The sequence below is a fragment of the Trichosurus vulpecula genome, chromosome 9 (assembly GCF_011100635.1).
Source record: "Trichosurus vulpecula isolate mTriVul1 chromosome 9, mTriVul1.pri, whole genome shotgun sequence".
NCBI lineage: Eukaryota > Metazoa > Chordata > Mammalia > Diprotodontia > Phalangeridae > Trichosurus > Trichosurus vulpecula.
The window spans coordinates 129,094,476-130,247,908 of NC_050581.1; the positions used below are offsets into that span (position 1 = coordinate 129,094,476).

Sequence of the window (1,153,433 nt, forward strand, 5' to 3'; positions counted from 1 at the left end):
AAGTCTGGTCTGAGAATTTTCAAGTTAGAACAATATAACCTTAACAAAATGTGTTTTATTATATGCATACATTATATGTATATTTGTTTCCCTTACCCAGCACATTTCAGCAATTCACTGCACCTGTATATATCAAGAAAGAGTAAAGGAAAAAATACAAATTTAGTCAACACAACCTTTTCAGAATCCATAATTTGAGTAAAAATGCTCTAAAAGAAGAAAGAAACCAGTTGGGATAATTTCAAATATCTTTCACTTCTAAGTGTACCAGATACCTATAAGAAAGCTTACAAAGGTTACATACCAGCTTAAGTCTGGGATTTGATCTGCAGGCAGTAAATCACTGCTACTTGTTCCACTTTTGTCTTCTTCAGGGCAAAGCCCCCAAAGCTTTACACCCTGCTCAGGGTTGGCCTTACCCTTAGGGTTACCCACTGAATAATCAATCACTGGTAAAATGAAATATATCTGATATATTTCGTATAAAACCTGAAGTTATATATAACGTAAAGTATTCTGAGAAACAAACAACTCTTTTCTCCTCCAAGAAGAAAATGGGAGTGATCCAGACTGGGCCAGACTTTAAATACCTTTGCTGCTACTGCATCATTATGATATGTCACAATGGCTGAATAGTGAGCCTAATTGAAGTAAGCACTTACCCTCATCATGGCTCTTTGCTTTCCATATTTTTTCCCTTATTACCACTGTGACTATTAAAGAAACACCAAGGTCTTTTAAGATGAACCCAGGTTGGAATCATTTTTATTGTTAGAATTGGACAAGTTGGAAATTCCTAATGTCGTAGATCTGTAATCATCAGGACAAGGTAATTGTCAGCAGTTGACAAATATTGGTCTGATTCATTCAGGTAAATAAAATATTCTGAGTGTAACCACACTGGCTGAAATGTGATTTAGGACAAACTTTCCCTCTTTCAGACCACTGGGACACTATTTCACTAAAACAGCTTGAAATTTGCGTGTGGTATTCCAATGCGCTGAAAGAGCTTATGTTCCTTCTAAAGTGACTAACACCCAAAAATAATCTGTTCATCTGACAGGATATGATAAATTATCTTTTTATACCCTTTTGATAAAAATTTCAAGTGACCAAGATAGTACATTTTATAGCTGCCTTGAAAATACATGATCCCTGAATAAAAACTTAGACTTTAACTACCAAAATTTATTTTAAAATGCTATCATCATCTCATAATTTATAATAATTGATTTATGGAGGCCATTGATACTGTAACTGAAAGGTTGATAAGTATAGTTAAAAATTTCTAAACAGCTTTATTATTTATTACATTTTGTTACGTAATAGACCTCTTAAGTCCAGACTCAGGGAAGGCAGACACCTCTATTTGACAGGTCTATTTGGAACCAAACTTTTATATCAAAAGAACCACAAAAATACCAGCAACATTGAACAAGGAACAGTAAAAAAAAATGAGGATTCTGTATTACAAATGATTTTCTCTGTCTTTAGTATGCCCACTATTTGAACCCTTCATTAGACAGAAATTGGTTTGCCTACAATGTGCATAACATAATTTTCTCAGGAGAATTATAGAATAAGGATTTCATTCCTAAAGAGTTTTAAAGATATATAAGAAGTCTGCTAATAAATCTATTTGATATTGTTGGATCTTGATTATAGGGGCTGATAACAAATCAGTTTTGCCACTGTTTCTGTCAGATCAAAGTCTGGGAGCTCAGTTGGCCAGCTGGGGATGACTGATCATGATGAATGTATGGCTGGAGTTGAATCCTAAGTGTGGGTAGATAAGCAAACTTTGTTAAGAGATTCTTGTAGCCTCATAGGGGTCTCAGAGGACCAAACTATTGTAAGCAATAAGACTTTTGTTAAATAATAATAATGATAACAATAGCTGACATACATATCCATAAATATGTTCATATGTAAATTTAAAGTTTGTGAACCAACTTTTCATATATTATCTCATTTGATCCTCACAACAACCCTGTGAGATAGATAAAATTGTTATCCCTATTTGTAAATAGTGGAGACTGAGTCTAAGTAAGGTTAAGTGATTTTTCCAGGATTATAAGACTACTCAAATGTCTCAGGAGGGATTTGAACTCAGCTAATCATAACTCCTAAGTCTACTGACCCATCTACCATGCCATACTTCCTCAACCAGCCCATAAAACAATATTTTAAAGTTCTCTTAAGTGACTATTTTAATGATGCAACTATTGAGTTGCAGGAAGGCCTTCTGACTCAAAATATCCTTCCTATCAGTCTCTTTTGATGTTTCAAATTAGAGGTAATTCTTAGGAGATAAAGCATTGTTCTCTCTCAGGATGAAAATAGCCTTGCTATAGTATGAACCTTTCCAGTATGACTGCTGAGAGAGAAGAGAAAGGGCATAATGAGATTTAAAGTACAGGGAATATAGTTGGGGAGGTATTAAGAAGAGTTTGAAGCCCTGAACAGCCAAGGGACCTATGAAGGCACTAGGGGAGGGAAGGAGAGAGAGAGGTAAAAGGGTACCAATTATTGGGGAAGCAACGATACATGAATAAAGTCTACATAAGTGGTGCCACACTGGAGTGTTGGTAGCAATAAGAGCCAGGGCATTCCAAGAAGGTCCAAGATAGGGAATCATATTAAATGGAGGGATCTATCTATACTACAAGTCTGAAAAATCAAAGAGTCAAGTATCATAAGGTAGGCTAAGTTTAAGAAGGGTCTTATAAAGGAAAGTGATCCCTGTACAAGGCATAGAGTATCTACCCTGTTTTATATTATGAGTCAGGAGGTGGGCAGCCCAGAGCTCACAGATGTTAATATTAGTTGGAATGAAGTTAAATGATCACAGGTAAACCCGTCTAGTTTAATTTGCGGAAAACATATTAGAATTACCACACAGTACTTTCCCTCCTACCAGAATTACTCCACTCACCTCTGAGATTCCAGTTTGTTAGGATAGATTCAGTGGAAGACCTAGACTTCAGTGATATGCAGACCTTGCTTAGAATGGAGCAAGTTTGTTTAGGATTAATCAGAAGATTCATTAGTTGAGACTTCTCAGCAATGGTTGATGGTCATCAAGTGTTATGACTAGATATGCAAGGAGGCTGCCAATTAGGACTGATATATAGATTGTTCAAGTATAGGGACAGGACAACTTAGCAAGCATGTGGCCTGGTTAGTTGAAAATCTATAAGAAAACTGGGGCAAGGATCAGGGCAAGACAAGATAGGATACAAACAGAAAAGAAGGTAGGGACTCTTCAGCAAAGCAAGCAAGTCAAGTGGAGTCAAGGAAGATTGGGCAGGTAGGTGGCACAGTGGATAGAGTACCAGGCCTGGAGTCAGGAAGACTCTTCTTCCTAAGTTTAAATCTGGCCTCAGACACTTACTATGTGACCCTGTGTAAGTCACTTAATGCTATGTGCCTCTGTTCCTCATCTTAAAATGAGCTAGAGAAGGGAATGGCAAACCATTCTAGTATCTTTGCCAAGAAAACCCCAAATGGAGTCATGAAGAGTCAGATATGTCTGAAAACAACTGAACAGCAATATGTTTTGTGTAAATAGGCTGGGTTAGGGTTGGAGAAAATGAGGGGAGGAGTAAAAAATGGATCTTACTAAGGTCAAGATAGTATCTCAGATCTCTACTAAGAGGATAATCATTGACTTGCTAGTTTGGCTGCCAAGTACCTCTTTTTAATGAGGTGGACTTTCTCAATAGCCCCATCCCAGGAAAATGGAGTGATTTCAACTCCCCCCCCAATGGACCTAGCCACTGGAGAGGGGTAGAAATCCTAATTTCTTTAGGGCAATAGTTTTATTTTCCTTAGCCCTGGAATTTTTAGTATTGTAAGTATACCCTTGAGACAGATAGGAAATGCCTCCACAGCTCCTTTATTGTATTCTTAGAGGATGAGGTGGGCTTCCTTGCCAAACTGTCTGCCAGTACCTTCATTCTATCCACTATTCTTTCTATGAAAGGCAGAAAAGACATGAACCATCAGTCTGATATTATGGTAAGGTTAAATGAAGATTTTTCTTTCTTTTTTATGGGGAAGATCTGAGCATGCTTGTAGTTGACAAAGAAGACAATGGTCAAAAAAAATTAAGTAGAAAAAAGGAATGGGGTAAGTTTTCAAAGGAAAGGATAGTGGAGGTTTCAGTAAAGACAAGTAGGTTTAGGAGGAATGAGGCACGGGGAATGATGGAAAGACAAAACTTTATGTTTACATAGAGGAATTTCAGACTTAAGCATTGTGTAAGTGCGGTATACCTGTGGTGATGGATGATGTAATCAAAAGGTATGACCATCCCCTTGTGTAGCTAAAGTGGAGTGAAGGTAAAAGTTATGGAAATTGAAGAGAGATTTGAACTCTGGTAAACAAGGTTGTTTTAAATCCTCTAATATAAGGTTTGGGGATGGGGTAGAAAGGAAGTCAGTAAGGTAGATACTGAACTCCATGAGAAAGGAGGAAGGACCTGGGGGCCAGGGCATAACAACCACCAGGTTCTGGATAGAATTATTTCAAGTGAATCTCAAAAAGAGGTCAGTGATTGTGATCGGGGAAAAGTGGCAATAAGGAGCAAGAAGTATGCCTTCTTTCTCTCCTGGCCCAGGGGAAGGCAGAAAGGGAGTTTGAGAATGAGTGTATATTCAGTACAAAGGAAAAGGTGGCACCAGATAGTGTCTTTTTGGGGGAGCTAGGTTTTCATGATTACAAAAAGAGGAAGACATTTAAGAGGAAAAGGTTTAATATGAAGGGTAGTTTGTTAACAAAACAATGAAAATTCTGTTGTGTTTATTTAAATATTCTTGGGTAATGGGGGTGCTAAAGTTAATTTTTTTAAAAATCTAATAGGAGTTCCATGGGGCAAAATGGAAGGGTATAGGAACTCAGGAGATCTAGAGTTGATGTGGATAGGTATAAAGTGAGGGGAGCTTCTGTCTAGGCAGAATATGCCTGAATTACTATGTTGAGCCATAAGATAGTAGATTGTCATTCCTTTCTCAGTAGAAATGTCAGTGAAGATTAATCATTCCCCAAAGCAGATGGCAAAAAGCAGGTGTGGCATGCATGGGTAACAGGCAGTGCTCTTGTTTAGGCCCTAGGTGCCAAGGGTGCAGTGATGGATGAGAGGCCTTTGAAACCGGGGCTTGACCGACTATAGAGACTGAGATATGGTTGATTTACTCACCCAGTCACCAGCCAGAGAAGCTCTGCCCCACATCTAGCTCCAAGGTTGAATTAAGTAGGGTCATGGAAGGTCTCTTCTGATAATGAGGGGCAGCTATAGTTATAGAAGAAAATGCAAGGTGTCTGCAATGTCTAGGTGCTAGTCCTAGTGGCCAAAGGCACAATGGCTGGATGATGTGCAGGGATACTGAGGCCCCTGGCAATAGGGAAATTGAAAGTAAACTAGACTTCTACTCCAGAGAATATGAACTATGAGTAAAGATAAGGGTAGAACTATTCATGTACTTGAAGTATGTGATAAGTAGTAGGGGGATGTCTCATGAAAGTCCTAAGTTATATTTAAAAATCACAGCTATCAGTTAGAAGGTATCTTTAAGTTGACCTAGTCTAATCTGTTTATATATAGATGAAGAACTGAAGCCCATGGGGGTTGTAACATGGCCAAAGCAACATAGCTTATTAGTGGCAAAGTCATAATTAACACCTAAATTTTTTAACTCCCAGTCTGTGCTTTTTCAATATAAACCGCCTTATACCACATGAACACTGAAATGCCGGCAAAATTGCACCCTGGTGGAACCATTTATTGGGATTGCACTTCATATAATGTGATGAAAGTGCTTCCAAAAGAATAAGAAATAGTTGGAGCAGCATAGGGCTTCAAGTTGGCTCTACTGCAGATCAAAGGGCAATTATGAGAAACAACTTCATCTGTAATGTCAAACTAGATGAAAACTAACATTAAGGAGTTACTAAAATCTTTTTTTTCACATTAATCATGTTGTAAAGAAAAATTAGAAAAAATGGGAATAACCATGAGAAAAAAGAAACAAAACAAAACAAACAAAAAAGAAAACAAATAGTATGCTTCCATCTGTGTTCAAACTCCATAGTTCTTTCTCTGGATGTGGATAGCATTTTCCATCATGAATCTTTTGGAGTTGTCTTAGATCCTTGCATTTCTGGGAAGAGCTATGTCTTTCAAAGTCATTGCAGAATGTGGCTGTTACTATGTACAGTGTTCTCCTGGTTCTGCTCACTTCACTCAGCATTAGTTCATGTAAGTCCTTCCAGGTTTTTCTTAAGTCTGTCTGCTTATCATTTCTTATAGCACAATAGTATTCCATTACATTCATATACCACAACTTCTTCAACCATTCCCCAATTGATAGGCATCCCCTCAATCTCTAATTCTTTGCCACCACAAAAAGAGCTGCTATGAATACTTTTGTACATGTGGGTCCTTTTCCCATTGTTATGATCTCTTTGGGATACAGATCTAGAAGTGGTATTGCTGGATCAAAGAATATGCACAGTTTTATAGCTCTTTGGGCATAGTTCTTGTTTGCTCTGCAGAACAGCTGGATCAGTTCACAACTCCACCAACAATGCGTTAGTGTTCCAATTTTCCCACATCTTCTCCAACATATATCCAACCTTAGGTTTTTATTGAAACAATAGACAATGTATTTTAATTTGTCATTTTAGTGAGAACTCTGCAGTAGCTAGGCTTTGTTTACTAAAGCATTTATGTAAATTTCTACGTTTGTAGGCCACATAAATTGTACTGCAGGCTGCATTTTGGACAGCCCTGATATATTTATATATTCCTGTTTTGTCATGTTGGCCAATCTGATAGGTATTCTGTGCTACCTCAGAGTTGTTTTGATATGCATTTCTCCAATCAATAGTAATTTAGAGCATTTTTATATGACTACAGATAACTTTAATTTCTTCCTCTGAAAACTGCCTGTTCATATCCTTTCACCATTTATCAATTGGGGAATAATTTGTATTCTTATAAAGTTGACTCAGTTCTCTATATATTTTAAAAATGAGGCCTTTATCAGAGACACTGGTTGTAAAAATTCTTTCCCAGCTTTCTGCTTCCTTTCTAATCTTGGTTGCATTGACTTTGTTTGTATAAAACCTTTTCAATTTAACGTAATCAAAATTATCCATTTTGCACTTCATAATGTTCTCTATCTCTTGTTTGGTCATAAATTCTTCCATTCTCCATAAATCTGACAGGTAAACTATTCCTTGCTCTCCCAAATTGCTTATAGTATCAGCCTTTATTCCTAAATGATGAACCCATTTAAAAGACTTTATCTTGGTATATGGTATAAGATGTTGGTCTATGCCTAGTTTCTGCCATTTCTAGTTTTCCCAGCAGTTTTTGTTAAATAGTGAGTTCTTATCCCAGAAGCTGGAGTCTTTGGGTTTATCAAACGGTAGATTGTTATAGTCATTGACTACTGTGTCTTGTATACCTAACCTGTTCCACTGATCCACCACTCTATTTCTTAACCAGTACCAAGTAATTTTGATGATTGCTGCTCTCTAATACAATTTAAGATCTGGTATAGCTAGGCTACCTTCCATAGAATTTCATTAATTCCCTTGATATTCTGTACCTTTTGTTATTATTTTTTCTAGCTCTATAAAATAATTTTTAGTAGCTTGATTGGTGTAGCACTGAATAAGTAAATTAATTTAGGTAGAATTGTCATTTTTGCCTACCCATGAATAACTGATGTTTCTCCAGTTATTTAGATCTGACTTTATTTGAAGTGTTTCATAACTATGTTCATATAGTTCCTGGGTTTGTTTTGGCAGGTAGACTCTCAAATATTTTATGTCTACAGTAACTTTAAGTGGAATTTCTTTATCTCTTGCTGTTGGGCTTTGTTAGTAATATAGAAATGCTAATGATTGTGTGGGTTTATTTTATATCCTGAAACTTTGCTAAATTTGTTTTTTATTTCAGGTAGTTTTTTACTTGATTCTCTAAGTATACCACCATATTATTTGCAAAGAGTGTGTAATAGTAATTAAGGTGGGACTTTTTGCTGTTGACCTTTAATGATTCTGGCCTTTGTTTGAATGGGGCAGATAAAGTAGGATGTTTTTGTATTTCTCAGCACTGAGACAATTGGGAGCCATTGATTTGCATCTGACGTGATATTGGGGGTGGGGAACTTCTCCACACCCAGCCTGGGTAAGCTCAGGGCCCTCCGGCCCTGAACAGCATATATAAGCGCAAAAGTTAGTGTTCTAGCTCAGGCTCTCAGCCATAGCAGGAGTGGCGTGTGACTGGGCCAGCTGTTCTAATGAGCTCCCCGGCTGTACACCCAGATGTTGATAACTATGAATTGTATTTGGTCTGTAATTCAGGGTGCTGGCTTTTTGTTCTGAACTAGGTAGATGTTATTTGTATGCTGGATTAAAGTAAGATTGTTAACCCCTTAATATTGCTTTCCTTAAGTAAAGCAGATCAAAAGGACCTGTGTTGGCAGCTTTCTGGGTGCTGATTGTTGGTAGATCTTACACCCCCACAGAAGCTGCTAGCTGGATTGTTGATACAGAGGGAAACTTGGTTTCTTCTTTGCCTATTCTAACTCCTTCGGTTTCTTTTTCTTCTCTTATTGCTAAAGCTAACATTTCTAGTAGAATATTGAATAACCGTGGTGATAATGGACATCCTTGTTTCACCCACAATCTTATGGGAAATGCCTCTAGCTTATCCCCATTACATATGTTGCTTGCTGATGGCTTTAGATAAATACTACTTATCATTTTAAGGAAGATGCCATTTATTCCTATACTCTCTAGTGTTTTTAATAGGAATGGGTATTGTATTTTGTCGAAAGCTTTTTCTGAATCTATTGAGATAATCATATGATTTCTGTTAGGTTTTGTTGATATGGTCAATTACGCTGATAGTTTTCCTACTATTGACCCAATCCTGCATTCCTGGGATAAATCCTACCTAGTCAAAGTGCATTATCCTTTAGAGAAGTTACTATAATCTCTTTGCTAATATTTTATTTAAAATTTTTGCATCTATATTCATTAGGGAAATTGGTCTTAGTTTTCTTTCCTCTGTTTTGGCTCTTCTCAGTTTAGGTATCGGCCCCATATTGTATCATAAAAAGAATTTGGTAGGACTCTTCTTCACCTATTTTCCAAATAGTTTATATAGTATTGGAACCAATTGCGCTTTAAATGTTTGATAGAATTCACTTGTAAATCCATCTGGCCCTGGAGATTTTTTCTTAAGGAGTTCATTGATAGCTTATTCAACTTCTTTTTCCAAAATGGGGTTAATTATTTTATTTCCTCTTCTGTTAATCTGGGCAGTTTATATTTTCACAAATATTCATCCATTTCACTAAAATTGTCAAATTTATTGTCATACAGTTGGGCAAAATAATTCCTAATTATTGTTTTAATTTCCTCTTCATTGCTGGTAAATTCATCCATTTCATTTTTGATACTGGTAATTTGGCTTTCTTCTTCTTTTTTAAAATTAAGTTAACCAAAAGTTAATCTATTTTATTGGTTTCAATAGTTTTTTTTTATTTCAATTTTATTAATCTCCCCTTTGGCTTTCAGAATTTCTAATTTGGCATTTAATTGGTATAACAACAATGTGGCTAGCAGCAGCTGTAGGGGTGTAAGACCCAACAAGATTATCAACAAAAGCTGCCAGCATAGTTACATTCTAAGGAATGTAACTTTAAGGGGTTAAAATCTCACTTTAATCAAACATACATAGATCATTCACTTAGTTTGGGGGAAAAGCCAGCACCCTGAACTCCACAGCAAATACAAACAAATAACAGAGACAATATAAACAGACCAAATCACAGTACATAGTTACCAGAGAAGAACAAATGGGTCTGGGCTAGCAAAGGTGGGGGGCAGTTACAACGGCTTGCCCAGAGTCTCAACACTCCTTCCATGAGAGAGCTCCAAAAGTCAAACACCAATCTCAAATCTTATATACCTATCTCAGGGCTCTGGGGCACTGTGATTACCTCAGTGCTGAGAAGCACTCAAACAAAGAACAGTGAAAAGTCCCATTTTGCTGGCTATTACATTTGAAAGGCAAGACTCTTCAAAGGTACTAATTACCTCAGCATTCCAAAGGAGAAGAAAACAAAAAGCCCTGCCCTGATTACCTTTACATTGTCTTAGTTCTGAGAAACACTCCAAGACAAAAAGATCCCATTTTACCTGCCCCATTCAAACAAAGGCCAGAATCATTAAAGGCACTTAAGAGAAGAACAGCAAAAAGCCCCACCCTGATTACCACTACAATTGGGGATTTTTAATTTGTTCTTTTTCTAGCTCTTTTAGTTGTATGCCCAGTTCATTGATCTGTTCTTTCTCTATTTTATTCATGAAAGCATTTAGAGATATAAAATGTCCCCTAAGAACCACTTTCTCTTCATCCCATAAGTTTTGGTATGTTGTCTAATTATTGTCATTTTCTCAATGAAGTTATTGATTGTTTCCATGATTTGCTGCTTGACCCACTCATTCTTTGGGATTAGAGTTACTAAAATCTTAAGAGGAAAAATTGAAGTACTTGAGGTTATTGAAAATCTTCACTTATCCAACCATTCTAGAGTACAACTTGGAATTATGTCCAAAGGCCTATGGTATACCCTTTGATTCAGCAATACCATTTCTAGGTCTGTATCCCAAAGAGATCATAAAAATGGGAAAAGGACCCACACATACAAAAATATTTATAGCAGCTCTTTTATTGGTGGCAAAGAATTGAAAATTGAGGGGATGCCCATCAGTTGGGGAATGGCTGAACAAGTTGTGGTATATGAATATAATGGAATACTATTGTTCCATAAGAAATGGTGAGCAGGTGGATTTCAGAAAAACCTGGAAAGATTGCATGAACTGATGCTGAGTGAAGTGAGCAGAACCAGGACAACATTGTACACAGTAATAGCAACACTGTGTGACTGACTTTGTTAGACTTAGTTCTTCTTTTTTTTTTAATTTTTAAAATTTATTTTACCAGAACACAAATACACAATTGAGAGAAGAAACAAAAATATATCATAAACTTAAATATTGAAACTTAAACACAAAGAAAGAAAAAAAAGCATGTCATGTGCATAGCAGAACATAAGAGAGGATTCAAAATATGTAACAATAATTTTCATTTCAAGAAAGCCTGTATGATAAATAATACCTTGTGTTGAGAATTGTCCATCTTTTCTTTGCTTCCTTGTGTTTTCTTTTGTTCTATGCTGTGCACTTTTAAACTGTGCTCTTTTTCCCCTCCCCCCAACCCCCTAGAAGGCTACAATATAGTTTAGATATGTTTCTCAATATATACATACACAGACATATATATACATTTATACATGGATACATGCGTATATAGACATATACTTTCCCAAACATACTCTACTCCTGATCTTTGTTTTTATGTTTGTACATATCTCTCATTTCCTATCCCTCCTGCTTCCTCCACTTTACTTCTACCTGCTACACTGCCCTCCAATTACTTTCCTGCCCCCTTCCTCTACCAACTACCTTGCCCTCCTATTACTTGCCTTCCTCCCTCCGAGGATCCCTCCCCTATTCTCCCATTCCCATCAATCTAAACACCCTTCTATTACCCCACTTTAACTATTCCCTTGTTCTCCCCTCTAAAGATCCCTCCCTTGCCCTCTCCCCCCTCTATGCTCCTACCATTTTATTTCTTCTAAATTTAGAAGACTTTTATTCTCTTCTAAATATATGTATTGTTCCCTCTTAAACCCATTCCCTATGAAAGTAGGTTGCCAGAACTACCAGCCCTCCTCCCCCATCTAATTCTTCTGTATCCTTTCTTCCTCTTGCACCTCATTTGTATAAAAGTTACTTTTTTTAGCTGTTCCTAAATGGTTTTACTTTTTAACATTCATATCAGTCAGGTTTACCCCTATCTTTCTTATGAGCTAGCTAGTTATTAGTAAGAATCTTAGACATACATTTTACATTATATAAAAGGTAAACAGTCTGTCCTCATGAATCTCTTATACTTAGTCTTTGGTATATACCTTATGTTTCTCTTGGTCTTGTATGTCAAATCTTATATTAAATTGAGGATTTGTTTTACAGAGTCTTGAAAGTTTGAAAGTTTATCAAGTCCATTTTTATTTTCATTCAAATAATACTTAGGTTTGCAGGGTATGATATCTTCGGCCAGCCCCAGGTCTTTTGCTCTTCAATGTATTGTGTTCTAAGACCTGTGGTCCTTTAATGTCTCTACTACTAGATTTTGTGTAATTCTGATTGTGGCACCCTCCTATTTAAATTGTTTTCATCTTGATGCTTTTAATATTTTATCCTTGAGCTGGGGGTTTTGAAATTTGACTGTATGATATTCCTATGAGTTTTCCTCATAGGATCTCTTTTAAGTGGTGATCAATGGATTTTTTCTATTTCTACTTCCCTGCCTTGTTCTAATACTTCAGGACAATTTTCTTTATTTCTTGCATTATTGTATCAAGATTCTTTTTTTTTCCGTAACTTTCAGTTCAATAATTTTTACATTTTCTCTTCTTGATCTATTCACCAAATCTGTTGTTTTTCTTACAAGATGTTTTACTTTCTCTTCTATTTTTTTTTCATTATTCATGTTTTGTTTAATTATTTCTTGATCTCTTATAATTTCACTGGCTTCACTTTGCCCAGTTCTAATTTTCAAGGTGTCATTTTCCTCCTTAAGATTCCGGATCTCTTTTTCTGATTGGTTTTTTCCTTTCATAACCTTTTTGTCTTCTTGTATTATTTTTATTTTTTTTTTTAGTTTTTCCTCCATCTCTGTCATTTGATTTTTAAAGTCTTTTTTAAGATCTTCTATGAATTCTTTTGGGGCAGGTGACTATTTGACGTTATTCTTTGGGGGTGTCTTTACTTCAATATCCTCCTCTGAAGCCGAACCCCACTCATCTCTATTCCCATAATAGGTTTCTATGGTTAGATTCTTTCTCCTTTGCCTGTGCATTTTTCATGGTAATAGCTTGATTTTTGTAATTACCTCTAGCCCTGGGGTATGGGAAATGATGCCTCTTGCCTCAGATCTTCAGTTCTGCCCTCTAGCCTGGAACCAAATCCAAACTTCCAACCTCCTGTAAGTGCCCACAGCCAGGGACTTTCTGCCTCACTGCTTTTGCACTCACCAGGCTTGTGGTGGTTCCTTCTCAAGGAAGGAACACTCTTCACCTCACAGCTGGGCCTGGCGTTCCTCATCAGCAGAGGTTCCCTCAATCTTCCTGGGCTCAAACGCCCAACTCCCCTTACTATCCCGGGGTGAAAAGTTCCTGTGGCTGGGGCCGAGGCAGCCTCTCAAACCAATTAACCCCGGGACTTGCTGCTTGTTGTTTAAGGGGCTTGCTGCTTGTTGTTAAAACAGAGCCTAGCCTGGAGGTGTTTACTCTTCCAGGGACCAAACCTCTTCCTGGGATTTTTCTTAGGATCTTCTCAAATTGTCCCAGGAAGACCCTGGTTGTTGCCCCTATTCTTCTTTGTCTCCACCCATACTTTGTTTGATCCAAGGTAATTCCAAGAAAACTCATGATGGAAAATGTCATCCACATCCAGAAAAAGAACTATAGGGTCTGAATGCAGATCAAAGCATATTATTTTCTCTTTTTTTTCTTTCTTGTGATTTTCCCTTTTGTTCTGATTCTTATTTCACAACATGACTAATGTGTAAATATGTTTACTGTGATCCTAGTATAGACTATATCAGATTGCATGCTGTCTTGAGGAGGGGGGAGAGAAGGGAGGGAGAGGAAAATATGGCACTTAAAATCTTATAAAAGTGAATGCTGAAAACTACAAAATTAATTTTTTTTTTAAAAAAGAAAATCTCCACTTAATACAAACTCTAATCCCACAGTATTTGAACATGTAATATCAGAACATGTAAAAACACGATAGGACTAGCACATTATAGGATATGTTGTATCTGTTGCCACAGTGAGAAGCAAAGGACAAAAGGTGGAACTTTTAAGGAATACTCCTAAGGACAGAGATCAAATACCACCATGGCAGAAGTGCTTTGAGAGAGCTAATGAACAGTTGTAGAAAGGCTTTGGAAAATTGTCAATATGTCATTGGTAGAACGCACCCTCTCTTCCCCAATTAAAGGCAACCAAAAAGAATATAGAACAGACTCCAGAAAACAAAAATTAACAAATTCTAGATTCTTTTATTCCATAACTAAAATTAAAAGTCAAAAGGTTAAGACCATACGAAATAAACAATGTCAAGCAAAAAACTTGGGAGAATGAAGAATCTTAGAGAAGCTTTCAAATGTTTCTGGACATGTATATAGTTGCAAGAAGTGCAACACAACCAAAATAAAGTCAGACAAAGCTTATGGGGGTAGTCTGAGGGGGGAAATTAATCAAAGCATAACCATGGATGGCTCTGTGGACCAGTAGAGGTAGATACACCAATCAAGATGGGACATAGGGTCCAGAGCTGAAATTCCAGATATAAATTGAGACCTCCAGGACATAGTGTCTGGTGAGGGCAGGAAGGTGGTTGGCAATGATGGGGTACAGGCCCAGAGACCTTTTCTTCCTAACCCCAAAAAAGCCCATTTGTCTTTAGAAATTCTCCTTGACTCTTCCCTACTTGATTCGGTTTTAGCCTGAAGCTATAGCCTCGCATTCTTATTAGGCCCAAATCTCTCCCTCTATTGTTACTTTAGACTTGCATGCCTTCAGTTACTTCCCAACCTTGATATTCCTTCAGGAACTTCCTCCCCTTGATCCCATTCTTTTGGATCCTGGACTCTGACTCCACCTTATCTTCCTTAGACTTCCCCTCAGGACCATCCCAAAAGCCCCCCACCAGTCACCCCAGACAACCCCTGAATCTTTCCCACAATCTTTTATGTATTTAAATCCCATCCGGATTCAACAAGGCGCTCAGATTCTTTAGGAGCCTATGGCGGGGCTGCTGGAGGATCTGGCCAGTGTAGCTGGTCCCTAATAAACTTTGTCTTTTTCTTTGGCTAAGAAGGCTTGAGTCGAATTCTTCTGGCAGAACCCGGTGCGTCAATATTTTGGGGTGTCGAGCACCTCTCAACCTTTCACCTCTTCAGCAAGGCTATGAAGAAATTAATCACAAAATATTTTTAAGTGTCTACTATGTGCTAGGCACTGCTTTTAGGCACTGGCAATAAGAATACAATAGTTACAATACTTACTCCTACTGGCAAGGAGTTTATATTTGAAGAGCAGAGACAACAAGGACATATACAAGCATATGTAGAATAAAAGGGAATTAGTACAAACAAATACAGCACAGGTAAATATTGGTTGAGAGATTGGACATGATCAGGTATTAGGAAAGGCTTCACATAGAAAGTGGTACTTAAGCTGAACCTTTTTTTGTTGTGTTTTTTTGTTTTTTTTTTTGGGCAGGGCAATTGGGGTTAAGTGACTTGCCCAAGGTCACACAGCTACTAGTCCATGTGTCAAGTGCCTGAGGCCGGATTTGAACTCAGGTCCTCCTGACTCCAGGGCCAGTGCTCCACTCACTGCACCACCTAGTTGCCCCTATTAAGCTGCATCTTGAAGGAAGAAAAGGATTCTACGAAGTAGAGGAAGGGAAGAAAGGAATTGCAAGCACAGGGGAGTCGGTCCTCCTGACTCCAGGGCCAGTGCTCCACTCACTGCGCCACCTAGTTGCCCTACTTAAGCTGCATCTTGAAGGAAGAAAAGTTCTACGAAGTAGAGGAAGGGAAGAAAGGAATTGCAAGCACAGGGGAGAGTCGGTGCAAAGACAAAGGAGAGGGATGGTGGAGTGTCTTTAGTGAGGAATTGAGAGAAGGCCAGTTTCATGGTCAGAATGTTTGAAGGGTAATAACGTATAATGAAATTGTAAAAGATTGTTGAGGCAGAGCTGTGAAGGGATTTAATAACTAAACAGGAATTTATAGTTGATTCTAGAGGCAACAAAAAGTCACTGAGATTTTTGAATAGGGGTATAATGTGGGCATTCTCTACTTAAGGAAAATCATTTTGGAGCAATGTATATAATGGCCTGGAGACTTGTGGCAGGGAGATCAATTAGTGACAAAGGCCTGCACTATTTGATAATGGTGTGAGTAGAGAGGAGTCAAGTGAGATTGTGGAGACAGAAAGGGCTTGCCCTTGCCCTTGAAGAGGAAGAAGCAGAGGATTTATTTCAGAAGGCATCTCATGAAGATTTCTTCACATACTAATGCTCCCTCCAAGTATAGATCAATTATGTATTCAGAGAATTTGAAGCTTACATCACTAAAACAAAACTAGGAAAACTGGAATGGGCTGCATTCCAGTTTAGAGGGGGAGCATTCCACTTTCTTGGAAGTCTTCAAGTAGAGGCCAGATGACCTCCTATCATGTATGTTATAGTGAGGATTCCTTTGGTGTATTGGCTAGACTAGAAAGCTGCCAAGGTCACTTCCAACTTTCAGGTTTGATTCTGTGAAATGTAAAAAACAATATATTAGTTAAAGAGCAAAAATATATGCCAAAATATAAATACTTTATATAGCAGCTCATAATCAATCTGTCAATTACTGAATAAGTTGCCCCTAAATACAATAAGGTAAAGAATAATTGACATAAAATGTAATCTCTTACATTGCTGGTGGATCTGTGAATAAGTACAAGCAATTTGGAATTATGTAAATAAAATGATTAAAATGTCCATATCCCTCAATGCGAAGTTATACATGGTAGTTATATGAGATTACGTGCCGTCTTGGGAAGGGAGAGGGGAGGGAGGAGAGAAAATCTGGAACTCAAAATTATGTAGAACCATGTGTGGTAAACTAAAAAATAAATAAATTTTTAAAAAAATGTCCATATCCCTTGACCTATAGATTCTATTGCTAGGTTTATACCCCAAGGAGGCTATTGCTAAGAAGAAAGTTTCCATATACAATAAAATAATTGTAGCAAAACTTTTTATAATAGCAAAGAATTAAACTGGGGAATGGCTAGACAAATTGGGGTTCATAAATACAAAAGAATACTCCAATGCTGTAAGAAATAACAAATATGCTCTGAATTGTGTAAAGTGAAATAAGCAGAGCTAAGAAAACAACATACATAATAACGACAATGTGAACATAAAGAAAAATCATACATGTGAAAAAAATCAAAAGTGAATGTTGCAAAATTGTAAAGAACAAGCATGGCTCAAAAGATGAGATATGAGAAGACATTCCTACCCCATCTCTGTGCAGAGGTGGAAAGTCAACAAGTATTGCATATTTATCTTTTTTATCTTAAAAACTACTTGTCGTATGGGGGCAGCTTTCTGGGAGGAGCAAATGGAAGGGATGTGGGGGAAACCATGGTGATGTACAAAAAGACATTGATAAAAAACTTATAAAAAATTGAAAAAGCAGACCCTTTAATCTGAAGTTCTCAATGTCAGTTTTTGTCTTTCCCTTTCTCATCATCCTTCAAAGTATATTTTAAGGTTATATCAAACAACCAAAAATTCACAATAATTAAACACTAATAGCACCTGAAATTTTAGGTCCAATTCCAGACTCAAGGATTATTCTTGCCCTCGACTAATTTAACATTTTCTATCAAGCACCCTTGGATGTGAAGGGTAAGAGGAGTGTACGTGTGAGCAAATAAAGAAGTTCTGTCTAATGGGAGTATTATAGAGTTTCACATTTTCCATAGAGTTGCCCTTTTTCTTCCATGGTTTGCTGGGAAGCGCTGAGTCAATTGTTTTGTAGAATGAATGAAGAAGGCTGTTTTTCTCCTTCCTAGTTCTGTTAATGTCATTACTTGTATGAAATTTGCCATGACATTGAAACTTGTATCAGATGGCACAATAGTTAGAATTATACATATTGTTTGCAGTTTGAATCTTAACCCAATTTGTAATGAACTTTATGTTCTTCCTCCAACTCCAAACATGCCAAGAAAGTAATAGTCTTTGGACAGTACTATTTGTAAGAGGATGTGTGGGGCAGGGCAGGGCACTAGACCAGATGATGAAATCATGAAAGTTATGTTTTTTGGGCTTTAAAGTATAGATGCAGAAGGTGTTCTTTTAGTTAGAAATTGAAAAAACCCTACGAGTTTATGCGTTTACAAATCTTACTGAGAAGACATGTAAAAATCTGTGTTCATATAGATACCTCATTTTTAGTGCATTCTGGTTTCAGATTGTTTCACTCTTTGGAGAATCTGATGGAAAATGACAATATTTTGATGGGAAGAGAGAGATTAGTTTTCTTTTCACCTTCCTTCCCAATCTTTTATGCCTTGTCACAGTCTAACCTTAGAAACAATGTGAAGAAACAGAAATGCACGTAAGTTCATATTGTTCAAAATTTACAAAACTGTACAACTTAAGGCATCTATTTAACGTTCAATCTTCTCAGATGATGGGGAAAATTACAGAGCAGGTAACATTTAAGGAAGCCTTAAAGATTATGTGTGGGACAAGATTGTGAAAGCTTCCCATGAATAAATCAGGTAAGGTAATACTCAAATAGTACAAATTTAGTTAGGATGTAGACCTCACTAGGCCTAAGTTTCGTTTTCCTGTAAATCATTTGATTTCTGGGAATCAGGTGGTCTCCCCCTCTCCCCCTCCCCTAGCCTACGCCCATGCAGTCATCTTAACATTGAAATTTCCCTATAAGGTGATTCTGTAGTTTCTATGCTAGTATTGGGTAAACTATTCTGGGATAGATTGTGAGGCCACTGTCCCGGCAAATAGGGACAGAGGTCCAGCCTCTAGGGGTGGAATTTCTTATAATGTTTGTACAAGGTTATATATGCCCTTGCTTGCCTTCTCCCCCTTGCCTCTCTGCACTACCATCCCACCCTGGTAGTGGGAGATGCCCAATTCTCGCGAGACTTGATCAAATAAAGCTTCTGTTTTGTTTCTACCTTTGAAAACCCGAGACACCTCTGTTTTTTATTTTGAGCCTGTGGTTTGTCCCACACAATTATAACTGGGGGGAAGGTTATTTTGGGGCGAGGAATTGTATGTGTGTGTGTGAGTGTGGTGTGTGTGTGTGTGTGTGTGTGTGTGCACATGTGCTTAGGCATTATTGAAACACATTACTATTGTGGGATTTGTTTCTTTGCTTCTGAAAAGATGCTTTCTTAATGTGCTAAAACATTCATTTGCTTCATATTAGTTCTTGGATTTTTAACCTTCAAAATAAAAATCAGAATCTTTGGAGGACAAAAAAAAAGAAGTGCTGTCTAGCTTCACACAAAGGCAGGGAGGACAGAGCATGATTGCTCTAGAACAGCAGGCCCCACCAGACTCCAGACTCTACAAATCCTACTTTTGGTGCTTCCTAACACAGATTTCTCAACTACCAAACAACTTTCCTGTACTTGCCTTCAAAGAATTCGGATTCATGGAGCAGTAAGGTAAATTAATGATGACCAATACATGAGTACAGGCATTTATTTTGACCAAAAAAAAAAAAGATCTAAAAGTTACATGTAACTAATTGGCTCTAGAGCACTGATTGCCAGCGTAGCTACTCCACGCCAATTTATAAACTCAGCCTTTCCCCGTAATCTGGGATTAATTCTGTTATGAGGTATGTAGGATCTAAGGAGCCTTTCCTTCAATAATTGTGTGACTGAGAATCTGACTGCCTTGTCTCATTATAACCTGGTTGTATAAAATTCACAGTGGGATATGCTCATGTACTATAGTAATTACGTATTTCTATAATTTATTTGGAGATTATACTTTTAGCTACCCAAAAGCAAGGCCTGGTAACACCATGAGTATTAAAGCTTCTCCACTTTAATTTTATATGCCAAAGGTTTTCATAGCTTTATTCAGATTAATTCAGTTAACGCTCATTACTTATACTTGATGGATTCTAACAGACTCAGTTACTTAATTTTCAGGTCATGAAAGATTATAAATAGCAACTTAAATGAGGCAAAAACTGACAGAGCAAATATCTACTAACTTTAGAAAAAAGAGCTAAAACCCTGTTAACAATGAAGACAGAAAACTACTATATTACTGTCCAATATAATAAATGATCTCCATAATAATGATGCTGAGTCATCAAGAGAAGGTTAAAATGTTCAGTATTATCTGTCTTAAGATAGTAGCAAAATTTGTATTATAATTTTGACTAATTTTAATCAAAACTAGTTCAATGTTAAAGGGTTAATTTTTAGTAATCTGGAAAATTCACGAAATGTTTTTGAAGCCAGAAGACACAGGTCTAAATCTCAGTAAAGAAGCTAGGCAAGTCACTTAATCCCCTGGGTTTAGTTTCCTCATCTGTAGAGTAAGGGGCTGATTTATATTGTCTCTAAGATCTCTCTTAACTTTCTATCCATAGGTTCTATGATACTTCTCTTTCTCAGAGTATACTGGATCAAGACAAAACTAGCATTTATATAACACTTTACCATACTGAAATTGTTTTACAGATATTATCTCATTTAATCCTAACAATCTTGGGAAGTAAGTACTGTTATTATCCTTATTTTATGGATGAAGAAACTGAGGCTGAGAGTGATTAAGTGATTTGCCCAGGATCATACTGCTATTAAGTGTGTGAGGCAACATTTGAACTCTGGTCTTTCTGATTTCAAGCCCAACTTTCTATCCACTATTCCTGCTCTTACCAATATATCAGATTGACCAAACCCATCAGCTTTTTTTTTTTTCAGTCTTCATCATCTCTGAAAGCTTTGAAATTGCTGACTACCCACTTCCTATTGGGTATTATGCCTCCATTAGCTTCAGAAGCATCACACTCCCCTGCTTCTCCTTTTATTTCTCCTAAACCTCTCTACCGGGCTGGTCCACTGGAACCTCAAATGTAATATGTTTTCTCTGAAACATCAGCTTCTCCTTCTGATGGTACTATATCTTTCTGAACATCACCATTCATTCTGTCTCCTGGGTTTATTACCCTAAGATTGCTTTAACTAAATTCTCCCTCTCCCACACCTTTTACATTTAAATTCTATTAATTTCATCTCCACAAAATTCCTTGCATATATCCCTCCCTTATTCCAACTCTCATCATATTTGTATAGTGTTTATTTTCACTTTCCTGGACTATTTACAGTATAAAATAAATGCTGTCTCAGTAATTTACTCAATAGATTTGTGTTCTACTAAATGTTGGTATATTCTCCAACAATACAGATCACAAGCTTACCATTCTCATGAAACTGTTGTGCATTTCCTCCTATAATCTTCCACTAGTCCACCCAAGATGCTGGGGGTCTTCTTCTAGATTTCTTGGCGTTGCATATTTATATCAAAGGAGCAGCAGGGGTATCAACTTGTTATTCCTTGTTCTTGCTATGTGACCAGCCTATCTTTTTTTTCAGGCAAACATCTGATGACATCAGAAACTTAAGTTTTAGTAAATCTTATGAAATATGTTTTAGCTGAAGAACTGTGAAAGCCTTGATTTACATTTCTATAGTATACCTATGTTAATAGAACATACATGGAATCACATATAAGATCAGAGGATTTAAGGGTCGGGAGGAACTTTTATAGATTACCTAGGTCAACCACTTCATTTTAATTTGATTACCATATACAGCTTCTTATAAAGATATATCATTAACTGAATCTAGTAGTCTCTTTGCTAGAAATATATTTGGTTAGAACACATTTACTAGTGCTCTAAGTAGGTAGAGTATTTATTTGTTTACTATGTACCAAGTATTGTATGTCCTAGGGATAAAAATATAAGTGATGGTCCCTAGTCTCAAGATGATTACATTCTAACAGAGGAAGACAAAACATAAAGGAAAGCTGGGGATGAGAGGGGAGTTGGTGCTAATTCCTGTAGGAGAAGGAAGCTGGTGGAAAGTTAGAAGAGTCTGCAGAACTAGTTAACTTGGGAGTGAAGAATATGCTTTTAGATTATGACCTGGAAACAGGTTCACAATTTATATAACCCTTTTGCCAGAGGCTTGTGATGTCAAAGACCCTGGAAAACTTCTGAAGATTTCACTTCTCTAACTCATAGTCCCTACCCAAGAAAATGTGGGAAAATCACTACTTACCACTATTCCATACACTGATACCAATTCACCTCACAAGGGGACAGTTCACACAAAAAGGAAAGTTTTAAAGATAAAACCAATGAAAATAAAATAGAACTCTTGGAAAATAAATGGAAAATACATAGAAAAGCTTCCAAACAGCACTCCTTTCCCAAGGATACACATTATTTCCTATAATTTACAGTACCAATGCTGATTTACAGTACTGATGCTCTTGTGATGCCTACTTGCTCCCATTGGGAATTATCAGGTTCTGCTCTCAGTTGTGGCACCTATATAGTTCTCAGCAGGCATTGCCAAGCATTGCTCTCCATTACTGGCCCTTCCTCTAGATAAGCCCAAAAGCAGACAAATCTTACTATCTTTCAGCACAGCCTTAAATAAGAGGAAGATCACTAGAATTTTCTCCACTTAGGAAACACAATTCTTCCTACACTTTTGTCTGTGATGCCAGACTAGGGACTTCCTCATCCTAAGGCCATTTTCCTTTTGCCATCATTCTGGGCAACCTCTGGCCTAATGTCTCCTGGTTGTCCTGGTTTGTTACATGGTTTTCCCCTTATTCCTTCCCTATAAATTGTTTCTTCGCAGTTTCCTTTGCTGAATCTTCATACTTGTCCCATTCCCTAACTGTGGACTTCTCTCAAGTCTCTGTCCTGAACCCTCTTCTCTAGTTTTCACAATCTCTCTATGATCTCAGAGGCTCTTATAAGTTCAATTACCTTTGCAAAGATGATTCTCAAATCTATTATCCAGCCCTAAGTCTTCCTTGAACTCCAGTCACATATCATTGACTGTCTGCTACTGGTTATCTCCATCTCAGTGTCCCAAAGCCATCTCAAACTCAACCTGTCTAGAAAAGAATTGTTCATTATAATTTTTCATTATACCCTCCTTCCCATAAGTCTGCCTCTTCTTCAAACATCCCTTTTTCCTTTGGGGGCATCACCATCCTTCTAGTTATCTAGGTTCACAACCTTAGAATCACCTTTTCTCTTTCTTCAACCCCTAGTATAGCCAATCAATTGCCAAGTTTTCTTGAATCATTGTAGACCAAGTGCAAGATTTTAAATTTGGTAAGCACTCCCAGATCATGAAATCCAATTTAAAAACATTTTACTGTTTAAAAGTCAAAAGACTACACTTAAAATAATATAAAATAAGAATAAAACTTTACTCAGCTCTTTCTACAGTCATCAATGCAATCAGGAAGCCAAAAACATTAAGGTGAAGTTTGATATAATTTGTCTTTATATTTCAAGAGGCAGAATCTTACTGTTTTCTCAAAGGGCCTACCTAGTTTCCCCTGTGGCTAGTATATGAAGAGCCAGGTGGAGTAGCCAGGGAGAAAGGAAGAGACAAGTAATAGAGTATTGATAAAAAAACTTGGTGGGGGGGAGGGTGCCCCGGAGGGTGGTTACACTCAGAAATGTGATGGCAGCAGAGTCATTTCTCCCAACAACTACCATCCAGTGCCCCACTTGCTGTCTGCATACCTCCTACCTCATGAATGTATCTCCACAACCCTCATGTCTGTGTCTTTATTTCATTCACACGAAGTTCAGGCCATCATTTCTTGATTGGACTGTTGCAAAACTCTTCCAGTTGGTCTCCTTGTTACCTATCACATCATTTTAATCCATTCCCCCACATAGTTGTCAAAACCTTCTTGTAGCACAGTCTAAACATATCACTCCCATGCTCAAAAATCTTCAATGGTTCCCTATTGCCTCTGGAATAAAATACAAATTCAGCCTGGCATTTTAATGCCTCCCACAATTCGGATTGCCCTTATTCTTCTATACTTATTCCACTCTACTCCCCTTCACTCTATACTTGCTAGCCTTGCTACCTACTGTTCCCCAAATTCAGAATTCCATCCTCTGCTTGGTGCCTTTTGGACAGATGACATTCCATTCCTAGAACACACTTGCTCTTTATCTTTACCTCTTAGAATCTTTAATTTTCATCAAGTTTCTGTTCAGATATCACCATTCATGAGAAACCTTTCACAAGTCTCCTAGTAATTAGTGTCCCATTATCTTCTATTTATCTCAAATTATCTTCTATTTACTTACATATTTTATTTCTCAGTAGAATATAAACTTCCTGAGTAAAGTAAATAGATTTGCCCTTTTTGTCTGGGAATCCAAAAGCCTGGAATATAACTCACAGTAGGCACTTTAATACATGCTTGTTTAATTGTATTAGCCTTACAAAAGCTTACCTAGAGAGCATATTTCCTATGCTCCCTAGGTAAGAGAGTCTCTGGCACCAACTTCAGATCAAATAAAGTGACTACAAATTATGATGTGCTTTCTCCTTTTGTTATATATTCAATTTGAAGAAAACTTGATTCTTAAACTATCCTATAAACCACCTCAATTTATCCCTAATACAGGTGGTATGTATTACATAATCTCTTAACAATCAAACAATTATGTACCAGGTACTCAGGATAGAAAGACAAAAACCCTTGCCTTCAAGAACCTTCAACTTTTAAAGGGGATACCATGTCAAATTATGTACAAAATAAATATGTTGATAATGAGGGCAGCATTTAGTGTCTAGGGGACAAGGGGAGGGAATCAGAAAGGCTAAAGTATGTAAACTAAGCCTTGAATGAAACTACAGATTGTAAGAGATGGGTATGTGGAGGAGAGTGCCCTTTAGGTATAAAAAACAGCTAAGCTAAAAAAGGGCTGTAGGCCAAGGAGATAGTGTTGAGTGTGAGGCACACCAAGTCAGTCAGAAAGACTGTGGAATACATGATGGAGAGTAATGTATAAAAAGGCTGCAAAATTAGGTTAGGGGCAGGTTGTGAAAGGCATTAGTTATTAAAGAGTTTGTATTGTGTTCTAGAGATAATAGGGAATCATCAGAATATAATGAAGACGATTTAGCAGACTATCATAATTATAATAGCCCAGGTCCAATGTGATAAGAATTTGGATCACAGCTGTAGCCTTGTGAGTAAAGGGGAGAGATAGGAAAGATGTCATAGACACCTTGGTAGGCTTGGCAAATGACTGGTATATGGGGTGAGGAGTTAAACACACCTCTGAGGCTGAGAATCTGGGCAACTAGAAAGACTAAGTGTATAGATATGATTACTCCAATAAGGCAAGACTTTGAACAACTTCTACTAGTTAATGGTATCATCTAGGAGTAAAGATGGGAAGGAAATTGTGCTCCTTCAAGTCTTTCAGTATATAAATCCCCTCTGGGAATATCTTTTATTTAGAGGGAGTGGGAAGGGGTAAAAGACTTAGGACAAGCTAGCTACATTTTATGAGTAAATGTGAAAATTAAAATTACTGTACAAGGTTCTGTGGGTGAGGTAAAAGTTTAGAAATGTACTCTTATCCCTAAACAACTCGATGGATAATTTGGATCACTGAAGAAAGTAAGAAGAAAAGCAGAAGACTGAGTTCCCATATCTTCATTTGCCTACTGGCTTTAACATAGGGGGTTAGATTTGATACTCTGGCCAAATGCAATCTTGCTTGGATCTTTCTTCAATTCATAGCTTTCATGCAAGCTAAGGAGGACCTTCTTTCCTGACCTTTTTACCAGAGGACTGTTTGTGCAGTTAGCCATTGTCAACAAGCACTCATAAGCACTGCCAGGTACTGCAAAGCACTTGGGATACAAAAACAGGGACGCATCCATCCAGTAGTTTGCATTATCATGGCGGAAACTACTACATGCGATTAACTATTGTTAAACCTGAAAATTTTGTTGAAGGAAACAACAGAGGTAGGTGATAGAAAAATCCATGTTGTTTATTATTTTCCCTTAAAGCATAGCAAAGCTAGCTTACTTGTATGTACAAGGAGTCAGAGTATAACTCTGGCTGCCTGAACAAAGCAATGAGAAAACTTATATACGTATTTTAGCAGAGCTAGCAAGCCTGTATTACCTCATTTTTTATGACCCTCATGTATGTTTAACCATGATACAAGAAGAGGATTTTCCCTAATGGAATAGAGTTGTAAAGGATGTTGACAAAAGTCAGTTGAAACTACAGCCCAGCGTCTCTGTGTCTCATTACATTCCATAAGATAGTATATACCTGTAGAATATTAAGCAAGGTAATCTCTCTTGGGGTTAGGGTAATGTCCTTAATGATCTGGCCTTGTTGACAGAGTTAAGGGTATTGCCTGAGCAAACTTTTAGAGAGAACAAAGAAGCCCAGGTCCTGGATCTTCATCCAGTTACTCATTAATGGAGGCTCTGGGTCTGGTTGAAATTAGAAATGATATAAAATAGTATAATATTTTCCACCCTATGCACAGACAAGATATATACAGTGTAAACGGAAGGAAGTTGGGGGATGATGGTGTCCCAGGAGAAAACTCTTGCAAATTGTGAGATTTGGAGATGAGTCAGGATGTCAAGGATGCTAAGATTTGGAGGAGAGATGGGAAAGATTCCAGGCATAGAGATTTCACAGCCATAGTCAGGAGATTGAGTGCCATGTGTAACAATGAACGGAAAGTAAGCCACTGTGGCAGGATCTTTGAATGTGAAGAGGTGGGGAATTGAGTTTAAGAAGAGTGGAAAGCTAGAAAGAGGCCAGATTGTAAAGGGCTGTAAATGCCAGAGGATTTTATATTTACTGCTGGAGGTAATAGGGAGCCACTGGAGTTTGAATAGGAGGGTTGATATGGTGAGACCTGAGTTTGACTTTGACAACCAAGTAGAAGATGGATTGGAATGGTGCATGACTTGAGACAAGGAGATGGATTAGAAGGGTATTGCCTAATTCCAGGCAAATAGTGATAAGGGCTTGTACTAAAGTGGTGGCTAAGTGTTATTGTAGGCATGGCCTTAAAAGCCAACATCCTTCAAGTTTGATTTTGAGATGAAATGAGGCACTCTCAATTCATGAACATTTGACAAAGGAAAAAGTTTATTTTGTTCTAACAGCAAGAATATACAAAGATACGATGATGCTTCTCTTGACACAGCCCACCTTGTCTCCATCTGGAAATGGTGTCTGGTCAGAAACCAGCAACTTGCATGGTCTCAAGTACCCAGCAAACCTGAAATTCTGGGACCTTTCATGTCCCCAGACTAGGAAGCTAATTCAGGAAAGCTGGAGTCAATCAGCTGTACAAAAAGGCTGGGTTGACCAGAGGGGCTCCGAGATCTCGACTTGGTCAAAATTTATGATACCAAGACCTACCTGGATAGTCACTAAACTCACTCCAGGGACACAAAGGCAGCCACAGCCCGCGCCCACAAAAGGAGGCTGCTGCCACCGCTGTACTCGACCCCGCCCCCCGGCGGCCCCCTTCCCCCCCCCCCCCCCCCCCGCGCAGCCTCCCCCACCCCCACTCCGCGCGCGGCCTCCCCCGCCCCTCCCTGGGCCGCCTCCCCCGCGGGCTCGCGCTCCAGTGATTGGCGCTGGTGCCGCTCCGGGCCCGCGTGCAGCCTCGGCTGGGGTTTTTAAGAGTTTCCGTTGCCCGGCGACAGCCGCTTGTTGTTGAGCCCGGGGCTGCTACACCGGTTTTTCCTGAGTTCGCGCCCTTCTCGACTTCGCACGCTTCTCGCCGCCTTCAGTCTCCCAGCTAACCCGGACTACCGTCCGCCGCTCCCCACCCCCAGCTTCGCCGCCTCTCACGGACGCACGCCCCAGCCCAGTGCCCGAGTGTGGCCGGCGAAAAAGGTGTGAGGGAGAAGTGGCCTGACGGGGGGAGGGGGAGGGGACAGGGGACAGGGAGGGACGTGGCCTCAGGGACCAGCTGGAGCCAGGGGTGGGGATGGGGGCGCGGGCTGGAGAGCGATTGAGGGAACTGAGTTTGGGGTGCCGCCCCTCCCCTCCCCCCCGGAGCCGGAGCTCTAGTCCGGTTCAGTCCGCCATTCACTTGCTCAGCAAAGTGCTTGTGGAGCGTCGGCTTGCACGGGCGCCCGGAGCTGCAGAATGCGAGCGACAGGCAGAAATGCAGCCCCTTTTCTAATCCTTAATGCATCGGTCAGAAGAACTGTGCCGGTTTTCTTACCTTAGTGAGCTAATTGTCCGAATTAATTGTTGATTCTCTTAGTAAAGTAGGACTCTCCTCTAGTAAGATAATTACAAGAACGAAGTGTTAATTCTGTTCTTTTAAAACCAGTGTCTACAGATCTCAGCAATGAGAAACACAAGCAAGGACCTTACTCTACCCACCAGTCGCTATGCCCCTTGTGGTAAGTATGGCCGTTTGATCTTTGTAGTATTTTCCAAGGAGAAAGTTATGCATTGGACCCCAAATTCCGGAGACCTAATCCACCTGTAGTTCAGGATTATTTCCTTCTGAATTTGTAGCTATCGCGCACATTTTCAGACAGAAATAAAAAACACCCTCAAAGAGTTTGGGGAAGTTTTCCTTATCTCAGTACTTATACAGATGAGAAATGAAAAAGGAATTTCAACAAATTTTAAAGTTGTCTTATTCTCCCAAAAGAAGAGCGAGGTCATCTGAAGGTAAAATAGTATGCCAAAGGTTGTTTGCTAGATCGTTGAAATTTCTTTGATTTTTTTTCTCCAAACTGAGGCATACCTCTAGAGCTGGAAAAGACCTTAGAGAGAATATAGCACAACTCCCCCATTTTTCAGCTGAGGAAACCGAGAGCCAGAGAAATTAATGCACTCTGCAGTAATAAAGTACTAGCAGACTCACCTTTTGTGACTCCAGTCTTGGTCGTACCATGCAGCCTTCCTTCCTATCATTTAATATATTTCTGTTCTATTTCTACTTTATGTCCTACTCTACGTTTATATGAGAATAGCTCACATTTACATATAATTTTACAATTTACAAGTGCTTTTCTCACAACTACCCTATAAAGTTGAGAGTACAAGTGGTAGTATCCCTATTTTACAGAAGAAATTGAGCCCCCAAAATGCTAATAGTCTCACAAAATAGCTGGAGGTATCTGAATAGCGGACAATTATATAAAACTTTAAAGTTTTCAAAATGCTTTGCATACTTCATATGAACCTCATAACAACCCTGTGAATTGTTACATACCACAAGCATTTATTAAGCACCTTTTATGTAGCAGACACTGTTCTAAGTGGTGGAGATACAAAGACAGGTAAAAGACAGTCCCTGCTCTCAGGAAGCTTAGGTATTATCTCCATTTTATAGATAGAAAAATAAGTTCATGGAAGTAAATGACTTTGCCTGTACTCAACATAGAACAGTTGAAGTCAGGGACTTACTTAATAATTGCCCATTCTTCTAACAATTATTGGACTTAATGTGGATATCTGTTATTTCTAATAGAGAGAGGAAAGAGAAAAAATAAGGGAAGGACTGATTGGAAGTAGTTATTGTATTTGTTCTTCGTTCTGGAAGAGGTCCCTGACATTATAGAAATGATGACATGACTCGAAGTTCACTTTAATTTGAGTGAGGGGCAGGGCTGTGCAAGATCACCAGCCTCACTTTCTCCTCCAGAGCCATCTGATTGGAAGTAGAGGAAAGGAAAGAGGACAAGGTGGAAGAAATGATAGAGGAATTATAAAATGTATTCTGGAACAGTTTCCTTTGGCTGTCTGGCATCCATCCCTTATTTTCCTGTCTCCTAGCACTATGCTAGTTTCAGGCCCCTGGTACTTCAAACCTGAAAGAAACCTTAGAGGTCAAACTCACTTTATGAAAGAGAAAATGGAGACCAGACAAAGTAGGTGATGTATGCAGTTAGTCAGAGAGAGGCTGGCCCTGGAACTCATGTCATCTGACTCACAGACTGGTGCTAGACTATGTTGCCACCACTAGCCTGGATTACTATAAGATCTTCTAGTTTCTCCTTAATGCAATGCATCCTTTGTTTCTGGGAGGGTAAGCAACTTCAGAAAAATAGTATATTCTTTTTTAAAAATAACAAAATGTATCAGAGTTGTTTTTTTTTTAACCAGACATGAGATTTCGTTAGTGTAGGGATGAAATTCTCACTACTAATTCAGATTGGCCCCTGCTCTTTGGTTTATTCTAGAGACATAAAGTAATTTTCCCAAGGACACATAGCCATTATATATCAAAAGTAGAACTCAGTTCAAGTCTTTCTGACTCTGAAAGAAGTTCTATCCACTGTGCTATTCTAGCTCCTGTGTACCTTGTGGCAAATTAATGGTTCTGAATAAAAGCTCTGATACTGGTAATTTCAGAATTCTTTTAATTTCTCGTCTCTACTAAATAAAGTCAAAATTTCCTAGCCGGGAATTCTTAACCGTAGCCTCTATGCCTGGACCCAAAACTTCCTTTGAGGCTGTCTCAATTTTACCCTAATCTTAACCTATGTTAAAGCCAAGCTATACTACTCACTATTCCACTCTCCTTCCTCATCCCCCAGCACCCAGTATCTTCTGATTTTCATGACTTTGCTCATACCTTGACTGCCACCTGGAGTATCCTCCTCTGGCATTCTTGCCTGCCAGAATCTTAGTAGTCTTTGAACGCTTACTTTCAGTACCACCACCTTACCTGTGTGTATCCATCCCACACTCCAGCTTAAAAAAAAAAGAAAAGGCGAGAATGTAATTTTTCCCTTTCTCCCTCTTCCCCATAGCTCTTTGTACCTCTCTTTTGGTGGTTGTAATTTTCTGCCTTGTATTATAGTTTTTTTGTGTATTAGTTTGTCTTATCCCACTGCTAGATCCCAACCGGAAAGTTGTATGATCTTCTTTGTCTTTGTTTCCTAAAAAGACCTAGCAGATTAACTTGTACATAGTAGTTTTTCAACACATATTTATTAAATTATCAAGCTAAAAAGAAAGAAAATGAAATATTTTTCCATTCTTCATCAAGTTCTTACTATAACTGTTATAAATGCTACTATAATAATGGTAGAGGACAGAAAATCTATGAGTGGTAATGGTTGAGTGCAAAGAACAATGAACTTCAATTCAGGACACTTGAATTCTAGTGCCACCTAGACCTTGCCTGACCTTTCCAAGGTCTTTTAATCTTTCTGGGCTTCAGTTGCCTTCTCCATAAAACAGGAAAAATATTATTTTCCCTGTGTGAATCAGGAGGCAATGCCACTTTGATTCAGTGCTCTGAGACCTAGTGTGACCTTGGACAATGCCCATAACTTCTCCGGCCTTAAATTCTTCAGTTGTAAAATTGAGGGGGTTATGTCTAAGGATCCCTCCAGCTCCAGAGCTCTGATTTCTCTGAAAAAAAATCTAAGAAATCTTTGACCTAACAGGCAACTTTTAGTAGCCTACTGTAAATTTAGATGACTTAACTTTAAAAAATATTATACAAAATTAGTTAATTTCCCTTTTAAGGCTCCAGATGCTATGATTATGTAAAATTTGATTAAGTAGCTTAAGAACTTGTGCTTAATAAATGTTTTTTAAATTAATAAAGAACATTTAGCAAATGGGTAAGGGACAGATATTTTTCTTATTGTGTTCAATAATTGTAGTGAATGATTTAGAGAGGTTGTCCCAAAAGCTTTAACCAAAAGCATTTTTAAGCTTTAATAGTTACTAAACATATAATATATGTGACTAAATACATATAATTAGTAAATACATCACATTATTATGTGTATTATTTCAACCATACTCTTCTAGTGCCCCTTGTGGTCAGTGGGGCCTATAACAGTTTTAAAGGTACAGGTTTGGTGAAACAAACCACTAATGAAATCCTTGCTCCAGATCTGATTAGTATGGTGTTCATGAGCTAGCTATTTTCTACATTTGAATTTGATTTCTCCTTTTGTTTTTGAGAATCACATAAATTGGGAGGAAGGAGGAGAAGGCTTGAACTTTCTAGAAGTGGTTTTATTGATCTCTTCTAGAGTCGTCTCTTTAGAAATAAGTTTCTCACCTCACCAGAAAAATCCTTCTTGACTAGTTGGGTTCTGCCCTCTAAACTACATTATTCTTGTCTTAAATGTTTGTAATACACATATTGTCAGGTTGGAGAGTGAACATTAACCACTGCAGTAAAATAATTTTCTGTAATGAGAAGATAAATGGTAATTTTCTGTCCTGTTGTGATCAGTTATCAATCAACATGGAATAAGTTCTTACTGATTGATTAAGCACTCATGTGGCAGGTGTTGTGCTAGGTTCTGGGGGTATAGATATGAAAAAAATGAAACATTTTCTGCTCTCTAGCTTATAACAATATACTCAACTTCCAGCTTTTGCTTAAAGACCTCCAATGAGGAGGAACCCACTCCCGAGGCAGCCTAATCCAGTTTTGAAGACTTTTAATTGTTAGAATCTTTCTCCTTATGCAAGAAAATTAAATTGCTTCTTTACAATTTCCACCTATTATTTCTAGTGCTAGCCTCTGGGATCAAACAAAACAAGTATATTCTCTCTTTGAAATGACAGTTCTTCAAATACAACAAATAGTTCCAGAAAACTATCACTTTCGCCTTAAGTCTCCTCATGGAAAACCAACAGTCTGTTGTTTCTCCCAGCACTTACTGCAAGTCAGAAACTACTTTCATTTTAATTCTTAACTTTATTCCCTCTGCCCCTCCATCCCCGGTAATCCCTCCAATTACCACACTCCAACCCAAAGAAAAAGAGAGAGCATCCCTCAACCACATTTACCATTTCTTTGCAGATCTCTGAGTTTTAACCTGTTCTATTAAAGTATTCAGTTAATAATTTTCAGTTAATATTATTAATTAATAATTAGATTGTTGATTTATATAAAAATATTTAATAATCAAATATTAAAATTAATTCAGTTAATAATACTTATTGTGTACCTACTACTTGCCAAACACTCTGCTAGGCACTGAGGATAGATGTACAAAGAAAAACAATCACTGTTTACAGGGAGCTTACATTCTAAAGAGATAGAAAATGAATACATATAAATACATTTGAAAATAATTATCATTAATAACAATAGCCAACATTTATATAGTGCCTCTTATGTGCCAGGCTCTGTGCTAAAAGTTTTTACAATTATTGTCTCATTTGGTCCTCACAAAAACCATGGGAGATAGGTGCTTTTATTATCTCCATTTTACAGTTGAGGAAACTAAGGCAGACAGAGGTAAGTGACTTACCCAGGCTCACACAGCTAGGATGTGTCTAAGGCTGGATTTGACCACTGTGCCACCCAACAGCTTCCAGGAACAGACCTTAGATATTGTTTTGCTTTACCTCATTTTACAGATTAGAAAACTAAGGCCTGGAGAGTAAGAGGTGGTTTGCCCATTTGAGCTTGGTTTTGATCGGTTGGTCGGATTTCAGAAGGTAAAAATGGTGAGGGAAGGATTCTTAGTCAGCAAACGGGATGAGAATAGGCAGAAAGTTTAGAGACATCTTGAATGAACAGCAGATAGTTCCATTTTGGCCAAAACATAGGTGCTTTTAGAGGAATAAGAAGAGATACTAAGGCTGTTAATTCTGTTTTAATATTTTCTACTTAAATGTCCTTAAAATAGGAGTTTTTCAAATCTCAGTCAGATGGCCTACAGACCCAAATCTTCTGTGGGTTTAAGAACATATTAAGTAATTGAAGGAAGCCTTAAAGATCATCTTAATGCTTCCAGTTACATGTCATTATAAGACAAGACAATGTATTTCAGGGATGTATCCCATATATAACTTGTGGTACGGTTATATTCTACTTCTACTGAAAAGAATAATGAGGCATAGAAAAATTTGACAATGTATCTGCCTGGGGGAATCAAAATAATCATTTTTAAAGAACCTTAAAATTCACATTAGAAAATGAGTTGCAGAGAAGAGAGGTACTTGAAGATTTTTATTGGATTTAATTTATTTAAGTATGACAGTCAATATTATAGTAGGTTTTAGAAATATTAGAACTAGTAATTCTACAGATTTACTTTGTAGCTTTTCATTTCTTCTGTGTTTTAACTCAGGTAAACAAACATTAAATATCTACTATTTCCAAGGGATTATACTAGGCACTAGGAATATAAAATGAAAGGTGGTATTTCTTTATGTAGTGTGGTGGATAAAATAGGTATTCACAAGCTATTGTATAAATTAGAACAGGAATAAGTGTGTAAGAGAGGTAAAGCAATTTCATGTGAGGTTAGCACCTACCAGATATAGTCATCTCAGAGACAGTCCAATACAGTGTAAACAAATATGAAACTAATTAGTAGACACCAATGATAACAGTTAAGTCTAATTTCAGTATTTTATTTCTAGATTGGTATTACCATCTTCCATTGAAAAGATCTGAGAAGGCCTCAGAAATTGCACTTCCTCCAACGTCCCAGATTCCAGGCTTGAGTGAACTTGCAGAACCACATAATGAGATTACATTTGGCTCTCGAAGAAATTGGATAAAAGACACCGACTCAGAATATGTCAAACTTGCAAAACAAGGCGGCAGACCTGGTGAATAAGTTCATATGCTTTATTTTTTTTTCTTTTAGAGATTTTATTTTTATGAATTGTGATAAGGAGGCTTAATAAAAGGGAAAATTTTGCTTTTAGTTAATTTCCTTAATATAAATGTTTGTATCTGTTAAAAAGTTTTATTTTGTATTTTTGGGAGGTGGTACAGAGTATCAAGGATGCTCTCAGAACAGTGTTGATTGGTTGAGAACCAATTTACATTTAATATCTCTTTTATGAGATAGTATGGCATGGATATGGAATCTAAAAGACTTGGGTTCAGATTTCATTTCTGACACTAAATGTGTGACCTTGGGCAAGATATATGTCTCCCAGGCAATTCCCTAGGACTAATCTCTTTTTAAAATTTTTTAACATTTTTATTTAAAGTTTTGAGTTCCCTATTCTATCTCTCCCCTCCCACCTCCTTGAAATGGTAAGCAATCAAATATAGGTTATACATGTGCAATTATGTAAAGCATTTCCATATTAGTCATTTTGTACAAGAAGACTCCAATAAAAGGAAAAAAAATGAAAGAAAGAAAGTGAAAAACAGCATGCTGCAGTCTGTATTCAAACAATATCATTTTTTTCTTTGGAGGCAGATAGTATACCTCATCATTAGTCTCTTAGGATTGTCTTGGATCATTGTATTGCTGGGAATAGCTAAGTGATTCACAGTTCTTCATTGGACAATATTGCTGTTACTGTATACAACGTTATCCTGGTTCTGTTCACTTTGCATCATTTCACGTAAATCTTTCCAGGTTTTTCTGAAATCGTCCTGCTTGTCATTTCTTATAGCACAATAATATTTCATTACAATCATATACCACAGTTTGTTTAGCCATTCCCCAGTTGATGGGTATCCCTTTGATTTCCAATTCTTAGCCATCACAAAAAGAGTCACTATAAATATTTTTGTACAAATAGGTCCTTTTCCCTTTTTTTGGATGGCTTTGGGATATAGACCCCTAGGACTAATCTAAGTCAAAGAGGGGTTGGTGACCTACCTCAGTGGTGGAGGTCTGACACCTGGGGTTCAGTAGGCTGACAAATCCTGGTTCCTACCAGTGTTTTTGAGTCTCTAATGAATGGTATCGATAGTTGTTTGGGATTCATCTTGATATTTAAGTTAACCTGTCTTCATATGTATATGCACAAATGTATATATATACACATACACATGCACATATATGGTCATACATGTATGTATATGTCTTGTTCTCTGAATAGGAGTATTATTGAGTGCTTATAATTTAATCTTGTCAATTTTACAGAGAAAGTTCCTTTTAAGAAATAATTTTTATTGTTTTTATATCACATTCCTTTCCCCTCCCACAGAGCCATGCCTTATAACAACATAAGATAAAAAAGAGGCAAAAAAAAGTGTAGCAACAAAACTTAATCATCATATCAGTCAAGTCCAACCATTTATAGGTCCTCCAGCCCCCTTCAAAGAGAGAATATACCATACCTCTTCCTCAAAATCGAAACAGTACTGTGTAATTATAATACAGTCCAGACCATAATTGAAAGGATTCCTTACCATACTATACCTGACAAATAGTCATCCAACCTCTGCTTTAAGACCTTCAAGAAAGGGGAACATACTACCTTTCAAAGCAACTTATTACACTTTTGGATAGCTTTAATTGTTGGCAATTTTTTCCTGACATCATATCTTTAATTTGCTTCTTCTGAAATTTCCACCCATTTATTACTCCTGGCATTGCCTTCTGGGATCAAATAGCACAAGACTATTCTTCCTTGCTCCCACCAAGTTTTATTTTAACCAGATGACATGGACTTCAGACCCTTTACCATCATGGTTGCCTCCTCTGAGTAGTTTCCAGATTTCCTGTGTGTTTCTTAAATTGAGGTGCTTAGTACCAAACACGATACTCTTGTTGAAGGCAAAGTATGGTGGGACTCTGAATTAATATTTATTAAATGCCTGTTGTGTGCCAGGCACTGTGCTATGTTGGAGATACATGGAATAGCAAAAGATAGTTCTTGGGGGGGCAGAGCCAAGATGGCGGCTGGTAAGCAGGGGCTGGAGTGAGCTCCGTACCGAGCCCCTCCAAAAACCTATAAAAAATGGCTCTGAACCAATTCTAGAACAGCAGAACCCACAGAACAGCAGAGGGAAGCAGGGCTCCAGCCCAGGACAGCCTGGATGGTCTATGGGTGAGGTCTATCCCACACGGAGCTGGGAGCTGGGAACGGAGTGGAGCAGAGCCCAGCCTGAGCAGCGTGGAACATCCAGACCAGAAGCCGGGCGGAGGGGGCCCTAGCGCCCTGGATCAGTGAGCTGCGGCAGTTACCAGACTCCTCAACCCACAAACACCAAAGACTGCGGAGAAGGTTAGTGGGAAAAGCTGCGGGAGTAGAAGGAGTTCGTGGTTCGGCTTCCAGCCCCCGGGGCAGCGGAGGTGGGGCAGCTACAGCTGTTGTTACTTCCAGCTCCAGGCCCACCTGGTGGGAGGAATTAAGTGGCGGATCAGAGCAGGGGTGCACAGCCTGCCGAAGATCTAAGCCCAGTTCGGGTTGGGGGTTGGGGAAGGAGCAGTGCTGGTGTGGCAGAGCGGGCACCTCCCCTCCAAACGTGGAACATAGAACTCTGTAGTCTACAAGCAGTCATACCCCACTGAAAAACTCAAAGGTCAAGTTAGTTGGCTGGGAATATGGCCAGGCAGCGAAAACGCACTGAGATTCAGTCTCAGACTTCGCATTCTTTCTTTGCTGGCAAAGAAGACCAAAACATACAGCCTGAAGAAGTCAATAAAGTGCAAGAGCCTACACCAAAAGCCTCCAAGAAAAACATGAACTGGTCCCAGGCCATGGAAGAGCTCAAAAAAGGATTTGGAAAAGCAAGTTAGAGAAGTAGAGGAAAAATTGGGAAGAGAAATGAGAAGGATGCGAGAAAACCATGAAAAGCAAGTCAATGACTTGCTAAAGGAGACCCAAAAAAATACTGAAAAATACACTGAAGAAAACAACACCTTAAAAAACAGACTAACTCAAATGGCAAAAGATCTCCAAAAAGCCAATGAGGAGAAGAATGCCTTGAAAGGCAGAATTAGCCAAATGGAAAAGGAGGTCCAAAAGACCACTGAAGAAAATACTACTTTAAAAATTAGATTGGAGCAAGTGGAAGCTAGTGACTTTATGAGAAATCAGGATGTTATAAAACAGAAACAAAGGAATGAAAAAATGGAAGACAATGTGAAATATCTCCTTGGAAAAACCACTGACCTGGAAAACAGATCCAGGAGAGATAATTTAAAAATTATTGGACTACCTGAAAGCCATGATCAAAAAAAGAGCCTAGATACCATCTTTCAAGAAATTATCAAGGAGAATTGCCCTGATATTCTAGAGCCACAGGGCAAAATAGAAATTGAAAGAATCCATCGATCGCCTCCTCAAATAGATCCCAAAAAGAAATCTCCTAGGAGTATTGTCGCCAAATTCCAGAGCTCCCAGATCAAGGAGAAAATACTGCAAGCAGCCAGAAAGAAACAATTTGAGTACTGTGGAAACCCAATCAGAATAACCCAAGGTCTGGCAGCTTCTACATTAAGAGATCGAAGGGCTTGGAATGCGATATTCCGGAGGTCAGTGGAGCTAGGATTAAAACCTAGAATCACCTACCCAGCAAAACTGAGTATCATGTTCCAAGGCAAAATATGGATTTTCAATAAAATAGAGGACTTTCAAGCTTTCTCAGTGAAACGACCAGAACTGAATAGAAAATTTGACTTTCAAACACAAGAATCAAGAGAAGCATGAAAAGGTAATCAAGAAACAGAAATTGCAAGGGACTTACTAAAGTTGAACTGTTTTGTTTACATTCCTACATGGAAAGATGATGTGTATGATTCATGAGACCTCAGTATTAGGGTAGTTGAAGGCAATATGCATATATATGTGTGTGTGTATATATATATATATATATATATATATATATATATATATATATATATATGTTTATGTATATATATAAGTGAATGTGTATGTATGTATATGTCTATGTGTATATGTATGTGTATGTATGTATATATATATGTGTGTATATATATATGTAAAAGAGAGAGAGTAGACACAGGGTGAGTTGAAGATGAAGGGAAGATATCTAAAAGAAATAAAATGAAATTAAGGGATGAGAGAGCAACATACTGAGAGAGGGAGATAGGGAAAGATAGAATGGGGTGGATTATCTCGCATAAAGGTGGCAAGAGGAAGCAGTTCTATGGGAGGAGGGGAGAGGGCAGGTGAGGGGGGAATGAGTGAACCTTGCTCTCATCAGATTTGGCCTGAAGAGGGAATACCATACATACTCAGTTGGGTATCTTACCGCACAGGAAAGAAGAGGGAGGAAGATAAAAAAAAAATAAAAGGGGGGGATGATGGAGGGGAGGGCAGATGGGGGTGGAGGTAATCAAAACAAACACTTGGGAAAGGGGACAGGGTCAAGGGAGAAAATTCAATAAAGCGGGATGGGTTGGGAAGGAGCAAAATGTAGTTAGCCTTTCACAACATGAGTATTGTGGAAGGGTTATACATAATAATACATGTGTGGCCTAGGTTGAATTGCTCAACTTCTTAGGGAGGGTGGGTGGAAAGGGAAGAGGGAAGAGAATTTGGAACTCAAAGTTTTAAAAACAGGTGTTCAAAAAAAAAGAAAGTTTTTGCATGCAACTAAAAAATAAGATACACAGGCAATGGGGCGTAGAAATTTATCTTGCCCTACAAGAAAGGAAGGGAAAAGGGGATGAGAGGGGAGGGGGGTGATAGAGGGGAGGGCTGACTGGGGAACAGGGCAACCAGAATATATGCCATCTTGGAGTGGGGGGAGGGTAGAAATGGGGAGAAAATTTGTAATCCAAATTGTTGTGAAAATCAGTGTTGAAAACCAAATATGTTAAATAAATAAATTTAAATTAAAAAAAAAAAGAGTTCTTGCCCTCAAAGAGTTCACTGTCTAACAGGGGAATCAATATGCAAACAACTATGTACAAACAAGGTATTTCCAGAATAAATTGCAAACAGTCTATAGAAGGAAGACCTTAGAATTAAGGGGGATCAGAAAAGGGATTTTAGTTGGGACCTGAAGGAATCCAGGATGTGGAAATAAAGAGGCAGAAAATTTCAGTCAGTGACAGTTCCCGGATTCAAGAGGTGTAGTGTCTTGTTTCAGTATCTTGTACAGCAAAGAGGTCAGTGTCACTGGATCATAGAGTACGGGGGGGGGGGGGGACTGGGGGGGGGAAGAAAGGGTAATGTAAGTTATAAGACTGGGAAGATGGAGGGGTTGGTCATAAAGGGCCTTGGATGTTAGAGAATTTTATATTTGATCATGGTGGCTATAGGGAGCCAGTGGGGTTTACTGAAAAGGGGGCGTGGTGATGACATAGTCAGGAAGATTACTTTGAGGTCTGAATGGAGGTTGGACTGGAAGGGGAGAGACTTGTGGCAGGGAGACCAGCTAGCAGGCTATTGTAATAGTCCAGGTGTGAAGTGAAGAGGACCTGTATTAGGGTACAGAGTCTTAGAGGAAGGAAGATGTGTGTATAGTTGTAATGATAGAACTTGACAACTGGCTGGGGGGAGGGGTGAGAAAGTGAGGGGTCAAGGATTACACCTAGGTTTCAAGAATGAGGGAGGATAGTGGTCCCCCAAACAGTCACAGCAGAGTTAAGAAGAGATAGTTTAGAAGCAAAGAGTTTTTGACATTTCAATTTTTGACATTTTGAACTTTAAGATGTCTGTAGTACGTCTAATTAAAGATGTCCGATAGGTCATTCAAGATGTGAGAGTAGAGATCACCAGAGAAGTTAGCCCTAGATAAGTAGATTTGGAAATCATCAGCAGATAGATAATTAAATCCATGGGAGCTGATGAGTTCAGCAGATAAAAATAATATATTAGAAGAGAAGTTGGCCATTGTTGTTGCTGTTGGGTTTGTTCTTCATTCTTGAAGAGAACCGATGACATCAGGAAAGCGATGTCATGACTTGCAAGTGAATTGGATTTAAGTGAGGCAGGGCTGTGCAAAGTAACCAGCCTTACACTCTCTCTTCCAGAGTCATCTGGGTCCAGTGGCAAGTTGTAGATCAGGATGACTGGAGATGGCCCTGAATGCAGTGGGAGACCTTGGCCTTTTTAAGCTAAGGTCTTTCCCAGGCCTCAGTGTGTCTGAGGCATTGCTGCTTCAATGATTAAAGCTAGGTAAGAAGTGAGGCCAAAAAATGGCGTCCTTTACCTAGTCCAAAAGAAAAATCAATCTGGGAGGATAAGACCCTCAGGGTTTCTGGCCAAAACAGTAACAATTGCTGTTTATACTCACTCTGAGCCATCAAAACCCAAACAATGACGAGTGAGGCTTGGGACCTGTTGTTGGCCACAATCAGTGAGAGCCAGAGTGATTTGGGTTTTAGGGTCGGCCCTTAAAAAAGAAATCTAGCACCCAAACCCCCAGATGTCTTGTGAGATTTCAGCAGAGCACCCAGAGGTAAGGGCATTATTCCCTCTGTGGAAGGAGGGAAGGAAGGAAGAAAGCAGCATTGCCCAACTGGCACTGGCCAATTGGGTACCCAGAGGGACAGCTACTAACTACTCACAGATTGTTCGTCCTTTGTTCTTGAAGAGGACCGATGGCATCATGAAGGTGATGTCATGACTTGCAAGTGAATTAGATTTAAGTGAGAGAGGGCCATGTAGAGTCACCAACCTCACTCTCTCCTCCAGAGCCATCTGGGTCCAGTGGCCAGATACAGATCAGGAGGACTGGAGATGACCCTGGATGCAGTGGGAGAAGTAAGCCCTGTGGGGCGTGACTTAGATGAAGATCCAGCAAAGGACACTGAAAGAGAGTGACAAGCTAGATAAGAGGAGAACCAGTAGAGAGGAGTGTCATGAAAACCTAGAGAGAAGAGATTATCGAGGAGACGAGAATGATCAGTAACGTCCAAGGCTGCAGGGAGTCAAGGACAAGCGATGAGAAAAGACCGCTAGACAAGAATTCATTGCAACTTTGGAGAGAGCAGTTTGGGTTGAATGATGATTTCAGAAGCCAGACTATAGAGAGCTAAGAGAGAGTAAAAGGAAAAGAAATGGGGCCATCTTTTGTAATCAGCCTTCTCAAAGGAGTATGGCCACAAAAGGCAGGAGTGATATGGGATGATAACTAGTGGGAATGGATGGATCAAGTGAAGGATTTTTGAGCATGGAGAAGACATAGGCATCGGTGTAGGCAGTGAGAAATGAGCCAGTAGAGGGAAGGATTGGAGATACATGAGAGAATGAGTTGATAGTGGGAGCAATCTGCTGGAGAAAGCTGCAGAGAAAATGAGACCGTTTGTGCGTAAAGAGGTGTTTGCTTTGATGAGGAGAAGGACCTTCTTTTCGTGAGACAAAGGGAGGAGGAGAAAGTGTCAGTAGGTGTCTGGGTGATGTGAGATGAGGAGGGAAGAAGAAGGAGCTCGTGAATGTCCTTAATTTTTTCAGTGGAATACGAGGAACAGTTCTCACCCAAAAGGATGAGGGGAGGGAGAACCATGGGAGATTTTAGGAGGGATGAAAAGTCTTGGAAAAATCATTGTGGTGAGTGGGATAGTGAGTTAATTAGGGAAATATAAAAGGATTGATTACCTTATAGCAATCAGGGCCCAGGTGAGAAGATGTAGTGGACCAATCAGCACGGTTTTGTGATTTTCCCAGGCTTCATTCAGCAGCCACATTTTTTAGAAGTAAGGCAGCAGATGGTGGGGGTGATCCAAGGGTGAAGGCTTGGCAGGGCAAGACTAGCCATATGATAAGAGAGCAAGGGACTCCAGAGAAGAGTTCTTTGTAGAGTGGAGCTGGGTCATCAAGGGGTCAGAGTAAAATGCAGCTAGTACAGGGGTGATGGCCTGGAAAAAACTGAAAGGTCAAGAGATTGGAGTTTCCTGTATGCATGAATGATAGGGTTTGGGATTTCAGGGCAAAGGGAGAGGTGGAATGACAATAGATTGTGTGACCAGATGAACTTCAGAGTTCATAAATATGGAAGTAGAACATTTATGGGTGAGGGCAAAGTTAAGGGTATTGCTCATCAATTGTGTGGCTTGGGTGGGGTGAAGGCGGAATATGTCATGTAAAATGAGTAAATTTTATCTTTATCTAGATACCTATAAAGATACCTTTATCTAGAAGCTTTTTTGGCTGCATATCACATGGCTGACTTACTAGCTTGCAGTCCACTAAGACCCACAGATCTTTTTTGAACAACTAATGTCCAACCCAGCCTGCTCCATCTTACAGTTATGAAGTTGATGTTTTTGTACCCAAGTGTAAAACTTTACATTTAACTTCATTGAATTTTAATTAGATTCAGCCCACAGTTTTAATCAGTCAAAATTCCTTTAAATCCTGTCATCTAGTGTGTTAGCCATCCCTGACAGTTTTGCATTATCTGCACATTTGATGAGCATCCCATCCATGCCTTTGGTAACCCTCCAGAAATTCCTGCTATGTTGACAATGAACCATCAACAGTTGACCCTGTGCGTCCATCCATTCAGTGAGTTCTGAATCCATCTGATTGTATTATTGTCTAAACCAGGGGTGGGGAACCTACAGCCTCAAGGCTACAAATGTGGCCCTTTGACTCAATCCAAACTTCACTGAACATATCCCCTTAATAAAAGGATTTGTTCTGTAAATCTTGGACTCAGTCCAAAGGCTGCACCCAGGGACCTAGAAGGCCACATGTGGCCTTGAGGGCCCAGGTTCCCCACCCCTGGAGACTCTCTTTCCTTCTTCTCCACGACAATAATGTGAGATACTTTATCAAGAACTTAGTTAAAATCGAGGCAGACTAAATTTACAATATTCTTCTCAACTGCTAGCTTAGTAATTCTGTCAAAAAAGGCAATGCAGTAAGCCTGGCATGATCTTAATGAAGGGACACTGGCTGTTTCAATTCACCCTCTCTAGTTGTTGACCAACCACCTTTTGAGTGATCTGTTTCAGAATTTTTTCCAGGAATCGATGTCATGCTCACCAGCCTATAGTTTGCTGGCTCTCTTATTTTCCCTTTTAAAAAAATTGAGTCGTTTGCTGTTCAATAATCTGGTAGTACTTCTCCCATTTTCCGTGATCTTTCAGGGCACAAAGTGGCTCAGCAATCACGTCTTCCATTACTTTGAGATCTAAGGATATAAATTCATCTAGGTCAGGTGACTTGACCTTGTGAAAGGCAGCTAGATGCTCTCTTATCTCCTCATTTGTTTTGGGTGTTAACTCCCTGTTAGTCATTTTTGCCTTGTCATCTCCAGTGGAAAGATCATTCTCCTTTGTGGAGAAAACAAAAACAAAATAAGGACTAACAGCTCTGCTTTCTCTCTGCGGTCAGTTATTGTACAACCTCCCTCATGCAAAGGTCTTTTCTTTCTTGGATCCTCCCTTTTCTCTTGGAATAATTAATAAATTCTTTTGTGGCATCCTTAGCTTCCCTTGCTGGCCTCAGCTTATTCTGAGGATTAGCATTTTTAACAGTTATTTCAGGCGTAACACTCTTATCCTCAGTTCCCTGGTCTAACTCCTAACTTCTGTACGCTTCTCTCTTTTTTTAACATTCATTGATGAGTTCCCCTTGCATCCATGTTTATCTCATCAAACAAATTCCATTTTTCCTGCTGATGTTCATTGTTTTCCTAATATTGAACTATCTTTGTATTCATGGTTTAAATCCAACTTGATCATACTGAATATTTTTTTGGATATATTGCTGATTTTGCTAGGATTTTATTTAAAAATGATACTGGTATGTGGTTCTTTTTCATTCCTTTTGTTTTTTTCTTAGTTTAAGTATTGATACTACTTTTGGCTCACAAAAAGGAGTTTGATAAAGAATTTTCCTTCTTGATTTCTTGAAATAATTTGTTTAGTAAACGTATTAATTATTCCTTAAAAGTTTATTAAAATTCAAATGTAAATCCATCAAGACCAAGGTTTATTGGTTTTAGTTTATTCCTTTTCTAGTTCTTTATAGCTAGCTGGATTTTTTTCTGAACTTTAAGTAAGATCTCTATTTTATTTACTCTTAATTTGAGAATTTTGTGTTTTTGTAGCCATTTCTCCATTTCTTTTAGATTTTCAGTTTGGTTGGTATATAATTGTATATAGTTGGTTCAGAAATGAACTATTTGAATAAATAGTCTTAAATTTCTCTTTAAAATTTATAGGTTTGCTTCTTTTTTTTTCATCCAATTTCCTAACCATTATAGTAAAGTTTACAGTAATTTCTACTTCTAATTATTATTTGGTGAACTTCACAAGAATAATCTGCTTGAGCTGCCAAGATGTTTCTGGACTTTTATAAACTTCACCAATACTATAATTGCTAGCCTGTCCAATTTGGAAAGAGTTTTAATAGGATCATATATTTACAGCTGCAGGGAACCAAATAAGTTTTACAGATGGGTAAACCGAGCCCCAGAGAGTTGAAGCAACTTTGCTAAAGTCACACAGGCAATAACCGTTAGAGCTGAAATTTGAATATGATTTCATATTTTTGTGTGTGTATTTTTGGACTGTACATGCTGGTAATTAGGCAAGATACCAGCTATTGGGTGCTATTTTGGGGCTGAATACTATATAACAAATATGAAACCTAAATGTGCTTGGTTTAGCCAAGGACTAAAGATTATCATGCTGTTTTATAATTAATCATGTCTGACTCAAAGGGCTAGAGGAAAGTTTCCAAAATCTGTTTTGGGTAGCATTATTTATTTTTTTAAATTTCTTTGCATTTTTCTTCAACGATTATTTTGTGAGAAGTTTTCAAGGATAGTTAATTACATGTAAAGTAGTTTAAACTTCTGCTTTCTCATCAACTTTAAATGGTCTAATATTTACTCAGTTCTTTGAAATGAAAACACTTTTTATTAACTTATTTTCAGTTTCTCATATAAAGGTTTTCTTTTAAATCTTCCCAGCTTTTGGTTTTACTTTTTCAAATTGGGAGTAATCTGATTGCTCTGAACCATCACATGGTTAAAAGATGTAAGCATTTTTGAGGTTTCTTGGAACAGGCCCTTAGGTGGCATAGTGGATGCAGTGTTGGCCCTCTTGTCGGGAAGGAAACCCGAAGTCCAAATTCTACTTCAGACACTTTATCAGCTATGTGACCTGGGCAAGTCACTCAATATTTATCTGCCTCAGTTTCCTCATCTATAAAATGGGAATAATGATAGCACATGGCTGTTAGAAGGATCAAATTGGGATAACCCTAAAGCACTAGAAATGCTAAAGGTTGTCTTGAAGTTGCTTCATCATTAATTCCGTGTGGTACTTGGTGTTTACTCTTCACTGAAAATTACAGATAGCCTCTAATCGCTTTTCTTTTCTTTTTCTTTTTTTTTTGGAAGGGGGAAGGCAGGGCAGTTGGGGTTAAGTGACTTGCCAAGGTCGCACAGCTAGTACATGTGTCAAGTGTCTGAGGCCTGATTTGAACTCAGGTCCTCCTGACTCCAGGGCCAGCATTCTACTCACTGTGCCTCCTGGCTGCCCCGACCTCTAATCACTTTTAATTCATTCTTCGCCTTACAGAGGTTAGAACACAACTTTTAAGTTTTCTGTTGGCCTTCCTAAAAATACATCTTTAGTTACTTGTATTCAGTTCAGAATAGTATATCACTTATTTCTGCTGTTAGGAAATTTGCTTTGATTCAGGGTAACTATGAATACTGCTCCCAAGTGCTGTATTTAGTTATGAAGCAAGTACTTTCAGGCCTTGTCAGTCAATCAGCAAGCACTTATTACCCACCTGCTGTGTACCAGCTACTACTGGTAAACTGCTTGCTGATGATGTAAAGGCAAAAATGAAACCCTTCCTGCCCTCAAGGAACTTATACTCCATTGAGGGAGCCAACATGCACCCACAAGTATACAAAAGAAATATATGGTAATTTGATTGTAAAGAATAGCAGCTGAGAGGCTCAGGAAAGGCTTTATATAGGGAGTAGTGATTGAGCTAAGTTTTGAAAGAAACTAGGAATTCTCAGAGGCCAAGGTGAAGAGCAAGTGTGTTCCAAGCTTGAGGGGCAGTCTGTGCAAAGGGTACTCAGAAATAGACATTATGCAGGGCAACGGCAAGGAGGCCCATTTGGTTGGTTTGGTTAAGTACTTTGCTGAGCAGTGGGGCAGAACGTATGTGATAATGCTGAAAAGATAGGTTGGAGCCAGGCTTTTTAATACCAAACAGAGTGGTTTCAGACTCTGCCCCAGACACTTACTTGGTTGTGCAACCTTGGGCAAATCACAGCTCTCTTCACCTGTTTCCTCATCTTCAAAATGAGGGGGCTGAACTCTAAAGTCATTTCCAGCTCTGAATCTGTGATCTTCTTTGATCCAAGAAGTGATAAAGAACAACTAGAGTTTATTTAGGAGGGGAGTGGGCCTTTGTTTAGGTAAAATAGGTGAAGTTTTAAAAGCTGACCAGTTTTAATCAACTCAGATCTAGTCTCTTTTAATTAAAATGTAATTATCCCATTAAGATTTTGGAACAGTCAGTTCTGAGTGTAAATATCAAGAGAAGAAATAGAAATACCAAGAGAAGAAAATTATAATAACTCAATCTACTTTTTGTATAAATATTTTGGAAGCTACCTATGTGTTTATGTTGGAAAAATAAGTAATAGTCTATTTAGTAACAATTGTTAAAAAGCTTCAGGTGTATTTTAGAAAAACAAATGAATTTTATCTCTAAAATTTGACCTTTGCCTTTCCAAGGTCTTATATCTCCAGTAAAATAATAGGTGTCACTGGTATCTACAGAACATTTTAATGATAAAGCAGCAGTAAAAAAAAAAAACCAACCACCATTAATTTCAATTTAGTTTTCAATTATTACAGCCGTGCCTGGTAGCCAGATACGTTTATAATAGCTTCCCCTTGGTAATGAGGAAATTTAAATCTCATCTTAATCTTTAACTTCAGATTTATTGAAACATTATGCTGCTGGTTCAAGAAAAGGATCTCCTGTTGCATATTCTATGCCTGAATGGTATACTCATCACAGTAAACCACCAACAGCTGAACAGAAAGAGTAAGTGTGCTTGAATTCATCTTAAATTTTTGCTTACCCATATTGGGGCGGGGAGGGGGGGGGAGTTCAACCACATTTTAATTGAACGGCAAAATAAAAAGCCAGCGTATTTACCATGACTATTAAATTAAATATGACTCTGGAACATTTTGTAAGGGAGAAGGTATTGCGAGATGCAGCAAAACTGATCAGCTACAGCCCTGAAGTTCAGGAGCTTCCATGTGTTCTAGTATTCTGCCATGGAAGAGTTATGTAACCTGGGGCAATTAATTCAATGCTTCACATTCTCTGTTTGTAGAATGACACCTTTATATACCTAGCTGAGATTTCTTGGAATAAGTGATAGCCTATATTAAAGTTATCTGGGTGCCTTAGTGGAAAAAGTATTATGTGAATCCAAGACATTCCCAAACCTGATATAGGTCATTTATTTATACGGCATGTTATTTTCCAAATCTTTTCAGTATTCGTGGACATTCTGCCCATGTGCCAAGTCCCTCCTACCCACAGTAGTTCTATATACCAGTTTTATACACACACACACATACACACACACGAGTATACAAGTATACCAGTGTTCCTTAAAGTGGCACACTTTGTTTTATCTTTTGGAGGGTCATCCCAGCTCCAGAACCTAAGTGCTGGAAAGAAGATAGACCACACATTGCATGAGACAAGGAAGGAAAGAGTGGACTTCAAGTGCTTGAGGCAGGAAAGAGAAAAGGACAAGATGGGAGGCATTCGTAGAAAGAAAATATCATTTTTTAACTTTTATTTGAAATTATTAAATCCTTTTTTCCCCTGCAGAATACATGTATCTTCCATGCCAGACTATATGGTTTATGAAGAGTTTAACCCTGATCAGGCCAATGGTAACTATGAATCCAAAAGGGGGCCTTTTGATTTTGATATGAAAACAGTTTGGCAGAGGGAAGCTGAGGAAGAAAAAGACAAAAAAAAGGTGACTCCCATCTTGAGCTGGGATTTTGTTGTTCCTGTGTGCTTCAGAAACTATGTTAGGAGCTTCAAATGTTATTTAATTTTTTAATATTCTGTATTGATTCAATAAGCATGTAGAAGTGTTTGCATGTGCTGCCAACTATACTCTATGCTGGAGATGCAGAGCCCAAAAAGAAGACAGCCCCTCTGTGCCCACAGGAATTTCTCTTTCTATTGGAATACAGATTGTATATTTTACTAAAGTTTAAGTATTTTGGTGAATTTCAAACTCATAATCATCTGCCTCTTTAAAATTTCTTCTAAAGCTTGCTTTCTTGAGGTAGGCAACTTCCTTTGCCCCACCCAGAATGTATTATTATAATACTTTCAGCTAACCAAAGCTCGATCTAGGGAGGACAAAGTGATATAATGTTTGTATTTATCTATTTAGCACAAAGGAATTATGAAAAGGAAAAAAAAATTTCTCTTCCAACTCCTAATGTAATAGATCTTCACCACTCACAAAGGTTAGTTCCTGAAAATGTAAGTCCTGTTGATAACTGGAGTATAAGGCAGCCCTTAGCTCCAAAATTTTGCCTTTCATTTGCCCATTAATTAAAAGCCCCATTAAATTAAGCTAGTATAACTGAGGCTTAACTCTTGAATATTTTCCAGGGAAAAGTTATTGATCCAAGTCCATTTTTAACTGGTAGAATTTATGAGATGCATTCTATCACTGGGACTGTATACCCCAAATCTTTCCAGTGGGTAGTATCTTGCAGAGTTTAGACCTGCTGGCATGGCTTTCAAGAAACAAGATTCCCTTTCTTGCCATGATAACACATTAAAGGAGATCTTTAGTGGCGAGTGGTCCATATAGCAAATCCATCTTTTCCATTCAGCACATAAGATATGATGGAAAATAGAATGAATAAGGTACTCTTCCCAGTTGACAATAATGAAATTGGATTCAGGTGGGAGTGACTGACATTCCATAAGAAATAATTATTCAAAAAGTCAGTAGATGGAATTAGAATCTAAATTTCCTAACTCCTATATCATGTTGTCACAGTATGCTGAATTGACAAAGAACTGGACAGTTGTATTGGACTGAGCTTGGATATATGCTGATGATGATATCATCATTAGAGAAATTGCAAAGACAATTATAATTATTAACAACAGCATCAAATGCATTTATGATGTGCCTATCTTATATTTTGGTTCTAGGCACAATAAAACGGTTAAGTGAAAAAAGACATTGGCCCTGGGTCATAGAGAGGATGTTAAAATTATAAATAGGAAATAGAACCAAAGACATTGAAAATGCAACAACTAATGAACATTTAATAAATGTGTAGAGTGTATTACATTATGTGTGAAATGAGTGTCCTCAGTAGTGAATGGTAAGGAAATTAGGGGCTTAAAACTGTGGGAAATCTCCATTTCTTTTCTAATTGGTGAAAGCTTTATGAAGGACAGTTATTTGAAGAATTCCTCAAGTGGTTGAAGGGTAAGAATTGGATTATCTGGTAGTCGATGAATATTTAAGGCAGGAAGGAAATCATGGAAGAAGTCTTTGTGATGAGGGTAGGATGATTAGTAAAGTACTGAGATATGCCCAAAGGGAACAAAATGATTAAACAAGGGAAAGGGAGGAAGTTCTGCAATAGGGTGAATCTGATAGAAGATTTTTAATAGCAGTAGGGATTTTATTTCTTTTACTTAGGAAATTGAAAAACCTTCAAGAGGAAGTAGGTGGTTGGCATGTAAAAATGATGAAATATAAAAAAAAAAACAACTTGCAATGGTTTTGAGAATTGACTAAATGCAGATTGTACTAGGAGTCAAGAGGCCAGAAAATAGGTGACTGTAGTAATCTAATTGATATGTCTAGTGTCTGGATCAGGGGTGGGAAACCTGCAGCCTTGAGGTCACATGTGGCCCTCTAGGTCCTCAAGTGCAGCCCTTTGACTGAATCCAAACTTTGAAGAACAAATCCCTTTGATAAAAGGATTTGTTCTGTAAAACTTGGACTCAGTCAGAAGGCCACACCCAAGGACCAAAAGGCCACATGGCCTCAAGGCCAGAGGTTCTACACCCCTGGTCTGGATTATGGCAGGAGTTAAAAGTGTAAAGAGGGAAATTTGGAAAAAATATTTTCAAAAATTTTTGTTGATATTTTGTTTTTGTATCACATTTTCCATAGAACCCCTCCTCTACACTCACCCAGAAGGCCATTTCGTATAATTTTAGGGGAAAAAATGTAAAAAGGAAAGAAATAATTCAGTAAAAACTAATTCATCAAAAAAAAATGTAATGTTCTGTGTTTCCCACCTGTGGTCCTTTGTCTTCTCACATCTCTTCCTCAGGACACTGAGTGTCCAAATATAACTTCAGAGAATTCACTTTCAGTTGTTTTGTTGTTCTTTCCACTCACATTCATGTAGTCATTGTGTAATTTTTTTCTCTTTTTGCTTATTTGGAAACAATTTTGGCTTCTATCTAGTCATCATTTCTTAAAACACATGCTCCATTGCATTCATGTACCATAATTTGGTTAGCCAGGCTCCAAATGATGAGCATCATCTTTGTTTCTAGTTTTTTGCTACCACAAAAAGTGTGGCTATAAATATTTTTGTGTATATGAGGTATTTCTTTTAGTCATTGACCTCCTTGTCCATGACCTATATGCTTAGCACTGGAATACCTGGATCAGAGAATATGGATATTTTATTCTCTTTTCATATTTCTAAATTGCTTTTCAGAATGGTTGGACCAATTCTTCTCTATAACAATAATACAGAGGGGCAGCTAGGTGGCACAGTGAATAGAGCACTGGCCCTGGAGTCAGGCTGACCTGAGTTCAAATTCTGCCTCAGATACTCTCTAGCTGTGTGACCCTGGGCAAGTCACTTAACTCTGATTGCCTGCACCAAAAACAATACATTAGTGTGCCTATTTTTAAAAAAATGTATTTATTTTTAGTTTGACTTTTATAAGATTTTGAGGTCTAAATTTCCTCGCACTCTGTCCCCTTCCTCCTCCCCAAGATGCCATGTAATCTGATATAGGCTATACATGTATGATCATATTAAACATATTTCCACGTTAGTCATGTTGTGAAAGAAGAATCAGAATAAAAGGGAAAAACCACAAGAAGGAAAAAAAGAGAAAATACTATGTTTATATCTGCGTTCAGACTCCATAATTCTTTGGATGTGGATAGCATTTTCCATCATGAGTCTTTTGGAATTGTCTTGGATCATTGCATTGCTCAGAAGAGCTAAATCTAACAAAGTCAGTCATTGCATAATGTTGCTGTTACTGTGTACAGTGTTCTGCTCTTATTCTCGCTTCACTTAGCATCAATTCACGCAAGTCTTTCCAGGTTTTTCTGAAATCCGCCTGCTTACCATTTCTTCACATTGTCTTCCATTTTTTCATTCCTTTGGTTCTGTTTTGTAATATCCTGATTTCTCATAAAGTCACTAGCTTCCACTTGCTCCAATCTAATTTTTAAAGTAGTATTTTCTTCAGTGGTCTTTTGGACCTCCTTTTCCATTTGGCTAATTCTGCCTTTCAAGGCATTCTTCTCATTGGCTTTTTGGAGCTCTTTTCCCATTTGAGTTAGTCTATTTTTTAAGATGTTGTTTTCTTCAGTGTATTTTTCAGTATTTTTTTGGGTCTCCTTTAGCAAGTCATTGACTTGTTTTTCATGGTTTTCTCACATCCTTCTCATTTCTCTTCCCAATTTTTCCTCTACTTCTCTAACTTGCTTTTCCAAATCCTTTTTGAGCTCTTCCATGGCCTGGGACCAGTTCATGTTTTTCTTGGAGGCTTTTGATGTAGGCTCTATGACTTTGTTGTCTTCTTTAGTCTGTATGTTTTGGTCTTCTTTGTCAGCAAAGAAAGAATGCGAAGTCTGAGACTGAATCTGGGTGTGCTTTCGCTGCCTGGCCATATTCCCAACCAACTAACTTGACCTTTGAGTTTTTCAGTGGGATATGACTGCTTGTAGACTAAAGGGTTCTATGTTCCACGTTTGGGGGGGAGGTGCCAGCTCTGTCACCCCAGCACTCCTCCTTCCCCAAGAACCCGCAGCCCGGGCTGGGCTTAGATCTTCGGCAGGCTGTGCACTCCTGCTCTGATCCGCCACTTAACTCCTCCCACTAGGTGGGCCTGGGGCCAGAAGCAGCAGCAACTGTAGCTGCCCCACCTCCGCTGCCCCCGGGGCTGGAAGCCGAACCGGGAACTCCTTCCACTCCCACAGCTTTTCCCACTAACCTTCTCCGCAGTCTTTGGTGTTTGTGGGTTGAGGAGTCTGGTAACTGCCGCAGCTCACATATTCAGGGCGCTAGGGGCCCCATCCACCCGACTCCAAGTTTGGTTGTTCCACGACGCTCAGGCTGGGCTCTGCTCCACTCCGTTCCCAGCTCCCAGCTCCGTGTGGGATAGACGTCACCCATAGACCATCCAGGCTGTCCTGGGCTGGAGCCCTGCTTCCCTCTGCTGTTCTGTGGGTTCTGCCGTTCTAGATTTGGTTCAGAGCCATTTTTTATAGGTTTTTACAGGGACTCGGTACGGAGCTCACACTAGTCCCTGCTTACCAGCTGCCATCTTGGCTCCGCCCCTCTGCTTACCATTTCTTATGGAATGATAGTATGCCATTACCTTCATACACCACAACTCGTTCAACCGTTCCCCAATTGATGGGTGTCCCCTCAATTTCCAGTTCTTTGCCACCACAAAAAAGAGCTGCTATAAATATTTTTGTATATTTGGGTCCATTTCCCTTTTTTATGATCTCTTTGGGATACCACCCTAGAAGTGGTATTGCTGGATCAAAGGGTATGTACAGTTTTATAGTCCTTTGGGCATAGTTTCAGACTGCTCTCCAGAATGGTTGAATCAGTTCACAATTCTACCAGCAATGCATTAGCATTCCAATTTTCCCACATCTTCTCCAGTATTTATCATTTTCCTGTTTTATCATGTTAGCCAATCTGATAAGTGTGATATAGGTGTTTTAATTTGTATTTCTCTAATCAGTAGTGATTTAGAGCATTTTTATATGGCTATAGATAGCTTTAATTTCTTCCTCAGAAAACTGCCTGTTCATATCCTTTGACCATTTATCAATTGGGGGATGACTGGTGTTCTTATAAATTTGACTCAGTTTTCTATGTATTTTAGAAATGAGGCATTTATCAGAGACACTGGCTATAAAAATTATTTCTGAGCTTTTTGCTTCCCTTCTAATCTTAGTAGCATTGGCTTTGTGCAAAAACTTTTTAATTTGATGTAATCAAAATTATCCATTTTGCATTTCATAATGTTCTCTCACTTTTGTTTGGTCATTAATTCTTCCCTTCTCCATAGATCTGACAGGTAAACTTTTCCTTGCTCTCCTAGTTTGCTTATAGTGTCACCCTTTGTGTCTAAACCATGTACCCATTTTGACCTTACCTTGGTATATGGTGTAATATGTTGGTCTATGCCTAGTCTCTGTCTAGTGTGCCTGTTTTTTTCACAGCTGTTCCAACATTGACTATTAATTTGGGGAAATATTAATGAGAATAATGTGATTTGACAATTTGACTAAATATGAGGATCAGTTCCTAATGATACAATGGCATTGCCCATTATAATGGCGAGGCTAGATACAGGCTAAGGACATACAAGGAAAATGAACAGTATATAGAAGAAAGAAAATATAGGTAGTTCCTGACTACTACCTACTTACCTTTAAGAACAACTACTCTGGGCCTATGGCATACACATAAATTCCCCTTCTTTCCAACTTGGAATTCCCCTTTCTTTTTTCCTTTTCCCTGACTAGAGCTACATCATCCCCAACAAAATCATCCTGCTATGGGTAATTTGCAGTTGAAGGACTGGTAGTAGCACATTTCACTTCTCTGGATATTGAGTCACAGCAACTGAAGGGATGAGGACTCTTAAGGCAAAAAAGCAGGACCAGGATTCTGGGTGATGAGATGTTTACCAGGCCTTTAGAGATCAGTGACAGAAGCTGGAATAGCCAGTAAAATCAATAGACTCCAAAGGGAGTTGTTAATGAAGCCTTTCTTGTTCTCTTCCATTCATTTTCACCTTTCACAAAAAATTTCAAATTTCAAAATTGTATAAATATTCAGTGTATAATAACATTGCACAAATGTAGTTATTATAATAAAAATACTCTAAATACAACACATTAGATGGACTGATGAAGGTATTCGTTTATTTTGTACAACAAAATCATATCTACGCCATTAAAAAAGTTTTAGCATGCAACATCTGGGATGAATGAAAAAGCATTTATTGGGCACTTACTATGAACAAAGCATTATGCTAAGGTCTAGAGATATAGATCAAATATGATAACCTTACTTATTTAAAACTGGTTGCTCGCATTTTATGTTTAGCATCCAAAATGCTTGTTGTTCATTAATAAGGGTGACTCACTCCAAAAGTACCCTGATTTATTCTAATTAAATATAGATTGAGTTGTTTGACATTGGTGTTGATATTAATGTTACTAATCATTATTTGAATGAATAACAAGTCTTATCCACTGCCAACAAACTGAGCTAGCTGGGTAACTACTTACTGATGTGTCCTACGACTCAATACTATATCTTCTTTTTTTTTTCCTCTCATGGAAAAGTTCTAATTATTTTTTTAATCTCTTTCTTTTCGTTCTGACTCTTTATACTTTTGACTCTCCTATTCTATCCATAGACTTTATTTGGCCCAAAAATAGCAGTTAGGGCTACATAACTTTCTTATTCTTAATATAGATAGACAAAACAGTCTTTGGCAAACCAGTCTTTTTGTTCCACTTTATTAATCAGAGCACTAGAGAGACAAATTGTACATCATTGCCTTTCATGACCATTCATAAATGTTTCATTTGAAATAGGCTGAGGTGTGTTGTGTCCTTCTACAGGTTAAAATGAGCTAAAAGTATAATATCTTGATATTTTCTAATTCAGAATTTTCCCTTTTGGAGGTGTACCTTGGGATTTTCTCTAAAGAGATTTTATTGTCAAAGAATATTCTTCCTGAAATAGTATGTTACTGTGACCACTAGTAGTGTTACAGGTATTGTATTGCAAACAAGATTTCAATCTTTTTATTGTTAATATATGATTTTTTTTCTCAATTAGTATGTGGTTTCTGAATGTCTTTACTAAATTAGCATTATATGTGTTTTTCTTAACACAGGTGAAACTGCCAGCAATTAACTCAAGGTATGCAAGCAGAGCAGGGTCTACTGCTGGTTCTAAAGATAACAATGCGAGGAATAGGCTTTCATTTCCTCCCATGTAAGTCAATAGAGCAATGTTAAATTTCTTTGAGTAAACTTTTGAGTCTTGATTCTATCTTTAGCCATTTGTATATAATGAAACAGAGTTATTACCATTAATTGCTTCTCAACAACACCATTCTTATCATGTCTTGTGATATTGGGCATTTTTGCTTTCTTGTTTTTTATGCGCCTTCGTTTCCAAGGAAATACTTGCCACTCTCCTCACACAGTGCCTGGCATAGAGTTATTAGCACTTAAATGCTTCCTGATTGATTCCCATTCATTTCTATACTACTTTCAAAACCTAACCGAAAATGCATTTTCAGGAATTTTTTTGTCATTAGTTCAACCACACTGCCTGCTCGTATGATGAATCTCTTCCTTACCCATGTACTTTGTTTGCAGTGTTTAAACATGAAGTCTGTTGCTTGTTGAAATCTGTTTTGTAGATAGGTGCTCTAGAATGTGACTATAGTATAAGCTATTTAAAAACTATTGTATCTTCCATTTATCTTGTACAGTTTTGGTTACCTAATTGTTATCCAATGAGAGACCAGATTCAGATTGCCCCTCGTTGCTATTTGGAATCTGTACACTATCTCTTTTCCTCATATTCAGTTTCTTTTATGGCAACATTTTGTATAATTTTATTTTTAAACAATTATGAGACTGTTAAGCACATTAATAAAAATGACTTATTAGGGAAAGAAAACAGGATTTCTATAAAGAGAAGTAATGTATTGCCCATCTATTTGAGTTCTTCAAGGGATATATAATAAGATGACATTTAATAGGGATAAATGTGAAGTCTTATACTTGTGTCCTAAAAATCAACTACAGGGAATGGGAGACATAGATGTAAAGAAAAGATTGTAGGAGAAGTATTAATATACTGCCACGTTGGTATGAATTAAGTTAAGACATAGTCAAAAAATGAATAGTGATCTCAGATTGTAGTAATAGAAGGAGAGTGTCCAGAACAAGGGAGGTGCTAATTCTGGTCTACCACGTCTCAATATTTTGTGGAGTCATGGGCTCTACATTTTAGCAAGGACACAGACAAACTGAAATGTGTTCCAAAGAAAGCAACCAGGATGGTGAAGGGACCACTGTGCCATATAAAGATTTCTAGAAGGAACTAGTTATTGTTAGTTTGGAGAAGAAATAATTGAAGGGATTAAGTGATAGCTGTCTTCAAGTTTTTAAAGGCCTTGCCATGTGAAATTGGGATTAGACTAGTTTTGGTAAACTCCAGAGGGTAGGACTAGAGTAAAATTTTTTGTCTTTGTATCCTTAGCATCAAGAAAGTGCCAGGTACTTAACAAATGTTTAATTGCTTTGAATTGACATTGCAGACAGGCAAATTTCAATTTGTGAAAATAAAATTTTCCTACCAATTAGAACTGACCCAGAGTATAAGGGTTGCTTTATAAGATAGTTGAGTTCCCTGTCATTGAAAGTCTTCAAAGGACCATTTGTTGGTAATGTTGAGGACTAAAAGACTTCTGAGATCCATTCCAATTCTGAGTCTGTGACCTAATTTGTTTAGACTTTCAAAAGACCATTGACAAATTACAATACCAAAAGGTTATTTAAAAAAAATAAACCTAAGATATCCATACTTTTATTACCATGGGTTGCTGAAATGTTTTCATATAGATGAGAATTGACTTCAAGACTAGAAACAAAGGGAAACCAAGTTAAACAAGTATTTCCGGAAAGAGAATTATTTAATGATACCTAAAAATCAGTGCTTATTTAACCATTTTTATAAATTATGTGAAAGAGGGAATAGGTGGCATATGGGTGGTGATAAACTGCAGAGAACTATCTCCAGCTTACCTACTTTGGTGGCTTTGTGATCTCTGGGCCCTCATGGCAGTAGCACATCTCAAACTGGCCATACCTTCTGAGTCTGTTCAGCTCAGCTTGTCCATGTTCCTTTATGCCTACTTCAGATGAGGTCTGCACAGCATCCTGGGAATCTTCCTCTCAGGCTCTTGATGTTGTATAGAATCTAGTGGGTGCGTAGCTGTTCATCAGTTACGTCTCACTCTTACAACCAACACACCTACTTTTCTCTTTGATTTCTCCAGTGATCTTGTGTGCTTAGCTTCTTCTGGGCAGCTCTTGCTGTGACCTGTTCATGCCCACTTTTTACCTCTCCATTGCTCTTTGGTTATTCACAACTTTAATTTCTCAGAGACTAATAGTTTATGACTCTGAGTCACACGACAAAACCAGAGGAATGTTGATGTTAAGAAGATCGAGTTTACTTTTATGGAGAAGTTTGGTGTCACTAAAAGCACTATGAAGCTTCCCTAAACAAATCCAGCCTAATCTCATTCTCTTCTTCAGATCTGGACCCATTTTAATTGTCCATTTAGTGTCTGCTTAACATGTATGTATTAGTGGACTACCTCCATTCTATTCTATTGCATGTCATAATCTGGCTAATTGGCATTCTTCATCCACTTGTTTTCCCCTATGTGGATAGAGTAGTCAAACTCCTTTGAGTGAGTAAGGAAGCTCTGCAGTGTTCCCAGGCTTGATACAATCAGTACAATTCTTACAAATAGAGACATATGAGGAATCTCACTAATTATAAGGAATTCCTCTTCCATATGAACCCTACATTGGGCATGTGCAGTAGTGTAAAATAATTTTGGCAAGCATTTTTCACCATGTTTAATTTTTCACTTAATAATCAGAAGGTCATAAAAGTTATAGCATTAGATTTTTTCAAGGATTCTCCTGATTTTACATCATGTACAAGATATACCTTGTTGGAAGAAAGCCTTAAAGTTGGAATCAAATTCTCAACCGATAAGCTCAGTGGAATCTTGTGTTCTATATACCTTGTATTTAGTTATATAACTATAAAGGCGTAGTCTTCTCTAGATTGTATCTTGGAATGGCCTACCTTTTCTTTCCTCACACCTTCATCAAGGATGATGCCCTCAATGCATGTGCATACTGTTCTGATAAAGGCTTTGTAGTGATAGAAAGTCAATAATGTGCTTTCCATGATTATTATTTTTAATATGATGTGTCTTGTTGACTTTGGATACATGATAAAATCACCTCTGCCAAATCCTTTATTTGCCTTTCCAAATAGAAGCCTGGGAACCATCCTTTTATTTATCTGTAGCTCTAGGAATGATTTGTGATCTGACCACTGCAGGGGAACATGCACTTGAATGAAATCATAGATGCATTTGAGTTACCAAATGGGCTATGTTAGGAAGTTTTGACTACACAGATATGAATAATGTATTTATGTATTTACATAGTAAACATGTATTTACATATTTATGTAGTATATGTGTATAGCCACATACACAGAGTAATATACATACATGCAGCATTGCTATATGTACATACATGTGTACATGTATACATAACATTCACGTGTGTGTATATACATAAACATTAAGTGTGGGTACATGGATACACAGAAAAACACACAGAGGTTATCATTGAGGACAATCTTGATTTTCCTTCAGTAGCTTTGTCATTAGAGGAAGGGCATAGGACTAGAAGTTTAATGTGACCAACGGTGGCATTTTATTTATTGTTATGTTATTCTCTTCAGCTTACTTTTTAAAACTAATGTGTTTTGTATTTGCCAGAAAGCAGTGGGACATAATGAATAGAGGGCCAGACTTGGAATCTAGAGGATTTTTGTTCAAGTCTTACCTGTGAAAAGTCTGGCCCTGTGATCATAGGCAAGGCACTTCACCTCAGGGCCTCAATCAGTTCGCTAAGACTTTATAAATTATGGAAAGGTTACTGATCTTTATAAGTGAAGGGAATTTCTACCCACTGATGAAATAAAAAATTATGAATGGAAATAATCCAAAATATTTACTTGGAAATATCAGTCTACTTGACTGCGAAGGAATACGTTTTCTTGGTGGATATATATCATAGGGCTATCATTTACCTAAGCCAAATTGAAATTATTTGTGGTAATGGAGGAATAGGATCTCAAGAAACAAGATTGAAAATGTTTTAACCGATAGCTACATCTTCCTTCTTCATAAAACTTTTTCCAGAGGAGCTAGTAAGTAACCAGATTTACCACATTTTATTCTGAGGACATAGAGGTCACAAATTGGCTAGCTGTTCCACTGGGAACCTGAGCAGGCACCATGGTTTCTTTTTGATGAGACAAAATCTCTTCCATTCCTTAGCCTTTAGGGCCTTTACTCAAATAGTATTGAGGTCCAGTTATGTGTATAGATTTGTAGAGGATAGAGATTCTTTACCCTCTAGGAATGCTAAATTGAGTTGAAGAGACTAATATATAAAATATGCCAATTCAGGATAGGAAGAGAGGATTGGCTTACCTAGGGAAAATTGCAAAGCTCCTTTTAATGACCCCAAACTTCTTCCTGAAACAAAGACCAGTCTTTATAATGCCAGCATTTTTTGGTGTCATAGTAAAAACAAAACAACCTGCCTGCAACAGAATATATGTGGTGTGGACATCTATTTCTTTCCGATGTATTTTCACGTGGCCAAGAGAAGCACAGAGGCCCCCCAAACAGTGTTTTGTGCTTGTTTAACACTTTTCTAATTTATTACATTTGATTTTGTGGCAACTAATAGTTTATGGCAGATCATCTAGAGGTTTTAGCCCTGAGTAAGCCAGTATGTTTATGGAAGGGTGCTTCCTTAGGTAAGCCTTTGTCCATCCCACTGCTGTATACTTTGAGGAAGAGATTCTCTGACCAAGTCAATTGCTAGACTTCCTGTTATAGCAGTTTTCACCAGAACCAGGCCCAGCCATACTGGGAAGAACCAGTACATTGGCAAATGGTGCAAGAGAAGGTTAGCTAGGTAGAGTGTGAAACGCCTGTATATAGACCACGTGTAGTCATATCACATCTAATATTGTTGCTGGAGTATTAATAGAATCAGTAGATGTACAAGCTAGTGTAGTTTTTCATTGTCTTCATAATTTTATTATAACATAATCCAAACTGGTACCATTTTATGTTCAAAGAAAAAAGATTTATGTTAATATTTACTTTTTAATTTGATATTTATACTTAGATTTGCCTTTTTCTTCCTTTTTTTGAGGCCGAGTCACAAATCCAATGAACCAACAAACTTCACCAAACTAATTAGCAATGGCTATAAGGATGAGTGGTTACATCGTGGAGACACAGGAAAAAAATCTCCACCAATATCTAAAATTTCAGAGGCATCTGAGTCATCTCTGACTACTCCATTGCATCAAGATTCAGAGGCTCCAGAAAGTGCTGAGAAGCCTGAAGGTAGAATGTTTTATGCTATGTGATATCTGAAGTCTTTGGTTAATATTGCAGGTGGCTTTCTGGAACTTTCATATTTTGTTATGGAAGGCAATTTGAACATTAGTTTTTGAAAATGCCACTAAGTTTCTGAGGTTATAGGTCAAATTCAGTACCAAACATGCACATTCTTTTTAAATTGGAAAACATGATATGGATTGCCAAAGGCATAAGTAAGTGGCTGTATATTTTCTTTTGTTTGATTTGGAAAATGTACCAGATTAGCTATCCAAAACTATCAAGATTGTCCTTTGCTGGGAATTCACAGCAAAAGTAAATATAGTGTAGACTACGCAAAATACTATCTCATTTGGTGAAATTAAATTGACTGGTAATGCACAACTATAGGGCTTTATTTGCTTTATTTAAGCGATGAGGCTATTTTGCTTGATTGGAGATGCCCAAGGGATACAACCCGAATCTGGAGGGGGTAAGCCAAACAGGATACAATGACAATCACCAGGGGACAAAGGTTCAGCTAAAATTTGGAGGTTTTCTTGAGAGCCAGGGCAGGAAAGGGGACAATCGTCCTACAAGAAGCTGCCCCTTAGGACTTCTCACATTGTTATACTGATCTGTCATCACTCCTCCCATCCCATCATTGCTTCATGCATCAGGACAGCTCTGGGATGTTGAGGTGTTTTATAGGAAGGGGTAGACATGTCTGCTTGGTCCTCCCACCTTTGGGGTAGATGTGCCTGCTTGGTCCTCCCACCTTTGGAGGCAGCTGCTGCTAGCACAGTGGGTGGGGCGCTGGACCTGGAGTCAAGAAGACCTGACTTTAAATCTGGCCATAGACACTTACCAGCTGTATGACCCTAGGTAAGTCATTTCACCTCTGCTTGCCTTGGTTTCCTCACCTGTCAGATGGAGACAATAATAGCACCTCTCACAGGGTTTGTGTAAGGATCGAATGAGACCACATTTGTAAAGAACACTTAGTGCAGCATCTGGTACATAGTAGGCCCTGTAAAACTGCTTTTTCCCATGTCATCCCCACCTTTGATGGAATGGGGAGGGAGACATCACTAGCATAGGAAATGGAAAATTAGTCTATGAAGGGGTCCTAATAGAAAAAGAGTGGGTGTTTAGAGCAGAAAGAACCTATCACAAGCAGGATCAGCCTTGAAAGCCAGGTTTTCTGGTGGATACAAGCTACATATCTGTTTTCAGGAGGAAGAAAAAGGACAGCAGATTTTAGCTTCTCACCCATCCCAACCAAAGTGCACAAACCAAGATTTTGGTTAACTCTTGGAAGACTTAGTGACTTAGGTCCTTTGGAGAGAACTCACTATCCTGTAACCTTTGAAATTACTGGTACTCTACGTCTTAACCATATTGATAAAGCTTTATCAAGCAATCCCTCTACAACTAAAAGATGGGTTTATTCTTTTGAAAGCAATAATTGCTTTAGTTAGAATTCTGCTTGTAATTTTGAAGTATGTATATTTTTGTAAGTAGATACTAAGTAGAGCATGAGCCTATTCCTCTCTAGCATTAGCATTAACTCACTCTGTGACCTCATTTATACTTTCTAGGGCTTATAGAGAAACATGAGGTATCTTGGTAGAGCTATTTGAGATGTTTTGATGCTAAACATAGTCTCTAATTGTGGGGCCAATTATCCAGCTACTTACTACAGTGAAAGCTGCAAGACCGAAAATGTTAGCAAAGAGTATTAGGAATTCTGTTTTTAGTGGATCCATTCTCTTTTAGAAGACAGATCACAAAATCAGTGACCAGCAGTCATTAGCAGTAGTCACAAGGATGAGTGGCTGTAGTCAGCATTGTGTCTCAGCATCGTCAGCCTTGCTTCTGGTTCTGGTTTTATTTTGTACTTCAATTCCAGTAACTAGGTTCTTGCATTGTTTCTTATGACCTGACCCTTACCTGGTCCACTGTTTCTTCCTCTCCAGTACTGTATTCCATTGTTTCTCCCCCTCCCTCAGTTTCCATGAGGACTCTGCCCATAGATTCTCTGTCCCCTGACCAAGTTCCTGCTATGGCTGCTGTATTTCCCATCACTTAGATTTACCTCCACCTGGTATCTGTTGCCAGAATCTGATGTACCTTTTTGCTGGACAATCTGGCTGTTAACCTATCTCACCACCTTCCTGAGGCTGACTGTCTTTTTATTTGAACTTCATTTTGCTGTTGGATGCTAGAATTCTTCCTTATTGATCACACAAAGTCTCTAGTTTCCATTTCCCAGTGAGCCACCAAATTACAGCCTATTGATTTTATCCTTTATCTTTTTTATCCTTATCATTACTAATCGCTTTGGAAAGGTTCTTTCTCTGCTACCAGAAACTCTTTCTTGTCCTTATTTCTGGATTTGGAATCCTTCTAGTTGGTTGGGGCTGTCATAGGGCTGGTCTCAGAAAACTAAGGTATTATTATGCTTTGATCAGGGGCTCTAGTAATAGAAGCATCAAATTGCATGAGTGAACTAAGCAAGAAAAATCCCCCAAACAATGGACTCAGTAATATTTGTGAAGTGTGCAAGTTTTAAGAACTCTGACTAGGAGCACCTGAGGCAGGAAAACGAGGTCCTGTCTGATCAGGTTCAGTTGGTTCCGTTTAACTCAAATTGGAGAGAAACTGAAACTTGCATTGTTTATTCTATGCCTCTTTTCAAAGTGTGTTGTTACTGCTTTTGATTTTGGACAGTGCTAAATAGTTCTTTGAACTTTGGCTGGGCACATATTTCACTCATCATCATGAAGATTATTTGAGCTTTGGAACTGTAACAACAGTGTGGCTAGGAGCTGCTGTTGAGGTGTAAGACCCAACCAGACCAGCAACAAGAGCTGCCAGCACAAGTTCTTTGATCTGCTTTTCTAAGGAAAACCACTTTAAGGTTTAACAATATCACTTTAATCATACATACATATATCATTCACTTAGTTCAGGGAGAAAAGCCAGCACCCTGAACTTCAGAGCAAATACAAACAAATTATAAACAGAGACAATATAAACAGACCAAATCACAATTCATAGTTACCAGAGAACCAGTGGGTTTGGGTTAGCAAAGCTGGGGGAGGGGCAGTTACAAGGGCTTGCCTAGAGTCTCAACACTCCTTCCATGAATGAGCCCCAAAGGCAAAACGCCAACCTATGAGTTTATATACTCTGTTTGGTTGTCAAAGGGCACCACAACATGCAACTAAAACCCATGTGACCTAAAAGCTTCTTCAGGGCCAAAGGGCATCACAAATATGCAACCCAAACCCATGTAAATTAGGATTTCCTTTGAGGTAAGCAAGGCATCAAAGACTCCTGAGAAGAAACAAAGAAACAGAGGCCAGACTCATCAAGGGCACTTGATTAAATAAGTGCTCCAAAAGAGAAAACAGTAAAAAAAAAAGTCCCACCTTAATTACCCATACAAGAACTCACACCTTCATTAGTACCCTCAGTTGCTTCTGTGCCTTTGATTGGAAGGATGGAACAAAAAACTCTTCCCATAGCTTCCCACTGTAGAGGATTCAAAATCCCAACCATCTCTTCATTTGTTATTAATTCTTCTGCTTGGTTTTGACTTCAACATCGTCATGGCCACCTTTACCCTCCGCTGGCTCCTACAGATCCCCTCCTTTTCTTCTTCTTGTGTATTGTCTTTCTCTCATTTGATCGTAAGCTTCTTGAGGTCAGTGATTATCTTTCTTTATCTTATTTGTTTTCCCAATGCTTAGCAGAGTGCCTGTTTCATATCTAGTGATAGACAGGATTCCAAACGTGTACCATAGCACATGTAATTAAGGTTAGATTGGATGAATTTTGCCTTTTTGGCTAAGAATACTCTAATTTTGTGTAGATTTTAGGCAGTATTTATCAATATGTAGTTAATCATAATAGTAATAGAATTGTTATTTTATCTCATTATTTTACTTAAAGAAAATGGACAATATGTTGTAATTGTACTTTTAATTGATCAATATATACTTACATCTTTTCATTTTTTTCATTGCAGGTACACCATTATCTGAATCTGGAGAAACACCAACAGAACTCAAATGAAATCTGTAGCTAATATTATAAATATTTTTTAAAATGCAAAATGCAATAACACTGTGAGCAACTATATTTATAAAACCTTTATTATTACTTTATATTAAACTAGATTTCTAAGAGATTATCCATCTTGCAGTGAAATTTTGCATTCCTGCAGTATAGATCATGTATTTTTCTTACTTTATTTCATTTCTCTGGGTGGTAACATATGGTCAACAAATTAAACTAAGACCTTTTTGTTACCTTTTCTTCTGCTGAGCTAGTGATTTCCCCACATCATTGATACCAATTATGTTTTTCCCCTGCATAATATGATACTACTATTTGGTGGCATTTATGCTGAAATAGACTGTTGAGATTCTAATAGCCTGTAGTATTGAAAGTAAAAGGATCTTAATAAAACAAGGGTATAAGATGATATGCAAGTTCTACTTTGTACTTTAATTCCTTTTAGAAACAATTTTGTATGTCTTTTGAAAGTTATATATTCAGACTGTTTAATATATTTAATACTAGAATATTATGCTATTGGTTCATGTTAAGTAAAAAAGGTTTTGTTAATTGTATCTGCCTTGAAAGTTATTAAACATTTAATATAAGAATATTATAATGTTCACTTAAGTTAAAAAGGCTTGTTAATATATTTTCTATATAATTGAAAATGTAGAATATAAAATATTTAGTACCAGAATGTTAGTTACTTTAAGCAAGATTGTTTAATTTTAATATTGGTGAAGTAATTGGTAAGTCTTGATAGAAAAAACAATAATCACGTTGTTATCCCTCATTTTATGAATTTTGTATTATGAATTTCATTTTAAGTAAATTTATATTAGGATGTGCTGATAATAATTTGAATTTGATTCAGAAATGAATTTCTAGTTTTTCATATTAAGAATTTTACAAACTCTAATAGATTTTCAAATGTTACAGTTTTTCTCCAGAATTAACTTGGTCATTTGAAATTAAATCTTCAGAATTAATTGCTTACATGAAGCATTTATTTGAGCCATGACATCTGACAATTTGAATTGTAATATAGTGGGAGACACAAAAATTCAAATATTCTTCAGGAGAATGATAGTGAATTTAGTTTTAGACGTGTTGAGTTTAAAGATGGCTCCCAGACATCCAGTTTGAAAAGTCCAATAGGCAAGTGGTCTGGGAATCCCAGATCTGGGAATGAAGATGTGTGTGTGTGTGTGTGTGTGTGTGTGTGTGTGTGTGTGAGAGAGAGAGAGAGAGAGAGAGAGATGAGGCTTTAAAGGAGACTAAGGAGTGGTCAGAGAGGAAGAAAGTAAATCAGGAAAGAGTAATGTCATGAAATCCCAGAGAGGAAAAATTATCCCTAAACAGAGGGTGGTTAAGAGCATCAAATGCAATAGACAGGTTGAGGGATTTGCCCCCCCCCCCCAAAAAAAAGGCTGTTTCTATTGCTGTAGCATATGTTGTTTTCCTGGTCCTTTTTATTTCATTCTGCATAAGTTCATATGAGTTCCCATGCTTCTCTTTGTTCTTTATATTGTTGTATTATTTCTTGTGGTACTATCACAATATTATTACTCCATGATATTCATATGCTACAATTTGTTAGGTCATCCCCCAACTGATAGGTGTCTGCTTTGTTACCAGTTCTTTGCTACTACAAAAATGCTATTATGAATATGTTCATATATTATACACATAGCTATGTGTGTATATATGTATATACATATGTACACACATAGGTATGTGTGATGTGTGTATATATGTATATACATATACATATATATGTATACATATATACACACATAGGTATGTGTGCATGCGAGTCCTTTCTTTTCATTGTTTTCTTCTTTGTGGGGATATACCTAGGTCAAAGGGTGTGGACATTTTTGTAATTTTATTAGACTAATTCCAAATTGCTTTTATGAATTTTTTAAAAAGTTACGTGTTTTGGTCAGTTACAAGATAGGAACATTATGATGTGATAGTTATTAAATCCACTTCTTGTGAATGACAGAGAAGAGTAAGGAGACCAGGGAGGAAAAAAGCAAAGAGAGAAAAGAGAAAAATACAAGTGGTAACAAAGCAAATTCAATAGAAGTGGCAACTAAGAGCTTGCAAAAGGGAGAAGAGAAGGTAGTACTTATTCTTCCATGACCTAAGGGACTTATAGTGGGCATACTATCACTATTACTCCAAGGAGAAAAGAACTAGGTATGTTGTCCTATGAATTATAGTCCGACTCATATGTATTATCTTAACATATTACTTACACAATTACTATAAAAACTTATGGCTTGAAAATACTGAGAAGAGAAAAGATTTAATCAGGTAATGTTATTTTTGGCTTATTCATGTTAAGACATCAAGACTGAAATTATTTTGCTCCTTCTGGTCAAAACAGAGATGTTAACAATGACTGTGATGTGCATATAACTAAATTTAAATACTTAGACCAGGGCTGTCCAACCTTAGGTTTTTATTGAAACAATAGACAATATATTTTGATTTGCCACTTTAGTGAGAGCTCTACAGTAGCTCGGCTTCATTTACTAAAGCTTTTATGTAAAATTCTTTTCTTGTAGGCAGGCAGCAAAATCATACTACGGGCTGCATTTTGGACAGCCCTGACTTGTGTAGTTCTCAGTGAAGCAATTGAAAGTAGACCAATGCCTAAAAAAATGTTATGAGGAAATATACTTTACCAAGTCATACTACTTTGTGAATGAAGAATGAGGAGTTTTAGAGTAACATGTCAATTGCATTATAGACTTTCTTCCAACCTTATTTATAGAATACTAGGGCTTATTCATAATCATATCTTATATTTCAATGTGCATTGATCCTTTGTGAAATAAATTCAAAGTTAGTTATAAAGTATATTTATAATAGCTTTTTAAAAAAATAACAGTTTTAAAAGTGGTTTATATACCTTATCGCATTTGATCCTTCACAATAATGCTTTAATGATAATTTCATCCTTGAAAAACCTGAGGAACCAACATAGGTAAATTATTTTCTGGATATAATCCACACCAACGGGGAGGATGAGGATTTGGAAGTGATAGGGGAATCACTGAGGAAAATGACCACTGAATCTTAAGTTTGTGGCAGAAGAAGTGTAAAGCCAGGCATAATCTGACATGCAAGTTTTGGGAGAACTGATTTCCAAGAGTTCAGAAGAAAGATGGATATTTCTACGGAATAGATTTTTGAAAAATATGTACATTAGGGAATCCCTGTACCAATGAAACCCTAACATAAAACACCTGCTCACAACAGTCACACATAAGATTTATTGGGGGGTTGGAGGACAGACTATCCTGCCAGCTATGGCAGATGCAAGGAGGCTGATCCGTCCGGCTCTGTTAACATCAACTGTAGGGATATAGATCCTCCAAGAGAATGTTGAGATACCAAAGAAAGGGATCCATACCAGCTTGGTAGTAAATAGGTTTTTATTACGGTTAATGGGGCAGTTTACTCATGAGGCCCAGCCCTTGGTGTTAGGTCAGGCCAGGTCTTATATAGGAACAGAACAAGGGAGTATTGCCAAGGATAGCCCAGGGTCAAGTGCAAGACTCCCATGAGATAGTTGGAGCTTCTTTTTTTTAATTTATTTTTTTAGTTTGCAACATTCCGATCCACAAGTTTTTGAGTTCCAAATTTCCCCCCCCCTCATCCCTCCTGCCCCCAGAGTTGGTATATAATCTGATATAGGTTCTACATATACCTTCACATTAAACTTATTTATGCAATAGTCAAGTTGTAAAGAAGAATTATAACTGAATGAACCATGAGAATGAAGAAAACAAAACCAAAAAAAAAGAAAAGAAAAAAAAATAGTTTGCTTCAATCTACATTCAGACTCCATACTTCTTTCTCTGGATGTGGACAGCTCTCTCCCTCATGAGTCTTTTGGAGCTTAGAATCTTGTATTGCTGAGAAGAGCCAAGTCTGTCAAATTTAGTCATCATGAATACCATGTGTCTGTAATCGTGTATAATGTTCTCCTGGTTCTGCTCCCTTCACTCAGCATCAGATCACAGAAATCTTTCCAGATTATTATTAAGTCCATCTGCTCCTTATTTCTTATAGCACAATAGTATTCCATTACATTCATATACCACAACTTGTTTAGCCGTTCCCCATATGGGCAACCCTTTGATTTCCAATTCTTTGCCACCACAAAATGAGCTGCTATAAATATTTTTGTACATACAGGTCCATTTCCCTCTTGTGTGATCTCTTTGTGATACAGTCCTAGAAGTGGTATTGCTGGGTCAAAGGGTATGTACATTTTTATAGCCCTTTGGGCATAGTTCCAAATTGCTCTTCAGAATGGCTGCATCAGTTCACAGCTGCACCAACAATGTAACAGTGTTCCTATTTTTCCACATCATCTCCAGTATTTATCATTTTCCTGTTTTGTCATTTTAGCCAATCTGATAGGAGAGATGTGGTACCTAAGAGTTGTTTTGATTTGCGTTTCTCTAATCAATAGTGATTTAGAGCATTTTTTCATATGACTATAGATATGTTTAATTTCTTCCTGTGAAAACTGTCTGTTCATATCCTTTGACCATTTATCAATTGGGGAATGACTTGTATTCCTATAAATTTGACTCAGTTGCCTGTGTATTTTAGAGGTGAGGCCTTTATCAGAGAGACTGGTTGTAAAAAGTCTTTCCCAGTTTTCTGCTTCCCTCCTGATCTTGGTTGCATTGGCTTTGTACAAAAACTTTTCAATTTTACATAATCAAAATTAACAATTTTACATTTTGCAGTACTCTCTATCTCATTTGGTCATAAATTCTTCCCTTCTCCATAAATCTGAGAGGTAAACTTTTCCTTGCTCTCCGAAATTGCTTATAGCATCAGCCTTTATATCTAAATCATGAATTCATTTTGACTTTATTTTGGTGTACAGTGTAAGATATTGGTCTATGCTCAGTTTCTGCCATACCATTTTCCAGTTTTTCTAGAATTTTTTGTGATATAGTGAGTTTTTAACCCAGAAGCTGAACTCCTTGGGTTTGTCAAAGAGTAGATTGCTATAGTCATTGACCACTGCATCTTGTGTACCTAACCTATTCTGCTGATCCATGACTCTGTGTCTTAGCCAGTACCAAGTAGTTTTGATGATTGCTGCTTTATAATATAGTTTAATATCTGGTATGGCTAGGCAACCTTCCCTAATATTCTGGACCTTTTGTTCTTCCAGATGAATTTTGTTATTATTTTATCTAGCTCTATAAAATAATTTTTTGGTAGTTTGGTATGGCACTAAATAAATAAATTTAGGTAAAATTGTCATTTTTATTATATTAGCTCAGCCTGACCATGAGCAACTGATGTTTTTCCATTTATTTAGATCTGACTTTATTTGTGCGAAAAGTGTTTTGTAATTGTGTTCATACAGGCCCCAGCTTTGTCTTAGCAGGTATACTGCCAAATATTTTATACTGTCTACAGTACCTTTAAATGGAATTTCTCTTTCTATCTCTTGCTGTTGGGCTTTGTTAGTAATATATAGGAATGCTAAGGATTTATGTGGGTTTATTTTATATCCTGCAGCTTTGCTAAGTTATTTATTATTTCAAGTAGTTTTTTTACTTTATTCTCCAAGTAAATCATCTGCAGTGATAACTTAGTTTCTTCTTTGCCTATTCTAATCCCTTCAATTTCTTTTTCTTCTCTTATTGCCAAAGCTAACATTTCTAGTACCAAATTGAATAATAGGAGTGATAATGGACATTCTTGTTTCACCCCTGATCTTATTGGAAATGCATCTATCTAGCTTATCCCCATTACGTATAATGCTTGCTGATGGTTTTAGGTAGATGCTACTTATCATTTTAAGGAAGATTCCATTTATTCCTATGCTTTCTAGTGTTTTTAATAGGAATGGGTGTTGTATTTTGTCAAAAGCTTTTTCTGCATCTATTGAGATAATCATATGGTTTCTGCTAGTTTTGTTGTTGATATGATCAATTATGCTGGTAGTTTTCCCTAATATTGAACCAGCCTTGCATTCCTGGAATAAATCCTACCTGGTTGTAGTGTGTTATTCTCTTAGTAAGTTGCTGTAATCTTTTTGCTAATAATTTATTTAAAGTTTTTACAGCTGTATTCATTAGGGAAATTGGTCTATAATTTTCTTTCTGTTTTTACTCCTCCTGGTTTAGGTATTAGTACCATATGTGTCATAAAAAGAATTTGGTAGGACTCCTTCACTTATTTTCCCAAATAGTCTATAAAGTATGGGAATTAATTGTTCTTTAAATGTTTGATAGAATTTGCTTGTAAATCCATCTGGCCCTGGAGATTTTTATCTAGGGAGTTCATTGGTGGCTTTTTCAATGTCTTTTTCTGAGATGTGGTTATTTAGGCATTTTACTTTCTCTCCTGTTAATCTGGACGATTTATATTTTTGTAAATATTTATCCATTTCCCTAAGATTATCAAATTTATGGACATACCTTTTTGGCTCCCAGCTCGTGGTGGTAAAGGTTCAACTTCTTTTGGTCATCCTGAGTCCAGGTTCATCCGACACCAGCAGCCACCCTGCAGTGTCCAGGCCAAGCCTCCACCTTCATCGCCACCATGCCACCCAAGTTTGACCCTAATGAAATTAAAGTTGTGTTTTTAGGGTGCACTGGTTGTGAAGTTGGTGCCACATCAAGTCTGGCCCCCAAAATTGGTCCCTTGGGTTTGTCTCCCAAAAAGGTTGGTGATGACATTGCCAAGGCAACTGGTACCTGGAAAGGGCTAAGGATCACAGTGAAACTTACCATTCAGAACAGACAGGCCCAGATTGAGGTTGTGCCTTCTGCCTCAGCCTTGATCATCAAAGCCCTAAAGGAACCTCCTTGGGAAAGAAAGAAGCAGAAAAATATTAAACACAATGGAAACATCAGTCTTGATGAGATTGTCAACATTGCCTGACAGATGAGGCACCGATCTTTGGCAAGAAATTTCTCTGGAACCATTAAAGAGATACTTGGAGCAGCCCACTCTGTGGGCTACAACATTGAAGGCAGACACCCTCATGATGTCATTTATGACATCAATAGTGGTGCTTTTGAATGCCCATCAAGTTAAAAGCTACAAAGGAGACTATTGCAATAAATTTAACATTTGACAACAACAGAGGCTCTTTGTTTTTTGATCCAGAAAATTTTTGTCAGAAGCTACCATGCATTCTGGGAAATAACTGTTAACTTACATTTCTTTAGCCGTCTTGTGCCGCAATAACTTTCAGCTACTTTGCAGTTCGTTTGGAAGAGGGAGGGTAGTGTTGGAAGAGCAGGGAAGTTGGTGAAGCATGTTAGCAGTGGGGCTGTAAATTGGGGGAAGACTAGTTGGACAAGCCAAATTTGCTCCAGGGGTGAGCAGAGTTTGTTATTTTTGCAGACTAATAGGAAAGATCCTGCCTGTTTGCCTTAAAAACCTTGAATGTGGGTATTTAGGGGGTGAGGATCCCCTTAATACAAACTCAAGACAGTTCAGTTAATGGCAGTAATAGCTGGGATTCAGGAATCAAGAAATTGAAAAAGAGGTTCTAAAGGAATAACCTTTGGCTCAAGATTGTTTTTCATAAATAGTATCGGTTTATTCTAGGGTAATTGTTCATGGTCAAAAAATGCATAAAAATTTTGTGTTCTAAAAAAATTATGGGCATGCAATTGGGCAAAATAATGCGTAATTATTGTTTTAATTTCCTCTTCATTGGAAGTGAATTCACCGTTTTCATTTTTGATACTGGGAATTTCATTTTCTTCTTTCTTTTTTTAAATCAAATTGACCAAAGGTTTATTAATTTCATTGTTTTTTTTTTTCATAAAACCAGCTCTTAGTTTTATTTATTAGTTCAATAGTTTTCAGGATTTCAGTTTTATTAATTTCTCCTTTGGTTTTCAGGATTTCTAATTTGGTATTTATTTGGAAATTTTCAATTTGTTCTTTTCCTAGCTTTTTAAGTTGCATGCTCAATTCATTGATCTCCTTTTTCTCTATTTTATTTATGTAAGCATTCAGAGATATAAAGCTTCCCCTAAGAACCACTTTCAGTGCATCCCATAAGTTTTGGTATGTTGTCTCATTATTGTCATGAAGTTATTGTTTGTTTCTTTGATTTGTTTTTTGACCCAATTTTTTTAGGATTAGATTATTTAGTTTCCAATTAATTTTTGGTCTATCTTTCCATGGTCCTTTATTACAAATAATTTTTATTGTGTCATGATCTGAAAAGGATGAATTGATTATTTCTGCCTTTCTGTACTGGATTGTGAGGTTTTTATGCCCTAGCAGATGGTCAATTCTTTGTGTATGTGCCATGTACTGCTGAGAAAAAAGTATGTTCCTTTTTTTCCCCATTCAGTTTTCTCCAGTGGTCTATCATATCTAACTTTTCTAAAATTCTATTCACCTCCTTAACTTCTTTCTTGTTTATTTTGAGGTCAGGTTTATCAAGTTCAGAGAGGGGGAGGTTGAGGTCCCCCACTAGTATAGTTTTGCTGTCTATTTCTTCCTGTAACTCCCCTAACTTCTCTAAGAATTTGTATGCTATACCACTTAGTGCATATATGTTAAGTAATGATATTATTTCATTGTCTATGGTGCCTTTTAGCAGGATATAATTGCCTTCCTTATCTCTTTTAATTAGATCTATCTTTGCTTTTGCTTTGTCAGAGATTAGGATTGTTACTCTGCTTTTTTTACTTAAGCTAAAGCATAATATATTCTTCTCCAGCCTTTTACCTTTACCCTGTGTGTACCTCCCTATTTTAAATGTGTTTCTTATAAACTACATATGGTAGGATTTTGGTTTTTAATCCATTATGCTATCTGCCTCTGTTTTGTGGGAGAGATCATCCCATTCACATTCACAGTTATGATTACTATCTGTGTCTTTTTTTCCATCCTATCCCTGCCCATTTTACTTTTATTTCTCCCTTCTCTCTTCCCTTCCTCAAAAGTTTTGCTTTTGACCACCACCTCTCTCAATATTCCCTCCCTGTCAGCCCTGCCCCCATCTTACCTTTTTCCCTCACTACTTCTTCCCTCTCTTCCAAACCCCCTTTTCTTTTCCCTTTCTCCTCCTACTGCCTGTAGGACAAGTTTGATTTCTATACTTAACAGAGTATGTTATTCCCTCTTTGAACCAAATCTGATGAGATTAAAGCTCAAAACACTGCTCTTCTCCCTCCCTTCTTTCCCTCTACTATAATATGTTTTTGTGCCTTTTCATGTGATGTAATTTACCCTTTTCTGCCTCCTCCTTACCTCTTCTCCCATTATAATCCCTTTACATTCCTTAATTTTTTTAATCACATCAGTTAATTTATACCCACACAATCTATGTTTTTACCCCTTTAGATGTCATACTAACTATTCCATTCTCAAAATTAACAAATATCATCCTCCCATATAGGGATGTAAACAATTTGCCTTCGTTTTCCCCTTGTTTACCTTTTTATACCTCTCTTGGGTCTTGCATTTAAATATCAAATTTTCCATTGAGCTCTGGCTTTTTCATCAAGAAGGTCTGGAATTCCCTTATTTCATTGAATGTCCATCCCCTTGCCTGAAAGATTATGCTCAATTTTGCTGGATAGTTGATCCTTGGTTGTAGTCCAGGCTCCTTTGCCTTTCAGAATATCATATTCTAATCCATGCGATCTTTTAATGTAGAAGCTGCAAGGTCCTGTGTGATCCTAACTGTAGTTTTACAATATTTGAATTGTTTCTTTCTGGCCACTGTATTTCTCCTTGACCTGATAATTCCGAAATTTGGCCACAATATTCCTTGGAGCTTTCAATTTGGGATCTCTTTCAGGGGCTTGATTGGTGGGTTCTTTCGATGACTATTTTACCCACTGGTTCTAGGTCCTCGGAGAAGTTTTCCTTGATGATTTCTTTTTTTCATAATGGCTTTCAGGTATACCAATAATTCTTAGATTATCTCTCTTGGATATGTTTTTCAGGTCAGTTATTTTTCCAATGAGGTATTTTACTTTTTCTTCCATTTTTTCATTCTTTAGATTTTGCTTAACTGATTCTTGATGCCTCATAGAGTCATTAGCTTCTACTTGCCCAATTCTATTTTTAAACAAATTGTTTTCCTCAGATAGCTTCTGAATCTCTCTTCCCATTTGGACAATTTTACTTTTCAAGGAGACGTTTTCTTCTGTTAGGTTCTGTAACTTCTCTCTAATTTGGCTTTTAAAATCCTTCTTGAGCTTTGAGGTTTCAGATGTGGGTATAGTGTCAATGCTGTCCTCTTCTGAATTCGTATTTTGATCTTCTCTATCTCCATCATACTATTCAATTGTCTTTTTTAACTTTTCTAGTTTGCTTCTTCATGATGGCTGCCTTTTTTCCTGGCTTTCAAAGTGGATCTCTGCTTCTGGGGCCCAGGGGACTCCGTCCCAAGTTTCTTGTGTTGGGAGCTAGGGGCTGGTTACTGGGTTTGTGTGCTGTGCCTTCCAGTTTTGTGAACTAGAAGCTATATACTGATGCAGCTCACCTGTGCTGAGCATGAGCTGGCTGGTGTGTGCCAAGGATGGAGGCCCAGTGAAGTCTTTCTGAGTTTCCCCAGGGTTACACTAAAGCTCACAGCATGAGGTGTGGGGAGGGGTGGCCTGGCTGCTAGAAGTCTCCTCTTCCCCTAGTGCTGTACTATATAGCATGAGTGGCCTCAGCTGTCAGTCTGCACTGGTGTCTGCCAATTCCCTTGGCTGTGCAAAGGCAAGCCTGGGGTCCTGTGTTGGTGCTTACTGGCTCCACCTCCTGGGGCTCAGGAACTCCCACTGGTCTGCTAAGGTGGGGCTTGCTGGAGTGCCTCCCTTCCTGCAGTGGTCTCCTTCTGTCATTGCAAAAGGGACCCATGTCCGTAGCTTCCTGAGGAACCCCTATTTCTGGCTCCTCTATTCCAGGGTTTTTCCTAGGGCAGTATTCTCTGGGTTATTCAAGGGAGGGATGAGAGTTCTTAAAGTTTACTTGGTCATTATGGCTCCTGGAAGTTCAAAAAGGTGAGTTTCAAACCTCTAGACTGTTGGCTTGAATGCCTCAGGAGTAGCTGCTGCTGTTGCTGTGGGCTCTGCACTTCTGTCTCACCCAGCTCCAACAGACTCCCAATCTGTGAGGAGAGGCCTGGGGATTGTCACCCGTCCAGTATGGTCAGGTGTAGTTACACACGCCCAGAGCTCGCCCAGTCTGGTGCAACAGATCCCTCTCGTTGGGACTTTCTGGATTCTCCTGGGATGGAAATCTGCCACACTCTTGTCTCCTAGTGGATTCTACCTCTCTCAAATTTGTCCAATGGAGTATCTTTTGCTGTTAACATTTACTCAAGGTAGTTTACATTAACTGTGAGACTCAAGATCATGTTCCCAGGCTGTCTACCACTGTAGGGAGAGGAAATCTCTTACCATCAGGGTCAGCCAAAATGCATAATCCCAATCCTCCAAATCAATTTAAGCATATCAATTTAGAGTGTCCAAGAACATAGGGTATGGATTCTACTGCAAATGAAGAGGAGCTACCGTGAGAGAGAGATTATTCAAAATCTATCAGAAGGAAGCCTAGGAATTGTCACACCTGGCATCATAGGATTTTGATTATTTATGAGGCAATATGGCTCTCAGAGTGGTAGTATATTCACCTGTAAAATAGAGATATCCACCTAATTCACATGGTGGTTGTTAAAAGATAAGTACTATGTAAATAAGAGTCACCATTATTACTCATGCCCAGATGGTCACTGGGAAAATAACTCAGGATCTTGCAGTATTTGAAGTATGTCTCATAGGAGGCTGTGAGTGCAAGTTAGAAGGCCCTATGGTTACGGTCCACCAATACTTAGTAAAAAAAAAAAAAAGCCTTTCGCAATGTATTTTCTTATAATGCCTATTGCTGAAGATGTTGAGGCCATGCCACGTTCTTCAAGATTACAGTGATCAGCCACTTAATATTGCTGGGAGCTGGGCTATAAATGTGCAATCTGACTTCTTGATGGATAAATTTCCACCTATCAATTGCAAAATGGAAAGCTAGAGGAAAAAAATAGCCTCTTAGGAAGGAACTGGTTATTATTACAAGCAACCAGTGTCATAATTTTAGAGCTAGCTTGACTACAGGAAGTTGGTATTGCTTTTCTGAGACTACTTCCTGTGAAGACAAGAGAAGGAAGCAGGAGGACAATAATCCATTTGGTGCATTCAGTGAATGTACCAATTAACTTGAAAAATAGATATATACATTTTCCTTTAAAGAAAAATATTAGAGAATTTTTATCAAGGTGACATAGTCCATTCTTGAAGAGGACCAATGACATCAGGAAGGTGATGTCTTGACTTGCAAGTGAATTGGACTTAAGTGAGGCAGGGCTGTGCAAAGTTACCAGTCACTCTCTCCTCCAGAGCCATCTGTGTCCAGTGGCAAGATGTAGATCAGGATAATTGGGGATGGCCCCAGATGCAGTGGGAGACTTTAGCTTTTTTAAGCTGAGGTCCTTCCCAAGTCTCAGTTTGTCTGAGGCAACACCCAATGAGTGATTAAGGCTAGGTAAGAAATGAGACAAAATTTAAATTTTTTTTTCAAAAATTAAAAAAAACAAGAAATGAGGCCAAAAAAAATGACCTCTTTTACCTAGTTAAAAAAAAAATCCATCAGGGAGGGGAAGACCCTCAGGGTTTTTGACCAGAACAGAAACAATTGCTATTTACCCTCATTCTGAGCCCTCAAAACCCAAACAATGACAAGTGAGGCTTGGATTGAGACCTATAGTTGGCCACAATTAGTGAGAGTCAGAGTGATTTGGGTTCAAGATGTGGTCAAGTAGCCCCATTTGAGTCCCAATCGGCTTTATCAAAGCCTGGTTTTCCAATGTTATATTTCCAGAAATCATAAATGAAACTACTTGGGGCTAAAGAGTTAATTGGCTTAAGTTTTGTTTCTTTTTTTTTTAATGGCAGAATACGTAGGGAAAAGAAAAAAATCTAGCCAGTTAACTCCCCAATATTTTGTAACGTTTCAGTGATCAAAATTTATATTCCTTGGGCAGAGTACTCATAATAAGGGTATGATTTTCTATGTAGATGGAGAGGAGGAAGGGAAGGAAGGAAGGAATAAATGAACAAACAAACATACCCAGCAGGGCAGCTGCTACTCACAGATTATTGTTTGTCATTCTAGCCAATGACATCAGGAAGGCCTCAGACAAACTGAGACCTGGGAAAGACCCGAGCTTAAAAAAGTCAGGGTCTCCCACTGAATCTGGGGCCATCTTGAGTTGTCCTGATCTATGTCTTGCCATTTGACTCAAATGGCGCTGGAGGAGAGAGTGAGGCTGGTACTGCCAATTCACTTGCAAGTTAAGACATTACCTTCCAATGTTGCCATTGGTCAAGTATGAAGTATCCTCAAGTCAGTTGGATGTATCTGATGGGCTACATGAACTGTTTTGGTAAGATAAAACCTTGTGGAAATTTCTGGTGCATCATTAATAAAGTACTTAAGTTGCTCACCTGTCGAGTGTCTATCATCGACCAGCTATCAATGCAGAATGATTATAAAGGAGACAGGATCACACAATGGAAAAGAATGCTGACTGGAGTCAAAGGGCCTTGTTTCAAATCCTGACTGTTACTGTCTTTGTGGCCTTGGTTTCCTTATCTGTAAAATGAGGGTGTGTAGCAACAATCTGCCAGCAGCTACTGTAGGGGTGTAAGACCCAACAAGACCAGCAACAGAGAAGGCTGCTAACACAGGTTCTTTTGATCTGCTTGACTAAGAAAAGTAACTTTAAGCGATTAACAATCAGTTTAATCACACATACAAATATAATTCACTTAGTTCAGGGGGAAAGGATCAGCCTCCTGAACTTCAAGGCAAATACAAACAGAAATTACAAACATCAACAGACAGACCTTGTCTGATTCAAATCACAATTCATAGTTACCAGAGAAGCACCAATATCTGTCTGGGTTATCAAAGCTGGGGAGCGGGTTCAACAGCTTGCCCACAGTCTCAATACTCCTTGCACAAGTGAGCCCCCAAAGTCAAACACCAAGCTCCCCTCAATTGTATCATGTTCAGAGCCCTGAGGGCTCTGACCTCACCCAGGCTGGGTGTGTGAAAGTTCCCCATCCCCAGTATCACATCATATACAAATACTCCAAGACAAAGACAGGAAAAGGTTCCCACCGATTCAAACAAAGGGGAGACTTGATAGTCTTAGCATCCCAAAAGGGAAGAACAGGGAAGAGTCTGATTGCTATAACAGGGGATTGGACTAGATGATGTCTGAGGCCCTCACAGATCTATGATCCTAGGATTAAAAAGATTTGAAGACCACTTGTCTGGGATGTTATGGAAGGAATTCATTATTTAGGAATTAAATAGGATGGCACCCTTTGTTGTTATTCAGTCATTACAGTTGTATTGACTCTTTGTGACTCCATTTGGGGTTTTCTTGACAGAGATAGTGCAGTGGTTTGCCATTTTCTTCTTCAGCTCATTTTACAGATGAAGAAACTGAGGCAAACCGGGTTAAGTGACTGGGCCAGGTCACACAGCGACTAAGTGTCCGAGGCCAGATTTAAACTCAAGTCTTCCTGACTCCAGTCCCAGTGCTCTATCCACTGTACCACCCAGCTGCCTAAGTCTATTCTTACTCTGTTTGGAAAACAAACAGAAAAAGTCCCTAGGTGGTTCTGGGCCTCAGTTTTCTCATCTGTAAACTAAAGTAATAGGTTAAAGTATATTAACTTCAGTTCTTAAATTCTATGACAATGATTTATTTTTATTTCTTATTGTATATGATTTATTTTACAGAATTCATTAATGATAGGAATCCAGGTTTCCTGATTTAGAGATGAAACCATGTGCTGGATCTTGATTTTTCAACTTATATGTTGCATGCTAGGAATTTCCTACATACAAGAAATTTCACTAGGTTGTATGTAAGTAACATGCATCAAACAAGCATTTTGAATTAGGACAAATGAGTATGAGTATGATGCTTCTTGAACATAACTTACTGAAATTTTCTGTGTGGCCTTTTTTTGTGGCTCACATTTTGTAATATGTGAGTGCTTTATCCTCAAAATACCTGTGTAGTGTATGCAAATGTAGCACCCCTCAGAGAAACATCCAGATTCAGAATACTATTTGTATTATAGCTTGAGACCTACAATTTAAGCCCCCATCAATATATTACTATGCCAGATCATGCTGGGTGACTCCTGAATTCCGAGTCAAATGCATTTAATGAAACTAAATAGCAATTATTAGAAACGGTTCTAATGCCAGCACCCTCTTAGTTCAGGTTTGATGTTGGAAGGAAATGAGGCAATGGCAATCCTTGAACAGTTAAAAAAAGATTTACTTTGCCCTAACATAGCAAGGATTATGGAATGAGGATACAACAGCACTAGTTTCTCTGCAAAAGCCTCTTCTCCCCATCCCTCCCCCACTCACCTCTGTATAGAAATATATCTGGTCATCAGGGCAGGGTATGGTAAAGGACATGGTGACTCCATCAAGTTAGAGGGGCCCTAACTGTGTACAGGCAGGACCTTTTCGTGCCCTTTGGGTGACCAGAAAGCTGCATCAGATAAATAGGTGCCAATTAGGTCCTCAGGGCAATTTTGTCTCTTTTTAGAGAAAGCTAATTCCAGGCACTGGAGGAAAAGAGAAGAGATCTAGGCCTACTCCATGTTGTGTGTGGAGGCAAAGAAGCTGTGTTGGGGAAACACTTGTAAATATTGGTTGTGTCACATCCCACTAGTTGGTGTCAAGGTCTTAAAGATCTAGATCAGTGGTGCCAAACTCAGATAGAAGTGGGGGCCACTAAACTATATGTTAGGAACTACATGGACCACAATATTAACATAGAAAACCATACTGTTTGGATATTTTTTAATAAATCAATGGATTAAAATCAGATAGAAACTACATTTTAATCTGCTTTGGGCCACACTTGGGAGTGTTATGGGCTGCTAAACCCACAGGTATTATTTCTGACACCTCTGTTCTAGAGGGCCTTCCAATATTTAAATGATTTTAAGATCTTTTATTTGGCAGCTAGGTGTTGCAGTGCTAGACCTGAAGTCAGGGAGACTCTTCTTCCTGAGTTCAAATCCGGCCTCAGACACTTAATAGCTGTGTGACCCCAGGCAAGTCACTTAACCCTGTTTGCCTTGGTTTCCCCATCTATAAAATGAGCTGGAGAAGGAAATGACAAACCACTACAGTATCTTTGCCAAGAAACCCTGAAAGAGGTCATGAAGAGTCAGACATGATTAAAAAACAATTAAACAACAACAAAATTGGATAGTCCTAATGCTACGGGCAACACCAAAGGGAAAAAAAAATATATATTATACTCCCTTCCCATCAAAGGAATCACATAACGGTAGAGAAAAAGAAAAAAAAATGTCAAAGAGAACAAAATCCAGACGTTCTAGTTTTCCCTCCCCCTCTTCAGAAGGATTAAGTCTCAGCAGTGTGGTCCAGGGGTAGGTGATATCTTTGCAGTTCACAAATCTCCTAATGCAATGTGGTGAAAATGAACCAGAGAACCACCAGGAACACCACATCCACAGCATATATGTACACATTCAGTATAGTCACAGATTTATTCTAGGGATCTGAGGGGCTGAGAATGGGCAGGAGCAACTCTAAGAATATCAGGGAGACCAAAGGAGACTTCTGGCACAGTCAACAATTCTCCATCACAAATCAGGGTCATCTGAGATAAGATGGTTAAGAGGTCATGAGCCTCTTGCATGAAATCTGTCTTGACATCTAGGTCAATGTTTGGCCTACCACCCTCATTTAAAAAAAAATATTACTCAGCGCCCCCCTGGAAATCAACTTTCTTTAAACCTTTAACTTTTAAAAAAAAATTGCATCATTTCAAAAAAATATAAATTTTTTAAATGATGCATCTTAAATTTAATAATTTACTGTAAATCTGTGGGCTTACCCTATTGTACAATGAAATGTACACTGAAGGTTTCTCTCTATTGACACAACCCACTAGCTCTTTTTCTTTTATTTCTAAGCTCACCTTTTTTTTTTCTGGGGAGATGATGTCTCCCCAAAACTCACAGTCTGTTTCCTTCACAATACAAAATCTTTGCTCCTGAAATTGAAAACTTACAGAGGTGAGTTAATTACATTTTCAAAACCTTTCTTGCCAAGTCCTGAGCAATGTCGTGAATAAAGCACCTTACTTGGGGCCAGGAAGACCTGGGTGTCAGTCTTGCTTCAGACATTTATTAGTTGTATGACCCTGGATAAGTCACTCCACTTCTCTGGGCTTCATTTTCTTCATCTGCAAAATTAGGGAGTCAGACTTCATTGCCTCTAAGGTGCTTTTCAAGTCTATCTATGACACTTTGACATTTTCCTGGGATCCTAGGGGAATTCTGGACTCTACCAAGTAGCTCTGACCACCATACCTCTTTCCCTAAACTTTCAGTTAATCCTTCAATCAGACAAGCATTTATTAAGAACCTAAAAAAGAGATATACAAAAATTTACTGAGGAAAGTAACTCCCTAAAAATAGAATTGACCAAATGGAAAAGGAAGTACAAAAGTTCACTGAAGAAAATAATTCCTTAAAAATTCGAATTGAACAAGTAGAAACTAATGACTCTATGAGATATCAAGATATGATAAAACAAAATTTAAAAAGTAAAAAAAAATAGAAGAAAATGTGTAATTTCTCACTAGAAAAACAACTGACCTAGAAAATAGATCTATGAGAGATAATATAAGAATTATTGGACTACTTGAAAGCCATGATTAAAATAAAAAGCTTGGACAACATCTTTCAAAAAATTATCAAAGAAAACTGGCCTGATATATTAGAACTAGAAGGTAAAATAGAAATTGAAAGAATCCACTGATCACCTAGTTGGTGGAAAAAAATAAAATATATCAAATTTAAAAGAGTGGTTGGCTTCTCCTCTTTGATCCCAGCTCTTAAATGCGTTGAGTGTTTCATGCATGATCCAGCTCATATATCACCTCTACTAAAAAGCCTTCCCTGATAGCCTCTGGCTAAAAGTAATTCTTCTCTCCCTAAATCTTTCTCTGTTTGGTCATTCCTATGCACTTATCACAATTTAACTTGTATTTATGGTAATTTGTATGCATGTTTTAGTTCACCATGTGAATGCAAGTTTCTTTTTCCTCATTGTAACCCCAGGTCCTATCTTGAAGCATTGTGCACAGCATTTGTATCAAAAAGTGCCAACAACTCAAAGCTGCTTATGGAATTAAAGAAGCAATAGGGGCCACAAACCTATGCTACTCTATAATTAAAAACTGCCAGCTATATATGTGAGAGGTGAGTCAGCAATTCAATCAACTTTTATTGTGCTCTCAGAACTTCCTGGCTACTGAACTGAATGCTACTAGGGAGATTATTTATATAAGATAGAGAATAAATGACAGCATTTATAACCTGTAACAAACAAGACAGCCCTACTAAAAAGATAATGAACTCTATCCTATATAAAAGGAGGGATTCCCTACCTTGACCTTCCAAAATTGAAATCCTTCCAAACATCAAATCAAATTTAACATATTCATTCACTCATTAGTGAAAGAGAAATGTCCGAAATTGCCCTTGCCTAATCTAGGAAAATGTCCTGGAAAAGGGGGTCCTTGAGCTGGGCTCAGAAACAATAATAAGAATGTGATATAACAGTGAACTCCTGGTATGGCTAACTGCAGTTGTCAATGAAGACGTCTAGTCAGGCCAGTAGGATGCATATGCAAGAATCCACAAGCAATTTAGCTACTGACCTAACACACAGAGGCCACCAACAGAAACACAGGGATGGAAGAAGACTTTGGAAATCCATTTCAGAACTTCATCATTTATCATATGCTAAGCACAGAGCATGGTGCAGTGAAACGAGTGGCCAGAGCCTAGAGTAGGAAGACCCATCTTCCTGAGCTCATATCTGGCCTCAGATATTTCCCAGCTGTGTGACCCTGGGCAAGTCACTGTTTGCCTCAGTTTCCTCTTCTGTAAAATGAGCTGGAGAAGGAAATGGAAAGCCACTCAGGGATCTTTGCCAAGAAAACCCCAAATGGGGTCACAAAGAGTCAGACATGACTGAACAACAAAGGACAATGGAAAGAAAGACCAAAATTGTAGCAAAGCACTTTGGGAAGATTTTGAGAAGAGGCGGATGTGACTAAAATCCTAGGCTCTAAAGTAAAAAAGGCTGCTCATTTAGTGGCCTGGATTGTGGTAGATATTTCCTTTAGGGCCTTCCTAGCTTCCCTCTGAACTATGTTTCCTCTTTGTATTTTCCCTAACTCTTTCACTTTCTGATCTAGTACATCTGTACTAATGAACCTTTAATGATTCTGGATATCCCTTCCTTCTGCTTTCTTCCTTCTTCTTTGTCCTCTTCATTCCCTTCCCCCTCATTGATTCCTAAAGTGGGTGGGTGCTGGAGTGATTGGGGTGGGTGTGGGAGGCAGGTAGTAGCCTCGGGTGCAATTGGGTAGTGTTGAATAAAAATAAAGAGCCTAGCTGTCATGGAAGCATAAGGAAAGGAGAGAAGATGAGAAAATTTTGGAAAACCGTTCATACATGTTTCATCTGTTGTATAAGAGTTAAAGTAGTAGTGATTACATTATTTTCCAAATAAACACACAAGATGCAAGTTATAACCAATCAGTGGTCAAGTCCACAACAGGTGCACAAACAAGTGTTGGAAGGGGAGCACTTTGTCGGGAAGTCCAGCATGCATTGGCAGGGATATGTGCAAGTATGTAGTGACTTGTTTACAATACTATATGGTTACATAATGCAATATTGTGTCATCAAAATTTCAATGCAGGAAAAATCTCACAAATTTACAACAAATTATTAAATTTAAGATGTGTCATTTAAAAATATTTTCTTTTTTTTGAAATGATGCTAAATAAAAAAAAACCATTAAAAGGTTAAAGTAAGTAGATTGGGAGGGGGTGCACTGAGTGATTTTTTTCCCCTTGAAGAGGGGTTTGGGGGTGGTAGACCAAATAAGTTTGGGAACCTCTGCCCTAGGTAGACTAACCATTTTTAAAAAAAAAAACAACACAGCCTTGATATTGAAATAGCAGTAGTGACTCCATTTTGCCTTTATCCACCTTTTTGTGAAGTCTCAAAGTCACCTAAGTTTGAAGAAGTCATAATATTACTCCCCCCACCCTCCCACCCCACCTCAGTCACCTGACTTAAAGAATGTCACTTAACTATCCCTTTTACTCCTCTCCCTCAGTGTCGTTTTATTGTCTTCCAATCCCCTCCCAGCAACCCTCACCCTCACTTCATTTTCTCTAGATCTCCCCCTGCAATGAAAAACTAAGTGTCTCAACCCTTTCATCCTGTGTTTCATTCCCTCCAAAGTGTACATTAACTGGGTAAAAACTGAAGTTCTGGGTTTTAGCCATGGAAAGCCCTGAATCTGGTTTGTTTTGCAACCACATGCACTGCTGAATAAATAACTCCCTTGTGTGGATGATAGCTTTATTATTAAACTGTAACACTATAAAATAGGGCTAGAAATATTTGAATTACCTTGCATAGTAGGAAAGAAAAGTGTTTTGTAGACTGTAAAACATTATAGAAATGCTAAGAATTTATCCAGGGGATATTAATATTTCTCTTTCCATTTCTGGTGCATTGAAGTAGCAAAATAGCATAGTAAATGGGAGAAAAGGGCGGAATTGGGAGTCAAAGGATCTGGGTTCAAATCTTTGCTCTGCCATTTTGCTAAGGTCTAATTCCTCAACAGTAAGAGTCATTGGAATAAATGACCTCTAAGGTCTCTTTCAGGTCTAAACCTATAAACTCTAATTACTTCTGACTTTCACTTATAATTTAGGCTCTTGCTTCTTCCTGAATGCTAATCATCTAATATTTTAAAAACCTGTCCTTTATTTCTTTAAATCAGTCATTATCAGAGTTTAGCCAATTCTTGTGGCATATGGGTTGGGGTCAAGGATTATTAATGTTTGGTCCTTGTCTGAATATGGATGTTTTAAAGGAAAAGATAAGGGCATAAACTGAAAAATAATAGCACTTAAAGGTTGTGCACATTCAGGGGAGACAGAGAAAATAGCAAATAGATGATAAATATTTAGAACAACATAGTATGTGATGACTATCTAATTTTGTTATAGATCTTTATTACTTGATACAGTTATCCCTTCCACATCTTGGGGGGTTACGGACTCTATCCCCTTGATGTGGAAGATTTGAGTAAAATTTTTTCAGCCCTCCCTTTGTGCTAGAGAAGAAGTCTGAATTTTTTCTTTTTCTTTTATCAGGTGTTTACAGTACTTTATTGTAAAATTTGGGTTAAGTAGTTGGTCATAGGCTCTTTGTTGTCTGCTGGCCTTCACAAGTTATCTGCAACTTCTGCAAAACTCCCCCCAGATTTTGGCTAAGGTCTCAACAGTTCCTCCCTTCAGGTCCTTGCAGCCCTATTGCCTCAGATGTTTCCTTCATTAAGTTAAGCAGATAGAAGTCAATACAAAACAGAAATGGGAAGACCAATCTGGGGGGCAAGCGTATTCTCTCCCTAGAACTGGGTTAAAAAAAAAAGATAAAGCCTTTAAAACTGAGATATAATTTCACCTTCTCTATGAAGCTTTCAAAGATCCTTCTGTCACTTGGTAATGATCTTTCTCCTCCCTTAACCTTACCTGACTTAGGATTTTGGCCTCTCTAATAAAGGGGCTATTTTGTTTTATACTTATTTGTGTATTTGTCATATTCAATTAACTTCTGTGGGATTGAGTTTAATCATTTGTAAAATGAAGGGGTTTGTCTAGGTGACCTTTAAAATCCTTGACAATTCTAAATCTTTGATTCAGTCCTGCACAGTTGACTCCAGGAGAACAAAGACCATACCTAATCAATATTGTATCTTCTCAGTTTAACTGTTATTTAGTAAATAATTAATGTTTAATGAAATAATAGGCTTATCAAAAGCAATGTGCATGATGCCTTGCTATTTTCAAAGTATCTTTGTTTAGATCACCTTCATTTACATATGCTTCTCTGATCTCTACGGGCTACAATGCGTGTCTTGGACATAGGAATGCCTAATTTAAGTTCTAAGTCCTTCCTGGTCTGGTCCTCAGTCTGGTCGCAAGACCAAGGGGTAATCACCTCACAGGTATCTAATTGCATTCCTAGAGGGAGTTTCTACACTTAAGACTTCCTACTAGGGATCCACATCCTTATACTGGTCCAGAATTTTATTTTTTTCTCTTATACTGGCTAATTCTAGCCACTAGTGGCTTTAAGTGGTGGGATTTTGTTATGAAAATGTATTTAAATATCTACATATAATTTAGTAGGATAATATCAGCGGTTGTTTTATTATTGAGTACTAGAGCCTGGGAAGTCTGAATAACAGTGACCTGAACCCATTTGTTTCCATGATGTCATAATCCTCCTGCTTTCAGTTTAGGTACTTAATTTCACGCATGTGTAAAGCACTTTAAAACTTAAGGCGCTATATAAATGCTATTATTGTGAATATTATGTGGAGAGGGAGCACTTTTCCTTATTAGAAATTATTTTTATTTATTTCCTCAGGAGTAATTCTGGTTAAGGTCTCGACATTTCCTCCCTTCAGGTCCTTGCGGTGATGTTTACTTCCTTACGTTAAGCACATAGAAGTAAATACAAAATAGGAATGGGAAAACCAATCTGGGGGGGCAAGCTTATTCTCTCCCTAGAGCCTAGTGGGCCAGCCAGGTAGCAGAGACCTGTAATTCTCACACCCCAGCCCCCCACTAGCCCTTCTGAGCATCTGCTCTGACCATGCAGGGAAGAAAGGACAAGGTTGTCGGGGGAGTAGGTGGGACCAAGGGACAGAGCCTTCTTTCCAGATTCGTACACAAGGAGACAAGCGGACAAGTGAGCGCCTACTCCGGCTTCTCGGGGAGCGCCAGAGCCAGCTGAGTCACTTCCCCAAAGTGCGGGGAAACGCCGGAGAGAGAAATTGGTTTGGGCAGGGAGGTTGGAGTGGCGGAAGCGGCCATCAGGAGGCGGGGAAGGGCGGAGCCAAGGGCACCGGGAGCACACTGCCGGCCCACTCGGCTCTGCGGTCGCTCTCTCCACTCCCCGCGTTCCTCCCTCTGCGCCGGTGAGAAAATGAATTTCTCCTCCCTCCGGGAAATGAGCAAAGGCGGAGTATCCTGCTGGGCTTCCCTTTAGCGGCTTACTAAGATCCGGGCGCCTCCCGGGTGTGATTCAGTCTTCCCAGGGGGTGTGAGGAGTGAGTAGCTGCGCAGACCAGGCTGTCCGCGCTGAGAGAAGTCCCCGGCGCTCAGCCCTGTCTAGCCGGGCTCTCCATTCGGGAGCCCACCACTCGCACACATCACAGCGCACGCAGTTCAGGTGCGCGCCGCGTCAGCCCTTACCCGCACCAGGTGAGTTGGGCTGCACAGAGGAATGGAAGCTCCATGGGACGGCCAGGGGCACGGAGAGCCGGGGAAATCGGAGCTTGCTTTTCCTCGCCTTTTACACTCCATATCCCAAACTTATGTTTTTGCGCTGGCAGACCCCTATGCCTAGAATGTTCTCCCTGCTCAACACAACCTCCTGGCCTCCTTAAGATTCAGGTCACATCCCAGCCATCCTCTGCAAGAAAATCTTACCCTCCCCGTCCCCGCACTCCCAATTTTTACCCTCGCTCCCACCACCTTCTCTTTGAGATCACCTTGTCTTTTTTTTTTTTTATTTTTGCATGTTAGCTACCTCAGTATAATGTAAGTTGCTGGGGTCTGGGACTCTTTTACATCTTTAATATTTAGCACAATACCTATCACATAGTAATCGCATAATACATTCTTGTTGACTGACCTATTCCTCCGAGAGAGAAAGGAAACCATCCAACCGTGGGAGGAAGTTGAAGGGAACTTCCCCGTCAAAAAAATTAAATTTATGTACTTAATACTTAATAGCACTTTTCTTGTTTTAACCTCATTAGAAAGGCTATTATCCTCATTTTAAGTATTGCAGCACAGAGAAGTCATGGGATCATAGATCTAGATTTGGATGGGACCTCAGAGGCTAGCTGGTGCAATTCTCACTGTACAGATGAGGAAACTGAGGCATCTGGAGGTTGTGTTTTTCCCAAGGGTATATATATAGGTGGTAAACTACTACTAAACAGGGATTTATACCCAGCTCTTGACTCCAGTCAGTGGACTTTCCCTTCTCGTTGCTTCTAAGTCCTATATGCCTGAAGTCACCAGGAAACTGACTCAACTCATTTCTGAAAAGACGAGTAAAATGGGCTTAAGACTTCTGAGTAACACATTGGCCCTACCTGTTGACAAAATGAGGTTTTCTTATAGTTAGTCATGGAAAGTAGAGGATGGAATTTTTGCTTTCCATTGAAAGTATTTTCTTTAAGGGAGCATCGAACGAGGATGCTTTTAGCCCCATTCCATGCTCCCTTATGTTTAGGATGTTGTCTTGTCCAAGAGATAACATATGCAAATTTCATGATCCCAAAAGCAAAATACTTGTAGCAATAAATAATTTTCTCAATTAGTAAGCATTTGTTAAATACATATTATATACAAAGCACTTTGCTAGCAGATGGGTGTAGGTAGCAAAAGTAAAACGGTTCCTGCCTTCCAGAAGCTTACAGTTTATGGGGAGAAAAAAACTTGTGTAGATATAGATAGATGCAAAAGAGATACACATCTCTATGGGTTTAGGTATATGCAAAAGAGATGTGCATCTGTTTTGCATATACCTATTGTGATGGAGCTGGGGAGGGCTTCTAGGGAGGCTTTATTAATCTAAGGTGGAGCTCCTGCGGAGTCTTGGAGATTAGGAATTCCAAAGAGGCGGAGAGAGGTAAGAGGGAACTGCTTGGGGATGGTAGCAATAGTAATAATAACTGTTGTTGGTTAGAACAGAATTATGCTACATAATGATCATATGATGCCAGTATGTTAAAATTAATAAAGTAATGCCACAAAGTACTGAGATTTTAGGGAGGAGGGAAGGTACTCATTGTTCTTTAAGCATACTTGAATGGCTCCTTGTGGTGCATACCATGTGTAAGTGCTCTCTAACCACATACTCTCATATTGTATAATTCTTGGTCATGACTTTCTGTAAATTCTTTATAGGGGAGCATCCAGTTTGGTTGAGAGACTTCTCATTCTTTTGCTGTCTTGGAATGCCAAATATACTCCTGGGGTTTATGTTCTTCCCTTTGTCTTAATACGCAAGGTCCTCTGAATGTTAATGTGTCAATATAACCAATTAGACTTCCTTCACAACTATTTATATTTAAGTACATGCATAAAACCAACTAAGTGTTACAACTTTTTAGTCACTCTAAATCTCCGTTAGGATACGTAGGATATTTTGTTCTTTTTTTTGCTTTGCATTATTTCATAAATGGGGAGGCTACATATTTTCACAGGAGGAAATACATTTTTAACTTCTCATCTGTGGATGTTACTTTTCCCATCACCCCACTCACTGTATCTTTCTCCTAGAGCTGAAACCATCTCAAGGTCAACATATCTAGATTGCAATTAAACATTTTCTTCTCTTAAGTCACTCTTCCTCCAAATTTACCCTACTTCTATTGAGGCTACCACCATTCATCCAGTTAACCAGATTAATAATTTCAGTCATCCTTACTTTCTTCTCCCTCCTTCCCTATATCAGATTAGTTAAGTCTTGTAAATTCTACTTCTGCAATATATATTCATAATTTTATAAAGTGGCTATTCCTGCCACCAGTGACTAATCAAAACTACCCCAGGTGGTGAACTTCCTGGTAATGTGTCTGGCTTTCTCTATTTAGCTAGGGTTAGGTTGGCCACAACCACATTCTATCAACTTGTTTGCATCCAAATCCTTTGCAGCTTGATGAGACCTACCAGGCTCAGCTGACCTGGTTTTCAGAAACCCTCTGAGACTTTATTTGCTTTGTATGATTCTTATATTCCTCCCCTCTCCTTCCCCCATATAGACTCTTTGCTTAGAGGCAGCTAAGGGGTTAGAATGTTGGATTTGGAGTCAGGAAGAGCCAAGTTTGAATCTTGCTTCAGAAGTCTGAGCAAATCATGTAATTACTGCCTGACTCAGTAGTTTGCTCATCTGTAAAACAGGGGCAAATAATAGCACCTACCTCCCAGGGTTATTGCAAGGATCAAATAAGATAACATATGTAAAGTGCTTTGCAAACCCTAATGCACTTTATAAATGCTAGCTATTATTGCTTCTCATCTGCTGCTTCATCTCATGCCTGATTTGAATATGGTTTAATGTGTTTGGACTTTATTATGCTAGCATAGACTTTTTTATCCACTTAAATTTCTGGATAGTCTGTGCTCCTGATGGTTAATAATCCTGTAGTATCATTATATTTGAGGATATAACTGTGGGGTGGAAGTCAGAGGCCTGAATTCGAATGCGCTGTTACCCTCTGGTGTTGTGGACAGAGTCAACCTGTTCTAGACAGTTAAGGCAGAGCCATAGTTCTTGTTCTGTAGTGACAAATGACCTACTTTTGTCAGAGTGAATCATGGTAATTACTATCATCTGATAGTAATTATTGGGAAAGAAGGAAATGGAGAAGTTTTTTTCAATAAGGATTGAGTAGTATTTTTATTAATATTTGAAATACTTATGAAATGGGTTGTGTTGCTCTTTTCATAAGAGGGAAGTTTGCAGTTTCAACCAAAGGACGTAGGAGAAATAAATGGTAATGGAAACTTATATGAAGAAAGTAGGCCAAATTATATTATCAAAGAATTGTATGACTAGAAGAGGAGATAGGTCAGTCATGTGGTTAAGATATTTGAGGGAATAGGTGATAGGCATCTTGTATATTTAATTGATATCCACATAATATAGTGGAAGGCCTCCTTGCTTCTGTGGAGGATTTATTGGAGTACATGGACAAATGTTGCAAGGGATGGGAAGGCACAGGTGGGTTGTGATCTTTGCTATTGAAGGTCACAGAATATCCATCCTGGGAAAGGCTTTAGAGATAATCTAGTCCATTTCTTACCCCACATCATTATATAGTTAATGCTTATCCTATTAGCAATATTTAGAGAGTGTATATGCATATTCAATTAATAGTATAATTGACATTTTTTCTTTGTAGTATTTTTTAATCTGTCTTAGAATTTGGAGAACACCCTGGTTATTCACATAGTGTATTAATTTTGCATTTTTCCTCCCCTCCCTTTTTTTTTTTACTTTTTTGATAATAAGTTTAAGAATACCTTTTTGGTTTTACAGGGCAGCTATTTATTGATATAACTCCTTTACAGCCCTCATCTCTTCATGAGCACTTACATTGATGAGATCACAAACTCAGCAAAATATGTTTATGAAAAATTTCTTGTTGCTGAGTTCTATTTTAAAGGCATCTCAGTAAATATGTACATTTTGAGGAGTTCTCATTTTTATGTGTAGTGGTCACTTATGCAGCCTCTGCATAAAATTCCCACAAATTTCTTTTTACATGTTTGCCAGTTAGATAGATTTTACTTGTGTACTGTTGGAAGTGATTTTATGGGAGAGCGTGACTGACCCCATTTTGTCCTATATCCCTCCTTGACCCTTACTGAATGGCTCCTTCTTTACCTTTTTTCTCCCAATCACTTTAAAATGACAAAAAGAAAACTCTTAGCACTTGTCATTCAAAGAAGTCACCCCTTTTCTTTTTATCTTATAATTAAGCTGGTTTTAGGGGCTTAACAAATGTTAATTAGCCTATGAGAAGATAGTGTTTTCTTTAGTCCTGAGTAAATGACCGTGCTGAATTAGGATACTTTCTTTCTTTTGTAAATGTAAACTCCCTTTCTCTTTTTAAAAAGTACCTTTTCCTGTTTACCTGCTCTAACTGGTCTTATCCAAAACTGCTTTGTGGGAGAAATTCTTAACCTCCTGCCCACATATCCCATCACCATCACCATCATCATCATCATCATCATCTATGGCACTGTGAGACTCCTGTCCATCATGATGTTTGTCACACTTTTGAATGGATAAATAAACTGCAGTTTGCCTGTCTCACTTGTTCTTGAAGTGGCTAACTGGGACCCTGAAAACTCTTGAAAGACTACCTTGTTATTTACATGTGCCTTTCCCCTCCCTCCAACTCCTTGAGGGCAGGGATTGATTTGCTTTGTTTCCTCTTCACTTACTATGGGGACTGGCAGATGGTCAGCTCTTAATTAATGTAAGCTCTTTATTTGAAGTCTGTGGCTCCATAGAATGCTTAAGTGAATTCACTTTACCTTATGATTTTTTCCCTCAGGGTCCAGCTTGAAGCTAAAGAATGGCAACTGAGAAAAAGAAACCTGAAAATCTTCAGTGTTCAGAGTAAGATTCCAAACTGGATGCCTCTTTGCAGTTTATGTGTTCTGTTATCTTCCTCGTTTATCATGCAAATCACCAGATTCAGTGTGGCAAAGGGTACCACGGCTTCTGATCCAGGAAAAACTGGACTGAAGTCTCATCCCTGCGACATTTCAGCAGTTTCCCTCCAGACCCCTAAGTTTAAGTAGGGCTTGAGAGAGGATTACTTCCTGTCTATAAAAAGGCCAGATTCCACACATATATGTCACAATGTAATTTTATAGGTTATTCCTTCCTGCTCTTTCATCACTTGGCAGGATAACAGTTCATCAAATGCCAACACTGATAGTCATGTTCCAACAAGTAGCTTATTGCTATTTCTTGTGTTTGGGTTTTAGCTATTAATAGTGTGCAGTGCATCATCAGGGTCACTGGCCCCTCTGCGTCCTTTCGTACTTCTCACCAAATAAATCAATTAAAAATTTCTGATTTCTTCCCAGCTAGTTTGCCTGTCTGCTTCTGAACCTTGAATTCTTCCTTTGTTTCAACATTATAGCTCTTTCAGCCCATGACTTTTGTTTCTCCTTCCTTTGTCGGGTTGTTGCAACCCAGGGGAAGAAATGAAAGCTGGAGAAATGAATTCCTTTTCTTCTGATTCTGCTGCTGAGACATTTTCACTTATCAATTGTTTACTTCCTTTTCTACAGAGTAAGAATAAGGTTAATGACTTCTTTCATTTCTGTTTTCATTATTCATAGTAATGGGAATTAAATTAATGTGTCTTAATAATTTTATTTCCAAACCATATGTTAGGGACAGCCTATGGTGGAAAGACAGCTGGATTTAGAGACTTGGCTTCAGGCCTGCCTTTGCCACTAATTATTAGCCTTGTGACTTTGGGGCAGGTCTTTAACCTTTCTGGGCTTCACAGTTTTTTCATCTATAAGATGAGGGGGCTAGACTAGGTGATGCTTTTGGTCATTCACAATTCTGAATGTATGGTCCTTTGAGCTGTCCTTGATACATCTATATTATGGATTTCTAATACACAGATGCAAGATTGTGGTATGAAAATTACGGCAATATTTTGAATTAGTTGTTAAAAGAGGGGTGGGGAACCTGTGGCCTTCCAAGTCCTTAAGTGTGGCCTTTTGACTGAATCTAATACTTCCACATTTAAGGACCTAGAAGGCCACACGTGGTCTTAAGGCCAAAGGTTCCCCAACCCTGTGTTAAACTAATGTTGGAATGTATTGTGTTTGTGGTTAATGGAAGAGTCTCATATTTAAGTTAGGTCATGGAATGTCAAAACTGGGAAAATTTTAGAGGCCAGTTAACATTTAATCTACCCTCCTCCCTTGATTTTACAAATCATTTTTGTCCACCTAACTATATGTAAATAAATATTCATATTTGTTCAGTTAGCATTTGAAACTTTTTCTTTATAGTCTCCTTTTTAGTCAGTCTTACATTTTGATGAATACCCCACTTCATCATGTTGTATATTAATTTTTCATTGCTTTTTTCTTATTTTTAAATTTGTTTTTGTTTATATCCATTTCTGGATAGAGATGACTTATATACCCTACCCTGCCATCCCCCTGCGACCTTGGGGGCAAAAGCAGGCTTGAGTGTACTTACACACACACACACATGTGTACACACACACACACACACAGAGTTAAAATTCTCCATTGTGACAGAGAAAAACAGTTAAACCAAACCAAGTGACAAAGTGATGATACCTGACAGTGTATGGACCGCTCCATACTTGTGTCCCCTGTCTTTTTACCATATAGCCCATCCCTTTTTTAACCAAAAGGAAAAAGGTGCATGTCCTCATTTCCTCTGGAGTCATGATTAGTCATTGCAATTACAGTACTCAGTGAATTTAGCTTCTTTATCTTTACTTTTTTATTTCCACTTTTTCTTCAGAAAAGGAGGAAAAAAAGGCACTTTTGAAATTTCATGAATTAGTCAATTCACGTTCAATCTGTTGCTGTCTCTTTAATTATACCTTCACAACCTATCATGCCTTGGAACACTTCTCTCCACTTACATGTATAATACTGTAGTTCCAGCCTTCCTTGTAACAGTCTTTGAATTAGACTCTATTAGGAGTCTCTCTGGTCCAGTCCACTCTCCATGTAGCTGCCAAAATAATTTTTCTACAGCACAAGTCTAACTGTGTCATACCTCTACTTGAGAACCAACAATGGTTCCTTATCACCTCTAAGATAAAACAGAATAATTCCTTGACTTTGCTTTTAAAACCTTTAAGACTCCAGACTACCATTTTAGGCTTATTGCAGATTCCTTCTTTTCACACATTTTGTTCCAGCCCAACTGGTTTGTGTCCTATTCTGAACCTCTGAACCTATTCTTTTTCTCTGGAATGACTCCTCTCCTTATCTCTGCCTATCAGATTTCCTTTCTGGCCTTCTTCAAGGCTCAGCTTATGCTACCTCCTAATGGCATCCCTCTGTGATCCCTTAATTAGTTGTAGGTATTCTTTCTGTCCCTTGTCAAATGATCACCACTTAACTGTTTACTTATGCTGTCTCCCTAGTAGAGTGAAACTCCTTGAGAACAAAGGCTGGTTTTGGTTTTTTGTCTTTGCCTTGCCACAGAGCTTGAAACAAACTCTTTTTAAAAAAATTTTTTAAAATAATATTTTAGTTTTTCCCCCAATTACATGTAAAAACAATCTTTTAACATTTTAAAAAATGTTTTTGAGTTCCAAATTCTATCCCCCCCCCCTTCCCTTTCCCTGACACAGTAAGCCATCCAATATAGGTTATATATGTATAATCACGTAATAAAACATTTCCATATTAGTAATTTTGTGGAAGAAAACTTGAACTGAAAAAGAACGTAAAAAATTGTATCCTTTGATCAGACTCCGTCAGTTCTTTCTCTGGAGGTGGATAACATTTTTCAACATGAGTCCTTTGGGATTGTCTTGGATCATTGTATTGCTGAGAATAGCTAAGGCACAGTTGATCATCATACAATATTGTTCTTGCTGTGTACAGTCTTCTCCCTTCACTCTGAAACATATAAGCTCTTCATAAATACTTTTTGGCTTGGCCTGGATTAATCCGGGGCATCTTCCTGAAAATGTGTTTGGCAAGAATATTGAACTCCACGTTTTTCATTTATGCATGCCACTGTAAGTGACTTAAATTTCATTGTGTTGAATTTGACACACTTAGTCACTAAAGTATATATATATATATATATATATATATATATATCAGCAATTGCGATAGAACTGCTTGCGCTTTTTGAAGCTTCTCTCACATCTCAGAGAGATGTGACTATATCGTTACAAAACTTTATGTGTATTAAAGCGTTCTCAGAATTTATTAGTATGAAGATAGATAGGAAGAAGAATAAATGTTCAGAAAGTAAACATTCATGTGGATGGGGTGAGGGACTGAATCTTTGGGAACATGTGTTTGGAGAATGAAGAGCCCAAGTGCCTTTTATGTTTTCATTCATAGGGAGTGGCCTTGTGCACCAGTGGCTACCTTTGGAAGAATGCCTTGGGTGTCCTCTTTATTTTGATAATAAGATAGGAGAAGATTGGGAGTAAGGAGAGGATATTTGAAGTTAAGGGAAAAAGGTTTTTCCAATTTTATATTAGTGGCACCCTACCCCCTTCTTTTTCCATGCCTGTGCCTCTGACACTCACTGGAATAATCAAGCTGGCTCAGACCCAGTTTCTTGGAACTTTCCAGAACCTCGCTGGCCTCTGACTTTGCAGGGCCTGTAGTGTGGCACTGGATAAACACTAAACAATGCACTCTGTAATACATTGTCAGCATTTGAATCATGAACAAAAAAAAATGAGTCAGCCTTACAGTGAGAGAGATTCATAACCTGGGCGGTTCCCCGAGAAGGTGTTTATTTATTATTCTTTGTATTTTATTGGGATAATATAATCTCAGAGACATGAGACTAATTATATTGCTACAGTAATAAAGACCTTATGGGAAGGGAGGAGTTCCCAGCAGCATCGACCATAATTATTTATCATTGCCTACTACGAGGTTAGAGACCTGGCCCTGAACCCAGGAACATTTGAATTAAAGTCACTTAGCCTCCCAGGGTCCTAGGCAACTCTCTGACTATAATTTTTAGAGAAGGAACTATCCTTTTTTTGATAGAGGGAGTTCTCTCATCTGAAAGTTCACTCTGTTAATGAAATCCCAAGTCCAGTCCCATTTCTATCCTGTCTGATATATAGGAAGGACATCATCCAGGCTCTGGAGAGACAAAGAGATACAAGGTAAAACCTCTGCTCTTAAAGGACCCGTAGCCTTGTTGGGGAGACGGGATATGTATTTTAAAAACAGGCAAGTGTTGCAGGAATAGAATGGGGTTATTTTTTTAGGGCTGGGGTTGGCAGGGAAGCTTGATGGAGGAGGCAGTGTTTGACTTGAGCACCAAAGGAAGGACAGAGAGAAGAGCATCCTTCTGGGAGTTTGGAGATTGTGTGAACAAAGGCACAGGCTTGGGGAGAAGGCCTGGAGCAGCCTGAGGGCAGCTATTGCAGTTAACTTTGGGGGCATATTATTAATAAAGTAGTAATTGTAGTGTTAGATGTTTTGAAAACCAGAATCAGAAGAATACCAGGGTAGAAATTTGCAAATAGGTTAACTAGAGGAAATAAAGAAGTGCTGCTAAGGAGACATTAGGAAGAGAGATGTAGATTTTGAAGTAATTTAAGTGGAAATAATAGTTAGAGACCAGATATTTCTGATTAAAAGAATAAAAGGAGAATTACAGACTCTTGGGGCATACTCATATTTAGGTAGTAGTCCCTTACAAAGTGCTTTCTTCAACTTTGAATTAATAAGCATAGTTTATTAATATTAATATATCCATTTTGCAGACAAAGAAACCGAGAATGAGGCCCAGTGTCTTGTCCATGATAACTCAGTAAGTGTAGGAACCAGGATTTTGTAACCAGATCCCTTCTTATTATGAGTCCAATACTACTGTCTACTGTACAGGCCATAAAAACAAGTATAGTTAAGGGAGGGCAGTATTTTGGGAAGGAGGAGAGATGGCCCCACTCCCAATCTCCTATCTTATGATTATAACAAAGAGGACACTCAAGGCCTCCTTGGATATCATTGGTGCATAAGGCCTACTCCCGTGAATGAAAAGGTGAGGCACATCTTCTCTTCTTTGAGCACATGTTCCCAGGGATTCAGTCTCTTGCTCCATCAACATGAATCTTCACTTTCTGAACAGTTATTCTTCTTACCTGAAGGTGAGGGAGGTGATTGGCAACCTTGGAGGGGCATATTTTTGTAGCCTGGCAGTGATGGAATTTGGAGTACATGAAGCTGAGTTAAGGAATGAGTAGGTAGTAAATGAACAGGGACAGGAAAAATAGACCAATCTTTTATAAAAATAGCTCTCAGAAATTTACTTCACTATTTAGCACGTTTTATTGTCTGAGAATTTTTGCAAATCAAGTTATAAATATTCTGCCTTATGTAGTGTTAACAGTTGAACACTTTTAAAGTCATTAAAAATTATTCCTTATTCCAAAATATTCATTAGAGATAATTTGTCCAGAGTTTAATAATAAACTGAAATCACCAAGTATGTTCCATCAATACATACTATTTGATCACTGAGGGTGGCACCTCGGTGGTCAGAAAGAGTTGAAACTCCTTAAAATGCTGGATTTAACACTAGCATCATTACCATTTACTTCTTGACGGGCCATGGCAAACTCCCATCTCAGTAGGCTAGTCTGCATATGTAGTGTGTATATAGACTGATTTTGCATAGAAGCACATAGCATCACCTTCTTATAGTTCTTGGCTCTGTATTGTTAAACAAATAAATTTAAATTAAAAAAAAAACCAAGGTGAATTGCTTATGTAAAGAAACGTTGTTCAATCTATTTTTTCAGGCGTGTCCAACTCTTTGTGACCTCATTTGGGGTTTTCCTGGCAAAGATACTGGAGGGTTTGCCATTTCTTCCTCTAGCTCATTTTACAGATGAGGAAACTGAGGCAAACTGGGTTAAGTGGCTTGCCCATAGTCATGCAGCTGGTAAGTGTTTGAGGCCAGATCTGAACCTGGGAAGAAGAGTCTGCCTGACTCCAGGCCCTGTGCTCTATCCACTGCATTGCTTAGCTGCCCCATGTATATATTTAAGTTATGTGCTAAATATGTGGAACAAATGCTGCTTGTTTAGCCTCAACAACTCATTTTTGGGAACAATCCTTTCGGCCTTTCTGATCTGGGCTTCATAAGGAGTCATTCAGTCTCTAGATTCCAGGTAAGAAATTGGCCTTGCTATTAATGAGGTCTTTGATGTTGGCTAGCTGATTAACCTTACTGATTTGGTTTCTTCCACTGTACAGTGGTTGGACTAGAAAAATATTTGAATCAGCAAGTCAACAAACGTTTATTAATTGCCAGCCATGGGCTAAACACTGCGTTAAGTGCTGGGGCTAGTAAAAGATTCCCTGCTCTCAAGGTGTTCACAATCTAATGGGAGGCACAATAGGCAAATAACTGTCCAAGGATAAATTGGAGATAATCACAAAAAAACACTAGCATTAAGGGGCATTGGAAAAAACTTTTTGGAGAAGGTATAATCTTAGCTAGCACTTGAAGGAAGCTGGGAAGCCAGGAGGTAGAGATGAGGGAGAGAATTCCAGGCATGGGAGACAGCCAATGAAAATGCATGGAGATGAGAGATGAGTATTGTGTCTACGGAACAGGAAGGGGTACTGGATCCTAGAATCCATGGAGGGGGGTAAGAAGTAAACTTACCAGAAAAGTAGGAAAGGGCCAGGTTATGGAAACCAATGAAAGCCCAACAGGATTTTATTTTTCATCCTGGCGGTAATAGAGAGCCACTGGAATTTATTTAATATATGGGTGACATTGTCAAGCCATTTCTAAAATTACGTCATCCTATGATTACATGCCATAGGGCAGTCAGATGGTATACTGGATAGAGTGCCAGGCCTGGAGTCATGAAGATCTGAGTTCAAATTTGGTTTCAGATGCTTAGTAGCTGTATGACCCTGGGCAAGACACTTAACCCTGTTTGCCTCAGTTTCCTCATCTGTAAAATGAGCTGGAGAAGGAAATGGCAAAACCACTCCCAGTATCTTCACTAAGAAAATCCCAAATGGGATCACAGAGTCAGACGCCACTGAAATGACTAACAGCAACATGGCTACATTCTCTCTAAAAAGGGGATAATCATATCTACAGTAGGAAGACCTAGATGAAATCTTGGACATAATCTAGACCAACTCCCTCATTCTGTAGATGAGTATAGTAAAGCCCAGAGAAGTAAAATGATGCCTGTACTAATAAGGACTAAGTTATTAAAGTTTGTTCAAGGTGTGACTTATTTGATCTGAAGAAACAATATTATTAGAAGGTCTAGACGAAAGACAAAAATCAATGTAGTCTGATAAACTGCCAGATTAGTTTTTTCAAGCTTGTGAATTTAATCTCGGCTTTTCCATACATTTGTTTTTCATCTGGGGATTACTTGACTCCATCTGTGTCTTTCTCATGTCATTTAAATAGTAAGTTCACAGAGATCCCAGTTTATCTTAATCTGATTGGTGCTTCTTATTATTTAGCTACCAGCTTATACTTTGTGCTTCTTTAATTTAGTTATCTACACTTTATATCTCTCCTTTGTCCTAGTATGGTGCTCTGGACATTGCAGACTTTTAGAAAATGTTTGTTGAATTGAATTCAGTTGAAAATCTAAAGAGCAAGAGGATGTACCAGGCCAGGTGTTCAGCATTTTCTATGGAAAATGGGTATATGATGGGGAGTAGATTCTGAATAGATAAAGATTTGAGAAGTTCTAGGCAAATCCCTTTACCCCCTCTCTGTTTTTCTGTAAAATGAGAGGGCTGAATTGATCTCTTGGAAATCTGAAATTTTCTGATTTTAGGACCAGAAGAAAGATCACTTCCCATCCCTTTTAATTTACATTTCCTTCCTGCCCACCCTTATTCTAGGACCAGAGTTGTTTATAACAAACATCAAGCTTCTCTTAGACATTTTCAGGATTTTAATTCAGATGAGAATTAGTGTGGAATGCCAGAGTTGGAGGCCTCCGTCCTCAGACATCCCTTGTTCTCTGATGATGGGCTCAAAGTGAACCTCAAATTTCCTTTATTATGAGTGGGGATAATAATACATCCACTAGTCACCTTAAGGAGTTGCTATAAGGAAAATGTTTTGCAAGCTTACATAAATGTGAGTAGTATTTGAAGTGTAAAACTAATCCTATTTCCACGCTTCTCATTGTTTTGTCCCCTTTTGAAATTTTATGCTTCTCATTCCCATCTTCTTCTATTTTTTTTTGCCTCCTTTTCTGCCCGCTCATGACTATTTTGCTACCTAATTGCTCCCTACAATGTCCCCTGCTCTTCTCTCCCAGTACTTGATTCTATCCATATTCACAGAGCTCGAAGGAACTACGGAGAACTTCTTGTTCAAATCTGCCATTTGCAGTGGAGGGCCAGGAAGGCCATGGCTGCGAAGCAGCAGAGCTGGCCCTTAGAGCAATTAATAAATGTGCTCTCAATCTCTCTCTCTCTCTCTCTCTCTCTCTCTCTCTCTCTCTCTCTCTCTCTCTTCTTCTCCCCCTTCCTTCCTTCCCTTCCTCTCCCCCTCTACCTTTTTATTCCAAGTTCATCCGTCTTTTCACTATGCCACATGGAGGTGGCAAAGAGAACTGTCAAGAAGGAAAATGCGGAGGGCAATAAGTGGGCTGGCATCAGTGTCTTTTCCATGTTGAGTTGGTACCTATGAACTGATTAGTTCAAATATCTAATTCTAATTCTTCATTTCTCCCCCCCTCTCCTTACCATTTCCATTTAAGGGTATTGATGCTTCTTGTCTGACCAATACTTGGTTAATTTGAGTAGTCCATTGGACCTAGAAAAACTGCCCAAATCTAATGCTAATGCTCAACACTGTAACCCAGGCTCTGCAACCTAAGCCAGCTATCTTAGATTTGCAACCTAAAATGATCATAAATCCCAAGGGAACCCCTCCTCTTCACCAGACCTTATAACTAGGTGTTGCTATATTTACTGAGGACCTATCAATTATAACCCCCACTTTCTAGGCCTTCTTTCCATAGCCTAGTAACTTCACATAGCCTCTTCTCTGAAAGATGTATGGGCATTTAAAAAAATAAACCTTTTACTCTCTATTCTTATTTTATAACAGTGAACACTCAATTCAGCTTTCAAACCCACATATTTCAGAAATGAAGGAAGATATTCTTTACCATTTCAATCTTGGAACTAAAACTCATGATTTACAGGCTATGTTTGGAGATGTAAAGGTAAGTATGTGCATTTAATTTTTTTCTTAATTTTCTTTATTTATTTGTTAAATTTAAGTTCTCAACTGTCCCTCTCTCCCACCTTCTCAAGTGGGTCTCTATTTTATAGCTGAGGAACTGAGTCCAATAGGGGTTAAGTGACTTGCCCCAGGGTCACACAGCTAGTAAGTGTCTGAGGGCCAGATTTCAACTCAGAGCTTCTTGACTTCAGGCCTGGTGTCCTATCCACTTCACTACCTAGCTGCCCCCCTCCTCATGTTTAAAGATTCACGATTTCCTTTTTGTTGGGCTTCTTTCAGCCCAGATTTACTGTTTTTTTTAAAAGGTTATTTTCTCCCAGTAATTTATCAGTGTTTTAAAGGGTAGAAGTTTTACTACTAAGGAATAAGACTTACTCACAAATTGCTTTGAACAGATGGTTTAGGAAAAGAAAGCAATCACACCAACATATTTTTTACTTAAAGAGAAGTACTCAAGATACTTTACAACATGTCAAGTATCACAAAAATTAAATATCTGAAAATTTTATATTTCTTGAACTGAATATAGACTTCATTCCCTCTCCCCCCACCATCTCTCTTGCGTAAAACTTTTCTGTGGACTTTAATTGTTATTTTTCAACATCTATGCATCTATGTGTACACTTTCTCTCTTCAAAATAGCTTATTTTAGGGGTACAACCTATATTTGGGTAGTCAGTAAAGGATGGTATTCTGTGGATTATTTGATATTTATGTGATATTATTTGATCTCCTCGTTAGTTTGTATGCGTTGGAGGAAGTCCTGCCCGGATGAAATCTTTCATTAGCTATATTGGTGAAGAATTGGGGCTTGCACCACCTGGCATGGACCATCCTAACATTTGTCAAGGAACTGACCGCTATGCCATGTATAAGATTGGACCTGTGTTATCAGTTAGCGTAAGTACAGTATCATTTGTTAATTAGGTTGATTAATCCTTTTCCTGTAAGCCACACTCATGCCTCTTCCTCATATACAGATGTGGGGGAAAAACCCTGACTTCAAGTTATTTGTGAAATCTGATAAGAGGTGGTAGGGGTGCTACTGGAGTTGGGAATTTAAAAGCATTCCCTTTAGGTTATTCATTCAATTGGAAATGAGATGGTAAGGGTTCTACTGGGGTTGGGAATTTCAAATCGTTCCCTTTTTGTCATTCATGAAATTGGAAATGGTAGGGGTACTATTGGGGTTGGGAATTTCAAAGTTTCCTCCTTTGGAAATCTCTACTCCCTGGATTTCCTTAATTAGAAAGGCCCCTACTGTTTTGGGTGGGTGGAGCGCTTTGGTGGATATGGGAGAGGATTAGAAATTGGAGAATGGGCTGCCTTTGGTGAGGAGTAATCTGTGTCTCCTGAGGCTGGACTCACATTTGTGAAATCTAAGATCTGGGGTGTTTAAACTGTAAATCACTCTACAAATAACAAGTATTTAAATTACATCTAAATTGCACTCCCCTTTATCTCTGGTTCTTTATCTCCCTTGAGTCTCTTGACCCTGTGATGGCTAGATAGAGGTTTAGAGACAGTGATTTGCTCAATTTCGCATGAGTATTGTATCATGGATGCCACAATTCTTCATCCAGTTTCTTTGAGTTATTTTATTTGGAATTTTAACATTATCAAAGATAAAAATCTTGCCCCAGACACTACTTGAATGGTCTTGGAGAAGCCACTGAACTCTGGTCCGCAGATTTTTCATCTATAAAATGAGAGGGTTGTGGAAATGAAAACTGATACTCCATTATAAGGCAAAGAATTTTGAATTACAAAGTAATAATTTGGTTAATATCTGTACAGTTTGAAATCCTATTCAAGATAATATGCTATATTTCTAATAATTTAAGTTTACATGTCATTTTTTTTCCAGCATGGTATGGGAGTTCCTTCCATTGGAATCATGTTACATGAACTCATCAAGTTACTGTACCATGCCAAGTGTTCTGATGTTGTTGTCATTCGCATTGGCACATGCGGTGGAATAGGTATCTTCTCTAAATATATTGGATTTTTAAAAATCAGTTTGGTTCAAATATAGTGATATATGGCCATAGTAATGTATTATTTATTTGCACTATTAAATCTCCTAGAATAGTATAGAATTTAGTATTTGGAAAATCTTGTCTTGGACCATGTCCAAACATTTTTATTACTGGAAGCACCTCTTTTTAAAGTTTTAATAGCATGGTGATGGGGCCTCCCTTGTAACAGCATCATGTTGTAGGAGGACATCTGTCCATATTGAAAAGTCAGATATGGCTGGCTCTGTTTTTGAGAACTTTTTAGGGCCAATTAAAATGATCCAGACCCCGCTTCTTCATTAGCTAAGCAGTCGACAAGCTCTATCCAAGTGGGAACTAGTGTACCTAATTTCCCTACCCTTTTAAAAAGATGTGACAAAGTTCTCCAAAGCAGACTTGTTTTTAGATATCTCCAAATGGTTATATTGTTTAGCTAATTACCTTAAGTTAGAATTAATGTGATATTTGCATTTCTATAAACTGTCTTTCAAAGTGCTTTGCATAGCATTTCCTTTGGTTTTGAATGACTTGTGATTTTCAAAATATCCCCAAATTGAGCAAAATCTGTGAAATCGTGCTTACCAATAAGTAAGATTTCTGCATGTGGATTAAGCTGAATACATTTGATTTTCATCAATATACTATCCACAAAATCTAAGTTCAAGGAGGTACATATTTACTGTGCAAATCTAATATTCAACTTCATTGCAAAAATGTTTATAGCTAATTTTTATCTTAAATTTAATAATGAACTATCGCCTTCATCAGTTACTAAAAATCCAGTTCCGTTCATACTAAATATTTTCTTGAACGTGGCAGGTTGTGGGTTTGGATAAAAAAAATGTTTTATTGTAAAGGCAAGCAAAGATGCGCATACATAAACAGCTGGTTTAGAGAATGGAATTGAATTGGGTTCTTTCTGCTTGAGGCTCTTTACAAAATTCACAGCAGAACTGATACCATTTGAAGGGGAGAGTAAAGCCAAGCCCCAGAGTTGAACTTTGTAATTCTTGACATTTGGACAGTAGCATTTAGCTTTCATTTTTTGTGAGCTGAGGAAAGACTTTGGAGGAAGGAAAATACTTTGGGTTAACTAGAATTTTCCAGTAATATAAAACACACACACACACACACACACACACACACACACACTTCTGTAGGTATGGTAGTCATAGGAAAACTTTTTCCTTTGTGTAGGAATTTACCACATTGTCTAGTTTGAATGGCATTTTTCAGCCCTCAGTTATAGAAAGCTGGTTAAATGTGATCCTGGGTCTTTCTTTCCTTCTTTCTTTCTTTCTTTCTTTCTTTCTTTCTTTCTTTCTTTCTTTCTTTCTTTCTTTCTTTCTTTCTTTCTTCCTTCCTTCCTTCCTTCCTTCCTTCCTTCCTTCCTTCCTTCCTTCCTTCCTTCCTTCCTTCCTTCCTTCCTTCCTTCCTGTCTTCCTGCCTTTCTTTCTTTTTTTTTCTGTCTTTCTGCCTTTCTTTCTTCCTGCCTCCCTCCCTCCCTCCCCACCTCCCTCCTTCCTTTTTAATAAAGCAATCCTTACGGATAGAATTTCAAGACTATAAATTAATGGATAATTAAACACATCAACTAGATTGTATTTCAAAATATATCTTTTAAATAAAATTCAGACATTTTGGATTTTTGTTGAAAAATAGCAAACATTTACAATGTATAAGCTACTAGATAGAGATAGCGTACTTTCCAGATTATCTGGTTTCACTGAATTATTTTTCGTAAACTCATAGAACCATGCAAAGTTAGCCTTAAAAAGAAAGCAAATCTTAGGAATCATCTAAGCCATCTTCCCCAGTCTTCCATTATTTTCCAAAAGGGGAAACTGACCCAGAGAAGGGAAGGGATTTATATAATTCATGGTCAAATCTATTGTCTCTTATTGATTAAAGGGAAAGCTTTAGGTACCAGATTCATTCAATAAGCATTGATTAAAGATTTACTAAGTGCCAGATACTGCTAGATTCTAGGGATACAGAGACAAAAATTAAAGTTCCTGTTCTCAAGGAGTTTACTTTCTATTGGGAACAACATGTACATATAAAGTAATTACAAAATATATACTAAGAGATTGGAGGGAGGATCACTATTAATTGAGAGGGTGTGTTATGAATGACTTCCTGTAGGAGAAGATAACATAAAAAACTTTGGAGGAAGCTCCACTAAGAGATGGAAGTGAGAATGGCAGGTGATTTGGGGGGAGAATGTGTTAACTTTGAATGAGTTAACCTTGGTATCTCGAGAGACACCAAAGATTAGCAAACCCAACTTCTATGAAGTTTATTTCACTGAATGTTCTCGCAGGTGAGGGGCGAGAAATCTCGAGAAAGATAGTGGAGGCTTCCTTTAAGATAAAATGAATCAAATTTTTACAGTCTGAGGATTTCTGTTTACATAACTTTCCTTGGTAGCGAAGGCTACTTTTCTTTTTTGGGGAGATATTTCCTTTAAAACCACAATACACAGGTTTATTAGATTTCTCCACATATCAATAAGGCATTTTAGAAATTATTTATAAATAATCCACTATACCTCCTCTGTTGTATTGTTAACTTCATTGATGGGAGTGTCAGTAAATAAAGAATAGCAATTCACTATACCCGAAGGAGCCAAAGCTAGTATTCTGCATTCTGTTGGTAATGTGAAGGTTACTAGCTTTAAAGTTAACCTAGTCTTTTCCCAGTTACTAGCAGACTGGAGGACTAGTCCACCATTCTCCCTTCCACTGTGGATGGAGGGGACAATTTTTGCAGAAGGGAAGTTCCAAAGGCAGTACACTTTGAAACAGCACAGCAGACCTCCTTCTTTGTCTTTGGATGTGAGCATGCATTTGTGTGAACGTTTTGATTGGGAAATCTTGCTATATTTGTCAAGTATATACCCTTTTTTTAGGTCTGGAGCCTGGTTCAGTGGTGGTAACTAGAAAAGCTACGGATTCTTGCTTCAAACCTGAATTTGAACAAATTGTTTTGGGGAAACGCATAGTGCGAAGTACGGAGCTTAGTGATGAACTAAATCAGGAATTAATGGCCTGTGCCAAGGAGATGAATGAGTTTAACACTGTTATAGGAAACACCATGTGTACCTTAGACTTCTATGAAGGTAAGATTACTGTTTGCTTAATCGATTTAAATAAATTAGAAAACAGAATATATACCAAAGGGCTCATTAATCCTTGATGTACTTCCTAGGTCAAGCTCGGCTGGATGGTGCTTTCTGCTCATATACTGAGAAGGATAAGCAAGAATATTTACAGGCAGCTTATGATGCAGGAATCAGAAACATTGAGATGGAATCTTCTATCTTTGCAGCCATGTGTGGTGCTAGCAGCATCAAAGGTATGCTTCTGTTCTCACCCACAGTATTGTTACAATGGAACTTTTCCAATTAGATATAACAAAGAACTGTAAGACAAAAATGCAAAGCATCTGGATGCAGAATTAAAAATGAAGTCAAATATGGGTAAATCCCTTATGTAAAACACAACAAACTGGTTGTGTTTTTAAACACATTTGTAAGTTGGTTATTTGGACTTCAGTTCATTTCCCCATAAAAAAGTTTTTAATACATGGCAATTAGATTCTCCATTTATAAAAGCCTGCTGAACCAAAAATATAGCTGGACTAATATAGTATTCCATGAAATCAAATATCTGGGAAATGCAGTTGTTTGTTTCGATCTGGATGTTTGGTACTGTTTAGGTGTGACTCTAATGTAGTGCCTTGTGTATGTGAACCTAAGGTAATTCTGATTGGGTTTGGTTTGTATCAGAAAATCTTACAGTTTTTTGGCTCATGTTGATTGCGCTTTGGCCCCACAGTGTCTTTAAATGATCAGATTTCACAGAGTTGTAGACCCATAAAATTTTAATTCTAGTGAGCCATTCAAATCATATGACTCAAATTTTTCATTTTCTGAATGAGGAAAATGAGGCCTGTAAGCAGCAATGATTTTGCATAAGGTCCTAAAAGAAGTTAGTGGAGGAGCCAGAGCTAGAATTGACTCTTGAGTGGAAAGAACAAAACAAAAAGCCTCACCCTGTATCTTGAGTCATCCACAGGGTTGGGATCAGAAGGAAAGGAAAAGGAAACCAGTATTTTAAAGCATTTTTTTTTTTTTTTTTTACTGCCTAGGTACTCTAAGTGCTTTACAAATATAACCTCATTTGTTCCTCACGGCAACCTTGTGAGATAGGTGCTTTTATTATTTCCATCATACATTTGAGGAAACTGAGGCAGAAGATTTTTAGGTGACTTGCCAAAGATCACACAGCAAGTGTCTTATTTGAACTCAGGTTCTCCCAATTCCAGGACCAGCGCTCTTTCCATTGCGCCACCTAGTGGCCACTAGTTATATCCAATTTACTTTTAGAGCTAATATTGCTGAAATATCTCCCCTGACCCTTCTTCCCGCTACAGTTTAAAACCCTTTTCTATGTCAGTTGAAAAGGGTTGGGAGGAGAGGAGAGAAACTGTATCTGTAACTGTTATGAAGTGAAGGAGTGGAGTATGGTGAAAGGTCACATTGAAATTTAAATAGGGGGATCTGGGTTTGGATCCTAGCCCTGTCACTTAGCCTGTGTGACTGGGTAAATAATTTAGCCTTTCTGGGTCTTAGTTCTTCTGTAAAATAAGGGAGATGGCCTCTAAAGGCCTTTCCACCTGTGCATCTTTGGTCTTGTGATTGTCTAGAATTCTCTGTGCTGCCAACTCTGGACTTCATTCTGGCTTCTTGTATAAGTGCAGCTTCAGATTTACATTGGAGTCCTTTGGAATTGGTCAACTAGCTTCTAAAGCACTAGGAAAATCAGGATTGTGGAATTCTCCATTTCAAAGGAAGCAAGAATAAACAAGCTTTTTGTTCCATTTGTTTTGCATATCAAATTGGGAAAATGCCTTTAAGCCAAGTTGTTTCCATTTTACTGTGTACCATAAGAATATTCTTTGTTTGATGGAATAGATGTCTTCCAGTAACCTTTACTATAAAAGTAGGTTTTGATAAAGTGAATTTCATTTTCCTACTGACTTCCATTATAATGACAAGAGATGGGTTCCGCTTGAAAAATATTGACCTGCAGGCTTAAAATATTTTCATATATAGTTTAAGGAAAACAGTAACTTTCTATTAAAAATTTTAAACGATTAATAATAGAGACTGTAAGGATGTGTTATATTGCAAATTAGACACTGAGAGTGAATTACAGCAAAGCATTGTAATTCTTTGCCTCCCCCATCATTGGGAAGCATATAATTGTTCCCTTTGTTAAAGTAGCAGCAGCTGAAATTTTAACAGTTAAGTTTTCACCAGCCTTAGATCACTATTAACCTTTAGTTCAGAGGTTCCCAAACTTATTTGGCTTACCACTCCCTTTTAAAAAAAATTACTTAGTGCCCCCTTGGAAATCTACTTTCTTTACAACCTTTAATCTTGTTGTGTGTTGTTTTTTTTAAATTTTGCATCATTTCAAAAAAATATATAATTTTGTTTTAAAAAATGGGCACATTTTAAATTTAATAATTTATTGTAAATTTGTTTTTCCTGCATTGAAATTTTGATACACTATTACATCATGCAGCCCTATAGTATTGTATTATAAACAAGTCATTTACATGCACATATTCCTGCGGATGCATACTGGACTTAACCAACAAAGCTGACCTGCCTTGTTTTCTTAAGACCTGTTGGAGGACTTGACCACTGATCAGTTATAACTTGCATTTTGTGTGTTTGTTTGGAAAATAATGTAATGTTATCTGTTACACAACAGATGAAACATGTACAAACGGTTTTTCAAAATTTTCTTGTCTTCTCTTTCCTTATGCTGTCACTGCTCCCTTATTTTTATTCATTGCCCCGCAATTTCACCCAAGACTACTACCAACCCCCCCATCATTCCAGCGGCCCCCCAGGTGTGGTATCACCCACTTTGGGAACCTATGCTTAACTTTACATCCAGAGTAATTATTTTACTTGAATTGAATGCTACCTTCCTAGAAATTGTTCCATAGTAACACCTATTTATATGTTTATTACTGTGTGAATAGGTGGAGCTGATCTAGCATTTGGTTAATGTCCATCAGTGACCAGCAAATTATTATAACATGATTGTATTGATCATTCTGCCCCCAACCTAAGGCTTTGTTTATTTAACTGGAGGCAGATGCCTATGCTCAGGCATATTTAAAGATATATGTATATCTCAGCCTTGGAAAATGCTGCTTGTTATAGATTTTTGGAGTTAATGGGAGATCAAGGCACTTCAGCTGGCTCTGGTAGCCAGGGATGAAATGTTGGCAAAGAAACCCTAAATTCTTATATGTACTTTATGGGTGCTGCTTGTCAAAATGATTTTTTAGCTTGATGAATTCCTTAAACATGAAATTCCAATAAAGGAAGATTTACATATTTCTTTTTGGCAAGGTTATAAGTAGAACTTATTATTTCTAACACCAAGAAGACATATTGTAAGTATTCTAAATACATGTTTTTTCTTGTGCATTTACCTTGCCATTGTTTTGCACAATATACAGGAAGTGAATTGAGCAAGTGAGCAAGTTGGTTTAAATCAGGAGGTTCTTAATCTGGGGCCTGTGAACTCTCTAAAAATTTTTTTTGATAATTGCATTTCAATATAATTCATTTTATTATAATCCTGTATTAATTTAAAAACATTCAGAGAAGGGGTCCTCAAGCTTCATTATACTGCCAAAGTGTGGTCCATGGCACAAAAATGGTTAGAACTCCAGGTTTAAATGGATATTCTTGGCTCTTTGCAACATTTACCAGTTAAGAGAGATACCTTTCATATACCTATTAGTGGTCCTTTAATTACTTTCTTCTTCTACTCTGTTTCCTTCCCCTAGTGAAGATGTTTGAACTGACTTTTAGGGGTATTTTTTGGTGGTTTTCAGGTAATCTTTACCTGATTGAGAGTTTTGAAAGGCACTACTGAAAAATCTCTCATATGTAGTATTATTTATAGAATAGTAAAGGATAAGGTGAGGGCTGAGAGGAGAGAGACTATTCAAGGTTCAAATCATTCATTTGAAAACTAAAGAAATAACTCAAGACTATCATGACACTTAAAGCATGTGATTAATTTTACAGATAGCTCACAACAATTTAAGAAAAGAAATACCATATCTCGTATTTCAGGAAAGATTGGTCTGGATTGTTAAGGCGAGGAGGCATTTGCCTATAGAGTTAGTTTGGTGCTGAGAATGGAGGGAAAAGAATAGTACAGTGTAAAGGGAGGGGGAGGAAATAGATTTCTGGCATCATCTTGGTAGCATTCAGGGATCTTCTCAAACCAGACACTGGTCCTTTCTAAGCCCCAATCTGAATGATTGCTCCATTTTCCTGACAGTTTTGGTGCCATTTGGCAACAAAGTAGATAATAGTTCTCGAATATTACTTTTCTTTATTTTAAAGGACATCAGAGACCCCTGTTGATTTAATGTGCTCTTTTTTCCTTTTTTGCAGCTGCTGTCGTGTGTGTTACTCTTCTAAATCGTCTCCGTGAAGATCAGATTAGCAGCTCCCATGAGGTACTTGCTGAGTATCAAAAGAGACCACAGAAGTTAGTAGGATACTTCATCAAGAAACGTCTGGAAGGAAAAGCATGAAAATATTGTTTTTTTTTTTTTACATTGAGAAAATACTATAATTGTTTGCAGTTGAAATAATGTGTCCCATTTGTATTCTTTCTAACATTTTGTAAATCAAATGTCAAATAAAAGTGACTTCTTATTTATGACTTTTGTGGTCTTTAGGCAAAAATTAGAGGGATGCTATGGTTTTTTCCTAGGAGAAGAATCCTGGCCCCTCAAAGGTCTCTATTTGTAAATTTACAATAGGACAATATTTTAAGGGATTTTAACCTGAATAAAGCAAAAATTCATTTAAATATTTTTCACTATAGCCACTAAAGTGTGCCACGGGCATCAGAAAATTATTTATTCTTGGGATTCTCTGGACAATAGGTTATCACTCAGACCTGCTGGCTCTAGTCTCTTCATTAGTTTAGTAGGGTTCTGATATGTCTAGGGTGTGGCTTTGCATGTGTATACACGCACACTGTCATTATAGGAGATTATAGGAAATAGGAGACACCCTATTTCCCCGAGCTAAGGCCCAGCAAGCAATCTGTGCTCTGAGCTTGGCATAACAACAATCTTTTGTACTCACCCTCCGGATGAACACTGCCGTAGAAAAATCACAGGATTGTTTCATGTAATTATTTTATTGCTTTGACTAGCACCAGGTGTTCTCTGAGCTCAGATTTGCACCTGTTGTATCCATGTTCTGGTCATGAAGCTTTGTTATGAATCAAACTTGGTTTCATTGTTACTGTTACCCTTCATTGTCAGGGCTGCAGCTCACTGTGAAGCCGTTGGTGTAAGTATTGAGATCTGCCTTGGGTCTCTGACCCTCTTTCCTGCCCCCCTCTCCCCCACCCCAACACACACACTAGGGATGGGCCTGGCATATGTGTCCTTACTTGCAAGCCCTTTCCCTCGCTTTGAAATTAATCTTCTGTTTAGTTCCTGACTCTATTCTGTCTCTAGCCTGCTCTGTTTGGCTCCTACCACCCGCAGGTTAGACTGGTTCCAATGCCAATCAAATTACTTGATTTGTATCCCTACCTATTTTAACCACACCCTCGTTTCCCTTCATTGTTGGCTATTGAAAAACCTTTAGTAAAGTGCCTTTAGTCTAGTAAGCAATTTAATTGGAATAGATAAAAGGTAATAACAGCTAAATTATTTCTTGGCTATAACATAGATTGGACCCAGCTTCTTCTAGAGGCGAATCCATGGATCCAGCTACATCTAGGGGCAAAATCATTTCCTAGGCTGGAGTTAGCGTTGCTCTCATCTCCCAGCCTGGGAAGTTCTGTATCTTATTTTTAGATTTCCTGTCTCCCTGTGAAAGGGATGAAGATACATAGTGTTAACTCATGACTAGTTTAGCAAGCGTTGTAGAAACCGTAATGATTTTCCGGATTGCAGCTGCATACACAAACAAGAAAGCAGGATGTTGGCTCCAGTGTCCTCGAAACTGTTTTTTGAGATTTGGAACTTTGCTGTGCTTTGATTTGTCCCTGAAACCCCCGACCTGAAATGGAATGCTTATAAAATGCCTTAGGGGCTAATATCCTTGTGACCTTAACTGACTGACATAAATCTAATGCTAAAAGCATCAAGGTGGCGAGAATGGCCCTGTCTCCTCTTGTGTCCCCTGTTAGCACTCTGTCCTTGGAAATCCACTTGGCTTGGGAAAAATTGATGCTTATATGTATCAGAGCCTGGTATCAAGGAGATACATATGGCTGAGATCCAGCAAATAGACTTTATTTTACTTGTAATTTTGTTTTTTGTTGAACTGGGATACTTTTGATATTGGAATGTAAAGAACAGTAGCTGTCTCATTTTTTAGCTTTTTGGTTATGATAACTACTGGTCCTGAAGCTTTTAAATTGGAAGGATGCATCTATATTTGGATTTCTAAATCCTGTACAAGGGGAGGAAAGGCTCTAAAAATAGAGCAAATAAAATAAAATGAGGAAATATTTACAGGTCTGGCAGGAATCATTAACCAAAGGATGATCAGCCTAATTCTCTAAAAACATTTTGAATGGCCCGGTGGAAAGAAGATTGAGATTATACTCAGAACCTTTAGTTTCTAATCCGGCTTTGGGATTTGCTGCTTTATAACCATGAAAGAATCACTTTTGTGCTTTGGGTATATTGCCATCAATATTTAATTTAATTCAATAAACACTTCAATAATTGCAGACCTCGATGTAAAACCCCGTGGATGATACCAAATTTTGCGACAAAGTTGTTGTCTTCTCAGATGTTATAGTTAATTAAGGGGAAATGCTACGAATACAAATAATTTTATTAAAAGATCTATAAAATATTCTAGTAATGACCTCACCGTAGTCTTGTGAGGCTATAATGAGACCATGTCATAGCTTTAGAGTTGGAAGGACTCTAGACATAACATAGCCCACCTCCTACTTTAACCAGGAAGAAGCAGGCCTAGAGAAGTGAAGCGATTTGCCTATAGTTGTGTAGTTAGTAAATGGCAGAGCCAGGATTAGAACCCAGACCCTTCATCTCCAGATCCACCATGATTCCCACTACTATATGTAAAAAATTATTAAGAAACAAATGCCCTAGAAATGCAAATTGTAATGATTATTTTTCCCATTTGGAAAACAAGAGAAGCTCTTTTAGAATACTGAATCTACTTTAAGTCTGACGAAGAAATTATGACTCAAGGAGGGACCATAAGCAAAGGGAATATAACTTTAAAGAAGCGTACACAATATTGCTCAAAATAGGAAAATAAGATTCCTGTTTCCCCTCTCTGCCTAACACAGTCTGTGCTCAAACTGTGTCATAGGCTTAATATGAAAAGAATTATTGGTCTCATCATTGAGAGTCTTAACATAGTGGCCAGCCTCTTGAGCCCTGAAGGAATGGCCAAAACCAGAACCAGCTTCTTGAAAATCTGCACAGCTTGGAGGTAGAGTGAACATTTGGAAACATATGCTACTACTTCAGTGGAATGTGGGGTGGGGAGTAGGGAAAGGAATCCACCCTTTGCTGCACTAGCAGTTCTTGAACCTGAAGTTTAAAGAACCAGCTATTTAAATATGTGGTTACTATTTCCACAGAAGTCCTACTTCAGGGCTTCATTGTCCCATGGAGACTGCTTAGGTGGCACAGTGGATAGAATGGGCTTAGAACCAGAAAGACTCACTTTCATGAGTTCAAATGTGGCTTCAGACACTTAGTATGACCCTGGTCAAATCACTTGTTTGCCTCAGTTTCCTTATCTCTAAAATGAGCTGGAGAAGAAAATGGCAAACCACTTCAGTATCTTTGCTAAGAAAACCCCAAACAGAGAGTTGCATACAAGTGAAAAAGACCGAACAAATGCAACTATGGACCAGTCCCGTGCCTGAGCATACAAAGAAAGACAAAAGACAATCCTTATTCTTGGCAAGATCACAGTCTAATGGGAAAAAAAAAAACATGCAAACGACTATGTATGAGCAAGAGACAGACAAGACAAAGGAAGTAATCAGGTAATCCAAAAGGGAAGGCAAATGAAATAATCAGGTAATCCAAAAAGGGGGATCTGGAAAGGATTTCTCCAGAAGGTGGGATTTTAGTTGGTACTAACACGATGACAGGGAAGCCAGGAATTAGAGATGAAATAGGACAGCAGGAAGCTACCACACTGACATAACTAGAGTTCCTTGAAATATTGTTCACACAAAGGTTTGGTCCAGGTGCTGGTTGGGAAGGGTAAAGGAAGCTAGTGATTAGTGTTGTGTGTAAAAATTGCTGTTGTGAATGATAAAGACTGAGGTAATAAAATCGGAGCACATCAATTTATTAGCAAGGCTAGCAGTTGCATAACAAATCGGGTCTAAGCCCTCCTCAGTAGGTATGAAGACATGATATGGGAATTAACCATGATATGGGAATTAACCACGATATGGGAATTAACAACATTCTTATACTCAATTATGAGGAGCCAATTGATTTATACAGTCTTAAGTAACATGGGTGTTTTCCCTTCTGATTGGCCAGAGTTTTACAAATCCTTTGGTTATTTGCAGAACATCCTGGTACATTTCTCAGTCATTACAAAGCATCCTAGAACATTTTTGTAGTAACCACAGAATGTTCCAGGATGTTTGTCACGATGTATGGAACATTTTGTAGTCAGTACCTGTTATCCCAACTTCTCAGGATTGTCTCAATAATCTCTCCATAATCATTTGATTTTACAATAACATCTTAATTCCCCATATGATTTCACATCATGGCAAGGTCTAGTTCTCAAAATAATCACAAAATGAAAAGAACCAAACAAAATGGAATTAATTTGAATTTCACATTAGAGGAGCATGATGTACTAGAAAGAAGTGAGTAACCTGGGTATAATAGCTAGCCGGCTTTGATAACAGAAGTACTTTACAAATAATCGCTCGTTTAATCTTCACAACACCTCCTATGAGATAGGCGCTACTATTATCTCTATTTTACAGATGAGCAAATGGAGGCAGAAAAGGTTAAAGTGACTTAGGGTCACACAGCTAATAAGTATTTGAGGCTGTATTTGAACTGACTTCTTCCTGACTCCAAGTCCAGTAGCCTAGCTACCGTACCACCTAGCTGCCAGATTAAATATTGGCTCTGCTACTTTTATTACCTGTGTGATCTTGGGCAAATAACTTAACTTCCCTGGCTCTTGGTCTTTTTTTTTTCTGTAAAATAAAGGTGGTCTAGATCAGTTGTCTCCCAAGTATAGGTATGGCCTGACTCCAACAGATCAATTAATCAAATTGTGGGAACATACATCCCATCCCACCTTCCCTAGGATAACCAATCCGTAAGCTTGTCTTCTACATTACCACACCAGCCCCTTCAACTATGATAGCTCAATACTTCTCTGTTCCACCATCTCTAGCTGGCCTCCTTCCCCCTACTAGGAGTGGGCTCCACAGGATGGTCATAAGCAGTGAATATTTCTTGACTAATTGAAAGCATATTACAATAAATGCATTCAATATAATAGAGCTAGCCCCATGTCTGTGCAGGTGACCCATTCAGTTCCTGATTTAACTTGTCACATTGGAGTCTATGCAACAAGTACATTTGTCTTCTGATCCATCTTATGTTTTGGTCAGCTACCCTAAGGAAGAACTTGACTTAGGGTACTCTATATTGCATATTCTAAGAGGATTTATTTTTAACTCTTATTTCATCAGAGCATTAGACCAAAGCCTGGAAGGAACTTTAGAAGTCATTGAATCCAGTACTTTTACAAATGACGAGATAGTCTCAGAAAGGTTAAATGAGACTTGCCCAGTATCACACAGGATATATATTACTGGCATGATTGGGATTTATATTCAGATCCTATGGCTACAGGTTTGGTGCTATTTCTTCTGTACACCAAGCTATCTCCACCAGTTGTTTCCATTCTATTTGGCATATAATCATACAGCAATTAGTCCATTTAGGATGATAAAGTTATATTGTAAGGGACTGAGAGATTATTTAGCTCTGCCCCTTCCTTTTGTAGATAAGGAATCTGCCAGCCTCCTAATACTGGGTCTTAAACAACTTAAGACTGCCGTTGGGACTTTCTGTGTACCACTCTTTCTACCACATTGCCTCTGAAACCATTATGTAGCCCACAAATATATATTAAGTACCAACTATGATACTGGGGATACAAAGTCAAAAATGATATAGTCCTTGCCTTTAGTAATAATAGCTGACACATGTAGTGCTTCACATTTAAAAGCTATTTTGAACACTATGTTATCTCATTTGAAACTCATAAGCTTTTGAGTTGGGCATTATGGCTATTTTTTTGTGTCCATTTTACAGATTAGGAAACTGAGGCCTCAAATCTTCTGATTCAAAATCTTTCTACTAGACCACATTAAATTCCTCATTTTACTGTTGAGTGAACTCAGTCAGACTCAGAGACATTAAGGGATTTGTCCAAGGTTATAGAGTTAGTAAGTGGAAGAGCCAAGACTAGAATGCAAGTCTACTAGTTACCAATTTAAGGCTTTTTCTACTGCAGTATGCTTTTTACTAAAAGAAGTTCTTCCAAAAAGAAATAGGATCACTCCATTATATTGTTAGCATTATCTTAAGAATGTTAAGATTAATAGCAATTATTATATAGCCCACATTTCTCTGATGCTCTAGAGTTTAAAACATTTTCTTTATAAAAAACATCACAATTGGGTATATTTTGGGGTGGCGTGGAGGGGGATAAATATTTGGATTGTTAGGATACCATTCTGTTGAATCCATTCTGAACAGCAGATTATTTTCAGGGACTAGTCACTGGTCACAAATTGTTCCCTAAATTTTCTGGTCCAGGGATTGGTTACTTAAATTATTCTCTAGAGTTTCTGTTGCTAATTAGCAGCACAAATCAACAAATAATCTGGGTGTATCAATGATAAATGACCAGGACTCACTTCAAGTGGATATGTGTCCAAAGGATGTATTAACGGATTTATATCCTAAGAGTCATTTGTGTTTTTCATGGTTATATGAAATCTGGAACAACTGAATTAAGAGAAATGCAGCAATACCAACTTGGTTTAAATGTGGAGCTCCATTCAGAATCAATAGTTACTAGAATGATAGCATCCTACTTTGATTTCATAGACCATCTATTTTAAACCATACATAAACTGGGAATCTCCATTGTAACATATCCAGCCAGAGATCATAGAACCCTCACTTGAAGACCAAGGGTAAATCCCTACCTCTGTTCTTTGAGAACAGCCTTCATTATTAGATAGGCTTTCCTTATATCAAATTGAAATCTGCCTATCTATGATTTCCAAAGGGAACTTCTAGATCTGCCCTCTATGACTAAAAGGAATGAGTACAATACCTCTTTTACATGACAGCTCTCCAACTACTTGAAGAAAGCTCTCATTTATATCCTTTGACAAGTCTCTTCCAGGTTAAATATCTTCAGATTAAATATTCCTTCAACCTATCTTCCTATGTCATGTATTATGGTGGAAAAAAAGAAACTGGATAATTATATCCAGGCAATGATTTATCTGGTAAAACAAACAGGGTCCAAGGCTCACAGTTGCCAAGGACCCCAAAGCTTGGTTTATCATAGCTAATATACAGTTTGGAGGGAGTGAAAAACAGGATTATAGGGACGTTGATACCCGGTTTCTCCTTGGTGGAGAGGGGGCTGGGAGACACCAAGGTGAGGGGGACACATGCTTTAGAGTACTCCTCATCATTCTACTTGCTCTCTTGTGGACGTATTTCATTTTGTTGATATCCTCGCTAAAATGTGATTCTCTGTCTCTGCTGTTATTGGATGAAGGATGAAAGAACAATGTGAGAGAAATGAGGTATATTACAAGTGTCCTTAGGTGAACTAGATGTGCAGAAAAACTAACTCAAAGAATTGATAAAATAGGAAAGTTAATGCTATACAGAACCCAAGTCTCAAATTTCAGTCCATCATACATCACATATTCAGTGGCACAATTTGCTGGCAAAGTATACTAAACTAAATAGAATAGGGAAACATCACCTTGGACCTGTGAATGAGGTATCAGGTAATAATCAATTATCATAGCAATTCCTGTTATTTTAAATGTCAGTGTGACAAGTGATAGGGAAGACAGAGTGGGGAAAAGTACTGCAAAGAAAGAGTTAACTAGAAAACTATTACAATCACAAACTAGAGTTAACGCTGCCGTTATTCTTTAGTTCCCAGTATGCCCTGGGACTAGAGTTTAGGTTAGTTCTTTTAGCACCCTATTTTTAAAATCAAGTTTAAGGGCATTTGATGGAGTGTGGTATAGTAAATAAGGCTATTGAACCTTGGAATCAGGAAATCCTGGTTTCAAGTCCCTACTCTGATGTTTTCTAGCTACATAAAAAACAGGCAATTCACTTACTTAATGAGTTATAGAAGGGGTATACTCTTCACTGGCAGAGAGATTTACCTTAGGCACAGAGAGATGAAGTGTGAACTTCATAGTGTATGAATTCCTTCCATCAATGCAGATCACAGGCCTTTTATAACAGTGCATAAATCAGGAAGTGGGAGTCCCCACACCATAAAGTAAGTGAGCCTTGAAATAGGCATGTATATATTTTTCTTAGGGTTGTCTATCACTAAAGGTATGTAAAGGGAATGGAAACATATGAATTACTTTACAGCAAAACTCATGCAGTCAACTTTGTTGAAGAACAGCTAATTAACATAAGCCGCAAGGGGTATTGGGGAGCAGAAGACCTATTGAAGGAGCTGATACATCTGCTTCTCTTCCCTTTATATATATGGAGCTTCCCTAATACTTCATTCCCTTTTAGGAGCTTGGCTTTCCATTTTCAAGCAAATTATTCCCCTTCCCTTATGGGTCGAAGCTTGCTTTTTGAGTCTGTTTTGGTAAAAGGCTGGCAGCTAGGTAGGGCTGTGGATAGAATACAGGGCCCGAAGTCAGGAAGACTCATCTTTCTGAGTTCAAATGTGGCCTCAGACACTCAGTAACTGTGTAACCCTGGGTAAATTACTTAACCCTGTTTGCCTCAGTCTCTTTATCTGTAAAATGAGCTAGAGAAGGAAATGGCAAATCATTCCATTATCTTTGCTAAGAAAATCCCAAATGGGATTGTGGAGAGATTGACTGAACAATTGTATCAAGAAAATGGAAAATGAAAAGAAAAATGCCTACTTTGTTTCCTCACAGCCTGCTTGTGATTTCATTTCTAGAGGCACCTATAGCCTGAATTCATTATTAGGCATATGTCAGACAATTTTGGTCTCCTTTTACTCAGTTATTCTAAATTAGCTCTCAAGCTCCGAGGTTCAGCGTGAACCAAAATTTCTCTCTCCCTAGAATAAGGAACACCGTCTCTCTTGTGCTGTCTCTGTTTCTAAGCCTTAAATGAAACACACACACACACTATAACATTTCTGCTAGCCAATAGGATTTTGTGATAGGTAAATAAAACCTAAACTGAAAGCAACAGGTAAGGACCAAACTTACACACATAGCTAACAATAAGAGAGTCACGTGACTTTGCTAGGAGATGGGAGGTTCTTGAGATCATATTAGCAAATCCCATTAGCAAATTCTCACCAGCATAGGACCATGTAAGAGAAATAGCACCAAGCATAGCTTTAATAAATATTTGCTGACTGACTAACCTGGAGCAAATCACTTAACCCCTTTTGGCTCCAATTTCCTCATCTATAGCACAAGAGGGTTGGATTAGATGAGATCTAAGATGTTTTCAAGCTTTCAATCTGTGCTCCTGTGATTTTATAATCTGTACTTGGGTATTCACGTCCTGAAACACTGATTTAGTGTAAATCCTTGAAATGATTAAGATTGATTCTGTATCATTTATTTATTGATTCTATTTATAATCAATTGATTCTGTCCTGTAACTGCTTTAGTTATGGGTCTTTGTCTCTGAACTTAGTTCAGAATTCAGCTGGCTTGTAAAATGGGTTGAGGAATCCTGTTCTCTTGCTGATCACTGTTCCATTCTTACCTTGAGGAATTTAGCTGACCTTCAGGAATGTGATTTACCATAAGGGAGTCTTTGCCATCAGGGAACTGGACCTAATATCTTTACACCATCAAACTATTCTTCCAGGATGTCTAGTTTGCTGTCCAAAAAGTCTTCTGGGCCATAATCTTGCAGGTAGACTCAAACAATGAACACTTCTTTGCTGTAGGAGGGAAAGAGAAGGCTATTGCTAGCCCCTCATTACCAAATTTCCAGCCAATCATGTTGTTCCCCTCACCTCGGTTACGTAACAAGTCATGTTGTCCTCAATCCCATGATGCCATTGACCCTATTCTGTTCTTTGTTTTGTACTCCCCAAAACCTATAAAAGGAGAACCGTCCTTTTACATGGGGTCTTTGGCATAAATGGAGGCAAACTATTGACCTATTTATTGACAGTTATATTTGTCAGTGTTAATAAATGTTATCTTGCTCAGAGAGACATGCCTTGATTTACCCTTTTATTAAGTTTCACTTGTGACAACCTTAAAGAAGAAATAAAATCAAGAATGAAGCAGTTAGTAATGTCTCAATTCCTTATACCAAAGGTATAGAGAGAACATAAACCCATACTGCAGTGCCAGATTAGATTGTGAATTTATGAGTCCTCAGACTTGCTCCTTTATTCTCATGAGGTCAGATAGAAAAGATTGGGCACTGCTTGTATTTCCAGGAAAGTGAGATTAGTTACTTTTGATTTTATGGTGAAAGCCTGGTTTTAAATAATTCTAAATTTGCTTTCCAGGCAAAGAAAGGCTACCTCCAATTTTGTCTAAATGAACTCTTTGGCTTTTTGTTTTGTTTTTATTTGTTTTTAATATTGGCTTAAGTAATGATGCCATCGCTTGGGTATTCTCTGATAAGGCCTTACTCCTCTAAGTATTGAAAAACTACTTATTATGTTTTTCCCTTTCACTATTTACATTTTCTTGTAGTTCTTGCTGGTTTCATTCTTAAATGATGAGTTCAAAATAGCTTAAACTGATGTTAAATTTAAATTGCACTCTAATAATTGCGAAGAGTGCTTTGTAAATTGGCAAACAAAAAAAGTAACTAATTGTTTATCTGGAGCTTACTCTACCAGATGAAGCCTGTGGCACTTTCATTTAAACAGCTCATTTTGTTGTAAAATTGTTCTGATTTAGAATGCTACAGTTGGCCTATGGCTCATTCTTTCAATTGGCAATTGGGATAATAAAGGAATTTAGAATACTAAATACATTTAGTGCTTGCCTTCCATTATTTTTTCTAGCTTTCTTTTCTTTACATATTCTTAATATTTTCTCCCCAATTTCTACATGGCTCTGACGGTACAAGGATGTGAACTGTGTCATTAAGATGATTTGGTAGAGAATCTCAATGCCTATGTGATTAATCAAACCATTTGTGTATGAACATAGCCATGATAGTCATTCTATAATTGATTCAATTCCATCATAGAAAGCCATGGACTTTGGTCAAACTCTGATAAGAGTAAGATGGAGAAGAGAACTATGGGACTTTGGTCCCAGGCTGGGCTGGAAATTTGCCTGGGGCATAGGAAATTTAGAGGGAACCGAATGAGTGATTTTCTTGGCAGACCTTCTTAAACTTTTTTCACTCACAACCATGTTAGCACTTCTTAAACTGTGGGGCAGGATGGGCTCCCGACCCACAGTTTAAGAAGTGCTAGAAATGCTGCATAGAGAAGACATTATGGATGGAGGCTGGTCTTTCGGCTGAGTGTCTGTGGGGCAGAGCAATATGGAGGAGCAGTTCCCGTGGGGAGCAGTGGTTCAGCTGTGGATTGTTTCCTCTTTGCTGGGGTGCACTATACAGAGAATGGAAGCCAGGTCTGTCTTTCAACCCTGACCATCCTATTCCCTCAAAAATTTGCTATTTGCTATTTGTCCTCTGCTGTTTGTCCCTACTCCTCTGTACTAAAGCCCTCTAAAAGCTACTGGATCAACTTATTTCTTAATTATTTTAATCCTAATGAACTTCAAGATTATGTTAATGTAACAAATATGTGTTTTAGTATGATAAAAACTGAACTGGATAATGCAGATGCTTTAATGTACTGTAAAAAATGAAAAATGTAATCAGAAGAGTCAAACAGATGCTTAGTAATTTGTAAGAGAAAGCCAATATTTAGGCTAGCAATATTCAGTAATCAAATACAAAATGATGAACATTAAACAAATAAGTGGGTGATATTTTTCACATTGAAACAGAATTAAAAAATTATGTCAACTATCAAAGATGAATGAAAGCTAGCTAGGCTGATAAGAACTCTATGAATGAAATAAAAGCATTCATTTGGTTCCTGAGAAATGATAATAGGGCTTTTTTTTGATAGAATAACATATAACGATTCTGTTGTCAAGAAGAATTACCCAGGTTGATGTTTTAAAGTGAAATAGGGCTTCAATAAAATCCTTTTCCAGGGTAGGCAAAAGATAATAAATTGAGATTCTGAATCCTAATTGTAACATCCTGTTAGATTCTGGGCAGCCAGTCTTAAAAAACAATCAAGGATATAGGGCCAATGCTCCGAGTTCAGTTTATACATCTGAAACTTCATCTTCTTCTCCAATACATACACACATAAGTATTCATTTGCACATCTAAACCAATCCCTAATGCATCAGAAAAGCAATCCTGGCCTCAGGAATGGAGTATGGCATTCCCTTTAAGTACCTCTTCCACTCCATTTTTTTTTTTTGGTATGGACCAGTGATTTCATTCTTAATATTTTTTAATGTTTTAATATCTTTTAAATGAAACATTCACAACCAAGAGTCAGTCTATGCATCTTACCTAAATTTCCTGTTTCCTCTGGGGCCTTTGTGAGGTGGTGCTGAGAGGGGCACAGTTGGGAATTAGATGTGTGGAGTACAGGCTTGGAGTTAGATGTGTTCCCAATTTTCTCACTTTCAACTGTAATTCTAAATGTATGGTCTTGTAGAGATAATACTAAAAAGAAGGGCTAGGTTCTAGGTTACCCCAAAACAAACATGTGCAGTCTATAACATAGGTAAAATTGGGCAGCTAGGTGGTATAGCAGATAAAGCACAGGGCCTGGGGTCAGGAAGACCTGAGTTCAAATGCTGCCTCAGCTACTTCCTAGCTGTGTGACCTTGGGCAAATCGCTTAACCCTGTTTGCCTCAGTTTCCTTATTTGTAAATGAGCTGGAAATGGAAACTGCAAACTCTAGGGAGATTGAGTAGTTTGCCCTAGTTCACAAGACATGTATCTGTGCCTTTTTTTTTTTTTGTTCAGTCATTTCACTCATTTCCAACCATGACCCCATTTAGGGTTTTCTTGGCAAAGATACTGGAATAAGCTGGATAAGCTCCAGCTTATTTATAGATAAGGAAACTGAGGCAGATGGGGTTAAATGTAAAATGATCGGGTTTGACTATATGGCACTGGAGGTCCCTTCCAGATCTCAACATATCCTAGGATAACTTAATTCACTTCAATACAACAAATATTGGTTAAACTCCTCTGTATAAGCAAAAAGAGGATGGTCTGGTCACATAGCAGGTGTGAGAGATAGTTGAGGACTGCCCACATGCTACATTAGTATCATCTGATGTTAAGAAAACATGGAGAAGGTACTCAGTATGCTGGATGTACCTCTGGTGGTGAAATTATGGAAAGACATGAAAAAGAGTCGATTGAGTTATGAGCTGCCTTCAACACCATGACTTTCCCCATCATGGTTCTGATATATCATGGGTCAGCATAAGAAATTAAATGGGAATTTTTGGGGAGTTTTGCAGAAGCTACAGGTGACACACGAAAGCCAGCAGATGACACAGAGCCTCTGAGCAAATACTTAACCCAAATTCTACAATAAGGTACTGTAAATACCCCATAAAAGAAACAGAAAAAATCAGACTTTTTTAGTGTGAAGGGAAGGCCAAAGGATTTTCCGTGGATTTTCCAGGTCACGTGGGCATCCCTAACCCCTGAGATGTGGAAGGAATAACTGTAATTTGGAAGGAACACATACATCAATAGGTCCAGAGGTCCCTTGGAGTATCTGAGAGTATTTGAATATTATGGGTTAGATAACTGAAATGGATAGAGTATAATGATAAATAAGATAGGGTTCTTGTCTTTCCTAAGGAGCAGGGAGAGTATATACATTGAAAAAAACTATTCTACAGATCAGATTGTGATAAGTCATGCGCCTTCTCCAGGGCCTAATATAGTACTCTATACACAGTAGGAACTCAATAAATGATTATTGAATGAATGAATGTATCATAGGAGATTGGCAGCATTTGTTAAATGCCTATTCCATGTTAGGCACTGTGCGAGGCTCTGGGGATAAAGGACAAAACTTCTGCCCTCTGTGGAACTGAGTGCCGTAAACTAAAAATAATAAATCTAACTAAAAGAAATTTACTACCTAGCTGGAAGACACAATGCATCCAAATAACACAAAGATAGAAACCAGTTTAATCCCTTTGTCATGTGACAACTCTTCAAATACTTGGATATGTCTATGAGGTCTCTGCCAAGTTTAAGAGCCATGGGTAGAGGTTGGGAAGAATCAAATTTAGGAAGAAGTTTCCTAAAGATTGCTTTTGGCCCAGATCAGAGATTTTGTTGGCATTAAGGAACTTATGGTTTTAGGAGTGATGGGGCACTTTGAAGCTAAGTGACTTGCCCAGGGTCACACAGTCAGTGTGTGTCACAAGGGGGATCAGATCAAGATCTTCCTGACTCTAAGGCGTCTTCTTTATCAGACACAACTCTCCCTCTCTTCTAAACAAGAAGCGCTACCCCCAAGTAAAATAGGCTTGTTCAGGAGGAAATGGGTTCCTCCTCAATTGCAGTCTTCTTTGAACAAACCCCTCTTCTTGATATTTTGTAATTGTTCAGTCATTTTCAGTCTTGTCTGACTCTTTGTGACCTTATTAGGGGTTTTCTTGGCAAAGATACTGGAGTGGTTTGCTTTTTCCTTCTCTAGCTCGTTTTACAGATGAAGCAACCGAGGCAAAGAAGATTAAGTTACCTGCCCAGGATCACCTAGCTAGCAAATGTCTAAGGCCAGATGTGAACTCAGGAAAATGAGTTTTTCTGACTCCAGTCACAACACCCTACCCATTGTGCTGCCTAGTTGTCCCTAGGGGTATTTTGGCTGTGTTGTTGACTGGCTTCTTATTCAGGCATGAGCTGGACTAAATGGAGTTTGAGGTCCCTTTCAAATCTGAGATGCAGTGATTCTGTGGAATTGTAACTCCCTGCTGTTTAACACTTTGATCAGTGATTTGAAAGAGGGCATACATAGTACATGTGTCCGATTTTTAGATGACACAAAGCTGAAGGGGATTGTAGGGATGGAGTTACCAGAAAGATTCATTATATTGAATCTAAGAAGACACAGTTTAGTAGGGATGAAAATAGATATGCTTGGGTTTGCAAAATCAACTTTGTAGGTACAGTATAGGGGAAGGGGCTTGGTAATAGATAGTAGTTCACACGAAAAAAGATCCAGGGTTTTTAATGGATTGTAAACTCCTTGTAGGGGCAACTAGGTGGTACAGTGGATAGAGTGCTAGGCCAGGAGTCAGAAAGTCCTGAATTCAAATGTGACCTCAGATACTTACTAGCTGTATGACCCTAGGCAAGTCACTTCACCCTGTTGGCCTCAGTTTCCTCATCTGTAAAATGAGCTGGAGAAGGAAATGGCAAACCATTCCAGTATCCTTGCCAAGAAAACCCCAAAAGGGGTCACAAAGAGAGTTGGAAAAAAGTGAAACAACTGAACAACAACATCAATGACAAACTCATTATAGGTCAGTAGTTCCATATGGCAGCTAGGGCTAGCTCAGTGTCTGGGAGGCTCCAAAGGAAAGCATGGGAGAGAAGAGGTATTAGACTGATCATCAGACTGAAGGTTTACAGAACTGTGGTGCTGACCTCATTGTTGTATGCCTGTGAAACCTGGACAGTCTACCAGTGCCATGCCAGGAAACTGAATCGCTTCCATTTGAATTGTCTCAGGGAGATTCTGAAGATCACCTGGCAGGATAAGGCACCAGACGCTGAGGTCCTTACTTGAACTAAACTGCCAAGCATTCAAACTCTGCTTCAGAGAGTGCGACTCTGATGGGCCAGCCACGTTGTTCAAATCAAAGCGCATGCTTGCCAAAAAGACTATTTTATGGAGAACTCACACAGGGTAAGTGTTCACCCGGTGGCCAGAAGAAGCATTACAAGAACACTCTCAAGGTCTCTCTCAAGAACTTTGGAATCGACTGGGTGACATGGGAGACTTTGGCAAAGGACCTCTCAGGATGGTGTTCCCACATCAGAGAAAGTGCTGTACTCTATGAGCAAAGCAGGATTGAAATAGCTCAAAGGAAACACAGGGTGAGTAAGTTTGGAGTATTCACCCCAAATGTTCAAATGGATTATTTGTGCCCCACCTGTGGTAGAGCATTCTGAGCTCTTTTCGGCCTGATCAGCCATAGTCGAACACACTGAATCTTGACTCAAGCATAGTGATATCATTTTGGTCCTCTTTGAGAATGAAGGACAACATGGCAGCTAAAGAAATGAGTGCGATAGTAGTCTGAGTTAAGAGAGAAATAGTATACAAGACTAGGGAGGTCATAGTCTCACTGGACTCTGTTCTCGTCAGACCACATCTAGAACATTAATTTCAACTCTGGGCACACTATTTTAGGGAAGCCCTGGTTAAATTGGAGAACATCCAAAGAATGGTGAGAGTCCTCAAGAGCATTCTGTACAAGGGTTAATTGAAAGTATTATAATATTTAGCTCAGAGAAGATTTAGCTTAGAGAGTGGGGTAGTGGCAGAGGACAATGTAGGGGAGGAAGGGAATGATAGATGGCTTCAGACATTTAAAGGGCTTGTATGTGGAAGAGGGCTTAAACTTGAAATAAATCTATCTCAGAAGGAAGAACTGGGGACAGTGGATAGAAGCTGCAGAGGCAGATTTTAGCTTAATGTAAAGAAAACTGTCTAACAATTGGTGCTTTCTGAAAGTTGAACAGGCTTTCTGGGGAAGTAGTGGGCTCCTCCTCACTAAAGGTCTTCAAGAAAGGCTGGATTGGCAGTTATTGGCAATGTGGTAAAGGGAATTCTTGCTCAGGTACATGTTGGGCTAGATGGCCCTTATCATATTCTCCAATTCAGAAGTTCTGAGATTCTGGGAAAATTTTGTTTTATAGATTACTTGTTAATAATAATACAGCTAGATTCAGATATTTTTACTTGGCAGTTTTCAGGAGGATAATTAATATTAATATACTTTATTTAAATTTGCCACTAACACTAAAATTATTATAACACTTTTTTTAAAGATTTATAGAGCATTTTCATGACTCCCAAATTTAATAGATAAAATGTTCCACTTTAGCAACTCGCCAATTTTAATGTCAATGTATCCTCTTGGATTCTTGAAATAAGTTGAATTTGATTTAACTTAACAAACATTTATTGATTGTCATGCTTTTTGGTTAATTCCATCCACCTAGATCATCTTGTCTAGATCCTTGTTGTCATCTATGGGTCTCTAGATTATTCTTTCTTTCTTACGGAGTTTAGGACCTGGTTTAGTCTTACTTTCTGCCCCAATTCTTGTCCCCATCCTTGGCGATTTCTCTATTCACCTATTTTTCCTTTGAATGTTTTGGCCTCCTAATTCATGAGCTTCTTAAACTTCTATTACTTTCATCTTTACTGGACCTCTGTCACTCATGAATGTGTCCATACTTTGTACTTTCTCCTCATCCAATACTGTTCCATCTCCATGGATTTGAACTCTGATATTTCCATGTGTGATCACAATCTCCTGCCCCTCTAAGCTTTCTCTCTGCTTCATACCTGAATATTTTTTTTGTCTTTTTCTTACCTCCAGTCCTTCCATCCCAAACTGTTTTTTTCCTTATCCATCACCTCTGTGCTGACCATACCCTCCCTCTTTCATAGTCTTTACCCTATAGCTAACCAGTTCAACCATGAATAATTTGAATTCCTTGTCAATTTGTCCTTCTGTCATTCATGCCCTGTTAGTTCTCAACTTGGTTCACTCCTATCAGCTACTTTCTTTGCTTCTATTCAGAAGTTGCTGAACATGCTAGAGAAAATAAGGAAATCTAGCAGGGTCCACCACCAAGTCATGTTATTTAATTACAACTGATATCCCATTGTTGCATGGCTATTCTTTTATTCATTAATAATTAACTTTCAATCCTGCCTCCCACAGCCATTTTCCAAAACTTCCCTCTTCTTCTCAGAACCCTAATACCATTCCCATGCTCCTTTCTTTCTGTAGATTACAGTGCTTCCTATCTTACCGAGAAAACTAAGGTCTTGAGAGAAATGGTTATTTCTCTCTTGTATTAATAACTAATTATTGAATTAGGGCCAATAGTTTCTTCCTTTTCTACTTCCTCATCTAGAAATCAACTGGTATGGGAAATCTTGGGCAAAGACTTACCCAGGGTAAGATCTAATCAAAGACAGTAAAGAAATTTTAAGTTTCGATGAATGGTAGATTTCTGCTCATTGTGTTTACTCATACAGGTCCGGGAAAATGTGGATTCTCCTTTTTGTTAGACAGGTGATATGAAATTGATAAGTCTCTTTGACCAAGACTTGAATGATCCAAGTGTACCTTCAAGACCCTCTTTAGAATGAGCTTGCATATCATTATAATAGTCATTCTCTTACTACTTGTTAGCCAATCAGAATCGATTGCCACCCTCAGGAACGCTCACCCTTGTAAGGGCATGTAAATGTTGAGTGGGGTCTTTGTTATTCAAGAGTGCCATTGACCTCTTTTATTAATAAAATGCTAGCATTATTAATAAAATGATTAATTACCCAGAAATTGTCTCTTGAACTTTTTCAATGTCACAGTCCTTTGTCCAAAATTTCTTCATCTCTTTAGTTTATGCCTCAAAACTTGTTTACATCTTCATCTGCCCTCTCCCCCTTATTCCACTCTCTTAGGAGGAGGTGGACTTTCTCCTTGCCAAGTCTAATCCTTCAGTTTGTACCCTTAATTCTGATCTGTCTTTTCTCTTCTGACAGCTTATCTCATTAATTTTTCTTTCCTTTCTCTTTAGTCTCTTCTTATATACCAATTCCTTTCCTATTCTTTACCCTACAAGTTTCCTTGATTCTTAAAACTTTTCCATTTGACTCTGCCATCCCCTCACATATAATCTTATATGCCTCTCCAATTTTACTATGACACCCCCTGATAAAATAGATAATATTTCTATAATCCTTTAAGGCTTTGCAAAATACTTTACATTTATTATCTCATATGATAATATACCATGACCCTGTGAGGTAGGGCTATTATTATCCTCATTTTATAGATAAGAAACCTGAAGCTGAGAGTGGTTAAGTGACTCGCTCAGGGTCACACAGCTAGCAAGTATCCAAGGCAGGATTTGAACTCAGTTCTTCTGTTTCTGAGTCCAGCACATTATTCACTAAGCCACTCAGGAAAAATTATCTGCAGTTGTTGTCTTTGCCTTCTTCTGCACCTTTACTTCTTATAGTTTTTTTTTTTTTTGGTTCAACACCCTGCTCCTAAAACTGTTATTTCAAAGTTGACCATTGATTTCTTAATTGCTAAACCCAAAGGCATTTTCTCAGGCTTCACTGTCCTTGGTCGTTCTGTAGCTTTTGATATTATTACTCACCAACTTCCTTTCCTCTTTTGGCTTCTCTTATGCTACTCTTATGTTAAGGTTGATAATACCTGGAGGGCTCATACCTTGTTGGGGTGAAAGATCTCACTTTCTTCATAGCTCTCCAAAGTTGTGAATTGGAATTGCCTCCACACCTGCAGGCTATAAAAGTGTCAATATGTGCTCTTGGGGATTGAGTGCTGGATCTGGAGTCAGGAAGACCTGAATTCAAATATGACTTAATAGTTGTGTGGTGCTGGCCAAGTCATTTAACCTGTCTACCTCAGTTTCCTCATCTATTAAATGCAGATACTACCACCTACCTCCCAGGGTAAGGATAAAATGAAATCTTTTAAAGCCTCTGCAAACGCTGAAGTGTTGTTACCTTGTATTTGGTGTGAGATTTGGCGTGTGTGTGTGTGTGTGTGTGTGTGTGTGTGTGTGTTTGTGATCTACTTTGGAGCAGTTATAGAGTAAAAAAGAGAATGGGGTCAGAGAAACAGGAAGACCAGAACAAGAATTATATTGGATAAGTTAACAGGTGTAGAGTTACATAGATTTAATATAAACTAGAGTCCTCAGTACTTGTTAACGTTGGAAATGTGAGGGTCAGGCAGAGGCAAGAATCTTAGAGCTAGAAGGACCTTTGAAAACTTTTAGTTTAATTTTTTACCCAATGTAAGTATTTTCCACTTTTTTAAAAAAATCTCTGTCTCTTTCTGTCTCTCTGTCTCTCTCTGTCTCTCACAGTCCCTTTGGCAGTCTTGTGAAATCTATGGTTCCTGATAGTTGGTCAGTTACATTGCATGATGGTTTGTAGATGGGAAACTTGTGATTTAGCTGTAGGTCTATTAACTATAGAAAATTTGAAATAGTAATGACTATATATCTTCAACAACCGCAGTGCAGTAAGAAAATATCTGTGATTTCTATTGGTGACAAAGTTATAGGCACTGGAATATTACTGGGGTTTGTTTTCTATATTTATAATTGAAAGACATGCTAAATTTTAGAAACAAAGATTTGTTTTTCCCATTCAAGTTCATTTCTCTTCCTCCTGCCTACCAAATCTATACACAGATCCCTCATGCTCCTGCTTTCTAGCATCTCTGATGGATGTTCAGCCCACTTGTTCCATGTTTGGGTTCTAGCTCTTTTCTCTGGAGCCACTAGTTCCTCTCTTCCCCGGTCTCCCCACCCCCATCTAATTTTTCTTTCACTTTCTATTCCTCCAATATTTGAATTCGGCTTTCATGTTCTCTCTAAATTTCCTCTTCTGGCTAAACTTTCCTAATTTACCCAAACCTCCTTTAGGTTACATGCTTTTGAGTTTTTCACCATTCTAGTGACCTTCCTCACTCTAGCCTATCTATGCTTATAAAGCATGGAGTTGGGAAATAATATGTTGTATGGTTTAAGCAATGGATACTACCATGGGACCTCTTCATCTCCTGGGTACTCTACTTCCATTAATATTGCTTTATTAATTCATTGTTATTTTTAGCAGCCATACGCACTGTTCCTCACACTTACCGTGAACTCAATTTGATGCTATATAGAGTAGAAGAAAGAGCACTGTTAGTTCAAACCCTGATACTTGTTGGCTGTGGGTGTAGCAGCTTTTGTTGAGTCATTGTTCAATTGTGTCTTTGTGACCTCCATTTGGGGTTTTCTTGGCATTGATACTGGAGTAGTTTGTCATTTCCTTTTCCAGCTCATTTTACAGATAAGGAACTGATGCTTATGCTGACACAGCTAGTAAGTGTCTGAGGCAAGATTTGAACTTATGAAGATGAGTCCTCCTGACTCCAAGCCTAGTCTTCTATCCATTGTGCCATCTAGCTGCCCAAGCTTAGACAAATTATTTAATCTTGGTGTCACTTTCTTCCAGTTATGTTCATCATGACTTCAAATTTCCTATAGTTATTAGACCCATGACTAAGTCATATATTTTCCTGTCTGTGGACCATCATGCAATGTAACTGACCAACCATCAGGTTCCATAGATTGCATCAAACTGCCAAAGGGAGTCGATCATACACATACACGCATGCATACACACATGCATGAATGTATTGTCTAGGTCAATGCACTCATTTTGCAGATAAGGAAACTGAAGACTAGGGAGTTAACAGTGACTGGTCTAAGGTCACACAAGTACAGTGACAGAATTGAGAATGAATTTAGTCCTCTTCATAGAAACTACTGTTAAGCTAGCTCTTCCTTATACTTTGCTTGTATAGTACCTAAATTCAGGCTTTTACATTTATCTCTGTTAGTTCCAGCCTGTAGTTCCAGCCTACTGACTTCTTTTTGCACAGGAATTTTGTCAACCGGTGGTTTAGCTGTTCTCAGCTTTTAGTTCACATGCAAATTTGAGAAACATTTTCTCCCCCAACTTCATCTTAGTCATTGAAAAAAAAATGTTGATTAAGACAAAAGTGAGTGCAGAGACTTGTGATATGTCACTAGAAACCATCTACCCTTCCCTTTCAGGGTTATGCAATTTATTTATCAACACTCATGTTTGATGTGTTTGATGAAGGCTTGACCCATATAGTTCTTCCCTACCCTCAATCCAAGTAATGTGTGATTCCCAGTACATAGAAAAATGTATCTGGCTTTACATAACACAGAGTTCAAGGTGGCGGAAAGGGCAGATGATTCAAACATTCCTTAGGAACACAGAGTTTTAAAATTAAAGGGGACTTCAGAGATTATTTAACCCAGGGTTTCTTAACATTTTTTAATAACATGGAGCCCTTTGGCAAGTCTGGTGAAGCCTAAGGATTTCTTCTCAGAATAATGTTTTTAAATGCAAAAAACAAAATATATAGGATTAAAAAGAAGCCAATTATATTGTGTACAGTTATCCAAAATATTTTTAAAAAGTGACTGGACTCTAGATTAGGTCAATTATATTGAAATATATATTAACAAAAAAAGTGAATGGACCCCAAGTTAAGAACCCTTCTGGTCCTGAAACATTTCTAGAAACCTTACTTCCAGACTTGATCTGGAGCAGGATTTTGATCAGCATCCTGCATTACTTCTCTCAACCCCTAGATGGCAACCTGAGACCTTGAAGAAACTCCTGGCTCCTTCTGTAATTTCTAAATTCCAGGATCTTTCTGGAAGTCCTTCCAGTATTTCTCACTTACCTAATGAATGCTTGAAAGAGTCATTTGGTCCCTGTAAAGAACTTGGGCTTTTGAGGGAAAGGTAAACAGGACGATTTTACTGGCTTGAGTAGGAAGGATTCCTTCCTCAGACCAAGGGTGTGAGGTGGAGGAGGTAAAGTCAGAAATTTTCCAGACAGTCCATAGGATAACAAAGGAGAAATCTTTCTCCTTTCTTGTCTTCCTCCATCCCCTCAGGCTTCCTCTTTGCTGCATCTTTTTTTTGTTTCTTACATCTCTCCTGTTTTTCTTTCTCCCCTTTCTTCACAAAGCAACATCATGGTGGAAGAAGTCTTGTTGGGAGGAGGGTCAGCTGAGGACCATTTTGCTTTTTTTACCTGTCCACTTTAAGCCCTGGGCATGGAGTACTTTGGGGTTCTGGCATCGTATTAAATCAAAGTCAGAGTATAAGGCCTGTAATTAGGTGTTTTTTTTTCCAGCACAGTGCCTTGGCACATAGTAGGTATTTATTAAAACTTGCTATAGCAAAAACTTGATCACAGGCTAAAAGAATTATTGGTTTCTAAGTGAAAGGAGGGAAAAGAGGGCTTCATTTATTTTTAAAGAAATAATCCATAGAAAATAATTTTCTAGGCATCTGAGGGTTTTTTCTTTTTAAGCAAAATATTTTAACAATCTTGGGCGGATGGTTTTCTAAAATATATCACACACCTTCTTGACTTTACTGTATTGTGGAGCAGTGTGGAAAGAACATTGATATGAAATCAAAAGACCTGGGTTTAAGTCCTGGCTCGTCTGCTTATCAGGCATATGACCTTGGGTTAAAGTCATCTAAACTCTCTAGGCCACAACTTCCTTGTTCCTGGCCACTTGGGGCCTGCCAGGGAATTTCTACAAAGCTGACTTTGAGGCAGCTGGTGGTCTTAGGAGATAGAATGCAGAACCTGGAATAAGGAAGTCCTGAGTTCAAATTTGGCCTTAGAAAGTTACTAGCTGTGTGACCCAGGGTGAGTTGCTTAACATTTGTTTGCCTCAGTTTCCTCAAATGTAAAGTGGGGACAATAAGTTGTGAGGATCAAATGAGATCAATAGTAGTAAAAAAAAAAAAAACCCTTAGCATAGTTCCTGGCATACAGTAGGTGCTATGTAAACGGTTATTCCTTTCGCTGGCTAATAGAGGATCTGAAAATATGTTGACTTCCCATGTCATGGCTACCCAAGTCTATTCAAGACTACCCAAGCCATGTTAGCCTGGGGAATAACATTCTGAAGACTGATGATACTTCCAAAGCAACAGTGATACTATTAGTGGTAGCGTCAGTGGGAAGGATCAGCTGGGTGGAACTTCAGTGGATCACAGCAGCAATGTAGTAGAAGCAATGAGCGACGTTTTGGAGGTAGAAAATGGAAATGACAGCTGTAAAGGCTGAGAGTATTGGGAGAAGGCAAGAGGTTCAGAGGTGACAGCATCAGATCCGGAGTGGAGCAGTGGTAGTTTGGGAACTTTGGGAGCATGTCAGTGACCTGTAGGAGGCAGAGCCAATAGCAACAGAGAGGCACGGGTGGGTACTGGGTGATCTGGCTGTGAGAACTCATCTGCTAGAGGTTTTTTCTTCTCCAGATAATGATTCAAGGAGGCATGCCATTCACAACAAACCTTTCTTCATCTTTGAGTGTGAGTTTTGTAGGGATTTGTTCTCCTTCTGGGTGTTTCAGTCTATGGAAGATTGTATTCATTTGGTGTGGGAGCTGAGAAAGATTTTATAGGATGATCTGTCCTGTTATTTACCCCATTATTCTGTTCCTACTAAATATTATGTTTGATTTATGGTTCCTGTCTGGTCTGTTGGTAGAATAGGTATCAGGTGAGGGCCTGAACCATAGTTCTTCTGTACCCTGCATCTAAGGAATGTGTGTGATTCCCATTACAAAGAAAAATATTTATGGAATTTAGATAACAAAGAGCTCAAGGTGGGGGAAAAAAGTAGATATTCCTTAGTAACATAAGGTTTTTAAATTGGAAGGGACTTTATCCAAGTGTCCTCAATCCTCTCTTGTGCCATGGACCCCTTTGGAATTCTTGTGAAACAATGGTAGCTAACTTCTCAGAATATTATTTTTAAATGTTCAAAATAAAATATTTTGGATTTCAAAGGAAACAAATACAGTTATCAAAATATTTGTAAAAGCAATTTCATGATCCCCATGTTAAGAATCCATGATTTAATCTAAATTCCTCAATATACAGGTGAGGAAATTGAGGTCAAGACACATTAATTGACTTTGCCAAAGTCAAGAGCTGGAAATTGAGACCACATTTTTTTGACTCCAAATCCAGTCTTTTTTCTACTATATTATACTGCTTTTCTCCCTTTTTTGCTTCTTCTTAAGGAATATTCCATTTTTGTAATCTGTAAAGGGAGTCTACATTTTATCCTTTACTAAAGCCACTTCTTTGACTACATAGATAAGCCAGAATAAATCAGTTTGAACAAATTTTTTCAATCTGATCTATATAGACAAAGCCTGAGATGAATCCTAGGCGCTCAGGTGGAATCAAAGTTTTCTGAAGAGACAGTGTTTCCTCTCCTTAAGGAAATCAAAACCAGCTCTCAAGGATCAGAATCGAGCAATTCAATTAAGTTAAAAATAGCCCTTTACTGTAGTTTAAACTCTTTTCTGAGAGATAGCGTGGCCTAGTGGACAAGAATACTGGACCACGGATAAGACTGGTTGTGTGACTATGGATAAATCATTCAACTGTTTTGAATCTTGGTTTCCTCATCTGTGAAATGGGGGTCATCACCACTGTCGTACCTGATTATGAACATTGCATGAGATAATACGTAAGCAGTATGCAAATGTTAGATATGATTATTTTATTGATGTAAACTATGAATAAAGAGTATTTGCTCATTAGTGTGGCTTTAGTAATGAACTACCTCAACTCTTCATACACTAAGCTATAGAATGTTCCCTTATTCATCAGGATGTGTATATTTAAGTATGTAGAAATATGGCATAGCAATGATACGGACAAGAATGTGCCAGAGATTTGTGGGTGTTTATACCATCCTTGTCACATTCAATTGCTCAGTGCTGAATTTAGATCCCCTGATAAATCAAGGAGAACCATATGGTTGTTTCTGATGAGTGACTAATCCATTATTATGACAGATGGTTTTATTTCTCCCTGTTGAAGGTGAAAGCTCATTGGTGAATGTGATCATTACCAGCTTGATGACTCTCTCCTGAACTGTCAGACTAATCTACACTTAATTTTGGAGGTGTTTTGAAACTCATATTAATCTGATGCTTGGTAGATCTGGTCCATAATATGAAGAATCTATGAATATAATTTCCAGGAGATGGTAGTTTGATATAAGTCACAAGAAATAGAGAATGGATTATGTAAAACCTAGGAGCAGTGAAAATCTAATGTTCCTCAAACAATTTTTGGGCAGTCTGATTGGAAGATTCTATTAAAAGTGTAATGTGATGTCAGTTGTGCTTGTAAGGCAGTGCTTTCTTGCTTTCATGAGGTATATTTTGTTAGTTAAAAGTAATGCAAATATATGAGTTAAGCGTTCATTGCTGATGCCAAGAGTGATTAGAATTTCTGACATTTTCCTGCTAGGTGTCAATTTGTGTTGGCTGGAAAACCTTGTTGATATAGAACCAATGACCTTTTATTGTTATTACAATATTGAAGAACCTTGTCCTGAGAAAAGCTAAGAAAGGCTGATGAAAATGCTAAATCAGTTTTAGCTGGCTCCAGGGACCTTGAATTCATATACTATTTTTAACTTGTGAAGGTTTTTCTCCTTTGGTATCTCATTCGATCCTCATAAAAATTCTGTTATGGGGAAGACAGGCAAGAAGCATTTAAGTACTTCTTATGAGTCAGGAACTGTGCTAATGCTGGAAGAGTCTCTACCCTCAAGAAACTCACATTCTAATGGGTGAAGACAACACTTAAAAGATAGCTGAAAAGGGGGAGGGGTGAGGGAGAGAAAGGACCTTCAAGAGGCATGATGGCAAAATATAGAGATTCATAAACATAGTCCAGAAGAGGATGAAGCAGGGCCAGCTTGGGTCTGTCCCTAAAACTGAGGCTCTTGAAAGAACTCACCAATGGGAGAAGGAAGCTGGAAGAGTAGAGGGAAATTTCAGGGTGAGAAGGCCCTGAGTCACTGTGATAAAGGAGTACAGCCAGGAAGGGAATGGAGAATGTTTGAACAGGGCCAAAATGAAGGCCCCTAGAGGGAACTTATTACTGGGAGAGCTTTGCTGTGGGTAGGGCAAACATCAAACCCATATTATGGATAAGGAAACTGAGGCCCAAAGTAATTATGGGCTGTGTCCAAAGTCATAAAGCCACTGAGTGTCAGAGTTAGGACTAGAATCTGTTTCTTGACTCCTAGTCTTGTATGTTTAGGGAATACTCAGTAAAGAGTATGGACACATCCAGAAATCTGGAAGGGAAAAATTTGAGAAAAAAGGGAAACTGAAGAGGAATGAAAGGGCAGTGTGGTGGCACAGTGGATGGAGCACTGGGTCTGGAGTCGGGAAATCCTGAATTCAAATCTGTCTTCAGATACTTACTAGCTGTATGACCTGGGCAAGTCACTCAACCCTGTTCACCTCAGTTCCTTATCTGTAAAATGAGCTGGAGAAGAAAATGGTCAACCACTCCAGTATCTTTGCCAAGAAAACCCCAAATGGGGTCATGGAAAGTCAGACACGACTCAAAAAATGACTGAACAACAACAACAAAAGTAAAATGGAAAAATACCATGCGTGCAATAACCCTTAAAGGATTCTTGTGGGGAGGGTGATTTTTCAAACCTTAAATGTTTGTTGTTATTGCAGTAACATCGTATTCTCATTTTGTTCTGATTTTTTTCCACGTCTAGTTTTTCAGCTGATTTTTGAAAGAAGCTTGGGATTCTAAAAGGTAAAGGTGAGGAGGGAGTGCTTTCCGGGTCTGGGGGTGGGGGGCACAGCACATGCAGAGGCGTGGGGGAGGAGATGGAATGAAGAGAAGAAAAGAAAATAGGCTATTTTGTTTGGAGCACAGAGTCCCTGAAAAGGAGCAACTTGGGAGAAATAAATATGGAGAGGTACATTGGAGCCAACAGCTTTAGATAGGAAACACAATTATATTTTTTATCCTGGAGGTGAGAAGAATCCACTGAAACTTTTGGTCAGGGGAGTGATATGATTATAATTGTGTTTTAGGATTCTAGATTTAGAGCTAAAAGAGTCCTTAAAGAATCATGTAGTCCGGTTCTTTTATTTTACAGAGAAGAAAACTATGGCAGGAGTGTGTGTATGGGGGGAATTTGGGGGAAGGAAGCTTTATTTAACACTTCCTACTACTTTATGCCATCCATCAAAAAAAAAAAAGAGGGCAGCCAGGTGGTGCAGCGAGTAGAGCACCAGCCCTGGAGTCAGGGCGACCTGAGTTCAAATCCGACCTCGGACACTTGACACGCTTACTAGCTGTGTGACTTTGGGCAAGTCACTTAACCTGAATTCCTTACCTTCCTCCCTCCAAAAAAAAAAGACTGAAAAAGTTAAAACAAAACCTCCAGATTTTTTTTTCCTCATAGTATTTGGTCTTGTTAAACAAAGTCAAAAACATTGAAAACAAAGCAGAAGGACCAAACTCAGCTAGTGTCTCTATACGGACCCACATCGGAGAGAAGGTGGAGGACAACAGCCTGGACTTGACATTCCATGCCCCTCACTAATGTACAACATTTCTCTTGTGTTGGGAATGTACTCCTTTCTCATCCCCATCTCCTAGAATCCCTAGTTTACCTCAAAGCACATCTTAGGGCCTATGTTTTATGTCAGGCCTTTCCTGATCTCCCAAGTAATACACACTCTTTCTCTCTTCAGAGTACTTGGTATATACTTTATTTTACTTCTCTATGTACTTTATTCTGCTCAGTGGAATATTAGCTACTTGAGGGAAGGTACATTTGATTTGATGGCTAAGAGACACTTTGATGGCTAAGCGAATAAAGTCCTGGATTTGGAATCAGGAAGACAGTTCATATCCTACCTCAGACATTAGCTTTATGACTCTGGCAAGTCATGGCACCTCTCTTCGCCTCAGTTTCTTCTTCTGTAAAGTGAGAATAACAGTAGCACCTACCTCCTGGGGTTGTTGTGAGGGTCAAGTGAGATAACATGTATAAAGCACTTTGCAGACCTTAAACATGATGTAAATGCGATTATTATTATTAACCTTTGTCTCTATAGCACATACACAGTCCCTTGCTCCTAGTAGGCACTTAATGTTTGTTGAATTGAATTAAATCTAAACTTATAGTTCTAGGAAGGTTTCTTAAAAATCCCTTTTGATCAGGGATGTGCTGGAGCCAGCTCAAATGTCTAGGGAGAGAGCTGACTGTTAAATTTTCATTGTGAGCCCTTACACTTATGGCATTAACAAATGTTACAAATTTGGGCCTATTTTATTTTGTGGATTGGCTAGATTTAAGAAAGTGAAGGAGAAAATCTTAATAATGCAAGTTAAGCTTAAAAGTCTCTCAAGAGTACATTTATCTTTCCCCCAGAGAGTCAGTTGTTAAAAATTTACCAGCATATACTTGCTCAGGAGTGTAGGGAGGATTATATCAACACAGATGTTCCTCCCATATGATCTGACCTCCATAAGTAGAGGGAAGATTTCCTGCTTCCCACCATCATTAGGGAAAATGCTCAGTTTATTGTGATAGTTATTATATTAGTCATTTCACTAAGCAGAATTTTAGTTAATATTAGAATTCTACTGTTAATAATTCAATACCATGAATACATGTTAAGTACCACTTAGGTAAACAGCAGTCTGCTGAAATCCACCCAATTTCTTCCTTCTGGGAGCTTATAACATTCCAGGAAAATGTCACAGGGGGTGGGAGACAGCCTGGGGCAGTCAGGAGAGGGTTGGCTGTGGAGTCAGAAGATTAAGGTTCAGCTCCCACTTATTGCGTGACCTTTGGCAATTTGCTTAATTTGCTTGGCTTCAGTTTCCTCATCTGTTAAAAGGTGCTGGACTAATGTCCTCTAAGGTCCCTCCCAGATCCAGGTCTGTGGTGCTATAAACTTTTTTGCTTGGGGGAGGGGGTACAAGTATGTTAAAAAACAAAACAAAACAAAACAAAACAAAACAAAACTGAAAGACTGATGAATATCCATGAATATAATACTTGATTTGATTGCAAAAAAATTCTATTATTCTCTGTGTCTAGCCTCATCTGACCTACTCAAGACTGTTGCATTTGCAACAAGCTCTAACTACCTTGTTTAATTCAGAGGCTTTAAATTTGTGAGCCATCCATTATTGGGTCTATCAGTGTCTGGAGTGAGCCAACATTCTACGAGCTGTTATGTATGCTTTGCCATCATCCTGCACAAACAAGGATGGGACCTAGTGGGTGTCACTGAAGTGACCAAAGAAATACACCTCTGATTGTATATTTAATGAGTGAACATATGAGTAAAGGAATAAATGAAAAAGCATTTATTAAGGATTTACTATGTGCCAAACACCATGTTAAGAGCTAGGGATGCAAATACAAAGAGAGACAGTTCCAGCCCTCAAGGAGCTGTGCGTAGTTAGAGCAATTTCATATGAGCCTTTGTCTATGTTTTTTGGAATCCTGAACCCAGGTTAATATATGGACTAGGAGCTGATGGGGGATGGGTGGGGAGGAGATAATGTATACACAAATAAGTATAAGATATTGTGATGGCAGCCAAGGATAAGGAGCAGAAAGGAACTATGGATTCAATCAGTCAACCTGAGTTGAAACCCCAGCTTCTATACTTAATACTGAACCTTTCAAATCAGTTTCCTCATCTGTGTCAGTTCTCTTCCAGTTCTAAATCCTATACTCTTTGATTCTATGACAGTAAGCCCCTTTAGGGGAGGAATTGTCTTTTCCCTTTCTTTGTATCATCAGCACTTAGCACAGTACCTGGCACCTAGTAGGTGCTTTATAAATGCTTGTTGACAGCCTAACTGTGAGGATCAAGTCAAGGAGAGCAAGGAAGAAACACTTTCAACTCAGGGAGAGGGATTAGGGAAAGTATCAAACTTTGCTGCCTTCTGGTAGCAAAGAGGAGAATTTTGACATGAGAAAGAAGTAGAATCCAGGCATAGAATGCACTTGTACGAAGTCCAGTTTGATCAGAATTTAAAAGCAGGTGAAGGAAGGGGAGAGTACTGAATAAATCTCGGAAGGTAGCTCACATCCAGATGGTGGAGGTCCTAAAATGTGGGGCCATGGTGTTTGCATTTTATCCCACAGACTGTCTATTTTATTCCTGGACAGTTTTGCACTGTTAAGCTCCAGATGGATATTTATACTTCACGTTTCTGACCTGATGAAATCAAGTTAAAACTCAATCTGGAGGATTTAGAAGCAGGAAGAACTAGACTTGTCAGAAGGGGACTAATAGAAGAATTTTGTTTCATGAAATGAAATGTTAGTCATCAATTTTGAGTCTATTTTCTTCTAAATGGTTAATGGACTTTTATAGGATTTCTATTTAATTCTCGTGGATAAATGTGTCATTGATAGTATTCTAAGATGCAATTCATTTGCTTTATTGAACCCTTGAGCTGTCTTTTGACCCTGATGGCAGAAGTTGAAAAATACGCTTTCGTATTAAGTTAAGAAGAGCAACTGACTAAGATATTTTGAAAATTATTGAAATTAGCAATACAGTATTTCATTATCATGGAAAAGGAAATATATTTTAATTACTTCTTTCTTTTGAAGAGTTATAAACCATAATAAATCAAGAAATATTTAGGTCACTGAACATTTTTTAAGTACCAAACACTAATTGATTATTATCCCCAACTTTAATAAATCTCTTTAATGGAGACAAAGAGCAAATTTGGCCTGAGAATCCTGAATAATTTTACAGTATAACTTTTAAACTGAATTACCATAACCTTTTCAAGTGAGTCAGTCAAGTGTATGTGTGTGATAAGCTCATCCATTCAGGTTCACCAATTGCTCATTTAACTAACTATTTGGTTGGTTCTATGGGACTCTCAGCTCTGATTGAAGCATGCTGTTTTTGAAACTCTCATTATCCAAGCAGAACTAGTCCTTGGCAAATCTGTGAAATAGGTGAAGTTTATTTTCAGCACTTCCATCTACCCTGTTCTGAATCCTTTTCCTTCCTCGATGTTCCCTCTTCTTTCCTCAGGCACCCTTTATACTCATGTTCTCTTATGTTACAGCTATCCTTCCAACCTCCCTACCCCCATCAAAGCCTACTGTCAAGAAAACATCTGAAACTCATTTGCACAAATTCAGCATTGACTGATCTCCTTTGGAGGGTGGGTGCACATTTTAACTGGCTCTACAAGGACTTAAGCTAAAAAATAATGATTTACATTTATTGGCCACTGCTTTTTTCTTTCCTTTTCAACAAATTTGCTGCCTTTTGTTTTATTTATTTATTTTTTTTTTAAAAAATTCTATTTATTTGCCTTTTGTTTTTATATGAGAATCATAGGATTGTAGATTTATAGCTGGAAAGGATCTTGGAAATTCTTAGGTCCAATCCTTCATTTTTACAGTTGACGAAAACTGAGTCCTGGGATGTTCAGTGGCCTGTCCAGAGTCATACCCAAGGTCAGAGTAAGCATCTGATGAGGGATTTGAACTAAGGTCTTTCAGACCCTAAGTTATGTACTCTATACACTATGCCACTAACAGCTGGTGGCAAACTAAAGACAAACAGCAAAGTGAAAATGACAAAGACGCAGTCTGTGTCTGATCTGTGTAGAGCCATCTGATGTTCTTTGGAGAGAAGGGATTTCATTTCTCTTGGACCAAGATGAGTTATTATAGTTATTTAACCCTTCCCACAGTCAATCTGTGAGATAGACATTATGAAGAGCCTTATGCCAATTTTATGGATGAGAAAACTGAAGCCCTTAGAGATTTGTCAAAGTTACAGTTAGTGTCAGATGTGGGATTTGAACTGAGAGCTATGCTGATGCCAAATCCGACATGTCTTTCATTGTACTATGCTCCCTCTGTTACGTTGCTAAAGGAATAGAACTCTAGAATGTGAGGCATCGACCAGTAGATGGGGGCAGAGAATTGGGGGACAGGGAACCCATTCCGTTACCTCAGAAGTGACACCATATTCCAAGAGGCTGGCTCTACTTTCAAGCTTTTTTCTTTTTAATTTTATTTTAAGTGGTGGCTCACTTGTTATAACACACACACAGATATGCAGTGATGCCTGTATGGCTCTTCACATTTGGGTAGATTAAGCTATGGTTATGCCAGAAAGCAGACTTCAGATCTGAAACCTTGGTATATGCCATGAGTTTAAAAAAAATGAATTTAGGGAAGTTTACATTCAAGTTGAGGAAATCCGCTTTGGGTCTATTTCTCAGGAGGAAGCTAGCTGGAGAGATATATAGTGTTGGACTCTATGGAGTCAGGAATATCTGAGTTTGAATCCTGCCTCATTCTCAACTACCCTTATGACCATGGGCACATTGCTTAATCTTTCTCAGCCTCAATTTCCTAATATGTAAAATGGTGATAGTATCTACTTCACTTGGTTGTTGAGAGAATTGAAAATGATAACTTATGTAAAACACTTTGCAGACTTTAAAGTGCTATATAAATGCTAGCTATACTCAGTCTTAACAATCCCATCTCCACAACATCTTTTGCTTAAGTCCCTTCCTCTCCACTTGGGCAGACACCACCCTAGTTCAGGTCTTCATTATCTCATGTCTAGACCACTAGAATTGCCTCCTATTTTGGTCATCCTGCCTTATCTCTCCCCACTCCATTCTATCTCCATACAACTGTCAAAGGAATTTTTCTGGAAGTGCAGGTCTTACAAGATCATTCCTTTCCATCTCTGCCTTCTCCCTCCAATAAACTCTAGTGGCTCCCTATTGCCTTCAGGATCAAATATAAACCTCTTTGTTTAGCATTTACAGATCTTCCCAACCTGACCTCTTCCTACCTACCGTCTTAGTCTTCTTATACATTCCTCTATGGCCCAACCACACCCGTCTACTTACTATTCTTCACCCATGACTCTCTCTCTCTTCTTCCCTCTTACTTTCATCTTTGTTTCTTTGTGCTGTCTCCAATACCTGGAATACACTCCCTCCATCCCTTTCCCTCTAGGAATCCCTAGGTACACTGTTACCTTTTCTGATCCTTCCCACATTCCCTCCTCAAATTACCTTGAATTAATTTTGAATGTTCTTTGCATATACTTGCATATATATGTATATATGTATACATACCTACATACACACATATTCATATTGTCTCCCCCATTAAAATGTGAACTCCTTGAAGACAATTTCATTCTTGCCTTTGAATCCCTAGTGCTTAGCATAGAGGCAGGCATGTAGAAGGTGCTGAATAAATCCTTGTTATCTGATCAGTAGAAGTGGTAAGAAAATTATCTTGGTTATGATAAAGAGTATTAAAAGATGAGATTCAAAAGGTATCCAGCATTGGGGATGGGTTGGGGAAAGAGTTGTCCATTAATGGAATGCTTCTGCACATGTTAGGATCTATTTCACAAAGTAGTATAGTTGAATCCTGTGATCCTTGGCCAGGAACCAAAGCTAGATTTCTTCAATCATTCTTTCATTCATTCATCTTTCAGATCTAGCTCTTAATCCATATATTACTTTCATTTTGTCTCCGGTAGGCTCTTCCTTAGGACCTTATGATATTCAATCTGGTATTTGTATGTCTTAGCTTTCCTATTTGATGATCAGCTCCTTCAGGGCAGGGTCTGTGCTATTTTTCTTCCTTCCTTCCTTCCTTCCTTCCTTCCTTCCTTCCTTCCTTCCTTCCTTCCTTCTTTCTTTCCTTCCTTCCCTCCTCCCTTCCTTCCTCCCTTCCTCCCTTGCTCCTTTCTTTCTTTCTTTCATTCTTTCTTTCTTCCTTTCTTCCTTGCTTTCTCCCTTCCTTCCTTGCTTTCTCCCTTCCTCCCTCCCTCCCTCCCTTCCTTCCTTCCTTCCTTGCTTTCTCCCTTCCTCCCTTCTTCCTTTCCTCCCTTCTTGATTTCTTGTTTTCTTTCCTGCTTTCTTTCTTTCTTTCTCCCCCCCCCCCTCCTTGTTAAAACACAGCGATTTGGACATACTAGGTACTCTCAACCACTGTTGGAACTGTTAATTGAACAAAAAAACAATTGCTTAATCAACAAATATTTATTATTTATTATGTGCCAGGCATTGTGCTAAGCACTGAGGATTCAGAGAAAAAGCAAAAACCTTGAGGAAAAGTGAAGGAACTTACATTCTAATGTGGTAGAAAACATAAAATAGTTGTGTATGAGATTCATACAAGGAGGAGATGGCAGTCTTAATTTTGCCTAAATATTCTGCTTCCTTAAATGTCTTTGTCTTGAATTTGTGATTATTTGGTAAAAGAAGACTCTTTGGTGAATGGTGAGCTGTGGATTTGAATAACATCTTGACTTGGGTGGAGCTCACATGACAATTATACTGAAGGGATGTAGGTGCAATTCTTGGTTTGGAAATAGGCATTCTCTGTCTTCCCTAGGTATATGGAAGTGTAAAGTGGAAGCTAGGTAATGGAGAGGATATTGAGTCTGAAGTAGTGTAGTTAGATGTTATGAGTAGGGATGCATACACTTCCAAGCTGGGTGAACACGAGCTAGTCGTTTCATCAATTTGAGTGTAATTTTCCTCATCTTGAAATGGAAGTGTTAATACTTTCATTGACCACTTCACGGTGTTGTGAAGGAAGGGCTTTGTGACTCTTAAATTGATATATCCACAAGACTATTTATTATGAGATAGGTTATCCAGGCACTTTTCTTACAATTGGTAATTACTCTTGTACAAAAATATAATTGCAGAGTCAGACTAGACCTTGGGGGTTAACTAGTCCAATCCCTTCATTTTATACATGAGAAAATTGATGGCCAGAGAAGAAAAGTTACTTCCCAGGTCATACAGATAGTGGGTGCCAGAGCTGGGACTTGAACCCTTGTCTTCTGCCTCTTACATCCTTGCTTGTTCCTGTAAATGTCCTCTACAGGGATGGGAAAAATGGTAAATTAATGTAACAAGTAATATTTCTGGAGGAAGAAGCAAGAGCTCCATCTCCTTGTGGAAAAAAAAGGAAAAGAAAAAAGGTAAAGAAAAAGAGAAAAAGTAAATACTGTGTACCATCATCCTTTGTTACACGCTTCAGTTGTGTTTGTTCCTAAAAAGTCTAGGCAAGTTCTGTATATGTGCCATGGAATGGAAATGCCCTGAAGGCGGCATCATGTAACCCATCCTCTCCTTGTTCATCTTACTGAATGAACGGCTAGTGAAAACAAGATTTCCCAGTGAAGGCAGCACCAGAAGGAGAAACTTGATCCCAGCTTTTCCCTGTCGTCAGAAATATTTCTTGCATCATTTTGCTGCTGTTCAGTTATTTCAGTTGTGTCCAACTCTTTGTAACCCCATTTGGGGTTTTCTTGGCAAAAACACTAGAGTGGTTTGCCATATCCTTCTCCATCTTGCATCACTACCTTTTGTTAAAATTGACTAATAGCTAGGCATCCCTTTCCTTCAGTCAGGTGGACAGAAGCAAGAACACTTTAAATACTACTTCCCAAGTGGGAGGGGGAAATTGGCTGACATGGGGGGTCAGTCTCTTCACCAGTTTCAGGCTCTGTTCTGGAAGAATTGGCTTTGTCGTCTGAGACAACCGGTGAGTTGTTTTTGTAACTGTTTTGCAAAGTCTCTTGTGTATTGTCTACTGAAGGAGTACCTGTCCCTGTCCAGCTTTTTTGCTTCAGAGATTTAGAATTGTCATATGGCAGAGGGCAAGGACTGTTTTTTTGTCTTACTCTGTTCCCCCAATGATTAGCATAGTGTCCTACCCATAACAAATGCCTAGTAAATGTTTGCTGACTGACTGAATAAATGCATTTTATGCTTTTCCATGCTTTAGCTCATGGAAGGCCTGATAATTTGCTAATCTAGATTTGGAATATTTTAGTTCTTGTAACTAGCACTAAGACCTGAGAATTGCAGAAAATGTTTAATAATTAAAAATCACTAGAAAGATATAACAACCTTATATATTTGGGCCATTCCCTAGAGCTGATGTTTTGGATTCTTGAGGGTAGATACTGGATTGCTTGTCATTGGATTTAAAGAGCAAGTACAGCAAGTATTAAAAGATAAATGACACAAAATGACCAACATATTATGTTTATACAGAGCTGGTAGCATATTTGTTTGGCGAGTAAGACTTAAAAGGCTATTCATTTCACTACACAGACAGAAAGAAAATCTACCTGCCTACATGGTTCCATTTAAAATTCTTTGGAGATAATTCATGTCTTTTTGGTCCTTAGAGTTCTAAAAGGATTCAAAATATTTACCTTTTTATGATTAATATTATATATAAATAAAAATGATTTGCTACATTATTGATATAATCTGTTTTTATGTCTCTGAAAGTAAAATTTTGCTACAATATTTGCTTCCAAATACAGTATTTTGCTTATACGCAATATTTGTATGTGTATTAATTCAAATCTCATTGGCTTGAAACTTTGTAGACTTTATCAGTCCAGAATGTCTTATATCTGCAGAGGAACTATGGTCATTTAAAGAAATATTCTATTCCTGTATTCTTCAAGCATCACTGAGTTTTCAGGTTTATTACTGATGCACACACACGCACACACACATGCACACACACACACACACACACACACACACACACACACACACACACAAGATCAATTTATTTTCCAAAGCAAGTTATTTTGATCCTACTTCTCATCCTACTCCCAGCTGGATGGGAAGGGGAGCAGGATCAAAATAACTTGCTTTGGAAAATAAATTGATCTCAAGTAGTTGGCATAAATCTTAGTCTGATACATTTGAATGTCTTAAAAATGATACGCAAATGGCCCAAGAAATTAAGAATGAGCAAAGTGAGACTTAAATAATCTTCTCCTACTGGCAGGCAGTGGATGAATGGTATCTTTTTTGAAAGTTAATTTTTAAGTCAGTTTTTTGGAACTTGAAATACATTTTTCCCATAAAAACATTATAAATGGTGGTAAGGTTCCTAGGCCAGCTAATCAAATCTTCTGTATTCCACAGGTTACCTAAATTATTTCACTAAGAATACTAAGCCGAATTTTGAGTCCTTGAAGCAAATGTAGTTAAGGAGAGCAGAGTAGGTGGAACATGAAGAAGAGTAGGAGAAGGGTGAAATTTACTTTGGTGTAGGTTTGTCTACATGTACAACACAGAAAAGGACAAAAATGGTCTTTGGCATCTTCTCAGCTTCACTTTTGTGTCTGATTTTTCAGTCTCCTCCATGGCCCACATTGTGACAAGTCACCCATACCTGTCCTGTATGCCACAGTGTTCCGTGGTCCATACTTACCCACCTATCTCTTCCAAAAGAGGTTTTCGTTCCCTCAGGGAAGATTTTCACCTTGGTGTTAGGAGTAAAGCCATCTGATAGAAGTGATTTATACTAAGGAATGAATGACTTAGGAATAAGGAATAAATAAATGTTTATTGATTGACTGACTTCAATTTCCTTAGAGGTATTTGCATTTAAAAAAGATGATTAACTTAAAATGAATGTTTAATTGATGGCATTTCCGGTAGCATAACTGTTTGAAATATAGAAATTCAGAGGGCAGGAAAGATATTTTGGGGCAGGTTGGCCACCTACAGGCACATCAGCCATCGCCAGATACTTGAACTTGGGTTAGCTTCTCTAAATTGTCCTTCCTTTCTCATACCTTCTTCCCTTCCTCCGCTTTTGAATTCATAGGGTCACTAAAATGTTCAAGTTTTTTCACCCTAGCTGCCATGACAGAGATAGGGGATTCACTCACATACTGCTGAGACTGGGGAGATTGGATGGGGAGAATGGAAATTCTGGGGCCAATCATATATATGTACTGCTAATTGTAAATAAGGATTTTAGACTCAAGTTATGCCTAAAGATTACCTTGTTTCATATATATTCTTTCCCCAATTAAACTGTATACTCAGTGTTTCTAGGGATAGTGACTCGAATCCCCTATATGTGCCCCATATGGTACTGTACACATAGCACATGCTTAACAAATGACTGCAAATTGCTTGCCCCTATTATTGTATGAACTATATGGCTATCTTGAAAGGACATTTCAAATCTTTATAAATGCAGTATTTTAGTACTTTTGTAATTTTAAGTCTTATTCTCTTAAAACAAATCTGACTTGTATGCCATCCTGTTGGGTAAACGTTAAGTAGAGAAGTCAGGCATGAAATTGAGTGTGAGGAAGAATACCCTACCTTCATAGGCCACAAATTTAATGTGTTTGTGCACAACGATGGAATGAAAATAATAAGATGATAAAATTAAAACTAGGAGGGGACTCAGTGCTCATCTAGTCCCATTATTTCATTTTATAGAGACTGAAACTGAGGCCTGGGGGAAAACAGTGACTTGTCTAATTGCTTAGATAGGGAGTAGAAGGACAGAAATTTGAACTTAAATCCTTTGGTTCCTCTCACTAATGATCTCCAAATTCTATATTCTGATTCACTCTAAATCCAGACTTTTCTCCACTCATGTTCCCCCTCTTCTGTACTGAGATTCATCATTACAGGTAAAATCTTTTGAAAACAAACACTTTCAAAATGAATACTCTTACTGCATCCTCTTTAGACAGGTCATAGGGCTGCATACAAGAGCTTGCTTTTGGCATTTCACTGACTGAATCCACTTGGATAAGATTCAAAAGAAACTCATCTTGAATTCTACTTTATGGTTAATTGTATTACAATTAGATTCCATCCCATAATGGAACTCTTCCAAGGCATGAACCATGTATTTTTGAAAATATCTCATAAACGAAGTGAATTGAAATAGTTTACCCCCTTGAAGTTACGTCACTCTAAAGTGCACATGTGTCTAAAACTGGGAGTTGCAGTTAAGCTCACCAGTCTATAGTTTGCTGATTCCATTTCTTCTCTTATTTGAAAATTGGGACATTTGTCCTTTTCTTGTGCTTTTATACTTCTCATCTCAAAGCTTAATGACAGTGTCTAAACGATCACATCTACTGTATCTTTCAGTAATTGGGTAAGTAGTTCTCTGGGCCTGGTGAGCCCAACTCTTCGAGGGCTGCTAGTGCTCCCTAACAATTTCCCTGCTTTATCTTTTGCATCAACTTCCTATTAATCATTTTTGGACTGTTCTATTCAATCCAAAGATTAAAGAGTAAAATTATGCAACTCTCCCTTTTCTCCTTTGGACATTCTTATCATTACACACAACCACAACTGCCATTCTATCCTTTTTTTTTCTATCCTTTCCTTGGTCCTATTCTTTTTTCTCTCATATAGTTAAAACCCATTTTGAAAAAAAAATATTATCCTTAGAATCTTCCAGCATTAGCTTATTTTGAGCTGTAGTGCTATTGACATTCCTCTTACAGGACCAGCCATTCTTTTATATTTATTCTCCCTTACTTGCTCTTGCTTCTGTCTAATGTGCATTTCTTTGAGAAATTTTCATTGGTTGATAATTCCCCTGTGCACCAATCAGTCAATAACCATTTATTAAGAGTTTTACTATGTGCCAAGCATTGAGTTAGGTGATAAGAATACAAAGACAAAAAAAAATGAAGTAATTTTTGCTTTTAATGAGTTTACATTGTATTGGGTGAGACAACATCTACATAGATAAGCATATTCAAAATTAATATTTAAGTTATATATAAGGTAATTAAGGAGGGAGGGCACTAGCAAATGGTAAGGTGGAGGCAGGGGTTCAGCAAATGCCACATGTGAAAAGTGGTTCTTGAGCTGTGTTTAGAAAGAAGTAAAGATTTTATGAGGTGGAGGTAAGGAGGGAGTGCATTTCAGGCATGGGGGACGACTAGTGCAAAAGCATGGTACAATGATGGGAAATGGAGAAAGAAACGGAGAACAGGCTAATGTGGTTGGACTCTAATGTGTGGGAATGAAAGTAATATGCAATGAAGGTAGAAAGATAGCTTGGAGTAAGCTTGGGTGAACTTGGGGTAAGGTTGTGAAGGGGTTCAAAAGCCCCAAAGAGGAGTTCATATTTTATTCTATAAGCAATAGGGAGTCACTGAAATTTATTGAAGAGGGGAGGAACAGTCAGATTTGTGCTTAAGGGAAATCAATTTATTAGTTATATGAATGATGGATTAGAGTGGGGAGAGACAAGGGGCAGGGAGATCAATTAGGAAGCCACTGCAATAGTCCAGGTGAAAAGTATGAAGGGATGGAAGTAAGTGGTGGTTGTGGGAAGTGAGAGAAGTCAGATATAAGAGATATTGTGGAGGTAGAAATAGTCATATTTAGCAACTAATTGGATATATTGGGTGGGGGAGAGTGAGAAGTTGAGCATTTTGTATGTTTGTATCAAGATACAAACCTGGGATTCTTGAAGAATGGCGCTGCACTGGCAGAAATAAGGAAGTTTGGAAGAGGAATGAGCTTTCAGGGAAAAGATTCTGTTCTGTTCTGGCCATGTTGAGTATGTGATTATCTCCCGGATAAGTCCTTGGAAATATCAAATAGATAATTCATGGTAAGGGACTGGAGTCCAGAGAGAGATGGGGGCTGAATATATAGATCTGGGAGCCATGTGCATAGACACAGTAATTAATCTTATGGGGGCTAATGAGGTCACCATTCATACTCTTTAAACAATACTCCTTTTTGTCCTCATTGAAAAGATTTTTTTTTCTCATTTCTTGTGGACTGCCTTCCTACTTAGAATTTTAGTTCACAAGATCCTATCTTTGCTTTTTCTGAACCCATTAAAATCGATTCTCCCCAAAGCCAAGATGTGTGCCAGACTGTGCCTGGCTTTCTCCATCTTCTCTGTCTCTGATTCTAACATGGAGTGATCACGGCTCCTCAAGATTTTCATCATTTGTTTTTCAGCTAACAGTTTCACTTTATTCATCATAATCAGGTCCAGAATATCTGTTTTCCTGATCAACTCCTTTATCTTTGGGGGGTGGGTGGTGGGTGGAGAAGACATTATTGTTAAGGAAGTCAGGAAATGATTACGACACCTCAGAAATAGCTACAGCTTAAATCTGGATATTTGAGCTATACCATGCCCCTGTGCCAGGCTTGTCATCTGTGTTCTGAATTCCTCATTCAGCTCTTCCTTTTGTCCAGGTGGGCAAATGAACTCCAGGTCTTGGAAAATGAGGCAACAGTGTTTTGTTTTGTTTTTTTAAAATGTAAACATTTTCTTGATCTATAGGAGAAAATCTTTAGAGTAGTTTGGAAAAGGACATACAAAAATACCTCAGTTTACATTGTAGATTAGTTCTAGAAAAGTCTTACATTTATATTGCAGGTCAAAGTAGTATGACATAATAGAAAGATTACTAGCTTTGGAGCTAAATGATATGGATTTGAAGCTTAGCTCTGAAGCATATTAGTTATAATTTGTGGACAAATCACTTAGGATCAAAAGTTGCAAGGGATGTTTGAGATCTTACCTAATACCTTTATTTTAGAGTTTAGGAAATGGGTCCAGAGAGGTTGTGAGTTGCCCAGGATCACATAGGTAGTGAATAACAGAATTCTGGCTGCAGTTTCAATACTTTTAACATAGCACTATGCTGCCTCTTACCCCTTACTTTCTTCATACATAAAATGAAGATGATAATATTTGAAGTGTGAACCTTACAGGGTTGAAGTGAGGAAAGTCCTCCATAAACCTTAACTCTGAGTTACTGTTGCATTATCTTCCAAGAGTCCTGTGCTTATAGAAAGCACTGAGTACCGACTGATCAATCATTTTCAATTAATTTACATAATAATAGTATCGGAAAAGCCCTGGCTTCGTTTTCCATTTATATTCGGTTGTTCTAATGTTTTTTTCTTTAGGGTCTTTTCCCACTAGCCTCTTGATCAAGAATACTTAATCATGTTTTGTAAAAAGGAACTATTTCTATCTATACTCCACCAACTTCTCCCTCTCCCCCTTCTAGCCTCCAGCAAGCACCCATTTTGCAAAATAGTTATTCTGTTTTCTGCATTGTTCAGTCGTTCAATTGTGTCCAACCTTTCATGACTCCATGGACCATCCTGTCGTTGGGATTTTCTCAGTAAAGATACTGTAGTGGTTTGCCATTTCTTTCACTACTGCATTGAATACTTTAAAAATAGCTAACAATTTGTTTTTGTTTTCGTTTCAAAAACAAACTGCCGGGGCAGCTAGGTGGTGCAGTGGTTATAGCACTGGTGCTGGAATCATGAAGACTTGAGTTCAAATGTGATCCCAGATACTTAGCTGTGTGACCTGGGGCAAGTCACTTCACCCCAACGGCCTCCAAAAACAAAGTCCCAAGCTTCCAAATTTTCTTTCAATAGGCTAAGATAGGTGCAGAGAAAAGGCGCAAAGGAAAAGCTGGCTTCCTCCTATATTATGTTGGCAATACTGCTATCATGGGGGATTTCTTTAAAAAAGACAGTTCTGTTCCAAACTTAGTAACTACCAATTAACATTCAAATAAAACACAAAAGGATTTTGGTGTCAGGAAGAGCTGGGCTCAAGTTCTGTCTCTGGAACATAGAGGCTACATGACCCTGGGCAATCACTTCCCTTTTCAATGCCCCAGGCAAGTATCTAAGACTGCCAAGTCCAGGGAAGTTGCTCATCATCATCAGGGAAGAATATTTAGACCTGATAGTTCCCCACACTAACGAAATCACGATTCTGGACTTAAAAAAAAAGTGATTATAAATAAAATCCTAAAGTCCAAGTTGTCTACAGTTTGTTTGACAAAATACTAATATCCTATTTGCATCCGTATCTCTTTCCCCTTGTTTCTCTTTTATTTTTTTGTGGATTTATTTTGCTGTGGGTAATTATAGTCAATAACAATCGATATTTATTATTCTGGGTCTAGTGCTCTGGCCGCTTCCCCACCCAGCTCCTCAGACACAGACTAGCTGTGAAATCCTGACCAAGCCTCTGTCTGCCTCAGTTTCCCCCTACATCAAATGAAGATAATAGTACCTACCTCCCAGGGTTGTTGTCAGGATCAAATCAGATAATTAAAGTACTTTGCTAGCCTTAAAGTGCTATATAAATGCTCGCTATCATTACTCTTGCTGTTGTGGTTATCATTAACAGGGATTTGATTTGAGGCTTCCTGACTTCATGTCCGTAGTCCTAATGACTATACCACACGACATGCCAACATACTCATTCCATTATGTTCAGAAACGATTTCTTGGACATGTGGGTTGTTTCCAGTATTCTGCTCTTGCAGGCAATGCTGCCATGGATATTGCTGTACAATATGGTTCCCCGCCCCCCCCTCCCCACTTTTCATAACATCCTTAGGTATAATTCTAATAATAGTATTTCTAGCTCAAAGGATATGAGCCACTTCATAGCTTTCATTATAGAATGCCATCTTGCTTTCCAAAAGATTACACCAATTTCCAACTCCACCAATAGTTTAATAGTGTTCTGGTTTCTCCATAGCTGCATGGGGGGTATTTCAAGATTGTCAAAAGGTTAGGGGTCTAAAGAATTCATCCATTGCTGCATCTGTGTGTATTTTCTGTGTCCAAAATTGTCTCTCCTTTTCCCAAGAGGCTTTTATTACTTACTTTTAGCACAGGTTTGTTCATAGGGGTGCCCTTGGGTCACTCTTGTATAGTTATTCATGTTGGGTCCAGGAAGGTTGAGGTTTTTCAATTACACAAACCTTTCAAAGCCCTTGCCGCAGAAGTAACTCCAGAGACGCGAAGCAAGCGTGACCTCTGGCCATATTATTTTATGAGAATATTGGAGGCGGAGAGCTGTTTGTTTGGGAACCAGCTCAGACAGGTGTGCGCATTTATTTTGTCAATCCTAAACTCCAGTGTGCTTTGGGCTGACTCTGGCTTGGGATTTTCCACTCTCTGTACCCCTTCTCTGTGCAGAGATACTTCCTGAATGTTTTTGCTAGTGGATAACGATAGCTCACATTTATGTAACACTTTGCATACCTTCTCTTATTTGATCCTTTCTACAACCCTATGAGGTAGTAGCTATTCTTATCACCCTCATTTTGCACATGAGGAAGCTGAAGCTCATTCAGTCACATAGCTAGTACCTGATCAATCAATTCACAAGAATTTATTAAGTGCCTACCATATACCAGGCACTCTGCTTGGCATTTGAGAAAGAAAATTCTAAATAAAGAGTCCCTGTCCTCGGGGAGCTAAGATGTTATAGAAGGGACAACACCAACAAAAAATAAGCATATGAAATATATATGCATATATGCGCATATATGTATATAAACATACATACACAAATACACATAAACATATATACATACAATTCATATATGCATGCATACATATAACACACATGCATATGGACTTACAATACACATACACACATGTACATATGTACATGCACTTGCATATATGTACATACATATACACATATACACACACATATATGGTAATTCTGGTCATGGGAGGTGCTAGCCACTGGGTGGAGAGGATCAGGAGAAGCATCACATAGGAGTTTGTGTTTTAGTTGAGTTTGAAGGAAACTAGTGATTTTAAGGGGAAAAGTTAAAAAAGTGTTTCTCAGGCATGGGAATGGAGACAGGAGATGGAATGCCATGTATGAAGCCCAGCAAGAAGGCCAGTTCTGTTGGCCTGAGGAGTGCATGAAGGGGAGTAGTGTGTAAAAAGGCTGGAAAAGTAGGTTGGAGTCAGATTTTGAAGACTTTTAAATGATAAACAGAAGAGTTTGTATACAATAAGGAGGCACTCAGCTTTGTTGAGCATGTGAGGGACATGGTCAAAATTGTTCTTTAAGAATATCACTTTGCTAGCTGTGTGGAGGATGACTTGAACAGCGCAGAGTTATTCACGATGAGTGGTGATGAGGGCCTGATTTAAGATGGTGCATGTGAGTGCAAAGGGGAAAAAGTGCACTAAATGTCTGAGGTAGGATTTGGACCCAAGTCTTCCTGGCTCCAAGGCTAGTACTCCAGCTAGTATATCATGCTGCCTCTGAGATGCTTGAGTCTTATTACAACTTTAGGGTGGTTTAGAGTCCCACTGAAGGTGAACAGCACCCCAACAGGCTTTAATAGGTTTCTTCTAGATCTTGTTTTTCCAGCTCTTTTATCCACTGGGGCTAAAAGAGAAATTCAATCAATAAATATTTTTAGCACTTACTGTGTGCCAGGGGTTGTGTTAGGTACTTGGGATATAAATATAAAAGTGAGAGGTTTTGCCCTCAGGAGTTTACATTAAAAAAAAAAAGATCCTCATGTCCCCAGCTATTAGGTAACAATGCATTTGGGTAGGGGAAGTGTCTGGGGGCAGTGTCAGTGATGGGTACAACTCAACTTTCAATTTCTGCCTTCAGTTACAATATGTGTTAGATTTCATGCTTTACAGGTATACATTTTAAAAAGTCATTAGATGCTTTCTTTATCATTTGTTAAACTCTTCTAGGTTTCTGTCTCAGGCTGTCTCTTTTTCTTCCTCTCAATCCACTCTACCCCCAATTCCCCAATTAAGTTGCCCCACAGCTGAAGAAATGGGACTCTGCTTGCAAGCAGGGTATTGCAATGAGAGCAGGATACTTGCTCCATCAGAAAACTACAGACCATTTTTCTGTTCACACTCAGAGGGGTTTTTTTAATTTGCTTTAATGCAACCTTTGCTTGATCATGCCAACATGGGTGGCTACTGGCAGTTGGAATACTGTCAAGAAGTCATATTTGCAGAATGGTTTTCTATGTCTTTTCTTTAATACAAAATTCTTTCTAAGGAAAGACAAAAAGAACAGGAGGGTGGAAATGCTTAGGGCTTGACAGTACTGTCCAACTTGAACACGCTTGGCTTAACTTCAATGTCAAGATCAATGAGCCAAACGGCCTTTGTGAGTTAGTCAATGAACGTATGACATCAGAGGAGAATAAGATTATGTATAATTTTCAGTTGAGCATTTTATTATTTCTCTGAGATCTTAAATTTCTTATATTTGTGAGATTCCCTGTCATCAGCCTATTCCAGTTAACACCTTTAAAAGTAACTTCTTTTAGGGAACACCTTGCCATAGTATGATGCATTGTTCAATGGAGAAACACTTTGTCACTACCTTATAGAATTGTGATCTAAATCCATCTTTTCCCCAATCCCTCCTCCCCACCCCCAAACCCCCTCAGACTTTTTAATTTTTATTTATATTGGCTGGGATTGGTGGTATGAATGCATCCCTTTCTATGGTATATCTTTAACTAAGAACTCAGGTTGGTCATCTTGGTTTAAATATATCCTTAAAAATTTTTTAGGTATTGGATCTGAATTAATGACTCCAGAATGTTCTGGATTACACCACTACAATATTGTAAATTCCAGGAGGGCATCAACTGTGGACTATAGAACTTAGAGATGGAAGGAGCATTAGACATACTTTGGTCCTAACTCCTCATTTTACAGAGGAGGAAACAGAATTCTAGATTGAGGAAGTGAATTAAGTCAATAATTCTCAAAGTGTGGTTCAGGAGCCATTGGGGGTTCCTGAAGAACATTCAAGGGGGCTGCAAGATCAGAACTATTTTCATAATAATGCTATGATGTTTTAATTTTGAATATGGCCAATATCAATAGATATAACCCATATAAACAAAAACTCCTCAGCAATTTTTAGAAGTATAAAGGAGTCCTGAGACCAAAGACTTTGAGAACACCTAATTTAGGGTCTTTCATATAGTACATAAGAGACGGGAAGGGAAAATACATTTCTTGAGAAACTACTAAGTGTCAGGTGCTGTGCTAAATGCTTTACAAATAATAGCTCACTTCCCCTCATAACAACTCGGTGATGGAGGTGCTGTTATGATCCCCATTTTATAGTTAAAGAAGGCATTAAATGATTTCCCTAAGACCACAAAGCTAGTAAATGCCTGAGGCTTGATATGAACTCATTTGCCTGACTTCAGGCCCAGTACTCTTTCTACTGTACATGTCTTAAAATTCCACATCTAGTTCAACTTTCCATCCAAAGTAGCATTGACCTATAAAGGGATTCCTTTGTTCTAGGATATATGGAACCATTCCCTTGGCCTCTTACTCAAGACCTTGCCCCCGAAGGAAGCAAAGGAGGAAAAAGATGTCTGTTCGTCGAGCACTAGAGCCTCATGAGGGAATAGATCTAGATAGAGGCTTCCCTTCCATTTTATATTCCAGAAGAACAGCTCTGAAATAGCCCCCCCCCCAAAAGGTGTTTTGTGCTGATACTTATGAGTTTTCACGGGGACGCCATTTCAATATAAAAAGTGATTCTTTACTTCAGAGATTACGACCCAATAGAAAGGGCATGGTTCTTGGAGTCAGGAGACATGGTTCAGATCCCTGCCCTGATACTTACTCAACACAAAACGATGGTCAATTCTTCTTCCTGAAGAAGCCTCTGTTTCTTCATGTGTAAGATTGGGTTGATAATACTTCTACTAACTATCCCATAGGGTTGGGTATGAGGATCAAATGAAATAATGTACACAAGATGCTTGGAAATGGCCATTTTCCCCCCTCTTCCTCTTTTTTTCTTCTCTTTTCCTTCTCTTCGTCTTCCTCTCCTTTCCTCCCTCTCCTCTTCTTTCCATTTCCTTTTCTCCTTCTTTCTCTCTCCTCTCCCTCTCCTCCTCTCTTTTCCTTCTTCCTTTCCCCTTTCCTTTTCCTTTCCTTCTCCAAAGAAGCTAGCTAGGTGGTCCAGTGGATAGAGCACTGGATCTGGGGTCAGAAATACCCGAGTTCAAATCCAGTCTCGGATACTTACTAATTCTATGACCCTGGGCAAGTCACTTGATGCCAATTTGCCTCAGTTTCCTGATCTGTATTTCTGATGGCTGTTGTAAGGATCAAATGAGATAATATTTGTAAAGTTATTTGCAAACCTTAAAGTGCTAGATAATTGATATTTATTATTATTGTTATATAAAATTGTATTATATTGTAGCTACATGCATGGGGTCATGGTTGCTCTGAGAGTCTAATGCAGCCATTTTGTTTCTACAAGACATGTGAGTGTCCCCTCTAGCTTCATAGAGATCAGCCATGCTCCATCATGTCATATGGGTGATGTTAACCTTAGACCTCGTTTGATTGATTTATGAAGTTTTTTTTTTAAAACATGGCACATAACTTCTCTGAGTCTTAGTTTACTCATATGTAAAATGGGATAATAACACCTTACAGGGTTGTTATGGGCAAATTGCCTCATCAATCTTAGTGCACTGAGTAAAATGAATTCCATTTTCCATCTTCCTTTTAAGAACTGACAGCCCAATCTGGTACAACCTTTACAACAACTAAACAACATTGAAAAGGAGCATTGTCAAGTAGAATTTGCTGTGAGATTTTGTGTATATTCCTCCAGGATGAGTGTGGTGTTTAGTTCTTTAAACTATTGTTTAATAGTAGAGTCTGGCTAATATGTAAAAATCAACAAAAAGGGGAAGGAAATAGAAGAATCCCATGTTTCTAATTTGTACAGAAAGGAATTTATGTAATACCCCATAGCACAGAATTCACTGTAGCAAAGCAACCACCAATTCAGTGCTTTCATGGGGAATATACTGGTTATATATATCCACTCAGGTAGAAAGAAAAACAGTGGGCCTCTACTATCCTCAGAAGAGAAATACAGCCATAGCCACAGCCACAGCCATATACCTCTCCCCGCCACCACCCCGCACCCTCACTCACTCACAGAAAGGCTTACGTCCTTGGAAAGGGTTATGTCCTTGGAAATAACTAGAAAATGAAGGTAACTAGTGGACTGTCTTGCAAGATCCAACATCAGAACCAGAATCTTGAACTTTTCATTTAGAAGGTCCAGCTTGAAGCCTTCAGTGTCCCTAGGTAGTACAATGCCCACTGTAATTGTGATCTTCAACTCATTTCAGCTTGGTTTTTTATTGATTCTTTGTTTGAGTCCTTTGTGCAAGCAATTCCATTCTTTTTGGATGTAGTATTGAACAACAAAGGCCTCCTAATACTTCTGGGAAAGTCCCGTTTCCTGAGATCTTGCTTCCTTGTGGTCTCTTGTTTTCCCAAGGAAACACAATTGAATTTCAGTTTCTGCAAAAGTGTATGTATCAAAGGACAAAGGTAATAGACTAATTATATGTTTCGCTTTAACTTCCATGATATACTAAACTTATTCCAATGTTTTCTTCTTCCCTTCACCAAGGAGATCTTGTGACAGGTTCCTCCCTTGGAAAAGTCCCTTGTTATCCCCAATTCACTTATTTATTTGGCACCAAAGCACTTTATAGCTTGTGGTTTTCAGTTGAAATAAAAACCACCCATAGCAGAAGAAACCACCAGGATTCACATGCTTCTGTTTGAGCTTGGACTCGATTTTTTTTAAACTACTAATGAAGTGGAACATTCTTTCAGCAATTTCAAAATCATTTGTTACTACACAAAGCTCAGTTCTTTTCTGTGCTTTATGACTCCAACAAGATATGACTTGAAGGGGTATTGAGAATACTCTCCCAGTATGCCTGACACCACACTGAGATTCTTTTCTTTGGGGTTAACCTGCCCTCTCTAGTTATTCATTTGAGCTCTGAAACAACCCTTGTCAGGGTAGGCGCTATACAGGGATTACTATTTCCATTTAACAAATGAAGAATTTGAGACTGTAAGAAATTGTGACTTATCCACAGTCACATAGCTAGTAAATGTCAGGGGCAGGATTTATGACCTATGTCTGATTCTGATTCTAAATCCAGGTCTATTTCTAATATGCTAGTAATAACCTCAGAATAGGTAGAAGCTTCTTAGCTTTCCTTTCTCTGTCACAAGAAATGAAGAAAGAGTTTATTTCAGAAAAAATATTATATTTGCATGACTACATTTACAGTATAAATTTTCTTATATCCAATCAGGTCTATGCTCTGGCTAAAGGCATTTCTATATTAATTAGATTCATAAGGTTTTGCTCTAATATCACTTTACTCATATACAGTAAGTTTGGAGCTCTGACTGAAGGCCTTCCCATATTCATTATATTTATAGGGTTTTTCTCCTGTATTAATTCTCTCTTGAGCAGCAAGAGCTATTAAGGTATGAGAGTACTGGGCATATTGGAGTGATGGACAGGAGGGTGCAAAGATAAGAAGTAGGAGAGTTACAGGAACCAAAGTTTGCCTAATTCATAGTTGTGCTGGGCCTGACTGTGGATGAGAGTGAAGGAGCGAAGGATGAGGAAGAAAAAATTATGTTGGATACGGAAAGTAATCGGGGGAAAAAACTCAAACCATTTAATCTGGATAGGATGTAGAACTCTGGTGTAAGATTCAGGGATAAAGATGAGATGACACATGAGTACAGTGGAGAGAAAGGAAAAACAATGCTATACAAAAATTAGATGAGAAGGGGAACATCCCTGATGGGCCTCTGCAGAGAAATATTTTTACGAAAAAAATCAGTTCACACACATGTAATCGGCAGCGATACAGGAGCACTGTGAGCTCTAGATGCAGCTTTCCAATATGAAGCCATCTCAAAGCCTACTCTCTGCCCTTTCCAGAAAGTGTAGCAATTGGCCTTTAGCTTCAAATGAGTTTTCTGACATCACTGAAGTTTTCTTTTCATTTGGAGAATTCCAGAGGAATCATTAATTCAAAAACATGTATAAGTTTTATTAAAAAATAAAAATTCCATTTGTAATAGAGATTTTTCATCAATTTACTAAGTTGAAGGACATAAATGTCTTTAATTTTAGTATAGTTATTTATAAATTTTAACTTCGGTGTTGACAGAATGCTTCCAAAAAGATTAAGTGGTCTCTCCTTCTACCAGTATCAAGCTATCTTAATAAAAAGTGCACATCTTATTTCATATTCCTATATTTTCCTTTAACCCTATGTCCAACCCCAAGTCTTTTTGCCTACCAGTAGTGAATTATGTACAAGGAATGAACAAAATAGCTTACAAAATACATTTCTATTCTCCAGGTTCTATGACCTTTTTTTGTTCTATTTTGATCTCAGACTTAAAGTAATCCTCGGCAGGATTTTCTAAGCTATCAAAGAGTGTGATATTGGGTTTCAACACATTGTCCGAGAACTTTTTATATTGTTGGATTTTCTGGCACAGGATATACTTCCTTATGAATGACTTCAAAGGAACAATTTCCTTTCTCCTCTAATTATAGTAGAGATTTCCCACCAGCTTTATCTTTATGATTTCAGGTCACATACAGGCAGACGATGAGATGTAGAACTGATTGGTTGACTTTAGAAGTGTTTCTATTCAGAAGAGACATGAGAAAATTGGAAGAGGTGAAAAATGGCCAATGTTCTTCTAAGAGTAAAGAAGCTGAAAACATCAGGAGGTCCGCTCAGGTTCAAAACATCAGAGCCTGAAATAATCATGTTTTCACTTGAATCTGATAGAGAAGGTTGCTTATGCCCAGACTCCTGGGTTCTTGTTTGCTCTTCTTTTCACCTACTAATTAACTTTTCTTCTGGAAAAACGTCAGATGAGAATAAACATGGAACATGCCCAGGAAGCGTGGAAGTATGGAAATAGCCCCATGGTATTGTGTAGACAGTGATTTGTGTAGACATGTATAAGAATGGTGTTTTGTTACCTTCAACTACACCAGCCATCTATTAAGTGCCTGTTAGGTGTAGAGGCATTGAACTAGGCAATGGGAAATGGGGGAGGGGTGAAATAAGATTGAAGAAAACATGATTCCTACTTTCAGCTAGGTTCCACTCTAGTGGAAGAGTACATTACATACAAATTTAATTATGAAATAAAATGATAAATGATAAGAGGTGCTGTGTGAAGTCTGAGTGGAAGAGAATAAGATTCCTGGAGAAGTGGCATTTGGACATGCTCTTACAGAGTGGGGAGAATTTTAATAGACAGTCAATCAAGAAACATTTATTAAATTCCTATTGGCCACTTTGCTGTTAACTGGGGTTTCAAAAACAGAAATGAAACAGACTCTGCCCTTGAGGAACTTATGTCCCACAGGGGAAGATAGCATGGACAAATGTGCATCAGTACATATGAAATGGATACAAGATGTGTGCAAGGTAATTTATTGTTTTTTTTTTTTGAGGGGAGGAAGATATTAGCAACTGGAGAAGGCAGGAAAGTCTTCATGTAGAAGGCGGTGCTCGAACTGAGCTTTGTTGAAGGAAACTTTGGATTCTGAGATGTAGTTTATGTTTCTTCCTATACACAAGCGAGAACCAATGTAGTTTGCTAAGGAGGGGAGGGACATGGTTAGATTCATGTTTTAGGAAAATCGCTTTGGCAGCTGTGTGGAGGATTGGTTTGAAGGAGGGAGAGCCTTGAAACAGAGAGACCAGTTAGTAGGCTGATGAAATAGTCCAGCTGATGAAGGCTTGCACTATGGTGGTAGCCTTCTGAACAAAGAGAAAGGAATGAATGAGAGAGAAGCTGTGAAAGTCAATTTGATGATTTAACAATTGATTGGATGTGTGAGGTGAGGGAGAGATGAGAGGTATCAGGTAGGAAATAGAATGTTCATAGACTTTGGGGAACAGTAAGTTTCCTAGTTAGGCTGTAATATAGTACTGGCAAAGGGGAATAATATGTAATGAGACTGGAAGGGTTGATTGGAACCAGCTTTTGGAGAAGTTGGAATGCCAGTTTAAGAAGTTTGAGGTATTTTGCAGGGCCAGATTCATGTGTAAGGACATTTAATATGTCAGAGAGGGTGGATGATGGATTAGCAGGGGATGTGGGGAGAGAAAGTGAGAAAAAGGATTAGGAGGCTCTTCCAATGTGCATGGCCTATGCTAAGGAGATGACAATAGGAACAAATAGGAGTTGGATGTGAGAGATTTCAGAGTTTGCTGTATTTCATCAATGAACTTCAGGCCCTATTAGAGGTTGTCCTTACTTCCTCTGAAAAAGAGGTTAGTCATTCAACAAACATTTGTTAAGCACCTAGTATGTGTTGGACACTACTGAGCACTGAGGATACAAAGAAAGGTATGAAAAGAATTTAGGGATTGTACTATGTTGTTTGTCTCACACTTTGGGCAGAAACTATCTTTTGCCTCTTTTCGTATTTCCAATATTTAGCACAGTGCTTGGTAAATAGTAGGTGCCTAATTAATGTTTATTTATTGATTGATTAATAGTAGAGAGCATGCCACTAGTGTCACTGGACTAGTGTCACAGTCCTACTCAATAGTTGGGCACGTTACTGTGACTTATGGTCTTCATCAGTAAAATGGGGGTAATAGTGCCCTATTTTCTTCACAGGGTTATCAGAATCCAATGAGAAAATGTTTGTATTTTGTCAGTTTTAAAGTACTATAGAAATGTCTTACTTACATTGTACAAGCAATTTTATTACTATTTCTGAGCTTTCTAGATAGGAGAAGGGGCAGGTTGAGGTGGGAAAAGAATAAGGAAGGATTTTAGGAATGCCTTATTTGGCCCACTTTTTGGGCACTCAGTATATAGATTCGTGACTTGGCTAAGTTTTGATATGATCACTTTGTGGTCATCCAAACAAAACACTTAATTCTTTCCAGGTGAAAAATGTTAAGTAATTACAAGAGTAATTAATATTTGTATAGTGCTTTATAGTTTTCAAAGGATTTTCATAGTTACGGAGCTCTTATTACCTGTGATTTTAGAGATGAAAAAACTATGACTCATTAGGGGGTAAAGTGAGTCTTCACATGCAAATAAATGGCAAAACTGGGACTCAGGTTCTGGTCTTTCACTTGAGGTAGAGTGATCACTCTCCATTTTAGTGGTATTGGGAGGCAGGGCTAATACCTGCCTAAAATGCTCTATTACATCATAATTTTAGTATATGTAGCTTTTATGCTTCTGGAAGGGTAATTTAGGCCATGATATATCCAATTCTATGTCCTCATGAGCCATATTATAATGGCAGTCTAGCATCAGTTGGTATGAAAGATGGTAAGCTCTTAGGAAGGAACACATCCATTTTGCTTACTATTCAGTATCTTATTTAGAAAGAAATTTAGTAATATTTTAGACAATTTAGTAATATCTACACATGGTCTTCCCTCCATCAAAAGTTTAATTCAACAACAAATTCGGTTCAATGACCCCTTTGAAAACATCTAATGTGTGCCAGGAGCTGTTTTAAGTACTAGGGACACAAAGACAAGAACAGAACAATTCTTGCCCTCGAGGAACTTATATTTTACTTATGTATGTTTATTTACATTATTCTTATGTATATTATGTTTACCTATGTAAAAAAGTCAATATTTTTTGAGGGGAGCTGGTTTTAGTTCATCACACATTGGCTTAAATAGTATGAAAGTTTTGTTTTCAGATTCCATGTATTTTGTTTGTAAATACCTTTATATTTTTCCAGAATATAGAACTTTTAGAAGTATTTCTTACAAAATGACAAATATAGAAGTAGCACTAAGTAGTGGACGGAGCGCTGTCCAAAATTTCAGGAAGACTTGGGTTCAAGTCCAATACATGCTGGCTGGATGATCACAGGAAAGTCCTTCACCTCTAAGGACTCATCTGAACCACTCCCTAAGACTATAAGTGGATAGTGGATAGTGGATAGAGTGCCAGGCCTGGAGTCAGGAAAACATCTTCTTAAATTCAAATCTGGCCTCAGACATCTATTAGCTGTGTGACCCTGGGCAGGTTCCTTAACCCTGTTTGCATTAGTTTCCTCATCTGTAAAATGAGCTGGAGAAGGAAATGGCAAACTACTCCATTATCTTTGCTAAGTAAACCCTATATGGGATCATGGGAAAAACCACTGAACAACAAAAGACTATAAGTTGAAAAGAACTTAATGATGCGAATTAGCAGAGGGAGTTTCCTCACCCAGGAATTCCCTGTATAAATGAAATTACTGTATTAGGCCCTATGCCTAGCAGAACACATAGTGCAACCATGATCACAAGAAATATGGCCTAGTTGGAGGGAGCTATCATCGTATTTACCTTTCTTCCATGTTTGAAATTGTCATTTTAGTCAGGCTCATAAATGTTTCTAATGATCAAAATCTTGTCTGTTAACCTTTTTTGCTTATTCATCTCCTCCGCCTTTAGATTCAGTACTAAGTACAATGCACATAGTAGGTGCTTAATAAATATTTATTGACTTGATTTTACTAAATTATCCATAATGAACATCAGTAAAAAAAATGAAACAACCCACAATATTAGCAAACAGTAAGATAAATCAATACTATTATTTTATATACTCTTCAGCAAGAGAAACTGACATTCAACAGGTTGCCTGTTATAAGTTATTCATGCATTCAGTAATTAAATTCTAGATGACAATTTTCAAGTTACAAAATTACTCTTAAGTTTTAATGTTTCTCTATGTCAGTTGAGTTGTGTTTTTGTTTTTCATTTTCGAAGAGGTCCGTGACATCAGGGAAATGATGACATGACTTGCAGTTGACTTTGATTTGAGTGAGGGAGGGCTGTGCAAGGTCACCAGCCTCACTTTCTCCTCCAGAGCCATCTGGATCCAGTGACCAGATATTCATCAGGATGACTGGAGATGAACCAGAATACAATGGAAGACCCTTGCCCTTTCAGGCTCAGGCCTTTTCATGTACTTACTTAGAGTGAGGTAATGCCCATTCAGTGAATAGGCATCTTTAAGAAGTGAGTCGAGGGATGGTCCCTTTAATTAGAAAAAAGGAAAAAAAAATCAATCTGGGAGGGGAAGACCCTCAGGGTTGCTGTTCCAAAGAGAAACAGTTACCATTGACAGTCACTCTAAGCCAGGAGGGCCCAAAATGCAGCTACGTGCATGACCAACATAGACAATGAAATAGAGGAATCATCTACTATTTTTGTTGGCTCATAACTTTTTTTTATCCTTCTTAGAATCTCTTGGTTTATGGAACCTCAGGGTTCTTCAAAGGACACATTGGCTAGTATTAGTTCATGCCATTTGCCTTTTTACCTTGAGTTCCTGGTCTCCACTAATGGAGTTTGTGTTGGATTTGGAGACAGGAAGACCTGAGTTCAAATCCAGCCTTAGCCGATTAATAGCTGTATGACCCTGGGCAAGTCACTTCTATCTGTCTCAGTTTCCTCACATATAAAATTAGGATAACAATGGCACCTACTTTCCTGGGTTGTTGTGAAGGTTAAACACTATGTAAATGTTGTTGTTATTATTATTATAATACGGCAGGTAGGCAGGAAACCATATCAGTTTACCTTTGTGAATAGCATTGTCTCCATGAACTTCTAACATTATCACTTTTCATCCTTTTCCAGGTCCTATCCCTCTCTGAATTTCTCTGGCCATGCACATTATTTCTAATTCTGACTGTGATTCGCTTCCAGGAACCTCCAAGGCACAGAGAAAACTGTAAGTATAACATTTAATCTTTTATTAAAAACAAGACAAAACACCATTTGAGGCCTCACTGGAGTATTTGGGTAACACTGGATTTTCAGGGGCTATGCCATATCAATTTTAGCAGGGCTTTGTAAATTGTAAAGAGTTGGAGAGGAAAGGCCTGGTAATGAACTCTATCCCTATTATCCACTGATCAGCGTAGCTAAGTTTGGAGAGTATTTTTACCAGGGTGGCCACAGGGTAATGAATTTTTTAGTCACTGAAACTCTTAAAGGCTTTCTACTAAATTGTTAGAGAATTTGTGGTCTGCTTGGGTAGAGGGATTATTGACACTGATTAAATAATTTAATCTTGAAGGATTAAAGTTTTGGAAGAAGTATGAAAAGTCAAAGTATTAATGAGAATTCTTTGATATGGTCCATTTTAGCCATTAGAAAAGAAGATAGTTTAGAGAAACCCATATACAGAACTGGAATCAGTTTGTATATACCAAACATGGAATTACTTTAGACTGGATCATAGAGAGGGCACTGCTGTGACAAGTAAACCAAAGTTTCTTTCTAATAAACTGAAATAAACTATATAGTCAGCCAGTCATTTTAATTAGTCTAGAAAGAATGATTGGCACTAGGATGTTGATGCCAGAGTAGCTTGTATTCTGTCTTGCAGGTAACAGAGGAGCACTGAAATGTCAGAACTGTGTTTTAGGAATATCACTGTGTGATGGGAGAGGGGAGAGGTTTGAATGCAAGTAAAACAAGCATAATTACTCTTTCATAGGATAGCCCTTCAAATACTTTAAGACCTGTTATGTTTCCCCAAGTCTATTCTTCAGGCTAAGTATCCCTGTTTCCCACTGTCTTCTGCTCTGGTCAGACTTGGAACATTATATAGAGTTTTATCATGTCCAGATGAGGTTGATTAGAAAGCATACCATGGAAAGATCTGTTGAAGGAATTAAAGGGATTTATTCAATGTAAAAAAAAAAGCTTCCGTAAAACAGCATTTTCTGTGAATCATAGGTTAATCTCTATTATTCATATTATGAAGTAAAAGTATAGATTTATTTATCCTTCAACCATAGCACAAATGAAAATATTTGCCCCCTAATTTCAAATGCCAAGTAAGTGCCCTTTATGTTTCTAAAAATATAAGCTCCTTCCGAAAAACCTTGTTGATGTCTTTGTTTTTACATCTGTAATAGCAATTTAGATTTGAAGATCTTTGTCACCCATTAATAGGCCATGTGACCTGCTTATGTCACAGGCAGCCCAAGTCACATGTGGTGGGAGGAGCTTTCTGACAGGAAAAGGAAGTTGCATCACAGGAAATGCTGGGAGAGCCATTGTGACTGTTAATGGCCGTTTATGATAGAGCTGAAGTAAAGAAAGTCAACCTGTGATAGCTGTACTGTGAGTTTTGTGGGAAGACCCCAGCAGGGGGTCAGTGAGATTTTGGGATGGTGAGGCTCCATGCTTTGATATTGTGTTTTAAGTTCCTTGCTGATATGTTAAAGTGGGCTGACTGACTGTGGGAGCTGAACATTTGGTTATGGGATATGATTTTCTAGCGTCTGAATAAATGGTTTGCTTCTTCTACCTTCTATATGCAGTCTTTCATACTTTGCGATACAGAACTACATAGTCACATTCACGATTATTGTTGATGTTGTGTTTATTGCCTTGCTGATACAACATCACAAAAATTTTCTGTTATGTTCTTCCCCAACCTTAGAGCCATCCCATAGCAATAGCAAAAAAAGAGATGAAAAAAGTTCAGCCAAACTAACCGATATATCAAAAAGTATGAAATTATATGCAATGTTCCATACCTACATTTCCTACCTGTGCAAAGAAGGGGTGTATCAGGAAGAAGGTTCCTTCTCACATCTCTTCCTTAGGATACTGCTTGGTCATTATAATTTTGTATCATTCATTTTCAGTTGTTTTGTTGTATAGACTTTCAGGATCTAAGATCATTTTGACAGTGAAACAGGGCATTTGGGAAATTAATTAATATGACATCTAATGCACAAAAAATATTTTCTTTACTGGTGGAGGGGAATGGTTGGAAGGTGGGGAGAGGGATCAGGGGAAGATGCAATACAACACAGTGACTGAGTAGTATAGTGAAAAAAATACTTGAGTTGGAGTCAGAAAAAACCTGAATTCAAATCCTACCTCTGACACTTAAAGGATGTGTGAGTATAAGCACATTGTTTCCCTTCATTGTGTTTTGTTTTTTCAGTTGCAAAATGGGTAGTTTTTAAACTGTAAAATGGGTACTTTTAAAACCTTAAACCACTTTATAAATATTTGTCATCTTTTTTCCCTTTTTGTTTAGCATATATAAAACATGGGAGAGGTGATATGGTATAAAGCTTTCCTTGGAGTCAGAAAGACCTAGGTTCAAATTCTGGTTCATACTGGCTGTGTGACCCTCAGCAAGTCTTTCAACTACTCAATGCAACTCTCTAAGACTATAAGTTGCAAGATATCTGTAAACTTGCATTGGTAGAGGAAATTTCTTCACATGGAATTCCAATTAAATTATATATCTGGGGAAAAAATAAACCTCTAAAACATTATTCTTTTAATGGATAGTTTTTGTTCCCCTGTAATTTCATTCCTCTGTACTCTTTCGGTCACGGAATTCTTTAGGAAGTCAAATGATGCATTGACTTAGACTGCTTGATATTAAGAATTGACTTGAATTCAATTAATTTCTGTATTTGTACATGGAAAGCTTGGTAGCCTTTTAAGACCCTGAATGAGAAATTCTTTGTAAAAGGTTAAATTCTCTTGAAATGTGGGGTTTTAGAATAAGGCATGGAACAATAAAATACTTTCACTAAGGAAGGATCTAAACTTTTTGTCTTAAGTATTATAAAGTGAAATATGCTCTCCTGAGAGACTAAGGGGGAAAAAGACACGGCAGGGAAAAGTGGAGTGGGTGTAGAGAAGGAACCAGCATAGTAACAGACATGTTGTGCAAAAGGTCATCAACTGCTTTTGCCTTCTGTCCCATCAAGAGTGCCAGTGAGCAAAGGTGAGGGGCCTAAGGGATGGGTAGGGGAAAAGGAAGAGGAAAGAAAAATAAAGCAAAAAGGGAGAACGATCTAATGTGATTTAGAGCTAGAAGAGACCTTTCTCTTTATAGACCTCTCACTTTATAGATAATGCTAATAATAAGTACTATTTATTAAGTGTCTATTATGTGCCAGACACTGTGCTGAGTACTTCACAAATATTATCTCATTTGATCCTCACAACAACCTGGGGAGGTAGGTGATATTATATCCATTTCACAGAAGGGGCAGCTATGGCAAAGACAGGTTAAGTGATTTGCTCAAGGTCACAAAGCTAGAAATTGTCTGAGGCTAGATTAGAACTCAGGGCTTCCTGACTTCAGGCCAGTGCTCTCCCACAATGCTACCTAAAAATGTACCCATAAGATACACTATAGATAAGAATATTGCAGCCTGGAGAAGTTAATTGACTTACCCAAGGACATATAAGTTGTATGACTACCCAACAGTGATATGACTATCCTGGCCCCCACTGCTTGAAGGCCAGTTAGATTACATTTTACCACTCTCTCCGGGTGCTCCAGCACCCTTAAAATAGTTTGGGGTATCTAGACTCCTTGCCACTGGCTCCAATGATCACTAATGGTTCCCTTCCAAGTGTAGGGGTGATCCCTTTCACCCCAGTTCCACTTAGGCACTAACAGTTGGATTAGCTTTTATGAAGGAATATTTAATTCTAAAGTTATAGTCACAGATACACAAATTTAATTCCCCAACATGTGGGGCATAATCCTTCTCCACTAAATGTCCTTGCTTGTCTGGGGAGGACATTAGGTTCATAGTTTGGTTAGGTTCTTATAGAACACAGTCTCAGTTCCAGGCCCTCAAACCCAAGCTCCAGTCTTAGGCACCTTGACTTCTCTGGGCACAGCTTCTAGGACTTCCCTGCCAGGCTAGCTGGATGCAACATCCCACCTGGAATCCCACAAGTTCTAATATTCCAGTGCTCCAAAGTTCTCAATAATGACCCATGATGGATGGGGATTGTGCAGACACTGCAGTTGAGAAAAACAAATGAAACAGATCAGAAACAAACATCCACAGGCCCATTTCTTGGAGTGGGTTAGGGAAAGAGCAGAGGAAACAATTCAGTCCCCCCTTACTTGTTTAGTTCATGATGTGCCTGCTAAGAGTGAACTGTGATTTCCATTCTCCGGACATAGCACAGAGGAAGAAAGAGTAACTATCTCAGTCTGACCAGTTTTATAGATGCAGCCAATTAAAGGAAGCTGAGGCCAGCCAAGAAGTAGGAAAACATGCAGGATGGGAGGAGAACTCTTCCCAGGAGCAGGGTTAGGAGATCTGGACAAGAGGTGTGTGGGGTGTTCTAGGAGGACCAGCACCTCTGGTGTGAGGGCTTGCTCATCTACCTTTGATATCCACCTTTCACCCAACTATCACAGATAGCTCCAAGGAGCTGTAGCATAAATAGTGGCCATACCCTGTTAAATCTCAGCAGATGGTTTAAACCAGGTTGAGGGTAACTGACAGCCCTCAAACTTGCTGGTCAATTAGGTGGATGCCTACCCCAAGCATGTGAAGACTTCTCCTGGTGGGATGGGTGGATGAGAACAATTTGTTCCAGTGGCCGTGAAGGTGGCCGAAACTGGCACTGTGGAGAGCTTAGAATCTGGTCAGACACTGAAGACACCAAGGTCACTCACTATATCCCAGGTCATTGCCCGTCATCTTCACTTTTGTCCTGCTACTGGACTTTGAAGACTTAGGAAGAGGGAGGCTGATGACTTTGTGCAATTCTTTCTCACTTAAATCCAATTCACCAATGAGTTAAGATATCACCTGTGATGTCACTGGTCCACTTTGAAAATGAAGGACAAACAACAGTAGTAAGTAGCACCTAGTACTTGAACCTCCAGAAACATCTGGGTCCAGTGGCCAGATATAGATCAAGACAACTAGAAATGGCCCTGGATGCAATGGGAGACCTTGGCCTTTTTAAGCTAAGATTTTTAACAGGTCTCAGTTTGACTGAGGCAATGCCCATTCAGTGATTAAGGCTAGGTAAGGAAAAAAAACCATACATATAATAAATCCACAATTATCCAAGTTCTAAACCACCAGAAAACCCAAGTGTCTGAATCTAGAAAAAAAGATTCTTGCTTTTATTTTTACGAGAGACATAAATTATTATTTATTTCAATTTTAAAAAAGAAATTTCGGAGTATTTCAGAATCTAATCAATCTTGAGTCTTTCTTATAATGCGTAGTCTTAATAATGATCCAGAGATACTACAAGGTTCTCAATCACTTCTGCAATCATCAAAGAAATATAAAATTACATTCAATATAATTTCATTGTTCAATGTATTTTAGTTCTATCTTTTTGGGAAGTAAAATTTGCAACCTATATAAAGATACAGTAGCCTATCATTATTGTAGACTTCACTTAACTAAACTATTCTATTAATGAGAACATCCTAATCTCCAATCACTCTGGACAAATAGGATTGTGTTGTGCTGTGTTAAGCATAGAGATGTATGTAGAAAGAAAAAAAGCAAAATACCGGGAGTATTAATCAATTAATATTAATTAATTAGTATTAATTAATTAATCAATGGCTATTGGGGATTTAGAAAATTTTCCACCTAATTTTTTTTCTTTGCTTTCTCCCTCTTCCAATGCTTCCTCTCAGTATCACCTGAAGTCAGGTGCATAAATCTCAAGATGGTTCTCAGTTTAAGACACTTCTGCCTCTTCTTTGGAATGGTGGTATGCTGAATGATGGAAGGATGTCTATAGTGCTGGAGATTTTGAGAAGGACACTAGTTCTCCCATATATATTGTGAATCCATGCAATTGGAAGAATGGTGGTTATTAAGAGAATGTAATCTCCTCGAGGGCAGAGATTTTCATTTTTGTCTTTGTTTTTCTAGTACCTAATACAGTGCCTAGCACATAGCAGAAACAAACACAAATGCTTGCTGAATTGTAATGAATTTCTACTGATGGTAATTTGGGAATTGGGAATGGAGGGTGCTGATTTTGGAAGACAATAAATCCTTAGGTAGGAAATTTCTTAGAGGAACAGCAGCAAAAATAGGATCCTTTTCCCTTCTACCATCACCCGTAATATGAGGGCTGTTTGCAGGAATCATGGGTGATTCCTCATGAATACTTTTCACCTCTGACACTGTCTATATTCTAGAGAAAGTGGAATCATTGGTCCCTTCTAAATACAACAGCTTTTTGTGTTCCAGTCATTCTACAGATAACAAAACTGAGTTGTAGAGAGGGCAAAGAGATTTGACAGTAGATTCTAAGTTCCTTTGATGGCAGGGGATATTTTTCTTTTTGTCTTTCTATCCCATGTCACTAAGTGCTTACTATGCTTGGTTATTGCACTGAGTTTTCAAAGTCTGCCTAACTAGCTAATGGACAGAGGTAGGTCCAGAACTTTTGTCTCACCACTAATAAATAACTCAGGGGTATCCCAGTACTTTATGTGAAATTTCTCTGCCTAAAAAAACATCCTCCATAGCTGTCTTTGTTGAATGTTTTCTCTGTTTTAGTTTCATTGCTTTTTTTCTTTCTTGCATTTGTACATAGGTTATTTGCAGCCCCGGAATTTGCCAAGCCAAGGAGTTTATCCTTTTGTCCAAAGCCTACTTTGTAATGCTGGCTCTAGATGCAAGAACACCAGTTATGTAGCACCAAAGGATATCAACTTCCGGTAAATTTTTTTTTTTTGTGAAGGTGGATTAGAAGGTGGTCAAAGTATGTATGCTAAAATCTCACCAGTTGGAAAGGGGAAGATCTGAACAAAGCAAAGATTTGAATTGTAATTGTTAAGAACGTATAGTAAAACTAACCACTAATAAATTATTTTCTATTTGGTGTTTTTCTAGGCCTATTTTAGTGAACAGATATTAATTTCTATTTGCATGCAGTGAAAAGGTTAAAATACATAAAACATTTATTCTCTGTAGATTTAAAAAAATTGTTGTATAGGGAAAGCTCCTCTTTTTTTCGCTACATTAGATAATTTTTGCAAAATGAAAAAAGGAACTGGGAATGTCTCTTCTGGAGAAGAGAAGACTTAGGGGAACAGTGATAATTGTCTCCAAGTATTTGGAGGACAATGACATGGAAGAGAGATTAGACTTTTTCTTGGTCTCTCAAAGGGCAGAAGCAGAAGCAGTGGGTGGAAGTTAGGAGTGGTAGAGGTCTCTAACCTTGGTGTCTCTCTCACGTTCCAGCATAGGTATTTGACAACATTTAAATGCTTCACGTGTAAGTTGTTTATTTTCCTTCAGCTAACATGGACCCATAGGTCACAAATTCAATTGGATCTCCAAGCCCCAGGTGAAAAGAGGCATAAAAGAAAGCAAATTAAAGCTTGATGTTAGGAAAATGTCTTAACAGCAAGCTGACCAAAAGTAGAATGGATTATTTGAAGAGAGTGGATTCTTCACTTTCATTGGAGGTCATTAAGCCCAGGCTGTATGACAACTTGTTGAATGGGTAGTAATGGGGATTCTTTTTTTTTTTGAGGGGGGAAGGCAAGGCAATTGGGGTTAAGTGACTTGCCCAAGGTCACACAGCTAGTGTGTCAAGTGTCTGAGGCTGGATTTGAACTCAGGTCCTCCTGACTCCAGGGCTGATGCTCTACTCACTGCGCCACCTAGCTGCCCCTCATAATGGGAATTCTTTGTAGGATAGGTAAGACTAGATGTGAGATCTCTTCCAAATTTGGAATTCTGTGATCCTGATTAAAATGTAAGGTGTCATCATTAGCACTGAGGGGCACTGTGGTATAGTGGAGAAACTCAGGAAGTTGGGGATTTCTTGGAGTTAGGAAGCCAGGGGTTTAAAGCCTTCTTTTGGCCCATACTGGTTGTGTTACCCTGGTAAAGTCACTTGACCTCTTAGTGCCCCAAGCAACGCTTAAGACTCTAAGTTACAGAGAAGAGGCTCATTTTTACTGGTAGAGTTCTTCACTGGCAGCAAACTGTACCAAAGCCAGTTAAAAAAATACATATGTATATGTCTATACATAAATGTATGTATATGTAACATAGATATCTTATATAGTATATATGTATTATGTATCACATATAATATACATATGCATATATAAGACAAAGGCATAAATTATGTCTATTACACATAATGTACATATAATATATGTACATGCATGAATCCTAATCCTAAATATGGAGATACACGTATACATAATAATGTATGCATATGCATATATTAATATATAATGCATAGATGGGTAAAAAATATATGTGTATATATACAAGATGTTCCAAGGGTCAGTGCAGTTTTAAGTGACTCCCAAGTTAGCCCTCTATCCACTCTATTTGCATATACACACATGCATGCATGCACACACTTATTACTATTAATGAAAATCAACTCCTTACCATACACATATAGATGTATATACATACATCTACAGGTATATACGTAGCTATATATGTATGCATTTTTGGTATTGCCATTTGTGCAGATCAGTGGTTAAACAACTTTATTCAGCTACTGAATGTGTCCCCTGATCTTATGTGGGGAGCTCTTCAAAGGCGATCAGTACAACCTAGGTCACATTATACCAGATTATGAATTGATGGAGAGCGTTGTGACTTTATTGATTTTAAAGGTATATTCTTAAAGTCTTTTTCTCTGTTAATAATAGGGAGGGATGGAGGTGGGGAATGGTTTTGATTGGTTTGTAAATTTGAACTAAGACCTCTCCCTTTGATAATGAATACATTTGAATCTCAGATATCTTACGTAAAATAGTACTAACACACTTATGCTCTCCATTTAATAAGAATTTTTTCCCTTAAATTAAAAGTTTTTTTTTTCTCAGTGGGAAGATGTTTTTTTTTTCTCCCAACTCAGATTTGTGTATTTGCCTTTGGGCAACATCAGCCCTAGTCCTTTGGAGTTGGGTTCTGTGAAATGAAGTGTAAAAAAAGAATCTGTTGGAAAATGATTAAAACCATAGTGATGAAAACTTGTGATTGTATTTCTTTTGTTTTTACATTAAAGAGCATATGAAGATTATTCTCTTAATGGGGACCAGTTGAATAGTTCTTCTCTCATCACCCTTATCACCCTTGGGTCTTCCTTTTCCTTACCTGTCTAGTGATGGGAATGTAAATTATTCACTTAATTACTGATCCATGTCATGTGGGAGAAAGAACTGTGAACCAGGAGTCTAGAGACCCAGATTTCTAGGACCAGGTCTAGCTCCGTAAGTCTGTGCAGCCCCAGGCAATAACAGCACTTTAGAGTTTAGAGAATTCTCATCCCAGCATCTGTCAAAGATGGAGTATCCATGGATAGACACAGTGGAGCTGGAAATAGGAGACAGCACGGAGTCATAGAGAGAGAGAACTGGGAATCTAAGTCAGAAGAGCTGGGTTCAAATGCCAGATCACACACCCGTGCCTACATACATACACACACACATGCATACATACATACATGCATATGTATATATCTCACAAATATAACGCTTGACCTCTCAGGACTCTAGACAGTTCTCTAAGACTACAAGTTGCAGAGAAGGCACTGACTTGCATCAGTAGAGGGATTTTCCTTAACCTAGTTTCCTATAACAATTTGTGTTTATCCTTTGTTCTTGAAGAGGACCATGACATCAGGGAAATGATGTCATGACTTGCAGTTGACTTTGATTTGAGTGAAGGAGAGCTGTGCAAGGTCACCAGCCTCACTTTTTCCTGCAGAGCCATCTGGGTCCAGTGGCCAGATATTCATCAGGATGACTGGAGATGGCCTGGGATTTTGTATCACAATTTAATCACAGGTTCAATCCCTATCTCTGTTCTGTGGAGCTGGAACTTGGATACAATTATTATTTCTCTATTTTCTAGCTCCAAATTTCAGTGTCTTCCTTTTTGTTCAACAGTTGTAATGATTTAGGTCTGTGTGTGTGTGTGTGTGTGTGTGTGTGTGTGTGTGTTTGTCCTTCCTCCCTTTCCATCACTGCCTTCTCTCTTATGCTCTGCTAACTCTCAGTGGTGGTGACACACAACTCACAGATAGGTCTGAGGACTGCATTTGGAGAATTACTCCTGTTGGCAGTTTTGGTAGCTTTTCCACAGGAGCCAACCACCCCCTTAGCCCTGTCATCACTAGTTGAATTCTAAGTATTGCCTCAGGCTTGGCCAGGGGAGAGAGGGAGGGAAGAAGAGGGGAACAGAAAGGGATGGGGGAAGAGAGAATAAAAAAAAGAAGAGAAATAATGAGAGAAAAGGAAAAAAAAATAAGGAGAAAGAGACAAGTAGTAAGGAGTTATAGAGGTCACTAAAAGTCACCTTCGTGCTACACACATGTCCTAGCATAGGTGGCCTATCTCTGAAAAATATTTAAATGCCTGATGTGTAAGTTGCTTTTTTCTCCTTTAACTAATGTGGATCCATGGGCTGTGAATTTAATTTGATCTCAAAGCCCAGATGAGAATATAGTTACAGTAATGCAGGAATTCATGTTGGCATGAAAAGAGTGAGAAGCAGTATTTCTCTTTTAATATATACTTGAAATTCCACTTGGATTAATTTAGCTCATGATTATCAGTAAAGTTCTTTACCCACCCAGGTCAAGTTAACACTTGGAAGGAAATCCAAGTTTCATCTGATCTAGGCTATTATTATAAAACTTAGCTCTGCTATTAGAGGTTTTATCATGGAGCTTTTACTCAGTCCTAGGGAGAAACCTTTAAAGTAAAAGTCCTAATAAGTCCTGACAGCGTAGTAACTAAATCTACATGCATCACATCCAGAATCATTCTGATCATGTTTCAAACTACGATTAACAATAAAACAGAAAATAACCAGAACTGTCGTCTTAAAATACTTTTTGCAGCAACCATTCAACTGTCGATAATCTTCTTCGGATAATTGACACCTTCGGATGTAAATGTTCTTCTCTCCTTTGCCTTCACTATCTAATTCTATTCCTGTTGAACTGGGTCTCTTACCATGGATATGATCTATCCCTTCTAACTCCCCAGAGAGTTCTGTCTATGACCATTTAATATCTCTGATATTTTCGATCTCACTTTATCCCTTATCACCTCCATTTTTGGGGGTTCGTTTTCAAATATATGCCTTTGTGGGCTCATAATTTTTAGACCTAAGGTGCCTACCTACATATTGGTCAGCTAAGTCCAATCCTTTTTATTTTATTTGTGAGCAAGCAGAGGCCTAGAGAGATTAAGTGACTGGTCCAAGATTGCACGGGTAGTAAGTAGCACAGCTAGAGTTAATCAGGTCCTGTTCCCTTTTTAGAGCTTTTCTCTTCCTATCATGACATACAGATTCAATTCAATTAAGCAAGCATTTTTAAAAAATCTATTTTATTTTCCTCCAATTATATATAAAAACAATTTTTAACATTCTTTTTTGTTTTAAATTCCAAATTCTGTTCCTTTCTCCCTCTCCTCTCCCTCCCTGAGTTGGTAAACAACCTGATATAGGTTATATGTATGCAGTTATGTAAAACATTTCCATATTTTGTGCAAAGAAACGTGAACAAAAAAAGAAATAAGGAGAGAAGGAAAGAAAAAAAGAAAGTGAAAAACAGTATGCTTCAGTCTAAGCAGGCATTTATTAAGCAGCTTTTGTGTACCAGGCATTGGGGATACAAAACCAAAAAATGACATTAGTTGCAGTCCTCAAAAACTGTGTTCTACTAGAAAAGAAGGTGGGATTTTAGAAAGTTTTAAAGCTTAGATCAAAAAACATTGTACAAATAACCAATTTCAATTGTACAAATAACAAGTTTCATACTTTTTTTGAAGGACTGCAAAGCAACCAATGTACGAGATGGGATATTGCAATCATTCTTTTATGGTCAACTTATCTATTTTCTAGGATTGTAATTTGTGAAGGCTTTCATTGAGAATATACTGGGTGTTTGTATATGATGTATAGAAACAAGACTTATTAATAAAAAAATCAACTTTCATTTAAAGCAATACATTTGTCAAACAGCTTGGTTAAAACTTCTCTGTTCTCCAGTGACAGGCAAAAAGCATTTTCATGCTCACTTCCAACATCTTCAAAACTCATTATTTGCGAGTGTGAGACGATTCTTCTATACAGAGTCTAGTCTGCCTCTTTGTGCTGACAAATTTCCCTCCTCAGTTTGTCTGTGTTTCAGTCAGAGCTGCCAAAGTCTTGTGGACTGACCCAGCTACTCTGACATGGAGTCACTGTTAATCTCGTTTTCCTCTCATCACTGTCCATGCTCTCTTATCCTGAGATAAATGTTATTTGGTCAACAGTCTACTGAGCAAATGTGATGTGATGTTAAGAACACTAGACTTGTATCAATTCCATTAGACAAATATTTATTAGGCACTCAGTGTGTGCAAGATACCGTGCTATACCCTGAGTTTGCAAAGAACAAAACAGTTCCTTGTGCTTGAGAAGCTTAGGTTCTAGTCGGAAGAAATGATGTGTACACAGGTAGGTATACTACATAGTGAAGAGGGAAAGAAGGTAAAGTAAAGGAGAAATCCAGACAAAATGTCCTTAGGAATATTTGGAGAGAGAGACAGAGAGACAGAGACAGAGAGAGATAGAGAAACAGAGAGCAACAGAGAGAGAGAGAGACAGAGAGCTAGTAGTCCATTTTGGCTAGACTGTATAATGTTTGAAGGGGAGTAAAGGGAAATAAAGTTCGAAAGGTAGGTTGGAAGCCTATTGCAGAGGATCTTGTATGCCAGGAACAAGCTATTTGAGTTTTGTGATATGGACAAATCTGGCAGCTGTGTGATTTGGAATCAAAAGACCCCAAAGATTTGAGTGTACTGTTCCTAGCTGTATGACATTAGGCAAGTTCCTTCATCTCTCTGGGTCTCAGTTTCCTCATTTTTTTAAAAAAAATTAATTTTATTTTAGACTCAAGAACCAGAACACAAATACAGAATAGGGAAACAAAACATATCATAAACTTAAATACTGAAACTTAAATACAAAGAAAGAAAAAAAAGCATGTTATGTGCATAGCAGAACGTAAGAGAGGATTCAAAATATATAACAATAGATTTTAATTTCAAAAAAGCCTATATAATAAATAATACATGTTGTTTTGAAAATCGTCCATCTTTTGTTTGCTTCCTTGTGAGTTTTTTTGTTCTTTGCTGTGCACATTTTAATTTTTTCTTTTTCCCCCTTCCCCCACCCTACCCAAGGCTACAATAAACTTTAGATATGTTTCTCTATAGCTATAGATACATACATACACATATACCTATGTACATACATATATAGACATATACTTTCCCAAACATACTCTACTCCTAATCTTTGTTTTTATATTTGCGCATATCTCTTGTTTCCTATCCCTCCTGATACCTCTACTTTGCTTGACTTACCTTGCCCTCATATTACTTGCCTGCCTACCTCCAAGGATCCCTCCCCTATCCTCCCATTTCCATAAATCTAAACACCTTTCTACACCCCACTTTTACCTACTCCCTCATTCTCCCCTCTAAAAATCCCTTCCTTATCTTCTCCCCCCTCATAATACCCCTACCATTTTATTTCTTCTAAATTTAAAAGACTTTTATACTCTTCTAAATATATATGTGAGTTTCCTCATTCTTAAATGGAGTTGGACCAGATGAGCTTTAAGGTTTCTCCCTTCCAACTCTGACATTCTTTGATGCTATGAATTCTGTTTTTTCTTTCATATTGTTTAAAGTTTGTGAAGTGAGAACTTCACCTGCTATTTCACCTTTTCTTAACTTTTGCCATTTAACATTCTTTATTATTTGATCTGAGGGCCAAATCTAGCCCTTAGCTTGCCTTTGAGATATGAATAATTTTTAGATTAAAAATATATTTTTATTAAAAAATGTAAAAAACATTTGTGGCTCATGGGCAGTACAAAAATAGACAGGGGACCAGATTTGGCTTAAAGTCCTACAGTTTGCCAACTCCTGCCAGGTTAAACTATCCTGTTTCACCATCACAACCCACGTACAGTTGTCTCTTTGTGCTGTATTCTCCCTCCATTTTCATTGCAGCTTACAGAAAATTCTCAACAGTTTAGTACTGTTTGTGTCCTGCACTGGCTTATACAAAAACTAGCCACATTGATATTAGAGACTGAATTAGTTAATAGACTTTCTTTCTGTTGTCCCGTTCCTTTTGCTTCTGAGATCCCATGCCTTCATCTCTGGCATCTCCAATCTTTCACTCTTCACTGGTTCCTTTCCCTCTGCTTTCTAACATATGTAAATCTTTGCTATTTTCAAATGTAAAGATAAACGAAACCTTTACTTGACCGATGCCTTCACAAGTCATAATTTCTTTTTTCTCCTATCTTCCACTGTTGAATTTCTCTGAGTGGTGCCTGATACCTCTCTAAATTTACTACCTACTGCTTACGCCCTTGCAATCTTTATTCTTTTAGCCTCTACTGAAATGTCTCTGTTCTCTTGATCATAAAATATAAACATATAGTAGGCTTTTCTCAGTGCTCATTCTCCTTGGTCTTTTGAGGGGGTCATTGACATTAAAACCACCTTTCCCTTTCCCAACTCTCTCCTTTTTTGGTCCCTCTGTGACACTAATTACAACAAGGATCCTCAAGCAATACATTGGGACTTACTGGAAAACTTAGTCTATTTTGAATCCTTTTCATTTCTGTCTCTGTGGAACGCTGCTACTTTGCTACTCTAACTTGTTGGGATTCCTTTTTAGAAGGAATATTTGGCAGTCAACTTCTCTTTCCTGTTCTCCTCAGGGACTTTACTTAAAGGACTTTAGTACTTTTTCCTTGTGGTCTTAAAATGTTAGAGAAAGGAAAGGTAGCTCCTTTTAAGGAAGAAAAAAGTTGGGGGACTTCTGCTGCCCCATGTTGCACTATCTTAGTTCTCTTCTGTCTCCAACACATCATTCTCTGTAGCCTTTGCTGGATCCCTACTTCCTTCACTCTATATAGATGAGCTTCAACCTTCTTTTTTTCTCCCTATTTACTCCCATTGTTTCAACCTTCTCTTCTATGATGATAATTCCTAAATCTAACTCTATCAAACAACGTTAGATTGTGAATCAGAAGACCTGAATTGTAGCCTCTAAGAGAAGGAACACAGGGTTATACCCAATTAAAAAAATCCCATAAAAGAGTCACCTTTCTTCTACAAAATGCATTGTCTATTAGTCTAAGGTTGTTGTGAAGGATGGCTGTGCAGGGTCACCAGCCTCACTTTCTCCTCCAGAGCCATCTGGATCCAGTGGCCAGATATTCACTCGAAGCAAAGTCCACTGCAAGTCATGTCATCATTTACCTGATGTCATGGTCCTCTTCAAAAATGAAGGACAAACACAAAATTGTGTGAATTTCTTTTACATAGGGGGTAATAGGCAACACTGTTGGAGGGGTAAGAGTACAAAAGTAAAGGGGATAGCATCCTTCCCAACTCTGAGGCAAAGAGGGAAGAACAATGTTCAACCCACTTAGTCACTGGTTATTCTGTGGTGGTGTGGCATGGCATGGACCCCTCTCACTTTTACAGTATCATTGTCTTAGAACAGCAACTGTAAGAATCTTTGAAGGGAAGATCAGAAGAGGGTAAAGGCAGCTGGGCAAAGTCTTCCCCAAATTCTTTGTGAGGAATGCTAAATACCCCTAATTCTATGAGTCTTCCTCAAATTCTTTGTGAGGAATGCTAAATACCCCTAATTCTATGACATCAGTGGTTGGTGGAATGTTGGTTAAGTATCTCCATCTCTTTGGTGATTCCAAAGCAAAATTAATGTGTGGAGCAGGATTATACTTGAAAGAATGTAAGAAGTACTTCAAGGTAAAAACAAAGAACAAAAGGGGTCTGAAGAGATAGGGGATAATCCTGTCCCATGTCTTAAGGTTGGGGGTAGAAGAATGTGACCCAGAGGAGAAAAGTCCCTTTCTGCTCTAAAATTCTCTAGTCTTCTACTAATGTGACTCACCAAGCCCTATTGATTCTTACTTTAGAATGTTGCTCACGTTAATCTATTTCCTTTCCCTCTCTCATTATCTTAATTTAGGCTTTTAGCATATGAAGTATGAACTATTGGAGTAGTCTCCTAAATTTTTTCCCTGCCTTTAGTTTCTCCCTTCTCCAATTCAACCTGTAACCCAAGCCAAATTAATCTTTTTAAAGCCCCACCTTTACCTCATTATGTTCCTATTCAACTATTTTCAATAGGACCCCGCTATTTAGCTGAAATACAAAGTCTGCATTAACAGTATAGTTTAATTCTTATCCTATTTTCTCTTTAAAAATCTAAAATCAATTATTTTAAAAGTCCTTACGCCATAAATCATGCATTGTGCTTGCTTGCATGAGCGAGTGAGTGTGTGTGAAACATAATTGATAAAAATCATAAAATTTTAAAAAGTGACATTTTTTGTGCCATAAATATTTATTGTTTATTGTATTTGGAAAGCGTGCTAGGTGTTGTGCTGGACAATGTAGTATGATACAGGGGAAAGAGGATTGGAGTCAGAGGTCTTGAGTTGGAATTCTGACTCTGTTACTCCCTTGGTCCCTTGTGACCCGTGTGCACAAGCCATTTCACTTCTCTGGATTTTATTTCAACTTGATTCCATTCAATAAACAGTTATTAGGTGACTATTATGTACCAGGTACTGTGCTAAGTGCTGAGGATATGAAAAGAGGTGAATGACAGTCCCTGCCCTCAAAGATCTTACAATCTAATTTTCTCTTATCTATATGTAGTGAAACTGTCCCCCATATGTAGCATGGGAGTGCCATGTGTGGCTTGAAAGGAGATAGCCTCTTCCCTCCCCTTTTTCCAAGGGAGACTATTTCCTGCAAGGAAGGGTAGGAAGAGGTTAGGGTGAAGTTGGCATTGTCCATCTTCTCTCCAGAAGATGGAAGCCAGAAGCATCCAAGATCTTGAAGAGACTCAAGAACTGGATGACAGTCAAGAGACTGAATTGCTGTCCCTCTCTTCTCTCCAATTCCACCTTGCCCATGAAACAGGCACAGGTCATTGATCTCGACTAGAAGAGAGAGACCCATAGCAATGGGCTTTGGGATTCAGGCTATATATAGAACGAGAACTTTGAATGAGATGACCTCCATGGTTTCTTTCAGTTCCACATTCTATAGCATGAATCTTTGTCTTCTCTCTGGCAGTCATTTTAATCTTAACTATTTTACCCCTACCCCTTTGTTAGTGAAACCATTTGGGATCTGTCATTTTTCTATGGCTATTACTGTTATTCTTTTTTCTCTGCCACGAAATTGAGAAAAGAGCCTCTTCTATTTATATGATTAGTCTTCACTACTATTTTCCTTTTCATTTTCTAGTACTAATTAACTTGCTGCCTTGCTTGCACCTTCTGTCTTAACTCCTTTCCCCTTAGCAATTTTAAATATTAAAATACACCAAAGACTGGGAAGCTAAGGAAAAAAGGGGATAAAGAAGAGAGGAATTTGTGTCACATGAATCCTGCCACAATGTTTTTTCCTTGGCCTCTGGGTTTTGCTGAAGGTATCACATACACATGTGCACATAAATTAATATCTTCAAGATTCTTTCTTTAAAAAAAAAACTTTTCCCATGCTTAGGTTATAATCCATTCTAAGATCAAATTGAAGAAATCTTGAAATGCAAAAAAGGTGAGGATCTAAAACTCAATCATTATTGTGGGGCAGGTAGGATAGTCATCTTGAATTACAGCAATCTCTACAATCCGATAATTCTATGGTTTTGTAAGGAATTCTCATGTTCAGATTGGGCGGAAGAACCTGATTCATATTTCACAGCTTTCAGAGGTCATTTTGAGCCAGATGATGTAAGATACGATTATAAAGCAACAAGCCTAATTTACTGGGCAACTTTTGAAAATTCTCTTCTAGCTTCCTCTTCTAATATGTCTAGGAGGTGACCCTGAGTTTCCAAGTACCAACAGAGTACAACAGAGTATAAACCCTGGTAGGTTCTTCAAATGACAAAGGCTTCATTCATGGGCCTGTCTTAAGATAATCTGTCTGTTGCTTACCATGCCAGCTATATTTGGAAAGGAACTTCAATAAAGAGTTAACCAGTGTGCTGCTTTCCCCCCAACCCCTAAAGCAATAGAGAAAACCATCTACTAAGAAGTAGAAGGGCTATCGTTTCTTAGTAGAGGAGGTATCCATGTAGATGAAATTAACCTCATTGTTTCATAGTGATTTTCATGGGTAGATTTAATTGACAGCCACCATATAAAAATTCAGAATTTTAACACTACAGGCGATTACAGAGATCTACCTAGCTTGTTATCTTCATAATTGATACTTGTTGAATTGAAAAAAAAAAGACCCTCACATTTCTATAGTTCTTTAAGGTTTATGAACTTCCTCACAAAAACATAGTTGTAACCAATAGTACAAGAAAAGTTAGTAAAAATATGAATATTCCTATTTTTCTGGGATGCTTGGTTGGTCTGGGATCTCCTCACTGGTGCAGAACTCACTTTATCAATGCCTTTGGAGCCTACATGATTATGAGTTGTGTCTTTTTGAATTTATTCACAGAATCCCATCTCGTGGTTTTCTTTAAACATTTCATGGGTTACAGTGCAATACTTGGGCTGGCCATCTGTTATTCTTCACTCTTGCTATATGCCCGTTATAAGATTGGGTCTGGTAGTCTTGAGACCACCATGACAGTCTCCACTACTGAGGCCGTAGATTATAGAATCTATGGAAGGAAATCATTGTTATTAGACTAGGCCTGATGGTTTTGAGGCCATCATGACAGTTTCCCCTTTAAGGAGGCTGTAAACTTATAGAACATACTCATGGAAAGATACTGACCATAATGTTTTTTGAAAGTTGGTGCAGCTGAGTCCCCCAAATAACACTTTTTTCCTACCATTAGTTTGGTTTTTCTTCCTGATAACAAAGCCCCAAAATAATATTTTGCCCTAACTCCTGATATACAAATCTGTCAGCTCCAGAGAGGCCACCCAAAATCAGATTATAAGAACCTCACTCTCATAATGGCACTTTGGAGCATGTCCTCCCCTAGCTGGAGCATCCCCCGCCCTCCAGCAAGAGCACCCCTGCCTGCTGGAGCACTCCCCTCCCTGCTGAATGGACCTGTGTCTCCGGGGTCCCCGATGTAGCACTCTCCTTACTGGAGTTATACTCTATGTTAGTGTCTGTGCCTGTCCCTTTTCCTCTTTCCCTTTTGGTCTTCCTCAGCACCTGAACTCATTTCCCAATGGCTCTGGCTGGCCCACCACCTTTTCTTAGACATAAACTGGGTACCCAGACAAGGACTTAACCTATTGACAGCTGCATCTACCCTGAGGGAGTGGGGGACTGTGAGCCTAGTTGTAAAAGCAAATATCAATAGGGGAAGCCCATGTCCTCCCAGGAGGGACTCCTTTGTGCCAGAGGACTGTCACAAAACACTAGTTCACCTCCTTTTCTTGTCATACTCATCCTAGATAAGATCATTCATGCCATACTGATGTTCAGAGGAGTCAAATGACCTGGCCAAGGTCATACAGAGAATTAATAATGTCAGAGTTGAGACTTGACCCAGGGTCTGTAGTCTCTCTGGGTGGCATAGCAAAAGTTCTGATCCTAAGTTCCTGTCTCAGATACTTTTTAGCTATATGACCTTGGGCAAGTCAGCCTCAGTGTCCCCATCTGTAAAAGGGAGATGAGATTTTTTAGCTCATAGGATTGTTGTGAAGATCAAATAAAAATATTTGTTGAGGACTTTGCAAACCTCACTATGTAAATGCTACCTACTATTGCTATTTTATTACCTAATATTATATTCTTTTACTTTCCCCATGTTCTAGAAATGACATTATTATTATAATACAAAGTTAACCCTTTTGTAATAACACTTTTTAAGCATTCACATCTTAGCCTCCTGAATAGGTATTCTTATTCTATAGTGACACAGACAGTACTTCTAAATCTTTGGCTGGATAGAAACTTTCTTGCAATTAATTTTTCCATTTTTATTTTTGTCTTTGTCCAAGAATAGCCAAAACCAATTCAATGTTTCTCTTTCCCATGATAACTAACTGGATATGCTGAGTTATTTTTGTCCCTGTCATATTCCTATGCTAGACTATTAAGTGCTAGGGTGCAGGGATCTTTCTTTTTTTAGCTTGTTATCTTCCCTAACACAATGGTCTGCTCACTGTAAACCTTTAATCCTAGATGAACTGAATTGAATCAATTGTTGTCCCACTCCATCTCTTTAAATTCTGAGAACTCTCTCCCCAGAGTGACTCAGACTTTGAAACCACCACCACTGTGGTTTTACCCTTGTTTTTGGTTTTGTTTATTTTGAACTCTGATTATCTTGAATTATTTTGAAGAACATGAGAAGGAAAAGTAGGCCCCTTTCCTGGATCAGTTAGTTTTGGAGATTCAATAAGCTTGGGTCTTTCAATGCACTGGTCATTTCTGATGTTGTATCAAGTCTTTTAGAAATTATCTTTGTAACAGATTAAAGAATTTCACGTGGCTTTCATAGGTAGATTATTTGGATGCTTCAGCAACCCTCTGTTGGAGTTATGTGGCTTTCCTCTCTTTTTGTTGCTTTAAACTTCTTAACTAGCTTTAAACCTCTTAGTTTGGGTGTCTGGAGTATTACCCTTCAGGGTCATAACTACCATAGGGCTACTCTGGAAGCTGTAGTTGAAGGTACGGCTGCCCTTGTTATGTGCCATTATTCTAAACAGGACAATTATAATAGCTCCCATTTCTATAGTACTTTGAGGCTGACCAAACACTTCTGACCCTCGTGACACAGGCAGTATCAGTATTATCATTCCCATTTTGCAGATGTGTAGAAACCAAGAGAAGTTCAGTGACTTCCTCAAGGTCACATAGTGAGTAAGAGTTCAAGTCTGGATTTGAACCCAGGTCTCCTGATTACATGGTTAACATGTGTTTCACAATGCCATGCAGCCTCCATTAATTCAACATGACAGGATTTCAAGATAGAAAAGCACACTAACAATAAATGTAATTTGGCTAATGACAGTGATGAATCTATTTTGTCTAAAAGGAGATATGACACCTGATCTGTCTCAGTTGGGGAAATTGAGGAGTACAGGCATATCTGGGACTTTGTTTTTTTTAACTTGAGGGCAAAAATTATTGAGGCTCAAGCCCTGTTATGGGAGAGGAATGGGTTGGGATGGCTATAGTAGAGGATGGATGAGGCTTCACAGTCCAAGACCTTCTGTGTATATGAGTTGGCTTGTTTAGGAGAGGGGTGAGTGCTTCTATACACCAGGACTTGTCCATTTAGAGAGAGCATTATAAAGCACAGACACCCACAGAAATAGAGGTTAGACTGCTTCAAAAAAGGCAAGTGCTTCCATTGACCTTATTCTTACTTGGGAGAAAGGGCACTAAAGAGGCCCCTGGGAACTCTGGTGACAGGATAAGGTATTTTCAGGGAGGGAAGGTTTTTCCTCTCCTTCAGGAATGTTGCCAAGAAGGCAGAGCATCTTATCTCTCTCCTATTTCCCTCCCCAAATAGGGAACTCCAAACATGAGTCATTTGCTGTTTCAGGGAAGTATGTGAATTTCAGTTGACTAAGAACTGTTTAAGTAGAACTAAGGTTTTTGGAATGCTCTATCTAGTCAGCTAATCAGTCATTCAATAAACATTTCTTGTCCACCTTGTGCCAGGCACTGTGTTAACCCTGGGGTTACCAGAAAATGGGAAAATACAGTCCCTGCCCTCAAGGACCTCACAATCTAATGGGGGAGACAATAAGCAAACAAGTACAAACTATATTCTGGATAAATAGGAAATAATAAAGAGAGGGAAGACACTAGAATTAAGAAGGGTTGGGAAAGACTTCTTGTAAGAGATGGGATCCACATCTACTACTTATTTCCTATATATGATCTTTCTCATTCTTTGTAACTACCTCCTTCCTAGGACCTCTTGTAAAACCTTGACATACTCCGGGGCTACTTTTCCCTCCAGTTCCCAAGGGCACATGCCTAATAGAAGACCATAAACTGTGGGGCACAAAAACATGATCTCCAGACCATGAGGAAGGAAGACCATCTCTGCCTCAGAAAGTGTCTCCTCCATCCTTTGTCAACACTTAGGAAAAAGCTTCTTGGACTTAAGAATTCTGATCATTTTAAAGGGCTGATGATAAAGCTTACTACCCACCTTCTTACTGAAAGGAGTTGAGCTCAAGATGAAGAATAAGACGCACACTTTTGGTTATGGCCAAAGTACTTGAATATGTTATAAAGGTTCTGTTTTTTCCCTCTTCTCCCCATTTTTGGGCGTAGAAACAAGGGGGTAGACATAGACTTGCCCCACGAAAAGAAAGAAAATAAAGAAAAGAGCCATTGAAGCATTTTTTAGAATTCACAAAAGAGAACCAAAGGCCAGAAGAAATCACAAATGAACAAGACAACTTTGAAAGTTACACGTCAAATTTGTTATATATAATGTACAATTATATATTGATTTTATTAATTGTGTAAAATATTGATATTGTTGTATAAATTGTTTTAGTTCTGCTTACTAATACTACACTCTGTATCAGTTCATATAAGTCCATGTTTTTTTGAAACCATATATTTCCTCATTTTTTGCAGCACAATAGTATTCTATCATATTTCATCATAGAACTTAGACTTTCCTCAATTGTTTCCTCCTAATTTCTGATTGTTGATTTTTTTTCCACTACAAAGATAAGTGCTACAAATATTTTTATATATTAGGGAATTCTCTTGAGCTTTTGGGAGAGGCATACCCATCAACAAGGGACTGATGACTCTGGATAGAAGTAAAAGTAAACTGGTTTGTTAGCATGTTAAGGAATCTGCTTTCACCAATAACAAATTCTGATTCTTATCATGCACCTGTGATTTTCAGGTCTGTGTAGAGTACACAGCCAATCAGCAGCATTCTTTGGCAACTTGAGATAGATAAGCAAAGTATTTCCTAGGAGAGGGAAGGGGAGAGAGAGAGAGAGAGAGAGAGAGAGAGAGAGAGAGAGAGAGAGAGAGAGAGAGAGAGAGAGAGAGAGAGATATGCCAAGAGAAAGAAATAGGAGTATTTGGAATGCAATTGAAAGGATTTATTATCAGAATAGGAAAACATTCCCTGTTCAAGGCCAAGACTAGGTGAAGAGACCAAACACTTTTACAACTTGAGAAGCACTCTTTTTAGATACGATTGTAGGGTTTCTTATCCAAGGACAGCAAGTAGCTGTTAGAACAATGAATGAGACCATTCATTTTGCCAGGTCCTTTTTCTAATATTAGGCCACAAAGTGGTCAGAAGGATTATGGTTGTAAATCCGTCAAAATGTAGTGAAGTGATTGTGATTCCTATTCCCTCCTATATCTATCTATCTATCTGTCTATCTATCTGCCTGCCTGTCTGTCTCTATCTATCTATCTATCTATAGATATCTATCTCTATCTTGGACCTTTCCTTTTTTTCTTTGATATCTTTTGGGCATTGCTGAGTCAAAGGACATACACTTTGCATAACTTTTAGCTATTCCACACTATCCATCTATTATTTTAGTGTGTAATTCCAAATTGCTTTCCCGACCATTTGTACCCATTCACAGGTCCACCAACAGAGCATCAATGTACCTGTTTTCCCACAGCCCCTCTCACATTTATCATTTTCCTTTTTGTCATCTTTTCTACTCTGATGGGTATGAGGTAGAATTTTGGAAGTGCTTTAATTTTCATTTCTCTAAATATTATAGATTTGGAGCATTTCCATATTGTAATTGAGAGGCTGTGTTTTTTCCCTTGAGTCCTGTTTGTTCATATCCTTAGACCATTTATTGATTGGGGAATGATTCTTTTTCTTATAAATTTGAATCTATTCTTTGTGTATCTTGGAAATGAGGTTTTACTCAGAAAAACTTATTACAAAAATTTCCCCCCAATTAATTATTTCCATCTTAATTTTAGTTTATTAGATTTCTTTGTGGAAAACCTTTTTAATTTTATGTAATCAAAATTATCCCCTTTACCTCTCTATTCCTTGTTTAGTCATGTGCTTTTTGCGTATCCATATATCTGATAGTCAATTTTTAAAAATCTGTTTCTCTAATTTGTTTATGATATGACCTTTTTATATTTAGGTCAAATTAACTAACAGTTATCAGAGCTGGGCTCCAAACTCAGGATTTCTAGCTATGTGACTCAAAGTTTTGTGAGAATTTGGACCTAGTTCTTTGGAAAGCAATGCTATCATAGTGTGGGTATCATGTCAGGACAATTAAAGTGGTATTCAGACACAAATAGGTCAAAACTGAAAAACAAAACCAAAAACAAGTTCTTTACACCCATTGCTATAATTACTGTTAGGGCTTTGTTCAGTCATCTTTCAGTCATATCTGACTTTTTGTGACCCTGTTTGTTTTTTTCTTGTCAAAAATACTGGAGTGGTTTGCCATTTCCTTTTCCAGATAATTTTACAGATGAGGAAACTGAGACAAACAGGGTGAAGTGACCTGCCCAGGGTCACACAGTAAGTTGCTGAGGCCAAATATGAACTCGGGTGACTCTAGGCCTGGTATTCTACCCACTGTGCCACCTAGCTGCTAATAAGGAGATAAATTAGCCCTGAGAGACCTTAGGATTCAATGTGAATGAACACTTGGACTAGAAAAGTGCTCATTATAGCTTTACTAAGATCATCAGAATATATAGGACCATTAGCGATGAAGGATCCATGATGAAATGTGGATTCAGTGGTAATAGGACATGGCTCCCTGTACCTTTTTTAGTCTTTCACAAAGGTATATTCATATTCTAACAGTTCATTTCATGGTGAGGTTGTTGCCACGTCAGAAAAGCTGTGACTTCTTAGTAGATATTGCTTTTAAACCTTAAATATTGGATGCCACAAAGCCCAAGGGCCTTTCACACAAGAATACTGTCTACGTGGCTCTGGCCTTTAACGTTTCTCTGTTTCATGAATTTGTTTCTTCTTGTTTCCACAGAAATGCATTGTTTTCCACAGAGTTAAATTTTTACTACTTTGGAGTATCTTCTTACTCTGATTCTACATAAACAAGTGGGCCTTAATGGAAGTTGTAATACCACTAGCCAAAGATTATTATAGGAGAGAACTGTAAGATAGTATCGAGTGTACTGGATTTGGCATCATCTGTCCTGTTTTGAATCCTTGCTTTGCTCAGTTTAATTCAGGTTGATTACATTCACTGGTGTAAGGCATAATGCTAGGTGTTTTGGATACAAGACCAACAATTAAACAGTTCCTTTCTTCAGGGAGCACAGATAGATACACAGATAAGTAAGCACAAAGTAGTTGGGAGAGAGAGAGGGAAATTAATATTTGGGAGATTAAGAAAGACCTGAGGTTGGAGGTAGCATTTGAGATGACCCTTGGAGAAAACTAAAAATTCTAAGACACAGAGCGAGAAAGGAGAACATTCCAGGCAAGTAGCATACACTTGGGCAAGTCAATTAACTTTTTGATCCTTAGGTTCCTCATTTGCAAAATGAAGTGTGGAACCCAGATGATATCTAAGGTCTCTTTAGGTGCCAAATACTAGTGACAACACACTCTTGTCAGATCTTTAATTTGGAATTTCACCACCTGTGATAAATTCAGTTGAATAGGAATGTGTGTGTTTGGGGGGTGGGTGGGAAAGGAAGGGTTTCTGGGGCACCCATTCTGTGTGCGGTTGAGGCAGACAAGAGACAGAGGTCATGGAAGGTAGATGAAACTGAGGAAATGGGAGATGGGGGTGTTCAAAAAGGGGAGGTTTGGGATTTACAAAAATATTGAACTGGATTCTGAACTTATTGGGGAGGAGAGAGTGACCTAAAGGTCCACAGATGATAACACCAAAGATGGAATGGACTTGAAAGAAGTGGTTGTTGAGCAATGGTGATAGAGTTTCAAAGGTCTGAAAGTGGTGATGGAGAATAAAGAGTATGCCAACCTTCCCTCCTGGCTCTTTTTATTAGAGTACATGAGAGAAGGCAACTAGCATAGGAGAAGGTGCAAAGTAATATAGTGTCTTAAAGAGAAATATAGTTTTTTAGATGATGAAAGGAATGTGAGAGAACTGGATCCAGGGTAAAAGAGAGTTTGTTAATAACAGAGGATGATTCCAGAGGGCACAATGGAAAGGAAAGGAAGAGGAAAAATAGGAATTGAGGAGGGTTTGGGTTGACACCAATGAGAGATGGCAGTAGTCAGCACATACTGCCTTCATCACTGACCCTCCTTGTACTCTGTGGCATGGGTCCCCAGGCTAGATGACATGCCAAGATCAGTTTTCCCTATTGGGAAGTCAGGACTAGGACTCTGGGGGATTGGCAGCCCTTGGGGATGGCCAAAGGTCTTCTTGGGATGGAAGGAAATAGCCCCCTTTCCTTGTATTATGTTAGTGTCTGTCCTGTGTTAATTCTGGCTCCATTCTTGTTTCTCCCTGTCTCTGTCACCAATGGATGGGTATTAACTTTGTTTCTAGTTCTTTTCTAGTACAAGAGGGACTGCTATGAATATTTAGATACATATTGGACCTTTGTTTCTTTCTTTGACTTTCTTGGGGGCACATATCTAGTAGTGGGATTTCTGGGTCAAAGGATATGGAGTTGAGTCAATATCCCTTCATTTTTTTCTAACTCATTACAACTGATTCTGGTCTAAAATCCCCAATTCCAAGCAACATCTGTTAGCAAATGCTGACCTGGAGGGGAGAGATACTAGCAGGGGAGCTCATTATTTAGAAGAAAACCAACAATTGACATCCCAGGTCTTTGATGACTAAAATCCTATTCATTTTAGCAGAAGCTTTTTGGACACAATCCCCAGGATGTTTTTTCCTTTGCTTTCTTTTTTTGTTTTTTAAATGAAGGCTACTTGAAGTTGTTTCTAAATTCCTAGTAGCAAAGCCAGGATATTAATATTTAGAGATTGTGAGCAGGTTTTGTTGTTTTTTGGTTGTTGTTGAGGCAATCAGGGTTAAGTGACTTGCCCAGGGTCACACAGTGAGCAGTTCTAAGTGGAACTGAAGTCCAGGTTGCCAGTCCTGCCAGATAGGTTGTCTTATTTTTATCAATTTCTGTAAACTTAAGGGAGCATGAGACTTAGGGAAGGTCTCTTTTGGAGAAGGTGATTTTGTCTTGGGCTGTGCCTTTGGGAAGGGGCTGTAAATTGCACCCATGGAGGGAACATACACTTGAGGAAATCATAGACTATTAATGTACATATGTAATTGTGCTATAGATGCTCTCTCCCCCTTCAATTTTCCTACAGCAGTTTGATTAGAATGTAGACATCTTGAGGACAGAAAGTATACCTTTTAAAAATCTTTGTGTCTCAATGGTTTGCTGTTGGGGTGCATATTAATGATAGCCAGAATGCTACACTGGTACCCTACTAATGTCAGGAAGAAGGAAGGAAGGCTTCTATCAGGGGTGGACCTCACTTTGGAGATTTATGGGAGAGGATGGACAAGAGACCTACAGGGTACATGATGAGCAGGTGTGCATGTGTTTTGATCTGCATCATTGGGAGGGAATTTTCAAATTATTGAGATCACAGATCTATTTAAGTATGTAATTATGCTTAGGACAGCATGGAGAGGCAGATTTATTTAGTGGATGAAAGGCCACACCTGGACTCAGGAGAGCCTGAGTTCAAGTCTCACTTCTGACACATACTATGTATATGACAATTCTTGTACATGGTAGACATTTAATGAAATGGTTATTGATTGATTGCCACTTTGTAAGTCACTTAACCTCTCAATGTCTAAGGCTATTATCTAAGATCTGGCAGTGGGAGTTTCCTTACTAGGAGATCCTTACACTGATGAAATCACAGGTCCAGAATGGGGAATCCCCTCCCCCAAATTTAGGGCAAATCATAGTACCTTATACATATTCTGATAGATCTGTGTTGTTATAAATGTGGTGTTTTCCATGGGAATATTATAAATGTGGGTGTATTCCATGGGGACCCAAACCCATACATACTGGCTTACACTTTATAACTCTTCTCCATGGATGTCAGCTAATCAGTCAACAAGTATTTATTAAACAATCAGTGTGTGCCAGATACTGTGCTAAGAGCTGGGAATACAAATTCAAGTATAAAGGATAGCTCTGTCCTAAAGGAGCTTACTTTCTAATGGAGGAAGAAAACACATAAACACATAAAAGGAATTTGGAGTGTGTGTGTATGTGTGTGTGTGTACATACACCTGTGTGTGGAGGGATGACAAAAGGACTGGTAGAGGGGCATGGCAGAGAAGGACCAGCCTGGGGAAAGGAATGATAGATACATGACTGACCTAGGTGCTCTCCTTAAGTGGAGGTTCTGGGTGGAGCCATTCAATTGGAGAGAGAGGCCACAAGGATGGAGGATAGATCCAGTGTGTGAATCCCAGAGCTGGAGTGAAGCTTCAGATTGAAGAGCTGGACCATGGTAGAGAAATAGCAACATGAGGTCTGGAGAGGAATGAGACATGGCCAGCCTGCATGACATTAAATGGAGGTGCTGAGAAGAGCCATCCAATCAGAGAGACATAGGGCAGGTTGGAAGACAGGTTGGATTGTAAATAGATTTAATAAATAGTTCTCTAATTGTGCTAAATTGAAATAGGAGATGCATTTTGGGACTTCACAGTTTCAGTTTTGTGATGAGTTCCCCTTTTTGACCTTTATTCAAAGCACCTTCAGGTCCCCAAATTCTCAAGGCCATCAAGGCATGGGGACTGATTTGGCCTTTCTGGAAGATATTCAGGAGCTCACCCAAGGCATTTCAAAAACAATGGAGAAGGCCGTTGCTTTACAAAAACATTGGATGGAAGGTTCCAAGCTGTCAGGTAAGTGGTCCTGAAGCTAATTTGAAAAAAAAAAAAACCAACAAACTTTGTTTAATGGAGCCTTAATTATATTCTATTGCTCAGAAGCTCTGGGGGAGCAATGGGGCCATAGAAGGTAGATTATGTTGGGATCAAGGCTAACTACCTCATGAATATCCATGGTGAGATTCCTAGGGATGGCCTAATAAATACATTCCCTCAGACTAGTTGTGAAGCTTCTTGAGCATTTACTCTTTCTTCCTTACTTTATACATTTGGATAGGCACTAATCCTTCCCAATGGTTTTATTCAGAAGTATTAAAGTTAAGTTAAATATTGACCTAAAATCTTTGAGATATTCAGATATAATCATAGGATTTAAAGCTGAAAAGGACACTAGGGATCCTCCAGGCTATTACCCTTCTTGTACAGATTTAGGAGTCTGAGGCCAAGGCTTTCTTGTTCATCTAGTTAGAGGCTATCAATAGTTAGGTTAATTAGAGGTTGTCATTCTAGATATGGGCCTCCTAACCAACTATGAAAAAACATCTTCAAATATCTTCAACATGTTAATTTCTTTCTCAACAACATTTCTCCGTATGATCCTTTTCCTTAACTTATACAGCCACAACCTGATTTTGGGTCCTTCTTACCTCCGAAAAGAACCACTGTGATAGCTTTCTAATTGGTTACCCTTCCTCAAGTATCTCCCCATTCCAATTCATCCTTCATTCATCTACCAAAGCCATTTTTCTAAAGTGTAGGTCTGACCACGTCACTTCCAATAAATAGTGGGTCTTGATTACCACCCAGGATCAAATATTAAGTCCTTTAAAACATTTTACAACCTGGACTCTTCTTTGTTCTGTGGGCCAGGACACCAGAGTGGAATATTGAGGCAGCTTGAGTTAAGCCCCATAACCAGAGCTGTTGTGAGCCAAGAGTAGATCTAATCTTTGGAGGCAGAGACTGTCTTTTGCTTCTTTTTGTATCCTCAGCACTGTGTCTGACACATAGTAGGCACTCAATAAACTTTTATTGATTGATTGATTTTGACCTGTTGGGAAATTTCTGAGCCTAGAGATCCTAAGATCCTCCTGGAGAGTAATTTCTCCCACCTAGGTCCATTTAACTGGAGGTCAATAAATCAGGAGACAAGGCTGCATGGCTAACAACTCTTCAAAACAAAGGGAGACACACACACATACATACACACATACACACATATATAAGATCTTGAGCAGCTTTAGAATGATAGACAAAAGGAGCCTATAAGATAGTGAAGCTGCCCACTCATTTTCCTTATTTGGGAGGTTGAGTGATAGGGGCAGGATATTAGGTGATTTTTTGGGAAGTGTCTTAAGCTTGGGCTGTATAACTTGTTATCCTTCTTGTTGCCCAAGATCAGGTTTGATGGGGTAGGAGTGTTTTCCTGTAGTCAGACAATCTTGGTGGGGCAAGTGGTCTCAAGTTAATCTCATCAAAATGTCTACGTGGGAATGGAGGTATAAGACAGTGGAGGCCTCCCTTTGAGATGGAATCAAAATAGAATAAAGAGTGAGAATCTTTTTCTCCATATATAGCCCAACAGGCTATATTTCTTTGACCTCTAAGGCTACTATTTTGGGGGAGGTATTTTCCCCAGATTCACAGCACATGTTGTTTTTCAGTCATTCAGTCAAGTCTGACTCTTTGTGATGCCATGGGCCATAGCATGCTGGGCTCTTTTATCCTCTACTATCCTCCTTTTATCCTCCACTATCTCTTGAAGTCTGTTTCCATGCCATTATCCATCCATCTCAACCTTTGCTGTCCCCTGTTCCTTTTTACCTTCAGTCTTTCTCCATATCAGGGTCTTTCCCAATGAATCTCATCTTCTCATCATGGGGCCAAAGTATTTAAGCTTCAGCTTCAATATTTGATCTTCCAGTGAATAGCCTGAATTAATTTCTTTAAGTATTGACTGATTTGATCTCTTTGCTGTTTAAGGGACTCTCAAAAGTCTTTTCCAGCCCCACAATTCAAAAGTGTCAATTCTGTGGCACTCAGTTTTCCTTATAGTCCAACTCTCACAGACATACATTGCTACTGGAAAAACCAAAGCTTTGACTATATGGACCTTTTTCAGTAAGACATGTCTCTGTTTTTTAGTATGCTGTCCATATTTGCCCTAGCTTTCCCTCCAAGGAACAAGCGTCTTTATTTTCATGGTTGCAGTTGCTGTCTGCAGTGATCTTTGAGCCCAAGAATATAAAATTTGGCACTGCTTCCATTTCTTCTCCCTCTACTTGCCAGAAAGTAATGGGACCAGTTGTCAAGATCTTTTTTTTTTTTTGATGTTGCCTTGAGCCAGCTTCTACATTCTCCTCCTTCACCCTTACCAAGAGGCTTCTTAATTCTTCATTTTCTTCCATCAGAGTGGTATCTTCTACATATCTAAACTTCTTGATTTTTCTTCCAGCGACCTTAATTCTGGCTTTTGATTCATCCAGCCTGGCATTTCATGTGATGTGCTCTCCATAAGGTGACAATTTACAGCCTTGTTGTATTCCTTTTCCAATCTTAAATCAATCATTTGTTCTGTGTTTGGTCCTAACTATTGCTTTTTGGTCTGCATACTGGTTCCTCAGGAAACAGGTAAAATGATCTGGTTGGTATTTTCATCTCTTTGAGGACTTGCCACATTTTGTTTTGATCCACACAAAGGCTTTAGTGTAGACAATGAAGCAGAAGTAAATGTTTTTTCTGGACTCCCTTGCTTTCTCCATAATCCAATGAATGTTAATAGTTTGGTCTCTAATTCCCCTTGCCTCTTCAAAAACCAGCCTGCTTCTCTGATAATTCTCAGTTTGCATATTCCTGAAACCTTGCAAAATCTTAAGCATAATCTTGCTGTTATGGGAAATGAGTGCAAGTGTTCAGCAATTTGAATATTCCTTGGCATTGCCCTTCTTTAGGATTGGGACATAAACTGGTCTTTTCTCATCCAGTGGCTACTATTGGGTTTTCCAAATTTGCTGGCATATTGAGTGTAACACTTTAACAGCATCATCATTTAGGATTTTAAATCACTTAGCTGGAATTCCATCACCTTCATGAGCCTCGTTGCTGGCAATGCTTCCTAAGGCCCACTTGACTTCATTCTCCACAATATCTGGCTCTAGATCAGTAATCATGCCATCATAGTTCTTGATGATGTAAAGGTCTTTCTTGTATAGCTCATTTGTGTATTCTTGCCACCTCTTCTTAATTCCATTTCTCTTAAGTCCCTATTTTTCTCCCCTATCATGCCATTTTTGCATGAAACATTCTCTTGATATCTATTTTTCTTGAAGAGATCTCTTGTCTTTCCCATTCTATTGTTTTCTTCTTTTGTCTTTCTTCTTTTTGTCTTTGCATCGCTTATTTAAAAAAAAAAACCTTATCTCTTCTTGCTATTCTCTGGAATTCTGCATTTAGTTAGGTATATCTTTCCCTTTCTCCTTCCCCTTTTGCTTTCTTTCTTTCCACAGCTATTTGTGAAGCCTCATCAGACAGCCATTTTGCTTTCTTGCTCTTCTTTTTCTTTAAAATTTTGTTTGCTGCTGCCTCATGTACAATATTGTGAACTTCTGTCCATAGTTCTGTCTACCAGATCAAATCTTTTAAATCTATTCATCACTTCTACTTTATATTCATAAGGGATGTTATTTAGGTCATACCTCTATAATCTGATGGTTTTGTTCACTTCCTCTGTGGCCCTTCGGTGGATTGACCTGAGACCCAGCTGTGGGCCCTTTGGGCAAGGTATATATAAAGACCATAGGCTATAGGATGGTAGCTGGGAATTTCTGAAACCTCAGAAAAGTTGCTTGGAAACTGCTTCTGTCTCTTTGTGGACTGCTTTTACCTGGGGGTAATGGTGTATTTTTTTTTTTATTAAAGAAATTGCTTATGCTATCCCTTAGGTTCCGAGTAGTCCACTGTCCCAGATATGGAATCACTACCTGGAACACTACCTTTCCACTCTTCTTACATTCTACTCTCTTCTTCCATATTGGCCAACTTGCTGTTCCTGGAATGTGACATCAATCTCACCTCCTTTTGCCTTTGTATTGACTGTTTTTTATCCTTGGATTGTCCTCTTAGAATCCCAGGCTTCCTTTAGGATTTCACTCAAGCGCCACCTCTTCCTGGAAGCCTTTTGTGGCCTTCCTAACTGCTAGTGCTATCCTCTCTAAGGTTTTGCTTTCGATTTACTTGCCATTTTCTTATGTATTGATCCCTCATTGGATTGTGAGTTCTTTGAAGGTAGGGTTGTTCTTGCTTTTTCTTTGTAACCTTAGCACTTAACACTGTGCCTGGTACAGAGTAAAGTGCTTAATAAAATCTTGTTGATTGATATGTAAGGATAATTATTTAGCTGAAGATGTTAGTCTCTGAGGACAACTTTCCTTGCAGAAAATAGGATGTTTGCTCAGCAGTTTCCTTAGGATCTAGGATGTAATGTTTAGCAATGTCCTCTTTGATTCTCATCCTGATGTCATTGCCAATATCTCATTGCTTCATGTCATCCCAGATTCTATGTCCTTCTACATCTGTTGTCTTCATTTTTAGCCTTTATGCTTCTCTTTTCCATGTTCCCTTTAATTTGCCCTATTTTTCTTCTAATGCTTGCTTACCATTCTCCCAACCGATAGACATTAGTGGGGTTTTTGATACTGGGGAAAGAGCTCTGACCTTGGATTCATGTGCAATGACTTTGAATCCTTATTCTTTTATTTACTTCCTATGTGACCTTGATTAAATCATTTACTTTATTTAGCCTTGTTTCCTCATTTTTAAAATGAGGGGTTTGCACTAGATGACCTCTATGGCCCTTCCCAACTCTTAATCTATAGTGATATGATCTGTAATCTTCCAATGGCTCCATTTCTGCCCTTTACAGAACTATTTGTTTTTCAGTCCATTCCAGGCCAGTAAAGTTTAACAAGCATGTGTATGGGCCAAAAATGTGTTGGTGGCAGGGATCCAAAGACCAAACAAAATAAAATGGGAAAAAAGTTCTTTTCCTAGTAGTACTTATAGTCTAGGTGGTGGGGAAGAAAAGTGCAGCTCAGGCAATCAGGAAAGGCTTCTTGTAGGAGTCAGCAAAACACCTGAGTCTTATGGGCCCCTGGATTCTAAGAGGAGGAAATGTATTTGAGGCATAGGGGATGACCCAGGCAAAAATCTGTGTTGGCCAAAGTCCTTTTAGAGTTGTTAGAAGCCAGTAGGTCTTTCTCTAAGCCATGTTTGGAGAATTAAAATTAATTAATTAAAAAATTAAAATAAAAAAGGAATCATTCGGACTTCATGAAAACCATGAAAAAAACCCTGAACGTTCCATAGAAATGAAAACTTATTGTTATGTATTTTGAATCCTCTCTTATGTTCTGCTATGCACATGACATGCTTTTTTTCCTTCTTACTTTGTATTTAAGTTCCAATATTTAAGTTTATGATATGTTTTGGTTTCTTTTCTCTATTCTGTATTTGTGTTCTGCTGTTTGAGTCTAAAATAAAATAAAAAAAAGAATCATTCAGACTTCATGAAAACAAACCATGTTTAGCAACTTTTGAAGGAATAGTCACATTTTTAAAAGTTTGGTATTTAAATTTCTCCTCAAGGTCAAGCCCCTCAATGTCCAGCTATGTGACCTTTGGAAAGTCACTTAACTTCTCTCAGCCTTCATATTCTCAACTATAAAATAGGCAGAATTTTTTCTCTACTATCTCATAGGGTTGTAAAGAAAGGGCTCTCTAGAGTTTAAAACTCTATACTATCTAAATATGAATTTATTATTACTATTGGGACTATTATTTCTGAGTTTTGAGATCACAGACTCATAAAATCCTAGAAATTTAGAGCTGGAAGAGATAAAGTAATTGAGGCCTAGAAAGGTTAAGTGATTTTGCCTAAGATCACACAGCTGACAAGGGGCCCATGTGAACTTTTAAACCCTTAGCTTTATCAATACCAGGTTTCCCTGATCTCATCATTCTGACACAACCCCAAACTAATGATCATTTTATATAGAAATGCAATTTTCACAAAATATCTTTGAGAAAACTACATTTTGCTGGAAAATGGAGAAAGAACTGCTTGTAGAAAGTGGCATTATGTGCTATTATTGATGGGAAAGAAAATAGTGTATCAGCTCCTGAGTTCTCAGGATGGCTTATTATTTCCAAAAGGCCCATCTGATAATGTCTCAAAATATGTGGAAGAAAAGTCCTGTAATAGTTTCATCTCCTATGTAATGGATCTACTGTATTAGATTCTATTAAAGGTCATTCTCTTTTTATAAAGTTTACTTCTCAATTTTATTTGTTAAAGTGCTACTTAAAGGATAAGAGCTGGGTTTTCCTTTGATAAAATTCCCATTTCTGCCCCACTTTATACTGTTGCTCATACAGCTCATACAGTTGGGCATATGTGATTTAAAGCTAATTCAGAAATCAAGGTAATTTCTCTCTCTCTATTGCAGTTCTCGTTTTCCTCTCTCCCTAACCTATTTCTCCTGAATTTCCTCCTCTTCCAAACCTGCTACCAGCTGATAAAATAATCTATGGCCTCCTGAAGAATCTTATTGATGATTTTGCTGTTGCCCCATCGTGGTATCATAGAAAGAGTACTTGAATTCGAGCTATAGGAACCTGGTAGATCTCGGGCAAATTACTTACCCTTGCTAATGAGTTTTGTTCATCTATAGAAGGAAGAGATAGACCTTTGGCCTATGAGGTCCCTCTAGCTCCAAATCTATGATCCTTGGTGATTTTCCCGACTTTTGCAGTCACATGTTTTTGATATTGGCGTGAACTTACAAAATGACATTTTTCTTAAAAAAATTATTGATGGTTTTTGTCCTTATGACTCAGTCATTTCTGGAAACTGTCCCTTCTCCCTCTCCAGAGAACTCTTCCTTGTAAATATATAAACATAGCTAAGCAAAAATACTATAACAACTGCATATACAACTCTCTGTCCTAGCAGTCCTTCTTCCTCTCTAGTCAAGGAGGGCGGTACGCTTCATTATCTCTTTCCTGAAACCATCATTTTTAGTGGTTTTACAAATACTCAGAATTTGGATTCCTTTTAGTGATCTTTCCATTTGCATAGTTGTAGTCATTGTGTATGTTGTACTTTGTGGTTCTGTTTTCTGCATTCAATTTTTGCATTCACTTTCAACTCCCGAATTTCTCCTTCATCCTTTTTTAGGGTACAATAAACTTCCATTTATTCATATTATCGTATATATACACCATAATATTTTTATCAATTCACCTGGCATTTCCTGTCAATGATATCATGTACTAAAATACGAGCTACTCAATGTGATTAGTAGCTCCTTGTGGGAGCAAAGGCTGACATATTTCCTATGTAACTTCTGTAATGCTTAGCATAGTGTTAGTACCTATAGCACGTTCTCAATAGATTCTGTTGTTTTATTGACAGAATAAAAATAACATTTTAAATATGCTTTATTTTTTTTTTAGGTTCTCACAATTCTGCTTTCTCAATGGTAAGTATTTGAATTTTGAGACTGATTCATGGAATGATGCAAATTATTCTTTATGGCATAGATCTTAATTTGTTCTTTATGAAATAGGTTTTAGAAAAGAAACTAGTGATACATTTATATAGTACTTTAAGATGTGAAAATATAGATTCTTTGTAACTTTTGAGATAACTGGTATATGATCATTAGCTCCTCCCAATTCTGTGGGTGTGGAAAGGAAGCTTCCGGAGGTTACATAATTTATCTGTGGTCATGTAGTGTGTATATATATATATATATATATATATATATATATATATATATATATATATGTATGTATGTATATGTGTATACATATATGTATGTATATGTATATATATGTACCAGGTTGGAACCCAAGTTTCCCAACCCCAAGTCCAGCAACCTTTCCATGACATCATGCTACCTTCAAAACTAGATTTAAAGAGAAAACCTGACTTGCCCAGTGATTCAGCTGTGAAATTTCAAGATATGTTTGAATTAATTCAAACAAAATCTTTGTTCTGGCCAGAATTTTTTTAATGGCCAGTTGTTACTCATTGATGTCTACATCTACATCCAATGAATTTGTAATTTCAGCTCCCCGCTCCAACCAAAATCTATATTGTTTTGATTTCCTTCCGGGCAAGAGGATGAGAAAAAAATCATGTATATAATTATTTTAACCACTAAAGCTTCAAGGTGAAAAAATGAAGAGAAAAACATATTTTTAAAATTAGTGTTTTATTGATGCATTTTTTCTTATATCACTGCTGTCAGCCTTTTTATCTCCGATAAAACTATCTCTTATGATGAAGAAGCAAAATTAAGCAAAGCAAACCAATACACTAGTCATGCCTGACAAGCATGCCTCATTTGACAGCAATATTCCACTGACTCTCTGCCAAGAAAGGGAAATCCTGTTTCAATGTCACTGCAATCAAGATTGTCTCCTGTATTGATCAGAGTTCTGATATCTTTCAGTGCTGTATTACTTACATTATTGTAGTCAGTATTTTGATTGTGCTCCTCATTTTGTTTATGCGATTCTATATCAGTTCATATAAAATTTTCCAAGTTTTTCTGAATAATTCATTTGTCATTTTAAAAAATTCATTATGTAGCATGGTTTATTTATTCAGCCATTAATTAATAGATGGGCTTCCACTTTGCTTTCAATTATGTGCTCAGTTATGTGTGTTGCTATATTTTTTGGGGTAGATATTAGACTTTCCCTCTTGTCTTTGATGTCCTTGGGGCATGTGCCCAGTAACTGTATCATTGAGTCAATGGGTATGTACAATTTAGTGACTTTTGTATTATGACCCCTACCTACCCCCTAAGCATCTTTCAACAGTTAATTAGTGTCCTTACATTTCCAGAACCTCTCCAACATTTATCATTTTCATTTTTGGTTGTATTTGACAGTCTTATTGGTATGAAATGAAAGCTCAAAGTTGCATTAATTTGTATTTCTTTTATTATTAGTGATTTGGAGGATTCTTTCATATGGTTATTGATAAATAACTTTTCTTCTTTTAAAAATTGCTAGCTGTACATGGTGGTACATTCCTATAATTCCTGCCCCTGAGGAGGCTGAGCCTGATGGCTGGCTTGATGTTAAAGAGTTCTGACTGCAGTAGGGCTAAACCCAATCAGATGTCTTCACTGTCTGCCACCAATATGGCAAGCCCCCAGGAGCAGGGGGCCACCAAGCTGACTAAGGAGGGTGAACTGGCTCAGTTTGGAAATAGAGCAAGTCAAAACTTATGGGTTTATCAGGAGTGGGCTGTGAGCTGAAAGCTGTGCTTCCAGCTTAGCCAAGATAGGGAGACCCAGTATCCCCTCAAAAAATAAATAAAATAGCATTTAAGGAAAAATAAAAAAAAGAACATTACCCATTTTGACATTTTGACACTTATACTTTGAGGATTGTATTCTGTTCTTATATCAGTTCCTCATATATCTTGAATGGTAGACCTTAATCAGAGATATTTGATGAGATTTTAATAATCAACAGTTTCTCCTTTTATTCTAGCTGCATTGATTTTTTTTGTGCAAAAGCTTTCTAATCCTATGTAATCAAATTATACATTTAATCTTTTATGATTCCCCCATCCCTTCTTTCACCTAAGAATTCTCCCCTTGGCCATAGTTGTGAAGCACCTTCTTGCATTCTTGAAATTTTCTATGTCATCCATCATGATTTCATAAAAGTGCCTCTCTAATACCTCAAAATGATGTGAAAACTCTTGAAGGCATGTTAGAGGTGTGGAAACTTTGACAGATTCAACCAAGTTGGAAAGGTTTTGAACATTGTTTCAGTGAAAGATAGATATAATTCATCATTGGTAAGTAAGGAGGCTCATCCCCAAAAGTCTGGCCGTTAGGTGATGAATTCTTTGTGACCATGGTGACCCACTTTAGTGAAAAAAAAATACAGAAAAAGCTCGGTCCTATGCAACCTCCTTCAGCTCATATAGCAATGATAGTGGAGGTTAGTAGAAAAGGAGACCATAGGTACAAGGAATCACAAAATTTTTAGACCATCTGCAGATATTAATTACACCATTGGTACTCTAAATATGAAATTTATCTAATGACCAGAATTGACACACTGTTATGTCCATATTGACATTTTTACTATAACTGAAATCCTAACATGTAAAGAATTTGCAGGAAAAAATGTTAATTTCTTCTTGGGGAGATAAAGTATTTGGTTTCATTTTGTACCCAAAGTTAACAAGAAACATAATTTCCTTGGAAATTTAGTCAATCTGCTTTGCATGTGTACACACACACGCACACACGTTAAATTTTATGTATAAATTAAATTTTATCTTTCCTTTGATTCCTCAGCAATGAGCCCAGTTCTTAATAAATTCATGATTTATTAATTGGTTGACACCCCCCATGCTTTATTGGTATCAAGAAAGCTAAAGAAAAACCCCTACCATGCTGAGCTGGCTACGATGGATTTACGTGAGGATATGGATAAGAGTTTTCATAGGATAGGCAGGTATGGATGTGCTATAATCTACTCTGTTCAAAGGAGTAGCTTACATCATTGAGATCACAGATCCATCATGGTATCAAAATATTTAACTGAGAAAAGCTGGCAGTCTTATCTCCTGAGCTAGACTTAAGTTCAGATCTAATGAAGCATATAGATTAATCCACAACCTCTTGCTCCCCTTAATAAGATTCAGAATTGTATTAGGCTATAAATTCTGAGTATTGTTGGGCATTTTTTTCTTATTCACTGTAGATTCCTTTTATTATCTCTTTATTCTCTTGTTCTATGTCTAGAAAATTTCTTTCATGATTTCTGGAAAAATATCTAGGCTGTTTTGAAAAAAAAATTGGTCATCGTTTTCAGGCAGTCCAGTGGTTTCTAAATTGTATCTCTTTGATTTGTTTTCTAGGTTATTTTTGATAAAATAGCTTACATTTTTTCTTTTTTCAATCTTTTGACTTTTAAAAATTGCCTCGTCTCGTGGAATCATTATATTCCATTTGGTTTATTCTAATTTTCAAAGAATCTGTTGCTTAGGTAAGGGTTCATGTCACTTGTACTAAAGCTGATAAATCTCATTCCAAATTTTTCTTCCATAGTTCTTATTTCTTCTCATAGTCTTTATTATAAGCACTCTCATTTCATTTATAACAGCATTTTAAACTCTAAACAAACCTCTCAATTCATTTTCCTTAGGAAAGCTAATTGATCTTGTGGCCAAGCTATGTTTTACTTTGAGGCTTTGCTTGTAGATGTTTTGAAGTTTTTATTCTATTCTGAATTTGTATCTTAAATGTCCCTGATATAATAATAACTCATTATAATTGATCTCTTTTTTTATTGGTTTGTTTACTAATTCTTCTCAAATTTCCCACAGATTAGGACTTTGTGTTAGGACCAGCTTCTTTGAATTTTTGGAGGAAATGTCAAAGCCTCGTATGGTCCTGGTTTGTATTGTCTGGGGTCCTGCTATTGCTTCCTTTGTGTATTTAATATTGTATTCTCTAAGGACCACAGGGGCAGCTTGAGAGATGTACATTTTAAATGGATCCTAAGTGGTTTTATCTAAAGCATGGCCTGATTACTATCTTCCTGGATTTTCTAGGTTCCAGTCCCTAGTTTGGGTCTACTTAGCCCAATTATAGACTTACTCCTGAAGCTCTGGTTCACTTGTTGACCCCATCTTTGGTCAGCTACCTGGAAGCATATGTAAGTTCAGAACATCAGAACTGTTGGCCTCCCCCTGACCTTAATGCAAGGGTCTGAGGACATGATCCTAATCTTTTTTATTAGAGCTACTTTACTGACCAAGATGATTTTTTCTAAAATGCAAAGCAAACAAAATTGACTTTACAAAATCATGGTAATACATACTTTTGATCTGTCATCTTTTTGGACCATCAATGAAAAATCATTTCACAGACATTATACATTATCTAAGGATAATAGAGCTATTATATTGCTAGGAAGTTATAGATCTCACCCTAAAGGAGCAGGTTTAGTAAGTAGGAGTATTTTAACCAAACATTAACTGTCTCTATTTGCTATCAATCTAAGAGAAAACACTAACTATCAAATACATGCAGTAGGCCATAGACATTTGGAAACCACCCTTTTGGCCTCTTGAAGTTGCTGGAATGTATTTTGAATAGATTGATGCCCCAAGAATTAAAAATAAAAAAGTATCAAAACAGCACACTAAAACATCGACTGTGAAGAAACATCTCTTCAGCATATGGCAATAAATGAATGTGACCAAGAAGAGTTCAAGGCCCATAGCTAACACTGTGGTTTCTTAGTTTGCTGTTAGAAAGTTGTTCTCTCTCATTTTCTGTATTTAAGCGAAGATATGTGGAATAATTAGCAAGAGACTGAGGAGATATGAAAGAAGACAAAGGGAAGCAAGAAGACGGAATAAAATGGTTGAGACTCGCAGTGGAAGAAGGCAGTCTCAGATGTCCTGGTGGTAGTATTGTCAACAACTAGGAGGAGGGATGGGGACTAGATACTCAGAAAATGGAGAGAGTTAACAAGTGCCTCATGAAACAAAAGCATGGTAATTATCATGGATTATAGTGACAGTAAGGGTGGAAAGAATGCTGAAGATCCCTGATTCAGCACTCTCTCAAATCCCATATCCACTTAGCTATCAAAGTAATTTTCCTAAAGTACGGATATGACTATGTTGCTTTTCTACTCTATAAACTCCATGGTTCACTATCACCTCCAGGATCAAATATAAAATATTCTGTTTGGCATTCAAAGCTCTTCATAAACTAATCCTTCCCCCACAACAAAACAAAACAAGACCTTTCTGGTCTTCTTACAGTTTATACTCCCATACTCTTTATTCCAGTGACACTGTCTTTTTTGTTGTTCCTCCATCTCCTGACTCCCCCCATTTTTACTGTCTGCCCTACAGATTTCGACTTCTCATCTCCACTTCCTGGCTTCTCTAGTTTCCTTCAAATCTTGGTTAAAATGCCACCTTCCTCAGGAAGCCTTTCCTCATCCCCCTTAATTGTATTTCCTTGCCTCTGTTAATTATCCCCAATTTATCCTTCAGATCACTTGTTTTTACATAGCTGTTTATGTGTTGTCTCCTCATTAGACTGTGAACTCCTGAAAAACAAGAAGTGCTATTTTAATTTCTTAGTATCTGCAGTGCTTGGTGTAGTGCCTGGCACATAGGATGTGTTTAACAAATCCTTATTGACTGACTGGTAGAAATGCAATAGATAATTGTAGTGCAAACCAGCCCTGTCATTAATGAACACTTCCAGCGCCAAACTGGTTTGCCTACATAGCTTGACAAGTTAGGGGGTCATGTGCGTTCTTCTGAGAATCCATTTTGGTTGTATTCTTTCTCTGGAACACGTTTACAATGCTGATGTAATTGCATTCTCCTGGCAATGTTCATTAGCTTTTACTTTGTCAGTTGCCAATGAATCAAATCATCCTGGGCTTGAGAGTGATAAGGGCAAGCTGAATTTTTGCATGTGCAAATGCTGTAGGTTCCTACAAAATAAATTAGGTGGTGATTTGGAAATTTCATCACTCCAAGTCTTATCCAGGTGCTTCGCCTTTTGATTACAGAGCACAAACTAATGCCAAAACATTACAACTATTAATTTATGAATTTTAATATTTATTATGCCATTTTTATATATCCTATCATCTTTTTATATCATCAATGAAAGATCATTTTTCTAGGCTTGCCAGAGCATAGAAAAGCTGTTATAACACTAGATCATTGTAGAGTCTGACCTAATGAAGCACACCAGGCTAGTGACTGGAATATATTTTATTCTTTCCTTGTCCCTCAGTGTTATCTCACTTAGCCAACCTCTGGACAAGAGAATTATTCAGACTATGAGATGTTATTGCAGAAGAGGTTTCAGGATAAAGCTGGAGGATCAGGCAGATACTATATAGCTCTTATAATCCATTGTAATTTGAAAGACACAGTTTTTAATGTTGCTTATATCTAGAATTCTGTTCAAAGTCAAACATGAGGAAGAGTTTAGAGGAAGCTGTGTCCCTGTCTCATGTCAGTAGAAGTGTCATCAGAGATTACTTCTTTAATCAATCATTTAATGTTGGAGCTGGAAGAGATTTTACAAATTATCCGGCCCGACTCACTCATTTCGAAGATCAGGAAAATGAGACTTAGAAATAAATTAGAGCCAGGGCCCAAACCCAGCTCTATTGCCTTCCAACCCTCTGCTTTCCTCTATAGCTCATTAGCTCTTCTGAAAATGATGACTTTTGAGACTTTGGAATAAGCCATTCCCTAAATACAGTAGCATGACACCTTGTTGGGGATGTAAGTTGACTGGAGCATCTCTATGCTCCATTGTTTGATAACTGAAACATAGATATTTTAACAGCGCTGACAAGGCAGAAGACTGATAGAAGCAGCAGTAAAGGTGTTGGGTTTTTGGAGAACAAGAATACTGCTACCCTTCATCTCTGGCATATCACAATAATTCATGTGCATACCAAGAAAACCACTTGCTTCAGCCTTTGATTTGCTAATTAGTTTAATGGATAGGTAGCCTTATCACTGTCTGGAGGAGACACAGCTACAATGCTTCATTCTGTCTTTGTGAGAAAGAGGCATACAGCCAAAAAGCAAGCTGGCATCAGAAACACAGTCAAGAGTTTCTTTGTTATGTCCCTTCTATACCAGCTATATTGCATCCATCCCCACCAAAAGCTATATCTTCAGCACATCCTAATAATTCATGCTCTGAAATGGTCATCAAGGTAAAATTAAATTATAATAAGAGTATCACCGAAGAGCTACATCCTGGTTTTTAGAATCTATTAGGATTCATCATCTATTTAAAACCATCATCTATTTAACTCGTGAGCCCTATTTTCTTATGACTCTACCAAGTATAAGCTACAATTCAATATGGTGACATTATGCTAAGAAAAAGGGCATTTATTTATTTATTTATCGGGCATTTGGGAAAAGGGCATTTATTTATTTAAAATGTCATGCAAGGTAAATTGCAGAAGGATTATATAAGCTAGCATTTATATAGAGCTTAAAGTTTGCAAAAACACTTTACATATTTTATTTTATTTGAGGTTGGTTGCCATCGTTAGCCTTATTTTATGGATGATGAAACTGAGGTGGAGAGAGAGGTCAAGTGTTTTGCTTGTGGTTGCACAAGTAGTAAGTGTCTGAAGTAGAATTCTGTCAGGTCTCCCTGATTCCAACTCCAGCACCCTATCCAATATGTCACCCTATCTTTCATCACCTATTTTCCGACACCATTTCCTCAAACACCTCCAGCATCAGGAAGGTCCAAGACTTTGTGTCTCTGAATCCATGTTCTGCAGTCATCTTTATGCCATATTTCTTCCTTCAGTTCTCTATCTCTGATCTGGAAATCCAGCTCCCTTCCTGGGGCCCTGGGTTTCTGATTGCCACAATATATTCCGGCCATCTTCATGCCCTATGCCTACCTTTCCCCACTTCTACCTCTAGTCATGGGAACTGTAATTAAATCAACCCTATCATTCATGAAAAATATTGCATCCCATGATGCTACCTGCCATCCCTGTCATTTTCTTAACCAAAACACCCTTCCCTGAGCACTACTTCTTTTTATGAACTATTTTTAATAGAATATAAGAATCTTGAGGGTAGAGGAATTATTTTGATCTTTGTATTTGTGTATGGTAAACATTTAATACTTGCCTTTTTCATTCATTCATTTATTTATTCATGCTGGCTCATCAACATAGCACTCTGAAGGGGACAGAAAGGGTGTAATGACTTGCATGGTGGTTGAACACTGAAGTCTAGCTGGTTAGAAGATGCTGTTGTCTTTAAGAACTTGAGGGATGAATTCTCAAGGTCTATAAAGTACTTCTTTCCTGATTATTTGAAAAGTATTGCCATGTCATCACCTGAAGTCTAATGTTCATGTGAGTGATGAAAACTTAGTACTGGAAAAAGCTAGATGCAAACACAGTATAGCTTATTGGCTTTGAATCTATTTTTTTTCTCTTGTCACCTTACATTTCTTTCCCTGGCTTTTTTCCCATTCAAATTTCCCCAGCTGCTCAGGGGATTTTTTCGTAGCCTTTTCTTCTGAGGACTTGTGGGCAGCCATAACTATACATGGAAATTTGGTAATGCAGTACCGAGCATCTCTCTTTCAGTGAGTTTAGTACTGTGGAAACTTTAAAGTTCTTTAAAATATGACCCTTACACCACAATAACTCAGATTTACATGGTGTATTAAGGCTTAAAAGCACTTACCTTATAAGAATCCTATAAGGCAAGCAGCACAAATATATTTCTACTCTGCAGATGAGAAAACTGAGGCACAGAAAAGTGAAATCCCCTCCTCAAGGTCATGTATAGTAAGTGGCAGAGTTGGTGCCAGCAGGCAAACTCATATTCTTTGATTACAAACCTGTTGCTTTTCCTTTTGGACTGTACGGCCAAGTTCACTTGCCTCCTTAATTTAGAGTTCGCTGGCTATATTTCTCAAAAACCAAGCCTTTCGATCTCTTAATGTAGAAGCTGCTAGATCTTGGGTCATTCTGATTGTGTTTCTACAATACTCAAATTGTTTCTTTCTGGCTGCTTTCAGTATTTTCTCCTTGATCTGGGAGCTCTGGAATTTGGCAAAAATATTCCTAGATTTCTTTTTGGGATCTATTTGAGGAGGTGATCTGTGGGTTCTTTCAATTTCTAGTTTGCCCTGTGGCTCTAGAATATCCGGGCAGTTGTCCCTGATAATCTTAAAAGATGATATCTAGGCTCTTGTTTTGATCATGGCTTTCAGGTAGTCCAATAACTTTTAATTTATCTCTCCTGGATCTATTTTCCAGGTCAGTGGTTTTTCCAATGAGATATTTTACATTGTCTTCCATTTTTTCATTCCTTTGGTTCTGTTTTATAGTATCTTGATTTCTCATCAAGTCACTAGCTTCCACTTGCTCCAATCTAATTTTTAAGGTAGTATTTTCTTCAGTGGTCTTTTGGACCTCCTTTTCCATTTGGGTAATTCTGCCTTTCAAGGCATTCTACTCCTCATTGACTTTTTGGAGCTCTTTTGCCATTTGAGTTAGTCTATTTTTTAAGGTGTTGTTTTCTTCAGTGTACTTTTCAGCATTTTTTTGGGTCTCCTTTAGCAAGTCATTGACTTGTTTTTCATGGTTTTCTCACATCCTTCTCATTTCTCTTCCCAATTTTTCCTCTACTTCTCTAACTTGTTTTTCCAAATCCTTTTTGAGCTCTTCCATGACCTGAGACCAGTTCGTGTTTTTCTTGGAGGCTTTTGTTGTAGGTTCTTTGACTTTGTTGACTTCTTCTGGCTGTATGTTTTGGTCTTTTTTGTCACCAAAGTAAGATTCCAGAGTCTGAGACTGAATCTGGGTGGGTTTTCGCTGCCTGGCCATATTCCCAACCAACTAACTTGACCCTTGAGTTTTTCAGCGGGGTATGACTGCTTGTAGAGTTAGGAGAACTATGTGTCACGCTTGGGGGAATGCGCCAGCTCTGCCACACCAGCACTCCTCCTTCCCCAAGAACCCCTAACCTGGACTGGACTTAGATCTTCAACAGGCTCTGCACTCCTGCTCTGATCCACCTCTTAATTCCTCCTACCAGGTGGGCCTGGGGCTAGAAGCAACTGCAGCTGTACTTCTGTAGCTGTCCCACCTCCGCTGCCCCCAGGGCATTAGCCGAACCTCAAACTCCTTCCACTCCCGCAGCTTTTCCCACTAACCTTCTCTGTTGTCTTTGGTGTTTGTGGGTTGAGAAGTCTGGTAACTGCTGCAGCTCACTGATTCAGGGCGCTAAGGCATGCTCCCTCTGGCTCCTGGTTTGGTTGGTCTGTGCCACCCATGCTGGGCTCTGCTCTGCTCCGCTCCCAGCTCCGTGCAGGATAGACCTCACCCAGAGACCATCCAGGCTATCCTGGACTGGAGCCCTGCTTCCCTCTGCTATTTTGTGGCTTCTGCAGTTCTAGAGACATTTTGGTTCAGAGCCTAGCCTGAAAGGGCCAGGGTCTCCAAATGCATCCTGGGCCATCTTCAGTCATTCTGGTGAATAACAGGCCACTGGACCCAGATGGCTCTGTAGGAGAAAGTGAGGCTGGTGACCTTGCACAGCCCTCCCTCACTGAAATAAAAGTCAACTGCAAATCATTTCATCATTTCCCTGATGTCATGGTCCTCTTCCAGAACGAAGGACAAACACAACAGCCTAAGTTCACTATCTTAACAATTCATATCAATTTCAGAGTTAAACTAAATTAAACCTAAAATGTACTTGCACTTAAGGGGTTAATATTCACTGGGCTAAAACTTGGCATATATATGTATAAAGACATATATATGTGTGTGAATTATATACTTATAAGAATATTAGACAAGTCATGGAATATACCTGGGAAGGGCTGCTAGAACTATCTTGGTTGAGTATTGCAAAATTAATCCAAAGAATTTTAAACTGAGGAGCAAGTTGAGACAGAAAAATGTCCAAGTATTTCCACTAAGCTTGTGTGCAAATGTTGAAAATGTGGATTATAAGTAGGAGGAATTAAAGATAATGAAGAGTGAAATGAGCAGAACCAAGAGAACATTGTATACAGTAACAGCAATATTGTTTTAAGAACAACTTTGAGCAAATAAATCATTTTAACTATTATAAATACCCAAATTAACTATAAAGGACATATGAAGCAAAATGCTACCTACATCCAGAGAAAGAACTGATAAATAGAAGTGTGAATTAATTTTAAGCAAAGTAAATTCTAACCACAGAGGGTGGATTTTAAAGAGGTGCTTAAAAGCAAAGAAAAGGGAAAAGGAAGAAGGGCAGGGGAATAGAAGCAGAGTATGCCAAATCTAGAGCACTTTTCTCTGTTACTACACTCTTCTTTAAGAAGAAGCAGAAATCAAAGAGAAAGAAATGTATGAGAATAGGATGGAGGGAAATAAAAAATTAACCATTACAACTGTGAATGTTAATGGGATGAATTCATCTATAAAATGGAAGATAAAGCAAAATGTATTAGAAAGTAAAATATAACATATTGGTTACATGAAACACTTGAAATAGTCAGATACATACAAACTTAAATAAATGAACAATCATAATCTCAGACAAAACAATAGCAAAAATACACTTAATAGAAATGAATGGGGAAACTACATTTTGCTGGTCTATCATAGAAAATGAAATAATATCAAGAATAAACATGCAGCAAATGAGATAACATCTAAATACTTAAGTGTTTCATGAGTTATAGGGAAATTTAGACAGTAAAACTATAGTAATATGGGACCTCAAATTATCCCTCTCAGAGCCAACTGAATCTAACCAAAAAAAGAGAGACAAAATCAGAAACTGATGGGATTCCCATTGATTGGGAGAGGATTGAACAAATTATGATATATGCATATGATAGCTATTGTTTTCTAAGAAACAATGAAAGGGATGGTTTCAAGGAAGATTGGGAAGAGTTCTTACATGAACTGATGTAGAATGAAGTAAACAGAATTAGTAAAAAAATTTATACTACTAGAATAATGTTAGGACAAATAACTTCAAAAGACTTAGGGATATAGATTAACACAGTGACCAACCATGATTCCAGAGGACTAATGATGAAATATACTACTCATTTCTTGGTAGCAATATAATGAACTCAGGGTGTTGATTGAGATTTTCTTTTTTCAGACAGGGTCAATGTGGGAATTTGTTTTGCTTAAATATAGGTTTGTAGATTTTCATTAAACATTGATTAAACAGTAAAAACAAACGTTCTGTGTTACCAAAAAAGTGCTTATTTATACCAAAGTGCATATATACCAAAAAAGATATTTTGGTATATATGGGCCATTTTTGTTTTTGATCTTCTTCAATTATAATGCCTACCAGTGAGACTTCTGGGTCAAAGAGCATGATTTAGTCACTTAACAAATTACTTTAATCACTGCCTAGAGAGAGCTAGGTGGCATAGTGAATAGAGCCCCGGCCCTGGAGCCATGAATATCGAGTTCTAATCTAGCCTCAGACACTTACTAGCTATATGTCTCTGAGAAAGTCACTTAACATATGTCTGACTCAGTTTCCTCGAGTGTAAAATAAAGAAAATAAGAGCATCTATCTACCTCCCAGGATTGTCGTGAGAGATGACATTGGATAATACTTGTAAAATGTTTAGCACTGTGCTTGGCACATAGAAGGTACTTAACAAAATTTTCTTTCTTTCTTTCCTTCTGTTTTAAAAAGTGAAATTGCTAAATGTGTTCCACAATGGTTGGATTAAGCATTTCATGTTAATTAGTAAGACTAACTGGAAGAAATTCAGGCATCCAAGTAGAGGGAAACATGGAGGAAAGTGTTTGGATGAAGATCAATAGAGGTACTGTTATCATAGGAGAATAATAATCCACTTTTACAGAAAGAAAATCAATGAGGAGTTGAGGAAATAAGTTAAATCCTGGCACAGAGACATCACATAGTAGAAAGGTGAGGCTTCAATTATCCAGACATCTTCCAGAGCTTGTCTCTGGCAACAACAGATCAGAAAATACTTTCTTGATTTAGTCTAATGATAATTTCATTTATTAAATTAATTGTGTGAACTGCTGTTCTGTATTGAATTCTGACCAACAAAGAACTGGTTGCTAAAGTGGAAATGGTAGGAATCGTTGAAGGAAGGGGCAAAACCATCTGAGGATTTTTGATAGAAGAGATTGAAGAAAATTTGACTTGAACACTAGATTTGGAGAGAGAAAGTATCAAAATATTCACAGAAATATATTCACATAATAGAAGAGATTGAAGAAAATTTGACTTGAACACTAGATTTGGAGAGAGAAAGTATCAAAATATTCACAGAAATATATTCACATAATAGATGGAGAAGTAAGGTCAGCTCTCAATGATGAAATCTGGAAGATATGATGAGAAACAATTCCAGTGAGAGATAAAAGGGTAGTTGTCTAAAAGGGCCAGTGCCAGTGTGAAGGGAACTCATCAGACAACTAGGATTAGGAAAAAAGTTTAGAGAAAAATGGAAGAAAAGCCAGGAAATGGAAGATAATTACAAAGACATTGCTGGCACTGCAAGAACAGTGTCAAGAATACCAAAAATTGAACATATGCAAGACAGTAAAGCTATAAATAATGAAAATATTTTGTTTTGTTTTGTTCTTAGCTATATTTGGAAAAAGAAGGCATCAAAGCTATGGTAGGGATGAATCTTTTGAGTTGGATATAGAGGAAAAAAGATGACAGATAATTAGGTACAGTTCGATTTTCTCTCTTTTCTCCTTCCTTCCTTCCTTCTTTTCTTCCTTCCTTCCTTCCTTTCCAATTGGAGTTAAGTGACTTGCCCAGGATTAATAGTAAATGTCTGAGGCTGGCTTTGAACTCAGGTCCACCTGACTTCAGGGCCAGTACTCTATCCACTGTGCCACCCAGCTGCCCCTTACAGTTCGATTTCTATTTAGATTTAGTTTTTTTCTTTTAAGGAAGCTAATACTTAGGCTGGAGAGGACAGAATAAATTGACTCTTAGGGAGTTGAAACCTAAGATGAGTTGAGAGTTAGGAATAAGTACCTAGCTGCTCTTCAGTTTAAGTTTGTATGCCCTGCTGAACTGTGTCTTAGTTCATTAAAAGAACTGGTGCATATGATTGCTGAGTTACTCTCCTTCATCTTTGAAAGATTGAGAACAAAAGAGGTGCCATAGGACTAAAGAAGGGTAAAGGTTTTCCTAGTTTTCAAAAAAAGAAAGAGAATATACAGACTTTCAGGCAGTAAGCTTGACTTTTATTCCTGGTAAATGTCTAGAAAGTATCTTCAAAGGGAAGCGTAGTGAATATTTAGAAAAGAAAACTTTGATAATAAAGAAGCAATATGACCTTGTCAAAAAAAGTCACAGCAAACTGTGTTGCCTATTTTGAAAAGGTTACTAAACTGGTTATTATTAAAAACCAGACAATGTACCAAATGATTTGCTATGTATGTTTTTTTCCTTTGCTTTCCCTGCTTGGTAGCGTACAAGAAGCAAACTTTACAAGATGCTTTGTTTTTCTTCCAAGGTGGATCTTAATAAGACTGAAACTCTCATATCTAAAATAGAAAATCTTCATCATCAGCCCTACTTTTGGGATTTCCTACGTTCCTTGCCAGGTCTGCAAACAAGCAACTTACATCCTGAGTATGGGCTCCAGGTTTTGGCACAGTTTCTGCAGACAATTCTCAGGTAAGGCATAATGCAATTAATTTTGTGTTAATTATTTACTGTGGTAGTTGAAGTTTTATGAATTAATATTTTACTAAGGAAATCCATTTTAATGGTTTTCCGAATCCAAAATTTGTTTTTCCAAGTCAATTTCTTTCCTATGCAAGTGTGTTTTTTCCCTTCAGACATCTTGAAAATATGAGAATGGTATTTTGGTGCAGAGTATTGAAAGAGCTATCTTAATGTGGCACCTGACTATAGAGCAGGCCAATTGTTTTTGTTGAACACCTACAAAATACAGTTGCTTACCTGTTAACATTGCTTTGGGACAAATGTTTATTGCCTTTTAATCTCATTCTTTAGAAAGATAGGCCTTGCTAAATATTGTGACTCTGTGTTTGTTGTTTTTAAAGACCAAATTTATCTAGTAAGAGAGAAAAAATTACAAATTCATAAAAAAGCTAGAGTCATAAGAGTCTTTACACATAATTTTATCAATACTCTTCATTTTTAGGACAAGGGACTTAAAACTTGGAGAGGTGAAGTCTTCCCCCAGTCACCTAGTTTATCAGTGGCTGAATTAGGACTAAGACTCAGGTGTCCTCACTTCTAGTTTATTCATCTTTTTACTAGTACCATTGCTTCAGGTTAATTAGAATTCTCATCATACTTCCATTCTGAAAGGTCATAATATACTTTGTTTATTTAATATTGTTCTGCCCTGATAAATCCATTAGTGAACATTCCTTCAGTTCATTCACTTTGCACATATTCATTGATCATTTACTATGTGCAAGGCAATGGAAATATGTTTGGATTTCTCATGTCTTGAATTTTACATAAGGCACCTAAGGTTTAATCAACTCAATTATAGACTGACACTTGTAATCAAGGCATAAGATTTTGGGACTAAGAAATTATTATACATCACAATGAGAATGCACACAGAATCCTGTATCATGGCTTGGCTGATTAACAGAATGTCAGTATTTAGAGGTAGAAGGCCTTTTGAGATAATCTACTCAGAATTATAGAAATTCAGTATCGCTACATTGGACGGGACGTCACAAGGCATCTAGTACAATCCATATTTGTTTAAGAATCTCCTCAGCGCATCTGATAGATGGTCACCCAGCCTTTGCTTGAAGACCTCCAATGAGGATAAAGCAATTCCATACAGATAGCTCAAATTTTTAGTAAATTTCTCTCTACCACTGGAGCTAAGCAGAAGAGTCTATTCCACAAAATGATTCTTAAAATATATGAAAACAATCATTGTATGGTCCCTAAGTCTTTTTCTTTAGGCTAAGTATGTCCACTTCTTTCAGTTGATTCTCATATTGAGCTATCTTGAAGCTCTTTATGACCTTGGTTGTAAACTAGTGTGGACCAAGCATAAATCTCTGCTGCATTCCACCTAATTCTTCCTTCCGAGTTGACATTGAAATACTCTTTTGGGTCCATGTTTCAACAATCTGGCTAGCAGCTTCTGTGGGGGTGTAAGATCCACCCACAGCCAGCACCCAGAAAGCTGCCAACAGCACAGGTTCTTTTGATCTGCTTAACTAAGGAAAGCAAGCTTACTTTAATTCAGCATACAAATATCATTCACTTAGTTCAGGGGAAAAAGCCAGCACCCTGAACTTCAGAGCAAATTACAAACATCAACAGACAGACCCAATACAATTCATAGTTACCAACATCTAGGTTCAGCCCGGGAGCTCAGAACAAGGGCTGGCCCAGAGTCACACACGCCACCACTGCTGCGGCAAAGAGCTCCAAAGAAAAGACAGTCAACCCCAGGTTTTATATCTTTTTCAGTGTCAGGGGTGAGTCACATATGCGACTCACCCACGTGACCTAGAATTGTCACAAAGAGGCGGACTCAAACCCACGTGTGCCTCTGCTGTCCCAGACATGTAAACTAGGCCCTCCCTGGAGTTAGCCCTACCTTGGGCCCCACCTTAGTTGCCAATCCACACCCACTAAGGTTTTACACCTAATAGGGGTTTGGGCCTGGGGCTTAGCACTTAGTAAGGCTCAATGAAATATACTCAATTACTCAAATGGAACAAAAGCCAAACTATTCAAGGGCACTTGTTGAACTAAGTGCTAAGGAGCCCATTTTGCCTACCAACACCGTCTAGCTCTTTAACACTTCCACATCCACCTAGTTTTCTGTCAGTTTGCTCAAATCCACATTTTAAACAAGATAACGTGAAATACTTTTGCAAATAATTTGCTAAAGTTTAGACAAACTATAACAACTACATTCTCATGGTTTACCAATCTACTTATCCTATTAAGGAATAAAATGCACTTTTTTTTTTTCTGGCATAACCTTTTTCTTGGTGAATCCATGCTGGCTCTTACTTATTACTGTTTCCATTTCTAGATATCTTCTAATTATCCCTTTGATAATATATTTTAAAAATTCTAGAATTTGCTAGGAATTGAAGTTAAGCCTAATGATCTATGGCTTCCAAACTGGATTCTCTTCCCTTTTTCCCTTTCTTTTCTTGAATTGGATCATTTGTCCTTTTACAATTTTGAGGTATTTCTCTTGTTATCAATGATTGTTCATTGGTCACTCAGGGTGGCTTATCGATCTTGTATTTCAGTTCTGTCATTTTGCAGGATGCTCATCAAAGGGAGCTAGATGCTATGTTATTATGTTCCTACTTGTCTTTAGTTAACTCTCTATTAGCCATTTTATTCTGTCTTTCCAGATTATTATATGTAGTCTCACACTCACACAGATACTACCTTGGTTCAGGCCCTTGATCACTTCTCAACTACGTTATTGTGATAATAACCTTCAAATTGGTCTCCCTGCCTCAAGTCTCTCCTGACTCCAGTTTATTCTATACATGTCACTTCCACTTCCAGTGGGTTCCCATTTTTTTCCTAGAATAAATTATTAACTCCTCTGTTTACCTTTCATAATCCTTCATAACTTGGCTCTAACTTATCTTTCTATTATCATTGTACATTGCTCCTCCTCCTGCATTCTGTGATCCATTCGAACTGGATCCTCTAATGGAATACTCCATATCCTATGTCTGTCTTTGCACTGGCTGTCCCATGTGCTACTACTACTATTATGACTACCACTACCACCACCAGCATCGCTGCCACCACCACTACTACTACCACCACCACCATTACCACAACTATAAGCATCATCACTACCACTACTAGCATGACCATTACCAGTACCACCACTACTACCACTACTAACACCAGCAGCACCACCACTACTATTACCATCACTACTATTACTACCACCACCAGCACCAGCATCAGCATGATGACAACTATTACTACTGCTACTATTACTACTACTGATATCACCACCAACACCTCTCCTATCAACTAGCATTTGTAGAGTTTTAAGGTTTAAGAGTTTTACAAATATTATCTCATTTTGTCCTTACCACAACCCTGAGAGGTAAGTGCGACTATTATTCCTATTTTACTGATAAAGGAACTTAGGTAAACAGACATGAATTAATTTGTTCAGGGTCACAGAGGTAGTAAGTGCCTCATGCTAGATTTGAACTCAGATCTTCCTGACTTCAGGAACAGGTCCCGATCCACTACATTGCCTAGACGCTATCTCATATGTGAGCAAGGCAGTCTCTCACATGAGGTTCACAGAGTCTGTCTCTTTTTTTTTCTCAGTCAGAATAAAGGTTTATTATGAAAACAGACTAGTGTAGGGGTGGGTGGGGAGGAAGGAATGGGACAAATGTGTACACACCCATACACATCCCAGCCAACTGGGGAAGAAGTGAGCTTAGGTGAAATAAAGTGGTTTCTTGACATTGGTGCCATACTCTCTGAGTGCAGGGGTCAGGTCTTCCATGGTCAGGGGATACTTTTGGTTTTTGCTTTTGCTCCTGGAGCTGCTCGAGGCAGTGCCCTTCATCTTGCAATGCTGTAGAGAGCATTATTGGCAATGTCAGAGATGAACTTCTGGGCTTCTAGAGAGATGAGCTGGACAATTCTGGGATCAGAGGCTTCAAAACCAGCCTGGTTCAGGTAGTAGCCAGTAACAGTAGCCAGTAATTATGAGTGTGTAGTCTTCCAGTTGCATATGGAAGTCCACCAGGAGCGTACTAGACACAACAGACTTGACCTCTCCATTGGTAGCACCAGGTAACACAAATACCCCATTAGACATGGCACCTTCGGGGGGCGGTACCCCCAGCTATGGATACTGGGACCAAGGCCGGGTGGTCTCATGTATCCCTCCGGCCAGGGGTGGGGCCTGCATCTTCCCCTGGCCTGGTCTTGCTTTAGGCTGGGAGCCGGTGCCAGTGCTGGGGTCAGGCTGGAGCAGGGATAGGGGTGGGAGTCGGGGCCTGGCCAAGACCACCTCAGGGTCCACGCCACTGCCACTCATGGCACTGGGCAGGAGGTGGGGAGGGGGGATCAGTTTTTAGGCAGCTGAGTGACACAGCGGATAGCGTTCTCTTGAAGTCAGAAAGACTTGAATTTGAATTCTGCCTCACACACTTACTAGCTATGTGACGTTGGGCAGAAGTTTAACCTTTCTTAGCTTCAGTCTCCTCCTCTGTGAAATGCAGATGATCTATCCCTTCATCTAGATCATAGGGTTGTTGTGAGGATCAAATGAAATTATTTAGGTAATTTGCAAATCTCTAAGCACAATCTGAATGCTAGCTAAAATTATATATAATATGTTTTTATTGTCTCCTACTTTAGAATGTAAGCTCCTTGTGAATGGGGATTATTTCATTGTCTGTACTGTATCACGCACACCTTTGCAGGAGTGCCTTGCACATAGTAGGTGTTTAATAAATGCTTGTTGATTGCTGTGCTTCCATCCTCCATGAGTGGTATCTCTAGACCTTTGAACCTCTTTCTTTTCCTCAAAGTAGCTTAAAAAACTCTTTTTGTCATCCACAACTTTTCTTGTAAACTTCATCAAGGTTGACCCTATTTGTTACTCACATTTGACACTGCTTATTCTTATGACTATGATATACTTTTACATTTGTTTTCCATTACCTGCTCTCATATCTACTGTCTGTCTGTCTTTTTAAAAATTAATATTTATTGATAGCTTTTGTTTTTATATTATCTGTATTTCCCTAGACATCCTTCCACTTATCCCCTCCCAGAGAGCTCTCTTAAAATAAAGAATAAAAAAGAGGGAGAAAAAAAGCAAAACTAGCTATCAGTTCAGAAAAACCTGATGTTACATACCATGTGCCACACTCATGTGTTCCCACCTCTGCAAAAAAAATGGGGGTAGAAGGAGAGAAATGTCACCTCATAGCTTTTCTTTGGGGCCAAACTTGATAGTTGTGATTTCACAGCATATGATTTCAATTGTTTTGCTATCGTTCTTGTATACATATTGTTTTCCTGATTCTGCTTATTTAACTTTGCATAGGTTTATACAATTTCCCCAAGTTCTCTGTATTCACCATTTCTTACAGCACAGTGATATTCCATTATAGTCATGAACCAGGATTTTTGATTCCTGATGGATGAGCATCTACTTTATTTTCCATTCTTTGCTAACCCCTGAAGTGATGCTATAACTATTTTGATATATGTGTGGCCTTTGTATCTCTTTTTAAAAGTCTTAAGTGGCCTGATGCCTTTGCATTACATTTTTTTGCATCTACGTTGATGCTACAACTCTACCTTTTCTATCTCAAGTCCTTTTTGGGTCTTCGTAATTTTATTATTGAGAGCTTCTTGTCCTTCCTGACCTGACTTTGCCCATAGAATTTTGTTCATGGGATTCTACCTACTTTTTTTTTCTCACTTTGAAATCTACTCTACCCATTCTAAGGTATTGTAGACTATGCATGGCTTTCCCCCCACCCTTTTTTTTAATCTATCACATTCTAAGTCAGGGTGATCACTTACTGTCTCCTCCAGATTCCCATTTTCCTCCTCAGCATCCAGTTCCTCCTTGTTGTTGAGAATCGAATCCATGATAGCCCTGCCATCTCATTAGTTCCACCACCTTATGAAGGATGTAGCTATTATTAAGGCAAGTCAAAAAATTATTAACTTCTCTACTTTTGGCATACAAAGAGATGTCCAGAAGATGGACAACTTGGGAAGATCTTCCTAACTTCCTAACCCATCCACCTAGCTGATGTAGATAGTGCATAGACAATAAATAGCAGAATCGTAATAATAACTCATTTCTCTGGTGACAATCATAGTGTTTAAACTGTATCATGATATATTTGGTCTTTTCTTCTGTGAATATCAATCAAAATATACAATATACAGAACATATCTATTTGTGATATATAGAAGCACACATATACATATCTATACACATATATGTGCATAGATAGCATCAATTCATGCCCATAGTTGAGGTATACCAAATTTTTACAACGAAGATTAGGATATAAGGACCCACAGAATAAGTGCACTCTCATTTCAGTGGGGAAAGTATCCGTTACCACAGAATTATGCTTGACAATGGTACTGAGCCCACAATCACTGATTTATCCCATGGTCCCTCCAAATACTAGTGTCAAAAATGAACCTTTTCATAGTGTTTTTAATTTTCTAAAGCTCTTTCCCTTAAACAACCCGGTGAAGCACATAGTAAAGTTTTGTTACTCCCTCTTTATGCATGAGGAGTCCAAGGCTTGGGAAGGTTAAGTGATTTGTCCAAGGACACACAGCATGGAAGTGTCAGAACTGGGAATTAAACTCAGGCCTCATCATTCGAAGTCTTGTTCTCTCCTCCACTCATCCCACAGTAAACTCTTTTAAAATCAATGTGCTTATAAACTCCTTAAATTTCCCAGGTAACTTTACTATTTAGCTTCTAGCTTTGCTGTGCAACAATGGGGTGCTTAGTTTATTACCCATTAGATGGTTCCCCATGCACACAACAAGGTGAATGTCATTTGCTGTGTTTTTGTGTTTGGCAAAACGTCTTGTTTTTCTCCCTCACAAAGTCATTAGGTTTTACCTCATAAAACAGTCCACAGATGATAGGTTAGGAAATACTTTCTGAAGTTTCTGTCAGTGGGAGTCCATAGCTAGCATCTTTTCCTCTAAGGGGGAAATGGGAGCTTCCTCAATATCTTTCTTGACCTCTGCAGTTTTAATTTTTTTATTTAGTGGAGGCTAGCTTGGACTCCAGTAAACAAATAGGAGGAACTAGGAGGTAGATAGGAGAAAGGGGATCAGTTTCCTATTCCTTTCCTAACAGCAAAGAAGAAGTAAATGACTAAATGGAAGAAGCGGTGGGAATTAAGGGGAGAAATTAGTGAAATAAAATTTTCATTTTTTTTGTATTTCTGCTAATCAATGGAAGAAAGAAAAAATGAGACCCCTGAGCCAGTGTTTAGGTGAGTCATTTAGTATCCCATTGCCTTGGGGCAAAAGTATACTTCAAGAAAATGTGCCTATTGTGACTATGTGTAGGTTGGCTGGTAAAAACAAAATCGTGGTTAGCAATAAGACAATTAGCAAAAAAGAGCAGCAAGCAAAATCATGACAGAATGTTAGAGCTCAAGGTCAACTGTGTGACCCATGCAAAATGGCTCCAACTTTTTCCAATAAGATATGAACAATAGCAGTTGCAACAAGGCTATTGCAAAACCTAATGAGTTCATGTTTTTTGTGCTACAAATTACCAAGTATCATAACATCAGATTTTTCACCAATTCTCCCCTGAGACTAAAGAAACACAAATTAAAGGAGAGAAATTTAATGTTTTAAATTCTCATATGTTTGTATGTATAACATAAAAAAGATATGGGGGTATGCTGTCTTTTCAAAAAGCTGCAATGAGAATTCATCTCTACTATGAATCAAGCATGAAACAGTGAATGCAGTGCACAACGTGGAATCAGAAAGATCTGGGTACCAGTGTCTCCTTAGTGGTTGGGTGCCCCTGGTCTAATAAATCTCTTAGGCTCTCTGAGCCTTAGTTTCATTATCTGTAATATGAGGATATTAATATCTTTAAGATTTATCTCACAGGGTTATTGTGAATCTCAAATAAGGAAATAGGAAACTCTTTGAAAACTTTGTAGCACCATATAAATGTCAGTTGCTACTTTCATTATTGTTATTAATAAGGCACTATCTTCAAGTATTTGAACAACCGTCTCATGGAAGCGGCATTGTACTTGTTTTGCGTTCTGCGCATGATGGTTGGCACTTAGGAAGGGCTTCATAAATACTTGTTGACTGACTGCTTGAATGGCCTCATGGGAAAATTGCAGAAGCACTGAATTAGGCTTCATTCAATGGGAAAAATTGTACTGACCATTGGAACCGTCCAAAAGTTGAATGAGCTGCCTCAAGAGGTTATTGGTTTTCACTAATTCCTAGAGAGATGTTGCAAAGGGAATTCCTATTCAGATGGACTAGACGTAATTTAAGGTCCCTTCCAACTCTCAGAGCCAATAATTCTGTGATATTCCTACTTTTGGAATATATAAAATATTTTGCCCTGATATATTCACTTTTCCAAACCAGTTTTAACTTAGATAAAAATTAGAAATCAGACATTGGTATCTTCATTCTAGTACTGAACACTAGAGGGCGCAATAGAGAGAGCATTAGAAGACATCAGGAAGAACTGAGTTTGAATTCTACATCAGACATTAAGTAGCTGTGTGAGTCTGGCCAAGTCCCTTACCTTAGTTGGTCTCAGTTTCCCAAGCTGTAAAATGGGAATATTATTGTGAGGATCTGTTGCAACAGTTGGGCTAGCAGCTGCAGTTGGGGTGAAAGGCCAACACAAGCCCAACAACAAGAACGCTGCCAGCACAGGTTCTTTTGATCTCCTTTACTAAGAAAAGCAACGTTAAGGGGTTAACAATCTTATTTCAATCCAAAATACAAATATCACTCACTTAGTTCAGGGGAAAAAGCCAGCACCCTGAATTTCAGAGCAAATACAAACAAATTACAAACATACATTATAAACAGACCAAATACAATTCATAGTTACCAAGAAGGCATCAACATCTGGGTTGATGCCTGACAGTGGCTGCCCAGAGTCCCACACCAACACTCCTCCAGGAGTGAGAGCCTCAAGCAAATAACTCTGTTCTCTCTTTTTTTATACAGTTTTCAGACATCATCAAATGTCATCTGAGCGACTAGAACTTAGGTGCCTACTACTGGCTCTGGTCTTAGCAGCTCCCCTTAGGACCCTGAGGGCTTCATGCCCACATAGGCTTAGCACCTAGTAATTAGAGATTTGGGCCTGGGGCTTTGCACCTAGTAGTAAATGTGTGTGGGCCTGGGGTTTAGCACCTAGTAAGACTCAAAGAGACTTAATTTATCATTCTAAAATTGTAAGAAAGTCCTACCTTAGTTACTGATGCAGGATCAACTAAGATATTTTTGAAGCTTATAGCACAGTGCCTGGCACACAGTTGGGGCTTAATAAATGCTTCTTGCTCTATAATCGCACCTTATACTTCAAGAAAATATGCATATTGTGACTGTGTGTTGGTTGGCTGGTAAAAATGAAATCCTGACTAGCAATAAAATGACTAGCAATAAAGATCAGAAAGCAAAATCATGACAGAATGTTAGAGCTCGAGATCAACTGTATGACCCAGGGAAAGTGGTTCCAACTTATTCCTATAATATATGAATGATAATATTTGTAAGACTGTTGCAATACCTAATGATTCCATGTTCTCTGTGCTACAGATTACGAAGTAGTGGAACAGATTTTCCACTAAGTCTCCCCTGAGACATCTTCTCTGCCCCTATTCCTCCAGTACTATGTTATTTTTTCTATTTGGCACAGGACTCAAGAAAACTAGGGTCTAACCTGGTGTTCTCTTATTCTGTAGAAATGGCTCAACTGGATTTGAATTTTGGCTCTGCCGCTTAATAATATAAGGCAGCTAGATGATGTAATGTAGATAGAGTACTGTGCCTGGAGTCAGGAAATCTTAGATCAAATCCAGCTTCAGACACTTACTAGCTATGCGAACCTAGGCAAGTGACTAAACCTCCGCGTGCCTCAGTTTCCTCAACTGTAAAATGATACTAAAAGTACCTACCTTTGAGGATAGTTGTGAGGATCAAATGAGATAATATTTGTAAAAAGGATAGCACAGTGCTTGACACATAGTAGGTACTTAATAAATAAATCAACGCTTGTTTCCTTCTTTCTTTAATACCTTGGGCAAGCTACTTCTCCCTTCCAGACCTCAGTTTCTCCTTCCGTAAAAATTATAGGATCGGATCACCTGATTTCTAAATTCCCTCTGCTTCCAAATTCTATGATCCTTGAAAATAAAAGGACCTCAGTTACTTTATCTGCAAAAATGAGAGGATTGTGCTACCTGATCTCAAACCTTCTGTGATTCTGGGTCTTTTTATACACCATTCTTCAGAGTCTGTGAATCATTAATCTCAGCAATATAGACCACATCTATGTGATATAAATAGATTGGTTGTGTTAAGAGAAATCCAATATTTTCAACTGTCTTCATTGTAGCTTGTGTAACAGTTGATTGGTTCACCCACCTAACCCTAGGCAGTTAAATGACCCAAATAATGGGATTTACTATGCTGCTGCTTAGTTGTTTAAGTTGTAGGGACCTGATGCTGCGAGTTTTGACATTTCTCCCGGAGGAGACCAGTAACCATTTTTTGGAGAACTCTGGGCTTATTAGGGTTTTTATTTGGACATTTATAGAATTGTTATGCTGTGGAGAGCTTGATTTACTCACAGTATAGCAAATCTGTGAAGTAATAATCCACATTATAATGAAATGGTGCTGTACTTGACTTTTTGAATGTTCTCCTTACTGTAGCAGATTAGTTCCCTAAGGAATTGAGTAACAACACTCATAGCTTTGAACTTCACATAGCACTTTGTGTTGTAATATTGTGTTGTTTATATCCATGTTTGTATCTTAGGCCTCTGATAGAATGGAAGCTTTTTTTCCCTCCCCTAGATCGTTCTGGCTTTCATTGAATGGCCAATAGGCCCAGCCTAAGCCTCTGCAGCTCGTTGTTTCGATTTTGATGGCTTAGAATGAGTGAGAATAGCGATTGTTTTCTGTTCTATTGGAAAACTGGTCCCCTCCCAGACTGACATATTTGGGATGGTAAATTAGTCCATCTTTTGTCTCAATTCTTGACTTAGCCCTTAGTCATTGAATAGATATGGCTTCAAATTGTGACCTGGAAAGGACCTTAATATAGAAAGGCCAAGGTCATGCACTTCATCCTGGGCCCTCACCGGTCCTCTTGATCTTTGTCTTACCACTGGACTCCAATGACTCTGGAGGAGAGAGTGAGGCTAATAACTTTGGGCAGCATTGCCTCACTCAGGTTTATGCACAAGTCAGAACATTAACTCCTGATATAATTGGTCCTCTTGAGAACAAAGGACCATCCCCACTACTACCACCTCCACCATCACCACCCCCAAGAAGTGTTTTCCAAGAGTGGAGTCTATGTCTTATTCTTTGCAGCCTTTAGCACAATATTTTGCCCACAGAAGGTACTTAAATATTTGTTCTATTGTAAATAGTGAGTCTAATCCTTCTAGAAGCAATATTTGAACTCAGAAACTGAGGAATGAGTGGATACGAGAGTCTCTGGCACAGTGCTCAATAAGTGTTTATTGAGTTGGGCATTAATATTGTTTGAAAATTATAGTTTTTCTGTCATTTTAATTCCAGTTCTTTAGCATCTTTAGAAGATTTGGATTGGCTACCAATCAACCAAACTTTCTTCAAGGCTGCTCAAATAGGACTAAATGTGACCGTTACAATACTGGAATTTCTCCAGGAGGAAAAAGTGGAAGTTATTGGTATGTGATCTTAAAATTGTTGCATAGTAAATGTACAATATTGTAGAAAATCTACATGGAGATAAGATACTGTGTATTTAAGTGCAAACTTTAATCTGGAAGACAGTATTTGAAAACCCTCCTTTCCACTGCCCTATAATGGTTTTGAAGTCTGGGTCTTCCTATCTTGCCTAGGTGAGAAGTGCAAGGCCCACCACTGATCTGAACAGGGGTTGCCAAAGCTCTTGCTCCTTTCCCAACCTGGGCTTGTTTCTCTTTAGACAACCTGCTGACTCCTATTCCTCGGGGTTTACCATATTTATGCAAAACTTAGTTTGGCACCCGCCAGTTGGCATGGTCCACTGACACTACCAAACTCGAGGGGTCCTCTAAACTCAGTCTTCCTGCTGACTGGGATTACAGACACTTATCATCACGCCCAAATGTAATCTAAATTCTTCTGGGCAACAGAACAATGACAGACAAGGTTCATTCACAGACAAATAATTATGTTTGTTTTTTGCCTTGATATGGTCAGATTTCATTGGAGACTAACAATTTTCCAAAAATCTAAGAAAGTCCTATGTAGCCAAAAACAGTTATCTATGCTAATAGAGGGTTATGTGAAAATGAGTAATCTGTGATTTTGTTGGTGTGAAGATTTCTTACCATCACCATAGGCAACTATGTAGTAGCTGAGTCCTAGGAAGGTGTTTAAAGAACATTCAGGTTAAATAACTTGCCCAGGATTCTATATCTAGTGCGAGGTGGGCTTTGAAGCCATCATCCTCATTCTATCTAGTACTGTAGTCACTATGTCATCTTGCTACATACCACCCCACCCCCAAGAAATCTGTAGAAAAAGCCTAAAACCTCATTTTAGCTGTTTCAGTCTTAACAAACAACATATTTATTTGGCCTTATGTTGTTTACGAAGTATTTGCACATGAAATAATGTTTGTGTTTTGTAAACTATAAAACCTCCCAAATATCCTGATAAATTTTCTTTACACTAAAAATAACTTGTCTCACTACCCTCTTCATTGACTCCTCTGTGTCCTTTTGACCTACCAACTCATATATTCTAAGTCATTAGTTAGGAATTTTTTGCCCAACAGCAGAGATTTTTGCAGTGTGAGGCCTATAAAAGAACAGGCCAGTCATGACTGTCATTGGTTAATTTCCTGTTGCTGACTCTTGACATGAGGCATAATCACAGCTGGAATGGCTATACTGTCTTTCTCATGAGTACCAAGCCGCAAAGTGAAAAAAAGCCACATAAAATACCTCATTGGGTTAGGCTCAGTGACCTCAATTTGGCTAGCCTCCATTTGGCATCCAGAATATTTGTGTATTGCCCAAATTACACCAATTGATTTACCTTATACTTGCAAATATAATTGCAACTCAGAGTGTAATTAAATAGAGCTATTTTCTTTGAACATTTTTACTTCAGTTGCCAATGACTCACCACTAGGAGAATGAGATTACGTCAAAAAAATTTTATCTACAAACTAATGAAAGTTGTTTTAATTTCTCTTGTCTTTAGGGGAATATATTCTTCCAAATGAGTGGAGCCAAACATTTTAATGGGAGAGAATAAATTATTTCTGAGCCTTTGGGGCTCACCGGTTCAATCATCATAGTCATTTAATCTGGGTATAAGAATAATTGAAATATATTTTTTAACCTGATATTAAGCAATACATTTCTATAACCAATTTGTCACTTTTTTGGCTATCAACCTTTTGGGATTATTTTGGGGTTTCTTTGCTTCTTTCTCAGAGAACAAAATTCTGTATTAGTGTTTAAAGAAACATTGGGATTTTTTTTGTCTTGTGGTGTGGTGGTAAAATCACTAGATCAGGAATCAGAAGATGTGGGCCCTTTAGACCTCACTCTGTCAGTGAGGAACTGTGGGACCTGGAAAAAGACACAAACCTTGGTGCAGGCGACCTAGCCTCCTACTCTGCTCCGAAGTTTAAGGCTGCCAGAATGTCACTCACTCAACTCTTTTTTTTTAAAACTCCTCAAAATTTCACCTCCTCGTTCCTTTTCTTCTTCTCACATTTGGTTAGTAGAGGAAGCGGTAGAGGCCAGGTTTGTTAGTGCTTCATTTTCACTCACCATCCCATCACATCCTTTTCTTCAAAGACCTTGGTATAGCTTTCTCTCATGTCTCATGTACACATCCTCAATCTCTCTCTCTCTCTCTCTCTCTCTCTCTCTCTCTCTCCCCCTCTCTCTCCCCCTCCCCCCTCCCTCTTTCGCTCCCCCCCCCCCATCTCTTTCTCTCTTTCTCCATTGTATTTTTTTTTATCACCCATCTCCCTATACGCATACTCAAATCTCTCTAATGCTCAAATACCTGCCTTGGAGCAGCCTTGTCTGCCAAGCTGCTTACTCATCTCTAGTCTCCTTCACTCTGAAACTTCTAACAAAAGTTTTGTGTATGTAGCGTGTCCACTTTCTCATAGCCATTTATTTTCTGAACTTACATTAGAGCTTCTTCCTGTTTTCCTCCTAAAAATTCCTTCTCAGATGTTACCAGTGACTTCCTTACCATCAATTCTAAAGGATTTTTCAGTCTTTGTTATCCCAGATCTCTCTATAGTTTTTGCTGTAACACATTGCTTGCTTCCGGGTAAATTCATTTTACATATCTGTTATCTATCTATCTACACAAAACAAGCAAGGGAGAGAAACACAGACATGGACACATAAATGAATGGAAAAATTTATAAAGCATATTTATATATGTGTGAATATATATTAATGTAGATATATGTGGTATGTACAAACACATATATCTGTATATGTGTATACATCACATACTCACATATATATATCTTATATATTGAAAGGAAACATTGTATAGTAGAGCTAAGAAAACCTGGGTTCAAGTACTGTCTCTGTCAAATATTGACTGTGTGACCTTAGGCAAGTCATTTAATCTCTTAATGCTTTAGGAATTTCTCTAAGACTCTAAATTGTAGAGAAAGTGCTGACCTAAGTTGGTAGTGGTAGTTTCCTCATTCCAAAGAGTTCTCTATAACAAAGAAATCACAGATCCATCATTACCCTTATAAATACTTGTGGGTGTGTGTGTGTACATGCACACATATATAGATATGGATAGATTCAGGGAGGGAGAGACAGGGAGAGATATCATTTGTAATTAATTTGTTCAGTCTTTGTCACTCACAATTTCATCATTTCATGTTGTTATGTATATTAATTTGATTTTAAATGGCATGCAGTTGAATATATTAGCTTACACTCTATCAAGGGCATTTTATGATCTTTCCTGCTGATGATCTATTTTTTCCTCAAATTCCTCATCATTGCAGCTCTAGTGCTTAGCAGGTGACTTTACACAATCCTCTTAGCAACCTCATTTGACATTTGTTTTTGATATGCATATCCCATAGTGCTTTGTTAGAACTTGAGGGACCTATGTCTAAAGTGCAATGTCATTGCCACTAGCTGTGAGTTAGATAGCATTGGTAAGAAGTAAGGATCTCTGCTACATCAATTACAGAGTACTTCTTGTAACTATCCAGGCACTTGTCTATAAAACTATTTGTATACAGGCACATATTACATAGTATTGTCCCAACCAGTGCCATCGTAAAATGACATTGTTAAGACATTATAGCAACCCAACTCTACCATAATTTTAAAATCTTGCTATATTGGCCTTTCATCCAGTATGCAAATCAGATGATTGCTTGCCACTGAGAAAGTTGTAAACCAATTTTTTTTTTTTGCTTTATAATCAAATAAAAAGGGTGGGAAGACCTCACAGTAGAGGAGAAGTTATATCAAAAGACTAGTAGAAATTATCCCCCCCTCTATCATCAATAAATCAACCTACAAACATTTATTGTGTGCTTATTATGTTCCAGGCACTGTATTGAATGTTGGGGACACAAAGTCCAAAGCAAAATGGTCTTTTCCTTCAAAGAGCTTACATGCTAAGGAGGGAAACAACATGTACACATGAAGATATATATGCAGGAACATACCCAATGGATGTAAAGTTACTGGTTGAGAGGATACTAGCAATCTGCCAGAAGAGATGGAAGGGAAGGAAAGGCCTCCTTAAGGGCTTACTCCTGACAGATGCTAGAGACTCCAAGGGGTGAAGATATTGTGGGAGAACATTCCAGGCAAGAGAGACAGTAGGAGCAAAGCATGGAGATGGGAAATGGAGGGCCATGTGTGGAAAGTGCCAAGAGGACCATTATGGCTGCACTAAAGAATGTGTAGAAGGAAGTAATTTGTAAGACAACTGGAAGGGTAGGAAAAGATCACATTGTGAAGAACTTTAAATGACAGACAGAAAAATTCATATTTAATCCTAGATGTGATAGAGAATCATGAAAATTATTGAGTGGGGTGTGACTGGGCAGACCTGAACTTTCAGAAAATCACTTCCGTGGCAGTATGGAAAATGGATTGAAGTGGGGAGAAGCTGGAGGGAGGGAGATCAATTAGAAGGCTATTGCAATAGTGTAAATGAGAAGTGATTAGGACCTGAACTAGGGTGGTAGCAATGAGAGTGAAGGGAAATGGACATATGTAAGAGATGCTGTGGCTAGTAATAATAAGATTTGGCTACTGGTTGGATATATAGTTGATGGAGAGTGAGGAATGGAGCATGATACCAAGGTTGGAAACCTGAGTGATTAGAAGGGTGTTGGTGTCCTAGGGAGAGCTGGAAAAGGTAGGCTCAATGATAAAGATAGTGGGCTTTTTTAGGTCATGTTTAGTTTAAGATGCCTATAGGGAATTCAGTTTGAAATGTCCAATAGGCAATTTGTGATGTACGCAGCTGAAGCTCAGTAGGGCATGGAGCTCAAGAGAGATAGGGAGTCATCGTGTATCAAGATTATGACTGAATCCATGAGAGCTCATGAGATAGTCTAATAAGAGTATAGAGAGAAAAGAAGTGAGCCTGGACAAAATCTTAGGATATACTTATAGTGAGTGGATATGACGTGGATGATGGTCCAGTAAAGGAGATTATGTGTCACATTGGCTGAAGGAGAACCAAAAGAGGGAGCTGTCATGAAAACTCAAAGATGAGAGAGGTTTGGAAGATCTAGTCTGATCCGAGAAGTGTACATTGATTTCACCAGATAGAGTACCCTACTAACAAAGTTTTAAACACCCTTGATGCATCCTGACAGGAAGCTGAATGCCATGAACATGCCTAGCATGGTCCCTTCTCTTCTTGATCGTTGTGAAGTTGCCTTCTGTCCTGCTCTATGCCTTCCAACTCTATGCTATACTGAGGTGCTTGCCTTTGCCTTTGCTCATATAGGCCTCTGTTCACACTGACAGTGTTGGTAGGGTGTCATCCATAGGAAAGGGTGACCTATGAACCAAATCTTCTAAAATTATCACCCCTAATTCAGCAGCTTCTTCTTTTCTCAAACTTCCCTTAACATGGTAGGTCACAGCTCTGGTTCCAGTCTCCACCTTCCTTCAGTCTTCAGGCCAGCACTTCCAAATCCGAGCCAGCTGTGCTCCATCTCCATTCTGCTTAGCCCTGTGGCCCTAACTCCATATTTTTTTAAATTTAATTTAATTTAAATTTATTTATTTAACATATTTGGTTTTCAGCATTGATTTTCACAACAGTTTGAATTACAAATTTTCTCCCCATTTCTACCCTCCCCCCGACTCCAAGATGGCTTATATTCTGGTTGCCCTGTTCCCCAGTCAGCCCTCCCCTCTATCACCCCCCTCCCATCTCATCCCCTTTTCCCTTCCTTTCTTGTAGGGCAAGATAAATTTCTACGCCCCATTGCCTGTGTATCTTATTTTTTAGTTGCATACAAAAAGTTTTTTTGTTTTTGAACATCTGATTTTAAAACTTTGAGTTCCAAATTCTCTCCCCTCTTCCCTTCCCACCCACCCTCCCCAAGAAGCCGAGCAATTCAACCTAGGCCACACATGTATTATTATGTATAACCCTTCCACAATACTCATGTTGTGAAAGGCTAACTACATTTTGCTCCTTCCCAGCCCATCCCGCTTTATTGAATTTTCTCCCTTGACCCTGTCCCCTTTCCAAAGTGTTTGTTTTGATTACCTCCACCCCCATCTGCCCTCCCCTCCATCATCCCCCCCCTTTTATTTTTTATTTATCTTCCTCCCTCTTCTTTCCTGTGGGGTAAGATACCCAACTGAGTATGTATGGTATTCCCCCTCAGGCCAAATCTGATGAGAGCAAGGTTCACTCATTCCCCCCTCACCTGCCCTCTCCCCTCCTCCCATAGAACTGCTTCCTCTTGCCACCTTTATGCGAGATAATCCACCCCATTCTATCTCTCCCTATCTCCCTCTCTCAGTATGTTGCTCTCTCATCCCTTAATTTCATTTTATTTTTTTTTTAGATATCTTCCCTTCATCTTCAACTCACCCTGTGTCTGCTCTCTCTCTTTTACATATATATATATAAACACACATATATATATACACATACATACACATACATGCATATACACATATATACATACATACACATTCACTTATATATATACATAAACATATATATATATATATATATACATATATATATATATATATGCATATTCCCTTCAACTACCCTAATACTGAGGTCTCATGAATCATACACATCATCTTTCCATGTAGGAATGTAAACAAAACAGTTCAACTTTAGTAAGTCCCTTGCAATTTCCGTTTCTTGATTACCTTTTCATGCTTCTCTTGATTCTTGTGTTTGAAAGTCAAATTTTCTATTCAGTTCTGGTCTTTTCACGGAGAAAGCTTGAAAGTCCTCTATTTTATTGAAAATCCATATTTTGCCTTGGAACATGATACTCAGTTTTGCTGGGTAGGTGATTCTAGGTTTTAATCCTAGCTCCATTGACCTCCGGAATATCGCATTCCAAGCCCTTCGATCTCTTAATGTAGAAGCTGCCAGATCTTGGGTTATTCTGATTGGGTTTCCACAATACTCAAATTGTTTCTTTCTGGCTGCTTGCAGTATTTTCTCCTTGATCTGGGAGCTCTGGAATTTGGCAACAATATTCCTAGGAAATTTCTTTTTGGGATCTATTTGAGGAGGTGATCGATGGATTCTTTCAATTTCTATTTTGCCCTGTGGCTCTAGAATATCAGGGCAGTTCTCCTTGATAATTTCGTGAAAGATGGTATCTAGGCTCTTTTTTTGATCATGGCTTTCAGGTAGTCCAATAATTTTTAAATTCTCTCTCCTGGATCTATTTTCCAGGTCAGTGGTTTTTCCAAGGAGATATTTCACATTGTCTTCCATTTTTTCATTCCTTTGGTTCTGTTTTATAATATCCTGATTTCTCATAAAGTCACTAGCTTCCACTTGCTCCAGTCTAATTTTTAAAGTAGTATTTTCTTCAGTGGTCTTTTGGACCTCCTTTTCCATTTGGCTAATTCTGCCTTTCAAGGCATTCTTCTCCTCATTGGCTTTTTGGAGCTCTTTTGCCATTTGAGTTAGTCTGTTTTTAAGGTGTTGTTTTCTTCAGTGTATTTTTCAGTATTTTTTTGGGTCTCCTTTAGCAAGTCATTGACTTGTTTTTCATGGTTTTCTTGCATCCTTCTCATTTCTCTTCCCAATTTTTCCTCTACTTCTCTAACTTGCTTTTCCAAATCCTTTTTGAGTTCTTCTATGGCCTGGGGCCAGTTCATGTTTTTCTTGGAGGCTTTTGTTGTAGGCTCTATGACTTTGTTGTCTTCTTTAGGCTGTATGTTTTGGTCTTCTTTGTCACCAAAGAAAGAATCCAAAGTCTGAGACTGAATCTGGGCACGTTTTCGCTGCCTGGCCATATTCCCAACCAACTAACTTGACCCTTGAGTTTTTCAGTGGGGTATGACTGCTTGTAGACTAACGAGTTCTATGTTCTATGTTTGGGGGGGAGGTGCCAGCTCTGTCAGAGCCACACTCCTCCTTCCCCAAGGACCCCCAGTCCAGACTGGGCTTAGATCTTCAGCAGGCTGTTGCACTCCTGCTCTGATCCTCCACTTAATTCCTCCCACCAGGTGGGCCTGGAGCTGGAAGTAACAACAGCTGTAGCTGCCCCACCTCCGCTGCCCCCGGGGCTGGAAGCCGAACCAGGAACTCCTTCCACTCCCGCAGCTTTTCCCACTAACCTTCTCCGCAGTCTTTGGTGTTTGTGGGTCGAGGGGTCTGGTAACTGCCGCAGCTCACATATTCAGGGCGCTAGGGCCCCCTCCGCCCAGCTTCTGTTCTGGATGGTTCACGCTGCTCAGGCTGGGCTCTGCTCCACTCCGTTCCCAGCTCCCAGCTCCGTGTGGAATAGACCTCACCCAGAGACCATCCAGGCTGTCCTGGGCTGGAGCCCTGCTTCCCTCTGCTGTTCTGTGGGTTCTGCCGTTCTAGAATTGGTTCAGAGCCATTTTTATAGGTTTTTGGAGGGACTCGGGTACGGAGCTCACTCTAGTCCGTGCTTACCAGCCGCCATCTTGGCCAACTCCATATTTTGAATTCAAATTTGTGTGGTTATACACTTACAGCTTTGATAGTTTAAATTTTGGCTCCCCAGGAAAATCACTCCTATTTAGCAAAGACTGTTGGATTTGGAATCAGAAAGCCTAGAGTACTAATCCTGCCTCATATACTTACTAGCTACGTGATCCTGAACAAATCATTCCACCTCTCTCAGCCTAAATTTCCTAATCTCTAATGTGGAGATAATAATAGAACCTGCCTCACATGATTGTTGTGAGGATCAAATGAGGGAGCATGTATAAAACACTTTGCAAACCTTAAAGTTCCATGTTAATGTTGTTATTATTATCATTATTCTGGAGCTAACTGATCCCTGAAATGCTGTTTCGCTTTATGTGTTTTTGTAGAAACACTTAATGACATTAAGCGAGTTGTCCCTGGGGTTATAGCTCAATTTTGCCGTTAAAGATGAAATATAAAATTCCAGACTTGGTTCATTTTTCATGCATAGTGTCTATCTAAGATGTACTAATTGTCCATACAACTTCCCTGTTAGAGTACATACATGGACAGTTTTCCTTCATTTGTTATTTCCAGTGTGGATAGTTAGACCAAACTCTTTAAAATAATCATGGATCTCATTTAGGAGACTCCACAGTTGTTTTGGTGCTCGAGGCAATTGGTAAAATGTCATATATAAACAGGAGTATCCAGAGGACCTCATCATATAGATCAGGAATTCCTAAACTTCTTTGTGTCATGAATTCCTTTGGCAATTTGGGGAAGCTTATGGACCTTTCTCAGAATAATATTTTTAAACGCATAAAGGAAAATACATATAATTACAAAGGAAACCAATTACATTCAAATGCAATTATCATAATATTTAAAAAGTATATGGATTCCAGATTAAGAACTTACAATCTTTATGGAATTTATTCTACTCTCACCCACTCCCCAACTCTTATTTCTATCATTTAATTTACCCCTACTAGAATTTTACATAAAGCGAGCATGAACTTGGGGAATGAATATTATGAGTGAAGAAAGATACTCGCCCAAGGTCACAAGGGGGTAGTTGCGAGGAGAGAGCTTTGTAAAGAGTTTTATCTGTGTTGTTGTTGTTGTTAATATTATTATTAGAAGGCTGAGGCTTTTGGCAAAGAAGGGGCTTGACAGCATCTCTTTTGATTTTCTAGCTCCAGATCTGTCCCTATATAAACCAGTGTTCTGATTAAAGCCATCCCTATAGCCGTTGTGGTCTGCTGCTGAGGCCAGTACTCCTAACATGAACTTTTATTCTATAGCACAGAGAGATGAAAAGCTTTTAGATTTTCTCTGATGGGGTGACTTCCCCAGGGCCCACTTTCTTTTGAAGCCTCTGCTGTCACCTCTTCATATGGTTTCGACTTAACTGTCCTGAAGCTTCCTTTTCTACTCACTGGGTGGTCTGTTGCTTTTGCCATTCCTGTGACAATTATGCTCTCTTACTATTCTGCTCTCCTGAACGATTGGGGTGAGCTGGGAAGGGAACAAGAGGCAGGGGATGATGATAAGAGATAAAGGAGTTATTAAATTTAGACTTTTACGTTATTCTTTGAGTGTCTAGTACAGTATCAGCTTGGGTCTTCTTGCAGCTACAGTAACTGTGCAAAGGTAACAAACAAGTAACCCTTCAAAAACTGTCATTGGGCATAAAATTTGCAAGTAACCCATGCTTCTCCATGTCACTTTCTTGCCAATTTTGACATACAATGCACCACTTCTGTCTTATTTTGTGGTTCTTAAAGATAATGTACTTAAAGTTCTCTCCCATCATAAAGTCCTCATGGATTCCTAACAAAAATAAAATGGAGAGGCGGGATTATAAAATTTGCATGTATTACCTTCTTAATATGACTTCATTTAGGTCCCCAATAGGTCCATATCCATTTTGCTTTCAATAAGAGATTGTGAACTGGAGAAAGAATTATGGCATATATTTATGGAGAATGAAAAAGGATACTTGAATAAGAATTTTTTAAAAAAAATTCTGGGAAATTTTTAGATTTTTGCAGAACCATGGAATGTTAGCACTGTAAGGAACCTTTGAAATCATTTGGTTTGATTTTTTTTCACTTTCCAAAAAAAAAAAGGAAATTGAGGTGCCCAAAAAGTCAAATTACTTGTCCAAAGTATCACAGTTAGAGGCAGAACAAGAATTTAAACCCTGATTTCCTGATTCAACTTTGAGTTCTCTTTTAGTAGCCTTTGGTAAAAGTAAAAAATAAACCAATATTTATAACCTGTAGAAGAGGACTTCCTCAAAGGAGTCATGTTATCTCTCGTCAATGCTTAAAGGATGGTTGTGAAGAAAAATACTCTGTGTTACTCCAAAGGGAAAACTAGGACTAGGGATAGAAGTTATAGGCAAGTAGAGGAGGAAATGTAGTTATTACAGTTATCCAGGAGTAGAAGAGGTGCCTTCACTATCAATCAACAAGAGGTACTTTTCTATCAATGAAAATATTCAAGCAGAGTAGATAAGTCATTTGGCAGACAATATAGAGGAAATTTTTTTACATTGGTTTAAGATTGGACTATATGACTTCCAAGATCCCTTGAAATTCTAAGAGTGGGTGAATCCAAAAGAGATTATATCCAAAAAAAATTATATAACTCATGTGAATTGAACAGACACTTACAGATAATATCAGAGGTTTTCTCCAAGGAGAATATATTCCTTTTCTTTCTGAGTAAAGGGCTACTTCATATACCATAAGAGATTGTAGTTTGTCTGGAGTACTAGAGCTGTCCGTCATTCTGTTTTCCTCTTTGGGTTGTTTGCTCACCATTTTCTTGATGTTTGAATATTTTCATTTTTTAACTCTTCCATATTACATTACATATTGCCGTGGTTGTTCAGTTGTTTCAGTCGTGTCTAACTCTTCGTGAACTCATTTGGCGTTTTCTGGCAATACTGGAGTGGTTTGACACTTCTTTTTCCAGCTCATTTTATGGATAAGGAACTGAGGCAAACAAAGTTAAGTGACTTGCCCAGGGTTATAGAGCTAGTAAATATCTGAAGTTGGATTTGAACTCAGGAAGATGAGTCTTTCTGATTCCAGGCCTGGTACTCCATCTCCACTTGACCACCTAGCTGCTCCGTGCCACCTTACCTTGATTCATACCTTTTCTACTTATGTGTTTATTAAAAACTAATATTCTGATTTTCAATAGACTACCAGCCCCAAATCAACTTAGTTGGTTATCTCATCCAGTCTAGTTGAATCATGTCTGATTTTCAACCCATTGTGTCACTTCTAAAATGTCTCTGACAAATCCATCCCATCCCCACCCCCCCCAAATTTCCATAATTACTGAAGGATTTATCTGCTATTGTGAATTTACATTTATTTCCACTTGGATATTCTACTTCTTGCTGCCCTTCCATCCACACTTCTTTGTGTACTTTTTCCATGAAGAGGCTGGTGTTATTTCTGGATACTTTTAGTTCTGTCAGCTTATAAGGACAGGATGGGCAGGATAAACATTTTAAGACTAGACTATGCTCATGTGTATGTTTTTAAATAGGAACTGGATACAACTTGTCACTAAGAAATGTGTTGTGGAACCCTTTGAAGCTGAAATCTGATTTGACATCCAAATATGGCTTCGATGACCTTCGTGTTGAGAAGATGCTGAATTACACTGGCGAGTTAAATGAGGTATAGATGTTCATTGATCCCTCATCCCTTAATTACTTTGTAAAAGTCACCATAGAACTATACAACAGCAGTGACATTTTCTGTAGGTGCTTAAAATAATGATTCCTGGATGATGAAACTTTCGCTTAAAAAGAAAATAAAGGAAAAACAGCTTTTGCTTTTATTTTCTTTTTTTATGCACGGTGTCCTTTGTAGCAAGTTTTACATGCAAAGGCAGTAGTCCAGTACTAAAGCATTATAGAACGATATGTCAAAAATATTAAGAAACTGCTCTTGGAATAATATTAAATATCAACCCATTCAGGTCCAATGTAAGATGCAGCCCAGATGAAAGTCCATGTGATGGATCACAGAGGTTATTGGTCTTAGAATCAGAAAGATTTGAGTGTCAGTCCTTGCCTCTGACTTTTACTACTTGTGTGACCATGAACAAATCATTTATTCTTTCTGAGTCTTGGTTTCCTTATCCGTAAAATGAGACAAGTAATGTTACATGCCTAACCATGCTGAAGTGGGGATCAAATGAGATATAAAAAGTGTTTTGTAAACCTTACAATAGAAATAGTAGTTAACGTAATTATAGTCGGATTTTGCCTATAGCTGAAATTCTTTGTCTAGTATCTTTACGGCATTAGGTAACTTTTCTTAGAATATCATTAAAATCAGAGTCCAGGATCTGTTATTGGGAATATTTTTTCTTTTGCCTCTTGGATTATAAAAGAAAAAAGGTGTCAAACTTGAGGGAAACAGACTGGATGTATAAGGAGGAGTTAGCCTGTAAGAAGAGATCTGGTAGATAAAATTCAGGTATCTAAGTAAGACCTAGCTTATCTTAGATATATAGAGATAATAGGATCATAGTTTAGAGCTAGAAGGAACTTTGGAGATCACCTAGTACAACCCCGCCCCCATTTTACAGATGAGGGAAATTAAGTCCTGAAGATAGTAAGGAACTTGCCCAAGCTACACAGCTAGTAAACGCCAGAGTCAGGATTTGAACCCAGGTCCTATGACTCTAAATCGAGTACTCTTTTATAATCACATAGATTTAATAGAACCATAATTGGAGGGAATTTTTAGATCACACCCGCACAATCCGCTGCCTGCAGGCTGCGAGGGCCCTGAGGGCATGTCGAAGGATTTCTGGTGCCCCAAGGAAAAATGTAGAGGATGTTTTTCTCTACATTTTTCCAGGGCTGCCTGAAATCCTTTGGCAGGCCACAGGTTGTGCAGGCCTGCTTTAGATCATCAATTCTAACCCAGAAATTTTACAAATGAGAGAACTGAGGCCCAGAGAGGTTAAGTGATTTTTCCCAAGTCAAAATAATTCATGCTGAAAGTGATTACATCCTAGGTACCTCATTCCATTCCTCTATTCAAGGAATCTCTGTGTTCCCGCTTTGGGCCAATCGCCTGAATTCAGTTACTGCTTGCTGCTTCTTAGAAGTACCTGGAAGAAGGAAGAACTTCCTTCACATGGTAGTAGAATTTTGGGAAGCAAAGCCATTGATGATTCAATTCACTTTAACTATGTTCAAGGAATTGTACTAAGGACTACGGCCACAAAGACACAGAGCAAAAGGAAGCCTTGCCCTGATGGTGTTTACATTTTATAAGGGATATAGCATGTAATTAGTTAATCAAAGTTAAGATGATTTGAGGAAGGGGAGAACATTAATTACTGAGGCCATCAGTGAAGACTTCCTATTGGAGGGGACGCTCAGGTGGAAACAAGTCATGAAGGAAGCTAAGGCTTCTGAGTTGAGGTGAGAGAGAGAGTGCCTTCCAAATATGGAGGATGGGACACACTGCATGGAGAAGGGAAATGGAATGACGAGTTACAGGAACAAAAAAGAATAGAATAGTTTGGCAGGAATGAACAGTGCATGAATAGTAGTACTGCGAAAACAGTCATTTTGGGGTAGGGAAATCATAAGCCCATGGTAGAGTAATATGAAATAAATCTTAAATTTGCTAAATTACAAAACTTTGGTAAAAGAAAGATCCGATTCGTTTTGATCATAGAGTTACCAACAAAAATTGCAGACTGCTATACTATATTTAAAAGATGTCTATCTTTTTACCTGTCAACTTCCTCACCTTTTCCCCTGGGGAAAAAAATTAATATAGATCATTTAGAGCTGAAAAGAAGTGAAAGGAACAAGCAGGCTTTCACAAGTGATTTTCTACAGTAGACCACATCTTCGCGGTCCCATAGTTGCCTAAAGGGTGCAGAGAATATAAGATTATTTTGTTTGTTTATTTTAAAAAAATGGCTCTGTAGGACAAAACACAGCCTTAAAGAATCTTGTTCTGAAACAATATCGTCCCTACAGATGTTAAGATCGTGTAAGATCTGCCTGGTAGATGCAAGCACAAAACTCACTTTGTTCAGTTAAGGCGTAAAATACATCATTGACAATATTTTCATTGATTCTAGAAGTAGAGGACCTGGGTTCAAATCTCACTTCTGATACCACCTGGGTGACTTTGGGCAAGTCATTTACCTTCCGTGAGCCTCAGTTTCCTCGTCTGTAAAACGAAGGGTTGAACTAGATGGATTCTTATGTCCCTTCCCCCTCCTATGACGTGGATGTGGACATCTGGTGCAATTTTATTTAACTTCAGTTTCCTTCTGTATAACAACGATAGCCATGATAACTTTTGTTGTTTAGTCATTTCACTTGTGTCCAGCTCTTCGTGACCCCATTTGGGGTTTTCTTGGCAAAGATACTGAAGTAGTTTGCTGTTTCCTTCTCCAGCTTATTTTTATAGATGAGGAAACTAAGGCAAACAGGGTTAAGTGACTTACCCAGGGTCACACAGCTGGTAAATATATCTGAGGCAGGATTTGAACTGAGATCTCCTGACTCTATCTATGGTGCTCTATCCACTGTACCACTTACCTGTATCAGATTAAAAGACTGAGCTCTGTAGTCTTCCAGATCCCTTTCGACTCTAAATTTTTTGATTCCTATACATTTTAAAATATTTAATACCTTTTGTCCAGATGGTGCCTGCTTAGGGGCAGGAGGGGGTGTATGGTGTTGTCTCTGAGCTCATGATCAAATTATATGCCTGGGGTGATGGGCAGGGCAGAGACGTTCTTTTTCGGGGAGCACTGAAAAATCTGTACATTCAATGAGCAGCTAACTTTCTGACAGTTTCAACCCAAATAGAGTGCTCACACCATTACACATTGTGAAGAAAAATGAATTTTCATGTTTTTGGGTAATCACCATTGTCAGTTACATAAAATACAGACAGGACAGGACAGTGGAAAGGGAGCTACTTTTCAAACCTGATCTTGTTTTGTCACTAGCGTGTGACCTTGGATGAGACTGTTGGTCTTGTGTTCAAAAAGTATTACCGGCCGCCTATTGCCTGTGGGACTCATTAGCCTGGCATCTTCGGCCCTCCACAATCTGGCTCCCACCTACTGTTCGAACCTGATTTCATACTAATCCCCTTTATGTAGACATTCTAGTAGACAAAGCCAACATTGATGGACTACCAGCTTTCCCCTAATTTTGCTGTATCTTCTACCTCCTTGCATTCACAAAAGCCATTTCTTGAGCATGGGATCCCCTCCTCTTTGTCTCTCTTTTAAGATTTAATTCAAGTGCCATCTTCTCTGGGAAGCGTTCTTTGATTCCTTTCCCACCCCTTTCCCCAATTATTAGTGCTCTCTTCCTTCTCAAAATTCCTTATTTTATTCTTACTTGTAAATATGTCATATCCTTCCTCCGCCTGATAAAACAGGGGTACCCAGCTCAAATAGAAACAAGGGCTAACAAAGACATATATCAGGATCCCTGCTGACCTTGTATTGACTTAGAAAACCGCTTATGTGTATGCATTTCTTTTTTTTAAACTAATATATCAATACATTTGAATCAGATAAGAACTATATTTTAATCTAGTTTAAGCCACATTTGGGAGTATTGTGGTCTGTGTGTATGACATTTCTGTAATAGAATATGAGCTCCTTGAGGGCAGAGACTGTTTATTCTATCTTTATTGTCCCAACACCTAGCACAGTGGCTAGAATGAAGTGGGGAGTTAGGAAAAGGCTGTCGGATTGTATTCAACATTCTGACTGCTTCTGGCCTCAATTTCCTCCCTGTAAAATGAAAGATTTGGGCCAGATAATTCCTAGGGTCTTGTCCTACCCTAAATCTATAGTTCTAAGTCTTTGCGTAATCTGTTATACCTACTGTTAAAGCCTTTTTTTTTCCACCTCAGCACTTTGTTGTTCTTTTTATTTAATATTTTATCCCCCCCATTACATGTAAAAACATTTTCCAACATTTGTTTCTTAAAACTTTGAGTTCCAAATTCTTTCCCTCCCTCCTTCACCTCCCCATTCATTGAAAAGGCAAGCAATTTGATATAGGTTATATATGTGCAGTCATGTAAAACATATTTCCATGTTAGTCATGTGAAAGAAAACACAGACCCAAAAAATCCCAATAATCCAAAAAATAAAGAAAGTTAAAAAAGTATGCTGTGAATTGCAATCATTCCATCAGTTCTTTCCCTGGAGATGGATAGCATTTTTCAGATTAAGACCTTAGGAATTGTTTTAGATCATTGCATTGCTGAGAATAGCTAAGTCATTTGCAGCTGATCATTGTGCATTATTGCTGTTACTGTGTACACTGTTCTGCTGATTCTGCTCATTTCATTTTGCATCAGTTCATATAAGTCTTTCCAGGTTTTTCTGAGAGCATCCTGCTTTTTTTTTTGAATTCCATACTTTATTATTTAATATTTTTTAGTTTTCAGCATTGCTATCCTCAAGATTTTGAGTTACAAATTTTCTCCCCATTTCTACCCTACCCTCACTCCAAGATGCCATATATTCTGATTGCCCTGTTCCCCTATCAGCCCTTCCTTCTGTCACCCCTCTCCTCCTCCCCCCATCCTTTTTCCCCTTACTTTCTTGTAGGACAAGATAGATTTCTATGCCCCATTGCCTGTATATCTTATTTCCCAGTTGCCTGCCAAAACAACTTTTTTTTTTGAGCATTTGCTTTTAAAACTTTGAGTTCTAAATTCTCTCCCCTCTTCCCTCCCCACTCACTCTCCCTAAGAAGGCAAGCAATTCAACATAGGCCACACATGTATCATTATGCAAAACATTCCTGTAAATAGTCATGTTGTGAAAGACTAACCATATTTTCCTCCAACCTATCCTGTCCCCCTTTATTCAGTTTTCTCCCTTGACCTTGTCCCTTTTCAAAACTGTTTGTTTTTGATTACTTCTTCCCCTATCTGCCCTCCCTTCTATCATCCCCCCTTTTTTATCCCCTTCCCCCTACTTTCATGTGGGGTAAGATACCCAATTGAGTGTGTATGTTATTCCCTCCTCAAGTCAATTCACTCATTCCCCCTCACCTGCCCCCATTCCCTTCCAATGAGATGCTTTTTCTTGGCACTTTTATGTGAGATAATTTACCCCATTCTATCTCTCCCTTTCTCCCTCTCTCAATATATTCCTCTCTCTTCCCTTAATTTTATTTTATTTTTTAGATATCCTCCCTTCATATTAAACTTACCCTGTGCTCTCTGTATCTATATATGTATGTTCTCTTCAACTACCCTAATACTAAGAAAGGTCTCATGAATTACACATATCATCTTTCCATGTAGGAATGTAAGCAAAACAGTTCCACTTTAGTAAGTCCCTTATGATTTCTCTTTCTTTACCTTTTCATGCTTCTCTTGATTCTTGTTTTTGAAAGTCAGATTTTCTCTTCAACTCTGGTTTTTTCACTGAGAAAACTTGAAAGTCCTCTATTTTATTGAAAATCCATATTTTGCCTTGGAGCATTATACTCAGTTTTGCTATGTAGGTGATTCTTGGTTTTGATCCTAGCTCCTTTGACCTCTGGAATATCATATTCTAAGCTCTTTGATCCCTTAATGTAGAAGCTGCTAGATCTTGTGTTATCCTGATTGTGTTTCCACATATTCAAATTGTTTCTTTCTGGCTGCTTGCAATATTTTATCCTTGACCTGGAAACTCTGGAATTTGGAGACAATATTTCTAGGAGTTTTCTTTTCGGGATCTCCTTCAAATGGTGAACAGTAGATTCTTTCAATTTCTATTTTACCCTCTGTTTCTAGACTATCAGGGCAGTTTTCCTTGATAATTTCTTGAAAGATGATGTCTATGCTCTTTTTTTTGATCATGACTTTCAGGTAGTCCAATAATTTTAAAATTATCCCTCCTGAATCTATTTTCCAGGTCAGTGGTTTTTCCAATGAGATATTTCCCATCGTCTTCCATTTTTTCATTCCTTTGGTTTTGTTTTACAATATCTTGATTTCTCATAAAGTCACTAGCTTCCATTTGCTCCAATCTAATTTTTTCTTCAGTGGTCTTTTGGACCTCCTTTTCCATTTGGCTAATTCTGCCTTTCAAGGCATTCTTCTCCTCATTAGCTTTTTGGAGCTCTTTTGCCATTTGAGTTAGTCTATTTTTAAGGTGTTATTTTCTTCAGCATTTTTTTGGGTCTCCTTTAGCAAGTCATTGACTTGTTTTTTTCATGGTTTTCTCACATCACTCTCATCTCTCTTCCCAGTTTTTCCTCTACTTCTCTTACTTGCTTTTCCAGATCCTTTCTGAGCTCTTCCATGGTCTGAGACCAATTCATATTTTTCTTGGAAGCTTTTGATGTAGGCTTTTTGATTTTGTTGACTTCTTCTGGCTGTATGTTTTGATCTTCTTTGTCACCAAAAAAAGATTCCAAAGTCTGAGTCTGAATCTGAGAGCATTTTTGCTGCCTGTTCATGTTCCCAGTCAACTACTTGACCCTTGAGCTTTTTGTCAGGGTATGACTGCTTGTAGAGTAGAGACTATTTGTCCCAAGCTTTAGGGGCCTTGTGCTGCTGTTTTCAGAGCTACTTCTACACAGCAAACTCTGCTACACCAGTGCTCCTCCTCCCCCAAGAACCGCCAGCCTGGACCGCGACCCAGATCCAAGCAGGCTCTTCACACCCGCTCTGATCTGCCCCTTAATTTCTCTCACATGGTGGGCCTGGGGCTGGAAACAACAGCAACTGCAGCTCTGGAATCAGCCCTACAGCTGCACCACCTCTGTGCCCCGGCACTAGGGCCGACTGAGCACTCCATTCACTCTGATCTAGCAGTTTTTCCACTAACCTTCTCTGTTGTCTTTGGTGTTTGTGGGTTGAGAAGTCTGGTAACTGCCACAGCTCAATGATTTGGGGCCCTACTGCCTGTTCCGCCTGGCTCTTGGTCTGGCTGGTCCTGGCGCGGCCCATGCTGGGCTGTGCTCCATTCCCAGCACTGTGTGATAGACCCTTCCCAGCTACCATTCAGGCTTTCCTGGGCTGGAACCTTGCTTTCCTCTGCTATTTCATGGTTTCTGCAGTTCTAGAATTTGTCCAGAGCCATTTTTTTTACAGGTGTTTGGAGGGACCTGGGGGAGAGCTTAAGCAAGTTCCTGCTTTCCAGCTGCCATCTTGGCTCCACCCAGCCACCTCCTGTTAAAGCCTTTTTTGTTATACTCTTCTCTGTGTATCTCTACACTATAGTCAGATAGGATAACTTTTGTTGTGCTTTGTCTCATCCTGCCCTTTTCCACCTCTGGACCTTTGTACAAGCCATCCATTCCCTGTGTGTGGAATGACATTCTTCATCCCTCACCTCTGTCTAGTAAAATTTCTCTCTGACATCGAGGCTCAGCATAGGGGCCACCTCTTACATGAAGTCTTCATTGATCCTCCCTCTGTACCCTGTCTTTCATGGAGGTGATTCCTCCCTTCTTGAAACTCTCATTAATTCTACTTCATTGCCTTCACATCATTCTGATTAATTACACGTCAGTCAAGCAGCACGCAGTCATCAAGTATATTTAATATTCCAGGCACTGTGCTAGGAGTGCTGGGGATACAAGGACAAAATTGAAACAGTCCCTGCCCTTAAGGAGCTTACATTATATCAAAGGAGACATTAAGTGTATGTGTGTGTGTACACACACACACACACACACACACACACATATGTATATACAAAGTAAACATTTAAGACTTCTCTGTTGGACATGTTAAGTTGGAGTTGCCTATGGGACATTCATTTAAAAATGTCTAGTAATGAGTTGCTGAGCCACATTTGCTGGGAATGAAACTCCCAGCAGAAACTAATGTTGAGTATATAAATTTGGGTTCCATTTGCATAAATATGATAATTTATACCTGTGGGAGCTGATAACATTATGAAATGAGAGAGTGTTCAGTAAGAAGAGAAGAAGACATATTCACAATGAACGATATATGATATGAGATCATCATCAAGCAAGGGAGAAAGAGAAGGAACTGATGGGTAGGAGAAAAATCAAGTGAGGGCAGTAACATGAAAACCCACATAAGTGATAATATTCAAGAGGAAAGGATATTAAACAGTGTCAAATGCTTCATAAAGGTTAAGAAGATGAAGATTGAGAATAGACCATCTGGTAGAAGTGATAGATGGCAATTAAGAGATCACTGGTTACTTTGGAGCAAGAAGTTTGAGTTGGGCGGTTATGTTGGAGAGGAATGAAGGGAGAGGAAGTGGAGGCACTCTTTTCTAGGAGATTGTCTGAGAAAAAAGAAAAGAGATATGGGATGATAGCTAGAGGAGATGGTAAGGGCTAGGAAAGGTTTTTTTAAGGATAGAAGAGAATTGGGAATTTCTAAAGGCAGTAGGAGAGGAACCAGTAGATAAAGGTTGAAGATTAGAGGGGATTACTTGGGGAGCAATCTGCTGGAGAAGACCAAGGGAGATGTGATTAATGGTATGTGGAGAAGGGTTGACCTTGCTAAGGAGAAGAACCATCTCTTCATCAGAGACAATAATTTAAAAATTTGTATCATAATTATAATAATTATTATTTTCATTCTGTATCCTTCCAATAAAGTTCCTTAAGGGCAGAGATGGTGACCTTTTTCAGCTTTGTGTTTTCTGGCTTAGGTCAATACATTGTAAAGTCATCTCTTAATATTTGTTGAAATGAGTTGAATTAAAGGTGAATGTAGAACTCTTTCCTTTAATCCGTGTAATAGAAGAAGTTGGTCAATCACAACAAAAACATAATCTTGTTATATGCAGGCTTAGAGAAGTCAAATTTTTTTGGTTCCCTTTTGGAAGGAAAAAGATTTGTTTGGTGGAGGTTTATTGATTCTCTTGGCTTCAAATCTACATTTGAACTCTTCAGACTGTGTTACTCTTTGATCTTGGCAAAACAGAGAAAGAAAATAATGCGTATGTGAGCTGACAGACTTTATTTTCCAAGGACAAAAATAGCAACAGAAATCAGTCTCTTCCTTTAGGCAAGGCATGGATGAGTATCTTGAATATCACCATCTTCATGTGCTTGCCCTTGTAAAACAGCTCTATCTTATTCCTTTTGGCATAATGAGAAAAATTGAAAGAGCATTTTCCTTTTGTTTTCTTGAAACAGCCATTTAAATAATTCACTACAATGTAAACAATCAGGAGGAATCAGTAAAATACCTGACCCCTGGTGCTTTTACCTTCACTAACCAGTTATTTGTAGAGTTTTGATTTTACACAAGTGAGGTGTTATTTATAAAACAGTGTCATTTAGAAGGGAAAAAAAGCTCCTCTTCTAAACATTTCTTGTGTCATTGCCAGATTCCCACAGACAGTTCACTGGAACAGTTTGTATGTTCAGCCTTGTCCAACACATCAGAAGCTGAAATTGAAAACAGCTATAATCATGGAAACTGTAACATCTGGTGGTCAGAAGTCAAAGACTATCTTGTCCACTCAGTCAGCTGGCTCCAAATCTACAAACAGGTATTATTTTACAGAGCAGGGTCATTCTTTCTGGATTATACTTTTTCCCTTTAGGTATGTTTCAAACATTAACTTTTTCAGTTGTTGTTTCTCAGTTGTCACTTTCAGAGATGCATGCTGGTGCATTGAATAGAGCATGGACTTAGAGTCAGGAAGACCTGAATTCAAACCTATCTTCAGATGCCTGCTACGTATGTGACTCTATAGAAGTCATTGAAACCTTTATTAACCTCAGTTTCCTCAACAGTAAACTGGAGATACTAATAGAAACTACCTTGAAGAGTTTGCTGGGAGGATCAAATAAGATATTTATAAAAAGCACTTCACAAAGTGCCTGGCATATAGTAGGCACTATATAAATGTTTATTCTCTTCCCTTCCCTTTCCCTTTGCTGGGGGATGTGGGAGGTTAAATATATTTCCTTGAGAAAGCATTGAAAATTTATAGATTTTGCTAAAGCAAGAGGTTTTTTTTTTGGTAAGACTAATGCATTTGCTTTTGGTTAAATACCAATATTATTTAACCCATTGTTAATTCACAATTCTATGAATTTCGTATACAGAAGACAGGGTGAAGATTTTCAATTTATACCCTAGATAGATTTAGTTTGCTAAGAGTGAACCACTGAGGTTTCATACCTTTTAAAGTATCATTATCTATTCAGTAGAACAAACCACAGGAACTCAATGTTGTGTTGCCCAGTTAATCCAAACTCATATTTAATTCTGCAGAAAGATCAGCAATTTTGTTGTACCAGTGAAAGTTGAAATCTCTATACAACTTAGTAGGTAGCTTACAAATTGTAATGGCCCCAATTCATGATCTGGTAGCAATCATTCTTATAATTAACCTCTATGAACTAAACTTGGCTAGTCTTTGAACTCCAGCTATTCAGGCTTTGTGGGTCATGCTTGAATTCCATGGATTTATCCTTTCAGAACATAGCATCCCTATCATGCCATGGGGAAGCATAGTGGTAGGTCTTGGGCTGAAGGGTTTCGTGTTTACATGGACAATATTTAAAATAATTCAATGCACATTTTAGAAGCAGCATGATGCAGTAGATGGACACTTGGCTTTAAGTCCAGTCTATACACCTACTGACTCTGTAACCATGGACAAATCTCTTAAGTTTTAAGTGCCCCAGGCAACTCTAAGACTAAGTTGCAGAGCAGGTGTTAAGTTGTGTTGGCAGTTAAAGATTGCTCATGGAAAGTTCCTGATACCAAAGAAATCACTAGTTTGGTTCAAAAAATTCTCATCATGCATTTCCCCTCCAGATGCCCAAGATGAAACACATAGTATGTCCTCAATAAAAAATTGTTGATGCTATTTTACATATGCTAAAATCTAAGCATATAGAGAAATATATCTATATATGATAGATGAGCCTAGCTTCATACTTTATCTAACATGTACTTATGATGTTAATGGGAATGGGAAGATCTTTCCCATCCATTGATAAGCCTATGTGACCTACTTTGAGCCTGAGTGAACATGGAAGCCTGAGTCACATGAACCAGAGTCACATGCAGCCTGTAGTGGGAGGAGCTTGCCGAAGAAGAAGCTGAGAGAGAGTGAGGCAGAGCTGGGAAAGAGAGCAGGCAGAGAGAGGCTGAACAGCTAGCATGAGTGAAAGATGGGCATTTTGCCTAAGGGAGCATATTTGTGGGGAAGACTGACAGAGGGAAGGCTTGGGGATGGCAGTCCTCCCTGCATTGGTAATGTATGTAGACTTCTTTGTTACTATGGTGGATTTGGCTTTCTGGTGTTTGAATAAATGTCTTGGTTTCATTCTTGAGGAAGAGAGTGTGTAATATTTTGCAGTTCAAACCTGGAAATATGCCTGCATATTCATAGCAGTTGCTATGTGTATCACATTGGTGATATAGTACTATATAATGAGATTTTATAAAACTGTTTGAAGGAAGGGACTATTTTTGCTTTTCTTTGTATCCCTCAGTCTTTAGCATTATGCCTATTACTGAGTAAGCATTTAACAAATAATTGTTGACTAACTAAATAATAATAATAACTGATATTCATATGACACTAAAGTTTTCTTTATGAATGTTATCTCACTTGATCATCACAATAATCCTGTGAGGTAAGTACTACAGATATTTTTATCCTCCTTTTATAGATGATAAGACTGAGGCTAAGATGAAGTAAAGTGACTTGCCCAGGGTATTCTGACCAATAAATGTCAGAAATTGGCTTTGAAACCAGGTGTTTTTGACTCCAAGTCTGGCATGCCATTCACTCTACCTTGTTGCCTCTCAAAGTTAATTTTTCTACGAACTTAGAACCTCTTGTCATTACCACTGAGTTCGCCAAAAGACCAAAGAAGCTCAAATAACATAGACAAATCTCATTTTAAACAAGTGTGATTTTTTTTTTTAAATTTTCAGGTGATTCATCAATGGCTAAATGGTAGTGTGGTCCAGAAGATTCTTACTGGAGTGGAACAAAGTCTAGTGGCTTTCAGAGATCAATACCCTGAAGACAGTGAGTCATGGAAAGTGGCATCAGTCCTGCACACCATGATCCACCTCCTGGATGACAGTTTGGGACCAAACTACCTACAGTCTCCTAAGATGTAAAGCAAATTTGCCATGTTTCATAAATGAGTATAGACTAGATGACATTTGATTTGACATGATAATCCCATTAGAAATGGGTACTGGGCAATACAGCTACACATTTAGCTCTGTTACACTGTCCCTCACACTTCCAGGTCCCAGGCTTATATCAAGAGCCATTGTTGGTATTTGTAATTGAGTATTGTTTATTTTGATTCTCAGAATAATTCAATAGAAATTATGCTTGTGCGGGAGCTAATAGCAACATCACTGTTTAGCTCAAGGTATCACTATCAGGATGTTTTAAATGTTCAGTTCGGTTGCCATCATTTTTTGTTCTTATTTCAGTATGTCTAGGAGCTGTGATTTCATCAGCATGAGTACTCCCTCCTTTGATTGTAACCCTTGGTAATAGATCACTGTTGAGATGGCAAAAAAATGTCACCTTGCAGCCAGCCTATTGGTACTTCCCATGGGTGTCATTTAGTTTTACCCACACTTGGCCCAAAGTCCCTTTTACAGCATCTTCGGCAAGTAGTTACCTGGACTTCACTTCAAGGACTCAAATGAGTTGTCATTTATCACGAACAGATGCAGCCTATTTCATTTTTGTATAGCTTTAGTAAGTAGGAGGCCCTTCATTACACAAATACTACATTTGTCAATACTGCATGTCAAACTTGCATTCATTGCTCTTAGTTCTGCCCTCTGGAGCCAGAGAGAATAAATCTAGTTCTTCCTCCATGAAAGCCCTTTAAAGACTTGAATAGAGTTATTATATACCCCACTGTCTTCTCCTTACTAGGCTATATCAAGTACGTTCAGTGGCTCTTCATGTGGTGTGGTGAACCATTCTCAGACAGCTAACATTTATTAAATGCTTGTTATGTTCCAGGCCCTGGGGTTACAAGAAAAAGCAAAAGCAGGGTCTTTGCCCTCAAGGATCTCAAATTCTAATGGGGGAGGAGATATACAAACAACTATGTAATAAAAGATACACACAGTATTAATGGGAGGTAATCTCAGAAGGAATGCACTAGCAATGAAGGAGAGCAAGAAACCCCTCAGCAGGAGGTGGAATTTGAGCTGAGTCTTGAAGGAAACTAAGAAAGAAGGAGGCAAAGATGAGGAGGAAGAAAATTCCAGGAATGGGGGAACCAATGAAAAAGCATTACATTGGGAAGTAAAGTGTCATGTATAAAGAACAACAAGAAGGCTAGCATTGCTGTATCCCAGAGTATATGGAGAGCAATAAAGTATAATGGGACTGGAAAGGTAAAACAGGGTTGTTTTGGCCAATATGGGTGAACATTATAGATGGCTTTCTCAGAGTTCAGTCATGAAAGAGAGGAAAGATACAGGATTATTGCTGGAAGGGATAGTTGGATCAAGTGAGGATTTTTTTTTTAAAGATGGGGGAAATGTAGATATGTTTGTAGGAAGCAGAGAAGTAGCCAGTAGATAGGGAGAGAGGAGTGATTAATAAGAACAGAGATAATAGAAGGAAGAGTCTGCTGGTGAAGCTAGAATGGAATGGGATCAACAAGGAGCAAGGGCACCTTTTGTGAGAAAAGAGTGAAGGGGTAGATAGTGGAACATGTTTGAATCATGTGAGATGAGGAGGAGGAGGAGGAGGAGAGAAAAGGGAGATTTTTGGCAAATGACCTCAAGTTTTTCCAGTGAATACATGGTCCTAAACTGAGAGGACAGTGGAAGGAGGTCTTATGGCAGGCTTTAGGAGGGATGAAAAAGTTTGGTATAGCTGCTATGGTGAGTAGGAGAATGAATCAATTAGGTGAAATTTGGAAGTATTGTCTTGTTTCGGAGAGGACCTAGATGGGATTATGGAATATCAATTTGTAATGATTCTTCAGCACAGTTTTTTGATTTCCTCCAGCTCCTTTCATTAGCAGAAGCATACAGATGATAAGGCATCAAATGGTGGTAATAATCTAAGGTTGGGGCTTGGCAAAGCATTATTGGTAATAGGATAAGGGAGTAAAGGATTGAGTGCAGAAAACAGTGTAAGGTGGAATGATTTATCGAGGAGTGAAGATATGGAAGAAAAGATATCATATCTTGTCAAAGGTAATGGCCTGGGAATGAATTCAGTAGAAGATAGATTACTGGTCATTGGGAGGATGAGGAATGGAGTTGAGGTCCTAATGCAGAGGGAAAGATGGAATGATATAGAAATTATGGTTAAATAAAGACATTTCAAAGCTCATGATATGGAAGTGGAACACTTGTAAGTAATGTCATGATCAAAGATATGGTCATTTCTGTCTGGTTGAAGTAGTGTGGGAGGGTAAGTCATAAGAATTGAGCAGATTAAAGAACTGAGAAAGTAGGGTATTTGAAGGAGTATCAATATGCATGTTTCTAGTTGAGTGCCCCAAATTCCTGCCCTAATATTTTTATTAATGATTTTGATGAGGACATGAGTAGCAGGCATATTAAACATGTGGATGGCATGGAACAGGTGGGATGAATGATAAAATCAGGATTCAGAAAATTCTTGACAAATGAGAATGTTGGGCTGAATCTAATATTAAAATTCAATAGATGTTTATCTATGGTTCTATATGTGAGTTATATAAAACACAAATATGGTAAGCCAAGGTTGCACAGCAGTTACTATGAAAATAACAAGAGATATAAATTTATAGAGGTTTTAGTGAACTGCATGTTCACGGTAAATCAACAATATAGTTTGGTAGTCAAACAAAGATGAGAGCTTAGGTTTCATTAATAGAAATATAGAATCCTGAACAAGAGGATTGTACTGTTTTTCTGGTCACATCTGAATGGCACACTCAATTCTGGGTGCCCCATTTTATTTATTTTTTCATACAAAACATATTTCCATATTAGCCACATTGCAAAAGGAAACAAACAAAAACCCAAGAAAAATAAAGTTAAAAAATATGCTTTGATTTGCACTCAGAATTCATCAGTTCTCTCTCTAGAGGTGGATAGCATTTTTCATCACGATTCCTTTGGAATTGTCTTGGGTCATTGTCTTGTTCAGAACAACTAAGTCTTTCATGGTTGATCATCCTCACAATACTGCTGTTACTGTGTACAATGTTCTCCTAGTTCTCCCTTTGCTTTGCATAAGTTAATGTAAGACTTCCCAGCTTTTCCTGAAACCATCCTACTCCTCATTTCTTTTAAACAATAGTATTTCATTGGAATCATATACCACAACTTGTTCAGCCATTCCTCAGTTGATGAGCATTCCCTTGATTCCCAATTCTTTGCCACCAAAAGAGAGCTGCTATAAATATTTTTGTACAAATAGGTCTTTTCCCTCTTTCTTTGATCTCGCTGGAATGCAGACCTAGTGGTGGTATTGCTGGGTCAAAGGGTATGCACAGTTTTATACCCTTTAAGCATAGTTTCAAACTGTTCTCCAGAATTTTTAGATCAGTTCATAACTCCAACAGTGCCTTATTTTCCCAATTTTCCCACATTGCTTCCAGCGTTCATTATTTTCTTTTTCTATCATGTTAGCCTGATAGATTCTGTTGCGTTAGCCTGATAGGTGAGATAGTATATTAGACTTTTAAAAAATTTGCATTTCTCTTATCAGTAATGATTTAGAGCATTTTATGTTACTATTGATAGCTTTGATTTCTTCTGAACACTGCTTGTTCATATCTTTTAATGGCTCTTATTTTTGTAAATTTGCACAATTTCCTATAAATTTGAAAGAAGAAGCTTTTATCAGAGAAACATAAATGCTCCCCTCCCAGTTTTCTGTTTGCCTTCTAATTTTGGTTGCATTAGTTTTGTTTGTTCAAAAGCCTTTTAATTTCATGTAACCAAAATTATCTGTTTTACTTCCTGTGATCCTCTCCATTTCTTGTTTGGTCTCAAATTCTTCCCTTATTCATAAATCTGACAGATATATTTTTCCAGGCTCCCCTAATTTACTTATGACATCACTCTTTATGTCTAGCTCATTTATCCATTTTAACAATATGTTGGTATATGGTATGAGATATTGGTCTGTACCTAAGTTTTTGCCAAACTGCTTTCAAGTTTTCCCAGCATTTTTTGTCAAATTTTGAGTTCTTATCCTCAAAGCTTGGCTCTTTGGGTTTATCATCACTAGATTACTATGGTCATTTACTACCGTATATTGTGTACCTAATCTAATCTGCTGATCCAGTAATCTATTTTTCAGCCAGCACCAGATTGTTTTGAAGACTACTGCTTTGTAATATAGTTTGAATCTGGAACTGCTGGACTTCATTCTTGCACTTTTTTTCATCGATTCCTTTGATATTCTTGACCTTTTGTCCTTCTAAATGAATTTTATTATTTTTTCTAGCTCTATAAAATAATTCTTTGGTAGTTTGATCGGTATGATGGCACTGAATAGCTAAATTAATTTAGGTAGAATTCTCATTTTTATGATATTAGCTCAGCCTACCCATGAGCAATTAATATTTCTGTAATTGTTTAGATCTGTCTTTGTGTAAAATGTGTTTGGTAATTGTGTTTGTATTGTTCCTGGGTTTGTCCTGGCAGGTAAAGACTCCCAAGTATTTTCTATTGTCTGCAGGTATCTTAAATGGAATTTCTCTTTTTATCTCTACCTGCTGGGTTTTGTTGGCGGTGGGCATCCCATTTTAGAAATATCTCTGACAAGCAGCAGCATGTCCGTAGGAAAGTGACCAGGGCAGTGAAGAGAACTGGAGCCAGGCCAAAAACAAGGCCTCTTGGAATAACCACATGAAGGAGAAAACTTGGGGTGATCTGACATCTATATTCAGATATTTGAAGGTTTGTCATGTGGAACAGGAATTAGGCTTACTTTGCTTGGCACTAGAGGGCAGAACTAGGAGCAATGGGTGGGGAATGTATAGGAATTTCATCTTGATACAGGAAAAATTTTTCCTAATAATTGGCACTATTTCAAAGTAAAATGACTACCTTAGGAAGTTTCAAAACCTCTTTAGGTGGAACTTTTCATTGAAAAGCTGGATGAGTAAATATTAGGGATGTTGTAAAGAGAATTCTTGCTATAGGAATTTGTAGTAGGGTTTGACTACATGATCTTTGTGTAACCTTTCACCTGAGAGATTCAGTATTTATCCCGAGACAGGATAGGTTTCTGGGAACTTGCTGATTTTATGCTTTGCTCTTAACCTCTCCTGAGCTGGTAGTGGTAATAAATAAATTGATCTGTACCAGGTAGCTCTGTTTTCTTCAGCAAATTCAATACAGCAATTTTCCATTTTTGCCACTTATTTTTGCAGGAGGTTTCCAGTTGTGTTTTAATAAGAAGTGATTTCATTTCTTGATTTTAATTAAAGGAATATGGGATCCACAAAGGGCACCTAAAGTAATACCAATTTATTTCATTAAACAGCCAACAAGCATTTATAAAGGGTTTACTACATTCCAGACTAATCTTTGCTCTGAAGGAGCTCCTTTCCTAATAGGAGAAAAAACATGCAAACATATTTATGGTGTAAGCAACATATTTATGGTGTAAATTGTTGGAAGTTCATGAAAGTGAGCAAAGCTTATTACAGAAGTTTGGATTTTAGCTGAGCCTTGAAGGAAGGCAGGAAAGTCGGGAGTTGGAGGTAAGGAAGGAGAACATTCTAGGCAGGGGTGACAGCCAACAAAAAGGTACAATCAGGAGATAGAGTAGTATCTTGCTTGATTAATGGCATAGAAATGTCTGTGTGGGGGGGGCGGAGCCAAGATGGCGGCTGGTAAGCAGAGAATAATGTGAGCTCCCTACGGAGACCCTCCAAAAACTTATAAAAAATGGCTCTGAACCAATTATAGAACGGCTGAACCCACAAAACAGCAGAGGGAAGCAGGGCTCCAGCCCAGGACAGCCTGGATGGTCTCTGGGTGAGGTCTGTCCCGCACGGAGCTGGGAGCTGGGAACGGAGTGGAGCGGAGCCCAGCTTGAGCGGCGTGGACCATCCAGACCCAGAAGCCGGGCGGAGGGGGCCCTAGCGCCCTGATTCAGTGGGCTGCGGCAGTTATGAGACTTCTCAACCCACAAACACCAAAGACTGTGGAGAAGGTTAGTGGGAAAAGCTGCGGGAGTAGAAGGAGTTCGTGGTTCGGCTTCCAGCCCCTGGGGCAGCGGAGGTGGGGCAGCTACAGCTGTTGTTACTTCCGGCTCCAGGCCCACCTGGTGGGAGGAATTAAGTGGCGGATCAGAGCAGGGGTGCACAGCCTGCCGAAGATCTGAGCCCAGTTCGGGTTGGGGGCTGGGGAAGGAGCAGTGCTGGGGTGGCAGAGCTGGCACCTCCCCCCCAAACGTGGAACATAGAACTCTGTAATCTACAAGCAGTCGTACCCCACTAAAAAACTCAAGGGTCAAGTTAGTTGGCTGGGAATATGGCCAGGCAGCGAAAACGCACCGAGATTCAGTCTCAGACTTTGCATTCTTTCTTTGCTGACAAAGAAGACCAAAATATACAGACAGAAGAAATTAATAAAGTCAAAGAGCCTACAACAGAAACCTCCAAGAAAAACAGGAACTGGTCCCAGGCCATGGAAGAGCTCAAAAAAGAGTTGGAAAAGCAAGTTAGAGAAGTAGAGGAAAAATTGGGAAGAGAAATGAGAAGGATGCAAGAAAACCATGAAAAACAAGTCAATGACTTGCTAAAGGAGACCCAAAAAAATACTGAAAAACATGCTGAAGAAAACAACACCTTAAAAAACAGACTAACTCAAATGGCAAAAGAGCTCCAAAAAGCCAATGAGGAGAAGAATGCCTTGAAAGGCAGAATTAGCCAAATGGAAAAGGAGGTCCAAAAGACCACTGAAGAAAATACTACTTTAAAAATTAGAATGGAGCAAGTGGAAGCTAGTGACTTGATGAGAAATCAGGATATTATAAAACAGAAACAAAGGAATGAAAAAATGGAAGACAATGTGAAATATCTCCTTGGAAAAACCACTGACCTGGGAAATAGATCCAGGAGAGATAATTTAAAAATTATTGGACTACCTGAAAGCCATGATCAAAAAAAGAGCCTAGATACCATCTTTCAAGAAATTATCAAGGAGAACTGCCCTGATATTCTAGAGCCACAGGGCAAAATAGAAATTGAAAGAATCCATCGATCACCTCCTCAAATAGATCCCAAAAAGAAATCTCCTAGGAATATTGTCACCAAATTCCAGAGCTCCCAGATCAAGGAGAAAATATTGCAAGCAGCCAGAAAGAAACAATTTGAGTATTGTGGAAACCCAATCAGAATAACCCAAGATCTGGCAGCTTCTACATTAAGAGATCGAAGGGCTTGGAATGCGATATTCCGGAGGTCAATGGAGCTAGGATTAAAACCTAGAATCACCTACCCAGCAAAACTGAGTATCATGTTCCAAGGCAAAATATGGATTTTCAATAAAATAGAGGACTTTCAAGCTTTCTCAGTGAAAAGACCAGAACTGAATAGAAAATTTGACTTTCAAACACAAGAATCAAGAGAAGCATGAAAAGGTAATCAAGAAACAGAAATTGCAAGGGACTTACTAAAGTTGAACTGTTTTGTTCACATTCCTACATGGAAAGATGATGTGTATGATTCATGAGACCTCAGTATTAGAGTAGTTGAAGGGAATATGCATATATGTATGTGTTTATGTATATATATAAGTGAATGTGTATGTATGTATGTATCTATGTGCGCTTTTATGTATGTATATACATATATATATGTAAAAGAGAGAGAACAGACACAGGGTGAGTTGAAGATGAAGGGAAGACATGTAAAAGAAATAAAATGAAATTAAGGGATGAGAGAGCAACATACTGAGAGAGGGAGATAGGGAGAGATAGAATGGGGTGGATTATCTTGCATAAAGGTGGCAAGAGGAAGCAGTTCTGTGGGAGGAGGGGAGAGGGCAGGTGAGGGCAGAATGAGTGAATCTTGCTCTCATCAGATTCGGCCTGAGGAGGGAATACTATACATACTCAGTTGGGTATCTTACCCCACAGGAAAGAAGAGGGAGGAAGATAAAAAAAAAATAAAAGGGGGGGGGATGATGGAGGGGAGGGCAGATGGGTGTGGAGGTAATCAAAACAAACACTTTGGAAAGGGGACAGGGTCAAGGGAGAAAATTCAATAAAGTGGGATGGGTTGGGAAGGAGCAAAATGTAGTTAGCCTTTCACAACATGAGTATTGTGGAAGGGTTATACATAATGATACATGTGTGGCCTAGGTTGAATTGCTCGACTTCTTAGGGAGGTTGGGTGGGAATGGAAGAGGGGAGAGAATTTGGAACTCAAAGTTTTAAAAACAGATGTTCAAAAACAAAAAAAAGTTTTTGCATGCAACTAAAAAATAAGATACACAGGCAATGGGGCGTAGAAATTTATCTTGCCCTACAAGAAAGGAAGGGAAAAGGGGATGAGAGGGGAGGGAGGTGATAGAGGGGAGGGCTGACTGGGGAACAGGGCAACTAGAATATATGCCATCTTGGAGTGGGGGGGAGGGTAGAAATGGGGAGAAAATTTGTAATTCAAACTGTTGTGAAAATCAATGCTGAAAACCAAATATGTTAAATAAATAAATTATTTAAAAAAAAAAAAAAAGAAATGTCTGTGTGGCCACAATGTGGATTGTACCTCTGATGCCGCAGGCCTACTGGTGTCCCTTTCCTGCTCCCAACGACCTTGGTCTCAGAGTCTCAGCTGAATGCTTCTCCATCATATGCCACTGCTCCCGGACCAAAGGAATTTGTCAGACACACTTTGCTGAACTCAACATAGAAAATAAATGATGATTTTAGCTTTTAATATATGAATAAACTCCAAAAATGGTGAATGAATAATTTCCTTGAAGTTGTTTTTCACTTATATAAGTGACATGTTGAACTGATTTCCATTGTGTTTTATAATGTTTTTCCCTCCAGATTAGTGTATCTGGCAAAATTTCAGACCGTTCTTCAAAATCTGCCTCATTGGCCAACTGTGAAAAGATTGCTTCTGGTAAATGGAGCTCTCAGAAATGTGCTCATCAAGAATTTACATTTCATCCGAGGTAAAACTTATCTGTTGCTTGCCACACACTCACTAATAGCAGACATGAAATCAATGAGTAAACAAATAGGGGATTGATTAATAAAGGAGAATGGAATTGACTGATAACATTGCCAATCTGGGAAATAATTCAACTTTCTAATATGTTCATATTTATCCAGTTTTTTGATACTTTCTGGATCATTCAGAGTTTATAAAACCAGGGCCCGATACCTAATATCACAATTTATGCTGTATACTTTTATTGCAAAAGAATATACAAAACGACAATGATGAGACAGGTTCTTTGACTGTCATGTTGATGGTAGCAACCACCAGTCTCTATTATGCAGTGGTAAGCCTAGGCTCTCTGCAGTCGGGACAGGAATTGTTCTTTTATAGATGGCCTATATGGAATTGTCAAGCCTTTTTTTTTTTGAAGGGGGAGTGTTCCTCAAAGGAAGAATTTGGGAGCTAGATTTAGCAAAGATAGTTGGAGCCGTTGGTGTTTGTATCATAGAAGAGCTGTGATTCCTGGGCAACAATATCCACAAAGATAGCTTTTTTTTCCATGGATGTTTGATTCATGGTTAACCCCAAAGAAAAGAAAGTGGGAGAAAACAGTAAAGAGTAAAGAATTATAAGACAATAAATGAAGAAGGGACCTTCAGAGATGACCAAATCCAACTCACGTCTGAACAGAAATATTCTCTACATCAACACTGCAAAATGGTTTTCCAGTTCTTACTAACAACCTGCCATAATACTTTTCTCCTCCCTCTCCAGAAAGCATCCCTTCCATTTTGGAAACTAATTATTAGTTTCCCATTATTTTGAATTTAACTCAAGTTCCCTAGTTCCTAGTTCTGTCTTTTAGTCTGATATCCTTTCCACAAAACAATCCTTCAAATATTTGAAGACTGTCATTGTCTTCTCTTAGTCTTTTCTTTTTCTAGGCTATACCATCCCATTCCCTTCAACCAGCTTCTGATACCAGGCTTTGAACTTCCTTATTCTATTGTTGCTTTCTTCTGAACATACTCCAGTATGTTCCAATACTGCAGATATCATTGGACCAGTGGGTAGTATATTGAGGTTATCACCTTTCTTCCTCTGGGCAATACTATTGGTGCCATCTAATGTTGCATTCACGCTTTTGCCTTCATATTTCGATTTTGCCTCATGTTGACATAGTCGTTGTCTAGAATTCCCAGGTTTTTGTAATTAGGTATTTTCTTAGCCATGTCTGCGTATTTTTTTTCTGTTTATCCATGTTAAATTTCACCTGAATAGTACCAGCATTCTGTTTCAATCTGCTGGATCTAAAATCTGTCGTTCAGTGTTTTCATGGTATTAGAGAAGTAGAGAAGTAGGATTTAGGATTATTTCAACTCAGGTCCCTGTCAACGGTCTTTGATAAGGAAAATGAAACTGCTCAGCCAAGTTGAGAGTGCTATAGATCTACGTTCCCTTATTCTACTTAGCTGCAGTTTAGGGCTATCAGCTCAAATTAAGAAAAAAAAATATTGTCTCTTGAACTTGCACTAATGCAAATAATCAGGATGCAGTGGCTACTGTCTTTACCTTCCTTTGCCCAGTAGGACTTTGGTTAGTTCACTTTTAGGAATAGAAAAAGACCATTGAGGAATAAGTCTTTCCAGATATAGATCATAAGCACTAGCACTCAGAATTAGGGAGGTCCTTCATTCTACACATTCTTGTTACTTGCAACATCTTTCCCATGCTCCAGATAGTCTAAAAGAAACTTATTGTGTTAGTAATAATTGTATTTATTGGCTTTTTCTTATTGAGTGATAAATAGTTATAAAGTATGTAGGTAAACTTATAAAACTATGTTCAGTTTAAGAATTCAACATACATTTGAAAGACACGTGGATTTTAATAAACTCTCTTCTCTTGCATACCTCTGTACAATTTTATAGAAGTTCTAAGTAAACTGGAAAGATTGGCTCCATTTTCTGAAACGGATGACTTGAGCTCATTGCAGCTAGAAATGGACACATTCTTCAGGGATTTAAAACAGGTAAGCCATGGTGAAAGATTTAAAATGAACCATTTACATAAAACCTACAAGGGACTCATGAAATATTCAGGCCTGTTCTTATTATAAGTTGTGTTTGGTAAAAGCAAAGAATAGTGGGCAGCTTTTTGAAGGCCTTTTGATTTTTACTTTAGACTTTTATTTTGAAAATTTATGTTTTTATGACTAGCATTGGGATGTCCATTATGAAAAGGGTTTTTGAGTTCTCTGATTTTCTCTATTCTCTTATTAATATTTTAGATGCTGACAAAGAATTACCCTTACCCAAGCCAAGATGCACCTTTTGTTTCTGAAGAGAACTTTACTCTTTTGGAGAACTTCAAAGTCATGAAAATGCTAACCCAATTAAGGGGGCACTCTCATTCTTCCAATGAGACAGTCTTTTTATACAATCTACTCCATTCAGTCAAAGAGGCTGTAAGTATTTCCCCCACCATTTATATCTTAGAAGAAGTACTGGCTCATTTTTTCGTTTTTGGGGTTTAAACTAGTTGTTAATGCATATATACATAATAGTGTATATTTTTATGCATTTTGTCAGAGATTAATTAAATTATATGCATATTATCAGAGATTAAAAGCTGGAAGGGACTTTGAGAGTTATCTAGTCCAACCCTTTCATTTTACAGAAGCAGCAGCTGAGGTCAGTGTTCTTTCCACTGTACTATCAAGATGAAAAAGGCACATTTTAAAAAAATAATTTATTTATTTTTAGTTTTCAACATTGACTTCCATAAGTTTTAAATTTTCTCCTTCTTCCTCCCCTCCCACCTCCCCAAGATGGTGTGCAATCCAATATAGGCTCTTCATATACATTCCTATTAAACATATTTTCACATTAGTCATGTTGTATAGAAGAATTAGAATGAATGAGAGGAACCATGAGAAAGAAAAACAAAACAAAACAAAAGAGAGCAAATACTGTGCTTCAATCTGCATTCGGATTCTATGTAGCTCTTTCTTTGGATGTGGATGGCATTTTCCATCATGAGTAAAAAGGCACATTCTTAAAGTGTAAAGAAAATTTCTAAGTGTGTGCATAGAAAGTTAAGAAGTAACTCTGTAATAAATTCATTTAATGCTCAACGATCATTTATTAGGAGCCTACTTTATGTAATACATAGGAAATGCAGATAAACAAAACACATAGGCAGAGAAGGGAGTTTCAAAGTGCTGTGTGGTAACTGAGGAAGGTGATAGCTAATTGAAAGGATCAAGGAAGCCTTCATGGAGGAGATTATATTTGAGTTGGATCCTGAAGGATGAGTATGAATGAATGGATTAATGAAAAAATGTTAATTGGTTACTTTGTGCCAAGCACTGTGCCGATTGGAGATGTGGATACAAAAGTGAAGTCAGTCCAGGCCCTCAAAGAGATTATGGTTTAATGAGGGGAGGAGCAATAATACATACAGGAAAATGATGGCTAGGGATAGGTATTGTCATTTGGAAAGATGCTGGAATGATGAATGAAGCTACAGGAGAATAGACTGACACAACCTTTCCAGTGGCAATGGCAGGGTCAATTTGATTAATGTTTACAGAACTGGAAGGTGGGGGTGGAAAAGTGTAGACAAAAGGTTCCAATGTGTCTGGTGGAAAATGCTCAGGGAGTAGAGTGAAGTGAGCCTGCCTAGAATTAGTGGGCCTCAAGAAGAACAACTCACCAATCAGGATAATGGGCTCCAGGGTGGGAATTCTAGAAGTTGATTTCTAGGCTGTAGTTTCTCTCGTCTCAGCAGCAATTCAGCTGGTAGGAAGAAGTGAAATAAAATTCCAAGAGGTGATTATGGGGGAGGGCATTATGGGCATAGGGAATGGCATGTCCAGGATATGGGGATTTAGAACTGGAAAGGAATTTATGAATCACTTAGTTCTCTTCCCCTCGCCCCACCCTGCTCCCCTTAACAGACGAGGAAAAGGAAGCTAAGTTAAAACTGGAAAAAAGTGAAACCTGGATGGGAATTAATAGACTAAGAGAATGGGGAAGGCACAAGAACCAAACATAACGAAGGCAGCAAGTAGGCCCAATAGCAGTAATGGTGTGGGATTGATAGAGGAGACTATGATCAGAGAGGAATTTCAGAGTTTGAAAGAGCAAATCATAGAACTGGGAGAGACTTTAGCTATCATGTATTTTATTCCTGCCCCAATCTATACCACAATTGGGGAAATTAAGGCCAATTCTGTCTTTTGATCATTACCTTGTAAGCCTTTCCTAGAGACAGAACTGTTACAAGTAATTATGATGTCTAAGGAATGACCTCCCAAATCCCCAGTGAGTAAATGAAAGTGAGAGGGAATGGAGTCTACAGACATGGAGGTAATGGAGATACTAAGGCCTGAATGTTACAAGGGACTCTGATGTGAATATTGAAGGCACTGAGAAGAAGAATATGGCATGGAGAAAAAGATTGTGAGTCATGTGCAGAAGTCATTGGAGAGAATGGGAGAGCAGGAGAGGATTCTGGGAAGATGGCAGAGTAGGTCAGAAAATTCTAAGCTCTCAAGATTTTCCCCCACAAAAAAGATAAAATAGCAGGGTAGGGTGAACAAAGTGCAGTAAAAATAAATAAGAATAGGGGCACAACAGGGGTCTTACTGGGACAATTTGAGAAGATTGGAAGAAAAATCCCAGGTCGAGGTTTGGTCTCTGTGAAGAGTAAACACCTCCAGGCTAGGGTTACTTCAACAACAAGGCACAAGCCTATTAAACAAGTGGCAAGCCCTGGGATTAGTTGGTTTAGAGGCTGCCTCAGCCTCAGCCAAAGGAACTTTTACTCCCAGGAAAGTGAGGGGAGTTGGGTGTCTGAGCCTGGGAAGACTGAGGGAACTTCTGCTGACAAAGAACGCCAGACCCAGATGTGCTGCAAAGAGTGGTGGGGGCAAGAAGGAAGGAGCACACGCCTGTTGAGTGCAGAAGCAGTGGGGCAGAATGCCCCTGGCTGTGGGCACTTACAGGAGGTTCAAGGTTTGGCTTTAGTTGTGGCTAGAGGAGAAAACTGAAGATCTGGGGCAAGAGGCACCATCCCCCATACCCCAAGGCTAGAGGTGATTACAAAAACTAAGCTATTACCACAAAAAACGCATAGGCAAAATAGAAAGGACCCAACCATAGAAACCTATTATGGCAGTACGCAAGACCTTTGGGCTCATCTTCAGAGGAGGATATTAAAGGAAAGAAACCCCCCTCTACTCCAAAAGGTAATGTCAAATGGTTATCTGCCCAAAAAGAATTCTTAGCAGATATTTAAAAAAGGCTTTAAAAATAAAATGACAGAGATGGAGGAAAAACTAAAAAGAAAAAAAAAAGAATAATCCTGGAAAAAACAAGAAGATTATGAAAGTCAACTAATTAGAAAAAGAGATGCAGAATCTTAAGGAAGAAAATGACGCCTTTAAAATTAGGATTGGGCAAAGCCAAGCCAGTGAAATTATAAGAGATCAAGAAATAATTAAAATATGAGTAACGAAAAAATAGAAGAGAAAGTAAAACATCTTATAAGAAAGACAACAGATTTGGAGAATAGATCAAGAAGATAAAACATAAAAATAATCAGACTCCCTGAAAGCTATGATTAAAAAAAAGAGTATTGATACAATAATACAAGAAATAACTAAAGAAAATTGTCTTGAAGAATTGGAACAAGGGGGAAACGTAGAAACAGAAAAAAATCCATCGAACACCACTTAAATGGGATCCTATGAGGAAAACATAAGAATATTATAGTCAAATTTCAAAACCCCCAGCTCAAGGATAAAATATTAAAAGCAACAAGAACAAAACAATTTAAATATGATGGTGCCACAATTAGTTTTACGCAAGATCTAGCAACGGAGAGATATTAAAAGACCACAGGTCTTGAAACACTATATATCAAAGAGCAAAAGAACTGGGGCTCTGGCCAAAAATATCATACCCAGCAAAGTTATGCATAATCCTGAATGAAAAAAAAGGATATTTGATCAACTGTCAGACTTTCAAGACTTTGTTAAAAGAAAAAAAACCAAACCTGAACTTAATAGAAGATTTGACATACAAGAGCCAAGAGAAACATAAGGTACATACCAAAGACTGATTACAAGGGATTCAATAGGGGCAGACCATTTACTTTTTATATATGTAAAATGCAAAATATATGTTTAAGAATCTTATTAATCATTGGGTAGCTCATAAGAAAGATTGGAGTAAACCTGACTATGATTTGAATTTAAAAATTAAAACCATTTAGGAATAGCTAAAAAGAGTAATTATTTTATACAAATGAGGTACAAGAGGAAGAATTGACATAGAGGAATTAGATGGGGGAGGAGGGCTGGTAATTCTGGTAACCTATTTTCATCGGGAATAGGTTTAAGAGGGAACAATACATACATATTTAGAAGAGTATAAAAGTCTTCTAAATTCAGAAGAAATAAAGCAATAAGTGGATAGGGAGGGGAGGGAGGACAAGGGAGGGATCTTTAGAAAGGAGGGTGAGGGAATAGGTATAAGGCGGGGTATAGAATGGTGTTTAGATAAATGGGAATGGGATGATAAGGGAGGGATCTCTAGAGGGGAGGGTAAAGGACTAGGTTATAGGGGGCTTTAGATTTATGGGAATGGGAGCATAGGGGAGGAATCCTTAGAGGGGGTAGGCAAGTAATAGGAGGGCAAGGTAGTGGGTAGATGTAAAGTAGAGGAGGCAGGAGGGATAGGAAGCGAGAGATACGCACAAACGAAAACAAAGATCAGGAGTAGAATTTGGAAAAGTATATGTCTCTATATATGTATATGTGTATGTATATATCTATAGCTATAGAGAAATCTATCCTTACTTAATTGTAGCCTTCTGGGAGGAAGCAGGGAGGTGGGGGAAAGAATAAAAAGAACAAAGTAAAAAAGTGCACAGCAGAGAACAAAACAAAGCTTATAAGGAAGCAAAGAAAAGGTAGACAGCTCTCTGCATAACTTGTAGTAGTTATCATACAGGCTTTCTCGAAATGAAAATTCATTGTTACATATTTTGAATCCTCTCTTATGTTCTACTATGAACATGAAATACTTTTTTTCTTTTCTTTGTATTTAAGTTCCAATATCTAAGTTTGTGATATGTTTTTGTTTCTTTTTTCTATTCTATATTTATGTTCTAGTGTTTGAGTAAAATAAAATTAAAAAAAAAAAGAAAATGAGAGAGCATCTTAGAGAGAATACAAGGGGAAAAATGGAATTAGAGTCAGAAGACCTGGGTTCAAATCCCACTCTGACACTACTTGCTTATCCTTGGGACCTAATTTTCCTCATTTGTAAAATGAGGCATTGGGCTGTAGTCTCTAAGATCTCTTTAATTCTTCTGTTCTATTGGTGAATGACAGTGACAAGAATGGAGAGAAGGCAGTGTAAATGGACTGGATGAAATTTCAAAGTAAGCCAATGTTGGTACGGTGGCAATACAGAGCTGTAGAAATGGCAAATCATCCCAAACAATCTAACTTCTGTCACTCCACTGACACTGATTTCTACAAGTTATCAATAACTACTAATCTCCAGATCTGGTGGCCTTTCTTAATCATCATCCTTCTTGATCTCTCTATGCTGCTTAACACCAATGACAGTTCCTTCTTGAATTTCTTTCCCCCCTAGTTACCTGATACTGTGCCGTACTTTGTTTTCCTTCTGCTTCTTAGGTTGCTTCTTTTTTGGTCTTTCTCAGTTGCTGAATGAAATCATCTGCTAAGGCCCAAGCTTCAGTAGTTTGTTCTTTTCTTATTTACCTTGGGAATCTCATCTATAACTCAAGGCTTCAACTATAACCTCTATGCAGATGTCTCCCCTCTTCTCTCTTCCCTATCCCCAATCTACCTTAGCCTCTTTTCTGAGCTTCAGTTTTACATCTCCAGTTGTCTGTTGGACCACTCTGTTTGGATGTCTTCCTCGAAGAAGTAGTCTCAAACAAAAATTACATTCTTTTAAAAAATTATGTATAGCAGTCATGTAAAACTCCACCAAACTCGTCATTGTTCCCACTTGGCACCCCAGGATATATTTTCAATCAGAATTCTCCATTGCTATTAATATTATCATCAATCACCTAAGCCTGAAGCTATGGGATGATGTCCTACTCTTTCCCTTTTCTCTCATATCTAGTCAGGTTCTAGGAAGGCCTCTCAAATCTGTGTGTTCTCGCTGCCATTATTACAAATTAGACCTAAGGTGTTCATCATTTCCTGCCTGAAATATGGCTAGTAATACCTCCTTCCCATCCCAGTTACTTTGTATTTATTTTGTATATGTATATATGTGCATATATGTATATGTGCATATATGCTTGTGTATATACATAATACATATATGTATATGTAGATACACACACACACAGCAGCTAGGTAGTGCAATAGATAGAGTTCTGGACCTGAAGTCAGGAAAACTCATCTTCTTGAATTCAAATCTGGCTTCGGACACTTACTAGCTGTGTGACCCTGGGCAAGTGACTTAAGCCTGTTTGCCTCCATTCCTCATTTGTAAAATGAGCTGGAAAAGGAGACAGCAAACCACTTCAGTATCTTTGCCAAGAAAACCTCAAATGGGGTCACTAAGAGTGGACCATGACTAAAATGACTGAACAATAACACACACGTGTGTGTATATATATGTATATACACACATAAACACATACATGTATATGTGTGCATGTATATATTCATGTATATGTATATATGCATGTATGTTTGTGTGCATATGTATATGTATATATGTATATGTATGTATGTGTATATATATGTATATGTATGTATGTGTGTGTATATATATCTCCTCTTATATAATAATAGTTTCTTGAGAGCAGGGATGGATTCATTTGTCTTTGTACCCATAGTATCTACTATAGTACCTGGCACGTGGTGCAAACTTACTAAATGCTTGTTGAATGATTTATTGATTGTCATTTTCTATAGTCTCTTAATTGGCCTCTCCTCTTTTCATTTTATCATACTTACCGGTATCATATTAATCTTCTTAATGAATCATTTTATACACATTCCCCTTTCCTCAAACTCCTTAATAACTTCTGGTTGCTTAGAGAAGGGATCTTAAACCCACACTATAGTCTTAGTTTATATTGATAACAATTATCTATGTATATTCTACCATCAAAACATTTGTTTCCCTTTTTCTCTTTTCAAAGATTTACACACATGCACATATATGTATTGTGTGTTTTGCCTACATACACACACTTGCACACTGTCTTCCCCAACAGAATGTAAACTTTGTGAGGACAGAAACTATTTCACTTTTATTTTTATATCCCCAATAGTTAGCGCAGTTGCTTAATAAATGCTTAATTGATTGTTCAAGGGAGGAAGAGTTGTATATTATACTTTGGGGGAAAATGAAAGCATTGGGAGGATGTCTAGATCTAAGTCCTTGGCATATAGGAAGAAGTCCAAACTCTTTACCTAACATTAACAGTCCTTCACCTCCACGATATTGTCCCAAACTATGCATTTTCTCTGGGCCTCAGTTTCCTCATCTATAAAATGGTCCTTTTCAGTCAGAATGGAGTTGGACTGGATATTCTCCAGGTTTGAGCTCAATAATTCTCTCTTCAAACTTATCTCTATCTAGGTCCTACCCTGGTAGAATTGGTCTGCCCATTGCTCCTTGATACATCATGTGCTTTCCCACCCACTGCCTTGGGAGCTCTCCTCATCTGGCTTTGCTTTTATAAGGTCTACTCTTCCCTTGATGCCCAGTTTAAGTGTCTCCTCCTCAGATAAAACATTCCTTAACTATCCTGATCCTCAATGATTGCTCCCTGCTCTGAATTAATAGCATTTATTGTATGTGCCACTCATTTCCATACTTAGCACATAATTTTTTATAACAAAACCATGATAGAAGATTTTAATTAGCAAAAGGCTTAGACTATGAGGGCCTGGGTCCACTTCCTGACTCTCTTTATATCTTTTTATATACATTTTTTTTTGAGGCAGGATGGTATAGGGCAATGGGCTGGGGATTAGGAAAACTTGGGTTCAAATTCTACGTCATATTTACTAAGCAGTTTGATTCTGGGAAAGCCACTTAATCTCTCCAAGTGTCACTTTCCTGATCTGTAGAAATTAGGAGGTTGCATTAAATTACCTTTAAGGATCCTTCTAGCTCTAAAGATAAACTATGAACCATAGACTAGCCATTTTGATACCTGGAGCAGTTCAATTGTTGGGTTGGGGAAACAGAGTGGGAGAACTACAGAGAAACTCACCTAGGGTATATTGGTCAGGAGTGAGGAAGTTTATCATCATCTGGTAGCTATCTATTTCCGATAATTATTTTTGCCAATAGTGAACAGAGAATAAATATGGATTCATGAATAGAGATCTGGTCTCCAATGCAGGAAAATCTGGGTACAAGTCCTATTTCTGATATAAACTAATTGTGTGTTCCTGGGCAAATGACTTCAACCCTCAGTGCCCCAGGCAACTCTTAACACTATATAAATTACAGAGGAGGCACTGATTTGCCAAGGAATTCCCTAAACTAGTGAAATTACAGGCCAGTCAAAAACAGTTTGCTAATTTCAGTTGTTGAAAAGGTATAGAAGGATTGCAAGTGTTTTCAACATCCTTTAACTTTTGTTGCATTTGGCAGAGCTATGGTCACCTTGTCCTAGTTATGGGTCTCCATGTCAGGGAGGACAAGCGCCTTTGGTGTGATAGGCCTCAAACCCCTCAGTGAATTAAGGGGACGTCTATCCCAAGCATGTGAAGACTTCCCCTGGTGGAATAGGTGGATGAGAACAATTTGTTCCAATGGCCATAAAGTTGGCTGAAATAGGTATTGTGGAGTGCTTAGAGCTTAGTCAGACAGTGGAGGCACCAAGGTCATCCACTGCGTCCTGGGCCATTACCAGGCATCATGACTTTTGTCCTGCCACTGAATCTTGATGCCTCTGGAAGGGAGAGTGAAGCTGATGACTTTGTGCAACTCTGCCTCCCTTCAATCCAATTTATGTTCAACTCAAGGCATCAACCCATGAGGTCATTAGTCCTCTTTGAAAACAGAGGATGAACAATGAACAACAGCGGTATGATTCTACACCCTCTCCCTATATCTCATCCCTCTCTTGTATTCCCAAAGTCAATGTCCCATTTTGTAGGTGCTCAATAAATGTCTATTAATGACAGTGACTTTAATCTCAGAATACAAGAAATTAAGAAAGACCTAATTTTAAAAGGTTTAACTTTTCAAACAATTCTTGACTTCTTTCTTACTGATTTTTTTCCATTGGTACATTGTAATGTTTATTTTTGAATCCAGTAATCTGAAGGGAGGCAGAGTAAAAAAAACATTATGGATTTATAACATTTATCATCTGGATTAAGGGACCTCTTTATGTTCTTTGAACTTTGTAGTTTCAATGAATCACTTGGCTCTGCTAAGCTATAATGTTAAGTAAGAACAGTTGGGTACTGAGTTTCAAAGTTGTTGAGTATTGATTTGCTTACTTATCAAAAGCTGAGTTTCTCTCTTTCCTATTAAGGATGGGACTTTTCAAGAGGTACTCTTTGGACGAATAAATCAACCCATTTCAATAACAGAAGACTTTCTGGGCTGGCAAGAAATTGAACAACAGCTTGCAGAGAGTACAACACTTTGTTCTTGGTTGTATCAGTCATTGAGTACTCAGCTATCACCCGGGGAGGGTGTCTCCTTTGTTTATTGCCAGGAAAAGATCATTTCCACATTGTAAGTATACTGTGTTACTAAAATAAAATCAGAATGTTTAGAAGCCTAAATGATTTCAACCTTGTTTTTAAGAAATTCATCAATCAAAATAATCTAAATTTATCCTTGATAGAGATCACAATGTGCCTCTTCTCTTAGAGGCATCCATAGTGCAAAGAGCCCAGGTTTTCTTTAAGGTAAGTCTGTTAACTTGAGCTACAACCTGCCAACCTGGGGGATCTATATGCTGGCCAGCTTGATAGGCAGATACCAAATTCTTCATTTTGAAAAGAAGTCATAAATGAATGAATAAAAATCATTTCCAAACATGGCTAAGCATTAGGATAAAAATACAAAGGAGATAATTCCTGCCCTCAGGGAGATTATATTGTTTTTTAAAAAAATATTTTAAAAAAGTTTATTAATTTTGAACTTAAGCACAAAAAAGACGAAAAGAGAGTATTTTCACATATATAGCTCAACATAGAAAGAGAATTCAATATGAAACCATGAATTTCCATTTCATACTATTTACTTAAATTTCTTCAATTACTCTTTTTTCCCCTAATTTTTCTCTTATTTGGTTTTAAAGGTCCTTTTGAAGCTCTTCAAAGAACTCTTTTTGGGCTTGTGTCTATTTGCCATTTTTCTGTGAAGTAGGAGTGGCTTTTTTAACTTCACTATATTCTTCTGAGTATGAACCCACTTCTTCTCGATCCCCATAGCAACTATCTGTGATCAGGTTCTTTCTCCTTTGCTTACTCATTATTTTAATTAATTTACATATATATATATATATATATTTTAGCAGCTTATTATTGTAGTCAAGTTCTAGTCCTGAGATATAGGGGATGATGCCTCAGGTTTCAGGTTTTTCATATTGTTGTTTTCTGAGCTCTGTCTGGTGACTCAACCTCGGCATTCCTCTCTACCTCTGAGCTATAGCTAGGGCCCCCAGCCATGCTGTCACTGTAAACATTCTTACTCCCTGCTGTCTGTCCAGCAGCTACAAACTTCAGCACAGCCCTCTGTCTTGTGTCCTGGAACTGAAACCAGGGACTCTGCTCGCCTGCAAGTGCTCTCAACCTGTAGGGTCTCTGCCCCTCTACTACCATACTCACTGGGCCTGTGCTCCCTCACTGTGTCTGGTCAGCCTGAAGTCCAGTGACAGCAGAGGGTCCTTCAATCTTGGAAGTTCTTAAAGCTGAGACTGCCTCCCCGTTGCCCCCAGGCAGATTCAGCAGATTCTGCCTGGGGGCATTTGCACTTCAGTTGGGTTAAACCTCTACCCTGGGAGGTGGGGTTTTTTTACCCCAAATTTTAATTATTTCTGCCACTCAAAGTTCACTTTGAGATGATCTTTAATCTTGTTTGTGGGAGAATTTTGGAGAGTCCAGTATTTCCTGCTTTTTCGACCATCTTCCTAGAGGGAGATTAAATTCTAATGGGAAGACATATATCGAGGAGCTGTGGCCAGGGAAAGGCATTGTGGTCTGGGAAGTTACAAAGTTGGTGAATGGAACACATAAGGCAATCTATTTCCAGAGATAATGGTAGCATTGATTTGGTAACATTTCTGTACTGGTCCTTTGTCTACCATGTTGATATTAGAAGTCAGTATTATTCTCACTTTATAAATGGGGAAATTATGGCTCAATGAAACTGGTCCAGGGTCAAATAGATAGTAACTTGAACCGAGGTCTTTTGACACCAAGGCCTATATCACAATATCTCTCTGTTATTGTCATTTCCATATTCTGCTTCCTGTTTAGTCCATTTTTGGTGATACAGTCTTTAGTATGCTATAAAAGAGCTTTAGAAATGCATCCTAGTTATCTGGTGATTAGCAACTTTGGCTAAATTCAGCCATGTCTTACTCCAAGCTCCCCCCGCAGAATACTCTTCCTTTGAATCTGTTTTACCTGATTGCTGCTGCCTTACCAATGTGCTGATCATAATTAGGCCCTATGAACAGGTTATTTTTGTTCTCAGGGGGAATATATCCTCCTTTCCTTAAGGGCTTTCTTCTGTCCTGGGCTGCAAAGGTGATGCTTCATTGCTATCAACCTTTCCAACTTAACTTTAACTTCAAGCTATGTGTAGAACAAAGGCCTCAGGTAGAGTATCTTTTCATTTCCCTAGTATAGGGTTGAATATTGCTTCCCCAAGGGACTATATCTAGTCCCTCAAATGGCAGCTCAATTCTTCCCTAACTAAAATGTATTAGGAAGCACATATGAATTGCATGGAATTATTCTTGTAAATTTACTATATCCATCTTAGATGAAGCCATATTTTAAGCACAAATCTAAGGAAGAAAACCTTAAGAAGCCTGCTCTACATAAACTAAATATTTGCTTGGTACCTACTATATGGGAACCAAAGAAGGAAAACACATACCTGTAAGGACATTATAGCATATTTATTTAATTTAGGCATATAAATGCTCAGAGTTACTGCCTAGCTAACTCACGTTTCACAGTTTTAAGAGAGAAATCCCTTATAATATTTTTCACAATCTTGAAGGGATAGCAAGATGATCTTTGGCAAATTCCTTACCATCCCTACTGCTCACGATTTCCCATTGAATGTGGAAAATGTGGATAGTAGACTATATTTTGGGGATAAGTCTGTAAGAAGCAATTTTATTTTAATTTATGAATATCCTAAATCCAAACATTTCTAGCTTAGAAAGAGATGCCCAAATCATCAGAGTCCCCTCATGTCCTTGGACATATCTCTAATGTAAGACATTTTGAGGTAACATTTTTAGGAATCTTGAATAAGGGAGATGTTAAAATATGATAAAAATCAGTTTTAGATTTACATTTGATTTCATTTAATAGATCAAATGTCTCATGATTTTTCAGGATTTTTAGTCTCCTAAAACCACTTATCTCATTTTTACCACTCCCATCAAGGTCCCCATGCTCACCTGAAGATAATGATCTGAAGATCACCTGAAGTAAACAAATGAATCCCCTTCTGATCAATAATCTAAAACCTGGGATACTGAGATACATTCTAGGGACTTCATAAACTTGAATAGGGAAAAAATTATATCTTTATTTTCTCTAACCTTTAGCTGAAACTTAGCATTTACTCCAATTATTTAAAAACGTTCTGGGAAGAGGTTCATAGGCCAGACTGCCAAATGGGTTTATGATGCAAGAAAGGTTAAAAACTCCTATGTTAATCTCTTCAGGAAATAGGGAGGGTGGGAGGAGAAGGGTCTTACCCTTAGATAGACCATAACTCTAATTCCTTCAAGGAATGGAGGAAAGCAAAGGTCTTAATTAAGCATGAGGTATTTCTCTAAGTTTGGTTACCACCAGGACTTTAGCTTTTGTTCCTTACATTTTATACATTTTCCTAAAAGAAAGGGGTTAAATCTAAGAAAAGGGGAAAAATATGGAAGATGTTTTTACTAGTTGTCCCCCATGTCTGAAATTCTCTTCCTCCTCATCTCTGTCTGGATTCCTTCAAGTTTCAGTCAAGTTCCAGCTTATTTAAGAAAACTTTCCCAGTTCTCCTTAATCTTTCTGCCTTCCTTCTCTGATTACCAATCATTTACCCTGCATACATCTTGTTTGTATATTGTCATTTGCATGTTATCTCCCTCATCAGAAGGTGAGCCCCTTAGAGGACAGGTAGCATATTTTGGTCTTTCTTTGTATCTTTATCACTTAGTATTAGTACCTGGCATATAGTAGGTTCTTAGTAAATGCCTGTTCATGGTGGGCATAACAATGATGATGATGATGACTATGGTGAAGAATCAGACTGGAGAAATATTTATTTCTTAAAATGTTCAATTGAACTAAACGGGAATTTTTTTAAAAATATGCTTCCACAGATTTGAATTCAGCATGGCATTCAAGGCTTTCCATAATATGGCCACAGTCTGCTATTCCAGCCATATTTCTAGCTGTTCACATATCTGTATCCCACCCATTTGTCAAACTGACTATATGATGTTTCCTTTGTCCTTTTAACCTAGAATGTCCTTCCTTTGGATTTTCACCTACAGAATTCTCACCAATTCTCTTATGTTCTCTCCAAATGCCACATTTTTTTTCATGAAGCTTTTCCTTATTCATTAATTCATCAAACACTTATTAAATGACTGCTGGGAGTATGAAGACAAATGATGTGGAGCCATTCTCACATAAATATATAGGCATCTAAATCATCAGGAACAAAGTGCCTTGTTTTTATCATACTAGCCATAGCAAAATTAATGTTTATTCAGACAGTGAGAATAAGGGAAGGTAACAATCAAATTCAAATGGTAGTGATTATAACACAACACCTTTCTTTATGAAACTATCATTAATTTGTTTGCCTTAAAGAGAGCCATTTTAATTTTTAGAGTTTTCCGTACATTGGAAGAAGTCCAATTTGCTCTGGAACAAAATAACCCCTGGAAAAACTTAACAGAATTTCTCAGAAAAACATGTGAAGTTGCTCATCATGTGAATAAGCAAGAAAGTTTCCAAAGAGGTGCATCTGGTAAGCCGAAAAGCCGATCAAATTTTAATATAGGAATGTTTTGATATTTAATGATGTAGTATGGTGGGAAAGAATATGGTAGAAAAAACTGAATTTGAAGCCTGTATTCCTGGGTTCAAAATTTAGTCCTGTTGCTTATAACTATGTGACGTTGGACAAATCACTTACCCTCATTCAGCTTCCTTTTCCTCATCTGGAAAATGAAGGGGTTAGAACAGTTGATTCTGATGTCCCATTTAGCTCTAAATCTATGCTAGATTTAAGCCCTGGCTCTGTCGATTATTACTCTTGTGACCTTGGGCAAGTAATTTAATCTATTTGAGCCATTGTACTCTTCCATAAAAATGGGACTATTAATGGAGACGTGGTGTAATCAATAGTGGCCCGTTCTTGGAGTCAGGAAGGCCTGTGTTTGTGTTTTGCCCTTGCCACAAAACAGCGTGACCATGAGTAAATCACTTAACCTCTCAATGTCCTATGCAAATCTTTAAGATTATAAACTATGTTAAGAGTTGCTGATTTCTATTGGAAGAAACAATTTTCACAAGAGGTGTTCTCTACACTGATGAAATTACAAGCCTGGACCATCCCTTCCAAGAAAGAGAATGAAGGATATCTCTGAATAATTTTTTATGCATAATTAGAAAGTTAAAGTTAGTCAATGATTAATTACTAAGTGCTTACTATATACCTCCTTGGGCAGTCTGATCAAGCCTAAAAATCTCTTCTCTGAATAATATTTTTAATTGCATAAAATGAAATACATAGGATTACAAAGGAAATCAATTATGTTGAAGTAGTTACATATGTAAACACACACACACAAGTACACATACATCAGGTTAAGAACTCCTTCCAGTATTGGCTAGAATTAAATATATGTATCGATGAGTCACAGGACAAAAGATTTATTACTGTTATTCTGGAATTAGAGGGTAATTTGCTTGATGCTATATAGAAAGGGCTACATTTGCAATATAAAACAGTTTAGATAAGTTCCTGAATTCAGTCCCATTAACTGATTATAGCAGTGAGGTATATGACTTGGGCCATCTTTGCGAGTGAGGTAAATAAATATCTCTCATGTAAATAGCTCAGATCAAAACATTCATGTGGAAACAGTTATGATGTTATAACTATCCAGCATTGTAATCTAGCCTGTAAAGAACTTTTCCAGACTTATAGGGGTTTTTAACATTCCTACTTTTAATACACTAGACTTCCCTGGAAGAAGGATAGCAACCCTGTACCTTTTATTCTAGGCATTTGCTATTCATCCCCATATTAAAAGTGAAATCCTGAAATTAATTTTCCATCTAGCTACCTTTGAAAAATCCCCTTGTAAAGGAGCAAAACTGGATTGGAAAGCCATCACTGATACATACTTTGTGTTTCTGAAAAATTTGATGAAATCTCCAAGGATGTCAGTGTTTAGGTAAGTATTCATTGTTCATCTTCAAGGTCTTCCCATGATTCCCTTTGGAGATGAAGAAGAAGTGTTGGTTAGATAAAGTGGTCTGATTTTGTAAGATAAAAAGAACTTCTTTAGGGATATTCATGGTTACCACAACCAGTGGTTTTAATATAGAAGGTTAAACTTGGAGGTATACACTGCCCTGCGCCTTAGCAGTATCAAACTAAAATAGAAATAGGTCCCTCCTAGGCCACATATTTACTTAGACTACCACAAAATTACCATTGTCTATGTTCCTTTGTATTTTTACTTATTTTGTTAAACATTTCCCAATTAAATTTTAATCTGGTTCATGGCAGCACTGGACTCAGTGGACTCAGTGTGTGGGCCCTGAGTCTGACACCTTGCTGTATAGTGACTACATAGACAGTTTTAGAAAACATTAACTTATTCCCTGAACATCAACAAACTTGGTGTGGCTGTCGCAAAGGTGAGTGAGAGCTTTCTTCTAAGAATGACTTAAGATGTATCTCTCAGGCCTAATTCTAACAACAGCAACAGCAGCAGCAGCAGCAGCAACAATAGGTCCTAAGAATCATTGAAGAATTGAGTCATTGTTTGCCTGGAATGAAAAATTTACCAATATTTTAAAATGGTACCTTCTTCCTTTGGACATGAAAAATAAGCTTTGCTATTTTAAAATAACTTTCAGATAATTGCTTTCTTTAATAGCAAGAGTATTTAAACTAAAGATGTGCAACTAAAATACTTGCAAAAATTCATATCTGTTACAGGGAAGAAGTGTGTGGAAATTCATTTCTGTGTTGCTATAAATATATTTGAAACTTAGTAACATTTTTGGTTGGTGCTTTTAACAAAACACCTATGTTTTAATATTTCAGGATTTTGATGTACACCAAGGATCTTCTGGAGATGGAAAAGAAGTCGCATACCTATGAAGATGAAGTGACAACCTTTTGGCTGTCCTTTGTAGACTTTGTGGAAAAAATGGTACTGCCTGGGTCTTTGGTCTCATCCAATCATTCCATATTCCAGAACCTTGCAGACCTCACTGAAGTTATCTGGAATAAGACTCTTTGGAGGATGAATACCTCTAGAAGTTTAGAGGCTGAACCATCTCTTAATACTCAGAAATTTTCTGAATTTAGTAAGGAGGTTATAGAGAAAATACAAGTTGTTTCAGGACTTTGGAAAAGGAATGAATATGAAAGATTTTTGAGAATCTTGGAATTAATACTTTATGAAATTAATCCTAAACTTTTAGAACTATGGATGTATGGCATCCCCAAAAGAGAAAAGGACAAATTGGAAACTTTATCAACTCTTTTAAATTTGTCCATTCCAGAAAATCAGAGAGTCCTTGGAAAGAACTTCAACTTTTCTCTGCATTTCCATAATTTATCTGAGTCAGAAAATTTAGACTTGGATTTTGTACATTTAAGTGAAATTGTCATAAATAGTTTCTATGAGCTTGGATTAGTTAAGCAAGAACAAGTCACTGCAGCCCTGAAGACAGTTTATGCCCTACACAACATATCTATGCTTTCCTCATCATTTTCTGTTTCTCAAAAACAGTACTTGGAAAACATTTTGACTCAAATCTATCAAAATATCTTTCAGGACAAGGATTCTGTTGCACTTTTCCGATTATATTCTTCAATTTACCAAGATATTTATCAGTTGATCTCCAGTTTGCAGAGTAGAGAGTCTTTGTCAACTTTCTTTATTCAAATTTCAAGAAGCATTTCTGCTATTATCAAGGAGTTTAATTTTCAAGACATGAGCAAAGCTTTTGAATTTCTGTCTGAGGTTACGAGCTTTCTTGATCGAGTCTCTGAAGAATCACTTTGTGAAAAGCTCTTTTCGGTTTATAACTATCTGGAACTTCAAGTCAAATCCCTAATCCCTAAGGAAAACCAAGAAACAAAAATGATATATGCAACTCTGCTGAGTCTGAAACAGTTGCTCATAGTAGATAAGAATTTTCGGATATCATTACTTCACTATCTGAATCAACTTTTCAATAACTCAGAAGAATACTTGAATAACCAATGCTTTGATTTGGATGATAAGCTTCTCTCTTTGAATCAGTCAATGGATGTGAGAAATTCCCTAATCCTTCCTTGGATCCACATGCTTTCAAATCTAACAAAAAATATTGTCATCAATGAATCTTTAGCTATGCAGTGTACCTTTTCATGGGTCCAAGTATGGTTTGAAATCTGGGGTGCCATGTCTCAAGTCTTAAAGTTTGATTCTAAATTTTTTCCTTCTCTCCAGATTGGCCTCAAGGAACTTTCTTCAGAACTGAGAAATAGTTTTGAACATTTTGAAGCATGCCAGAGAATGTTTCCTGACCATGTTCCTATAAGATTTATTAAAAATTTATTAAAAAGTGTAGTTCAAGATGATGATGCCAGAAGTTGGAATGCCCTTACTGGTCTCTCATCTATGCTAGACAGTTCAGTAGCCATCATGAAATCACTAAATACAGAGGAAGTAGAGAAATCTCTTTTGACAGTGGAAAATGAAGTGCTCAAATTAAAAGAATCTCCATTAAATATTAATATTAGCAGAAAGTTTTTTTACTCTCTGTTTGAAGTTTTCATGGAGCTAAGCAATACAACAAGAATTATAGACCAAGATTCTCTAACAGGTTCTGGAGAAGACTATGAAACTGCCTTCACTGTTTTACAAGAGACAATAAGATTCCTTAGAAATGTATCCTATAATCAAGATTTATTGTCTTGTGCTGGCATTTTACAGAATATTACCAATTTAGTTATGGAAGGTGATTTAGCTTCAAAAAATACATCACAAAAATTATTAAGTGTGTTGGCAATTTTAAAATCCATTTTAACCTCTGAAGATATAATTAGTAGACTAGAAGGTTGTACTGCATGGGTAGATATAATTAGAAATCTAGGTGTCAAATATAATAATACTTCTTCATCTGGCCACTCACAGGACTTTTTAGAATTGTTTTTATCTTCGAGAAATGTCAACAACACAAAAATCACAGTGAGAAAGATGTTGGATTTTGTTACCTTCATATTAAGTTCAACAAAACCTCTCTGTTCTTTGAATGATTCGGATATGCATTGCCTGAATGTTTACTTTAGAAATGTAACTAACTTTGTAAAAGTTGTATTTACTTCATTGTTTGAAAAAGAAAAGATGCCAATGCTTGATTTTATATTAATGATTTTAAATAATTCAGAAGACCAAATCAGAGTAATTATCAATAATTTAACAAGAACCTTAGAATTTTCATCTGATATAAACTGGAAAAATTTTACTGAATTAATCATAAGAGCCTTAGAAAAGTCAGATAACTTTCCTAACCAATTCCAAATTGTATGGCGACAATTAATAGCATTCTTCAGGGAAATTCAAAAACTTGTGAAAAATATTACTCTTAAAATCTTAGAAAATAATTCATCTGACATTGGAAAAGTTTTAAAGGTGTTTACAAATTTACCAAAGGAAAAAAGTGCAAATCTGTTAGGTGATTCAATTCAAAATTTAGGCAGTTATTTTGCATTTAATTTGTCTCATGATTTACAAAATTCACCAATCCATGCAATTATGAATGCAATAGGTCTTGATATTCAACTGGCAAGGGATGTGATGAATTCCTTATTGCCATCTATTCTTCCTAACATTCCACAAAATTCAAGGAATATGAAAGTTTTGAAGAAGATCAGCACTCTGATACGCAACCTCAAGAATGCAGACATAGAGCTCTTGGTAGATCAACTTGACCAAATTAGTGGGAGCCTTCGGGATTTTTTAAAGAATATCAGTGCTTTAGAGGATGGAAATTTGGGGATTGACTTATTAGTTGGATTAATGAAGACTTTTGTACACAGCTCACGTTCTTGGAACATTAACCACCTGTGGCAACTCTCACGCTTGTTTCCTAAGGATGAAGTTGATGCAGTAGTAGATGCATATTACGTGCTTCCTGATGGAGTGAGACTTTTACAGAGAATAGCTCATAAGAACATTACAGAGGTCCTACTGGAGGTCTACAATTTCACATTGGTTCATGGAGCTAGCATTTCCACCATCACTAAAGAAGATTTTGCAAGTGCTGTAAAAGGCCTTTTGGACATAACAGAGTTAGTTATAGATAAGCCAAATATTGCTGCAGAAGCTTTAAGTTGCCTTCCTATAACTTGGTGCTCGAACCGTACGACTCTACAGTTTCACAAGGATATAGTAATGGAAAAGTGTAATACACATAAGTCAGCACACCCTTTGTTGTATAGCAAGATGGCTGATCTCTTTCATCGCCTCCAGCTGATGCCTTTGGAAGAAGATTTACAATGTTCAAATGAGAGTTTAAGGATAGAAATGACTCACAAGGTATACTGTTTCTTTCATGAATTAGCTGCATGGAATTCCATTCTCCTAAATTTTTCTGAGGCCCTCCATGTCAATAATTCACTTCTGAAAGAACTTCAAGGGTCTTGGTACAAAATATCACCCTATGTCTTATCTTCTGGAAAACCAAACAATGCTAATGACTCCATACATTGTAGGGTAGTCCCAGGGAAATGGATTGCTTTGAGAGTCATAGAAAAGCTAAAAAAAATGAACTTCACAAAGTCTTTGTTAGTTACAGATATTTTGAAACAGTTAACAGGTCTGAACAAGATCCAACACTGGAATGTGGACAAAGAAACATTGGTTCTAAACAAAACTACCACGAATTGGAAGAAGTGGACAAAACTAGCTTCTAGTTTTGGTGTGGAAAACATGACTTTTTTTCTGTCTCCTTCAATGCATTTATCTTCTAAAGCAAAACAAATTAATGATCTCTTAAAAGCATTACTAAGTTTTGGTAGGACTAGTAACATTACTGACAACCTTGAAACCCTATGGTTTGAGTCAGGGAGATCTGTGCAAGACCTATGGAAGAATTTTAGTATTAGTCATATATTCTCTTCAGTCAAACAAGGAATTCAAATAATAAAATCACTGGCTGATCAAAATACAACATTGCCATTTGCTTATTTTTTGACACAATTTAATTCCTCATTTCTACATGGGGCTAGATTCCTTGAAGACCTAATATTAGTTACTAGAGACTTGTTCCACAAATACACAATTGGAAATTTCTCTACAACAATAGATACGTTGATCCTTGCTTTGACCAATGAAAGTTCCCTTCATGCTAGGGCATTGAACATTGATGATATTACAGACTTTCTAGAACACTTCAAGAATATTTCTAGAGAAGGAATCATTAATATTACATTTGTTGCTCATTTGTTAAATCTAGAAAAACAAGCTAATTTCTCTGGTGCTCAATTTCTTTTTGAAAGCAGCCTGATTAGCGCAATCAATAACTTTGCTTGGAGTTTTCTGGAAGCAGCCCTACATTCAAATGACACTGACCTTCCAATAATGGACTTCATTGATCTGGTATTTAACTACACACAGTTTGAAAATAATAAAGGAAATCTCTCTCTCCACCCAAGCAGCACAATGGAACTGTTCAAACAATTTTTTCACAAATTCTTCTTTCCACCAAAGGGAAATTTTGAGTACAAAATATTTGCCCTGCTGAAAGACATATATGCAGATATAATGGCTGAAATGAGGTGAGTATGTGTATGATTTTCTCTGCTATATTGCATTTTATGGAATAGATTTTATTTTGCAAAGTCTGTTTAAATTGCAATGCCAGAGTTGTTACACTAAACTTGATTGTCTATTTACTGTTGTGTCATCTTAAAAATGCATTTTACATGGGGGGGGGGAGATTTTGGTTTATCAAAATGTAAGGTTATGTAATTTTGGTGAGCCTCAGCTAACTAGCAAATCTGTCATTCCTAACTCTAGAGACTTTGTTACTGGTCATTTAGAGATTTCCCTTGTTTAAAAATTATTATTGTTATCTAATATAACTTAATGTGGAACTCAAAAATGAGTTCTTCCCTCCAAAAAGCACAAGTTTAATTTTACATTTATATTTAGCAATGGAATTACATGGCAAAGTAGTCAGGGAACATGGCCCTGAGTTAGGAAGACTTGTCAGGCAGACATTTGCTCAAGTCCTTCCTCTCACCCATACTGGCTTGTAACTCCAGGCAAGTTACTTTGTAAGCGTAAATTACAGAGGAGTTGCCTATCTCAATCTTCTTTTCCTTTATAAAATCAAAGATCTACATTTAAAAAAAGTATAAAATCTGTCTATAAACCCAATAGTTGTCTTGACTTTCCATTAATGAATGAGGGGAAATAAATTCAAAGCTTCATTCGAGTGAAGTCATTGTAATGCATGCCTTGAAATGAGAAACAAAAATGATCTTATTGCCCTTTATGCACACACAGTTTAATCTTTTTCTTTTGAAGATGTCTTTTGAAATTCTGGAAGGAAAAGCCAATTATTCTCAAACCTTCCTCCAAGTAATTTTTGATTTGACTAATTCTTTGAAACTGTACAATACTTATAAATAGCACTTAAAATACTATGATTAGATGAGATCAGTGATATTTATATATGTGTAGCAATGAATACTATTCATTTATAAATATATAGTTCACTTATAAATAGTAAAACTGCAACATATTATTAATAGCACTGTTATCTTACCGCTCTGTGTCTCAGTTTTCTTATTTATCAAATAAGGAAGTTGGACTAGATGACCTCTAATAACCCTTCTAAGTCATCCATGATCTCCAAAAAGGAGTTGGTCCTTTTAGTTTGAAATTGACGGGCCCATTTGAAAATTTTCAATAATTGTTATCCCATGTTCAGATTCTATACAGTTAATTTGCACCCTTTTGTAAAATAGCATTATAAACTTTATAGGGGAGGAATATGATTTCTTTGGTAAGCACTTCATGCTACCCTTTGGGGGTGAAATACTAGAGACATTATAGAGGAGTAAAGCAAAGCCATCATTTTACCACTGACCCATTTCTAATGAAATTATTATTATTATTATTAAACACCAAAACATTTTAGTTTGAATAAGAAACTATTACAAATGATCATTTTATCAGTCAATACAAGGATTATCTTCTGTTTATAAGGTTAGAAACCATAACCTTAAATAATTTTGTTCTTCATATGATTCAGATCATTTGATCCATTTTTTAGACACTTAGATGGATATGTGATCTCATTAGTAGAGCTGATCTATCCATGAAGGAAGTTAGCAGTCCTTCAAATGTTCTGAAATTCTTGTCTTTATCTTTCCATAAATCCTCCATGGAGATGTCACTGAATGAGCTAGAAGTCTTTCTATAGTTCTTTTAATAACTTGGACATATTAGTGTAGGGCTTGGGATGTCTAAATATTGTCTCTCATTCTTGGTATATGATTGTCTCACCTCCTTTCTGGAATACATACCTTTGTTGAAGTCTTTTGAAGATTTTGACTATATTTGAATATTTTTCTCATAATTTTTACAGTATTGCTCCAAAAGACAAAATTTTAGATCTTCTGAAACTGGATCAATTTACTAACCTGGGGAAAGAAGGCATATTACTCAGCAACTATTCTAGTTTAAGAAAAAACATTTTTGATCTAATCAAAGACTCATTCATATTACAAGATGGTGAATTTTATTTTGATACTCAACAGAAGCTAAAGTTCCTCAGAGATTTAGTTCATATTATTTTAAGAGCTACCCCTGTAAGAAATGACATTGGAAATGATGCTGAACTGCTTATAAATAAGACTCACTTGCTGTCCAAGATGAATAATTTTGAGGACCTTTTAGAACTCAATAAAGATCTTGACTCTGCAATTCAACTTGTGAGAAAAAATTCTGCAAAAATACTCAGCCTCATGGATATTATCTTTAGCTATCATATTAAGGATCTGCATGCCTTTTCCTCTACACTCCAAGTTGTTCTTGCTAATTTAACAGAATTAGTGACTTTTGTAGATAATGTTTTCCCTTCAAAAGAGAGAAAAGTAGTAGAAATTACCAAGCGATTATTGGACGTAATTGCCTATGGAGAAAAGGATATTCCAGAAGGTTTCTTGGAAATGTCTCAGGCTTTGAGCACTTTGTTGCAGGACATCAAGAAATTAAGAGCTCTTTCACAATCAGTAGATGCCATGGTTAAATTCCTTAATCTATCTAAGAAGGTCTCAGCTCAAGTGGTCACTGTTTTAGAAACTCGCTTCATTTCCAAGACAAAGGGAAAGTTAAGTTCCCTTGACACGCTCTATTCTTTTTTGCAAGAAGCTGTTCACAGTGTAGTAGATGAAATAACTTCCATAAGGAATTTAGAGCCTTTAAGTTACCAGGAAGTAGAAAGCCTGCTGAAGCTGTTGCTGGATGTCACCTCTTGGACTATTGAGATTAAACCCATTATTTCCAAAGACTCCAAGCTTCTGGATAAATCAACTAGTTCCTTTTCATATCTAAGCCAATCCAAAAACATTTCTGAGATTGTACAAGAAATTGCTGTGTTTATAATCAATTCAAAAAACCATTCTGTAGAGCTGGAGCATCTTGTATTAGCTCTGAAAAATGCAACCCAAACTTTATCCATAGATGCTAAAACTCTAGTGGGAGAAGTTCTTGATTGTTTGGTGCCAATAAACAACCTCACTAGCCAGGTGGACTTTTTAAATTCTAATCTGAATTCCTCCCATCCTTGGCTTTGGGATACAAAATGGGAAAGACTTTACAAAATGGTACTTTTTTGGAATGAAATACTGTCTCAGAACAGCCCAGAAAGTGGGGCTAAGTTGAAAATGGTGATTGCTCTATCTTTAGAAGCTTTGTGGAATAATTTACAGGAAGGTGGCTGGGATATATTTAATCTGCTGCTGACATTTGCACAGCATCCAAACAACCTTTCTCAAGCCATAGAAAGCACTGGGAAGATGCTGAGTGTTTCTGGAGGAGAATTCAGTAAGACTCTATTTTTTAACAGCTCTAACATTCACAACATGACCCACCAGGAACTTGAAAAAGCAGTTCAAGTTGCATTAAATAAAATAGCTCTCTGGATGGAATGGCTACTTCTACACCACTCACAGTGGAGACATTCTACAAAAGCTTTATTCCCACTCACTTGGGAGACTTCTGTTAATGTAACTACTGGAAAAGGTGTGATGTCAAAACCACCAAACAACATTAAGGGAGAAAAGAATAATTTTTTACTTACATTCAAACCTTCATCATGTTTTGAAAAGTCCATTAAAAGAATAGTTTCCCTGGCAAAATACTGGCAAAAAGGACCACTACAAAATCAAAGGTAATCTTTCCTTTCATAATTCATAACAACCATTATTTTTAAAAGTAAAATAATAAAGCATAGCCATGTAGGAATCAGGTAAATAGATTATGTTATTTAAACTATCCAATATAATTTTGCAAAAAAAAAATAAAATAATATGTTTGCTACAAATGTACAAAAAGCACTTGGTAGCTGTAATCCAATGTGTAAAACATAAGCTCTTATTGCTAATTTAATTAATTAAGATTGAGAAGAGTTTAAATATTTTTTTCCTATTTTGCATTAGTCAGTAAGCATTTACTAAGTGCCTCTTGTGTGACAGCATTGTGCTAGGCACACACATATATAGAATGAATGTAACATAAATACAAATCTTTCATTAAGAATTGATGCCGAGCCCAGGGAGCTCCATTCCCTTTCTCTTAGGGATACCTTTCAACTCTGGATTTATGCATATGGATTGGGCTGGATTCAGTCTTGAAGAAGCCTAGCCTCTAATTATAGGAGGGGTACACTCGCTTTTCTCATGCTCTTCTGCTTGTTAGGTCTCTTACCCTAGTATCCTGGAGAGAAATTGCTTAAAGTTTAAGCTATGGCTCACGTCTAGGATTTTTCCAAAGCCTAAATTGGGGGAGAAGGAATAGAAAGCTACTATTGCTTAGTAATACAATCTGATTCATGTATGAGAGGTATTTACTTCTTACACACAAAAGAAATATTAAGACATAAAAGACTCAAAACATGTAGAGACAGGACATGAGGAATCACAACTACAGTTTTAATCATTTGAGACGCTGATGCTTCATTCAAACATAAAGTCGTACGTGGGGCTACTGAAAAGGTCTTCCATATTTCACCTCATCTCTGCACTACTCTCCTAGTTAGTACACATTGTCAAGCAAAATAACCTTGACTTGGGCTTTCCTATTTTAGTGGTTGACTTCTTCAAGAGTGTTAGAATTGCTGCTGAGATTTCTTCTTTTGCTGCTAGGCAGCTCTGACCAAAAGGACCCAGAACTCTCTGCTCTTCTCATATTCATGTCCATCTCAAAATAGATACACATCCACATTAGGGCAGGAAAGAAAGAGCGCATGAGTTAGCCCCAAACCTAGCTTTGCACAGGCACATCATGCCCTCTGTCTGCCACATTGTAGCCAGCTTGAAACAATTCTAACATGATTCACTATCAGAAGAGAGGGCAGCTCTAAGGATGAGGTCACTTCCATCGAGTCTGGTCTCCCTGCTCAGGGGCCAAATAAAAGAATCCTTCATGTCAAAATTCCAAGCCCTTTGGTACTAAGTTAAACATGATTGGAAGCAGCCATATTGGTGCTCTTCATTCATTCTCTGAGTGTTGAGTCGTGCACACATGTGGTGGCTGCTGCTTTTTGCATGTCCTGTTTAATCTCTGTTACATAATATAGTTTAGGAAGGATAGTGCTAGGATTAGGAGGGGAAGGTGGGAGAATGGAAGAGAATAAGGAAAGCTAGTGCTTAAGCATAGTTTTGAAGAAAGAAAAGGTACTTTGAGCTGCAAGTATGGAGGTAGAACATTTCAGTAGTGATGGACATCTAATGCAAAGTTGTGGAGACTTCCTCATTACCGTATGTCCAAGCTATCGCCACAGCCTGTGGGTTGATTTTCTCTGCCTCAAGTCTCTCCCTAATCTCATCCATCTTCTACTCAGCGGTCAAACTGAACTTCTTAAAACATCGATCTGATCATGTCACACCCTCCCCCTATTCAACAAACTCCAGTGTCTTCATCTGAAAATTATGTATTGCCCTTAGAGATGGAATTCAGTTCAGTCAGGGCTTTGTCAATCAGCGGCCACCTGGGGTGCCCAATCTAAGAGAATTGTAGTAGGAACACAGTGAAAGCTTTCCTTGTCAAGCTGTACTAATCTCTAAAGTTATTTTTACTTCAAACATTATCAGTATTGGATGAAAGAAAGAGAAGGAGCTTTTGAACTATAGGGACAGCCCGAACTAATCTAACCAGTGGCACAACTGTCTCATAAACCCACCCAGTGACCAAAGGTAACCTCATCCCTTTTCTCATCCATCTAGTGCCTCCTAATTATTGTCATTTCATTTAGCAAGTTATAAAGCTCTGAAAAATATAGACTTTTACTCCATTCACTTGATGTGAGAAGCCTATTTTTGTCAGACTAGAATTTGAAAAGTCAGTCTCTCTTCCTCTGTCCTACAATATCTCTCCTCATGTTTGAGTCAGCAGGTCGTATGTCTGTCATTTAGCTTCTTAATCTAGTTCTCTGCCATCTTGCATTTTCTTTGAAGTCTCAATTATTTAACACATATCTTTCCTAAACATCTCTGACCTACCGTATGCTCTGCCCCAATGCTGGGGAACAGTTAGTTTTCCATTTGGAAAGATTCTTCATTTCTTTGCAAATCTTTCCCCTGCTAAATCATTTTTACCACCCACAAATCTCTCTTATGTGATATGATTAAAGGCATCCCTGGAACAATTATTCTAGTGCAAGGGAATTCTTGAAACCATCTGTACTTCAGCATCCTCAAATAATTTGGATGATGTTTTTAAGACTGAAATAGCGATAGACTCTGCCACTCCCTGTGTGCTGGCTACCAGCTTTCCTCCCCCAGTAGCAGGCGGATTCAACATAGTGTAATAACTGAAATGAATAGGTCACTTTTAGGTTCAAATGCAGTTAAATTCAATTTATTATTCAATTCATATTTATTAAGAGCTTTCTGTATCAGGCATTGTGCTAAGTACTGGGATTGCAAAGAGGAATGAAACAATCCTTTCCCTCAAGGAGTTTATATTCTCAGGAAACCCTGAGGCAAGATCCTCTTCTGAGAGGCACAGGAGTATGGGCTGGTATTTTGAGAGATGAGGTTCGGACAACAGCTTCTGTGGGGAATGAGATGAAGTATCAATCAGAAGAACCTAAGGATTTTTATGCAACCCTGAAGACCCTATTGAGATTAGGAAACAAATTTGTATTAGGCCAGGTAAGCAAAGCCAGAAAGCAGATTGCATCTATTATCTGACCTGTTCCTCTTAACAACTCTGTGACGTAGGTACTATAGTTTTAACTATATCCATTTTAGAGATAGTTACTTTAAATTAAGGCTAAGTAACTTGCCCATGGTCACACTTCTAGTAGGTACTGGAGGCTCTCCCATTCAGTGCTCTTTCTACCACAATATGGCATTTCCCAATATTGATTGATGACCAATGCCAACTTAGATTTGTTACAGCAGGAGTTTATTCAACTATTTAAAACACTTTAATAGTTTGATATGCCTCCATTTCTTGACTTTCTTCCATTAAGGAAAGAAATCCTGAATGTTGCACATCTCTCCTCCTACATTTAGGTCTTTAGCCAGGGGGGTTAGCCTGTGGGCCTGAGGTTTTTGAAAGTACATGGAACCCCCTTGCTGAACTGTGAGATCATTTTTTATATGTTAACAATGGATTCCTCCTTCTGAAGAGATATCTCCAAACCTCCCAAAGTGTTCCACTTTTTCCAGGAAGCAGCCAGCACCTAATTACTTCATTTTGTGCTGGACAAATGTGATCACTAAACAATAGATTCATTCCTGTGGCATTAAGAAACTTTTTATCTTTGTCATAAATCAATACAATTCTAATTAGTTTATACCAACCTAATTTTGTTTTATTTGGAAGAACCTTGTTTATTTCACATCTCATTATTACCATAGTTCTGCTGCTGTGAAGCTTTGGGTAATGAAAGGTTCAGAAGAGTATATTAACTATTTCCTTAAGGGAAGCTGTAGGTAAGAGAAAAGGGTACTAGGTCTCAAATTCGACAAGGAGGGATTTGCAGAACCTCTGTCAAGAAGCAGTACCAAAAAATTCAGATACAGGGAAGTCAACTATGGAAAATTCAGAGAATTGGGGTGGGGATCCCAGTCAGGGAGGTTTCAAAAGAGGCAACTAGGTGGCTGGATTTGGAGTCAGGAAGATCTGAATTCAAATCCTAGCTCAGAGACTTACTGAGAGTGTGGTCCTCAGTAAGTCATGTAATTTCTTGCCTCAGGTTCCTCATTTGTAAAATGATAGCATCTACTTCTCAGCATTGTTGTGAGGATCATATGGGATAACAAATTACATATACGAAGAACTGACAAATTAATTAACAAATTAAATGTGTAAAACACTTTGTAAACCTAAGAGTATTCTGTAAATGCTAGTTATTCATGTTATGAGGATGAGGATGAAGAATGATGATGATGGTGATGAAGGAAACCAGAAGCCCAACCAAAATGTCAGATGCTGGGAAGTCATTTGTAAGGGGATTCAAGATGCAGGCCTTGTGCTTTTAAATCAAAATGACACATTTAAAAAAAAAACAAATACACTCCAACTGACTCATCTAAAGGCATATTGTTTTCTTCAAAATAGTCACACTTAGAGTCCATATGCTTATTTCATTGATGTAAAAGCATTTTACATTCCTCAAAGTATTTTTGGAATTTTCTTTCTGGAATTGACTTCAAAGCCTACAGCATTTTCTTTTAAACATCTTCAATGGCATTAAGTCTTTTACCTGTGTGAGTGTATTTGATTTGGGGGAATAGCCAAAAGCTTTTTGGAGCCAGGTCTGTTGAATAAAATGGATGACCAAACTGAATAATATGAATTTAATTCAAAACAAGATATGATTATAAAGTTAGAAGACTGATTTTCTCAGGTATTGCCCATCCTTTCAGGTTTCTGCCCCTAAAGGTATCTCAGAATCAGAGGATGACAGTCTTAGGATGCAAAGACACCTTAGAGAGTTTCTGGTCAAAGCTCCTTTTTTTTTTATAGATGAGAAAAGGAAGGTCTAGAGATGAAGTAATTTGGGAAGGTTCACGCAGGTAGTAAGTAGTAGAACCAGGACTGGAAACCAGGTGTTCTGATTCCAAATCCAGTGACCTTTTGGCCTAATGTGTATTGGAAATTAAGGGAAATTAACAGTATCTAAAGATGAGAAAGCAGATGGTAGACAAGAGCATAGTTTAAGCAGTAATCCAAGAGAATACCCAATGGGCAATTTAAAAAGTTCTCCACTGTCAACAGGTACGGAGAACTAGGCAGGAATCTGGAAATGGAGATTAAAACAAAAAGGTAAGATTAATACTAAAGAGGAAAGAGAACAAGGCTTTGGTAAATGAATTCATCTCATAGCTTTTCTATTTAAATTCAATTTAGGGACATTGCATTAGCCACGATCCCCCCTTCCTCAGTTGTGTAATTGTTAGTTCCTATGATCTCTCCCTTTCCAGGCCCCCTCCCTGTGGAATAGAAATTCCGTGAGGAGAGGGACTGTTTCACTTTTGTTCCTGTATCCTCAGAACTTGGTATAGTATCTGGTACAGTGTCAGTATTTGATAAAGGCTTCCTGATACGTTGATATTAATTCATAGTCATCCCTGATATAGTAAACAAAGAGTTTATTTTACATCAAATATTTGACAAACCACAGGTTTATTCCTATGGGGTCTTGAAATTTCTTTTGCTGTGCCTTTTGATCACTTTCTACTTGTTTACAACTTCAAAAGAGGATAAGGCAGGGAGACCTAAAAGGCCTTTTAAGATAACAAATGTTCAGTGATTTTATTCTTGTGGGCACTTTTTTCCAATGACAGATCACAATTCCTCTAAGCCTTAATAGATGATATTCTTCATGAATTGCAGTGGCACAGAAGAAATCACCTAGTCACTAATCTTCTGTGATGAGTCTCTTTCAACTGAGCTAGAATGGTACTCAGGGAGCAGGTACCAAAATCTATCACCATGATTATTCTCAAAGCCTTTCTGGATTGGTGGGACCTGCCAGTGTTTTTTTTTCCCCCCAGCATAGCTTGCAACAACCTAGAGTCATTTTCATGCTCCCTTGGAGTATTGACTTAGGGCTTTAATTCATGACTTTGATAAGGTAAAGCTCAAGTTTAGTTAAATTTTTTTTTGTTCGTTTTGGACAAAGCAAACACTCAGTTAAAATAAGGACTTGGCATTATCTATGAATTTCAGTTATATTATCCATATTCTTTCTTCTTCTGTCCCAGAAAAAAGGAAAATCCAGAGGTGGTAATCATCTATGTTGTGACTCTTTTTTGACTTAATCCTTACTATTTCTTGAGGTACTATTTCTTGAGACTTGAGTTTAATGAACGATATAGGTATGTTTGTGTTAGCACTTAATGATTATTTTTCTCCTTTGTCAGTGTCTTGGAAATATGTCAGTTTTTCCAGAAGCACTTAAAGCCTTCTACTGCCTTAACTCTGAATAAGGTGAAGATGACAGTTTTGAATGTGTTAACCATCCTATCAGGTGGGTTACTTTAATATTAATTTTTGGATAATTTTCAGATAATCTAAATTAATTGCCGTTATGCCTTTTGTATGTTCTTTGGCTTTAAAATGGGCTGGGTGAGATATGATTTGGTCCATAGTGAATCTGAATCTACGAAATGAGCCATGTTGATGCATCGTATCATAGGATCGTGGGCCGTTGGATTTAGATCTGAAAGGGAAGTTTAACTCCTTTATTTTGCAGATGAAGAATTACATATATATGTATATGTATAGGTGGTGTGTGTATATACACACATATATGTGTTTGTATATATATGGATTTTATATATACATATATATACACACACAGAGAGAATAAGGGACTTGTCCATGTTTATATATATGTGTATGTATGTATGTATATACCCATGTAGTCATAAATACATACATTTCTGTATGCACACATATATCCATCCATCCATCTATCTATCTATCTATCTATACTAGCAGAGCAAAAATCTGAAACCAGATCCTTTGATTCCAAATCTGGACGGTGCTATGCTCCAAGTCCAAACAAAGCATCATAAAATGCCTTTAGCTGAAGGTCACTCAAATGTTTACTAGTGTCTACATGGTCAGGAGTACATGTGCTACATGATTTTGAGGTTATAATAAATTGAATTCAACTTCAATTAAAATTATTGATTGGCCTAAGACTGCTACCATAAAACCTAGTGACAATTAGTTTCACTTTGCAGTGGACCCTCCTTCTTTACTAATTCAAGTGCGCTAGAGATTAGGGTGTTCCCCACCCCCACTTAAAATCTTACAGACCACACCCTGGGATAAGATAAAATACACTTGACATATGAGCCACAGGTAAATACCTAGGTCTAAACACTTTCATTCATTAATTAATTTTTAAGAAAGTTATTGTAGTGGAAGTGAGCATTATTGGGTACAATTATAATTCAACAAAGAGATTAATTTATCAAGCTAGAACATGCAGAATAAAAATTCTTCCCCAAAAGGCAATGAGACGTAGGTTGTCCTATCTAGAACTTCCAAGGTCAGATCCATCTGGAGAGAAATTTCCCAGGCTGTCATATTCTTTTTCTCTGACAATCAATGAACATTTATCAAACACTTACTATGTGCCAGGAATTGTTTATTTGGTTTTTTTTGTTTGTTTTGTTTTGGTCTTTTTTTGGAGAGAGGAAGGCAGAGCAATTGGGGTTAAGTGACTTGCCCAAGGTCACACAGCTAGTAAGTGTGTCAAGTGTCTGGGGCTGGATTTGAACTCAGGCCCTCCTGACTCCAAGGCCAGTGCTGTACTCGCTGCGCCATGTAGCTGACCCGAATGTGCCAGGAATTGTACTAAAGAGAATAGGTTGTGAAGAGCTTTAGATGTTCTACGAAGCATTTATTTTTGATCCTGGACATAATTTTCAGTCAGTAAACATTGATTAAATGCCTACTATGTGCCCAGCACCATGCTAAGTATTGTGGATACAAAGAAAGGCAAAAGATAGTCTTTGTTGTCACAGAGTTCACAATCTAATGGGAGAGACAATGTGTACAAACAAACTATGTACAGGAAAAATTGGATAGAATCAGTAATGGGGATGCACCAGAATTGAGTGGGATCAAGAGAGGCTTCCTGTAGAAGGTGGGACTTGAAGCAAGCTGAGGCAGAGTTGAAGAGGAAGAGAATTCCAGGTACAAAGGACAGCCAGTGAAAATGCCACGAGTCAGGAGATAAAGTATGTTTGAGGAATAGCAAGGAAGTCATTGTCACTGGTTTGAGGAGAATGCTCCTCCGTGTGTGTGTGTGTGTGTGTGTGTGTGTGTGTGTGTGTGTGTGTGATGTAAAATGTAAGAAGACTAGAGGTAGGGGTGGGGAGGGTGTGCTGTGGGAAGCTTCAGGATCAAAGGATCTTAAGTCTAAAGATAGAATGGATCTTAGACATCATCTAGTCCAATATTCCCACTTTACAGATGAAGAAACTGAGGATCAGAGAAACAAAGTGACTGTCTTGAGGTCTTAGGTAGTAAATGGCAGAGCAGGGATTTGAACCTTGGCCCTCTGGCTCCAGACAAAATGCTTTTCCCCTATTTCACTATACTGAGTAGAAGGATTGCTTTGCTTCAGTGAGGGCCCGTTTGTTCTTCTACAACATGAATGTTCAGTGAGCCCACTCAGCTCCATTTTGTGGTTTCTTCCAGCTCACTTCAGCAGCACTGTGAGTAGGAACGAGGAAGGCAAAGGATGGGAAGGTTGGGGTTTAGCCAGGTGCGAGACGAAATAGCCCAAGGGGGCAAGTTCAACCAAACTGGAGAACATCTCATCTCTTACTTCCCTACCTTTGCACAGGCTATTCCCCAAGCCTAGACTTCTCCCTTTCCTCACTGGGAACCCCTATCTCCCTTCAAAACAACTCATATCATCTTCCTTAAGAGGCATTTTATGATTAGGAGGACTGGCACCTCTGGCATGAGGACTTGCTGAGCCTTTTTTGGGGCTGCTCATCTACCTTTGTTGTCTACCTGGCATTCAACTCTCACCTGTGGCTCCAAGAAACAACAGCACGTGCAGTGGCCACACCCTGACAAAGGTGTGGGCAGACAGGCTAAACCAGGTTGAGGGTAATTGACAGGCCTCAAACCTTTCAGTGAGTTAGGTGGGTGTCTACTGCAAGCATGTGAAAACTTCCCCTGGTATGGGGGAATGGGCAGATGAGATGGCCATGAAAGTGACTGAAGCAGGCACTATGGAGTTCTTAGAGCTTGGTCAGACATTGAAGATGCTAAAGTCATCTACTGGATCCCAGGCCATCACTAGTTGTCTTGACTTTTGTCTTTCCTTTGAGCTTTGGTGCCTCTGGAAAAGAGAGTGAGGGAGATTTTTGTTTTTTACAAAGTCTCAATTGCTTTATTGTGAAGCATTTCACTTATGTTTGTAGCATTTAACAGAGGCTTTGTGTGATTCTGCCTCACTTAAATCCAATTCTTGCATGAGTCAAGATATCACCCCATGATGTCATTGGTCTGCTTTGAAAACAAAGGACAAAGGACATGATTCCCTCAGTCCTACTTCCCCCTTTCCTTGAAATCATCTTGGACATATGTTATAGATTGCATTTGATTTTCTTCATTTAATTAAATTGTATTTCATTATCTTAATTATCTGCTATATCCTTCCAGTAGAACATAGGCCTTTGAAGGTCAGGGATTATCTTGCTTTTTTTTTTTGGCACCAACACTTAGCACTATTCAACAAATATTTATTAAAACTTTTACTATGTGAACAAATTAGGAGCTAAATACGTGTTTATTGACTCATTGCTTGTCCTTAGTGGGCAGGGCAGGATGGGCAGCCTGAGAGCCTGCCAGCTAATCAGTCAAACCACTATCATTTATCAGCTTTTACTATGTATGTGCCAGGTACAATGCTAAAGATGAATTCTAGGAGAGAGTATCCTCCCCTCCCTTCTTCTCTCTAGTCTTTCCTTCCTCTTCCTGTTCTCCCCACCAACATTGCCAGTTCAGCCCCTAAGAATCCAGAGGTACATACTTGTCCTGAAATATTAAAGCTGGCACTGCTACAATGCTAGTCACTAGTAAGAATGAATAACTAAATCGAATAATTTAACACTAACAGCTAGTATTTATTTAGTGCTTTCAGGTTTAGGACGTTGTTTGAATATGTTATCTCATTTTGTCCTCACAACATTTCTGTAAGGGAAGTTCTGTTATTACCTACATTTTGCAGATGAAGACACTGAGGCTGAGAGATGTTAAATAGCTTCCAGGGTCCCATAGCTAAGTGTCAGAGGCAGGATTTGAACTCAACTCTTCCTGACTCTAAGTACAACTTTTAAGTATTTTAACACCTAACAGGCTTAGGTGTGCTTAAGGTGCTTAAGTATGAGTTGCCTCATTTAACTCTTAATCTCTTTCCCTATCCTGGGCAATTCACCAGTCAAGGGCAACATAAGGAGGACCTTGCCTTTTAACTCTTTTCTAAAATAATTCTAGAAATCAAGAAATGGAAAAAGTTGTGAGATAGCTCACTCTCTTTGAAAGGACTGGGTCATTGAGGACACCAGAATGCAATGGATGAGAAGCATATCTCTAGATTGGTAGCCTGTAGCAGCCTAAAACAAATATTCTAGATATGAGTTAGTTATTGCTTGGGGAGAAGAGTGAGGAGAGAAGAATGAGGAAGCATCAGTATTTGTCTCATGTTGAGGAAGCAAAGGGTCTAAGGAAGATATTCACATATCCTCAAGCATCAATATTCAAAAGGAATCAACAGTCAGTTCTTATTTGATTTTTTCCCACTACCCCCCCCATATAGTTACTAGTATTATAATAGCATTGACTTCTTTTTTTATTTATTTTTTTTAAATTTAAACAAGTAAATAGCTCTGGGTTCATACAAAGGCTTCACAACTTTTTGTGGTGATATAGAGAGAATTTATTCATTCCACTAAGGGATTGGACTAGATGACCATGAAGGTTTCTTTCAGCTTTATGAATCTATAACTCTGTTTCCTCAACATGCAGTTTTTCTTGCATAGAAGTAATCAGTTAATATGCTGGTTAAGCTCCTCCTCCATTTTTTGTCCCTCTCTTCCTCCTCTTCCTTTTCTTCTTTCCTCCCTCTTTCCCTCCCTTCCTTCCTTCCTTTTTTTCTTAGTTCCTTCCTTTTTTCCTTAGTTCCTTCCTTCTTCCCTTCCTTCCTTTCTTCCTTAGTTCCTTCCTTCTTTCCTTCCTTCCTAACTTCCTTCCTTTCTTCATTCCTTCCTTCCCTCCTCCCCCAACTTAAGTTCCTCCTCTTCCATCACCCTAGGTGGAAGTGTTGTTGTCTTCTTCTTTCAGTCATTTCAATCATGTCTCACTCTTCATGACCCCATTTAGGGTTTTCTTAGCAGAGATACTAGAGTGTTTTGCCATTTCCTTCTCTAACTCATTTTAATAGATGAAGAAGTAAGGCAAACAAGGTTAAAGTGACTTGCCTAGGGTCACACAACTAGCAAGTGTCTGAGGCCAGATTAGAACCCAGGAAGAGGAATCTTCCTGACTGTAGGCCCAGTGCTCTATCTGCTGTGCTGCCTAGCTGCCTTGCTGATGGAAGGAATATCTCTTAAATAATGCCTTATATGGACTTCTCCATTATGCTCATTTTCTACTTTGTATCATGGTTGTTAGCATATAGCATTCACCATTCATCAGTTTAGAAGTAGTTTGAAGACAGGTACCACATATAAGTTAATATTTTCATCTGTGGTTTTTAATCTGAAGTTCATATGAGTAGTTTGGATGGGAAAAAAAAACTTCTTTAGATTCACTAACTTCTAACTAAATTTTAGCATTTTTTTAATTGTTTAAAGACATTATTCTGAGAGGGGGTCCATAAACTTCCTGAGACTATCAAAAAGATTCAGAACATTAAAAAAGGTCAAGAACCCCAGAACTAGAGAGTCTAGCTCACAGTAGACATTTGATCAGTGGATACAGAGTAGATGAATGCCATATCTGTTTCTGAATGCAAATATAAGTGTAACAATTATGTAGATAATTTTCTAAAGAAGACCTATATTTTTAATCAAAGCTGCTATGAAAATAACACATACTAGGCTAAACAAAGTATCATCTTTCTAAATATTCTTTAAGATCATCAAAAACTGCTTTCTAACATGTTTATACAATCTGAGATTGAGTCTGCCACTCAACGGGAGCTGTCTTTGTTTTAATTGCCTAAGCAATATATTGAATCCAGCCACAGTCGAAGACATAATCATTTTGACACTTCACACATGGATAAAGTAATGGCTTTTAAATGAATTAAACATTTAGATTAATACCTCCAGTTAAGTTTATTTTGTAGATCTGCATTACAGCTGCTAAATTGATATAGCATATTTGAAATGACTTATTAGTAACAGAAAATTGATTTTTAATCTTTATATTTAATTATAATCCCTTCTCTCCTAGCACATTCTGTATCAAAGTATTCTAAGCTATTAGTTAGCGCTTCGTGATCTTTGAAAAATTCACTTATAAATTAATTCACATACAAGGAAATAGGCATAGGGCCAAATATTGTAAGGAATTATCGATCCATACCCCTTACTAATTAAGAATTTATGTTTTTTTAAAAAATCTAGCGCATGTAATTCTTATAAAATATTTTTAAAATCTATTTTATTGATTTGTCTTTATATCACAATCGTTTCTAACAATTCTTCCCCGTTCGCCACCTGCAAATTGATCTCTCCTTGGTTAAAAAAAAAGTAACACAAAAAACAGCGGAATCATCATCGTCATCATCGTCATCATCATCATAATCATCATTGTCATCATCATTGTCGCCATCATCAAGAGTGACATTGACAATGACAACAACAAACATCCAACACAGTGGTCTCACCTGACAAAGTATCCAATGTTTCGTCCCATTAGTCTTCTACCTCCCTCCCGTTATTGGTTTTTCAGTTGCTCAGAGATCAGCTTCCTTTTAGTATTTTTTTTAATTGACATTGTCAATTGTACATATTGTTCTTTTAGTTCTGCTTATTTCATTCTGTTTTACTTTATTCAAATTGCCCCATGTTCCTCTGATTTTCTCATAACCATTATTTCTACTAATCGATAATATTCTATTGCATTCATGTACAGGCTTTTTAAAAGTCATTTTACAATTGCTAGGCACCTACTTTATTTCTAATTTTTTGCTACCATAGAAAATGCTGCTGAAATTTTAGCATTTTGGAGCTATAAGAGATCTTTAAGAATATACAGTACACACCCCATCCTCATAAACAAATATATGTTGTCTTGAGAGATCATTATTTTATAATATGAGCATTATAATTTTTCATTAACTTACCTTTTATTAATGACATTTAATCTTAGTTTAACATATGTATATTATCTAAAAATAATAAAACCATTAAAATGCTGTTTTACCTTAAATTTCTATAGAAAATAAGGTCTAATATAATACATAAAGTGTTGGGCCTGGAGTTCGGAAGACCTGACTTCAAATTCAGCCTCAGACACTAGCTAGATGACCCTGGGCAAGTCACTTAACCTCTGTTAGCTTCAATTTCTTCAACTGTAAAATGGGGATAATAACAGCTCCTATCTTCCAGGGTTATTGTGCGGATGAAATGAACTAATATTTGTGAAAAAGGAACAAAGAGCCCCAACAAAATAAAACTGCTTAGTCCAGCACCTGGCAGATAGTATACGCTTTACAAATGCTTATTCCCTTCTCCCCTTACTGTGTGTACTCTTTGAGAAGCACAGAAAAGTGGAGAAGTAACAAGTGTTTAAGCTGCTTTCTCTGGGTGGAGAATTGTTAGAGGGAGAAGCTTACTTCCCCATTCATATCAATCATAGAGAAGTCTGGCCCTTTATCATTGTTGGAGAAAAAATCCACAAGACTTAAAAAAATTTTTTTTTGGAATAGTTAGCAAAGGTCTGTCTGTTTTCATTGGCTCATAGATACGTAATCGAGTCTTTAGAGGTCACCAAGTCCAACAACTTCATTTTATATGTGAGGAAACTGGGATAAAAAGAAGTTAAGTAACTTGTCCAAAGTCACACAGCTAGTGAGTATCTGCACCCAAGTGTTTCTAACTCCAAGCACATTGCCTTATCCACTGAGCTACATTGTGCTATATACTCGTTTGAGGTGGACTAAGAAATACCATACTGTAGCATTATATGGCCTACGTTAATTAGCTTTAAAAAATATGGTACAGTCATTTCTCTCAAGATGATTAACACAATTGTTTAAGCACATTTCATGCAAATATGTTGATTTCTTTCCCAGATATAAAGATTAATTTATCTCCAAAGACAGACACTCCCCAAGTGATATTTGCAAATTTTGTTCATTTTTTTTAAAAAGTGATTTCTGAAGAGAAGAATTTTTTAAAAATAAGGGACTCAAAATATACAAAATAAGGCTTAAAAAGAAAATAATGATAGAGCATATTTTCTAAAAGCAAGGTTTTTGGTAGACATCTTTTATATTAATTTGATGAAGCTTCATCATAGAAAGAATGCTAGCCTTGGAATCTAGAGAACTGGGTTCTAGTTCCAGTTTGGACACTGATTCATCATGTGATCTGAGACAAGTCATTTCATTTCTCTGGGCTGCATCAAACTGAGTGGTTTGGACTAACCTAGTATAAAAGCATGCTTATATGACAACGTTCATGAATCACAAAAAAGAAATTTAATAGTTCAATCCCACAGTCATTTATTAAGCATCTACTGTGGGCCAGGTAGTCTTCTAGGCACAGGAAATACAAAGACAGAAATGAAGACAAAACGTTCCCTGCCCTTAACGAGCTTATAATCTTTTGGGTTGAGAAGTCACTTTCATTAAAAAAAAAAGTTTTGGCACTCATGGAAAAATATCTTTATGCCTTATGTCATAAACACAACCATTAAAAGAAGTTCCTTAAAAGTGAGAAATGAATTTCAAAAGATACGTTTCAGTTAGATTATGAAAAATATGGCATATTGGATGCAGCAACTTAAAATGGAGCAGAGACTGCTTAAATGTACCACGAGATTGCCTACAGAGTAGAGTTGTCATTCCTCCCTCCTGTTTTTGAGGCTGTCTAAAGTCTAGTGCTGCTGACCCTTTTCAGCTTTTCTCTCCCTTCCCTATGCTTTATGCTTCAGCCAGACTGAACTGTTCCTATCCCTTGAACATGCCCTGAACTCTCTCATCTCTGTTCTTTTCTCACTCTGGTCTTTGTTCTTAGAATACCCTCTGAGCCACCAGCTATTGAACACTAACTTTTAATGGTAAACTCAAATCCCACCTCTGTCATACCACTGTCAGCCAGAGAAGATATACATAAAAGGGAACAGCATGGTACTTTGAAAAGAGCACTGACTCTGGGTTCAGAGGACCTGGGTTCCAAATCTTGTCTCTGGTGTTTACTACCTGTGGGACCTTGGGTAAGTAATGGATTGAGAATCAAGGGACCTTAGTCATGTACTCCTGTCATTTTTTACAAACGGAGTTCCAGGGAGTCCCAAGGATACACCAGGAATAGATGGATTAGCTAGATTTTGAACCCAGGTCTTCTGACCTCAAACTCACACTTTCTTTTCCACTGAACCATAACTGCTAAACTTCTAGGGACTTCAGTTTCCTCAACTGTAAAATGAGATAGTTGGACTTCATGATTTCTGAGATTCCTTCTTACTCTAGACCTCTGATTCTATGAAATGAGTAGGGTTAAGGTTCATAAGAAAGAAGTAACATACACAGCATATTGTGGACAGAAGAAAAGTTGTAACTTTTTTGGAAAAGATAGGAGAGAACAATAAAGGCAGGTTTTCTGTCATTAATGAGAGAAAGAGGAGGGGAGAAGGAGGGAGGAAAGAGAGAGGGAGATGAGAGAGAGGGAGAGAGAGAGAGAGAGAGAGAGAGAGAGAGAGAGAGAGAGAGAGAGAGAAGGAGAGGGAGAAGGATGGGAAAGAGGGAGGGGGGGAGAGAGAAGGGAGAAGAAGGATGGGAAAGACAGGGTGGGAGGAAGAGAGAGAGAAGTATAGAATAATTGTCCTTTACTCTTCAATTATGCATACACAACACTTCCAAGTGCATATATCAATTACTTTCCCCCACAGTACAAACTACATAAATACCATTGGAGCACCATTTGTTCTGATGGTAGGGATTTATAGAGGTAATTTTTGTTATATTCTTTCTTTTCTAGTTTTACCTTGAAACATTTGTTTATTTTCAGCATAAACAAGTTAAGATAACTCTATGGAGGATGTTTATTGAGCTCTTGAGTGTTTTCTTCAAGGACTGAGAATTTATGTTAGGAGGAGAGAGACAGCCTTGTCAGGATATTCTTCAGATTATGTTCTGATGGGCTCTGCTTTGAGAATTACAGACTGACCTTGCATGGTTTTCCTAGACCTACTTTCTTTTGTTTTTATTTTGATCCTAGACAAACTTTGGTTCTAGAAATTGCAGTTCATGCATTATGTCTTCATGCTGTCTGAGGGATATAATAGGCTTCTAGGTGTGGACTTTTCCTTCCAAGGGAGGAAAATAATGGAGTCTTCAGAAAAGTCCTAACTATCTTCATGTACCACTTTGCCTATACTTCACATTTCTCCCACATATGTACCTGGTTTAGACTGGTTATATAGAAATGCCACTCAGGATCTGATACTGGTGTCAGTAGGCCTTTGATGACCAGCCTGCTAGCAATTTCCCCTAAAACATTTCTTCTCCAGTTTAAACACTCCTAATTCCTTCAAGAGATCTTTATACATTTTGGATTCTGAATCTATTATCTAATAAGTTAGCTATCCCGCACAGCTTTACATCTTTTGTAAGTTTTGATAAACTTGCTATCTAAGCTTTCTTCCAAGTTAGTAATAAAATTTTTGAACAGCAGAGGGCCGTTAAAAAACATACATATATATACAAACAACAAATTGGGTCATTTTCCTCCAAGTTGAGATTGATCCATTAATGACTATACTTTCTACATCTCTCCACTTAACCAATTTTGTATCCATCTAGCTATTATTATCTAGCACATATCTTTCTACCAGCTATAGAAAAAGCATTGTACTTGAAGGCCCAGGACCCAAGTTTGTAGCTCTCTCAGAACTTAGCACAGTGTTCTGAACCTTTTTGTAAATTCTTCTTTTTTTTTAATAATATTTTCCCCCAATTACATGTAAAAGCAATTTTTAACATTCACTTTTAAAAAAGCTTTGTGTTCCAAATTTTTTTTCCTCCCTCCCTTCCCCTTTCCTGAGACAGTAAACAATCTGATATAGGTTATACATGTAAATCATGTAAAACATATTTCCATATTAGTCATTTTGTGGAAGAAAACTCAAATCAAAAGAAAGGAAGAGTGAAAAACAGTCTGTTTGATCTGTATTCAGTTCTTTTATGGAGATGGATAGCATTTTCATCATGAATCCTTTGGAATTGTCTTGGATCATCGTACCACTAAGAAGAGTTAGGGCGTACACAGTTGTTCATTGTACAATATTCCTGTTACTGTGTACAATGTTCTGGTTCTGTTCACTTCAGTCTGCATCAACTCATGTAAGTCTTTCCAGGTTTTTCTGAAAGCATCATGCTCATCATTTTTTATAGTGCAATAATATTCCATTGCAATCATATACCACGGCTTGTTCATCCATTCCCCAATTGATGGGCATCCCTTCACTTTCTAATTCTTAGCCACCACAGAAAGAACTGCCATCAATATTTTTGTACAAATATGTCCTTCCTCCCCCTTCGCATTTTTTGGATCTCTCTGGGATACGGATCTAGTAGTGGTATTGCAGGATCAAAGGGTATGCACAGTTTTATAGCCTTTTGGGCATGGTTCCAAATTGCTTTCCAAAGGTTGGATCAGTTCAAGACTCCACCAACAGTACGTTAGTGCCACAGTTTTCCCACATCCCATCCAACACTTATCACTTTCCTTTTCTGTCATACTAGCCCGTCTGATAGATGTGAGTTGTTTTAATTTGTATTTCTCTAATCAATAGTGATTTAGAACATTTTCTATGACTACAGATAGCTGTGATTTCTTTGCCTAAAAACTGCTTGTTTATATCCTTTGACCACTTATCAATTCAGTACTGAGTTGTATTTTTATAAATTTGATTCAGTTCTCTCTCTATATATATATTTGAGAAATGAAGTCTTTTTGCAAATCCTTCCCGCCCCCCCCCCCCAATTTTTTGCTTTCCTTCTAATTTTGGTTGCATTAGTTTTGTTTGTACAAAATCTTTTTCATTTAATATAATAAAAATTATCCATTTTACATCTCATAGTGCCCTCAATTTTTTGTTTTATTCTTAATTTTTCCCTTCTTCATAGATCTGACAGGTGAACCATTTCATGTTCTCCTAATTCACTTATGGTATCACCCTTATGTGTAAATCATGTACCCATTATGACCTTTTTTTTTTGTATATGGTGTGAGATGTTGATTTATACCTATTTTCTGCCATACTGTTTTCCAGTTTTTCCAGCAGTTTTGGTCAGATAATGAGTTTTTGTCCCAACAGCTTGGAGCTTGAGTTTATCAAATACTAAATTACTATGGTCATTTACTGCTATATCTCATGTTCCTAATCTATTCCACTGATCCGCCACTCTATTTTTTAGCCAGCACCAGATTGTTTTGATGATTACTGCTGTATAATACAGTTTGAGATCTGGTATAGCTAGGTCACCTTTCTTTACATTTTCCCTCCATTGACTCCATTCACATTCTTGATCTTTTGTTCTTCCAGATGAATTTTGATATTATTTTTTCTAGTTCTATAAAATAATTTTTGGTAGTTTGGTATGGCACTGAATAGGTAGGTTATATAATTGCCATTTTTATTATATTGGCTTGCCCTACCCATGAGTAATTAATATTTTTCCAATTGTTTATATCTGACTTTATTTGTGTGAAGAGTGTTGGTGATTGTGTTTGTATGGTTCCTGGGCTTGTCTTTGTGGGTAAACTCCCAAGTATTTTATGTTATCTACAGTTGTTTAAAATGGAATTTTATTTTATTTTATAATATGGAATCTTTCTATCTCTTCTTTCTGGGTTTTGTTAGTACAATATAGAAAGGCTGTCTTACACTGGGGGTGGAGCCTTGCTGGTGGGCCCCCTAGGGTGTGGTCTGCATGTTCCCCTCCCACCTAGAGAAATAGACTTTTCCTGCTGGCCCTCCAAGCTGTCCTTAGCTGGAAATCTGTTTCACTGCTCCAAGATTGAGTTTGAGGCATTCTTACAAAGTTGTTGGAGGGACATTTGGGAGAACTCAGGTGAGTTCCTGCTTCACTATGCCATGTTGGCTCTGGAATTGCCCCTTGTAAATTCTTAATAAAAATTTATTCAAATGATTCAAAGTTTCATGTGAGTAATTCATAATGCTCTTTGCAATCTTATTTCTTTTTGTGTTTCTTATAGATTTTGTTTTTTACCCCTAGCTCCTCAGTGTTTTTCTTTCTTTTAGAAAATACCTGGGGAAGCTAGGTGGTACAATGAGTAGAGCACCAGCCCTGGAGTCAGGAGGACCTGAGTTCAAATGCAACCTTAGACACTTAACATGCTTACTAGCTGTGTGGCCTTGGGCAATTCCCTCAACTCCAATTGCCCTGCCTTCCCTCCTCAAAAAAAAAATACCTTTGTGATAGGGCTTAATTTTGACTTCTTATTCTTCTGTGTTCCTTCTTGTAGAGGAACCTGCTTTTACTAAGGACATTTTGTGTACTCTTCTGAGCTGCAAAGATGGACTAATAAGACATCTCCTCTTGTCCGTTGTACAAGGAGTTACTTTAGTTCATGGCCACTACCAGGTTTGTTGATTTGTTAATCTAGGACTCTGCATTGTCAGTACCTCACTTACATTTCCTCCCCCCCCCCATTTTTTCTTTTTAATGAATAATCAAGATTGGCATGCTATGATATGTTGGAACTTAGATAGTTTTTTTGTTTTTTGGGGGAGAGGGGGCTAAATTTAACAGTAATTTTTTCTGCATGTACTGGTGAGTTATGGAAGTGTTAATTATAAACCTACTCATAGCTATCTGTCTTTTCATAGTTTAAGACAAATAAATTATGCTAGTGAAGTTTTCCTTTCTCAATATACAAAATATTATCACATGGCATTGTCGATTTCATTAGCATCTTTAAATTGCCACTCAAATTTAATTGTGGGATACAATACAAACTCAACATTTAGATAACATTTAATAAAGTCATTTTAATTGGAATGAATGAAAATATGTCAACACACATGCTTCTTACCTTTGTCACCTCTATGTTTCCTAGGAATTTGAAAATATTTGGTCCTTGTCCAATCCTGGACATTGTGAAAGCCTTTTGCATACCAGCAGCAAGCTTTCTAGTACCTTGGAAAGTTTTAAGAGAAGCCTTGGAAATGCTACAGCCAGAGACTGCGAATGCCATCCAACGTTAGAAGCTGTTAAGCAACGCGTGCAAATGTAAAGCCAGGTTTTATTTAATTTGGTAGTTCAATTTTTTTGACTGAAAATGATGAAATTACCATTTTTCTTTCTTGTTCCAGACCCATGAATTCATCAGGGGAGGAAATTCCCGATGAGGAATGCCAGTTAATTTTCATTCTGCAACTTATGTTTCCCAGTTTCCTAGAAATTAATAAATTCATAAAATGAGTTTGTGACCAAGGTCCTAAGGCCAAGAGATGTCAGGGGTGGAACTTAAGTCTATGCTTTCCTTACTTCAAAGCTTTTCCTGTGCCATATGAAGCTGCTTCATAATAATTACAAGAATAACCATGCTTTCTAATAAGGATCCTAGATTTGTTTTTGTTCTCCAATTACCCAGGTTCCTTACATACTTCTTTAGTGTTCTTTCAATATTTGGGAAATGGAAAACTACTAGATGAGAAAATACACATTTTATATTCAGCAGATGACTTAGAGGTAGAAAGAACAATATTCTCCTAGGCTCCCTGTTGTCCCAGTTCTTGATGTTTCTTCTCTGTTCTCCTTTCACATTGGAAATTGAAGCATTCAGTCTAAAACTATTCATCATGAATCTTTATTCCCTTGGTTCATCTTGGCAGGAAGTCTGAAGAGAAAATGTATTACCATAGTGTATTCATGGACATAAGCAGTTAGATGGTGTCAGGAGAGGCTTGGTGCCTAATTATCTTGTTATCCAGCCCATCTCCTGGGAACTCAGGAAGTCATGTTCACTCCAACATAATTTCTAGTGTTTTATCTTGCCTAATTTAGCATTAATTTTTTGTCATTTTAGGTTGGCCAGAAGCCTTGAGAAGCCTTTATCAGGAGACCCCATTATGGCTTTTCTTAGCAATTTCAGTGTAACTGGGGGTAAGTTCCTGGATTTCTTCCAACAGATAAAATAAATGAGGCATCATTTTCATACATTAACTTAAAGAAGAGACTATAATGAAAGATGGAAGGGATGCCATACCTGTAAAGCATTCAGTGGGTATCTACATATGATATTATTAGTAAAGGAAGCATCATAAATACTTGGGTATTTCCAGGCTCAGTTAGGGTGTATTATTGTGGAGAGAAGAAAGTAATGGACATGGTTCCTGGGTTCTAATCTCTCTCTCCCACTTACTAACTAGCCATGTGATATGACACAAGTCACCTGACCTTTTAGAGTTTTATCATCTGCAAAGGGGGTTGGACTCTAAGGTTCCCTCCAACTCTCACAGTCCATGGTTGTGGATCTTTTTTGGCCAGTCTGAACCAAAATGGGAAATCCTTAAAGGAAGGATCCCTTAGGGCTGGACGGGGAAGCATCAGTTGCACTTAGTGAAGAATGAATTAATTATACTTCATTTAGTAAAAGACTTGGTCTGCTCATTTTCCCCCCACTAACCATGTTTCACGTCATATTCTATAGTCTTCAAATGTCAATGGACCTGTAAAAAAATTCCCCTGTGTTGACTTTACCATGCCATTATCTACTGATTACTTCAGGTGACATTACTTTATGCTGGCTAATTGTTCACTCAGTGTCCTAGTAATGTAAAAACTATTAGATAAGGGAGCCACACCCTAAATATTTAACAAACAGCTTAGAGGCAGAGAGAACAACATTTTTCTGGACTCCTCATTGTCCGAATCTTCATTGCTCTAAACTATTTTCCTGGCCATGTAATGTTTATCATGGCATTTACCAACCACAAAGGAATACTTTAAGGATGCCACTAGCAAGCAGAGTCTAATGAAAACTTAATGATGTGGAAATAGAAAAATAGGTGCTGACATTTCTAGAACATTTTAAGGTTTACAAAGTGCTTTTCATAACAATCTCTTTTGAGGCTCACTACAGTGTGTTAAGGAAAATGGTTTAAGTATTATTATCCCAGTTTATAAGAGAGGAAGATGAGCCTTAGAGATGATAAATGGCTTGCCTGAGGTCATGTAGGTAGGATATGGTTGAACCATAATTTGAATCTGAATCTTTGGACTTTGAGAGCTGTTTTCTTTTCTTTCTGCTTCTTTTTCTTTGAAGTAATTGGGGTTAAGTGACTTGCCCAGGGGCACATAACTGGTAAGTGCCTGGATTTGAACCCAGGTCCTCCTGACTCCAGGGCCAATTCTCTATTTACTATACCAGATCCTGATAGAATTTGGTTCTAGGTATGTGTGTCCAGATGTGGACATTGCTATTACGGTATTCCTTAGTATTTGACAATTCAACATTTAGCAAACATTTACTGTGCCCCTACTATGTGCTTAATGAGGTCTACTCCTGTTCCCTCATGCACTCATTAGGAATGTGCCTTCTCCTCGGACTCAGATAATTATAGGCAGTGACTGCTATTGGGTTTCATTACTTGTAACTCTGCTAAACAAACCTCTAGGGAGGACATATAAAGAGATTCTTTCACTATTTTTTAAAACCTCATTGAGACACAAGCCAGTCTTTTGCTTACTTGCCTTTTGTCTTCTGACATTTTAAAGCATAGCAGCAAAATAATTAACACAAAACCCCCAAATAATTCCAGGAATTTTTGGTTTAAAAATGGTGAACCCTAAATGGTCTTCTGGGCTTTGGCATTAAGAAGTCAGTCCTTGATGATATCTTATTATTCTGACAAGAGAGATGTGTTGAGAGGTTTTTGGTGTTTGGAAGGTGTCATCTCAGACTTTGAGTGATAAGCAAGACAAATATCTTCTCCTGAAATACTTTGGGGATCTGTGATTTTGTCCATGTTGGTTTTCAAGATTTGGCTGTGGCCAAAAGAATCCAGTAGCCTACCTGATGACAAGTCTTTCCAAACTTAGCTAGGTTGGTCGTCAGACATCTAGTACTCGGTATATCATTTGACCTGTACTTGGCTTTTCCAGTTTGGTTTGATCTCACAAGACTTACTTTCTGCTGGTCTTTTAAATATGCAGTTATGACCATGCCACAGTTAGAGGTAGGCTTTAGTGAAGTTTTTCTGTAGCAGGTTTCATAAAATATAATCAGATTGATGGAAATCTTATCTACCAAACATAGAATCATAGGTTTTGAGTTCTAAGGAGCTTGAGAGGTCATCCAATTCAAATCCCTCATCTTGATGATGAGAAAAGGAAAGTGCATAAAGTTTAAGTGACTTACCCAAGACTATACAAGTAATAAATGGGAGAACAAGAATTTAAACCCAACCCTAGGTTGAAATTTAGGTCCTCTGTCTCTTAATACAGTGTTCCCCCACCCCTACACTGAACAGCGCTGCTCCACAACAATAATGTTGTTCTAAGCTTGAGGACTATTGCACCTCTCTCTTATCAAAACCTATTAGAAGAATATTTACAATTCTGATTTATGTTAAGAAACTTTCTTCACCATAGAGCCAAGTAAAATGTTATAAGTATGTGTTCTATTTTATGCACTTCTATCTACATTTGAAGGGATATTCTCATTTGCAGTATTTTTTGGGGGGGTGGTATGGACTTTATTTACTATTGAAGTAATGACTTTAGAGATAGGATCTTAAAAACACTGTGAGCCATCAAATTTAAACTATAAATATGCTGAAATATTTCTGTCATGTCATCTTCTGTGTTGCTCTTACTTCATCTGTCAAATGAGCATTTAGTTTCAGCTGCTTACCTCAACTGTAAAATGGGCATTTAATTTAAAAATGGCATTATAGTATTTAAAATTAATTTATATAATATAGTTAATATACATGTAATTACGTATGATATATAATTATATATAGTTAATATACAAATAATATAATTTATAATTATAATAATCAATATTTACAATGGTATAATATAATTAGCATTTATATAGTGCTGTAAGTTTTGCAAAATGCTTTATAAATATCTCATTTAATATAACACCTCTGGGCAGTAGGTGCTGTCATTATTATCCCATTTTATAGATGAGGAAACTGGGGTGAACAGAGTTTATGTGACTTGCTCAGGGTCACAAACTAAGTGTATGAAAATGGATTTGAATTCAGATTGTTCTGATTCCAGATTCAGTGCTTTATGTACTGTGCCTCTGAGCTGCAAAAGAAAAGGAATTTAATGACGCTTGGACAGATGAGCTAAGAAAAACACAGAAGATAATATGGCAAGGAAACTTTAGTGTATTTACTATTTCCGACAGCATTGTTTCAGCCAATTTAGACTACTAATTATTCTCCCAGCTCAAGGTTCCTTGTCCCACTTCTGTACATTTGAACAAGCTGTGTCCCTGTTCTTGGAATTCACATTCCCCCAGCCCCACCATTAAACCATTAAAGGATTTCAGTATTCTAAATACTGATTCATTTCATTAATGTTTCAGATGTGAGGGTAAAGGATAAAGGCAAAGATTCCTTCTGTTGCTTCAAGATTACATTCCTATATCACCTTTTTGAAAGATTCCTTGATGCCCCCAGCTGTTATTTTCCTGGCTCTGAATCACCTTGTATCTATTTCTCCTCATACGTACTGGATCCTTTCAGTAGAAAGCAAGCTCAGAGAGGCAAGGACTGTTTCGGTTTTTGCTTTGAGTTCTCAGCGCCCAGACTGGCATGTGGTAGGCATTCAATAAAAACTTGTGGATGAGACTTGTTAAGTTCTCAGTTGTAATAAGAAATCTTCAGTAAAATTTAGAAATTTTCAAGGGTGCATGTGAAATAAATGCAACTCACTACGATTATAATTGTTTTATGTCTGATCTCCTTCCCCAGAGCCCCACCATTAACCATTAAAGCATTTCCGTATTCTAAATACTGCTTCATTTCATCAATGTTTCAGATGTGAGGATAAAGGATTGTGTGCAGAATGTCACCAAGTTAACAGAGGAGCTACGTTCTTTGACCACTATCTCAGAAAAAACCATCAGTAGTATTCTAGAAGCAAATATCTCACATTCAAAGGTAAGAATAGGGAAATGAGAAAAGATGTCTCTTTCTTAGCGTGATTGTCTTCAATTGCTTTTGCTTTTTTTTTTTGAAGCTATTCTTTCTGTAAAGGGAGAGGTGTTTATTATTCTAGTTCTAATCTGTGTGAAAAGATTGGGGTCAGGGAATACCCATTGTTTATTAGGGAGTGCCCTTCCTTAAGCCACCAGAGCCTTCCAGAAATGTGTATACACTGAAATTTTGTAAATCGAGTTGTATTTTTCTACTGAGAATGCAGGAATATGCTTCTGACATTTTAAATTCAGGTTTGTTGCCCATCAATATTTCCACTGAATAGTTAATGATTTGTGGCAGACACCTACTATGGGATCTCAATATTCAAAGAAATCACTTTGTAAAGTGATTTCTTTACTTTGTAAAGTAAGTCCTTTTTATGATGCAATTAATCACCCATTAGTTTTGTTTAGGTGATTTAATATTATAGTTTCTTAAAAGATATTAAATACTATCTTTGTATATGGGCAGTTTAAGACTATTCCTACGGTATTTTATACCTGGATGTGCAAGTTATTTAGTTATTGGATTTTTAAAAGTCTAATATTTCCATTCTCCATCATCGCTTTCTCTATGACAGGCTCCATTCTTTGCACCATGGCTTTCAATGGACCCTATTTTAAATGCATTTGGGGACTGTATATGCGTTATTTAAAATTCATACATGGTTTAGTGCTTATCACTGGAACACTTTACCTTGAAGAATAATTCAATTACAGTTGGGGAAATTGGAATTTACGGAAAGTTTCCAATGCAGTATTTGTGCTTTGTAACTTGCTTGAGTATCAGTATTGTTTTTTTTTAAGACCGTTCTGATTTTTTTTTAAAGCATAACTTTTCATGAAGAATATAGCTTAATGATTAGATCTGCGGTTGTTGTTGGGGGGCAGCTAGGTTGTTCAGGGCCAGTCCTGGAGTCAGGAATACCTGAGTTCAAATCCAGCCTTAGACACTTACTGGTTCTTTGACTCAGGGAAAGTCCCTTAACCCTGTTTGCCTCAGTTTTCTTATGTGTAAAATGAGCTGGAGAAGGAAATGGCAAACCACTCCAGTATCTCTGCCAAGATACTGACCCAAATGACGAAGAGTTGGACATGACTGAAAATGACCAAACAGCTATAGCTAAATGGCTAGAGGGTCTGCCTTAAAGTCAGGAAGATCTGGGTTCAAGTTCTATTTCTGAACTTGCTGTGTGATCCTGGGCATGTCATGTAGTCTCTTAGGTCCCTAGGAAATTCCTCAAGGCCACAAGGGAGGCTGTGTGATATAGTGGAAAGTTTAAAAGATCAGAAATCAGAGGATCTGGATTAGAATCCCTGCTTGACCACTTACTACCTATCTCACTTTGGGCAGGCCATTTAAACTCCCTGAGTCTCAGTTCACTCATCTGCAAGTTGAGGGAGTTGGACCACTTGAACTCAGGAAAGCCCCTTCCAACTCTCAATCTATGATTCTGTGAGCCTAAGTTACACAGGAGTTGTCAATCCTCATCAACAGAGGGAGGTTCCACATTGATACTGATAAAATCACAGTACACATGTATGTATGCGTGCTTACATGCATTCATATGTATTTATGGACCATTTCTCCATTGTGGATTGACAATTCCCTCATAATTAGGCTCACATAGTTTGCATACAAACACACATAAATATACATACATGCACATATATACACATATAGGTGTATACACATGTGTATATGTGTGTATGTATATGTATTGTATATATACATTATATATTTATTTATTTATATGGGTATTTATGTGGAGTATTCAGGGAGGACCAGAACTTCTGCTATGAGGGCTTGCCAAGCCTGTTTCTGGGCTGTTCATTCATCTTTGTTGTCTACCTGCCACTTGACTCTCATCTGTGGCTTCAAATAACTGTAGTCTGCTTAGCAGCCATACCCCAGTAAAACTATCTTGGCAGAAAGGCTAAGCCAGGTTGAAGGTAACTGACAGGCCTCAAACCCTTTGGTGAGTTAGGGGGATATCTACCCCATGCATGAAAAGACTTTCCCTGGCAGAATGGGCAGATGCCACGAAAGTGCCTGAAGCAGGCACTGTGGAGCACTTAGAGTTTGGTCGGATATCAAAGACACCAACGTCATCCACTGCATCCTGGGCCATTCGCAGTCATCTTGACTTTTGTTTTGCTGCTGGGTTTTGATGACTTTGGAAGAAAGAGGCAGATGACTTTGTGCAACTCTGCCTCATTTAAACCCAATTCACATTCAAGTCAAAATATCACCTGATATATTTCACAGTCATAGAATCTCAGTTATAAGAGATTCTGTATAAATCCTTTATCCCAACACATGCCTGAGCAGGGATGTTCTCTAAAGCATCTCAATAAGGAGTCATCTAGATTCCATTTGAAGACCTCTAGTGATAGGAGGACTCAGTGAAGCAGCCTATGACACTTTGGACAGCAGTGATTGTTAGGAAGTTTTTCTTTATGTTGTTCAAATCTGCTTTTCTACAACTTTCACCTGTTACTCCAAGTTCTTCTCTCTGTGAACAAACAAGGGGCATTTCCTCTTTTACATGAGAACCATTCAAATATTTATATGTAGTCATCATGTTCAATGTATTTTTCTTACACCTGGATCCAATTGGGGTAAAAAAAGAATCTTCTAACAATTTTAATATTATTTAAATATGTAATATGGAAAATATGATTCAAATTTCAGAAATTAATTTTATGGCCACTTTTTCAGGAGCATGAATGAAGTTAGACATGTGTGTAATGGAGAGGAAATGCTATCATTAATGGCTGGGTGACAGTAATGTGACCAAAATGAAATTTAAAGCAATCTTTGTCCTCATGACCACTGTGGGGGAAGTGAAGAAAAGGCAATGGAAGAAGTAAAGAAGAAATTTGATATCAGTATCTGGTGGTATCAATGTGTGACTCTTAAAGTTACTGATTTTTATAATAATTTAATTATAATTGGTGACCAGAAAGAATAAAAATGACACTGATATTTACATCGGTGACTTTCAACCATTGATCTGGTTTATCCCTCTCAGGGGTATCTCTTGGAGTGTTTTGAAATTCTCTTCTCAAACCATCTTAGAACATAATCATAATTTCTTTGAACTTACATGAAAATAGATACTATACAACAGTTCTAGAAGTAGGGAAGGAATTTTGAAATGAATGATAGGGTGGTTCCATTCCAAGACAGGAGGGACAATTATAGACAATTAAAATACAGGTATATAAATGGCAAGACCATATGTGCCTCTGTGATAGAGACTCCTCAAACATTGTAGAATAATGATGGACCAAGTGATGTTCACAGAAAAGATTCTGGTTTGCCAGATTTCTGGAAAACATAATGTGTTGCTTTCACTTCCATAATGTGACAAAGTTAATTTAGTGCCTGCAAAAGAAGATAGGCCAACCATGTTGGCAGGTGCATTCTTCAATCTCACAGCTTTGCTCAGGCATCCTTCCAACAAGTCTATTCAGTTTTTTTGCTTCCTTGTAAATAATGCCAGCAAAATGATTGGTCATTAAACTCAATATTTGCCCAGTTGGTTTGCAACAATAGTTTAGTTTCTTGTTGACTCCATGTATAACACTCTTGGTTTATCATAGCCAACATTCTCATGGTGTTTTCACATACTGTCTCATACAATCCTCACAATGATCCTGTGAGGTATGTCAGCCCTATTTAGTAGCTGAGGAAATTGTGGCTAATATAAAACTGATTTGTTCAAGATCATCTGGGAAGTGGTGGAGAAGTGGCCCTTCTTGCTAAGGCAAATCCCTCTACTTGTATGTTTATTGCCATTCCTACCTGTCTGCTCCACCAGATTGCTGCTGTTATCACCCCTCAACCCCCCAGTCTTTCTCCATTCGTTCCTTCTGGCTTCCTATAAACAAGCCCATGCATGCCATCTCTCATTCTTTAAAAACAATAACAACAAAAGCCTTCACTAGATGCTCCCGTTTTCTACTAGCTATCTCTCCATATATCTCCCCCCACCACCTCAGTTAAATTTCTTGAAAAAATCCTTTTACACGAGGTGCCTCCACTTCCTTTCCTTTCATCTTCTGAACCCACTCTGATCTGGCGCCCAGCCTCATCATTTGATTGATTCTACTCTCTTTGAAATTACCAATGATCTCATAAGTGCAAAATCTAGAGGCCTCTGCTCAGTCCTCATCTCTCTGCCCTCTCTTCGTTATCTGACCCTATTGACCACCCTCTCATTCTGTTCCTCTCTCCTCTCTGGGTTTTTGTGATGTTGCTCTCTTGGCTCTCCTACCGGCAGATGGTTCCTTCTCAACATCCTCTGATAGAGCTCCACTCATGCAGTGTCCACTACCTGTATGTGTCTCTCAGTGAATTATCCTGAGCATCGTTCTCCTTCCTTACTCTCTGACTTGGTGATCTCATCAGCTTCCATTGGTTCATTTATCATTTTTATGTGGATGACTCCCAGATATCTTACATCCGTTCCTAATCTCTCTCCTGAGTTCTAGTCTTACATCATGACCTATCTATCAGATATTTTGAAATCAATGTTCCATAGCCATCTTAATATGTCCAATATATTACTCATTATCTTTCCTTGCAAACCCACCCCTCTTCTAAACTTCCCTTTGAGTGTTGAGTGCACCACCATGTTTCTAGTCATCCACTGAGGTTGTGAACCTGTCTCCTTTCTCTGTCTTTCTCTGTCACTCATCGCACATACCCCAAATCCTGTTGTTTATATTTCATAGTGCATAGCTTTAGACTGGGAAGGGACTTTATATTGTGTGAGTCCAACCTCCTGCTTTTATAGAAGAGGAAACTTAGGTCCATAGAGGCTCATGATTTGCCTAGGATCATCCAGCTTCTAAGGTTAAGCAGGATTTGAACCCAGGTCTTATGACTCAAGGTCCAAAGCCATAGCCGTTATATCATAATTTCCTATACATACTCTTCTCTCCAGTCATACAACGATCACCCTAATTCATATATTCATCTTTTCTGGATGATTGCAATGACCTCCAGATTCGTCTTTGTGCCTCAAGTCTCTCTCTATTCTAATTTGTCATCCACAATTTGCAGAATGTCATCCTTCCTCATTCAGTCATTTAGATGCCTGAGCTTCTTAAAGGCCTCCCTCATGACCCATCTTCTTCATGAAGCCTTTGATGATCTACTTTGCCCCCAGTCATTAGTGCTCCTTACCTCTTCAAATTCCTTTGTACCTATTTGTATATGTATTGTTTTACCAACTGGACTATAATAAACTCATTGAGAGAGGGTACTCCTTCTCTTTTGTATCCCTACTGCCGAGTATAGTATCTTGTATAGAGTAGAGGGGTAATACATTTTTTGTTGAGTTGTATTGAGGATATATTAAGTTGAGAGATTTGTGTTGAGAAAGAGGACTGGGATTAGGACATGAAGATCTAAGCAACTCTGGTATAGTGGAAATAATCAGAGGAGCTGGTTCAAATCCTACCTCTTTCTTATGTTGACTACCTGTATAATCCTTAGCAAATCAATTAGCTTCTCTGGACCTTAGTTTCTTCATGTGTAAAATGAGATTGACTCAGTGGTCCCTTCTATTTCTAATGATATTAACATGAAAGTGCTTATAGCAAATCAGAATCTTTCATGGACCTATTTTTATTTTAAGTAAAATGGAAAAAAAAAGAATATAACTCAACAGAAATATTGTTGAAAGGAATATAGTGATTCTGTATAGGAACTCTTAAGAGAAAATATTTGCATATATATACATATATATAAAATATTATTACTTTTAATGTTATGATTACCTGTGTGACTTGTTCCCTCAGGGTTAGAAAGGAGGTAGTCTGATAAGAAAATGTAAGTTTCATTTATGAAGCCTTACCTTTCATTCATGCTTTGGACAGCAAACACAGCTTTCTGATCTTTTCCTTTTAAGGATATTATGAAATCAAGGCATATAGGTGACTGAAATGGTTTTGTTGCCACTTTTAAAAAATCCATTCTTCACTTGCTGGAATGTGTTAGAAAGGGCTTGTCCTTTAGCTGTTGGTGTTTTGAGACAAACTCAGTGAGTCAGCCAGCCACTGGATGTCACTGATGTTCTGTTATGACCAGGTTCTACCTACTAAACCACTGTCCCATTTGAGTAATTTTGTGAGACATGATGTCTTTACTTAGGAATGATTTGTCTTTCTTCTGCTAATTCTTTGTCAAGGAAATAAATGTGGTCTGCTTAGGACATAGGTAAAAAGAGGAGTAGAGGTAAAAAAAAAAGCTTCATTATTGTGAGTTCAAGAAACCATTGTATTTTTTACACAGATAAAAGAATACACATGAATACAAATGTATATAGCCATTATGTATCCATATATTTAGCTAATATATAGTTATGCCCCCCTCTCTGTATGTAGATATATATGCTGGTTAGTAGCTACATTTGTATGGTTTTTTCTACATGTGTACATATGTGTGTGTATCTATATCTATATATCTATATATTTATATCTATCTATCTATCTCCATATCTCCGTGTGGTCGCTTAACAACTTTCTTCCCTCATCCTTAACCAGATCTGCTTTCCCTCCAAATTCCCCATCTTTGCAGATAAACCCTCTCTCTTTCCAATCATACCTTATTTAAACAAACAAACACAGCAACAAAAACCTTAAAATCACAGGTTTTGAGCTGGAAGAATCCTCAGAGGCCATCTAGTCCCATTCCCTCATTTTAGAGGTGAATTAGTCAAGGCTTAGAGGAGAGGATAAGTGATTTGCTCAAGGTAACACAGTTAATGAGGAGCAGAGCCAGGATCAGAACTCAGGTCTGTTGACTCATTGTTCTTTCTCCTTAAGTGGTTTCCCCTTGTTTCAGTTGAGGTGGAGACATTTATTACACTTCACTACATAGAGTACTATACTGAGCTTCAAGATGAAGTTTAGCTAAGTTATGTTCCTACCTTTTTAGAGATAAGAAATCAATACAAAAATTGTCCTAATACAAAATATTACATGATAAAAATTCTCAAGAGTTAACCTCCCTGCCCACAATTTTATGTACATTCTCAGAGGGATAGTCATTATAAACCCTGGGGATAAAGAAAACAATGTAGTTATTCAACAAAAGTAATTCTTGCTAAATAAAAATTAGAACAGTCCAAGTTTGGATTGGCTATCTCATGTAGCAGTGAGTTCTTTATGGCTGGATGTGTTTAAGTAGAGGATAGAATCCATCTGATGGATTGTCACTTTTTTGTAATGTTGTAGAAGGTATTCATTTTTCAGGTTGGGATAGGACTAAAAGACCTCCAGGGTTCTTTTCAACTTTAATATTTTGAGAATCTGTGAATGATTGACAGACCTAGAGAACCACAGAAGTTGCAATTTATAAATTAAAAGGGACCTCAGGAGTTAGCTAAGGTCCTGACCAGTTCAGAATCACCTTCTAGAATGTTTGATGTGGAGGGGCTTGCTATCTTTTGAGCTAGCTTTTTTTGTATTGTTGGACTCTGTTCAACAGAAATTCATTTCTTCTATTGGGTTCAAATATGCCCCCTAAAAATCTTTCATCCTAGTTCTACTTTTTGGAGTAGCATAATGTGTCTCTTTTCTCTTTTGCTAGATAGACTTTCAAATATTTTCAGTCCCCTTCCTCTTTAGTATTAATTTCCTTAACTCAGTGGTCCTCAGACTTTTAGGTCTCAGTCTCAAAGACCTTCATTCACTCTTAAAAATTATTCAGGACTTCAAAGAGCTTTTTAAAAAAATTATATTTAATTTATTTATTTTCAGTTTTCAACATTCACTTCCATAGTTCCATAGGTTTTAAATTTTCTCCCCCTTCATCCCTCCTCCCTCCCCAAGACAGCATGCAATCCGACATGGGCTCTACACATACATTCCTATTCAACACATTTTCATGTTAGTCATGTTGCATAGGAGAATTGTAATAAATGGGAGAAACCATGAGAAAGAAAACAAAATAAAAGAGAAAAGAGTCTGCTTTGCTCTGTATTCCAACTCCATAGTTCTTTCTCTGGATGTGGATGGCATTTTCCATCATGAGTCCCTTGGAAAAGTTTTAGGCCCTTGCATTGCTGAGAAGGGCTAAGTCCATCAAAATCAGTCCTTGTACACTGTGGCTGTTACTGTGTACCATGTTCTCCTGGTTCTGCTCAGTTTTGATTCAGCATCAGTTCATATAAGTCTTTCCAGGTTTTCCTAAACTCCACCTGCCCATCATTTTTTATAACACAATAGTATTCCATTACATTTGTATACTACAACTTGTTCAGCCATTGCCCGATTGATGGGCATCCCCTTGATTTCCAGTTCTTGGCCACCACAAAAAGAGCTGCTACAAATATTTTTGTACATGTGGGCCCTTTTCCCATTTTTATGATCTCAAAGAGCCTTTGTTTCTTGTGGATTATAAATATCAATATTTACCATACTAGAAATTAAAACATACTTTTAAAAGTATTTATTTGTTCTTTAGTAATAATAAACTCATTACATGGTAATATAACAATTTTTATTAAATATATTTTGAAAACAAAAACATTAATTGGAAGAGTAGATTTTTTTACATATTTTTGCAAATCACTTTAATGTCTGGCTTAATAGAAGATATTCTTATGTCTACTGCATTCATTCTGCTGCAATATATTGTTTGGGTTGAAGTAATGAAGAAAATCAGGCCTCATACAGATAATATAGTTGGAAAAGACAAATAACATCTTGGTATTATAGTGAAAATAGTTTTAACCTCATGAAACTCTGCTTTTCCCCCTTTTCCCTGAAAGGCTCTCAGGATCCCTCTGAGTCTATGGACCACACTTTAAGAATGGCTGCTCTAGCTAAACACCTATAGTTTCCATATTTCTTGATTGTATTATATGCTTTGAGACTTCTTACCATCCTGGTATCTATCTCTTAAAATGTGGACTCCAGAACTGCATCTAATATTCCAGATGTGAATGGGCTGACCAAAGTACCGTAGACCTCTGACATTCCTTGATTGCCATAGTATACAACTGTTCATGCAATAAAAGGTGAAATTAACTTTTGGGGCAGCTCTTAGAACCATATTTTTGGATCAGGTTGAGTTTATATTGAATTAAAATTCCTAGGTCTTTTTTCACATCAACTTCTCTGAAGTCAGATCTTGTCCATCTTCACTCATATATCAGACTTAAAAAAGACCCAGAAACCAAATTCAAAGACTTAAATTTATATGCTGTATGTTTCAACTTTGGCTTTGGTTCCACTCCAGCTTGTGGTGATGGTTTCATATCTTTGTACAGTTTGCATAATGCTTTGAATACAATAGGGCATCTAACAATGTGGAAGCATGAATGAGTCTTAAATCCTGGGGTCAAATCATGCCTTTGATACTTAAGTAAATCTGTGACCTTGGCTATGCTACTTCACATTCCTGGTCCTCAGTTTCCTCAGCTGTTAAATAAGAGTATTGAACTAGACCAATATATATGATCTTTTGAACAAAAACTGGCAGTGGAATGGATTTGGCCCTGAGGCCATAGTTTGCCAACCCCTGAACTAGGTGGTCATTGAGGTCCCTTCCATCTTTACATCTATGGTCTAATGAATACATTAACTGCTCCTACATAGATATTACGAATTTTCTATATTTTTATCTAAATAATCATACAAATGTGGAATGGAATAGTAGCAAGGACACATCTCTTTGATATGCAACCTTCCTCTAATCAGAGGTTCTTAACCTTTTTGTGTGTCATGGACCTATCCCTTTGTCATTCTGGTGAAACCTATATACCCTCCTGCTCAGATTAATATTTTTAAATGCACAAAATAAAATACCCAGGACTATAAAGAATATCAATTATACATTTACCAAAATATATTCCAAATCACATAAATATGTTTTGATTGTTTATACCATTGTATGACTGATGTCATATCTCCCCTATGTTAGAATGGATGATTGAGAATTTTACTATATTGGGAGCTAACAAATACAAGACTTGAAAGCTTTTCTGGTACATCTCTAAACAAATCAGTTACTTCCTTTGTGAACTCATCTATTTATTTTTTTGCTTATTTATTTATCCAGCTATTAATTAATTAATTAATGTATTTATTCATTAATTCATTCATTCATTTATTTATCTATCTATTTCTTTATTTATTTGCTTATTTATCTATTCATTCATCTATTCATTTATTTATTTATTTATTTATTAATTTATTCATTCATTCATTTATCTATCTATCTATCTATCTATCTATCTATCTATCTATCTATTTATTTATTTATTTGATGTCTCCCTGTATTCCATATTTCCCTCCTCATTTTTAAGCTCTATCAAAATTACCAGTAGGTAAGATAACCCACTGGGGTAATGCCTTCCCAGATTTTATTGTCAGAAATGCTCCCTTCTTAGAAACTCCATTGTCAGCATCATCCCCCCAGGTTATGATATATCAGTCAGTCAGGAAGCATTTATTAAATGTTCACTGTGTGCTAAGGACCATGCTCAGCCCTTGGGATACATTTATAAGCAGAAAGACAGTCTCTGCCCTCAAGGAGCTTATATTCTACTGAGGAAAGACAATACAAAAAGGGAGCTGAAGGGTGTGGGATTGGGGGAAATGTACCTGGCATGGCAGCAGGGGTAGAAAAAGTCTTGTGGAAATGAGTCAGCAGTGCAGCCTGAAGAGGAAGGAGAGCATCTTTGCCCTGGCACTCCACCTAAAGTAGGAGGTTAGAGGAACCAGCCAATCAGAAGGTGAGGCCTCAGGTGTGGAGGGTGATCCAAAGGCTTTAGCTCAGTGGAGAGTTGTATCCTTTTTTGAAAGAGTCAAGCTTATCTGCTCATAAAAGACAATTTGGTACACTGGTTAAAAGTGAACTTAGAGGTCTTAGAGTAGGAAGATTTAAGTTGAGTCCTGGCTCAAACACTTTGTAATGGTATGACTCAAGGCAAGTCATGTAACCTCTCAGAACCTCAGCTTCCTCATCTGGAAATGGGGATATTATTTGTATGGCAAACCTTCCAGTCTTTTTGTAGGACTTTATTAACCTTAAAACATTATATGAAATGAGTTATTATTAATTTTATGATAAAGTCTTACTCTGAACTCTCATTACAGTGTCAAGGTAACCCTGAGTTCTCAAAGACTGTGTCAGTATTAGCTATGACTAATACCAATTAGTTGAGAAGTATTTTAGTGTGGTCATGGCAACAGACCAACACTGCTGCCTAATGAAAGTATGTTGGATTTTATGCCAGAGAACCTGGTTTCATATCTAGACTCTGTTATTTATTACTTGTTAACTTTTGTCAAATCACTTAAACTCTCTAGGTCTCAGTTTCCTATAAAATTAGTTGGGAGAGGGGAAGGTTGGGCACTCTCAGGTAAGATCTCTGAGGTCTCTCCTGTCTCTTGATTTATGATCCTGTGACCAATCTAGGTAAGTTCAGAGTGGCTTGTTGGTCAATAAGTGACTGTTTTTTTTCCTTGGTTCATGATAAGCTATTAAATAACAGAAATCATTAATGTTTATATGAATTGTTTTTATATTTTAGGCAAAGTCAATACTAATTTTTATTCTTTTAACTAGTTACTTTCCAGTGCCCTTACAGTAGCTTTGGCTGGAAAATGCGATGAAGAAGTTATCGGCCTCTTGCTGACACTTCCTGCAGATGGAAAAGCTCTTGCAGCTAGAGAATCGTGTGTTCTGCCTGCATCGGACATGTATACTTTGATTGTACTCATTAGTCGGAACCTGGATTTGCATAGTGTCATTTACAAAGTAAGAAGATGATGTTGTCTTGGGGTGTGGGTTGCTTTTTACTGCTGGTTCACTCTGTAGGTGATGTTAGTAACAAAAGAAATATATATATTAGTGCAAACAATCAAATTGTCCCTGTGACAGAATCTAGATTCTAGACAAATGATGAGAAAATTCATAGTTGCCACTCTAGGTATCTTCCAACATCTCATATGCTTATCCCTGACAGAGTTCTGCAGAGTCTTACAGTTAGAGCCAAATTATCAGTTTTGGCATACAAGGCAACTACCACAAACCTTTTCCAGAAGCGATTAGTATTTAGCAAGCCCATAGACATAGGGGAGATCAAAGAATGTTAGGAAGAAGTTTCCCCACACAAATAGCAGTTAAGTTTGCTGCTTTAACTAATTATTCTCACAATCTAGGTGCTAATCTCTGTTATTACCTAGACTTTCCGCTCTATCCTCTGGAATACCTGTTTCATAGGCAACAAACTTCCCTTTGTCTTTTCCTCTCTTACTCCTGTTCACTAGCTCTTACCTAAACCTAGCTTCCACCTGAGGATACAGCCTCCCTGGCCACCCTTTCCAGTATTGGCTGCACCTTCACTCAGTCTCCTTAGCTCTCTGGTCAAGGCAGGGGAGTTGGAACACTCTTTGCTCCCCATCACCACTTCTAGGTTCTGTCCCTTCTTTTACCACTTAGTAAACTCTCTTCCTTTGAGGGTCATGCTATTCATATCTACCACCCAATCATAATCCTGGTAGCTGTTGTCTACAGAACCCCAGGTTACTTCCCTTCTTTCCTCAGGCTTACAATTTTTCTCTTCTCCCCAGCTCTTGCCTTCATACTAGGGGACTTCAGCATACGTATTGATTCTCCCTCAAATACCCTAACCACTCAGTTCCTCAAACTACTCACTTCTCATGACCTACTCCTCCACCCTACCTCAGCCACACACAAAGATGGTCATAGGTTGATCTTGCCATTACCCACAAATGTTCTACCTTTGTGTCCAAGAACTCTGAAATCCTCCCATATGCTATTGACTTTTCACCTCTCCCTCTGCCTTCCCTTACATAATTCCATTCTCCATCTGTATTGTGACCTCTAATCCCTTTATCCCCCATTTCTCTCCCAGTCCATCTCTTCTACACTAGCTACCCTCTCCTCTTCTCTCCATCTTGATTCTTTGGTGACCTAATTCAACTCTACACTGTCTTCTTCTCTTGAATCCCTAGCCCCCTTATCATATTGCTGGTTACACCTAGCTGACCCTTAGCCTTGGATCACTCCCAACATTCATTGCCTTCATTCCTACAAGTGCTATTGAACAAATGTAGAGAAAATCATGGAACCATTCTGACTGTGTTCACAACAAACTCTAATTATGTAACCTCAACTGGCCCTTACTGCTGCTAAGAAACCTATTACACTTCCCTTATCAACTCACTATGCTACTCTCCATAGCGGCTCTTCTAAACCTCATCCTTCTTTAAACCCTCTGTGTCTTCCCCTCCCCTCCCACTCTCTCAACTGAGAACCTTGCCTCATATTTTACAAAAAAAAAATGGAGGCCATTTGCCATAAAATCTTTCTTCCCCCCTCTTTCTCATCTCCTGTCACTCAAGTACCTTTTACCTGTCTCTTCCTTCATCTGTCTCACATGGCGAAGTGGCCTTAATCTTTACTGAGGTTAACTCCTCTACTTGTTCCAGTGATCTCATTTCATCTTGTCTCCTCCAACAAATTGCTCCCCCATCATTGCCACTCTTACTTATTTTCAATCTCTTTCTCTACCAGTTCATTTCTTATCACTTACAATCATGTTCATGTCTCCCTTATCCTCAAAAGACTTTTACTTGATCCTTCTATCCCTGTTAACTATCATCCTAAATCTCTTCTGCCTTTTGTAGCTGAACTCCTCAAAAAGGCCATCTGCAATAGGTGCCTCCACACTCTCTCCTCTTATTCACTTCTTAACCCTTGATAATCTATCTTGCAACCTTATCATTCCACTGAAAATGCTCTCTCTAATGATTTTGCTAATGATCTTTTAGTTGCCTAATCCAGTGGCCTTTTCTCAGTCCTCATTCTCCTTGACCCCTCTGCAGATGTTGATCACTTGTGTTCTTGATACTCGCTTCTCTCTCAGTTTTTGGGACACCACTCTCTCCTGGTTTGCCTCCTGCCTCTTTGACCACTCCTCTGTCTCCTTTGCTGAATCCTGTAGATCATGCCCTCTATCATAGTTGTCCCTCCAGGTCCTGTCATTGGTCCTCTTCTTTTCTCCCACTACACTAATTCATTTTGTATTCTCAACAGTACCCCTGGATTTACTTACCATAGGTATGCTGATGAGTCTCAAATCTGCCTTTCCTGTCTTAGTCTTTCTGATGACCTCCAATTTTGCATTTCCAGTTGCCTTTGAAATGTATGTCCAGTAGACATCTTAAATTCAATATGTCCAAAACAGAACTCATTATCTTTCCTCCTAAACCCTCCTCTCCTTCTACCTCCCCTATTACTGTAGAGGACAACATCATCTTCCAAGTCCCTTTGACTCACAATCTATAACTCATCATGGATTCCTCGTTATTTGTTACCATCCATATCTAAGCTGTTCCTAAGGCCTGTTGATTTTGCTTTTGCAATTTCTCCTCTGAAACTTCCACCACTTTGATGTAATATGCCTTGATTGCAGTAGGCTGTTGAAAGGTCTGGCCACCTCAAGTCTCTCCCCACTCTCATCCATCCTCCATTCAGTCACACAACTGATTTTCCTAAAATGTAGAGCTGATCATTTCAACACCCCCCCACCCCCAGTAAACTTGCCTCCCTCAAAGCAAATACAAAATTCTTTATTTGGCATCCAAATTCCTTCTTTATAACCTAGTTCCCTCCTACCTGTCTAGTCTTCTTATACCATACTCTCTGAGGTGAACTCTTCGATTCAGTGACATTATCCTCCTGGCTGTTTCATGAACAAGACACTTCATCTCTCTGCTCTGGGCATTCTCTCTGGTTATTCTCCATGCCAGGAACACTCTCACTCCTCTGCTTCAACTACAGACTTCCCTGGCTTCTTTTGAGTCCCAGTGAAAATCCAACCTTCTACAGGAAACTGTCCCCAATCCCTCTTAATTCCAGGATCTTCCCTCTGTTATTTCCTATTTATTCTGTATGTAGTTTGCTTTGTATAGTTTTGTTACCATGTTGTTTCCTTCATTAGGTTGTAATCTCTTCAAGGGCAATCACTGCCTCTTGCCTCTTTTTGTATCCCTGGCACTTAGCAGAATACCTGGCACATAGTAGGTACTTAATAAATCTTGAAGCTGTTTCTGTAAAACTGTGAGACTGCAAGTTTTGTCAAAATTTTCTAAATTAGGTACTCTGGAACAAAGCCCAAGTCACTTTTAGCTCTTCTCGCAGGTTTCATCATAAAACATTTACTAAGTAATATAATATATTACTATATTTCACATTATATTACTAAGTAATATAATGTGATATAACATATATAATATATGATATAATTTAATATGTATCAAACATCTTTTATGCCATCGAATTGGAATCATTATTAATACCTGAAGAATATATCAGGCAATCTTTAGTGACCATCCAGAAACTGGAAGCAACAGCAATAACCACCACAACAAAAAAGATTGTAAAGAATTCTGTGAAATATAAAATACAATATCCATGCTTACTAGAAATTTTCACCTGTCTGTCAGGGACACTTAACTAAATTCCGGCCATTTCCCCATGACAAGTTAAGTGTCTCTTAGTGCCACTTTTAAAGTGCAGCTATAATTAGAGAAGCAAGTGGGGAAAATGGCATAACCCTGCTGAACATTTCTGTGGTTCAAATTTTATTTCTTGACTTAATTGGCAAGAAAACCTGCCTTATGCTGTTAGCAGAAGGAGTCCATGGAAAAACAAGCTGGACTCTCAATTATCTTGCTGGTTATCAAGTAAGCTGTCAGCTAATGGCAGTTGTCCAATGATCATGAAAACTCTTGAGAAAGGATAAGGGGCAGAGACAATAGTCTACCTAATTTCTCTACCTTTGAATCCTGGGCAATTAGAACATTTATCTCTGAGTGGTTTGTAAAGCTAAGTATTTGCTGTTCAGTTCACCACAGATGATGCATTGGGGAACCTTGTTTTGGCATCAATTTTGTGGTTTTTTTTCCTAACTTTGTTATTGAGAGGCAGCATGATATAGTGGATAGAGAGTTCGCCTTCCAGCCAGAACGACTTGAGTTTTGGATTCCTTTCTAGTACATACTGGGCAGCTAGGTAGTGCAGTGGATAGAATGCCAGGCCTGGAGTCAGGAAGACCTGAGTTCGAGTCCAACCTCAGACATTTACTAGCTGTGTGACCCTGGACAAGTCACTTAACCCTGTTTGCCTCAGTTTCCTCATCTGTAAAATGAGCTGGAGAAGGAAATGGCAAACCACGCCATATCTTTGCCAAGAAAACCTCAAATCAGGTCACAAAGACTGAAAAGACTGAATAACAACTAATACAGAATGGCTGTTTTATCTAGGGGCAGTTATTTAACCTCTAGGTAATTTTCTATCACTCAGAGTTGCAAAGTAAGCACCAAAGAGGGAGTTTATTCACTGGGGAGTTCTCTTTATTAATCAAATCACAGTTCTAGTTGTCACCAAAAACTGCTTTTTATGGCATTTTGTTTGTGTTAACAGATTTTGGATTTAAGGTGATTTTTATTTACTGATGATAGGTATGAGTCTATTGAATAAGCTGATTGAGTGGTGATTTAAATATGCCAATTTTTCATGCAATAAAATTGTATATAATATTTAGTTATAATCAGCTCTAAGTTATAATCAGTCTATGTGATTTGATAAATCACATACATAGCGTTTGAAGACCCTCTTTCACAGTCCATCTCAAGTTTGGGATATTCTTTGCGGCTGTAATAATTCAAAATCATAGCTCATGATGTCCATCCATGTGTTTAACTTTTACGACATGGCCAGAGGACACTAATTATTTCAAGGCAAATGCATCCAATAAAGTAGAAAGTACGTAAGAAAAGTAGCATAGAACATTGTTCCCACAAACCTAGGGTTCACTCTTTCAAAATATGTAGATCGTCAATGAGATCAAGCTTGGAAGCATGTTTATGGGGAACATGTGTGGGCAGGACACATTCATGGAGGTGCAAGTCACAGTTTTAATCCTGCAAGTCCCCATCAATAAGTGACCATGCTCATGCTGCAATTTGTATACCTTTGCTGGGCCTATACCTAGGCTCTCTATACAGCGCTACTATTCTCTCTCAGGTGTATTCTATATGCTATACTCTACAGCAGGGTTATCCAAAATGCAACCTGTGGCCTCATGCAGGGAGCGGTGTGATTTATGCAGCCTGCCTACAAGTGTAGAAATTTACATAAATGCCTTAGTCAGTGAAGCTGAGCTACCACAGAGCTCTCACTAAAATGGCAAATCAAAATATATTATCTATTGTTTCAATAAAAACCCAAGGCTGGACAGCCCTGCTCTATAGTATACATCACCTGTCTCACGAGATGCTCTCTGATCCAGCTTCTAAGCTTCATGTCTTCTGGGCTACTTTTGGCCATCTCAATCCCAGTTTGCTAGGGTACGATATTTAGAAAGACTCTCCAAGGGAAGGGTAAACTGATATCTGAAGTCTTAGCCAGTGGCTATGAGCCACCACAGCCTCAGTCAGCTACTAAAAGATAGATAAAGCTCCTTTAGAGAGGAGCTATTCTTTGAGCCCAGGTGTCAAAGATTGAAACACACTCTTTTGTTACAGACACTCTCTGCTTTAGGGTTAGAAACTCCCAACCTACTGTCTGGCTTGTCATACAAATGAATTTGCAACAGACAGAAAGCTAAGAAGAGACAAGGTCTTACCATTTTCCACTCACTTGCCCCACATTTTTTGCTTCTTTATGAATTTGGCCAGAGGCAACCCTCCTAGTACATATATATAGATATATAGATAGATATAGTACAGATATATAGATATACATAGATATATATATATATGTAGATGTAGATATAGACCTATATCTATCTATCTATCTATATATATGTATATATGTAAAATTGTCAAAGATAAGTAATGTTTTATTCTTTTCTTTGAAGTAATATTCTTTATTTTCTTTCCTACTTTTCTATACTGTCAATACTACTACCAGGTACAAAAACATCTCACCATCATGTTTGACTTCTGCTATCACATATACAGTCTCCAAGTCCTTCCTATTCTACTTCTGAAATGTATCTCAAATCTCTCCCACCCTTACTCCTCCTCCTCCTCCTCCTCCTCTATTTCATTCAGTCATTTTTGCAGTTGTGTCTGACTCTTTGTGGTCCAATTTGGGGTTTTCTTGGCAGAGATACTGGAATGGTTTGCTACTTCCTCTTCTATCTCATTTTATACATGAGGAACTGAGGCAAACAGGGTTAAATGACTTGCCCAGAGTCACATAGCTAGTAAGTGTCTGAGGCCAGATTTGAACTGGTTTTTATGACTCCAGCTCTGGTACTCTATCCACTGTACCACCTAACTGCGTCCTCCTCTTCCTCCTCCACATTTATATAACACCTACTATGTGCCAGGTTCTGTGCTAAGCACTTTACAATTATCACCTCATTTGATCCTCACAGTAACCCCATGAGGCAGGTAATTCCAACCTGTGGCAGAACCTTCTGAGCTCGTATTGGTCTGATCAGCCACAGTTGGATACACTGAACCTTGACCCTGGCATAGTGCTGTCATTTGGCTTCTCTTTGAGAATGAAGGACAACAACCAACCAACAAACCAACCAACCAATTATTATCCCCATATTATCAATGACAAAACTGAGGCAGACAGAAGTTTAATGACTTGCTGAGGAAGTGTCTGAGGCTAGATTTGTATTCGGGTCTCCCTGACTCCAGGCCCAGCACTGTACCCACTCTGCTGCCAGGTGCCCTTACTATTTTCCACACTATTACTATCCCAGTTCAGACCCTTATTATCTCTTACCTGGAGTATTGCAATAATCTCCTAGCCAATTTCTGTTTCAAGACTCTTTTTCCTTTAGTTGTCCTATAGACCTCCATGAGATTGGTCTTCTTATTGTATAAAATGATCAGGTCACTCCATAGAGCCAAAAATATGTTTTCTTCTTTCAGATGTTGATACCACCAGAGGCAGATTCCTTACTGAACTCCTTGTTGGATGTGGTTTCGAGCATCGACTCTCTACTTACTAAGGCTCAGCACATTCTCAAATATCTCCCTGAGTTTCTTCAATTATTTAAAAGTATTCCTTTGCTTGATAATCTTGAATTTCCACAGGTTTGTATATGCTTGATCTTAGCCACTTTGGAAATAGCTACAATTGATTTTTCCATTGGGTTTTCCGGGGTTGGTCCCTCTTTCAAGGACTGGTGCTCATATTAGACAAAGAAATGTAAGAACTCAAGCTATTCTCCACAGACCATTGCTAAAGCATGAAAGAAGAGTGGGGTGGTTTTGAGTCATGCTTTTCCCTCTAGAATGGATTATACAGAATTGTTAATGTCAGTAACGGTGATTGTATTAATGTCAGTAATGTCTATTTTGTGACCATTCAGACTGTCTGAACTGATATTTACTTTTGCATCGTCTATGAAAAAAAATGATTCTTTGGGTAAATCAGTGGTATAAATGAGATTTCAAGAGAATATTCAAATTACTTCAGAGAATACATTATTTTCAAATATAGTCAAACAAGTATTTGAAACGCCTACTGAGTACAAATAATGTATATGCTGGTAAGCAGGCCACCTTAGAGTCAATAAGACATGAGTTCTGATTCTACGTCTGACACATACTGACCATGTGACCCTGGGAATATTAAATTCTCATTGCCCATGGGCAACTCTAAGACTTTGAATGGAGGAACAATTGCTTAGTAAAAGCTTGTTCGTTGATCGATTGTTACAGATCACCCTTCACAGTTTGGTTCCCTTCAAACCTTTCTAGACTTATTATACATTGTACTTGTTTATACATTCTTTGGTCTAGTCAAACTGTTCTACTAGCTATTCCATCTCTCATCTATGTGCCTGTGTTCCTGAGGCCTAGAATGCTCTCCCTCTTCATACCTACCTCTCAGGATTCATCATGTCCTGCAAGGCTTGGTTTTTAATCTACTGCGTGTAGCCTTTTCTTGTCTTCTCCCCACTCTGCCTTCCTGCACAAGTATCTTTCTTCATAGTTAGTCAGCCCCAAAACCTTTATTAAGTGTCTATTATTTATCAGGCTATATGCCAAGTGTTGAACATACAAAGAAAGGCAAAAGAAAAGACTGCTTTTAAGTAGCTCATAATCTAACAGGGGAGACAATTTGTAAGCAACTATGCATAAACATAATATATACACAGTAAATTAGCTAATAAACAGAGGGAAGATGCTAGCATTAAGGAGGATCAGGAAAGGTTTTTTTGGGAGGTGAGATTTTAGTTGAGGCTTGAAGGAAGCCAAGGTAGCCTGGAGGCAGAGAGGAAGAGAGACTGAGAGAATTCCAGACATGGGGGACAGAATCGGGAAAGGGAATATCTTGTGCGAGGAACAGCAAGGATACTGATGCCTTTGGATCACAGAGAATGTAGAGGGGAGAAAAGTATAAAATTGGAAAGGTAGGAAAGGGCCCAGTTATGAGGGGTTTTAAAGACCAAACAGAGGATTTTATATTTGATTCTGGAAGTAACAGGAAGTCATTGGAGTTTATTTAAAAATTTTTTTTGAGGGAGAGTGATATAACATTTGTGTTTTCGAAAGGTCAATTTGATAACTGAGTGGAAGACAGATTGAAATGGAGAGAGACTTGAGTCAGGGAAATTAACTTCAGTGGATATTTGACATAATGATAAACAGAACTTTCTGCACTGTTATTTTCATATGATATTGTGGTTTTTGACAGGGAATACTGTCCTATTTTTAAAAAATTATTTAAAAAACATCTGGGTGCAGAATACCATTTTAGGCTCCTAGAATTACAAAGTTTAAATACAGAATCCTCCTTGGCTTTGTGTAGTTTACAGTCTAGAAGTCAGAAAAGATTCAAACCCAGGTAACACTATTCAACGTAAGTGAAGGAAAGAAGTGCCTGACAAAGTACCCTGTGAGATTGTTATAGGAAGTTGATCCCTGACTGGCAGGATCAGGGAAGACTCAGTTCAATTTAATAAACATTTCTGAAGAAGTAGCATGACATCATGGATAAAGCAAAGAGTACTCTAAGCCAGGAAGATCTGAGTCTAAGTCCTGCCTTTGACACATACTGGCTGTGTGACCCTGGACAGGTCATTTACTTCTTCCTGCTCTAGGTAATGCTCCACATTACACTCTGCAGAAAAGATGCCAACTTACATGAGTAGAGAATGGCCCCTACCTGGGAGTTCCCAAAACACATCAAATCTTAGATCTAGCCCTATCTTTGTCTCTACTATGGGCAAGGTTCTGGTGCAACAAAGACAAAAATGAAAAAGGCCTTGCCCTTAAGGATCCCACGCTCTGTGAGGGCATACAACACGTAGACAGGCAAAAGACTGCAAATTATGTGCAGAATAAATACAGAGTAATTGCAGGAGAAGCCAAGCACTGAAAGACCTTGTATAAGGGGCGATACAGGAGTTGAGCCTGGGAAGATGTTAAAGATTCTATGAGGTAGAGGTGAAGAGGAAGAAAATTATGAGTATGTAGAATCACTGGTGAAAAGGTAGAGAGGTAAGAGATGTTATATATGGGAATATAAGATGCATTTGGAGTAAACTGCATTTGAGTTGGACTTTCAAGACAATGTAATTATCTTTTTTATGTTAACATAAAAATTGAAAGAAGATCATAGACTGATTTCCATATTCCTGTCTTATGGATGTTCTTGGACATGTTCAGAAAAAGGAATATCAGGGCAGCTAGGTGGCGCAGGGAGTAGAGCACCAGCCCCTACAGTCAGGAGGACCTGAGTTCAAATGTGACCTCAGATGCTTGATACTTACTAGCTGTGTGACCTTGGGCAAGTCACTTAACCTCAATTGCTTTGCCTTCCCCCCTCCCAAAAAAAGAAAGAAAGAAGGAGGAATATCCATAATCCTGGGAATTTTTGGAAGGGATTATTGAAAGCAAGCAGTTTTTTTTTCTTACTCTCATTCAGTTTGTTTTTCTAGTTTTCACAAGATGTCCAGTCTCGAAGTTCAACCTTTGGCTCTCTCCAGTCTGTGATGAAGATGGTTTGCAAAGAAGCATCTTTCCTTAGTATCTCCAACATGTTCATTAACTTGCCCAGAGTTAATGATCTCTTGGAAGATGACAAGACAAAATTCAACATTCCCAAAGATTCAAGTAAGACCAACATATGTTGTCAGTAATTTTTATTAATATGAACTTGAAAGCACTTGATATGTCTTCCTGGAGCTGGCAATACATGGACATAGTTTTTGAGAACTCAGGGTCATCTCTACACCAAACTGAAAACCATTTTCAATATGGCTATGGTGATAAGCTATATGTCTATCTTCCAAGGATCAAACCAACTAAATTGAGCATAGAGTGATGCATTTTTTCAGCCAAAGTAGGTCATGGTGAGAATAAAATAAGGAACCAGACCTATTGTCCTGACCAAAAAAAAATTAGAGGCTTCAATTATTTTTTCTACATTTATTTATTTTATTTTTAATTTATGGAATAAAACAAGCATTTCCATAACAGTATAATAAAAAGATGACTGCCCATGAACCTGCCAATCTATTAATTATTGAAATAACCATCAGTAATATAAGATTATACTGTTGTGGAACTATAGCAATCAGATAAGGCTCCATTTTGTGATTATCTGTCATTTTTTAAAGTTTAACTTTGCTTGAGTATAAATCATATTAAGATAAATTTGCCTACACATTTAATTGTGGTGAAATGAAGGTCATGGCTGCTTGTGCATACACACAGGATGTACCTGCACATCTTGCTAAAGAAATATTCTAACCACAATGTTCTGCCTTACTAGAAGTGTTCCTCTTTCCATCTCCCTCTTTACCAGAAATAGCCAAACCATGAAAACATTCCAGGATGTGATGCAAATTGTATAATGCTTACACCAATTTATAATTGCAATGCCTATGCCGCTCAAGATTGTTCCTCCTTGTTCATTATAAAAATGCTAATGTTAGCCTTTGGTCAGGGTCTCTGGGTTCTGAGAGCTCATAGATACCATCTATTGGCAGTTGCTAGCTTTGCAAGTAAACTGATCATGCTCAGAACTCAGTCATCATTGATTTTCAGGCTCATTGTATATACCAACGTATGGGGCGGGATCCAAAGGTGGAGAATAACTCTGTTTATTGTTTCAGCAAGCAGCATTTTTATATCTTTGTTTACGTAGGCATTAGGACCACCCTGGTTCCGCCTACTCTCCTCCCCTTCTCTTCCCCGCACTAACCTGAAGCTCCCTGCGGGCAGGCGGGCAGTACAGGCAAAGAACCGGAAGTTCCATGTGCTCTGGCAAGCGCAGACAGAGAGCCCGAAGTTCCATGTGCTCAAGCAGGTCTGGGCAAAGACCTGGAATTGCTACGGAGGCAACAAAGGCGAGACCCCTCCTCCTGGTTCCACCCATATCTCAGAGCCCTGAGTTTATCTCAGCAGGCCCTGGGCATGGAGGTCTGAGGAGGGCAGGGCTCGGCTCCAACTCGGCCCGTAACAATATAGCACTTAATATGCGCTGAAGCGTTTTACGATTATTATCTCATTTAATCCTCATAACAACCCTGGGAGATGTATGCTATTATTAACCCCATTTTACAGATGAAGAAACTGAGGCAAACAGGGTTTAAGTGACTTGCCCAGGGTCACACAGCTAGGAAGAGTCAGAGGCTAGATTTAAACCCAGGTTTTCCTGACTCCAGGTCCAACACTGTATCTATATCCTGGGTCACCTTTGCAGCTCCGTGCATTTTGTTTCATGCGTTTAAAAATATTATTTTGTGTAAGGGTCAATTGGCTTCAACAGACTGCCTAAAAGATCCATGACACATAAAGAGGTCAAGAGCCTGGTACATACTGACTTGTTATGGAACAGAGACCTGGAGGGGAGAATTAAGTTAGTGATAACAACTCACATTTATATAGCACTTTAAGTTTACAAAATGTTTTATGTCTTCTACCTCAATTAATCCTCACAACAACCCTGGATACTAGTTACTTCAGGTATAATATCTGCATGTTCAATCTCTGAAACTCAGAGAGTTTAAAGTTAATTGTACAAGGTCATCTAACAATTCATTGACTAAGGTAGGATTTGAATTTAGATCTCTCTGGACTTGAGGTCCAGTGTTCTTCCTACTTTACCATGCTTCCTCTGTTGGCTATTATGATAATAACTCACTAATTTACAAATTCAATTAATTTATATCTACTCTTACAAACCTTATGCCTCACTGCCCATTTCTGTCCTTTGGTAATGGTATCTTTTCCTGTGTATTTGAGGGTCATACTTTCATCTTCCCTGAATGGTTACAGTGAGCCTGGACCTCCCTTTGAGTAATGAATCCTGAAAAAAAAAGCTGCTTTTGACTAATTGCTTGATCTAACAGTAGTGAAGTTGGAAATTGTGATACAAAACACAGTGTAAGCCATCAAGATTTTGTAGTCTTTTGGAAATGCATTATTGTTAATATTGAATGCTTCTTCACTTGCATCAATGGCTCTTTTTTTTTTTAATTAAAACAGCACCATTTTGCCTGAAGCTATATCAGGAGATTTTACAGTCTCCAAATGGAGCCTTGGTGTGGGCGTTCCTAAAGCCTTTATTGCATGGGAAGATACTGTACACACCCAACACTCCAGTGATTAATAAGGTTATTGAAAAGGTGAGTAAATAATGCACCAAAATTTAGTGAGTATTATATTGTTAATGATTATCCATTCATATTTGTGAAGAAAACTGTTCGTGTTTAGTTTGTAGTTATGGTATGAAATGGTTTAAGTGTAATTGGACTTGATATATACATTGTTCAAAATCCTCTAGACCTTTAACAGGTAAGGAAGTGCAGTAATTTACTTTTAGATAGCCTTAGAGGGAGGAGTGATGAGAAGGAAAGAGTTATTAGTCCTCAAAAAATGATCATGCATATATGCTTATTTCTTTACAAGTTGTTACCCTCAGGCTTCTTGAGGGAAAGGACCAGTTTTTATTTTGTCTTTATATCCTCAGTGCCTAGGACAGTGCCAGGTGCTTAATAAATGTTTATTGAATTGAATACAGTAGGCATTTCATAAGTGTTTATTGTATTGGATGAATGGTTATGATTGGAAATAGCTTGGCAGATGCAATGCTATTATAGATTTCTACTATAAAAAGCATAAAAAACTCAGGAAAAAATGAGTTATTTTACATTGTTTCAAAGGGGTCAGTACTCTAAGAAGGTAAAGGAAGAGAAAAAACCAGAGACTAGCTGCCCTGACAACAACAGTAAAAAATCAAGCAAGTTGAAATCAAGGCATGATTTTGACTTGACAGGTAGGTAATAACCTGATATTCGAGGCCTGAGGTGTTGATAGCTTGAAACATTAGAGGATACGCTAAAATGAGTCAGATGAAAACAAGGTTATCATAGTCAAAGTAAGATGAAACATAATGTATCTCGTATTTAAAAGATTGTTCTTTGGGCTATTGGGTATTGATTGCTTGATCTATTATGATTTGGTTACTGAAATAACCATTTGATATTTTGTCACCATAAATATTTATACTTTATTCTAACCACTGGTGTGATATTTCCAGAGGGTTCTTAGTTTTCTAGTTCCGATTTTACTCATATCCCTTTTCCTGTCTGCTGCACTGGACAATGAATGAATGGTAAATATTACCTTCTTTACTGGAAAGGAAATAATCATGTTTCTGACTTAATTTAGAGGAAAAAAATTTAAAGCATCCATAAATATGTAATTAAAATTCAAATAGTGATAAAACAACGTAGTATGTACTTACATATGCATTTATACATGTACAGAAGCATTATGCTGATATATGTGTATGTTTTATATATATATATATATATATATATATATATATATATATATATATATATATATACACACACACACACACATATGTGTGTGTGTTTTGCTTTCTCCTTCATACCACCACTAGATCATATTTGTCATTGTCGCTCAGTTGTTTTTCAGTCACATCCAACTCTTCATGGCCACATTTGGGGTTTTCTTGGCAAAGATACTGGAATTTCCCTCTCCAGTTCATTTTCCAGATGAGGAAACTGAGGCAAACAAGGTTAAATGACTTTAGCAGGGTCACACAGCTAGTAGGTCTCAGAGGTCAGATTTAAACTCAGGTCTTCCTGACTCCAGGTCCGAGACTATATCCATTATGCCACCTAGCTACCCCCAGAATCATAATTCCTTATATTTAAATCTAGTCATGCCAATCTTTTGCTTTGAAATCTTCAGCGGTTCTAAGAAAATTCCTTTGTTTCACATTCAGTACTCTGATTCCTACCCTTCCAGTCTCTTCTCATATTATCCCCCTTTCTGCACTTTATGCTTTAGCCAAACCTGAACTATTCTCTTTACCAAGACCCTCTGTTTTCCTAGTTCCTTTTGATCCTTTGCCTAGAGCAGGACTGTCCAGCCTTAGGTTTTTATTGAAACAATAGACAATATATTTTGATTTGCCATTTTAGTGAGAGCTCTACAGTAGCTCAGCTTCATTTACTAAAGCATTTATGTAAATTTCTTGCTAAAATGCTTGTAGGCGGGTGCATAAATCCCACTGGTCACATTTTGGACAGCCCTAGCCTGGAACATATCCCCCTCTGCCAGTTGAATTCTTACCCATCCTTTAAAGCTCAGCTCATGTGCCATCTCCTCTATAAAGGGTCCTCCAAGTCAGCATACCACTTTATTTTGTATCTCTTCTATTACTCTTTCCATAGAATGCTGTGTACTGTATTAGAATTTTCTGTGTGCCTCATCTTCTTACCTGCTGGTAAGCTCCTTGAGGGCAGGGCCTCTTGTCTTATCTAAAGATAATTTATAGATATATTTGTACCTCCCCAATCCCTCAGTGCAGAAGTGGCTGCAAAAGCTCCTTGATGGCTTGGGCTGTTTTTACCTTTTTTTGTATGGTTAGTGCTTAGCACAGTGTCTGGCACATGGTGATTGCTGCCTTAATAAATACATGCTTCCTGCCTTCTTGCCTGACACAACGGGTACTTAATGAAATGGCTGTTGAAGAATCATATATGTATGATATATATGTATCTCTGTGCAGAAATATATAGAGACACACATTTTGCATATATATTTCTACATAAATATATTCATATATATACACGTGTGCATATGTAATCACACAGTTTCCCCCGCTGCTTTGCAAAGCTTAGTATAGAAGGAGTTAAACCATGTTTGAAAAAGGTAGCGATTTTTTCTTCTTTTGATTTTCTCCTTATGCTTCCTGCAGCACATCTCTGAAATTAGAGCCAGAAGGCTTTCACACCTTGTGACATCAGTTCAGTGAGGTGGTGCATTTTCCTTAGCATACTTGGAATTGTGTTTAAATAGCTGCAATCTTTATCTGCAAAAAGGGGCACTTGCCAAAACATTGGACTCTGCACAATGGAATAACATTTGATTAAATATATCCTGGGGGTTAACGACTTTGTTAGGATGTGTGGATGCTGGGAGATTGCTGTGATGATGGATCATTGTTTTGTGATTTAGTCCTGCTGGGATCGGCTGCGGCATAAGAATAATTTGGGCCCAATATCTTTAACTTAAACAAAATTATTTAACTTTTAACCTGACATTTTCCTTATTCTTAAACATATCTGTATTTTTAAGGTTATATATGATGTGGTTTAAAAGAGATTTTGACAGAGTAATGAAAACATATTGTTTAAGTAAGACATGTTCGCCTAATTCCATAGTGAGAGATTTTAACTTTTTTGTGTGTTTCATGAATCCCTTTGAAAGTCTGGTGAAGCCTATAAACCCCTGTTCAGAATAATGTTTTTAAACAATTGCATATATGCTAAATTTCAATGAGAGGTTAATGAAAATGAAGATGTGATTTTCTTTCCCTATTCAAGTCCATGGAATATATGGACCCCAAGTTAAATAACTGTTATAATTGTTGTGGTGCTTTGAAAGTAATAACGATGGTTTATTTTTCTTTTATTAATAGAGAAACTTTCATCACAGTTTTCAAAGCATGGCTTGGAATTTCTATATTTCTTTGATAGGGATAGTAGATATCATTTTAATGAACTTGATACCATTTTTAGAAGTAGATGGCTGAATTTCGTACATATTTAGTGTTTACAGTTTAAGACGATGATCAGCAATTTTATTTATGAGGAATATGTCTCAGCTGATTCATCTTAGAACCCCTCTACTCTTTTATTTCTTGATACTCCTTCCTGAGCGCTTCCTGATACTACTTCATGACAAAAGTCCTCAATATTCTTTTGTATTTGGCTTTGTGTACCTGCCTTTGCTTCCCTCTCTTGCTCTTCCTGAGTGTCTGTGGCTGAGGAAATTCATCACCTAGTGGTCCACTCCTATTCAGAGTTGTACTAAACAACCTGGAAGGCCCACTTCAATTGTGAGATTTGTTGATGAACCTCTTTGACCTTAGAAGCCTATACTTCTTAGACAACAGATATATGGTCTGGCCAAGACTTAAAGATTTCACAACTTGTTAGGACCTGTAAGAAATGGTTCTTACTGGCATAGTCTTTGAGATGCCCAGGTACCCTGCATGTCACAATGAGGCATTGGAAAAGGACAGTGGTGGAGAATTTAGATATTTATAACTTTTGTTTTATAACCACTCACTCTAGAAATTTTTTTTTACTAGAAATGGACCTTATTCAATTTTGTAAAGTAAATATATATGATTCATGAAGAATCTTTTGGTGTACCAAGTTCTTCCACGTACATTTTTCATATGGATCTTTGATCTCATTGATGGAAGTACTCCGACTAATAATATTAATTGCAGCTTATTCAAGACCACATCCTGGTGACTCTTATCCATAAGTTTCCATGAATCATTTACAGAGGGTACATGCAATGTGCTCAGGACCTTACCATATTGTTATACATTTCCCTGATGACATAATTTATATTATCATATTATATAATCCCCACAACAATCTTATAAACTATTTTGCACATAGGATATTATTATCCCATTTTATTGAACTTTATCAAAGGAACCTAATTCATTTAGTCCTATGCTGATTAAATTAGGATTCTTGTCTATGACATCCTTAGCAAATGTTCATCAAAAGTAGTGGCGATCAAATGTTCTTCCCTCTCTCCCTAGATCCCCCAAAATTTGATTAGTTGGTCACCGAAGCAGCGGAATCATTTTTGAACACAACATTGACAGGGATAGAATCCTATAGCACTACATTATAAATATCCCAGGTTTATATCAATACAGTAATCAACCCTTTTTGGATTTGATCAGTCAAGCAATTCTAAACCCATATCTATATCTATCTATGTATCTTATCTGCAAGGCTGTCACGAGAGACTGACAATTTCTTGTTGAAAACCAGATATGCCAGAACTAACAGCAGATTATTGTGTCATATTAAGAACAATAAAATTTACTTTAAAAATATTTTGTTTCACTTTTATTAATACATGTTTCCCCAGTAGAATGTAAGCCACTTGAAGTCAGGAGTTCATTTTTGTCCACAGAGCCAGACATACAGTAGGTGCTTAATAAATGTGTGTTGATAGATGGGTCACATTTTTGGCCTGGAAAACAGAAAACTTAGGAGGAATGACATTTTAGTGTTCTTCAGTATTTGAAATAGCTAAAACATATTAAATCAGAAGTCAGTAGTCCAGGATTCAAATCTTGATTCTGCCACTGACTAGCTGTATAATCTTAGGCAAACAACTTCATTTCTCTGTGTCTCAGCTTCTTTATTTGTAAAATGAGGACCATCAAATGATTTCTAAGGTCCCTGCTAATTTTAAAGGTCTATTGTAGTCTTTATAAGTCACTCAGTCTATTAATATGTCATCGAGAAGAATACTTTGACATCCCCAAAGAATTAATGACTAACATCATCAGTGGGTAACTAAGGCTCTGAGGAAGTCTTAATATATGCATAGTAAAAGTAAATTTTATAAGTTATTCTCAAAATCCTAATGAAGTAGCTCATCATTGTGACCTTATAGATGAGAATTTTTTTTTTTTTTTGCTTTGGACCAAAGGGCATTACAAGACTTAATGATGTGAACTTTAAAATAGATGATAAAAACCAAAATGCAGCCAATTTTAAATGAGATTCTGAGATTACCATAGATCATAGTTTTGAACTGATTTTATAAAGAGAATTGTTTTAGCTATAAAGTAGCTTTTGTTTCAATTATTGAAGGAGCTAATAGAAATGATACTATCATTGAATCTCGGAGTTGGAAGGGACCTCAGAAGCCATCTATACTATACTGAACAGTAATTTTTCCTACAATATTCTTGTCAAGTGGTCATCTATCCCTTGCTTCAAGATCTCCAGTGATAGGTCACTTTCCGACTGCCAAGGGAGCTCATTCCATTTTGGGACAAATGTAATCATTATAAAGTTTTTCTTATGTTAAGCTGAACTCTGCATCTTGGCATCTTTCTCTGTTTGTTCCTAAGGTTTTGATTTCTGGGCCCAGTCAGAACAAGTCTAATGCCTCTTTCAGCTTTTCAAATAACTTGAAGGTAGCTGTCATGTTACCTTTAACATTTCTAGGATAAATACCCCCTGTTCCTTCAGTCATTTCTGGTGTGTCATGTTCTCCAGTCTTCTTAGCCCCCTGGGTTGTCTCCTTTTGGTCTCTTCCAATTTACTAATGTCCTTCCTAAGTTGTGGTGTACATAACTGAACACAATCCTTTATATCAGGGTAAAGTGCAGTGGGGCTATTTTTTCACTTGTTCGGAACCCAGTATCCCTCTTAGATCTTAAGATCATATTAGTCTCAAATAGAGAGCCTCTAATAGATTCTGACATATCACTGTCAGACAGTGGGTAAAGCATCTACTTTAGTATTATTTTAATATATTTTATTTTTTCCCCAAATACATATTAAAACAATTTTTAAACATTTTTTTGTTTTGAGTTCTACTTCCTTATAGTATAAGGTAGATTTCAATATCTGAGTGTGTATGTTATTCCCTCTTTGAGCCAGTTCTGATGAGAGTAAGGTTTAAGCTTTGTTCCTGCCATCCCATCTTCTCCTCCATTATAATAGCTCTTTCACGCCTCTTTTATGTGAGATAATTTTCCCCATTCTATCTCCCCCCTCCTTCTTTATTCAGTGCAATCTTCTTTCTCATCCCTTTATTTTGTTTTATTGGGGGTATCATACTATCAATGTCACCTTATATCTGCACCCTGTGTCTACATATACTCCTAATCACCCTTATAGTAATACAGTTCTTAAGAGTTACACATATTATCTTTCCATATGGAAATATAAGCAGTTTAACTTTATGGAATCTCATGTTTTCTCTTTCTTGTTTCTTTTTTTTTACCTTTAGTATTATTTTAGAGTGGATACCAATTACAACTGCCCTAAGGACCCTCCAGCAGGGTCATAGACATACTGCAGAATTAAAAGTTATTATGAAGGTTCTGTAACTTAGGCATTTCACAGATTTATGTTTCCAAGGATGGGTAGAGGTCTTTGGTTGTGGCGGCAAGGCTGTTTTAGAATCTAATTGGATAAAAGTTTGTCTGAACCTTAACGATGTAAATTTTGAGAGTTAGAATGATATACTCTGATTAGTTTTAATTATCTTCTGCCATCTGGGATTATTTGTTAGTCAGCCAAAATGGTTAGCCACGCATTAGAATTTTTATAAAATATATTATAATGAGGTTAGTGATTGCCTGAATAATGATTTCTAAACTCATAAGAAAATAGAAGTCATTATCTATAAATCAGTTCTTAGAGGTGATTGTTATGAGAACTTGGTTTGGTGGCCCCTGAATGTGGGCTGTAATTGAAAGAGACTAAACTGTGCCCAATTATCTTGCCAGGGTTCTGTAAGAGTAAACACATTTATTCAGCAAATTTTGTAAGGTTTTTTGATTCGTCAGCCATAATGTCCTACCTAGCCCTAGACCATGCTCAATAAAGTATTCAGACCATTACTTTACTAAAGAAGAGTTTTAGTGTTGGATTGTAGTTTTGGGTATCCTGATGATGGGAGTCTTGAGGTGAGAGGTGGTGAGGGAGTGAAGTCTTGCTAAGTAGCAGGAACCATTGGGTCGGGCCCAGTGAAGTATTAGGGTTATGCTGCATGGTGCAACTGGTAGAGGAATAATTAAGAGCCCAATGTTAATGTGGCAAAATTTCAGAATTTTAAATGACTCTTGGATTTTAAGTCAATAGAGTTATGACTATCTTGTGTGGTTATTAGGAAAGTACTTCTTAAAAAGATATCCCTGTTATTTAAATACCCAGCCTTCATCAATTTGCTCACCACTGCCTGGGAAAGTTGTTTGATATTTTTATCAATAGCCACTTATCTCATTTTTGAATTATGGTTATTAAAGAATAACGATCAAAGTAAAAGATCTTAGAATTCTATAATCTTGGAGTTGGACCCATGAAAGAGCTATTAATAATGGAGGAGAAGATGGGAGGGGAGGCAGGAACAAAGCTTAAACCTTACTCTCATCAGAACTGGCTCAAAGAGGTCAATTGCTTTAAGCTGTTCATGAACAAAACTATCCTTTACAATATTCCAAAGAAAGAGTCATATAGTCTTTGCTTAAAGAGCACCAGTGAGTGGGGACTCCCTCCCTCCCATGGTAGCTTATTCCACTTTCAGATATTTCTAATTGTCAGGAAGTTTTCCTGTATATTGAACTTGTTAGTAACCTCTTCACTGTTCCAAATTCCTTCTTGGGGGACAAAGCAGAATAATTCTCTTCATTCTTCTACATAATAGCTCTTCAAAACCTTGAACCATCATGTCCTTTTAAAATCTTCCCTTGCCTACGGTGAACATGCCCAGTTGATTTAGCCATCTCTATATGGCCATTTCTCTCTCTCCTGGTCACATTGTTCTTGATATATTCCATATGACTATGGCCTTCCTAAATATAGTGCCCAGTACTCCTGATGTGGTGTAATCAAGGCAGAATATCATGGAGCTATATTTAGACACCATGAGGTTCTTTTGGCTGCCAGATCACTATGTTGACTCATGGACCTTGTGGTCCACTAAGACCTAAGGGATCGCTAAAATTCTTTCCAACTCTAGGGTTGTATGAATTTATTCTGTTGTTTATATGAGTAAAGCAAAAAGTTAACCCATGACTTTACATACTATTAATAGTCAGTGATGCCTTACTAATTAAATAACAGTCACTACTTTTGCCATAATTTTCATTCTTATGTCAGTCAATGATGTCTTCATAAAGATGGCTTGCTTAGTAATGCTAATAACAAAAATTCTTCCACCTATAGCAGGGAATAAGGTAGACCTATTGGTGGCTACTTGGCAATAGTGGCTCACAGGTCAGTCTAAGTGCTGGTGTACTTAGGCTGGGCAGCTAAGTGGCTCAGTGGATAGAGTGTTTGCAACAATAGTGTGGCTAGCAGCAGCTGTAGGAGTGTAAGACCCAACAAAACCAGCAACAAGAGCTGCTGCTAGCACAGGTTCTTTGATTTGCATTTCTAAGGAAAGCAACTTTAAGAGGTTAACAATCTTACTTTATTTAAACATACATATATCATTCACTTAGTTCAGGGGGAAAAGCCAGCATCCTGAACTTCAGAGCAAATACAAACAGAAATTACAAACAGAGACAATATAAACAGACCAAATCACAATAGGTAGTTACCAAAAAGAGAAGCACCAACATCTGGGTTTTCTTCAAAGCTGGGGGATGGGGGGGTTCCTTAATGTCTACCCAGAGTCTCCACATCAATGTTTTTCCAATGAGTGAAAGCCCCAAATAAAATGCTAACCTCTGAGTTTATATACCCTTCTTAGGGCCTGAAGGCTTCAAATCTAATCAGCAAAAGGGTGTGGGCCTGGGGCTTAGCACCTAGCAAGACTTAATCAAAGGCACTTGATTACTCTAGCATTCTAAAAGAGAAAACAGTGAAAAAAAGTCCCACCTTAATTACCATAACAGTGCTAAGCCTAAAGTCAGAAAGACCTGGGTTCAAATCTAGCCTCAGACACTTATTAGCTATATGAGCCTAGGCCTCAGTTTCCTGTAAAATGTTCTGGAGAAGTGAATGCCCAACCACTTCAGTATCTTTGCCGAGAATACCCCAGATGGGATGATAAAGAGTTGGACATTACTGAACCACAACAAAACTTATCCAGGGAAAGGAGAAAGATCATCTCTTTAAGAGACTTGCCTGTCCTGCTTCCCTACCTGGGGTGGTAGCGATGGTGGATATCAGGGTAATGGAAGCCTTGGGATAAGGTTCAGTGACTGGCATCAGGCTAAGCTATAGAGATCATCATCATTGGGACTGTTTAAGAGTGGCATTGTTCTGCGTGGTGCAGACTACTAGAGGGCATCGAATCGCTATGTCCCTGGTCTTTGATGAACTCAGGGATAGAGTCTCTGAAGACTTCAGAAGAAGGATCCCTCCATATGTATCATCGCCCTGGCACAAAGCTTTAATGTCCTTGCCCTAGTTATAACTCCCTATCTAGCCCTTTATGGTTTCTAAAGCACTTTACACACATGATTTCATTTATTCCTTATAACAACTTTATGAGGTAGGTATTATAGAAACTATCATTTCCGTGAGGAAATGTGAGGAAAGGGAAGCTTTTAAAGGTTAAATTACTTTGCACAGCTGGTATTTATCAGAGATGGCATTCAAACCCTGCTTTTCTTTTCTTTTCTTTTTTATTATTCTTTTTTTTGTTTTTTATTTAAAAATTTTTTTTTCAAACCCAGCTTTTCTTGATTCCAAGTCCACCTATTTTCCTACTATACCATAGTCTCATGTACCTATAGAATTCTCACTATAAAGAGAACATCTTATGGAAAGAATTTACAACTACTTGGGGAAGGTGGTAAATAGGTTTTGTATGGTTAGAATTGAATACAAGGTTATATGTGAGCAAGGAATAGAATGCATTTTAATACTTAATATGTGCTCATCAAGTAACTTGAATGAAAAAGAAAAACATTTAGCTATGTGGTATTTGTCAAGGAATAAACAAACCTCTAAAGCCAAAGAAGCCAATAGCATGAAATCAATGTCCATAGTTATGACCAGTGGTTGCTGGAAGTACAAATTCAGAACATGCATGACTATAATATTCACAGAATAGTTCTGTGTGTGGAGGGTCCTAGGTAAGACCACAAAATAGATAGGAGCCTTACCAAGCAAGCTCAGCAGTTGATAATGTAATTCATAGTTATCAGGGTTCCAAACACAGACACCTAATCAGTGAGCTGAAACAGCACCTCCAGTAGTAGCCCAGACTGTGTGAATTATAACATCAGGAGAAGGTCTGACGAAGTGTATTTTTAAAAAAAAAAAATCACAACTCAGCTAAACATCTCCTGGAAAAGTAATTACATTCTATAGACAGACTTGCATGATTTTATCCCCTACATGCCAACACTATCCTCTGAGACCACAGGTCCAGTCTTATGAATACAGAAAGCCTATTCCTAGGAATGATACCTGAGTGCCTGCTAGGATTATTTGTACAGGACTTTGTTATAAATTGCTTGGGCTGATCTTCTTCTTCCCCTTATTCTTCTAGAGGAAATTTCTGTTAGCTCCCCTATTATTACCTAGAAGTACTTCTTTTGGTCATTTTCACTTTTATTGATGTATTTTGTTTTTATATCACATGCACTTACAGATTACTTCCGCTTCATTAGAGTTTTCTTGTAACAAAATAAAACACTTAAATAAAAGTAATAATATGGCGGACTCATGTGAAAGTGCATACATTTCACATCTATAGCACCACCCCCATCTCTGTTTTATAAATTAACAAAATTCGTTTTTCTCCTTCCTATTCCCCACCCCATTGAAAAGAAAAGAAAAAAAATCTTATAAGAAACATGCAGTCAAGCAAAACAAATTCCCCAAATGGCCATTGGGCACATACTTACATAATTGTATGTTCACATGTATGCATGCTTGCATATATGTATGTATCTATGAATATATGCATGTATACTTTTATGTCTCATTCTGTGCCCCAAATATATCACTGCTATATAATAGAGAACATGAGGTATATTTTACAGGACAGCTGCTAATTTTATTCACTTTTCTGAGTCAAAGGAAATGTGAGGAAGGCCAGTAGAGATGGAATGATGGGGAACCTATGGGAGTTTTTGCTCCCTTCTTCACATTCCTGACCCGCATAGATTGGCCTTCTCCTTAACTGGTCTGGGGTATGGTGTGAGTCATATTATTCCAAGATCTTTGTTCCCTCTAACACCAGAATCTGCATTCCTATTGTCTTTCTCCTTCTTGTTTAGTCATTCAGTCATTCACTTCAGTGAGATTTTCTTGGAAAAGATGCTGAAGTGCTTTTCCATTTCCTCCTCTAATGGATTAAGGCAAAAACAGGTTAAGTGACTTACCCAGGGTCATACAGCCAGCAAGTATCTAAGGCCAGATTTGAATTCAGGTCTTCCTAACTCCAGCACCAGCACTCTACCCACTGAGCCATCTGTCTTCCTCCTACTTCACTCCTTTTAGAAGGCCATAACAGGATAGCCTTTTGCTTTCTACAGATGTTGTGTTTACCTTCATGTGGGGACCATAAGCTATTGTTCATACATTATGATGAATGAGGAGCCACAGTAACATTCAGGATAATCACTATTATCCTCTTTTCATACCTATCTTGGGGCAGGTAGGTGGGTACAGTGGATAGAGTGCTGGGCCTGGACTTGGGAAGACTCCTCTTCAAATCCTGCCTCAGACACTTTCCAGCTATGTGACCCTGGGCTAGTCACTTAACCCTGTTTGCCTTAGTTTCCTCATCTGTAAAGTGAGCTGGAGAAGGAAATGGTGGGCCAATTCAGTATCTTAGCCAAGAAAACCCCAAATGGGGTCACGGAGAGTTGGACACAACTAAAAAAAGAAAGAACAACAATGCCTGTCTTAGAAAGTGTGACCTTGTAGAAAAGGTTGTATTATTCATTAGGGCTTTACCCTAAAGAAATCAGGCAGGCTCGGGAAAGATGCAGCATATTATTGTATACAAGGTATAAGTGTTGCAAGGGCCTAGGCCCCAAACTCAGACTGAGCCTGAGTTTTTAAAGACAAATCTTTGATAAGTTAAAGTTAAGGAAGGGATGGGTTTGTATTATCTCAATGTTGAGAATACAATACTGATAGGTTACTGATTACAAAGAGGGGTGAGGGCAAGTCTATCCACTTTGTCTATTCCATTTGATCTGGCATGAAGGCTAGTTTCCCTAAAGAAGGCCCTTCATGTTGACCTGTGTAACTACCTTCTGTCACATGCCCAACCTGGGGTAGGAGAGATTTGTCACGTTTCCCTGTGTAGCCCCCTGCCATTGATATCTCTAAAGGGAATGGAGATTATGGGTATGGTCAGATTTTAGGTAGTGGTAGTGGATGAATTCGTAATTTTTTAATTTTTTTTATTTAATATATTTAGTTTTCAGCATTGATTTTCACAAGAGTTTGAATTACAAATTTTCTCCCCATTCCTACCCTCCCCCCCCACTCCAAGATGGTGTATATTCTGGTTGCCCTGTTCCCCAGTCAGTCCTCCCTTCTGTCACCCCACTCCCCTCTCATCCCCTTTTCCCTTCCTTTCTTGTAGGGCAAGATAAATTTCTATGCCCCATTGCCTGTGTATCTTATTTTCTAGTTGCATGCAAAAAATTTTTTATTTGTTTTTGAACATCTGTTTTAAAACTTTGGGTTCCAAATTCTCTCCCCTCTTCCCTTCCCACCCACCCTCCTTAAGAAGTCAAGCAATTCAACATGGGCCACATGCATATCATTATGTATAACCCTTACACAATACTTATGTTGTGAAAGACTAACTATATTTTGCTCCTTCCTAACCTATCCCCCTTTATTGAATTTTCTCCCTTCACCCTGTCCCCTTTCAAATGTGTTTGTTTTTGATTACCTCCACCCCTATCTGCCCTCCCTTCTATCATCCCTCCTTTTTTATCTTCTTCCTCCTTCTTTCCTGTGGGTTAAGATACCTAATCGAGTACTTATGGTATTCCCTCCTCAGGTCAAATCTGATGAGAGCAAGATTCACTCATTCCCCCTCACCTGCCTTCTCTTCCTACAGAACCGCTTTTTCTTGCCACTTTTATGCGAGATAATTTACGCCATTCTATCTCTCCCCATCTCCCTCTCTCGATATATTCCTCTCTCATCCCTTAATTTGATTTTATTTCTTTTAGATATCTTCCCTTCATCTTCAACTCATCCTGTGCCCGCTCTCTCTCTCTCTCTCTCTCCACATATATATATACATACACACTCACATATACATATATATACATGTATATATACACATGTATATATATGTATATATGTGTGTGTGTATATATATATGTGTATATATATCTATATATTATCTATCTATCTATCTATCTATCTATATATATATATATATATATGCATATTCCCTTCAGCTATCCTAATACTGAGGTCTCATGAATCATACACATCATCTTTCCATGTAGGAATGTAAACAAAACAGTTCAACTTTAATAAGTTCCTTGCAATTTCTTTTTCTTGATTACCTTTTCATGCTTCTCTTGATTCTTGTGTTTGAAAGTCAAATTTTCTATTCAGCTCTGGTCTTTTCACTGAGAAAGCTTGAAAGTCCTCTATTTTATTGAAAATCCATATTTTGCCTTGGAGCATGATACTCAGTTTTGCTGGGTAGGTGATTCTTGGTTTTAATCCTAGCTCCATTGACCTCCGGAATATCATATTCCAAGCCCTTCGATCTCTTAATGTAGAAGCTGCTAGATCTTGGGTTATTCTGATTGTGTTTCCACAATACTCAAATTTTCTTTTTTGCTGCTTGCAGTATTTTCTCCTTGACCTGGGAGCTCTGGAATTTGGCGACAATATTCCTAGGAGATTTCTTTTTGGGATCTATTTGAGGAGGCGATCGGTGGATTCTTTAATTTCTATTTTGCCCTGTGGCTCTAGAATATCAGGACAGTTCTCCTTGATAATTTCTTGAAAGATGATATCTAGGCTCTTTTTTTGATCATGGCTTTCAGGTAGTCCAATAATTTTTAAATTATCTCTCCTGGATCTATTTTCTAGGTCAGTGGTTTTTCCAATGAGATATTTGACATTGTCTTCCATTTTTTCATTCCTTTGTTTCTGTTTTATAATATCTTGATTTCTCATCAAGTCACTGGCTTCCACTTGCTCCAATCTCATTTTTAAGGTAGTATTTTCTTCAGTGGTCTTTTGGACCTCCTTTTCCATTTGGCCAATTCTGCCTTTCAAGGCATTCTTCTCTTCATTGGCTTTTTGGAGCTCTTTTGCCATTTGAGTTAGTCTATGTTTTAAGGTGTTGTTTTCTTCAGTGTATTTTTCAGCATTTTTTTGGGTCTCCTTTAGCAAGTCATTGACTTGTTTTTCATGGTTTTCTCGCATCCTTCTCATTTCTCTTCCCAATGTTTCCTCTACTTCTCTAACTTGCTTTTCCAAATCCTTTTTGAGCTCTTCCATGGCCTGAGACCAGTTCATGTTTTTCTTGGAGGCTTTTGTTGTAGGCTCTTTGACTTTGTTGACTTCTTCTGGCTGTATGTTTTGGGCTTTGTCACTAAAGAAAGATTCCAGAGTCTGAGACTGAATCTGGGCGCGTTTTTGCTGCCTGGCCATGTTCCCAGCCAACTTACTTGACCCTTGAGTTTTTCAGTGTGGTATGACTGCTTGTAAAGAGTTCTATGTTCCAAGCTTGGGGGAATGCGCCAGCTCTGCCACACCAGCACTCCTCCTTCCCCAAGAACCCCCAACCCGGACTGGACTTAAATCTTCAGCAGGCTCTTCACTCCTGCTCTGATCCGCCGCTTAATTCCTCCCACCAGGTGGGCCTGGGGCCGGAAGCAACTGCAGCTGTACTTCTGTAGCTGCCCCACCTCCACTGCCTCTGGGGCAGTGGCTGAACCACGAACTCCTTCTTTTACTCTGTCTCCAGCAGCTTTTCCCACTAACCTTCTCTGTTGTCTTTGGTATTTGTGGGTTGAGAAGTCCGGTAATTGCTGTAGCTCACTGATTCAAGGCGCTAGGGCACGCTCTGCCCAGCTCCTGGTCTGGTTGGTTCGTGCCGCTCATGCTGGGCTCTGCTCCACTCCGCGCGCGAAAGACCTCACCCAGCAACCATCCAGGCTGTCCTGGGCTGGAGCCCTGCTTCCCTCTGCTATTTTATGGGTTCTGCAGTTCTAGAATTGGTTCAGAGCCATTTTTTATATGTTTTTGGAGGGACTTGGCGGGGAGCTCATGCTAGTCCCTCCTTTCCAGCTGCCGTCTTGTGGATGGACTCTTTAATAGGGCCCTGGCCTGGGAGGTCTGGAAACCTAGCCCTAGCATTTAGTAAGCACCAACTATATGCTTGGCATTGTGGTAGGCTCTATTATTATAGTATTACAAATAAGATTACTTAGTATTCTATTCAATTCCTTAAATTAAATATACATTAATATACATTTAAATACTCATTGTTCTATTTCCTGTACTCCACAGCGCAGCCAAGCTGGTTTTCAGATATGAATTGTATAATTTTATCTTTGTGTCCCTAGTAGCATTGAAGGCCTTTGAGCATAAAAATGACATAATGCAAGTGACACTTTAGGAAGTATAGGTGATGGGGTGGTAGAGTTACAAAGATAATGGATTTGGAATCCTAAGACCCAACTTCTTGGGGAAGGTGGTACATCATTTTTATCCACCATTTCTCTCTAGATTTCAGTTTCTTTATTCATAAAAGGAAGCTGGGAGAGGTGGGCTAGATTCAGTTCAAATTTTGTTGTTGTTTAGTTGTTCAGTCAGGTCTAACTCTTCATGACCCCATGGACCATAGCAACCAGACCCTCCTATCCTCCCCTATCTAGAGGAGTCTGTCCAAGTTTATGTTCATTGTTTCCATGACACGATCTATCCATCTCATCTACTTATTATGTATCTGAGAGGCATCTTAGAACAGTGGATAGAGAACTGGTCTCAAAGCTCTTCCTGGCCCGAGTTTAAATTCTACTTCTCAAATACAATGGCTTGGTGACTGTGAGCAATTCATTTAAACTTTGTGTATTCTGGATGACTCTCTGAGTATAAATTATGGAGAAGGGACTTATCTCATCTGTGGGACATCTCATCTGTGAGTTCCCTGTAACAGTGAAACCTGGGTTCAGTCCCAATTCCTTATTAAGAACCTACTGTATGCAAACCAAGAATGATACAAAGACACAAATGAGATAGTCCATGCAATGAAGGAACAGTTACTGTCCTGAACTCTATGAAGCCATCCAGCTCTAGATCCTGTGATCTTAGGAGGTTTAATATTGGCAGTCTGAAGGATGCTTTGAGAAGGACGACCTAGAAGATGATAGTGAAAGTCCAGGCATGTGTTAATAAAAAAAGAAAAAAGAGCAACGGAACACTTGGGAGTGAGAGGCATTAGAAGCACATACAGGATGTGTCCTGTGAATCCATTAACATATTAAATCTGGAATTACAGGATGAAACGTAATACCATGTACTGGTAAGAGCCCTGCAATTGGAGTCAGAGGGCCTTGGTTTGAATCTGAGCTCTGTTACTTAATCTGTGTGATCCTGGGCAAGTTATTTGGCCTTTCTTAGTCTCAATTTTGTTACCTATCAAATAAGAGGGTTGAGCTAGATTAGTTTTTATATTATTTTATAATTATACCAATTATTTTATCAATTAATTAATAATTATATTAACTTACATATTTTATTAATAAATCAGTAATTATGTTAATATTATTTCATTCATTCATTAATAATTATATTAATTATCTATTAATAGGTTAATATTTCTTCAAATTTTCAATCCTATGGTAGAATAAAAGGAAGATGAGATATTAGAGATTTTAAGGAACTAAACACCTGGATATGAAGTAGAGCAGGTATGAGGGGGAAGACTAAAAAGAAGGAGTAAAATATGAAAGATCACTCCTAGGTTTTAAACCTGGAAAAGATGAGAGGAGGAGCAGGCTTGCAGAGTAACAGGAAGTTTCATTTTAGACTTTTTTTTTTTTTTGAGATGTCCACTGTGACATTGAAGTGGGAGTGTTCAGTCAGCAATCAGAAATATAGAACTGGAGCTTAGGAGAGAGGTAATGATTTATTATGCAAATTAAGGAATCATTTGCCTAGAGCGGCTACATGTAGCAATGAGAGTGTACGAGACCTCTGAGGGAAGAGAATAAGCAGTGCACATCTAAAACTTCTCCCTCACTATGTCATTTTCATTTAAAATATTCATCAATTACATTCAAAATTTCTCTTGATGTGGCATTGCTGTCAACAGGTTTGCAAAGTGCCAGATCTTTGCTAATATCACCTTCAACAACATATCATACATATATAATCAGATTAACATCTTTAACTACATCTGTTGTCTCATCTTCTTACAGTGAACAATCAGATTTTAGTTTCTCAGTTAATTGATCACAAAGGTCTTCTGGCAGATGGGCAATTCTCATCAGAGTGTTTGAAAGTGGAAAGCTTTGAAAGTGCTTTGCATAGAGTTCAGGAAGCATCTTTTAAACCGTATCAATAGATCTAGTTACAACCATCAATTGTACTATTGAATTAAGCTTTTTTGTATTTAGCAACTCTGTAAATAACTTTATGGGGTACAAATAATCCCTTTAGTGTCACAGACCTTTTTTTAAGTTTATTTTTACTTATAAAAATTCTGGGTTTTTTTCTGGAAAAATGTTTGTTTTAACAAGTCAACATATTTTGCATGTTCATTTTTTTCGATGTCATTTCATTGAAAGCAAACATATAGAGACCGTTAATAGCAATGCTTGTAAATTCCACTGGTAAACATAATGAATTATTTTCTGATTTTGGACGTTTTACTTTATGTTTCTATTTCTTAAGGTATCTCTGTTGTTTTTTTACTCATATCAGTTTTAGATGTCAGGATGATGAAGTTTTTAGGGGTGCTTGAGACTCCAAAATACCAATACACTGGGCCCTGCTCAGATGAATTCGACTCAAGCCTTCTCATAGCCAAAGAAAAACAGAATTCATTACAGATTCACCATACTGGCGAATTAAAGTCTTAAGAAATCTCACCATTTGTGACGTTCATTTTCACAAGTGGGTCTGAGCCCCTTCACAGAGGCAAGATGAAACTTATACAGAAAGATTGTGGGAGGGATCTAGGGTGGTCCTGGGGTGATAGGAGGAGGGGTTTAGGGAGAGTCTTGAGGAAGAGTCTAAGGAGAAGCTTGATGGGACTGGGGTGAGGTCAGACTCCAGGAACCAAGACAATGGGATTAAGGGTGGGAAGTTGCTGAAGGCTACCTGGAGATAACAGACAATGTAGGGCTAGGCTAGTTTAAGGGTAACAGATTTGGGAAACTAGACAGACAATGGAGGGCTAGGCTAGGTTAAGAGTAACAAAGATTTGGGCCTAGTGATAATGAAAGGTTTATGGCCTCAGGCAAAAGCCTCATCAAGTGGGAAGTTTCAAGGAGAATTCTAGGGGGCTCCCAGATCCTGTACCCCATCAAGGAGATTTTCTACTTAAAACAGTTATGTATTATGAATGGGGGATTATTTTACTTTAAAAATTAGAGCCAATAAAAACACATTCAAGACACATTTAAGTGTAAAATGTTTATCTACAGTCATCCTTGAATTGATTTAATTTTTTTAAAGTTACAGAGTTTTTTGGGGGGTGACTTAATATATCGTACTTAACAAAATGAATGACATAGAGATATAACAGATTTCTCTGACTTTCATCCAATGATCGTCTAACTTTGAGTTACACTCACATATACAGCAAACAGCACAGTGATAGAACTTCTCTATATCAGTAGTCTACTCATTTTGGTTCTGGCAGATTTTTTTCCCATAGTTATGTTTGACACACTCATATCTGCCCCCATTTTTGCTCATCATTTAAAGAAATGGAGCCATATCCACTGTCAGTTGGATTCACTTGTTAGTCTTTTTTGACTTGACTACTGTGTAAATATGTTTAATGTGAAAGTGTATGTAGAACATATATTGGATTCCATGCCATCATAAAGAACCATGATCAATGGAGTGAATCATGAGAAAGAAGAAACAAAACAAACAAAAAAAAAGATATACAAAAAAAAGAGAAAGAGCAGATGGTTTCCTTCAATCTGCATGTGTAGTCCATAGTTCTTTATTTGGATGTAGATAGCTCTTTCCATCCTGAGACCTTTGGGGCTGTCTTTGAACCTTGTATTGCTGAGAAGAGACAAGTCTATCAAAATTAGTCATCACAGAATCAATATGTCTGTGGTTGTGTACAGTGTTTAGGATACAGCCCTGGAAGTGGTATTACTGGGTCAAAGGCTATGCATATTTTTACAACCCTTTGGGCATAGTTCCAAATTGCTCTCCAGAATGGCTGGATCTATTCACAACTCCACCAACAATGTAACAATGTTCCAATTTTCCCACATCCTCTCTGGCATTTATCATTTTCCTGTTTTGTCATGTTAGCCAATCTGACAGGAGAGACTGGTACCTAAGAGCTGCTTTGATTTGCATTTTTCTGATCAGTAGTGATTTAGAGCATTTTTTCATATGCCTATGGATACCTTTAATTTCTTCCTCTGAAAACTGCCTCTTCATATTCTTTGATCATTTCTCAATTGGAGAATGACTTGTATTCCTATAAATTTGGCTCAGTTCCCTGTATATTTTAGATATGAGGCCTTTATCAGAGACACTAGTTGTAAAGATTTTCTCCCAATTTTCTGCTTCCCTCCTAATCTTTGTTGCATTGGCTTTGTTTATACAAAAACTTTTCCATTTAACATAATCAAAATTATCCATTTTGCATATTGTAATGCTCTCTATCTCTTGTTGGGTCATGAATTCTTCCCTTTCCCATAAATCTGACAGGTAAACTATTCCTTGCTCTCCCAAATTGCTTATAGTATCAGTTTTTATTCCTAAATCATGAACCCATTTTGACTTTATTTTGGTATATAGTGTAAGATGTTGGTCTATGCCCAGTTTCTGCCCTACCATTTTTCAATTTTCCCAGCAGTTTTTGTGAAATAGTGAATTCTTAGCCCAGAAGCTGGATTCTTTGAATTTATCAAAGATTAGATTGCTATAGTCGTTGACTCCTGCAACTTCTGTACCTAATCTATTCCACTGATCCACCACTCTGTTTCTTAGCCTGTACCAAATAGTTTTGATGACTGCTGCTTTATAGTACAGTTTAAATATCCGGTATGACTAGGCCACCTTCCCTAGCATTTCTTTTCATTAATTCCCTTGATATTCTGGACCTGTTGTTCTTCCAGACGAATTTTGTTATTATTTTATCCAGCTCTGTAAATTAATTTTTGGTAGTTCAATTGGTATGGCACTGAATAAGTAAATTAATTTAGGTAAAATTGTCATTTTTATTATATTAGCTTGGCCTAACCACGAGCAACTGATGTTTTTCTCTTTGTTTAGTTCTGACTTTATTTGTGTGAAAAGTGTTTTGTAATTGTGTTCATATAGGCCCTGGGTTTGTCTTAGCAGATATACTCCCAAATATTTTATAGTGTCTACAGTAACTTTAAATGGAATTTCTCTTTCTATCTCTTGCTGTTGGGCTTTGTTAGTAATGTATAGGAATGCCGACGATTTATGTGGATTTATTTTATACCCTGCAACTTTGCTAAAGTTTTTTATTATTTCAAGTAGTTTTTTACTTGATTCTCTAGGATTCTCTAAGTAAATCATCATATCATCTACAAAGAGTGATAACTTAGTTTCTTCTTTGCCTATTCTAATTCCTTCAATTTCTTTTTCTTTTCTTATTTCTAGAGCTAACATTTCTAGCACCAAATTGAATAATAGGGGTGATAATGGACATCTTTGTTTCACCTCTGTTCTTATTGGGAATGGATCTAGCTTATTCCCTTTACATATGAATCTTCCTGATGATTTTAGATAGATGCTGCTTATAATTTTAAGGAAGACTCCATTTATTCCTGTGCTTTCTAGTGTTTTTAATAGGAATGGCTGTTGTATTTTGCCTGTCTCAGTTTCACTGAGGCAATGGCCATTTAGTGATTAAGGCTAGGTAATAAATGAGGCAGAGAATAGCCTCTTTACCTCGCCAAAAAAAAAATCAATCTGGGAGGAGAATACCCTCAGGGTTTCTCGACAAAATAGAAACAATTGCTATTTACATTCACTTTAAACCAATAAGGGCCCAAACAGTTACAAAGTGGGGCTTGGCCTGGTACCTATTGTTGGCCAATCAATGAGAGCCAGAGTGACCAAGGTGGAAAGATTGTAAGTGTTGGTCTGGTCATCAACTGTTATTGAGAGCCAGCCTGGCCCAGCTAAGTTTCCAAAGGTTAATCTCCAAAAAAAGGAAAAAAAAATGTTTTTACAACAGGAACTCACAAAGATTGACTGAACATGTATGTCAGGGTGATCTGGACTTGGTGGTGGTACCTATACCTATGAAATTATGGATCATAGAATAAAAACAATAAACCACATCTCTGTAGTGCATTAAAAGTTTACAAAGTACTTTCTTCATAACATGCCTGTGACATAATATTGGGCATGAGGAGACTGAGATTCAAAGAGATTGTGACTTGGCCAGTTTCACAAAACTAATAAATAGCAAAGCTCAAATTTAAACCTAGGGCCTCAGACTCTATCATACCACCTCTCAAGAAGTATTGTTCTGCATGCATTTAGATACTAAAAGATCCAGACATCATCAGTTTTGAATTTCCTAAATGTTATCTATTTTAGAGCTAGAAAGGACCTCATCTTTTGGTCTTGAGGTAGGTAAAGTGATTACATCTTAATTTTACAGATGATGTCAACTGACAGAATCTCAGAGATGGAAGGAAACTCAGAAGCCATCCAGCACAACCCACATTTGTCCAGGAATCCCCTTTAGTGGCATCCCTCACATTAGTCATTCATCCTTGATTTGAAAACCTCTAGGGAGTCATCACTCAGGACAAAGTCACACAGCCAGTGGAGGGAGAGACTAGAACCTAGATGTGATGTCTTCTAGTACAGTATTTTTTCCCCTTATGCCATGGTTCGATTCCTTGGTTCTTTTGCTAAAGGTGAAGCAAAATGTCTGCAAATTACGTCATATTTTATATTTCAGTGACTCTTAGAATAATGACTTGTAGGTTTCAATGACCTTTTAGTGTCTCTAGATTAAACTATAAATACTTCCAGTTGGCATTTAAGGCCCTACACATCTAGTTCCAATGTATTTTTCCAGGTATTTCTCATTATTTCCCCTCATATACTCTCTATTCCAAATCGAATGGTTCACTGGCTATTACCCTTCTATCTCCTGCCCCTGTACCTCTGTATAGGGTGTCCTCTGTGACTGAAATCCTCTCATTCACCTCCAGTTCAAGCACTAAGGCTTTATGAGGCCTTTCCTGACACACCTCTCCTCCTTTCCCCATTGATTTTTGAAACTACTTGTATTATTTTACATATATTTTTATTATAGAGGCAGCAAGATGTGTTGATAGAGAACTGGCCTTGGAATCAGGAAAACCTGGATTCAAATCCTGCTTTTGACATAAAACTGTCTGTACAATTCTGGGCAAGTCGCTTAACTTCTCACTATCCCAGACAAACCCCTCAGATTATACAGTTCACCGAGCATGTACCCATCTGTATTGGAAAGGGCTTCTTTATCAGGCGCTCACAAGTGTTGGCAGAGGTCCAGAGCTCCTTCTCTCCACAAATATATTCATTTATCTGTGTACCTGTCATTTCCCCCAGTAGAATTTAAACTTTTTGAGAGCAGGAACTGTTTTCATATTTATCTTTAAATGCCCAGTACCTTCAAAGGCTTGGCACATAATTGGTGCCTTTAAAATGCCTGTCGAAATGAACTAAATGAGTATTTGGAGGGGTATGGTTTTGTGGATACAAGATAGGATTGTTTTAACACTGAACACTGAACACTGAATTCCCAATGTGAAGTTTTATTATCTACCATGTCTGAACCAGGAGGAGAAGTCATGATTTCTATAAGATTATCAATCAGATTTTTCAGCGCCCGCATATCCAGTCTTTATTAGTAGGTCATTTTGTTGAATTAAGCAAACATGTTGGAATTATTATAGTTGTTTCATCTGAGCATTGATTTTGCGTTTTTTTTCTTTTGAAAACTGTTGACATTTCAGAGTGGCTTTATCATGGACTGAGTCAACACAATAGATGTGTTGTTTTATTCTGCCTGAAAAGACTTCCATCAACTTATGGGAGCTTCAAGATAGCTTATAAAAATAGATGTCAGATTCACTCAATTATCACAAAACAGATGGTTTTATTAGAAAATAAGACAAAGCTGCTGTATTATTAAGGTAGACTTGGAGGATAGAGTAATATGGGAGGGTTTGTTCTTTATGCCTGTGGTGAGGAAGAAAACAGTTAGTCTCAAATGTTGGCAATGAACATTCAATGTGCAGACTGAATCATTTGAAATTACAGTAATTTAATCATTAGACTGCCCTCAGGAACCAGTCATCCTCATTTCTATTCCTGGTCTCTTCCACCACTTGTGATGTGACTATAAGCATAAGGAATAATTTGTCAAAATTCATATATCAACTGAGTGCTTGAGTTGGTGGAGGAATTCCTGGCTTGTTGTTCTGCATCCTATTCTCTTCCATTATCTTCTTTTAGCTAGCACAGGTCCTGGATTCAAGAGAAGGTTAGTGGAAAAACTGCTAGAGTGAAAGGAGTGTGTGGCTGACCCTAGCCCCGGGGGCACAGAAGTGGTGCAGCTCTGGGGCTGCTTCCAGAGTTCCAGCTGAGGTTGCTTCTGGCTTTAGGCCCAGCCTGAGGAATAAAGTGGTGGACCAGAGCAGGAGTGCAGAGCCTGCTTGGATCTGGGTCGCAGTCTGGGTTGGCAGTTCTTGGGAGAGGAGGAGCACTGGTATGGCAGAGCTTGCTGTGTAGAAGTAGCTCCGAAAACAGCAGCACAACCCCTTAAGCTTGGGACAAAGTACTATCTACTCTACAAGCAGTCATACCCTGACAAAAAGCTCAAGGGTCAAGTAGCTGGCTGGGAATGTGAACAGGCAGTGAAAATGGACTCAGATTCAGACTCAGACTTTGGAATTTTTCTTTGGTGACAAAGAAGATCAAAACATACAGCCAGAAGAAGTCAACAAAGACAAAGAGCCTACATCAAAAGCCTCCAAGAAAAATATGAATTGGTCTCAGACCATGGAAGAGCTCAAAAAGGATTTGGAAAAGCAAGTAAGAGAAGTAGAGGAAAAATTGGGGAAGAGAAATGAGAATGATGCAAGAAAATCATGAAAAACAAGTCAATGACTTGCTAAAGGAGACCCAAAAAAATACTGAAGAAAATAACACCTTAAAAAATAGACTAATTCAAATGGCAAAAGAGCTCCAAAAAGCCAGTGAGGAGAAGAGTACCTTGAAAGGCAGAATTACCCAAACGGAAAAGGAGGTCCAAAAGACCACTGAAGAAAATACTACTTTAAAAATTAGATTGGAGCAAGTGGAAGCTAGTGACTTTATGAGAAATCAAGATATTATAAAACAGAACCAAAGGAATGAAAAAATGGAAGACAATGTGAAATATCTCATTGGAAAAACCACTGATCTGGAGAACAGATCCAGGAGAGATAATTTAAAAATTATTGGACTACCTGAAAGCCATGATCAAAAAAAGAGCTGAGACATCATCTTTCAAGAAATTATCAAGGAAAATTGCCTTGATATTCTAGATCCAGAGGGTAAAATAGAAATTGAAAGAATCCACAGATCACCTCTTGAAAAAGATCCCCCCAAAAAACTCCTAGGAATATTGTCACCAAATTCCAGAATTCCCAGGTCAAGGAGAAAATACTGCAAGCAGCCAGAAAGAAACAATTTGAGTATTGTAGAAACATAATCAGGATAACAGAAGATCTAGCAGCTTCCACATTAAGGGATCGAAGGGCTTGGAATATGATATTCTGGAGGTCAAAGGAGTTAGGATTAAAACCAAGAATCACCTACCCAGCAAAACTGAGTATCATGCTCCGAGGCAAAATATGGATTTTCAATAAAATAGAGGATTTTCAAGCTTTCTCAGTGAAAAGACCAGAGCTGAATAGAAAATTTGACTTTCAAACACAAGAATCAAGAGAAGCATGAAAAGGTAAACAAGAAAGAGAAATTATAAGGGACTTATTAAAGTGGAATTGTTTTGCCTACATTCCTACATGGAAAGATGATATATGTAATTTATGAGACCTTTCTCAATATTAGGGTAGTTGAAGGGAATATACATACATACATACATACATACATACATACATACATACATATATATTGACAGGGGGCACAGGGTGAGTTCAGTGTGAAGGGATGATATCTAAAAAAAATAAAATTAAGGGATGTGAGAGGAATACATTGAGGGAGGGAGAAAGGGAGAGATAGAATGGGGTAAATTATCTCACATAAAAGTGGCAAGAAAAAGCAATTCATTGGGAGGGAAGAGGGGGCAGGTGAGGGGGAATGAGTGAATCTTGCTCTCATCAGATTTGACTTGAGGAGGGAATAACATACACACTCAATTGGGTATCTTACCCCACATGAAAGTAGGGGGAAGGGGATAAAAAAGGGGGGATGATAGAAGGGAGTGCAGATAGGGGGAAGAAGTAATCAAAAGCAAACACTTTTGAAAAGGGACAGGGTCAAGGGAGAAAATTGAATAAAGGGGGACAGAATAGGATGGAGGGAAATATAGTTAGTCTTTCACAACATGAGTGTTTATGGGAGTGTTTTGTACAATGATACATGTGTGGCCTATGTTGAATTGCTTGCCTTCTTAGGGAGAGTGAGTGGGGAGGGAAGAGAGGAGAGAATTTGGAATTCAAAGTTTTAAAAGAAGATGCTCAAAAAAAATTTGGTTTCTTTTTTTTTTTTGCATGCAACTGGGAAATAAGATATACAGGCAATGGGGCATAGAAATCTATCTTTCCCTACAAGAAAGTAAGGGGAAAAGGGATGGAGGCGAGGGGGAGTGAGGTGACAGAAGGGAGGCTGACTAGGGAATGGGGCAATCAGAATATATACCATCTTGGAGTGGGGGAGAGGGTAGAAATGGGGAGAAAATTTGTAACTGAAAATCTTTTGGAAATGAATGCTGAAAACTAAAAAATTATTAAATAATAAAGTATGGGATATTGAAGGCAAACAATAAACTGCATTTATTTTTTATTAGCAAAGCATCAAAAACTATTTAAAATCAATTCTGTTTTGCTAAAACTTTTGCTCTTTGGTCAAAGTGGTATGATATTTCCTCTTTCTTTTGAATTATCATACAAATGAATAACATCCAGTGGTATGCATCTCAGTTTTTAAGTTTTCCTTTCTCTCCCCTGCCTCCCTCTCAATTTATGCAAGTAATAGAACAATATTAAGCTCAGATAGTATTTTATTACAGACCATGCAGAAAACTTGAATGCTGATTTATGTGAGGTTGATGAACAGTTGTATCTGCTTCTCTGAGGCTCAAGGCCTATGGGAAATATCGATTCTACTGCCAAGGATCATGGAGTTGTGACCATAGAGTCAGGAAGACAGCAGAATACAGTAGAAAGAGTCAGAGGACTGTCATTCCAATCCTGTGTCTCTGATAGTTTACTTACTCTGTGACCAAGTCATGTCCTTGGTTAAGTGTAAAATGAAAGGAATGGTTTAGGTAATTTCTGAGGCCCCTCTCCCACTCTAAAACTATGATCCTATCATAACCTGGCTTGAAATTTGCCAAGTTAGACCTTTACTAGGTATGATCCTGAATTTAACCTCTGCTTCTTCATCCATAAAATGGATGCAATCACAGTGTTGCTATGAGGAACAAATAAGATAAGGTACGGTATACAAACTACTTTGTAAACCTTAAAGCCTGTCACCTATTACCCTGAAGTTCTTTTAGGCCTTATATTCATTGATAACTGAAATCTTTTCTCACTCATAGGAGGAGGTCTGTATACCTCTGTTAAATTTACCCTGTATCACACTTGTTTTTGTGCAGGTTGCTCACCTCTATCGAATGATAAGCTTTTTGAGTTAGGGAGGAACTATATTATTTTTTATATCTTGTTGTCCCTAATTTTGGGCCTAGTATTTTACATAATAAATACTTTTTGAACTGAACTGGATTATGACACAGATATGATAGGCACATTTAATAACCTTTTCAGTGATTATTATTTATATCCTATTTATATATACTGTGCTGAAACATTAGGATCTCTTAAAATTTCCTGAGGCATGGTTTGCTTCTTTGGAGTTAATCCTCTCTAAGACTGTGTTTTGCTTTGCAGGCAAATTACACCTTTGTCTTTGTGGACAAGCTGAAGATTGTTTTGGAAACAATGCTGAAACTGTCTAGTATCTTTCAGAATGGTGGAAATGCTCAAATGATTAACCATCTCCAGGTTAGTTGTGATTCATTGTGTGTGCAGAACTGTTTGCTAAGAAATGTCTGAACTGTTAACATGGTCTTTGAAAAAGAACAAAAGTACGCGGTGTGGTATAGAGGAAAGAACCCTGGATTCGGTGCCAAGGGAACTAGGTTTGCATCTTTCAGCTTCTCTGCTTACCATGTGTGTCACCTAGGACACACGCCCTCTTGGAGTGCTTTATCTGCATATGAAGTCTTTTGGACTAGGTGACTTCTAAGCTTCCTTCAAACTCTAAATTTATGATCTTTTGAACATGTCTCATGAAAATCTATAGTGCTGAAGAGAAACTCTTATTGGTGATTTTCACATAATTGGAATCACTTTATTTTAAGTAGCTCTTCTGTGGAAAGGATCATTGGTAAGAATCCCCAGGATTAAAACTTGATCAATTCAAACCTGACTCTATACAATTTGTCTGATTTTCAGCTTTTCTGCCTATTTATAAGAAAAGGAGCAAGTATAAATTGAACTTTAAGTACATTATTTCATTTTTTTCTCAAAACAACTTTGTAAAGTGTAAAGTAGATGCTTCTCTAAATATAATTATGTAATGAAAGGCCACACACATATATATGTATGTATATGTGTATGTAATGGATATATGTACAGCAACAATGGGTGGGATATATGGGGTATTCAGGGAGATCTAGCAGCTCTGGTGTGAGGACTTGCTGAGCTCTTTTTAGGGCTGTCCATTCACCTTTTGCATTTGCCTCACACTCAACTCTCACATGTGGGTCCAAGAAGCTGTAGCATGAGCAGCAGCCAGTAAACAGTCTTGGCAGACAGGTGTATTGGGAATCAAGATGGGCTCTTAGCACTTATTCAACCAAGTCCCCTTGAAGAGTTTGGCCTTTGTTTCCTTGATAAAATTAGGAGTCTTTGATGGCCTCCTTGCCTCAAGGGAAAGCCTAGTTTACATGGGTTTGAGTGACATGTTTGCGACATCAGGGGCTCTTAGACCACTTGGATTTAACCCTAATGCGCATTTTTGTGACAGTTTTGGGTCACGTGGGTGAGTCGCATGTGTGACTCACCTTTGACCTTGAACAAGAAATATAAAACCAGGGGTTGGCTTTCTTTTTTTCGGAGCTCTGACCCACAGCAGGTGTATTGCATGACTGTGGGCCAGCCTCTGTCGAGCTCCCAGCTGAACTCAGATGTTGGTCACTACGAATTGTATTTGGTCTGTTTATAAATGTATGTTTGTAATTTGTTTGTATTTGCTCTGAAGTTCAGGGTGCTGGCTTTTTCCCCTGAACTAAGTGAATAATATTTGTATGCTGGATTAAAGTAAGATTGTTAACCCCTTAACGTTGCTTTCCTTAGTAAAGCAGATGAAAAGGACCTGGGCTTGCAGCATTCTGTGAGCTGGTTGCTGTTGGTTTAGCTGTTAGCCAAATTGTTGAAACAACAGGCTAAACCAGGTTGAGGGTAACTGATGGGTCGGGGGCTGTTTACCCCAAGCATGTGAAGTCTTTGCATGGGGTAAAGGGGGCAATTTGTTCCAATGTCCATGAAGCCACCTAAAGCAGGCATTATGGAAGGCTTAGAGCTTGGTCAGACATCAAAGATGTCAAAGTCATCCACTGCATCCCAGGCCATCACCAGTCTTCTTGACTTTTATCTTGTCACTGGACTTTGATGACTTTGGAAGAGAGAATAAGAGTCATAACTTTGTGCAGCTCTGCCTCAGTTAAATCCAATCTATACATGAATCAAGGCATCACCCTGTGATGTCATTGGTCCTCTTCAAGCAGAAAGGACAATCAGCAACATCAGCAATATCAGTTGGAGATCACATTGAGGAAACTCCTTATATAAATGCCAGGTAATAATTTATAGCAAAAGAAAATATTGTAGGTACTTTCTATTAAAAAAAATTAAATTTCTAATTTTAGGAAGCCCTGGGAAATACATTTATCAAAAACTTTGTAGGAAGACAATTGCAGATTGATGTGGAGAAACTCACTGAAAAGTTACAGAACTATGGTAAGTATATCTTTGTATGTTATGGCTTATACATAAACTGACTTATTTTAGAATTTCAAATGAGATCTTCCACATCAGAGAAAAAAGAAAAAAAATCTAGATACTGAGACTTTCATTGTACAATTGACTTCTTTTATCCTCAGTTCAGGATTTTACATTTAATCTCAGTTACCTTTTATCTTGTTAGATTTGTATAACCATCCATACTTTCAGATCTTTTTTACAGCCTCATTTTGTTATCCAATAAATTAGCTAAAATCTTGGTATCCCTGTTTTTCTCAAAGGACTCTCAACTCATAAGGAGACATAAGGGGAAAGCCTTATTACTGTCCTCTCAGGAACACCCACTATACTTATATCTAGATAGATTATGTCCAAAGCATTTTCCTCATCATGTTACCTTGTCAAAAAAAAAAAAACCTGTGCAGAAGAACTCAGCCCCTGGGCATGCTATATACAAAATTACCTGCATATACTACTTAAAAGAAAGACAAGAAAAAATAATAATAAAATAAAAAAAATAATGTTAGTTGATGTTGACAGGCAGCTAGGCAATGAGTAGATAAAGTGCTGGGCCTGGTGACAGGAAGACTCATCTTCTTGAGTTGAAATCTGGCTTCAGATATTTACTAAGCTGTGTGTCCCTGAGGAAGTCCCTTAACTCTGTTTGCCTCAGTTTCCTCATCTGTAAAATGAGCTGGAGGAGGAAATGGCAAGCTATTTCAGTATCTTTCTCAAGAAAACACCAAATAAGGTCACAGAGAATTGGACATGACTGAAAATTGATTGAACAATGATAAAAGGTGACATTGAGCAATATAGCAGGGCCCTTCAAAAGATGGTGATGCCACTTACTGTTTCTATTGGCTCATGGCTCGTTTTAGAATGGAGAAAGATGTCTGGAAGCTACCACCAAGATCTATTTTGCCAGGCTTGCCTGTAGCTACCCATTTTCATCCTTTCCTCTTTGTGTCAATTTCCTCTCTTCAATTCACTCCTAATGAATTAAGAATTCCAGGGAATAAAAAAGTAGATATTCCTGTAGAAAAGGCTGCTTTGGAACCATGAGGTTCCAGAGGGTCTGGGAAGGGTGTTAGAATGCAATCATTTTTATCCTATTGGAAGCATTGGGATTCAAAGGATTATACCATAAGTAAATAGCAGATCTCATGTTGTATATGAAAAGAAGAAAAACTAAATTCTTTTTTCATTCACATCTAGATGTTTTGTAAGTTCTCCTTTTTAAATGAAGGAATTTCTCTTTGTTTTCAATTTTTCTACAAATTATATTCTATAACCTTCTGGTCCCTGTGGCTCCCCCCCCCGCCCCCACCCCATATTGTTCTATGCCTCATTGTTTTCATGTCTCTCCTTTGCCCTTATTGCATCCTCACTTGTTTTAGACAAATTTCTGTATGTATTTTATCCTTCCTAGTAGACTGTAAGCTTCTTGGCAGGAATTATGTTGCTTTTATTGTTTGTATTTCTAGCATCTAGCATATATTTTTTAAATATTTGTGGAATTGAATAAAATAAGAAGAATGCATGCTGGAAAGGGAACTGGATTTAGAGTCAGAGGAACTATATTCAAATTTTGGTTCTAGTGTTAGGGTCCATGGAATATTGAGCAAGTAATTTAAGCTCTGTGATTCAGTTTCTTTTTCTGTAACATAAAGGGGTTGGATTAAATGACCTTAAAGCCCCTGCCTAGTCCTATAGCATCTTATTCTATGAATCTAGGCAATAACAGGGGATTGACCCAAGTAGATAATGTGTCCTAATTTGTTTACTTTTCTCAGCTGAGATGTTGGGCAAGATGTTTAATCACTCAAAGGCTGAACAGTTTCATTCATTGGCCCAAATCATGGTAAACATCTCATCCTGTGTACTTCTAAATCGCTTCCAGCCTCTGGAATCTGTGGAAATACTGGAGAGAGAAGCTCACAGGCTCATACAACAAAACAATTTATTGGCTAGTAAGTAACTCTGGAGAACAGCTGTTATTTGGGAGATATCAGTTTGGATATATTGCCATTTTGCATATTTCTTTCTCAAAATGTCTTACAATGGTGTAGAGAGAAGTGAAAAATGCCTTCAAGTTAAAAGAGAAAATAAAACAGAAGAAAAGCACAATGGTTTGATGAGAAGATATGCCTCATTCTTTCACCCCACAGAGAAAGCAATAAGAGCTAATGATCTTTCCATCAGCTTGAGCCTTAATCCTATTCACTGGATTTGGTCTCACTGACTGTGAGATATCTTTTATGTTTTCACATCACACATGATAAATTATTTGTCCTGAGGTAGAAAGTGATCCTTGCAATTTTTTCAACCAGTCCTTTATATTCATTGTGGTTTACCGGTGTACTAGACCTTGCAAAATATGAGACCATGGCTTATTCATCATCATCTATTAGTTTTTTAGTTATTCAAGTAAAAAGTGCTTTAGTTTTTCAAATTCAAATTGGCTCTATATTTCATTGATTTTCTTTCAATGTTATCTCATTGGCAAAACCCAGTGACTCCATGATTTGTGTACATGTTTAAAGCCCATTTGATTAATGCACTGAAAGCTATCTTCTTTGATGACATCTGTCTTTTATAGGAAGAAATTTTAACTAATTGAAGAGTCTAATTCAGTATGACAATTATTTTGAAAAAAAAAGACATGAAAATTTCCAGGTTCTTTTACGTGAGGAAAAAAACGATTTACTTATCTGATATCAGTTGTGGCCTTTGTGTGACTATGAAAAGGACTGAATATTTTCCTTTTCTTTTTTCTTCTATTAGGCATTATATTCAACAGTTCCTTAACCAGCGAGAGATATGAATCAGATTTGGCTGATCTCCCACATCATTTCATCTATACAATTAGAACCAGTGTTCTGTACAGTATGAGAACAGATTTGGTCAAAAACCCTTTGTGGAAATTCCATCCCCAAAGTCTTCCAGCTGATGGGTTCAAATACAATCACATTTTTGTTCCTCTGCAAGACATGATTGAAAGAGCTATCATTTTGGTGCAAACTGGACTAGATACGTTGACACCACCAATACAAGCCCAAGCCATGCCATATCCCTGCCACACCAGTGACTTGTGAGTTGTATTTCATGCTTGATAGAACACATGTGCTCTAAAGGCAGGAATGGCTTTGTTTCTGTCTTTGTGTCCTCTATGTCTAATAGAGTGCTTTATACATGGTAAAAATTTAATAAGTGCTTGGTGAATTAAGGGTTTTGGAGCCAGGATGTCCTTAAATATTTTTTAATAACCCAAAAAGGTTCACATATAGATAACCAAAAAAGGTTTATACTTTTGTACTTTTCCTAAGAGAGTGATGAATGCAATATTTTCAGAAATCAAATCCTTTGAAATTCAATTTTATGACATTTTGGTGGCCATCAAAAATAACTTCACCATGATAGTCTGGTCAAATGGATTCCATGAATCAGACATCAGGCAAATAGAATCGTATTCCTAACTTTAAAACTGATTTCATAAATAACCTTGACAAGATTATTCTCATTTCTGTGTATTAGTTCCATGCAGCACGGATATACAGAACTGAATGAGACAAAATCTCTATTTTCCAGGAGTTTACGCTCTAGGAAGGAAGAATAAGAGAGATAGACAAGTATTATGTTCTATTTTGTACTATAGCAAAGTGTATAAAAGAGACAATCAAATTCATCCCCAGTGATTCAACAATATCCTCTCTTTTAATATTTCTCAAATCTATATACTGAATCCTGATATTCTTTTGGAGTTCCAAACCCATAATCCAAATTCCTGTAGTACATTTCTACCTGCATATCCAGTTGAACACTTAAAACTCAACATATCCCAAAGAAAGCTTATTTCCCCCCAACTCCCATCATACAAGCTATTGTCTTCTGATGACATCACTGTAACTAATGGCAGCACTGTCATTGACCCATTTTCTCATGTCAACTTTGGTATTGTCTACGATGCTTCCCTGTGCCTTATTTCTCATCTCTAATCAATCACCAAGTCCTTTTAATTTGATCTTCAAATCCCCACCCCCCTCATTTTCATTCTGACTGCTACCATGCTATTATTGGACATAATTACCAACAGAAATTATCAATATAGCCTTCCAGTAGATTTCTTTTTCACCTTCACTCCCTCCTTCCTCTAATACAACTTTCACAACTCTGCCAGACTAAACTTCCATTTGGATAAATCAGGTCGTGGCATTCTACTCAAAACTATTCAATTTCTGAGTTTCCCAAAAAAGTTTAAACTTTTTTGCATGATATTTAAGAACTTTCATAGTTTGATTCCTCCCTAATTTTCTAGCTTTATCTCATTGTGGTACAGAGGCAAGAGTTCTGTACCAGGTCAAGAGGATATGAGTTCAAATCTTTGGGATTTTGAGCAAGTCACTTGAGTTCTCTGGCCGCAATTACCCTATCTATAAAATGAGGGGGTAGACTAGATTACTTGTAAGTTTCCTTCTAGCTTTAAATATAAGATTATACTATTGTGTATTATAAACTCTGTCCGGACTATGCCATTTTATTACCCCTAGAATTTCTGAATTTTATTGCTTTTATACCTTTTTTTTAATACCCTTCCTTATGTTTAGCATGTCCTGTCCCTTCCACTTGTTGAATTCCTACTTAACTATTAAAGCTCAGATCAAAAACAACCTACTATAGGAAGTTTTCCTAAATCACTTAAATAGCTAATGACTATTCCCACATCAGACCTCATGTGACATTGTGTCTATACCTCTGTTATGTATTTATTATCATGTTTTACCTTCATTGTTGTGCACTATGTGATCATGCACAGGCCTGATGGGTGCACTGGGTGTCTATTAGCCAAAGATCTGCCTAGTTAAATTTAAAGAGGCTCATCACCATTTTGGCTCCATGGTGATGAATTTTTCAGCTAATTCCCTAAAACCATCAGCTAAGTTACAGAGGGGTTGAAGTCTATGTAGATCTCTCTCTCTCTCTCTCTCTCTCTCTCTCTCTCTCTCTCTCTCTCTCTGTAGAATACCAGCACCAGTGAAATTTCAGATTGTTGGAGTATTGACGTATGATCCATGTATTGAAAGACTATTTCAGGAGGTAGTGGGTTAGCCCTAATTATAGGTCTTCAAATGAATGTGGGATGGCCACTTCTCCCTAAGGGTGTTATAAAAACATTTTCTGTATAGGAATATGTAAGATTAAATATCCTTTAAGGATCCTTTCAACTTTGAGGCATGATTCTATCTTGTTTATGTCATATCTTCTTAAGAGATTATAAACCAGCTCAGTAAGTGTTACTCTGATTTTTGTAAACTTTGCATCTTTTCCTGTGTCTGCACATGTTGAAGGTAGAAAATAAATTATTACTGATTTTAATTGAGTAAGATGCTCTGTAGAGTTATAAGTATGCCTTTTTTAATGCCTGGACCATAATAACTTGGGGAGGGGCTAGGCAATGGTATAGAGGATGGTCCTATCATGGATGTAGTCATGTTGGAAAAAGGGGCAACCTGTTCCTTTCATGGGTTATGGGGGGAAAGGTGGCTCCGGGAGAGGGAGGCAAATCATTCTTCTAATGTGGCATGATAATCAATATTTCATTATAATAATGTTGTCATAGGCCTTGCTCCCTTGTCTAGGCATGGCATATGTTCACTGCTGGATATTTGGTCTGCGTTAGGCATATAGTCTCCACAGGTCTCCTGGTTACTGCTAGGGGTTGCTCTTTTGTTCATATGCACACATTTGTATTTATATCTGTCTATTTAATCTACCTAGTAATGTATTTGTACTGAACATGATGGCTTTATTGATGATATACAACATAGGACTTTTTGTTTCTCTCCCCTACTACAAGGATGCTTTGGGGCAAGGACGGTGAATGGGGCATGGGATCTCCATACAGGGAAATAGATTAGGACTCCCCAGTGGTAGAACTCTTCTTTTGGCTGGGGATGAAGATCCATGGCTTTCCACTCTACTCCCTGGAGGCTAATTAGATCATTAGGTCTACTACAGGGTTCATATAACCAAACTCATTGTGATATCAGGAGCTTGACAAAATGGTCGTTAAAGGCAATATCATCAAAGGTAGGAGAGTGAGTGTCATTGTTAAAGTCATAGGATATTCTGGTCTTCTGTGTAGCCCAAGATGCCCTTCAAGGGTCTCTCTGATGCTTGCTTCACTACTTTCTTGATATCGTCATATTTGGCAGATCTTACCAGGCAGCAGGCAGATCCAGAACAGATACATTAGGAACAGGAATACGGAAGGTCATGTCTATATAACTTTGCCTACAACCTTAGCAACACTTGTGGAACTAGTGGATGATGTTTTGTTTAGCACCACGTCCATCATGCTACAACTTGCCAGAGGGGCCATCTACCATCTTCAGGGTAGCAGTAATGGCATGGATTGTCATCATGAGCCCTTCCACAATTCCAAAGTTGTCATGAATGTCCTTGACTGGAGAGGCAAACACCATCCCTTCTTCATTTATAGAATGAGAGAATCAGAATAGATGATCTCCAATATCCTTTCCTATTCTAATTCTATGATAATAGCCCTGGGTCTTTTAATTTCAGAGCCAAAGTTTTCACCTCATATAAGAGCTAACTGGGTGGCATAATGTGTAGTGTTCAACTTAAGAGTCAGGATGTGCAAAAAGACACAGCTTTTTATATCCCCTTTTGTAGTTCCAATGCCTTTAGAGCTAGAAGAAACTTCAGAGGTTAAATAGTTCAACACCCTGAATATATAGATAAGGAAACTGAGGCTCAGGGAATATCAATGATTTGCCCAAATTCATCCAAGTAGTCAGTAACAGTACTATTATTTGAACTCAGTTTGACACTAAATCTTTGCTTCCTTCTCTACACCAAATTGTTTCTCATCCTTTAAGTCAAATCAGATACTGGTTCTCTGATCTCTGGGCCCGGATGCTGCTCGCTAACTCTTAATGCAGTATTTAGTAAAAATAAAGGATTAGGGTCTAAAAAGTTATATTATAATAATAATAGGGAGTAGCTTGAGAGTAAATTTCTTATCTTCTCATGTTCTATTGACTTTCAAACTACAAACATTTGTTCTTTTTGTTATTCAGTTGTTTTGTGTCCAACCCTCCATGACAGCATTTGGGGTTTTCTTGGCAAAGATGTTGGAGTGGTTTGCTGTTTCCTTTTCCAGTTCATTTTCTAGATGAGGAACTGAGGCAAATTGGGTTAAATAATTTGCCCAAGGTCCACACACTTATTAGTGTCTGAAGCCAGATTTGAACTCAAGAAGATGAATTTTCCTGAATTGAGGCCCAGAATTCTATGCATTGAGCCATCTTGGAGAGAATTAATTTCTACTTCCCTAAGAAGTGACTTGTTTCTAAGAATATTAGACAAAACCCTTCTCTTCTTTCAATATAAAGTCTCTTCCATAGCAGTGCAAAATATAAACTTTTATATTTTAAGCCCAGGAATCCTAAATGTCCCCTATACAGTGATTAGTTTTTATTTCATTATAAGAAGTATAATTAGCTACAAGTTTGACTTACTAGATTCTCTTACTTTCACAATGAAGACTAGCAATTCTTTTAAAGATTACCTTGTTGTCCAGCTCTATTGCTCAAGACACTGGAGATTCATTTTAAAGACAGATGTTCCTTTCCAATTGTTTCCCACCTTTGGAATTCTCTATCATTACCCCATGTTCTAGGTTCGTTTGCCTCCCCCAATTTCCAGCTTCCTCTTATATATCATCTTCCCTCATTCGATTGTCAGCTTCTTGAGGGCAGGGACTGTCTTTCTTTTTCATATTTGATTCCTTAGTTCTTATTGATGATCTTAAACTTAGCATTTAACATTTAGCACAGTGCCAAGCCCACAATAGGTACATTAGAGATTGTATGGATTCAATCTGGTTAAATTACCTTAAGACAAGAATGACAAAGAGAAAGGATTCAAACATATGACAGAGTGGCAAGGACGCCAGATCTGCAGTCAGAGGAACTTCGTGTAAACTTGATCAGCTACTTGCTACCGGTGTGACACTGAACAAGTCACTTAATGCATCTGGGCCTGATTTTCCTCATCTGGAAAATTAGAAATTGTGAGCTATTTAGAGTTAGTAGAGAGCAAATTCCAATGATCCTATGCTAAACATTAAAAAAATGCTTGAGAGAAATGAATGACTATGATCCCCTTTAACCTGGTCATGAAGCCAATAAGCCAATAATTCGTCAGTGGAAGAATGACTTTATTTGTCCCATCCCTTGTGTTTTTGGATCTTGACTCAGATGGCTGTTTGAAGTGCCTGACCCCGGCATACTCCATCTGTGTACTTTAGAGAGGAAAAGAAAGGAAGGGAATGGAAGTTGGAAGTGAGAAATAATTCTGTAGTTGAATTATGCTTGGACAAATTGGGTTAATATTACCTTGTTTCATGTCAGTAAACCAATAATTCTGTAGTGACTTTTCCCATGCCAAAATGAAGTGCTCAATTTTACAGGCATCTACTATGCATAATATCTGCACTATGCTCAGGGAGTCAAAGAGAAAATGAAAAGTCCCTGCCCTGAAGAATCTTGTTTTATTGAGAGTTGGGGGAGAGAAGCTAGTCAACAAGTATTTAACAAGCACCTCCTATGTGCCAGTCGATTATATGCTGGTGATACAAAGAAAATCAAAAAATATTCCCTACTCTCCAGGAGCTCATGATCTAAAGGAGGGGGGCAAGATTTGAATAATTATGTATAATGATGATATATAGGGGATAAACTGGAGGGAGGTTCTAGCATTAAGGAGGATCTGAAAAGGTTTCTTTAGAAGATGAGATTTTAGTTGAGTCTAGAAGGTAGTCAGGGGAGGGAGGAGGGAGGGAGGGGGAGAGAGAGAGAGAGAGAGAGAGAAAGAGAGAGAGAGAGAGAGAGAGAGAGAGAGAGAGAGAGAGAGAGAGAGAGAGAGAGAGAGAGAGAGAAAGAGAGAATGAATGAGAATTAGACAATTCTAGGGTTGGGAGACAGAATTACAAAATGGAGGAAAAGCAAGTAAGCCAGTGAGCGGGTGTCACTGGATCACAGAGTATATAGTAGGAAGGCATATGATTGGAAAGGTATGAAAGAGCCAGATTATGAAGGTCTTTAAAAGCTAGAGGATTTTATATTTGATCCTGTAGGTATTAGGGAGTCACTGGAGTTTATTTGCATTCTTCTTGGAGTAGCAACTTTAATCTATTTTTGTAGCTATCCATATTTACCACTTGGTTCTTTTATTTCTGTCTCACCTTCTGTTGGTAGGAATAAAAGAAAAATGAAAAATACCCCTACATAAGTTAGAACTAAAGATCATTGAAAAATTGAATGTCTTTTCATCATTCACAAAAAAGGAATTGTGAATTCACATCTGTTTTAAATGTCTCTTGGGGGCAGAGTAAACAGAAATTATTGTAAAACAAGCATAGGAGAATTTTTAAATTTTTAGTTGAAAACTGTTATGTTATAAAGTTAGATTTAAAAGTGGAACAGTTTAAGAGAATGATCAAGAGCTAGCAACCTAAATAACTTTGGTTAAGCTTTTCCTGTATAGGGGAAAATGGGCAATATTACTTACTGAGGTCATCTACCAAGCATTTTAGAAATGAATTTGTATGCTTCTTTGGAAGGTTGGCCTTTGAAAAGAAAGGAAAACATTGTTGCCTGGTATTTTCTTCCCTGTGTATGATATCATATCTATAATAAAAGCTGAGTCAGATTTGCAGATAATAATTATTTCCTCATTCACTGGAATCTGATTTCTATGAGAATATGTGATGTGTCAGGATCAATAGTCATCACTGCTACTCACACTTTATAAAATGTAGGGAACTGAATAACAAATAGACAAAATTTTCCAACCTCAAAAATATACTAAGGATTAATTGTTTTAATTATATGGGCCATTTAAGTTTTATTACTATAGTACACTGTTATTTTCAGAAGAACATATGGTATTTATTAATATGGTACAACTGGATATTATTTATGACATTTTCTGCACATATATATTTACCTGCTCTAAAGATCATGCAACAAATGAGATGTCAATTGATTAAAATGCCAAAAATTCATAAAATGGAATAATCTAAAACAGTTAAGTTTTCTCAGAATAAACTGGCAGATATTCGCTAAATATGAAAATAATAACAGAAGCATAAACATTAGATACATGATAATAGCGATAGTAAAAATAATTTTAGTAATTATAATGTTCACTGTGTTATTTATGCTTGTATTCTTTATAGTTTTCTAAATCAAAAATAGAAAAAAAGCCTAAGAATTCTAAAAATGTTTACCTTTAAGTGGTCCTTTCCTCTTCTAAGTTGTTATGTATGTCATACAAATATTCAGTAGCTACTTACAGACCCAGAAAATAAAACAAATGAGTCCAATTCACACAAATAAGATAGAATTCTACAATTAGAGTACAAGGTACCTTAAGAGATCACAAGTTCTAACTCTATAACATGTATAACAATGAAATGATGGGAAGCACTGCTAAATGGATAGAGCATTGGATTCAGGAAGATTTGGGTACAACTTTTCACTCCAGCACTTATTAGTTGTATGATCTTGGCCAAGACAGCTGCCCCTTTTGACCTACTTTGTAAACTGAGGGGTTTGGGTTACATGGCCTCTTAAGTCCCTTCCAACTCTAAATTTCAATCACAAGTCCAGTGCCTTTCTCCTTCCCTCTCATAAATGAAAGGATAAAACTCTATCCAGAATGATTTAACTTTTTCCCAAGAAATAAAGAAAATTTAAAATAAAGCATTTCCCAGATACTAAAATAGGGGTTCTTAATCTTTTGTGTGTTATGGAATCCTTTTGCTTTTCTGGAGTTGATCTATGGATTTTTCAACTGATTGATTATTTTCTGTGCTCAGAAGTTCTTTGATTATTGTGTTCAGGTTTCTTGACTTGTCATTTTTTTCTGGGAGACATACAATCCTTAAATTGTCTCTATGCATCTTGTCTATCAGATCAACATGCTTTGCTTGTATGGAGAATGTATTTTCTATTTATGCCACTATTTTTGCTTCTCTTCTTCCAGATTGCCCTTCACTTCTGTGTATTTGTATTCCCAGTCTGTTGTTTTCTCTTGTTTCTTTGGCGAGACTTGCTTTCATAGATTCAGGTTTTTCTACTCTGCCAATTATTTCTGCTGTGTAGTCCATAAATTCTTCTCTCATATTTCTCATTTCTATTTTAAACCACTCAGGAACAGTGTGTTATGGTTTTATACTCTCTTTAAAATCCATGGGATTTTCTGCCTCATCTGATGTTAAATTTTTTTGATATTTGTTGATAGTAGCATGAACTAGTTTATTAGATTTGGAGACCATATTTCCCTCTATTGGTAATGTCTTCCCTGTTGGTTTATCTGTTTATGCTCAAAGTCTTTGAGTTTTATTCTTCCTGATATCTATGGAAATTTCAGTCTTTTTTTCCCCCTTGGATTTAGGTTCTTTCCTCCCCCATATTTTGCCCTGTTGTTCACTTTCTGACTCCTTCCCTATTGATGGTAATTTCCCTGGGCACTGAATCTTAAAGCGTCTCAGTCTCCTCTCCTGCTGGACAAATTATGGCTTACCAGCCTAGGTATTAGCCCAAGTAATATTTGGAGGGACAGAATTACATCTGGCTAGATGCTGGGTTCTTTCCTTCAGACATACCAAAGGACCACACAGCCCCTTCCCCCTCATCCTCCACTGTGTCCTGTCTGGTTTCCTCTGTTCCCCAGTTCTCTGCTTCAGCAATACAGAGTGCTGCCATGTTGCCACTGTTGAAGCCTGGGAAAATTTCTGATGTTTGGGATGTTTATGGTTCTGGAAAAAAGGAGAGGGGTCAGTGTTTGAGATTACATTCTGCTGCAAGCTATGTATTGTGGTGGCTTATTCAACATTGTTGAACAAAGGAGGGTGTATTGAGTAAGCATAAATTAGGAGTCAATTCATAGAGTTATTACCTTCTTTGAGTTCTTAGTGTCTTAGATCATCTAGATAGTTGAAATTACTTTATCTCTGATGTATAATTTCTATTTTGGAAAATTTTGAGAGGTTAGGAGGATCAGAGAAAATGTCAAGTCTTCCACTTTGTTGGGTATGTGACCTGGAAGCTCCTTTTGCTTTTCTTTGTATTTCCAGTATTTCGAAGTGTGCATGGCACATGGTAAGTGCTTAATGTTTCTTGATTTTACTTGACTTTGGCAGTCTGGGGAAGCCCTTGGAATCATTCTCATAATGTTGTTAAATGTAAAAAACAAAATACATAGATTACAATGGAAATGATTTATACCAAAATACAATTATCAATTTTTTAAAAGGTCATGAACATGAACATGTACAACAGGGGAGGGGAACCTGTGGCCTTGAGGTCACATGGATTTGTTCTGTGAAGTTTGGATTCAGTCAAAGGCCTGACTTGAGGACCTAGAGGGCCTTTATTAATGGTTTATTGTCATTTAGGTCGGACTTTCCATACTTATGGACTTTTCTTTTGTTTACAGATTCTTGAACAATGTTGGCTTTTTCTTCCCATTGATAATGATGTTGACTTGGATGGTATCTGTAGCCAGTATGGTCCGAAAGCTGGTTTATGAAAGAGAGATTCGTCTTGAAGAGGTATCATTATATAACCATGAATTCAGAACTGGTTAGGACAAAGGGGGAAATGAAAAATTAATTCTGTAGGAGAGTACTGACTTTGGGGTTAAAGAATCTAGATTCAAGTCCTAGTGCTGATAATTTATACCTGTATGACCATAGGGAAGTATTTTTTAACCACTCTGTGCCTCAGTTTCCTCATCTGTAAAATGAAAGTATTGAGGTTGATTATCTTTAAGATCTCTTGAAGTCCTAAATCCTATCATCCTATTACTATACTGTGGCATTTGAATTCTATGGGGGCTAATGTGATGTAGCAGAAAAAAAAATTGAACCTTGGTTTGAGATCTAACTGTGACACTAGCTGAGTCCACCTGGGCTTGTCACAATTTTGATCATTGATTTCCTCATCTGTGAAATGGGAATAAAAATACTTGCACTTCCCCCCTCCTAATAACATTGTGAAGAAAAAGCTTTGTAAACCTAAAAGTAGAATAGAAATGGGTGTTGTTGAATCAAATGTACCTGTTTTATATTCACTCCAGTCCCTGGGTTTTTGATTTGGATTCTTGCTGTCAAGTCGGATTCTCAGGAAAACTGCCTTAAGTTAGAGCCTCAACGCCTGCTGGCACAAAAAGGCTTCTTTCTTTTGAGATTAAGGAGTACTGACAAAGGATGGAGACAACAGAATAAAAATCTAGCTGTCTTTACTCGAGAATGTTGCTCCCTCAGCAAATTCTCAAAAGTTTCTTAAAAGAATGGAGAGGTAGAATTAGAAAGAAAACAGTCTGTTGGATACCTAGTTTTTGGCATTGATAGTATGAGGGGATATTTGGTTTTCCTCATTTGGTCATGCTGCAATTCATGAACTGAAGTAATGTTGAAGCTAGTTTTAAGAAAAAAATGTGCATGTCCTAAAATACATTCCTAGAAAAGAGCTACATCACAGACTAATCATCCACCATTATGGCCTCACTGAGGCAGAAGGAAGACATCATTCATTCATTCTACAGATGGAGAAATAAAAGTTGTGATTTGTCAAGCTGATCAGGTCATAAAACACATACAAAGTGTGCTACATACATGGCCACATTTTACAACAGTCCTGGGAGCAAGTGACATGGAAATATTTTCCCATTTTATAGATGAAGAAACTGAGTCTTAGAGAGGAAAAATGACTTGCCCATGGTCATATAGGTGGTATGTATCCGATGTAGGATTTGAACTCAAAGTTCTTTTGACTTCTTTCCTCTATGCCACATTGCCTCTCAAATCATTTGCTTTCCACACAGCTATAGACACTTAAGGTTTGTATTGTTTAACTCTTGTGTGTGTGTTTAAATTTGTTTTATGAATTGATGATTCACCTCTCAAATTATATCATAAACCCCTGGAGGGCATAGGCTATATCTTATAGTTCTGAGCACCTTCCACTTCATGTTGCACAGTGCTTTGTATATAGCAGATACTTGAAAAATGTTTATTAGTTTTGAAATGTTTATTAGTCCTTTTTCCATTTCATGTATAATAGACTAAAAACTCAGAGAAAACAAAGTAAATCATATTTGGAGGAATTTGAATTTTAATCAATTCAGTTCATTCTTTTTATAAGTATTTCTAATGACAAAATGGGACCGATCCTATTTTTACTTCAAGATTAAAAGACATTGTTTCTGAAGAACTAAAAGGGAGTCTGAGTTTGATATACACTCTTTGGCCCTTCACCATTCTCTTCTTCCCCCATATTAAAAAAATCCTCCTTCTAAGCCAACAGCAACAACAAATAGGATTCGTTGAAATAACTGTAATGATTGATTTGTCTTTCCACCAAATTATGATTTTCCTCCCACTTTATCTGGTAAAGAAGTCTAGTATTTTTGCCAAAACTGAAGGGACAGCAGAGATCATCTTGTTCGGTGTCTTTATTTAAAAAGAGAGGAAATAGGGGCAGCTAGGTGGCACAGTGAGTAGAGCACCGGCCCTGGAGGCAAGAGGACCTGAGTTCAAATGTGGCCTCAGACACTTGATACACTTACTAGCTGTGTGATCTTGGGCAAGTCATTTAACCCCAATTACCCTGCCCTCCCCCCTCAAAAAAAGAGAGGAAATTGAGGCCTTTAGAGGTTAAATGATTTACCTAAAATAACCTATCTACTTGGAAGCAGAGCTGGGGCTAAAAGCCACCTGGACTAGTTCTGATACTGTTCTTTTTCTGTTCGGTAACTGTCCTCTTCTTTCCCATTTTTTCATTGTTAATGGTGATTTAGAATTCTTTCTCTTGACAGTATATGAGGATGATGGGTGTTCACCCCACTGTTCATTTCCTCGCTTGGTTTCTGGAGAATATCATCATACTTATTATAAGCAGCTGTGCTCTGGCCATCATCCTGAAAACAAGTGGCATCTTTGTGCACAGCAACGCTCTCATCATTTTCCTTTTCCTCCTGGACTTCGGAGTTTCGGTCGTCATGCTAAGCTTCTTACTCAGTGCATTTTTCAGCACTGCCAATACTGCAGCCCTGTGTACCAGTTTGGTGTATATGATCAGCTTTTTGCCTTACATAGTTCTCTTGGTCCTACACAACCAATTAAGTTTTGCACTTCAGACAGTTCTGGTAAGTCGTGGCTCTGTGCCCTACTCTTCCCCTCTCTCAAAACAGAATAACAAACTTGACCTGGTAGTTTAGTCATTTTTAGGGCTACTTCAGGAGAGGCAATAAGATATAGCAGTTATAAGACTGGCTTGGAGTTAAAAAGATCTAGGCTTAAATCCTGCCTCTGACTCCTCATGTTAGCTAGTTAGCCATGGGGTAGGTCCCTTAACATCTCAGGCTCCAGACAGCTTTCTTAAGATGATAAATTGGAGAACGATTGCTGATCTGAATGGGTGGAGGAAGTTTCTACACTGGGAGTTCCGTACTCGGATGGATTTATAGATGGTGCCAAAAAATCAATGACAACAATAAAAACCTTTTAAAGGTCTTCTTTTCATTATTCTGCTTATAGATCCAAGCCTGGCAGCCATGTCTCTGTGAGATTACAATGATTTTGTAGGTTGACAGCCTGTTGAATGTTGCCATTATTAATGTAATAGGGGATACTGCATGAGGACACTCTGGGAAATCAGCAGCATCCAAAAAAGAATGCTAAGCTGTAGCATATTAGTTTTTTTTTTCATGAAACAAAAAGAGACATTTCTAAAGACATTTGATAAGTACGGACCTAAGCATTCTATTGAAGTACTTGTGAATCATATTATGTTAATGGGAGTGATCATTCCTTTAGCAGTGTCAAAATCACTCATTTAAAATGTATATACTGAAAAAAGTATTTCCCTTTAGATATTTAAATAAGTTATATTTCTAAAATCATCTCATTCTAAAAAAAAGCAAGAGAACAAAAAGAAAGGGAAAAGAAGGTAGGACTAAAGGAAAGAAAAAAGAAGGGAAGAGGGAAAGAAAGAAAGTTAATCTATGATAGACTAACAGTCATATGAAAAAGCACTGGAGTCAAACATTTGAAAAGTTGTATTTAAATGAAGGAACGTGAACTTATGGAGAGAGTACTGGTCTTGGAATCAGAAAGAAATTGTTCAAATACCGTATCTGACAATTACTATCCATGTGACTCCCATGAAGTCACAACCTCTGTGTAACTCAGGCAGCTCTCTAGAACTTATCTATTAAGTCCTCTCTGCCTTAGCGTTTCACTAGAATGGTTGGTTTTGTGTAATTAATTAAAATCATGGCTCCCAATATGTTCATTATGTCACATTCGAATTTGTACCAGTTGCTATTAAAATAATGGCAGTACCTTTCTATTTGTTATTGTATTATGAATTCGGTGTATTCAATGGTATCCAGGAGAAACAGAAAAATGATAAAATATTTGGCAAAGAAAATACAGGCAATATCTATTATTTAAAATTCAATCTGTATGACTTCTTTTCCTCTATTGATGCCAAGATTTTAAGGATTTTTTTCAGCAAATTTTTTTGTCCACTTCCATCTGTAATTAAAAGACTAGATTAACCATCTACTTCTGATAACATTGTATTCATGAGCTTGAAATGCTCTTTGTCTTTTCTATTGTAGTAAAGTATATTTGCCCTCTCCAGTGGATAAAATAATATTTCTCTACAATAGAATTCCTTTCCAGTGGATAGTACTCTATTCATTCCATTATTCTGCCTCTAGTGAGCTCTAGGGCATTCACTTATTAAAAAAAGAGGCACTTTATTCTCTTTTCTGCTGATACATTTTATGTATTTTCAACATGTAGTACATTGGATTTATGACACTTCAAGAACTGCAGAAAAGTGAAATAATTCCTTTTAACATTAATAACTAACTTGTTATCTATCACTCTTTAAAAAGTGAGTTGGCATTCTGTTAAATTTTTCAGGTTCAGAAATTTAAATAGTAGCCCAGAGCAACTATTTGGTACATCTGAATGTTAATGGTTCACTGTTTTTCAAGTTGAATTTATTCTTGGACCTGCTCTTTTATTCAATGAAAAACCCTAATGTGTCCCTTCTCATCTTTTCTCTATCAATTGGTACAGTGTTTTCTATCTACAACTGCCTTTGGGCAAGGTGTATTTTTCATTACATTCTTAGAAGGACAAGAGGCAGGTAAGAGCATGGATTTTTCCTGAATTATCTTTCAATGATTAAAGCTTAAAAATATCAATTTTGGGAAATTTATGAGTTTTAATATATTCCATAGGATTTAGTAAAAGGAAAGACTCTTCATTCAATAATGGATGGGTTTAAAATAATGACTTTTTTCTTACTGTAGTTTATTATTTCCTATTTCTTTTGCCTTTGGTAAAAGTGGAAGTATAAGTTACCTCTACTTCCCTCATATTTTGCTTTATACTATCTTTAATCACATATTTCCCTCTTCCTTACCCTCCCATTTTGTAAACATCTTCTCTGTTTCTCCTTGCCTTAATTTTTCTCTTTTGCTTTGAGATTTTTAACTATGGTTGCCAACAGAGACTCCTTAAGGATTTTTAGATGATCTATGGGAAGAATGTGCTTTTTGTGTATCAAAGCAAATAGAGGTTATATTAATAATGCTGCAAGTGACCACTTGTTCCTCGTCTGGTTGGGTGATGAGAACATGAAGAATGAGCTAGCATTTCCTTTTCTCCTTCACCCACCTGTTTCTCTCTTCATTTCTCTCTTGTTTGTTTTTCTCCTGCTTTCTCTGGGCTGGGACCATTTATTGCTTGGGGCTGAGCTTGGCTGACAGTGAATTATGGTAAGACAAATGTAATGTGTGTGTGGGCGTGAGGGTGGGGGAGTTGGTCCAATATACCTCCAACTCTTGCAGGGAGGGAGATGCAGAAATAGCAAATTGGAGCTAAAGCAACCGCCTAAATATTCTTTCCTTCCAGACCCAAGGTGTTAAGTATCTAACTTGAAACTTAAAGTGCAAGCAGACCTATAGGTTTATATATCATATTTTAGCTTTTAAGGTTGCCCTGGATTAAGTAGTATGAATATCAAAAAGGACAAGTGACTTAAATTTTACCCTATCTGTAAAGCATCTCTCTCTCTCCCTCTCTCTCTCTCTCTCTCTCTCTCTCTCTCTCTCTCTCTTTCTCTCTCTCTCTCTTTCCCTCCCTCCCTCCCTCCCTCTCTCCCCCATCTAATCTATTTATTAATTTATTTTTCATCTCTCTCCCTATCTAATCTGTTCATTAATTTATTTTTCATCTCTCTCTGTCTCACTCTGTCTCTCTGTCTCTCTCTCCCTCTGTCTCTCTCTCCCTCCCTCTCTCTCTCTCTCTCTCTCTCTCTCACACACACACACACACACACACAAATACACACACACACATGCATACATGTGAGAGGCTCATGATTGAAAGGCTGGCATTATGTAATGTATTATTTTGGCCACAGAAATTTATGTTCCAAGGTACAGAGGGGTTGTGAAATGCATTGATGTTAGGCATACCTACATTGATTAAATCATAGCTTTTTGAAATATTAAAGCAAATGTAGACATTCATCATATATTTATGCAAATGTGCTTATATTCATAAAAATTTATATATCTCAATTGCTGATACAATATTTGATTAATTTCTGAACAGTATTTTAAAAATAATAAATATTTTAAAATATTCCACAAAATGATAAAAATGTGATAACTAGTTCCTAGTCTTCTTGGTTCTTTCTGTGACCTAGAGGTCAAGGGAGGAAGGGATCCAGGGAACAAGAATTTATTAAGTGCCTACTATGTGCCAGACACTATGCCTCCCTTTACCTTCCATTGCCCACCTTCATTGTAGCTAACTGTTACCTTTCTCTTCATCTCCCTTAGCCTGCAATTATGGCAGATAGCTTAACTGAAAAATCTGAGATTGCCAACAATTAACTCCTAAACCATTCCTCGTGTTTCTCAAAACTCATTATTATTACACACATTCTCTCTCTTTTTTCCCCTGGTTCACAGAAGAAGTAGTAGCCCTATTTTAATTGTTCTACTTGAGTCCTTGATCCTATTCCCTTTTATCACCTCTAGGACTTTGCTCTAGCAATACTTTTCTTTCTCCTTCCCTTCTTCCTTTCTTTTTCTCTCTTTAATTTCACAATCTTCAACAGCACCTTCCAATCTGCCTCCAGGAATGATCAGGTAATTCACATTCGAAAAAAGCCTTCCTTTGACTCTTCTGGCCCATCTACCAAACTTCTGGAAAATGTTGCCTATATTCTATGCCTTCAGTTTCTCTTTATTCACTATTTCCTCAATACCTTCTAAACCTTTCAACCCCCCCCACCCCACACTAATCTACTACTCTCAGTTAATCTACAATAGCCACATCAAAAGTCCCTCTTTCCATGTCAAATGCTCCTTGATCTGTTTGCAGAATATGACACTGACCCCTCTATCCTGGATAGTCTTTTCCCCATCATTTCAGAGACATGATGATCTGGTTCTTCTGTCTTTCTTGGAGCATTTAATCTCTTTTACCAGTTCCTTATCTTCTTCCTGACTCCTTTAGGTGGCTATTCCTGAGGTTCTGCCCTCTATGTCATTCACTTTGATGCCCTCCCTTGGGTATCATGTTAACTCCTGATATTTTGAAACCATCAGGTTGTCTCCAGATTACTTTTGTTACCCTCTTCCTCACTTCCGAGTTTATGTTCTGCCCCTTACTTGACTACAGAACAGCTGTATCTGAATGTCTCACTAACGGAGAACCTCCAAACCAGCATATCCCATACAAATCTACTTTTCCAGCCCCCTAAAATTTCTGACTTCACTAAATTTAGCAGTGGAGCCATCATTTACTGAGTCTTCAATGATGGAAACCTTAATATCATCTCTGAGTCCCCCCTCACCTTCACATCATTGATTGAATCTTTCCCCTCTTCTCTATTCCTACTATTGGCAGACAAATCAAGCATTGGGATTGTGCCATTGTCTCCTAATCATTCTTCCTTCTTCTCCTCTGTCAATCCTCACAACTTTCCTGTCACACCCCTTCCAAATTAATTTTCCTTATGCTTGTATCTGGTTATTTCATGCTCACACATCTTCAGTGGCTCCCTATTGCCAAGGGAAAGTTCAGACTCTGTGGTCCATGATTCAAGGCTCTCCACAATCTAGTGCCAATTCCAGCTTTCCTCTACATAATGTTCACTGCAATCAAATTGAACTTCTTTTTGTCTCCCAAACACAGCCTGTACGTTTTTTGAACCGTTTTGCTTATCCTTTATTGGATGTTCTTCCAATGGTTTAATGTTGATCTAACTTTTCATTTGAAGAACTCCTAGTAACATTGCCTTTGTTTAGCTTTGTTCAGAGCATGGGTATTGATGTGCTTATCACCCCAAGACCTATAGTGAAAGGAGATGTGCAGATGTGCCTCTGACCTTTTTCTTCATTACCAGGGATTCAGTGGAATAACATGTACCAATCTCTGGAGCAAGAAGGAGACATGACATTTGGCTGGGTGTGCTGGATGATCCTCTTTGACTCAATGGTGTATTTTATATGTGGATGGTACTTCAGTAATTTGATTCCTGGTAAGAATTCTGAGACCTGAAACAAAAGAAAATTGGCCTTTATAGATACAAGATGGTGAATTTAAAAATGAATTCTGTTTTATTAATCTAAAGGAAAGATTACTGAAACCAAATTTTAAAAATGAGGGAAATAGTCAAATATTCTAAGGATGATTTAAAAACTGACTATGGCTGAATTTATATAGAACCATAAATAAAAATATGTCAGCTAACACACTTTGGGAAACTATATACATAGCAATAAGAGAGATATTTTTAGGATCAAACAGCATTTTTTTTTCCAAGGGTGTACTTTCCTTTACGTTAGCATTTGGTTTTTGGATCACATAATGATATTCTACCTAATTGTGATATATTCGTATTTGTTAAATCAAACACGCTTTTGGAGTGATGAGGGGGGATCATAATACTATGTGGTCAGTATTGTTTCAAAACTCCATTTTTATGAGAAGCTGTTCTTTATGCCAATTGAAAAAATACTATGATAGCATACCATATAACCATGGAAGGGACATATAAGCACAATCTCCTTTGTTTGTACATTGAGGTCACTAAGACTTTTGGGATGTCATGTATATCCATGTCAAAGAAATATCAGTAGCATATGATAACCTGCCCAACCCTAGGCTGTTATGGTTCTACTTAGTCTCACCTTATGAATAATCTCAAGTGCCTAAGAACACAAAAGTTAACCAGCCTCATTAAATCTACAGGGACATGATATTGTTCATTTTTCATCCTCAAATATCCCAGGGATATTGCCCTTCTATATGGCATCAGTAGTGGTACAGGGTAGAACCACTGGAATACCTTAAGTTAAGCTACCTAAAGTTAAGGAGAAGAGGTAGAATTTGAACTCAGGTCCTTTTGTGCTATGCCCCAAATAAATGACTTTTTTTCTTGGCTGTTCTCTTTAAAAAAGTTAGCGCTCATTGCTACTTTTTATTTTTCCCTTTGTACCTGTCAGAATTCAATCAGGAGGGTCAAGCATCTGATTTCTTTCTTGCTCTGTCTTTCTGTCCTAGGTGAAAGCTTGACACTTATAAGTCCCATGAGGCATAAGTTTTCTCTTACACAAAGGAACACAGTACAATGGACAGTCCTGTTCAGTCATGAGTTAGCCCCTCACCCTGGATTGTTTAGGTTCATTGCATCAGATGTTATCTGGAAGGGTTGGAAGTTCCAGAAAAGTGCATACATCTGACTTATCAGATACCCAGAATCTCAGAGTTAGAAGGATCTAAGAGATCTTGATTTCAGAAAAATAATCCTTTCTACAATATCTCAGAGTAGTGGTTGCTGATATACTTGAAACTCAGTGATAAAAAGAAAGGTTTTTTTTTCCAATTTATCTGCCCTCCAGGCAGCAGGGCAAAGATTTTCATGGGAGGCTTTTTAAACTGTTATGTATAGATTCTCAAATATACATGCGTTATTTATCAGGATAAGTTGTATATCAGAAATTCAATCAAGACTACCTCTAAAAGATGTGTTCATTATAGACTTAAGTGTTTCAGGAAAATATGACACCTTCACATGCACAGTGTACTGCAGGACACCAGACAACTAGGTAAGAGAAATAGAGAGAGACATGATTGCCACCATCTATCTCTCAGCCAATTAGTACATGATGGTAGAGACTTAGGTATATGCCCATCATGGGGACTTTTTTCTTCCAGAAAAGTAAGCCAATATGGTGATCTCCTTCCCAAGTCCTGTAGGCTCACCTGGAACCTACTTTCAATGGACAATCTCAAGTGCCCAAAGACTAAAATTGCCCAGCCCAGATAGATCTAATGGCCTCAGGACCAGAACCCTCCTCCTCCTTAAATATGCCAGGCTACTTCCTGACACCTGCTGCCTTAATGGCTGCATAACGTAGCAGCAGCTGGGCTGGCATGACTCCTCCTCCCCACCTGAATGCTGACTGGGTTAGTATCCTCCTTTGGCCTTGGTGCTGACTATTTTTTCAGAGGGAGTGCTAACATTATTCATCCTGCCTGAATCTAGGGGAATTGATTGTAATTAAAATGCAGATGTGTTGAAAGTGTAGTTCCTTTAACATGCTGATCCTGTACCTGGGGACTTGATTTATTTGTAGGCTAGGAAAGTACTGATACCCTCTGGGGTGAAGGGAATAGAGATGGTGTCTCTGAGCTGTTGACTTTGCTAGACAGGGGTTTGAAGAGCTTAGTGAAACTGTGGATTCATAAAATAGCTGAGCAGTCCTTGGGATGAGCATATCTAGAGCAGAGGGGCTGAGACTGGGGTAATAATTGAGTTATGTAAAAGAATTTAGAGAGAAGAGAGGAGAAAGGAAAGGAGGGAACTCAGGATATGCTTATGGAGATGGTCATTTCATCTCAAGAAAACTATAGCAATCCTCTTGGAAAAAATGTGAATATGCCCCTGCACATGGTTCTGTTGCCACAGATGGATGTAAAACTGTGAGTGGATGTGGGGGTATGAATGAGTGGATGGTTGGAGGTACATAGATGGGTGTAAAAACCCAGCAAAGAAAGATATTTTTGACCCATGTGATTTATCTGAAGATTCTGTACAGACATGGGCTAAAACAGAATCCTAGTGAAAGAATGTCTGAAGCGAAAGGGACCCTAGGCATCACCTAATTCAGCCTCTTTATTTAAAAGGATGGAAACACCTTGCCAGGATTGTAATTGCCAATGGGTCTCTGCACAGTTAGCTTGAATGTTGGCAAGGGTCATCAAAGGATCCTAGTTTAATAAATATTGGGTGAATTGTGTCTGGCATGACTGTATGTGGTTCTTCCTTTATGAATATACTACCAGTTTTGGAGTGTTAAGAATAAATAGGGGTTTTACTTATTTATTTGCTTTGGTATTTACTAGCCTCACTTTCCTCATTTGCACAACTAAAAGAATGATTTTTTTACCGTGTTCCTCCCGGGTTTGTGAGTAAAGCAATATGTAAATCACAAAACAGTTTATAAAATGGATAATAATTACTATTCATAGGATAACAGTAATGCATATAATTTAATTCAAAAGCCATTATTGTTGCTATATTCAAGATTTTGTGCTGGGTAAAGGGAAAAATGCAAAATAAAATGGAACAGTCCCTGCCTCAAATAACTTACATTCTTAATACTACTACCATGACTAGGAACCTACAGAAATGCTTTTGGACCAAACCAATATCATTTGTCAGCGTAATAGTAAAGACTGACAACATGAAAAAGCCACTGGATTTGTTGGCTATAACCCAAAGTTGTTTGCCTCCAGATAGACTATTTGAAAAGGGAAAGATCCAAGAGTAGAAACAAAAGATGTTCCATAGAGTGAAATCCACATAAACTCAACCAACAGCATATCAACTGTAACAATTTGGCTTGCGGCTGTCGTGCAGGTGAAAGACCAATAACACCAGCACACAGATGGGCTACCAGCACAGGTTCTTTGATCTTCTTTTTTAAGGAAAGCAACTTTAAGGGGTTAACAATCTCACTTTAATCAAACATACATATATTATTCACTTAGTTCAGGTGGAAAAGCCAACACCCTGAACTTCAGAGCAAATACAAACAGAAATTACAAACATACATTGTATAAACAGAGCAAGTAACACAAACCAGTCCATTTATAGAAATACATAGTTACCAGAGAAGCACCAACATCTGGGTTTTTCCAAAGCCAGGGGGCTCTAGCAGCTACCCAGAGTCTCCACATCAACACTCTTCCAGAGAGTGAGAGTGCCAAACATAACTCCAACCTCTACGTTTATCTGTATACCCAGTTCAGGGCAAAAACGGTATCACAGACATGTGACTCAAACCTATGGGAACTAGGCTTTCCCTTATTTCCTAAGCAGGTCATCAAAGACTCCTGGATTTAATCAAAGAACCAAAGGCCAGACTCATCAAAGGCATTTGATTACTTCAGTGTTCCAAAAGGGAAAACAGTAAAAAAGTCCCACCTTAATTACCAATACATCAACAAAGAAACATCAAACAGATGGTTGGGTCATTTTGATTTGTGGATATTAAGATAGTACAAAAGAAATTACGAAGGTTTAAAAAGTTGGGCTTTGGGGCAGCTAGGTGGCACAGTGAGTCGAGCACTGGCCTTGGAGTCAGGAGGACCTGAGTTCAAATCCAACCTCAGATACTTGACACACTAGCTGTGTGACCTTGGGTAAGTCACTTAACCCCAACTGCCTTGCCTTCCCCCCTCCAAAAACAACAACGAAAAAAAGTTGGGCTTTAAAGCACCCATACTAAGTGATCAATGAAGATTATGTGTGCCAAGAGACAGTTCATGACCCCTGAAAAAAAGAGAAGTGCAGGGTGTTTAAGTGACTTATTTAAGGTCGTATGACTACTTAGTGTCAGAGCCACGACCAAAACACTGGCTACTTTAGCATGAGCCTACAAATAATTTAATAACTGCTACAATACCGGTGCTCTTCCTTCACCTTCTAAAATTGAGAACTTTTATTTCTTTTCTTCTTGACATTTTCATCATCTCCTTGAGACTAGTAATTAGGGAGCCATGATTTTTTTTAAAGATCTCTGCCCAGTACTTAAATCTTATAATATGGGCCTTCCCTGATTTAATGGCTTATGGAATTCAGACCTTTAATTTTCCAAGGATGTGAATTCATCTTATCGAATTGCTTAGGAAAATAAAAGGAACCACGAATGATCACATTTTATTTCATTCATATGCACAAAAGTAGGTAAGAAAACTACTTAATGGATTGAAATGAATTTAGATACCTGTATATGATAAGTATTGTTAATATGGAACTAGTACTGTCATGAATTGGCTCTTCTTTTTATTTGATATTTAATAGTCATTTCTTCATTCCTAATGATTCTTATGACATAGCAGAATAGATGTATTAGAACTTTGTAGAGCCTGGGACAGATTTGGGCATGCTTTATGTATACTAAATTGAAAGCTAACAAAATAAAAGTGGAGTGAGTCTTGTGTTTGTTTGAAATGTTAAATTATTAAGATTTTCAGTTTTAAAACTGAAGATCATGACAAAACAGCTATAACTCTTAAACTAAACTTTCTATAGTAGAGACTGCAAAATTCTCCCGGAGACTGTCCCCACCTTACAAAGAGGGTCTGTTCCAAAAACTCATTTTGGGCTGCTTGTTTGGAATGCAGAACATGTGAATTGTCATTGAACCAATGTGATAGAGTGGGACTAAGTTCCTGGGACATACCACAAAACCTGTTTAATCCTTCGATTACATGAACAAGAATCTCAAAGATGAGAATGTTTGCAGGGGTGGGGGGAAGGAGTAGATTGTACTCTGAATCAGTCTAGTAGAAACTCACACAGATAAAATCACAGATAAAAATAACGTATTTTTAGAGAATGGCAGTTTTCAAAGCATGTCCTGGGGACCCCCGGGAATCTCTAAGACTCTTTCATGGGATCCACAAGGTCAAAACTATTTTTGTAACACTGCTAAGATTTTTTAATTTCTAATAGGGTAAATATCAGTAGATATCACCTACATAAAAGCTCTTTGAGGGTTTCCCAGTAATTTTCATGAGTGTAAAAGTGTCCTAAGATTAAAAGAAAAACCCATTGTTAACACAGTGTTAAAAATGTACAATGTAGAGCAACTCTGCAAATATTTTCATTTTTCAGACTAGGAATCTGAAGATTAGGAGCTTTAAATGACTTTGCTAAAGGCACAGAATTTGTAATGCTTGGTCTAGCACAGGGTTGGAGAACCTGCAGCCTTGAGGCCACATGTGGCCCTTTTCAGAGCTGCACTGGAGGACCTAGAGAGTCACATATGGCCTTGAGGCCACAGGTTCCCTCCCCCTGGTGTAGCACTTCAAAGCAGATCTGTCCATTCGGTCCAAGTTCAGTGCTTTTTCCAGTATATCAAGCTACTTCTCACTGTTCCTCAAAAGTAAATGTTTGGGTCACAGAATGTTAGGGCTAGGAATAATAATGCCAATAAGGCATGAAATAGTAATGCCAATTCATATTTCTGGGATACTTCAGTTTACAAAATGTTTTATGTGTGAGTAGAGGCAGTTAGATGGCACAGTGGCTAGAGTGCTGGGCCTAGAGACAGGAAGATGTGAGTTCAAATCTCACCTTAGACAAGAGGTGGGGAACCTGTGGCCTCGAGGCCACATGTGGCCCTCTAGGGCCTCAGGTGCAGCCTTTTGACTGAATCCAAACTTATTTGTTCTGTGAAGTTTGGATTCAGTCAAAGGGCCACACTTGAGAACCTAGAGGGCCTTAGGTGGCCTCAAGACAGCAGGTTCCCTACTCCTGCCTTAGACCCTTACTGGGCAAGTCATTTCATTTTCTCTTGCTTCAATTTCCACGTCTCTAAAAATGTGAATAGTTATAACACTTACCTCCCCAGGATTGCTGGGAGGACAAAATTAATGACTATTTGTAAACTGTTTTGCAAATGTTAAAGTGCGATATAAATGCTAGTTTTTATTGTTTTTATGGCAAACCTCATCAGGAAGGTAGTGCAAATATCATTATCATCATTTAAAAGAGGAAGAAATTGAGGTTCCAAGAAGTGAAGCTGCCCCCAAACACTTCTAGGTACTTATTGATGTAAGCTAGAAGACTAAAGTTTAGGACTCCTCATGCCATTTAGTGCTTTTTCCATTAGCTCCCTTTTCAATTTCCAAATTTAGAACTGAATTTATTGTATTATTTCAGTTCAATCAATCAACACGTATTTAATCAGTACTGTATTTCAGGGGCGCTGCTAAGCTCCAGGGATTCAAATACAAAGAATGAAACAATCCTTACTTTCAAAAGACTCCTATTCTAATTGTACCAAATAGGATTTAGAACTTTATTTCTATGAGAAAGGTAGCCAAACTACTAACTTTAGATTTGAGAAATACGTCATCTTCCACTACTTTCTCTTAATCATGAGTGCTTTGTTAGCAGCACTGGTTGCAGTTGGGGATGGAGTTACGAAGGAATTGGGTAGGTTGGGATGATGTTAGTAGCAGGAAGATTGCGCCAGGGTTTTATAAAGAAGGGATACAGAGGCAGGAGGATATAAACTGGAATTAGTAAGCTGTGAACTTTCTACCTATAGAAAAAAGAAGGTTCCTTTCTACATTTAAATGAAAGGTGACACCTTGATAGGTTTATCATATTCCCAGGTAATCTGAGTTAGGGGCCAGGGGTGCTGCTGCCATAGAGAATAGGGGCATGTCTCTACACTGAGAATACAGCATTCATAATTTTTATATATGGGCCACCTGTATAGCAGAGACTATCAATATTATTTTAAACATATTTCTTCTAGATATAAAAGTAGATATATGGGTTCTGTAGAATCTCATAAATTTGAGATAATAGCTTCATGTGTTTTAATTATAATCTTTACTTTTAGGAAATTTTGGTTTAAAGAAACCATGGTATTTTCCCTTTACTGCGTCATACTGGCAGAACTTGTGTGGCTTCAAGATGAGGACGCAACAACATTTCCACTCCAATCTATTGTTCTTCAATGAGAACTTCATGAATAAAGGTCTGTAAAAAGATAATGGATTCTGATGACTTTTTTATACTGTTTTTTTGGGAAAGTGGTGATTTCCAGGTAAGTCCTGGAGTGACTCTTTATAAGTACATGTAGTGAGAACTTTTTGCCTTCCTCTGGACTGCCATGCAGGGGACTTTTTGGATTTCTATGGCATTATGGCAGCAACCATGCTTGAAGACCATGGCTCCTCTAGTTTTTAATTGTATGCAGTCTTCTTTTAAAATTCATCGTGGACCAAAATTTGCTAAAGAATATATCAAAGTCTCAAATGCAATGCCAAGTATAGCCTTATGTTGGGCTTTATCCCTATAATCCGTATGTGCGTAACCAAAAATTCAACAGTCCTAGAAAGATCACAACGACAGAGTTATGAAAAAATAGGAGTGTGTCTATGGGATTTTGTTACTAGAAAGGATCTTAAAGATGACTTAGTCCGATCATCTCATTTCACTGATGAGAAAACAGAATCCCAGGAATAGGAAGTGACTTGCTTTCTGTCACTCAGTTAATTTGTGATAAGAATCAAGACTAGAACAGAATCCTTTTGCCATCCAGCTCAGCATTCTTTCCATGGGGTCTAGGGTTTAGATAGATTTTAAACATGTGGATAAATAGGGGGATGAACTATACAGGATCATGAGTAGAGTTAGAAGATAGTAATTGGAGCTGGGATTTCCTTGGTATACGGAATCGCCTCAGGAGAAAACTCCCTCCATGCAGACTGTTGGCACCTATCTATGCAATGTAAAGCCTTAAAGGGTTGCTTAGAGCAGGGTTTCTTAAACTTTTTCTACTTGCAACCCCTTTTCACATTTTGGCAGTGCTGTTGGCGTTGTGTGGCCTGAGGACACGTGCAGTGCAAAGTGCTCAGGCTTTGTGTTTAGAATGCAACGTGGGCAAGTGCTGCCAGAAACACCTCGGATTCGTTACTTGTCTGATTTTTAATTAATTTTTGTTGTTGCACATTCAGAAAACTTTTACTTTTGCCAAATTTTATGGGGTCATGACCGACAGTTTAAGAAGCACTGACCTGGAGCGGTGGTGTCAGACTCAAATCGGAACAATAAAAATGGGGTCCACTAAAGCATATGTGAGGATCCCTATGGCTGTTCATTGACTTAAAAAACCACATATTACCATTACCTATTTTCTCATACTTTTGCTTATTTTGTTCAATATTTCCCAATTACATTTTAATCAGTTTTGGGTTGCACTCAACAATGTACTGTTGTAGGGCAGCATAATTGACACCATTTGCCTTGAGCACTGATGTATATGTATATCAGAGGCAGAATTTGAACCCCAGTCTTGCTGACAAGCAAGGACAGGTCTCTACTACACCATGCCGACTCTCCATGTCACACTACGGGTGTGTACATACAAAGAATTTATGTCTTGAGGGAACCCACATTTTAAAAATTCAAATCAAATATTCTATTTTATGGATGTACATTAAATTTTAACTTTTATTATTAAGCAAGCCCTTTTTGGTTAGCCAATATTAAAACATAGTTTTAGTATGCAAATATGTCATTACCTATCTTGGGAAATTCATTCCATCAATGCAGGTTGTGAACTTTCGATTACTTAGTAGCTAAGTTCTAAGGAGTTTACAGTCACAGAAAGGTTATACATCTAGCTTGGACCATGAAGCTAGTGAGTTTCAGAGGAAACATTTTAAGCTAAGTCTTATAGCATCATAGAGTTGAAGCTTAAGGGGACGACAGAGATCAATTAGTCAAGGCCCCTTATTTTATAGAGTAAGAGAACAGAGACCAAAAGAAGTTAAAGAGCTTACCCAAGTAAGTAGCATAGTTGGGATTTGAACCATATCCTTTGCCTCTACCTCCTAATCCAGCCCCCTTTCCTTACTACCATGCCAGCTCCAAGCCCAGCCCTCTATTCACTATAATCTACTGAATACGGTGACTGCGCATCTGTTTTTGTGTATTTCTTTAAATGATGGCCCCAAATCAATTCAAGACCTGAACAATGTAGATATCATTGTGAAGATACCAGTGTATTTTCAATAAATGTCTTTGATATTTTCCAAGCCCTTGCTAGTTCATGACATTATTTTGTTCATCCACACAGGATCACTGCCATCAAATAGGCAGAAAACAATCGAGGACAGAGTCCATGCAGGAGTGACACTGGTATCAGTTACCAAGGAGTATGAAGGTGACAAAAAGGCTGCAGTTAAAGAGCTTACGCTCACATTTTATAAAGGTCAAATCACTGCTCTGCTGGGGCCCAATGGTGCTGGAAAGACCACAATTATGTATGTCTGCTTTAAAAATGGTATACTATTAGGTAATTTAGTTCTTTTAAGAGTCAGTTTATAAACCAAAAGAGTTGTTATCTAATTTTTGCTTTCTACTGCAAAAAATTCCAAGATATATGGCACCAGTCCACCCAATGGTGCTCCACTAAATGGCCAATTTTAATCTGTCTTCTTCCTTAACTACCCAATTTAGTTTTTAGGCCCTTACTAGAATAGAGCTTTCTGTATTCTTGAGGCTTTGGTGGGAGGTGGGTGGGCTACAGGGAGGGTGGAGTGGTTTGTGAACCTTGAGAAGCAATAAACATCTATCTCTTCACCATGAAAAACAAATCCATTCTCATTTCCTGCAAATCGAACTTGTAAGAAATTGACCATGTTTTATTTAGTTCTTACAAACTCAATGGCTCATGTGATTTTTTTTTCCTCCCACTAAGTTCAATTTTCCTTGAACCCAAATAAGAAGATGAAGCTCAGAGAGGAAATAGCATGACATTTATACTGCTGAGATTTTTTTGGTAGCTCTGGCTCTTATGAAGGTTGTCTCAGTGACCAAATGACATAAAAATTTGGGTACAAAAGCAAGATTTGGCTATAGAAGTATGTGACAAATATTAAAATAATCCTTGATGAATCAAAGGCTAGGAGTCAGACTGTGTCTACACAATATTCCTGAAGTGAATCAAAAGTGGGAAAAAATATTGGATTTTGTAATTTTGCTAAACTTAGAACACATCTTTCTATATTCCATTTTGTCTCAATAAAAATGGGAGATCAATCTTTATTAAACTGGACTAATTTGATAGTCTTCCTGTCTCCCCTAACCAACTTTTGCTTGGCTTTGTATCTAAAGACAGAAAGAAATTCATAAAACTCCAGCAGTCCATAGGAACTGACAAATCATTTGTAAAAGAAGCCAAAAGAAATTGCATAAAGTTCATGCTATTTTTCAGGTGCTAAAATAGTATGGCAAGACAGAAAAATGGAACTATTTGTTAGCATTGAAACACTTTAAGAAGATGGTTAGACAGAGCAATATGGATTCAGAAAACTGTTGCTGTGTTTTGTCTTCTCAAATACACTTTATAATTTAAAAAAGTGAGATTCTATTTTATAGGAATCATTAGATTAGGATTTGAATTTTGTCCTCCTTTCAAAATTCATTGATTTTGATGCAAAAGCACCTCAGAGGTCAATAGGTCAAAAATTTTCATCTTACAAGTGAGGAAACTGAATCCCAGAGGTCATCCAGCAGAACCAGACTTTATACCCAGATGCTCTGACTGGAGGACGGTTGGGATCGCTCTTGGGCTTTCATCTATACTTGTCTCTCAGTCAGTCAACAGGCATTTATTAGGCACCTACCGTGTGCCAGGCACTGTTCTAAGTGCTGGGGATACAAAGAAAAGCAAATATAGTCCCTGTTCTCAAGGAGCTCTCAGGGTAATGGGGGAGATGACATACAAACAAAAATGTATGAATAAGATAAATTAGAAATAATCAATAGAGGGAAGGTACTAGAATTAAAGGGTTCAGGAAAGGCCTCTTGTAAAATGTGATATTTTAGCTGGGATTGGAAGGAAACCAGGGAAGTCAGGAAATGGAGGGAGAGATTAACCAGGCATGGGAGATAGTCAGTGAAAATGCCCAGTCTAGAGAGGGACTGTTGTATTTGAGGAACAGCAAGGGGGCCCGTGTCACTGGATTTCAAAATATATAGATGAGAGATACAGAGGAAGAAGTAAGAAGTAAAAACACTGGAAAAGTAGGAAGGCTGAGGTTATGAAAGGCTGTGAATACCAAACAGATTTGTTATTCGATCTTGAAGTTGATAGGGAGGCACTAGAGTTTGTTGAATGGAAGGGTGGGGATGGGGCATGATAGGGTCAGATCCACCCTTTAGGAGGATCAGTTTGACACATGAGTAAAGGATGGACTGAAGTGGGGAGAGACTTGAGGCAGGGAGATCAATCAAAAGGGTATTATTATTACTATAGAAATAGTCTAGTTGCAATAATGAGGTGATGAGGACCTGAACCAGAATAGTGGCACCATCAGAAGAGAGAAGGGGCCAATACACCAAAGATGTTACAAAGGCTAAATCGACAGTGTGGGTAACAGATTTGGATAAGGGGTGGGAGAGAATGAAGAATTGATGACATCTTTGTTGTGAGCTTGGGTGACTGGTGTATAGTAGGCTCTTAAAAATATGTAATGATTGATTGATTGGGTAAAGGCCAATGTTTCTGGATCATGGCATTCATCAAGGGGAGTAAAGTGTAAAGAAGACTGGAAAGATAGGAAAAGAGCAAATTGTAAAGGACTTTAGAAGCCAAACAGAGGATTTTATATTTGATCTTAGAGTTAAAGGTGCCCCTAGAATTTATTCAGTAGGGGGATAACATAGTCAGACCTGTGCTTCAATATCACTTAAGTATCTTATCTTAGGTAGGATGATCACTAAGCTAAGAGGAAGATGGACTGGAGTCAGAGAGATGAACCAAAATGTAATTGTAATGGTCCTGGCATGAGGTGACGAGGACCTGAAACAGGGTGGTGACTCCGTAAATGGAGAACAGATGGTCACCAGAGGCCTAAAACCTGAAAGAAATTAGGAAACATCAAAGCTAACAAAGATAAAGGTGAATCTTTTATACTTCAGCTTCATGTTCCCATGATTTTATCCACATGGACACTCCTTCTATCAGTGAAGATTGCAACTCCTCTGTGAGTTACAGAGTTTAACGGTTGGCTGTGGCCAAAAATTTCATCACATAGCAGTGAACTTTTTTTGGGAATGCCTCTCTGAACTCAGGTAGGCGTGTCTACAGGTGGCAGACATACAGTCTGCATTCTTGGCCTTTCCATGTTAGTAATTTGCCAGAGTTTGCCCTTTGCTGGAGCCTTGAAATATCCAGAATGAACACCACACCATAAAGAAGCGCCAGAGGATGATGTTAGAAAAGGATATATCTGGAAAAAGGATAAAGCCATGACTTTAGTGTTAATTATCAGTCAAAACATTGCCATTAAAACCCTGGCAAAGATGGGAAGATCTGAGAAAGCACTGTTTTTGATGACTAACCAAACAAACCAATGTGTAGCTACGTCTTTGAATTGCCCTATATTATGGCTACATCATTTTGTGGATTATTGACTTGTTACCATTGAGAGTATTTCTTTTCTCTTCCAGATCTCTGTTGACAGGACTGTACCCTCCTAGTTCTGGTACCATCATTATTAATGGCAAGGATATGCAGACACAGCTTGCTGCCATCAGGATGGAAATGGGTGTATGTCCCCAGTATGATGTCCTATTTGACAACTTATCTGTACGGGAACATTTATTGCTATTTGCTTCAATAAAGGCACCACTGTGGACAAAGAAGCAGTTATATCAACAAGTCAATAAGTTAGTATTCTTGCTCTTTTATTTCCTTTTCTCTTAGGGACAACGAAAACAATACTGCAGAATATGGTTGGAAGTATGGGCTAGATTTTTGAGAAAGAGAATAGAGTAAAGACTGAATTGGATTCAGTGAAAAGACTTTCAAAAATACTTATCATGTATGCTGAATTAAGTAAGAGCTGTGGGGTATACAAAAGGAGATTATAGACCTAGCTGAAAAAAAAAACCACTTTTATCTGTGAGATAATTAGATATTAAACTGCATTATTCAGTATTATAAGGAACTAAGAGAAAGGTGAGATCAGTGAGGCTGAAATAGTCCTATAAATTTTCATTGAGAAAGTGAAACTTGAGCCAGGCCTTGAAAGATGGGAAAATGAATCAACAAATGAATGAGTGAGTGAATGAATGAATTAAATGAAAAAGTATTAAACACCATGTGCAAAGTATTGTGCTAAGTGCTGGGGATATAAACACATAGGTGAAAGTCTCTGTCCTCAAGGAGTTTTCATTATAATAGAGGGAAACTTCTGGAGTGATGACCAAGAAAAGGTGTTTTTTTTTTTTTCTGGGAAGTCACAAGGATGTTGAATAGAGCAAAAGGGTAGTGCACTGGTTACTGTCCAGAGGCAATAGTAGTGCTGATTTGATTATAATTCTTAGCGTAAGAGGTAATGGTGTAGAGGGCACATAACTACCTCAGGAAAGAAAATAGGGTAAAGATAGGGAAACCTGGTCCCTGGGAGGTCAGAGCTGAATGGATTAAGTCCTCTGGGTTATGGCTGGATTTTATGTTAGTGAAGAAAGAGGGAGGGTGTCACAGGGTAGAAGAAGGCTGCTAATTTGTACTCCTGATGAAAGGAGCTCAAGGTGAATTTTTTTTATACTTCACATTTCCGTGATTTTATCTACATGGGCACTCCCTCTATCACGCAAAATGTAAAATTCTTAAAGCCAACGTGGTGCAAAAGGGAGGAACTTGACTACTCTGTGTGATAAACATTTTCACCATTTCAAAAAATGTAAGTGCAGAAGCAATTCCATTAACAATGGAGCCACAGGGGTTGGCACATTTTGTCATGTGTGAAATCATTTTTGTGTCTCTGGACCTTATTTTGGTTTGGAAAAGACTTTAATGTGACATTTGTCTACAGTTAACTCAATGTTGTCACACGTACTGATCATGTTAACTCACGGTTTGCCTTCTCCATAACCCAGAATGATTTCAGTCAGACAGAAGGAAGACATTCTGGCACCCACGGCTATTTGGTGTAAGAGCAAACAACTGAGGCAGATCAGGAAATCTTTTCTGCAAGAGTATCAAATATGGAAGTTTCCAATATGAACTTTCTAATGTAAAAATTTAAGTGCCCTTATGCCTCAATATAGTACTAATTCTAGCCCCATAATCCTTTGATGTTTGTGTATGTGTTTTTTAATAATTCAAAATTCATACCGTGTTAATAACTTTCTAAATTTGATCCAGACTTCAGAATGATAAAGTCAAACAGAATGAGGTGAAATAAAATAGTGTTTAAGAATTAATCTATATTTATTTCAACAATGACATTTCTAAGGTGACAAAACACATATGCAGGGCAAGAAAGCAGTTTATGTGGAAAAAAAACCCAATAATAACCAAACAATGCAGGGTCTTAATGGGCTGCAAGCTAAAAAAGGGTCACTCAGTCAAATACTAAACATATATTTAGCACCTACTGTGTTCAAAGCACTGTGCTAAGTGTCAGTGATACAAATACTAAGCTCATATCAAGAAGGAAGCACTAAGTGGTATGATGTGGAAGTCAAAGGAGCTAATGTAATTTTAAGCTTCATGAATAATGTCCAGAGATTATAGTGCACTGTCTTCTTCCTTGTTTAGATCACATCTGGGGTACTTTGTCTACCTTTTTATAAACATTTCAGAAGGGACACTGGAAATCCTGATGTAGAGGAGGATGACCATGTTAGTAAGGGAACTGGAAACTATGAAATATGAGTATTGAATGGAAGAAAAGTAGTGATTTTTTGAGCCTGGGGAAGAGAAGACTTAAATTGAGATGTATTAGTTATCTTCAAATATTTCAAGGGCTATTGTGTTAAGGGGTTTAGATTTGTTCTGCTTGATCCCAGAGGGCCAACTAAGACTAATATTTCAAAGTTGTTGAGATATGGTTTTGGACTCACTCAGAAAAAAGAAATGTCAGTAATTAAAACTCTTCAAAATTGGAATGTGTTCTTTCAGGTGTATCAGAGACCTCCATCTCACTGTAGGTTCTGTGACTACTTATTAGAGACGTTGATTTCTATTTTGAATAACAACCACCTATATGTGACAAGCACTGTGCTAAGTGCTTTACAAATATTATCTCATTTGATCCTTGAAATCACCCTTTGTATTAGGGGCTGTTATTATCCCCAGTTTACAGCTGAGGAAACAGAAGTTGAAACTTGCCTAGGATCACACAGCTAATAAGTGTCTAAAGCAGGATTTGAAATCAGGTCTTCCTGACTTCAGGCTACCTACCTGCCTTTATTTTAGTTAAAGTTTAGACTAGATGACTTCTAAAGCCCCATGATTATAGAATCATAAAGTTTGAGTTAGAGGGGACTTTAGGGGCTAGGGAAAATTAATATTGCGAATAGCCAATATTTCTATGTGGTTCATTCTTCCCCTCATTTTGAGAAGACCCCACTTCTGAAAGGCAGGCAGTTCCTAAAGGCTGTGATGGAACAAGGTGATTGCTCCCAGTCTCTAAGGCATCTTGTTCTTTAAGTAGCCTTGGGTTGGGCCCTTTGCTTCTATTTACTACATAAACAGAAGCCGACATGAGCCAGGCTCTCCCTAGGGGATGACTCTTGTGTCCTTGCTGCTTCAATAAAGTTTGGAATGATCTGGTCCCCCATGGGGAAAACCTGATTGAGATGTCTTTTATTTTTCTAGCAGCTGGGCCTCATAGAGCTACTAGCATTCCTTAAATGTTAGAGAGGCATAATCACACATATCTGAAGGCCAGCTTCTGGCTGCTGATTAGTCTGTCTCTCTCTCCGCCACTTCCCCCCCCCCACCAAGTTGAAGTAATTGGGAGAAGCTGAGAGCTCTTAGCCCACCTTCTCATTAAAATGTCCACCAATCAAGATTGCCTTATATATATTTGCCAAGGGGGGTCCAAATGATGTACTGTCAGGCCAATCAGAAGGGAGACATACCCAGGTTTAAAAGGTCCTATTGCCTATAACTTAAGGGTACAAATGGAGGCAGACCACAAGACCTGGGTACTAATAAATGATATCTCACTTGGAGAGTTGCCTCAGTTTGCTCTTTGTTAAATTCTGCTCTCCCCAGGGTCATTTAAACCAAGCCTTTCATTTTATAGATGATGAATTCAGATATCTGAGAGGGTAAATGACTTTCAGGAGGTCACATAAGTAATACAGCAGAAATGAATTTTTAGCTCATGTATTCCAACTCCAATTTAGTGCTCTTTCCATTGAATCATGTAGCATTGATTCTTATTTATCATGCTAACAACAGCATAAAGCACGTAAGGAGACTACTATCGTGATGAGATTAGATTTCTTCACAGTTGGTCAATCTGGAGAAATTTAGTTCAAGTCCTCATGGGGTTCTAAATTTGCTTAATGCCCCATAGAGAACTAAACTACCCAGTCTTGAAGATCATGACTTATGTTTCATGTTTATATCGCCTGGCTTCCTTTATTTTGGTTAAAGGTTGTACTGCCTTCATTTTTGAGGAAAGGGAGTCTTCCTTATTTCTGAAATTTCGTACAGTGACTAGTGCTTCATTTCAATTTCAGCCAAAATAACTCCTGTGAGAAACATGGTTTTGGGGATCACTGGACTTCCCCAAATTGTGAGAACACATGACTTTGGGGATCATTGGACTTTCTAGGCAGGGCCAAAGTCCTGAGGAAGAACCCTGTGATAATCCCTAGGGAAGGCTGTACAGACCACAGGACTCTCAGAGGAAGACCAAGTGGTAGCCACCCCTTAATCTGTGGGGATCACAGGGCCTCCTAGGGGTCAGACCCTAAGGAGGACCCAAGTGATGGCCCCTTAGGACAGGGGTAACGATTCCCTCCACTCCTGCTAGAGTTATGGTTAGTTTACAGTCTTTATTTTTTTTACATAGTTTTCCTAGGTTATACAGTTTATACAGGTAGGATAATAAGGATACAGAAACAAAAGTGAAGTTAATTAGATTTTCCTTGTCTTAGTTTAAGATTAAACTATATTCTTTTACTTCCCCTACTTTCCCTCTTTAACATATGCAAATTATGCAAATCAGTAGGCCTGAATTCTTGACCAAGACCAGACCCTAGATAAGCTTGAACTGGTTCAAGTGGGTTTGGCCTCTCTAATTCCCCAGACTACCTTTTCAAAAAGCATGCACATGCCTATAAGCCTCTGACCTCTCACCTGACCAACCTTGAGGCCTGGCTTCTGCTAAAGCTGGGGTGGGGGAGGGAGGAGAAACACACCTTTAGTTCTGTGGAAACAAAACTCCTCCTCCCATTTTTTACAATTCTCTTTGTTGTGTTTTTTTAAACATTTTTTTGGGGAGGAATTTAAAACAGTGACTTTCCTTTAAAGGCATCCATGGAATATCAGATTTGGAAGGTATTAGAGTCCATCTAATCCAATTGGCAGCTTGGACAAACCCAATAAGTGTTCATCCAACCTTTGTTTCAAGAATTCTAGCGGGGCACCTAGATGGCTCAGTGAGTAGAGAGCACTGGCTCTGGAGTCAGGAGGACTTGAGTTCAAATCTGACCTCACATACTTGACACATGTAGTAGCTGTGTGACCTTGGGCAAGTCACTTAACTCCATTTGCCTGCCTTTCCCCCCTCCAAAAAAAATGCTAAAACAAAACAAAAAAGAATTCTAGTGAGGGACAGTCTACTAGCTTAGAAGCATCCTGTGGCATTAGGTTCCATTTTATTAAAAAATATATGCTGTGCAACCAACAATGGATTTTTCCCAATAATAGTAGACATATAAATTTATTTTCCCAATCTTATTTGTTATGGAGCATGGTTTAATGGAAAGAGTGCTGGGTTTTGAGATGAATGCTGTCAACTTGAAAGTTCCATTAAAATTTGTGTTATTTTTATATTATGATGGCATTATTCAGGTGGGTCCATCATTTTCCCGCTGTACCTCTGTATCCCTACTGGATACATGTGAAATTGCCGTTGTGATTTCCTCAGCTTGGGAAACTCCCAGTTAAAGAAATTGTTTCCACAAATGTCCAGTCATTTCAATTATATCTGTCTCTTTGTGACCCCATTTGGGGTTTCTTGGTAAAGATATTGGAGTGGTTTGCATTTCTTTCTCCAGCTCATTTTACAGTTGAGGAACTGAGGCAAATAGGGCTAAGTGACTTGCCCAGGATCACACAGTTGGTAAGTATTTGAGTCTGGAATTGAACTCATGAAGATGAGTCTTCCTGAATCCAGACCAGGTGCTCTTTTCACTGTTGCCTCTCCCTACCAAAGGCAAATAAGCAATTCTGTAATGTAAAGTCTTAGAGAGTTGCTTGGGGGCACTGACAAGTTAAGTGACCCACAGGTAGTCACATAGCCAGTGAATAATAATAATAGCCAATAAGAGGTAGGAGATTTCCTAACTCTAAGACCAGTATTCAATCCATTACATCACATTATCTCTCTTTAAGTAAATAAAAGGCAGTAATTAACAAAGTAAAATTTTAATAGTTCACAATTTTAAAATGAAAGAATAATAATATAAGCCATTCCCCAACTGATAAATGATCTAAGAATATGAACTTGTAGTTCTCAAGGGAAGAAGCCTAGCATATCTATAGCCGTATGAAAAAGTGCCACAAAACACTACTAACTAGAGAATTGAAAATTAAAGCAGTTTCAAGATTTCTCATCTTAACCGTCACATTGGTGAAGATGGCATTAAAAGAAAGTGATAAATTTTTGAGGTGCTGTGGGAAAACAGCACTACTAAGTGAACCTGTGAATGGGTACAAACATTCTAGAAAGCATAAACAGTGAATGCCCTTTGAACCAGATATACCACTGCTAGGCCTATATCCAAAAGAGATCAATAAGTAGAAAGTGTCCTATGTGTACAAAAGTATTTATAGCAGTTCTTTTTTTGTAGTGGCAAAAAAACTTTAAAAAGATAGTTTTCAACTGAGGAATAAGAGAATAAATTGTAATATATGAATGTGATGAATATTATTGTGTTGTAAGAAATGAGCAAATGGATGATTTCAATGAGACATGGAAAGACTCGTGTGAAATGATGCCAAGTAAAGTAAATAGGTGTAGAAGAACAATTTATACTATAATATCGACATTACATTAAAGAACACTTTTGAAGACTTTTATAGACTGATAAAAAATGAAAGAGCACAACCAGAAAAATTTATACAATAACAACAAGACTGTCAAGAGAAAAAAAGACTGAAAGCTGGCAGAATGATTAATACAATGATCATTCATGATTCCAGAGGACTGATAATGAAACATATTATTCACCTCTTGGTAGAGAAGTGATAGATTCAGAGAATGGAATGAGACATATATTTTTGTATGTAGTCATTGTGGGAATATGTTTTGCTTAACTATGCATATTTCATATAAGGAATTTGTTTTTCTTTTATTTTCAGTAGGGTAGGAATGAAAGAGAGAAAAAGTAGATTTCTGTTCATTTAAAAAGAAACTTAAAATTGAGAGGTGGGAGCGTGCTACAGATGTAGAGTGCTGCATACTGTATGAAATTATTGCATTAATTTTCTTTAATTGTTTTACCTTGTTACAAGAGACCTGGGGGGGGGAAGGGGTAGTTGTTTTTAATGTAAAAATAAAATGAAATTTTTTTAAAATGAAAGAAACATCTGGTAAGACTGAATATCTGGTTATAACTCACAAGTATTCTTTTCTCCTAGTAATGTACCTCAATTCTGTTGCTACAGGCAAATTCAAGAAATCAAAAGAAAAAAAGAAGCATTAAGTACAGAGGATATATAGATTAGATTGTATTTCAAAGCAAATATATTGTGGGAAAATAATCAGAATTTGCATGAGTATATGGTGCTTTCTCTACTCTAATAGTATGTGCTCAGAACTTAAGCCACTTAAATTTCTATCAGTGTTTGTCTGGCCTTACTGCACAGTGAATTAGAATATGTGAAGATGGACCTGTCTAGGTAGAACAAATTCTAATCTCAACTTTCTTTGAGAGATCTCCATCTGGCTATATTCAATATCGCACTTAGCTTTAGAACATAGATAATACATTAGCAAATTGGACTCGCTAGAAGTCACTAATGGAATCAAAATAACCATTATGAGAGGCAGTGAAATAACATAATGGATTAGCTGGACCTGTAATGAAAGTTAAGCATTGCTTAGAAAAAAATGGATATAACCGAGTAATCTCAACTATAGGGAATGAACATTTCAATATGCCAATGCAAAAGATCTAAGTGCATATCTACTTACAAGATCTGGGGAAAACTACTTGAACTAGTAGAGTTAGTGGTCATATCATCAGCACCCATCTGCCCATTCATTTTTCAGATGTTTTTGAGCATCCTCTATGTGCAAGACTCACACAGGATGAGAAGGCATGGATGGATGGGTTGTTGTGGAACCTGTGAGATTGAAAGGAGTATCCACCTCAATGGATCATGGATCTATTGAAACATAATGAGTTTTATTTAAGGAATGACATCTTTATGTTATACAAAAGGTTTGCAGGCACCAAGGGTACTTAATATTGCAAAAATTGAGTCTATGTAGATGGTAGTAAGCAAACTATTTTCAATCTACTGTGTTTAATTTGCTGAAAATTGTTGGGCTTTTTGATGAGCAGTTAATGTATTCATGTTTATTAATAAAAAACTATTTCCATAGAGAAATGAATATTCACCAGCATGAAAAATATTCATTAACTGCTTGCATGTAGAACTGAGTTAAGCACTGTGTAGAGGCAATTTACAAGTGAATACAACATAGATAATGCACTACTTACTGATGGGGTATACTGTACTTGTTGATTCAAATACAATAATGTCGTTGGCTATTTGTTTATTCATTCTTTCATTCAAGAAGCATTGAAGGCTACTTTGTGCTAGGTGCTGAGGAGACAGAAACAATACTGTACAGATTTGTTATGTATAACCATAGTTTGGAATGGAAAGCAATGAATGACGTGGTGGATATACAGACAGTTAGGGACATGTAGGATTGTGGTAGTACAAGACAGTTGTAGAGGGCTATAGGAAAGAAAGGAAACATTATTTGGGAATGAGGAGGTCTAGGAAGGATTCTAGGAGGATGTGTCCTCTAAATTGGGTATTAAAAGTTGGGTGGGAGTTCAAAAGGAGGCAGGGCAGTCAAGGCATAGTAAGCATGTTGGATGCATGCAATGAATAGTAAAATGTGACCATAGCATGATAAATAGAGGGCTGTAATTTGAAAGAAGGACTGGGAAGTTTGTAAGTTACCAGGTTGTAGATGACTGTGGATGCTGGGTTGAAAAGTTTGGATTTTATTCTGCGTGTTAGGGAAATATTGAATACTTTTGAGGAGGGGATTAACATGATTAGATTTGTGCAGAAAGATGCGTAATCTGACAATAGTGTGAAGTCAGTCAGTAGTCAATAAGCATTTATAAAGTGCTTAATATGTGCTAGGCACTGTTCTAAGTAATGAAGGATTACCCCTTTAAAACAGGAAGGGATCTAAGAGGTTACCTGGGCTTATCCTGTAGGAGGGCACTCACTCTACCAATTCAGGTTAGCATCTTCTCTGAAATTTCTTGTTATAGAGTATTTCCTAGAACATTTAGAGGTTAAGTGACTAGCCCGGGCTCATGCAATCAGTGTGTGTCAAAGGAGCCACTTGAATTTAATTCTTAAAAGGCAGCCAGGTCAGGAAGATCTGAGTTCGAATCTTGCCTCCTTTACTATCTGTGTGATCCTGGAGAAGTCACTTAGCCTCTGTGTGCCTTAGTTTCCTCAATTGTAAAATGGGAATAATACTACTACTTACCTCCCATGGTTGTGATGATCAAATGAGAAAATTTCGTAAAGTGCTTAAGCACAGTGGCTGGAACACAGTAGGTGCCTAATAAGTGTTTGTTTCCATTATCTCCTTTTTATCCACTATGCTATGTTGCTTCTCATATAAGTTTGGCATTACAGATTCTATTCACTGATTTAAGAAGTAAGGAAACTGAAATCCAGAAATTAAGTAATTTGTTTATGGTCACATAGTAACTGAATTGCAGAGGCAGAATTTAAGCTTCAGTTCCTCCTGATTCCAGGTACAATGCTCATTCCATCAAACAGAGCTAACTCTCAACTGTAGCCTACTGAATTTTAAGGAAACATTTCGACTGGGTTGAGATCTATAAGAACAATATCAGTAGTTTATGGACCATCGTGATAGGCTTTTTTCGTATTCTAGAACCCTTCAAGATGTGGAGTTAACCCACCACCAACACAAGCACATCAGAGCTCTCTCTGGGGGAATGAAAAGAAAACTCTCCATTGGCATTGCCTTTATCGGAAACTCAAACGTCGTTGTTCTGGATGAACCTACCAGTGGTGTGGATCCTTGTGCCCGCCGGGGCATTTGGGATATTCTACTGAAGTATCGAGCAGGTAGAAAATGAACACCATTCTCTTTTTTGTTTCGATAAGATAATGTTTGTTTATAATAAAGCTAAGATAGTCATTCACAGGACCAAGTCTTGCATCAAGAGAGATCAGGACAATTTCATTTCAGAAATTGTTTCCTAGGAAAATAATGAAAAAACTCTTACGGGGAAAAAACCCAGTAAGAATTTTAGATTTATTCACACTATTCCTTTCATGTTCTTTAAGGCTTTTATTTAAGAGTCATAGTTAGGTTCAAATAGCTAACTTTCCCAATGCAATAATGGTGTGCATATTCCCTCTATTAGTGTAAATAATAAACCCTCCATATCATCCCATACTTTTAGATTCTTGTCTATTTTTTCCTATAAATCACCTATATCTGATCCATCTAATACACAAGAAGCCTTTTTTTAATTCTTTAAATATCTTAGGGGTACCAATACAGTGCTCAGGGCTACCTGGAGCTTCATCCTTGAAACATGATAGATCCATATTCTTTTACTGTGATGTCTTTGAATGTATCTTTTATACTACTTACTTTTACATTGATGCTTATGCCAATCTATAGCAATTCTCCAAGAAATATGTGCTTATGGAATAACTAAAGGGACTTCCCACCCAATGGTATATCGTTGTCTCAATATATGTGGTTCTTCCTTTTATCTCATGCACAAGAAATAAAAGCAGTTTCAGCTATCTTCACACTCTAGGACACTAAGAATTCAAGTAGCAATTCAATGAACTAAGAAGAGAGAAAGCTAATAATCCCTAAATCCTAACGTATTCATGCAACAACCTTCTCTACCACCAGCCTCTTTTGCCTGCCATGCTTCAATAGCAAGGTCACACAAACTGAAATCCAAAAGGCAGAAGCTTATTGAGCCTGAGGCAGTATTATGTCAGTGCTCTGTGACAAAACAGACCTCCACTAGAGGACTGAACAGAGTATGTGGCTGTGTGGTATTCCTCCACCTGAGCAAAAGAGCCCAGCATCCAGCTGTGACCAGTTCCGTTTCTCCAGAAGTCACTAGGGACAGAGACTGAGACTAGTGAGTAGTTAATTGCTCACTAGAATGGATGAGGTAGCTTTGAGGTCCAGCTCCCAGAGGAACTACAGTCAAAAGGAGTATAAGAAAGTTAGCAATAGGGAGAGAGAGGGGGGAAAGTCTGATATTACCAAAGATCCCAGGAAGAAAAAAGCTCATTTAAGACTTTAAGTGTAAATAGATAAACCACCAAGGAAGCTATTAATGACAGAAGGAAATGTGGCCTCCAGCTCAGGTAAACGAGTCCATGTTTGTTGAGTTGTTTCTGTTGTGCCCGACTCTTCATGACCCCATTTGGGGTTTTCTTGGTAGAGATACTGGAGTGGTTTGCCATTTCCTTCTCCAGCTCATTTTACAGATGAGGAAACTGAGGCAAACAGGGTTAAGTGACTTGCCCAGGATCACATAGCTAGTAAGTGTCTGAGGCCAGACTTGAACTCAGGTCTCCTGACTTCAGGACCATTATTCTATCTTGTGCTGCTCGAAAGAGTCCACATATCCATGAAAAAAATACTGCATGATAAAAGTGAATTAACATCTGATGGGGCAGAAATCCTGTATATTCCCAAGACAAAATGGAACCATAGTAAAGTGTTTCTGAGTAATATAAGAGAAATAAGAAATTGTGAAAACATAATTCATGGTCTGCACCGCAGTAAGAATTAACAAAATAGGGAAAAAAAACCACCCTTCAATCCACAATGGCAAATCTTACTAAAGAAACTAAAGAGAGAATAACTGATTCTGATTGCAATTACATGGAAGAGAAGGACAATTTGGAAGAAGAGAACAAAAAAAACAACTAATATTCTAAGAAAATGTTCTTCATATAAGCAAAACATTGATTTTGAAGACTGGAAGCATAGAGACAACTTAAATATTGTAGGTCTCCCCAAAACCAACCTGCTTGGGAATATTGAAATCACTATATAATCTAATTTACTCTTCTCTTCCTATTCAATACTGATCCCATCCCATGTTAACCAAGGGAGTTAGGATAAGGATTTCATTAATGTAGGGAATTCCCTGGAAATGAAACTTCCTTTACGAACACAAGACAACACCTTTCCAAGAACAACTTACAGTCTTATAGAGTTGCTTAGAACAACAAAAAAGTTAAGTGGTTTGCCTATGGTCACACAGCCAGTATAGATGGGTTAGAAGTAGTTTTTGAACCTAAATCATCCTTGCTTGCAGTGTAGCTCTCTACAAAATTTCTAAATTGTCAACCATAGTTAGTATTGATTGTGTTTACTGTTCTACCCTCTGCAGCTTTAGGACAGTGGAAGGGACCAGGAACTGGAGAGAAAGCAGGGTGCAAGAAGAAAGAAGATCCATTTTAAAAATAAATTATCCTTTTTTAAGGACCTTTGATTCCAAGAATTTTGAGACTGAAAAAACTCTGTGGTGGGCTAATTTTCATAAGTGGACTTGAAATTGGGAGCATTATACTAAATGACTTCTTGGTCCTTTCAAACTGTGTGATATTTCCTCACTTTCTTATTCTGGCAATAGTAGACATCAACATACTCCTTTTTTCCCTTTCCATGGAAGCTGACAAGCATGGGAAGTTAACATGACAGGATATCTGATGCTTCATCAGAATGACAGCCAGCAAGCTAAATAAAAAGAAGGCAAATCAAGAGAGAAAGAAAATTCTCTCCCAAGGTTCTTCATCTCTTCTGAATTGTTTCTCTTGTTTCCTAGTAATTATTATTATATTATTATTAGAAGAGTCATTCTGAGTGAACACTAAATTGTTATAAGATGGACGTTTCTGAAAATATTACACGAACCTCAATGGTTTTGATTTCCTGTTTTGAGATTTTCTAAGTTCTTTATGTGTTTTATGCTTTTTTCTCTCCCCTTCCTCCATTTGACTTTGAACTCCTTGAGGCTGTGAACTATTTAGCCTGCAGTGATCTCCATGTTGGTGGCCAAGGATGCTTGAAATTTAGAGGTTCAGGGCTTTCTATCTTCGTGGTCTTTTCTGTTGTCTCAAGACAGAGTGTTAGGGACCTCAGGGGCCTTGCCTACTTGATGCTGGCTGCTTCTCTCTACACTCCCTGAGGTTTTTAAGGTCCTCACAATAGAGCATTTTTACTCAACCCTCCTGAGGCTTTTTTTATGGGAGCCCTTTGCTATTGCTTTCTCCAGACACAGACACTATATATTTCCCATCTCTGATCCTGCCAGGAGGGTCCCCTGCACTTGTGCTGGTTTTGTTGGGGGAAGGGAGAAAGGGAAACTTTTCTGTTGTCCATGGGCTTGTGGCTAATGTTTTAGGCAGTCCTGGGGTGAAATAAGTAGTAGGATATCATTGGATTTCTTGATCATTATAGGGTCCGGTGGGAATTTCGTGGTTCTGTTGGAATGAATATTTGGGAGCTGGGGAATCTGCATGCCATTCAGGCCAGAAGTCTTCCTTCCTCTCTTTGCAGTCTTATTACAGTTTTCTGTCTTCCATAAACTCTATGCTCTCCCCATACTGGCCTAATTATCATTCCTCACAAATGATGCTCCGTCTCTCATCTTCATGCCTTTATACTGCCTGTCCTCTATGCCTGGGATGCTCTCCCTCCTTCCTTCTGGACTCAGATTTTATGCTATTTCTTCAGGATGCAGATTCTATGATACTTTTTGCAGAAAGACTTTTCCTACCTACCTTTCCATCCCCTCCTCACCCTACTCCCCAACCTGGATGCTAATGCCTTCTCCTCTAAGGTTACTTTGTTTCTATTTTGCATGTATCTTCTACGTTATCTATATTTTTACATGTTGTCTTCCTTATTTGAATCTAAGCTCCTTGAAGGCAGGCATTGTTTTTATTTTTATTTTTTCACATCTAATGTTTAGCATGTTGTCTAGTAGGTTGTAAGTGCTTAATACAGGCTTGTGGTTTGATCAACCAAACTTATGATTTCCTTGGTACAGGGAGCTCCCATTGAGGAAGCTCCTTCTACCACACTGCATAAACTCTCCAACTTAGAATTTTTGAGAGTTGTCTTTATCACTGAGAGGTTAAGTGCCTTCCATTAGTCACATGGCCAATATGTGTTAGAAGTGAGACTTGAACCCAGCTTTTTCTGACTCTGATCCTGGCTCCCTGTGACATCTCTTCACTAGTATATACCAGATTAGGTACATCATTTCATGTAGCCTAGTAGTCTATTTCTGAAAATGAAATGATTTATGAGCCACAATGGCAGTTGAAGGGTTAGCAACCTTTAGCATGAAATATATCATAAAACCCTTAAAATATAGCATGAAAACATTGCATAGAATTCTTAATATCTCCTTAACAATCCATTATGGACATATACTTTGTTCCTTTATCTAAATTCTATTCTGAACTATTTAAATTGTATAGATTGTTTTATTTTTAGACATAGAAACAGTTTAGAAAATTTTCATTTGAAATTAACTGCAAATAACGGAGTATTAATTAAATGTATCACTACTCCAATCACTTGAACTCAGGGGCTTAGTTCACTTCTTTTAGTTCAAATCAATATTGTCTTTGGAATGTTATAATGAGTTAGTACCCAGGAAAGCACCTGCTACTTCATTTCTTTGTGGCTTATAATTCACAGTTCCCTTCCACACATATCTACTCTCATAAATTAGTTTGGCCTTCATTTGGACCTGCTTGTTCTCTGTAAAAATATTGAAATTGGATTAAGAACTACCGTGACTCTTTTTTTCCTGCTTCATTTTATTTTCAAGATCAAAGAATAAATGTTTATTTCACCTAAGTTGTTAGCATTGAACTTAATATAAGCGATTTAGATACGCTAAAGTAACAGTTTCATAGGCTTCAGAATTTGAAGGCCAACCAATCCCTTCTCCTGTTATCAAATCTTATTTTTAACTTTGCAATATCTCTTGGATATGGTCCATTTTCTTGTAAAGCCACCACCCTGCCATAGACCCTTCTCACCTTATGACTGAATTATTCCAGTAGCTCTCTATTTGGTCTCCCTGCATCAAATCTTTCCCCACTCTGACCTGTTCTCCCCTAGGCAGCCAAAGTGATTTCCCTGAAGTATGTTTCTAATTTCGATACCTGTTTTCTCATTTAACACCAGTGCCCCACTGTTACCTTCACAACCAAATGTAGATTCTCTGTTTGGCATTTAAAGCCCTTTAAAACCTGGCCCCTTTCTTTTGTCCCTCATATTCTTACACTCCCCCTCCACGCATCCTGTGATCCAGCTTCCTCGACCTATTTGCTATTCTTTGTGCACTCTATTTGCCCTCTCTGGAATCTATCTCTGGAATGCTGCCCTTTACCCCCAGCCTCACTTTCTTCCATATCTTAGTTCATTTGTTTTCCTTCAAGACTTAGATCAAATCCTACCTTCTCTAGAAAGCCTTCCCTAGTCCCAATCTTCCTGCCCCTCAAAACATTAATATTACTTTCTTTCTGAGGTTATTTTCCATCTACTATGTACATAGTTTTTCACATGTAGTCTTCCTGTTAATCAGTGCTTTTGCCTTTCTTTGTATCCCCAACCCCTAGTACCGTGACTAGTACGCAGTAAGCATTTAATGGCTTGTTCACTGAGAAACAAGCCTATAAAAGCTAAGTGACTTTTCCAAGGTCACCAATGCACTCTCATAGATTTGAATTTTGAATCCAGATGCAAAATCCGTTATTTCTGATTTACCAGGGGACATCAGTCTTCCAATCAAGCAAATGTCATGAATGTAAGTTGTTTAAATTTTGTAACTAGATATAAACCTGACAGTAGGTTTTGGTTCATGTCAAGAGCACATGAAAAAGTCATATGTCTTCAAAGCTTAAAGCATCTGTGATTCATTAGGCTGGGCAGTCTTATAATATATTTTATCATATCCCTTCCATGACTTAGAAAATGATTTTCAAGAATCATCCCAACTTAAAAAAAATTGTTTGAGTTGATGATACCCTACTATAACCTTCAAGAATACATGACCACTTCCATGCCAGGATGTGCATAAAATTATGGGATCCTATCAGAGGGAAGCTATTTATATAACACCTCCCCCAACCCCCAAGAAGAAAGTGGTTGAAGTCACAAGTTTAAGGGCAGACTTTTTGGGGAAAAGAGCTGTCACCTACACACCAGTCTATTCAGTCCTAGGCATATTCACATATGCCCTCTATGTTCAACACACATGGTTTGTAGTGACTAGCATCATTCTCAGATAGAAATTAGGGCGATTTTCTTCCCTTTCCATTAAGAAAGAAAAATTCATGGAAGTATTTCTTTGCTTATTGTGCTTACCTTTTTGATGTTCATTACTGATCAAAATTTGCATTTTTATTCTTTTATGTCATTATTGCTTCTATAAAAAGGAAAGTATCTTAATAGCAAAAATAGAGTGACTTCAGAAGAGGAATGATAAAAATGACTGGAGATTATTTTCTTTTCCAATTTGAAATCTTAATAGCAATTTTTCAAATCTCTCTACATGCCATTAGATGTTCTTTAAGATTAATTACCAACAGGATAACATCAATTAATTGACCATTTGGACCTTTATAAAATGACTTATTTATCTTTCTTTTATGTTATCTAGAGAAATGCTTAAATATGAAAAACCAACAGGGGTTTGTCATTCTGTCATATTATGAAAATAAGAGATAAAATTAATATAGGCCTTTTCTTTATGATAAATGTTTTTGTCTCCTGACTTAAAGTGCATGGATATTAAAAAGGGAACTGAATTCATAAAACATATACATTAGGGAATGATTATTTCTTTTGAGAAAAGAGCTGCTGTGGTATTCCTTTAAGTAGTCAGGTTTCCCAATATACTTAAAAGGTATTTTAGCATACAAAAAATACTTAAACTTTTCAGAAAAGCACAAGATAATAGAAAGCACTATACCATGTAGTGATATGCCAAGAATCAGAGAATTTCAGAGTTGGAGGGGACATTAGAGGTCATCTAGTCCAACCCTTATCTGAAAAAGAACTGGTCCTTTTGAAATATTTTTATATACATTGGCTTTTTAATCTTTTTTAAAAAATCTTTTTGCCATACATACCTGGCAGTGGTACCTCTGAATCAAAACACTTGGACATCTTAGTACTTTCTTAGCATAATTCCAGGTTGTATTCCCAAATTATTAGGCCATTTCACAGCTCTACCAGTATTTTATTGGAAGTTACTCAATTTTTAAAGACTACAGTTTCCCTACAAATCAATCACTAAACATTTATTATGCACCTACTATGTGCCAAGCACTATGCTGTGCTCTGGGGATACAAGAAGAGGCATAAGACAGTTATAATCCTAGAAATCCCTCTGAATGTGAAAGTTCCGATATTCCACTGAAACTTCATAAGCTTTCTTGAGGGAATTACAATATAAACTTTGATATTCTTTTAATCTTGGAATGCAGGCCGTACCTTAATCTTCACCACACACCATCTTGATGAGGCAGAAGTGCTTAGTGATCGCATTGCCATACTCCAGCATGGGCAACTTAGATGTTCTGGTTCTCCCTCCAGCCTGAAGGAAACCCACGGCCATGGGCTCCGTCTGAAGCTGACAAAACAAGTAAGACAAGAAACTAGAACGTCCATTCTATTTTTACAAATCATATTTATGAAGTTTAGCATGTGCTAGGGTACTGTGGAATGCTCTGGAGACCCCAAGGCAAAATCCAAAACATCCCTACTCTCTCAAGGAGCCCTAAGTTCTACTTGGGGAAAAGTACTAAATGTTTATTTTAGAAGCTCTCAGGACATCGTGTTGGATAGTAGGAAGAACTTTGAATCTGGTTGTAGATAACAGGGGTTTAACTCCTAAGTCCAGTGCCATTATCGCCACTGTGATAAGTCACTTAAAATTGCCTGAGCCTCATTGTCAAAGACCCTCAGAGTTGGAAGGCTGTAGGATCCCACCATTCCAATACTTTCAAAGCTGTGAAATGAGCACATTGGCCTGGATAATCTATATGTATTCTTCTAGATCTAAAGCCTGTGAGTTCTTATGCATGAGGCTATTATCTGTTCTAATTATATTTATCTCATAAGAGGAATAGTAATTTTAATTATATGTTGAGTTAAATTTAATATACTAGGTTCTTATTGGGGACTTCCTAGTCCTGTCTAGAATTTCAAGATATAGAAATAGTTATTACACTTATTTCTTGCTTTTGAGAAACTTAGAATCTTGTTGGTGAGAAAAGATGTTGCCCATCCTTCACTTTTGAAGAGGAGCAATGACACTGGAGGCTGTTTAGGCCTTTGGTAGAGGCTTCTTATGGAGGGCGGGGGGGAGGCGGCACAATTTCCTCTCCAGATTAAAAATTCCTTATTTTGAATTTATTTAGAAAAAAGGAAAATGGACCTTAAAAGCCATTGGGAACTATGAGTTGCTTGCTTCTTGGCACATCTCACTTGGAAAATAGAGATGAAAGAAGTGAACTTGCCTCAGTCCATCTTTGTGGCAGACTGTCTTCTGCCCATAGACACCAGCCTTGGGGAGCGCAATGGGTTTGAGTTCAGTGGGCATTCCAAATAGGGTAGAATGTAGCTCAGCTGGGGTGTGGAATGGGGGTGGGGTAGGAAATGCAGGAGCAGCAGGATGGCCACACAAAATGGGCTCTTGAATGGCAGTGTGCCTGCCCCACCCCCACCCCCAGAATGTGAGAAAAGATACTCATGTAATACTTAGACAAAAATATCATTGTTGTTTGTCCTTCGTTCTCAAAGATCACCATGGCATCAGGAAGGTGATACCATGACTAGCAAGTGAATTGGATTTAAGTGAGGCAGAGCTGTGTAAAGTCACCAGCCTCTCTTTCTCCTCCAGAGCGATCTGGGTCCAGTGGCAAGATATAGATCAGGATGACTGGAGATGAAAAATATGTTGCAGTATTGAATTAGCATAAACAAGGGCCAAAAAAGTGTGGCTCTGTTTGCAATGGCTTTGTCTAGGTAGCAAGTATGAGATCAGTGCTGACGTGAAAGACCAAGGAAGTCTTCAAGGAGGAAGAGTTTGAATTTGAATAGGAGAAGGGATGACTTAAGGGTCACATATACATTTTCAAGTATTTGAAGACATGTCATGTGATAGAAGGATTAGACTTGTTCTTTTTGGCTCCATGGGGCAGAACCAGGAGCAGTGGGTAAAAGTTGAAGGATGAGAGATTAAAGGTTGATGGGAAAAAAACTGCTCAACAAAAATAGCAATATTGAAGAAGAACGAGGTACCTCTGGGAGTATTAGCATCTCCAGTGACTGGAGGGAGATCAAGTGAAGACTGTATGATTACCTACTAATGGTATTGTAGAAAGGATTAATGTACAGGTACAAGTTGGTTTATATAGCCTTTGAGATAGCTTCCAACTCACATTCTATGATTTAGGTGACCATTTTAGGTGAGGAACACAATAGCAGAGATGAAAATGGCATGTATAAGGGACAGTGAGGACATGAGTTTATATAAAGGCGCTCTCTCTCTCTCTCTCTCTCTCTCTTTCTCTTTCTCTCTCTCTCTCTCTCTCTCTCTCTCTCTCTCTCTCTCTCTCTCTCTCTCTGTCAGATAAGGAAAAAAAGTAACAAGCCCTAACATTAGCACAAAGAATAATACCAATAATTCAGGTTTATGAAGTACTTTACATTTGATGCTCACAACAATCCCATAAGTTAAGTATTATGTTCATGCCCATTTTACAGATGAGGAAATGGAGAGGTTACAAGTAACCTGCTCAGGAACACGCAGCTAGTAAATTTCTAAGCTGATATCTGTAACCTGGTATTCATTACTCCAAATTCAGCACTTTATCCTTCATGTGAGGGGTCAGTAAAGTATGGTTCGAGGGCCAAATCCCACTATTGTATGTTTTTGTATGGCCCACAAGTTAAGAAAAATTTTTACATTTTTAAATACAATAAAATTTTATTCAAAAATGTAAAAAAACACATTCTTACCTCTTGAGCCATGCCAGAAACCAGAGGCAGGTTGGATTTGATCCATGGACTGTAGTTTCCTGCTGTATGCCATACTGTCTCATGGATGCTCGTCTATCACTTGGTATATTTTATTTAAGCTTCACTATGACCTCCTGAGATAGTCAGAACAGGTACTACATTCACGATTTTAAAGATGAGGATTGGGAGCAGCTAGGTGGCTCAGTGAGTAGAGCACTGGCCCTGGAGTCAGGAGGACCTGAGTTCAAATGCGGCCTCAGACACTTGACATGTGTACTAGCTGTGTGACCTTGAGCAAGTCACTTAACCCCAATTGCCCTGCCAAAAAAAAACAAACCAAAACAAAAACAAAAAGATGAGGATTGCAGGGGCCCAGCATTTGTTGTAGGTTCATAGACTTAAAGCTATAAGGGACAGTAGAGATCATCTCCAATACAAGTTCATCATTTTACACATGGAGAGACAAGGTCATATAGTAGTAAATAGATGGACTAAAATTCAAAACCATGTCTTCTGGCTGCAAATCCAGAGTATTTTTTTTTAACTACACCATGGCTTCTCATGAACACAAAAGAGTTTTAGAAATATTAGTATGGTGGAGGTATATTGTATGGATTGGCAGTAGAGAAACACTAGTCAGAGAGATATTTTAGGGCTGTATCAAGCACACAGGCCACTTACTCATAACACTCACAAGTAAGGCCCAAATGTGTATATATATTTACGTATATATACATACATATGTATATATATATGCACACACACATATATACATATATGTATATATCTTTATACACACACATAAGCATATTTGATTTTCTAAGTCAATATGTGGCTTCCAGGGATCCTTATGTATGGTTTAGTGGCTCTCATTTCTATTCAAGTTTGACATCACTGTTTAAAGAGAATAGTGAAGCAGCCCAGTTGTGTTGAGGGCTTGGCCTGTGGTAGTGGCTATGGTAGTATACATAGATAAAATCAAAACATATTTTGAAGGAAAAGTTGAGAAAATAGTTTAATACTTGATATAGGCGATAAAAGAGAGGGAAGAGATAAATCCAGGATTTGAGAATAGGTAAGTGGGAGAATGAAGGTTGACAGAAATGGGCTGCCTGGAAAAATATTTAGTCTGGGAGGGAAGATGACTTTAATTTTAATATTTTGAGTTTGAAATGATGGAAAGACATCTAATTGTAAATATCTTGATGATAGTTGAAATTATGAGAGGGGAAGTTAGGTCAATATCAAGATTTTGGTTGCAGATTTTGAGAGCCATTACTGTAGAAGTGGTAATGGAAGTCATAAAAGTATAACTCATTGATGGAGAAAGCGTAGGCAGAATAAATGGCTCATTGATTGAGTCTTGGAGGACTTCCATATTAAGTGGATGCAAAGAAGATGAACTAATAAAGTACATGCTCGATAATGTTTGTTAATGATAATGAAAAAGAGAAAAGGCAAAAAGATAAGAGGATGAACAAGAGTGCAATGTCATGAAGTCCAAAGAAAGCTCCAAGGATGGGATGGTCAGCAATGGCTAATACAAGAAAACGGTCAAAGAGAATGAAGGTAAATAAGAAAGGATCATTGGATTTGGCAAGAAAGGGTTTCATTATAATGGTGGAGACAGAAAACACGATGTAGAGAGTTTCTGAAATAATAGGAACTGAAGTGATGGACAATCATTCATAAAATCTGCAAGTCAATGAAAGGAAGGAAGATGAAGGTAACATTAATGACCTGTCATTAGTAGGCCATGGGCTTTCAATTTCTCCTTTCCCCCTCCATAACAAGGATGAATTTATTTCTGCATCCACTGTTTCCTTTGACTACGTATTTATACGTAGATAAAGGGCATAGAAAAGCAGGCCAATGTTTTGGCTTTTAATTAAGGTTTCTAGCCAACTGAGGTTTTCTTTTTATGAATAAACAGAAACTCTGGTTTTATTCTCTCATATTAAAGGCCAAACGGGTTCAGGTACTCAGAATTTAGTGGTAGTAGTAGGGCAGTAAACTAAAACATTTGGTTATCTGTAGGCACTTGTAGAATTTTTGTCCTATTCAAATCCTAGATTTGAATTTAGTGACCCCCAAGGTAGGGAGAGATGAAATAAATAATGTATTTATGAAGGTGTCTTGTGCCTCAGTTGATTTCTATTTGAAACAAATATATAGTTCATGCTGCTGTGTATGTCAGTGGGTGACTATTTTGACTTTGTTTAATTTGGATTCTAGTTCTGATAGAATGTACAATGACTAATTCAAATCAGATGATGTCTGTTTGAGGTACTTGGGGATTTCACCTCTTTTCTCTTTGTTATTCTCCCATCTTCTTTGTAGCCTTTCATTCTGGAGATGCAAGATGGCAAGGAAATAGATCGAGTTACATCTCTGATACAGATCTACATTCCACAAGCATTTCTTAAAGAAAATGATGGGAATGAGCTGACTTATGCAATTCCAAAGGATACAGATAAAGCATGCTTTAAAGGTCTCTTTCAGGCACTGGATCAAAATCTACATCATCTATATCTAACTGGCTATGGAATTTCAGATACCACCTTAGAAGAGGTATTTGACATTTCTTGTTTTTATCATTCCTTGCAAGCCCCTTGGAATATCTCTGACTTGTCAAAATTTAAAACCTCTCCTCCTATCACCATTTGTACTTTTACAGTCACACATTTCTTTCACCTTGCACCTTACAAAGTGATTTTCATGGAGATAGAAATCGAAGGGAATATAAGGGAATAAAGAAAAATATTAAGTACCTATATTTATTTCAATTTTCTGGTCCATCTCATATTTTTGTATCAAAGATAGTTGTGAGCTTAAGACAACATAAGATAATCTTGTCTTTTTATTCGAAGGATTTTTCATCCAATCTTAGTAGATATTCTAAATGTTTCCTGTCAGTATCATTCTGTGATCCCTAACTGAAACAATGGTATCAGTGATTTAATACTGATGAGCTTGGTTACCTGTGGTAGCAATATCTCTGTCATATATCTGCACTGCTAATGGTTGCAGAAGGGGGGCTATGAATCCTGCAGAATAAAATCTTTTAAAAAGAATTTTACATTGCATCCTTTGAAAACCTCAGATATATTGCATGATCAGCTTTTGGATGAAGACTTTAGAAACATTTCTTTGGAGCCTAAAGTTATGCTGTGAAACCTATTTTTAAAAATATAAATAGTAATGGCATACATTTAAATAGCACTGAGAAGTTAGAAATGTGCATAGTCTTGCTTTAGTTTCATATAGCTCAGCCCCCTTATTTTTGCAGATAAAGAAAGTGAGGCCAGGGGGCTTGACTGATTTGATTAAGGTCATACAGGTAATAAGTATCATAGATGGGGCATGAACCCATGACTTCTAACTGAAAACCCAGTGCCTTACATATTAAAGTGAGGGAGGGCTATAATTTTGATATTTAGACATCTGCTCATTCTGAAAAATTCAGGCACCGAGGGAATGATGTTGAATTAATACTACAAGAAATGCTTTCATTCAAAGTGGTAGTAATTCCAAGTTGATGGATCACTATTCTCAGTGACCATTATGAGTTTTTGACAAATATGAATAACAAAGCCGACCAGTTTCTGGATGTGATGTGACTGATTCTTTTTTTTTTTAACTAAAAAGCTGACTTAAAAAAGGCTTATTTGAAGCTAGAAGATGAACTTTTCCTAAGGCCATAGAACACTATGTGGATGAAAGTAGGTCGTCTAAGGTTAATTCAATATGGTTCTGTGGAAACAACTCTAGAATTGAAGTCAAAGCCTTAGTTTTGAGTATTGGTTTTGCCAAATACTACCTGTGTGGTCTTGGACAATTAAGCCTTACTTTCCTCATGTATAACATGAAGGAACTTGATTAAACACAGATACCCTTTCAAACTTCTGCCCACCATCTAACCACTCCTGTTTCTTTGGTCATGGAAAGTATTTATGGTAAGAAGTCCTTAGGTTTTGTCCGTTAATTAGGCTCTGCTCTCCTTATTACACATAATAAAATCATCCTCCCCACCCCCTCCCCTTTTTCTGTTTATATTTGTCCTATGCAGTGCCTGGACAAATCCAGTTCTTATAGCAACCTCAGGTTAAAGTTCCTTTGCAAATGTATAATTGCAATATTGTATGTTGCTTAACTTTTGGTATATATCAAATTCTCTTTTTGGTTCATCTTGTGTTAAGACTTATGTATATCTGATATATTTCCCATCTTACTTGATATTTCTAATCAAAGTGTAATGAAACAAAATTATCTTTTTACATCTTTCAAGTCCTCTTAACATGTACATGGGAGATATCTTGATGGACTTTTAAGTGGAGTTTTGCTCTACAAAATCAAATGCAATTATATGACCAAGTAAGAAAAATAATGGTGTCTTTTGTTACCTGTATCCTTCAGCTAGTTGCTCGACTTTAAAGATGTTTTCTGCTAAACATGTTATCCATGAAAACTTTCAAGTTCTCTGATCATGCTTTCATCAAGGATGCCTTCAATACTTCTGCAGATCAGTGGTCTCAAACTCAAATAAAAACTGAGGCCACTAAATTATACATAAGGATCCCTGTGGGCTGCATTTTGACTTAAAAATGACATATTAGCATTATTTATGTTGTATTTTATTTTTATTTATTTGCTCAAATATTTTCCAATTACATTTTAATCTGGCTCAGGCTGCACTCAGGAGTGCTGCAGAAAGGCTGGTGTAGATTATTCCCATAGATATTTTTATAGAGATGCGAACATATACATATGGATCAGAATTAGTGAGTTGCTATTTTAATTGTTAATAATGTCAATTTCTTTCTCTAACTATTTGCTATCTTTTGTCCTTACCAAGGTCAATACTTCTACATGTGTCTTTCTGCCTTCTCTAACAGATTGCAACTGCAGACATCCTTTCTCTTTCTCTCTTTAATTTCCAACTTCTCTCTTTTTACTGGTTCTTTCCCTATTGCTTTTGCACAAGTCCAAGTATCATAGAACCTTAAAAAAACCAAGCAAACACTTTCATTCGACTCTACCATTTCCTCAAGCTGCCATCCTATATATCTTCTTGCATTCTCAGCCAAATACCTTGAGAAGTCTGTTTAGGCTTGCTGCCTGCATTTCTCCTCTCATTTTCAACCCCTGCAGTCTGATTTCTGATATCATTAAACTTTCTTCAAAGTTACAGATGATATCTTAATTGCAAGTCTTATGGTCTTTTCTCAGTCATCATTCTTCTCAACCTATCTGCTCCATTTGACAGTAGGGATCACCATCTTCTACTGGATGGTCTTTCCTTTGTGGGCTTTCATGGAAGCAGGTAGATGGAAGACTGACTAGAACACTGGACTTGGAGTCAAGAAGACCTGAATTCAAATCCAGCCTTAGACATTTCTGTGACTCTGGCCAAGTCATTTAACCGCTGTCTCCCTCGATTTCTTAATTTATAAAAGGGGAATAGTAATAGAACCTAACTTCCAGGGTTGTTGTGAGGATAAAATAAAATCATATTTGTTTTTCTAGTCTTAAATCACTGTATAAATGTTAGCTATAATTGTTTCTTGACATAAGAGAACTCTTAGTTCTCTTTCTGCTTGTCTGTACTCCCCTTCTAAGTCTGCCTTGGTGGTTCATACAGATCATGCTTTTTAACTGTCCTAGATTCTCTGCTATTCCCCTTCTATAGTCTCCCTCTTGTTGATCTTACCATCTCCCACGTATTTAATTATAGCCCCTATGCTGATAACTCCCATATCTATATCTGTAACCCAAGACTTTCTCCTTAGTTTCATTCCCATACTACCAATTACCTGTTGGAAATTTCAAAATGGATGTCTTAAAGACATGTCAAAATTAACATGTCTAAAACAGAACTCATTTTCTTCCCATTCCCCAAACCACCTCTCTATTACACATTTGGGCTGTGTGACCTGGGCAAATTTTCTAACCTTTCAGTGGCCCAAGCAAATTTATAAGACTACAAATTGCAGATCAGAAATCCAAATGGCATTGGTAGTCCCTTACTGGGAACTTTGTATAGAAATAAAATCACAAGCTTGGTATATATATAAAAAGATTTAATCCATTTCCTTTTTATGATTGTATTTAGTGTTCACTATCCCCAATCACTATGTCTATGTTTAAATCTTCTTTAAGAAAATATTAACAGTATATAGGCTTCATGCTTTGGTGATATGTACCTTTGGTTTCTTTCTTTTTTACTCTTGACCCATTTTTTTAAACTTATTTTTTATATTCTCCCCTAAGTCCACCTGTCCATTGTAGTCAGGGGATGACAAGAAAATTTCAATTGAATGAACCATGTACAAAAAGTTGTACCCTCCACAATGATAAGATTAACTTAGAATAGAGGTAGTTCCTTTTCCCCATAGGACTTAGAGCAAGGATTCTTAACTTGGGGTACATGAACTTGGATGGAAAATTTACATTTTTTTACTTACCTCTAATTGAAATTATTTCCTTCAATTGTGACAAAAAATTCTAAACATTCTGAGAAGGGGTACATGAGATTATTTAGACTGCCAAAAAGGCCCATGACATTAAAGAAAACAGGATAAGAACCCCTGGCCTAGAGTCTAGTAAGAGAGATGAGTCACATATAGAAATGATTATAATACAAAGCAGAATGCATAAAGCACATCCATATCAAGGCAAAAGTTAGAATAGAACAATGCCTTGGCCAGTGTGAAATTCCCCAGTGATTTTTGCAAATGTGCTTTGTTATTCCAATGTAGAAGCAGTCTGCATACCAGCTTCAGGCCATTGCTTTTGGTTGCACATGTGTTCAGATGGTTTTGTAATTGTCTATAAATTTGGATTGACAAGGCCAACTGCCAAGAGAAGCAAATACTGTCATTAAAATATTGGTCCTGAATAGAGATTTGTCAGACACTAGTTGTCATAGTTTCTGATGTGTGGATAACAATTAGGGAGACTATGCCAAAATAGCTCTCTGTTTGTGGATCTGATACACCTCAGTTGGCATAAATCATTGGCTTTCTGAAGTCACTGGTAGGCATCATTTCCTAAAAATGTTTCAACTTCCTGGGACCCATTAGAAAGGCAGAACAGAGTTAGTGGGTGCTTTGCTTTTTGAGTTGTAATAAAGGAGAAGCACTAGTTTTTCACAGATGCCCCTATGTGAAACAATTGTCATCAGAAATTTTTCAAAATCATCTACTAGAGGTTATAATTTTTTTTACTTAAGTTTATATACAGGTCATATAAACTGAAAGGAATTACAATTATGGATTATAAAACACTTCCTTGTTACCAGATGTTTATCAACTTTGAAATTGCAGAGGTGAAAGGGTCCTCAAGAGATCATGTGATCTAGTGTCTTGACCAGTCAAGTGAAGGCCTCTACCATGTAGATAAGTATGTGCATTCTCTTATTGAAGATATCCAGAGATTGAACCCTTCTGGAGTTAGGTTGTTTCCGTTAAAAACAGTAGTCTTGCACAAATATAGATGGTTTAAAAGTTAAAAATATCTTTAGTTTTAGATAAAAGTATTTAAAAAAGTACTTCAAACATTTATATTTTATTTACTATAAACATAATTTCTATAACATGTTCCAAAAGTTTTAGTGAGGTTTTAAGCTTTAACAACTTCAGAAGCCTAAAGGCTACATATTTACAAACAATCACTTAAAAGTTTAATTATTTTGATTATATTTATTTATACTTGTTTTATGAATTTTGAAAAATAAAATTTAAAATTTTAATGTTAGCAAGATGGGGCACCTTGTCATTGTGCATTACATGTGTGACAGTTTCAAGATGACATTTTTTCATACTGGTGGTTGGGTAGAGAATGTTCTTTCTTTGGTGACCACAATCACCTGATCTATTTTCTTTAGAGAGAAGGTCATATTAAAACTATTGTGCATGCATCAAAACTGAAGAGGTGAAAGGTGGAGAGGTGCTCGACACCCCAAAATATTGACGCACCGGGTCCTGCCGAAAGAATTCGACTCAAGCCTTCTTAGCCAAAGAAAAAGACAAAGTTTATTAGGGACCAGCTACACTGGCCAGATCCTCCAGCAGCCCCGCCATAGGCTAGACTCCTAAAGAATCTGAGCGCCTTGTGAAGGCCGGATGGGATTTAAATACATAAAAGATTGTGGGAAGAATGAGGGGTTGTCTGGGGTGACTGGTGGGGGGCTTTTGGGATGGTCCTGAGGGGAAGTCTAAGGAAGATAAGGTGGAGCCAGAGTCCAGGATCCAAGATAGTGAGATATCAAGGTTGGGAAGTAACTGAAGGTATGCATATCTAAAGTAACAATAGAGGGAGAGATCTAGGCCTAATAAGAATCAAGCAGGGAAGAGTCAAGGAGAATTCCTAAAGAAAAATGGGCTTTTTTTTAGGGGTTAGGAAGAAAAGGTCTCTGGGCCTGTACCCCATCAAAAACCACATTCTTTGATGTTCTTAAAGCTAGGATTACAAATTCAATCCTTTTAGTCACTGAGCAGCTGCTGATTAGTTGATTTTTTAACTTTGTAAAAACTTTGGAGCGATATATAGCACAAAGCAGTGATTATGCTGAATTTTAATAAGAAACATCAATATATAATATTTAAAATAATAACCTTTCAAATGAGTTTGTAAGTTTGTAGCATTTGTGCTTCTGAAATTTCAACAAATTCAGCTTTTATAGCTTAAAATTATCCTTAGACTTTTTGGGCACACTGTATATAAAACACTTTCCTCATATCAAATCAATGATGTAGGTAATGCCGTTATCATTATCTCTACCTTTAAGATGAGGAAACTGAGAGCCAGAGAGATTTACTTGATGTGTTCATGGTCATGAAGCTAATAACATTTGGAAAAGACAGGAAGGATTTGAGGGCAATATCCAGGAGGACCTAAAAAAATACTTTTGGTGTACATATTTACATTCTTTCATTTTTACACATTGGTTCTCCTTCCAGCAAAAACTGATTTGCAAATGCCCATTTTCCTTCCTTATGCATTTTCTTTGCAAATGAAATTTGCTTCATCTTTTCCTCTTTTCTTCCTATATTTTTGATTTGCATGCATAGCCCTCGGAATTAAATATTTGCTGACATTTAAACTTTTTCACAAATTGTTATTCTTGACTTCTCATATAGTTTTTATCCTAATTATAGTTTTAGTCTTACACAAAGTGCTGCTTTGATACTTTCTCGCAGCATAGAGGTGATCATGGGTTCTCAAAGTTTATACCAGTACAGTGCAAAGTCTGATATATTCTGTCATGCCAGAAAAACTTCAGTTATGGTCCCAGCCACAGTCTGAGTCTGCTTTTTCAAGCATCAGCCTAGCTAAATATGAAGAGACTCATCACTAGAGGTGGGCTCTTGATGGTTTCTTTGGCCATGGCAACCCATGAAACAAAGAAAAATACAAAATGGTCTTCAGTCTCATTTGTCCTGTTTTGGTTTCAGGGACATACTACTGGAATATTTGCAGCATGTATATCTAACATCCTTATTATAAATAAAAAGTCAGAAGAAAGAAGCAGCTAGTCAGAAGGATGGACCCACAGGTTCTCCTTGGAGAGGCGAATGAATGGATTGGCAAAATTAATTTTGTTATGTGCCTACAGGCAGCAATAATATATCATTACATGGGACATAGAGGCATCATCTATCTACCTATCCATCCATCCATCTACCTATCTATCTATCCCCCTATCCATCTATGTTGTTCAGTCATTTTTCAGTCATGTCTGAGTCTTTGTGACCCCTTTTGGGATTTTCTTGGCAAAGATACTGTAGTGGCTTGCCATTTCTTCCTCCAGTTCCTTTTATAGATGAGGAAACAGCAGGGTCCAGGGACACACGGCTAGTTAATGTCTGGGGCTAGATTTGCACTCAGGTCTCCCTGACTCTAGGGCTAGAACTTTATCCATTGTGCCACTTAGCTGCCCTGTATGTATCTACATCTATGTCTGTGTGTATGTCTATGTCTATGTCTGTGTCTATGTCTACCTCTACCTCTCTCTCTCTCTCTCTCTCTCTCTCTCTCTGTCTCTCTCTCTGTCTCTATCTCTATGTCTATGTCTATCTCTAATGTCTATAGTTTTCTCTATAGCTATAGCATCTAGCATTTAGCAGCTTAGACAACACAAGCTTAAAACATAGAGTTGTTTGTAAATTACTATAGAAGATGATTGAAGATTATGAACACTATTACATCATAAAACAAAAAGAATTATTAGGTGGTTAAAGTAGTTAAAAGAAAGCTTGGTGTGAGATTCAACTAAAAAAAGTTATCCCAAAGGTATTTAAGGATTAAAATAGAAGGACAACAAACAAAAGAAATAAGAAAAGACCCACAGAGACTTTTAAAATGAAAGATTTGTTCTGATAAATAGAAATGTCTGTGCAAAAAACTTCCTCCACTGGTGTGGATCTGCAAGCCATCTGTAAGTTAGTCTGTAATTTAGAGATTTCTTCCTGATAGTCACAAAGCTAATAAAAACAAATAGCTACTATTTGTTTAGCATTTTAAAGTTCACAAAGTGCTGAGCCAATATCTTATTTTATCCTTACAACAACCCTGGGAAAGTAAGTGCTATTTTTCTCCCTTTTAGAGATGAGGAAACCGAGGCAGTCAGCAATTAAATAGCTTGCCCAAGGTCACATAGCTACCAAACGTCTGACGCTGGATTTGATCTCAGATCCTTCTGACTCCAGAGCTAGTATTCTATCTACTGCAGCACCGAGCTGCCTAATGTGTATCAGAGGCAGGACTTCAATCCGGGTCTTCATAACTCCAAGGCCAGCCCTTTGTCTATTACCTTTATACTAGCTTTCATTTGTATCATTGATATCAGTAATCTATTCAAAATACATTCTTGATCTCTTCCACCATTTTCCCGTTCTCCTTTTTTCCCCTAACTCTAGGGAAAAACAAAGAGTAGTAGTATATGTGCTAATGTAAGTCTTCTTTACTTTTTTTTTATATAAACTTCAATGTTTCAGTTGACTTGTCTTCTCTTTGAAGTGGGTATTCCATTTAGGGGTACAGATTGCCACCCATTCACACATTTCAGTCTTTGTTCATGTTCATGATTCTTATTTATGTCCTCCCATAAACTCAATATTCCATCTACCTAGTATGTCAGAATCTTTCCTCTAGATATTTTCCTGATGTAACATTTGTCTATTATCCCTCACTTGATATATAACAGGTCCACCTCCTCCATTTACTGAATGATATATGTTTTGCTATTTCCCACAAGCAGTCATTGGCAATTATATTATGCCTTTCTTTCATTTTCTTTATATATTTTAAATACTCATACTCCCCTGGCAGAGGACAGATTGTTGAATGAATTGCTAAAGTTAATTGGGAGAAAATCATCTGATTAAAAAAAAAGACCAATTGACCCATGTAGCCACAAACTAAGAAGCCATCATTCATTCACCATTTTCCTGGAAGCCAAATTCCACCAGCCTATTGTGATAGTCTTCTGAACTATCAAGTGATGTCAAATGAAACAAACAACATATTACTCGCCTTACTACTCTGGTAACTTTTATTTCTTTTTTAACTCACCCATTCAATAGAGAAATACTAGTGACATATGTAGCATCATTAGACATTTAATCAATTTGTCTGAAACTGTAATTTCACATAGTCTCAGATAGGAATTCACGGCTAGTTCAGGAAAAGGTTTCTTCCCAGTCTAGGCTCACTAGAATATCGCCTCTCCAGATTCTACCTTTTGCTTGCTCAGTGGTTTCTTTAATGTGACCAGACAGTCAGCAATTTTCTGCCTCTTTATGGTATATTTTATGCCTCTTATATCTGCCTACTTGGTAACAGAATTCCCACAAAGATCTTATAATCTCTATTGAGCAGCCTCAGCAGCCTTCTCTTTGTGCTATCTGCCTTTTCTCACTTTTATCATCATCAGTAACCCCTAGGCCATGATTTTTTTAAAAAAGCGGTCTTAACTTTTCTGGCTGCCACATATAACTTTTGACTCATGCTAAACTTTTCTGTTCACAAAAACACTTTGGCAATTTCATATCATATCATCACCTCTATCCTGTGCCTTTGCTGCAGATTTTCAAAGAAATATAAATGAAAGATTTTGCAGTGAAACACCTTAAACTTTATTGTTTTAGATTGAAATTCAGCTGATCATCTGAGCTTAGTGACATCTAGTTTTTGATTCCAACACCTAGTACATTAGTAATTTCTCCCAGCATCTGGTGATAGATGACTTCCGATGTCTTTTCCATATTTAAAACTCTCCAATGATGTTTTTAGAAGACATCGAATGTGAGTTCCTCATTTTACAGACAGAGGAAATTAGGCCTGGAGAAATGAAGTAACTCGTCTAAGGTCTTATTATTTAAAGATTAAATAAATGTCAAAAGAGGCAGGGGGTACAGTAGAAAGAGTGACACAATTAGAGATAGAGAGATTGGGTTCCAATCCTGGGAGGAAAAATGATTATTTGTTTAAACTTGGGCAAATCACTTCACTTTTAGGTCTTAATTTCCTCATCGGTAAAAGAAACGGATTGGATGAGATGACCTCCAATGGCCCTTTCAGGTTTATATCTGTAGTGCTTTATTGATCTATGAGTCTTAGACCTAAGAGTCTAGACAGTTCTCTTCTTAGAAGAACTTTTTAACCTATATCGAACTGCTTGCCTTCTAAATGAGGGGGTGTGGGGAGGGAGGAAGGGAGATAATTTGGAATTCAAAGTTTTAAAAACAAATGTTAAAAATTGCTTTTACATGTAATGGGAAAGATAACAAATAAATAAGAATAACTTCTTAAGTACCTGGGCCTTGGTAAAAAAAAATATTATTAGCTCACATTTATATAGTGCTTTAATGGAGTCCCCATGATGTAGCGAGGAGATACTTGGGGACAGGGTCAAGAGAATACTGGCATTAACATTTTCCAGCTATGTGAGTAGGCAAGTCACTTAGACTCACTTTTTTTTTATAACATCGTATCATAAAAAAAAGATGATTGTACATGAAACTGCAAATCTATTATGCACAACTTGCTATTCCTTTTAAATATATAATAAAGTTATCATGTAAATTTCTTTTTTTTCCTTCCCCCTTCCCGAGATGGCTAGCATTAAACACACACACACACACACACACACACACACACACACAGATGCACACAAATGTGTATGTGTAAAATCATTCTATACATACTCCATTTTATCATTTCTTTCTCTGGATGCAGATAGAATCTTCCTTCACAGGTCCTTTGTGGTTAATTTGGGTATTTAATAATAGTCAAAATGCCTTAGTCATGCAAAGGTGTTCTTAAAACAGTATTGTTACTGTATATAATGTTCTCTTGGTTCTGCTCATTTTGCTCTTCATTACTTCAAGTAAATTTATCAATGTTTTTCTAAAATCGATGAGCTGATTGTTTCTTATAGCGCAGTAGTATTCCTTCACCACCATATACCACAACTTGTTGAGCCACTCCCCGATAGATGTGCATCTCCACAGTTTCCAGTTCTTTGCCACCATAAAGAGAGCTGCTGAAAATATTTTAGAACATATAGGTTCTTTTCCTTTTTCCCTAATCATCTTGAGAAACAGACCTAGAAGTGGTATTGCTGGGTCAAAGGGCATACGCAGTTTAATAACTCTTTGGCAGAATTCCAGACTGCTCTTCAAAATGGTTGGATCAGTTCACAGTTCCACCAACAATCAGTTAGTGTCCCAATTTTTCTACATCCCCAGGTGCAAGATGGGATTGATAATTGTAATACCTACCTCACAGGGTTATTCTGAGAATCATTAGAGATAGTATGAGTAAAAGTACCATGTCAGTGTTATCTATCCTATTTCTATAACTGGGCTTATTTCTATACCTACACTGACGTCATGTTTTCCACATCAAAATCCTTTGAAGTAAGTCAAGTAAGTATCAGGAATATGGTTTAGATGTGTGATTTCCTTGATATAGGGAACTGCTAGGTGAGGAAACTCCATATAGCAACTCAGGTTGCCACTTTCTCTGCAACTTACAGCCTCAGAGAGCTGAATAGAAAAGGGAGAAGTTAAGGGATTTACTCAGGGTCACAGAGCCAGTATGTCTAAGAGGCAGAATTTGATTTCAGGACTTTCTTGCTTCAAAGCTAGCTCTTTATCCGTCATGCTATATTACTTCTCTGTGTAAGTATCACATATTGTCATTTTCCAGAGAAAGAAAGTTATGTTTAGAGACATTAAATTGGTCACCCAGATTCATACAACTAGGAGATGTTGGAACTGAGCCTTGAACCCCAATATTATGATCCATTAATTCCAGGCTTCATTCTTGGGTCTTACTTCTAGCTCTAACATTATATTGTTCCTCTGTATCCAATTGCTGCTTAGATTTCCATTGAATTGTAGACTTTCAGAACTAGATGTAACCTTGGATGTTATTTAGGGGAACCTCTATCTGAAGCATGAATTCCCTCTCTAGCATCCCCAATAATTGGTCTTCCATCTTTATCCAAGCACTTCTAGTGACAGAGAAGTCACTGTATCATAGGGTAGTCTGTTATTCAGAATAGGACATGGGAAAGTCCAACAGAGTTGAGGACAATCCATTATGTTAGCTGATCCACTGGAACCTTTCCAGCATGTGAGAAGGTCTAAGAAGATAATCCCTTTACCCTTTTCTTGTTTCTCATTTTTTTCCCCTCAGGGAAAGACATCTTTGCAATGTTTTCATTGCCTCTTCTTAAGGCATTTATATCCAAATGGAACAAAACTTAATCTTTAACAGTATGTGAATTATAGAACTGAAAAAAAATCATGCCTTAAGTTGCAGGAATAAGAAAAAATTTTAATTTGAAAAATTTTCAACCATAATCTTCATTTGAAATATAGCAGCTGATAGAACTAAACATTTTTGATGTCTTTTCAACCATTATATCAGTCATGGTTATTCCTGGTCATTTAACAATTTTCAAATATTTTATAACGTTATATACATATATGCTTGTGTATATCACAATGTATTAATGTATATGTTTAAGCACATACATATGTATATGCAGGAATATATGAGTATGCATAAATGTATGTATATAGATACATGTATCTGTATGTATGCATACAATGCATATATATGTGCATATGCATATGTACGTGGAATGTAGGTGTTCCTGCAATTCAACAATTCCACATTTATTTAGCACATGGTATGTTAGGAATGGGGTTACAAAAATAATTTTTCTGTCCTTTATACTCTTATCTCTGAGCCTTTATTCTTGTCATTCACCTCTTCCCTACAACTTTCAATGGCTGACATATTTCTCTTCCTTCAAGGCCTTGACCAGGTGTTCCTTAAATTTAGAACCGAGATCGTATTTAACTTAGATTCTCCCAAAGTCCACCTCCTTGATACTTATGTTGTGCTCAGCACACTCTTATGGCCACAGTAGGCATTTATTCACTTTCTTGCTATACTCAGTACCTGCTAAAAGGGAAGTCTTAGTTTGTAAAGCATCAACAGATGGTTAGTCTGAAGGCATATTTAAATAAATGAGAAATGAGAGGTAGCCAACAACAAAACAATAACCTAAATTCAGTTTGAATAAGTATTTTTAAGGACCAGAACATTAAGAGTTTTCAAAAACTTTCCATTGTTTGTGAAAGCCTGTAAAATGTCTATCTCAACCAATTTTGTCTTTTAAAACAAGTATTGATTTTTCTCTCTTGTGTTTTTCTATTGATCTAAGGTTAACATGGTTGTTATTGCAATACGTGCTCTCTTCTGTGTTCATCTGCATTATTCCTGGTGACTTTACAGTTGGCTTTGGAGGGTTTGACAATTAACTTAGCAGCTTCTGTAGCTGCAAATCATAGTTTGGGCATTTTAACTCAACTGAATCTCGTCTAAATGGTACTCTCTAAACATAAGAACAGACTACTATGGTACTGTTGATATATGACTGTTGGGAGAAGATTGTGAACCATATGAAATTGGCCTGCTCCAAAGTTGGCATCTAAGAGAAAGGTACCTTCACAGAAGAAAGCTTTCTTTGTGTGGCAAGGGGAACAAGAAAGGATAGACCTTCCTGGGATGTGATTTAGACCTCATTTATGTGGTAGCTATGAATTCTACACGTTGCTTACCTATAGAAAACTAGCTAGATGACGAATGTTTATTGTCCAGACTTTTTGATTTTTAGTTGGATGAATTGTCTATAAACCTTATACATCAGTGCACATATCACAGGTAGATGCTACAATTGGGAACAGAATTAAATAGCAAGAGGGGAATATGGTGGGTTACAACTTGGGAAATTGTGCAGGTTTTTTTCCCAATGAATCCATATTTTTGGAACTAAGACCCAGTTTGTTTTTAAATCATATTGTTCTTGCAGGGATATGTATGACTGAATCATGGGGTACCATAGTCTCCAAAAAAAAAAATCCAAGTTTCAGGTTACCCAAAGAACAATGTAAAATTTAATGATGGACTTGAATAGGCAGCACAATCTTATCAGTGAAGAATTGTATGGGGGAAATGACATAAGTAACAGAACTGTAAGAGCTGAAAAGAGGATAATTATAAGTTGGTCTCTTCCTTAATAACTAAGAAATAGCCTTAAACTTTAAAAAAATCTAGAGCAAAAGTTCATAAACTTTTGTGTCATGACTAGCAAAGCCTATGGACCTCTTTCCAGAACAATGTTTTATATGAATAAAACTATATAGAATTGCATAGGAAACTGATTATTTTGACATACAGTTATCAAAGTATTTTTTAAAAATCAAGTTCACTGACCTCAGGTAAAGAACCTTTTATCTAGAGGAAGGCCTGCAGTACATTAGATGGATCCTTCACTGAGAACGTAGCAGGATAGGATGAGAAGTCTAAGTCGCTCTGGGGAAGGCGACTTGCTGCTTCCCGGGTCGTAAAAAAATCATGTCGTTCTTTCGGTCGCTGTGCCTTTTTCAGCCCTTGGCGTCCTGAAGCCGGCCGGTGCCTCTGGGGTCCCGCCCCCTCCACGCGGGAGTCAGGGCTGCGTCCAGCAAGGAGCACCTGAAGAAGCTGCGGCAGAAGGCCGGCTACTCCTTCACCAACTGCAAGAAAGCGCTGGAAACTTGTGGCGGCGACCTGGCCCAGGCAGAAGCGTGGCTCCATAAGCAGGCCCAGAAGGAAGGATGGAGCAAAGCTACTAAACTTCAGGGAAGAAGAACTAAGGAAGGGCTGATTGGATTGTTACGGGAAGGGAATTCAGCTGTAATGGTGGAGGTGAACTGTGAGACAGATTTCGTTTCGAGAAATTTAAAATTTCAACAACTGGTCCAGCAAGTGGCTCTTGGAACCATGCTGTACTGTCAGAGTCTGAGGGAACAGCTCTCCACCTACAGGAAGGGTTTTCTAGAGACAGCTGAGCTTGCTCAACTTAGAGCAGGACCTAATCGAGAAGACTCTCTCAAGGACCAGTTGACGTTGATAAACAATAAATGGCAGACTGGGAGAAAACTTGACTCTTAAGCGAGCTGCATGGGTGACTGTACCAGATGGATTCTACATTGGTTCCTATGTACATGGAACAATGCACAGTCCCTCTCTCAGTAACATGGTGCTTGGGAAATATGGCGCATTGGTCATCTGCCAGACATCTGAAGAGAAACTGAATCTTGAAGACCTTGGCCGACAACTTGGTCAGCACGTCGTGGGAATGGCACCTCTGTCTGTATGCTCAATGGAAGATGAGCCTGGTGGAGAAGAGGAAACAAAGATGCTTGCCCAGCCCTATTTGCTGGATCCTAGCATCACATTGGGACAGTATGTAAAGCCCCAGGGCGTGTCTGTGGTAGACTTTTTGAGGTTTGAATGTGGAGAAGATTTTGAGGCAGCAAAAACAAAATGGATTCCATGGACATTCTGGACCTCAGACAATTATTAACTGAGCCACTCTGTGTCCTGAGGGAATTGGTTTGATCACTGTTTCAGTAATACATGTGAGCTGTCACTGCAGGGAGTACTCCCATAGATGAGATCTATCAAACTTTTAGAGAAAATCTAATATAATATTAAAGCAAATTGTGATTCAAGAATATCTAATTCAACGCCCTCATTTTATTGAAGGGATAACTGAAGTTCAAAGAGCAGTGATTTGCCAAGGTGAAGTGATAGCTACATAGTAGCAGAACTGGTACAAGCATCCAAGTGTCTATATCAATAATCTAGTCCTTTTCTCACTATAATGTGCTGACTATTTGTTTTCCTCTTTTTGATTTGCTATGGCCATTCAGACAAAGATAAAATTGACCATAGCAATATAGGTGATATATGTGAGCTGAATTTTTCTTGTCCTGTTGTCATCCCCAAGGATGTGTTGCTCATTGACTTGTGGGTATACTCTTATACAAATATTGGTTCGCTTCCTATTTTTTTTCACATTTCTAAATGAAAGGGCACCTTGCCCTGGAAATCTCTTAGGACATAGTTCATCAGCCTGACATTTTAACCATAGGCCAAATCAGAGGATCTATGATACTTGACAACGCTCTTTTAAACAGGGAAATCAAAAGATAAGTATAGTCCACGAACCTGAATGATTAATGGTGCAAATCAATATTTAGATGACATTGAGTTCTCATAAATATTTGGGATTAGAAGCTTTTAAAAATGTCCAAACCCCTCCATAAAGACTAAAAGGCCACATATAGCAAAATAATGTCTATTGAATGCATCTTTTGTGAGGAAGCAGAACACGCATATCATAAAAAAAATAACAGTAAAAATATAAAGTTACATGAATGTCAAACCCTTAAAATATCACCTAGCGAAAAGAGCATTTGGAATTTCCTGATCTGTTTTATTTTTGGTTCTTTGGTAGGATGATACTATTTAAGTATTAAAAGAACTAACTTGTTTAAACATTTTCATATTTTTCCATTGACTTGAAGTTGCCTGTTAATTCCCACTAGGCTCAACATATTAAATCTGCTTGGTTAAAAAAAAACAAACCAAACCACAAAGCAACAGAACAACAACAACAAAACAAAAAGCCAACACTTTTCAATTCTTTATCTTATAGGTTTCCAGTCATTTTAAAGAAAAAGTTAATATATAATTGTCTCTATTAATAAGAAGTGAATTAAATACACATTTACTAGGCAATAATAATAATAGCTTATATAGTAGCTTAAGGTTTGCAGAGCCCTTTATATATGTGATTTCATTTGATTCTCACAATAACTCTTGTTTGTTATTATTTGTCATTTCTCCTATTTTACAGATGTGAAAACCAAGGCAAAGAAAGGTTAAGAATAATGTATTAATTCCATCCTTAATAGCCTGGCATCATGTCGAAATCGTTCAAAGAATATTACAGCTAACTTTCTATTCACATCGTAATTAGTATGGTGATTGCGTGTATTGGATTTGTTAAATATATCTTCTTATTTCAGTTGGTCAGATTGGTTTTGCTATATTTGGAAAATTTTTTAAAAGGAGAAACTTCATGAAGTCATTTGGTTATATGAGCTTCTGGAACACACTGAATTTCTTTCCTATCTCTGCCCTAATAAAACGGGGCTTAAATTTTCTATCTCAGTTCAGTTATCTAACAGAAACATTTAAGACATGCCCTGAAAGCATGAAGGCTGATTAAAGGGATGATAGTGATTTTTTTCTTCAAATTTTAAAGAATGTGTGAGTAGGTATTTAGGGCGTAATGTGAAACTTCCTCCTTTTAAAAATATTACTGATAGAATATTATAAACCTTTATATAAAATACCTTTTAAGAAAGACATTATTAATATCGTATCTTGGATCTGATGTGTTCCTCTCAGCCACTGGACTGGGGCATCTTATATAATTGTTGTCCCAAAATATTACTTAAAATGGAAATAGGAGCATATACTATTAAGTATAATATAATTCAGTGGGACTCCAAAGCAATTGCTAAAGTCACCATCATCATATTGCTCCATTGAGAAGTGTGACATTTGCTATCACTTTATGCCCTCTGATGTCTTTTTCAGTTCAAGTTCAGTATTTCCTACAAGTCTGTCTGTCTCAGATACTTTTGTAGGCACTGGGAACACAAAGGTTAAAAAAAATGAGAAAGTCCTTACCATCAAGGAGCCCATATTCTAGTAGGAAGGAAGCACTATATATGCTGGTAAATATATACAAAATAGCTACATTCCTTAGATTCAACCCCACTATCATCATGCTTCCAGGAAAAGTTCATCTCCAGGAAAGTCCCATCATCCCAGAAATTGCATCAGCTTTGGTACTTACCCCTCAGCAGTACCCTCAGTAGCTTCATCTCCTTTGATTGGCAGCCTGGAGTGTAGAGCACAAAACTTCCCCAAAGTCTCCATTTAAACAGGGCTTACAGGCTAGCCATTTCCCATTAGCTGCATCCCTTGAATTTGACTCCACCTTCATCATATCCCTCTGCTCCTCATCCCCATTAGATTGTGAACTCTTTGACGGCAGGGACTGTCTTTTTTAAAATTTTGTGTCTCCAGTACTTAACATAGTGTCTGACACATAGTAGGCACTTAATATTTATTGAATTGAATTGAAATATGAAATAATTTTGGCTAAGGGAGAGTACTAACAGTTGAGGAGGGGTATCATGAAAGAGCTGATGTAGGAGCTGGCACTTAAGATTTATTTTGGAGGAATGCAGAGGAGGAGGTGGAAGTGAGAAGCAAGAGCACTGCAGGCATGAGACTACCTAGTTCAAAGCTGGTTTTTGGTTGTGTTTGTCCTTTGTTCTTGAAGAGGAACATGACATCAGGGAAATGATGACGTGACTTGCAGTTGACTTTGATTTGAGTGAGGGAAGCCTGTGCAAGGTCATCAGCCTCGCTTTCTCCTCCAGAGACATCTGGGTCCAGTGGCCTGATATTCACCAGGATGACTGGAGATGGGCCAGGATGCATTGGGAGACCCTGGCCCTTTTAGGCTAAGGTCTTTCCACAGTTGCTCACTGTGAGTGAGACCCATTCAGTGAATAGGCCTCTTTAAGAAGTTAATCAAGGGATGGCCCCTTTAATCAAACCCCCCCCCCCAAAAAAAAATCAAACTGGGAGGGCAAGACCCTCAGGGTTCCTGGCCAAAAGAGAAACAGTTACTATTAGTATTTACATTCACTCTGTGCTAGGAGGGCAGGGACCTATTGTCCAATCTATGAACTCCTCATGGCTAGAGAAATGCAGAATATCCTGTAGGTGGAAGAGTGAAGAAGCCACTTTACCAGAAACATCAAGGGTATGAGGCAGAACAGCTTGAAGTCAGTCTGGAAAGACAGATTACTATAAAGCCAGATTATGAAAAAATTTAAATACCAAAAAGGAGTTTGTATTTATTCTAGAAGTAATGGAGAACAAGTGAAACTTCTTGAGCACAGGAATGAGATGGTCAGATTTGTGTTTTAGAGATAATTTGGCAGCTACTCCCAATTTGTGGATTTTGGCTCAGAGAGGGGAGAGACTGGAGACAGGGACATAATTAGAGACTATTGCAATAATCTAGGCAAGAAATGATGAGGACCTGAGTGAGTATGATCACTATAGGAATCAAGAGAAGGGGATGACTAGAAAGATGTTGGAAAGACTAAATGTTGGAGGTGAGGGAAAGTGAAGAGTCAGAGACGACTCCCAGATTGTGAACATGGCTAACTAGAAGGTTGGCCTTAAGACGAATAGTGTTAGGAAAAGCCTTCTTTTTGTGGGGTGAGTTTCAGGAATATATAATGAGAAATGTTTTGGGTGTGTTGATTTTGAGATACCTATGGAACAATCAGGTGGAGATTTCTAGCAGGCAACTCATATTGCTGCGGATAAGGAGAATGATAAGGAGGAGATACCTGCATAGAGGTGATCATTGAATCAATAGAAGTTGATCAGATTACAAAGAGAGGGTCTGTCCTGGACTCTGTGATCTAGGATCCCAAGTTGGCATCTTAGATGCATCTAAATCGATCTCTTCATTTTGCGAATGAGGAAATTGAGATGTTGGTTTACATTTTCACTCAGCAACTTAGTACGAATGGTACTAGATGAGTCAACAAACCTTTTGAGGCCTCAGTTTGCTGATTTCTAAAATGAGGGAGGACAGATTAGATTATCACTTATATCCCTTCCAATTATGTCTCTGACCCTACAATTCTTTAGAGTTTCTGCAGGCCCCAAGGAAATGTGTGCCTGAAGTTTGCATTCACCACTAGATGGGCCTCATGTTTATTTTGATAGATTAGATTTATACGCACTCTTTTGAGACAGGAGGCTTAAGAACACATAGATGTGCATATATTTACAACCAGCCTATAATATGATTGTGTAGTAGCAGTCTGTCAATATAGGCTAAAAATAATCATAATTTCAATTGTGCTTAGAAAGAAAATTCCTTTTGGATTATCAAAGGAGCAAAAGGCTTAGTGCAAATGATACTTCTTCACTGATATGGTTTCATTTTTCTTTAATTCTATTCTCTATAATTAAGTCTGTAGAATAGCAGTACTTAGCTCCCTGTTTTCTTTGATGTTTGCCTTTGCCATACTCTAGTATCTTTGCCAAGAAAAACCCAAATGGGGTTACAAAGAGTCAAAAACGACTGAAATGACTGAACAATAACAATTATTTTCCATTCCTATTATTACCACAAACATGTGGTGGCACAAATGATACGTGTGTCATTAAGGAAAGGTAACAAGAAAAGCTACACATTGGCCAAGGCTGACAATATATGTTTTATTCTAAACATATTGTCTACTACTTCTTGTTCCAATATTTTTGGATGACTTGTTCTAATATATTCTCTCTCTATACATCTTGGATATCTGACCTTTATCAGATATGTTTGCTGTAAGAGTGGCAGAGACTGTAGTGGATAGTAAGCTTGCCTTGGAGTCAGGAAGACCTTTTTGCAGAGAAAATACCCATTTATACTGGTAAAAAGAATTTCCTCTTTGGGAGGCCCCCAATAAAATTCCTGTTCTCTTTCCATCCTATTCTCATTCTGGAAAGATTTTTTTTTCTTATCATTACCTTGCCTTCTTATGTTAGTAGAATTTTTTTCATTTAAAAAGCTTTTAAATTTATTGCAATTTTGATTTTCTCTTATGAGTGTCTTTATCTCTTGTTTGATGAATAATTTTCCCCCTTGACCTGGTTATTCAAAGTAATTCTGATTCTTTTCAATTTTTTTTTCAAAAATGATAAAATCTTTTCCATTAGGTTATATATTTATTTGGAGCTTATTGTGGCATATGGTGTAAGTGTAAGATACTGATTAGAACCAAATTTCTGCCAAACTACTTTCCTGTTTTTCCAGTAATTCTTGTAAAATAGGGAAAATTACTAGACTACTGTATTTGATTATTTTGGGAGTCTTGTTAAGTAAATCTGTTTGACTGGGCAGCTTCCTACACAGTTTCCTGAAAGTGTTTTTCCATCAGATTCTCATTTTCTCACCAAAAAAAGTCCAAACAGCCTAGAGTTCAAGGTCCTCCACAATCTGGTGACCTTTGTTTCTTTCCCCCAAAGATTCTCTGATTAATGTACTTGCTTTTTACTATAGAGTCTGCAGTTTTTTTTATTTCAGTCACTTCACTTGGAATTGTTTCTGTCTATGCCAACTGATTTTACCGTCTTCCTTAATGTTCTGCTTTAGTGATATCTCTTCTATGGCACCTTCTCTGGGTACTTCTGCTAGAAGGAATCTCTCCCTCTTTTTCTTTCAATACCTTTTCATGTGCTGTTCTTATGGTATTTATTATTTTTTTTTGTATTGTAGTTACTTATGATAGGTAGTTGGTTCTTCCCCTCATTTATAAGATTATTGAGGGAAGAAATCAAACTTCGTCAATTGCTGAATTTTCCTCTGGTCCTAGAAAAGTACCTTGCAAGAGTATATGCCTAATAAGTATAATGAATAAATGAATATATTATGATGTATATTTGGAAGGCATCCTAGAATAATTTAGTCCATAAATTCCAGGAATTGAAAGGAAAACAAGTTGAAAGAAAAAATTCATAAAAAGCATATTTACAATAATGCTATATAAAATGCAAACTATTATTAAATGCATAATAATCATAGTCTTATTTTTGCCTCTAAAAAGGTATTTTTGAAGCTTTTTCAAGACTCCAAAAACAAACCACATAGTCCTGACACACTAGACAAGGAGTCTCGATATGAGAGAAGCACAGAACAACTGCATGACAATAGTAAGTATGCAATTAGTTGTTTGCATTGTTCTTTTAATAAAAATATAATTTCTTAAATCTACAATCTTTATTTTGGCAAATTTATTTTTAACCAAAGCTTCTAAACACATGTGAAACTGAGTCATTATCACCTTTATTCATGTAACTCTCAAGTCTGTCTTGAGTCTGACATCACTCCTGAGCTCTTGGCATTTCTCTAGGTTTTTATTTGATTTCTTCCCAAAACTTTCTTAATGAAAACAGATGAAAAAAAAGATGAGGGAATTTTGACTCACCCTCATATATTCTTGATTTGGGTAAACTTGAGTGTCTTTGTGAGTATAGGTAAGATATTAGAACTTTACAGAAATTATTATTATTATTTACCAATAAAGGCATTTTTTTCTCTTCCTTGTTCCATCAATGCTTTGCTTATGAGCAGAATAATGTATAAGTCAAATACTCGATGGTCTCATGAAGATGGTTATTTTTCTTAAGGACTAAGAGCTCTTTCATTATGAATTTGTGACTGATTCTCCAATTGGTCTAGTACTTAAGTACATAGTATAGCAAAATTAATTAATCCATTGGGTTCCTTGTGTTGGCATCAACTTGGAAGAGTTGATCCCACTAATCGGGTGACTCAGTAAATTCAATAAAATGATACAATAAAAAAAGAAATCCCTCCAATAAAAGGTAACTTGATAGTTGTTTAAGGAATGCTAAGTTTTTATAGAATCAAAGCATTGGGAAGGACATTAATGGCCCACTAATATGACCCACAAATACAAATCCATCAAAGAGGTTGTCCTTTTGGGAATAGCTCTAGTTGTTTGGAAGTTTTGTTTATAATCAGACCTCAATGTACTTCTTTGTAACTTATATCCATTTTCTCCAATTCTGATATCTGGGAGACAGGGTGAATGTCTAATCCCTTTTGGAGAACTCTTCAAATACATGAAGACGGCTATCATATCCTTCCTACTTCTCCCTCAGCCTAAATATCTCAAGTTCTCTCCTGATTCTTATATTGGATGAACTCAAGGCATTTAAGCATCCTGGTTGCTCTCCTCAGTGCACTTTTGGGATTTCCATCAATGAATATTTGAATATACAGTGATTAAAAATGACTAGCTTTTATATTTTGATGAAATAAAATAGCTAATTAATGGATATTTTTATAAATCATAATACACTGAATTTAAAACCTGTAATTTAAAAAAAAGAAATCATTTTACCAGAAAATTAACTTACCAAGGAAATGGATGAAAACTTAACAAAATGTTGTATATCAAAATATGACATTGAGAAGATTCTGTTACCTGAAAAGTCTTTTTAAAAATGCTAAGTTTAAATTGGGGTGGAGAACCTACTGCCTCAAAACCACATGTGACCCTCTAGGTCCTCAAGTGTGGTCTTTTGACTGAATCCAAACTTCACAGAACATATCCTTTTATTAAGGGGATTTGGTTAAGTAATCATGGTGATATTTTTCAGTTGTTATTTGCCAAGTTGAAATTGTTGAGTTGAATTAAGAAATACAGTTTCATATACAATATGATTACCATTTTCCACAAAAGACATTGGGAAACGTTGGGTCAGTGAGATTCAAATATTGCTCATTGAAGTCTCCATTCTTCTAGGAATTTCCAGGTCGTGTTTCAGTTCTTTAATTCATTTACCTTAACCTGACTTTGAAAATCCTTCCCCAGATATCCATATTAACAATCCTTCTAATATTCTGATCTTACAGTTCCTTGATTTCCTCAACTCAATAACTTAATTCAGTAAATGTTCAAGAACCTACTGTGTGCCTGGTAATATATCAGACAATGAGTATGTAAAGATAAAAACATAAAAATGCCTTTTATTACATTATACAGGGGAAATTATCTACCTCCATCTATTCTGAATTCTAGCTCTTCATTACCATTTGTTTGCTGGACATCCCTATATGTATAGTTCATGGGTATCTTGGATTCAATATGTCTAAAAGAAAACTCATTATATCTCCCTTTGTCACTCTTGTCCCTATAAACTCAAACCTTCTTCAAAATATCCCTTCTTATTCACAGTACCGCTGTCCATCCAGTCACTCAGGTTTGCCACCTTGGAGTCACTCCTGACCTTTCCTTCTCTGTCAACCTTCATATCCAATCAGTTGCCTAGTCTTGTCAACTGTACCTCTCCGACATGCCTCTCTTCCATCTCCTTGTCTCCAATCACAGAGCATCTACTCTTGTTCAGGGTCACATCACCTCATTCTTGTTCTATAGCAATATCCTAATTGGTATCCCTGCTTCTTCTTTCTACTTTTTTCCAATGAAGCTTCCATACAGCTTCAAACTGATATTTCTGAGACATAGAAATAATTGTGCTGTAGCCTCAAGAACTTTCTCTCAGCTTGCCCTCCTGCCCCCACTCTTTAAAAAACATATTATCACCTGCCCTTTTCAACCACAGCCAATTTTCTGGAACAAATGCATACCAGTTCTGGTTTCTTGCTTAAAGTTTTTATTTCCTCATTCTGCAAATACACCTGCACAAAGTCCTCACACCTTCCATGTTACCAAATCTTTTGAATTCCAACAGGTGTGTGATTTCTATATGGACCAGCTAGCTTTATTCATTTAGTGACTCCAGACTACTGCTCTAACCCAGTAGATACCCTTGGATTCCAGGTGGGCAGGATTTGTGCAAATTCTTTTCTTTGACTAGAAAAACAGCTCAGTCTGCATTCCCTACTACTGATAGGTCAGCCCAATTACCTTCATATGTGAAGGATGAGAGGTTAATTGAAATAACCTCTAAGAAGCCCCTTTACTAGAAGGATGAATTTGAAGAAGTTTACTTTTCCTCCCCCTGATGGAGGCACCTGAAGTAGAAGAATCACAGCAGAGGAGTGAAGACAATCAAGTGGAACTCAAAAGTTACAGTAATTACCCTTTCCTGACCTAGCTCTTAGAGTAGCACATAAAGCTACAATAATCCTGGTTAAACCTTGCAGTATAGCAAAATGTCGACTCAACGGCATTTCCTAGGAAGAGGAGGACTTAGGCATTCCTCCCACCTATTCTTTAATCTCTGTACTTAAAAGGATTGTTTTAGTAGTCTGAGTCTGATTCTAAAATGTACTAGAAATCAATTTGGAATTTCAGCACTGTGCAATGTGGAGATCCCAGCTCTATTTCGTACTTGTTAGGGCAGCTTTGTTAAAATATAGGAGCAATGAGAGGTAGCATGAATTCTCTCCCAAGATACCTTGATTTAAGAAATTACTCTGATTCTCAGGGGCTCTTGCTGGGTATGTTTTCCTGACTTGGGACACCAGACCAGGAATCAGAAGCTGTAGGTAATAGCCCCGATTCTGCCACTTACCAGCTGTGTGGCTTTGAACAAATTATTCAGCATCTCTGTCTTAGGTCACTTTTTACATCTGTCAGAATGAAGAAAAGAACGCTGGATGAGCTTGGTTATTTTATTCAGGTCTCTGGTTCTATGACTTTCCACAATTAAAACCCGGAATTAGTCACCTGGAAGAGAAGCATGGCATTATAGAACTAATTAGAAGGGACTTAGAGACCATGTAGTTAAACCATCTCCTTTTACAAATGAGGAGCTTCAGGTTTAGATAAGTGAAATTACGTGCTCAAGGTCCCACAGTGGGTAATCATCAGATGTGGGATGGGAACCCAGCTTCTCTGACTCCACAGTCAGTGTGCTGTTCACTGTTCTAACCTGCCAGTCTTTCCAGATGACGCTGGGGTGTATATGCACGGCATGAGAGAGCTGCTATATGCATATTAGTCAAACAGTGGCAAGGAAAGGATCATGAGAAAGGAGGGTGGAAGAAAGGACCTTTTACTTTCCACCATATTGTTTTTTAGTTATTAATATTAATTGGGATACATTTAAAGCTCAAACTGAATGAATATAAATTTTCCCTAATACCATTTTCTGATAATTAAGACAAATCTAATTCATAAAGTCATTCCAGAAACAGGGTAATAATTTGAATCAATATTGGTATTTTGTCTTAGTTAAGGAATTCCATTTTGTTGTTTGTTAATTATTAATAAAGTCTTTTATCTTAGTATAGATTTGATTATACTACATGTCCAGTCATATTCTCCATGTCCATGTGCCTCCACTAAAGTGTATGCATATATACATGTTATATTCTCCTATGTGTACGTATATTATGTTACATATATGCACATATATGTACCAATCTGTCTAGGTATCATCTATTGAGCTGACCTATTTTTCTGTTTGCTTTTGGCTACAAAATTCATAATGCTATCTCCAAAAGGGTGGAGGTATTGTGATGAACACTAGTGGACTATGCATACATGTATGTGCATGTGTGTGCACCCACATGTGTGTATATACACATGTACACCATACAAAGTACATGTTATATGTATGCACATATACATATAATATATTACATATATAATATCTATTTGTCTATGATGTATGTAATCTGGGTTTTTTTTGGCTATAAAACTCGTGAAGTTGTCTCCAAAGGGATGGAGGTATTGTGATGAACATTAATAGAAAGAGCCCTACCCTGATTAAATCAAGGATTCTTGAATTATTGAAGTATGTCTGCAGGGTACTTTTTAAATACTAATGGGAAGAGCCTATAAACCTACTGCTGTCCCAATCTCTAGACTCTGAAAGGGCAGATTTTTTTTTTTGCATTAGAAATAGGAAAACAGGAGAGTATAGGACTCAAATGAGATATGAGTGCCTTACAGGGAACCTGATTTTTGTGAGAATACTCTTGTCTTATTTTTAATTTAGGTTTCCATTTTAAATATAAGTTTACCTTTTACTTTTTAAAACAAGCAATGCTTTTAGAGTGATGATTTATACCATTTTTATGCCATTCCTTTTTTTTTACTTCAAGGTATCTTGCTTTTTATTTTTAGTGTCACTTAATAGATGGATTTAATTTATGAGATTAATTTTCAGGCAAAGATAATTGGTAACTTTTTTTTAGTGTATCTTTTTTTTTGGAGGGGGGAAGGCAGGGCAATTGGGATTAAGTGACTTGCCCAAGGTCACACAGCTAGTAAGTGTGTCAAGTATCTGAGGCCAGGTTTGAACTCAGATCCTCCTGACTCCAGGGCTGGTGCTCCACTCACTGTGCCACCTAGATGTCCATAATTGGTAACTTCTAATGGTCCTTTATCCTTCAGCATTTCTTATATCATAAGAGAACTGCTTAATTTTTTTTTTCATCAAAAATCTCTAAGATTGGGCTAAATATTACAAACATTTCCTTGAGAAGTGGTAAATTAGCATGTTGCTCTAATACCGAACAGCCTGCTATGGCTAGTTGCTGCCTTCATGAGGCTCATCTATCAGTTTAAAAAAATCTCTACTCAGTAATCTAAATTTAGTTTACTTTATCAAAGGCAATAAAAATATTGTAAAGGTAAAAAAAAGTTGTAATAAAAGCTAATGTTATGTAAAATGGAGTGATGTTTGAATTCAGGAAGGTGGGGGCAATAGGGAGTTTATAGCATTTAAAATGACCATTGTAAAACATTGGTATGAAAGGCACAGTGTTTATTTGTCATGTAAATTGCAAATTAGTAACTGGAAAAAATGTAGTTTAGAAAATCAATTGAAATATACCATTGTGAAATTGAAAAGAGCACAGAATGCATTACAGCAAAGTTGGAGTGAAATTACCATTATTTGTAAAACTGGTCACATACTGCAGATAGTCTCTCATAAAAAAATCAAAATGGGACCTTTGAAGGTTCAGGAGAGGTGGTAGAAAAGTTTCTCAAAGTGTTTTAGATAAAATATTCATCATGACTATCTACATTCTCTTACTCAAGTGCCTTCTTATGGCATAGCGGTGAGATGGGGTTCTCTGAGAACTAAAAGCTAAAAGGGATCATACAATGTTAGGAAGGTGGAAAAATTCTACCTCATTGGAACGTCATGGATTATGGGTCTGTCTTTCATCATCAGTCCAGCCATGTTTGGAGAGATTCTTTGCTAGGTTGGCTGTGGGGTGCTGAACTTTCCAACCTTAAAAACACTCAAAGGCCATTTAGCCCACACACATACAGATCTTTGCTGTTTGTTGTATAATATTTGCTATGCAACTTGTATGTTCCATATTCTAAAGAAAAGTGGCTGAATTTATTGTGTTCTTTTCTCTCTATACTCTCTCACTTGGTGATCTCATCTGTTCCCATTGGTTTAATTAACATTTTTTTACAGATAACTCCCAGATCCCTATTTAAAGCAATAGACTCTCCCCTGTCCCAAATCACTATGACAATTTGAATTTAATGTCCCATAGACAACACAAAGGCAATATACTCCCAAGCAAGACTTCTTATTTCTCTCTTCTTCTTCCCTATACTCAGATGCATTCCACTTCCAAGCTTCCCTATTACTGTCAAAGGGTGCCCCCATTCTTCCGGTTTGAGTTAGCATCCATTTAAGTTAGCAACGTGTACTATTTTTGACTTCTCATTGTCCTTTAACTCCAGATATCTGATCAGCTGCCAGATCTTCTAACTCCACAACCTCATTCAATGGTATGCTAATTAGCTGGGATAAAATAAAATTTATTGATTATAAATGAATCTTACAGTTGTTACATGTTGAAAAAACTTCTAATATGAAATAGGTCCTTTTTTATAATCACTTGTTTTATCCAATCAATTTGACACTGATTTCCCAATTTTTTCCTTTGGATTTAATTTTATGTTTTTCCATTAATAATTTTTTTCTCTTTCCCACCTTCCCATTGGGAAAAAAGAAAAACAAAACTTCTGTAACAAATATGTGTATAGTAATAGCAGAACAAATTCTCACATTTGTCATGTCCAAAAAATATGTCTCAATTTGCACCCTCAGTCCTTCACCACTATGTTAGAATGTGGATAGCATGCTTCATCATCAATGCTTTATAATCATGCATTGACCTAAGTGCTCGAGTCTTGCAAAATTGTTCATTTTTACTGTTTTATTACATTCCTATGACACAATCTAGTCAGCCATTCCATAGTTGATGGACATCCCCTCCTTGTTTTTCAGTTATTTGCCACCACAAAAAGCATAGCTCTAAATATTTTTATACATATAGCTTTTTTCCCCTTCTTCTTTAATCTTTGGGAAATAAGCCTACTAGTGGTATTTCTGGGTCAAAGGGTATTCGCAGGTGAGTAACTTGTTGAGAATAGTTCCAAATTGTTTCCCAGAATGGCTGGACCAATTCACAGTTCCACCAATATTGAATTACTGTTCACATAGCCATTCTAACATTTGTCATTTTTCTTTTTGGTCAACTATGTAATCTGATAGGTGTGTAGTAGAATCTCAGAGCTGCTTTAATTTAGATTTCTCTATTAGTGATTTGGAACTTTTAGAAAAAGTGGCTATTGATCATTTGAATTTCTTCCTTAGAAAACTACCTATTCCTATCCTTTACCCACTTGTCCCTTAGGGAGAGGCCACAAGATTTTGACATATATTCTTTAGCTGTTCATGATAAGACCATGCTTACCATATTGAATATTAAATGTGTTTTTATGAGCAGTTCATCTTTCCAGTCTAGCTAACCATGATTAGAACCAATGTTTTCAATAGTGCTTGAGTCAAGCAAATTCTCAGACTATTCATCTTTTGAATAAATTTCTTATTCTTTTGTGATGTGCATCATGGGGCATGGCTTTTTTTTCCCAACATTCCATCCTCATTTGGGAATTTCTGTGATTTTGCTTCATAAAAATATTTAAAAAAATTCATAATTTTCTTAATAAGAACAAGTCCTCTGAGCCCACTAAGTTCTGGATCATTTTTGGTGGTTAATTTACAGCCTAATGATGATTTCTAGATCTTATAGGTTTACCTGCACTCCTCATGACATATTTTTATGTAGTCTTGAATGAAAATAAAGCTCCATCAATAAAAATTTCCTTTTTTTCAGTCTGTTAATACTTTAGCCTTTGTATTAATTTGTACATAAGAAGCATTTTTTCTTCATAGCAATGATAAGCAACTGTTGTTTTTTCCTTTTTTTAAACTGGTTTTCCCTGTGTTATTCTAACTTCACAAAGCCCATACACCACTGTCAGTAATAATAGTTAACATTTATATGGCACTTATTTATGTGCCAAGCATGGGGCTAAGTGCTTTATTATTACCTCATTTGAGATAATCCTCGAAGGAGAAGGAAATTCAACTCTTGTGACTTCCAGCTCCCTCTGAGGATCTTTCCTTATTTTCTCTTCTCTCCTCCCCAATTTTATACACACACATATGTAAACACACACACACCACACATATATGTGAATACACACACATATATAAACACACACCTATATTTAATATATAAATACATACAGAAAGATAGGTAGATAGGTAGAATGCAACCCCCTGGGGGCCAGTGACTATTTTGTATTGGTCTTTCTAGCCCTGTTACCTGGCATATTAAATATCCTTAAGGGATTTTTGTTGATTAATTAATTCTACACAAGAACTTTTGCCAGCTTTGCTTCATTTAGGAAAAAAAAGAAATGATCAGTACTCAGGACTTCTTCCTTCTTCAGTGAAAGTTCAGCCCATGTTTCCTATGAAAATGTATTGGTAGGGAGACACAGATCATAATGCTAAGAACATCTAGCGTCAGCTGATGCTAAAAGTAATACAGGGCTTCTGTTGCTAGGAGAAATGCCTGATGATGGTAGGCTTCTCTGAATGTTGCATAGTACCCTGTGCCTCCAACTCCTAAGTGACTTACTTCATGTAGGACAAAATCAAATGAAAGAAAGTTCCTTCCCCCATCTCCCTCGTTACTCCCTTACCACTCCAGCTCTCCAAAGTAGCTGTGATCTCATTAAATTGGATAGTTTCTTCTTTGGTCCAGAATACAACTCCTTCTTTGCCTCTCTCAGTCATGGTCTTCTACAAGGTCACCATAGGCTGTCCATCCAATGTGCTGGGGGTCGTCCTTGGCGTCTCTTAGTATCATAAGGATATGAATAAAGTACTTGAGCTGTCCATTACTTACCCCTTCCTCTCTATATACCAATGAATCCATGGCCGTAGAAGACTATGTGACCAGGTAGCATCTTGTCTTATTTTCTCGTTTGTGATATCTACCTGAGTTCCTTCAGTCATGTGACCCATTTTAATGGAACCAAATTCACTATAAGCTTGGAAAACCATATTTTCATCTCTCTACACATGCAGAAAACATCGTACCTTTTTTTTGTAATTATAACTATGTTCTTTGGGAAACAAGGTGAATACAGCAAGGCATGCAAGGTAAAATTAAATTTTAAATTTTCAGATTTGATTTGTGAATAGTTCAGCTTTTGTTTTGAAAGTATAAAAATATCACCTCCTTTAACTTTGTTAAAATTAAGTTCACTTCTAATTGCTTCTTATCTTGATCGTATGGAACACTATCACTCATGATTAATTCAAATGGTCAGCATCAAATCGTTAACATTTTTTGTGGGATGAAGGAAGGTATCACAAAAATATCACACATTTTACTGCAATAATGCTTTTTCTCTTTAGATAGCATGGCATAATAGATGTAAAGGCATTGTTGAAGCCAAAAAACATGGTTTGAAATTCTGCTTTTAACAAACATTAACTATGGGGCCCTGGGCAAATCAGTTAGTCTCTCCATTCTCTGGACAACGATGGAAGACTATACAATTCAGAGAAGGTCCGCATTGGTAAAGAGAGTTTCCTCAGCTGGTTGTTTCCCATGTCACTGAAATCATTGGTACAGCATTCCCACATATACACATATATGATTTTATTATTGATATATCTCTATATATCATTTATTATTCTAATGAAATTAATGTCACGTCTCTTCCTCCAACTTCCATGTCCCTTTCAAACTTCAAAAATTCCTTGCTGTTAAGAAAAGCTGGCTTCTGCCAATTCTACATGTCAAAGAAGGTTTGTTTTCCATATTAGATTAAATCAACAGAGAGCACACCACAGGGAGAATTGTTCAAATTCAATTTATTGAAGCATAATAGAACAAAAATAGGCCTGGACAGTACACCTGACCCTGACAACTTCCACCCAGCAACCACTTCTGGCAAGGATGGGAGAGTATTAATGAAAGGGATTCTGGGAGACTGGGGACAAAAACTCATTCTTACACAAAAAAGCAAATTACAGTAACCAGAATAAGCTAATCAGAAGGTAATAAACATCACGTCAGAGTCTTGATTGTTAAACCAAAATATTATCACATTTTAAAACATGTTAAGTAATGCAAAAGGGGGTAACACATGAGTAATCAAAAGCACTTATTAAGCCCCTCATGTCATTCCAATATGTGCTATGTTGTACAAATTGAGTTTAGCAAATACAATTTTTTATTTTAAAGGATTTGCCAATCTCCCAAGTCTGGGAAGATAACATTCTCTGCCACTGCCCGTAATATTGGAAGTGAATGAGTTAGTATTTGATCTATCTGGAAATGGCAAGAAAGTATTTATTTTTTTTCCTAAATAAGACTGGAGAATCAATGATAATAAAATATATTTCTAGTTAGGTTTATGGGTTCTGTCATCTTGACTTGTGATAATGATCAAGCAGTGTTAGAAATCTGAGTGGATTTCCCCTGTTGTTGTAGTCAGCAGTAAAATTAAAATCATAGGATTTAGTAGAGATGGAAGGGACATTGAAATCATCTGGTAAAACTTCCTCCTTTTACAGTGAAGAAACTGAGTTGTAGAGAGGTGAAGTGATTTGTAAGATACCACGTGGGTAGTAAAGTCATAGAACTAAGATGTAAATTTTAATCTCCTGAGTATCAGTCCTGTATAATTTCCAACTTTGCCTCCCTATCTGTAGTCACAACCCTGTTCCCACCATGGGGTGGGTGGGTCTTATTTGATTCAATCGTCTAAACAAAAATTGGAATCTCTAAAGAAACAGGGAACATGCATGTGTTGTAGCATAGAACACAATAGCAGTTTCACAACCCAACCTTTTATTGTTTATCCTCTGACCACTCTCCTGAAATCCAGAAATTTTCCTTCAGTCTGTACATGTTTTTAATTTTCAAAAAGGAAGCAATAAAGGAAGCCTATCAATCTACTGCAGTTTTATTCCCATAATGAAAGTTCTTATGCTGCTGCTTCAAAGTGTGCAGTTGTGGCATTTAGAAGGGCTGCTAAGTGTAGGAAGACCAAGACTGCCACTTTAGGGAGCCTCAGGTTAGAAAGCTATGCCCAGTAGCTGCAGCTAATTACCAGAATTTTGTTCATGCCACCTGCTGCCTTTTCCCCTCCTGTTGTCTCTAGGAGGAAGAGTGGCTTAGTGGGTTCAGGATTTTCTTTATTTTGACCTCATACCAGTCATTTGTCCTTACTTTGCACCAGCTTCAAATGGAAATTAGTGAAAAAAATTATCCCTTCAGTCTAGCAAAGATCTCGTGAATGCAACAGATGAGATTGCTTCAATAAGAAAAAAGTGGTTCACAATGTCAACATGCAGTTGAGAAGTCATGGGAGTGAAGACTGTTGCAACAAGTGCAAAAAGTCTGGATTTGGAGACAAAGGACCTGGGTTGAAATCCCGGCTATGCTTCTTAAGAACTGTGTCATCTTTTCAAGTCACTTAACTTTTATGGGCCTCAGTTTCCTTTTATGAAAAATAAGAGAATTGGATTAAATTATTTTTGAGGTCCCTTCTAACTTGAATCCATCACCCTATGCTTCAGAAGTCCACTGGATACAGTGATGGGCAAGTTATTGGTGTTAGGATGCTGAGAACATAGCCCCCTCTGCCTGTTGCTCTCTCATGGACAGCAGACAACCGGGGCAGAGCCAGCGCCACCGTGACCATGAGGCTGCCCAACATCCTGCTCACAGGTACACCAGGGGCTGGAAAGACCACACAAGGTAAAGTACTTGCATCAAGAACGGGACCGACATACAATAATGTGGGTGATTTAGCACAAGAAGGACATTTATATGGCTTTGATGGCTTTGATGAAGAATGTGAATGTCCCATTTTGGATGAGGACACAGTAGTTGATGAGTTAGAAAATAAAATGAAAGAAGGAGGAGTTATTGTTGATTACCATGGCTGTGACTTCTTCCCTGAACGATGGTTTCATATCATTTTTGTGCTTCAAACAGATAATTCTGTACTGTATACAAGACTCGAAAAGAGGGGATACAGTGTAAAGAAACTACAGGACAGTATTGAGTGTGAAATTTTCCAAATTCTTTATGAAGAAACCATGGCCTCCTACAACCGTGAAGCAGTACACAGGCTGCCCAGCAACGTACCAGAAGAACTAGAGAATAATTTAGAACAGATAATGAAATGGATTGAGCAGTGGATCAAAGATAATAACTGAACCATGAGGGCAAAACATTGGACTTTTAAGGTTTTCCACATGATGGTTAAAGATTTTCTTGATGATCTCTCCTTCCCCATGGGATAGAAATTAACATAACATATACCAAATTTTACTATCTAGGGTTGTGTTGTAGAAGTAGCAGGTGGACAGTGTATAAAGTTGAGTTATGACTAAATAAGTTTTTTTCTCCATGAGAAAACTGAAAAACCCCAGATACAATGAATAAGATATTAAGGACTTTTTAAGTTTGGGAATATCCAGCATTCTCATTTATTTTGATTAACTGCTAAAGAATAAGCCAATTTGAGAAAATAGGTGGAAATCTTTAATATTTAACAGGAAAAAGAAAATGAAGGCTAGAAAGAACTGCCAACTTATAAATAAAAGAGTCTAAGGATAAAGCTATAAACATTAAAAAAATGAATGGGGAGAACAGGATCTGGGATTGAGTGAGGCATGAGTGTGTGATCAAGAACTGGAGCCATTAATGGTAGATGACACTTTCCAGAAGTTTGGTAGGGAAGGAAGGAGAGAGATGTAGGGTGGTAGCTTTGGAGGAGGGCCTACAATTCTTCTTTGAGCCCTCATACTTGATTTTACATTAGACTTATTTGTGTACATGCTGAATCCTCTAGGAGGTTGTAAGCTCACTGAAGGCTCAACTTTTTTGTATTTGTATCCTCCAGGATCTCGTACAATACCTTGCACATAGTAAATGTTTGTTCATTGTTGAAGTGAGTTGATGACACAGTGGGAGATTTGCTGAGCAAAAGTGAAAGCCCTGTTGAGGTTACCTGGCATGAATTTTTCGTGGCCTCCACTATGTTTTATATTTGCATTTTTATAGTTAATGGAGACATCCTAGTGATAATGCCTTGGCCCAAAAAGGTATCTAATAATATATTTCAGTCATTTCACCACATTGAACATAGATAAATAGAAAACATTTGGCCTAGAATTTTGTAGATTACTTATTCTAGCCCCTTCACTTTTGTGAGAAAGGAACTGATAGAAGAATATCTCCAAGAATATTATTTGTGTATCTATGTTTGAGAAAATAAGCTAAATTTTCTTCATTTCATTTTAGTTTGAACATTAGAAAGTAGAGAATTTCTTTTAATCAGAAGTGATGCTAGAAATCACATATTGCAATCTTATTTTATATATGAGGGAACTGAGACCTAGAGAGGTGAGGTGACAGGTCTAAGGTCACACAGCTGGTTGGCCGCAGAGACAGCATGAGATCAAATTTAGGTCTCATGATTCTTTTATTATGACTTCCACTCCAGCATACTGCCTCTCTCAGCTACTTCTAAACACATGGGCCTTTCAGCACCCCTCAACCACATGGTTGTATAACTATTTCACCAATGCATAGGACTGGCCCTATTCCAAAGCTTCATCCTTAAAAGCCATACACAGTGTGTGTTTTAACGTTTTGGATGCTGTAATTACAGTACTTTCCAAAGGCTCAAATCAATGACAAATCAACAGTATATCCATTGAAAACCTTGGTTTCATGACACCTGGAAAATTGCTCTTTCAACTGGTTATTTTCTTTTTGCAGACAAACGATGAGCAAATACATTTAGTGTATTATAACACACTGACAGATCTGTCACAATCTGTGTGACACATTTTGGGGCTCGGAAAGGTATAGTGGGGAAGTAAACTGAACAATTTAGAAGAATGTAGACCCTTTTTCTAAGCTTTCCCCCTCTATGATTTAAAAAAATAATATGAAACATTTGCTTATTTTTCTTTTCATAGGTATTATATCATGTCTATGACAATTCACCATTATTGTAAGAAATGTCTTTTACATGCAATGTTTTCATGTTTGCTATTTGCACTGAGATTTGGTGCTGTGTAGGATGATGGAGGGTATGGTCTTTATTCTAAAGAAAATGAACATATAGAAAGAAGATTTTGAAGTGGGGCTGTATCTACACGGTACAATGGAAAGACCCCTGAGTTCAGGTCAGAGGATGTGAATTCAAATCCTGGCTCTGCTACTTACAACCTGTGTAATCTTGAATAAATTGTTTAATCCATCGTAGGTTTCAGTGTTCCTATCATCAAAAGGACAAGGTTGAATGACATGGAATTCTGCTCTAAATCTATAAGTCCACATTCCTCTTTAACAACATTGTGAACATTTTAAAAAAAATGGAAATAAGTTCCTTGAGGACAGGGACTGCTCAATATTTGTCTTTGAATCCCCAGCACACAGTAGTCAGTGAAGGAAATTTTATCGCTATATGGATTGATTTTGTAAGGATGAGATATAAGTAAATAATTTGATCCTAATTTTTGATATCTCTGAAATATCTAAATCTTTCACTCAGTAGAATACTGAGCTTAGACACTTGTTTTCATTTTATTACTTCAATATTTAAGTGGACCTAAATTGATGTAGGGATTCCTTCTACTGCTATAGATCACAATCCCACTATACCTGCTTTATCTTTCTAATTCCTTCTTATATTTTCCCTTAAATCATCCAAAAGGCTTCTATTCAACTTACTATTTTCATAACTTTGAGTATTAATGTAGCCATTGGGCTGTCCACCTTCTCCTAGCCTATGTAATCCAACATACATTTTACCTTTGCCCTTTTTGTTACATTTAATTTTGCATCTTGCATAGGTGTTCCTAATGGTGATTTATGCTTTGCAGTTATAGAATATCCCTAAGAAAATGTTTTAATGAGATAGGGTTTGCAGCAGTGAATAGTTTGTGGTCATTGAGTTTGCAATTTGCGAAATTTAGTGCATCCTAATCTCTTCTTTTAAATTCTAGCACAGTCTCATTGTACTTAGTAATAATGACAACAACAGCAACCCCTCAAAGTCCAACATTTAGACTCAACTACAATTCTATAACCATGCCTCATCTTCCCCACATTTGCCCAATTTCCTGTTTATTTCATCTGCTTGCCCTACAAAACCAACCTCCTCTAACATTTCATTTTGCCCACAAATGTATTCCATTTAACCTTTTCTTAGCATGGCTTGCCAACTACCTGCTGCTTTTCCTCTTCATTGAATCTTTTTTTATAGGTCCTGATTTATTAATTTTCCTTAATTCTGTTCTTTCAACCATTTCTCCAGAATCCAGAATCCTGCCTAAACTTCTCTAGTTCTTCTCCTCCGTGGCTTCCCTTCCTTCTTTTGCTCCTTGTCTGGGGATGCACTCAGCACTCCTGCCTTTACCTCACTCTGATGCTTTCTGTTTAAATTCTGAAAGAATAAAAGGACTCTTATATAATCTACTGGAGAAAATAATATGCAAAATCTGCTTGTTCCCTTCTCATTATTTCATTGACTAAATGCATTTCATAGACTCTGCTTATAAAGATTTAACAAAGAAGAGATATTCATTAGATCTATTTTTTTACAGCACATTAGCTGCTAAAGTTGTCAATTGCAAATGTGGTGGTTCCACTTATTGGTAATGTAAATAGGTTGCTATATAGGATTACCAGCAGATTTCTTCCATAATTTCCTTGCCCTCTTCTCATTTTTCATCTACAGATATTCTTGGGATGATCACGTTTTGCTGTTTCATGCCAAGACATGCTCTTTTTCTACTAAAGTGATTTTTGGCAATTTTGTACATATACTTCTTATATAACATTTTGTGCCTTAGCTTTTGCTCTTAATGAAGGCTTCTAATTGTTTACTACCCTAACTGCTACTACAAACATATTGATATTTATACAAATATGTATATAAATGTGAATATGTACATATATACATATGTATATCTCTATATCTATTTGTCTGTCTGAAACTTTTCTTTCTGTTTTTTTTAAATTTCTTTTTGGAATGTGTCCAGTAGTGGAATTACTAGGTCAGAGTGTTTAAATAGAGCAGTAGTGATTTTTCTTGCATAATTCTATTTTTCCCCCTTCGTTAGCTAACTGTGTGTGGTTTTTTTTTTGCCCTTGGCCTCCATCCCCTTTTGGTTACTCTGCCACTATCATGGAAAAAAAAAGATTGAGGACTGTGTTATTTTTTCCTCTATTATGTGGGTAAAATGGCCAGAAAAATTCATCATTTGTCAGTCAACCTTTTATTGTTAAGCCTCTTCATATTTTAGTAGTCTAGTTCTCAAGGAGAAGATAGAATCTGTACCCAGAACCATATTGAAATTCTTTCCATTTTGTGGACCTTGCCAAAACTTTCAATCCCTCTGGTATATTCTTCAAGTACCTAGGTTTATGCTCCTATGCCAAAAAATGCATCAGAGTAGGTATAGTTAAAACAAACACTGATTTTAGAGTCAGAAAACTGGATTCTAGTCCTACCAGCTTGTGAGTGTGTTTGATAGTAGGTATGTATTTATAGAGATGAGGGTGGCACAGTGGATAGAACGCTGAGCCTGGAGTCAGGAAGATCTGAGTTAAAATCTGGCCCCAAAGACTTACTAACTGTGTGATTTTGAGCTTAATCTCTATTTGACTCAGTTTCACCAACCATAAAACAAAAAATAATAATAACGCTTACCTCCCAGGGTTATTGTGAGCATCAAATTAAGTAATATTTATAAAATGCTTAGCACAGTGCCTGACAGGTAGTAGGCACGATATCAGTTCTTGCTATTTTTGTTATTATTATTATTATTATAATATGTCTATATTGGCTATTTAAATATCTACCTTGTGTGAATAATTTGTAACAGAGGAATATGGAGAAGGAAAAGGTCCAAGGGCATAAGGGGTGAGTACACAAATGACATTAACAAGTTTCGTGCTGAATTTAAATGTATAGTGATTAATGTTTATCCTCAATTTTAGCAGATGTCAGCCATAGTTTCTTTGAAATATTCTGTAGGAAAAGGCAAGCATCATATTTGGAGAATATAATTTGCCTCCGAAATATATTAGCTGGTCAGACATGTAAATAGGAAAAGGCTAGAAGAGTTTATGATAATGAATCAGCCCTCTATTAAAGTTTTATGCCTAGAATTCATAGAAATGACCTCATGAATAATTTAGCTTATAAAATTAAAGCACTGAACTAATTGTTAAAAATTGTCTTATTTGACTTATGATCACAATTATATTCATAGACTGCAGTCATATCCATAATTATAATTCCCAATTTACTCTGATCATCATGTTGTTTCAAGGAAAATAGCCCAACTTTTATGTAATAGGGCTAGTCAAAAATTACAAGCCCCCTTGTTAGTGGCCTTGAACTTGTGTAGAAAGTTGATTGGGACAACCAGATTATCCTGGTGAATTAAAAGTGTTAATAAGGCCGTTGCTTAGAACTTTGGCTATACACCTTTCCTTGGTAGAGGAGAACATGATGATGGAAGGACTAAGTATGAGCAACAAGGTCAAATCCGAGATGTAGCCCTTGAAACGTCCTTAGAAAGAAGAGCAGAGCTGAACTAGAGGAAATAGTTACTGAAGACTTTTTTTGTAACTCTCTCCACTCTTTCAGAAGGGAGTCAAGTAATTTTACAAAGTGATTATTGATTATTATCATATGTTGTTCAGCTGTTTTCAGTTGTGTCTGACTCTTTGTGACCCCATTTGGCAAAGATGCAGGAGTGGTTTGCCATTTCATTCTTTAGCTCATTTGACAGATGAAGAAACTGAGGCAAACATGGTTAAGCGACTTGCCCAGGGTCACACATTAAGTGTCTGAGGTCAATTTGAACTAAACCAGAGGAATCTTCCTGACTGCAGGCCTCGCACTCTATCCATTATACCACCTAGTTGCCCTGATTATTATGTGCCCAGGTATGCTAAGTACTGGTGATATGAAGAAAGGCAGGAATAAATAGTCTCTGATCTCAAGGAGTTCACATTCCAATAAGAGAGACAACATGCAAAAACTTATGTACAATCAAGATACCAATAGAGTAAAATGGCAGTAATCTCAGGGGGAAGGCAATAGCATTAAGGAGAACTGGGAAAGGTTCTTACTGAAGATAGGATTTGAGCTGAGACTTGAAGGAAGCCAGGGGATTCAGGAGATAGAGATGGAAATAGAGTATTCTAGGTATGCGGGACTAACAAAGGTACACAGTTTCAAGATGGAGTGTCTAACATGAGAAACAACAAAGGGGCCAGTGTCACTGGGTTGCATAGTATGTAAAAGGGAATAAATTGAAAGAAGACTGGAAAGGTAGGGATGGCTTTTTAGAAAGGTTATAAAGGGCTTTAAGAGGCAAACAGTATTTTATGTTAAGGTAATAGAGAGCCATTGGATCTTATCGAATAATGGGGTGATATGGTCAGACCTGTACCTTAGGAAGATCAATTTGATAGCTGAAGTGGGGAGAGATGTGAGACAGAGAGACCAATCAGAAGGCTACTGCAGTAGTTCAGGCATGAGGTGATAAGGGTCTGCACAAGGGTTGTGGCAGTGTCAGTGGGGAAAAAAGGGGGCGTGTATGAGAAATGTTCCAAGAATCTATAGGGCTTTATAACAGATTGGATAATAGTAAATGAGACAGAGAATAGAGTTGACCATGAAACCTAGGTCTAGAGCCTGGGCCACTGAGTAGATGGCGATAGGGAAATTAAGAAGAGGGGAGGGTTTGGGAAGAAAGATAATGACTTCAGTTTTGGGGATATTGGGTTTGGGGTGTCTACAGTTATCCAGGAATCTCTGCCACTTGGACATTCAGTTTCCTTCTCCATGATTAACATCTCTTGGGCTGAGAGGCTCTGTTACTACCTTCCTGTTATTTCTGGGGCTGTGAGATGGGGATTTTTGAGAAGCTGGAGCTAGAAGGAAAATTTAAACTATAGCTGTCAAATTGCTAGGAAGAAGAGAAATTAATTACTGTCTTTCTTGTTGAAACCAGTATGGTACAGCGAAAAGAATAGTGACTCTAGAGTCAGGTCCCAGGCTCAAGTCCTGCTTTTGATTCTTGCTATTACCTTGGGCAAACTGCTTATCAGTTCTGTGCCTCAGTGTCTTCATCTGTAAAGGTTGGACTAAATGGACTATAAGGTGCCTTCCAACTCTACATTTATGATCAAATGAATAAGTAGTAAATCTACCTGTCTGCCTATCTATCTATCTATCTATCTATCTATATGTATATCTATATCTGTATATCTGTAGGATATCATGTCATGGGTAGCATACTATGCTAGAGATGATTTTCCATAGCCAGAATAAAATGCACAATTGAGACAATTCTTTAAGTAATTCAAACGAAGTAATTCAAGTGATTTATTTTTATTCAAATTAGATTAAATTACCTTCTCTATTTCACTTTGTGTTTTTAGATTTGGCTATGTAGTGAATCTCAAGTAAACTGGTATTTTCTATTTTCCTCAATGCTTTAAAAAATTCGGTGTTTTATTGAAATCTTAATGTTGAATATCAATAGTGATCTTAACTTAAAATAATTCATTTTAATTAACAAAATGCAAGGAATTTCTTCATCTGTTATTACCAACATATTCTCTTCCAACATGATCTTCAGTATTATCATTCTCATAACAAATGTTCTTTTTATTTCTACTTTTTACTTATTTAATATTTTATTTTCCCTATTAAACATAAAACAATTTTTAACATTTGTTTTTTTTTTAAATTTTGAGTTTCACATTGTCTCTCTTCCTCCCTTCCCTCCCTCCCCCCTCATTGAGAAATCAAGCAATTTAATATAGGCTATACTTGCATAGTCATGCAAAATATATTTCCCTATTAATTTATTGCATATATTCTTGAATTCATAAGTTATCTATTATTATTTCAGAGTAGTGCCAGAATGACTTGAATTCAGGACTAAGCCTGCTGCCACAAGAAGAAATCTTTATATATATATTTGAATAGCGATTGGGTCACATCTCATGTGAAACGTAACCTGCTCTTGTAAAACTTTTAAACCTCATCACATTTCAACCACATTAGTGATTGACTCCCTTTTGAAATTCAACTTTTCATTTTCTCAAGGATTCATTTTTGTTCTAAAGTATGTCCCTAGAGTCTGCCATGGAGGCTTTTTTTTCTGGCTATGCTTTTGTAGATAATATCTCTATTAAAGGGATGAAATTGTTTCTTTTAAAATGTCTTTAAGAAAACCTTGGTTCATCCAAGATGGGCATTGCTTTTTTAAATGAAATATATTTTCAGTTTAGCACATATGAGCTGTACTATCAATTTAGCACATCTTTTTCTGTTGGGTCAATTTTCCTTTTCTTTTAATATAGTTTTTATTGGATTTTCTGAAATATTCTAGAAAGAACCATTGGATAAATGGTATTGATACAGATGGTAGATCATGCCTTGTTCTGAATTTCAGACATAATTTGTGCCAATACTCATCTACGGTGGTTCACCCTTGTTTTGCTGACGTTGCTTAAAATTTACTTCTGATGGTTTTATTTTTATCTCTTGGAGTTAATGCAGTGAAGATTTAGGGTGGCTTACTTTCTTTTGTAGAATTCTTTAGTATTTTCTGTTTGACCACTCCAGTAATAGTGTGGTAATTCTAAACAACCAACGTTGTACATTTTTCTTTCTTTTTTTTAACATTTAAGTACAATGGTTCAGCTTTCAGTATTTCTCTGTGACTACAGGAATGAAGATTTAAAGAAAAGGAAACAGCTGGAGCCTAACAAAGGTGGAGGGTCATGATGACGATGATGATGATGATGATGATGATGATGATGACGTGTTTGTGTGTGTGTGTAGATAAAGAAGTCGCAGCAGTGGGGAATTCCTGCTTTCTCAATTGAAAACACTGGCTCATTCTTTACCTTGAAAGTTTGCACTCTTTGAATATGTCACAACTAAGGGATATTAACTTTGTCTTCAGTTATTTTTCCTAGGAGTGTGTTTGATCAGCTGACTTAAGAGTGACAGTAATAATACTGTCATCCTTTCTTCTGATAAAGAATGTCAGTGATCTTAAACCTCTATGATGGCTCATTGAAAGGAGTTGTACCTGAGAAAATACTGCACAGTATGATTTCCAATATCCCTTTTAGCTCTAAATCTGGTGACCTCTTTGCCCTGTCTGCCAACTCAAAAACTTGTCTATGGGTTGAATAGCAAGAACATTTGCCTTACAAATGTAATTTAAAGTGTTGATATCAATGCCTATACATTAGGATCAAAGAGAAGCATAAAAAGCCTGAAAGAGTGGATAAAGAGCTGCATTTGGAACCAGGAAGACATGAGTTCAAGTCCTACCTCTGACACATGCTGGCTTTGTGACCATGTGCAAGGAACTTAGCCTTTCAATGCTCCAGGCCAGGAATGTCAAACTCGAGCAGAACCAGGTCCACTACACCTTACATAAGAATCCCTGTTCACTGCATGTTAACTTCAAAAACTCCATATTAACATTATCTATGTTCTATTGTACTTTTTATGCATTTTGTTAAATATTTCCCAATTGCATTTTAATCTGCTTCCTGCCACACTTGGGAGTGTTGTAGGTGGGAATGTTAAATACCTCTGCTCTAGTCAACTCTGTAAGGCTGTAAGTTGAAGAGAAGCTGCCAAAATGTTTTGATAGGGGTAATTATCTCATCCAGGAGTTCTCACAGCAATAAAGTGAAAAATACTATCTTCCCAAAACATTTGTTTTACCTCAAGTTGATTCTGCATCTCCCTTGGTTCTGTCTTCCCCTTAGCAGTTAATTCTGGATGAACAGTTCTTAAGGTTAACTAGTCTGGAATCTGAGACAAACACTTTCTATAGTAAACAACTTCCTTTCCTCCATCTCCTTCTTTTAGTTATTTTATTCTTATCTCATTATTATATTCTCTTAGTTATTTATAACTTCATACTTGCCACGCCTGCAAAGCTTAACCTATGGATGAGTCCAAGACTTAGGTATCATGCTGTCAATGAGCACATACCCCTGAGAGGCTGTTTGTTTTCTTCTTAAATGAAGTATTTATTCCTCTTTTGAAATACTGTTGCATATTTTTACCATTCTGTTCATACATGCTCTGATCTGATCTTACAACAGTGGGGTTGTTAGGACTAAATCAAAGGAATAAACAAAGCATTAGGGAGGGATTTTGTTTCCATCTGTAGTTACATCCTGAATTTTTCTTGCACTTTTCTTTTTGCAGACAACTCCCATAGGAAGATAAAGCCCAATCAAGGAGGCATGCTGCTTGTCACACAGATGGCTGCTCTGCTTATGAAGAGGTTTCACCACACCAGGAGGGGCTGGAAAGGCACATTGTCAGATCTGGTGCTGCCTGTTCTCTTTGTGGCTTTAGCAATGGGCTTGTTCATGGTGAAGCCATTAGTAACAGATTACCCCTCACTCAAATTGACACCAGGGCATTATGACAGTGAAGAAGCATATTTTTTTAGGTGAGAATCATATTAGTCTTCATGCCTGACAATTATAGGTTTTCATAGTTTTATCCTTTTGAAAACATTTAAAAATATTTATGTATTGTGTGCTATGAATTTATAACTTTGAATCTGAAAGTCTTACCCTGAGGTCCATGATCTCAGGGTTTTTAATATTTTGATAACTATGTTTTACTATAATTGGTTTCTTTGCAATCTTATGCATTTTATTATATGTATTTACCAATATTATTCAGAGAAGGAATTCATAGGCTTTAGCACACATCTAAACAGAAAAAGGTTAATAACTCCTTTTCTAGGGGATTATTTCCTCCTCTATACCATACTCTCAATTTGGGTAGTTGCTGCTAAGTAATTGGTTAAGTTAATGCATAGATCAATTGATTAAGTTTTCCCTAGGTGTAGATACTGAGTACATACATAGAACGTAATCTAGTCATTACTTCTTTTTCCATGAAATATTCTTTATTATTGTAATTATTAGATTCTCCAGTAATATGCTATTCCTATGATTCATCACTGAGTGGAGATGACTCAGGGTTCTCGAAAGCTATTTTTGGGGTGCATATTTTTCAGAAGGTCTGATGAAAATGGAGCTTTAGCAGAGTTCAGGTTGTATTTCTATAATCTAAGGTGCTGTCTGCCTAAGAGGTGAAAACCTTACCAACAGTGAGTTCACTAGTATGTGCTAAATTAAATTAGATTAGATTAGAAATAGCAAAATAACATTTACATATTACTCTGAGATTTACAAAGCCCTTTTTATGTTATATCATTTGGTTCTCACAATCCTATGAGGTATATATTATTATTTTCCCTATTATATAGTTGAGAAAACTGAGACCAAGAAGTTAAGTGACCTGCCCAGAGTCATACAGATAGTCAGTGCCTGAGGCAGGATTTGAACACCAGTCTTCCTGGGTTCAAGTCTACCACTCCATCCAATACACCATGTAGCTGTCTAGAAACATTTAAACTGGAATCTTTATCAATGTAGGCTATACTCGTGGAATCATGGTTACTTGAAATATTAAAAATAATTGTTAAATACTTTCACCAACATTAAATATTCAACCATGTATAACTTTATTAGTTAAATATTAAAATAATTGTTAAATTATCTTTGCAGATACTTGTGTAACATTGTAAAGGAAGTATACATTTTAGAGATAGAATAAACAAAATAAAAGCACGCCAGTACATTTGAATACACATTTCCTGAAACTTGAACTCTTAATAGTCACTTGTTATATAATTCTGCTCCTATCAGAATTAGACACTTACCTTATATACCTAGCTCTCCATCTTCGGTCCCGATGTTTCCCAGCATTGTTTTAAAATCTTAGCTTTGCTCCAAATCTTGGTCTCCTGTTTCATAGGTTAGATTATTATTATTTTCTAAACATAGAGAAGGTGGTGTTGGCTTCTTAGTGTTCCTCCTATTTAATTGAGCATTTTGCTTCTCCTTTTCAAGACAGCTATGTGGTGCAGTGATTAGAGCATTGAGCCTGTAGTCAAGAAGACCTGAGTTCAGATGTGACTTCAGAAGCTTGCTAAATCTGTGTGACCCTGAGGCAAATCACTAAACCGCTATTTGCCTCAGTTTCCCCAACTGTGAAATGGGAATAAGAATAGCATCTACCTTGCAGGGTTGTGTTATGAAGATCAAATGATATAGTATTTGTAAAGTGCTTAGCATAGCATCTTGCACATAGTAGGCACTGTATAAATACTTATTCCCATCTCTCCACACCGCTTACCCCCCATCTTGCTTTTTTTAGGAGAGTGTTCACATTAGAGCTTGGTTTCAACCAGGAAAGTTTTTGATCACCCTGTGTGTTTTATGACCATCCTTTTCCAATCAGGATTTCTTGGCATACAGCTTTGCTAATTTGTTCTCCTTCCTCTGTGGGAAATTAAAACTTGCATTGAATTGGAGAAATTTTCTCACTAGTACCTCAAACATAACCTTTCTTTGTTCCTAGCATAGTTATAAATCTACTTTTTAAGGGATATTCCTTCTTTTTCTGATAGCTTCATAGAAATCTACATTTTAAAACATATTCAAATGGAAAAACCCATAGTTTTAAGGTGAAGATCTCTCTCTCTCTCTCTCTTTCTCTCTCTCTCTCTCTCTCTCTGTCTCTCTCTCTCTCTCTCCCTCTCTCCCTCTCCCCCTCTCCCCTTCTCCCCCCCCCTTTCCCCCCTCTGTCCCTTTCTCCCTCATTGTATCTCTCTCATCTCTGTATCTAGTATCTTACACTGGAGATATAGCCTGTTGGAATGCAAAGGGCTCTGTACTCAGAGTCAGAAAACTTATATTTGAGTCTCGACTTTGTCACCTGCTAGTTGTGAGTTCTTGAACAAGTTATTTTATCTCTCTGCCTTAGCTTTCTCATTGGTAAGCTAGGTTGTCCTATAATAGTTAATAGTTGTACTATGACCATTCCAGGTTTTCTGTATCAATTGAGATGATGTATGTAAAGTACAAAGTGATATATGTGTAAATATAAAATCTTTTATTATTATTTTTCTCCTTATAGTAACTTCTTAATGATAGTTATACAATTGAGTCCTGCTAATTCTTAAAAAAGAGATTAGGTATTTAAAATAGACATTAAACCTGCTTGGTTTTGGCCATTCTCAATAATTTCTGGGACTGCTCTCATTGCTGAAGTAAAAGAATATAAATATTTGAGTATAAAATAACAGTGACTACTGATCTATAACCTTCCATGAAGCCAGAGAAAAAAGAAATAGGTCTGATTTTTCTAAGGAATTTTCCAACCCTAGAATGGTCCAATGAATCTGATATTCATAGACCCAAATTAGACAGATTTAAATGAAACCTGGCAGATTCTGGGCACCTGACAAATCAAATATAGGTCTTTATGCTACTGAAGTGTAAGACACTGCTAAGACTTTTGAAAAACCCTTTATACTCTTCAGCGTGGCCAGCTTACTTACAATGTCTGTGTCAGTCAACAACCATTTATTAGGCAACAATTACGTAAGTTGCTTAACTTCTTTGTCCCTCAGTTTCTGTGTTGGAAGGATGGACGATGGTCTGTAACATCTTATCTAGCTCTAAAATTGTGATGCAATGTCTAGGAAGCCAAATCCAGTATGCATAGATTCCTTAAATAGACTGTTGCAAACAACTGGTGCTTGCTGGGAGTAGGGCATCACCCTAGTTCTGGAATGGGAAAGGACATTCCTCCTAAAACATAAGCCAAGTAATTATCATTTAAATTATTCATATTGTCCCTTTCACTATGATTTCATGCAGAGTTACAGAGACATTGGATTTAGAATTTGGAGTGCCCATAGAAATTATGGAGTCGACTCTTCCCATTTTACAGATGAATTAACTGAAGCCCAGAGAATAGGAGTGACTTACCCCAGTAGGGGTGTACTGGTTAATGTTTAACAACCAGCTTTCAAGGGGAAAAACCGTACACACAACAAACTTTTAAGTTTAATCTACATTATTAATATTTTCTCCAGCACTTTTGGAAGTCCAGGAAATCAACAAAACATTAAATCAAGCCCTAATTTGTGACATTTGCAAATTTTTAAGGTGTAAATGCTTACACTGATTTTAATAATTGGCTCTTAGGAGCTGATCATTATCTTAAATTACTCATGTTTATATGATATGGTCATAATTGTTGTGGAACAAATGCATCTTTGCCTTATGATGTTGACTTGATCCTCCAGGCAAATGTTAGGGAAAAGCCACAGATTGCTTTCTCCTTCTGGTAACTGCTATATCTTTTTTGGTGCAGCCCATCACCATGAAGGTCAGACCCTTGGAGAGGGGTAGTTTCCTTTCTTTGCATAAGGAAACCTAAGAGTCGGACTGTCATCTGTGTATGTCCCTAGCCGTATAAGTACTTATAGATAGTTATGGTGCTGCTGTTGATGTGTGTGTGTATGGAAAAAAAGTACATAAATTAAGTGGCTTATCTTTCTGAAATTTACCTCTAATAGTTGCTTAATATAGTAGTAATGGCTTCCTGGCAGAGGTGTCACTTTAGTTGCACTTTAAAGGATGAGTAGGAATTCAACAGATGGAGAAGGGGAAGGAGGGCAATGTACATTAAGCTGATGAAGCCTTGAACTATCAACCCCTAGTAACTATGGTCTAGTTGATAAAAACTGGCACCTCTGATATCACGCATAGAACTTCATGTTGTACCTCATTAATGTGCTTATTTATCATGTATATCTCTGTATAATAGTAACTACCTGTGTCTGTTTCCCCAATACTAGAATGGAAACTCTATGGGCTCGTGGGCCCCCATTTTATTCCCATAAGGCTTGCAATAGATCTCTGCACAAGTAGGCACTTGACAACTGTTTATTGAAATACATTGGATAGAAATTCTTCAGATTGCCTCAGAAACAGAAATTAAATGTTTTAAATGTCTAAGGTTCATTAAGGGCAAGCTAAGGGCAGTCTTCAGATTATTATGTCTTCTGAGGCTTCTTTCCCTTCCTCAAACCCCACAAACATATAATTTAATGAATCGGATTTCAAGAGGAACATATCCCCCTTTTAATGAAAACTTTGTATTACTAGTCTCTGAAATTACGAAAAAAGTAAAAGATTAAGATTGTTGATTTTCCTATGGTTACTTTTAGTTATTTTAGATGAAATATATTGTAGGGATCAAAATGTCTTTTGAAGATACTTTAACCATCTTTGAAATTTCCTCTTGGATTCATGACTCTCAGAAATCAGCTACAGAACATTCCCCAAGATGGATGCCACAAATAAACACTTTCTCCTTTTTGCATAAGCAACATTTTAGGAGAAAATATTTCTCTTCACTTATAAAAATGCCTCCTGGTTTACTGTAAAGTTTAAGACTGTTTCCTCAGGTAATATTGCATAGTTATCAGGAAAGATCTTTACTGCAAATTTTAATATATATATATTAACTTTGTATATGGCTAGCCATATCTGTCAAGAATCTATAATAGGCCTGCAGTGTTGCCAGAAAATCTTAAATTCTTTAAAATTATTTGAATTTTTACATAATACAGGAAGAATTTTTCTAATAATTTCTTTCAGACTTAGGATGCTGATGTACAGTTATAGTTTAGAAATAGTTGTTGAATATCTATTTCCTAGTATGTAGAACTAGGTTTTTTTTCATTTCATATACTTTTCTAGCTGTTCACAGTAGACTTTCCAAACTGGGGCTGTTCTTCATGGAATGTGAGGTATAACGAATTGATATAACAACACCACTATTAAAAGTTGTTTTAATCAATCATAAGAAGCATCATGGCAAAGAGGATAGAGAGTTGTCCCTGTAGACGTTAAGACTTAGGTTTCAGTTTTGTCTCTGACATATACTAGTTGGGTGGCCATTTAACCTATTAATGTCTCACATATCTTTCTAAGACTGTAAGTTCCAGATGAATGGTAGGTCTATTGGCAGAGGGAATTTCCACATTGGGAAATCCCTATGCTAATAGTACAAAAAATCACTTAGACATAGTGAAGTCTATAGTACGTATGTCATCTACTTTCTGACAATAAAAACTTTACATTTATAATCTCAGGCTTTGAGGATAGAGTAAATTAATTCACACTTCAATAGGTTTGGGCTTTCTAATAATGGGCAATGATTGAATTGAAACTTATCTTTGTAGTATGTATGAACAAAATTATAAGGAGGATGAGGGATAAAGTCTAAATTCCCATGATGTATTTAAAACATAATTTCTTACTGGGCAAAAAGAGTCTCATTCTCTGCCACAGAACTTGTAACAATAATCCAAACTGCTTCTAATACAGAACTTTAAGTAACTGGCAGACTTCATCTTGGCTTTTGCCAAGTGTAGAATAGTAAGAAATAAGAAACTAGGTATAGATCAATTGCTGGTGTGCTTAGGATCAAAAGCTGATGCTGATAGACCTGTTTTTATTACCTTCCCACATAGCAGCGAAAGTGAAGACACAGGTCTTTCTAGAGTCCTTCTGAGAAGCTTCAGTGTACAGGATCCACTGTGTGCAAATTTTCGGCCTGATCTGTGAGTATGAACAGAAAACCATAACTGCTTCTTTTCCAGACCATATTAGGTATTCTGTGCTGTGAATTCTGGTCATTGAAATGGAAATTATTAAAAATAGCTAAATTATTTCTGACTTGGACTAATGGTTATTACCATGGGTTATGAACTGAAAACAAACAACATAATTACTATTTTCATTTTTTTGGTAAATGCACAATGTATGCTAATATAACACTGATTAATTAATAAAAATATTAGCATCTAATTTCTTCAAAAGTGCTAAAAGCTAAAAACATTGAAACATCCATTAAACATTAAAAATGAGCTCATTTTTATTGACCCTTATGGAATACTGGTACATAAAAATAAGATTGACTCTAGACTTATTGAAAGGCCTGGAAAAGACCTTTGGGGCCTTTAGCATTTTCATGTTTTCATTGTATAGTTTTAGATATACTTTTAGGGCTTAAAACTGTAATAAAATGGCTACTTTCCAACTCAAAGCTCTACAAGGGATGTTTTTCTTTATAATTGGCATTTGTTACTTTTTTTCTCAGTTCAAAATAGATACCGTGGCCCTCATATAGCACACTAGGAATTTATAATCTATCAGGGTAAGTATAACACACACACACACACACCACTAAGCACTAGATTTTATAGTTGAATGAAAATGCTTTGAAATAACAAACTTTAAAATCCCATAAAGAGTACAATTTTAGGGATAACATATTGAATCATTTAATCATTGACATTTCACTTAACATTCTATCAGCAATATTGCTTTGTTTATATTTGAGGACTTAAGTAACATCTCCAGTGTTAGAATATTTGCTGAACCCAACTCTGGTATGAAATAGGGCAAGTAGAATATACATGTAGAAAGCCAAACACTACACTGTTTACTCATGGATATGACCAAAGTGTGGAGGAGGTGGGCAGGGGCAAACTTCTTTTTGGAACAAATAGTTAACTTGCCAATCAAAGCTTACAACAAAATCCAATTAATTGATTTGTGAATTGTTACTTACTGGAGACACTAGCTTGCACTCATTGTCAGTCAAGGCATTTGTTTCTACATAACAAATAGCATTTTATTTTTGGAATTGTTTTTCTGCTAAGAAGTGTGTAACAAAAAGGATTTTGGTACCAGAAGACTCTGTCCATCATCATAACTGATTCTTTTACTTTGCTTACTTAACTAGATAGGTGATGGGTGAGAAAAAGTTCCAATGATTCTACTGCTTTATAGCTCTGTCCTAAAATATCAGTTTGCGCATTCAAGTATGATTTAAATATTTTTGGGTTATTTTATGAATCTTAAATCAAGCAAGAGTCTGGAGTAGAATCTCATAAGAAATTGACTATATCTTGATAAAGAGCCCTGCTCAAATTTAAAAGAAAAGTATTTTCATCCTTATATTTGGGGCTGAATGTCTGCCAGAGTATAAATAATAGTTCATAATTTTTATCTATTTCTTTAACTTTAAAAGTTTGGTTGTGAGGAATTTTAAAATTCTCAGGATACTTTTGAGAAAACTCACTGTTGTGGCTAGTTTGTTGAGAAGTGAGCATTAGATTTATTAGAACCCCAAACAATCCTATTCCTCTGTTTCCCTAAAGGAGGAGAAGGATCAGATCAATTCTCTCCTATCCCAGGGAACTCATAGTACTTAGTAATACAATTACTATTATATATATGTGATATATACATACATACATACATACACACACACACACATATATATATATGTATATATATATATATGTATATATATATATGGGCGTCCTTAGTGTGGATTCTAAGCTTTATAGTTTTTTTTGTATATGTCTCATCTTCCTTACTAAGGCAGTAAGCATGTATAGGGCAGAAGTGATATCTTATTTATTTCTCTATTTTCTTAGCATCTAGTACCTGACAGAGTGCTTTGCATCTAAAATGTTTAATAAGTGTTTGTTGAGTTAAGGAAAAAAGAAATATTTAAAAAATGCCATTTGGCATAATACATTACATTTTTAATTTTTCTTCCTTATCTCATTTTCTTCTATAAGCTATTTTTATAGTAAGATATGTGCATAAACTTTTTCGCAGAATCCATTCTCCTTAAGTTTTTTTTAAATGATGATTAAATTATAGTGTCAAACCATGAATAGGAATGAGCAACACAGGGTGTTTGTTAATGGACTTTTGGTGCTTTCCTAATATATCTGAAGGTACCTCTCCTTGTGCCTTGTGGCTCACAGCAGCCCCAACAACCATCTAATGGAAACCCTGGAGTGACTTAACACTGTATTAGGTATGGGGAACAAAATGAACATTATTTGCTATAATGGAGATGTTGTCATTGTAATAAAACATTGTCACCAGATCAACAGCTCAAGCTGTGAAAATAAATGTCATAACTTTGCCTCCTAACCAGTGGGAGACCATTACTTTGTAAAAAGTGTCCTAATCATGTGGTACATTGATATACAGATAGTATAGGTAAGTTATCTTTTATAATCATTCTGACTTTCTTCTTTGCTTCATTAGAAAAAACTTTTCATGCTGGCGAAGTGACCCGTTTACACCCAGAGAATTCCAGGACTCATGTGCTTGTTTGGTAGGTCTTTTGGAGACTAAAGCCATGGCCAGGAGGAGCATTGACTCCTTTATCTGTAGGGTTCTAGCTTCTCTTGTTAACTGAATAATCATCTATCTCTTCTTTGTTTATTTTGATGTTGTTTTCCCTTCCCTTGCCCTCCTTTCACTTGCCTTCCCTTCTCTTTCCTTCCCTTCCCTTCAGCTGAATTCAGCTAAAATATAGACATCCCAAATGCATGAAAGAACACTGGTTAGAAAATACAGCTATCCACAAGATTGTGGAGGACCTTAAATGTTAGTGGATGCCTTCTTATCAGGGATGGTATAGATGGTATTTTGTTTTAGGTATGAATTGAGTTAGGTGAACTCTGATGCCCTCCAAAGAAACAGTGATTCTATGACTCATCAGGGTCCTGTATCTTAATAGATGAGGGACTTGAACATTTAAGAAGTCAAATGACTTATCCAATGTCATAGAGCCTGAAATATGATCAAAATCTCTAGACTTTCAGTCTAATGTTTTCTTCTAAACTTTCTGGCAAGGGTCATAGTAATTTAGTTCCTTTTTACAGCTTCCATCATTCAGCTTTTTCATGGTCATGTGTAAGTCTTATATTTAAGGAATCCTAGACTGAATGTCATCAAAGGCAAACACTAGGCCCTGTGCATTTATTTGAATATAGAATAATTTGTTGTTGTTTACTTGTTTTTCAGTTGTGTCTGATTCTTTGTGACTTCCTTTTGGGTTTTCTTGACAAAGATATTGGAATGGTTTTCTGTTTCCTTCTCCAGTTCATTTTATAGATGAGGAAACTGAGGCAAACAGAGTTAAGTGACTTGCCCAGGGTCACACAGCTAGTATTTGTCAGAGGCCAGGTTTGAACTCAGGAAGATGAGTCTTCCTGATTCTAGGTATGGCACTCTATCTACTGTGCCACCTCACTGTCCATATAGAAGAATAGAATCAATGAAATTTGGGTAGTAAAAAAACCCAAACTTCTGAGAAATAGTATATGCCTTAAATCTCTTATCAAAAGCAGTGACATTAGAGGATCTTAGGTTTAGCTATAGGAGGGACATTATGGGGTCATCTAGTCTAACACCCTCATTTTGTAGATGAGGAAACGGAGGATGAAAGAAAGGACGTGATTTGCCTAAAATCACCCAGCTAAGAAATCACAGAACTGGGTGTTTGAATTCAGGGCCTCTGACTCCAAATCCAGGGCCTTTCAACTACACAGTGTTGGCACCTTTTAAGCACCATACTTTGAACCCGTTAAATTTTCCCCTTGATTCTGCCCTTCATGTTTCTTATTCTGAGGTGATTATGTCTGTTCTCAGAACCAGTGGAGTGGCTTAAGATCTTACAATTAATAGCCCTAGAGCTGTGGAAGTGACCTCTGAGGCCATCTAGTACAAACCTCTCATTTTACAGATGAGGAAACTGAGGCCAAGAGTGGTTAAATGACTTGGTAAACACCACACAATAATCATCAGAGGTGAGACTCAAACCCAGGGCTTTTGACTCCAGAGGTAGTACTCCCACTCTCATTAGAAAATAAAAGTGTATTTGCATTGCATTCATATCCTTTATATACTTTTGAAAGAAGCGCATTTATTTGAACTTTGACTGCTTTTTATAATCCTCCTAGCATAGCTCTTCGTTCAGGTTCATTAAAGTCATCACCTTGACTGTGAAAACAGTTTTTGTTTTCAATTTTTATTAGTAATTCCAAATTCACATGTATAAAAGGGTTTGTAATAACTAATTAGTAAAATTGCAATGAGAAATTCTGAAATTCAAGGGATCCTTATAAAGATTTTAGTCATCTGAAATATACAAAATCCCCACAATTTATTTTTAAAATGACAGAGAAAAAAAAAGTAAAATGCAGATTAGAAGTATAGTAGTAAATTTAAGGAGTGGTTTTCTTAAACTATTGGCTAATCATTTAAGGTTTTCTGTAGGATTTCTGGTTTAAAAAATGAGTTCCTCTTTATTTCTTCTTTTAAATTTCAGAAATGTCCAAAAGAGAACACCAGTGCGCCCTACCTGAAGAACAGTAAGGGAAATATTCTGTTTAATCTTTCGGCATTTGATGTAGAAGAATACTTATTGTGGCCTTCAAAAAAACCAAGGTAACTTTAAAATAGTATGTAAATAATTTGAGTAGTTTTGGGAATCCAAACTTTTAAACAAATGGTTGCATACTTACAAACTCATTCCCTGAGATATTTTGAGGTCTAATGTAGTACCCTATTGCTTACTCTCATCACAGCTGATATGGGTTCTATTAATACCACCCAGCAACACTAACTATGGTTGAAACAGGAGGGGTTGAAACAGTGGGATGTAAGAGTTCATATGTGATAAGAACTTGAAAATAATGATATAATTCACAAAGAATAATGAAATTCCCTAAAACTACACAGGAATCATTAATGTTTATTCAATTGATCAGGCTTCTACCTGTGAATATTTTTTTCTTTCCCTTTGGGTATGACCCTCAGCTAAAATCTTTTGCTTTGTTCTGAATTACCCTATCAAAGATAGCAAACTAAACTGAAGAAGACAGAAAAAAACAGTCTCTGCTATTTCTGGAATTCTCTTTACTGAATTTCTCCATACACAAGGGTTATTTTTTTTATTCATCCTTATTTTTTTTTATTTATCACCTCCTCCTTGGAAGAGAATATCTTTCAAGAAACAGGAGGAATAGGGGCAGGTAAAGTAGAAAACTAGTCTGTGATTATTCTTTAACTTCTCCCAACCCAAACTATCCTCAGCTTGGGGAAAAGAAGAAGCAGTTCGTGAGACCCCATCCTTGGACATTAATAACTAATCATTAATAATTTTTGGATGCTGAGGATCATGACTTTTTAAAATAGCATGGACTTCTACCTGGGTTGAACAAAAATTTGTAAGTTTTAAAAATGCTACACCTTAATTGTGTCTGTAGCAATCCAAGATAACAATTTTAATTCCACAGACATTGTTAAGTACCTGCTATGTGGAAGGCATGTACCAACTTCCAAGGAAGTCTTTCATGGTTCTCCTAGTTTTTATGGCTTTCTTTCTCCTTTAAGCTAAATGGCAGCTAAGTGTCATAGTGAAGAGAGTGCTGGACTTGGATTTGAGAAGACCTGATCTCAAAATCAGACTCATCTACTTACGAGCTATGTGAGCTGGCGAAGTTACTTAACTCATGTTTGCCTCAGTTTTCTTAGCTGTAAAACGGGGTTAATAATATCACCTTCTTTCAGGATTGTTGTGGAGATAAAATGAGATGATATTTGTAAAGTGCTTATCAAACCTTTAAGTAGTATATAAATTCTAAGTATATTATTTTATTACTAGTATTATATGATGATGTCTTTTTAAAAATATATTTACACATTGTATCCTTAAGTCCTTCAAGGAATGAATTGTTTCATTTTTCTACTTGTTTTTCCCAGGCATAATAAGTGCCCAACAAATGCTCATACAATTGAATTCAATTGAAAGGTGCCTACTATGTACAAAGCTTCCATTTACATGTATTGTCTGGCTTAGACTGATGTATCAAAAATGTGCAATTTTAAATTCCTTCAATTCTGTCAATTTAGGTTAGGATCTTTTGTAAGAAAATGCTTTACTGTTAAATTGATACTGTATTTTTTAGGTACCTGATGCTATGTTTAATATTTTTAGACTTGGAGGTTGGTCTTTTGGAGTGAAGATCCCTAACCAAGGTCAAGACACAGATATAAACATGTCAAAACCTCAAACTCTGGTGAAGGTAAAATACTTTTTGTTAACTTTTTAAATGTGATCATGAAAATGAAAAGTCGAAATAGTCACAGTCAGTAACATTTAAGGAACCAAATCATAGCTTTTTTGAGTTCCTCTTCTTAAATCCACTATGTTGCTTCAGATTAGTTGTAAAGAAGGTCTAGCCCATTAGGATTGTTGGATATTGAAACAGGTTACTCAAGGCATATCTTCTCAATTCTTTGAGATCATTTAGATATAAGTTCTATCCAGATTATCCTTTGGGATAATGACAGGGTGATATGAGACCAAAGTAACATTTACCTCTCTCAGATACTACTTTGGGAACTAGAATGAATAGAGAATGAGCAGGGACTAGAGAAACATCTCTTTTTCTAGCTTAACTCCCATTTACTCTTTCTCTCCATAATCAGTCCCTTTTGTAGTTTTCTAAAGTAGAGGACTCACTGTTGGGAAGGTGACAACAAAACAGCAAATTCTTCTCTCCTTACTCTTTCCCGCTCCTCTATCACTTCTTTTGACCTTCCTTTCAGTTGCTTAGATACAGCTGATTAGCTATAATTTGTTACCTCAAATGACCAAACAAATAGAACTTGGTGTGTAACAGGAGGGCTACAGATTAGATATAAAGAAGGTCTAGACCATTAGGATTGTTGGATATTGGAACAGGTGACTCAAGGCATGTCTTCTTATTTTTTTGAGATCATTTAGATATAAATTCTATCCAGATTAGAGCCCATTTTATGGGTGACTTTAAATTCAAAGTTCTTCCCACTACACTCAAATGTGTCTGTTATCCCCTCAGTTTGGGCTTTCCATCTCAAATATTCATATAATAACTCACTGATTTCTTTGACTCATTTCTTCATTATTTATCTTTCTTTTCTGTCTATTCTAGACGTTTCATTTTTGATTCATGGCCCTTATTCTTATTTAGTCCTTTTAAAGTCTCTGTATTCCTTCTATCCTTGTCTTTTTTTTGGTACATTTAGAAAGTAATCTCTTAATGGTCTCTTTGTTGTTGTGTTTGTTGTTCTTGTTTGCTGTATTTAATTACTCTTCTTCTATTTCTGTTGTCTGAGGTGTTTGAAAAGCAAAGAATTTCTTTAGGTCTAATTTTCTTCTAGAAATGTTTCAAATGCCTTATTAAACAAATTGAATGTTCATCTTTTTTTTCACTAATAAACTCAGATTTGCATGGTAGGTCACCTTGTTTTCCTTCTTGATCTTTATTCTTCAGAATACATTATTTTGTTTTCTCTTTCTGTTTCTGCTGGGTGCAGAGTAGTCTTGTGATATTCAAATTTTCTTTCTTTTGTGTTTGAAAGTCTTTCTTTTGGTTGAGAGCAGAATTTGTTATTTGTCAGTGGAACTGTTAAATTTAACCACTATGTGTCTTAGAATTTGCAGTACTGGGTTTGGTTTTTGTTCTCGTTTTTGTTTTTCCTTCCATTCAACACAATGGAAGCAACCTGTGGATTCTTTTTACTGACACCATGTTTTCTGTCATTAGAAGTTGTTGGCAATTTTCTTATATTATTTTTTGTGTTATGGTGTTTAAGATTTTTTTTGATGGATCTTGTTTTTCTGGGAGACCTATAATTCTTAACTTGGCTCTCCTGTCTTGGAGATCAACTTGTCATACTTGTATGGAGATCATGCTTTCTTTTAATGTCATTGCTTTTTGCTTCTCTTCTTCCAGATTGTCCTTCATTTCTGTGTATTTGAATTTCTAATCAGTTATTCTTTTGTTTCTTTTGTGACCCTTACCACTATGGACTTAAGTTTTTCTATTATGCCAATTATTTTTGTTGTTCAGGCCATAAATTGTACTTTTAGAATTCTTCTTTTTCTTTTAAACCACTCAGGAACATCTGCTATAATTCCAGGCTCATTTGGGTATCCACAAGGTCATCTGCCTTATGAAGTGTTAATATATTTTTCTTTGTCTTGCACTATTTGTTTGTATATGCTGGAAATCTTTTACCTCACCTGGTGGCCCCATTCTCTTCTGTTATTAATTACCTTGGTTTACTTATCTATGCTTAAGGTCTTTAATTGAGTGTTCTACCTCCTGAGATCTTTAGTAGTTTAATTTCCCACCTTTCCCTTCTATTTTCTCCTCTTGCTCACTTTCTGATTCCTGTGGTTTCCCTGGGGGCCATATCTGAAAGCTTCTCAACCTCTTTCCATGCTGGACAATTCATGGTTCACTCCCTTTAGTCTCTGCTCCAACTGACCATCTTTTTTTTTCTTCTTTTTGTATCCTCAGCACTTAGCACAGTGCCTGGCACATAGTAGGCACTTAATAAATGTTTATTGATTGATGTCTTCTTTTCTTAGGACTTTGTAAATCAATACCTTCAAAACTGTGTTACCTTCACTGTGGGCCTCCTCCTTCCATAATTCTTCTAGTCCAGATGCTTTTCTCATCTTAGTTTTCGACGGTGATATATTCATTTCCTCTCTAAGCAAATTTAGGGCTGTGATGCTAGAATCCAAATGTGTTACTTCGATGTTCTTCATGGCAAAATGTATACTATAAACTGTTACAGATCTTTTTTGATATTTATTCTATTTTTAAAATCTTTGTTCCAGCTTCATTTTTAACTGTTCTCAGGATGACTTTACTTATTTAGCTCTCTCACTAAGTTTTCCTTAAAGTATTTTTCATCACTGCTTTATATTGTCTTAGGAGGCAGTATTGTTCATCGTCAACCACTTTCACCATAAAATTTTACCAACAACTTTCCATTCTAAACTGGTATTGAGTTTGTCTAGCACATCTCTTTGGCAAATAAGTGGCATCTGTTGACGAAGGTGTTTTTTTCAATCCTTTTAATCTATTTGTTGTTGATTTCTATGAGTTTGCCTTCTGTATGAAGTAAAACTTCTTTGAAATTATTTTAATTAATTTAATTCAATATCTTTTCTTCTAACCGTTTTTCAAATTTTGTCATCAATAACTTTTAATAGAAGTGGGGTTGGAGTCTCACTTTCTCCTTGGAAAAGAGATGAAGTATCCTGTCAGGAAGATAATCAAACCTTTTTCAGCATGATAGCAATTTCTAGAACTTGCACTTCACTGGCACAGTCTTTGAGAACTCAGGGTCATTTCCATTTTATGACGACCCATCCAAATAAGACCCTATTGAGTGTTTACACAAACACAAATGCATTCTTTTGGTTCTCACATTAAAATGAGAAGAATCTTATTACCTTAATTTTCCAGATGAGGAAATGGAACTTTAGAAAGGTCACATTACCTTTTTTTGGAGGGCAATTGAGGTTAAATGACTTGCCCAAGGTCACACAGCTAGAAAGTATGGAAAGGTCACATTATTTTTCTTTTGGAGGGCAATCGGGGTTAAGTGACTTGCCCAAGGTCACACAGCTAGGAAATGTGGAAAGGTCATGTTGTTAGTAAGAGACAGAACCAATGACAAATTCCAGTTTGCTGACTCCGGGCTACCATCACCATATTGTTTTTTTTTTTTCTTGTGCCAGGAATGTTTGTCTTTGTCTAATTTATTTTTTAATATCCTCAAAGGTAGAGACAGTATACTGAGGTTTTTAAACTTCCCATCACATTTAGATTCTCAGTAAAAGTAAATACTGGGCTAAATTAGAACACTTAGGATTTAAAATACAATGGAATGACCTGCCTCCCTTGGCTTTTATTTAACTTCCGCTTCAGCATTCTTCCCTGCATTCTATCATTCAAATCTCAGCAGTGGATATCTAATGCATGGTGTCCACTCAACAAATGTCTGCTGAAGCAATGGATGCAAGTCATGAACTGACCCTGTTTCTTTTGTAAAAGCTGCCAGGGAGAAAAATGGCTTCGAATGCTTAAAGCCTTTGAGCATCTGTCTCGGTGAGGGAAGGGGTTAATCCATTAGCTTGTATTTATTCAGGACTTGCCCTGCATTCATCACAGTTCTAGAGATCCTAAGACTACAGTGAAAAGAATAAGACAAGGCTTCTGGCCTCAGGGAATTTACATTGCAGTTGGGTCTGCTTCTGGTACCAAGTTCTCTCTTCCCTGATTTGCAGCTTCTAGTCTATTGTAGACTGAGATGACAGATACCCAGATGTGTTAGAATTATGTCTGAAAGAAGAGTTAATGGACTCACTCTGAGTACATAAAATGTGTGGCACAGGCTATAAATTCTGTGGGAGCTCAGTAGACGAGGAACACCAATGAATGACCAGAATAATCGGGAAAGGATTCATGGAAGTGGAGTGGAACTGAGCTTTGAGGATGAAAGGAATTTACCCATGTAGGGAGGCATTGCAGTGTAGAAAGTACACTAGATTTGGAGTCAAAATATGAATTCAAATTCTGCTCCTAGTTCTTTGAGCAGATCACTTAACATTTGTCGGCCTCAGTTTTCCTCATTTAGAAAATCAAGATAATACCTTTCGTGCCCATCTCATAAGGTTGTTGTGAGGCTCAAATGAATTATTGTAGATAAAACAATTCTCAAACAGTAAAAGACTATAATGATGTGCATGCCAATTATTACTGTTTTTATTATTAGCATAATTCTAGACTAAATTTCTTCAAGCTTTAGTTTCTTTATGTATAAAATGGTTGCCTTGCCTAACTCATAGGGTGCCCTAAAGTGCTTTATAAACCTTAAATGTGATTTTATTATTATATTATGAGATTTTATAAGAAAAATAACTAAGAGGATTCCTTATTACTGCCCTCCTGCATTCTAAAATCCTACCAAACTTGCCTTGTCTCAGTTCATCACGTATCTCCTATCGCTCTGACTTTGTACTAACCATTCTCTCACCCCAGGAGTGACCTTCTTCCTCCCTCTCATAAAGACTTTTATTTTCTTAAATATGCAAATGCTGACTTTTACATGAAGATTTTTCTCATCTTCCTATCTGTTAGACCTTGTCCCCAACCTCTTTTCATATCTTTATCTCTAATCTCTAGATATATTTATATATACACACATGTATATGTATGTATAAATGTGTCTATATATGAATACATGTATACACACATATATGTATATATTTCTATTTGTACATGTTGTGTTCCCTTGATAGAATATAAGCTCTTTGAGTATAGGGATTCTTTAAATTTTTATCTTTATATCTCTAGCACCAGGCACAATATCTGGCACGTAGTTGGCACTTACCTAATGTTGATTGATGGATTGATTGTCACAAATTGGCAAAAACTTTCAAAGTTCTAAAAATAAAGTACTTTGGCTTTAGTTGATGGACTTGTAAGCAGGTTTCATCTGTTTTGAAGCTTCCCTTATTTTATTTTGGTTATTTCCCAATTCCTAGAAGAGTATTCTAAAAACTTTAGGTTGTCGGATAAACAATCTTCAGAAATGAGATGCTGCTGCTAGTGGCACAGATTATAGCTACTGGAGGAGGTTGAAAGAGAGATAAGTAGGGCTGGAGTGGTCAAGGAAGGATTCATGGTGCAACAACATGAACAATGGCCTGTAGGTCTTGAATGAAAATGGTGTGTTCATTGTGAGAATGAGGAGATTAACATTAATAGGGTTGTCGAGGATGGGCTGAAATTGTGGAGAGTCTTGGGAGTCAGATAAAAAGAATTTGTATTTTATCCTAGAGACAATAGGGAGTTACTAAATATTTTTGAACACAGAAGTGATATATAAATATTATTTGGAAAGCTATATAGAGGGTAAATAGAAGAGCTGGACAGCCTAGAAACAAAAAGACCAATTAGGAAGTTATCAATGTCATCCAGATGAGATGCAGTGATGATCAAATTAGGGAAATGGCTATGTGATTGGAGAGAAAGTGGTGCATTCAAATGACACTGTGTTTGTAAGACTGGTAAGACTTTGAAATGGATTGGATTTGGGGAATGAAGCAGATGATGAGTCAAGGAAGATGCTGAGGTTATTAACCTGAGTGATAGAGGATGATGAAAATGCTTTCCACAGATATGGACAAGTTTGGAGAAAAGGGGTGTGTGTGTGTGTGGTAATAAGTTCTGAATAGGACTGTTATATTTTTTCCAATGGGACATCCCTGCAGATAGATGTAAAGGAGCCAGCAAGTAATACAGGAATTCAAAAGAGAAATTTAGATTAAAAATGTATTTTGGTAGGCATCTGTATAGAAATAATCATTAGCTCCATGGGAGGATATGAAATCACTTAAAAAAAGTATAGAGAAAAAAATTATAAGGACCTACAAAAGAATCTGAAAAAATCCCTATATTAGTAGATAGGATGTAAATATTATGAGACAAGAGACTAAAAAGTGGTTAAATAAGGAAGGGGGAAGTATTAGGAAAGAATAATGTCAAGAAGTCAAGTGAAGCAGATGCATACAGGGAGAGGAGGTAGGTGGTAAGTGTTGAAAGTTGTAGAGAGGTTAAGTAGGAGTGGGAAAAGACTATTAGATTTGCCAACTAAGATATCATTATTAAGCTGGAGAGAGTAGTTTGTGTAGAGTTTGGAAATCATTTTCTAATTGGTTGAGAAGTGAATGGCAGATGAAGTGGAAAGCAGTGAGTATAAGTTGACTTTTTCAAGATGTTTGGTTGTGAAGAGAAACAAAGATATAGGACAAAAGTTTGAAAGAATGTCAAAGTTCAGTTTTTTAAGAGTCTGGAGGACCTGAACATGTTTGTAGGCAGTATGGAATGGAAGGATAAAGCACTTAGTAAGCACATACTATGCGCCAAACACTATTCTAAGCTCTGGAAATATAAATAGAAAAGTTAGAAAGTCTCCTTTTTCATGGACCTCACAGTCTGATTTGAGGAAGCAACACAGGATGGACTTCATGGCAGGTAGTAATTGGAATTTGGGGAGTAATAGGAGGGCAGAGGGCCCTTGGCCAATGACTTTTGGGAAGGGGATAGTGATCCCAGAATTTGAAATGGAGCGAGGTTTTGAATGACCTCAGGAAGAGGTAGAGGTGGGGATGGTGGGGTCAACATCTAGCTGAGAGTAGGAACTGGACAAAAAAAAAACAAACAAATCCCTGCTCCTGCTGCTCTTTCAGTGCCTGTTGACAGGTCTGAGGGCAGCAACTGGATCATTAGGGGCAGATGCCAAGCTCCGCTCTGTCTCAAGCTGTTCCTGCTAGTATTGGGGCCATCCATTGGTAAATGATTATGATGGGTAATGATTATGATGGGTAATGATTATAATAAATAAGCTATGGCCATTCTTGTTGTCCCTCATGCCTGTAATTCTCTCCTCAGCTCCACCTCTTGGCTTCCTTCAGATCTCGGCTAAAGTCCTATTCTTTGCTAGCAAACTTTTATGATCGCTCTTAATGCTACTATCTTCCCTTTGTTGACAACATGTAATTTATCCTAGATGATTCAGTGGGCAAAGCACTGGACCTGGAGTCAGGAAGACTTGAGTTCAAATCCCACTTCAGATACTTATTAGCTGTGTAATCCTGGGCAAGGGGTTTAATCTTTGACTGCCTCAGTTTCTTCAGTTACAAAATGGGGATAATAAATTGGCAGAGTTATTGTAAAGATCAAATGAAATCATATTGTAAAGCACTTAGCACAGTGCCTGGGATGTAGTTGGCACTATGTAAATGCTTGTTCTCTCTTCCTTTTTCTTATCCCGCATGTATATTGTTTATAGGTAAGTATTTACTTATTTTCTTCTCCTTTAGATTGTAAACCTTGAGATCAGGGGCTGTTTTTTGCCTTTATTTGTATCCTCACTTCTTAGCACAGTGCTAGGCACATAGTAGGTACTTACAAAATATTTTCTGATTGACTGGAGGCAAATTATAGGCTTGAGGAGAAAAGGAGATTGATGAACTTAGAGACCAGGGGGTTCAAGGGCACATTAACATAGATATTCATTATGAGGATTGGAGTTTTTATTGAGACAAAGATTGTGATTCAGAACTTCTTGAGAAAGGAAGGTCAGTATGTTGGAGGCCAGCATATACCTGGAGGCTACCAACTATATGGATTGAGTGATACAGATAGATGCAGTGAAAAGAGCTTACACAGCAGGAGTTCCACACACTGGTGAGATCATAGTTCTGGACAGATAGAGAACAGCAACAATAGAAAAACTCAATGGATTTAGCTTCATCAATGTAGATAAACCCTCCAGTGGTATAGATTCTTAGGGGGAAGATATTTTTATTTTTTATCTTAAGATATTTTTATATTTGAATTTTAATTTCTGAGACATAAAACTTGGTTTTCCATTTTACCTTTATAGTCAAAGTACATAGTGATGTCTTTACTTTAGAAATCACCCTCTCCCTCCTCCTGTTTTGTCCATCACTTGTATAACTCACATGAAGCCCTTGGCAGTGCCACTGGTTGTCTGATGAGAGTGTTCTATGATTTATGTATTTCTCTGACACCTGCTCCTTTCTGTCTTTGATTAGATTAGTCTTTTGTGTTGACATGTTTGTGCACTGGCTTTTGTCAGTATTTCTAGTGTTATTTGGCATGTCTTTCCCCTGCCATGAGTAGGGGAATAAATTATAACTGCATGATCAGTGAGAAAGTGCCTCCCTTCATAGCAGAACACTCTCACAATGTTACATTAGACTCAGAAAGGGCAGTCTGTTATCTGAAATACCTCCTGGAAGCTGCTTTTGGCTGATGTCTTGTCAAATTATTGCATTAACCTTTCAGTAATTAATGACCAGTCTTTTACTTCAACCTTTAGGGCCTGTTCACCAGACATACAATGTACAATTTACATAGCCTTTTTGAAGGGAAAATGAAAATTTGCATGTGAATACCCCGAGTGTATGATTCATTATACTATAGGAAATCTCCCACTGAGGCCCCTAAAGTTATTTCATTCAGCTATTGACTGTATGAACCCACTAATCAATGTTCCATCTGCCCTAAAAAGTATGCACCTTCCATAAAACATTGAAATATGTTGAAATATCTAACCTCTTGGCTTTGTAGGAGAACCATCTCCTCATGAAAACAAATGCAATGCACCATTCTTCAGTCTATTAGATTGCAAGGCCATGACTGTATTTTCTTTGCTCTATATTCTTAACTCTGGTTTTCTGAGCTTCAGTGTCAATTGGAAAAGTTTTGCTTCTAACTATTTAGCACCTCCTTCTGAGGAATCCTTACCCAAGACTATACATTTCTGCAATGAGATCCAAATGGGCAGCCAATGATTCCTTGCCTTGAGGCTGAATGTCTTGTATATGGAGGCCAATGTTCATTAAGTTTTATAGAATTTAGGTTTAAAGGGAAGTAAATTCCATGGGCTTTTCCTAAGATGCTTTAGTGCTTTAGATATCTCCCACTTAAAAAAAACCCAAAAAACTCTTCCTCAAATTTAGCCTAAATTTTAAGGAGGTGTTATGTATGTCTATGATCACTGATAAACTGCTTTGGGACTATTTTATTAAATCTTGTTATTATCGACTTCTCCCAAAATTTCTCTCCTATTAGAAAAAAAACAACCTAAGTATATAGCAAGTCATGTAATTAATTGAATCTTAAAATCCTATTAATTTTTGGTGGTAGTGTAATTTGCCAGAGTAAGTGATCCCTTGTGATGGTGGGAAGAAGTTGTACAATCAGTTATTATTAGTAAAATGATGAACAATTTGTCAAGTATCTTGAGGAGATATTGTCACCTCATTGATAGACTTCCTTTGAGCCACTGGTTACCTCCCTATATGAATTTAGGATCCTAAATGGCTTTCTGATTTTGTCAAAGAAAACTAATCCAACCTAGAAGCTATTCATGTCTTCTGGGAATTATTTGGCCACATCCAAGACGATGTTCATCTTGCTTCTGTTGTTCCCAAGCTTTATTGTCTCCCGCTTGGTTCCAGTAATGGATTGACCTACAGTTTGGATTCCAGTTCAGTCTAATTATGTCCTACAAACATTTATTCAGCATCTGCTATATGCAAGGCACTGTCATAGACATATATACATATACACACACATATAGACACATATATACAAGTGTGTAAATTGATTTGGGAATGAAGGAAAGAGCACTAACAGGAAATAAAAAAAAAACTTCCTATAGGAGATGTCATATGAGATAAGCCTTGAAAGAAACTCAATATTCTAAGAGATAGAGGTAAAGAAGTAAACTGATATTGTGTGATTGTGGGTCTTTGTATGTTGGGGGATATAAAGGAGTTTCTGAACTAGGGGGTTCCAGGTGCATCTGGAGAACCTATTTCTATGTACAGGAATCCATACATAGTTCCGCCAATTCAAAGTTCTGTCAAACTGGATTATTTGGCTTAAAGAACAAAAAGTCAACCAGAGAAATGAAAAGTTTCATCAACTAAGTTATGGCTAAGACTTGAATAAATTGACTATTCTTAAAAACACTTAAAAACCTCAAGGCTGAACAATCATTATTTTTTGTTTTTTACTTTTCACCTCATTTCAGACATGGCCAATTAAATAAACCTTTCTCTTTAATGCATATTATCCAACTTTTAAACCCTTTCTTGAAGTCTTTCCAACTAGCAAATTTTTCTTCATTATTGTCGCATGTAATGGTGGCATGTTATTCCATTTGCCACTTTCTGCAAATGTTTATTTTAAATAACAATGCTTAATGTGAAATATTTATTTATTTTGGAGATTTTTTTTCTGATGCTTTCATGCACTATTTAATTTGCCAATCAAATTTTATTTGCATAAAAATGGAAAATAAAAAAATGCTTATAATTCATACTCACTTTGAGAACCTAATTATAAGGCTACATTCAGTCGTATCTGGGGAACATCTGTTTTTAGCTGTAAATTTTATTTAAGGTAAGAAGAAAGTTGGCTGGAATCTATTGCTTCTTGTCAGGGCTCAGTGCCTAGAACTCAGAAATCTATGTGAAGACTTGAAGGAGTTAGTATAGATGGAAGGAGCACTGTCTGTAGGCAGAAGACCCAGGTTCTTTCTAGACCTGACCATCACTTATTAACAAACTTCTGAATTTCCATTAGAAAACTGTATATTTCCTGAATTAGGTGTTGGCTTAGATTACATTATTATGTGCTTTTCAGGTTTAATAAGAACTAAAAAGCAATTTAAGGTTTATAAAATGCTATTTCTATATTAACATATGAAGAAGGTAGTACAAGTATTATTACCTCTATTTTAAAAATAAGGAAACCAAAGCTCAGAGGAGTTATATGATTTTCCAAGAGTCTCACAGTCAATAAGTATTGGACTTGGAATTTGAATCTGGATGCCTTGCCTCCAAGTACAGTGCTCTTTCCATCACTCTGAATTTATAATGTGAAGTTCATTGAAATTTCTCTCCTTTTTAGGTCTGGTATAATCAGAAGGGGTTTCATGCCTTACCATCTTATCTAAATCACCTAAACAACCTAATTCTGTGGCAACATTTACCACCTTCTGTGAACTGGAGACAGTACGGTAATTATTTACAAATCACATTTTACCATTTAAAAGGATAACATGTTAAAATGAAAAAAGAACTTCCAACCACTTTCAATATGAATGTGAAAAGCAACAAGGATGTTTACCTTGATCTCTTAACCAATAAAAGCACACCAAATGTAAAATGTCCTCTACCTGGCTGCTACTCATCTTGGGCATCTGTGTCATTTTGGGCAAAGTCACCACTTTCCAGGGCCTCTGAAGCCTCATCTCTAAAGTGAGAGGTTTAGAATAGATACTCTCTAAAGTCCCTTCAAGTTCTAAAAATTCAATGAGTCTATGATTTTAATACTTTTTGGCAGTCAGGATGAATCTGCTTTCTATAGGTGAGTTGTTTCTGCAATCATTTTTTTATGTATAGGTTGACAAGAACAGAAATTATCTCATTGCAGGACCCTTAAAAGTGAGTTATAAATCTTGAGTTATGGTATACTTGCAAACTAGATTTTCTACTAATGTCACCATGATGGAAAAGTTGAATGTAAATTAGCTGTGTTATTTTATGTGGTTGAAGAATGCAGATTCCGTCTTAGAATCTGGAGTTAATTGACTGGATTAATGAATTGCATCTTTGGGGTATGCTATTTTTAAAAAAGTGTCAGGTTTGTACAGTTTCTTACTTCAACACTTCAATATTTCAAGGATCTATAATTTTATACACATGAATACTCTCTCTATGAATGCATACCACAACTTCTCCATGCCTTAGTAGATGGTTTGATGAGGTGCTGGAAAAAAAATCATCACCTGGTGGCCAATCCTCTGGCAGTGATACTGTGAGGAAAGGTATGCTAATCCTCAGCCAACAAATAGTTTGTTGGGACTGGCAGAACTTATAGCCAGGAAGAATAGCTTTCTAGAAGCCCAGGTCTCATCCATACCATAATGAGATATTAGAAGAAGCCTTTAATGGAGTACGGAGCTTAAAAAATAAAATAACAGAAGAAGTGAGGGGGAGAATGAAGAAAACAAAAAAGTGAGAGACAGAGACATAAAGATAGAGACATGGATGGACAAGAAGTGTAGACAGACATATCTTAATAGGATCATTAAATTTATCTTCTTTATCCATTCCTTATTTCATTTTCAATTGGCTTCTGACCAGATGCTATTTAAGGCAATTTAGCCCTCAGTGTCCCCAATTAGCTTGAAATAAGCACACTCACATCACACTATGCAAATATTGATACTATATAAACTGTGACTAATTTATTCATTCATTAAACTGTTGTTTAAACTTTTAAAATTATGCCTTTTGTCTCCATATCACATTTATAGAAGGGAAAAATAATTTTCTCCTCTTTCCCCTATCCAGCCATTGAACCTTCCATTGTAGCAGATAGCAAAAACTTAGCAAAAAGCCCTGATTTAGTGACTAATTTATTCATTCATTAAACTGTTGCTTAAACTTTTAAAATTATACCTTTTGTCTCCATATCACATTTATAGAAGGTAAAAAATAATTTTCTCTTCTTTCCCCTACCCAGCCATTGAAACTTCCATTGTAACAGATAGCAAAAACTTAGCAAAAAGCCCTGATATAGTGACTACATCTGAAAATAAATACAAAGTTCTGCCCTAAAAATCCCTTCCTCCCTTCTAAGGAAATATACCTCAGATCTTGTTTTCTGGGGGAGTCAATGTTTTGTGTTTAGTGTTTTGTGTTTAGAATTGGGCTTCCTTTTAGTGATTTCCTCCCCCCCCCCATTTGTATCATTGTAGTTATTATGCATATTTGTACTTTGGTTCTGATTATTTCATCTTGCATAAGTTTATACAAATTTTCCCATGCTTCTTTGTATCCCTTGTAGTCATCATTTCTTTTTACACAATAATAGATTACATTATACATTGCAGTTTTCAGGTTTCCTCTATTAGTGCATACTTTTTGTCTAGTTTCTTGCTACCACATTTAATGCTGATATGAATATTTACAGATGTACATATATTTATATCGATATCTAATCTCTTTCTGTTTTCTCTGTCTTTGTCTCTCTGTATGTCTCTGTCCCTCTCTTTTTCTCTCTGTGTCTCACATCTGTACCCAGTAGTGGTACCAATGGATTACAACATAATGACAATTTAGTCTTGTCTCTTTTATAGTTCTAATGTGATATCTAAAACTATTGGAGCACTTCACTACCACATCAAAAATGTATTTATGTGGCAGTCTTCCCAGAATTTCTCTAAACTGGAAATTTTCTTTTTTTAAATTGGGTAATATTTGTGTTAATTTTTATTTCTCTTTACTATTAATCATCTTAGTATATTTTAAAATAGTCATTTATAGTTTGCAATTCCTTTAAAATTTGTTTCTCTGCCAAAGAGGAGGCTAAATTTTCTCTCTTTTTAATGGTTTACTTACAAAACCCCAGAGAATCAGGAAAGAAATTAATTGAGACCATTAAAAGATAGTAAAGTAGCATGGTGCAAATAAACACACTAAAATCAGCAGCATTTTCATATAGTAAGAACAAAATCCAGGAGGGAATAATAGAAGAGGAAATTATATTCAAAATAGTAATAAACTATCTAACATATTTGGAAATAAATCTACCATAGCATACTCTAGACATATGAATACAATTACAAAACAGGCTTAAAAGAAATTTTTAAAAAGACAGATAATTGGAGAGAGAGGTAATACTAATAGCTGGTCTGCACAACTATAATAAAAATGACTCTACCTAAATTAAGTTACAGATTTAGTGCTATATCAATCAAACTACCGAGAGGCGACTTTATGGAGTAAGACAAAATAATAACAAAATTCATTTTGAGGAACAAAAGATATAGAATCTCAAGGGAAATTATGAGAAAAAAATGGAATAAAGAAGGAATAGCCCTTGCAGACTTCATTATTTTTATAAAGCAGAAATCATCAAAACTATGTGGTACTGTTTGAAAAAGTAGGAAAGTAAATCAGTAGAATATTATTAATAGGAAGAATCTTAATCAATTGAGTTCAATAACCCAGTTACCTGGAGAAAAGACTCCTTTTGACATGAACTGCTGGGAAAACAGGAAAGCAATTGGTAAGAATTAGAATTAAACTAACATCTAAGACCACATACTACATTTAAGTTAAAATAGATTGAATATGAAAGGATTTACCATAGGTATATATCTTTGTATGTTTGAATACACACACATATACGCATATCTATACACATACATATATATTGACAAACTCACCAGAAGTGTATTTGTGTGATGGCCTTCCCACAGTCTATCTAACACATATATTCTTATTCTTTCATTAGGTTATACTTGTATTAATTTTCATTTTTTTTTGCTAGTAGTGATTTTTAGTATCTTTTCAAATCGTCATTTAATTTGTAATTTATTTAAAAAAATCTTCCTTTGTTAACGAAGAGGCAAAATTTTCACTATTTTCTAAGGTTTTACATATGATTATGATAAATTAGGGTCAAAGAAGGGTAATGGTGGTGTGAATAGGGCCATGAAAAGTAAGCATATATGAAACTGTGTCTAGGACTCAAAGTGTGCCACTGGAAGATAGAGGCAGAAGCCAGGGATTATGGTAGAGGATGGATTTGTCGCCAACCACCCAATCAAAAACAATAGCAGGAGGAGCACCCAGTCTACAGAGGGGCCAATAATACCTGATAATAGCCAACATTTATATAGTACTTAGGGTATAGTAGACACTGCCCTAAGCACTTTACAGATATTATCTCATTTGCTCTTCATGACAACCCTGAAAGGCAAGTGTTATTGATATTCCATTTGACAGTTGAGGAAACTGAGGCAAATACAGGTTAAGTAATTTGCCCAGGGTCACACAGCTAGTAAGTGGCTGAAGGCCGGATTTAACTCAGATCTTCCTGACTTCAGACCAACAGTTCTCTATCCACTGTCCTACCTAGCTGCTCTAGACCAAATAAGGCCTGCCCACTCCATTCAATAGTGTGAGGTGACCAGAAATTTCCCCTGCCATGAAGTCTCAGTCCAGGAACTGAAACTAGATGGAGGAATAGATAGAAGAATATTCTGAATACAATGAAGACCAAAATAAGGCTTAAGAGAAGGCCAAGAAGCAAATCCAGAAGATTGTAATCCAATAACAAATACAGATAAAGCCACAGAGAAAGAATAGTTTGACCAGAAAGACTTCAAATATGGAGAAAGAAATGAAACAAACAAACAAAAATAGAATTAGAACTCTAAGGGGAAGAAAATGGGAGGCAAATACCTTAGAATAAAAGGTGAAAAATCTTACTTGAGCAGTGTACTTCCTGAAAAATAGAATGGGACAAACAGAACTTAATAATTCCATGAGATTATAAAAAATATTAGAATAATGCTAAAAACCAAAAAAACCCAAATATTCAAAATACTCTCAGAAAACACTATCCTTGAAAACAGATTTAGAAGAGATAATTTAGCAGTCACCAAAATTCCCCAAAATTTTGACCAAAGGAAAAACTTGGGTAACATATATTAAGAAATCCTAAAAGAAAACTGTCCAGATCTATAAGAATTGGAAGACAAAGGGAAAATAGAAAAGGAAACCCCTTCTACCAATGCAGAACAGCACCTTCTCTTCATCTTAGAGCCTTATAATGTTTCCTCAAATAGGAAGAGTTTCGACTTACTCCGGGTTTCATAGATAAAACATGTCAAAGGCCGGGCTGGAACCTCAGTCTTCTGACTCCAAGGCCAGGTCTCTACCCACAATGTAAAGATGAATTCAAAATAGTTTGGAATACTTGGTTCTATTTCTCATTTTATTACTAAGTAGAAATACTCCCTCGTGTAAGTCATGCCACCTCTCCAGGTTTCTTCACCTGCAACATGAGGTTTTTCAAATAGATAATCTCTAAATTCTCTTCCAAATCTTCAGAAAAATGAGAAAAAGAAAGCTACATTAATGCTAAGGTTCCAAACAGTTCTCAAAAGAACTCCAAAGTATTTATAATGATATTAAAGAAGGCTCCAAATCACTAATAGTAAGAGAAATACAAATCAAAACCACCATAAGGTTTCACTTTACACCCTTCAAATTGTCATATGATATATAAAATGATTTCTATGTAACTAATCATTTTATTAATTATGGCTAACAAATAATTAATAAAAGGATGGTCTTCTCTAGTAAATCAAAGACCCCTTCTGGAGGCCTCTTGACACTTATATACCATTGGAAGAGTGGGTATTCCTGATAGGCAGCAATCATCTCTGATTGGTTAACACTTAATGAGAGAATGAATATTATAATAAATGGTGGGCCTATTCTAATGAAGGGCTGGGGGAATGTGACTTTGATTATGTCACTCTTATTTTCAGACAACCCCTATCCTCAGGCAATCTAGGCAAAGGATCTATCCCCTACCCAAGCCTGAGTAGAACACAGTGGGCCAGAATTCACCTAGATTATGTTCTTTTTAACTCTTTAATCAGAAGTAAGCTTTCCCAGATGAGTGGGGACTGAACAAGCTTGAGGAGAATGTAAAATCCAGTCTCATGGGCTGCCCTGTTCTGCAGGCACTGATTTGACCTAGTAGAGAATGAGCAAATAGGAAGGTAAAAGATCTTAGATCTCTCCAATATTAACAATTGGTTATTTAATAATCATTTTTTAGTCAAAAATGGCAAAAACCCCTCAAATACAACAGCCAATGTTGGAAGGATTGTGGAAGAATAGACACACTAATACAAGGTACAAAATGATACAGTCATTTTGGAAAGCAATTTGGAATAATGCAAATAAAGGGGCTACAATGCCTATACCCTTTGAACCTGGGTTTATACCTCAAGGAAGCCACTGATAAAAAGGAAGTCCTTGTATACCCCAAAAAATTTATTGCAGCATTTTTTGTTATAGCTAAGAGTTGGAAACAAAGTAGATGCCCACCAATTGGGAAATGGTACATGAATATAATGGAGATTACTGTGCTATAAGAAATGATGAATATAGAAAAAACATGAAAAGAACTATATGAACTGAGGCAAAGTGAAGTTAGCACAGCTAAAAAAGACAACACACACAGTAACCACAACAGTGTAAATGAAAACTACATACCAAAAACCCAAAAGTAAATGTAACAAAATTATAGCAGGACTTGAATGAAGAAATATGAGAAGATGCCTGTAACCCACCCCTTTGGAAGGTTGGGAGGTCCATAGGTGTTATACATTGCATGTGTTTTGAGACTTTTTCAATTTATTGATTGGCTGTGCTGTTTTCCCTCTCTAAAAATGCTATTTATTATCTGGCTCTCTGGGATGAGGAGGGGTAAAGATACAAAGGATACTTAGGCTAACCACGGTGGTGCAAGAAATAGAAAATATCAACAAAAACTTTTTAAAAACCCTACCGTTCCTGTTTGGAGATATCTGCATGGTATTCCTTGTTGAATTTCGTTTTTCTTTCTCTCTGTTTCTTCCTTCTAGTTTGTTTGCTTGTTTGTGTTACTAGCTTTCTCCCAAACAATGTATGCCTTAGAAATATCCATGGAAGGTTTTTTTTTTTTTTTTTACAATTTTTTTTCCTTCTTTACTCTGGTTGACTAAATAAACTTCATGTTGACTTAAACACAATGTACATACCCACACACCCCACATATTTTTCTTCAATGTTGGGTAATTTATTTCAAGATATTTTCTTTTTTTGTATTAGAGTTTCTGTCTATTTTAATTTGATATGATAGTGTAAAAGGTAGCATCAATAATAAAATAAGTTGAAGAAAAGGGTAGCCTTTGCTTGAAGATATCCTTAATGGAGGGAGTCATCACCTCTCGAGGCAGTGCTTTCTAATCAGGTCTCAGTGTTAGCAAGTTTTTCCTGACACTGCTCCTGACCTACCCAGAAGTGAGGCTTCCCTTGTAACAGATCAGCAAAACCAACCAACACAACAGCCATGTCTGACAGCGTTTGTAACAGTATGCTGTCAATGTCTTCCTTCTCTCCAAGGAAAGATGGAGATGCAATCTCTCATTTCTTATTTGGGATCAAGATTGGTCAGTCAAAGACATTGCTGAGCTTTCCTTTAATGTTCTTTTCATTTTTTGCAGGGGAGTCAGTGTATGTGTGTGTGTGTGTGTGTGTGTGTGTGTGTGTGTGTGATCCTGGCTCTGTCTCTTTCACTTTACATTATTTCATATATCTTTCCATCTTTCTCTACATCTCTTCTAGTCATAGTTTTTGTGATACAATGATAGTCTTTAATATTAAAACATCACATTTTATTCATGTATTCCTAACTTAATAAGCACCCACTTGTTTTCAATGTTTTATTATCACAAAAAGCTGTATATATTTATAATATACAATATATATTTATAATATATTTAATATATCTATGATAGATTATAATGATTATTTGTTATATTATGATATGTAAACATTTTATGAACACACATATATGCATATATATGTTTATGTGTGTATATACACACAGACATGACCTTTCTTCCTACCTTTGTTCTCCTGGGACTATATGCCTAGCAATGATATCTGTGGGCCAGAGGATATGTATTGTTTAGTGACTTTTCTTGTAGAATTCCAAATTGTTTTTCAGAAAGGTTAACCCAGTTCCTAGGTATACCAATTCACTTATCTATATTTCTCTTTTGTAACCAGTACCAAAAAGTTTTAACTCTGTTTCTTGTTTCTTTGAACACTCACTCATCTTGAAGAAACTATCTACAATACATAGCTTTCGACCTTCTGAATAATATATAATTCTCTATCCTCTTCCCTGTCTTAATGACAAGTCATCTATGACAATATATTTATTACTATCTGATTTGTATGGCAACATAATGTATCAGTAAGGCAAAATTCACAATATCGATGGTGACCATGAATATGCCTGTGTAGTTTGGAATTGCAAAATATAAGAGACTCTATGTAGAAGGCAGAAGAAGTAAAACATTTATTTAGACACCAGAGGATAAAATCCCCCAACCAGTAATTCCAGTTTGACATAGCAACAATTGTATCTCAAAACCAGTAAGTCTACTTCAGTGTAATAGCAAGGAAATTAAAACACAACATTGCAGCAAGGAGCCAAACCATCCTGTAACCTTCCCCTCTGCTAGGGTCTTCCTGTAAATACTCACTCATGAATCCTAACTGTCTGTTGCCTGTGCCCTCTCCTCCTGCAGTTCTGAGAGCTTGTAGTTCTGATAGACCTTGAAGTTCTCAGAGCCCTTGCAGTTCTCTCTCTTCATCTCTGTGTTTCTCTGTCTCTTCCAGTTCTTCATCTCTTTGTTTCTGCAGTCCTCTCTCTCAGCCCTTCAAGTTCTCTCTCTGTCTCTCCATCTCTCTGTCTCTTCCAGTTCTCCATCTCTGTGTCTCTGCAGTCCTCTCAGCAACCTTAAGTAGAAATAAATAATAAGTATAATCTTTTAACTTAGTCATAACCATCATGGGATCTGGGGACTTATGATCATTTTTATATTAAAAACACTTACAGGTGGTTCCCCTCCTCCCATTTTTGGTTATATTTAATAAAATATCTCTAATTTCCCATTAAACTACTTCTCAGAAATAAGGTCCTAGTTTGTCCTTACAGGTTCCCTCCCCCTGCCTTTGTCCTTATTTCTTAAGAGAGGGAAGGAGGGAGGGAGGGAGGGAGGGAGAGAGAGAGAGAGAGAGATGAAGAGAGATGAAGAGAGATGGAGGGAGGGAGGGGGAGATACAGACAGGGAGCCAGAGTCAGAGAGACAGAGAGAGTCAAGTCATAATAGAATGTTTGTGATCATTCATGAAACCCATTCATCAGCTTTTCCTTTTTAAGGGGAATTTTTTTTTCTGTTTTATGACCTTTCCATCTTCATGAGGAGACCTCACTCCTTTTTCTTCCATCTAGTATTTATTTAACTTGTAGGCATTTACTGAATTATTTGCATACATTTGTAACAGAAATCAGGATTCTATTCAAAATTGAATTTTTTATTATAGATTATAATTAAAGAAATTTCAGCTGTATCAGAACTTAGCCTTTCATGCACCTTTATATAGAAATAATTATTTTAAAAACCAGTAAGATGAAGTGCCTTTTTCAGGTAAGGTGACTTCATCTTTAAGGAATTCCAGCGTACAATGGGATGGCATGATGAAATTCTCTTACATATTATGGTCAAATGAGGTTTTAGCTATCTATGCATATATATATATATATACATATATATACACACACACACACACACACACACACATACATATATGTATATGTGGATCTATCTATCTACATATCACTATGTAAATCATGATGTGGCTATATTGCTCAGTTGGTTAGTGTGCTTGACCTAGTGTCGGGAAAACATTGGTCCAAATCCAGCCTCAGATAATTACCATCTGTATAACACTGGGCGAGTTTCTTAACCTCTGTCTATCTCAGTTTCCTCATCTGTCAAATGGAGTTAATAATAATCACCTCTAGGGTCGCTGTGAAGCTGAAATGAGATAATATTTTTAAACACTGCAAACCCTAAGGCATTATGTAATATATGGATAGTAGCTATTATTATCTTAATTCTTGATGCTATAAATATAGCATTTAGCTTATTTATTAAAACTTTGTTTAGTGGAGGTAAACATGGGCATTATCTCAGCTAATGATCATCACTTATCCAATTGGGGAAAGGCTTTCTGGAGAATATTAGGATTCCCTAACTTGTGTAAGTAGTAAGGCGTGGGGATGTGGAGACCCAGATCTAACCATAGGTAAGGCAAACAGCAACCAAAGGTACAAAATGCAGGAAGAAGCAGTAGGGATTAATTTTTAATGTTATCCTATATAAGTACATTATTTTGATTACCGAAATACCCATTAACTATGTCATTGGATATTTACTTTGCTATAACTCAGGTCACATGTGCTATGGTTAAGGCTTAACATTTTCTGATAGACATACAGGAGAAACATTTTAATATCCTCTCCCTCCCAGGACATACCGATTTGTAATTTTGGCATTTATTAGACAAACTTTGGTTAACTGAAAGGCCTCTATATACAGCTTGTGAAAATGTAGGACATTTGAAGTGAGTTACATCAATGAAAGGAGAACTGAACATGTTCATCTCAGAGATTCCTCTTTTGGCATTTTATCTCCTAGAACTAATTAATTAATTGTACTCAAAACCTAAAGGCACTTGAACATTGCTGTATCCAAAAGTATGAAGCTGTTTATTCTGTTGGAATTATGAAATATAATGGTTACTCGAAATGGAGCCATTTTAAGTATTTGACTCTAATGATGGTTATTACTGCTGCTTCTGAGAATATGTAGTTTCTTTTTTTTTCTTCCCCCCCCACCCCAGCAGCTTCTTTTCAAAGCTCTGCCACAACAACACTTCTTCCATGAGGCTATTTTGGATTCTTCTCTCCAGCTGTTAGTCCTACCCCTCCCCATGAAAATAGCTTGTATTTATTCTGCATGTAATTTGTATATACTTATAAGTATATAGCTCTAGCCCCCTCATATCTTTCCCAGTCTACTTAAACCTTACTCTGAGATACCTAACCTTTGATCCAGTGACAGTGGCCTCCTGGCTGTTCCACAAACAAGGTACTCCACTTCTTTGTTCCCAGCATTTTCTCCGACTAGCCCCCATATTTAACAAAAGCTTGTTGAATGATTGAAAAAAATCAGAGAAAAATCTGAGAAAAACAAACATTTTGAATCTAGAAACCATGTAGGATATAGAAAGCTCAAGTGTTTTTTACCTAACATTTTCTCTGGATAATTCTCTGATAAATTGAATAAATGTAAATGATACAGTAGTCTACTGAAGATAATTGAGGGATGTAATGAACGTTGCTCAAGGGTTTTCTACATCTATATCCATATTTATGCCAGTATCTATATACATTTGCATCTACATATACCTCCACATCTGGGTCTGTTACACAGAAGCAGTGTGATTTAGGGAATTAAGAGCTGACTTGGAAAGACCTCAGTTCAAATGCCACATCTGATCAGCACTGGCTATGTGACCCTTTTCACGACACTCACCATTTCAGTGTCCCAGGCAAATCCTCAAGACTATAAATTGTAATGGGGGGGTGGAGCCAAGATAGCAGCTTGAAAGCAGGCACTTGCTTAAGCTGTCCCCCAAATCCCTCCAAACACCTGTAAAAAATGGCTCTGAACAAATTCTAGAGCTGCGGAACCCACAAAATAGCAGAGGGAAACAGGTATCCAGCCCAGGAGAGCCTGGATGGTCACCGGCTTATCGTGCGGTGCTGAGAGCAGAGGGCCGACCCGCGTGGGTCTCGTTGGGACAGACCAGACCCGGAGTCAGCCCACTGGAACAGGCCTTGGGGCCATGAAACAGTGAGATGTGGCAGTTACCAGATTTCTCAACCCACAAAAGCCAAAGAGAAGGTTAGGGGAAAACTGCAGATTGAGTTCAGAGTGGTCTGGCTGCCAGCTCTGGGGGTGGAGGAGGTGGTGCAGCAGTGGCAGTAGCAGCAGCAGGAAGCTCCCGAGGCTGCCTCCGGAGTGCCAGCATCAGGGGCTTCCAGAGTGGGAGGAATCTAGCAGCAGATCAGAGTGGGAGTACAAGGAGCGCTTTGTGGGCACAAAGGCAGATTTTCTTGCTGTGTCCTGCTTGGATATGTGTTGCAGTCCTGGTTGGTGGTTCCTGGGGGAGGAGGAGAGCTGCGGTGACAGGACCTGGGGTGACAGTGGAATAGAATTAGCTCTGAAAACAGCAGTGCTTGCACCCTAAAGCTTGGGACAAAGTACTCTCTACCCTACAAGCAGTCATATCCTGATAAAAAGCTCAAGAGTCAAGTAGTTGGCTGGGCACGTGAACAGGCAGCAAAAATGAACTCAGACTCAAACTCAGACTCAAGATCAAACTCTAGATTCCTTTTTTGGTGACAAAAAAGACTAAAACATACAGCCAGAAGAAGTCAACAAAGTCAAAGAGCCTACATCAAAAGCTCCCAAGAAAAATATGAATTGGTCTCAGGCCATGGAAGAGCTCAATAAGGATTTGGAAAAGCAAGTAAGAGAAGTAGAGGAAAAATTGGAACGAGAAATGAGGGTGATGCAAGAAAACCATGAAAAACAAGTCAATGACTTGCTAAAAGAGACCCAAAAAAATACTGAAGAAAATAACACCTTAAAGAATAGACTAACTCAAATGGCAAAAGAGCTCCAAAAAGCCAATGAGGAGAGGAGTGCCTTAAAAGGCAGAATTAGCCAAATGGAAAAGGAGGTCCAAAAGACCACTGAAGAAAATACCACCTTAAAAATTAGATTGGAGCAAGTGAAAGCCAGTGACTTGATGAGAAATCAAGATAGTATAAAACAGAACCAAAGGAATGAAAAAATGGAAGACAATGTGAAATATTGTCGCCAAATTCCAGAGTTTCCAGGTCAAGGAGAAAATACTGCAAGCAGCCAGAAAGAAACAATTTGAATATTGTGGAAACATAATCGGGATAATACAAGATCTAGCAGTTTCTACATTAATGGACTGAAGGGTTTGGAATATGATAATCTGGAGGTCAAAGGAACTAGGATTAAAACCAAGAATCACCTACCCAGCAAAACTGAGTATAACACTCCGGGACAAAATATGGATTTTCAATAAAATAGAGGACTTTCAAGCTTTCTCAGTGAAAAGAACAGAACTTAATAGAAAATTTGACTTTCAAACACAAGAATCAAGAGAAGCATGAAAAGGTAAACAAGAAAGAGAATTCAGAAGGGACTTACTAAAGTTGAACTGTTATGTTTACATTCCTACATGGAAAGATGATGTGTGTAATTCATGAGACCTTTCTCAGTTTTAGGGGAGTTGAAGCGACTATGGACAGAGGGCACAGGATGAGTTGAATATGAAGGGATGGTATCTAAAAATATGAAATAAGTTTAAGGGGTGAGAGAGGAATATATTGAGAGAGGGAGAAAGGGAGAGATAGAATAGGGTAAATTATCTCACATAAAAGTGGCAAGAAAAAGCAGTTCTGTTGGAAGGGAAGAGGGGGCAGGTGAGGGGGAATGAGTGAATCTTACTCTCATCAGATTTGACTTGAGGAGGGAATGACATACACACTCAATTCGGTATCTTACTCCACAGGAAATTAAGGGGAAGGGGATAAAAAAAGGTGGGGGGAATGATAGAAAGGAGGGCAGATGGGGGGGGAGGTAATCAAAAGCAAACAGCTTTGAAAAGGGACAGGGTCAAGGGAGAAAATTGAATAGGATAGGATGGAAGGAAATATAGTTAGCCTTTCACAACATGAGCATTGTGGAAGTGTTTTATGTAATGATACATTTGTGATCTATGTTGAATTGCTTGCCTTCCCACGGAGGGTGGGTGGAAAGGGAACAGGGGAGAGAATTTGGAACTCAAAGTTTTAAAAGCAGATGCTTAAAAAAAAGTTGTTTTTTTGCATGCAAAATAAAGTAAAATAAAAGGGATCTTATTTTAACTTTCCCTTTGACCTGAGGATAAGAGAGATCATGTGATTTGCCCACGGATCACGTAGTGAATAACAAAGCTGATGCAAGTTCTCCTAAACCCAATTGGGTGTTCTTTCCATTACATGACATTCTCCCCCTCTTGAAAGGTCTTTTACCATTGAAAATCAATCTCCAGATACTGTCTTCATTTGCCATTGGACGAACAAAGTGAACATGTATGTGTAACATCATGGACCTCCAACCTTAGGCAATAAAAAGAAGAATGAGCCTTCAAAAAAAAAAGACTTTGAGTTGTAGTACAGGTGCCAATATGCGCTGGTAAAGGGAATTTCCTCACTGGGAGTTTTCTGTAATAATGAAATTATGGGACTGACACAATAACCCATTAATTTACTTCATGTCTTCAAAAAATTTGGAAGTAAATTTCTGGAGAAGTTTGAGTATACTTTTTATGTATAAAAATAATTGTGATCATGTCCTCCCATGATAGGAAATCCTCTTGGGGGACTCAATGCCTCTTTGTGTGTTTTGCTTGTACAAGAAGCATATAATGTTATGCAAAGAGCTAAGAATCTAAAGAAAGAAGACCTGAATTCAAATATGCCACTTATATCCTCTGTGACCTCAAGAAATTTATTTAACCTCTTTGGGACTCTGTTTCCTCATCTGTAAATGAATGAATTAAACCAGTTGGTTAGTAAGTTCCTTCCACCTCTAAACTTGTCATTTATTCCATAGTGTCATAATACCTAACACAGTATATGGCTGTTAGGTCATGTGAACAAACACTTATTTAGTGCTTACTATGTGTCAGGCAACTATGTTAAGCCCTGGAGATACAAAATAAAAGACAATTCCTCCTCTCAAGGAGCTCAACATGCAAACAACTATGTACAAAAGAGTTTTATATATGATAATTTGGAGCTTATCTCAGGGAGAAGATATTAATATTGATAAAGATCAGGAAACTTTTCTTGTAGAATGAGGATTTCAGCTGAGTCTTGAAGGAAGCCAGGGGAACCAGGAGGCTGAGGTGAGGAGGGAGTGAATTCCAAACCTGTAGGATAGCCAGGGACAATGTGTGCAATCAGGAGATGGAGTGCCTTGTGAAAGAAACTTCAAGAAAGACAGTCAGTGTATTGTAGAATACCCAGATGAGATTATGGAATAAGAAGACTAGAAAGGTTAGTTAGTTTGTAAATATTTTTTAGGTGCCTGCTATATGCAGGGTTCTATGCTAAGTGCTGAGAAACAAAGAAAGGCAAAAGGCAGACTTTTCCCTCAAAGAATTCACAATTTATTCGGGTAAGACAAATAAAAAGAAACTGAATTATTGGGGGGATAATGAAGTCTAGGAGTGCAGCTGGGTGGGAAATGATGGCAAGAAATGAAGTTAAGAAACAGCCAGGTTTTGAAAGCCTTTATAAAACAAATAGAAGATTTTATATTTGGTCCTAGAAATGATAGGGAGCCACTGGAGTTGATTGAATAGGGAAATGAAATGGTAAGATCTATACTTTAGGAAGATCATTTTGATAGCTGATTGGAGGATGGAATTGAGCTGGGAAAGAGGAGACCAGTCAGCAGGCTATTGCAGTAGTCCATGCATAAGATGAATAGGGCCTGCTCTGGGGAGGCAGCAGTATTAGAGGATACAAGGAGGTATAAACAAGAAATGTGGCAAATGTAGAATCAACATGACTTAGGAAATAATTGGATTTGGTGGATGAGAGAAGGTGAAGAGTCAAGGATGATGACTAACAAGAGATGATAATTGAATCTATGGTGGTCAATGACATCACCAGATGAAACAGTATAGAGGAAAAAGAGAAGAAGGCCCAGAACAGATCCTTGGATGGGTATTTCTGCATGATGAAGCAGCAAAGGTATCTGAGAATGACTGGTCAGAAAGGTAGATGGAGAACCCAGATAGAATAATGTCACAAAAACCTACAGAGAAGAGGATATCAAGGAGAAGAGGGTGATCAAACAGTCAAAGACTACAGACAGATTAAAAAAAAAGCAAGCTGATTGAGAAAAGATCACTAGATTTTACAATTGAGACATCATTGATAACTTTGGAAAGAACAGTTCCAGTTGAATAATGAAATTAGAAGCCGGACTACAGAGAGTTAAGAAGAGAGTGAGGAGAAGAGAAGTGAAATCACCAATTGTAGTCTGTCTTTTTAAGGAGTTTAACCATGAAGGAGAAGAGAGATAGAGGATGATGGCTAGAGGGAAGGGACAAATCAAGAGAATTAATGAATTTATAGTAAATATAGCATCGAATATTAAATGTAACCCAATCTTTAAGTGGACTGGTGGATATGTGTATGTGTTTAATAGTGTTAGCACTAAAGCACTAAATATTTTCCTTGGATTACTGAGGTCAGTTGTTACTTACTGAAAATAACTATGTTTCTAGAACTTTAGGGTAGATCTCTTTCATAAAAATTTCAAGGTGAAAGGGACCCTTGAGACCATTAAGTTAAATCTGGAAAGACACTGGTATACATAGGACTTACTGACCCACATCTTAGCCTTAGATGGAAGTCCCTCCTACTTACATTTTTTTGTATAAGGTATGAAACAATGTATGAGGGATTAAAAAAGGTGTATGTAATTCTTTAACTCATCTAATTCTGAGGCCCAGAGAAGGGAAATGGCTTGCCCAAGGTCACATGACTACCTAATGATAGAGCTAGAAATTAGTCTCCATATCTCCTAACTTGTTGTCTAGTGGCTTTTGCTGTACATTTTCCCACGTGATTTCTAGTGATATTAGAACCATGCTTAGACTATGAAATGCAGCAGATTGAAAAAGAATTTTTGAGATTTTTATTCCTCTTAATAAGTAGATTATATTGACTATGCCACCAATCTCACCAATTATGTATATATCCATCATCAAGGTGGATTAAAGCAATTTGACAAACAAAAGTTTAATTCTAAGGGATTAATGATTAACACTAGCTTGTACTTGCATAACACTTCAAGTTCCACAAAGAATTTTTCTGAAAGGATAGTGTGAGGTAGGTAATGCATGTAGGGAATCCACTTACCAATATGAAAACTGAGTCACAGAGAGGTTAACCAACTTGCCCAGGGTCACAGAGCCAATTGAACCCAAGTCTCGATCCAAAGTGTTTTCCACTGCCTCATACTTCTTCCTTAATATAGCCTCAATGTCAGTCCAAAGCAGTTTGAAAATTGGATTTTGCTCCTAATTCTAACCTTCAAAATTTTAAAGGTAGCATTGAAATACTCTTATCAGAACTTATTTTGTGTGATCTCTCTTCTAGCCTCTTACTCAGCAATTCCTCATCTGAGTGTTTGCTTATTTCTACTGTTTCTTATTTATCTTCGAGGAAACAATAATAAATATAAAACTTTATGAAGGAGTTCTCAGTTCTTCTCTCTGTGAAGAACTCAAATGAAATAGTCAAGCAGGAACCTAAAGAAATATTAGTTCTTTCGATTTGTCAGCCTGGATATATGTGACCTCAAAGGGATAATAATGGGGCCTCTCAAAGTACCCAATGTACTAATAAACCAACTTCAGCCTAGAAACTCAACATCTCCCCCAGTCTCTGCAAATTTTGAAACTTTCTAAGTCGCACCACATCTGTTTTATCTATGTAATTGACAAGACATCTCTTCCTGAATAACTCATCGAAGGCTCCAATACATGTCCCAAACTGAGTTAATTATTTTTTTCTCTTAAACCTATTTTTCCTTTTTCCTCCATTATTTTTTTTGAGACACTGCCTTCAACATTCACATGTTTATCATCATCCCTGATGCACCTCACTACAAGTCATCTCCTCCCTCAGACTTTACTCTCCATGCTTTAGTTCTCTTCTGTTTTTTTAATCATGTGATATTTATTATAGCTATTTGGTTTGGTGTCAGACCTTGACAAGCTTCTTCAGGGCAAGGATGGTCTTGTTTAAATTTTATAACCTTTCTCTCAAAGTGCTTTGCATATAGCAGATGCTTGATACATGTTTGTAGTTGCGGTACTTTAGAGAATTAAAAAAAAAAGGTGTGCTTGAGAAAGTTGGGAAGTGAAGCTCTTCTGACCAACCATAACACAATCTGATTTCATTCTCTGGGTCCTATTTTAAATTCTAATCAGCATTGCTTATATTTGTTGTGAGAAAACAACAACAACATGCAAGTGGGGGATGTTGAATGCATTTTCCCTAATGGCAATTATAAAAATGAAATTTTTAAGTTTTTTTCTATAGGAATCATGAACAATTCTGGAAAACAGTACACTTGTTATTTATTCTCTGTGGGGCTTAAATGTGAAGAAATGAAAGGAACACAGAGAATTTTTGCTTTATCAAAATATAGCACTTTGAATATTTTACACTTAATGTATAGAGAAGCAACATAGCATAGGGGACAGATGTCTGACCTTGGAGTTAAGAAGATTCATGTTCAAGTTCTGACTTAGCTTATTAGTTGTATGATTGTAAATGAGGCACTTAACCAGTCACATCTCCCATCTAAAATTTAAATTTTAAATGAGTGGTTGATTTGTACTGTTTGAAGGGATCCTTTCACTGGATGAAGATGAAATCATAGATCAGGACACAAAATATAATAAATATGAGATCAGTTGGCACAATATTATTTGGCCTATTATAATATAACATGCCACAATGTAATAGTATGAAAAACAATGTAATATGGAGTGGCCCTATACGAAAGAGAAAAAAAATGTTATCCTTAAAACTGTTTTTCAATGCTTTCCTTTAGCCGTAAACCAATGAAAATGAATTCTTTTGGTTGGAGGACTAGCTGATCATGTGAATGTTCTGGCATTGCATTTCTCACTAGGACACAACCTGTAGTATAGCAGAAAGAACATTAATTTTTGGAGTGAGAATGTCCTAAATTTGAATGCCAGTTGTGTGGCCCTGAGCAAATTTCTTCAATGATACGCACATCTTTAACTTCACAGGGCAGTTTAAAGATCAATTTATATTTTTTATACATGTATGTCTCTAACCTGTTTTATGATTCCATCCTTTTTTAAAGTTACTAAACATTGAACACATGCCTGTTATGCACAACATACTGAGCTAAGTTATAGGAATACAAAGACAAAAAGCCCAAACAAACTACCAAACAGTCCCTGCCTTCAAGATGTTTATATTCTATCTTGATTACTGGTTACTCTCTTACGAATATGTTGCAGGTCTCAACCACTAATTAGTTGTATGTAAACGTTTATTAAGTGCAATTTATTTAATACGTGCAATTAGTCTCTCTGGGCTTCAGCTCCTCATATTTAAAAGGAAGGAGTTGGACCACATAATGTCAGAGGTTCTATCTCAATCTAAGTTCCTATGATCCAAGGTTTATGAAGTAGGAGCTAACATTTTTTGTAACACTTCACTGTTTACAAAGTGATTTATACATACATAAACATATGTACATTTGTATTTTGTATAATAACGTATGCTTTCATTGCTATTGGGAGCTCTCAGTGAGGAACTTCCTCTTCCAGTGTAGATGAGTACCTTCTGGGCAACTTCAAATCTGAGAGATTACCAAGACATTGAAAGGTTAGGTCACTTGTTCATAGGTCACACAACCAGTATATATTAGAGGAAGAGGGAGAACTTGAATTTGGGTTTTCCTGAATCTGAGGCTAATTTTCTATCTACTATGGCACACTGCCTTACTCAAAATACATTGATGCCCAATATAATTAAAAAAGACAGTTCAGTGCATTTATATTTATATCTATATGTGTATATGCCACTCATAAATGTTATGAGTGAAAAATAGCTATTATTTAACAAATATAGGCCTTCATCATACTTAAAAAAGTGACCAGGACTAATGATAGTACATAAACTCAATGAAGGCAGGAGTTGTTTCTAGTTTTCTTGTGCTCTTCCTCCTCCTCCATATTATTACTTTGGTCTTTATGTCTCTATTACCTATCACAGTGACTGGAGAATAATAGATTCTTATTATTGGTTGACTTGAATTAAAAAGGTGTTGCACATTATTTAGTACAACTCTCATTCCTTTAACACTTGGAGTCCTAGAAAGGATAAGAGATATCACCAATAATTAGATCAAGTTAATAGCTGAGTAGAGAGTAGACCCCAGATTTCCTAACTCACATGCCAGTGTTCCTTCAACATCTTGTCTTTTCTTTTAGTTAGTTCTTTTTGTGTCTCTACCAAATTTCTAAGTGAATTTAATTTCAGGGCATAACTTACAAAGGAGCTTTGAGATCCTGTGGGACCAGAAATAATTAAAATTTTAGCATGCCAACTTCCTTCTCATTACTTCATGGATATGAATAATGATGAAGGAATTTGTTTTTTGATGATACCAACTGGAGCTATATGCACCAGAAAAATGGGCATAGCATCTTTGGAAAGTAAATACACTATATATCTTCATTATGATATTGGGGCAGAATCACATTGAGTTTTAGATCTGGCTGGGTTTTTTAAAATTCACTTATTTTGTTTTTATATCTTGATTTGGTATCTCCTAAGGGATTGGTTTATAGTGAAAGAGCAGAAATTCTATTTTTTTCTATTTATGTTATCCTACTTAAAGGCCTGGTCAGGTATCACCTTGGGAAATATATTATTATTTCTTAGGTGGTAAGCCTTCAGTGGACCCTGCTTTTCCAGAAGAGGGCAAATTTTTGTAGGTTATACCGAGATGGGAAATCCTTCGGTGTAGGCCCAGCAGTAGATTAGATATCTATTGTTGAGGTCCAGCCTAGACAAATTTTAGCAGCTCATCATCACCACATTGACTGCAAGGGGCATTTTTCTCCCTGTTAGTAACATGATTTACTCAGTAATAGGGGAGTTGCAGTTTGTCAGGGTGCAGGTATACTCACTTTTTGAAATCGTATATCTTTGAGGTATTATTAATTCAATTTGCTTCTTGTTTAAGTAGTAATTGGGGAGTTTTCATATTTTTTCCTAATGGAGTTTATATACTTCTAATAGGAACAGTGAGACTTTAGAAGACTGAAGCCTAATGGCTATTCTGTAGTGTTAGTACCATAGCTAGATTACAGCCTGGGGCCTCCAGTAGCTGTATACAAATGCTTGGCCGGAGTCACAGGAGGCTATCCATCTGCACCAATCCCTGTTCTTTTCCTACTATTGTCATTTGCACTGGTTTTATTGTTCTGAGTTGGATTGTCTTCTCGATAAGGGAATTAAGCTTCCCTGTACTTCATTCTACCCCCATCTTGGATACCTGAGGACCAATTTTACTTTTGGCTCTAGCCTCTAGGCTAAGGTTTCCCCTTCCCATAGGGAGAAGTAAAGGAAGGTTCCAGTATCTAACTAACTGGAGCAGTAATCTGGTCAATCCCTCAGTCCTTCAAGGTATAGAACAGGTAGTTATTCTCACAGGAATAGGGAATGACAGAGAATAAAGAATCATAAAATGATTAGAACAGAATCCAGGAACATGATTACTAGTACAATTCAAGCCTCATTGGGAAAAAAAGAGTTTCTTTGCTAGGCGGTTAATTAGCTATTTTACATTTCACCATAGCTGAGCACCATTACATCAAACATCAAGCAGAATCTCCTTTCCAGTGGCCTCTTTTTCTTTCTGATGATAATTCTTTCCTTGTCACCGGTCTACTCCTGTGGCTGTTGCATTTGTCATAGCTCCAGTAACCATTATTGCTTCTTTTGAATACTCTCTGGCCTTCCAGGATCTTTTAATATACACAAGGCTGCTGCTAGAGGAAAGGAAGCAGAACAAGAGAGGCAAGACCTTCAGAGGCTCCCGGCATAACCCTGGTCAGTTACCCCCCTCATCCCTGAACTGTCATTATAGCAAGGTGGAGAAAGCCCTTTCTTCCTCTATCCTCAACTGAAGTCGCGTCTTCCCTTCTTGATAAATGCCTCTCTGGAGACCTTCAGCTAGAAGCTGCTTCTTTTTTTTCCTTCCCTGGTATCTAGAGCACCCTGTGTCATCAGATTTTCTGGGTCACAAATTATCAAGGAAAGGGATGAGTATCTAGGTGGCCTAGGGGATAGAGTGCTAGACATAGAGTTATAAAAACATGATTTCAATATCCCGGGTGAATCACTTCACTACTCTCAGCTTCAGATGTTTCATCTATAATATGTGAGTAATAATAGCATTTAACTCACAGGGTTATGAGTTATCATCCTAGTCATTGCCATCATTATCACCCTCATTATAAATGTCAGTTATCATCACCATCATGGTCATCATCATCATCGTCATCGTCATCATCATTATCATCATCCTCAGTATAAATGTTAGTTATCATCATCCTAGTCATCATCATCATCATTATTGTCATCATTACTATCATTCTAAGAATGTCAGTTATCATCATCATCGTCATCATCATGGTCATCATCATCATCATTGTCATCATTATCATCCTCAGTATAAATGTCAGCTATCATCATCATCATTGCCATCATCATGGTCATCATCATCCTTGTCATCATTATCACCCTCATTATAAATGTCAGTTATTATCATCATCGTCATGGTCATCATCATCATCATTATCATCCTCATTATAAATGTCAGCTATCATCATCCTAGTCATCATCATCATTATCATCATTACTGTCATTCTAAGAATGTCAGTTATCATCATCATCGTCATCGTCGTGGTCATCGTCATCGTCATGGTTATCATCATCATCATTGTCATCGTTATCATCCTCAGTGTAAATGTCAGTTATCATCATCATCATTGTCATCATCATGGTCGTCATCATCATTGTCATCATTATACCCTCAGCATAAATGTCAGTTATCATCATCCTAGTCATCATTATGATCATTATTGTCATCATTATCATCATCTTCAGTCATTCAGGAGTTCAAGTCTCTATGCAGTCTCTGGGGAACAGGCAGCAAATATCTATACATGCTCCTAAGGGTGTTGGGGAAGTCCATGAAGTTGACTGGAATGCTCTTAAGGAGTGTGGGGTGTTACAATAAGAATCTGCTCTCTTCTTGGATATGGCTTTTTAAATGGAAATTTGTTTATTGAGAAATGTATGCCCTACTGAGAAGTTTTTTTCCTACCCTTAACGTTGTGTTTTCATGATCTCTGAGTGGATCTATTTTTTCCCAATTGTGCTAGATTCCCTTTCTGTTCTTTTTGTGTTGTACTCCATGTATATTCATTTAGTAACTTTTCTATATGAGGATGAATGAATAAAACAATAGATTACATGTGTAATTTGTGTGAGTCCCCCTTTGTTCTTCTCTTCCTTTCTCCCCAATTAAGTCTACGCTAGCCTGTCCAAGTGTCTAAATTTCTACCCTGAGGTTATATTCTATTTTTTTGTGCTAAATCATTTTTGTCTCCAAAGTTAATTTGCAAATATCCTTGGAAGGGTAACACCTTAAACAATTTATCATCCATTTAACACCTCAGGGAAGATTAATTTATCAGCTCCTGGTGAACTCAAAAAGGTATGCTGTTGTTATCAAGGCAAACTTAGTCTATATCAAAATGTTGCCAATGTCCAATACTTTTGTGTTCCATTGGGATTCAAAGAGCAATTTGTGTCCTGAGAAACTGAAGTAAATTTGGATGTCATTTGATTAGGACTAGTTATTTCATTTTAATATTCTAGAGGACTAATAATTTCCTTATGACACAATCTTAGTTGTGCATCGATAACCCTTGGACACTAAGGAATAATAGAAAGGCTTCATTCACATCAGGCAGATCTTATATGGAGGATTTATGAGAAAACAGAGATAAGAATCACACATTGGAATGGAAAGGGGTAGAGATCTTGGAATCTACATTGGCTTGCCTCTTCTGTTACAAATAATTGCACATAAATCGCAATAATATACATATTATCATAATAATATTCACATTTTGACATTTCTTCTGTAGGAATAACACTGTATAGTCACCCATATGGAGGAACCTTACTGAATGAAGACAAAATGTAAGTTGAAATGCCATTGTAGAGTGAATGCACAAATAGATGGAATTTAGGAGTGGTTTATTGACTTCCTTTAAGTCTTTTCTTTGAGAATAAACAGTAAGTTTTGCTGGCTATTTTCTTAATTCCAGATACTTAATTTTTGAAATTCAGAAATATGTACTCTAAAAATAAATACAATCATTTACCTTTCCCCCGACTTATACTGTGGAGATTACTTTGGATGAGATGTATACAGATTTCTTTTTTTCTCTCTGGTAAAAACAAAAACATACAAAGACAAACTAAAAATAAAATGAGAAATTTCTTATAGTTACTATTTTATTCTTCAATATATTTTAACATTGACTTTCAAATTTGTAGCATTACTTATTAGAAGAAAAATGGCTAGGGAAGATAATGGACAATGAATGAATGAATGACTAAGGAAAAGCATTTATTAAGCTTTCACTAAGCACCAGACAAAAATAAAAAAGAGAAATCATTCCTGCCCTCAAGGAATTACATTTTAGTATGAAGAGACAACATATACACAAGAGTAGTGTCTAGGGTCTTGCTTTAGCTCATGAATTCAAAGAGATGATGAATAGAATAAGGATTTTATTGACATGCTCCTTCAAGAAGCATTGGTACCAACTGTTCCTGGAGCAAGACGGTGGAATTTGAGTGAGGTTTGAGGGGAATGGAAGCTAGATAAAGTAAACTCTCACCATTCAGGACAACATGGTCCCAGAGAGAAGCTGGAGGTCCAGTTGGAAAAGTACAATCATGTCTCTCACATGATGAAATAGCAGGAAGACGATGTGAAGCATTGTCAAGTAGCTAGAATTGGCTAGATATGATAAATTCTCACTGATCAGTACAGGCTGGGAGGTTGTATATATTCAGTTATTCGTTCTTCCGTTTGTCAAACATTTATTAAATTCCTACTATGTGTGAACCCTGTTCTGGGGGCAGAGGGAGACAACGTCTAAGTAAGGCATGGTCCCTGACCTCATGGAGCTTACATTCCAGTAGAGGGATGAGGAACTAATGTAGTAACATAGTCATACATGCAGAGGAGATGACATAGAGATGCTAAAGAGATACTGTTCTTTTGTTTGATTAGAACAAAATGATTACAAAATGTCATACTTCTATGGAATTTCTAACAAAGAACACCAAACTCTTATGGCCCATCCAGTCTTTGGTCTGCTTGCTCACCCCAACATTCCCTCACACTGGAAGACCTGGGATCCCAAAGGAGGACTGCTGCTCCAATGCTGTAAACCAAACCTCTTTGTGTCCTGGCAATAATGGTGTTGTGGAGGAAAATGCTGTGGCTACTTACCACTGTAGTAACTCTTAGTGAGCACCACTAATGTGATTTTCAGTTTCACAAACCTATCCATTCACAATAAAGACAATTAGATCTTAAACATAACCATGTACTTAATAAGTTGAAAAGAAGAATGATTTTAATTTCAGGATATTCATGTGAAGCAAATAGAGGAATAACAAATATATCACAGTCCACATGTGAACCTGAGTCACACTCTGTTATCAACACATTCAATATTTTTGGGAAAGAATGGGCACAGAAACCTGACAGAAAAGCACATGATTGGGGAAAACTAATATCCTCAGGGTAATTTATGAGTCTGGAATGGTCAACCTCCCTGTCCTCTTTCTATAACAAGAAAGGTCCATAAAAATTCTTTGACAAGCTAAGATTCTTTGTTGAAAAGATGCTCCCATTGGTAAGCATAGTTTATCCATGTTGTGCCTGACTAACCCCCTATGGGACATGACATCTCAGAAAACTAGTCAATCTACTTGGTGAATATTCTGATTCCAAGCTATTCTTCTGCTCAGCTGGATTTCCTTAACAGCAGCTATAGTTATCTGTCACCTCCAGCCTAAAGGATGCTGTCAACTTAAGGATTATTATTTTATTTTGAAAATGTGATGACCTTTATCCTAAATCTGGCAAAAGCCTCTCCCAACTCTTCCTTTTCAGAATTCTTCTTCATTTTCTCTATCTCTAAGCAATAATACATGAAAATATAAAGAAGAAAACTGGTCGCTGAGTTGTCTCCCTTTTCTAAGGAGCTGACATATGCCCAGATGAGGGAACTGTCAATGGTCACTCCCTTATACAAGAAAAATGTGCATTGTCTTTAAATGTTGAGGTGCATGTCAGGAGTTATATGTCTAAGTAACAACAGAAAATCTTCATTTGTTCTGATAATTCTCATCTTTAAACTTTTATGTCCCCTTCTAATAACTAATCTTATATCCATAGTTATTAATGCTGGTATCAATAGTATGACTACCCTAGAATCTTTCTATAGTAAGGTCAGTGGAGTATATGTTTTGGAACTGATAGATGTAATGAACTTCCTTGTATTACCAGTGAATGATTACTGAAAATACTTTTGAGGTCAAACATATGAATATTATACAGAATTTCATTGTGTACCACATTGTGTTATATAGTAATGCTTGAATACAGGTAAAAATCCTAGAAACTCAAGAGTTGGAAGAAACTTCCCAAGCCATCTGGAATAATATATACAAAATTAATCATAATCATAATTGTTATTACATTTTGTTACTAGCTTTAATTTTAAGTAAAAATAAAGAGTGATACCTTTTTTAAGCCTACTCTTTTTTCACTGTCATGATGCTCTTTAATTTTAAAAACACTGAAGATTGAATGAGTGAAAAGATATGGCATTCAGAGGTCTCTACTTCATCAAATGCAGCCCTGATTATTTTACTTTGGTTGTAGACTAGAGAGTGTCCGCCAGTGTGGAGTTGCACTCTGCATCATGTTGGGTTTCTCAATCCTCACCGCATCGATTGGCAGTTCTGTAGTAAAAGACCGAGTGTGTGGAGCGAAGAGGTTGCAGCACATCAGTGGACTCGGCTATAGGACCTATTGGTTTACTAATTTCATTTATGATATGGTATGTTACTGAAATAGGATTTGTGGATATGGGCTAGCTGGCTAAGTGGGTTGGGAGATCTGATAACCTCAGAACAATTTAGAAAATAAGGTGCAATTTCATGGACAGTATTTATAGTTTTATTTCAGTATCTGACAGATAAATAGGTAGGTTTCCAAAAGGCTCATAGGATTTAGAGCTGGAAGGACCATAGAGATCATTTAGTCCAGCCCCTTCCTTTGATAGAGGGGGAAACTGATAACTATTATCCCCAAGAGTTTGGATATGGGGCTTTGTCACAGCTCAGATTTTCAGCTAAAATTAACCCTACCTTAGAAGGATCTTATGGCTGACTGTACATGCTTCCACAGGCATCATCAGCCTTTTCTAATTTTACTGATGGCTCTCTAAAGCTCTGGAGTAGGAGTCAAGAGACCTGGATTTGCATCTATCACTTAGAAACTATGTGACCCTGGTTGTTATTTCACCTTTCTAAGCCTCAGTTTCTTTGTCTATAAATTGGAAATAGCAGCACTTGTACTTCACAGTTTGTTTGTTTTTGGGAAAATTACTTAAAATTTAAAGCATTATAGAAATGTGAATTTTTATTATTGTTAAAATTGAAGGAACCTTGTTTCCTAAACAATAAATAGGCAACTGGATCTGGAAAGATGCATTTCCCTTTCTAGTTGAACTCTAAATTGCAAGCAAACTGTAAAGACTGTTATATTTTCTACTTTTCTTCCAGGGGTGTGCTGGCATTCACCTATACAGGTTCAGCAGAGCTAATTTTTAAAATTTTCAGTGTGAATATACTTTAGAAATCAGCAAATGCTGCCAATTAGGGCTTGATTTGTTATTTTGTTGTTTGTCTAGAATTAAGAAAATGATGAAGAAAATGTTAATAATGCACATTAAACTTAAAGGCATGTCATAGATACATTTTTCCCTCAGAGAGCCAGTCGTTAAACATTTACTAGCACTCCCTGCCTTGTAGTCCAACCAGAAGAACCTTTGCTAGCATCTGGGTTGTCTTGAGAAGTGAATGAGGCTTACTTCTTAAGCATGTCTTGGCTTACTTTCAAATTGCCTCATTGCTTCCTGGCCTTCCACTCTCCTCTCAGAAAAAAGATTTCTGTGCTATGCCCAGCGATATCTAAGATTTGCAGCACAGTCATTCCTTATGGGGAAAACAGTGATCAATAATCATAGCCAGATAAGCAACATTGTCATTTTAAAACAGATACTGATAAATAAAGTGCTGCTTTTCCCACAGGAGAAAAGACCACTTTGGAGTGGCATGAGCCAAGGCTTGTGTTCAAAGCCCAGCTCTGTCCATTATTACCTCTATGATCTTCAGCAACTCAGTTACCATTCCTAGGCTCCATATTCTCCTCTATAAAACGAAGGAAGGGATTGTACTGGGTCATGTCCAAGTGATCTTTAAGCTCTAAAGTCTATTTTAGAACCAGCAAAATCATGCTCTGATACACTGGAGCTTGAAAGGTAACCACAGAATGAATACTTAAAGTGAGGTCAGATGAAAAATTCTATTGGTTTTTAAAGCTTGTATAAAATTATTAGAACTATGTTTTCTTCTTAATGTATAACTTCTCCAATTTGACCTCTGGTCTTCTTGCAACTAAGTAAATATGTACAGAATTTTAATTCTCATTTACTTAGTCATTACAGAAAAACTTCTGGATGAATTCTTTCAACATTTCAAAGGATAATCAAAATAGAATTGATGGATGTGCTGTTTTTTTTCTCTCTCTCATTTCTAAGGAATTGAGCAAGTATTTAAAAAAACCCTGAGTGCTATGAAGAGCCTTCCTCATTAATATGCATTCTTTATTCTCAATATTGGCACTGTCCTGTGAATGAGAAAAGTGTGTTTGGTCATCTCACAAATAGTATTGACCCATATGTATGGTAAAGCTTGATAATATAACCTTTAGTCATATGTGATATTGACCAATATTAAAAAATACTTGTCAAACTGTTTCAAAATTTTCAATAATATACATTCCTTAAGAAATATGCAATTATTTAAATTAATTGATGATTTAAAAAAGTTCTTTGGGTCAAATGCATTCCTAAAAGATGTAGTTTCTTAAATATTATACTCAAGGCCTCCTAAATGCTTTTGCTCAGGTCATTATAGATATTCAGCTGGGAGGATAACCTTAATGCATAAAATGTCCTGCAAGGAAAATATTATGAATGCAAAATGAAGGGACCCCTCGAAGATAAGTAGATAATGATAAAGAACTCATCTGATCTGCTATTTCCTATTTTTTTTCTTTAAGCTGTTTTACCTGGTTTCAGTCAGCCTGAGTATTGGAGTTATTGTTGCTTTCAAGCTAACAGCCTTCACTTTCCGAGAGAACTTGGCAGCCACTGCCCTCCTGCTGGCCCTTTTCGGGTATGTGATTGGAAATGCCACTGTGGAATTATGGTGTGTTCCTCACAAACGAAAAACCCTACGATTTCTTTGAACCTGCAGTTGGGTGCGTGGTTTTCTCTCTCTTCCAGCAATTATGCTTCTGCAAGAGATATTGAGAAAACAAGCTCCAGCATGATGAGGAATACTCTGTGGGAGGAGGGAGAGAATTGATATACTTATAATGAGAACTGTGCTGTCCTGATCTCAGAAAGGCCCTCCAGCTGTTTGATAATGTTATACTGTATGAAATAGATTCTGTCTTATCATCACTTTGAGACTAATCTAGGTGTTCAAACTAGGAAAATTGTTAGTACTGAAATTGCAGTGGAGGTGTTTCTATCGTGAACTTCTTCTATGCCTTGCAAATAGCCTACTTTGCTACCTGTGAAATTAGTGACCAGTAGGGGTCTGTCTGAATGCTCAGTTTTTCTACTTAAAAAATAGTACAAACAGGATATACTCACCTTATGATGCCCCAATTACTTTCCAGAAACCAATGGAAGATTAAAGGTTCTAAGTGGATTGAACATTTTATATTTCTAGTCTCTTCTTCATCAAATAAAATATGTTGATGTATAGTATCCCATGCATACAATATACATATCTGTATGTACATGAAAAATATATGCACATGTACATACATACACATATATGTACATGTAGAAAAATACACACATTAAAATTATGTTATAGACAGCTAGAATATGATCTTTAATTCTTACACACACACACACACACACACACACACACACACACACACACACACACACGTATTCCCCTTCCCAGGGTATAAGATCTTAAATAAATACATTATTATTTAATTTTTTTTCATTTTAGCAAATCAAAAGCTATATAAAATCTTAAGTATCAGGAAGGACTTTACAGGCTCTCTAGTCTAATCTCACTCCTAATGAAGTTCAATATAGTAGAAGGAATGCTATATCGAGAGGGAGAGGAGGTAGATTTGAATACTGCTTCTGCTTCTTACTATCTATGTTTCATTATATAGTCATTTAACCTTTCTAAGCTCTAATTTAGCTGAGCTAAAGAGGCCTGTAAACTAATACAGACTAGATTATTAGAAAGGACAGGTGGTATTCAGATCAAGAAAACTCTGGTTTTTAAACTATTTAAAAAATAACATTTATATAACTCTTGTTATGTGCCTGGCACTGTGCTAAGTACTTTACAGTTATTATCTCACTTGATCCTCACCATATTGGGAGACAGGTGCTATTAATATCCGCATTTTACAGTTGAGGAAATTGAAGCAAATAGAATAAATGACTTGCCCACAGTTACATAGCTGGAAGAGTCTGGGGGCAGATTTGAACTCAGAACTTCCTGACTCTAGGGTAGAGTTCTGTCCTTTCTGGCACCTAGATGCAATTTCCTGTCATTAGCTCTTTTAGGGAGCGATATGGTAAAAAGCATTATTATATTCACTTGTATATAAGGAATTTGAGAATTATAAATGTTGATTGCATGTGTTGTTGGAACTGGGATTATCATTCAGATCTCTCATCTGTATTCAGTGTCATTTAGATTGTATATTGGGATTTCTCAAGGTCAGATTCTATTTGTGTTCATTTCTGGACTGATACTATATTTAAGGTAGGTGGAGCAGAAAATGAGACAAATCAGATGATCATAAGTAATTGGTAAGGACTCTGAATATCATATTATATAATAAACTGTTGAAAGATTTTGGAGGAAATCTAGGTAACTTCAAAAGACTAATATATGGAAAGGGAGCAAAAAATGTATTCCTGTATTACCAAATATAAAATCAAGTCAATTATTGGAGGCTATAGTGAATCATATTTTGATTAACTAAAAAGAACAACTTTCTTACAATTCATGCTATTTAATAATGGAAAAGATTAATGCATAAAGTGATGAGATCTTTGTTACTGGAAGAGTTCAAGTGAGGGATGGTTGACCATAAGGGATATTATAGAAGGAATTCCTGCATTCAAAGGGAGGTAGGGGTAGATGTTTTTATGAGAATTATATGAGAATTAATGAGAAATTCACTTGGTTTTGTTGATGGAAATGGCATTAAAGAAGATTCATTATCATTTGTTTTGCTACTGCATCCTAAAGGCCACTGAACCTTTCTATCTGACTTGTAGCTGAAACCTCCTACATATGTTGACTCCTTCTCTTAGATTATAAAGTCTTCGAGAAGAAGAATAGCCTTCCTTGCTTTCCATTTCTATCCCCCAGTACTTAGTACAGCACTTTGCATGAAGTAAATTCTTTTTTTCCTAGTTTTTTTTAAAATTTAATTTATTTAATATATTTACTTTTCAGCATCGATTTTCACAAGAGTTTGAATTACAAATTTTCTCCCCATTTCTACCCTCCCGCCCACTCCAAGATGGCATATATTCTGGTTGCCCTGTTCCCCAGTCAGCCCTCCCTTCTGTCACCCCACTTCCCTCCCATTCCCCTTTCCCTTCTTCTCTTGTAGGGCAAGATAAATTTCTATGCTCCATTGCCTGTGTATCTTATTTCCTAGTTGCATGCAAAAACGTTTTTTTTGTTTGTTTTTGAACGTCTGTTTTTAAAACTTTGAGTTCCAAATTCTCTCCCCACTTCCCTCCCCGTCCACCCTCCCTAAGAAGTCAAGCAATTCAACATAGGCCACATGCGTATCATTGTGTAAAACCCTTCCACAGTACTCATGTTGTGAAGCACTAACTATGTTTTGCTCCTTCCTAACCTATCCCCCTTTATTGAATTTTCTCCCTGTCCCTTTTCGAAAGTGTTTGTTTTTGATTACCTCCTCCCCCTGTCTGCCCTCCCTTCTATTGTCCTCCATTTTTTATCTTCTTCCTCCTTCTTTCCTGTGGGGTAAGATACCCAGTTCAGTGTGTATGGTATTCCCTCCTCAGGTCAAATCCGATGAGAGCAAGATTCACTCATTCCCCTCCCCCACCTGTCCCCTCTTCCCTTCCTACAGAACTGCTTTTTCTTGCCACTTTTATGCAAGATAATTTACCCCATTCTCTCTCTCCCTTTCTCCCTCTCTCAATATATTCCTCTCTTATCCCTTAATTTGATTTTATTTTTTTAGATATCATCCCTTCATATTCAACTCACCCTGTGCCCTCTGTCTATATATATAATTTATATATACACCTACATATATACATACATACATACATACATACACACACACACACACACACACATATATATATATATATATATATATATATATATATATATATATATGCATATTCTTTTCAGCTACTCTGATACTGAGGTCTCATGAATCACACACATCATCTTTCCATGTAGGAATGTAAACAAAACAGTTCAACTTTAGTAAGTCCCTTATGATTTCTCTTTCTTGTTTACATTTTCATGCTTCTCTTGATTCTTGTGTTTTGAAAGTCAAATTTTCTATTCAGCTCTGGTCTTTTCACTGAGAAAGCTTGAAAGTCCTCTATTTTATTGAAAATCCATATTTTGACTTGGAGCATGATACTCAGTTTTGCTGGGTAGGTGATTCTTGGTTTTAATCCTAGCTCCATTGACCTCTGGAATATCATATTCCAAGCCCTTCGATCCCTTAATGGGGAAGCTGCTAGATCCTGTGTCATCCTGATTATTTTTCCACAATACTCAAATTGTTTCTTTCTGACTGCTTGCAGTATTTTCTCCTTGACCTGTATGAGGCCCTTTCTAATTCTAAGATTCTGTTTATCAATTTATTTGTTAGAAGGAAAAAATAATCATAACTAACATATCTGTAAATCAAAAGAGATAACATGTAGAGCTAGCAGGGACCTTAGAGCCCATCTAGTTCAATCAATCCATTCATTTTACAGATGAGGAAATGGAGACCAGAAAGATAAAATAAATTTCAGTAGGTCACACAGACAGTCAAAATGAGGTGAGATTTGAATCCAGGTTCTCTGACTCTACTGTTGATAATTTTCCATTGATTGCTTATGTAAAGTACTGCCCCTTTCTTCCCCTTTGTATGTAAATAGTTTGATCATTGAAGGGGAAAGAAAAGAACTTTTATGTATGGAAGACTGATAAAATCAACTTGCAAAGAAACAGAGTATTGAGGAGATGCAGAGTATACTAAAGTCCAAAGAACTGCCCCTCAGATGAATATACTAGAAGACCTTTTTGAAGTCAGAATAACAACTGGCATAATAATGGCTGCAGGGTATTGTGGTCCATCAGCTCATTTGCATCAACTATTTTTAGAGTTTTAAGGTTTATAACTGTAAAGTCAAGTGAAATTGCTTTTGAGGACTGTGGGAAGATGTTACATGGATGGATGGGTTATAACTTAAAATCTGTTTCTTGAGTTTTATCTCATAAGGCAAAGATAAGTAACTGACCACCAGAAGGATCTGATTTGAGACTGAAGGCAGAAGAAGAGAGAAAAGCTGGAGGAAAAGATAGAAAGATGTAAGGGAAGAAGCTGAGCACATGAGGGAGTCAGAAGAAGCCGGAGGGAGAAGATATTGAAGGCTAATAGACAAGCTGCTAGCTGCGGTGAACTGATTCTTCAGTTGCCTTGTTGGGAGCATGTTCTCTGGAAGAGAGGCAGGGATTGCTTTGATGATTGACTGCAGAAAGGGCTATTCAGCCAGGGAGCATTTCAGCTCCTATGCTGACTGGAGGAGAGCTGAAGCCTGCTAATGTATTTAGAGATGTTTAGCTTATAGCTCTAGAGTGCTATGCAGTCTTAGAGAGGGGAAACTTTAAAGAGTGACTAGCTGACCTCTACTTACTTTTTCTGGTTTCAGAAGGAGAAACAGAGAGAATACAGTTTTTGCATGTTTTACTATGAACTGTGCTTTCTGGAGAAGAGGTTTTGCTTTTCTAGAAGCTGATTGGAGAAAGCTGAATCCTTTTGAGTGAAGAGCTGGCTGGGCATTGTCTGTCATGCCCACAGAGCCAACGTGAGGACTTCTGCAGTTCTTTGGAATAAGGGAATTGCTTGTCACTGGACAAGTGCAATGTCGATAATATTTCTCTCCTGCTCAAAGAATGTGTTATTTTCACAGTGTCTTGTTAAGGATGGTCCTGAACTAAAAGAGCTTCATAAGCTCAAGTGTAGGTTGGGGCTCAGAGAGAGAGAAGGGGATGGTATGAGTGCCATGTTGAGTACGTTGTAGGTATTCTGCCTGCATGAGTATGTGTAAGGGCATTCCAGGGCTACATGTTCCTTAAAAATGAAATTTTGCTATAGGCAAAGATATTATAAATTACTTGAGAGCATAACCCATATCTTCTGGCTCTCAGTGCCATGTCTAATCATTTTCTCAAGGTAGAAATTGCCTTTTTAAGTTTGTTTATGGAATAATGAAATTTTTGACCACCTATATATTTTTAATTTTAAGATAGTCTTTAGAAAACTCAACATGTTTTCCAATCAATCAATCATTGATCATCTACTATGTATCAAGCACTATGTTAAGGTGCTGAGGATACAAAGATATGAATGAAGCAACTCTTGCCCTATAGGAACACACACATAAACATAAGAAAATGTACATACGCATATGTACATACACACACATATACGTATACAAGGCAAATATAAGATTTTATTTTTTTGTAAAGGTACTAACATGGGAAGGGAAGCAAGAAAAATCTTCTTTAAAAGATGACACTTGAGCTACATCTGAATATTTCTAGAGTCTAAGAAGGGAAAGTGAGGAGGGAGTACATTCCAGATAGCATAGACAGACTGTTTGTAGACAGAGAGGAGATATAGATTATTGTGCGTGAAGATCACCTAGTAAACCCTTTTGGCTGGAATGCAGAGTGTATGAAGTGGAGTAGTATATAACAAGGTCAAGTGGACCAAGATTGTAAAGTGGTAGTGTCAAAGTCAAATAGAAATGGGGGTGACTGACCCATACATAAAGATTCCTGTGGGCTACATATTGGCTTAGAAAACCACATTAACAGCATCTGTGTTCTTCTGTGTTGTTATTTATTTTGTTAAATATTTCCCAATTACATTTTAATCTGCTTCAAGAAGGGAGAAGCCCGCAGCCACATGTTTGACATCTGTGCTGTAAAAGAACTTATTGCTAAGTAGAGGAGTTTGTATTTTATCCTAGTAGCAGAAGGAAGCCACTGAATTTTTTTGAATCGTAGAATGATATGATCCAGACCTGTGCTTTAGGAAATGCATGGATTCAATTTATACTTTTATACTTCTAGAAATGTCATTACGTGTTATGTGCTTCATTTCAGACAGTAGTGTTTACATTCCTATTTATTTGAAAGTCACGATTTAGGTATTATAAGTGAGTGAATGTCTTTAACTTATTTCCTAATGGGTTTTTTTTACACAGTAGTTACTTTAAAACTTTTCTGTTGAATACATTCTCTGTTCTCTACTACTGTCTTATAAATAACCAACTTCTAAATTTTTCCTCCCTTAATAATGGACAGTACATATCATTTGCAAAAGATCCATATAACTTCATCTGTGACATTTTTGGCTTGTTAGCTTTTGAAATGTGTGAATGCCACAGAGTGACTGATGAATGAATTCAGAACATAATTGATGTCTTAAGAATACAGAGAACATGCTAAGAAATCTCTATCTTTGGCAGCTCTTAAGAATTTGTCATCATTCACTTCATGTTCCACTGTCATCATTTTCAGGGATGGGTAAAACATTAGGAAAACCTCAGTTATTTAAACCACACTGAGATTGTGCAAGCTGAAGCAATAAATCACTCCATGATAAAAATGACATGCTTATCCTAAGAGTACTGTTATCTTGTGCATTGGTGGGTGGGTGGGTGGGTGGAGGTGGGGGTGAAGGAGAAGGGAGGACTGATATATGGAACTCTTAGGGAAATGGCAATGCTTTCAAAGTTAAAGTCACCGACTCCTCAGGTGGCATTCTGAAGGAGTATAGTTCTAAATGTCAGATCCCTGTAACTGGCTGAAATGGTTCTGAAAAATCAAGAAACTGAGTGGAAAAGCCAAATGAAGTCAGGACTTCAGATCCTTGGATCATCCAGGAATTTATTATTATTTTAAAATCTATTTCAGGGACTTATTGAACACTTTCCTAGCTTGTGATAGGGAAAATTTTCCAGAGAATAGCATGACTAGATTTTGGCACGTGTATTTTTAACCCCCCTTCATGTTGTCCTGTCTATAAAATTTGGACTTCAGGGAATCTGTGGGTAATGTTAGAAATGCAGCTTATAATATTCTGTCATGTGAATAGTATTTTATATATGTACCTATGTATGTTTATAAATAATATATAAGGAGACAACATATTATAATGGATAGAAGGTGATTTTCGAGTCAAAAAGACCTGGGTTCCAGTCCTGCCTCTGACACGTGTTGTTTCTCCATGTCCAGGTCACTTAACTCTCTCTGCCCCACTAAAATGTAAGTCCTTGATGAAGCTGCTGATCTCTGTTAGTAGAAGTTATTTACAATCTGAGAATTTCTTATGTCAATGGAACCACAGATCTAATTTACATATAGATTAGTTATAAATGTTATAATAGAACTGTAGTAATTGTCAAATAACTCTATATTCTTTTCCATTTTCTTTTGTAGTTATGCAACTCTACCATGGATGTATCTTCTATCCCGAATCTTTTCCAGTTCTGATGTGGCTTTCATCTCTTACATCTCTTTAAACTTTATCTTTGGCCTTTGCACTATGTTAATGACAATAATGCCGAGATTACTTGCTGTGGTCTCCAAAGAACAGGTTAGTGAACCTACTTCTCCCAAGGGTTCGACAAAGCCAGATTAATTTCTGGAGTAAATGTTAATAGAATACTGGCTCTGAAACCACAAAACCTGGAAAGATGCATTGAGTTTCCTTTTGGAAAGTAGTGCTATCTTAAGAGATGGGGTACTTCAAACCTGAACAATTTTCATGGAGATATGTCTGATTTTAACTTAGTTAGATGAAGAGTTGGGGGAGAGTCAGGATGGCATAAATATGCTTTGGAATATTTAGAAAACATAGACAGATAGGAATAGTATCGCCTTTGATGCAGATGCTTTAACAGCATGATGCGTATGGGCAGTACTTGCCCAAAGCCCCAGGCATTCCAGGGGGCCAGAGTTCATACATTTATAGGATTTTTTGAGATGGACTTAATTTTTCTCTGTACTCTTGTTAAGGGCTTTGTGGCATAGTTTCTGAAGGGATGCATTAAAATAAAATTCCTTTGTTAGTGGCCACCTAGGTGGCCAGCAGCTGGGGAGCTTCCTCTGCAAGAGAATGAGCTTTGTTCACTGCCCTCGGCCAACTCCCTTAATTGATTATCATGCACAGGCCTTTAGACCAGGCGCACTCCAGATTGATTCTCACCAGGGTTGGAGGGAAAGAAAGGCAACTTAGTAGAAAACACCAAAACAACATGCTCATGCTTTAGCAATTTTATTATCTTTGAGGCTGGGACTCTGCATCTTTTCTTTTGCTTGATTTGTTCAATTCTTGTGAATCTTTTGATTCTTTAGGGGATACTTTTGTGTAAAAAATTATTGAGCCTGGAATTAGAAAACCTGAGTTTGAAACTTGACTTCCTTCCCTACTAGTCACCTAAGAAAACAATTAACATCTACCTTCTTGGGCTTTAGCTTTTTCACCTATAAAACAGGAACTGGAGAGTTACTGGACCTGGGATTTGATAGGAGTAGGGAACTCACTGAAGAAGCTTGAAGAAGCACTCTCTACCAATATAAGTTACTACATTGTCTGTAACTTACAGTCTTAGAATTGTCTAGGCGTGGCTAGCTGGCACAGTGGATAGGGGCTGGGCCTTTAGTCAAGGGGACCAAAATTCAAATCCTGCCTTAGACATTTGGTGGCTACATGACACTGGGTAAGTCATTAAACCTGTCTTAAGTTCCTCATCTGTAAAATGGGTGGGTGGAGGGACTAACAACTTCTTCACAGGGTTTGCTGTGAGGATAAAATGGCCTATTTGCAAAGCAGTTTGTAAACCTTAAATCTCCCTGCAAATGTTAGGTATTGTCATCACCATCACTATGATTATTGTTATTGGTATCTAGAGCAGTGCTATAAATTTTGAAAAAGAAACAGGGGTCACTAATCCATGCATAAGGATTGCTGTGAGACACCTATTAAACAGTTTTAATATGTAATGTTAATTCTGCTTTGTTGTATTTTCATTTATTCAGTTAAATATTTCCCAATTACATTTTAATCTGGCTTGGGAACCGCTGCTCACCTCTAAGTCTGAGGGCTGCGGTCTAGAACACTGGAAGTGTGAATTACTTTCCCAGGGTTCTATAGAAAGTATTGTGTCAGAAACAGGGCTCAAACCCACGCCATTGTGTCCAGCATTTTACCCCTCATTCCACACTTCCCCTCTACCTGTAAAATGGAGTTAATATTTTTTACTAGTTGCTACATAGGCTTGCTGTGAGGCTCGACTGAGATATATGTGAAATTGTTTTTAAACAATTATTGTTAGTACTATAAACTGACAAATGCTTCCATCAGGGGTTGTGCAGAGTGAGGGAGATTGCCCAGTGACAAGAGAGGGGAAGAGTAGTTGAATTCTGAACAGACTTTCTCTTCTCACAAGATAGAAAATGGTAGTTGGATGAGTTCAGGTACATTGTGAGTTAACTAGACCAGAATAAGCGGAACTGAGAATCTAACCACCATTTATAGTGCTGCTTCTGTGGCAAATGTGCCCCGGGCGAGCCAACTTACAAATGGACAGTTTGAAGGACAACCCATTGCTGAGTTAAGGGCATGGATATAAATCAAACAGTACCCTATGTGTATAATTTAGACTCAGCACTGCCTTTTTATTCTTTACTTTGTTGCGAGCCATAAGGTAGCAATGCCTGTAGATAGTGTCCCCTTTGAGCTTTCAAGAGTTGGTATCAATCAGGATACCAACTTTCTTTTGGAACAAAACCTTCCTGCTCTGATATTGTCTCTCTGGAGTCACACCCATTTCCTTTTAACTTCCTTCTGGAGTTAAGACATTACCTGATACTGCTAGGTTCCCTATTTTCTCACCGAACTTTCTGATTACATTTTCTTTTAACGTGAAAACCTGGGGTGAGTCATTGTTTCAGCTGATTGCAAATAGCTACTTGAGCTGGAGCTCAAGAATAACTCCACCTGGAGACTTTTTGATAGAGAGCACCTTTTACCTTTTAGATACAAAACTGACCCTTTAAAATTAACAAAACATCTGTCTTCATGCTTTGTATGATCTCTAAATATTTATAGCCTTTTGTCCATCTGGTTCTTTCTTTGTTAGAGTGCCTTAAAATGTAGTAGTCATAGTAGAAGAAGTAGTAGTAGTAAGTAGTAGTAATAGATAGCATTTCTCTAGAGTGGAAAGTCTCACTGATGAGAGACTCATTATCACAAGTTGATTACTGATTGATAGATATTTTTCACTTACGCAACTTATTTTTAAAAACTGTTTGCTCGGCTATAAAGGGGTAAAGATTTTTATCAGTAGAAGTGTGCATCTATATGTATTTTCACTGATGAAATCAGAGGTTCTTGAAGCATTGAGCACGGGCATATATACACAGAGGCATATCATAAACCAATAGTACTTATATGATTATTCTCTAGGTAATACTTAGCCAAGTGCCCAAAGTCTTAAAACATATAACTCAACTACAGTGCCAACTTAGCATGTAAAATAGTTGACAATTATAACAATTGACAGTGGGACTCAAATAATTTTTACAATGGAATTAACAAGTCCCTACTAATAATGAATATTTCACAGTGAAATAAGGACTCAGTTATAAACTTTGATTGTACCTATTCTAGTTGCTATAGGTCATGGCTAATTTGATTCTGCCTTGAGTGTTTGTGGAAAAAATGCTATCTCAAACATCATATATCACTATTCAGACCGCTAATAAGCAATTGTAGTAGAGTAATAAAGATCCCTAACCATTTTCATTGATTTGTATAATTTTGTAAGTTTTATTTTCCAATAATAGTTATATTATTTTTGTCTCTTTAATTTTAGTTGTACATTGCACATCCCACAAACAGGATGATTCATGTGAAAACCCATAGTAACAAATATTTCCACCATTTACAAAAAAGGAATGGTGTTTAGCTTCAACAGTATTGACAAGGTTTACTGTACCTCTTTTGAACATGAACAAAGGCTATTATTTTAATCACTTCTCTCCCACTAATTACACTCCCTGGATAATTGCAAGTCTATTCTTCTATATTTAAGTTCTGGCATATGCAGTGCAGTGAATCATATATTATACCGATTTACTATAAGAGAAACCTTTTAAAAAAATTTGGAGTGATCATTAAGCAAAATCAAGGAAGAATGGGAATAAAATGTATGGTTATAACTCTCATTCAGATTGTATAGTGTTTGTATGGCTGTGAATGATGCTTTCCTGAGAGCTCGAAATGATCTTAGGGTTTTTTTTCCACTTTTACCTTGCTTGTATTGAGTTAACTCCAAATGTTATTGATGAAATTCTAGACTGGCTTGCTGACTTATTTAATATCTCCTTTTCTGATCCTTTAGTTTGCTCCCCTTACTCCTTCACATTCTACATGGAAACATTCCCTAAGTCTCTTCTCTTAGCTCCCTTATCCCCGCCCCCCCCCCCATAACATGCTTCCCCTTGGTGATCTCTCCTCTCAGGGTTCCAACTATTATCTCCATGGCATTGATTCCTGAATCTCCATTTCCAGCTCTGACATCTTTTCCAAGTTCCAGCCTGACAGTCCCAGATACCTACTAGATATCTCCAGTTGTATGTTCTTCCAGCACCTTGTCAAGTTCAACAGGTCTAAAATAAAACTCAAAATCTCTTTGCCCTAAATTTGTTCTTCTAGAGGACTACTTTTAAAATGCCTATTTTTTTAAACATTTTTTAAAAATTGATTTTCAAATTCTCTGCTCCTCCTTATTCCTGAGGAGAGCAACTTGTAGGTTATACATGTGCAATCATGCAAAATATATTTGCATATTAGTCATGTTGTAAAAGAAAAAAAACCCAAGAAAGATAAAAAAGTAAAAAAAATATGCTTCTATCTACATTCAGACTCTATCAGTTTTTTGTTCTGGAAGTGGATAGCATTTTTCATTGTGAATCCTTCAAAATTGTCTTAGATCATTGTATTGCTGCGAATAACTAAGTCATTCACAGCTGATCCTTATACAATATTGCTGTTACTGTGTACAATGTTCTTATGGTTCTGCTCTCTTCTTTTTGCATCAGTTCATGTAAGTTTTCTGGATTTTTCGGAAATTGTTCTGCTCATTGGTCCTTTTTGAGAATGAAGGACAAAAAACAACAATCTGTTCATTATTTCTTATAGTACAGTAGTATTCCATCACAATCTTATACCACATCTTGTTCAGCTATTCTTCAATTGATGGGCACTTTCCAATTCTTTGTCACCACAAAAAGAGCTGCTATAAGAATTTCTGTACATATAAGTCCTTTCCTTTTTCCTTCTTTCCTTCCTTCCTTCCTTCCTTCCTTCCTTCCTTCCTTCCTTCCTTCCTTCCTTCCTTCCTTCCATGCAACCATCCATGCATCCATCACCCTGGGTTATAGATATAGTAGAGCTATTGATGGGTCAAAGGGTGTGAGCAGCTTTATAGCCTTTTGGACATAGTTTCGAATTGCTCTCCAGAATAGTTGGATCAATTCACAACTCCACCAACAGTGTATTAGTGTCCCAATTTTTCCATGTCCCCTCCAGTATTTATTATTCCCTTTTCCTTCATGTTACCCCATCTGATAGATGTGAGGTGGTACCTCAGAGTTAATTTAATTTGCTTTTCTCTAATCAACAGTGATTTAAAACATTTTTCATATCACTATAGATAACTTTGATTTCTTTATCTGAAAATTGCCCATTTATATCCTTTGATCATTTTTTAGTTAGAAACTGACTTTTATCCTTATATATTTGACTCAACACATATTTGAGAAATGAGGCCCCTTTCAGAGAAACTAGCTGTAAAATTCTCTCTCCTCTCCCCAGTTTTATGTTTTCTTTCTAATCTTGGTTGCATTGGTTCTGTTTGTGCAAAACCTTTTTAATTTAATGCAATCGAAATTATCCATTTTGCATCCTGCATTTCTTGTTTGTCGTAAATTCTTCATTATCCATAGATCTGACAGGTAAACTATTCCATAGTGCCCTGATTTATTTGTGATGACTACATTATTTATCCTTTTTGACCTTACATTGGTATATGTTGTGAGATGTTGGTCTGTACCTAGCTGAACTGCTTTCTACTTTTCCCAGCAGTTTTTGTTGAATAGAGAGTTCTTGTCCCCAAAGCTTGGATGTAGGTTACTATGGCCATTGACTACTGTGTATTGTACCTAGTCTATCCCACTGATCTACCACTCTATTTCTTAGCCAGTACCAGATTGTTTTGATAATTACAACCTTGTAGTACAGTTTGAGATCTGGTATGGCTAACCCAGCTTCCTTTACACTTTTTTCATTGATTTCCTTGATATTTTTGACCTTTTGTTCTTCTACATAAATTTTATTTTTTTTTAGCTCTATAAAATAATTTTTGGTAATTTGATTTGTATGGCACTGATTAAGTAAATTGATTTAGGTAGAATTGTCATTTTTATTATATCGACTTGGCCTATACATGAGCAATTAATATTTTTTTTCCAGTTGTGTAGGTTAGACTTTAATTGTGTGAAAAGTGTTTTGTAATTGTATTCATATAATTATTGGGTTTGTTGTGACAAATAAACTCCTAAGCACTTTTTAATTGTCTACAGTTATTTTTGGAGTGTCTAGGTGGTTCAGTGGATAGAGCACTGGGCTTGGAGTTAGGAATACTCCTCTTCCTGAGTTCCAATCCCACCTCAGACACTAATTAGCTGTGTGACCCTGGGCAAGTCACTATTTGCCTTAGTTTCCTCATCTCTAAATGAGCTGGAGAAGGAAATGGTAAACCACTCTAGTAGTTTTGCTAAGAAAACCCCAAAGTACAGTCATGAAGAGTTGACCTGACTGGAAATGACTGAAAATAGTTACCTTAAGTGGAATTTATTTTTCTGTCTCTTGCTGCTGGATCTTATTGGTAATATATAGAAATCCTGATGATTTATGTGTTTGTTTTATATCTTGCAACTTTGCTAAAGTTGTTAATTATTTCAACTGGTTTTTAAATTGATTCTCCAAGATTCTTCAAGTATACCATCAAATCATCTGCAAAGAGTGATAGTTTTGTTTCCTCCTTGCCTGATCTAATTCCTCCCATTTCTTTTTCTTCTCTTACTTCTATAGCTAGCATTTCTAGTACAATATTGAATAATAGTGGTGATAATGGGCATCCTTGCTTCACCTCAATCTTATGGGGAAGGCTTCTCACTTATCCCTGTTAGAGATAATGCTTGCTGATGGTTTTAGATAGATACTATTTATCATTTTAAGTAAAGCTCCATTTATTCCTTTGCTTTGTAGTGTTTTTTAAAATAGGAATGAGTGTTGCATTTTGTTAAAGCCTTTTCTGCATCTATTGAGATAATCATGTGACTTGTTGTTTTTGTTATTGATGTAGTCAATTATGCTTTTAGTATTGAGCTAGCCCTACATTCCAACCTGGAAATAATATTTGATCTTTATGATGTATTGCTGTAATATATTGGAAAATCATGGCAAAATTTGGTTGCCCAGAGAAGTTCACTACTATCATACATCAGTTTCATGGTGGCATGCTTGCATAGGTTCTGGATGATGGACGGTATTCTCGTGCTTTCCTGATCACCAGTGGTGTGAAGCAGGCCTATGTGCTTGCTCCCAGGCTTTTTAGTGTGATATTTTTAGCTATGTTGGATGCCTTTAAGGAAGACAAAAATGGCATCAAGGTCAGCTACTGCACTGAAGGTAAAAGTCTACAAGCTAAGACCAAAGTATAGCGGAGTTTGTGCATGATGTTTTGTTCACAGATGATTGTGCATGCATTGTAGCCTCTGAGGCTGAGATGCAACGAAGTATGGATTAATTCTCAGCGGCTCGTGCTAATTTTGACCTACTACTTAACACTAAGAAAATAGAAGTTCTCTACCGGCCAGCACCACACCATTCGAATGTGGAACAATTCATTACAGCAAATGGAGAAATGTTGAATCCTGTGGATAAGTGCACTTACCTTGGCTTACTTTCCAGGGCTGTACATAGAGATGATGAAGTTGATGAACACATTACCAGAGCTGGTTCAGTGTTTGAAAGGTTCTGAAGAAAAGTGTGTGAGAAAAGAGGTATAAGGCTACCTGACAAATTGAAAGTCTGTGGAGCCATTGTACTGACCTCATCATCGTTTCCCTGAGAAACCTGGACAGTCTACCAGCATCATGCTAGGAAATTGAATTGCTTCCATTCGAATTGTCTTAGGAAGATTCTGAAGATCATCTGTCAAGATAAGGTACTGAACACTGAGGTTTTTTCTGGAGCTAAACTGCCTAGCATTCAAGTTACTGCAGAGAGTGCAACTCCAATGGGCTGGCCATGTTGTTGGAATGCCAAACATATGTTTGCCTAAAAGCCTGTTTTATGGAGAATTCACACAAGGTAAGTGCTTACACAGAGGTCTGAAGAAGAACTTCAAGGACACTCTCAAGGCCTCTCTGAAGAACTTTGGAATCGACTGAGAGACATGGGAGACACTGACACAGGACTGATCAGCATGTCATGCCTGGATCAAAGAAGGCATTGTACCCTATAAGTAAAGCATAATTGAAGTAGTTCAAATAATCTGAGATGCACAAATTTGGAGACATCTCTACTTCAAATATTCATTTGGACGATTTGTAGCCAACGTGTGGTAAAGCCTTCCAAGCTTGTATTGGCCTGATCAGCCACAGTCAGACACACTGTACCTTGACTACAACATAGTGTCTCTGAGAATGAAGGACAACAACCAACTATTTATCATTTTAAGGAAAGCTCCATTTATTTCTATACTTTCTGGTGTTGTTAATAGGAATGAGTGTTGTATTTTGTCAAAAGATTTTCCTGCATTTGTGAGATGGTCATATGACTTTTGTTACTTTTTGTTACTGATATGGTTAATTATGCTGATAATTTTACTAATATTGAGGCGGCCCTGTATTCCCATTGGGTCATAATATAGGATCTTTGTGATATATGGCGGCAATCTCCTTGCTAGTATTTTTAAAACTGTTTTTTCATTTTAAACTTAAGTACACAAGAAAAGGAAAAGAAACATACTATAAATTTAGATACTAAATTAGTAAAGAAAAAAAAAGCATTTCCATGTGTACAACAGCATGTAAGATAGGATTCAAAATATAAAGCAATAAATTTCCATTTCAAGAAAGCCTATATAATAAATACGTGAGCTGTCCATCTTTTCTTTGCTTCCTTGTAAGTTTTCTTTTGTTATGGCTATGCACTTTTTACTTTTTTCTTTTTTTCTCTCTTCATCCCTTCCTTCCCCAAGAAGGCTACACTTAAGCATGGAGTTACACACATGCACATACATACACATACACACACATATATACACACATACATATATATACCTATATACATACACTTATGTACATATGCTTGTATATCTATAATCATATAAGACCATACTATACTTCTGTATCCTCTATTTCTCTGAGGGTGAAATGTGTCTTCCTTCATAAGTCAAAGTCTTTCCATATTTTTCTAAGTTTACCAATTCATCATATTCTATACCACAGCAATGGTCCAACCTTATACTGTCTAGTTATTTTAAATAGTTTAAAACAATATTGATTAATATGGATGACATATAGTATAGTTTCCCTATTTTTCTCTTTTGATTAAATCTATTTTAGCTTTGACTTTGTCTAAGATCATGATTTCTACCCCTGCTTTTTTCCGTAATAAATTCTACTCCTGATCTTTATTTTGTTTGTATCTTTTATTTCTTATACCTCGTGACTCCTCTACTTTACTTCTACCTACTACTTTGTCCTCCTATTACTTAACCTACTCCCCCCCCACTCCAAAGATCTCTTCCTTACCATCCTCCACACCCTTTCCCCTTCCTCTCTTTTTTGTATCTCTAATTTAGAAGACTTTACAGCCACACATACACACACGCATTTCTCTCTTTATATCATCCTTGTTAATCTTCTATACCTCCCATTTTACACCCCCCTTATCCTATTCTCTCACTCTATTTCTTTATAAATTTCCAAGACTTTTATTCCCTTCTAAATGTATATATTGTTCTCTCTTTGACCCAGATCTGATGTGAGTAGCGTTCCCTCTAAAAATCACCCCTTTTTCCTTTGTCCTCTCCCTATCACTTAATCCTCATGAATGCTCTTATTTTGAAATAGATTTAATTATTAAAAGCTGACATTTAAATACTATGCAAATCAACAAATTGCTTTCCATACATTATATAACCTATTTTTTATAGTAAATCTACTACCATTTTACAGATGAGAGTACTATGATGCAGAATGATAATATAGCTAGAAAGTATCAGAAACACAATTTGAATTCAGCCCTTTCATCGCTCAAAATCCAGGGTTTTTTCCTCTATACCAGGGCTATCCAAAATGTCGTTGGAGGGCCGCATGCAGCCCACAGTGCGATTTCATGAAGCCCACCTGCGGGTTTTAATTTTCATAAGCGAAAAAATAAAATAATAATTTTCATGGAATATGTATTAGATTTTTAAATTCCATCACTAATAATCTCATTGATGTTCAGTTTCTTTGGTGTTTTTAAGCAGTATTATGGGTGGAACATATTGCATGGAATTTTCAATCGATCTGTGGCTTGCGTCCTGTCTGTATGATGCAGACTAGTCAGTATGCACCTACTTTTATACTGTTGTGTTGTCGCTTTGTTGTTGTATGTTTGCTTTCGTGCTTTGCGCCTTCGCCTGTCGTATTGATGACACACGTTCCCCCACTTTCTATTAGTGTACTGTATTTTTTATTCTGGGTGCAGCCCTCGAATAATTATTTTATTTTAATGCGGCCCTAAGATAACCTAAGGCTGGACAGCCCTGCTCTACACCATGCTTTCTTTTAAACAATTTCCAGTTTTTTGCTTCACAACATAGTGGAGCTACATGTTTCTTTTGTACAAGCAATATGCCTGTAACTCTTCTCTAAACCGTTACATTATGTTATGGTCTGGATCAGTTTGTCCTAGACAGATGGCCACAGTAAAACTGTTTCTGATTAGCAATAAGAGGTTTATGGAGGAAAGTAGCTATTTAGGGTAATGATTGTTCTTTGTGTAGGTATTTAATGATCTCCCTTTTCCTTTACCTTACAGAATTTGCAGGATATCTACAATGTCCTCAAATGGGTCTTTACCATTTTCCCTCAATTTTGCCTGGGCCAAGGTTTAATAGAACTCTGCTACAATCAGATTAAATTTGACCTAACCCACAACTTTGGCATTGATTCCTATGTGAGTCCTTTTGAAATGAATTTCTTGGGTTGGATCTTCGTGGCGATGGCCCTGCAGGGCACAGCTCTTCTTCTCTTGAGAATCCTGCTGCATTGGGACTTGCTTCAGAAACCAAGGTGTGTTTTCCTTTGAGTTTACTTTTCAAGGGGCCTATTCCTATTTCCTGGATCAGGAGAGGAGGATAACATTCTTCTGAAAGCTGAAAGATAAGAAATTATCTGAGCATTATTACATATAGCTCTAATGAGCTAAGGCTTTGCAATTTTATATTTTTATGTCAGTATAAGTCACCTAGTCTGGGAAAGACAACTTCAAAAGATAAAGTCTGAAACCTCTGAGATAATCTCGCTAATTATTTAATTGACTTTTAGTCTATTTCCTCCTTTGAAATACTTGAACTTGAACATTGGTTATACTTGTAGCATCTAAAATGAATTTAGTGGATGGCACATCAGATTATTTTCATTGTTTAGCGTTGCTGTAATCAACCTTTGGAGGCAGGAGTATTCACTAGAATTCAATCAACTGTACTTCATCTTTCAATTATTACTCTTTCTCTTAGCGAATACAGTGTTTCCTTTCTTTGCTGCATGAAAATACAAAGGAGGGTTTTGGAAGATATAAGGAAGAGCTAGCGTTTTTATAGGGTTTAAGGTTTGCAAAATGCTTCATATGTACTATCTAACACGATCCTCACAACAACCAAGATAATAGATATTAATAACAAAATCACTAGCATTCATATCTAGGATAGAAAGACAAAGATGCAACACTCCCTGTAATGTGTGTAACTAGAAAAGAAGGTGGTTATGTGTCAAGAAGGAAAGACTATGCATGGACTGTTTTAATGCTACACTAATACTCTTGACATAAAAAGAGCAGGATGAAGATCTCTTGCATTAGTTATTTATTCTCTTCTGAGCCTCAGTGGTTTCATCTGTCAGTTTACCATAGGATCATAGAATTTGAGAGTTAGAAGGAAATTAAGTGATTGTCTAATTCAACCTACACATGAAAGAATGACTACTATAATATGCCTGACCAATGGGCATTTAGCCTTTACTTGAAAGTCCTCCAAAGAAGGGGGGTGGTGGTGCACTAGCTCTTGAGGCAACTGATTCCACTTTGGAAAAGTCCAATTGTCAGGAATTTTTCCAGACATTAATCCCAAATGTGCCTACTTAAATCTTCCACCATTTGTTCTAGTTCTTAGCACCGGCACCAACTAGAACAAGTCTAATGCCTCCCCTATATGATAGTCTTTCAAACACCTGAAGTCAGCATCATGTCTCCCCTGAACCGTCCCTTCTCCAGACTAAACATGTCCAGGTCTTTCACGTGGTCCTTGTATGACAAAGCTTTAAGGCCCTTCAATGTCTGAGTTGCCCTCTTCTAGACGTTTTCCATCTTATCAATACCTTTCTTATATTATGGTGCTGAGAACTGGATACAGTACTCTAGTCAAGGTCTAACAAGGACAGTGTACAGTGGGTCTATCAACTCCCCATTCTTAGAAGTTTTGCCCCTTTTAATGTAACCTACAAACACATTAGCTTTTTTGCCTGTCTAGGTTATCTCTGAAGTGTCTAATCCTTTGATCTTGAAGGCTTTCTGGGGAAATGGAAGCAAAAACCACAAAGGATGCCTAAGAAGGTGCTGAAAAGGTTGTGATTTGTATGGGTGGAATACTATATGAGATAATATTTCTAAGATGTCAAAATCGCAGTCAACTAGGTTGTCTCTCCCATACCCACCCCATCTTTCAGCAGTCATGTGACAAGTCAGAGGATCTCTGAAACTAAGTGATTTCTGTCATTGGTAATCTGTTGAAAAACCCTGAGCCTAGTTAAAGCACATAACTACAACTTTAGTGGAAGTGAGATTTTGCTGTTGTGAGAAAATAGTCTCTTTGAGGAGAACCCCAGACTAAGAGTTCCTCTGATTTCCTCCTTTTTATGGTGTTATCAGCATAAATTTGAGGCTTTTAACAAGCCTGTGAGCTGTCTCTTGGCATCATGGTAGGATATAGCAAGGTAGTCTTGGATTGAGGAGGACCTGAGTATAAATTCCCGCTTTGGTACTTACTGACTAAACAACCATAGACAGTCATCTAAATCCTATGCTAAGAGCCCCGGGCAGCTCTAAATCTCTAAGTTACAAATGGGTTGGGCTCTGCATGGGTGCTCCATCAATGGAATGACAAACTCATGATGTATTGCAATATTAGCATAAATAAAAATTGAAACAATACAAATTTTGTTTAGTAATAATATTTAAATATTTACCAGGCATTATATAATATAGAATATACACACTGACCCAGTGCAAGTTAACCAAGATTAGTCCTAATGACTACTATGCATAATTAAGTTCATTTGAGAAGACAGAAGTCTATAACTAAGAATTTAATTTATAGAAGATATAAGTTCTAATAACTTATTTTACCCTCTTTAATCAATTAAAAAAGGATTCAACGAATGCTTACTGTTTACATGACCCTATAGTACTTTTGAAAGTAGATAGAGGAGTTTGAATGGGCTTAACTTAAAAGCAGAAGTTTCTGAAGGTTTAACGTGGATGGGGCTGAATGAGTTTATGTGTCTCATTCCCACCCTAATTAGCTGAAATAGAGTTGATACCTATGTACCTACTGTCTACTTAAGATCTTCAGGGATTAATTAGGTGTAATGTAGGAGTTCCACATATTTTTGCAGAAAAAAACAGAAATAGCGGCTTTAATGATTAAAAAAAATGTGATTGTTCCAAGTCAGTTAAGGCTAATGACTTCTAGGGCTCAATAATAGAGAGAGTGGAGGAGGCATTGTCTTCCTATGTACATGGGCATTTTTGATGATGGAACGGGGGAACTGCTAACCAAGGATGAACCTGAGCTATTAGGAGAGGATCATTGTCAGATTAGCTGGGAGTTAAGTTTTTTTCCCATAACTTTTAAATACCATCTGGCAAGACAGAGGGGTTGCAATATGCATTGGTTGAGGGAATACCCATACTGAGTCAAGCACAAACCTTTTATGTTTTTAACTGCTAAAGCAGTTTTAATAGGGGAAAAATAAAGTTTAATAAGGTCCAGACTCTTCCCCTGAGGAAGTGAAAGAAAATGGAGACAGACAAAATGTCCAAGATGTCCTCTGCTTGCTACTTTCATCTTTTTGACAAATAGCTAACCATAGCATATTTAGATAAAAGTCAGCACAAGGAAAGGAAGAATTAGAATTTATGATACATAATGTTGCCAATTAGATCATCTGGAAAGAATCTGGAACAGGAAAATGGTGAATTTTTAGGATTTCCTCTAGCTGCTCTACCATCTTGCCGCAATTGCTAGGAACGAAAAGGTCATGAAGTTACTAGAGAAAGAAATAGCAATGCCTGATGAAAGTGTTGAGACCTGCAGTCAGATATTTTTGTGTGTATCAATTAGAAGCCATTAGAGCTATGTGAAAACTGATGTAAAAGGGGTCAATATACTTTGAAGAATTATGGACACATATTACTTAGGAAGGATATATTACACTATGGAAGGTCACAAGGAGAAGGCAGCAAATAACTTGGGTAAGGTAAGATGATAGAAGCTTAAACATATATTTGAAGGCATTTTCTTCACAATAACCCTATGACATGGGTAGCAGAAGGAGAATTATCCCTGTTTTACAACTGGGGAAAATGAAGATGAGAGGTGTTGTCTCCTGTCTGTTGTTATATAGCTAATAAGATCTGAGGCAGGATTGAAATTTAGCTTTACCTTCCTCCAAGTTCAAATCTCTATCTACTGTGCCATAATACTTCTGCAAGATGAGCCTTTAGGTGATCGTCATTTAGAGAGAAAAAAGGGGTGGATTGGCAGAATATTGTAGAGAAAGAAATGGTCCAGTACAGAAGAATGAGAATTAGAAAAGGAGCTATAGAATGTATCATCTGGAAATTCTTATGAGGAAGCTGGTGCATTCTTTTCTTTTTTATGATCCTGCGCATGCTAAAAAGACTACAAAGTCATACAAAATGCAATTTGTTAATACAAGAGATTTTGAAAAGTATAAATTAATTTAAAACAAATTGATTGAAACTGAAGCGAAATGAAACTATGTAAAGGATGTCCAAAAATCTTAACCAAGTTTTAAGTGTATTAAAGCTCCTTCAAAACAAACAAATGAACAAACCAACAAAATCAAACCAAACCTAAAGTGCACCAAGCTTTTTGGGACACCCAGTGCATCTATGCCACAAATATCAATAACCATATCTACATCTACAATCTCTATCTACAGAAAAATATATCCATGTACAATTAATATGAATAGAACTTTACAACCTACTTAAATAACTGTAGAGGTTCCATTTTATAGTGAGTAATAGCCCTTGACTTGGAGTTAGGAAGATCTAAGTTAGAATGTTGGTTGACACAGATGCTTAATAGTTGTGTAACCTGTACAAACCATTTAACCTATCTGGGACTTGGTTTATACACATGTAAAATTAGAGGCTTGGACTTAGTGACCTTTAAGGTCCCTTCTGGCTGTGAATCTTTGATCTATAGATCCATGATCTATAATAAAAGCACCTTTTTTTTTTGGACTGAATTTTTTTTTTTATTTTTAGTTTACAACAGACAGTTCTACGTAATTTTGAGTTCCAGATTTTCTCCCCTCCCTCCCTCCTCCCTCCCCAAGATGGCGTGGAATCTCATATAACTACCACGTATAACTTCGTATTGAATTAATTTATACACTAGTCAAGTTGCGGAGAAGAATTATGACCAATGGAATGAATCATGAGGAAGAAGAAACAGAACCAAAAAAAACCCCAAAAACAAAAAGAGAAGAGAAAAAGGCGAGCATGAAGTGTGCCTCAATCTGCATTCAAACTTCATAGTTCTTTCTCTGGATGTAGATAGCATTCTCCATCGTGAGTCCTTTGGAGTTGTCCTTGCACCTTATGTTGCTGAGAAGAGCGAAGTCTGTCAGGGTTGGTCCTCACGGAATCCATATATCTGTGGTTGTATACAATGTTCTGGCTCTGCTCCGCTCACTCAGCATTATGTCGTGTAGGTTTTTCCAGGTTGTTATGAAGTCCGTATCATCCCCATTTCTTATGGCACAATAGTATTCCATTACCTTCATATACCACAGCTTGTTCAGCCATTCCCCAATTGATGGGCATCCCTTTGATTTCCAATTCTTGGCTACCACAAAAAGAGCTGCTATAAATATTTTTGTACATATGGGTCCTTTTCCTGCTTGTGTGGTTTCTTTGGGATACAACCCTAGAAGTGGTATTGCTGGTCAAAGGGTATGAACATTCCTGTGGCCCTTTGGGCATAGTTCCAAATTACTCTCCAAAATGGCTGGATCATCTCACAACTCCACCAGCAATGTAACAGTGTTCCAATTTTCCCACATCCTCTCCAGCATTTATCATTTTCCTGTTTTGTTATTTTAGCCAATCTGACAGGAGAGAGGTGGTATCTAAGAGTTGTTTTGATTTGCATTTTCTCTAATCAGTAGTGATTTAGAGCATTTTTTCATATGCCTATAGATAGCTTTAATTTCTTCCTCTGAAAACTGCCTGTTCATATCCTTTGACCATTTCTCAATTGGGGAATGGCTTGTATTCCTATATATTTGACTCAGTTCCCTGTATATTTTAGAAATGAGGCCTTTATCAGAGATACTAGTTGTAAAGATTTTCTCCCAATTTTCTGCTTCCCTCCTAATTTTTGTTGCATTGGCTTTTTTTTTGTACAAAAACCTTTCAGTTTAACATAATCAAAATTATCCATTTTGCATTTTGTAATGCTCTCTATCTCTTGTTGGGTCATGAATTCTTTTCTTTTCCATAAATCTGATAAGTAAACTGTTCCTTGCTCTCCCAAATTGCTTATAGTGTCAGCCTTTACTCCTAAATCATGGACCCATTTTGACTTTATTTTGGTATATGGTGTAAGATATTGGTCTATGCCCAGTTTCTGCCCTACCATTTTCCAATTTTCCCAACATCTTTTGTGAAATAGTGAATTATTAGCCCAGAAGCTGGCCTCTTTAGGTTTATCAAAGAGTAGATTGCTAAACTTGTTGATTTCTCCTACTTGTGTACCTATCCTATTCCACTGATCCACACCCCTGTTTCTTAACCAGTACCAGGCAGTTTTGATGACTGCTGCTCTGTAGTACAGTTTAATATCTGGTATGGCTAGGCCACCTTCTCTAGCATTTCTTTTCATTAATACCCTAGATATTCTAGACCTCTTGTTTTTCCAGATGAATTTTGTTATAATTTTGTCCAGTTCAGTAAAATAATTTTTTGGTAGTTCAGTTGGTATGGCACTGAATAGATAGATTAATTTAGGTAAAATTGTCATTTTTATTATATTAGCTCGGCCTAACCATGAGCAACTGATATTTTTCCATTTATTTAGATCTGACTTTATTCGCGTGAAAAGTGTTTCATAGTTATGTTCATATAGGCCCTGGGTTTGTCTTGGCAAATAGACTCCCAAATATTTTATAATGTCTACAGTAACTTTGAATGGAATTTCTCTTTCTATCTCTTGCTGTTGGGCTTTGTCAGTAATGTATAGGAATGCTGAGGATTTATGTGGGTTTATTTTATATCCTGCAACTTTGCTAAAGTTGTTTATTATTTCAAGTAGTTTTTTACTTGATTCTCTAGGATTCTCTAAATAAATCATCATATCATCTGCAAAAAGTGATAATTTAGTTTCTTCTTTTCCTATTCGAATTCCTTCAATTTCTTTTTCTTCTCTTATTGCTAACAGCTAACGTTTCTAGTACCAAATTGAATAGTAGGGGTGATAATGGACATCCTTGTTTCACCCCTGATCTTATTGGGAATGCATCTAGCTTATCCCCATTACAAGTAATGCTTGTTGATGGTTTTAGGTAGATGCTATTTATAATTTTAAGGAAGGTTCCATTTATTCCTATGCTTTATAGTGTTTTTAATAGGAATGGGTGTTGTATTTTGTCAAAGGCTTTTTCTGCATCTATTGAGATGATCATATGGTTTCTGCTAGTTTTGTTGTTGATATGGTCAATTATGCTAATAGATTTCCTAATATTGAACCAGCCTTGCATTCCTGGAATAAATCCTACCTGGTCATAGTGTATCATTCTCGTGATGAGTTGCTGCAATATTTTTGCTAATATTTTATTTAAAATTTTTGCATCAATATTCATTAGAGAAATTGGTCTATAATATTCTTTCTCTGTTTTGACTCTACCTGGTTTGGGTATTAGTACCATATTTGTGTCATAAAAAGAATTTGGTGGGACTCCTTCACCTATTTTCCCAAATAGTCTACAAAGTATTGGAATTAATTGTTCTTTAAATGTTTGATAGAATTCACATGTAAAACAATCTGGCCCTGGAGATTTTTTCCTAGGGAGTTCATTGATGGCATGCTCAATTTCTTTTTCTGAGATGGGGTTATTTGGAATAAAAGCATCTTTTTTAGTTGAGTTTGCTCCTTAAGACAACATTATGAAGAATTTCTTTCACAGTTTTGATTTAGTACTCTAAAATGATTTAATAATTATTCATCCAATTGAAAAATAGCTTTAATCCAATGTCAGCTCATTCCAGTTCTAATTAGAAAGGTTAATGGAGTTTCTTTCATTTTAACAAATGAAGCTGGGGCTTTGCATGTCACCATTAGTTAGCATGGTGGTACAGCAAGGTTATGGAGCAATGGATTTTGTACAGAGGTTTGAAAAATGTTGTGCTGCTTGAAAAAAATTTTGCCCTTCATATCCCCCAGAATCTGTCCCCATAAATTGACCTTTTTGGATTCACCTTCACTTTTCATCTTCAGGAGTCACCCAGTCATTCTTGGTCTAGTCAATCCTTCTGAAGATATGGATGTCAAAGAGGAGCAAGTGAGAATTTGGACTGGAAGAACAAACAATGACGTTCTTGTGCTCCGGAACCTCCGGAAAAGTTACCAAGGTTTTGGCAAGAGGAGCACTGCTGTGAATGATATTAGCTTGGGAATACCAAGAGGAGAGGTAAACGGATTCTATTTCCAGCCTCATTAGGGGCCAAAAATTGTATAATCATAAACAATTGTTCATATTTTTTAAATAACATAATGTTATGTTCAGAGAGTTGGAAATCACACTCAAAGGGACCTTTCAATTTCAGTAGTTTTTAGGAAATGAATAGTAGTGGACTCAGAAAGTGGAGCTAGGGGCTATTTACACAGTGAATACATTTTCCAGGATTGATACTCTTCATTTTCCTTCATGGCTTGCTTTGGTTTTTAAAAATACATGTGACATTAGAGTCTTAATGATTGTTTGTTTAGGTTGTGAAACAGATTTTTTTTGATTGAGTAGGAATATTTTATGGATTAGATTAATTAAGGAAACAGCTTCCAACTCTTACTTGGAATTTAATACTCTTTAAGTGCCCAATTAAGTATATGTAGTCAAATGAGACCAGAAAGGTAAAGGAAATACATATACTATAACACTAACTGGGAGATGTTTTCATAAATATGATGCTAAATCTTGCTGAAATGTTTAATCAAAGCTGACAGAAGTAGCATAAATTGCTCCTGATTTGCTCTTAAATTGCAGATGTAAAGGAAAATCAGTTCTGAAAATAATTGCTCTTAACGACGGCTAAAAATGAAAATACCTTGCATTCATTTATATTCTCCCCAGGAATTCAAAGTACCAAATAGATATTATCCACCTAATAGCTACAACATGCTTGTGAAGTGGGAGGCAGACCTTATATTCAAAATGAGAAATTTAAAATATAAAAATTTAAGTGACTAACCTAATACGATGCAATGATCCAGGTATGTAGAGGAAAATCATCTAACAATGGAAGACAGAAGTGACAGTAAAGAGAATTCTATTCAACAAGTGTTGAATATGCCTACTGTATTTAAACCATTCTATTAAGCACTAGTATTAGAAAGGCCAAAAAAATTGATAAACCTTGCCCCTAGGAAGCTTACGTTCTTAAAAAGATCTTAGTTACTTCACAATTATCTTAGGGACCTACTTCCACTAGTGGTCAATTATATGGTTTCAACCATGTTGTTTTATCAATTTTTCTATTCCTTTATGAAAAAAAAGACAATATATTTGTACTTTTTCCTAATTGTAGTGGTATGAAGATTAAGCATAGGAGAAATGTTTGGAGTTAATTCATATAAAAATGCTATAAAAATAAAATGATGTATAATTCTAGCTCTGGACTTGCAGGATTCTAGAAGATATGGTACTTAAAGCTGTTCTATCCCTGCATTTTGCAGGAGAGGAAATTGAGGCCTAGAGGATAGAAATCATTTGCCAAAGTGTTATTTTCTAAGGAGTTTTACTATATTCTTTTTAAAAAAAGAACGTTTGCAAAATTATGTATTTATTGCCTACTGATCAATTAGTCAACCTACACTTATTGTCTGCCCTGTGCCAAACTCGATGTTAGGTTTCATGAGATGATAATAATGATAAAACCTCACAATATATTTGGGGAGATGGGACATAAATAAAAAGTATAAGGACTTCTGAGACATGATTAAGTGCCTAATGAGTGCCTAATAACAAAGAAGTTAATACTGTACAGTCAATTGAAAGAAGGCTGGAGTAGTCAGCCAAAGCTTTATGGGGATAGTTGAATTCAAGTTATCTCAAAGCATGGGCAGAGTTTGCAGAGTAGGAGGGAATAGAACAGAAGTCTGTGTCATCAAAAAAGGCCTTGTTTTTTGTGCTAGTCCAAGTGACTCTGATTGTAGGCAAAATAGCTTTTCCTATTCTTATATATTTGTTTATTCATTGACATTCCTTTATCCATCTATCTATTTATCTACTCAGTGACATTTATTTATTCATCTATGTATTTATTGATTTCTTTTTTCTATTTCTTTATCCAGTTATCTATTTATTGATTCATGTTTTGTTTGTTTATTTATGTGTAAATAGAGCTCAGGGCTAGGTGACTCAGTAGCCTATGCTCTCCTTTCCACCATCACTGCAGAAACTGAAGGGAAATACAAAAATCTGAGAGCCAGGGGCACATGGGTTTGGTCCACGAGTATGATCATTGGCAGTAGGGTGACTTACCAGGGAATGTTTGAAAGCTGTTTAACCCTGGTGAATTGAATTCAGTTGAATTCAGCTACTAGTTGTTGTCTTAGCAACTCCTCAATTATGTCTAGTTTCAGCTTCCTGGCAGCCATTTTTTATCAGTCCTTCCCAGTCTGAATGTTATTCTCCTTAGCAAAGAAAACAGAAGTACAAGAAGAGTTGAGTAGTTCTGCCTTCTGTCTGTTGTTCTTGATCATCTTCCTATCCAACCAGTGCAGCATTTCAATAGCTCTTATGATGATCTTTTAAAAATTTTTCCTTAGCATATATCATTGCCTCAACTCATTTGGAGTTTTGATGCCATATTTATGAGGTCGTCCAATTCCGTTAAACATACTTTTTAAAAAATATAAGGTACCTGATGGTACCTGATACTGATTATTGCCAGTATTCCTCTTCTGTGTCACAAATTCAAATTCTCCCTTAGGTTATATTCATATTTTTAACCATCATTTATTAAGCACCTACTATGTGACAATCACAGTTAAGTACTTTACACATGTCTCATTTGATCCTTAAGGCAACCTTGGGAGGTGGGTGCTATTCTGTTATCCCCATTTTACAGTCAGGTAAACTGAAGGTGAGATTAAGTGATTTGCCCAGGTCACAAAGTTAATATCTGAAGTGGGATTTGAATTCAGGTCTTCCTGACTTGAGGCCTAGTGCCACTGAACTGCCTCTTCTACTTTAACAACTAGTTCCTCCTTGTCAGTCATAATCTGATATTGAATAGCAACTTTTCCCTCTCTGGTATATCGTAGTGGCTTAATAAATGCTCATTGTTTGATCTCTTCAGGTTTTGAAAGATAAAATTGTCATTAAGAAAAGTAAAAAAAAAATATTACACACTCTCTTTTTGGCAGAGAGCTCTAGGAGATTTCTGAATAATTTGAGTTCTCCTACCCTTTCACTACATGGCTCTTTGGCATATCTGTTTTCTATGCTCCTAGATTATTTCTTCTTGTCCAGATGGTCTGCTATATATTCACAAAAAATACTGCTTTTGTTCCTGCCTTCATTGAGCCTCATTCCAAAGCTCTCTACCATGCACAGAGATATGGAAGCTGGCAGAAGAACAAGGAGGAGGAGAAGGAGGAGGAGGAGGAGGAATCAGTAGACTTTTAGTCAGATGAGGACTGAGTTTAAATCCAGCATCTGACAATTAGTAGATGTCTGCCCATAAGTGAATCACTTAATTTCTCTGGGTCTTAGGTTTTTTGTATGCAAAATGGGTCTATGGATTTTTTTTACATCATATTTTTTCAATGTGTGTTTTTATTCCTCTGGCCTCTTTTATTCTTTCTATACTTTTTGAATGAAGGATACCTTCCATAGCTTTCTCACAGTTTATCAATCACATTCCAACTAATCTCAGTGACAATTCATGAGGTAAAATTTGCCTCCTGGAATTAAGATGTCTAATTTACTCTGAATATTACTCATACTGTGTGCTTTTGTTTAGAGATATGTGCTCTGGAGATTTTTGGGGGCAAGGAGTTGTTTTGTCATCTTTCTTCTTGTATATCATTTCCTGTGAATTACTAGTCATTCCTTCAATATTTAATTTGCTGCTTTTTATTGTATCTATAATTGCACAGCTTGCTACTTTCCCTTCCTTTTTCAGTTTTAAACCATCTGGGTAAGATTTAAAAGACTCAAGACAAATATATTTTATTGACCTAATTTTTAGATCCTCACTAAGTGTATTCCATTCCTTGCCAAGAACATATGACCCCTTCGTTTAGAGACGTGTTCTACTCCATAAAAACCCCATTTTTAGGCACATATTTTTTAACTGGCTGTTCACTCCTTGAACCATTTTATCTGTTCTGAAGTCAGAAACAACAAAGATAATACTAGCTGTCCTCCCAAGGCTTCAGTTTTGTTTCTTTTTTTTCCTTCAGGATTTCAAAATTCCTAGCTTTGCTATCTCTTTTTTCTCTGCCAGTATTGCTTGTCCCTGTATGAATTATCAGATAAAGTTTGACAAGTCTCAGTAGGCTCTCTGCCAAATCCTGAATACATGCCAACAGCTCTTTATATTGTTTGTGTCAACTTGACAAATAACTGCTTTGTATTGCTCATCAGAGAGTGACCAACCTCCACTTCTTCCTCCTATTATTACTGGATAACTCGTCTCCTGATAGAACCTGTTAATCCACATCATTATTCCTTGGAGAATAAGCAGCTTCTTCCTTTGGAGAGTATCCATCTTCTTCCTTGGAAGGAAGAGCCTTATTGCAATTAATTAGCTTAAATGTCCAGTCATCCTCCCCATCCCCATCCTCCCATCCACTTTCTATCCTACTGGTAGAGGTCAGGATTCCCCTCTGGTTTTGGATGTGTATCTATTAGCAAACCAGAACAAAAACACAATTCAGTTTTCTCATCTGTAAAATGAGGAGCTTAGATCTAGATGACCACATCTATAATGTTATAAGCAATATACTCAATTACTTTTATTGGTAGCTTTGTGATGAACTCTTTATAGCAAATGTCAAACTGGCAGGTCATGAGCAAGACTGAATTTATTTGTCTCAAGTTTACAACTTGCCATCACCATATACAACATCACGCTAACTTACTCAACTGCTTTGGAGTAGTAATTCACATATTTTGCCCAATCCTAATACAAATAGCAGCTGCCCAAGGTTTTCTTCTGGGCACATATCTCAAGCAGGGATCCAATGACCAGCAAGACTCTAATAAAATCTAATTACCTATCTTTCCTGCTTTCATTCTACTGATAGACTCTATTTTTTTATTTGTACCTTTCTGCACAGTGGTCTTACAACATTCTGTCCAATCTTGACATCACAGAATTGTGGATGGTGATGGCAAGATACAAGCTCGTGCCAAACAAATTAAGCCTTGCTTATATCATGCAAATGTCAGAAGATCTGAGTTTAAAACTACCTCATCACATATAATCTGTGACCAGGGGTAAATCATAGAACTTTACAGGACTGTGTTTCCTCATCTGTCAAATAAAGAAGTTAGGGGGAGCAGTGTCATATAGTTGAAAGACTACCAGTTCTGGAGTCAAGGGACTTGGGTTCAAATCCTGCCTCTGACACTAATTACTTGTGTGACCTTGGACAACCCCACTTAACCTCCATAGGACACAGTTTTTCCACATGTAAATGAAAGAGTTGAATTTAATTTAATGATTTCCATGGTCCCTTCCAGGCCTAGATCCCTTATCCTATGGTCTTTCTGGTATTTAATGATAAAGCCCAGAGCCAGGAGTTTAGTGTGAAATTTAGATGAAAATAAGTACCATTGGCTATTACAATTCTGATTATTTTTCTTCTCTTCTTCCTTTCTGCCTCTTTGATGGTTAGTGTTTTGGCCTACTGGGAGTGAATGGAGCTGGGAAAAGCACGACATTTAAAATGCTGACGGGTGATATCACTCCATCTTCGGGATATGCTACCATCAGGAATCCAAGAGGGTAAATGAAGATTTTTTTTCCCTTGAATTTTTCTGTTCAAAAAATGCCAATGGTCAAGACTAGAGAAGCACTACCTCCCCTTGAATCCTTTTCACTAGAGTGTAGGAAGGGCTTTTTCTTTGGAATTTGCTATGTTCCTCTTTTTTCATTTTCAAGTCTTGGGGAAAAATGAGCTTTCAAACTTGAATGGATTAAGCTATTTAATATCACTTCATCATGCCTGCCACAAGAAAAGGGCCTGAGTAGTGTTGTGGGAAGGAGCAGAGGAAATGTTTTCTTTTAGAAGTCACTCTTAAGACCAATTGGCAGGCCTATTCACTGGTAAAATTATCCCAGGTTAGCCTGGAAAAGATTGAGAAGCTTGTTTTTCTTGTTCTCCCTCTTTTTTCTTTCTTTCCCTCCTTCTTCCTCTCCCAAACCTGAGCTAATATTGTGAGAAAGGGCCAGATGGATTCTTTTTTTTCAGATGGATTCTGTTATTATGTCTACAAACATGTTAAAAGCCACTGGAATATGCCCTATCATGTTTACTCTAGCACAAATGAGTTGTATGTTTCTGAGGAACTGGGGGTAAACATTTTAAACACCTGCATATTGAAATTATATTATGAAAGCTACAATCCTTGATTGTACAATCCCTGAAATTTGATTAATAATTAGAGAAATCTCAATATCTTCTTTACTTTTGCAATTATGGCTTCTTGCTCATTCTACCAGGGCCTTTCACTATCATGCTTCAGTGGATGTAGAATCTCATTAAGGTGGGTATTTCCTTTCTTTGGGTAATTTATCTATCTATGCCTTTTATCCCATGCCCATTTTCTTCCATAGCTCCCCCACAGAGGATCCACCCAATGTGTTGAACCTAGGAGGCATAGAGTGTTGGGCTGAAAACCTGTACTCAAATCCTGCTCCAGACACTTACTGCCCATGTGACCCTGGGCAAGTCACTTCACCTTCCTCAGCTAAGTTTCCTTATCTGTGAAATAGGGATGATAAATAATGCCTTTCTCCCAGGCTTGTTGCAAACACTTGAGGTGTTTGCAAAACTCAAAAGTATTATAAATATTGGAGGTTTTCCACCATACTTTTTACAGTTCATGAGGACCCAAATAATACCTATTCTGTGTCTTTATTACCACTCACTGTCCACATATGGCTGACCACTTCCCTACCACTCCTTTTCCGATTACACATTTCCTTGATGGTATCCATTATGCCATGTGTGTGAGTCAAAATAAATGTGTTGTAATCTACTTTTGCCAACCTGACATTTTTCCACTACTATTTGGATGACCTTACACTTTAATTCTTCAGAGACTTTGCTGCAGCCATGAAGCAACATTGGGAAAACATCAGTGTTAAAAAAATGGACTTTTGTTCTGGGTGTTAGATTTAAGAGCAATATATATTTTCCTAAGTGTAATCCAGTACTCTTTTTTACTTATTCAATTCCGGACCAGAGGTGTTGACCACCTTTAAGTTACCTCAGGATAGAGCTAATTACATCTGAAGAAGATGGAACAATCTGGGAAAATGTGGCAGTGGTAAGGAAGAGAGAGTTGAATTAAAAAAAGAGTCTAAGGAAATCTTACTATGAAATATCAGAATAATATCTTCCATTTGTATTCCTTTTCAGTTAAGAAACACTTCATATTTTTTTAAATACCAATGCAAAATGTTTTATGTTGGTGCTATTAAAAATCCACAGAAACATAGGAAGCCTCCTTCCCAAAGAGCTTACAATATAGTTGGCACTAAATATACATCCAAAATGAACAGGAGGGATCATATTATAAGTGCCATAATTGGAAAGATTTGGTTATTCCATCTTATTAATCAATAAACTAAAATTTATTTATTTATTTATTAAGTGGTGACCATAATAGCCAGACACTATATTCAGTACTGGGGTTACAAAGACTGAGGCAAAACAGTACCTGACCTCAACTCAGGGAGCTTAGATTCTATTGGAGTGTGCATGTTTGTGTGTGTGTGTGTGTGTGTGTGTGTGTGTGTGTGTGTGCATTTAATTTTTTTTCTGAAACAAGTCCACATGAGAAGGAAAATTAACTGAGTTCCAGGGATGCAGGGAAAGATGATGGTGGGGGAAGAGAAAACAAAACCCCTTTGGGAAGTAGGTAGTCCTTGTAGCCTCACCATATGGTAGATGAGGGATTAAGCTTTAGAGAGAGTAAATCATTTGCCAAGATCACATGAATGGTTACTGGCAAAGCTGAGCTAGAACTTGGTTCTTTGGTTTCCCTGTCCAGTGTTGCCATCATGCCAGCCTATGAGATTGTCTTGTTTTTTGTCTTATGTGTGTATTTCTTTTTTCAGTAGCAGCATACCTCCCTAAAGAAGTTAACTCTAAAACAAAAGGGACACAAATAGTATCTTAATTAGAAAGTTTCTCACAAGAAATAGGAAAAAATCTTTAAAATTAATCAAACAACAAGCCTTCATCAGCTGCTGAGCAAACCATGCATACACTGTGGTAGGAGACTGCAATACAAAGGAAAAAAACGAAATGCTCTTTGATCACAAGAAGCTTGCATCCTGTGGAAAGATTGGGATGCCCTGTGTGTCAAATTCTTTTTCACTCAATCATTTCTGGGATTTCATCCATGTATGGAATTTCTGGTGAGGTGAGGAATTCCCTATCTCAATGCTGATTATTACCTGCTTTGTGACTTATATCCTTAGTGAATTGCCTGGGGCACTGAGATGTTAAAAGACTTAACCAGGGTCAACAGTTTTTGCCAGAGGTTAGACTTCACCAGATTTTCCTGACTCTCAGACCTTCTTTCTATCCCCTCTGACACATGTGCTAATTAGCTAGGACTTTTTATTTTTTTTAAAAGCAATTAAGAGAAAAATAGATACAGAAGGAAAGAGGGGAAGAAAGAGAAAAAAAGGAAGGAAGGAAGAAAGAGAAAAAAGAAAAGTCAGATTTTAGAAAATAGGTAGAAAACAAGGGCTCCTAAATGTACAATTATGAGGTGACTTTCTTATGTTAGTGCATAAGGAAAAAGGTGACCATAAGTGTCACTAGAGACAAATTCACTGGTATGAGAGGAAGGTAACCAGAAGTGGTAGCTAACTTAGAGATGGAATAAGTAACACTCTGAGTAGACATTGTCCAATCTGCTGGCGTCTCCTAGAGTAAGGATCAAATAATACCATGAGTAGTGTACCTGAGTAGTCAGCCTTTCTAGAGACCAGAGATTTAGATTTTCTTATTGATCAATCTCTGACTATAGCGGTGAGACATTCACCAAGTTAAATGGAAAGGTTGGGAGATAAAAATATGAAAACATGATACTCAACACCTTTTACAGTCATCATTTTATAGTTTGTTTTTTTAAAGATTCTTAGAAATCTTTAGGGACTGTTGTTTCCAAATTGACTTGTAAGTTATAGTATCAGAGTAAAATTATTATACTAACCGATGATGTATGACCAACCCAGTTTACCTCCTCAGTTATTTTAAGTACTTCAGGTAAGACTAATGTACCATGAAAAATCAGTAGGCTATTCCTTTTCCACCAAACAGAAGCAGTGCTATTCTAAGCACCACTGCCTCTGTAATTTACAGTTACATTTGAAACATCAGAAATAAGCACCATTTTTTAGATATTTCCTCATTAATCTCTTAAATAAATTCATTCATAAATACCATAGTACAACAGATTCAAAGGATTATACCAGCAGATTTCCAGAGGGTGAGGCCCTGTCTCCATAATGTCAAATATCCTCAACAGATTTGGGGGAAAAGAAAACACCACTCAGTTTTCCTGTTGCTTTGTCTAAGTGATGACAGACATCTACATATTTAAAGTTATCCCCATGTTTGATAATTATTTTCAGTATTTAGAAATTATATTGAAGAACTGTCATGTAAACAAAACATCAGAAAAAAACTGACTGGATTTTTAAAATTTTCACCTAGATAATTTGGCATTATGCCAACATGATGTCTGATACATTTTACCTCTCTGTATGGCTTATGAAGTACTTTGGGGGAAAAACAAAAGTCCTTCATAAATTATTAGTTAATTTTTAGTTTGAAGAACTTCATAGAATAATGTATATTATTGTTTTTGGAGTCAGTCATTTTATTGTTGTTTAGTTTTTTCAGTCTTCGTGACCCCATTTGAGGTTTTCTTGGGGAAGATGCTAGAGTGGTTTGCCATTTCATTCTCCACCTTATTTTACAATTGAGGAAACTGAGACAAACAGAGTTAAGTGACTTGCCTAGGATCATCCAGCTAGTAAGTATCTGAGGTCACATTTGAATTGAGGTCCTCCTGACTCCAGGCCCAGAGCTCTATCCCCTGCACTACCTAGCTGCCCTTGGAGTCAGTCAACATGAGTACAAATCTTGCCTCATACTTGGGGCTGGTGTCATCCTAAGAATGTTGTTTAACCTCTCTGACCCTGAAGCAAGTTTCTAGGACTTATCTAAGAACAATAGAATTTGAGTAAGGTCCTGAGTTCAAATTCTATCTCCACTCTTTACCTATATTGTTTCATAAAAGAGATTCTTAACCTCTCCCTCAGTTCTCTGCTTTATAAAATTGGGTAATTGTATTAGATGACATCTAAGGTCCCTTTAAGCTCTAAGTATATAATTCTATGATCTATTAATTAATAGATAATAAATTTGCATAAATGTAAATAATTCCCTCATGAAAGGTTCTATATGCTGAGTCAATCACCAATCCTTCGCATATTCCTAAATTTTTAATTTAACACACATTAAATCAAATTTAAAAATAATATTTCAAGATACTTCTTTCTTTTATGATAAAGCTCACAGTGCCAAAAGAATTACCATTATCTTTCTTAAATATATTTTTACACTCATGCCATTTAAGAACAAAGACAACTAAAATCAATCAGTATCCTTTGTTCTCTTTTGCGGGCAGTCACATTTCAGGTTCCTTGGAACTCCCGAAGATTAATTTTCTCCTCCATTGTCATCAATCACATGGTTCTTCTTGGTTCCCCGTTGTTAATGGGATGTTGGAGAGTAGGTTATTAATTGCCTGGCGTTGTGAAGGTTTTGCTGATTCTTTGATAAGCATAACTTGCAGACCAGAATAGGTGAATTTTAAAGATGCTCCAATGCAATTATTGTACCTTAATGAAACTAAATGAATAATCCACCCACTTACCCATCCCTGCCAATGTATCTGCATTAAGTGCTAATCAGTCAATAGATGATGAAGATTTCCTTTCCTTCTCATAGAAGGATGCGGATAAATTAAATTTCAGATTAGAAAAATGCTTTGGCAGCTTGTTATTATCAGCGAACATTTTTATTAAGTATTCACTGTGTATGCTAAATGTTGGGGATTGACAAAAAAGAGGCAAACACATGGGTACTTTCCTGCCCTCTAGATGCTCCCATTCTAACAGGGAACACAACTAGCAAGCAACTATGTATATAGAAGATAGATGCGGGGTAAGTAGTAGGGGTGTGTGGTGGGAAGATGAAGACTGGCAAAGGCCTTGGTGCTTTTCGAGCTGAGTTTTGAAGGAAACTGGGGAAGGCAGAAGCAGGAAGTCAGGAGTAGAGCATTCCAGGCACAGGGTACAGACAGGGAAAAAGCTGGGAGGAAAGAGATGGACTGTCGTGGCTGAGGAAAAGCGAGGAAAAGAAGGCCAGTGTCCTCTGGATTGTTGGGGAGGGGAAGGTATATAAAGTTCAAGAAGACTAGAAATGCTTCAGGCAAAGTGGTGAAGCAGTTGATCCTGCAGGTCATAGGGAGATACTGGAGGGTATTGAGCAAGGGGTTGACATGGTGAGACTTGTGTTTTAGGAAAGTCACTTTGCTGGAGCTGAGTAAGACTGGTTCATTTTTAATTTAATTTTTACTTAAATTATTTCCTAGTTTGTTCAGTTTTTATTTATACTATAAAACTTCATTTATTTGGACCATAATTTGGAATTTGTGATTATTCATTCTGGATTAGGCTAAATTTTACTTATTTCTTTGAAAAAAGGGTCTTCTAAGTAAATGAAAACACTAACAAGTAGCTCCCTCTTTCAGAGGGAGAAAACACCCTCTGAAAATGCAAATGGATGTTTAGTGGAAAGATCACTGCGCTTACTAACTGTGTGATCCCAGGCCAGCTAGTTAATTTCTGGGGATCTCTTTAAAACTCTAAAATGAAAAATGATGTTTTACTCCTGCTCTCACAGTGGGGTTGTGGGGAAGTGCCTTGTATAGCAAAGCTGTTTTTTTCAGATGCTGTCATTATCATTCAGTTCACAGGATCACAGAAGCTCAGAGTTGGAAAAGACCTTAGAGACCCTTTTGAGTGATTCTGTTTTTATTTGAAAAGTTAAAATGAGAAGGAACACACTACCTCTTGTGGCTGCCCTTTCCAGTTTTTGACGTTCTAGGGACAGGGGTAATTGGACCTCTGATTTCATTGGCATAGAGAACTCTCCAGGAAAGGAAATTCCCTTTACCAGTGTAGGTTGGCACCTTCTCTGTAACTCATAGACTTGCCCAGGGTCACTGAGCTAGTAAGTGTCTGAGGCTGTTTTTGAACTCAAGTCTTCTTGACTCCACTATGCCACCTACCTGCCCTCTAAATGTAAGGTGTGTTTTTGTGACCACTTCCTCCAGTTTCATTTATTATTGTTATTATTCAGTTGTTTCAGTAGTATCCAATTCTTCATGACCCCTGTTGGGGTTTTCTTGACAAAGATGCTATAGTGGTTTGCATTTCCTTCTCCAGCTCATTTTACAAATAAGGAACTGAGGCAAACAGGGTTAAGTGACTCGCCCGGGGTCACTTGACTAGTAAGTGTCTGAGGCCAGATTTAAACTTAGGAAGATGAGTCCTCCTGACATCAGGTCCAGCACCCTATCCACTGCACCATCTAGTTGCCCTCTTTGCTGTCATGAGGAAGATGGATTGTTTTGCTTGTGACTACAGGACAGAACAAGAAGCCCTGGAATGGAGTTTCAGAAATTTGAATTTAGGAAAAATTTCCCATGAGGAAGCAAGGAATGGAGAGCTACCTGGAAGGTAGGAATGATGGAATTCTAATAAAGCTGCTCTGAGCCCCAATATTCTAACTTCCTTATAGGCCCCACTGGACAGCAGGCCCATTGTACCTATCTAGCCCACCTCCCCCACTCCCCGCCAATATCCTAACTTCTTCATATATACCTCACTGCTCGCTAGAACAACAGGTGTGGCCATGAACACATATTTCTCACAGAACGGCAGGCATGTGATGGGATTCCAGCCACTGCTTCTAGCTAGCCACTGCCCCCAGACCCATTCCTCATATTTCCCACAAAAACAGTAGGTGTGTCCATGCACGAAATCACAACCACATCCATCTAGCCTTAGACAGGACCACAATAGTCAGCCAATCAGAAAGCAGCACCACCAGGATGCCCAAGCAGGTTGTAGACTCCAAAACAATAGAAAAGACTTTCCCTAAGTAGGCACCTGCACAGTAATACCAAAACCTGTCCTTTAGGTGAACTTGTGATGTAGAGAGGCTTATTATCACGTAATTATTATACATATGTGCCTCCCAAATTGGTTTTTCGGTATGCATTGCGGGGAATTGCATGCGCAATTCCACTGTGGCTGGGACCCCTCCTCTATTACCTAATCCCTTAACAAACTCCTCCTGCCTTTTTAATATTAATCATATTCCTATATTCTATGTAAACTTTGATTGTGTAATCATCAACTTTACCCTATAAAAATCTGTCTTGTTTTCTCTGAAGTTGCTGGTTCCCCTTGGAAATTAGCTTGCTTCATGAGAGATGTCAATCTCAATAAATGCCTGTAGTTAGACTAGAGGTGGTCTGACTCTGAATTCTTCGAGACGCTTCCACCACAACACATCATGGCCCTGGGTGGACAGAGTTTAAACTGTAACAGTTTGACCTGGTTTCATGTCCTATATTTTTGCTGCATGACCCTGGGGAGCTCATTTTACTGCTCAGTGCCCTAGGCAATTCTCCAACTCTATAAGTTACAGAGAAGGTGCCAACCTGCATTGGTAAAGGGTATTTCCTCTCCTGGAGTGTTTCCATTCCCTATATACCAAAGAAATCACAGGTCCTAGAGTCAGGAAGACCTGAATTCAAATTTGGCCTGAGGCATATAGTAGCTATGTGACCCTGGAAAAGTTACATAACTGCCTTAATTCTCTCATCTGTAAAATAAGTTGGAGAAGGAAATGGCAAACCACTCCATTATCTTTGCCAAGAAAACCCCAAAAGGGGTCATGAAGAGTCAGACATGACTGAAAATGACTAAACCACTACAATATTCGCAAAGCATTATGACTATGACAAGTACACAAATATTTTTAGCAGTTCAAATACTATATAGTGCTTAGCCCTGGTTTAGAACACATTATAAGAAATGTCTTCAGTTCTGGATGCTGCATTTTAGGATGATATTGATAAGTAGGAGAGATTCTCAGGGTAGGCAACAAGGTAGGGGAAGGGCCTCAAGTTCCTGGTTGAACAATAGATGTTTCAAATGTGGAAGAAATGATTTAAGGAGGACGTAAAAGAATTTGGAAGGCAGTCCCTTAGAAGAGACATTGGACTTGACCTGCTTAGTCCTACAAGGCAAAACTAGAAACAGTGAGTGGAAGTTACAAAAAAGCAAATTTAATTTGTCCATAAGGGAAAGACAGAACTCCCGAACACATAGAGAAATACTAAAGTGATTGGTCTGTTCTAGGAAATAAATGCATTCCTAGGAGGCCTTCATAAAAGACCAGATGATATATGAGAAAAGGTATTCTTGTTTAGATATGGATTGGACTAGATGGCAACTCAGGTGTTTCCAACTGGGATATTTTGTTGTTCTAGGATTCTGAGGCTCTGTTCAGGAGCAGTAAGAAGAAAGATATTGCTGTTAGAGGTGTTTCAGATGTGTGTATATTTACACTCATGTGCAGGTGTAGACAACATTTAACATTTTGAAATGGAATTAGGCTATGCTAGAGTTATCTAAGGTTTTGGGATCTCTTCCTATATGCGCAGAAGTAAAGTATCTAATTTAATAGTTCACGCAGATAAAAGAATGAGACCTTTGAAAGGAAGAACATATTGCTGGTTTCTTCCTCCTAAGTTGGACTCTCTCCCTTATGAATCCATTTCGTTATTTTGCTAAATAATTTTAAAATGTAAATCAAATAGCTCTACTTAAAGAGAAAGAAGAAAAAAAATCTTCATTAACATAATGGCCTGCATGTCCCTTATTGTGCTGCATATCAGTATAATTAGTTTAATTATAACAAAATCACAGTTACATTAATTATATTTTTAACCTTGATTATTTGTAATGTTAATTGGGCATTGGAATTCACTGAATTAAGTGGGTAATTAGAAGCACAATGGCATTTTTAACAACTTAGAGAGATGTAGCATACTCTCCTATTTAAAAAGTATAATTTTTATTGCTACCTCATTGAACTTCATTGTTTCTGTCAACCAAATCTTGTCTGAGTCAGTGTCTTCATTTCTCTCCTACTTCTCCTTTAAAGGTGAATGCCAATAGGAGGATGACTTTTCTCTCTTCTTGGTTAATTTATCAATCTTCAAAAATATATAAAATAAGGCTAAAAGCAGCAGAGCTTTTGGGCTGGTGAGCAGACGAGGGTCTCAGGAATTCACTGTACCACTAGAATGACAATGATTTAATAGTTGACATTTATATAGCTATTTAAGGATTATAAAGTACTTTCAAATGAATTTTCTCATTTGATCCTTACTATAACTCTGTGATAGAGCTGCTGCAGGTTACTATTATTTACATTTTCTGGAGAAGAATATTGAGTCATAGAATTTGTGGGATTTCCCTGTGGTTGTACAACTGGCAAGTGTCAGCAGAATTCAAACATGCCTCCTCCGAACTCCAGGTCTGGTGACCTGACTTACGCTGCTTCCCTAGAATTGGAATACCTTTTCTACAACTTTAGTAGACAGGAACTTAATGTAGCCATAGAATTATTGTTTATCTGTTCCTTTGTTAGGTGCATCATTCTCCCTAAACCAAATGCATTAGGGAGATATAGATATAGATGTCTACATTAGAAACATAATTTAACATAATTGACCTATAGCACCAATAGCTAAATAAACAACTGTAGACTTTCTAAGAACTGTGTGATTCTTAGCAAAAAATCTCAGTTTTAACCTCAAAATTCAGGATTTTACAAAGGGATCGGTTATGTTGATTGATGTGGACCTGAACCTTTTAACCTCTCTTTACTCTAATTTCTTTTTCCATTAAAATCTCTGTATCACAGATTGATGTGAAGAATAATGTAAAATATTATAGACATGTGACTTGAAAGTTTATACACAAATTAGTTTTACATGTTATTCACCATGAATATATTTCTGTATTTACATCTATATGTATATATAATATATATCTGTCTATTTTTAAGAGGCCTTAACATTTTATTTTCCTCTTTGCCATATGTAAATCATGGAATTAGAGTTATTTCAAATATAAACTTAGGGACAACTTTCTAATTTGTGTTTCCTTCCCTTTGTGATACGACTAAAGTCTTACTCAACAATTCAATAAACACATATTAATCACCTACAATATTCAAGGCATTATTGAGGTTATATATTTAAGTGCCCATTAGTCTTTTCCTTTTATGAAGCAAGTCTTTAATACATGTTTATTGAATTGAATTATTAAGGTTTTAACTATATCATTTTTTCAAGCATTCTGAACTGTGAATTGATTGCTTTCTATGTGCAAGTCACGGTGCTAGGTACAATGGGAAGGGGGATAAAAGAGACGAATAACAAAGACTTTGATCTCAGGGTGATTGTTGCTCAGTAAGGAAAATGCATATCATAAATAGGAAGAAGGTTGATATTTCTAAAAGAAGTCCAACAGCATGAAGCAGAGTGTCCCAGTAGGTGCAATGTGCTTTGAGTTAAAAAAAAAGTCAGACTCCTTGCTCTACCACTTAAAATCACTAAAGAACTCTGTGACTTTAGCTGAGTCAATGACATTCTTTGAGCCAATTTTCTCATTTGTGAAAATGGATGTAATTTTTTTCATAGTAGGATATATCAATATGTCATAGATTTAGGGCTAGAAGCAACCTTAAAGGTCATTGAGTTAAATTCCTTCATTTTATAGATGGGGAAACTGAAGCCTAGGTTAATAAGGCTCCAATGAAGATAATATATTTAAAGGACTTCATAATTAATCAGTCAACAAGCACTCATTAAACAGCTACTTATACCTGTAAAATACTAGAGAAATGAAGTCTATTATAATGAAAAGTGATGAATATACATATAGGCTAGATTCAGCCTGCCAATGCCATTCCTATACTAGGGGAGGCTAAAGCTGACGGATGATTTGAGCTTGGGCATATTGAGTTTCAGGAGGGCTAAAGCTAATCTGGTAACTCCACTAATGTTGTAGCAGGTCAGATCAGGAGAACTGGCCTCAAAAAACCATAATATTTTCATCCCATTTTCATTGCCATGAGAGTGGGTGTCAGAGATTATTTAGAATTCAATACACCGTCAGTGTGATGTATCATGAGAAAAAAGATGCAAGTTTATATTTAGTTGCTGAATTAACTAGACTTGATTCACAGAATTTCAAATTTAGGAATAATTTTCATGCTTAAACAGATGGTAATAATTTTGAATTTATGATAAAAGTCAGAAGATCATAGGATTCAGGGCATTAGAGGCTCTCCTTTGTTTGAGGAAAAAAGATGCTCAGAGAAGTTGTAACATGACCCAAATCACACAAATAGTAAGTACTGTATAGACTTAGGGTTTGAACCCAGGCCTTTGGATTACAAATCTATTACTCTTTCTAGTGGACCAATATTTGTTTCTTTTTTTATATAAGATCATAACTCTTGCTTAGTAACAGTGGCTCACCTTTATATAATACTCTAAGGTTCAGGAAGAACTTCAGAATAGCCATATGGTATAGATAAAGTAAGCAGTTGTACAGTATTTTTGATAATTATATTATGAGAAAAACATTTCTCAAAATATTTCTGTTTCTCCAGATGTACCAGAAATTTTGGATATAATATCATTGCAGAAAAATAAAATTTACAAATAGTTGTCTTAATATACATTTGGCTCATTCAGCATACATATTATGGCAGGTATCATATGAAAAATAAGTCAAAGTGGCAGCTCCTCTTAGAGGAGCTGTATGTGTGGCAGTCTCTCCCCCCTATACTGTTATTAACTTAAACTTTCAGTGAGCAGCAATTCCTTAAAAGAAAGAACACTATGCTGTGAGGAGAACACCAAAAAGAAACAAAGTCAAAACCTTTTGATTATTGCTTCCTTATACCCATATTGCATACATGGGGAAACTGAAACTCAGAAAGGTTAAGTGAGATTAAATGACTTACCGAGACTCACAACTTGGCTGGACTTCAGTACTGCTCTATGCTCCTCTCCCTTAGAGGGGTATTAAAGGTGTTCTTTTCTTGTGAGGCAGTCTTATACAGCTAGAAAGAGTCAGATATAAAATGCAAATGTAGGTTTCCTGACTCCCAAGGCAAGGATTTTTACTACTTGAATTATCATTAGGATTGTAAAGATACCTAGTCAAAAAGAAGTGTAGAGTTGGAAGTGACCTCAGTGGACATTTAGTCCAGCCCAGGATGAAAGGAATTTCCTCTATAATAGCCCATCAAATAATAAACCAGCCTCTGAAGACCTCTAAGAAAGTGGAGACTACTACATTCTGAGGCAGCCCATTCTCCACTGGGACAGCTCTGTGAGGAAGTTTGTCCTAAAATCAAGCCTCAGTTTGTCTCTTCACAACCTTGACCTAGTGCTTCTGCCTTCTGGAACCAAAGAGAACAAGTCTAATACTTCTTCTGTGGAACACCCCTTCAAATCCTTGACCTTAGCCAGTTCCACTCAATTTGCAATCCAACCTAACTCATTTTGTCAACGACAAAGCAGAAGCTCCGGAAGGTTCTAATTTGCCTAGGATACAAAACCAGGTCTTCTAATTCCAAATTCAATATTCTTTTTACTTCATAATGCTTTGGTAAGGGTCTAATAACTCAAGATAAAAGGTTCTTTTACTTCTTCCTTTTCATAGATGATCCTTTCCCTTAATGATTGTGATTGATAAAGACACTTCCGTCTGAGCATCTATTTTTTGCAAGTGAAAATACTAACATCAAGGCAGGGGGTTGGGGATAGGATCAACAAACCAATAAAACTAATTCAGTTCTCTGACCATTAGAAGGAAAGGTAATTTTTTTACTATTTGACCAAGCAAAACAAGTCTAATCACTCTTCCATGTTGTATCTCTTAAAAACTTAATGATTGGAAGTATTCCCTCCTTCCCTCCTGACTCCCAAGACTACTTTTATCTAGGACATACATTCCCCGTTCCTTCAACCAATCTTCATGCCAAACATGCTCTTTGAGATACACTTATTAAATACGATCTCTTTAATCTCCCAGGCACTCTACCTGGAAAACTCAATTTATTAATGTCCTTGCTTAAAATGTGGTGCCCCAAACTGAACACAAATCTTGTTGTAAGGATAGCTGTCATGTAAATGGGTGATGCTATTTACAGTAGCATTGAGTACAATTGTGCCTGGAGAATAATTACAAAGAAGCTATTTCTAAAACAGTCACCCCATTAGTGATATGGTACAGCTTTGTGCAGAATGAAACAGAACAGCAGGATGGCAGCCTCATAGTATTTGCCTTGAAACATCATGTTAGTAGATAACCAAGGATAGTGTCTTTTTACTCTGTGGGATGTTTATTATTTTTTTACATGTCTTCTTGGGAACAAGAGGGTTAATGATATGCCTCCAACTCTGAAAACTCAATACTCTCATCACCGGGTAGATTAGACCCAAGATTATGAGGAATGAATAAAGGATACTCCCAGAATATGTAGAAATGTTAATTTCATGAATATAGAGTACAAATATGGGGTGATTTATTTCTCTCTTGAATGTTATCCCTCATAATAGCAAAGTATCTTTGGAATTTATAAGGATATTCACATATAACTGGATCATTTCAGTTAATCTATTTCTTACATTATAAAGCAATTAAAAAAAACCTTAGGCATTCTATTGGCACAGCCATACCCCTAAGCATCTTGTTAATTATGGGATAATGTTCATGGAAAATCAGTGTCTGAGATCACAATTTCCTTCTCCAGGTGTTTAAATGCAAAGCCAAGCTGAGACGCTTGGTAGATGCAGAGTTTGTTTCTTCTAAGGACAACAAATATTATTGTGTGATAATTTTTCTTATTTTATGAACAGAGACAGTTGCAGCAGCTTTATGCTGTTGGCAAAGCATGAGAATAGCATACTTGATTTTTCTTGCTTTATTGAGAATCTTTGAATGCCTTGTCATGATTCCTTAGGAGTCATTATGATCTACCAATAAGCACAGTAGTCAATATATTTAGAAACTTGCCTTTTCTTTGTGATGCTTTGTATTTGGGGGGGATAATTTTTCTTGTTTCAACTCAATGTGGCTGTATATAAGATCAAGAGAAATATAAAACTTGGGCTGTAACTCAATGTAACACTAATTTCTCTTTGGTGACCCATTTTGCAATCATCTACTATACGTTTCAATTTGATTCAGTTAAATTCAACAAGCATTCATAAAACACCCAATATATAAAAGACACTTTGCTAGACACTGATTTATTTCTCTCTTGAATGTTATAGAGCGTAGAAAGACAAAAACAGAGCAGTTTTTGCCCTCAAAGAGCTCAAATACCAATGGGAAAACAGATACTCAAATAAAGTGGACCTGTTAGTTCAACAATTTAGATCTTCCTTCAAAGAATAAACTTCATAATCCATCCATTTTCTGCTGAACCTGTATGACTCTTTTCCATGTCCTTCTATCAGTTTGCCACAGGGGATCTAACCAGTGTACTGAGGACATTTCTTACTTTCTCATTCTATTGAAAAGGTAAGAGTGACGTACAAAAGTTCATTGGTTATCTGATCCCAGTGTTCAGCCTCTTGATACATTACCTGCCCATTTTCTTGTTCAATTATGTATTTCATTGAAGACATGTTTTATTCTCATTCTCCCTCAACTTTCCTTACTTATTATATATGGCAGCCAGCTGCTGCCCATTCCTGCTCTTGTTTATAGTCTTCTAATCGAGCCATTCTTCCAATTTTGGGGGCCATTTTTATTTCCTGTTTTAGCACAGCTTAGAAATAATCTTGGAATCTAAATATGTACCTCTTCTACTCTTGTTAATGAAAAGAATTTGTTATAAAAATCTGTTCAGATTTTTTCCATATTTTTCCTATTTGTTTTTATCTTTCTGATTTTACCTTTAAATACTCTTCGGCTTACATTGCTTAGTTGGGGCCCTCATCATGTTTTCTTTAAAGTGTTTTTATTCTCCATTTCTTCTATTTTATGAGACATTATTGCACATAATATTCCATTATCCTTCATAATAGTTTACCAATGTGTTAATATTTTAAGCCCACAATATACTTTGTTATGATATTTTTCTAGTTGACAAATAAGTCAAATGTCTACTAAGTCAGGTTATTTTTAGGCTGCTTTGGTATTAGTATGGCAATCTATTCATATCAGTTTAGCTTCTATATAAAACTGTTGTAATCTTTGTCAATGTCCTTCCTTTTGTTCATATTCTGTATTTCATTATCAATAACAATTATGCAGAGCAAGATAAGGTTTTAATTGCATGTCTTTTCTCATTTTTATTCTTCCTTCTAGCCTAGCAGTAATTTTGATTGTTGCTTTAACAGCTGATTATCCTCAAGAAAGCTGTTAGGAATGTCTCCCACATTAATAATGAGTAATTTCATTTTTTAAAAAATATATTCAATTTCATCTTTGTAGTGTTATCCAGTATTCTCTATGGCCGGCATCTATTATTTTCTCAAAGCATTTGTGATATAGAGATGTTTAGCTCCTGTGTAGACTATAAGTCCTTAACATCATTAATTCCTTGTCCCATGTTTTCAAATTCATTTTCCATTCCCTTTACATATTCTCACCTCATTGACTGAGGTCAATGTCAAAGTGTACCTTGATTTAATTTTTATAGTCTTATTGAATCTTTCATAGAATTTCCCTCCCTCTTCAATTTTTTTAAAATGGTCTTCCCAAACTGCTTTGCCCACCTTTGTTTTCTTTTAATGCTACTTTCTACTTCTTCATATCTCATATTGGAAATTGAAACCTTAGAATCCAAATAAGGGGCCTTCTTTGTTTAATCACTACATTAGAATTCAGATGAGATAAATATATTTTATTTTTGTAGTTTTCCTTAATTTTTTTATTTTGCTAAATATTTTTCAATTATGTGGAAATTCTTTAACAATCATTTAAAAATTTTTGAGTTAAAAATTCTTACCCCTCCTTGCGAAGGCAAGTACTTTGATTTTGATTACATAGGTGAGGTCATGCCAAACATATTTCCATATTATCCATGTTGCAAATAAAACAAAAAAATGAAGTAATAAATAATTGTTTTTCATTCTTCATTCAAAGTTTGTGCATTCTTTTTGGAGGTGGACAGCATTTTTCATCTGGGGTCCTTAGAATTATCTTGGATCTTGATCAGAGTAGCCAAGTCTTTCACAGTTGATCATTCTTACAATATTGCTGTTACTATGTACAATTAACTCTTGGTTCTGCTCACTTCACTTTGCATGAATTCATATAAATATTCCCAGGTTTTTCTGAAATCATCCTTCTCACCATTTCTTATAGTACAACAGTTTTCCATCACAATCATACCACAATTTTTTCAGCCATTTCCCAATTGAGGGGCTTCTCCTCAATTTCCAATTCTTGGCCTACACAAAGTAGGTTACTATAATTATTTTTTGTACAAATTGACCTTTCCCCTTTTGTTTGATCTTTTGGGGATAAAAACCTAGTAATGATATTGCAAGGTCAAAGAGTATGCACCATTTTATACCCTTTGGGCACAGTTCTAAATTATTCTCCAAAATGGTTGGACTAGTTCAGATCTCCACCAACAGTGCCTTCATGTCCCAGTTTACCATATATCTTTCATGTCATGTTAGTTAATCTGATAGGTGGTAGCCTAGAGCTGGTTTAATTTGTGTTTCTACAATCAGGAGTAATTTAGAGCATTTTAAAAATTTGACTATTGATAACTTTGATTTCTTCTTCTGAAAACTGACTATTCCTATCCTTTGACCCTTAATCAATTAGGGAATGATGCTTATTTTTATAAGTTTGGCTTAGTTCCCCATATATTTGAGAAATTAGGCCTTTGTCAGAAAAACTTGTTTCAACACCCCCCCCAAGTTTTCTGTTTTCCTCCTAATTTTGGGTGCATTAGTTTTGTTTCTATGAAAGTTTTTTTTTTTAATTTCATGTAATCAGGCTATTCACTGAATGGTCAAATATTGACATCTAAACACTTTGGCCACATAATGAGAAAATGACACTCAATGGAAAGGACCCTGATGTTGGGCAAGATTGAAGGCAAAAGGAAAAGGGGACAGCAGAGGATAAGATGGATAGAAAACATCATGTGAAGCAGTAAACATGAACTTAGACTTCCAAAGACAGTGGAGGATAGAAGGTCTTAGCATATTATATACTCCATGAGATCATAAAGTGTCACATATAACTGAATGACTGACCAACAAAAAGCAACACATCAAAATTATCTATTTTACTTCCTGTAATCTCCTCTACCTCATTTTGGTCATAAACTTTTCTCTTATCCATAGATTTGACCGGTAAATTTTTCCCTCCTCCCTTAATTTAAGTACGATATCACCTTTTATGTCTAAATCTTCTATCTATTTTGACCTTAGCTTGATGTATGGTGTGAGATATTGATCTATGCCTAGTTTCTGTCAAACTGCTTTCCAATTTTCTTAGGTATTTTTGCCAAATGTTGAATTCTTACACCAAAATCTTGAATCTTGGAATTTTTCAAACTAGATTACTATGGTCATTTGCTACCGTGTATTGTGTACCTAATTAATTTCGGTGATCCACCACTCTGTTTCTTAGCCAGTAGCAGATGGTTTTGATGGTTACTGCTTTGTAATATAGTTTGAAATCTGGAACATTGAAATGTGGAAACTAACATTTTTTTCATCGATTCCCTTGATATTCTTGAATTTTGCTCTTCCCAGATGAATTTTGTTATTATTTTTCTAGTTCTATAAAATAATTCTTTTGTAGTTTGGTATGGCACTGAATAAGTAAATTAACTTAGGCAGAATTGTCATTTTTATTTTGTTGTCTTAGCCTACCCATAAGCAATTAATATTTCTCCAGTTGTTTAGATCTGTGTTTATTTGTGTGAAAATGTTTTGAAATTTTGCTCATACAATCATGTGTGCGTTTGTCTTGGTAGGTAGACTCCCTTATATTTCTTGTTATTATTTTAAATGAAATTTCTCCCATTTCATGCTGCTGGGTATTGTCAGTAGTATATTGAAATAGTGATGATTTATGTGTGTTTATTTTACATCCAGCTATTTTGCTGAGCTGTTAATTGTTTCAACTAGTTTTTAAAATTAATTCTCTAGGGTTTTCTAAGTATATCACCATATCATTTGCAAAGAGTGATAGTTTTGTTTCCTCATTCTCTATTTTTATTCCTTCAATTGCTTTTTCTTGTCTTGAGATATCTAGAATTTCTAGTAAAACATTGAATAACAGTAGTGCTAATGCATATCCTTGTTTTATTCCTGATCTTATTGGGAAAGCTTCAAGTTTTCCCCCATTACAGATAATGTTTGGTTTTGGTTTTGGATAGATACTACTCATTATTCCAAGACAGGTTCCATTGATACCTATGCTTTTTTGTGTTTTTAATAGGAATGGGTGTTGTATTTTGTCAAAGTCATCTTCTGTATCTATTCATATAATTGTATGCTCTTTGTTATTATTGATATAGTCACTTTTGCTAATAGTTTTCTTAATATTGAACCAGCCCTGCATTCCTGGTGTAAATATTACCTGGTTGTAGTGTATGATCTTTATTATATATTGTTGTAATTTCCTTGCTAGTATTTTATTTAAATTTAAATATTCATTAGGAAAATTGTTCTGTATTTTCCTTTCTTTTAAAAAAATTCTCTGGTTAATGTATTAAAACCATATTTGTGTCAAAGAACGAATTTGATAGGACTCCTTTACCTATTTTTTCATATAGTTTATGTAGTATTGGGGTTGATTGTTCCTTAAATGTTTGGTAGAATTCACTTATAAATCCATCTGTTCCTGGGGATTTTTTCTTCATAGCTAATCAATGGCTTGTTCAGTTGCTTTTTCCCAAGATGGTGTTAATCAAGTGCTCTATTTCCTCTTCTGTCAATTTGGACAATTTACATTTCTGTAAATATTCATCCATTTTACTTAGATTTTCAGTTTTACTGGCATATAATTGAGCAAGTAATTCCTAATAATTGCTTTAATTTCATCTTCATTGGTGATGCAGTCACTTTTCATTTTTGATACTAGTAGTTTTGTTTTTGCCTTTCTTTTTTAATCAAATTAACCAATGGTTTATCTCTTTTATTTTTTTCATAAACCCAGCTCCAGATTTTTTTTATCAATTCAATTTTTTACTTTTAATTTTATTAATCTCTCTTTTCATTTTCAAGATTTCCATCTTGGTATTTAATTGGGCATTTTAATTTGTTCTTTTTCTAGTTTTTTTTTTGTTGCATGCCCAATTCATTGATCTGCTCTCTCTCTTTTATTGATGTATATGTTTAGAGATATACATTTTTTTTCCTCTAAGTACTGCTTTGGCTACATCTCACAACTTTTGGAATGATGTTTCATTGTTGTTATTCTCATTAATAAAATTATTGAGTGTTTCTATGATTTGTTCTTTGACCTATTTCTTTATTGTCTATTGTGTCTTTTAGCAAGATTCAAGTTTCTGTGCATATCCCTTTTAATTAAGTCTATTTTTGGTATTGCTTTGTCTTAGATTATTTTTGCTATCCCTGCCTATTTGACTCTAGTTGAGGCATATTATATTCCATTCCAACCTTAATTTTAACTGTGTCTCTGTTTCAAGTGTGCTTCTTGTAAACAAAATATTGTTAGATTCTAGTTTCTAGTCCATTTTGTTATCTGCTTCCATTTGATGGGTGAGTTCATTCATTCACATTCACAGTTATGATTACTAACTGTGCATTTCCTCCCCCCCCTCTCTGTCTCATCCTTTCTCTTCTTTAAAGTCTGTATGGCTTTGAACCACTGTTTTTTATTTGAACTCTCTTCTATTATTCTCTTCCTTTTCCTATCCCTTTTCTTTTCTACTTCCCTATTGGGTAAGATAGATTTCTATTACCAATTGATAATGTGTGTTTAGATTCCCCTTTTGGACCACCTTAGATTAGATGTGAATGAGGTTCAAACATTGTTCTTCCTCTTTCATTTCCCCATTTACTGTAAAAGCTCTTCCTTGCATGCTTCTTTTATGTGAGATAATTACCCTCATTTCCCCCCCCTTTCCCAAGGCATTTCTCTTTCTCAACTATCCATTTTTAAAATCATCCCAACCTAATTGACTCACTCCCATGCCCTCTTTCTATGTAGAATCCTTCTAACTACTCTCATAATAATAAAGGTCTTAGAAGATACATGTATACCATCTTCTCATACAAAAAGGTTTTACCTTATTATTACAATTTAACCTTATTGTGACCCTTATGATTTCTCTTACTTGTTTACCTTTTTATACTACTCTTGAGTCTGGTATTTGAAAGTCAGATTTTCTATTCAGCTTTAGTCTTTTCATTATGAATGCTTGAAAGTCCTCCATCTCATTAGATATCCATTTTCTCCCTGAAGGATTATACTCTCCTTTTCTTAGTAGGTTATCTTCATTATAATCCCAGCTCTTTTCCTTTCTGGAATATCATACTCCAAGTCTTCTGCTCCTTAATGTAGTAGCTGCTAAATTTTGTGTGATTCTGATTATGGTTCCACAATTTGGATGTTTTCTTTCTGGATGGTTGAAGTATTTTCTCTTTGACCTGCTGCAGTGCCAATGCAATACCTGCAGCAGCTGTATCTGGTACAAATATGCTGGCATAGTTTTGAATCACAAAATTTAACAGACTCTCTCCATGAAAGACAAAACCAACATTTATTCAAACACCAGAAAGCCAAATCCATCATAGTAATAAAGAAATCCATCACAGTAACCAAGAAGTTTATACTCATTACCAATGCAGAGAGCACTGACATCCCCAAGCCTTCTCTCTGTTAGGACCTTCCCACAAGTAGACTTAAGCAAAATCACTGCCTCTCTCACTTGTGCTAACTGCTGTTGCCTGCTCTCTCTCTCTCTCCAAGTTGCAACTCCCATCATCTCTCTCCCAGCTGTGACTCCTCTGTCTCACTTCCTGCTCCATCCCTTACTGCTTTACTCATTCAGCAAGATTTTTCCCACCACAGGCTCCATGTAACTCAAACTCATGTGACTCAGACAGGTCACATGGGCTTATTAATGGATGGCTAAGATTTTCCCATTGCATTAACAATACATTAACGATACACATGTGAGCTCTGGAATTTGGCTATAATGTTCCTCAGAGTTTTCATTTTGAGATATGTTTTGGATGGTGATTGGTAGATTTTTTTCAATTTCTATTTTACTTTCTGGTTCTAAGATATTGGGGCAGTTATCCTTGATTATTTTTGAAATATGATATCTAGGATCTGTCTTTGATCACTGCTTTAATATAATCCAATTATTCGTAAATTATCTCTCCCTGATCTATTTTCCCCGTGAGTTGTTTTGTTGAGATATTTCATATTTTCTTCTATCTTTTCATTCTTTTGACTGTGTTGTATTATTTTTTTGTTATTTTATGGAGTCATTAGTTTTCACCTGCCCAATTCTAATTTTTAAGGAATTATTTTCTTTAGTGAGATTTTGTATTTCTTTCCATGTGTACAATTCTGTTTTTAAGGTATTAGTTTCTTTAGTTTTTTTTGCTAACTCTTTTACCAAACTGCTAATTGTCTTTTTATAATTTTCCTTCTTGGCTTTCTTTTTTTAACCTAATATGTCCTTTAACACTCCTATATGATTTTGAAAATACTTTTTTTTAGCTCTATGAGGAGTTCTTGTTGGGCTTGTATCCAATTAACATCTTTTTTTCCTTGAGGCTTTAGTTGTTGCTGTTTTGACTTCATTGTCTTCTACTGAGTTTATGTCTTCATCCTCTCTATCACCATAGTAGCATAGTAGCTTTTCAGGTTTTTTTGTTGTTGTTTGCTCATTTTTCCACCCCATTTCTTCATCAGAACTTTATGTTTAAGTTGTGGGGAGAAGGAGAGGAGATTCTGTTTCAGACTTTTTTCCACTGCTATTTTCAGAGCTAGTTCTACAGTTTGGGAAGTTTTCAGTGCTTCAAAGGTTATATGATCTGGGGAGAGGTGTGGTCAACTGCTCTCTTGGGCTATGCTCTGATCCTTACCTAGGAAGGACCCTTAATCCTTTGGGATTGTAAATGATATGGTTCTTCAGGGTCCTTGATCCCCTAGGGATTGAAGTGATACTGCCCCTCACTACTTCCTACTCTCTCCTGACTGAAAGTGCTCCTCTCTGCCCTTGAACTATGTCCTAGAAGTAGGTATAGTCAATGGAGTTGTCAAATAGCGTCTAGGCTAACATCTAGTGCTAGCACAGGGGTAGCCAGTAATCTCTTTCTGACCAGTTACCAGGTCACCTTTCCATCTCTGTCTTGCAAGCTTCTGCTGTTTCTGTCACCATCATCTATTCCTGCCACTTGTGTTTCATCCATGTAAGCTTTGGGCCAGACTCCTCTCTCTTGTCACAGATTTCCCTTTCCAATCTCTTATGTTGTCTTGGCATGGAAGAATGTCTAAGTCTGACCTTATTGTTGGCTCTGATACTCAAGAATTTGATTTAAGACATTATTTTAAAGTTGTTCAGAGGGGAATGTTGGGATTTCTTGGCTGAATGCTTCTCTACTCTACCATATTGGCTCCACCCTCAGCAGCACCTTTTATTTTTAAAAATGTTTTTTAGTATATAAAATACTTTGATGACCAGTACTTTATCTCATATGATACTCATATCAATATTCATACCACCTACCTTGTGGGATTATTGTACCCTTCATATATTGGGTAATGTCAGGCTCAGAGAAAATAAGGACATTGCTCAGTATGGTATATGTAGGTAATGACAGAATCAAGACTTCAGTCTTCTTATAGCTGGTTCACTACTCTTCCTACTTTACTTCCTCTGATAAGTTTCTTTTTAAAAGAATAAACTATGATATTAAAATGTAATTATATTACATTTATGTCCTTAATGATTCAATACTTTAATGATCTCCTTAGTGTGGATACCCTCAAACTATGCATATTGCTAGCCATCCAAACCTTCTTATCTTGTGTCTTTCTTGCTCATGAATTTTCATAAATCTTCCTTAGAAACTCCGTCTCAAGCTTCACAAAGCTTACTTGAATATTTTTATATTTCATAAATAATAATGCATCACAACTGTGATACTGTGTTCTGATTATGCTGATGAATGAGTTCCTTAGAACATCCAATAATTTTGATGAGTTTTTAATGACAGCAGTGGTCATGCCTGTGTAATTCCCCTGACCCTAGGCTTCACCACTATGTCTGATTTTGAACAGATGAAATCAGATTGAACTGGTTTCACCATCTGTGATTAGTCTTTATCAGTTGAGTAGATTTTTGAGGCCACACGCATATTTCATTGCTCTATTTTGTTTTACTTTTAGTTCAGTGGTTTTTTAATACTAAATATTTCTCCAAGGAAATATGTAAACATTTTACCTCTTAAAAAACACACTTTAATAACTATTAGTTTTATTGCAGTGGCTATTGGTGTGGTAAAGTCATGCACTTTAAGGATCATTCAAGCTTTTTCTATAAAAAAAGGTTGAATTACTCTGGAATAGAAAGGAAAAAGTGGTTGGAAATGAAGAGCAAATCCAAGAACTGACAAGACTATTGTTGCACAACAGCTTATCTTTATGAAAAACAAATGAAAACCTTCAAAGTGGCTTGGCAAGTGGAAAGTCCGTTACTGGTAGTAATAATAGCATCTTATAGCAACAATATAACATAATATTTGCAATGTGCTTTGCATGTATGACCTCATTTAGACCTCATGGTGACTTTATGCCACATTTTACTCCTGAGAAAATTGAGTTTCATAGAAGCTAACTCGTTTTTTTTTTGGTCACACAGTTAGTTACTTTCTGAGACAGTATGGGAATTCAAATATTCCTGACTCAAAGTTCAGCACTCTATCCACTTTGCCATGTAGCTGACTTCGCAGTGTAGTGAAGGCTTTTAAAGTTGGAAAAATTGTGAGAAGATCAGTTTTTCAAAAGCTGCTCATCATTGCTAAGAAGGGAAGAAATGCTTATAAGACAATACGACGACTGAAGTATGATTGGAACAATCTGATGAGATTAACTTTTTTATTCGAGGCTATGCCAAATCCATTGTCAAAAGTTCAAGTAAGCTATTAAGATAGGGAAATAGTCATCATATTTGAAGCATATATGCCATGTTTTGAGGATTTAAAAAAATTCAGTGGGCCTAGTTGCCTTATCAAATTGACAAAATGATGTACTCTGATAAATATATTTATGTACTGAGAAGCAAAATTATTTTAGAATCATAGAAATTCCAAAACTGAGAGGCAGGACAGGCTTGTAGAATGACACTTATTTTTTAAAAGAAGTTAAGAAATTTATTCAAGATATCAAGATAAAGAAGGTACAATGGCCAGGAACTCATATAATTTAAACCCAATTGAAAACCTCTTGGCCATAATCAAGGTTGGATTTGCAAAAATACCAGAGTCTAATATCTAATGTGATGAAACAGTGGTTTCACAATGAAAAATGAAAGAAAACGTCAAAATCCTGTGAACTTCAAGTCAAAATTTGTAAAACCAGTGATTATAACAAAAGAAGATATATTGCATATTAACATTGTAAATATGTAAAAGGTTAAGGTTTTATAGATATCTATTTAAGTTTGTCTTAATTAATTTGCACATGGTTTTACACAAGCTGCCCACTTCCTGTTTGAGTTGCAAGTCTTTAAAAATTTGCACTTTTATGCTACTTTTGGCTTTCATGTTAATAAGCATTTCTTAAGTGCTTTCTCTGTGTTAGATACTATGATAAATACTCAAGATACAAAGAAACTGGCAAGTTTCTCACAGTGCAGTGGGGGAAACAACATGCAGACAAAGATGCACAAGACATATACAAAATAAATCAAAGATAATCCACAAGGGAAAGGCACAAGATTATAGAGCACCAAGAGAGGCTTCTAGCAGAAAGTGGGCTTTTAGCTGAACCTTAAAGGGAGAATGGGAAGACAAGAAGCAGAGATTGGGGAGGAGAGAATCTTCATTGGTAATATGCTGAGGTCTACTAAATTTCATATTTTTTTCAATTGCTGTTGGGGTGATTTTTATTATTTTTTATTTAAAAAAATCTTTAGTTTTTAAAATTTATCTCTTGGTTACATTTTAAATTCCATACTGTTTTTCTCCCTCCTTCCTCACCCCCAATAAAGAAATCCATCATTTGACACCAATTTATAAATACACGTTAAACCATGCTATGTGTACTTCTATTTATAAATTCTTTTTCTGGAGGTAGATAGCACTTTCCTTCATAGGTCCTTTATTGTTGATTTGAGTATTTATAGTACTCTGAATAAATTTGTTGTTCATAATTATTCTTCAAACAGAATTGCTGTTACTGTATACAATGTTCTCTTGGTTCTGCTTACTTCACTTTGTATCAGTTCATATAAATCTTTCCATGTTTTTCTAAAATCAACTAGCTCATCATTTCTTATAGCACAGTAATATTCCATCACAATCATGTACTACCACTTGTTTAGTCATTCCCCAAATGATGGACGTTGCCTCAATTTCCACTTCTTTGTCACCCAAAAAGAGCTACTATACATATTATAGAACATATAGGTTCTTTTCCTTTTTCCCTGATCACACTGGGGAAACGACCTAATAATGGTATTGATAGGTCAAAAGGTATACACAGCTTTATAACACTTTGGGCATAATTCCAGATTGCTCTCCAAAATGTTTGCATCAGTTCATAGTTCCACCAAGAGTATATTAATGTCCTGACTTTCAACATCCCTGCCATTTGTCATATTCCCTTTCTACTATTTTATCTAATCTGATAGGTGTGAGGTGATAACTCAGAGTTGTTTGAAATTGCATTTTTCTAATCAGTGATAGTTTAGAGCATTTTTATGTGACTATATATAGTTTTGACTTCTTCATCAAAAACTGCTTGTTTATATCCTTTGACCACTTATTAAATGGAGAATGACTCTTATTCTGGTAAATTTGAAAAAGTTCTCTATATATTTGAGATATGAGACTTTTATCCAAGAAAATATCTATAAAATTCCCCCCCCCCCAATTTTCTGCTTTCCTTCTAATCTTGGCTGCATTAGTTTTATTGGTATAAAACCTCTTTAATTTAATATAATCAAAATTATCCTCACAATGTTCTTTATCTTTTATTTATTAATAAATTTTTCTCCTATCCATAAGTCTGATAGGTAATATGTTCTCTTCTAATTTTCTGATGATATCTTTCTTTATATCTAGGTCTTGTATGTATTTTGACCTTATCTTCATAAATGGTGTAAAATATTGATGTATACCCAATTTCTGCCAGATTGCTTTCCAGTTTTCCCAACTTTTTTGGTACCAAATAGTATATTCTTATCCTCAAACCTTAAATCTTTACATTTGTCAAACACAAGATTACTATAATCATTTACTACTGTGTATTGTATGTCTACTCTGTTCCACCAATCTATTTTTCTATTTATTAACCGATATCAAATTCTTTTGATAATTACTGCTTTATAATAAAGCTTAAGATCTGGTATTGCTAAACCTCCTTCTTCTACTTTTTTTTCATTAATTCATTTGATATTCTTGACCTTTTGTCAAGATTTATTATTTTTTCTAGCTTAATAAAATTTTTTTGGTAATTTAATTGTAATGTTATTGAGTAAGTAAGATTAGTGTGGGTAAAATTATCATTTTTATTCACTCTCTCCACCCATGAGCAATTAATTTTTCTCCAATTATTTACATCTGAATTTATTTGTACAGAAAGTGTTTTATAATTATGTTCATGTAGTTCCTGGGTTTGTCTTGGTATTTATATCCCCAGGTATTTTATACAGTTTACAGTTATTTTAAATGGAGTATCTCTTACTATCTCTTCTTGCAGAATTTTGTTGGAGATATATAGAAATATCAATGATTTGTTGGGTTTATTTTATATCCTGAAAATTTTCTAAAATTACTGTTTCAACTAACTTTTTAGTGAAATCTCTAGGATTTTCCAAGTACCATCATATGGCCTTAAAAAGAGAGTTTTACTACCTCAGTCTTCTTTCTGATTCTTTCAATTTCTTTTTTCTCTTATTGTTTTCATTTCTCATACAATATTGAATAATGTTGATGATAATGGGTATCCTTGTTTCACTGCTGATTTTATCTAACCTATCTTCATTACAAAAAATGCTTACTGATGGGTTTAAGTAAATACTTCTTATCATTTTAAGGAAAAATTCATTTATACCTATGCTTTTGAACATTTTTAATAGAAATGAGTATTGTATTTTGGTAGAAGTTGTTGATGTAATCACATGATTTTTGTTACTTTTGTTATTGATATGATCAATTATCTTAAAAATTCTCCTTATTTCAAATCATCCCTGCATACCTGGTATAAATTTCACTTGGCCACCATGTATAATCTTTGTGATATACCATTGTAGCTTCCTAGCTATTATTTTATTTAGAATTTTTGCATCCATTCATTAATGAAATTGGATTATAATTTTCTTTATCTGTTTTTGCTCTTCCTGATTTAGGTATTAGCACTATATTTGGTATAGAGTTTTGTAGGACTTAGTCTTTGCCTATTATTCTAAATAATTTACTTAATATTGGAATTAGCTGATCTTTAAATGTTTGGTAGAATTAACTTGTAAATCTGTCATGTAACTCTGTTTGCCTTAGTTCCTCATCTGTAAAATGAGCTGGAGAAGACAATGGCAAACCCACTCCAGTATCTTTGCCAAGAAAACTCCAAATGGGGTCACAAAGAGTTGGACACAATTAAAATGACTGAACAACAACAACAAAAGCAACACTAGCATATGAAAAGATAAAACAAATTATATAACTTATTAAATATAAAGCAGTAGCTACATAGGAGATTTTTTTTATTAAAAACTGATAGGTCTAGAGTCCAAACAGGGACAACTATCTTTCTAGAGAGTCCCCATCAGTAAATTCCCTATGTCCCCTTATAAGAGTTGAAGTGCAACTTATGTAATAGCTTCTTCTAATTAGTAGCCTTCTTTGGGAATTTTTTTCCCTACCAGGTGTGCCTGTATCGGCTGCTGGCTGCACTCCAGAGCATCACAGCTTTCACTGAAGTCAGTTGTGTTGAGAATCACAGACTTCCTTTCAATTAACTAGATATTTGGCTTCCATAAATGGACTATTCCCCAGAGGTATTGATGCAGCAGCATCTTGTCACTCTGTTTCCTACTGAAACAAAGCACAAGAAAAAGAAAAAAAAGTGTGGTTTTGAAGAATGTTAAGGATTTAAACATGTAGATATGAGGAGAAGAGCAAGACCAGGAGGAAAAAAACTCAGAGAAAATATATTAACAAATTTGAGATTGTTGACAAAATGGACAGTGGTTCAGTTTAACCAGAGCACAAAATATGTGAAATGGACATAATGAGAGATAAAATTGAAAAGATAAATTGAGCCTAGGGTAAGAAGATTCTTCAATACAAGGAGCCTGGTATCATTTTGTGGCAAAAGTTTTTGAATTGGAGAATAAAGTGCTCTAACAATGGAATGTTTGCCAACATACATTTATTTATTCACTAAAGTGGAATGTACTCAAAATAATGCTTTTTAAACATTTATTTGGAATTATGGTTCAAAAGAGAAATTGCATGCTTTTAAAAAATTCTGTGATTCAGGTTTGTTACAAAAGTGTGAATTGACTGTGATACAAGTAGTTTCTCATAGAGAATCTATGGCAGTGTTTCCAAATACCATGATTTATTGACACTTCTAATATTCTACATTTTCTTTCACAAAGTAAGTGGAATAACGATCCAAAGGAACATGTAAAAGTGTATGTGAGTGTGTATATGTGTGTGCTTGTATGTTTTTGTGTGTCAGTTTTGTTTCTATGTTTGTATGTCCATTAAATAATTTGGTAAAGATATGAATGAATTCTGACAAGCAAAAAAAGGGAATGGAAAGACCATAAAATAAATATTTGACTATAGTAATGAAGTTGTAAAGAAGAGGAGGACAGAAGCTGAAGTAAAGAAGGAAGGAGGGAAGCAAGGCAAAGATGTAGAGGGGAAAAAACCAGAAGAAACAAGAAAAATTCAACAGATATTCCACAGACTAACAAAGTAAGAAAAGGCAGGTTAAGAAAGCTAAGACAATTTGAGAAATGTAAGGAAAGAAGATAAAAAAGAAGAAAAGAGATTAAAGAAGACAAAGAGAGTTAAAATGTGAATGAATGAGAGGGAAAAGAGGGGAGATATAGAATAGGAGAGAGAACAGAGAAAAAGAATGAACAAAAGGGAGAAGAGAAATAAGAATAGGAAGAAAAAGGAATGGAAAAGACAATGGAAAAAATTGAATCAAAAGTGCTAGTGAGAACAAATATATTCAGTGCCATCAACTGTTCTAAAATGCAATGACCAAAAAAGAGAGAAAAGTCAGAAGGCCAAGAGATGATAGAGGCAAGGCAGAGAAAGAAGAAATCTTTGCTTACGTTGAACGTTGATTTTTCTGGCTACTATATTTTCTATTGCTAATTCCTTTGAGTCCCAGTGAGGTTGGTGAATTTACTTAACTGAGTTTAAATAATCCCCCCACCCCGAGGTTATATTATTAAGCAGCAGAGACAGCATTGGAATCCATTTTCTCTGCTTCCAAATCCAGAACTCTTTCAGTTGTTTGAAATCAGAGCTAGAAGAGTCATTGCATAAATTATTGCATTTCATAAAATTAACAAAGAATGAGAGGTGAATTCATTTTGGGAGTATCAATTTCTCATGTTACAGGAGGCTATGCACAATGAGAGAGTATGCCTATATACAAAGATGCATAGGGAAACTTGTCTTGGAATCTTCTGAACCTATTTATCTGATTTTCATCTATCTATCTATCTATCTATCTATCTATATTAGAAATTTAAGAAATTACTAGCAGCATTCATAATAATGTATTGAATTTCTTTTTGGTAGTAAATAAATTTCTATGGTATAGTAAATATAGTTTATTTTTCTTCTTCCAATGTCCTAAACACTAGTTAAAGAGAAATTGATGGGTGGTCAATCAGAATTTTTGATCATTGACCATAGGCACATAATTTGCTCCTCTAGTGTTAACCTTATGCGTTGAGTTAGTATTGCTGTCTAAAAATAAACACATTAAAACATTGGAACTAATGTCCCATAATTCTTATAATATTCCCATTTGTTTTCTTAAGGCCAAAGAGATAAGTATAAAAAAGAAATATATACATCTTGGGATGGATAAGCCTTAAGTTGTTTTACGGCATCAATTCTTTTCCTAGGAATAGTTTTGATGGTTATTTAATATATGTAGTTTATATATTATATGGTATATTTAATGGAATATGTGGGTATATATAATATCTAGCATTAATATGAAAAGTGACACTAATATAATTTGTTTGATATAGGGGATTTACACTGATTATAAGGGTTTCCAAGTATGTAGTTATCTCTTGCAGTAAAGAGGATATTTTGCAGTCAGTAAATTTGTTCAGACACTATCTTAGGTCAAATTATCAAGTGTTTTACTTATTCAATTCTATCAGTTAGACAGAGTTGGTGGCAAATAAATCATTGGAAAATTTCATTTTTAGTATATATTACCCCCTTCCTCTATTATTATGTCTTCTATTTTTGTATATATATGATGTGATAAACGTTTATCAACCTACAGCTGCACATCATCATTCAGAACATTAGAAGATAAAATCTCTGTTGAAACTTCTGCACTGAAGCCTTGTAGTTTGTTTATTTAACTGACGGATGCTGTTCTTCGGAATTGTGTTGTAGCACAACTGAATGGAATATTTCTTTGAGCCTGGAAGTGAAATAATATACTTGCCAACTAAAATTCAATCTGTTCTTAAGGTTGATTTTTTTCAAAGCTCCTTCGTGGACACTTAGAAATGCTGGCAAATATATTAGTTAGAACTGAAATAAATTTACTATTCAGTTGAGATGAGTCAACTTAATCACTATTGAATGATTGCTGATGAGCTGCTCCATCGGAGTTATGTAAGTCATGTAGTCATCCAGTGTTCATGCAGTCTAACCCTTTCAGCTAATCATAAGCACAGAATCTAAGAGCTGGGAGGAAGCTCAAAGGCCATTGAGTCCGATCTATTTCTGAACAAGAATCTCCTCCTACCCTAAATCATCCCCACCTCAAATGTTGTTCATCCTTATCTACTTATCCAAAATCTACCTACCCTTACTGAAGTGGCTCAGATCCCACCATATCTGAGAAGCTTCACTGACACACATTACTCCAAATTACAAAAAAAAAAACTTTTTAATAATTAGAACTGCTCAAAATAAGAACATTATGCCTCTAAAGTTTCTCATTGCTGGAGATCTTCAAAGTGAGGCTAGATTTCACTTGATTATCAGGGAGTTTATTTTACATACAAGTTCAACTCAATTCAGTGAATGTTTATTAAGTGCCTATAAGCAAGGCCCTGTGATAGGCAATGGAGATTCATAAAAATCAAGCATATATCTTGTACTTCTAGAGCTTGCATTCTCTCAAATGAGATAATATTTGTAAAATGTTTAGCACAGTGCCTGGCACACAGTAGGCACTTAATAAATGCTTATTCCTTCCATCCCATAGCTGTAGAAGTAGAGAGTGAAGGGAAGAGGGATACTTAGTGTACCCAGACAAATACATTTAATACACTCTATTTAATTTTTTATAATTTTATTTTTTCAATTAACAAGCATTTCTTTCCTCTCCTGCCTACTACCCCAATTCAAAAAACAAAACAAAACAACAAAACTAAATCACGTACACACACACACATACATACACATGAAAAACAAACTTCCATATTATCTATGCCCCAAAATTTATGCCTCATTTTGCATCTTGTATACATAGATAACCTGTCCTCTGGAATCTTGGTTAGTCATGGTATAGATTAGATTTCTTTTAAGGTTGTTTGTCTTTTTAATACGGCTATCATATGAATCATTCTCCTTGTTCTGTTGACATTACTCTGTATCAGTTCATATAATCTGTGTGGGTCATTCTGAAATTTTTCTTTCATTACATTTCACAATACATAAGTATCTCATTACATTTATATGCCATAATTTGTTCAGCTACTCTCAAAATTAATGGATACACCTTTAGTGTCCAGTTCATTGACACTATAAAAAGAACGACAAATAATTTTTATTTACATATTGTTCCTTTCCCTCCTTTTAATCTAATAAGTCCAATAGTTGTGTTAGTGGATCAAAGTGTATGCAAAATTTAGTTATTTTGGAGGCATAGTTCCAAATTCCTTTCCTGAACAGATTCGCCAATTTGCAACTCTACCATGAATGTGTTAATGTGCCTATTTCTCACAGCCCTTCAATCATTTATAATTTTTTTGGTGAAATATACTGATTTGATGAGTATGAGGTAAAATCTCAGAGTTTCTTTAATTAACATTTCTCTAATTATTAGTAAATTGAGACTTTTTTCATATGACAATAGAAAGTTTGGATGTTTTCCTTTGCAAACTGCCCATTCTTATCCTTTGACCATTGGTTAATTGGAACTTGCCTATTTTTCTTAGATATTTGAATAAATTCCTTATTTTGGGAATTATACCTTGATTAGAAAAAAATTGCTATGATGACTTTTCCTCCAATTTACTGTTTACCTTCTCATCTATATTAAATTTGTTTGGGAGAAGAAAAGCCCCTAAAACATAACTATTTATATAGTTATGTTTTATATATATATATATATACATATATATATATAAATTTATATATATTTATATATATAATTGTTCATTTTATCTTCTGTGATTCTCTATATACCTTGTTTGGTCATGAATTCTTCCCTTAACCAGTAGACCCATAAGCCTATTTCTTCTTTTCTCCTCTAACTTGTATACATTTGGAGCTCTGAATATTATTTGAGGTGTCGATCTACATCCAATGTCTGTCAGACTGCCTTTTACTTTTACCTGGAAATGTTGTCAAGTAGTGAGTACTTATCCTCATAGGTAAGATCTTTGGGCTTATCAAAAACTAGGCCACTAAGTTCCTTAGCTTCAGCATGTTGTGTACTTTATCCGTTCCACTTATTGACCTCTACAATTTAACCAGTAGCAAACTGTTTTGATTACTGCTTTGTGAGACAGCTTGAGCTTTTCTACTAGAATTCTTTCCTTCTTACTTTTAAAAATGGGAGAAAATTTGTAATTCAAACTCTTGTGAAAACCAATGCTGAAAACTAAATATGATAAATAAATAAATTAAATTTAAAAAAAATGATTTTCCTTGAGACTTTTGACCTTAGGTTTCTCAAGATGAAATTTGTTATTATTTTTTTCTAAATAAAGTAATCCTTTGGTATTTTGTTACAAAATCATGTAAGTGGATTGATTTGTATAGCATTTTCATTTTTTGCTGGCTTAGTCTTCCAATGTACAATTAATATTTTTCTTTCATAAAGAGCATTTTATAGTTCTATTCATAGAGTTCTTATATATGTCTTGGTATGTGGACTCCCAAGTATTTTACATATTCTGTAGTTATGTCAAATGAAATTTTTCTTTTTATCTTTTGTTGCTGTGCTTTGTTGGCAATAAACAAAAATACTAACATTTTGTGTGGATTCATTACATATTTGGTAAATTTGGATCCATTTATTCTTATGTGTTCTAGTTTTTTAAAAACAAAACTTGAATTTTTTCAAAAGCTTTTTCACAATGCTTGGCATATCATTAAGTGCCTTATAAATACTTTTTGAAAAACTAATTGAGTATTGATAGAATTATATAATTTCTGTCTTCTTTTTATTAGTAGGTTAATCATGTTCATAATTTTCCTAAAATTAAGCTAACTCTTAATTCCTTGTATAAACCTAACTTGGTCATAAAGAATAATCTATGATACATAGCCTCTTTGCTAATAGGGTTTTTTTTCCCCCAGCATTGTTCATTAGATAATGGTCTATGGTTTTAGCTGTTTTAACTCTCCATGATATAGGTACCAATACTATGTTTGTATCATAGGGAGGAATTTAGCAAAAACCCTTCTTTTCCTCTCTTTTTCAATCACTATGTATATTATTAGAATTGCTTATTCTTTGAATTTTTTTTTTTAGAATTCACTTGTAAATGTCTCTGCTTTTGTGTGTTTTTTTTCTTTTGAGATTTCCTTTATTATGTTTTCAATTCCCTTTTTAAGAGTCATTTATTTTAATCTCTGTTTCTTATTTTCTTAATCTAGACATTTTATATTTTTGTAAAAATTCATCCACATTAAAGGTTTTAAAAATTAACATGTAGTTGTGAAAATGTTTCAAATAATATCCTTTATTTTCTGCATTTGTTGTGAATATTTTATTTCATTTAACAAACATTTTTGTTACTATTTCCTTTTTTTAAAAAACTTAATAATTCTACTAATAATAATTCTCTTTGTGTATAGAGTTTAAAAGCAGCAATTTTATTTATTTGCTTTTAAATGTGTTTGTTCTTTGATTCTGAATTTTATTTTTGTGTTTGTGGTTTTTAATATCTTGGTTTTCTAGGTTTATTTTAATTGTATGCCTAATTCATTGAGCTATTTTTGCCTCTGTTAATGAAATTATTCAGAGGTAGAAATCTCCTAAGGACTGCTTTACCTATATTCCTCACCCCAAATCATATGTTATCTCCTTGTTAACATTTTCTTTGATTAGAAAGAAATAAAAAAATTAATAATTAAATATCATTTAATTATTAAAATAAAAAGTTAAATACAAAATTAAAAAAAATTAGAAAGTAGGCTTGTTTCTTTGATTTGTTCTTTGATATTCCAGTTTCTTATCACTGTTATTTATTCTCCATTTAATTTTTAATCCTTTCTTCCATAGCTCTTTATTGTATACTTTTTCATTGTGGTCACTTAAGGATGTATTTAATATTTCTGTTTTTCTGCATTTTTGGAGGTTTTTATTTTCTAATTCAATGGTAAATTTTGTAAATTCACCACAAAATTCATTTGGTTCCCTAAGTCTAATATTTTTTTTTCTCCCTGAGCCCTTGACTTTTAAGTTCTTGTACTTAGATGTTGTGCAATTTAGTGCATGTGTTTAAAGTTAATTAATTTTCTTTATTATTTTTCAAGATAATATAGTTTATTTGTCTCTTTTAATTGAGTCTATTTTTATCTTGCCTTATCTAAAATAATGATTGCTACCACTGGTTTTTTTTTAATTCAACTGAAGCATAATATATTTTTATATAGACCCTTATTTTATCTTTGGGAATTTTTATTTTTCAAGTATCATTCTTCTAACATATCATAGGATTTTATTTTCTAAGCAATTCTACTATCCTCTTTAATTTGATTTGTAGGTTTGTCTCATTTACGTTCACAATTGTAACTTTCATTTCCCTCTATTCTATTCTTAAACTTTTCCAACTCTTTTGCCTTCTACTAAAAGAAGTGTTTTTTTATTAAAAGATAATGTCCTCAATATCAATGCTTGATAAATGTTTCTTCTGCCCCAGCCCTCTTCTATTCTTCTTGCCTGTATCTCAACCATAGGTTCTTACTTTTTCTTTTTACCCCTTTAAAACCTCTCTTCATGATATACCCCCAAATGTGAGAATACATTGTACATGTGATTAACTCGCCTCTAAATCTAACGTATCTGTTTTTCTCGACTCTCTTCCCTCTTATTTTCTTGTTGAGTTGATATACTTTTGCCCCAAAATAATGGTTTTGAATTTGTATGTTCTTCCCATTGTTGGCCAATTCCAATAAAAGTAAGGTTCAAGTGGCACTTCCTCCCCCATTGTCTTATGTGTTGCTCATACAATCTTCTACTTCACATCTCTTTTACAAGATAAATTCCTACATCATTCCTCCCCCTTTCTACCCCAGTCCATTTCTTCTGCTCTCCCTTTCTTTTTTTTAGATCATGAAAACACAACAACAAAAACATTTTTATACGCTCTACTTACTTAACTCCCTCTGTGACCCTTAATGACATTAGGATGCTGAGGGAAACTTGCATCATCCTCTGTTAGAATGTAAGCATTTCATACTTGTACAGTCCCTAACTCATTTTTACCATTTTGCTTTTTTCCCCCATTTTACTTCTTTTCCCCTCTGACAATTGTTTTTTATTTCAAAGTTTCTACTCAGCTCTGATCTGTTGCATCAGGAATGCTTGAAAATAGCTTTCGTTGAAGGATAATCTCCCCTTATAGCACTATACTCAGTTTTTCTAGATAAGTTATTCTCTAAGTAAGCCTCTATCTTTTGCCTTTTGGAATATTATATTATAATTTCTCTGCTTCTTTAAGGGGGTAGCTTCCAACACTTGTGTATTCCCAAATGTGACCTCTTAGTACTAGAAGTTCTTTCTGGCCTCTTGAGGCATTGTTTCTTTTACCTGGGAGCTATGGATTTGTGTACCAACATTCCTGGAAGTTTGCATTTTGGGGTTTCTTTCAAGGTGTGACTGGTGGATTCTTTGAATATCTACTTTGCAATTAGTTTTATAAAATATATATTGGCAGATTTCCTTCATGATTTTTTGAAATCTATCTTAACCCCTTTTTGGCCATTGCTCTCAAGAAGTCCATTGATTCTTAAATTATCTTTCTTTGAACTGTATTTGCTATGAGGCATTTTACATTTTACTCTATTTTTTTCAGACTTTAATTTGATTTTAATATTGCTTGTGTTGTATGTAGTCATTAACTTCTATTTGGTCCATTATAATTTTAAGGAGTATCATTTGGGTATGATTTCTTATTTCCTTTCTAATTTTTTCTCTCATCATCTTTCATTTATAGCATAATTTAAAAACTTCTATTATTATTTTTTGCTTTGTTTCTTCCAGAAGTTCTAGATAACTTTGTGGCTGAGTTAGGTTTTTCTTCGAGATTTTGCTTGCAGATGTTTTGAAATCACTCTCTTCTGAATGCAGTGCATACAGTGTTGGATATGGAGTCATGAAGACCTGAGTTGAAGTCTAGCCTCAGACACTTACTAGCTGTAGATTCTGAGCAAATTCTTTAGATATGGATTCTCATTTTGCCATTGTACCCCCAGTATTTAGGACTATGTGCTTTGCACATACTGCATATGTGTGCACTTGGAGTGCATAGTATCTCTAGAACCTAGCTTTACTGATTGAATTGAGCACTTAATTAAATCATAGAAGCAAAGTGCTTTGAAACCTTTAAAGTGATACAGCAGTTGTTATCATCATCATGCAATTTATTTGTAGTTTTATGTATTCGTTATTGTAAAATATGGTAATGTTCTCTTTCTGCTTTTTTCCTGAGTTCTCACCTATATTTCACAGTATCAGCTTTTTCTCTCCCTGCTTTCATTGAATTTTTTTTTTTAATAACAGCTTCCTTCTGATCCTTTTCTCATTTTTGCGTTTCTAAAGTGATACTGAATGGGAAACCAGATTGTGCAACATGTTAGTAATCTCACACTCTAGAAAGTGAAAAAACTTTTGCTGGGGGTGGTGGTGGTGGTGGAGCAATTCCCCTTCTTAAACTGGGCAAGAAAGCCTAAGGGATGTAGTTGTTCATGGCTATAGAGCAAAAACTTGGTGGTGGTATTTTAAGAGCTCTGGCTTTGCCCATATTCCCAGGTTGCAAGACACGTTCCAGAATATTGCATTTGTTGGAGATCCAATACCATGAAAAGTGAGACATTGCTAAATCTAGTAAAAGTTATTATGTAATTTCTTACCCCTTCCTTGAGCCCTGCAACCAGTGTTAATTCAGCGTTTCCATATATATATATATGCATATATGTATATATATGTATGTATGTATGTATGTATGTATGTATATATGTCTGACTTTCTATGTGAAAACACCTACCTACATGTATAAAGCAATTAAATATTCTTATGTTTGGTTATCATATACACACATTATATATATATATATATATATATATAAATATAATTAACATACAACTTACATATATAATCATTTCACAGAAAAGATTCTTTTAAATACTCATTATTTTAAAGAATTTTTTTTTGGTGGGGAGGGAGTCCATACCTATGATGTCATTGGTATAGGGAATGACAAACATAGAAACTCTATCCACTGGTAGAGATTAGAATTTATAGTTTTATAGAGAGTTGCCTAGAATACCTAGAGGTTAAGGGACATGTACAAGATCACGAAGATAATATATGTCAGATACAGGTCTTTCTGACTCAAAAGCACTACTCTCAGGGCCTCAGCCAGAATGACAAAGTGTATAAATTGAAGAACAGTTTCATGTGCATTGGCAAAGGGAAACAGAAGACCCCAACATCAGTTAAACTGCAGGTCTAATCACAAATGAAATGTGCTATTCTTGGGCTTTCTTATTTCCACTCTATATGTCCTAGTTAAAATCCCATTGACTGGTTGATTCAATTCAAGAGGTATTTATAGAATATATGTACCTAGTAGTTGTTTAGTTGCTAATATAATTTCTAATCATTGTTTAGTAATATCTTAATACACAATCTTTTAAACTTGATTAGAGCCTTATTGTTTAAAATTGACAATGGACAAATAGGACCCAGGATGAAGTGACCTCACACAACCTCCACCCTGCCCCCCGCAACAGAGCTCTATCATAATCACATTCAAACTTAGAAGAGAATTATTTTACAGTAACTGAGTAGGACTAATGTAGAATGAAGTAATGAGGAAGTCTCTCTTTTAATATGGGTCAGACGACCTGAAATGCAACTGAATCATTTTTTCCTCCAGAAAGTGCCATTACAGAAAGATTCAAACAGAGAAGAAATGAAAATCTTGACACTATAGGAGAAAATAGACAATTTAGGTGACTTTTTTTCAGGATAGTAACTTAAAAAATTAAATGTATTGTATTTATTGGTTTAAAAAGCAATCATTTCAGGGCAACTGCATGGCACAGTGAGTAGAACATGGACCCTGGACTCAGGAGGACCTGAGTTCAAATCTGGCCTCAGGCACTTGACACACTAGCTGTGTGACCTTGGGCAAGTCACTTAACCCCAATTGCCCTGCCTTCCCCCCTGCAAAAAAAAAAACAACAAAAACAAATTTTTTCTATTTTTCTTCAAAACAGAGATTTGTTTTGCAGCAGAAATGAGGGAGGGAAAAATCTGAGCCATAATAGCTCAGCAAGAAAATGAACACTGCAAACAACCAAAGAGAGGATTTATTTTTTCTCCAGAAGTCTTTCTGCCTGGTCATTCAGGGGCAGAGTAATCAGGCAGTGCTCTAATTATTGGGTATGAAAGAATGAACAGCTCCCAGTGTTTTCACTGCCTTAACAAACTCTAATTAAACATCTTGCTTAAATAAATGTCTGAAGATTGCCAAAGACAATGGTTTCTCAGCTGGTTTCTGAAAAATGACAATGCTGCTTTGTGAGAGACTGGCTCTTAAACCATTGCCAAATAAATGATCCCTATTTGATTTTTATTTTAAAGTAAAATTTTATTGTATATTTTGACTTTATGTCAAAGTGTCCCAATATAATTATGCAATTCTTCCCTAATGACACCCCCCAAACCATCTCTTATGAAAAGAACAAAAGAGAGAGAAAAATTCACTAAAATAACCAAGTTATAAATATCTGAGAACACCTATAATGCTTCATACATAGAATAGATCTATATTTCTGCCAAGAAGGTTAGAGGATATCTTCTTATATCTCTTCTTTGGGGGGCAACCAAATTGGTTCATTATAATGTCACAAGATAAAGTTTTGATCATTCTATGGTTATTCTTGCCATTTACATTATTGTAGTTATTATCCGTTTTGCTTTACTGGTTCTACTTCACTTTGCACCAGTTCATATGAATCTCTTAAAAATATTTATTTTTAACTTTTTTTTTTCAAAAATTTGAGTTCCAAATTCTCTCCCTTCCACTTACTAAGAAAGTGAGTAATATGAAAACAATTATATGTATGTCTATATATAATATATATATTTTATATATATTTCCATATTAGCCATGTTGCAAAAATAAAACAATAAAAAGCAAGAAACACAAAGAAATTGAAAAAAGTATGCTTCAATCTGCACTTGTGGTTCATTAGTTCTCTTTTTGGATAACATTGGATAACATTCATCACGTGTCCTTTGGAATTGTCTTAGATCATTGATTTGATCAAAGTAGCTAAATCTTTCACAGCTGAGCATCCTTACAATATTACTGTTACTGTGTACAATGTTCTTCTGGTTCTGCTCACTTTAGTTTGCATCAGTTCATATAAATCTTCCCAGGTTTTTCTGAAACTTTCCTGCTTGTCATTTCTTATAGTACAATGATATTCTATCACAACCATATACCAATTTGTTCAGTTATTCCCCAATTATAAGCATCTCCCCAATTTCCAATTCTTTGCCACACCAAAAAGAACTGCTACAAATATCTTTGTATGTATAAGTTTTTCTTCTTTGATAGTATTTTTTTTAAATTACATATCAAGGCAATTTTTGGCATTAATTTTTTTCCTTTACTTTTTTTTTGATTTTGTTTTCTTCCTTGGTCTGGGAGCTCTGGAATTTGGCAACAATATTCCTAGGAGTTTTCTTTTTGGGATCTTTTTCAGGAGGCGCTCTGTGGATTCTTTCAATTTCTATTTTAGCCTCTCGCTCTAGAATATCAGGGCAGTTTTCCTTGATAATTTCTTGAAAGATGATATCTAGGCTCTTTTTTTGATCATGGCTTTCAGGTAGTCCAAAAATTTTTAAATTATCTCCCCTGGATCTATTTTCCAGGTCAGTGGTTTTTCTAATGAGATATTTCACATTGTCTTCCATTTTTTCATTCCTTTGGTTCTGTTTTATAATATCTTGATTTCTCATAAAGTCACTAGCTTCCACTTGCTCCAATCTAATTTTTAAGGTAGTATTTTCTTCAGTGTTCTTTTGGACCACATTTTCTATTTGGCTAATTCTGCCTTTCAAGGCATTCTTCTCCTCATTGGCTTTTTGGAGCAATTTTGCCATTTGAGTTAATCTATTTTTAAGCTGTTATTTTCTTGAGTATTTTTTTGGGTCTCCTTTAGCAAGTCATTGACTTATTTTTCATGATTTTCTTGCATCACTCTCATTTCTCTTCCCAATTTTTCCTCTACTTCTCTTACTTGCTTTTCCAAATCTTTTTTGAGCTCTTCCATGGCCTGAGCCCAATTCATATTTTTCTTGGAGGCTTTTGATGTAGGCTGTTTGATTTTGTTGACTTCTTCTGGCTGTATGTTTTGGTATTCTTTGTCACCAAAGAAAGATTCCAAAGTCTGAGTCTGTTTTTGCTGCCTGGTCATGTTCCCAGCCAACTACTTGACCCTTGAGCTTTGTGTAAAGGCATGACTGCTTGTAGAGTAGAGAGTACTTTGTCCCAAGCTTTAGGGGCCTTGTGCTGCTGTTTTCAGAGCTACTTCTACACAGCAAGCTCTGCCACACCAGTGCTTCTCCTCCCCTAAGAACCACCAACCAAGACCACAACTCAGATCCAAGCGAGCTCTGCACTCCTGCCCTGATGTGCCAGTTAATTCTTCCCATCTTGTGTGTGTGTGTGTGGGGGGGGTGGAAGCAACTACAGCTGGAAGCAGCCCCAGAGCTGTACCACTTACACGCCCCTGGGGCTGGGGCTGGGGCTGACTGCACACTTCTTTCACTCCCTTCTAGCAGTTCTACCCACTAACCTTCTCTGTTGTCTTTGGTGTTTGTGGGTTGAGAAGTCTGGTAATTGCCACAGCTCAATGATTCAGGGTCCTGTGGCCTGTTCCGCCTGGCTCCTGGTTCCATGCTGGGCTCTGCTCTGCTCCGCTCCTGGCTCTGTGTGATAGACCCTTCCCTGTGACCATCCAGGCTTTCCTGGACTGGAGCCCTGCTTGCCTCTGTTATTTCGTGGGTTCTGCAGCTCTAGAATTTGTTCAGAGACATTTTTTATAGGTGTTTGGAGGGACCTGCGGGGGAGCTCAAGCAAGTCCCTGCTTTCCAGCCACCATCGTGGCTCTGCTCCCAGCATTCATTTTTTAAGATTTTGAGTTCCAATTTTTTTCTCCTTCCCTCCTCCCTCTCCCCTTCCTAAAGTGGTAGTCAATTTGATATAGGTTATATATGTGCTATGATGTAAAACATATTTCCATATTAGTTACAGTTGTGAGAAGAAACAGACCAAAAGAAAAAAGCACAAAAAAGAATAAAGTAAGCGAAAAAAGTATGCTTTAATCTGCATTCATAGTCCATCTGTTCTTTATCTGGATATGGATAATATTTTCCTTCTTGAGTCCTTTGTTCTTTTCTTGGATCATTGTGTTGCTGAGAAAAGCTGAGTCATTCATAGTCGATCATCACACAATGTTGCTGATATTGTGTATGATGTTTGCCTGCTTCTGCTCATTTCACTTTGCATCAGTTCATAAAAGTCTTCCCAGGTTTTCCTGAAATCTTCCTTTTCATCATTTCTTATTGCAAATAGTATTCTGTTACATTCATATACCACAGCTTATTCAGCCAATCACCAATTGATGGGCATCCCATCAGTTTCTAATATTTTGCCATCATGGAAAGGGCTACTATAAATATTTTTGCACATCTATGTGCGTTTCCCTTTTTTATGGTCTCTTTATGATACAGACCTGGTAGTAGTAGTGTTGGGTCTGAGGGTATGCACAGTTTGGTTGCCCTTTGGACATAGTTCCAAGGTATGCTCCGGAATGCTTGGACCAGTTTGCAACTCTACTACTCATGCATCAGTGTCCCAATTTTTCCATATCCCCTCCAGCATCTATCATTGTCCCTTTCAGTCATGTTAGCTAATCTGATAGATATGAGGTCGTATCTCAGAGTTGCTTGAATTTGCATTTCTCTAGTCAATAGTTACTTAGAGCATTTTCATGTGACTAGTAATAGCTTTGATTTCTTCTTTTGAAAATTGCCTGTTCATTTCATTTGACCATTTATCATTTGGGGGACATGGCTCTTATTTCTTATAATTTTGGCTTTGTTCCCTATATATTTGATGAATGAAGCCTTTACCAGATAACTTTGTGTAAGTTTTTTCCCCAGTTTCTTGCTTTCCTCTAATTTTGGTTGCATAGTTCTTATGCAAAAATTTTAAATTTAATGCAATCAAAATGATTAATTTTTCTTCTCATGATCTTCTCTGTCTCTACTCATAAAATCTTCCCTTATCCAGAGTTTTGGGAGGTAGAATTTCCCATTCTTCTCTAATTTACTTAGCATATACCCTTTATGTGTAAATTATTTACCCATTCTCATCTTATTTTCGTCCATGATATGAAATTCCTGCCAAACTACTTTCAATTTTTTTTCAGCACATTCATATGAATCTTTATTTTCTTCTCCATGTTTTTCAAACACATAGTTTCTTATAACACAATGATATTTCATCCTATTCCCTTATCTTAAGCTAAAAGTGATTAGCTAGGGCTAGGGTTTGAGGAAAGTATAATCTGTTTATTCTGGGTTATATATTTTTTATTGCCAATACATTAACACGTTGGGCTCTAATGTTTAAAAAGTGTCTTTAAGCCACAGATGGTTTAACCATTCCCCAATACATGAGTATTTACTTTGTTTCCAGGTTTTCTTGCTACTGCAAAATAAAACAAAAACTCTGATAAAACTATTTTGGTATATTTTTGGTGTATGTGGAATGTTTTCCTCTTTGAAATCTTTAAGGCACATGTCTCAAAAAAGAATCTCTAGATATGGACATTTCAGTCACATAATAATTCATATAATTTTGAATTGCTTTCAGAATGGTTGGACCATATCATAGCTCCACCAACAGTTAATTATTGTGTCCATTTTCCACAATTCCTCCAAGACTGATTGCCTATTGGCTTTTATTAAGTAAGAAATACAATATATATAGTATAAACATAGGAAAATGAAAGAAATAGATTCTGATCCACTAAACCAATTTATTTTTAATTGGAAAAAAGTATCTCTTAAATAAAATCTATAATATACTTCAGGGAATAGGGATCTCTTATGATTATACTCAGGAATATGCTATTAAATATTTAACAAATAGCTCTCTGAAAACATATGACATACTTTTAAGTTTAATCTAAATTATTAGCATTTTCTCTATCACTTTCTTAAGTCTAGACTATCAACAAAGCACTAAATCAAGCCCTGATTTGTAGTGTTTTCTGATTTCCAAGGTATAAATTCTCATACTGAAAATTTAACAATGAGCTAGCTAGAGCCTGTTATGAGTTAGTCCTGGCACACCCTTGAATACTTCAGTTTGTAAGTAGGACTGTTATGTAACAAGTAAAATAACATTTTGAAATATCATAATTAAGAGGTTTCTTATTACTTTTGAAATATCTCTCTAAACACACATACATATGTCTAGATATCTAGATAAATGTCGAAATCTAGAATGAAGTTGAAACTTCTTAGAATTCAGTCATTAAAGTGGATCTACTCTACCTTTCTGCCTTAGCTCTTCCCTGGGAATGACTTTGCACAGTGAAGTCAAATTGAACTATTCAGTATTCACACATCGCATGCTTTGTAACTTCTGTTTCTTTGCCCATGCCTATAAAATCACCTCCGCACTTCAATCCTCTCATCCCCTTCTATTGATCTAACGTAACTTCTTCCATGAAATCTCCTCTTAGACCTCAAGTAGAACTTTGTTTATACCTTTCATGTTTCTTTCGCACTTATTACATGTCATTTCATATTACAGTTCTTTGTGTCACATTTCTCCCCAAGCAATGAGATCCTTGAGAGCAAGAACAGAGGCTAATTTTATCTTTGTATCATCATTAATGATCCCAATCTCCTCCTTGAAACAGCCCCCTCTGTTTAGTACTATTATTTTATCAGTGTTCTTGAATGGCTTTGTCTTTTAACACTACAGTTTCTGAAAAATTACAAAAGAATATCACTCATGGGGCAATGAATACATGCACGGTGGGTGGGAGTTGGCCACAACACATTCAAAATAAGAAACTGACAAAGAAGATCTGATGTAAAGGGTGTCCTTAAAGAAATATATGAGGAAAAAAGGGATGAGCTGATCACATGATGAGAGTGTAGGATAAATGATGAACAGCTTGTGAGCTTCCCTGCTTAAAATGTCAAGAGAAATAGAGGAAGGATCCCAATAAATTGGGTGAGCATCCTATGGAAAATAAATAGGAAGAAATGAAAAAGGATGGGCAGATATAAAAGGGCTGTGATCGACATGGTAGAAAAAAAAACATATATTTCATTGAGATCATAGATTCATCTGAATATTTAAGATTATCACCTAATTTGCCAATAACTGTTTCCACCCCCCATCCCCAGGATTCATAGTTCATGGAATGAGAAGCCATGATTTAGATTAAAATAAATAAGAAGCATATTATAGACAAAACACTGACAGCCTTTTTTCTTTTTTTCAAAATGGCGGTGTCTTCTGGAGGCAAGCTTACTTCTTGTGCTCTCATTTATGAGTTGTATAGAACACTTTGTCTTAGTGTACAGAGATTGTAATGATCTATTTCTGTAGGTAGGTTTAAAAAAATCTCCTACTGATCAATTAAGAAGAATCAGTTTGTTGAGTGAAGACCAGATGTAATATATGACCTTATAACTGAAAACTTCAAGAAACCATGATTTCATAATACTTCCAGTTATATGTTTTAAAGCATTGCTGTGGCGAAGATCATCCATTCATTGCTGCTGGCAAACCTTGTGATGAGTATTTAGTTAGCTTGGCTATAAAAAACCACATGATTTTTCTGTTGAATCCTTTCCCCCTTGACAGGACTTACCAAAGTTTCTGTTTTATAAACATGAACTTTATGAAACCCGAGTCCACTCCATGCCATAGTGAAATAACAAAGTGGAGCTTTAGTAGAGAAATATATGCATGTCTTAGGGAAGAGTATGATGTAGTGGTAAGAGAACTTGATCAAGAGGCAGGACTATCACTTACTGTGTGGACAGTTCTCCCTTTCAGGACTTCAGTTTCTTCATCTTTAGAATGAGGGAGCTTAGGCTAGATCAGAGGTTTTAAGCTTGTGTCTTTGGACCAGTCCATGGATAATCACCTGCATAGTAAAACAAAAGTAAATATTTTTTGAATATCATGTTAACTTTATCTGTTTACTTTATTTTATGCCTTTAAAAACATTGTTCTGAGAAAAGATCTATAGGTTTTACTAGGTTACCAAAGGGGTCCATGGCAGAAAAAAAAGATTTAGAACACCTGGTAAATGATATCTAATGTATCTCTCTTTTCTAAAATTATCTTAATCTTTTATTCATCATTTTAAAAAATCTAACTTCTCTGTTCCTCACCTGGCAGTTCCTTCCCCACACTCCTCCAAACACACACACACACACACACACACACACACACACACACTATTCCTTAGGATTTCTTTTTTCATAACCTTCACACCACTAGCTGTGATCAGATAATCTTTTTGGCCCCCTTTATGGCAATGATTCCCAGCCTTTGTGGTCCTTATTTTATATTTCTTCTACAAACATAATTCTTCCATTAACTTTGACTTTTCCAGGGAAAGGGAAGAATTAAAGGGGAATCAAGTTTTTGGTACTCCAGGAGTTTAATATGACAGCCACTCACTAAATATAACACAAAGTAGTAAGAAACAAAAACCTTTGCTCTTATTGCACGTACATGGTGACACACCAATTTCATGGCTTTCAGATCCAATCTGCTATTTTTTGTCACCAGAATGGTTGAGTGCCAAGCAATAGATTGTACCAGCAAATGGTTCATCTTAGAGTCCCTGTCATTAAAATCACTAAAATGACCTCAAACAGGTGGTAAGGTTATTTCAGGCTCCTGGGTAAATGAATCACAGGCATGGACTAATCTACTGAAATGTCTGTCTACAAAGAATCAAGTATCAATGTGTCTGGCAAAAGGGCCTTGAATATAGTAGGCACATAATAAATGTATCCAATTGTAATGTATTCATCTATCAATAGATACATACACATCTCTTTATATAGATAGATGTTTACACGCACATCTATATTATATGTAATTCTTAGCAATTAACGATTTTAAAGTATTCCACTCTACAAAAGGTTTTTCAAATGTTTATGGCAGAAGAGAGACAAAATTGTGTAGTGAGTTAAATCCAGCCACTTCAGCATGATAGCCGTGACCCCCCTCAGAATTTACTTAACTTCTCAATGCACTTAGTAATTCTCAGGCTCTAAGTTATGGAACAGGTGTCAATCTGCATTGGTAGAAGGAATATCTTACTTGGGAGTTCCCTGTGTAAAAAAAATCCAGGACAAAAAAATGGTGCTGCAAAAGATTTACACACACACACACATATATTTATGGGAAGAGAGGGAGGGAGGAAGGCAAAGAGGAGAGAGAGAGAGAAAGAGAGAGAGAGAGAGAGAGAGAGAGAGAGTATATATCTTATTTTAATCCATGAATTTTAAAGAGAAAGTCCTAGATTTCTTTCTTAACCAGATCCAGGGGCAGCCATGGGTTGGAGAGGCCTAAGGCATAACTTTAACATTAACATACAAGGAGGGATAATGTCAGAATGAAAGAATCCAAGTGACTGCACTAAGGTACTCTTTATACTCCACTCCTCATTCATAAAATTCATTAAAAGACATGATAGACTGAGGATTGTGGTGTTCATTAAACCTTCCTTGTTTTGGGGGAGGGCAGGTCACAGGCAACAATTTTTTTTTTGGATAGTGGTCAGGACTGCAACACAACCAAGACATAATGGGCTGTCTAGCACAGTGTCCTTCAATTATCTAGTATTTGATGAGTGTTTGCTGAGTTGAATTTAATTTAATGTAATAAGTAGTGGAATTGAAAGATTCAGGCTGAGTTTGATGAAGAAACATTTAAATAAGGAATCACAATGTCTTAAAGAGGGGCTAATGAAAGGTAAAATTGGGGGGTCAGATAGGAATAGTCTGTTCTTAGACCAGTAACAGTGTGTCCATATAAGTAGGTAATGCAAGGTTGTTTTTATGTTTTCATGCTAGGCCATATGAACTCCTTCAGCTTCCATTTTCTTTTGAAGCACTCATTGTTCCGAAACTGGAGAGCTCTTGTCATCTCTGTCCTCATCCCTATGGATGTGGATATACTAGAGAGTATCCGAGATAGTGAAAACATTCCTCTGCCCAAATAAGAGAATTTATGTATTAAATGATTCTTTCCAATATCTGTTATTACATGAATTGTACTTAGCAAAACTTTCTCTGGTAAGGCAAATAATACTATATTTCTCAAACTCTGCATGCTTTTTATAGGGATAGTAAAATCAATCGATCATCACTTTTGTGCTTTATTAATGTGGAAAATACAAAACTTAGTATGCCTCTTGTGTTTTAGCAGCATGTGAAATTATTTAATGCGGAATGAAAATCATAATCAATTTCATCATGACTTTTATTACATAAATCTTGCTTTCTTTTTAAGGTATGCCACCAGTATTTGTTCTGTAAGAAATCAATGTGAATAAATTTTAGAAAAAAACCAATAAGGCTTAAGTTCTATTTCATAAGTTATTCATCTAAGAAAAGCTTAGAAGTCTTCCCCTTTGTGGGTATGCTAGGAGTATGATTCTTTAAGAAGCAGAAATGGTTAAGGATGTTCTTAGCAGCATTTACCATTTGAGAAACAAGATGAAAATTCTGTGGATGGCATGAAAGGAAAAATGTCAGAATAGATAGATAAACATAATTAGGGAGATGGGTTCACATGTTGCTTTTAAAACGCATGAGCTATATAAGTCACTTTAGGCACATCACATGACTTCGCAAAACCTCAAATTTCCCTTCTGCAAAACAGGAATCATGACACTGGTGATAGGCTCTCTACTGAGCTGTTGTAACTCTCAAATCAGATAATATACATTAAAGGGCATTGTAAAGCCTTGTCTCCAATATTCAGGGCAGACTAGCTACCATATTGATCCTGTAGCTTTCGTGTGAACTAGAGAAAGTTCTCATTGCAGGTACCATAGTGAATTCACAGATAAGTGATCTGGTTAATTTGGTAGAGTATTATAAAGCAATTCTCAAAATGTGTATGTCATATATGCTTCAAAGCACATATGAGCTTTTCTACTTTTCACACAAGTATCTAAACAATTGGAGAAATATAAGTAGTTCATTGATAGGCTGAGTCAATACGATAAAATGACCATTCTACATTAATTCCATATATATGATTCTTATTAATTTATTTATTCAGTGTCATACCCAGCAAACTACCAATGAATCATTTTATAGAGCTAAAAATATAACAAAATTCATCTGGACAAATTAAAGGTCAAGAATATCAAGGGAATCAATGGAAAAAAATGCAAAGGAAGGCAGCCTGACAGTTCCAGATACAAATCTATATTACAAAGTGGTAGACATCAAAACAATCTGGTACTGGCTAAGAAATAGAATGGTGGATCAATAGAATAGATTAGGCATACAATACACAATAGCAAATGACAATAATATTCTAGTATTTGAGAAACTTAAAGATCTAACCTTTTGGTGTAAGAACTCACTATTTGACAAAAATTGATGGGAAAACTGGAAAGTAATTTGGCAGAAACTTGGCATAGAACAACATCTTACACTGTGTACCAAGAGAAGGTAAAAATGGATCGCAGGTAAATTAGGGGTGCCTGGAAATTTTTACCTGTCCTATCTATCATAAGGGAAGACTTTATGGCCAAAGAAGAGATAGAGAGCATCACAAGATACAAAATGGACAATTTTGATTACATGAAATTAAGAAGCATTTGAACAAATAAATCCAATGTAGCTGAAATTATAAGGAAAACAGGAAACTGGAAAAAAAATTGCAGCAAGTTTTTAAAGTTTTCATTTCCCAATTATAAAGGAAACTGAACCAAATGTATAAAAATAAGTTGATAAATGGTCAAAGGATATAAACAGGCAGTTTTCAGAAGAAGAAATCAAAACTATTAATAGTCACATGAAGGGGCAGATAGGTGGTATGGTGGTTAGAGCACCAGTCCTGGAGTCAGGAAGACTTCAGTTCAAATTCAGCCTAAGACACTTACTATCTATGTGACCCTGGGCAAACCACTTAACCCTGATTGCTTAAAAAATAGTCAGAATAGTCACATGAAAAATGCTCTAAATCACTAGCAATTATAAAAATATGAATTAAAACAACTCTGAGATGCTACTTCATATCTGTCAGATTGGCTAATGTGACACACAAGGAACATCCTGGAGGAGACGTGGAAAAATTGGGACTCTAATGCACTATTGGTGAAGTTGTGAACTAGTCCAACCATTCTAGAGAACAATTTGGATCTATACTCAAAGGGTATAAAACTGTGCATACCATTTTTTACCCAACAATAGTACTACTAGCTCTGTATTCCAAAGAAATCAAAGAGAATAGAAAAGGACCCATTTGTACAATAATATTTACAGTGGCTCTCTTTGTGTTGGCAACAAATCAGAAATCAAGGTGATGTCCATCAATTGGGGAATGGCTGTATATGAATGTAATGAAATACTATGGTACTATAAGAAATGATGAGCAGGATGGTTTCAGAAAAACCTAGGAAGATTTATATGAAATTGTGCAAAGTGAAGTGAGCAGCACCAGAAGAACATTATACATAGTAACAGGAATATTATAAGGATGATCAACTGTTGAAGGATTTAGCTACTGTTATCAGGTCAGTGACCCAAGACAACTCCAAACGGATCCATGATGAAAAATGCTATCTGTATCCAGAGGAAGAACTGATGAACTCTGAGTACAGATTGAAACATACTATTTTAAAATTTTTTTATCTTTATTGTTTTCTTTTGCTTTTGATTTTTTGCAATGTGGCTAATATGGAAATATGTTTTGCACAATCTCACATATACAATCAAAATCAAATTGTTTGCCTTCTCAAGGAGGTGTGAGGGGAAGACAGAAGGAGAGAATTTGGAACTCAAAATAAAAAAAATGATTGTTAAAAATTTAAACGTATTTGAGAAAAATGTAATGAAATAAATAAAAATAATAACAGAAAGCATTTGTATGCTTTTTGACTCCAAGGACTGTCTTTTGCCCTTTTTTTGGATCCTCAGTGGTACGTAGTAGGTACTTAAGAAATATTGATTGATTGATTGAATGGGTATGCATTTTTTCACTCAAATGTTTTAGAGGGACTTCAGTAGTACAGGATGATGGCACTTTTATCCCAAGCTTCCATATAAAATTTTCTGGATATGTGTCAAAATTAAGGCAAGCATGGATTAGATTTTTATGGCTCTTTTTCCAGTTTGGTAACATAAAATGATTAACAAGTGAGAAGGTTCTAAATTTGGGAAAGATCTTTCACAATGCTCTGATTATTTGACTTAAATTACAGAACATTTTCTAATATTTTTTCTAATATAAAATCCCTGACCACTATCCTCTATAACAAACACCTATTTACTTGTAGATCACAGTTATGTTAACCCAGTGAACAGGTGATTCCCATTCTTTTCTAAATGATTTCTGTAAGTGAGTTGTACCAAAATACATGTCCTCCCCCTACCCCCATCAGGTTTGCTAAAAAAAAGGCATGGTCAAATGTATGTATTTGTACTCTACCTACAAAGGAATGAGACCTTAGGCAAATTTTCTAAACCCTGAGTCCCTGCTCCATATGTTAAAAAGGGAATCTCAATATTCAACTTTGACAAAATTGTGGTGAAGAAAGAATTTTGTAAATATCAAAGCACTATACCGATGCACTGTTTATTCCTATCAGTATCAGGCTTCTAGGTTTGAAAAAGTACTTCGCACAGCCCCACAAATTGGTATTTTATTTTTATCCCCATGTTACTGATAAGCAAAATTAAACAATAAGAGATTGTTGTTTGTCAGTGATCATAAATCTCTTTTAGGGTTTGATGTGGGAGAAAAACCAAGGTCTTCCTCACCCCAGCGTAACTTATTATGGCCAAGTGGTGTTATGTATAGACTCCTATATTCCAATGACTCTCTGGTCTCATCAATGTCTGTACTTTCCACTGATTCAGATCACAACCTATCGTTGTCTGTCTATCCTTTTCCTCAGGCTATTAAAGGAACTGTGCAATTTCCACAAGACAATCTAGGCCGCCATCTTCCTTTCATTCTGTTTTGAGCCCAGTTGATTGTTCATTCGCAGCATCAGTCCCAAATATCTGTACTGAAGAATGAATTCTATAGTTTGTCTATGCAATGACATAGCCGAATAGGGACAATACAAATTTTTCATTCATCAGCTTGGCTATTCCTGTATGGATAGTTAGGACAGACTCATTTGAGTGATTGTTTTGATGGATCTCATTTAGGAAGTTTTGCAATGTTCCAGTGCCTGATATAATCCACACAAAACCATTTGTTTACAGAAGTACATAGAGGCACTTTCCATGTATAGGGAAGCCCAGCTTATGTTTGAATTGAGCTCTAGATCCTCCCTGATGGGCTTCACTTGATATTAATTAATTGGGCGATCATTGAACATATTTCTCTGTCTTGTTATGCCTTTTAAGAACTCTTATAAAATTTTTGCATACGTATCAGAGACATTTGGTTGGAGCAGAGCCTTTAAGGATTTTACTCCTCTAAATGAAAAGCTTTTTTATAGTCAACATACACTAAGCACAATAGGATTTTATTTTCTTGCTACCTGTCAGTCAATTAAAGGATCATAAAGATATTATTTCCAACGGACTATAATGTTCAAAATCTCACCTGTTCTCTTCTAATATCTACAAGGATATTCTTGCTCTCTGTGTAGATTATTCTCATAAAAATTGAATAGGGAAACAATCACAAAAGTAGGTAATTATTGCTAGTCTTTCAATAACCTTTTCTTGGGTGTCACCACAAGGTCTGACACTACCTGCCCCACCCCCACGGCATCCATGACATGGTATCTCTCCTTTTTTCAGTTGTCTTCAGACTTTATCCCTCAAAGTTCTTAAGTCCTTTCAAGCTTTTTGGCCTTCATGCACCTCATCTTTCTACACATGTTTGACAATGACTTTTCCTATCCTTTTTTTTCTTCTGGGGTTATTTCAACCTCCTCATGGTGCATTTCTGAAACAGTGATTTTAGAATACAGAGTTTGCTACAACAGTCTTTAGGAAACTTTATAAATTTTCATGTTTGTTGTCTTCCTTCTAACTTCATGCTTAAATCACCTCACTATAATTTTGCTGAATTGAATCTTTCACCAACCTTTTAGGTTCATCTAATACATCTTTTTGTTTTCTGAAAAATACTGTTCATAATTTTCATTCACCCTTCTGCCATATTTCTGTATTTTGAAAGGAGATCAAATGATTGCTTAATGATACAACTTCTTGGCTCTTCTGGTCTCCTCCATAGAGAAATGTATTTATATGTTAAACTTCTTTATGAAATGATTATAAACATTATTGATGTCCGTAAGGCAGTTAGGTGATGCATTGGATAAAGGCTCTGGAGTTAGGAAGACCTGAGTTCACATCGTCTTAGACACTTCCTAGCTGTAAGACTCTGAGCAAATCACTTAACCTCTACCTCATTTTGCTCATATATGAAATGGGGATAATATTGACACTTACCTCTTAGGGTTGTGAGGATAAAATGAGCATTAATATTTGTGAAATGTTTGGAAACCTTGAGAGTACCATATAAGCACTATGATTATTTCTTTAACCATTTCCCATTGAGGGGTATCTATCACTCATTTAAATAAGTCAGGTGGACTTATTTTTGTTATTTACCATATTTTTTTTCTTATTTTAATTCTTCTTCTTGATTATTACTTTTTATTTGTAGTCTAACAAATTGGCATTGTGATGGCACTGACATCCAATGTAGGGATCACTCCCACATTAGCCAAACATTGTTTCTTGTCTGCTTAAGTACAATTTATTTTGATTGATGTTTTAGGATATATGCCATGCCCTTTGCATAACAATTTTCTTCTCTAAATATACTGTGGACATGTAGGTTCTGCATAATATACAAATCTTTGGTTCCTCTTTTTTTCTTATTCAGGAGCCATAGCTTCTGTTTTTGCCTCTGTTCTCCCCTTGCCCTTCCTTTGCATCGAGCTTACCAAGCATCCAAGTACAGTAATATTGATTTGCTTTCAAAGATCTTCATAAGCTTTATGTAATTTCTCCACCTCCTCAATGTTTGAGAGCAGTATTGACACATAAATTATAATTATTTAATGGTAGTATTTTTTTCAGTAACATCATGAAAACTGCATACAGTATTTTCAAAGGTTCTATTAAATGATGTTTATTGCTTCACAAATCATATTCTTCACATGTACAATCAAACTAGCTTTATCAACTATTGTATTTGCCTCTCAAAAGAAAATGTTTAAGAGTAAGGATTCTACTTAACTTCAACTTCCTTTTCTCTTCTGGTTTTATTTTTAGGTTGAAGAACAGTAGGTAACAGTCCTTCCATATCTATTTCTGTATCCACTGGTCATTGGTAAAATTGTTGGTCATTGAGTGAAGTTCTCATGTTTTGTGGACAGAACAAAGAGCTAAGTTATGTTTCTTAGTATCTCCTACCCTTTGAGAAGGAGCTTACATGGGAGGAAATTGAGGCCAAAAGATTTTAGTTGGATTGACTAGGTAGTATGTAAAATAATAACTTAAAATTATACAGCATTTAACATTTTAAAGGTGATTTCTATGCAAAAATCCCATGAGATATACAGGTAGAGAAGTTTTGCATCTTAAATCTCATTTTAATAGATGAGAAAATTGAGACTCTGAGGTAATGATTCATGTGATAATAAGTGTCTGATATGAATCCAGGTTTCTTTAAATATAGAATTCCTTCCAAAGTGGGTTGGCAACATGTCTCACCAACCTTAGCTAAGCTAGTCTCAGCCAGTATCTTGGATCAAGCCAACCTATACTTTTTAATGAAAGCAAAGCAAGTGGGTTCAAGGAAAGTGTGATGTAAACTGGGATCTACACTGTGTCTCAGAGGCCCTTGGCATTTGAACCAAGTCTCCTCTACTTGTATATTGCCTCTGGATTCTTCCTATTTGTTGTTTCTTATATTAATATTCTTTGGCATTCATGTACCACAATTTATTTAGCTTTCCCCCCCCATTTATGGACTTTAACTTTCATTTCTAGTTCTTTGCTACCGCAAGATATCCAGCAGTACATAAACGAATATACTTTTGTCAGGATCATATAGTGGAGAGAGCATTGGATTTGGAGTCCCTGAGCCAGAGATTTAGTCAAATCTTTGCCACGTGTAAGCTGTGTGACGTTGGGAAAATTACATAACTTCTCTGAACCTCAGTTCCTCATCTCTGAAAAAAATAAGGGGAATGGGGAAGACAGACACTAAAGTCCTTTGCAGCTCTAAATCAGTGATCCTATGGTCTATTTTGGGCCAACAGCCCCACTTGCCACTCTATGTTGTCTGTTATCATGGTTCAAGATAGTTTCCTGTGTCAAATCTCATGCTGAAGTTTAATTTACATTTCATGAGGTAAGGCAGGATGTCACAGGGGAATTTCAATAAAGGTTCACCACCCCTCCCCCTCCTTTTGGCTTGATCTGTTGGTTGGGAAGAATGATATTGAATAGTATTTGTCTGCATACTGTGACTCAGCTTCCCTGCTGGAGATCTTCCTACCTCTGTACCTACTCGATATCACTTCTGAAAGTAAACTCACCTTACGTAGTGCTATGATGGAGGAGTTTGTTTTGCTTTTGATCTGTGAGTATTTTGATGTACCTGTATCTACGATGTTTCACTTACTAACTCTGCGTTGTAGATAAGTCATCTGACATCTCTGAGGTGGAGCTTCTTCTATAAAGAGGAACTCTTAGACTATTACTGGCAGGATAGGGTGCTTTCAAGGAAAGCCTATTGTAAACCGTAAAGTGCTATATAAATGAAAGATATTATTGTAATGTTCTGCCCACCTCAGGCCCTGGCATATACCTGCTACATGAATAAACTGAATGCTTGTTAAGTTTTCAGTGCCCTTACCTCCAATCCCCCTTAATACGTGATACCCAAGGTAGTAATTTATCACATAATAATTTGATACTTTTGTTTCTTTAAAGCTTAATGGATGACTCATTAACTCAGCAGAGTCTGGCTCAATATGCTTTTAACCATATTTAACAGTTTTGTTGAATACAGTTCATTCTGTGCTTACATTTTGGAGAATTTAGGCAGTGTTTTCTTTTCTAATTTTTATCATTTTTGTCAGATGCCTATCATCGCATTACAAACATGGCATGTGTTATATAAAGTAGTATTAAGTTAATTCAGTCAATAACATATCAAGGATCCCATGGAGCTCCAATATTGTTCAGGAATAAACCAAGAAATGCCTTAAAGGAGACATACAGGATTCTGAAGATGAAGAATTCAAATGTGATTTTAAAATCAATTCCCACATTTTTTTTTCTTAATAGGGATGAAATGGTCCTATCTTCTTCTGGTGCTGCAGGCATTCTCATTGGTTACTGTCCCCAGAGAGATGCCTTGGATGAGTTTCTAACTGGCTGGGAACATCTTCATTACTACTGCAGCCTGCGTGGAATCCCCAAACAGGATATCCATAGGGTAAGCATCCTTTGAGAAAAAGAACAGCTAATGAAGTCAGCATGGGCATCCTTCAATTCACAAATGAATTTTATTTTCTTCTTGGAACCATCTGCTGAAGACAAAAATTTACCTTGTTAAAAATCAATAAAAATACATGTCTGTGTCTGGCCACATGCTCATACATAGCTATGAGCATGGAGGAAGTGATGGGGGATTATGGTGGTATATGTGGTGGCATATGGTGTATATAATGGAAAGAGAGCTGCCTTTGGAGCCAAAGTTCCATGATTGAAGCCCTGACTCTGACACCTATTAACCTGTGTGACTTTGGACAAGTCACTTCCCCTTTCTAGGCCTCAGTTTCCCTGCTTGTAAAATGAAGGGGTTCAACTAGATGGCCCCTAGGTTTCCTTCAGGCTCTATTATTCTGTGATTTAGTTATGAAAGGTGGAAGTCTAGTTGAATACTAAAGACAATGATGGGCATGGAGCTGAAATTGTTGATCTAACATCCTGGTGTCTGGAGTGACAGCTTCTTGACTTTCTTCCTTTCTCTTTAGCCTCAGGGGAATGATGAAAGAGAAGCTTTTGGACTGCATGTCACTCAATGTCTGAGAGAGAGAGTGGTAGGTGGGAAGGTGTGAGAAGGAGCTCCCCATCCCCTTATTTCTGTTTGCTCACCAGTGCTCACTAGAGTAGAACAGACTAGACAGTCCTGACTGACGAGTCAGAAAAAAAGATTTTAGCAGGAAACTCCTGGGATGACAGTTGTTTAAGACTTATTTTCATCACCCCAGTGGTTAAAAGTTAGGGATGTTTCTTAGACTTCTGGGGGAGGCTCAGTGTAAAGAAATAAGAGGCGTATGTAAAGCATTCCCAATTAAAATGTGGAGAAAACCAGGCTCACAGGCATCAAACAGAACAGGCTTCTTCTGCTCTCTGACCAAGATAATGAATTCCTTGTGTTTTAGGGGGAGGGTTCAGACTCCATTGCCCATTCGCATAAAAAAACCATGAAATGAAACTAGGAGAGATTTGGTCCTTGGATGGAACCACCACAATTCCTATTGCCTCCCATTTTAATAAAGCAAGGACAACTGCACACCCCCATATAGGCAGTATTCCCTCCTACTCCAAATATCTGTTTAATATTCAGGCCTAATCTTCTGGAAAGTCTTTCATTAGGTGTTTATTGTTGTCAACCCCTCTCATTAACTTTTGATTAAGGAAGTCAGATGTTCTGCAAACACAATGAGCATGTCCTTTTGTTGTAAGAAAAATATATTAGGAGATAATTGTTATTACATTAAGCCTTGGTGATTATTTTCTGTCACCACTACCAAATGACAGTTCTGGTAATCACCTTATAGCATAGCTTTATTGTAGAATACACCTAATAAAATTTTTATTGAACAGTAACTAGAAACTAGCTTCATCCAGAGCTCATAAAAGAGCAAATGAATTTTTTTTCAGGCAATATTCCTACCTGTTCGTATATTTTTTTCATAAGTCATCAGATAGTAGGAATTATCTCTCTAGGAAAGTATATTAAATAAAATTAAAACAATAAAATCAGAGAACTTTAGAGCTACAAGAGACCTGAGAGATCCACTGATTCCATAAACTCATCTCATAGATGGCTGAACTGAGGTTCAGCAGAGGTAAAGTGTTACAGCGTTGATGAACCTGTTGAAATTATGTAATACGCACTTTAACTGTCTTGGGTGGAACACCTGGATGCCTGTCTAGATGGAAAGTAGAATCTGTGAAGGGAACTAATGTGAAATTAGTTTGGAGTGATAGCTTGGCTCCTGACTGTGAAAGCTATTGCACCAACCCATGCAAGAAATAATGAGGGCCTGAACTAGTGTGGTGGCGATGAGATTAGAGAGAAGTGGACAGATGTGAGGGATGCTGTCAAGGTGGAAATCACAGGAGTGGGCAGCTGGTTGGATATAATGGGGTGTGGGGTGGAGATGGAAGATTTTGGGATGGTTTCAGGGTTTCAAACCTGGGTTACTAGAAGGATGATGGCATCCTCAATAGGAATGAGGACGTAGAGGAAAGTTGGTTACTAAGTGAATTAAATTGTGGTAGACTTTGAGGGTGATAGGTCATCTTGAAGTGTGGGGAGGAGGGGCAGAGTTATAAGAGGAAGGTTGAGAAGAGAGCAGATGCTACTTCGTGAGTGATTTGTGTGGGGAGTGATGGGAGTGAGAGGATGCAACCAGAGACTTGGAGACAGGAGAGGTTCTTTCCTGCTGTTTCCTACAATCATTCCCAAGTCTCCTGCATCTTTAAAATGCCTTTCCTATAGTTCCCTTTCTTACTTTGCCAGACTCAAAGAGAATATATGTACACATAGATACATGTATATATATATATATATATATATGCATATATATATATATATATATGCATGTTGCCTCTGCTTCTTTTCACTCTCTAGACATTCTGATTTCTCAAAGTTCAACACCAAGCACAGTACCTTGCTTGCAGTAGACACTTAATAAATACTTAATTGAATTGATTGGGGCAGAATAAGTGAAAGAAAAGGCACCTCCCCACCACCTCTAGTTTGCTTAGGATCTCCCGGAAAGCGATGTAGGAAACCCAGGCAGCTCTTCTGAATTTTGCCGTTGCAAGGAAATGGTAGAGTTGGGGCTACAAATGAGATATCCCTATTTCTCATCAGTGTTCTTCTCATCAGACTACGCTTCTTATCAGACTATTCTTATTCTAAATGTTATAGACTGAAAGTCTCTTCTACCATACATGTGAATTGCACAAGATTTCCTTTATCTGATTCACATGAGATGAGTATTTTTTTTTCCTTTTTTTTTGCTTCTTGACCATCTGGCCTGTTACTCCTTAATCAATACTTGGTCATTTCCTGAGATATTAACCTTGACAGTATGATTGTAACCAAGGTTGTTTGTTTTTCCTTGTCTGCACCAAAGCCTCTAGCAGGGTCTGGAAAATACACCTACTCAGATTAAAAATGATTTGTCAACTAGAATGTGATTAGTAACAGAGAATGAAAGGGCCATTTACTGGACAGAGTCGTCTCTGGAGCCTGAGGCAACCTAAGAGAATAAGGGTGGACATGTAATTGAAAAGTTGGCACTCTCTTGCAGAGGAACAGTGTTTGACCTTGGAGAGCTCATAGGATGTGTTAATATTTCCCCTTTCCAGAGCAGAAAAGGGGACAAATTGTTTTGCTTACGTTGTGAATGTGTGGTTAGAAAAATATTTGTTAGATGATGTACACTGTTAAGTGTGAATGACCACTTTATATTGGTTTCCATTAGATTTTTCTCCATCCATGTGTGTTTAAATTTTATTTGTAGTTCATCACAGTTTGTCCTGATTTTCATCTTTTCTCTCTCTTTGAGTGAGAATCATATGGTAAATGAGAAGGGGGGATCTGCATTGATATACAAGTCAGAAGGAAAATTAAAGAGAGAGAGACAGAGAGAGAGAGAGCTAGAGAGAGACAGAGAGACACAGAGACAGAGAGAGACAGAAGACAGAGAGAGAGATCGAGAGCTAGAGACAGAGACAGAGAGACACAGAGAGAGAGACAGAGACAGAAAGAGAGACAGAGAGTGAGAAGGAGGGAGGGAAGAAGGAAGGAAGGAAGAGGGAAATTAGGTCAGTTATTTTGGCTACAGCTTCTTCTATCACACCCATTGTTTATAATTTTGATCTAAAAGATATTCATATGCTGTGGAGATAATTTGGGCCAACTCAGTGCAGTAAAAAATAATTATTAGGCATTTACAATGTTCAAGGCACTGTATTACACATTGGTGATACAAAGATACAAATGGCATGATCACTGTCATCAGGAAACTTACATTTCAATAGAGGGAATATAACGTACACAAAGCTAAGTATAAAAGTTAGAGGGGCAGATAGGTGGCAAAATGAATATAGCACTGGCCTTGGAGTCAGGAGGACATGAGTTCAAATCCGACCTCAGACACGTAACACTTACTAGCTTTGTGACCGTGGGCAAGTCACTTAACCCCAATTGCCTTGCCTTCTCCCCCCTCAAAAAAAAGTTACAGTATTTGGTGGGGGGGGAGGGACGGGGGAGTAATGGAGAATTCTAGGTAAAATATTTCAGGGAAATTTGAGAAGAGAAGCTATCTAGCACAATGTGGAGCTTCAATGAGTAGATGACACTAGGAATATATCAGAATTAAACAACAGAGCAGTGAACAAATATTTAACGACTGCCTATATTATACATGACCATGTAGTGTTCCTGGACAATGAAAAATACAATCTCAAGAAAAGGAGAAGAATGTGAGAGTTTAAACAGAATGCGAGACTTAAAAAAAGAGAGAGAAGGAACTGGGATACATTGAATATTGAAATTAAGGGTTCACTTTTGGCATCAGTGTTGGTTGTAAAACAAAACGTAAATTAGACTAAAATTGTCCTCCAAAGTTTTATTTCCTTGAGCTTCTTAAGGCCTACAACTTGTTCTGACTTAACAAGGTGATAACCATTGATTAATCTGATGACTAATGAATGCTAATCAGCAAATAGTATGAGACATAATGCCCTACCTCCTTCATACATACACAAAATGCTTTTGAGCCTGTTCTCTTTCCAAGTAATATGTGCATATTAAAATAGTGTCCTTCAAGAGACAGTATGCCCATCTTTACTTTCAAATCTAAAGGATTGCCTTTTGTGATAAGGGATCTCAGGTCAGGTAGTGAGCTAGGGCAGTACTTTACATTGGACTGATGGTGGGAAATGTTTTTTAAGGCAGAGCTTTGTGGCATTGCCCAAACTATACCATGGTGCTCAACTTATGGGGGGCATTCCCACATAGCTTAATTTTAAGGCATTTTCATTGTTATGATCATATATGAAGTTAGCAATGATTGCTACCCACGTTCACAGTGGCATCTCTGCAGGGATTTCAACAAAATATCACAACTGTTTAGGGGGTATTCTATCTATAATATGCTTCCTAGGGATTTCTTTGATAGGAAATACATAGAACACCACAAACAGAGGTTAACATTATAGAGCTCTGGCTTTAAAGAAATGTATATTAAATATGCTTTACTTCCTTCATTAAGATACTCTTCCATTGCTGCCTTAAGTTATGAAAGTTTTCTTAGGTTCTCAAAGGCTATGACCAGAGAGCACAAATCTGGCAGGTCCTTCCAAGTACAGGCCTAGGGATAGATTCTATTTCCCCTTTCAGGGGGTGATCCTAGTGAAGTCTGGAGAAGTTTATCCCTAGCTTGGCCAGAGAATGATGACAGTTTTAGTTCACAGACACTCTGGATGATCTGTCTACTAAAAAATGGAGACATTGTGACCTGAGTTGGTGGAGGTAGTACTCCCACTGACATGACCATAGATCTTTGACAGTATTACAGAAGGTCCCGTGGCACCATTTAGTACCCATTATTTTATTCAACTGTGTTTTTACCACATAATATCTTATCATTTTGCCGTCGATTACTGTGCCATTCTTATGATAAGCTTATCTAATAATCAAAGGGTTTCCCTTCCTTTCTGGCACATCCCTATCTAGGTGATATCCCTCAGCAGGAGCAACTCAGGTAGAGTGTTTTTTAATGTCTCTGACAAAGAACTATATGTCAGGAAATGTAACAAACTGGGATTTTCTGATTAAAGCTACTTCAATTCTGTTGGCTTTCTGAAAAGAGTTTTTTCAGAGTACTAAAGGAATCTAATACATTTGTGCCTCATCCATGAACAGACCATCAGTTCTTAGTTAGTTGGCTGGCACCTTTCCTTAACTTGGGATTCCCTGAAGAACAGTTTAAAGAGATTCTCTTTTATATGATAATAGGCTTCTGCAAGTGAGAGAATATGACCAGCTACTTTCCGAAGATGATAAAAGATGGTGATATCAAATATTTATTTCCTTCTTAAATCTATGAGATTGACTATGATTCTCTTGTCTAATAATTTCTACTCATTTCTATCATCTGAGTACTTGGTGTGAACAACCCACATTTGAACACTTATTGATTTATTTGATTGCATAATGAGGAAGGATAAAGCGCATGATTCAGCCTTTTAAAATAAAGTTTGCTATTAGTAATGAGATGAACAGATAAAACCTGTAGCAAGATTTAAAAGAGGGAAGGAAGGGAAGGAAACACACATTTATTAAATGCCTACTGTGTGCCAGGCACTGTGCTGAGTGCTTTACAAATATTATGTCATCTGATCTTCACAGCAGCTCTGGGAGGTAGGTGATTTATGATTCCTATATTACAGTACAGGGAATAGAGGCCAATAGCAGAGAAGTGACTTGTCCAGGGTCACATGGCTCTTAAGGGTCTGACACTGGATTTTAAATCTGGTCTTCCTAACTCAGCATTTCATTTGCTATGCCACTTAACCACCTCCTAAAGGAAGCTTCTTAAAAGAAATAGGATTCCTATGAACAAGAAACCTCAAATACTGGAGAAACGATAATGATGATGATAATATATACATATATACAAAACCACATATGTGTTTCTATGTTATATGCATATATACATGTACTATATGTTTACAAAATAAATTTAAAATATAGTTTGCAGTCAGTCAGTAAGCATTTTAAGTACCTACTCTATGCCAGGCAACGTGCTAAGCGTTGGGGATACAAAGAAAGGAAAAAGACAGTCCATGCCCTTGAGGAGCCCGCATATGCATTGAAGTATATATGTGTATATACATTTACATTGTCTATCTCTATACCCATCCATTTATCGATCTCTCTATCAATTTATATTATACACACATAGGTTTCAAAGGTGATGGTGGTGATAATGTCTAGAGGTTTGCTAAAATTGCCAGAAAGCTGTTGTTACTGTTTTTTTTTCCAAAGATAAGTTGTGAATTGCACAGATGGTGAAATAACTTACAGAATATTTCAACCATTCTTTACTTGGGAGAAGAAGAATGAGAAATGAACAGATTTTGAATCCTAAGGAAGAGAATTTTTTTTTACCTGATCACAAGGAGACTATTGTCATTGTAGACAATGTTATGTGCATAACATTGTTTTCTTAAAAATCTTCTACTATGCTGGGAGAAGTCAAAATAAGGTTCCTGAGACAAGTCTGCTGCAGTAAAATATAAGATTCTCTCAACAGAGTCTAGAGGGCAATAACTCAATTAGGGAGCAATAGGAGAAAGCCCTGTGAAGGTTTTTAACACTGGGATTACAAACAACTTGCTGAGAGCCTGTGGCCAGGCATCTGCATCTTTTAAATTCTTAGATGTATCCTGGTGAGAGGCTGCAAAAGTTCCTTGAAAGCAAAAAAGGCAAAGTTTCTACAATTACCTATTGATAAGCAAGTTTTAGCTAGAAAAGTTCATGGCTTCATGACATGCAAATCTTGGTTTATATTGTGTCTCCTCTTCTGTAGATTTTTTTTATAGTAAGTAACTAATGCTTTAAAACATACTTTAAAACTAAAAGATGTATGTTGTAGAAAAATAAATTTTCAGTAAAATGGCATAATCCTTTACTATAGCAATTGGCTTTCAACCCATATAAGACATGGAAAAAGTGCCAGACTTATGAACCAGAAATTTTGGATATTAATCCTCTCTCTGCAGTGTGTCACCGTGACCTGGAAAAAAAATAACAATCTCTCTAAACCTCAATCTCTTTATCTATACAATAGAGATAATGATATACTACCTATTTCATTGGGATTTTTTCTTTCCTAAGATGTGGCTCATATGAGGAAGTTAGGTGGTACAGTAGATAGAATGGTATGGTAGGCTTGGAGTCAGGAAGACCTGAGTTCAAATCTGTCCTCAGGCACTTTCTAGCTATGTGATTCTCCAAGTCATTTAACTTCTGTTTGCCTCAGTTTCCTCCACCGTAAAATAGGCATAACAGCAACACCTACCTCTCAGGAGTGTTGTGAAGATCCAATGAGATAATATTTATAAAGCGCTTAACATACACACAGTACATGCTATATAAATGCTTATCCCCTTCCTCTATTATTTCTTCACAATCTAGAAAAAGAAGTAATCTCTGGAGTCAAGTACAACTTCCTGATATTATAGATGAGTCCATTCAGCCCCAGAGAGAATAATTCACTTTCCCAAGGTCCTACAGGTAGTAACAATCAGAAATGGAATTTGAACCTAGGGACTCTGATTTCAGAGCCAGTTAGCTTTCCAGGAGACCTGCAATGAGATAATGTATTTAAAAATACTTGGCATCGAATGGCTTTAGAATAACACTATGTATCCTAAGGCAGTTTTTCTTCCGTTGTATAGCAAAGAGACTACAATGATCATAGTCTCTATTGGTTTGAGAAGGAAATAGCATAAAATAGCTATAAGGTTTACCTGAAATAGAAAGTAGCTGCCTTATTCTCTCCCTTGAAGAAACATATGACTGTAGGGTATTTAAAGTATTTTCCGGGAAATCCTAAATTGAAGCTAAGGAACCAAGTTCTAGCTGAGCAAGTAAGAGTGGGCCATTTGATGTCCGCTCACAACCAAACAGGGCAACTTTGTTTTTCTTTGGTTTCCTTGCAGGCTCGCTGGGGTAGCAATAACACTCAAATAGAAAAGAAACGATGTATCTATTCATTTTACACCGAAAAGTAGGTTAGTTTAAAGATGGCAGGTGTTATAACAGGAGAGGGGACATACAAGGTTCCTCTCTCTTTGCTTTAGTGTAGAGGGGGACACCAATGGCAGTTTAAAATAGTACCAGAAACATATTCATTCAATCACTCATTCAAAAAACATTCATTATTATGTACCAGGTCCTGCATTAGGTCTTGTTGCTATAATTACTAAGACAAAACAATCCTTTCCCTAAAGTAGCTTATATTCTACTGGGTAGGAACAGCCTATAAATAGGTAAGTGCATTACAAATATATTATGCTCTTCCTTGATTTATGGCAAGATTCAATGAAAAGCTTTAGCTTTTAGGTCAAGCCCTTGCCAATGTTCCCTGTAATGATCATGTTACATGATCAGTAAACTATGATCACAGAGAATCAGTGAACAGTTTTCAGTTAAATGTAAATAAAACTTTCAATAGTTAATCAGATGCTCCTTTAATGATGCACGTAATTATTAGTATATCCCATGGTGATTAAACATAAACTTCAAAGCCATTCACCTAACTAAAAATCATTGGTATCATTTTTGTGCAGCTAAATGAATCTTTATTGGGGTCAGGCTGGAGAAGGGAGAGAAGGGAGCAGGAAGACTCCATGCTCCTGGACCAATATCCTGCCAGATGAAACCATGAGACTGATCTCTGTCCATCTCTTCCATCAGGTCTAATCTTAGAGAAAGGCTCTGCCCTGTCTTAAGCCAAGCCAGTTCCAGGACTCAGTGCATTTCCTGTTTAAGTCATCAGTAAGGGGAAGTGAGGAAAACCAGTTATCCAGAGACTCCTAAAGCACTTGAATTGTGGGTATACCTTATTCAGTCTTCAGGGAGGAAATGAAAGTAGGGTAGCTGAGCCTAGAAGCTTAATAGGAAAAAAAGACTTTATATAGTATATGTACATATTTTATTGTTAGGATACTTGACCCTCTGGCTGTAGCCCAGAGAAATAGTTTTTCTTTTACTTCCAGATCTAAGGATGGAGAAACAGATTCCAGAGAGCTCTGTAACTTGCTAGCTGTGTGAAGATAATAATAATTTTTCACCTTCACAGGTTGTTGTGAGAGGGTCAGATAAAAAAAAACACAGGTGAAAATATGGTTTAGAGCTTAGTTATTATTGTTAATAATATACAGAAGCTATTGGGACAGGCCAATCAAAGGAACTATGAGGATCATGGCAAAGTAGAAAGACTCATCAATTATGTTTCTAGCACTGTGTAAACATGTAGCTCATTCCATGTTAATGTTTAGCACTAAGAGCCTGGAAGTGGGGAGAAATGTCAGGATTAAAGAATAGCATTGTCGTTCTCCAGTCGGGGTGTCCTCTGCTCTCCTACACATCAAAGTAGGAGTTTTGACCTTTGCTGAGTCCTTCCTGATTTGTAACCTGAGTTTGAGGCATGGCTGGGTTGGATCGGTGGTAATGCCTAACAAAAATTGTCGCTGTGCTGCAAACAGAATCTTTGCATTGGGGGATTTTATATGCTTAATTGGGAACCTCTCTCCCTCTCTCTCTCCCCAATTAAGTAAATTAAATAGGGCCTATATATTTAATACCCAAACTACTTCATTTTCCAGAAGACAGCTAGATGGTACAGTGGATTCTATGCTAGACTTGAATTTAGGAAGAATTGACTGGCAACTGGGCTTGGAGCCAGGAAGATCTGAGTTCAAATCCAGACTCAAATGCTAACTGTGTGAACTTGAGCAAGTCACTTAACCTCAGTCTAGGTTTCCCCATCTGAAAAATGGGTATAAATTGCACCTATCTTATATGGTTGTTGTGAGAATAAAATGAGATCAAATTTGTGAGGTGTTTCGTAAATGTTGAAGCATGATATAAATGCTATTATTATTATTGTTAAGTACGTTCTGCCTCAGATACACACTATCTCTATGACCCTGAGCAAGTTAAATTCTTTGAGTCTCAGTTTTCTCTTCTGTAAAATGGGGATAATAATAGCATTTTCCTCACAGGTTTGTTGTGAGGAGGAATAATTCCATCAATGAGCTTTTATTAAGCACCTACTATGTGCCAGATTCTGTTCTGAGCACTGGAGATACAGAGAAAGGCAAAAGACAATCCTTGCTCTCAAGGAACTCACAGTTTGTATGGATGATCAAATGAAGTAACATGTAAAACACTTTGCAAACCTTAAAGTACTCTTTAAGTATTGGCTATCTTCTTCACCATCATCTTCATCCTCATCAGAAGAGGATGCATAACAAAAATTGTCACTGAGCTGTAAACAAAATCTTTGCATTGGGTGATTTTATATGTTTAATTGGGAACTTCCCTCTCTCTCTCCAATTAAGTAAATTAAATAGGGGCTATATATTTAATACCCAAACTATTTCATTTTCCAGAAGACAGCTAGATGGTATACTGCATTATGAGACGTGGCTCTCATGGGACTTGAAGCAAGAAAGACTCTTGACACATGGTAGGAGGGCTGTGCTCCAGGTGATGGGGCCAGCGTGTGTGAGTGTATGGATGTGGGAGAGTAGGATGAAATGGGGAATAGCTCACGGTCTTGTTTCTATCAGCTCTGAATTCCCTTTGATAACAGTTAACACAATTCATTTGAAAATACCTTTGCTATTTGGAAAATAATTATTTCATGTTTAGCGAGGAAACAGCAATGAGTAATTAAAACTTTTAGTTTAAAAAGTCATAATTTCATTAAATATTTATGAAGCACCTGCTATGTTCAAGTCACCTTTACTTTAGACACTGGGCATATAAAAACAAAAATGAAACGGTCCCTGACCTCAATGAGCTTACATTCAGTTCAAAATATACAAGTCATAATATATTCAGCAAGAAACGCTTACAAAATGTCTTTCCTTTAGGTTGCTGGAGAACTTGTTAATCGACTACACCTTGAGGCTGATATTGAAAAACCAGTGAATACCTACAGTGGAGGAACCAAGAGAAAACTATCCACTGCTCTGGCTTTGGTGGGGAAACCTGAAATTCTCTTACTGGTAAGAAATGTGAATATCATCAAACTGATGGTCTTGAAACATGACCCAAATGGCTCGTCCATTTAGCTTGTAATCCTCTGTCAAGTAGAAATGGTTATACCTCTTGTCTGGCTACGTTTACATAAATAACTGAATTTCAGTTTTTATTTATCTTACCAACAGCCAAAAGTGAACCCTTAAATTGGTGGACATGTTCAATATCCAATATATCCCCATTCCCTCTTTCTCCTCTTTTAAGTCTCACCTTCTTCTCCTTTTCTTGGTATGGTGTTTTTCCTTGTGCAGCAAAAACATGGTAATATATAACATAGATACTCATTAAATATTTGTTCACTGCTATGTTCTGTAATCCTGATATATTCCTAGTGGCATCTATTCATTGAAGCTACACGCTGTGCTAGATAGCTTTTCTTCTCAAATTTCCCTGAAATATTTTGTCTTGAGCCCTCTATTAACAGCCCCACACTCCCACAAACACTCTTTTATTATACTTAACTAGAAACATGTAAAACATGATCTACAAAGACTCGATTATTCATATAGAATAAAAATGCTAAATTCCATTTAATCTTTTGTACCTTAATGAAAAAATGCTGGATTTCTCTATGAATATTCTTTTTTATAATTAATATTTTTATTTTTTAGTTTACGACGCTCAGTTCCACATAGTTTTGAGTTCCAGATTTTCTTCCCCCCGCCCCCCACCAAGATGGCATGGAATCCGATATGTCTTCTACATATAACTTCACATTGAACTTATTTACACAATGGTCAAGTTGTAAAGAAGAATTATGACCAATGGAATGAATCAGGAGAAAGAAGAAACAAAACCAAAAAAACAAAAACAAACAAAAGAGAAAAAAATGAAAGGGAAAAAAGGGAGAGCAAACAGTGTGCCTCAATGTGCATTCATACTTCATAGTTCATTCTCTGGATGTAGATAGCTCTCTCCATCATGAGTCCTTTGGAGTTGTCCTTGCACCTTGTATTGCTGAGAAGAGTGAGGTCTATCAGGGTTAGTCATCACAGAATCCATATATCTGTGGTTGTGTATAATGTTCTCCTGGTTCTGCTCCGCTCACTCAGCATTACATCGTGTAGGTTTTTCCATGTTTTTATGAAGTCCATATCATCCTCATTTCTTATCGTACAATAGTATTCCATTACCTTCATATACCACAACTTGTTCAGCTATTCCCCAATTGATGGGCATCCCCTTGATTTCCAATTCTTTGCTATTACAAAAAGAGCTGCTATAAATATTTTTGTACATGTGGGTCTTTTTCCCACTTGTGTGATCTCTTTGGGATACAACCCTAGAAATGGTATTGCTGGGTCAAAGGATATGAACGTTTTTATAGCCTTTGGGCGTAGTTTTTCTAAGGCACTAAGAACACTATCACGGCACAAAGGAATTTAAAATGTTGCTAATTTAAAAGCAGTTTCTTTAGTCAAGTGGATGCAGCTAAATGACATCAGTTAGGTAATACTTGTCATTCATGCATTATAATAACCAAATGTCAGATTTGATTGGTCTCAGCTTCCTAAATTAATTAAGAGCAGTAAAGATCACCATGGTAATTTAATGCAAGGGAAAATTCTTAATGTTTTGCTACCTTATTAGCAGTTTCCCTTGACCATAATAAATGAAAGAATGGGAGGATAGAGATCCTTTCTAAGAAGAAATAAAAAACCCTTTATCCAATTAAAAATTACTATAGCCATAAATAGACTTACAATGGCAGTTAAGAGGGTAGATAAATCTATTAGCTAAATATGATATTTTAGTGGACATTCCATAGTCTTAGTCCTAAAAAGGGACTTATGGGTACCTTGAGGCCTATTGTCATTATTTCAGTGTAGACATTCCTATTGTTGGCTATGTTTTCAAATGTTCCTGGGAACAAATAAAATAACTTTTAGAATAGGAAGGAACCTTAATACCTATTTAGTCCAAACCACTCTTCCACCCACCCCCCAGTAATCCCCATTTTAAGATAAAACCACAGTATTCAGGCATCCAGTTTCTGCTTGGAAACATCTCATGAGGGTGAACCTATCAGCAACCTACATAGCATAATACCTTAGTATTTTGCTCATGAATAACAATTTTGTCTTTAGGACCACAGTTTCATTATGAGTTTATGCAGTTCTCAGCTATAACTTATCATTGAACACTTATTCTTAAGTGTGCACATCTCTGGAGGGAGAAGTATGTAAAACTGGGATCTTCTTAAGAAGTTTGTACAGCATGAAAGATGTTCTGTAGGGTTAGATGAGGACAATTGTTATTGCCAATTTTCATAAAAAGTGAAGAGAGTGACATCTCTGACTATGGGCCAAAAAGCTTGACTTTGATTTTTAGCAAAATTCTGTGACATATTACTAAAAGAGTGGTTGTTCTAGAGGAAACAATATTTTTACAGTGTAGCATGCCAGGTGAATTGAGAACAAGTCATCAAAATAGAAAAGAATAAGTCATAGCAAATTAATCCAATTTTTTGACAGAGGGCTAGTCAATACAGGCGATACTGTATATTATTGAAAGCATATATGGCGTAGTTATGAAATTTGCAAATGATGAAAGGCTGGGATAGATTGCCAATGCACTAGATGGGAAATTCTGTAAAGTTGGTAGCAATCTAGCATGTTGAACCAAATCTAAAAACAGTTGAAATAATTTGATCACACAGGTGAATTCATGGCACTCATTGACTCCTTTACCATCTCATTCCTTAGGTAACATCTGCAGCTACTTTTCTAACAAACTGTTGATCAGTAAAAACAAAGTGGCTCTAGAAACACACATTTTTATGCTGTTCCATTTTGGGCTTCATGCAAAGACTATTCTGTCTAAATGTATATAGCCGGGTCCTGATTTGGAAATCCTGAAAACCAGTCCACCCTCGTTATAATTTTTATTTAGCAATTGTAATTATATTGATGTCGATATTTAGAAAAGTAGTACTTTGGTTTTACAACATCACAGGATAAATGCTTGTAGGAGTTGTGTTCTACCTTTATGTGTCTGCCTTAAAATCTAATGAAACCATCAGCTAGAATTGCAAATGCTTTGCCTCTGCCCCTTTCTCATGTTTGTTGGTTATTCAAACTAAAGCAAATTCATTCAATACATGTGGTCCTGTCACATTGTTTTAGGTAGAAAACTAATGAAACAAAAGAAGTATCCAATGAACTGCTGTCATAAACTTGATGAATATTTTAATTTTTAGGTTCATTTAGTAAAACTCCTTAAGAAATATGTCGTTCCCCTTTCTTTAGTTGTGCTTGCATTGGGTGTACCAATATTGAAAACAACTTAGAACAGGTTATGAGAAAGGAATAGGGTATTTGGCAAAATAATCCTCTTCTTGCTAGCCCTGAAACTGGATATAAGTTAAATTGTTGGTTAAAAAACAGTTTACAAGTATTTGGTAAATGATTGAAGGAACTGAGTTTTCCTTCTAAAAAATAAGGCTCTAATGTATTTGTCTACCACCATGGAAGGGTGAAAAATTATTTAACCATTTTATGTAAGATTAAGCTTGAAAATTTTATAACTCTAAACTGGTCTGTCTTCATTCTATAATATGTAAATTTCTTTCAGAATTATTCTAGATAGTTTTAAATGGAATGTTAACCTTCTGAAAGAAGGATTATTTTAAATGTTTGCCAAAACAATTGGAAAATGAATTAGTTTAAATTGGCCAGCTTTGTGACCAGCAAATGTCATTAACAGAAAGAATAGAAAGGTATACTTAAGTACCCATATGAATGTCATTGGATTTCAGAGTATATTTTAGTCTTATTTTTAAACTCTTAAAGGCATATACCTTAGAAAAGTTTTTACATCTAGATACTTACTATGTCGTTCATCCTTCATTCTTGAAGAAGACCACGACATCAGGAAGGTGATGCCATGATGCCATAAGCAAATTGGATTTAAGTGAAGGAGGGCAGTGCAAAGTCACCAGCCTCAGTTTCTCCTCCAGAACCATCTGGGTCCAGTGGCATGACATAGATCAGGATGGCTGGAGATGCCCAGGATTCAGTGAGAGAACTTGGCCTTTTTAAGCTAAGGTCGTTCCCAGGTTTCAGTTAACTTGAGGCAAAGTCCATTCAGTGGTTGTCTAGATAAGAAATGAGGCAAAGGAATGGCCACTTATATCTAGTACCAAAAAAAAGAACCTAGGAGGGGAAAACCCTCAAGGTTTCTGACTAAAACAGAATCAGTTGCTATTTATATTCACTCTGAGTCATCAGGGCCCAAACAAAGACCAGGTGGTGCTTGGGCTGGAACATATTGTTGGCCAATCAGTGAGAGCCAGAGTGATTTGGGTTTAAGGGATGGTCCTAAGAAAGAAATCTAGTCAGTAAACCCCAAGATATCTTGAGAGGTTTCAGAGATCAAAATTTACATTTCTTTGGGCAAAGCATCCACAGGTAAAGGTATTATACCTATGTGGACTGAGGGAGAGGAAGGAAGAGAGGAAGGAGGGGAGGGTGGAAGAGGGGCTCTGTTGCCTAACTGGAACTGGTCAGGTGGGTCTCCAGTGGGGCAGCATCAAGTACTTCTTTGTTTTTCTTTGAGGGGGGAAGGCAGGGCAATTGGGGTTAAATGACTTGCCCAAGGTCACATAGGTAGTAAGTGTGTCAAGTGTCTGAGGTTAGATTTGAACTCAGGTCCTCCTGACTCCAGGGCTGGTGCTGTGCTCACTGCACCACCTAGATGTCCTAGCATCTACTACTTATTATGTAGTTATGTTAAAGGTATTTGTAGAGAAGGTTGAATTGAATAAGTCCTGCTAGGTGAAGAGAGACTATGTTTAGAAATTGATTCTTAAAATTTTATAATTTTATTTTAATCAGAACTATAAGATTAAATTTGTAATAGGATTTCTGTTTTAACTGATTTGATTTTTTTAATGTAATAGGAAGAACAGTACAGTGTTCAAATATAATCATTTAGGGAATAGCACACACTTACAGTAGCCAGACCTTCTGGACAACAGATTCTGTCCTTTTTTTAATTGTCACTGCAGATTCTTTCTATGGCTTTACATCATCTACCACATTGCATGCATTATTACTGTTTAAAATGAGGTTTTAAGGAAAAGATATGATGATCTGATGGAGATAGTTCCTAAGAAAACTCTAAGAAAATATTTTAGTACCTTTTTCTATTCCATAAATGTTACATAACTATTTGTTATATGGTATGCTAATATTGATTTACCAGAACACTAGAAATCTGTCTTTATTCATGTTCTGGGTATTATTCTGGTTAATTTCAATTAAAAGGAATTATTCTGAGAAAATATTTTTTCAATATTTAGTGAAATTTTTCCCATTAAAATCATTATCTTTGAATTTCTGTTTTTCTTTCATTTGCCTTACTACTTGTATAAATTTTTAATAAAATTTTTTATAATTGTATTTAGTTCATTATAAGAAACTAAAGATCCACTTTAAAGCTATATCACAGTGATAGGAAAAATACTTGCATTTATCTTGCATAAAACCTTTTAGTTCTCAGAATTAATATGTGAATTGTCCTATCAGCTACTTTTCTGATTGCTTTATGTGAGTTATATCTTCAACAGGGGGAAAATCTTTAAATTATAGAGCCCTAACTAATTTTTTGGTAACTTGAAGACTCTATATCAGATCTAATCCTTATATCTTTAAAAGGCTTAATAAAATATGAGGGTCTTTTTTTATTTATAAATCAGTGGCTGAAGGGAATAGAGTTAATAGTAAATTTATTTCTACTACTTTGTGTGACTAACTTCCTGTTCACTGATAAACTAGAGGCTCAGTTGTTTGCGGTAATGTCTTATTTAAATTTAAATTATATATTATTAACCATATTAACTTAAAATTAATATTAAACATTTAATATTATGATCAGTGTAGTCTTAAACTTCACAGGTACAAAGAGAGAAGGCATGGTTAGTTCATGGTGTACATGAAAAAAAATTCTGGGGATTTTTAGCAGGCTACAATTCAAGTGTGAGTTGTGCCATCATTCTGTATGAGAAGTACCTGAAGAACCTAGTGATGGTAAGCTTGCAGGAGAAAAGATAGGGGAGCAACTGTTCTCAAGTATTTGAAACATGGAAGAGGAATTAAATTTAATTTGTTTGGTAGGAGTTATAGAGGAGCAAATTTAGACTTGATAAGGGGAACGGCTTTTTCTAACAATTAGAGTTATTGAAAAATGGACTGGGTTAATCTGGAATCCATTGGGCTTCTCCCTATTAGAGGGACTATTTAAAAGTATACTTTAGCTTGAGAAATTTAGGGCAATAAAGAGAAACCATGAAACAACTTTTGACATACAAAACTAATGAGGGAACAGAGCCAGTCCAGGATCATCAAGCTTTCAATACTTTAATCAATATATGTAGATATTTTACAATGTAATTAGTTACTATTTCAACGTAATCACTAAAGGGAGATACAAATCAATAGAAGTATTGCTTTGATTGACTACTGAATGACATGAACAGTATTGATGGAAGAAGAGGAAGAGAGGCGTAATTAGATTTGGGGCAGCCCTGTTAAATAAGTAGGAAAAAAAAACCAAAAGAGCCAAGTCAAAAGTTTGTAGAGAAGAAGGGGAAATTAGTTCCGCAGAAAAATCTCTATCCTCAACAGGGAGAAGAGCCAGGGAGTCTAATTTTTACACAAAAAATATTAATTCAATATTTTTAAATATCAGAATTCTTTTTAGTGATGTATGTTTAGGGGACATGAAGACTGGATAATAATTAGCATTAGAGAGATTAGCAATAATACATTTTCTTTCAAGAAAGGCAGTAATTTTTTAAAAGGTATAATAGATAAGCAATTTAACAATTACAATCTTGAATGTAAATTGAATAATTTTCCCTATAGAAAGAAATAAGTTAGTGAATAGATCTGAAAACTCAAATCAATTGACTATAGGAAATGCACTTAGTAGCAAAAGATGTTTATATATTTTAGTTTATAGTACTATGGTAGGCATGTTGATATTGAAGACTGGAATTGAAATCTCATATACTGGCTCTTCCTCTGACTATCTGTGAGACCTTGCACAATTAATTTACTTTCTTTTGGACTTAATGTCCTCATTTGTGAAGTAAGGAGGTTGGATTTTTGTGACTTGAAAGGATCTTTCCATCTCTAAATCTATGATGGCATATTGCTGTAAAATCTAACACCCTTAAACTAAGTCCAGAAAACTGAAATTGCAGTGATGACTTCATAAAATCTGAATTCAAACTTGGAAAATTATGTAATATTATCAAGGTAATTATGTGATTGCTTAATGGTACTATTAATGAAAAAATATCAAAATTAAGCAAAATTAAGCTTAATGGTACTACTAATGAGAAAACACCAAATTAAGTAAAGTTAAGCATAATGCCAAAGATATTAAATGTATGTAAAATTATTGAACTCATTACAAAAAGTATTAAATAAAATGTAAAGCATAATGGGTCATTTTAGCAGTCCAAAAATGAAGTATCATATATAAAATAAAATTTTCAAAAAAGGAAATTTAGCACCAAAAAAAGAGTGCTGAAAAGGGGACTTTGCTATCAATATGAAGAGTAGTGAAGGGAAAACTTTTTTCCAAAACCATGTTCTAATTTAAAAAAAAATAAATCTAGAAGGGCAGAAAATTTCAATTCTACATATGGATCATCACATCATAAAATAAGTAAATTAATAAGAAATCAATACAGAGCTTAAAAGTATGCAAATTTATACTTGTCTAAGAATACTTATAATCTGCTTCAGGTGTCTTAACTTCAATTGACAAACTTCCTCCACATCTTGTCAGAGCATAGGCCTCTCTACTCCCCTTCTTTGTAGTCTTCTCACCATGACCTTACTCTGATCATCACCACCTCATCATACACTTAGATTCTAGCCCTGGTTTGCTTTGCTCTGAGAGGTGAATTCTTGCTTTATCCTTCCAGGGCTCAGGCTGCCACAGTTTTCTTTGAAAGTTTCCTTACCAAGCCCACATTGTTATACTCCTTCTTCCTCCAACTTTCCAGAATTCTTTCCCACAAGAATCACCACCCCCCATTTGAGTGTAAGTTCCTTTAGAGCAGTGAACAGTTTCTTGCTTGTATTTGAATCCCCAGCAATTAGCACATTACCTGGAATAAAATAGGCACTTGGTAAATACTTATTAGTTGACATTAGGAGCTATCATTATACATAATGGTGCAATTATAGTGGATTCTTCACTGATAGATAATAATTGAAATATTAATTTATTTAACTATTCTATTGTTAGATTTCTTTTTGTTTCACTTTTTGCAGTTATAAATGATATTGCTCTGAAAATTTTTGAACAAATAATATTTTTACTTTTTTGATATGGATCATGACATTATAAATATAAAATATAAATAATTATGTAAAATATATTCTTAGCAATAAAATTGTTGGGTCAAAAGGTATAATTAGTTTGTAATTTTTACTGTGTACTGAGAGAGTTCTTTACAAAAAAGATTCCCCTGGCTTAAAATTCTACCCACCATGAATAACTGTACCTTTTAAAAAATCTTTCATAATGTGATCTTGATATTATGAAAATTAATTTTTTTCCTTAGAGTAACATTTTGCCTTCTGCTAGTGATATAATCCCGAATTTTTGACAATAATTATAGAATGTAAAGCTAGAAGAAACTGTAGAGGTAATCTCATCTAATTTCCTTATTTTCAGATGAAAAAGACAAGGGACAGAGAGTAAATGACTTGCCTAAGGCCTTCTAGGTTGGTTGCAATGGTAGGGGTAGGACCAGGAGCTTATTACCTGATTCCTGGGGAGACAGCCTTTCCCCTGTGCCTTAGTCCGTATATTTGGCCCTCCACAGTACCTAAGGTTTTGTATTATCGTGGTTCTTCTTGAGTTGCCTCATAAATCCATATTTTTACCTTCAGGATGAACCCAGCTCTGGAATGGATCCTGGCTCTAAGCGGTACCTCTGGAAAACTATAATGAAGGAAGTTCAGGAAGGATGTGCTGCAGTTCTTACCTCACACAGGTATGCTACTTTAGGTTGAGAAATTTTAGAACAATAATGGCTAACTTTTATGTTGGCAGCAGGGACCCAAGGAAAGTTTTATTATTTTTGTCATGGTTGCGGCTGCATTGAGTGTGGTTGTATGTGTTTTGTTCTCATGTGCTTCCAGAGAATAAATAGGAAAAAATAATAATGATAGCTTGCATTTATATAATGCATTGTGGTTTGCATGGCTTTTTACATAACTTACCATATTTGATCCTCACAACAACGTGAGGTAAATGCTATATAGATGATATGGATGTGTAAATTGAGGCTGAGAGAGGTTAAGTGCCATACCCAGGGTCGTAGATAACAAGTGTCTGAGGTAGGATTCAAAATTAGATTTTCTTCCCTCCTAGTCTCCCACTATATGTACCACATCCGCTAGTTGTCTTTAGAATCTGGGCAAATTCTGTAGTACCGGCTTAAGATGGGAGGTGTTGCTAAGTATATTTAAAATCAGTGCCACTAAGTCAGTCAGTCAACAGACATTTATAAAGCATTTACTGTATGCCAGGAACTGGCCTGAATGTTGAGGCTACAAAGAAAAGCAAAAACAGTCTTTAGGCTCAAGGAGCTCACATTCCACTATGATCACAACATGTGTACAACTAGGTATGTATGAGTTATATGCAGAGTATGTCGAAAGTAATCTCCAAAAGGAGACGCTAGTAGTGTGTGTTGGAGGAGCAGGAAAGGCCTCTTGCCGATATGTAAGGTGCAGAAGGTGGCGATTGAGCTGAGTCTTGAAGGAAGCCAGGGAAAGGAGATAGCAGAAAAAAGGAGGGAGAGCATTCCAGGTCTGGGAAACAGAATAGAGTTGGGTAATAGAGGAACTACAAGAAGGCTGGTATTACTGGATTTTAGAACAGTCAAGTGTAGAAAACCAAGAAGTTAGAAAGGGCCAAGGTTGTGAAAGGATTAATCCCAAACAAAATAGGGGGCAACTGGCATTTATTGAGTTGGGGGCCATGATTTGTGATTTAGGAAAATCATGTTGTTAGTTGAATGGAGGATAAATTAGAATGTACAGAGACTTGAAGCAGAAAAACCAGACAGAAGATTTTTGCAATAGTCCTGGTGTATGAGCCTTTACTAGAATGGTGATGCTGTATGAATAGTAAAAATAGGACATATAATAAAGATGTTGTTAAAGTAGAAATGGAAAGACTTGGCAATGGTTACCTGAAATGGAAAATGTGGATGCTTCTGAATTTTATCTAAAATATTTGTCATATAGTGTAATTATATATTCAGAGCTACTATAGAAGGGTCGGTCCAGCTCAATTTTGTCCACCTCTACCCTACCTTGACACCCCCCCCACATACTTTAAAGATAAAATTTTTAACTTACATTTGATGGATCCCAACTTAACATTTTTTCCCCACTCTACCAGGTTGTATGCTTAACATTGATGTATTAGGATGGATTTTGAAATCATGGTATGGCCATTAACTGTCATAATTTCTGTAATTTCTATCAACCCATTCTGTGACAAATTAACTACGAATGATGGATGTTATGAAACCGCTTTGGGGCATAGAATAATATGGCAAAGGTTAACCAAGATTCTATGAACTCAACAGAGATCACTCATTCCTCCTAACAGAAAGGCAAGGGCAGCTAGGTGACATAGTGGTTAGAGTGCCAAATCTGAACAAATCTGGCCTCAGACACTTACTAGCTGTGTGACCTGGGCAAGTCACTTAACCTTGTTTGTCTCAGTTTCCTTATCTGTAAAATGAACTGGAGAAGGGAATGACAAACTCCTGTATCTTTGCCAAAAAAACCTCAAATGGGGTCACGAAGAATTGGACATGATTGAGGACAGCTGAACAGCAACAATAGTAAGGTAAAGCACCAGCTTGATATATTTTATAACAGCAGATGTCTGTTCAGCAATGTGTCTGACTCTCCCCTCTACAAAGAAATAGCTCACGATTTTGTATAGACAGGACAGATCATCCCATCATTACACTATGTACAGGGAAGTTCTATTTATAATAGAAACTAGAGTGGTCCTCCAAGCCTGTATCCTAACCTTTGGATTTGAGAAGGAAGAGGACCAAGAAGTCATAGAGAAGTAGGGAAGGAGAAAATATTAGAATAGGAGGACAGGAGCAACCCTGAACCTTTCATAGGCCTCTAGAAGCAGATGAGTGGAATTCAAATCTCCTAAAGACCAGGACTGTTGTTCATAGCCTACTTCCTTCTCAAACACATTTGCCACAAGCACTTTAGTGATTCTAAATCCCATTCATTTGCAGCCTCCAACCTTGACATATCAAGGGAAGAATCAGGGAATATTTCTCTCACTCATCAGTATTCCATAATATTTGAGCTCCAACTACCCAGTATTTTCCTACAGATTTAAATCTATATCATTTGACATTTGCTTTCTGTCACAGCGAAATGGAACGATGCTTAAATATTATCAAAGCTCTTTCTGTATTCTATTGTTCCTAGCCTAATTTAAAGACCAATTAAAAATATTTGGAACAAAGCCAAGGTTGCCAAGAATATGGCCTAACTGCTTAATGGGTTTTTGTTCCTTATTTTTCCCAGCATGGAGGAGTGTGAAGCCCTTTGCACTCGTCTGGCAATCATGGTTGATGGCAGTTTCAAGTGTCTTGGTTCTCCCCAGCATATTAAAAACAGGTATAATGCTTTGTGACAATTGAGCCTGCTATTACTCAATTCTGCAAGCCGTTTCAACAGCGCTGATAAAGTGGGTAAGGCAGCAGTAGTATTTCTGTTGTCTGTCCTCTTCTCTGCCTGGGTTGAAGTGTAAGAGTGAAAGAATTGTGTTTTTCCCATGAATGATTCTGTTTAGTAACATGCCCCAAGAGGCCTGTATTCAGCATGGATAGTTAGAAATGAAGAGGCAAGGCCCCACTGGGCTGGATTCGGAAAGCTCAACTGCTACTGAGAGCAGTGGTGCTTGATGCTCAGATTTCATTCCTTGCCAAATTAGCTAGGCAGTAATGACAAGTCACTGGAGTGTTTCCAGTGCTTAACTTTTTGGGGGGGGGGCGGTAATGAGGAGGACAGGCAGCTAGGTGGCTCAGTGGATAGAGCATTGGACCTAGAGAAAGGACCTGAGTTCAAATATGGCCTCAGACACTTATGAGTCGTGTGACCCTGGGCAAATCACTTAACCCAGGTTGCCTCTCAGCTGGAGCAGGAGATGCTAAACCACTGCCAAGAAAATGCCAAGTGGGGTCACAAAGAGTCAGATATGGCTGAAAAACAACTAAATAAACAAATAAAAAGTGAATTGGAAGAGACTGTTTTACAATTTTCTGACCTTAATTGGGTACACACCTGAAGATCTCCATCCTGATTTCTGATTGCTGATATGATTATTGCTTGGTTTAATTCTGTGCCATTTATGGCTTGCATTTGTGTTTACCTGTATTGTCATGACCAGAAACTAATCAATCAACCAACAAGCATTTCTTAGGTATCTAGTACATGCCAGGCACCTGTGGTGCCAGGCATTGAATCTGAAAACAAACAAAAAAAACCCAACGAAAAAAATTGAAAAGCTACTGGCCTTAAGGAATTATATTTTATTGGGGGAGACAGTATATACGTGTAAATATATGCACATTACTGATATGAGAAAATGTGATTTCATTGGTATAGGGAACTCTGAGATGATCAGACTCCCTCTACCAATGCAATAATTTGACACCTACCCTGCAACTTATAAAGAGTTACCTGGAGTACAGAGAGGTTAAGTCACTTGCTCAGGGTGACACAGTCAGTTTGTGTCACAGGGAAGTCTTGAAATGTGTGGAAAACACATCAGATTATGGCATTTAAGAGAAATGGCATTGAAGAAGAGGAATTTATTTCCTAAAGAAGGAGACTATCTCCTGTAGCAGCCAATTACATTTTAGAATATCTCTTCTAGGAAGATTTTCCTCACACCAAACTGAAATTTGCCTCTTTATTACTTCCATACATTGCTCCGAGTTTGTGCCCTTTGGCCAAAAAGAAGATGTCTGACCTCTCTTTTACATGATAGTCCTTCAAATAGAACTGGAGCATGCCTCAGAGCAGTTGGTTCTGGCACTCACTACTTGTATGACCTTGGACAAGTGACAACCTCTCATGGCCTTTGTTTCCTCATCAATAAATAATAAGGTGGTTGTGCTAGATGACCTCTAACGATCCCCCAGTTGTAAATTTATGCTTCTACCATCCTACTTGAAGATGGTTATCATGGTCTTCCCCTCATCCTTTCTTTGCCATGTTTTCACTCCTCCAAGTATATCATTCCTTCAACTGATACTCATCTCCCTGGCCCTAACCACTGCACTTTTCTTCTTTATTGTTCAGTCATTTTAGTCGTATCTGACTCTGTGACCCCACTTGGGGTTTTCTTGGCAAAGATACTGGAGTAGTTTGTCATTTCCTTTTCCAGCTCATTTTTACAGATGAGGAAACTGAGGCAAAAACAGTTAAGTGAGTTGTTGAGTGTCATATAAGTGTCAGAGGCAGAATTTAAACTTAGGTCTTCCTGACTCCAGGTCCAGTGCATCTACTGCACTTCCTAGCTGTTCCTATACTTGTCTTAATGCATTCATTTTTTAAGATTGTATTAATTTTCTTAGCTGCTGTTTTACCCTGTTGACGTACATTGAGTTATTCAAAAAGCATTTGCTAAGTTCAGACTATGTGTCATACGCTGTATTAGGGACTGGGGATACCAATGCAATGGGTGAAAAAATCTCTAGTTATGAGAAACTTACATCATAATGGGGAAATAAAAAATACATATACACATATATATCAACAAATCAACAAATAAATATAAAATCAACATATATTTGTTGATTTCCTTATTATGATATACACATATATTACACATACTTATACACACATATGTACATAAATATGCACACATATATAAATATTTAATTATAAAGAGAATTAATGCAGGGTATTTAAATATAAGGTGATTTGGGAGGTACTACACTAGCAGTTGGAGGGGGATCATGAAAGACTTAATGCAGAAGGTAGTATTTAAGTTGTATCTTGAAAGGAAAGGAGGGATACCATGAGGTGGAGGAGAAGGGAATGCATTTTAGTCATGTAGGATAGCCAGTGTAAAGACAGATGGCTGACAGAGTATCTTGTCTAAGGAAAAAAGAGAGGGCCAGTTTGGCTAGATTGCAGAGTACAAGAGAACAAGTAAAGGTACAGTGAGTTTGGAATGATAGTTTTGGGGTCAGCTTATGAAAGACTTTAAAATCTAAGCTGAGAACTTTAGATATTATCCTAGTTCACTACTGCCTCCAAATCTTTATCAATTACTTTTTAGTCATCTCTATCCCATGTGCTATTTGTTTTGTTGAGTTTTTGAACTGAAGTATAAGAGTTAATTCATCACAATTAAGGGTCATCTTATTAGATGGAGTCTAACGTTTAATTCTGCCAAGATCATTTTGGTTCCTGACTTAATTATCTAGTTTGTTAGCTATCCCTTCCAGCTTTTTGTAATCTGATTTGACAAACATGCCAGTTATATATCCAAAAAATGTGAAAAACTGAAAAAAATATGTTTTAAAACAGTTTGAGGCCATGCACGAGATCCCTGGGGCACTCTACTGGAGACTGCCTTCCAACCTGACATCTGAAAATTAATGAGTATGCTTTGGATCTAGCCATTCAGCCAATTTAGAATCCACCTAATTATAATAACATCTAGCCCACATGTCTTTCTGCTACTTACAAACATAACATGAAAGGCTTTGCCAAATGCTTTGCTAAAATCAAGACAAGCTGTGTCCAAAATATGCCCCTGATCTTACAGTCTGTAATCCCATCCAAAAAACAAAATAAGGTTGCTTTGGTATGATTCATTCTTGATGGAGCTACCCTGGCTCTTTGCCTCCTCTTCTAGGTGTTCACAAACTATTCCGTGTTTTCTAGGATTTTCCCAGGAAATTAAAATTAAACTCACTACCCTATAGTTTAGCGGATTCCATCTTAATTTTTCTCTTCTCCTTGTAAAATTATTGGGATAACGTTTGCTATTCTATATAGTCTTATAAATGTTTGAAGTTGGCGTTATGGTGCGCACATCGTTCTGCTTCTTTTTATTATTTGGGTAGGCTTAAACAGGCATCAGTTTCTTCAACTGCAAAATGAGGGTGATTGTAATAGAAAATTCCTAAATTCTCTTCCAGGTTTAAGTTATAGGATCACATAATCCTAAACCTCTTTCTATTTGACCCCACTGTGTCTTCTTCATACCACTGGAAAATTAACCTTTCTATTAAACATATCCAATGACATCACTCCTTTTCTCAAATATCTTCAGTGACTTTCTGTTTCATTTTAAATAAACTAGAAATTTTCAAGTGTGGCATTTGTAGCCCTCAGCATCTGGCTGTAACCTGTCTTTCAAGCTCCATGTCATACTTCTACTCATTGTGGTTGCTTCTATTACAACAATGCCTCAGATTGATCTCAGGTAGTTCTGTTCCCTTGTCTTTGTTCTTGCTGTTTCCTATGCCTGGAGTGACTTGTTATTTCCTGGCCTTTACCTAAATATTAAAATCCTATCTACTTTTTTGAATTGTATCTCATGTTAGCTACTACAAAAAATCTACCCCAAATCTTCCAGTTAGGAATACTCTATGTCCTTTCAAATTGCAGACTCCCTTTTTCATAATCCTCTTGCATCACTCTCATTGGGAAACCATTTTCTTCTACCTCTTTATATGATTTTTAAGCTCCTTTTTTCTCTCTTCCACAAGTTCTTTCTGGGCTTGAGACCACTTCCCATTTTTCTTTGGGGTTTTGCTCATAGGTGTTTTGACATTGTTATCCTCTTCTGAGTTTGTGTCTTGGTCTTGCCTGTCACCATAATAACCTCCTATGGTCAAATTTTTCTTTCAGCGTTGCCCTTTTTTCTTTTTGCCTTTTTTCTTTCTTTTAAATCTGAGCTATGCATCCAGGGTGGAAGGGGCAATGTCTCAGGCTTCTTGTGCCAGTGGCTATAGGCCCTGGCTGTTCACCTGGGGCTGCACTGATGTTTCCCTGAGGCCCCCTGGGGGACCATTATATCTGGTGCTGTGCTGAGTGGTGGGGTGTGAGGTGGCTGTGCTGCTGGAGGCTGTAGCGGTCTGGCAGCTTACTTAGTGCTGAGCTGAGATCCTTGTGGTGATATCTTGCTTGTACTGAGGCCTGGTGGGGTGTTTCTCCATTTCCCCAGGGCTCTACTGAAGCGTGTGGAGGTCTGGCCTACTTTCTTGTCATGCTTGAAGATGCCTGTTTGCCTGGGGCTACAGTGAAGCATGTCAGCCTTTGATCTTTAAAGAGGAAGAATTCTCAGTTATCCTATTTGTGTGATTAAAAATAAAGGCCACACATTGGTAACTGTGAGTCAAGAGGCATACTAAAAAAGAAGAAAGCTTTTGTATTAACATATATGTTATTAGTCTTCTAGAGGGCAATCTTTCCATAGAAAGACAGGTAGTAATAATTAACTGCCTCATTAAACTTGATGGAATGAAATTCTGAAATAATAATCCTAAGATAGATTGTGTTGTCATTACATTATGGCAAGCTAAGTTACTCAATACGTCTTTATACTATCACGAAAAATGGTAATGATATATTCAAGAGGAGAGATGAATATCTATTTTATGTAGACATCTTTTTTTGACTCCAAGATTCATAATATCTAGTAGAGTGTTTACATGTTACCCTAACAGATAAGCAGAAACACAAGGTTAAAGCAAACCAACAATCATTGATTAGGAAGAAATGAAGGGAAGGAAGGAAGGAAATAAAGAAGGAAGAAGTGAGAGAAGGAATAAAAAAATGAGGAAAGAAAGAAGCTTGTGTTCTATTACCCTTACGGAGGTCATACTCTAGTGCTTACACAGTGCAAGCAAACAGATAAAAATGTGATTAATTGAACTTGATGGGAACAATGCTAACAACTAAGGGAGGGAATCAAGAAAGCCTTCTCACGAGAAATGGCCTGTCAACTGAGCTTTGAAGGGAGCTAGAGATCCTACAACGTGTATGTGAGGAGACCATGCTTGTTAAGCTGGAGCAACAAGACTGAGTGTTGATGTTGGAAAAGAGAAAGTAGGGCAGTTTGTCAGGAACATAAAGTTCACGTAGGGAGTAATGTACATTAATCCTAGAAAAGTAGTGTGGATCCAGATTGAGAAGGGCTTTATCGGTATAGCTGAAGAACTTGTCCTTTATCGTGAGGCAAGAGGGAGCCGATGAAGGTGGGGAAAGCACATTCAGATTCGTATTTATCAAAGATGTGTTGGAAAGGAGAGAGATTAGGAACTGGGATTCTAATTAGGAATCTATTTAGTAGCCTAGGCAGGAGGTTATGAGAGCCCACTGACCATGTGAGTAGACAGCATGAGATAATGCAAATGATGTGTAGGTAGAATCGATAAGACTTAGCTGCTGTTTGGATATAGAAGATGAGAGAAGAGTAGTAGGAGATGGCAAAGTTACCAACCTTAGTAACAATGGTGGTACCTTCAATAGAATGAATAAAGTTATTGCAGGGTCAAGAAAGGGGAAAGTTTATATTCTGGATACCTTGAGCTTGAGATGCCTGTGCACATGGAAAAACATCTAATAGAGAGGTTGTTGTTGCTTAGTCATTTGTCACTTGTATCTGACTCTTCATGACTCTAAGTTGAAGTTCTCTTGGCAAAGAGACTGGAGTAGTTTGCCATTTCCTTCTCCAACTCATTTTACAGTTAAGGAAAGTGAGGGAAACAGGGTTAAGTGACTTGTCCTGGGTCACACAGCTTATAAGTGTCTGAGGCCAGATTTTAACTCAGGAAGAAGAGCCTTTCTGATTCCCAGCCCGGTAAACTGTGCACCATGTATCTGCCTTAACAGGAAGATAGTGGTCTTTTAAAATAAGATTTATTGATGTTTTCTGTTTCTTACATAATCATAGTTATCTGAAATATCCCATCTCCTCCCAGATAATCATCCCATATAACAAATAGTACTTTTTAGAGAGGAAAAAAATCAGCATGACTGATCAATACATTGAAAGTATTCAAAACATTTTGCAATATTGTGGACCTCCCAGCTCAACAAAGGGGTAGGTTGGGGATATCATCTCATATTCCTTCATTTGTGTCCTGCTGAGGATCACCAGGCAAGGGTCCTGCCAGGCATTCAAACTGTACTTCAAAGAGGGCAGCTCCAGTCGACTGGCCACATTGTTTGAATTCCAAATGTACACTTGCCTAAAAAGACTATTTTATATAGAAGAACTTACACAAGACAAGTGCTCACATGAAGGTCAGAATAAGAACTATAGGACACTCTCAAGGTCTTTCTGAAGAGCTTCAGAAATCAAATGTGAGACATGGGAGACACTGGCACAGGATTGTCCAGCATGACATGCTTGTATCAAAGAAGGCACTATACACTATGAGCAAAACAGAATTGCAGTAGCTCCAAAGAAATGCGATGGGCAAATTTAGAGACTTCTCCTTCCTAAATGGTCACATAGACTGTTTATGTCTGACCTGTGGTAGAGCCTTCCAAACTCATTTTGGTATGAATAGCCACAGCTGGACACACTGTACATTGGCCCCAACATCACGATGTCATTTTGATCCTCTTCAAACACGAATGAATGACAAACAACATCAAACAGCTTGATCTTTAAAATTTGGTCATAGAGTGTAGTCATTCTTTCTACCTACACTATAGTTATTGTGTATATTGTTTTCTTTATTCTGCTGACTTTACTTTGCATCAATTAATAAAGATATTTCCATGCTTTTCTGCATTCATGCAAATATTTTTTTACAGGACAGTAATATTCCATTCCATTCATATGCCATGTAATACCACAATACCTAACAAATATGAAGATAAGGATGGGTTGCTTTCTGGTCCAATGGAGGAATATCCATGGTGGTGTGATCGTATATTCTTTGGAGCACTGCTACTGCTAAATCTTATGACTGTTGCTGCTCCTGAGTACTGGACAATTCATAAAACTCATTCCTCCCAGTAACCTTGGGCGGTAAATAATGCAAGTGTCATTACTATTCTGTAGGTGGGGAAGCTGAGACTCAGAAAGGTGATGTTCAAGTTCACAGAAAGTAAATGAGAGAGGTGAAAACAGAATTCAACATCTGTGACTGCAATTCTATTTTCTCTGTTGCCCATACCAGGAATGCTCTCGCTTATCATCTCTGTGCAATGCCTTCTCTAGCTTCTTTTTAAGTCCCAACTAAAATCCCATCTTTTACAGGAAGCCCTTTCTAATGTCTTAATTCTAGAGCCTTCCATCTATCAATTACTTCTTATTCATCTTGTATATAGATTGTTTGTATGTATTCGTTGGTGCATTATCTCCTCAACTTGATTGTAAGGTCCTTGAGGATAGAGTCTGTTTTTTCACCCCATGGTCACTTCAGGGCTTGGAACATAGTAGGTGCTTAATAAATGTTTGTTGATTGATTGCTATCTATGAAGCTATAAATGAGGTCAATGACATGTTTGTGATTTCAATGTAGTAGGGAGCTCCTGGTGAAGGAACTGCCTCCACTGGATGCAGATTTGCAACTATTCTATGATTTGTAATCATACAGAATGGCCTGGAGGCACTGCAAAGTTGCCTGATTTTCCCAGGGTCATGTGACTAGTATGGATGGATTACTTTTGAACCCAGGTGTTACCAGTTCAAGGCAAGCTTTCTATCCACTGTGCCCTGCTGCCTCTGTGAATGATAATAAATAATTTTAAAATAGTACTTTAAGGTTTACAAAGCATTTTCTTTTTTGTCTTAAAACACTGGTGTGAGGGAGATAGATAGGAGATATAAACGGGTAGACCGAAAGACTTAGAATCTGAATCAATTCATACCTGAGACACAGCTCTGTGACCCTGGGTAAGTCACTGAGTCTCAGTTTTCTCATGGTAAAGTGAGGGAGTCTGACTTGATGGCCTAGTCTAAGGTCCCTTGTAGGTCTATATGTATGATCCCATTAATCATCTGAAAGAGGCAGTTCAATTGTTAACCATATGGCTGCCCAACTAGTGCTTCTACATCACATAGCTGACCATATCCTTCCCATTCTCAAAAATCTTCACTCTCTACTGCCTCTGGAATAAAATGGAAATTTCTATTTGGCATTCAAAACCCTTCCCGATCTGGCTGGAGCTTACCTTTCCAGCTTAGTTCACACAGCTCTTCTTCATATAATCTACTCTCCCAATTGGACTATTTGTTGTTCCTCCTATTCAACCCAAGAATTCATTTACTAAGCCATTTCTTTACACTAGCTGTCCCCAATACCTGGAATAGACCTCTTCCTTACCCTTGCTTCTTCAAATCTCCAGTTTCCTTTAAAAAAGACCCCACATGCCATCTCCTTCCTCCACGAAGCTGAGACTTTTCCTCATTATCTTAGTTTTTAATATTCTCTGCATACTGAAAGTATCTAGTGTCTACTCTCAAATTTAGTTATTTATGCATAAACAATAGCCTCCCCACTTCCATAAGAATGTGAACTCCTGAAGTGGCACAGGAAGACAGTTGGTTTTTTGTCTTTTTCTCCCTAGTACCTGCTATAGTGCCCTGCACATAGTAGGCACTTAAAGACTATTTGATAAATAGAATCTACTTATTATCTCCACTGTTTAAAAATGAGTAAAATGAGGCTCAAAGAAGTAGAGGGACTTGCCTAAGGCCACCCAAGAAGAAGTGGGGGAGATGGGAAACCAACTGCCATCTTGTGACTATCAAGTCCATTGCTTTTCCTGCCAGTCCATTGCTTCAGGTAAGGGTGACACTTGTCCCCAGAGACTAAGCAATGATTTTTTGGGAAAGCTATGATTATTCAAAGTAAAGGGGGCCTCCACTTTCCCTCATCAGTGTTATCATCTGGGCAATGTCATCATTACCTTGATGTCTGCATGTGTACCAGCAGATGGCAGAAACATTAGGAAGTCACCTGGAAGGAAGCAGCAGCAGCCGGTGGCAGCAGCTGTATTATGCCTTTGGAACTGACCTCAGCAAAAGCCCAAAGCCTGGGAATAAGTATCAGCAAGCCAATAAAAAACATAATTTTTTAATATAAGATGCATGATTAAAATGTCCTAGCTGGTGGTTAAGGAGAGGAAAAATAGGTATAAAAACACATTAATTGATTTCCACACAATCTACAAAGGATTTTTATACTGATTCCAGCATGAAAAAATCATTATCCCAAAAGAAAAGATAATTAAATGTCAAAAAATACCATTTTATCAAGTCTTTTTTGTTCATAACTTTTTAAAAAAGGCATAATTTATAAAGATTTTTTTTAAATAATGAATTCTATACTTTGGGACTTTATTTTTCAAAGGAGGTTGTAATAAGGATATTTGCAAATAGATAATGTTTAAATTTTTTACTGTGAAAAAGAGAAATAAATTGCAAGGTAGGTAGCATTTCTAATTGAGCATTCATGTAATTATGAAGTCTTAGAATAGGAAACTCTACCATGGGATAATTTGGCTCCTTTGAAAATAAAATCATTATTATTAGCTGCATTTACATTTTTAAATCTGTGTGGAAGGTTATGTCTTTGTATATGTGTATCTATCTGTCTATCCATCTATCCATTCATCTATCCATCTATCTATTCACGTGTATGTTTCACATCCTGCTGAATACTCCAATTTCATTTTTATCCCTTGGAACTTCCATTTAAGTACCATATAATATGATTTCGAGTATTGATATTGAGTAATAAAAGGCATTGTAGAATTCAAAAGTTGACAGACCCTAGAAATAACTTAAGTGAACCCCCTCATTTGACAGGAAAGGAACCTGAGGCACAGAAAATTGGTTACTTGTTCAAACTCCTCTAGTTAATAGAAGATTTAAGTCTAGAACCCAAGTCTTCTGACTTGAAAATCAATGTTGGGTGTGTTCTTTATGGTAGAAAAAAATCATGGATTAGGAGGAAAAAATCAGCTAGTCTTGGTTTTTGTCAGTATTGCTCACACAACTGATATCAGTAATTTGTCATCTTATTCATTTCCATGATTTTGTGCATGTGGATGAGATTAACGTTGACCCAAAGTAATTACTCCAGGAGAGTTTAAAGATGTACAGACTTTCTCCTTTTAGGTTTTTCATTTGATGAGTTGGATATTTAGGGCGTTGAGAATTCAGGTTATGGGAAATGTATGCCCAGAATTGCCAGCTCCCAGATGTTCAACCATTGATCCTTAAGCTGGAGATTACATCCTTCTATTTTTTCCTTCTCACTCTCCCACCCCTTTAAACAGCTCAAATACTTGATTCTTATCCTTTGTGGAAATTTTGGGGGAAAAGGCCTAAGAAGGCATTTTTTATTTTGATGCGGTTCTTTAGAATCATATCAAAACAGGAAAAGGGAATTAGATTTATTTTGAGTTGTGCTATATATTGGCCCCTGGTATCAACGTGTGGAATTCATTGGGAGGCAGAATTTTTGCTCATTATAAAGGAGAACTTTAGAGCAAATAAAGCTATTCAAAAAAATGTGTAAATGTTGGCTAACAAATATAAGCTTATATTCAAATGTGAAATATTATTACTACATGATGTAGTGGGCTTACCATCACTGGAAATATTCCAAAATAGTTCTGTATGATTACTTTTAAGTGTTGGAAGGGGGAGAGCAGATGTTCCTCCTCACCAAATTCACAGCACATAGGTTTTGTCCATTTCCTCTATGTGATGATGATTGATGATGATGATGATGGTGGTGGTGGTGATAAAGATGAAGATGAAGCATATGCATCTAGGGATAATTAGGTGCCAATCTTACTAAACTGTAAGACTAACTTCTTAGTCTATCCTAGTCCTTCTGCCCCCGCCCCCCAGGCTTTGGAATCATGAAAGATTCTTAAAGAAAATCTATTTTAATCCTTTTATTTTAGAGATGAAGAAACTGAAGTACAAAGTAAAACAAGTACTGGGAGAGCCAGAATTTAAATTCAGGGCTTCTGGTTCCAAATATAGCACTTCTCTACTATAGCAAACTGCCTAACTGATTCTGAATCTTTCTAGACTAATTTTAGATTTTTGTGGGTTTATCAGATTCAGAGGCACCAAACTATAGTGTAATCATTGCATAATGCAACAGGCTAATCTAAGAGTCAGAAGACCTGAGTTCTAGTATGAACACTGCCACTCACTTACTAGGTGATGTTTGGTATGCCATTTAATTTCTAGAGGCCTCAGTTTCCTGGGAAGTGGAAATAGTGGCAGTTGATCTGCTTACTTCACAGGGGTATTAGAGAAACTGATATAATGTAAAAACTGTAAATGGTATACAAATGCCAAGTATGATTCAACTGTTTTAAGTATTCAAAAGCCTGAAGTTGTCATTTGCCAATCGCTTATCTTGTGTTCTAGAATATCTGGGTTGAGCCTTTGTGTACATGTTATGGACACCTTGTGCAGTCTTGTGAAGCATACAGACCCCATCTCAGAATACTGTTTTTAAATACATAAAAGAATATATATAGGATTACAGAGAAAATTATATTGAAGTATGTTAAACAAAATATTTTTAAAAAGAAATTCATAGACTCTAAGTTAAGAATTCCTGTCTAGAATAAAAATCAAGATCACCCAGTAATATCACGGTATTGATTGATGTATAAACCAACAAAAATCCAATTTTTATAAATTAGAAGGTGGTTCTGCAGACATTTTAAAAAAAGTAAATATTTCCACCTCTTCCCTTATGTGTATAAGTATTTTCCTACAACTAGTTTCTTCCTTACCAAAAGACAATGACTACTACTACTACTACCACTACCACCTCTACCACCACCACCAATACTACTACTACAAATAATAGCCAGCACTTATATAACATTTTAGGTTTGTAAATCACTTTACATATATTAACTAATTTGAACCTATCACTTTAACCCTACTTTTGTATATAGGATTAATAAAAGATTGGGAATAGCCCTGTTTTCTAAGAACATAATTTTAAAATATAAAGTTTGTTTTATTTTAAAAGTTTATTTTTTTCTTTGGCTTTACATCGCATTTATTTTTGAATATATTATCTCTTCCTTCCTTAAAAAAGAAGTACATCAGCAAAATAACTGACTGTGCCTAAAAATGAAATATTCCATAACTACAGATTCCAATTCTACAAAGAAGGGAGGGAGGGAGATGCTTTTCTCTCCCATTTTCTGGGACTAAACTTGATCATTATTATTTCACTGCATTAAATTTGGTTTTATTGACTTTCTATCTATATTAATATATTCATTAGCTATATTCTTTTCCTGGTCTCCTTACTTTATTCTGTACCACTTTATAGAAATCTTCTCATTTTCTATGAATTCTTCGTATTTGTTGTTTCTTATTGCATAGTAATATTTCATTACCTTAATGCAACTTGTTTAGACAATATCCAGTCAGTGGCCACCTCCCTGGGTTTCCAATTCTTTGCTACTCCAAAAAGTGCTGTTGTGAATATTTTAATATATATATAAGACTTTTCTTTTTTATATTTGATCTTGAGCGTATTTCCCTGGCACTGGCATCTCTGGCTCAAAGGTTTTGGATAGTCAGAGGCTTCCACTCACACCACTTCCAATGGACCTTAAATCCCCGCTTAGAAGGTTAGGACACCTCTCTTCTATATTCCAAAGTTCCACAAACCTGGGTCATCCATTGCTGCCACTTTCATACTTACTTGAGGAGGGGGGAGGCATATAGCACTGGCTGTTCTAGGTCCATTTGGGAGGAGAGGAGGAGAAACACTAGCACCAGCACCAGCTTTAGATACTGGTATTCATAGCATTGTGTGCAAAACTTGGTAACCATTGTAAAGCATTTAAAGGGCTGTCATGGGAGAGAGCCTGGACATGTCCTTCTGTACCCTAGAAAGTCAAACTTAAACAAGGGGCAGAAGTACGGAGACAGATTTGGACTTGAGTTCTCCCCAAGTAGAATGTGTTCATGAGGAGCTTTTAGCTGAGGTCTTCAAGCAGAGGCTGGATGATGACTTCTTAGGTCTCCTATAGAGGGAATTCTTGTGAGGTTAGAGACTGTTCTCAATAGCGCCAGAGATCCTTCCTGGGAAGAGAAACCCATGTCTACTCCCCAGCCACTCAGTAATTAATTGACTTTGAAATAAGCCAAAGCCTGTGGTTTCTATTAAGGTCAGAGTAGCACAGGCAGGAGCACATGGGTCCCAGAAGGTGATACCATTCCTCAAAAGGAAGGTGTGGACATCAAGGAGCCTGGAGTGATTAGGAGAGGGCAGTGCTTGGGGAGATGCCTACAGTGTGGTGGGGGGTCTATTAGTGTCTCTGGCAGAGCTCATGAGGCACTGAGATGAACATTGGGAGCACCTACTTTTATGCTAAGCTGTGTCCAACATACTGAGTCTAAAGAGCTGTCCTCAGGGATTAGACTAGTGTGTGACTGGTGCCTCTCAATCCAGGAGCCCTAGCACCAGTGATGCTTAGCTTTTCTCCTCCTTAAGCCTCCTTCAGCTCAGCCTTTTTCCACCAAGGGCTCTGTACAAGGCAACACCTTGTAGAGAGGTTTACATGCCAAATAGAGAACTTGACATTTCATCCTAGGGGTAATAGGGAGCCACTGGGATTTTTAGGCAGCAAGCTGCCTTAATCTAAGAAGAGTAAGATAGCTGTGCATACAATAATTATGAATTCCTCATGTAAATACTGCCTGTGCTCAGAAAAATATCTAAACAGCAAAGGAGATAAATTTCCTGCTAGAGTAGGACCACGTTTTAGGCTTTAATGAATCAAAATTTGGGATTTTAGGAGAAGCATTATTGAATATACTTCCAAGCAATACAGCTAAATTGTTTTTCATGGGCTCTTGGAAAGTACTCAGAGTTCTTTTGCATGTCCCTGTCCCCTCTCCCCTTAATAGAACATGTATTGGTTCCCTCAGCTTTTGTGCTTGGAAATTATTAACCCACTTTATAAATCCATGTTTGCATTCTATTTATTAGAAGGACAAAATGGCACCATTTTTCATACTGAATTTGCTCAGATTTAGGCATTCCCTTTCCTAATATTTGTATTTTCAGCCATTTTCCTGGATATGTGCACACTGACACCATAAATGAATGAAATCTCAAATAAGTGTTGGGTTAGTTGCTGTATGGGTCAGGTTTTCAGAGTACTTGAGTTATATCTGGACCTTCCTCTCTGTCCTATTGTTTCCTAGACAACTTTAAATGCCCATTATTTTAATTTTATTATTTGTTGCCAGCATGTTAGAAAGATTTGATTGATATTGTAGAAGGGAAAGGGACCATTCTGTTCATCTGACTTACCAAGACTATCAAGCCTTTTGATAGATGGACAGAAAAAGTGGAGGACCATCAGAAACATTTTCTGCCACACATTAAATTATGAAATATAAAATTTAGGAGGCAAAATCCAGTTCAGTTTAATAAAATATATCACTTTTCTGTAGTTTGCCTCATTTTGGGGGGGGTTGGTGATGCATGATTTAAGGGGATCACGTATAGTATAATAACGAAAGCCCAGCCAAAAGCAAGCAATTATGTGCCTTATATGAGGTTTGGAAATCACCCCTTTCCTTATCCCAATCTCCTTTAACATCCTCTGATTCCTTTGACCATATCAAGTATGGTGTCCCAACACAAAACAAATGTCTACATTCAACAGAGTGTATGATTCTCTTATGTCAAACATATAGGTATTTATAAAAACAGTAACATTAAAAAGTGCCAAACTACGGCCGATTCTTGAATTTTTTGTCCTACTTCTGCTCTTCAAGAGAAAGAAAATTATTTTATTGAATAGTTATTTAAAAAGTATAAACAGGAAAAGGAAAAGGAAAGATAATTAAATCTTAGTAGAGTCATCTTAATAATTCTTTTCCCATATGGCAGGACTTTAAAATGGGGTCATTGCAACAGGTGACTACTGAGCACCTTCAGGGGTTTTGAATTTATACTTTTTAAGGCCATGCTTCTACGTAGACTTCCTTTTTTCAAATGCTAGAGACTTTCAAACAGGCAGATAAACCACTCCAGCTAGAATTTAGCTTTCCATTGTATTCTGCTATGGGGTTTTCTCTGCTTTTTTGTGTTATGCAGAGAGGAAACCAGAGTCGCATGGTCAATGTTATTTTCATTGGCCTACTGGGGAATGCTGTGCCTAAAGCAGCCTGCTGCCTGATTACTGCAGGGAGAAACTCCGGAGTTGATCAACCCATCCACTATTGAAAGCTGTGTCTCTAAAATATTATAAGCTCAAGTATCATAGGGGAACAGTCTGACAAGCCAGAAACATTTTCCTATTTGGAATGTATTTTTTCCCTTCTTTTTCATCCTTACTCCCAATGGCATTCATGCTGTCCAGAATTAGGAATAGCACGAAAGCCACAGAGGCTTCACTGTCCAACACTAATCAGGATTTTGATTTATTTGCTTTGGAAAATGTGCCGCATGCAGCATTTTCATTTTATGAGCCTGCCCAATATCTCTATGAGCCAGCATTTTTTTTCTCCCAGTAATTCAGCAGGGGCTGTGTGCAGATGCCAGGAGGCTGATAAGAATTAATGATCTCTTGTAAAAAGGTTGCCTTAGTTTAGCTTTCCACTAAATTGAACAACCTTGTTAACTGTATCCATCTTCGTAACATCATCCTTATTGTCACATGTGTTTCTGTAGGGGCTATGCTATGCATTTATAAGATTTAATTAGCATTCTCTTAATGGCGTCTTAATATGAAAACGTCATTGGGAGACCAAGCAACTGTTGTGGCAGTGCAAGGTTCTGGTGTTTCCAGGAAAGTGGTTTCAGACAGGTTTTGTTTATTTATTTATTTTAACATTAGGGATAAATGTTATGTTTACACATCAGCCTTCTTTATTGAATTAAGTCCCCACTTTCCAACCTCAAGAAATGTAGAAGACACATCTTTTTGTTAAATTTTTATTTTATTTATTTATTTATTTTATTTAATATATTTAGTTTTCAGCATTGATTTTCACAAGAGTTTGAATTGCAGATTTTCTCCCCATTTCTACCCTCCCCCCCTCCAAGATGGCGTATATTCTGGTTGCCCTGTTCCCCAGTCACAGAAGACACGTCTTGATATACTTCTTGCTATAAATGTTGGATTTTTATCCATGCAAAAGTTTTCTGTCCTTTATATAGCTGTAGCATAAGGGTGCTTGATATAATTCACTAATGCATGAATCTGTTTTTTTTTTTAATCATGGCATTTCCCAAGTATGCCCCATTTTTTCTGATATTGAATTACTGGAGTTATCTATTTGTAATTTTGTGAATTTGAATATTTCTTATCTTCTAGGTTTTCATCTGTTTCTTTTATATATTCTGTTCTAATGAAAAGTTTCTGCCTTATATTCTCTATGAAGAAAAAAAATGGCCTTCATTATTTGTTGTGGTTTCTCTCTTCTTATTTTTAATTTTTGTTAATTTGATTTTCCTTTCTGTTTTAGCTAAATTAGCCAACAGTATGTAAACTATACTGGCATTTAAAAAATAAAACAGCTTTATATTTTTATCACTGATTCAGCAATGTTGAGTTGGTACTGCTTTTTTACCTCTTTTTAATTCTGTTAATTTCCCATTTGATTATGTGATTATTGTGGTTGAAAAAATCTGCAATGAAAACTCATTGTTTCTTTTTCTCCATTAGTAATAGAGTCAAGTAAATAATTTTTCTCTAAGAACTCCTTTATATTATTTTTGTCATAACCTTTAATATAGTTTGTTATTTCCACAATTTGGTATTTGTCCAACTCATTCATAAGCAAGTCCTCATCATTTAATAATATTCAATTTTCTATTATTATTTTATTTTTTGCTTTTCTTTCTATTCCTTATAACATAGCATGTGATCAATTTCATAGATGCACAATCAAGTCATAAATACTCAAATTGAGTAAAAAAAGAAATTTCTCTAATATATCCATTCAATTCTCCTCAGTATTTGTTTTTCAGTGTTTCTGGGTTCTTTTGAATTATGGGAAACTCTACCCACATAAATTTTCCAACTTACTTTAGCCTTGCTGATACTGCTTAGAGGTCTTAGAAAAGCCTGGTGTTTCTATATCATCAATATCTCTCTATACAGATGTGCATATATCTATATCTATGCAACTACATATATATGTATATATGTTTGTGTGTGAATATACACACATGCATATAACCTAAGTATATATACCAATATAAGTATATAATTATAATTACAGCTATAACTATATATAAACTTATATGTGCATATATGTCCAGACCTACCTGTTATTTCAATAGCATTTTGGTAGAAACTGCTTTTACTGATGTAGGCCTGAAATGCATCCGTAACTTCATAGTCTGAAAGAATTATGTGAGATTCTACTACTCTCTCAGAATTCCTTTGCCACATTTCCATCATTCCCCATTTCCAATCAGGGTGACTACCTACTTACTGTCTTAAGTCCCCAAATATGCAAATGTGGCTTTTCTGCCACAAATTTTGAATGTGTTTGTTTTGCTAATGAATATGAAAATAATTTGTGTTATGCCAATAGAATTTTTATTATCCTGTCACACTTTAATGGTGTCAATATTTTTATTCTCTATTTCAGTTTCCTTCTTTTCTTAACAAGAAAATAATGCTGTCTTTGATCTGAATAAAGTATATTCAAGCCTGAAATACAGCTTTAAAAAAATTCATAGAAGAGACTAAAATGTATATCATGGTGGAGCTTGGGAGAAAGAATACAATTCCTTTGGAAATACATTCCGATATGTGTAACTATATAAGCATATACAGATACATATTTCTTATCAATCCAAATGTGGGTAAATGATGTCAAAATGCAGTATCCTTAGTATGAATAGAATAATGATATTACTTTACTCTAATTTCCTCATGTATAAAATAGATGAGGATGATTTTCTGTTCCACAGGGAGGATTGGGTATGTATTTTTTGAAGGTTATATGAAGAACATAGTCTGCTGAATGGGCTGTTTGAAAATTTGAAAATGAAATACAATAAATAAATTGGGAATATTAGTGTCTAGTTCCAAGTTGAAGCAATTTTTAAAAGGTTAACATTTACAATGGCAGCAAACTCCCAGAACATATTTTTGGTGATAAGAATCCACATGTTAGATGATTTCATAAACTGTTAGACTAAAAGTTGTACATGATTCAGATAATTCCTTCAGGGACTTAGATCGCTGGAATCTATATGTATATTATGAGCAAGAGTGGGGGGGATCATAAATTGAATACTTGGAACAAAGTTAGAATTAGTGAAACTATTAAACATAATTCTTAACTTCCTTGAAGATGTGCATGTTGACATAGTTTGTGTTTAAGATAGTCATTGGTTGCCTCTTAAGGAACATCCAGTTAATTAATGAGAGACTTGGAAGATATTTCCTCACCTTACTTTATAAAATGAAAGGCCTTACATTGATTTGAAGTGCATATTGCGCGCAAACACACACACACACACACACACACACACACACACACACACACACACCGCCCCACCCCCACTTCTTTCTCCACAGAGTTTTTTCAATCTTCATTCTTCTTGACCTCTCTACAGTTTGACACTGGCAATAATTCTTTTGCTTATTCCCTTTGATACTCTTTTTTTTTAAAATCCAGGTTCTAATGACACTACTCTCTCCTGATTCTCTTTCTTCCTGTCTAACTGCTCCTTCTCATCCTCCTTTACCGGATCTTCATCCGGGTCATGTTAAGTGAATGTGAGTTTCCCCCAAAGTTCTCTTCTGGGCCCTCTCCTTTCCTATACTATTTTACTTACTAATCTCATCAGCTCCTATCATGTCCATGCTGATAATTCTCAAATCTACTTCTTTAGCCCTTTCAACCTTCTAGCCTCTAGTGTCTTGACTTCAACTGCTTGTTAGACATCTCAAACTAGATGTCACTTAGATATCCAAAGCAAAACATGTTCAAAACCAAATTTATTACCTTTCCCTCCAAACTTTCTCCTCTTTCTACTTTACTATTCCTAGAAAAGGTACTAATATCTTCCTGTTCATCTGAATAGCAACCTAATTGTCATCCATGTCCCCATTCTTTATTACAACCCATATCTGATCTATTTCCTAGTCCTATTGATTCTAACTTTGAAACATCTCTTGTATATACCCTCTTCCCTTGTTGGACATTGCCACCACACTAGTTCAGGCTCTTATCCCCTCTTAGTCTTCTGGTTGGTGTGCTTCCTCAAGTATCTCCCCACTGCAATCCATCCTTGACTCACTTGTCAGTTTGATTTTCTTAAAGTTTAGAGCTGACCACATTTCACTCTACAACCCATTCAATAAATTCCAATGGCTCTTTAGGTTCAAACTCTAGGTTCAAATATAAAATGCTTTTTTTGGTGACTAATGGCTCTTCATGATCTGTCCTTTTTCTGCCCCTCTCCCCACCTCCAAAGTGCCCTGCAATCTAGTGACACTGGCCTGCTTGCTGTTCCTCTCACAAGACACTCCATCTTTTTTCTGTGCATTTTCTTTTCTCTTTTTAAATTTGATTGATATGTTTTGTTTTCAAATTTACCGCTATTTACAGATTATTCTCATTTTTATGAGATCTCTTTTAACAATGTAAAATAGTTATGTAAAATTAATAATATAATAATTCATCTGAAATTGCATTTAATATTTCACATATGTAGCACTTCTCACCTCTCACTTGAAAAAATGAACAGAAATCCATGTTTTCTCCCTCCTACCTCAACACATTGAAATTAAAAAAGAAAGGAAAAACAAATTTCTTTTACCAAACATACATAATCAAACAAATAAATTCCTACAGTGACTATATACATACAGATATTTTATATATATATATATATATGTATATATATGTGTGTGTGTATATATATACATATATATATGTATATATATATATATATACATATATACTATGTGTGTGTGTTCTTTCAGAGATGTTTCATCATGGGTCCTCTGGAATAATGAATGCTCATTGTATTGATCATAATCCTTCTGGCATTCAAAGTTATTTATATTTACCTGTTATACTTTTATAAATTGTTCTCCATCTGCTCATTTCATCCATCAGTTTATAAAAGGTTTCAAAAATGTGCATTTTTATAATGCTGATTTTATAGTATAAAGTGTTCTGGTTCTTCTCACTTCCACATCAGTTCATATAAGTCTTTTTATATCTTTTTGAAACCATTATCTCATTTTTATAGCACAGTAGCACCTCATCATATCCATGTGTTACAACTTATTCAGGCACTCCCTAACTGATGGGTATTCTTTTAGTTTCTAGTTTTATTTTTTTTTCTATCTTGGAGCAAAGATAGAATTAACGAACCTATAAAAAAGTGCCGTTGTATTTTTTTTTTTTTTTTGGTACAAAAAAGGCCTTTTTCTCTTTCTTTTCTCTTTTTTGTATATAACCCTTGTACTGGAATATCTAGGTCAAACAGTACTCAGGATTTACTACTGTTGTCTATAATTCCAAATTGCTTTCCAGAATGATTGTACCAGTTCACAGATTCACAGAGTGTATCAGTATTCCTGTTTTTCCACCTCTTTGTTATCTTGACCACACTGATGGGCATAAGATGGAATCTCAAAATTGCTTTAATCTGCATTTCTCAGATTGATAGTTAATTTAAATATTTTTCCAATGTGGCTATAGACTGCCTTGTTTTCTTCCATTTAAAAATACCTCTTCACATTCTTTGACAGTTTATCAATTGGTGAATTACTTTTTTTCTTTATACATTTGAAAAAATTCTTAAATATCTTTCAAATGAGACCTTTAACAAACCAACTTGCTACAAAGATTTTTCCCAATCATTTCCACTTTGATCTTAGCTTTATTAGACTTGTTTATGCAAAATCTTTTAAATTTTATGTAATTAAAATTTTCTATTTTATCTTCTGTGATCCTCTCTATTTCTTTTTTGGTCATCGAAGTTTTTGCCTATCCATGTATCCAAGAGGTAATTCCCACTCCTTCCCCATATTTCTCTGATTTGTTTATGGAGTGACTTTTATAACTACATTACATTTTCATTTAGAGTTATCTTTTTATAAGGTATCAAGTATTGCTCTAAATCAAATTTCTTCCATATTTCTTTATAAGCTGTTTTTAAAAAAATAATATAACCATATCCCTGTAGTTGAGGTCTTTGTGTTTATCAAATACCAGGGTTTTACATACATTTGCTTCTCTATGTTGTATACCCAATCTGTTCCAGTGATCCCTATCTCTTTGTCTCTGTCTCTTTCTCCCAAATAGTTGTTAAAAATTAATGCTTTGTACTATAGTTTAAGATGTGGTTCTGTTAGCCCTACTCCCCATTATTCTTACTTTTTTTTATCATTTCTCTTGAGGGTCTTCGTATTTTTTTCTAGTTCTAATCCTTTGTCAGTTTGTTGGTATTACATTCAATAAGTAAAGTAATGTAGGTATTATTGTCATTTTTATTTTATTCATTCATCCTACCAATGAGCAATTAAAAGTTTCCTCAATTATTTGGGTCCATCTTTATTTCACTGCACAATTTTTCCCTTGGTTGTAGTTATATAGTTCTTGTGTGTATCTTGGAAGGTAGGCTCCCGAGTATTTTATACATTCTATAGTGGCTTTAAGTGTTTTTTCACTAAATGTTCCCCATGCCCAGAATTCTCCCCATCCTTATTTCTATTTTCCTGGATTTCCTGGCTTTCTTCACATCCCAGTTAGTTTTTTTCCTACAAGAAACCTTATCTAATCCCCTTTAATGCTACTGTTTTCCATCCATTGACTCTCCAGTTTTTCCTGTATGTAGCTTGTTTGTACATTGTGTGTGTGTGTGTGTGTGTGTGTGTGTGTGTGTGTGCGTGCGTGCATGTGCGTATATGTGTGTGCATTTTATTTGCAAGAAACTTTCACCTCATTACAGTTTCTTCTGATGGAAAAAGTATTTAAAATACAATTACTGTCATTTTTATCTTCTTTGGAAAAAAGTTTTCCTTTCATTGTGTATACAATGACAGAATCTGTTGGTTATTCTCATTTTATCCTGTATACAGCTTGTTTGTACATATTTTTTGTATGTTATCTCTGTAAGCTCCTTGACTTTAGGGACAGGAAATTCTATTGCTCTTTTCTGTATCCTCAACACTTATCACAGTGGTCAAGCATATAACAGGCACTTAATAAATGCTTATTGATTGATGGATATAAGACATCATTATATACTTGTTTAGAGATAGCTTTGAATTTGTGATTTTGGGCCCAATTTCTGACTTGGATTTTAGCTTTTATACATGTAAATGAGGGAAATAGATTAAGCAATCTCTAAGGCTTCCTTCTAGTGACTTCTGTGTCTCATCGATCTCTGGTAAGCCCTGATTGTTTATTCATGAGGAAACTGAGGCCCAGAAGGGTTAAATGATTTACCCAAGTTCTCACAAGCAGAGCTGTCATTTTTCTGTGATCTGAAGGTACCAAATCTATTGTACTCATAGACTCAGAGGTAATAGTGCAATCTGACCTCAAGAGAAATAACTGTCGGACCTTGAGAGAACAGCTATGAGCCTAGTAGAAAATAAAAAGGTCCATGGAATTTACCTTTAACTATGTACTTTTATTTTTTAGTTCTTTTAATATTTATAGACCACCTGAATTGAAAAATAGTTCATCTTTTTACAATTTGAGACATGTGTATGTAATTTATATGTTCCCTTAATCTACTCAGAATTTTATTGATTTTATTTAATATAATAACTTTGGTTCTCTAATTTCTAGATTGCAAAAAAAACCCCATAAAGAATGAAGAGGGCAAAAGGAAGAGATTCTGATATGTTAACAGCAAGGGAGGAAAGAAAAAGAAGCCCTAAAAAGTAGACATAGAACTATATCATAGCATTGTGCAAATAATGGGCCTTAATCATGATGGCCTCCAATGATCAAGAAAAGTTTAAATCATGTTTGATGTCCTTTGTTTAAGGAGTCAGATATGTCACATCACTATAAAATATGCCCTTCAAAATGGGTTCAAGTCGAAGTGTTGGTTTTTGAGGAGATTTATCAGTTATTTTGCCAGAAAGGATGGGTTGTCCTCTGCAAATATGGAGATTGTACCCACATCAGTAAGATTGCAGCTGCATATAGCTATCTAAATAAGGAATGTACTATTCGCTCAAAATTGCTGAATAAATATATTACTTTACAAAGCTCTCCTCTGAGAAAGCTTTGGAAGCAGCCAGGTGGCACAGTAGATATAGCACTGGGCCACGAGTCAGGAAGAATTAAGTTCAAACCTGGCTTCAGACGTTTACTAGTTGGGGGACCCTGTACAAGTCAGTCTTTTTTGTTTGCCTGCATATCCTCACCTGTAAAAATGAAGATAATAATAGCGTGTCCCAAGGTGGTTGTGAGGATAAAAGGAGGTATTTCTAAAGCACTTAGCACAGTGCTTGGCCTATAGTTGGTGCTTTAGAAATTTTAACTATTATTGTGCACATAATAGGAATAGCCCAATAAATCCTTAGAGAAAAAATGCATGAGTGAATAAATGGTAAATGAGAAGAATAATTTGTAGCTTGAATGAGGCCTCCTTTATGCAATTATGAATTATTTTATCACTACTTTTACCACTGTGTGAAGAAAGGTAACTCTTGGGCCAGCTATCGTTCTCAGTCCCGACTGTCTGTGAAACCAGAATCAGACCAAAAGGGCAGAGTCGGTATTTATAGGTGAAGAAATATGAAATTGTTTTCTCAAATTATTTAAGTGGTGGATATTATTTTTCTTTTATCATTTTAGTAAATTCTTAGGTCTTTAGCCTATGGCCCAGGATCATGGGATTATTGGATGACAGAGTAGCAGTATATGTTTGCACTTTTTTTTTAACCTTCTATAATGTGGTTTCTGACCTCATTCCATTCCATCAAAACTGACCTCCTAAAGGCCAAATCCAGGGACCTTTTCTCAGTTCACATTATTTTTGACCTCTTCAAGGCCTTTGATACTGTTAATCACCTTCTTTACCTGATAACACTCTTCTCTCTAAGTTTTTGGGACTCTTTCCTATTTCTTCTATTTATCTGAATATTCCTTCTCAATCTCCTCAATCTCCCCCTAATTATAATTAAATCAGAAAGACTAACCACGGATATCTCTCAGAGTTGTGTGCTAGGCCCTTTTCTCTTCTTGCTCTATACTGCTTTACTTGGTGATCTCATCAGTTTTTATGAACTTAATTATCATCTCTACACTGATTATTTCCAAATCTTCCTAACCAGTCCTACCCTCTCTGCTGACCTCCAATCTAAAATCTACAGTTGTCCTTCAGACATCCCAAATTAAATGTCCAATAGACATATTAAACTCAACACGTCCAAAACTGAACTTGTACTTTCTCCAAACACTCCTTCCTTCCAAACTTGCCCTCTATTGTGGGTACCACCATCCTTCCAAACCTCCAGGTTGGCAACTTAGGTATCATCCTCAAATTCTCATTATGTCTCACCCTGCATATCCAATATGTTTCCAAGGCTTGCTAATTTTATGTTTGCAAAACCACACAATTACTTCCCCTTTTCTTCTCTGATCCTGCCACTACCCTGGCCTTCATCACCTCATGCCTGGATTATTACAACAGCCTGGTGGTTAGTTTGGCTACAATAAAACTTTCCTCACTGCAGTGCAGTCCTCCATTGAGCCACCAAAGGGATTTTTCTAGCGCACTAGTCCAACCATGACCTCTCGTATTCAATAAACTTTCGTGGTTCCCTATCATCATCATCAAATACTAAATCATATGTTTGACATTCAAAGCCATTCATAACTTACCTCCCATCCTTTCCAGCCTTCTTATGCCTTCTACCACACTACTTCCACTCACTCTTTCTTACAGTGACACGGGCCTATTTGCTGTTCCTGATCTAGACATTTTCTTTGGCTGACCTCTATGCCTGGAATGCTCCGCTTCCTCTTGATCGCCTACTCATTTCCTACTGGTGCCACCTACTGGTCTCAAGCAAAATCCTACCATCTACAGGATACCTTTCCTAATCCCTCTTGACTCTAGAGCTTTCTGTCTCTTAATTGTTTCCTATTTATCCTGTATATAGCTTATTTGTACACATTTATTTTCTTGTTGTTTCCTTATAGTAAACAATGAATCCCTTAAAGGCAGAGATTATTTTTTGCACATCATTGTATCCCCAGGGTACATAACTGGTATTTAATAAATGCTTATTTACTGACTGACTCTAAGCTAGGAGAGAACTTTGAGATCACCTAGTCTAATCCGCTTATTTTATAGATAAGCCACCACAGAGGCTAAGTAATTAGAATCAGAATTTGTATCAAGGCTTTTCAATTCCAAATTCCATGCCCTTTTCCTAGAGATGGCTGGATGGCTGACTATTTGTCTGGCTTCTTTCTTTCCTTTTCTCCTTCTATCCTGTGCAGTAGGAAATTCCATAAATAGTTTAATATGAATTTATATTATAAAACTCAAAGTAAGAGTCAGTCAATAACCATTCTTTAGGTACCTACATTGTACTAGATGCTGGGGATACAAAAAAACGCATAAGACATCCCTTGTTCTCAAGGGGCTCATAATCTAAAGGTGGAGACAATGCATGAAAAACTGGGTGGTGGTAAGGTTACTAGGCCCTGGTACATGATGATGTTATGCCAGGGTGTGAAATGATCTGGAGAGGTATGAGTTTCTGAGTTGATTTCACCTTGCAAAATGATGAGATGATGAAGAGCTGGAAACTAGCCTGGCAGGAAATCATGAGAAAAATTGCCTGGGTATTATCCTTAAATGTAGAAAAATCAGGGAAGAAATTCTGAATGTCTCACCAACCTCTCCAACCAAAGAGAGGGAGGGGCCCCAGTGGTGGGAGGTGCTGAAGAGGTATAATTTTTTGAGCTGATTTTACCTTACAGATTTTCAGTATAAGCAGAGAGAATTACTACCATTTTCATAGAGACGAATGATTGTTATTAAACTGTTCAATACAGGAGAAAGCCTGACCAATATGGGAGTAATATCTAGCAATAGTTCTGTTGTAGAAATTGTAGGAGTGTTCAGTGTAGAAGTACCCACTCATGTGTTTCACTCAACTTCTAGGTTTGGAGCTGGATATACTGTCAAAGTTTGGCTAAGCCAAGAAACAAGTCAACATGATGCCATCTCTGACTGTCTCAAACTCCATTTCCCAGGAATCCAATTTAAGGTAATACTGAAATTCTCAGTCACTGTTTTGAAACATCATATGTTTGATGACTTTTAGTAAAAAGAGATCTTTAGTATGTCTTTCCATGCTTTCCTTTCTATTTCTATGATGTAATAGACAAATAGAATTGCTTTGGCCATGTTACAAGACACAGGAAATCCCTGTATCATAGGATAACATGAGGTGCTGGTTTTGTTCAGCAATTCTAAGGAAAATAAAGCAGCTTGTACATAGATAAAGTGGATGCAGTTGTTGCAGCTTCTTTCTATTCCCTGGAGATAGCCTTAGTACAAAACTCTTATTTTCAGAGTGCCAGATTTTAATAGGTGATTAAAAATATGCTGTTTATCTGGGTTTTTAATGCTCTAGGGCTTCACAAAATGTGTGGTTCTAGAATAAATGTAAAATTATTTCAAACTCTTAAAGCATACCATTGCATGCATAGGACAAGTCACTCAGTTTGACTTCTGGCCTGTTTGGGACACTGTTTTGTTGGTTTCTTTATGCTTGTTTTCAACCTTCCTTCCTGCACTTGCATTGTCATTTATCATTAAAGTCTTTGTGCCCATATTCAATATATTAGATTCTCTGAGCAGAAATTGTTGGATATAGGATTGTACCACTTCTCCTCTATCATCTATATGGCCGTCCTGTTACCTCTTTATCAGCATAGATCAGGAACTTGCCCCTGCCCACCCCCCCCCCCCCACCGCAAACTACAAAAACTACCAATTCTATCCCTTGATCTCAATCTTTTTACCAGAAGACAATACCATTTATTTATTTTTCTTTCAAGCTCTGTTCACGCATATTAAAGTTTTCCTCTCTGGAAAAAAAAAAAACATCTAGAATGTTCACTTCAACTTTTTTTTCTCACTTACATTTAGATTAATCACCATCAATAAATATTAGTTGTACATCCACTAGATGGAAGTCTGACCTGGTTTAAACCATGTATGTGCTGCTGGTGGGATGTAAAAAGAATTTTTGGCAATTCAGTACATTTTGATGGCTTTATTGTTTACTAACTCACATTTTGTGCTTTGGTTTTTAGGGACAACACCTTAATTTATTGGAGTACCATGTGCCACAGAGATGGGGGTGTTTAGCAGACTTGTTCAAAGTTCTAGAGAACAATAAGACTTTGCTCAACATCAAACACTACTCTATTAACCAGACCACTTTAGAACAGGTAATGTATATGAGAGTAATTAAACACTTTGTATTTGGAGTTTTCCATCTGGTATTTTTAGACATATAAAACATTCGTCAGATTCTCTAAGTAAACACAAACTATTAGAAGCGACATTCACTTTTTAAAAGTCAAATACATGGTTTTAGCATATCGTGATTTGATTTTTTTCCCTGAAACTATGATTCTTTTTGGCAAATTATTTTATCCTAAATATGAAAATAATAGTAATAATAATAGGTAATAATTATATTGAGCATTAAAGTTTATAAATCAAATTATACATGACATTTCATGTGATCCCCACAGTATTCCTGTCAGGTAGTTGCCATTACAATTTCTATTTTGTGTATATGGAAACTGATGGCGGTTCATTCAGTGACTTACTCAGGGTAATGAAGGAATCATAAGTGTCTGAGTTTGCTAGTCTGGGGCTCCATATACTGTACCTGCTAACTAGTTACTTTTGATAGAATCCTAATATAATTTGAACTCTTCTTACTTGGCTTCAGATATATCATGGGTTAAGATCATTCTCTTTACACATATAGATATATTGAAGAGCATAAGCACAGGTAGGCATGCATACACACACACACACACACACATCCGCTCATAATCAACAAACTACTTACTCAAACAAAAAACACTGAAAGGTGACTATTAGTGTTGTTTCCTTTTCCAAAACGAGAAAGGGGTTCCATTGTAAGTATACACATACACACATATGTGTGTGTGTGTGTATACATATACATACATATTTAAAATATAAAACCATATATGGAAAAGAAATTTTGCTTATTCAGTACCAAGAATTGATAGTCAAGTCACAAGCCTGGTTTTCATTAAAAAAATTCATAACCGTATTTACACAGAAGAAAATGTCTAGGTGATTCATTAATATTCTAAATAATTGTCTCATAGGATTTACTAGGAGAAGCAACATGGTGGAATGAAAAGAATACTAACGTTGGATTTGGAATATCTCTGTTTGAATCTTATTTCTACTACTTATTAGTCTGGACAATTAACTAGCTATATGGCCCTGGGCAAATCATTTAATCTTTCTAAGCCCCGGTTTTCTGCCTTATAAAATGGGAAAAACATACTTGTTCCATCTAACACAAAGAGGAAAATGCTCTGTAAACAATATGGTGTGATCTAAAAGTAGCTAGCATTGTTATTAGTGATGGTTTGCAATTTGTGCCAGAGAAGAAACCAAGGTGCAGTGAAGAGATCATTGATTTGGGGGATCTGTAGCGGATCAGTGAAATTGGATGTAGAAAAATATATTTTAATTTTCATTTGACTCTAATTAAAATTTATCATGATGTTTAGTTATGATTTCAAAAATAAGCAAGTTATACTGAGAAGAGTTCCTTACCCTTTTGTGGAGTGTCAAAGGGGCCCATGATAAGCACACAAACACACACACACACACACACAAGATTAAGAACTTCTACTTTAGAGTATTGGATTCACATCCTACCTCTGTTACTTATTTATGATTCCTTGGGCAAATTATTTAACCTCTCTGAGCCTCAGCTTTCTCACCTTTAAGATTATATATTTAATAGCTTCTAACATTGCTTCTGGCTCTAAAATATCTTATTCTGTAAGGTACCAACATCATTGAGATCACAGATTCATATAAGTACCAAAATATTAGGAAAAGGTATTGGATCTGTGATTTCATTGGTAGAGGGGAATCTCAGATGAGAACTCCTTCAACCAATGAAGGTCAATGTCATGTCTGCAACTTAGAATCTTAGAGGGTTTCCCAGATTACTAATAGTTTAAGTGACTTAGTTTCATATAACTAATAGGTGTTGGGTGAGGCTTGAACCCAAGTCTTCTTGGTTCTAAGTCCAGCTCTCTATCCATCATTCCATGTTTCTTTGTATCAAATTATTATTATTAATTATTAGTAGAATTAATAGTAATAGGAATCAATCAAAAGACATCCATTAAGCTCCTGCTATATCCTATGCACTGTGCCAAGTGCTGGGGAAATGAAAACAAGCAAAAAACCTCCCAATCCCTGATCTTGAGAAGCCCACAATCTAATGGGAGAGGCAATAAAGAATAGGTACAATTTCTGAGTTGGAATTTGGAAACATAAATATCTCATCTGATGATATAGGTTGTTTTCCACAAAGGCAAGACTAACTTTTAGTAGGGAAAAATAAACAGCTTTCTGAGAAGTTGAGACCATAATAAATGGACCACTTCTTTTCAGAGCCTTCTAACAACATTTAGTATTTACATTATGTCTTACAGGTCTTTATTAGCTTTGCGACCCAGCAGCAGCAAACTCCATACCCTACCTTGGAATCTTCCACCAACTATATTCATCCTCATCCTGTGTCAATCTAGCTTCCAAGAAATCCTTCCACCAAACAAGTTCAAAGCACTTGAAAACAACTCTCCTCATGGGGGAGGGCTCATTGTTCAGCACCTGAAAGAAACAACCTAGCTCCTCTCTTTATTTTGGATATGAGAATGATAAGTCCGAGAGGCTAAGAGACTTGTACAAAGCCACACGGATAATTCATGGACTAGACAAGAACCAAGATCTATTGATTCCTTGTCCAATTCTATTTCCTTTGGATACATTAACATACTTTGTTTTTATTTACCAACTCAAATGAGATCACTTTCAAGTCAGGAATTCATTGAGTTACAATGCCGTGACAAGGAAAATGTAGTCTTTCTGTGGCACAAATGATGCTCTCTATATACATTAAAAATACTTATTATGTAGCCCTGAAGCCATATTAAATAGATTGAACAAGGTCCCATAAATTATACATGACAGAATTCTCCCTTAGGCCTTCAGGTTTTAATATTTCTCTTTGGGAAGTGGGAAGAGACTTAATAGTGATAAATTATGCTTTTCTTGACTTTGGCCTTAATTTCTTTTGTTTCTGAGAAAAACAGAATTCGATCCTGCATAATGGAATACAAGTAAAAAGCCCTAAGAATATAACATTGACCAATAACATTTTAGCTAAATGCTGCAATCTCTTATAAACTTCATAAAATGCGGTCTTTAAAAATACCATCATTTTGAGAAGGAATCTACCCTATATTGAAGTAAAATTGTCATTTTAAAATATATTTTTTTCTAAAATAAAAATAATAATAATAGCCAGCATTTTCAAGGTGTTTAACATATGTTATATCATTTGGGTTCCCCTGGTCAAGAAGTGATCAGAATCTCTTAGGGCAGAAACTGCTCAATTTATATTTGTTAATATCAACTGGAAAATCAATATAGGGTGGCTAATTTAGTTTTTATTTGATTTCTTTTGTGCGAATAGAGTCACTAAATAATATTCTGTGTTAATTTAGGAGAAAAGTTTTTTTGGGTAACTTTTTTTTGTGTTATAGTGAGATATAATTAGAATCTATTCAGATCCAACTGTTGTTAATTGCATCATTTTTCAAGGAAAACCCTCAAACCTTAGACCTTCTTAGCCAATCAAGGATTGTTTTCCTAGGAGTGTCTTTGAGCCGTATCCATGTAATTCTTTTTTAAAGATACTGTGGTTGCTCACATTTTAACCTATTCTCATTGTCCAAAGTAGAAAATATAATTATTTTGTAATAAATCTTTAAAAACTTCTGAAATATGACCAATCTTATAGCAGTGAATAAAATAACTGTGCTTTAATTTGGCATGATCCTTGGATGGCCTTCTGTTTGTGGTTATATTTTTTCTTCTTTGTAGCTTTATGTGTAATCTTTAGGGATCTAATTTAATTCAAGTAAGGTGTAAATGAAGCTATCTTTAAATGATGAGAAAGCTAAAATCAAATTGAGTTGTAGTGTGCTAGATTGCACTATAGGATACTTTTTCTCAGCTAGAGCATTCATAAAGTTGAAGTTTCAAGGTATGTCATTGAATAATGTCTTTAAAAAAATAACAGAGGGAAAACATGCGAAAGACCACATCCCACAAGACTGAATCTAAAAGGTCAAATCTTATGTTAATGTTGAAAATGTCATTGCATCTTTGAATGTTGTAAATGTTTTATGCCTTTGGAGTTACTTGTTGTCTTAGGACCTGTGGGCTTAAGGTCAAAATATTTGAAGATTTCTTTCAAAAAAATGCACCATTCTCTGAAAGCAGGAGTGATTCATAAAGTTTCCAGTAGAGATTACAGTCTGAAACATATCAAAAATGGGAAAAATTAGCATAATTAATATTTTATTGCTTATTCCTATAGCTAAAAAGTTCAATTTCATTCTCAGGTGAATGAAAGAGAATGTGGCATGGCTGATAGGGCACTGAATTTGGAGTCAAGAATGCTTGATTCCAAATCCTACCTCAGACACTTATCAGTTGTGTTAGTTGGGTCTTTTAATCTCTGTGTGTCTCATTTTCTTATCCATGCAATGAGAGTTGGATTCAGTGGTCTCTAAGGTCTCTTCCACTTTTACATCAATGAAGTAATAACCATCATTTTCCCACTAGAAATGGAGGATCCAGCCAATCTGATATGGTGGTCCTCTTCTTTTCCCCACCTTCCTAGATTTCTATCTATCTTCAAAATATCTTTTACATTTGCTCCCTTCTGTCCTCTGACACTGCTACCATACTTCTGTAGGTCCCCATCAGTCCATGCCTGGACTGTTGCAATAGCATTTTAGTTGGCCTCCCAGCCTTAAGGCACACTTCATTCAACTATCAAAGTGATCTTCCTAAAGCTCAGGTCTGAGAATGTCACTCCCTCCATTTAATAAATCCTAGTAGCTCCCTATTACTTTTAGGATCAAACATAAAAACCTTTGTTTGACTCTCAAAGTTTTTCATAACTTGACCTCATCTTCCCTTTCTATCCTCCTTATATCCTTCCCTTACTCTTCTCCATATATTCTACCATTTAGTCATCCTGGTTTCCTTGCTCTTCCTCATACTTGGAACACTACATCTTCCAACTCTGGGCATTTTCACTGGCTTTACTTAATGCTTAGAATTCTCTCCTTCATGTCTGTCTCTTGGCTTCCTTAACTTCCTTTAAATCTTTGCTGAATTTGCTTTCTCCAAGAGGTCATTCTTGGTCCGCCCTTAATGCTAGTGCCTTCTTTCTGGTTTTCTTCTTCTTTTTTTAAAGTCTCCAATATATTCTGTGTGCATCTTGTTTACTTGTCTCCCCCATTAGATTGTGAAGTCATCAAGGGCAGAGGCTATTTTTGCCTTTCTTCAAATCCCCAGTGTTTAGTTTATGACCTGGCACATCCTAAGGGTTTAAAAAATGCTTGCTGACTTTTTTTGACCTTCGTCTCTATACCCTGATGACCGTTTTAAACAGGAAAAAAAATCCAGAGATAGAGTCATAAAACTTTTGGCAAATGGGAATTCATACCTATGAAGATGTTGCATTTGCATAAAACATGCTGTTGCAGCATTGCAATGATGCTGCTGCAGTAATCTAGGCATGAGATTCTGAACAATTTAAAATATGGTTGCAGCCATCTGCTACACTCGAAGAATAATAGTTCACAATGCTGCTTCCAATCTCCACAACTTTCTTAAAGCAGATGAACAGATCCTCTGAATCAACCATTGTCAAGTCTTTAGGGGAAGGGGGAAGAAAACAAGCATTTATTAATTGCCTATATACCAAGCACTATGCTAAGTGCTTTACAAATATTATCACATTTGATTCTTGCAACAACTTGATGAGGTTGTTACTTTATTGTCCCTGTTTTACAGTTAAAGAAACTGTGGCAGATTTGTGTCTTGTCTAGAGTCACACAGCTATTAAGTGTCTGAGGTCATATTTGACTCAAGGTTTTCCTGACTTCATGCCAACCACCTTATCCATTGTGCCACCTAGCTACCTCTACTTTTAACCCATGAAACCATTTACCACCTCCTAAAAAGGTCCTTTCAGGGGCAAAATAATATAGCTGGAATAATACCGGTTCTTCAGCCAAAAGCCCTGGATTCAACTCCTAATACTATCACTGTGTTTCTTTGGGTATGTCCTTTGACCTCTTTATAACTCAGTTTCCTACTATGTAAATTGGAGATAATACCTGGACCCCTACTTTACCAGAAGTGAGGAAAATATGATGGGAAGTAGGGCAGTTAGGTGGCACAGTGGATAGAGTGCTGGGCCTGAAGTCAGGAAGACCTATCTTCCCGAGGTCAAACCTGACCTCAAACACATGCTAGCTTTGTGATCTTGGACAAGTTACTTAACCCTGTTTGCCTCAGTTTCCTCATTGTAAAATCAGCCAAAGAAGGAAATGGCAAACCACTCCAGTATCTTTGCCAAGAAAACCCCAAATAGGCTCATGAGTAGTTGGGACACTACTGAAATAAGTGAACAACAGCAAACAACAAAGCTATGGGAAGTATTGAGAGCTCTATAAATATGACTCATTATTATTGACAAAGTAATCATGTTTACCAAATTATATCACTAAAAAATCCCCAAAGCAGATACACTCTGGAAGCAAAAATCCCAAATGAATACCAAAGATCAAAATGGCAACATTTTTCTTTTTCAAGTAATCTATCAGTAAGCATTTGAAGGGTGCCTTTGCTTAGTCTGTCCACTATTCCTGGAATGCATCCTTTCCTCAACTCAACTTTTTTAAGATCCCTTGCATTTTTCAAAACTTAGTTAATATTCACCTATTATGTGATTTCTACATCTCCATTGTCTCATATTTATTTTGTATGCATTTTTCTTCCTTACAGCATGTGAAAGATATGGAAATAGGGGTGAAAAATGGTAGGCATTTGAAACCAGAAAGCCATCATGAAACTCCAAGATGAATTATTTCACCAAAGACATTTTAACTGAGTTGCTTTTTTGTCCTTGATTTTCTAGTTCCTATCACAACTCTGTAATTGAAAACAAATACGTGGGGCTCACATGATGTGAGAAAAAAAGTCCTTCCTGTGACTGCAAATAATTCAGAATAATTAAGAAAAAATGCTTCAGACTTGTTCCAGAGATGCAAAACATTTTTTTTCAGCTGGAGAAATTCATCTATTAAAACTCTCGACAGGAAATTTCAGTATGAGAAAATGATAGCTCTGTATATTGTAATCAGACATGGAAAATATCCAAAAAGTGTTTCTTCCCATTCCTAGCCCAGGCCCATCTACTGCACTTGATTTAAGAGCAATAATTTGGATACTGAGACAGTATCCTGCATGTATTTTAAGAAGACTCTTTGTTAGTGAAAAGTATAATGAGAGTATTCATTTTAGAACCAGCACAAGAACAAGAATCTAACAAGATGATGAAGCATGGCTGGCTTATAACTTGAGAAGGAGATTGGGAGTGTCTGTCACATGGATCACAGATTTGTTGAAGTGTCTAAGTATTAATATTTGCTAGTACATTAAACATGTTCAAAACCAGTTATTTTTAATGATTGCTAATGCAGCTTAGGTGGTATAGTTGAGAGAGTACCCTAGAATCGGGAAGACCTGAGTTTAAAGCCTGATGTAGACATTCAGCTGTGTGACTTTGGGCAAGTCACCAAACTTCTCTCAGTTTCAATTAGCTCAACCAACATACCTATTTCCCAAGTTCTCATGAGGAACAAATGAGATAACATATGTAAACTCTACTATTATCATCATTGTTATATCATCACCAGAATTATTAATTTTGAATTGGCTTCAAGTGTGCTTGGTTTAAGTGGTAGGATAACAATGGAATATGGGAATGTTCTGTGAAGTCAAAGAATGTAACATTGGAGAACTCTTAATTCTACATTTTCAGATTCAACTATAGGTTGAATGTATCTGAAAGATTTGGCTATGCTACAAGTTTTATTATTTATTAATTATCCGAATCAACAGAACATTGGATTAGAAGAAATGTCATTAACAGAGCTTCATCCACGCTGGGAGTGGGAGACCTGAGTTTTAGTCGTAGCTGTCCTATTCACTGGCTATATCAACTTGGGCAAAGTACTTAATATATCTATCTAGGTCTTGGTTTCTAAAGCTATAAGATGAGGAAGTTGGAGTAGATGATCTCTAAGATCCTGCCAGGTCCTTAGGACTCCATGGGTGCCCATAATGCTGTAAATAAATAACATTTTAAAAAAAGTTTTCCATTTACATTAGAATTTCAGAGATATTTCATTTTAATTTCTGCGTTAAATTAGCAGTGGTTTCTAACATTTGCCCCTCTAGTTTTGCTGTCAAGTGGTTAATGATCTGTAAACTAACACTTAAATGTAGTGGTGCTATTATTTAAATAGGCTACTAAAGTAATCCTCCAGGGAAACCTTTTTGTACATTGAAGAATTCCTTCATCCTATGAAGGAAGAATCATCTAAAATATATTCATTATTTAGTATATATGATATTATTATATATTGTTTATTAAATATCAGTAGCTAAGTGGAACAGTGGATAAAGCACTGGACTTGCAATCAGGAGTTCACGAGTTCAAATCTGGCCTCTAATACTAGCTATGTGATCCTAGACAAGTCACTTAACCATGTTTGCCTCAGTTTCTTCATCTGTAAAATGACTTGGAGAAGGAAATGGCAAATGACTCTAGTTTCTTTGCCAAGAAAATCTCAAATGAGGTCATGAAGAGTAGGATATGACTGGAAAATAGCTGTACAACAACATCTATTAAATATTATATGATAATTATTGTATTTATTAATGGGAGTTTTCAGGTGTGGGTATTTTGTGTTATCCCAATATTCTCACATGCCACTAGACCTCTTATGGTGTGGGCATTTAGAATTTCTCCAGTTATGTGGGCTGAAGGACATATATGTCACCCAATGAAGTGATACTCATTTATACTCTCTAATAAATCCATCATAAGAGGTCTTTTCAATGTACTGGGAATATTTGACACTTTCTTTTCACATTGTGCAGGTGTCAGTGGAGCCTAAAAATGTTGGAAGTGAAAAAAATGATTATCAATTGAGTATTTCCCATATCTATTATATAACTGGTCATATATTTTTCCAATGGCATACTTTACTTCATTACTGTATAATTCCTTGGACCTCCCTAGGAGAAGTGGAGATGTAAATGGTGGAGTGAAGCAGGGTACAACACATCATAAATAAAGAACTAAAGAGATACACTATATAATATGTATATATATAATATACATATATATAATACGTAATACATATATGTATGTATATGTATGTATTTCTTTTTTATAAGGAAAAATGATCAACATCTAACAGGTATTGTTAAAAGTGGTCCTCTTGGCAGGCAAAGTAGAATATTTCAGTCATTAGGAATTTTTTTTTCCTAGATTGAAAAGAAAGGGTTCCCCCCTCCAAGAGTGGCTTGAATTATATGCTCTGCCTCTGTCATCCAAGTACGGCCACTATCATTTACAAGAATTTATGTTGCCTCTAAGGCCGTGTGATATAGTGGATGGAGAGTTGGCTTTGGAGTCATGAAAAGCAGGGTGCCTTTGATGACTACTAGTGGTGTGACCCCAGAGAAGACCTTTAATCTCTTTAATCTCTACATGCCTCAAGAAGTTCTCAAAGATTGTAAACTATAGATAAGTCACTTATCAAGCTTTTACTAAGCACTTACTATATTCCAGTCACTATGTGGAGAATTGGGGATACAAAGAAAGGCAAAACCATCCTGGTCCACCAAAACAACAATAGTGAAAACAACAACAAAATGGTCCCTGTCCTCAGGGAGTGTATATTCTAAGGGTGGGTGATAGCACTCGAATGGGGGAGAGCAGGTACTGACCTCTATTGGTGAGAGGAATCCCACTATAGGAAATGAAATTACAAACGAAAAATAATTACCTCTATGAAAGATTTTCTGCCATTGCTGGGATAGTCAGTTTGCTACAAGGTTAAGGCAGCAATCTCTAAACGTTCAGAGAACTAGGTCTAGAAGAAAACAGATGAAGGTGAAAATTTTGTTTCTCAATCCCAATCTTTTTGGGTAGAAAAAACATTTAGCTCAGGATCTGAAATTTTCCATTTTCCTCTCAATGCCACGGGCATGCAGGGCTTATCAAAGTTCTAACTCATTCTTAAGAGCTGCCTGCTATATGAGGAAGGGCATGATGCTAAGTGGTTTTTCACGTTTTACCTGTCTCAGATGAGCGTGTAAATGTGCCATTCCAATATTACTTTTATGAAAGTATTTTGTGTCTGATTTTGATAAATTTTAGCCTGGAGCATTTCTCTTTCACAGAATCATCTGCTATGTGTCTGATCTACTCAAGCTTCTTATTTATCTTTTTCAGACTAGTAAGTCTGCACAGATAGAAAAAAGGGCAGAAAGAGACTGGTTAACCTTAAAGGAAAAGCTCTTCCAGATATGCATATATTGGCCAAACCCTATCTTCTTTATGGTGTTCTTTTCTGGGCACCTTACTTTAAGAGTGATGCTGACAAACTGGAAAGTTACCGGAGGGTGACCAGGATCCTAAGAAGTGTAGAAATCATACCATATGAAGGATGCTTGATAAAACTAGGTGTTTAGACTGGAGAAGAGAAGACTTGTGGAAGCTTTATAGCTCTCTGCTTTATTTGAAGAATTTGTGGGTGGCAAAGGGAGCAGACATTCTACGTTTCCCTAGGAAATAGAATGAAAAGCTGGAAGCTCCAGGGGAATGGATTTTGGTTAAATTGTAAGAATGAACTTAACAAATAAACATATAACAAATAAAGATGTCCAATACTGGAATGGATCATCTTATGAAGCAGTGAGCACCTGATCACTGGAATTCTTTAAGTAGATGTCAGATGACTCCCATTTATAAAGATCATAAAGGGGATACCTGAATTATCTGGGATTCCTCTCATGGGAACGAGTTCAACCTGGTTTTCAATAAGGTCATTTTCAATTCTGAGACTCTAAGATCGATCACAAGAAATGATTGTAAACATCACATAGTTAAGTTAAATGAGGTATACTTTAATGATGATGGTCTTTTATTATTGCTTTGGTATTATTATTTTGCTTTTATTATTGCTTTGATGGGAGATAAAGCCACTGTGCACATGTTACTTGGAAGTGAGGTATTCATCTCCAAAACAGAGGCATAAATCCAACATTAATATGTCACAAAAAGGAAATTTGCTAAAAAGAGAACAAGACCAAAAAAAAACAACTAGAAGTTTTCTGCTTGTCACCTACCCGAGACCCAAAGTTCTACCCATTTTATCTTTCTAATTTTAGTCCTTTGGTTCCTACTTCAGTCTGTTGAGATCCAAAATTTTTGGGAGATATTCTGTTGACCCTTTCCTACTGGTGGTCAATCTACAAATGACTCTGAAATACATGAACAAAAAAAGAGACATGTTGTGTTTGGTTCAGGAGTGTAATATGAAGTCATATTTTGGCTCAGTATGATGCTCTTCCTAACTGTTAGAGCTATCTAAAAATGGCAGCAGTTGACTCATTTGGTAATAACTTCCCCTTCAGTTGAGGTGTTAAAATACAGACTGAATAGTTGCTAGTAAAATTAATGCACAATGGCCATTTTTTGGCCTTCTAACATAGGTTTGTGGGATTTATTTCTGTAGCACATTCCCATTGAAAGGAAGCATGGTTTGGGAAAAAAGAATCATTGCATTTGGAGCCAGAATTTCTAGGTTTGAGCTCCTTACTTTTAGGTCCACCACTTACTACTTTCTAAACTTTGTTTAAGTCTCTTAAAACTGAGTTTTCTTACCTGAAATATAAGAATAATATGTTCATGATCTACCTCATAATTTGTAGGCTCTTCCTTATCCCTTATTCTATAGCAAAGGCTCTGGAGCTGTATTTGCTCTGGCAGCTTGGGTCATCAGAAAGTGGTCAGTATATCTACCTTCAGATGGGTAACTCTGAAAGGTGGGTGTATGCCTTACTAATGCTAATGAACCCCTACTGGAATGCTTCCCTCCATGATTGTCAGATGAAAAATCAGTCAGTCAGACTTCATTAGCTTTTAAGAAAGGGATATTTGCTGTGGTGACAGAGTAAGTACAGTTGGTATAAAAAATCTCCCCAAAAGTCTCTCTCATAAATACTTATAGAGCCAAGTGAAAGTAGGATCAAACTTATAAAGCATATATGACAAAGAGTAACTTATAGCAACTGGTTGCTAGAAGTCTATGTCTTCCCTTTGTGAAGTACTTACAATGTTTTCTTTAGGTATGGTATAGCTTTTTTGAAAGGCTCCTAGTAGGATTATGGGACTGCCTTTCTTAGTGCATCCTCAGCTTCAATGCAGGTACTGCTGACAGCTATTGTTATCTTTGGGATACTGCTAGGATAGCCTTGAGTTCAAATATTTTGAACCTCAAAAATTCATAAAGTCTTCCTCTGGTCGGGGTAGAGGGGGAGGAACTAAAGTTTGTCTTTATTGCTCTCAAGGAATTTCTTCACAGGGACTTAGCTGGAATAGCTCTTTCCTTTCTGCTGCCAGACATGAAAATCCAATGTTTGGAACTAGCCAGCTATTTTACAGAAACTCACAGAGTATGACCATATTTTTACAGCCAACTCCAACATACTTGCTGTCATACCTATTTGAAATGTCTTTGTTTAATCAATTGACCCAAAGGAGATATCTAGGTATTATTCACACTCAGGTCATGCCTCTGATTGATTAAGCCAATTGAGATTTTCCCATTTAACAAAAGTATCAAAGCTATTAAATTGGGTTAATTGATGGATTCAATTGACTCCCACCTTTATGCTATAATATCATTTTTTGAAACATAGTACTTTATTTTTGATCCCAAACTTCTTGGGATCTTCTAATAAGCCATTTTTGAGCTTTTTGGGGGGTACTCACTCTCTTTGATCTTTGGCATGTATTTTTCCTCTGGATTTCTAATAAAATAACCTATAGTCTCTTTGTCATTTATTGTCTTTTTTAGTTCTACCCCTCCATTACACAGATGGACCTAAAACCCATGTCTGACCATATTTTTCTTTCCTATGACTAGGCAACTGTGATGAATTCTCCATGTTTCTTCCCATCTAATATGATGCTGCATTTGATTATATTGTCATTTCTTACTTACTATTTCTTACTGGCTTTCCCACAGTCACCTCATGCACTCACCAGTACCAGTTCTGTAGACAGAACTAAGGTCAATGTGGTTTTCTTTTTCATGGAATCTCTATTTCATCATGGAAACAGTCTTACATTCTACCTAAAAATGTAACGTCCATTCTCATTTTAACTCATTCCATGAAGAGTCTACAAGGAAGTAATTAAGATCACAGTTATTACCATCTGAGCTAACTAAAGATTATGCAATGCCACTGCACATTTCCAAACAAGCCTTGCTATCCTAGTCAGGTGTCCTACAGTGCGCTCCTGCTATGACCTTTTCCTTATGTGAGCATGGAGTCCTGATAGACACAGAAACCAAAACACTTTCCTTTTCTCTAAACTATCTACATGCTCACTGTTAATAGCTGAGACATCATTTTAATGGGAGGAAACTTGGAGATATTGAAATCTGGGCCAGCACAGCTCAAGTAGAATTGTTTGTTTTTTGTATCCGTTGAACTTAGCCTAGTGCCTGGAACATTACAGGTACTGAATAAATGCTTATCGAATAGAACATTCTTATTCTCATTAGTTGGTAGTTTAGATAGCATTATCTCCATTTGAGGAATGAAGAAGCTGTGCCTTGGAGGTACTGAATAATGTACTCATTTCTACCCAGTTAGTATTAGAGGCATTATAGTATGCTGTAACAGAGGGCTGCAGTCTTCATTCTCCCTGGCTCAACCAATCCTGAAAAGCATTGATAAACCAGTTAATCATTATTAATTAAGTACCTATTATATATCCCACACTGTGCTAGAAGTTGGGGATATAAAGACAAAAATGAAGCTGTTCTTAGCCCCTCCTCCCTGCATAAGAAGCTTACAATTGATCTGGAAAGACAACATTTATATGTGTGAGTAGATATAAAATATATATATACTAATAAAAACAACATAATTGTGAAGGGAGAAAGAGCCCAAGCCAAAGGTTTTTGAGCCCAGGTCTGGTGATGATGGATCAATGTAGTTGTTTGATGTGCAACCACCTTGGCTGCACATAATGAATATTTTAGCTATGGCCGCTCATGAAGACCATTTTCTAAGTCACCCAGGATGTGATCAGCATCAATAGACTGTGTCCCTTATCGACAAAGTCCATTAAATCATGTAATCTTGAAGAGTTAAGGTATGGGAAGTACGTTACTACCACTAAAATTACGTCAACAGAACAACTAACACTAGTTGGCAATTTATAAAGTGCTTCGATGCTTACACACTGCTTTATATCAGTTATTTCTTATTTTTTCTAGGCCGAAATGCACATTCTGTTTGGCATTGAAAATCTTTCACTGTATGGCTCCCACTTATCTTTTCAAGTTACTTGACATTTCCCAGATGGATTATGTATTCACCTCCATGTACCTTCTATTGCATTAAAATTGGTATTCTTGTTGATCCCTATATAGGATATTCCATTTCCTACCTCTATGCCTTTGCCTTGTATGTCCACATTACTGGAATGCTCTCTCTTTTCAACTCTGCCTTTTGGAACCCCTATCTTCCTTCAAAGTTCAGGTTATGTGCTACTTCTTATAGAAGCCTTTCCTGATTACCTCCCCCTCCCCCCAATTGCCAGTGGTCCCCATAATGAATTTGTATTTATTTTGTATGTTTTTTGGATGCATTTGCTGTTGCTACACCTGGTGGAATGAAAGCCCCTTGAGTGTAAGAATTGCTTAGTTTTTGTATCCACTGAACTTAGCCTAGTGCCTAGAACGTTGCAGGTACAAAATAAATGCTTGGTGACTAGAACATTCTTATTAGTTGGTAGTTTAGATATCATTATCAACATTCAATGGATGAAGAAACTGTGCCTTGGAGGTACTGAATAATGGGCTTATTGTTACCCAGCTAAGATTAGAAGCATCATAGTGTGCTGTAACAGAAGGCTACAGTCTTTGTTCTGCCTGGTCTACTTTTCCCGCAGTTGTTGGAGGTTCAGATCAACATCAAACTGCAAAGATCCTGCTCTGTCAAGGCCCTCACTTTATACCAACTAATACAGTTTCTCCCTTTTACCATTTATTGTTATTGTTTAATCATTTCAGTTGTGTCTGGCTCTTTGTGACCCAATTTGGAGTTTTCTTGGCGAAGATAATGAAGTAGTTTGCCATTTCCTTCTTCAGTTTATTTTACAGATGAGGGAACTATGGCAAATAGGGTTAAGTGACTTGCCCAGGGTCGCACAGCTATTAAGTGTCTGAGGCCAGATTTGAACTCAGGAAGATGAGTCTTCTTGACTCTAGGGCCAACACTCTAACCACTGTGCCACTTAGCTGCCCTTTTATCATTTAGACTTTGACATTTTCAGAGAGGAATTAATTTCATCTAGTTTATTTTCTGAGAAAAACTACTTTGAGGCCTTGAACTTAACCCTTAGGACATCCTGACACTTCCCAAACTATGGGAGTGACATGTTAGGATCTTTTGGCTCCAAATCCAGAGTGTTTTCCATGACACCCCACTGTTTCTTTTAATCTACGTTGGTCTCCGTTTTGTCATCTGTAAAGTGGGGACAATAATACTGGCAGTTCCTGCTCAGGATTGTTTTCAGGATCAAATGATATGAATTAGGAAAAGAACTTTATAACTTCAAAGCCCTCTATTCTTGTAGATTATTATTATTGTTGTTACTGTGCTTGTTGACAGCCCCATAGAAAGATGCCCTTTTAATAGTTTCCTGCATTTAGACTCTGAAGGTAAATGGAACAAAAATTCCTCTAGAGACCAAGGGGGTCCCAGACCTCTTTAGTCTCCTTTGAAACCCCCATATTTTCCCCTGAGGCCTAGACCAGCCTTCTGAGTCAGATTAAAAGAATTCACCGACAAAAAATAAATAATCAGTAGATAGATAAATGAAAAGATAGATAGATAAGAAGCTATTTGCCCAATTAGATACTGACCCTGATCCTCCAATGAATTTGAATGCTATTAGATTGAGACAGATTGCACAAAAATAGATCCTTCCTAGATGTCTCTAGTGCCCTATTAAAACTACACTTAGAAGCAAGCATTTTTGATATAACACTTTCCTGTTTAATGAAATCCCTGCTTTTTACTCCTGACTTCAGCATTGTTCCTACTTAACTATCGTCCTAGCCTTTCTAGTTTTGAACATCCTCTGTTCAACCTGTCCACTGTTTTCCTCTCAGTTCTCACCTACAAGATTTCCTACGTAGCATGCACTTTCAAATAAAGAGTTCTTTCTTTCTTCATTCATTCATTCGTTTATTTAGCAGTCCATCCATCCATCTATCCATTCATCTAACCACTCACCCATCCATCTATCTAGCCATTCATTCATGTATGTATGTATGTATGTATGTATGTATATATATATATATATATATGCCTTCTGTGCTCTTTTACTTACCCTCATTCTGTCAGGGACATCTCTGGGTTTTTGCTCCTTGTCTTGGTTTCTCCTGATCAAGTGTGTGCCGTCTCCTGCTGTAATTAGCCACTCTCAGTACTAGGCCATTTGAATAACCCATGGACCTCTCTTCTAGCTCATCCACTACTTCCGGATGATTGAACTAGCCATGGCTGCATTTGTTTGACCTCTAACAAGTCTCTTCCCATAACTCTTCTGGTTCAGTCACTTGTTCCTTCAGAGCATGGATTTCTTTTCGTGCCTAGCAGATCATTGCTTCATGGATTTAGAACTGGAAGAGACCATAGAAAGCATCATGTCCAATATCCTCATTTTACAGATAAGGACACTGAGGCCCCAAAATATTAAGTAACTTGCCTGGAACCAAACTGCTTTGTTTGAGGAGGTATTTGAGGAAGAAGTTGAATGAAATTTTTCTGAAATCTGAGTCAAGTGCCCCTATTTGTTGCACTGTATGTGAACCTCTGATCCTAGGGGGAGGAATTCATCATGCTCTTTGTACTGAAAGCAGCAACCCTGATGCCCTGCCCCCATGTAGTCTATATAAATAACAAAATTTACCCAGTAAACTCTACCTGTATTTCTTTTAGGAAGTCCCTTTTAAACTGGGCTTATAGTTTAAAAGCTTCTCCACCAGCTGTCTAAGACATTGACTCAGCAACCTGTCGATCAAATTCTGACTTTTCCTTTTATAGTTCACATAGTTTCACAGTCCTTCTACTTGGAACACCTCTTGGAGCTATTAAATCAAAATTATATAAGTCACTCTAACCACCGCAACACAGAGACACCTCTTACCACATTATGACCTTGTTCTTGACCTTGTAGACCAAGTGCTTTCTCTTCTCACAAGCCTTGCCTTCCTCGATACGAATAACTAGACCCAAAAAGCAGCTGGATCAGTCATCTCTTTCCTCTTGGCACTTCCTTGCATAAGCCTGTTTCTAACCCTTTGATTGTAGGTGAGGAAAGGCTGAAAGGATGATGTGTTTATTTTCTTAGTGTGTGAATTTTCTATGATCTTTGACTGGATTCTGACTCTTGTTAATTAGTCTTTTTTTCACAGGTTCTTATTCTCTTCTAACCAGACAACCTTTCTGTATTTTGGCTTCATGACTTTCAGTCTTTGTTTGACTCTTCATTCCTACCATAACTCTGAAAATCTGACCCACTTCTTGGTTTTGACCTTCAGTATCTATGTCTATATCTATATCTATATATCTATATCTATATCTATATCTATATCTATCTATGTATATTTTATATACAATATATACACACACACTCCAGTCAGTACATAAAAAACTGATATTATTTGCAACATTCCACAACCGTGGACTCTCCATCTGTGCAAAGGAGTAAAGGGAAGTATCTAAAAAAGAGAGTTTCTTCAGAAGGAGAGAGTGTTCAAAAGTGTGAAATTCTGCAAGAAGCTTAGGAAGATGAATATTTAGAAAAAAAGCTATCAGATTTGGCAATTAAGAGGTCGATTAAATTCAGTCCAACTAAATGTGACTTATTAAGGAGAAAATGGGGAAAACTTTTCTGTTATTCCAGTACCTCATTTATAGTAGCTGCTTAATGAATGCTTCCTTATTGATGAAAGTCTGGTAAAGTAGAAAGAATGTTGGTTTGCCACTTAACTACTCATATTACTTTGGCAAGTGCCTTGACCTCTCCTAAACTTAGTTTTCTTTTTTGTAAAATAGGGTTGGCCTGGATGACCTCCAAGGTCCTATTCAACATCTAAATTTATCATCCTATAATATTTACAAATGTTGCTAATTATCACTTCGCTATTATTACTTTTATTATTTTATTGACTTTATTTTCTATTATTTATTTTAATAGCACATTATTATTCAAATAAATAATGTAATTGTAAATCACAACTACATCAAACTTCACAATCTACAAAGTAAACTGTTTTAGACCTCTTTCAGGTACATGATAATGGCACCTGACATTTATATAGCACCTTAAGGTAGTATCACAGCCTCTAAAATGGGTTGTAAAATGAGGGTGATTTTCAGCGAAATGTTTCGAATAACTCAGGTTCCCTTTAGATTGGATATTAAGCAGCTATAAAGAAACTAATCTCCCTTTAGCTTCTTAGAGTGAGCTGAATTAGTAACCCAGCAAAGTCAGATAAAAAGAGAATTATAGACTTTATAGCTGGTCATCTTAAATTTTTCCTGAACTCCTATTTTAGTCCAACCTTTGTGGGTCTAAAGACTTGTGAATCAAAGCCGACAAGAAATTAATTAGAATTGCCCCCTCTCTCTCCATCTTCCATGACCAATGCATTTGCATGGTTTTGAACTAGAAACCTGGTACCAGGCTTTCCTTGACCTTTCCTCAGTCCTAGAAAGTGTGGCATTGCTATAGATGCAATTGCTTGCCACTGAAGCCATTCAGGAGCCTGGGTCTGTCACAGTGACTTGGAGCTAAAAGAATCCTGAGGCCATAGATTGAGAGCTTAAAGGGACCTTAGAGGTCATCTTGTCCAATATCTTCATTTTACAGAAAAGGCAACCAAGGCCCAGAGGGATGAAGTGACTTACCCAAAGTAACAAAGATAGGTCAGAGTCAACATTTGAACATAAGTCTTCAGACTTCAAAACTGGCACGTTTTCCACTCTTTAGTGTTGTAACTCTTGAAATTTATTCAACAAGATCTCTTTAAACATCCCTTACAAGCTATGCCAGCTACAGGGTTTCTAAAAATTCCACCCTGAGCTATCCACCAAAAAAAAGGACATTTGCAATAGAGAGCGTTATTTCCAACTTAAAGTCACTGGATTTGAGTTCCACAACAAAAATGAGACTACAGTTGAATATAGACCCACAGGCACAGATACTGAAATACACATACAAAGGTAATATCTCACATAGCCAGCTAATCTTCCATTCCTTTTTGGTCATATTTATAATGCTTACTATTTGCAGCACCTTATGTTTTGAGTACTCTTACATTAATCTCCAACTTTATTCTAATAATTTTATTTATTGAATTTAGCAATTGTTTATTAAGCACCTTTTATGTGTGAGGCACTAAAGACCCAAACCCAAAAATGAAACAGTGCCTGTCCTCAAGAGGTTTATGTTCTAGTGGGTTGGGGAACAACATTAAAATACAAGAAAAACTAAGGACATAGACAGGACTGACATTTGGAGGTGTGGTGGAGTGGAGTCAGGGAAGATTTAGTGGAAGAGAAAGGAGCTGAAGTGATCTTGGAAAAAAAAACAAACAAAAAGGATTCCAAGTGACAAAATTAATGAGGGAGTATGGGAGAGAGCTTCTACAACTAAATGGAGGCAGGAGATGAAATATCAAGCTTGAGAAATAATCTAAAATGAGGTTGTAAATGCTGTATATGTTCACGTCTTCTCCTTCTATGACATTTTTTCTCTACCAAACTAACAGAATTGCCAAAAGTATTACTTTGAGCACATTAGAATTCTTATAAACATAATACTGTCCACTTTTCATTGCCTTCCCATCTTCTCTTCCTTGCTTCCTCGTGTGTTTTATGACCATTTCTGATTCCTTTATGTATTTTCAAGTTTAATTCTTTCTGGTATCTGAGAGTGTTTGTCTTCAAGGTCATAGAATAATGGATTTCAAGTTGGAATGGACATCAGAATTCAACCCCATGGTTTTATAGATTAGGAAACTGAGACCCAGAGAGGATAAATTACTTCCCCAAAATCACACATGAAGTAAATTGCCAGACTGGGATTCAAACTGCTCTTCTGACACAAAATTCAGTTACTTCCACTGTTTCATGCCACTTCCCTATGCTTCCTTTCCCCTTTTTCTTTCTTTGATTTAATTGAACTTTTTCTTTTGAGGGGGAGGGTATCTGTTCCTCCTCTCTAATGATCTATGTGCTTTGATATTCAAGGCTCTTATTATGGAAGATATGGAATATCTTACCTCTCTGCCCCTCTGCCCCTCTTCTTCCCATTTTTTCTTTCTTTTTCTGTCTTATTCCAGAGATCTGATAAGCATTTTTAAAATAGAAAAAAAATACTTTTGTGCATGAAGACTCTTTGTCTTAATTCTCCTGCTTCCTGAAGCCTCTTAATAATTTAGAAAAAGACATGGATAAGATTTGTTAAATCTAGGAAGACATGTAGGAAGGTTTTGATGTGCTCAAGTTTGAAAGATTGTGGATTCATTGAAACAATGATGTGATACATTCCTTTGTCCTTTTTGGATGTTCAGCCTTCACCCCTACTCTACTAACTTCTTTGAGCACCTTTTTCCTGTTAGTGGGTTAATCCATTCCCCCAAGTCTTTAAACACAAACAAGTGGACTTTGAAGCTTATCCTTGTTCTGACTTCTAGTATTCATTTGTAAAACAGTTCTGCTATTTCTATGACATGCCTCAGTTTCTCCAGTGGCAGTTAGGTGAGCTGCTTCCTAATAGTACCCTGCTCTTCCATAGGATCATAGAAAATTCCTTGTTAACTGGACCTCTAAGCCAGATGGATCATGGAATCATAGATTTAAAGCTGGAAGGCATTGTTTGAAACCATCAAGTTCAACCTCCCTCCCCACCCCCCCACATTTTACAAATGAGGAAAATAAGGCAAAGAATGGTGAAATAACTTAATCAGAGTCACACAAATAGTAAGTGTCTTTAGCAATATTTGAATTCTGTTGTGACTGAATCCAAGTACCTAAACTCTACCCATGGTGCCATCTACTTGCTTCAGAGCCATGACTTAGGCACCTGGGTAGGGATTAGGAGAAGTAGGCAATGTTTCTGAATGTTGCATTATCACTGGATCCAGTTGGCACTGCCTGTTTGGACATTTTTATGCACTAATAATATAGATTTCCGAAGAATTGAAATATATAAAGGGAAACAAAACCAACAAATAATCCTACTTCTCAATAAATTTACTGGAGACATCTTTTATTAAGCTTTACCCCATGTACTATTACCATTGACTCCTAACCAAAGTCAAAACTGGAGCTTTATCAATTCAGAAAGCAGATCTATCGAATTATCAATGACACCTCCACATAGATCAAAGTTCTTTCTTCTAGAAAATCAGCAGTTGACTATCCATTTCCTTGACTGGCAGAAATTGGCCCCATTTCCCTGAATGTCCTATGGCAATGTTTTTTTTTTACAATGTGCTTAATATTCTTCAAGTTCCAATAGACAATTTGTATGCAATATTTTCTTTCTCTTTGCTCCTAAGTTAATAGAACAACTCAAGAAGAATATAATAAAATATGAACACATTTCCAGGTAGATGAGAGTACTAGCAAAAAACAAACTGCATCCTGCTTAGAGGACCAACAGAATATGAAAGACAAAAATACTGAGGAGAGGGAGGGAGCGTGGTGTGTTGGACTTGGAGTTAGGAAGACCTCAGTTTAAATTCTGACTCTCACACTTACTAGCTATATGAACTCTGGCATCCCTTCCTCTTTTACATTTTCCCAGAACAAAACTCTCTTGCTTTGTCTCCTCTCCCTTCTAGTTCCTTTTCCGTTAGAATGTTAGCTTCTTGAAGGCAGATCCTGTTACTTCTAAATTTTTTGTATTTCTAGTGCTTAGTACAGTTCCTAGCAAGCACTTGATAAATGCTCTTTCTCCCCTTCCTTTGTTCTCTCTCTCTCTCTCTCTCTCTCTCTGAACTACAGTTTCCTCATCTGTAAAATGAGAGGGTTGGATTGGATGGTCTCTAAGGACCAATCCATCCCTAAATCTATGATTCATTTTTTTATTACTATAATGTTCAGTCCTCTCATCCTCTGTTGTGATGTGGTGTGTATTCCACATTTTAAAAAATACTTTGTATCTCTGGCATGTTATAGAGTCTGATAGTGAAGGATGCATACAATAACTTGGGAGACATTGGAAATGATACAATTATACATGCAGGGGTTTTCCATAACTTCTGATCCTTGTGGAACTAGGTCTACCGTCATATTTCCATTTATCTTAGATGAAGTGGGGGCTGGGGTACAGATAAAAAAGATTCCTGAAATAAAGATACAGTTTACCAAACCCTACCCCAGGATTTGTTATTTCTTTAGGGATATTTCCAATTAAAATCCATAAAGATGGTGAGCAGCCTCCAGGAACATGTGGTATTGCTGCTTAAAAAGGTAATGTACATACACACATATACATGAATATATACATATGCGTTTCTTTTTTTTTTTTGCAGGGGGGAAGGCAGGGCAATTGGGATTAAGTGACTTGCCCAAGGTCATACAGCTAGTAAGTGTGTCATGTGTCTGATGCTGGATTTGAACTCAGGTCCTCCTGACTCCAGAGCTTGTGCTCTACTCACTGTGCCACCTAGCTGCCCCATACATATGTGTTTCTGACCCACGAAACAGTCCTTTGTAATTAAAAAGATACAGCTGTGATTCACACCAGGTGATATTTAATTTTTTGTATCACAGCATATGAAGCAACTGCAAGCTTTGGGAAAAAAAGGATGAGGTAAGTGATTTGGCACGAGCTTGTAAAAAGCAGAAACAGTGCTAGGGTACAGACAGCCCAGCTTCAGTACATAGGTCTCCTAACTTCCATTCCAAGGTCACTCTTTCAGTGCTGGGTGACAGTAGTAGTGAGGTTGGAAAATGATCCTGATTGGACTTAAACATAGGCTGGGGAGAAGGGGAAAATGGAGAGGAATAGAGATTAGCAACAGAAAGAAGGAAATAGAAAGTATAGGAAGGGAGGTTAGAAAAAAAGAAGAGAAGGAAGGGAGGTTAGAAAAAAGAAGAGAAGAAAGGGAACAGAGAGAGAAAGAGAGAGAGAGGGGGGGGGGCAAGAAGGAAAAAAAAAGCCTCATTTGTTTCTGTCTTTTGTCTTGTCTCCATCACAGGAGAGATTTTTAATCAGAACGCTAATACCTTTGAATGTCATTTTAAAGGAAAGGGTTTTTTCCAAGGGGAAAGCTGGAGACAAGGCACCTCTCCCTGACTTTTAAATCAAATTGGATTAAACTCTATAGGATAATTCTCATCTTTTGGGACTATCTTCCAAAGTCGGCATGACTCCACCAAGAAAGCTTATAAACCCCACTATTCATTATCATATCAAATAGAACAGCCCTCTTCTCTGATATTAGTTTGTTCTTTCCCCCTGACATCTTTATTAAGAATGAAAGTCTGAAAACTCTCCTCACTCGGGGTAGCAAAGAATAAAACCAAACGCATTGTTCTCGATCTCCTACAGAAAGGTGATTTCTTTTTCTCCCTCCCCACCATGTCCCGCCAATGTTTCTTCCAAATCTCATTCTGCCCTTGTTCAGAGTAGAGAACATGAAAGAATCAGTGAGAGGAATGAGAGCAGAAACAGAAAGGAGACCAGAAAGAAAGGTGAAGGGTGGGGCAAGAGTAACAAAAAAGACTGGTAATAAAGAGAAGGGGGAGAAGGGGATAGCCACAAGGCAGTCAGTGCACAAAACACAACCAGTGTCAAACATGGCATCTTTCAGAATGTAACAACAGAGTAAGACAATAGCTTAATTGGCATTCAAATGAAAGGGTCATTTTTAACAAACAAGAGAGTAGTATAGACAAGAGTGAGCTCAACCTTCACTTTTGTAGATTTGCTGTAATCTGCCTCTGTTTCCCTACTGATCTTCTCTTCTCTCACCCAGAAACCAACAGTAGTTAATATCCTTTTATTTCTTTTAACAGTCTTAAAAATCCTCCTTCCTTAGAGTTTGCTTGGTTTAAGACTAACTTCTCCCTTAATCTTTTGTTATTGTTCACTTGTTTAGTCCTGTCTGACTCCCTTTATCTACCCTCCTTATTCTTCCATACTTTTCTTTTTCCCTTTTCTCTCCTGTTTACTGGTTGAATGACACCCCTTCTCAACACCCCCCCCCCCCAGTGCAGCTTCTTATCACCTCACATCTGAACTGTTGCAATATGCTGCTGCCTAGTCTCCCTGCCACCGATCTATCCTCAATCAATCTAGTCCATCCTCCACTCAAATACAAAAATGATTTTCCTAAAATCTAAGTCTGACCATGTCATCTCTCCACTCAGTAGACTCTAGTGGCTTCCTATTACTTCCAGAATCATATATAAACTCCTCTGTTGGGCATTTAACACCCTTTAAAACCCTCCCTCCTTCCTTTCCAGTTTTCTTATACCTTACTTCTCTACCCGTGTACTCTGATCCAGTGACACTGGCCTTGCTGTTCTTCAAACAAGATACTCCACTTTCCAACTGTCCATTTTTACTGACTCTCCCTCATGCCTGGAATTTTCTCCCTCCTCATCTCCACTTTCTGTTTTCCCTTATTTCTTTCAAGTCCTAGGTAAATTCTTACCTTTGGCAGGAAGCTTTTCTGGATCCACATTAATTTTAGTGAGTTTTCTTCTCTAAAATTCTCATTTATCTTGGATACTTCTTGTTTGTACATTGTTGTTACCTCATCTCTCCCCATTAGACTTTGAGCTCCTTGAGAGCATGAGCTGTATTTTACCTTTCTTTGTAACCCTAGTGCTTAGCTTATAGTAGGCACTTAATAAATATTTATTGACTGATTAAGGAAAATACATTTTTGTTTCCAGGTCTGTATGTATTTTTCAATCCTTTGACCAGTTTATATGAGAGTAAAGTTCAAGTGTTGCCCACTTCACATTATCATTCCTCCCTATTTTATTCTTGTATGACTGACTGACTGTATTTGTTTGACATTGTTTATGTTTTCACATTCCTCCCTGTTTGTATGACTTCTATTTGCACATCCTAGTTTTGAGAGATAATTTTCCCCATCTTTCCTCTCCCTCTCCTCTAGTGTTTTCCTTCTTTCCTCCCTTTCTATTCTTTTACTATAATCAAGACATGATAAAAACACTGCCAGTCCCTCTAATTGGGCTCCCTCTAAGACCACTCATAATAATCAAGTTCTTAGAATGTCAAAAGTTTATCCTTTTTAGTTCTTATGATTAATTGCTCATGTTTACCATTTTCTATTTCTTTTGACTCCCCCCTTTACATGTCAAAGTTTCTACTCAGTTCTGGTCTTATCAGGGATATTTGAAAGCCATTTATTTCATTAAAGATTAATTTTTTTAAACCCTATAGCATTATACTAAGTTATTGCTCATAATTTACCCTCAGCTGTAAGTCTGTATCCTTTGATTTCTGGAAAATTGTGTTCTAAGTTCTCTGTTTCTGCATAGCAGTGAGGACTGAATCATATATGTCCCTGACTGTGGCTCATTGGTATTTGAATTCTTTCTTTCAAGCCATTCATAGCATTTTTCTTTGTCCTGGAAACTGGATTTTGGCTATACTGTTACAAGGAGTTTTCATTTTTGGGTTTCTTTCAGGATGTGACTGGTGGATTGTACTTCTACTTTGCCCTCTGATTCTAAGAGTCTGGCCAGATTTTCTTTCTGATTTCTTGAAACGTGACATTTACCCTCATCTCTGCTCCATTCTTAAAATATCTCACTGTAATCTGTTTGCCAGGTCAACTGTTTTGTAAGGTATCTCATAAAATATATTGCATCATCTCTATTTTCTCAACCCTTTAATTTTAATATTTCTTGTTGTTTTTGAAAATCATTAGCATATATTTAGTCTGTTCTAATTTTCCGGCTTTCCCTTTGTTGGGTAAATTTTTTGCCTCTTGTTCCAAGCTGTTAATTCTCTTTCCAAATCTTTTTTCCTTAGCTCTTATTTCTTTTCTCGTTATTTTTTTTACTCTAGCATTTTCATTTTTTAGCATCATTTTAAGCTTTTAAAAAAAAACTCTTGCTTCATATTTCCCAAGAATTCTCATTGAACTTAGGTCTAAGCTGTGTGTTTTGGGGGTTTTGTTTGTTCATGTTTGGGAATTGTTCTCTTCTTTTGGATTTGTGTCTTGAGTGTCTCTGTCATCATTAAGGTTCTGTATAGTAGAATTTTTTTATGCATTACTTTAGCCTACTACATAACTTCAAGATTTATGTTAAGGATGGGCTCTACACATTTTTGTGGAGAATGTCTGTGCTGAGCTTTTGTCCTCTTGGGCCTTTCTACTTCTTTTTGGTGTGTTGTGTTATTCTAGGACCTCAAAGACATCTCAGGCTGGGACCTTCCAACATTTCAGTGTTCCAGAAGTGGTGTACAATTCAAAGTCTGATCCCTGCCTTCTTGCTCTGGGGTCTGTAAGTTCCTGAACTGGCTTTGGATCTGAACATGTTTGTGGGCTGGTGCCTGGTTAGAAGTTTCAGTAGACTGCAGCTGAATTCAGACAGTGGAAGAGTTCTGTTGATCTTGGATGGCAGAATTATATGATCCCCTTCAGGCTTAGATTCCTGTCCTGGTTATTTGACTACAGATTTAAGAATGGGCTGAAGGCTGGGTGGGTTAGAATCATGTCACTAATGTTTGTTTCTGAACTTTTTCCTTGCTTAATATGAACCTATGCCCTGCAATCAGTTCTTCTTTCTTTTCTTTCTTTGCAGCGGGGAAGGCAGGGCAATTGGAGTCGAGTGACTTGCCCAAGGTCACACAGCTAGTAAGTGCGTCATGTGCCCGAGGCTGGATTTGAACTCAGGTCCTCCTGACTCCAGGGCCCATGCTCTACTCACTGCACCACCTAGCTGCCCCTACAATCAGTTCTTACAACAAAATGGAAAGCCATTCCTAGATGTAGGTCCCCTACACAATCCACCCTGAATCTGTCACCTGGAACTGAGTAGTGAAAGACCTTTTTGCCATCTGTCAGCTTTCCCACTGGCAGCTGTTCCTGCATCTTGCACAAGACTGGCATCCTCCTGTTTGGGTCTGAATCCTGTTCTTGTCTAATTGCAAAGCCTTGTTTCACTTTTTGTGCTTGAATGTGCTTGAGTGTTCTGTGTGTTCTCTGCTAAGATCCTCATCCTTAACATCCATAGCCCTACTATCTGTCTGTATCTTTATGCTCTCCTGGGCTGGGAAGACTCACTGTGACTTATTTTTTCTCAGAATTACTGATCAGAAGTCAATCTGATGCATTTTCTAGATCTTTATGGAGAAACTGTGTTGGTGGAGCTTTACTGTCCTTCTTGCTACTCCAACATCTTAACTCCACTCATCAAATTATTTCCTACTCGCACATTTTTTTCCAAAAATACTTCAGTGAATAATATTATTTCTTAGGAAAATACATTAACAACCAAAACCCCGCTGTGATCTTGCTACTGCTCAATATTCTTTAGAGAATCATGCCATAGCTTTAGAGTTACAGTGATAGAATATTAGGTTAGGAGGGAGTTCAGAGCTTGGTTACTCCAAACATGGCCAAATCACTTTCCATTAATAACATCCCTGACAAATATTCATTCAACTTCTCCTTAGGCTACTCTAGTGACACAGAACCTACCACTCCATGACAAAGTCCATCCTACTTAAGGAAAGGTCTATCTATAACTTTTTGAGTAGGAAAATAAAAAAACCCACCCACCCACACATTTAAGCAATATTTCAGTCTTTAATTTCTAAAAACAAATTAATTACATTTTCTATTGGTCTAAAACTTGTGACTACCCTCCTTACATAGTCTATACATTCAAGCATGTATTCCCCACATGGTCTCGGTGAAATTGCTTAATTATGCACAAGAAAATGGCCAATAAATTCCCACCAAATTTACATTTTCACAATGTTTTGAAATAAGAGAACAATGCAAATTGCTTTCTATACATATGAATAGTAATAGTCAATTATTCTCTTATGTTTTCCTTTTTGTATATGGCTGCCCTAAAAAACTTCAGATTTCTACTATATGAAAACTAAATATTACTAATATTGAAGAACAACATAAACCCATGAAAAATGAATTAATCACTTCTCAAAATAAGAGAATCATGCACAGGCTTGAAAATTACCATCAATGTCAAAGTCATAATACTATCTGTTAGATTAAATTATGTAAACACATTGTCTCATATACCTAAATATATATGTACATTTTTACATGTACCAATACAGATATAAGTGTGTTTGTATAAAATGTCTTTTTTGTAGTATCAAAAGGCTAGAAAGTAGGAGGTTTGTGCCCATTAATGCATGAATAACAACAAATTATCATATATGGATGTAATAGAATACTATTTTACCATAAGAAATGAGACTTTCAGAGAATTCTGGGAAGATATATATTAACAAATGAAAAAATGAGTAGAACCAGAAAAATTATTTACAAAATAACTTCAACATTATTAAGATAAATAACTTTGAAAGACAAGGCCTCTGATCAATATAATAACCCTCCATGATTCCAAAGAACTAATGATAAAGCATGATACTCAATTCCTGAGAGAAAAGTAATCAACCCAAGATAGGCAATGCGATGTACATTGCTGGATTTGGGCAAGCTGGGAATTTTTCCCCCCAAACACATTTTCACAAGGGATTTGTTTTTCTTTCTTTTATTTTTGCTCTCAATGAGATTTTGGAGGTTGAAAAGGAGTGAAATAAAAATGCTTGTTAATTCTGTATTGGACTCCAATACTTCCACTTTCCTTTCCAGAGAAGACTAATGGTTCTTCACCTCTTTAAAAAAAACTAGTATTTTATTTTTCTTCAGTTACATGTAAAAGCAACTTTTAACATTTGTTTTTAAAACTTTGAGTTCCAAATTTTCTCCCATTCTCTCTCCCCAGCCCATCTCACTGAGAAGGCAAGCAATTTGAAATAGATTATACATATGTAGTCAGGCAAAGCATTGCCATAATAGGCATGTTGTGAAAGAAAACATAGACAAAAAAAATCTAAAGAAAAATAAAGTAAAAAAGTATGCTTCAATCTGTATTCAGACACAGTTAGTTCTTTCTCTGGGGATGGATAAAGTCTTCAGAGTTATCTTAGATCATTGTATTGCTGAGAATAGCTAAGTCATTCACAGATGACCATCTTACAGTACTGCTGTTACTTTGTACGCAGTACATTTCACTTTGCACCAGCTCATGTAAAATATTTCTAGGTTTTTCTGAAAGCATCTTGCTCATCATTTCTTATCACCCAATAGTATTCCATCATAATCACATACCACAATTTCTTCAGCCATTCCCCAAGTGATGGGTATCCTTTCAATTTCCAATTTTCTGTCACCAGAAAAGAGCTGCTGTGAATATTTTTGTACATATAGATCCTTTTCCCTTTTGGCTTTTTACCTCTTTTTGGATACAGACCTAGAAGTGGTATTGCTAAATAAAAGTGTATACATGGTTTTATAGACTTTTGGACATAGTTCCAAAGTGCTAGACAGAATGGTTGAATCAGTTCACAACTCCAAGGTCCATTGATGTCCCACTTTTTCCATATTCCCTCCAACATTTGTCCTATTGGCCAATCTCATAAGTATGAAGCAGTACTTCAGAATTGTTTTAATTTTCATTTCTCCAATTGATAGTGAATGAGAACACTTTTTTCATATAGCCATAGATAGATTTTATTACTTTATTTGAAAACTTTTCATATCTTTTGATCATTCATCAGTTGGGGAATGACTCTCATTTTTGTAAATTTGACTTAGTTCTCTATATGTTTGAGAAATGAGACCTTTATCAGAGAAACTTGCTGCAAAAATTATTCCTCAGTTACTATTGCTAAATGTATTTCACTCAATAGTATTTTGCCCCATTTATTCTATTCTTTTTCTCCTTTCACCTTGTCTCTTCTCAAAATTGTTTTGCTTCTTACTACCCCCCTCCCTCCAATCTGCCCTCTTTTTTATCACCTGACCCCCCCCCCCTTTCTTATGCCCTTCCCCTCCTACTTTCCTGTAGGGCAAGATAGATTTCTATATCCAATTGAGTGTATATATTATTCCCTCTTTGAGCCAATTCTGATGAGAGTAAGGTTCACTCACTCCTCTTCATTGTCCCCCTCTTCCACTCCACTGTAAAAGCTTTTTCTTGCCTCTTTTATGTGAGATAATTTATCCCATTTTACCTCCCCTCTTCTCTTTCTCCCAGTACATTCCTCTCTCACCCCTTAATTTTATTTATTTTTAGATATCATCCCTTCATATTCAACTCAGATCTGTGCCCTCTGTCTGTATGTACTCCTAACTTCCCTAATAAGGAAAAAAAAAAGTTCTTATGAGTTACAAATATCATCTTCCCATGGAGGAATGTAAACAGTTTAACCTTATTAAGTACCTTATGATTTCTTTTTCCTATTTACCATTTTTATGCTTCTCTTGAGTCTTGTATTTGAAAATCTAAATTTCTATTTCCTTTGGTCTTTTAATCAAGAATGCTTAAAAGTCCTCTATTTAAATGAATATCTATTTTTCCCCATGAAGGATTATACTCAGTTTTTCTGAGTAGGTTATTCTTGGTCATATGCTTGCTCCTTTCCCCTCTGGAATATCATATTCCAAGATCTCTGATCCTTTAATGTAGAAGCTGCTAAATCCACAATACTTGAATTGTTTCTTTCTGGCTGCCTGCAATGTTTTCTTCTTGACATGAGAGCTGTGGAATTTGGCTATAATATACCTAGGAGCTTTCATTTTGGGATCTCTTTCAGGAAGTGATCAGTGGATTCTTTCAAATTTTATTTTATCCTCTGGTTCTAGAATATCAAGGCAGTTTTCCTTGATGTTTTCTTGAAAAATGATGTTTAGGCTCTTTTTTTTTTATCATGGCTTTCAGGTAGTCAAATAATTTTTAGATAATCTGTCCTGAATCTATTTTCCAGGCCAATTATTTTTCCAACGAGGTAGTTCACATTTTCTTCTGTTTTCACTCTTTTGATTTTGTTTTATTATTTCTTGATTTTGCATAAAGTCATTAGCTTCCATGTGTTCAATTCTAAATTTTAAGGAATAATTTTCTTTAGTGAGCTTCTGTACCTCCGTTTCCATTTGGCCAATTCTACTTTTTAAGATCTTTTATTCCAGTGCATTTTTGTGCCTCTTTTCCCGTTTGGCCAATTTTGCTTTTTAAAGTCATGCTTCTTTTCATTGGCTTTTTGTACTCTTTTACCATGTGGCCTAGTCTGTTTTTTAAGTTGTTGTTTTCTTCAGTATTTTTTTTTGTTTCTCCTTTACCAAGCTGTTGACTCATTTTTCATGATTTTATTGCATCGTTCTCAATTCTCTTCCTAATTTTTCCTCTACCTCTCTTACGTGATTTTCAAAATACTTTTTGAGCTCTTCCATGGCCTGAGACAAGTACATATTTTCTTGGAGCATTTGGATGTAGGAATTTTGACTTAATTATCTTCTGAGTGTGTATTTTGATCTTCCTTGTCACCATAGTAACTTTCTATGGTAAGAAATTTTTTTTATGTTGTTTGCTCATTTTCTCAGTGTATTACCTTACTTTTAACTCTTTGTTAAAGTGGGGGGCTCTGCTTCTACAGTGGCAGGCCCAGTGTCCCAAGCTTCAGGGGTTTTATGCAGCTGTTTTCAGTGATACTTCTAGATGTCTATAAGTTTTTAGTTCTTCTAAGGTGGTATGACCTCAGGAGAGTTGTTTACTATTTTCCTGGCCTGTGTTCTGGTCTGTGAGCAACCACAAACACTCTTTTCTGCCCTGGAACTGTGAGGAAGGTCCCTGCTTGATTGAGGCCACAAGTCCTAGTGTGCTAGTGTTCCTCCTTATCTCTTGACTGCCACCCAAGACTGTGATGTGGATCCAATTATGGGAAAAGCAACAGGGTCCTGCCTCAGAGGTAGCAAAGAGATCCCTGTAATCTCCTTCTCACCATTTGTTTGACCCCATTATCATCTGTGAGTTGAGAGCTCCGGAACCAGCAGTTGTTGATGCTGATTCAGTAGTTACCAAGGCCTGCTCTTTGTTTTCTGGGGCTGGGGCTCTGCTGGCATGGCCTGTGTAGGACTGCACTTCTCTTTCATCCTGGTTAAATAGACCTTTCCTGCCAACCTGCAAAGTTGTCTTGGGCTGGAAAATTGTTTCATTCCATCTTTTTGTTCGCTCTGCCTCTCTAGAATTTGTTTAGAGATGTTATTTGGAAGGGTCTAGGGGAGAGCTTAGATGAGTCCCTGCCTTTACTCCACTGTCTTGGCTCTGCCTCCCTTCACCTCTTTTATGACAGCCTAGTAGCCAAAGAAATCATTTTGGTTCCATTATGTCCTTCTTTTCAACCTTACATTTTCTTTTATTTGTCCTGGCACATAGTTGGGTAAGATAGTTATTAAATTTCTTTTAGTTATTCTTCAATTGCTGTAAATTATTCTTTTTAATATTGATAGAATTTAGTTTTACTCTTTCTTATAAAAATCAGATGAATTAACTTATTCATTTTCTTTGTCTCTTTAAAAAATCCAGTTACTAATTCTAAATATCAAATCAGTGATTTTCATTTTTGTTTTCTATTTCTTAATCTCCTATTGGATTTTTGGAATTTCTAATATAGAGGTGAATTGTTTTTGATTTGTTTTGTTGAATTTATAGCTTTTATTTGGTAGACATGTGGAAAATTTATTTATTTGTTCTTTCTTGGTTTAAGATAAACAGTTTCTCTCAAGGACTGCTTTAATTTTAGCCCAAATATTGTGATATTTTGTCTCATTTCTGTCATTTCCTTTAATGAAGCTTTCTATTGTATCTACAATTTGTTCTTTAATATATCTTTTCATTAAGATTATGTTACTTAACTGTCAATTAATTTTGATATTTTCCTCAGAGACAGTTCCAATATGTTTTAATAAATTGTGATAAATTAAAAATGTGCTTACTATTTCCACTTTTCTGTATTTATGTGACATTTTCAATTTTTGTAAAAGTGTGATTCACAGTTTTGAAACTCCTTTTTGTTCCTGTTCAGTAATCAGGGCTTTCCAGTTTAACATTTTTAAAGCTCTTCTTAGGCCCTTAACTTCTTCATTGTTAAATTTATCTAGTTATGAAAGTTTTGATTGAGGTCCTCAAGTTATATAATTTTGCTGTCTCTGTCTCCCCTCAATTTGATGAAGTCTTTTCTTTTAAATATTTAGATATTATATCATACTGTGCATATAGGTAGTATTCAAATCAATTTCTTGTCCATGGTGCCTTAAGCAAAATGTACTTTCACATTTAAAAAAGTTCTGTTTTTATTTTCACCTTGCCTGAAATGAGGATTGGTACCCTTGTTTTTTTTTTTTTTTTTTGAGCTTACCTGGAAAATAATAGCTTTTGCTCTAGCCTATTATTTTAACTACATGTAAATACTTTTTATTTCAAGTGCATTTCTTGTAAATAACATATTGTTTGATTCTACTTTCTGATACATTCTACTAGTTTTTTTTCCATCACATTCACAGCATTCACAGATATGATTATTAATTGTTTTTCTTTCTATGCTATTCTCTTGTATTTTTTCCTCTTTGTCCCCACCCCCTCTTCAGAATGAAGATGGTGGTGAAGAAGTACTGTATTAACACTAGTGTTTTATAATTAAGGCTACCTATTTCTACTCAATAACTCCTCTTCCCTTCCCCCTTTTCAGCCTTTTTTTCTTTCCTTTAATCTTCCTTTTATGCTCTATGCTCTAAGTTGGAGTTCATTTTGTTTTTGAAGGTTTCTAAAAAAAATTTTTGTTCATTTAGTTTTTGACTACTTCTTCATTGTTCCACTCTTCCTCATAGATCCCCTCACTTCTCTCGATCTCCAACAATTAGTACCTTGCTGAATTTTATTTCTCAAAAGCTTCTATCAAAGTTTTTTACTGATTTTGTACGTAGGTGGAATATAATCCTTGCTTTTTCTGATTCACTTGAAAATGAGGTTCATGGGAATCCTATTTCTCTCATCTCTTTCTTCATGTTTTTATAGCCACTATCTCATCTACCTCCATAATGCAAAATAGTAATTTTCTTTTCCATCATCCAGATTTCCTGCTGTTTATTCCTCCTTTCTCTTTCCTTCTATTAAAACCATCAAAATGGGACCAAACCACCCCTAAGCCCTCTCCCTATCTAGCTAACTCTATGGTGCTTTACATCATTAGGGCATTAAGAAGTTATTAATTTGTTTTTCCCTCGTTAGAATGTAAAAAATAATCATATAATTCCTTCCAATTTTTCAAATGTATTTACCTTTGCTTATCTTTTCTCAAGTGTTCATTTTCATTTTCTACTTAGTTTGGGCCTTTTCATAAATGATGCTTGTAAATAAACTATTTCATTAAGAGTCCATTTTCTCCTTGTAGGCTTTTTCATTTTTTTCAAATAGATTATTCTTGATTATAAGGTTTTATCTTTTGCCTTTTGAAATAGCATATTATAAGCCTTCTTCTTTATATGGCCACCGCCATATTTTGTATGATTCTGAATGTAGTTCTTTATTACTTGAATTCTTTCTTTTTGGTTGCTGGCATTATTTTTTCTTTGATCTGGAAAGTCTGAATTTTACTATGAATTTCCTAGGAGTTTTCATTTTGATATTTCTTTTAGGAGCTGTCTGGTAGATTCTAATTTTCACTTTGTCCTTTGGTTCCAATAAATATCAGAGTTTTTGTTTATGATTTTTTTTTGAAATACACTACTAGATATTTTTAGAGTTGTTCATGAGTTTCAAGTAGTGTAATGATTGTTAAATGATCCTAATCTGCTTTCTAATTCACTTGTTTTTGATAGTATACACCTTATATTTTCCTCTGTTTTTATTTTTTCCAGTCTTTTTATTTTGTTTTATTGTTTCTTGTTGCCTAATGGAATCATTGCTTTTTTGCTTATCCCATTCCAATTTTCAGGGAGGCCAATTCTTGCTTAAGGCTTATCACCTCTTCTTCTAAAACATTAATTTTCCTTGACATATTTTCTTACCTACCTACTAATTTTTTTAAACTTTATATTTTGTATCTTTTCATTCCTTCTAGGTGCTCTTATAGTCCTTATAACTGAGTCATTCATTTGACAGAAGATCTTTTTGTTTTCTTTATAAAGTTACTTTTTTCTCTCTGGTTTGCCTCTGGGATTTCTCTTAATTATATTTCTTTACAGTTATTCAGCCTTTTCTCCTGTTTGTTTTTATCTCAAGGCTCACTTTCTGGATTGATACTCTGTGCTTATATCATACTCTATACCAAGTTATGTTCTTGGATGGTGCATGCTGGCCCAACTTACCCTCAATAAGGTAGCTAAAACTAGGCTCTGCCTTATGCAAGAATTCCTTGAATTTAGATCAGTCTCCTGGCTTCTTTTATGTGCTGGCCTTGGTACATTCCCTGCTGCATTTTCCTTGAACATTCTGAAACTTGGCCTTGCCTCCATCTAATCTTTTTTGCTCATAAAAGACCCTAACCAGATGTCTTTAATTGCACTTGCAAAATATCACTTGCAAGAACTCAAGTTATTTTCTTTCCAGGTGCTACCCTGGATCTTTTTTCCCTGCTGTGGTTCAGGCATGGGCAAACCTATTCTTGCTCTGGTTTGGGTATGCATTATGGGGTTTCTGGGTCAGTAATGGGCTGTCTTCGGCTCATACGAGGGATGCCTGAATAGTAATATTCTGTTAGGGTGCTGAGTGGCACTGTCTCCTGATTTGATTCGGGTACAGGTTGCTCAGGTGCTTGTCTAGCCTGTCCTCTGTGGGTCTGGATTGTTTGCATTGCTTTGCCTTTTACCTACCCTAGATTGCTTTCACTCAGAATTTTCACAGGATTCTGGTAATATATTTGTGTAGTCCAGATTGGATAGAGGAAGTTTTATGTCTTTAGAATTTTATAAGGATATATATATAATATGTATATATCTATATATATCTATATCTATATATATCTATATCTATATATATATGTACATATATATATATATAGAGAGAGAGATATAGATATAGATATTTAGTGCATCCCACCCTTCCCCTTCCCCCTTAGAATGAAAGTTATTTGAAAGCAGGAACTGTTTTGTATATTGTTTCTTTCAAAATAAATTGATTTTTTTTATTTCAAGAGGCTACAGAAGGCCTGGCACATAATAGGCACATCGTACTTATTGACTGATCTTATTTGCTGATATTCAAGGGTTTTGTTGACCACCTTGAGATATGATATCTAGAGGTATGTCCTTTTCTAAGACATACATAACTAGAACATAGACCCTAAGGAGAATCCAGAAAGTTTGGGGAAACCTCTACTCATGCCTATTTACTTCTGGGTAATAAGGTGCTGAATTTAATGGTGTGCCTGTCCCTCTCCTAGGGGTGTAATACTGCCCTGATGGCTATGGACACTCTAAACTAAAAGATAACTTCTCTTCCCAGCATTGCTGCTGACATTCAGGATTTCAACACCATGATAACTGTTGTCTTATTCTGGAAAATCTCCCAGCTCCTTGGGCCTCTTCACCTTGAAACATCCATCTGCCATGCCATCCTCTTTCTCTCATTGATGCATTTCTCCATTTTGAAGAAGGGCCCAAATCAGCCAGCTTTCATTCTCCTCCCCCCGAGTTTCTGATTTCCAAGACTTCAATAGCACGCCTGTCTTGCAAGATTATTCATTTCCCCCTGTCCATTCCCCTCCCTGCTTCAGCCACCCTTTGTTTGTTTTCTTCTTGAATTAGAAGTATAATCTCCTTGAAGGCTGAAACTATCTTTCTTTTGGCTTATATTTATGTCTCCAGCCCTTAACACAATGCTTGGCACATAAGTACTTAATAAATGTATGTTGTCCTGTCTCCCTCTGCTTCCTCTCCCTCTTCAACAGATTATAGGATTCAGAACTAGGGGGGCCTGGGAGGTCATCTAAGTCAACCTTTTCATTTTCCAGATAAGGAGACTGAGATCCAGAGGGGAGAAATGACTTGTACAGAGCAAAACTTTTTTTTTAAGTGAGGTTTGCTACTTTCCTACTATTAACCTAGACATCAAAACAAAGGCACATACAAATCCTTATCTTGTTACACAGATGGTCTTCTTTAAGTCAGACAAGATCCATTTTTTGGCTTGTTATGAAAAGACATAATGATCACAATGTCATATGCTGGAGCAGAACTAAGCTAAGCCAAACATAGGAGGAAAATCCTAAACTGTTCTTCCCTATCAGCTTCCCACAAAAGAGAAGAAAAGATTGGAAGGGAGGGAAAAAAAAACCTTAGTGTAGCAACCTGATTATGCATAAGTCATCTCTTCCCCCTTGACCCTCATCACACTATTTATAAAGCTTTCTTAGTCAAACCCTGGCACCCATAAACATTGTCACCCTATTTGTGTCATCAGAGGGAAGCTGTGCTACCTGCCCAATCCAAAGCATTTTACATGCAAATTGATGCCAGTTTAAAAGGGCCCAGGCTCAAAACCAGATGAGATAGAACAGTTCAAACTAAGCTGATCCTCTTCATTACTCGGGAAGTGCTAAAACCTTCACAACAGAGCTATTAATTTAGGGCTATGTTGGAGACTATGTTAGGCTATTTGAGAATATTGAAAATGACTTTTTAAAATGCTAATCCTTTTGATACGTCCTCACTTGAGAGTTCTTTTTCAGAATAACTTTTCCCATTGTGAAATAGTTTAGGTGACGTAACATTTTTTCTCTACCATTTTTTTTGAAAAAAAAATAGAATTTGATGAAGTTGATTTACAACTTCATCAACCAATGAATATGCTTATTTTAATGAAAGATAAATAAATATTCTAACTATTAGGAATACATGTAGATTGTATTTGGGGACTTTGGTTTTCATTACACAGTCAATCTTCAAGCATACATTAAGCATTTCTAATAGACCAAACACTCTTCTAAACTCTTGAAGTACAAAGAAAGAGCAAAACAGAAAGCTAATACAGAAACAAAGCATCCCCCAACATTAAGGAGCTTAAATATTAGTGGGGTATGGTGGGGGGTCATATTCAAATAAATAGGTACATAAAAGATGCTTATAGGGTAGAGAAGAAAGGCTCAAGAGGCAGAAGGCACTGGGATAGCTTCTTGTAGAAGGTAGTCTTTGAGTTGAATCTTGATAAGTCCAGTTACTAAGAGGCTGAAGTGAGGAGGGAGAGCATTCCAGATATGGGAAATGCCAATGCAAAGACATGTAGTCAGGAAATGGATGGTAGCATTTGAGGAACAACAGGTAAGCTGATATTGCTGAATTGTGGAGTGCATGGAGCAGAACGAAATGTGAGAAGACTGGATTGGAAGGAAGAACCAGGTTATGATGATACATAAACAACAGAAGAATCACCTACCTGGCAAATTTGAGCATACTACTTCAAGGGAAAAAAATATGCTTCTATCTGCAGTCAGAGTATAGCAGTTCTTTATCAAGATACGGATAGCATTTTCCTTCTTGAGTCATTTGTACTTTGTGTTGTGGGAAAATTGGGGCACTGGTGGCCTGTTGGTGGAGTTGTGAACTGATCCAAGCATTCTGTAGAGTAATTTGGAACTATGCACAAAGAGCTGTAAAACTGTGCATACCCTTTGATCTAGCAATACCACTACTAGATCTATATCCTATAGAGATTATAAAAAGAGAAAAGGACATACATGTGCAAAAATATTTATAGCAGCCCTTTTTGTGTTGGCAAAATATTGGAAATTGAGGGAATGCTCATCAATTAGGGAATGGCTGAATAAGCTGTGGTATATGAATGTTATGGAATACTATTGTGTCATAAGAAATGATGAAAGGCAGATTTCAGAAAATCTTGGAAAGATTTGTATAAACTGATACAAATTGAAAAGAGAAGAAGCAGGAAAACACTGTCCACAGTATCAGCAACATTGTGTGATGATCAACTATGAATGACTCAGCTCTTCTCATGAACACAATGCTCCAAGACAAGTACAAATGACTCAAGAAGGAAAATTCTATCCGTATCTTGATAAAGAGCTGCTATACTCTGACTATAGATAGAAGCATATTTTTTTTTTGCTGATTTTATTCTTTCTTGTGATTTTTCTCTTTTGATCTGTTTCTTCTTTTACAACTGTGGAAATATTTTTTACATGATAGCAAACATATATGCTACCTCAAATAGCCTACCATTTTCAGAAGTGAGGATGGGAAGGAGGGAGAGAGAAATATTTGGGACACAAAATCTCGTAAAAAGGAATGCTAAAAACTTTCTTGACATATAACTGAAGATAATAAAATACTATTAAGCTTAAAAATGTAATAAATGGCATTTATGTAGTGCTAAAACAACCTGAATTGGTTAATTGCTTTGGAGTCATTTTAAGATAGCATGTACCATCTAAGCATTCAGTAATACATGGGGAAAATGAACTCCATTGTCCATTTAAAATTTTTTCTTTGATTCAAAATTCAGAATTAAATTGATGATTTATTTGGTAAATAGCAGTAGTTTGAGTCATGATTACCTATCAAATTACAAGAATAACAATCATGACCCACCACTTACAATGCTATCCCACATTAATAAAAGCAAAATTCAGGTTTAACTGTCTGCCTCTGCATACTACAGTGTTTTCCTTTAATGCTGAATGAAATTCAATCCTTCTAAATGGTCCAATGCTTCCATACTTTAATGAACCTGTAATCTCATTAATGTCATTATGCATTCCAATGACAGACATTGCAATCTATCTGTGTCTGCTCATCCTGTGCAACTTTTTAAAACTTTATTTTTGGAGGGGGGAAGGCAGGGCAATTGGGGTTAAGTGACTTGCCCGAGGTCACACAGCTAGTCAGTGTGTCAAGTGTCTGAGGGCAGATTTGAACTCAGGTCCTCCTGACTCCAGGACCAGTGCTCTACTCACTGTGCCATCTAGCTGCCCCTTCTGTGCAATTTTTGCTAAAGAAGTCCACCTAATATTTAGAGAGGACCCCCATATTTTTAGATTCTTTCCACTGTCTTTAGATTGTTTATGTACAAGCAGAGCTCACTCTTTGTTCATCCCTTGCTTTTGATACATGACCTGTGTTTTTAGCACATCCCTTTTAGGGATAATTTTAGTGACTACTTATGATTAGAAATATTAAGTGAGAACAACTTAAAATGGAATTTTAAGTATAAATCACAGCAGTGAGGTATATCATATCTGAAAATCGAGGTTTACTTTAAAGAACCCACTTTCGAAGATTTCTAAAATTAGATTCTCTTCTGACTCATGTGATTCAATTTCTATCATGTTTCCAAGGGATGGGTAAACCAGATAGCCTGTTTACATTATCATAGTTCTATAACCCTTAATATCTTCCTTATTATAGAGAGTAAGCACAGAACACTGCAGAATCTATGAGTGGTGGTCTTACTAAAGCTGATTTATGGAGAGAGATGTTAACAAATACATACCTTCAGAGCATCATAATTGTTTTTTTTGTCCTACTTCCACTTGAAGTTTTTGACAATTGCTACTTCTAAATCTGTTCCTGCATCCCAGCCATTTGTCTCCAGTAGCCAAGCATTTTCTGGTGTTCTAGTGCCCAGAGCACTTGAGCTGAGTCCTTCAGATGGTTAATGCTTTCTTGCCTGTTGACTGACTGCATTATTTACATAAGAGAGGATAATAGCTAATCTCCTCAGACTTCAAGAGTGGAGAGACATGGCCAACCTGATTCCAGGACTTACTGTTCCATCTGGCCTGAAGAAATAGCACCATAATAATGGCACATTTATCTGTTCCAGCACATTTCCAAGATGACTGCCTTAAATGCAGGGCTCTGACATTGGAGACTCAGATGTATCTGGAGCATTTTAGAAAGCTGACATTAAACATTGACTTGGATTTCCTGCTAAGCTTGATTATCCTAATTATTCATGAGTAATTGATGTACTGATAATACAAGCTAGAAACCTCCAAATTGATTCATTAGTTGTTTAATAATATCTGGCACAACAGCGTACCTTGACCCAAAGGTCTATGTTCAGAGCATACTCTGTGGAAAAATGTATACAGCAGCAGGAGAACCCTTATGAATAAGAGTAAGTGGTTGTCACCAGGATATGATTTTAAGGTTTAGCAATGGGTTAAGAATCAAGGGATTGAGTTCTAGTTCCTTCACTACTAAATAACCATATTATCTTATGCAAATTAACCACTATGAATTTCAATTTTCTTTAGAAGAAAAATAGGATTGCAAGAGAACTTGAAGGATTGACTTCCAGGAGCCAAGATGGAGTCCAGCAGTAAATCACTGTAACTCTCCTATATACACCTCCCAAACAACCATAAAATAGCACTCCCTCCCTTCCCACCCCTACCCTCATCCTGGAACAGCAGAACAAGCAAAAAGACAAAAGGGTGAAACAATCTTTTAGCCCAATAAACCTGGTAGATCTTCAAAAAAGGTTTGTCTCATTCAGGTAAAAGGGGAGTCCCAGCAAATCAGCAGTAAGCCCCACTTCAGCAAACCAGCAGAACATCTTGAGGCCCAGTGTGGTGGAGCAGACAAATGTCAACACATCCCCTCCTGGCTGTGTGCTTTAGCATAGCCAGAGGAAGTGGCAGACTCTGGCTCCAAGAACCCCAATGTGCTTCAGTGTAGGCCCAGGCAAACAGGTATCCTCCAGTGGCCAGACCTCCATGTGCCTTCATGTATTTCCCCAGATACTACTACTAGGACTCCAGCTCAGCACCAGGTAAGCTGCCAGATGTTTACAGATTCTAGCAGCACCAGCCAGCTGTGCTCTCAGCATAGCACCAGATGCGAGGGTCCCGCAGGGGGCCTCAGGACAACATCAGTGCAGCACAAGGTTAACAGCCAGGGCCTGCAGCTACTGGCACAAGAAGTCTGAGACAGTGCCCCTCCAGTCCTGGGTACAGAGCTCAAATTTAAAAGAAAGAAGAAGGCCAAAAAAGAGGAAAAACAACAAAAAAAGAACCTGACCACAGAAGGTAAATATGATGACAGGGAAGACCAAGATGCAAATTCAGAAGAGTACAACAATGTCAAAACACCTATGAGCAAAACCCCAAAGAAAAATGGGAAGTGGTCTCAAGCCCAGAAAGAACTCCTGAAAAAACTCAAAAAGAAGCTTAAAAACCAGATAAGAAAGGTAGAAGGAAAAATGGGAAAAGCAATGAGAGTGATTGTGAAAAAAAGAGTCAACAACTTGGAAAACTGCTTAAAAAGTACAATTGGCCAAATGGAAAAGAAAATACAAAAGGTAATTGAGGAAAGAAACCTTAAAATTTAGAATTGGGCAAGTGAAAGCTAATGACTCCACGAGACATCAAGAATCAATCACATTCAAAAGAATGAAAACGTGGAAAATACCTCAGGGGAAAAACAACTGACCTGGAAAAGAGATTCAGGAGAAAGAGTATCAGAATCATTGAACTAGGAGAACCTGGACAGCATCTTTCAAGAAATTATTGGGGAAAACTGATCTGATATCATGGAACTACAGGACAAAGTAGACATTGAAAAAATCCACTAATCACCTTGGAAAAGAGATCCCCAAATAAAAACTCTAAGGAACATTATAGCCAAATTTTGAAACTATCAGGTCAAGGAAAAATTACTACAAGTGGTGAGGAAGAAACAATTCAAATATCAAGGAATCACAGTCAGGATTACACAGGACTTGGCAGCTGTAATATTAAAGGATCAGAGGTCATAGAACATGATATTCTAGAAGGCAAAAGAGCTAGCACTACAACCAAGAATTGCTTAGCCAGCAAAATTAAGCATAATACATCAAAGGAAAAAATGGTCATTTGATGAAACAGAAAGATTTCAAGTTTTCGTAAGGAGAAGACCAGAACTAAACCATAAATCTGACCTCTAATATCAAGATCCAAGAGAGGCATAAACAGGTAAAAAGGGAAAAGAAGACATAAGGGATTCAATAGCACTAAACTATTTACATCCCTACATGGGAAGATAATATTTGTTCTCAATTCTTAAAAATTGTATCATGCATAGTATAGCTAGAAGGAATATACATAAATAGAAGTTGTAATCATAACGGTAATGTGAATGGGATGAACTCTCCCATAAAATGGAAGCAGACAGCAGAATGGATATAAAACCAGAGTCCTACAATATATTGTTTACAGGAAACACTTGAAACAGAGAGATACACAGAGTAAAGGTAAGAGACTGGAACAGAATCTGTAATGTTTCAGCTGAAGTTTAAAAAAAAACAGTTGTAGCAATCCTGATATCAGACAAAGTAAAAGCAAAAACACACCTAACTAAAAAAGATAAGGAAGGAAACTACATATTGCTAAAATGTACCATAGACAGTGAAGCAATATCAATACTAAACATATATGCACCAAGTGGTATAGCATCCAAATTCTTAAAGGAGAAGCTAAGTGAGTTACAGAAACAAATAGACAATAAACTATACTAGTGGGGACTTCAACTGTCTTCTCTCAGAACTCAATAAATCTAAAAAAAATAAACAAAAATATAAACTAAGGAGGTAAACAGAATATTAGGAAACTTAGATATGACAGAACTGTGGTATGATTTAGACATAAAGGTTGACACCTTAAGCAAACTCAAATAGAAACAGATTCTTGTGGAGGAGCATATTAACAAAAAAAGAAAAGAAAAAACAAAAATCTGTATATTAATATTATCTATGTTGTATTTTATTTTTATTTATTTTATTAAATATTTTTCCAATTACTTTTCAATATGATGCTGGTACAGGGTTACTTTTAGCTGGTAGGCAGTGAGTTTGATGCCTCTAGGTGGTGAATAAAGATGTGGGTTCAAAGCCAAGAGAATCTGGTTTCAAAACTGCCAATGATTAATACTGATTTTGTGATCCTGGGTGTGTCATTTGACTCTTCAGTGCTTTAGGTAACTCATTGGTCTGCAAAAGTAGAGAGAGATTCCACCTTTGAGATTTTCCTATACCAGTGAAATTACACATTCAGGCTCTATCCCTAAAGACTTAGCATGGTATATAAAGTGCCAGCATGACCTGAATTCAACCCTCATATTTGAAATATAATTCTCTATGTGACCTTGCACATAACTTAACGTGCCAATGTTACAGATAATGGGTCAAAGGTTATAAATTGCAGAACAGCTGCAGAGCTGCCTTGGAAGAGGGAATTTCCTTATTCAGGGACTCCTTGCTGAAATGAAATCACAAGTTGGGGCAAAAAAATTATCAAAACTATATAAAATTACTGGGATCTATGTGCTTGCCAACTTGCCTCTGGTACACTCCTGACCTTTGAGCTGTGATTCAGGGTGACTCCAGTGCAATGATTCACTGGGAGTCTTTCCTGGGGTTAATCCTAATGAATTTCTGTTTATCACATTTCATTTTTCTTCTACTTCCACGAATAGGCACCAACTCGAATATCCTTCTCAATCTGTACCTTACAGATTAGATTCTATTGTTTCTCTTTTCTTAAGATACAGCTGTTTATATCTCTACAGTTAACCACATTCCATCTTCCCTGTCTCTTTAGTAATAGCTTCTCCCCTTTCCCAGAGAGAAGGGAAGATTGGTATGTGGCTTGTCCATTTGGTTAATTCCTTATGTGCTAGAACATAGTGTCCTCTTCTCTCAATACTCCTTGTTACTGGCAGAGAGCATTTCACCATGAACAGAGAAATACCAATACACAATAAAGGACATTTAATGTAGAAAGTGATCAGTTTGAGAGATAATGCTTGTCCGATAAGACTAAAAATTTCAAGACAAGTTCTGGTCTACATTGGTAGAATTGGTAGAGACAATTTCCTTACCAGGAGATCCCAATGGCAATAAAGTCACAGGTCCAGACTAAAAAGAAATTATGACAATAACAACTAGCATCTTTCAAAGCACCTTCGTCACTAGACTGTGAGGTATGTAGATCAGCCAATCAAAAAATATTTATTAAGCCCCTATTGTGAGCCAGGCTGTGTCCTAGGTGTTGGGGATACAAGTGCAAAGAATGAAATAATCTCTACTTACTTCTAATATTTTCCCCATTGCATAGATATGGAGACTAAAGCTCTAAACAATTAAGCGTCCTGCTCACTGACACACAACTGCTAAATGTCTAAGGTAAGATTTAACTGCAGGTCTCTTGCTCTTGCAGTCTTTGTATTGTATCATTGATATCTCTTGGGGTATCTCTTGTCTTTTTAAAATTATCTTTTTCTCAATAACAAAAATATATTTTCTTTCTATCCTTCCTTCATATGAATGACATTGAATTTTTACTAATAGTATTTGTACGTTACTTTGAATACTCATAACTGCTCCTTCTTTTACATTCCCTAATTTTACATTCCTTAAAAAAATAGATATGACCCTTAAACTTAAAACCAAAATAGGTCTTGGCAAAGAAATCTGACAAAGATGAAGAGTGAAAGTAGCATATATGGTCATGGGCATGACACTTATTTTTCCCTTGAAAGTGACTCTGGATATATATGCGTCTTTCTTTTATTAATTGTATCCCCAGCACTTAGAGCAGCACCTAGTACATAATAGGCACTTATTAAATATTTATTAGATTAGATTGTTTTGATGACTAAATGATTATCAACTGATAATTATTTGTGAGGCACACTGGTTCAAGATGATGGCATGAGAAATAAGTTTGACCCCTGTGGAAAAGAGGTAGCCATGCTTCAGAAAACAGGATTCATCTGTGAGAGTGAAAGTTGGGATAAAGATCCCCAGAATTCTGTAACAACAATGCCGCTAGCAGCTGCTGCTGAGGAGTAAGAGCCAACAAAACCAGCAACAAGAGCTATCAGCACCATTTTTTTAAATATGCTTTTCTAAAGAAGGCAACTTTAAAGGGTTAACAATCTCACTTTAATCAAACATACATATATCATTCACTTAGTTCAGGGGGAAAAGCCAGAACCCTGAACTTCAGAACAAAAATAAGTAGAAATTACAAACAGAGACAATATAAACATATCAACATTTCTGTCTAACCAAATTATATATATACACAGTTACCAGAGAAGCACCAACATCTGGGTTTCCCAATGCCAGGGGGCTCCAGCAGCTACCCAGAGTCTCATCTGGTCAAATCACATGACACTCTTCCAGTGAGTGACAGCCCCAAACAAAATGCTAACCTTGGAATTTATACACCCTTCTTAGTGCCTGAAGGCTTCACATTTAATCAACAAAAGGGTGTAGGCCTGGGGCTTTGCACCTAGTAAGACTTAAACAATGAAACTTGATTACTTTAACATTCTAAAAGAGAAAACAGTAAAAAAAAAAGGTCCCGCCTTAAGTACCAATACAAATTTGCATGCTATATTAATAAATGATAATAATATAGTTTTGTCCTCAATTAACCAATATATAATATTATAACATCACTTTATATTCATCATTAAATAAGAATTGTATCCTCAGTAGTAAACAAAATGATGAAGTCTGACAATTGTCAGTTCTGTTGATCATCAACCTGACCTCTAATAGCTCTGCCAGCCACTCAAAAAACTGAAGCTTACTTTGGGGTTGAAGGTTCTGTATCTCAAGTCACTAGGCTATTAATGATACCCCTCTGCAAAAGTCTTCAGCAGTTCATGAAGCCTTATAAACTCGTAGTCTTTTGACCCCATCAACAATGCATCTTGACAGATTTTACCCAACACATGTAAGAAAATTTCTCTTGAAAACAAAGTTACTTTCCTGGACCTGTGAATTTGTCTCCCAATTCTGGTAATCAATTTGTAACTATGCAAAAATATTACTAAAATGTATATTTCCCTTGACCCTACTAGGCCTATACACTAAAGAGAGCAAAGGAAGAGCAAAAGAATCAATGTGTACAAAAATATCTATTGCAGTCCCATTTATCATTTCAAAGATTTGTAAACAAATTGGGTATCCATTAACTGGAGATTACAAATTACAAATAATCATATTATGATATGGAAATATGATTGAATGCTATTATTGTAAGAATGATGCTGTAAGGAGAATGTAAAGAACAGATGTCACAAAGAGTTACCAAAAGACGAATAAATGGATTTCCATGCATTCCAAGCCATTCCATGGCTTCTTGATTTCCTCTAGCTACATTGAGTGAAAGAGGATAGAAATTGTAGATTGTGATCTAACATAGACTTTAGTATTCAATATATAGGCTTGCTTTTTTCCATTTGAGTAAGAAAGATAGAGAGAGGAAGGAAGGGGTTCAGGGATAAAGGGGAAAGGGGAGATAGGAAATTTTTGCAAACAACAAGGTTGAATAAACCTTCTTTGTGCTATTTGTGCTATATGTTTTATTTTAATGCATTCCCATAAAGTTGCATCTCACATCAGATTAATGAGTAAATTTATCCATATGGAGGAAATGTCAAAGATGCAATAAAAATCATCCTGGAGAGACAGCTGGTCCACATGCTCCTGACTAAAAATCTCTAGTTTGTAAAACCTTATAATCAATGGGAATCCCTTTTATCAGTCCCTTATAGAATAGAATGCTTCCTGGTCCTACATAGGAAGTTCCAACTAGGGGACACTATAGTAACCAGAATGTTATTCTATAATAAAGTGACATTGCCTGAGATAGAGCAGTCCAAAACTTACTGCAATAACTCCCCTGCCCCGCTCCCTCCCCAAATACACCTGCCCCTTAAAATGTGGTATCTAAGAATGTCAGGGGAGATCATTATACCTCATCTATTTCCTTCCCAGAGATCAACCTTTCATTGTAATGATTGTCCTAGGTTGGGCATTTCGGAACCCTTAATATGGCAAAAAGAAATATAAATACCTGAATACCCCTGAATCAATCATCATTTGGACTTTTTCCTTTTGTAATGTACATGGTCCCAATGTAATGTGTAGGTTTTGTATTTATCCTTCCAAACTAATAATGTCACCCTCATTCCTTGTCAGTTCCTAAAGCTTTACCAGACATCCCAAGAAGGGAGGTTACTTTCTATATTTTCAAGTCCAGTGGTGGGGATATAGAGACAAATATACTCTGATAACCTGTATATTTCTATGTCTTGAGAGACCAAAAGTCACCACTTTTGGAGAAGCAAGATGATATGATGATTAAATGAGCTGGCATTTACAACTGCATGATCTTGGTAGAACATACTTAATATCTCTGGGTTGGTATTTCCTCAACTATAAAATTAAAGGGGTCAATTAGATGATTTCTAAGGTAATCTTCAAGGTCTACCAGGGATGGGGAATCTGCTGCCTCTGGTGTACGTGGCCCTCTAAGTCCTCAAGTGCAGCCTTTTGAATCCAAACTTCACAGAACAAATCCCCTGAATAAAAGGATTTGTTCTGTAAAACTTGGACTCAGTCAAAAGGCTGCACCCAAGGACTTGGAAGGCCACATGTGAGGCTTCGGGTTACTCACTCCTGGACCTGAGACTATATTAGAATCAAGCAGACATGCTCGAATCCTACTTCAGACACTGACTATCGATATGACCCTGCCCTAATCACTCAACCTCTCTTAGTATGTTTGCTCTTCTATAAAATGAAAATGGCAATCAACCATATGGCTTCTCAGGTTCCTTTTAGCTTTATCATTTTGTGATTCTATGGATCTGAGTCTAATTATCCATTAATAATATTATTGAATGAAAAAAAAGTCAGTCATCTGAGTGCCCACATTGACATAAGACTGCCTCAATGGAATTAGGTGGCCCAAAGAAGTTCACCCATATTGTCAAGATCTGACCTTAGTCAGATAAGTAGAATCCAGTTTTTAGGAGTCTATACCACATTTTCAGAAACCATCAATGTATGAATTTGTTTTCCTTGACAAAGTTTGCTTGTTGTAAGAGAAAGCTTCTATTAGGAAGAGGCTGTGGTTGCAGAGAGAGGGAGAAGAAAGTACATGCTTATAGTAGTGCCAAAAAATAAAAATAAAGAAAAAGAAAAGAAAGAGCCATTAATGAAGCATTTAAAAATTACTCAGAAATGGGAAGAATAGCACCTACTTCATGGGGTTGCTGTGAGGTTTAAATGAGGTAATATTGATGAAACACTTGACAAACACTAAAGGCCTGTATAAATATTAGCCACATTATTGTTAATAATTATTATCAGAAAGAAGTTCAGAAGGCGACAAAGATAAATAGGGTAGCTTTGTTGCTATTGTCTTAACTTTAATACATATTATACAAAAATACACTGCTTTATAGTCCTTAAGAATTTAACACATAATATTTTTTCTGTTCTTTATATATCGAAATGTTCATCTTTGTCAAATTAATAATAAGAAAAGAAAAAAATTTAATCTAATCTAAAAACATTTGTTTCTTTTTTTGGCATATTTAAAGTTCCATGGCTTGCTTTAAGTAAATTCACATTGCAATCAGGAAGTCTCTTTTTGGCAAATTGAATTGCCTCAGCAGTTATACATATTCTTTTAAATGTTCACTGACCAGAATAGTATATCTTTATCATTACATCTCAATTACTTCTTTTCACAAGTCCCCCCTGCCAAAGCTCTTTAGTAATCTACAAGATGATCATAGGGGGCATGAGCTATGACCAGATACAAACCATTCTGAAAGGTGAATACATAATCCTGAGGCAGAATTAGATTGCCTCTAAGAGCTGTAACTGGAAGGAGGAGCACTAAATGGAAGATATAATACTGGGAATTATAGGCACAAACACATATGTTTATTACTCAAACAGGTTCTGTGATTTCATCAATGTGGGTTTTCCCCTCCCCAGTACCATATGGTAACTCATCCATTCCAGTTTATGCTATGTAACCTTTGTCTATGATCTTTTAAACAAGGGGTTAACCCAAGAGAGTAGGGACCTTTGTCCTTTTTTCTCAACGTCAGTAAGATATCAGTGGTGTCCAAAGAATGTTCGTAGGCTATCCATTACTTTTGCCACAAAATCCCATCTGATCCAATATATACATTTCTCTGTTTGACATTGAAAGCTCTTCATGAGTTGGGCCCTTCCTATCTTACACCTGGATTCCTTTAATGAATTCTACAGTCCAGCAATACTGGCTCTTTTCTTTTTCTCACATAAGCCATTCTTTGTCTTCTCAGTGTACCTTTAAACTGGCTGGACATCCTGCCTGGAATGTTCTCCCTTCTTTTCATTACCTCTAGAAATCCTTATTTTCCCTCAAGACTCAGGTCTCTTGTTAACTTCTAGAGGCCTTGCCTGTTTTATTCAGGATGCTAGCATCAACCCTTCTAGGTGGCAGAGTGAATGAAATTCTGGGCTAGGAGTCAGGAAGATGAGTTTAAATCTGTCCTCACATGTTTATTAGTTGTGTGTCCCTGGGCAAGTCACTTAATCTCTGTATACCTGCCTTAGTTTCCCCAGTTGTGAAATGGGGATAACAATAGTACTTACCCCCTTAGAACTGTTGTGAAACTGAAATGAAATATTTGTGAAGCACTTGGCACAGTGCCTGATACATAGTAGTTGTTAATATTCAATCATTTCAGTTGTTTCCTACTCTTCATGACGCCATTTGGGATTTTCTTGGTAAAGATACTAGAGGTCTTTGCCATTTCCTTTTCCAGCTCATTTTACATATGAGGAAACTGAGGCAAACCATGTTATATAACTTGGCCAGAGTCACATAGCTAGTAAGTATCTGAGGACAGATTTGAACTCAGGTCCTCCTGACTCCAGGCCTGGCAGTCTTAACCACTGAACCAGCTATGTTTCCTGTGCATAGTAGACATTTAATAAATACTTGTTCCTTTCCCCTTCCCTTATATGTGCCTCAAGTTTCCCTTGTTTACACCTATATGTTCTATGTTATGTACCCCTTAGAATGTAAGTTCTATGAGGACAACGACTGTTTTGTTGTTGCTAGTTGATTGATTGATCCTCCATTTCTTTGATGAGATCCTTTAGGTACTGCAGAGTATCACTTGTGAAAGTTTGTTTCCTACTAGTACCATCACCAGTGTTGCTCTTGATCAATGTATATATTGTTGTAAACATCTAAAAAAATAGTTTGATAGGTGATAGATGATAGAGTTAGATAGATAATAGATATAGATATATGATAGGAAGAAAGAAAGAGAAAGGAAGGAAAGAAGGAAGGAAATCAGAAAATGGGTCTATCAGTATGAACTTTTTAATATTTTCTTGGTTATCTTTTGGTTATGATTAAAGTCTCATCCCCTCCCCTCATATTTTGCAATCTTCCCTTCCACAATATCTTACTACAGTGCATCATAGTGGTATGGAAATGTTCTTTGACTCTTGTATGTGATGCCAGTGGAGTCTAGCTTTGGCAGGTTCAACCTGGAACTTGAATTGTTTCATGCTAGAAAGGTTTTGAGATTAGTCCTAGCAGCAAACTGAGTCGGTTTTCAAAGGACTAGCCTAGCTAAGCACAGAGAAACTTCTCCCCTTTGGACTGACCAGTTGGTGATGTGTTTGTGCTGGTCAAACTCACGAAATAAAGAAAAATCCAAAATGCCCATCAGCGTGATCCACTTCCATTTCAGTTGTGATTGTGGCAGAGTTGTGCAAAAGGGAGCAACGGTGCTAAGAAGCACATGATTTTCAGATGATCTGTAAACTTTAACTTAGGTACTGGTACTACTCAAAATGCGAGATCCTTTTTGAATGCCTGACAACTGGACATGTTGCCAGTGGGAAGGCATTATATGAATCTTGCTATTCTGGCTATAATCAGTCTAAAAGCACTTTATTAAGTATTTTCTACGTATCTGCTACTGTAAAAGCCCTGAGAAGACAACAAGCAGGCAAAAACCAGACCCCTGACCTCAAGAAGCTGACATTCTAAGAGATTCTAATAGAAAGAGATACCATACAAAAATCATGTGCTTTCAAGATATATTTGTCGGTGTTGTTGTTGTTCAATCATGTTGGACGCTTCATGATTCCATGGACCAGAGCATGCCAGGCCCTTCTGTCCTCTACTATCTCTCAAAGTCTGTCCAAGTTCATGTTCATTGTTTCCATGACCCTATCTATCCATCTCATCCTCTGCCATCCTTCAATCTTTCCCAACATCAAGGTGTTTTCCAATGAGTCCTGCCTTCTCATTATGTGGCCAAAATATTTAAACTTCAGCTTCAGTATTTGACCTTCCAGTGAATAGCCTGAATTAATTTCTTCACATATTGTCTAATTTGGTCTCATTGGTGTCCAAGGGACTCTAAAAATTCTTCTCCACCACCCAAATTCAAAAGTGTTGATACTGCAGTGCTCAGCTTTCCTTATAATCCAACTCTCACAGTCGTACATAGCTACTGGAAAAAACCATAGTTTTGGCTATATGGTCCTATATCAGCAAGGTGATCCACTGTAAATTGAAAGTAATCTTAGAGGGAAGACCTTAGTAGTAGTGGGTGGAAGGGAGCAGACTGGAAAAAAAAGACAAGGAAGGAAGTTTTAATTAAGTGAAAGCATGTTTCCTAGGCTTTCCTTAAAGAGAACTGGGGGTGGGGTGGGGAGGAGTAGAAGGGAGTAGAAGAAGCAGTAGTAGTTTATCTGTATACATGTAATGGAGGTTAATCCAGGAAGCTCCCTTATAAATTCACTGAATTTGGTGAGTTGGTGACTTTTGAAAGCACTTCCCTGTGGAACAGGTGGACATGTTCCTTGGCACCTTGTTGAGAGGACAAAAGACATCTCTTAATTGAGACACTGATGGAGGTTGCCCCAAAAGTAAGCTAGTTGGTTTAGAGGAAACTTCCCTTCGTTCTAGACTATTAAAGGAAGCCTATAGAAACTCTTGAGTTCCACTCTTTCCCTAGAGATATTCTGAGAGTACAACTGAGAATTGTGTGTGTGAAAGGGCAGTAAGCGAAGGGGTAGTGAGTGGTGTGTTTGTCCAGTTGAGTTCACAAATGCATCTTTAGTATGTCTCTCTATATTTTTCTGATCACCAAATGCTATTTAGTAACTATATGCATAAACATATATGCATATATGTATATGTACATAAATGTACTTGTGTGAGGTAGCACATAGTATAGCAGAAAGTCCATCCCCTGCCTCCAAACTTTTGCACTGGCTATCTTCCTTGCCTAGAATACCTTATTTCTGCTTCATAGAGCCCCTCTTTTTAAGGCACAGCTCAGGTATTATATTCTAAGTGAAATCTCTCTGGATCCTTCCAAACTGCAAGTGCCCTCCCTCCCGAACTAATAGGTATATAGTATGTCTATGTGTTGATATACACCCATATATAAAAGACACATATTTAATGATTATATATTTATGCTGAATGCATTTTTATACATACTTCTCTCCTTTGTTAAAATGTAGCCTCATGATGACTGGAAATTACATTATTTATCTCATAAGGCATATGGAAAGATGAAATGAAATAATATGAATAAGGGTACTTTGCAGCTACAAAGTCTTATGTAAATATAAAGCATTATAATTATTAACATGATATATTTACCAGTATTCTTTACTCATAATATTGAGCACAATTTCAATAAATATAGATTAGGATTAATTTAATTATGAATGCTCCCAAACAATTATCTGTAACTTCTTAATAAATTTGAAAGAAATTTCCCTATGGGCTTCCCCCACCATTTGTCTCAGTTTTTATGGGATGCTCCCCCCCTCCCCAAAGTAGTCAACCTTCCTGAGTACTTTTACTTCCACTAAAAGATGACTTTTTTGGTAAAATCAATGTGGAAACATTAAAACTGACCAAGTAGCAGCTCCAGCACACTATTGATACCCAGAACACAGAAGGGCCCTTGCCGCACAGGAATGATAAAATGAAATATTTTACTTTTTTGAAATGGTATTTTTCTTTTTCTTGCAGTTATTGTTGACATACACTTTAGAGGGGGTAATTCCTCTTTTTATAAGAGCTTTTTATTGCTTGTAATTTAAAGCCAAAGTAATTGAGATGTTGAGCAGGGAATTGAAGAGGGAAAGCAAAGAGCTTGGGGAAAAGCAGTTTTGACCTACCATTACATCAATGTACAATTTGAGTTGGAGAAGTTGTTTGGTTTCATTACAAATGGCAAATAAAAACGTCTCTTCTCCTAGAAAGACTGGAGTGGAAGTCATTGGAGAAATGAAAGAAATGGTCAGGAAGACAAAAATTAAGCCAGTCAGGCAGTTGAAAGGGTTTTCATGGAATTGTGCCTAAACTATGTAAATCATTAAGTCACCAAATTAATCTTTTGTAATCTTGAAAGACAATGGGCAAAATTTTATATTTTATTTTAGAGTTTCCATGTTATAGTAGGGGGCAAGTAAGGGTACATATAATTCAAAAGCCCTTGCAATGTCCCTTTAAAATGAGAAGAAATATATCATCTTTGTCTTTTGACCCTGTTCCTGTGACTTGACTCTGGCACCTCCACTTGCCTGTCCTTGGACTTGGTTTTTTTTTTTTTAATTTTTCTTTTTTGGTCTCTGGCTTAACTTTAAACTTCTTCACTTCTACTGATGAATATTCCCTAGATGACAAAACCTGTTTCCCATCTATACACTACTCTAATTAATGTCTTCTGTGATTTGGCGACCTCATCTTTTTAATTCATTTATATGCAATTCATAAAAAAAAAACTAATAAATGCCTATTAGGTGCAAGGTACTATTTTAGGTGTTGAAAATACACATACAAAAAGAAACTATTTCAGCCCTAGAAGAATTTATTTTCTATTTTGGAGATATAATGCATAACAAATAAATATAAGATAGTTTGAGAAGGGAGAGGACATTGGCAAGTAGGGAAAAGGAATAAAGAAAGGCTTTCCATATTTTCCCTCAAGTTGAACCTTCAAGGTAATTTAGTATTCTAAAAGGCAAAGAAGATGTCCATTCCAGAGATGGGGACTGCAGAAGCACAGTTGGAGATGGATTGCTAGGTTTGGAAAACATCTAGAACACAGGCTATATGAGAAGAGACAGTGTAAAATAAGCCTGAGAGTGAGGGAATTTGTTAGTTGCAATCAGATTGTGGAAGGTTTTAAGTGTCAAGTCTAGGAGTTACAGGGAGCCACTGAAGTAAGAAGGTCATACCTATGCATTAGAGAGTTTGTTTTGTTAACTGTGTGGGAGAAAAATTCAAGAAGGGCATCAACTGTAAATCCAATGTTAATGAAAATACTATGTAAATACAAATAAATAAAATTTAAATAAAAATATAAATTAATTCAAAATTTACTAAAAATTCAAATAAAATTTAAAATTAAATAAAAATTTATTAAAATGTAAATAAAATTTACTAAAATTCAAATACAATTTCAATTAAATATTTTAAATAAATTTATTTACATAAACATCTACATAAAAATTAAATTAAAAATTGAAAAAAGAAAGAAGTGGCAAAACCCTTAATTATTAGAGTAGTTCTCATGGGAAGTTCAGAGAAACGGGTGTTTGTAAGAGATGTTGTGGAGGCAGAATTCATAAGGTCCAGCAACTCTTTGGCTATGGCGGCGTAGGGGAAGTCGATACGAATTTATGAGGAGGTGAATGGTTCCAAGGTTGCAAATCTGCTTTTTGTAGGATAGCGGTGTCCTCAACAGGACAAAGAAAATTAGGTAGAGAGGTAAATTAGGATGGGGGAAAAACAAGTTCCCTTTTGCACTTTTGGAATTTTAAATGACTTCAAGACATTGAAGTATAAATGTCCAGAAGACATTTAGTGGTAGGGAACTATAACTCAGGAGAGACATAAGGGTTACATATGTAGATTTGGGAGTTATCTGCTTAGAAGTAAGAATTAAATCTATGAGGGCCAATGAGATCATTCAGAGAAAGAGTATAAGAGAGAAGAGAAGGCCAGGGCCTTCTTGGAGAAACAGTATAATTAGCACGTTAGCTGAAGACCCAGTGGAGAGCTGAGGTCATTTCAAAAGCTCCATGGGTTCAATTATAATTTCCATGTAGATGATTCTCAGATCCAGCTCTGTTCTCTGTTTTGAGCTCCAGCTCCTCATTATTAACTGTCTTTTGGACATGTCCAAAAAGCAACTCAAACTCACTATGTCCAAAACATAACTTTTTTCATTTCCTTCCTAAACCTTCTTTTCTTCCAATTTTCCTCTGGAAGACACCACCATCCTGCTAGTTTTTCAGGCTTTAAACCTGTACTTCACACTCATATACTTCAAATACATCCTGCATATCCAATATCTTGTCAAATCTTTTTACTTCTACTTTTACAATATTGTTCGTCTTGTTCTCTCTACTCACATAACCATAATGCTAAGCCCTCATCACCTTTGTCTGTAATATTGCAATATCCTAATCATTCTCTGCTTCAATTCCTTCCTTATTCTGATCCATATTTCACTGGGAGATTTTTAGCCTCAGGTGAGAAGATTCAGATTTTCCTCTAACTGCCACCGTGCCTTCTATTTTCAGGTGTCCCCTGAGAGAAGGTAGCAAGAAATCAGGCTAACCTCCACCTGTGCCAACACGAGGCAACTTCCTCCTTCTGTTGTCAGCTCAAAGTCCCACTCTAGCTCTAGAGAGCCTCTGGTGGGAAGAGGAGCAACCTTCCCTTTGATGTCAGGTCTTCTGTCTCCAGCTCTGACCATCCCTTGTGAGCAGAGGAAGAGGAAAGTCAGTGGAGAGAACTTCTGTCTCCTTCTGTACAGATTCTATCTTCATCTTCTGTGTCATCTCCTGCCTAATCTTCATCCTTCAGAGGTAAGAGGGATAGTGAACTGAGGCCTCCCATTTAACCATCTGACCATACTACCTCCTTGTGCTACATTTGTCTCCAGCCTGATCTTCTGTTTCCTGTATGAAGATCAGTGGTTCCTTCCACTCCTCTTCCCACACCTGATCATACTCAACAGATCTCAGTGATTCTTAAGCCCTGTAGATCATCATCCACATCCCATTCCTCATCCCTAATGTCAGAGTTCCTTATTGGCAACCCCCACAACCCTTCTAACTTACAGTTCCAACCAAACACTGCCCATCTTGTGTCCTCTGGAATGCTTGTTCTGTAGGCAACAAACTTCCCTTCTTCCTAAATCCTCTCCTTCCATATTCTAGCAATTATTGATACCTGACACCTCACTAATGACACAGCTCCACTGGCCACCCTCTCAATACTGGCTGCACTTTTACTCATTTAACTTAGCTCACTGGTTGAGGCAGGGGGGTTCAAATACTTCTTTTCCCCCTTGCTACTTCCTGGTTCCCTTGTTACCTCCATCACTCAGTAATCTCTTCTTGTTTGAGGTGCACGGTATTCATGGTTCCTGTATGGCTTGTTTATTTTGGTAAGAAAGAAAGCAAATTAGACATGAACAAATGATTAATGACCCAATTGGATGATAAGTGCCCTTCACACATACTAAGGTGTTGTGAGTATTAGTAACTTCAGAAACATGATTTCTGGAAAGATTTACTTCCAGTTCTCTTCCCATACCTGGTCATACTCTACAGGCCTCAGTGATTTTTAACCCTTGTGGATCATCATCCAAACCCCATTCCTCATTCTTTAATTAGAAGAGATACAACTCTACCTTTACTAATCACAGAATTTTCCTCATTTTCTTTTGAGGTTCTGTGGCAGATGATTTAGCAGATGGTATAATTCAATGAAAAAGACAGACTGGGGAATCAGAGTATACTAGTTTGTAGGGCAGCAATAAATAATGGACTCTGGGCAGAGGGAGAAGGCATCCAACTTATCCACCAGCCTGTCCTCATTCCTTGGCGTTGGAGATGGCAGCTACAAAAATCCAAGGTCTTTAGTTCTCCAAAGAGGGCATAGAACCATGTTTTCCTGGGCACCAATTATTAATTGTGAGTGGTAGGTCCTGAGCTAGATGAAATGAGCAGTTATACACATATACCCACACGCACATGTCCATGCACACACATAAGAAAACTCAGCAGAATTCCATCTGCTACAGGGTTCATTTAATCAAGATACCTTTGTTATTATTCCTAAATATCGGTCCCTGTTTAGTGTTGTTGTTGTTGCTGTAGGAAGCTCTCAGTTTTTTCATCAATAAGGGTTTAAGCAAAAACAAAAACTAAACAAACCCCCAAAGGACTCCTGATCTGCTTCACAATTTCAGGGTTCATGATTTGCTTCACAAATACAGGAGTGGATGTAACTACTAAAGGGGTCAGCTATGATTAGTTTTATTATATGGTTGTCAAAAAGATAATGCTAATAATGAATCAGTACTACTAGTTCTGATAGAACATCTGGATTGAACTCCAAATAAAAGACACTTTTATTGCTTGTTTTGAAAGGGCAGTTGGCATCAGTTGGTTACTTTGACATCTATGAGGACTTGAGTTCTGCATAAAAACCTTCCCAAACAAAAATAAGAAAATGGCAAAAAAATTACAAAGAAATGAAGAACATGTTGAGCATTTCCTTCTTGATTTGTTGTCGCCTAGATAATACCCTTCCTGGCTAAGATGTATCATTCAGGGATTGTGGAAAGGGATGCAATTTAAGTAGAAATAAAAGCCTTTATATATCAAACATTGTAATTGTATCATTCATGTGCCCCATTTTTCTTTCAATTTTCTTGTACCACTAGCCTCACTAAGTCACGATAGTAATATTTTCCCTTTAATACCAGGACATTCTTCCCATTTTAATCAGCTTCTAAGATATAATTTGCAATTATTAAGTACCCAGATTGTGACTTCCCCCAAATTGATAAGAAATGTAGTATTTTCTGGAAAAATATAGCTTACTTGGAACTTTGTTGTTGTTCTCTTTTGTCCAACTCTTCATGACTCTGTGTACCATACTGTCTCTGGGGTTTCTTGGCAAAGATACTGCAGTGGTCTGTCATTTCTTTCTCCAGTGGATTAAGGCAGAAGTTAAGTGATTTGCCCAGGGTCACACAGTTAGTAAGTGTCTGAGGCCAGTTTGAACTCAGATCCTCCTGACTCTAGGACCAGCTCTTTATCTACTGAATCATCTAGCTGGTTCCTACTTGGAAATAGAGAATTATTTTACTTAAGGAGGCTCTGATGATTGGAATATAGGCACTATATACCCATCCACACCCACACACCACACATATACATACATATGTTTATATGTATATGTATATATGTATGTTTACCATTGCCATGGAGGATATCCTGAATCAAATCTAAATGTAAGAGGGATTCCTATTGAAAGTGGGACTTTTCCAGTTGTTTCTTATTGCAGATGATGTTGTACTGATTCTTTCTGTCTCTGTCTCTCTCTTTCTCTCTCTGTTTCTTTCTCTGTCTACACACACACACACACACACACACACACACACACACACACACACACACAAATCTATCCCTAGGGCCTTTCCAATGAGATTAAGACCCTGGAATGCATCTGAAGCATTGCATGCTGCTGAATGTTCTGCCCACAGATAGTGCATGTCCATGCAGTGTAATATCCTGTAGAGAGAGCTAAACTGCTCCCTGACACCAAAAAAACAAAACAAAACAAAACAAAGTTTATAAAACAATAATATTTTTTTATGGACTGTAGCTTAAAATCTTTTTTAATGAAAAATTTTAAATTATTAATTAATTTTTAGTTTTCAACATTCACTTCCACAAGATTTTGAGTTCCAAATTTTCTCCCCATCTCTCCCCTTCCCCACCCCAAGACAATGTGCATTCTGCTTACTCCCTTCCTCAATCTGCCCTCCCTTCTAACACCCCCCACCCCGCCCCTCTTCTCTTATTCCCTTCCCTTCTATTTTCCTGTAGGGCAAGATAGATTTCTATACCCCATCTTATGTCCCAGTTGCATGTAAAAACAATTTTTAACATTCATTTTTAAAACTTGATTTCCACATTCTCTCCCTTCCTCCCTCCCCACCCACCCTCACTGAGAAGGCAACGATTCATATAAGTTATACATGTGTAATCATGCCAAACACTTCCATAACAGTCATATTATGAAAGACTAACTATATTTCCCTCCATCCTGTCCCTCCCTCCATTTATTCTATTCTCTCTTTTGACCCTGTCCCTCCTCAAACATGTTTACTTCTGACTACCGCCTCCTCTAATCTGTGTGTCCTAAAATCTTGAAACAATTCAATATTATATTTATCAGTTATGCACTCTGGGCAAAGTCACTGTGGGAGGTTCTAGGAATAGGGAAGAAAAAAATGAAGAACTTTTTGCCCTCAAGGCCCTTACAAGAGGGTGAAATATCTAAACAAGTGAGGAGGGACAAATTACACACAATCCTTTCAAGAGGGTAAGAATGATCTAAAAAACTTGGAGAACTCAGGAAAGGCCTTGTAATGGATCCAGCATCTAACCTGGGCCTTGAAGGGAGTTTAGGATCCTTCCAGGTGATGGTGAGGAAGGAATGTGTGGAGGGATCACTTTGCAAAATCATGGAGGCAGGAGATAGAATGTGGCATAGAGAGAATGGCTATCAGACTTATTTTATTGGAACAGATAGTATTCCAGAGAATTAAAATTGTGGATGAGTGTAAGGGCAATGGAAAGTCATAGAATGAGTTTAGCTTGGTTGTAGTGTATTGGCATTGGTAACTCATACAAGAATTGGAATAAAAGAAATACCCTATATAGCATGCATCTTTGAAAAAAGAGATTAGGGAGCATAAGTCAGGGATATGAACTGAGTGTCCCAACTGTTTCTCAGGTACCCACAAAATATTATGACACCCAGAAAAAGCCCACCAGTGTATTGGGTAAAACTCCTTTAGAAAATTTATGGTAGGAGATTGAAAACAAATTATACAGGCATGATGGCCTAGTAAAAGCTTAGTAGTGAGTAACCACGTCGATTCAATAGACATATCCGCTTTATCTATGGCTATACATTTTTTTGGGGGGGGTATTGTACATCTGTGGGAGCTCCCTAAATGTACATGGAGTCAGTATATATTTATAAATTATTATTTCCCCACTTCATTGGAAGGAATTTGGGCTTAATATATTTCAGATTAATAGTCTTCGCATATTAAAGATCAAATCAATTCAAATAACTGAATCTTCTAAAACAATTAATTCAGTGAAACAATTTTATTGTGCCAATGTAAGTAACTCTAATGAAGTTAGTTTTGGTCTAAAGGTTCTCATTTCAAGCTCACTATGCCTCAGATTTTTCTAAATGTGACTTTTAGATTAATTTTATTTCTCCCAATGGCTATCATCTTGGTAGTTCCCATCAACAATCATAAAATTAGCAGATGAAGCATCAACGCTACTGCTTAAAACCTAATGTGTCACATCCCAAGGCCCCTTGTCTTAGGGAGAGTAGGGTTGTCTCATTCATCCAGCACTGGACTATATTGACTAGGTGTAGGTTGAATAGTTTTTAGCTTCTCTTGTGATGGGCAGACCCTGTGGCAATGGCTTACAATCCACAGTGACAACTAAGGAAACATACGTTTGCTACCACTCCTCACTTCCTCACCCAGATTATAGATGGTTGGCTCCACCCTCAGACGTGAAGCAAAAGGAAAACACCAAGGAATCTCAGATCACAGGAACAGTGATGATCACCTATGTCTCACCTGGCTTATACTCCTTATACTTTTCCCATAGGGCTATCTCTGAAAGCAACTATGTAGGGACCAGTTCAAGCATACACTGGCCCTCTCTACTTGAATACTATATGTCCTGGAGGTAGTTGAGACAATTTCTTCCTAATTTTCTTTTTTACTTGTGCACTCTTCCTTGTTATATCAGCAGGATGATTTATTTAGCTATCTGCTATTATCTTCTCTGGGGATTGTTTGCGTGCCCAAGGTTTGTTACAAAGCCCTATTAGCTAACAATTCTTTTTGGGGACAAAGAATTTAAAATTTATTGGTGTTGATCATTTTCCTAAATGCTGCAAATACCATTTTAATTTGTAGTTGGTTATTGATGGTGGTCTGAACAAGTTCAAAAGGGAATCCTGGGGTAAAGCATCCCAAGCAAGAGTATGGAGCCCATGTGCCTAGTTTTTAATTCAATAATTATTCTTCCCTGTTTGACACTCTCTCACGCTCTCCAAAATTTCTATTCCAACCCTATATTTCTTTTCTCAATGTCATCTATACTACCTCAGCCACCCTCTCACTTCAGTCAATAGCCTTGTCTTCCACTTTTCTCAGAAAATCTGAATTCCCTCGTCTAATCTACTCTACATCTAAAAACCCAGATCTATCTTCATACACCTTTCAATTTTTTACTCCAAGGAAGAAGTGGTCCTTTTGCTAGACATCCACGTCTTTATTTGTGCGCTCCTATAGAATGTAAGCCCCTTGGAGGCAAGACACATTTCATTTTTGTCTACGTATCCATAGCACAGTATCTAGTGTATGGTAGGTGCTTAAAAATTCTTGTTTGATTGATTAGTCTGTTTGTGGTGGATAGAGTGCCGGGCCTGGAGTCAGGAAGACTTAACTTCCTGAGTTCAAATCTGGCCTCAGACACTTAGTGGCTGTGTGACCCTAGTCAAGTCACTAAACATGTCTACTTCAGTTTTCTCATCTGTAAAATGAGCTAGAGAAGGAGATGGCCAACTGCTCCAGTATCTCTGCCAAGAAAACCCCAAATGGGGTCACAAAGAGTCAGACACAACTGAGAATAATTGAACAACAACATTGACAACAAAATCCTTTGCCTTCTGTGATCATTATTGGCAATTCCTTTTTTTCCCTCTCATTTTTTATTCTCTCTGTGGGTTGTTCCCGGATAACTATAGACATGCCTAGGTCTGTTCCATTTTTTTAACTGAATAAAGAAACAAAAATTACCATGTCACCATTTCTTTGAACTTGCTATCCTGTAAGTTTATCAGCCTATCTTCCTCTTCCTTTTCACTGTCAAAACTCCTAGAAAATTTTCTTGTATTGCTTTCTGTAGTGCATCACTATTTCTTTACTTTTCAACTCCATCATGTGAGTGAAATTACTTTCTTCAAGTGTTTCAACAAACTGTTAAGTCTGAATTCTATTGGCCTTCCTTCAGTTATCCTCTTCCTTGACCTTACTGGCTTTGGCACTGTTGATAATGCCTTCCTCCTTCTATTGGCCTCTCTGTCTGTCTCTGTCTCTCTCCCTCTGTTACTCTGTGTCTCTGTCTGTCTGTCTGTCTGTCTGTCTATCTGTCTGTCTCTCTCTCTCTCTCTCTCTCTCTCTCTCTCTCTCTCACACACACACACACACAAACACACATTCCCTTTTTCCATCTGAATGCTTCTTCTTGACCTTTGTAGGATCACGACACATCTCTATGGGTGCATCCCATAGCCTTTGTTTCTATCCCAGCCCTCCTTTCACCACACTTTTTGATTAATGATTATATTAGTTCCCAGTTAAACCTAGAGCTGTAGCCTAATTTTTATCCTCAACTCCACTTGCTTATCGCTAAATACCCCAATGAAGTTCCATTGGCAGCTTAAATTCAAAATGTCTGAATCCAAACTAAATGTTGTCCCCTTTAATTTCATCCTTCCTCCAAAATTCTGTGTTGGTGTTTAGTGTACCACCATCTTTTCAGTCTTTGAGGCTCATAACCCCCAAACACAATTGGCTCTTCTTTCTTTATCACCTTCCACATCTAATCAGTTACTAAACCTTGATGAGACTACCCCCGTTATATTTATTGTACCTAACCCTTTTCCCTACTCACATTCTTATTCAGGCCGCCATGACATCGCATCTGTATTATTGTAATTGTAATAGTTTTCTAATTGATCTCTCTAATTTCAAGTTTTCCCTCTCTAGTCCATCTACATCCCTCCCAGAATAATTTTCCTTGGGTAGAGATCTAGTAGTGTTACTCACATACTCAAAATTTCTAATGGTTCTGGTTCTCTCTCCCGCCACCGCCATAGGGCAGAGTACAGTTTCCTCAGTTTTGTGTACAGACTGTTTTTTAATCTTCCTTTCTAACCCTTAAGACCACAGAATCATAGTTCTCAAGCTGGAAAGGTCCTTAGAAACTGTAGTTGAACCCTTTCTTTTTGAAGATGAGGACAATGAGTTTCAGTGACTTGTCCAAGGTCATACAGGTAGTAAACAGCAGAGATGTAAATGAATCTAGTTACTTCAATTCAAAATCAAGTGCTTCCCTGCCCCCCTCCAGAAAGTGCATCTTCTGGGAGAAGTTTATGCTAGATGCAGAAAAAAAAAAGTGGCGTTGTATGGATATCAGAGCAGTTTCCTGATGGGGAATGTGAATTTGGACAACTGCGTGCTATGCTTGATAAAAGCTGACCTTTTGACAGATACAATGCAATAGAAGTACAATGCTCAAGCTGACAATTTCTCTGTCTTGGGTTGCTGTCTGGAGTAGGGATGTGCCTCTTTATGCTCTCTTTCTCCCCTCCTCTTTGACTACGTGCTGTCAATAACTCCATCTGCTCACCTTTTACCTGAGCATGAATCTGTAACTCTGGAGCCTAGGTTGTTGGTAGGCTCTCCTGCCACCTGGTCAATTGTTTCAGAGCCCCCAAAACTATTCTTCAGCATCTTATGTTTTCAAAGGTCACTTATGCTGATGAATGTGAGGCCTGAGATTTGAAAAGAGCCTTAGGAGGCATCTAGTGAAGACTCTTTGTTTGATAAACGATGAAAGTGAAGTTCAAGGGTCACAGAGGTAATAAGCAGCAGAAGAGGCGAAGTATACGTGTGTGTATGTGTGTGTGTAAAATCATTCTATACATATTTCTATGTAGCAGTTCTTTCTCTGGATGGAGATAACATCTTCAGATCGTTTGTACTTAATTGGGGTATTTATAATAGCCAAAATGACTTATTCATTCAAAGTTCTTCAAAGTTAAAGTGGTATTGCTGTTACTGCATACAACATTCTCTTGGTTCTGCTCATTTTGCTCTTCATTATTTCATTATTTGAACCTGAGTTCAAATCCTTCCTCTGACGCTTGTTAACTATGTCACTCTGGGTCAATTATTTAAGCTCTCTCTGCCTCAGTTTTCACAACTCTAAAATGGGGATACTAATAGCACCTATCTTTGAGGTTTATTTTGAAGATCAAATGAAACAATATTTATAAAGTACTTGCTACAGTGCCTGATACAGAGCAGGTACTTAATATACACTTACTCCCTTCTCTTCCCATTTACATGGTTATTAGATGGGTGAAATGAGATTAAGAACAAGAAGAATTTTACAGCTTCTCATAAATTGCTATAAAAATATAAGTATTGTTGTTTTAATAACCAAAGACATGCCTGTTTGTAGCAAAATATACTTAATGGTAGCTGTGGCTTAGTATACTAAATACTGGCCTTTGAGTCAGGAGAACTGGGTTCTAGTGGGTCCATTACTAGCTGTGTGAGTCTTGCCAAGTCATTTCCCCTCTTGCAGCCTTAGCTTTCCTAACTGTGAAATGGGAGACAGTACCAGTATTATCTACCTTGCCAGGTTGAATATAAAATTGCTTTGTAAACCTTATAGTATAATATATATGCAATGTAGTTAAAGATTAGTATTAGCCAGATTGCACAGTTGCTAGTATCCACAGAACTACGGGCTTAATTTGTTTTTTTTTTTTTAAGATTTAGTTTGCATTTCACGTCTTTTTATATAGTTCTTTTTCACCCATTTTACTTTTAGTTATTGTTTCTTTTAGGAATAAGTAAATGCTACATTTTAGCAGGATTTGAATCCTAAGGGCATCTTCCTTCCCTACCTCATCACAAGACTCTTCCTTCTGCATCTCAGGGTTATTCACTTGCATGTGATACAACAAGAGCATCTGTTTTGTACAGAAAACAGAGGATTTCCACATCTGCAAAGGGCAAGCTTACAGAGCTCCCCAGTGAATGGGCCTCTGAGTAGCTATCCCCTCTCAGCAGGCTTTGTGTCTCCCCTTCAAAACTGAAAAGAAATGCGACAAACAGATGTCCTTTGAATAGCTCTTAGGACAAGAATTCATGGCTGAACAGTGAGTGCTTGCTAACGCTAATGAAAGTCTTTGGGGAAAATGAGCAACCTAACACTTAAAATGAGAGAAGGGAAAAATGGCTATTTATTGAAATTTCCAAATGTGTTGTTCATGTATTTCCATCAAAATCACTCCCTGCATTTGTTTATTTGCCATTTTGGGCTGTCACTTTTGCTTGAAGCCTTCTAGGCATGCTGCACAAAACATTCATAATGGCTTTGAAATGGGGAAAACTACAAATAACATAAATAGCCCCAGGTATTATGGCTGTGAAGGCAAAGCATTTTATGAGGGGTCTCATTCTAGGTGCCAAGACTATATTTTTGCACAAAACTAGTTTGAATGTTTAAACTTAATTGACCAAGAATAATAAAATGTCTGTCTGTTACAGGTGACTAGAGACTGGTGAGAGGTAAGGAATAAGGAATTAGACCCTCAACAGACAAAGGGCCACTGGGAAGTCGAGGTGAACGGTACTTAATTCAAGCTACTAATATGTCCTAGCTGAATAAATGATGAAGAAATGAATTTGCTTTCTCTTCAACAATTCAACAAATATATTTCAAATCCTTACTATAAGCAAGGAACTGTGCTAGGTATTGGGGGTAGAAAGATGAAAAATCTAATATTGATGCCTTGAAGGAGCTCATGTTTTACAAACTCATGTTTCACAAACTTTTTTGACAGATGCTCAAAATAGCACTATTAGATAGACAGTTTAATTACAGTATTATCAGCCCCACTTTATAGTTGAGCAAACTTAGACAGAGAGGTTAATATTGTCCTTTTTTTTCTTTTTGAAAATTTAATTTTATGATAGATTTCAAATTTAACTTTATAAGAGATATCATAAAATATGAATCTTGTATAATTACCTACTGACCTAAATAATGAGCATTGCTGATTTAAAACAACTCTGTTGGCAACTTAAAAAAAATTTTTCCCTATAACATGTAAAAATGATTTTAACATTTTTTTGGTAATCTTGAGTTCTAAATTCTCTTCCTCTCTCCCTGCCACTTCCCTGAGATGGTAAGCAATTTGATAAATGTATTGCATATGTGATCATAAAAACAGTTAATATTGTACATTGGTACTATACAGCTGGTAAATGGCAGATCCAAGCCTTCATTCTTGGTCTTCTGACTGCTATTATCTGTTAAACACATGGAGTCCAGAATGAATGTAGCCCACAATGCTCCCAAAATGCATCCTGATCCAGATGAAAATATTTAACAAAATAAAGTGCAATAAAACACAGATAATGTTAATAAGTAGTATTCTAAGTCAATATATGGCCCACCAGTCTCCTTAAATATGATTTAGTGGTCTACATTTCTACTTAAGATTGACACCACAGGCCTAGACTCCTAAGTTAAATTTTCAGAAAAGACATTTTTGCATTCCATGTTGTTATAGGGATGGAATAATTGACTGTATATACAGTCATGTCCATACTAGGAATAAAATAACTACGCAATATATAAGAACAGTCTCAAAATTAATCATCCACCTGAGAAAGTCATTGATGTTTGACATTAATATAAGATTAATATCAATAAAAATTGACCTGGGAAATTTTTTCTTTCAGATTAAACACATCATTTACACATGAGTTCTTTCTGCTACTGCAAGGCCTGAATTATTAATCTTTAAATGGCTTTTTCTCTCTCTCAAGATCAGAACTCTAAAACACAGGTTTCTTGCTAGAATTGTACTGTAGAATGTCATTTAAATAGGATTTATTTAAATCATGTTTTTCCAAGAAAACCTCAACTACATAAAAAAATCCTATTTTGTGGTTTAAATAGCAAACAATTTGAGAATATAATATGTTCATAGCACAGATAAGGCATACTTTTGTTAAAAAGCTGAATTGTAACATCTCTGCTCATGTCTATAAAGAATTAAAAAATGGCAAGGCTATTGGGGATAGAAAAGAAACGATGATTTTCAGTCCAATGACTTGGGCTACTGTAATCCTCGGGAAAGGCCAGTAGGTGGTGTAGTGGATATAAAGTGCTGGGCTTGGCAACAGGAAGACTCATTTTTCTGAGTTAAGAAAAAGAGCCTCAGATACTTACTAGCTCTGTGACCCTGGGCAAGTCACTTATCCACCGTGCCACCTAGCTGTCCCTTGCTAACAATTTGTGCCATACGAAAGTAGAGCAAGCTGCCTTGAGTGCTAGTGATTCCTCATATTGTGAGGTCTTCAAGCAAAAACCAAATTACTACATTTTGATTGTTTTGTGGATTTATTTTTCAGGTATGAGTTGACCTAGATGGACTTTGAGTTTCCTTCCCATTCGGAAATGTCGATGGTTTTGCTTGTGATTTCAATGTCCATTGAAGAATGTCTAACAACTAGTTAATTATAATATTGTAGATGAGATGGAGAAATATAAGCTGGATGATAGTGCAGCTTGGTCATTTGAGTAGGTTGATGGAACATAAGCCAAATTAATAGTAATAACTCAAATTTTATTCATGCTTTAAGGTATTAAAAAGTGCTTTCTACACAATGGCTCCTTGAGATAGTCAGGGCAAGTGTTATTTGGGGAAACTGAGACTGAGAATCAGGAGCTTGGGATCCTGTGGGGCTAAATTAAAAAAAAAAGATTCAGATGTGGCCATTTATGGAAAATTGCTGCCCATCTCTTTCTGCTGAGGAGTATTTTCAAGTGAAAGTAGGTTTTTTGCCTTCCCTAGGGGCAGTTCAAGAGGGACAGGAGCCTCTTGGCTTCTATTTGTGACTCTGTTGTTTGTGACTTGAACCGATGTATTGATAATTAGGGTGGGACTTTTTTTTTTACTGTTTTCTCTTTTAGAATAGTAAAGTAATCAAATGCCTTTGATTAAATCTTACCAGGTGTGAAGCCTCAGGCCCAGACCCTTTTGCTAACTAGGTGTGAAACTCCAAGCCCACATCCTTTTGCTGATCAGGGAAGGTGCCTTCAGGCCCTAAGAAGGGTATATAAACTCAGAGGTTAGCAATTTGTTTGGGGCAAAGAATGTTGTATGATTTGACCAGATGAGACTCTGGGTAGCTGTTGTTAAGGAGACCCCCAGCTTTGGAAAAACACAGATGTTGGTGCTTCTCTGCTAACTGTGTATTGGTACGGATAGATTGGTTTGTGTTATTTGCTCTGTTTATATAGTGTATGTTTGTAATTTCTGTTTGTATTCTCTGTGAAGTTCAGGGTGCTGGCTTTTCCCTCTGAACTAAGTGAATGATATCCATATGTTTGATAAAAGGCAGCTAGGTGGCACAGTGAGTAGAGCACCAGCCCTGAAGTGAGAAGGACCTGAGTTCAAATCCGACCTCAGACACTTGTCACATGTACTAGCTGTGTGACCTTGGGCAAGTCACTTAACCCCAATTGCCCTGCCCCCCCCCCCAAACCCAAAGAAAACCAATAAAAATGCACTTGAATTGGGGGCAGCTAGGCGGCGCAGTGAGTAGAGCACCGAAGTCAGGAGGACCTGAGTTCAAATCCGGCCTCAGACACTTGACACTTGTACTAGCTGTGTGACCTTGGGCAAGTTGCTTAACCCCAATTGCCCTGCCAAAAAGCAAAAAAAAAGTGAGATTATTAAACCCTTAAGGTTGCTTTCCTTAGAAAAGCAAGTCAAAGAACTTGTGTTGGCAACTCTTGTTGCTGGTCTTGTTGGATCTTTAACCCCCACAGCAGCTCCTAGCAACATTGTTGCTACAACCTAAGAGCCAGGAGCCCTTCCACATAGCAGGGGAGTCAATGGTTGTGTGTAAAGTTATAGAATAAGAGAATCAATGCAAATAAGCATGAGTGCAGAAATCAGTCAGTCTGCTGTGCTACATTTGGGGTTTATTGTGAAATCAAAGGAAATGGCCCAACAAGGATTATGTGTGAGAGAGAACTTGAAAAGGTACTCTGGATTTTGGAAATGCCCAATGGAGTGATGAAGGAGAGGTAGCAGTTGTAACTTGGTGGGTAGTATCTCCCCAAAACTATGTCAAGACAGAGACAAATGATGAAAGAACAGAAGATGAGGTTCTGGCCAGTGCAGCCTGTGCTAATTTCTGAGCATGTGAACTCCTACCTGCATATTTCAGAAAGAGCCAGGAGGGAGGTGTGGATGAGGAGGTGATAGAGCTGCATTTCTTGACCATTTATTCATTAGGTATTTATTCAGTATCTGCTATGTGCTGAGAATTGTGCTAGGGCCTGGTAATACAAAGGAAAATGATGTATTCTCTGTCCCCAAGGTGTTTATTTTGTATTGATTGCAAAATAATACCAATGCAAACAAACAAAAATATGCATAATAATTTCCTAGTTGTTGGGGGTGGGGGGAGGGAGGGAGCAGTAGCAACAGAGGTGGTAGATGTCAAGAAAATCCTTAAAGGAGGTCTTGTCTGAAGTGAACCTGTAAGAAAGCTAGGGAATCTAGGAGATGTGGGTCAGGAGGGAATATGATACAGGTGGGGTAGATAAACCATGAAAAGGTATATGATAGGAGATGGAATGTTGTGTGTGGGCACTGCCAAAGAGGCTAGTTTGGTGTGACCATAGAATTCCTGAAGATTAGTCTCTTCTAAGACATATTTCCTGTGAGTTTGATGGATGGAAAGTGCTGTCAAGTAGAGGGGCTTACTTGGAGAGCAGAAAGAATGATGGACCTTTGTAGCTAATGCGCAGAGACTTCGTGTTCCTTTCCCCCATGCCTGGAATGTTCTTCATCTTCTCCTCTTAGAATCTCTGTCCTCTTTGCCCAAAAGCACTGATTATCGGAATCGAGACCAAGTGAGTGTTGAGATATAGTTCTGAAGTACTCACTGATTACATCATTAAATTCGGTATTCTAGCAAGCAGGTTTCAGTTACGGTGGTACCTAAATGTAGTTCTACTTAGGAAATGAGACAAGCCTATTTTGGGGGAAGACAAGTCAATATTATTGACAAATAACTTCATTTTCACTTGCTTTTCAGGTTATACATTTATCCACATGAATTGTTACAATCTGGGAAATATGTCCTATTTCTAAATCACTGGGGTAATATTAGTTCAGAGAGATTTAGTCATGTCATTTGATAAAGAGCTCTGGTTTCCACTAGAATTCACTTTCTATGTGAAGGCAAATGCATTAAAAATCTCTCCCATCCCTAGGTGAATATTCTATTCAATTACTAAATGTGGGTTAATGGACTAAACGAGGGGAGAAGAACGTAAGTATACTCACAAGACTTAGGTGAATTAATGAAATAATAAGGCAGAAATTCAAGGTCAAGGAAACAGAATTGGAAATTTAAACAGGAGGAAAAATTTTTTAAAAAGTTTCATGATATCAATTTGATATAGTTTTCTCATGTGGTATACTTAAAGTATCTTTAAGGAGCGTATTTAAACAATATATTTAAATATGTATATGATGTTTATATAAGAAAAATGTATAAGATTTTTAAGTACCTTCAAAACATCTTTAAATATACTTAAAGAAACTTGACCAAATATGGGTCAAGAAAAACTGTGATGCCTTGTTTGGAGGATATTTTATTTTTTTAAGAGTTTATGTCAGAAGATCATCAGGTTAAAAAAAACAGAATACCACTTTCTATTAGGTTGTATTTTCAATCAATGTGTAACTATGAAAAGCCTACTCTATGCCAGGTGCTATTCTAGTGCTGCAGATACAAAGAAAAAAATCATTCCTGTCTTCAAGGAGCTTATATTCTATCAGGTAAGATAGTCTATCATATCCTATTTTCTTCTTACATTCTATTATATTTGTTATGTAATAGTATAGTGAATCTTCAGGTTTTTACCCAATTCCCTTTGTGCCCAGTAGGATTTAGAACTCAGGAATTTCAAATCGAAAGGTTCTAATGCATCATAAGATATAAATAGGAAGTAAAAATTGTGGTTACAATTCTTATAATACTTATATAATATATTCCAATAATATTTATTAAGTGCCTATTATGTCCAAGAAATAGGGTTCTAGGGCTACAAAAAGTCCTTGCCTAGGAAGACAGAACATGAATACAGATAATTAAATACAAAATAATTTAAAAGATGGGAGAGCATTAAAAACTGGGGATTGAGTGGGAAATCAGAAAAGGTCTGTAAGCAGGTAGTCTTAAAAGAAAAGGATTCTAAGCTACAGAAGTGAGGAGGGAGAATGTTCCAGACACTGGGGGACACCTGCGTAAAAGCCTGCAGTGGAGAAGAAACAGATCTCCATTACCTAAATGGTAGCACAAAGAGCCTCATCTTTTTTCAGTTATTTATAGGTACCTATGGCTTTAAATTTGTGTTAGATTAGGTGTTAAAATATATTTTCCATAACGAATAAAATTTGCATGTAGTAATGTATGGCACATCTTTAAATAAAATGGCTATAACTGTTATCCATCTTTTATAAATGAATTGCACATTTGTCAACTACACTCTAGTTTTCTTTGTTGTCATCAACAATCACATGCACTGTATGTCTTTCTTCCCTTTTGAAATCGATGTGTTTCTCTTGAAGAGTCCAGCAGAGAATAACCACATTTAAAACAATTAAGGCAGGAGAGTTTCAATGTAAAGCAGGATTGCTGACAGGGAGGGAATTCTAAAGTAAAGCTTTAAGGGAAGACTCATAATTCTTGGTTTTCATTTGCTTATGTAACATGGAAAGAAGAAATTCTTAAATTAAAAGCAGAGTATGTTGCTAGACAAAACAGACAACATGATGCTCAGATGTTCAATGTTATTTGCAGTTGCTTTTTTTCAACACCTCAAAGATTTGGGTTTATCTTACCCCAATGGCTACTCCAAGATATTTGTTTTTGACATAAATCCCCATCAGTGAGGGATGTCAGAGAATTCAATCTCCATGTTTTCTTTTATCTTCACTTAGCAGGATGCTCAAATTGCAGGGACATTTTCCAATAGTGCCTTCACAAACTGATGCATTCATACAGACAGAAAAAGCTATTTAAAAATACAGAAGTTAGCAGTAACTGTCTAGCTACTGTATACGCAGCTGCTGAGCATTAAAGGGAAAGCATTTTTTTTAAGCTCAGAAATGGATAAGATTTTATACTAGGAAAACAAAATGATGGAGTGATATTGATAATATTTAAAAAAATAAGCAATGAATGTGATGAAGCCCTCTGTATTTTCCCCCAAATTTTGAAATTTCCATGACAATATGTCTTTATTTATGGTTTCTAAACTGAAGAGTATTTTGAGATATACGTGTGTGGTAACACAAAGATGTCTATGGTTAAATATCTGACATGGCTGGGGTCAGTTAGATATAGTAAGCTAGGTGACAAATTCAATGATCAGGACAGTGCAGGCCCCAGGCAGTCCTTCCGGAATTGAAAGTATTAGGTCTCCCAGGCACGGCCTTTGCTTTAGTGGCAGGGCTAATGTCAAGGTCCAGTGATCATTTTGCTGATAACGAAACTGAGACCCAAAGAGGGATAGGGGTTATTAAAGACCGAAGAGGTAGTGCATAGGTAGCAGGGCTGGAATTTAACATAAGATATTAGACTTTAAAACCAGTGTCTTTTTTCTATGCCATCCTGCTACATGGAACGAAAGGAAGTATGCTCTTGGGCAAGCCACTTCTCTTAAGGCTTTATTTTCCTTACTTGTAAAAGGACAGAAGATGAGATGGACTAGATCAGTGGTATTGAACTCAAATAATAGTAATACTAATAGTTAACATTTATAGGTGCTTACTATGTGCCAGGCCTTTTACATTATTATCTTTTCCATCTTCACAACAACCCCTGGAGGTAGGTGGTATTATTATCCCTATTTTGCAGATAAGGAAATGGAGGGAAAACGCAGTGAAGTGACTTACCCAGGGTCATGCAGCTAATACATGCCAAAGGCTAGATTTGAACTCTGGTCTTCCTAACTCTAGGCCTAGAGTCCTATCTGCTGAGCCATCTAGCTGCCTTCAGTGTGAAAATTTCTTGATTGTCCTGACCAGTTTATTTGTATCTATTATCTTTATATTTATTCTGTATAGGTCTATATACAAACTTGTTTTCCACCATTAGCACCTAAGATCCTTTCCAGTATGGATTGTTACATTCTTTGTACATAACACAGTACCTAGTACATAGCAGGTGTTTCATAAATACTTTTATAAAGGTTATTATTTTATTTTGTTTTTAAATAACATGGATTTCCAATTAATCTATCCCTCTTGATACTTTCATCCCTCCCCCATATTGGTCAAATTAACAACAACAAAAATAAAACCTTCAATAAAAGACCTAGCTGGATAACCTAGCAAAACAAATCACCACATTAGACACAAATGAAAAGGTATATCTGCATTTTTAAGTTCATCTTCTCTCTGTCAAGAGGAATAACATGTTTTTATCTTTGTTCTTATGGATTCAAGATTTTTATAATTGAATTGATCAGAGTTCTAAAGTCCTTCAAAGTTGTTTTTCTCTATAATATTTTTGTATAAATTATTCTATTAGTTCTGCTCACTTTTTTTCAGCATCAGTTTCTTAGAGGTCTTTCCACTTTCCTCTGAAACATTCATCATTTTTATGACACTATGATAGTCCTTTATATTCAAGTACCACAATTTGTTTAGTACTTCCCCAATAGGATGATGCTCCTTGTTCTGCCCCCTTATTTAAAGTTTTTGGCTGCCATAAAAAAGTTGCTATAAATATGTGAATTTGTATGCATATACAGACATAAACATGCACATGCACACATTCATATATACATGCATGTATATGTTTGTGTGTGTGTGTGTATATATATATATATATATATATATATATATATATATATATATATATATATATATATACATATATACTTTCCCTCTTTGGCTTCTTTGGAATATAAGCTTAAGAATGGAATAACCTGTTAGGTAAAAGGGGATGCAAAAGGCATAACATTCTGGTCATAGTTCCACATTGCTACTTCCAGAATGGCTGCATCAGTTAACAGCTCCACCAACAATGTACATGTATACCTGTTTTTCCAAAGCCCTTCCAACATTTACCATTTTCTTCTTCTGTTATCTTTGGCAGCTTCCTGAGTGTGGGATAAAATATCAAGGTTGCTTTAATTTGCATTTCTGTCATTATTAGTGTGGGCTGTTCAGTTGTTTTCAATCATGTCCAGCTACCCCATTTGAGTTTTTTTTTTTGGCAGAGATACTGGAGTGGTTTGCCATTTCCTTCTCCAGCTGCCCAATTATTAATAAGTACTTGTTTATTCATTGATTAGTCTATCCCCTTGAAATGCCTTTGTTGTCGTTCAGTGGTTTTTCAGTCCTGTCTGATTCATCATGACCCCATTTACGGTTTTCTTGGCAAAGACACAAGAGTGGTTTGCCATTCTTTCTGAAGCTCATTTTACGGATAAGGAAAGTGAAGCAAAAGGGTTAAGTGGCTTGCCCAAGGCCACGCAGCTAAGTAAGTTTCTGAAGGCAGATTTAAACCCAGGAAGATGAGTCTTACTGAGCCCAGGCCCAGCTTTCTATCCACTGCACCACGTAGCTGTTCATGTACATCCCTTATAAGGTACTTATATGAGGATCACATAAGATGAAACATATAAAGTGCTTAGCAAGCACTCAAACCCTTTATAAATTTGAGCTATTTTATTGTACTGCTAAAGATTACTGAATCAGACATGAACCTTTACTAAGTGAACTTTAAGTGCTCTTACAACTTTGAAGATTCTATAGTGTTTATGATCATTGTCCCAGATTTAGATACTGCTAGAAGGTTAGTAAAGCAATTCCATCCAAACAACCATGGAAGGATTAGTGATCCAAGGATTATTATCCCTATTTTACAGATGACAAGACCTAGCCTAAAAGATTAAACTGTTTGACCATGGTGACAAAGTAAGTAGATATTGAAGTAGGAACTTCAATTCCCTAAATCTGGACTCCAAGCCTTGATTTCTTTCCATCATGCCATACTGCTCCAAGAATAGGAATTCTAGGGGTTTATTACAACCCCCAGACTTTCTGCATTTAATTGTAGTTATGGCCCTATTATCCCATTAGTCTTCCATAGAACACTTGCCCAACATCCTGGAGACTTTCCTTTGATTGTTTAAATTTGAGGGTGGGATGGAGAATGGTACTAGTGGAGTACCTAAGCTGTCTATGATCTGTTATGTCAATAGCCAGTGTAGTACACTGAATAGGTCACTGAACCTGGAATTGATCAGACCTGGGTTCAAATCCTGCCCATGATACTAATTACTCTGGGGAAGTTATAGCAGGACAGTATATTTTTATTCTCAATGTACAGTATTTTTTATAATCCTGGACCATTAAGACTACCCCCCAAAGAAACAGAAAACATTAACAAAGAAGCTGAGGAGAAACATCAAAGGTGATGAGCATAAAATACAGGAAGAACAATAAATTCTGAAAACTGAATGAATCTCAGGATATATATTTTTTGAGCAGTTCTGAAGTCTACAAGTCTCAGTTTCATGGTCTGCATAATGAGGATGGTTGTTGTTTGTTCTTCCTTTACAAAGAGGAACAATGACATCATGGGGTGATGTACTGACTTTTATATGAATTGAATTTAGGTGAGGCAGAGTTGCACAAAGTCATCTGCCTCACTCTCTCTTTCAGTGTCATTGAAGTTCAGTGGCAGGACAAAAGTCAACATGAGTGGTGATGGCCTGGGATGCAGTGGATGGTGGATGACCTTGGTATCCTCAACGTCTGACCAAACTCCAAATCTTCCCTAGTGTCTGCTTCAGCTGCCTTCATGGCTATTGGAACAAATTGTCCTTATCTGCCCATTCCTCTGGGGGGAAGTCTTCAGCGTTTGTGGTAGGCATCCCCCAACTCACTGATGGGTTTGAGACCTGTAACATCTGAAAGATTTACCACACAGGGTTGTTGTAAAGGTCAGATGAGATCATGTATGTGTAGTTCTTCTTAAGCCTTAAAGCATTATGTAAACCATCAGTTATTGCTCATCATTTTAGTTACCTGACTTGCCTCTCATGGTTTATAATGGTGCATACTACATATATTTTGTGAGCAGATAATTTTTTCCTTGGCATTTATTTTCTTTTATTTATCTATTTTTAATTTTTGGATATAAAAGGGAAGATTACTGCAATATGTCCACTAATTCATGACCCAGGCACTTTTCCTTCAAAATCCAAATGATTGAGGCCAAGGTATTTTTCCCTGGATCATCCGGATAATTGTCTCAATTCAGTACTCCCCTTTGCTGGCATTGACATGGATTTAAAAAAAATCCAATAATCCTCTTCACAGGGTTGCTGTGAGGAGTAGCTAATAAAAATGAAGTGTTAGATAAATGCTAAAGGTGTATTTCAGAAAAGTATAAGCGCCACAGAAATAGAGAAGATCTATTTTCAGAAATGCAGCTCTATCCCCTTGTCAACTAATATCCCAGAACCTACGGTTGCTACCGTTGGTAGACTTCAGAACTGCTCAGAAAATACATATCCTGAGATTCATTCCGTTTTCATGATTTATTGTTCTTCCTTTATTTTATGCTCATCACCTTTGGTGTTTCTCCTCAGCTTCTTTGTTAATGTTTTCTATTTCCTTGGAGGCTAGTTTTAATGGTCCAGGATTGTAAAAAATATTGTACATTGAGAATAAAAATATACTGCCCTGCTATAAATAACCAATATATTTACTTGGTGAGTCACAACAAGTGAACTTATCATTTGTTTTGCTTGATTACTTCATGTACCAAGGAATGCTCATTCCCCTAGCAAAGAAAGGAGGGAGACCTTCTGTGACTCTTTTCTATATTTTTTCTTCCATCTGTGATGCAAATTGAAACATCTCTCTCTACCCAAGCCATGGGTAATATTCACTGACTTTTTTTGGCTACAATCAATAGTCAAGATAGCAATATAAAATTCAGGCAGATACAAAGGTAGGCAGTATGGAAAATATGGAAAACAGCAGATCACCCCCCAACTAAGATCAGAATCCAATTCTGTATGTTACTGCTGTATTCTGACTTCTGAATCGTGAAATACTGCCTGCCTGACTGATTTGTTAGCATCTGTGACTTTGTCTCTGTTTTAACTTCTTGGCATTTAACTCTGCCTGCTTAGGTATGTGGCATCTGCCAGACCCTTATTCTTAGGTGTAATCCTGCCTTAGTTTCACTGAAGGCAATGTTTTAGTGAAAAGAACACTTTTTTGTATTAGGTGATCTGAGTTCAGATTCCACCTATGCTAGTAGGTAGTTTTGTGATTTTGGGCAAATCATTGACTTCTTTGTTCCTTATTTTTCTTATCTGTAAAATGAGGGGGGTAATACTAGATAGGGGAAAGTTACTTGGCTCGGTGGAAAGAGCACTGGGCCTGGAATCAGGAAGACCCTGAGTTCAAATCCAGCCTCACACACTAGCTGTGAGACTCTGGGCAAGTCATTTAAATTCAGTTTTTCTTAATCCACTGGAGAAGGAAATGACAAAGTACTCCTGTATCTTTGCCAAGAAAACCCTAATATTGGCATAATACGATCCACAGGGTTGCAAAGACTTGGAAGACCAAATGACTGAAGAACAATACTAGATCAGAGATTCTTAACCTCAGGTCCATTATTTTTCTCAGTTGACAACTATTTAAATATAGTTGCTTTCCTTTATAAATTATATATATATGCATATGTATGTATGCATTTAAAACATTATTTCAGGAAGGAGCTCATAGACTTGAACAGAATGCTAGAGGGGCCCATGACATACACAAAATGATCTGTATCTTCTAGGCACAATGAACTCTAAGATCCCTTCCAAGGCCAATGACTATGATTTCATAAGCTCTTTAAGCTTAGGCCTGAGTTCCTGAGAAAATCTTTCCCCCCAATCAATATCTAAAATATTGTAAAAAATTCAAATATTCTGTGTTGCACATTAGTCATGTTACTGGTTGATCTCATGCACCAACTCGAGTGGTTTGGTCAACAGTAGAGGGGTTTTTGGTGTTGGTGGTGTCATAGTTGCTGTGACTTCTGAATTCTTTTTTTTTCCTAAGTGTACCAGCATGGCACCATATGTACTGCATGTGTTCAACAGTTATAATGTTCATGTCCAAACAAGTGGTTTTGTGAGTGCATCTTTTTATACATTGAACAATTCAGGATTCATACCTTCAGTATTCATGCCATCCTAGGCTCTGAATAAGTTACAGAGCCAAAAACTGCCAAATGCTGGTACTCGGTAGTATTTATCAAGCATTGACCTCTTCTTTCCATTCTCTTAAAGAACCTTCATCCAAGGGCCAAGTGGGTTGCAAACTTAGGAGCTTCAGACATAAAGAAAATAAATCATAAGACAAGCAATTCTCTTAACATAGCTGAAGATTTGTCACACATCTCAGATACTCATGGCTTGGTACTCTTCTCTAGTGAGAGGAAAGAAGGAAAAAGCTCAATTGGTTCTATTCGCAGAGGTGGCTCTGGATTGGATTGAAGCTTTTCATTATTATTGCTTATGTTCCCAAATCCAATGTACCTTAAATAGCCAGGCAACATGTTCACTCATGCCCTTATGTGATATTTTGTTGATAATCTATGGCTTATTTTTGTGCCTTTTTACTAGTTGTATACAATGCATGGACTGTCATCCTCACTTCTTCCTGATAGAACCCCTGCTTTCTTTCAAACTTTTGCTCATGTGCCATCTCCTCCAAGAAGGTCTTTCTTGTTCAGTTTTTCCCAAAGTAGAATATAAAATCACTGAGGCAGATAGTTTCATTTTTATCTCTGTATTTCCAACATCTAGAGTAGTGCTTAGGAAATAGCAGATTTTCAATAAATGTTTACTGAATTCAGCATAGAATATGCTAAGACATCAGGAGAGAAGATTTAGGACCAACCATTGAGTTTCCCTGTGGCTAAAGAATAGCTTTGAAGAAGTAGGAGTGAATTTAGAGATAATATAATTCACCCTCTTGTAGATAAGGAAACTGAAGCCTGGGTGGGCATTTTACCCCATATCCAAAAGTCATGGTCTGAAGAATCTGGACTAAAATTCAAGACTGATTGTCTATCTGCTAGGGCATCTTAGTAGCCAATTAATAAGAATTAATTAAGCCTCTCCTCTGTTCTAGGACATAGGAGATAGAGAACTGGCCTTGGAGTCAGGAAGACCCTAATTCAAATTCTACCTTTGACACATAGCAGCTTTGTGATCCTGGGAAAGTTAAACTCTCAATGATTCAGGCAACTTTCTAAAATTAGAAGTTGCTTAAAAGACACTGAACAATGCTGGTGATTAATTAATCAATAAACATTTATAAAATGCCTACTATGTGTTAGGCACTGTGCTAAACACTAGGGGAAACAAAAAGAGTCAAAAGACAGTCCCTGCCCTCAAGAAACTTTTGATCTATTGAGGAATATAATATTCAAACAAATACATCGAAGCAAGTAATATACAGCCCAAATAGGAAATAATTCACAGAGGAAAGGTACTAGAATTAAGAGGGGTTAAGGAAAGGCTTTCAGTAAAAGGTAGAATTTTAGTTAGATTTTAAAGGAAGCCTGGGAGGTCAGGAGTTGGGAGAGGAGAAACGAGAGAGTTCCAGGAAGGGAGGGCAGTTAGAGAAAATGCCTGGAGCTGAGAGATAGCGTCTTGTACATGGAATAGCCAGGAAGCCAGGGTCACTGTATCAAAAAATATGTGTTGGGAGTAAGGTATCAGAAGACTATGTTGGAAGCAAAATCTTGTTTAGAGCCTTGTTCTAACAAATCAGGCAAAATATGGAAAATGAAATAAAAAGGAGTTCATTATAACATACAAGGCTTATGTGCTGTGTGGGCCTGACCCTGAGCTTCAGTCTCAGGCTGTTTTTAAAGACCATAGCAAGAGAAGAAACTCCTGATAGGTTGAGATTTCTGAAAGATGTGCTACTGTTACAGCATCAGCACCACTGAGTGGACTGAAATTTACAACCCAGGCAGGATGCTGATCTCTAAAGGCGATCAAAGCACATGTGGCTGCACTTTCCTAAGCTTGAGGACACAAACAGCAGCCTCCCTTAAGAGAGGAAGATCATGTATGCTTGTTAAATGGTGATGGGAAATGGGCTTTGGATGCCAAACAGAGCATTTTGCATTTGGTCATGGAGCTAATAGGAACCACTGGAGTTTGAGTATGAGTGTGACATGGTTGGACTTGCACTTTAGGCAAATCCCTTTAGTGTCTGAATAGAAGATGGATTGGAATGTGGAGAGATGAGGCCAGCTGACCCATGAGCAGGCTGTAGCAATAGTACTGATGTGAGGCGATGGGGGCCTGACTAGAGTGGAGGCAATGACAGGAGAGAAGGGGGAAGATTCAGGAGATGTTGCAGCGTGAAATCGACAGCCCTTGGCAACAGCTCGGATTGGTGGGTGTGTGCTGAGTGATCGTGAGGATTTCAGGATGATGCCTGGATTGTGGGCCTGAGAGTTTCCTCACCTAGGACTTTCTTATAACGAAGAAATCATGAAACCTTTCTCTGGGAAAAACACTTTCTTAAATCCTCTCCATTAGAAAGAGCTTAATTGACCTGGTACCAAGAAGTCTGAGCACCACTTTTCATTTATGCAACACATCTGATTAACTGAAGGGCTCTGAATTCCTAGTTCATGCCAGAACTGATTTTTGCCTGCATTGGGAACTACTAGAGTAGGAGAACTTTCTCTGTCAGTGCAAATTACAACCTGAAAGTTGCTTCAGGCTCACAGAGGTTAACTGGCTTTCCTTGGGATACAGAGCTACGGAGGTCATATCTAAACTGAGATGTTCCTGAGTCCAAACCTAGTACTTTACCCACTTTGAAATATTGCCTTTCTTCTGTCTATATTCATGAATATGAATTCTGGAACGATTTTTTTTTGCTTTTTATTTTTGTTTTCTGGTTGTTTTGAGTTATTTTTTGTTATTGTTCCTTTTTTCATTAGAGGGATTAATCCCATCTAGCCAAATCCCTACTTCAAGCCCTCATGACCTCTTCCCTATACTGTTATGAAAGCCTCCCACTTGGCTTCAGTGCCTTAAATCTCATCCTAGTCCAATCTATCCTCTGCACAGCTGCCAAGGTGAGTTTCCAAAAGTTCAAATTTGATGGTTATTCCCCTTCTCAACAAACTCTAGTATCGTTCTGTAACCTCTAGCATAAAATATAAATTCTAATTGGCATTTAAAGTTCTTTCCAACTCAACATCAGCTTACATTTCTGGCCTTATTTTACAATACTCAGCTTTCTCTACTTTACAGTACAGCCGAAATTGCTTTCAGCGTTCCCTGTATTTGGTGCTCCCATTTGGCATCTCTGTATATTTCCACTGTTCCTCATACCTTGAATGTACTCTTTCCTCAGCTTCCTTTTAAAATCATCGTTCATTTCCTCCAGGACTCAGCTGAAGCTTCATATTGTACATGTGACCTTTCCTGATCTCTATCTGCCCCAGTCTCTAGTGTCCTCTTCCCCATCATTTTGTACTCATTTTTTATGTGCCTATATATGCATATGTTGTCTCTTCTGATATAACATAAGCCCATTGAGAGCAAAGATTGTTTTATTGTTGTCTCTGAATACCTATGGCTTAGTGCCGGGCCTGGTGTATGCTAAAGAACTTGTGAAAATGTTTGTTGATTCATAATAATAAACTAAGTAAAATATTTTATAAATCCAGACATCACAGAGATAGTACAGAAGCTCAGAAAACTCTTCCCTCCCTCCCCTCCTGCTTTCAACTTGAAAAGGAGATAAATGAGGCCCAGTTTACATTTTCTTTTTTCAGTGAGTATTGAAATTTTCAATAGATGTCTTTCCTCTAAGGACTAAGCAAAAGCAGATTTCAGGTGCTTGAATATTTTCAAGGAACACCATGCCAACCATCTGATTTCCAAATAATTTTGTTTGTTTCATGGTGTTTCTTTTTTCCTCCATCTAAATACATTATTTGAAGGTAAGAGTCTAGACTTAAGCCCCCAAATCTTCATATTTTAGCATTACTCAGCAACATCATAGTGATATGCATAAGAAATAGGGAGGGAAGGGTGAGAATCTATTCATTCAAAGTGTCTTTGCCCAAATCATATCAGGCTATTATGCTTTTCCATTAGCATCTCCATTAGCAATTTCAGTATGTAAATTTAAATTAGCTTTGGATTGGAAAAGTATAGACTATTTTTAAATATCAACATAAGTATAAATGTAATTTTAGTTTGCTAGGACCAGAGATAGAAACATTGGTGAGCAGGCTCATTGTACATCTTTCAGTCTTATAGTCTCTGTGACTATAACTACTCACTATGCCTGGGGTATAGTTCCTGGAGTCAAGATTTCAACCATGATAACAAGCTGTTTTCTTCCTCGTCCATGCCTAGAAAATGCCCAATACCCAGAAGGAAATGGGAAATGAATCTTCGGGTACAATAGTGTATTTCTTCAGACTACTCAAGCTGGGAAACTAATTATACTGTCTCAATCCTGTCACCACAAATCACATACTTGGAAAAGTACAATTAACCCATCATTCTGGGGGAATTTCCTTTTAAGAGAATGTCTAGACTTTAACTTAAGATTTTTCTTGTATTATAATTAACAGTACCATGACATGGTATTGTGTAGGTGTAGTGGGGAGAGATCTAGCCTCAAAGTGAGGAAGACGTGGTTGAAGTCTTGCCTCTGATGTATACTGATTATATGACACTGCATAAGTCACTTAACCTCCTGGAGTGCCCAGGAAGCACTCTAAGACTCTAAGATGGAGAGCTGAGGTGCACATAGGTGCTTTTATTAAGCTAGTTCTTTTCTGGGAACTCCATAGACTAATGCAAATAGATGAGTCAGGAAAACCTGAGTTAAAAACCTGCCCCAGACCTTACTAGCTGTGTGATCTTAGGCAAGTCACTTGACCTCTAGCTTTATATAACTTATAAAATAGGAATGATTAATAATAGCACTTACCTCACTGGGTTGTTATAAGTATCAAGTGATAGCACAAATGTAAAATGCTTTGTAAAACTTAAAGGGTTGTTGCTGTTGCTGTTGTTGTCACAACATTGATGGAATCATAGGTTCAGCTTAAAATGCACATGCATATACATTATGCTAAGGTTGATCAATGCCTGTGACTTTTCTCCTCCAACTTTTCCATTTTCTTTAAGGTATCTTCTTTCTAATTCAAATGCACCCCTGCTTTCCTTTCTTGAGGTTTCTGTGATTATGGACACCTAGATCACAGAATCAGAATCTGTCATTCTGCGACAGATTGATTTTCTTTCTACACTAGCATAAAAAAGAAACATTTTCCATTTTCCATATAGATTTTGAAATGGAGATGTGCAGGCAATAAATTATTGTCGTGTTCTGGTTATCAACAGAGAATTCATGTTATACACTGAATAAGGGTGGGCCACCCACCAGAAATGCAAATTGAGGGTGTTCTTGCTTACTTCTTCAAGCATGAGGTTTCATCATACTATACTATTAAGCTACACCAGAAGGAAATGCAACACAAATGATGACAGAAGAAAATTCAAGAGTTTGGGATTGAGATAAAGGCTCTTAAGTTTATATGTGTATGTGTGTGTGTGTGTGTGTGTGTGTGTGTGTGTGCGCGTGCGATCACTTTGCATCTAAAGGCATTATATACAATACACACAATAACAAAGGAAACCGATTATATAGAAATATAGTTAGCTCTCTCTGTATAAATGCATGTAACATATAAATTTGCATACTTATGCATTATAATGACAAATTACATATAAGTTTTGTATATATATGTATAGGTTTATAGATTCTGGATTAAGAATGCTTGGATTAAATAGAAATCACTAATCTTCCCAAGTACTGAAATGAACCTATGATGAAATATACACTGAATACATGGCATGGACTTATAACTAGCTCTACAGTATTTTAGTAGCATAGGAAGTACAGTAGAATGAGTTCTCATGTCTTCTTCTCTACCTAAAGCCTGCAAAACTTCATGAGAGGCAGAGGTATGAATGAATTAGTGCCTTTCATAAGGGGCAGGGTGCTCTAGATGTGGAGATGTGGTACCCAATGAGTCATGTGACCTAGATTGAAGAAATGGCTTCCTGGCTGTTGATGGGGTCATCTGTCTTTGATTCATAAGTGATCATGGGCAAAACTTTTAATAAGAGATTACATTTGTGAAGAGTGTTGAGCCAAGCATTTTCTTGAATCTTAGTAGTAACATTGATGATTGGAAGCATATGACTTGGTTTGTTCAGAAATAGCCAACAGAGAGTCTAGGGTTTTGTTTTTTACCTCCCTTCTTGTGACTCTCATCCTGCTGACAAGTGAGATGAGTATTTGTATGTTAAATTATTGTCTGTATTTCTACAGAAGATTCCTAGATCTATATATCTAGGCCTAGTGTCTCTCCTGAGCTCAAGTTTCACATTACCAATGCCTATTGGATGTTGTGATAGGATGAATGTCTATCAGGGTTTCCTATTTCCTTACCAACCTAGAACATGGGTTGACATTTTTTTTCTTTCCCTTAAAAAGGCAGAAACCTTGGAGGACTTGGAAGTGTGGAGGAAGTTCAAGTTTATCTCTTGCTGAAACTTCCTAGTAGCTTCCGACCAAGTTGGTGTGGCTTCCTGGCCTCATAAGGGGATAAAAAGGCCCACTCATCAGAGGCCATAGTCCTTAAAAGGTGGCCCAGATTTCCCAAGAATATAGTATTCACCATACTCTTACATACTGACAAGATATGTTTCCATATAAAGACAAAGAGGCCATGTCTCTGAAAGTTAAGTGGTTGAGTGTCCTTTTTGAATATCCCTTTTGGGACAATAACCAAGAAAACCTCCTTTTGGTAACTTTTAATGACTCACGAATGTCATATTTTATGCCAACATTGAACTTAACAGCCTGGGTTAGGCCCACAGACTTCGTCAATACAGACTTCTTAAATAGGAAGTTCTTGAGTCTTTTCACTCAAGATCTCCAAAACAGAACCCATTATCTTTCCCATCTCAATCCCACCCTTCTTATGAACATTGCTGTTGCTATTAAAGATGTTACCATTCCCTTAATCACTCAGTTTTACAAGAACAAGCTCAATCTGAACACCTCACTTTTACCAAATCCTCTCATTTCTTTCTCTACAATGTTTTTTACACATGTCCCCTTCTGTCTGCTCCCATAAATACTGTGTTAGTTTAGTCCCTTATAACCTCTCACATCTCACATGTACTAATGCGATAGCCTTCTGCCCTCCTTCTTTCATTCCCTGCCTATGTGGGCAGCCTCTTGGTTCTACTTTGACCCTTTCATTCCCCTAAGTTGATATATGAAGTAGAGTCTTGTGCATGCAACCCATTTTTCTTTCTTTCTCTAGGTCCTAGAAAAAGATTGGAGATTTGGAATAATTTTTCTCATCTTATTTTTCTTCCCTTTCCCCCTTTGCCACGAATTGGAAAATCCATGTGAAATCATGTTTAGTCATGCACAGTTGGGCCAAGGAAAGGTATTGATGATTTTTTAAGTAATTATGAATTTTCTTTTCTTAGTATTAATGAGATTCTATTTATTTCATGGAAGAGATTTTTGATAAATATGAATTTACATTTTTGGGTTTATGGTTCATCTAATTCATGCATCAAGTGATTGAATTTTTACTATATTGGCATATTTGTTACTGAGATAAGAATTCCTTTATTGATAATATCCTGATAGTCCCCATTAATCTCCTCTCTTAGGCAGTAACATGCAGTTATTTTATTGCTTTAAACTCTGCAAGAATTTTAGGACCAAGGCCTAAAATTTCCCAAAGAATCATTATATAACATATTTATAGTCAGACATTTCATCCAAGCTTCTCCTTTTGTAGTTGAAGAAACTGAAGGCAAAGGTGCAAACGAGAAATAAGAGGAGCCAGAATTTAAGCCAAATCCTCTACTTCCCAAACTGGCAACTTCCCGTTGAATTACATTCCATCCAACAGATTTGCAATTTCAGTAGACACCACAGGATGTAGGATGTGTGCCTTCTTTTGCAATGGGTTATATAATGAGAGAAAACTCTGACTAGCTTGTTTGATATAAAATAATTGTATTCATTTTATCTCTTTTCCTGAATACTAAACCCACAAACCACAAATCTACACAATTCACAACATTAAGCTATTAAACATTAATGCATTATTTTCTCTTAAGATCATATACTTCAGTTCACCATGGTGATTAGTGGTCCCAAAGAACTTGTCTTGGCCATTCCTCATGTGTCTATTCTTCTTCATTTGATGGTTAGTCAAAGGTTGTTGCTGGGCAGAAGATTTTCAAATGCTCCTCTTTCCTTGATCTTTCCCATACATTTTCAAATACATATGCAATCTTTTTCTAAAAGGCCATTCTAAACCCACTATATTGACAATTTATAGTGCATCTGAATGAACCTCATTTTAAAATGCACCATTTTCTTCTCTGAATATTGCTCTCTTATTCATGGTTCCATATTTATTCATGGCTACTTTGGAAAATTGCCGAATTTTAGCGATTAACATTTTCAGGTGAAAGATCGCATCGTATACTTGTCAACTTACAGATCATACTGAAGTGTATTCATTGCATTGTGAAAATGTGCTGTGGGAACAAAATTATTTGTTTATGGATTGTTTAGTGCCTGTTGTTTTATAATTTCAAGAAATCACGAAACGATTTTTTTAACAAGTGGTTTTACAACATGTCATATATAGCACTATGCCCTGGAAACAAGCAGTTTAAAAATCCATTAATAAATTCATCCATCCTTTTCTAAGTAAGTGGTTATTCCATGTTGTCAAAAACCTAACCTAAGGGAGGAAAATTACAACTTGTTCGATAGCAGATGTCAGAATTAAGTAGCAGTGTACATGTAGAATTGACCATGGTTTGAGCAAACTTCAATTTTATAAATGTAACCAAAATTATTTCCCTTGATACCTCATGAAGAGGGGACAGTCAACTCACCTTATTGGAATACCTTCATATGCCATTGCCACTTATGAAATTGTCTGTCCCAAATACATATTCTGTTGCATGAAATCCTCAGGGGGTCCATTCAGATGCATGTTATATTCTAGGCAATAGATATTCTTCATTCATTGTTCTTTCCGGTGGGTATGGAGGGGCCAGATTCTTTTGCATTACATGTTACTGTCTAGGAGGCTCTGTAATTTCCTGGGCCTTGAGGTAATCACTATAACATCGTCTGCAAACATCAGTATCTGGAAGATTTCCATCATCCAAAGGAAATTCCTTACGTGCCAAATCTTATGACTTCTTTTCAGTTTTCATCCTTCTTAATCTTTTAAGCATTTGACACTCTTGTTCACTCTCTCCTCTGGGAGACTCCATCTCCTTTAGAGTTCTGTGTCAATGCTCTCTTCTGGATGTCCTCAGTTTCCATTGCTGGCTCTACATCACAGGCACACTTAGATTTAACCCAAATTTCTCTCTCTGAAGTTACTAATGATCTCTTAATTGTCAAATATGATAGCTTTTTTCTAGTCCTCTCCTTACTTCTGTACAACCTTTCACACTGCAGATTAACCAGTTTTCCTTAGTACTTTCTTCTCTCTACATTTTTATAACACAGTTCTCTCCTGATTCTCCTTCTATCTGTCAGATGGCTGCTTTGTCCCATTTGCTGGATCATTATCCATGTCATACTCACTAACTGTGGAGATCTCCCATGACTCTGTCCTGGGCACTTTTCTCCATCCAGCCTATTTCACTTGGCGATTTCATCAGCTTCAATGGTTTCAATTATCATCTCTATACAGATGACTCTCATATCTACTTGTATAGCTCTAAATTATCTCTTAATCTCAAGTATTGCTTCTCCAACTGCCTTTTAGACATGCCAAACTCAACATACTATAGACATCTTAAATTCAACATTTCTAAAACGGGACTAATTATCTTCCCTCTGAAGACTTTCCATTTTGCAAACTTTCTTATTATTGTTCAGGGTAACAACACTCTCTCGGTCACCCAGACTCACAACATCAGGGTCATCATTGATTCTTCACTCTTACCTCCATATACAATCAGTAATCAAGTCCATCGAGTTTACCTCGATAACATTTCTTTTGTTTACTAATTCTCTCCTCTGATGCTACTACCACCCTGATGAAAATTATTAGCTCACACCTGAGTTACTACAATAATTTTCTGGTAGGAGTCCGTGTCTCAAGACTCTTCCTACTACAGTACATCCTCCACTCAGCTATCAAATTGATCTTCCTAAAGTACAGGTCTCATGATATCACCTCCCCTCTTCAACATACTTCACTGGCTCCCTATTACCTCCAGGGTTAAATATCAAATTCCCTATTTAGTTTTCTAAGACCTTTATAACCGCTTTCCTTTTTACCCTTCTAATGTTCTTATGACTTACTCCTTTCCAAATACTCTGCGATCTATTGAAATTGGTCTCCTTGCTGGTCCTCATTGAAGACATTACATTTCTTAATTCCTAGCATTTTCACTGGCAGTCTCCAATACCTGGGGCTTTCTTTAAATCTCAGCTTAAGTCCCATCTTCTGCAAAAAGCCTTTTTCAGTTCTACCTATTCTTAGTGTTTTCTCTATGAGACTATCATCATTTTATACTGTATATATCTTGATTATACATAGCTTTATGTATACTGTCTCCTGTATTAGACAATCAAGAGAATAAGCTTCCCAGCAAAATTGAGTATAATCCTTCAGGGAAGAAAATGTCTATTTAATGAAATAGAGGACTTTCAAGCATTCCTGATGAAAAGACCAAAGTTGAAAAGAAAATTTGACCTTCAAACACAAGACTAAGAAAATCGTAAAAAGATGAAGATAAGGTTTCCAATAATATTAAACTGTTTTCATTTCTATGTGGGAAGATGATAATGTAACTCCTAAGAACTTTATCATTACTTGAACAGTAAAAAGGAGTTTTCATAGTAAAAGGGCATAGATGTGAATCAATTATATTGAAATGATCTCAAAAAAGTGGGGGTGAGTGGGAAAGCAAAGGGGGAAAAGAGAGGTAAAATAGGGAAAATTTTCTCAGATAAAAGAGGTATACAAAGGGTGGCTAGGTGGCACCCTGAGTAGAGGACCAGCTCTGGATTCAGGAGGACCTGAGTTCAAATCCTGCCTCAGATACTTGACACAGTTACTAACTGTGTGACCTTGGTCAGGTCACTTAACCCCAATTGCCCTGCCTTCCTCCCTGCCAAAAAAAGAGGCATACAAAGAAGAATTTTTACAGTGGATGGGAAAATGGGAGCCAGTGTTTGACCCTCACTCTTATTGGGATTGATTCAAAGAAAGAGTACACCCACACACTCACACACACATACAGTTGTATATGGAAATATAACTTACCCTACAGGGAAAGAGGAGAGAAAAGGGAGAAGAGAAAGGAAGGGGGTAGGATAAAAAGGAGGAGAGATTAATGGAAGCAGTGGTTAGAAGCAAAATAGATTTTTGAGGAGGGACAAGATGAAAAAAAAAGAAGAAGAAATAGAAGAAAATGGAATGAAGGGAAATACATAGTTAGTAATTAAAACTATGATTGTGAATGAGATGAGATTGATCATAAAATGAAAGTAGATACCAGAATGGATTAGAAATCAGAATCCAACAATACATTGTTCACAAAAGACACACTTGAAACAGAAAGACACACAGAGAGTTAAAACAAAGGGCTAGAGCAGAATCTAATGTGCTCCAGCTGAACTAAAAAAAAAAAGGCAGGTGTAGCAATCATGATCTCAAACAAAGCAAAAGCAAAAATTGACCTAATTAAAATGGATATTCAGGGAAACTACATTTTGCTAAAAGGTACCACAGACAATGAAGTAATAAAAAAAAAATTTTTACAGCAAGTCTCTTTGAGAAAGGCCTCATTTTCCAAATATATGCTGATTATAAAACTGAGTCAATTCCATAAAAATAAGAGCCTTTCCCAATTGATAAATGGTTTAAGGACATGAATAAGAAGTTTTCAGGAGAAGAAATCAAAACTACTTATAATTATATGGAAAAATATTCTAAATCATTATTGATTAGAGAAAGGCAAATTAAAACCCTGAAGTACTACCTCACACCTATCAGAAATGAAAAGTGCTAGAGGATATGGGGGAAAAATAGATACATTAATGAATTGTTGTTGTAGTAGTGAACTGGTCCATCTATTCAGGAGAACAATGTGGAACCATGCCCAAAGGCCTATAAAACTGCATATCCCTTGTGGTGTTAATGTGATTAAAGAACTTCCCTGCCCATTTAATAGGCCTCAGGTGAAGCTAGTTAAGAGAAGTTTGATTAGGGGAGTCTTGTTTATAGGAAGGCCCACACCCTTTTGCTAACCAGGTATGAGGCCTCAGGCAAGCAGACAGATAGGAGTGAGTGTTTACAGGAAGGCCCCAGCAGAGGAAAAGATTACAGGATGGCTTGACTCCCTGCTGCTATGTTGTGTTTTAATTTCCTTCCTGTTATAATGAAGTAGACTTACTGGCTTTGGGATACAATTGCTGCTATGTCGAATTGAAGTCATTGGTTTTGGGATTTGATCCTCTGGTGTCTGAATAAATGTTTTACTTATTCTGCCCTCTTAGTGGAGAGTCTCTTATATTCTGTGATTCAGAACTATACAGGCATATTCATGGTCACCATTGATACGAATCTTGCCTTACTGTTGCACCTTTTGACCCAGAATACTACAATGGTATTTCTGTACCCCAAAGAGACCAATGAAAAGGGAACAGGACCTATAAATACAAAAATATTTATGTAATTATTCAGTTGTTTCACATTTCCTATGACCCAATTTGTGGTTTTCTTGGTAAAGATAAGAGTGGTTGGCCATTCCTTAATCCAGCTCATTATTTATAGATGAGGAATTGAGACAAACAGGGTTAATTGATTTGCCCAGGGTTACCCAGCTAGTAAGTGTCTGAGGCCAGTTTTGAACTCACAAAGATTAATCTTCCTGACTTCAGTCCCAGTACTCTATCTCCTGTGCCTCCTAGCTGCCATACAAAAATATTTATAGAAATACTTTTTTGTGGTGGCAAAGAACTGGAAAATGAGGGCAGCTCAGCAATTGGGGAATTGCTGGACAAGTTGTGGAACATGATTGTGAGGGAGTATTAATATTCTGGGGGAAATGAGAAGGGAGGTAGTTTCAGAAAACAAACAAACAAACAAACAAACAAACAAACATGCCAAGACCCACATGATGCAAAGTGAAGTGAAAAGAACCTGAAAATCTTTGTACACACTAACATCAATGTTCTAATGATAATCAACTATGAAAGATTTTGTTACTCTGATTAATACCCTGATCAATACAATGACCTACCTCCAGATAGAAAACTTTGAATGCAAATTGAAGTATAATTTTCTCACTTTATTTTTCTTGCTTTTTTGGAAATATGGATAATATGGAAACATATTTTGCATGGTGTATCATGTATAATTGATATCTTACTGCTTGTTTTTTTGGGGGAGATATAAGAGAAGGAGAGGATTTGCAACTCAAAATTTAAAAGGAAAAGCATGTTTAAAATAAATGACAAACTTTTTAAAAAAGTAGAAGCAAAAAGTCTCACTTTACAAATCAACCAGAACAAAAGTGGATTTGCAGTATCTTTTTTCATTTTCCATGAACAGTTAATGATCATATACAATCTTTCTCAGATTTAACTCTCTTGGGCCTCATGACTTGAACTCATCAAAGCCAAGTATTGTGCTTTATTACTATATGACTCCCAATCTTGGGATTCAGATCCCTCTTAGCCATTTTTGTTCTATCATATACAGTCCCAAAATCATTTTCCTTCTCTGAGAAAACAGAAACAAAGCAAATAAGGGAAGTTCTGGTATTTTTATGTTGCCTAAGATGTTTCTTTCTACCCCCACACCCACCTTTTTTTCAGGGGCAGTAGTGCTACAGAAAATATTAGGAAACTTTCCTTTCAAATGTCAACTCATTTTAAGGTTTGTCATTTCTAATACTGTTAATTTAGCATCGTATATTGTGTCCAGTTTTGTATTCACCCTTAATGATTTTTCTTGCTATCATGCATGGTTTTGTTTTAAAAATTTATTTATGCTTATTTTCATACTAAAATCATTACTTGCCACTCTCCCCAGCAACAGAGAAAAACTTTAAGCAAAATTGATGAACAATCCAGCATAATACATCTTTAACCTCCCACTTCTCTTTCAAGAGGAAAAAATTGTGTTTCGTCATCTGTTTTCCAGGACTGATATAGATTATTGTTCTGGTTTGATATCTTCCATGTGAATCAGTGCATACAATTACCATGATTCTCTGAATTTTTCATATTCCTTATCTCTAATGGATAAGTAAAAATATGCTACAGTCACATTTTTTTATCCTTTCCTGAGCTGATGGCCCCTCGCTTTGTTTCCATATTTGTTTTTGCTATCACAAAAGTTCTGCTATGAAAATCATTGAATAAATGACATTTTTCTTTTTATCTTTGTCTCTCAACTCACAAGTAGCTAGATGAAGGTTTATGAGTAGTTTAATGACTTTTCTTAAATAATTCTAAATTGTTTTCTAAAAGTTAGAATAATTCAGCATTCCAAAAAACTGCATAGCAAATATGTCTTCTCAAGACACTCCAATATAATTTTTAATTTTTTTACCTTAATTTTTCCCCTTTGAATTTGATAGGTATGAAATGAACCTCAGAATTATTTTAATTCTAATTGTTCCTGATGGTAATTTTTTTCTTTAAAAATTTTTACATGTATATCTTGATGAATATCTCTTTTGGAACATTATCTTTATTTCTGTTAATTCCCTGTATTTTTATATCATTTTTTTCAGATATATTTGATGTAAAAATCATGTTTCAGTTCAGTTCCTTTGTACTAAACACAAAAATTTCAGGTCAAATGCTTTTAAATTTTATATAATCAATTGTCTTTCACTTTTAATTTTCTTCTTTCTTGGTCATAAATTCTGCCACTAGCAATAGCTCTGAAAGGTTTTTCCTTCCATTTCCATTTAAGTTGTTTATTTTTTCATATTACCTAATAGTATTAGACCCCTTTAATCCCAACATTTGAAAATGATTTCCTTTGAGATTCAAGACCATTTGAGCTTCCCAATGAAATTTGACATTCATTTCCTAAAGTGTACCTCTTGTACTTTGTTAGATTTTAGGTTGTTACCAAATCTAAATTTTTCTAAATTCTTAAATCTAAATTAAAAAGATTATCAATATTTTTATTACATTGGTATTGTCAATGTGAACAACAAATGTCTGTCCAATTATTTGTCTTCTTTTATTTCATTGAGTGTTTTGTCATGAGTATGTCTTGGTGGGTTAACTCCAAAATACCTAATGCTTTTTGTAGATATTTTACAATATTTTCCTTTTTTAAAATTAGTATGGTACAAATTGCTGATGATTTTGGTTTATTTATTTTACTGGAGTTCTTAATTGTCTTGGCTGTTTTTTTCTAATTCTTATGGTTATGAGTAATATGATTGTTGTTCCCTCCTCTTTGTTTTCTGTTTCTTGTCTTTTTGCTATAGCTAATATTTTTAATATTAAACTCTTTTCCAAATCCCTCCAAACACTTGTAAAAATGGCTCTGAACATATTCTAGAGCAGAGGGAAGCAGGTCTCCAGGCCAGGACAGCCTGGATGGTCACTGGGAAGGATTTGTCCCATCATGCTGGCAGCAGAGTGCAGCCCTGCATGGGCCATGCCAGGACCAACCAGACCGGGAGTCAGGAGGAGCAGGCCTTAGGGTCATGAATCACTGATCTGTGGCAGTTACCAGACTTCTCATCCAACAAACACGAAAGACCATGGAACACATTAGTGGGAAAACTTCTGGATGGGGGTGAGAGTGGTCTGGCCCCAGCCCTGGGGGGTGGTGGAGGTGGCTCTGTGGTGGTGGTGGCAGCAGTAGCAGGAAGCTCCTGTGGCTGCTTCCAGATCTCCAGTGTCAGCTGCTTCCCAAGTCTCTGGCCCAAACGGTGGGAGGAATCAAGTGGCAGATCAGAGCAGGAGTGTAGGGAGTGCTTTGCTGGTACAGAGGCAGGGTTCTCTTGCTTTGCCCTGCATGGATCTGGGTCATGGTCCTAGTTTGCAGTTCTAGGGGGAGGAGAAGCACTGCTGTGGCAGAGCTTGAAGTGAAGGTGGAGTAGAAGTAGCTCTGAAAACAGCAGCACAACCCCTAAAGCTTGGGGCAAAGTACTCTCTACTCTACAAGCAGTCATACCCTGACAAAAAGCTCAAAGTTCAATTAGTTGGCTGGTAACATGACCAGGCAATGCAAAAGGACTCAGACTCAGACTACAGAATCTTTTAGTGGTGACAAAGAAGACCAAAATATACAGCAAGAAGAAGTCAACAAAGTCATAGAGCCTACATCTAAAGCCTCCAAGAAAAACATGAACTGGTCTCAGGCCATGGAAGAGCTCAAAAAGGATTTGGAAAAGCAAGCAAGAGAAGTAGAGGAAAAATTGGGAAGAGAAATGAGAGTGATGCAAGAAAATCATGAAAAACAAGTCAACCACTTGCTAAAGGAGACCCAAAAAATATTGAAGAAAATAATACCTTAAAATATACACTAACCCAAATGTCAAACGAGCTCCAAAAAGCCAATGAGGAAAAGAATGCCTTGAAAGGCAAAATTAGCCAAATGGAAAAGGAGCTCCAAACGACCACTGAGGAAAATAACACCTTAAAAATTAGACTGGAGCAAGTGGAAGCTAGTGACTTTACAAGAAATCAAGAAATTATAAAACAGAATGAAAGGAATGAAAAAAATGGAAGACAATGTGAAATATCTCATTTGAAAAACCACTAACCGGGAGAATAGATCCAGGACAGATAATTTAAAAATTATTGGACTACCTGAAAGCCATGACCAAACAAGAGCCTAGACATCATCTTTCAAGAAATTATCAAGGAAAACTGCTCTGATATTCTAGAACCAGAGGGTAAAATAGAAATTGAAAGAATCCTCCAATCACCTCTTGAAAAAGATCCCCAAAAGAAAACTCCTAAGAATATTGTTGCCAAATCCCAGAGTTCTTAGGTCAAAGAGAAAATACTGCAAGCAGCCAGAATGAAACAATTTGAGTATTGTGGAAACATGATCAGGATAACACAAGATATAGCAGCTTCTACCTTAATGGATCAAAGGGCTTAGAATATGATATTCTGGAGGTCAAAAGAGCTAGGATTAAAACCAAGGATCACCTACCCAGCAAAACTGAGTATAATGCTCCAAGGCAAAATACTTAAAACATGGATTTTCAATAAAATAGAGGACTTTCAAGCTTTCTCAATGAAAAGAACAGAGCTGAAAAGAAAATTTGATTTTCAAATACAAGAATCAAGAGAAGTATGAAAAGGTAAACAAGAAAGATAAATCATAAGGGACTTACTAAAGTTGAACTGTTTTGTTTACCTTCCTACAAGGAAAGATTATGTTTGTAATTCATGAGACCTTTCTCAGTATTAAGATACTTGAAGGGAATATACGTATATATAGACAGAGGGCACAGGGTGAGTTAAATGTGAAAGCATGTTATCTAAAAAATAAAATAAAATTAAGGGTTGAGAGAGGAATATATTGAGAGAGGGAAAAAGTGAGAGATAGAATGGAGTAAATTATCTCACATAAAAGTGGCAAAAAGGCAGTTCTGTAGGAAGGGAAGAGGGGGCAGAAGAGGGGGAATGAGTGAATCTTGCTCTCATCGGATTTGACTTGAGGAGGGAATAATATACATACTCAATTGGGTATCTTACCCTACAAGAAAGTAGGGAGAAGAGCATAAGAAAGGGAGATGATAGAAGGGAAGGCAGATGGGGGGAAGAGGTAATATAAAGCAAACCCTTTTGAAAAGGGACAGGGTGGAGGGAGAAAATTGAATAAAGGGGGACAGCATAGAATGGAGGGAAATATAGTCAGTCTTTCACAACGTGATTATTGTGGAAGTGTTTTGCGTATTGACACATGTGTGGCCTATATTGAATTGCTTGTCGTCTTAGGGAGGATGGGTGTGGTTAGAAGATGGGAGAGAATTTGTAACTCAAAGTTCTAAAAGCAGATGCTCAAAAAAAATAAGTTGCTTTTGCATGGAACTGGGAAATACAATATACAGGCAATGGAGTATAGAACTCTATCTTGACCTATAAGAAAGTAAGGGGAAAGGGGATTGGGGCAGGTGAGTGGGGTGACAGAAGGGAGAGCTGACTGGGGAATGGAGCAGTCAGAATATATGCCATCTTGGAGTGGGGGTGAGGGTAGAAATGGGGAGAAAATTTGTAACTCAAAATCTTGTGGAAACTAATGTTGAAAACTAAAAATATTAAATAATAAAACATGGGAAAAAATGAAAATAATAAAAAAAGAAATTACTCTCACAAAAAACATGTCTAGTTTTTGGTTTTAATTTATATTCTTGATTTAATGAAAGAAATACTATTCTGCACATTTTCTCTTTTTCATTTTGAATGTAAATGAGTGCTAAATTTTGTTGAAGACTTTCTTCAGTTTCTAATGAGATAATTGTAGTTTCTGTGGTTTATGTGATTAATTTTATTAAATATTTTCCTATTGTTGATTTGTCCTTGCATTCTTCGTATAAATCTCACTTTGTCATAATGAGTTTTTTTTTTGACATTTTCTTTATTCCCTTTACTTAATTTTTTTTAAATGTTGTTAATTTTGGTGTATTCTTCCCTCTCTCCCCCCTTCTCACCCTAGTTTAAATTAGCACTTAGTATTTGGAGTTTGCTGTACTTATACAAATTTAATTCTTATTTTCTCCCAAATACTTCTCTGCTTTCCCATTATTATGCCCAATTCTCTCTCTCTCTCTCTCTCTCTCTCTCTCTCTCTCTCTCTCTCATTCTTTTTGTTTTTCTCTCTATCTCTGTCTGTCTGTCTCCCTGTTATTCCTTTTTTTTGTGTTTGCTTTTCTTTGACCAGATGAGGATATGCTATAGAATCTTCTCTGTCCCATCACAACCATTTTCTTAGTTTACATATTTTTTTCTTCACTACTTTTTAATAATGCTAACTTAATCACCTTCTAGGATACACAGAATCTAATATCTTGTACATAAGATTTGAATTTCCATGCTATTCATTCTCTATGCTATACGCAGAAAGATGAAACTTCTGGAAGACAAATATTTTCTTCCTTTCTCTGGACGGGACAACCAGGTTTTTAATGATGACTCTTTCTCTCATGCTTCCTTTTATAAATTTATTTTTTAATCTTTTCACTGACAAATTCATTACCAAAAATATTAATTCATAGTGAAGGCACTATGTTGTAGTGAAAAACATTTTCATTTCTGGTCACTGTTCTTGGCCTGATTCCAGGAACTTTTTCATCCTTCATGATCTTCTATTTAATATCAGTATTTCATTCTTCTACACTATGTTCCACTCTCAACACTGGGAAGCCAGGCTTTTCTTTGCCTAGGGTAGTAGGCACTTGCAGGAATCTTCTGGGAGAAAATCTACTGTGATCACATCTTTAAATGGAATCCATTGTGAGGCCCTTCTTTAACCCAGCATGACAAGGTCTTCAGGTCACTCTGCCTACACAAATAGCACCTGACTCTTGCTCTCTACCTTCGTTCTTCCATTCTTCTACCCTCTCTGTAGTCCTGAAATGTGCCAGGCATTACAAGAAATTAAAAAGACATAGTTACTCTTCCCCTCTTGAACTCAAACCAGTCAATGTTGTATTTCTATATTCTCCCTGCCTCTTCCTTCCTTCCAGCGGGAACCCTGATTAAAAGATATTCTTGGGGAAGCTAGGTGACACAGTGGGTAGAGCAATCTGGCCTCAGACACTTAACAGTTACTAGCTGTGTGACTCTGGGTAAGTCACATAACCCTGATTGCCTTAGCAAAAGAAAAAAAAAGAGATATTCTTCTGTTTTCTTTCTCCCTCCAAAAAATGTCAGTTCATTGATGGGAAAACAGGGAGTTGAGTGCAGGAAATATTAATTCTGTCTTATCTGCTTTGACTCTGCTTATTATTTTGAATTCCTTTGGGGTTTACCTGTAAAGTAAGTAGTAGTAGTAAGAAACAGTGTCTTTCTCTTAGTGACTTTCCAATAATTGTAAGAGCTTAAAACAAGTAAAGAGAAATTATGTGATCTTTAAGGGAATGAAAAAAACAATGAAGATAGGAAAAGATTGAAGTCCAAAACAAATGATTTTTCTGAGTTTTTATGATGGAACAAACATTTATTGAACATTTAATATATGTACAACATATCAAATATAGTCCTTGCCATATAATTAGGAAATCCCAAACATTCCATTTATAAGTAGTATTCTAATTGGGTGGCAATAAATATAGAAAGTTTTAATTTCAGGTCAGATACAAAAATCCTTAGGGTACAGTGACAAAGCATATGGTAATGCATATTTTTTAAAATGTCATTTCCACTAAAAATTATATCTGTATCTGATGTTCAACCATGTGACAGTGCAAAGGACTTTTCTGGAAAACACTTATTCCCAGGTGCTTGCTAGCTGTGCCTGCTAATTAAACTCCCACAGAAGTAGTTGCTAGGTTGCATCTACACAAGAATTGCTTCTCTGGATGGTGGCTCAGGGAGCTGTCCTGGAAGCAATACCAGAGATATTGTATGGGACTCTTGTTCCTGGGACTTTAGGTCTTACTAACCTGTTGTCAGTTGGTCAACTAAACAAGAGGAAAATATTAAATATTTGAGACACAGAGTGCCTTGGAAATTGGCATCCAGACCTTTCTTATGGAGTGTTTTATTAAATTTTCTGAAATAGGAAGTCACAGTGAGATGTCCAAGTTTGAATATGAGAGTAAGTGTCTGGTTGCTTCATAACTACTGAAGCAGAAGATTCATGGTCCTCCAGAGCATTCTTCTGGATATTTGTAATTCACTACAGATGGATCAGATTTCTAAATTCTGTCTTTAATTTACCCAATAGGCCAATCCTTATTTCCTTAGATGCTGACTAGGACTTCATCAGATTATACATTTTCATCTGAGGGTAAAGCATATTGGTTGTCAAGGGGACAGTTCTCTATCTAGAAGAAAATGGCTACTCTTGGCAAGCTCCTCTTCCGACTATCAATAAATTCAGGCCCTGATTATACCTTCAGTGACTTAAGCCCTGGGTGGTACACATATTACATTTGCACTGGAAATACCACATTTAAGAGATATATCATCGATTTCTTATCCTCCTAAGAAAGGCCTGGAATTTTATGAGTCAGCACTCACCCATCCCCAACATACATCATCCATAGATGACTCTAAATGGGTACCACAGACAAAAGTCAAAGACCTCTTTCACATAGTGTAAGCATGTCTAATGTTTACCAGAAGCATTGAGGTTAACATCAGAAATATTACATTTTGTTCTTTTTTTCTGTTTAGTCATATCCAACTCTTTTTTAAATGTAAATTTATTTTCAGTTTTCAATATTCTCTTCCACAAGATTTTGAATTCCAAATTTCCTCTCCATCTCTCCCCTACCCCCACCCCAGGACAGCATGCACTTTGCTTACTCCTTCCTCCAATCTGCCCTCCCTTCTATTACCCCCATCCCCGTTTTCTTATCCCATTCCCTTTCATTTTCTTGTACGGCAAGATAGATTTCTATACCTCATTGCCATTTCCCAGTTGCATGTAAAAACAATTTTTAACATTCATTTTTAAAGCCTCTCCCTTCCTACTTCCTCACCCACCCTCATTGAGAAAGCAAGCAATTCAATATAGGTTATATATGTGTAGTCATGCAAAACACTTCCATAACAGTTATGTTGTGAAAGAGTGACTATATTACCCGCTATCTTGTTCCACCCTCCATTTATTCTATTCTGTGCTTTGACTTGTCCCTCCACAAAAGTATTTGCTTCTGATTGCCCCTTCCCCCAATCTGCCATTCATTCTGTTATCTCCCCTCTCTTATCCCCTTCTCCCCTGCTTTCCTGTAAGGTAAGATAGATTTCCATACCCAATTGAGTGTATATGTTATTCCCTCCTTAAGCCAAATCCAATGAGAGTAAGGCTCATTTATTCTCTGTCACCTCCCCCTTCTTCCCCTCCATTGTAAAAGCTCTTTCTTGTCTCTTTTATGTGAGATGGTTTTCTACATTCTATGTCTCCCTTTCTCTTTCTCCCAGAACATTCCTCTCAATTCCAAATTTTATTTTGTAGGTATCAATCCTTCATATTCAGCTAACCCTGTGTCCTCTGTCTATATATATATATATATATATATATATATATATATATATACACACACACATATATATATATATATATACACACACACATATATATACACACGCATATGTACATACACATATACATATACATACATATCCATCTATCCATACACACACACATATATATATCCATCCATTCATCTGCATACACATAAACACATACATTATGTATATGTGTATATATGTGTGTATATGTGTATGTATGTATGTATGTATGTATGTATGTATGTATGTATTCCCTTTAATTGCTCTAATACTAAGAAAGGTCTCTTGAATTACAATTATCATTTTTCCATATAGGAATGTAAACAGTTCAACTTTATTAAGTCCCTTATGGCTTCTCCTTCCTGTTTACCTTTTCACGTTTCTCTTGATTCTTGTAACTGAATGTCAAGCTTTCTATTCAGCTCTGGTCTTTTCAACAAAAATGCTTGGAAGTCCTCTATTTCATTGAAATTTCATTTTCCTTCTGAAATATTATACTCAGTTTTTGTGGGTAGGTGATTCTTGGTTTTAATCCTATGTCTTTTGACCTCCAGAATATCGTATTCCAAGCCCTCTGATCCCTTAGTTTAGAAGTTGCTAAATCTTGTGTTATCCTGACTATGTTTCCACAATACTTAAATTTTTTTCTTGACCTAGGAACTATGGAATTTGACTACAATATTCCTAGGAGTTTTCCTTTTGGTATCTCTTTCAGGAGGTTATCAGTGGATCCTTTAAATTTCTATTTTGCCCTCTGGTTCTAGAATATCAGGGCAGTTTTCCTTGATAATTTCTTGAAAGATGATGCCTAGGCCCTTTTCTTGTTTATGACTTTCAGGTAGTCCAATAATTTTAAAATTATCTCTCCTGGATCTATTTTCCAGGTCAGTTGTTTTTCCAATGAGCTATTTCACATTGTCTTCTCCTTTTTCATGCTTTTGGTTTTGTTTTATAATTTCTTGATTTCTCATAAAGTTATTGCTTCCACTTGCTCCAATCTATTTTTTAAGGAATTATTTTCATCAGTTAGCTTTTGGACCTCCTTTTCCATTTGACCAATTCTGCTTTTCGGGACATTCTTCTCCTCATTGCCTTTTTTGACCTCTTTTGCCATGTGGATTAGTCTATTTTTAAGGTGTTATTTTCTTCAGTGTTTTGGGGGTCTCTTTTAGAAAGCTGTTGACTCATTTTTCATGATTTTCTTGCATCACTCTCATTTCTCTTCCCAATTTTTCTCCACTTCTCTTACTTGTTTTTGAAAATCCTTTTTGATCTCTAGCATGGCTTGAGACCATTTCATATTTTTTCTTGGAGACTTTGGATATAGGAGCCTTGACCTTGTTGTCTTCCTCTGGCTACATGTCTTGATCTTCCTCATCAGTAACTATATAAGAAAACATCTTTTCACCAAGAAAATAACCTTCTGTAGTCTTACTCTTTTTCCTCTGTTTGCTCATTTCCCAGCCAATTATTTGACTTTTGAGCTCTTTGCTAAGTGGAGTTTCAGGAGTTTTGTGCAGCTGTTTTCAGAGATGTCTCTAAGGACCTGTAAATTCTCAGTTCCTTCAAAGTGGTATTTAAGAGGTGTTTAATCCTCTCCTGACCTGTGCTCTGGTCAGTGAGCAACCACAAGCACTGTTTTCTGTCCTGGAATTGTGAGGAGGGTTCCCTCTCCAAATTGCCACCAGTTCTGCCACACCAACACTCCTCCTCACCCCAGGACTGCTACCCAGGACTACAACCCAGATCAGCTGCTTGTTCTGCCACAGTCTGTAGGCCAAGAGCTCCATAAGTAGCCACAAATGAGGCAGTGGCTGCCACCACAACCCTGGTGCTATGTTGGGGCTGGGACTGGACCATGCTCCCCTCCAACACAGGTAAGAGAGATTTCCCACTGACCTTCAAAGCTGTCTTTGGCCTTTGTGGATGGAGAAATCTGGAAACCAGGGCAGCTCAAAGTGATTCAGTGCCCTGAGGCCTGCTCCTGTCCTATCTGTTGAATCTGCCTTGGGCTATGCTGTGCTCCTCTCTGAGCACAATGTGATAGACCCTTCCTGTCTGCCTTCTGAATTCTGTTGGTCTAGAAATCTGCTTCACTCTGTTATTTTGTGGCTTCTGCTGCTCTAGAATTTGTTTAGAGTCATTTTTACAGGCATTTCAAGGGGTTTGGGGGGAGAGCTCAATTAGGTCCCTGCTTCTACTCTCTCATCTTGGCTCTGCCTCTGCAAAAATGACATTTTGTTCTTGATTTTCAAATGATTCAATGAGATATTGAGAATATATTAGTAAAATAACCATGGCCCTAATTGTGAAGAGAGTAATGAAACCAGACTTCTTTTCAGGCTGTCTATCTTTATATATAGCACCCTCATGATCTTCCAGCTTTTAACATTGCAATCATATCCCACATATAAATTTAACTCAGGTCTTATGAAAGCACCATGGAACTTTTCTTCTGAGTTCACATACTGTTTCAATCTCTTTGCAAGAAGCTTAAAGAACCTGAGCTATTTTTGTATGCAAATATATGCATGCATGCATATATATGTGTATGTTTGTATATGTATATGTGTGAGTATGTGAGTGTGTGTGTGTGTGTGTGTGTGTGTGTGGTATATACAAAAGGAGATGGGTAAGAGAGGGAATTTAAGAAACAGACTATAATGGATAGAGAACAAGAATTGGAAGTGCTTAGACATGAGTTCAAATCCTAATCTGCGACACTTAATAGCTGTGAAAACACAAATAAGCCACTCAAATTCTATGAAGCTGGTGACCTTCCTAGGACTTATCTACCAAATTATGGATGAGGTTTTTCTTTTCACCTCATCTTTTAATGGGCTCATGAAGTCAGAGAAAACTGTTTACAAGAATTCCTTAAACAATTTAAATATGTCAATGGCATATGCATACTTCTTCCAGCAAGAAATAGGAAAACATAAATAAATATTTTCAAGAACCTTTTCTATGGAAAGTTTGCAAGTCTATTTTGGGTAAATTACTCTATACAGTAAAAATACCTTTATGTAGATTAACATAAAAGCAATTTCTCTTTAGATATAGGAAGGTCTGTATCTGTACCCTTGGGCTGAATTCTTACCTTGCTACACTAAAAAAAAAAAAGTAAAAGTTATGGAAAGTTAAGGGTAATATAGTTAAAAAAAATAATCCAAACCTCCCATAGCTTGTTTGGCTTTAAGTTAACACAGAACTAAAGTTCCTTTTCTATCTCAAATAACATTAAATCAAGACCCCTGTCCCATCAACACCCCTCTACATCTCAAGTTTTATTGTTAAAAAACAAACTTGGCTTAAGAGAGAAAGAAAAAAATACAAAATACTTTCAAAAATGCTTTTTTAAAGCCTTGAGAACAGATAAGAGCTTTCTTAAAAGTCTAATTAGGTCATCTCATGTCATGAGCTGTCAGACTATGTTTGAAAAGATCAGAACTGATAATACAAGAGAAGTAAATACAAGTAGATGTATATTATGCAACAACGATTCAGCAAAGCTTCAAAAAGTTTTCAGAAACAGCTATTGGAAGAATGAACCTGATTAAGGAAGGACTTTTGCTTTTTGGGGTCTAGCATATCTAACATAGTCGTCTTTGTAGTATTCTCCTAGGGGTGAGTAAACCGTAGTCTCTTTGAATTCTAATGGCCCCTAAAACTCTTTACATTTTGCTTCTCACCAAATCAAATCTGATGCTCCAATATCATTGATCTTCACCTTCTCTAGAGAAGCCATGGCCTTGACCTATAATTCAATATGAAAAAATGCCACAGCTACTGAATAAACCACCTCATTACTCATAGAATCCATTTTCTGATCATTTACCTGCTTGGTCAGTCTAATCTGCCTCCCATTAAGAGACTTTCTATTCATGGCTTCCATTGTATCTATTTTTGTCCATGTTTCCAAACGTGACAAAACCCAAATGACTGAATCTCTAACTCATTCTGTCTTTCACAACAATTTCATCAATTTGTCCACCCCTTCCAATGTTTTTTCTTTGGTATTGAAACTCAATGCATCAATGAAGAGATTTTCTTTATCTGATGTCATCTTGTCAAGTGTGTCAGATGGAATAAAAAGGGTAAATGGTGCTTGTAGAAAGAATAAAATGACCCAAGCTTCATAAAATAGAAAAAAATCCACAGATACATTGTCAATCTGTATTTTTGAGAGACTTCTCCCACCAGGAATTCCCCATGCTAACAAATAAACCTTCATGTATTGTGTAATGGAGGTCTGGTATGTACACAATCCCCATCAGCTTCTTCAGCTGATACAAACTCCCCTCAAGGAACTTGCTGTCCACCTGGCTCCTAGAGGAATTGTGATTTCATGCAAGAGGAGTGACTTTGAGAGACTGTGAAGGCTATCAAATATATGGACATTCTCTAAGTGCTTCAGGTTGACTAAATCACATTTGGAAGAGAAAGTGCTTTGGTTGGCTTCAGAGGCACTCAAAAAAGTACTATTGGCTTTAGCTACTTCCTCTTTGCCTCACTTCACTTCATTCAGTGATTCTTGTTCATGGAATATTCTAAGATATCATTGTATAAGGAAAAAGCCTTAGGAACTTCTCTCATTAGGCCATGAAGCCCAAATAAACAGTCTTTAATCCTTAGTTTTAGTTTTCTCTTTCCACTTTTGGTGAAGGGAGTGGAATCTCCAGTCTTAGAAGTTTCCAAGAAACTTAGGAGTTGTAATTGAAATTGGATCTTACAATTGCAGCAACAAGGCCCTGAGCATTATTAAGCAATCTTTGAGAGTGACCTTTGGGAAGCAAGCCCAGCGTCAAGACTGTCCCAGCAGTTATATATACAGACATAAGCTTGGTTCATCCAATTTTATGTAGAATCTGAGTCTACTGTGGCAGAAGTCAAGATGGCATATGGGAGAATGTGCCCCTGAAGACATTGGGGGAAAGTGCTCATACTTTGACTCTGCTATATTTTTGAGGTGAATATGTCATTGTAAAAATAAATTGATATTAAATGGTCACCTGGAATTAGGGTACAAGTTATTGTCCCCTAAGAAGGGGAGGAATATATCTGGTGGGGGCTCAAGCCAATGCCAGTAGAGAAAAAACACTTCCAACTCCTTAGAGTGGCCTGAGGGTAAGTATAATTGAACTGGCTCTGAGAGAGATGGCTAGAGCACCCACATTTGCCATACACAAACACAGACACATATACACACAAAGTTTAGATTGTGTAGGAAACTGCAAATCTATTATGTGCAATTTTTTCTTTCCTCCCCAGCTTCCACCCTAGAGATGGCTACCATTAGACACAAATACATACATATACATATATATATATATATACACACACACACACACATACATATATATACACACACATATATATACATACGTATGTGTACATATGTATGTCTGTATATATGTATATGTATGTATATACATGTGTGTATATGTCTCTATGTTAAATCATTCTATACATACTTCTATTTATCAGTTCTCTGGATGCAGATAGCATCTTCCTTCATAGATCCTTTTAGTTGATTTGGATATTTATAATAGTCAAAATGGAGAGGTTTTCAAGCAACACCTAAATAACTCCTTGCCTACCAAGTTGGAGAAAAGATTATTCTTTAGGTTGGATGAGATGGCTTCTGAGGTTCCTTCTAACTCTGAGTTTCTGTGTTTCTGTGGCCATGCTCAAGTACATTTTCTGACTCCCCATCATCTACTGAATAAAACATCAAGTTCTTGTCTTGGCATTCAAGACCCTTTATATTCTGACTCCAATATATCTTTCCAACTCCTTTGCACACAATCTTTGTTCTGGTCAAAATTGAATCCTAGCATAATGGGGGTCTGGTACATACTCAGAGTCCCTCAAACAGTAACCTCATTAGGGAGCTGCTCCTGGGACAATTGTAATGACATGTTAGGGGAGTGTACTGGAGAGATAGACTGAAATAGACGTAGACATTCTATAGCTTGTTCTGGTTGACTTACTCTGTGTTTAAGAGAAGACTTTTTGATTGGCTGCAAAGGCAATTTAGCTATTATTTATCTTTGCTACATCCCTTTTGCGAGGGAAGTGAAGACTCCTTTCCTTATGGCATCCAATGAAGAGAATATAGTTTACAATTTTGGAATTTTGAAAAGTTGAGAGAGTGAGTCACAGGATCCAGGAGTATGGATCCAGGCCAATTTCTCAGCCAGGACAGTATCAATACCTTAGGGAGCAAGCAGTAGACCTTAAGAAAGGTTCCTTATGCAGGTTCCTTAACCAAGAGATGCTAAGATGAAGACCAAAAATAGCAGAGTTGCTATTTTTGAATGAAAACTTGAAACTGAAGCATAAACAAAGACATAGTGTGAATGCTATCTTAAGCTAATAATGACTAACCTAATTTAGTTAAATTATTAATTGGGCAAGGGAGCTATAATAAATATGATTGGAAATGTAAGTTGAGAGACAGAGAGTGAGAGAGGGGTGGGGTTGAATGTCAAGCTTAAGGAGATTGGCTTATACCCTGTAGGCATTGGGAAGCCATTGGATTTCTTGAAGCTGAGTATGTAAGTACATGATGAAAGTCATGCTTTAGCAAGATTAATTTGGCTATGGTGTATAGAGTGTATGGTTTACAAACTGAAAAGAAATATGTCAGATACAGGGCTATGACAATATTTGAAGAATACTTTAAATAATTTCTGGATTGTTACCAAATCATATTGATTTTCAACTGGTAACGTCTTTTGTGAAGCATAAAACAAGGAGATTTATGCTTTGCAAAGGTGTTTGTCACTGCCATGGAGGAGTTCCAGCAGAAATTCCAAATCAAAGAGCAATTCTCTTTAGATGGTGAGTCATCACAGATGCCTCTATTTATAAATGAGATTGATGAGGTTACATCACTTTCAAGAACATTGCATAGCCTCCCAGATATGTCTGCTCTAACTGCCTACACAAGAAAAACTAAATGGATGAAGGATGCCTATTGTCTAATCTGTGGCATGAAGTTGGATGAAAAACACATAGCTAATCCATCAGTATAAAACTTGGACAGGAACATTGAAAATGGATAGACCCAAAATTGAATAGGATGGGAGATGTTTGGATTATCTTTGGAAATTAATTTAGTATTTTTTTGGGGGGGGGAGGCAATCAGGGTTAAGCGACTTGCCCAGGCTTACAGAGCTAGTAAGTGTCTTAGACTAGATTTGAATTCAGGTCGTCCTGACTCCAGGGCCAGTGCTCTATCCACTGTACCACCCCTAGCTACCACATTTAGTTTTTAATGACCCTGAACTTGTCCCTAATGTTTGAAGACTAATATTCTTCTACTGATATTGAAAGGCACAGGTTCCCTGTAGGAGTGAAGTTGAGGATTATCAAAAGGGCAAGGGAGAAGTGTACCATAGGCATGAGAAGAGTGCAAAGCATTACAAGTAAGGAGGTGTATAGGAGTAGAACTTTATAGGACAAATATATGACCAGAAAATAAACCAGCAAACAATGATTGAGAGGTTATATAAGGAGAGCCCATGTTCTTCAATGGTGCATATGAAATATCAAGAGAAATAAAATTAGGTTTTCATCATGTTAGATGGACCCTACATAGTGGATTTATGGGAAGATAGAGATAAGAGTTACACAGTATAGTCAGGCAAGTGGGTTAGACCAACTGTTAGGTAGTAGTGGATCAAATACTGGATGTGGAGTTGAAAGACCTGACGTCAGATCCAGCTTCAGATGTTTAACCCTGGGCAAGTCATTTAACTACTGTCTGCCTCAGTTTTCTCATCTGTAAAGTGGGGATAATAATAGCAGCTACTTCCCAAGGTTGTTGGGAGCATAAATTGAGAGAATATTTGTAAAATGCTTTTCAAACCTTAAGTTCCAGATAAATACTAGCTACTGTTATTAGCTATTATTATGGTATGCTTCATTGGAAGGAATACCCATATCAGTGAACTCATACATCCTTTGAAATATCAAGTTTCATTCATACTGGTATATTATCTTTCCCCAATATTAAACACACTTATATCGGGTTTTATTAACTCATACTTAGTTTATTCTAAATCTTTTTTTTGGATTTTTATTTATTTAATATTTTTAGTTTTCAGCATTCATTTTCACAAGAGTTTGAATTACAAATTTTCTCCCCATTTCTACCTTCGCCCCTCGCTCCAAGATGGCATATATTCCGATTGCTCCATTCCCCAGTCAGCCCTCCCTTCTGACACCCCACTCCCCCCCATCCCGTTTTCCCTTACTTTCTTATAGGGCAAGATAGATTTCTATGCCCCATTGCCTGTATATCATATTTCCCAGTTGAATGCAACATCTTTTTTTTTGAACATCTGCTTTTAAAACTTTGAGTTCCAAAATCTTTCCCCTCTTCCTTCCCCACCTAACTTCCCTAAGAAGGCAAGCAATTCCACATAGGCCACATGCGTATCATTATGCAAAACCCTTCCATGATACTCATGTAGTGAAAGGTTAACTATATTTTGATCCTTCCTATCCCATCCCCTTTTATTCAGTTTTCTCCCTTGACCCTGTCCAGTTTTGAAAGTGTTTGCTTTTGATTACCTCCTCCCCCCATCTGCCCTCCCTTCTATCATTCTCCCTTTTTTATCTCCTTCCTCCTTCTTTCCTGAGGGGTAAGATACCCAATTGAGTGTGTATATTATTCCCTTCTCAGGTCAAATCCGATGAGAGCAAGATTTCCTCATTCCCTTCACCTGTCCCCTCTTCCCTTCCTACAGAACTGCTTTTTCTTTCCACTTTTATGCAAGATAATTTACCCCATTCTATCTCTCCCTTTTTCCCTCTCTCAATATATTCCTCTCTCAACTCTTAATTTGATTTTAGTTTTTTACATATATCCCTTCTTATTTAACTCACCCTGTGCCCTCTATGTACATATATATATATATATATATATATATATATATATATATGTATACACACACACACACACACACATATATATATACATATATATATATATATATATATATATATGTATATGTATATGTATATATTCCCTTCAGCTACCCTAATACTGAGGTCTCATGAATTATACACATCATCTTTCCATGTAGGGATGTAAGCAAAGCAGTTCCACTTTAGTAAGTCCCTTATGATTTCTCTTTCTTATTTACCATTTCATGCTTCTCTTCATTCTTGTGTTTGAAAGTCAAATTTTCTATTCATCTCTGGTCTTTTCACTGAGAAAGCTTGAAAGTCCTCTATTTTATTGAAAATCCATATTTTGCCCTGGAGCATGGCGCTCACTTTTGCTGGGTAGGTGATTCTTGGTTTTAATCCTAGCTCCATTGACCTCCGGAATATCGCATTCCAAGCCCTTTGATCTCTTAATGTAGAAGCTGCCAGATCTTGGGTTATTCTGATTGGGTTTCCACAATACTCAAATTGTTTCTTTCTGGCTGCTTGCAGTATTTTCTCCTTGATCTGGGAGCTCTGGAATTTGGCAACAATATTCCTAGGAGTTTTCTTTTTGGGATCTATTTGAGGAGGCAATCTGTGGATTCTTTCAATTTCTATTTTACCCTCTGGCTCTAGAATATCAGGGTAGGTCTCCTTGATAATTTTTGAAAGGTGAGATCTAGGCTCTTTTTTTGATCCTGGCTTTCAGGTAGTCCAATAATTTTTAAATTTTCTCTCCTGGATCTATTTTCCAGGTCAGTGGTTTTTCCAATGAGATAGTTCACATTGTCTTCCATTTTTCCATTCCTTTGGTTCTGTTTTATAATATCTTGATTTCTCATGAAGTGTTTCAACAACCTGGCTAGCAGGTGTTGTGGGGGTGAAAAACCAACACAAGCCCAACAACAAGCATGCTGCCAAAGCCCAGGTTCTTTTGATCTGCTTTAGTAAAGAAAGCAATGTTTAGGGATTGACAAGCTTACTTCAATTCAACATACAAATACCATTCACTTAGTTCAGGGGAAAAAGCCAGAACCCTGAATTTCAGAGCAAATACAAACAAATTACAAACATTGACAGACAGACTAAAAATAATTCATAGTTACCAAAATCTACGTTCAGCCTGGGAGCTCATAACAAGGGCTGGCCCAGAGTCACACACACCACCACGGCTGTGGGTAAGAGCTCTGAAAAAGAGAAAGCCAACCCCTGCTTTTATATCTTTTTCAGGGTCAAGGCTGAGTCACACATGCAATTCACCCACGTGACCTAGAATCATCACAAAGAGGCGACGTGAACCCATGTTGTTTAAAAGCCTCTGATGTCCCAAACATGTCACTCAAACTCATGTGTAAACTAAGCCCTCCCCTGAGGCAAGGAGGCACCAAGGACACCCACATCTAATCAAGGAAACAAAGGCCAAACTCTTCAAGGGCACTTGGTTGAACTGAGTGCTAAGGGCCCATTTTGTTTACCAACACATGAAGTCACTAGCTTCCACTTTTCCAATCTAATTTTTAGGGCAGTGTTTTCTTCAGTGGTCTTTTGGACCTCCTTTTCTAGTTGGCTAATTCTGCCTTTCGGGGCACTCTTCTCCTCATTGGCTTTTTGGAGCTCTTTTGCCATTTGAATTAGTCTATTTTTAAAGTGTTATTTTCTTCAGTATTTTTTGGGTGTCCTTTAGCAAGTCATTGACTTGTTTTTCATGGTTTTCTTTCATCACTCTCATTTCTCTTCCCAATTTTTCCTCTACTTTTCTAACTTGCTTTTCCAAATCCTTTTTGAGCTCTTCCATGTCCTAAGACCAGTTCATGTTTTTCTTGGAGGCTTTTGTTGTAGGCTCTTTGAATTTGTTGACTTCTTCTGTCTGTATGTTTTGGTCTTCTTTGTCACCAAAGAAAGATTCAAAGTCTGAATCTGAGTCCATTTTTGCTGCCTGGCCATGTTCCCAGGCAACTACTTGACCCTTGAGGTTTTTTTTGGGGGGGCGGTATGATTGCTTGTAGAGTAGAGAGTACTTTGTCCCAAGCTTGAGGGGCTGCACTGTTGTTTTCAGAGCTATTTCTACACAGCAAGCTCTGCCACAGCAGTGCTCCTCCTCCCCCAAGAACTGCCAACCCAGACTGAGACTGAAATCTAAGCAGGCTCTGCATTCCTGCTCTGATCTGCCACTTAATTCCTCCCACCAGGTGGGCCTGGGGCCCAGAAGCAACACAGCTGTAGTTCTGTAGCTGCACCACCTCTGCTGCCCCTGGGGTGGTGGCCTAATCATGAACTCCCTTCACTCTGTCCCTGCAGTTTTTCCCACTAACTTTCTCTATTGTCTTTGGTGTTTGTGGATTGAGAAGTCTGGTAACTGCCATAGCTCAGCGATTCAGGGCACTAGGGCTTGTTTTGCCTGGCTCCCAGTCTAGTCGGTCTCAGTTTATTCTAAATGCAATAATTTCTTCCCTAATTTCAGCCTCACCAATTTATCCTCACAGCCAATTACAATCTTATTTTTCTTAAATGTTACTTAAATACTACCATGCAATTTTCTTATGAAAACAAACCAAAAACCCTTCAAACATATATTTATTTTTATTTCATGTCACATGAAATATAAAATGCTGTGGCGAGTTCTATCTTCCTTCTATAGTATGGTGGGGGTTGGGGCAGGTATCAAGCTCTCATTTGAAGTCTTTCAGGGTCAGGGAATGTGGCCATGGTGTTAAAGGACTGGAGACATGGTTGAAAAAAGAGAGGGGAAAGAGCACACCCAGTTTTCTCTCCCAAAGCCAGGCCACAGTCTTTCAGAAATGGGGTAGTATATTGACAGATTGAGGAGGGAATACAGATGATAGGTGTTAGCAACCAATGATACAATGGAATAACCAAGAAAAGATCCATAAGAAATAGGAATTCGGTGAGAATAACCATGGGTTATATGGAGCTATGTAATGTTGTTTGGTATATTCTTCAGACTGTTTTTCCAGTTTTTGTTTTGATCTTCCCTTTTACCATAGTCACTTTTAAGGTCAGGTTTTCTTTTTTTGTTGTTTGCTCACATTTTCAGTCTATTTCCTGACCTCCAACTTTTTGTTTAAGTTGGACCCTGCTTCTGAGGTGGAGGGGGCACTGTCCCAAGCTTCATGCTTTTTTTGTTGCTATTTTCAGAGCCAGTGCTGAGAGTATGTAAGTTTTCAGTTCTTCCAAGGTGAGATGATTTAAGGAGAAGTGTGGTCATTGCTCCCCTGGCCTGTGAGCCACCTCAAGCACTCTTTTCTGCCCTGGAACTTTGATCAGGGATCTTGCTCCCCCCTGGCTGCAAGCTCTAGTGTGCTAGTGCTCCTTGTCACCTTGGAACTGTGACTCAGGCTTGCATTTTGGATCCTCATGTAGATATTGCAACAGAGTCCTTCACCCAGTGCCAGCAAGGGATCCTCTGTCATTTTGTTTCAACCAACTATCCAACCTCCTTGTTGTCTACGGGCTGAAAGCTTTGGAAGTTGCTGCTACTGATTCAGTTACCTCCAAGGACAGGGGCTGGCTTGTTGGGGTTTGTCATGTTTTTGACTTGCCAGTACTTGGTCTACACTGGACCCTACTCCACTCTCACCCCAATAAGATATACCTTTCCTGTTGACCTTCTAAATTGTCCTGGGCTAGAAGATTGTTTCACCCCAAGCTTTTGTTTGTTCTGCCACACTGAAGTTTGTTTAGAGGCATTATTTTGAAGTAGTTTGGAGGGGAATTTGGGAGAGCTCAGATGAATACTTGCCCTTAGTCCACCATCTTGGTTCCAGTCCCTGTTCCTGCTCATCATTTCTTATAGCACAATAGTATTACATCAAAATGATATACTGCAACTTATTCAGCCCTTCTCCAATTGATGGACATCCTATTGGTTTCCATTTCATTGCCACTACAAAAAGAGCTGCTATAAATATTTTTGTACAAATAGGTCCTTTTCTCTTTTCCTTGATCTCTTTGGGATACTGACCTAATAGTGGGCATTAGTTTCTGAGTCAACGGGTATGCCCATTTTCATAGCCGTTTGGATGTGGTTGCAAACTGATCTCAAGAATGGACTAGTTCACAGGAAGTTAGAATTCTTTAGGACATCACTTCCATCAGGCTATGGTAGCTTGGTAAATTGTCCTTCTTTGCTGTTGGTATATTTTATCAACAAACCAATACACGTGTCTAGAATCAGTGCTTTCTCCTTCCTGGAAAATGCTTGGCTGCCAAGTTCCAAGAGCATGCTGGATTTGTTCGTAGCAGACTATGCTTTAAATACCAAGTATTCCGCATACTCCCTACATGACTTTGAATAAATAGGGTGCTGAGATTCTCTGGCCCTTGGTTTCCTTGCATTATTTGAAATAAGGAATTGGGCTAGAATGATGACCTCTACAGCATGAGACCTGTACTCCTGGGTGAAGACTAAACCAGATTAAAATATAATTAGAAAATATTTAACCGAATAAATAAAAGTACACCATGCAGCCTATGTCACTGTTTAGTCATTCAGTTATGTCTGACTCTTCTTGGACTTGTACATGAATTTTTCTTGGCAAAGATACCAGAATTATTTGCTATTCTCTTCTCTAGTGTATTCCTATTTTACAGATGATTAACTAAGGCAAAAAGGGGTTAAGTAACTTTCCCAGGGTCACACAACTGAAAGGTATCTGAGGGTGGATTTGAACTCAGATCTTTCTGACTCTAGACCCAGTGATCTATTCACTGCGCCATCTACACAGCACATAGGGATCCTTATATATGGTTTAGTAGCTCCCATTCCTGTTTGAGTTTCACACCACTGCTCTAAAATCACTTTTAGCTCTTAAGCTATAATGCAGTATGAGCTCTCAAACTCATTTTTCAATATTCCTTATTTGTCATTATTAACCAATATTCCTTAGTCATTATTAATCAATATTCATTATTTAGGCATTATTAATCAATCTTCCTTATTTACTCATTTTCTGCCAATGCTAGATTACAGGCAATAGGATGGCATATGTCTCATCTGTGTATATCTATCAGTTCTGAACAAATAAATGTTTGTAATGTATAATACTTCTGTTTGTTTTAGATTGCAATTTATTTTACTCTCATTATATTGTAAAGGCAACTTCCTTTTAAAGGTAGTACCCTAGTCCTTTGATAAGTTTTAAGAAACAGCCTAGTTACCTGATCTTTCCCATTTTATCATGATTCAGTTTCAGAAGGCACCACTTACTTACCCTATTTTTGGCTGCATCCTATTTGGGGCTGTGGCTACCATGTACTGAAGAGTTATTCCTCAATGCTTACTATAGCATATGACACATGATAGGTTTTCAAAAATCAATGGTTATGAACATTAAAAAGGTATTTAGAAAACTTTATCATTGCATGAAAAAATTTTTTCTTGAGTACAATATCAGTTGTTATATATCTACAGTGCTTTATAGTTTACCAAGTATTTAAATGCAATAGCTTATAGAATTCAAATAAAAACCCTGTGAGCTTGACAGCAGAAATGTTATCATCTCCATTTAAGGAATTAGGAAACATGATTAGAAACCTTAAATTCCTTCCCCAAGTTTACACAGTAAGTGGAAGACCTAGGTTCCCTGTTTCTAAGTCCCATATTCTTTCTACTTACCACTAATTTCTGAGGGAATTCTACCCAATTAAGATGGATATTCAAAATCAGCTATAATGAACAGGTTAAATCACAATGATCCAAATTGGAGAACATTGGAGAACATGTATTGTAAGTAGATGAAAAACCACTTTTTAGTGGTACATTGGATGGCATACCCAGCTGGAGTCAGGAAGATCTGAGTAAAAATACAGCCTCAAACATTCATTAACCTGGTGACACTGGGCAAATCATTTAATCTGTCTTTACCTCACCTTCATCATCTATAAGATGGGGATAAAAGTTATGAGGATCAAATGAGATCATAATTATAAAGTACTGAGTACAATGTCTGTCACATAGTAAGCACTATATGAATGTTAGCTAGTTTGTAGTAGTATTCAAGTTAGTTGCTAAGTGTTTTTGGTAGAATAAAAAGAGGGAACCTAGATCAGAAAATATACAAATGATATTACAAGATTATTGTAAATGTATGAAATTTAAGAAAATATGGATGACAATCTAATCTTTGGCCTTTTTATATTTTTAAAATTGCCTTGTAATAACACTTTACTAATATGGTAATCAAAATTATGTTTTATGCATATTATGTGCTCATAATAGCACATAAATGAATAAAAGATTAAGTTATTTTCTTTGTCCCCTGGGAGTCTGAAATTTAGTAAGAGAAATAAGACATGTATGCAAATAATGATACAGGACAGTGTATAGTATGCTCAAAATAAATGTTACATACAATAACAGATTTTATTTAATGTCAGGGCTACTGGGCCCTGAAACACATGCAATGAATGTGAGGAAACTAGATTGGTCATCAGAAGCCTTGGGTACTAGTCTTTTCTGGGTCACTTGGGTGATCAGGAACACATGACAATCTCTTCGAGCCTCTGTATTCTCATCTGTAAAATGAAGGCATTAGACAAGATGATCTCTCATGTCCTATCCTACTCTAAATCTTACGATCCCGATATGGATTTGCTGGAAATTTCTATGTTTAGTTTTTAATTGAAGGAGGATCTCTTTGACTGATATACATGTGATATTTCTTTCCCCTTAAAGAGAACTCCTTAAGTGGATTGGTTCAATATTATCATGAAGGTACGGGGTTTAAAAACATGTTCAGCTGGAATGAGGATCATTTCTCACTAACTCTTGCTATCTTTCCCAAACCATTGTCTGGTTTTGGATGACCACAATCTGGCATGGTGCCTGTGGTTTGTTTCTCTGAACTTTTTTGCTGAGGCACTACATAAAGGAAAATACATTTTTTTAAAACCTTGACATTTTCTCTGCTTTCTAATTTTGATGGTTTCCTCTGCGAAGTTAAATATAACTGCTATATCTTTACTACTTTCTTGTCCTATCCATCTATAGAATAAAAGTGAAATCTTGACTGTACCTATTTTTCTGAAATTTGCCCAGAAATTCCAACTTTTGAATACAAAGGTAAGAGGAAAAACTCCATAGCCATTGGAGGGAAAATCAAGGAAATTTGAGAGAGGAGGTTGAAACTGAAGATAAAGAAAGACTACATCAAGCAGAAAAATGTAGAAGGATTTTATTCCAGACACGTGGGATGGGCTGTTCAAATGCATGGAGAAAGGAAGGAGCTGAAGGATTTTGGGGCAGCAGCTTATAGACCAATTTGTCTGGAACACGTTGTAGAGTGCAGAAAAGAGGGTGTAGAGTAATATGTGGCTGAGAAGTGAGCCTGGAGACAAATTGTGAAGGGCCACAATTGCTTGGTTATACACTTTACATTTGATTTGGTGGTATATGAAAGGTCTTGAATGTGTATGGGAGGGAGGATGGAGAGAGGGCAGATACCATTAGGATGATTGTCTTGGAAGCTTGTAAAAGATAGAACAAAAATAGACTAAAGGGAAGAATACCAGTTAAGAGGCTATTACAACAGTCCAAGAGGGAGGTAATGAATACCTGAACTATACTTTCATAAAATTCAATTTAAAGCAGTACTATCGAAAGCTATCAGAAGAGATGGCATCTTTGTAGCATTACAGGAAGTGGCACTGTACAAAATGTACTAATGGAACTGTTAATTAAAATGATGAAACAGCATTTGCTTCCTGCACAGATACATTAAAGGGAAAAACACGCTTTTATTAATGTGACAGAAAAAAATTCTTTTGAAAGAACCACAACACAGTCATATCATCGTCACAGCTACAGATAAAGCTGTAGAAATTCATTTTTAAAAAATGCTTCTGGCTTTCTAATAGCCAACACCCTTATTTTCCTCACCTACATATACCAGTTTACTAAAAAGCCTTGTGAAAATCACTTCCTTTCCACCTCGGAGGCACAACATTTCATTCTACGTGAAAGAATCTATTAAAATAATTCGGAATACAATTCAAGTGTGTCAAATAGTTGTTTGAAAGGATTTGAATTTTTTAGACATTGCGTGTGTAATTTTAATGCACATAAAATGAAAATCATTTGTGAGTACCTTTCTTTACCGAAAAAAAAATGAGAACTGGGAAAGAATGATCATAATTGAAAGGACTACATGAAAACAGATATAGTCAAATGTCCGAAATTTACTTAATGTGAAATCAATTCAAATTCAATTCATGGATTTCTTCATTCATCAATTATTTGTTATACTATGTAGAACACACCATACTAGTCAGCGGAAGAAATGCATTCTTAATTAAATCATAGGGTCCATCTTGATGGTTCTTGATATCTATCAGGAGAGAAATGACATGTATCCTAGAAAGCATACCATCATTTAATATTAAGAAATAGATCTAAATTAGGCATGTATATACATATATATGCATATGTATATCTATACACAGATATACACATTGTGTTTGTATAAAGGTATTATGATTGTATAAATTAATTTTATACATGTACACATATACAAATTTTAAAGCAGCCATGTCTATGCAAATATGATTATAAGCCCAATGTTCACAGGTAGTGTGTGTGTGTGTGTGTGTGTGTGTGTGTGTGTAAGTTGAATTGAGAATCAAGCATATGCACATATATGCATGGGTGTTTCTTATAAGTATTTCCTAATATCAAACACTGGCATATTTTAATATTAATATTTTTATATAAAATATAGGCTTACTTGGATATGCCAATTTCTCCTCTTGCTAGCTCATACACTTTATGAAGATAATTACTGTGCCTATATTGCAAATATAGCATATAGCACCATATGAAACTGTATGAAACAATATTCATATTGTGTAGTCCCATGTGTATACCTGAATATGCATGTATGTATGTATATATTTATAGACTTATGTGTGTATGCATATAAATGATGTTCTAGTATTTATATTTGTATGCCTATATTTATGTGTGAGTGTGTATACATACATACATACATACATAAAATATACACACATGTATATATGTATACATATATTTACTTATGTACCTGTCTCTCTCTAGATGCTCACATGCAGATATGTGTATATTTGCACTAACATATGTGCATCTTTGAATACAAGCATATATGGATGCATGTATGAGCTATGTATAATCTATGTCATTTATGCATATATATCTATTGTATATGAATACACGTGATGTTTTATCCTATAACAGAACTGAGTTGTGTTATAGAAATATTGGAGTGAGTATGCCCACAATCCTGTATATGTCCATTTAAGTGCTTCTCTATGACATATATGTATATCATATATATGTATTTCTGGTATACATGCACATACACATATATAAAATTATGTGTATTTATGTGTGTTTATTGCAAGTTCTGCTGCAGGACAAAAATACTACTGAGTTTGACATGATATAAACTCCCCTATTATAGCATGAAAGCTGAAATAGACATTATAAACCTTGACTTTGAAAGTGGCCAAGTTCCTGAAACAATAGAAACTCCCTTAGGCAAGATGAAAATTATACAGTATAAGAAATAATAAATGTATTTCTCAAAGGATACTTGTTGAACTTTAGAGTTTGAATTGTCATTGAGATACCCTTCACTGTTAATATATATTTCTGTACTAAGTTATCATCAACCCTAAATCTAAATTTCTTAAACCCATTTTCTCTCTCTGTATATGGACTTCATGGGTTAAATAGCAATTATAATAAAGCTCAACATCATGCTTTGTTGTATACAATAAAGGAAAAAGAAAAAGCATTCTACATATTATTTCTAATTAAATCTAACCATTCTTCATCTTATGCCAACAATACAGAGAGTACTAGGTAAAATGGATATACCATGTTACTCTTGTAGATACAAAAATGGTCAAAAAAGCAGTTACAACTTTTTGGTTGGTCGACATTATTACCGTGGTGGAATGCAGCTATGCAAAGCAAGAACTCAAGAACTATATGTTGATGTCACATAATTAGAGAACCTCATATTTGGAAGGGAGTTCAAGGGTCATCTGGTTCAACCCATATCTGAACGAATATCCCCTCTGCAGTCATCCAGCCTTTGTTTAAAGACTTCCAGTGAGGGAGAATCTACTACCTCCCTAGATAGCGCATTCTACTTTCCCATTGGTTTCCTTATTAGAAAGTTTTTCTTTACATCAAGGATAAATATGACTGTCATTTTTATCCATTGCTTATAATTGTTCCTGTTGATGCCATGCAGAACAAGTACAGTCCTTTCTCTGTAATTGATTTAATATTAAGATTAGTATCATTGTTATCCGTTTATCATATACATGCTAAGGTTTGAATGCAGAATTACATCTATCACCCCTCACTTGACTTCCAGTATTTTGTCTTGTAGTCTTTGATTCAGCCTTTTTTTATACCAGGTTTGTGCCAGAGGCCAAGCTTATATTGAGCTAAAACAAGCCTCCCTCTAATGTCTGCCCATTGGATTTAGTGGTCTCTTGACTAACATGTAGTGTCTCCTGCATCTGCTACATTATGGCTTTTCTAATATTGGGTAATTCCTATTATGCATACCTTAGTCCTCTCTTCTCTGGTCCACATGTCCTCAGTTTCTTTGACATTTTCTCAAATGATATGATTTCCAGACTTACCATCTAAATTATCATCCTCTGGAATCACACGAGTTTTCTAGTATCACTTAAAAAATCCAGAATTGTACGCAATACTCTATATACTCCTTCGCTTGGCATTTAAAGCTAATCAAACATGACCTTTGCCTACCTTTCCAGTCTCATTAGCCGATTGCTGTTCCCTACACTCCACACTATATCCCCATGCTTTTTTTCAATGGCTATTTTCCATACCTATAATGCCCTTCTTCTTCACCTCTGCTATTTAGTTCCCTGCTTCCTTCAAGACTCAAATACTGCCTTTTCATGAGGTCTTTCCGAATCACCTCAGTGGTTAGTGTCTTCCCCTCTGAAATTACCTTTTACCTATTTTGTACAAATCTTATATCAACCTAGCTATTTACATGTCATCTCTACCCCCTCCCATTAGAATGTGAGCTCTTTGAGGGAAAGGACTAGTTGTTTTTTTTTTTTTTGTCTTTTTTGTATCTCTAGTAATTAGCTCAGTGACAAACATAGCAAGTTCTTAATAAACGCTATTGACTCAATTAAATAATATTGGGAGATGACCTAAAAGTTAACAAAAGGACATTGATTTAACAATAACATGGGAAGGATATACATACAGCAAGACTAGAGCATTTATTCATTGGGACAAAACTTCCCTGCCTCTCCCTGATTCCTTGTCAGCTGGAGTAATACTTAGAGGAGACCAGAAAGTACCTATAGGACTTTGGGTTTTAGCTCCCTGCATCAATTAATTCCCAAGGATGCTTTTCTTATTTATAGAGGATATCTGGATTGAAAGATAGATATAAATATAAATATAGATGATATATAACTATAGATACTCTAGCTAGGTATTTCCTATATGTTACAAGGTAGCACACTCATTATTGAGGGGGAGGAGTTAGGAGTGTTCACAGCTCAATTCATCCATTAACTATTTCCTTTCTTGAAGAAAAGACTTACAGTTTACTGTGTTGGATTTCTGAGCAGATCACAGGCTCTAATTCCTTGAATTTTTTTCCTGATCTAAATTTTCCATTTTAACTATCATTGTCACTCTGATCCCTATGTCCATCTTCACATTTTAATCATCAAATATACACTCACATAAGCTGAAAATTTCATCCAGGAATTACATTTACTACAAAGAAAGATGGACAAGCATACTATGAAATATTGCCTTTGAGCACATGATGAAACTAGGTCCTTTATTTGTCTGTTTGTTTTTGTAGAAGAACTTATAAAAATGAGATGATAATAATATCTACCTCACAGATTTGTGAGGATTAAAATGACTTTGATTACATAGAGTGCTTTGCAAACATTAAAGCAACATAAATCTACATACTTCATATGAGAAAATAGACTCTTATGGGCATCATGACCTGACCATAGTCACACAAATAGTAAAAGGTAAATAATTATTATTCTGAGTCTTGGAGATCACTGCTTGCTTTGCCAAGTGTTTTCAAATTAATTTACCACTCCTGTTTTCTGTTTTCACTTTTCTAATGGGCACAGGTTATATGGCGGACATTTATTATATTGCTCTGGCCTTGTATTCATGGAGAAAATATTACAATGGAAAGAGAACTGACTCTAAGGTTAAAGGATCTAGATTCAAACTTACTACTTGAGACTTGGAAAGTTACTTAACATCTCTGAATCTCAGATTCTTCATCTGTGAAAGAGGGCATTGACCTAGCTGACCTCTAAGGTACATTTCAGCTCAAAAGCAATCAGCTTACAAAATTATTGTCCTTGATGTTGCTTGCTAGTAGACATTTCTTTCTTTGTAGTAGCTTCAACTGGAAACATTCTGGGGTCATCCATTTGTAGAGTATTCAACTCAGGTAATCATTCTCCTTAGCTCATAGGACTATCCATTCTTCATTGGTACTTGACTGTTGGCTTAATCTTGCTAATGATGGGTAGCAATGGGTAAGTCTTCCTTGTTCAGAAAGGTTCAAAACAAGTTAGTTTGTGGAAGGAAATCAGGGAATGAGGAAGCCCAAGTTTAGAGGTGAGGATGTGGTAATGATATGTTAAATATAATCTCCACGGATTGGTACTGAACTTTCCTTATGATTTGATTCAGAGTCTTTATTTGAGGGGATTAGACTGATCAGTAAAATGAAAAAAAAAATTTAGTAGGATCAGAGCATTCAGAATTCTAAGATTTGTTTGACTCAGATGGGGAAGATTTGTGTCGCATTCATTATTTGTGGCCCAGCACAGACTCAACCATGCCATGGCCAATGAATCAAATGCCATAAGATGCCAGAACTGGAGATATGTTGGAGCAAAATCCTTGCTAAGAGTTAGATGAGATTAAGCTATAATTAAGAGAAGTAGGACCAGCTAATTTTCTCATTCTTCAACCTCAGTTTTCTTGAATGTAGGAATAACATGTGCAGTACTTACTTCACAGGACTGTTGTGAGTCCCAAATGAGATAATGTATGTAAAGCATCTTGAAAACTTTAAAGCACTCTACAAATGCCAGTTCTTATTATCATAACTACTATCAGCATTTCTCTTCTTTGAATCTTAAGTATTTGAATCTTGAAACTATAGCTGTCATCACTGTTACATGGTAGCAATAATATATATTGTAAATATTAAGATTAAGAGGTACCATAATAGGCTGTCTTATAAAGGAAATGGTAATCCACTCCAGTGTCTTTGCCAAGAAAACCCCATGGACAAAAGGCCATGGGGTCACAAAGAGTTGGACATGATTGAAACCACTGAACAAGAACAACAACTCTTGCCTTAGAGGAAGAAACACCAGTCTCAAAGGAGAAAGGCTTTGCTTGCAGCGGGGTAAAGGGAAGAACAGAAGCTAATTGTACTTAATTCAGTATTCAATGCTTGATAGAAAATGAAATCTTGAACAAGAGAACTAAATCCTAAAAACACATGTTGGAGAAAATAGTTCCAGGTAGATCTGTCTACTCATTTATATTTATTTTTTATTTTTAGGGCTTAGTGGCTAATTGCTGGCCTGGCAGCTCTCCCATATTACAGTTTTTAGATTGGCTTCAGTCCTGTTTCCACATAGGCATCATATATATGTGTATATTTTAAAGTTAGGAAGTATAGCCTCTTAAATAGGTGCTTAAGAAGTCTTAGGGCTGCAACGTGTCAGTTTAATTTCCTTTTATCATCTCATTAGGGATATTTCTAAATTGGCACAATCATACCCTGGTTCACTGTTGCCAGAAATGAAATAGGATTTGCCTTCTTGGCAGAATTCTGCTTGTTCTCCTAGGATATTTCCTGTGGCTTTCAAAGAAGACAGGGAGATCCCCATGGGAGAGGGTACTGGTGTTCTAGTATACAATTTGCCCCTTTGTGCCTAGGATTCTCACTGCATCTACTGGCATAGCTCTTTCCTGTAATTATAGTATTATAAATTACCTAAAGTCTTCCATACATAGCAATCTGGCTTAGGTTTAAAACATTTATGTGGTCAGATAACCAGAAAGGAGTTAGATATTTTAATTAAAGTCTAAATTGATCTTTTTGTAGCTTCCATCCACTTGATGCTTTTAGATGAGCCAAAGCAGAAATATGTAAATACCTGCCTTTGTGTGGCAGCTCTTTAACTTTGCTACAATTTAGGACATTTAGCATGGATGAATTTATGTTCTGAAGAAGAAATACATTGGTAGAAGTACAAATTTGGGAAAATTAAACAGAATTTCATATGCCAAGATTTAGAGATCTAAGATATTCTCATGAGTCAAAAGGGTGACACTACATTCAAAAAAGTAATATTATCATATGCCATATTAATAGAATTACAGTGTATAGAAAAAGATTTCTATGCTTCCCTAGCCATGTGACATCTGGAGAGATATGTTCATACTTGGGCATCCCATTTCAAGGTGAGGGGAACTTGATAAACTTGAATGAGTTCAGGGGAGAGCAATATGGATAGCTAAAAACGTGTCATACTAGGATCCATTGGAGGAACTATGGATTCTTGGTCTGGGGGTGGGGGAAGGACTTGTGATGAGGGAGTGGAGATATAGAGGGAAATTTAGATGGAATTCCTACAAAATATATTTTTTAGGTGTAAAAAGGGGCTAATTTTTCCATGTGGTCCCAGGTAACAGAATTTTAAGCAACAACCAGAAGTTAAAAAGAGGTAGAATTTGCCTTGACAGAAGTAGAAAAAATGTCCTAGATCTTTAGAGTTATCTAAAATGGAATGTATTGTCTTGTAGAGGTAGTGCACTTATAACAGAGGAGGTTATCAAGTGGAGGCTGATTGGTTACTTGTTGAAGAAATTGTTAACTGGCTTCATGATTTACAAAAATGTTCATGTAGATCAAGAACACTTAACCCTTTTGATTGCGTGTCATGGTCTGTTTTGACAGTCTAGTGAAGCCTATGTACTCCTTGTTATAATAATGTTTTTGTAAGTATACAGCAAAATACACAAGATCACAAAGGAAAGCAAGGTATTCAAATACATTTATCAGATATATATATTTTTAAAAGTTCTTGAGCTCCAAGTTAAACCCCACCACCAGATTCCACCTGGATGAGGCCAGTGAGTCAAAGAAGTAAGAAGTCCCCAAAGTCAAAGGCTTCCTCTCCCCTCTGGGTCAGGAAGGAACCTCTGACTCAAAAGACAACAAATACATAGAGCTAGGTTATTCCTTTGTGGCAGAAGCAATTTAGAGTGGAGAAGATTTTTGTTATATTTGCTTTGCTTTACTTTTGCTGAGAGCAGGGAAGAGAGCAATAAGTATCCTTAAACATTTTCAGTATTATCATTTGGAAAAATGATTAGAATTATTCTCCATTTCTCAATTGAACAGGACCAATGGGTGTAAGATAGAGAGGTATTTCAGCTCATGATTAAAAAAATTCCTAATAATTAGAACTGTCTAAAAATGGAATGAGTTCCCTTAACGGCATATCAGGAATTTTATTTTGTGCTGTTAGAAGTGATCTTAGCATCTATCTAGTCCAACACACACCTGAAGAAGAATTTCCTCTACAAAATATCCTATAAGTGTTTTCCAGACTTTGCCTGAAGGAATCCAATGAGGGAGGACTCACTACTCTCAGAGTTATCCCATTTCATTTTTTGATAGCTTTAATTGTTAAAAAGCACCTAGCCTGGAGAGGAATAGTAAAAAGTTTCATTTAGGTTCTAGGAATTTTAGTTCATATAAGCCAACAGAATATTCAACAACTTTTTTAAAAGGTTTCAGTATGATGTAGTACAAGGGGGTCAGTCAGAAATTTTGCTTTTAGTTTCAGCTCCCCGTCTTACTAGTTATGAGACTTCTCAGAATCTCAATTTCCTTTAATGTTGAGTGTGAATTAAAAAATGCATGCTTTATTTCACTCAAAGAGTTGCTGGGAAGAAGGAAAACTGTAAGATTGCTATCTAAATAATAATTATTACTGTCTTAATTTCAACTCAAAGGCTGGCAATAATGTAGCCAACACCACTCTATTGCCTATGCATTACTTTCAACATGCATTTGATCATGCTTTCAATTCCTCAAACTCTAGGCCTTAACTTTACATTTTAAATATATAAGCCTTCTTGTAGCTTTAGAAAGTGTCCTCTGAAAGAAAATAAACCAAATCAGATGATGGACACAGTAGGACATTTTTCTCAGAAAAACCGATGAGTTCACCAGAGCTCTAGAAATAAGCTCTTCTTTGTGGGTGAAATTGAGTGAGATTATTTCTTCCTTTGAGAAATCACTCACAGATATAGCCAAGAAAAAATAATTTACAGTACAGTCATTTAATTATGTTTCACAGATGCTTCATTGGGCAACATCATTTATTCGTTATTTTGATACTTTTCATCTTTCTTTTCAAGCTTTATGAACAATATCATATATATCCTCTATTCACAGAATGATATTAAAACAAAAATAAATCATTATTGAAAACTGTATTTCTGAAATGTTATTTAAATCACAAAACTCATATGGCCCTTAAAACTCATGTAATCCAATACATTCATTTTATAAATAAGGAAATGAGGTCAGAGAGTTTGATTGATCTTTCTCAACTTTATATACTGAGTTCCTCAATGACCTAAGATTAGAACTCTAGTGTTTTTAGTATCATTTCCAATTTTGTGAAGGTATAGACAAGAGGTTTCTCTCAAGTAATGTTCTCTCTAAATCTAGTAGAGAAGGAAATATTTAATAAAAGAGTATAGGGTAACCCTTAAAGGTGATTTATCACTGCCTTTGAATGACTCCCTTCCAGAATTCCAGCCTTGTTCCCAAGTAGGTGCAGATCTTTGGAGAAGGAATATATTGGAGAAAGAGAATCTAAATCTTTTGAGGAGTTAGCTCCCATAAAGCTAATGAGGGATGTGAATATACCAGAGTAGACCTAAGTCTACCCAAAGGATCTATCATCATCATCATCACCATCATCATCATCACCACCACCATCATCATCATTTTCACCACTGCCATGGCTAGCATTTATTTAATGCTTTAAAGTTTGCAAAGCACTTTACATAAATCTCATTTCATCCTCACAACAACCCTCACTAGGGGCTTAGCAATTGTACATTGAAGAGCTGAACTGAACTGAAGAAAAAAGTACATTGCTTTGAAAATAGGAACCTATTAACCACAATTAACTGCTTGAATCAAACAGCATGAAATTGAAATGAATTTAAACTTTTATTTAACCCTGACTTTCACGAATACCATCACATTGAGAAGGAAGACTATGATCACGCCTTTCAGAGATACAGACAGAAGAGGCATTCCAAACATTGCTTGGTTCAGAGAGACTTGTCTTCAAAAGCTGTTAAGTAAACAAAACAAAAGAAAAAAAACTTAAATAAATTTCAAGAACATCTCAATCCCTCAGGTACATTTAAAAATAGGTCAAACACTTTAAATTTAAGAAGTATATAGAAATTAATTCCTTTTTAACATGTTAATCACATCTTTCAAGAAGACCATCTATTCAAAGTCAAGGCTAGAGAAAGCTGGAGCACTGGGTGTAGTGATTTTGATCAAGGACAGAAGTTGCACATCTTTATTTCTCATGAGAACATTGACAGAAATGTCACAGTGTCATAGCAATCTCTACATTTTCTTTTTAAGAGAAAAAATGTTCCTAATAGCAAACCTTTTGCCTTTAATGTTTTCTCCCTAAACTTTTCTTTTTCCTTAGAAAGTCCAAACCATTTAAGTGTCAGAGTAGCCCCAATCCCTCCTAATATCTCCATTGTATTTGAAAGTTTCAATTTTCTTCAACTTCATTGCACCTTGACAAGCTGCTGCTAACATTTGCCATAACTACCTGGCCTTTCTTCAATGAACTCTTAGAGAAAATCCCATCTAGTCTTGGAGACTTGATGGGTTTCATTTTGTTAAATTGCTAAACTCTTCTAGCTCAGTGATCAAGAAATCAGTCAGTAAGCTGCATATACAGTGTCAGGTAGAATTGTTTTGTTGATGTAAATACCTCAAAGGAGATTTCATTTTTTTTGCCCATAGCTCAGTGTTGTCCACTTTGCTTCTCTATCTCTACAACTGGTATCCTAATTTCATTTTTCCTTGGAATTTTTCTTCATGACCAGAAAAAAGAATGTGTGTGTGTGTGTGTGTGTGTGTGTGTGTGTGTGTGTGCGCGTATACAAATCTGACTCTTAAGTCATTCATTTTTTTCATTCCAGTATTCAGAATTTTATCTTTACATTTTCAGTTTTTTTATCCTTGTTTTTCCCCCCTCCAAATAAATCTCATTTTGTTTAGGAAGAGGAGGCAGTAATACTTCAAAAAGGGCCAACTTTTATTTAGTAGTGATCAACTCATATCAATAATAAAAATAATGGTAATAATAATATTTTAAAGGCCTTCTATGTCCAAGATGCCATACTCAGCAATGGGGTTACAAAGATTAAAAAAAATCTCTTCCCTTAAGAAGCTTGTATTAGTTTGGAAAGCAGGCCTTTTGAGGCTCCTTCCTTTCTTCCAAAATGTTCCAGGCAGCGGAGAGAAAATGTTAAGCTTGGTGCAGTGAATATCATGCAACAAATCTTGTGAAGCTTTACATAAGAGAAATTGGAGTGCATTCAGAGAAAAAAAAAGCCCAGAAATAAGAAGTGTTAGGCAAGACTCAGAAAGGAAGGGAGTAGCTAACTCAAAACTTAGAGTAACAGTAATAGCAACTTAAATGTATTACATACTGTAGCACTATTCATTTTCCTCCTTGAGTGAAGAAACAACAGAAATGATTCTAATAAGGAAGAAAAAAAGACAGCTTTCTAAAGAGATGATCATGAGCAGGCAGGAAATTCATTGACCATTTTAGATTTGAGATGGGCAAGTAAACAATAATCCTTGTAGCAGCATGGTACTGTGTGAAGGAGCAAGAGAACAGAGTCTGATGATCTGGGTTTGAATCCTAGCTCTGGCATTTAATTCCTGTGTGACCCTGGACAAGTCCCAGACCTTCTCCAGGGCATCACTTTCCTTGTTTGTAAAAAGAAAGAGCATGCTGAATGACCTCTCTGTTTCTTTAGTTCTTTAAATCTAAAATCTTATGACATTATTATAAAGAAGATTAAGTGTCAAAACAGGGCATGATCCTACAAGATTTAACATCAGGGTTCTAAACTCAGAATGGGCTGAGATTGACAAAGAAGGCAAAATAAATTTTAAAAATGATATTAGAGAAAAGAAGATCAGTGATAAGATAGGGGAGTTGCTTTATCTGCATTGTATAATGATAACTAATGATGAAGAGAAGACAAAGAAACTCAACTCATTTGTCTTCTGTTTTCTCTTCCAAGGAGAAGGACCTCTGGCTAGGATAAGAACAAACAAAAAAATTACTAATGTATAATAATAATGTATAAGTAAAGGGATGATAAGATATCAACTAGTTGCTCTTGGTGTGTTCAAATCTCCAGGTGCGGATGAACTACAAACTTTAATATCCAAAGAATTCATATTAGATCTGGTATGGCAATAGGAGAAGGACATGTCAAAAATGGGGTTGTTTTATGAGTAGTGAGAATAGACAGCATTCATTATACCATGATTTAAGAGGTAATTGAAAACACTGATCAAAAGCTATCTCCGTCACTGGTCTATCCTAAACTTCAGGACTACACTGAAGTTACCCTCAGCTAACGTAAGGGACTAACTTCACAATAGTGAAACATAGACATCAGGTATATTGAAGATTTCTATTTATTGAAACCACAGAATTCATGTCTTTATCCCTAGACTCCCACAGGACTAGAAATATACTTTAATTAAAACTGGGCCATATTTAAGGCTAATTATAAGAGTTTTTTCCTCATCACCTTAATTAATTATGAAATCAACATAATATGGAAATAGACTATATGACTGGGCTTGTTCTCCCAACTTTCAAGGATTAACTGGTTATGTTTCCAAATAGGAGAATACTTCTGCTTCTCTCAGGATTTCAGTGGCAACTCAGAAGAATTGGGGTTTCTAGTACTATTGCTTCTGAGCTCTTATGTTATATTCTTTCTAATATCAATCAACCAGTTGATATCTTTAAGAATACACCCTTTAAAAAGGATATTTACTTTTAATGTGTAGCAAAGACAGAAATTTTAAAAGTATCCTTCAACTTGTCTTGCATATTCTCTTCTTCACACACATAATCCCTGTTGATGGTTGACCCAAACTTCAAAGCATAATATAAAAGAGCTGAGGAGTACTTTGTGACTACTGGATCTAACAGCCCCTTTCTCCCTATAGGGGGTTCCCCACCAAGTCTGCCTTAGGGAATTGTGTCAACAGATAGTTGAGTTCCCTTGATCAGCTGCACTGGGTCCTTTTTGGTCATGGTGTCTAAACTGATGGATCAATCCCCTACAGCTGGGTCAAGCAGGCAGCTCACCTGCTTCACTGGCTCCTTATTCTACTCAGTTGCTTCTGCTGTTTCCAGCTGCTGGTGAGATATCTCTGATGGATCTCTTGAACTCACCAATCATCGGGGTGCATCCTTCTCATCTCATCTCATCTTTCCTAAGATTAGGGAAGCTGAAATGCAAAAGAAACAGAAGTATGGTGCCATCAAGGAGACAAGATTGCTAGGTGGAAGGTGAATTCCCTCTCAGTTGGTGTCATACCCTCTGCCAAGAAGTCAATACAGTAAGTTCTGGGCTCTATGGATCCTGACTTATCAATCTTTCTCATGCCAAAAACAATTAGAAGGCTTTCTGTGAACCCTTGCATTATTATGGTAGCTTTTATGTTCCATGAGCATAATTGTGCATGCTTCCTGTAGGAAGGGCAGGAGTGCTAGAGGAAAAAATAGTATTGATAGGGTTCAAGACAAAGCCAACTTTGTCTATTTTGACAATAGTAAGTACCTGTAGTCAGAAAGAGACTTCTTGATAGCTCGGGATCAGAGGTGGGAGGTGGGAGCATTATTCTATTCTTTGATCTAGCAAATATGTTAGAACCTTAACGTATGGAGAGGAAAATATTATTTTCCTAAGACTGCTTAAGGATGACGGCTCTGGAAACCTTTGAGATAGGTTGATGCAATTTGGGAGTCCCCCTTCAGGGTTTTTGAAGCATGCAGCTAGATGATTGGGAGGCATATACTGAACAAAATGGCTTGGGCCCAAGGCCAGAGTAGATAAGGCCTCTTGTCTCTAACCTACAGAACATATGACAAGATTGATAAAAAGTCTTCAGAATGGAATTCTGTTTAAATGGTCCCTAACAGAGGCCAGGATATTCCTTAGAAGAAATATACAACCTATACAAATGTTTTTATTTAATCATCCCCAGGCAATGCCTGGGTAAGTGTGTATAATGAAAAAATCCTTACTATGATACTTTCTGCTATAGCATGAAATTCGGTATGAAGCAGGTTTATCTAGGACCCCATTCAGGGAGGTAATTATTGAAAATGTAGATTTTTCTGTTTCATTGGTTTCATGGATCTGTGGCATCACCCCCTGAGGATAGGATTATAGAGAAACTCTACTATATTATCACAAACTCTAGGGAAATTATTATCTTTTATGATTGGAAGATACGTCTATTTCACCTCCGTAAGGAACTATTCAACATGAAACATTTAACCCCTTTAAGTGACAATTTTATCACTGAAACAATGTGTTTATGAAACTGATGTTGAAATGATAATATGTTGTACAAGTCTTGAATATACTTTACAAAATAAAAGGAGAAGGGGGAAGGTCCTTTGGGACATGATGGGAAATAAATGAAGTTTTGCTTTACTGTTCAAGGAAAACATGTATGAATTAAATTCCCTGTTGGTTAATGCTCAATTAATGCTATCTATATAGCCATTACATTAGTTTTGTAAAGATCATAGAAGCTGAGAGTTGAAAAGATATTCAGAAGTTATGTAGTTCAATTAATACCTGAAAAAGAATCCCCTTTATATCTCCAACAAGAAGACAACATCCATTTTCGAAGTTTGTTACTCATCAGTTCTTGAAGCAACTTGTTGCAGGTAAAAACACTCTTAAATACTATCTTTTGTTTTTCCATGGACTTCATTTTTAAATTTATTCCTAGCCCCTTTTCTATTCAGCAAGCCCTTTCTGGCAATAGTCAAGGAAAGAAAGGACAAAAAAGGAGTTAAAAAACAAAATTTATATCAAACAAATATGACATCATTTGTAGTTTCCACATCTCTAGTCCCCCATCTCTGCCAGGAAAGAAGCAGGGAGGTATATTGTTTTGAATCTTCTTCTTTTTCTTTTGGTGGAGGAAAGGTGAGGTAATTGGGTTAAGTGACTTGCCCAAGGTCACATAGGTAGTAAGTGTCAAGTGTCTGAGGCTGGATTTGAACTCAAGTCCTCCTGACTCCAGGGCCGATGCTCTATTCAATGCTCCACCTAGCTGCCCTTATCTTCTTTCTAGCTATGCTTGGTCATTATGCTTATACATTTTTCAGTTTCAATATTGTTTTTCTTTCTATTTAACTTGTTTTAGTTAGTATCTGTATTTTTCCTTTTTTCTATTTTACTCTGTATTGCTTTTTATACTCTGTCTTCCCATGCTTCTCTGAATTTTTCACATTTTTTATTTCTTACAGCATAGTAAAATTCAATTGCATTCTTATACTGCATCTTATTTGCTCATTACCCTTTGATTGACATATACTTTATTTTCAGTTATTTGCTAGTAAATATGTGCTTCTATGTTTTTTTTTTATTTATAGGACCCTTTTTGTGTCTTTGACCTCAATGGGATGTTAGGATATATAGATAAAAGTGTATAGGCATTTTAGACACCTTCTGTACATAAATCCACACTGTTCTCTGGAATATTTGTACTAATCCAGATCTCCATCTACCGTGTGTCAGTCTTTCTGCACCCCTTTCACCATGAATTATTTGTATCTTTTTTTGCCACTTTTATGTGTGTGTGTGTGTGTGTGTGTGTGTGTGTGGGGAGAGAGAGAGAGAGAGAGAGAAAGAGAGAGAGAGAGAGATAGAGAGAGAGAGAGAGAGAGAGAGAGAGAGAGAGAGAGAGAAAGAGAGAGAGAATGAGAATGAGAATATGAATGGGAAAATCTTCCTATAGTATGTGGGATTGGACTTATTTTGAAGGATTCCATGAAAGAAAAGGGGTTAGTTGCAGAAGGTAGGCATTCTTGGCATGTTACTACTACTTAAAGGTAGGCAAAAGGATGGGAAAGAGAGAGTTTCATGTGTAGGCAACAGCACCCAGGCCAGTGTAACTGAAACAGAGTGGATAGAGGGTAGTAAAGTATAAGAAGACTGAAAAGGAAGGAAGGAATGGTCTAGGTTACGGAAAGTTTCAAATATCAAACAGACGAGTTTATATTTGATCTGGAGGTAATATAAATATACTGATGTTTATCGAGTAGGGTTCACATGATCAGATATATATTTAGGAGAACCACTTTCGTAAATGAAGATAGGACAGATTAGAATAGGGAGATACAGTGCAGGGAGACCAATTGGATGGTTATAGCAATAGTCCAGAGGCAATATGATAATATGATCAGGGCCTGCTATGGTGGCAGCTGTGTGAATGTAGAGAATAGTGTTTCTCTCTGTTTCTCTGTCTGTCTGTCTCTCTCCATACACACACACACATACACACACACGATGTTATGAAGGAAGAAATTATAACATTTCAAAATAGATTAGATATGTAGAATATGTGTAAATGGAAAGCTGATGGTAAAGTATTTTTTTGGGAAAAGATGATAAATGATGTTTTCTACCTTATGAGTTAAGAAAAAGGTAAAACATCCTGTTTGAGGTTTCTCAAAGGCAATTGTTAGTAAGGACTCAGGAGAATAAGACTGCAAGTGTAAATTTAGGAATTATCAGTACACAGATGGTAATTGAACCTATGTGAACTGATGAGATCATGAAGTGAGATAGCATATACCAAAAGAGTCCAAGAACAGAACTTTGACTCATTTTTACTGTTTGGGGAAATGGCTTGGATGGAAAATTAGGAAAGTATACTGAGGAGCTGTCAGCAATACAAGAAGAGAACCTGGAGATAGCAGGATCAAAAATGAATATCCAGGATGAGATAAAAATAAATACTGTCAAATGATAATGAGATGTCAAGGAAGATGGAGCTTGAGAGAAGGCCATTAGATATGGAATTTAGTTTTGGAGAATGTTTTGGTTTTGATTGGCAGAAGAAGTTGTGAGAGGAAGCTTTCTACATCAGTAAAACCATATCCATTTCAAAAAAGGCAAAAAATGTAGTTACAGAATATAGTATTCTTGTGTCCAGACAACACTATACATATAGATGCAATCGACCAATTGGCAAATGCTTGTTGAAAAAATTACTCTGTAAGAGTCATACAGGATGTTCCTAAAGTCTGGACACATAGGCAAAAATGCTTACTTTCAAGAAATGAAATGATTTAAATTTTCAACATTTTATTTAATGGGAATATTAACAAATCCTTAATATGATTTCCATCATTTGTGATACAAAGGTTGTTGCACTTTGCAAGATTCACGTGAACTCAATAACTCCACATTGCCATCAATTTTAGCACATTCACTCTTGGAATATGAATATGAAATCATATGATATTGTTTGAAGCTGAAGATGTAATGTGTTAATATTCCAATTAAATAAAATGTTGCTGAAAATTTCAATCATTTCATTTCTTGAAAATATGCATTTTTGCCTATGTGTCCAGACTTTAGGAACACCTTGTACTCTAGGATCCTACCTATAGGGAAGAAATAGGAGCAGATAAACACAATATCAATGTAATGTTCATGTTGCATCAGTTCATTGGAGATTATATATTTCTGTAGATGTCTTTCTACATTATTAGCTTTCAAGAACTTACTGTCATGATAATTCCTGGGAAGGTGACCATTCATCAGGATATTTCAGTTGGAAATCAATTCTTCAGTAGTGATTGAATCATCCAAGATATATCTAAATAAATGAATTTTCAAAAGATCAAGGGCATGGGATAAGTTTTCTATTCAAATATTGTTCTCACAAATAATGCTTTGAATTTTTGTAAAGTGTAGAAAAATCCTTGGACTATGATGACCAGTAACTCAGCTGCTATAAAACAATAGTGTTAGATTTTTTAATGCACATGAATTTTTCAAAATCTTCATAAGGGCATTTCTGGCTTACAAAATGAGGAGCAGGCATTTTCTCTGGTCCCCACTAATTCTCAAAACAAATAAGCCTTAGAGATAGAACAATTACCTATTTCTCCAGAGGAAAGAAACCCATAAACCCAATAAGGTACTATCCCTATGAACTAACAGTGGAGAATGCCAATTCCTAACATGGGCACTCAGCACAAATCCCCTCCACCAGCAGGGAGGCTCAGGCAGGATGCATAAGCTATGATCTCCAATCCATAGAGGAAATTTTCTGCACTTGTACTCTCCTAAAATGCATGCCACTTCTACTTTTGCTTCAGTATTCTAATGCGACAAAGGAGTGTACCTCAGCTCTGTTCAGTCCTGTGTAGAGGAGATCCACTTTATAAGCAATGTGAGACCATACTGTGCTTGGGGCTGCCCCCAGGACAGGATCCAGAGGCAGCAAAAATTCAGCCCAGAATACATACTTCATCTTCCCCTAAGTGTGCAAAAAAATGGAAAACAATGACTTAGCCAATCAGGAAACTAAAAATTGAAAGGAACTCTGTCAAGAGAATGTATGTAAGGGGATAAATGGGACCTGAAGGAAAGGAGACTGGCATCCCACTAAGGCCAACCTTGTCCCCCAACAAACTACTTGGGGAAAGGTGAAGTGTGATGTGGCCAACATAGGAAGAAACAGACAACCTTGAGGCAAGCACTTAAGCTCACCATTAAATTTGAAAGTGAGGAATGGGAGGATATAAAGAAAAGGAAATAGAATCTTAAATCACTAAAAAGAATAAGGAGAAATGAGACTATAAAAAAACCTGGAGCACAAGTAGATAAATGAGCATAGAAGTTTCTGAAATCATAAAGGAAGCTGAGAAGAAACATCTAAAATAAAAAATATAACTATTGAGACAGGATTTCCTATTTGAGATGAACTGCCAGGAAAATGGAAAAGCATCCTGAAAATACTGGGCTTTTACCAACATTATATTCTACAATAAATTAAAAATGGATATGGCACTGTAATATTAAAGAAAATACAGTAAAAATAGAAGAGAAACAGATGATATACCTTTCAGTGTTATAGTAGGAGATTATTATCTATATAAGGGCTAGAGATACAAAAGATAAAATAACTAATTTTTGAATACATAAAAATGAAAAGCTTGTGCCCAACCAAATATATATAATTTATATATGTATATATACATATGTGTATGTATGATGAGAAGGTAAACAATAGAATGATAGTATCAAATAGTATCAAATTTATTAAAAAAGGGATTGATCCCTTATATACAGACAACTAACAAATATAGAAGATATAGTTAATTCTAAAATAAATAGTCAAAAGATAATAAATAGTTTTGAAAAGAATTTCAGTTTATTAACATCCATATGAAAGAAAACTCCAAATTACAATTAATAAGACAAAGACAAAGTAAAACAATACTGCAGTTTATTCTCAGAGCCAGCAAATTTCCTAAGATGGCAAAATACATAATTGGTCAGTGTTCGGTGTTTGTGGAAAGACAGACACACCAATGCATTGTTGATAGAGTTGTGAATTGGTAAAAACTATTTTGGGAAACCATTTTTAATTATTCAAGTGAAGTGATCAAAATGCCCATACACATTGACTCAAAGGTTCTACTACTAGATTTACGTTCCCCAAAAGATAACTGACATAAAAGTTGTTATATCCACCAAATATTTATAGAATTCTTTTTGTGGGAACAAAGAATTAGAAACAGATTAGATATCCATTAATTGGGGAATGACTGAACAGATTATGGTACATTAATATAATTGAATGTTACTATGCTATAAGGAATTACAAGTAGGAAAAATATAGAGAAACATGAGATAAGCAGAGCCAAGAAAACAAATACAACTACAAAACAATTTAAATGAATAGTACAACATTACAAAAAAACACCCAAAACAATAACTCCCTCCCACCAAAAAGAACTTGGTCCCAAAGAAAAGATATGAGAAGGCACATTTCCTAGCTCTTTTGCAGAGGTTCAAGTCCATAGGGGTGAACATTGCATATAATGTCACATTTTTTTCAACGCATTGATTTGGTTTGCTGACTTTTTTCCTCTTCCTTTTCTGTTATTAAAAAATAAAGTGTTTGTTACATGGACTGACCCTCTGAGAGGCACGAAGGATGGGGATACCAGGAAAATTGAAGCTATGTAAAAACAATAATAACAATAAAAGCATATTGAAAAAAAGCCTCATCACTAAGTTGTTTAGACTCTAAACAGGTTTTTAAAAGTCCATATATTAAAGCTGATTTTTATTATATCCTAATACATAGTAGGTCCTTAATAAATACTTATTGATTAACTTTCTTGGCCCACCTCCCACTTGGCTCGGGGAGCATCAGTAATATTTGTCTGATGCACAGTTCATATAGAGTCTAATCCATTCTAGGAATGGGCAGAACTCCAGTATTTTCATTAATTCATATGGCTCTATTTAGATTGTTTTTTATAACCCTGAAAAGACTGGGTTTTTTCCTACCTAGTAGACATACTCAGTCATAATTTTCCTTCACTTTTATATAAAATGCTAATTAGCATCAAAGGGAGTTCCATCTAGGAGGAGGGGATAATGTGATCCATCACCCTTGAGAGGTTTGCACCTGAGATCAATCATCTAGTCACTTTATTGCAGTGCACCTCAGTAAAGATGAGATATATGCAGTCTAGTGAACATACTGTTCAATTAGAAGAACTTAGAATTCATGCTCAGGGTAGGAACATTGGATGAGGAAAAATAATATCCAAAAATGAAGAGAAATTAGTGAACATTCGATTATATTATTGGAGCACCCTACTCCAAGTGGGAGATAGGTCAAGGAAGTTAATTAACATGTATTTATTAAGCACCTACTAGGTTTCAGGAACTGTGCTAGGAATGGTGTAAATTAAATATTCATCAACACTTTATTTTTGCAAAAAGAATCCAGTTATATCTTCAATTTATTCTAGTTATAGTGCAGCAGAGGTCACATTTATATAGGGTGATATAGCAGAGAGATGATCAATAAGAAGTCCTGGATAGGAAAGTCTGCTCCATTACATACTAGCTATCCTCATCTGTAAAATAAGTATTGTGATATTTGTACCATCTGGGTCATAAACTGGTTGCAAGACAAGTGTTCTGTAAATTATCAAGTGTGGTAGGATATATGAGCTCTTCTTATTATATCAAAATTAAAAGATATATAGTCAAGCTGCTGAAATCAGAGCATTAAAGAAGTCCAGGTACTTCATAGTTTTTGTTGAATGTTCTCAAGAAATATATGTACTCTATACATTTTGAGAAGTATTATAAGACTTGGCCTCCACTTAGTCACTTATGATTCATTCTTGTAATGATAACCCCTTTAGCTAAAGATCCTCTGTTTCAAGCTTGACTTTTTGGTCATGAGAGCCAATTGCCTCTAGGGAATGGATTTTCTGTACCCAAGAATAAAGAGGCCTTGTCCTTCCTCTAAGCAACTTGGCTCCACAAATCCTACCTTATCTTAATCTTAAAGATTCTGTTCATATTTTTAGGACTTTCCAATTTAATTTTCCCTTCCTTGTAGTCCATCCGTCCATATACCAAGAAGTGGTAGTATGGGAAAAATGATTTTTGGGGGGGCTGGAAATTCATGAACTTAAATTATGCCTTCCCTTCTATCATCCCCCCATTTTATCCCCTTCCCCTTACTTTCCTGTGGAGTAAGATGCCTGATTGAGTGTGTATGTTTTTCCCTCCTAAAGTTGAATCCGGTGAGAGTAAGATTCACTCCTTACCCCTCATCTGCCCCCTTCCAACAGAACTGCTTTTCCTTGTCACTTTTATGTGACATAATTTACTTGACTTGTTTTTCATGATTTCCTTGCATCACTCTCATTCCTCTTCCCATTTTTCCTCTACTTTTCTTACTTGCTTTTCCAAATCTTTTTTGAGCTCTTCCATGGCCTGAGACCAATTCAGATTTTTCTTGGAGGCTTTTGATGTAGGCTCTATGACTTTGTTGGCTTCTGGCTGTATGTTTTGATCTTCTTTGTCACCAAAAAAGATTCTATAGTCTGAGTCTGAGTCTGAGTCCGAGTGCTTTTGCACAGTCTGATCATGTTCCCAGCCAACTACTTGGCCTTTGAGCTTTTAGTCAGGGCATGACTGCTTGTAGAGTAGAAAGTACTTTGTCCCAAGCTTTAGGGGCTGGGATGCCGTTTTCAGAGTCACTTCTACTCTACCATCACTGCAAGTTCTGCCACAGCAGTGCTCCTCTTTCCCCAAGGACTGCCAACTTGGACTGTGACCCAGATCCAAGCAGGGCAAAGCAAGAGAACCCTGCCTCTGTGCCAGCAAAGCACTCCCTGCACTCCCACTCTGATCTGCCACTTGCTTCCTCCCACTGTGTGGGCCAGGGACTCTGAAAGCCATCTGATGCTGGAGCTCTGGAAGCAGCTGCAGGAACTTCCTGCTGTCACTGCTGCCTCCACCACTGGTACCCCCAGGGCTGGAGCCAGACCACTCTCACCCTGATCCAGCAGTTTTCCCACTAACCTGCTCTGTGGTCTTTGGTGTTTGTAGGTTGAGAAGTCTGGTAACTGCCACAGATCAGTGATTCATGGCCCTAAGGCCTGCTCCGCCCAACTCCTGGTCTGGTTGGTCCTGCTGTGGCCCAGGTGGGGCTGCATTCCACTCCTAGCACTGTGTGATAGACCCTTCCTAGAGACCATCCAGACTGTCCTAGGCTGGAGACCTGCTTCCCTCTGCCATTTCATGGGTTCTGCAGCTCTAGAATTTGTTCAGAGCCATTTTTTACAGGTGTTTGGAGGGATTTGGGGGAGAGGTTAAGAGAGTCCCTGCTTTCCAGCCACCATCTTGGCTCTATCCCCTGGACCTGAATTTAGAAAGACTTGAGTTTAAATCTGGCTTTGTGCCCTTATTTTCTGTGTGGCCCTGGGCAAGTCACTTAATCTACTTTAGCCTCAGTTTCCTCATTAGTAAAATGAGATTCATAATAACACCTACTCACAGGGTTGTTGTGAGGATTAAATGAGATAGAATACACAAAATGCTTCAAATCTTAAAATTTTTTTATAAATTATTATTATCTTTAATATTAATAATTATTCCATTTGAAAGTTTATGTTCAAATAGAGTACTAGGTACAGAATATTGGCCAAATTTCTTAAACTTTATGAATTTCAGCATTTTCATCTATAGAAGGCCTCTGAGACTGGATTTTTTAAGAGTTTCATGCTTTCATTACTCATTGTCCCCAAAAGCTTGTTCAGAGGAAGGGCAGGCATTGTGAAAGGATTTTGTGTGTGTGTTTGGGGGCAGAGGGAGGGAGCAGAGCTAAAAAGGCAGAGAAAATTAATAATTTCTGCTGAGTTTTTCCAGCCCAAGCTTTTATTTTTTTAGTCAACAAGCATTTATTAAGTGCTTATTATGTTCCAGACTCTATGATAAATGCTGGGAATACAAATACAAGCAGAAAGAAAGTTAGTCCTTGCCCTCGAGGAGCTTACATTCTGTTAGGGAAGATTACACATAAAAGAAGCTGAAAATGTGGGATATAAGGAAAATCATGGTAGAGAAAGTCCAGAGTGCAGCCTGGAGAGGAATGAAATCATAACAATCTAACCTTCTAAAAATGATATTTTAAATGTCAGAAATAAAATTCAAAGCAGGATGAAGAAAAAAAAAAGCAGTAGCACCTCATTTTTTCCAGCCTAGAACAGGTTAGGAACATCAAAAGAGAGGGCTTCCAGCAGACAGTGGAGTAGAGGCTGGCCAGGAGTTTGTGGAGAAAGAAGCACACGATGTAACCTAGAGGTGGCAACAGCACCAAGGGTGGAAGCAGCTGTGGTGGCACCAAGAGTGAGGAGCACCTAAGGAGAGTCAAAAGATTAAATGCCTGCTCAGAAAGATATTACAGAGGACTACTATGCAAAGACTGGTTACAGGACAGTTGTCATTTGGCAGCTCCAGACCAACTGGTTGGACATGTGACAAGGAAAAAATGAAAAAGAACAAATTAAAAATCACCAATAAAACAGCAAGTTAGAAATCCTAAAAAGTAAAGGAAAAACAGACAAAATAGAAAGTAAGAAAAATTGGCCCGATAAGCGAAATAGGTGCTGGTTTTAATGAAAGAATAAGCAAGCACCGGTAAGGAAGAAACAATGGTATCACTTTTTGCAGATGATATGATGGCATACTTAGAGAACCTTGAGAGTCAACTAAAATTTAGGTGAAACAACGAACAAATTTAGCAAACTTGCAGGATAAAATCTCCAGACAAATCCTTCTATAAATTATCATCCAAACATGCAGAAAGAGATAGAAATATAACCTCTATCTAAAGTAACTGTATGTCATATATAATACTTGGGTGAATCCTTGTCAAGATACATAGGAACTATATGAACACAATTTCAAAATGTTTATCACAGAAATGAAGAGAGATCTAAACTACTGGAGAAAAAAAATTAATTGCTTATGGGTAGGCCAAACTAATAGAAAGTGGTAATTTTGCCAGCAATCAAATGAATAGCTAATTATTTTATAGAGTTAGAAAAAATAATAAAAAACATGCATCTGGACTAACAAAAATTCAAGAATATCAAGGGAATCAATGGGAAAAAAAGTCAAGGAAGGCAGCCTAGCAGTACAAACTCAAACTATATTATAAAGCAGTAACTATCAAAACAGTCTGATACTGGCTTAAAAAATGAGTGGTTGATCCATGAAATAGATTAAGCATATTATGTACAGTAGTAAATGACTCTAGCAACCTGGTATTTGATAAACCTAAAGATCTAACTTATTGGGGCAAGAACCGACTTTTGGACTTAAGGAAAACTGGAAAGCAGGCTGCAGAAAGTAGGAGCAGACTTAACATCTCAAATTGTATACCAAGACAAGATCAAAATGAATACATGATTTAGACACAAAAAATGATAGTGTAAGCAAATTATGGAACCATGGAAAAATTATTTCTAATGTCTATGGATAAAGGAAAAGTTCATGACCAAACAAAAAATAAAGAGGATCCTGGGAGGTAAACTAGATAATAATGATTATATCAAATTAAAAGGTTTTTTCACTAAGAAAATAATTTAATTAAAATCCAAAGGAAAGAAGGAAACAAGGGGGAAAATACAAGTTTCTCTGATAAAGTTTTCATTACTCAAATATATAATGAACTGAGCCAAATATATAAAAATAAGATTCATTTTTCAATTGACAAATGGTAAAAGGATTTGAACAGACAGTTTTCAGAAGTGGAAATCAAAACTACCAATAGTCATATAAAATTCTCTAAATGACTAATAATTAGAAATACTAATTAAAACAACCTGCTCTATGATTTCATACCCATCAGATTGGCTGACCTGATTGAAAAGGAAAATGAAAAATGTTGGAGGGGATGTAGAAAACATAGGGACATTTTTGTACTGATGATAGAGCAGTGAACTGGTGCAACCATTCTGGAGAACAATTTGGAATGATGTCCAAAGCAATATAACTACTATGTCTGTACACCAAAGAGATAAAAGGAAAAGCAGGAAAAAAGACCCATAGGTACAAAAATATTCACGGCAGCTCTTTCTGGTGGCAAAGAATTGGAAATTGAAAGGATGCCCATCAATTAGAGCAAATTGTGGTGTATGACTGTAATGGAATACTATTGCATTATAAAAATATTAAGTGATGGTTTCAGAAAAACCTGGAAAGACTTACACGAACTCATGCAAAGTCAACTGAGCAGAACCAGGCGAACAGTGTACATGGTTACAGCAATATTGTACAATGTTCAACTGGGAATGGCTTAGTTATTCTCAGCAGTATAATGGTCTAAGACAGTTTTGAAGGACTCATCATGAAGAATGCTATCTACCTTCAGAGAAATGGATCTCTGAACGTCCATCAAACATCCTTTTTTGCTTTACTTTTTAATCTATGTTTTTGTTTACAACATGAATAATATGTAAATATCTTTTATTTGATGGCATATCTATAACTTATATAAAATGTTTGCCTTCTCAGTGAGTATGGAGGGGATAAGAGAGAAAGAATTTAGAGCTTAAAATTCAAAAACAGAATGTTAAATATTTTTACATGTAACTGGAAAAAATAAAATATTTAAGCTGGTAAAACATACAATAAATAATAAATAGCTGACCTTTTTAGAGAACTTTTAAGGTTTACAAATTATTGTCTCATTTGAGTCTCAAAACAATTCTCTAAAGTAAGTAGTTGTTACTTCACATCAAGTCTTACTGTCCCATTAGTCAAATGAGTCAAATGAGGTTGAAGAATTAAATTGCACATATGATTTCTTACAGTTTCTAAGTCAGAAGTCCTTAAATTCCTACCCCACCCCACCCCCAGCCCCTGTCTCTGTCTCTTTTGGTATCTCTCTCTCAGTCTCCTTCTCTCTGTCTCTCTTTATCTCTGTCTCTATACTTGCATGCCTGTGTGCATGCATGTGTGTATGTGTATGTATATGCGGTGGACTTCTTTGGCTTTCTGGTGAAGTCTGTGGATGCCTACTGAGAGTAACGTCTCTAAATGCATAAAATTAAATTCACAGAATTACAAAGGAAACTAAGAATATTGAAATACAGTTGCCAAAATATTAGTCAAAGTATTCAAAACACATGTAGGAAATTCACAGCTAAGAACTCTGATTCTAAGTACCCCAGTACTTTTACCTTGTACTTCAGTCTAAGTTCAGTCCTCTTTCCAATGCCTCTTACTACAGTTGACTGTTAGGGGATTGAGTCAAAATTTACAAAGTATCTTCAACTTGAAGTATTGATGTTCAGCTATAATTACTTTCAATTACTCTAAAAAGCAGTTATATTACGGTAGAAAATGCTGTTTTGAATTCTAGGCAAATGTTTAGAATGATAAGTGAAGAATGCAGTTATTTGGTGTGCAAATAAAGTAGACCTGGGTAATTTGGCAAGACAAAATGCAAAACTATACTGGTTAATTATTAAGGTATTTGAAACTTCCATGCTCAAATAAAATACCTTTAATTCCCTTATATTTCATTGAGCAATGTTTTTTTCATTGAAAACAATCTTCATTCTACCCTTTGATTGGTGAGTTTAAATAGAACACATATCTGCAGTGAAATCAGCATGAATTTATGCACTCTAAATATATTTTCCAACTTCTGGCACAGAAATTGTGTATGGATTAGTAATCTTTCCTTTTGTGATTACTGTGCCTCAGTGATTTGTAGCACACCTATAATAACCACAGACCCGAAGTTTATTTTTTTTTGTGATTGCAAAACATATTCAATTGTCTTGTTCAATATTCTCTGTTTGAAAAGTGGAATTGATGTTTGGATTTCAGTACCTAGATCATCCATGAATTTTTTTGAGAGCACTAAGCATTGATAGACATCTAGACTTTGTGATAATGAGAGGAAGACAAATTTTATTGGTTAAATATGATAATTCCTCCTTTCTCATCACCCCATCCCATCTCCTGTTAGCTTTATAATAGAGCTCCAACAAACGATGTGACCAAAAATGCTCTATCTGTTCCTATCTCTAAATTCATGCTTCGTGTAAAAAAAGGAAAAAAAATCTAATGGATTTGGTGGCCTGATAGTTCAAAATGAGTCAACAGAAGAATATGAGTAAAAGATTGCTAATCTAGGATGTATTAATACAGGCATTTGTTTTTCAGGCTGCCATATATCTTAGGGGTAATAGTTTCTCTATTTTTTTGAAGGGGGGGGAAGGCAGGGCAATTGGGATTAAGTGACTTGCCCAAGGTCACACAGCTAGTATGTGTGTCGTGTCTGAGGTCGCATTTGAACTCAGTCCTCCTGACTTCAGGGCTGGTGCTCTACTCACTGCACCACCTAGCTGCCCGATAGTTTCCCTATTTGATTGGATAAGGTCTGGATTAAAGAAATGGCTCCTCTAGCATTCTGAAATAGTTTGGTGAATTCTGTTCAATCCAATTTAATTCAATAAACATTTTTAGGTACTTGTTACATGCCAGGTACTGTACTGCTCGCTGGAAACTTAAAAGGGAAAATAATAAAACAAAGCAAAACAAAATAGTCCTTGATTTCAAGCACCTTACATGATATAGTGTGTGTTGGGATGGGAATGGTACTGGGGATGGGAGACATTTACAAAAAGAAATAAGTAGGAACTATTTATAAAGTCAATATAAAGTCATTGACAAGGTTGCGGTGGAAACATCATTAACAACATAATTCAGGAAAAACAAGAAAAATTATAGTTTCATAAGAAAGATGTTTCTGCCTATGTAGAAGGTAATATGACAATGGTAACACCATTTATTCTCCAGGGAACTAAAACCATTGAGGGTCCAAATTCTGAGTTTGCTACCAACTACTTGGTTTACCTCAGAAGCATTTAATTAGGTAATTTTTAAGGTAGCTCATGACATATAATGTCAGAGTGGAACAATGTTGGGGTGGGGGATGTTTCTGTTATTATTTTTGTTTGTCCGAAATAGACAGGATTAGGTTTTAAACATGAATGGGTGCAGTGGTTGGGAATACCCTTGATGCTCTTCTTGTCTCATCATTTTGAAGTTTAATGAAAAATCTTGCATTAAAATTTTCTGTCATATATATCTATGTATCTGTATTTATGTCTATATATAATTCCTTGCTCTCTCTCTCTCTCTGTGTGTGTCTCTCTCTCTCCATACATGTATATGTGTGTATTTTTATTTTCTTGCTATCCTTTGCCTTCATCAACTTCTTGATCTTGCTCCTTTCAGTCTGCCTTTTTTGGGTTTGTAGGGAAGGCAGCTCTCTCTTTCTGCCTCTACCTTAATTACCTTCCTCTAATTTCACCACACTTGAGATGAAGCCATTATATATGTCCATAACATTATAGCTATATGTGATAATTCAATTTTTGAGTAGATTTGTGATTCTGTTGACATGGAAACTACCTAAAATAGTATGTTTCAGCCCATCCATAACTTCTTATTTGGAGTAACTCTTGCTAATATCCTCACATAAATCTGCCATGGAGAATATAATTGATGTGCTAGAAACTGTCTTTATTAACCTTGACTCTGGCCAAGCCCTTTTTCTGATCACATATTATCCGGATGATTTTTATTTTATATATACCATTTTTTGCTTTTAATAAAACTCTATGTCATTAAAATGTTGAGATATTTATAGCCATATTATATCTCTCCGTTGTCATGTGATTGACAACAATGTTGATTCATCAAAGGGTATAATAATGCTCCATGATTTGCATACATACTGCATCATCAGAAGTATGTTGATGTTAACAAGATGGGTGTTTCTGTTAATGAGCTCCTTGGAATGATTGAAAATATTGCACATTCTACCCAATACACTTGATCCCATCCTTTCCCTTATATTTAATTATGGGCCTAGTCTACCATTCATTTACATGGTTGTTTTAATCCTATAAGCCTAACTGCCAATGGGCTGTCCATCTAATCTTATATCATTGTCTGGAAAATAAAAATTCTTCATCCATTTATTGTTATTGGTCCCACTGTAAATTATTAGGAAGACATTTTTGTAACAGCATAGACTTCATTAAAATACTTTGTGATATGCCTGGACTTAATGTAGTCATCATAATGTCACCCACAAATAGTAATCTCCAGAGTGCATTGCTCTCTAAAGGAAATCCCTCTTAGAATTTCTGTATGGGGCATCCTCTATGTCAGTTTTGAAAACCTTTGGGGAATTTTTGTGACCTTGTTTTATCTTTCTTATTATTAATAATCAGACAATCATTAAACAAAGCTTGTTGCTTCTTTGAAGAACCCTATATGATTGCAGCATATGCATGGTTGACACATATGCACGAGAGTTTCAGATTCACCACTACTTTAAATCAGTGTAGGATAATGATTTCAATACCCTTCTTGATTTGGCAACATTTTGGGAAATGTTTTTTGGCTATAGCATATTGAGTCCATATTATCAAGGAACAATCCATAATTTGGTCCCTTAGATTCCTTTCCTAGGTAATGATAAATAAATGTCTTTACTGGATACATATATTTATTATCTTTAAACTCCTAGTTTATTAATTCATATTTAACCATCTTAATACATCTTCAGGTTTTCTATTTTTATAGCATTGTAAAATCTTCCTCCACAAAGTTCTACTCCAGTGCTTCATCTGGGCATGGAAGATACTTTGACTTCTTAAATATTGTGTTAGGAGAGTAGGAACTCTGGCATATTCTCCCATGTTAGAAAGGTTGCAAGTATGGTCCTGTCAAAAGACTATTTGTACTCTGTGACTATGAAAGAATCACTTGATCATATATTTCTAGTTATGGTGGAATCATTCTAGCCCTGACAAATGACTATATACATTCAGCCTACCTGAACATGGAGAGGTTCATGACCAACAGACCAGACATATATTGATGAACTCTTTGATGATGACAACCCATAAGACAAAGAACAATATAAAAAGGTCATTAGTTCTGGCCAGGATTCTTTGGTTTCTGTAGGAATAATCTCGCGTTAAAGTGAAAAGAGGTAAAGTATTCTAAGAATCACAGGTGTTTTTCTCATGTTATTTAAATTATCAACTTAGTTGTTGGAACTCTAAGTCTGAGGTTTTCTATCAAATTAGTAACAAGTAGAAATAATAATAGAGGAAAGTAATCATATCCATTTTGACATTTTTTCCCCAGGCAAATTAAACCAGAAGTCTAAAGGATGTTTTGGCTAAATAGAAGGTTGTATGAAGGATGCTTTGTGTATTCTTTGCTAAATCTTTTAAACTCCTTGGATCTTAATTTTCTTTCATCTGTAAATATAAGGGTTGGACTAGATGGCCTATGATGTCCTTTCTATCTCTAGATCTATGATGCTAGGAGGAGGTAGCCCTTCTCTTGAACAAGACAATTTCCTCCTCATGTACTTTTGGTTCTCTCTATTCTTATCTGCTCCCTCCCTCATCTTCAGCTAGCCCTGATGCCTACCAATTTATTCAGGTTTTTTCACATTAAATTTAAAACAAAACAAAACATCTTGACTTTACTGTAACTGCAAGCTATCACCTCAAGTTCCCACTTCTGGACATTTCTCAAACATCAAAACAGAAAAAAGCTGTCTTTTCTCCATTTTCTCTTCTATTCTCAAACCACTCCAGTCTGCTTTCCAACCTCAACATTTGAGTAAAACTACTCTCTCCCAGGTTAGTAATAATCTCCTTGCTGCTAATTCCAGTGACCTTTTCTCAATCATTATCCTTTCTAACCCCCACAGTATTTCACACTATTAACTAGCTCCTCCTGTATACTTTCTCCTCTCTGGATTGCTGTGATACTCTTCTTTTCCCCGTTTCTCCTCATATCTGCCTTTCTCCCCTTTTGTATCCTTTGTTAAATCATTACTTCTTCTTTCCCCTCATTGTTCGTGTATCCCAAGACTATTCTGAGTCTTCTTATTTTTACTCTCAACCCACCCTTTTGCAGTGATCTCATTCACTGCCATGGATTCTGTTAGCATTTCTATGCAGATGACTTTCATATCTGTATATCCAGTCTTTCTTCCAAGCTTACCTATTTCTGTCGAGGGTGTCACCAAGTTTTCAACCTGTCATCTTTGAATATTCTCTTTTCCTCACCCACAACATAGCCAATAAATTACCAAGGCTTTTTAATTCTACTTTCACATCTCTCACATAATTCTGCTTTTCTCCCCTCACATAACCCACTAACTTTATTCAAGAACTTGTCACCTCTTGCCTGGATATAGCAAAATACCACTGACTTCCTGTGTCTTCTCACCAATCCATTCTCCATGCAGCTGGTAAAATAATCTTAAAGCATAAATCTCACATCACAGTCCTCTCACTCTTTTACTCAAAAATGTTTGGTGACCGTTACTTTTAGGATAAATTACAATTTCCTCTGCTTGATTTTTTGTAATCAGGCTGGACAACTACTTGCTTGGAATACTACCGTATGGATTCCTTTCATGTGTAGGTTGACCTGGATGGCCACTGAGGTTCTTTCTGATTCTCAAACTTGATCCTGTGATGAAAATCCCTCACATCTGGCCTCATCCTATCTCTCCAGACTTATTGTACCTTTCTCTCTTCACTCATTCTACTTCACTGAAAAGCAGTGATAGGAACAGTTTTGTAAACTTGACATTCTGTCTCCTGCTTCTCTTCATAGATTGTTTCCTAGCTCCAGAAATATACTCACTCTTCACCCCTTCCTCTTATAATCTCTGACTTATTTCAAATTGTTGCTATTTTGCCACATCTTATGGGAGATTTTCCTTTTCCTCCTGTTCCCCCTGGTTGGTAGAGTTTTTTCTATCATTCTAAAATTATCATGTTTATTATAAGTTTCATAGCTACTTATTTCCTTACATATTATAGTAACAGCCAATAAATATTTAAGAGATTACTATGTGCTTGAAATTTGCACCTGACACTAATCCCTGAGGATACAAAGAAAGGCAAAAAACAGTTCCTGCTCTCAATGAGCTTGAAATATAAAGGTGGAGATAATATGTAAACACCAATGTACAAACAAGTTGTGTAAATTGTAAATAATCAAAAGAAGGAAGGTACTAAAATTAAGGAGATTGGGAAAAGCTTCTTGTAGAAAGTTCAGGATTTTAGCTGGGACTTAAAGGTAGCCAGAAGACACAAATAAGGAGAGAGAACATTCCAGGCATGGGAGGTTACAAATGAAAATGAGGGAAGTTGGGAGATGGAGAGTCTTTGTTGAGAAAAAGCAGACAAGCCAATACATCATTTACTAAGCTTCTTAAAGGCAAAGGCATGTTTTTTTTCATCTGATTTTGAATTTCCAGTATCACACAGGGTGCCTTGCACATTATAAGTGTTTGATAAATGCTCATTGGATTGAATTTTATTACATGTTCATAATTTCTATAGTGATGAAATGTGCATTTTGGTCCACAGACAATTTCATTAGTTAATTCTTTCCAAATTCTAAGGTGTCTACCATGTTTTCTTTATAATTTATTTGCATTTATTTTGTCAGTCTGGCTAAGATCATCTTTTGTGGTTCTAAAATGTAGTCACAACTTGATTTATTAACATTTTTTTATCTAAGGTCTCAAGTTTTGTGAAAATTTTAAAAGAAAGAGATGTGCATACACAGAATGGTATTTAATTTATTTTTGTTAATTCTAATAATCCTTAAATTTTTAAAATTTGTGATTTCATTTAAAAGCCTAATAGAAAATATTTATTTTTCTTTTAAAACTGAGACTCAGTGACTGATAGGATTTAGGGTCTGGGAGAGGATGATGATGCCTAGACAAAGCCAGTACAGGGAGTCCAGACTGATGAGCATCCTCCAGTGGTGATGAGGGGTAGAAGAGAGTCATTTATTTCAGGGAATCCACCCAGATCCACATGTTCTACATTAGACTATTGGTCTGAACAAGGGAGAAAGTGCATCCATGGGTTTATTATTCTAGGGAGCATGTGAATCCAGAGGGAATTCCAAGATAGGAAATCTCAGGGGGAAAGGCTAGTTGAGATATACATTCAGTTTCCAAAATCAAAACAGAATGCAAGATCCAAAATATCATAGCAAACAGATATAGCTCAGATAATCAGTATATGTCACAATACTAGTAATTTGGCAGAGTTTCAAACTAGAAGGTTTTGTGATATGTGGCAGCAGGTTTCAGGAATGAAGACATTGAAAAACCCAACATCTAGGTCAAGTAATTCAGTCCCTGGAGAGAAAGGCAAAAATTCAGTTATTGGGAAATCTGGTCCAGAAAACTAAAGTGAAAGCAATGGCAAAACTATGCAGTGTCAAAGGGGTGAGAAGAAAACATAACATACCATTTATTTTTACTCCCTTGGCCTGGGATTGGCTTAGCAGTGTGTAACAGGACCAAATCTGCTATCTATGGTTAAGTAACAATGACAATGATTACAACTAAACTGGCAATGATAACTTTCTCTAAAGTCTCAGTCGTTGACGTTGTGGAAGTTCCCTTCGATTCTCAAAGACTACAATTTATTTTGGGTTTTCAAAGTTCTACGAGAGGCTTAAAAGATCTGGAATGTCCTACCAAGCTGTTAGTCTTTGAGTACAGCCTAGTAACAGAATTAGTGCTTGTTATATGAGAAGTAGCTTAGCTAAGCTAGCACTTCATTGCCAATTCAGTACTATAATATTGAGTATTTAATTTACAGCACTTACAAAGACCTCTAAATTAGAGAATGGTTATGATTGCTGTGAATGGAGGTGTATACATTACCATCAAATAACAGTTCTTAAACTATGAATTTGTGATGATGAGAAAGGAGAAGAAGAGATAACAATTTTAACTATGTTAAAGCATAACAGCCTCACCACTTCCAAACTTTTTAGACTTATTTCCCATTATTACACTTAATAGCATTTTATTCCCTTTAATCCCCTTTGTTCTCTAAGGGAAGGGAGGAAGGTAAATAAATTTCCACCTCTTGCTACTTCCACCCCTCTTGACCTCCCATGAGCTTCCTATGATGAGAAGAGCCTCCAGGTGAGGAATGATCACCACAACATTTACTGCCCAATCTTCAGCTTTTGAAGTGAAAAGCAATAATGAAGTGGGACCTCTCATCTGACCACACATCTTCCATCTTGTGCTGTGCATGTCTTCTGCATAATCTCTAGTCTCCTCTGGGGAGCGGAGTGGTGCTTTCCATTCAATGATTAACATACTCACATATGCCCATACCTTACACGTCCTAGTGATTCCAAGCCTTACAAGTCATCATCTAAATTCCATCCACCACGACCTAATTTCTTATTCTCATCACCTTCTACCCTTCCCAAAGTCTCAAACAAATACTATCCAATGCTTCAACTGGGCCCTCTTGCTTTCATCTTAAATACTTTCCTCTCCTACTTTTTCTATCTTCTAGTAAACATATAAACTGGATTCCCTTCTGATGATACAGCTTCCTCAGATACTCTTTGTGATACTGGCTGACCTTTCACTCATTTCCCTTGTCTCACTTGTCACAATTGTGGAAGTGGAATGTTCTTTTCTCCCTCTTGCCCCTTCCAGCTTCTCCCCCTACCTCCATTGCTCAGTAACTTCTCCTTTGTGGTGTATACAATCCCCACCCTTCACCCAACCAGGTTTTTATCTCTTCCCCAACTCCAGTCCTCATACTAGGGAAATTAAACATGCATATTGACACTCTCTCTCTCTCTCTCTCTCTCTCTCTCTCTCTCTCTCTTCATCTCTCCCTCTCTCTCTCTCTCTCACACACACACCCTAACAATATATAATTCCTCAACTTACTCACTTCCCATGACCTACTCTTTCAACCTACTTTGGCTTCTTGCATGTACAAGATGGCCATATCCTTGATCTTGGCATTATCCACAAATGCATCACCTCCATGTTAAGAATATCTGATCGATAGATTAACTGACATTGCACTTCTCCCTCTGCCTTTCCTTACCAAACCATTCTCTTCACAAACATTGCAACCTCCAGTGTCACAAACCAGTTAGTTATCTCCCAGGCCATCTCCACTGAACTAGTCATTCTTTCCTCTATTCCCCATCTTGACCCTTTGGTGAACCATTTCAACTATACGCTGTCCTTTTCTCTTGAGTCTCTGGCCCCCTCATCATGTCACAGATTGTGCCCATTAAGCTTCATCCTTGGATCACTGCTACCATCTGTCACCTTGACTCCTACACATGGACTGCCGAATGAAAGTAGAGAAAAATCATACAATTATTCTGGCTGGGGCACTACAAATTTGTTAATCAACTTTGCTGAGTACTCATTACCCCAGGCAATCCTTCAACACTTCCTTTGTCAATTCACTATGCCACTCTCCACACTGGTTCTTCCAAACCTTTTTGTCCCTCCTAAAACCTTCCATATCTCCCAACTTTCTCAGTTGAGAATTTTACCTCACTTTTTACAGAAAAAAATGAGGTTGTTACCATCAGTTGCCTCTCCTCACCTCTTCCTAATCTATATCACCCAGATGTCTTTCACTACTATTTTTTCCTTTACCCTATCTTAGGAAGAGGTAGTCGCATTCCTTACGAGGGCAAATACCTCTCCCTGCACAAGTAAAATCATTCCATCCCATCTCCTACAACAGATTTTCCTCTATTATCTCCACTCTATCATTTCAATCTCTCTTTATTGGCTCTTTCCCTAATGCCTACAAACATACTCAAGCCTTGCACAACCTCAAAAATCCTTCACTTGATCCTTCCATTTCGGCTATTTTTCTAACTCTCTTCTGTCCCTTGGGGCTAACCTCCACTTTCTTTCCTATTACTCTCTTAACCCCAAAACAATTCAGCTTCTGACCTCATCATTTCACTGAAACCGCTCTCTCCAAAGATACCAAAGATCTCATAATTGCCAAATCTAATGGGCTTTTTCTCAATCTTCATTTTTCTTGACCTCTTTTAGGCTTTTGACATGGTTGATCCTCCTCTTTTCTTTGATACTCTTTTCTCTCTAAGTTTTTAAGACACAACTGTCTTCTGGTTCTCTTTCCGCCTATCAGATCATTTCTTTTCAGTCTCCTTTGCTGGATCCTCCTCTAGGTCACACCCTACAATCATATATGTCCCACAGAGCTCTGTCTTATACTCTTTTTCCTTTTCCTCCTATATTACTTCAGTGATTTTATCAGCTCCCATGAATTGAATTACCGTCTTTATGCTGATGATTCTTGAACTACACATCCTGCCCTAACTTCTCTACTGACCTCACATCTCCATTTGCCTGTTGGGCATCTTGAATGGATATCTTTTAAACTTAATATTTCTGAAGCTGAGCTGATTATCTTTTCCCCTAAATGCTCCTTCCTTACAAACTTCCTTATTGCTACTTAGGGCACCATCATTTTTTCAGTCCCCTAGACTAACAACTTTGGGATCATCGTTAACTTCTCATTATTTCTCACTCCCAATATCTAATCTGTTGCTGAGGCTTATTGATTTCATTTTTGTAACACATTTCAAATATTGCCGCTTTTCTCCTCTTATATTGCACCTTTTTCAGGCTCTCTTCACCTCATACTTCTACTGTTTTCTGCTAATATGAATCTGACTTCCACAAGTCTCACCCTACTACAATACTTTCTTCATTCAGTCACCAAAGTGATTTTCCTTAAAGTGTAGGTCTGGCCATCTGATATTCCTCAATCCCAACTCAATAAACATGAGTAGCTCCCTAGATTTGATCTCCAGGCTCAAATATAAAATATACTCTTTTAAATTCAGTCATTCACAACCTACTCCCCTACAACTTTCAGAGTTTTCTTATACCTTATTCCCTACCATGTGCTCTTTGATCTAGTGACACTAATATTTTTTGCTGTTCCGTGAGCAAGACACTCTTCTCTTGGTTACTTTTTTCCCCTCTGGCTATCCTCCCTGACTGGACTATTTTCCCTCTTAATCTCCACTTACTGACTTCCCTGGATTTTTTAAAGACCCAACTAAAATCCCTTCTACTGGAAGCCTTTTCTAATCCCTCTGAATTCTAGTGCCTCCCTTCTGTTAATTATTTACTATTTAGCCTTTCTATACTTTTTTTCTTTGGATTGCGTGCTCCTTAAGGCCAGGGATAATCTTTTGCCTCTTTTTGTATTCTCAGTGCTTAGCACAGTGCCTGGGACATAGCAGGTGTTTAATAAATGCTTTTTAACTGATTACTACTTATTCCCCATATATTATAGCCACACTAGATGACTTGTGTTCCACATATTTGATATTCCATGTCCCACTTCCATGCTATTGTTCAGGCTGTTCCCCATACCTTGAATATACTCCCTCCTTATCTCCTGCTGTTAGAATACATAGCTTCATTTGAGACTCAGCTCAGTAATCATGCTCTTCTGGAAGGCTTTCCTTATCCCTGTAGTTGTTACTGCTCTCCTTCCCCTCACATGATATTTATTGTCTGTGTCAATGTCGTATCACCCATCTAAGAGTATGTGAGTACTTTCAGTGCAAGGCTTGTTTCATTTTTGCCTTTGTGACACTAGTAATGAGGAGTGAGTTGAAGGGAGGGAAGAGAACATCTCACAATTTTATGGCTTTTTATATTTCATTGCACTTTTTTGTAACAACCTTTTGAGATAAGCTTAGCTGCCAAGGTTTCTAGGGCTGTTGGTTCAAGGATTCATGTAAATCCTTCATTACAAACTATATTGATACAGCAATACAAACATATTTCAGAAAGCAATGCCTTTGTGCACATGAGCAGTGGCCCAGAGCTTCTTCATGCAAAATCAGTGTTTGTCTGGCCCAACTGAAACATTTACTTGTTTCACTACAATGCAATCAGATTTCCCAACAGGATGCTTGAGAATCTCTCCCAAGATTTTTGATTTGCTGATTCTTGACTGACTTTCTCTTCCAGATCTAAATCTATAATCCAAAAACACTTTGGGTAAAGTATTTACATCCTCTACTTCACCTCCAGCCCCTGGATAAATAACATCTTTCTGCTTCAGGGATATGAAACAGATATACCTGGGATTATTAATGAAATAATTTCCAATGAAAAAGATTATTCTGGATTTTTCAGTCACTTTAGTGTTAGAGAAATACCTGGAAAGGAGCTCAAAGAGCCAAAAAAAGAGCTCATTTAGTCCAAGTCTCTTTTTGTATTGTTGAAGAAACTGAGTCCCAAAGAGACAGTACCTATCACAGAGGATGTAAATAAGAAAGCTGAAGATGTTAACTAAGGTGCTCTGTTTGACTCCAAATCTTGAACTGTCTTCACTATATCCTTTTGTCTCATTTCCATTTTATGTACTTCTTTTTTTAAAAGAAAAATATAGATTTACATGAACTGATAGAAAGTGAAGCAAATAGAACCCCCCCCCCAATACACAGAATAATCACACAATTCAAATGTAAAGAACCACCACAAATATGCAAAATGTTGCAAAATTACAAACAACCAGAGTGGCCTCAAAAATACCTCCCCCCACACCTTTGCACAAGTGTTTACATCTGTTGTCAGATTTTTTTCAAAATATTGATATTTTTTTCCTGATTTTTTTCTCTCCTTCCTCTTTCATTTTTTTTTTCTTTTAAAAATCTTTGGTATATTGAATGGCTCAAGATAAAGCAGGCTACAGAGGCAAATTTTGACAATGTAAAATCAAAAAATACCAATAAAAATGTATTTTTTTGAAAAACAGTTAAGCAAGCAACTGAAACCCATTTCCATTATAGCTTTGCTTTTTCTCTAAAGTTTGCGGCTTTGGCTAATTAGATAGCATTCTCTTATTTCTGCAGAAGTCAACCTTCTGTCAGTGCCTCTGTTCTTTATCAGACACTTTCCTGTAGCGATTAATTCAAAGTAGTCTTCTCAAATGATTTTGCATTATAAGGTTATTAAGGGCATCTTTTAAGATACTTTCTTGAAAGTTCTACCTTTTATTAGAAAACTTTAGATTTTACAAATTTTGTTTGTTAATGGCAAAAATATCCTGATATTCTATGAGATTTTTCACTTCAAAAATCTCAAAGCAGAATGATAGCTCTAGCAATGAAAAATATCCCAAATGCCCTCCATACCCACTGAATGAGGCACTGCATTTCCAAAGTAATTTTAAAGCTATTCACAACCAAAGTTTAGTTATAACTTCGGGGAAAGGGGTCTACTAGTGAGCAAGCAATATTCGTTTATCTTTAAATAAATCTTTAAAGAAATTTAAGAAAGTGTAATGAAAATAACTACTAGCTATCTTTCTATACCCAAAGGCTACTGCATAGCCTTGGTGGTATGAAATGACAGGTCTTAGACATGTACAGGATGCTCTTAATAAAATGCTTGTCAGCTGGTATGCATCCCCCATATAATGCTGTAGCAAAATTAACCTTTAAGTTCTAATATGAAAATACCTGAAGTCATTATTAAACTTCATTAAATTTTCTAGAGCTATTAAATTACTTACAGAAGGAAAAGAGACAAAAGTCGCTACATCTAGTACCATGGAACAATATCATTTTTTTTCAAATTCCTATTATTTTTCCTAATCAGAAAACATATCTCTTTCTGCTTAGGAAATCACCATTTTTGATTGTTGTTTCACCCATCTCTAGTTCTTCACTATTTGTGGCAATCAAATGAGTGAAGGCTCCAAGCATCAGAATTTAGTTTTCATGAAAACTAGTTTCCATGCTTCAAATGTGAGAAATCAGAGTGATTTTATTTTAGTCCCGCACTGTAGGAGATGCATTATTTTACTGAATCCTATAAAGAGACAGTATCTAACAGTGGATATTGTATTTGAAATCAGGAAGACTTGCTTTCAAATTCTTCTGTGATGCTGTCTAGACTCCCTTCCTTCACTCTTTCCTCTCACTTCTCAACACTTTGTAAATTGATTTCAGCTCCATCACTCAACCAAAACAACTCTTCAAAATTATTGAGGACCTCTCAATTGCCAAATCAAATGGTCCTTTCTCAGTTTTCACCCTTGACCTCTACAATATCTGACATAGTTGACCCCCTGTTTGGTAAGCTCCCTGTGTATTCTGGGAAGCTGTTCTCCTTTCATTCTCTGACCTTATTTGATGGCTCCTCTACATTTCACAGCCTAACTGTAGGTGCACCCCAAGGTTCTGTCCTGGACCCTCTCCCCCTGTCTCTCTATACTAGGTCACTTGGTGAACTCATTAGCTCCCTTAGGTTTAATTACTTTCTCTATGGAGAGGATTCCCCAGATAGATCTATCTATCTATTCCCTCTATTTACTCTAGCCCCCACATCACCAACAAAGGGTCTCAAACTCATCATGGCTCAAACTGAACTCATTATCATTCCCCAAACCCAAACTTCTCTGTGACTGGTGAGAGCCAACACTTCTCTCCAAGTCACCTAGTTTTGTGGCTGTCTTCCTGGACTCCTCTCTCATATACATCAGCTGTGAAATCTTATCATTTCTACCTAAACATCTAATATGCATCCTCTTCTTTTCATTGACTTACTCCCAAAAATGATTGCTCATTACCTCTCATTTAGTAACTGATCTCCCTGTGTCAAGGTTCACCCTCAATCCATTTTTCCTCAAACACAGCTCTGACCATATCAGTTCCCTTCTCAAGTGCCAGTGGCACCCTATTACTTCAAAGAGCAAAATAAGCTCTAATTTGGTACCTAAAGCTCTTCACAACTTGTCTGACCAACCCTTCCAGTCTTATTACACACATTCTGTGGCATTGTCAAACTTGCCTTATGCTCCTCATATGCCATGCTCCATCCCTTCATCATGGCTATTCTCCACATGTGAATTTCACTCTCTCCTCACTTCTTTTAAAAAATATTTATTTATTTTCAGTTTTCAACATTCATTTCCGTAAGTTTTAAATTTTCTCCCCTTCTCTCCCCTCTCCTTCCTCAAGATGGCACGCAATCCCATATGGGCTTTCCTATGCATTTCTATTAAACACATTTTCATGTTGCATAGCAGAATTATAATGAATGGGAGAAACCATGAGAAAGAAAACAAAACAAAAAAGAAAAGAGTCTGCTTCACTCTGCATTCTGACTCCATAGTTCTTTCTCTGGATGTGGATGGCATTGTCCATCATGAGTCCTTTGGAAAAGTTTCAGTCCTTGCATTACTGAGAAGGGCTAAGTCTATCAAAATCAGTCCTCACACACTGTGTCTGTTACAGTGTACAATGCTTTCTTGGTTCTGCTCACTTTACTCCACCTCAGTTCACACAAGTCTTTCCAGCTTTTCTCCCCACTTCTCTCTCTCAGAAATCCCTCAAGATCTTCTATACTTCTTTGGAGCATTTTTAAGATTGAATTTTGCTGCAAACACTTACTTTCCATTTAATCAGTAAATGTCACACCTGTTTAAAGCAGTTCCCTCATAAGTCCTCTATATGACAGTTGTGGTCTATAGTTCTAATTCTGCATCCAACAAGTACAATTACTCTCACTACCGTTTTGCCGACAAGAAAACTGTGGTAGGCAGAGGTTGAATAAATTGCCCAGGATCACAAAACTAATTAATCCCAAAGCTGGGATGTGAACTTGGATCTTCTGACCTTAAGTCTATTGCTTTTCCCACATCCAATACAGTCAATCTGTTTAAGGGAAATTTTGCCATGATAAGCCACAACACAGATCACCAAATACTGATACTGTATGTTAAAGATATGCACTTCACACCCACACTTAACCTACAGTCCCTACAAAACAATTAGGCTATGTTTATCAACCCCGGGATGACTACTTGATCTGGGGTAGAGTGATAGTTTTGTAATAGTCAGAATGGAGGGAGGGGAATAGAAATATATATATGAAATTAATTTTCGGATTACCTAGGCCCTTTTTGTCTTGGCAAAAACAAAGATTAAAAAAGGCACTATAAGTTATTTTCCTTTGGTATCACTTATTATATCTTTTTCTTCCCATCTAACGAAGAGGCAGCATTTTTCTCTGTCTTTCTTTTGTTCTTGATGTAGTTGAAAGGGGAAAATGTATTTCCCGGTAGATTTTTGCAAACTGCACCTCATTTTTGACTTTAGCCTTTCTGATGTTATTCCCACATGCTTTACTATGTCTTCATATACTAACCCTCAATTTCAGGGGTCCATGGGGAATGAATTGTTGTGAATAAGAGAATGAGGACTTACTGACCTTTATATTTTAAGTGTTTTTCTTTTATCTTTATTTGTTTTTAAATAAAAATCCATTAAAATTGACATATGTTTCTGTTCTTCTGCATTAATTATCCTGTGCTGATTTTGTAGTTTTAGATGCAGATATTGATGGTGTGAAGTATGAATGGAATTGAATATTTGGACTTGTCATTTGATGATATATCTCATGCATGATAGGGGTGTATCACCCTCACCCTACCTGTCTTGTGCTTGAGGAATAGTAATGACTAGTGTTCTTTCTTCTTCTAAAAACGTTTTGGTTTTTTCCAAATTACATGTAAAACTTTTTAATGTTTATTTTTTAAAATGAGTTCTAAATTCTCTCCCTTCATTCCTCCCTCCCTGCCACCCCGAGAAATCAAGCAATTTGATATAAGTTGTTGCAATCATACAAGACATATTTCCATATTAGTCATGTTATGGAAAAAAAAGCACACACCGAAAAAAAAAGCCAAGCAAAAACTAAAGAAAGTGAAAGTGCTATGCATTGATTACCATTCACACTCCATCAGTATTATTTTTTTATGGAGGACAGCATTTTTCATCATGAGTCCTTTGGAATTGTCTAATATCATTGCATTGCTTTGAATACCTAAGTCATTTGCAGTTGATGATCATAAAATATTATTGTCACTGTGTGCAATATTCTCCTGATTTGACTCACTTCACTTTGTATCAGTTCATGTGAGCCAGGTTTTTCTGAAAACATCCTGCTTGTCCCTTCTTATAGCAAAATATATTCATCACAATCATGCATTGCAACTTGTTCAGCCATTCCCCTCTCCTCAATTTCCAATTCTTTGCCACCACTGAAAGAACTACTATAAATATTTTTGTAGGGATAGAACTTTTTACCTTTTTTAAAAAAAAATCTGTGTCATATAGAGCTAGTAGTGGTACTGTTGGTTCAAAGGATATATATATATATATACATATATATACATGCATATATACATGTACACACACATACATATATACATGTACACACATACATACATATATGCACACACATATACACACACATATATACATATATGTGTGTGTATGTGTGTATACATATACATATACATACATATACATACATACATACATACATACATACATATATATCTATATATCTATATCTATATCTATATCTATCTATCTATCTCTCTCTCTCTCTCTCTCTCTCTCTCTCTCTCTCTCTCTATATATATATATATATATAGGCATGGATTTATAGCCCTTTGGGCATAAGCTCCAAATTGCTCTCCAGAATTGTTGGACCAGGTCACAACTCCACCAACAGCACTTTAGTGTCCCAATTTTCCCACATCCCATCCAACTATTCCTATTCGAATTTGTTTATGGTATCACCCTTTGTGTCTAAATCAGATACGCATTTTGACCTTTTCTCGATATATGGTGTAAGATGTTGATCTATACCTAGTTTCTTCTATTCTGTTTTCCAGTTTTTCAAATAATTTTTGTCAAATAGTGAAGTCTTGGCCCAAAAACTTCGGTCTTTGGATTTATCAAGCAATAGGTTACTACTGTGTATTGTGTACCCCGTCTATTCCACTGATCCACAACTCTGTTTCTTAGATGGTACCAAATTGTTTGGATGATTACCACTTTATAGAAGTTTGAGATGCGGCATGGCTGGACCACCTTCCTTTTCATTTTTTTTAAAACTGATTCCCTTTACATTCTTGACCTTTTGTTCTTCTGGATGATTTTTAAAATTTGTTTTTAGCTACATAAATAATTTTTTTTTTAGTTTGATATGGCACTGAATAAGTAAATTAATTTAGGTCAAATTGTCATTTTATCACATTGACTTGGCCAACCCATGAGCAATTGATATTTTCCAACTTGGCTATATCTGACTTTATTTGTGTGAGAAGTTTTTGCCATTGTGTTTCTATTATTTTTAGTTTGTCTTGGCAGGTAAAATCCCAAGCATTTTATGTTGTCTACAGTTATTTTAAATGGAATTTCGGGTTCTGTTTCTTGCTACTGGACTTTGTTATATACATATACACATAGATAGAAATATATTGATTTATGTGGGTTCATTTCACGTCCTACAACTTTACTAAAGCGATTGCCTATTCAAATTAGTTTTTAGTTGATTTTCTAGGATTCTCTGAGTATATCATACCATCTGCAAAAAGTGCTGGTTTTGTTTTCTCATTGCCCATTCTAATTCCTTCAATTACTTTTTCTTCTCTTATTGCTAAAACTAACATTTTAACATAATATTTAATAATGATGATAATGGGCATCTTTGCTTCATCCCTCATCTTATTAGGAATGTTTCTAGCTAATCTCCATTACATACAATGCTCACTGCTGGTTTTAAATAGAAGATACTTATGATTTTAAGTGTTTTTCGCTAGTGTTTTTAATAGCAATGAGTGTTGTATTTTGTATTTATATTCTAGTGTTTTTAATAGGAATGGGTGTCATATTTTGTGAGATAATCATATGATTTCTGTTGGTTTTATTATTGATATGGTCAGTTAGGCTGGCAATTTTCCTTATATTGAACCAGCCCTGTATTCCTAGCATAAATCCCATCTGGTCATAGTGTATGATCCTTGATATATATTGTTGTAATCTCCTTGCTATTATTTTATTTATTTTTTTACATCAATATTCATAAAAGAAATTGGTCTATAGCTTTCTTTCTTTTTTTTCATTCTTCCTGATTTAGGTATCAGCACCATATTTGTCTCTTAAAAGAAATTTGTTAAAACTCCTTCTTTGCCATTTTCCCAAATAATTTATAAAGTATTTGTTTCAACAATCTGGCTAGCAGCTTCTGTGGGGCGTAAGATCCCCCCACAGCTGGCACCCAGGAGGCTGCCAGGCATGCCGGAAAAGCACAGGTTCTTTTTATCTGCTTAAACAAGGAAAGCACGGTGAAGGGGTTGACCAGCTTACTTTAATCCAGGATTCAGTTAGCATACAGACAACATTCATTTAGTTCAGGGGAAAAAATGCCAACATTCAGTTAGTTCAGGGAAGCATACAGGCAAGCATTAACAGGCAGGCCAAATACAGATTACAGTCAGCTAGTTCAGGGGAACAAACAGCCAGCATCCTGAAGTTTAGATCATTCATTTAGTTCGGGGGAAAACAAACCAGCACCCTGAACCTCAAAACCAAAATACAAATAAATTACAAATATCAACAGACAGACCCAACACAATTCATAGTTACCAACATCTGGGTTTGGCCCGAGAGCAAGGGCTGGCCCAGAGTCACGCTCCCTGCTGCTCCCACACCAACCGGAAAAGGAAAGAGAGCTCTTCAAGCTGTCCTCTCCACTCTTACAGAGTTTTTGACATCATCAAGCGCTGCCTGAATGACCAGAGCCGATTGGTTCTTGAGTTGGCCTCTCCCCCTAGCATAGACTAGGTTAACACCCAATAGGGCCTGGCTCTGGAGTCAACACCTCCCCTCGGCCAGTCCCATGACTCATCACACAGGAAGTTCTCTTCTTCCTGGCATGGCTTCTGGGCTTCCTGCCCCAGAAGTGAAGCCCCAGCACCCAGCAAGGCTCAATGAGGTAAGCTGAGTCACTCAAAGGAAACAAAGGTCACTCTGGTTACAGTATTTGACTTGATTGCTCTTTAAATGTTTGGTAGAATTCACTTGTGAATCTATCTGACCATGGGATTTTTACTTAGAGAGTTCATTGATGACTTATTCAACATCTTTTACTAAGATGAGGTTATTCAGGTATTTATCATTACTAAGTATTTATATTATTATTAAGTATTTAAGCATCAATTTTTCTCTTCTGTTAATATGAGCAACTTACATTTTTGTAAGATTTATGCATTTCACTTAGATTTATTGGCATATAATTAAGCAAAATAGGTCCTAATTACTTTAATTTCCTCTTCATTGGTGGTGAGTTCACCTCTTTTGTTTTTGATTCTGGTAATTTTCTTTCTTTTTTAGTCAAAATAATCAATCTTGTAATTTTTTTTTAAATTTAAATTTATTAATTTAACATATTTAGTTTTCAGCATTGAGTTTCACAACAGTTTGAATTACAAATTTTTTCCCCATTTCTACCCTCCCCCCCCACTCCAAGATGGCATATATTCTGGTTCCCCGGTTCCCCAGTCAGCCCTCCCCTCTATCACCCTTCTCCCCTCTCATCCCCTTTTCCCTTCCTTTCTTGTAGGGCAAGATAAATTTCTACGCCCCATTGCCTGTGTATCTTATTTTTTAGTTGCATGCAAAAACTTTTTTTTTGTTTTTTGTTTTTGAACATCTGTTTTTAAAACTTTGAGTTCCAAATTCTCTCCCCTCTTCCCTTCTCACTCACCCTCCCTAAGAAGTCGAGCAATTCAACCTAGGCCACATGTGTATCATTATGTATAACCCTTCCACAATACTCATGTTGTGAAAGACTAACTACATTTTGCTCCCTCCCAACCCATCCCGCTTTATTGAATTTTTCTCCCTTGACCCTGTCCCCTTTCCAAAGTGTTTGTTTTGATTACCTCCACCCCCATCTGCCCTCCCCTCCATCATCCCCCCCGTTTTATTTTTTTTTATCTTCCTCCCTCTTCTTTCCTGTGTGGTAAGATACCCAACTGAGTATGTATGGTATTCCCTCCTCAGGCCAAATCCGATGAGAGCAAGGTTCACTCATTCCCCCCTCACCTGCCCTTCCCCCTCCTCCCACAGACCTTCTTCCTTTTGCCACCTTTATGCGAGATAATCCACCCCATTCTATCTCTCCCTATCTCCCTCTCTCAGTATGTTGCTCTCTCATCCCTTAATTTCATTTTATTTCTTTTAGATATCTTACCTCCATCTTCAACTCACCCTGTGTCTGCTCTCTCTCTTTTACATATATACATATATATATACATACACATGTACATATATATACATACACACATATATATACACATACATACACATAGATATATACATACATACACATTCACCTATATATATATACATAAACATATATATATATGCATATTCCCTTCAGCTACCCTAATACTGAGGTCTCATGAATCATACATGTCATCTTTCCATGTAGGAATGTAAACAAAACAGTTCAACTTTAGTAAGTCCCTTGCAATTTCTGTTTCTTGATTATCTTTTCATGCTTCTCTTGATTCTTGTGTTTGAAAGTCAAATTTTCTATTCAGTTCTGGTCTTTTCACTGAGAAAGCTTGAAAGTCCTCTATTTTATTGAAAATCCATATTTTGCCTTGGAGCATGATACTCAGTTTTGCTGGGTAGGTGATTCTAGGTTTTAATCCTAGCTCCATTGACCTCCGGAATATCTCATTCCAAGCCCTTCGATCTCTTAATGTAGAAGCTGCCAGATCTTGGGTTATTCTGATTGAATTTCCACAATACTCAAATTGTTTCTTTCTGGCTGCTTGCAGTATTTTCTCCTTGATCTGGGAGCTCTGGAATTTGGTGACAATATTCCTAGGAGATTTCTTTTTGGGATCTATTTGAGGAAGCGATCGATGGATTCTTTCACTTTCTATTTTGCCCTGTGGCTCTAGAATATCAGGGCAGTTCTCTTTGATTTCTTGAAAGATGATATCTAGGCGCTTTTTTTGATCATGGCTTTCAGGTAGTCCAATAATTTTTAAATTATCTCTCCTGGATCTATTTTCCAGTCAGTGGTTTTTTCCAAGGAGATATTTCACATTGTCTTCCATTTTTTCATTCCTTTGGTTCTGTTTTATAATATTCTGATTTCTCATAAAGTCACTAGCTTCCACTTGCTCCAATCTAATTTTTAAAGTAGTATTTTCTTCAGTGGTCTTTTGGACCTCCTTTTCCATTTGGCTAATTCTGCCTTTCAAGGCATTCTTCTCCTCATTGGCTTTTTGCAGCTCTTTTGCCATTTGAGTTAGTCTATTTTTTAAGGTGTTGTTTTCTTCAGTGTATTTTTCAGTATTTTTGTGGGTCTCCTTTAGCAAGTCATTGACTTGTTTTTCATGGTTTTCTCGCATCCTTCTCATTTCTCTTCCCAATTTTTCCTCTACTTCTCTAACTTGCTTTTCCAAATCCTTTTTGAGCTCTTCCATGGCCTGGGACCAGTTCATGTTTTTCTTGGAGGCTTTTGTTGTAGGCTCTATGACTTTGTTGTCTTCTTTAGGCTGTATGTTTTGGTCTTCTTTGTCACCAAAGAAAGAATCCAAAGTCTGAGACTGATTCTGGGTGTGCTTTCACTGCCTGGCCATATTCCCAACCAATTAACTTGACCCTTGAGTTTTTCAGTGGGGTATGACTGCTTGTAGACTAACGAGTTCTATGTTCCATGTTTGCAGGGGAGGTGCCAGCTCTGTCACACCAGCACTACTCCTTCCCCAAGAACCCCCAGCCTGGGCAGGGCTTAGATCTTCAGCAGGCTGTGCACTCCTGCTCTGATCCACCACTTAATTCCTCCCACCAGGTGGGCCTGGGGCCAGAAGCAGCAGCAACTGTAGCTGCCCCACCTCCGCTGCCCCCAGGCCTGGAAGCCGAACTGCGAACTCCTTCCACTCCTGCAGCTTTTCTCACTAACCTCCGCAGTCTTTGGTGTTTGTTGGTTGAGGAGTCTGGTAACTGCCGCAGCTCACATAATCAGGGTGCTAGCGGCCCCATCTGCCCGACTCCAAGTTTGGTTGTTCCACGCCGCCCTGGCTGGGCTGTGCTCCCCTCCGTTCCCAGCTCCCAGCTCCCAGCTCCGTGTGGGATAGACCTCACCCAGACCATCCAGGCTGTCCTGGGCTGGAACCCTGCTTCCCTCTGCTGTTCTATGAGTTCCACCGCTCTAGAATTGGTTCAGAGCCATTTTCTATAGGTTTTTGGAGGGACTCGGTACGGAGCTCACAGTAGTCCCTGCTTTCCAGCTGCCATCTTGGCTCCGCCCCCCTTGTAATTTTTTAAAAAATAAAACCAGCTCCTAATTTTATTTATTAGTTTAATGGTTTTCTAACTTTAATCTTTCCTTTGATTTTCAGAATTTCCAACTTGGAATTTATTTGGGGATTTTTGTTTTGTTATTTTTTTAGTTTTATTGTAAGCCCAATTCATTGGTCTGCTCTTTTTGTGTGGTATTGATGTAAGCATTTAAAGATGTACATTTTCCCTTACTTACTGCTTTGGCTTCATCCCATAAATTTTATTATGTTGTCTCATTGTTGTTGTTTTCTTTAGTGAAATTTTTTATTGTTTCTATGATTCGTTCTTTGACCCACTCATTCACTAAGATTATTTAGTTTCTAATTTCCAATGAGTTTTTAATGTTTCCACAGCCCTTTATTGAATGTAATTTTATTGCATTAAAGTCTGAAAAGAACACATTTAATATTTCTGCATATGAAATTATTTCTCTGCCTGTGACACCTTTAGCAAGATGTAGTTTCCTTCCTTATCTCTTTACTTAGATCTATTTTCCTTTTGTTTTGTTTAAGATCATTATTCCTACTGTCACTTTTTTTTCCCTTAAGCTGAAGCATGATAGATTCTGCTCCAGGCCTTTACCTTTACTTCATATGTGTTTCTCTGCTTCAAATGTGTTTCTTGCAAAGAACAGACTGTAGGATTCTGACTTTTAATCCACTTTGCTCTCCACTTTTATTTTACAGGTGAACATATGTCATTCATATTCATAATTATGACTACTCTATTTTCCTTGATCCTATTTTCCACTGTTTTCCCTCTATCCCTCTTTCCTTTCACCCTGTCCCTCCTCACCAGTGATTTGCTTCTGACCCCTGCCTCCCCCAATCTGTCCTACCTTCTGTCAGTCTTGGTTATCTTCCTCACCTCCTCATTCTCTATAGGGTAAGATGGATTTTTTATGTCCAACTGAGCATATATCTTATTTCCTCTTTGATATAATTCTGATGATAGTAAGGTCAGGTGATACCCCTACACCCCATTTTCCCTGCAATGTAATAGGTCTTTTGTATCTTTTTGTGTGAGATAATTTACCCCATTCTACCTCCTCCTCCCCTCTTATTTCAGTGCAATCCTCTTTTTACCCATCAATTTTTTATATCATCCCATCAAAGTCAACTTATACCTATGCCCTCTGTTTATATATACTCATTTTAACTGCACCAATTGTGATAAAGTTAAGAGTATAAACAGTTCAGCCTTATTAAATTCTATTTGAGTTCTCTTTCCAGTTTACCTTTTTATGTTTATCTTGAGTTTCGTATTCCATAGTTACAATTTTTATTTAGCTCTGGTCTTTTCATCAGGGATTCTTGAAGGTCCATTTTTTCATTGAATATCCATTTTTTCCCCTAAAGGATTATCCTCAAGTGTGCTGAGTAGGTGATTCTTGGTTGTGTTTGTAGCAACTTTGCCCTCTGGACTATCATATGCCAAGCTCTTGGGTCTTTTGAGGTAGAAGCTGCTAAATCCTATGTAATCCTGACTGTGGTGCCATGATAATTGAATTGTTCCTTTCTGGCTACTTGCAGTATTTTCTCCGTGACCTGAGAACTCTGAAATTTGGCTATAATAATCTTAGAAATTTTTATTTTGAGATCTCTTTAAGGAATTAATCAGTGTATTCCTTTAATTTCTATTTTGCTCTCTGATTCTGAGTTATAAAGGCAGTTTTCCTTTATAATAACTTTAAATATGATGTCCAGGCTCTTTTTCTGGTCATGATATATAGGTAGCTCAATAAGTTTTCAATTATCTCTCCTGGATATATTTTCCAAGTCAGTTTTTTATGATGATATATTTCGCATTCTATTTTTTCATTTTTTATTTCATTTTGTTTCTTAATGTTTCATAACACTGTTAGCTTCCACTTGCCAAATGCTAATTTTTAATGAATTATTTTCTTCAGTTAAGCTTTGTAACCTGTTTTCCTTTTAACCAATTGTATTTTCAAGGAATTCTTTTCTTAGTGAACTTTTGTACCTCCTTTTCTATTATTGTGCTTCCTTTACCAAGCTGTTCATTCTTTTTTACATGATTTACCTGCATTATTCTCATTCCCTTTATTTTTCTTCTACACTTCTTATTTAATTTTTAAAATCCTTTTTGAGCTTTTCCAGGAGTTCTTTTTTGGTCCTGAGACCAATTTTTATTTTTCTTCAAGGTTTTGCATGTGTCCTTTTTGATATTGTTGTCTCTTTTGAGTTTATGTTTTGATTTTCCCAGTCACCATAGTAACTTTCTATGGTAAGGTTCCCATCTGCCCCTCTTAATTTTCCCATTCTATTTTGTGACCTTTAATTTTATGTTAAAGTTGGGCTCTGCTTCTGGTGTAGAGGGTCCACTGTTCCAAGCTTCTTGTGCTGGGGTGGTGGGCCTTTCTGCTGGCCTTCTATGTGAGGGGATGTGGGGCATCACTGTCAGCTTTTCTGGGTGGTGGTTACATTGAACTGCACTCCTCTTTCACCTGAGAGAGACAGACCTTCCTTGCTAAAAGTCTAAGTTGTTTTGGATTGGAAAATTGTTTCTTCCCATACTTTTGTTGGTTCTGCTGCTCCATAATTAATTTTAAGACATTACTTTACAGTTATTTGGAGGTGAATTTGGGATTCACCTAAACTGCGAGTTCCTGCATTACTCTACCACCTCGGCTCCACCCAATGACTGGCGCACTTTTAACAAAACACAGCATAACATGCTGTAACAACAATGCTACTTGCCACTACTGTGGCTATGTATGGCCAATAACACCAGCATACAGGAGGGCTGCTAGCACAGGCTCTTTGATATGCTTTTCTATGGCAAGCAACTTTAAAGAGTTTATAATCTTACTTTAATTAGACACACATATATCATTCACTTAGTTCAGGGAAAAAAAGGCAACACCCTGAACTTCAGAGAAAACACAAACAGAAATTACTAGCAGAAATTATATAAACAGAGCAAAATAACATAAATCAGCAGACAGGTTTCTAGCTATCTGTCTAAGACATTACATTCACAGTTACCAGAGAGGGATGCACCAACATATGGGTTTTTCAAAGTGGGGGGGGTGCCTCTTTAAAGGCTACCCAGAGGCTCAGACATCTGGCCAAATCACAAGACACTCTTCCAGTGAGTGAGCCCCAAGCAAAACGCTAACCTCAGAGTATATATACACTTCTTCAGGTTTAGAAGGTGTCACAACCATGCGACTCAAACCCATGTGACCTAGGCCTTTCTGTGACTTAAGCAGGTCATCAAAGTCTCCTGATTCAATCAAAGACTCTTGATTGAAACAAAGGTAAGACTAAATCAAAGGCATTTGATTGTCTTAGTGCTGAGAAACACTCAAACAAAAAACAATAAAAAGTCCCACCCTGCTTGCCATTACACACATTGAAGTGTCTTAAGTTCACGTTGATGTCTTATGATGCTTCTGCATTTTGGCAGAGGTGGCCAGTCCCCATCCCTTCAGCACTCCACATAACAGAGCTAGTCCATCTTTTTTTCCTTCTGTTTTTCTGCCTCTCTCCTTCCCTACAAGTCTGCACTCCTCTTTTAATTTGGGCCAACTACTGCTGCTGCACTTTTCATGAATTTTCCCATTTTTCCTCTTTTTTTCTCTCACTTCAGAAGAACTTTTGTTGTTTTTAATTTGTTTGAACATAAGGGGGAGAATTTTCTTGCCAATACCTATCTGATTCAGTAGCAAAGATGAGTTATATATTGTCAAGCAGTCCAACCTAGCATCCTAAAAACAAGCAAAGGCTGGACAGTACTTTGAGGTATCAGTCACAGAACCTGGGCCCTCCATCAGGTTAGGTGGAAGCTTCTGTCCCTTCCTTCCTTTGGCTCCACCATTCATAATGTGGTCACAATATCATTTATAAAACTTACTTGCCTGTTATTTGCATTAATTCTTAAGTATTTGAGAATCTTTACCATTTAATCATCCTTGATGGTGCTGTCTCTGTCAATGAATGTCCTAAACACCTCAGTGTAGAATGTCTTCATGAGATATTGTGGTAAAGGAAATTCATCCCCTGGTGATCAGTCTTCTGGTGATGAGAGTCCTCAAATTCTACTCAACTGGTAGCTGAATAGCAGACATTGCTTGACCTGTTCTTCAACTCCTCCATAGTTGGAAGTTTTGGGGCTTGCATAGCACTGGTAAAACTTTCAAGATTCCAGGATTACCAGGTTGCCACAGTTTAGAATCAACTAAGTGTTAGAACATTATTCATGTCAAAATATTGAAAATAAAATGTTGTTGAGTACTTTTTCAGTCTTTTAAGACTCTTTGTGACCCCATTTCAGGTTTCCTTGGCAAAGACACTGGTGTAGTTTGCCATTTCCTTCTTCAATTCATTTTACATATGAGGAAACTGAGGCAAACAGGGTTCGGTGACTTGCCCATACTCATACAGCTAGTAAATATTTGAGGTCAAATTTGAACTCAGAAAGATGAGTCTCCCTGACTCCAGGCCCTGCACTCTAGCCACTGTGCCACTTAGCTACTCTGAAAATAAGATGGGCCCAATTAAATCTACTAGGATATGTGGGAATAGATATTTATCACTACTAATTACCAACACATTCTCTATTCCATAGCTTGCTAACACTGGCTTTGAAACCCCTTCCAACTCTAGTATTCTTTAAAATGCTATTAATTTGGCTACAGCCAAAGAAAATTCAAGGGAGAAACAGAGACAGATAGAAAGAAATGGAAAGCAAGAAGGCCTGGGACCTAGTTCCATTTTTGACACATTTTGTGTATGTGACCCCAGGCAAGTCTCTTAACATCTTAGTGCTCTAGTCAGCTCTCTATGATGCAAAGATGCTGACCTGCATTAGTAAAGGGAATTTCCTCATCTGGAGGGTCCCTACCTCACTGATATCACAGTTCCTTAGCAGGTCCAGTTCCTATGCCTGTCTATGTATAGCCACATTATCTACATACATATTTCTAAAATGTGTTCTTTAAATGGACATGCTGGGATCCCTGTGCATGTTGGGCCCAGAAGTATTTTGGATATAATTATGCAGATATGCTCTGTTGATGCTAAAAAATAAGCAAATGGTTTTTTTGTACTTTTAATGAATAAAAGACTATCCCCCAGAGAGAGGAAAGACTTGTTTAGAAATTGTAGCCAGTGAAGCATTACCTTTCTTGTATTCAGATTTGTGCTTTATATCTACTGCATAATATACATATTATTATACATACAAAATAATTCCTAGGATAATGAGCAAACAATTGTTTTATGTAGGTATGCTTTCCACATCAAATTAAAATGAAGAAGCCAGACTAAAAGGAGTGTTACAGCATTGACAGGAAACAAATTATATCCTGAGATTCACTTTGTGCTGGCTCCTATTTTTGGAAGATTTTCAGAGAATGCATCCCTGAAACTCCAGTCACTGCATGAATGAAATCTCAGCCTACTGAGTAAATACAAGAGAACAAAAAAATTCTTTTGATTTCTCTCATGTGATACCAATCTGATTGTACACTTCCCCAAGCATAGTCTTACTCTGAAGCCCTACCTTTTTCTCTTAATCCTTTCTCTTCTAAGCTTGATACCTTTAGTTTTTTCTTCTAAGAAAACCATTACTCTTTGCTTCTGATCTTGTCTGAATAATTCCATGTCCTATACACAGCAGGAGGAGCTTCAGGCTAGACTCCAAACTTTGTAGTAGAGATTAGAATACTTTGTGATTTAAATTTCAAATTCCCAGAAGTCCCTCCTAGCTGTCAATTTCTCTTTATATAAGCTGGAGCAGAACTTTATCCATCTTCCTGGGTCTTGTTCAAGACAAGCTTAAAAGTACTCAGTACTAAGTGTTGATTTATGTCACAAGATTTAAGGGACACCAGGAGCCTTCAAACATCCTGACACCCCACTAGAAAACAAAACAAAACAAAAACACCTTCCACTGGTCTACAATAAATGCATCAAATTTTTTAGATTTCTGTTCTTTGGCTAAAACGTTGTCTCCAGAGGTACTTTTTCCTTCTTTCTCTCTCTCTCTTTTTCTTACAGTACAACTATACCCAGAAGTTGACTCCTTGAGTTTCCCTCATTTGTAAAATGGGATAATAATAATTTATATTTCAGCCCTCACAATGAGATAATGTTGTGGTGATAATGTGATTAAAGACCTCTCCCTCACCCCCATCCATTCAATAGGCCTCAAGTAGGCACAGTTAAGGGGTTAAGGGAGACCTGATTAGAGGCAGGCCTCCACCTTTGTGATGCCAATCAATGCTTAAAAACCTTTTCCACACCCTTTTGCTGAGTAGATGCTAAGCCTCAGGCCCACACCCTTTTGCTGATTGGGTGAGAAGCCCTGGGGTCCTAATAACCATAAGGTAGCCCTTGAGAAGAGAGAATTCAGAAGTCAGAAGGGAGAATTCAGAATTCAGTCCAAGGAGGAGAAATAAGAATTCCTAGATGACAGAGCTGCAGAAAGAGTGGGGAGAGGGAGAGTGGAAACCAGGGAGATGCTGCAGAGACCAGAGAACTGAGGAGGGAAGAGAACACAGGTAAGCAGTCGGTTAGGATTCCTGAGTGTTTACAGGGAGGCCCTAGAAGTGGAGAAGCTTACAGGATGACTTGGTTCCTTGATATAATACTGTGTTATAATTTCCTTGTTGCTACATTGAGATGGGCTTACTGGTTTTGGAATATAATTACTGCTATATCAAATTGGAGATATTGGTCTTGGGGTTTGATCCTCTGGTATCTGAATAAATGTTATACTTCCTCTGCCTTCTACCTAGTGAGTTATGTGATTCTGAACCATACAGGCATATTCATGGTCATCCTGGAGGTCATGAATCTCGCCTTACTGATACAAATGTGTAAACATAAATTTGCCAATTTTAAAGGTCCATAAAGAAGCAATGCAATTTGGTGGATAAGAGAGTTTTAACCAAAATCAGGAAGACCTGAGTTTAAGCCCTTTCTCTGATACATACTGCTGTGTAAGTATCATTCCGAGTAATTAACAATCCCTCTGTATTGTAGGTAATGCTTTCAGAGTATAAGCTGCATATCCAGTCACTTTATAAGATGCATGGAAATGAAACAGAGCAAATGAGTTTTAGTGTGGTGAGAACAGGAATGGAGTCATTCTCCCTTGCTCATAGGATAAAATATAATCTACTTAGCCTTTCGTTTAGAGACCTCCAAAGTCTGTTTCCAAATTTAGCATGCAACAATCAGTCCAGAAACATTGTTTTATAATGTTAAGAGGAGTGAATTTAGAATAAGAAGATCTGAATTTACATTCCGACTTGGCTACTTAATACCTGCACAATCATGGGCAAGTCACTTTATTTCTTTGCTCTAAATGTGATTATCTACAAAATTAAGGGACAAGACTAGGTAATTTCTAAATTCCATGATAGTTTAAACTCTTAGCACAAGCATTAATAAAGTGGTAAGCGAATGGTAAAGTAGCAGCAGCTAGGTGACATGGTATTTAGAACAATGAGCTTTTGAGTCCAGGATATGTGAGTTCAAATCCAGCCTCAGACACTTACACTTAATCTGTCTCAGTTTCCTCCCCTGTAAAATGGGGATACCAATAGCATCAACCTTCCACACTTGTGAGTATTAAATATGATAGGACTTGTAAAGTGATTTACAAAACTTAACATGCAATATAAATGCTATATTCCACAAGAGTTTTGGGGATTAAAGGATAAACTACAGTATCAATAATATTCAATGAAAGAATCAGCAAGCAGAATTGGCTTTTAAAGTCTTCCATTCAAAAATTGGAACACTAAGGCACTGCTGGTGTAGTGGTGAAGTCATCCAACCATTTTGGAGAATAATTTGGAATTATGCCCAAAGGACTAGAAATCTGTACATGCCCTTTGACTAAGCAATCCTATTACTAGGTCTGTATCTCAAAGAGGTCAAGAAAAGGATCTATTTGTACATATATATATACACACATATATACATATATATATACACATACATATATTTATATATATATGTGTGTGTATACACACATATACATGTTTATATGTATGTGTGTCATAATTAGGAATGTTCAGTTTGGGGAAGAGTACATGTGATAGATGTGTACAAGAATTATCAGGGCTCTCATTTAGAAAAGGGATTTGAGAAGCAATGGGTGGAAATAGCAAAGAAGCCAATTTAGGCTTTCAGTCAGGAAAAAAAAACCAAGTGTTTAATAATTGAAGCTGTCCTAAAGAGGATGGGATGATTCAAGAGGAGGTGGGTTCTCTCTGCTTCGAGAGTTTCAAGCAGAAGCTGGATGACCAATTGTAAAGTATGTTACAATGGAGATTTCTTTGTGTTTGTGTTAGATTAGATGGCTGTAGAGTTTGTATGATTTAAGTTTTTATTCCACTGTCAGTTAAGCATTAGGCCTCAACTCCCTTAGCTGGATTTTAGTTGTAAATATCAAGATAGCTGAATTTAAGCTCCATTTTCAAAAGTCCATTTTAGATATCACATAGAGGCAAGATTTGAACTCTGGTCTTTCCTCATCTTAAGTTAAGAATCCTTCTGTTTAGGGGATTGGCAAACTATGGTTGAGAGGTCAAATCTAGCCTGTCATCTGACTTTGTATTTCCTGGGAGCTAAGAATTGTTTTTACATTTTCATATAGTTGAAGAAAAAAAATCAAAAGAAAAATATTATTTTGTAACAATGAAAATTATGTGAAATTCAAATTTCTATGTGTGTAATGTTTTATGGGAATATAGTCACTCATTTGTTTACATATTATCTATGGCTGCTTTCATTTTATCAATAACAGTGTTAAGTAGTTGTGACATAGATTGTATGTAGTTCTTTCTTCACTTTGCACTGCTATCTGGCACACTACAAATCCCACTGACACAATTATAGTTCAACCATGCTTTGAGTGCCACTTACTATATTTTATTTATTTTATTTTTTATTATCATTGCATACTCATCATGTCAAAACAAGAAGAGGAGAAAAATGTTTATTACAATTTTTTAGCCTCAGGGCCAAGAATGAAATTTTTCTATATGAGAAAAACTATCCTGAACCTGAATGCCTTCGAAATTAGCTTTTGCTGCCGCCTTGATAAGATTTCATAATTAATTCAACCTACAATTGTAAAGCAAAATGGTACTTCTATAGAAAACTTAGACTGTAGTATAACTGATAACTACTAGTATTGTTTGAATCACATGTCAAGCTGCTTTATATATTTGTCAAAAATTAAAATGAGAAGTGAGATCTTAATCTCCACACGTGTTTGAAGCAAATGTGTTTTCTAATCTCAAACTACAGTTCCAGTGGCGTTTTTAAGATCTTAATGCAAGTGCAAAAGGGAGTTCCATATATCAAAATATACTTAACTGTGCAATGCCAGGATGGGGGAATAACATCTAACCTTCAATTGGAAGTGGTTAATCTATCATGTAATTGCATGCTAAAAGGCAAATATCAACAAAAGAATCAATAGAATTGTATAAATGCCTTCCACTTGATGAATATTCTCAATTAAAATAATATACTCATGGATTGATATCAGTTTTTGGCAGTGCCAATCTGTGGGAAAAGACATTTTCATAGATGAAATATGTAAAATGTAATTATAGATCACCATTAACAGATGAACATTTGAAATCAATTTTGATGACAGAGAGCAGTAACTCTGGACTCCACTTAAAAAGCTATTTCACAAAGAAGAATTTCATTCTTCTCATTAGTAGACTTGTATTTTTTAAAGTATTCAATTATTGCTATTAAATTTTCAAAAAAAATTGTGGAAATTTGTTTTATCTCTTGTCATACCTGCAGAATATCTTCAAAGTTGCCTCTTAGACTTCTAAAGCCTGAAATATTTACAATCTGGTCCTTTGAAGAAAAAGTTTGCCAACCTCTGTTCTATACCTTGTTTTCTCATAGTAACTTAAAATGCAAAACTATCTTTATGTTAAAGCACTAGCAAGATATACTTTGTTCCTTATACTTGGCTGTTTAATTTCTAGTTTTTGGGCTTCCTTTCTCTGTTTGTATCTGAAAACAGTGCTGGATCCTTAGGATAGTTTGAAAGGGAAATGAATTACGAGATGACAAATCAAGACTTTCATGCCTACAAGTTCCTGCCTAGGAGTGTCATTTAGTTCTTAATGGCTAGTAGCCTCCACTGTGTTGAATGTGAACAAAATCCCTGACACTTCATTGAAGTCTTCTCTTGATCACCCAAAGGAAATGATCTCTGTCTCTTAGAGAATGCCATTTATATATCCTTTATGGGAAACGTCATCAGCTGCCTTTTAATATAGCTACAGTTGCCTTATCCATTCTACTGGACTGTAAATTCTTTAAAAGTGGGGGATATGTCTCTTTGATCATTCTATCCCCCACAACACCTACTGATTATCATAGTAGGATGCACTTAATTTGTGTTGATTTGGTGAATAAATCATCCTATTATATTATTTCCCTTTTTAAAAATAGAAAGTGATAAATAGCTATAATTGGAATACTAGAATGAGAAGAAACTCCTGAGTTTATCTAGTCCAACTGCTTTTGGATGGAAATTATCACCACAACATACCTAAAGAAAAACTCTAGTTTCCACTTGGTGATCTCCAGTGATAAGTAGCTCAGCACTTTATAAGGCAGCATGTTTCACTTTCAGATAATTTAAATTGTGAGGACTTTTCCCCCTTTGATCAAACTGAAATAATCTTCTGTCAAATATGAAACCATTTTTCTTGGCCTTCTGGGGCCAAGCAGAAAAAGTCTAATCCACGATAAGCCTGCTGACCAATCTCTTACTCACAGAGCCAGCAAAGTGATTGTCATTACAAGTGATGCTTTCCCTCTCAAGCCCAAGCTAGATGATTAGGACAGGCTTCTTCATAAAACAGATAATAATATGCCTTCGGTTCCTATGAGGAGCATAGACTGAAAGAGAAAGATCATCCAGTTTAATTTCCAAATTAATTTCAATGATGTGCAATCCAATACCAACTACTTAGCCCAGAAGTGTTGCTTAGTGGTAGTAATTACATGGTCTGCCTTGTGCTTTCAGATGAGAAGGATAAAGCATTTCAATAGATGATAATGTCTCCATTAAAATGTCAGTTTCTCCTTGAAACCACAATAGGGGATACATATTAATCACATAATTCCACATCAGCTTTCAACACATTCATTCTTTTTTCTAGATCTCATATCTTACACAATGCCTGGAATATAGCAGATGCTTAACAAATGCATCTTGAATAGTGTTATGTTAGTTTCTTCCTTTTTCTCCATGCATAGACCCAGTTTCTCTATCTTTGTCAACCAAAATGGATGACTAAGTGTCAAAGGGTGATTCAGAGCAAAAAGTGCTTGTCTTGGAGTCACAAGACACCACTACCTCTGATACACACACACACACACACACACACACACACACACACATATACCAGCTGTGTGACCATAGAAAAGTCATGTAAACAATCTTTGTGTATATATGTATATGTATATATATACACACATACGTATATACACATATATACATATATCATGTAAACTGTGTATATATGTATGTGCATATGTTTACATACATATACACATATAGAAAGAGATGTAACTAGCTAGCTCTTGCTGTGTTACCATAGAAAAGTCAAGTAAACTATCTGAGCCTTAGTTTCCTCACCTGTAACATAAGTGTTATTATGTGATTTAATGAGATATACACAAATTTCTTTGTGGGTCATAAAGCATACATAACCCTTACTTGTTATTATTAGTAGTTCATTTCAACCATGGTAGCATGTTACCATTTAACCAGAGTACACCAAATTCTCCCCTTGAAATTTATTTTGGATATCATCAAGATGAATCTAGACTAACAAGGCCAAGTCTTTGTGTTGAGTGTGTGTGTTCAGGTAATAGGATTAAATCACATGTGAAGATTTCAGTAATACTTGAAACTTTCACCAGCCTGAACTTTGCACAGCTGTCACCCTACAGTTTGCACTAGGAATAAAGCAACATGCTTTTGAACTTTTTTGTTGACTTGTCAAGCTCTAGTTGTATCTGCCCAGTTCAGTCATGACATGGGCTGAATTGATTAACAGAATTACAAAATGTCAGAGCTAAAATAAACTTAGAGATAATCAAGTTTAATTCATTTTATAGATGAGGGGACTCAGAGAGCTAGAATAACTTGCTGATGGTAATTAATCTTGGTAATAACAGAAAGTGTTGAGACTTGAAACCAGTTCTGCAGATTCAAGTCCACTGCTCTTCACATCCTAAATTTCATATATGCTAGTCACTCCAAGTGATAAGTAGTTCCAAGATATTCTCAGTTTCCACATAGTGGCATATATACTTCATATTATTAAATGTCTTCAACTGAACAGAATGGATTGTTTAATGAAAGTTTAGGAAAGGCTTTAAGATGTCAAGAATATTTAGAATAGACCTGTGATTATTTGAGGATTAGTTTGTGGGTAGATGATTGATTTCAATCAAAAACTAATTGCCTTCAAAGTAATTTTAGTAATTAGTTTGACTGAATTCAGCCAATTCATTGGAATGTTTTTATGTATGCAGACATAGCCTAAAGGTGTAGTGCTAACTTTCAACTCAAACTCCTAGTCTGTATATAAGGTCAAGTCCTACCTTTTCTACTTCTGAGGGGCAGCTTGGAAGCATAATGAATAAAGGCCCAACCTGAAATCAAGAAAATCTAAGATAAAATTCTGCCCTATATGATTACTAGCTAAGTGACTTTGAGTAAGTCATTTAATACCTCTGCCTGATTCCTCATCTGTAAATAATAGTGCTTCATTCCTAGAGTCTTAGTTAGGATCAAATGAAATAACATATGTAAGAACACTTTGCAAATCTTAAAGCACTGTATAAATGGTAGCTATTATTATTAGGTTATGGTGTTGAAGAGATTGCTGAACCTTTCTCAATCTCAGTTTCATCATCTGAATATGAGAATAAATATGTTTTCCATGTTTCCCTCACAGAGTTGTTGTGAGGTTACACTGAGATTGTAGAATCACAAATTTTGAGCTATGAAGGACTTCAAAGGTTCTCTAGCTGAATGTACACCTTTTATAGAAAAGAAAACTGAGGCAGAGAAGGTCTGTGACTCTCACAATAACATATTAAGGAATAGAATCAAGATTTGCCATCTTCTAGATGCCAAATATGGTGTTCTTTGTCCTGTACAACAAATATGTGTAAGCATTTGCAAACCATAATGTGCAAATAATTACCACACAATATATGAAAGAATGCCCTCAAATAATGAAATCCTCCTGCTATCATATTTATCTGATTTCTTAAGAATTATTTGAACCCTGTAGAGCACACGATTGATATTTTTCCTATTTATTTGGTCATTTTCGTGGCACTTCCTGGACTCTTGAAACAGTAATAATTTATATAGTCTGATTTTGGACTCAGATTCAGAATCCTTCACATGATCTGGATTGATATTCTACTTGTCCACAGTCACTGAATGTGAGCCCTGGTGAGATAGGACTTCTCTGACCTTACAACCACTCAATTTTCAAAGAACCATTCAGTGCTTTGAAACAGACCCAACCATTGCAATCTGAACACGTGCACTTTATATTATTTTTGTAAATGGAAGACATTTTCAAATTTCTAGAACCTGCAACCAGGAAATATCTGTTATACTCGGCTAATGAGTAGTAAGTCAGAGGAACCAGGGCCAGATGTTGACACACTGATGGGTGAAGGATCTTAATGAGACTGCCAGTAGTATGAGCATATTCTGAGACATGTCAAATTATACAGAAGCTGTAGAGGACAAAGGCTTACTGTAATGGTAACCTAGCTAAGTAATATTGAATAAACAAGCAGTTGGAAGTGGAATGGATATAAATAATGAATCCTCAATAACAAGGTAGACCCAGAATGTATTGCAAGAACTACTGCTAGCATGTCAAATGAAGAAACTGTTGCTGTCCAGAGACACTGAGAGTTTGTTAAGGTATGTGAATAATAAGGGTTAGGAATGGGATCAGTACCTTGGTCTAGCTAGCTAAATGGTCCAGTGAATACAGTGCTGAAATCATGACTCAAGAAGAACTGAATTCAATGCCTAGCTCAGAAACTTCCCTTCCCCTCACCCAATCTTTACAGCACCTTTTGTGCATAATCATTAGATTACAAGCAGAGACTGTCTTTTTAAAATGTGTTTTTATACCCTAGGATTAGCACAGTTTCTGGAACAAAGTAGGTGCTTAGTAAATATTTATTGACTGACCCATTGACTGCCAGTGCCTCAGGCAACTCTCTTAAGATCAGTTTGCAGGGAAGGTGCCAACATGTTTTGGTAAAGGGGATTCATTTGTCTGGGGGTTCTCTATACTGACAAATCTATAGATTCAGCCCCCCTTGCTATTCCAACATATTATATGTATAACATATAAAAGAGAGGAATTAAGTGAAATCCTGAGGGTTCCAAAAAATGAAACATTGCTTCACATGGGTGCTCCCTGTACTAACTAGTCCTTACCTTCAGATGGACTGGGATGTTAAAGATTCTTGAACATCTCTGTAGTTGGTTACCTTTGATGACATCTCACTGGATTGAATTAGAGGGTTAAGGACAGATGAAAAGGTTTTCCCTTGTTTGTGCTCTATGGAACTAAAAATAAACTAGAATGAACTAGCAACCTCTCATTCTTGAAATTATTTTGCATTTGCTTTCTTGAGTATATGCACTTTTTAAAAAAAAATTCAGTTCCAAATTCTCTGCCTCTCTCTATCCCTTCCCCCACCAACTGAGAAGTCAATCAGCGTGATACCCATTAGATATATGAAGTCATGCAAAACATTTCACATTAGCTACGTGGGGAAAAAAAAAGCAAGAAAAATAAAGTACAAAAAAGTATGCTTCGGTCTTCACTCAGAGTTCATCAGTTCTCCATTTGGAGATGTATAACATTTTTCATCATGAATCCTTTGGAATTGGCATGGATCATTTTATTGATGACAGTAACTATTTCACAGCTGATAATTGTAACAATCTTACCAACGCTGTACGCTGTTCTGCTAGTTCTGCTCATTTCACTTTGCATCAGCTAATATAAGTCTTATTAGGTTTTTCTGAAACTGTGCCTTGTATCATTTCGCACAGAAAAATAATATCCCATCACAATCACATACCACAGCTTGTTCAGTCATTTTCCAATTTATGAACATCTTTTCTATTTTCAGCTGTTTGCCAGGACAAAAAAAGCTGCTATAAATATTTATGTTTGTATACACACATACATATATATGTATATATATATTTGTGTAAATGCATACACATACATATACACACATGTCCTTTTTGTCTACATATTCAAAAAATTTTGACCTAATGATTCATAGCTGAAGCAAGTCAATATACAATTTGTGCTATATTATTTTTAAGATAATCTGTATTCAGTAGTATGAAAAAAATTGTTGAACTCATGTATCTGTAAATGAGTGTATTCTAAAAGGTACATGATGGATATGTTAAATGAGTAATAAATTTGGCAAAAAATTACATCAGACAAAAGAAGTCATCCAGATTTACCTTAGGTAAACTACAAAACTTCAATGACCCCAAGCTTCGACCTCAAACAAAGGCAATTCTTTTTCTTTAAAAGCAGTATTGTCCTGATGTTGTAAGACTATGAGTCACAAAATGCTACATTCTCTCCATAATTAAAATTAAACATTTCTCAGAGGGCAATGGAGAGACATAAGGTGGATATGAACAGGCTGTAACTTATAACAAATAAAAATTACAAAGTACACCTGGACTATGGATATCATCAAAGAAATGTGACAGAAGAAAAAAAAAGATGATGGCCGGGATATGTGCCAACATGGAAGATAAGCAATAGGCAACCCATTTGTTTCACTGCAACATCCTCATGATGTCAACACTAAGTGAGTAATGCTCAAGGCATGTTGGATGGATTTGCTATGAATTTATCGAAGTTCATTGATAAGAGCCGCATAGGATGGGCAAGCATAAATGGATTGCAATTCATTTCATTGAGATAAATATCTGCATCAATGGGCCCACAAAACTCTTGAGTGTATGTGTTCTTATTGTGTCCACCCTCTATAAAATGTAAATTCTTTGAGAGTAGCTATTCTCTAATTTTTGTCTTTTCTTTTTCCCCAAGGCATAGTAAATCACCTAGAACACAGTAGGTATATAATCAATATTTATGTAATTGCATCACATTGAAAGATTTAAAAAATAATATCAATTTTCTTGTAATATCTTTAAACTTAATGACATGGAATTCAATTAGTTGACATTCAATTAAACTTTTCTTATACATTTATGCCAGGTAGAAAGGAACCACTTTCCAAGTGAAACCATTTGGTTGCATAGATGCTTGTGCATAGAAATATAGTAATTGACAATTCCAAGAGCTAAATTCCAAATCTCTTGACCTCCCACCCCAGAGCTCTTCTCAGTAGGTCATACAGTCTTTTATTTTTAAAAATGAAAAAGCAAAATAATTGCTTTGAAATATCAGAAACAATGTGGCATTACACATAAAGGTCAAGAAGACATCCACAATGCTAGCTGATGAAGACCTCCACATCCTCTTTGAATTTATTTTAATGTTTTGACCTTTTCTCCAGTCCTCAGTTGAGCAATTCTCCTGGTTTGTTGAATTCATTTGGCGGCAATGTTATGCTTTTGTATTGAATTAATGCTCTCTGATGTCAGTACAAACACCAGTTTAATTCCTATGTGAGTCTAGGGAAAGTTATGAAGAGATATGTATTTATCAAGTCATGACGATCATGATCAGTTTCGTATTTAGTTATTTAGAGGAAAAGGAGTATACTGAACACATATGACTGCAGAGGTAAAAATTACACATAGTTGCTATCATGCATATGATTTATTCATGAAACAAATATTTATTAAAAGCTCTGTAGGCACTGTGCTTCAAAGAGCTACCAAACTGATATTCTAAACACACAGATTTTACAATGTCACCCTTACCTCTGACTGAGAAATCTTCAATGGCTCCTTGTTTCCTCTAGTATCAAATACAAAATCCCCAGTCTGGTACTGAAGACCCTCAACAATTAAGTTCCAATATACCTTTACAAGTTTACTTTAAATTATTTATTTTTGTACATTCTCCAGGTCAAACTGTTCTTCTGTTTCCCTTCCATTGCTAAGTCTATGATCCTGTGATCCCAAATATGTCATCTTATCCCTTGAATCCCCACCTTTATCTCTGCCTCTTGGAATGCCTTGCTTCCTTCAAAGTCAAGTACTGCCTCTTGCAAGAGGCCTGTCTTGCTCCCTTAAGCTCACAGTCCATTAGAAAAAACAAAAACAAAGACAAGCAAACAAAAACCAAAACCCTTTACATTACATTATATACTCTTTGTATGTATGTGTGTGTGCGTAGATATTGTTTTCCCTGAAACAATAAACTTTTTGAGGACAGGGTCTATTTCTTTTTTTTTTTTTGTCTTTGTTTTGCTGGCTAGCCCAATGCCTTAGGCAGAGAAGTTTTTAATTCTATATTTAATCATTTTCACAAAGAGCTATACTAGGTATTCTAAGACGTTATAAATACAGTTAAGATATGATCCCTACCCTGATGAAGCTTACAATCCAACATATAGTCAGCAATCTCTGGGACTATAGACTGCCAGAATCTTTGAAATATACAATAGCATTTCTACTTTATTAAAAGAACAATGTGTTATTGGTAAACCTTTATTCTTATCCAAGGATAATTGGAATAAAATGAAATAGGATGGCAGAGTAGGTCTGCTTAAATAATTGTGCTTCATTGAAATCTACAAATACTAGCATATAAGCACAATGTTGTATTCATCCCAATTTGGATTTATGCATAATTTTCAATCTCTTATTCATCAAGTAGATATTACCATATTCATTTTGAAAAAGGAGCAGACATAGCCAGCAATGAAGGCTTTGCTTTTTGCCATCGCTAATGCATTATTGCATAATTCATGTGAAAGGAAAAACAATTATAAATGCTTTGGAATCATATTTTTTATTATTTCTTCAGTAATTATAAGATTTACATTTCCCATCAACTTTACTTCCTCAATTATTTTAAAACCAGATCTTGATTTGTGGTCCTGTAAAAGGCAATTCTTATTAGGGGAAGAGGAGGGGAGATAATATTTCAAACAAATACACAAACCCCAAATTTCAAAATGATTTGTTATTGCAATCATCATTATTCATTGTTACCAGCAGCATCAAGTGATATTTGTGGTGTGCTCATGTTTGCAAAGGATTATACTAGTTGCTCTACAAAATTTAACCCCCTGTGTGTGGTCTTTACTCAACTTTAATTTACAATTTAATACAAAAACAGCATAGAGACAAAGATCAGCATAAAGAAAGGCTTTATATTTAAACATGTGGAGAAAAGGGAATGCGGAAAAGGAAACTTTTCACTTCAGTGAATATTCTATTCAGTAGTTATAGAGTAATATAGATCAGAGATGTCAAATTCACTGCCCTTGCTCAAAACTCCACAGTGCAGCCCAAACCAGATTAAAATGTCGTTGGGAAATGTTTAACAAAATAAGTAAAAATACAATACAACATAGATAATATTAACTCGTAGTTTTCTAAGTCAGTATGTAGGGATCTTTTTCTATTTGAGTTTGACATCAACGATTTAGACCATCCCTAAAAGTATGGGGCCTGGCAAATCCTATCTTGTACTTTTGAAGCACCAACCCTTAATATTTTCTATACTAGTGAAATTCTATTTCAGTGAATGTCAAGGGAGCCTTGAGAAAATACACAACCACACAGACACACACACACGCACACACACACACACACACACACACACACACTCACACAGCTTTGTGAGGTCTGAGGAGACTGTATTGAAGCAGGAGGGCAGGCCTGCTTTCTTCTGCTTTCTGTCCACAATATTGGCTGCTGTAATCTAGAGATTGCTGTAATGTGTAGTAGTGACCTGGATGTTTTTTTTTGAAGCACCAACTGGCAGGTGTTTCTCTTCTTGTAGCCACCCCAAGTCACTGCCCTGCCAAGAACTCTCAAGTGGGAGAAGATGGATGCTATGTCAGCTTAAATCTTCCTAATGTAAGCCCCTGCACCAACACATTTGGAGAAAAGTTAGGGGCAACTGTGAGCACCTCTGTGTATGTTTATACTCTGAACATTCAGCAGTATAACAGAACGAGGGCTAAACTTGGACTCAGAAGATGAAGGTTGAAATACTGGCTTTGTTGTTTACTACCTGTGTGACCTTGTTTATTTCATGTCACTTCTCTGGGTTTTCATTTTTCATTTTTCATTCTTAACAGGAGAGGGCTACCTTAAATAGCCTCTATGGCAATACTCTAAATCTAACTGAGGTACTGAGAATTCTAAGACCTGCAAGCAACAGGATACCATTTGGTCCAATGAACTCTCCGCAAATAACTAACCCTTCTGTGATCGAGCCTTACCTGTTTTCTTCTAAAAATCTTTGTAGAGGACTTTATAATCTCTTTCACTAGCCTCTCGGTATTTTGTCCCTCGTTTTACAAGTTAATTATTTCTCTACGTTCCTTACCTGTTTAATTTCTCTTCATTTCTACCTATAGATTGGCAAACAGAGAGGATAGGGGAGGGTGGGGGAGATCACCTGTAGAAAGTAGGATTCAAACTGGGGTTTTTTTTTGGAGGGAGGGAAGGCAAGGCATATGGGGTAAAGTGACTTGCCCAAGGTCACACAGCTAGTAACTGTGTCAAGTGTCTGAGGCTGGATTTGAACTCAGGTTCTCCTGACTCCAGGGCTGGTACTCTACTCACTGTGCCACCTAGGTGCCCCCAAACTGAGTCTTAAAGGAGGCCAAGAGATAGAGATTAGAAGGAAAAGAACTTCAGGAATGGGAGATGGCCTAATGACAAGGAATTGGAAGATATCATGTCTTATGTGAGGGATAGCAAGAAAGCCAGTGTAGCTATATCACAGAGTGCATGGAGGGGAATGACTGAATTGTACAAAGGGTCCAGGTCGTGAAGGTCATTTAAGGTTGAATGGAGGAGCTCACATGTGATCCTGAGTGTAACATAAAGCCATGACTAGAGGTTTTGAGGAAGGGCAGATATGTGATTGCAACCGCACTTTAGGAAGATCCTTTTGGTAGTGGGGAGGAGGACAGGTTGGACAAGAACTCAAGGGTATTTTAGTAGTCCAGGTAAGAGGTGATAAGGACTTGAGTTAAAATAGTGGTTCTATTAGTGGAAAGAATTGGCTATGAATACAAATGTTGAGAAGATAAAAACAACAGATTGTATAACAATTTGATTATATTGCGTGAGTGCCAATGAAGAGTCAAAGATGACATCACAATTGTGAGCTTGGTTCACTGGGAGAATGATAGTGCCTTCGACAGCTATTGTAAGCTGCAAAAGGGAAGTATTTAGAGTGAAAGATAATGAAATCTGTTTTAGATACATGGAGATTGATTTGCTTATGGAATATAGATTTTGAGACATCTAAGAAGGAGTCAGCTACTACAGCCTGGACTTCAAGAGATAGATTAAGAGTAGACATGCAGATCTGGTAATCATTTGCATAGAGTAGATAGTTGAACCCATAGTTGCTAGTGAACAAAATAGTATAACGAAAAAAAGAGAAGATGGTCTATGATGGATCATTGGGAATTAGTGGGTGTCACTTGAAAGATTCAGAAAAAGAGACTGAGGAGTGGTCAGACAGGCAGGTGTAGAATCAGGAGAGAACAGTGATGCGAAAACCGAGAGAGGAGTAATTATCCACCCAGGAGGAGAGGGTAAGCCATAGTATCAGAAGCTACTGAAAGGTCAAGAAGGTGAGGATTGAGACAAGAGCATTAGATTAGCAATTAATAGATAAGTTTAAATGGATAGGTTTAAAGACAGAAATTTCAGTAGGCTATTAAATGATCTCTATCTATTTATCTGTCTGTTTGTCTGTCATGGCAAAGGATAGCTGTAGTATTTACCTCACAGGGTTGTGAGAATAAAACATGATGGAAATTCCTTGCCTTCTGGTGCTTACCTTTTCCTGGGTAAATATGATACATACATATGTGTATATACAGACACATACACACATATGACTGTGTGTATAAACAACTTAGTGGAAAAAAGGGATGGGGAGAGAGGAGAAACAGGTTAGTTCCCTGATAGCCAAGAGGAAACATAGCATGGTGAAAAGATTTCTATTTGTGATATCATCTTCCTTTCTGTCTTTTCAGAAATGATAAGCTTTGAACAATTGATGGAACAAATCTCAGTGGCAATGAAAAGATAAAAAGAACAAATTTTCACTGAGAAAGACAATTTAATATAACCTAGAAAAAAGAAACTTGGTGTATTAAAATCTGCAAATCTTGACTCCAAGTATCCTAGAAATTTATGCATACTGAAAAAAACACCTAGCTCTTGAGTATAAGAAATCGATGCTTTGCGTATGTTCTCTATACCCTCCACTGCCCCCAAATAAAAGCTAGTCAGGTTGAATTTAAACAAGGAATTTGAAAAGATTGTTAATAATAGTCAATATGGAGATGTATGTCTTAGATATGTACAGCTCTATGGATTCAGAAATGTTTGAGTAACATACTTAAAAAGCAGTGATTAATGATCCACTATCAATGCCAACTTGAAGAGAGGTCTCTAGTGGATCTATCTTTAACTTTATCATGTTCAACATTTTTGTTAGTAATGTGAATGAGTGAATTGGGTGGCATGGTTATTAAATATCTGTATGATGCAAAGACTGGAGGGATAGAAAGCAATTTTATAACAGAATCAAACTAATACTACCTAATGGCTAAAAAAGTATGACAAATCTAACAAAAGGAAAGTTAATTAGAATAAGTGTAAATTCCTATGTGTAGATTAAAATAGAAATAGCAAATGGATCACGAATATTGTGAGAAAGGTGTCCCCAGAAAATAATTTGTATTAAAAAAAAGATCTGGGGGTTTAAAAGATTTGTTAAATTCAAGTTGTGTTATATGAGAGACAAAAGGAAAGCGTTGTTAGTTTGTATTCCTATAAACCTATTCTAAACTAAATTATTGTGAATGACTTATTAATAAAATTATTTTTCTTAAGCACAGATTTGACCACATGGCTTCACTATTCCATGAACCCCTGTGGCAAGGCTCAAGTGTAAATTCCTCTGTTCAGATTTTGAATGCTCTACACAACTTGGTCCCAATCTATCTTTTCAAGCTCCCCATGCATTACCTCCCCTCCCACTTTCTGCAGTGCAGCCCAAATAGCTTTTCTCTGTTCCTTAACAAAAAACACTCTATCTCCCATCTTCATGCTTTTGCATTGGCTATCCCCCAAGCCTAGAATGTACATTTTACTGCATGAAGCTTTTCATGGTCCCCCTCCCAGGTGTTAATGTGCTTCCCTCCCAAAAAAACCTACCTGCACTTAATTGCTTTGTTATGTTTTTATTCATTAACTTTGTGCTCTCTCTATTTTAATATACTTCTTGTCTCTCCCATTAAAATGTAAACTCATTGTGAGCAGCAATTTACCTATACTTGTATCCCCAGAACCTAGCTCAGTGCTTGGGACATAATAGGTATTTAATAAATACTTCTTAAATACTTTTTGATAGGTATCAAGGATTGTGATAGCTACTTGGGCTGTGAATAAAATGTATGAAACAACCTCTACTCACAGTGAGCTTATAGTCTTATAGGAACTGTAGTGAGGATCATAATAGACAATATATGTAAGGTAGTTGGCTAACCTTCAAGTGTTATTTACATTTCAGCTATTATTATTCTGCTTTGAGTTAGGAGGAGCTTAACCATGATGAGCTCCTACTAAGGTTTCTATTTACTTTTGTTCCTATTTACTCTTCTTATCCCAACTCATTTTTAGTGATATGGGTCCTATTTTATTGGCTATGTTTATATTTAAGCTTATTATGCAAGATATTCCAATTTCCTTTATTTTTTTAATATAGCATACCTTTTCTTCCTAAGAAAGTGCATGTACTGCTGTAAAACCCTCTAGTTGTCCAGATGACCTAAATAGAAGAAGCCTTAGCAACTTATGGACCATAATATCCGTAGGTTGTCTTTCCTTTATACCATTGTCTCATATCCCTACTCATAAGGACCAACCGTATCACTTCTTGTGCTTGCCCTTTTTCTGAAAATTATGTCCTTTATGTGGTCCAGAAAAGAACCTTAACTCCCAGAAGATAGACCTTTATGTAATTCCTATCCTGCTTTGAGGGTAAGGGGCCATAATTCTGATTGACATAACTTTTTACTCTTACTAGCTCATTTGTGACATAACTGTGAAAGTATTCCCCCATTTAAGAGATCTTATTAGTTGAATTTGGTTATTCTAAACTATGATAAGTAAACCATGCAATATTTCTTTATTTTGTAATGCTGAAAGGCTAATTGGTTCAGGATTATAATCTTTGTTAATTCACATTCCTTAAAACTCTATATAAAGCTGGACATTCAGCTACTTTAATGTATCACTTCCGCTAGGCTAATGGGTTACTGAACTGCAAAATAGCAAGAGAATTTACACTGGCAGCAGATTCTGGACTTAGCTCCAACATTGAATACATTGTTCACTATTCATGAACCTGTGTTCTGTGACTTAATGGAAGCTTGTTTAGTCCCAACAGAAGGAAACGATCAATCAACATGTGTATTTAGTGAGGCCTATATACCAGGCGCTAGGCAAGGTATGGAAGAGAAAAAGAAAAAAATAGACCTTGGCCTCAAAGAGCTCATATTCTATCATTTTGCTATGATGTATACCAGTGGATATTGGAATTTTGGCTTAGAGGTGGCTCTGGGCAAAATGCTAATGCTCTTATTGAGTGTCCTTGACAATGAACAGCCTTCATTTTTCACAATTTAAGTGTGATTCTTTCCTAGATTTGAACTTGAAACTTAAATAAAAGTCTTATTATACAGGGGTTTTTAATCCAGAGATCACTGACCACCAATGGGCACATAGATTTCAGGAGGTCCTATAACTTCGATGGGAAAAAAATCTTTATTTTCACTAATCTTCAGTTTCCAAAATTATCATATGTATTTTATTTTGTGAATTTAAAAACATTGTTCTGATAAGCAGTCCATGGGCTTTACTAGGATGTCTAAAAGATCCATGACACAAAATTTAAAACTTTTGTACTAGTCTAATAGTACAGGTAGTTACTTTGTTGGCATTGGTGGCTCAGCCAAACTAGCACAGCTTTACCCACTCTCCCAACAGGATTCAGTTTTACTATGCCTTAATTATAGAACTGCAGAATCATAGAGTGGAAGAGACCTCCATAGCCACTTAGTTCAACATGTACCTCCACAAATAACTGATTTCAGCATACTCAATAAGTGGGCATGGCACCTTTTCTTGTAGACTTTCAATGAGAAGAAATCTAATATCTTCCTAATTTTTCCATAATATCCTAGGAGTTGTTTTGAGTTAATGTCTCATTTTTATTTCTCTAGACTAATGTTCACAAACAAATATTATAGTTCATTTTCATTTGTTTCCCCTGATATTTTTCTTGCTAGAAATATAGTTCTAGCCTACTGCTTGGAAAACAGCTGGATATATTTGTTTTCCTACTCAATTACTTGTCTTACTGAATTGACTAAATCTGCTGATTGTTTGATGACATGTTGTCATAGTCAGAATCATCATCTTTGAAGGACAGATAGGCTATAGCATTAAGACCTTTACTGTTTTATATTCTCATCACCCTTTTGCTATCTCTGGTCTGGGCCATTCACTCTATAGAGGTTTTTGTTCTTTGCCTTAAGTAATTTGTAGAGGAAATGCCTGAGAGAGTGGAGGGAAAGAGCTAAGGGACATTGGGCCTTGCTCAGAAGCCTATAGGGTCATTTTGCTGTCTCACCACTGATAATAGCTATTCAAGCTCAATCTCTGGGTTCTTTCCATTCCTGGCACTCATATATAAATCTATTTTAGAGAAGGAAGTGGCAGTCCCAATGTGAGAGAAATATTAGAAAGTATGATCTTGGTCTATAGACACCACTAATATTTCATCTTGTTGAGCAAGTATCTGGTCTATGAATAATGCAAAAATCACTACTTGCCAAATAAAGGAAGAGTAAAACCACTGGGAAATAAAATGCATGTGTGCATTGGTGAAGGAATCTTTTTAAGCATGATGGCTGAGAAAAATTCAAATGAAAAATGACTTTTTAAAAATACTTAGGATATCACATGAAATTCTCCTAGGAAGAATAGGAAGAAGGAGGGTTTATAATGCTGGTGTGAAAAGGAATACTAGAGATGGTTTTCACTTGAAGAACAGGAATATTACAAAAAACAAATTAACATTACTCATTGTGTGGAATAGTCAAAACCATCTCCAGAGTGCTCCAAACTACCTACATATTCGATATTGTGTATTACTAAAAATTATTCCTAAGAACTTTGTACTTAAGATGGAATAAAAGCCTAGAATTCTATTGTTCTATTCCACAAAAAAGAACACAACAACAATACTTAGGGCTCTCATAAACACATTTTGTTTCATGCCATTTATGAATCTGTTAGACTGTGAACCCTTTGACAGGAGTGATTCTTCTTCCTCTTCTTTTGCCTTTCTTTATCCCCATTGATTAGCACAGTGCCTGGGATATTTTGGGTGCTTAAAAATGCTTGTTGATTAACTATACCTATGGGGCAAAAAGATCAAGTTTTGGTTCAACTCCACAGTTTAATTGTGACATTCTAAAATTTAAAAAATGAAACATTATTTCTTTGGCACTATACATACTATGTTCTGACCTCATTTCATCTTCATCCCAATACATGATTTTTAAAAATAAAATACATTTGAATGCATAGGGGTGTTAGAAGGCTGGAGCTCCTCCATACTGGGCAAATGGAAATATTGGCTATGGAGATAAAACAGTGAAAGATGATGCAGGGTTGAGATCTACTAAGAGATGTAACACTGCTGTTGTTCACATGGTCCATTTTTTGGGGGGAGAGGAATAGGCATTCCTTTTGTGTGGACCAGGGGTTGTTGAGAAGCAGCATAATTTGGTAGAAAGCCACATTAGTCTTGCAGTCAAGAAACATGGGTCTGACTCTGTTCCTTACACCATGATTGTAGGTCATCTTTGTGAGATTCAGTTACTTTATCTGGAAAATGAGAATGAGAATAATAGTAATTCTTATAAAGTAAGCTTGTTTTGAGTAGCATTCTTTGTAAACCTCAAATTCTTTAGTGTATATAGGATGTCACTGATTCAGACATCTCTTGCAATGAAGCAGATCACAACCTATCAACAACACCTTCTCATCTTATGTGATTTATGTCCATGTTTTTGCATATATCTTCTATAGATCTATTAAATACATTGGAAATTTACTCTCGATCTTTTATCTTTCCATGGATACTGAGACCTGTTAAAGATCTCAACTTAAAAAGGCCAAGGTCTACCAGAGCCATCTCCAGTCATCCTGATCTACATCTTGCCACGGGATCCAGATGGTGCCAGAGGAGAAAGTGAGGCTGCTGACTTTGCACAGCCCTCCCACACTTAAATCTAACTCACTTGCCCATCATGGCATCACCTCCCTGATGTCATGGTTATCTTTGAGGACAAACAACAAACAAACAAACAACAACTATAGCACTAAAGTATATCCTTTGTTCTTATGCCATGATTGGCCTGCCTTTTTTTCTTGATTGTTTCCTGAATTATATTTTTTTTAAATTTAATTTAATTTAATTTAAATTTATTTATTTAACATATTTGGTTTTCAGCATTGATTTTCACAACAGTTTGAATTACAAATTTTCTCCCCATTTCTACCCTCCCCCCCACTCCAAGATGGCTTATATTCTGGTTGCCCTGTTCCCCAGTCAGCCCTCTCCTCTATCACTCCTCTCCCCTCTCATCCCCTTTTCCCTTCCTTTCTTGTAGGGCAAGATAAATTTCTACGCCCCATTGCCTGTGTATCTTATTTTTTAGTTGCATGCAATAACTTTTTTTTTGAACATCTGATTTTAAAACTTTGAGTTCCAAATTCTCTCCCCTCTTCCCTTCCCACCCACCCTCCCTAAGAAGTCAGGCAATTCAACCTAGGCCACATGTATATCATTATGTATAACCCTTCCACACTACTCATGTTGTGAAAGGCTAACTACATTTTGCTCCTTTTCAACCCATCCCGCTTTATTGAATTTTCTCCCTTGACCCTGTCCCCTTTCCAGAGTGTTTGTTTTGATTACCTCCACCCCCATCTGCCCCCTCCCCTCCATCATACCCCCCCCTTTTGTTTTATTTTTTTTTATCTTCCTCCCTCTTCTTTCCCACTGAAAAACTCAAGGGTCAAGTTAATTGGTTGGGAATATGGCCAGGCAGCGAAAGCACACCCAGATTCAGTCTCAGACTTTGGATTCTTTCTTTGGTGACAAAGAAGACCAAAACATACAGCCTAAAGAAGACAACAAAGTCAGAGAGCCTACAACAAAAGCCTCCAAGAAAAACATGAACTGGCCCCAGGCCATAGAAGAACTCAAAAAGGAGTTGGAAAAGCAAGTTAGAGAAGTAGAGAAAAAATTGGGAAGAGAAATGAGAAGGATGCGAGAAAACCATGAAAAAACAAGTCAATGACTTGCTAAAGGAGACCCAAAAAATACTGAAAAATACACTGAAGAAAACAACACCTTAAAAAATAGACTAACTCAAATGGCAAAAGAGCTCCAAAAAGCCAATGAGGAGAAGAATGCCTTGAAAGGCAGAATTAGCCAAATGGAAAAGGAGGTCCAAAAGACCACTGAAGAAAATACTACTTTAAAAATTAGATTGGAGCAAGTGGAAGCTAGTGACTTTATGAGAAATCAGGATATTATAAAACAGAACCAAAGGAATGAAAAAATGGAAGACAATGTGAAATATCTCCTTGGAAAAACCACTGACCTGGAAAGTAGATCCAGGAGAGATCATTTAAAAATTATTGGACTATCTGAAAGCCATGATCAAAAAAAGAGCCTAGATACAATCTTTCAAGAAATTATCAAGGAGAACTGCCCTGATATTCTAGAGCCACAGGGCAAAATAGAAATTGAAAGAATCCATCGATCACCTCCTCAAATTGATCCCAAAAAGAAATCTCCTAGGAATATTGTTGCCAAATTCCAGAGCTCCCAGATCAAGGAGAAAATATTGCAAGCAGCCAGAAAGAAACAATTTGAGTATTGTGGAAACCCAATCAGAATAACCCAAGATCTGGCAGCTTCTACATTAAGAGATCAAAGGGCTTGGAATGCGATATTCCGGAGGTCAATGGAGCTAGGATTAAAACCTAGAATCACCTACCCAGCAAAACTGAGTATCATGTTCCAAGGCAAAATATGGATTTTCAATAAAATAGAGGACTTTCAAGCTTTTTCAGTGAGAAGACCAGAGCTGAATAGAAAATTTGACTTTCAAACACAAGAATCAAGAGAAGCATGAAAAGGTAATCAAGAAACGGAAATTGCAAGGGACTTACTAAAGTTGAACTGTTTTGTTTACATTCCTACATGGAAAGATGATGTGTATGATTCATGAGACCTCAGTATTAGGGTAGTTGAAGGGAATATGCATATATATATATATATGTTTATGTATATATATATATAAGTGAATGTGTATGTATGTATATATCTATGTGTATATGTATGTATGTGTATGTATGTACATATATATGTGTGTGTTTATATATATATATGTAAAAGAGAGAGAGCAGACACAGGGTGAGTTGAAGATGAAGGGAAGATATCTAAAAGAAATAAAACTAAATTAAGGGATGAGAGAGCAACATACTGAGAGAGGGAGATAGGGAGAGATAGAATGGGGTGGATTATCACGCATAAAGGTGGCAAGAGGAAGCAGTTCTGTGGGAGGAGGGGAGAGGGCAGGTGAGGGTGGAATGAGTGAACCTTGCTCTCATCGGATTTGGCCTGAGGAGGGAATACCATACATACTAACTTGGGTGTCTTACCCCACAGGAAAGAAGACGGAGGAAGAAAAAAAATAAAATGGAGGGTGATGATGGAGGGGAGGGCAGATGGGGGTGGAGGTAATCAAAACAAACACTTTGGAAGGGGGACAGGGTCAAGGGAGAAAATTCAATAAAGCGGGATGGGTTGGGAGGGAGTAAAATGTAGTTAGCCTTTCACAGCATGAGTATTGTGGAAGGGTTATACATAATGATACATGTGTGGCCTAGATTGAATTGCTTGACTTCTTAGGGAGGGCGGGTGGGAAGGGAAAAGGGGAGAGAATTTGGAACTCAAAGTTTTAAAAACAGATGTTCAAAAACAAAAAAAAAAGTTTTTACATGCAACTAAAAAATAAGATACACAGGCAATGGGGCGTAGAAATTTATCTTGCCCTACAAGAAAGGAAGGGAAAAGGGGATGAGAGGGGAGGGAGGTGATAGAGGGGAGGGCTGACTGGGGAACAGGACAACCAGAATATATGCCATCTTGGAGTGGGGGGGAGGGTGGAAATGGGGAGAAAATTTGTAATTCAAACTGTTGTGAAAATCACTGCTGAAAACCAAATATATTAAATAAATAAATTTAAATTAAAAAAAAACTAGCAATGCTTGTTAATTATGAAACAGCAGATGTTTTCTACACTCTTAGTGTTTTTTCTGGTTATAGAATTTTTTTCTGTTGTAGAAAACAATTTATGAAAGTTTGACTAGTCCCTCCTCATATTTTTTTCATCAAGGACACTCTTAATACATGAACAAATAATTCTTATCAAGATATTAGAGTAATGAGAAATTAGCCACAAGGGTCAGTAGCTATTTATGTTCTTTTAATTGCCTTGCTTTGGAAATTATACTATCTGCGGGCTCTTTTTCCTCCAGTTGCATAGTATCTTCTCTCTCATATGAGCATGACTTTTACTGGATGGTTTAAGAGGTTACTTTATTCAAAAAGTAAACTATATTGCTGTATTTTAATTTACAACTATGAATATTTTTCATATCCTCCATAGAATTATGTTGTAAAAAGAGGTCTGAACTTAACAATAATTCTTAATGATGATTCAGTCAAGCTGTTAAATAATAGCAAAAACTCACACTGATTTTTGACATAATTACATAGGGAATTGATAATTTCACATTGAGAATGCCTGAGAAGTTGAAGTGTTTATGATGAACAAACTGAATTAACTTAGGATCTTTTAATTTAATTCTCTGATGAAATCCTAGAACCAATTGCATTTTGCCTTCATTTTTAGTGATGAATTTCAAATCCTCCAGATAGTTCTTAGTTTACTTATTTTTGTCAGGTAGGTAACATTTCAAATGGGAAGCTGGGTAAATAATGTTGAATTACTAGCTAAAAACGTACTGTCATAAAGAGATTAGTGATGAAATATATGTGCATTACAATGAAAAGACTTGGAAAGAATCTAAATCATCACATTGCCCCACAAATAAGTAAATTAGCAAATATGTGGCTCAGATTTGAACTTTGCCTCTGGGAAGATGTCAGCAATTTTTTTTCCTGGGATCAGAGGGAAGGAAAATGTGCCGCCATCTTCCCAGAATCCTCTCTCCAAAGGAAGGTTTTGAACCCACATCTTCCATCTCCAAATCCATTGCTTTTTTTCGCTGTACGTTGGTCCCTCTTATTTGCACTTCTGTTTTAGTATTCACGTGCTGGGCCTGGTAAAGTCATGGGTACACATTCATAACTTTTTGTCCCCTTACATAATTTCTCTAATGAAAAAGGGAGATCATTTTGCACCTGATTTCTAAGTGTTAGATTCATTGGTTGATTAAGACATTTTCTTATCTCATTAAAATATCAGAGTATATTACCATTTACTTGAAATGGGATGGAGTGACTTTGTTGATAACTCGATTTAAATGGAAGAAAGGTTGAGATGGCTAAAGAAACATTGATCTTCTTTGGGTCTTCTTTAAAAAAGAAGAGCAGTTAGAAAATTAAGTTGTTCAAGGATCTGGTAGAGTTTCATACTTTAGTGAATCTTGTATTCTGATTCACATTTTATTGCAGAAAATGAGGAGAGAGAATTCTAGCTATCTTTTTAAAGAAGGAGCTAAGTGGGAAGAGAAAGGAGCATTTTGATTTATTTATTTATTCATCTATCTATTGAAATCTATCTACTTATGTATGTGTTTTCCATCATACCTCCAAGATCTCTGTGCCTTGGGCTTGCCTGGAAGGTGACCTTGTATACAGAATTCTGGTAAATATTCCAACTTTTCATCAGCATCCTAAGAAGTTTCTCTGGAACAACTGTCAGTCATGTCTCCATAGGGAGCTAAAGGTCAGCACAGACGTAGATGCATAGCTCTACCAAGAGCCCAGAAAATAGGTTAGACCATGTCTAAAGGGAACTTTTTGAATAGCCCCCAAGAGGGCAAATAAAGACTTCCAGGAAAGAGGAGTTGTTACTTACCCCTTTGCCATGTGCTCTCTGATTAGAACTTTCCATGACATTGTGTGTTTGTGTGTGAATGTGTCACAGACTTTTTTTGGGGGGGGATTTTTTTACCAATTTTTTTTTCTGCAGTGTCACTTTAGAAAATACCTTTTCCTGAGAGCTATTTAAATCTGCCTGATTAAATTATTCTCAACTGATAATCATGTAGGACACAACACCAGTAGAAATCAATGAGATATAGCATTTGAAAAGATATCTCTAAACTTTTAATGGGGATGTAAAGCCCCAAGAAGACATAATAACCATCCTCTGAGAATCCAACTCATCAGGGAAAGAAGAGCCTCAGATCATGCAAATAAAAGGAAGTACTGCTTTACTCAACATATCAAAAAATTATTAGAAGTTGGACATATAGATTCAATTAAGACATAAGTAAATTCATGACTGATAAGTCTACATTAAGCTAATTCATATTAAACATACTTCAAGTATAATTCTGCACATTTGATATCATACAGGCAAACTATACCCTGGCACAAACTTTACATAATGCCATTATAAAAATAGGATATGACAATGGATGGTCTGATATTTTGACTCTGTGTTGGGTTTCTATTTATTCTCCAAATGTCCTTGTCTATACAGTAACAGAGTCATTAAGAAAGATGACTTGTAAATGTTTGTGAATGAGTATGTGCAAATCTTCCTGAATATTCTACCAGGGATATGTTTGTTTACATATTTAGTCATATGTCATATTCTGATAGAGTGAAAATCAGATTGAAAGGCAAATCTTGGTATGAATATGAATTCTGAGACTGCTGGGAATAACCTAGTGGGTTCTAGAGGCCAGGAGCCCACAAGCTGAGTACATTTTACATAGATCATCAATGAGCTGTTAACTATGTAAAAAAGAGGCTTTGAAAACCCTATATATTTTTCTTGCTTTTAAAAATGTTTACTTATTTTAACACTATTTTCTTTTTAAATTTTGAATTCCAAATTCTCTCCCTCCGTGCTATATCCCTCCCCATCTATTGAGAAGGCAAACAGTATGATATCATTTATACATATGAAATCATGTAAAACATATTTCTATATTAGCCATAAAAAAGCAAACAAAAAGAGAGAAAATTATAGTTTAATTTTCAGACAGAGATGAGATAGCATTTTTTTTCATCATGAGTCCTTTGGAATTATCTTGGATCATTGTGTTGATCAGAGGGGCCAAGTCTTTCACAATTGATCAGCATTACCACATTGCTGTTACTATGCACAATGTTATGATTCTTCTTCACTTTTCATCAGTTCATATATGCCTTGCACTGGCTTTATTTTCTTCTCTCCCATCATTATTTTTTATAACGCCATCATTATTTTTTATAACACCATAATACTCTGTCACAATCATATGCTGAAACTTGTTCAACCATTCCCCAACTGACAAACGTTCCCTCAATTTCCAATTCTTTGACACAGCCACCACTATAAATATTTTGTATGTATGGATCCTTTTCTTTTTTTAAATTATTTTAGAATCCAGACATAGTAGAAGAATTGTTAGTTTTAGAGGTATACACAGTTTTAAAGCCCTTTGGGCATAGTTCAAAATTTCACTATTCTATCAACATTTCATTAGTTTTTCCTCATCCCTGCACCATTTGTCATTTCTGATAGATGTGAGGCGGTACCTGAGTTGTTTTAATTTACTGAATTCCTGCTGATTTCTCTTTGATGTTTATCATTTTTATGCTATTCCTTAGTCTTGTATTTTAGAGTCTTTTCCTCAGGATTGCTTGAAAGTACTCTATTTCATTAAATATACAGTTTTTTCCTCAAAGAATTAATTCTCAGTATTTTGGGTAGGTTATTCATGGTTGTAATCATAGCTCCCTTGCCTTTTGAAATATCATATTTTAAGACCACCAGTCCTTTAAGGTGGAAGCTATCATTTCTTATGTTATCAGCACTGTGCCTCCATTATGTTTGAATTATTTGTTTCTGACTGCTTGTAATGTTTTCTTCTTGACGTGGACTCTGGACATTTGGCTATAATATTCCTGAGAGTTTTCATTTTGGATCAATTTCAGGAAGTAATCACTGGATTCTTTCAATTTTTATTTTATCCTTGGTTTCTATAATATTAGGGCAGTTTTCCTTGATAATTTCCTGAAATATGATTCTTAAACTCTTTTTTTTTATCATACTTTTCTAGTAGTCTAGTAATTTGCAAATTGTTTATTCACAATCTATTTTCCTGGGAAATAGTTTTCCAATGAGATAGTTTGCATTTCCTTCTATTTTATTTTTGGCCTTTATTTTTTATCATTTCCTGATGTTTCATGTTTACTTACATTCTACTTGCCTGATCTTTTAAGAAATTGTTGTCATCACTGAATTTTGGTACCTCTTTTTTCCATTTGCCCAATTTTTCTTTTTAAAGGGTTCTTCAGTTGATTTTTGTGTGTCTTTTACCATTTGGCCAATTCTCTTTTTAAGATATAATTTTCTTCAGTATTTTTGTGCTTCTTTTATCCTGGTTTTATTCACTTTTCACTGTTTTCTTGCATCATTCTCATTTCTTTCCCCACTTTCTTCGACTATTCTTATCTCTAATTTGTAAAAACTCATGGGAATTTTTATTGGGTTTGTGCCCAATGAGCATTTTTCTTTGAGACTTTGGTGGTAGCTTTTTTCACTTTAATATCTTTTGAGTTTGTGTTTTGAACTTCTCTGCCACTGTAGCAGCTTTTTATGGTAAGGTTCTTCTTTTGTTTGCTCATGTTTTTCCATCCTGTGTCTTGACTTTGAACATTATGCATTAAAGTCTTTGGTCTTTGTTCACCTGGGCCTGGGGAGGCACTGTCCTAAGTTTCATTCCTTTTTATTTTTATACTGCTACTTTCAGAACTAGTTCTGGAGATTTTCAAGTTTTTAGAACTTCATAGGTGGTGTGATCCTGGGAGAAATATTATCACTGCTGTTCTTATCTGCACTCTAGTCTTTACCCAGGAAGGGCCCCTGGTCCCTCGCAGCCACAAACACTAACACTCCTTTTAACCCTGGAAGTGTGCCCAGCCCCACAACCTCCTGCAGACTCCTTGCTAGCTGTTCTCTCTTCCTTGAAACTGGTGAGGGATGTTAATCCCTTGTAACTGATCACAAGTGCTCCTCTCTGCCCTAGAACTGTGGCTGAGAACTGCTATTGCCAATAGACCCTGTGCCAGCAAAGGGTTCTTTGTAATTTGTTTTTGACCAGTGTCTGGTCACTTTACTGTCTCTGGGCTGAGATCTTCCAAAGCTGCCTCTATTGCTCTCATCATGTGCCTATGTCCCAGACAGACCTCTACCTCAGTAACAGTGATCTCTCAAGCAGTCATCCTAAGTTTTCTTAGGCTGGAAAAACATCTCATTTTGACCTCTTTTTGACTTTGTGGCTCCAAACTTTGATTTTAGGCATTAATTTAAAGTTGTTTGGAGGGAAATGTTGAAAGTTTAGCAGGATTGCTTCCTCTAATCCAGCATCTTGGCTCTGCTCCTGGCCCCTATATTTTATACAAGTGTGTTCAGATCTTAGCTAAAGTTCTGTGAATCAGTACACAGTGAGAGATGGGTCTTTGCCAAAGGCAAAGTTCAACCATAAAATATAATCAAATGGAAATTATATATGTGAATATAGAAAAATGAATTAATGCTGATAACCATAGTTCAAGTCCTAATAAAGGTGGTATGTTAAAAATGAAGCAACAGATGTAATTAAAATCAAAAAGTAAGCCTACAATTAATTAGTATGTTAAAGGTACTTCAAGAATCTATAATTTTATTGGTTTGGGTTCACCCTCCCCACATGCCAATGTAGATTGAAACCCCTATATCTCTTAATATATGAACAGTAGTAGCTGCTTCCAGATACCTTGGCCCACAGACTGTGGGAGGAATCAAGCAGCTGATCAGAGGGGGATTACAGGGATCTCTTTGTTGGCACTCAGGCAGAATTCTCTTGCTTTGCCCTTGCTCAGATCTGAGTCACAGTCCTGGGTGGCAGTCCTGGGGTGAGAAGGAGTGCTGACATGGTGGAGCATGTGGCAGTGGTGGAGAGGGAATCCTCCTTACAGTTTCAAGGCAGAAAAGAGTGCTTGTGGTCATTCACAGAGCAGAGCACAGGCCAGGAGACACCTCTCCTTTGATCATACCATCTTGGAAGAACTGAAAATGTACAGGTCCCTAGAAGTATCTCTGAAAACAGCTGCACAAAGTCAGCTGGTGTACACCATCTACATTAGAAGCAGAGTGCTACCTTAACAAAGATCTAAAAAGTCAATTAATTGGCTGGGAAAATGAAGGAGCAGCAGAAAAAAAATCAGACTATTGAATCTTACTTTGGTGACAAGGAAAGATCAAAACATACAACCAGAAGAAGACAGCAAAGCCAAAGCCTCTACATCCTAAGCCTCCAGGGAAAACATGAATTGGTCTCAGGCCATGGAAGAGCTTGAAAAGGATGTTGAAAATCAAGTAAGAGAAGTAGAGTCAAAATTGAGAAGAGAAATGATAGTGGTGCAAGAAAATGATGAACAACAAGTAAACAATTTGCTAAAGGAGACCCAAAAATGATGAAGAAAATAATACATTAAAAAAGAGACTATAGCAAAAGAGGTCCAAAAAGCCAAAGAGGAGAAAAATACCTTAAAAAGCAGAATTGGCCAAATGGAAAAGGAGGTCCAAAAGCTCATTGAAGAAAATAATTCCTTAAAAATTAGAATGGCACAAATGGAAGTAATGACTTTATGAGAAATTAAGAACTTATAAGATAAAACCAAACGAATGAAAAAAAATAGAAGACAATGTGAAATATCTCATTGGAAAAATAACTGACCAGGAAAAAAGATCCAGGAGAGATAATTTAAAAAAAATATGGGACTACCTGAAAGTCATGATCCAAAAAAGAATGTAGGTATCATCTTTCAAGAAATTATCAAGGAATACTGCCCCAATATTCTAGAATAGAGGGTAAAATAGAAATTGAATGAATCACCTCCTGAAAGAGATCCCAAAAGGAAAAGTCCTAAGAATATTTTAGCCAAATTCCAGTGTTCCCAGGTTAAGTAGAAAGTATTGCAAGCAGCCAGAAAAAAACAATTTAAGTATTATGGAAACACAATCAGGATGACACAAAATTTAGCAGCTTTTACATTAAGTGATCATAGAATTTGGAATATGATATTCCTAAGGTCAACGGAGCTAAAATTAAAACCAAAAATCATCTATAGAGCAAAACTGAGTGTAATCCTTTAAGGGAAAAATGGAAATTCCATGAAATAGAGGATTTTCAAGCATTCTTGATGAAAATACCAGAACTGAATAGAAAATTTGATTTTCAAATAGAATAATCAAGAGAAGCAATAAAAGGTAAACAGAAAAGAGTAATCATAAGGAACTTATTAAAATTAAACTGTTTACATTCCTACATGGAAAGATGATATTTGCAACTCATGAAACATTTCTCAGTATTAGGGTAGTTGGAGGGAATATATGTATATATGTATACACACATACACGCACACACACACACACACACACACACACACACACAGAGAGAGAGAGAGAGAGAGAGAGAGAGAGAAAGAGAGAGAGAAAGAGAGAGCGTACACAGGATGATTTGAATATGAAGTGATAACATCTAAAAAATAAAATTAAAGGGTGAGAGAGGATTGTACTGGAAGAAGGGAAGAAGGAGATAGGGAGAGGTAGAATGGGGTAAATTATCTCACATAAAAGATGCTAGAAAAAGCATTTACAAAGGAAGGGAAGAGGGAGGAGATGAGAGGGAATGAGTGAACCTTACTCTCATGGGATTTGGCTTAAGGAGGGAATAACATGCATACACAATAGGGTATTAAAATCTAGCTTATCTTACAGGAAAATGGGGGGAAGTGGGTAAGAGGTGGAGATGATAGAAGGGAGAGTAAAGGGGAGGAGGGGGTAATAAGAAGTAAATACTTTTGAGGAGGGACAGGGTCAAAGGAGACATTAGAATAAATGGAGGGCAGGATAGGATGGAGGGACATATAGCTAGTCTTTTACAACATGACTGTTATGGAAGTGTTTCACATGACTATATTGGCTTAACCTATGTCCAATTCCTTCCCTTCTCAGTGGGGGTGGGTGGGGAGGGAGGAAGGATGAGAATATGGAACTAAAAGTTTTAAAAATGAATGTTAAAAATTGTTTTTACATGCAACTGGGAAATAAGATATACAGGCAAAGGAGTATAGAAATCTGTTCTGCTCTACAGGAAAATAGAAGGGAAGGGGATAAAAGAAGGGGGTGGGGAATGAAAGGGAGGGCAGATTAGGGGAAGGGATAATTAGAATGCACACTGTGTTGGGACAGGGGGGAGGGGAGATATGTGGAGAAAATTTGGAACTCAAAATCTTGTGGAAGTGAATGTTGAAAACTAAAAATTAATTAATTAATTATAAAAAGAAAGAGGACACAGAAGTGAGTCAATTATTTTGGGATTCTGCAAAAGAAAATAGATGGGTGAGAAAGAGGGATGCCCTGAGTGAATTGTGAAGGGAAAGGAAGAATGGGGGAAATTATCTCACATTAAAGAGGTATGTAAGAGACTGAAGGGGAAAAATGTTCAGGCAGCATGGGCAAGCAATGTTTATATGTGTGTGTGCATATATATATATATATACATATATATATATATATATATATATATATATATATATATATATATATATATATGTTTGTATGTATACACACACATACACACACATTCACTCAATTGGGGAGATAAATCTTTTTTAACCAATAGGGAAGTAGGAAGTTAAGAGGATGAGAGTGTGGGAGTGTGGGGGAGTGATAAAAGAGAGAGCACATAAAAGAAGATAGTTGCCATAAGAAAAGCAAACTTTACTGGAGAGACAAGACAGAGACAGAGACAGAGAGAATGAGAATAGAATGGAGTGAAATGCACAGTCAGTTATGTGAATGGGATGAATTCGCCCATAAAATGGAGGCAGATGGCAGAATGGATTAGAAAACAGAATCCAACAATATGTTCTTTACAAGAAAAATACTTCAACTAGAGAGACACACAAGGTAAAAATAAGGGGCTAGAGCAAAATTTGTATCAGCTGATATAAAAAAGAAAAGGTTAGGAATCATGATCTCATACAGGACAAAAGCAAAAGTAAGTCTAATGAAAAGGGTTAAATAGGAAAACAACATCTTGCAAAAAAAACCCTTCCAATACAATGAAGTAATATCAATATTAAACATATATACACCAAATGACATAGCATCCAAATTCTTAAAAGCGATGTTAAATGAATTACAAGAAGAAATAGACAGAAAAACAATACTAGTGGCAGATCTCAACTTTCTCCTCTCAGAGCTAGATAAGTCTAACCACAAATTAAAGAAAAAAGAAGTCAATGAAATGAATGGTACCTTAGAAAAGTTAAATATGATATAACTCTGGAGAAAACTGAATGAGGATAAGAAAGCATGCACCATTTTCTCAGGTATACATTGTACCTTCACAAAACTGATCATGTATTGGGGCATAAATACCTCACAACCAAATGCAAAGAAACAGAAATATTAAATGTACCATTTTCTGACCATAATGCAATAAAATTACTTTCAACATAGGGATGTAGCAGTGTATATTGAAAATTAACTGGAAATTAAGTTATTTAATACTAAAAATGAGTGGTTCAAGAACAAACACTAGAAATAATCAATAATTCATTTAAAGAGAATGACAACAATGAGAAAACATACCAAAATTTGTTAGATAAAGCCAATACAATAATTAGGGGAAAATTATGTTTCTATATCAGTGGTAGAGCAAAAATGTCCATTATCAGCATTATTCAATTTTGTGTTAGAAATCCTAACTATTCTAATTCTTTTAATTCCTCAAAATCTGTTTTCTTTCCCTCTCACCCTCAAACCCACTAAGGAAAAATGATAAAAAAAGAAATCTATTTCTTACAGTAAATACGCATAGTCGATCAAAAAAAGTTACTCATAGGCTATATAAAATATTTTTTGTTTTGTTCTGTACCCTAAATCTATCATATATTTTATCATTATTCAACAGGAAATATGGATCATCATTACATTCAGTCAATAAATCTTTATTAAGCACCTAGATTTATTAAGAACCTATTTGCTAGGCATTGTGGTAAGTACTGGGAATACAATTATGAAAAAGACATTTCTTACCCTTATGGAGCTTATAATCTAATGGGGAAGATAATACACAAAAGAAACCTAAAGCATGGGAGGAGCCCAGGAGGAAGGTAGCTGGTGCAGGCATAATGAAATGATGGAGCCCTGGCCAAAGGCATGCGAACTGGTGGGAAAAACATATTGGTCATATTTGCTTTACAGCCTTCAAAGTTGTTTGTTTTATAGTGTTGATCCTATTCTCTAAATTGTTTTTCTAATTCTGTACATTTTACTCTTTATCAGTTTATAGAAGTTTCCATATTTTTCACTATTGATGTCATAGTATAAAATCTTTTGATTCTACTTCCTTTACTTTGAATCAGTTAATACATTTTTTCTTGTCTCTTTTAAACCATCTCCTCGTTTCTTACCACACAGTAATATTTTATCTCATTCATACTATTTAGTTATTGCTCAATTGAAGAGCCACCCTTGGATTCCCAGGTTTTTACTGCCACAAAAAGCTATTTTAAATATTTTTGTACGTGTGGTTCCTTTTCCTATTCATTTGCTCTATTTTATGTATACTTCTAGGATGGAAATAGTAATGTTTTGTAATAACAATAATGATAATAATTTTTTAAAAATAATAACTTGCATTTATACAGTGCTAAATTTTATGAAGTGCTTTACAATATTAAGTTGTTTTTATCCTCACAACACTCTTGGGAGGTAGGTGTTATTGTTACTGCCATTTCACAATAGGAAAAATGAGACAGAGACTTGCCCAAAATTACATGTCTAGTAATTGTCTGAGGCCTGACTTGAACTCAGGTCTTTTTGAATTCAGGTCTAGCACTCTCTTTCGTGTGGTAGCAGGTGAAAAGGCTACTGTTCATTATCTTTTTTTTGTACAATTCCCAGTTTCTTTCCAGAATGGTCACATACATTCACAGGTTCACTGGTAGTGCATCATGTACCTGTTTTCCCACAGCCACTCCAACATTTAACATTTTCCTTTCCGTGTCATCTTTGACACTCTGATGAGTTTGAGGTGGAATTTTAGAATTGCTCTGATTTACAATGGAATAATTTTCATTCTCACCAGCCATCTAGCTCCATGACCATCTCAAATCTTTTTGATCAGTAGAAGGAAGAAGGGGGGTCATTGGCAAGAGGGAGGGAAATATTGACAAGAGAAAATTAGACTAGTTCAGGTTTTATAAATATGGGGATAGAAAATATCTGAAATTATCGGAGATTCACTGGGTACTGTCTGATTATTTTTTTGTTTGTGTTGTTTATTTTGTTGTTGATGTAGTTGTGACTTGTTTCTTAACAAACACCAAATAAAATTTGCATTTACTTACATAAAGTAGAACAGAAAAGAAGATTGTACGTGAAATAGCACATCTCTACAAGATGTAATTTGATTTGCCTTTCAAGATACATCATACTAATATACATGCATATGCATATGAACATATACATATGCACACATAAGTCACATAAATGACTTGACCAAGGTCATAAATCCAGACTGTGTCAGATGTAGGATTTGAACTCTGATCTCCTTGACTCTAAGTTTTGTAATACATTGTGATGGCTTGTGTTAAGGATAAATACACTAAAATATATTTGGGGCATATATGGAATGGCAAATAGAATCAATATGGCATTCAACAGGGGAGAATATACATCAATGATTGGGGAGAGGCAATCTACCTATGTCCTCAATGGTGAGAAAAATAGATTAAAAGGGAAGACTGTTCTTGCATGGAAACTTTTTGTTATCCAGGAAATGTAGAATAAGGGAGAAGAAAGAAAAAAGCAGAAAGACTTAAAAACAATTGTGAATCTCTGAACTCAGTTTAACTACACACTTCCTCATATAGGCAAGATGTGTATGACAGTAAATAGGAAAATAAGACAAAGAGCCATGAATATTTGCTCTGCAAATTCTACTACCCAATTCCTGTCTGAAACACCAAAAAAAAAAAAAAATAGAGAGTTGGGAGAAGAAAAAAATAAATCCACTGTATGTTTTTAAAACTGTACTGTGAATTGTACTAGGTAGAAAACTAAGCAAATGGTGTACGGGTACAACAACTGTGGAAATGTTTAACAAAAGAGAATAAATGGGAAAAAATCTCATGAGAAATGCTCCATGTTGGTATTTTATTCATAAAAAAATCACATCCCTCTATTGCAGGGTGTTTTTAATCAATGTAACACTGGGGACTTGGAATGAAATCATCAAACTATAGTAAGTCTATTTATCCAACCAGGGGAACCCAAACAGTTTTCATATAATTTTGTTTCATTTTCATATCTTGCTGGATCATGTCAACTGACATAGATGCAATTGCAAATGAAATTATCCTTGAACCACATCTCACTAATATTATTTATTTACAATGTGATTGTTCTTCTCTTGCAATTTATTAATTCTCAGAACACAATATGGTAATTTTATTGGAGGGAATGTGCATAAAATTAAATTTTCAAGACATGGTAGAGATTCAGTTAGCAAATAATGGGATTTGTGTCTGGGCATTCATCTCCTACACATCTGCCTTACTCTGGCTTTTGCTGGGGAAAATCTCTAGGGCAGATCAGAAATATGATGGTTTCATTTACTTGTTCAGCACCTTGCACACAGTAGATATATATACATATATATGTATGTATATGCATATGTATATATACGCACATATATGTTTGTATATGTGTGTATGTATGTATATGTGTATATGTGAATATATATACATATAAATTATGTTACTTATTCTATTTATTTTGCTTGTGAATTTTGATGTATGGCTTAAATGTATAAATCCTAAACACATTTAAACTTTAGAACTGGAAACAGTCTTAGAGAGAGACCATCCATCCCAACTTTCTGATTCTAGAGAAGAGGGGACCAAGGCGCATTAAGGTAGATGTTAATTAACATTAGATCTAGAACTCAAACTTAGGACTTTTGACTCTTAGGACAATGCCTTTTTCTGTTAAATTGTGCACTCTGGGAAATGAAAAAAGAAAACTTTCTGCTGTCTGTCTTCAAGTTAAAATTTTTTATGCTTGGCATATATAACCCACATGAATTACATATTTCAGTTCATTTGTTTTAGTCTTTATATCTAAGTCTCATACACTTAGAGAACATTGGAGCTGAAAGGGACTTTAGCAATGACCTAGTTCAACCTCCATTCCTCCCAGAAGAGGAAATTTTACTAAAGATACAAACAAGGGCAGGAAACAGGATGAATACAAAAAACATGGCACAGTTATGTAAGAATAAGGTTGGGATTACTGAAGCTTAGAATGAGCCAAGGCTGCCGAGGAAAGCTAGAGACATTTTTCAAAAGTTATATTGAGGGAAAAAGGAGTAACAATAAAAGGGTAGGCATGGTCTTGGAGATCCATAGGACAATGATATCTGAGAAAAGAGAGAAGACAAAATTGCTGAATCATCATTTTGTTTTTGTTTTCCTCATAAGAAGACTGTGCTTTAGGTGAATGAGGTATGGTGGGAAGTGGTTAATAGAGAGAAAATCCTCAAGACCAATAAGGATCTAGTAAGAGAATACCTAGCTTTCCTTTATTCCAGTCACTGAACCCTGTTCAAGTCACTGAACCCAAGTGAATTACATTTTTTGGGGTATTTATAAAATTTGCATGTGTGATTTCTGGCAAGTGTCACTCACCCTCGAAAGATTATGGAGAATAGGAGAGAAACCTAGGACTAATAAGGGATAATTGCATTGTTTTTAAAAAAATGGAAGAAAAGAGATCTTACAAAAGTATATACCTGTGAGTTAACTTTATTTTCTGGACAAATGCTGGAGAGGGTTATTAAAACGATAATTGACATCTTTAAAATGACATGATAATCATAAAAGTCTCCCATTAGGCTATTGTCCCCATAAGGATAGGGATTGTCTTTTTGCCCTTCTTTATGTTGCCTCACCCCCACCCAGCCCCTGCTGAAGAAAACAAACAAAAGCAGGAACAAGTTAGCTCAATACCGGACATACAGTAAGCCCTTAATAAGTGTTTGTTGACCAACTAAGAGCCAATATGACATCATAATACTAGACTAACCTTCTTTCCCTTTTTCTGAGAGGGTCACTAAAGTCATAGCTTGTAGACAGAGTTTACCAATATTTAAGCTGCATATATGAAAAAAATCTTTATGCTATTTTTGTGGAAAAGTTGAAAAAACAGACTAGATAGTAAGACAGTTGCTTTCCTCTGCCATTCCCTCACACTCCAGGCACCCTGTTTAGCCACCTACAACCCCTCAGAGATTGCCTTGCCCCTGCTCAGGCACCCTCCATATCTCTTACTTCCCTTTCCCATTATTATTGTTGTTCAGTTATTTCAGTTGTGTTCTACTCTTTGTGATCCCATTTGGGGTTTTCTTGGCAAAGATACTGGAGTGGTTTGCCATTTACTTCTCTAGCTCATTTTTATAGATGAGGAAACTGAGGCAAATTGGGTTAAGTGACTTGCCCAGGGTCACACAGCTAGGAAGTGCTTAAGACCAGATTTGAACTCAAGTCTTCCTGACTCCAGGCTTAGTGCTCTCTCCACTGTGCTGTCCTTACCTGCCACCCTGGAATAAACCTCTATGGGCTATGAAAAAAAAAACTGAATTAATTTCTCAATGGCTAACATACTTCTACCCCATCATTCCCAACCCAACACAGTGATAATGAAACCCCAGTTATCATCATTCACATTTAATTCTCCATCTGCCACTAAGCATTCCTTTAATTCCATTGTCTTCAACTCAAGCACTCCAGCCTCTCATAAAACCATTTAATCTTTGTCCTTTGCTTTCTGGAATACCTGCTTCATAGATAATTAACTAGATTTCCATTCTTTCTCCTTCCATCTTATTTCATTCCCTGTGATCCATATCTCACCTGACACAGCCTCCTTATCTAACTTTTAGAGTCCTTTGTTCCTTCCTTCCTTCCTTCCTTCCTTCCTTCCTTCCATCCATCCATCCATCTACATGACATCAAAATGTGTAAATACCTTAACCTCACAATTTCTTCACTTATTTATATTCTATATCTGACTCCCTTAATCTACCACAGCTAGGCATAAAGATTCATACTCTTGACCTTGTCATCACTCACAAGTAATCTACATTCATGAACTTTAGAATTTTTTATAGTATCATCTATTTTCATTGCACCTCTCCTTCTGCCTTGCCACTTCAAACACTGTCCTTCATCCACTATTCCCTTTATCTCTACATTATTTCTCAGGTCATAATCCTTATACTAGGCATATTCTTTTTATCATCTAGGTCCCTCAGTGAACAAGTTCAATTCGCCATTGTACCTATTTCAACTCTCTAGTCCCTTGCTTTTTTATTCTATCGAAGATCTTGCCCTGCCATTAGGTTTTGAGGTTTTTTAGAACAGGGACTTTCCCCTCTGTCTTTATATCCCTAGCATGTAGCACATTGCCTGGAACATACTAAATGTTTAATAATTACCACTTGGTAGAATGATTGAAACTAAAACATGAATGACTTAACTTGGATAGAGGTCTCCAGTGGTGAGTCCTATGAATCTATGGTTGTGTCTGTGGTATGTGACATAGATGGTGTGTGTTTTCTGACTCCTCACTTGAGAGTCTTGAATTTCAAAATAAAAGTTCCATTAGTAGAACAAGAACAGGATGTATGGAGTTGTTTCTTCCTTCCTTTTATCATTGAACAAATGCTCATTGACTGCCTAATATATACTGTATGTAATATATACTGTATGTAAGTAATATATACTTAGTTTTCTTTCCAAGCATCAAGCTTGTTCTTTCATTCTGTGTATCAATCTGTTGTTGGACCAATGTGACTTTTAAAGAATCAGTTTCAAAATTCTATTCAATAGTTATAAAACCACATAAGTGACATTATTAGATTTAGGCTTACTGACACAGCAAGTATCTGCAGAGACTATTATAAATGTACCAAGGATGATCGAAGTATCTTCTAATCTCTCCATGACAATGGTATCATGTACATGTTGAAAGTGTTATGCCACATATGCTTTATCTATAGCTCAGATGTTTCTTTAAAGCAGATACAATAGAACTGTATTACACTGACAGCCCCAAAGAGTACAACATAGAAATCTTGCCATATTTCTCCAACTTTCATCAAAATTTTATAAGATTTTCAGTTTTAGAGAAAAAAGTTGCGTTATCACTTGAAGATACACTATGTTATTCACACTAAGTGAAAATCTTCTAGAAAATAACTAAAGGATTTTATCAAGATGTCAACACCATTATCAGCTTTCAATGCATTGAGAGGACAGAGTATGGCCATTTTCCATTTAAGGAAAGACATTCCCACTTGTGGGTTTGTCAGTGGTGAGATGCGATTGCTCATTTAGCTGCTTTAAATTTTGGTAAATGAAGGGAAGAGGAAGGAGTTGGTTGTGAGTAGGGGAGGCTGAAGCCACATTATGTAAACAAACATCTATTCAGCTTAAGCATCACAAAGCCTATATCACTACATGTTACATCTAATATGGAGTGACAGTAATGATAGCTAGCAGTTACACAATGTTTTTAGTTTTCCACAGCCATTTAAAATATTATCTCTTTTAGGGAAAAAGCAAAAGAAGTTATATGTTCTAGAATGTTTAGAGCAGCTTCCTTTGTGGTGGCAAAGACAGGAAGTTGCATATGGTAGAATGGTTGAACAAGCTGTGCTATATAATTATGATGGAACACTACTGTGCTATAAGAAAAGATGAGCTCAATGATTTTAGAAAAACGGAAAGATTTGCATGAAATAATTAAGAGTGAAGTGAGCAAAACAAAGAGAACTTTTTTATAGTAATAGCAATATTGTTATAAGAATGACTGAGCAAATAAGTTATTTTGTTTATTATAATACCCAAATTAACTATAAAAGGACATATGAAGAAAGATAGTATCTGTATTTGATCCTCACAACAACCCTGGAAGATAGGTGCCATTAACATCCCCATTTTACCAATGAGGAAACTGAGGCAGACAGGGGTTACCCAGAGTTAAACAGCTGATAGTATCTATGGCTGGATTTTAATTCAGACTTTCTTGATTCCAGGCCCAGTATTGTATCCACTATGCCTCACCAGGGAGGAAAGTTACATGAATGGTGGGGACTGAATGATACATACTTTACAGAAGCAATGGCAAAGTTAATGTGATCATGATTTTAGGGCTAGTGCAGGGAGAGTCACAAGGGTATATATGTGGTAGCAAGGTGATTAGCAAGAAGATGGCTAGCATGTTGGGAGTGAAGTGAAGTAAAGCAAGGCTATGGTCTGCCCAGAATAGTTGTCCAGGTCAGGCACTCACCTATCAGGGCAGGTGAAGTTTGAACTCAGTTTTTCTTTGTTGTTTGTTGTCAATTTTTCAGTTGTTGGTTCCAACTCTTCATGACCCCATGGACCATAGAATGCCAGGCCCTTCTATCTGCCACTATCTCTCAAAGTCTGTACAAGTTCATGTTCATTGTTTCCATGACACCATTTATCTATCTCTTCTTCTGTCATCCTCTTTTCCTTTTACCTTCAATCTTTCACAACATCAAGGTCTTTTCAAATGAGTCCTGTCTTATTATGTGGCCAAAGCATTTAAATTTCAACTTCAGTATTTGACCTTCCAGTGAATAGCCTGAATTAATTTCTTTAGGTATTGAGTGATTTGATCTCCTTGCTGCCCAAGGGACTCCTAAAAGTCTTCTTCAGTATTGTAATTTGAAAGAAGTATTTCTGCAGTACTCAGCTTTCTTCATAGTTCAACCCCCACTGCCATACATTACTATTGGAAAAAAAAACAATGATTTTGACTGTATGGATCTTTGTCAACAAGGTGATATCTCTGCTTTTTAGTATGCTGTCCAGATTTGCCATAGTTTTCATTCCAAGGAGTGTCTTTTAGTCCTTGTCTGCAGTGATCTTTGAGCCCCAAAATATAAAATTTGATATTACTTCCATTTCTTCTCCCTCTATTTACCAGGAAGTGGTGGAACTTGTTGCCAAGACCTTATTTTTTTTGCATTGAGCTTCAAGCTACCTTTCACAGTCTCCTCTTTCAGCTTCATCAAGAGGCTTCTTAATTTTTTACTTTCTGCCATCAGAGTGCTATCTGAGAGTGCTGATATTTCTCCTACCCACCTAAATTCTGGCTTTTGATTCATCCAGCCTGGCATTTTTCATGTTGCATTCTGCATATAAGTAAAATAAATAAGGTGACAACACAGCCTTGTTGTAGTCCTTTTCGAATATTCAACCAATCAGTTGTTCCACGTTCTTCCTGCAGACAGGTTCCTCAGGAGATGAGTGAGATGATCTGATACTCCCATCTTATATCACCTTAATTTCTCCTTAATTTCTTGTGCCCCTTAGATCCTTGTTCATTTTGGTCCTTTATTTTTTTTTCTTGTACTCACAGTCAATTAAAAACAAAGAAACAAAAAACCCAATGCTTGTGTTACACTAGAGAAGCATGAGAAAATTGGTTTAATTGTTTACTTTTTCTTTGTGCTTTTACTTACTGATCTTTCTTGTGTTACTTTTTTAGAGAGTGTAAATCAAAATCTCTTCTAATCTCAAGTATCCATTTGCAGAAATATCTAAAAAACTGAACCAAACAACCCTTTTTTTAAAGCAAAGTTTTTTTTTATTGATGACTACACTTAGTTTTGTAAAACATATCCCTATGTGGCAACTCCAATTCTTCTTTGTGCTTTAATAGCTAATATTCTAGACTCTTTGCTAATTTCTTATAGTTATGTAATAGTTTGGTGTTACTTGAATTAATTACTGTCTATCAGATCTGAAGGCCTTTCTTTGTGATACATGTAAAATTTGTTCACCATTGCAATAGCCTTGCATCAAAACTGTCTCCCCAGTCCAGTCCATCTTCTACTAAGCTGCCAAATTCATCTGCCTAAAGATAGGTCAGTCACTCATTCAAAAAACTCAACAAAATTCTATTATGTCAGGACTCTTAAATGGGCATGTACGACTGTCTTTTTAAAACGATGGCAATATATTATATTGGAAAGACCACTGGACTTGGGGTCAAGTGGAACTGGGATTTGAATCCTGCCTCAGAGACATTTCACAGTGATATGACCAGCGATCTTTTCTGAGTTGGAGTTTCCTCAGTCATAAAGTGAGGCTCATAAAGCCAAAAGCTATACTTCATAACTTCATAGGATCATATATATATATATATATATACACATATATATGCGCACATGCAATATATCATATATAATATACATGCTATATGGATTATGTAATATACATTATACCTTATATATTTACATATATCACATTTATATGACTGTATATATGATGATATATAAATTATATGCAAAACAATATTTATAAGTATATAATACATGCCTATGTACATAAGACACATACACACATGTGTGTAGCCATCAACAGAAATGTAAGTAAATAGGTAATTCATTTATGTAGCCTTCTACTAGCATTTGGCATAGAATACTTCAAGGAGTCAAACATTTAAGAAAACTAAAGAGAATAATATGGAAATTTAAAATGACCTATGCCATGCCATGGGCATTCAGGCAAGACAGAATTTTTCCATTCTTTCCTTTAAATAGAATAACAGAAGAGCATGAGGAGTTATAGGGGACCACAAAATGCTGCCTGGCTTTTATTTCAGTAAGATATAATACTTGAGATTGTTTGAAGGCATTGAGAGAATGAACTATTTAACTGGTGTCCCAATTAAAGCTTTCTGGTGGTGGTAAAAAGAAAAGTTAAATAAAAAAAATCTCAGACAAAGCTGCTGGAGAAATCATGAAAAATTTAGTAAGGTTACAAAAGCTCAGAAAATATTCCATTGGCACAGATGTGTTATTTAGCTGAGCTTATGTGTTTTCAATCCTAATAGAATTTAATGGCCTAACAAGGTCAGCCAGTGATATATGCTTCCTCTCTCTGCTTCTTTGTTTGCATTTATGAGACCCAATTATACTAAAAATACCATAGTCTGCATGGCAGAAGCATTTGTATTACCAATAAGTCTAAATAGTTTTCTGTTAATTAGAGGACCAGACACCTTGCCCCCTATTTTTAATGGCCTGGCCATGGCAGAGGAAATGCACAGTATAAATATGACCATGATAATGTTTTTATTTTTACAGTTTTTCCTTGTGGCTGTGGCAGAGATGACTGCCTCTAGATATATTTGTTCAAATTAATGTGAACTGATGGTCAGTCCTCTTATTGTTTTCCAATAAGCCTTCAATGCCACACATGACATTTCCTTGCACACATAAATGGCAGCCAATCTATTCCCAAAGGTTGCATTTTTCAAAGTCTCTCTTTTAGAATTAACATTTGTATAGTGATTTAAAGTTAACAAAGTAAATTTACGTGAATTATTTTGTTTAATCCTCACAATGACCCTCCAAGGTAAATGCCAGCTCCATTTTACCAAGATTGAGAGGGTTAAGTGAATTGTCTAGGATCATACAACTAATAAGTGTTGGAGGCAGGTTTCTAACTCAGAGCTTCCTGACTCCAGGTACAAAAAGCTATCCACCATATGACCTAGATACTTTTTCAACAAGGACACTGCTGTCAGTTGTCATGACTCATGGGAAGCATTTGAATTGTAATTGTTAGCAGAACTTCCTGATAGTAACTACATCATTTTCTTTTGGAGCTGAAATCCAGCCTTAGACATTTACTAGCTGTATGACCCTGGGCAAGTCACTTAACCTCTGTGTGCCACAGTTTCCTAATCTGTAAAATTGGGATAATAATGGCACCTACCTCCCAGGGTGGTTGTGAGGATCAAATAAGATAATATTTGTAAAGTGCTGGCAAAACTTAGAGCACTAGGTAAATGCCATCTATTTTCTCTCCCTATGAGATGTAATATATAATGATACAAACTTTATAATGAATAGACTGACTATATGGCTATTTATGTGACATGGCTTTAGCCTCCCTCCTTCCTCACCAACTCTTTCCTCCCCCCTCCATTCTTCCATTCTTTAGTCAAAATTAGCATTTATAATTCACTGCTGATGAAAATAAAAGTAGGCATTCCTTTCTTTAAACGGAAAATGACTATTCTCTATCTCTTTTAAGTATTGAAAACCTGATAATGTTTCTTGCTAGTGAAATGGCTGGCAAGAAGAGGTCTGTAATCCATGACATAGAGGACAGGGTCTGGATATTATGGGGGCTACTGCCTTCTAAAGTTGGAAGATTGTAGAGGAGAATGACAACCACAAAAAAGGGCAGGATGTAGTATAAAAGGCCAGGTAGGTGTATCAAATTCCCTCCAGAGAACTGGTGGTAGCTGGAGTACACATAAGCCTGGGAAGATCTATGTCACTTAGTGGAAATGTCCCATGTTCCTTCTGCTAGTGGTTCTGAGACATAAATTGTTCACATTAGTGAATGTTCACAGATTTCAGCCTAGGTCCTAGTATCCCAGCTGGTAATAAATGGAATTCTTCCTGGCTCACTAATTTCTAATAGCCTCACCAAACATCACAGGATCAATCTCTGGGGAGACCAAACTGTTCTTAACATTCGGGTTCCTTTGCCTTTCATTAGCTGTTGTACTGATGAATTCCTTATTTAATGGAAAACTTTTTAACTCCTTTCTTCTTTTATCGTTGCAGATAGTCTTTCCTGGCATGATAAACTACCTTTGGACTCTAATAAAACCACAACTTCTGCTGAATGCTTAAAAATTTATTTTTAGATAGTGTGGAATTCAGCAAGGCTATTGTGTTCATTTTGCCACTAATAACCTGTCATAATAATCTGACCATACTTGGTCAAGTTGCTTCCTCATTCTGGGCCTCAATTTCTTTACCTACAAAATAAGGTTTTTGAACTAAGTATCTTCTAAGTTGCTTTAGAGCAGGGGCGGGGAACCTGGGGTCTCGAGGCCACATGTGGTCTTGATCTGTGAAGTTTGGATTCAGTCAAAGGGCCTCACTTGAGGACCTAAAGGGCCATGTGTGGCCTTGAGGCCACGGGTTCCCCACCCCTACCTTAGAGCTTTAACATTATGTTTCCATATTGCTAGCTGTAGGTATTCTAAAACCCATTCTATTCTGTGCTGGATCTTTTGCTCCAAATACATATGGGAAGAAAGTCAGATGCACCTATTTCTCACTTTATAGATGTATTTCTGAGAGGTTGAGTTTTAAGTATATCACATTTATTAAATCATATTTTTCTAAGGATTTAAATATAATAAAATTGCATTCCCAAAGGAAAGGTACAATGCTATACAACGATACCATGGTTTACAAATTCTGAAAGCTTTTAAAATATCTGACTTAAATGGAAGATTCTAATTTCCTGCTAAAACACTAGTAATAATGCTAAAATGAAAAAATTTTTGTACTTTCACAGACCCATGATTTCATTTCTTCGAATACCCCTTCCATTCACAGTGACATTTTGTTAATGATTTTATCTAGGTTTTTTTTTTTTATAGATTTTGTCCCTTCAACATCCTAAGTTATCAATGTACCACTTAGACTATGTTACCACGCATTCTTTTCTTATAGCCAGCCTACTTCCCTTCCATATTGTTTACATCCTTGATAGTGTATTTCACATTACTTCTTCTGAGTCTTATTGTTGGAAACATATTTCAGTCTGCTTTCACCCTTTCCATTATGCTTCTAAGATCATTTTGCATGAGTTTGGTTCATATAGAATCAAAATACACATTTTATATCAACAAGTCAATATGGCATTGAGAATTTGGGGATTCTTGAAAACATTATACAATTTATTAAAAGTAATCTATCCTTATGACCTCCTCCTACTCTATTCTGGGACATGCTTTTTGTCTGTCTATAACTCCCTTGTAAAGTTAATCACAAAGAGAACTTAATCATACAAGGTATTCATTTAACTATAAGCAAGGGTCTTATACATTTTTTATCCATTTTGCTTTTTGGCATCAATAGTTAGATAGCTATATTTACATTTTTCTGAGTTCTATGGTGGTGTTGTGTATTTCTGTGCATTCCACTTGGTAATATCCCAAAACTAGATGTCACTAGTATGATGCTATCTGCAAATAAGAGCATTTGGAAGAACTTGGCATTAACATAGAATCATTCTCTCCTTTATATGTTATGCATGATTTCTTTCATTATACTTAGAAAAACACATAAATCCATGGAAAACACTTGATTTTATGTCAGTACTTAATTCCAGATGTTTCTACTTGTGCAAATTGAGTCATACACATTTTAAAGAATCAATTTTTAAGTTATTATTAACTAAAGAAAATTAAATGGAAAGATATGGCACCAGAAAATCTATGCACTAGCCCTGACTCAGGTACTTACAACCCTGGCGATACAGGGATTTCACACCCTCTTTAAGGATCGGTTTCCATTTCTTTGGAACTGGCATGTTAATCTTTGCTGTGCTTTCCTTTACAGCATTGTTGTGAAAATCACATGCAATAATAATATTTATGAAAGTAGTTTACACATGGCGAATCTCTTTAAGAATAGTTATACTATAGGAATTAGTTGTTTTGCTCTCTCCATCTCTCCTTCCTATTATCCCTACTCGCACTATTATTATTGATTTGAAATTTCTTGCACTGGGTTTCTTTTAAGTGGGTTATGAGTATGTGTATCTGCTTCTCCAGCAATGAGTTTGCATGTATGTGTGTGTATACACTCATATTCTTTAATACTCCTACTTGTATGAAGACACATATTCAAACTTTTCTATACTTTTTTAAATTTCATATGCTTCCATAAAATGGGAGGGGAGGATAGAAGGATAAGAATAATTCATGACAAAAATTTTGGAATATAAATTTAAAATTTCTCTCTTCATCAGTGCCTTATGTTCTTGGAAAAAATATGTAAGGCAAAAGTTTCTAATGAGACTTGATGCCTACATAGGAGGAATCAGAGTGTAGCAGTGGAATCAGAAGTTGTGCATTCGAAGTTGCCTCTATTACTTGGTGACTATGATCCACCATTCTAGAGCAAGTAATTTCGCTCTTCTCTGAGCCTCGGTTTCCTCATCTATAAACTGAATGGTTTGGATTATCGACATTTTCAGATAGCCTCCAACTCTAACTCTATGATCCTATGTGTATTTTTAAAAAATGGAGAAATGGTTTGAGAGCTGATGTTTATGTTTTTAATGTTTCCACTCCATATAAATTTCAGTTTTAAGGCTTTTGACTAGAAGAAGAAGCCAAAGAAGGCAATTGCTTTGATTCAGTTTGATCACATCTCTCACTCTCTTACTAACAATCTTAGTGGGGTGGATAGTTCTGTTCCATAAAACCCCAGTCCAAGGGAGCTAGGAGGGAAATAGATAAGGAGAAGGGATAAGGAATGAGATAAAATAGAAACAGTCCTTAATTAGTTCTCCAATACCCATACCAATTAAGAGCCAGTAGCATTAATGTAATCCTTTTTCTGCCCCCAAAAGGATAGTTGTTTCAAAATAGCAAAAGCAAACAAGCAAAAAAAAAGATAAACGATAGGATGTCTTTATTAGGGCTCTTTTAAACATACACACATAAAAACAAACACACATATGTATGCCTCCATATATGTGTGTATTTATGTATATATACATATGTTTCTATTTAACCATTTAGATACATGCACACATGTACATGCGTATGTGAACTGTATTTTAATATACTTATTTCCTTTATAATTCTATGATTCTATTTTATACATTTAAAATATAATTCTAACAAGGGGCCCATAAGTTTCAATAAATTGCCAAAGAGGTTCATGACACATAGGTCTAGGGCTCCATCTACTATGTCACCTTAATTTAGTCACAGTGTGGTGTAGTTCAGCATGGCATGGAAGATCAAGAGCCAGCCTAAGAGACAGGAAGACTGAGTTTAGGCCTTGCCTCTTACATAAATCAGCTGCATGACCATGGACAAGTTCCTTAATCTCTCAGTGTCTCTGGCAGCTTAGTGTCTAAGACTGAGTTGCAAAAGATCCTTGTCCAGCAGTTCAGTGCTCATGTCATACATTCGGAGGATAGGGGCCTTGCCTGGTTGGCTCCTGCGTGCATTAATTAAACTAATCCAAATGAGGATGAAAAGGCAAAATCATGAACAGTCCTTGGCCTGGTGGAGATTACATCCCAGTGGGTAGACTGCACATAAAGGGACAAATGTGTGTATATGTGATTCTTCAAGGAAAGCCAAGACAACAAGTGATGCACACCTGTTTTGGTTTGGAGATGGGTAGGCAACAAAATATAAAAGTTGGGTGGTTGAATTGAAATGAAGGAAAGGAGAATACTAGTGAAACTGAGTCTTGTCCCAGACCTCTATATCACTTCCATATTAATCATATATTCAACACAAGCTGTTAACCTATTTTTAGGTCTCTTGAATGAATGGCTCCAAAATTTCAGATAACTTTTGTTATGTATGCATAATAGCCTTTCACTATTATCATAAATTCTTCTACTTCTTTGTGGAATTAAATTAACATTTCTTTTTCCTTTCTTTCTCCTCAGGAAGAGACAAATTGATAACACTTTTCAGAATGGAGAGTTTTCTTTCAACTTGGATAAGTGGCTTTATATGTATTTGAACATGCTTCTGAAAATCTTGGTGGAGGTTAGAGACTTCATTTCGTTGATTGACAGGGAGGCATCAGGAAAAGCATTTCTGTGTGACCACCCGGTCAGAGGCAGCTGCTCCGTATTCCTCTGGCTGAGTAGATTGGGGCACCTCTGTAGAACATCTAAATCAGTAATGAATGCAATGAACATTCAAATGAGCATATCTAATGAGCTGTACAGGCTTGGATCTCAAAACAGTATTTCAAAAGCAAATGTAAGGTTATAAAACACATGGAAGAAAAGGCAAAGTATCATGAGATTTCTCTTATTTTCTTCAGCAATATTGTGTGCTCTTTTCCCCTAACTTTTATTTGCTCGAAAATGAAACAAACACTCCAAAAAACCATTCGAAGAACAGTGATTACATTAGCTTTCTTTTAGAATTTTAAGAGATTTTTGGATCTTTCTTTTCCCCCCAATCTTCTTTGATTTGGAGGATTTGCTTCTTAGATGTGGAACAAAAATCCATCAGCAAGTACCCCAGTATTCCCCTTAGGGATGGGGCAGGGATCTGATCCAGGGATATCTATAAGCAGGCATAGTCCTCTAAAAAACTGACTTGAAAAATGAGCTTGTCATCACTAGGGCTGCCAAAATCATTTATGATGATAAACTCATCATGGGGAGACTGATTCCCATTATAGTGCAAACGAATATGACACTGTGTCTATCTGAAGATTATTTCATGCTGAACCTAAGGGAAAAATACAGCAGGAAGGAAAAAAAAAACTTGGTGTTTGTTTTCTCCTTGGAAGATTGTGTAAAGTTTACCTGAACAGCCAAAATGAATTCAGTAAATCTGAGATTGATAATATGCCTTCCCTAGTGCTGCCTGGAATTTACTTTTTTCAGGAAATCTCCATGACCTGCTACAGCCATAACTAGCAATTTTTGGAGCTAGGGCAAGTAGCACTACCAGATGCTAGGGTAGAGATACACCAAGGAGCTGCTATAAGGGAAGTCTCTGGGTTGGGGGGAAGGAGCCTGATTCTGGGAAGAGAACAGCTCACCTGAGATGTTAGTTGCTAGGAAAAAGAAGTAGACCTTGGGACACTGTGATATTTTTATCCTACTAAATGACTGTAACTACTTGCATCTTGGTTTTCCTTTGTCCTTACCCTCCTCATGGCTCTGACACCTGCTTTCCATTTTATGTATATAATTTAATTATCATTGACCTCAATTAACCTGAATTAATTAAGGTTGAATTATTTACATCATTTTTCTTAGGTCATCAGTCATCATTCCTTCAAGGAAATGGGCCGGATTGTAGATATACAAGTGTAAAACAACAAATATTAATCTAAAACTTTGTTTCAGATAAATAGTCCTTTTCTATATTCAGTGGGTGGCCAGTAGCATAGTGGACAGAGAACTGACCTCAAAGTCAGAAAGACTTAGGTTCGTATCCTTCCTCTGAAGCACACTGGCTGTACAACCCTAGATATGTCACTTAACCCCTTCAACACCTCTAGGCGGCTCTCTATGACCCTAAGTTGCATAGAAGGTACTGACCTGCATTTCTCATCTGGGAATTCCCTATACCATTAAGAATCACAAGTCCAGTATATATCCTTAATCACAATATAATTTAAAAACTAAGGAAATAGCTAATACTAATAATTAATACAATATAATACATAAATATAATATTAATAATAACTATTTAAGGTCTACAAAATATTTCACAAATATATTCTCATTTTATTCCCACAACAAACTTGGGAAGTAGGTGTTATTATTTTTATAAATAAGGAAACTAAGGCAGGCAGAGATTGAGTGACTTACCCAGTGTTACACAGGTTACAAATCTCTGAGACCTAATTTGAACTCAGCTCTTCCTGACTGAAGGTCCACCACTCTGTTTACTTCACTACCTCACTGCCAAAGAGGAAAGGGAGTGGAACAAGGTCCCATAGGTAGCAGAGATAAAATTTGAACTCATGGCTTCTTGCTTTAAATCCGTTGCTGTTTCCACCATAATAATTCAACAAATACTCACTAAACACTACTAAGTCTGGTGCATCAGTGCAGAAAAGAAATCTTAGTTGTGAGTTCTCAACAAGGTTTCAGCTGGAGCTGGACAGATTTTTGTCAGGAATATTTAGTAAGAATTCTTGTTTTGGTTAGGGACTTTTATATGATTCATATCTGAAAAAGACCAAAGAGATTATCTAATCCAAACCTCTCATTTTACAAGTGAGGTAAATGAGACCCACAATGCTGAACTGATTTTTCCAGCAATAAATAAATAGTCAAACTCAGGACTTCTGACTCCAGATACAGAGCTTATTGGCTATCTCAGTTGAAAGATCATTTCCAGCACCAATATGCTATATTTCTAAAATATATCTTGTACTCTCAGATTTACTACCTTTAAAGTTGCTTTAAGGACTTGTGTCATCCTCACTGGAACTATTGATGCCTCTGAGAGTTTGCAGATTTTACCTTGCTTGTGACTTCATACCTCAGAGTGATGTTTTCCTATTTGACTTCCTAAAATTCACTCCGTGAATTCTAGGACTTTAGACTAATCTGTCATTCACTACCTTTACCCTTACTGGAGGTCTTCATGTTGTTTACTTTTAAAAATACCTTTTTTCTTCTTTCTTAAGTTATTTTCTCTTCTTATCACATTGCTTGAAATTGATTTATTGTTTAAAAATGTTATTATATTTTTCATACCATATTCTTTTCCAAATACATCATTATGCCAATCGAACAATTCCTTGTAACAAAGAAAAAGAAAATGTTTAAAAGCTAATTGACAAAATATTCATTTATGATAGTATAATAAATTTTCTACCCACCTACCTCTCAATTGAGTGGTGAGAATTGGGTTCGATCATGTTCTGTGACAGGAGTGTCAAGCTCAAATAGAAATGGAGCGTTGCAGTCTGCCTATCGAGTTAGAAAAGCACAAATTAACAGTATCTATATTGTATTATAAAAATTTTGCTAAACACTTCTCAGTTACATTTTAACTAGTTTTTGCACACCTCCTTGCAGGTCACAAGATTCGTTCTGATAGTTAAACATTTTGGCTGCCTTTTAGGCTCAGTTTTGTTTACATCCTTTCAGTTATTGTGTCTATTGTTCTGTTGGGTCCACTCTCTCACTATGCATCAGTCATACACATTTTCCTACCTTTTTTGAAATTTCATATTTATCACTCATTGTACTGCATGATAATATTCCATTATATGTATATACCATATTTTTTCAGTAGTACCCCAATGAATAGGCATGATTTTGATTATAGATTTATAAAGAAAAAAATGCCTGCAACAAATATTTTGGTATTTATGAAACATTTATCTCATTATTTTACTTTCTTGGCTTATCCCTGGTAAGAGGAAATATGGAGTAGGAAGAGACTTTTCAACATGAGCCACATAATGATTTTTTTTAAAATTTTCAGTTCCTCACTTCCAACCTCCCCCACCCACCAACAGAAAATCCAATATACAGCTACAACAACAGCAGCAGCAGCAGCAACAGCAGCAAGAACAATAACAACAACCATATCAGTTCATTTGTCTTCTTTTGGCTTTTAGCTTTTTAGGCATCAGATATTTTCATTTTTTATAACCTTTGCCAACTTGATGGTGATGAGGGTAACACTGACAATGCTAAGAGTTATGTCATTACTTTCATATTCATAATTGGTTGGCTGGCTGGAAAGAGTATATGTTAGTGTTTCACTTAGGAGTGTTTTTTCCCATTACATGTAAAGATAGTTTTTAACTATCTTTACACATAATTTGTAAAATTGTAAGATTTTTGCATTCCAATTTTTTCTCCCTCCCTCCTTTCCATCTCCCCTTAACAAGACAGTAAGCAATCTGATATGGGTTATACATGTACAGCCATGTTAAACACATTTCTACATTAGTTATATTGTGAAAGAAGAATCAGAACAAAAAGGAAAAACCACAGGGAAAAAAATAAACAAAAAAGTTAAAATAGTATGCCCCAATCTGCCTGCAGACTCTGTAGTTCTTTCTCTGGATGTGGAAAACATTTTCCATCATCAGTCTTTCAGAATTATCTTAGATCATTGTATTGCTGAGAAGAGCTAAGTCTATCATAGTTGGTCATCATTCAATGTTGCTGTTACTGTGTACCATGTTCTTTTGGTTCTGCTCATTTCATTCAGCATTGATTCATCTAAATATTTTCAGGTTTTTCCAAAATCTGTCTGCTCGTCATTTCTTACAGCACAATAGTATTCCATTACATCAATATACCACAGCTTATTCAGCCATAACCTAATTGATGAGCATCCTTCCAATTTTCAATTCTTTGAGACCACAAAAAGAACTGCTATAAATATTTTTGTACATGTGGAGCCTTTCCTTTTTTATGGTCTCTTTGGCATACAGACCTAGTATTGCTGCATCAAAGGGTATGCACAGTTTTATAGGCCTTTGGGCATAGTTCCAAATTGATTTCCAGAATGGTTGGATCAGTTCACAACTCTACCAACAATGCATTATATTTGTGTTTCTATCAATGTGGCAAGAGGTCTTCAATTTAGTAGCCTAAGTATCTGTGTTTGGTCTTGTGTGGTTTAAAATTTCTATCTATTTCTCAAATAAAGGAAGAGATGACATTCTGAACAAATTTGCAGTCAACAGAAAGCTGGGATGGATAACGGATACTTTAGACAATAGAGTCAGAATCTAAAAAAGAACTCAATGGATTCTAGCACTCACTAAATCTGATAACATGACATTTAATAGGGATAAATGTAAACCCTTCAACTTCAATATAAAAATAAAATTCACAAGGGAAAGATGGAAGAGAAATCTTTATACAAAAACAAAACCTCAATATGTCAGTCATGCAATGTGGCAGACAAAAGTGACCAATACAATCTTGGACCAAAATAAAGGAGACTGATTTTCCAGGAATCTAGTGGAGGTGGGAGTATTCCTAATGTCCTTTGTATTCCTCTGACCTATTCTCAAGTATTGGATTCAGTACTGGGCATATAAATTTAAGAAGGACATTGTCTCAAACATCTTAGAAAGAATTCTGAAGAGCCTTGAGTCTATGTCATGTGAAATTTGGTTGACAAAAGTGGTCAATGTTTACCTTGAAGAAGAAGAAAAAATGAAGTGTTATGAAGTGGAATAGCAATTAAACATACTCTGTTTGGCCCTAGAGGGGAGAACGAGGAGCAATGATGAAAGTGAAAAAGAGGCAAATTTAGTTTAGGAATCAGGGAAATTTTTCTTTAAAAGTAGAGCTGTCTAAAATTGGAATTAATTGCCTTGAGAAGTGGTGGAATCTCGCCTTAGAGGTATGCAAGGAGAAGATGAATGACCACTTACTAGATGTGGCATAATGGAGATGTCCTTTAAAGAGATTTGAGGGCCCACTGAAGTCTATTCTAACTCACAAATTCTGTCCTCTCTAATACACTCCCTTCTCTTCTCTGACATTGCCACCATTCTAGTGCATCCTTATTACCTCATACTTTGTTTATTGTAATAGCCTACTAATGGGTTTGCCTACCTCAGGTCTGCCCTCACTCCAATCCATTCTCATTTTAGTCGCTGTAGTGATTTTCCTAAAACACAGGTCTGATCCTGCCACACCTCTACCCATTCAATAAACTCTAGTTGCTTCCTATTGATGTAAGGAGCACATATAGTATTCTCTGTCTGTCATTCAATGCCCTTCATATACTAGTCCTGCCTAACTTTCCAGTATTCTTACACCTTGACTCCCTAACACTAATCCTTTTATCCAGTAACACTGGCCTCCTGGCTGTTCCACAAACAAGACCCTCCAATTCTTGGTTCTTGACCATTCTTCTGGCTGTGTTTTGGGCCTGGAAAACTATCCCTCCTTCACTTTGTTGACTGACCTCTCTGGCTTCATTTAAGTCCCTACTAAAATTCTACTTCCCTACCTCCTCTTACTTGTAGTGCTGCATTTCCTCTTTAATCATTTCTTACTTATTCTCTATGTAGTTTGCTCTGTGTGTGTACATATGCACACCCCCACACAGAGAGTAATATACATATCTATTTATATCCATCTATCTATCTATTTATCTATCTATATCTCCCCCATTAAACTGTAAGCTCCTTGAGGGGGCAGGAACTGTCTTTTGCCTTTTTTTTTGTATCCCTACACAGCCTGGCACATAGCAGGCATTTAATAAATCTTTACTGATTGAGTGAATAAGTGATTCTATTATTAGTTATTTGAATATTCTGCCACATTTTTTATCTTACAAATTTACTTGATTTTCAGTTCACAGAGCAAAGCAAGTATTTACATAACAAAGTACCATAAAAAGGTAGTTGTACAAAAAACTACGAATCTAACCTGTACAACTTGCTGTTCCCTCAATGTATATTTTTATAGCTTATACTTCCTCTTTTGAAAATCAATATTTGTTTTTAACTTTTATCTACCTGTAATTAGGGACATGACAAACCACCCCACATCTTTGTGAAAAAAGAAACCCAGAAAACCAAACTGGGTCATGAAGAGTTGGACACAAGAGAAATGACTGAACAACAGATTAGGAAATCTCTCTTGGTCTTAGAAATTGATGTCAGTGCTGTATACATTGTGAATATCAAAGCTTTAGCTCTGGTATTTGATACGACTTTCCATGTTGGTAGTTCCTCTTCTAATTTCTGTTATATTATTTTGCTCATGCAAACATTTAAAATGTTATGAATCTGAGATCATGTAGTTTTCCTTTACTACTCTATGTACTTAATGTGAATTATATGTTTTAGTTCTGCAGTGTCCTATCATGAATACACTATGCTTCACTGATATTTATATAAATGCATAAGTGTCTAAACTTGTGTTTTTTGTTTATTTCTTTGCAATACTAGGTCTCCCTATCTTAGCCAAGTGGGAAATGCAATGACTTCACATTGTCTTCATCTCATTGCTCTTTGGCACAGTGGCTTTGATGTGCTCTAATCCTGACTTGGGCCGGTTTGTCCTAATTTAGGCAACCTAGTGTCTCCACACTCCCAGGAGGTTATTGTAGTGATGCTAGACTTGGTGTGGGTGGCCACCTGATCTAACTAGCACTACTATAGCATATAACTCCCTAGTTCAAGTAATCCATCAGCCTCAGCCTTCCCTGGAACAGTAAATATAAGCATTCAGTACCACTGTTAGCTTACCCACATTTTTGTTACATGTGCTCACATGTGATGTCATGGATATACAAGTGAAATAATAGTCCCAGTCTCTCCCCAAAATGAATGCACTATGGCAACATAGGCTAAATGCTCCATGTCACAGGAAACTTGAGTTTTGTACTATTATCATAGTACTTTTGATTATATGCTAAATGATCACTCTGCCAGAAGTGTTCTTGTTTACTGCAATAATATGTGTGCAGTGTATATTTTGAACAATTTTACAGATAAGTCATATTCTTAAAATATTTTTGAAACAATGCTCATATCTTGGTAAATATATACTACGTGTCATGTATTGCACAAGGCATGCATCTTTATGCGACATGGTAGTCTAGTATTTTACTTGATTATGTATCTCTATATATGTTATCTATCCATCTATCTTTCAATCTATCTATCGAGACATATCATGCATTCATGGCATTAAATATTAATATACGTAACAACAAAGAATATGTAAAAAATCCCTCCCTTTTCTGGTTAGTTTTCAACATCTGTCCCTTGTTTTTAAGGTTGGCTCTAGGAAATAACTCAATCTTTGTTCTTTCACCAGATAAACTATATTAGTATCTACCATTCCTAGATTCTCTATGGTGAGCGGCCATTCATCACCATTTTATTATGTCTGACTTTTCCAAGGTTGCTCCCTATAAAATCGATTAGCTCATGTCATTCATATTTTAAAGCCTATTTTTTTTTACTTAGAACTTCCTTTAATGTGCGTGTATTGTCTAAGAAATGCCTCTAGATTGCAGGTTATTTGCAAAAGAGACAAAGGCCCTCAACTCAATTCAATGGTTTATCATGATAATGAAGATGTTCCCTTTGAAAATTGCATTATATACATTACCTTATTTAATCAAATGATTCTGCAACATTTTGATATATTCGCTTTTGTTATTTAGCTTCCAGTTCCCTCCCCCATCCTTTTGCCTTCTGTAGGGATTCATTTTAGAAATCTTATTACTACAAATTTATGGTAGAAACATAGTTTATTAAAGCAATAGAAAAATAATATATCATACAAACCCAAGCCACACCATCCTTTCCTTCATCCATTCAACAAACACATAAAAAGTCATTAATCCTACTCATTCCAAAAGATTGGAGAACAAGAGCTGGTTGGGGTACCAAAGAAAAGCTTAGGTGACAAATATAGGGCTCCACAAGGGGGAGATCTGAACTTGATACATGTCAAAAAATAAAACAAAACAAAACAAAACACCAAGCCTTTGGATCACCTCCAAGGCAACATAGGAGCATTTACTTACTTCTTTTAAAAGCAAGATTCAATCACTAAGAGTGAATAGCCTGAGGCTTTCAGGCTGAGGTAAAGGAGAGTGACTAGAGTGTGGAGCAAAGTACAGAATGGTCTTTTAGAAAATGATGTGCCATGTTCATGGATGAATGAATAACAATAATAGTTAGCATTTATTTGGCATGCTAAAGTTTGCCATATAGTTTATATGGGTACTATATCCATCTACCTATACATACCACAAATGTACTATATTTATCACACCCATATCACATCTACCCATATGTACATTTACATGTGTGCTATATCTATCTGCCTATACATACTACATGTATACTATATTTATCACACCTATATCATATATACCCATATGTACATTTACATGTGTGCTATATCTATCTACCCATATTTGTAGCTCATAGCAACCTCATGAGGTAGGTACTGTTACTATTCCTATTGTATAGATAAGGAAACTGAGGCTGAATGAAGTTGTTACTTACCCAGGGTCACACAGCTAGTATCTGAATATGAATTTGAGCTCGTGTCTCCTGGCTCCAAGTGTAGCACTCTACCCCTTAACTAACTATAAGAGGCAGTCCTTGTTGTCCTCTAAGAACTTATAATCTTTTTGAGGTGTATGATAAAAGCAGGGAAAAGAGCTTACAGGAGAGGTAATGAAAGATTCAAAATTAAACAGTGATAGGTTATTGCAGCCCTAACAAGGTTGGATATAGCTGCTGGAGGGAACAGAGCGGTGCTGTCAAAGTTTAGTATGCTCAACGACACGGAGATTTGCCGGGAGGAACTACCAGCAATTCTCTCTTGGAACATTCTGATTGTTTACCTGAAAGTAATCAATAATATCTTCCCTTGATAAATGAGATATTTTCCCTGAAATGTATTGCTGGGTCAGCCCACTTGTACTCACTTGTACCAAAGAGTTTCTCTTATAGAGACATAGGCTTAGGCTGAATGAATCAACAAATGCATTTTTAAACAAGAGGAGAAAGACTGTGGGATCTGTTTACAAAATTCATTAATTCAATGCTGTGTGACTTCTTGTAAGTTTGGATTTTAATGATGGATAATTTATATTAATGTTCTATCTATCATTTCCATCTCAGTGATCAAATTGTGCATTAACCTAAAGTAATCTGTTAAACCGGCAATGTCTTTATCACACTAATCTGTCGTAGCTTGTCCTAGGCAATAAAGGTTGTGCTTTTGGTACTCTTTTGCCAGAGTATCTCAATCATGTTTTTTGAAAATAATACAGTGGACATTTAAAATACCTATTTAACAATTGCATTATTTAATAAGCAATTATTAGATTGTTTCTAGTTTAATGCAAGGATGGTTTAAAAAGGAACAGTGAATACCAAGTATCTGGGGACATGGGTGTTGGCATTAAAGCCTACTCTGATAAGTATCTGCATTCTATGCCAACCTTAATTTGACTTATCATCAACCAATGAATGGTCTTTGAGCCATACTTGTCTTTATCTACAAAATAGTTCTGTGGCAATATTCCTTTTGCCCATTTTTCTGTTTATATATTGACTTTGCAAATGATGAGGCATAAGCTTGTAAATAGGAATGGAAATAGGAACCTTAGTAAATGAATTAATCTTTCAATATATCTAACAGAGTTCCAATATCTGATAGGAAAGAAGCTGCTAGATGTAATTTTTTGCAAACAGAAATTGCCCAAGCATGAAGATATTACACAGTCGAAACACCTTTGTAGACTTCTACTAATTTTTGAGAATCAATAGATCCCTGTAAAAGAAATGTGTGAATACATGCTGGTGATATTTATAAATGCCACTAAACTTATATTACCTATGAGCAAAATTTATGTGCTATAGGAAAAATGAATTAAAAATTAAAGTTATCTTCCCTTACTGAAGAGATTGTAGACTATAGGTGACAGACAGTATTTATATGTTGGCTTGTTTTGCTAAAGTACTTTTATTTCTCCTTTAAAAAATCTTTGTTATAAGGGATGGCTTGCTGAGGAGAACAAGAATCTATTTTGAAAATTAATGCAATTATAAGAATGAAAAAGCACTAATTGCTTTCTGTGCAAGGAACTATGCTAAGTGCTGAGATACAAATAATAAAACAAGAAAATCCCTGCTCTTAAGGAGCTCAAATTCTAGTGAGTGGAAGATAAAACATATTATAGGGTTTTTCAGATAAAAATGCCCCATAGTTCTTAGGGATGAGCAACAAAGTAGATTGTAATTAATGCATCACCTTTTAGAGACATTTTACTTAATAAAACTATATTTGCTGAAATCTGCTGCTGAAAATCTGACTGTTTCAGAGTGATATAAAAAACCACAGATAGCAATAATTATGATATAGATATCTATATATTTAAAAAAAGGTATTTGATGTGCTGGGCAAGACAAAAGAAAGATATAGGTAGGGCTGGCTCTTTGTCCAAGCTAATTAGGTGGCTGTTTATGTAATGTGATATTATGACTTGCCAGAGTATCTGAAATTCCCAGTATTGATCATTGCTTTTATGGAAAACACTGAAGTTCTCTTGAAAAATAAAATAAATTTTACATGGAAAAGATAATCCACTAAGCATTAAGCAAAGCCCTGAGGGAAAGAGGGAAGGCAAAATATATACTGGAAAGAAATTGAAAAGTTCTAAAGCAGGTAAAACTGTCAGTTGCTGAAGGATAGGCTGGACCAGGACTAAGCTAGGACCTCTGCAGTTAACGAGTCAATAATGAGAACAAAAACAGACTTTTGAGGATGGATGGGGTAAAAAAAAAGACAGAAGGATAAACAGAAGAAAACAGGATGGAAGAAAGTGCACAGAACTGTTAACTGTGAATGTGAATGGGATGAACATATCCCAAAAGTGGAATTGGGTAACAGAAAGAGGAAATGGGTTAGAAACAAGAATCCAACACTATGTTGCTTGTGAGAAACAGACTTGAAACATAGACACAGAATTAAAATAAGAGGCTGGAATAAAATCTATTGTGCTTCAGCTAAAGTAAAAAAGGCAGGCCAAGATGGTGGCTGGAAAACAGGACTTGCATGAGCTCCCTGCCAAGTCCCTCCAAAAACCTATAAAAAATGGCTCTGAACAAATTCTAGAACTGTAGAACCCACAAAGTAGCAGACTGAAGCAGGGCTCCAGCCCAGGACAGCCTGGAAGGTTGCTGGGTGAGGTCTATCACACGCAGAGCTGGGAGCAGGAGGGGAGTGGAGCCCAGTGTGGGCCCCATGGACCAACCAGCCTGGGAGCTGGGCACAGCGGGCCCTAGCACCCTGAATCAGTGAACTGCTACAGTTACCAGACTTCTCAACCCACAAACACCAAAGAAAACAGAGAAGGTTAGTGGGAAAAGCTTCAGGGGGACAGAGTGAAAGAAGGAGTTTGAGGTTCAGCCACTGCCCTGGGGGCAGCAGAGGAGGTATAGCAACAGAACTACAGCTGCAGTTGCTTCCAGCCCCAGGCCCACCTAGTGGGAGGAAGTAAATAGAGGATCAGAGCAGGAGTGCAGAGCTTGCATAAGATCTGAGTCCAGTCTGTGTTGGGGGTTCTTGGGGAAGGAGGAGTGCTGGTGTAGCAGAGCTGGCTGTAATTGCTCTGAAAACAACAGCACAACCCCTCAAGCTTGGAACAAAGTATTCTTTACTCTACAAGCAGTCATACCCCGATAAAAAACTCAAGGGTCAAGTAAGTTGGCTGGGAACATGGCCGGGCAGTGACAACACACTCAGACTCAGTCTCAGACTTTGGAATCTTTCTTTGGTGACAAAGAAGACCAATATATACAGCCAGAAGAAGGCAACAAAATCAAAGAGCCTACATCAAAAGCCTCCAAGAAAAACATGAACTGGTCTCAGGGCATGGAAGACCTCAGAAAGGATTTGGAAAAGCAAGTTAGATAAGTAGAGGAAAAATTGGGAAGAGAAATGAGAAGGATGCAAGAAAACCGTGAAAAACAAGTCAATGACTTGCTAAAGGAGACCCAAAAAATACTGAAGAAAACAACACCTTAAAAAAATAGACTAACTCAAATGGTAAAAGAGCTCCAAAAAGCCAATGAGGAGAAGAATGCCTTGAAAGGCAGAATTAGCCAAATGGAAAAGGAGATCCAAAAGACCACTGAAGAAAATACTACCTTAAAAATTAGATTGGAGCAAGTGGAAGCTAGTGACTTTATGGGAAATCAAGATATTATAAAACAGAACCAAAAGAATGAAAAAGTGGAAGACTGTGAAATATCTCATCAGAAAAACCACTGACCTGGAAAATAGATCCAGGAGAGATAATTTAAAAATTATTGAACTACCTGAAAGGCATGATCAAAAAAAGAGCCTAGATGTCATCTTTCAAGGTATTATCAAGGAGAACTGCCCTGATTTTCTAGAAGCAGAAGGTAAAATAGAAATTGAAAGAATCCTCAGATCACCTCCTCAAATAGATCCCCAAAAGAAAACTCCTAGGAATATTGTCACAAAATTCCAGAGCTCCCAGATCAAGGAGAAAATACTGCAAACAGCTTGAAAGAAACAATTTGAGTATTGTGGAAACACAATGAGGATAACAGAATATTTAGCAGCTTCTACATTACGAGATCAAAGGGCTTGGAATACAATATTCTGGAGATCGGTGGAGCTAGGATTAAAATCAAGAATCACCTACCCAGCAAAACTGAGTATCATGCTCCAAGGCAAAATATGGATTTTCAAGAAAATAGAGGACTTTCAAGCTTTCTCGGTGAAAAGACCAGAGCTGAATAGAAAATTTGACTTTCAAACACAAGATTCAAGAGAAGCATGAAAAGGTAATCAAGAAAAAGAACAAGAAAAAGAAATCCCAAGGGACTTACTAAAGTTGAACTGTTTTGTTTACATTCCTATATGGAAAGATGATGTATATGATTAATGGGACCTCAGTATTAGGGTAGCTGAAGGGAATATGCATATGTGTGTGTGTGTGTGTATGTGTATGTGTGTGTGTATGTTTATATGTATGTGTATATGTGTGTGTGTGTGTGTGTGTGTGTATGTATATATATACACACACACACACACATATATATATATAGACAGAGGGCCCAGGGTGCATTGAATATGAAGGGATGATATCTAAAAAAAAATTAAATCAAATTAGGGGATGAGAGAGAAATATATTGAGAGAGGGAGAAAGGGAGAGATAGAATGGGGTAAATTATCTCTCATAAAAGTGTCAAGAAAAAGCAGTTCTGTAGGAAGGGAAGAGGAGGCAGGTGATGATGAATGAGTGAATCTTGCTCTCATCAGATTTAACCTGAGGAGGGAATACCATACACACTCAATTGGGTATCTTACCCCACAGGAGAGAAAGAGGAAGAAGATAGAAAAGGGGGGATGATAGAAGGGAGGGCAGATGGGGGAGGATGTAATCAAAAACAAACACTTTCAAAAAGGAACAGGATCAAGGGAGAAAATTCAATAAAGGGGGATAGGTTAGGAAGGAGCAAAATATAGTGAGTCTTTCACAACATGATTACTGTGGAAGGGTTTTACATAATGATATGCATGCGGCCTATGTTGAATTGCTTGACTTCTTAGGGCGGGCGGGTGGGTGGGAAGGGAAGAGGGGAGAGAATTTGGAACTCAAAGTTTTAAAAACACATGTTCAAAAACAAAAAAAAGGTTTGCATGCAACTAGAAAATAAGATACACAGGCAATGGGGCGTAGAAATTTATCTTGCCCTACAAGAAAGGAAGGGAAAAGGGGATGGGAGGGGAGTGGGGTGACAGAAGGGAGGGCTGACTGGGGAACAGGGTAACCAGAATATACACCATATTGGAGTGGGGGGAGGGTAGAAATGGGGAGAAAATTTGTAATTCAAACTCTTGTGAAAATCAACGCTGAAAACTAAATAAATATTAAAGAAAATAGATGTTGGTGTGCTGACTGTCATCCTAGTTGTATTATACAGATAAGATCTGGGAAAGTAGATCTCCTTAGCTTGGTTTCTAAAAGAATCAGTGAAGTGTGGTATGATATACCCAACTTTTTTCTATTAAATATATGATTTAAAGAAAATAGCTTAATCTATAACTATGATTAATTATAACTATAATACTGTTTGACTTGAGAAGGGATAAGAAAAATAATGTTTGTGTAAGGAGATCTGTTATAAGTAATTTGAAGAGAAACACATCTTTTGTAAAGACCAGAAAGAGAAATGCCCTAGAAAAGGAATTATTTAAGTCCCAATATTGTATGGGATGACAGCTGCAGGGAACTGTGATCCTTCAGCTTGTTTATATGTGACTATTTTCAGAGTTTTAAAGTTCATAATTCAGAAGTAGTAAACCAAGTAACTGTTTGGGTATCATGAGAAAATTATGGCACTTATTTTATGAGGACATTGTTTTGATCAGATACATTGTAGCAAAAATTTTAGCTTTAAAATCATTTTATTGATATATTGAATATGTATATATTGAACAACTTTCTCTAGTAGCTCAGCAAATGGATACTATTGCTCCAAAAATAAAATGGATTTTGTTATGATACCTCAAACATCGGAAGAAGCAATAACGATTTAATATTAAAATACAAAAGCGTAGACCTGAGAGCACATAAATATAGATATTTTCACTGCTGATATAGACGGAAACTCATCCATGCTTATGGGACACCAATTCATGTCTTTCCATAAACTCAACTCAAGGCATCCACAATATGTGTGTTGGTATTTCATCATTTTCACTTTTTCTAGAGCCTGCCTAGTATTTTAATTTTTAACTTTTAAGTACTATTTTTCTCCAATGATATAACAAGAAAACATTTTAACATTCATTTTTACAAGATTTTGAGTTCCAAAATTTTCTCCCTCCCATTTCCCCTCTCCTGTTCCATAAATGGTAGGCAGTTTGTTATAGTTCATATATGTGCTATCATGTAAAACATATTTCCGTATTTGTCACAGTTGTGGAAGAAGGAAAAGATCAAAAGGAAATAAAGCCATGAGAAAGAATAAAGTAAGTGAAAAAATGCTTTGATCTGCATTGAGTCCATCAGTTCTTTATGTCGATATGGATAGCACTTTCCTTCTTGATCCCTATGTACTTGTCTTGGATCATTGTATAGCAATGAATCCAGAAAAGCTGAGTCAATCGTAGTTGGTCATCACATAATGTTGCTGATACTGTGTATGTTTTCCTGGTTCTTCTCATTTCACTTTATATCAGTTTGTACATGTCTTTCCAGGTTTTTCTGTAATCTGCTGTAACCAGGATGGACTTTGTTTTCTTTGAATGACTCAGCTTACCTCATTGAGCTTCCCTGGACACTGGGGCTTGCTCTTCCAGGGCAGGAAGCCCAGCGACCATGCCAGGAATCAGAGAACTTCCTGTGTGATGAGTCATGGGGCTGGCTGAGGGGAGGTGTGTTAACCTGGTCTATGCTAAAGGGAGGGGCCAAGTCAAGAACCAATCGACCCTAGTCATTCAGGCAGCTCTTGATGATGTCAAAAACTCTATAAGAGGGGAGAGGGCAGCTTGAAGATCTCCTTTTCCTTTTCCAGTTGGAGCCAGAGATGCCTACAGCCGGAGCTGAGCTGCCGGTAGCAGAGCTGACTGGAGGCCAGTGGGTAATCTTCTTACCGTAGAGGGGAAGCATGTATACGATTTTGCCTTATACCATCTCGCTTCTCTGTGGCCTCCTGGTTACCCTTGTGAGGCAGACTTATTGGGCCTGGAAGCTTTTGATGAAAATATCAAAATGGGGATGCTGGTTTGTGGGCTTGTTACTGTGGAGTGTAAATATATGCTTTAGTTCTCCTGCCTTCTGCCTAGAGAATTCCTTATATCCTGTGGTTCCAGACCTTTTAGGCACATATGAGATTCTCTTTGAAATCACAAATTCTGCCTTCCTAATATATATGCCTATTCATCATTTCTTATTGCACAATAGTATTCCATTACATTCATATGAACCACAACTTGTTCAACCATTCCCCAACTGATGGGAACCTCCTCATTTTCCAATACCTTGCTACTATGATAAAGGCTGTTATAAATATTTTTGCATACGTAGGTCCTTTTCCCTTTTTATGATTTTTTTGATATAGACCTAATATTGCTAGATCAAAGTGTCTGTAGAGTTTGTTTCCCATTTTGGCATAGTTTCAAATTGCTCCCCAGAAGGGTTATATCACTTCACACCTCCACCTACAATATATTAGTGTTCTAATTTTCCCACATGCTCTCCAATACTTAGCATTTCCCTTTTTTGTCATAGTAGCCAATCTGATTGATACAAGGTGGTATTTCAGAGTTGTTTTATTTTGCATTTCTCTAATTAGAAGTGATTTAGAACACTTCTTCATATGCCATAGATATGTTTGATTTCTTCATCTGAAAACTGCCTGTTCATATCCTTTGACCATTTATAAATTGAAGAATGGCTTGTATTCTCAAAAATTTGACTCACTTCTCTATATATTTGAGAGATTAGGCCTTTATCAGAAATATTCTCTGTAAAGATTGTTTCCCAGTTTTCTGCTTTTCTTCTAATCTTGGTTTCATTGGTTTAGTTTGTGAAAAAAAGCTTTTCAATTTAGTATGATCAAAATTGTTCTACATTTTATAATGCTCTCTATTTTTTATTTTGTCATGAATTCTTCCCCTACCCATAGATCTAACAGGCAGATTATTCCTTGCTCTCCTAATTTGATTCCTTCATTGTCTAGGGTACCTTGTAGCAAAATGTAGTTTCATTCCTTCTCTTTTAATTAGATCTATTTTTGCTTTTACTTTGTTGAAGACCAGGATTGCTAACCCTGTTTTTTTTATTTCAAATAAATCACAATAGATTCTGCACCAGTCCCTTATCTTTACTCTGCTTCTAGTGTGTTTCTTGTAAGCAACATATTGTAAGATTCTGTTTTTTGATCTACTCTGGTGTCTGGTTCTGTTTTGTGGGAGAGTTCATCCCGTTCAGATTTACAGTTATGATTGCCACCTGTGTATTTCCCTCCATCCTGTTCTTCCTCCTGTTTGTCCTCTCTCTCCTTTCACCCTTTTCAAGCTCAGAAGTGTTTTGTTTCTGTTTACCACTCCCCCCAGATCTGCTCTCCTTTATGTCAATTTCCATCCCCTACCCCCTTTTCCTAATTTCCTCCACTCCCATTTCCATGTTGGGTAAGATAGATTCCTATATTCAACTGACTGTGTATATTATTCCTTCTTCAAGCCAATACTGATGAGCATAAGGTGAAAAAGGTGAAACAGACCTTTTACAGTGAGATAATCTGCCCCATTCTACCTCTCCCTTCCTTCTGCACCCTTTGTACTCCTCTTTCTCACTCTTTAATAATTTTTTGTCATTCTCTCAAATTCACTTTGTACTCATACCCTCTCTCTATGTATATTCCTTCTATCTGTGCTATTAGTGATAGAATTTTTTAAGAGTTATAAGTATCATCTTCCCATGTAAGGATGTAAATAGTTTAGCTCTATTGAATCCCTTAGGTTTCCCCCCCCCCCAATTTTAGCTCTTTATGCTTCCCTTGGGTCTGGATATTGGAGGTCAAATTTATGGTTTAGTTCTGGTCTTCTCCTTATGAAAGCTTGAAATCCTTCTATTTCGTTGAATGATCATTTTTTCCCTCACTGTATTATGTTTAAATTTGCTGGGTAAGTGATTCTTGGTTGTAATCCTAGCTTCTTTGCTCTTTAGAATACCATGTTCCTTGACCTCTGATTCTTTAAGGTTGCAGCTTCCAGGTCCTGTGTGATCCTGATTGTGAGTCCTTGATATCTGAATTGTTTCTTTCTGACTACTTGTAGTATTTTTCATTGACCTGATACTTCTGACATTTGGCTATAATGTTCCTTGGAGTTTTTATTTTGGGATCTGGTTCCTGAGGTGATTGGTGGGTTTTTTCAATGCCTATTTTGCCTTCTGGTCCCAGGACATCAGGGCAGTTTTCCTTGACAATTTCTTGAAAGATGTTGTCCTGGTCTTCTTTTTGATTATGGCTTTCAGGTAGTCCAACAATTTTGATTTTTGTCTCTCCTGGATCTATTTTTGGGTCAGCTGTTTTTCCCATGAGGTATTTTACATTTTATTCCATTTTTCATTCTTTTGAATTTGTTCGATTTATTCATGATGTCTCATAGAGTCATTAGCTTTACTTGCCCAATTCTAACTTTTAAAGTATCATTTTCCTCAATTACCTTTTGTACTTTCTTTTCCATTTGGCCAATTGTACTCTTTAAAGAGTTGTTTTATTCATTGGATTTTTGCATCTCTTTTTCCATTTGGTCGGTTCTACTTTTTAAGCAGTTTTCCAAACTGTTGACCCTTTTCCCCATAATTCTCTTGTATCACTCATTTATTTTCTTAATTTTTCTTCTATCTTTCTCATATGATTTTGTTTTGTTTTGTTTTTTATGGAGGGGGGAAGGCAGGGCAATTGGGGTTAAGTGGCTTGCCCAAGGTCACACAGCTAGTAACGTGTCAAGTATCTGAGGCCTGATTTGAACTCAGGTCCTCTTGACTCTGAGACTGGTGCTCTACTCACTGTGTCACCTAACTGCCCCTCTCATATGATTTTTGAGCTCTTTTTGAACTTTTCCATGAGATCTTTCTGGGCTTGAGACCACTTCCCATTTTTCTTTGGGGTTTTACCCATAGGTTTTTTGACATCGTTGCCCTCTTCTGAGTTTGTATCTTGGTCTTCCTTGGCACCATAATAACTTTGTGTGGTCAGATTCTTTTTGTCGTTGTTGCTTTATGTTCATCCTTTTTTTTGGGGGGGGTGTGATATTTCCTTTCTTTTAAATTTGAGCTCTGCTCCCAGAGTGGCAGGGCTACTGTCTCTGGTTTCTTGTGCTAGTGGCTGCAGGACCTGGCTGCTGCTGCACTGACGTTGCCCTGTGACCTAAAGGGGACCCTCCCATCAGGTGCTGTGCTAATGGCATGAAGTGGGGGTTGGCTGGTGCCATTCAAGGCTGTAGAGGTCTGGCAGCTTACCTGGTACTGAGGTGGGGTCATAATGGTGGTTTCTGTTGTATGCTAAGGTGCAGTGGAGTGTTTCTGCATTTCCCACTGGCTACACTGAAGCACATGGAGGTCAAGCCTCTAAAGGTTTCCTGTTGCCCAGGGCTATGATGAAGTGCAGATGCCTGTTTGTTTAGATCCCCATAGGGTTGGTGTCTACCTGTTTGCCTGGGGCTGTGCTAGAGCATGTGGGGGCTGGAGGATTCCTGTTTGCCCAGGGCTACATTGAAGCATGTGGTGCTTTGCCAAGAAAGAGTCTTTTGGTTACCCTGGCTAAGGCACATTGGGGTCCTGGTGTTGGTGTTTGCTGTTATACCATGCTAGGGCTCAGGATCTCCCACTGGTTTGCTGAGGTGGGGCTTGCTGCTGGCTTGTTAAGATACTTCTCATCCTGGGCTGTGCTGCTTTTTCACCTGAGTGAGACGAACTTTTCTTGCTAATCCTCCAAGTTCTTGGGCTAAAAGATTGTTTTACTCCATCTCTTTGCTGGTTCTGCTATTCCAGGATTTGTTTGGGAACTCTATTTTATGGCTATTTGGAGGTATGGGATAGTTGCATTGGCTTACTGCTTACTCTATCATCTTGGCTCCTGGAAGTGTCTCTCTATCATTTTCTCTTTACATAATAAGAGTACCAGTGTAGTAATCCATCATTTATCCCTTGAGTTCAGCATTGGAGTAGTGTATCTTCTTATTTTTGATTTTTATTTCACAATAATAAGCTGCATTTTTTATTCTATATCTTTTTTAGAGTTTTGTCTGTACTGCATTATAGCCTTCTCATACCTCTTGTTCACTTTCCACTAACCTCAGGGTAATGCTCATTTTTAGTTCTTTGGAATCCATACTATTCCACAACTTGACCTACATGCAATATTGGTAGCAAATTCTTATTGGAAAGATGGGACTTTGTTTCAGGGGGGTTTGCATTAAAATAGCTTTAAAATTTCCCAAGGAAAATATGGGCCACATCCCTACTTCTTTTGATTCTGAGCTCACCATGTTCACTGGCAGCTATTATGATATTTAGTGGAAAAGGAATTTCATCATATATTATATACATTTTGGAACACCTATAGACAAGCAAAATTGGAAGAGACTTTTCCTTAGCTGGAAAATGACCAATTTTCTGCCTTCCCTCCATTTCCCTTCCCCCATGCCCCACATACATGAATGAAATACTCAGAAAATCCTGAATCCAAATGAAGCATTTACTCCCAGTTTCTAGGCTTTGTTGTAAGGCATGATTTAGCCACATACAGTTGCCATTGACATCTGCTCCTCAGTGCATTCTCTAAATTCTATTAATTTTAATTACTTTATCAAGCTTTGTGAACAATTTAAATAAACATTGAGTAATGAATAAAACAAGCTATTAATAGTAATATCATAATTGAAAGAGATTTAAAAGGCATTGCATTTGTTTTTAAAATTTCCATGCTGTATTGTCAAACTTTAAATCATAGTAAATATTCCACAGAAACAATAGGTAATTAGTTTGAGAAATGCTCTAATGTTAATTTATGAATATATCTTTGAAGGTGAAGATACTTTCTAAATAATTAGCTCAATGTTATCACGATCACTTTACACGATGCCTGGCACTCATGTTGATTCAGATAGCTCCTTGTTTGTGAAAGAGCTTATCTAATGTTATTCTTTGGTATTCCACGAGAAGTAGCATGCAAGAAGACACTAAGGGATTGAAATGAGAGGCCCTGGGTTTTAATTTGGATTTTCCTGCTCTTGTTCTAGCCTTTTCAAGATCTTTGACTTTGGAAAAGTCATAAGACTTCTTTCTTTTCCTTCATTTGTAAAGTGAAGAAGAAAATATGTAATGACCTTGCTATTTTCCTGTTCTACCTACACCAAGAGGACAGATGTTGGCTAACTGCTTGGGTGATAGTCTAGGGGCATCAGGTAAGATGTATTTCTCTCAAATGCATGTCCCCATGATCACTAACTAGACAAAGCAATATGAATATGACCTTCTCATTGGAGTATCTGTGAAGCAAATAAAAAACCCAAAAAACCAAGGTTCTTAGTTATATAATAATTAGAGTTTATAGAATTGTGGCAGCAGTCTGTTTAAAAACAATAATTTATTTTTATATCATGATTTAAGGCTGCGTATATAGCACTGTCCTCATAGGTCCATGTATTCCCATTTTATAGTTGAGGAAAACCAAGTTAAGTTATATTCCATCTATTCTCACATGGATTAAATGTGGGAGCTGAGATTTATATCCAGGTCTTCACATACAAAGTCTCAGGTTACAAATCAAGGAGAAAAGCAGATTCAAAGTGGAGACACCAAGTCTGAAGACAGAGAATAATTCTATTCTTGGTTAAAACAGATGAAGACCACCCCTCCACTATTTATTTTCCATTTCCCTTTGGGTGATGATCATCAATTCTTCATAGACAGGAGTGGTTAATTACTTACAGTCAAATAATATCTCTGAAATATTGTTATTAAAAACGTGGGCCTTTCTTTCAGGGAGAAAATTGGCATCATTAGAAGAGCTTTGTGAAATAGATGCCATTGACTTATCCCAATGGCCAACCTGCTAAGCAAATTGTGGTGCATGATGTAATGTAATGGAATATTATGTAATGGAATGGAACATTATCCTAATAAAAAATAATGGATGTGTGAAAAAATGGAAAAGGATCTACATGTACAAAAATATTTGTAGTGGCTCTTTCTGTGGTGGTAAAGAATTGTAAATAGAGGGGATGCCCATCAATTGGGGAATGGTCGAACATGTTGTGGTATATGATTATGATGGAATACTATTGTTCCATAAGAAATGATGAGCAGGTGGATTTCAGAAAAACCTCGAAAGACTTGCATGAACTGATGCTGAATGAAATGAGCAAAACCAAGAGCACACTATGCACAGTAACAGCAACAATGTGTGATGATCACTGTGATTGATTGAGCTCTTCTCAGCAATCTAATAATCCAAGAAACTTCCAAGACTGATGAGGGAAAATACTATCCACATCCAGAGAAAGAACTATGGAGTCTGAATGCAGATTGAAGCATTTTTTGTGGCTTTTCACTTTTGTTCTGTTTCTTCTTTCACAACATGACTAATGTGGAGATATGTTTAAATGATTGTATATGCATAACCCATATCAGATGGTGTGCCATCTTGGGGGAGGGCAGAATAGGAGAGAGGGAGGGAGAAAAAAATTTTAAATTCAAAATCTTATAAAAATGAATTTTGAAAACTATCTTTACATGTAACTGGCAAAATAATTTTACCCAAAAAATTTACCAAAAAATAAATGAATAAAAATATTTGATAAAAAATGAATTATATCAATAAGGAGGAGGATGGGAGATATTGAATATGAACTGATGCAATGTGAAGTAGACAGAACAAATGACAATAATGTACATAATTGTTATAATAAGGCAAATTGAAAGAACAAAAAAATTATTGAGACAGTGCTGTGAAATTGCTTGCCCCAAGGAGTAAATATGGGAAGAGATTGACCCTTGCTTTTTTGAAGGGATAGGGAACTAAATCTTTTGGATAGTTTCATCATTTTTAATGAAGTTTTCTTCTCTTAAATTCTTTTAAAAATAAGATGGCATGTAAAATGCTTTGAAAACCTTGAAGCACTATATAAATGCTAACTATTTGACCCCTTTTCTTTTAACAAGGGAAAAATTATTTGGGAGGAGATGGAGGAAAATAAAAACAGAAAAATATACAATAAAAATAGATATCAATTAATTTTTCTATTTAAAAAAGAATTGTACAATATTTTCAAAGCCCAGCTTTGTTTAATTTTAGGTGTAATCCCTCAGTACCCATTTGCAGCTGGCTCTCACGTTTTGTTGTGGTTGTTGTTTAGTAATTTTTCAGTCATGTTCAACTCTTCATGACCACTTTTGGGGGTTTTCATTGCATAGGTGCTGGAGTGGGCTACCAATTTCCTTCTCCAGGTCATTTTATGGATGAGGAACTGCAGCAAACAGGGTGAAGTGACTTGTCCAGGGACACACAAATAGTAAGTATTTGAGGCCAGATTTGAACTCATAAAGATTAGTTTTCCTGATTCCAAGCCCACTGTGCCACCTATTAACCAGCCTTTATTAAGAATTTACAGTGTTCCAGGAGCTATTCTAATCTCTGCACATACAAAGATGGAAAAAAAAAACTTCTTCTCTCAAAGTGTTCACCATCTAATCGGAGAGACACACATGCATATCTATATGCATATATAAAAGCATATGTTACATATATATCTCCTGCTATATATGTATATGTATATGTATGTGTATATATATATATATACACACACACACACACACACACACATATCCCTCTAAGTTTACCTCCAATTTATCATCCATATCCATTTCTATATATAGATAACTATATGATAAATTAGAGATAATTGTAGAAAGAAAGCACTAGCATTGAAGAGGATCAGGAAAGTTTTCTTGCAGGAAATGCTGTTCTATTTAGGAGTTGAAGGAAGCCAGGAAGATCAGCAGAAAGAAATGAAGAAAGAGGACATGCCAGGCATAAGGAACAGCCAATGAAAATACATGGAGATTGGAGATGGAGTGTCTTGTGCAAGGAACAGCAGAGATGGTTACCAATTGAATAAGAATATGTGTGGATGGGGAGTCAGATGTTAGAAGTCTGGAAAGGTAGAAAGAGGCCAAATTATGAAGGTCTTTAAATTGTGGTATTTTATATTGATCCAGGAGGCAATAGGTAGCCACTGGGATTTGTCGAATAGTGGGATAACATAGTCAAACCTCCAGTTTTGAAAGATCAGTTAGACATCTGAGTGGAGGAATGACTTGTGCAGAGAGAATCAAGATACAAAAACCAATCAACAGGCTCTTTCAATAGTCCAAGTGTTTGCACATGAGCATTTACACCAAGATGGTGGCAGTATCTAAGGAGGGAAGAGGGCATATAGAAAGGATAGAATCAAGAAGATTTGGTAACAGATTAAATATGGGCTGGCAGGGTGAGACAGAATGAGTCCAAAATGACATCTAGATTGTGAGTGTGGATGAATGGGAAAATAGCGCCCTTGCTGAGTAACAGGAAGTTGTAAAGAGGGGAGGTTTTGGTGTGGGGAGGTGGAGATAATGAATTCAGAGCTACACACATTGTGCATGTAGAAAGTGCTCAAAAATGCTGGTATGCTGATAATACACATTTTACTGAATGTCTGACTCATGAATCAGCAAACCAAGTCTTATGGGCCAAAGGCTCTCATCTATTTTTTATATGGCAAGAAAGCAAATAATGTACACATGTATGTATGTGTGTATGTCTATATATGTGTATGTATATACATACACATACATTTAGAATTTTATTTAAAATGTTAAAAAAATGCTAAGTACCAAAACAGAGTCAGATTTGCCCCCTGAATGGTAGTTTGTTAACCTTGGGTTTAGGCAGTGGTGTCAAGGACAGGTAGTAAATCTTATAAAAGTGAATGTTGAAAACTTTCTTTATATGTAATTGGAAAAAAAGAAAATACTATTGAAAAAGAATAGAATGGGTAGTAGTGTAAAGAATTAGCTTAATCAGAGGCTTCCTAGAAAATTGGGTGAGTCCTTCTTTAAAAAGGAATTGACTTTTAAAGTAATCAAAGCAAATTGGGCCTAATGGAGTATGTTTAGTGTGAAATCTTGATTTTTATCTTCCCAAGACAAGGAGTGTTTTCACTTTGCAAACAGAACATGGAATCAAGCTTACTCACCCTACAGCAATGTCAATACAAATGCTGAGTGAATTTGTGAGTTGCCAGAACATTATGGCAATAGGGCACACTGCACTGCTTCACTTGAACCACAACACTATAATTGAAAGCAAGTAAAAGCAACTTTAGTAGTATTAGAAGACATCAGACTGAATGAGGGAAAAGTAATTATACAGACTCTCCATGTATTTACACTCTCATAACTGAGATGGGTTTTAAGGGGTGTGCGATAGTTTCCCAAGAACAAAATAATTGAAGTGCGTATCTATTGGCCTGAGGCAAGAGAATTATCTACCTTATAGATGTCTATTGGGGGTCAAGAACTCTATAATGGGAACAGTTTTCTCCTTACACATACAATTGCAAACTCTTCATATGTATGACGTTGATAGACCCAAAACACTCCTTATATTTGAAAAGAAAAATGATTACAGTCAATGCTTCCATTTACTGAATTAAGATTATATCACAGATACCAGCCATTTCTTTCAAGCACCTTTTAGAATTGCTTGCCTGGATTTAATTTGTCAGTATTTTAATTGCTGAGACTATGACTCCTTTTATTATATGAGCAGGAAGAAAAATATGTGTTTAGGACAGTAAACATTTCACATTTATTTGTACATTTTTTTGTTTTTGTTTTTAATTGTGCTATCCAAGTCAGGTCATTTTAATAATTTTTGATATAAATCTTCTCATACAAAAAATCTAGTACTCTTCCAATTATATGTTGATGGGCCATAGGAATATAAACCTGGATCTTGAAAAACCCTTAGAGATTATGTAGTCCAACTTGTTCACTTTATGGATGAGGAAACTGAGTACAGAAATGTTGTGACATGCCTAATATCCCACAGAAGGATAAGTGGCAGAACATGGATTCAAAATTAGTACCTTTGACTCCCAACGCAGTGCTCTTTCTGTTGCCCAGGGTGCCTCTCATGCCATCTATGATGAAACCAGATGTTACCATCGACTAAAACATAGAGCCTGTGGCCAAACACTCAAGGCTCTGGACTTGGACTGGGTCTTATCTTAGAATAATCTGCCAAATCTTATTTCTCTTGTTCACTTTGTCCCCATTGAGATTGTTTGTGTAAAAGACAGGATTTGTGAACATAAAAAAGGGGTCAATGGCAATTAAAAAGGTTCAAGAGACGTAGTTTATGGGTAATTTAATCCTTTTATTAATAAGGTCAGCACATTATTATTAAAGGGATGGTCATTTGGCTCTCTCTCTTAGATCAAAGACAATCATGGCAGGGGGCTCAGAGCTTATGTGTTATTTCTTTCTGGAAGAGGAGGGGCAATTTGATTGGTTAACATAATAGGGGGTGAGCTATATTAAAATGAGGGGCTGAAAGTGACATCATGTCACCCTTGAACAGAGAAACTATCTCTATATTCAGACCACCCCCAGCCTTGGGTTATCTACACAAAAGGATCTGTCTCCATTCAAAGTTGATGGAATGGAATTCACTTGAGACTAGAGATTCCTTTTAGATCCTGTTGGGTCAGATAGAGGAGAAGTTAATTCCATCTCATTGGCAGTAATGTCCTCCAAGAAAATGAACTTTTACAATTAGGACTTTAGAAAAGGGAGTAACTTTGGATCTCCCCAAATCATTGGTTATTAATAATCATTTCTCTCAGTAACAATGAACATGACTTCATCAAGAATAATTAACCTTGTACTGCCTTTTTATTAAGGGTGCTTGTCAATTGGGAGTAGCCTTGCAAACATAATTTACGTAGATTTAAGCAAACTTTTGATAAATTATCTTATACTGTTTTTATGGGAAATATTGAAAATGTTGCCTAGGTTATATTGCCATTACCTATGAAACTGATCAAATGGTCAATCTCAATGAGTATTCATTAATTATTTGATACTAATATATAAGCAATTCCCATTCTAGAGGTGTCAAACTTACAGGTTGAATTCCTTATGGCTCCCACAAAATTACTCCTCAGAAGCAGAACATAACCAGAAAATGTTTGATAAAATAAAGGAAAATATAATACAATATTATGTTAATTTGTCATTTCCTAAGTCTATATATTGCCACAGGGATCCCTTTCTACTTGAATTCAACACCACTTCTCTAGTAAATTGTCCCAGGTTTCCATTTTTGGACATGTGTATTGTCAAACATGTTTATCAATGGCTTGAGGTAGCATTTTAGGACAGTCATTGATAAAGTGAAGCATATATACAGAATTGTGACCAGCATAGTCAAGGAACATAAATCCATGACTATGTGGACTAGATAAGAAACTATGGGTATTTTTCAAGGAAAAGAAAGACTTAAGGGAAAAATGGTATATATGTATGTATATGTGTATACATACACATATGCATTATATATACATATGCATATATACACATATATGCACACATACATATATTTACATATATATTTTTTCCTTAAATCTCTTCTTTTTATGAATAGGGTAGATTAAATTTGTTTTGTTTGGCTTTGGTGAGCGAGACTCATAGCACTATGTGGAGTTTTCAGAGGGGGCAGATTTTGTCTCAATATAAAGAAAAAAATACCTTACTAATAATTAGAGCTCTCCCCAAGGTCAAATAGGGTTCCTAAATAATGATGAGTTTCCCATTTCTGGAGGTCTTCAAGTGGGTGCTTCATGACCATATGTAAAGATGTTATGAAGGGATTCCTGCTTGAGGTTGACCTGGATGATCTCTAGCTTCCTTTCATTTCTGACTCTATTATTTAAATATGACATCATAATACAAACACTTAATTGACTAACAATAGCTTATTGATTCAATAAGCATTGATTAGGTACATATTATAAGTCGGTTGCTGCATTAACCAGTAGCATCACAAAACCAAAACAAAATAGTTCTTGCCTTAATGAGTTTGTATTCCATGGTGGAATAGCATGTACACAGACAAATTAATATAAAAAACTAAAAAAATGACAAATTTTTGGTGGGATATTGGACTAACAACCATTTTGGAAACTCTTCAAGGGCAGAGCTGATCAAAATCTTTTATGTAAAACTCCCCAGATAGAATATAACATATCTGCCTGCCATAAGGCAGTCAATAAATGTTAATTAATGACAATCATATTGCTATGACTAAAACATAGCCCTGGGATTAGGGGAACAATCATACCTAGTAAGTATGCCAGCAGATGGTAAAATAATTTTTGAGGTGAATGGAAAGGGCCAATGAAACACAAGGTAAACAGTGAAAACTTTCAAGGATGTGTTAGTCTATAGATATGTACGTCATGTAGTATAAGCTGAAGTGGAAATGTTTATGTTTGCAGTATTCGATGGGCTACATAGACATTTCCAGTAACATGGGGAAGATATGACTTATTAAATTGGCAGACTCTGAAAGTAGGTGTGGTTCTTCACCTGCAGACCATCTAATGTTATAAATCTTTAGAACTGGTTAGATGTTAACTTTTCCTATCCAATGCCTAATATTTAAAACTTACAGATCGGAGAATTAATAACTAGTCATTGCCTATTTGCTAGCACTGCATGTAGAAGGTATGGTTTCTGACCTTTTTACCAGCCTTCAAAGCTCTTGGTTCTAATCAATCACTCTAAAAGCTATCCTTCTCAGTGTCTGTGTTGTCCCCTATCTCAATGACTTTCAAATTATCTTTCATCTTGAGCAATTTGCCCATTATTCTATACCCCAGAATATGATTTAAATCACAGAAAGCCTGTCACATCTCTGGTTCAGATCTATAATTACAGAAAATGTGTGTGTGCACTCAACCACATGCGTACATGTGTATGTATGGTGGAGACTTCATCAAATATTTTTTTTTGCCCTTGAATGAGTTGACAATGATCTTCTGCTGCTATTTTGCATACATCAAGCCTGGCAAAGAAGATGAAAAATAGCTTTGAGTTTTAACTACAGATCTGAGAAGTTTGATGCTTCCTGGCAGTCCCTTGAATTATAATTGATGCAACTTGTTAAATGGTGATTGCAAGTAGGTCAGTAAAAGTCAGGCTATTAGATTTTGGAAACTGTCTGTTGCATAATATTATAATTGTAATATATAATATAATGTTATATATAAATAATTACAACATATAATTATAATATAACCATTAATATTGATCCTTTTCATGTCTCTCTCTCTTTCTTTTCTCCCTGGATTTAATCATTCTTCCACTAGATTTTATTCTGCATATGAAACTAGAAGATCTTGGATGAGATAAGACTTTCATGATACTAATTCAATTTTGATGATGACTGGATGGGAGTTATGAAGCTTAGCATCTTGCAGTCCATAGCTACAACTCCTACTTTTCCCTATTTCCACACAGATATATTTGTAGGTGATGCTAGGAAACCATGAGAATTGACTTAATAAATTGCTGGCTTCTCTTAAATCCACAGAGTTGGCAGGGATCAAAGGATCATGGATTTAAGCTGGACAGCACCTTGGAGGTTATCTAGTTTATGTCTATACAAATTATGAATACTCTCTAAGTCATTCTGACAAGTGGTTATCAAGTCTCTACTTCAACACATCAAATGAAAGGAAGTTCACTTTACTCGGAGACAATCAATCCCATTTTGTTGCAAGTCTGATGGTTAAGAAAAATTTCATTGTATTGAATTGAAGTCTGCTTAACTAATTCCACAAGAAGAATGGCTCTAAAGCTCCTAACAAGAACCTTCAAAATATTGAAGACAATTGTCGCTCCCTCTCTATCCCAGCCACATCTTTCCTCTGGGATAAATATTTCAAGAGCCTAATCTGATCTTAATTCTAACCCATCATTGTTTTAATTGTCCTCACTGTCCTGGTTGCCATCTTTGGATATGTGCCAGCTTGTCTGAGTAGGGTGCAGGTAGTGGTGGAGTGGATAGAGAGCTGGGTCTGGACTCATGAAGACATGAATTCAAATCCATCCAAAGGGACCTACTAGCTGTGCGACCTTGGGCAAGTCATTTAACCACTGTTTGGCTCAATTTCCTAATCTGTAAAATGGGGATAATAGGAGCACCTAATCCCTTAGAATTGTTGTGATAGTTGAATAAGATAAAAACTGTAAAGCACTTAGCATAGTATCTGGTATACAGCAAACACTATTTAAATGTTGTTGTTGTCATTCTTATTATTATCCATGTCTCTTATCAAACATGGGACCCAGAATTTAACATAATACTCTAGATATGTGATGGTCATGGCGACTCTTAGTGGGTCAATTTCCCCTTTATTCTGAGAGTATATTTCCTTTAATGCAATATAATATCATATTAACTCTTATGGCATTCATATTCAATCTAAGGACTCAGAATACATTCACCAGATATCTTAACTGCCCGTCCTTTCTATTGGACCAGTTGAATTTTTGGAACTCAAGTGTAGGATTTAAAAAGCATTCCTATTACATGTCTCAGTAAAATGTAATCTCCTTGAAGGAACAATTTGATTTTTGCCTTTGTATCCTCAGCACCTTGCAAAGTACCTTGCAAACAATTGCTGCTTTGTAAATATCTGTTAAATGAAAGTGAATTAAATCATGTTAGCATTACTAAACATATTCTGAATCCACAAGCCTTTTTAAAATCTATATTCTAGCACTATGCATCCCTCTCAACCTTCTGTCGTCCAAAAATTTAGTAATAATGTCTTCATTCTACTTTTTTTCTTTGATTTTTCTTTCTATTAGAACATTTGGAATTCTTTTTATCTTTGATTTCAATAGCTTACTGTACTTTATAATTTCTTTTAACATTTCATGTTCTGAATTTTCTGGAGAATTTAGAAGAGGCAGAGAGTTTTTTTCTGGAAATGTTGCAGATTTTTTTGTGAGTTCTGGAAATGAACCTCAGAGGTTAACTGGGTTTTAAAATTTTTATTAATTTATTTATTTTTAGTTTTCAACATTTACTTTTATTAGATTTTGTGTTTTAAAATTTTCCCCATCCTTCTGCCCTCCAAAAGAAGGCATGCAAACTTTGTATAATGAATGAGTGACTTTGAAGGAAAAAAAGCACAAATCTATCATCAAATCACAATTATAGGAAAAGAATATGGGCTGATCACATGGCAAGAGCAAGGGATAACAGGTAGACAGCCATCATTTTCTACTGCTAATCACATCTGGAGAAATTTAGGAATATACCATCATGTTAAGTAGAGCCTTTGTGCAAACTTATGGGAGGTCATGGATAAGTTACACAAGTTCAGCAGGAATGGATAGATTGTTTTATGCTTGTATGAGGGAACTTGTGACTCATTGAGCTCTATCTGAGTAGGAGAAGATAGAGCCAACTGGTCACATCATTTAAAAATAGAGAAGATATTAAACTTTTAGCTTCCTGGCATGAAGCAGTACAATAAATTAGCTTCCTGTTACTGAAAAAAAGAAGGAATGCAATCTGATATAGGCCATACATGTAAAATCATATTAAATATATTTTAACATTAGTCATGTTGTGAAAAAAGCATCAGAACAAAGGGGAAAATCATGAGAAAGAAAAAAAAAGAGAGAGAGAAAAAAAATAGTATGTTTCTATCTGCATTCAGATTCCATAGTTCTGTCCCTGAATTTGGATAGCATTTTCCATCATAAGTCTTTTGGAATTGTCTTAGATCATTGCATTGCTTAGAAGAGCTAAGATAATCAAAGTTGGTCATCATACAATGTTGCTGTTACTGTGCACAGTGTTCTCCTTGTTCTGCTCACTTCACTCAGCATCAGTCCATGTAAGTCTTTCCAAGGTTTTTCTGAAATCCACCTGCTCATCATTTCGTATGGAATAATAGTATTCCATTACATTCATATGCCATAACTTGTTCAACCATTCCTCAATTGATGGGCATCTTGGGGTTAACTGTTATGCAAAACAGGACTTGTCTATGTTAACCAGAAATAGAAGGAAGCAAAAATTGATGGTCCTCAAGTTGCTGTGTGGCATGATTCTGGTCAAATCCACTGGGTTTGGTCTGGTGCCAGTCTAGAATAAAGCCCACGTCACACTCAAGGCCACAATTCTCCCACCACTTTGTGAGAGTACAATACTGTATCCCCATCCTTCTACTCCAAAACTAATTTTTTACTTCTTTTGTTTATACTAGTTATTCCTTTTGTGCAGCCCATCTGGCACTGATATCATTAGTTACTCTCAATACTGAATAGATAAAGCCTTTTAAAATGGTCGAAAATGGGATTCGATAGTCTTAAAGGTAAAATATATAGGTGACTGCATGTAAGGTATGATTTAAAGGGCACTATTAAAGACTACTCTCACACAAACAACTCCATTCTCTACCAACCCTGTGTGTCTGCAATTGAGTCATTATTGGTTTAATTGAGCCATTAATTTGGACTAAGATAGGCCCATTTGAATTGTTAAAATAAACACTTTGAGCTTACATTGAATATGGTGATGTAAAAGGTCATAGAGAAACTCAGCTCTCTATGATAAATTAAACCAAATATCTGGAAAAGACCATGGAAAGACCAGTGATAAAGAAATATAAGTAAAGGTGGAATCAGGTGAGGTGAGGAGATGGGTAATGCCAAAGGCATCAGCACTAATTTCTCAAACTCATCTAGAAACCAATAGAGGCAATGACTAGAGTTGATCAAGAGAGCCATGGTAAGCTCACACAAATAGACTTAAAGCTCAGCATCTGGTGCTCTAAGCAGCAGCTTCAAGAGCCAGCATTAGCCTTCATAGTTGAGACCTTGAAGTCAGAACCTGACTGTAGCAAGTTAGAACATGAATGGGAGAGAGGGCCCAGTAGTGAACTTCTTGGAGCATCATGGCATCCAATGGGAGATATGGTTTATCAGTATCTTCGCAAAAATGCCAAGAGGCCTCTGCAGGAGACTAGAGGCCAACATAAGCTATGACTTTCCATCAGAGCCCTAGTAAAAGATGGAATGGTCTCCATTGATCAAGGATTGTGACAAAAAAAGAGAAGTAAACTGGATCATAATGAAACAGATCAAAGTGAGGAATTGAGGCAGTGGCTGGGTAATCATTAAGATAATTCAATATTGTTTTTCCCTTTCTCCTTGGAAGGGAGGCCCTTGGGTTTCAATATCTTCAATACATTTTCATTGTATGGACCTAGTGGGTGGCTTATAACAAAAGGCACTTTTTTTTCCTCCCAATCAAAAAGGGGGAAAAGCATGCTTTATTTCCAACTAAAATGGTAAGGTTAAAGTAAAGAGACTGCATGTATAAACAATCACTGTTGTATTAACTAAATTTGCAATAAGGTTTATACATTATTCATTTCTACTTGTAATGGATGACCTTTCATAAGTCACTCATGGCTTTGCTATGCTTCACCACACATGAGTTATAAGGTCATCAATAAGTCATTTGGAATAAATAATGTATTCAAAACCACCACATTCAATATCCTTTATACTAGATAGTGAACTCCTTCAAATTCCATCATAATTGTGGTCCTAGAGTGTCTCCTATTGTAATTCTATGAGATAATTCTGATTAATATGATTTTGACCAATTGCTAGCCTTTAAGGAAGAAATATGCCACTTAAATAAATTGACCTTGTCTAACATGTGAACAAGCAAGGGACTTGATGAAGGCAACAGATAGCTTCCATTAAATGCTTCACTAGTGCTATACTGTGAGGGATGACCCTTTTAGGATTATAATTTATGATACTCACAAGCCGTATTATTTTTAACCCGAAAAACCAACACATCCAATTCAACAACCCAAATTATTGTCATGGGAAAGACCTTAAAATGGATTCACAATTATTGGAATATCTTATATGTCAAACGATCTCGATTTCTTCAGTATGGCCATTTCCAGCATTGTTGTACCTGACAACAGCAAGATTCAAGTAAGTTTCAGGTTTGATGATCTGCAGGCTATATTAGGAGGAGAGTGGGGATTAATGATTCTGTGAGAGGCTATCCTCTGGACTTGGCATACCCAAGCTCTACTAGGCTCTTATTACTCCCTCTTTGGAATGGAGGCACTAAGTTTATGTTTTCTAAATATCAGTGCTATGCAGCAATTCAAGTGACAAGCCAAGTTTTGGTCAAAAATATGTTTTTTAACCTTTGGGCAGGAGCTAATCTACAGCTGTCAGAGCTTTGGGGACTGATGGCCACCTCCACAGAATGAAGAAGACTTGGAGAAGGAATTTATGTGGAGAAACAACTATAACAGTAAACTAAAATCAGTGACATGTTAATAAACCAATATTACATTTTTGTATCTACCTTCTATGACTCTAGTAAGCTGTCATAGTGATGGAACAAGGAAATCAGTGTAAGGAAGAAGTTAAAATATTCTTTAACAAGAACTATGGCAAAGTTTATTGGTCTAAAATGAAGGTACCGATAGAAGAAAAATCTATCTTTTACTCTAGAATTTCAGGAAATGGATCAATTGGTAAAGACTGACCTTTGATTTAGGCTGAGTTTGGGAAAACAAAGAGACCTCCACCACCCACCCACTTTGGAAATCATAGCATCATAAAAGCTCTAATACCCCAGTCCCTCCCTCCCCTCAACTCCTTCCCATCAGTGGAGGAAAATAAATATCTAATTACCCCCCTCAAAAGTTTTACTTTAATATCTTATGTTCTTTCTACAAGTTTATGTCTAGGGAAGCTCTCTGAGTATTCAGAAAGAAAGGGACCTCAGTACTCGGATCTGCCTCCATCTCTGCATGACCTCATTATAGTTGATTATAGAATGTGTGTGAATGAATGTGTGAATATATTGTTTATGCATGCTAGGATGATGAAGCCCTTTAGTTAAAAGGCTCTTACTGGTTAATAAATCTTTGGTAATTTGAGGTCTGTGTCTGTTACTTTGTCCTCAATAGCTCCTTCCTCTAGCTCTGTATACTTAGTGGCACTGACATAATTAAAGAAGACATTGGTTGTATAATGAAGGAAAATCTTATACAGTCAGCAGGACTATGGGAAGGGAGCAGGCATGCAGATGATACAAAAGTCATTTATTTTATTAAGTTTTAAAATTCATCATGCATTTTTAAAATGTTTGGCTTCCTCCTCTGGTTTGATTTAGAATAACAATAACAATAAAAAAACTGAGTTTCCTTAACTAAGAATAATAGATCAGAGAAGAATATGAATCAGAAGTGTGTTTGATGACAGAAGTTAGTTAATCTTGAGTTAACTTTTGGTAGGTGATATGCAAGGTTGATAACCCACAGGAATGTAATTGGGATGTTAATTTATAATATGAATCATATTTTTACTACTATGTTCATCATTGGGTCTATAAAAAGTAGCAGGGTATAATGGCAAGAGTCAGAAGACATGATCCAATGATTCTAGTCTCCTTGCTGTTCCTTCCCATAAGACGCTGCATCTCTTGGCTCCAGATTTTTTCCCTGGATGGTCCTCATGCCTGGGAATGACTCTCCCTCTACCTCCAAGCTTCCCTGGTTTTTTCAAAGTCTCAGCTAAAGCCTTTCCTTCTGCCAAAAATGTTTCCCAGGCATTAATATTAGTGCCTTCCCTATGAGATTATCTCTGATTTATACTATATATATATATATATATATGCATATATATATATACATTCACACATATATGTATACATATATATTTTGTACATAGCTGTTTGCAAGTTGTCTCCCCATCAGAATGAAAGAGGGACTTTTTGCCTTTCTTTGTGTCTTTAGCACTAAGCACAATGCCCAGCATATAGTATGCACTTAATAAAAGCTTGTTGACTGTACAGGATGTGACTTTTGGGTATCTGATTATACCTTTAGAATGTTAACCCTCATTTTCCTTCATTTACACAGAGGTTAAACAAAATCTGTTGTGTGTATGGCTCTGAATTACGTGTGATATTAAATGGCAAAGTGCTTCATAAACTACAAAACATTGAATAAATAGCAGATTTTTACTTCCTTTTCTAGGCATATGGCGCTGATAATTCTGAAGCCTTTATTTGGTGCTAGAGGTACTATTTCAAAGCCAGAAACCACCATAGCGTGTGGGTATTGGGTTTTGGGAATATTCAGGGCAGTTTTCTCAGCCTTATGGTTCTGCAGAGCTGAGTAGGGGGCTACTTTGCTTAATCTATGCATGGGTAAGTGGGAGGATGGAGCACATTTCAGTGGTTAGAACAGTCAACAAGGCTCTAAGGAGAGATGATTTCTTCGTTGAAATGAAAAGACTTGTTTCAGGATTCAAGTGACCACAAATCAAAGGTAGGTCCAGGATGATATTTCTCTTTAAGATTTGACACATGCAGAGATCTAAAGATTAGGAATAATGAGTTAAATTGGGGAGGTCTATTCCAGCTCAGGAGTTAAAATATAGTGAGTGGCAGATAGCTAACTATCTGCCTAGCCTTGCATCCCCAGTGCTTTGTGTGAATTCACGTCTTTGACATGTGCTGACACATCAGTTTGGCCATGGGTTATGGATTTGAATGTCATCAACTTAGAAGATGACAGGGAATACAAGGCAGATTTTATAACCTTACGGCCCTAACTCTTCCCGGCATATGTAGGTATCTTCTGTCTCAAACTGAAAGTGTAGCCAATTCATGATAGCATGGGAACCTGAACTGTAAGCTCTTAAAACATCTACTATATTGAATTTGCCTGACCAGCTCAGCCTTTCCTGTGAAGAATAATAGAGGCTTTTTTTTGATGAGGCCTGCAAATGACAAGTTGCAAGGTGTGATTTTTACCTATCTCTAATGAGAGTGTTCAATTTAGACTGTCACAAAGACCTCAGATTCTAGTGTTTGTTGAAATTGCTTTGGGACACAGACCCAAACTCACGATAAATCAATAAGTATGCATTAAGTGACACTAATTGTCAAGCATGATGCTAGTTACGAGAATACAAAGACCAAAGTGAAATGGTCTCTTCATGTCAAAGAGCCTTCATAACAACCATTCATGATAGAGGTCTAGGAAGAAAAAGGCTCATTATCTTTGACACCCAAATCTCAGAGAAGATTGATGTTTAGATATAAGATTTTAGGATTATTGCTTTAGAACTGGAAGGGACCTTACAGGCCTCATAGTCTAATCATTTCATTTTAATGATTAAGAAACTGAGGCTCAGAGAGGACAAAGGAATTACCCAAAGTCACACAGGTAGTAAGCATTAGAAGTGAAATTTGAACCAGTCCCCTGGACACCAAGATGTAAGTTTTCTTTTCACTTTACAAGCTTTGTATCAAAGAAGAGGTACCCCTAGACTTGGGAATGAGGCAAAGTGGAGAATACATCTTATCCATTTGACTACCTGGAATTTTTAGGCTCTCTTTTTGTCTAGGACATGAATGAGAAAGAAAGGAATGTCATTAAGATGATATGGGCATGGCACATGTGGACTTGTTAGGATAATTGGTATCAGTGGTATTACTGGTATAAGGAATGCTAGTATGAGGGAGAAATCTATACTTTGAAATGAGGTATAGTTATAAGCTAAAATATTGAAATTAGATTCACTGCTTAGGCAAGCACTAAGGGCAACCTGAATTTACAACTAAATAGTACCCTAAGAAAAATCTAGAGCCAGAAGACCTGGATAAGTGAGCACGTCTGAAAATATGAAAGACTATCATGTTAAAGGCTTTATTTGTGTTAATTAAAACTTCACAGTCTGTATGAGAGGCAGGAAGCATTATAGTCTTCAGGCTGGCTCTGTCTTCTTGTAAACACAATTATAGTATTTCTTATCTGGATTGAAAGTTGATAGGAATTATGGTTAACCCCTTTATTTGCTTATTTCTTTTTTTTTCCTGCAGGGGGAAGGCAGGGCAACTGGGGTTAAGTGACTTGCCCAAGGTCACACAGCAAGTAAGTGTGTCAAGTGTCTGAGGGCAGATTTGAACTCAGGTCTTCCTGAGTCCAGGGCCAGTGCTCTACTCACTGTGTCACCTAGCTGCCCTTTTATTTGCTTATTTCTAAGAGTGTATGAAACATTCTGTCCAAGTTGCTTGATCTTAAAAATCACAAGCAAGATCTGAGGGAAGAGAAAGATCTAAACTTTAATCTCTTTTATACAGGGTGTTCCAAAAGTCTTAGTGCAGTTTTAAGCCAAGAAAATTTAAAACTGCACTGACTTTTGAGACACCCTGGATTTCTAGTTAAGTGAGTCAAGGCATTTTGAGAGTTACATTTTCATTCCAGTTTCTTTAAGAAATTTTTAAAGACATTTTTCATAAATGCCCACCTTTGCTTTCAGAACTACCTCAAATATAGTTCAATTAAACTCTACTTTTGTAATATAAGCTTTCATAGGATCAGAAAATGATGGATTGGGATACGGAAGGGATTACAGGAGTCCAAATAAGGCCCACATAATTATAGAATCAAAAAGCATCGAATCTTAAAATTGAAAGTAGCCATCAAGTTCAGCCCTTATCCGAAGAGTTAGACTCTTATCCAAAAGGTATCTCTTTCATAACCAACCAAACAAATGGATATACAGCCTTTGTAAGAGGAACTCTAATGAAGAGGAAATAGGGAAACCTCATGAGAATAGCTCTGCTAGGCAAGACAATTGTTCTCTGACAGTGGAGCCTAAAGAGAGCCTGTATTTCCCTCAGCAACTTCTACCTATCATTCTTAATTCTTTTCCTGAGGGGTTAACACACACACACACACATACCCTAACCACTCATTTTCTAATACTCACCATTTCTCTGCAAGATTTCTCTTGCCATTACTAAATACTCACAATGATTTTCACATGGCATAGACCTGAGGCCCTTGATCATTCTCATTACCTCATTTAGATGGTCCCCAGCTTACTAATATCCATCATAAAAGGGTGCAATAAAAAATGAACCTAACATTCCTGGTTCTGTCTGAGAAGGGCATGACATTGGAGCCCCTTCTTATTCTTGGTGTCTCTGCACATCTAACATACCCTAAAAACACATTGGCTTTCCTGGTTGACATAGCACATATTTAACACATGCTTGGACTTGAATTTAAAAAGAAAAGTCTCCCTGATCTTTTACAAATGAACTGCTGTCCAGTTATTCCTCTCTTACTGTTAACTTATTAAGCTGATGTTTTTAAATCCAAGTATATGATATGGCTTTAGAGTCATCCCTGTATCATTTCATCTAATTTGGCCCAGTATTCTAACTTCTCAGTATTTTGAATCATGACTTTGTCATCCAATTTGTTAGATTTATCTTCCAGCTTTGAGTGACCTAAAAATATATAAGTGAAACCTACACCTTTATCCAAGAATTCTAATATGTAGTAATATCAACACCTAAAGAATTAATGGAAACTTAACAAGAAAATACACCTGCTGAAGTCATTTAATCCATAGGTGACATGAGTGTATATGCACAAATATCTATATAATAAAAATATATACATGAATATGCATTTATATTTAATATACACAAATAGCATGCACATGTATACATTAACATATGAATATGTGTACAAGAATATTCTTTTATGGTTACATGTATATGTACATGTGTGTATATATACCAAATATAAATGTGCATACACACACATAGCTCAGATTTTCAAGCCTGGGGCACATATATTTTATTTAGCATTAGAATGTCTAGTGTTTTGAAGTTGGGGATTGCTTTAACCTAGTGTTTTCTTCATGGATTTAGTTACCTATTGACTTTATCTTTTTGAAATGTAGAAGGATTTGAAGGTCCATTCTGCTTAGCTTCTGTTATCAAAGAAAACCATTTTTGTGTTTTTTATTTCTAGAGTTTTGGAATTGAAATTTATCCTTTAATTGTCAGTCTTTGGATAATCAAATACAGTATTTCTGATATATATGGCAGATTTACTCCATTTATTCATATGTGCCCTAAACAGAATTTCCTATTGTTATCATGATCAAGAATTCAGGGCAATTGATCGACAGGATGGGAAAGAAGCAGGTGTTGCTAGTAACCATAACCGACCTCTCCATTCCTCTGAGGCAAATAAAAGCAAAACTTCTGCACTGGTGTTTCTAAATTGGCCCCTGTACTGTAGAGTTGACTGTGTGGATAAAGAAGATCCACAAGAGAAACAGGTAAGACTGTAATTAAGTTCTGGGGAATCTGTTTACCTACATGACTTTCTCTGTCTATGTTTATGCTCTCCTGTATTGCATCTCTCCCTGGGAAGATTTTTAAGCAGTAGAAATGCTTTACAAGCTTCTGGGGTCTTAAGGAATAACATAAAAGAAAAGTTGACATTAATGACACTTTGTCACAAGGCAGCAATAGCTGCCTCCTTGATTACACTTTTGGAGAATCCTTCCCTAATCTCTTGGGAGCTTCTCTGCTAGAGATCGTGAAGCCTTTGCAGTCAGAGGTTCTGGAACCCTGAGATATAATTCCCTTCAGCGTACAAGTGGGCATTCTTGCCCTGGGCAAGTTCATTTGTAGTTTATTCATTAATAGATTTGGCTAATGCAATTAAGCAGTTAACCTCACTTCCCAAGTGGGCCTGTTAAACAAGTCGTTACTCTACCTGTTAAAAATTATATCCAGAATCATGGAATTTTATATAGTCAATGAAACATAGAAACTACGTACCTCACTCCATTCATTTCATGTGAAAACTGAAATAACTAAGGCCTAGAAACTTGCTCATTGTAACATACCAAATTTATACTAACTCTGAGATTGGGAGTCAGGTGTTCAGTATTTTTCTATTTTTTTTCCTCTTTTGAAGGGAGAAAGGCAGGGCAATTGGGGTTAAGGGACTTGCCCAAGGTCACACAGTTAGTAAGTATGTCAAGTGTCTGAGGCCACATTTGAACTCAGGTCCTCCTGACTTCAGGGCTGGTGCTCTACTCACTGTGCCACCTAGCTGCTTCCCAGTATTCTTTCTATACTATACTACTAGATATTTCCAGAACATTGTTGTCATTGTTAATTGAAGGGTGGGAGTAGCTTTAACGTGTTATGAAATAAACCTTCCCTTCCACTTTGAGAGAGATTTCATAAATAGACATTATACCATATCTAATTTCCCTGTATGGTAGCATTTTACCTCTTTTTTTCTGTTCAGGTAGACCATTATTCTTCATAAGATAACAGATTTATAGCTGCAAGGGACTGCAAGATACAAGTCATCTTGTTAAGGACATTATTCTTATAGATGAAGAAACTAAGCCCAACAGGTGAAACTACTTGTCCAAGGCAATCTAAGTACTGAGTAGCAGAAGCAGAAATAGTACCTAGGTCCTTTGATTGCAAATGCACTGAGTGGTTCCAAAGTTCCACCCCCTTCACCACAATGCCTATCTTTCGTGGCTTATGCATGTAGATATAAATAGATATTCACGCTAATCCCCTGTTCCAAATGATTCCATGTCTTCTGTTGCTTACTAAGTTACTTTCAAACTCTGTTAAGTCAAGCTCAAATTCTTCGCAATATGGCACTATCTTGAAAGATATGATGGTAGATGTTTAACAACAATCTCTCTCTTTCTTCCTTCCTTTCTTCCTTCCTTTCTTCCTTCCTTTCTTCCTTCCTTTCTTCCTTCCTTTCTCTCTCTCTCCCTCTCCCTCTCTCTCTCTCTCTCTCTCTCTCTCTCTCTCTCTCTCTCTCACACGCACACACACACACACACACATTTATATATAGGCACTTTTAAGTTTAACCTGCATTTTTAACATTTCCTCCATTATTTCTTAGTTCTGGACAATCAGCAAAATAATACATCAATCTCTGATTTTTATTGTTTGCCAATTTTTGAAGTTTAAATGCTTACACTGCAAATTTAACAATTGGCTCTCGCAAGCTGGTTTGATTTAGTTCCAGTACATCTCTGAGCTTACTTTACATTTCAGCCTTATTTCATACCACTCAGAGGAACATGGGGTCATATATTTGGAATGGAAAGGAAACTTGGAGGTTTCAAGTTCAATCTTCTAATTTTTCCTGTGATGAAACTAAGGCACAAAGAAGTTAAAGGACCCAATCAATGTTTTCATCCCTACTTTCTGCTCCACCAAGAACCTAGCACAGTATGAGCAGGCAGCAAATGCTTCAAAGTTTGTCTCTTTGAATTGTTGGACATGCTGTGAAACTTGGCAGTACAGTTTGTCCTTGTAGAATGCCTATGCTCACTCGTCTCCAGCTATTCTTTTCAAAGTAACTGGCATAATACGTGGGCATTAGGATGAAACAGACATCTGTACCCTCACCTACACAGATAATAAAGAACATTCTTTTTATATGCAGGAGTGAGATTTGGTTGAAGTCAGGGAAAGAGGCAGAGGAAAAATAATCTAATTCACAGGCAACATAATCACCATGAAGAATACTATCTTATTTTCTTTCAGAAACCTTGTTGCTATCTTAAAAAGTGCTTGTATAAGGCCAAGCAGCTCATTAAAATTCATAAGGGCTTAACTTACCTGACTCTGTCACCAATAATCAAGCTCTTTTTATCTGTCACCCTTGCCACAATCTCATTTTCACATGAAATAGGTTACTTTTGAAGGTGGCAAATATGAAAATGATGTCAATTTGATTTCTCTATCCTCTGTTAATCTCATTCTTTGTCAATCACACTTCTATGTTTTGCCTCCAATAGCCCTGTTGATGTTCTTGTTTGGCTCCACTTTTCTTGCTTTTATCTTCTAGGGATAGATTCTTTCTCCCCAGCTGACAAATGGCTTAGATTACCATGTTCTGATAAATGAATGGGACATCCCATATGTCAAGGCTATATATTCTTCAAGTAGTTACTTGGCCTAATCAATAAGAGAAAATAAAAGTTGTCTTTCTTGTGTATGTGTTTGTATAATTTTGTTATTTGTTTCTATTGCTACTTAAAATGTGAGGCATTATGTTTAGGCATTATGTTCACTTTTCATTTTTGTTTGCTTTGGTTATGGGTGGGGAGAGGGATTTCACAAAACGAGAAAAAATTGTAGTACCTTAAGTTAAACATAAACTTTCTCCCTTGAGCTGAAATCATGTAACTTTCCTTATCGTGACCAGAGAGAACAAATAACAGGGAGACGTCCATCAGGTTAAATTTATAGTGTACTTTAAAGTTCAACTTTAATTTATTCTGGTGGAAGTTTTACACCTTTCACTTTTCTGAGTACCACAGATCATAGAGGCAAAGGTAAGAATATAAACCCTTTGATTTTGGGGCAGTTTTAATTTTCTCTTTGCATCCTCAACACTTAGCCCAGTGCTAAGATGAGGTAAGTTTTTATTAAATTCTTCTTGTCAGTCAATTGTTGACTGGTTAGTTTTATAAGAATTAGTAAGGATACAGTGCTTTAACAAAATTATAATGAGCTGATGGAAATACAAAAAACGTGGCTCAAACAATGATACTTTACATGTGCTATTAGAAAAAACAATTACTGAGATATCTATAACTTTTATCCTGTGGGCTTTGCATGACTCTATTTTCTTTGAGCTATCTTGATGTGCCCCAATAAAGGGGATTAATCTATTTCATATAGCTTAATTCTGCAGTCTTTCTTCTGAGATTAAAGAAAAATAAAAGATCAAGCCATTAGATTTCACCTGGAATTTTATTCCCTGGTTTCTTGTTTTCTTATTCATGTGAAAAAATATTAAAAATCCATAACAATCATGAAATTGTAAGGGTACCTGGATGGACAAAAGACTCGTGAAAGTCACACTGACAAATACAAGTATTATATTCTGGTTCTAATAACTTAATAAATGATATAATTGAAAAAAACCCAGCCATTTACCTTTGTGTCAATAAAGTCACATTGAAACCAGGATTTATTTATTTTCAATTATAGCTTCCCTTAGATTAATAAGACAGGCATAATTGAAGCACACAATTTGAAGTGAGGATTTGGAAAAAAAATATTTGTTTAGCTTTTCCATTAATCAATAGGTTTTTTTAACCAGCTATTGCATTATTTTTCAAGAGAGATGCATTTCCCACATCTCTTGGTAATTTGTTCTTCTTTTCCAATGCTAAAAATAGTTAGAATCCTGACATTTTTATGTGGAAATTTAAGGAAGTAAAAATATTCAATATGTAAGTCATTTTGCTTTTAAAAAATTTTTCATTGAAACCTATAACAATAGATAGATATTGAGTAAATAATCTACTCCCCAAAATTTCAACTGCAATTTAATCTTCACAATGCTGACCTGTTTTTTCAATCATTGGTTCATACTGAAGGAAGAAAAGCAATAGCAATCACTAAAAATCCTGCTAAAATGTGTGTTGAGTGAGCACCATTTCTCAAACCAAAGTTGGAGAATTTAAGCGATAATAACATTGTAAATATTTCTGATTATTATTAGCAAAAAAGGGAGGGAAGAACAATATATGCTTTTGCAGAACCATTTGGACTCTCAGCAATAGCAATAATACAATATTTCTCAATTGACTAAGAAAGCTTCAGGAAGCAAGGTTTTCTATTACATCTTCCCAGCAGCATTTTGTGAGGCTTTTGCTAAGTTTATTAGAAGACATATGCTGGCAGCAAGCATATGGTGGAAGAGTTCAGCTGAGCCTGTATGTTAAAGACGACTATCATCTACACCATCCAGATGAAGAAGGTATTTAAATCAGCTTTGCTCTGCCATGACAGTGCTTAGACCCCTCATCAGACTAACCCAACCCTTGTAAAATTCCTAAGTAGCATATGAAAGAGAGTGAGTTCGGATGACGAGTTAAGGTTTCAAATAGTTCCCATTGACTTGGTGGTCTGAGGTTTGGCCCTTCTGTATTCACTGATATGTTTTGAAAGCCCCCCCCCCCCATTCTTGAAAAGCAGTAAAAGTTGGTGTACCACATCTTTGTTTCTTCTGTAATATTACATGAGGTATGGTTGGGTACTCTATTCCTTGGGAGTAAGGACACAAAATATATCTGGGAGGTGAGGTGGGTGGGAGGGCTGAGTGATAACATTGTGTTCCGAACATTTGGCCTAAAAGGTTTGTATCTGATCTTTTATGCTTGAATATAACCCCCATCAATGGAGAAGATCGCTTAGCAGTGTTTCTTTATCACAGGCTAAAACTTTGTGTCTAGTCATGTATGTGTTTGTATTATCAGACATTAAGATGCTACTTCTCACCCCTACATCATGCATCATCACTGTGCTTTTTTCCAAGATCTCACTGGACTCCAATAATAGAATACTAAAGAGTAATGTACTCCTCTGTGATTATATCAGGACTTTCTCTCAAATGACATAATTGGGCAGTAAAAACCTTTACAGAAATGATGAATTAATTCAGTATTAATGCACACACACATGAGCAGATGAGAGGACATGGTTTATTTTATAAGTGAAGAAATTGAGGCATAGAAAAATTTTAGTGATGACCGTGGGGAGAAGGAATTGGGGTATAAGACTGAAATCTGCATAACTGTATTTCAAAGGCAAGAACACTGATTAATGGTACTGTGTCAACTTGGAGAAAGCCTCTAGTACCATGACAGAGGCCTCTGTCCTTCATTATGTCCTATTCAATATTTTACTGGTGACTTCTGTGAAGACACAGGGAGTAAACTCATCAAATTGCCAATACCATAAAACTTGGGAGGAAAGAGCTACAATATGTTGAATGATAGAATAAAAATGTAAGGTGACTTAGCATACAGACAACATTCATTTAATTCAGGGGAAAACGCCAGCATTCAGTTAGCATTCAGTTAGTTCAGGGGAGCGTACAGATAAGCATCAAGAGACAGACCAAATACAGATTCATTGACTTACTTCAGGGGAAAAAACCAGCACCCTGAGGTTCAAAACATTCATTTAGTTCAGGGGAAAAACAAACCAGCACCCCGAACCTCAAAACCAAAATACAAACAACTTACAAATATCAACGGACAGACCCAATACAATTCATAGTTACCAACATCTGAGCTTGGCCCGAGAGCAAGGGCTGGCCCAGAGTCATGCTTGCTTGCCGCTGCTTCCCACACCAACCAGAAAAGGAAAGAGAGAGCTTCAAGCTGTCCTCTCCCCTCTTATAGAGTTTTTGACATCATCAAGCGCCACCTGAATGACCAGGGCCGATTGGTTCTTGACTTGGCCCCTCCCCCTAGCGTAGAGGTTAACACCTCCCCTCAGCCAGCCCCATGACTCATCACACAGGAGGTTGTCTGCTTCCTGGCGTGCTCTCTGGGCTTCCTGCCCCGGAAGAGCAAGCCACAGCATCCAGAGGCTCAATGAGGTAAGCTGAGCCACTCAAAGAAAACAAAAGCCATTCCGGTTACACCTGGAGGAAAGCTACAGTTTTGATCCAAGCCAAGAAGGTGAAATTCAAGAGAAATAAATGTAAAATCAATTGTGCATAACCATGATAGAGGAGACCTGACTTGTTAACAGGCAACAGAGACCAAGGAGTTTCTGTGGAATGCAAGTTTGTATAACTCAACAAATAAAAACTCTTAGTTTCACAAAAATGCTTCAAATCAATAATAATTATATAAATGAAAATTAAAGCAGTTCTATGTTTGTGTGTCATACCCATCAGGTTGGCAAAGTTAACAAAAATGGAAAATGTATGTGGGAGGGGCTACAGGAAAATAGGCATATAGATGTACTGTTTGTATGGTTGTATCCAGCCATTTTAGGGAGTATTATGGAGCCATGTCCCCAAAGTTATTAAATTATATACCTCTCAACCCAGCATTACCACTACTAGGGTTATAACCTAGAGATTAATGACCCATATGTATGAAAGTATAGAGAGCAAATTTTGTGAGAGCAGAGAACTGGAATAGCTAAAAGCTGTTATATGAATACAATAAATATTATTGTGCTAGAAGAAACAACGAGAAGAAAAGTTTCAGAAAAACTTGGAAGACATGGATGAATTGGTAGTGTGAACAGAAACAAGAGAACAATTTGTTCTATAGCACCAATTTAGAATGAACAAATTTGAAAGATTTAAGAACTCTGATTTACGCAATGAAAAATATGTTTCTAGAGGTCTAACGATGAAGAATGCTACCCATCTCCTGACAGAGAGGTGATGAATTAAATATTCAGAATGAGATACTTATTTTTGGAATATGGTCAATGTAGGGAATTGTTTTGCTTGCTTATTTATACTTGTTACAATAGCTTTGGTTTTCTTTCTTTTTTCCAGTTGGGGGCATAGAGGTATGAAAGAGATGAAACATTATTATATATTAAAAATGAACTTTAATTAAAACAGTAGTGCCCTTAATAGATTTATATTCCTTATTCAGAATGAAGAGGTAATTATACATTATGCTTTTCACTAGTCTTAATATATTTACTTAGTACTCTAATATTTTAGATAACATATTTAATATGCAATATTTCAAATGAGGATGGCTTCAGAAAAAAGCAATTGCAGTAATGAGAGGTATTGAAGTCCTGTAATAACATGTGGAGCACCTGGCTTATAGTGAAGGTCAATGGTAACTGTTTCTCTGGGTCTTTCCCTCCCAGCTTGATTTTTTTTTCTAACTAAAGGGGCCATCCCTTGACTCACTTCTTAAAGAGTCCTATTCACTGAATGGGTGTTACTTCACTTTAAATGAGTACCTGAAAAGGCCTTAGCTTAAAAGGGCCAGGGTCTCCCATTGCATCCTGGGTCATTTCCAGTCATCCTGATGAATATCTGGTCACTGGACCCAGATGGCTGTGGAGGAGAAAGTGAGGCTCATGACGTTGGACAGCCCTCCCTCACTCAAATCAAAGTCAATTTCAAGTCATGTCATCATTTCCCTGATGCCATGGTCCTCTTTGAAAATGAAGGACAAACACAACAACATTCTACTGGGGATAAGCAACATGTAATTATTTGAATAATTACAAAAATATATACAAATTAAATGTGTTAATTTGTGTTTGTATGTATGTATGTATGTAAGCACAATCTGCAGCTAAGAGGATCAGAGAAAACCTTATGTTGAATGTATTTCTTAATTTGAACTTTGGAGGAAACTAAGGATACTAAGTGGTAAGGGAAAGTGGGATATGTATTTTAGGCATGATGGACAACCTAAGCAAAAACAGAGAGGTGGGAGATTAAATTTGTGAGAAACAAGAAGTAGGCCAGTTTGGCTGTTCGGTAGATTATGTGAAGTCACATGTAATATGTCTGAAAAAGGGAAGCTAGCAGTAGATTTATCAAGGGTTTTAAATGGAAAACAAAAGTTTTATTTAATCACACTTGTGTTTTAGGTACACAATGATTAGTTGAAACTTCAGTGATATATGATGACATTGACATGAAAGGTGACACTTGAATTTAGTTTCCCTGAGAAGCTCCCCAACACTGATATAAAGGTTTCATTTGAAACAATGATCAATAAAACCAAAAGGAGACATCATTAAGCTTCTCTTCCCAGTCCAAGAATTCATACAAAGTCATTCAGGAGATTTTAGGCATTCTGGCTGGGGCCCAATCATGGAGGGTCTGAATCTTGACCCATCTCTGATAAATGGAAACTGAAAGCATTGGGATCTCATCATACCTTGCTAAAGTCACAGTGGAAGCAAAGTCAGGTTCCCTTGGGGAACTACCCAGAGAAAGGAAAAGGCAGAGAACCTTAGCAGTCCATTCTTGGGAGCTTCCTTCAAACTAGCATTATATCAAATATTTGGTGACTATACTAAGGGATAAAGGAGAGTTAGTTGAGACAGAGGTTCCATGTGACCTCCAGGAGACCTCAGGGCAGCATAGCCTCTGAAATGCTGTTGGAGCCTCAGCAGAGGACAAAGAGAATTCATGGTTTGTGATTGTGGGAGAAAAAGAAATGCGAACAAGGCCTATGTCAGTACCTGTTTTGGATACCAGGAGGTAGAAGAAGAAGGTAAAGATTTCAGGAGAGAGTGGGAGACTGATACATCAAAGGCCAGGTCTTTGGAAGATGGCAGGGAGGTGGACCAGGAATATATTACTCCACCTGGAATTGTGGCAAAGCAACAGTAGCCACATGTATACTACAGTGGACCACGGACAGGTTAGACTTGTTTTCCCCATGTAATAATACAGAATAGGGAAGGGGAAACACTGGCCATGGCACAAAGTCTCAAAACGGAACCTGCAGCTCAAAATATGGGTAACCAGAAGACAACCTCAAATACAAGAAGGAAATGCTGTGGATTAAGGGAATTCCAAGTAGTAGCCCAGGAGAAGAGAATAACTCTAGGAAAATTTTAAAAAATATTAAGTTCAATCTCAAAAAAAATGGCTGTAAGAAATAATGGTAAGGTGAAAAATGAAATTAGAGTTCTAGAGGAAAGCATTGGAAAGAGGACAAATAGCTTAGGACATGAGGTTAAATAGCACATTTTTTGAAAAACAGAATGGAGCTAATAAAATCCAATGATTCGATGAGACTATAGGAAATATTAGAAGTCAAAAGACTGAAATAACAGGGCTTCTACATCTATAAAACATGTATAAAAAACCCCAAAAACATGGTCTCAAAAGAAGCTGTATGACCTTGGCCAAGTCTATTTCCCTCAGTTTCTTCATTTATACAATGAGCAATGGCAAACCACTTTAGTATCTTTGCAAAGAAAACTCAAAATGGGGTTACAAAGAGTGGGACAAGGGGCAGCTAGGTGAGACAGTGAGTAGGCACTGGAGTCAGGAGGACCTGAGTTCAAATCCGGCCTCAGACACTTGACACATGTACTAGCCGTGTGACCTTGGGCAAGTCACTTAACCCCAAATTGCCCGGCCAAAAAAAAAACAACAAAAAACATTGGACAGGACTGATTACAACTGAACAATAGCAACATATGAATTGAAGAATTCTTAGCATTCCTGATGTAAAGATCAGAGATGAATTGACAATTTGAAATGTGAGACAGGCACAAAGAGAAACATAAAAATGTAAACATGACTGAGCAATTGTAAGGGACTAAACAAGAGAAAACTACTTACATTCTCACACATATGAGAGATGACAGTCACAAGCAAAACAAATTTCAATGCCAAAGAGTAGATCTCACAGCGCTCATCTGGAGTCTAAGTATGTGACTAAATCAGAATCCCACTTGTGATACTATTTGTTTTACCTTGGGCAAACCACCGAACTTCCCTGGAACTAATTTTCATCATCTGTAAAATGAGAGGGTTTATTGAGTTTGCCTCTGAAATCCCTTTCAGTCCTGGAACTATGAGCCTGTGCCCTGAATTGCACAGCATCTAAATACTTAAATGAAAAGCTAACTGATTAAACGAAAACATACATAGTAATATTATAAGAGTTGAGATCTGCAATGTCCCCTTATGAGATCTAGAAAAATCTAACAAAGAGATAAACAAAAATGAGACACAGAAGAGTTGAATATGGTAGATCACTGGCAATTAGGGAATGTGAATTGAAAGGAGGAAGCATGTTTTCTGCTTTTTATATCAACTTTACAAAAATTAACTATGCACTAGGGCAGACAAATGGAGAAAGAACAGAACTGTTAAATATGACCTTTACTGGTCACAACACAAAAATTATAATTAAATAGTGGAAATTTGAGAAGATTTAAAATTAAATGGAAATTAAATAATGCAATCTTAAATGTTATGTGGGTTAATGAACAAATTAAAGAAACAATGGCCAAAGAAAATAATAATGCCATAAGGTACTAAAGTTTTTGAGATTCATCTAAAACTGTCATTATGAGAAAAATGTTATCTTCAATTATTTTTATCCTTAAAAGAGTGAAAGACCAGATCAATGAATTTAATATGCAGCTAAAAAGTAAGTATATGAAAGCAACAAATCCAAAAGTCCCAAGTAAACAAAAACAGAAGTCATCAAAAGCTAGAAGACATAAAATTTAAAACAAAGACTGAAGGAAATAGAGATACCTATTCTGGAGAAAAGAAGCTTTGCTTTGGGCTTTGGGGTGGGGACTCTTCATTATATTAAAAAATTTCAAAGCTTCTAACTGTTAGAAAAACTGGAGTTGTTTTCATTTGTTTCAGGAAGGAGAATTACAAGTGAATAAAAATTACAGGAAGGCAACTTTCAGCTCAATCAAAGCCTGTTCTCATATTTAGAGCTGGAATGAGTTACTCTGTGAATTAGCAAGCATCAGGAAACTGGGCATGTTAATGGCTGGCCTAAATCACCCTTGAATCGACCAATCAATCAACATTTATTAAGATCCTACTATGTGCCAATCACTGTGCTAAGTGCTGGGGATACAAAAAGAGGCAAAAGACAGTGTCAGGAGGTTTACAATCTACTAGGGGGAACAACATGTAAAATACACATATGCTGCAAATTACATACAGGATAAATAGAAAATAATTAAAAGATGCAAAGCCCTAGAATTAAAACAGACTAGAGAAGGTTTCCTATAGAAAGTAGGATTTTAGTTGGGACATAAAGGAAGCCAGAAAGGTCAGCAGCTAGAGGAGAAGCAGAAGAACCTTCTAGGCATGGGACACATCCTCAGAATATACTTGAGTCAAAAGATGAACTGTTTTGTTCATGGAATAGCCAAGAGGCTGTCGGCACTGGATTGAAGGGTATGTGTTGCAGAGTAAGGTGTAAGACTGCTGCAAAGGTAGGAAGGGGGTAGGTTATAATGAGCTTTGAGTGCCAAAAATAACATTTTATATTTACTTTTGGAGATAACAGGAATTTTTTGAGTAGGGGAGTTACATGGACAAATCTGACTTTTAGAAAAATCTATTTAGTTGCTTATTGGAGAATGGGTTGGTGTGGGGAAGGACTTAAGGAGGCAGGCCCATGAGCAAGTTATTGCAATAGTCCAGATGTGAGGTAATTGGGGCTTGAACAAGGGTAGTAGAAGTGTCAGAGGGGAGAAGGGAGCTTTTTGAAGAGATGTCGCAAAGGTGAAATGGACAGGCCTTGGCAAAAGCTTGAGGAGGGTGAGAGATAATGAGGTGTCCAGGATGAATTTTAGGAAATCCTACAGGTGTATCAGAGATTGGATGCCTGGGGTCCCTTTCAGTTTGTTCAATTCTGTAATTACAAATGATTTAGTAGACGTCATAGAGCAGAACCTCGAAGTCTCATTTAAGGAGATCTTTCATTAATGATAATTAAATTCACAATATCTAAATTCCCCTCAAAAACTCAATGGAGTGAGAGGAAAGTTTTCATTTATTCTCACAGAGACATTTTATATATAATCGCCCAAATTGGATAATTCAGTCAAAATATATCTTGGGGGAGGAAGGTGGAGCCAAGATGGCAGCTGGAAAGCAGGGACTGGCCTAAAGCTCTCCCCCAGAACCCTCCAAACACCTATAAAAAATGACTCTGAACAAATACTAGAACTGCAGAACTGATGAAATAGCAGAGGGAAGCAGGGCTCCAGCCCAGGACAGCCTGCATGGTCACTGGGTAAGGTCTATCACACAGAGCTGGGAGCAGAGCAGAGCCCAGCATGGGCTGTTCCAGGACCAACCAGACTGGGAGCTGGGCAGAACAGGCCCTAGTGTCCTGAATCAGTGAGCTGTGGCAGTTACCAGACTTCTTAACCTACAAACACCAAAGACAACAGAGAAGGTTAGTGGGAAAAAATGCAGGGACAGAGTGAAAGGAGTTCGTGGTTCGGCCACCACCCTGTGGGCAGCAGAGGTGGTGCAGTTACAGAACTGCAGCTGCAGTTGTTTCTGGCCCCAGGCCCACCTGGTGGGAGTAATTAAGTGGTGGATCAGAGCAGGAGTGCAGAGCCTGCTTAGATCTGAGTTGCAGTCCGGGTTGGCGGTTCTTGGGGGAGGAGGAGTGCTGGTGTGACAGAGCTGGCTGTGCAGAAAAAGCTCTGAAAACAGCAGTGTAGGCCCTCAAGCTTGGGACAAACTATTCTATACTCTACAAGCAGTCATACCCTGTCGAAAAAATCAAGGGTCAAGTAGTTGGCTGGGAACACGGCCAGGCAGTGAAAATGGACTCAGATTCAGACTCAGACTTTGGAATCTTTCTTTGGTGACAAAGAAGAACAAAACAAACAGAAGAAGTCAACAAAGTCAAAGAGCCTACATCAAAAGCCTCCAAGAAAAACATGAACTGGTCTCAGGCCATGGAAGAGCTCAAAAAGCATTTGGAAAAACAAGTTAGAGAAGTAGAGGAAAAATTGGGAAGAGAGATGAGAGTGATGTGAGAAAACCATGCAAAACAAGTCAATGACTTGCTAAAGGAGACCCAAAAAATACTGAAGAAAATAACACCTTAAAAATAGACTAACTCAAATGGCAAAAGAGTTCCAAAAAGCCAATGAGGAGAAGAATGCCTTGAAAGGCAGAATTGGCCAAATGGAAAAGGAGGTCTAAAAGACCACTGAAGAAAATATTACCTTAAAAATTAGATTGGAGCAACTGAAAGCTCATGACTTTATGAGAACTCAAGATATTATAAAACAGAACCAAAGGAATGAAAAAATGGAAGACAATGTGAAATATCTCATTGGAAAAACCACTGACTTGGAAAATAGATCCAGGAGAGAAAATTTAAAAATTATTGGACTACCTGAAAGGCATGATCAAAAAAAGAGCCTAGATATCATCTTTCAAGAAATTATCCAGGTGAACTGCCTTGATATTCTAGAGCCAGAGGGCAAAATAGAAATTGAAAGAATCCACAGATTGCCTCCTGAGAAAGATCCCAAAAAGAAAACTCTTAGGAATATTTTCATGAAATTCCAGAGCTCCCAGGTCAAGGAGGAAATACTGCAAGCAGCCAAAAAGAAACAATTTGAGTATTGTGGAAACACAATCAGGATAACAAAGGATCTAGCAGCTTCTATATTAAGAGATCAAAGGGCTTGGAATATGACATTCCAGAGGCCAATGGAGCTAGGATTAAAACCAAGAATCACCTACCCAGCAAAACTGAGTATCATGCTCCAAGGCAAGATATGGATTTTCAATAAAATAGAGGACTTTCAAGCTTTCTTTGTGAAAAGACCAGAGCTGAATAGAAAATTTGACTTTCAGACACAAGAATCAATAAAAGCATGACAAGGTAAACAAGAAAGAGAAATCATAAGGACTTTCTAAAGTTGAACTGTTTTGTTTACATTCCTACATGGAAAGATGATGTGTTTAATTCATGAGACCTCAGTATTAAGCTGAAGACAGAGAGCACAGGTTGAGTTGAATATGAAGGGATGATATCTAAAAAAATGAAATCAGATTAAGGGATGAGAGAGGAATATATTGAGAGAGGGAGAAAGGGAGAGATAGAATGGGGTAAATTATCTTGCATAAAAGTGGCAAGAAAAAGCAGTTCTGTTTGAAGGGAAGAGGGGGCGGGTGAGGGGAAATAAGTGAATTTTGCTCTCATCGGAGTTGACCTGAGGAGGGAATAACATACATGCTCATTTGGTTATCTTACCCCACAGGAAAGAAGGAGGAAGGAGATAAAAAAGGGGGGACAATAGAAGGTAGAAAAGATAGGGGGAGGAGGTAATGGAAATCAAACTCTTTTCAAAAGGGACAGGGGGTCAAGGGAGAAAATTGAACAGAGGGGGATAGGATAGGAAGGAGCAAAATATAGTTAGTCTTTCACAACATGAGTATTGTGGAAGGGTTTTACATAATGATACACATGTGGCCTATGTTGAATTGCTTGCCTTCTTAGGGAGGGTGGGTGGTGAGGGAAGAGGGGAGAGAATTTGGAACTCAAAGTTTTAAAAGCAGATGTTCAAAAAAAAAGTTTTCGCATGCAACTAGGAAATAAGATATACAGGCAATGGGGCATAGAAATCTATCTTGCCCTACAAGAAAGTAAGAAAAAATCGGATGGGGTGGAGTTGGGTGACAGAAGGGAGCACTTACTGGGGACTGCGGCAATCAGAATATATGCCATCTTGGAGTGGGGGGCAGGGTAGAAGTGGGGAGAAAATTTGTAATTCAAACTCTTGTGAAAGTTAATGCTGAAAACTAAAAATATTAAATAAAATTTAAAAAAACCATATATTGGGAAATGTGATCAATTCTGTTTGGTCGTCTATATGGATAAAATTTACTAGAACCTTGTTAAGGCTAATCCTCATATTGTGCTGTACCAGTCATGCCAAGTCACCAATCATGTCTGGCCATTTAATCTACTATATCATATAGTTCTTCATTTTGGGGAGCAGAGAGATTATTTAGTGGATACAGCATTGGACCCAGGGTCAGAATGACCTGAGTTCCAATATGGCCTTAGATACCTACCAGCTCTGGGATCCTGGTTAAGTCACTTAACCCCTGTTTCCCTCAATTTTCTCATTTTTAAAATGAGGATAATAACACCACCTACCTTCCAGGGTTGTTGTGATGATCAAATGAGATAATTGAAAGTGTTTGGCACAGTGCCTGGAACATAGCAAGCACTATATAAATGTTACAAGGCAACTAACTAGGTGGCCCAGTGGATAGAGTGCCTGGCCTGGAGTCAGGAAGATTCATCTTTCTGAGTTTTCAAATCTGGCTTCACACTTACTGGCTACGTGACTATGAGTGAGTCATTTAACCCTGTTTGCCTTAGTTTCCTCATCTATAAAATGAGCTACAGAAGGAAATGGCAAACCACTCCAGTATCTTTGCCAAGAAAACCCCAAATGGGGTCACAAAGAATTGGTTGCAACTAAAAAAGAACTGAACAACACGATACAAATATTGGATATTATTATTAAATATTGTTAATAACATTGCTATAGATTATGCAGGGGTTCTGATCAGTTGCCAAGATCACCAATGAATCACTTTGCCAAGTTTTACCTATTAATAGTTGATATATAACCGTCATTATGGAGAAAATAACTTAATAAAATTTCTTTTCTGCTTTATGAGAAGATAGGCAGTCATCTGCATGGTGTTATTTTGGCTATAGACGCTTAAAATAATTTCCTTTCTTCTGTTCATGTGTAAAATAATTCATTTGGACTTGTTCTCCAAGGTCCCTTTCAGCTCTAAAAGTTCATGATTTTATTATGTTAATAACACCTCAGAAATGCATTTCTCTCCCTACCTGGTCTCAGAACTACTACATTGTGGAGAGGGCCCTCTTAATTCAAAGATCATCAGTAATATTATAATTGATCACTAACACATTTTAACAGTTTGATTTGGCATAGGGTGACAAACTAATTCACCTCTTCTCTACCTAGTTCCAAACAGTGCAAGTACCCAGTTAACCACAATATTGAAGTGATGACTTCCTTCCTGTTAAATAGACCATGAAAACCTTGCTCCAGAAATGTGGTCTTGGAAGTTTTTGTTTCAACAACTTGGCTAGCAGCTGCTGTGGGGGTGAAAGACCAATACAAGCCCAACAACAAGAATGCTGCCAGCACAGGTTCTTTTGAGCTGCTTTACTAAGGAAAGCAACTTTAAGGAGTTAACAATCTTATTTCAGTCCAACATACAAATATCATTCGCTTAGTTCAGGGGAAAAAGCCAGCATCCTGAACTTCAGAGCAAATACAAACACATTACAAACATACATTATAAACAGACCAAATACCATTCATAGTTACCAAGAAACCATCAACATCTGAGTGAGCCGGGAGGCTCTTAGAAAGGCTGCCCAGAGTCCCATGCAATACTCCTCCAGGAGTGAGAGCGTCAAGGGAGAACACCAACCTCTGGGTTTACATATCTTGTTGACTCACCCAGGTGACCTAAAAGCCTCACAAAAATGCTTCTTAAACCCATGTGGTCTAAAAGCCTCTGATGTCACAAAAGTCACTCCAACCCTCATAAACTAGGCTTTCCCTTGAGGCAAGGAGGTCATCAAGGATTCCCAATTTAATCAAGGAAACAAAGGCCAAACTGTTCAAGGGCACTTGATTGAATAAGTGCTAAAAGCCCATCTTAATCACCAGTACAGCATTATGTGGGATGGGTGGAGGGAGTTGTTTTTGTTTGTTTTTCTCCATCTAATAGTGATCACACTTTTCTCACTCCCAACTAACATCTCTGAGAGAGCTGTCAAAGTACAGAAATACTGCCTCACATTTTGGGGCTGAAGACAAGGTATAGCTTTTAGTCCTAGCAGGAAGGCATATAGAGCATGTGATCCATTTTATATCAAAGAAGCAGTTAGGATTTCTGCTTCTGGATTTGCTTATATTGTTCTTTCTGTCTGGACACAGAGGAGTTGTACTGCTTCATACTTTTTCTTATTTTATTTTCCATTATGAGCAAGAAGAAGGGAAGAGTGAGCCCTTCTTTCTATCCTGGCTCTGAACAAAAGAGCAAATACATGACTTTGAAGCCCTTTTCCTGTCTCACTCTCTGTCTATCTACCTCTGTCTGGCTCCTCCTTCTTCTTCTCTGACTCTCCAACTCTATCTCTTTGTCTCCGTGTTTTTTTTCTGATAGTTTCTCTTTGTGTTTCCTTTCCTTCTATCCACCTATCTAATTCTCTGCCCTGCCTCTACCATAGCTAATCCAATCATAACTAGAGAAAGAATTTCCTCTATGAGGTACCCAACTAATGCTAATTCAGCTTTCCCCCGAAGATTTCCAGTGAAATCTATAATAATTGTACTACCGACTTCACATAATTGTTGTAAATAAAGTGTTATATAAAAATGAGCTGTTATTAATAATCTCTTAGTGGAATCAGTGCATCATATCTTTTATAGAATGATAGGGTTTTGAAGAGAACTTGGATTTTGTCTAGTCCAACCCCCAAAATTCCTAGTAGGGAATTAATATCCAAAGAGGTGATATGTCTTAACCAAGTTTGCATATTTACACAGTAGTAGAGCAAGAATGCAAATTCTGAATCTCTGGCTCTCAAATCTAACATGCTTCTTACCAATTTTCAGAGTAAAAGTAGCTAAACGGGGATAAGTGTCAGAATCACTTTTATAGACTAAGAGGATGCAGACATAAGCAGATTCTTGGGAAGGGCATCACAATGGAGATCTCAGTATAGCCAGGTCTAGCTTGAGTGTCCAGGGAGCAAGATAACTGTCTATTTAGCTATCTACTTATCTTTTTACCTCTCTATATAAATATCTATGTCCTTCTCTATCTATAAATAGTATAATAGATTGATATAAAGATATAAAGAGAATAGTGGATAGAAAGCAAAGTAGCAAGATAAATATTTTCTGACTTTATTATGTATTTCATTGATTATAAAACAATAGTGCTCATGAATATATCAAAAGAAAATGAGCTATGACAATCTTATTCATCTTTTAACACACAGAAATGCAATTTATATGCCATTAAACAAATGCAGACTGTAATGATGCTAATGAAGTACACTAGAGAATGGTGACCTACTTCAAAACATTTTCAACTTATAAAAACAAATCATTGATAAAAGTTTAATGTCAATAGTACTTTATCTACAGATATTTATTTAGCAGAGAGCTAAAGCCCTTGGTAGGCTGAACAGTGAGTGGCTAAACTTTTCTGAAAAGAGAGTCATTTGAGATTTCCTAGGACTGAGATAACCAACACAGAGAAAATCTAGCTGTGTCAGGTAAGCTGTTTATTTTACTTGAAGATTTGATTTGCAATATGTACATTGCCCCAAGGGCTTTTGTCACATGTATGTATAACAAATCTCAAACTTAAGCTCTAACAGCTAAGTCCTCCTGTCAAGAGGCATTCAGGCCTAATAGGCTTTTTGCCTCTGAGAGCAGCCTGAAGTTGTTTAAAGTTAAGCACCTTATACATGTAGCCATTCCTTCCTTTTAAAAAGAAGAGTGATCTAATGGGATTTGGAACATCTATGAATTAGTTCTAACCATGAAACTATCAGAGAGCAAGCGGTGAGCCTAGACCATAGTTGGGAAATTAACAAACTACTTAGGCTCTCTCAATATTATGGTATTCTCTAAATTTAGTGGGGGAAAAAAGGATTTGATGGCTATCAAATTACCAATTTGATCTTCCCCTCACACCTCATTTGAAATGATGAACAAAGTAATAGAATATCAGAGTTCAAAGGAAACTCAGAGGTCATTTAAATTCAACCCATACTTGAAAAAGCAAAGGAGGTTCTCTTACGTCTACCTTCTGAAGCCAAAGAGTACAGTTCAGATAGCTATTCCACATGATACCCTCTTAAAAACTAGGAGGCAGTTATATCCTTTTTGTTTTCTCTTCTCCAATGTTATTTTCTCCAAGGTTTTTTTTTCAGTGTATACTCCTGTGTTGTTAATTTGTGGCCCTTCACCACCCTTGTCAAAATCTTTGGGATGGCAATATGAAACAATAGAAAGAGCACTGGTCCTGGAGGCAGAGGAGCTGAATTCAAATCCCAACTCTCACATCATGTGTTTGACCTTGGACAGTTCACTTTACTTCCATAGGTTTCCACATCAGTTAAAATGAGCAGGAAGGTTTATTTGACCTCTAAGATTCCTTCCATCTCAAAATCTATGGTCAAATTGACAAGCCCTAGTTCATCAAAATCCTTCATTAAATGTGGTGCACAGATTTAGCATATGACTCCAGATATGTCCTAAATAGTGTAGGGTACACAAGGACTATTGTTTCCCTAGTCCTGGACTACAGGCCACTCTTTATGTAGCTTAAGCTTTCTTGATCGCTGTTTCATAAGGGAGTTGCTATACGCTAAAAATGCCAGGTATTTTCAGAACTGCTATCTAGCCAGAGCTTTCCGATCTTACATTTGTGAAGTTGATTTTTTTAACCCTAGGGGAAGTATAATTTATTCCCACTAAATTTGATCTTATCAGATTTGGTTCAACATTTTATCCCATCACAAAATGATTTTGGATTCTGACTCTCATCCGGTATGTAAGCTATCCCTCTGAAGAGGTTATTGGTAAAAATGATGATTGTTAAGGAACCACAGGTTTCTAGGGGTGCTCGAGACCCCAAAATACCAACGCACCGGGTCCTGCCAAAAGAATTCGACTCAAGCCTTCTCAGCCAAGGGAAAAGAGAAAGTTTATTAGGGATTCACCACAATGGGCTGTTTTAAGAAATCCCACCCTTTGTGACACCTGTTTTCACAAGCGGGCCAGACTCAATCTAAGCTGAGCTAGATTGAACCTGAGCCCCTTCATGGAGGCAAGATGGAGATTATATACACAAAGATTGTAGGAGGGATTGAGGGGTGGTCTGGGGTGACTAGAGGAGGGGTTTAGGGAGGGTCTTGAGGGGAAGTCTAAGGAGGATAAGGTGGGGTCAGAGTCCAGGAACCTAGAGAATGGAATTAAGGATGGGAAGTAGCTGAAGGCATGGATAGGGGAAGTAACTGGACAATAACGGGTGAGGCTAGGTAGAGATTTGGGCCTAATGATAATGTGAGGCTTGTGGCCTTAGGGGAAGGCCAGATCCAGTTGGAAGATTCAAGGACAGTTCAAGGGGGCTCCCAGAGACTGTATTCCAGATTCAAGGGGGTTCCCAGAGACTGTGCCCTCATCACCTCCTAATTTTGAGTCATTTGTCTATTTGATTAAGAGTGTCAATCCAAGTTATTGATAAAGATACTAAGCCACATATTGTCAAGCACAGATTGCTCAGACACTCCTAGGAGAAACTCCTTCCAACATGACATCAAACCATTAATGGCTTCTCTTTGGGCTAATGAGTAAATCATTTTTTGGGTCCATTTGACCATACAAACATTTTTTTTTTGTATTTTCTACTAGAATAGCAACAACAAGTAGAAGAAGCATTTTTATAGGACCTATCATGTGTCAGAACATTCAGTTGTGTTGTGTCCAAATCTTCGTGACCTCATTTGGAGTTTTCTTGGTAAAGGTACTAGAGTGGTTTGCTGTATCCCTCTTCAGCTCATTTTACAGATGAGGAAACTTGGCAAACAGGATTAAATTACTTGCCCAGGATAACACACCAAATAAGTGTCCAAGGCTGGATTTGAACTCACATCCTCCTGACTCCTGGCCTTATTATGGTAATTTTACAGTTGAGGAAACAAAGGCAAATAGTGTGTTAGTAACATACCCAGGCTCACGTACTTAGTAATTATCTGAGGCTGTATTTGAACTCAGGTTTCAGCTTACTTCAGGTCCAGCACTCTATCTACTATGCAACCTAGCTGTCTCAAAAGATATTTTATCAAATGCCTAGCTACAATCTAGATAAATAATATCTGCAGCATTCTGCAGATCCTCCTGTCTAGTAACACTGTCAGGAAAGGAAATTAATTGAGTTTTTCCTGGTCTATTTTTGATGAAGCCATATTGGTACTCTGTTATCATTGCTTCCTTTTCTTCATGTTCATTAACCATCCCTTTAATAACATATTCCAAAATTTTGCCAGAAATAGAAGTCAAATTCATTTGCTTAAATATTGAAGGTGTTATTCTCTTATTTCTTTTAAATCTGAATAATACTTGTCCTTCTAAAACCCTTTGGAGTGTTTTTAAACTATTGTATTGATTTTCCCTCTGCTTCTTTTAATGGTGTGCTTCGTGAATACTAATACAACCCTTTTAATAGCCATATATTATGCCCTCACTCTTGCTCTATGACCAGCTCATCTTCATTTCTGGGCAGCATATCTTCATTGACATCTTTTATGCTCTTTCTCAGGTGTAGTCCTTTTTTATAATATTGACTTGTTTGATTATGTGCAGGATAAGATGAAGGCATCCTGTGCATTGCATGAATCTTCTGTGGAGGATTTACAGAAAGATAAAGATAAGAATCTCACGGAGGGATGGGCAGTAGATCAGACTGACAAATGGGCTAACTATGGTGATCAGACCACATATCTGTTTACTTAAGCAAATACAAGTAATGTAAATGGTCAATTACAGGAAAAAAAAGTTAATAGTTTTTATAATGAACAAAGAAAAATGAGGAATTAGTTTGATTGAATTTTTCATTTGCCAGCTTTTATCAGTAGATATAACTTTTACATTGTTTTTGAAATTCAATCATTGGGTGCTATATAATAAGGATCCTGCCAGACCAAGCAAGGGATATAAAAAAATAGCCCTTTCTCTTTCAATTTAGTCTTTTTGAAATCTTGAAGATAAATCTGTCAAAGTCATTCTTGACAGAATACTGTAATTTCTGGAAATATGTGTTCTTAGATTTTGCAAATCTGAATGCGATTAGTTTTTATGGCCTATCTACCTAAAGGGAAAAGAGATAAATGTCAATTTTACTGCATGACAGCTAGATGGAAAACCTATGAAACTTGTATATATACACACATATAATTCATATATATATATATATGTACATATACATCTGTAGATATATATACACATGCACATATAAATATGCACACATGCACATATGCATACACACATATATACTTATATATATGTATATATAATATACATATGGAGGGGGAGAGAGAGAGAGAGACAGAGAAAGAGAGATAGGGAGATGGGGGAGCATAGTTTTTGGCAAAGTGCAAAGTAATTTTAATGACCCCAAAAACTCCCTGGACAATGTCTATCTTTTTAACGTCAATGTTCCTATGGTGATGTTGTATAGCTATGAGTCATGGAAGATTACAGATTTAGAAGAATTATTAATAAGGGTCATCCAGAGAGCAACAGAGAGGTACATGAGAAATGTGAGCAGGCTACAAAGTATAATAAACAAGAATTATATGGTCAGAAAATAAAATAGCCCAGGCATATGGCAGAAGTGAGAGAACCACAACTGACAGCTTATATGCTTCAGTAGTACCCTCTTGATATTGATATAAAGCGAGGGAGGGTCATAGTATATTGGGTGGAACACTCAGTGGTGACTTTATGGGAAGATATGAATAAGAGTTGGGCATGCTGGGGTAATTTATCATTGGGGTCACTTGAGTAAGTAGAGAAACTGATGAGATGATCATCGATTGACTTGAGTATATGAGAATGTGCTGGACCAATATAGTGAAAAAGAACACACACACACACACACACACACACACAAGATAACCCGAGTACTTAGTGCTAAATACAATATAGTAAATAAATTTGATCTTTTATTTAGTTGTAGGTTTATTTTTTATATATAAGATAAATTTATATTATTATTATTAATTTATATTGTTGACCTATTTATCTATTAGCCAATCAGTCAATGAACATTGGTTCATTGAGCACCAACTCTGTAATATACTTTGGTCCAAAATAACTGCCTTTCATCATTTGCATTCACTAAATAAGTTTTGTACCTTAGGGAAGTTTTTATATATTTCAAAGACAACTGATACAAAGATCATGTGCATATCATGGCCATAAGCATGTTATTATAAGAAGTTAACTTTCAGAGACTACCAGTTGCTTTGTCCAGTTATGATTGACAATCTAACATAGGTTGTTGGCCATTTCTGACCAGTACCTTTCATTCCAAATATTACTATGAGAGTCACTAGTATTATACTGGGAGGTGAGCCTTGACTATTAAGAACCTCCCACTACTCTTGTCATCTTCCTGACAGCTCTCTCATGGTACATACAAACTTTTCCACGGCTCATATTTGTGTCAGTCATGTCTAAAGTATCTGTAACTAATCATCATGATAAAATGATATAAAATTTGATATATCAAATGATATGAAATATAAAAATGAAAAGTCTGAGGAATCATCAGTACTGGTGCCTAGTGCACAATCACTCCTTGAAGTAGCATGAAGGAGCAGTGCAATGGAGGAATGGCATTCTACTTCTTCATATAATTGCTGTGATGTGGATCATGAGAGAGTGGTTAGGAAAAAAAGGCAGCGATCCTAGGTTGTATTCTTTTTCTTAGGATTTTAGCAGTGAAAGGGAGGAGACAGTACTGATATATCACAAGACTATTTTGGGTTGTTTTAGGTGACTTGAATGTATTTGTAGGCTGAGAGAGTAGAGTCAGTAAGATAAGGAAATTAAAAACTTATGAGAAAGAAGGAATGACTCATTTAGGAAAGCCATAGAAATGGGTGGTGGTGGTACATAAACAGAGGAGTTAACATTGGAAAGGAAGATAGCAACCTCTTCCTCTAAGACTTCAGGGAAGAAAGAAAGGAAAGTTATTTATTTAAAAGGCCTTTCTTAAGTGCTTACTATATACCAGCAACTATACTAGGCACTGGAGATACTAAGACAAAAACAAAGTTAACAACGATCTCTTGATTGCCATATGCAATGACTTTTTCTCAACCCTTAATGTTCTTGATCTTTTGGAACTATTTGCCACTGTTGACCACCTTCTATCCCTGGATACCATTTCTTCTTCAAAAAGCAGAGAAGAGGCTAGACAGGGGAAGAGCTAGGAGAGGACAGTGTCATGAAAGCCTACATAAAAGAGAGTATTAGGGAGAAGAGGATGATTGACAATGTCAAGGGCTGCAGAGACATCAAGAAGTATGAGGATTGGAGGGGGTCTTTGCATTTGGCAATTGGGAGATCTTTGGTAACTGGGAGATCATTGGTACCTGAAGAGGAGTTTTAATTGAGTGACTGAGATCAGAAGACAGATGGCAGAGTTAAGGAGAAAGTGAGAGGAAAGGAAATGGAAACTTTGACTGTAAGGCTTCCTAATGAGTTGATCTGGAGATGAAGAGACTCTAGAGGCAATTTAGTGTAACTCCATTTTATGAAAGAAGAAACAGACACTGAGATGTTAAGTGACTTTCCAAAGTTCATACTGGTATTAAGTAGCAGAATAGAATCACATAGTTTTAATGATAATTATGTTGTAATATGCTTAAAGTTTGAGAATACAAGGCAACCTTCATCAGCATTTTTATTTTTGCAGAATGCTTTTCGATAGCTTTGCTTGTTTGTTATTCCACATAAAATTTTTATGATTTTATGTAATTCTATGAATAAATATGTTAGTGTTTTGATTAGTATTGCAGTAAACATGCACTTTAGAAAAATCACTCCTTGAGTTCAAAGTACTGAAATAGTAAGTAAATCAATTGAGAAATATTTATTAAAGGAGCTGGCAGGTTTTGCTTAGAAACCTCTTCTTCCTATCTTTCACTTCCAGGTAGTGACCTTCCTTTTGACCTCACAAACCACTTTTCCTCACAATTCTCTCATACTTTGGAATAAAACACATGGCAACGTGATATCCATGTATGGCTTTCCGTCTATTAGATGGTAAGTTTCTAGAGGGCAGGCATCATCTCTTACTAAATTTTATTAAATATTTCAACCTCCCCTTTGCCCATTTCCCAGAACTTAGAAGGAAGGAGAATGAAGAATTATATGGACTCTACTATGTGTGAGACATTGTACTTAGCTTCACATTAGGACCCTAATAATTGTTTAGGGAACTGAACTATCTCCTATCTGAATCCCACCTATAGCATGAGAAACATACAACTGTTGAAAATAATCTTTCTGTTCAAGGACTTCTAGGAACTTATTACATTCTAAATTAGCCCATTCTCATGAATAGCTCTAATTTCTAGTAAGATGTGCCTATAATAAGAAAAATCTGTCCTCCTGTAATGTTTATACTTATTTTTTCTTAGAGGCCAGATGAGAGAACTGCTCTCCATCACCTGTTTTTCATAGCTTCTTCAAGATTCCATTTTAGACCTAAATCAATTCCAGAGGCCAAAGCAGAGATCTTAAAGATATTCTATAAGGTCACTGTGATGTAAGAATAATTTTGGAGAAGGGAGAAAAGATCTATTCTGATACCAGCAGCTCTTTGACACACCTGGGAACTATTTTGGGCTGAGAGACTCTAGTTCAAACTAGCTTCAAAGATTTCATTATATTAGGGTGTATAAAATTTTAAGAAAAGACAGCTACATTTCAATAGAGTTTATTTCCTCTGTAATCCAATGTATTTTATTTTATGCATTGAAAAGCTTTGTTCTGAGAGCAGTTTATAGGTTTTGCCAAAGTATAAAAAGGATCCACGATAGAAATAAAAAAGGTTAAGAATGCTTATTTGCATTTGTCATGGCTCTATAATCTTTTCTGAAGATTCCTCAACCTTCTTAGTTTCACAAATAGGATCATTATCCCCACTGACAGTTATCTTAACATTTGACTTCTTATATGACTGAATCAACTGAGTTTTTTTTTGCCCACATCACATGATTTCACACCAGTTAAAAACTCTCAGTCTGATTCAGCTAAATTATCTTTCAACCAGCCTTCTATCAACGTTTCCTGATTGTCTTGTGGCTCTTGCTGAGTGATAGGCTGATTATGGCTGTAGGTTCTCTGTCATTGAAGATGGCTTTATCTCTTCTCTCTGTACTCATTTTCCTCTCATTTCAAGTTTGCATTTTCAGGTTGAGAGTTTTCACATTAAAATCTGGATTTGGGTCTCCACTTTCAGATCCTGTGATGATCACTGAGAAGTCATTAGTCACACTTCTGTAACTGTCATGATCCACTGCTGACAGCTTTCTAGGATGGAGACTTGCTGCCTAGCCATGCATTTGCTAATAAATAAGTGGTTAGCTAAGCACAGTGGCTGGCACATGGCAGGTGATTAATATTTTATTTACTTTCTTGATTGATCGACAGAGGTTGTTGTTCTTATTGTTTGTGCAAATAATCATGTCATTATTAGTACTTTAATTACTTTGTAGGGGCTATAACAAAAGGAGACAGATGATCAGGCTTAGGAATTGGCATCATACACGATAAAAATACATGCATTAAGGGTCCTAAAAGTAGAATAAGCATTGTATGTTTGAGGCTAATTTCAAATTGTTCTTTATTTCATTTTACCTATAAGAAGAAAAGTTTCAAACCTCACAAAATTATAAATAGCTACCATAATAGAAAGGAAATCAACAGCAACAACAATAAATAGTGTTTATATAACACATTGAGTGCTTTACAGATCTCATTTTTTTCTCACATTAATCCAAAGAGGTAGAGTCTATTATTATCTCTCTTTTATAGATTATGAAACTGAGTCTGAAAAAGTTTAAGTGAATTGCTCACTGTCATACAGCTATTAAGATATAAGGCAGGATTCGATCTCAGTTTTTCCATGTTTGATTACAACTTTCTACGTACTATGATGCCTGAGTACCCTACTGGGTAGAGCAGGTGGCTTTTATATGTACAGACATACAAACATACAACCCTATATACATATACACATTTATACATAGATATGCATGCACACATATACATACACGTATGTATATATGTGTGTATGTGTGTGCACATGTATATAAATGTGTGCCCATGTGTGAGTGTGTGTGTGTGAGTATGTGTGTGTGAGTGTGTATGCGTGTGCGTGTGTGAGTGTGTGTGTGTGTATATGTGTGTGTGTATGTGTGAATGGCTTGGATATCCAAAAGTGGTAGAAGAGTGACCTATTGTTAATATTTTTTTTATATAAAGGTAAAGCTCAGACTAGATAATTATCCCATCCCACTTAAAATAAGTGAGGAGTTACCATGCCCTGGGGGGAAAACTCAAGATAACAATGTAAAGACAGTGACTCAAGTGAGTTCTCCCAATTTCCCTCCAAACATCATTAAAATGATGCCTTAGAATGAATTCTGAAGTGGCAGAAACAACAAAAGGATGAGGTGAAAGAATTTTCTAGCATGAGACAACTTAGAAGGTTGGCACAAAAGATCTGTCACATTGGGTTGAGAGAGGGGCTCAGTTCAGCACAAGCCATGCTATGGCAAGCCAGAAATAGTCCTTGAGGACAACTGAATCAGTAGCAGCTGCTTCTGAAGCTCTCAGCTCACAGAGAGTAAGGGGGTTCGATCACTGGTCAGGAGATTACAGTGGACCTTTTGGTGGCATTGGGAGCAGGATACTGTTATGCCAATAGGTGGTTCTGTTTCATAGTCTCAGGGTGAGGAGGAGGAATAGTAGGAGCAGGGACCCTAGGTACAGGTCAGAAAAGAGTCCTTATAGTAATTCACAGAGCAGAGTACAGGCTAGGAGAGCAGTGACCACACTTCTTCTTAGATCACATCACCTTGGAAGAACTGAAAACTTATAGACCCCCACAGCTAGCTCTGAAAACAGCAACACAAAATACCTAAAGCATGGGACAGTGCCCCTCCACCCCAGGAGCAGAGCCCAACTATAATACAAAGTCAAGAAAAAGACTGGGAAAAATGAGCAAATAACAACAATAATAACAAAAGGACTTGACCATAGGAGTTACTATGGTGACAGGGAAGAGCAAAACAGAAACTCAGAAGACAGCAAAGTCAAAATAGCTATATCCAAAGCCACAAAGAAAAATGTGAATTGGTCTTAGACCAAAAAAAAAAAAAAAAGAATTACTGGAAACACAGAAAAAGGATTTTAAAAATCAAATAAAAGAGACAGAGGAAAAATTGGGGAGAAATGAGTTATGCAAGAAAATTATGAAAAAAGACTCAACATTTTGGGAAAGGAAGCAGAAAAAAATAGAAGAATATAACACTTTAAAAAACAGAATAGGCCAAATGGTAAAAGAGGCACAGATATTCACTGGAGAACAGAACTTCTTAAAAAACTATAATTCACTAAATGGAAAAAGAAGTACAAAAATCACTCAAGAAAAGAACTCCTTAAAGAGTAGAATTAGTCAAATGGAAAAGGAAATACAAAGTCCTCCTGGAAAAAAAAATTCCTTGAAATTTAGAATTGGACAAGTGAAAGCTAATTACTGCATGAAACATTAATAGACCATAAAATAAAATCAAAAGAATGAAAAAATGGATGAAAATCTGAAATATCTCCTTGGAAAAATAACTAATCTTGAAAATAGAACTAGGAAAGGTAATTAAAGAATTATTGGACTATCTGAAAACCACGATAAAAAAAAAAGTATCTGGACATCATATTTCAGAGAATTATTGAGGAAAACTACCCTGATATCCTAGAATTAGGGGGTAAAGCAGAAATTGAAAGAAACCACTTATAATCTCTAATCACTAACTGATTACAGAAATGCAAATCAGAACAACTCTTAGGTACCACATCTCTCCTGTCAGATTGGCTAAAATGACAAAACAGGAAAATGATAAATGCTGGAGAGGATGTGGGAAAATTGGAACATTACTGCGTGGTCGGTGGAGTTGTGAACAGATCCAGCCATTTTGGAGAGCAATTTGGAACTATGCCCAAAGGGCTATAAAAAAGTGCACACCCTTTTACAATCATTTCATACTCTTTTTGACCCCAGTTGGGTTTGTCTTGGCAAAGATACTAAAGAGGTTTGCCATTTCTTTCTCCTGGTCATTTTACAGATGAGGAATCACACACCTAGTAAGTCTCTAAGGCTAGATTTTTTTTGGGGGGGGGCAAGGAGGAAGGCAGGGCAATTGGGGTTAAGTGACTTGCTCAAGGTCACACAGCTAATAAATGAGTCAAATGTCAGAGGTCAGATACGAATTCAGGTCCTCCTGAATCCAGGGCCCCTGCTCCACTCATTGCTCCACCTAGCTTCCCCCTGAGGCTAGATTTGAACCTAGGGCAATGAGTCTTCCTGACTCCAGGATAGGAACTCTATCCACTGTGCCACCAAGTTCCTCCCCAGGTTTTTTTACCTTATCTATGAATAGCTTAGTATCTCCTTGTCTTTGGAATAAACAAGAACAAAAAGATGAATCCTTTGAAATGTAAACAGTCCCTGAGGCAACAAGGTGGCACAGTGGAGAGAGCAACAGGCCCTGGAGTCAGAAGAACTTGAGTTCAAATTTGGCTTCAGACACTTATTAGCTGTGTGACCCTGGGCAAGACACATTTATTAGCTGTGTGACCCTGGGCAAGTCACTTAACTCTGCCTCCAAAAAAAGAAATGTAAGCAGTTTCAGAAAACTGAAAGTTCAGCTGATATTTTATTTGTTCCTGTTCAATCATTTTTCAGTTATTCCTGACACTTTGTGACTCCATTTGGGTTTTTCTTGGCAGAGATACTAGAGTGGTTTGCTATTTCCTTCTCCAGCTCATTTTACAGATGAGGAAACTGAGGTAAACTGCTTTAAGTGACTTGCTCAGGGTCACACAGCTAGTAAATGTACGAAGTCACATTTGAATTCAGGAAAACAAATCTCCCTGACTCCAAGCCTGGTGCTCCAACCCCTGCACCACCTAGTTGCTTTAGTTTGTACCCTTTTAAAAAAAATTACTGGCTGACTAATTGATTTCAACTAATCAGTAGAAGAATCATACTTATGGGTGATCATGAGCTATATAGCATTGACAAAGATGGTAGCATATTATTAAGATGAGGGGACATCGTAGCAATCCTGTATATAGACCTGAACTGCCAATATGAATGGAGATTTGAAGTCTAAAGTATGGTACGTATATGACCCATATTTTAACCAATCATTTGTTTCATGAACCCTTGTGATCTACCTTCTGACTCCACCATTCAATGAAATCTACCTTCTTCAAGTTCACTACTGATCTTCCGGTTGTCATGTTCAATGCCTTTTTTTTTTTTCAGTCCTCTGATGTTTCTGCTGTAGCACAGTCACAGTGTCTGACAAGGAGTCAGCACTTTATAAATGTTTCTTCATTCATTTCCTTAATATTGTTGATTATATCCTTCCCTTTTACACTCTACTTTCTTGAGTAAATAATCTGTTCTTCTGATTCTCCTCTTTCTTTAGCATCTTCTGTCTTGTTGGCTTATCTTTATTCTCTTTCATGAGGAAGAAGTTCCATTCTTATCTTCCAGAAACTGTTGTGGTCAGCTTCTCTTTTTTCTTCACACACTATTGGTACTTTTTTCATTTTCCATTTTAAAAATTTATTACCTGAAAAGCAAATAAACAAATACAACTAAACCTAAATCCCAAACCAACCCAAAGCTACAAGAATATCATGATCCAGGCTTTCTTGTCTAACCCAGAAAAAAATCTAAATACATTTAAAAAAAACCCAAAGAAATAGGTATACTAGCTTCAAAAATATTTATCCAAAAAGTAAAGTATCCACTTTACAAAAAACAAAAACAAAACAAATTCCCCCAACCCTCCACCCCATAGTATCAGTAGAGGAAGGAGTTGAGGAGGATGAGAAAGGAGGGTCAATAGGAAGGGATTGACCCATTCCCCTTCACCTTGGCTGCTTGCTCTTATCAAAACCTGGACCTTCATTAATTAATTAATTATATGAGGCAGTGGGGTAGAGAAGGGAATCTAACCCAGACTATGTGTTAAAGGTGGGAATGAGGTGGGGGTGGGGATGGATCTGTCGCTGGAATTTCCTGTCCCTAGAGTGAACTGAGGGGATTGAAAAAGGGTATTTGGTATTCTTTTTAACTTCTTTGGCTTCCTCTATGTGCACAGCTCTCATGTTTTCACTTCTAGCCACAATCATTTCACTAAACACCAGCCTCACATTTCCAACTACAGCACACCCTGAATCCTTTTCTATTCTTTATGTATTTATTATATTTTAGGTCCTCATATTTTCTTGCTTGGATTATTACTATAGACTTCAAAGGATTCCTTGAATCCAGCCACTCTCTACCCCTACATATCTAGAATCTTATACCCAGATTAATTTTCCTAATGTCCAAGGCTGATATTTCATTGCTCAAAATCTCAACAGTTTCCCATGCTTCCTAACTAAAGTCCAAAGCCTAACTTAGTAGTCAGATTTCTAGCTACAATCCAAGTTTTTTGGAAACATCTCAAAATATTTTTCTTTAAATTGATATATTTGTCATCCCTCAACCCTTCTGATACTTTGTCACCTCTATACTTTTGCTCACATTATTCCTTAAGACTAAAATGGCCTCCTTCTATTCACTTCAGTTAAAATAATGATTACTAAGCAACTGCTTTGTAGAAGGGACTGAGCTAAACTCAGGGAATACAAAGGTAAATAACAAAACAGTCTTCTAGAGGCAGCGTAATTGAGTGGCAAGACCTCTTTATGGGGAGTAAAAAGTGACCTAAATTTTAGATTTTAATTTGACAGCTATTACTTTGTAAACTTGGGCAAGTTATGATATGAACTTCAGGTTCCCCCTTTATAAGATGGGGAAAATAATACTTGCAATGCCTTCCTTATACTCTTAAAAGTTAAACACTATAAACATTAAAGAGCTATAGAAAATATTTTTTTAATTATTCATTTTTCAAGATTTATTAAATGCCTACTTACAGAGAAGGTATTATACAGTACAAAGGAAGACAAGGAGAAAAAAAAAAACTAGGGTGATTGTAATACAAGGACAAGTGAGTTAAGGACATAGGAGAGATCTAGGCAAAGTACTAGGAAACTTTGTTCTGGGAATGATCACTTGTACCTAGGGATATCAGAGAAGGATTCATGGAGAAGTTGGCTCCTGACATATGTATTTATGGAACGGAGAAATTTCAACAACTTGAAATAGTTTGCAAGTGGGAGTGGAGTTCATTTTGAACATGAAATTGGAATGATCAAAAACATGGAGTTAGGATAGAATGAAAAACAGTCTGGATAGAAGGGTAGCACTACAAAGCAGAATAAGTAGATTGGTGCCAAATTATGGAGGGCCTTAAATGAGTGGGTCAGCATTCATATTTTATTTGATAGAAAAAGGACACCCATTAAAGTTTGCAAATAGAAGGATGAATAACAGGCTCATAGGAAGTACATTATGAATAACAAATACATTATGAAGAAGCACGTGTGTGGATGATGAATTGGAAAAGGATAGAAATGCCAAAAGGGAAATCACTTGGTGGCAATGATAATAGGCTAGCCGAGAAGAGATTCAGTGCTGAATGAGAGTGGTTACAGTTGGAATGAGACAGGGGTCCATATGTGAGACACTGAGTTACAGATACTAGGACTTTAGCCTACATTTGAGGTAATGGAGAAAGAAGAGTAAAAATATTTCCGTGGTTTTGACCTTGAGAGACTAGGAAGATGATGGCATCATGAACAGAAACAGGGTATTTGAGAGTTTGGGGAGAAGACAATGTGTGCACTTTCAGAATTATAATTGTGTACGCATATATATATATATATATATATGTACATATATATATACATATCTATATATATATAGATATATATATGCATGTGTGTGTGTGTGTGTGTGTGTGTGTGTGTGTGTGTGTGTGTAAAACAAGAGGATAAGGAGGAAAATTAAGGCTAATTTGACTTGATGATAAGGCAGTCATTAATGACCTTGGAGAAAACTAATTCATTTAAGTGGCATAGTTTCAGGAGCCTGGTTGAAATGAATGAGAAGTGAATGAGTGATAGAGTAGAGAGACAGAGATTATGAATTATTCTTGCACAGTGTTTCAAAGTGAACAAGAGAAAGGAGGACGAGAACAAAGATGATAGTTTCAAGGAGCAGCAGGAACAAGGTGAGGGTTTTTCCATTTTTTTAATGCTACCAAAGTTCCAAGCATGTCTGTGGCTGCATAGGATCACAAGATTTTCGATGAGAAAAAAACCTTTGAGGTTGTGTATTCCAAGCCTCTCCTTTCACAGATGATGAAGCTGAGGCCTGGAGAGGGAAGGAGTTTTGCCTTGATCACACATGTTAAAAGTAGCAGAGGAAGAATTTGAATACTACTCATCTGACTTGAAATCCTGTGCTCCCTCTACCACACATCTCAGTGTGTACCCCAAGAGGGTCCAGGTCTAAGAAGCAATGAAATCTTAGTTCAAAGTAGTAGGTAGCTTTTTTGGCTAGGCAGGAATATTAAATAGTCAAGGGATAGAGCCCAAAAACCTAGTCCATACTTGTCCTAAAGGATAAGACAGACCGAATGACCTGATTTGAAATCTAATAAAAGCAAATCACTGTCCTCAGGTTGGCCCTAAAGCCTAGCAAAGATAGCAAATCTGAATGGCAGTTATTTACCCAAAACTTCTCATGGGGTAAGGGTACAATGGGCCAAGATGTAGGCAAGTCTAAGTCATTATTAATTCTTTGGATTACCCTTACACCAACCAGGTTAGGAAAACAAGGTTTCTAATTTGAGATCTGTCAGGTACTGAGATTCAATTAACTACTAAAGACTAAGATACTTTGCATTTTTAAAAAAACTTGGAAAAATTGTAGAAATGGACCTTGGATATGAGATCTGAGGAAGATGGGGAGTAAAGGCCCATGCAGGTCAAAGGAAAGAGAAAGGAGTAAGTAGAAAGTGAGATATTGATGATGCATGAGAGACAATGAGTGTGGTCATGGAGGAGACAGAAATGGCTAGATTAAGGGTATGAATAAAGATGAATGTCTCTTCCTAATGGCATCCTACTGTGTTGGCAACCAAAAATGGGCTCCTTAGCACTTAGTCAACAAGTGCCCTTGACTAGTTTGGCTTTTTCCCCTGAACTGAATGCTGTTTGTATGTTGGACTGGAGTAAGCTTGTCGGCCCCTTCACCTTGCTTCCCTTGCTTAAGCTGATGGAAAGAACCTGTGCTTTCCTGGTCAACCCCTTCACCTTGCTTAAGCTGATGGAAAGAACCTGTGCTTTCCTGGTCAACCCCTTCACCTTGCTTAAGCAGATTGAAAGAACCTGTGCTTTCCCCGGCGTACCTTACACCCCCGCAGAAGCCAGACGGTTAAAAGCAGCTCCCGTTGGAGCCAGAGGCTGCTATAGCTATAGCCACAGCCACAGCTGAAGCAGGAGCTGCCAGTGGCAGAGCTGACCTACTGGAGGAAGCTGAACAAGGACTTCAGGCCAGTGGGTAATCTTTTTACCATAGAGGGGGAAGCATGATTTTGCTTTAGGCAATCATGCTTCTCTGTAGCCTCCTGGTTACTCTTTCCAGGCGTACTTATTGGGCCTGGAAGCTTTTGATCAATATATCAAAATGGGGTTGCTGGTTCATGGGTTGGTTACTGTGGAGCCTAAATATATGTTTTGATTCTTCTGCCTTCTACTTTGAGAGTTTCTTATATCCGGCGGTTCCGAACCTTTCAGACATGTATATGATCCTCTTTGAGATTATAAACTCTGCCCTCCTAATACACCTACTCAGCCTTCTAAACACGGCTCACATGTCATCATTTCCATGAGAACAGATGAAATTAAATGAAGCAGTTTTTCAGTACTTATATATGCCAGACTCTGTGTTAAGTGCTCATGACTACACATGCTAACAAAAAGACAGGCAGTCTCTACTTTCAAGGAGCTTGCATTCTAATGAAAGAAGATAGATCAAATGAAGCTGAAAGCTGGAGAAGGAAGGGGAGGGGAAGAAACTAGGTCAGGGGGAAGGTGGGAAATGTGAAAAATTGAACTTGGAGACTGAGAAGTGAGCATGTTTGACCTTAGCACTTTCTTAAATGGAGATTGCCTGAAAGAACTTACCAATCAGAGGAGGAAGCTACTGGGGCAGAGGCATATAAATCATGAGAAGGAAGCTGGGACCAAATACAAAATTCAAGAGAAATGTGAGCCTTCTTGGATCCTTACAATTTCATGATTTCCCTTTTCCTCTCTCCTCTTCTCCTCCCTCCTCTTTCTTCTTTCCTGTCTCCTCTCTCCCCTCTCTCCCTCTCTCTCTTCCTGTCTGTCTCTCTCCCTATTCTGTCTTTCTGTCTGTCTCTCCCCTCCCCCATGAGTGTATATAAAATCTACCTACATATCTACAACTGTATCTAGATAGAAATCTATTAGAGATATTAATAGATATAGACATATCAAACATAGATATATGCATATCAAACATACATTGTGATACAATACACTGGGTGATATAATATATTCATAAATGTGTAAAAAGTAACTGTTGAATAAATGAAAGCAGTAAGAAATCAAGAAGCTTTAATTTCTAAAAAAAAAAAATGTGAGCTCAACCAACTGAGGTGATCAGGGAAGAACTTATGTGAGATAGTGAACCTGAGTAATGATTTGAAGGAAGATAGTGTTTCTAAGAAGAGGGAAGAAGTTTTTGAAGATACAGTGTTATTATATGACAAATATTCTAGTCTGAATAGAACATACTTGTCCAGCCACGTTGACATTTTGTTTGTTTGAATTTTCTTTGCATTTGCAAAGCCAATGCTCCATTAATAAATTCAGATTTTATTGTAATACTAAGATACAAAAAGTTGCATATAGAGCATATGGTTCAAGGAATTCAGTGGAGTTTTTATTATTCAAATATATTTAAAGTAAGAATAAATTTGATTTGCACAAATGTGTTAAAATGACCTATTGGACACTATTGTTTGACTGCTAACAGGTATTATATGGGCTTTGATATATATATATATATATATATATATATATATATATAGTGTGTGTGTGTGTGTGCGCGTGTGTGCATGCGCGCACCCTTTAGGTACCTTGATGTTTTCATTGTGGACAAATGACTTCTTTTGGTTCACTATCCTGTATCTGATGCATTCATTTTATTCACATGGTTGTCTGGGAAAAGCTGAGATGTCATTAGCAGTCTTCTGATGTCTGTTGGTTGTCTAAGTTTGAAAAATGAAATTTTGTCCCACATTTGATGTCAAGCATAGCAATTCACTTATAAAATCTGCCTAGGATAGTGAATTAATAATTGTCCTAGTATGACAGCTGTGTAGCTTGAAAGTATACTCATTCCATAGTACTTCGACATTTTATTTGATACTCCACTAAGATCTCTCTTCTGCCATTCTCTAAAAATAGGATGAGTAAAGACAATCTCCTCTATAGTCCTTATACATACTAACAAAAATCATAGCCTTAGTCAAATATAAAGTCAGCTTAGAACAGAACCACTGTCTTTGAGCATGTGTGTGGTGTCTGGGTTCTGTTATTTCCCTTCCAACAGTCAGAAATGTGGAATGAGGTGACATCGGGAAAATGACATCATCATTCTGCCTTTCAGAAAATTCTTAAAGCCCTCAGAAGGTAGGAACAATGAAGCCATGTAGAGAACCAGTCTGCTAATGTGCAAATGATAAAGTACATTTTAAAGTCATCCTCTAGAATGTCATAGAATGAAGGATCTCCATAATTTATATAATCCCTGACTCTGAAGAACAGCAAACCACTGTCTATAATATCTATCTTAGATAGAACTTACTTTTTATCAGTATGGATATTCCCACCATTGGTGAAGTTTCAAGGCTCTCCACAGCTTCCCATTCTGTGTAATGCTTGTCCTTTTTGTGTGTCCTTGATGAACAATTTTCATTTTTTCAAGAGCTTTACCTGTCTTCACTTATAAAATATGTAATTTTTAATTGTCCTCACTGTGATCTTTTATAATTTCAAAAATGTTGAATAAATCCGACATTCTAAGTACAAATTCAACTTGACCATTGTTGTTGTTCAGCGATTCAGTCATTTCCAACTCTTTATGACACTGTGAACCACATCACATCAATACTTTCCCTGGTCTTTCTTGGCAAAAATACTGGAATTTTTTGCCATTTCCTTTTTCCAGTGGATTAAGGCAAAGTGACTTGCCCAGGGTCACACAGCTAGTAAGTATCTGAGGCCGGATTTGAACTAGGTCTTCCTAGTCCAGGCCTTGTACTCCATCCACTGAGCCACCTAGATGCCTCAAAAAAGTGGCCCATATGGGGACTGAATCTGTGGTTTTCGCCTTATCAGCAGCAACTTGACCATATTGTATTTCAATAAATTGCTGTAGCAACTTGGATAGTATCTTACTCACCATTTTTGCCTTAATATTCACTAAAAGTGAAGAATTAGAACTATTCATTAATGAGGCAACTTGGCATAATGGCTAAATATCTGACTGGGAAGCCATTAATTTATGAGTTCAAGTCCCACCTCTGACATACACTGGCTATGTAACACTGGTCAAGTCACTTAACCTAACACTTCTTAGGACAACTCTCTAAAGACTATTAGTTTCAGAGAAGATGCCAACCTACACTAGTATAAAGGATTTTCTCACTCAGATGTTCTCTTTACACTTGAATTACAGGTTTAGTCCCTAATCCTAATCATTAGAGATATTGATCTATAGTTTTGATTATTGGCAAGTGGTTTGACGGCAAACGTTTAACAACTGGTTCTCCAAAGATGTATATATGGCACACTTTTATGTTTTAATTGCATGATTAATATTTTCTCCCTCACTTTCTCCAGACTAGAAAATCTCAACAATAAATAAATCCTATATTTGTAGCATTTGTTGATTTTTGAGGTATAAAGGTTCATATTGAAAATGTATCTCTTGTTGGGTCATGAATTCTTTACTTTTCCATAAATCTGATAAATAAACTATTCCTTGCTTTCCCAAATTACTTATAGTATCAGATTTTACTCCTAGATCATGAACCCATTTTGACTTTATTTTGGTGTATGGTGTGAGATATTGGTCTATGCCCAGTTTCTGCCTTACCATTTTCCAATTTTCCCAACAGTTTTTGTGAAATAGTGAATTATTAGCCCAGAAGCTGGCCTCTTTAGGTTTATCAAAGAGTAGATTGCTAAACTTGTTGATTTCTCCTACTTGTGTGCCTATCCTATTCCACTGATCCACACCCCTATTTCTTAACCAGTACCAGAATTCATGACCCAGCAAGAGATAGCATTACAAAATGCAAAATAGATAATTTTGATTATGTTAAATTGAAAGGTTTTTGTACAAAAAAAGCCAATGCAACAAGAATTAGGAGGGAAGCAGAAAATTGGGAGAAAATCTTTGCAACTAGTTTCTCTGATAAAGGCCTCATTTCTAAAATATACAGGGAACTGAGCCAAATTTATAGGAATACAAGCCATTCCCCAATTGAGAAATGGTCAAAGGATATGAACAGGCAGTTTTCAGAGGAAGAAATTAAAGCTATCTATAGGCATATGAAAAAATGCTCTGGATCACTACTGATTAGAGAAATGCAAATCAAAACAGCTCTTAGATACCACATCTCTCCTGTCAGATTAGCTAAAATAACAAAACAAGAGGATAAAAAATGCTGGAGAGGATGTGGGAAGATTGGAACATTGCTACACTGCTGGTGGAGTTGTGAGCTGATCCAGCCATTTTGGAGAGCAATTTGGAACTATGCCCAAAGGGCTGTAGATATGTTCATACCCTTTGACCCAGCAATACCACTTCTAGGGTTGTATCCCAAAGAAATCACACAAGCGGGAAAAGGACCCATATGTACAAGGATATTTATAGCAGCTCTTTTTGTGATAGCCAAGAAATGGAAATCAAAGGGATGCCTATCAATTGGGGAATGGCTGAACAAGCTGTGGTATATGAAAGTAATGGAATACTATTGTGCCATAAGAAATGGGGATGATACGGACTTCGTAACAATCTGGGAAAACCTACACGATATAATGCTGAGTGAGCGGAGCAGAGCCAGGAGAACATTGTACACAACCACAGATATATGGATTCCATGAGGACCAACCCTGATATACTTTGCTCTTCTCAACAACGAAAGATGCAAGGACATCTCCAGGGGACTCATGATGGAGAATGCTATCTTCATCCAGAGAAAGAACTGTGAAGTTTGAATGCAGATTGAGGCACACTGCATGCTCGCCTTTTTTCTTCTCTTTTGTTTTTGTTTTTTGGGTTTTTTTTTTTTGGTTCTGTCTCTTCTTTCTCATGATTCACCCCATTGGTCATAATTCTTTTCCACAACTTGACTAGTGTATAAATTCAATGCGAAGTTATACATGGTAGTTATATGAGATTCCATGCCATCTTGGGGAGGGAGGGGGAAGGGAGGGTAGAAAATCTGGATCTCAAAATTATGTAGAACCGTGTGTTGTAAACTAAAAATAAAAAAAAAATAATAATAAAAAATAAATTTAAAAAAAAAAAGAAAATGTATCAAACAGCTCTCATGAGCCAGTTTGAGCTGGTTCCAGCATGCCTTTCAATATATGTTTTATACCCATTTTTTTTAGTATGTATAGCCATCTATCACACACCTTATGATTCCAATGGATTTCACTGAGTGATCTTTATAGTACCCTTTGGAAGAATACAATTGGTTCTATGTCATATGGGCACTTCATCAATCATTAGATTCTTTCAAAACAAATTATACTTATCAGTGAAGTTGTAATGTCATACGTGTTCCCTAAACTGGATCCCATTCTCCACAAGCATATTGCATGTACAAAGGCAATGTGTGTTCCTGCCATTTGGTGGTAGATTTCTGTGTGAATTGTTCTTCCTATATCAAGTTAGAAGATGCCTGTTTCTAAAAGTTAATTAACTCTAGTTGAAAAAGTGGAGTGTAGGACACAATGGAGATCACACTGCATGGGGACTTATGTAAGATCCTTCTAGAAATACCCCAAACCCCTGAGGGTTACTTGTAGAACTCCAAAAGGAATAGTAAACTTTCCTGTGGGGACCATGCAAAGCTATGATAGTTGGAGCTGGGAGAGTGACCCCAGAGAGGGTCCTCCCTAATAAAAATGACACTGTGTAGACACAAATATCAGATTGTAACTTCAATGATGAGCATGTTAAATGTCTTCCTTGACTTTTAAAGGCTTTCAAAACTTGGCCCCTTCCTAGCTTTCTAGTTCTCTTACACTGTACTCCCCTCCATCTGCTCTATGATCATACAGTAGAGGCTTTGTCATTCGTCTCACTCCATCTCCTGAATCTGTGCCTTTTTATTGGCTGTAACCCATGCATAGAATAATTTCTCTCTCCTTGTCTTGACTTCTTGCCTTCCCTAGAATTCTTTTAAGATTCATTTCAAAACCCATCCCCTGTGGGAAGGATATTCCCAGTCCTCCTCCACTAATGCCTCCCATCTGCTTCCATCTTCCTTCTTAGATTATTCCCCATTTAAACTCTATTTATATTGTATGTAGATAGTTTTCTTGCATACTATAGACACCATTAGAATTTGACCTTGAGATGAGGAGTTATTTTTGCCTTTCTTTATATCCATAGCAGTTGGTACAGTGCCTGGCACATAGTAAATATTTAATAAATTCTTTTTGTTGTATTGTTGTACTTGTGTACTTTGTTCTAAAAAGTACCTAAGTTAACATTCTGATTTTTTATTAACTTATTTTAAGCATTCTTTTATTTTTAAATTTTGAGTTCAAATTATCTCCCTATGTCCCACTGCTTCTCACAACCATTGAGAAGGCAAGCGATGACATTAATTATATATGTGAAATCATACAAAACAAAATTCAATATTAGCCATATTTTTCGAAGGCAAAACAAAAACTAAATGATACAGGTATATTCAATTTTCAATCAGTTCAGCAGTTCTCTCTCTGGATATGTATAGCATTTTTTTTCATCATAGTCCTTTCAAATTGAGTTGAATCATTGTATTGATTAGAGTTACCAAGTATTTCACCATTGATAATCATTACAACTTTGCTCTTATTGTGCACAATGATCTTCTAGTTATCACTTCACTTTGAATTAGTTTTTCTAATTCTTGCCATGTTTTTCTATTTCATTTTATGTCATTTTTAAATATTTTATTTATTTTCAGATCTTAACATTCATTTCCATAGGTGTAAATGTTCTCCCTCTCCCTCCTTCTCCAAGATGACATGCAATCAGATATGTGCTCTACACATACGTTCCTATTAAACAAATTTTCACATTAGTCATTTTGCATAGAAGAATTATAATGAATAGGAGAAACCATGGGAAACAAAACAAAGCAAAAGAGAAAAGAGTCTGCTTCACTCTGAATTCTGATTCCATAGTTCTTTCTCTGTATGTGGATGGCATTTTCTATCATGAGTCCTTTGGAAAAGTTTTAGGTCCTTGAATTTCTGAGAAGGGCTAAGTCTACCAAAATCAGGCCACACCCAGTGTGGCTGTTACTGTGTACAATGTTCTGCTGGTTCTACTCACTTCACTCAGCATCAGTTCATATAAGTCTTTCCAGGTTGTAATGAAGTCTGTCTGCTCCTCATTCCTTATAGCACAATAGTATTCCATTACATTCATATACAATTAATTTGTTTACCCATTTCACAATTGATGGACATCCCCTTGATTTCCAATTCTTTGCCAGCACAAAAAGAGCTACTATAAATATTTTTGTACATACTAGTCCATTTCCCACTTGTGTGATCTCTTTGGGATACAACCCTAGAAGTGGTATTGCTGGGTCAAAGGGTATGCACATTTTTATAGCCCTTTGGGCATGGTTCCAAATTGCTCTCCATAATGGCTGGATCAGTTCACAACTCTACCAACAATGTAACCGTGTTCCAATTTTACCACATCCTCTCCAGCGTTTATCATTTTCCTATTTTGTCATGTTAACCAATCTGACAGGAGAGATGTGGTACCTTAGAGTTGTTTTGATTTGCATTTCTCTAATTAATAGTGATTCAGAGCATTTTTTTCATATGCCTGTAGATAGCTTTAATTTCTTCCTCTGAAAACTGCCTGTTCATATCCTTTGATCATTTATCAATTGGGGAATGACTTGTATTCCTATAAATTTGGCTCAGTTCCCCTTATATTTTAGATATGACACCTTTATCAGAGACACTGGTTGTAAAGATTTCTTCTCAATTTTCTGCTTCCCTCCTAATCTTTGCTGCATTGGCTTTGTTTGTACAAAAGCTTTTCAATTTAATATAATCAAAATTATCCGTTTTGCATTTTGTAATGCTCTCTATACCTTGTTGAGTCATGGATTCTTCCCTTCTCCATAAATCTGACAGGTGATCTATTCCTTGTTCTCCCAAATACTTATAGTATCATCTGCTTCCCTTCTAATCTTGGTTGCATTGGCTTTGTTTGTGTAAAGACTTTGTACTTTAATGTAATCAAAATTATCCGTTTTACATTTCATAATGTTCTCTATCTCTTGCTTGGCCATGAATTCTTCCTTTCTTTATATATCTTACAGGTGAACTATTTCTTGCTCTCCTAATTTGCTTATAGTCTCATTCTTTATGCCTAAATCACCTACCCATTTTGACCTTATCTTGGTATACTGCTGGTCTATGCCTAGTTTCTGCCATGCTTTAAGGCAGGGCAGTCCAAATCATGGCCTGGGGGCCACCTATGGCCTCAGGGTGATTTATGTGGCCCACCTACAAGCACAGAAATTTACATAAATATTTAGTAAATGAAGCCCAACTACTGCAGAGCTCACACTAAAATGGAAAATCAAAACATATTGTCTATTGTTTCAATAAAAACCTAAAGTTGGATATCCCTGCTTTAAGATATTATTTTAAGGCATCATCATCATTATTATTAAGGTATAATTTTCTTCACAATTTTTGTCTCCTTTACCAATCTGTTAACTGTTTTTTTCATAATTTTTTTTCCACAACTCTCATTTTCCCTCCATTTCCCCCTTCCATCTCCTTCTTTAACTCTTCCAGGAAATTTTGTTGGTTTTGTGTTCAATTAGGATTTTTCTCTGAGATTTTATTACTACCTGTTTTTACATTGTTGTCTTCTTCTCTTCTTACGTCTTGGTCTTCTCTACCAATAGAGAAACCTCTCTCTTTCTCTCTTTCTCTCTCTCTCTCTCTCTCTCTCTCTCTCTCTCTCTCTCTCTCTCTCTGTCTCTCTCTCTGTGTGTGTGTTAAAATTTATTTTTTTGTTGGTTGCTCATTTTTCCAACCTATGAAATTTATTCCAGCTTTGGAAATTTATGTTAACGTTGGACTCTACTTACCTTGGGGTGGGGAGTGCTGCCCCAAGCTTCATGGCTTTTTTTGTGTGTGTTGATTGGTGTGATCCTGGAGAGGCATAGTCACTGCTCTCCTGGTCAATACTCTGGGCTTTACCCAAGGAGGGCCACCAGTTCTCTGTACCTTCAAGTGCTAGTAATCTTCTTCGCTTTGAAACTGTGACCAGGGCTCTGATTCCTTTTGACCACCCAGTGTTGTTTCTCTCTGACTCAAAACTGTGTATGGGCAATAGAATTGTCAATCAGTGTCAGGTGTACCTAGTGTCAGTAAAGGGTCTCCTGCAATCTATTTCTGACCAGTTGTCTGATCCCTTACTGTCTCTGGGCTAAGAGCTCTCAAAGTTTTCCTGTGGCCACTATTGGCACTGCCAGAATTCTCTTGCTGACCTTTTGAATTTTCTTAATCCAAACAATGTTTCACCCCAACCTTTTGTTGATTCTCCTACTACTCCAAAATTTTATTTGAGGGATAATTTTAAAGTTGTTTGGAGGGGAATATTTGGAGAGTTCAGGTGGTTGGTGGCCTCTGATCTGCCATCTTGGCTCCATCTTCTGTTTAATAATTATTCTTGACTTGATTTGATGTGATTTGGTGGCTTTTGAAGGACTATTTTTATGAAATTATTTCATTATACTATCTTATTTGTTCATTATTGCATTTATTATGAACTACCTGAATTCTAGAGTGTGAAAGTTGGAAAATATTTAAATATTATTGAATTGTGACAAATGGTGAACATGAAGAATTCAGGGAAAGTTGGATGAGATGTTTTAGAAGTGAAATATGGAAAAACAATTCATAACATGATCACAAAAAGAATCAGGAACATCCACTTACTTGAAGCCAAAATCTGCCTCATTGTTATCCTGATATTGGCAGAGAAAGAAACCTAGCAGATGTGCAAATAGTTAAACTTTCCCAACAAAACTGTGTTGTGCTTCCATGACAAGCTTATGTTATGTTTCCCAAACTCCTCTTCTATTTCCTTTTACTGTCCTAGTTCTATTTTTGCCTCCAAAATGCTCTAAACAATACTTTCTTCTCCACCCTGATTACTAGATTTCCTTAAAGGAATGTAATTTCTTTTTACAAATAAACTTTTATTGCTATGTTGTGTTTTTAACATTGCCAAAAATTTCTCCCACTATTCCTTCTATTTCTCCTTCTGGAGTGCAATCTCAGGCAACAAAGAATATTTAAAAAAACAGAAGGAAAAGGAAGAGAAAAAAATCAGTAAACCTGATCGTTGCAATGAAAATGTCAGAAAAACACTTCTACGATATTCCTTTCCTGTCAACCTCCTACCTCTATTAAGGAGCTTTAGAAGGTGTCTTTTCATAACTCTTCTTTGGGGAATATGCTTATTCTTTGTGATTCTGTAACATTTAGTCTATATATGTTTTGTGGTTATTATTCTTTCCATTTGCCTTGTTGTAATAAATAAGAAATGAAACAAGCATTTATTAAGCGCATTTTATGTATCATGTACTATGCTAAGCACTCTCTAAATGCAATTTCATTTAATCTTCACAACAACTCTAGGAGGTAGGCATAATTATTATTCCCTTTTTACAGTTGAGAATAATGAGGCATATAGAATTTAAGTGATTTATTCACAATCACACAGCAAGTTTCTGAGGTCAAATTTGAATTCAGTCTCCCTGACTAAACTCAGGTCTTCCTGAATCCAAATTCTGTGCTCTATCAACTGCTCCATCTACTTACCCCTACTGGTAATTTATAGTGAATTCTTAACTGCTCAGTTCATTCTGCATAATTTCATGTCTTTCCATGCTTTTCTGTATTTATCACATTTTTAATTCAAAACCTAGTGATATTCTATTATATTCATGTGCCACAATTTGTTGAGCCATTCCCCAAAGTGACAGGAATCTACTTTGTTTTTTAATAAAGGGAATAAGCATTTACTAAGCACCTGTTTTGTACTACATTTTCATACCATGCAGTGCATTAAGCATTTTATAAACATTAGGATACAGACCTAATAGTGGTATTGCAGGATCAAACAGTATGCACAATTTCATTTCCCTTTGGGCATAGTTCCAAATTGCTCTCCAGAATGGTTGGAGTAGTTCCCAACTCTACCAACAGTGCATTAATGTCCCCAAATTTGCCACATGCTCTCCAATATTCAACATTTTCCTTTTTTTTGTCATAGTAACCAATCTGACAGGTATGAGGTGGTTCCTCAGAGTTGTTTTAATTTGCATTACTCTAATCAAAAGTGATTTAGAACTCTTCTTCCTATGCCTATAGATAGCTTTTATTTCTATATATGAAGGCTGCCTATTCATATCCTTTTACCATTTACCAATAGAGGAATGGCTTGTATTCTTCTAAATTTGATTCAGTTATCTATGTATTTGAGAAACCAGGCCTTTATCAGAGATATCTGCTCTAAAGATTGTTTCCCATCTTTCTGCTTTCCTTCTAATCTTATTTGCATTGGCATTGTTTATACACAATCTTTCTAGTTTAATAGAATTACAATTATCTATTTCACATTTTTAAATCATCTCTTTGTCTTGTTTGATCATGAATTCATCCCCTCCCAATAGATTTGGCACATAGACTATTCCTTGCTCTTCTAATTTGCTTATGGTGTCACCTTTTATGTGTAAATCATGCCAAATGTCTTTCATATCTTACTTTTATAATATTCTATTTACCTCCTTAGTGTATTTCTTGTTTATTTTTTGGTTGGATTTATTGAGTTCTGAGAGGGGATAGTTGAGGTCCCCCACTAGCATATTTCTGCTATCCATTTCTTTCTTTAGCTCACTTAACTTCTCCTCTAAGATTTTGGATGCTATAACACTTGGTATGTATATGTTTAGTATTGATAGTGCTTCATTGTGTAGGGTACCTTTTAGCAAGATATAGTTTCCTTCCTTATCTATTTTAATTAGGTCTAGTTTTGCTTTCACTTTGTCAGGGATTCAGATTGCTATCCCTGTTTTTTTTTTTTTACTTCAGCTGAAGTATAATAGGTCCTGCTCCAGCCCCTTACCTTACACTGTATGTGTCTCTCTGCATCAAGTGTATTTCTTGTAAACAACATGTTGTAGGATTCTGTTTTTTGATCCACCCTGTTAACTGCTTCTGTTTTATGGAAGAGTTTATCCCATTAACATTACAGTTATGATTACTACCTGTGCATTTCCCTTCATCCTATTCTTCCTCCTTCTTTCACCCTTACCCTCCTCACCAGTTTTTTTCTTCTGTCCACCACTTCCCCATCAGTCTTCCCCTCCCCACACCTTTACTTGATCTCTTCCCCTCCTACTTCCCTGTTGTGTAAGATAGATCTCTATATTCAAATGATTGTGTATGATTCACTCTTTTACCAAATACTGATGAAAGGTTCAAATGATGCTTGTTGCCCACCCTCCCATCTTCCCCATCCACTACAGTAGGTCTTTCTCACTTCTTCATGTGAAATAATTTACCTCCATTTTAGCTCTGCTTTCCTTCTACACCCATTGTACTCCCCTTTCTCATCTATTATTTTTTTGTGTCATACCCTCAAAATCACCTTACACCAGAGGCCTCTGTCTATGTATATCCCTTCTAGCTGTACTATTAGTGATACAGTTTTTAAGATTACAAATATCGTTTTCCCATGTAGGCATGCAAATAGTTTAGCTCTATTGAGTCACCGATGTTTTCTTTTCCATTTTTACATGTTTATTCTTCTCTTGGGTCTTTATATTGGAGGTTTAATTTTTGGTTTAGTTCTGATGTCCTTATGAAAGCTTGAAATCCTTCTATTTTGTTGAATGACCATTTTCCCCTTGATATATTCTGCTCAGTTTTGCCAAGTAAGTGATTCTTGGCTGTAGTCCTAGCTCCTCTGCCTTCCAGAATATCATGCTCCATGATCTCAGATCTTTTAATGTTGCAGCAGCCAAGTCATGTGTAATCCTGATTGTGACTCCCCAATATTTGGATTTTTTTCTTTCTAGACACTTATAGCATTTTTTTCCTTTTCCTGGTAGTTCTGAAATTTGGCTATAATACTCCTTGGAGTTTTTATTTTGGGATCTGTTTCCTGAGGTGTTTGGTGGATTCTTTCAATGCCTATTTTGCCCTCTGGTTCCAGGATATCCAGGGGACTTTTCCTTCATAATTTCTTGAAGGATGCTATCCTCTTTTATATTATGGCTTTCATGTGGTCCCATGATTCTGGTTTTGTCTCTCCTGTATCTGTTTTCCAGGTTGGTTGTTCTCCCATGAGGTACTTTACATTTTCTTCCATTTCTTCATTCTCCTGAATTTGTTGGATTTATTCTTGATGTCTCATAAAGTCATTAGTTTCCACATGCTCCATTCTAACTTTTAAGGTGTTGTTTTCCTCAGTTAACATTTGTAATTTCTTTTCCATTTGGCCAATGGCACTCTTCAAGGAATTGTTTTCTTCATTGGATTTTTGTATCTCCTTTTCCATTTGGCCAATTCTACTTTTTAAGCAGTTTTCCAAGCTGTGGACTCTTTTTTCTCTTGTACTCTTGTATCACTCTCCTTTCTTTTCTCATTTTTTCTTCCACCTCTCTTTTATGATTTTAAGCTCCTTTTTGAGCTCTTCTGTTAGCTCTTTTTGGGTTTGAGACCACTTCCCATTTTTCTTTAGGGTTTTGCCCATAGGTGTATTTTATGTTGTGTCATCTTCTGAGTTTGTGTCTTGGTCTTCTCTGTCACAATAATATCTTTCTATGGTCAGATTCTTTTTTGTTGTTTGTTGCCCATCTTTTTTGGCCTTTTTCCTGTCTTTTGAATGCAAGCTCTGCACCCAGGGTGGAAGGGACACTGTCTCAGGCATCTTAGCTGCAATCCCTGGTTGTTTACTTGGTGTCACACTGATGTCACCCTGAGGCCCCTGGGCAGCCCTTGTGTCTGGTATTATGCTGAGGGGCTTGGGTTGGGGGGTGACTGGTGCTGCTGAATGGCTGTATGGGTCTAACACCTTACCTTGTGCTCATGTGGGGTTCTAGTGGTGGTATCTGGCATGTGCTGTGGCACAGTGGAGTATTTTTGCAGTAGATATAGACATTCATGGCTCATGGTGCACATGTACACAGTAATGAAGTTTCTTAATAAATACCAATTACAGTCTGATTTTGGTTTCTTATGACCAAAGGAAACAAGGATGTTATGGATTACTGGACTATAAAATCACTACTACCCCCATTCATCATAAATAAAACTAGATCACATTTTCCTCCCATAAACAGTTCCCTAATGATATGTATGGTTATATATACTCAGTGATTTTGTTTTTGGATTGCTTGGCCTATATCTTTCCATTTCTGGTACCTTTCTAGCTATTCTAAACAAGAGTCCTGTCCGTTTCTCATGTCTACATCCAAGGTGCCCAGAAGCAAAAAGTCCACACTAACCGACCAAATTGGTACCAAATATGATAATATATGTGGCATTTTTCAAATATTTGATTACTATATAGATGTTGACTACTTTACTACTACTACCACTGTCACTACCACCACTGCCACCACCACCACTACTACTACTACTATGACTACTGCTGCTGCTACTACCATTACTATTATTTAATAATAATAGTAATAATGATGATGAATTGATCCAATTTATTTCAAAGGAAGCATACTATTTGAATTAATTAAAACAGTCCTGGATTTTGACTATCAAAATTTATGCTATAAAAAGAGTTATGTTTCTTTTGTTTTAGTTATGAAAAATGATTCAATACCATGATAAGCTGGAAAAGGGGGAAAAAAAAAGCTTTGTTCCTGTTGAGCAATATCTCCTGTGGTTACTGTAGTCAGATGAGGATTCTAGGTACTCAATCCAATTTCTGCTACTTAGAGAAATCTGAATTTACATCAATCCCAACTCCAACATGACTACTACTTATTGATCAGAGAAGGTGATTATGCAGAGTGAGACAAAATTGGATTATAAAATCACTAAAAATATTTAGGTGTTTTACCAAAACCAACTTCCATCTCAATCCATACCCACCAAACAAACATGAACATATAAGAAAAATGACTTCAATAGGCTGTCAAATAATTGGAATTTAAGCAACAAGTTTAATTTAGCAAATATCACAATAAAGTATATAACCTTTGTGGCTTTGCTACTAAATTTTTATGTACATTTTACATGTGTGAGAATGAAATGCTTCTCCTCCCCCATAACATTAGAGTCTGAGTGATGAGAAAGTTTTTCTCCATGTTTTCCTTTGAAATCTTTTTGAAACATCAAAATTCATGAGATCCAGCCCCTCCATTTTATCTGTTCCTTTATTTCATTTTTTCCACTAGCTCACTATATTTATTCATAATTATAGTTAGTACAGTTAAAATGCTAGACCACACTCTTGGTTAAGTGTAGCACTATATGCAAAGGAGCACATGCTCCCAAATTAGATGATTTGAAATTCTTTCCCAGCTGAATCACCAGCATGAGATTTAATTTTTTGTTAGCTGTTAACTTCCTTTTGCTTTAGGAACAAAATAGTTTTACAAGAAATTTATGTATTAAAGCATTTGAAATGGTGACATTCAAGGTGTACATAAGGTTACCAAAATTAAAATTACATTAAATTTTCCAGGGAGCAAGGAGAAGTAAAATTATGTTTATGAAGATTATCTATCAGCATTCTCATGACTACCAATTGCCCAATATATAGTTGACTACTTAACTCTAAAAATTGGCTTTTTGTTTTCTTAATGGTGATACATAATTCATAGGCAGAACTTCAGATCATACCATTGCAACTTGGAGGGGACTTTATAAACTATCTACTTGTACCTCCTCATTCTACAACTGAGAAATATGAGCTCCAAAGAGGTTAGATGATTTTCCCAAGGTTGCATATATAGACATAAAAGTTCAGAGTTGGAAGAAATCTGAAAGAGCATCTAAGACATTCTATACCTTAAAAAGAAATATTTCTATGAAGTACCCAATGAGTGGACATCCAGTCCCTGCTTGGAGATCTCCCAGGTGGTAGACCTCAATAACCTCTTTAAGAGTTCATCCCACTTTTGGAGGACCCTAATTGATCTATTAGTGCTTGCATCTTTCCTCTGTTAATTATCTCTAGTTTATTTCTCATATCTTTTATGAACGTGTCCGTGTTGTCTCCCTTATTCTGCTGTGAGAGCAGTAGGCTATTCTTGAGATCAGAGACAATTTTTTTTGCCTTAATTTGTATTCCCAGCATTTAACACATGGCCTAGCACATAGTAAATGCTTAGTAAATACTTGTTGACTTGACTTCCACCAAATCTAAATTTGTGTCTCCACAAATTCCATGCATTTCTCCTACTTTTGCCCCCTGGAGCCAAACATGTCTATTCTAAGGTAAGGATATACGGATCTGAGATGTGGACCCCAATCCTCTGACACTGCATATAATACTCCAAAAATACTCATACTTAGAATTGGAGAAAAATACAAAAGCAAAAAGTCATTGTGTGAAGACAATTCTGCCAGTTAATGGGTTATCTTTATTGTGAAGTGTTCCATCTCTGTCTTCACTTTATTTTTTTCTTCATTATTTACTCTGACATTAAGAGAATGACCAGGCAATTCCTGCTATAATATATAAGATGACTTTACATCTATAACTGAGGCAGGCATAGATCAGAATCTCTGAAGCAATATCTGATATTTTCCAATCAAAAAAGGTAAAAAAAATCATTCTAAAATACTCTTCTGAAACTTATATTGACAGCTCTTAAGTTGCAAATATTTTCTTTTTCTGATGGGACATTGTTCATGTCATACAAAAATCATCATAATTAAATCAACATCTGTCTTCATGCGTGGCCTGCCATATTTAATTACCAACACAATTCATTTTGGATACATTCATCAAACTTCCCTTCCTTACCCCAGACCCAGGCAATTTATGTAACCTCATCTAAATAGAGATTTAGAAACAGTAACTAGATTCTCTCTCTCTCTCTCTCCCCCCCCCCCCCCCCCCTCTCTCTCTCCCTCTCTCTCTCTCCCTCTCTCTCTCTCCCTCTCTCTCTCTCCCTCTCTCTCTCTCCCCCTCTCTCTCTCTCCCTCTCCCTTTCCCTCCCTCTCCTCCCTCTCCTAATCATGTGAAGACTTCCCCTATAGAATGGACAGATGATAACAATTTGTTCCAATGGCCATGAAAGCAATTGAAGAAGGTGCTGTGGAGTGCTTAGATTGAGTCAGATATAGAATTCACCAAGGTCATCCACTGCATCCCAGACCATCACCGGTCATTTTGATTTTTGTCTTGCTTTTGTACTTCAATGACTCTGAAAGAGAAAGTAAGGGTGATGATTTTGTGCAACTCTGCCTTACTAAAATTCAATTCACTCAGGAGTTAAGACATTACCCCATGATGCTATTAGTCCTCTTTGAAATGAAGGACAAACAATAGATGTTTATAAGTGATGTGGAAAAAATTAAAGGTGTACTTCCTTATCATTCTTTAGAATTCAGAATACTTATCACTAGTAAAAGGTAGTGGGGTTGTAATGGAAAAGGTACAGAATTTTGCATCAGATAATCAGGTTTTAATATTTACTATTAATGTAGCCATGTACAATTTACCTAACCTCTTGATCTCAGTTTTTTTAATTGTAAAGTGGGGAATAATAAAACCTACAATATTGGACTTACTTATTGCAAAGAAAGTGATCTTTGATTTAGAATATCACATAATCTAGTTCAATACCCTTATAAATGACCTGTTTTATATTGTACTTTTCTACAAAAATATCTGAATATACTTTTAAGACCCTCACTAGTAGGTCCTTACAAATCAAGGAAAAAAAGGTTTATAGCTATAAGGTGGAGACAGGTATTCTGCAGCTCTGGAACATATGTAAAATGTATAAATGAAGAAACTCAGTAGACCTAAACAGGCGATGAAGACATTCCCACTTACTTTCCCTTGTCTTACTCTGATCCATCACACTCAGTATCTTATCTTGGACTGAATTGTTCTTGTCAAACTTTTGCACCCTCCATCTCTTTTTGCCAACACTAAGTACTTCATTTCTGCAGCCATACCTCATAGTCTATAAGAATTATTATAAACTTGACTTGGATTTCCAAAGCAGGTACCGCATTCACAAAACTCCATTGAATCTCACTGGCAATTGGCATGGATAAGAAAGGAAGTGTTTCCTTCATTCATTCAAGTCCATCAACAAAGAGTATTTACAAATCACTCACTACGTATCAGGCACTATGCCACATGAAAGCAAAAAAATATATAATTAATTAATTATAATAACAATAACAAATCTTTGCTTTCAAAGAGCTCACAGTCTAATGAGGGAAACATGAAAAATAATTATGTACAAATAAGATACACAACAGAGAAAATGGACATAATTAACAGAAGGAAGGGTTAGAACTAAGGGGAATTAGGAAAGACATTTTATTGAAGGCCAGATGCTTACCTGGGACTTGAAAAAAGCCAAGGAAGCCAGGAGACAGAAATTAAGAGGAAGAAAATTCAGGAATGGTAAACAGCCACTGAAAATGCCCTGATTTGGGAAGTAAAGTTCCAAAACAGCAAGGAAGCCCATGTCACCAAATTCCCAAGTATGTGTAAGTCAGTAAGGTATAAGAAGATTAGAAAATTAAGAAAAGGCCAGGTTTTTTGGTCAATGGAAGGACCAAGTACTCTAAAAATGAGTTTGGTATTTTTTAAGTCATAAAAAATCAATAAGAACTTTAGGTCTTTTAAAAAAATTACCATTAAGAAACTATAATGAACTTTCAGGATTGTGTTTAAGTATTATGTGGTTCCTGCAGGCTTATTAACAAAAAGATATTTACTATTGAGGAAAATGTCACTCTCTCACTTCCCCATCCATGTCTCATAGACTAATTCCCTTATCTCTACCATAAGAACAACATTTCTCAGGGACAGAATTTTGAGACTTTAAAAATTATACATACATATATACATATATGTATGTGCATATATACATATATACATATGTACATGTATATACATATATATGCATATATGTGTTAAATAAGGCTCTGGACGTTGAAGATCTTTAAAGTCCCTTCTAGTTCTGAATCTATAATTGAACATATATATATGTATATCATATACATTCATATTCACATATATGGTATTTGATAAAAAGAGTAAATGAGAATAGCTGCAAAAATGATAGAATATTTGGCTAGTTAGAGATTAGATGTATAATAAATGAAGTTCTATCTTTGATAATTTGACAAAGTTTGAAAATACCCAGAAAAAATAAGGCCAGAGTGCAGAACATCTACAGAATTGCTTCTTATTTTAAACCTGGGTAGTCATTTTGACAAATAATTATATAACTTTTTTGGGATCTTGATCCCATTTAGTTCAGCTCTTCCCTTACCTCACAGAAATTCAATAGCATTTAAACTCAGTGAGGACAAAGATTTAATGTGTCTCATTGGATTGTACATCTGGAGAAAATGAATTACATGAGTGAGAGAGAAAGGCTCTGATAGTATTTCAGAAATGCCCCCTCTTACAGAGGGCTTGATCAACAGACAAGCTCTGGAATCCATTGACATTAAGGTCCCCTGTGCATGGACACATGTGAATATAGATGGGAAAATGAGCCAATAAAAATGTGTATGTCAAGTTAGGGTCAAGTAATTTACATGCAAGTGATATTCCATAGTTTGTGTAAGAGGCAATGGGGGAATTGTGCCCATTCTTCAGCATTTACTTGTTTTATTAATACAAATAATGGAAATAAAACCTCATTTTCCTTGTTCTTATCATCTACATTCGTTAGTTTTAAAATATTTAACCATGTTTAATATGTGCAAAATTCTGCAAACTTTTTTATTTTTACATTTCTTTGGATTGTCTGTGTTTAGCACAGTGACTGAAATATAGTAGTTGCTTAGTAGATGCTATTTTTTGGATCAATTAATTGCAGCATTCTGGTAGGCATTAGGTGAAATATAAAACTTTTATAAAATACATATTCTCTGTATTCATGAAATTCAAAGCACTTAGAATGAAAAACCTGGAAGGAGTTATATGAATACATCTAAAGTGAAGTCAGCAGAACCAGGATAATATTATTCATAGTGACAGTAACATTGTATTAGTGATCAACAGTGAAAGAATTAGCTACTCTGAGCAAGAAATAATCCAAGACAGTTCCAAAGGACCTAGGATGAAAATGATATTCAACTTTTAAGAGTGAACAGATTAACTCAGAATGCAGATTGAAACATCAATTTTACTTAATTTTATTATTTTTCTGTGTTTTCTTTTGCAAAAAATGATGAATATAGAAATATATTTTCTGTGATTTCATGTGTATAATTCATACCAAGTTGTTTGCCTACTAAAGGAAGGGAAAGAGGCAGCAGGGATAAAGAGAATTTGTAGCTCAAAATTAAAAAAAATAATGTTAACTTTTTTTACATGTAATTGGGAAATATTTAATGAAATAAAATATATTAAAATAAGATGAAATAATAAAACAAAGTCAACAAAATGTGAAATAGAATATATGAAATATATCATCAGAAAAACAACTGATATGAAAAATAAATCCAAGACAGACAATTTTAAAATTAAAGAACTACCTGAAAGTCATGATCAAAGAAAATGCCTAAACATAAGATTTCAAAAAATTGTCAAGGAAAACTAATCCAATATCCTAGAACTAGAGGTTAAAATAGAAGTTGAAAGAACCCACAAACTGATTCCTGAAAGGGATCCTAAAATGAAAATTCCCTAAAATAGTATAGCCCAATCCCAGAACTCACAGATCAAAAAGAAAATACTTCAGGCAGCCAGAAAGAAAACATTTGAATACCATGGAACCACAGCCAGGATCACACAAGATTTATCATCTACCACCTTAAAGGATAAGAGGACTTTGAATGTGATATTACAGGAGGCAAAGTAGCTAGGATCAATCAGGAATAACCTACCTAACAAAAGTGAGTATACTTCTTTAAGGGAAAAAATATATTTTAATGAAATAAAGGACTTTGGAGCAATTGTGATAAAAAGACCAGAACTGAATAGAAAATTTGACTTTAAAATACAAGACTCAAGAGAAGTATAAAAAGGTACACATGAAAGAGAATTCATAAGGGACTCAATAGGTTTAAAATGTTTACTGTTTTATATAGGAAGATAATCTATGTAACTTTTAAGAACTTTATCATTATTAGGACAGTAAGAAAGATTTTACATAAAAAGAGAGTGTAGGAGTTAGTCAATTATGTTGGGATGATGCAAAAAAGAAAAGTGCATAGAATAGGAAGACTGATGGCCTGGGAAGAGGAAGGGAGAGGAAGGAAGGGAAAATTATTTCACATAAAAGAGGCATGTAAGGAAGAACTTTTACAGTGGGGTGAAGTTGGTGGGGTGCACAGTGCTTGAACCTCACATCTAAATTAATTCAAAGAGGAAAATAATATATACATACTGAATTGATAATAGAAATCTATCTTAACAGGTGAGTAGGAGGGGAAGGAGATAAGAGAAATGGGTGATATAAAAGGGAGAGCAGATAGAAGAAAGTGGTCAGAAGTGAAACAGATTTTAGAGGTGGGACAGGATAAAAAAGAGAGAGAAGGTTAAACAGAAGAAAATAGGATGTAGGGAAAGACACAGTTCATAATTGTAAGTATAAATCTGAATGGGATTAACTACCTATAAGAGAAAAGTGGGTAGCTGATTCTATTAGAAATCAGTTTCAGATCGGGGTTGAGTGGAAAAGATAAGGTAATAGGGATAGGGCAAACAGAGAGGTTGAGGAAGAAAACAGTGAATAAAAATAAGATGGAGGGAAATTCACAAATGGTATTTATAACTGTGAATGTAAGTGAGATGTTTATAGCAGTCCTCTGTGGTGGCAAAAAACTGGAAATTGCAGGAATCCACAACAATTAAAGAGTGGATGAACAAGTGGTGTATTGTTGTGATAGAATACTACTGTGCTATAAGAAATGATGAGATCCGTGATATTAGAAATGTGTGGAAAGATATAAAATGATGAAGGGTAAAGTGAGCAGAATCAAGAGAATATTGTATACAGTAACAGTATTGTTTTAAGAATGACTTTGAGTGACTAAGTCATTTTGACTAATATAGATTCACAAAATAAAAATAAAGAACATATGAAGAAAGATGCTATCTATATCCAGAGAAAGAACTGACAAATATAAATATAAATTTTACATATCTGTATCTGCATCTAACTATATACTTACTTGTGTCTAATGGTATCCATATCTAGGGTGGGAGGAGGGGAAAAAGAAAAAAAAGAAATTTACATCATAACTTTGTTGTATATTAGGAGGAAATAGCAAGTTGTACATGGTAGATTTTCTCTTTCATGTGCAATCACCTTTTTTATTGTACTGTGTTGTGGAAATGCTTGTTTTGTTCCATGAATTGAAAATAAAATAAATATGTTAAAAATCAGTATCTGACAATGTGTTGTTTATAAGAAACACAGTTGAAGCAGAGTGACACAGAATTAAAATAAGAGGCTAAAAGAGAATCTATTATGCTTTAGCTTACATAAAAAAGACAGGGATAGCAATTACAATCTCAGAAAAAGCAAAAGAAAAAATAAACCTAATTGAAAGAGATAAGCAGTGAAAGTACATCTTGCTAAAATGAACCAAAGAAAATGAAATAATATCAATATTAAACAATGCATAGCATCCAAATTCTTGAAGCAAAAATTAAATGAATGACAATAGTCAAGTCAAACTATTTTAGTGGGTAACCTCAATTTTATCCTCTTAGAGATAGATAAATCTAACCATAATATAAATAAGAAATCAGTTAAGGGGATGAATAGAATCTCAGAAAAGTAAGATAAGGTAGATGTTTGTAGAAATGAATGGGAATAGAAAGAAGTGTGCCTTTGTCTCAGCTGTATATCGCACCTTCCCAAAAACTGACCACATATTAACACACAAAACCTCACAAACAAATGCCAAAAAGCAGATATAGTAAATGCATCCTTTTCAAACAGAAATGTGTGAAAATTATATTGAATAAAAGCCTGTTAAAACATGCATAAAATTAATTAGAAACTAAATCTAATCCTAAAGAATTGAAGCTATTGTCAGGAGTTGTTTTTCCCAATTACATGCTAATAAATTTAATGACCTAAGTGAAATGGCTGGAAATTTACAAAGTATCTAAACTGATCAAATGAGCAGAAAAGCAAATATAATATTTAAATGACCTTATCTTAGAAAAAGATATTGATCAAGATAACAATGATCTCCCTAAGGAAAAATCTTCAGGATCAGATGGATTTATAAGGAAACTCTACCAAACAGTTAAGGAGCAATTAATCCCAATCCTATATAAATCATTTTAAAAAACAGGTAAAGAAGGAGTCCTACAAAGTTCTTTTTATGACCCAAATATTGTTTGATGCTTAAGCCAAGAAGCACAAAAACACAGAAAATTGTAGACCAATTTCTTTAATGAATATCAATAAATTTTTAAAAATGAAGTGTACGCAAGGAGAACAGAGATTATCACAAAGACCAAGTGGCATTTATACTAAGAATACAGGGCTAGTATAATGTCAGGAAAATTACAAGTATGATTGTTCATATTCATAAGAAAAATAATGAAAATTATAGGATTACCTCAATGGATGCAGAAAAACTTTTTGACAAAATAAAACAACCATTCCAATTAAAAACACTAAAAAGCATAAGAATCAAAGGAGCCTTTAAAAAAATCCCAAGTATTATCTGTCTAGAGCCAAGAGCAAGCACTATCAGTAATGGGGGTATACTTGATGCATTCAAAGGTGAAGGGAGGAAGAGATGGAAAGGAAAAACACTTTGATCCAAAATATGACACAGCAAAATGAAACAATAAAAAACAAAACAAACACCAGACAATACCTTGGAAATATTGCTTGCTAGAATTATTTCATAATACAAAGGCCAAGTACAATTAGAAGAGTTTATAGAGCCTTATTTTATTATCATTTTGATTTTTACTAATTAATTTATTTTTAGTTTTCAACATTAACTTCCACAAGATTCTGAGTTCCGAATTTTCTCCCCATCTCTCCCCACACCCCACCCCAAGAAGGCGTACATTCTGATTACACCTTCCCCAAATTTACCCTCCCTTCTAACACTATCCCCACCTTCCCTTTCCCTTGTATTTTCCTGTAGGGCAAGGTAGATTTCTATACCCCATTGCTTGTATAACTTATTTCATGGTTGCACGTAAAAACAATTTTTAACATTCATTTTTAAAACTTTAAGTTCTGCATTCTCTCCCTCCCCACCCACCATCATTGAGAAGGCAAGCAATTCAATATAGGTTATACATGTTTAGTAATGCAAAACACTTCCACAATAGTCATGTTGTGAAGATTATGTTTCCCTCCATTCTATCCTGCCCCCCATTTATTCCTTTGACCCTGTCCTTCCTCAAAAGTATTTGCTCCTAATTACCCCTTCCCACAATTGGCCCTCCATTCTATCATTCCCTCCCCCTTTATCCCCTTCCTCCTTACTTTCCTGCAGGGTAAGATAGATTTCCATGCCCAAGTAAGTGTGTATGTTATTACCTTCTTAAACCAAATTCCTTGAGAGTAAGGTTCACTCATCTCCACTTTTTTAGAGGTATGTGACAGAACTTTTGAGAGAGCTCCAGTGAGATGCTGTTTTCACACAGTCATTTTGGCTCTGTCCTACCCTTTATTTTACTTTTTACATATCATCCCTTCATATTCAACTCACCCTGTGAACTCTCTGTCTGTCTGTCTCTGTCTCTTTCCTTCTCTCTCTCTCTCTCACACTCTGTCTCTGTCTCTCTCTCCACACACACACACACACATATACACATACACATAAGGTAGTTGGAAGGAATACATATACATACATATATACATAAGCATGAATATGTATATACATATACACGCACACACACACATATATATACATATACACATATGTATATGTATATGTATTCCCTCCAGCTACCCTAATACTGAGAAAGGTCTTATGAGTTATAAATATCACCTTTTCATGTAGGGTTATAGGGATATAAATAGTTCAACTCTAATAAATCCCTTACGATTTCTCTTTCCTTTTAACTTTTCATAATTCTCTTGAGTCTTGTATTTGAAAGTCAAATTTTCTATTCAGCTTTGGTCTTTTTATCAAAAATATTTGAAATTCCTCTATTTCATTGAATATCCACTTTTTTTTCCCTGAAGGATTATATTAAATTTTGCTGTATAGGTGGTTGTTGGTTTTAATCCCAGCTCCTTTGATCTCCATAACATCATATTCCAAGCCCTCTGCTCCCTTAGGGTAGAAGCTGCTAAATCTTGTGTTTTCTTGATTGTGTTTCCACAATCCTTGAATTGTTTCTTTCTGCCTGCTTGCAACATTTTCTCCTTGACCTGGAAATCCTGGAATTTGGCCACAACATTCCTAGGAGTTTTCCTTTTGGGATGTCTTTCAGGAGGTGATTGGTGGATTCATTCAATTTCTACTTTACTTTCTAATTCTAGAATATCAGGGCAGTTTTCCTTGATAATTTCTTGAAAGATGATGTCTAGGCTCTTTTTTGATCATGCCCTTTAGTTAGTCCAATAATTTTTAAATTATATCTCCTCAATCTATTTTCCAGGTTAGTTGTTTTTCCAATGAGATATTTCACATTGGCTTCTTTTTTTTCCATTCTTCTGGTTTTATTTTATAATTTCTTGATTTCCCATAGAGTCATTAGCTTCCATTTGCACCATTCTAATTTTTAAGGAATTATTTTCTTCAGTGAGCTTTTGGACCTCCTGTTCCTTTTGGCCAATTCTGCTTTTTAAGACATTCTTCTCCTCATTGGCTTTTTGGACCTCTTTTGCCATTTAGTTTAGTCTATTTTTTAAGATGCTATTTTCTTCAGTATTTTTTTTTGATCTCCATTAGCAAGTTGTTGACTCTTGTTTCATGATTTTCTTGCATCACTCTAATTTTTCTTCCCAATTTTTCCTCTACTTCTCTTATTTGATTTTGAAAATCCTTTTTGAGCTTTTCTATGTCCTTTGACCAATTCATATTTTTCTTGGAGGCTTTGGCTATAGGAACTTTGACTTTATTGTCTTCTTCTAGTTGTATGTTTTCATCTTCTTTGTCACTGAAGTAAGATTCTATAGTTTGAGTTTTTTCAACTATTTGCCCATTTCCCAGCCAATTACTTGATTTTTAGGCTCTTTTTCTAGGTAGGACTATGCTTCTAGTGTGGAGGGTGTACTGTCCCAAGCTTCAGGGGTTTTGTGCAGCTGTTTTCAGAGATACTTCTAGGGACCTTTACATTTTCAGTTCTTCCAAGGTGTTATGACCAAAGAAGAGGTGTTTACTCCTCTCCTGGACTGTGTTCTGGTCTGTGAGTGACCACAAGCCCTCTTTCCTGCCTTGGAACTGTGAGGGGAATTCCCCCTCCACCACTTCCATCAGCTCTGCCACACCAGTGGTCCTCCTTGCCCGAGGATTGCCACCCAGGGCAGTGACTCAGATCCTAGCATGGGAAAAGCAAGACAATCTTGCCTCAGTGCCAGTAACTAGATCCCTGCAATCTCCCTCTGATCAGCCTCTTGATCCCCACACTATCTGTGGACTGGGACTCTGGAAGCAGCCACCCCAGAGCTGCCAATGTCCCAGGACTGGGGCTCTCACCCAGGTCTGACATACCTTTCCTACCGACCTTAAAAGTTATCTTAGGTGTTTGTGGGTTGAGTCTGGAAACCACCACAGTTGCCAATGATTCAGTCCTCCGTGTCCTACTCTGGCCTGTGCTGGCTGCACCAGGGTTGGTCTGTACTCCTTTCCCTGACCTCTGCCATAGCCCTTTCCTGTCAACCTTCCAAGTGGTCTTCGGCTGCAAATTTGTTTCACCCTGTCATTTTGTGGGTCCTGCTGCTAAATAATTTGTTTAGAGTCCTTTTTTAAGGTATTTGGAGGGGTTTGGGGGAGAGCCCTACTTTTACTCTGTCTTCTTGGCTGTGCCCCTCTTTAGAGCCCTATTAAAAGAAATGATAAGAGAGAAGGAATAAGGTGTTTGTGCTTGGAGACTGAGATTATCTGAGAGCAGAAATGCTGAAACCTACAAATTGTCTGCATGTCAGGAGAACTGAGTTGAAAATTAAAACATATTATAGAAAGGAGGAGATTCGAACGAGTAAAGGGAAAACAGTATGTGAGAATATTGTATTTATGAGAAATTGATATGTGGCACTTGTTATAATGTTGTTGGCTGTTGGTTTGTTGATAAGAAGAGAATTATGTGAATCATATGTAAATGTTTTTCATAATAAACCTGAGATGATCAAATGGGATAATGTATATGAGAGCTCTTTGAAAGCTATAAAAGTGCAGCACAAATGAGAGTTGGGATTTTTATTCTTAATTTAATGTTTAATTAATGTTTATTATAGCTAGCTTATTAGATTTAAGTCAATTTTATGATACCACAGACTTGTGTTTTTATACACTTTATGTACATTTTATTGTACATTGGGACCATAAGGTCCTTTCCAGCTCTAAAATTCTATGACTTGGATCATAATTTTACTACTTAAAGTGATTATAGAGGTTCATAGTTAGTATTCTTTTTCTTCCTACAGAATATTGCTAGTCCAAACAACATAACACTCCTCACGAGTTCCTGATCATGTCCCCTTCTGCCTGGAAATATTTTCATAGATTGTACTTTATATGCATTCCTTAACAAAGGCAGGTATATGTTTACCCATTTCAGAAAACGTAGGGCCAGCTAGGTTGCACAGTGAGTAGAGCACCAACCCTGGAGTCAGGAGGACCTGAGTTCAAATCTGGCCTCAGACACTTGACACTCTTACTAGCTGTGTGACCTTGGGCAAGTCATTTAACCCCAATTGCTCTGCCTTCCCCCCTTAAAAAAAGAAAACTTAAATTCTACCCTTCCTCCAAAGTCTTGCTCATTCTGGCTCTACATTTACCTCAACTCCCCACTTACTTTAAATAAATAAATAAAAATAAAATGTTCGTAATTTCATTCTTCTGCATTTATTTTTTAATTTCTGTTTTCATAATGTGTGTATGTATCTCAGCCCTTTTCTAGATTATATATTCCTTAAGGGCAAAAGCAGTGTAATTTTAAACACTTTCATGCCAACAGGACATATATAATTAGTAGGCACTTAATAAATATATTTTGAATTGAGGGTTGTCATTCTCTTGATCAAGAATCCTTCCTCTGGTTTGGGATTACAATAATGAATCTGTGTCTATGGAAAGATAATATGATTTATATTGAAACTTCTAGATGTATATTAGAGTAAAATAACTGTCTATTATATTGTCATAATTATTTTTAAGTAGGATAGAGTTGGATCCTTCTGAAATAAATCCCCTTGGTTCCTAAGGATGAAGATAGAGAGGGAAGATCATGACAATAGAAATGCCAGACTGAGAAAAGATGTCTTCACCCTTTATGGTATAGGCAATAGTATCACAAGAGTTACTAGTGGTTTTGATTAATGTTATAAACTATTGCAGTAAACTAATTTATGTTCATAGACTTCAAATTGATCTTGCTGCCCCAAGTTTCAATTCCCTATTAACTAGTAAGGTGATTTAAAAAAAAAATCATAAACCTGACCATGTTAAGTTACTCCTCAGTAACCCCCAATGATTCCCTGATACATTCAGCAACAAAAATTTTTAAAATGGCATTTAAAACTCTTCAGAACCTCACCCCTTCCTATTTGTAACCAGGGTTTTAAGCTAAGATTGGAGCATCTTGCATAATACTCCAGTAACTGACGAAAGAATTCTAACCTCAGGTTGCATGGCTATTTGAGGTGAATATTTGGATTGTAAATTCTGGAGAGTGGAGATATTTGCAATGCTTCCTTTTAAAGTAATGTATGCTGGCAGGCTTTCTTTGGAACCAACTCAAGAAATGTGAACAGATAGACAATGGATGTGCGAGACATGTATGAGAAGTCAGCTCTTCCACATATCCCTGAGATGTTGGGTAATTTCCCCTTGAGTGATATTGGAGTATCTTTCTCTTTCTTTAAACTGAGGTATGCCATTCACAATAGGAGGAATTATTCACTCTGTATTGTTTGGTATAATCTAATCTGTATAACTTCTCTAATTTCTATTTGCTATTCACTTGAAAAAAATGATTGTCCTTTCTGTATATAGTATTTTGCGGGAGGGATTCAAACTGGAAAATGTAAAACAATATTTACCCTCCTTGCCTTCATGGAAAGTGACCAAGGAAACTAATGGCTTTGTTTTTTTTAATGAAAAAATACCTCTAGATTAGTGATATTTAATAGCAGGTATATATAATTCTAGTCCGATACCATTCTCTCAGAGAAGATCAGAACAGCAATCCTTGCAACCCTTTCTCCATCTCCTCTTGATCCACCTTTCCATATTATTTTAATTATACCATGTGGATATGAATATTTTACATGAGCACATTTACATTGTATACTATCTTTCCAGTTTTATAATGGTTTTTAACTTTTATATAACCAATTTTTGGCACGATTATTTTTATATAGTAGACAATATGTGCATTGAATTGAAACATTTCAGAAAGGTATACTTTACTCTAACACTGGCTACTTCCCTTTGATTTCCCTTCATTTTGCAATGTCATTATCAGTAAATTAATAAAGAACTTGGAAACTTGCTAAAATTAGAGCAGCTGCCAATTGATGGAGTGTGTAGCTTCAAGACATTTATTGTGAGTTAAAAAATCGATATGACCAACAGCATGAGAAAAAGAAAAAGGAAATTAGATTGTTGCACAACTCTTCATCTTAATGCTAATTTCTTTCCCTTTATCCATTCCCTTCCTTCTGGAAAATGATTTTGTACAAGGTTGCCTAAAATAATTTATACCTCTTCTTATGAAATCTTTCATTGTCAACAACACCATATGTGAGATTTTTCCTTTGGCCAAGGACAATTTCTAAACTTAAAACATAGGAACAATAGAAGAACAACAAACACACACAAAAATGGAAAAGATCTGTTAAGATTTTTGTAACAAACTTGTTTTTCAATGACAGTAGAAGCACCATATATGTACTCTAATATCACATTTGCTTATGTGCTGCATTAAGAATCAGTAATATCATCAAGGAAAACAAAGCTGGGAAGAGTGCCTTGATTCAGAAAAAAAAATAGAGGATGAGGTAATAAAATTTTTCACTCTGCAATCAAAAAAGGGGAAAATCTCTACCAACCAAAATATTTTGGACAATTCTAATAATGTTGATAACTATCCATACCAATTTACAGTTTGGGGTAACTGCAAAAAAACCATAGTAGTTAAACATATTGAGAGCATCTAAAATGAAAACATAAGAAGGGATTGGGAGAGCTTTCATAAACTGTATTCTATAGCAAAACCCATTTTATACTATCAAATTGACTAAAAGGGGAAGAGCAGAAAACATACCCGTATAATGCCCATTGTTCTTTCACTATTCAAACTGTTATATTTGGGAGGACAAATGTAGCTTCTTAAGGTTCTCCTTCAACAAGGTGTTTCTCAAGTATATATTGAGATCTTATATAAATGTAATCATCATAAAGATGATTATCTTTAGAACCTTCAATAGTATAGATAACTATTTAGAAATGATCTGATTATTAACATGAATTGAGGCATAAAATGGATAAGCATTTGCTTGCTGAAGGTGTTTGCCTCAGTCATGGAAAATGCCCAGGGCAGAGTTTCAAAGAAGATGAATTGATTATAAATGGTGAAATGGGGGGGGGGGAGGGGGCGGAGCCAAGATGGCGGCTAGTAAGCAGGGACTAGAGTGAGCTCCCTACTGAGGCCCTCCAAAAACCTATAAAAATGGCTCTGAACCAGTTCTAGAATGGCAGAACCCACAGAACAGCAGAGGGAAGCAGGGCTCCAGCCCAGGACAGCCTGGATGGTCTCTGGGTGAGGTCTATTCCACACGGAGCTGGGAGCTGGGAGCTGGGAGCTGGGAGCTGGGAGCTGGGAGCTGGGAGCTGGAAGCTGGGAGCTGGGAGCTGGGAGCTGGTAACAGAGTGGAGCAGAGCCCAGCCTGAGCGGCATGGACGATCCAGACCAGAAGCCGGGAGGAGGGGGCCCTAGCGCCCTGAATATGTGAGCTGCAGCAGTTACCAGACCCCTCGACCCACAAACACCAAAGACTGCGGAGAAGGTTGGTGGGAAAAGCTGCGGGAATGGAAGGAGTTCGCGGTTTGGCTTCCAGTCCCGGGGACAGCGGAGGTGGAACAACTACAGTTGCTGCTGCTTCTGGCCCCAGGCCCACCTGGTGGGAGGAATTAAGTGGTGGATCAGAGCAGGAGTGTAAAGCCTGCTGAAGATCTAAGCCCAGTCTGGGTTGGGGGTTCTTGGGGAAGGAGTAGTACTGGTGTGACAGAGCTGGCACCTCCCCCCCAAACGTGGAACATAGAATTCGTTAGTCTACAAGCAGTCATACCCCACTGAAAAACTCAAGGGTCAAGTTAGTTGGTTGGGAATATGGCCAGGCAGCGAAAGCACAACCAGATTCTGTCTCAGACTTTGGATTCTTTCTTTGGTGACAAAGAAGACCAAAACATACAGCCTAAAGAAGACAACAAAGTCATAGAGCCTACAACAAAAGCCTCCAAGAAAAACATGAACTGGTCCCAGGCCATGGAAGAGCTCAAAAAGGATTTGGAAAAGCAAATTAGAGAAGTAGAGGAAAAATTGGGAAGAGAAATGAGAAGGATGCGAGAAAACCATGAAAAACAAGTCAATGACTTGCTAAAGGAGACCCAAAAAAATCCTGAAAACACTGAAGAAAACAACACCTTAAAAAACAGACTAACTCAAATGGCAAAAGAGCTCCAAAAAGCCAATGAGGAGAAGAATGCCTTGAAAGGCAGAATTAGACAAATGGAAAAGGACGTTCAAAAGACCACTGAAGAAAATACTACTTTAAAAATTAGATTGGAGCAAGTGGAAGCTAGTGACTTTATGAGAAATCAGGATATTATAAAACAGAACCAAAGGAATGTAAAAATGGAAGACAATGTGAAATATCTCCTTGGAAAAACCACTGACCTGGAAAATAGATCCAGGAGAGAGAATTTAAAAATAATTGGACTACCTGAAAGCCATGATCAAAAAAAGAGCCTAGATACCATCTTTCAAGAAATTATCAAGGAGAACTGCCCTGATATTCTAGAGCCACAGGGCAAAATAGAAATTGAAAGAATCCATCGATCACCTCCTCAAATAGATCCCAAAAAGAAATCTCCTAGGAATATTGTCATCAAATTCCAGAGCTCCCAGATCAAGGAGAAAATACTGCAAGCAGCCAGAAAGAAACAATTTAAGTATTGTGGAAACCCAATCAGAATAACCCAAGATCTGGCAGCTTCTACATTAAGAGATCGAAGGGCTTGGAATGCTATATTCCGGAGGTCAATGGAGCTAGGATTAAAACCTAGAATCACCTACCCAGCAAAACTGAGTATCATGTTCCAAGGCAAAATATGGATTTTCAATAAAATAGAGGACTTTCAAGCATTCTCAGTGAAAAGACCAGAACTGAATAGAAAATTTGACTTTCAAACACAAGAATCAAGAGAAGCATGAAAAGGTAATCAAGAAACGGAAATTGCAAGGGACTTACTAAAGTTGAACTGTTTTGTTTACATTCCTACATGGAAAGATGATGTGTATGATTCATGAGACCTCAGTATTAGGGTAGTTGAAGGGAATATGCATATATATATATATATATGTTTATGTATATATATATATAAGTGAATGTGTATGTATGTATATATCTATGTGTATATGTATGTATGTGTATGTATGTGTGTATATATATATATATATATATATATATATATATATATATGTAAAAAGAGAGAGAGCAGACACAGGATGAGTTGAAGATGTAGGGAAGATATCTAAAAGAAATAAAATGAAATTAAGGGATGAGAGAGCAATGTACTGAGAGAGGGAGATAGGGAGAGATAGAATGGGGTGAATTATCTAGCATAAAGGTGGCAAGAGGAAGCAGTTCTGTGGGAGGAGGGGAGAGGGCAGGTGAGGGGGGGAATGAGTGAACCTTGCTCTCATCAGATTTGGCCTGAGGAGGGAATACTATACATACTCAGTTGGGTATCTTACCCCACAGGAAAGAAGAGGGAGGAAGATAAAAAAAAAATGAAAGGGGGGGATGATGGAGGGGAGGGCAGATGGGAGTGGAGGTAATCAAAACAAACACTTTGGAAAAGGGACAGGGTCAAAGGAGAAAATTCAATAAAGCGGGATGGTTTGAGAAGGAGCAAAATGTAGTTAGCCTTTCACAACATGAGTATTGTGGAAGGGTTATACATAATGATACACTTGTGGCCTAGGTTGAATTGCTCGACTTCTTAGGGAGGGTGGGTGGGAAGGGAAGAGGGGAGAGAATTTGGAACTCAAAGTTTTAAAAACAGATGTTCAAAAACAAAAAAAAGTTTTTGTATGCAACTAAAAAATGGGATACACAGGCAATGGGGCGTAGAAATTTATCTTGCCCTACAAGAAAGGAAGGGAAAAGGGGATGAGAGGGGAGGAGGGTGATAGAGGGGAGGGCTGACTGGGGAACAGGGCAACGAGAATATATGCCATCTTGGAGTGGGGGGGAGGGTATAAATGGGGAGAAAATTTGTAATTCAAACTGTTGTGAAAATCAATGCTGAAAACCAAATATGTTAAATAAATTTAAATTAAAAAAAATAAATGGTGAAGTTCTCCAGTTGCTCCTATTTGGAGATATTACAATAATTATATTCTCTGGAGTATTACAAAAGTATTTTAAATGAGGTCTATATTAATTAAAACAATTCAGACTAACCATGTGGGAAAAAATAAGTGAATATAGAACTTATTTTTTGGCCTAAGACATCCAGTATGGGAATGACCACTATGTCAATTTATCATAATACAGATTTTTGACAAGTATAGTGAACAGATGATTAATTGGAATTCAAATTCAATAGGGGAAATAGAATGGGCTTCATTGTAATAAGAGCTAGATGGCACAGTGGATAGATTGCCTGGCCTGAAGTTAGGAAGACTTGTCTTCTTGAGTTCAAATCTGATCTCAGACACCTACTAGCTCTGTGACCCTGGGCATGTCACTTAACCCTGTTTGCCTTACATGAGCTGAAGAAGGAAATGGAAAACCACTCTAGCATTTTTCCAAGAAAACCATAAATGAGATCACAAAGTGTTGAATATGACTAAAACAATTGAATAACAACTACATTCAGGGCAGCTAGGTGACTCAGTAGCTAGAGCACTGGGCCTGGAGTCAGAAATACCTGAGTTCAAATACAGCCTCAGATACTTTCTAGGTACATGACTATATGCAAGTCACTTAACCCTGGTTTTTTTTTAAGTTTTTTTCAGCTATAAAGTGAGCCAGAAAAGGAAATGGCAAACCATCCTAATATCTTTGCCAAGAAAACCTCAAATGGGGTCATAAAGAGTTGAACATGACTAAAATAACTCAGCAATAACACTGTATTGGAGGAACTTTTAAGTGCTGTCACTGACCCCAACTTTCTTTAAAAAATAAACACTCATATGTTTAATGTGAAGATTCTCTTCATATTATTATATAACTATGATTCATATAATATACAGTGCAATGAAGCTGCGTCCTCCTGCCTTACGCAGCTCTTACAAATTCCCTTGAGGGTATCACTACTTTTTTTGCTTTATTCTGATATGAACAGTAAGTAGACAGCAGTACATTCTGGCCTTTCATTTGTCATCCCTCCATTTTACCATATGACAGTCCTTCTATTTCTATCACATAATTCCTTTAGAATTCATTTTACCCCTCTTCTTTTTCAGAATTCCTTATCGTTTACATATTGCAACCTACACAGACCCACCATGCTTAACTCTGTTTCTTTGTCTATTATATTTACTTTAAATTCTTCAAAGACTTTTGCTTTTCTTGTTCTACTTCCATACAGCAACCTTAGCAGGATGTCATCATCGAAAAAAATAGACTTTTTGTTTCATGGGCAGCATGGTTACATTGAAGAATTCTTATAATTTCCTGAAGGCAATACAGCATATTATCACCCTCCTGTTCAACTCTGGGACTAATTATTAGTAGATCTGTGTTCTCTGATCCAAGTGCACTGCCTGATGGATAAGAGCTAAAGTTTGTCTGTCTAAGTGCATGTTGTAATCTGAGTAATAAAATTAATTTTTCAACTTGACTTCTCCTGTGTGCGTGGAAAACTCTTTTGGGTTTTTGCAGATCTCCTCTAAGAGTCTTGATGTTTTTGTGCCTTGATGAAATGAACAGTTACTCACAGGCAGGAGCATTTGGAGAACTTCACAGTCTATAAGAAAAATTTCTTCCATTTGAACACAGTGGTGGATTCTGTCAGAGTGGGGAACAGATGTAGCAAACATAGATCTCCACAATCTATGCCTTCACTTATGATTATGATATGAGTGTTCTTGAACAAGATGATTTTCAATGATAATTATAATGATAAATGAGTAATAATAACCTTGATAACCACAATTGCTAACATTTACATCGTGTCTATTATGTGCCAGACACTGTGCTAAACTCTTTAGAAATATTATTTCAGTTTACATTCACATCAATCCTGGGAGGTAGGTGCTATTATTATTCCCATTTTATAGTTGAGGAAACTGAGGTAAGCAGAGGTTGTGACTTGTCATACAAATTGTGAGGCCAGATTTGAACTCAGGTCTTTCAGACTCTTACGTCCTGCTCTCTATTCATTGTTATATCATTCAAATAAGCTTGATGAATTTTAGTTTAGATCCAGCTTTGAGATTCTGTCATTCAATGGTTTTCTGAAGGTTAAAGTGGTGTCAACAAGAAGGCTGGCTTATTTCTAATCCATCAAGCTGTGTATCCCTCTATTTTTCATGGTTTTGAGGTAGAACTGAGTCTATAGGTATAGGTTAAGAAGTACTGATTATGTGAGTTGGAGGGCTACAGGGATTGCTAGCTTAATACATGACCCAAGCATACAGGTATGCATTTAAATTTTGGGTCTTTAAGAAAACTATTGCTAACGATTATTCACATTAGCCCTTGTCTGTTTAAGAACACTTTGAGATTACTTCCTATTTAGATTCCTAATAGCTACTCAACCAATAACAGTGTGCTAGCAATCCTAAGAAAGATATTTTCTTTGCTGAATCATTGAGACACATCTCAGAAGATGCCTCCAAACACAAAAACAGTCAAATCAATTATTTTGCATCACTAGAGATGAAAGCATTAATTACATTTTTTCTTGTGACAATTGTTTCTATCAGTAGATACAGCTAAGAATTTTCTCCCCTTGTAATACCTTGGCAATTCTCTGGAGTGACCTGAAATGGAAATGCCAGAAAGCCATAAGATTCTCAAACAATAATATCTTCTATAATAATATCTGCTGCTGAGTTATTGGAAGCAGCCTGAATTTTCATGCAAAATGGAATGATTCACTCGTATTGTATCTCTGCAGGTAGGAAAGGTCATCACTGTTGAAATTCAGTGCTTGTAGTATATCCTTTTCGACTCTGATGTCTGATCAGGTCTGAGTATTGTTCAGGATTTTAAATTCTGCCTGTTGTCTTACTACATAAGACAGAGGTATATGATGAGAAAATGATTCCTAGGTCCCTGCAAGGTGTAATTTTCAAATTAATTGTGACACATCTGCTATAATTTAAAAGATGACAACTTCATGGGAACAAAGGAGATTACAAAGAAACTGCCAAAATTAAGGCCATAGACTGTCATTATTATAGGGTCAACATCATTATCATTCTGTAGGAAACATCTTCTTTATACTCGTTCATAGGAGACAATGGTTCAGAATCTTTTATCCCCCTATACGTAGGATGATAAAAGCAGCAATTTCTGTTGGTTTTTTAAAAATCTCTTAATATTACATGTTCTTTCAAAAAGACAGTGCTGATTGAATGACATTTTGATGATAGAAGTACCCCCCTAGCTTGAGGTCAAATTTGTCAAATTTTAGGCCAATGTCTACTGCATGAAAAGATGTGAGTTACAATCACCTGAAAAGAGGACTCTATAATTGAAACTCAGACCCATATCTGAAGCCTCTTGGCTAACCTGAGCTCTAACAATAAACTCTCTTTTATATGGAACTTTTTGAAGTGGCAGGGTCACAAAGTGCTTTGGAATAATACAGTCCCAATGGCCAACAGCAAATTCAGAAATCACCCTCTGTGCAGTTTTTATATCAGTGACTATAACATAGTTAATATATTGTAGGAGAAAATAAATAACTGCCACGACAGGATTTAAAACCTACCTTTGAGTGTGTATTCCTTGGGCATAAATGACAATGTGTTGAGGGCACTGCAAAGAAATTATGACTACCAGGGACATTAGCATTGAACTAGGTATTCTTTATATGTTATGAGATGATCGAATGCCTTGTTATATAATCAACCCCTAGACTTCTCCACCTTTTATAACATTAAATGGGAAGCTATTTTAAAATAGATTTTTATTGATACATATTTATATGCCTCTTTTATTTGCATCTTGCATCACACACATACATGTAAACACATATGTAAACTCAAATGCACATACATGCGTACTGTGTGTATACACACATACTCTTGTATGACATTTGTATGTTATGGCATTGCCTCCCTGAGGTCATGGTCCTCTTTGATAACACAACTCTCTCAATACACACACACACACAAATATATGTATATATACACACATGTGTGTGCATATACATATTCCACTATGCCAACTAACATAAGTGGATTATGAATCACAAGTGGAAATGTCATAATATTAAAAATTATTTAAAACAAAAAAGCAAGCATAATATATAACAGAGATAAACTAAAATGATTCAAAATAAATGTAAGAGTAAAGAAAGAATGCCAAACTTCCCCACTATTATTTGACACAGTTGTCAAAGTGCTAGGAATAGAAAAGGGAAAGGCAATAAAGGCATAAAGACAGGTAAAGAACAGATGAAACTATCCATATTGCTGATGGTATGAGAATTTATTTGGAAAATCCTAGGTAATCAGCATAGATACTAACTGAAAAGATTAATAGCTTCAGTAAATTTTCAGGCTACAAAATAAACCCTAAAAAATCAACTGCATTTTACATAAAACAAAATCTAAGAGACACTGAGAGAAAGAGAAATTCCCTTCCAAATACATTCAATATGCATAAAACCTCTGGGGTTCAATCTAACAAACCATACAAAAGACTTGAATTAATTCACCTTTTAAAAAGCTTATCATGGTTACAGGGGCACTGAAGATGAAAATAACTACAAAATATCTAAAAGCTAAGACTCAAATAAAAATGCATTTTGGGTACAAGTTCAACTAGAATTTCTGAAAATTTTTTAAGGACATTAAAATTTTTAATAACTAAAATGAGAGAGCTAGACTGGGAAACATCATGTAATAAAGAATTGGTAGGAAATTTACAACTTGACACAATGGCTACAAAATTTGCCCTAAGTAATAAACCCTCTGAAAATTATAATGGAAAAAATAGAAGAAAATGCTTCCATGGGACAATAAGCAATATTAAAACAAAATCAAAAGACTGAAAAATGTAATAATGTGTAAGGTATTTTATAGCAAAAACATATCAGAAAGGGATAATTGAAGCATCATGGAACTATATTAAATCCAATAAAAAGCCTAGAGATTATTTTTTTTAAAAATGATGGAAGAAAAATTTCTAGATCTCTTATAGGGCATGGACTACCCTGTGGTACCTCTTAGAACTAGAGGGCAAAGTGAAAATAGAATTGACCAGTTACTTCCTGGAAAAAAATACTCACAAGTGAAGACTACTAAAAACCTTATAGTCAAAAATCCAGAGTTTACAAGAAAAAGGAAAAGTACTGGAAGCATCCAGAAAAAAGGAGTTCAAGTACCTAGGAACCACAACTGTATCACTCCTCCCAGTAAAATATAAACTCAATAAGATTAGGGATTATTTTGTTTTTAATTTTTTTCCAAACCGCCATAATAAAGGAGCAAATATGTTGGAATACAATATTCTACCAAGCAAATAATATAAGCTTACAACCAAGAATAACTTACCCACAAACTAGAGTATGTTACTACAAGGAATGGCAGGGGTGAACCTTTTTTTAATGAAATAGAGGACTTCCAAGCATTTAATATGGAAAGACCAAAGCCGCAGGAAAAAAAATAAATGTGAATGCATGAGTCAAGAAAATCTTTAAAAAATACCCATGAGTGAACAATTATAAGCATCTAAACAAAGATAAATCACTTCAATTCTAATATGGAAAAATTATCCACTTTCTGGCTGTGTTATCCTGGGCAAGTCATTTAGCCTTGCAATGCTCTAATTCAATTCTCTCTTTAAGATTATCAATTGCAGAGAATGTACTGACATTCATTGGTTGAGAGTTTCCTTACCTGGAATTTCCCTATTTCAATAAAATCACAGGACCATTCCCTCTCTCATACTTTTTGACACTTGAAGAGAGGCAATTGTTAGAAATTTTGTGTGTACTTACGGAGTTACCCACCTGTCTTTCTATCACCCTTTGAATCATTGAAGATTCTGCCATTTCAAGATGTACAGCTGTATAATGTCACCAACACAATATTGGAGCTTTGTGTCAGAATACATAAAGTTTTAATATCCTATTTGATATTCATTTCCTACCTGTCTCATCACCTCCTAATGATTAATGCATTTGAGAGTATAGATTATGTTTTACTTATATTTGTACAAGTATCATATATAGTGTTTGCATAAAAAGCTTGTTGAATGTATAATTGAATGAACCAATTCAAATCAGGCAAGTATTTTTCAAGTAATGTTAACAGGCAAGGGAGTATGCTAGATATTGGACACATAAAGACAAAAATGAAACAGTTCTTATCCTTAAGTAGAAGGTGATTCTGCTGGAGGTGTACGTTATAAAAACTCATGCATATAAAGTAATAGATTTTAAGGAGGAAATTCTCATCTGTGGCTTCAAGAAGCTATAGCTTGCACAGTGACCACACCCTGCAAAATTGTCACACCAGATGGGCTAAAGTAGGTTGAGGATAACTGACAGGTTTTAAGCCCATTGATGAGTCAGGGGGATGTCTACTCCAAACATGCAAAGACTTATCCCAGTAGAATGGGCAGATAAGAAAAGTTTGTTCCAATGTCCCTGAAGGCAGATAAGTAGGCACTATGGATTGCTTAGAACTTGGTTACACATCAAAGGTACCAGGTTTATCCACTGCATCCCAAGCCATATCCAGTCAACCTGATTTTTGTATTGCCACTAGACTTAGAGGACTCCGGAAGAGACAAGGCTGATAAATTTGTGAAACTTTGCCTCACTTAAATCCAATTCACTAGCTAGTCAAGACATCACCCCATGATATCACTGGTCCTCTTTGAAAATGAAGGACCAACAACAAGAACATCAGTAACTCAGAGGGTAGGGGAAGATCCTAGATGAGTTTCTTTAAGAGGAAGGACAAAGATGAGTTTTGAAGGAAAATAGTGGCACAAGGGATAGAAATCTGAGCCTGAAGTCAGGAAGACTTTAGTTCAGATGCAGATCTATGACCTTGGACAAGTTACTTAACCCTTTTAGCATCAGTTTCCTTATATATAAAATGAGCTAGATGAGGAAATAGCAAATGACTCCGGTATCTTTGCCAAGGGACCAAAAATAAGATTCACAAAAAATTAGGCACAACTGAAACACCACCACCACCACCACCACCACCATCACCACCATCACCACCACCACCACCACAACAACAACAACAACATCAAAGATTCTGAAATGCAGCAATGAGGATGGAGAGCATTCCACAAATGCTGGATGCAGAAGGAAGAAGTATATGACTGAATTCAGAGGTCGATCAAATATTTCCAAACTTTTGAACAGAAGACTATTAGAAATGTTCTGCTGTTTCTTGCCACTTTTATGTGAAATAATTTAGCCCATTCTATCTCTCCCTTTTTCTCTCTCTCTCAATGTATTCCTCTATCATCCCTTATTTTGATTTTTTTTTAGATATCATCCCTTCATATTCAACTCACCCTGTGCCCTCTCTCTCTCTCTCTCTCTCTCTCTCTGTCTCTCTCTGTCACTCTCTGTATATGTCTATGTCTATGTATATGTATATGTATATGCATATGTATATTCCCTTCATCTACCCTAATACTGAGGTCTCATGAATTACACACATCATCTTTCCATGTAGGAATGTAAACAAAACAGTTCAACTTTAGTAAGTCCTTTATGATTTCTCTTTCTTGTTCACCTTTTCATACTTCTCTTGATTCTTGTGTCTGAAAGTCAAATTTTCTATTCAGTTCTGGTCTTTTCACTGAGAAAGCTTGAAAGTCCTCTATCTTATTGAAAATCCAGATTTTGCCTTGGAGCATGATACTCGGTTTTGCTGGGTAGGGGATTCTAGGTTTTTATCCTAGCTCCATTGACCTCTGGAATATCATATTCCAAGCCCTTTGATCCCTTAATGTAGAAGCTGCTAGATCTTGTGTTATCCTGATTGTGTTTTCACGATACTCAAATTGTTTCTTTCTGGCTGCTTGCAGTATTTTCTCCCTGATCTGGAAGCTCTGGAATTTAGCAACAACAATCCTAGGACTTTTCTTTTTGGGATCTTTTGCACGAGGCGATCTGTGGATTCTTTCAGTTTCTATTTTAGCTGCTGGCTCTAGGACATCAGGGAAGTTCTTGATAATTTATTGAAAGATGATATCTAGGCTCTTTTTTGATCATGGCTTTCAGGTAGTCCAATAATTTTATATTATCTCTCCTGGATCTATTTTCCAGGTCAGTGGTTCATCCAATGAGATATTTTACATTGTCTTCCATTTTTTCATCCCTTTGGTTCTATTTTATATTATCTTGATTTCTCATAAAGTCACTAGCCTCCACTTGCTCCAATCTCATTTTTAAGCTAGTATTTTCTTCAGTGGTCTTTTGGACTTCCTTTTTCATTTGGCTATTTCTGCCTTTCAAGGCATTCTTCTCCTCATTGACTTTTTGGAGCTCTTTTGCCATTTGAGTTAGTCTCTTTTTTAAGGTGTTATGTTCTTCAGAATTTTTTGGGTCTCCTTTAGCAAGTCATTGACTTGTTTTTCATGGTTTTCTTGCATCATTCTCATTTCTCTTCCCAATTTTTCCTCTACTTCTGTAACTTGATTTTCCAAATCCTTTTTGAGCTGTACCATGGCCTGAGACCAGTTCGTGTTTTGCTTGGAGGCTTTTGATGTAGGCTCTTTGACTTTGTTGCCTTCTTCTGACTGTATGTTTTGGTCTTCTTTGTCATCAAAGAAAGATTCCAAAGTTTGAGTCTGAATCTGAGTCCATTTTTGCTGCCTGTTCAGGTTCCCAGCCAACTACTTGACCCTTGAGCTTTTCATAGGGGTATGACTGCTTGTAGAGTAAAGAGTACTTCGTTCCAAGCTTGAGTAGATGCACTGTTGTTTTCAGAGCTTTTTCTACACAGCAAGCTCTGCCATACCAGAAAGACCCACCAACCCAGACTGGACTCAGATCTTAAGTGGGCTTTGTGCTCCCGCTCTGATCCGCCACTTAATTCCTCCCACCAGGTAGGCCTGGGGCCGGAAGCAACTGCAGCTATAGTTCTGTAGCTGTACCACCTCTGCTGCCCTGGGGGTGGTGGCCAAACTGCGAACTCCTTTCACTCTGTCCCCTGCAGCTTTTCCCCCTAACCTTCTCAGTTGTCTTTGGTGTTTGTGGGTTGAGAAGTCTAGTAACTGCCATAACTCACTGATTCAGGGTGCTAGGGTCTGTTCTGCCTGGCTCCTGTTCTGTTTGGTCCAGATGCTGGGCTCTGCTCCACTCCACTCCCAGCTCTGTGCTCCATAGACCTTACCCAGCAACAATCCAGGCTGTCCTGGGCTGGAGCCCTGCTTCTCTCTGCTATTTTGTGGGTTCTTCAGTTGTAGAATTTGTTCAGAGCCATTTTTATTGGTGTTTAGAGGGTCCTGGGGGAGAGCCCTAGGCAAGTCCCTGCTTTCCAGCCACCATCTTGGCTCCGCCTCAATTCATATTTTTCTTGGAGGCTTTTAATGTAAGCTCTTTGACTTTGTTGACTTCGTCTGGCTTTGCATTTTGGTCTTCTTCGCTACCAAAAAAGACTCCAAAGTCCGAGTCTGAATCTGAGTCCATTTTCGCTGCCTGGCCATGTTCCCAGCCAACTACTTGACTCTTGAGCTTTTCGTCAGGGTATGACTGCTTGTAGAGTATAGAGTACTTTGTCCCAAGATTTAGGGGCTGTGCTGCTGTTTTCAGAGCTACTTCTACACAGCCAGCTCTGCCACACCAGTGCTCCTTCTCCACCAAGAACCTCCAACCAGTATTGCCACCCAGATCCAGGCAGGGCCAAGCAGGCTTTGCACTCCCTCTCTAATCTGCTGCTTAATTCCTCCCACCAGTTAGGCCTGGGGCTGGAAGCAACTGCAGCTGTAGCTCTGGAAGCAGCCTCAGAGCTGCACCACCTCCGCCACCCCTGGGGTGGTGGCCTACCCCAAACTCTTTTCACTCTGTCCCAGTATCTTTTCCCACTAACCTTCTCTGTTGTCTTTGCCATTTGTCAGTTGAGAAGCCTGGTAACTGCCACACCTCACTGCTTTAGTGCCCTATGGCCTGTTCCACCTGGCTCCAAGTTTGGTTGGTCATGGTGTGGCCCACTGTGGACTGTGCTCCAATCCACTCTCAGCTCCGAGTGATAGATCCTTCCCAGCGATCATCCATACTATCGTGGGCTGGAGCCCTGCTTCCCTTTTCTATTTTGTGGGTTCTGCAGCTCTAGTATTTATTCAGAGCTATTTTTTACAGGTGTTTGGAGGGGTCTGGGGGGAGCTTAAGCAAGTCCCTGCTTTCCAGGCACCATCTTTGCTCTGCCCCCTCCACTCTAATAATTACTTCTTTTCAATAGGAGAGAACATATTCTAATGTTATAAGCATGTGCACTTGCTGTTAAAAGCAACCCTTCCTTAATTACTGGTAGCCCTCTTTTTCAGCACAACTGCACAACCCAGTTAACTGCAACAAAGAATAGACTGAGAGTGACATATCCTGAAAACTCAGTCACACTGAAAGATTGAGACTGATAAGACTAGTCAAAGTTATGATTCATTAAGGTCTGTTGGTGAAAATAATAACATATGCATAAAAACTGAAAAAAATGGTAGAAACACTCTGATTGAAGCAGAATCAAGCAATGTCACTAGACAAACAAAAATAGGTCATTCACTTGCATGACTTTAGTAACTAAACCCTACAAACAAAGTTTGTCGATTTGGGTGAGTTCAGGCAGTACTTAGTAGATGGAAAAGAACCTAGCTTATCTTCTTGGGTAAGTGATTCAAGGAAGAGGTATCATTTTCTCCCATGCCCTTATTATTCATGGCCTCTAGCAGTAGAGTTTGTTACCCTCAAGGAGATGATCTATCTAGCATTCGGAGCATCAGTTTTCAAGTGTTTGAGGCAACAGTAAGAGAACATAAAGTTTAAAGATAGAAATGGATACAGAGAGACAGTCACTTGGGGTCAAAATAAGATTCAAGGAGTATAACTTCTGGCATAAGAAGAAAACCAGGTATGTACTGAAAAAAAGAAAGAGTGAGATCAAACAACTGAGGATTCAGATATCTGATGAATATTCTAAGGAAAAATCCCTGAGGCCAAAATTGTTGGTTGCTTTGGCCACATATGTTCTCTACTTGTGTACCTTTATACCATTGAAATATAATTTTGTTTCCATTCTTCCCAAGTTGTTCTTGTTTTTGTTTTGTGTGTCCGTGTGTATACATGTGGATAATGCATATCAAGTTTATAAGGAAAATATTTTGTTGTATCTACTGTTCTTAATATGATTATATACATATACATGTGTGTATGTACACATATACACATATGTGTATGCACACATACATACACACATATATACTTTTCCTAAGAGTTAATTATGTCTTCTACTGGCTAATTGTTAAAGGAAAGTATAGTGATAGGGGCCTCAGGAATTATGGTAGTAGGTGTTGCCACCCACAAGGTACCCTAGTAACTAAGACAACAATTGTCATCTGGTGGACCCAACTACCAATTTGGTGAGAGAACACACATTGTTACATATAGGTCAGCTAAATATAAAAATAAATGTAAACTTGATCCCTATACTTACTCATTTTTTATTTCTTTTCAAATTCTCTTGCACTGACTTATCTACTGGTAGATTGCAAAATGCTTGCTAATAGGGATTGGTTGTGACTTTTGCATTTTGTATCTTGAGGGGATAACAGAGCTCTGCAGATAATAGCCATACAAATATCTGTTTAATTAAACCCAATATTCCTTCTATGCTCAAAAACTTGCATTCTCTACTGTCTATTTAAAATATATTCTCTATAACATGGAATTTAAACAAATATGTCCATCTCAAACATATCTCTTTTAATAAAGCTGAGGAATGGGTTTAGGGAGGAAAATTGACCCACCTTACATGAATATCCAAAAAAAAAATGAGAAGTGTCCAACAGTAGAAGGAATTTCATTTTGGGGGTATCGCATATTATAAAGGATTCTGGAAAGTGGAAAAAATTGTCCAGTGGAAAACATTGAAGATAGCTAAGGGCCTTGAATCAATACCATATAATAATTAATTAGAAGAGCTTAGGATGTTTAACATGTAAGAAACTGAGGGGCATATAACTGTCTTAAAAAACTGGAAATGATGTAATAGAAAAGTGAGATTAGTCTTATTCTGCTTCATGTCAAGGAAAGAACTAGGATCAATGGTTAAAACTTTGAAAGAAAAATTTTGCCTGACACCTCTGTGACCTAAAAAGCCATCCCTTAATGAGAAAAATTGCTTAGAAAACAGAAAGAAAAGTTCAAGACAGCTAAACAAAACTTCAAACAAGTCATTTTATATGCGAAGTTTCACACCTATAGCCTTACAACTTTTTGAGGACTCAAGAAATGTCCATTTTCTTCTCCCTTATTTGGAAACAAACTAGCAGACTTGTTCTTTTAATTTTTTTTTTCAGTTCCAAATTAACTTCTTGGCCCCATATTTTACCTAACAATTGAAGGTAAGAAATTTGGTACTTATCATACATACAACTTTATAATACATTTCCACATTAATCATGTTGCAAAAAAGTGAAAGAAATGAAGAAAATGCAAAAAATATCCTTTAATAAGCTCTCAGAATTCATCATGTCTCTTTCTGGAGTTGGATAGCATTGTTCATAATGATTTTTTTGAAATTCTCTTGGATCATTGTATTGAAGAGAGTTACTATTGAATTTTATTTATCAACTACACTATATCTTATCCAGTACCAGATTGTTATGATGGCTACTGCTTTTTAAAATAGTTTGAGATCTGGTACTGCTAGGGTACCTTACATCACAAATTTGTTTACATTCATTGATTTCTTGATATTTTTGAGTATTGATTCCTCTAGATGAATTTTGTTATTATTTTTCAAGAACTACAAAAGAATCCCTTGGTAAGTTCATTGGTATGGCACTGAATAAGTAAATTATTTAGGTAGCGTAATTGTTTTTAGTTTGTTGTTTGCTCACAAATGAACAATTAATATTTCTATGATTATTTAGACCTATCTTTATTTGGCTATAATTTTGTTCATATAATTTTTGTATGTGTGTTGCCAGGTAGATTCTTGACTAATTTCTACTATCTGAAGTAACTGTAAATGAAGTTTCTTTTTCTATCCTTTCCTGCTGCGTTGGTTTGTAATATAAAGAAATATTGATAATTTATGTGAGTTTTTTATATCTTGCCAATTTGGTAATATTGTTAATTTATTTCATTAGTTTTTAAGTTAATTCTCTAGAGATCTCTAAGTATATTATAACATAAATGTAAAAGTTGATAGATTGGTTTCCTCAATACCAATGCTTTTTCTTTCAATATATTTTTGTTGTTTTCTTGGTGATAATGGAAAAACTTGCTTCAGCCCTAATTTTACTGGGAAGGATTCTAGTTTATCTCCATTACACATAAGGCTTGTTCTTTGTTTTAGAGATACTATTGATCCTTCTAAGAAAGGCTTGGTTGTTTCCTATGCTTTCTAATATTTTTAATAAGAATGGGTATTGATTTTGTCACAAGTTTTTTTTTTCTGCAAGAGTTGAAATAATCACATAGCTTTGGTTGCTTTTGTTATTGCTATGATCAATTATGTTTGTAATTTTCATAACATAGAACTTGACTTGCATTCCTGGTATGAATCCTACCTCATCATAGTGTATAAACTTTGTGATAAATTGCTATCATTTCCTTGCTAGTTTTTTATTTAAATACTTGAATTAATATTATATATTATATTAATTTAATACTTAATACTTTATTTAAAATTTTGCATTGATAATATTTATTTTTCTGTTTTTAGTGTCCCTGGTATATGTACCAAAACTGTATTGGTGTTTTAGAAGGAATTTTGTAAGACTCCTTTTGAAGTTTTTCTCAAACATTTAACATACTATTTGAATTAATTGTTTTTTAAATGTTTGGTAGAATCTACTTTAAAGTTCAACTGGTCCTGGCTTATTTTTTTTAATTTTTCTCCAGGTTGATGAGTAGCAATAGCGAAGCAGAGATTATGGCCCCATGGGAGTGGAGACACTGGTCACAATTTCAGGGTAGAAGAGAGTGCTTATGGTCATGCATAGCAGAATGGATTAAAAACCATAATCCTACAATATACTGTTTACAAGAAACACATTTGAAACAAGGGGATACACACAGGGAAAAGGTAAAAGGCTGGAGTAGAATGTATTTTGTTTCAGCTAAATTAAAAGAAAAGCAGGGTAGCAATCTTAATCTCAGACAAAGCAAAAGTAAAGATAGATCTAATTAAAAGAGGCAAGGAAGGACATCACATCCTGCTCAAAGGCACTATAGACAATGAGGCAATATCATTATTTAACAAATATGCACCAAGTGGTATAGCATGCAGATTCTTAGAGGACAAGTTAAGGGAGTTACAGGAAGAAATGGACAGCAAAACTATAATAGTGGGGGACCTCTCTGAACTTGATAAATCTAACCTCAAAATAAACAAGAAAGCAGTTAAGGAGGTGAATAGAATTTTAGAAAAGGCTGATATGATAGACTTCTGGAGAAAACTGAATGGGGATAAAAAGGAATATACTTTTTCTCAGTGGTAAATGGCACATACTTAAAAATTGACCATGTACTTGGGCATAAAAACCTCACAATCCAGTGCAGAAAAGCAGAAGTAGTCAATAATCCTTTTCGGATCATGATGCAGTAAAAATTATTTGTAATAAAGGACCATGGAAAAATAAGCTAAAAATTAATTGGAAACTAAATAATCCAATCCTAAAGAATTAATGGTCCAAAGAAGAAATCATAGAAACAATTAATAACTTCTCTCAAGAGAATGAAAATAATGAATGAGACAACGTACCAAAACTTATGGGATGAAGCAAAAGCAGTTCTTAGGGGAAGTTTTGTATCTCTAAATGCTTACATGAATAAAATGGATAAAAGGGAGATCACTGAATTGGGCATGAAACTGAAAAAGCTAGAAAAAGAACAAACTGAAAATCCCCAGGTAAATACCAAATTAGAAATACTGAAAATCAAAGGAGAGATTAATAAAATTGAAATCAAGAAAACTATTAAATTAATAAATAAAACCAATAGTTGGTTTCATGAAAACAATGAAATTGATAAACGTTTGGTCAATTTGACTCAAAAAAAAAGAAAGAAGAAAACTAAATTACCAGTATCAAAATGAAAAGGGTGAATTCACCTCAAATGAAGAGGAAATTAAAACAATAATTAGGAATTATTTTGCCCAATTGTATGCCCCAAAATTTGACAACCTTAGGGAAATGGATGAATATTTACAAAAATATAAATTGTCCAGATTAACAGAAGAGGAAGTAAAATACCTAAATAACCCCCTCTCAAAAAAAAAAAAAAGAAAAAAGAAATTGAGCAAGCCAACAATGTACTCCCTAGGAAAAAATCTCCAGGACCCTATGGTTTTACATGTGAATTCTATCAAGTACTAAAAGATCAATTAATTCCTATACTTTATAGACTATTTGAGAAAACAGGTGAAGAAGGAGTCCCACCAAATTCTTTTTATGACACAAATATGGTACTAATTATAGACCAATTTCCCTAATGAATATTGATGTAAAAATTTTAAATAAAAATATTAGCCAAAATATTTATAGCAGCTCTTTTTGTGGTAGCAAAGAATTTGAAATCAAAGGGATGCCCATAAATCGGGTAATGGCTATGCAAGTTGTGGTATATGAATATAATGGAATACTAGTGTGCTACAAGAAATGGGGAAGATATGGACTTCATAATAACCTGGAAAGACCTACATAATATAATGCTGAGTGAGGAGAACAGAACCAGGAGAACATTGTACACAACCACAGATATATTGCTTCTGTGATGACTAACTTTGATAGGTTTGGCTCTTCTCAGCAATACAAGGTTCAAAGACACCTCCAAAGGATTCATGTTGGAAAGAGCAATCTATATCCAGAGAAAGAACTATGGAGTCTGAATGCAGATTGAGGCAAACTATTTGCTCTCCTTTTTTCTGTCTTTTTTCTTGCTTTTGTTTCTTCTTTCTCATGATTTATTCCATTGGTCTTAATTCTTCTTTACAACTTGACTATTATGTAAATAAGATTAATGTGAAGCTATATGTAGAAGATATATTGGAATCTATGTTGTCTTGGGAGGGAATGGGGAGCGGAGGGAGGGGCAAACAATCTGGAACTCAAAAACATGTGGGATTGAGTGTTGTAAAATAAAAATAAAAAATCTTAATTTAAAAAAAATAAAAAAGGATAAAAGAGTACAATAAATGTCAAGATTAAAAGGAGCTTCCCATGAACTTAATAAAATGAATGACTGTGAAAAACAAAAGCCTGCTGAAGAAGGCACAAAAAAATTGAGAAAAACCCTAAAAAACAGAATAGTCCAAAAGGTATAAAAAAGGCACAAAGATCTAATGACAAAAACACCATAAAAATAAAAATTGGCCAAATGGAATAAAAAAGATGTCCAAAAAGTGACTGAAGAAAAGGACTCCTTAAAATGCAGACTTGGTCAAATGGAAAAGAAGGTATAAAAGCACAATGGAGATAATAATTTAAAAAAAATTAGAATTGGGCAATTGGAAGCTAATGACTCCATGAGGCATCAAAAAGTAATAAAGCAAATCAAAAGAATGTAAAAAAATAAAGAAAATTTGAAATGTCTCATTGGAAAAAAAAAACTGAACTTGAAAATAAACCCGGGAGAGATAATAACAAAAAACCATGATAAAAAAAGACCTTAGACATCATCTTTCCAGAAATTGTCACAGAAAAATTACCTGCTCCTCTAGAATAAAAAAGTAAAATAGAAATTGAGAGACTCTACCGAACACTTCCTAAAAGAGATCCCAAAAGGAAAACTCTCAGAAATAGCATAACAAAATTCTAAATCTCCCAGGTCTAGGAGAAAACATTGCAAGCAGCCAGATAGAAACAATTCAAATATCATGGAGCCACAGTCAGGATAACACAAGATTTAGCAGCTTCTATGTTAAATGATTGGAAGGCTTGGAATAGGGTATTCTGGGAGGCAAAGGAGCTTGGATTGCAACCAAGAATCACCTACGCAGCAAAACTGATCATAATCTTTCAGGGTTAAAAATGAATATTCAATGAAACAGAGGACTTTTAAGCATTTCTTTTGAAAAGACCAGAGCTGAATACAAAATTTGACTTTCAAATCCAAGACTCAAGAAAGCATAAAAAAGTAAATAGGAAAGAGAAATCATAAATTCAAGAAGGTTAAAATGTTTACTTTTTCACATGGAAAGATGATACTTTTAACTCCTAAGAATTTTATCATTGTTAGATCAGTTAGAAGGTTATACACACACACATACACACACACACATACATACATACATATACATACAGACAGACAGACATACTGGCAGAGTCTCAAGGCAGATCAAAAGATTCTTTTTTTAGCTTTATTTATCTTGATTTTATTATTTTTTTGGTCTGTTTTCTTTCACAGCATAGTTAACATGGAAATGTTTTGCATGACTGCACATGTATAACTTAAATCAAATTGCTTGCTTTGTCAATGTAGGGGCAAAAGGAGGCAGGAAGGGAAAGAATTTGGAATTCAAACTTTAAAAAATTGTATTTACATATAATTGGAGAAAAATAAAAAATTAAATAAATAAAAATCAAGTTATTTTGTTCTTAATTTCTTATTTATTTTATATTTAGATATATTTAGGCTGGAGAGGGAGTAAATTGAGGTTCTCTGTCAGTATAGTTATTTAACTATTTCTGCCTATAAATTATTTAATTTTTCCTTCAATTTTGATGTTATGTCATTTGGTGAATATATATTTTCTGTTGGTCTTATTTTTTTATTATTGAAGGTACCTTTCAGCAAAGCGTAGTTTCCTTTATTATCTCTTTTAATTAGATGTTTCTTCTCTTTTGCTTTGTCTGACATTGTGATTGCTATCCCTGATTTTCTTACTTTCCTGAAACAAAATAGATTCTGCTCCAGACCTTTATTTCAACTCACCATGTTTGAATGTCAAATTTTCTATTCAACTCTGGTCTTTTCATTAGAAATATATCTTTCTATTTCAAGTGTGTCTCTTGGAAACAACATATTTTTGGATTCTGGTTTATCTTCTATTCTGCTATATACTTCTGTTTTATGGGATATCATTCACTTTTAGAGTTGAGTTGTAATTGCTAACTTTATTTTCCTCCATCCCATTCTCTTCTATTAATATATTTTTTATTTTATTACCCTATTTATTTATTATCCATATTTATTTACTTTATTACCTCCTCAAAAATTTGTTTTGCTTCTGACAAAACACTGACCACTGACTCTCTTAATTTGTTCCCACTTTTTTCCCATTTTATCTTACCATGATCCCCTCCTTCTTCCCTGTTGGATAAGTGAATTTCTATACCCAACTCTGTGTGAATATCTATATCAATCTATCTATCTACCTATCTACCTATCTATCTATGTATATTCATATGTGTATATGTGTATATATGTATATATACATATAACACATATTTGTGTTGATGCATGTATATTTGTATGTATATGCAGATGCATATATAAACACACATAAATACATGCATGCATATATACATACAAACAAACAAACACACACATAATTGGTTGATTGTTTTCCTTCATGTGCAAAGAAGACCCAGTTGATATCATTATGTCAGGGCCAAGGTACAGTGTGTCCAACTCTGGCTGATTAGACCAAAATGAACTCAGAAGGCTATTCAACCAATCAGGCATGAACAGTCCATATGAACATTGGGAGTAAAAATGTCTCTGTGAATCTCACATTTCTTTTGAGCTATTGCAATTTTTCTTTGCTCATAAAACACAGCACCTTCTTTGATACAGGCATGCCAGGCATTCTTCTTCCAGTGTCTCACAGTTGATCCTAAAGTTCTCCAAAGAGACCATGAGAGTGTCCTCATATTGCTTCTTCTAACTTCTGTGTGAGCACCTGCCTTGTGTGAGTTCTCCATAAGATAGGTTTTTTTAGGAAAAGGTACATTTGGCATTTGAACAATGTGGCCAGCCCCCTAGAATTGAGCTCTCTACAGAAGAGTTTGAATGCTTGATAGTTCAGCTTGAGAAAGGATCTCAGTGTCTGGTACCTTATTTTGCCAGATGAACTTCAGAATCATGCTAAGACAATTTTAATGGAAGCATTTCAATTTCCTGGCATGGTACTGGTATACTGCCCATTTTTTGCTAGCATACAACAATGAGGTCAGCAGAAGATCTTTGTAGACTTTAAGTTTGATAGGCAGCCTAATACCTCTTCTCTTCCACACTTTCCTTCAGAGCCTCACAAACACTGAGCTAGCCTTGGAAATGCTTGTGTCAACCATAACATCTATGTGTACATCCCTGAAAAGTATGCTGCCTAGGTAAATGAACTTATCCACAGCAATCAAAACTTCTCCATTTGCTGTAACTGATTTAGGTGGTGTGGGTCTGGTTTATGGAGAACATGTGTCTTTTGGTGTTATTTGTCAGGCCAAAATTAGCATAAGTGGAAAAGAATAAATCCATATTCTGTTACATCTGAGCCTCAGAGGCTGCATGTAATGCACAGTCATCTATGAACAAAAAGTCACACATCAATTCTCTCTCTATCTTAGTCTTGGCTTGTAGTCTTTTCAAGTTAAATAACTTACCATTGGCGTGGTAGCTGACCTTGATGTAATTTTTCATCCTCATTGAAGGCATCTGACAACATCACTTAAAACATCATTCTTAAGAGCATAGGAGAACTTCTTTTGTGACTGAGAAAGCATGAGAGCATCATCCAGAATGTATGCAAGCATGCTGTCATGAAACTGTTCTACAATACTGATGAACTCTCCAGGCAATTATATTTTATCATGATCTTCCACAAGCCCTCATGATTGACAGTATCAAGGGCCTTATTCAAATTGATGAACCTTTTGTATAGGTCTCTCTTCTGCTCTTGGCATTTCTCCTGGAGTTGTCATGCAGCAAACACATATTAATTATTCTTGAAACCACTCTTGCTCTTGAGTAGATGACCGTCTTCCAGTGAAGGATCAGCCCATTAAGGAGGGCTCCGGTGAAAATCTTTCCAGAAATGATTAAGAAAGTGAGTCTCCCTGAGATGATCATAGGACAAGCTATTTTCTTTTCCTTTATAGAGAAGGATAATGGAGGCATCCTTGAACTCCTTCTCTTGCCATATAATCCAGAAGGTTTCAGTCAGCTTTTGTATGAGCAGTGGATTATCTGCCTTATAAATTTTTGCTGGAATAGAATCAGCAGCAGGGGCTCTGCCACATGAGAGGAGCCTATTGGAATTCAAAACCTCTTCTTTAGTTGGACATTTGGCTAAAGAGGGATTGACTTTAACCTGAGGTATATGGTCCGTAGTTTCAGCATTGATTTCTTATGGTCTGCTGAGAACCCTATGGAAGTGTTCAGCCCATCTCTATAGCATTATATCCTCATCACTAATCAATGTGGCTCCTTCAGGGCTTAGTTGTTGAGATGCACCATCATTATTTGGCCCATAAATTGCCTTCATGGAATCATAAAAGTGTTTTGAATTATTACTATGAGCATAAAACTTAATTTCATCTGCCTTCTTACTGAACCAAGTATCCTATATCTCTAAGCTTTGCTTGCACTTTATCTTTAATAGGGTTAAATGCTGACTTCTTTGAGATGGATGAACTATCCTGCTGGTAAACCATGTGGAGTTCTTGTTTTCCATTTAGTAACTTCTGAATTTCCACACAATTTTCATCAAACCAGTCCTGATGTTTATAAGTTTTATGGCCTGTATGAGTAAATGTGGACCTTTATACCAAATCTCTGAAAACTGTCCACTCCTTTTTGCTACCCTGTTGTCAACCATGTGTTGACTCGGCTTTGTGTACAAATTAGGAACAAATTGTTCACACACAGAGCAGCACTCTAATCTATGAACATTAAAGTATTCTGGTAGTCTTCTTGCTTTGGGGCTGCCACTTTTGTTGAAGATGAATTCTTAGTCTGGAAAGGATGTCTCTGATCAGTCCAGCACTCTGCACCACACATCACCCTCATCACTTACACATTCTATCTCTTTTCCTTAAAATTACCTAATCAATTAAATGTCAATGTTTTCTGTGAGGATGCATCCATGAAGTTTTATTGCATTTAGGTAAATGGAAGACAATGTTGTTGATGAGAAGTTCATGAGACACACAAATCTTCAGCAGTGAGTGACCATTGTTCTTGCTGTTTCTCACTTCATTCCTCCAAAGGACTCCATGCGATGTCTAATAGTCTGTACCTACTCTGGCATTAAAGTCACCCAGAATTACAAGCTTATCCTCTTTTGGCACATTGATAATGAAGATCTCCAGGTCATCATAAAATTTTTCGTTGACCTCATCATGGTTTGTCATGGTGGGAGGCATACATGCTGATGATAGTGGCATGATCCTTTCCTGCAAGTAGCAATCATATTTTCATTAGTCTGTCATTCATTAATTTTGGGAGATATGCAAGCTTGTTTGCTAGATTAGATTTGATTGTGACATCTATGTTAACATCATGGTTCTCCCTATAATTGTGATTACTCTAAAAATATGCATCCAGATCCAGCTTCAGTACACTAGCCCTTTACTTGCTAACCTTATTTTATCCCAGCCTGCTATTTGGGTATGATACCTTCTGAGTTCTCTCACAAAAGCTGTTCATCTTTCAAGTCTACTGGATTCTGTGTTGTCCATAAGCATGCTTGCATTCGATGTGAGTGGAATCAACTTTGCAAAAGTTTTTGTATGTGTGTGTGTGTGTGTGTGTTTGTGTGTGTGTGTGTGTGTGTGTGTGTGTTTTGATCATGTGTAGGGTCCCCACCTACTCTAGTAAGTGGGACAGCTTTAGGTTAGGTAAAGCAGACAAACTTTAGGGCATCTTTTCTAGCTTCTTTCTCATGTCAGGAAGCAAGCAGTGCAATTCTGCACAGACACTCAGAGAGAGGACTGCCGAATCCCACTGCTTCTTTAGTCCATTGAGAAGATGACCCTGGGCTTCCTATTTGTTGACTTGTGACTACAACTGTCAATGTATTGGCACCTGCTGCTTCATCACTTGCTCATCACCACAGGACTTTCAGGAAGGTAAGAACAATAAAATATTATAGGTGATGTCTTTTGACTCACACAAATTGGATTTAAGTTATTCTGAGTTGTGTGAAGTCATCAACCTCATTATCTTTTCCAGAGACACTGGAATCCAGTGGAAAAAGAAAAGAAAAGATAACTGATGGTCATTTAGAATGCAGTGGATGACCTTGGAGTCTTCTAAATCTACAAGCTCTAAGCACTGCACTGCACCTTCTTTCCCCACCTTCATGGCCCATTGGAATAAATTGTTTACATCCTCTTATTTCTCCAGTCAAGATTTCACAGGCTCATAGGTTAGCCTCAACCTGATTTAGCCCATCTGTTGAACAGTTTTGCTGGGGTGTGACCTCTGGGCATATTACAACTTCTTGGAGTCACAGGTGAGAATTGGGTGGCAGGTGGTTAGATGGAAAGCACCCCTGGAAAAGGTCTCAGTATCCTTCAAACCAGTTACTATTCTTCACTAAACCCACAGAAGACCCCATATATAGATAAATAGGTAGATATCTCTAATACATGCATGTACATATGTGTATAGTGTATATATAGTATATATGTGTATGTATATAGACACACACATATATGTATATATACACACACATACATACATATAAATCAATATATATGTGTGTGTATATATACATATATAAACATATATGTATACACACACACACACACACACACACACACACACACACACATATATATATATATATATATATATATATATATATATATATATTCTTCCTTCTTTGAATCAGTTCAGGTAAGAGTAAGGATCAAACATTGCCTGTCTCCACCCCAATTTTCTCTTCCACTATGAAAGCTCTTCCTTGTATACTTTTTAATGTGAGATAATTTTCTTCATTTTTCTCTTTCTCTTTCCTTTCCCCAGTGCATCCTTCTGTCTTATTTTTCAACTTTTCTTTTACCTTCCCAAATTAGTAGACTTTATCCATGACCTCTTTCTATGTAGACTCCTTCTGACTGCCAGTTCAGTTAGCTTCCAATGATATTTCACATTTTCTTCTTCATTTTCATTGTTTTGACTTTGTTTTTATTATTTTTTGATGTGTCATGCAGTCATTAGCTTCCACTTGTCCAATACTAATTTTTAAGAAATTATTTTCTTCACTGAGGTTTTGTCCCTCTTTTAGCATTTAGACAAATTATAATTTTAAGTGGTTATTTTCTTCAGTATTGTTGACTTTTTATATTCTCATTTGTTTTCCCAATTTCTTCTTCTTCTTTCTTTGATTTTTAAAATTCTTTTTTGCTTCTTTCTTTAAATCCCTTTCTTGAACTCTTTTAAGTATTTTTTGGGAGGGGGCTTTGTTTCCAATCTGCATTTGTCCCTGAGTCTTGTCTTATAGCTATTTTCAAGTCAACGTTTCCCTCTTAGTTTGTGTCTTGAGATTCCCTGTCACCATAGTACCTTTTTGTGGTCAGGTTACTTTTGTTATGGCTTGTTTATTTTTTCTAACCTATTTCTTAACTTTGTACTTTATGTTAGAATCAGGCTTTGCTTAATTTGGGGTTTGGGGGAAGTAACCATCCTGATCTGTTTTCACAGCTAGGACTAAGGTCTATAAAAAATTTTGGTGCTTCCATCATTGTATGATTCAGGGAGAGGTTCGGTCACTTCCCTCCTGGTCTGCACTCTGGTTTTTACACAGATAGGGCTGCCTTTTCCACATGACCAAATCTCCTCTCTATCCTGAAAGTGGACCTAGAACTCTATAATGGGCAATGGAATTGGCAAATGGTAACTGATCCTGTGCCTAGTGTATGAAGTGTTCAAGGAAGGCTAGAACCTCTGGTGTGAGTGCTTTCTAAACCTGTTTTTCAGGACTGCTCATCCATCTTTGGTGTTTACCTGGCACTCAGCTCTTACCTGTGGCTCCAAGTATATATGTGCAGTGAACATACCCCAGTAAATCAGGTTGGCAGATGGGCAAAAACAATTTGAGGATCTCAAATCTGTTGGGGAGTTAAGGGATGTCTATTCCAAGCATGTGAAGCCTTCGCCCAGTGGAATAGGTGGACGAGAAAAATGTGTTCCAATGGTCATGAAGGTAGCTGAAGCAGGACCTGTGGAGTGCTGATAGCTTGGTGAGACATGAAAGACACCAAAGTCATCCACTGCATCTGGGGCCATCACCAGTCTTCTTGATTTTTGTTTTAACACAATATTTCAATGACTTTGGAAGAGAGAATGAGACTGATGACTTTATGTAACTCTGACTCACTTAAATCCATTTTATGCATGAGTCCAGACATCACTCCATGATGTCATTGTGCCTCTTTGAAGACCAAAAAACCCAAATACTAGCACAGGAGTCCCCTAAAACATATCTTTCTGGCCATGTGTTAAATCTCCTTAGTTTCTCTGGGTGCTAAGTACCTCAGCTATTGATGATTCTTCTGCGTACTCTGCTAAATTCAAGACATATAGTTCTTTTCATTTCCATCTTGCCAAGGTCCTAGCCTACCCCCACCCCAATATCCACAGACCTCTCTTTCAGGTCTCCTGATATGTCCTGGGCTGGAAAAAAATTATTGTTCCTTTTTGTTGGTTATTCCACTGAGCAATAGATTTGATGGGTTTTTAAAGTTGTTTATTGGGGAATATCATAAGCTCAGCTTAATTGACCATCTCGGTTGAAACCTCTAAGTCTAGTTCTTGATGAAACCATTAGTTCTTATCCCCATTTACTTTTCTGAATAAAAAGCATTCCTTTAATAATATGTTCTATGTTTTTTCTTACAAGAATTCAAGTTGTTACCTTGTCTACAAATATCCCCTTTTTATAATTGGAATTTCTGTTTATTTTGAGTAGTGTTATAGACTACATGGTTTTTTTTTTTTTGCTTTTTGGCAGGGCAATTGGGGGTTAAGTGACTTGCCCAAGGTCAGACAGCTAGTACATGTGTCAAGTGTCTGAGGCCGGATTTGAACTCAGGTCCTCCTGACTCCAGGGCCGGTGCTCTACTCACTGTGCCACCTAGCTGCCTCCGAGACTACATGTTTTTAAAGATCATTGACTGGGGTTCAGCAACCAAATCTGCTTGGTTTTTTCAATGTCCTATGATATCATTTTTCAGACCTGATGAACTGAACTAATAAAGGGCAATGAAGTTAATTCTTACTCATTATTTAAGTTTCAATTCCCCATCAACCATATTTTTATCTATTCTTATAATTCCAAAAACTGTCCTTCACATGTTATTATGTATGTGGTATGAGTATTACTACAATATGAAAATTATTGATATAGCAATGTATAAATTTTCCTTCTAAATTAGAAGGAAGGACTATTATCTAATATATTTGTACTTCTGTATATTATCAGAACTAATAAGAAATTGAATATATTCTTTATTCCTGTTCAATAAATATTTATTAATTTCATAGATAGTCTATGTGCTGATCAGTCAGGAATTTGTATTCTTTACCATTACATGGTAGACCTCATTAGTTACATTTAAAAAAAATGATTAATTCATTTTGACCCACCTAAACAGCACAAGTTGGCTTAAGACTGATTAGGTACATATTGGATTACTTAGTCACATTTTGTAAAATAAATCATCCTTCTGACCAATGGGATATAGTTTAATTAATTGAATTGAACCCAAATTGTACTCAGTAATCTTCCTGCAGCATAAGTTTAGTGCTTCAGGTTGCTAGGATAATATATTTGCTCCCTTGGACATTATGTAAGTCAATCTAATCAGTTTCACACATATTTGAGTAATTTTGATCATCTTCTCAGTAATTACTAAATCAAATATCTATCCCTCTCAATGTGACTGGGACATTCAGAACTAGCAATGGACTTAAATACCATGAAGAATTGCTAAATTCGGTGGCTATGTAGCCTGAGGGTATAGAAATCCAATGCTAAAATTGCTGGGAACTATAATTGTCCCTTTTGGATTGTGATAAATGAGAGGTTTTAACTTCTTTTGTGCCAGGGATCCATATGGTGGTATGTTAAAACCTTTCAGTCTCTTCTGATAACAATGTTTTAATATAATTGAAGGAAGTGCAAAATTTCACTTAGGGATTTGTGAATATAAAGATTCATTTTGTTTCCCACTAAATTTTATGGACCCCCTTATATCTATGCACAGAAAATTTGGTGGTCTATGGGCCCCAGATTAAAAAATGCCTGGGATAAGTTAAGGAAAGCAATATAAGCTAGCAGTTTTCCTGTGGGGGAATAACTGCTATTTTCTTGAGAAATCCCATTTATCCTATGAACTTGCTCTGGTTCATAAATCAAACATGATAGAATTCAAATACCAGTGACTTTACTCTTGCTAGTTTTGTAAATGAATAGAAGTTCTAAATACTAACCCTTCTATGTATCTACAGAGTGAAAACAGCTTGGGTTGAAATAGGTAGCTCGACCAATCATTTTTTTATTCTTTAATCATAGCTGGTGTGTCTCTATACACACAAACTTGAAGCATTAACTGGCTTATTAGGTCAATTCAATTTAAATATGAGTCAGATCAGTCAAAGATAAAAGTAAACTAATTTTAGACAAGCAGAGTCTGAGACAACGTAGTTCAATGTAAAGCTTAACTTGAAGACCTCCCGATAAATCCTTGGCCTCAGGTAAAGTTGATGTTATAGTGGAGTTGGTGTTAATGATGTGGATACCTAGCATTTTATAATTTTAGGCTAGGAAGAAGACTATGAGATCATGTGACCAAATCTTTTTATTGATGGGGAAAATGAGGCCCAGAAGAATGTTGTGAATTTTCCAAAGCTTTAAATCTGGTTAATGGTAAGTACAAGAGAATAGATCTCTTGTGTCTTTTCCCTTTCACATAGCTGTCTTTCCATGTATTTAAAGAGGAGATCATGAGCTGGCTTTCTCTGAGTAATATCCCACCATTTCTATGACATCAGGCTAGCTGAAAGTATTAATGTGAATGTTATGTGGAGATAACATTATATTGTAATGCATATATGATGTCATTAATATGGATACATTTTCCATTGGTGAAGAGAGTGACTCATCCATGCTTACACACCTTGTATAATACTCATCGATGACTTTCCCTAAGTTCATCACAGAGGCCCCACACAACATCCTAAGGCCTCCTTTAAATTCTCATGACTTCAAGAAGATACCAAATGAACTACATGGGCAATCCATTAATTATCTTTAAATTGTATGTTGTCATTCAATCAATAAACATTTATTCAGTGTCTACTCTCTGATAGTCAGTGTAGTTGATAGAATGTTGGCCTAGAATCAGGAAAATTCCTCTTCCTGAATTCAAATCCAGCCTCAGACATTTGCTACCTGTTTGACCCTGGGCAAGCCATTTAACCTCTTTTTGTCTTATTTACTTATTTGTAAAATATATTTAATCATAGAACATATGGTCCACTGTTGTTGTGAGGATCAATCAAGTGGGATAATATTTGTAAAGCTTTTAGCACAGTGTGTGGCACATAATGGGTGCTATTACATGTTATATATTATTATTATCACTTGCAACATTGACTTTTACCACCTAACACCCTCAACAAAGATGCCCTCCATGCACGTGTACTTTTTTTAAAGCATAGAAGGACTGTCTGGATCAGTGCTTTCTTCAAGATGGGAAACTTCCCCTAATAATCCAGATCAACAAACTATTCTGGGGAGGAAGAAGAGGGGGAAGCATTTATTAAGCACACACCTACAATATGTGAGGCTCTGTGCTAAATGCTTTACAAATATCATAGTATAAAAAGGTTGTTCAGCTCACAGCTCACAGCTCACAGCTCACTCCAAAATTATTTGCCCATAGTCACACAGCCAGAATGTTTCAGAAGCTTATATAAATTACTTCCTTATTTTTAAAATATACCCCTGTTCACTGATATACCAGATCTCATATGTGTGCATTATTCTTGCTTTAATTCATGCTATTGTGGATCCAAGCCTGAGAAATAAGGGTGGTGGTGCTATCAACAGTGATACGGAAGTTCAGAAGGGAGAATTATGTTGGGAATAGAGATACCAAGTTCAGTTTTAAACACATTTCATTTGACATGCCTATGGCATATTCAAATTGAGATGTCCCAAAGGTCATTTGTAGCTATAACTCAAGATGGTTATAATGATATGGGAAACACATATGTAGATATGGGAACCAGTCAGCCAACAAATATTTATTAAGCAATTACTATGTGCCAAGCACTAGGCTAAATGCTGTGTATACAAGAAGGGGTTAAAGACAATCACTGTCCTCAAGGAGCTCAGAATCTAATGGGGGAGATAATAAGCAAACAGATATGTATAAACTATATACAGAAATATATGAAATAATTAGAAAACAGAAGGTATTAGAATTAAGAAGAGTTGGGAAAGACTTCCTGTAGAAGATGAGATTTTAGCTGAAACTAAAAGGAAGTCAGAGAAGCCAGTAGGTGGAGATGAAAAAAGAGAGCATTGCAGGTATAGAGAATGGCCAGAGAAAATGTCTGTAGCCCAGACATGCAGAACTGATGAGATCGCTAAGTAAGATAGTATTGAGAAGAGAAGAGAAATGATCCAGAAGAAAGTCTCAGAGTACCAATTATAACCTGGATGAAGAACCAAGAAAGGAGACAGAGAAAGTATGGTCAGTCAGGTAGGAGGAGAACTAGAAGACAATACTGTCATTAAAACCTAGAGAGAAGAGAGTATTCGTGAGAAACAAGTGATAATCTGTGTAAAAGTTTGCGGATGGGTCAAGGATGAAGATTAAGAAGGGATATCGAATTTGCTAGTTAGAAGATCATTGGATATTTTTCAGAAAGCAATTTCAATGAATGATCAGATTGGAAGCCAGACTGCAGAATGTGTAGAAGAGGATGAGAGGAGAGGAAGGAGTGGTATCTATTGGAGAATTTGGCCAAGAACGGGAAGAAAGATATAAGAAGATAGCCAATGGCTCTGGCTGGATCAAGGGAGTATTGTTACTGTTGTGGTTGTTGTTGTTGTTTGTTGCTATTGTTGTTCAGGCAGGGTGGGGATAGGCATGTTTGGAGAAAGCAATAAAGAAGCCAAGAAGATTGGGGGATTAGTTATGGGGGAAACTATTTGAATGATGTGTGATAAAGAAAAGAGCATAAGAAGGAGCTCTCCTCATATGGCCTCAATTTTTCTTGTGAAGTATAAAATAAGAAGGTAGAGGAAGGGATTTCAATGGGGAGGAGTAAAAAAGGGCTTAGAATAGCTGCTGCTTTGAGTGGGATAGAAAATGGATGAGGGAAATGTGAATGAACTGTCTTCCTGCACTAGGGTTCCACTTAATGATATGTAACCAATTTGTGGTGGACCCAACAGAATGATTTCACAATGTATTCTAGCTCTATTGAGAACATGAATAAGAGTGAAGGAAATGGAGAGTAGAAATAATCCAAGTTTGAGGGTTAGCACCTCTTGAAGCAGAATCTGTAAACCCATCCTTCAATTTATATGTGACACCCTTTTGCATGCTGATCTCATTTATGATATGGATATCAAGATTGTTGCAATTCAGTACTTCCATAGTCTACTTACTCATCGATCATTGAGGAATTGCCTTACATTTAAAGTATCATCAGCCAAGTTAATGATTCTAGATGATCATAAAAACATGGATTTTAATGCAATATACCACTTTTTCTACCCCCTACTCTTAATATGCTGGAAGCAGAAAGTTATAACAAAAGACTGATGACCATTTTCTATATATTTTGTTCTATCAATTGACATGAAAAAAGAATGGATTAAGTAGCCCACCTACTGGTGATAACCTTTTCCATCATTAGCTAAGTCCTCAGAAAGCACAGACTATAGCTGGTGTCATATTTGAATTCTTTACAGCATCAAATAACATTGTCTTTTTGTATATAACAAATCTATTGGTAGAACCCTCAGAAATCCACTCTATACCATGATGAGACACTGGAATGGAGCTAGGTTGAATGGAGCAAGTTAAGGTGGCTACACACACACACACACACACACACACACACACACACACACACACGCACTCTCCTCCTCAAACTCATTTCCTTAGTGCAGTGCACTGGAGGACATCATTACAGTAGGTTTATCTGTCTTTGCCAACTGATCTTTACTTTTAAAATATCTTGATTTAAGGTGACAAGATTTGATTTAACACTTATATCTTCTGAACCAAAGATTTAGTGAAACAGACTATTGTAATTCTATGTTTAATACCAATAAAAATGTCTTATGCATTGATCTTACATTGAATATCAGCTAAAATTAATCCCACAGATCCCACCAGATTTATTACTCAAAGGAGTAGCATAGAATTTGAATGAACTGATTTGAATTTACACCAATTTAAACTGAACATTCTACAAGTGTTCACTAAAAACAGCTTGTCTGACAAGGAGAATGTCGATAGTGAGTATTATGATTTTTATGAAACTTTAATTCCATTTTACTGAATTTATATCAGGGAAATATATGTATATAGAATAAATTTATCATGCAGTTTCAAACATTTAATGACCAAAATGAAGCTAAGCCCACTGATTTTAGCTGTGTGTATTTTACATCAAAATCTTTAACAATACTTGAACCTGAATATTAGAGGTTTCTGTGACCTTAAGATCTTACATTCTCCAAATATATGAAAGAATGTCATGTGGAAGAGAAATGAACATCATTCTGCTTTGATCCAGAAGGCCAAAGTACAGTCAACAGATGGGAGTTATAGGGAGGTAGATTTTGGCTAAATATTAGAAAGAACTTCTTAACAAATCAAGTTTTCCAACAATGGATTGGGCTGCCTTATAAGGTAATGAGTTAGGTGGATTCTGGATAGCCACTTGGGCAGGAGTTTGGAGAGAGGTTTCATGAATCAGTCATGTATTGGACAACCTCTGCAATGCATTCCAACTCTAATAGTTGATCATAAAACATCTAAATTAAAAATTTATGAATGCTTTCACATTAGGTAGGAAATCTGCCTCTATTTTTTAAGCAGTGGAAAATTATTCTGCTTATGGGAACAACTTAGAACCTAATTCACCCTATAGTGAGAAACAAATGAGATAGAATACCTAAAGCACTTTTCAAACTGCCAAATATTACATAAATGCCAGTTTGGCATTACATTATGGTCTTCAAAAACTAAATGGTTTTCCTGGAACTTTTTACTTAGATATCTGTAAAAATCCATTCATATAAGTATCCCTGAGTTTCTCTGAATCCTTTATGAAATTTCCATTTTATATTGTGAATTTATTATTACATATTCTAATTTTTCATATTTGTCATTTATTAAAATAGAATAGTGTTATGTTGCCCAATTTATTTTCCCCTGTCTCAGCCCATAGAATCCACTTTCCTTACAGTTTTTTACTAATATACACATATCCATGCTCATACACATATTTTACATGCATATTTTACACATATATACACATATACATCTCTAAAACATATATGTATATGTTTGCTTATATATGTGTTTATATACAAACTACATATATATACACATGTCTATATATGTATGCACATGTATATGTGTGTGTATGTGTGTGTGTGTATACTGGAGATTTTTACTCTAAATTTCCTCTCTGGATGGCTTTGGCATATATGTCCAATAATGGAATCACTTGGTCAAAGACAGAGTATAAGTAATTTGCTTTAACCTCTTTCTTTTTATTGGAAAACTTTTTATTGTAAGTGGAGTGGGATAGCTGGACACAGTTTAGAAGATTCCAATTTTGTTGGCAACATCTAAAGCATCATAGTCTGCAGCAAGTTGGACATAGGTCTTCTTCTCTCCTTCAGGCCAGATCAGTGTGTTGACCTTGGTATCAAGGTAAAGAGGGTGGCCAGTATTGTTAAAGGCTGAAAAGAGTGAAAAATATTGAGAATTGAAAAAAGAAAATTATGTCGGTCTTATAGCTTCTTTACTAGCTTGCTTGATCTGATGCTTGTTGGCCTTGACATCCACAATGAAGACTAGGATGTTGTCCTCAATCTTCTTAATAGCAGACTGAGTGGTCAAGGGAACTTAATGATGGCATAGTGATCAAGCTTGTTTCTCTGAGGAGCACTTTTCCAAGGATATTTGGGCTACCTTTGAAGTCTTAGTGCCTTGGGTCAACAAAAGATGGAGGATGTTTGGAGCTACTTCTTTTTGTGGCTATGGACACCCTTTAACACTGCCTTCTTGGCCTTCAAGAACTTGGACTTAACTTCTATCTTGTGGGGGGGGGGGTGCAATGGCTTCCTTCTTCACCTTTGGTGCCATTTTGGGGGAAAGGGCTTTAATATATTTTTAAGAAAATTGCTAATTGTTTTCCAGAATATATTCACTCTTAGCTTCACCAACAGCTTATTAGTATGCTACTCTTCCCACAGCCACTCTAACATTTATCATTTTTGTCATCTGTCATCTTTGCTAATCCAACAGGAATGAGGTGAAATTTTTGCATTTATCTTATTTTTAGAAGTAGATTGCATTTTCTTCTTGAAATTTTTTCATTTCATTTCCTTTGACTTGTGTAAATGGCTCTTTTTCTTATATACCTTATTAATTCCCTGTATATCTTAGATATCCAAACTCTAACAGAGTGAAGTCATATCAAGTCAAAATCATTTGCAAAGTTCCTGCTGGGTGTCAGTTACTAAGTTAAGCACTGGTAATACAAAGACAGTCATAAAATAGTCTCTGTTCTCAATGAGCTCATATTGCAATAGAAGAAAAAAATGCAAACAACTAAGTGTGTGTAGGAAATACCAGACAAGTCTGGTGATTATTTGAGAGGAAAGGTACTAAGGTTGAGCAGGACTGGAAAAGGCTCCTTGAAGAATATTGGAATTTAGCTGATACATGGAAACTAAACATGTCTGGAGGCAGAAATGAGTAGGTAGAAAATTCTAGCCATGGGGGACAACTCAGTGAAAATATTCACTATGAAGAGATATAAAGAGTACTGTATGAAAAAAGCAAGGAATCCACTGTCTTTGTATTATGGAATAGATGAAGGGAAAAAAAAAACCAGAAAGGTAAAAAGGGACAAAGTTATGAAGGACCGTAAAAGCCAAGCTTGATCCTGGGGGCATTAAGGAACTTCTACAGTTTCTTGAATAGGGGTATGAAAGGTCAGATCTGCATTTTTAGGGTGATTCATAGGACAAATGATTGGATAATAGATTGGAGTGGGGAAAAATAGTGCGACAATCCAAGTATGAAGTCATAAAGACTTTCACAAGGTTGGCGACAATATCAGAGGATAAAAGCTGATATATATGAAAGATTGTACAAAAGAAGAAATGACAAGACTTGGTAATTCCCTGTATATGGGAGGTGAGAAAGATAGTAAGAAATTGAGAATGACTTCTTGTTCATTAACCAGGTTTATTGGGAAAATGGTGGTACCCTCTGTAGTGAAAGAGGAGGGTACCCTCCTGAAAGAGGAGGGAGTCATGGAAGAAAATATAATGAGTTCAGTTTTGAACATGTTAAGCTTATGGTGATTATGTGACATCCCATTTGAGATGTCCAAAAGTCAGTTAGAGATGTGGAATAAGCCCACAAAAGAAGTTAGGACTGAACAAGCTGATCTGAAGATTATTTTCATAGATATAATCATTGAGTGCATAGGTCCTGATTGTATTCAAGTGAAAAAATAGAGGGAAAAGAGGAGAGAGCCTAGGAAAGACTGTCACACATATTTGGGAGACACTCATACATATTGGCTGTAATTTGGATGAAGATCCAACGGAGACTGATGAGCGGTTGTACAGGGAGGAGAGCCATGAGAAAGGAGTATCATGAAAACCTAGAGAGAAGAGAGGATCAAGGTAAAGGGGTAACCATTATTGTTAAAGGCTGAAGAGAGTGAAAAATATTGAGAATTGAAAAAAGAAAATTAGATTGAGCAATTAAGACATCACTGCAGAGATATTCCCCCCCCCAAAAAAATTAACCTCTTTTTTCCTAATTCATGTTTCAGTAGGTTTTTTCTTGCAAAAGCTCATCAATTTTGTGTAACTGAAAGTGTCTTATCTTCTAGTGTTACCACTTTCCTTTATTTACTTAAGGATTTTATTCCAAGCACTAGTTGTTTAGTGTGCCAACCACGCTCCATGCTCCTCTAATTTTTATGATGTCATCTTTTTAACTCAGTCAATTAATAAGCAGTTACTAAGTACCTACTATGTTCCAGACATTGTGCTTAACACTGAATACAAAAAAGGTGTAAAAGACAGTCCTTGCCTTCAAGGAGCTCACAATCTAACTAACGGTAGAGACATCAAGCAAAGACATATATACAAATAAGATATATAATTCTATCTCTATCTTTATCTCTATATACAGGATAAACAGGGATGATTAAGAGAGGGAAGGAACTAGAATTAAGAGAGGTTGATAAAAGCTTCCTAAGGAAGATGGGATTTTATCTGGAACTTAAAAGAAGCCAATAGGTAGAGACGAGGAGGGAGAACATTCTATATATCCAGAGAAAATGCCTGGAGATCAATGATCATACATTTCTTTACTGGAAACCTATATGCCACTTTGTCTTTTACATCCTCAGTTGCAGACTGCTCATCCTGAGCATGTGCTTCTCCATTTTCCTGTGGGTGATCTTCAACTTCAATTCTTTTTTTTTCAGCTTTTTATTTTTAATTTATTTAATATTTTTAATTTTCAGCATTGTTTTCCACAAGATTTTGAATTACAAATTTTTGCCCCATTTCTACCCTCCCCCGACTCCAAGATGGCATGTATTCTGATTGCCACACTCCCCAGTCAGCCCTACCTTCTGTCACCCTGATCCCCCGCATTCCGTTTACCCTTACTTTCTTGTAGGGCAAGATAAATTTCTATGCCCCATTGCCAGCGTATCTTATTTCCCAGTTGCATGCAAAAATGACTTTTTTTGAACATCTGCTTTTAAAACTTTGAGTTCCAAATTCTCTCCCCTCTTCCCTCCCCACCCACCCTCCCTAAGAAGGCAAGCAATTCAACATTGGTTGCACATGTATCCTTATGTAAAATCCTTCCACAATACTCATGTTGTAAAAGACTAACTATATTTTACTCCCTCCTATCCACTCCCCTTTATTCAGTTTTCTCCGTTGACCTGTCCCTTTTTGAAAGTGTTTGCTTTTTATTACCTCCTCCCCCTATCTGCCCTCGTTTCTATCATCCCTCCTTTTTTATCCCCTTCCTCATTTTTTCCTGTGGGAAATCTGATGAGAGCAAGATTCACTCATTCCTCCTTGCCTGGCCCGTCTTCCCTTCCAATGAACTACTTTTTCTTCCCACTTTTATGTGAGATAATTTACCCCATTCTTTCTCTCCCTTTCTCCCTTCCTCAATATGTTCCTCTCTCATCCCTTAATTTAATTTAATTTTTTAGATATCATCCCTTCATATTCAGCTCACCTTGTGCCCTCTGTCTATATGTGTGTATGTGTGTATGTATGTATGTATGTATGTATATATGTGTGTATATTCCCTTCAGCTACCCTAATACTGAAGTCTCATGAATTACACACATCATCTTTCCGTGTAGGAATGTAAACAAAACAGTTCAACATTAGTAAGTCCCTTATGATTTCTTTTTCTTGTTTACCTGTACATGCTTCTCTTGATTCTTGTGTTTGAAAGTCAAATTTTCTATTCAGCTCTGGTCTTTTCACTGAGAAAGCTTGAAAGTCCTCTATTTTATTGAAAATCCACATTTTGCCTTGGAGCATGGTACTCAGTTTTGCTGGGTAGGTGATTCTTGGCTTTAATCCTAGCTCCATTGACCTCTGGGATATCCCAAGCCTTTTGATACCTTAATGTAGAAGCTGCTAGATCTTGTGTTATTCTGATTGTGTTTCCACAATACTCAAATTGTTTCTTTCTGGCTGCTTGCAGTATTTTCTCCTTGATCTGGGAGCTCTGGAATTTGGTGACAATATTCCTAGGAGTTTTCTTTTGGGGATCTTTTTCAGAAGGCAATTGGTGGATTGTTTCAATTTGTATTTTACCCTCTGGCTCTAGAATATCAGGGCGGTTCTCCTTGATAATTTCTTAAAAGATCATGTATAGGCTCTTTTTTTGATCATGGCTTTCATGTAGTCTAATAATTTTTAAATTCTCTCTCCTGGATCTATTCTCCAGGTCAGTGGTTTTTCCAATGAGATATTTCACATTGTCTTCCATTTTTTCATTCCTTTGTTTGTGTTTTATAATATCTTGATTTCTCATAAAGTCACTAGCTTCCGCTTGCTCCAATTAATTTTGAAGGTAGTATTTTTTTCAGTGGTCTTTTGGACCTCCTTTTCAATTTGGGTAATTCTGCCTTTCGAGGCATTCTTTTCTTCATTGGCTTTTTGGAGCTCTTTTGCCATTTGCATTAGTCTATTTTTAAGGTGTTATTTTCTTCAGTATTTTTGGGGTGTGCTTTAGCAAATCATTGACTTGTTTTTCATGGTTTTCTCACATTGCTCTTATTTTTCTTCCCAATTTTTCCTCTACTTCTCTTACTTGCTTTTCCAAATCCTTTTTGAGCTCTTTCATGGCCTGATACCAATTAATATTTTTCTTGGAGGCTTTTGATGTAGGCTCTTTGACCTTGTTGACTTCTTCTGGCTGAATGTTTTGGTCTTCTTTGTCACCAAAGAAAGATTCCAAAGTCTGAGTCTGAATTGGAGAGCGTTTTTGCTTCCTGTTCATGTTTCCAGCCAATTACTTGACCTTTGAGCTTTTGTCAGGGTATGACTGTTTGTAGAATAGAGAGTGCTTTGTCCCAAGCTTGAGGGGTGCACTGCTGTTTTCAGAGCTATTTCTACACAGCAAGCTCTGTCACACCAGTGTCCCTTCTCCCCCAACAACCACCAACCAGGATTGCGACCCAGATCCAGGCAGGGCAAAGCCCGCTTTGCACTCCTGCTCTAATCTGCCGCTTAATTCCTCCCACCAGGTGGGCCTGGGGCCTGAAGCAACTGTAGCTGTACCTCTGGAAGCAGCCTCAGAGTTGTACCACCTTCACTTCCCCTGGGGTGGTGGCCGACCCCGAACTCCTTTCACTCTGTCCCAGCAGCTTTTCCCACTAACCTTCTCTGTTGTCTTTGGTGTGTGTGAGTTGAGAAGTCTGGTAACTGCCACAGCTCACTGATCCTGGGCCCTATGGCCTGTTCCGCCCAGCTCCTGGTCTGTTTAGTCCTGGCACGACCCCTACTAGGCTGTGCATCACTCTGCTCCCAGCTCTGTGGGATAGACCCTTCCCAGTGACCATCCAGGCTGTCCTGGGCTACAGACCTGCTTCCCTTTGCTATTTTGTGGGTTCTGCAGCTCTAGAATTTGTTCAGGGCCATTTTTATAGGTGTTTGGAGGGACCTTGCAGGGAGCTTAAGTAACATCCTGCTTTCCAGCTGCTATCTTGGCTCTGCCCCCCTTCAACTACAATTCTTAAGGAGACAGTAATGTTCCATGATAGCAACATTGGAAATATTGGCAATAAAAAGGTGGACCTTTGTTATAACAAGAAACTTAGAAGTATTAAAAAGAACTTGGTGAATTGAGCCCAGTCTATTCCTATTTAGCAATTCTGGGTCTAGCTTATGGCCCACTTTTAATGACTACCCATTGTATTTAAACTGATTAAAGATAGGTCTTTAAACTCCCTGCATATCATCATCCAAATATTAGGATTATCCATGCACTTTGCTGTGGTTGTCATTAATGTTATTTTATTGATGTTGCTATTGCTTTCCCTGTGTGGAAATTTGAGCCAAATGCTTTTGGGATGTTATAGACTTTATCCAGGAGGTTATATAACATGATGCCATACCAGCATAATATCACTTACAACTCCAAGTATCTAGAGATCCCATTTTTTTTAAATGAATCTGTTTTCAGATTGGACTCTGCCTTGGATCCCTTCTATGATAGAAGTGATAATCTTTGGTAAGCAATTATTTCATGATTTCATGCCTTGCTTATTCTGTGCCATATTATCTCTGTTGTTATATATTTCCAGGAATATTGTATAATTTTGATATTTGCACTGGGTGAGGAGAAGCTTGCAAACTAATACTGGATTTTGAAGAAAATAGCACGTTGGGTTGACTCCCTGGGAAGAACATACAAAAGTCAGCTATTTCTTTGCAGAGAGATGATGGACTGCAAGTGTACAATGGGACAGATATTTTCAAGCATGGCTAATATGTAGTTTTGCTTGAATATATTTATTGATTACAATGGAGTGTTTCAATGTAGTGTGTGTGGGTGGAGTAGGGAAGTGAACAAGCAAGTTGTGATAGAATTTCCAAAAAAAATTTAAATGACTATCAGTAAAATATTAAAATAACCCAGTAGAAAGCAAAAAAAAAAGTTAAGAAATTTGGAAGGGAACACAAACCAGCAAAGCGATATTTATTTTATTTTAATTAAATTCAATGTGTAAATTTAAAAAAAAAAACTAAATGCAACCAAATTTCACATTTTATCATTCAATAATCTTTGTTCTTTTTGTATGTTGAAATGTTTATGTTTGTTGTTTTTAAGATGGTAATAAAATGTAAAAATGAATTTAAAATTATATTATATTGACATGTAAGGCAGGATTGGCAGTCATGGATGAGTTGTTATCTACATGAAAGAATAAAATTCTCACTTCACTGAGATTCCAGATGTATTAGAGTGCTGGGTACATTTCAAAATGAATTGATGTTCTTTCAGAATTTATGCTCACTTTATAATGCATTCTTAGAAGCCTCCATCTCAAACTGCCTTGCTGTTTTGTTTTCTTTTCATTATATTGGCCTCATATTTAAATCATTCATTTCTTTAGTGCTTGGGAATAAGCTTTTCCATTTGATCAAATGGCTACATTTCAACAGTCAATAATGGAAGGCAATGATCATATAAGAAAAGAAGAGGGAATGAGCTAATGATATTCCCTGATAAAGTAGAAAATAAACAGACATCATTGTCTTATGAGTATATTTTAAGGACTATTTAACATTAAGCCATTGCTCTGAAAATTTTGAATAATACATAGATTGCTTATTTTGCAAAAAAAGTCTATAATTTTAGAAAATTGGCTAAGTTAATGCCCTAGAAACATATTACACAGATAACCTTGTTGTGTCAAAATGATATCTCAACAACTCTATTCATTTAATAATTTTTTTTTAAAAAATAGCTTTGCTTTCTCATGGACTCCATTTTGGCTTCTACAAAGGGAAAGGCATTCATTTATAATAAGATTTATTTCTTTAACAAAATCATTCACTGAAGTGCTACTATGTGTCAAGGTACTATGCTAGGTACCTTGTGGAATAAAATGATGGAAAGTACCCAGTGAAGATAATAGGAAGCTTATAAGCCAGTAGGAAGACAATGAACTAGTCAAAAAATTATAGCTTGAAGATGGAATGTGAAAGGAGATGTGAGATGGATATGATATAGTACAGAATTTCAAAAAATAAGTTAGAGGTGAGGGGATTATGGAGGGCTTTCTAGACAAGGTTTTATTTCAGCTGTGGTCTTTATATTTGGACAAGCTTTGGATAGAAAAAGAACAGCAAGAGGCAAAGTGAACCAATGTAAGCAAAACCAAATAGGTAAGGAAACTCAGAGCATATCTGGGAAATGGCAACTAGCTTAGTTTGGCTTTAAAATAGAGTATATGAAAGGAAAAAAAAATAGGAGTTAAGATGAAAAATTTAGAGATATCCAGATCACAAAGGATTTTGAATGTGAATTGAAAGATATTTGACTCAATTTATCTTAGTATGCCCAGAACCTATATAATGTCTTAAAAGTATTTCATGGTTAATGCATGCTTGTTGAATTGTATTTATTTGCAGACAATGAGGAACCATCAAGGGGGTGACATGAAAATAAGAAATTGCATTTCAATAACTTTTGACATATAAGGAGATGATATGTGAAGCTACAAATATCTGTTTGGAATTTTTTAAAAAATGTATTAAATTTGACATAGAAGTACCAACACTAACATTTATATCTTTCAGTTTGAAAGATTTTTCAACTCTTGTCTATGCAATTTTCCTCATATGGACTATTTTTATTCAAACTTTCATATGGACCAGGTATATTCAAATATTTTTATGGGCTATTTGTGCCCAACCTGTATTAGAGCCTTCAGAATTCACATTTTAGTCTAGTCAATCACAGTATGATATGCTGTGTGTCACTCCAATATAGTGATGTCATTTTGGTCCTTTTTCTGAGTAAAAAGGACAATCACCAACCAACCAACCATATAATTTTTATAACATTTCAATGTTTAAAAAGCATTTCCCCATTACACTCATCTTCAGTGGTTGGGTATTATCTCTATTTCAAATAAGAAGAAACTGAATTACATAGAGGTTAAGGAAAATGTCTTGGGTCCCATTATAAGTAATGTTAACACCATGACTTAACCCCACATCTCTTACACTGAAGCCAAATGACCTACACCCACCCACCTCACCACCCTGCCACACTTATTCATAAGATGAGTTAAATTATTCTGGCAGCTATTAGAAGGGTGGCCAAAAAAGTGGAGAGAATAATTAGTAGATTAATACATTGGTAAGAGCTTATGGAGACATGGTAGTGGGAATGGAAAGGAGTTTCCCACGTATGAGCTTGTAGCAGTAAAATCAAAAGGACTTCACAATTGATTGGATGTGAGAGTGAGGGAAAGGACTGAATAAAAGATGATTTTTAGGATTCCAACCCTAATGAATGAGAGGATTTTAGTGTCATCACACTATGATAAATACAAAAGTTGGGAAGCAGAGTTGGTTTTAGGAGAAAGGTGATGTTTATTTTAGGATGCTCGGAGATGAAAATGTTAGCAGGACATCCATATGAAAGTGCCCATCAAGCAGATGGGAATATTGGAGCTTAAGAAAGAGATCAAAGATGGAGATTTATGATGCCCCAAATACCCTACCCTGGACACGCTATTATTTGTGTTTTCTCCCAATACCAGAATTCTCACTTCTTGAAGGCTTTGCTTTTGTATTTCTATCCCCAAGACTTTGTAACTTAGCACAGTGCTTGGCTCAGAATAAGTGCTGATCATTCATTTATTGCATTTATTTTGCATTTTTAAAAGTTGTAGACACCTTCACATGATAATTTTTTTAGTTTCAATAAAGATCAAAATGAAAAGGCTCACAGCATATGTGGATAATGAATAAAAAGCTCCAGTTTGCCCCTCAGGATCCACAGCTCACAGTTTGAGAAACAATGAATTATATATTTTGCCAAACAAGTTATTCCTTTGTTAGTCTTATCCTGTGAATTGTTTTTCCTTTCTTGGACTTCTTTTTTCATGATTTGCTTGCATCACATTGATTTCTTGTCCCAATTTTTCCTCTACCTTTCTTAGTTGATTTCCAACATCTTTTTTTGAGCTTTCTATGGCCTGAAACCAATTCATATTTTTCTTAGAGGCTTTGTATATAGAAGTTTTGACTTTGTTGTCTTCTAGGTGTGTGTTTTGATCTTCCTGGTCACTATAGTAACTTTCAATAGTCAGAATTTTTCCCTTTGTTTGCTCATTTCCCCATCTTATTAATTGACTTTAAGTTTTTGTTAAAGTAGGGGTATGCCTCCAGGGTAGAGGGCACACTGTTCCAAGTTTCAGGAGTTTGAGGCAGCTGTTTTCAGAGATACTTCTAGGGACATGTAAGCTCTCAGTTCTTCCAAGGTGGTATGACCTGAGAGGAAGTGTTTACTACTCTCCTGGCCTATGCTCTGGTCTGTGAAAGACCACAAACACTCTTTTCTGCCTAGGAAATGTGAGGAGGGTCCCCTCTCCACTGTGGCTGCAAACTCTGCTGTGCTAGTACTCCTCCTCACCCTGGGACTGCCACCTAGGACTGCGACCTGTATCCGAGCATGGGCAAAGCAACAGTCTTGCCCCAGTGCTAGCAAAAAGACTCCTGCAATCTCCTTCTGACTAGTTGTCTGACCCCCTTACATATGTGGGCTTAGAACTCCAGAAGCAGCAGCTCCCAGTGCTTATTCAGCTGTGTTGGGGTGCTGTGTTGGCGTGACCTGCATTGAACTACACTCTACTTTCACCCAGGTGCAAAAGACCTTTACTGCTAACCTTCTAAGTTGTCTTTGGCATTTGTGGGCTAAGAGGTCTGGAAACTGCAATGAGGCTTACTCTGGGTTTTCTGGGGCCTGGTCTGTGCTGGTGTGTCCCGTGCTGGCTCAGCCTGGTACAACAGACCTTGTCTTGGGCAGGAGATTTGTTTCACTCTGTCTCTTTGTGGGTTCTGCTGCTCTAGAATTTGTTTAGAGTAATTTTTAAAACTTATTTGGAGGGGATTTGGGGGACACCTCAGGCAAGTCCCTGCCTTTACTCCACCATCTTGGCCATGCATCCCTTTCTTAGACTTCTTGTAAAGGAAGATGTAAGCTTTCCATTTATTATGAAATATATATACCCCATACAAATGATCCATCAAAGATTTTCATGTTTTGTATGTTAATGTTTGAAAAGAGATTAAAATTTTTATTCTCTTCCTACTCAGATATGAAATAACTGATTTTTGTTTTCTTTATAGGGAATATGATGAAGTTAGATAAGGGGCACAAGTGGAGTGGTTGTTTTTGAAAAAAAAAAGCCATCTTTGAAAAATCTATTTGTTTTCCCTGAGGGAGAAAATATCTTACTAATTTAATATCTAGTGTATTAACTTGCTAAGTTGTTTTTCATAGCAGCAGTTGTTTTCCTTACATGCCCTGCCAATAAGGACCTGGTGATCTTGACATCAGTTGGAGCAGTAAAGAGAAGCTATATTCAAAGGAGAAGTAGCACTCATCCTAAAATATTTCATACAGATGTGAACTGGAAGTCTGCCTTTGAACTACATACACTATTGGGAATTGGGGAATAGGTCAGGGAATAAAATGTCTAATTGTGAAAAGTCTGAGCTCCCCTTTGCAAGAGTGCTTCGAGTTCATGCTTAGGGGAGACTTTCAAAGAAATATTTTCTTTTTTTTGTTTTATTACTGCCACTTAATCCTCAGGCTATTGGTAGAATGAGAATATGCAACACTAGGTACATTCAGGCAAATATCCATCTCTAAAATCTTAGTGTTTTCTCTCTTTTTTTCCAAACCATACTCAAGTCTGCTTCAGTTGTAACACTGAATCTCATCCTTGGGGATGAGGGGGAGATCTGTCAGAGAGAAATGATGAAAGTAGAAATGCCAACACCCACTAAATTTTCTGAGTGTAACACATCAACAGTCTTTCATTATGTGAGACTATTTTTAAACTATGCTTTAGAAAATGCAGCTAGGTATTTTCTGGAATATCTAAAATAGTTCCAGAATAGGTGTTGTTTATTTTAAAATAGAGCTTTATCCTATTTTTGTAGTATAGTGCAATAGCCTGCTGGTGGGTCTACCTGCCTCATCTCTCTGCCCACTCCAATCCATTCCCCATTCAGCCACTAAAGTGATCTTCCTAAAACTCAGATCTGATCATGTCAGTCTCCTACTTAATGAACTCCAGTGGCTTCCTATTGTCTCCAGGCACAAATACAAAATGCTCTGGCATTCAAGACTATCTATGCCCTAGTTCCCTCCTATCTTTCCAGGTTTCCTATACTTTACCCCCCAATATCTGCTCTTCCATCCAGTGTCACTGGCCTCCTGGCTTTCCACCAAGACACTTCATGTCTTGGCTCAGGGCGATTTTCTCTGACTGTGCCCCATACCTGGAATGCTCTCCTTCTTCCACTACTGACCTGCCTGCCTTCATCTAAGTCTCAATTAGAATCTCATCTTCTAAAAGAAACCTTCACTAACCCCTCTAAATCCCAGTGCTTTCCCACATTTAATTATTTCCTACTAATCTTGTATATAGCTTGTTTGAATATATTTTTTTGCACATTGCCTCATCCATTAGATTGTAAGGTCCTTGAGTACAGGGATTGTCTTTTGTCCCTCCTGTATCCCAAGAACTTAGCATAGTCCCTGGCACATAGTAAGCACTTAATAAGTGTTTATTGAATTGAATAAGGGCTAGATTTAGAGTAAAAGACATATCAGCTCTGCCATTTAATACCTGTATAACAGTCATTTAATTTATCTGACCTCAGATTCCTCATATGCAAAGTGTTAGGGTAGAATCACATGATCTCTAAATTCTTTGTCTGTTCTGAATCTACAATACTGGTTATGTAAGAGAGTTAACTCACTCTGCCAAGTCCCTATACTGTTATAGGATAAACTTTATAAGCCAGAAAGATTTTACATAGGTGAATTTATGTGTGGAAACATTATACTATCTATTACTATCAACTATTTAGAATGATCCATGAAATTACCAATGTTAACTCTTTCCTATGACAATATTTCATACCGCCAAGAAGGGTTTTATAATTATAAAATGTCAAGATGAACATAATTTAACAATCATGTTTAGAAAGAAATAGGACCATAAGCTATACTATAATTGAATAACTGCATATTTTCCACTTCTCTCTTTGCTTGAAAAAGAAAGTATATGTTAAAAATTTATATTCATTCTTTACTATATGAATACTTATTTGACATATATTCACATTAACAGACAAAAGTATACCCATTTAAAAATATTTAGGCTGTTTTAACCATTATTCAGAAATTTCTATTAATAGCATGCAGGAAACACAAGAATTTCCTGGGAATAGATAGAATAGGTAGGAGAGGTATTCCTTTGCTTCTAACTGATATTGTTGGAGCAACTATCTTAACTGTGATCAGTTACCCATTGAGAGTTGGAATCCAAGGGTAACAATCTATGGTTCCAAAGCTTTAATAGCTAATATATTTTACTTTAAAAAAATTAACAAGCACAGAACATTTCTCCTTCCCCACCCCTAAACCCAGGAAAGAAAAACAATCCCTTCCCTGCAACAAATACTCCTAGTCAAGGAAAACAAATTTTCACAGTGGCCACATTCAAACACAATTGTCACACTATGCATACTTAGTCCATTTCCTCTGTCAGAAGGTAGAAAGAGTTGCAAATCATTGGTCCTCTGGAATCATGACTCATCATTGCATTGATCAGAATTTTTAAGTCTTTCAAAATTGCTCATATAATTGCATAGGAAAATAGAAACAAAAAAAAAACTTAGAAACTATCTTGGAAGTTGATGATAGACGAATGAACTTCAAACAAGGAATCAGACTCACTGTAGATGAGATGAATTATTTCAGGCAAAGCTAGATTAATTTCATATTTTCCAATGAAGAAGTCTTTTGTTTTTTCATGCCGCAATAAATTGCTCATATTTTCAATAATAAAGAGAAGCAATGAAAAGATTCACTTAGATTGCTTTTCTAGTGATTTTAAACAAAAAGGAAACACAAACCCTTTCAATTTATTCAACTGTAGCATAATCCAATAATTTGGTGAGATTCAATTATATAATGGCTTAATTGAAAGTAAATTAAACAAGAATATGTCTAAGCTCTGTCACACTGAATGAGATTTTAAATTATACTATTAATGGACAGTTCTGGTTTGAGATCATGACTATTATTATGGTGACATTTAGTTTTCAGGACAATCAGTATGATCTTCACAAATATTTAGGCCCTATTTTTAGTTTCTCTTGGAGATAAGCATTTCAATGCTATGAACTAATTGAGGAAGAGAAGAAGGAAGATTAGCAAGACATTATTTTTCAAAAGCTTTTTAAAAATAAAATTAATGTTATGCAAACTGTTCAAGGTATCTGTTCAAGATTTGTTTAGCCTGAAATGGAGAAAACATGGGATATCTGCCAGTAAGAAGATAATATTTGTATTTAAATATCTGAATTGCTGTTATTAGGGAAGGAGGGATAGATTTATTCTGTGTATCACACATGGCAGAACTAGAATCAATGGATAAATCTGAGAGACAGACAGACAGAGAGAGAGAGAGAGAGAGAGAGAGAGAGAAAGAGACAGAGAGACAGAAAGAGATAGAGTGAGAATTAGAGAGAATTAATTGTTATGTCTACTACGTATCAGGCACTGTATTTGTTGAATTCCTTACTGGAATCTCCATTTGAAAAAGCATACACATCAGTCATGCTCACTTCAAGCCCATTACTCACAAAAGATTATTTCTCTATCTTGCCACCATGCAGGTATCTTCCCCCACCCTTTTCTTGTTCAGAAATTTCAGTAAGGTCTGACTCTCTGTGACCCCATTAAGAGTTTTTTTTTGTTTTTGTTTGCTTTTTGAAAGATAGAAGAGTGACTTCTCATTTTCTTCTCCAACTCATTTTACAGATGAGGAAACTGAGGCAAACAGGGTTAAGTGGCTTTCCCAGGGTCACATAGCTAGGAAGTGTCTGAGGCCAGAGTTGAACTTAAGAAGATTCACCATCCTGATTCCAGTCTAAGCACTCTATCCACTGTAACACCTAGTTGCCCAAAGATATTGAAGTGGTTTGCACTTTCCTTCTCCTTGACCATTTTATCTACCTTTTATGTGTTGAATGCAGGGACTATTTTTCTTTTTGCTTTTATTTGTATCCCCCATTAAGTAGCACAATTCCTGGCACATAGTAAATCTTTTAAAAATGTGCTCTCTCTATGTCTCTATGTCTATGTCTCAGTGTCTCTGTCTTTCTGTTTCTCTCTGTCTGTCTCTGTCTCTGTCTGTCCCCCCAACCCACCTCAGACATAGGAAACAATACAATACAAGAGCATAAAGTTAAGACAGAGTCATATGAGTGAGGAACAGAGAGAAGGTGTGTTTGCCTAGATCTTAAAAATATAGGTAGTAGAATAATGCCCAGTAAGTCTGGAAAGATAAGCTGGGTCCAGGTTGTATAAGGCTTTAAAAGATAGATACATTTTAATTTTAGCCTAGAAACATAAGGGAGCCACTTTGAGTTGGTTGAGTAGGGGAGTCATATGTTCTGATCCAACCTTAAGAAAAATTACTTTTTCCATGGTGTTTAGGATGACATTGACTTCTGAGAGACATGAGACAGGTAGGCAAATTAGAAGACAGTTACAGTTAGAGAATAGTATTAAGTGGTTATTGGGGGCCAGGCACTGTACTGAGCTCTGGAGAAACACATGCAAGCAAGACAGTAATTACAGCTAATGACTTTATGATCAAATTGGAAAAAGGCCACACATAACAGGGAGCTGGAATGCTGGTGGTGATGAGAAGGTGTGATATGCTACATAAATGACAAAGAGATAACAGGAGACTGGCATGGGAGCTGCTTTCTAGAAAGATGAAACAGATGCTCACCTGCCAGTCCTAGTTTTCAGTGGGATTCAGGGACTTGGGAGTGAGAATAGTGGTCCAGAAATAGTCAGGAATTTGGCATGAGTAAGATGAAAGCTTACATATTACTCACTTATCAGGGCCAGGGACCCTGACTTCGATGTTCCAATATTGCTATTGTCAGCTCAATATGACACGATTTCCTAACCATTAGGGATGCTCAACAAAACAATGTGATGCCCGAAAGATCAGTTTCTTATCATTTATAATGTTCAAGCACAAGTTAGATGAATGCTATTTGTAGAGACACTTTATAGTATGGATAAATTTTGAGTTACCTGATGTCAGAAGCCTCATCAAGTTTTGATATCATATGATTCTATTTAAAAAAGAAAAAGTGAGACGCATCTCCAGTTCTCAGGTTTATACATTTGTTTATCTATATGAACTGAAGCCATCTCTAAGGAATTAGAAAGGTTGTAATATAGATCTTTAGAGGGAGCATGCACATTGAAAATTTTCATTTTGAGGGAAGTATCTGATGTATTTTCCCTTTTAAAATTATTTATTTTTAGTTTACAATATTCAATTCCACAAGCTTTTGATTTCCAAATTTTCTACCCCTCCCTCTCCTTCCCCCCACCAAGATGACAAGCAATCTGATATAGGTTCTACATATACCTTCACATTAACATATTTTAATATTAGTCATGTTATAAAGAAGAATTATAATGAATGGAATGGACCATGAGAAAGAAACAAAGCAAACAAACAAAAAAGAGCAAATACTTTGCTTCGATCTACATTCAAACTCCATAATTCTTTCTCTGAATGTGGATATCTTTTTCCATCATGCGTCTTTTTGGAGTTGTCTTAGAACCTTGCATTGCTAAGAGGAGCCAAGTCCATCAAAGTTATTCATCTCACAATGTATTTGTAATCATGTACAATGTTTTTCTGGTTCTACTCCCCTCACTCAGTATCACTTTATATGTTTTTCCAGGTTATTATGAAGTCATCTGCTCCTCGTTTCTTATAGAATAATAGCATTGCATTACATTCATATAGCACAACAACCCAATTGACAGGCATCCCCTTGATTTCCAATTCTTTGCCACCACAGAGAGAGCTGCTATAAATATTTTTGTACATATGAGTTCTTTTCCCATTTTGTATGATCTCTTTGGGATACAGCCCTAGAAGTGGTATTGCTAGGTCAAAGGGTATGCACCTTTTTCTAGCCCTTTGAGCATAGTTCCAAATTGCTCTCCAGAATGGCTGGATCAGTTCACAACTCCACCAACAATGTAACAAAGTTCAAATTTTCCCATATCTTCTCCAACATCTATCATTTTCCTGTTTTGTCATGTTAGCTAATTTGACAGGTGAGATGTGGTACCTGAGAGTTGTTCGCATTTGCATTTCTCTAATCAGTAGTGATTTAGAGCATTTTTTCATATGCCTATAGATATCTTTAATTTCTTCCCTGAAAAGTGCCTGTTCACGTCCTTTGACCATTTGTCAACTGGGGAATGACTTGCATTCTTATAATTTTGACTCGGTTCTCTCAGATTTTTTATAATATCAACCTTTATATCTAAATCGTGAATCAATTTTGACTTTATTTTGTTATATGGTGTAAGATATTGGTCTATTCCCAGTTTCTGCCATACTATTTTCCAGTTTTCCCAGCAGTTTTTGTCAAATAGTGAGTTCTTATCCCAGAAGCTAGATTCTTTGGGCTTATCAAAGAGTAGATTACTATAGTCATTGACTACTGTGTTTTGTGTACCTAACCTATTCCACTGAATCACCACTCCACTTCTTAGCCAGTACCAAGTAGTTTTGAAGGTTGCTGCACCATAATACAGTTTAAGATCTGGTATGGCTAGGGACACCTTCCCTAGCATTACTTTTCATTAATTCCCTTGATATTCTGGACCTTTTGTTCTTCCAGATGAATTTTGTCATTATTTTATCTAGCTCTATTATTCATTGAAGGTGAATTTACCCTTTTCATTTTTGATACTGGTGATTTGGTATTCTTCTTTCTTTTTTTTAAAATCAATTTTATTGGTTTTTGTCATAAAACCAGCACTGTGTTTTATTTATTAGTTCACTAGTTTTGTTAATTTCAATTTTATTAATCTCTCCTTTGGTTTGCAGTATTTCTAATTTTGTATTTAATCAGGCATTTTCAATTTGTTCTTTTTCTAGCTTTTTCAGTTGCATGCCCAATTCATTGAGCTCCTTTTTCTCTGTTTTATTCATGTAAGCATTCATAGATATAAAACTTCCCCTAAGAACTGCCTTCGCTGCATCGCATAGGTTTTGGTATGTTGTCTCATTATTGTCATTCTCTTGAATTAAGTTATTAATTGTTTCTATGATTTGTTCTTTGACCCACTCATTCTTTAGGATTAGATTATTTAGTTTCCAATTAATTTTTAGTCTATCTTTCCATGGCCCTTTATAACATATAATTTTTATTGCATCATTATCTGAAAAGGATACATTGACTATTTTTGCCTTTCTGCACTGGATTGTGAGGTTTTTATGCCCTAGTACTGGTCATTTTTGCATATGTGCCATGTACTGCTGAGAGGAAGGTATATTCCTTTCTATCTCCATTCAATTTTCTCCAGAGGTCTATCATATCTACCTTCTCTAAAATCCTAGTCACCTCTTTAACTTCTTTCTTGTTTATTTTGAGGTTAGATTTATCAAGTTCACAGAGGGGTATGTTGAGGTTCCCCACTAGTATAGTTTTACTGTCTATTTCTTCCCGTAACTCCCTTAACTTCTCTGAGAATTTGGATGCTATACCATTTGGTACATATATGTGTAATAATGATAGTACTTCATTGTTTATGGTGTCTTTTACCAGGATATAGTTTCCTTCCTTATCTCTTTTAATTAGATCTATCTGTGCTTTTGCTTTGTCTGAGATTAGGATTGATATCCCTGCTTTTTTTCACTTCAGCTAAAGCATAATATATTTTGCTTCAGCCTTTTACCTTTATCCTGTGTGTATCAACATGTTTCAAATGTATTCCTTATAAACAATGTATTGTAGGATTATGGTTTGTAACCCATTCTAGTATCCACCTCTGTTTTATGGGAGATTTCATCCTATTCACATTCACAGTTATGATTACTATCTGTGTCTTTCTCTCCATCCTATCCCTTCTGCCCATTTATGCTTTTATTTCTCCCTTCCCCTCCTAAAAAGTTTTGCTTTTGAACACCACCTCCCTCATAGAGTCATTAGATTTTACTTGCCCAATTCTAATTTTTAATGAATTGTTTTCTTCATTTAGCTTCTGTACCTCCTTTTCCATTTGGCCAATTTTACTTTTCAAGGAGTTATTTTCTTAGTGAGATTCTGTACCTCCTCATCTATTTTGCCAATTTTACTTTTTAAAGATTTGTTCTCATCAGCAAATTTTTTTTCTAATTTATCTGTTGTATTTTTAAAAGAATTGGTCAATTTTTCTTTTACCTCTCTAATTTGGTTTTTAAAATCCTCTTTGAGCTCTTCCAAGAATGCTTTTTGGGCTTGAGGCCAATTTATATTCATTTTAGAGGTTTCAGATGTGGGCATAGTGTCAGTGCTGTGCTCTTCTGAATTTGTATTTTGATCTTCCCTGTCCCCATAGTAAGATTATATGTTCTTTGCTTTTCTAGTTTGCTTTTTCATAGTGATTGCCTTTTTTCCTGCCTTTTAAAGTGGACTTCTGGTTCTGGGGCACAGGGGTCTCTGTCCTAAGCTTCTTGTGCTGGGAACTAGGGGACCTGCTTACTGGCTTTGTGTGCTGTGGCCTCTGGTTCTGACATCTAAATGCTATATAATGCTGTAGCTCATCTAATGCTGAGCTGGAGTTGGCTGGTCTGTGCCAAGGTTGAGGCCAGGTGATGCCTTTCTGAGTTTCCCTGGGGTTACAATGTAGCTCATAGTATGAGGTGTGGGGAAGGGGTGGTCTGGCTACTGGAAGTCTCCTCTTCCCCTAGGGCTGTGCTAGACCACAGGTAACCTCAGCTGGCCATATACATAGCCAATTCCCCTGGCTATGCAAAGGCATGACTGTGGTCCTGCTGTTGGTGTTTGCCAGCTCTCCCTGGGGCTCAGGATCTCTCATTAGTCCACTAAGGTGGGGTTTGCTGGAATGTCTCCTACCCTGTACTGGTCCCCTTCAGCCACAGCAAGAGGGACACTTCCTTTCCATCTACCTAGCTTCCTGAGCTAAAAAGGCTGCTGTACTCCTACTGCCGGTGCCTTCATTCCAGGATTTTTCCTGGGGCAACATTCTCTGGGTTTTATGAGGTCAACAAGGGAAAAGGTGAGAGCATGTACAGTTTACTCTTCCATCTTGGCTCCTGGAAGTTCAAGTAGGTGACTTTCAAACATTTAGTCTGTGTGCTGATAACCCCAAGAATAGCTGCTGCCACTGCAGCAGGCTGTGCACTTCTCTTTCACCCAGGTATGAAAGACTCCAATTCTGCACTGAGAGGTTTGGGAATCACCACTGCTACTGCTGGGGCCCACTCCTGCTTCACCATGGTTGGATGTAGACCCGTATGCTCTGTGCTCTGCCAGTCAGGTGAAACAGATCCTTCCTTGTTGACCTTACAGACTCTCCTGGGCCGGATATCTGCCACACTCTGTCTCTTACTGGATTCTGCCACTCTCAGATTTGTTCAGATTCACTTTTTTAGAGGTATCTGAAAGAATTTGTGAGAGAGCTCAGGAGTGTCCCTGCTTTCGCTCTGTCATCTTGGTTCCGGCCCCCTTGCCATGTTTTTCTTAAACTACACCTGCTTATTTCACTTTGCATCATTTCTTTCATGTCTTTCCAGGTTTTTCTGAAACCTGTTTGTCATTCCTTATAGCACAATAATATTCAATTACATTAACACAAAACAACTTGTTCAGCCATTCCCAGTTGATGGGCACCCTCTCAATTTCCATTTTTTGCCACTATAAAAAAAGCTGCTTTAAATATTTTTGTACCTGCAACTCCTCTTCTCTTTGTAATGATCTCTTTGTGATATAGAGCTAATAGTGGTATTGCTGGATCAATGGACATGCAGTTTGATTACACTTTGAGTAAAGTTCCAAATCACTCTCCAGGATGGTTGGATCAATTCACAACTTCACCAGCAATTCATTAGTGTTTCAATTTCCCCACATCTTCTCCGACATTAATCATTTTCCTGTTTTGTCATGCTAACCAATCTGACAGGTGGGAGGTAGTACTTCAGAGTTGTTTTAGTTTTCATTTCTCTAATCAATAGTGATTTAGAGCATTTTTTCACATGACTATAGGTAGCTTTCATTTCTTCCTCTGAAAGCTACTTGTTCATACCCTTTGTCCATTTATCAACTGGGGAATGAACTTATATTCTTATAAATTTCACTCAGTTCTCTCTATATTTGAGAAATGAGGCCTTTACCAGAGACCCTGGCTATAAAAATTATTTCCCAGCTTTCTTCTTTCCTTCTTTTTTAAAATCATTTTTTTTTTTTTTACTTTTAGTTTACAACACTCAGTTCTACAAGTTTTTGGGTTCCAAATTTTCTCTCCCTCCCTTTCTTCCCCCCTCCTCCCCAAGATGGCATGTTATCAATCCAGTATAGGTTCTACATATATCTTTACATTGGACTTACTTACATAATAGTCCAGTTGTAAAGAAGAATTATAACCAATGGAATGAGTTATGAGGAGGAAGAAACAAAACCTTCCCTGTCCCCCTTATGAGATTCTATGATCTTTGCTTTTTAGTTTGCCTCTTGTTCCTTTTGGTTGCCTTTTTCCTGGCTTTTAAAGTGGATCTCTTCTTCTAAGGCATAGGGGCTCTATTCCATGCCTCTCATGCTCTGAGCTAGGGTGTAGTGTCTTCCTTATCTCTTTTGATTACATCTATTTTTGCTTTAGCTTTTCTGAGATTTGATTTGCTACTCCCACTATTTTTTACTTCAGCTGAAGCATAATATATCCTGCTCCAGCCTTTTACCTTTACCCTATGTGTGTCACCCTGGTTCAAATGTGTTTCTTTTGAGCAACATATTGTGGGATTATGGTTTTTAATCCATTCTGCTATCTGCCTCTATTTTATGGGAGGGTTCATCCCATTCACATTCACAGTTATGATTACTATCTCTGTCTTTCCAGCCTATTCCCCACCCATTTGTGCTTTTATTTCTCCCTTCTCCTTTTCACTCCTCAAAAGAGTTTTACTTTTGACCACCACTTCCCTTCATCTTCCCTTCCTTCTATCAACTCTCCTCCCTTTTCTTTGCCTTTTCCCTTACTACTACTTCTCTCCCTTCCAATTCCCCCCTTTATTTCTCCTTTGCCCTCCTACAGCTTATAGGGCAAGATTTACATACTTAACTGAATATGTTATTCCCTCCTTGAAACAAATCTGATGAGAGTAAAGCTCAAACAATGTTCATCTCCCTCCCTTCTTTCCCTCTATTATACTGTTTTTGTGTTTCTTCATGTGATGTAATTTACCCTTTTCTGCCTCCTCCTTTCCTCTTCTCACATTACAATCTCTTTGCACCCCTTTGTTAGGTTTTTTATCATCACATCAGTTAATTTATACCCACACTCTCTATGTATATCCATTTTCAATGTCACAATAAATATAAAATCCTTGATTAACAAATATTGTCCTCACATATAGGGATGTAAACAGTTTGCCCTTATTGAATAATAAAGTTCTTTTTCTTTTTTTCCTGTTTCTCTTTTTATGCCTTTCTTGAGTCTTGTATTTGAAGATCAAATTTTCTATTGAGCTCTGGCTTTTTCATCAGGAAGCTCTGGAAATATCTTATTTCATTGAATGTCCATCTCCTTGCCTGAAAGATTATGCTCAATTTTGCTGAGTAGTTGATCCTTGATTGTAGTCCAAGCTCCTTTGCCTTTTGGAATATCATATTCCAATCCCTCGAATCTTTTAATGTAGAAGCTGCAAAGTCCCATATGACCTAGACTATAGTTCCTTGGTATTTGAATATTTTTTTTCCTGGCTGCTTGCAGTATTTTTTCCTTGAACTAATTCTGGAATTTGGCTACAATATTGCTTGGCATCTTCAATTTGGTATCTCTTTCAGGAGGTGATTAGTGGATTCTTCAATGACTGCTTTGACTTGTTGTTCTAGGACCTTAGGGTAGTTTTCTTTGATGATTTCTTGGAAGATACTGGCCAGGCTCTTTTTTTATCATGGCTTTCCGGTAGGCCAATAATTCTTAAATTTTCTCTCCTAGAACTATTTTCCAGGTCAGTTGTTTTTCCAATAAGTTATTTTATCTTTTCTTCTATTTTTTCATTCTATAGATTTTGTTTGAGTGATTATTGATGCCTCATAGAGTCATTAACTTCTACTTGCTCAATTCTATTTTTTAGCAAATTGTTTTCTTCAGTTAGCTTTTGTATCTCCTTTTCCATTTGGCCAATTTTACTTTTCAAGGAGTTGTTCTCTTCATTGAATTTTTTTTTCATTTTGTCAATTGTATTTTTAAAATCATTGGTCAATTTTTCTTGTACCTCTCTAATTTGGCTTTTAAATTCCTTCATGAGCTCTTTTGAGCATACTTTTTGGGCTTGAGAGCAGCTCCTATTTGTTTTTGAGGTTTCACATATGGGTATAGTGTCAATGCTTTACTCTTCTGAATGCATATTTTCATCTTCCCTGTCCCCTTCAGGAGATTCTATGGTCTTTACTTTCCTAGTTTGCTTCCTGTTCATTTTGGTTGCCTTTTCCCTGGCTTTTAAAGTGGATCTTTTCTTCTAAGGCACAGGGGGCTCTATTCCATGCCTCTTGTGCTGGGAGCTAGGGTCCTGATTACTCGTCTTGTGTGCTGTGGCCTCTGGTTCTGTCAGCTAGAAGCTATATAATGTTGCAGCTTACCTGGTGCTGGGCTGGAGTTGGCTGATGTGTGCCAAGGCCAAGGCCAAGGCCCAATGAAGTCTTTCTGAGTTTCTCCAGGGGCTACACTGAACTTTGGGGTGTGAGGTGTGGGGAAAGGGTAGTCTGGCCCTCAGAGTTCCCCTTCTCTCCTCAGGCTGCACTAGAGCCCAGTTAGATTTAGCTGCTGGTGAAAGCCCAACCACACTTGCACCTGCCAATTCCCCTGGCTGTGTGAAGACATGCCTGGAGTCCTGGTGTTTGCCTTTGTTGGCTCCACTCTCTGGAGCTCAGGGTCTCCTGCTGGTCTGCTGCGATTGGGCTTGCTGGGATATCTCTGGCACTGTACTCGACCCCTTCAGCCACAGCAAGAAGGACCTTCCCATTGCTCTCCCTAGCCTCCTTATCTAAAAGACTACTGTGCCCCTTCTGTTGGTTCCACTATTTCAGGTTTTTTTTTTTCCCCTGGGGCAATATTTTATGGGTTTTTCAAGGTCAACAAAGGGGGAGGTGAGAGCACTTACAGTTACTTTGTCATCTCAGCTCCTGGAAGTTCAAGTCAGTACCTGACATATTGAGGTATTTTAATTATTAAATTAACTACATACTTGTTTGTCCCAATTTCTGATAATGTGAAACTGACAATTTTGGTGAATATGGTGGATGATAGCATCAAAAGTTAAAAAAAAGATCTCAACACTCTTAAATGTTGGGTTAAATATTAGTAGATGCAATTAATCAAAATACATGAAGAGAAAGTTTGTTTCAAAAAATCAACTGCAAAGGAAAATAGATATGTAAGATATGCAATCAAAAAATTTAATATAATACAGGTCGGTAGTATGAGTATAGTGGCCAGAATATGAGAAGTGATATTCCCTAGTTGATCTAAGAACTATTCATCCACCTGAAAGCCATGATGAAAACAAGAGCCTGGACAGTATCTTCCAAGAAATTGTCAAAGATAACTGCCCCGAGGTCCTAGAACCAGAGGGTAAAATTGTCATTGAAAGAATCCACTGATCACACCCTGAAAGAGATCCCAAATTTCAATTCCAAGAAATATTATAGCCAAATTTCATAACTACCAGGTGAAGGAGAAAATATTTGAAGCAGCTAGAAAGAAACAATTCAAATATCACAGAACTACAGTCAGGATCACACATGATCATTCAGCTACTATATTAAATGACAGGAGAAATTGGAATATGATATTCTGAAAAGCAAAGGAGCTAGGACTACAACCAAGGATCAACTACCCAGAAAAACTGAGCATAATTTTCCAGGCAAGGACATGGACATTCAGTGAAATAAGGGAATTCCAGACCTTCTTAATGAAAAGGCCAGAGATCAATAGAAAATTTGATCTTCAAATACAAAACTCAAGAGAGACATAAAAAGATAAACGGGGGGGGGGACCCATAGTTAATCAAAAAAGTAAATTATTTACATCCTTATATAGGATTTTTTTGGTTTTGTATATGCTTTAAACATATGCCAATATTGAGAATAGTACAATTACTATGGCAATTTAAAGGGATTTACATAGACTGTGGGTGTCAGTATAAAATAGCTGATATAATGATAAAAAATATAATTAAGAGATATAAAGGGATGGTTCTGGGAGAAGAGGTAAGGAGGTAGTAGAAAATGGTAAAATATATCATATGAAGAGTCACAGAAACATATAGTAGAGGGAAAGAAGGGAAGGAGAAGAGCAGTATTTGAGCTTTACTCTCAAAACTGATGAGACAAAAGAGGAAAATGATAAATTCTGGAGAGGATGTGGAAAAATTGGAACACTGTTACATTGCTGGTGGAGTTGTGAACTTGTCCAGCCATTCTGGAGAGCAATTTGGAATTATGCCCAAAGGGCTATAAAAATGTTAATACTCTTTGACCCAGCATTACCACTTCTATGGTTGTATCCAAAGATATCACACAAATGGGAAAGTGACCCATACATACAAAAATATTTATTTCGGCTCTTTCTATGGTAGCAAAGAATTGGAAATCAAGGGAATGCCCATCAATTGGGTAATGGGTGAACAAACTGTGGTATATGAATGTGATGGAATGCTATTGTGCTACAAGAAATAGGGAAGATACAGACTTCATAATAACCTGGTAAAACCTACATGATATAATGCAGAGTGAGTGGAGCAGAACCAAGAGAACATTATACACAACTACAGATATATTTCATGAGGGCACAGTCTCTGGGAACCCCCTTGAATCTGGAATACAGCCTCTGGGAGCCCCCTTGTACTGTCCTTGAATCTTCCAACTAGATCTGGCCTTCCCCTAAGGCCACAAGCCTCACATTATCATTAGGCCCAAATCTCTACCTAAACCTTGCCCTCTATTGTTACTTTAGATATGCATGCCTTCAGTTACTTCCCAACCTTGATATTCCTTCAGGAACTTCTTGCCCTTAATCCCATTCTCTTGGTTCCTGGACTCTGACCCCACCTTATCCTCCTTAGATTTCCCCTCAAGACCCTCCCTAAATCCTTCCTCTAGTCACCCCAGACCACCCCTCAATCCCTCCTACAATCTTTGTGTATATAATCTCCATCTTGCCTCCATGAAGGGGCTCAGATTCAATCTAGCTCAGTAGATTGAATCTGGCCCACTTGTGAAAACAGGTGTAACAAAGGGTGGGATTTCTTAAGACAGCCCATCATGGTGAATACCTAATAAACCTTGTCCTTTCCCTTGGCTGAGAAGGCTTGAGTTGAATTCTTTCAGCAGGACCCAGCATGTCGGTATTTTGGGGCTGCGGTGGTCACCCAAAAACTAGGAGGTCACCTAGAAACATATGGTTCCCTAACAATCATCATTTTGATTAAACCTCTTCATATTGATTCTGTGATGAGTTACCTTGATAGACTTGGCTCTTCTCAGCAATACAAGTTTAAAGGCAAATCCAAAGGACTCATGAGGAAGAGAGGTATCTACATCCAGAGAAAGAACTATGGAGTCTGAATGCAGATTGTGGCAAACTATTTGCTCTCCTTTTTTTTTTCTTCTTCTGTTTTTTTTTCTTCTCTTTTGTTTTAGTTTTTTGGTTTTGTTTCTTCTTTCTCATGATTCATTCCACTGGTCATAATTTTTTTTAACAACTTGACTATTGTGTAAATAAGTTTAATGCAAAGTTATATGTAGAATTTATGCATATATATATATATATATATATATATATATATATATATATATATATTGGATTCCACACTATCTCAGGGAGGGAGAAGGTGGGGGGTGGGGTGCAGAAAATCTGGAACTCAAAATCATGTGGAATTGAGTGTTGTAAACTAAAAATAAAAAATCCAAAATCAAAATAAAAAACAATCTCACTTTGATTAAACATACCAATATCAATCACTTAGTTCAAGAGGAAAAGCCAGCAACCTGAACTTCAGAGCAAATAAAAACAAATTACAAACATCAACAGACCTTGTCTGAATCAAATCACAATTAAAATTTACCAGAGAATCATCAATATCTATCTTGGTTATGTGTGGGGTATTTGACCCTCACCAAATAATAATAATACTAATAAGGAGCCATCTCAAGGTGGGAACAGAAATTGAATTTCATTCAATTCTCACGAGAATAGGGCATCCTCTACTGGCACAGAACTGAACCAACAAAGGAGGCAGAGTACAAGAGGCGAAGCACCAATAATTTTACCCAAGGCAAGAGAATTCCCGCCCACCTCTGACCCTTCTCACCATTGGCTGGGAGGCGGGCTTACAATCCGAGCATGAAAGCTAGACAAAGAATCAGAAAACTGAGGCACAGAAACTCCAATTCTTATTCCCTTGGTTAATGATTACAACTGAAGTGACATCTATAAATCTGAAGAAGGAGAATAGGATAAGGGGAGGGGGTGACCCTCTCCATTCTTCTACAATACTTTCCAGCAAAGGAAAGCAGGTCACAGTGACCCCGTTCTTAAAGAGCAAATCTTTAAACCAGAATCAGAAGAAAAAACAAAAAATTTCAGGGTAAACTTTCCCAGAGGCTGAGCCATCAGACTCTCATGGCCTCAGAATTTTTCCACTTCTCTATTTCCCTATTTCTTGATTTTTAAACATTTCTTAGTATAGATATAGATTTATATTTATACATATATTCCCTGTGAAGTCTTTACATTTTGTTTACCTCACACAGTTACAAAGCCAGGGGGCAGTTACAGCTTGCCCAGAGTCTCAACACTCCTTCCATGAGTGTGTCCCAAAAGTCAAAAGCCAACCTTGGATTTTATGTAATGATCTCAGGGCCCTGGGGCACTTCATTACCTCAGTGCTGAGAAGCACTCAAACAAAGAATAGTGAAAAATCCCATTTAGGGGTAGGAAGGTTTATCCCTAGTACCACCATATACAAGTCAATGACTCCTGATTGCTTTAGTGCTGAGAAACATTCTAAGACAAAAGATCCCATTTTACCTGCCCCATTCAAACAAAGGAGAGAATTGTTAAAGGCACTCAAGAGAACAGCAAAAAGTACTTTCCTGATTACCATTACATGGTAGTGGTGATGATGAAGGTTACATAATGAAGAACAGCCTAACAACTAAGAGTTTAAAATATTTAATGAGTTTCCTCAATAGGGACGAAGTTCTTCATTTTTTAGGAGTGTTCGATCAAAGGTTGGATGAGCATTTAGCAATCCTGTGGAGAAAATTTGCGCTTTGTGTTAAAATGTGTAAGAGTAAATAAGGGAGCCTATTACCAAAAACTCTAATTTAACATATTATGAGATTATGCTTTTTATTACATTGTGTATAAATACTATATATTTTATTATATATAAATTTTAGAATGTGTCAAGCAAAATGAAGTATAAGAGTACTAGAAAGAAAGGAAGGGAAGAGGCTGTGAAGAGACAGAAGGCTTAGTTGAGAGCACTTTTCTACTGTGTCATTAAAGTAATATGTTAGATGGTAGTGGGAGCTAAAATTATGTAAGTAGCTAAGAATGAAATAGGGCAAAGTAACTGAGAAATAAAGATATAGAGTAACTTAGATGTAAAAATGACATTTGTAAGACAACTGAAGACTGGGGACCAAGACCTTAAAATGTAATTTACTTTAAAAAATAAATAAAATAAAATAAAGGTGAGGTGAGATGCCTAATCTCAAACTGTAATGATGTTTTCTAAATATGTGTTAACAGGGGAGAAAAAGATTTAACTGCCTTATGTCCTATAACTACATTTATTTTCTATACGTGAGATATTTTTTGCCATATTTCCCTTACTATATAAATGCTGAATTAAAAGTACAGTCAATTTTAAGATACATTTTTTTCTAATTTATTTATTTTTAATATTCTTTTAAAAACATTGTTCCAAATCCCTCTTCTTTCTTCGGGTCATCCCCCACCCACTGGCAGACAAGCAATATATCTTTTATACATATGAAATAATGAATAACATTTGCATATTTTCCATGTTCCAAAAAAAGCAAGAAACATAAAGTGAAAAAGTATATTTTAATTTACACTCAGTTCATCAAGGCTCTCTCTGGAGGTAGAGAGCATTGTTAATCATGAATATTTCCAAATTGTCTTAGATATTAAATAGATCAAGATAGCTTTATTTCATAATTGATCATCCTTATAATGTTGTAGTTGCTATTACATGATGATCTCTGGTTTTGCTCATTCCACCTTGCAGCATTCATATAATTCTTAGCAGGCTTTTTTTTTCCTGAAACTATCTCCATCATCATTTCTTGTAGCAGAATAGTGTTCCATCACAATCATATACCACAACTTGTTCAACCATTACCCAGTTAATGGACATTTTCTCAATTTCTAATTCTTTGTTACCACAAACAGAGCTGCTACAAATATTTTGTAGTGGTATTTCTGTGTCAAAGGGTATGCCCAGTTTTATAGCCCTTTGGGCATAGTTCCAAATTGTTCTCCAGAATGGTTGGACCAGTTCACAACTCCAACAACAGTTCATTAGTGTGTCTATCTTCCCACATCCCCTATAGCACTTATAATTCTGATACCTATTAAGTGATACCTCACAGTTGTTTTGATGTGCATTTCAGAGGTGATTTAAAGCTTTTTAAATAACCATATGAAGTTTTTATTTCTTCTGAAAAATACCTGTTTATATTCCCTGACCATTTATCAGTTGTGGAGTGGCTCTTATTTTGTTTATAAGTTTGGCACCATTCCCTACACATTTGAGAAATGAAGCCTTTTTCAGAGAAACTTACTATAAAACTTTTTGGTGTTACTTCATTGTCTATGATAACTTTTAGAATAATGTAATTTCCTTGATTATCTCTTCTAATAAGATTTATTTTTGCTTTTTCTTTGTCTGAGATCATGATTGCTTCCTCTGCCTTTTTCTTTACTTCAACTGAAGGATGTTGAATTCTGCTGCAGCCCTTTACTGGGGCTTTGTGTGTATCATTTTGTTCTAAGTCTTTTTTAAACAATGAATTTTTGGATTCTTTCTTGTAATCTATTGTACTATCTGCTTCCATTTATTGGTTGGTTCATCGTATTCATAATCACAGTTATTATTACTGTGTATATTCCTCCATCCTATTTCCTTCTGTTTATCCTTGTCTCTTTCTTTTTGCCCTGTTCCCACTCAAGAATCTATTTTGATTCAGACCACTGTGTCTCTTGCTGCATCCTCCTTATTACTTTCTTTTATTTACTTAATCCTTCCTTCTTTTATTTCCCTGTTGGGTAAAATATTTAATATATCCAACTAAGCATTTATATATTTATACATAAATAAATATATATTTTCCCTCTTTGAAACAATTCTGATTAGCATGAGATTCAAACATTGCCTACCACCCTCCCATTTTCTCCTCCACTTTAAAAGTTTTTACTTGCACATCTCTTTCTTATGAGATAATTTTCCCCATTCTTCATTTTCTTTACTCCTTCTCCAAATGCATCTTTCTTACTCACCCATTCCTTGTTTTAAATCATCCCAACATAATCAACTTACACCCACGCCTTCTGTCTACATAGATACCTTCCAACTGCCCTAATAATAATTAAGTTCTTGGGTGTTGTATCATTTTCCCATATAAGAATGTAAACAGTTGAACCTCATTTAATCTTTATTATTTCCCTTTAATGTTCACCTTTTTATGCTTCTCTTGGTTCTTATGCTTAAATGTCAAATTTTCTGTTCACTGTTGATCTTTTCAGCAGGAATGCTTGAATGTCCTTACCTGAAGGATTATGCTTGATTTTGCTAGTTAGTTGATTCCAGGTAGTAATCCTAACTCCTTTGACTTCTGGAATATTATATGCATACCCTCCTCTCCTTTAACATGAAAGCTGCTAAAATCTTCTGTGATCATGACCAGGGCTTTAAGATACTTGAATTGTTTCCCTCCAGCTGCTTGAAGTATTTTCTCTTTGACCTGGGAGGTCTAGTATTTATAATATTTCTATGAGTTTTCATTTTGGGATCTGTTTCAGGAGATGATTGTGGACTTTTAAAATTTCTATTTTGCCTTATGCATGTAAGATATCAGGGCAATTTTCCTTGATAATTTCTGGAAAGATGATGTTTAAGCTCTTTGATCATGGCTTTCAGGTAGTCCAATACTTTTTAAATTATCTCTCCTTGATCTATTCTAGGTCAGTTGATTTTCCAAAGAGATATTTCACATTTTCATCTATTTTTCAAATGTTTTCATTCTTTTCATTTTGTTTGATTTTTTTCCTTGAAATCTAATTGTGTCATTAGCTTCTATTTGCCCAACACTGATTTTTAAGGAATAAATATACATATATGCACACACACAAATCAAATGAAATTTCATGGGATATAAGCAAGTGAAGAGAAACAAAAATGTTCCCTTGTAGAAGATGACACTTGAAACTAACCTTAAAATAAGCCAGGATTTGGAAAAGTGAATCTGAGGAGCAAGAGTTTTCCAGGTGTGAGGGGGTGCCTATTCAAAATCCCAGAGGCTAGAGCTGGATTGTCACATATGCTAAAGAACATTCAGTCCTGTGCATCAGGATTGTAGAGTCTTTAAGGGGTGGTAATATATAATCAACCGGGAAAATAGGGCTAAAGTACAAATGATAAGTGATGAAAAGAAGAGCTTGTATTTTATGCTAGAAGCAATCGTCAGCCACTGAAACTTCTTAATCAGGGAAGTTACGTGGTCATTTGTACCTTAGGAATATCAAATTTGTAGTTACATGAAAGATAGAATGGAGAGAGGAGAAGCTAGATGGAAAGGGACCAATTAAGATGCAATTAGAGTAATTAAGAAAAGAAATGGTGGAATTAATTAGGATGGTGGTCATGTGAGTGTAGAGAAGGTTACAGAAGCAAATGATATTTTGGGGATAGTATTAACAATGCTTGGCAAATGATTGGATATGGTGCTCTTATAAAGAAAAGTGGTTTCCTTGATAGGAATTAGGGAGTTAGGAGGATGTGGTGAAATTAAGGAGTAAGTTAACGAGTTCTATTTAGATATATTTAATTTGATACACCTATAGGACATATAGGCACATATCTATATCTATATCTATGATGCCATTAAGAAGAGAGAGACTGGAGCTGAAAAGAAAGGTCTAGATAACTCTTTGTCAGTCAACTGCAGAGAGATGATAATTGAATATAAGACTGATCATCAAGAGATACATTATAGAGAGAAAGAGAAAAGGAGCTCAGGATAGAGCCAGTTGCTAAAACTACTCATAGAAGGGTTTAACATGGATGATTAACCCAAAAAAGAGAAGTCAGACAGGTAGGAGGAGAAGATTATCCATTCATGTTTGGCTTTAATACTTAAAGATAGTGTGACTTTATGTACTGAAAATTTACAATATTTCAGCAAGTAATGATACCATATTAAAAAGGACCAGCTTAAGCTGATCTTAAAACTAAGTTATGAAAAGCTTCTCTATTTTTGTTTCTCATTAACATTATTTTTGGCATAAGATTGAGGTGTGTAAAGGGCAGTTGTTTTGCTTTACAACTCATTTGAACTGCCTGCCTTTGACTAGAGATCACATATTTTTGTCAGTCTAAGGATCTTCTCAACATGCTCTTGATGTATTTACAGCACCAATATTATGCAAAAAAACATACTCTGGAAGAACTGCCATAGGAAAACTTTTTGAGCACCCCCTGACTTCTTGGGTAGGCTCTAGTTTGCCTTATCCCTCAATATGTCAATACTTGTCATATGTTTCATGCTAAAAGCCCCAAATAGCAAGGTTGGAGCATTATTCATTTGGCAGGTTGAGAAGTCTTCAAGATGAATATCATTAGTAGCATGAATCAGACTTCAAGTGATCCCATACTGATTGTTAAGATAATCTCAATTATAAAATTGTTTAATTTTAATACTGAAACAGGCTCTATCAGATTTAAATATATATATATATATATATCATTCTATTGTCTATCATCTATCATTCTATGTTTATCCATAATTTTATATCTGTATCTCTAATTTGCCTGTCCTTAAATCTATCTCCCCATCCATCTGCAATGTATGGATTTCCTAATTTCCAGAATTTTAAATATAACATAAAGCTATTAAAATATTAAGAAATAGAATCATAAGATTTAGACCTGTGAGGGACCTCAGTAATAAATTAGTCCAATCCCGTCACTTTATAGTTGGGAAAGCTAAAGTCTAGAAGATTAAAGTGCTGTGTTCAATGTCACACTTGAAAGTGGCTGAGTTCTGATTTTTCAGTTAGAAAACTGGGGTTTAAATCAGAACTCTTCTTCTTACGACTTTTGTGACCTTTACCAAATCTGTACTTCAGATATATTCATTCACATTATCCAGAGGCCAAGAAGGCTCATATATATTAGTTGTTTCCCTGTCCTGCAATTATCTCTATTTCTTCTCTTCCACATGCCCTTTTGCTCTTTCTTTCCAATTTTTGCAATTTTCCTCAATCATCCCTCTGCTACAACCTAGAATTCCCCCCAGCCTTCCTCCTGCTCAGTCCAATTTCCTTGCTGCTTTTTTTTTAATCTGAGAGGTAACATAGTATAATGGATAGAGAACTGGAGAGAGAAAAGACCTTGTTTTAAGTCCCATTTCAGAAACATCCTGTTTGTGTTTGCCTAAGTGAGGGATTTAAACTTTCAGTGCTCCTGACAACTCTTTTGAAAGCTATAACTTTCAGAGAAGGTAATGAACTGCATTGGTAGATAGAAGTCTCTCATCCAGGAGTTCCCTATGTTGGTAAAATAAGTGGACCAACTATATGTAAATTCTATGTCCCTCTCCTTCCTCTCCCTCCATTTTCAATCTCCCTGCTTTGCTTTCTTAACTGGTCATAATATGCAATTGAATTATACGTAAGTAAATGACAGGGACATTTTATATTTGTCTAAAATAACTTTAAAATTGGTGTGTGGTTCTTAGTTTGGGCCTAACCAACCCACCCCACCAAAAAAAAAAAAAAAGAAAAACCAAAAAAACAAAACCAAATGAAAACCCTCCAAACCTGTGGATCTGTAATAAAAAGATTTGAAACTCCCTCTTATATACAATATTAACAGGGTTGTTCTTCTCATTGTATTGAGATGTTATAAAACAATTTTAAGATTGTAGAAAACCATATTTAAGCATGAAGTCAAAGCATTGCAACTCTGTTTTAAAATCCTTTCCTCTAGAAGAATATTTTAACTTAGACATTACAATGATATTAGATCATTTTATCCTATTCCTTCACTTTAACAGTGAAGAAACTGATGAAACCTAGAGACATTGAGTGATTTGGCCAGGGTCATGTGGGTTGTGGGTAATAGAGCCAGGCTTCTAACCCAAATCTTCCAACTTCAGATTCTCAACTCTTTCATTCTTCCACCCAATGTGTCAGCCAATGCCTTAATTCAGTACTTTAGTCCAGTTCTTTAAAATCTTCACTTACATGATTCAAATGGATTTATGCTTAGACCTAGAATTTTAACCATTTCTGAGTGGCTTTCAGTTTAAAAATAATTTCCCAAATAAGACATTTAGACTCATGAAAATGAAAGCTTACATAAGGGATGATGGATTGTGGGTTAAGTCATTTTTGTTAGAATGGCTTCGTTTCTCTCATCACTAATAAGTGACTCATAACAAAAAAATGTGTTTGGTTTGTTATCAGTTCTATGAAATTAAAGGAAGTTAAACTTAACAGGAGTTCAAAAATGCATATACTTGTTAACTTCCTTAATTTTCCCAGTCTTGATAGAAAGGTTTCAGTTTAGATCCCAAGGGCATGTGTGTGAGGTGGGAGCGGGGTATGTAGAAGGAAGCAAAGTTAGCTTATAGGATCATAGATTTAGGATTGTAAAGTTCCTCTAGGCCATTAAATCCAAACCTCTGAATTTTCTAGATTAGGAAACTGAAGCACAAAATTATGAAATTACTAATCAGACTCAGATACCTAGTAGTAATGTAAACAGAATTTGAACTTGGGTCTTCCTGACTCTAAGGTGACCACTCTTTCTAAAACACCACCTAGTTTAGAAAAGTCATTTTATAATAGTATAGGGATCTTACTACTCTTATCTCTTACTATTCTCTTGTTCTTTCTGCCCCCCACTCCACTCTCTTGGGCATCTTCAGTTAAGCAATTTGGTTCCCTTTTGAGATGCCAGTTAAAAGGGTCTATTTGTTTCAGCATTGATTGGGTCACCTTATTTTGTGAGGCCTATTATTCTGCCCAATGGACCCTGACAATCAACAATGGACCTCAAAAAATGTTACTATTTATATCTATGTTAAATAATCCATTTTAGTAAACATTTAATGCCTGAAATTCTTTATAGTGGGTCAGTTTTTAATTTACATTCATGATCTGTTAGATTTACTAGGCTCCTTAGATTGAAGCTACAGTTTTAAAAAAGAAACCATGGGGCAGAAATCTTACCATATTACCTGATGTCTACTGTCCAAAGCAAAGAATATAGCCTACACCATTCAGAGTATCATAAGAGACCTGATAACTCAACAAGTTAAGTTTCTTTTATAGGAAAACTTTTGTTTTCAATAAAGAGAACAAAAATGATTATAGATTAAAACTACAATAATGCAGCGACTACTGTTCCATTCTGGAAACTTTACCTTTTTATTATGAAATAGACATCCCAATCCAGCTGAGAGCAGTCCCTGAAAAATGATTTTAATCTTTTTTTGGCACTAAAGCCTTAGTCATAATGAAAGTGGTAACTTACTCATAGCTGGTGTTTTAAATAATACAGTGGGAAGCTTAAAGACAGTGGGAAATTGAATAGAATGTGTTATCCACAAGGGCTACTTCCTGTCCATCTGTTCACTATGCTATAATCAGTCTAGTTATCATCCTCATCTCTTCCCATAATAACAATGGACTCTGACCCTGAATGCCCCTGGCTCTGATAAGTAAACTTTTGTATTATCTCTCAGATAAACAGGCCTCCAAGTCATTTCTTGGCCATGCCCATACCACCTTGCCATGGTGTTCCCCCACTCCCTCTGTAACAATAATACTACTTGCAGCTGCTATGGAGGTATAAGGCCAATAACACCAACACACAGGAGGGCTGCTAGCACAAATTCTTTGATCTGCTTTTCTAAGGAAAGCAACTTTAAAGGGTTTATAATCTCACTTTAATTTAACACACACACACACACACACACACACACATATATATATATATATATATATATATATATATATATATATATATATATATATATATATCATTCACTTAGTTCAGGGGAGAAAGTCAGCACCCTGAACTTCAGAGAAAATACAAATACGAGCAGCAATTATATAAACAGAGCCAACAACACAAATCAGCACACAGGGTTTCTAACTGTCTGCCCATAGCAATACATATATCATTGCCAGAGAGAGAAGCACCATCATCTGGGTTTTCAAAGCTTGGGAACTCCTTGATGGCTACCTAGATTCTTCTCTGGCCAAATCACAGAATATTCTTCCAATGAATGAGCCCTCAAAGCAAAATGCTAACCTCAGAGTATATCAATACACTTCTTTAGGATCAGAGGGTGTCACAACCATGTAACTCAAACTCACATGGCTTAGACTTTCTTGTGACTTAAGCAGGTCATCAAAGACTCTTGATTCAATCAAAGGCAAGACTCAATCCAAGGCACTTGACTGCCTTAGTGCTGAGAAGAACTAGAACAAGTATCCAAGTAAAATCCTCTTTCATCTTGACTCGAGGTTGACTTCCAAGGCCCATGGTTCTTCCTCTGTAGGCTGACTGCTGACTGCTCCCTACTCTTGCCTGGATTCACACATAAGCAGCTCTCTGCTCCTGCACCAGGTCTCAACTCATGGGAACTGCTCCACTCCAAGCTCCTGCTGGGACAGCAGGCTCCAGTGGTTCCTGCCCACAGCTTCTGTTTCTGGGAAAACAAAGCTTAACAGGTCAGCAATACACACCACCAACACCATCTCAATTCACCTCCAAAGTCCAGATGCTCTATGTTAACAGCCCAGTTCACTTTAACATCTCTCAAAAGGGGCTTAAGCTAAGCCTCCTTCCCATGGGCAGGTCTCTGCCCTATAGCTCCACTCACCTTCAAAGTGCAGAGGCTCCTTCAGCAAGTCTCTGCCATCAAAGGTCTCCTCACTCTTGGAGATCTCCTTTCTGCTCTAGAGGTCCCCTCCCAGCTCTTTCAGGTTTCCTCTCAGTTCAACTCTCACAGCTCATTCTTCCATGTCTCTTCTCAATGCTGGCAGCTCTCTAGATGTCTTCTCTTCAACACCCTCTTGAGGTCGGCTTCTCTCACACTCTGAGCTCTCCTTATATACAGTTCTAGCCAGCATCTGATTGGCTAGAACTCAGGTCTCTGATTGCCTGAATTCATGCGCATCTGATTGGCTAAAATTTAACACACATACAAGTCTCTGATTGGCTAAGACTCAATGCACATTCAATCCAGCAAAAAATCCTACTTTACTTGCCATTACCTCCCACTCCCCATGCCCTTTAGGTGTTGTCTTTGTCATTTAGAATGTACATTCCTTGAGGAGCAGGGATGCTTATATATGTATCCAGTGTTTAGCACAGTGCCTAACACAGAGTAATCATTGAATTAATGCTCTATCTTTTGTATATACAAATTAGGCAGTGTCTTAGGGTGTAATATTCAAATGACCATAATGAGAATATTTTTTAATATAACCTATCATGGTTATAATTAGTAGGACAAGCCAGAGCCTTTCTCCTCTCAAAGAGCTTTGAAAAACCCAATCATGTCCATGCCATTATTAGGCCCACAAAGTGTATGGTATAGTGGAAGACTGTGCATGTCTATCATTCAAGGAACAGCCTAGCTAGTTATCACTATCTCATGAGCAACTTTCTGCTAATGGTTGGACCTTATAGAAATTATCTAGGCTGCTCCTTGTCTGGAAAAATCTTTGTTTGGGCATAAAAGGGAGATAAGATTAATATTGGTGAAATTAATGCAGTGAGGAAATTTTGAAGTGTTTAAGTAAGTATATAAACGTTTAATGTCCAGATATTCTGCTTTACAAATGTATTTACATTCATGAGTAGCAATGCTTGAGTGTTTTGAGTAGAAATTATCACCATTAATAACATTGGCTAAATTTTACTTAATGTAGATAGCAGAGCTCATTATCACTCACAGCATTTACTTATCAAACACACTCATTTGCTAATTAAATTCAAACCATAAGTATTTTTAAATGCATATTAATAAGTTGATGTACATGTTATCTCACAAAGGTAGATGTGTCCTCCAGTAAAATCAATCAACAAAGAGAAGACAAAGACTTATGTGTGAAGTGTTAAGTGTGAGGAACAGCAGGAATGCCAATTTGATTTGACATTATAGTATCGAGAAAGATATAATATATTCTGAGGCTAGAAGGGCTTTAAAAGCCAAACGGAAGAGTTTTATTTTAACTTAGAACAATAAAACCTTGGGACTACTAGGTGGTTCAGGGAATAAAGGACTGGGCCTGGAGACAGGAAGACCTGATTTCAAACACCAACTTAGATTGTTACTAGCTGTGTGACCCTGGGCAAGTCACTTACCTTTCACTTCCCTTAATCCACTGGAGAAGGAAATAGCAAACCACTTCAGTATCTTTGACAAGAAAATGCCATGGACTATTTTGGTGGGCTATGGTTCACAGGGTCCTGAAAAGTTGGACATGATTGAAAAACTGAACAACAACAACAACAAAGAGTAATAAAAATCCATTGGGCTTTATTGAGTAAAGGGGGAACATGCTTAAGAATGTCATTAAGGAAAATTACTTTTAGCAGCTATGTGGAACAGGAATATGGAATGGATTGGGGAGAAACTTAAGGTTGTCCAGTCATTTTAGAGTAGCATCTGACTCTTTGTGACCCTAGTTCAGTTTTTATTTTATTTTATTTTATTTTTGGCAGAGATACTGGAGTGGATTGTTATTTCCTTCTACAGCTCATTTTATAGGTGAGGAAACTGAGGCAAACATGGTTGAGTGCCTTGCCCAGGGTCACACAGCTAGTAAGTGTGTGAGCTCAGATTGATCTCAGGAAGAAGAGCCTTCCTGACTCTAGGCCAGCACTCTATCCACTGTATCACAGAGTTGCCCAAAACTTAAGGTAGTGAAATCAATTAGTTGGTCATTGCAATAGTTCAAGTTCAAGGTAATCAGGGCCTGACCTAGGATGTGATGTGTAAATATAGAGAAGCAGACGGATGCCAAAATTATTTTAGATGTAGATTTGACAAGGTTTGACTAATAAGTACATATGTGTAGTGTAGAAGAGTAAGGAATCAAAGATAATGTTAAGGTTGTGAACCTGGAAGACTAGAAGGATAGCATTGCCATCTAAGATAAAATGAAGTTCAGAAAAGTAGATTTGAGGGAAAAGATAAAGCATTTTGTTTTGGACATGTTGATTTGAGATATCTTTAAGACATTAGTGTTCCAAAAGCAGCTATTGATGTGAAACTGGATGGATATATAGATCTAGCAATCATCCATGTAGATATGATAATGAAAGCTATTGAAAATTAATGAGGTTGTTAGTTGAGATAGCATAGAAGTCATTCCCTACCCCCACCATGGAACCTTGGGATACACCCATAGTTAGAGGGAAAAGAAATAGACAAGGAGATTGAGCAGGAATGGCCAGAGTGGTAGAAGAACCATGAAACAACAGTTATGAACATCCAGAGAAATTTCCAGTACAAGAGAGGGAAAACAATATCAAATACAGCAGATAATATGAGAAGGACAAGAATTGAAAAAAGACCATCAGATTTGGCAATTTTCAACTTGGAGAAAGTAGCATAAGTGGACCAATTGGGTTGGAAGCTAGATTGCAATGGTTTGAGACATAAAAGGAGAGGGAGTGGAGGCAATGAATGTAGATATTTTTTGAAGGAGTTTGACTGAGAAAGGAAGGAGAGATCCAAGATAGAAACTTGAGGGGACAGTATGGTTTAGTGAAGGCTTATTAAGAATAGGGGACTCATACATGTTCCTAGGTGCAGAGAAGGAACTAGTAAAGAAGGTGAACAGAGGTTCGTGAAATGAGGGGATACTTATATAGCCAATCTGCTAAAGAAGAGGAAAGGTAATAGGAGTAAAGGCACATGTATGAAGAATGATGTCAAGGTGAGGTGAAAAGATTGTAAGAAGAGGTGGCTGTCTATAAGCTGTCATATGCTATGCTGTAAGTATTTGATAAAATATATATCCAACATTATGGAAGTCTTTAATTCTATCAACATTTTATTGGCATAAGTAAAGGTAGTAAACCAATCATCTAATTCTCTACTAGAATGTGACATCTCCTTTTCTAACATTATTTTACTTAATGATTTAGTTTATCCCCATTGCTCACGAGCAAGTCATTGTTGGTAAAATGCTGCTTCCTATTGAGACCTACCACATCTCATTCTGAATGTATATTATTGTGTAAATTACATTATAACACTTTTTGCATAAAATATAAAATAACACAGAGTATTAATTATTTAGCATTATATTCTGTGCATTATGTTGTGTTGTAGCACAATATGTAATATTTACATGCTGAGAAATAGTGTGACTATATTATTCAAGAAATATTTGCATAGAAAAGGAGGTGGACAAGTTCCTTTTTTAAAATACTATTTTATTTTATATTATATTTTTTATTTTTTACCAATTACATGTCAAGACAAATTTTAGCATTCATTTTTACAAGATTTTAGTTCTGCCCTTCAGCAAGTTCCCCTCCTCTGCTAAGCAAGTTCCTGCTGCTTAGGAAGTTCCTGCTGCCTAGCCAATACCTGCTACTGCTGTCGCTAGTTTTCTCAATGCTCTGTGCTCAACACTCTATACTCAACACTCTCTCTACAGGGTGTTCCTAAAGTCTGGACACATAGGCAATTGATGGCAATGTGGAGTTATTGCATCGAGTTCACATGAATCTTGCAAAGCACATCAAGCTTTGCATCACAAATGATGGAAATCATAATGAAGATGTTATTTATCAATATTCCAATTAAATAAAATGTTGCTGAAAATTTCATTCATTTCATTTCTCGAAAATATGCATTTTTGCCTATGTGTTCAGACATTAGGAATACCTTGTATTTATAGTTTTACTCAGCACCTAATTGGCACAGCACAGAAAGGCAGGAGAGCCCATATGCATGGTGCAGGAAAACATGAAAACCTACCTTACTCAGTACCTGATTGGCTTAGTGCCAAAAGGTTCAAAAAACACATGAAAGCTTATTTGACCAAGCACCTAATTGGCTCAGAGCCATCAGGTGTGGAAGCCTATGTGATTCGATACCTGATTGGCAAGGCAAAACACCTGGGAACAGGAGATTGTTAAGGCCATGGATCCTGGAAAACTAAACTCCAAGTAATAATAATTAAAATCCACTTCGTTTAGGCTTACAGGGATATGCACAATTTTATAGCCCTTTGGGCATAGCTTCAAATTTGCTTTCCAGAATGGTTTGATGCGTTCCCAACTTCACCAACTGCATTAGTGTCCCAATTTTCCCACACTCTCTCCAATATTGATTATTTTCCCTTTCTGTCATATTACCCATCTGATAAGTGTGAGGTAGTACCTCAGAGTTGTTCTAATTTGCACTTGCCTAATCAAAAGTGATTTAGAACACTTCATATTCCAAGATAGTTTTGATTTTTGTCATCTCAGAAGTGCCTGTTCATAATCTTTTACCATTTTGCAATTGGGGAGTGACTTGTATTCTTATAAATTTGACTCAGTTCTCTATGTATTTGAGAAATAGGGATTTTATCAGAGAGATGATATAAAAATTGTTTCTCAGTTTTCTACTTCTTTTCTAATCTTGGCTTTTTAATTTAATGTAATCAAAATTATCTATGTTACATTTTATAATGCTATCTCTTATTTAGTCATGAACCTGTAACTCACCTAACTTCTCCATTTAGAGTTTGGATGCAATACTACTACTTGGTGCATATATGTTTAGTATTGACTAAATTGTCATTGTCTATGGTACCTATTAGCAAGTTATAGTTTCCTTATTTGTCTCTTTTAATTAGGTCTATTTTTGCTTTTGCTTTGTCTGAGACCAGGATTGCTACGCTTGATCTTTTTTTTTTTTTTTTTTTACTTCAGCTGTAGCATAATAGACTCTGCCCCAGCCCCTTACCTTTACTCTGTGAGTATCTGTCTGCTTCAGGTGTGTTTCCTGTAAGCAACCTATTATAGCATTCTGGTTTTTGATCCACTCTGTTATCCACTTCCGTTTTATGGGAGAATTCACCCCATTCCAATTCACAGTTTTGATTATGAACTGTGTGTTTCTCTCCATTATATTTTTTGTCCTGTGTATCCTCTCTGTCCTTTCACCCTTTCCCTCCTTGATAGTGTTTTGTTTCTGTCTACTTCCTCTCCTGATTTGCCCTCTCTTCTCTTCTTTCAGCCCCTCCACCCTTTTACTTAATCTCCTCCCCTCCTACTTTCCTGTGCAGTAAGAAATATTTCTATATTCAACTGATTATATATATTATTCATTATATGAGCTAATACCGATGAGTGTAAGGTTCAAGCAATTCCTATTGCCTACCTTCCTATCTTTCCCCCCACTGTAATGGGTTTTTTGTGCCTCTTCATGTGAAGTACTTTACTTCATTTTACCTCTCCCTTCTGCACCCAATATCCTCTTCTTTCTCATCCCTTAATTATTTTATGTCATTGCCTCAAATGAACCTTATACCTGTACCCTATGTCTATGTCTATTGCTTCTAGCTGTACTATTGGTGGCACAAATTTAAGAATTACAAATGTGATTTTCCCATATAGTTATGTAAAGTGTATGCTCTACTGAAGCACTTGGCACTTCTCAGTGCTGGAGTCTGTCTGTTCCCCTGGCTCTGCTTAGGCATGTGGAGGGTACTGGTGTGGATATTTTCTTTCTCCACTGCCCTGGGACTCAGGATATCCCACTGGTTTGCTGAGGCGGGACTTGCTCCTGACTTTCTGGGATGCTTCCTGTCTTGGATTGTATTCTCCTTTTAGCCAAGTGACACAGATCTTTCTTGCAAATCTTCAAATTTTCTTTAGCTAAAAGATTGTTTCACCCTTTTTGTTGGTTCTGTTGTTCCAGAATTTGTTTTGGAATACTATTTTATGGTTATTTGGAGGTGAATATGGGAGAGTTACCACAGTTTACTGCTTACTCTGCCATGTTGGCTCCCGGAAGTCTAGACCAGTTCTGAAAGAAGAAGGATGAATAGCTAGTGAACAGCCTGGGTATCTCAATGACTCCCATTTAATTTATTTTCCATTATGATCTTGGAAACACAAAATGAGTAATTGCATGTATAAAGTGGATAAAAGAGGATTGTACACAAAACTATAAATATCTATTTCATACAGCTTGCTTTTTTCCTTTTAAGTAAATCATAAATGCAAGCTGTAACTTTCAAAGCTTTAATCCTTATCTGTGTTTCCTTAAGACAATCCTTACATTCTCTTTTATGAATTTATTTTAAAATGCTTCACTGAACCTGTTGGGTTTTTTTTGGCAATTCTATCATTACCTGTTCCACCCTCCCAGCTTACCTCCCAAATTAAAAAAGAAAAGAAAAGAAAAATCTTTGATAAAAAAATATACCATCAAGTTAAAAAAATTGATATTGTGTGGGTCTAAAATGATCCTCTCCTCTTTTTCTCTCCCTTCCACTCTACTCTTCATTTCTCTTTTCTTTTTTTTCTTAGAAACTCTATCAATATTGCCCCACACTTTCTCAACTCTACCTCCCCTAATGTAAAAAAGAAAAATTAAAAAAATACTTTTGTAATGAATAGCATAGTCAAGCACAACAAATTTTCCCATTGGCTATATCCAAAATATGCTAATGATTAATTCTTCCCCTTAAGTCCGTCAGCTCTCTATCAGGAGGTGGCTAGTATTCCTTACCACTGATCGTCTGGGATCACTTCATTGATCAGAGTTCTTAAGTATTTCAAACTTGTCTTTGTAATATTGTCATTACTGTATAAATCATGCTAATTCTGTTCACTTTATTCTACATCAGTACAGACAAATTGAATCTTTCTTTGAAAACATCCCTTTTGCCATCTCTTACAATGTGATGATATTCTATTTCATTCATACAATATAATAATTTGTTCACCTAATTCCCAAATGAATCAATCATTTAAATCAATGGTGAATTACAATCTGCTTTAAAATCATTCTAAATACAGCTGTGTATCTATCATGTGGGCCAAGAGATTCTTATATTTCAATTAATTAATCAACAAATTTATTATATATTTTATACACAAACATGTACTGTGTAAAAGGTATTGTGCCTAAGCACTGGGAACACAAAGATAAGAAAGAATTGTTTATAAGTATTAGTCATAAGTACATTCCCTGAGAGAGACCTGGTAGAATATTAGACAAATGACTACATAGGGGAGATTTTGAATTGTATATTAAACTATATAAAATGAGCTTGATCTTCAGCTTTGAGGTGAGGCATGAGATAGTATTGAAAAATGTATCCACATCATTATTAACTGGATAAAAATGTAAATGAACATTATTATATAAGAATAATAGGTCCCTCAGGTTATCTCCCCTTGAGACAGAGGGTGATGTCCTAGGAAGAGCAATGGAGTCTAAGTCAGAATGCCTGGGATCAAGCTTTGGCCCAAAGTCTTACTAGCCAAATGACTCTAGACAGATCATTCGCAATTTGTCAACAAAATAACAATAGATGACATAATTTTTCCCCAATTCATGGAGTCCTCTAGGGGATCAAATGAGATCCTATACTTTATAAATAAAGGTTATTAATACTATCTAGTGGCATGCTTTTCATATTCTATGAAAAGCAACATAGACAGTTTTTCTTACTCTCCGTCAAATTTAACTACTCGTTATCACTATTTGTGGATAATAGAAATGAATTCAACCACAAAAATATTAGTCATTGATTTTAACTGCTATGAGACAGGATAAATAAAATAAATTTGTGAAGAATCAGGTAATTGTCTTCCAAAGAGATGTTACTTAATAGGAAATGATAAATAAACAAATATATTTTGTCTATATCAAAAATGGAATTTAAACTCAGGTTTTCCTAGCTCCTAGGACAATTCTTTGTTCACTATATAGCATGGTCACTTTGTTTTTATATTCAAAATGTACTATGTGACCCTCAGCAAGATGCAATCTCTCAATATTCTACATAACTTTCTATAAAGTTGCAAATAAGTTGCTGCCACAAATGGGCAGCAGGAGATTTTCTTACCTCTTTCTTGTCTTTTGAGTTCTCTATATCATTGAACTCATAGTTCCCATTTCTATCCATATCTCCTAATCAAGTCACAGCAAAGCAGAGGAGTTTGACATTAGGGCATGTTGGGCTAGGAAAGGTTTGGGTTTAAATCCCATATCTGATATTTACTAGGTTTGGCCCTCTTGGGTAAATCACAATGTCTATATACCTCTTCTAGCTCCCTGGGACTTATCTTCCAGCTAGCTTGCAGCCTTCATTGGTGGAGGTAATTCCTAAATTTAATTAAATCACAGCTACTTTGCATATCCATAGTGTCTAAAATATATTTCTTTGAAAATATAAATTAAAGCTACTGTATAAGAAAGAGGTCCTTACATTATTTTCTTCTTTGCATATGATGGCTAGGATCATATTAAGATACAGATTATGAGAATATTTAGCTAATTATTAGTAGGAATGGTTTGTGCGAGTTCTTCTGAATTAGCCTGAGGCCAATGCTGTTTCTAGAAGAACAATTCTTTAGCTACATAATGTCATATAAGACCTTGAATTAACCAAATAATTCCCCCAGTGGGTGGTTAGAAAGTAGAGTCCCTAGAAGGTACAATTAAATGATTTTTTTTTTAGTGCAGCAATATAATTACATATATTTAATTCTGACAATTAGCATATTTAGAACCTTCTAATTAAAAACAGAAAAGGCTTAAGCTTGAAACCATCTCATACCATAGTAATGAGTTAACCAAAAAAAAAAGTTATAGTAAGCATTTTATGAGGGGTATAATAACTGCCAACCTAGGGAGCTATCAAAAATGGTTTATCTATCAGGAGACAAAATTAGCAATAAAAAGAAATCGAGTTTTGTCATTTACTCATCTTCCTAGCTCTTTTCTTGGAGATCAATTGTATTAGCCATCTGTGCTAATGAATATGGTTAAAACAACCAACATATATATTTCCAATAAATTTCCTTTTCCTCATAATCATAAACACAATGGTTCTCAAATCTGTGGAAGGACATTGGGCTTGATGACTTTGAAAAACATTGCCTTTGGAATTGTTCTGGGTGATGATGATGATGACAACGATGATGCTTTTGAGTCTGGCATATTGGGTCCCCTTGGGTGCACTAGCATTTTTGGTAGAATACAGATGGAGAAAGTTTCAAGCAAATGATGTCTGTCAGCTTAGAGTAATGTTGATACTGTTAGGAATTAAACCTACTATATGTAAAAGATTTTCTCTTTCCTCAACAGAACTGCTGACAGGGAAAGAGGCAATTCAAATTAACACGTGAGTCAACACCTCTTCAATGTCACTCCTAACAATGTTGATGATGGAACTGTCATGCTGAGCAGTAAAATTATCCTATCTGACCTTCACAGTAATGCTATAAAATAATTTGCAGTTAAAGAAGATATTATTTGCAAACCTGAGTCTGACTTTCTGTGTCATTATGGGTTGATTATAACATTTTAGAAAAAGGAACTTTTATGCATTAAAAATATAAAATATCTTTACTGCATTATTCTTCTATAGTTTCTCTTGGGCACAAAAGTATGCCTATGATTTTAAAGGCTGTGCCATTGGAACATAATTTCTGATAGATTCTACAAGCCAAGAAGACTTTCTGTATCTCTTTACTGTTAGCAGTACTACATATATGTCATCTGAGGGCCATTATAGCTATGTAGAGAGAAGACTTCAGGTTACTACTACTACTACTACCACCACGACTATAACTATAACTATGACTACTACTACTAGTACTACAACTATTTCTACTACTAGTAGTACTAGTACTACTACTGCTACAACTACTACTACTACTACCACTACTACCATGACTATGACTATGACTACGACTACTATTACTAGTACTACAACTATTACTACTACTACTACTACTAGTACTACTATTACTACTACTACTACCACTATTACTACTACTACTACTATTACTATTACTACTACTACTACTACTACTACAAAATTCACTATTGGCCATCTTAGTAAGACTCAAACAGCTTTTGATCAGTTTGACTGGGAGGACTGAAACTGAAGAAATTACAGAACCACAAAATATTGAGGTATCTAAAATTCTACCTAACATGGCAGATTCAAGCACTTAGAAAACTAATATTAGTTGTAATTATATTATTCAGTTTGGAATGTAAGAAGTTTATAGCAACAATCTTGTGCTTGCTAAAAAAAAATGAAACAAATTTTTATGACATGTGAAATATATAGTAGGACAATTGCCAATACCACTAAAGTTAGTCATTGATTAATGTCATTTAGCATCAAATAGAACAGTATTCTTTTACTGCAGTTGATAGCTATGTCATTAATATGTTCTTAGCTTTCTCATATACTGTCTATTTCCCAGTGACTATTCTTATCACCATGAAATTGTGGTCTTGTCGATGTGATACACTCTCTGCTGACACAAATGGAAAATGTCTCCACACTTTCTCATGCAAACCAATTATCATTCAATTTTTTTCTTTCTTTGGAGGAAGAATGTTAATGTCCATATATGACTTCAGAAACATGTTATTCTTAGTTATTTTTGCATGCTTTCCAACCCCTTTACCACTGTTACCGTAGAAGCAGAGGCAACCTCTCAGAGTTAGTAAACTCGCATATCTTTTGATTCAGCTGTACTGTACTAGGACTGTTACCCAAAGAGACGAAAGAAAAGAAGGAAAAAACCTGTGCTTAGAAAAATGATTCTAGAATATATTTTCATTGTAGCCAACATTTGAAATTCAGGAGATGCCCCTGTATTGGAAACGGCAACATAAATTATGGCATATGAATATAATGAAACATTATTATGTCAAAAGAAGTAACAAAATGGACAATTTCAGAGGAAAGTAGGAAGACTTCTATAAAATCATACAGAGTGAAGTGATCCTAATGAGAACAATTTGTAAAAATAAATAAATAAAAAGAAAACTATACTAAAAAGAAAAACAACACCAAAGACTAGGATTTTGACCAAAACAATGATGAACTAAGAGTCCAAAGAACAAAAATGAAACATACTACCCATCTCTTGCCAGAGAGTTAACATGCCTATTTAGACAAGGAAAATATATAGATGTATTTTTTCTAGATTATGCATTTTGTCATTATGGTTATATTTTTTAATTTTTAAAGAACGGTTCATTGTGGAAGGGTACCTGGGGAGAGCTAAATTCTGTCAAAAAATGAATAAAATACTTTGAAATAAAATAGAAAACAGTGATTATCCAAATAGTACTGGGGACATTTTTGCATTTCTAATTGCTTTACAGGTCATCAGGAGCAAAAAAAGAAAATATCATCACCTGGGAATAAATTCCCCAATACTTGAAGCAGCTAAGGGCCCAATGGATAAAGCATTGGACCTGAAATCAAGAAGACCTGAGTTCAAATCTGGCCTCAGATACTTGGTAGCTGTGTGACCCTGGAAAAGTCACTTTAATGGTGTTTGCCTCAGTTTCCTCAACTGTAAAATGGGGATAATATTAACACCCACAAAGCAGACTTGATGGGAAGATCAAATATGGCAATATTTGTAAAATACTTGGCCCATTGCCTGGTATGTAGTAGATACCAAATAAAAGCTGATTATGTTCCCCCTCTCAGCCCCAGTTGTTTATGTTTTCAAGTGATAAACATAATCTACGTTTTGTCTATAATTGAGGCCTTTCTAGTTTGATGTAACCTACTAGGCCCTTGTCTGCTTGTAACATTTAATATATCAAGGTTAACTCTGAGTCTTCTTGAGGCAGAAGAGTGGGTCATTTGTGAAGAATTTTTGTCATGACAAATATAAAACTAAATCCTAGGATTACTTCTAAATTTCTCAAAATATTCCCTTCTTGTTTCATCTCTAATATGACTGCAGTCAAAGTTAGGTAGTCAGGGGAGTGAGAACTACCTATCCTATAGATGAGACACTCCAAGAAATAACCTTAGTATTTTGTTCTATCAAAAGCTTTTTCTGATTCCATATAGACTGAGAGAATTTACCTGATATCATCAAGCAATTTCCTAAAGTTTTTTTTTAAAGAGACCACTTAGTGGAGAGAAAAAATTGCCTCTCCCAATCCCCAGATTTGACTAAATACACAAAGACCTACAAAGAGGGTACATTAACATATGCTTAGTGACCACTGATGCTGAAAATGTAAGATTGATGGGGACGGAATAAGAATAAAGCTATAATACATTAATGCATTTTCATGTTTTATTGGTGACTTTTCATATTGCTGTCATTTCCCATTACACCCTGCCTTAATAGAACCCTTTCTTTTAACAAAGAAGTGTATTGATAGAATATAAATCAAGGTATTGACCACATGTGGTTATATATGCCTTGTGTCAAACCTATAATTTCATCACAAATCTTCTGGAATCAAATGGCCATGTCATTAATCTGAGTTCTTTTTTTTCTGTTAGTGCTATTCTTTACATTTTTGTGGTCACTATGTTTATTTCTCTTTTAGTTTTGCTTAATTGCTCTCTCACTCTGTCTCTGTCTCTCCCTGTGTCTCTCTCTCTGTATTTCCCAAGGTTTCCTGATTTCTTCAAATCTTAAGTTTTTTTTTTTAGTTCAATAATATTCCAGTGGAGATATACACCACAGTTTGTTAAGCCATGCACCAATAAAATAGGGGTATCCTCTTTTTAGTTTGGGGTTTTCTTTGTTTTATTTATTATATGGAGAAGAATTGTTATAAATATTTTGGTATATATGTGGGTACTTTCCTCTGTCTTTGAACTTCTTGAAGTTTATGGAGAGTAGATTCGTGACTGGCCATTTGATCGCTTTTCCAGTTCTGTTTTCCAGAACAGTTGGACAATTTTATATCCCTACCAAAATGTTTTTGTGTTCTTCACAGGAAAATAGAAACATATATAGAATTTCCTTTTTAAAAATTGAGCCAAGAGGATATATTCTTCATCCATAATTCTTAATAAACATAATAACTCATTAAGGTAGATTGATGGAATTCTACATTAGGAGTGGGAACAGAGGCATGAGGTTCAGTGACTCCTGTAATTACCTAACAACTCAGTGGAAGACTCAGGTTTAGAACTAATAGAACTAAAAGAGCCCTGGAGTTGAAGTCAGAAGACTTGGCTTTGGATCCTGACTCTTCCTCCTATTATCTTGGAGAAGTCAATCAAATGTTCTAAGCCTCAATGCCCACACCTATGAAATACTTCCCTACTTCCCTTTCCGACTGGTTGTGGGGAAAGCACTTTGTAAACTTCTAAAATATTATATAAATTTATTATATTGCTCTTACTAAATCCTAAGGCCTCCCAAATAATAATTTGGAGACTTATGATAAGTGAAGATATTGGGCATGATTGTGAGGATATTGAGACTAAGGTATTCACAAATATTTTATGTTATTAACTATTTCATTACATTAGTAATTCATTTGAGATTTTCTTTTCAACACCCAGTTCCTGTGCTTTGGAAATGTTGAGTCTTTGGCAAAGGGATCCCACCACTGGAACAGCCCTAGCAGTTTTTTTCTTGATAGATTCCTTTCTCGACAACATAATGAAAGCAAAGGTAACAGGAGTAAGGGCTAGGATACAAGTAGAGAAGTTATCCAAATTGCTCAGAAAAAATCTTAATTGCATCCATTGAGGAGATGGTTCATTTTGAAGGCCAAAGGATGCATGCATGTATATTTCTTTACTGAACCGGCCAAGAAATTAATGAGAAATTCTGGGGTTTATGACTATCAAAGGCTGAATTGTACTAAAGAAATTTATAATTAATATGGATGCTTTATATCTCACAATATTCACTAGATTTTTATTCAGTTGAATTGACTAACTTTTAAATAATATTTGTTTGTTACTTTTTCATAATGACATGTTAAGATATGAATTTTCATGTTGAGCCTACAATCTACGCTTTCTTAAGGAATTAGGATACTCTCAGTTTGGGAATCTAAAAAAAAGATTGCATAGGACAGATAGATCCCTGATATATACTAGAGACAACTATTTCCAGAAATTTGGACAACCAAATTGGTGTATTCATTGACCAATGTCTTTCTTAACAACTGAGGTGAACAAAAAAAATGGAAGAGGCTGCCCCAGGAAGTATTAGGTTGTACTTATTGAAGACTTTCCAAAAGGGGTTGGATAGCTACTCGTTGAAAGTGCTATAAAAGTATTTCTTGAAATGTTTCATTTTTGTCTTTAATTCCTCTGGGCCTAGTATGGTGTCTGGTAAATGGTGGGTACTTAGTAGATGCTTGGTAATTCAGTGATCAAATGAGTATATTATCTGACAGGTGAGAATTTCTTTTTCTGTTATAGGATGATCAGCTACACTTACAATTATTTCAACCTCTAGCACATGCTTAAGTATTTGATGGATCATTTTCTTGTCTTTGAGCTATGCTAAATTATAGGAAAAAAGTTTTGGATGTGGAGAAAAATTAAATTCTAATATCTTTTTCTAAAATAAGCATTTCTTGTTCTAGCATTATTTGGACTAATTCACTTTTGAGGTTATATACATCTCTAAGATTCTGTGATGTGTGTTTACACATATCTAGAGATGTATCTATCACTTTTTTCTCACTAATCTTTCATTTTCTGTGTTATATGTTAGTTGGAAAAGTACTTATGGATCTATATCTATGTGTATCTTAGGATCTGTGTTATGTATCTCTTATTATTTGTCTTTGTTTATACTCTTCATGTCTGTGTCTATCTTTATTTCCTTTCTTCCTTTCCTTTGAAAACACAAAGGAAACTACTGGCCTTTTGTCCACTTTGCTTTTTTTTTTTTAATCACTTCCCCGTTTCTACCAAGGGTAGAATCTTTCTGCTCCTGGCCACCTATGTTTGAAATTTTGGTGTTCTTTGTCTTAGTACTTTCCCCTATGATAACCAAATCAATTATCAAAATTTGTTGGTCCTAATTGTTTTTTCTTGATTTTTTAGTATCTCTTGTGTTTATAGCATCCTCTTTTAAAAATATATTCCTCAAACTTTACCTAGAGAATTTTTTCTTTCAACAAAAAATAAGAAAAGTAAATAAATTTCGAAAAACCTGTTGCATCTTGTTGATCCTGTCTTTAAAATATTTATTGCATCTGCAATTTCTTCTATATTTCCACTGTAATTATATCAGTACAGATCTACATTGCAACCTCATTGCTACCTTCTGGACCAATTTGATAGCTTCTCAGGTCTTCATCCACCTGTTCTCTCTCCAATACAATTTAACTCACACCCTACTTATAGATTGTTAAAGCCATATTCAAATGTTGCTTTTCTACATCTTCTGCAGGATGGCTTCCAACCTCACTATCACACTGGAATTACACTCTCCAAAGTTTTCAAACATCTCTAGATTAACAAATCTAAGGGCATTTTCTTACTTCATCCTTCTTGACTTTTCTGTACCTTTCCATACTTTGAATTACCATCGTCTTCTGAATATGACCTTCTGTCCAGGTATTTGTGATACTGCTTTCTCCTAGTTTCCCTCCTTTGTGACCACTCTTCATTCTCCTTTGATGGATCTTCCTCCAGGTCATGCCCACTAATAGCATCTATCTTCAAGCATCTATCCTGCACCTGCTTCTCTTCTTCTATACTCTCTCACTTAGTGAGTAAACTCTCATGAGTTTAATTATTCAAATGATTCTCAGATATAATTAGGCAGCTCTCTCTTGCTCTCTAGTTTCATATCACCAACTCTCTATGACAACTCAAACTAGAAGTCCCATGCACATCCCAAACTCAATGTCTAAAACTGATCTCATTATCTTCCCTCCTAAGGTCATCTATCTTCCTGCTTTCCCTATTTTTCCTATTGCTGTTGAGAGTAAGAGTAAGATTAAGAGTACCTTATCCTTCCAGTCACTAAGGTTCACAAACTTGGTGTCAACCTCGACTCTGCATATCTAATCTGTAGCCAAATCACATTTCTCATAAAAGTCCTCATCTCTTCACTCATGTAATTGCCACCAAGTTGGAGGCCCTTTTCATGTCATTCCTGGGCTTCTGAAATAGCCTTCTGGTTAGTCTTACTGCCTTGTCTCTCTCCACTCTAGTCCAACTTCCACTCACCTGCCAAAGTGATGTTTTTAATTGACCATATCACAACCTACTCAATAAATTCCAATGATTCCCTAGTACCTACAGGGTAAAATTTTAAATCCTTTAAAAATTCTTTAGAATTTTCAAGAATTAACAATTTGAATACATTTTAATAAATTAAATACAGATAAATCAAATTTAAAATGCTTTTCAAAGACTGCTTTTAAAATCTTTTATAACATGTCCCTTTCCTATTTTTGTAGTCTTCTTACATATTACTCCCCTTCATGTACTCTCTGATCTAGCAACACTGGCCAACTTGCTATTCCTAGAATATGACATATTTCTCCTGAGTTGGGCTTTTTCTCTGGATGTCCCCAATACTAAGAATGCGCTCTCTCCTCAACTCTGCCCCCTTGATTCCCTAGCTTTCTTCAAGATTTGGCTCAAATCCTGTTTTTTTTTTCAAGAGACCTTTGCCTGCTTTGTCTATCTCACCTCCAACAGCTAATACTTTCCCTCTGAGATTAACTTCCTTTTACATTGTATATATCTTGTATGAATGTAATTATTTTCTTATTTTTCTCCTCCATTAAAATATGAGCTCTTGATGATTGTGGCTGTGCTTTTTTCTTTCCTTGTATCCATGGTATTTATCACAAGGCTGGCATATAGTAATTAGTTAACCCTCATTGACTGACTAACTAACTTAAAATTTACTGACTTGACTGGCTTAGATATGCTGCTCTTCCTCTTCTCAAAACCCTTCCTACTGTTTACTAAATTAGCCTTAGTTAGGGCCTTCAATAATCTGGTACCATCCTTATCTCATGCTACTCCCTTACAACCACTCTCTTCTCTAGTGAAACAAGATTATTTTTTTCCTTACAAAAACCCAATAGTTTCCCACTTGCATACCTTTGCTCATATAGTTTGTTACCTAGATTTAGAAAGAACTTCCCCCTTACCTAGTGATTTCCACTTTTTGACCCCAACTCAAATGTTACCTTTTTCAACAAGCCTGCTCTCACTTCCTTCAGGTAGTATTGTCCTGACTTTGGACATCATAGATCCATGTCTCAGATACGTATTTAGCATGCACGATTTTGTGTAGTTGTCATACTGTAAGCTCATTCAAGAATAAGAGAGGTTAATTATGCAAACCTCATAGCTTTCTCTGCACCACACAGTGGACCTTGTATACAACAGATGCTCAATACATGTTTATTGTACTGAACTGAATTGCTGAGATTTGTGTAGATTTGGACCTGTACCAATGATGTATACACGAAAGTTGTGCTTCCCATATTCCTTTGTAAATTAAGTTGTTTGTGTTTGCCTTTTATCACTAATTGTGTTTGATATAGTCAAAGAAGTTATAGGATAAGATTCACAATTATTCAAAACTGTAATTATTCGAATAAATTTCATGAGAAGCTTCAAGTGATCAGACTTATTAAACTTCTGCAAAGGCTAATTGAAAATTATGTTAATACTAAGAAAACAATATTATATGTTCCAACAGAAGACTAAATGGCAAAGGCATGAGTTTCATTAAAATGAATACCGAGAAGACTATAAATAAAATATTTACTTTCCTTATGGTCACCTAAAACAGTAACCCATAATTCTCTAGTGGTCAGTTCACTGCAAGTACAATGGAAAATTAAGAACACTTGCAAATGCAGGAAGCTAGCATCAGCATAATGTATTTGAATATGTATGAACAGAAATCTATATCTGCCAAACTGCAAATGAATGTGATTCCATTCTTTGGTGGAAATCTTTACTAATGAGTTTGATTATATTCATGACTTTACTAAGGCATGGTCATGAAAAGGGTCTTTCAAAGTATCTCAAAGCATCTCCAGTGATGTGTATGTATTTTGATCTGATTTTATATATGATAAGAAATTATTTTCTGAGACATTATGAGAGACAATATGGTACAATGGGTAGGTTGGCCCCCCATGGAGTCAGAATGATCCTGATTCAAGTCCTATCTTGTAAATATTCGGCTTATGGGACTATGGACAAGTCATTAGCCTTTCAGTAGTCCCAGGCAAAATTTTCCAACTGATAACTACAGAAACTTGGCTACTTGCTTTGGAGGAAGGGCTTCAATACCATGAATTCCCAACACTGATGAAATCGAAGGTTCAGATCAAAATGCATGTTCAGGAGTATAAGTTGATTATTCAGTTGATTCAGTTCTGTCTGACACTTTATGACCTCGTTTGGATCTTTCTTGGGAAAGATACTTGTCATTCCTCCTTTAGCTCATTTTAAAGATGAGAAAATGGAGGCAAACAGTGTTAAGTGACTTGCCCAGGGTCACACAGCTAGTAAATGTCTGAGGACAGATTTGAACTCAGGAAGATGAATCCTCCTGACTTCAGGCCCAGCATTCTATTCGTTACACCATATACATAAATACGCCTATATGTAAACACACATATATACAATGCATATATATGTGTATGTATGTGTGTATATATATATATGCCCATATACACTGTGTATGCACACACATACACATATATACATACACCAACGTGTATGTATATATGTGTATGTATATATTTACATCAATATGTTTCACCATATTCATTATTTGATGTTATTTGACCCTCAAATGGTACAGATCAGAATATATCTTTATCCTCTTATCCTTTATTTTCTCAACAGAGTGCATTCCAGATTCTCTGCCATGTTCCAGAAAACTTTTCATTGTGGAAGATCACTTCAGCCCTGGAATTCATAACTCAGGATTACGCTGATCCTTTAGACCTTTCCTTCTTTTATGGCTTTTCCTAGGACCTCCACTTAGGGAAGGTGCCCAGGCCATCCATGACTTCTTTATTCATCAGGTGTCAATGTGGACTTCCTTACCATGCCTTGTGGTGCTTTTACTCCCCATCTCCCCATACTTTTTGCTTTCCATTTATGTGTTGTCTTTCACTAGAATGTAAGCTCCTTAAAGGCAGATACTATTTTGCTTTTATTTTTATCTGTATTTCTATTGCTTAGTACAGTGCCTGGCACATTGTGAATGCTTAATAAAATGCTTGTTGAATTTTTGACTTTGTAAATCTGGTATATTTCTTCCTATAAATCTTCCATAGGGAAATTCAGTTGACATGTGCAGCCTTCCGTCAGATTTTTCAAAATGTCATGGAAATTGACAAAGCACTGAGACCATCCATTTATTATTCTTGCTGTCATATATGTATGACCAGCCTACTTTCTTTTCTAACCATATATATCTCATGTGATGTTATTTACATTACTTCTGATGCATAAACTAAGCCAGCATTATTAATATGCTGCAACCTACTCACACACATCATGAAACTCTCAATTTCATTTTTGGTCACCCAAAACTTTGATTCCTTAGAGACATTGTGTCATATAGCATTATTGAAAAATGTTAGTGTTATTTATAAAAAAGCATCAGGGTTTTAAAAAAATCAAGGTTTCACGGAGAACATGATGCCTTTGAAAATACTATGAAATTTTCCAAATTCAAGCCATTCCCCACCGAGCTACATCCACTGTCCATCTACAGTATCTAACCAAAATGATATCTGATCATAAATTTAAAACTGACAGATAACTTAGAATTGCTTAGTCCAACACTACAGATGAGACTGGGGTCTATTTTTGGTTTTGCTTCTTAGGTAACAGATAGTAGTGATTTGAACCCCTATATCCTGATGCCAAATTCAACAATTTTCCCACTTCATCATGAACCCACAAGCTGTTCGTTCATCTAAAGCCATAGACTGCACATATTTTATTTGGGCACCAACTTAGCTAAATTCAGAGAATCTCCCCATCAGGGTGGCTGCAGAGTAATAAATTCTTTTTGGTGAAAACCACATAAGCAAGCAGGCAAAGTTTTGGTCTCTATTTATAGAGAGATTGGACACAATGATGAAATAATGGATCCTTGAAATAGTCCCATTCCCATAGGAGATGAAGGCATGGGGCTATATTTCACCCTATAATTTTCCGTCAAGATATGAAAATTTAACTTCATGTAAAAAAGAATATAGGGATGGAGATACATATATAACACTTTGGTTATTTTAAGGCAAAGAGGTGAGAACTATAAGAAATTTTTACTAAGTGTATCACTTTTCTCAGTTTCTTCATACGTAGTAATTTTCTTAAGGTCACATCTCAGTTGGTTCTTCAAGTAGTAGTCCAAGATTTAAAGGTAGGAAACTTTGCTAGGATACTGTCAAAATGATGATGATGATGATAACTGACATTTGCATAGTGCTTTAAGATTTGCAAAGTTCTGTACAGGTATCTCATTTGATTAAAAAAAAACCATGTGAAGTAGGTGCTATTATCAAGACCATTTGAAACTGAGTCCTGGAGAGGTAGAATCATTTTCTCAGGGTCATACAGTTCATAAATGTCTGAGGCAGGATTTGAACTCTGCTCTTCTTGATCTCAAGTTTCCAAATCTAGCACTCTGTCCACCTTGCTGGCAAGTTGTGGTAAAGTGTTTCCTCACCAATCAGTATTCTTCAAAACACAATTTTCACAGACTAATGACCAAAAACATCTACACAATTTTGAAAAATGATCTTCAGGACATTTATAGAACACAACCTTAGCCCAGTCAGCTGTTTTTGAGAAATGAGCATTTGCTAGATTCCTGAGTATAGATTTAAAAAAATTATCTAAAATAAACATAAGAATGTATTAAAGAAATTAACTATAAGAGGGAAGTCATTCCTTACATATTGACCAAGTTAGCTAGTAAAGATTCTCTTTTTGGCAGTTTTGCTGGAGGCACAGAATAAGGGTGAATCTCCTCAATCCAAACCTCTCTTTTCCTTCTCAGCCCTGTAATTTATACAGGTGAAATCAGATTAAAATGAACAGTCAAGGCAGTCTGGAAGATGAAGAGGAGTCACAGAAAGGTCAACCTGCAGCTTGAGGGACATGAGCAAGTCACAGAGGAAGAGTTATACCAGTTTTGCCTGAGCTCTAGTGGGGAATTTACAAGCTCTTTGCACAGATATCCATGAGGCTTAGGTCTTTTTTTAGCAGCTAGTGAAACCACCTGCTTTCTGATGTTCTCCTCTTCACTAATCCTCTTATTTGTGGTTCTCCTGGGAAAGCACTGCCCCTCTGCCCTCAGACTACCCTAGACTTATGACATTTTCTAGTGTTCCTGCAAACGTGCCTCCATAAACAGATTAATCCATTATTACTTGGGAGGCTTTCCCCTGAAAATCACTGATAGCACATTCCTAATACCCTTTCAGCCTCTATTTAGCTCAAAATGCTTTTTCCTTCAGAATGATTCAGATATCTCACATTCTAGCTGAAGCTTTTCTCAAAATAGATACATTTCCCCCTGTATATGTGACATCACTGGTTCAGGGAACTCCTAGTGTGAAAATCCCTTTCACCTATACAGATAAGCTATTCATCTGAAGCATAAAGCCCTAGAAAGGGGACTAGGACACTGAAAGGTGAAGGTATTTGTGTCATGGTCATATAGCTAGCATGTATCTGTGCACATTTGTGCTTATTCTTGCTTCCGAGGCTTAATCTGTCCATTACACCAGACCTCCTCTCAAGTGCCTTAATCTGAACAAGTCCTCTCATGCACCTGTCTAAACAAAGGATCTCTTCCCAAGATCCCCTTTGATTATCCCCTGTGTTTAATGTTTTAAGCAGAGAATACACTTGGTCTATTCCTCCCAGCCATTTTCAAATCATGCTGTCTACATTCTGGCCATCTTCCTCCTCCTCCTCATGTTGTAACTCAATTTCTGCCCCTGGGGCCTTGGGACCCTGGGATCTTGGGACTCTTGTCTATCACAGATGAGTGTTCACTTTATAATTTCCAGGTCTAGACCAGCATGCCACTTTCCACCAATTTTTAAACGTCACCACCTATACCCTGGCCTCCCTACCCAATTGAGCTCCCTGGTGTAGCTCCCTTTAGAAGCACTCTCTCTTCCCCCATTTAAAAATGTCAGCTTCTTGGGTACAGAGACTGTCTTATTTGTATGTCCAAAACTTAGGACAGTGCTTTGCACGTAGCAAGTGTTTAATAAATTATTTTGTTGTTGTTGATCTATTAACTCTTCCAACAGACTTGGCAGAAATAGAATCACTGGTTGGAAGTTGAGAGGAGGAAAACATAGGTTTGATGGAAGAAGAAAACAAACAAGTTTCATAACAATTAGAAGTATGCTGAAGAGAAATGGGCTGTACTGGTGTCCCTCTCATTGGAAGTCATCAAGCAAAGGCTGATTGGCCACTTATCAAGTTTTTTGAATTAGGGAATTTGTTTTCCATTGTGAATTGTGCTAGAAGGCCACTGAGGTATTTTTTGATCCTGAAACGCTATGAGAAATTCTGTGATTCTGTCATAATATTATTTATAAAATTCCCCTGTCTCTGAGGTGTAGTTTTAATTCTGTTATCTTTTCATCTGTCCACATCTGAGTTATTTTAGATAATAAGCCTCACAGATCATGAACAAGGTTTTTAATGTACGTTGCAAGTAGTGTCACCATTGTCACATGAAAATAAAGGATCTAGCTATGAACTAATGATGCTGATTCCCTGAGGTGATTTATGTAATTCTTCTCATTACTTTAATATTCAAACCTGAATAAATATATTTGAAAAGAAGTGATCTCTCTTGGGTTTCTGTTTTTTTTTTTCTATCTCTAGTCCCCAAGTATTTCTTTCACACTTTATTGTCTTAAATTTTTTCCTAGCCACATGCAATTCGATAAAAATGTACTAAGAATCTATAATGTGCAAGGGACTAATCTAAAGACAAAAATGAAGCGTTAAGTAGCCTCAAGGAACTTACATGGAAGATCAATTTAGGAATGAGCAGATTCACAAAATCTCAGAGTGAGAAGTAACATCAGAGGGTACTTTTTAATTTCATATGACACAAAAGAAGTTGGGATAACTATTGTTCTCCTTGACAGTTAAGATTCCCAATTAGTGTATTGGGGGTGAATCAAAGAAAAATAAATTGAATAAGGACAAATGTAGGGCTTTACGCTTGGGCACCAAAAATCAGCTTCACAGATATGATATGGGGAAAGAAAGGATAAATAGTAGTAGCTCTGAAAAAAAAGATCAAAGATTTTAGTGACTTGTAAGTTTAGTGGGCACATATAGTAGCCAGAACAGTTGAGGCAGGCTTGGGCTACATAGCTTCCAGAAACAGGGAGATGATAATTTCATTGTACTATAACCTTATGAGACATCATCTGGAGTATGGCCCACTTCTGGCCATGCCAACTTAAGAAATACTTTAAGAAGCTTAAATGTACTCTGCAGTTTTGCTGGTGAAGGTCCTTGAGTTCATGCAATATGAGAGTCAGTTGAAGGCCCTGATGGCATGAATAAACTGGAGAAGGGAGACACTAAGCAGACATGATATGCTCAGGTACCTGAAGGGCTGTCATATAGAACAGTGATTTGGCTTGTTCTCTTTTTCAGAAACAGAAAAAAATGATGAAAGTAACAGGCAGGTTTAGACTCAATATCAAGAAAAATTTCCTTAGTGATTAGAGCTGTCCAAAACTGGAGTGGGTTACCTCAAGAGAAACTATAGGTTTTCCCTCCTTGGAAGTGTAAAAGCAGACAAGGAACACCAAGTCATCAGCTATGTTCTAGTGGGAATTCTTTTTTTTTGTTCTGATAATGTTCTATTTTTATTAAATCCTTTGGTGTTATTTTACCAGCAAGAATATATCCCACACTTAATAAGGCATATCTTTTAACAAATGAAATTGATGGACAAGAAAAAACAGCTCAGCAAAACCACCAACAGATCAGCTAATTCTGACAGTACATGCAAACATTTTGCTCCAACTTCCGCAAAGAAGGGAAATGCATAATCTCAATTATTTTCTTTGGCCAAGCCTAATAATCATAATTGCAAAGCATTTAATTAAGTCAATTCAATCATCTCCAACTCTTCTTGACCCCATTTGGGGTTTTACTGGCAAAAATATTGGAGTAGTTTGCTATTTCCTTCTCCAGCTCATTTTAGAGATGAGGAAACTGGAACAAACAAGTGTCAAATGCCAGATTTGAACTCAGAAAGATGAGTTTTCCTGACTCTGGGCCCAGCACTCTATCCACTGCACTTTGTTACCCCATATGGAATTTAATTTCATATTATTAACTTCGGTAAGCCCTCACAGCAGGGGTACTAGTCCTATCAGGTCTGTTAATCTACCTTTGGTGTCCCTCTGTCAGCCAACTCTCACCTGTGGCTCCAAGAAACTGTAACATGCACAGCAGCCACACCCTGGTAAAACTGCCTCGGAAGTCAGCCTAACACAGTTTGAGGGTAACCAAGCAGGCTCAAATCCATTGGTGAATTAGGGGAATGTCTATCCCGCAAGCATGTGAAAACTTCCCCAGTCAGAATAGATGGATGAGGATAATATGTTTCAATGGCCATGAAGGCAGCTGAAACAGGCAGTGTGGCATGCTTAGAGCTTATTCAGACATGGAAAATACCAAGGTTATCTACTGCATCTCGGGACATCAATTGTCATTTTGTTTTTTTTTCATTTTTTTTGTTTTTTTCATTGATTTTTAATTAGATTTTTTTATTTTTAGTTTACTACACTTAGTTCTACATGTTCTTGAGTTTCAAATTTTCTTCCCTTCCCTCCACTCCCCCTGCCCCCAAGATGGCATGCAGTCTGATATAGATTCTACATAAACCTTGGCATTAAACTCATTTACACAGTAGTCAAATTGCAAAGAAGAATTATGACCAGTGGAATGAATCATGAGAGAGAAGAAACAAAATCAAAAAAGAAGAGAAAAAAGAGAGCAAATAGTTTGCCTCAATCTGCATTCAGACTCTACAGTTCTTTCTCTGGATGTAGCTAGCTTTTACCATCATGAGTCCTTTGGAGCTGTCTTTGAGCCTTGTATTTGCTGAGGAGAGCCAAGTCTACCAAAGTTAGTCATCACAGAAACAATATGTCTGTGGTTGTGTACAATGTTCTCCTGGTTCTGCTCCCCTCACTTATTATCAGATCATGTAGGTCTTTCCAGGTTATTATGAAGTCAGTATCCTCCCCATTTCTTATAGCACAATAGTATTCCATTACATTCATACACCACAACTTGTTCAGTCATTCCCCAACTGATGGCCATCCCCTTGATTTCCAGTTCTTTGCCACCACAAAAAGAGCTGCTATAAATATTTTTGTACATACAGGTCCCTTTCCCACTTGTGTGATCTCTTTGGGATACAGCCTTAGGAGTGATATTTCTGGGGCTGTGCACATTTTTATAGCCTTTTGGGCATAGTTCCAAATTGCTCTCCACAATGGCTGGATCTGTTCACAACTCCACCAACCATGCAGTAATGTTCCAATTTTCCCACATCCTCTCCAGCATTTATTATTTTCCTGTTTTGTCATGTTAGCCAATCTGACAGGAGACATGTGGTACCTAAGAGTTGTTTTGATTTGTATTTCTCTGATCAATAGTGATTTAGAGAATTTTTTCATATGCCTATAGATATCTTTAATTTCTTCCTTTGAAAAGTGTCTGTTCATATCCTTTGACCATTTCTCAATTGGGGAATGACTTGTATTCCTATAAATTTGGCTCAGTTCCCTGTATATTTTAGATATCAGGATTTATCAGAGACACTGGTTGCAAAGATTTTCTCCCAGTTGTCTGCATTCCTCCTAATCTTTGTTGCATTGGCTTTTTTATACAAAAACTTTTCAATTCAACATAATCAAAATTATCTATTTTGCATTTTGTAATGCTCTCCATCTCTTGTTGGGTCATGAATTCCTCCCTTTCCAATAGATCTGATAGGTAAGATTCTTTGCTGTCCCAAATTGCATATAGTATCAGCCTTTATTTCTAAATCATGAACCCATTCTGGCTCTATTTTGGCATACGGTATAAGACATTGGTCTATGTCCAGTTTCTGCTATACCATTTTCCAATTTTCCCAGGAGTTTTTGTGGAATAGTGAATTCTTAGCCCAGAAGATGGATTCCTTGGGTTTATCAAATAGTAGATTGCCATAGTCATTGACTATTGTGTCTTGTGTCCCTAACCTGTTCCACTGATCCACCACTGTGTTTCTTTGTCAGTGCCAAATAGTTTTGATGACTGCTGCTTTATAATACAGTTTAATATCTGGTACGCCTACCATTTCTTTTCATTAATTCCCTTGATATTCTGGACTTTTTGTTCTTCCAGATAAATTTTGTCATTATTTTATCTAGCTCTGTAAAATAACTTTTTGGTAGTTTGATTGGTATGGCACTGGATAAGCAAATTAATTTAGGTAAAATTGTCATTTTTATTATATTAGCTAGGCCTAAGCACAAGCAACTAATGGAATTCCATTTATTTAGATCTGACTTTATTTGTGTGAGAAGTGTTTCCTAATTGTGTTCATATAGGCCCTGGGTTTGTTTTGGCAGGTAGACTTCCAAATATTTTATATTGTCTACAGTAGCTTTAAATGGAATTTCTCTTTCTATCTTTTGCTGTGGGGCTTTGTTAGTAATATATAAGAATGCTGAGGATTTGTGTGGCTTTATTTTATATCCTGCAACTTTGCTAAAGTTATTTATTATTTCAAGTAGTTTTTTACTTCAGTCCCTAGGATTCTCTAAGTAAATCATCATATCATCTGCAAAAGGTGATAATTTAATTTCTTCTTTGCCTATTCTAATTCCTTCAATTTCTTTTTCTTCTCTTAATGCTAAAGCTAACATTTATAGTACCAAATTGAATAATAGGGGTGAAAGTGGACATCCTTGTTTCACCCGGGATCATATTGGGAATGCATCTAGTTTATCCCCATTACGTATAATGTTTGCTGATGTTTTTAGGTAGATACTATTTATAATTTCAAGGAAGACTCCATTTGTTCCTATGCTTTCTAGTGTTTTTAATAGGAATGGGTGTTGTATTTTGTCAAAAGCTTTTTCTGCATCTATTGAGATAATCATATGATTTCTGCTAGTTTCGTTATTGATATGATCAATCATGCTGATGGTTTTCCTAATATTGAACCAGCCTTGCATTCTTGCAATAAATCCTACCTGGTTGTATTGTATTATTCTCCTAATAAGTTGCTTCAGTCTTTTTGCTAAAATTTTATTTATAGTTTTTGCATCAATATTCATTAGGGAAATCGGTCTATAATTTTCTTTCTCTGTTTTGACTCTCACTGGTTTGGGTATTAGTACCATATTTGTGTCATAAAAAGAATTTGGTAGGACTCCTTCTTCACCTATTTTCCCAAATAGTCTATAAAGTATGGGAATTAATTGTTCTTTAAATGTTAATAGAATTCACATGTAAAACCATCTGGCCCTGGAGATTTTTGACTAGGGAGTTCATTGATGACTTGCTCAATTTCTTTTTCTGAGATGCAGTTATTTAGGTAATTTAGGTCCTCTAACGTTAACCTGGGCAATTTGTATTTTCATAAATATTCATCCATTTCCCTAAGGTTATCCAATTCATGGCCATACAATTGGGCAAAATAATTCCTAATTATTGTTTTAATTTCCTCTTTATTTGGAGGTGGATTCACCCTTTTCATTTTTGATACTGGTAATTTGGTTTTCTTCTTTCTTTTTTTAAATCAAATTGACCAAGGGTTTATCAATTTTATTCTTTTTTATAAAACCAGCTCTTAGTTTTATTTCTTAGTTCAATAGTTTTCTTGATTTTAATTTTATTAATCTCTCCTTTGATTTTCAGTATTTCTAATTTGGTGTCTAATTGGGGATTTTCAATTGCTTCTTTTTCTAGCTTTTTCAGTTGCATGCCCATTTCATTGATCTCATTTTTATCTATTTTATTTGTGTAAGCATTTAGAGCTATAAAACTTCCCCTAAGAACTGCTTTTGCTGCATCCTGTAAGTTTTGGTATGTTGTCTCATCATTGTCATTCTCTTTAATGAAGTTATTAATTGTTTCTAAGATTTGTTTTTTTTGGCCCACTCATTCTTTAGGATTAGATTATTTAACTTCCAATTAATTTTAGTTTATCTTTCCATGGTCCTTTATAATTTTTATTGTGTCATGATCTGAGAAGGATGCATTGGCTATTTCTGCTTTTCTGCACTGGATTGTGTGGTTTTTATGCCATAGTACATGGTCAATTTTTGATTAGGTGCCATGTACCACTGAGAAAAAAGTACATTCCTTTTTATCTCCATTCAGCTTTCTCTACAGGTCTGTCATAACAGTTTTTTCTAAAATTCTATTTGCTTCCTTAAATTCTTTCTTGTTTATTTTGAGGTTAGATTCATCAAGTTCAGACAGGGGGAGGTTGAGGTTCTCCACTAATATGGTTTTGCTGTCTATTTCCTCCTGTAACTCCCTTAACTTCTCCTCTAAGAATTTGTATGCTATACCACTTGGTGTATATATGTTAAGTAATGCTATTGCTTCATTGTCTATGGTGCCTTTCAGTAGGATATAGTGTCCTTCCTTATCTCTTTTAATTAGATCTATCTTTACTTTTGCTTTGTCTGAGATTAAGATTGCTACTCCTGCATTTTTTTTTTACTTTAGCTGAAGCACAATATAATCTGCTTCATCCTTTTACTTTTACCCTGTGTGTATCCCTGTGTTTCAAATGTGTTTCTTGTAAACAGGATGTTGTAGGATTATGGTTTTTAATCCATTCTGCTAAGTGCCTCTATTTTATGGAAGAATTCATCCCATTCACATTCACAGTTATGATTACTATCTGTGTCTTTTTCTCCATCCTGTTCCCTCTCCTGTTTATTCTTTTATTTCTCCCTCCTCCCTTCCACTCTGCAAAAGAGTTTTGCTTTTGACCACCTCCTTCCTCAGTTTACCCTCTCTCTTCATTCACCTCCCTTATCTTACCATTTTCCACTTGCTATTTCTTCCCTCCCTTATGACCATCCCCCATTTTCCTTTCCCCTTTCCCCTCCTACTGCCTGTAGGGCAAGTTTGATTTCTATACTTATCGAAACATGTTATTCTCTTCTTGAACCAAATCCAATGAGAGTAAAGCTCATATACTATTCTTCTCCCTCCCTTCTTTCCCTCTACTAGAATATGTTTTTGTGCCTCTTCATGTGATGCAATTTACCCTTTTCTATGACCTCCTTACCTCTTTCCCATAACCCTCTCTTTATATCTCTTAATTATGTTTCATTTTATCATTTTGTCAGTTATTTTATACTGACACGCCCAGTCTATGTGTATCCCTTTCAATTGTCATAATAACTGTACTATTCTCAAGAATGGCATTTTAAATATATATTTAATATATTAAAATATATAAATATATTATTTAATAAAATTATGATTATATAAATATAAATTATAATTAATATATATTAAATATATATATATATATATAACATACATAAAAGAATATAATCCTATGTAAGGATGTAAACAAGTTGCCCTTATTGATTAACAAGGTTTGTGGAGTTCCCCCCACCCCCGTTTACCTTTCCATGTCTCTCTTGAGTTTTGTATTTGAAGGTCAAATTTTCCATTGACTTCTGGCCTTTTCATCAAGAAGGTCTGAATTCCCTTATTTCATTGAATGTCCATCTACTTGCCTGAAACTTTATGCTTAATTTTGCTGGGTAGTTGACTCTTTGTTGTGGTCCAAGCTCCTTTGCCTTTGGGAATATCATATTCCAATTTCTCCTGCCATTTAATGTAGAAGCTGAAAGATCCTATGGGATCCTGACTGTACTTCCATGATATTTGAATTGTTTCTTTTTGGCTGCTTCCAGTATTTTCTCCTTGACTTGATAATTCTGAAATTTGGCTATAATATTTCTTGGAGTTTTCAATTTGGGATCTCTTTCAGGGGGTGATTGGTGGATTCTTTCAATGACTATTTTCCCCTCTGTTTCTAGGACCTCTAGGCAGTTATCTTTGATAATTTCTTCAAAGATACTACCCAGGCTCTTTTTTCATTGTGGCTTTCTGGTAGACCAATAATTCTTAAATTGTCTCTCCTACACCTTTTTTCCAGGTCAGTTGTTTTTCCAATCAGATATTTCCCATTTTCTTCTACTTTTTCATTCTTAACATTTTGTTTGACTGCTTCTTGATGCATCATAGAGTCACTAGCTTCCACTTCCTCAATTCTAATTTTTAATGAAATGCTGTCTTCATTTTGCTTTGGAGTCTCTTTTTCCAATTGGTTGATTTTACCTTTCAGGGTGTCATTTTCCCTTTTTAGATTTTGAATCTCCTTAGCCATTTCACCAATTTTACTTTTTAAAAATTTTATCTCACCAGTGGTGTTTTTTTTCATTTTTTTCTTTTACCTCCTTAATTTGGTTTTACAAATCCTCCTTTAGCTCTTCCAGGAATGCTTTTTGGGCTTGAGACCAGTTCACATTCTCTTTTGAAGTATCAGATGTGGGTATAGTGTCAATGCTGTCCCCTATCAAATTGGTATTTTAATCTTCCCTGTCTCCTTAAAAAAGAATCAGTGGTCTTCGGTTTTTTTCATGTTCTTCTTCATGTTGGTTAGCTTTTTCCTGGCTTTTCAGTGGATTTCTTCTTTTGGTGTCAGGGAGCTCTCTCTCAGGTTTCTTATTCTGGGAATTGTGAGCCTAGTTACGGGTTTTGTGTGTTATGGCCTTCGGTTTGCTGCGGTGCGTGGGAGGGGTTGTCTGGCTGCTGGAAGTCTCCTCTTGCCCTGGGGCTGCTCTCAGCTATTGTCTGTGCTGGTGTCTGCCAATTCCCTTGGCTGTGCAAAGGCTCACCTGGGTTCCTGGTGTTGACCCTTGCTGGCTTCACCCTTCTGGGTCTCAGGAATTCCCACCTTTTGGCTGCTAAAGCCCCACTTCTGGCTTCTCTATTCCAGGGTTTTTCCTGATGTATTCCCTGGGTCAGGGAGGGAGGGATGAGAGCTGTTTACTTGGCTATTATGTGTCCTGGAAGTTGAAGAAGGTGGGTGTCAAACCTTTGGGCTGCAAGCCTCAGGACTAGATGTCTTGTGGCCGCAGGCACTGCGCTGCTGCCTTCTGTCACTTCAACAGACTCCCATCCTGTGTTGGGAGGCCTGGGGATCTCCACTGTTTTCAGGTGGCCAGTTTTCTTCCAGACTGGGTGGCTGGCTGGTTTCTGCAGCTGCTTCTGCTTTGGTGTGGTCTGGTGCAGCTCCACATGCCAGAATCTCTCCCAGCCCACAGATCCATCCTGTCGACCTTGCAGACTCTCCTGGCTTGGAAATTTGCTCCACTCAATCTACTAGGGGCTTCTAACTCTCTCAAATCTGCTCAGGTTCACTTTTTAGAGGTATGTGACAAAACTTGTGAGAGAGCTCCAGTAAGATGCTTTTTGCATGTGGCCATCTTGGCTCCAACCCCAGGAATTCTTTTAACATAGGGGTTAGACTAGATAGTCTCTGAGCCCCCTTCAAAGTTTTTAATTCTTGGATTTTATTTTAAATCCACAATCTCTGAGGTAGTGTATTCCAAGTTAATTTTTATTTTGTTTTATCATGAACTTAAGGACTAAAACAAGTATTTCCATAACACAGTATTGGCAATAACAATTAGAGAGAATGCAGAACTGTAAGTTTACAGCTACATGGAATATAAGAAAACATCTAGTCTATGGAGGCTTTGCAGAGGAGGTGACCCTTCAGGTGAGCCTTGAAGGAAGGGTGCCATTCTGAGATGGGCATATGGGGAGGATGTATATTCTAGGCACAGGGGAATTGTGTATACAAATGCTTACAGGGAGGAGATGGAATGCTAAATCCAGGGAACATCTAGTAGTCCAGTCTGGTTGCAACATGGAGTTTATGTAGAGAAATAATACGAAATAAAGCCATGAAACAGGTTAGATCCAGAGAATAGAAAACCTGGAAGAACACCAAGATAAAGGCTTTTTATTTTAATAATACTTGATATTTATTTAGGATGTTAAGATTTGTAAAGCATATGTATAATGGTTTTAAAATCATTGATTTAATTCTATACATATATCATTAGTCCCATTTTATAGATGGCAAAAAAGATATAATAAAGATTAAATGACTTGCTCATGATCACACAACTCACATGTGTCATTGGTGGGATTTGAATGCAGGTCTTACTGACTACAGTTCTAGCACTTCATAATACAGCCTTTCACATTTTATCTTAGAAGTTTTGACCCTGAGACTTTAACCTCAGATATCCCAGAGTCATTTTAGAGTGTTTTGAGCAGTAGTTTTGAATTTATATCTCTATATATGTTCATGCCTTTGCCTAATGGAAAGTCAATAGAAGTTTTGTGTGATTCATTCATTTAACATATCCATTTTGTATCTACCCTAGGCAAAGAAGTGGGCTAAGGAAATGAATGGTGACAAAAACTAATAAAATAGCTTTCCCAACACCAGGCAACTTGCCAGCACATGAGAAAAATAAAATAAGAATTAGGCAAAAATAAGTTTATAATACAAAGCTTTGAATTTTAACAGGACTTGTGATTTCATTGGTATAGGGAATCCTCAGTATGCACTCAGAGAAATAGCTGGTTAACAGACAGTCTTAGAGAATAGTGTTACCTAAGGCACTCAGATTAAGTAATTTGTCCCGGATCTCACAGGCAGCAATGTTTTCAGGAATTGTCCAAACTCCTGTTCAAAATCCAAGGGTAGAGGGTGGAATTCAACCCATGTCTTCCTGCCTGTTCTTTTATCCACTATAGAATATTCCAAAGTAGAAAAAAGAAAAAGAACCATGAGCAAATTGCAAAATCTTATTTAGTTCAGAATTTGATCTATAGAGAATACTTATCAGTTATTTTCTTTAGTTTTCTCAGATATTTATCCTCTGGAGTAATGGCCATACTAGCTACTTTCAAAACATTCTGATGGTGATAGCAAATAATACTAACCATCGTGTACCTCTAGCCTATGCTGAATTCATTTCATTTTTATTTAATTTGCACTTGAGTCTTAGCATCTAGAGGGACCCTTTGCTTTCTGCCTGAGGTAAGATGTGATAGGAAGACCATATTTAATTAATAGTGAAATATAGAAATAATTAACATTGTCAAGCAAGAAAATTGCCTGGTCAGAATGCCACAGGAGATCAGGAAACATTAATGTCTGAAAGTGGGTTAACCCAGCCTGGCAAAGACTCCAGTGTACAGCAATAGTAACAATAGTGTTATAAAGTCACCCAATAAACTGAGAATACAGGTAGTCCTCAATTGAAAATGGGCCCTGTATTGGTCTACCATTTGTGCCCGGAAGGCAACACAAACTATTTGGATCCATTAGTCTGTTTCTTCCTGTATTCCGGTACATAGGACTATGTCCCCCTGGCTCTGGTCCTCCAATAGTCCTTACCTACTTTGTCTAAATCTTTTCTGAAAGAGTCTCTTGGCTTTTTGACTTCAGACATAAATCTCCTGTAGTAGATCCTCCAGCTGTTTTAACCAATTCAATTAATTTCAGTTCAGTTCAATAAGCATTTATTGGGTGCCTACTACTGTAATATTCAATGCTAAGTACTGAGGCTAGAAAACAAACAGACAGAACAGTATCAGCCCTGAAAGGGGCTTACAATCTGTTGAGGAGAAATACTAGTTACACAGAATAAGAAAATATATAACTCACACAAAGAGAAAGTAGTGTGGTTGGGGAACGAGGTCAGAAAACACCTGTAACTTGATGGATGGGAAACAGAAAATGATATTTTTCCTCAAAGTTGCATGGCTCTTTAAACCTCTACAACCTCTTTCCTATGAAGATATAAATATAAAACAGAAAAAATAAAACACGCATTAATTGTATGACCCCTACTAAATTGATTACCAAAACCTGTGGGGTGCAATGGAGTGTATTTTATAGGTATAGTGCTTAGAAGTAAATAAATAGTAGATTTAACATGCAATTCGTCAGCATTTTTAATTCTTCAAAAATCTGAACATCAAGACTACAATCAAGAATCTAAAATTATTTTTGAGGAAATGAGATTTGACTTGTAGTTTCTCATTATGATGCCTTTTGGGGGCGGGGATGAAATAGTAATATTATTAACTATATTTATCCTAATTTCTTATTTTGAAGCAAGTTGAGGTGTACAAACATTTTCCTCACAAGGAACCTGTGATTACCCAGAAATATTATTATATCTATTTTATAGATCAGGAAACTGATGGTCTGTGACATTAAATTGTTTACCCACAGTCACACAGAGAGGAAGCTTATGGGGTAGTATGTCTTTGGATTCTAAATCTAACACTCTATTCAAAATTAGAAAATAAATTTGAGGACTGTCTTAATCTTATTTTGTAGTTGATTTAATACCAGAGCTCAAATTGAGGCAAGAGCTTGGAAATTTAACTTCAAGGGATATATGGGATGGTATAATATTTTGTACCTTATCTTTTACTTTCAGCATTTTAGCATGATTTTAAGAGTTCTGGGAAGAGTGTTGAGAACTTCAGGGTGAAAATGTAAATTTCTAAATTGAAGAATCTCTTGTAATTCCCTCAAATAACTTCCATGTCAATTTCTTCTGTACAGAATTTTTATTTCTTCCGAAGTGATTTTAGCAGTCACTGACACGTAGAAAATGTTATGTAACAAGCTCCCACTACATGTAACACAAGTGACTCTGCACCCACAGCAATGATAGGTTCTTTATTCAATTGTACCTTACATAGAACAGAATTGTCAAACACATGGCATACAGATGCAGCTGACAGTACTCTTCAGTGCTGCCTGAACCAGATTGAGATGCAATTAGGAAATATTTAACAAAATAAATGCAACAAAAACAAAGATAATGTGAATGTGTAGTTTCAAAGTCAATATGCATCCTGAAAGAATCCTCATGTATGTTTAGTAGCCTATTTTTATTTGAACTTAACAGCAATGGTCTAGATGAATACATACACAACCTATAGGTGCAATGGGAAGGCAATTAGATTTGGAATGAGGGGACATCTTGGTTGATTCTTGTCTTCTACACCTAGTAGTTCTACCACCCCTGGTAAATTCACTTAAGCTCTATTAGACTCCATTTCCTTATCTATAAAATGAACACAACAATCTAATATTATTTACCCTCATACGGTTATTATAAGAATCTGGAGAACATATGTATATGTTTGTGTGTATATATATATATATATACACACACACATGCATATATATATATATATGCATGTGTGTGTGTGTGTGTGTGCGTGTGGCTATATACTATATATGTGTTCATATATATTTGGTCAACAATCAAGGATTACAATAAGTTTAATTAAATCAATATGTATTAAATCCTAATTCAGAATTCCTTAACATTTTGTGTCATGGCAGTATGTTGAAGAATGTTTGGCAGTATGATGAAGCCTACGGACCCATTTTCATAATGTTTCTAAAGATGTAAAGTAAAATAGCATTACAAAGGATACCCTTATATTGAAATATAGTTGCCAAAATATATATATTTCTTAAGCTCACAGACTCTTAGGTTAAGAACCCCTGCATGTGCAAGGTACTCTAGGGGAAAAAAGTGAAAAAAAACCAGTCCATGACCTCAAGGATATTATATTTTACTGGGAGCAATAACATTTGTTAAATCTGAAAGTTTGGTTGAAGGAGGCAAACAAGCTAGGTGATAAAAAATCCATGTTGTTTATCATTTTCCCTTAAAGCATTGCTAAGCTAGCTTACTTGTACATACAAGGAGTCAGAGCATAAGCTCTGGCTGTCTGAACAAAGGAATGAGAAAACTTATATACGTTATTTTAGCAGAGCTAGCAAGCCTGTGTTACATCACTTTTATGACCCCCATGTATGTTTAACCATGATGCAAGAAGAGGATTTTCCTTAATGGAATAGGTTCGTAAAGACAAGAGTGTTGACAAAGGTCAGTTAAAGTATATACCCATAGAATATTAAGTGAGGTGGTCTTCTTGGGATTAGGGTCTCATCCCTTAATGGCTAACAGGGGAAAGAATGTTCTTAGGTCAGTCTGATCTGGCCTCGTTGACAGAGGTAGGGGTATTTCCTGAGCAAACTTTAGGGAACAAAGAAGCCCAGGTCCTGGATCTTCTTCCAGTTACTCATTAATTCAGGCTCTGGGTCTGGTTGAAATTTAAAATGATATAAAATGGTATAAAATGTTACACACATTTAAAGTCACAAAACTATGCTCCATCTTCACTCCCTATGTCTTTGCACTGTCTGTCCTTCATGCCTGAAATGTTCTGGCTTCTCAACTCTACATCTCAGTTTCTCAGGATTTCTTTAAGAGTCATTTCATATCCCACCTTCTGTGGGACCTGTTTCCTGGTTCCTCCAGCTATTTGTATTTCCCTCTGGATAGAAAATTTGGATTCCAATTTCTGAGCATTGAAAAGTTTGATCTTTCAGTTCAGGCTGCCCATAGGAATTTTCACATGGGCTGAATCTTGACGGAAGAAACTAAGGATTCAAGGAGCTATAGGTTAGAGGAGAGTGTGTTTAAGGATGGTGGATGGACCAGAAAAATACAACAGTGGCAAGAAATAAAAATGTAATGGAAAACGCAAGTAGACTGAAGGTAAGGGGTAGGGCATATAATAAATCCAAAAAGCTAGATGGTAGCCAGACTGTACAGTGCTGCAAAGGCCTACTTGAAGTTATGTAATATTATACAACTATCATATCTGATATCCAGTTTATCTTTATTATTTGGACTTGAGACTTTCTAATGAAAAGATGCTTTAGAAAGCAGTATCAAGAAAATAGCCATTATTATTATTACTATTATTATTATTAAATGCCTACTATGTTCCCAGCATTTCAATTCACTTACAAAGCAACATATTCTGAATCCAAATGACAGTAATATATGATTTCTCATCAAAAGACCTATATTCACCATCTAACATAGTGCACTGTGGAAATTAATTTTATATCTAAAAACCCCAGGACTAAAGTGAACTATCAATATCACAACTAAATTTCACTGGTAAGTAACATTTTGTCTTTTGTAATAACCTCTATAATTAATATCAAGGAATATATTTTTAATCTGACCTTTCCCAAAATACAGTGTTGCTGTTGGGAAGATGTAAAATAATTGCTGATTTTTCTTCATATCCAACCTGAATTGGGGGAAAATTTTATTTCTTCATCTTTTGTTTATAAAAGGCATAGCTAGCTAAAAATAACAGTACTTAACTACACATCCTAAATGAGGAATGCTATACTGAAAAGACATAGGACACATTAAAAAGGCTATGGGGAGAAAGTGCTTCTGATAAATGGAAGAACCAAAGAGGATGATAAAATGCAGCCAGATTATGAACTGAAATGAAATATAAATGCTATAGAAATGCACATTTCCTGGTAAACATCTTTTAAAGTTGATGACAATTTAAATTAGGGACAAAGAAGTATATATTGAGCATCTACTGCATACTCTGGTGCATATGAGATTAAACTGCCATTGGTATTGGGAGGGGCTAGATGATGGGATGTTAGAAATAGCAAGATAACAGCTTTTCTTAAAAAATTTTACTTATGAACATGGTATTGGAGAAACTCTGGATTGAAACTAAACTCATAGTAGAACTAGTATGTTTGGGCCTCAAAAAATTGTAGGAGAAAAGACTCTAAAAATTGACCCTGAATAATGGAGTCTAAGCACAAATCATTTTTAATTAAAAGACAAGACCCATCAATGAACTTTCAGCCAAGCCCATATCTGTTCACCCTTAATAACATCCAGAGCTTTAATCATTTTAAAAAAAAATGCTTTAAAATGCACTTTCCTCTAGATTATCAGAGAGCCTGTGCAAGAAATTTGAATTTAATCACTTTGAGGAGGGTTGTGTTTTCTACTGTTTCCTTGGCAGCAGAATATAACGGATAGGGGCCTGGATTGTTATACAGGTAAACCAGTTCCAATATTGTCTTTGACATCTGTCAGTCACTTTCCTCACCTGAAAAATGAGAGGGTTGGAGTTGTTGGACTCTAAGGTATCTTCCAGCAATACATTCTCTGAATCTCTGATCTTCTGATCTTTTGTATTCAGCACAAGGAAGAGGCCTTCATGTAAATGCAGTGGGACCTCAATATCTGCCACTAAATGATTTATGGGGTAACTGAATGAATGGAGAAAAAAGCATTTATTAATGAAGATTTGCCTCAGGACAAATACAAAAGTGAAATTATTCTTGCTATCTTATTTCTTCCAGTAGGAGTTCAGTTAGTTCAATCTGTAAACAAGCATTATTAGGGGCTTAGCATGTACCAACCACTCTGCTAAGTCCTGGACATACCAAAAAAAAAGAAAGAAAGAAAAGATAAGAAGAAAAACTAAATTATCAACTTAATTTCTGCCTTCAAGGAGCTAACACTCTAATGGGAGAGTTAACATATGAATAGCTTAGTGCTTACAAGATATAAGCAGAGTAGATGAAAGTCATCTGAAAGAAGGAAAACACTAATAGCTGGAGGGACCAGGAAAAGGAACCCACAGAAAGGGGGAACTTAAAATGACTCTTAAAGGAATCCTGAGAAACTCAGAGATAGAGTTGAGGAGTCAGAACATTTCAGGCATGAAGGACAGACAGCGCAAAGACACAGAGAGTGAAGATGAGCATCATGTTGGAGGAACCTCAAGTACCCCATTGCCATTGTAGAATGTATAGGGGAGTAAGGTGTAAAAATACTAGACAAGTAGGAAGGATACAAATTACAGAAGGGCTTTATACGTGGAATAGATGTTTTTGTATTTGGTTCTGGAGGTAACGAGCAGCCACTGCAGCTCATTGAGTGAAGGGGATGATGATGATGATGATGGTGATGACGATGGTGATGATGATGATGAGGAGGATGGTGGTGGTGGTGGTGCTGGTGGTGGTGATGACACGGTTAAACCCTATGTTTTACAATAACTTAAAGATAGATTGGAGTGATTAGAAACTGAGGCAGAGACACCAGATAGAAGCTTAGTGTAATAGTCCAAATGAGAAGTCATGTGAGACCTAACCAGGATTGTGACTGTTTGAATGAAGAGGACATACATGAAGGTTAAAAAAACAAGATTTCAGGCAGTGTATTGGTTATGTAGTATGAAGGAGAGTGAGGAACTCAGGATGATAACAAGTTTAGAAGATGGCATGAATTGCAATAAAACACCTCAGGCCTTTTCCTTTTCCCCATTTTTCCCTGTGTACCCAATGCAGAAATATTCTTTTGGCACTCAATAGTGAAGAAAAAAAAATGAAAGGATAGTCAATCTTCCTGCCTTCCAGGGTAATGGCGTCATTTTGTATTCTTTCTCTCCATAGTTACTAAAAATATTTCCAGCTACAAAAAAGAAATACCAGAACTGTGGTCCTAGGAAATCTGATTGGATTTAGTTTTTAGGAGAAAGTTCCAGAAATTGTCTAGACTGTGGTCCTAGTATTCTCTTAGGTTTTACATATAGCATAGGCAGAGATGCAGCAGGACGTGCATTGATAGTTTGGTTGCAACTTATTGACAGTTTTCAGTAGAATAAGTCATCAAGTTTCAGAAAACCTTTTTCAATCTTATTTTCAATAAGTTTTCATTTGACACTTTTTAGAAAAATAGAATGTGGCCTAATGGATAAAATGCTCTGTCAGCAATTATATAATATGCGTCCAGTTTGCTGAATGATCTTGAGAAAGTTTGTAGGATCAAAGAATCATAGATGAAAACTCAGAATTAACCTTAAGGGTCACGCGACTTGTAAAGGCATGGGAAGGAAGAGAAATTGAAGTCAGAATGGGAACCCAGCTTTTCCTGATAACAAGCCCAGCTATCTATGTGCTATAGCAGCTTCTGGGGTGGGTGTGAAGAGCCTTTCTGCATTTAAAAAGCAGCCATGATACTCATCCCACAAGGATGCTGTTCATATTTACTTGTTTATACCTTTCTTCAGATTCTTAAGGGCTTTGTGCCCCTAAAGGTCCAAAGAAGAGGGGGGACATTTTGAAAATAATTTTCCACAATTAGGTTGACATATATAAATTTTTTTGACATTGCCTACAATTATCGATCCATTCAATTCCTCTATCAATTTTTCCCAATCATTTTAAATTTCTCATTATCACAAGGGATACTTATCATGAATCACTCCAACTTAGAATCAACTGGAATAAATTCATTATCAATGATTGCTGTTTAGTCGTTTCAGCTGTGCCCAACTTTTTGTGACTTCACTTGGGTTTTTCTTGGCAAAGATACTGGAGTAGTTTGCCATTTCCTTCTCCAGCTCATTTTATAGATGAGAAAACTGGGGCGAACTGGGTTAAATGATTTGCCCAGGGTCACACAGCTAGTATTTGTCTGAGGCTGCATTTGAACTCAGGTCTTACTGACTTCAGGCCCAGCACTCTACCCATTGTACCACCTTGCCACCCCTTAATGATTATTACAGTTCCTCAAACTCTCTGTCTCTGTCACTCATCTTCATTGCAATGACAGAATGTTATTAATTTTTGTAATTTCCACAGTGCTTAAGAGAAAGTAGTTGCTCAATAAATATTTGTTGCATGGATAAATGATTCCACAACTTTAAAAAAAATCCGAAATAACTGTCTTTGTTTTTTGCAAATTATTTTTGTGCTTTTATTTTTAAAAGTGAGACAAATCAGCAAACAAACTAAAACAAGGTGGTAGAGAATTATAACAACATAGATTATAAGTCCTCTAGGACAGTAAATAAATCCTAAGGAGTTATCCAAGATAAATAGTGAGGTTGAGACTTAACAATATTTGTATTACAAACTTGATGCAGATGAGATATTTGAACTTTGATCTCCCAAATCTATCATTCTATAAAATATATACTGTTGCCTCTATATTATAAGGACACTGGATTAGCAAAGACTTATTGGAAGTTTTTCCATCTCCTAGATTCTTATTTGATAACAATGTATGATTACTGTTCTTCATGATGCTGCTGAAATTATATGATCTTGGAAATCTTATAAATCATTAATACATCCCATACGGTTTTAATGTTACATATTTTAATTTAACTAATTCTGTCATCTTAGGATAGAGAATCTCATCACCAGCTTGGTCAAAAAAATTATTTTCATACACACACACATATATTCACATGCACACACACATGTATATACGTATGTATGTATAGTATGTATAGGTATATATATATGCATATATACATACACAGTAACATCATATATAATTTATATAATGTGCATGATCTATATAATTATATGCGTGCATAAATATGTATATGTATGTATACATGCATATGCATACATACAAGAGCATGTATATTTGTATGCATGTATGTATGTATATGTCACTGCAAAACCTGACCCCATAAACAGGTGTTATCTGTACATAAACAACAATCATGGATCCTTTAATTAAAGAAATCTAATTACTTGAAAATTGCTGATCTGTAATTAAAGTATATATGGCAGTGAAAGAGCAAGTGTAGAACTGAAAGGAAACTTAGAGTCATCTAGTCATTTAAGAGGAGCAAATACACACAGGGACATTAAGTGATTTGTCAAAGGTCACACAGCAGAAATGACAGAGCTAGGATTCAGTTCCAAATGCAGCACCCTTTCTATTGCTACTTTAATGCATACATGGTAATCATCAGCATACCTTGTCAAAGCATATTTTTGTAATGTCAGTGCCGATACAATGTTATTTTATTCCAAGTATGAGAGGCAGCATGAAATAATGAATGGAGAGCTAGCCTTGGAGCCAGGAAGACCTGGCTTTAAGTAAAGTTTCTTATACATACTGACCCTGTAACTCCAGGCAAGCTAATGGACCCTTCAGTGCTCTAAGTAGCTTTCTCCCGCTCTAAGAGGAAGTAATGTCCTGCATTAGGATCAGCAGTTTTGCCACTTAAGAGCTCCTCAAACCAGGAAAATAACAGATATGATCTCTGTTTAGTCATAATACACTTGGAAAAGACACTGGGTTAGAGTCAAGCAACAACTCTTTCACTAACTACTTCTATGGCCATGAGTAAATAATTTCACTCACCTATACCGATAGGAATTATTTTATGCATAGTAGGAGGAGTTTGTGATAGCTAGTCTCACTGAATATCCTGCCAACTTTAACATTCTATGATTTAAACTTCTGGGTTTTTTTGTATTTTTGAGTGATTTGCATTTCTACAGAACACAAATTTATGTTTCTGGCAAAGCCAGAAAGATGTAAGATTGAAAGGCAAACCAAAAAGCGTCCCAAGGACCATAAAATTATGAATTTTTCTGTCTAGTGCATAAGACTGTTCTTGTCCACTGTAATATCTATTTCCATAGGCCTAAAATAACACAGGGTTTTTTCCTCTTTTATTCTTTGAATATTTTTTTTTATGAATAGGTAAAATTGAATACCAAGGCACATATATTAGTTTAGAGAAAGTTCCTCGCTATTTCTTTCCAGTAGAACTTGTCTAAAAGAATTTTCTTCTCTGAAGTTGAAAATGTTTCCTAGGTGGAGTAAAGATGGAAGAGAGAAACTAGAAAGGTCCCTGAACTTTCTCTAGTTTAAATCAAACTTCTAAACGGGTTCTGGAGCAACATAACCCACAAAAAGAAAGAGTAAAACAATTTTCCAGCTTAAGAAAAATTAGAAGGACTTTAAGAAAGTCTGTCCCATTTGGGTAAAAGGAGAGTGCAGCCCAGTGCAGATGGTGGTCAGGATTCCAGAGGGAGGCTCTTAGTTATAGCACAGATCAGCAAAAAGGCCCCTCAGTCCTGGCTGAACAGGCTGTGGGCACAGCAAACCAACTGTGAGGCCTGTAGTCCCAGGACAGAGGGCAAATTGGCAGTCCAAGAACCCAAAGCACAAGAGGTGCAACTACACTGGGCCACCCCAGTGCAGTGGGCGAGCCATAACACCTCAGGCCCAGGTGAAGAAAGCCAGAGACCCGGCCCCTGACCACCAGCACGAAGAACTTGGACAATATCCCCTGTGCCCCAGGAGCAGAGCTCAACTTTATAAATGAGGAAAATACCAAAAAGATCTCTGATCATAGAAAGCTACTACAGTGACAGGGAAGACCAAAACACAAACTCAGAAGAGGAAAAAATATCAAAATGTTTACATGTGAAGCCTCAAAGAGGAATATGAATTGGTCTCACATCCAAAAAGTCCTCTTGGAAGAGCTCAAAAAAGATTCTAAAAATCAAATAAGAGAGGTAGAAGAAAGACTGGGAAAAGAAACGAGACCATTGAAAGAGAGAGTCAAAAGTTAGGAAAAGGAAGGACAAAAATGGACTAAAGAAAACAATTCATTAAAAAAAAAATAGAATTGGCCAAATGGAAAAGGAGCTAACTGAAGAAAATAATTCTTTAAAAATTAGAATTGGGCAAGTAGAAGTTAATGACTCCATGAGACATCAATAAGCAAACAACATGAAAAGAATGAAAATAAAACAGAAGTAAATACCTCATTGAAAGAAAAACAACTCAGCTAGAAAAATAGATCCAGGAGAGATTATTTAATAATTATTGGACTAGCTAAAAACCATGATTAAAAAAATATAGCCTGAGTAGCATCGAGAAAAAGTCCTGATATCCCAGAACTAAAGAGTTAGATATTGAAAGAACCCAGTGATCACCTCCTGAAAGAGATCCAAAAGTGAAAACTCCAAAGAATATTGTAGCCAGATTACAGGATTATCACTTAAGGAGAAAACACTGCAAGCAGCCTAAAAGAAACAAACACTTCAAAATCAATGAGCGACAATCAGGATGACACAGGACTTAGCAGCTTCTACATTAAAGGATCAGATGGCTTGGAATATGATATTCCAGAAGGCAAAAGAGCTTGGATTACAACCAAACATCAACTACTCTGCAAAATTAAGCATAAACCTTCAGGGGAAAAGATGGATATTCAATGAAATAGAGGACTTTCAAACTTTCCTGGTGAAAAGACCAGAGCTGAACATAAAATTTAATCTTCAAATACAAGACTCGAGAGACACATGAAAAACAGCATGCTATTCAATAAGATTAAACTTTATATCCCTGCGTGGGAAGATGATACTTGTGCCTTTTAATTCCATCTCTATTAGGGCAATTAGAAGGAGTACACATAGACAGGAAGTGTGGTAACTTTGATGTGATGATATAAAAAAGAGTGGAAAAAAAGAATTGTACTGGAAAAAGGAGAAAGAGGGAGGCAGAAAAGAGTAAATTACATCATATAAAGAGGTGGAAAAGGCCTATTACAGTAGAGTGAAAGAAGGGAAGGGGTGAGCATTGTTTGAACCATACTCTCAACAGATTTTGCTCAAAGAGGGAATAACATACACATTTGGGTATAGAAATTTATCTTACCCATCAGAGAAGTAAGAGGGGAAAGGCGGGGTGGGGAGAAGGGAGGGCCGAGAAAAGGGAGGGCAGAAGTAGGAGGGAAAAGGGGAAAGAAAAGGGGGTGATAGAAGGGAGGACATATTGAACAAGGTGGTGATCAGAAGCAAAATGCTGGTGAGGAGGAACAGAGTGAATGTAGATAGCAAAGTATGAACAGGGAAAGAAGAGTAATAGAGGGAAATGCAGTTATTAATCATAATGGTGAATGTGAATGGGATGAAATCTCCCATAAAGTAGAAAAGGATAGCAGAGTGGATTAAAAACCTACAAAATTCTAAGATATGTTGTTTATAAGAAACATATTTGAAGCAGAGTGATACACACAGAGTAAAGGTAGAAAGCTGGAGCAGAATACACTATGCTTCAGCTGAAGCAAAAACAAAACAAAACAAACAAATAAAACCACCAAGGGTTAGCAATGCTGATCTCAGACAAAGGAGAAGCAAAACTAGACCTAATTAAAAGAGATGAGGAAGAAAACCATAGCCTACTAAAAGGTACCATAGACAATGAAGTAAATGAATATGCACCAAGTGGTATTGCATCCAAATTCTTTTTTTTATTGACTTTTTATTTTTTATTTATTTTTATTTTTTTTAATTTAAATTTATTAATTTAAAATATTTAGTTTTCAGCATTGATTTTCACAAGAGTTTGAATTACAAATTTTCTCCCCATTTCTACCCTCCCCCCCACTCCAAGATGGCTTATATTCTGGTTGCCCTGTTCCCCAGTCAGCCCTCCCTTCTGTCACCCCACTCCCCTCCCATCCCCTTTTCCCTTCCTTTCTTGTAGGGCAAGATAAATTTCTATGCCCCATTGCCTGTGTATCTTATTTTCTAGTTGCATGCAAAAACTTTTTTTTTTTGTTTTTGAACATCTGTTTTTAAAACTTTGAGTTCCAAATTCCCTCCCCTCTTCCCTTCTCACCCATCCTCCCTAAGAAGTCAAGCAATTCAACATAGGCCACATGTGTAACATTATGTATAACCCTTCCACAATAGTCATGTTGTGAAAGACTAACTATATTTTGCTCCTTCCCAACCCATCCCCCTTTATTGAATTTTCTCCCTAGACCCTGTCCCCTTTTGAAAGTGTTTGTTTTGGATTACCTCCACCCCCATCTGCCCTCCCCTCCATCACCCCCTCCTTTTTTATCTTCCTCCCTCTTCTTTCCTGTGGGGTATGATACCCAATTGGGTATGAATGGTATTCCCTCCTCAGGCCAAATCTGATGAGAGCAAGGTTCACTCATTCCCCCCTCACCTGCCCTCTCCCCTCCTCCCACAGAACTGCTTCCTCTTGCCACCTTTATGCGAGATAATCCACTCCATTCTATCTCTCCCTATCTCCCTCTGTCAGTATGTTCCTCTCTCATCCCTTAATTTGATTTTATTTCTTTTAGATATATTCCCTTCACCTTCAACTCACCCTGTGTCTGCTCTCTCTCTCTCTTATATATATATATATATATTTATTTACATATATATATATATATATATATATATCTACACACACACACATATACATATACACATACATATATATACACCTATATATATATACACACACACATACACACATACATATACATACATACACATTCACTTATATATATATACATAAACATATATATATATATATGCATATTTCCTTCAGCTACCCTAATACTGAGGTCTCATGAATCATACATGTTATCTTTCCATGTAGGAATGTAAACAAAACAGTTCAACTTTAGTAAGTCCCTTGCAATTTCTGTTTCTTGATCACCTTTTCATGCTTCTCTTGATTCTTGTGTTTGAAAGTCAAATTTTCTATTCAGTTCTGGTCTTTTCACTGAGAAAGCTTGAAAGCCCTCTATTTTATTGAAAATCCATATGTTGCCTTCGAGCATGATACTCAGTTTTGCTGGGTAGTTGATTCTAGGTTTTAATCCTAGCTCCATTGACCTCTGGAATATCGTATTCCAAGCCCTTCAAACTCTTAATGTAGTAGCTGCCAGATCTTGGGTTATTCTTATTGGGTTTCCACAATACTCAAATTGTTTCTTTCTGGCTGCTTGCAGTATTTTCTCCTTGATCTGGGAGCTCTGGAATTTGGCGACAATATTCCTGGGAGATTTCTTTTTGGGATCTATTTGAGGAGGTGATCTATGGTTTCTTCAAATTTCTATTTTGCCCTGTGGCTCTAGAATATTAGGGCAGTTCTCCTTGATCATTTCTTGAAAGATGATATCTAGGCTCTTTTTTTGATCATGGCTTTCAGGTAGTCCAATAATTTTTAAATTCTCTCTCCTGGATCTATTTTCCAGGTCAGTGGTTTTTCCAATGAGATATTTCACATTGTCTTCCATTTTTTCATTCCTTTGGTTCTGTTTTATAATATCTTGATTTCTCATAAAGTCACTAGTTTCCGCTTGCTCCAATCTAACTTTTAAGGTAATATTTTCTTCAGTGGTCTTTTGGACCTCCTTTTCCATTTGGCTAATTCTGCCTTTCAAGGCATTCTTCTCCTCATTGGCTTTTTGGAGCTCTTTTGCCATTTGAGTTAGTCTATTTTTTAAGATGTTGTTTTCTTCAGTGTATTTTTCAGTATTTTTTTGGGTCTCCTTTAGCAAGTCATTGACTTGTTTTTCATGGTTTTCTCGCATCCTTCTCATTTCTCTTCCCAATTTTACCTCTACTTCTCTAACTTGCTTTTACAAATCTTTTTTGAGCTCTTCCATGGCCTGGGACCAGTTCATGTTTTTCTTGGATGCTTTTGGTGTATGCTCTTGCACTTTGTTGACTTCTTTAGGCTGTATGTTTTGGTCTTCTTTGTCACCAAAGAAAGAATGCAAAGTCTGAGACTGAATCTGGGTGTGTTTTTGCTGCCTGGCCATATTCCCAACCAACTAACTTGACCCTTGAGTTTTTCAGTGGAGTATGACTGCTTGTAGACTAAAGAGTTCTATGTTCCATGTTTGGGGGGGAGGTGCCAGATCTGTCACACCAGCACTACTCCTTCCCCAAGAACCCCCAACCCAGACTGGGCTTAGATCTTTAGCAGGCTGTGCACTCCTGCTCTGATCTGCCATTTAATTCCTCCCACCAGGTGGGCCTGGGGCCAGAAGCAGCAGAAACTGTAGCTGCCCCACCTCCGCTGCCCCTGGGGCCAGAAGCAGCAGAAACTGTAGCTGCCCCACCTCCGCTGCCCCTGGGGCCAGAAGCAGCAGAAACTGTAGCTGCCCCACCTCCGCTGCCGAACCCCGAACTCCTTCCACTCCCGCAGCTTTTCCCACTAACCTTCTCTGCTGTCTTTGGCGTTTGTGCGTTGAGAAGTCTGGTAACTGCCGCAGCTCACTGATTCAGTGTGCTTGGGCCCCCTCCACCCGGCTCCTGGTCTGGTTGGTCCATGCCGCTCAGGCTGGGCTCTGCTCCACTCCGTTCCCAGCTCCCAGCTCCCAGCTCCGTGTGGGATAGACCTCACCCAGAGACCATCCAGGCTGTCCTGGGCTGGAGCCCTGCTTCCCTCTGCTGTTTTGTGGGTTCTGCAGTTCTAGAATTGGTTCAGAGCCATTTTTAATAGGTTTTTGGAGGGACTCGGCAGGGAGCTCACACTGGTCCCTGCTTTCCAGCTGCCATCTTGGCTCCGCCCCCAGCATCCAAATTCTTAAAGGAGAAGTTAAAGGAACTACAGAAGAAGTAGACAGCAAAACTATACCAGTAGCGTACTTCAACCTACCACTCTCAGAACTAGATTAATCTAACAATAAAATAAACAAGAAAGAGTTAAGGAGGGGAATAGAATTTTAGAAAAGTTAGATATGATAGACATCTGGAAAAAATGAATGGGATTAGAAAGGAATATACTTTTTCCTCAGTAGTACTTGGCATCCATGCAAAAACTGACCATATATTAGGGTATAAAAACCTCACAATATCATGCAGAAATACAAAAGAATTGAATGCAGGCTTTTCAGAGCATGATGTAATAAAAATTAGGTGTAATAAAGAACCGTAGACAAAAAATTAATCAGAAACTAAATAAACTAATCCTAAACAACGAGTGGGTCAAATAACAAATCATAGAAAAAAATCAATAATTTCATAAAAGAGAATGACAATAATGAGACAACATACCAAAATCTATAGGATGCCACCAAAGCAGTTCTTAGGAGAAATTTTATAAAATAGAGAAATAAGAGATCAATGAATTGGGCATGGAACTAAAAGAGCTAGAAAAAAAAACAGATTAAAAACCCCCAATTAAAAACCAAATTAGAAATTCTGAAAATCAAAGGAGATTGATAAAAGTGAAAGTAATTAAACTATTGAATTAACAAATAAAACTAAGAACTGGTTTTATGAAAAAAAAAACAACAAAACAAAATAGGCTAATTTGATTAAAGTCAAAAGCCAAATTACAGTATGAAAAATGAAAGCTGTGAATTCACCACCTATGAAGAGGAAATTAAAGCAATAATTAGGAGCTATTTTGCCCAACTGTAAGCTAGTAAATCTGACAATCTAAGTGAAATGGGTGAATATTTATGAAAATATAAATTGCCTATATTAATAGAAGAAGAAACAAAACACTTAACCTCATTTTAGAAAGAAAAATTGAAGAAGCCATCAATGAACTCCCTAAGAAAAAAAATCTCCTGGGTCAGATGGATTTACAAGTGAATTCTACTACCACACATTTAAAGAACACTTAATCCCAATTCTATATAAACTATTTGGAAGCATAGGCAAAAAAAAAATTCTACCAAATTCCTTTTATGACACAAATATGCTGCTGATACTTAAACCAGTAAGAGCCAATACAGAGAAGGAAATGATAGACCAATTTCCCTAATGAATATTGATGCAAAAAATTTAAATAAAATGTTGGCAGAGATTGAAGCAATTTATCACCAGCATAATACACTCTGACTAGGTGAGATTTATATCAGGAATGCAGGGCTGGTTCAACATTAGGATAACTATCAGCGTAACTGATAATATCATAACAAAACTAACAAAGACCATACGATTGTATCAATAGATGCAAAAAAAAAGCTTTTGACAAAAAGCAGGAAACACCCATTCTTTTTAAAAAACACTAGAGAACATAGGAATAAAGGGAATGTGTCCTAAAATGATAAACAATATCTATCTAATACCATTAGCAGTCATTATATGTAATGGGGATAAGCTAGAAGCATTCCCAATAATATTAGGGGTGAAATAAGGATGCTCATTATCACCACTATTATTCAACATTGTACCAGAAATATTAGCTATAGCAATAAGAGAAGAAAAATAAATTGAAGGAATTAGAAGACGCAACAAGGAAGCAAAACTGTCACTCTTTGCAGATGATAAGATGGCATACTTAGAGAATCCTAGAGAATCAAATAAAAAACTACTTGAATCAATTAACAACTTTAGCAAAGTTGCAGGATATAAAATAAACCCATATAAGTTATCAGCATTTTTCTATATTACTACCAAAGCCCAACAGCAAGAAATAAAAAGAGAAATTCTATTTTGAAAAATTGGAAACAATATAATATATTTAGGAGTCGACCTGCCAAGACAAATCATGGATCTATATATACACAATTAGAAAACACTATTCACACAAATAAAGACAGATCTAAACAATCTGAAAAATATCAATTGCTCATGGGTAGGCTAAGCTAATATAATAAAAATGACAATTCAACCTAAAGTAATTTACTTTTCAGTTCCAAGCTAATCAAACTACCAAAAATTGTTTTATAGAGCTAGAAAAAATAATAACAAAATTAATCTGGAAGAACAAAAGGTCAAGAATATCAAGGGAATTAATGGAAAATTTCAAAGGAAGATGGCCTTCCTTCTTAAAATATATTATAAAGCAGCAATCATCAAAACTATTTGGCACTGGCTAAGAAATAGAGTAGTGGATCAGTGGAATAGGTACACAAGACATAGTAGTCAATGATTATAATAATCTATTGTTTGGTAAACCCAAAGACTCCAGATTCTGGGATAAGAACTCACTGTTTGACACAAACTGCTGGGGAAACTAGAAAATAGTATGGCAGAAACTAGGCATACTGCGACATCTCACACACTATACCTAGATAAGGTGGAGATAGGGACATAATATAAACATAAAGGATGATACTATTAGCTAATTAGGAGTGCAAGGAATGGTTTACTTGTCAGATATATGGAGAAAGGAAGAATTTATGACCCCATCAAAGATAGAGAACCTTACGAAATGCAAAATGGATAATTTTTTTACATTAAATTAAAAAGGTTTTGCACAAACAATACCAATGCAACCAAGACTAAAAGTAAAACAGAAAGCTGGGAAACTATTTTTAGAGCCAGTGTCTCTCATAAAGGTCTCATTTCTCACATATATGGAGAACTAAGCCAAATTTATAAGAATACAAGCCATTCCTTAATTGATAAATGGACAAAGGATGTGAAAAGGCAGGTTTCAGATGAAGAAATTAAAGCTGTCTATAGTCATATGAAAAAAAATTCTCTAAATTATTATTGATTAGAAAAATGCAAATTAAAATAAGTCCAAGGTACTACCTCACACCTATTGGATTGGCTAATATGGCAGAAAAGGAAAATAATAAATGTTGGAGAGAATATGGGAAAATTAGAACACTAATGCATGGTTTGTGGAGTTGTGAACTGATCCAAACACTCTAGAGAACAACTTGGAACTCTGCCCAAAGGACAACCATACTGTATATACCCTTTGTTCCAGAAATATCACTACTATGTCTATATCCCAAAGAGATTATTCAAAAGGGAAAAGGACTCGCATGTACAAAAAATATTTATAACAGCTCTTTTTGTGGAAATTGAGTGGAGGTCAATCAGTTGGGGAATGGCTGAACAAGTTGTAGATATGATGAATGTAATGGAATACCATTGTTTTATAAGAAATTACGATCAGGCAAATACCCCCTGAAAAGTTGGAAAGACTTACATGAACTGATGCTGTGTGAAGGGAGCAGAAACAGGAGAACATTATACACAGTAACAGCAACATTGTGCAATGATCAACTATGATGGATTTAACTATTCTCAGCAATACAATGATCCAAGACAATTCCAAAAGATTCATGATGGAAAATGCTATCCAACTCAGATTCAATCTAGCTCAGATTGAATCTGGCCCACTTGTGAAAATAGGCGTCACAAAGGGTGGGATTTCTTAAAACAACCCAATATGGCAAACCCTTAATAAACTTTGTCTGTTTCCTTGACTGAGAAGGCTTGAGTCAAATTCTTTAGGCAGGACCCAGCATGTTGGTATTTTGGGGTTTCGAGCACCCCTCAACCAAAACTTCTTTATTTGGCGACCTGAGCGGGAATACTGCTAATCTCAAGTTTTTCTCCAGCCAAGACTGAAGGTATGTAACCCTCCCCCTCTCCTAATCCCCTTCTCCGTCCCCAAGCATTTTGGAGGTGGTTTTGGGGACTGATTTCCCAGGTCCCAGTAGGTCAGACAGCTGCTTGCTGTCTTATACTCAAGCCTGACCCTCTCAGGTGGTTCTCGGTCAAGTGGTTATATTGGTGGCCGTGGACCTAGGCACAGCTTCTGAAGCATGGAGGACATGGAAAGATTTCCCATCCAGAAGTGTATGCCAGATTCTTTCAATTTTCTGTGTGCTAGGGAATTGGGAAACTCCAGCAGGTATGTTCTTGTTGTTTTTTTTTTTGTCTTGTTTTATTCTGTTTGTTTCTCTACACTTACTCCTAACTTCTCCTTTACTATGGAGGAAGGGACTTCCAGCCCAAATGCCCAAAATGGGTCAATCATTTTCAATTCCTACAAGATTGCCTTTGGGTTGTCTTTTGCAAAACTTGGAAAAATCTAGTTTCTCTAAAGAACGTAAAAAGAACCATATCCTCAGAAAAGGTTGTAAGATGCTTGTAGCTAGAGCTGCCCCACAAAGGGGCAAGGGGGGTGAACATGGCATTTTGGATGACCCCCTTCTTATGGCCCCCAGGGCTTTGGCCCCTCCCACCTTGGCGACTCCTGTTCAGGTCTCAACCAAAGGTCTTGTTGAGGTGCCTCCCTCTGTGGCGCCTCTGCCTGAAGGGACCCTTACTCAGCTTCCAGGATTGGGCCCTGCCCCCACTGCAATATCTCCTCTCCTGTCCCCTCTCTCCGAGGTGGCACTGACTCAGGTCTCTGGGGTATCTCCCCCTCTGACCCCTGTGCCTCATCAGGTACCAGCTGATCTTCCTTGCCAGCTGGATGCCCTGGCCTTTCAGTCTAATCTAGGCCAGACGGCACTCCCAGCCTCTCCCTTACCAGAAGCAGGACTTCCTATATTGCTCCCCAAGCTCCAGGCCCCACAGCGCCTTCAGGGTTTTTTCCCCTGAGAGAAGTGCCTGCCTCCCCTACTGGGACAAGGAGAGTGCATGTTCCATCCTCCATTTCAGATCTCATTCAATTTAAAGAAAAACTGGGAAGATACTCAGAAGACCCCACTAAGTTTACTGAGGGTTTTAGGGATCTGTCCCTACAATTCGAGCTTTCTTGGGTAGATTTGCATATCCTCTTATCTACCTGTTGTACCACTGAAGAGAAGAGGAGCATCTGGGAACATGCTCAAGAATTTGGGGATCACAAAATACCCCCCAAGGAATAGCTGCTGTTCCCACTAGTGACCCAGGATGGAATTATCAAAACAGTGAGGACAGAGGAAAGAGAGATCATATGGTAATTTACCTGTTAAAATGCCTAAGGACAGCATTTCAAAGGCAGATAAATTTTCAAAAAATTAGGGAAATTACTCAGGGAGAAAAGGAAAACCCTGTTCTTTTCCAAAATCAGCTAGTAGAAGCTATCAAGAAGTAACCAAATTTGGATCCTGATTCTATAGAAGGGGCAGCAATCCTTAACATGTATTTCATTAATCAGTCTACCCCAGATATTAGGAGGAAACTGCAGAAATTGGCAATGGGACCCCAGACACCTCAGGCCCAATTACTGGAGACAACCTTTGGAGTCTAACAACAGAGACCTAGTAGAAGCAAAGGAAAGAAAACTCAGGGAAAGGGCTAGAGACAGAGAACATGCGCTATTCTTGGCTGGTGCCACGGCCAGGAAAAGACCCAAGGAGCGCCCCTCCAGGAGGCCCCCTTGGAGGAAGCCCGGCAGTTTGGGCCATGGGGGGAAGCAGGGAAACCTGCTTTCGATGCCACAAGGAGGGTCACTGGTCCAAGGAGTGCCCCTCTAGGGAGCCCCCCAGAAGAAGACCCCAGGATTGACGCATCTAGGACCATGCCCATGTGGCCATGAGGGACATTGGAGGAAGGATTGTCCCCAGGGTTGGAAAAATGGTAGAGCCTTCTCCCAGTAACCTCTCCTCTGGTCTTCTCAAGACTGGGAAGAAGGGGAAAGCCTGGGGTTTATCAGTGCTCCCACTTACTCTACCTCTCTCACAGAGCCCTGGGCAAAATTGAGGCTGAAGGTAAGGTTACCCACTTCATCACGGCTATGTTCTCTTGTTTTAACTAATTGCTCTGGTCCTATGCACCCCTCAACTCATTGGGTCATGGGCATCAAGGATCTGTTGTTTGAACACTCCTTCCTTACAGTCTCCTATGGCCCTGCCCCCTTGTTGGGAAGGTACTTGATGCCTGATGGTGAAATTGGGGAGCCAATTTTCTCTAGTAAAACCTCCCATCTCCCTTTTTCCTCTTCTCACCAGTCCTCCCCATGTTCCCCCAGAAGTGTGGAAGATAGTCAAGCCAATTGTTTGGGAACAGGGAATTCCTGGGAAAGTTATTATGCCACCCCATCCCTTATTTGCCTCAGAGATTCTAATATGTTCCCTAATCCCCATCAATATACAATTAAGCCTCAGGTTTGGGAAGGACTGCAACCATTAATTCAAAAATTCCTTAAGATAAAATCCTAGTCCCTTGTCAATCTTCATGCAACACTCCAATTCTTCCTGTAAGGAAGCCTAATGGAGAGTACTGAATGGTTCAAGATTTCAGGGCTGTTAATGAAGCTGTTCCTATACACTACATAGGCCCCAACCCGTATTGGGGTACCCAATGGTTTTCTACCCTGGACCTCAAAGATGCCTTTTTCTGTATACCTCTGCACACAGACTCACAATTTATTTTTGCCTTTGAATGGATACTTCTAGGGGAATCAAGTTCATGTCAGTTAACATGGACAGTCTTGCCCCAAAGGTTTTGAGATGGCTCTCATTTATTTGGCCAGGCTTTGGCAAAAGATTTAAGGGATCTGAAATTAGCTGACAGTAGCTTAATTAAGTATGTGGATGATAATCTTATTTGTAGCTCCACCTGGGAGGCTTCTTTTGCTACTGCTGCAGAAGCCCTTAACTTCTTGGGTACTCAAGGCCATAGGGTCTTTTTGAACAAAGTCCAGATAGCATCCCAATCCATAAAGTATCTGGGCCATGAACTAACGCCTACCTCTTGATACTTAACCTTGGAGAGGAAGAGGACAATACTGTCTATTCCTATTCTAGCCACTAAGGAACAAACTCAAACCTTTCTAAGCATGGCTGGATTTTGTAGGCTCTGGATCCCTAATTTTGGTCTCATTGCTAAACCTCTTTATGACTCCACTCAAGGCCCCAATTCACTCCCTCGAGAGTGGGGCCTGGACCAGGCTAAAGCTTTTGAGACTTTGAAAACTAAAGTGACCACCACTCCAGCATTAGCTTTACCTAATCTAGAAAAACCTTTCACTCTATATGTTGATGAAAGGAGAGGACAGGCTTTGGGAGTCCTAACCCAGTCCTTAAGACCTAACCTCAGGCCAATTGCCTGTTTTTCAAAAGAATTAGATTCCCTGGCTGCTACAGCCATTCCAATTGAGGAATCTTCTAAACCTCTAGCAGACCAGTCCCTAGAAGTTCTGACTCCCCATCAAGTGCAGAGCATCCTAGAAGCAGAGGGCCACCAGTGGCTGGCTAGCCACAGGTTCACCAAATATCAAGCCTTGCTCTTAGATATCCCTGGCCTAATTTGGATGTGTTACACACTTCTGGACCCCGAAGCAGTGTGGTACACAGAACAAGTGTTTAGGAGGGCTAAGTATGAAGTAGTCATCTGCAATAACTTCCAGGGAAATTGTCCTTTCTCTATACTGCCTGTTTGGTTCTTGTTTGCTTAACCTCCTTGCCAGGTTTGTCTCCTCCAGGCTCCAAGCCATCAACTTCCAGATGACTGCTCAGATTATGTACCCCTTGAATGGGACCCATCAAGGCAGGGACAGCTCTGCGCCCCTTGCCAGCAAGAAGAAATTTCAGAAGCTGAGACCTTCACCCTTTACCCCAAAGAAACTTGGGTCCCATTTGTTTGAGGGGGGAACGATGAGGGCACAGTCTCTGAGAACCCCCTTGAACCTGGAGTACAGTCTCTGGGAACTCCCTTGAACTCTCCTTGAATCTTCCTACTTGATCTAGCCTTGCCCTGAGGCTATAACCTTACCTTATCATTAGGCCCAAATCTCTAACTAGCCTTGCCCTTTATTGTCCAGCTACTTCCCACCCTTAATCCCATTCTCTTGGTTCCTGGAGTCTGACCTCATCTCAGTGCTATCAAACTCCTCCTTAGACTCCTCCTCAAGACCCTCCCTAAACCCCTCCTCTAGCCACCCCAGACCACCCCTCAATCCCTCCCACAATCTTAGTTTATATAAGTCTCATCTTGCCTCCATGAAGATGCTCAGATTCAATCTAGCTCAGCTCAGATTGAATCTGGCCCACTTGCATAAACAGGCATCACAAAGGATGGGATTTCTTAAGACAACCCAATATGGTAAGCCCTGAATAAACTTTGTCTTTTTCCTTGAAAACAAAACAAAGAAAATGCTATCCATATTCAGAAAAAGAACTATGGAGTATGAATGCAGATTAAAGCATACTATTTTACTTTTTGTTTTGTTTTTTTTTTCTGTTTCTTCATTCACATCATGAATAATGTGGAAAAATATTTAAGCTGATTGTACATGTATAACCTGTATCAGATTGCTTGCTGTCTTGGGGAGTGGGGAGGGGCAGAAGGGAAGGAAAACATCTAGAACCTAAAATCTTACAAAAATGAATTTTGAAAACTATCTTTACATGTAATTGGGTTGAGATATACTATTAAGTGCAAAAAGAAAGAATATGTTTCTTTAGGATTTTACTAAACTTTAGAAGAAAGCCCTGAAGACTATGAGAGTACTCTTAGAATTTGCTGTGGTCCAGGACTCATACTAGCATGATGAAATGAAACTATCAGGACTCATACCTGTTTGTCCTTAGTTCTTGAAGCAGACCATGACATCAGGAAGGTGAAGTCAAGGCTTGCAAGTGAATTGAATTTAAGTGAGGGAGGGCTGCGCAAAGTTACTGGCTTCATTTTTTTCCTCTGGAGCAATCTGGTTCCAGTGGCAAGGTATAGATCAAGATAACTGGACATAGCCCCAGATGCAGTGGGAAACCTTGGCCTTTTTAAGTTAAGGTCTTTCTGAGTTCTAACTTTGACTGATTCAACACCCCTTCAGTGATTAAGGCTAGGTTGTTGTTGTTGTTGGTCCATTATGAAAGAGGACCGTGACATCAGGAATGCCATGACCTGAAAGTGAATTGGATTTAAGTGAGGGAAGGCTGTGCAAAGTTACCAGCCTCGCTCTCTCTTCTGGAGCCATCTAGATCCAGTGGCCAGATGTAGATCAGGATGAGTGGAGATGGCTTATACTACCAAGAAAATGAAACTATCATCAAGAAATCTCTCACTCTAATCACGGCTCTATAGGCGATTCAATATTGCTAATTGTTTTCTTTTGAAAATCTGTTTGCATTAATTTTATGCTGTTTCAAATTATTATTGTTGATGGTGGTGTAAAATATTAGGCCATAAGGAGGACCGCTTAGTAGGATGAGAAAACACCCAGAAAGAAGTAGTCAAATAAGATGTCATCAACAAGTACTAGTCACTGTTCAAAGCAATTAAGAAACAGTGGTCTTTGTTCCTACACAATGAGGAGGTTGGTTCCATTAAGCAGACTGTCACAGCAACATCAGCCTGAATCTGTAGTAGAACACACTTGGGGATTTTCCTGATGGAAAAAGGAAGACTCCTTCTCTTTCTTCCTATCATTTCTCTACCATCTGCAACTTCTCACCGATATATGTGGGAAGTACCAGCTCTAAGCTATGCCAATTGGTGCTAATTTGGAAGTAAATTCATATGCCACCATGCGAGTCCTCCAGTAGTCCTGTTTGTTGTTCAATTGTTTCAGTCATGTCTGACGCTTCATAACCACATTTAGGTTTTTCTTGGCAAGGATACTGGAATGGTTTGTCATTGCCTTATCCAGCTTATTTTCCAGATGAGGAAACTGAGTCCAACAGGATTAAGTGACTTGCCAAGGTCACACAGCTAGTAAAAGTATGTGAAGCCAGATCTGAACTCAGGAAGATAAATCTTCCTGACTCTAGTCCTGGCACCCTATCCACTGTGCCTCCTAACTGCCCCAAATAGATGACTGTTGAAGACCAAAAAACAAAGAATTCTATCCTAGTTAGGAAATTATGGACTGACCCATGAAATGCACTATAACTTTTACAAATTCCTATCTATTTGTGAACAAATTAATGAAAATGTATTTTAAATACCAATTAAATATTCCTGGAACTTTGCTAGGGATAGAAAGGGGTATCAATACAAAAAAAGCAGATCCTACCTTCAAAGAGTTAGCCTTTTAATAGGTGGAGACAACTGTCTTGGGAATCACAGAGTTGTTCAATGCAGACATAAGTAGGAATAATCACACAACATTTCCAGAAACAGTGGCAACATTTATTTGATTACTATACATCGAGCAAAAGGTTAAAAGGTAAAGGAGAGGAAAAGGAAGACAGAATAATAAGTTTGTGTTAGTAGGGTAGATATGTGGGTAGATTTATTGATATATATTGATATAGATATTGGTATAGATATGAGGGAGATTTATTGATCCAGTGACTTAAAGAAGCCTTTATTTCATCCACGTGAGTACTTTGTTCACTTATACAGATCACAATTGTTCTATATATCATTAGATTATTAATAATTTTCTGTGTTAAAATAAGAAGACTTAAAACAAAATAAAAAGATGAAGAAAGGGAAAGGAGAGGAGAGAGGGCAAGGGAGGAAAGAGAAGAATAGAAAAAAGGAGTCAAGAAAGAAAAGAAAAATAAAGAGGAAAGGAAGGGGAGGAGAGGAGAGGGGGGAGAGAAGGGGGGAAAGGTGCCAAGAGGAGAGAAGAAGAGAGGGGAGGAGAATAGAGGAGAGTGGAGGGGAGGAGAGGAGAGGAGAGCAAGGGGAGGGGAGGAGAGGAGAGGGAATGGGAGGAGAGGAGAGGAAAGGGAAGGGAAAGGAAGAGAAGGAAAGAAAAGGAGAAAAAGAAAAATTAACATTCCCTAGTTGCCAAACCTCTGGTGATGAGCCTCTTGAAATTTAACTAGGCCTATATCTGGATGACAGACCTTCAGAAGCCCATACTCACAGTCTTTCCAACATGATTGCATGATAGGATTTGCTGATTATGTGTACTTTACTACCCTAGCTTTTGAGAACCCATTATTATCTCCATATCCAGTGAACTTTCAGGGTAGGACTTTAGTGCAGAATCTGCTCATGATCACATGTCAATCAAGGCAGGGAAGGAATAAGAATAGAATCTGTGGGGAAAATTATTATCCTTTTTTATTTATCTATTTTTGGATCAAAATCATTCCATAACCACTCTTCCCTAAAAGAACCCACATAACATGGTATTGGAAGATGTACCCTCTCTCCTTAGTCTACTATGAATGGCTTTTGAAATGAGAATTTAACAGCATCATAAATTCTCATACTGAAAACTTAGGCTGCAGTTTTTGTTCAATGGAAAATGTCAGCATTCAGTCTGGAGAAAGTCGAATAATTATTTTATTTCACAAAAAGGGTAGCATATTGCAAGCATTCTTCATAATTAGGGTTTGATTTAGCCTGCTGGCAATGTGGATCTTTTCCAGCATAGAATTACAAGCAAGTATTTAGTGGTTTAGTAGATAGATACATCCAGTCATTTAACATCGTTCTGTATATGTGGGCTTTTATAACCAGATGTTTTGAGATTCAATTTCTAAGATACCTTAGTGACAACAAATTTGCCCATTTTCACTTTTTGTAATCTCCTTTATAAAATGTCCAGTTTCAAGCTCTTTCTGACCCTGGAGCACACTGGAAACATTCCCAAGTTTAAAGGTGTGTTTGTGGTTTGCAAAGTTAGGAGCTGTGCTTTGCTCCTACAACCACTTTGTACTAATTTAGTCTTAGATGAAGGGTAAATGGTGTTACTACCAATGCCAAAAAAGGCTTGTGCCACTTAAAACAATATACTTCTAACCAGAGTTAGAGAGGATGTACCTTGGGCTGCCCCTACTATTCTTTGCTGACCATGTGCGCCAGCTTCATACTTGGGAAGTTTAGGGATAATAAATTCTCCCTCTAATTGGCTATTGAGCAGGAAGAGCTGCCAACTCATTGATACTTTTAAAAATGGATGTCTCTACCTGACTCAATCTTCAATTCTCCCTTTTGACAAACAGCTCTCTTTTACTAGACTTCCTGTGAAAGGATATGAGAGGGGCTGGTAGTCTTTCCCCACTCCTCAGCATCATGGCCACAGCTCCCACATAGCAGCCGAAATATTCTGAGTGAGCATCAATCTCAGGATAGATGTCGTAGACTTAGAGGTGACTGTGAAAGGACTACAGATCCTAGTTGCACCAGATAAAATGACTACTGCCAGATGAGACAAGTCTTCAAGGGGACAGTGTAGAGCCGAAATTAATGTAACATTACCTATTGAGCAGTCTTGCAAAGTGATTATTTTCCTGATGAAGTTTAAGCATCAACCTACTTGGGGAACATGACTGGAGTGAAAAGGAAAGTTAATGACTTCTGTTTTAAGTCATTCTTATTGCAAATGTTTTGGACTCACACATCTTTCCTATGTAGTAAATGAACATTTTTCTCTTCCTAATTCACATTGTACATTGATTATATTTCTACTCCCCACACCTACGTCTGGGGAGATCTTTGACACATGCCAAAACATAAGCTTTATGGAAATATTCCCCAAGACTGCCTAGTTAGCAATGTAATAAGCCAATATGTTTGTGGAAAGGGCTTCCCATGACTGAAATTGGTCCAGATCACGTTAAGGATGAAAAACTGAGAAGGTTTCCATAGAAGAGAAGGAGAAGGAACCACAGCACAGTCTCTCTGGGTCCTAGCCCAGATTCTTACTAATAGTTATTGTGTGATTTTCAGAGAGTTGGGGTAGTTTTGAGACTTAGATGATTTCAGTTATCAGGGGCCTAGTCATCAGGTGATCGCATTAATGCAAGCAAATTGGCCTACAAGGGTAGTGCCAAATTTGAATGATATAGAGCCATTAAATCATGCGTAATGATCCCTGTGGGCCACATATTGATCTAGAACACCACATATTAACATTATCCATGTTTTATTACATATTTATTTTTTATAAATGTTTCATAATTATATTTGAATGTAATTCAGTGAACCCTGGTTTGTTTGACACCTTTGGCCTAAAAACAGAGGGGCACAAGAAAGTGAATTATGGGAGGTAGGGGTATAGACTTTAGAGGGCATCAGTGTCAAGAGTGTCCTTATCTCACAAACCATATGTAGGCAGCTAGGTGATGCAGTGGAGAGCCATTTGGCCTGGAGTCAGGGAGAACTGAGATGAAATCTGGCCTCAGACATTTACTAGCTATGTGATCCTGGGCAAATCTCTTAACCTTTGTTTTCCAGTTTCCTTATCTAATAATAGCACCTACCTCCCAGGGTTGTTGTGCAGATCAAATGATATAATTCTAAACCACTAAGCATAATGCTTGGTACAGAGTAAAGACTATATAATCATTACCTATTTATCATTATTTTTATTCCTATTTTTTGTAGCCCAAAATCTTTATTATAGAGGCATATATGTCCTGAAAAATGGAATTTCTTCCTAGACTCAAGAAGTAAGAAAGTTGAATTCCACTCTTTTTTCCCAAGTATTTTTTTATTTGAATTTTTATCTTTAGTTTACAACACTCGGTTCCAAAAGTTTTTGAGTTCCAAATTTTCTTTCCCTCCCTCCCCTCCTCTCTTCCCCCACAAAGATGGTATGGGATCCAATATATGTTCTACATATACCTTCAGATCAAACTTATTTACACAATAGTCAAGTTATAAAGAAAAATTATGACCAATGGAATGAATAATGAAAAAGAAGAAACAAAACCAAAAAATAAGAGAAAAAAGAGAGCAAATAGCTTACATCAATCAGCATTCAGACTCCATAGTTCTTTCTCTGGATGTAGATAGGTCTCTCCATCATGAGTCTTTTGGACTTGTCTTTGAACTTTGTATTGCTGAGAAGAGCCATGTCTATCAAAGTTAGTCATCACAGAAGCAATATGTCTGTGGTTGTGTATAATATTGTCCTGGTTCTGCTCCCCTCACTCATTATCAGATCATGTAAGTCTCCAGGTTATTATGAAGTCCGTATCTTCTCCATTTGTTATAGCACAATAGTATTTCATTACATTCATATACCACAACTTGTTTACTCATTCCCAAATTGACAGGCATCCCCTTGATTTCCAATTCTTTGCTACCACAAAAAGGGCTGCTATAATTATTTTTGTACATATGGGTCCTTTTCCTACATGTGTGATCTCTTCAAGATACAGCCATAGAAGTGGTATTTCTGGATCAAAACGTACACGCATTTTTATAGCCCTTTGGGCATAGTTCCAAATTGCTCTCCAGAAAGGCTGGATCCATTCACAACTCCACCAACAATGTAACAGTGTTCCAATTTTCCCACATCCTCTGCAGAATTTATCCTTTTCCTGTTTTATCACATTCACCAATCTGGCAGGAGAGATGTGGTACCTAAGAACTGTGTTGATTTGCATTTCTCTAATCAATAGTGATTAGAGCATTTTTCCATTTGCCTATAGACATCTTTAAGTTTTTTCCTCTGAAAACTGCCTGTTCATATCCTTTGACCATTTCTCAATTGGGGAATGACTTGTATTCCTATAAATTTGGCTCAATTCCCTGTATATTTTAGATATGAGGAGTTTATCAGAGATACTGGTTATAAAGAGTTTCTCCCAGTTTTCTGCTTTCCTCCTAATCTTTGCTGCATTGTTTTTTATACAAGAACTTTTCAATTTAACATAATCAAAATTATCCATTTTGCATTTTGTAAGCTCTCTGTCTCTTGTTGTGTCATGAATTCTTTCCTTTCCCATAAATCTGATAGGTAAACTATTCCTTGCTCTCCAAAATTGCTTATAGTATCAGCCTTTATTCCTAAATCATGAACCCATTTTGACTTTATTTTGGTATATGGTATAAGATGTTTGTTTATGCCCAGTTTCTGCCCTACCATTTTCCAATTTTCCCAGCAGTTTTTGTGAAATAGTGAATTCTCAGCCCAGAAGCTGGATTCTTTGGGTTTATCAAAGAGTAGATTGCTATAGTGATTGACTACTGTGTCTTGTGTGCCTAACTTATTCCACTGATCCATATATCAGTAAAGCAAGATTCATGACCTGGAAGATGACCATGAACATGCCTGTATGATTCAGAATCACAAAGTATGAAAAATTCTCTAGGTAGAAGGAAGAGGAAGTATAACATTTATTTAGGCACCAGAGACTCAAATCCCAGAATGAGTAATTCCAATTTGTTATAGCAGTAATTGTATTACAGAACCAGTAAGCCCACCTCAAAGTAGCAACAAGGGGATTAAAACACAGTATTAGAGCAAAGAGCCAAGTCATCATGTAATCTTCTTTCCCTGCTCCCCCGCAGGGCCTTCCCATAAACAATCACTCAGGGATCCTAACTGTATGCTTGCCTGTGTCCTCTCCTGCTTCAGTCCACTGGTCTGCAGTTTTCTGGTCTCCATTCTCCCCTCAGCACTCTCGTCTGCAGCTCTGTGGACTCAGACTTCTTACTACATATTCCTTGGACTGAATTCTGAAGTCTGGCTCCCCTTCTGACTTCTAGGTTCTCAATAGTTACCTTCTGGGTGTATATGTTCTTTTTAGGGCCCGAGTGCTTCACACCCATTAGGCAAAAGAGTGTGAGAAAGATATTTAATAACTGATTTAAGTCACAAAGGTATGGGCCTCCCTCTCTTAAATGGCCACAATTGAGACCTATTGAATTAGTGGGAAAGATCTTCAATCACATTATCACCACAATCCACCACTGTCTGTCTTAGCCAGTACCAAGTAGTTTTGATGACTGCTGCTTCATAGTACAATTTACTATCTGGCATGTCTAGGCCACCTTCCCTGCCATTTCTTTTCATTAATTCCCTTGACATTCTGGACTTTTGTTCTTCCAGCAGCATTTTGTTATTATTTAAGCAAGCTCTGTAAAATAATTTTTTGGTAGTTCCATTGGAATGGCACTGAATAAGTAAATTAATGTAGGTAAAATTGTCATTTTTATTATATTAGCTCGGCCAAACCACAAGCAACTGATGTTTTTCCACTTATTTAGATCTCACATTACTTGTGTGAAAAGTGTTTCATAATTGTGTTCATATAGGCCCTGGGTTTGTCTTGGCAGGTAGACTCTCAAATATTTTATATTGTCTACAGTAACTTTAAATGGAATCTCTCTTTCGATCTCTTGCTGTTGGGCTTTATTAGTAATATATAGGAATGCCACAAATTTATGAGGTTCATTTTATATCCTGCAACTTTGCTAAAGTTTTTTTTTATTATTTCAAGTAGTTTTTTACTTAATTCTCTAGGATTCTCTAAGTAGATCATCATATCATCTGCAAAGAGTGGTAACTTAGTTTCTTCTTTGCCTATTATACTTCCTTCAATTTCTTTTTCTTCTCTTATTTTTTTTCTTTTAAATCCATATTATATTATTTAATATTTTTAGTTTTCAGTTTTTATTTACATAATATTTTGAGTTACAAATTTTCTTCCCATTTCTACCCTCCCCACTCTCCAAGATGGCATATATTCTGATTGCCCCATTCCCCATTCTGCCCTCCCTTCTGTCATCCCACTCCCCACCCTTATCCACTTTCACCTTACTTTCTTGTAGGGCAATATAGATTTCTATGCCCCATTGTCTGTATATCTTATTTCCTAGTTGCAGGCAAAAACAATGTTTTTTGAACATCTGCTTTTAAAACTTGGAGTTCCAAGTTCTTTCCCCTCTTACCTCCCCACCCACCATCCCTGAGAAGGCAGCAATTCAACATAGGCTGCACATATATCATTATATAAAACACTTCCACAATACTCATGTTGTGAAAGAATAACTATATTTCCCTCCATCCTATCCTGTCCCGCTTTATTCAGTTTTCTCCCTTGACCCTGTCCCTTTTCAAAAGTGTTTGCTTTTGATTACCTCCTCCCCTTATCTGCACTCCCTTCTATCATCCCCCCTTTTTATCCCCTTCCTCCTTCTCTCCTGTGGGTTAAGATACCCAACTGAGTGTGTATGTTATTCCCTCCTCAGCTCAAATCCGATGAGAGCAAGATTCACTCATTCCCCCTCACCTGCCCCCTCTTCCCTCCCAACAGATCTGCTATTTCTTGCCCCCTTTATGTGAGATAATTTACCTCATTCTATCTTTCTCTTTCTCCCTCTCTCAATATATTCCTCTCTCAGCCCTTAATTTAATTTTATTTTTTTAGATATCATCCCTTTATATTCAACTCATACTGTGTGCTCTGTCTATACGTATGTATATTCCCTTCAACTACCCTAACACTGATAAAGGTCTCATGAATTACACACATCACCTTTCCATGTAGGAATGTAAACAAAACAGTTCCACTTTAGTAAGTCCCTTATGATTTATCTTTCTTGTTTACCTTTTCATGCTTCTCTTGAATCTTGTGTTTGAAAGTCAAATTTTTTGGGGGTGGAGCCAAGATGGTAGTTGAAAAGCAGGTACTTGCATGAGCTCCCACCCAGGTCCCTCCAAACACCTATAAAAATGACTCTGAACAAATTCTAGAACTGCAGAACCCACAAAATAGCAGAGGGAAGCAGGGCTCCAGCCCGGGGCAGCCTGGATGGTTGCAGGGTATGGTCTATCACATGGACCTGGAAGTGGAATGGAGCAGAGCCCAACATGGGCTGTGTGGACCAACCAGACCAGGAGCCAGTGGAACAGGCCCTAGTGCCCTGAATCAGTGAGGTGTGGCAATTACCAGACTTCTGAACACACAAACACAAAAGAAAACAGAGAAGGTTAATGGGAAAAGCTGCTGGGACAGAGTGAAAGAGGTTTGCAGTTTGGCCACTGCCTCGGGAGCAGCAGAGGTGGTGAAGCTACAGAACTACAGCTGCAGTTGCTTCAAACCCCAGTCCCACCTGGTGGGAGGAATTAAGTGGCGGATCTGAGCAGGAGTACAGAGCCAGCTTGGATCTGAGTCAGGTCCAGGTTGGCGGTTCTTGGGGAGGAGGAGTGCTGCTGTTGCAGAGCTTACAATGTAGCTCTGAAAACAACAGCACAGCCCCTAAAGCTTGGGACAAAGTACTCTATACTCTACAAGCAGTCATACCCCAATGAAAAACTCAAGGGTCAAGTAAGTTGGCAGGGAACAAGAACAGGCAGTGAAAACAGACTCAGATGCAGACTCAGACTTTGAAATCTTTCTTTGGTGACAAAGAATACCAAAACATGCAGCCAGAGGAAATCAACAAAGTCAAAGAGCCTACATCAAAAGACTCCAAGAAAAACATGAACTGGTCTCAGGTCCTGGAAGAGCTCAAAAAGGATTTGGAAAAGCAAATTAGAGAAGTAGAGGAAAAATTGGGAAGAGAAATGAGAGTGATGTGAGAAAACCACAAAAAAACAAGGCAATGGCTTGCTAAAGCACACCCCAAAAAATACTGAAGGAAATAACACCTTAAAAAATAGAGCTCCAAAAAGCCAATGAGAAGAATGTGTTGAAAGGCAGAATTAGCCAAATGGAAAAGGAGGTCCAAAAGACCACTGAAGAAAATATCACCTTAAAAATTAGATTGGAACAAGTAGAGGCTTTTTATGATAAATCAAGTTATTATAAAACAGAACCAAAGCAATGAAAAAGTGGAAGACAATGTGAAATATCTCATTGGAAAAACCACTGACCTGGGAAATAGATCCAGGAGATATAATTTATTTTCCCAAATAGTCTATAGAGTATGGGAATGAATTGTTCTTTAAATATTTGATAGAATTCACATGTAAAACCATCTGGCCCTGGAGATTTTTTCCTAGGGAGTTCATTGATGGCTTGCTCAATTTCTTTTTCTGAGATGGGAATATTTAGGTATTTTACTTCTGTTAACCTGGGCAATATTTTTGTAAATATTCATTCATTCCCCTCATATTGTCATACTTATGGGCATAGAATTGGGCAAAAAAATTCCTAAATATTGTTTTAATTTCCTTTTCATTGGAGGTGAATTCACCCTTTTCATTTTTGATACTGGTAATTTGATTTTCTTCTTTATTTTTTAAAATCAAATTGACTAAATTTTATCAATTTTATTGTTTTTTTTTAATAAAACCAGTTCTTAGTTTTGTTTATTACTTCAATAGTTTTCTTGATTTCAATTTTATTAATCTCTCCTTTGGGTTTTAGTATTTCTAATTTGGTATTTAATTGGGGATTTTCAATTTGTTCCTTTTCTAGCTTTTACAGTTGCATGCCCAATTCATTGATCTCCTTTTTCTCTACTTTATTCATGTAAGCATTTAGAGATATAAAACTTCCCCTAAGAACTGCTTTTGCTGCATCCCATAGGTTTTGATATGTTGTCTCATTGTTGTCATTCTCTTGAATGAAGTTATTAATTGTTTCTATGATTTGTATTTTGGCCCACTCATTCTTTAGAATTAGATTATTTAGTTTCCAATTAATTTTTAGCTTAATTTTCCTTGGTTCATTATGACAAATATTTTTATTGCATTGTGATCTGAAAAGGATGCTTTGACTGCTTCTGCCTTTCTGCACCGGATTGTGAGGTTTTTATGCCCTAGTACATGGTCAGTTTTTGAGTATGTGCCATGTACTGCTTAGGGAAAGGTATATTCCTTCTTATCCCCATTCGGTTTTCTACAGATGTCTATGACATCTACCTTTTCTAAAGTTCTATTCACCTCCCTAATTTCTTTCTTGTTTATTTTGAGGTTAGACTTATGAAGATGAGCAAGGGGAACATTGGGGTCCCCACTTGTACAGTTTTGCTCTCTATTTCTTCCCTTAACTTCTCCTCTAAATATTGGTATGCTATATCACTTGGTGCATATATGTTAAGTAATGACATTGCTTCATTGTTAATGGTGCTTTTTAATAGGTTATAGTGTCCTTCTTTATCTCTTTTAATTAGATCTTTGCTTTTGCTTTGTCTGAGATTAGGATTGCTACCCCTGCTTTTTTTTTTTACTTTAGCTGAAGCACAATACATTCTGCTCCAGCCTTTTACTTTTACCCTGTGTGTATCCCCCTGTTTCAAATGTGTTTCCTGTGAACAACATATAGTAGCATTATGGTTTTTAATCCATCTTGCTATCTGCCTCAGTTTTATGGGAGAGTTCATTCTGTTCACATTCACAATTATGATTACTATCTGAGTCTTTTTCTCCATCCTATTCCCCACCCCCTGTTTATGCCTTTATTTCTCTCTTCTCCCTTCCACTCCTCAAATGAGTTTTACTTTTGATCACCATCTTCCTCAATTTTCCCTCCCTAATGACACCCCTCCCTTATCTTACCCTTTCCCCCTTGCTATTTCTTTCCTCCCTTCTATATACCCCTCCTTTCTTTCCCCTTTCCTCTCCTATTGCCTGTAGGACAAATTTGATTTCTGTACTTATCAGAATATGTTATTCCCTCCTTGAACCAAATCCAATGAGGGTAAAGCTCAAACAATGCTTTTCTCCCTCCCTTCTTTCCCTCTATTTTTTGTCCCTCTTCATGTGGCATATTTACTTTTTTTTACCTCCTCCTTACCTCTTCTCCCAGAACAATTTCTTTATACCCCTTAATTATGTTCTTATCATCACATCAGTTACTTTACACTGACACACTGACTCTATTGTTGTAATTACTATGCCATTCACAAGGTGACATATATAAATACATATAAGCATGTAAACAACTTTCCCTTATTGTTTAACAAGGCTTTTCCCTTCTTGTTTACCTTTTTATATCTCTCTTGAGTTTTGTATTTGAAGATCAAATTTTCCATTGAGCTCTGGCCTTTTCATCAGGAAGGTATGGAATTCTGTTATTTCATTGAATATCTATCTCCTTGCCTGAGAAATTATGCTCATTTTTTCTGGGTAGTTGATCCTTGGTTATAGTCCAAGCTCCTTTGCCTTTCAGAATATCATATTCAAACTTCTCCTGTCATTTAATGTAGAAGTTGAAAGATCATGCATTATCCTGACTGTGGTTCTGTGATATTTGAACTGTTTCTTTCTGGCTGTTTGCAGTATTTTCTCCTTCACCTGATAATTTGGGAATTTTGCTACGATATTTCTTAGAGTTTTCAACTTTGGATCTCTTTCAGGGGGTGATCTGTGTATTCTTTTGATGACTATTTTACCCTCTGGTTCTAGGACCTCTTAGAAGATACTGTGCAGGCTCTTTTTTTTTCATCATGGCTTTCAGGTAGACCAATATTTCTTAGGTTATCTCTCCTGGATCTATTTTCCAGGTAAATTTTTTTTTCCAATCAGATATTTCACATTTTCTTCTATTTTTTTATTCCTTAGATTTTGTTTGACTGATTTGTCTCATAGAGTCATTAACTTCTACTTACTCAATTATAATTTTAACTTATTGTTTTCTTCTTTTAACTTCTGTACTTCTTTTTCCATTTGGTTAATTATGCTTTTCAATGACACATTTTCTACATTTATATTCTGGACCTCCTTACCCATTTCACTGATTTTTCTTTTTAAAGATTTGTTCTCATCAGTGAATTTGTTTCCATTTTTTCTTTTACCTCTCTAATTTGGTTTTTAAAGTCCTCCTTAAGTTCTTCCAGGAATGCTTTTTGGGCTGGAGACCAGTTCACATTCCCTTTTGAGGTTTCACATGTGGGTATAGTGTCAATGCTTTCCTCTTCTGAATTGTTATTTTGATCTTCCCTGTCTCCATAATAGGAATTAATAGTCTATGTTTTTTTAAGGTGTGTGTGTTTTTCCCCTGGCTTCTAAAGTGGATCTCTGCTTCTGGGGCTCACTGGTTTTGTGTGCTGTGGCTTCTGGTTTCCTGAGGTGTGGGGGAAGGGTGGTCTGGCTTCTAGAAATTTCCTCTTGCACTGTGGCTGCTCTACAGCATGGGTGGTCTCAACTGTTGTATGTGCTGGTGTCTGCCACTTCCCCTAGCTGTACGATGGCAGATCTGGGGTCCTGTTGTTGATGTTTGGTAGTTCCACTTCCCAGGGCTCAGTAACTCTCGTTGTTCTGCTGGGACCCCTCTCTTCCTGCACTAGTCTTCTTCTGCCACCACAAGAAGAGCCCTCTCCCCAACTTCTCTTTCTAAAAGGCTACTGAAGCCCCACTTCTGACTCCCCTATATCAGGGTTTCTCCTGAGGGAATATTATCTGGGTAAGGAAGGGAGGGAAGTGAGCCATTTTGCCTGGTCATCATGGCTCTTGGAAGTTCAAGAAGGTGAGTTTCAAACCTTTAGACAATGGGCTGGAGGCCTTGGGGTAGCTGCTCCCAGGGCTGCAGGTTCTGCGCTGGTGTCCCATGTAGCTCTGACAGACCCCTGTCCTGGGCTTAGCGGCCTGGGATCTATTGCTGCCCTAGCCAGTACTTCCACCTTGGGACTACTCCTGCTCAGGTGTTTTGTGGGCCCAGAGTGGTCCCAGACCTCTCCCAGACCCATTCACTGGCTGGGTTTCTCTGCTGTTCCCAGATGTTGTGGTCTGGCACCTGTTCTGTGTGCCAGTACTCCTGCCCTACCCAGTCTACTAGTAGCTTCTAACTCTCAAATCTGCACAAATTCACTTTTTTAGATGTGTCTGACACAATTTGTGAGAGAGCTCCAGTAGTTCACTCCTTTCTTAGTGCCATCTTGACTCTGCCCCTCAAATTCCACTCTTGTCTCTTCCATTTTCTACTGGAGCTTCTTCCTCATTCTATCTCTCCAGGCCCCATTTACCACACCTGCAGAATGAGCTGATTATATTCTAGCCCAGGTGTCAACCATTCTGCTATGTGTCCTGTGAGCCAACTATGAAACAGAATCACTGAATTTAAGAGTTGCAAAGGACTTGGTCCATCTAGTCTGATCTATACACCCAAGGAATTCTCATCAAATATGCCCAAAAAGAGGTTATCTATGCTCTGCATGAAAGCTTCTAATGATCAGAAATCCATTACCTCTTGAGGCAGCCCATTACACTTTTGGATTATTCTAATTGTTAGAGCTGGCTGACTCAGTGACTAGTGTGCTGGGTTTGAAATAAAGAAGAGCTGAGTGCAAATCTAACCTCAGAGACTTACTACCTATGTGAAATTGGGCAAGTCACCTAACTTCTGTTACCTTAATCCACTGTATAAGGAAATGGCAAACCACTCCAGCATCTCTGCCAAAAAAAAACCAAATAAAACAATCTATGGACAGTATTAATGTGCTATGGTCCATGGGGTCATGAAGAGTCAAACACTGCTGAATGACTAGACAACAAAACAAAACAAAATTATCAATCTTGTTTGTTTGTTTCAAATGACATTAAGCCAAAATTGCCTCTTTGCAACTTCTATATATTGCTCTTGGCTCTGTATTCTGGGGCCAAATTAAGCAAGTCTAATCCCTTCAGCTAGGTGGTATAGTAGTTAGATGACTGGGTTTTGAATCAGGAAAACTCATCTTCTTGAGTTCAAATGAGCCTCACATATACACTAGCTATGTGACCCTGAGCAAGCCAAACCCTTCTTTTCTCAGTTCCTCATCTGTAAAACGAGTTGGAGAGGGAAATGGCAAAGCACTCTAGTATCTTTGTTAAGAAAACTCTAAATGACACCACAAAGAATCAGGCATAACTGAAAAATGACTGTTTGGATTCAGTCAAAGGGCTGCAATTGAATATTTAGAGTACCACATGTAGCCTTGAAGCCACAGGTTCCCCACCCTGGTTTAGTACATTTAAGCTTTTTTTTTTTTATAGAAAAATGACTATCTATCCATTGTTTTCTCCATCAAATATTTGAGGACTTGACTTTTTGAACCTTTGTATAAAACTTTACATTTATGCCTATTGAATTTCATCTTATTCAGTTTTGCTCATTGTTCTCTATCTTGTCAAAATAGGCACACATATGACACACACATACACACACACACAGAGACACCACACATGATTTTCTGATCCACTCCTGAACAATATAATTTCAAAGATTTATTCCAGCACTAAAAATTCTATCCTTCTTCAATTAGTTCAAAATAATTTCAGCACATACAGATCTGACCAGCTCTCTGTTTGTTAGGCAATTTAGTTGGATTCAGCTTAGAATAGGTTCAACTTCCTGAGATAGTTTGCTATCTCCTCCATTGGTACATTATCATTGTTACCAAAGGTGGTATCACATTGAGCAAATTCCTTCAAAACAATTGAATAAACATTTATTAAGTGCCTTTTATGCAAAATATACTGTGCTAACATCTAAATATAGAAAGAGAAAACAAAACTTCAATTCAAATCAATTAAATAATATAAAATTAAGTTAAATTTTAAGTAATGGCCCTTTCCTTCAGGAAACTAGCAACAATTACTCATTTAAATAAATCCAAGATAATCTGAGGAGGGAAAGGTCATTAAAAGCTAGAGAAATCAGGAAATATTCCCTATTGGAGGTTGTACATTAGTGGAACCTCAAAGGGAGTTAAAATTTCTAGAAGGTAAAATGTAAGGAAGGTGTAGGGTGAGGGAAGGGGTAAGTGTTGCATCAAAGGCAAGAAGACAACTTATGCAAAGGATTGGAGGAAGAAGAAGGAATGTAATGTTTGAGGAATTATAAGTATACCAGTTTACCTGCACACATGAAGGATAATATGAAATAAGTCAAGAAATGTAGGCTGAAGCTAGAATGTGAAGATCTTCCTTTTTATGAACCTCAGTTTACTAATTTGGAAAGTGAAAAGGGTTTTCTAGATATTTTAAGGCCTCTCCAAAACCCAGTATTGTAGGAACTAATGCATACCTGCTTGATATTTGGGCTTTCAGGTAAGGTGGACAAACTGTTAGTTAATTAGGATTCATCGATAATTTGTCAGTAACCACTGAGTAGAGGTATACAGAGGAGTTTATTTCTTCTCCCTAGCATAGAGTTTTAGCCAGCTCCCACAGAGGTAAAATAGATTCTGGGGGAGGGAGCCAAACTAACAATCCCAAATGTGTTGATTTATAGCCTGGCATCCAAATTTATTTTCCCTTATTTCACTTTTGGCTTTCTTTCTTGTCCACTAATGATATATTTAACACAACATGGGTTCAACTGTTGTTAAATGAGCAGAAATGGGAATGCTAATTAAAAGCTCTTGAGAGTATAGTCTAGAGACAAATTAGAATCTCTGTATCTCCAATCCAGAAAAGCCCATTGTGACATAATGCTTAATGGCACCCAGAAATAAAAAAAATAGCATTTATTCTTGAGAATTCCCTTTAGATTGCTTCCTCTAGGGACCTATAGCTACAGAGCTGATCTTTTAATCCAATTGTCCCCTGTTTGAGACTGTTAGATCAGCTCTCATAAATTAAAAACAAATTCTTATCTAGTATCTAGTTCACTGCTATAGTGAGGAAGATTTCTTTTTTTAATGAAGATTTTTTATTTTTGGTTTACAATGCTCAGTTCCACATAACTTTGAGTTCCAGATTTTCTTCCCCCCCCCACCCCACCCTTCTCCCTCTCCAAGATGGCATGGAATCCGATCTGTCTTCTACATGTATCTTCATGTTGAACTTATTTACACAATAGTCAAGTTGTAAATAGGAATTATGACCAATGGAATGAATCGTGAGAAAGAAGAAACAAAACCAAAAATAAAAGAGGAAAAAAAAGGGGGGAAAAATAGGTGAGCATAAAGTATGCTTCAATCTGCATTCAAACTCCATAGTTCTTTCTCTGGATGTAGATAGCTCTTTCCATCACGAGTCCTTTGGAGTTGTCTTTGCATCTTGTATTGCTGAGAAGAGTGAAGTCTATCAGGGTTAGTCATCACAGAATCCATACATCTGTGGTTTTGTATAATGTTCTCCTGGTTCTGCTCCCCTCACTCAGCATTATGTCATGTAGGTTTTTCCAGGTAATTATGAAGTCTGTATCATCCCCATTTCTTATAGCACAGTAGTATTCCATTACTTTAATATACCACAACTCGTTCAGCCATTCCCCAATTGATGGGCATCCCTTTGATTTCTAATTCTTTGCTACCAGAAAAAGAGCCGCTATAAACATTTTTGTACATATGGGTCCTTTTCCCATTTGTGTGATCTCTTTGGGATACAATCCTGGAAGTGGTATTGCTGGGTCAAAGGGTATGAACATTTTTGTAGCCCTTTGGGCATAGTTCCAAATTGCTCTCCAGAATGGCTGGATCAGTTCACAACTACATCAGCAATGTAACAATGTCCAATTTTCCCACATCCTCTCCAGCACTTACCATTTTCCTGTTTTGTCATTTTAGCCAATCTGACAGGAGAGATGTGGTGCTGCATTTGTCTAATCAGTACTGATTTTGAGCATTTTTTCATATGCCTATAGATATCATTAATTTCTTCCTCTGAAAACTGCCTATTCATATCCTTTGAACATTTCTCAATTGGGGAATGACTTGTATTCCTATAAATTTGGCTCAGTTCCCCATATATTTTAGAGATGAGGCCTTTATCAGAGACACTTGTTGTAAAGATTTTCTCCCAATTTTCTGCTTCCCTCCTAATCTTTGTTGCATTGGTTTTTTTATACAAGAACTTTTCAATTTAACATAATCAAAATTATCTATTTTGCATTTTGTAATACTCTCTATCGCTTGTTGTGTCGTGAATTCTTTTCTTTTCCATAAATCTGATAGGTAAACTATTCCTTGCTCTCCCAAATTGCTTATAGTATCAGCCTTTATTCCTAAATCATAAACAAATTTTAACTTTATTTTGGTATATGGCATAAGAGATTGGTCTATGCCCAGTTTCTGCCCTACCATTTTCCAATTTTCCCAGGAGTTTTTGTGAAATAGTGAATTCTTAGCACAGAAGCTGGATTCTTTGGTTTATCAAAGAGTAGATTGCTACAGTCATTGACAATTGTGTCTTGTGTACATATCCTATTCCACTGATCCACCACTCTGTTTCTTAGCCAGTACCAGGTAGCTTTGACGACTGCTGCTTTGTAGTACAATTTAATATCTGATATGGCTCGGCCACCTTCCCTAGCATTTCTTTTCATTAATTCCCTAGATATTCTAGACCTCTTGTACTTCCAGATGAATTTTATTATTATCTTATCCACCTCCATAAAATAATTTCTTGGTAGTTCAATTGGTATTGCACTGAACAGACAAATTAATTTAGGTAAAATTGTTTTATTATATTAGCTCTGCCTACGCATGAGCGACTGATATTTTCCATTTATTTAAATCTGACTTTATTCATATGAAAAGTGCTTCATAATTATGTTCATACAGGCCGTGGGTTTGTCTTGGTAGACAGTCTCTATCTCTTGCTGTTGGGCTTTGATAGTAATGTATAGGAATGCTGAGGATTTATGTGGGTTTATTTTACATCCTGCAAGTTTGCTAAAGTTGTTTATTATTTCAAGTGGTTTTTCACTTGATTCTCTAGGATTCTCCAAGTAAATCATCATATCATATGCAAAAAGTGATAATTTAGTTTCTTCTTTGCCTATTCTAATTTCTTCAATTTCTTTTTCTTCTCTTATTGCTACAGCTAACCTTTCTAGTACCAAATTGAATACTAGGGGTGATAATGGAGATATTTGTTTCACCCTTGATCTTATTGGGAATGTATCTAGCTTATCCCCATTAAAAATAATGCTTGTTGATGGTTTTAGATAGATGCTATTTATAATTTTAAGGAAGGCTCCATTTATTCCTATGCTTTCTAGTGTTTTCAATAGGAATGGTTATTGTATTTTGTCAAAGGCTCTTTGTGCATCTATTGAGATGATCATATGGTTTCTGCTAGTTTTGTTGTTGATATGATCAATCATGCTGATAGTTTTCCTAATTTTGAAAGAGTCTTGCATTACTTGAATAAATCCTATCTGGTCAGAGTATGTTATTCTTGTGATAAGTTGCTGCAATCTTTTTGGTAATATTTTATTTAAAATTTTTGCATCAATATGCATTAGGGAAATTGGCCTATAATTTTCATTCTCTGTTTTGACTCTTCTTGGTTTGGGTATTATTGGGTACCATATTTGTGTCATAGGACTCCTTCTTTACCTATTTTCCCAAATAGTCTATAAAGTATAGGAATTAATTGTTCTTTAAATGTAAAACCATCTGGCCCTGGAGATTTTTTCCTAGGGATTTCATTGATGGTTGCTCAATTTCTTTTTCCGAGATAGGGTTATTTAGACATTTTACTTCCTCTTCTGTTAACCTGGGCAATTTATATTTTTGTAGCTATTCATTCATATTCCTAAGGTTTTCAAATTTATGGTATACAATTGGACAAAATAATTCCTAATTATTGTTTTGATTTTCTCTTGATTAGAGGCAAATTCACCATTTTCATTTTTGATACTGGTTATTTTATTTTCTTCTTTCTTTTTTATAATCAAATTGACCAAAGGTTTATCAGTTTTATTGGTTTTTTCATAAAACCAGCTCTGTGTTTTATTTATTAATTCAATAGTTTTCTTGGTTTCAATTTTATTAATCTCTCCTTTGATTTTCAGTATTTCTAATTTGGTATTTAATTGGGAATTTTCAATTTGTTCTTTTTCTAGCTTTTTCAGTTGCATGCCCAATTCATTGATCTCCTTTTTCTCTATTTTATTCATTTAGAGATATAAAACTTCCCCTAAGAACTGCTTTTACTGCATCCCATAAGTTTTGATATGTTCTCTCATTATTGTCCTTCTCTTGAATGAAGTTATTAATTGTTTCTATGATTTGTTCTTTGGCCCACTCATTCTTTAGAATTAGAATATTTAGTTTCCAATTAATTTCTAGGTTATTTTTCCATGGTTCTTTATGCCAAAGAATTTTTTTTTGTATCATGATCTGAAAAGGATGCTTTGACTGCTTCTGCCTTTCTGCACTGGATTGTGAGGTTTTTATGCCCTAGTACATGGCCAATTTTTGAGTATGTGCCATATACTGCTGAGAAAAAAGTATATTCCTTTTTATCCCCATTCAGTTTTCCCCAGAGGCTGCCTTTTCTAAAATTCTGTTCTCCTCCTTTACTTCTTTCTTGTTTATTTTGAGGTTAGATTTATCAAGTTCAGAGAGGGGAAGTTTGACGTCTCCCTTTATTATAGTTTTGTGGTCTATTTCTTCCTCTAACTCCCTTAACCTCTCCTCTAGGAATCTGCATTCCATACCACTTGGTGTGTATATGTTAAACAATGACATTGCTTCATTGTTTATGGTGCCTTTTGGCAGTATTTTGTGTCCTTCCTTATCTCTTTTAATTAGATATATTTTTACTTTTGCTTTGTCTGAGATTAGGATTGCTACCTCTGCTTTTTTTACTTTAGCTGAAGCGAGATATATTTTACTCCAGCCTTTTACCTTTACCCTGTGTGTATCCCCCTGTTTCAAATGTGTTTCTTGTAAACAGCATATTGTAGGATTGTGGTTTTTAATCCATTCTGCTATCTGCTTCCATTTTATGGGAGAGTTCATCCCATTCACATTCATGGTTACGATTACTATCTGTGTCTTTTTCTCCATCCTATTTCTCCTGTTTATCTTTTATTTCTCCCTTTACCCTTCCACTCTACAAAGTTTTGCTTTTGACCACTGCCTTCCTCAGTTTACCCTCCCAATTGATTCCCCTCCCTTATCCTACCATTTTCCACTTGCTACTTCTTCCCTCCCTTCTGACCACCCCCTCCTTTTTTCCCCCTTTCCCCTCCTATTGCCTGTAGGACAAGTTAGATTTCTATACTTATCAGGGTATGTTATTCCCTTCTTGAACCAAATCTGATGAGAGTAAAGCTCAGATACTGCTCTTCTCCCTCCCTTCTTTCCCTCTACTATGATGTGTTTTTGTGCCTCTTTATTTGATGTAATTTACCCTTTTCTACTACCTCCTTACCTCTTCTCCCAGAACCTTCCCTTTACATCTCTTAATTATGGTTTTTATCTTTATATCAGTTATTTTATACAGATATCAACAGTCTATGTGTATCCCTTTCAATTATCATAATAACTGTACTATTCTCAAGATTTGTGTATGTATATATATATATATATATATATATATATATATATATGTGTGTGTGTGTGTGTGTGTATGTGTACATATATAAATATAACATATATAAGATGATATAATCCTATATAAAGATGTAAATAATTTGGCTTTATTGAGTAATAAGGTTTGTGGGCTTCCCCCCCCACCTCCATTTACCTTTTTATGGTTCTCCTGAGTTTTGTGTTTGAAGATCAAATTTTCCATTGAGTTCTGGCCTTTTCATCAGGAGGGTATGGAATTCCCTTATTTCAATGAATGTCCATCTCCTTGCCTGAAAAATTATGCTCAGTCTTGCTGGGTAGTTGATCCTTGGTTGTAGTCCCAGCTCCTTTGCCCTTTGGGAATATCATATTCCAATTTCTTCCATTATTTAATGTAGAAGTTGAGAGATCAGGGGCATGTAGGTGGCGCAGTGAGTAGAGCACAGGAGGACCTGAGTTTAGATCTGGCCTCAGACACTTGACACATGTACTAGCTGTGTGACTTTGGGCAAGTCACTTAACCCCATTTGCCCTGCCAAAAAACCAAAAAAAAAAAAAATAAAAAAGAAGTTGAGAGACCCTGCATGAGCCTGACTATAGTTCCACAATATTTGAATTGTTTCTTTTTGGCTGCTTGCAGTATTTTCTCCTTGACTTTGTAATTCTGAAATTTGGCTGTAATATTTCTTGGAGTTTTAAATTTGGGGTCTCTTTCAGGGGGTGATTGGTGGATTCTTTCAGTGACTATTTTAACCTCTGCTTCTAGGACTTCTGGGCAGTTATCTTTGATAATTTCCTTGAAGATACTCTCCAGGCTCTATTTTTCACCATGGATTTTCGGTAGACCAATAATTCTTAGATTGTCTCTTCTGGATCTATTTTCCAGGTCAGTTGTTTTTCGAATCAGATATATCACATTTTCTTCTATGTTTTCATTCTTTACATTTTGTTTTACTACTTCTTGATGCCTCATAGAGTCATTAGTTTCCACTTGCTCAATTCTAATTTTTAATGAGTTGGTGTCTTCATTGTGCTTTTGAGTCTCCTTTTCCAACCGGTTGATTTTACCTCTCAGGGTGTCATTTTCTCTGTTTAGATTCTGAATCTCCATAGCCAGTTCACCTATCATGTCTTAAAGATGATTTCATGGGTGGTTTTTTAAAAATTTTTTCCATTTTTTTTCTTTTACCTCCTTAATTTGGTTTTTGAAATCCTCCTTTAGCTCTTCCAGGTATGCTTTTTGGGCTTGAGATCAGTTCACATTCCCTTTTGAGGTATCAGATGTGGGTACAGCGTCAATGCTATCCCTCTTCCAAATTGGTATTTTGATCATCCCTGTCTCTGTAAAACGAATCAATGGTCCTCAGTTTTTTCATGTTTTTCTTCATGTTGGCTAGCTTTTTCCTGGCTTTACAATGGATTTCTTCTTTTGGGGATCAGGTATCTCTGTCCCAGGTTTCTCGTTCTGGAGATTGTGAGTCTACTTACTGGCTTTGGGTATTATAGCCTTCAGTTTCCTGAGGTGTGGGGGAGGGGTTTGGCTGCCTGGATTCTCCTTCTCCCCTGTGGCTGCTCTCCAGCACTGTTGCTTTTCAGCAATGGTCTCAGCTGTTTGTTGTCTGTGCTGGGGTCTGCTACTTCCCCTGGGGGCAGAAGTGTATGTCTGGGCTCCTGGTGTTGACCCCTGCTGGCTCTGCCACTCTGGGACTCAAGAACTCCCATTGCTTGGCCACTGAAGCCCCACTTCTGTCTCCTGTGTTGTGGCATTTTTTGGTTTTTTTCCCAGAGGAATTCTCTGAGTCAGGGTGGGGAGGGATTAGAGCTGTTTAGCTCGCCATTATGTCTCCTGGAAGTTCAAGAAGGCACCAATCCTTTGGGCTGCAAGCCTGGGGAGTAGTTGACTCATGGCCAGAGGCATTGTGCTGCTGACTCTTGTAGCTTCGACACACTGTGTCCTATGTCCTATGTTGGGAGGCCTGGGGATCTCCTCCAGTTTTGGGTGCCCTGCTTTCTCCCAGCCTGTTCTGCTTGTTGGTTTCCGCAGTTGCTTCGACTTTGGTGCAGTCCGGTGCAGCTCCGCATGCTGTCCGCTCTCCCAGCCTTCAGATCCATCCTGTCAACCTTTTGGACTCTCTTGGCTTGGAAATTTGCCCCACTCAGACTGCTAGTGGCTTCGAACTCTCTCAAATCTGCTCAGATTCACTTTTTTAGGGGAATCTGACAGAACTTGTGAGAGAGCTCCGGTAAGACGCTGTTATCACATGGCCATCTTGGATCCTGAGAAGAAGATTTCTAAAAGCCCTAGATAGAATGCTAATATAGCAGACTAGAAAGGGCACTGGATTTAGAGTCAGCAAATTTGGGTTCAAATCCCAGATTTGCAATTTACCATCTGTATGACCTTGGCAAAACATCAAGCCTCTCTAGGCCTCAGTTCTTTTTCCATAAAATAAGTGAGGCACAAAATGAACTCTAAATTTTCAGCTCTAAATCTTATTATCTTATGAAACTTTTATTAACCCCAAAGTCCTCTTTAGTCTGTACAAATAATAGGTAAACCATGCATTTTTATTAGTACCCCTTCTTCTTCAGAGACTGCATAACACAACTTGTTGACTATATTCCTTTATAGTAATCTCTGGGATTTATGGGAATTTATCTATCTATCTATCTATCTATCTATCTATCTATCTACTTACCTATAACTAATCCAGCTATCTATTCCATCCATCCATCCATCCATCCATCCATCTGTCCATCCATTCATCCATCCATCTATATCTATCTATCTATCTGTCTGTCTGTCTGCCTGTTTACCTATCTCTATATGGATTAAAGATATAATCTGGAGGATTATGGATTTAGGTGTAGAAGGGACCTTAGTGTTCATCTATTCCAACTCCCTCATTTTAGTAAAGAGATAAAAGGTATATATTCTACATTTAAATCTATAATCCTACGGATTTCATAAATAGATAGATAGATAGATAGATATAGACAGATATACACATATGTAGATGTATAGATAGATATACATACAAACACAGAGGGAACCTTAGTGAAAGGAGTCCAGGCCTGGGGGGAGAAGAAAAAATACACTCTGCTAAAGAAGACAGCCTTTATAGACATGGAGTCATTATGTAATGTGATGAGATGAGGAGAGGCAGAACTCTGGGGTCCAATCATCCTCTACTAGCTGAATGCCCAGCCATGCAAGAAACACTTCCAAAAACACAAATAGCCCAACAAGGAATGCAGCTGCAAAGAGAAAGGGTGTGCTCAGCAACTAGAGAATTCTGGCTGAATGAGCTTCTAGCAGTAACTGAGATAGAAGTAAAGGATGTCCGTGCTTTCCTTTTTCATGTAGCAGAGAAACTCCTGATTTGGCTGCATTTAACTCACACTCTCCCATTCCAAACTATCTCCACTTACACTTTGTCCCCTGTTGCTACTTTTTAAATTCTTTCTCCTAATGTCAATGGACCTCAAATAAATCAAGCATTTTCTTATTGTTATTTAGGGATATAATTGTACATCAAATTTTGAGACTGGTGTATTTTTCTCCTTTTAAAACAGGTAGATCTTGTCTGGAAGATATAGAATAGATCATTGTGAACTTTGTCTAATGAAGTGCTCCTAAATCGTACACTTCAGACCGCACAGATTCTGATCAAATGGTTACTACACCCTGGAGATAAAAGCCCAGAATGCCCCAAAGAGTATGGAAAAGAGAAATAAGGTATGTGCTACCAATTCAACTTCCCTGCCTTGCCTCAACAATTGATTTAAAAAGCAAATTTATCAGTCCCATTCCGTGGCCTACTGGCTAGCAAAACTCCCACCGCATATTGCTGCCTGAGGACTGTTCACAGAAGCTCTCTCAAAGATATAAAGACAGGCAAAGGCAAAGAATGAAAATAAGGGGATCTTTTTCCTTGTGGATTTTTGAAGTTGCCTCTTTTTGTTGATGAGTTTCAGGCACTTATTTTAACAAATTTGAGTTGACATGAACACTGCCAAAAGATTTCTTTAGGGTCCTTTTTAGTTTTGTTTTCTTTTCAACATTGTCCTTAATGGTGGTTGACATTAGAAATAAATTGTCCATCTTCTTTCTCATCTCATCTTTTCCTGTTGGGTAAATGCTGATATATTTTGTTTTGTATAGGGTATTTTTTCTCATTTTTTAAATGGAAAAATCTATCTCCAGTAGATTTTTACAGTATGTTTCTGTTTCCTTCCTCCCCACAAAAAAACAAAGGTGATAATATAGTATTTAATACTTTAATAAGCTTATATTTCAATTATAATAAGCATATTTAAGGACCTTGTAGAAATTCTTATATCACCTATGCACAGTTTGATAAGTTGCTTTGGTTGGTTCAGATTTTGAAAACCTCAAAAATAAGGTTTATCTCCTCCATTCAAATCTTAGTCTTCTCTTCTTCTGGAGAGGGGTGTGGACAATAAGTAAAGGTGATCCACACTCTTCTTGGAAATTTATTTTAATTTCATTTTTACCCATGCTGGGGAACTAAGCTTTTTTTTTATTACCACATATAGTTGCAGATATTTGGATGCTTTTCTCTTTCCATGACTTTATCACTATATTTTTGTGTATTTATAAGATAGATTTGATCTTACCAGGAGTTAGCTAAACCAGATTTCTTCTAATAATTTTAATTAATCTTTTTTCCTTTCTGATTCCTATATAAGTTATAGAGACAGGTTGTTTTATTTACATGAGTTACAAATTAATTTTACATTTATACTTTGCCTGGAATTTGTTATATAAAAAAATTCCCACCATAGTCCTGTTTAACATGCAACAACATAATATCTTTTGGAGAGAATTCTGGGAAGATGACAGAGCAGGTCAGAAAACATTTGGCTCTCCAAATTTCTTCTGCAAAAAAAAGGAGAATGTCACTCAGAGGGAACATAGAACAGAGGAAAGAAACAAAAAGCAGTAAAGCAGTTCACTTCTCTTTTTTTTTGTGGGAGAATGTCCTAGATTAATTATTTTTAGTTTACAACACTCAGTTCTCCAAGCTTTTGAGTTTTAAATTTTCTTCCCTGTCCCTCCTTGCCCCTTTTCCCAAGACCACATGCAATCTGATATTGGCTGTACATATACATTCATATTAAACATATTTCACATTAGTCGTGTTGTAAAGAAGAATTATAACCAATGGAACGAACCCTGAGAAATAAGAAACAAAACAAAAAAGAGGGAAAGCACATAGTATGCTTTGATCAAGCAGTTGTCCTCTTAGGACATTTTGAGAAGTTCCCAGGAAAGACCCAACCTCCAGTGGTGGAGGTTCAGGCTGAATGAAGAGTGAACATCTCCAGGCCTACTCTGTAGAATTAAAAAAAAAAAACACTAAGCCATGGAGGCAGTTGGGTTGGATGGCAGTCTCAGCCTCAAGAACTTTTACTTTACATACAGTGTAGGGGTTGGAAGGCTGAGTAGGAGAAGATTGAAGAACCTGCCACTGTTGAGGGATGCCGAGCACAGCTGTGCTGACCAAAAGTGTCCTGGGCTGCAACTGAGGGAGAGAAGGAGCTAGCACATGCTTGTTGAGTGCAGTAGGAGAGGGGTGGGGATACTGCTGGCTGTGGCACTTGCAGGAGAGCAGAGTTCTTGATTTCAGTTCTAGGGAAGAGAGGACAGCTGCAGTTTGCAGCCACTGGAGGGACCACAGGGAGCAAGAACATTTGTGAGACAGCATGGCTGGAGGCCCTAGCCCTGGCTTAAGAATGGAGAGGAAAGCACAAAGTTGTACCCCAGGAAAGACCTCAGAAAATAGAAATAAGAAGTACCTGAGGCTTGGAACATTATTCCCCAAACTTCAGGACTAAAACTTGATTATATAATAGCTGCTAAAAAAAAAACGAAATGAAAAATAAAAAGGAGTAGGCAAGGGAGAAAGAACTCAACCATGGGTAGCTACTAGGGAGACAGAAGATATGGGTTCATATTCAGAGGAAGATAGTGAAGCTAAAAAAGTCACTCCTTTTCCAGTGAGAAATATTAAATGGTCCCTAGCACAAAAAGAGTTCTTGGAGGAATTTAAAAAGGACTTTAAAAATCAAATAAGGGAGATGGAGGAAAAACTAGAAAAAATAACAATTCAAAGAAATAAAAATATGAAAAGAAAGTCAATCAAATTGAAATAGAGAATAAAAAATTTAAAGAAGAAAATGATTTCTTCAAAACTAGGATAGGGCAAGGGAGAAGCTAATAACATTATAATACAACAAGAAATAAAACAAAATCAAAAGAATAAAAAAAGAAGAAGAGAATGTTTAATGTCTCATCAGAAAAACAATTGACCTGAAGAACAGATGGAGGAGAAATAATACGACTAGTCAGACTAACTAAAAATTACAATAAAAATAATCTTGATATGATATTACCAGAAATTATCAAAGAAAATTTCCTTGGAGCTCTAGAACAAGAAGGCAAGGCAGAAATAGAAAAAAAAAACACTGATTATCACCTGAAAGTGATCCTTGGAAGAAAACTTACAGCAACATCATAGCCAACTTTCAAAGTTCCCAGGTTAAGGGGAAAATTTGACATAGAAGATCCAAAAGAAACAAGGCAAACATTAAAGACCCATTATAATGGACTCAATAAGGTCAAATTGTTTATTTTGTTTACTTTTTATATGTGAAAGTGTTATCAGTATGTTTATGACTGTTATCACTATTTGGATAGTTTGGAAGAACGACTTTGGCTGAGTTACGTAGGATGTGGTGATTCTAAAAAGGTAAAACTGTATGGAGAGATCAAAAAGAGTACCTATCTTATACAAATGAAACATGAAATGAAACATCAATACTGAAGAAACAATTGAGAGGGAGGGAGGAAGGGTAGCACTACAACCTTACTCTCATAGGGAATGGGTTAAAGAAGGAACAACATACATATCTAGAAGGGTATAAAAGTTCTCTAAATTTAGAAAGAAATAAGAAAGCAAGAGGAGAGAGGATAATAGAGGGACTTTTACAGGGGTGGGTCGTTTAAGGATAGGAGGGTGAGATAGCAGGAAGAAGTGAAGTAGAAGAGTGAGAAGGATAGTAAGGAAAACTAAGAAGGAGGAAAATATACAACCAGTAATAACAGCTTAGAATGTAAATTGAATGAATTTACCCATAACAAAAATGGACAGCAGATTTAAAAACTGAATTTGATAACTTGTTGCTTTCAGGGAACACAATAAAAATAAATGATACACACAAAGATGAAATAAATGGCTGGAGTAGAATTTATTATATAAAAAACAGGTGATAGTAACCATGATCTCAGAAAAAGTTAAAGCTGGGATGGATTTAATCAAAGGATAAACATAGGGAAACTACATTTTGTGTTACCAATATTGTTGGATATTGTCTTAGATCATTTAAAATAACCAGAGAGTATAAAACACCTGAAAGTATACCTGCCAAAAGAAACACAGGAACTATATGATAATAAACATTAAAAAAACCCTTTTATACAAATAAAGTCAGATTGAAATAATTGCAGTAATATTTATTGTTGATGGGTAGGTAAAGGCAATATAATAAAAAAGACAATTTTACATAATCTATTAAATGCCATCTCAATTAAATTATTCAAAAATTATATGAATGAGTCAGAAAAAAATAAAAAACAAAGTTCATTTGGAAGAACAAAAGGTCAGGAGTTTCCAAGAAACCAGGTTTAAAAAACGTAAAGGAAGGTGATTCTGCAGTATTAGACTTGAAACTATATGATAAAATGAGTGCATTATTAAAGGGCAAAAATGAATAATTTTCAATTATTTTAAATTAAGATTTTTTTCTGAGGCAGAGCCAAGATTGCAGAGTAAAGGCAGTGACTCACCTAGGCTCTCCCCCAAACCCGTCCAAAAATCTTTAAATAATGACTCAAAACAAATTCTTGAGCAGCAGAACCCCCAATTAAAAAGGTTGACAAAAATGGTCTGTTGCACCAGGGTGAGAGAAAGCATAATGCAGGCTGAACTAGTGTAGACCTCGCCTCCACAAACCAGGAGCAGGCCTCAAGATGACTGAATCAGTAGCAGTAATGGCAGTTTCCAAACCTCTCAGCCCACAGAAAGTAAAGGGATCAAACCATGGGAGATATACAGGGGTTCCTTTGGTGGCACCAGGGGCAGGACTCTATTGCATTGCTTCTACTTGGATTTGGGTTGCAGTCCTGTGTCTTAGTCCTGGGGCAAGCATGAGCACTAGCAGAGCAGATTTCAATATATACTAGAAATATAGAGCAAAAAGTATTCGAGAGGAAAAAAAAGTATACCTTAAGCATTTGCCTTAGATCCTACTAAGATTTATAAAATAAATCACCAAGGTATCAGATCCAGCAAATTTGACTCTGAAGAAAATGAAAGTTGATGAGCCCAGTGTTCTTACAATTAACCTCTGCTCTCCCTTTTGCAAACTCTTTTTCACTCCATCAGTAGTAATAATTTATAAATGGTCTCTCATAGTAGGATTTTCATGCCTACAAAAGGAAACTCAAGAATTCTGTGCTCATAGCATCCACAGAATCATAAATCCTCAGAGGACATCAAATTTCATTCAGACATGAGCCATCATCTTTTCTTCAACATTCCCTAGAAAAGATCATCTATTCTCTGCTACAACATTTTCAGAATGATGGAAACTAATGACTCCTTGGACAGCCCTGCCCACTTTTAAACGGCAATCATTTTAGGAGTTAATCACAGAACTATAGATTTAGACCTGGAAAGAGATTTTAGAAACTGTCAAATTCAAATCCATATCCAAATCATTTTACAGTTTATGAATCAGGGTCTGGAGAAATTAAGTGAGTTTACAAGAGTCACAAATCTAGCAAGTAACCAAGGGAGGATTTAAACTCAAGACTTCTTGAATTCAGCTCCAAAGCTCTGCCCAATACATCAGTAGTGTCAAACTCAAATAAGATTGATCTGAGCTGGCTACAGGTTGACTTATAAAACAACAAATTAACATTATATTAAATTTTCATTGTTTTATTTGGTTATGTTCAATCATTTTCCAGTCACAAATGACTCTTCATAACCTCATTTGGTGTTTTCTTGGCAAAGATACTGGAATGGTTTGCCATTGCCTTCTCAAGCTCATTTTACAGATGAGGAAATGGAGGTCAATGGAAGTAAATAACTTGTCTAGGGTTCGAGGTCAGATTTGAACTCAGGAACATGAGTCTTCCTGACTCCAGGCCTGGCACTCTATCTACTGCATCACTTGGCTGCTCCATTATTTTATTAAGCATTCTCAATTACATTTTAATTTGATTGCAGCTGCACTCAGGTGTTTTGTGTCATCTCTGCACTACACATATTACTTCTCCATATATCC

At 36.9% G+C, this 1,153,433-nt stretch overlaps 4 protein-coding genes and 3 pseudogenes across 5 annotated transcripts; 6 read left to right on the top strand and 1 right to left on the bottom strand.

Moving 5' to 3' along the window:
* Window positions 1-27,492: 27,492 nt before the first annotated feature.
* C9H7orf57 (chromosome 9 C7orf57 homolog) lies at window positions 27,493-65,998 on the top strand. 2 transcript variants are annotated; one of them, XM_036738818.1, is made up of 8 exons: window positions 27,493-27,744; window positions 28,190-28,262; window positions 34,228-34,419; window positions 47,406-47,514; window positions 48,322-48,475; window positions 55,684-55,784; window positions 60,857-61,053; window positions 65,063-65,998. In XM_036738818.1, the coding sequence occupies exons 2-8, from the start codon at window positions 28,208-28,210 to the stop codon at window positions 65,107-65,109; spliced, it is 855 nt and encodes a 284-aa protein (XP_036594713.1). In that variant the 5' UTR covers window positions 27,493-27,744; window positions 28,190-28,207; the 3' UTR covers window positions 65,110-65,998. The 2 variants fall into 2 exon arrangements, with proteins under 2 accessions (XP_036594713.1, XP_036594714.1); XM_036738819.1 differs by lacking the exon at window positions 27,493-27,744 and adding an exon at window positions 27,961-28,082.
* Window positions 65,999-71,685: 5,687 nt separating this feature from the next.
* LOC118831949 lies at window positions 71,686-72,193 on the top strand (annotated as a pseudogene).
* Window positions 72,194-88,383: 16,190 nt separating this feature from the next.
* UPP1 (uridine phosphorylase 1) lies at window positions 88,384-112,610 on the top strand. The gene is made up of 8 exons (XM_036738969.1): window positions 88,384-88,561; window positions 93,442-93,506; window positions 102,735-102,852; window positions 103,614-103,772; window positions 104,740-104,854; window positions 107,802-108,011; window positions 108,101-108,247; window positions 112,392-112,610. The coding sequence occupies exons 2-8, from the start codon at window positions 93,463-93,465 to the stop codon at window positions 112,532-112,534; spliced, it is 936 nt and encodes a 311-aa protein (XP_036594864.1). The 5' UTR covers window positions 88,384-88,561; window positions 93,442-93,462; the 3' UTR covers window positions 112,535-112,610.
* Window positions 112,611-148,536: 35,926 nt separating this feature from the next.
* ABCA13 (ATP binding cassette subfamily A member 13) lies at window positions 148,537-668,375 on the top strand. The gene is made up of 67 exons (XM_036739641.1): window positions 148,537-148,608; window positions 169,217-169,310; window positions 175,958-176,081; window positions 198,093-198,247; window positions 205,745-205,770; window positions 220,372-220,535; window positions 232,205-232,335; window positions 244,367-244,500; window positions 254,168-254,332; window positions 256,744-256,931; window positions 265,820-265,947; window positions 267,869-267,969; window positions 268,228-268,404; window positions 277,512-277,717; window positions 282,069-282,208; window positions 283,529-283,643; window positions 284,525-289,255; window positions 291,076-292,881; window positions 299,090-299,196; window positions 312,428-312,546; window positions 313,022-313,194; window positions 313,994-314,070; window positions 317,968-318,089; window positions 329,721-329,912; window positions 337,082-337,246; window positions 340,102-340,276; window positions 342,656-342,795; window positions 370,536-370,649; window positions 372,578-372,668; window positions 374,468-374,644; window positions 375,459-375,765; window positions 385,203-385,317; window positions 387,585-387,914; window positions 389,863-389,932; window positions 393,212-393,346; window positions 400,737-400,874; window positions 402,981-403,167; window positions 406,361-406,579; window positions 416,053-416,249; window positions 423,687-423,844; window positions 428,566-428,796; window positions 432,984-433,045; window positions 443,214-443,573; window positions 443,716-444,061; window positions 450,339-450,444; window positions 462,251-462,785; window positions 471,332-471,414; window positions 472,881-473,130; window positions 479,092-479,181; window positions 481,697-481,766; window positions 483,768-483,886; window positions 485,439-485,526; window positions 496,804-496,912; window positions 520,275-520,329; window positions 523,100-523,277; window positions 525,566-525,681; window positions 533,284-533,440; window positions 544,013-544,266; window positions 552,000-552,192; window positions 557,631-557,740; window positions 614,684-614,834; window positions 626,321-626,455; window positions 635,405-635,508; window positions 638,096-638,188; window positions 664,702-664,807; window positions 665,862-665,999; window positions 668,280-668,375. Exons 1-67 carry the CDS (start codon window positions 148,537-148,539, stop codon window positions 668,373-668,375), a joined length of 16,500 nt encoding a protein of 5,499 aa, XP_036595536.1.
* Window positions 224,314-226,493, bottom strand: LOC118831077 (annotated as a pseudogene).
* On the top strand, window positions 443,140-444,211 carry LOC118831234 (annotated as a pseudogene).
* Window positions 462,286-462,807, top strand: LOC118831235 (adenylate kinase isoenzyme 6-like). The gene has a single exon (XM_036738460.1). The coding sequence runs from the start codon at window positions 462,286-462,288 to the stop codon at window positions 462,805-462,807; it is 522 nt and encodes a 173-aa protein (XP_036594355.1).
* Window positions 668,376-1,153,433: the final 485,058 nt, after the last annotated feature.

What these genes read in the sequence shown, in the direction of transcription:
- C9H7orf57 (XM_036738818.1), top strand. Translation starts at nt 28,208, where the DNA reads ATGAGAAACACAAGCAAGGACCTTACTCTACCCACCAGTCGCTATGCC. An exon ending in CAGTCGCTATGCCCCTTGTG is followed by an intron (nt 28,263 to 34,227) that starts GTAAGTATGGCC and finishes TTTTATTTCTAG; the next exon opens with ATTGGTATTACCATCTTCCA. An exon ending in CCAACAGCTGAACAGAAAGA is followed by an intron (nt 47,515 to 48,321) that starts GTAAGTGTGCTT and finishes TTTCCCCTGCAG; the next exon opens with AATACATGTATCTTCCATGC.
- UPP1 (XM_036738969.1), top strand. Translation starts at nt 93,463, where the DNA reads ATGGCAACTGAGAAAAAGAAACCTGAAAATCTTCAGTGTTCAGA. An exon ending in CTATGTTTGGAGATGTAAAG is followed by an intron (nt 102,853 to 103,613) that starts GTAAGTATGTGC and finishes TCTCCTCGTTAG; the next exon opens with TTTGTATGCGTTGGAGGAAG. An exon ending in TGGTGCTAGCAGCATCAAAG is followed by an intron (nt 108,248 to 112,391) that starts GTATGCTTCTGT and finishes CCTTTTTTGCAG; the next exon opens with CTGCTGTCGTGTGTGTTACT.
- ABCA13 (XM_036739641.1), top strand. Translation starts at nt 148,537, where the DNA reads ATGGGGGGTCAGTCTCTTCACCAGTTTCAGGCTCTGTTCTGGAAGAAT. An exon ending in AGCCCCAGGGCGTGTCTGTG is followed by an intron (nt 444,062 to 450,338) that starts GTAGACTTTTTG and finishes GCCTCTAAAAAG; the next exon opens with GTATTTTTGAAGCTTTTTCA. An exon ending in GAAGAAGCATATTTTTTTAG is followed by an intron (nt 473,131 to 479,091) that starts GTGAGAATCATA and finishes CTTCCCACATAG; the next exon opens with CAGCGAAAGTGAAGACACAG.
- LOC118831235 (XM_036738460.1), top strand. Translation starts at nt 462,286, where the DNA reads ATGAGGCTGCCCAACATCCTGCTCACAGGTACACCAGGGGCTGGAAAG.